General features: G+C 38.0%; 2 protein-coding genes and 1 long non-coding RNA gene across 7 annotated transcripts; 1 reads left to right on the forward strand and 2 right to left on the reverse strand.

Moving 5' to 3' along the window:
* Positions 1-168,984: 168,984 nt before the first annotated feature.
* On the reverse strand, positions 168,985-928,447 carry GRM8 (glutamate metabotropic receptor 8). Of its 2 annotated transcripts, XM_036909115.2 has the most exons (11): positions 928,073-928,218; positions 917,924-918,746; positions 791,374-791,590; positions 611,249-611,384; positions 610,632-610,786; positions 609,399-609,536; positions 487,732-487,932; positions 333,897-334,033; positions 259,105-260,040; positions 175,188-175,434; positions 168,985-169,552 (listed from the first exon to the last, which is right to left on the reverse strand). In XM_036909115.2, the coding sequence occupies exons 2-11, from the start codon at positions 918,431-918,433 to the stop codon at positions 169,503-169,505; spliced, it is 2,727 nt and encodes a 908-aa protein (XP_036765010.1). In that variant the 5' UTR covers positions 918,434-918,746; positions 928,073-928,218; the 3' UTR covers positions 168,985-169,502. The 2 variants fall into 2 exon arrangements, with proteins under 2 accessions (XP_036765010.1, XP_036765013.2); XM_036909118.2 differs by lacking the exons at positions 168,985-169,552; positions 175,188-175,434; positions 259,105-260,040; positions 333,897-334,033 and adding an exon at positions 487,397-487,654 and having other exon boundaries at positions 928,073-928,447.
* Positions 287,241-289,851, forward strand: LOC118924383 (uncharacterized). The gene is made up of 3 exons (XR_005029586.2): positions 287,241-287,438; positions 287,914-287,998; positions 288,392-289,851. It is a non-coding gene; the product is annotated as an uncharacterized LOC118924383 (long non-coding RNA).
* A 68,006-nt stretch (positions 928,448-996,453) lies between the features above and the next one.
* Positions 996,454-1,048,475, reverse strand: ZNF800 (zinc finger protein 800). Of its 4 annotated transcripts, XM_036909112.2 has the most exons (7): positions 1,048,151-1,048,291; positions 1,047,548-1,047,666; positions 1,042,174-1,042,269; positions 1,034,090-1,034,233; positions 1,030,262-1,031,957; positions 997,720-997,779; positions 996,454-997,049 (listed from the first exon to the last, which is right to left on the reverse strand). In XM_036909112.2, exons 2-7 carry the CDS (start codon positions 1,047,606-1,047,608, stop codon positions 997,019-997,021), a joined length of 2,088 nt encoding a protein of 695 aa, XP_036765007.1. In that variant the 5' UTR covers positions 1,047,609-1,047,666; positions 1,048,151-1,048,291; the 3' UTR covers positions 996,454-997,018. The 4 variants fall into 4 exon arrangements, with proteins under 4 accessions (XP_036765007.1, XP_057360726.1, XP_057360725.1 ...); XM_057504743.1 differs by lacking the exons at positions 996,454-997,049; positions 997,720-997,779; positions 1,048,151-1,048,291 and adding exons at positions 998,523-1,003,293; positions 1,048,342-1,048,475; XM_057504742.1 differs by lacking the exons at positions 996,454-997,049; positions 997,720-997,779 and adding an exon at positions 998,523-1,003,293.
* Positions 1,048,476-1,063,727: the final 15,252 nt, after the last annotated feature.

The following is a 1,063,727-nucleotide window of genomic DNA, read 5'->3' on the forward strand; positions in this document are numbered from 1 at the left end:
TAGGCTTGGGGTGGATTAATGGTTGTACATTGAGCATTGACTCCCCTATACAGAATTTTATTGTTGTTAACAAACATTTGATCAATAAATATGAGAGATGCCCTCTCAAAAAAAAAAGTACAGACTTCCAATTGTAAAATAAATAAGTAACCGGGATGTGATGTATAGCATAAGGAATATAGTCAAAATATTGTGACAACTTTGTATGGTGATAGCTGGTAGCTAGAATTATCATGTATATAAATGTTGAATCACTGTGTTGTACACCTGAAACTAATGTAATACTGTGTGTCAACTACCCTTCAATAAAAAATAAAAAATAAAAATGAAAAAATAATAAATTAGATTTTAAATAATATCAAAAAGTACCTGCCTTATTAGGAATTTTCTAAGTTTGAAGACTTGCATGATAATGTTTCATCTACCCATTTTTGTGCAACTTTTATAAAGAGTATAGACTTGGAAGAGTCAGGTGCATTTTGTGAAAAAGTAAGTAATTCACATTCAGATCTTATTATAGATATCTTATGATGAATAACAACTACAGGGTAAATAACCAGATATCTAAGAGACTTGTTGGAAAAGTCATGACAATTATTAAAAATTAAAAAAAAGAAAATAGAACTACCCTAGACCTGCTTGTATTTTGCAAAAAAAATTAATCAAATTCATCTGATAATGTACCATACCACAGCAGGTATTTCTGGAAGAGTCTATATAAAACTGGGCACAGAAAGATTTTTGTTGCTCCAAGGCACATTAAAATAAAATTTAATACATCAGTAGAATCTATTTTTCATTGTACTTACTATATCTCCCCTAAGATAATGAACATTTTGATAGCTTAAATCCAAAAGCGTGGATGAGCGCCAAGGTGGGAGGACATAGGAAGGCAAGATGTAGGACGAATGTCTTTGTAGGTTAATATCCTGCCAAAATCTTACAGAACTGTCTGACGGGTTTTAGGGTATCAGAGCCAGTTCTCCTGATGCTGACAGAAATCTCTGTGTCTCTAATTGTTATATAATTGTAGAGGAATAGTATCTCCCTGCTTTGATTTGGCCAATGGAGTTTTCTCCAGCAAACTCTGTATCAAGGTTCAAACAGCTCTACAGCTCTTCCGTGAACCAAATAAAGGCAGGCCATTAAAGCACAGACAAAATCCCACACTTTCTAGCTCCTTTGAAACAGAAAAGAAGCACTTTCTTCCTAATGTGAATCATGTGATGTTCTTGCAAGGTCATTTTCAGTAGAATAAAAAAATCAAGTTACAGGGGGATTTCTTCAGTTTTCTCTTATGATGATCAGCATATAAATGACTAAAACTAAGCTGAGAACAACAGTCATCTCTAGTGTTTTAAACCCACTCTGCCCACAGTGCCTCATGTATTATCAATTTATAAAGCCCTCAGTCAACCAACACAGACCCCAGTAGAGAGGAGCCCTCAGTAAATGTGCTGACTTCTTTTGGGACTTCTTTTTTTTTTTCTTAATCACACTTGCTGAACTTTTCAGCACAAGTAAGAATTTTATTAAACTACATTTTAAAATTTTGGATGGTAGTGAATGACTTTCAACAAAAATGTAGGAAATATTAGCACTCCCCTGCCCTACCTAATGTCTCCAAGATTCTTGATTTTTTTTTAAATTATGGCTTTGGCATTAAAAGTAGGTCTCAATTAAATAAGAACTCAAGTCACAAATTGTGCATTTCTCAGGGTTACAGAAAGAGATGTAATGCAGACCTTTAGCTCCAAGAGCCTCATGTGGAGGAGAACAAGTAGATTACAAGAGCACATGACCAGGACCAGCTGAGGTGGTACAGGGCTGGTCAGCTTGTGGAGTGTGTGAGACTTTCCACCCCAAGATGCAGAACGCTGTGTTGCCATGGCAAATAGGACTGCATAATCCTAATTATTGGTATGAAATGAGAACATGTCAGTTCTGACCTGTGCTCTTTTTGAGGCTGTAACTCCCAACTTTAGAATCTCCAACCTCTCTATGAATCTTTTTGAAGAAAAATGTGTGGAGAACTTGGAAACTTAGAGGGCAGGGAGACTAACTTTTAAGTCAGTCATGTTTATAGATGTGGAATTTATCCTCACACATGTCTACTTGCATGGGATTCTTTGTATGGCCAGAAGGGCACCTGAGAGGAGGGAGTTCTTCTCTACATAGCTAGGAGACCGGGTGAGAGCATACTAGAGAATGGATAGTTTTCCACTCTGTACAGCATAGAAAACCCTCTAGGATTTAAGTATCAATGGAAGCATTGAAAATGCAGCAGCGGTGAGCTGGGGTTTGGGGGAGGAATGCCCACTGAAAGGTGGCGGCGGCTGTCTTTTGCTGAACATCAGAAATTTCTGTAAAAAGTTACCTTGTTCAAAAGAATGCGTGAGAATACTCAGACATACTTGTGAGTGGGGATGCGGAAACTTCTCTAGTGGCCAAAAGTCCTAGAGTTGAGCTGGTTAGAAGGAGGAGCTGAGAAGATAATAGTCTGAAGGTAAATGCAACCTCATCTGTACCCACAGGCTAGCGGTAGCTGGGGAAATTCGAGTTACTTTAGAAAGAGTCAGGTAAAGCTTTCTTTCTTTGATCAATTTACCCAGGGACTTAATTAGGTGACTAAAATATGCAGTTGCCTAAAATGATATCTGGATACTAGAGGAAGTACAAGTGGCCTCATTTCACTAACTCCAGGGAGCTCCAAGAGAATACTTTCCAGGAGTACATATGTATGGAAATATCGGCCAAAGAATCAATAAAGTACCTTGAAAATTAACTTTCAAAACTTTTTGCTGTAGGATGTACAAAAATAACCTTCCATAATTCCTTTAATTGGTGGATCTAGACTTTCAACTTGAAAGGGCTTTTAGCTCTTTCATTTCTCTTCAAAGTAAGACTTTAGGTATAATAGGTATCATGTTTTAATAGTGTATCTTTCTTTTGGTATTTTGTTAAAACAGACTTCACAATCACAAAGAATAGTATACAAATTAGAACAAGCGAAAAGGTTTTTATTTTAATAAAGAGATACATATTCTGCAACTAATGAGAAAGCACAAAATTAAAATACTCAAATTATCATATAGGTATAGACAGGGGAGTTAAGACAAAATTGTGATGTAGTATATGCCTGGTCACAAGTAAAAAACCTAGTTGTCATCTTCAAAACTGGAGCCACACCCAAGGTGGCATCAGCAAACTTTGCCAGTCACACTGAGTGATAGACACAGAAGTATTTGCAAGGAATCCAAGTATTGGCAGTCCACACCTCAGAGCATCCTGACATCTCTTTGGTAGTTTGATTATGCGAGCAGATCCTTAACAGCAGCTCAGATAGTAATTCCAATTCAACTACACTCTCCTCTTCTTTTTACCACCTGCAGCCCGAAAGCACCTTTCAGGCTCACCAGAGACAGCATGCTGCCAGAAAAACCATTCACAGGAGAACCATTCAGGTTTGTTAGCTCCAAGGTCCTGACTTCATAGTTGTAAACAAAAGGTGTTGCTTGACAAAAAATAGGAAAGCGTATACAATATATGTCATTCTCACTCATTCCCTTGTAGTCAGAGAAAAGGAGTGCTAAGAAAGAAATATATGGAATAATTGTAATAAGAATAATATATGGAAGTTAAAAAATAGAAATAAGTACTTATACACATTTCTTGCAAAGGTGGAATATCTTTTTTGTTCTGCATACGTGATCAAGACCTTATACATATCACATTTGAGATCCAAGATTGGCAAGACACAAGAGAAAAGTTTCAATGTCTTTGGTATTGAAGGGTGATTTATATCTCCTTTACTCTTGTCTGTCCATTTTCTGTCAAGAAAGGAACCTCAAATGTATTTTCCTTATAGAAATGGCTACCTCAGAACACCTTTGGAGTATCAAAAAAAGGTTTCTGAAAGTACAAAAACTAAAAATTTTCATGTTTTTGTTACCAATCACTCCTCCCCAAGGAAGGAAGGGGATCAGCATTTATTGAAAACCATTGGAAACTACACCTGGAAAAATACTATAATGCTTTTAGTAGCAAACTTACAAAGGGGAAACTCTCTAGTGCAGTAAACAGCCAATAAAGGTCAATGCAATTTGCCTTTTGGAAAAATAAATCACATGGAAAACCTCCCTTTTTCTACTTTCCCTTGAGCATTTTTATAAGAGTGTTCCATTGAATTTAAACAAGAGGATTTGTGCAGGTAAGATGAGACTGTTTAAACAACTTTGTTACAAAAGATCAATTGATGTCAGTTTGTGAAATAATTTTAATATTGTGGAGGGAATTAAGGATGAGAAAGGATGTTTGCCTATATTGCATGTATCCTAAAGAATTGGGAGAAGTTTTGAAGGGACAGCCTTTCTTTATTAATGGATGAATTCACTCTAGTAACATTACTGAAGCCATAATAATGTGTTTGATGAAAACGTGTTAAGTGATAAGGTTCTAGATGAGTATTGTTTTGGATGAGATGTATTTAAAAGAAATGGAGCACTGGGTGGAAATGGCATTCTGTCACAGAAGGAGTTAATTTCTCACTGGCCTCTGTATATCTTTCAAAATGATCCTGCAAATAAATTCAGAGTCAGAGGCTTGCCTCTTCCCAGAAACAGAAATATTATATCTTATGCAATAGAGATCACCATCATCATTCTCTTATTCCTCTTCCTCATCTTAACGTCTACCATTTATTGATTATCAAGTGAGCTAGCAGCATGCTAAAGAGATATCGTACATTGTTTTAGTTTTTTAGTTCATTTTCACAACATAAAGCCAATACTGTCATCTTCAAAATATCTCTTCCTTAATTTCCTCCAAAGATAATAGAGCTGGTCATTGGGGATAATCATGGCTCCTATAAGGAAGGGTTAACTTACAGGTTGACTTAGAATGATAAATGGAGATCCTGAATTTTGTAACCCGGTAAAATATGACTGAACACTGGCAGTCAATATATTACAAATTAGCCAAAAAGGCATGGCAATAGAGATTTGTATTTAGAGTTTTTATATAGTTAAGTAATATTCACAAGATCAGAGTACCTGGTGCATATTGGAGACTTCCATTGCTTAGCTTAAAAATATTATTCCTATTCTCAGGTATAAAATATATTGTTTATACAAGGAGTGTGGAAAAACAAAGACTATCTCACAGTCTACCGGCAGAACCTTTATGACCAGAGATGTAATCTGTTCTCTTGAGTATATGGTAGACACTAGTTACATGTGACTGTTAACCCTTGAAATGTGGCCAGTCTAAATGCAGATGCACAAGTATGCACAGTACACTAAATTTTGAAAAATTATTATAAAAATATAATAAAATATCTCAATAATTTTATATTGATTATACACTGAATGATAATATTTTGGATATACAAGTTAAATATATTTAAAATTAATCTCATCTGTTTATTTTTACTTTTTAATGTAGCTGATAAACTGTTTAAAGTTTTATATATCATCCACATTTGTGGCTTGCATTCAAATTCTCTTGGATAGAACCGTAAATACAGAGATAGAAGATTCTGGAATGAAAATGATGCCAATGAAGTTGGATTAATGAAAATTCTAGTTGTCCTGGGGAATACTTTAGGATGAGACTGTCTAGTTCAAATGAGAATATGAAACATGACATATTAAGTCAGAAGTATTTTAATAAATCCAACTTAAGACCATATAAATAATGAATCTTTATTTAGTCTGTACACTTTTTAAGTGGTATTAACAGTAGCTATTAACACTGGTCTTCATTCTGTGATTTCTTGCACCAGCCAGCCATTTCATAGACATATGTCATAAACAGGAAAGAGCACATATACATATATACACATAATTATATGTGTATACATATATATATTGTGTATACACATATAATTTATTAAATACCTATTTATTACTTATTGAATATATAATGCAAATATAAAATGTGGCATAAAATATGTATATCTTACAATATTTATTTATTTATTTACTTATTTGGACTGGCTCAGGTTGTAAGGAATTTCTGTACCTTAAGAAAGAGCTTGGATTTTACCACATAAACAGTAAGAAGGACACTGAAGGACTTAAACACAGCAGCAGCATGATTAGATTTTATTTTATTTTGTAAAGATCAACATTGCAAAATATTGACTTCATAGAGAACCATAACCAAGAAGACAACATTTTGTAATGGTAAAAAAAATAAAATAAAAAAATAGACACACACACACACACACACACACATATTAACTGTTAACCCTCCAGAGATTTTGAGCCCAGCTATTTAATCTTCCATGCACCACCCCCACTGCTTCAGCCTCAGATCTTACAAATATCTTATGTGGAGAGCAGTTGTGTATTAGAGGCACACCCCCTCGTTCTAGATGGGCTTGGTCTCCTGAGAGCAATATGGCTTGGAGAGGTTTAAGTCTTCCTTTTGGGAGCTGTAGGTAGATTGGAGCCTCTCATAAATAGCACCAAACATAAAATATCCCATGGGAAAAGTGGCTTTGGTTTGAGGTTCCCAAAGTTTCCAGTCTGTCTTGCCATTCTGTGTAACAGCCAGAAGCCTTGATGGATTTTTCTGTCCCAGAGACCCCCCGCCCTATGTATGTGTCAAGCCTTCATACTAGGATTTAAAAGAAACAAAAAAAGGCCAATGGTGGTCAGCTTATCTTAAAAGGATCCCCTGTTTCTGGAATTTCAACTCATCTTGTGGTCATTGTTTCCATAACTCTTTGCTGTCTTTAAAAATATGATTTTTATAATTTTCCAGCTTATTCGAGCTGTCCCAGAGGAATATTGGCCACCATGGCCTCTTTTATCCCACCCAGAAGCAAAATTTTTAACCATCTTTTGTTTTTATACTTCCTGCACAAAGAATGTCAAACTGACTTCATTCTCTTTGAAATCAGAGACTGTCATGTCTTTTTTGTTGGGCATCTGGAAGATATTTACTAAAGTTTGATAAATTAATGAATGACTATATAAACACATAAAGAAATGGGTGACCTGTTTGACTAGAACACTGCTTTTGCTCTAGAATAAAACTGATTTGGAATCTGTATCATCCCTAAATAGGGTTGGACTTTGGATACTAATATAGCCTCAAATATTTCAACTGTATTATTACCTTTATTAAAGTAGCTCTTATGTGAACTAAATGATATCATGGCATGTTAAAGATTCAGAAGATAGCTTGGCATTATCATAGATGCTCATTATTTAGTAGTTCTTTTTTTAAATGTTTTATAATGCTTTTATTTTTTTTTTTATTTTGGTATCATTAATCTACAATTACAGAAAGAACATTATGTTTACTAGGTTCCCCCCTTCACCAAGTCCCCCCCACATACCCCTTCACAGTCACTGTCCATCTAGGTAGTAAGATACTGTGAAATCACTACTTGTCTGCTCTGTGTTGCACAGCCCTCCCCATGCACCCCCCACACACTATACATGCTAATCGTAATGCCCCCTTTCTTTTTCCCTGCCCTTATCCCTTCCTTCCCACCCATCCTCCCCAGTCCCTGTCCCATTGGTAACTGTTAGTCCATTCTTGGGTTCTGTGCTTCTGCTGCTGTCTTGTTCCTTCAATTTTCCTTTGTTCTTGTACTCCACATGAGTGAAATCATTTGGTACTTGTCTTTCTCCGCCTGGCTTATTTCACTGAGCATAATACCCTCTAGCTCCATCCATGTTGTTGTGAATGGTAGGATCTGTTTTGTTCTTATGGCTGAGTAATATTCCATTGTGTGTATGTACCACATCTTCTTTATCCATTCATCTACTGATGGACATTTAGGTTGCTTCCATATCTTGGCTATTGTAAATAGTGAGGCGATAAACATAGGGGTGCATCTGTCTTTTTCAAACAGGAGTGCTGCATTCTTAGGGTAAATTCCTAGAAGTGGAATTCCTGGGTCAAATGGTATTTCTATTTTGAGCATTCTGAGGAACCTCCATACTGCTTTCCACAATGGTTGAACTAATTTACATTCCCACCTGCAGTGTAGGAGGGTTCCCCTTTCTCCAGAACCTCGCCAACATTTGTTGTTGTTTGTCTTTTCTATGATGGCTATCCTTACTGGTGTGAGGTGATATCTCATTGTGGTTTTAATTTGCATTTCTCTGATGATTAGCGATGTGGAGCATCTTTTCATGTGCCTGTTGGCCATCTGGATTTCTTCTTTAGAGAACTGTCTATTCAGCTCCTCTGCCCATTTTTTAATTGGATTATTTGCTTTTTGCTTGTTGAGGCATGTGAGCTCTTTATATATTTTGGATGTCAATCCTTTATCGGATCTGTCATTTATGAATATGTTCTCCCATACAGTACGATACCTTTATGTTCTATTGATGGTGTCATTTGCTGTACAGAAGCTTTTCAGCTTGATATAGTCCCACTTGTTCATTTTTGCCTTTGTTTCCCTTGCCCGGGGAGATATATTCATGAAGAAGTCACTCATGTTTATGTCCATCAGATTTTTGCCTATGTTTTTTTCCAAGAGTTTTATGATTTCAGGACTTACATTCAGGTCTTCGATCCATTTGGAGTTTACTTTTGTGTGTGGGGTTAGACATTGACCCAGTTTCATTCTCTTATATGTAGCTGTCCAGTTTTGCCAGCACCATATGTTGAAGAGACTGTCCTTTCCCCACTGTATGTCCATGGCTCCTTTATCATATATTAATTGGCCATATATGTTTGGGTTAATGTCTGGAGTTTCTATTCTGTTCCACTGGTCTGTGGCTCTGTTCTTATGCCAGTACCAAATTGTCTTGATTACTGTGGCTTTGTAGTAGAGCTTGAAGTTGGGGAGCGAGATCCCCCCCCACTTTATTCTTCCTTATCAGGATTGCGTTGGCTATTCGGGGTCTTTGACGGTTCCATATAAATTTTTGAACTATCTGTTCCAGTTCATTGAAGAATGCTGTTGGTAATTTGATAGGGATTGCATCGAATCTGTATATTGCTTTGGGCAGGATGGCCATTTTAACGATATTAATTCTTCCTAGCCAGGAGCATGGGATGAGTTTCCATTTGTTAGTGTCCCCTTTAATTTCTCTTAAGAGTGTCTTGTAGTTTTCAGGGTATAGGCCTTTCACTTCCTTGGTTAGGTTTGTTCCTAGGTATTTTATTCTTTTTGATGCTATTGTGAATGGAATTGTTTTCCTGATTTCTCTTTCTATTAGTCCATTGTTAGTGTATAGGAAAGCCACTGATTGCTGTGTGTTAATTTTGTATCCTGCAACTTTGCTGAATTCTGATATTAGTTCTAGTAGTTTTGGAGTGGTGTCTTCAGTGTTTTTTATGTACAATATCATGTCATCTGCAAATAGTGACAGTTTGACTTCTTCTTTACCAATCTGGATTCCTTGTACTTGTTTTGTCTAATTGCCGTGGCTAGGACCTCCAGTACCACATTGAATAACAGTGGGGAGAGTGGGCATCCCTGTCTTGTTCCTGATCTCAGAGGAAAAGCTTTCAGCCTCTCGCTGTTCAGTATGATGTTAGCTATGGGTTTATTATATATGGCCTTTATTATGTTGAGGTACTTGCCCTCTATGCCCGTTTTGTTGAGAGTTTTATCATGAATGGATGTTGAATTTTGTCAAATGCCTTTTCAGCATCTATGGAGATGATCATGTGGTTTTTGTCCTTCTTTTTGTTGATGTGGTGGATGATGTTGATGGATTTTTGAATGTTGTACCATCCTTGCATCCCTGGGATGAATCCCACTTGGTCATGCTGTTGATACTCTTGATGTATTTTTGAATTCGGTTTGCTAATATTTTGTTGAGTATTTTTGCATCTACGTTCATCAGGGATATTGGTCTGTAGTTTTCTTTTTTGGTGGGGTCTTTGCCTGGTTTTGGTATTAGGGTGATGTTGGCTTCATAGAATGCGTTTGGGAGTATTCCCTCCTCTTCTACTTTTTGGAAAACTTTAAGGAGAATGGGTGTTATGTCTTCTCTGTATGTATGATAAAATTCTGAGGTAAATCCTTCTGGCCTGGGGGCTTTGTTCTTGGGTAGTTTTTTGATTACTGCTTCAATTTCATTGCTGGTAATTGGTCTGCTTAGATTTTCTGTTTCTTTCTGGGTCAGTCTTGGAAGGTTGTATTTTTCTAAGAAGTTGTCCATTTCTCCTAGGTTTCCCAGCTTGTTAGCATATAGGTTTTCATAGTATTCTCTAATAATTATTTGTATTTCTGTGGGGTCTGTCATGATTTTTCCTTTCCTGTTTCTAATTCTGTTGATGTGTGTTGACTCTCTTTTTCTCTTAATAAGTCTGGCTGGAGGCTTATCTATTTTGTTTATTTTCTCGAAGAACCAGCTCTTGGTTTCATTGAGTTTTGCTATTGTTTTATTCTTCTCAATTTTATTTATTTCTTCTCTGATCTTTATTATGTCCCTCCTTCTGCTGACCTTAGGCCTCATTTGTTCTTCTTTTTCCAATTTCGATAATTGTGATATTAGACCATTCATTTGGGATTGTTCTTCCTTTTTTAAATATGCCTGGATTGCTATATACTTTCCTCTTAAGACTGCTTTCGCTGTGTCCCATAGAAGTTGGGGCTTTGTGTTATTGTTGTCATTTGTTTCCATATATTGCTGGATCTCCATTTTAATTTGGTCATTGATCCATTGATTATTTAGGAATATGTTGTTAAGCCTCCATGTGTTTGTGAGCCTTTTTTCTTTCTTTGTACAATTTATTTCTAGTTTTATACCTTTGTGGTCTGAAAAGTTGGTTGATAGGATTTCAATCTTTTAGAATTTACTGAGGTTCTTTTTGTGGCCTAGTATGTGGTCTATTCTGGAGAATGTTCCATGGGCACTTGAGAAGAATGTGCATCCTGTTGCTTTAGGATGTAGAGTTCTGTAGATGTCTATTAGGTTCATCTGTTCTAGCGTGCTGTTCAGTGCCTTGTGTCCTTACTTATTTTCTGTCTGGTGGATCTGTCCTTTGGGGTGGGTGGTGTGTTGGTCTCCCAAAATGAATGCATTGCATTCTATTTCCTCCTTTAATTCTGTTAGTATTTGTTTCACATATATTGGTGCTCCTGTATTGGATGCATATATGTTTATAATGGTTATATCCTCTTGTTGGACTGAGCCCTTTATCATTATGTAATGTCCTTCTTTATCTCTTGTTACTTTCTTTATTTTGAGGTCTATTTTTTCTGATACTAGTATTGCAACACCTGCTTTTTTCTCTCTGTTGTTTGCATTAAATATCTTTCTCCGACCCTTGACTTGTAATCTGTGCATGTCTTTGGTTTTGAGGTGAGTCTCTTGTAAGCAGCATATAGATGGGTCTTGCTTTTTTATCCATTCTATTACTCTGTGTCTTTTGATTGGTGCATTCAGTCCATTTACATTTAGGGTGATTATTGAAAGATATGTACTTATTGACATTGCAGGCTTTAGATTTGTGGTTACCAAAGGTTCAAGGTTAGCTTGTTTACTACCTTACTGACTGACCTCACTCGCTTATTGAGCTGTTATAAACACAGTCTGATGATTATTTCTTTCCCTTCTTTTTCCTCCTTCTCCATTCTTCATATGTTGGTGCTCTTTTTACAAGTGCTCCCATCTAGAGCAGTCCCTCTAAGGTACCCTGTAGAGGTGGTTTGTGGGAGGCAAATTCCCTCAACTTTTGCTTGTCTGGGAATTGTTTAATCCCTCCTTCATATTTAAATGATAATCGTGTTGGATACAGTATTCTTGGTTCGAGGCCCTTCTGTTTCATTGCATTAAATATACCATGCCTTTCTCTTCTGGCCTCTAAGGTTTCTGTTGAGAAGTCTGATGATAGCCTGATGGGTTTTCCTTTGTAGGTGACCTTTTTACTCTCTCTGGCTGCCTTTAATCCTCTGTCCCTGTCCTTGATCTTTGCCATTTTAATTATTATGTGCCTTGGTGTTGACCTCTTTGGATCCTGTCTCTCGGGAGTTCTGTGTGCCTCCGTAGTCTGAGCAACTATTTCCTCCCCCAGTTTGGGGAAGTCCTCAGGAACTATTTCTTCAAAGACACTTTCTATCCCTTTTTCTCTCTCTTCTTCCTCTGGTACCCCTATAATGCGGATATTGTTCCTTTTGGATTGGTCACACAGTTCTCTTAATATTGTTTCATTTCTGGAGATCCTTTTATCTCTCTCTGCATCAGCTTCTATGTGTTCCTGTTCTCTGGTTTCTATTCCATCAATGGCCTCTTGCATCTTATCCATTCTGCTTATAAATCCTTTCAGAGTTTGTTTCACTTCTGTAATCTCCCTCCAGACATCTGTGATCTCCCTCCAGACATCTGTAATCTCCCTCCAGACTTCATCCCTTAGGTCTTGCATATTTCTCTGCAGCTCTGTCAGCATGTGTATGATTTTTATTTTGAATTCTTTTTCAGGGAGACTTGTTAGGTCTGCCTCTGCAGATCCTTTCTCAGGTGTAACTATTTTGGTCTGGACCAGATTTTTTTGCCTTTTCATGGTCATTGCAGTGGCTGTAGGCAGGTTGTGGGTGTGTCAGCTAGGAGAAGAAAGTCCTTTCCTGCTTGCTGGATACCTTGCCCTTCTCTGCTGCCTGTGACGGCTACCTGCACTCCTGGAGCAGCCACCAGGTTAATCTCCTAAGCTGCTGTGGTCGGGGTGTCCGTCAGTGCAGCACGGAGCCCTGCGGGGAGTAGCAGGCATGCCAGGTGCGCTCCTCTATGCTAGCAGTGACCCTGCCAGGCAGCTGTGTGGCAGCAGCAGCCTTTGGGTCTGGCCCAGGCGGCTGTGCATTGGGCTGGGATTCCGGTTGGCTCCTGGGAGTGCTCCTGCTCCCTCTGGCTCTGCTGCCAGTGCACACGGGGCTTTTCTGAGCAGACTTCTACCGGGCTCTGTCTTCACTGCCACCGGTGCGCGCAAGTCGCGCCTGGGCTATTCAGTAGTGCCACTGCGGGCTAGCCCTATGGCACACGGATCTGCTCTCAGTTCCTTCTAGCGCTTCCGCCCCCGGCGTGCACTCCCACTCTCCTGCTACTGGGCCCGTGTGTCAGGGTCTGTGCCAGTTGGAGGAATGACCGGCAGGCTGCCTAGTCCTGTGAGGGGCTTTAGAGCTGCACTGCCTCTGTTTAGGGTGCCTAAATTTCCCTGGTGTTCCCAGCTGCCGGGACAACTTCGTCTAGCTAAGAGGTACCTGTCTCTTTAAGACTTGCAGAAAGCACTCACTTTTCTTTTGTCTCAGGGGCGCCGGTTGTGGGGACCTGCCCACAGGTTTTGCTTTTCCGTTTCTCTAATATCCAGCACCCCGTGCACCTTGTGTCTGCGTTCCGGGTGCGGATTTCTAGAGCTGGTTGTTTAGCAGTCCTGGGCTTTCACTCTCTCCCTGTTCTGACTCCTTTCTTCCCGCTGGGTTTGGGGTCGGGGAGCGTTCAGGTCCCGCCTGGCCGCAGCTTGTATCTTACCCCCTTCGTGTGATGCTGAGTTCTTGCAGATGTAGATGTATCCTGGCTGTTGTACTGCATCCACTGGTGTCTCTTTTAGGAATAGTTGTATTTATTGTATTTTCATAAATATATATGTTTTGGGGAGGAGATTTCCTCTGAACTTCTCACGCTGCCATCTTCCCGTGATCCTTCAAGTAGTCATTCTTATTATTAAAATATGTGCCACTCACTAAACATCCCCAAAAAGACATTAGAATCTTAACAGAATTTTTTAGATGAGATTCACCAGGTCCAGTAACTCTCTTAAAATATTCTGACTTTCTTTAACCTAGAACTTAAAGACAACAAATGAGGATAATATACAGTGATAAAATGTTAATAAATATAATATTAGTTAGAGTTAATCTAGCCAATGTTATATGCAGTAAGTCATAAATAATATATGATTTACCACATTTCCACATTTACCACATTGCCAGTTCCATGTTATACTCTAGAGAATATCGACCCAAGTATGAGTAAGGAAAATGGTTCTCTTCTGGTCTAGTTTGTATCTACTTCTTCCCTCATCACCCATTCCTCTTTTTAGTCACACAGTGTAACTCATGCAGTCTGACAAAACAGTCATCCCGGTTCATCAGTTTTGGTATCAGTTAAGGTGAACTCTCAGTCTCTCTATTCTCTCCTTTCATATTTCCAGTGCACATCAACTGGCTACTCTGTCCTGACTTGTCCTCACATGGAAGTCTTCCTTTTTTCAATATGCCTATAATTGCTGGCTGCAGAGTAGTGGTCAGAAACTAGAGTGCAGGAGGCAGAGTGTGTGGATTTTAAGATCCTCTCTAAATTGTATGACTCCTCAGAAATTACATAACTTCTCTGTAGTTTAGTTGCTCCATATGAAAGATGAGTTTAAAAATAATACCAGGAAATGCAAATCAATTTGTGGTTACCATGGGGAAGGGGTTGAGGTGGGAGGGCAGGGAGGGTGAGGGGGATAAAGAGGCACAAAAATCTCAATCATAATATAAGTTGGTCACAGGAATAGTAAGTACAGCATGGAGAATATTATCAGTGATTCTGTAACATCTTCCTATGTTGACAGATAGTGATGTTATGTGTTTTTGACCACACTAAAAAATAACTTTAAGAAATAGTACCCAGGGAGTGGGGGGACAAATAATAATAACAATAACAATAATAAATAAAAATATTATCTAGCTCATGGGGCTAATGTGAATGTTCAATAATACATGTAAGTGTTATATTTAAGAACAATGCCTGACATGTTATTAGTATCCACTAATTCTCAATTATTAATACTACTTTAGAACTGAATTTCTGCTTTGTCCGCCATTCATCTTCTGTCAATGCTGTGATTTGCTGAACAACATGGCTTATTGAGGCAATGGAAGAATTTTATACATATTTGCTTTTATAATGGAAGAATGCTTCCAGGTTACTCCATCTAAGAAATATACCCAAAACAAGCATAATTCATGTCTTAATTCCCACTATCAGGAATTTCTGGCTCCCCCACACTTGGATTTTTGCTGTAGAACCATTTCATTTATCTTAAATATAGGCTACAAAAATCCAACTACACAAAATAAAAATGTAACTCATAATACATATTTTCTGTGTGATATTTTCCAAACTCACAGTTTAGAATGGGACTTAAATAGATCACTTCCTTAAAATTACCTGAATATTACTACAGCAATATGTGGACAAGGGGTGTTTTTATTTTCATTTTTTATTTCTCCTTTGAGATATATTGTTCTTGACCACCTTCTGTCTCTTCACTTATAATTTATGGGAAAAATAGATAAAATCAAGATAAAAGTGTTTTTCATGTGTGTAGAGATTTGAGAAAAAATTGCAACTATCAGACATAGCTGTGATTTCTATCATAATCTATGTCTATATGTAATGGCAGAATTTGCAGTTTTGCCTTACGTGTAAGCTTACCAAGATTGCTCTTTGCATATGATTGAGAATTGCTTTGAAATCAGTCACTGTGCTACAGTTTCCTGAAGCCTGTACTAGCCTGTCACTCTCTAGTCTGTTGCTCTGAGCAAAATACATACATAGCTCTGAGACATGAATCTTCATCTTCAGTGGTGTGATGGGCTACAGATGAGTAATCTAAATTTTTAAGATAAAAAAAGCAAGTAAAAACCTATTCCACAAAATGTCATAACATGCTGTATACCTGAGAAAGAACTTTTACAGAGACCCTTTGTCATTGTAGCAGCTGTGATTGTAATCATTTTCAAATGTGTTCCACTAAAAGGAGTTGATCACATACTTTATGCAAAGTTAGAGTACCCGAATATATCTCCTTGTCTTGTTTTGTCATCAGATGAATGAAAGCTTATCTTCTACTCTTTATAACATCTACAAAAATTTCTGTACACCTCATCAATGTAAAACAGCTTCTACTCTTGAAACCTAGCCCTGAATTACTCAGCTGTGATCTATGTGTTTGATGTGTTTCTTAGAATAACAAGCTATAAAAACACACAAATGACATATGGCTTTTAAAAAATGTATAGTAACTCTAAAACTTCCTAACTAATTACGGCAATATCCTGTTGTTAATAAATTTGAATTAATATATGGATGTGGTATCTTCTTTTAAAATGTTTCTAGAGAATACCAGATAGTCTCTCTTATCCATAAATTGGAATAAATTAAATCATTTTTGTCATGGTAAGGACACCACCATTGTGTCATTTTGAAAACTGTAATGGGGAAATAAAGGTAGCATGTCTACTACATGTCTATTGTATAGATCTGGAGAGTATAACTTCACCAGAGAATGAAGACTATTCTTGATGCATCCGTAAAATCATAGATATTTTTTCTGTAAGTGTTCACACAAGATCCACCCCTATAAGAGTGGTCCACACCTTTGCCTTGAGAAAGTTAAATGTACCCACTTCTGGGTTTCAGCACTTCCTACACTCAGCCTTCTTTTGGCACCAGCCACAGAGGTTATTATGTGGTTATCTTTAACCACATGTCACAGGACGTCTAATTCTAGATATACCAGAACACCCTCCTCGAGTACCTATATCTTCCCTTTTGGTCAACCCCCATAGCCTATTTGGTTAGAACCCAGAGTCACTATTAACTTCCATTATTTTCCTTCTCTTTGATGTGAATTCTGATTTAACTTTGATTTAAGATGTGATTTAAGATTTAAGATGTGAATTCTGATTTAATTTTCTACACACTCCTGACAGCCAATTTTCCATTGGCAGAGAAATCGTGGTAAGAAAATCCATGTAAGACAATTATCACTCACAAAACTCTCAAACTTTCAACTGTCACCCAGCTGCCTACTAAACCCTGCTTACCTGCTTACCTGCTCTGCATAACACAGCTCCCTGTGTGCTGAACCACCTGACTCTGCTCTTCTGCTGTGCTTCAGAGTCTTAGTAGGTTATTTCAGTCTATTCCTAGAAGCAGGTTGCCACTGTCATCTCTGATCATATCTTCTTGATGGAGTTGCATTGATATGAATACTCTCCATACCTCATGCTTACACCTGTCTGGTGGCATGAACCATAGGAATAACAAATTGTTTAAATTGTACAGTTTAAATTATTGCAGATCTCCAAGAAACTCTCCAATGTATTTATTGAAAAAAATTCACATGTAAGTGGACCAGAGCAATTCAAACCCATGTTTTGCAAGGGTCAACTGTATATTTGGTCTTGTCCCTGTTTCTGGCGCAGAGCTCCTAAACCACTGGAATTTCCCAAATGCTGAGAGCTGTAAAGGTGTCTTTTGTAATATTAATGAGGTAACTTTTGGAAAGAATGAGGGCTAGTTGCCAAAGTAATTTTGTGAATGGAGGGTTGAAATTATCAGTTCCACCCCTAGGACCTCCAAGGAGGGAAGAGAACATGTCGAATCAATCACTAATGGCAAATTATTTAATAAATCATGCCAATGTAATGAAACTTCCATAAAAAAACAAACAAGCAAAAAGGACAGAGTTCAGAGAGCTTCTGAGTTGGTGAAGATGCGGAGATTAAGAGTGACATGCTTGGAAAGGTCAAGGAAGCTTCCCACCTTTTCACACATACCTTGCCTTCTTCTATCTGGCTGTTGATTCATATCCTTTAAAATTCTTTGTAATAAACTGGTAATCTAGTGAGTAAACTGGTTTCCTGAGTACTGTGAGCCACTCCAGCAAATTAACAGAATTCATGGAAGGGGGTCGTGAGAACCTCTGATTTGAAGTCAGTCAGTAGCACAGGTAACAATCTGGACTTGCAGTTGGCATCTGAAGTGGAGGATGGTCTTACTCTGTAAGATCTGTCACTACATCCAGGTGGAAAGTCTCAGAAATTAGCTGAACAGTAGTGTTGGGATGAAACTTGGTTTGTTGCTGCAGGGAAGTCAGAGTGAGACATGAAACCAAAGTCAAGAAAGCAAAGCAAGTCTTACTAAACTCTGTAACAGTGGGCCTGCCTGAGGTCAGACAGGCCCCCGACTGTTTACTGTGAGGCTTCTTTTATGGGGTTTTTGGCAGAGAAAAAGAAGTCCTTAATTGACAACGCCTGGCCTTGGAGGCCAGATCTAATTGGTGAAATGAAAATAGGCTGTGCTCTGATGTTTGCAGTGCCTGTGCTCTGAAGTTTCTCATCTGGGGCGTGCCTGTGCTCTGATGTTTTTCTTTATCTGAGGAGGGGTTTTTCATCTGAGGAGCATCTGGACATGTCAAGTCACTCCTGGACCTTGAAACTTCATCTCATTAACTCTGTGAGTCCTTTCCAGCTTGGTTTTATCTGATTACCTCTTTAAGTCTTTTAGTCTCTTTCCACCCTATTCATGTCTGTCTTTCTGTCTAAAGTAGGACACCCAGCTAGTGTTGGAGAGTTGCTTGGTGGTATGGGGAAAAAAACACACTCACACATATTGGCATTAGTGTCAGATTCTTTAGCAACTATATGTGATTTTTTACATGAATTAATTATTAATATGGAAGTAGCAAAATGGTTTTTCTCACTGTTAATTCTCCCATATTTGTTTTTAGCATTTTATTATAAAAAATATACAGTTTTCTCCTTCCCCTACATAAATGTGTTTGTATACAGTATTTTAATGACACTATAGATTCATAGATTACACTTTAAGTCGATATAGTATAATACATTTGCATTACTCATTTTGATTCTTTCTCTCTTAGTCACCCAGATTGCCTACTAAATCCTGCTTACCTATTCTGCTTATCACAGTTGCCTGCCATTGTAAAGATTTTCTATCACTATTTTTTTCTTTCCTCTTTTTTTTTTGGTATAATGTATATAAGATAAAATGCAAAAATCTTAAATATTAGTTCAATATGTTTTTAAAAATTGTATGTCATTATCCAACACAGAATATAAAACATTTCCATCAAGCTAGAGATTTCACTCATGTCCTTCTGGGAAATTTACCTCTTCCAGAGGCAGCCACTTTCATACTTTGCTTAGCATAGTGTTTGGATAGAGCTAGCTGTGTTAGTGTGTGTGTGTGTGTATATATACATATTATATTCCTTTTCATTCAACAGGGTGTTGACATTGATCCATGTTGCTATGTGGATCACTAATAAATTCCTTTTCATTGTCAAGTATAGTTTCATTATATGAATATAACATAATTTGTTGAGTTATTTTCTAGATGAAAGATATTTGTGTTGTGTTTTGGCTACCATATGTAAGGCTAGTATGACCATTCATGGGTAAATACATAGAAGTGGACATGTAATTGTTATATAATACAATGTGTTTCATTTACAAGAAATTGCCTATTTTCAAAAATGATGTGCCAGTTTATGTTCTTGCTAGTTTTTATGGGGTTCTAGCTATTTCATTTTTGCCAGCATTTGCTGTTGGTACTATTTGATTTTAACCAATTTTATGTATTTTGATTTGTTTCCCCTAATTAATGATTAACATCTTTTTCATGTGCCTATTGGTTTTTGTGTATCTTATTCTTTTAAATATCTATTCAAATTTAATGTCTTTTTGTGGGTGTGGTTGATCTTTTGATGTTGATCTGTAAGAGTTCACTATATAGACTAGATATAAATCCTTTCTCAGAGAAATGTAATGTGAATCTTTTTTCCAGTCTGTGACTTCTCTACTTATTTTCTTAATGGTGTATTTTAGTTCAATTGCTCACTTTATCTCTGAAAACCTGGTTTTAGGTTTTTCCCACAGAGTATTACATAGTGCAAAGATCTTGGCAGGTTCTTGGGAAAAAAAGAAGGGCAGGTGAGGGCAGCCTGAGCACTTCCAATCCTGATTGAACCTAGAGGTATAGAGTCACTTCCACTCAAGCAGCCTTGGCTTGAAGTAAGTGCTGACCTCCTAGAACTACCCAAGATCCACAGTATAACAAAAGAATGTGCCTAGCCTTTATTACTCGTGAATTGCTAAAATAAACTTACTAGTTTCAAAGCACTGTTTATGCAATTGCAATATTTAATATTAAATAATATTTGTGACCATATACTGCATATCATCAAAATAAATAAAATGATATGGAGGTTTGTTTTTCATGAAGTTTATTCCTCTCTTTCAAGTAACCAAAAAGAATAAAGGAGTATTAGGCATGTGCTAGTGAGTTGTTGGGTTTCTGTGAGATCAGCTTTAGCCATAGGAGTGACTTTCTTCCTTTTTTTTAATCACTAAACTTTTTCTTATATAGCCCTGGTCACAGGTGAATTTGCCCTTTGTGTCCTCCAAGCAGGACTACTGTGAGGAATTCTAATCAAGGGTTTCTAGAAGAGCTTTCTGTAAGTTTCCTGAGTTGCAACCTGGGGAAAACACCTTGTAGAGCTTGTTAACTGCCTCCCATCCCTAACAATGTGTGTCCTGAGGGAACACTGAGGAGTCAGCCTCTGAATAATGCCTCCAGCTATGTAAACCTCCCCAGGAGCTTCATTTGATATTAATGGCTGAATCAAAACTCCTGTTTACTGGAAATCCTCTTTTAGTCACTTAAAAATGGAGAATTTAAAAGCATTATTAAAAAAAAAAAACATTTTTTAAAAGCTCCTACTTTAGGGCTGTTCCATTTTCCATATTTTATCCATTTCAATTTGAAAGTCAAACTCAGGTCAGCTTGAAAAGAAAAGGTAAGCATGCATATTCCAACCACCTCCACTCTCTTTTTTAAACCACAGGGACTGCTTAGTATTATGTTAGTCTTAAGACAGAACAAGCAAACAGAATATATTCTTAGAACAATTAACCTTAAATATCCATCTCTTTGAAATATATATATGTGAAGAATATACATACTTATGTTTATGTATAATACGTAAATATATAGTATCTTAAATACACACAAATGGCAAAGATTTAACAATCAAAATTATAGCCCCAAGTGGCAGAAATTAATGGTGTTAGTTATAACACATTTTGGCACAGCTATCCTGAAGCCATTTGATGTTGGAGTACACAGACCATAAAGCTGAATATTTATAGCCTATGCCTTGCTTAGCTTCCATGAATGAGGAGAGGATAAATGGAAAGTAAAGCTTGTTCTCTAACAGATACTTTACTTTACAGGGCTGCTAATAAGAAGTCATATACAGAATGGAGTTTTATCCCAGCTCACATCCCTCCTTCCAGCTCACACTCCGATGCTAATAAGCACTGCAGTGGCCAAAAGGTCCGTTGTAAGAGCCAGAATAAAAACCTAGGATCCTAGATGATGGAAAAATTTGAATAAACGGTTCTTGAACCAGTCAAATCATTACTTAGGTTGTCGTATATGAGCCATGTTCTGTTTGCAGCAAAGAATGTAGCTCAAGCTAACAAGGTAGTTTATTAATCCAAATTCACAAGGTTGTTAATCTTGTTTGTGCTTTTGTAGGAAACAAGGCATTCTAGCCCTCTGAAGACTACTAAATAGTACATCTTTGATGCTTTATATTTGTAAAATACACCGACATATAGAAATGTCGTTCGATCTGTTTGGCAGTGTTTTTTTCTTTTGTAATTCAGGAAGCTGAAGCTCAGAGAAGTTCTGTAGTTCTTAATCTTACACAACTGTTAAATATCTGGTTATTAATTCAAACATGCTTTTTAATCTGCATTTATAGTAACTATTTATATGAACAAACTTTATTTATAATATCCATATAACGATAGTGCCAAAAGTTGGATCTTTAATAGTTAAGATATTGGCAAAAGGAAAACAGAGATCAAAGAATTGGGGGTTGTAACTCCAGGCAGGAAATTTATTCCCAGCCTGGAGCAAATAACTTTTGAAGCCAAAGTTATTCAAAGGGAGAAATAAAGTGGGAGAAACCTGTTTATTGCTCACAAGCAGTTGTCCACTTCTGCTCGCCTATGTCTCTCACAACCAGGCTGCAAAAAGGGGACCCCAACCAACCTCTCTGGTCTAGATATGCCCTCGCTCCCCCTTGTAATTACCTATTGATATAAAGATGGAGCACTTAAACACCTATTGATATGGAGATGCACTAAGGCCAGGTGAGAGATTCTGATAGTATTGCAATTTTACCCACACAGAGAACTGTCCAAGCAATTGCACTAGAAAGGAATGATGAATGCACTTAAATTCCTGGATCTGATTTGGAAGATAGAGCCCCAAACTGGAATTTCTAAGAATGTGCATCATGCAGCAGGGCTAGATTCTAAAGAGAGGAGTGTGAAGGAACAGAGATGTAGGTAGGTAGGTTTCTGGGCCTCATCACATGTTTTGGGCCTAAGGACAGGTTTCAGCCTAACTGCTATTAATTGAAAAAAAAAAAATCAGAAGCCAATTTCTATGAAAGCTGACAATGGATTGTTACGAGAACATACTCCACATGCTTAGGTATAAATAGTTGGGAAATGTGAGAGGACTGAATTTCAGATATACTGATGTGATAGAGATACACCATGTAGGTATGTAGTTCTCAATTCTTGACTCCTCAAAAAGGTCACCAGAAAAACTTGATGATCAAAGTTAAATTATTAGATATACTACAGTAAGTGAGAATACAACTTTGGTAGTCTTAAGAGTCTTGAAATGGCTAATTAAGGGAAGATATTTGCAGAGATTTACAGACTGAATTGGGTGACTTTAAGAGGAGTCTTCCAAGACTAGAAATTAGTCAGAATTTGGTAGCATTTAAGACATCTTAACTTTGGACTGGTGGGTACATAGAGAGGCAAGGGTCTTAAAGCAAGTCTTGATTAGGAATCTGTTAGCTTTGATAAGTAATCCGTATAGTTGGTTCATACTCTTATCTTCTAGAAGCAGGTAATTCCTGGAGCATGCAGCTAAATTAATTCTGCTTGGTTCTAGCATAGTTTAACACAAGGCAGGGAATTATCTTAGATTCAGTTCCTATAGCCTAGAAGAATTGAATTCCAGTGGCTGTGTGTGTATGTGTGCGATTGAGAAAGAGAGAGAAAGGAAAGAGAGGAAACAATAGTACCTAAACCTTGAGGACCCAGTGAAAGACAGACTAAGGAAAGATTATAATTTAATGAATATTGATAATCATCATCCCCCTAATTGTTGCTGAGTTGCTGAGAAGCAAATCATAATTCTGATATTCCTTCAAGTATCTCAGTCCTGTATGTTGAGCATATGATTCACATATCTAAAGTGTTTTTCATAAATTATGATTTATAAACATAAAAACGGATGGATCTGGTGAATCAGTTGGCATAAAAGTGAAGGAATGGAAATATCTTTCAATCCTGGAAGGCTTAGGAAATTTTCAAAGATCAGTTTCCTGTTGTAATTTTCACCTCACATGTTGATCATAGAAACCCATCCTGCATTAGTTATCATTCAGTGCACCAAAGCCAGTGGCACTGGGCTCTGGTGCACTGCCTTCTGCCGTTTAGGGAAGCCCACCCAGAAAGGAAGTAGGTAGCTGGCCTTAGGGACTCCAGCTAACAGATGCAGAAGGGGAAGCTCACACCTGATTATTTATAACCATCACTAAGTCTTACACAAAGAGGCAGACAGAGGTAAGGATGGTAATGCTTTCTGGACAGAGGAATTTATTGGAAGGTGTGGTAAGCACCAGCAGAGTACGTTATGGATGACTATGGTGATTATAAATCTCTATCATATATTTGATACTCCTATGCTAATGGTCAGTGTCTCATATATCATTCCAAGCCTAGGGAAACAAAATCAAATATTGAAGCATTATAAAAGCTTTTATTCACAGTTGCTTCATGTGCCCCCAAAATATATACTACCAAATTTAGATAAGCTTCTTCTTGCTTCTAGGTCTCTGACCTCCCTTTCCTTAGATCATTTATTTTAAAAACCAGTACTTATAAATTCTGACCCCTTTGAAATATAAATTTTTAAAAGCTTCCTGTCAGTTTTACAATCCAAGGGAGATGAGGGTAACAGGGCCACCGGTGTCTCCTTATCCATCAGGCTAGTCCAGGGTTGACTATATGCAGGTGGCAGAGTTCTGACAAGAAACAAACACGACATCTGGACACGTCACACTTGCTACATTCTGTAAACACAAGTATACCTTAAGACTAGCCCAGAATGGAGAGGTCAGGAAGTTTACTCTAACCTCTTTATATGAATGTTGCAAGGTCATATTTCAAGAAGCATGAACACAGAGAAGGAAAGAATTGTGGTCACTGTATGGTTGGCCACAGTGGTGATACAGAAGGCTTCTCTGAGATTTTAGAGTGAGGCTTCTTTAAAAAGAATACTCTTGCAGGAGCAGGTAGGTTCTATCAGTGGAAAGACAGTCCAGGGTGTGGGGAATAATGAAATGTTTAGTCTAGTGTGGTTGGTCAAGTGTGGTAAAAAGAGTAGAGGCCATAGAAGAAAGAATGTACAAGATTGAATAAATTATGGTTAATAGGAAGAATAAGGTTCCTACTAAAATTCATTGGAGCTGAATTATATTTAAATATGGATTTGATTCAAATTCATTTTAATTGGTCAATTAATCTATATTTAAATTTGGCTGTTGTTAGGGATTCAAAGAATCATTGAATATTAGTCTTTGAAAAAGGCTTCAAGGCCATTTAATCCAGTACCCTTACATAAAAGATAAAAAGATAGAATATATTGCTCAATTATACATTGAAGTGATGTCTTTTTAATCCATAAATAAGAGCATTTGGCGTAACACAGACTATAACTCAAAGAAGTCTACAGGTGTTATAAAATCCAATTTTCATCATTAACTTCAACCTATTTCTTTTTCAAGTCTTTAATAACTGTTCTACATGTTACCCTAAATCATAATATTTGAGAATGGATGAAACCTTGGAGAAAAATCTAATTCAGTGGTAAAACTATGTTTTCAGGGCTTTGCAGTTACACCCTATGTGCTGCTGAGAGGGCAGAACATAGACTCAGTCTAGAACTCAGAGCAGTTCTCCTGGTAGCTGCCTTACACAGAGGGGTTTATAGAAGGTTTTTTTAGCAAAGGTTTTTTGAGGGTATATCTGCTTTTTGCAAAATAAACCACACAATGGTGTAGTCCAACACACTTTTATATGGACATGTTGGACAGAAATATAAGTAGTCACTTGCTGAAGGTAATAGAGCTGGCTGTTGGCAAAGCTGGGGCAACGATGCACTTTACCCAACTCCCCAACTCTGGTGCCTTCCTCTGCTTGAAGCAGGCAGAGGAGCAAAAGCAGGGAAAGAAGGAAAATAATGAAGGGTACTCAGAGGCAGAACATGAACCCCAGAAGATTGCCTGGGATATTTGGAAATAACTGCAGCGAGAACATACATTTGTCATGTAAATACAGTGATATGTGCAGTTATAAACACAAGCACATATTGTGTGTGAATGTCACTGACCATTGTCTGTGCTTTCTCATCATAGAATGCAGACCTTCAGATTCATAGATCCATGGAAAGAATCACTGTAAATCTTTTATCATACCCATTTTGGCCTTATTTTCTTCCACAGATAGTAGGTAGCTAATCAGAGTTCTTTTTAATCAGGTATTCTGATTAATAGTAGCTGTGCTACAGGTAATTAAATATTTTACAGGTAATTAAATTTCCAAATATTAGAATTCAAGTAAATACCTTTGACATTAAGCTTAAACCAAACAAAATATAATTTTTTCTTGTTGAATCAACAGCCCTAATAGTTCAGGGTTATTATGATGAGCATCATTATCATCTTATTGCTGAATTGCAAAAGGGTCTGTCCACCAAGTTCATTGAGCTCCAGAGTACCACACAATAGGCAGATGGTGCATAAAAGAGAAAGAGAAAGAAATTTCCCTTTCTGTACATCCTGCATCGAGTTTCCTGTTTCTGTTTATAAATTTTACACATTTCCAAATGTTCATTTTGGATTGTATATAAAGACTGAGGGAGAAGCAGCCTACAGATCTTGGTAGTTAACAACAGATGGCGTTAGCCATGTGGGAATGCTTGGAACACAGAAAAATAAATTGTTACATAGTGGGGGCTCAATTCTTGGTATAATTCTTGATGTCATGCAAATAAATTACTTCTTGTACTATTCTTGATATAATGCAAATTCTTGACATAATGGAAATCAACTACTTCTTGTAGTATTTTAAGATGAAAATCTTGGTTACTAAGAAGTAGGAAATAGTATAACAAAATTAAGTAATAAGCATGTAAAATTAAGTATTTATTCCAGATGTAAACAGAATAATAGAATTTAGTAATTCTCAGTCTTTAAATATCTTTGGAAGGTACATTTGAAAAGCAGTATGATCTTCAAAGTAGGCAGTTTCTATTAAAACAACAATTTTATTCAAAGAAGCAAAATTTCCCTGTGATTAGAGTATAAGCAGCTAGAAAAACTGCAAGCCAAAAAGATCATTGAAGACCAGTTTCCCTCACAAGGCAGATACAGGAATAATAGGAAGAATGTCTCAAGGTTGAAAAAGAAGAGTCATATATATATATATCATTTTCAAAAATGAAAAATAAAATTACAATGGGATCTTTCTAAATTGAAAAATAAGGCTATTTCTAAGAACATGTTTTTGCTTATGTCCAAGAATAAGGGTTTTTCTGTAATTTGTAAGTTGTGATTTGGGAAACCTTTATGTTTTTTTGTTCCTTTTAATCCACCAGTCATTACTAAAGCTAAATATTTAAAATCAGTATAATAATTTTAGGTTACCCAGATCAGACATTTTTGTTAGTCATCCTCCAGGTAAAGTACCAATAGAAATAAAATACCTGATGTCCTCTGCACATAAACTCAACTTATAAATTCCATAAATGGAGTGCTGGTTATTTTGGTCTGCCCATTGGTCTTCAAAAACTTTGCTTATATGCCTTTTCTTAAAAATATTTTTAAACCCGTGAATTCTAATTCTATATCCCCAATTTCTGTTCTCCCAGGGCCCCCCTGCAGCTCCCACAGAACTCCCAAGATCCCACAAATTCAGGCTTCCCCTGGGAAGAGTGGGTTGGGGCAGCTGCTCCTCAGGTCTGATTCTGCCATTCTCTCAGCTGACCCAGCATTCCATGCGTCCCAGTCCCTGCTCCCCCTACCCCTCCATCAGGACCCACACTTATTCCCCCACCACCCAAAGCCACATACCACAGTCCATGGGATCCAGCTGCCCCCTGCTTGTCTTCTTGGGAAACCCCACACTACAGTCACCCAGATCAGGCATCTGCCTGGCAGGTGGCCATCTGCCATGGTGTGTGCAAAACAAAATAATTACTTCCTGATGCAGGGGCTTGGGTGAAGAGGCCAATCCTCCATGGCAGGTTAAAAAGAAGTTACAAAAATGTAATTTCTTTGGAATCGTAAAGAAATATGTCCAAGGGTCCCTAGTAACCACAGAGAATTGACACCCATCACCAAACATTTTAAAATACACATGATCAAGGTTACTTTTAATGGTCAGAAATTACATCATTCTTTTTCTCCTTTAACTTATATTTCTATTCCACTTCCTTCACAGACTTAATGTAATATGAATGCAGTACATTTTTATTCTTAGGTATTTTTCATTGATCACCTTATTAGGCCACTGTATTGCCTAAACCAGAGGGCATCATTCACATAATACATATTATTTCTTAAGTCTCTGAAAATAAAATATATTAATTTATATTTATTTCTTTAAATTTCCTGATTTCCTGTGACTGTAGTCCCTAAGATTTTAAAAAGTTTCTTTAGAGGTTGAGTTATGATTACAGCAATGACTAGTACACAAATCATAAAAACAATTATATTACATATTATGATAATTTAAAATAAAAACAAAATTATATTGAAAATTAATTTTAAGACAACTGGGCTTTCTTTTATAATAAATTACATGCCATTGACTAGTACCATAATTGCTAGGATATGCAAGAGTTCAGTAGCTGTTCTGGCCTTCCCTCTTCTCACCTTCAAATGTGAGAGCTGAGATATCTTGTTTGCATAAATAAGTTGATGGGTCTTGGAAGAGTTTTGCAACTAAATTCTCTAAAGTACCGAGTTACATGCCCAATAGCAACTGGACAATTTTCATCAGACCTAACTTTAATTATCTGTTAGTGGATAGTCGATTGGTTTCTCCCTTTAATTTTGTAGGGACAAATGAAGTAAACACACCTGAAATGGAACATTATTGTTCCCCATCATGAGACTCATTCACTTTTTCAAAACCAATTCTTTACTTTAGTGCCTACAAGATTTTCTTTCATTCCTTGAGAGACACCCTTATCTTTTGTACAGTGTGAGATGAATATCTCAGTTTGACTAGAAGACTAGTCTCAGCTGTTCTCTGCCCCCTTTGCCAGTAATGTGCTGAGAAGGTATTGCTATATAGGCCCTATTAACCTCACCCATTCCAATATGTGCAAAGACAGTGAGGATATGATTACAATGGGAATGAAGAAGTAATGAAAGGGTTTTCAGAGAATGATGAATGTTGCATGAGATAAACAGGATAAAACATTCCATGATAGGAACCATTCTAAAAAGCAGAGTGCAAATCACTCAAGAAGATAGCTGTGCCTTACTTTACAATAACCAGAGACAAAATGTATAAACTCTTCTTTAACAATTGAGAACTTATGAATAATTTTTTGGAACCTAAGCCATTATTGGTATAAAAGCTTCTGTATCTCCACAAAAATAGGGAATAAGAAACTGTTCATTTTATGATAGCCAGTGCCTCTTATTCCCATATTGACTCTTTAGTAATCTGAACTGGAACAAATGGCTTAAAAAATAGCTAATGGGCTTGTACCATTTCTCAGATTTAAATATTAATGCCAATAACTCCCAAGTATCTAACAACTTGTGTGAGAGAAGAAAGAAAATATAAACTGGCTCAAACTATGCCCAATGAGACAAATCTAGGCTCAGCTTTGCCCGTTTGCTGTATGAGTGTGGAGAAAGACACTGAGGTCACCATACTCATCTGCGGCATCATTCAATGTGGAATAATCCTGCTAACATAAAGTTGAGCTAGCAAGTGTTTAGAATATGACTGAATTAGGTATTTCATTCTATTAAGTAGGAATGAGAAGATGTAGAGAGAATCACCCCAATAATACAAGACAGTAGATTGATGTGTGTACAAAGAATGACCAACCACTTCCATTCCAGGCATTATATCCGGCTGCCCAAAATGCTAACTAATAGCCAAATGTGGGTGTTTAAGTTTAAATTAATTAAAAGTAAATAAACTTAAGTGTTCAGTTCTTGAGTCACACTAACCTGATCTCAAGTGCTTCATAGCTGCATGTGGCTAGTGGGTAACACATGGGATAATGTACGTATAGAACATGTCCCTCCCTGGACAGGGCAGGTAGAGAGCACATCCCTCCCTGGACAGCGCAGATAGAGAACACGTTCCTCCCTGGACAGTGAAGGTATAGAACATGGCCCTCTTTGGACAGTGCAGGTATAAAGCATGGCCCTCATGGCAGGAATATTGCGCTAGGCAATCATGAAATGGGTGCAAAGCCAGTTTCAAATCTTTGTACAACAGATGCATGGGTTCTTTGTAATGTAAATATTATATGACTAATATATGACTCATCCCAAATAGAAAGGAATAGATAATATTTTAATGGATGTTAGCATCTTTAAAATCACATGAATATCAATCACTTAAAGTATGGAAAGATGAGATTTTAACTCTACCCCAGTGGCCAGCCAGTTAATAAGCTTCCAAAATTGAGCAATTTACACTCTTGTAAATAAGAAAAGCTCAGATTTCTTGTGTTTAAACCAGTCTTATTATGTGAAAATAATTTGTACTAAGTCCTTCATGTAATATAGGGAAATGGAAAATTTAAACAGATCATTGTATAAATAATAATTTTAATCTTGACTTTAAGGCTTTAAACAGATATGATTATTATATCATAGTATAGATGTATGTGTGTGTATGCATGTATGTGTGTGGCTGTGTATCTGTGTGTGTTAGGTTTTTTTTAATCAAACTTTATGCTTTACAGTCTTTAAGTGAAGGCTTGGTGAATTTTGATAAGTGCATGACTGTGTAATCATACCACAATCAGTTATAAAATATTTCCATTGCCCCCAAAGCTCCAGTGAGCCCCTTTGAAGCAAGTCCCAGGCCAACACCAGTACCTGGAGACCACTGATCCACTTTATATCACTGCAGATTAAATATGTCTTTTCTGAAATTCCATAAACATAGAATCATACAGTAAATACTCTTTTGTGTTTGGCTTCTTTCATTCAGCATAATATTTGAAAGAATAAATCATGTGGTTTTGTGTATTAGCAGGTGACGCCTTTTAATACTGAGCAGTGTATGTTGTATGCCATAATTTGTTAATCATGACAGGGTGATTGACAGAGTGTTGTTTCTGGTTTTTGGCTCCTACTGAATAAAGCTGTTATGAACACTTGCACACAAGTTTTTAAGTGGACATATGTTTTCACAACTCTTGGGTAAATAATGGAGAGTGAAATTTCAGGATTATGTAATAAGATTAACATTAAAGACTATTCCAAATTATTTAAAAAATTGTACTATTTTCATTTTCAACAGCAATATGTAAGACTTCTGTGCAGTGGTATGTCTTCAGGTTGTAATTTGCATTTCCGTGATGACAATAGAAGCATCCTTTCATAAGTCCTTGGTCATTTGTAAACCTTATGTGAAGTATGTGTTGAAACTTTCTTGGATTCTCTTATAACTCAGTCATAAATATTCCTTATTCTTCACGTATTCTGGATACAAAAATATGTTCATTGCATAAATACTTCCTCACTGTCTGTGGTCTTTTTTTTTTTTGCATTTTCTTAAAAATGTCTTTCAAAGAGCAGACCCGCAGACTGTCGAGTACACAGCCTGAGCCATCTTGCTCTTTACTGATGCCAATGGGGGTACAGGCTCACCTCATTGCTAGAACCCACTGACTCCACCTGGGGAGGTATTGGAGCATTGCCTGTTTCTTCCAGGAGGTGAATGGAAGATTAGCTCTTGTTTAGCCTTGGAGATACCACCCGGCAGGGGAATCTGAACAGACGTTACACAAAAGTTGTGTTCAAATGGTCCATAGTATACAAAAAGGTAATGCAATACTGCAAAACACCCACCAGAAAAACTAAGTTAAAAGAAAAAATGGACAATGACCAAGTATTGCGAAAGTTATTCAGCAACTGGAACTCTCATGCACTTCTCTGAGAAGTTTGCATACACCACATTGGAAAACTCTTTTTATCATTATCCACGAGTATGCACATTGTCTGTGATGCAGCAATTCCATCCTATGCTATATATCTCCCAAAATATGTTCACGTCTTTATCAAAACATATATAAAAGAAAATTCATAGGAACACTATTTTTAATAGCCTAAAATCAGGAACAAGTACTCACATACATATTGTGATATCCATACAAATACATACTGTACAGAAATGAATTAAAACTATAGCTACACCAAACAACATGAATTAATCTCACAAATAGGCTTGAGCCAAAGAACCTTACCCAAAAAATGCATACCGTAGACTCCATTTACACAAAATTTTAAAACAAGCATACTGATGTGTGGTGTTAAAATTCAGGATGATGGTTTATACTGTGCTAGCGAGATTTTATGAGCAGAGAACATAAGGAAGTCTTCTCTGCACTGGTAATGTTTTCTTTCTTTATTCAGGAGCTCATTATGTGGGTGTGCTCAGTTCTGATTTATGTGTGTTTGTGCTATACTTTAGTACATTTATTTGTGAATGGGTGTGTGTGTGTATGAATTTGGTCACCCCAACATCTATACTATCTTTGTGGTTCAAGTTGTCGTTATCCATTGCCTAAACATCTCTGTCATTCTACCCCTAACCCATCCCACACTGTATCATTACTTCTATCCCAGCTTCTCTTCGGTCTAGTGCCTATGAGCAGACAGATACATCCTTTGAAGCACAATTAGATCATTGAATTTCTCTGCTCAAAGCTCTTCAACAGCTGCCCATTCTACTACAAGAAATAAAATTAGGCTAAATGTTCCTTACGTATTTCTACAAGCTAATTTCCTTCCAATTTCTTCACTCAGGCTCCAGATATTTAGGCTTCCTTGCTACTCCTCAACCACACTTAACTGTACTCCTGCTTCAAGGCACTCACACTAGCTAACTTCTGCCTGCTGTGTTCTTCTTCCATATATCTGAGTGGTACACTCTCTCACCTCCTGCAGGTTTCTGCTTAAATATCACCTTAGCAGAAATGCTTTTCTTCATGCAATAAAATTACCACCTCACTCCTCCCAGCTTTCCTTACCATCCTTAGACTGATTTATCTACTACTCAGCAATACCTAATATATCACATCTAAATTGGTTCATGAATTTATTGTTAGTTCCCCATGACTAAAAAGTTTTACGGGGGAGAGAGTTTTGGTATTTTCATTCATGCTTTATCCCCAGAGAAAGAACATTTAAATAGCACTGGGCTCAGAATAAGAACTATATAAATATTTGTTGACTTAAGGAATCAATATCTTTACATGGATATGTGAGTGAACAATGTTTAGACCTTTTTCTCCCTGGATTGACGTTATAAGCTTGGAATACATATTCAAGAATCCTAGGCGTATTTTTCTTCATCTTGCCTCCCTCAAAACCTCAATTACTATTAAGTTCACTAACTTAGTCATCACAATTCTAAGATTCACACAGCCTTCCAAACTCTGACTGGAAGGTAAAATGGTTAGCAGCAGGAAAGGAGAACATTGCCTAATACCAGGTGACCAGAGTCCACCCATTTAATTGATCTCTTCTTTCATTTGCCTGGTGTGCTTACTGGAATTGCATTGAAGAGCATTGAATTACAGGGATTCAATAGATGAAAAGCATTAAAAAAAAAATCAAAGTAATTCTTAAACCAATCACCATGTCAGATTTTAGATTAGAAGAATCAAAAGAAAATTTCAAGACATAGCAATCTTTTTGTGAAACACAAAAAGAAGGAAAAGGAAAAACATAGTGCCAAAAGTTACACTGTCTAGGTTTGTAGCCTGGCCAGTCTGCGAGAATAGTAAAAAGCAGGCACTGTGAAATGTGAATTGGTGCAGCCACTAAGAAGAGCAGTATGGAAGTTTCTCAAAAAAATGAAACATAGAAATACTGCAGGACCCAGCAATTCCACTTCTGGGAATCTACCTAAAGAAAACAAAATCACTAATTTGAAAAGACATATGCACCATTATGTTTGTTGTAGCATTATTTATGATAGCTCAGATATGGAAGCAACTGAAATATCAATTGATAGATGGATGGATAAAGAAGATGTGATACATATAAGCAACGGAATATTACTCAGCCATAAAAAGAGTGAAATCTTGTCATTTATGACAACATGGATGGACCTAGAGAGCATTACACTAAGTGAAGTAAGTCAATCAGAGAAAGACAAATACCATATGACTTCACTTATATGTGGAATCAGAAAAGCAAAAGAAACAGAACAGAAATAGACTCATAAACACACAGAATGCACTATTGGTTACCATGGGGGAGGCAGAGGTACTGGTGAAAAAAGGTGAAGGAGATAAAGAGGTACAAACTTCAAATTGTAAAATATATTAGTCACAGGGATGAAAGTACAGCATAGGAAATCTAGCCAGTAATATTACACTTTATCTGTATAGTATCTTTGTATGTTAACAGATGGTAATTACACTTACTATGGTGAGCATTTAGTAATGTGGAATTGTCAAATCACTGTGTTGTATATCTGAAACCAATATAATATTGTATATCAACTATATTTTATTTATAATTTTTAAAAAAGAAAAAGAAGTGCCACCATAAAGAGTGATGAGCCACTGTGGCAACATGAATGCAAGAAGCTCTACTACGTTTACCTTGTTTTTCTGGTACCTGTGCTATTCCAAGCAACCACAACCATGTTAACGAACATTTATATAAGGGGCATATGGAAAATTATAGCTCAGTGTGTCTCATACAGACAGAAATTAAGTCATATTTGGCCCATAAATATGTGTGTATATGTACATGTATGTGTGTATGGTGTGTGTACATGTGTTTTGGAAGGAGGAGATAGTCAATATATCCATATGTGTGTATCATTTTTTAATTGACCTAATAACTAACACTAAAAATTGAATGGTTTTGCATAAAAGTTTGATTTCTGAGTTGGTTTCAAAAATTAGAATATTTTCAAAGCATATTTCTGCTTGGAAACAATAGGCTGTAATTGAGTAGCAGTCATCCTTAGAGAAATATGTTTTTGCTAAGTTCCTACACATTCCTCACTCCTTCACCCCTGTTTCTGTTATAACCAGTTTCCTTTGCTCAGTTACTTTTTCCTGCTTGATACTGATAGGACTTTTTGTTTGAGAACTTCAAGTGAATATATATGTCAAGTAATATATTATCTTCAAATATAACTAACCTACTTTCTCTTTTTTTTTCTTTAACCTCTTTTTAGACAACTCTGGTTTATGACAGAATCACTCTTAAAACAAAATAATAAAAAAATCATTCAGTGGTCATGTGGAGTTTGCAAAATCTAAACAGTTATGTATCAAGAACTTGAATGTAGATCTCCTCTTTGTAATTTATAAATATTCTTTTTTTAATATGATACAACTCTTAAGAATCCCAGCATCTGGCAGAACTTGATATTCTCCATATCTTTAAGAAAGAATTTTAACAAAAAAATCATTTTTCTGTAACAAAGTATTTCTGTAGAATGTTCCCCATCCAGTTTCCTGAAATTCTGTACTTAAATAAAATGCCCTTTATACTTTTAAACCATTACATCCTCATAACTGGGTCAGTTTCTTAGTTTTTCATCCAGAAGAGTTGTGAATGACTTGTATTTATAAATTCACCATTAGGGACAATTACACATTACAGTGGATCTGAAAATTATTGGATTTTCAGTAAGATACAACAGGCACTAGATTTTAAACATCCCTTAATGCTCATCATATAAAGCAAAATAACAATTTACAAAAACTTTAGTTGTTCTTATGACTTGTTAAAATTCAAGTCTTACTAAAACTAATTTCTTATAAATATTTGCAGAGCATCGGTTTATAAGGATGGCCATACTCTACAACTATTAAACTTCATTAAGAAGATATTAAGGTCTCTTTTACAGAGGTAATTAAATTCAGTTCTCACTAGTATACATTTGTTTTGCAAGACTGATTAAGATTTGATAACTGAAATGCTTTTTGGAGAGGCTTAATCAACTCTAAAAGGTCATCAAGAGACAGGCCCTGAGCACATGTGAGTAAAATCAATAGTTTCCCACGTTGTGTGATTTGAAATGCTCAGCAAAATCAGTGCATACAAACCCATCCCCCATTGATTCTACCAGCAGAGTTGCAATCCAGAATCCCCAGATATTCAGTTAAAGACTGGAGCTCTGTGTGTTGAGGTATAAATATTGCCTGAGAGGATATTATTTTAAGTCAACTTTCAGCTGTTTACTTCTTATTACATTGATTAATTAAGCACTTGGCAAGAACCCAGAGACTTGCCCTTAGAAGTAATAGATTTTGGTAGGGATAGAAGAGGTCCAGAGTATAATATAACAGGCATCTTTGGGCATTGTAGCCATGAAGGCTGAGCACTCAGAAGCAACCTCAGACCAACAGGCAGAAAAAGTAGATTAGAAAATAGGATATAGAAGAATGGAAATAGAGACCTTAAAGTAAACTCCATATGCTTCAATGCTGGGACATATTTTACTATTACACTGATGTTGCAGGATCTTTTTTAGAGATGTTTATGGATTCATCTTTTCAGGCTATATATGCAGGTCAATATTCATTGAGCAGTTTGATGTTGCATTTATACCATTTTTGAATCTATAAAATTTGCCATATCATAGGGGGAATACTAGTTTGTTGTTTCACACAACAGGTTGGTTGCCCAGACTCTACTGGATAGGGGAGTCTCCTGATTCATCTCTGTGCATTACACAGATATGTTTATGTGCTTGATGTCAATTAACAGAGACATATACAACTGTATGGAACTTATTATTTATCATGGCATACATATATCGGTATTTGGATTTAAAAAATGAGACAAATAAATCCAAAGTTTGTTTTTAGGGTCATTTCTTTTTCCCAACCAAATAATTTTTCTCCCCTTTGTGTTCTATAGATAGTTAAAAATGTGGCCTTTGGGTCAAAGGAGAGGCAAGGAGATACTGCCATGTCTGCTTCATCTCCTTTCTCACAGTGCGGTCAGTTAAGAAGAAACTCAAACCATATTGACTGCTGCCAGGAATGCCCTGGGCAAAATAATTTCATTAACAGCATTAACATGCGCAAGCTGACTGTTCAATGCCCATTCTTGGCCATATCATTTTCTATGCACAGTAAAATCAAAGCAATTAAAGTCTCTATGTCACATTCAAAGTATGTGTTGTGCTAGTGTGAGGACCAGTGTGCCTTCCTCCCAGCTTCAATGGAGATCGATAAAGCCTGAAATATTTTTGTGGGGGGTGAGGGTTGGTAGTACTTAGTATGGTTCAATAATAATATTGATTATTCTTATAATTTCATATAAATTACAAAGCTACTTACTACTGGAATTGTGTCATACAGTCAAGGGGTAAAAGAAGAAAGTTTCTGATCTTCTGTTCTTGAAGCAGACTCTTACTATCTGCAAAGTGAATAGCAAAGAATGGGATGCTCTAAATCACTGGGAGGGAAGGGATAACTTTAAAGGAAATGTGTTAATCTGTAGACACTGTTCTCAAATACCCATGCAAGCTATTGTTATATACGAAATTAAAACGATGTAATTAAAAAGCTGAAAACGTACTCTGCTTAGCTTGGGCATGCAGTTCTCAGAGTCAGTGGGAGTTTTCTTTCAGGGTGGGGCTCTAAATCAATAGAACAAATGTTATTCATAGAACAACAAGGACAAGAAAAAGCTGTCAGCTGTACAAGCAAAAATTTGTGCCAATAAAGCTGCCAGGCTATCTGCAAATGAATATTTATTGAGAATATTTATTTAGGAAATACTTATTCAGAAAAATTTATTTAGAATACTTATTTAGCAATTCTCAAGGTACTGTAGACACTGCCACTTGCACTCAAAATCTGATCCCATAGTTGCTGCTACTCCATCTTGACATGAAGTCCACCCACAGATAAATGTCTGCTATCTACTCATTTGTCTTCCTTTCTGTGACACTAACAGAGCTGTGCCAAATTTTATTGTTAATATTTTTATTTAGTATTTACCATGTAATGTTTTGCTTTGACAAGTTTACCTTCATTACTCAATTAATTGCCATAACAATCTTATTAGACAGATATGGTTGTTAAACTCATTTTATACAGAAGGATAAACAACAGAAGAGTAATTTTCCCAAAGTCACACAGTTTATAAGTATGAATCTGGGTATAGAATCCAAGACAAGTTTGACCTAAACTACCATGTCTTGCTGCCTCTTTAGTACCAGCCCATGATGGATCAAAGATGAGTGAAAAGTGGAAATATTATTGTAGTAAATTCTAAAATCCTTACTGAAGATGAATGTTATTTGTTCATCTGATAATATCCTCAAAGGATATGACTAATAGGGAGTCTACCTGAAAAGGATAAAATACGGTGTTTCTTAGGGATAAAGACACTACATGTTTTCCCAATAAGGACACAAATTCTCAAAAATTATTTGCAGTGAACAAAGTAATGACAGGGTTTCTAGTCCACAATGTAAAAACCTTGCAGGTCACCAAAGTGAAAAATAAAAAGCTGAATGGGTTGAAAGACCAACAATTCTTTGAATGTGTAAGAGAAGTGAAATCTCAGGGCAAACTTCTGCCCCCCAAATTGGAGCAACCCATGGGTGAATGCAGAGAATCACAACTTACTTGGAGCAGAAACCCGTGAATAGGAACTGGTGCTAGGGAATGAAAATACGGACTATAATTAATGAGTTGCTGGAACCTCAGTGTGGACAACTCTGTGATTTAAAAATTCCAAGGGGAGGGGCAGAGCCAAGATGGCGGCATGAGTAGAGCAGTGGAAATCTCCTCCCAAAAACACATATATCTATGAAAATATAACAAAGACAACTCTTCCTAGAATAAAGACCAGAGGACATAGGACAACATCCAGACCACATCCACACCTGTGAGAACCCAGCGCCTCACAAAGGGGGTAAGATACAAGCCCTGGCCCAGCAGGACCCAAGCGCCCCTTCCCCCAGCTTCCGGAGCTGGAGGAGAGGAGTCGGAGCAGGAGGGAGAGGGAGCCCAGGACTGCTGAACACCCAGCCCCAGCCATCCGGACCAGAGCGCAGACACAGTGCATGCACGGGGCCCTGGATACTAGGGAAACAGGGCAGGAAGAACAGTGAGCGGGTACCGGAGGCGCGCGTCGGAGGACAAAAGAAAAGCGAGCGGCCATTTTTTTGTTTTGTTTTTTTGTTCCTTTATTGTTGTTCTGTTTTAGCGAGTGCTTTTTGGAAGTCTTAAAGGGATAGGGACCATAATACTAGGGAAACAGGGCAGCAAGACCGGTGAGCAGAGGCCTGAGGCTGGCGCTGGAGAATCAAGAAAAACGAGCGGCCATTTTTTTTTTTTTGTGGTTGTTGTTTTGTTTTGGTGGGTGCTTTTAGGAAGTCTTAAAGGGGCAGGGTGGGACACTTAGTCCAGAGGTAGGGAATCCGGGGATCTCTGGGCACTCTAATCCCCTGGGCTGCAGGGAGCAGGGAGGCCCTTTATGGAGATAAATAGCCTACAGGCCGCTCCCCCGCCAACGCAACTCCACCATTTTAGAGCAGCCGCCCGAATCAGGCCACGCCCACAGCAACAGCGGAGATTAATTCCATAGCAGCCGGGCAGGAAGCAGAAGCCCTGTCTGTGTGCAGCTACCCAGCACAAGCCACTAGAGGTCGCTGTTCTCCCAGGAGAGGAGGGCCACAAACCAACAAGAAGGGAAGTTCTTCCAGCCGTCACTCGTCCCAGGTCTGTAAACTATTCCTATCACCAAGAAAAGACAAAATTACAGGCAAACCAAGAACATAGAGACACCAGAGAAGGAGACAGACCTAACCAGTATTCCTGACAAATAATTCAAAATTAAAATCATAAACATAATGGCAGAGATGCAGAGAAATATGCAAGAGAAATGGGATGAAGTCTGGAGGTAGATCACAGAAGCCAGAAAGGAGATCACAGAAATGAAACAAACTCTGGAAGGGTTTATAAACAGAATGGATAGGATGCAAGAGGCCATTGATGGAATAGAAACCAGAGAACAGGAACACATTGAAATGGACATAGAGAGAGATAAAGGGATCTCCAGGAATGAAACAATGTTAAGAGAACTGTGTGACCAATCCAAAAGGAACAATATCCTTATTATAGGGGTACCAGAAGAAGAAGAGTGAGGAAAAGGGATGGAAAGTATCTTGGAAGAAATAATTGCTGAAAACTTCCCCAAACTGGGGGAGGAAATAATCGAACAGACCACGGAAATACACAGAACCCCCAAAAGAAAGGATCCAAGGAGGACAACACCAAGACACATAATAATTAAAATGGCAAAAATCAAGGACAAGGAAAGAGTTTTAAAGGCAGCTAGACAGAAAAGTTTACCTATAAAGGAAAACCCATCAGGCTAACATCAGACTTCTTGACAGAAACCCTACAGGCCAGAAGAGAATGGCATGATATATTTAATGCAATGAAACAGAAGGGCCTTGAACCAAGGATACTGTATCCAGCACGATTATCATTTAAATATGATGGAGGGATTAAACAATTCCCAGACAAGCAAAAGCTGAGGGAATTTGCTTCCCACAAACCACCTCTAGAGGGCATCTTACAGGGACTGCTCTAGATGGGAGCACTCCTAAAAAGAGCACAGAACAAAACACCCATCATATGAAGAATGGAGGAGGAGGAATAAGAAGGGAGAGAAGAAAAGAATCTCCAGACAGTGTACATAACAGCTCAATAGGTGAGCTAAGTTAGGCAGTAAGATACTAAAGAGGCTAACCTTGAACCTTTGGTAACCACAAATTTAAAGCCTGCAATGGCAATCAGTACATATCTCTCAATATTCACCCTAAATGTAAATGGACTGAATGCACCAATCAAAAGACAAAGAGTAATAGAATGGATTAAAAAGCAAGACCCATCTATATGCTGCTTACAAGAAACTCACCTCAAACCCAAAGACATATACAGACTAAAAGTCAAGGGATGGAAAAATATATTTCAGGCAAACAACAGCGAGAAGAAAGCACGGGTTGCAGTACTAATATGAGACGAAATAGACTTCAAAACGAAGAAAGTAACAAGAGATAAAGAAGGACACTACATAATGATAAAGGGCTCAGTCCAACAAGAGGATATAACCATTCTAAATATATATGCACCCAACACAGGAGCACCAGCATATGTGAAACAAATACTAACAGAACTAAAGGGGGAAATAGACTGCAATGCATTCACTTTAGGAGACTTCAACACACCTCTCACCCCAAAGGATAGATCCACCGGGCAGAAAATAAGTAAGGACACGGAAGCACTGAACAACACAGTAGAGCAGATGGACCTAATGGACATCTACAGAACTCTACATCCAAAAGCAGCAGGATATACATTCTTCTCAAGTGCACATAGAACATTCTCCAGAATAGACCACATACTAGCCCACAAAAAGAGCCTTGGCAAAATCCAAAATATTGAAATTCTTCCTACCAATTTTTCAGACCACAGGTATAAAACTAGAAATAAATTCTACAAAGAAAACAAAAAGGCTCACAAACACATGGAGGCTTAACAACATGCTCCTAAATAATCAGTGGATCAACGAACAAATTAAAATAGAGATAAAGGAATATATAGAAACAAATGACAACAACAACAACACAAAGCCCCAACTTCTGTGGGATGCAGCAAAAGCAGTCTTAAGAGGAAAGCATATAGCGATCCAGGCACACTTGAAGAAGGAAGAACAATCCCAAATGAATAGTTTAACATCACAATTATCGAAACTGGAAAAAGAAGAACAAATGAGGCCTAAAGTCAGCAGAAGGAGGGACATAATAAAGATTAGAGAAGAAATAAACAAAATTGAGAAGAATAAAACAATAGCAAAAATCAATGAAACCAAGAGCTGGTTCTTTGAGAAAATAAACAAAATAGATAAGCCTCTATCCAAACTTATTAAGAGAAAAAGAGAATCAACACAAATCAACAGAATCAGAAATGAGAATGGAAAAATCATGACAGACTCCACAGAAATACAAAGAATTATTAAAGACTACAATGAAAACCTTTATGCCAACAAGCTAGAAAACCTAGAAGAAATGGACAACTTCCTAGAAAAATACAACCTTCCAAGACTGACCAAGGAAGAAACACAAGAGTTAAACAAACCAATTACGAGCAAAGAAATTGAAACGGTAATCAAAAAACTACCCTAGAACAAAACCCCCAGGCCGGACGGATTTACCTCAGAATTTTATGACACACAGAGAAGATATAATACCCATTCTCCCTAAAGTTTTCCAAAAAATAGAAGAGGAGGGAATACTCCCAAACTCATTCTATGAAGCCAACATCACCCTAATACCAAAATCAGGCAAAGACCCCACCAAAAAAGAAATTACAGACCAATACCCCTGATGAATGTAGATGCAGAAATACTCAATAAAATATTAGCAAACCGAATTCAAAAGTATATCAAAAGGATCATACACCATGACCAAGTGGGATTCATCCCAGGGATGCAAGGATGGTACAACATTCGAAAATCCATCAACATCATCCACCACATTAACGAAAAGAAAGACAAAAAACACGTGATCATCTCCATAAATGCTGAAAAAGCATTTGACAAAATTCAACATCCATTCATGATAAAAACTCTCAGCAAAATGGAAATAGAGGGCAAGTACCTCAACATAATAAAGGCAATATATCATAAAACCACAGCCAACATTATACTGAACAGCGAGAAGCTGAAAGCATTTCCTCTGAGATCGGGAACTAGACAGGGATGCCCACTCTCCCCACTGCTATTTAACATAGTACTGGAGGTCCTAGCCATGGCAATCAGATAAAACAAAAAAATACAAGGAATCCAGATTGGTAAAGAAGAAGTTAAACTGGCACTATTTGCAGATGACATGATATTGTACATAAAAAACCCTAAAGACTCCATCCCAAAACTACTAGAACTGATATCAGAATACAGCAATGTTGCAGGATAAAAAATTAACACAGAGAAATCTGTAGCTTTCCTATACACTAACAATGAACCAATAGAAAGAGAAATCAGGAAAACAATTCCATTCACAATTGCATCAAAAAGAATAAAATACATAGGAATAAATCTAACTAAAGAAGTGAATGACCTGTACTCTGAAAACTACAAGTCACTCTTAAGAGAAATTAACGGGGACACTAACAAATGGAAACTCATCCCATGCTCATGGCTAGGAAGAATTAATATCGTCAAAAATGGCCATCCTGCCCAAAGCAATATACAGATTTCATGCAATCCCTATCAAATTACCAGCAACATTCTTCAATGAACTGGAACAAATAATTCAAAAATTCATATGGAAACACCAAAGACCCCGAATAGCCATAGCAATCCTGAGAAAGAAGAATAAAGTATGGGGGATCTCGTTCCCCAACTTCAAGCTCTACTACAAAGCCATAGTAATCAAGACAGTTTGGTACTGGCACAAGAACAGAGCCACAGACCAGTGGAACAGACTAGAGACTCCAGACATTTATCCAAACATATATGGTCAATTAATATTTGATAAAGGAGCCATGGACATACAATGGGGAGATGACAGTCTCTTCAACAGATGGTGCTGGCAAAACTGGACAGCTACATGTAGGGGAATGAAACTGGACCATTGTCTGACCCCATATAAAAAAGTAAATTCAAAAAGGATCAAAGACCTGAATGTAAGTCATGAAACCATTAAACGCTTGGAAAAAAACATAGGCAAAAACCTCCTAGACATAAAGATGAGCGACCTCTTCTTGAAAATATCTCCCCAGGCAAGGAAAACAACAGCAAAAATGAGCAAGTGGGACTATTTTAAGCTGAAAAGCTTCTGTACAGCAAAAGACACCATCAGTAGAACAAAAAGGAACCCTACACTATGGGAGAATATATTTGTAAATGACAGATCCGATAAAGGCTTGACGTCCAAAATATATAAAGAGCTCACATGCCTCAACAAACAAAAATCAAATAATCCAATTAAAAAATGGGCAGAGGAACTGAACAGACAGTTCTCCAAAAAAGAAATACAGATGGCCAACAGGCACATGAAAAGATGCTCCACATCACTAATTATCAGAGAAATGCAAATTAAAACTACAATGAGATATCACCTCACACCAGTAAGGATGGCTGCCATCCAAAAGACAAACAACAACAAATGTTGGCGAGGCTGTGGAGAAAGGGGAACCCTCCTACACTGCTGGTGGGAATGTAAGTTAGTTCAACCATTGTGGAAAGCAGTATGGAGGTACATCAAAATGCTCAAAACAGACTTACCATTTGACCCAGGAATTGCACTCCTAGGAATTTACCCTAAGAACGCAGCAATCAAGTTTGAGAAAGACAGATGAACCCTGTGTTTATCACAGCACTATTTACAATAGCCAAGAATTGGAAGCAATCTAAATGTCCATCAACAGATGAATGGATAAAGAAGATATGGTACATATACACAATGGAATACTACTCAGCCATAAGATGAAGTCAAATCCTACCATTTGCAGCAACATGGATGGAGCTGGAGGGTATTATGCGCAGTGAAATAAGCCAAGCAGAGAAAGAGAAATACCAAATGATTTCACTCATCTGTGGAGTGTAAGAGCAAAGGAAAAACTGAAGGAACAAAACAGCAGCGGAATCACAGAACCCAAGAATGAACTAACAGGTACCAAAGGGAAAGGGACTGGGGAGGATGGGTGGGTAGGGAAGGGTGGGGGTGGGGGAAAGAAAGGGGGTATTAAGATTAGCATGCATGGGAGGGTAGGAGAAAGGGGAGGGCTGTACAACTCAGAGAAGACAAGTAGTGATTCTACAACATTTTGCTATGCTGATGGACAGTGACTGTAAAGGGGTATATAGAGGGGACCTGGTATAGGGGAGATCCTAGTAAACATAATATTCTTCATGTAAGTATAGATTATAGATAATAAAATAAAAAGAAGAAAGAAAGAAAAGGGGGATTACTCCCTGATAGGATAAAACTAACTGTAAATCAATGATTAATGCATGCTTTAAATATCCTTAATTTTGATCACTTAAAGGGTGTCAGATGATCGGCTATGGAGGTACACTTTTCTGATAATATTCCTTTCTCTTAAAAAAAAAAAAAGGCAGTTCCTGTGTGGTGACCTTCAATGAGTTCTACACAATGGTATAAAGGGCATATCAAAGTGTGGGCAAAGAGTCTGTTTGTGTTTACACAGAGGATCAAAGCCTAATTTGGCTACCCAGAAAATGAACTAAGATATGATATGAAAAAGAACTTCCAACATCAGCACTCTCTGGAAGAGTCATACCAGAAGATAATCATCAAAAATCCTCAACAAAGATCCAGGCGTTGCTGCAGTTGTAGCTGCATTCATCCCACTGGTTCCTGGACTTGCCCCTGGAATGAAGAAGGAGATATCTAAGCTGGCCTGTGCATACAGTAAAACAACAAATTTGACTGGATCTATACTGTTGGAACTCTACCAAGAATTAGGAGAAGTGCAAGTTGTAGCGCTCCAAAATCTTATGACTACAGACTATCTACTGTTAAAAGAACATATGGGATGTGAACAGTCCCCAAGAATGGGTTGTTTTAATTTGTCTGATTTCTCTCAGACTGTTCAAGTTCAGTTGGACAATATCCACCATATCATAGATAAGTTTTCACAAATGCCTAAGGTGCCTAACTGGTTTTCTTGCTTTCACTGGAAATGGCTGGTAATTATAGGTCTGCTTTGGTTATGTAACCGTACTCCTATTTTGTTAATGTGTGTGTGCAATTTAATTAGTAGTTTAAAACCTATACATGCTTAAGTTACTTTACAAGAAGATATGTCAAAGAAATAATCAATCTTCCCATGTTTTCTTCCGCCTGCTACTTCTATAGCTTTTCTTTTTCCTTCCTAATTACAACCCTTAAATAGAATTCGTGCCTCAAGTCAAATTTACCGAGTATCATAATTCTTCCAAGTGATAAGGATACCTCAAGACAAATACTGGGCATAAAATCCACAGGGCATAAATCTGCAAAGGGTAAGATTTACAGGTTCCTCAAGGGAGGAACAACCTAAGACAGGCACAGTCGCAGGGGGGCCATCAGGTGAGAAATTGGGGATCAACAGAGGTGAGGCTTAGAACCTCACCCCCCCTGTTTTGAGAGATTCTTCTGCTTCTGTGGATGTTTTGTTGCCCTTGTCTAGCTTGGATTAATACTTAGTCTATAGGCACACACCTGATCATCTACATTTGCTCTCTTACAGCACTAAACTATGTTTTCTACCTTTATCTTGCATCTACCTACCACTTCAGCATTTTATTAAAAATAATAATAATAATAATAATATGGGAGAAATGTGGGATTCACATATAAATCAAGTATAAAAATCAAACGAATATTCATATTTTACCTGATTGTTTACAGTTCATATTGCGTGATCAAAACCGAAAGTTTCTGTGATGGCTGCCCTTGTACTGTTCACCATGTAAGAACTTATTCACTATGTAAGAATTTGTTCACCATGTAAGAACTTGTTTGTTATGCTTCAGAAGATTGGAGCCTGACAAGAATTAGGCTTGGGGTGGATTAATGATTGTGCATTGAGCATTGAGTCCCCTATACAGAATTTTATTGTTGTTAACAACCATCTATTCAATAAATATGAGAGATGCCCTCTCAAAAAAAAAAATTCCAAGGGGACCCACTCATAGGAGGCCCCACACTTTGCTTAGTTTAACCTCCACGATCTTCCCTATGTCTTCACAGAAAGTACATTCCCTTGTGCTGTTGGGAGGAGGAGGGGGAAAGGAATACTCTTAATATGCTTGAACATTCCTTTCTTCTTGACAAGGTCTGCCTTCAGGAGAAACTATTTAATTAAAGCCTAGCCTGCTGGGGTCAGAGAAGGTAAATAAATACCCTACTCCAGCCACTGTTGGCCTTCTGTGCCACTATGGAGTGGGGGTACTGAAAAGCACGTGTGAAGTTTGCAGCCCAGAAGCACAGATTCACTAAAAGACTAAGACCTAATTAATCAAAGGACTATAGAGTGATTCCCCTCCTCTCCACTTAACTACCACGTTACTAAAGTCTATTTATAGCAGTTCATTTTACCCAGTACATCATGCCTTGCTTGGCTATCAGGAAAAAATTACAAGACTACTTGAAGACAAAAAATACAGTTTGAAGAGACAGAGCAAGCATCACCACCAGACTCAGATATGCAAGAATGTTAGAATGATCAGATTAGGCATTTAAAACAACTATGCTTAATGTGCTAAAGAACTCTAATGAGTAAATCAGCTTGCAAGAACAGATGGGCAATGTAAGCAGTAAGTTCGAAATTCTACTAAAGAACCAAAAAGAAATGCTAGAGACTAAAATGTTTTAACAGTAATGAAGAATGACTTTATAGGCTTATTAGACTGTAGATGGCTGAGGAGAGAATTTGTGAGTTTGAGGATATCTCAAAAGACACCTCTAGAACTGAAAAATAAACAGATAAAAGACTGAAAAAATCAGAACAGGATATTCAAGAACTGTGGGAAAGCTGCAAAAGGTGTAACATACATGGAATGAGAATACCAAATGGAGAATGAAGGAACACTAAAAATATTTGAAAAATATGACTGAGTATTCCACAAATTAATGTTAAACACTAAACCACAGAGCCAGGAAGTCCAGAGAAAACCAAGCAGGAAGAGTACCCAGCAAAGAAATGCTACATCAAGGTATATCATTTTCAAACTACAGAAATTCAAAGATTTAAAAAATCATGAAATAAATCAGAAGAAAAAGACACTTGAGAGAAAAGAAGACCAGAATAACATCCAACTTCTCAGAACGGTACAGTGAAATATTTAATGTTGAAAAAAGAAATATCAACCTAGAATTCACTACCCTATGAAATTACCTTCCAGAAGGGGAGACTTTCCCAGACAAGCAAAAATCAAGGGAATTAGTTGTCAATAGACCTAACTTGCAAAAAATGTTAACATAATATCTTTAGGCAGAAGGAAATGATATTAGTCAGAAACTCAGATCTTCATAAAGAAAGGAAAAACATTGAAGAAGAAATAAGTTAGAAAGATAAACTTAAAACATTTTTTAATGTTTGATTTATTAATTATATAACAGTTGAGCCATGGAGAACAACCTTCAGAAATGGAAAAGTTTTAAAACTGAAATGGAAGAGAACACAGGGATTAAAAATATTAGATTGATAACAATAGAGACACCAGATAGTCAACTTATACATAACAGGTGTCACTAAGGGAGAAAAGTAAACAAAATGGAAAAAATAATATTCAAAGGTACAATTAGGTAAATTTTTCTCAAGCTTAGATTTAAAAAATGGAAAGAATGTAACATATCCAAAGGAAAAAATAATACAATCAAGTCAAACCAAGGTATAAATTAATAAAGATATGGGAATTCAGTGATTCAAAAAAGTCTTTGGATGTCTGGATAAAGATATTAAATCATCTAAATGGACAATAATCACATTTTTCTGAAGAGTTGGAAAATGGTAGGATAATTATTTCAAAGTCCTCAAGGAAGAAAGTATGAACCTCTCAGAATTTTATATCTAGACAGTAAGGAAAAGGGCAACAGACAAATATTTATACTCATTCACAACACCTTGAATTCTAGAAAAGACTATAAGGGGACACACCAGCTGAGTAAGAGATGAACGGAAAAGCTATGCTGAAGGATGCATAGTAAACATTGAATTCATTTAAATACAGTTAAGCCTATACATATTATGGGAATTTTTCTTGCATAAGATAAAATTTTATAATTCATAAATTTATGACATTCTGAAGTTTACACTCTGAAAATAAAAAGCAGGAGAAGGAGGGAGTGTAAGAAGAGACTAACAAATATGACACTTGAAAATGATAAACTGAGCATTACAAATACAAATATGTATTTTAAATATAAAGGAAACCACTAGTGGACTAGAATTGTAACAACTTAAGAATATAAATACCAGTCTCAGGAAGGGGAGGAAGGGAGGTAAAAAGGTACTGTAAGTACTAATTATACCATTACATATGGTATATCATGTATGGTATATCAATGGAGAGTCAGTACATACTCTCTAAAAGGGAAAATTTATACCCTGTAATATTTCTGTTATAAAGTTAACCACAAAAAGGATTAACTGAAATTCTCTGAAAGAGCTCATAAGCACAAAACAAGCAAAGCAAACACCATCTCATACAGTGAAAGAAAGAAGAAAGGGAAGAATAAGAGGAGAAAAACAATAAAAGCAAGAAACAGCAGCATAAAAGGATAACGAAAAGGAAGATAACAAAAAAGCCAAATGCATCTGTAATAAATAAATAAGGTAAATTCATTGCCATAATATGTAAATGGCCAGATTGCGCTTAACTCAGAGGACAAAACCAAGCTCTGTGTTTATGTAAGAAAGGATCATGATATGGACATGGACACACACACGCAGTCCTAGTACTACATCCTGTAAATGCAAAATAAAATATGCATTGTCAGGAAAACTCACAAAGAAGAAACAATGTGCTTTGGACCTCATTCTCTTCCCATGCTGTGGCAAGAAATACATATGTATCTGGGCACCATGGAGGGGGTTTCAGGAGAGGGCACTTGCCCTAGAGCATGTTCCTATTTATAGAGAGAGGAGGGAAGAAAAAATGGGGAACTTCTAATCAAAAGTGGCCTTATTACCAGGGGCCTCCAGAGCACTACCCTGACATCAATTTATTTCTTCAATAAGATAAATTAAGTATTAGAAAATATAAATAATTATTTTAACTCAGCTTGAACCAACTCAGAGCTGCTAAGCCCCTGTGTGCTCAGCTGCCTAAACATGGAAGAGAATGAGCTTACAGGGCATCTGGGTTTGTCACCCCTCAAACCCATCTAAAATAAGATTAGACAAAATAGTTACAAATCAAAGGATGGACCTAATGAACAGATACTGAGAGCAAAGTCCAATACCACAAACCTTGGTACAATACCGTGGTTTAAACTAAGAGGAAAACACACTAGGAAACAGCTTATAAAATTTATAATAGTAAGAGTATTATCCACAATAAATTTTTCTTACACATATGTTCAAGTGTCCTAAAACATTTGCAAATATCAACCACATATTAAGGTGTAAATAAGTCATCAGTTAATTCAGCAAAGTAGAAATAATACAGATGCCATTATGTGCTCATCATCTAAGGAAACTGGAAATTAATTAAAATTATAGGTCAAAGAAAATGAACATGTAGAAACCCTACCATCTGGAAATAATGATGATAATGATGATGATGATGTAAACCCTGAAAATTATAAAATATTTAGAAACTTTTTGCCTCAGTTGGGTATATGAATTTTATGTAAGGAATTTTATGTAAGGAAATATAGGTAAAGTGCTCAAAAAATACCTAGCATTTAGTATTTCTTCATAGATGCTAGTTTTTATTATAAATTGATGATGATATAGATGATTAGCACTGTGAGATAGTTGACAATTTTTTGTAAAGTTTGGGTTGGCAGCTCATTTCACAATTTTTCATCATTGTTAGAGATCATAAGTATTTTGATAATTTTTCCAGAATCCTGAATATGCCCAGGAACAGAGTCCTGCCCAGAGTGGCCGACTGCTGGACAACAACATGTGGGCTAAAACAGAGTAATTGGCAGTAAATTTAATTCTCCCCCTTCATTGTGTTTTAATTACCTCATTAGAATATTTTTTAGTTACGCATACATATCGTTTTAGATATGCATTTGTGCATTGAGTGAAGCCCATGAGAGCAAAGACAGTTAATTTTTAATCTTTTTATCTCCAAAAGTTAACTCAGTATTCAATGGGTCAGAAGGAAATGTTAAATATAGAATAAATAATGAATAGAGAATTTTAGTCAAAAGAACCACTCTAACTTGAGAAAATTGTTTGCTGTCCATAAAGAAGATATTGACTTACATTTGTTCTGTTGGTTTAGACTCCACATGTAGGGGAAAGTGGGGCAATAATACCATAGATATAATTGAGAAGGGCCCAACTCCAAACTCCCAGCTCTCCACTCGCACTACAGGGCATAGTGAGCCAGGGAGATCAGACTGCCAGATGCCTTTGTGTTTTGGTCTGTGTCACCTAGTACAATGACAGGGACCTAACAAGAGCTTGGCAAATATTAATATAAACAAATTTTTAAAAAAAGAATAAGTGTTGACATTGATACATGCATTCTGATTCTCAGGTGTCAAACTAGGTATGTGTCATTGACTCTTTTACATAAAAGGCTGAGCCTAATTAACTCAGGTTTGGAAATGCATCTAATAGTTAAAGTGGAAATTTACATTAAACTCATAAATAAAATAAATGTATTCATCTGCTTTTATATACTCTAAGCCCAACTTGTTTGGTTGAGTAATTTGCCTACTTTAGACTATTTAATAGTTCCCTCATGCCTCTCCCCCTTGACCTGACCCCAAAGGTCATCCTATAATGGGGCCAATGCTTACCTCTCTGGCTTCTGTTTACTAAACTTACTTTAGTCCTTGCAACTGGTGTTCTCTCTGGCAGGAATTAAAACAAATATTTGTTGAATGAGTGAATGAATGAGTGGGCTTCTAAGAAATCTATTTTCTGCTTAAAATATAAAATTGGGATAATTCTTTATGTTTTCAAAATGCCCATCTCTTGAGTTTTGTTTATTAACTATCTCATTGCGCACAAACCAGCTTAGAACTTTTTTAAGGTTAATATTGCAAACTACAATTCTAGTCATAATATCACCATGCAATTGCCTGTCTTTTTCACTATAAGTGAGTGATATTTCAATGCAATTATCAGGAAATGTGAGAAAAAAAGACAACTGTCTGATGGGGCAGCAGTGTGGGATGGAAGGGATCTCTTGGGATCTGGACGGTGACAAGTCTTTTCTGGAATATGGCAAAGGGCATCATCATGCAACTTTCTTCAATGTTTTTAAAGCAGAAATATTTGAATAATTAGGACAGCAAAAGACTGAAACAGAAACATTTTGACTTAAACTTTCCACTTAGAGTAGAAATGAGTTAATTTTGCAAAACACTGGAATGCAATTTTTGGTGTTATATTGAGATAAACACCCTTACTGAAAGCTTGGACTATAGAACAGCCCCTTAATTGCCATAAATTAAAGCAAATTGTCTGCATTTTTACTGTGATAAAATACTCAGCAAGTGCCAATCTCATGGAAGTGACCCCAGATTGTAATACAATAAGCTTACTTTTGCTTGCTTCACTTTAATTACTATTCTAATTGTAAGAAAGAAATATGGTATTTATGGGTGATGCAAAAGAACATAAGAAAGAAACAAATCCTACCATTTGCAATAACATGGATGGAGCTAGAGGGTGTTATGCTCAGTGAAATAAGCCAGGTGGAGAAAGACAAATACCAAATGATTTCACTCATCTGTGGAGTATAACAACAAAGGAAAACTGAATGAACAAAATAGCAGCAGACTAACAGACTCCAGGAAGGGACTAGTGGTTACCAAAGGGGAGGTGTAGGGGAGGGAGGGAGAAGGAGATTGTGGGGTATCATGATTGGTGCACAAGGTGTGTGTGGGGTCACAGGGAAGAGAGTGTAGCTCAGAGAAGACAAATAGGGACTCTGGCATCTTACTACACTGATGGACAGTGACTGCAATGGGGTATGCAGGGGCACTTGATAATAAGGGTGAATATAATAACCACATTGTTTTTCTTGTGAAACCTTCATAAGGGTATATATCAATGATACCTTAATAAAAACATATTAAAAAATAAACATGTATTGGTTAAAAGCTTAGGTTATAGAATGAAAAGCATATATCACTGAATGATTAATCACTAGAGTAAGAGGTGAATGTGTCTCTATTTATAATTATTTAAACTTGATCTGAGCAAAACACTTATAAACTGTCTGAACAGCAAAATCTCTTACATAATTGGTTTTATCAAAGTGTAGCTCTTACTCCATGCCGAATTCCACCTATTTTTGTATTGGTAAAACTAATAGGCTATTTAAGCTGAGCATCATCAAAGCAATTTATATATTCTGGTTATAGTAAGCAGGTAAACAAGTTTAAATGATGGTCATATTAGTAGCAGAGCAACAGTTAATGTTTATTAAGCACTTACCATGTGCTGCTTTATTAAGAATTTTATATCTACTAATTTATTTCTCCTGTTATATTCTTCTCACACATGCCTTGCCATACATATTATTATCCCTCTTTTCCAGGTAAAGGAACTGTCTCCTAATGTGCCCAAGCTCATGTAGCTAGTAAATAGGCTACTAATACAGAGTGTCGGACCCAAGAGCTGCCCTCTTAACCACCACACTGTACTTAATTGCACAGTGTATACATGTGTGAAATGGTCATGAGAAGCTAACTTATTATAGGCAAACTCATAAGAGAATGATTTGCAAACCAGCGCAGATTCATTTATTAATAACCTGCCAGCACACTTGGTTAATTGCACCTGTGCATGGCTCTTTCTGGTGGAGTGTTCGACAAAACCCCAAATTAGGTTGGATCCTAATTGTTTTGTGAATATAGAATCAAAACAAGGGAGGCTAAACATTATTAAGGGACATTTCTACCAAGTTTCAACAGTCTGATGAACTGGTCATTCATCCTTGGGATGTTTTTAAAAGAAATAGCGCCCTTAAATCTATGGTTATTTCTGGGTGATACCCTTATTCTTGATATCATGTCAGTATTTTTCCCCTGACAGAGATACACTTATCACTTCTTTAAAATAAGTGATGAAGGATTTTTTTCTTTTCTTGCTTTAAAACTTTCCACTTCTGGCAATAGAATATGAATTCATTTTTATTAACAATAGTTTTAAGTATCATTATCTTTGACTCTAATTTTCATGGTACAAAAACTGAAATTATGCTCCTTCATACCTTAGAAAGAAATTATAATTCTATAGACTATGGATGAAATTCAGAAAATAATGAATCTGAAGAATGCAGTGAAGAATTTCCTGAATTACCAAACTAAACATCCATTAATGACTCAGAATCTCCAAACATCTCAAAAGTTAACAGAGATTATGGGAATGCAAAATTACTAAAAAAAAAAAAAAAATCAGAAACACAGACAATTCTATTTAGTAGAATAAATCAAATAATATAAGGAGTTCAAAATCCCATGCCAAATTCTGAATCACCTACAACATAGCATGTGGTCTCCTAAGAGGAATGGGAGCAACAGCCAGAGAAGGGTAAAATTAAGTAGCATTGATGAGATTACCACTAATTTTTCTTTCTTCTAAATTGAGATGCACTTTCAAAAAAAACCATGAGCTTCCAGGAACATCTATTAATACTTTCCCTATTCCCTACAAGAATCCTCTCAGCAATGGCTTCTAGTCATTAACTTCAATGTATTTTATTACCATTGTCAAAACTGTACTTTCTATTTTAACCATTTTTTTTCATGTTATAAAAAATGAAAACTGGAGGTTTGGGGAAATTTTAAAGTGGAAAATTTAAAGCACTTATATTTCTTTAACCAACATTAAACAAATTCAAAATTTTAATGTACTTCCTTTTTTACATTTAAATTAATGCTTGGCTTATACTTCACATGTTATATTATAATTTGCTATTTTTCATTTTAACCTAATTTTCTAAATAACTTTCTGTGCTACAAATCTTCACAAACAACCTGTAGGGTTTTCACTGAATGAAAAGATCATTCTTTGAGCATTTTCTTATTGTTAGGTTTTTTTGTTGAGTACAATTTTCGTATCTGAAACTAATAATACAGTGATTGTGTTTTAAATCCATAGTTGTACACATCTCAGATTATTACCTTAAAATGGATTCTTAGAGATGTAACTAGTGAGACAAAGGATATGCATTTTTTTTTCCCCCACACAAGAGATTTTACTAACTGAAAGAGAAAGTGGCTGGCCCCAAAGAGAGGGAGCAGCAGCTCGTAGGTGAGGAAGCACATTTTTAAGGAGTAGGGGTGGGGTGTGTTCTGCATTGGTGATTGGATCTTAAGGGGTGGGGGTCTTAGCGCGCCAGAATTTGCCTTCATTCCCATCTTTTTCTATTCTTAATTGGGCCTCTGGGGAACTGGGCATAGAATCTCATTCTCTAGCTACTTCCTGCTGGAAGGGGGCACAGATTCTGGGGTTAGCCAGGCCATTGCTGTATAGTTGGGGAAGGGCGGGCATCCTGGGATGATTCGTGATGTCATCTCGCTGGTTTCGTTATTCTTCGTGAAAACGCCTTGATAGCTCTCAGAACCTCAGGAGACATGGGTCCACGCAAGAGATTTTATTATCTGAAAGAGAAAATGGCTGCCCCCAAAGAGAGGGAACAGCTGCATATTTTTTGAAATCCAGTTTTTTTTATTATTACATGAGAGTTGTTTTATTCCACACTCCTTCCTGCAGTATATGAAAGTTCCCACACCACACCTTAACTAGCATTGAATATTTGTATTAGAGTTGTCCAAAGAAATGAAATACATACACATACACAGATAAAGAGATTTATTGTAAGAAATTGACTTGCGTGATTATGAAGGCTGAAAAGTCCCGTACTCTGCCCATTGCAAGCTGGAGACCTGGGAAAACCAGGGGTGCATTTCTAGTCCAAATGTGAAAATTGATGGCATAAATCACAGTCCTAATCTGGGGGCAGCAGAATACTAATGTTCTAACTCAGGCAGGCAGCATGAACTCTCCCATCCTCGGTCTTCTTGTTCTATTCAAGCCCAACAAATTCGATGATGCCAGACCACGCAAAAGAGGGCAATTTACTTTACTCAGTCTATCTATTCAAATGCTAACCTCCCCAGGGAACACCCTCCAGACACAGCCAGAAATAATTTTTACCCCATGATCAGTCAAGTTGACACATAAAATGGACCATGATAGCATTATTTCTATTTTTCTCTTTTCTAACTTCATGGGTAAAAGCTGGTCTTATATTTTTTTCAGTTGATTTTATTTTATTATAGATCATATTTTAGTTATTAGCATTGTGTTTCTCTTAGTTGAGTCTGTACTCTTTTCTTTCTATCAAGGTGTTAATGTTCTGCTTATTTTCATTAATTCTTTGGATTCTAAATGCAACGTACAATGATGTGTGTCTAAATTTTACTTTCAGTTTGTTTGACATCCCAAATAATTTTTATATGTAATTTTAATCGATTATATTTTAAGCATGGCTGCCCCCAAGGAAGAGTTAATCTTCATTTCACCTGAACATTGCAGAATAAGTAATGTCTGGTAACTTCTGAGAGTAGTTAACTCTATTCGGAGAGTGTGGATCTGTGTTCATTTCAGTGTTGACTTTGTCTCTCCATTTTTCTTTAATTCAGCTTTAATAGTTTTAGTCTCCTATTCGTATTCTATGAAATCCATGCCACAGAGGCTACTTTCAGTTTAGACATAGTCACAAAAGGCAAAGAAAATCTTCACACACAAGAGTGTGTAGAGGAAAGAGGATGCTCATTGGTGGATGTAGACTAAAAAAGCTGACAATGGACTAACTGACCTGAGGCCAGTTCAGTCAACCTCTGAGAAATGATCCATGGATAAACTCAGGCTTCCAGTGTACGCTATAGCATTACCCTGCCTTCTCTTCACTCTCTTTCTTCTTCTCAAGTAACAGTCAAAAATTCTCTCAAAATATCTTGTGTCTTCATTTCACTGCAAAGCATTTATGTAAAAAAATAAAGCATAATATGTATTTTGTAGAAGAAAATTAATGCTTGTGCCTGAGAGGACAATGGAGTTCTATAATCATACCCAAAGAAAGAAAAACACAGATCAGTCCTACTCTTCCACATAATTATGAGCTCTAAATTTCTTCACATATTTGTGGCTTTCTATTCTTCCTGCTTGTGTTGGTTGTCTATGCACATAAGTGTAATTTGTTGCTCGTGCAGCAAAATTGCTGGCATGGCTCAGCAGACTGTGTTTACTTAATTCCAACATGTAGTCAGTGAGACATTCCCAGAATTATTACGAAATGGCCAGTACTACTTGACATTTATGCCATTCATTTTCCACAGCTTGCACTAAACCCTCTGGGGTCACTTAGAAGGAGGCATTTTCCACAGCAGAACCTTAGTGAAATCCAGAGAAGGATGAATCTCTGCTCAGGTGACCAAGGATGCCTGATTTCAGGGCACCTGTAGGCTTCCATGACAGGTACCTGCATAATGTCATTTTGGAGGAAGAAAAGAAAATCTTGAGAGTGAGCTTTAACTTCTCCCCCTGTTTTAAATATTTTCATTTTCTCAAAGCAAATTGTACGACATACCCCATAGCTGTTTAATCAATAACTAATGCTCTTTAACAATTCCTGTGATAATGTTTTCCATAATATAGCTGAAAGCATACACAAAAAGCTTTTTATTTGGTAGATCATTCAAGAAAATTTTTGTTCACATTGATGTTTAAAATAGTAAAGCCAATTGCTAAGCTATCAGGCTTTAATGTTTATATGTGTAGATAGATATAGCTATAGGAAAGCCAGTATTTAAAATGAGAGGTGGGTTATGTGGCATGAATTGATGTTATCAGGAAGTGAACCAATAATACCTCCCCCCTTACCCCCATTCTACAAATGCCTGATGCTTTACTATTAAACCTCTGTTTTGTTTGTCTGTTTAATTTAGATGAAATAGAAGCCTCCTGCTGCCTTCATATAAAGTGCAAACATGTTGCTTTGGCATACGATATACCCATAATAGAGTCCCTGCTTACCTTTTTAGCATCATCATCCTTTTCTTTCACATTTTTTTCTATGCTCAGAGTGATCATATAATATCCAGACATGGACATTTGGGACCAAAAGTTAGTACTGTTACTAATTATGCCAGGGTAACAGGTGTGAACTAAAATGATTCCAGAAAATTCAGTACAGTTACCTTGTCACATGCTCCAGACTTCATGTATCACTTGCACTTTCCCGAATGTATCACAGCATCCTCACCCCTGTATCTCTAGCTGATCCTAGGCTGCTCCTTCTGACTGAATTGCACCCCTCCTCCCCCAATTCAGTATGCCCATATGGCAAATCTCCTTCTATTCTTAGTTCAAGTGAAGCCCTTCCTGTGCCACTACTGTGCCCAGTACGTAACATCTCAATGCACACGTGATATGGGGAGTAGATGGTAAGGTGTTTGTCCAATAAATAGTGTTTGTATAGAGGTGTCCAACAAATAAGTGGATAGAAACACATTCCGTGCATTTAGAATCATGAGTCATCTATCTTAAGAGTATTGATAAATTTACCTAGTCTCCCTGAGAGAATACTTTAACGAAGAGAAGGAGAAGAAATGTGGGTGCTGGGTGCCTTGCAGAAAAAAGAAATAGTGGCATCAATTTAAAATGGAAGAATGTTCAGTCAAACAGTCAAAAGGCTTTGCCTCCTTCCATTTCACAAAGGTCCAGCCCCATCCGAAGCTAATCATCCTAGTTTATTGTTAGAATGAAGTATTTTGTTTTAATTGAATGAGCTTAGTACTCATTTTTCATTTTAGAATAGATTTCTAAATTAATTATTTCACTCCCTCTTGACATCTGAAAGCATCTAAGGTAATGCAATTTCCAACAATTTAAAAACAAATGCTTCAATCCAACTGGCCATATTTTATGCCTTTTAAAAAATTAACTGTTATCACAGCTCAGTGTGCCAAGTGTCAACCTTATCAAATTTCTCAGTGCCCGAGAAAATGAATGTAATTGCTTCCTCTCTATGATATATTGTATATAATTGGCTTCCTATCGCAAAGCAGTTGGAAAATATTCACAGATTCTGAAAGAAGTATGCGTCTGCATGCAGATCATAGGCTCATATGTACATTTTCACTTCAATGTAAATTGTGACAAAAGCAAAAATTAAGTTTTGATTGATATAAGGGAATGAACAGAAACAAATAGAAAAATCCATTCATACTTTTGAAGAGTTCTATTTTTATATATAAATAAAGCTGTTGAGGTCAACCCTATAAGGTCTCTGACATTTTATATTCCTATGAATGTAACTGAAATTGCATGTCACTTCAGATGTTTTAACCCAAATAGGAGGGCTCCTATGAAGATTTAGATGTTTTCTATAGTACTTGGAAACCTGTATGGAACCTTGATGTCAAAAATGACATTTTTTCAGCTATAATTTGTGGAGCACTTGTAGTTCGTCAAGTCTGCTGCATGAGAGCTTGCACCCCTTATTTGCTTGATTGTGCCCCCAATTAACTTGCATGCTAATGTGTGTTTTGAAGTCTGTTTTCCTGGAAACCCAACCTGCTGCAGTTGGATCTGGAAGTGGTTAAGGAGAGCAGATTCTAGGATGAGATTCTGGAGCTGGATCGCACACTGCCCGCCTAGCAATGAGGACCACTGGCAGTAGGTGGCACACCAACATACGCTGGAACAAGGCAGTGATATGATTCTTAAAATTATCATTAATGGTAAACTCGGATGGTGTCCTGAAGGAAGAAAATGCACTGGTTAGTAAAATGTATCAGATGGTTGAAAAACTAGTAAGCTGACCAGAGACAAGCCAGCTCTGCCGAGGGAGGGAGGGAGTGGGGGACGCAACACTGAAGGCGCTGCGGCCCCCAGCCGTCTTGTAGGGGCGGGAATCATGGAGTACACAGGGGACTGGATTCTGAAGGTGCTGGAGGAGGAGGGGAGGGAGAAGATGGAAGTTAGATGAGGGAGAGTTTATCAAGGTGGAAACGCTCTCCTAAGATCTGGATTCAACCTCCTGACATGGACCCTAGGAGACACCGCCAACATGCTGGGAGAAGGGCTCCTAGAAGCTTGGAGAAAGTGATGGCCGCACCAAGTGACGGAAATGCCCGAGCTGCGTGACAGCCGGGGTGGGGCGGGAGCAGACCAGTCTCTGGCTTTTCTTCTTTAGGTTGTTCAAGTACACAAAGAAGCCATGAATTCTGGAAAGAATATGGAGATAAGTCAGTCCAACATCCTCCCAAATGGAGGTATTGTATATACATCACATACATTTGTTCCTGAGAATCTACTTAACAGTAAACTTAGAAAGTATTATTTATACTGAAATGTGTGTGTTATAGTGAAGCAAAACCCGTCTCTGTCTTACAAATGATGTTTCTTTGTAGTGAATGTATATTAATAATCTGCTGGTAAATCAGATAACTAACTGTCACCAATCGTCTGTTTAAGTCAGGATTTACCACTGATACACCCCCCCCCCCACACACACACACGAGGGTGTTTCTCAAGAAGTTAAACCTATTATTCTTCTGGAAAAAAGAAATAGAGTGTTCCTGTGGCTAAGTGCCTTTTCCGTGCAGTTTGCCAGCCAGAAAGTTACAGGTATCACTTTCTTCTTATTGGCAAGATTAGTCTGAACACAAACAGAACCAAGGATTCTCCATTTCCGTGATACATTCGCATATCTTATCTTGGTGACACTGAGGAGGAGCTCTTTAGTAATGCTTGGAATGTGAAAGTGAAGGTGATGATTGAAGGGCCAAAGTACAATGACGGTGCCTGACATAAAGGACAGCTACGGAGTGTGAGAAGATAAGGGATCCGAGGACACTCAGTGCAGGGCATGTCCTTTGTCTCGCCCCACGTCTGAACGCAGGATGGGGAAGCACCAGCCTGAGAACAACCGGTGCCGTCCTTGGAAGTTAGCTGCCAACAAAAGCATATCTTGTCCTCGAAGACGAGCCAAGATGCCTCACGCTGAAAATAGGGAGACCTTGAGGACGTGTGAAAACAGCACCCCTGCTTACTAAGCAGATTCTAAGAAAATCAACAAGATGTTCTGGCCTGTCCCCCTGAGAAGGGAAAGATGAGGATAGCACTTGGCTGAGGTCCGAGAAAGGCAGTATAAAAACAAAGGTGCTGCGCCACGTCGGGGATGCAGCCATTGTCTGTCTATTTGTCTGTGTTGTCTGTGTTTTTTGTTTGCTCCCATTTCACCTGAGAAAACAGTGAAATGAGAGGCATGCAACACTCAGCTCTCACCTCAAGTAGCTTACTGGACACAAATACAATCAATCATCAGAATCATCAGCCAAGTCAGAGAGAAATTTGTTGAGGCCAATGCCTGGAGAAGTCTTGTGAGAATCACCAGATCTAACTGGGCTTAAAGAACTTCACAACCAATCCACTTTACCTCCAACCATCACACATGCATGTTTGTGCATGTGTGCGCTTGTGCGTGCATGCACACACACACACACACACAATGTCACACATCTCTCCAACTATAATAAGGTGGATGGTTACTACTCAGAGTAAATAATTATCTATCCTCATTGCCAAAAACCTGATATAGTAGAATCTTCATCTGCCTTTATTTTCTTCAATATATTTAAATTTCTTATTTTGAAAAGTGTCTCCTTCTACCTAAAAGAAGATATAAATATAATTATCTTTAAGTCTTAATGAAATAGTCATATGCTTAGTATCATTTCAAATAAAATCTCTTATTTAATGTCAAAATAATTTGGAAATACTGAGATTAATTCAGTAATTAAGCATGTCCAAATAAAGAGATGCAGAGGATTGGAGAAAGTAGATCACAGCTGAACAGTCACTGGCATTTGACAGTCTGGAGATCAATTCAGTTTCAGTGTTCTTATCAGAACTCAGGATTTTTCATGTATCTCTTGAATTAACCCTTTTTTATAGCCCATCTTATAGTCCCTTCCAACAATGTACTGCACAGGATAGGAATATTTTAATTAACTGCTTTATTGTTTTAGTTGTAAATATTTCCTTAAAATTTTATATAATATTAATTTGAAAGATGAGATGGAAAAGCAGACAGATTACTGCAACTCGACATGCCTCATTTTCCTTGACTATAAATTAGAGATAGTAATAATTCCTAGTTTATGAAGTTGTAACAAGAATAAAATGGATCAGTGCATGAAAGCATGTAGCCCAGTGCCTGAAACATATTAGGTTTTCAATAAATGTTATCTTTTATTCCTTAGTTTAAAGCATGAGAAAAGATCATGTGCATACCTGCTCAATAGGAAGGAACAAATAATTATTAAAAAGTCATTCTTTGTTAAATACACTCTATTCCTGTCTCTTCTATATCCAAGATTCATTAGCTCCATAATACTGATAAAGAAACTGATAGCTATAGAGGGTCAGGCGTCTTCCGAAGAATCACAGAGAATACGTAGAGCAATGAGGGTTCAAGCCCAGGTCTTCCACACCGAGAAGTTCTCACCTTTTCACCATCTCTCATCGCCTTTCACATTATGTTGACAATGGGGATGAAAATCACCATGGACTGAGAATATTTAAGTGCCATATTTTCTGGGATATGAATTTCAAAGTCATAAATATGGTTCTTTACGTCCTCTCCATGGCAGACAGTTTACCCTAAGGATCAATTCATATGTAACAAAGATCCCAGGTAAATGGTTTGTAGCTTCTTTAATGTGTCATGATTATTTCTTCCCCTTTTCTCCCTTTCTGCCCCTGAAGAAAACATTAAAAGATGAAAGGTGGGACAGGGAGGTATAAAGAATCTGTAGATCACTCTCTGCTGGCATTGGAGAAAGACAGCCTTCACCGGGATTGGCTGGACCCCAGGCAGTGCCAGACTGCTGGCAAGAAGACTGGATGCTAGCATTCTCCTTGGGGAATTTCAACATGAAAATGGTTATGATACTGCGCCATCCTCTAGAGGCTTGGAGAAGCATTAGAAGCCAGCTGGATTCAGTCCTGTCTCCTTAGTGAAAAATGCCAGCTTATCTGATCCTCCACACCCTTAGGAATGCCTCAGCCATCTCCTCAGTAATCTGGACATCCTGCATGGACAGATGGTTCTTGCTGTCCGCACATCCATCTGCCAGGAGTGAACGCTTTATACAGATTAGTTGACTAAAAAAGCAATGAGGGGAATAATTGATGTATTTTGTGAATGCTACCGCCCACACACATGCATACGTTCTGAGAGCATACAGTAAGGTATATCTGTGTGTATATTTGTTAAAAACACATCAGTTCTAAAAACACATCAGTTTGCTTAAGTATGTCATTCCGAACTCTTTTCCTGAACATTACCAATAGAAATGACATTCTGAAAAATTCTTTGTACGTTTTTTGGGTTTTAAGCATAATGAAATATATCTCAAAATAAAAACAAAATTAAATTTCTGCCTGTTTTTTAAAGATGTTGAATCAACTTGAAACATCTGGATGGCTAATTAACCAAATTTGCATGATGTTTATAGAACAGGACATGTAGGGTGCTCATGATTCTGTTCCAAGTATTCTAACTGGGCACCTCAGAGAAAGAAGCAGTCATTTTTCAGAAAATGAAAAATTTGCTACTAAGGTGTGTCTTCTGACCTGAGGTGACACCCTATAAATCATGACTGACTGTGGTTTCAACTACAAACTCCAAGCCTTGATGGCTGGCTGATCCTCCAAACGTGGTTGCTGATTCGTAATCAAGCCTCTTCTGACATGGACAGCTCTATATATTGCACTCCTGGCAGCCCAGGCTTACCTATTTAATGGTGGTTAACAATAGTCTCACAAAACAGTAGGGATTCCAGGTAAGTGGGGAATCAAATTAAATTATAAATAAAATAGATCATGGTATTTACACTTTCTTTATCTTCCATCTAATATAAAATATAATTTCTGTCTGACACTTTTCTAATTCCTTGAATAACTCCCTCCTTCTCTCTTCTCTTAGGATCAATGTTTGGCTTGCCCATTTCATAGAGGATACTCGGGAAAATAACATCAGGAAGAAAAAGAAGGAAGCTCTGAGTACAGGTAAAGTTTGGGATTCTGTGATTGTAAATAAAATAAAGGCACTGTCTAACTCCACTGCAAGCCTGGGGCTTTACTGTTTTGTGTTGATGTAACAAGAGTTATTGACTCCTCTAGAATCCTAGAGGATTTGTGAAGAAGAATGGAAATTGTCGATGTAGGTTTTCTCAAAATGGCAGCATGTATTTGACAAGAAAACTGGAAATTCCTCCTTAAACATCTCCTTCTCCAAAAAGTTTCTCACTCATTGTAGTTGTTTAAAATTGTTCACAGTATCTCCCTTCTTTCAGCACTGCTGTCTGGAATACAGGCTGTCCTGAGGCGCTCTCCCTCCTTCCCTGTGCCCTCGCTTTGGTAAGTACACAGTTCTTATGCTTTCCCCCCGGGGAAGAGCTCCTCTCCCTCTCATGATCCTCTGAGAGGACTCTTTCTCTCATGGTAATCAGTCTTCTGCTGTCAAACCACATGTCTCCACCCACATACTTCAGAGTCATTTATTTTCACAGCCCTAAGCAATATTTCCTTTGGTTCCTCTTGAGTTGGGTTATGAAGAAAATGCTTTTGGAGTATGTAACATGCTTTCTCTCTCTCTCTTTTTTAACTTTTCATTTTATTGTAGTCATAAGACTTATGAGACCCATCATCTTAACAGGTTTTTGAGTGTACAATACAGTATTCTTCACTAAAGGCACAGCATTATATAACAGGAACTCAATCTGGTCTAACTGAAACTTTGTACCTGTTAATTAGCAATTGCCCATTTCTCCCTCCTCCCATCTCCTAGCAACCACCATTCTACTTTCTGCTTCTATTAGTTTGACTATTTTGGATACTTCATATAAGTGGAATCATGCAGGGTTTCTCTTTCTGTGACTGGTGTATTTCACTTAGCATAATGACCTCAAGGTTCATTTATATTGTCACATTACAAGAGTTCTTTCCTTTTTGAGACTGAATAGTATTCCATCAAGTATGTATGCCACATTTTCTTTATTAACTGAAACAATCTTTAGGTTGTTCCCATTTCTTGGCTATTGTAAATAATGATGCAATGAACGTGATGTGCTAATATCTCTTTGAGATCCTGATTTCATTTCTTTTGGATAAATACCCAAAAGTTGAATTGGTGGGTCAAATGGTAGTTTTATTTTTTAATTTTTTGAGGACCCACCATACTGTTTTCTGTAGTGGCTTACATTCTCTCTATCTCTCCTACCTTAAAAAAAAAAATGTATGTCATGTGACAGTTTTACCAATAAGCTACTAACAGCAAAATGAAAGTAAATATGTATTATGATATTATTATAGTATATGTATTTTATACATCATTCATTACATTTATTTATTAAACACATGTTTATTAAGTGTTAAATATGTACCTGGCATGATTTAAGGCTCTGGAAAAACATGAGTGAAAATAATAACAAAAATCTCTGTGTTTGTGGAACTTCCATTCAGTTGGGGAGAGTGAGGGGAACACTGGTAATAAAATAAAAAGGGGAATTTATAGTATATTAGAAAGTGAAAAGTGCTTTGGGGGGAAAATGAAAAATAGAGTAATGCAAAGATAGAAATTTTTTATTCTAATGAGGGTAGTTAGGGCAGGTTTTACTGAGAAAGAATCACTTTAGCAATGATTTGAAGGTGGTGAGGGAACTCTTTGGGGGGATCATATTAGAGATAGAAATAACAACTTGTATGATGTCCCAAAACAAGGCCACATCCCAGGGACAATAAGGAGGCTCGTGTCACTGGTTCAGGGTAGCAGGAAGAGGGTAAGAAATGTGATCAGAGAGGAAACATGTTACTGGTGGGGTAAGGCATGGTGATGTGCATCAGGACCTCGTAGGCCCTTAGATAGACTTTGGTTTTCACTCCAGATGGAATGGAGTGCCACTGGCTCACTGGCTAGTTCATAGGGAGGCTGGCAGGATCTGATTTATGTTTGAATTAAGTCATTCTGGGTCTGGTTTGAAAAGAAACTGTAGTAGCAAGAATGTAAGTCGTGAGCTCAGTTGAGACTGTGCTGCAATAATGGATGTGAGAGACGGAAATGATGGTGACTGGCCCCCTGATGATAGCAGTAGCGGAAAGGAGAAGAGCTCATGGTACAGTTTTTGGCCTAACAGCAGGAAGTGTGCAGTTGCCATGATCTGTAGTGGGGATCACTGCAAGTAGAGCAAGTTTGGGGGAGAGTATCAGGAGTTCAGTTTTGGAAATGTTATAGAGGCATCCTCTCTTCACATGGTAGTCTGGGTCTGTAAAATGACCATGCAAGCTGGAACAAGGCAAAACAATTGAAAAAAACAATGGGAAAATTAAAATTGTGTCAAGTTTTTATCAAAACATTTAAAAACTCTCACTGTTATAAATGTAAAGGGAAATGACAAAAGTAGTAAAAATCATATTTAGTGCACTAATTAGAAACATTGAAAATCAAAATGTTCTGTAATATAAAACATTAGAAACACTGAAAATTAAAATGTTTATTTTCTATAGAAAAATACTTACTAAGAGTGCTTACTTTCTCTCAGCATGTAACTTATATGCTGACTTGGAAAATTGTTATGTTCTTTTCCAAGTTTGGACCCTTTGAGCTTGCAGTGTTGTGACATTTCTGTGAGAATTTCCTTAATGTTAATTTCTTTGCTGACATCATTTCTTCTGAGACATCTTACTCTTTTCTATTACAATCACTTTCCTCATTTTTGTTGGTAGGTTTCCCTTTACAAAGCTCCTCTGGCTGCACACCTAGAGTCTCCCAAAGGCAGATAATATTAACATTCACAAGGTCAACTCTTTTTTTCTATAACTCCATTTATGTTCTTTTCTGGTTTCACTTCTAGTGTTATCAGCCATGATTTTCTTTGCTATGATTCCTTCTTTGTTAGCCAATTTCCTTTCTCCATTGCCCCTTTTTGCAAAATAGAGTCCAGGTTTATCATTGTGAGACAAGTTGTTAGCACAGCCACATGCTTTGCTGTCTGTGCATGAGATGAATAATGAATGCACAGTGACCAGTCACTAAAAGACTTTGAAAGAAGTGGCATGATCAGTCACTGATAATGAAACATGCCTCTTATTTATATACCAGTTTGTGGCCAGATCAGCTAGCAGCAAAGTCTGTACTTTATGTCATCATTTACAGTGAGTACACTATGGTAAGTGGAATTTAAACTGTGTTGTTAGGAGAGTGACATAATTTAACTAAAATGTGGTGAGTGAAATTTGGGTAAACTGGGACCATGCAAAGCAAGGACTGCTTTATGAAAGACGTCTCTAAATAGCCTCATACAGATGTCAAGATAAGTCTGAAATTCAGGAAAATAATCTTGGAAAGCGATGAAAATTTGGAGTCATTGAAAGCAGGAAGCAGATGATGTTCTGGAACAATATTAGGATCTTCTATTATGTGTATACTGCATTCCAAATACATATACTTGGTGTTTTTTTCCAAACTTTAGATGCCAGGGGTCTTTATCTAACTTGAACACTATCATTTCCCAGTTTACATAGTTAATACAGCACTTAATGATTTCTAGCCAAGCAGTTAGTGGTGAGCCTCACAGCCCCTAGATTTATACCTTCTTAATTGATTAGACCATAAACCAACCTATGATTGTCTAGGGTGATACTGATATGAAATATGTATTAACTAATTCTAGGTCATTTTATTTGTTGGTATAACACTTCATTTGAAGAAATTACATTTAATTTATTTATTCCCTCAAGGTAAAATTCAAGAACTTAACTGAAATACTCTAAAAACTTTTCTCCAAATGTGTCACTGAGGAGAAATCCTTCATATCTCCATAGCATATTAATTCCAAGAAACATGAGCCCAAAAATCATGTCACACTACCTGTGTGTAATAATTTTCATAAGAGCTATTTACTGTAAGATTTAGGGAAAAGTAAAACCAGATATAAGAAACTACTTTGCCTTAATTTCTGGTGGGCATAACTATTTAAAACTCCCTATTTGAATTCTCTGATTCAAAAATTAGGAGTAAAGTTCCTGTAGGTAGGCTGATACTAAGCTAAATTAATATTGAAATGTATCCTTATTCTTACACTAAGAAATTTACTTTGTTTTATCTTAATAAGTTAATTCTTAAGGATCAGAGTATATTAAGACCATGGTCTGTAAGACCTTCAGTTAGAGAAAAAAATATTCTGACTTTTTAGACAAGGAATTTTGTTATTCTCCCTACTACCTGCCCCTTTTATGGAGCATGTAAATTCTGGGCACCACTTCCCAACACACTCTCTTCAGCATCCTCCTACTTCCAATTTTACCATGTCTCCGTCCTCATGAGGGTGCCTCTTTCCCCTGGATTCCCAAAGATCTTTATAAACCACCCCCCTTCCTGTGAAGCTATACCTGGTCTTTCTCCTCCCATATTCTGTATCTTCCCTCCTTCATCTGCTCTCCTCAAAATGTACCTTACTTGTCCCAACACTTGAAAATAGGTGTAATAAATTGATAATACCTAATAATAGATTAGTACCTCTATGGAGATTTGCATTTTAATCAGAAACCACTATATATACACTTCAATCAAAAGGAATTTTGCTCGGATGGTGGTATTTCCACCACCATGCCTGACTACTTGAGAAGATATTACTGATTAATAACCTGAATCACTGTGCAGCTGGTTTCCTTGGCAACCACTGTAGTAAGCTCTTCCTTGAAGTTTTTTTTTTTTTCTCCCCATCTAAACTCTGACAGGGATCTTGAACAATATTTGCTTTTATAAGGACACTGGTAAAATTTTTCCCTGAATCTGAAATCATAGATTTCAGAGCTTCAAGGCAACTTTAAGGTCACCACCCTTTAATTTTACAGGTATAGAACTTGAGACCCAGATAGACTAGATGATTTACACAGGGCCCCAAAATTTCCTAATAGAATTGCTTCTTAAATTCTTGGCCTCTCTCTACTGTGCCTTTCTTAAATGCAGAAATGATGTAAAACATGTAGTTTAGATACAGAGCTTTAAACAATGCCTCTGTCGTTGCCAGAGGAGTGTGGAATGTGGCAGGCTCTCAGCAAGTGGTTCCTGAGCAGTTATCTGTGCACCTCAGCTTCAGCGATGGCTTAGGATGGATTGTCCCTGTAGTGGAGAGCTGCCACCGCTCAGCATTGCTTTAGGCTGCACAAAGAGGAAGTCATTTCGGTCAGAATTTTCATTTTCAACAGTTAACAGCCTGAGCTTTGTCTTTAACCACAAAGTATATAAGGTGAGTGAACCAATGGTAGATTCCTGAAGAGTGAGGAAGATGCTGAAGGCAGGTTGGTATTGGAATCAAGAGCTCATCCACACAAAGAATGGCAGCAAAACCTTCCCACATCCAACAGTGAGCAATGCGAGACAAGACTATTTTTCCTGAAATGCAAAACACGCTAAAGGTATTTGTAGCATGTGAATGCAATTCTAAATTGTTTAGGCTACAACTTGTTAACTCAGAGCACACCATACAACTAATGAGGTCCAGGTCGCAAATTCACGCCTTTCAAGACAAGTTTAATTTCATTCCATTCATGCCCTCTGACTGCCAACTGCTATGGCTCTTAGGGAGCTGGAGGAACGCTCTACTACTGGGAAAAATAACTTGAGACTGCATTCCTGTCAGAAAAAAAAACAGGATCATTTACATACTGGCATTGGGTTCTTTTCTTTTGCTGAATAAACCATTTAATTTATACCCAAACTCCTATGAGCAGGATGTTTAGTTTCACTTCCTTTGAGTCAGTCAACCTAGTTGTATAATGTAAACTGTATGCAATAATTAGAAGGAAAAATCAAATTCTAGTTTTTAAGACTAAATGAATACATAGGCACTTATAAATATCTTACTTCTGACTCCAGGATCACCTCAGCACATTTTTTTGACTCATCAAAAGTGCAGTCAAGACTGACATTGCAACTGGATTTAACAAGTGTTTTAAGTTCTCTTTTTAATGGCTTAAATCAATTGCCGAATGAGGAAGATAAAGAGGATTAGAATCAAAACAGGATGAGAAAGAAGAGGAAAAGAAAAGATAAAAGTCCCAAATACAGTCTTTTACATTTTCTTCTATTAACTTCATAGTTTCATCTTGCTTACCTGCAGATACCTTAAAGGGTATTCAGTCTGGAGCCTACTTATATTAGTTTAGGTAGGAAACCAGTGATAACTCATGAGCCACTTGCCCACCAACATCTAGCAAACTCTCCTGCTAATGTTTTAGTTAACTGTTCACATGCTCTTCACTCTTCCATGTACATTTTATGGAAGCTTATCAAATCTCACAAAACAATCTCACTGAAAATCTTGAATGTATGGAACAGGCATCTTTACAAAGTCAAATGGTACTGTCCAAGAGCATGACTGTCTGCATTTGTTCAGACCATTGCTTATGTCCTTTACTATAATTTTGAAGTTTTCTTCATTCTCTAAGATAATTCCCTGTGGTTTGCTTTATACAAATATTTAGGCTTTAATATTTTAATATGAAAATACATTTTCTATCACCCTTATATTGCTTTCCAAACTCCTACAAGCTGTTGGTATAATTATTAAGCCAAACAAAGTTGGAACATTCTTTGAATAATTATTTTAAGGCTTTACTACATAGACTGAGCCCGAATGTAGGCTGTACTCTTTGGAATACAATACCTAAGACATAAATCCAGTACAAAATCCTGAAGCCTTCACTGATTGCCAGTTTGCACTGCATTTGAGTTGCATCAAATCCCTGGTTTGGGTGGACACTTTATTGCTAATGAAGAGCAAATATAGTTCCTGATAAAATTAGCATAATATAAGCCTGCATGCATCTGTACAACTGATGTGAAGATGGCTAATTATAGGCTTGGATTGGGGAAAACATATGTATCTAGATATATTAGAAAATACACAAGTAAACATAACTGAAGTGTAAATCCAGTCAGAGAATTGAAAGGCAGGTGCTTGAAATAAGACCTATATTTGATACCTTAATACTTTCAAAAGTAAACTGACAAAAAGTGCCTACTAACTGTTATTGGGAATAAAAAATAAGGATACTTCACAAAAATCAGTGCAACTAAATCCCTGAGTTGAGCTAGTAAATCTCCAATGAAAGGGTCACATAGCCACATACTTCAGTATCTTACAAAGTACTTGGCATCATAAAATAAGCAAAATAAGTGATTACTAAATTTCTTGAAATAAAGCAAAAAACAAAAATGCTAAATACATGTTTTGTAGGGTAATAAGGTAATTATAGAGATGCTGGCCTTTAACCTCCAGAATTCTAAGATACTTCCCTTTAACTGCAATTTTCTTACTTGTCCCAGTTCTCCTCCATTCAGTTTTCTAATTAACTCCTACTCCTTTATCAGATATCAGCTGAGATTTAATTCCAACAGATAATTCTTACTAAGAACTCTTGCTTGATGGCTAACCTTCAATCAAGATTTGTTGAACAAATGAATGAATGAATGAATAAATGAATACCAAGAAGGGAAAAGCCCAGGAACAGACTCATAATTCTTTTTCTCCCCCTCCTTCTATATCTCTCTTATCAATACACAAATCAAATTATCTAGTATTATGATTGATCTCATCCAGGTTATGTCAAGACTATTTTACAAACATAATTAACTATGTTAACATCATTTAAAGATCGCATTATGAAGCATGGAAAAATTATGGATGCACTATATCATTCACCTTGTAAAGGTATATTAGACTCAGAGGAAAATAATGCATATATCAAAATAAATGAAAAATGAATAGGGAGCAGAAAGTAAGCATGGTAAACTGGGAATAGTATTTCAGTTGATTACTTCCCAATATCAGTAAAAAATGTATCTTTGTTTTTAACATGAATTAAGGGACAAGAGGCAAGTTTTGGATTGATTCAAGTTGGGAAGTGGAATGAGTTGCTCACCTAAAGCCTGAATTCTCAAAATAATGATCTCAGTAAAAGAGCAAAACAGCTTAAAAACATATTCATGGGGGTGCAGGAAATGGGGTGATATTGGTCAAAGGGGACAAAGTTTCAGTTATGCAGGATAAATAAGTTCTTGAGAGCCAATATTGCATAGTGACTATAGTTAATACTGTATTGAATACTGGAAATTTGCTATGAGAGTAGATCCTGAGGGTTCTCACCACACATAAACAAAAATGGTAACTATGTGAGGTAATGGATATGTTGCTTAACTTGACTGTAATAGTCATTTCACAACATACATGTATATCCACAACTCGTGTTGTACACCTTTAAAGTATACAGATGTATAATTAACGAATGAAAACTCAATATTGTAAAGAAACATTCTATCCAAATTAACCTACAAAATCAATTGAATTGCCATAAAAATTCTGTTAGTCTTCTTTATAGAATTGACCATGGTGATTTTAATTTTATGTAGATGCAACAAAGGACCAAGAATCACTAAGGTAATTTCGATGAAGTGGAACAAAATAGGAATACTGGCCCAAACAAATATCAAAACCTCTTATATAATTACTGTGAAGACAGTGTGGCATTGATGGAAACAGAGGTACTTTGTCCAATGGATAAATAAAGATCTCAAGGAGAGAACCATAGGTAAAGTTAATATGTGAGTGAGATAACTGCATTAATAGGGAAATAGTGAATTATTATATAAATGCCTCTAGGCAATTGGATGTTCATGCATAAACTTTTAAAATTGAATGTCTTATAAAACTTGTAAAAGTCATTTCCAAGTAGATTAAAGTATAGTTTTCTCTTACTTGGTAATACTGAACACTGAATGGTATAGGACCCAAAAATTCTATTCTAAATTATATACTCTAGAAGAAAATCTTGCACAAGAGTATACAACTAGTTGCAAGAGAGTATGTTTTTGAAATAATCAAAATAGGAAAAAAGGGAAATATCTATGAACAGAAAACTGCATAAATGAAATGGTCTATTTAGAGAATGAAATAATTTGTAACAATGAAAATGAACAAATCTGAGCTACAAGTAACATTTTGAATAATAACATAAGTATAAATATAACTAAACCAGAAAACACCTTTCAGGAAGGATAATGCAATAAAATGAAATTTATATAAAGTTTTAAAAACTTATAAACCATAAATATATTTGGGGAGGTGTAAATATGCATGCATATATGCATGAGAAAGATAAACAGTAACATCAGGATAATACAGTCATTGCTGCTGTTCACTAATATTTCTGGTTCCTTTGCCTTCCAAGTACATGGTGGGTCGGCTCTTTCTTGTGCGTTTTTGCTAACGGGATCACATCATTTGTTCCAGCAAATGATCTGTGAGTGCAAGTAACAATTTCTTTTCTGGTAAAGCATTGAATTGAGTGTGAGTCTCTTCAGAAATCTCACTTTTCTATCATGTGTCTGTAGAAGTTCAAAATGGTGACTGTTCTGTCATTTTGGATTCCTGAGTGCCTACTCACATGGACTTTTACCAGGAGTAAGAAATAAACTGCAGTTGTGTTATATGAATAGGACTGGGGAGATAGTTTATTATCTAGTCTATCCTGATTCATGTACAGATGTTGTTAGCTCTGATATGACTGTAGAGAGATGTAAGATTCAACTATTTGTTTAATGTTTTATTCCTTTAATCAAATAGTTTTGATTATTTTTCTCAATTATATTTGATTTGATTAAAACATTTATCGCAAAATAGCAAAGTGAAATATTTGATAAAGCTAGCTGTTAAAAAAAAGTTGATAAGAGGTAGGCTGTGTAGTGAAGTGGAAAATGCCCATGGTTTTGGAATTAGCATTTCTGACATACATTAGAACCTTATTCTGCTTTTTCCTTCGTCTCATTTTCCTTTCTGTTTCATGCAGTCCCTTCATTTCCCTCCCCCATACCATCTCCTAGGTTCAAGAAAATTTAGACTGAGCATTGCCCTACACTATGAGGCAGCATGTTCTTTCAATAGCTCCTTGTACAGGAATATGTGTGGGTCAACTACTGATTTGGAATCCACACAATTTCAAAAAAAAAAAAAAGATAAGGTAGATGATGATGATTCATAGACATAAACATGGTAAAATTTTAATGTATCTCATAGAGACCCTAAGGAGGGATTAGTCTTGAATAACATTACATAACTAGATCCCTTATTGTGGGTAGAAAAATAACCAACTTAAAAGTGCTTCAAGAAATAACAAAAGCAGAGAAAATATGTGAGTATTTCATATGCATTTCATAAAATGAATAGATCTTAAAAATCAAAAGCATTTTTAAGTCATGAAACTCCTTCCTTAACTCTGGGAACAAAGCTGAAACAATGTTAATTACTTGCTTTCTACTCAGAATACTTCCAATTTATTTTATAGTATTACATTATTGTGGTATCTGAGCTGAATAAACAATTGAATGTTAATTCCCCATGGTCATTTAAGAAATCACTAAAGCAATCCTCTTCTAAAAGAAACAAGATAAAAGCAGTTATCCAATCCATTAATGAATCATATTTATCTGCTTCTCAGGAGGGACTTCTATTTAAAAATCAATAGTTTATTCTCAATGTGCACAGTTACCTAGAACTTAGGTATTTTGTGCAGGAAGATTTTGTCATAGAAATAATGTAGTAGTTAAGTGCATAACTTTGGGATCTAACTAACAGATACTCTTCCTATCACTCATTTGCTATAAAACCTGAAGCAATAATCTTTGTATACTCAAATAAGCAAGTCAATAATTAATGTATTTTGCAGGTTAAATGGATTATACAAAATGTTAATCACAAAAGCTGCCACAAAAGGGCTAAATAAATGACATCAGCATCAGCATCATCACTGACAGTGAATTAGACGTTATTATCAGTAGTTTACATTCAAGGACATTGAGGCTCTGAACAGTTAATTAACTGGTTCAATTTCATACAGATGTACAGAGAAAACACTGGAGTTGCCAAATTCTTCTAGGTCCTTATAGAGCCAGATCATTAGTTTGTAGTGTGAATACTCATCTAAAACTGTCAGTAGTAATTCTAAATATGCAAATTCAAATATATACAAGTGAGCACATTAAGTATCATTTTCTGAGGAAAAAACATCTGTGTCCATTTAATCCCAAACTTTGGTTGGAAAAACCTGTAATTCTTACTTAGCAATCTAAATCAAGGTTGAAATATTAAATTTCCACTTCTTCAAGTCTTCCTTACTTTTAAACTACCATTTAAATAACTGGATACCAGGGGAAAAAAAAAAAAGAGCACCTTCAATCCAATGATAGAAGTCTATCCCAAATTAAATCTTATCCAAGTGCCTGGAAGCACCCATGTAACCTTTTGTGGTACGTGTCATGGTTCATTCATTTTTTTTTCATTCAGTAAATATATATAAGAAGTCAAAAAGCATGACAGTCTGTAAGGCCCTGGGTGCACAGAGACTACCCCTTCCTTGGACTCAATCCTTACCTTTCCAAAGTCGGAGGGCAATCCTGAATCAGAAAGCACAATATACTCAGTAGCCCCATGACAGAGGTAAGTGTGTGCTTTACTTCCTTCATGAAGTAAATGTCTAAAGTGCTATGAATGTATTTGAACAAAAAGAATATTATGTATGAAGGAATGGAGGTGGGAAACAAAATAGTACTTTTAGAGGAGGACAGAAAGCCAAATGGTGGAAAATAAGCTAGGCACTATGTGAAAGAATGGTGAAAACCGACATAAAAGATGTTCCTAAATCCCACCTCAGGCAGGCTTCATATTTAAGGCCACAGAGGTAAAAAATAAAAACAAGAATAAAAGTGACATGTTCAAATTGACATTTCAAAAAATAACTATGACTAACCCTGAAGGATGGCAACCTAAATACATCTTTCCAGTCATACATACAGCCTTTTATTCACTCATTCATATGCATATTACTCAAACATGTTTTGCTCACCTATGACACATGGAACAACATAACATATGTTGGAGGTACAGTGAAAATCAGCATTCATTCTCTTTCTCCCACCTTTCATCTTTGTCTCCCTCCTTCTCTCTCTCTTGCAAAGTTTATTGAGAAATGTTGGAGACTGATAGTAAACAAAGATGGATAATAAACAAAATAATCTACTACATTAATATAATTAAGTAGATTTGATGGTGAATGGTGATGAAACAAATTATGAAGGTTTGAAATAAATCTGTACTAATAGGATTGGAGGGGCCTGAATAGATCAGAAAAGTATTTAGAAGGTAGAATGTGTGGGACCTGGAAGCAAATTGAAAAAGGTAGAGGAAAGAAAAGTTAAAAGGACTCTAAGGTCTCAATTCTGTCATTTTGATGAAGCCAAGACACTGGCCTATTTTGTTCCTTTACTAGATAATCTAAGTAAAATTGTTTGGTGCAATTTAAGACACCATTCTGAGTTTCAGGTATTTATTTACAGGTAGCCCTTCACTCATTTGGCAGGATTAGAATCATTAGCTCATGCTGTTGACCATTGCTTACAGAGGTATATTAAGAAAGGAAGTGAATGCATTTGAGTTTCTTGTACCAACTCTCATTGGCTCACATTTTCTGAAGATACTATGGACCCAGCACACAACTTGCAAGTCTAAGACCACCCCCTAGCCCAAGGCGAGGGAATCAGACTCCTATGTCAGGATCAAGTTTGTGGTGGCCAGGGGCAGTAGGGAGAGTGGGAATTATAGAGCATTTAAGAATATCAAGTAGGTGAAAGGAACAACCGTGGTGGAAGCCCAGAGCATGGTCTATGCACATAGGTATTCATAGAGGTGTGGGTTTATACGGTGGATATCTCTTCTCAAATAAACACAGCCTGGAAGCCAGGAATCTTCAAATCGCCCACATGGTCATGTATGTTAGTAAATATTTAAGTTATGAATGATAGCCTTAAATATGGCACCTTTGTGCAGTGTACGCACCACTGAGGCAGTAGTCCTAGAACCAGATACAACTTCTAACTTCCTGATTTCCTTCATAACTTGGACTGTAAATTGTTTTCTTAAGAAAAATCTTTCTTACTGAACTAAAAAAAATTCTTTGACAAGCTCAAATTTTGGACCCAGCTTTCATCCTTTTTCAATAACTCTGCGACTTTCACATCAGCCGCTTACTCCCAAGCCGAAGAAGCAGAGATGTACAATTGTGCGGCTTGCTTTCCCCTCCTCTTCACTTCTCCCCTGTCCCGCATACCACCTTAGGTAAAGTGCACCCAGGTCCTGAGCTGCTATCTGTGTAGGGCCAGGAGAGTGCAAAGGTCTTTGAGTTCCTGTCTGAGGTCATTCAGGCCACTTTGAATGGAGCACGCTGCTCTAGAGCCCGCTGCCTTCCATCATGGTCTCCTTGCTTCCCTCCCACTTCGTCTTCAATTTCTCCTGCCTTCCACAGAGCCCTGAAAGCAGATTGTCAGGTAGCCAAAGGACATACTGCTACGTTGGTACCGCACGTATTGTGGGATTCCTTCACTCAAACCCCTCTTCCAAGGAAGAGCAAATAGCCGTCTGTCTCAGTTCTTTGGCACGGTGATATTCAAGAGCACAAGTTGCTAGCGCGGTTTCTAGAATGCATGTTCAGAGTTTGGCTACCATTTCTGAATGGTCAGGAAAAGTCCTTAGAAAGAAAAAAAATAGTGACAGAAATATCTGAGAATAAGATACAATAGTACCCAATTTTTGAACTTGAGAATTAAGGACTTTTTATAGAGAAATTATTGACTTTATAGATTAAATGAGGGGTAGAAACATGCAGAAATCATATATGCAAATATAAACAGGAGATACAACCTTTGTGGGTGCATCCTAGCTATGATAATTAATACCTTCAAGGTAAATGGCCATCAGTATGAGAACCAATTTCCTAAATAGAATTTTAGAAGTAACTGATCTACATTTACCATAAAAATGCTTTATTCAGGTTCAATGCACACTTTTATACTTTCATAACCTGTTTAATATATGGTCAAAGACAGCCAAACACCGTAAAATGAAGTGACCAAATGCTGATAAAGTGAGCACACCAGACAGAGTCTACAGGGGGTATTATCTCCCTAAGACCTTCCCTACTCTGTTCTAGACCCGGCTAACATTTCAGTCAACCTGGGTTGCTTTGGGTCACAGTAATTACATTAATTAACAAAAGCTACTGCAGCCTTTCAAATATGTGAAAACAATGTATCAGCTCACAGAACATTTTCCAGCACTCTGGCTGCAGACAGAGCACATAAATAAAACAATGTAACAGTACCCCTCAGCAGTGGGGCAGGTTGGGGTGGGGGCAGATGCCTTTTTGTTTATCATCTACTTAGAACCACTCTTCAAAGTGAGCCTGACCCCACATAAAACTTGCAGGGTTTTCTGTTTGTATTTCTTCACAGAAACCTAAGAACAGTTGTCTAAAAACATTCTTGAGTCACTTTGAGAGAACTTTTATTAGGAGCATGCATGACTTCTTGTGGGTATCCGTGCATTTAACAATTACACAGAGGTGTCTACTTTGCTGAGAATACTATGTATTGGGGCTATGTAAAGGAGTAACACATTTAAATTCTGCCAGAATGCATTTCTTTCATATGTACTAGTAAGTACACCAAAGACTATACAAACTATAGGAAAGATACCAACATGTGAACATTAAAAATACAAAATAAATATTGAAGAAATGTAATAAGGCATGTATTTAAATGACATTATAGGAACTAAATTCAGAAAAGCAGAGATTACAGCAGTAGAGGGCAATCAAGAAAACTTAAATCAACAAATACATATATAACTGTAACCACAGTGAGTGTAAAGGATTATGCCAGATAACATTGATTGTAGAAAAATTTACCAGTAGCTTAATTTTGCACAGGATATAATCAGTGTCAATGAACAAAAACACAATCAATGTATGATAAATGCATAATGAGTGCAAGGGACATAATTTCTACAAAATTTACAAGAGACAGGTCACCAGTTACAATAATGAAAGTTTTTATGTAGGAGGTAGGTTTGGTTTAAACTCTGAATAATGGTTATAATTTGATAGAAATGGGACATTTTATTTGGAAGGTCTGTTTCCAGCAAAAGCTTGTTGCATTTGAATGAAAGTTCTGTAAAGCTAGCATTTGCCTTGGAGATGACACCAGTAGTAGTGACTAGAACCTAGGCTTGGTTCCACATGTTCAGAAATTTGATTTTGTCAGCCTTCCAAGAGTAGGTCTGCTGCTGACGATGAGACTCACATTAATCAAGTTTGAGAGCCTGAAGTATAAATGACAGTATCAATTTATTAATTTACAACACAAGCAGAAGAACTTGGGAAACCAACTTATAGGAAGTTTGCTTGGTAAGCAAGAAGCCAGAGCGAGAATATAAGAGGATTTTGTTGTAAATAGTCAACACTGGGTTATGTTAATCACTTACCTCCATCTCCAGAAGAAATAAATTCCTGACAAAATTAATTGAGTCTATGAGCCTGCAGGTCAGCCTTGAGTGGGGAGGGGCTGCTTGTGGAATCGCACGGTTGGGCTGTGTTAGTCTTCGTCTTCCTCAGTCCTGTTTATCTGTGCCTCCACATGTCCACTCAGCCGCCTACTGAAACACATTCTTTATTGGGGAGGAAATGTGTCTAATTTTATTCCAAATTTGATAATGCTAGGCAATTCAGTTAGAACTGTAGAATATTACAGCACTCAATTCACCACTATATAGTAAGTAGTCTTAACAGCAATACATGTTTATTACAAAAAATTTCAGGAAATATTTAAGTATTCAAAATAAAAAATGAAAATCTCCTATCTCTACTCACTGCTGTCTTAATTCCTCTCCAGCTGTAACCATTGTTAGAGGCTGGGGATATTTTTTCCAACCCTTCTTTGCATGCAAATGCAAATAAAAGAGCATGTGCATACGCTATTTTTAATGTAATCAAACTACATATACTGATCTCTAACTCGCTTCTTTCACTTAAAAATATAATTATGCATAATGTTCCTATGGTAAAACAGCCATAACTCACTCTTCATTGATAGCTCTGCAGTATTGCATTGTAAGTATGTAACCTTATGCACACAATCCAATATCATTCCTGTTGCAGTGAAAATTCTTGCATATTTAATGAGCACTTATTGGAATAAATCTTATCATAGATGGAATTCAAACGACATATATGTGTTTTATATTTTGAAAATTCACAAAGTTTCCCTACAAAACTTGGTATGAAGCATCTATACACTTCATACACTTCTGGCAAAGGGGGAAACAGGGATGGCAGTACTGATTTCTCATGTTTTAAATAGCCTGGAATTTTATAAATGTTTACAATATTTTCCCAGTCTAGTTGGTGAAAAGGCAACTAAATTTGTTTTAATTGACGTAATTTAGTTAAGTGAGGTGAGCATTTACACCTACTATTACTCATTTATATGATGTGTGTGTCGGGGTGTGTGTGGGTGTGGTTGTGAGAGAGAATGAGAGCAAGAGAACTGGCTTTCCAGATCCTGTGCCCATTTTATGCAGTTTATATTTTTAAATAAATCATTAATACTTTTTTTATAGATTTAGCGATTTATGCTATGTGTATTATAAGCATTTTTAAGAGTTTATTTTCTGTTTTCAAATTTTGCTGACATGCATCATTTGGAATTGTTTTTCTTAAGAAAGGTAAGAGTCCAGCTCTTATTCTGCAAAACATAGCAAGCTACCCTAATCCAATATATTGAGTAATCTGTTTTTCCATCACTGAGGTTTGAAAACCTGTAATTATCATGTACTAAATATCACATATAAATGGTTCTATTTTTGTCCTCTCTTCTATTGATTTGTCAGCCCCTAAGCCATTATTGCATGGTTTTAATTAGTACAACTTAGTATATACTTAACAGGAGTAATTCTCTACCATTAAAAAATCTTATTTGACTTTTTCTTATTCTTACACATTTATTTATATGCAAAAATTTTAGAAAGTTTTTTTCAAGACTGAAACCAAGAAGTCGAATGAAGAGGAGGGAGAAGATAATGGAGAATTATAATAGTAATTGGTTTAGGTATATTCAATTTACATTTTCATTTACAATGAATTGATGTGCCTATTTCTATGCAAGAATAAGATACACTCTCTAGTTTTTAAAGTTTTCCTTCATGTACTAATAAAAAATTAAAGTGCATTTACATACATCCAGCAAATTGATTAGGTTTCTTTCTAGGTGTTTTGTGCTTTATTATCATTTTAAAAGGCATCTTTTCTATGTAGGAAAGCTACTTTTTGGTCAATTTGACTTGGTCACACTACTTACTGCTTTCAGCTAATGGCCACCATTAATGCCACTCTTTCCCCATACCTCCCGAATCCATGACTTGGCTAGTTTTCCTACAAATGCCTTCTAAAATTGAAACTCGTTATCATGTATTCTCTGGACTACCTCATGTTCAATTTCATCCTTGACTGAAGTGTTGAATCTGTGTATTTCAGTTCCATCCATAACATTCTTCAGTAGTTTCCTATAACATATATAAAGGAAAAAAAAATCCAGGTTTCTTAAGTTTGTATCAGAGTCATCCTCACTCTTGACTTTCCTTAATTCGCATTTCCTATGCCATAAACACCCAATCAGGCTCCGTGAAGTTTCTGGGTACTCAGAACTTCCTAGAACACACTGTCTGTCAACTCTCCCTTCACCTGACTAGCTCTAAACCTCCCCTTCTAGAGTAAGCAAGGACCTTCTTCAAAGTTGCCCCAGCCCCACACTGAGCTGTATACATTTTCTCAGTGTTCCCATCCATCACCATGCACAAATTTATTTCATATTACACTTTGCATTATACAATTATTTGTTTAAACGGTGTCAGCTAGCTACATAGAATCTTTGAAAACAGATTCTGTTTCTCATTTCTCTGACAATTTTTTGTGTGTGAATTTATTTAAGCAACAGATGAATGAATGTAAAGATCAAATACTACTGAAGGCCTATTATGTTAGGCACTCAGTTCTAGGTTCTGTATATACAACAGTGAGCAAAACACAAAAATGCCTGCCCACACTGATGTTGCATTCTAGTGGTTAAGGGCAGTCAATCAAAAGTAATTAAGTAAATATATAGTATATCGGGGATTTGTACAGCTGAAATAAATGGAGACTATAACGTCATGGAGAGAAAGTTTCCATTTTGTAATGATCAGATTATCTCAAAACTGATCAGTACATTTTCATTTCAATTTTTAAAAATCCAACACTTTTAAGAATTGAGAAATTGATTATATTTCATAATAAAAGTAAAGTTGAAAATTTCAAAAGGTGGTGTAATTAATGGATTGTGGATCTTGGGGATTTGAAAAAATTGTCTTAGTACAGGTAGTAGAAGGAGTGATCTGGAAAACACAAGTTAAGTATTTTTTATTATTACAAGATTTAATGGGTGTTTAAAAATGGGTCTGTCTAATTGCTACAAAAGTGTGTAAATGACCGCTCTTGATTTCTACTCTCCTCGCTGTGGACGAGGTAAATGAAGCGGTGAGGTAGGAAGATCACCTGGGTTTGCCTGGGACCTTCCGGGAGGGCAGAGAATTGGGATAATTACAGATACTGATGATGACAGATTTTAGAACATATCCACAGAGTTGGAAGTCTCAGGAAGAGTCAAGAGCAAGATCATTAGGGGTCAAATATCTGAGAGTCCCATTTTTCAGGAGAATCACCTACATAGATATTAAAATCACTAAGAACCATGACAGGAGCAATTGTAGAGAAAAATAACAGAGGACCAGGAGTTTAAAATCTTTAAAGGATGAGGAAGAAAACGCTGAAGCTATGTGAAAAAAATGTCCTGGAAATGGTGGTCCACAGCTTTGTGCTACTCACCCACACTAAGGGAAGAGCAGAATTTGAGAGCAGCCATTTACACACTTTTGTTGCAATTTGACAGGTTTTGTTTTTTAAAACCCATTAAATCTAATAATAATTTGAAAAACTTAACATATGTTTTATGCCTATTTTATTTCATTATCTGTACTTTATTTTTTTTTATTTTGATTGATCCAACATTGATTGAGGTGGAAAAAGCCCGGTCCTTCCCCACAGATTGTTTGCTAAGCACTGGCGATTTGACTGCAATAAGAAGAGGTTTTGGTTAGTATTCTAGGAAAACATGAGAAAGCTGGTGGTATATATGAAGTATGGTGAGTGGTCCAAATGTGGCAGTGAAGTAGCATTTTCACCTCATCCAGATCTGCCTGGGGATTTTCCTGGTTACAGCTCTGAAAATCCCAGGTCCCAGGGAACTCTAGGTCCCAGGAAAACCTAGACAGGAGCAGGTGACATCTACTTTACCTCCCTACTCAATGGTACCATCAATCAGGGAGAAAGCACAGCCACCCCCTACAACCTTCTAATGCTATTACTAGTAGTGCTTGTATCCAGCTGAGAGTTGTGGTGGGGCTGGTCTCATCTGGGAAGCCAGGAACTGTGTGACTCCCTTTCTAAGGCTGTGCACAAGTTCTTCCTTCCTGTGTCATAGAGACACGGGAATGGCTTCCCCATGTCTGGAGTGCCCTGCTCCCTTCCCACTGCTGCCAAGGACAGGGTGGAAGTTGGGGAGGCAGTTTTACCTGGAGCATATACAACAAAATTTCTCTCTTAAAGATGGCACAGATCAAGCACAATAGTAATTTGAAGTTCTACATTATTATTGACCAACAAATAGTTGAATTGGTTAAGGAGTTAACGCTGATAGGTTATTTTAGGCCAGCTCTTTTAGAATGTTCAACTTGACCTCAGCTACTCCTCATCCATTGTCCAGTGTCTTAATTTTAGCAATTTCCAAACCTATAGGTCAGCATGATAAAAATTCACACCACCCACATTTGCCCAAAGAGATTTGCAACAGAAAGCCATTTAAAGAATTTATAACAAGGACTGGATTTATGTACCATCTGGTTAAATGCATCTTACCAGTTGGGAAACTGACCTGAGAAGGTGAATTAAAGTAAGAAAAGGTTGCCTGATGAATTTGGGATCAGAACATGGGTAGTAAAATGGCCTTAAGCAGCTGTTCATCAAGCAGTGGTTTGGTGAGACATTGTCTATTCTAAATAGATATTGCTGTCCAGTGCAGGGAATATTTCTGGTGACTGGTGATGACACCTTCTCCTCTGGATGGTGCTAAAGAGACAATGATAGATTCTTACTTTCTAACTCCTGTTTTTTTAGGGTCCATGGGGACTATCACCTTTCAGTTTGCTTTAGTTATTAGAGCATTATGCATTCCACATTCTAACCTACAAGTTCCAAGTTAGTAGATTGTTTCTCATCGATTGCATTTTAGGATGGCTGCTGCACGGTGACATATAGAGGATGCACTTAATCTCACCTCTAAGCTGCCTCAGAATGGCACCGTGCTATCGGCTGCCTGTGAGAAGCTTTTCAATAGATGGAATTGAACCTCATAGATTGGCAGGTACTTTCACACATGCGATACACCAGCAGTCGTATAAATTCCTATCATGACAGTAGCACTGTCTGCCTTGTCCCTAAATGGAATGTCCTATTGTGATACCAATGTAATTACCTCTCCATAAATAATAAATCCCCATATGTGCAATTCCCGCCTCCAGTTCATCTTGTTAAATTGAAAGCAAAGCTGTCGCATCCTGTCTCAGGTTGCACCCTACAGTACTTCAATGCTGATATGTTGGCAGTGCTTCTCAAACTTTAATTCATAGTTAACTTATCTCAAGATCTTACACAGATTCATAAGACTTGTTATAATGCAGATTCAGTGGAAATGGGGTTGGCCCTGAAATTCCACATTTATATCAAGCATTGGTGATGCTAGTCTGCAGACAATACCTTGAGTAGCAAATATTCAGGGGCTTTATAATCAGCATCTCTGAGTAATGCTTTTATGCAGGTTTCATACTAGCAGTGGGTTCCTCCAGGGGACTTGTAGTCTTGATGGTTCTCAGCAGCTTAGTCTCTCTGTGGCTCTCTCCTGCTATCAGCTTTCTCTGTCAGGTGCTTCACATCTCTTGCCTCTATGATAAGTGCCTTTGAGCAGATGGGTTGTTCAGGGCAGCACAGTTGTTAAGTGCCTGGGCACTGCGATTTAAATGTAAAGTAACTTTAGGCAGTTGTCTTAATATGTATAAAGTCTCAGTTTCCTCAGTTATAAAGTGGATGAAATAGTAATATGATAATAATAATCATCATATACTTCCCAGGAGTGTTAGTTATCAGGATCAGTGAGATGATGCATATAAAATTCCAAATATGTAGCTCTCAATACATATACATTTCATTGTTACTGATATTATTATCACTGTTATCTGATTTTGTATTATCTCATGGAATCAATATCACAGCTGCCTTTTGATACTTCTCTGAATTCTGAGGCATCTTATCCAGCCTACCTTAGCCTAATGTGAGGTCTCATTCCCTCACTGGGCTGTTCAGCAGGCATATACGTAGTATCATCCATACATCTTAGCAACATCAGAACTCAGACTTCAACAAAACGAGTTACAGAATCTCCTTCATATTCTTGTCCCACTTAAAAGCTTAGGGTATCCCTGCACATTAAATTTGAGACATTCCCAAAGTTTCCAAGGTACAGCTACTACATTTCAAGATAATTAGGAAAAACAATTCTTTACTTAGAGCAGAAGCCGTCATTCGAAGTACACATTTGGCAGCTGCTGGGTGGATGTTAAGTGAGAGAGGTGAGTGAGCATAATTCTTTTTCTTAAGAGTGTTTGCCTATGATTAGTTTGATCTTTTTCTGTATTTAGCAACTAAAAAAGAACTTCAGGAATGGCTTAATTAATCTTTAAGTCATGTCAATTTTACCCTCCACTGGATAGGCACTAAGAATTTGTATTTAATAAAACTCTTTCTCATATATCACCTGCTGATTTCTGCAGGAGACCTACCTAACGCGGTAATTAGTATTCCTATTTTTAAATTATGTAGAGCCAACATTAGGTGACTCTTGTTAATAGACATCTCCAGGTGCGGGAACAAAGGGTGTCCTTCCATTTAGCCGCAATGCACACTTCTGCTCTCACCACTTGCGTGCGGTCCGGAGCTCATCGGTTTGCTTGCTTATCTGTGTACTTCCTGAAGGGCTCCCCTTTTTATCCTAAGTGAGGCACATCATTTGGGATTCGCAGTGTTTTAGATAGTACAGCATTTAGTTTTTCTCAAGTTCCATCACTTTTGGTCACAGCTGTTCCTGGCAAGGACAGTGGTCATTTTCCTAAATAAGCAATAAATTACCAGATACTCTGAGATATCCCACACTGTCTCAACTAATAACCTACATCAGAGTTGTTCACTTTCTGTGGTGAATGAAGAAATCAATACTATTAAATGAGAGACTTTAGAATTTAGGCTGGGAGAGGTGCAACTGGCTCGATTCACAGAGTGACTGAGGAAGTCCTAAAGCAAGTGTCACGGGGGTCACAAGTCCTCTCAGACTTTGCATGCAACCGATGGAATGCAGAGAACTGTCCAACAAATCCTCACACATAAGATCAAGTGCCCTTTATTCGGTCCCCATCTCCCAGCCAAATTTATAGTCAAATTAGTCAGCCAGTGAACCCACAGAGAGGAATTTTACAGAGGTGGGACCGTGGTGTGATAGCTAAGCAGGGAGGCCTTGCAGATGTGAACCTTGTGTTTTGATCTTACCGAGAGTCAGCATCCCATGTGTCAGGGCTGGAAAGACGAGGTTACTGCTGGTCCAAAACTACTGTCATTGTATTTTCTCAACTCTAAGCCCATAAGCTTTAGTCAATGGACGTCCTCAGCACTACTTAGAACATTTTCTTTACTAAGGCAATTGTGGAGTCATTTTAGAACACTGTGCAACAATAAGTACCACATTTATCACAACTGGATACTCAGCATCTAAAAGGGAGTGTTTTTCTGAAACAAAATTATTTTTAGTGAACTAGCCATTCATTGTAGCTATTCCAATCATTTAACTGAAAACACATTTTTTTCCAGAGAACTGTTACTGGGTTTTAGGATGTTTTGACCAGCACATCTTTTTAAGTCTGCTATAAATATCAGTATTCTCTTCCAGAGAGACAGGAGCTGAGCATCCCTGAAAAAAAATGCCAGTCACGCCTATGACTGTGTAGGTTACACATACAAACTGGTTGACTTTTTTGAAAGATTTGTCTACTGGAAGGGTTCAGAATGATCCAGCTGGTACAGTCGTCAACCTAAGTATCAAATGTTGTCGGGCTTAGTTAAAAATTAGCGTACTTTCTTAGCATCACTAACAGCTTCTTACTACAGCTGCTACACTGCCAAATATACCTCCCTGGTGTCTGAGATGCTGATGTGCTGGAAGGACTTATGTTATAGATCTAGAAGAAATGAGAGAAATACCACATGGGACATTAAAGGAATTTGCTGTTTTCTCACTGGTACTTGATAAATAAGCTATAAGTAATCTCAGTCCTTGTTCTACCCTCAACAAAAATTATGAGGAAGATGTTTGTGTTAACCCTGTAAGGGGTGGATGTGTGTGTGTGTGCTCAGAACTTTGGAATTAAAGTTGTACTTTCTTGAGTTCTACATGAATTGTGTGATTCACACATTTTCTTCAAAGTACACACACACACATTTACTTTAGGTGAGAGGTTTTGTTTGATAGAGCCATTTCTCCCAAATCTGATAACACAGAGTTCAGCACTAATTAGGCAGATTTTATCATTTCAGCAGCACTTGTTCATATATTGTCTCAAATTATTTTCTAAAATTACTTCAAATATCTATTTTTCTTATCAACAATGAGATTTAAAGTCTATAGTAATAACTATCTTCCACATTTTTTTGTATTCCACAAGCACTGAAAAATGTGTTGAGCACAGAGTAAATTGTGAGCTTGATAAATAATAAATACATACAAATGTATTTATTGAATGTTCCTATGTGTCACATATGGGCATATGCTTCACCAAAATGAACCTACATATTCTTTCATATTAATATCCTACATATTCTTTCTTCAAACACACACACACACACACACACACACACACCTGTAAAAAAATTATCTAACAAGACCACTTAATATACAGTTATGCTTCTTTATTTAAATAAATAGATTGTCTTCCCATGTCACTATCTACATATCAACTTCATTCTATTTGATGGCTGAGGAGTGTTATATTGTGTCAATGTTCTGTAAATTACTGAACCAGTTGTCTTTCACTGCCATTATTTCCAAACAAAGTTATAATAAAAATCCTAAAACAAATATAATGGCATAGTATAGCAGGTGTATCTATAGATAATTCCTATCCATAGAATTGTTGTCCCAAAGAGTGTGACCATTTTTCAATCTGATAAATATGGACTGTCTGCCCTCCACACCATTTATACTGATTTAAGTGCTCAAGGTGCAACTCTACTCCCCAGTGTTCACATTCTGATTAACTGTAGCCCAACTGATAAATTTAAACTATCAGGGAATTTCTGTCAAGATATTTCTGGATAGCTCAAATCAAGATTTTATAGAGACCCCACAGCAGAAGGCTTTAACTCTGCACCCAGGATCCCTGCACACTGCTCATGTGGGCACTTTCATTTTTACCCAAGAAAAAGCCCATAGTTTCTATTAGCCTTTCAGATGTGTTTATGACCCTCTCCCACCTACACTCACAAAAGTCTACCTATTTCCAGAAAAAAAAATTAAGAAATGCTATCATTTGATTCATTTCTACTAAGTCAATCTAATTGTGACAGTGATTAATTTTTACTTTTTCTAAATTCTTGATTCTTTAGTCTTACTGGTAGGAAGACAATGCACCCCCCCAAAAAAGAATGTGACATCATTTTGATCATTATGTAAAGCCTTTTTAAATCTTAGAAAATGCCTCACTGGTTCCAACAATACCTAGACCACACTGACTCCCATGCAGGCGCCCCCTCTTCCCCCTTTTCCCACCCTCACAAGCCTGTCCTCACGACCACCTGTGTCATCCCTTCGGCCTTTGCTGGCAATGATGCGTTTGCTGTTCCCAAGTACTCATTTAGGTGATATAAATGTCAAATGGGACAGTCATCTCATGGTGTGACTTCAGGGTAATCCTGATTATTTGGGATAATTACTATGCTCAGTAGCGATAACCCTAATATCTCAGTTGTTAGAAAACGTCCAGTTCATTCAGGCTGCCTGAGCATATGTCTTGCAATCTCTGCGGAAGGACCGCAGAGAGTGCGGAGAATCAGATGCCAGCTCTTCAGTTATAGCTGATTGGTCAGAACTCAGCATGTGCTCCTGCCTGACTGTCAAGATATTGGAAAATACAAGACGCAAATGTAATATTTGAACATAATTACTGCCTCTTCCACAAGCCTCCTTCCAAGGGATTTTTAATTACGAATACCTAGCACTTAGGATTAGCATGTGTCCGATGCTGTTCTAAGATACTTGCATGGATTATCTCATTTAATCCTCATGGAAATCCTACCTTAAATCTGAAAATTGAATTACATAACTTGCTCAATACCATCCAGAGAGCATGTGGAAGATACAGGATTCAAAACCCAGTAGTGTGCCTCTAGAGCTCCTGATTTTACCCACAATTCATACCGCCTTTTTCAATTTTTCAAATATTTTCAAAATACACAGTATTTCTACAAATACTTCCTAAGAACCTGTGGTGTATATGGTACTGCAGTGTGTGCTAATGATACAGCTGGTCCTGGTCCTGGGGAGCTCAGATCCTTGTGGGGCTCACAGGTCAATGGGGGTGGGCAGGCCTTCAAGGTGAAGAGACTGGAGTATGTCAAGGTGAAGAGAAGGAGTGTGTTGGGGGCCTAGGGGAGCCTGAAGTGCGGTGTGAGGGGAGGAGTGACAAGACAAATGACTAGAAAGATAGGACCAGAACATAAGAGTTGCTATTGCCTGGTCTTTTTTGCATTGCTCGGTTAAAGTCAAACTTTCTTAGAGGAGTAGCCTCTCTAGGACAATCATGTGGACTGTCCCCCTGCCTTGATTTTCTTGAGGCACCTTCCCTTAGAGAAAACACTTCTTACTACTTCTCCGTGGTTTGGGGAAACTCATTTATGTCTTCCGATAGACTGCCATGATTGAAGGACTTGTGGCCATGTTCATGCAGGCATCTACGATGGAAAAGCCAAAATGACATGAAAGCTCCTTATTTTTACTCTCTCCCTTCTCCTAAATGACAGGATATTTCCTCAGCTGCCTTAGTCTAATCATAAAACACACTTGGCCCTTGAACAACATGTGTTTGAACTACCTGGGTCCACTTATATGAGGATTTTTTTCAATAAATATATTGGAAAATATTTTGGAGATTTGTGAAAATGTGAAAAAAAATTTCTTTTCTCTAGGTTACTTTATTGTAAGAATATGGTATATAATACATATAACATACAAAATATGTGTTATTCAATTGTTTATGTTATTGGTAAGGCTTCCGCTCAACAGTAGGCTATTAGTGTTGGAGAAGTTAAATGTTATCTGCTGATTTTCAACTGCACAGAAGTCGGTGCCCCTAACCTATGCATTGTTCAAAGATCAACTCTACTGTTTTAGCACGAAAAACCTCTTTCTTGCTGCTAGAATTTGGTATCATAGAAAATATTAATGAGTAAAAATATCCAATGTATTAGCTAGTCTTCAATCATGGAAAGAAAGAGAGTAAGATAAATAGAGGCCAAGAAAAATTCACACTGCCTAAAATACCTATCTCTGAATTTAATGAGATTTTTTTACTCTTCATATACAAAAGAGAGAGCCCTGTCAAGTTATTCATCAAATAAATATTTTGTAAGAAAACTGAAGTTGTAGGTGCTTTTCTGAAAGATCATCTCCTGGTACATCATTAACCAGGTATATCTCTTACTACTCATCAATTCCTAACCTGAAAACCTTACCCCAAATAATTGGGATAAGGAGAAAAAGATTCTCCCTTAGATATCAGCACCTATTATGTTCTGAAATATCAATAAATGTCAAATAAATCCAAGGTTGCAATTTAAATTACTTAACTTGTCTGTTGGCCAGAATGAGCGATTGCATTTTCAGGTACTATGAACAAATACAATTTTAAATCGTCTTCTTCTGCCTTTTAGTTTTAATCTAATTTTCTTCTCCAGTGTATTTATTAAACCATCAAAGACTTAAAAAATAATTCTAAAAAATAAAGCACCTGAACTCCCAGTATCCCTGATACTCTACTCTTCGGCCTTCAGTGACCATGTCACAGAGGTGACTGCTGCCTCATGTGTGGTCTGTGCACATATTTACTCAGCTTCTGACTTTGGAGACATCTCTGTGGAACAGAAACCTGAATTGTATTGAGCCTGTTACCTCCAGCTGATTTTTGTGTTAACGTGACATATCCTTCCTTTTATATCGGGTTGTTTTCCCAGTTTCTGTTGAACTGTTTGAGAGGGAAATCTGTTCCTCTTGGCATCTCTTTTTATCAGGAGCGTAAACATAACCACAGTGTGGGCACCTTGTCTCTCTCGGTCTCACTTCAGTTCATCTGAACAGTGTCTATGTGCCTGACCTTTGCCACTTCTCATTTGTACTCTTCTACCTTTATAAAACCTAGTGAAGATATTCCAATTTATGTTACCCCCTAAGGGTTTTCCAAGAAGGATCGTAAGGGATAAAATGCTGCAAACTTGCCTATAACTTGGTTTGCTGATAGGTTTCTTTAGTGATAAGCTGCTAACTAGAGAGTCTTAGCAGTGGAAAGGGCTAGCAAACGTGGAAACAGCAACTGCATTTTGCAGATAAGTGATCAATGCCCTGGAGAGTTTGGATGACTGTACACAGTCCCGTAGTGATGCAAGGCTGTGAACAAGAGCCCAGGGAGGCAGTCACTGCCACCCCCACACCATACAGCTTTCCTCTTCTGGAATTGCCTCTGGTAGATATGTAAGGTAGTTTTATGATGGCCAGGATTCATTGTCATGTACGTGGGAACCTAAAGGTAAACAAGAAGCAGATCTTGTCTTGATTGAGTCTTGAGGGAGTGAGACAAAAGGAAGGGTCCGTGGAGGATCTGTTATGGCCCCCAGGGGACTGGAGGGTCTGTGGTGGTGTGACAGGAGCTGAGAGCACAGGAGTCCAGCAGCAAAAGAGTAAGTAGAGGGGATACCAGTTGCAATGGCAACCGGCCCCTGGTGGTGTAGGGTAGTCTGGGCTCTGCCTTGCTTGGCTCTTGCCGTAGCCTGTGTCTGGCCTTCCTATAAGCTCTGTGAGATTCCCCTGCAATTCCAACACCCATTTTATATTTAAGTCAAACAGATTCCATTCTGTGTTTTGTGACTAGCAGGGCAGCTATAAAAAACCCTGTAGGGATACTGCTGCTAATTTCCTTGGCACAAAGACAATTTCTCTGCCCTCTTGTGTATTGTAAGATCTTGCTTTTTGTTTTTATTCAGATTAAACCCCCTGTCTATTTCACAGCACTTGATACTATAGAAATACTAAAACAGGGGCTGTAGAAGGAGGAATGAAAGGAATAAAAAGGGAGGAAGGAAAGAAAGGAGGAGAGAGGGAAATGGAAGTAAGTAAGCAGGGGGAATGGGAGGTAAGAGAACAGGAGGTCCCGTGTTTTCCCTGTTTGAGGCTGACCTTCAGTGAGGATCAGCGACTCTGATCCAGGGGTTCCTCACTGTTTTAGGATCGTGTCTCATCCTTTATCCTTTTTTTAATCTCTTGCTTCAGTGGTCCCTTCCTGTAAACTTCACATGGATTCAGTTCTTTCCCATTCCTAAAAATAAAATCTTCTTTAGCTTATCACCTTCCTAAATTTCCACTGTATTGTTTTTTTTTCTCCTTTTCAAGTGCAAAGTCTTGAGATATTAATCAGTATTTCTGACATAACCATTAAATCTCTACAGACTGCCTTTGATCTCTACTATTCACCCATTCTTTCATTCACATAACATATATGTATCGGACATTTACTGTGCCTCAGACATTGTTCTACACACTGAAAACCCAGTATCACTGCTTTTTTATAGATGACCCTGGATGGAGAGAATAAATAAATAAAAAATACTAGTAATACACAGGAAAATACAATGACTATACAGACAAATAAAACTGGGTGGCCATTCCTGTCCGAGTGGTCAGAAAAAGTCTGTATGATATGATGACAAATTAGCTGTAAAAGATCTAAAAGGTGAGTAGTTGCTTGTGGAAGCCATAAAAGTATGTATAAGGATATTGAAGTCATCCATGCAAGATACTGTGGGGTGTTTTGGACTAGGAGGATAGTACATGAGACAGTAAGTAATAGAGGAATTTAGAAGATATTTCAGATATGAAGGCCTCAGGACCTAATGTGGGATCTATTGGATAACATAAAGTAAGAGCGGTGCAACCAAAATTACTCATGGACTTTTGGCTTCGGAAACTGGATGGATATTGGCTGGAACTGAACTAAGGGGAGACTCAGAGAGAAAAAAATTATAGGTGGCAGACAGGACACAAGCAAGTCAAAGTTCTGTCTGGGGTGTGGTAAGTCTGGTTTGCCTACTTCCAACCATCTAGCTCCATCAGGTTAGTGCTTGGGTAACTTTTTATTACAGACAGAGTTTAGAAGTCATCAGCCCATTGATGACATTCTAAACCAAGGTAGTGGACAGTATTACCTAAGGATAAAGAGAAGACAGCAGTGGTAGGGCGGCCAAGACCAAATCCTGGGAACATTCCTACGTCCACATTCCAGGCAGGGGAGGCAGGTCCCATACAGAAGACCAAGAAAAAGCAACCACAGGGGATGCTTCCAAGATGTGTTTGCAAAGAGAAACTCAGGCCGGGTGGTACCCACAGACACGTTGTTAGTGTGCCCAGTGGGGGCTGAGATCTTTGTGTGCCCCTAACCCTCAGGCTTCTTCTGTCATTACTTCAGTGTCAGCGGGCCCCAGTATTTTATTTGCAGACTCTTTATGATTGATTTTACTCACTTTGATTGCTTTGATGAATTCATACACCGAATTCCAGCTGCTTCCTTTCATCTAAACACAAAAGTCTCCAAACCCCTCAACCGTAACAGCCTACAGTGTCAGGACAGTCTCACACCGGCTCTTTCATGGGGTCCATACCTTGCCGACAGGAAATGCTCAAATCTTTTGTCCTGACAAATCCTGGGGGTGGAATGATGATGATTCATTCCCATATGAGCAATTTCTCCTTTGTCCTGTTGGTTACAGATAGCCAGCTCATCTCTCAGCTTCTATGTATATTTTATATAATAGGAATAAGACACCAGTCCAGCAGGTCTACCCTCCGCATCTTCAGGAGGCACTGTCACAGTCTCCTCGTGGTCTCAGGAAAGCACCTCTCTACAGTCTTGAGACGAGTTGCTGGAACTTTCCACGTGCAGCACGTTTTCCTCCTTCATGGAAGTGATGAGGGTGGAGGGCTTACAACACATTTCAGAAATCATCCTCAAAAATACTCTTTTCCTACAGTCTCTGGAGCTCTGTATCTAAGGTGGCAGAATGTATTCAAAAGCCCTGTAGCCTTTTCTTAGCTAAAGCCTTAGAAAATGTCAGTTATTTGGGAAGGAGAACCTCTTAAAACAGTAAGAAAATAAATCTGTGTTATGAAATATAAAAAATTACCACACACCCACAGACACATAATAACATTAGAACTATTATGTGGCATCTATTGCATTTCTCATTATTACAGAATTATTGAAACTTTAACCAAAAGTGACTGAGAAAAATGTATGTTCTTATTTGTTTCTCCTTCAGCGAGGCACCGTACTGTTATGTATATACCATTTAATCTATAACAAGATGACTTCATTGACTTAGAATTTCCTTTTATTCATAAAAGTGTTAGCCTCCTATCTATTGTTACTCAAAGAGCATATTTGAATTATCTTCAACTGTTTGTCATTCTATCTCTGTCTTATTTATTGCCAATTAATTGATGCAATACTCTACTTCGAAAAAAAAAAGCAAGATTCTTCAAAAAGGAAAGAAAGATTTGGACCAGGCACCAAACAGATGAAGAAGAATCTCTCTTTCTAGGCTGAAGCTTTCTGGGATGATCTGTGAATGCCATTCATGACTCATTTGTTTCTGCTCTGAGCTGCAGCAGGGGGATGGCAAATATAGGCATTCTTGGCTTGTGATATTAAGATTTTCAGTCTGAATCCCCCTGAAGTTATTGCTCCTATACTGTTTCCTGTGTCACAACGTGAAATGTAGTCCTCTATGAGGGAGCCCAAGATTTTGCCATTAATCACCAGCAATGGCTGCCATAATTGTTGCTTCTTTGCTTAGATGGAAAATAAGAAGGCAAGTTTTCCTTCCAGCCTTCTACCCTTTTCAGGAATGAAGGGGCTTGGGACTACTGCTTGGTAAGATGATGGACTTTGAAGTAAATTCTCCAACCTGAAGCAAGAGTAAGAAATCTGGAAAAGGCTTCTGAATTCATCTTTTAGAAGGACAGGAACTATTAGACTCTGCACAAAATAAATAGCAGTGACAGAATGTATGGAGGACTCGAGGTTGGATTCGAGATGTCAGAAATAACTAAGGTGTTCATTTAAGGGCTACCAGAGGGAAAAAAAAGGATTTGAGTTGTTTGTCTTAGCTGAAAGCACTTTAAATGGAGAAAAGCAACTTGAACACTTATTTATAAGCTTAGGTAAAGAACTAAATTGAATTTCATTGGGTCCTGTGATAGCTCTTTCCATGGACTTAGCCTATATTTTATTGGATTTCATTCTAAGACCACTTTTTGACTAAATGAGCTTTTCCAGAATAAAATATTTTAAAGTAGCATCATCCCTACCTTTCTCTAAAAGATGTTTTATTCCTGTTTACTACCGTAATGAATAGATCCATTTTTCATCAACTCCCTGGAAACAAGTCACACTGCTTAGTTACATAATAGTAATAATTTTTTTTATTGAATGCCCATGTGTTATGCACTGCAGATGCATTATGTCATTTAATCTTCACAGACATTTGGGAAAGGTACAATATTTTCTGCAGTTTATTAATGAGGGTCAGAAAGGTTAAGGGAATTGTCTGTGGAAAGAAAACTCCTTGGAGGCAGTACCAATGCCTGAAGTCAGGACTGTTTTGATTCATGGTGATTAGCACTCGGGAGTAAGATTTAACCAAGCATGTATATCAGAATTGCATGAGAGGATTTACAAAATGCATAGCTCAGGCTCCACCGCAGACTGAGGACTAGAACTTTAGGAAAGCTGCTTGTATGGCTAAAATGTCTTCTCTATGGGAGGAAGCCAAGTCTCATCCGTGCAATATCCTTGCTCACACATCATTCTGAAGGTGGCACTCTAGGCCACGCATACATACACAGGTTATGTGACAGGACCTCTGGCTTAAGTCCTATTGGTCTTATCACAGTTGAGTGCCTAATGAGTGTAAATCAAGCAACAATTTCCTTTACCACTGAAGAGTGGGCAGAGCCAAAGTGCTGGGGCCAAGTTTTATTTACTCCATCCAGGAAGGGAACCAACAGCCTGTGCAAAAGGGAAGTCTCAGAAGAGATTGGAAAAAGTTATTTTTTGAATAGCATTCTGGGAAATAAGAAAATGCTAGACTGGTCTTTCTTTCTGGAACCATCGTTTCTGATTAAAGTGGCCCAAGATGGCTTGAATAGCATGGTCCGGAATGATCACTGGGGCTGTAAGCACTGGAGAGAGGACACAACTAAAAGAAGGTACTGAATCATCCCAGGGGAGCACCGTGTAGTTGAAATCCCCAGGGGTGTACTTTAGTAGCAAAGAATGATATGAAAAATTACTTAAGCAAAAGACAGTGAGTCATCTCTGGTAGCTTCTCCCAGAGGAAACAGTTCCAAGTAGGGGCAGTTTATGCATTTATTCATGTATTAAGCAAGCATTTACTAAATATCTTTGTGATTATACTAGATCCTTAGGATGCAAAGTTGATTAATGAGCCCGATTTTCAGGGAGGGAAAAAAAGCCTTTTAATAAATGGGTGTGTTAGGAAGGAAGCAAGGAACTCGGCTAAGTGTCACAGGGAAGTCAGATGCAGTGAGACAAGAGTCCAAAATAAAGAAAGCAAAGAAAGTTTTAATACACTCTGTAAATAATAACAAAACGAGCCTGCCTAAGGTGAGACAGGCCCTGTGCTCATTCTGAGACTCCTTTTATGTGGTTTTGGCAGAACAGGGAAGTCCCTGATTGACAGGTACTAGTCCTCTAGGCTTGTTGTGATTGGTGAAATGAGGACATGGGCTGGGCTGGGTCTGTGCTTCTAATGTTTCTTATATGGGGAGCCCCGGACATTTCCTGAGTCACTTTTGGACCCTGTGGCTTCATCTAATTAGCTCTCTGAGTCATTTCTGGCTCTCTGGTTCTATCTGATCAACTCCCTGAGTCATCTTTGGGGGGCACCCTCTCCTTTTCATCCTGCTCTTTCCTATCTTTCTGCCTAACAGGTGTGGCCAGTTTTTGAATAGCTGATAATTCATCTTGTACTTTTGTTGTTGCTGTGTTGGCTTTGAAAAGAAGCTCTCCTGCACATTTGTGGAGGTGGGAAATGTTTCAGGAAGCAACAAAATAATGCCTACTTCCCTCTAGGGTGGGAGTCAAATCTTTCTGCTTCTCAAAACTAGCTGATTAAGGCTTTGTGCTCTAAAAGCTGTGGTATCTTTATGATGGTTGATCAAGTTTTGTTCTTTTATTTTAGATGAATCATCAAGCCCAATTAAGGGAAGGAACAGAATTATGGGAGGAAGGTACTTTTTTCCCCATTTGCTCTTGCAATATACTGGGAAAAAATTACAGGGAAAATAAACTTGGGTCCTAGAATTTAAATATGTGGGTGCCATTTCTGTAATAGCTCAGGCGGTCTGGGAGTGGGATTAGGAAGAATTTATCAGGAGGATAGATTACTCTCAGTGACGGGGCCGGGGTAAATCATATTTTCTACTGTGTCTGGAGTGGTAAGGTACCATGACTGTCAATACAACCAGACAATGACTAGAACAGGGCGAAGAGGAATGGTTTCCCAAATAAACGTCTGTAGGGCAAATAGGGATACTGGATAAACTGGTGTTAGGTAGACAGTGAACTCAGTTGGAATTCCCTACATTTCTTGCCAAGGTATTTGAAATTATCTGTCCATTCATAAAAATACAGAAAATATATTAGTCCTTGATAATAGCTTAATAAATATTAATACAGTTAGTGTAAATTGAAGCTAAAATCTTTTAGATATATGCAATGTGTCCCTTCTTAAACTTGAAAACTTTGGTTTGAGGTAATTGTTTTTTAAGTAGCATATTAAAAGTAGACATAGAGTGTTCAATAAGTGGTGTTAGAACACCATGACCTGTAATCACACCTATAAAGTCTCCTTTCCAGGGTAAATTAACATAGTCACAGGGTCCAAGAATTAAGGGTAACTCTTCGGCAGCCATTATTCTGCCTACCAAATACATATCCATGTAACTGGAGTACTAATGTTTCCTCAAAAATTAGGATACATTCTTACAATAAAAAAAGAAAACTAGTGCCAGAATTATATGTAAAATCATCAATATTGATTGCCTGAAGGAAAGAGGAATACCCAAAAACTGCCAGGCCGAATTTTCCCTGTGTTCTCTTTTGTACCTTTTGAATTTTGAATCATGTAATTTATTATCATACAAAACCTAGACGTTTTTCGAAGGATAAAATCAAGCCTCTTTGCAGAGCATAAAATGGAGATACACGTAGACTGATTTCAGTCCAGTCAGGAACTATGAACCCTAGTATTTGATTCCTAATACATGTGGCTTAGAAACCCTCCAGGGCACTCATGGAGGAGAACCCAGTGGTGAATAAGCTCAGGGAGCAGCAGGAGAATGTGGCCACCAGAAGAAGGCAGGAAGAGCGGGGGTTGCCTCACTGATCTGGTCCTGCTGCTCAGCTCTCCCTGTATTTTTATGTCAGCAATTCCATAAGAGCTTGAAGAAAAAATTGCATTACATCTGGTGGCAAGAGAGAAAGAGAAAAGGCAGAGGGAGATTCCTCTAGTTTTATTAGCATTTTCCCATTCAGACTCTGTGCTGCTGGGTGGTCTGATTACAAGAGAAGACTATGGAGGCTGGATTATGAAAGTTGGTCCCTCTCTCTAGTTCTTAATACTTAACAGGGTACTGTTCAGTGTATTTCTCTCATGAAAGAAAAATAGGGTATATGTTAGCTTATACAGAAGAGTCTTTAAAATATTATTGAACATTTGCAGCTACCTGAAGTGAAAAAGGAATTCCTCGTTCTTTTATTAGTAACATTTGTGTTCTCTGCTTTGCTACTAGTAAACTTGTTTCAAAGAAATAGTATCATATATCATACTTAATAGTAATCTCTGTTTATATGAAAGTGAAGATTCATGTTTATGACCTGCATAAGGGTATATATGTGAAGAGGAGAAATTAAAGAGTAGTGTCAGTGCTATTAGGTACCATTTCAGGAATGACAGGGTTTGGCGTTTTTTCTGAAAGCTTTGAATGCCACATGAGAGTGTGGGTCAAAAGAACTGGAAGCCAGGAACTCTGGAGCTGATCAAAGTTATGGTGCCATCTTCTCTTTGGTATTTTTCACTTGTGTTATGAAATAAGGACTTTTATCTTATTGGTGAATAAGCTTTTGCCTAATTTGTGAAAAACATCTTAATAAAGTATTTTTAAAAAAGAAAAAGAAAAAGAAAAAAATCCCTAAGGGCTGGAGACACAGTTTTTTTATATAGGAAGCTAAATACCAGTGAAATTATAGCAAAAGGTCTTCTGGAAATTTGGTTTGTTAACATTGACTAGAGATATTTTCAAAGTAAAGAATGTAGTAAAAAATAACAAATAATTACAACGACAAATAGAAAGTTAGGTGAAAATGCCAACAGGAAATTCAAAGTTGTGAGAACCTGAATGGCTAAAAGACACATGAAAAATTTAGCTACAATTTTAGTGAGAATAAAATGAAAATCCAGGTAGAAAGACCATTTCACACTCAGTAATCTGGCAGTTTTGAAAATTTGGCAATTCTAAGTGTTGCTATGGATGTGGTAAACTTTTAACTTTATAGTGGAATTTGGCAGAAACTACCAAAGGTGAACACACATATACACTATGACATAGAAATTCTACTACCAGCTACTTAGTTATGAACTTGTCCTTTGTCTACAAAAAGATGCATCAAGGTTGTTCATAACATTGATTTTTATGTGAAAAAAATAAGAATAATATACATGACCATCAAAGTGAAAACAGGTAAATGAATTGTAATATAGTACCTACTGGAGTACTGTATCGTAGTGAAAATTCATGAACAAGAGGAAGGAATGTCATCAAGGATTAATCTCAAACAATCATAAATTAGAGAAAAACCTGCAGAAGACTACATACAGTTGGGTGCCTGTCCTTTTGTAACAAAACACTATAGACTGTGACCTAAATAGTAGACATTCATTTCTCACAGTTTTTTAAAAGCCTTTAAAAGGCTGGGATATACAAGACCAGGGTCCTGGCAGATTCAGTTCCTGGTAAGAAACCTCTTCCTGGCTTGCAGATGGTGTTTTTTCATGGTGTCCCCCATGGTGGAGAAAGAAAGAGAGGCAGCAGACTCTTTGGTGTCTCTTTTTATAAGGGAACTAATAGCCACGATGAGGGCCCCACCCTCATGACCTTATCTAGAGTTAAGATTTCCGTAAGGTCACATATCCAAATGCAATCACACTGGGGATTACAACCTCAACATATGAAGTGGGGCAAGGTGGGGAACCCTGTTCATGCTATGGTAGTGCTCTACCTATTAAATTTAAAAATCTGAAACAAACAAACAAACAAACAAACCCATATTATCTAACTTTGTCATAAAAGTATGATCACATGCATGGGAATGATGAACATCAAAGTCAGAATAGTTATTCTTCCTTGGAGACTGGGGCATGTCAGATGGGCAGGGACAAAGAGATCAGTAAGTGATAAAGAAGCAAATTCAAAAGTAGTTGAAATATCTTACTCTCTAAGTTTGGTGGTTGTTTTGAGTATTTGTCATATTCTTAATATCTTTTCCTATAATTGAAATATTTTAACATGCTTAAAAAACACAAAGATTTCTATTATTATTTACAGCTATGTCTCATATTCTAATTTTAGTAAAACTTTATGGAACCAAACACAAGTGTTTCACTGAAAAAGGAAACTAAAACATGCTCCTTCTGTTTTTTTGCTCTGCCACCAGAAGGAGCTTATCATGTGATACCAACTGTCCTCTGTCTGGACTGTCTAACCTTCCCAGTAGCATAGAAAACATACAAGACTGTGACTTAACCAAGACTAAGATATCAGTTTGTTTTTTCTCACTGAATGATAAACTTAAGCTCAGTATGTTTTTTAGTTTCTTTTTTCAGTGAAACTGAGAGTTATGTTTGGCTCCATAGATTTTAACTAAAATTAGAAAGTAGCTGAAGAAGTGAAAGCCAAATATGTCTTCAAGATATTTTTCCACTTCTTCAGCCAAGTCAGCTGATCCAGCTTCAATGCTACATCTATGTTTCAGCCAGTTACTAGAAGGAAAATAGAAGACATGCCATTTTCCTTTATGTACTCAAGAAATTTGAACACATTACTACTACTTGCATCCCATTCGTCAGAACTGTCACATGATTTTCCCCACCTGCAAGGGAGTCTGGGAATAGTTTATTCAAGGTAGTTGTGTTCATTGGTCTCAAATGTTAATTGCTGTTGCTGTTATGAACTTTATAAAAAGATTTATTATATACATTTATTATATATTATATGTATTATATGCAATAAAATATGCATAATATTACAGTGACTATGCATATTAGTACAGTGAAAATGCATAATATATTTTAACCATCTAATATGTAACATATTTTTATCTTCCTGTCAAATATTTATTTGTTCTTCTAGATGAAGTTTACAATCATATTACAAGTCCTTCCATCCAACCCTCCCTAGAAATTTTCATATACTTTGGGGGATTGCATATATTTTGGGTTTAAGTTTTTGCATCATTTATTGCAGATGATATAGCCCAGTACCTATTAAAATATATTAGTATATATCAGCAAAAAAATGTTTTTTCTTAAAAAATCCTTGATATCTCTTTTTCAACTTTAAAAGAACATTAAAATTTTCTATCTTATTCACTTTGAACATTTGTCAAAGGCTAAGATCCATGCTAATATTTGTCTTCCACAGCAATATTTTCCTGTATTCCTTATATTACTATGTGGTCTATATAATTTTATTTTTAGCACATAAAAGTTCATTAAATGGATTTTTACTTTTATCAAAGTGAAACAAATTGCTGTCACTTTTTATGCAGTTTGCCTTGAATTCAACTTTTTCACAAATAACAACCATTGTTTATGTATTTTATTTATAGGTTCCTGATTAACCTCTCTGCATCCTTAATTTCCAACCTCTAATTTTAATAACAATCATTGTTTATGTATTTTATTTATAGGTTCCTGATTAACCTCTGTATCCTTAATTTCCAACCTCTAATTTTTCTAGATGTGCTTCTTATGAGCAGCCTATAGTGAAATATGTTTTTAAATATTATATTCATAGAAATATTTCCATTACCTATGTAGGTGGTTATATTTCTCTCACCTAATTTTATTTCTTGCTAATTTCCTTTGTTTTCTATACTTTGCTCTATGAACTATGCCTTGATTCCACAGTGATTTGGAATTCATGCACTTAAAATTCTTTAAGTGACTTCCTTATACTTTTCTCAAAAACATTGTTCAATATATACTTGTCAAATTAATCAATAATAAGTCATCTTTTGCCTATTGTTTACAAAAGAATATAAATCTAAAGCCCTTTATTTTTATCCATTTCACCTTTTTTCTCCTTTCTGCCAATCCAAACTTAATCTTCCTTGTAACAGAATAATCATTAATACACAAATAATTTCTATTAAATGATACCAAGTGACATATTTTCTTTTTAGTTATCCCATTTCCATAACTATACATTATTATTTAAACTTATTATTTATATTATAAATAATAATTATTATATATAAAATTATTATTTAACAATAATTTTAACCTTATTTTTAATTTGTTTCAATATCCAGCTGCCTTTTATCTCACTGTATTCCTATTCCTGTGCTTTTAATCTTGGTTCATGTTTTGGTGGGCTGAAGTAAGTTTTTTCAAGGTCACTGAAGCCATATATTTCTGAAATATTTTATGTCTAGGATTGTCTTCTATTTTCTATCTTACATGAAAGCAATCCTCCAAAATATAAAACTTTTTGCTCATAATCTTTTTATCTTGAATTCGTACTGATCCATGGTTCTTAAACTTTTTTTGGTTTCAAACATCTCTAAGAATTTGATGAAAAGTACAAGCCTCTACCTAGAAAATATTGAAAAAAGGATTTATCTATTCACAATATTTTTATATAGGATTTTTATAATTCAAGAGCTGCCTGAAGCCGATTAATTAATCTTCAAGTTAAGAATTTCTTAAATAGATGTTTCTAAGGGACATTGCACACTAATCTTCCAGTCCTTTGTGGGTAACATATTTTACCTACCAAATTGTTTATTTACAAGATCAGAAAAGTTCATATTTTCTCATTGTTTTTGTTCAAGTTGTAATTTGGTTTATTTTAATTTCTTCCACCCTGTATCTTGGAGGCTGATCTAACTTACGGGCACTATACCAATAGCTCCCTTGCCCTCTTGATTTTCAGCTGGATTCTACCTAAAGGTGCACCAATAGGAGATTGGAGAATAGGAGCGAATGGCTATGAGAAAGTACCCCCCAAGCTCACTGACCCATGCTGTGTGGCTGTAGGTTGGCAACATCCCTACACTACAGGCAGCTCTGGACATTGGTCCTTCTTCAGAAAGCTGCTCTCTTTGGGTTCTGATAGCCACTCCCTCCCTTCCCTTCAGGCTTAAGGCAACTACTCTCCTGTTACCACCCAATGTTCTTGGTCTTATCTCATGATTTCTGCTACTTTGCGTCCTCTGTTGATGCTTGCTTTCTATTGACTACATTTACTCTGTCTTTTCCTTCTGTCCTTCCCTCTGACTGCTTTGTTCTCTGTGTATTTCATAAGGGAGAACTTGAGCTATCCATAGATATATCCACCATGGAGCAACCACCTATTCCCACCAGCCTACAAATGGATGATAGGGAGACAGCAGTCACTGACGCCGTCTCATAAAGAGAGGTGAACAGGGTCATATAATAGAGTGAAACACTGAATAAGCAGCTTCTCAGAGTTAGCCTAAAAGCATGATGGAAGCACTGCAAATGAAAAGAATAGAGCACATGAATATCAGACGTCCTGACCCGCTTAAATTACTCTTTTGATTTCCGATATTAATCTGAGACTCCTGATTTAGAGTTGGATTTCTGTGTTACTTTTGCATTCTCTAAGGTTCTGACCACCCCTGCAGTGACCCTCCCTGTTGCACCCACACTCACACACATATACGTGAGTGCACACATCACCCCAAACAGAAAAGCCTCCTCTCAATTTACCTCGCTGTCCTAAATTTTGAAATGTATTTAATCTGGTTTTTTTTTTCCCTATTTTAAGGAACATAGCATTTGGATTGTAGCCAGAGATATATGAGGGTTTTTTCCCCATTGTTTTTACACAGAAACCAGAGAAAAAATTTTTAGTATTTGAGTGATTTTGGCTTTGTTGTGATTCATATTAGGATTTTTCCAAGTACAACTTGATTATTGCTTCTTTTCCAAATTTCAGATTTTTCTTCCTTCAGAAAATGTATTCTTCCTAGTTCTGATCTCTGTCCTAGTTCTGATCTCTGTCCTCCAAAGTGAAATTTGTCTTTCTCATTATTTTCTTCTTTCCATCTTTGGTGAATTTATAGATCAGTTATGTTGCTTACAGCTCCCAGTGAAGATTTCAAGCCCATCATCACATTTTCAGTTCCTTTCAGACCTTTCTGTCTTCTTTTTCTATTCCCTTTTAATCTCAGCTTTGCTGCCTTTTCATGTTATTTTGTGCATTTTTTTAAAGTTCATTCTATTGTATTTCATCTCAGTAATTCTTTTCCTAATGACTTTCTATGCCAGCTTCATGGGTGCCTCATCTTAATTAACTTAAACTTTGTTCTAATTACTGATGGACTAATAATTTTTAGACTTACATTTTTCCTGTTCACTATGTAATATAATATTTTCCCCAAAACTTCACACATTTAGTTGCTGCTGTTTCTGTTTGCTTTTCTTCAAAAGAGATGTTATCTGATTCAGAATTTGCCAACCTGGAGAAAATTTAGATTGTTTTGTCCCTACTCCTTTTCCACTTAGATGCTGATCAGATCTTGTTCTTAGAGTTGGGGCATGGATATTATTTCCTTAGCCCAGTTCTAGTGTCTTGCCAGCTTTCATCTCCTGCAGGTCTGGTGGACCATGATGGAGTCTTTCTGGAAGCTTCAGTCTCCACTTTGATGCAGGCAACTGGGGAAACGTGGCCATCTTAGATGGCAGCAGATGTTGAGAGGGAGGGACATCGAAGTGGAAAGAAAGACAGCAGCATAGAAATATTTCCCGTGTAATAAAGAGAAGACCACCCCATTTTCTCATGGGTACAATTCTGTCCTTATGAGTAACTAGGCAGAAAGTGGAAGAAGGCTAAATTGTCCTCTCCTATATTCTTTATAGATGGACAGATTGCTCTTTTTATGAGGTCAAGCCTAGGCAAAATTGCTTTTCTCCAACAACATCTATCATTTATACTTAGTAAAAGTCCTATGAGAGTTGAGGCATTTGGTTAATTTCTAGAGTTAGTTGATATTTGATTTTTGCTTTTCTTATCTTGAGTTTCAGATGAAATTTTAATGGTTTCAAATGAAAGTCAAGGTCTAATAGCTAGGCACAATTTTAGAAGCAACTGAACTGGAATTCTTACATAAAAACAATGTATTTGTGCTGGACAAGTTAGATGATAGCCGACAGATGGACAGATAGCTAAATAAATAGATGATAGATACAGAGGTATAGATATTCTCCTTTCTACCAATCACTTTAATTTAAATTGTATTTGTCTTATAAACTTTTATTATCTTAAAGAGTAGACTTGAAATTTCGGCCAGGACATGTTATCATGTCAGTAGAGCTAGTGATTTTTAGAGTGCCATGGTATAGGTATAGACGTAGGCCACTAATGTTGCTGCTGTGTAGCAGTAAGTTTTACATATAAAGATAATTTAAACAATTATAAGAAATTGCATGAGATTTGTACTAAGTGATCTGAAGATACATGTTTTCACTCTGGTTTTGTCAGCAACTAGCTGTATAAGCTTGGGAAGATTGCTTCACCTACAGATTTATCAATTTCTCCCCTCTTAAAAGTAAAAGTACCTCCCAAAATTATTTTCCAGAATTATGATCATATAAAACAAAGTACAAAGGGGTTAATAACTGGGAACTAAAAGTATTGACTGAATAGTCATTTATTTCAGATATCTGTAAGTGCCATTATGTACCATTTGTTTATCTGTTTAGTGCTTATTTCTCCTAACTAGAATCTAAACTCTATAAAGACAATCTTTTACTGTCTTGGTCCCTTCTATATCTCAAGACCTAAGGATAGTTCCTGTCCGATAGCAGGCACTGAGTAACTGTTGAATAAATAAATGAATGAGCCAGCAGGGCACTGGTGATATAAACATAGTTTACAGTTCTTGACCTGTTGAGTCTCACATATAATTTATGAATTGTAAGTTTAGAACTTTTCATGTAAATGTATCCAAATGAAAGTTCACAAATATAGCAATATGCTCATTAAGAACAAATCCAAATTCTGAGAATAACAATGCGAGCTACTGGACCAATCCCTCTTTTTTCTTTGGAATAATTTTATTTTGATTTCCATTTCTCACTTAAAAGTCCAAGTCAACTGCTAACTACTCCTTGTTTAAAAGAAATATATTACCTGCTTCTTGAAAATTTTATTTACCGTATTTATGTTACTTCTGTGCATGATTCTTTCATGTTGTATATCCAAGAAAGGCTTGAAGATGAATATCAGGCCTACCCTTATATTATTTCACTCTGAGTCCATATTTAATAGAATGTTTTTGATCTGAATCGAACTTTCCTTAAGTGTAAACAGCTCAGTCATTATTATGTTGTGAATTTTATAGTTGTTCCACCACTTCCAAATCCTATCAGGTCTTTGAGAGAACTCAGCTTGTTTCATATCTAAAGGTTTGTCAGTTTGAAGTGGAAAATTAACCTCAAATTTTGAAAAAACATCATTCTCAATTAATTATGAATAATATATCATCCAAATATATAATGTAAACCAGTATGTCCTAGAGCCAAATTGCTGGGTTTCCAAATCCTGACCTTCAATTCATACAGTTATTTATCCTCTCTAAACCTCAATTCCTCATCTGCAATTGGAAATAACATTAATACTTCCCTCACAGTGTTTTGTAAGGCTCAAATGAGAAAATGCAGATAAAGAACAATAGTTCATAGTAATTGCATTTTGGAGCACTTACTTACTTACTGCAAGGCACTATTCTGTGTCTCTCTCTGTCATTCACTTAATCCTCACAACCTTCCTTTTAAGTAGGTACAGCTCCTATACTCCCCAGTTTACACATGAAGAGCTTGAAGCACACAGGGTTGCACAGCACATAGTAAGGTCAGGGTGTGGGCATCTCGGAGGGAACAGTATTCCATCTACTGCACATACTGAAGGTAAAATGCAAAGTACTTGGTGACTGATGAGGTGAGAAAGGAGGGAGTGAAGGAAATGGAAGATGATTCCTAGGTTTGTAGCTAGTGGAAATATTAAATAAGTTATGACAAGGGTCTAAAAATGCTATACACAGAGCAATGGGCCAAAGACCATGGTAACTTAGAGTAAGAAACCATTAATTGCTGGTGAGACCTGGAGAAAGATTCCCAGAGGAAATGGAATTCTTCCTGGCTCTTGAAGGGTTACTAGAAACTTACCAGGCAGAGAAGTGTGGGAAGGATACATTAGAAACCAACTGGGTAATGCCAGGGAACATAATGCAAGGTACCAATCCCCTATGCAACTCTAATTTTATGTTTAATCTGGTTATTCGTGAGCTTTGTTAAAATAGAGTTTCCCTGAATCTTGAATTCATACCCAAAGCAAATAGTGAGCTATTCTAGGGACACCAAGACCAACATTACACATTCCATATGCTCCATTTCACTACAAATGAGCAGCTTTACGACCAGGCTCCCTTGAGAGTCTTCAAATAGAGATTTAATTAGAAAGCATTAGAGAAACTCATCCTATAATAACAAAGGCAGTGGTAGCCATAGGAAGACATTACCCTGGTGAGAACTTGGAGCACTCACTGAAGATTCTATTAAGAAAATTAACAAACGAGAAGATAACCTCCCAAGACAGTGATTGTGATCTTGCCATATCACAAGAGGGATTGGCATATGTAATTTACCTTAGGATGATATGTATTTTTTTAATGTATTTCATTCAGAAAAACTTAGTTTAATTAAATTCTGCATTTTCTATAGAAACACATCAAAAAGAAGACTGTAGGACCGAGTAAAACAGAAGCAAGCTCTCTGAAAATGATGATTTCTTTCTTTAATTATGAGTACTTTATCACAATTAAAAATATGCACTATATTAAATTACCAGCATTATAGTAAATACTTACAAATATGATCTAAGCTTTTTGATTGATAAATGACTGATACAGCTATTGATTTTATTCTTACTTCAGTACAGTTGATCTAATTTCTAAGTTTAAATGATCTCTTCAGAGGCAAGTATTCATTATGCAAACAGGGCTAAAATACATATATGCATGAGGTTGTAATTACTATCTATTCCAGAATCATATATAAGCTCTATTTGGGGAATAACTGATTTTTTTAATCTAACACAGGAAATAAGGGATAATTATCTTAAATCACTTATCCTCACTTGTATGGTGAAACTTACCTGTGGGCCATACCATTTTCATAATCCTGTTCTAAACAACAGTTGCCAAGAGCTTTTAATTCCTAAGCATATTTATGTGAATGTCTGGGGATGATGAACCCATATTTGAAGTGGAAGTATTTCTTACCTACTGAGCCATCAGTACAACTTAGGATTTGGTAGGAGAGCTAATGGAATAATACATGGTAAGAAATAAGGTAGGTGAGAGTGGTTCTGAAGATGGATGATAATCATGGGAAGGAAAGGAAAAAGAGGGAAGGGGGCGGAGAAAATGGAGCAGTGGTGCACAGACCTATTAATAATGAGGAATTATATTATAATTATCATCACAGTTCTAAGTGAGCAAGCTTTCACATTAAACCAGTGCATGAGCATCCACTCTGTGCCAGGCGCTGAGGACGCAGCAGTGAACATATGTCCGTGGACTCACGGTGCTTACAGTATGTGTGGGGAGACAGAGGGAACGGGAGGGAATCTGCATCAGGAGAAAACAACCCAGATAAAGATCACAGGGAAGTGAGAAGCGAGGAGGAGAAGCGAGGAGCAATGTCCCGGAGGCTCCTCCAGAATAAGGGAGCATCACGATAGGGACACATCAGCAAAGATGGAAACAGTGATAGCGACCCAGGAGGGTATTTGAGGACAGAGCATTTTGGCAGCCACGGAGTAGGTACCCCAAAAGTGCCCAGATGTTCCATAGCTACAGGGCTGGCGGTGAGTAGGTAAGGTGGAGAATGGTAGAGATGAGGTCACGGCATTTATGGGAAGTGAGGTTATGGAGAGTCTTGCTGATTGGACCAAGGGCCTGGGCCATAGGTACTACAGTCACTGACCAAATGTCCCTAGGGAGCACTTGAAATGTGGTGAGCATGACTGAATTTTCATTTGCTTTAATAATTGATACTGCATTTAGTTATTGGGAAACTTCTCAATTTGTTTCAAACAACTTGGGTATGTGAATATATTTTTTAATTGTAAATTTAATAGAATCTAAACAGGAAGCAAGTTTGATTATTAAAATTCAGTGTCTGAATTGAGATGTAGTGAATGCATAAAATACACACTGATTCAAAATTTAATACCAAAAGAAGAACTTTAAATATCTCAATTTTTATATTAATTATATGCTTAAATGACAATAGGTGTGATATGATTATAAACCATCCTAATAGGCAGAGGGGTATTATTGTGGAGAAATGAATACTGATAAACTTCTATTGGGAGTGTATACTAAAGCACTTTCCACAAAATAATTTTTGAGAACATATAGCAGAAAACTAAACCATGAGCCTAACTTATTTATCAAGGAATTTCAAATATAGAGATGGATATACAGAAATAAATATTATAAAAATAAAGCTGTAAATGTGATCCTTACAACTTATTTGAGATAAACCATACTAACATTGTGTTATATTCATACAGTGAAATACTAGGAGTCATTTAAATTATAAGTGTATATGTATCATATGTAAGGGCAGCCATAAAATCAAGTTGGAGAAGCTTATTACCAAACAGTCTGTACATACAACATACTATAAAATTTCATAAACTATTAATAATTTTATAGAAACACATATTCAACTTAATTTCTATCTATCTTTTGAGGGGTACATGCCAAAATTTTAACAGTGGGTTTTTATGTGTAATAATAATACTGGTAGTTATTATTTTCTACAATTTCTTATACTCTAAAATTGAATACATTTCATAAAGATCTTAAGACTGTCATAAGACCTCAATGATAATTAATGAGAAAAACTACTTATTATTTTGCTGAGGGACTTCAGGAGTACAATTTTAAAAAAATGAAAATATGTCTCAAAATCATAGATGATTGTTGAAGTTTAATGGTCTCCTTTCAGTCATAGAGATGAAATTTTAATAGGTGCCATCACTGGTAATGATCCCAGTTTTTTATAGTTGAATGAGTTTTAAAACACATTTTGTTAAATAGCCTTTGTATATATCAATGAAGTACTAAGGGAACACTTCTAACACAATAAAATATAAGCTATTGTATAATAACGTAATATAGGTTATATAAAAAAAGAAATAAAAATAACAAAAAAGAATCAGTTTTTAGTTTAGGAGAATTCCATGGTGATTAGAAGAAAATCATGAGCTCGATTTTAAGTGAATGTTGTAGGCTCCAGTAGACTCTACTTTATTTATGGCCCATTTTTAAGTTTTGCTGACCATATTAAATGCAATTTTCAGGTGAGTAAAATATCATTACAACTTTTTTAGTGGGGAAGAAAAGGGAAAATTCATTCAAGGTATGGAGAATATTATTAAAGGTAACAAGAGGCAGAAATGAACAGAATACAAGGAAATGACATTAATGTGGCCTGCACCACAATTTAGAGTGAGAGAAAAAGCATGGGCAGATCCAAATGGTTAATAGAGGTCCTTGAGGACCAGCACTGAGGAACCTGAGTGTGAAGAGTCCAATATAATTATTACAAAAACCCTTGAAGACTCCTGATCAGGGGTAGAATATTGACAGTCTCTGACAGTCTTTGGAGGTGGATGCTACCACTGTCAGAGTCACTGAAATTAATAATGCCTAAAGACATCTTTCAGAACTTGGAGTCTATGATTTTTAGGTATTAACATAGGGGCACATGCTCATGCTCTATCCAGTTCCACAAACCTGACAGTTGTACAGTATGATAAGCCAGGGGTTAAATAAAATGCTTTATTTTATTTGCAATAAAGCCCTTCTATTGTACTAGTAATACAGGCCAAGGATTATAAATGTAGTGATAGGCCTTCAATAAAAGAAATGCATATTTTGTACACACAAAGCTTATGCAGTTGACCTTCAGCTTAACCCAAACAACAGGACAATGAAATTGCTTTTATTAGGATATGTCTTTCTGATTTTCCTTAGGTAAGTGCTAATGTCTTCTAGGGAAAATCCTTCAAGATTCTACTTAAGCTCTCTTGATCTCCTTTACCTTGGTGATCTTTAAAAAAAAAAAAATCACTCTCTTTGAACCACTCCTAGTGAATTATGTAAACCACATTTACAGTGTAGGACCAGATTCAGAATTCATGACACTTAACACATCTTAATCTCAAATTTACTAAATTGTGTTGAAGGTTAATAAAGGTACTAACATAGATATCAGTCAAGTCAGCAAAAATGTTTAATCAGAAAAAATACATAGTTTAAATTACAGTCTTGTCCCATGAAATTTTTCTACATTTTTCTTTAAGGCAGAGGCAAGAGAGTGAAAAAGGGACTTAGACCTTTCAGTCCTGAATGTGGCTATGTCATTTGCATGTAAAAATGTAGAATAAACTTGGGGTATTTTCTATAGTTTTGTTTATGACATGGCAAGGCATCAAACTAAACGACCTTGCTCAAAGACTGGATGAGCCATAGCAAGGTGCTCACAAAAGAAAACACAGGAAATTACTAAAAAATGGAAAGGCTCAAGCATGAAGGATCCCTGAAAGGCAAGCCAAAGCCTTCAGAAGGGCTAAGGAGAAGCTTTGGCTGTAAGTCTCTGATATTAAAATGACCTCTGTCCTTGCAAGCTCCAAAAAGCTATGGGTTCAATTCTGTGGCGGAATGACTTCATTAGCGGCTTGAGTCAGACCAGAATTCTCACCAAATCCACAATTAACTTTTACCATCACCTTCCCAACTAGTGCTGGTTAAAAGGGCTCCAAAGGCCTGTTAGCAGAAAATTAAGATAATGAGTTTTTCATCTTCCACGTTGAAGTAGTTCCTAATCGGTTCTCTCAGCTATGACCACTCAATCATAATATAGATTAAAATAGATTGGCTGTCTCACTCAGTAGCAAATGGGAGTTCAAATGAACTCTATTCCTGTTTGGTCCATTAATAATAATAAATCCACTGCAGTAGCAGAGACGTTATATAGATACTTCTTGTGGAGGAGCACAATGCATTTCACATTCACTGAAAAACATAACAGCAAGAAGTTTGCTCAGAAGTAGCTAAGAAGCAGTGTCATCAACATGGCATCACTTCACATAATTATTTCATATGTACATTCTCCATTACCTGTCTCATTTAGTGCCTTATTTCAAAGCATGTCAAATACATTCTCAGTTTCAATTCTACTCAAATTTTTCTCAAGTGAAATTTTACTAAATATTATTTATCAATGCATATAGATGATTTTACTCCTCTTCCCCCTCCCCCCTGAGAAATTCTGGTACAGTCTATTAGCAGATTACACCTTTTATATGTGAACCAACTATATGTAGAATCTAAAAATGCCAAACTCGAGAAACAAGGGAGTAGAAAGATGGCTACCAGGGGCTGGGGGTGCAGGGTGGTGGTGGTGGTGGTGGTGGTAGAGGGATTAGGGAGATGTTCCTCAAAAAGTGCAAACTTCCGGTTAGCAGATGAATACATTTTGAGAATCTAATGCACAGCATTGTAACTGTAGTTAACAGAACTGTATTGTGTACTTGAAAATTGCTGAGAATAGAGCTTTAATGTTGTCACCAAAAAAAGAAAAAAAGAAATGATGGTTATGTGATGTGAGGGAGTTAATCATATTGCAATACGTAAGTAATGCTATGTTGGTAATATTGTCATATGTAAGAGTATCAAATAGGTATGTCGTAGACCTTAACCTTGTACAGTGTTATATGTCAGTTACCTCTTAGAAGGAATAAAGAATCACCCTTTATATCTATTCTCTCATTTTTTGATAACTCATCTGCTCTAAGTCAATGATCTCTTTAAACTAAATTCTCTGATCTTCTCTCATTAGGTTCCCTACCCACTAGGTATAGCAAGGTTTCTCATTTACTTCATAAATGTTTTGATCCTGAGCATAAGTTTTCTCCTGCACTCTGTCCCCACCATGGGTTCTGTCCTGTACTTGCTCAGCTCTGCTTACACCCCTGCTGAGAGCTGACTGCAGTCCTCTCTTGGACCAGCACACCAACCCATTTACAATATTCTATCTCTTCTGGGCCATCTCAGCAGTTTTATGCTTGAAGCCTTCTGACTTTCAGCCAGGCAATAGTTTCTCTGGACAGAGTTTTAGGTACAGATTCCCAAGGTGTAACAATTAAAAACATCGAAACTGTTTCACTGGTTTACAGATAATTGGCAAAATAATACATCCTCCAAATTCAAGGAAATCATGTGCTTGCTTTGAAATATAAACTTCCAAATACATTCTTCTATATTTATATCTACATATGATTCTAGAAGTGTATCCATAAATATAAAATCCCCTTTATAGCTATTCATTCTTTGACATAAACTGGAAGTACATAGGACTAAAAATGTCAAATATATTTAAAGGCAAATAGTCTGCCAAACCAACAATATTACATTCAAGGAAGACAATATGTTTGCTTGTTTAAAATACTGTAGTCCCTCTTATCCATAGCTTTGCTTTCCACCATTTCAGCCACCCACAGTCCACCCTGGTCCAGAAATAGGTGATCCTCCTCCTGATGAATCTCAGAAGGTCAATAGTAGCCTGACATTCACCTCACTTTATCTCATCATGTAGGTATTTTATCATCTCACATTATCACAAGAAGAAAAAGAAGGGTGAGTATAGTACAATAAGGTATTTTGAGAGAGAGATACCACATTCCTGTAACTGTTATTACAGTCTATTGCTAGAAATGTTCTATTTTATTATTAGTTATTGTTAATCTCTTCCTGGGCCTAATTTATAAATTGAATTTTATGATAGGTATGTATGTGTAGGGAAAAACATTGTATATGTAGGGTTCACTACTACCTGTGGTTCAGGCATCCCCTGGGGGCTACTGTAAATCAGTACATACATCACATACATATGCTTGAATAAATAAAATCAATTATTCAGCATCTCTCTGGGTATCTAAACATTTTTTGAAAGCTTATTGTCAAGTTTCCCCTAGTATTCCCAGCTATTTCCTAATTTCCAAGTATTACAAATTATTGAGTCTAAGATTCTTATAGATATGTATGTTGTAAGAATATGTGTCGAGGGAGCAGAGAAAAACCTCCAAAATACAGATTTCTTTCATATGGAAAAGCATAGAAACTATAAAACTAATTTTTGTTCTGTTTGTTAACATTGCTTTGAGAGTCAGGCCACAAGTTTGGTTATTGAAGGAATTCAATTATAGTTGGTATTTTTATATGATGCTGACAGATATTTATCAACTCAGAACAGAACTGCACATAGTTATAATTCAGCCTTCCATTAAAATTTTAGAGGAGCTAAAGCTCATTTTTAGCATTACCATTCCTCACAATCTGTGTTTTTTTTTCCCTTCTCGGTAATCAACCATTATCTGCTTCCTTCCACAAATACTTACTCCCCTGACAAGTACTCTCAATCCATTCCAGACCCTTGGATTTATACATATTTATTTATTCTGAAACTATAATTTGGTAAGTTTTAAATACTCTGACTTGCTGGTAACTGTCTCTGTGTTACCTTCTGCCATATGCTACTGAATTTAACAAATGAACAAAGATTTCAACTAAAATAATGTAGCTCTGAGAGAGAACTCTCATGTTTTAGTAAAGGGTTTGGGGATGGGATAGTAAATTAAGTAATTTTCCTGCATCTTTGGAATAAGGAACTCTACTACGTATGTACCCAAAGCCTATTTCTATCTTACAACCTGAGGCACAAAAGACTGTTTTATGATAATACTTTAAGGAAATTCTTTCCCTCCAAGCACATTTTTTCCTATCTCATGAAAAGATATAGATCAATAAACCATGTCAAGATTTTAAATCTTTCGATTTCATATAAAATCATTTTTTTCATTTGTGAGACAGGTAAACACACAGGCATAAAGTATGTATTATGGTGCTATGAACATTTAATAAGTGACTTTAAAGTGCCGTGTTGCATAAATGGTAACAAAGCATTATTCACCGGTGTTAACCATCATATCAGCCTAAAGTTTATTTGCTTAATTAAGAAACCATTTCTCTTTTCAAACATTTTCTTCCTTTTTATAAAAAACTTCTTTTCCTTACTGTAAGCACAATTTCATAAAAAAGAAGTGTGTTTGCAATAAAATGAAAGCAAATTTCCTATGATAGAGAATGGAAAATAATGAAATAAAAAGATAAATTAGGGACTTTAGGTTTCTTTACTGATACAGCATATATTTTACATATGTCTAGGCAAACCCGGTAAACTCATTTCGGAATGCTTTCATGAGTGTAGAGGAAAATTCCAGCTTCCGGTGACTTTCAGCATTCCTTGGCTTATTATGACCACAGCTCTACCTCGGTGATCACAGTGCCTTCTCCTCTTGTGCGTGTGTGCGTGTGCGTGTGTGTAAACTCTTTCCGCCTCATTCTTATAAGGATTTAGGACTTAGGGCATCTCTCCTCAGCAGTCATTCTGACTTCCTCTGATAGGAAGAGGCAAGGGATTAAAGAACCACCTTCATCTCTTATTCTAATTAGGAGAAAGGATGTGTGATAGACACAGTTACACACCTCCGTGCCCCGCCCGAGCCCCACTAACCTAGTCCCTCTTCTTTGCTAAAAGAATCTCAACTTGATTCTAGGGATGATACACCTCGTCCCAGATGGAGAATCATGGTTTGTCAAAGCCAAAGCCAACCACGGGGCTGCTGGTCCCCGCCCACTTCCCCAGGCTTCCTGCAGCCACATTAGACCCCTGCATATTAAGGGGGTCTGCAACAGGTCCTCCGGGAAAGGACTGTGCTTTCCTAATAACAACTTCAAGCTCAGAATGTGCATGTCAGGAGAGACAAGAGGTAGGCAGAGGGGAAAGTCAAACATTTTTACCTGAATTGCTGCTTTTCACTCGTTAACACTTCTGAAGTTTATGGTGCAGGGATATATAATTTACTGCCAAAGAATTGCTTTTGCTTGTGTTCCTAATTGATAATAGTTTTGTGAGGTAATTGAATTAAGAGATTTTTATGGTCTTACCTTACTCCTCCACATTATGATATAATGTTTGGATGTTCGTAAGGAAATGTGTTCTGGATTTTCACTCTCAGAAATAAAGTGAAACAATAGTAAACTAAAAGGTAAACAAAGCTAAATGCTGCAATGGAGCAGTATGCAGGTAACCTAAAGGGTATGTGTAGTATATATATATGTGTGTAGTATATAAATGTATATATATATACACATATATATGTGTGTGTATATATATATACACACACACACACACACACACACACACACACACATGCATTCTCTTTTCATGTTGTCTTCCCAAAATCAGATAAAAATTTAGATTAAAGAATCCAATTATTTTATACTGTCTGACACAGGGTAGTGAAGTCTTAGTGATCTACAGTGGTGCTTTTAAAATGTAAGTGCTTTAGTTGTGTAACACTGAAGAAACATGCATAACAGAACCTGTTTCTTTAAAACAATAAAAAAAAAATCACTGAGAACTGTCCCTAATGGCAAAAAATCAAATGATGCTCAGAAAGTAAAACTGAAATGACTTGGGAAGTCCAGAAATCGCAACTGAAATTCAAAAGGATTTGTATTTGCTGCGTAAGTTGGCTGATGTGGCAAATCATGTTTAATGCTGACAACTGTTAAAAATAATGATAAATGAAGACCAAAAATAAGCAGATAAATGAAGCAAGGAAACCAGAATCACTGAGCTCCATGACACAAAGCTCTGACATGGGTTGAAATCATTTGAATGGTAAGAAATGTGGGAGGGTGAAGGAAGCCGATTTACAAGTCTCATGAGTTTGAATTGTGAGTGTGTATATTGTTTTCACATTAAGATTTTATCCATGTGCTCTGCCTCAAGTCGTGGCTGAAGTGGTACTAAAATACAGATCATATACCTTTTTAGATAAAGAAGTATTCATATTTATAAACTTATAGACAAAAACTAGTTCAAAAGGACAATTGTTCAGTCATATATTTTTATTTTGGTGTCATTAATCTACAATTACATGAAGAACATTATGATTACTAGGCTCCCCCCTTCACCAAGTCCCCCCCACATACCACTTCACAGTCACTGTCCATCAGCATAGTAAGATGATGTAAAATCACCATTTGTCTTCTTTGTGTTGCACAGCCCTCCCCGTGCCAATGATTTCACTCATATGTGGAGTATAAGAACAAAGGAAAACTGAAGGAACAAAACAGCAGCAGTCATATTTTTTAAAAACAAGTTTTCCAGCAAAGGTTCCAGAGTAATTGGCAAACGTTAATGCTGCCTCCCACTCCATCCTAAAATACCTAATGTCGACAAATACTGCAGTTAGAAATCTTGTCTTACAGTTCTTAAGGTTAAAAGAGCATTCCAAACTTGATTCATATTGAGGTGAGTACTACACCTGGCTGAACATTGTCTTTCATATACATGACCAAAGGAAGATGTTTTGAGGGTGCAAATGGTTTTATGAGTCAACTGAGCATTATAACAGGAATTAACTATAAGCTTTTTCTATCAGTTCTACATAGGATATGTTGCCAAGAGAGTGTATCAGATGATGGGCATACATGCTAGAATAACTGCAGGTCTATTCAAATATAATTTCATTGGAGAAGACTGCATATTTCTACCTGATAGATCAAATGTCTTAAATGTCTATGAAAGTGCTTTACAAGGTTCAAGTTGGTTATCAGTGTGAAAGAGCATATGCCACAAATGATTCTGGGCTGGTTCCTTCCAGCCAAGAACAACCTTGCCCATTTACCCTAGGTTGCTAAACAAATATGATTATTTCTACATATGCTATAATGTCAAAATTGGAGAAACAACAGATCATCTAACATAGGATTGTATAATTGATTGGCTTCATCAACAGAATACTTAGTCACAAGACCAAGATTTGGCTGACAGTACAAGATTGATCATTGCTGCTAATAGTTAGCAATACAATTTATCTTTGCATTTTTATCCTATATCCTGCCAGCCTGTCAAACATGTTAATTCTAGCAATGTTCTGTAACTGAATTTTGTTTATATGAAAATAATTCTATCATATGTGATAATGGCAGTTTTGTTTTTTCCTTAACTAATCACATATCTTTTTTTGTCTGCTTAACTGTTATTAGTATGTTTGTTGACACCTCCAGTAAAATATGAAATAGATGTGGTTATAGTTGATATCTTTGCTTGGCCTGAGTGAATGAGAAAGCCTTCAGCAGTAAACAGAATTTTGCTGTAGAATATTGGTCGAGAGTTTAACAGGTTAAGGAAGTTTCTTTTCTTCCTCAATTACTAGCCATTTTTATCATGAATGTGTGCTGAGGTTTATCAAATGCTTTTTCTATACTTTTTAAGGTAACAGATTATTTTCCTTTCATCTGTTTCTATGATGAAATGTCATTTATAGTTTTTTTTAAAACCACTTTTGAATTCCTATAATATACCCATCTCAGTCATGATTCTTGATTTTGTTTCCTGTAAATTCCTAGATTTAATGTTTTCATATTTTGCTAAGGAGTCTTTGAACAAGTTAAGGTGTTTATTGCTCACCTTTCATATATCATCCTTACATGTTTTTAAGGTTCTATGTTAAGCCAGCTGACAATTGAGTAATAGTTTTTTTCTATTTTCTGTACTTTGTCAGAGTCTGTATGGTACTAATCTCTGATATTGTTGACGCTTGCATGATGGCCATGTGCACAGTTTTTATGTGTATTTCTTGCATATTCGACAAGAATATGTCTTGTCTAATAGTTGCATGCAAGGCTCTATATTGGTCTATTAAATTAAGCTTACAGATTGTCCTGTTCAAATGTTCAATTTCTTCACTAATCTGTGCTGTTGTTTTTAAGGTGATTCTTGGCATGACTGATAATGAATTTGGCAACATCTCATCATTTTATCAGTATTAGCTTTATATATTTTGGTTTTATTTGCTATATTCCAATTTAAAATTTTTATATTATTCTGGTGAGCTAAAATAAACACTTTATTATGTGGTTTACCTCTTACTCATACACATTAGGCCCCACACTTGGGTGTATGGTGACTTAAAGATACAGATTGCTACAATACAGTACCGACTTCTCATTATGTGACTTCATTGCCATTTCTTGAAGAAGCAGTAGAGAAAGAAGGAGAAGGTTCACTAGTGTCAGCTGGAGGGGGCTCATGCCATTTCTGCTCATACTTCATTGGCCAGGGTGAGTAACATGGCCGTTGAGGGTCAATGAGGGGCTTAGAACCATGGTATTCTCCCTGGGGGTGGAGGGAAGCTCCGTTTCTAAGCTTCTTTAATTGTGAAGGTATAAAAATGAAAGATGAAAAACTGTGTATTAACTTTGAAAGCTTTCACCTGGAAGTAACACATTTTCCACGCACATTCTATTGGCTAAAAAAAGTCACATGGCTATGCCTAAATTCAAATGGGGTAGGGAAATACGTTCTTAATGTGCCCAGGGAAGCAGACAGCTCAAAATACTTACTGAACATAACTATTGATTCACATTACTTAACAAATAATGATTATATGGACTGAGGAAACGGCAGTGATGGGCATACATGAATTTATTTTAATATATTTGCATGTACAAGCAACAGAATGTGCTAAGTGATTAGATAATGACATAAATGACTTTTCCAGCATGCCAGCTGGGTGGGTGGTTAATGTCAGAGTTTGCAGTGTGGAAGAATGGAGAGAAGCAGGTTTTATTCTCATGGAGGCAGGGGAGAGAATCAACATTATTTTTAATTATAGAACTAAAGTTAAAAAAATGTATATAACCTTGTAACCTTGTATCTACTTTTTTTCTTTATTCTTTTTGAGGCAAAGGGAGAATTAAATTCATCTTTAATTATAGAAAGTCAGAGAAAAATAACAGATTGTATAGCTCTATACATGTTCTTATCTGATTGCATCTGCTTTTATGAGTTTGGATACCCAAAGCTCTCTAAGAAATTATAACTAAAAGGAAAAACCTGAATTCTTTAAGTAGCTATAGGATGAAGGAGGTTTTTTAAAAATGAAAATCTCCCATATTATGCCCAAGGCCACATCAATGTCTATTGGTTGTTCTCCTAGTTCAAAGTCCACTTTTTCTAAGCCTCTTTAGGAGGCACTTGTCAGTTTAAATTTCTTGGCTGTCAGATACAGTGGTGATGTGTTTCATCTGACTGTGTCAAGCACATCACTTTATTCTTGTTCACAATGAGAAGATTTTAGCTGGAAAGGCATGCTTTGGTAAAGATTTCAAACCAACTAAAACCAGACTTACCTTTTACAAAGATTCAAATTAAGTTTGATATGAAGTATAGCATCCTGGACCATTCAGATCACAATTAACTTTGACACTGTTCAGTTGATTACACTTTCCATTGTGATTGTACATATTAAAACTTTCAGAATGTTAGTGTCCAAAATTTAGGTCTTCTTTATTTCTAACTGCAAGGGCATATAATTTGACATTTGTCATAAAAATTATTTGTTCCTCACATAAAAAATCCTAGATGTCTCCAGAATGCTTAGAGGAAAACTTTTAGCAATTCAAAATTAATCATTTTCTTAGCTCAAACCATACTTTTCAGCCCTTTTTTTTTCTCCCAACCACCACACATGCAGACACACATCCACATATAAACCCTCTTAATTTCAGTTTAGCGAGCCTTAAAAAGACAAATAAGTTCAGAGTGTTATCAGAGTTCCAGTTCTGTCTCTTCTCTCATCCTTTCAGCAACACCTCCCTTCCTCTAGGGACTCCAATCAACCTGTCCCTACTCAGGGTAGCATTGCAACGTACCACCCAGAAGAGAAACATCACTTCCAGTAGCTTCTACAGAAAGGAAATAAAGCTCATATAAGCCAAATATCCAGAGAACATCTCCTTTAGTTTATTTTGCCCAAGCTGGGTTGCATGTTTACATATGAGTCATTCTCTGCATTTGGAGCATGAATTTGGCTTTACTCAAAGTCACTGTCAACAGAAAGTGGGCGTGACTGAGGTCCGTCTGCATCAAATGTGAATAAGGAGAAAAGGCTAGAGATTTTTTAAGAAATTATGGTCAAACCCTTCCCCAAACTGATGAAAAACATTAACATACACATTTAAGAAGCTCAACACAGTCCCAGTAAAATGAGCTCAAAGAGATCCACATGCATCATAATCAATTTGAGAAAAGCCAATGACAAAGAGAGAGTCCGGAAAGTAGCAAGAGAGAAACAACTCATGTGCAGGGAGCCTCAATAAGATTAACAGCTGACCTCTCATGAAAAACCGTGGTGACCTGCAGGTAGTTTTTTTAATCAGTTCAAGCTGCTATAATAGAATACCATTATTCTATTACAATGGCTTACGAACAACAGAAATTTATTTCTTACAGTTCTGAAGGCTGGAATGTCCAAGGTCAAGGTGCTGGCAGATTTGGTGTCTGGTGAGAGCTGTCTTCCTGATTCCCAGACAGACAGCTTCTCACTATGTCCTCCTATGGTGGAGGGATGGAGAGTACTCTCTGGGGTCTCTTTTATAAGGGTGCTAGTTGCATAATTAAGAGCTCCACTCTCATGACCTAATCATCTCCCAAAGGCCCTACCTCCTAACACCATCACACTGGGGATTAGAATCTCTGCATATGAATTTGGAGAGGGGGGTGGGGCACAAGCATTCAGTCCATAACAACAACAGGGTGACATATTCAAAATGCTGAAAGGAAAAAGTGGCCAACCATGACTTCCTAAGCTCAGCAACTCTCTCTCAAATATAAAGGACAAAATAAGCATTTGCAGAAAAACAAAAATTTCAAATGATTTTTAGACAAGACCATTCAATGGGGAAAGAGAAGTTTTTTCAACAAGTGGCACTGAGACAACTAGATATCCAGATTCAAAATAATGAATTTACACCCTTACCTTATATCATGAAAAATGAGCTCAAAATGGATCAAAGACTCAATATAAGAACTAAATTTAAAAACTCTTAGAAGGGCACATAGGCTTAAGTCTTCATATTTTAGAATTAGGCAATGATTTCTTAAATGTGACATCAAAACCTTCAGAATATTAAAAGACAGCCTATAGAATGGGACAAGATAATTGCAAATTATATATCTAAGAAGGGCCAAGTATCCCAAATGTATACAGAATTCTTATAGCTGAATAAAAAATAATAACCCAATTTAAAAATGGGAAAATGACTTGAATAGACATTTCTCCAAAGAAGATATAGTATGGCTAAAAAGGACATGAATCAATACTATAAAAAAAAAAAAAGACAATAACAAGTGTTGGTAGTGTTACTGAGTATGTGGAAAAAATGGAACCCTCAGACATTGCTGGTAAAAATGTAAAATGGACAGTAACTATGGAAAACAGTTCAGCAGTTCCTCAATAAATTAAACACAAAATTACCGTACAACCCAGTAATATCACTCTTAGGTTTATACTGAAGAATATTGAAAAAATATTCACTTAAAACTTGTGCAGGAATGTTCATGGCAGCATTATTAATAATAGTCCCATAGTAAAAACAATCTAAATGTCTATCAGCTCTGATGAATGGCTTAACAAAAATGTGGTGTTGTCCACACAATGGAATATTATTCAGCCATAAAAAAGGAAGGAAGATAGCACTGATACATGCTGGGTGAACTTTGATGCCGTGCTAAGGGAAAGAGCCAGACACAAAAGACCATAAATTGTATGAATGCATTTACATGAAATGCCCAGAACAGAAAAATCCATAGACAGAAAGAATAGTGTTTGCCACAAAATGAGGCAAGGGTGTGAATTGGGAGGTTAGTGTTTCTTCTTGGGGGTGTTAGAAAATGTCTAAAATCAGATAGTGGTGATGGTTTCATTACATTGTGACTATACTAAAAATCACTGAACTGTACAGTTTAACATGGTCAAAAAATTTGCCCTCAGATGATCAACCCCCACCCCCTAAAATGCATTTATGGTCATGTTTGGGAGTTATCCTTGTCCAGAAGGATCCTGTTGCAATGAAAGATGCTCCTGTGTAGGCTGGTGCGTTAAGTCCCACCATGGCAAATATAATGAATCAACTGCCCAGAGTCAGGCAACTGTACAATAGCAGCTGTGTGGATAGTGAAATGGCGATGAGGTCAGCTCCCAGACACATAATCAGTTAACTTCTGCACAAGGAAAACATTGAATGAATGCAGGGGTAGAGTCAAAGGCAAAGTGCTGCAGAAAGAAGCAACATTCTTTTAATAGAGCATTTTAAAGGAATCTTGAAATCTAAGGAAAATGAAATTGTGAAGTAAAGAGGGAAGGACATTAAGAGTAGAGGCAACAGTGTGAAGACACATGGAAGAATGAAGCAGTGTGACCAAAGGAAATGACACAAAGAATATATATAGTGAGAGGAAGCTGGTTAGATCAGCTCCTCAAAATGGACCATGAATTTAAAGGACCATGAAAAACTCAAACCATAAATTTAGATTACATTTCTTATTACTAGTGTTATTCATATTGTTGTTATTATTATTACTAACTTAATTACTATTTTAAGCAAAGAATACAAAATACTTTTACAATCGCTTCATTTTCCTAGTGGAATGTCACTCTCATCTCTAGGATGTGGTGGGCGACGACAGTCAATTGCCAATGACTGTACCAGAAAAGCTGGAAATTTTTAGGTCTGAGAATCTTAAATTTTTGCTGTATCCCAGTACATTTATAATTTGGATTCTCATCAGTTTTCAGGAAAAAAAATGTATTCAATCATTTTATGCTTTCAATAGAAAAAATTACAGGCAGCTGGGCTTTCTTACCCTATGCTCAACTTAACATTGACAGGATCAGACTCTATTTTAGGGTAAAAGCAATTTCAGTGCCTGGCATTCCTGGTTTCCCTTCTACACTCCACAGCTGTCCAACCTTCCAGAAAACTATTTGCCTTCAAAGTAAGGATGAAACCAAATGACTGAATACCTTGAAAGTTACCCTAGGAAGTTAAATTCCTTAAGTAATGGTAATTGGGAAGATTGAAGAAGGGGGTACTATGGCTCTACATGTGGATCTGAGTACACTGACTTTTTAAAAAGCTGTATGAGTATGTGTTTCAAATGGAGTCCCAAACCACATGGGAAGATTGAAGAAGGGGGTACTATGGCTCTACATGTGGATCTGAGTACACTGACTTTTTAAAAAGCTGTATGAGTATGTGTTTCAAATGGAGTCCCAAACCACATGGTATTAGAGATATTGCACTGGATTTGCTCCTTATAATAAAATCATTACGATTAAGTACTTTCTTTGGGCCCTTTGATTCTCACTACCCAGCTGGAGAAACTAGGTTACTGGAAATGTAGGACTATCTAAGGCAAGCTGGTCAGCTGAAAGTCAGGTAAAGTCTCTTTCCAGGACAAAAATATTACTGCACTATTTTTGTATCTGCTCATCAAACAAATCACATTTTGTTTGATCAGGTACTTCAGATTATATATTATTCAAAGATCATGTTACAACACAAACCAGTCATTTTGAGATAGAGGAAGCAAATTACATTGTAATTCAATACAGGCTGACAGGTTTTAGATCAAAGACTGGTTCCTGGCAATTTTTGTAATTAAGAAAATATCTATAAACATGAGGCTTGCAATACTTAATTTGAATTCAGCATGGACCCCTTTCTCTTGGTGCATACATAAATGTGTCACTTACTTTTAAATGAATAAACATGAACTTTAGTAACTTAATTCTTGCATCAAAGATGACATGCTGATTATTCTTTTAAAATTACTTTTATTTTACTACGTTCAGCTGGTTAGGTCATGGCACTCATGAGAGTCAGACACCTAGTGTGGGCCAGTTGGTTTCTCTTTGCTCCATGGTTTCACACAGCATGCCTAAGCCTGGCTTGTTACTGCAAAAACATTATGACTGGTCCCAAGGAGGAACAGGTTAAAACCTTACATTCTTTAGTAAAAGTTCAGCCTTTGGAAAGGAAAAAAAAGATCAGTTTACTATGGAAAACCAGTTTATGTCCCTAACCCAGATAAATTTCCCCTATTGCCCTGTCATGTTTTACATACTTGGTTTTCATGTTTTACTGGAATTGAACTTTAACTGAGCAAACATCGTGAAATGTTGCACTGGGAACAGATTTTTTTCTTCCTTATGCACTCTTTAATTGGAACAAATACTGAGCAGCAAGGTTAGAGAAAGTCATGTCGTATTCCTATTTTGTTCACCTGGGAAATACAGTATCAGCAGTTTCCTGAGATGCTGGTACCCAGACCAGTTTTTATCCTCTTTTATTACACTTTCAAATGCCAAAGGAACCTGCACAGTGTCAATAATCACCCAGAGTGATTCTTATTGGGCATTTAGTTCCCAATGCTTTAGGCTACTGGGAAGAAAGCTGCTGTGAGTAATGCATCTGTAATCAATACTTTGGTGTTCATATTTTTTTCAATCAAGACAACAGAATCTTACTTCAAAAGAATAGTTTGTGAGGCTGACTTGAAGAATTAACTTATGAGGTGGGAAATGACAGGTTTAGTTGACTTTGGGCTGAGGGTAGAGGAGGGAATGAAGGAGTTGGGAAAACAAAAAGATGAGGCAGGGGAGTGAGTCTGAAAAAAGCATGGCAGACATGCTGTATTGTCTGTGAATCTCCCTAAAATTCTTTGTAACCAACTAGCAAAACCCCAAAGTTAATGTACAGCATTTATAGTTTGTGACATGCTCTTCTCCGTGAACTCCAGGACACAAGAGAGAGGGAAAACGTCACCAACAGACTCAAGACACGGGGGTGTTGGCCTCTGCGTGGGACGGAGCAGAAAGAAGCAGAAGTACGCGAGGGGCCTGAGAACAGGAGAACGCCGTGTTAGCCAACATGCCTGCCCCGGGCAGCTCATCAGGGCAGACTAAGGCCAGCAGGCTAGACAGGAAAGGTTAGATAGATGCAAGGATGCATGGGGCTCACTGTGGAGTGGGGAGCTGAACACTTTACATCCCGTGAGCTCTCAAAACTGACCAGCCAGGGCTCCCTTGGCAGGGACGGACAGTGGAAAGTCATTTCTGGGAATATGATTAACATTAAGCAGGGTTGGAACGTGGAGAGGAAGGGAGGGATGATCCAGGTAAAAGCAGAGAAGGGAAAATCCTAGAGAGTCAGGAAATCTCAGAAAGCTATTATGAAAAACACCTCTCTCTGAAACTTTAGGAGAACTAGTTTTTCACACACAAAAAAAATGAGCAAGAAAAAGGATTTGAAGTCAAATTCCATACAAAGTTACTATAAGAAAAAATAAAATAAGGAACACACCCACAAAAAAGTTAAAATAATCTAACATTTTCCAAAATGAAATAATAAGATGTTAAAAAATGATACCAAATATAAGAGAATCACATAAATCAAAATTTCAAAACTCAGAAATAACAACTCAGGACAGGATTACAAATAAAAGGACAAAATTCAGAAATGAAGTATAAATTAGGAAGAATGCATTAAACATTCTTTAATTAAAAATAGAAAGAGTCAAGACAAATGCTGGGCATAGAAGCTACAGGGCATAAATATGCAAAGAAGTAAAAAGCTAACCTTTTCAAACAATAAGGCTTCTCTCTCACTTACCAACTTAACATTTCCCTGTATGGCCCCGGAAGATGACTGGTTAGCCAGAGACGGGTAAGATTCCTCAAGGGAGGAACAACCTAAGACAGGCACAGTCGCAGGGGGGCCATCAGGTGAGAAATTGGGGATCAACAGAGGTGAGGCTTAGAACCTCACCCCCCCTGTTCTGAGAGAAATCTTCTGCATACATGGATGTTTTATTGCCCTGGTCTAGCTTGGATTAACACATAGTCTACAGGCACACACCTGATCATCTACATTTGCTCTCTTACAACACTAAACTATGTTTTCTACCTTTATCTTGTATCTACCTACCACTTCAGCATTTTATTAAAAATAATAATAATAAAGAGAGAAATGTGGTATCCACATATAAATCAAGTATAAAAACCAAATGAGTATTCATATTTGAACTGACTGTTTATAGTTCATAATGCATGAGCAAAACCGAATGCTTCTGTGATGACTGCCCTTGTACTGTTCACTATGTAACTTATTCATTATGTAAGAATTTGTTCTCCATGTAAGAACTTGTTTGTTATGCCTCAGAAGATTGGAGACTGATGAAAATTAGGCTTGGGGTGCATTAATGATTGTGCATTGAGCATTGACTCCCCTATACAGAATTTTATTGTCATTAACAACCATTTGATCAATAAATATGAGAGATGCCCTCACAAAAAAAAAAAAGGACAGACTTCCAATGGTAAAATAAATAAGTAACCGGGATGTAATGTATAGCATAAGGAATATAGTCAAGATATTGCAACAGCTTGGTAGGGTGATAGCTGGAACCTAGAATTATGTATATAAATGTTCTACTACTGTGTTGTACACTTGAAACTAATGTAATGTAATACTGTGCGTCAACTACCCTTCAATAAAAAATAATTATATAAAAAAAAAAAAAAAAAGAAGTTATGCAGAATAGAGATTTGTTTAGCCTTAACTAAAAAGCATTTCCCAATCAAAAAAAAAAATAGAAAGAGCAAATAATTATTTCAGAGAAATAAAACCATGAAAAGTAACAAAATACTAAAATTTAAAATGAAGAAATAGATGAAAGTGTTCCAAAAGAAAAAAATATATATAGAAGGTATACACACACACACACACACACACACACAAAAAACATTTGGAAAATGGATAATTGGGATACCTGAAGAAAACTAAAGAAAAATAATACTAAAAATTATAACTAAAGAAAACTTGCCTAAAATTAACAATAAATAATTTTGAAATTGCATATTCTCTGCATAAAGAGATCAATGGGTTCTAGAAAAAGTAAAATTGCTGGGTTCTGCAGAAAAGGGAAAACAATGCTTTAGGAATCTAAACAAAAAGAGCAAGTGATATATAAGAGACCAGGAATTAGATATGTGATAGTTTCCAAAAAAAGGCCCAATAATTCCTGTCCTCGGTCCCCACCCTTAACTTCAGACTTCCTATATTTGTATGTTGAAGCATGCCGTCTCTTGCTGCTCTTGAGAACCCTGTGACAGTTGGGATGAAGCCTGGGCGAGCCTGCTGGGTGATGAGTCACATGGCCCAGTCATCCTCATCACCTAGTTGGCGGAACCAAAAGCTAGACACCTGACTGAAGTTGCAAGTAGCCAAATATGGGGCAGTGCGAACTCCAGTAAGGATACTGATTGCAATGAACTAAAACCACTGTTATGGACTGAATGTTCCTGTACGCCCAAAATTCATCTGTTGAAATCCTAACCACCCTGCAGTGTAATGATATCAGGAAGTGAGGCTTTGGGAGGTTAGGTCATGAGAGTGAATCTCTGATGAATGGAAATCATGTCCTTACAGAGACCTCTCTTGCCTCTCCCACCTTGTGAGAAGTCCTCAGTCTACAAGCTGGAAAAGGGCTCTCCCCAAAACTGACCCCCTGATCTTAGACGTCCCACATCCAGTGCTGTGAGAAATAAATTTCTGTTGTTTATAAACCACCAAGTCCATAGTATTTTGTTATAGCAGCACAGTCAAGGACTAAGACACCCATCAACTAGGTTAAAATCAGAGTTGATAATGGTGCAAAAAAGATATCTGCTAGTTTACTTACAGATGGTGGTTGGGTACAAATTCATTATTGCAATAATTGGGAAATAAAAGGAAAGAATAAAACATGTATCCAGCCTTAGCAGTATTATTGGGTACCAAAACAGTAGTTGAGGGAGAGTGTCTGCGTATAGAATTATTCCAGCCAGTATAGAAAAACAAAGGACAGCAATAGGCTATCACCACTTTACAACTCCCATCAAATCCATGGATCTAGTCATAGCTGCTCACATCACAGAAAGAAGGACAACAAAACATTATGTTCTCCTAATAAAAGAACACAATGCAATTTGCAGTGTTGCCAAAGGGACTGAGCCTGAGTCTAATCAGACCTCTGCACCAGCTACCAAAATGTGGGAAATACAGAGGACAAAGGAGTATTCAAAACTACAGATCAAATGGACCTCATTCTTCAAAAACTAAATTATATGAAGTAAGGGATGGAAGGAAAAACTATGGAGTCATAATGACTTAGGAGACACATCCAAAATATCATCAAAGGGGAAAAAAAAACAAAAAAATCTGAAAATGGTTGAGATTAAATAATAGTTTCGGGATGCACATGTGAGAATACATCATTAATAACTTACCTTGTTGAGAAACTTACTGAATACATGAAATTGGCAAGGTCTGGTTTAGTTCACTAGAATGATTAGGTGATAAAACAATAAAGAAAATGCAAAGAAGTAATAACTATAAAAGTAAAGAATGCAGCTACTTGAGGGGTGGTGATTGTGATGGATGGAGCATATGCATGGCCTTCTGGGGCTCTAGGCAGAGTTCTGTTTCTTGACATGAGTAGTAAGTACTAGGTGTTAGTCTCATGATAATTCTTTAAGCTGTATGCTTGTTTTTTGTATTTTTCTGTATCTGTGGCATACTGACATTTCAGAAGTCAAAAAAAAAGAAGACTCTATAGGCTAGGAAAAGTAACTCTATGGTCAGATCCAGAAATAAAGCAGGAAGCTGCCATTTTTACTGCCTTGACCTTTTCTGTCCTGGATGACATGGTCCCTCTGCTGGTACCCAGAATTGAACTCTCATTTCTTGGTTGATTACCTGCTTTAGTTTTCCTGCTCTATCTCTAGTGACCAATACAAAGACTAGCACATAGTAGGTGCTCAATAAATACTGGATGAATTAGTATTTAGGTTTGAAGTTTTTAAAAACCTCTTAAAATTTTTAAATCAAAAAAGGATGCTCTTTTGATGCCAGCTGAGAAAAAACTGTCCTTTGCAAGATTGAAGAGGAGCTGGACTTTAATTCGAACTCTTCATCATAATAAGATATCTATTAAGATGCTTTCGTGAATGTGCAGTTCTTATTTTCCTGATAAGTTTCCACATCATCTTTATTACATTACCTTTTGCTTACATAAGTAAAAAAGACTAAATCATTGTTTTTATGTTAGGTTCATCAAACGAATCATGGTACAAAATGTCCCTTTTTCAAAGCTAAACAAATTATAGCTGAAATCCTGGCAAATATACACATCAGAGGGTCAGAAAACATTGAGCCAGTGACCAATGGTGTGTCATTATTTAATTTTTAAAGTCATCTTATTTTCAATTTTGTGATGGGAAGATTTACTGTCAAATAAGTATATTTTGTTATCATTTTCCAATATCACTTCATATACATAGATATGAAGTTTCTTTTTAATCCAGGTGGCATTAAGATTATAGCCAGTATTTCCAGGCTATTAAAAGTAAATAAAAACAAAAGGCCAATATGCACTGGTAAACATTAACTATTTCCTTTTATATTCCCACACTGAAGCCTATACCCAGAACAAAATGGTAAGTGGTTTCAACAGAAGTACATACACTTTTAATAGCTTTGATCATATCCAGAGTTTCAATTTCCCATCTCCTAGAAATAATGGAACAAGGGCATAAATGGAAATTAAATGAAAAAAGTCAAAGCACATGTCAGAAGCATCTTTTCATAAGAGATCAGTAACAGTTAAAAAAAAAAACAAAAATCAACAACAACAAAAAAAACAACCTCCAGGCAAGGTTGTTAAAATCTCTCTAACTATTCAAAACACAGGTATACTAGCTGGAACCCTTAGGGGAATCAAGGAACCCCAACACTGAAGGATAAGCCTCTACAGGCTGAGTGATCCTTGCCCTATCAAGCCTTTCTTTGTTCTCCCAAAGATTCACTTGTGTTTACATCCTGGTCATTGTGTGTCAGTCCACAGATTGGGCAGTCAAATTTGCTTCCTGCCTGAAAAGTACACAGCATAGGAAAACAATTAAAGCATACGTAAAAGCCTTAAAATGGCATTGATGACTTGCAGTTGCTGAAAGGACAAGATGGGGTGAGGCCAAGCTCTGACTTTCCTGAGCAGTTTCTGGCCTTTGACTTTTCATCTAAGTGGATGCATTTCTCTTGCTATTTGTCTCCACTTGTCATAAAGTTGACAGGCTCATGGAATGACAGAAAAATCATTCAGGCCCCCCCTCAATGGCTGACCCATTTAGTGGGTTTCCACTCTCTTTACAAGGTTATGCAACTTCTGAGGTACAAAGACACTTCTCAGTCTCCCCAGATACACAACCTGTTTCAAATCTATTGGATAAAACTCCAGTAGCAATGTAATCTGAGTCCAAATGTATCCTCAGTGAGGATACTGTAACTTCTGATTGATGGGATTTAGAGAGTCTACTTGGTTTTTGTCACAATTTAGCAACTACTAGCACTATTGCATTAGGTATAGACCACTCCTTAGTGATTTCATCCTGAATTATTTGTTTACTTAGAAAATAAGTGTGATCAGAATTCTATTTTGTAAATCATTAATGTGCTTTCTTTACTGCATTTCTCTTTGACCTTCACCTAAGGCATCCATCTTTCTGGGGCAAGATTAGGTTTTTCGGAATGCTTAGGTAAAGAAATGAAATCATATTTCTTTTTTGGCATTCCAGATAAGATTTGCAGTGAGACAATGACCCTGCAAACAAGGACATTTTCTTGAGAGATGAGTTAGTTTCCAGTTTCTTCTATCCTATTCAATACACCAAGGGTTAAATCTGGGGGACTTACTTCACAGAGTTTTCCAGTAATGAAGTGGTGGGTTCTGAGACCAGGAGGTCACCAGGCCTGGAGATCAAAGGGCAGAGAAGGCTGAGGCACAGGTGAAAGGCAGAAAAGAAAAAGGATAAAACAGACTGGCCCTAAGGCAGAGTACAGAGGAAGGTTAAAAAGTCTGATGTGATGGTATAGACTTACCACACACATGTGTCTGCAGCTTGGACAGAGAGAAGTAACAATTAAATAGCTAAGGGGGAAGGAAGCATCTTGACTTCACTCCTCATTTGGAACCTTGAAAGGAGGCTGTTCTCATTGACCTTAAGTTCAGGTTGAAATGTAACATGCAACAAGATGTGTCCCAGTCCTCACCCTTCTACAGCTAAGCCTCAGGTCTGGCCAATACCTTATAGCTGATTGTTCTCTGATCCAACAGCTTGGGACAAGTATTTTATTTCTGAGCTTCAGCTCCAAGATTAGTAAAGATTGTGCAAAATTCTTTTTAATATCCCCTGCAGATTTAAAATCCGATGATGGGTTTACTTGAAAAAAAAAATTATGTGACTTTAATTTGCTATTGAAAAAGACGCTTCTGATAAACCTATATATTTTTTTCTGTTGTATCCCCCTATTACTTGCACTTATCTTTTAACAAACAATGGAAGTTAGCTGAATATATTTTGCAAGAAAGAAAATATTTATGAAAGTTATAGAATCACAATTTTTAATAATAAAAGAAACATTTCTTCAAGAGTCTTATGAAGTTCTAAAGTAGAAATGGGTCAACAAATCACATAGATTACAGAGAAAATAAAATAGGATCTGAACAAAATTAAATAGATTATGTAAAGTTATAAATGTGAACATCTAAATTCTGTCTGTGTCTTACCATCAAAAATGTTTTTCCTCTAGAAACCACATATTTTGGGGGAAATTTCTCTTTGAAGAGCTTTATGACCATAGTTGGGGAAATTGAGTTTCTACCTTTTCTGAATATTACTCTCTGCATGCAAACAAGAGATGAAAATCACACACTATTAGGTGTTGGGTTATTTTCCTCCAGTTTAATACATTTTCTTAACTAGAGCAGCAACTCTCTTTTTCTTAAATTTCTGCATGATTGAATTGTCCAAAGTCTACCTTGTGATCTACTCAAAATAAGTGATATATTTTATCAAAATCTAAAGCATTCCTACATAAATATCTCACTTCATTTAAATTATTTAAGCACTTGACTTATTATTAACAGCAACAGATGACTTTCCTAATGGCCACTGCAATGATCTTGAAGACCAACTCTGACCTTGCCTTTACGAGGAAGTCCAACTCTCATTCTTACAAAGATGCCCTTCTCCCGGTTCTTGGGCTTCCAAGGAGGAGAAAAAGACATAGCTTTCCTAGGGCTACACTTGTCTGACTCATACTTACTTAAAATAGCACTTTCATCCACCACTTGTTCTGGTCAGAACAAACAGTAGTAGAGATATACTTAGTTGAAGAAGCTAAAGGCTAATTAGGATATGTATAGACAAAGTAAATGAAAATTTTATGGAGAAGATAAAGTGTGATTTAAGACAGGAAAATCAAGGTCACAATCCATGGGTGGTTATCATTGAACTTATTTATACAAATTAGAGGAAGAAAGGGGAAAATATCAGATCATTGAAATGATACATATTTTATGGGAAAAATCACCTCCCAAGAACAACAGTTTTTGAATGAGCACCAACAAAGTTAGGGCATATGGTAGAAAACCTTTAGAAATTAAATATTAGATATTTAGAAATTAAAAATATAGATAAAAAATTAAATAAGTCAAGAAAAGTGACAGTTAATTCAATTATTTGATGATTAAGAACAATTACAGACAAAAATACCTGCTGTTCAGGAAAATAAAAAGATTTCCTCATATTATCCAGGTTGACTGGCTACATTAATCTAATTCATTGGATTGATTAATCACTTAGCTTTGTTTTTACCAGCACAGCCTGGATGTCCTAAAGCCTTACCCTGTGGGTATACTTTAGTCTCATTCTCTTCAAACTGAATCTTTGAATCGATTAATCACAAAATGCTATAGTGCTCCATGGACTCTTATCTTACAAATAATACATTTGCAATTAAGATGTATTTTTCACATGAAATCAGCCCACCAAAAGAACATTATTTCTTTTTTGAAAACTTTTGGCTCCATAAACAATAACATTTATTAAACATCTACTAATTATACACTAGCTCTTTATTCATTTAAGTAATGACCTTTTTGAAACAAACAATGCAGTTCAATTTAATAATGTATCTGTTTAACCAGATATTCCTTCGTAAGCCATCTTCAACTTCTCCAGCCTTTGAAGTTTACCCTTTTACTACCCAAATTGCCTCTGTTATATTTGGTCCGAGGAAGCCAAGTCTTTGCCCCTTTCTATTTTCTATTTTTGAGAAATCCCAATAAATGCATTTGTTTTGTGCAGCTTGATGTTCCCTTACTCCCTCTTTTCTCATGGTCCTCTGCTCTGCTGGCCAAGTTCAGATATCCAGTCCCTCCCATGCTGTGTCATCCTCAAGGACACACCCACAAACCCTTCTGTTAGGTCTCCCAAGAATTCATCACACCTCACTATCACTTTGAGCAAAAATTCACCACAATCTTAGGGATAATGGAAAGATAAATGCAAAAGTAGATTAAGGGAACAAAACATGGATTGACCTAGTCATGTACCTCACAGGTTCTCCTGCTGGATGGAGGTGGCTCTTGACCACACGCCTATCATTTCAAGAAGCCACTTCACCAAACCCAAAAGAGCAACCCCTCTCCCATGCTACCCTGCCTGAAGTCTAGACCCGCATTCTTTCTGAAGTTCCTATTGAGGAAGCAAGAGCCTTCCTCTGTTATTTCATGTTATTTCATTGTTTTTATTTCCCAGAATGTAACCCATCTAAAAGATGAAACTTCATATAAAAGAAAACAAACTTATCATTATTGTGCATTTTTTTCATTAATATTTAGCTTTTCCTTACCTCAAAATATTCCCTTCCAGACTAGGACATTGGCTTTCACATGAGAAAATCAAGAAACCTACAAAGGCTGTTCTCTTCTCCCCCACAAAGTTAAGATGCAGACTGCTTTCAAAATTGGATTCAAAATGTCATATTCTAGAGAATATGGAGGGAAAATTAACAGTTTTGAAGCTGCTGTTTTTCCGCCACAACTAACCACTTAGCCTTCAATGAATACTTGGGTCCTGTCCCAGCTAGAGTTCTCATACCACATTAGAAATTACTTACTAGGTAGTCAGTATCCAGTTATTCCTAAAATTAATAGTTGTACATACGAATGAATCAGCAGAGAATTTCTAAGCCAGTATGCATGTGGAGTTCAGTAATACTTTTGAGTTTATGGATGTTTATGGAGTTTTTTGACAGTGTCTGTTATTGGCCCCATATGCTGGAAACTTGAAAAATGCAGGATGGATATTGACTTTAGCTGAATATTGCTGGTTATATATGGAGCTGTTAGGTCATTTATTATCTAGCTAAATCTCACCTTTATAAAAGCACCATGTGGGAATTTTTCAGAGCACATTAATTATTTTACAGAATAGAAAAAGCTCTATACACATAAGACATTGAATTGTTCATTTAATTTCCTTTCCCCAAGGAAGAAAAAGATAAATCATCCACAACTTTCCATGTAAGACAGAGAAGTACAATTCTTTTAAAACCTTAGATATTTTTGGAAAAGTATCAAACATGTTGTCTTGTACCCTGAAAATAGCATGCATCCCACACAATATAAAATTCTCCAATTTACATAAAAATGAAGTATGGATTATTCCGTGAATAAAAGGCAGAATCTAATTGGACCCTAATCCAAAACTTGAAAATAGTTTTTGGTTGGAAATTCTTTTACAATTAGCACAGAATATGACGGTCAACTCCTCAAAACTCCTGAATAAAATCCATAATTTGTGAGTGCCCTGAATAGATCAGGTGCAAACATAATAGAATTTATAGAGCTATTGCTTTCTGTGTCATGATTGTTAGAAATTTCTTAAGAATCACATTGGGAAAATGAAGAGACTAAGGAAAACAAGAAGGAAAATTATACAAAGTGCTCTTTAACAATGAGGAGTTAAGAATATTTGACTCTTTTAAAAGTACAAATATGTACTTTCCAAATACCCAGTTATTTGTTTTACTTGATTTCCTCAAATTAGTTTTTGTTTGCACATAAGCCCAATGAAAGCTTTTCTTCTCTGGCAATCTGTTTAGATTTATGATAGATTTATAATTTTTCTCACCATGACTTGTCCTTTCATCTCTCCATACCCAATTTCCCTGGAAAGTACTTATCCAACCTTGCTCAAACCCTGTGCTGTATTTAATAGTTTATTATTCTGTAAAAGGCATGCAGAGATTAGAGCTAGCTTGGCAACAAGGGGCAAGCTTCTAACACCACCATTATTTTCTTCATACATACATTTACTTATTCACTCAATGAACATTCATTGAATGAGAATGGCGGTACCACTGAGTTTATTTTCTGTGTTCAAAAAATAAACATGGGAAGAACAGGACCATATCTGTTAGATGAATGTCATCGTTTGTCAAGGGATTCTTAGTGGTCTAAGTATTGAAATTTCTACATATTAAGTATACTGAGAATATTGACATCCTATCACTAACATTACTACTAATATAACTAAGTAATGGGGCAAATTAAATCTTTTCTCTTTGTTCTCTTTAGTGATTGTCTTTCTTGTATTTCATCATAACTAAAACAGGTTAAAAAACAGACATGACTTTTAGGTAGCTGTATTTTGCTTGATAGGTGAAGAACTTAATACTTAATTGGAATAATCATAATGTTTTGTGCTGTGAGGACATATTAATCCATTCATTGGAATGGATTACATCTTCTATGATCCTTACATTTTCTAAATAAACTTCCCTATTAGTTAAGCAATACATCCAGAATTAAGTTGGATGTAGAGGTGCAATATAACATCCTATACTCCAGAACTATGTGATATATAATTAAAAGATATTTAATGTAAAAACCTTAATTTGGGAGTCATATATAATTCTAATTAAGAGGAATGAAATGTGATGTAGATAAAGGGATGAAATCTGCATGGTGTAAAATGATAATCACAAACCACCGATGCTTACCACGAAAGATGATGCTGTGAGTGTCTGTGAGAGGAGAACACAGCAGGGCAGCTTTTGGGGACCAGCGGTGCTCCTGAGAGGGCCACTTTGTATTGTAAAGTACACACCACCAAGGATTTTACCCTAAACACAAGTGTATTGATAGGACAGTCTTTTGAACAAGATCAGTTTGTTAAATTACACTTTCGTAAAAGGAAAAGGATGGGGTATCAATTAAAAGGTGTATATTAAATTTTTAAATGTGTAAAGGGGAATGTATGAAAGAGGACGCTCTGGGATCTGGATGCAATATCAAATCAAAGCCACTCAGCACTCCCAAACATTGTCTTAGTCCAGAGCCAGACAGTTACACAGCTCAGGGGGAGGTGAGTTTCCATAGCATGGGTAAGAATCCGTGGGCTCTTGAAATTAACTCTTCTCATCCCAATTACACTCTCATGTTAAAGAGAGAAAAACACATAGTGTATATATTAGTATTACAAGTATGATAATGAAATTTTTTTTGAGGTTCTAAGACTTTATTCAAGAAATACAGTGACAGGTACATCAGAAGCAGGATTAGAATCTGAACTAATTTAACTCCAAAATTACCATGGGATATAGGATGAATTCTATTTTAAAATCTATACTAAGGATATACATATATAAGTGGACAGCCACTTACCTGACCTGCCTCATAGAATCTTTTTTTTTTGGCTTAATTAATAGACAATTACATGAGCAACATTGCGGTTACTAGATTCCCCCCATTATCAAGTCCCTACCACATATCCCATTACAGTCACTGTCCATCAGCGTAGTGAGATGCTATAGATTCACTACTTGTGTTCTCTGTGCTACACAGCCCTCCCCATATCCACCCCCCTACATTATGTGTGCTAATCATATGCCCCTTTTACCCTTCTCCCTTCCTTCCCCCCCACCCTCCCCAGTCCCTTTCCCTTTGGTAACTGTTAGTCCATTCCTGGGTTCTGTGAGTCTGCTGCTGTTTTGTTCCTTCAGTTTTTTTCTTTGTTCTTATGTCCCACAGATGAGTGAAATCATTTGGCACTTGTCTTTCTCTACTTGGCTTATTTCACTGAGCATAATACCCTCTAGCTCCATCCATGTTGTTGCAAATGGTAAGATTTGTTTTCTTCTTATGGCTGACTAATATTCCATTGTATATATGTACCACATCTTTATCCATTCATCTACTGATGGACACTTAGGTTGCTTCCATTTCTTGACTATTGTAAATAGTGCTGCAATAAACATAGGGGTGCATATGGCTTTTTGAAATTGGGCTCCTGCATTCTTAGGGTAAATTCCTAGACATGGAATTTCTGGGTCAGATGATATTTCTATGTTTAGTTTTTTGAGGAACATCCATACTGCTTTCGACAGTGGTTGAGCTAGTTTATATTCCCACCAGCAGTGTAGAAGGGTCTCCCTTTCTCCACATCCTTGCCAACATTTGTTGTTGTTTGTCTTTTGGATGGTGGTCATGCTAACTGGCATGAGGTGATATCTCATTGTGGTTTTCATTTGCATTTCTCTGATGATTAGCAATGTGGGGCATCTTTTCATGTGCCTGTTGGCCATCTGAATTTCTTTTTTGGAGAACTGTCTGTTCAGCTCCTCTGCCCATTTTTTAACTGGCTTTCTTGCTTTCTGTTTGTTGAGGTATGTGAGCTCTTTGTATATTTTGTATGTCAACCCCTTATCAGATGTCATTTATTAATATATTGTCTCATACTGTAGGATGCCTTTTTGTTCTACTGATGGTATCCTTTGCTGTACAGAAGCTTTTTAGTTTGATACACTTGTTCATTTTTGCTTTTGTTTCCCTTGCCTGTGGAGATATGTTCATGAAGAGTTTGTTCATGTTTATATTAAAGAGAGTTTTGTCTATATTTTCTTCTAAGTGTTTTATGGTTTCATGACTTACATTCAGGTCTTTGATCCATTTTGAGTTTACTTTTGTGTATGGAGTTAGGCAGTAATCCAGTTTCATTCTCTTACATATTTTTGCCATATTTTGTCCAGTTTTGCCAACACCAGCTGTTGAAGAGGCTATCGTTTCCCCATTGTATATCAATGGCTCCTTTATTGTATATGATTGACTATATATGCTTCGGTTAATATCTGGCTCTCTATTCTGTTCCACTGATCTATAGGTCTGTTCTTGTGCCAGTACCAAATTGTCTTGATTACTGTGGCTTTGTAGTAGAGCTTGAAGTTGGGAAGCAAGATCCCCCTGCTTTATTCTTCCTTCTCAGGATTGCTTGGCTATTCAGGGTCTTTTGTGGTTCCATACGAATTTTAGAACAATTTTTTCCAGTTCATTGAAGAATGCTGTTGGTATTTTTATAGGAAATGCACTGAATCTGTAGATTGCTTTAGGCAGGATGGCCATTTTGACAATATTAATTCTTCCTATCCAAGAGCATAGGACAAATTTCCATTTATTAGTGTAGTCTTTAATTTCTCTTAAGAGTGTCTTGTAGTTTTCAGGGTATAGGTCTTTCACTTCCTTGGTTAGGTTTATTCCTAGGTATTTTATTCTTTTTGATGCAATTGTGAATGGAATTGTTTTGCTTATTTCTCTTCCTGCTTGTCCATCATTAGTGTATAGAAATGCAACAGATTTCTGTGTATTAATTTTTTATCCTGCAACTTTGCTGAACTGAATTCAGATATTAGTTCTAGTAGTTTTGGAGTGGATTCTTTAGGATTTTTTATGTTCAATATCATGTCATCTGCAAACAGTGACAGTTTGACTTCTTCCTTACCAATCTGGATGCCTTTTATTTATTTGTATTGTCTGATTGCCATGGCTAGGACCTCCAGTACTATGTTAAATAGAAGTGGAGAGAGTGGGCATCCTTATTTTGTTACCAATCTTAGGGGGAAAATCTTTCAGCTTCTCACTGTTAAGTATGATGTTGGCTGTGGGTTTGTTGTATATGGCCTTTATTATGTTAAGGTACTTGCCCTCTATACCCATTGTGTTGAGAGTTTTATCATGAATGGATGTTGAATTTTGTCAAATACTTTTTCAGCATCTATGGAGATGATCATGTGGTTTTTGTCCCTTTTATTGATGTAGTGGATGATGTTGATGGATTTTTAAATGTTGTACCATCCTTGCATCCCTGGTTTGAATCCCTCTTGATCATGGTGTATGATCCTCTTGATGTATTTTTTAATTCTGTTTGCTAATGTTTTGTTGGGTATTTTTGCATCTATGTTCATCAGGGATATTGGTCTGTAGTTTTCAGTTTTTGTGGTGTCTTTGCCTGGTTTTGGTATTAGAGTGATACTGGCTTCATAAAATAAGTTTGAAAGTAATTTCCTCCTCTTATGTTTTTAGGAAAACTTTAAGGGAATGGTTATTTTGTCTTATTTAAGTGTCTGATAAAATTCAGCAGTGAATCCATCTTGTCTGGGGCTTTTGCACTTGGATAGTTTTTTGATTACCAGTTCAATCTCATTGCTGGTAATTGGTCTGTTTAGATATTCTCTTTCCCTCTGGGTCAGCCTTGGAAGGTTTTTCTTTTCTAGAAAGTTGTCCATTTCTTTTAGGTTATCCTGTTTCTTAGCTTATAGATTTTCATAGTATTGTCTAATAATTCTTTGTATTTCTGTGGTGTCCATAGTGATTTTTCCTTTCTCATTTCTGATTCTGTTGACATGTGTAGATTCTCTTTTTCTCTTAATAAGTCTGGCTAGTGGTTTATCTATTTTGTTTATTTTCTCAAAGACCCAGCTCTTGGTTTCATTAATTTTTTCCTTTGTTTTATTCTTCTCAATTGTATTTATTTACCCTCTCATCTTTATTATGTCCCTCCTTCTGCTGACATTGGACCTCATTTGTTCTTTTTTTTCCAGTTTCAGTAATTGTGAATTTAGACTATTTGTTTCTGATTTTTCTTCCTTCTTTAAATAGGCCTGGGTTGCTCTATACTTTCCTCTTAGGAATGCCTTCCCTGCATCCCACAGAAGTTGGGACATTGTGCCTGTTGTTTTCATTTGCATCCATATATAGCTTAATCTCTGTTTTAATTTATTCATTGATCCATTGGTTATTTAGGAGCTTGCTGTTAAGCCTCCATGTGTTTGTGAGCCTTTTTGTTTTCTTTGTACAATTTATTTCTAGTTTTACCTTTGTGATCTGAGAAGTGGTTGGTACAATTTCAATCTTTTTGAATTTACTGAGGCTCTTTGTGGCCTAGTGTGTGGTCTATTCTGGAAAATGTTTCATGTTCACTTGAGGAGAATGTGTATCCTGTTGCTTTTGGGTGTAAAGTTCTGTAGATGTCTGTTAGGTCCATTTGTTCTAGTGTGCTGTTCAGTGCCTCTGTGTCCTTGCTTATTTTCTGTCTGGTTGATCTGTCCTTTGGAGTGAGTGGTCTGTTGAAGTCTGTTAAAATGAATGCATTGGGTCTATTTCCTCCTTTAATTCTATTAGTATTTGTTTCACATATGTAGGTACTTCTTTGTTGGGTGCATAGATATTTATAATGCTTATATCCTCTTGTTTTACTGACCCCTTTATCATTGTAATGTCCTTCTTTGTCTCTTGTTACTTTCTTTGTTTTGAAGTCTATTCTGTCTGATACAAGTACTGCAACACCTGCTTTTTTCTCCCTATTGTTTGGATGAAATATCTTTTTCCATCCCTTCACTGTTAGTCTGTGTATGTCTTTGGGTTTGAAGTGAGTCTCTCGTAAACAGCATATAGATGGGTCTTGCTTTTTTATCCATTCTGTTATTCTGTGTCTTCTGATTGCTGCATTCAGTCCATTTACATTTAGGGTGATTTTCAATAGGTATGTACTTATTGCCATTGCAGGCTTTGGATTCTTGGATACCAAAGGTTCAAGGGCAGCTTCTTTCTATCTAACCGTCTAACTTAACTCATTTATTATGCTATCATAAACACACTGTGATGATTCTTTTTTCTCTCCCTTCTTTTTCTTCCTCCTCCATTCTTTATATGTTAGGTGTTTTATTCTGTACTCTCTGTGTTTACCTTGACTGACTTTGTGGATAGCTGATTTTATTTTACATTTACTTAGTAATTAATTGGTCTACTTCCTTTACTGTGGTTTTATTTTCTTTGGTGACAGCTATTTAGCCTAAGGCATACTTCCATCTAGAGCAGTCCCTTTAAAATACACTGTAGAGATAGTTTGTGAGAGGTAAATTCCCTCAACTTTTGCTTATCTGGGAATTGTTTAATTCCTCCTTCAAATTTAAATGATAGTCTTGCTGGATAGAGTACTCTTGGTTTGAGGCCCTTCTGTTTAATTGTGTTAAATATATCATACCATTCCCTTCTGGCCTATAATGTTTCTGCTCAAAAGTCTGATGGTAGCCTGATGGGTTTTCCTTTGTAGGTGATATTTTTTCTCTCTCTGGCTGCTTTTAATACTCTTTCCTTGTCTTTGATCTTTGCCATTTTTATTATTATGTCTTGGTGTTGTCCTCCTTGGGTCCTTTTTGTTGGGAGATCTGTGGACTTCCATGGTCTGAAAGACTGTTTCCTCCCCCAGATTGGGGAAGTTTTCAGCAATTATTTCTTCAAAGACACTTTCTATTCCTTTTTCTCTCTCTTCTTTTTCTAGTACCCCTGCAATGCAAATACTGTTCCATTTTGGTTGGTGACACAGTTCTCTTAATATTCCTTCATTCCTAGAAGTCCTTTTATCTCTCTCTGCCTCAGCTTCTCTGTATTCCTCTTCTCTGATTTCTATTCTATTAACAGTCTCTTCCACCTCATCCAGTCTGCTCTTAAATCCTTCCATTGTTTGTTTCATTTCTGTTATCTCCCTCCTGAATTCATCCCTTACCCCTTGAATATTTCTCTGTAGCTCCATCAGCATACTTACGACTTTTATTTTGAATTCTTTTTCAAAAAGATTGATGATTTCAGTCTCACCAAGCCCTTTGTCTGGTGTTTGAGGGATTTTGGACTGAACAAGCTTCTTCTGCCTTTTCCTGGTGATGGGAGTGGTCACCGGTGAGTGGTGCGTGTGTCAGCTGGGGAAAGAATCTCCCTTCCTGCTTGCCATTCACCTTGCCTGTCTCTGCTGTCTGTGCCAGTCAACCCCTGCAGGGAGCAGCCTCTGGGATAATCCCCTGAGCTGCTGTGGGTGGGGCAGCCCTCGAGATGGCCTAGGCACTGGCAGGGGTCACAGGCAAGCGGCTTATGTTCTGCCATGAGAAAAAAGACCCTTTGTACCTCCCGGACTGTGTACCAGTCTCCATTGTCTGTGCCAGTCTGCCATGCACAGAGAGCAGCCTCTGTGTCTGAACTGGTTAGCCACACACAGAGAGAAGCCTCTGTGTTAAGTTGTGTGGTTGCTGTATGCAGGGCTGCTCTCCGGCTGTTCTGCAGCAATGGCATGTCAGCCAATTTGCTTGCAGTGCCAGCAGGGGGTTAGGAATGGCAGTCTGCTTATTGCTGTGTGGGGTTAGGAGCTGTGCTGCCACCCACGGGGTTAGGGTGCCTGAAGTTCCCTAATGTTCTCAGCCTGCTGGGCTGAGTGTACCAGGACAATTTAAATCCTTTTCCCTTTAAGACTTTTAAAGCATCTGCTTTTCTTTTGTCCCAGGGCAGCCGGTTGTGGGAACCTGTTCGCAATCTATTTCAGATTTTGCTTTTCCACTTCTCTAATATCCAGTGCAACATGCAATGTGTGTCTGTGCTTCTGGGGCAGATTACTAGGGCTGGTTATTTAGCAGTCCTGTGCTTCCACTCCCTCCCCACTCTGATTCTTTTCCTCCCACTGGTGAGCTGGGGTGGGGGGAGTGCTCAGGTCCTGCCAGGTCACAACTTTGTATCTTACCCTTTTCATGAGATGTTGAGTTCTCACAGATGTAGCCTGGCTCATGTACTGTATCTTCTGGTCACCCTTTTAGGAATGGTTGTATTTGCTGTATTTTCCAAATATATATGGTTTTAGGAGGAGATTTCCACCACTGTGCTCTTGCCGCCATCTTGAGAATCTCCTGGTAATGGAATTTAATCATGCATTTAATTTTTTATGATTTGTTTTTGTCACTCCATGACCAGGAATGTTTTATTTCAACTTTTAAATTTTTGAAATAATTGTAGCCTCAGACTCACAAGAAGTTGCAACACTAGAGTAAGGAGGTCTTGTGTATCTGTCACCCAACTCCCCCCAGTGTTGACATCTTACATAAATATAGAGCATTATCAAATCCAGGAAATTAATTTAAAAGTACAATTAAGTAAACTGTAGATTTAGGTTTCACCATGTTTTGCACTCATTTTTTGTATGTCTTTATGATTAATTCTATGACAATTTATCACATACACAGATTTGTTTAACCATCACTATAATGAAGATAACAGCAGTTTCCATCACTAGAGTGCTTCCCTCTGTCACATCCTGTCTCCTCCTCCCTATGCACAGGCAACACTAATCTGTCCTCCATCTCCATGATTTGCCATGTCAAGAATGCTTTATCAATGGAGTCATACAATATGTATATTTTTGAGACTGGCTTTTTTCTGGCAACATAGTGCCCTTAAGATTGAGCCAATATGCCTCAAGTTCTCTGTTCTTCATTCCTTTTTTTCCAGGTAGCAGTCCATTGTCTGGATACACATAATTTGTGTAACTAACTACTCTTATTGAAGGACATTTGGGTCATTTCCAGTTTTGGGCTATCACAAATAAAGCTGTAATAAATATTTATGTACAGACTTTTGTATAAACATAAGTTTCATTTTCTAGGATAAATGCCCAGAAGTACAAGTGATGGGTCATATGGTAAGTATATGTTTAACTTTGAAGAAACTGCCAGATTAATTTCCAGAGTCGCTGTGTCATTTCAATTTCCACCAGCAATATATGAGACATCCAGTTTTTCTTCACAACATCATCAGCATTTGACATTATCTGTCTATATTATTAGTTTTTTTAGCTATTCTATAGATCTGTAATAATGTCTGATAGTGGCTTTAATTTGCATTTCCTAGTGACTATGTTGAACATCTTTTCCTATGCTTATTTGCCATCTGTATATATTCTTTGATGACGTGTCTATTGAAGTCTTTTGCTTATTTTCTAATTGGATTATTTGTTTTCTTATTGTTGAGTTCAGAGAGATTTTTATATATTTTGTGTGTGAGTCATATGTCAGCTAGGAGATTTGCAAAAGCTTTCTCTAAATCAGTGGCTTATCTTTTCATTTCCTTAACATAATTTTTCTGAGCAAAAATATTTAACTTTGATGGAGTCCAATAATGTCATTTTTCTTTTATGGTTCATGCCTTTGGTGTCCTATCTAAGAATTTGTCACCTAACTGTTGGTCTTGAAGATTTTCTCTTATATTATTTTTTTAAAGTCTTAACAGTTTTACCTTTTACACTTATATCTATGATCCATTTTGAGTGAAATTTTGTGTGAAGTGTGGACTTTAGGTCAAAGGTTATGTTTTCTTTAATCGATGCCCGTTGTTTCAGCATCATTTGTTAAGAAAACTCTCTTTTTTCATTGAATTGGTTTTCTTCTTTATCAGAAATCAGCCAAGCATATTTTTTCACATCTGTTTAAAGCAGCAAAAAGGTAAAGAAAAGAAAAGAAGGTCCATGCTAACACGAGTTACAAGGAGATAAGAATTGCGGTCTTTATTATAAGTGGGCATGTGTCCAACTGAGAACTGGGGTGTCTTTTACTGTAAAAGAGGATAAAAAATATTCAGGGACAATTACAAGTCTCAGACAGAGCAGCCAACACTTAAAATAAAAAACAAAGTTTGGCAGGTTTTCCTTCTCATGGAAGTCTGGCAGAGAAGTGACATGGCTGATGACGTTGGGGGCCAAAGGTTCCCAGGTCCTTTCTGCTGCCTCACCATGCAAACTTCAGTATTTAATTCCAGCCCTGTGCCTCCCTCTCACCTTAATTATATGCTGACTGCAGTATCCAGACCCAAGCTTGGTAAACCAATCTTCATTTCTTACCGGGGACTGTTTCACTCATGGTTTGTGATCTATTTCTGCCTCGATTCTGCTCAAGTTTATATGACATATTATCTAACAACTTGTCCTTAAAGTCCAATATTTTTGTACTTGAGATTACTTGGTTCAGATAAAACACCATAAAACTACTCAAATGGAAGAGCCATGGTCCCTGTCCCTGAACATTGACAGTTACGAGAGAAATGAGTGGTACAGTTGGAAAGTAGACCTGTACTGAATCAGAGGGCAAGCACACACTTACCCCAAGAAACCTTGGGCTGAGGCTATGGGAGGCTGAGAGAGCAGAATTTGATCTTTCTTGTTTTTATTGGTACTGCTTGTGCACCGCTTCATGTTTAAATGGTGCTGAGGGATCCCACATTTTTCACTCAGGTGAGGAGCAACTGAACATTATTAGTAAATCTTCCCTGTTTAATCATATGTTGAGTCCTCTTTGGTACCAGGAAAGGATTCTGCTGCTCAGCATCCAGTTGGTTTGGCACCAAGGTGCAGCTGGAATGGGAGCTTAGAACAAGGAATGAATGTTATCAAAAGATGAACCTGATTGCCTGGGACCCATTGTGTGAAAGTTGATATTCTTGTTTCTTTATTATGTGTTTTCCTTCTAAAAGGGTTAAATTTTGTAAATGTATGCTAAGCTTTCACATGAGTGACAAATGGAGAGGTAGATCGACACAAGAATTCCCAAAGGTGCCCTGGAAAGATGACTGTAGCTCTTTTTTTTAAGTAAGGCAAGAAGGAATATTTATAGACCCAAGTCCTTTTTAAATTGCAGAAAACTGAGAAGTTAGATCATCCAATAGAAACTATATCAGCTTTAATGCTGGTTTATATGAATATGTCAAAAAAACTCACATACATATCAATATCAACTAGCGTATCTTATCATTAATGGCAGATGCATTTTGACACATTTGTCATTGAGCTTTGACATATATCTAGGGAAGATGTTTCACTATCAACTTTTACTTACACTTCACTATACTAAAAAGATGAGTGTTAGGTAAAGGGAAATGACATAAGCTGTGAATGTTAAGTGGTTATGAGTGTGGGCTTTGAAGTCAGAGGACTGAGTTCTAATATTGGTGTCACTATTTAAAAGACGGTCACCTTCACAGAGTTATTTACAACAGTCAAGACAACCTAAGAGTCCATCAATAGATGAATGAATAAAGATGTGGTATATATATATATACACAATGGGATACTACTCAGCCATAAAAAAAAAGAGATCTTGCTGTCTGCAGCAACATGGATGGGCTTCAATGGTATTATGCTAAGTAAAGTAAGTCAGACTGAGAGAGGCAAATCCCTTACATGATTCCAAGTGTGGTGAAATCTAAAAAAAAAAGATAAATGAACAAACAAAATAACAGAAATATAAATCTACAGAACAAACTGATTGTTACCAGAGGGGATGGATGTTGGGGGATGGACAAAATAGGTGAAGAGGATTAAGAGGTACAGTCTTCCAGTTACAAACTAAATAAGACATAGGGATGTAATGCACAGCATAGGAATTTATTCAATATTGTAACAGCTTTGTATAGTGACAGATGGTAACTAGACTTATTGTGGTGACCATTTCATGATGTATATAAATGCTGAATCACTATATCGTACACCTGAAACCAATACAATATTGCATGAGAATTGTTCTTCAATAATAAAAATGATAACCTTAAATGAATTACTTAATCACTTGTGCCTCACTTTTTTCACATGCAAATGAGAGTTATATTATTAAATACCAAGTGCAATAGTTACAGAAAAATAGATAATCCATACAAGTTGTTTGGACAATTGTAGACTATTTTATTCTTATACTCTGATATTTCATAAATATTTACTCATTCATTCATTCACTCAATAAATATGTAAGTACCTAAGTACTTGCCATGTACTTCTTGATCTCATAGGTTAGAATTTACCTGTGAATAAAACAGAAGAAAACCTTTGCCCTTGGGAAGTTTTTTTGCATTCTTTCTTTTAATACTTGGAGTTCAACTGAATATCCAAAATTTTGCTTGACTTAACTGATTTATTGTAAAATGGCTCATTTTCACTGCATCTGAAACAGTTGAACTTCAACTTGCACATTATCATTTGCACTTAATCACAGTCTTCATTTTTCAGAGATGATCCAGAGCAGTTAGTCTCAATTCTAATACTGACTCTACTTAATGGCCCTCTCCCCACCCCCACCACCCTACCCGCTTGCAAAAGAAAGCCTTTAGAAAGGTGCAGATCTCAGGACAGAGGCATGTAGTGACACCAACTTTCATTCCTTTGCCCTTGACTCCACAATAACTGTTTTCTCCACGCAGCATGTTTTTAAAGAGAATGGAACAGTGTGTCCCTAGCTGCATTCTGTGCTGTCACTTATGTCATGATGATGAGAGTCAATAAACCTGCAACTTGTCTTGAAGAATATAAGAAAAAAAGTTAAGATTAAAAGGTTAAGAGAAGATTAAAAGCTCTCAGATGTGCAATGGTAACTGCATAGAACTGTTTTTTGTCAAGAGACCTATTTTTAGAGAAAACCATATGTTGTTTATTTTTTATAGAAACGAGTCTTTTTTAGCAGTTATTTAATTATACTGCCAAAATCTGACAACTGCACAGGACTTTGATTTCTATAGTACCATCTTAGTTTCCCTTTTAACATGTATAAATAATCACTTCTTTTATAAAAATTAAAAAGTCATTTTATCACCAGTTTTAACATATTAGTGTAAGATTTTTCACACCTTTCATCATTGTTCCTTTTCACGAAAAATTTCAGTGACCCACTGAAATTTTCAAAGTATTTGCCAGCAGATCCCTCTCTCTCTTTTGTTCTTGAACTGCACATGTATTTTGAAATCGGGTAAAAAGTATAGAAATTACTTCTAGGGTCTTATTATAATGTTTTAGTTTCTCCAGATAGAGTAAAATCACTCAAAGTGGCTCCTCACTTCCTCATGTCCTCTTGCCACATCGATTATCACTACATTTTTTCTTCTTTCTCTTTCCCATGCCTCTCTACTGCTGACGCTCTAATACAGCATGAAGGAAGAGCCAGGCACATTTAATTCAGGCAGTAAGCAGAGGAGAAAGCTTCATTTCCCTCATCTCAGGCCCACAACGCAGACATATATGTAACAGTCCATCAGTTTTAAAATTGCTTTGTTAAATACTTTAATTTTTCTATGATAATATGTTACCCAACACAAAAAACTACCTCCTACAATTTACAATCATTTATTCATAATTAATTTGCACAGCCAGTTCTTGATAGCTTCAAGAATCCTATTACTATTCCCAAAAGCAGTGCAACATTTTGTCTCTCACTAGCAAAGCAGAATATACTGAATTCACTAAGTCAGGTATGTTTGATCCAAGACTTTTTTGGGTTTTTTTGGCCAAGGCCATCTAGACTGGCTGTATCCATAGCTCAGAGGTGGCTGGGAAACTGGACAGCCCTCTGTTTTGACAGAGTAAATATTGACAGTGTTAGCATCACTGGCAGTTCTAGGTGTTTTATTTTGGCAGGGAACAGGAAAGGTGGTGGATCGGTGGAGTCTGTCATTTGATGCTTACTCAGATTGCCAAAATATCTGCACTGAAATTGGATAATTTAGTTTTAAACCAATCACACCAATCTCTACGTATTTTCTTCTGTCATAGATGAATAGGGATTAAGCTGAGACATGCGGCTGACTCCCTAAAGCCAGATTTTGTAGGTTAACAGAGCCACCTTGAGCATTTGGGGCTCCTTCTTTAACTTACAAACCCACATACAAGGAAAAATGGTCAGGTGACCCACTGCTAGATTTTAACATTGAGAAGATTCTCCACAGCCGTATTTTCCTTTAGGTCAGATGGTATCATTGTTACACTGTAAGTTATAGTCAAAGACGAGGTTTGACCAAAATATTCAAGTCATTATGACCATCTTTGGCTCATTTGCCTCCTATTGCCACTGCTCAGTTCAGCCCAAGTCCAAGAAATGGGTGTCTTATTTGGTAACTTCATCATATTTAAGTATCTGAATCTCCACTTTCTTAGGCTCCGTCCTACAGCTCCCCTTCATAAACACTGAGTATTTAGTATTATAATGGGCCTCAACAGTGGATGATAATATATTTCAAACATATTAGTTTTCTGCAATTGTGTTTGAATTTCTGTCATTTGAAAAAGTAAAGCAGAAGTAGGCTTTAAAAATATTTTTCCATCTAAAAACAAAGGAACATAACTTTGTACTATTGTCAAGGGTTACTGATGTGAAGAGAAATATACAGTCTAATTTACTTGCATTTATTTTGACCCTGCTATTTTGTGTAGTGTTTTATTCTTCCTTTTTTGGTTGTACACCATTTTCATGCAACATTTCATTTTCTTAAATGAAGAAAGAGATTCAGAGAAGCAGTCATTCCAAACAGTCTCCAGAACACAGTTTCAAGCTACTGGGCCAAAGTATTTGACACTATAGGCAATAATTTATAATCCTCCGTTAGGCCATGCCATTTGAAGTAATCACAGTTTTGTTATTTTATCTTGAGAATTGTGTTCCCTGGGACTGCCATTCAAAGAAAAATGTACCAAAATGTAGATAAAACCAATATTCTGTCATTCCCTGCTCTGCATCTTAGTGGAGATGGTAGTGACAGATGAAAATTCTTTGAAAGAAGGATTGCCTCTGTATATCATCAACTCAAATGTAACTTGTTTTGCATTGTCAGATAACAATGCTGACTGGAACAATGAAAAAATAAACATGGGCAGGGGCAACAGTGGAAAAGTCCATCACTCAATTTCTCCCAATAATAAATAAATGGAGAAAAAATATATATTCATTACATGGTTGAAAGATCCGAAGCCCATAACATTTAGAAATGCAATTTCCAAACATCCTGTGAGCGTTTTCAGACACTGTAGCTGAATATCAATAGGATTCGTTCGTCCCCAAAGTCATGTTGCTATTTTTTTCCCCCATGTTTCAGTATGGCACGCTTCCTTTACTGATCCCATTAGACATAAACCTTTATAAGGTGTGGATCAGAACTACCGTAAAACTGACAGGCCTGTTGAAGAGAGAACTGGTGAAACAAAGTATCTATCATGGGGAGACGACCCATATTAAAGTTAAGGCAATTTCAAACCTTTCAAATTAAACAAGTTTTACTATTGGTCAGCTGACAATAAGTCAAGGCTCCCAAAGTTTTGCAGCCATGTTAGCAAGATGCACTGAAGTGTCCTGGAATGACAAATGTCAGACAAAAAGTCATAAAATCATTGGCAATCCTGTGTTGTATTTTGAGGATTGTATTCTGGAACTAAATATAAACATTAACTGCATTTTTTGACTGATCTGAGTGGGCTGACCAGTAATAGTCAGAACAATACTTGAAATGGAGAAGTCAGCCTTTGTAAATTAGATCCAGTCTTCTTCAAAATCTGCCAATCGAGTGACACATGAGGGCAGAATTCTTAATAGACAGTGGGTACATTTTCAATTCTAGCTAAAATGAATTTATTTTCTCTACCTACTGTTTCATTTCCCTCAAAATGAAAACAGTCATCTGACTTCCAGGATATCCATTGAGTATATACATTTTGCAACTTAATGTTTACAATATCATTCTCAGAATTTCTTTCTACACCTTCCCTGTTTTATAACATGAAGCAAAACAAAAATTGTCTCAAGGTATAGAAGCTCCTGAGAAGTCAATTGAATCTGGAAATAGGTTGCTGCTTTTCAGCTCCCTGACTTTGTTTATAAGTACCCCATGATATCGGGCCATCCGAGGACTAGCTCTGCCTCCCACAAATGTTGGAGAGACTCCACTTTGGGACAATATAACGAATTTCACCAGGTCACCTGTCATTAACATTTTCACAGGAAATTCATATTTAGGAGCATTCAAGCTTAACAATGCAGGCTGAAAAGCACTGGCTTCTCATCTTGTTCTTGCCAAGAAACGTCTCCAGGTCAACAACAAGAAAATGGGAATTGAGAGTACTGAAGAATTTTTGTGTGTGTTATTTTCTTGAGGTATAAAATTTAAAAAGCAATATGAAAGATTTCAGGTTAGATATAAAAGTAATCATTATCAGAGAGATTTTCAGTCACTTCAAATGATAGAAAGCAAAACATAAGAATTTTGCTCATTTTAGGTTTGAAGAAACAGGAACTCAAAAAGAAAAGGGCTCTAATACCTAATTTCCTTTGGGTTGATGTTATATGTTATGTATAGATTACAAGGAAACTAAACCTACACATATAACAGCATTAGAGAAGGAAGGCCCCTCAGAGAAAGAAGGTTTGAAGCTCCTTCAAACCCCTCAGAGAAAGAAGGTTTGGAGGTCGGAGAGGTTGTAAAAGTCACTTGAGACAGAACTGGGACCCAACCATGTATCTTTCAAGTATTCAGACTGAAGATATTTATCAGAGAAGAGTGGTATTAATTCGGTTTCTGCTAATGTGAAATGCTATTCTTTGACCTGGTCTTTATTCAGTTCAGTTTTATACTTTCTCTTAAAAAGCAAAATGTAAAGAATATTATAGAAAATATGTTTGACCCATTTGAAAGAATCGTATGTAACTACTTTATCACATTAATTAGTATTATGTAACTAGATGCTGCTACTATAGGTCAGGATCTGAAAAAATCCTCAAAGGTCATCTGGTCTAGCACTCTGCCTTCTAACCGGTGAAACACTCTTCTATTCATTTTGCAGGAAAAATCTGTTGATTTAAAGAAGTCACTCAGTACCTGGAAAGATCTCATGAGCAATTAGTTTTGTTTGTCATCGCTTTGTTCTGAGTATAACATGACCATGTTCTCAACTTACTCAATAATTCAGATTTTTCTCCCAGATTTAATTATCTTGCTTCCCAATTCATAGTTTGGAGGAGTCCTTCTCTGTCTGTGCTTGTTTTTACTCAATTATTATGTACAGAATTAGACCCTAACTTGGATAAGTCATTGTTGCTGTGTTTTTACTATTACATTTAGAGCTGTAGTTGATTATTGTTTTATAAATGATCAAGGCATTTTAATTTTTACCTGATATCTTCCTGGCCCATGCTGTGACATTACATTGTACACTATATGAATGACAAGTAACATAAATCTGACATGGAAAATGTGTGTAGTTACAAGATACTGCTATAAGTTAATGAGATTGATTAGATATGTAATTTAGGAATCAAGTTCTATAATTTTATAACCATCGTTTATATGGTTATAGATTCATTTTTCCCCAAACAGTTAATATTTACAGGGAAAACTGCCCTTCCGTCTCCTCAGAAACAGAGTTGCTGATAAGTAAATTCAGAAATATAGCACTGCTGACACTTTGCAATCATCCTATTCCAGGAGCGGATCATGTAAATTGGACTGGACTGGCAGAGCTCATAAAGGCCTTCAAGCCAAATAAGCAAAGCAAAAAAAAAAAAAAAAAAGCTGTCAGGGCAACTGCTGGTATTTGCTAAATGATTTTCACTTACTATTCTATTTATTAAAACTGACCCCCTTACTCAGGCGCAGCTCTTTATCCCATGCTCATCCGAGAGAATGGTTATACAGAAACTGGGAAGATAGGCTGACCTTCCACACCTATTAGGCAAATGGCCCCTGCTTTCCAGAGTGAATCAGTACAATGACCAGGAAGGAGAGACAGTACAGTAAGTACAATAAGCTCAAGGGACAAAGGAGTTCAAGGCTGTTGCCTAGTTATGTTTGCTTAATGGAGTTCACGTATGACTGCGGCCTTGGATTACAAAGTGAAGGAAGGAACCAGGTAGAGACTGGCAGGTAGCTTGGTGGGAAGAGGCGTCAGTGGCTCTCTGGGTGATGGTGAGGCAGAAGCTGACAGCAGAGAGAAGCAGTTATTATGGAGGAGTCTATCATTATAAAGCTGTGTCCCTGAAACACCTGAAGGCCAGTGGGGCAGGATTCCCTTCACCCTCTAATTGACCTTCAACTCAGAAGCAGGCATTCTATAGGTGACAGCGTCACTTCCCTGTTATGGGATTTATTCTTGCTTATATTAGATTATCACCACTCCCTCCCTGCTGACTCTGTTACCTCCAGCTGTATGAGAGTGCTTTACGTTTGCATTGTCCTGGATTGCAGCCACTGGGCCACATGTGGCTCCTGAGCACTTCAAATGTGGCAAGTGAAACTGAATAACTGAATTTTTAATTTTAATTGATTTAAAGCTGAATAGAAACCTATGGCTATGGATTGAAAATAGCACTGATTTGGGTATATTACTTTGCACAATTTACTAGGGCGTACTGAACCTCAGTTTCCTCTCCTGTACAAGGGTGACAAGGTGCAGCCCTCGAAAATAGACAGCCTGAGTAGGAAGCGGTGACCACCTCTAGGGGGAGCTCGAGCCCTTCTCTCATAACTCACTTCCAGGCAAGGATAAAACCATTTCCTAGTTAGATTCTCTACCAGATGGGATCAAATATTAAACAGGGTTGAGAACACAGATGTAAGCATGACCAGTGAATATGGAGCAAAAAGATAATGGTGGCAGCGTCTTTCTTTGCTAATATCCTCAGAACCTGAACAGTAAGGAGACAGCTGATGCTCGATGCCCAGAAGGGAGGAGACCTGCCCTCTACCTCTCTTTGCTGCCCTGTTACCTTTACTCTTGGACAAGAGAAGATATTGAGAAACCCTACACACTTAAACATTACGGCTTTTCATTCATGTATCATTATTAAATGAAATGACATTGAAGAGTAAAATAAATGTGAAGAAGGTCCTCAAAGTTTTTCCCAAAATACTGTCATGCTAAGCTCGATGGGGCGTCTGCCCTGCAGGTAATCAGGGACTTGCCTGTCTCCATCCCAAGCACTTTTTTTGTCAACCCAACAGCTAGTGCCTCCTAGAAAGACCTCTTGGTCGTAGGCAGGCAGCCCAGACCAGCAACCCGCTAGGGGCAGTGAAGTAAGTGCTTTCCCCTATTTCCTCTCTCCCTTCTTTACCTCCAACTTAGGATCTGTGCCTTCCCCCTTCCTGACTGCAAACCAACGACCTGGGATAGACTTTGTACAAAGTGGGGAGGGAAGACCTGGTGGCCATTGTTCTTGTTGGTCCTTTAAGTCAGGGATTCTTAACCTCATGCAGTACTTCACAGTCACCCAGAGGGCTTGTCAAAATACAGACTGGTAGACTCCGCTCCAGAATGCCAGACTTAGGAGGCCTGGGGTGAGTCCTGAGAATGTGCATTTCTACCAAGTTACCAGGTGATGCTTATGCTGCTCTGAGGACCATACTTTGAGAACAACTGCTTTAGGTTTTGTTTTAGAATTTAGGGTTCAAATGCCAGCTGGTCGGTGAGTTGCCTCTACTGCTTTGCCAGCGCTGCCATGCTTGTTTGTATGTGCATGTCTGTATTCCCTGGGAACTCTTACAGGAACAGCTGTGGCTGTGGGCAAGATCCAGCATTTCTGATTCTCTAACCAAACACAGCCTTTAAAATAATTTTTTAATGACCCCCAAGAGCAGGACCCAAATATTGCTTCTATTTTCTATTAGCTCTTCTTTTATGTTGCCATCTTTCATGAACTCTTCTTTGGTAGTCCTTTGACTCTGAGATACTGCACAGGAAATTAAAAGTCAGGGATATGGGCTAAAAAAATGAACAAGTCAGCCGATTGCTTCTGTTTCAGTGTGCCTGTAAGAGATAGGAAAACCGAACTGGCCCCCGGGACATCGCCATTTTTTTCAGAGCCTGAGATAGCTGTTGCTGTGTTTATGATAGCTCTTCACTACCAAACTTCTTTCTTTGGTCTGAAGGGGTTAAGGTTTAATTGGAGGTTTTAAGTAGTTATGGAAAAAAAAATATGAGGCCACCTAAGACCATTTCCTAAGAGGAAGAATTACCACTGGGAAATCACCTGCTCCACCAAAGCTCATCTGTGAATGGGCTGCTCTCTGGAGTGCCCTATGGGGCTTTCTGAAAACACAGCAGCCTGGGCCTCTCTCCTGGAGGGTCTGATTCAGTGGTCTCATTTCTTACACGAGGGGCCTGAGAAAATTTAATTTCACACGTACTGGCATTGTTGAGTTTGAAATTCAGTTGTCTGAAACAACCTGTGCTTTTTCCACATCTGCCGCCTCTCTTTAAACTGGATGACACGAATGATTCTCCCAAAACAGAAAAATCTGTCTCCATCCCCTCACTTTATAATGGCTGCATCGCTGGTGGCTGGCACTGCTGGGGAAGAGGAATTTTAGCTTTCTGAGCCTACCACAATGTCACAAAGCTATAGAAACAAGAAGAGTGTACTATGCTTACCTCTTCTGAGTATTCCACTTTTGTAAATAGTCCACATATCTTAGGGCTCCGAAGGCACACTTTATAAACGTCCAGATGTTCACAGACACTCTGCAATCAATTTCAACCTTGGATAATTGCACTCTTCCGGTCCAAGGGCAGCTTCAACAGGATGTGATATATTTTGTTTTGGCTGTTGGAAGTACCAATAGCTCAAGAAGTGCTGTTATAATGACCCACTTTACCCCAGCGAGTGCTGATCTCCAGGGAGCTAAAAACATTTTATTATTAGTTCCGTATTAGTTATCAAAATTGAGGTCTCTCTGAAGGAGATGAAAGCCCCATTACTTCCATTTCACAGATAAAGCAGGCAAGACCCAAAGGCCAAATGCTTGTTTTGTAGCCTCACAGAATCCGGAGCCCTTGTGATTTGGGAATCAAGAGGTCTAAGATCTGGAGATAAAAACAGAAACAAAATCCTGTATGAAATAGCTTGTCTGGTCATCGCCTAAGCCTAAAAAAGAGTGGAACTAACCTTCTAGAAAAGTCATCATAACTTATACTTAATTCATGGATAACAAAAGCATTTTTCTTTCTCCTCCCATTTTTTGCTGTTTTAAAAAGTAGGTTTAGGCATGTGATGTTAAATTTCAACTTTAAATAAAGTTTACCTTTTATTTTTCTTTTGTATTAATCATCAGTCATATTCAGATAACTCTCCCTGGATCTGGAACTTTGTGAAAGCCTATGTGGGACTTGGAAACCCAATGCTTCTCCATCTTTATTCTGTCCTATGTTTGTGACAAGTGTGACCATATGTAAATATTGACAGTCCAAGAAGAAACTGCAGGTTGGGTGCCTCCTATTTGTGCCCAGAGCTCCTCATTCTGGCTTCTAACACAGTGCCCGTCTGAAGCTCATTTTTTACTTGTCCAAGTTTCTGGAGGCAAGAATCATTCCCTTTATCTCTGCCCCAAATACACAGAAGAAAACCTTGTACATAGAAGGCCCGTGTGCCTCATCTCTGGAAGCACTTTCTATCTTTACACACTGTGGTGGGCGCCTGGTAGGCGGACCTGCGTGGAAGCCGCCAAGGAGCTCCCTTGGGTTCAGGAGCAGGAGGCCTCAGCAGGAGAGCCACGGGCGGAAGGAGAGCGGGGTTGAGGCGGGTCTTCCTCTATCCCCCGCTCTTCTGGGTTGCCTGGGTTGGTGTTAGCCAGTGGCTCCAAGCCACATGACAGCATTCAGAAACATTTCATGATGCTTTGTTTAGAAATGACAGCCATGGACTTTTAAGAAAAGGAAAAAAGGATAACAAAACAAAAACGCATACTACTTAAATGATCTTCTTTCTAGAAACTTGAAATTTGTCCTAGACTGAGTCAGAAAACCTTTTAAGGCAATTGATACCGTTTTCTGTTAAAATACAGATTGAGACTTTTAAATAAGTTCTCATGTACTCATAGTTGCATTTTCACAAAGTTTATTATTAGTGAATTATACACGTGTACCTGAAAGAGACCAGCTTCAGACTGAAATATGATGAGCCATTCTGAGCAGATCATTTTTTAATTGTTCTTTCAAGACGCCCTACAACCTCCCATACTGCCTGTACCAGTCTGTGTGGTCAGGACATATTTTTAAAGTCCTAGGGGACTTCTCTGCTATCGAAAATGATTTGGTTCCAGGTTACTTATCATTGACAATTTTGGAATCCTTGTTTTATTTTACTCAGTGTCACAGTATCAACTGCATGACAAATCTCAAAAGGCACACATGAATCAGAGATTTTTAGAGATGAAATATTTCCCAACTTTGAAACTCCATAGGATTTTTTAGCTTTTCCTTTCATATCTGTCACAGTTCAGGACACAGATGGTGTCTTTATTCCTCTGGGTCCTTTGCAGCCCTTGGCAGAGTGACTGGCACATTATAGATATTGAGCCCAAAATTGCTGGAATAATCTCAGGGGGGGTCATCTGATCACACCTTATAATATAAAGCAAGAAACTTAATTTCTTAGACATGGTCATATAGTGGCCATCCGGAATTTTGTTACACTGCCAGGCAGTTCAGTCCTTCTTCTAAGGGTAGCTCATGTACCTGGAGCCAGTTATCTTGCTTTTTATCTTTATTAAGTTGACTTTTCTAACTTATCACACTAGTTGTTTTTTGTTTTTTTTTTCAAAACTTCCTACAGTATAATGATTTCAATTCATAGTCATCTCATTGTACTTCGGTTTGTCACTCCCTCTCTTCAACTATGATCCAAAATAGAACCTACAGATTTGGTCTGATTACTATAGGTTGTGGCAAACCCCTCCTTTCATGTTCTGAACACTGTTCTCATTTTAATGCTGAATGAGATTCCATTGCCCCCAAAGGGTGAGTCATGCATTATAGTCACCTCAATGAAAAGGCAACTGTTAGCATTCCTGAGAAAAGGCAGTGGTAAGCCCAATCACACACCATTATCCAACTATTCTGCCAGCGAAGAGGTCCCTCTTCAAGAGGGTTTACTGAGGTCTGACTTCTCAATAGAGAGAGCGTCTGTTGTCAAAATAACTTGTAGCCTGTGTCACTGAGAGGCAACGTGCTGAAAAAACACATTGTGAGTACATTAGTTTCTTTTTTATTTGTGCAAAAATGCATTCCATAGACCATTGAAAAAAGATTGGGGACACGAGGCAGTAAATGTGGACCAAGAAGAGAGATGACATTAAACCTACGTTTGCACACAGGTCAACATTTTTAGAATTCTTAAAGATTAATTTGTAATTTCCATAAAGTGGACTCGCTATCTATTACTGTTGTAGCCAATAGTTAGAATTGAACAGATTTTGCATGCCAAATTTATTCCCTAGGAACTCACAACAAGACAAATTATATCTACTTAATTTTTACTGCTTGCTTGAGATAGAAGACCATAATATTGGTGGGAGGATGAACTCTATTTTTCTTGTGATTGTTTAAATGCAGTTTACTGGTGGGGGGGTGGGTAGAGTAAGACCAGAGGAAAGTCTTCTCTCGTTTGCCAGACTGAGAGGTCGATGCTATTGGCCCTAGGATATAGTAAGTAGAGAAAGGTAAATCACTACTGTAAAGACTTTTCATTCAAACTAGAGAAAGGCCAAGATAGAGTCTTCATATCAGATAGGAAATATAAATGGTCATGGCCATTTAAAACTCTACTATAATTTCACAGTCAGTGTAAAATTATAAAGAAAGTAGAGGAAAACATCACTTCACACCAGTCAGAATGGCCACTATCCAAAAGACAAGAAATAGCAAGTGTTGGCGAGGATGTGAAGAAAAGGGAACCCTCCTATACTGTTGGTGGGAATGTAAGTTGGTGCAGCCACTGTGGAAAACAGCATGGACATTCCTCAAAAAACTAAAAATAGAAATACCAGATGACCCAGTAATTCTACTTCTAAGAATTTACCCAAGGAAACAAAATCCCTGATTTGAAAAAATGTACACATCCCTATGTTTATTACTGCATTATTTACAGCAGCCAAGTAGAAGCAACCCAAGTGTTCATCAGTAGATGAACAGACAAAGAAGACATGGTACATATATGCAGTGGAATATTATTGGGCCATAAAAAAGAGAGAAACCCTACCATTTTTGACAACTTGGATGGACCAAGAGGGTATTATGCTAAGTGAAACAAGCCAGGCAAAGACAAATATGATTTCACTTATTTGTGGTATATAAAAACAAAACAAAGCAAAATGAACAAAATAGCAATAGACCCACAGACACTGAGGAGTGACTGGTGGTTATCATGAGGGAGGGGTTGGGGTAGGTGGGTGCAGAGGGTGAGTAGGATAAAGTTGCACAAAAACCTCAATCCCAATATAAGTTGGTCACAGGGATGGGAGTGGAGAATTTAGCCAATGGTTCTGTAGTTTCTTTCTATGCTGACAGATAATAACTGCACTAGTTGGGGTGCAGATTTAATAATGTGTGTAACTGTGGAACCACTGTTTTGTATGCTTGAAACAAATATAATATTGCGTGTCAACTGTACTTCAATAAAGAAATTGCATGTAGATATGCTAGTGACCTTTGCTCAACCTCTGAATAGAATATCTCCATTAAACACGTCAGCTCCATAGTATGGCTGAACTTTGTCATTCCTCCACTTTCAAAGTGATTTAAAATATTTATTTAGCTTAATTCAGCATGGGTCATTTCATTCCAGGTTTCAATGCTAACCTCAAAACATATAATAATTGAAAGAAGAAATCATTATGTATTAGTGGTTAAAAAGAAGTTAAAATATGTTTAACACACAAATTTCTAAAGCTGACAGCAATAAGGAATATAGTAAGACATTTTCTCTTTATTATCCATATTAAATATGCCACTTTTATGTTCTGTAGGCAGAATGAGGTCCATGAATGTGGTAATTATATTTGACTACTGTGAGGTCAATATACTTAGAAATTAGGTTGAAGCAGCTGAATTCTTCTCTTACTGGTTACTAGTAAAAATAAATAAATAAATGCCCCCTCCATGGGGGACAGCTGTGGCTGTTAGGTAAAAATCCCAACTGTATAAATTGCTACTTAGGTACTTTCTGACAAGTAAGGTTTTGGCTACAATAGGCTATTATAGCTTCTTCATAACAGTTAAGGCCTATCACATAAACCCTTCTGTGTTCTGGTTCACTGACATACTTCGTGAAGTCATTATGGACCCAGCAGCCCCAGGGACCCATTAAAGATCCATTTCAGATCTCAGATACCTGCTGATGAAGACACATATTCTCAAACACCAGCTACAAAGCACAAATATGCATGATGACTTTCAAATTTAAAAATTTTACTCCAGCTGGTCTCATTTTTTTTTCTTAAAAATCATCACAAATGTTAGAGTGTATGTTGGTCAGGATAGTGGAAGAGGACTGGCTAGGATTCAGACTGTCACAATGTCAAAACACCTGGAAAACCTTCTTCCTGTACTGGCTGCTAGATTACATATAGCAGCAATGGTGATTGTCAGAATATAGACGACTTCTGATAGCAGCAATTCTACAGCTGTGGGCCCCATAAATAGTTATTACATAATATTAACATTCGGTCATAACAGCGTTCAAGACAGAATGATGACGGCTGGGGTCACTGTGGTCTAGGAGAGGAGGTATTAGCCCGGCATTGTGGATTACAAGGTTCTATTCTTGGCTCGCTGACTGGTGGCTGATTTGACACTAAACTTTAACAATCCTCAGCCCTGATTTTCTGTCTGGATAATGTCTATATCTTATGAAGGTGATCATGCACCAGTTACCAAAGAAACTATTTGTGCATGAAAAAAACAATCATGGCTTGCCATCTTAAGGGTAAAATAAGAACACATTTGCAAATGATTTGAACAAACTTCTGAATAAAGTTACTTTAAATATAGCAAATTATAAAACTAGGTGTGACTTTAACACTAAGTTGTAAATAAGTCCCTCAAGTAGTCTTGCCATTGTTTTTTCTTTTATTGGTGGATGAGGGGGATAAAGAGGCACAAAAATCTCAATCCTAATATAAGTTGGTACAGGGATGAAAGTGCTGCATGGTGAATACAGCCAATGATTCTGCAACATCTTGTGTTGACAGATAGTAACTGTACTAGTTGGGGTGATAACTTAATAATGTGTGTAACTGTTGAATCACTGTGCTTTACACTTGAAACTAACATAATATTGTATATCAACTATTCTTTGTTTAAAAAAAGAGAAAAATTTTAAATGAGATAAATCATGAACCATGGAGGAAAAGGCTTATATTCTGTAACTGGTCTGGTGATATGCATGGATAACTTTAAAAACTGCACATCAGAGGCAACTCAAAATTAAAATGAAAATTCAATCAAATGAAAAAGTTGGCACTAACTACAATATATCCAAAGACTATCCCTCCACCTAAGTATTTTTCCCAAAATTTCCCAAGTATATAAGAAGTTCAATAGCTGTCCTAGACAGGAGGTAATGCATGATATGCTGATACCAGAAATCAAAGCAGGATTTCAGGAACTTTTATAGACTTGTGCCTAATTTTCCAGCTGACCCATATAGTATTTTGTCCTGCCTCTCAGCTGACACATTCTGTCTGATGCGCAGGTCTGCCCAAGTTCCTGACATATGTGTTGTACGATCTCCAGCAAGCTAGCTAGCCAATCTTTGTCTCCATTTCAACAACTATAAACAGGGTAATTACCTGTCCCACAAGGCGGTTGCAAGATTTACTCCAGTTTAGCACTTAGTAAGCTGTCTGACATAAAATAAGAACCCTATAATCTTAACTATTATAATTTTTATTATTATAGTTATTGTAATTGCTATCATTATTAGGTGTCTTACCATCTCAACCAGCTCTTTGAATCTCTACACTGCTACACTACACTACATCTCTACATTGCTCTTATTGAAAGAATGAATAAACAAATGATTGAGTGAAATAACAAAAAAAAAGGCAAACCCATGAGTGACAGGGAGCTTGTATACTAGAAGGCAACATAACCAAAATAGTGTATTCCTGCAGTCCCTTAATATTTATGATTTCAGACCCTATCCCCTTTCTTTACTTATTCTGTTTCAGGCAGATGGTTTCATATGCCTCTTGAGAAGGCAACTGACCTTCTTGGACAGAAAGAGAGTCTTGATTGAGACAAAAGATTGGGGGTAAAGAATAATTTTTCTGGGGTTGATTCTGAGAAGCACCATTCTCTTTTAAGTAACTCAGAAGCCAAGGAAATAGAAAGGGATTAAAGTTGACACAAGGACTCAAAGGCCATTCCTTGGGGGAAAAAACAACACAATATCAGCAACAACTACAACAATACTAAAAAATTTTAAAATAATCACAAAAAGTGGGTTAGGCCTCAGGAGGTCGGTAAGTGATGCAAAGAGAAGCTAGGAAGAAAAAAAAGTATAAACTCAGGACTTAGTCTGTGAGAGAGGGGAAATGATCTGAGACCTTGCTGAAAATATCTCAGAAGAAAGAAAGGCTCATTCTCATAGTATTTCTTATCCATAAATTTATCCTGGAATTCCAGAGTTATTCCAACCAGTGATCTGCATCTTTAAAAATGCAAGGTAAGAAGCCTGAGGGGGAAAAGATACTGGACATTCACACTTTAGTATGAATTATATTTCTCTCAACTCTTTCTTCTTCACTCCCCCATCGCAGTACAGAGCAGCACCATTCATTCAGTTGCTCACATCAAAAGCCCTGGAATCACCCTTCTCTCTCAATGCACATATAATCCATCAGCAAACTAGTAGACTCTTCTGTCAAAATATAGTTTAACCACTTTTCATCACCTCTTCTAGTGCTTTTAGTCAGCCTAATCTGCATCATTTCTTCTCTGGATCATCAGTCTTCTAACTGCTGTCTGTGCTTCTGCCATTGTCTTCTTGAGGCTAATTTCATCTCACTATAGCAGTCAGAAAGACTTTTCTAAAATTAAGACCCATTATGTTACTCCTTTGCTCAAAATTCTGTGATGCCTCCTTCACTCAGAATAAAAGTTAGTCCTTTCACTAACCTATAAATAAGGGCCTACAAGATCTTGTCCTCCAGCCCATCCTACACCCTTCACTTTACCCTGGTCTAGATATACACCTGCCTCAGAACCCACCTCCTTGCTGTTCCCTTTGCTTACTCTTCCAGTCAAGCCCTTGCTTTTTTTTGTTTTTGTTTTCAGGTCTTTAATCAAAGCCACTCCTCCTAAAATTTCAACACTGTATTCTACAAATACTACTTCTTAACCAATTTCCTATTGACATTCTCTGATTTTTGTTTCTTCTCAGCGTTTATCACTATATAACACACTTTTTATATTTATATATTGATCTTGTTTACTATTCGTCTCTCTTACACAAATAAATGCCATGAGGGCCAGAGCTTTTTTTTTTTTTTTTGCCTCCTGTTTTGTTCTCAGCACCTACAACATCTGCTACATAGCTGCTGGTCCTCAATAAGTTTCTAAATAAAATGAATGATTAAGTTATCTTAATTATATGGTTGTTACTTAAAACCCAGATGCAGTAGCTTCCCCAGGAGCCTTTATATGCCTCATGATATCTGTGTGTGTCGGTGTGTGGGGAAAATTTTGGCAAAGAAAAGTAGCTGGGGTTTGAGGCATTGGAGCACAGGAAAGTATGAGCCCAAACGTGGAAAATGGGAAAAGAGGGTCTCTGAATACCTAGAATGTACCCTGAAGATACTAGTCAACTGGGTGATATTTTCCAGAGGTATAAAGCTCAAGGGCATTATGAGAAAAATAAAAGCAAAGCAATCAGTAAGCCACATTTCATCTATTTCATAATTTTGCCTCATACAGGCTGCCTCTGCTTCCTTCTTCCAGATTAGTAAATATTCTCAGAAGAGACAGTTGAGCTGAATTGCTTCTAGCTCCATTCAGAAAGTGGATTCCCTGTGGGAAGAGAGTCCCATGGCTGTACTCAACATCAACCAACTCTGTAGAACCTAGGGTGCCAGGGAGAAGTGAGGGGTGTTCTTAAACTCTAGGGTATTTCTGGAAAAGCAGAGCTCTATTCTGTCCCCTTCCTGCTCTGCCTTTTGATTGAGAAGAATTCATTCTTGCTTCCCCTGCTTGCAAGATGCCAGGGGCAGGATGTGAGAGGGGCCAGGTTTCCTAACCACTGACACATGGAAGTTATGCATGGATATAGGGTAAATTATCCATGGCTTGTCATCTACAGGGATATTCTTGAAAGCGTAGCTTCCCCTTTCAGGGAGAGAAGACGCCTGTTAGAGCTGACAGCACCTGGGAGGCAGAAGACGCCACACTTCCTCCAATTATTCGTGGAACTGCCAGAGAGGGAGCTGTTAGCTAAAAGCAGCTACACATTTTTTTCACATTTATCCTCCTTAGCATCTTCTTCATTCCAGCCTCTGACTTGGAGCTTTGGTAAAAAGTAAAGATAGGAAAGAGTAATTAAAACCTTACTCCATCCCAGAGCCACCTTGGATTATCTTAATATGATTTTAGGTGTATTTGTGACTTGTATTTGAATACTGGTAATGTAATGCTTGAAATGAAGGGAAGTAGAACAAGGAAGTATCACTTACCAGAAAAATTATCTAAAACTTGGAAATAGGCAACAGATATTAATGGTTATTCTTTGTTTACAGTGCTGCATTTCAATTTCCATCAACATGGCTACTTTACAGTTGTGTAAGTATAGGGGTTAATTTGTCATTATTTATCCAGTAAATTCAAATAGTATCTGTCCAATGGAATAGGTAATCTCAATGTTTATGGTTTATTATACGGTGAGACACTAAAGTAGTTTTGTATCCAACCTTCTGATTTATCCAATATTTATTTATTAGTTAAAGAGTTGAATAAAATCCTTGACTTTTTCATTTTACCTGTATGAGACATATTTTTAACTCTTTAAAAATTATTAACACTCTATATTTTATATTTTTATAATAATTTTCACTAGCTCTCAAATACCACCCTATGTTCTAGTTTACTTACCTAAGTGGACTTAGTTCATTGGTAAATAATTTCTTATATTTGCTTCAAAAACAGAAAAATATTACACTGATGATTTTTCTTTCCTGTTTTCTGTAACCACATCACCTACCTCCCATCCAAGTCATTACATGATCAATACTTATTTTTTCACAGATCCCAAACCATGCTTAAAACTTCATGACTCTGTAACAAGTCATTTGTCTGTTAGCTTTGCCTAAGCTATTTGATTAAGAAGAAGGCAATTAGAGAAAAGTATTTAATAAATCAGTCCTTTTTCCCCTATCCTCATCACTCTGAAAACAGATATGTAAGTCAAAATATGATATGAGATGTTACATTGGTAATACACTGAGTTCAACTGGCAGAAACATATTCTCAATGTCCTAATGAAGGGTTTAGTTAAATGGGAAATAATGGCCACCCAAATTAATAACACCATTAAAGGTTATGTTGGAAAAAAAAATTAAAAAGGAAAAAAACTGAAGTTGAACAGTCATAAAAAATAGTTTTTAAAAACAACTATTGTTCAACTTTTTGCTACTATGTCTATAATATGACACTTTCCAAGAGTGACAGCAAGTTTCTGAACATTCATAGCCATCATTTCTTCTTACAGAAAGCTTTTCTTCTAGCTGTGGTCTAGCTTTTCTTCCTTATTCAGATCTTCATTAAAGGGAACCATCACAAAGGCAAAAGAAACATTTCTAAAGATAATTATATGTATTAGAATATTCTATAATTTGGTACTATTTCTTACTCATCCTTTCATGCAACCTTATTCTTCTTTTTAGCAATTTTATTCTAAAAGATGATGAAAATACTAACATTAAGGGAAATTAAATAAATGAAATGAGAAAAATAGGTAAGGTTGTATAATAGAGCTTCAAATGCCATTTTGTTCCACTTGCTGATTGAATAAATGTCAGTGTTGGCTAATATCATTTAGAAAATTGTTACTATTATTTTTATGCTGTCATTGGTAAATAATGGAGAATATAGAGTTAATAGGGGGAGAAAATATAAATAATGCAAATGCTGCTCCTAGTGAGATTTCCTGTAACATGGTATTTAAATTAAAAAAGTAAAATCCTGTTCACCTGAGATGCCAAATTTTCTCTAAAAATTTCTGATAAACTTTAAAAATTAAGTTAGCCATTCAATTACTATTCATGTCTCAAAGGACATCCTTCAAGTTTAAATACATTAGTTTTCCTTAAAAATTAGTTTATGATAAATCAACCATCTCTGATTTAGATACCTTTAAATGTGAACTGGTAATAAGCTCATTTTTTTTAAATGAGGTCAGATTTGTCTCAAGGTCACATTAATGCACCTCTCATTGTCTACTAGTGACATTTGCTGAATATTACCTTGGGCTACATTTTTAGCATTCCTTCTGGCAAACTAAGATTAGATGTGACATTTCTTGGTCAGAATGAAACACAAGGACAATTCTAAAGAATCTAATACAATATTTTTTCCATGCACCTTTGCATTTGCTTATCTATAGTACACAGGCAGTTCATTTCAGAGTATGGACTTAGGAACCACTGCTAGCACATGCTAAACCGTTCTCCTCACAGGATGCCTCCCCACATTGTCCCAGACTGTTTCACCACCCCTGAACCCTCAACAAAATCCCTGAGAAAATAACCACAGTCGAGGTCAGAATTCTCCAATGCCTACTGTACTAGGTTGAGGGAGTTTATCCTCCCACTGCCAGGTTCATCAAGAAGCAAGTTTCCCACTGAGATAATGTTGTAAAGGATGACTGGGATATGTAAGTCCACAAGAACTATTATTCAGCTTACAATGAGTTTAAATTTTGTAGAACACCGAACAAGTATCAATTATTTATAAAAGTAATTATGGAGAAAAATTCCATTGGTAAGTTTGTAATAGGAGTAACGATTCTGAAATGTCATAAATTATGCTTAATATTTCATTTTTCTTCCTAAAGCCTTAAAAGAAAAAAGTTATCATTGTCATAACCCACCTTTAGCCACAGCACCAGCTCTGCTCTCATTATCACCCTGTTGCATCCTTACCCTGATTAGAGTCAATGAATAATGAAAATATAAAAATATACCTGAATTTTGCTCTCTGAGTAAAAAGCAAGGCTTCTAAAATTCAAGCATTTTTTTCAACTAAACATATGAATACTAATTAAAAAGTCAAAAAACTTAAAAACCACTAACAATCCCCAACATGAAGAGAACTATCAACTTAAAAATTACACTATGCATATTACTTCTCTTGGTAGCATGGCTATTAGTTCTGAGCTATATGTCACAGGAAAATATACTGAATATGCAGTGATGCGTTTATGTTGTTTTAAACTAGGTTTTATCTAGAAAGGCACATCTAGAGGTGGGATTAAGATCCTGACTACAGGATTGTATTTATCAATAATTCAGATTATCTGAAATTTTGAATATTTGATCTAAACATTATCTACAAACAACAAATGCTATTAGGAGGAACCCAACCAAAGGTCAATAAAGCACACATTTCCCTGTGTGTGCGGCTTTCTGTCTGTGTAGATCCCTAGGAAATGTTACCATGTGCTACAGGACTCTGAGCTATGCTACTTCAACCCTCTCTATTAAATAATGTGACTGTCAATATCTGGGTTGAAGTTACAGAGCACAGATAGCTCTTTCTTTTTATCTATAAGGAGTGCAATGAGGCATCCACGCTAACTCAGCAGAGAGAACATTTACTAACAGAATGATTGGAGAGACCCATTGACTTGATGGATGACTGGGATTGTACAGAATAGAGGAGCCCATGACGAAAATGCTAACAGATCTGAAAGCCTTTAGTGGCACTTTTTATCTCTCCTAGCGTGGGTTCTTAGCATGACGCAGGCTCCCTGTTTTCTCTCTTTAATGATACTGTTCTATGAACCAGTGAATGTTTTCACTTGGAAAATAAGAAAGCACTGACATGTTATCTGAACTGTGATTTCTTTAGTGATGCCAAGGGAATAAATATGCTAATTCTGGGCTTTGAGGAATGTACTGGGTAAGGCCCATTACTCCACTGATTTCAGTAAATACTAGGTCCAGGTGAGAAAAGGCTAATAGCGCATACCTTGGAATATTTGATTATGCGAAACTTTTGACTTAGAAAATGAAGAGTTTCAGCAACACTGTATATACCCTTAGATGCTGATTTGCATATTACATGCTCCCAAGTGAAGTTTACCTCATCATTTGTTAATTATAATACCTGAAGCAATTTACCTCAAGCTATTGCTTGATTCTTCATAAAAAAGCAATTACTATGAAAAGTTACCACATAAATTTTGAAATATTCGCAAAATCTTACACACATAATGCTCTTTCATATAGGAAAAAAAGACAATCTTCTTCATATACACATGAATATACAAAAACAGATTCCTCAAGGAAAACCAATTTCCCTGGAACATTAGGGCTTTTACATAAAGAGTTAAGTAACAGCAGAAGTGCCGAATAAAGAGTTTTCCCTGGCTTTAAAACTGGAACGAAACAACTCTCAACATTTGCAAAACATTCCTTTATTATTAGAAATAAATTATTTGTATAAAAAATTGCATGCGTCAACCATTGCATTTATTTTTAGCACAACCCAGGGCTTCAATCCGGTCAGCCATTACAAGAAACAGATCCATTGTCTTATACAAGTTGAACAATGTGGGACAGGAACGGGAGTTCTCACAATCACAGAAAAATACTTACAAGAATAACATCAGACATGGTTTATTTCAACAGTATTTTTTTTCACAAGCTAACATTAGTTTTCCTTTTGTGATTTTTTTTTTTTTTTAACTGCTCACAAGTACGCAATACTTTAGCTTGACACTCATTGGTTGTAGTGTATGATACGGGATTCTTCACTCTGTTCTTGATACTTTTGGCTCATGGCTCCTTTTTGTTCCTTAAAAGACTGAGTATTGATTTGATTGATTGTAGTCTACGGAGATCCCCAGGAGTGCGTTTTTTGGCTGTGTCATGTTCATTGTTTAAGATCACACTCCAGATTTCTTCATATTGTGTCATTTCGTTGTTTCAGATTGAATGATTGCTGTAACTGATATATGTTGTCTTGGTAGAGGAAGCTGTTAAGACAAATTAAGACAAATTAACAGTATATAATAAATTATCTTGTGAAGATGATTTTATAATTCAAATCCTGTAAAGACTTTTTATGAGTCAGTTCTTATAACATTGTAACTTATTATTTTTTAAACTATGTAGTAGGCATTCAGTGCTCATAGGAATGAAATTGCCACAGCAGTTTTAATCTGTAAAACCAGTAGTCTCATTTATAGCATAGGGATTTGACAGAACACTGGATATTTTCAAGTTCTAATCTTTAATAAAATTAGGTGAAATTCAGTTTAAATGTGTGCTTTGAGTAACAAAGATTTACAATATGAAAAATGGAAGAGCAGATAAATTAAGTATCCTAAAAATACAAGAAAAAAAATTTACAACCTAACTTGATGACCTCAATTATTTGAGTCTGACTGGATGACCAAGAAAGGGTCAGTAATTAATAACTAGCTGTGCCTTGAGAATGAATGTATCCTCCACTTAAAAATAAAGAATACTTTTAGATTCTAGAAGTGAACATAGTAAAATACCAAATATACAGAATTTTTGTTAATATTAAAATAAATATAATATTGCCAATACATATTTGTGGTCTGGTTTCAATCAAAGGACACAAATGGAAGTGTTTAAAAATAAAGACTCAAAGGAAATAAATATTAAATTATTATGGTGCCAACTTAGTATGAAGTAAAACCCATTATTGTAAGATGATTAGAAAGATAAGAATAACAAAATATTCTAAGTCAAGTTTATATTCATGCTTAAATTTTCAGAGAATATAAATCAATACAAATAATTCCTTTCGGTCTTTTGAAAGGTGTGACAGACTAAATCACATCTTTTCTAAATTTTAAATACGATGGCCTATTTTTCAGTAGAATTCTGAAGTGAATAATCATAACACAAAAGATATGAAAGTAATATTAAGTACATATGTATCTCACTACATAAATCCAATTCAGAGTGAAACAGATTTTTAGAGAATTATTTACTTTTTGAACATTATACAAGGGAATTGTATTTCCATTATATTAAAAAACTCCTCCTCTGAAATAACTCATAATCAGACTGATTCAGTTTTAGTTAACATCAACACTGGGATTCACCAGACAAGTTTTCACCAGAGAACAAGAGCATACAAAGTTCATGATCATGAAAAGAAATGCAGATAGACCAAGAAAGTGCTAATTGTATATGCTTTTGCTATTTTTTATTTCATTGAATATTAGGAGCTTTATGACAAAAAACAGTGACATCCTGGCTCACATTATCTACACTGCTCATACTTCCTCTAGGTTATAATTGTGGCCCAGTGAAAAGGAAGTAGAGGTTTTAGATTATATTCAGTTTCCTACAAAGTGGGTGAGAAAAGGTTACTGAACCAGGTCACTGGGCCTCAGTTTCACCATTAGTCCAAAATCCACAATCTTGGGTTTTGTGAGGATGAAGACAGAGTAGATTTGTTGCAGAATGACTGCTGTTTGGAAGAACTAATATGCAGCCTAGTTTTCTGTTTACCCCTTCCAAAAGGTTAGATGTCTGTTATATTTGGTTTGGTGTGAAGTGAACTACAATGACTTTTATGCCCATTTTTATTTTTTTATTTCTAATTTATATAATGTTCTCATACACCTCTACATTTCCTCAAAGAAAATAAAAACTGTACTTCAACTATGTTTCTGAAGGACTTTCATATAATCTTTAGAGACAAGATCAAGACAATTTCTCATAATAGAAAAATTATCCCTAAAAAAGTTGCTCGACTTTCTGCCCGATTATCTTCAATAATAAGTAAAGATGGGGAGATAGCTGTCAAATGTGTAAATAGCTAGAAAGAAAAGTATGAAATGATTTTGAAATAGAGGAACAAGAGCCAAAAAGACCTTGAAGATGATATTGAGAAGATCTTCACTCAACAGAAGGTGATTTGGATCATACCATCTTCAAGCATCATTCCAACTTTGAGACTCCATAGGTAATTCAAGATTCAAATTTCTTTTTTTTAACTCTTACAAGTAACTTCCAGGGAAAAAGATGGGAGCATTCTATTGAGACTTGAGACCATAATTCACGAGAGGAAAGTAATCTTAATTTTTCAGTGGTTACCAGAGGGAGTACAGGGTTGCCAGTATGGATGAATTAGTCAACGTGAAAACATGGATGAGAGGAAACTGGAAATGGCAGATATCTTGCAAGAACCTTTATCCTGGAAATACTACGAACAAAATGGGTCACAGATGTACATATGAGCTACTAAGGAGTTTTTACAGGGGCAATGAATATGCTTATGTGAAAATCAGTTTCTGAACACAGCAGCAGTGCATTTCCTGTGCACACCACACTGTTCATAAGCCCTAGAAAGCAGAGCTTCCTCCAGCAGCAGCTGTCTTTATGAATTATTCATGAACATAGCTTAAGGAATACCACGTTACAGCATTTGTTAACTGGTACAGATGATCAATTCATACATTTCAACTTTGTTTCTAACTCCCTTACCACACTTATGTGAAACACCCCTTGACCATTTTTTGTGTGAAGTGTAGTATTCTGCAAATTCAGTAATTAATCTGGTCTCATTGCTCTCCCAACTTCACATTACTTATTTTTATTCTCTGTAGCTTTTGAAGCTCTAAAACCTTAAATGTGTGACCGGAATTTCTGGTGTTAACAAGTCATCTTTAAGATGAAGTTTCTGACTTGTAGAGCTCCATGGCCATGAGGAAAATTATGTACATCAAATATACAGCTAAGTGGTCAGAAAAAAAATAATCCAACATGGAGTGGTAGCCATAGTCATTAAAACCCCACACTATTAAAAAAAAAAAGAAGAAAGAAAGAGGCATACTAAAAAAATAGCTTTTGAATTTTAAGCCTTTTCTAGTATGGACCAATCTATATTTTCATGGCAGCAATGCTACATTTGCCTTCATACAGTGATTGACAGTTTACAGAACACTTCCGTGTACGCCATTGCCATTTCCTCGTAGTAACGGGGATTTATCAAAAGCCTGGTAGCGTAAAGTATGAGAACACAGCAATGTGGGTATGTTCCAGTGGGTTAACCAGCCCTCGATTTATTGAGAATAGGCTCCACCCATTTTGAGAGGTGTTTCAAATCTGAGTTACAGGTAGCTGAATGAATGACAAAGGCTTTTCTAATATGCAATTACAGCTTTGAAGATATAAGATACTCAGAAGAAAAATATTGCATTTAGGTTATTAAGGTCATTGATACTCATTTTAACTCAATTATAGCCACCGTACATGTTGTAAAGGTAATAGAGACGCAAGGAGGAGTCCGCGATACCTAGTCATGTGCACCGGAACAAGTCGGCAGCGGTTACCTGGAGTGGGGCTGTGGAAGGACATGTCAAGTTTTCATACATTTTCTCTCCTGCATGTGTAAACTATAATCACTTTATCTGTACCCAGTTTATTAAAATTCAAACTACTCTTGTAAAAGATGAATACACCAAAATCTCCAGAATATGATTTAACATTCTTTCAAGTAGTAATTGACTTTATCTGGATGCCCCTTTTTAACTTTCTTTTCCTTTTCAAAAGTGAGCACCTGACTCTTCCAGAAGATTATAAGCTTACCCTCCATAAAGCCCCACATTTATAATTCTTCTTATAGAATAAGAATAAATTTATTTTTATTTCAGACAAAATAGGGAAATGCTTGCAACACGACTTCTTTTTCAACATCAACAGAAAATGATAGAAGGAACACAGAAAATATACAAGACATTTCTATAATATAGAATTAGTCTTTATCAATATTGGGAATATTCCTCTTCAGGGAACCTATTTATTTTTTAAAGGGATGGAAAATCTCTAATAATTTTTTTCCTCACAACTTTCCAGAGATGAGTCTGGGATGACTGGTATTTGTTTCACTATATATTTGGTTCTTCTCATTTGCAATCATATTAATATGAAGTTTCCTGGATGGCTGCTAAAAAACAAGTACAACCATAGACTCTGGTGAGTTACACTGAGAAATGCCAATGTTCAAAGCATATCACTGGCCAATAGCACTTCATTGGCATCCCACTGTAGGTTCTAACTGCCTGCACTGATGCTTTCAAGGTAGAAAAATACAGATGAAACTATACCCTCAAATCCAAGCATTCCACTCTGATGCCTTTGATGGTGGTTATACTCCATCTTTTGCTAAGAGCCCAAAATAGGCCCATAATTACTCAGTTGCTTACCTACAATCAGAGATGATTTTAACGATTTGTTACCAAAACCCATCCTTTTCATTTCTTTTCTTACAATTCAAGGGCTCCATGGTTGCAGAAAGGTGAATATGTGGGGTGTGTTTGTGAATTCTTAAAAGGCTGAAGGTAATCTCCCTAGAGGGTCTGATCAATAATTCCAAGAAGTCTGAGAGTAATTGTAGCCAATTAAGTTTAATTAATCAATACTTCTATTCTAAGGATGTTCCTGCATACAGGGCATTAGAGCAGACAGTGTTCATCAGGAAATCTTGATGATTTGTAAATCTAGTGAAAGTTTGTAAATCTAGTGAAAGCTGTAAGTTGTTATAATAAATAAGTTAGACAAAACCATCTCTTAATCTTTCCTGTATTTTGTGTCAAAAGTACAGAGAATAGGGGATAGAACTTGCTAGAGGAATCTGAGAGGAAGAGAATATTTTTGCATAGGGTTTTATCCTTAATTACTAAGTATCTGTGTTATATTCCTAATGGACAGGAAACCTAACGTCTAAGGCAAGGATCTAAGCTTTTATTTATTTTTGACCCATGTACAGAATCTAGTAAAGGTTGTATTTCTTTTTGTTACTATACTCAGCTTTCTGTTATTTTACAATATGAATCTTGAACCAATATTCTACTCTTACACAGATGCCAGGATAGACTCGAATAGATCAATTAAACTCTACTGGATTAGGTGGGTGCCAGTGTATCACGATCGTTGGTTCCTCAGGATAATTATAGAGAAGAGGAAGATGCGTGAGAAAAGGAAAAGTGGGATGGTGGCTGTGGAAAGGATCCCATTTTTGGGGTCATGAGGTTTTCACAGAAGAGCTCTAATTATCTTCTATCTAATGTATCCGAGAAGGAAAAATCCAGGGAAGCCAAAGAAGGAGGTCATTTGAGGGAAACAAGTATTAACTATGACTTCACCTAAATGTTAGCTAACTAGTTTTCTCATTTCCCTAAATACCTAAATAACATATCATTTATTGGTGTGAGCTCTTTGACAGCATGCTCCATAAATATCAGTTAACTATTCATTCTATAAAAAGCAACCAATATTGAACGACCACAGATTGGCGAGCAGTTCCTCAGTGTTAAGGTTTTAAAAATGGAAGGACAGTTCCAAGCTTCAAGCTCTGAAATGCCTCAAGAGAGAGACCTGAGTGTGACACTTGGTAAAAGAGATTTGTGTGTGCACGGGTATGCTGCGGAGAAGAGCCACTCGCCTTGCGGTCATCTGGTCGGAACCAAATGCTCCCACTGCTGTGATGGCCTCGTGGTGTGCGAGTGCCACCACGCCCCTGGAACCAGGCAGCACAGTCCCCAAGACTAAGAGAAGAATGTTCAACGTACATCCGTTAGGAAGCGCTCCCGCTCTCGACCATCGCAAAGTCTACGGATGACTTACTGTTGGTTTCAAGACTCTCACAGAGTTCGCTTTTCACCTCTCCGTTTGGTCTGTCATTTCCTTTTTGGATCAGTTTGCTTTGCATGGTGGCCGCTGTCACCACAGCCTTGAAGCTCCTCTTGCGTTTTTGAACGTTCTGCTCTGGATGAAAAATTATAATATAAACCTTGGGCATATAGAGCATGCCCAGAGACACCGAAGCACTTAAACTCATGGAGACTGTAAGTGTTGTTGTCTGGATGTACATCTGAGGTGAGGGGGAGAAAAAAAAGAAGAATCAGTGTTGGTGCCTGATTGGAGAGAAAGCAAATCATATAACCATTTTCTAAAATTATTTCAGCTTCTCTTCTCCATGTGTATTCGAAGCTACGGTTAGAAATCGCCCTTAATCACAATGAAGCATTCCTTTATCCCCCTGCAAATCCGGGTAAGGTCATATTGTTTATGAAGCCCAACTCCTTAAAAAAACAAACAAAGCTGACAGAACTTCAGTTCCCATTTTTAGATTATCATTAAACATATATAAAGAAGGAAGCAAAACCCATCTGGCAAGACTAACTTTAATGCCGCACAGCCCTTCTTCAGGGAGGTATCACAGTGTCAGGTGAAATTCTTTTAACAAAAAAGTGAACCTAGAAGATCCTTATACATAGTGGAAGTAGAGGAAGAATGAAATATCCCAGAACATCACTATTGCACACCATTGGGTGGAGAATGCTTTCGTTTGCATTTTCACATCATTAAGTAAATTCCAGCTATCAAACCTGATAAATCATGAGCATGCTGTAAGGGTTTTCTTTTTTTGACAGCCCTCCTAAAGAACAATTGCTGACCATTTCTCGATGGTCATGTCCAATCAAAATAAATATGGGTGCTTTTATAAAATATGCAAGGTTTCCTACCTCCAAGATTTAAATATACTCTCTGGAGATAGGGTCCTGGCATCTGCACCTTGAAAATTCTCCCCCTCTGCCCATTCCTTACCCTCACTGCACTGAACTGACTGCTCTGGTAGGTTCAGAGAGAGGGCTCTCTGGGTGATTTCTCCTCCTGCATTCTAGAGCTTAACAAGCTGAAAAAGCTGAACTTCAAAAAGCTTTTGACTTTTATGATATGAAAACAGGATAGTATTTTAATCTTTTTTTTCTTCCTCAGTGTTATTGATGTATAATTGAAAAACAGAAATTGTATATATGTATATATATATGGTATAGAACTTCATGTTTTGATAAACATATAGTGAAATGATCATCACAATCAAGTAACTAACATATACATCAGCTCACAGTTACCATTTTCTTTCATTCTTTTTTTTCGTGATGATAATGCTTCAGATCTACGCTCTTGGCAAATTTCAAGTATACTGTACAGTATTGTTAACTCCAGTATTGCTAACACCATGCTGAGCATTAGATGTCCAGACTTATTCATCCTGCATAATTGAAACTTTGCACCTTTTGGTCAACAGCTCCACGTTTCCCTTTCCCCCGCCCCTGGCAGCCATCTTTCTACTCTCTGCTTCTGTGAGTCTGAGTATTCCACACGTAAGAGCATGCCGTCCTTGTCTTGCTGTGTTTGGCTAATTTCACGTAACACAATAATTCTTACAGGTTCATCCATGCTGTCACAAATGGCAGGATTTCCTTCTTTTTAAAAGATGAATAGTATTCCATTGTATGTATATATCATAGCTTTAAAAATAAAAACCATTGCTCTCTTTCCATTTTTCATGTCCTGAGTTCAAAATATAATTTCTCCCAAATAACATGGAAGACTGAGGCCACAAAGAAGCCATGTATTACATTATGAAGAGCTCCCCTTTATCACTTCTAATTTTCACTGATACCTGTTCACTCATATACCTCTGGAGATGTTAAGTTGTCAACTTGTATCTGGCAATCCTCAGGGCCCAAAGTAAGTGTGTCTTTTTAAATGATGGACTTAAGATCATTCACCTTCAAAAGTTGATTCCTGAATCAGCTTCAGGTTGCCTTTTCCTAGGAAAGGTGTTTCTCTTAGATGACAGAACTGTCCACACCAGGAGGAGAACTTCAGGCACCAGCAAAGAGACTGTCCTTGTCTGTGAAATCATACCATGTAGGATATGGGGTTTTCTGTTCAATTCATCTACCACTAAGGCTGTCCTTCACATCGTGAGCATGGGAATACCCTTTCTCAGGATGATAAAAGATTGCTTTGTTCCATAGTTCACCTCCTTCAGGATGCTTTCCATGATAAATCCTATCTAAATTATGTTTTTTTATTTTGTTTCTAAGCACTATGCATCAAAAAATGAACACAATGAAGCACTTGCTAATGTGTACCAATGTGATGATAACCACCTATGTGAATTCTGTAGTAAATTATATGAAATATACAACTGGGGTATAAACTTCCCTAGAGTGTATGACCTACATGTTTTTCCTGTATACCTCTATAAAACTACATAAGATACTAGACACAATAGTTACTCAGAAACTGCTCATTACTTTTAAGTATATGAAGGTTTATAAGAACATCTGATTTAGATAAGATTTGATTTATAGATTCAAATCTTATAGAATATATGTTCCATAATTTTTCACCTTATCAAATGGATGTCAGTAATGGTTATGACACAGGGTTGATAATGTTTTAAGTAAGAAACACAAAATGTAGAGATATAAATCCAGATTCTAAATTGAGGTCATATATAGTGGGCTCATGCATATCAGCCTTAAAAGAGACATGATTCAGATACATCTTTCAGTAAAGTGATGTCACTATATGTCATGACCTTTTATGCTACCTGCTGGTAAATGAAATTCCATGTTAAATTTGAGAGAACTGAGGATTTACTACAATTAAGAAGGTGCTGATAAAATGAAGATATGTGTGCCTTTAAGCCTCATAAATCTCCCTAAGCTTTGCCACCTACTTTTAAGCAACTTCACATTATGAATACTGTAAGATTCTCATATTTTGGTTAATCTCTCTGAATTCCTACTTTTCTCTAGCTAGCGCTGTTGTGGAAAGCCTGAACAGAAAATGGCCTTCAGGGAAAGGACATAAAGATAAAGAAAGCATATGGCTGTATGCCAACCACACACATAAATATTCTAAAGTCACTCAGATAGGTAACCATCAGTTTTGTCCCAGTCAGACTCTGCCAAGTAAATTTAGCTTAAAAAACAAGCAAACAACAAACAAAAAACCTCGAGAGGTCAAACAGCCATGAAATAATGAATACCCACACTGATCGGTTGGACTGTTTTATATGTCTTAATCTATTGATTTTGTTAAAATGTATAGTATTAGTCCATATAATACATAAACAGCTTTTGATTTTGTAAATCTTGTAAATCTTCTCTAGTACCATAAATATTATTGATATTTTCTTCCCTTATTCAGAATACTTTCTGTATTATATAGTAAGCTCAATCTTGCTAAATATTAGGCAAGAAGATTCTGGAATATTAGTTTCCATATTAATAGTAAACATATTAGTGCAGTTTATCCTTTTGGCAAACCAATTCAATAGAAGATGCGATAAACATGACATGGGATTCAGCAGTATTTGGCAAACCAATTCAATAGAATTGGTTTCATTGATGGATTCATTGATTTGGCAAACCAATTCATCAATTGATTTGGCAAACCAATTGGGATTCATTGATTTGGCAAACCAATTCAATAGAAGATGCGATAAACATGACATGGGATTCAGCAGTACCATGCTTGGTGTTACAAGGTGTCCATTAGACACTACGCTTTCAAATTACACCAAAACGCTGGCCTTACTTGTGTGCTCTCTAAACAGCTTCTGAAAAATTTTAATGTAAATTTAATACAGGAAAAACATCTATACAAAATTTTACCCTCAAATCCAAAACCTTACAGTGGCCTGCAGTGTGAATAGACTAAGTTTTTGGACTTTGTCTTTGAATATTTGTCATACAGATCATAACCTCAATGAAAGCAACAGCAGAAAAACAAGCATAGAAATAAAAATGCCATCCTCTCTCATTCTAAGAGAAACTAAATGTTTAGCATCATGGATTATAAGATTCTGAGTATCTCCTACATTTAGGAAGAAATAGGAGATTATATTAAAAGATTAAAAATGAGTATTTGAGTCCCCAAACCACCACTTATAATGTTGTTTTATGTTGCTTTTTAAGATAAGAAGTTTACAGTGACTAAGGAGTTGTCTGTAGGGTAATAGAAGTTCCAAGTTGACTTGCTAGGTGACAATCCAAACTCTAATAAAATTTCCCTGGCTATTGGATGATGGTATGATCTTTTCCTGTCTGACTTTAATTCCTTACCTATGATGTAAGGGGAAATAATATTTATCTCATGGAAGCTTTACAGGGTGGAATGAACATAATATTTATAAAATATCTCAAAGGCACAAAATAGCAGTAGCTCCATAAAGATTATTTGCCCTACAACTTTGAATCTAAAAGGATACTAACAAAGCATCCTTCCAGGTACAGAGGATAAGAGAAGGGCCTGTGAGCCAGTTATCCAAAGCAGTTTCGTTCACTGGATAGCTGGCAGCTATGCTCCAACTATATGATGTCAAGGAAAAGGACTTGGTAATCTTACATCAAAGCAGGCAGAATAAAATTTTGCCCAAAGTCAACTCTATTTGCTGGTGTCAGGGTCATAGTCAGTGTCTGTGCTACACTCCTAGAATAATACACTGGCTCTCTGTATCCAAGTTACAGCCCACCAGGTATGGGAGGGAGCAATATTAACTTCCTTTAGACAACACAAATCTATGGAGAAATGCTGACAATAGTATCAGCTATGTTAATGTAACCTTCTTCCTTGCAACCATTTTTTATGTGCCACCTTTTGCCCCCGGGTCACTCCAAAATAATAATATCTGGAGGAAGAGGAGTATCTTTCCTACGACATCTATTGATAGTCTGTCACTTCCTCTACCTCCACGCCCCATGGCCAATTTGAACCTGAAGCGGTCAGATGCACAGAAGCAAACTTGAATGATCTCTGGATAAGACACGGAGGAACTGGCACAATGGAGTAAACTAACATGACATCTTTTCTGGGACCGGTCACAGCTCCTTCTTCACTCTCTGAAGGGGTCATTTGTGTATGTCCAGGGTCTACTGAATATAGGCCATGGCCTGGAATCATTAAAGACTCCAGGAAAGGTTAAGGGGGGAGGAGATTATGTTAGTCCAGGAGAAAGGTCAGTCTTTTACTTTTAACCAGCTATCTGCACACAGAGTTCCACAGACTCTGAAATCCAACTTGGTAAATTTTCAACCTCTTAGTAATGAAGGTACCCTGTTATAAGACCTACCACCCAAGGCAGATTTCTGTCATGTAATAAGAAACAAATTCATTATTTACTCCTGAATATTTCTGCCTTGCCCTGATGGTCAAATCTCCCGTTTTGCTAGAGTCAGTCAGATTCCGTTTGGCTGCTTTGTACACTCCGACCAGTTAGAAAGCTACATTAACACTTGAAGCCTGCTTTTCTTCCTTCTGTTACCTATTCCCTCATTTTTATGCAGGGTTCCAGCCAATGGACTCCGACATCTCATTAATGGCTAGAAGTGATTTAAAATGTTTTTAAAAATAGACAAGTTAACAGATAAACTCTGGAGTTGCCTTGTGGGTGGTAAAAGCCCCAAATCCAACTCAGGCAACAATCCAAACTCTATAATCAAACTCCCCTGGCAGCTGGACACAGCGAACACTAGAGGCAACAACAGCAGATCTTTTGGCTGAGCCTGGACAACAGCGAACGGCCAGCAAGTCCCTATCAAACATTTGACTGCTATCTGTTTTGCTTAGTTCAAACACCTTGCAGGTTTCTTGTCAGTTCTGAGGGATCCTCCTCCTCTCTCTAACATCTGTACACTGATGTACCCTAGAACTCATTCCTTCCACATCCATCACCCGTCGGTCCAGCCGTCCATCCACGTTAGTCTCTCAGTCATCACATTTGGAACCGTGGCCTGAAACCAGGACTAGCTTCCTGCGTGTGCTGCCTCTACCGAGGCCCCTTGCCCCAGAAGGGCCTCACACCTGTCTGCTGTTGCTGTTTTGAAATTTTTAATACTTTTTAAACAAGTCGGCTTGCTTTTTCATTTTTCCAGTCTTGCCTTATAAACCATTTACATGTTGACAAACTCCAGGCTCCTCGCAGGAAAGCCACTTGCCCTCTGGGTAGCTCCCCTCGGATGCCTGATGCATACCTACAGCTGAAAGCATCTGAATCACATCTTCATTTCTAAACCTGCTCATTCAGTGGTCTTCCTCGTCTTGTTAATTCCGTTTTTCCAGTTGTTGGGACAAAAACCTTGCAATTATCCTTGAGTCCTCTCTTACCTTCCTCATCTATGAAGAATCCTGTAGGTTCTATTTTCAAAATTTGTTAGGCCATTTCCCATTATCCCCACTGGTACTACACTGGTCTAGGCAAAATCATCTCTCATGTGGATCATGGCTACAGCTGTTCTACTGATTTCTCTTCTTCTGTCCTTGTTCTCTGTGCCAGATCATCTGATGGATCTTAACATGGCAGTCAGAATAATCTCATTATTCATGCATTGGGTTAGGCCACCCCTACTCTCAAATTTCTCCAATGACTCTATCGATGGTGACCCTCCAGTGGCCTCTGAACTGATCTGGCTTTACTCTTTCCCTCATTCATTCTCTCCCCCACATGCTGCTCTCCTGGCTGATCTGGGAACCTACCAAGCATGCTTCCACTTTGCGGCTTTTCCATTTGGAGGCTTGTTCCTTCACTTCCTTTAGGTCTATCCTCAACTGTTCTTTCTCAGTGGAACTTCCCTAAACATGCCATTAAATGTTGTACCTCCCACCCCTCCACCAGCATTCCCTAGCTTTATTTTACTCCTCAGTATCTAACATATTCTAGAATAAAAGTTTATGTATTTTACTCATGTAACTTAAGTATTGTCTATTTCCCCTAACTAGAATAAAACTTCCATGAGTATAGGGCTTTTTACCCGATTTTTTTTTTTACCACTGTAAACTCAACACTTAGAACATTGCCTGGATGACATAAATTTTCTATATTCTTTGAGGTGTTGTAGATCCCTACACTTGATTTGACATTTTAAGGAAATAGCCCATACAGTTTCAAGAGGGAAATAGTAAATCAGATTCTAAAACTAGAAAAGAGAAAATTTGAATTCCCCCCCCTCCATATCAATGTCTAGGCTGGAACATAAACTCTTGGACAGATAAACATGATGCTCTTTTAAACTGTAAATATGATAATAATGGGTTGTCTTGTTTTCTCAACCTAGCAATAGAAAATGTAAATTATAAGTCAACGGTCCTCACTCAGGAAATATGAGAGCTCTGGGCTGGCCCTGGATCCCACTCCCACACAGGAACTGTGTAACTAAGGATACCACACTCACACAATTTATAAACTTCCATAGACTTAATTCACAGGGTTTAAAGAGACAGTATATGCAAAATATTGGCAGAGTGCCTCACATATGTTAATCAATAGCCAGTACCTATTACTGTCATCCCTTGATCCTGTACCCCATTCATCCTCCTCATGCCTCACACAGTACGACTTCACAGCATTACTCTTTCCAAATCAGCCTCGAGTATTTTGGGTTTTTTGGGGTTTTTTTAGCATTTTTACAGATAGAGGCACAAAATATTTATTCAAAGGAAATATGTTTTGTGCTTGTGGAAAGCTCTAGGGTCAGCACATTTAAAGAATCATAATCTAGTTTCATTCTGGGAAAAATCACCAACCTGAGTGTAGTGTTTTTCTTGTTAGGTAGAAATCATAGTGTTGCTGAATCCATAGGTCAGAGACATTACATTGGGTTTTCTTTGAAAGACATATAGGTGGGTTTGCTGCGATCCATTTGCAGCCTCTCGTTACATTCCTTTTCAGTCAGGACACATGCTAGCAAAATGAAGAGTCAAATCAATGGATACAGAGCTAGGCTAGTTCACACTTGGAGTCTGAATCTTTAACCTTGGACTTACAGGGTATGGTGGGAACCAGATGCAGAAAATAATAAAGCTTCACCCAACAGGAAGAACCCTTAGGTAGGAAAGGACAGATTTTAGGAAACTCAAGATCCTCTAAAGAGGAAGAACAGATATTGGCTTTATAATGAGTGTTTATGATTAAATATACATGATATTTAATATTTGGATGATAAATCATTTATTAAAGCCTGATAGACATTTCATAAAGTACAGCATTATTAAATAAAGTATAGTCTTTAATTTTCAATTACTCTATGTAAGTATTATTTATAGAGCACAATAAAAAACAACTTCTCAAACAATGGTGTTGCATTTTCCACCGTGACATGCAAATGAATAGGAGGCATCTACTTGCTGGGTGTTTATTGATTTCTTCTTTAAAGGTATTTTTCTCCATGTTTCTCTCTGTAGACTCCTGCTTCCATGCTGCCTTTTAGCACCTTTAATTTATTATTTTGCACAGCATGGTCAGAACTGAGAATAAGAGTAATGGAGATATACCTTTAATTATTATGATTTGAACAGATACAAACATAATAAACATAATATGTACCTGAAGAGAACAAATGAATAAAAGTTATAAAAATGTTCAAAAGAAGCAAGGGAGAGGAAATAATTACTGCAAGAACAAAAGTTACCTGTAAGTTACATATTACATAGCAATCAGGGAAAAAGTAAAATATTTTGAATGTTATAAGTTCCTGTCTGGAGATAGAAGCTTTGCTGAAATTTAAATTTTAGAAGAAATTTGTTATTTAGATTATATTATTGAAGGAAATTTGGTCAAATAATAGAAATGGTTTCAACTATAATTTTGTAAAGGACATTAGTAACTCATTGCTCAGCTAAATACTTCCTGTATAACCCTTTCTAAAGACAAAAGAATTGGATCAGTGGGGCACTGATGCAGGTGGTCCCAAGCCAGTCTGGTGTCTTTATAAGAAGAGTAGATAAGGGCACAGAGAGTCATAGCAGGGACGTGTATGAACAGAGGAAGGACCTTGTGAGGACTCAGAGAGGTGGCCATCTGAAAGCCAGAAAGGGAGGCCTCAGAGGAAGCCAATGCTGTTGACACCTTGATCCTTGACTTCCAGTCTCCAGAAGCATGAGAAAATAACTTTATACTGGTTAAGTCATCTAGTCTATGGTACCACGTTATGGCAGCCCTAACAGGTTAACACAAGTGGAGAGTTCGTATCGCTCAGGGTTCTAAAAGTTCTGTGACTGTAATTGGTTTGTGCTTAAATGTACTAACAGTATCTCAAAGATGTTTATGTTTATTAAAGAGGTGTATTTAGGTCCTGTATTATAATTATAACCATAATATCAGTTATTGAGGTTGAGATATCAGCATTATGCTAAACATTTGATGAACATAAACCTCTAACAGTAATCTTCTAAGTTAGAAATGTGTCTATTTTGGAGGATTTAAATAACATTTTCAAAGTCACACAATTCATGAAGATAAAGCCAAGATTTAAAACTGAGTTCGTCTGACTTGAAAGCCCATGTCCTTCCCACACACATGTGGCTCCCACAGATACCCAGAGATGTGAAAGAGCAGGACCGCTCTGACTTGAATCCTCACCAAATCGGCATATCATCCTTTTGCTAAGAGAGTTGACCAATTTTCTTAAAAATAACCAAGACTCAGTTAAAACACTTTAGTTAAAATTTAATTGAGAATTCAAAAGTTTGTGTTTTGTTTAAGATTGCTCTCATCAACCAGCTACCCCACTCATAAAAACCTTCACTGTGGATCCTAAAGGAGCTCTTAGAACTGTAATTTGTTGTGGTTGACAGAATCATCTAGCTGGAAATATTGACTCAAACAGCTGGATAAATACATATTTTTAAAGGAAGATATTTGGCATTGAATTTCCACTGGCCAGAGCAGTGAAATCGCTGATGGAACTGGTGACAAGCAAAGGACAAGGATTCCCTTCACTCAGAGGACCCATGGCCAGCACACAGTTCCTGCATGGGGAGCACTCCAGGTCCACAGCCACCAGAGGCAGGCAAACTGGGAATCACAGCTACAGATGATTAGATGAATAATTAGCAAATACTTACGGAGACCCAGTACTATGAGAGGGAAGCATCACATTTCACAAAGAGAATAACAAAACCCAAGGTAATAGATCCAGTCAAGTTAATGGAAGAAGACCTCAGAGATAAAAATAATTATCATCTTCATAAATTTTAAAAGAGTAACGCATCCAGAAAAAGTATCAAAAAAGTATTGCGGGAGTTTTTTACCATTAAAATTAAAATCTCAATAGATGAAGGACTTCGTATTTTTGCTATGAAGGAGTAGCTATAATCAAATCAGTCCACCCACTGAGAATACACTGAGAATATTTTATAAAGTATTGGGTTATAAAAGAATCATAGTTATAAAAAATAAAAGCATATTTGGAGGCATGAGAGAGGAATGAAGGCAACAAAGACTCATGAAGCCAAGATCCCAGGAAGGAAAAAAAAAAACACCTTCCTGATATGATCCAGGCATTTCATCCACTGCTTTCATCCGCAGGGAATGCGCTCGTTTCAATGTACAAGCATTAGAGTGCTGAATGTGCAGGCAAACGGCAGCCTCGTGGGGCTGGGGAGACAAAATACTGTCACTTGGGGTTACCAGTGCAACCAGGACTTAAGGATCCAAGATTCCAGGGTGCTACAGAGACGTGAACCTGGTATTTTACACCAGGTTTTTTTTTTTCTTGAGTTTTTGCTGAATTTCAAGTGTGAGGAACAACAGAAAAAGCAAAAATAAAAGGAATCAAATATAATTGAAATTCAGAGGCTAAAAAAGCAAAGTATGCAGCAGTATTTCAGTGCTTAGAAAATAAAAGTTGGAATTCAGATCCATTAAGGAAGATGGGTAATGATAAACATCTTGGACTTTTAGCTAACATAAATTGACTAATAATTTTCTGTTGATAAAAGAAATATCAAAAACAGACAAACTCATAGAATGCCTGAAACCTGGTCTCAAATTATCCCAATCCTCAATTATAGCAAGATGAACTGCCTCTACTTTAACTGCTGATTAATAAGACATTTGAAGCTTCTCTGGAGGAAAATAAAACATCCATAACATCTGTATTTTTTTTATGTATAGTGTCAGGTATTCAATTACAGATTACCAACCAGCCATGCCAGGACACAGGATCATAACAAAAACCGAAAGAAAAAAAGTCAGGATGTAGAAACGGTCCACTAGATACAGGACTTTTTAGACAAAAGTTTACAGAAACTTGAACATAAATGCGTTGAAAAAAATATGTAGTAAGACAAGAGACTTTCATCAGAAAACTGGAATGTATATATTTTAGAAGTCTAATAAAAATAATAACACTAAAAAAATACACTAACTGAATTCAATGGTGAGCTTAACAACAGAGTAGACACAGTAGAGCACATGACTAATGAACTGAATGGTAGGTCGGTAGAAAACATCCAGGCAGATAGTAAAGCATGCAGAGAGTAAAGAATTCAAAAATACAGGAAAAAATGATATTAAACATGATGCAAAATTTGAATATAGGTCAATTTGGAGTCTCAGAAAAAGAAGAGAGATATAATAGGTAAAAAGAAAAACTTTTTCTGGTTAAGGATTTTCAGAACTGATGAAAGATAGTCTATTAAATTGCAGAAAGAAAATTGAGTAAACTAAAGCCAGAGACATAACTAATAAAACCAAGTCATACTTGGTAATATTTGATTTAAAATGAGCAATGAGATACTATTAATATAAAAATTGTAGAGGATATAAATATAGATACAAATTAGATTTTCAAATTATGAGAACATATTATTCATAAATCTATGCCACTAAATATGCACATCTAGAAAAAAAGGCAGTATTGCCCAGGGAATAGATTTCAGAGTTGAGTGAAAAAAAAAAAAAAGCTTGATAGATGGTAAACCACGGGGGTTAAAATCAGAAAGGTGTTCATGACTGACAGTATAATGCTTCCAATACACCTTGGAGTCAAGACAAGGGAAGCGCCCCCTCCCGGCTTCCATTCCGGCCCCACCTCCCACCCAGTGATGTATTTACATCAGCACTTTTACGGTGCTTTGATCTTGTAACAGCTAAGGCCTAAGAACTTAGGAAATTTACAGTCCTTTTCATCATTGGAGATCCAAGTGCTCAGAAAATACATTGGCAGGGACAACTTTTCTTATACTCAGTCTCCTCCTTTGGTCTCCTGTAGGGCCTCATGGCTGTTTGGAAAGGAAGAAATGGTGAGCACCTCTTCCAGAGTTGCTGAGACCAGCTACAGTTACAGGACCTGCCCTCACCCATTACCCACAGACTATCTCTGGGGAGCCGGAATATTAAGACTGACCCCTTTATGAAGATGGTCCTAAGAGAAGGTGATTGTGGAAAAAGAAAATGGAGTTCCTCTGAAAGGATGGAACTCCACACCCAGCTCAGCCTCAAAACCTCCTAAGCCCCTCTGGGTCCCAGACCCGGTGAGTGGCATCTGTCATAACTCAGGGATCACGACTCCCTTGTCCCAGCATTATTTTTACCTACTCCTGTCATGTGCATGCCTAGATCCTGGCAGTTCTGGACTCACCACACCACCATTTCTGAGACAGTCTATAGAAGGATGTCTTTGGGTGTCAGGAAATCTTATTCCTAGAACTGGTGCTTCCAGAAGATACAAATGATAGTAGAAGTAGCCAGATTTCTATGGAGGAAAAACCTCAGACCTAACATTGTTTTAGACTCTGTGCAACTACCCCCTATCCTGCCTGATATAGAGACATGGATCTGCACGCATATCAGCTACAACTGAAATATTCAGGAGAATTAAGATTTTACCCACACATACAGTGTCCTCCCTCAGTAACCTCATGTTGGAGATTCAGTTCTTTGTGGTAACAACAGCTTTTTAGTAAACACACTTTAAAGAAGTGTGGGGGCCAAGTGAGAACCAGTGAATGGTGGAGAATGCATTCAGCAGGCTCACATTTCTGGGACACACCTGAAGGTCCTCTTCTTACAGATTATTCCAGAACCTCTACGATGTGAAAGAGAGTGTGGCTGCTCAGCAATCTCACCTAAAGCTGAAAGCTCCCACAGCTATAACAGAGGCATATACTCTGAATGAAGCACCAGAGGTGCTAAGATTATCACAACCAGGCACCTGAAGAGGCCAACGCAGACGGTGAGGAAGAGGAGCCTCCTTACAGTCTTCCATGAGAAACTAACCCAAGGTCCCTCCCACAATGCTTTGAGCCAGCCACCAGGACCCTTCCTGGACATTCACATAACACTCCTGGCAGTTCTGCAAATGAAAAAGAGGCTTGTGAAGTATGAGTTAGAACCAAGAAACTTGTAAAACATAGTCTAGAGCCAAGAATCAGCCAGAAACCCAAGCATCTAAATCTCCTGGGAGAGTGAACCCAGAGGTCATCTCAGATTTCCCACCGTCTGAAGAGTGTAGCTCCAGTGGCCTCACTGATACACTGGATGCAGCTGTCCCATTTTGTCCCCCATTCAGGTCAGTTGGGCCACTGCCTAGGTCCTGAATGGCCTGACCCATTGGTAGCTGACCATGCCCTCTCAAACCAGGGCCCTAGGTTGTTCGGTGGAGACTAAAGCCATTAGATTACTCTGTGATCCTCCATCAGCTTCCAAAGTGATGCAGCTTGGCGTTAAATGTTCCACAGAACCGTCAAACGAAGACTGAATGTTCTTGAATTCCATCCAGCTCTTTCCCCTTCCCTAGCCTGTATGTCAGTTACGGCCTGCCTGTAACATGGTGCTGTTCCGCACACACTCCATCCACAGCCTCTTCTTCCTGCCCCCACCCTGTGGTCCTAACTGAAACCTGTCCACTCCTGAATAAAGTATTGTTTCCCCTCCAGTCTCTCAAGTGATGGCAGTTCTTATTCTCTTCATCCATATCCCTCAGGGAAGACGATAAGGTTGGAGCATTCCTTCTTCCCCTTTGCTGCTTTTGGGTCATTACAGATTCATCCTTTTCCTCAAATATCCTACCTTATAGACTATCTTAACATTCAACTGCATATCCTCTCTCATCCTTGTTTCAGTAAACAATCTGCCACCATTTGCCCTCATTCACTGGGGTATCTAGCCCTTGCCCACAGTCTTGCTCTCTGTCCCAAACAATGTGATTATTTTGGATGAAGTCTAGATCCATGTAAATGACTGTTCCACTCCCTCACCTGTCATGTCCTTAACCTCCTCATTTCCAATGATGTTGCCCTTTACTCCCATCTCAGCCACTCACAGTCATGATCACAGTGCAGATCTTAAATATTCTTTGCAATTTCTTGTAATAAATTATATAAAATACTTTTGGTTTAATCTAATGGTAAGAGATTATTTATAATACCTTTTATTTTCCTTTAGTCATTCCATCTTTCACTCAGAATAAATATAGAGCTATGTTCACAGGCTTCAGTGATGTGAGCACTGTTGCCCAGGAGTGACAAGTAGCTAATATCCAGAAGGCTTGGGTATTTCTCATTTCTCATAGTGCAAGTTTCTGTATGAAAATGGCTTGCCAGGCAGCTTATTAAGGTACTAGAATTAATGTAAATGTGTATAGGGACGTTTTGCAATAAAGCTGATTATGATTTGTTTCAAGTATTTTAAAATTGGGGCTGTTAACTTTGACCATACTTCACTATGATAGAATGTGGACTTTGCCAAGTATAAATACACAAGTATTAAATGGTATAACTTGTATTTTCCTCAGTAATAAAAATGAAAACCCAGCTATTATCAAATAAGGTATGTGTAGTTATAATAGCTGTTATATGCATTATAGCATCAAGAGTTTTAATTAAATATTTATATTCAGAAAATGACTTCTCATTTCTAGCATTTTTAATGTTAATTACAAACTTCACAACAAAATATTTACTACAGTTTCATTGCAAAGTTCCTGCATCTTATTTAGGTGATAGGTTAAATAGACTATTATGGATGGCATGAAGATAATTGCCATATGCACTACTGTATGTAAAAAACAGTATCTCAAAGACCACAAATCAATTATAAACAGAATTTTAGAACACAAATTATCCTTAAGATGGAGGACCATCTGGATGCTATTATTAAAACTGTGTTCCTCTGAGTAAGAGTACAGAATTATGTGGACAAATTATTCCATTGGTAAATCTGATAGACTAAATTTCAGGTATGTTCAAATTACTGAAGACTGAAATTTTCATAATAACTGCACTCAAGTGAAACCTTTAATGACCACAGAAGAAACAACATTGAGTACTCTTTCTTTTAATGTTATGGAAAAAATGGTCTTGTACTTTTTTTCCCTTTTATTATCTTTGCCAATCAACTTCAGGTCTGAAGTTATAAATATAGAAGCTTATCAAGGAGAAAATTATGGGGAAGAAGACATTTTTAATTGGGAAAATGGGTGTGGCATAGGTATGAAACTGTGCCCTCCTTCCATTTTATGGAATTGTTTCTGGAGAATGCCTGACCAGACAAGGACTATTGTGGCTAGAACTAGTGTAGCCATCTGACTAGTTTGCAACCAATATAATGGGAACAAAAATGACAAATGGCATAAAAGCGGTTTGCGAAATTTATTACAAGAAACCAAGAAGTGTGTATACATTCTCCATAAACACTTTCCCTATTTGCTGACCGGGTGTTTATGATAATGAGGCACTAGAGGATTGCCCAAGTATCACATACAAGAAACAGGGTTCCTGAATCACTACATGGAGGGGAGTAGCTGGTCAACCAGAAATAGTCTCAGATGTTATATGAGTGGGAAATAACATTGTGTACAAAGAGCATATACTTTGAATTATTTTCTACAGGCGGTTTTGTATTGAACAACTGGTTAGTCAGCCCCTCTGGCTAATGTGCAATGGCTGAGCAAGGAGAAGGTTAAGGTATACGGCTATGGAAGAAAAACAGTTACAATATCCTCAGATGGATTGTAACAACTGACCTTGTTCACATCATTACTAAATTCCAAAGGAATTGTCATCTAGTCTGTCATATATAATCCTAAACCATTAAATTTATTCCTAGGTTCAGTGACCTTGGTCTTTGGTTAGGGAAAGAAAGAACAAAGCTAGATTTTCTATTAAACTTTCAAGAAATGTTCGGTTCAGGCACTTTATGTAGGCTTCAGTACCTGAGGGAGTTTATAGGAAAGGAAGCCTGTATAACTCTGCACTTCCAAAAGGAAGTTGAGCTGTCAAATTAATAGTCTAAAATTCCGAGTCAGCAATTTAGCACCGCCTGATGTACAGTTTTCTCTTTTGACCTCTTTCCCTTAGCTAGTTCCTGTCTGACACTGCCTCTAACCAACTTCTTTGTCACTGGAAACAACTCTGGCCAATCTCAGGATACCTAAAAAAAAAAAAAATTGAGCTACAGAATTTTCATTGAGAGTTCTTTCATAGAGTAAACTTTTGCCAAATTCCATAACTTTTTATTTCTTTGAACATTAGTACTTCTTTGTTTCTGCTGTAAAGACATTCCCTTGTGTCCTTTTAAATTCATAAATTTCTGTTGTATATTAGATTATTGCCCTAAATCATTTATTATATTTAATTATCTATTAAATTATGTATTAGATTATTTAATCATCTGCCCTCCCCTGTAACATCATTACACATCTTTGCCCATTGTCATATGATTTCCAGAACCATTCGTAGGGGAAGAGCTTTCTTCTCCACCCCAGCCTTGTCATGGTTTATCATGTGGTACATTTTAAACAGTGAGCCATAGACAGATCTAAAGGATACTATGCCTGAGCAGAAGCGTTAGGCATCAGAGTGGTTGCTGCTTGCTCTTTCTCTATGCCTAGAGAATGGTATACCCACATGGAGGCTATCCCTCAGGAGTACAGCTGTCACCACTGACAGGTAATGCAGGTGAGAAACAAGCCATTATGGGTTGCAAGTTCCTGATTTTTGAGTTGCTCATTGTATCAGCACACACTAGTAAAGGCTAACATAGTCTGGAGTCTTAATTTGGTGCAATTGAAAGATCATTTGATTGAGAGCAACAGAAAGTCAAAATCAAATGCTTAACTTTGCACACCCACCCCCACGCCCCAGTTATGGTAACTCCGGGCCAATAAATTAGCTTCTATGAGTCTCTTTCCCCCATATGTAAAATAGGAAAAAATATTCCTGACCAGACAAACTAACAGAGTTTAATATGACAAATGTATAAAAAACAAAGTGTGTCGAAGGTAGTGAAGTAATACACGCCAGCTGGGTGTTAATACATGCAGTATTGCCGTCTTCCCTCAAGTGTGTCTGCTTCCAGGCTTTCTGTCAAATTATAAGGGATTTAGGAACCTCTGGCTTTCCTAAAGTGATGTGGAGCAAGAAGACTACAAAACAAAGCCAAGCCAATAAGGTAATGCGGGGTAAAGAGCAGGTAGGTCATCTGGCCAAGACCATGAACCATTTAGGACCTCAGAAAACCCTAGTCAGGGTGGGGAAAGCAAAACTTTCCTGGCATACACACTGGGACAAAAACCCTAAGTCAGAGTGAGTACCTGAAGGGAGAAGAATCCTAGAAATCTAAGATTATATCTATTTGCAACAGTGTTAATTATGTGGCAGGCTCATTGTAAGCATTTTATATGCATTTTTACTTAATATGAATTCGTACAACTTTTTCAAGGAACTATGTTTATATGCACTTTACAAATGAAGAAATGAGACACAGAACTGTTAGGCCACTTGCCCAAGGTCAGAGGGTGAGAGTGGCACAGCTGGGATTCCAGCCCAGATAGTCTGGCTCCAGTCTGTTTACTTCCCTTTGACCAGATCAGTGACTCCATGGCTCTGAAAGGGAAAGGGAGCAATGGTCCATAAACTCTGGAAATAATTGGACTCCAGGGAAGAGTATGAAAGAAACTTGGTAATAAGTAAGGTAAACCTATCCATTCCTTGCTAAAGAAACCTTCCTGCCATCACTGCTTACAATATGAGGAGAAATGAAAAATGCTAACCTGATTATTTATCGTTAGTCAAGTCAATAATTTCCCATTGGGAATATATCCTATTAAAACAAATAAGAAATCAGATTTGTGGACAAAGATTTATTCACAAAGATGTTGATTAGTAATTATTTATAAAAAATTAAAAATTAGCATAACCTAGTGACCAAAAATAGAATGAATACATAATAATGGCACAGCCATGGGAAACAATATAATTTAAAGACTAATATTTGTTTAGACAGAACTGCATCTATGCTATGAGCCCAAGACATATTTATCTCTAAGACCAAAGTTAAAAGGAAATAAATCAAAACATTAGCCCTGACTGTTCTTATGAGGTGGAATTATGGGTGATGTTTATTTCTTTCTGTTTTTTGATGTAAATTTTTCACATTTTCTACAATGAATATAAATTGCTTTTACAAAATGAAAAAAAAAATAGCACCTAAACAAGGGAGATATGCTCTTCCTTTTACAGGTGTGCATGTGTGTTTTATGAAAAGCAGTTACGAGCACCTATTGATAAGGATATAAATGAGGCCACCTTTCAGTAGCTCCCTCTTGCCCCTGTGGAAGTGAGATGATGTAAACAAAGCAAGCTACGTTCACTCAATATCCTTTTTTAATCAGACAAATATAAATAAATGAGATTGTATTAGAATATGTGTGACTCTTTGAACATGACAAAGAGTAAAGTTAATTGCCCTCAAAGAGAATTATTCCTGTATTTGATATAGGGGTTATCTTAATGAATTCTAAGACAAACTTTTTAAATCTGTAGTTCTCTATTTAGGAATGCATTAATTAAATAGCTCTTTGAAAATATATACTTATGGACATATGTATTTATTGTTAATTTTGCACTCTTTTTGAACATTAGTTTGCATTTATCAGTGTAAATCCACAAGGTCAATAAACATTTCTTTATAAAATGCCTCTTACTTCAAAGAACTATACATTATATGCATTTGGTCCATTAATATGTATGTGACCTATTTTATATACTTATTTACATTTACTGCAAGACTAGGCAATATGAATTTAGAGTTCTACAACATTCACTTTCTGATGAATTTTGGTGTGCCAAAAGATATAGTTTGTTACCATATGTTTTCCTTTTATTTTAGGAAATCATGATCTTTTCATGAGTCTAATTTCCATTTTAACTAACTCATTTTTAGCAAAATACTTTCAGTTGTCACACTTTATATAATTATGTATATTTTATACTATATTTTAAATGAATATATGTTTTACATAATTAGAATACTGTGGATCTTAAGTATTTGGCTGCAGACATTTAAAAGTACACCTTAAATATTTTCCATGTTTATTAATCTAATTTTAATAGCTGCATAATTTAACCAGATTGACAACATATATTTTTTTAAAATCTTGATGTTATATATTTAGATTTTTGTTTCTAACTTGGGGCTGTATTACCTAAAATTGTACTCCTCATCAATCTCTATCCTTATTTCAAAGCCTGAACTTTCAGCCCCTCGTTCTTTCCGGCTTACTACATACCTTATACTTCAGCCACAATTTTATAGATTTTTTTTTCAGTATTTTTATTTCAAATACAAAATTTCTTTAGAATTATTCCTAGGAATGGATTCATAGTCAAAAATATGTGTGGATTGTATCAGCTAGGATTCAAGCATAGCAGCAGAACCATCTCCTAAGATACAGATAGAAGATAGATGGAATAGGTAGATAGGTAGATAGATAGATAAGTTGATAGATAAATAGATAGCCTTGGATATCCTTGCTTTACAATTTCATATCAATTTTCATACATAGGGCACACACACACACACACACACACACACACACACACACACACACACACCCCTACTGGGATTTTGATTGGGATTGTAGTCATGTATACATCAGTTTGGGTATCTGATACCTTTACAAAATTGAGTCTTCCCATCCAAGAATGGGCATGTTATGTATTTCCTTTTATTTAGGTCCTTTTAATATATACGTATGTTATTTTGTAGTTTCAGTGTAGAGGTTATGTATTTCTTTTCTCAGATTTATTTCTAAGTATTTGCTATTTGTGTTATTATACATGATTTCTTTTCAAAATTTCATTTTCTATTAATTGTTTTTATATACAAATACAATTAATTTCATATATTGTATCTTGTTAAATTTAATTATTAATTCTAGCAGCTTTTCTTTGAATACCTATATATACAATTCATGTCATCTGTAAACAATGAGTTATTTTTTTCCATTCTAAACTTTATGCCTTTAATTTTTCTTGTTATCTTGCAATGGATAGGAACACTAGTATGACACAGAGCAACAGTGATAAGGGACACTTGTTTTTTTTTCCAAATTCAAAAATTTTTAGTCATTCACCATTAAGCATGACATTTGCTGCATTTTGTGAAGTCACTAGCAGATTAGGAATGTTCTATTCTTAGTTTGATAATAGTTTGTAAGTTACAAATGGATAATGATTTTAATGAATGTCAGCTAATTTATGAATTGGCATTTTTATACTTTTTCAAAAGTCTTCATGTCTAAACAAATACATTGTTTATCTAAATCTTGCTTTCAATAGAGTCCTGTAATTTTCTTAAAACAGGAACTATATTTCCCTGTTAGAATTATTCTTGGGATTTAATGACTGTTATAAAAAGGGTATGTTTTATTCCGTTACATTTTCTAACTGATTACAGATAGGCTATAAGAAAAATGTTGAGTTTTGTTGGTTTTCTTTTTTTTTTTTTTGCTATTTATAATGTACCTGGTCATGGTATTGCACCCTAAATTTCTTATTAAGAAACACTTATTTGACATGTTTTAATACTCTAGGGATATGATAGTTGAAAAAAAAGTATTTTCCCCCTTCCTAGTCAAGAACTAGAACTCTTAATTATATTTAATGTCTAATTACACTGGCTTAAATTTCTGGAAAAGTTCTGAATAAAATTGATGGTAATAAGTACTCTTATTTTGCTGCTAATATTGTAAAGAATGCCTCTAGAATCTCATCATTATGAGAAAATTATGCTAATTTTTTGAGATACATATGCTTCATTATAAAGTGGGAGTGTTTCCCTCTTACTTTTCTCACAGATTCTTTTCTGTTAAAAAAGAACAGGTATTGAAAGTTTCATGTTTTTTTCATAATCCATTGATAGGATATTAAGGGTTTTATGATTTGATCAGTTAATTGGATACTCTGGTATATATATTATCTTCTCATTTTGAAAGGGTTGTAATGTTCTGTTAAATTGTTGTTCTCTGTATTTTATTTACTCTTTTATATCTACATTCATAAGAACAATTAGTCTTACACCTTTTAAATAACACATACATTTTAAATAACATATTGCCTTACTAAGGCATCATAAGAATTACTATATGTTCTTAAAAAATAAAAACATGTAGTGTTTAAGGACAAGACAGAGAAAAAAATGAAAGTGTATTTTATAACCAAACCAAAGTGTGTTATAGAATTTAAAAACAATACATTTTTTTATCATAAATTCCCACTGCATAAAAATGTGTATGTAATGACAAGGCTTTTATAAAACATCAAAGAATGCAGTGTGTATATTTGGTTTTGATACTTCATAAATTTTTTCATTTAACATTTTCAAAACATATCCATGTGGAATATGTTTCCATGGAAAACTTTGTCATTTCCTAACCACTCCAACTTTAGTAAATGATTTAATATCATCAAACTTCAATTTCTTCATCTATAAAACTGTTGTAACAATACTATCTCTAATTGCCTCACTAGATAACCATGAAAATAGAATGAGTTAATGCATGTGAAATTGCCTCATAAACCATAAAGGCCATAAAGTGCTGTAGGATATTTTGAATATGTGATGTTGCCCATAAAATTTCAATATCTGCCCTTGCCACTTGTCTAAAATCAAAAGACACAACTGCTGCAAATAGAATTAAAATGCTGAATAACAAGAAGAGATAATGTACCATTTATGTAATATTGAAGATTTACCAGACAAATTATTTCTCTCTTCCATATTGTTGTTGACATCAATATCTAAATTTACATTGACCCAATTCCATGGCTTCTCCATTTCTTGCATTCCTCACTTGCAATAAAAGAAAATTCTTCACTCCATTTGTCATAATAATAACTGCACACTTGCCAAAGTTTCAATTTCAAGCATCCTAGGTTCTGACCACTAACCCTCTTTCAAGCCTATTCCTTCTGTACCAATGTCAATAATTCTTCAACTTAATGATTTCCTCCAATACACCAGTACCTGCCCTCTCCTATTCCTCTGCTCTTTCCATCTGTCTTAGATTTCATCATCTATCATTAAAAACATGGCTTTGTTAATACCCTCTACTTACTTATTCCTCTCTCCTGTCATTGCTTATGCCCAGAAATTAGAATTCAAACCTGGTTTAAATATAATTCACTGCTGCTTTTATGCTTGGACCCACTAAAAAGCTAAGCAAGCTTGTTGTACATTAGCCTCATTTCAAATTGTTAATCATAAGCCTTAACCAGCTTCAGCCTTCAATTCTATTAGATTGTCCTCCTCAATTCACTATCCCATGCTTCAAGAACGTGACTAATTCACACCTCTTTCCTCAAAACTACAATACTGCTCTTCTGTCTTTCATCTGATAAGCAGTTCTTTTTCACTCAGAAAACAGAAAAGATCATTAGAGAATCCCCACACACTTCCATATCACTTTTAGTAACCTCCTAAGTTCTGCAGTAAGGACTTCCACCTTTCCTCTCAGTACTCTGTCCGGCTCACCACTTGGGCAAAAAATTCCATCTCTTTGACCTGCTAAAGGACAGCACTTCTGATTTTCTCTCTCTTCCCTACATTTTCTCTTTTGTCAGTTTTCCCATTTCTAGTGGATTATTCTCATCATTATAGAAACAGGCTACCATAACCCACCTAATGAAAAGCCTTCTGTGATAGCCTAATTTTCAAACATTGAAAAAAACATTTTCACCATTTTACAGTAAAATTCAGTGAAGTTGTAACCATTTGCTGAATCCACTTGCCTTCTTCCCATTCTCTCCTGAATCCCCTCCAATCAGGCTCTATGAAAACTGCTTTTTGTCAAGTTCACCTCCATGTTGCCAAATCCAAATGACCAGTTCTCAGTCTTTACCTTGATTTATCTCTCAGCAACATGCAATACATTTTATCAATCCAAACAGTTTCAGTTCAGTTATTGTCCTAAAACAATTAGCAATATTCTACTTTCCACATTCCAAAGTGAAGTATAGACCTCCAACTAAACAGGATTTTCAAGGGAAGTGTTCAATAATTGTATATATTTTTAATCCTTAGCTGACTACTCACCTTCATCCTCAAAAGGAGTTTAAGGAGGCCTAGAGATGGGCCAAAGGTTGGACAGAGAATTTTCTTGGAGAAAGCTATTGTGTCTCCACAGGTTTTTCCCTACTAGCTTTGTTGACAAGGGATTTTTCCCCTCATGTAAGACCAGTATAAGAGATACACAGAAGAATTATGTCTTTCTTGCAATTTGGGAGATGCAGAACAGAGTAGAGTTGTGCCTGACTTACACCTTAAGGGGCAAGAGGATGATTGAATTGGCCTTGGAAACCAGAGAAAAGGTTTGGGATTCAAGAAGTTATTAAACTCCCACCAAAAGTAGTCAAGAGTACACATTTTCTGTGAACCAGATATGAGAGAGAGAATAAAGAAATAGAAGAGAGAAATCAAGTTGCTTAGGAGCATCCTTAAAGGCATTTTGTCCAAAAGGGATGTCTAAGGAAGAAATGGGACTCCAAGGAAAGAAAGTCTACATGGAAAATGCCTGCACACACATAAGGGTCTACAAAAGAGTTATAGTCATCATCCAAAGAGGGCATCTCCTATGACGAAAAGTCCAGATGAGATATTCCCAGTGATGGAGAACTCTGGAGATTCCACATAAATGCCCCATGGAAAATGAGTCAGTGCAGAGTCTGGAGGGAGATCACAGATGCCAGGAAGGAGATTACAGAAGTGAAACAAACTCTGGAAGGATTTATAAGCAGAATGGATAAGATACAAGAGGCCATGGATGGAATAGAAACCATCTCTAGGCCTCCTTAAACTCCTTTTGAGGATGAAGGTGAGTAATCAGCTAAGGATTAAAAATATATACAATTATTGAACACTTCCTTTGAAAATCCTGTTTAGTTGGAGGTCTATACTTCACTTTGGAATGTGGAAAGTAGAATATTGCTAATTGTTTTAGGACAATAACTCATTTAGGAGCTCATAACAGTATTAGCCAAGTAAGACTTCTCCTGCAACAGCACCTCCATTCAATCATCTTTGGACCTATAAGGCATCAAAAATGAAGCACTATAAACAAAGTGGGAGGAGTAGGGAAGGAACTCCATTTAAGTGTTCTCAGTCATGGTATCAATCACTAAAATACGCAATGAAAACCAATTTTTTTTTCTCCATTCATTAACATCATACTTGAGCTAGCATGTGGCTGTAGAACATAACGCAGAAGAGCATGAACTCCATGGATAGATATACATACCTGAATAAATAAATAAATGGAGGAGAAAGGACAGCTCTTCCTTACATAAGAATTTCAACTAATGAATGGAAAAGGAATGAAGGAAATAGAAAATCACTTTGAGAATATCATAGTAAAAATTGCTGCAGGCACAAGATGGCGGCGTGAGTAGAGCAGCGGAAATCTCCTCCCAAAACCACATATATTTTTGAAAATACAACAAAGAAAACTCTTCTTAAAAGAGAGACCAGAAGACACAGGACAACAGTCAGACCACATCCACACCTGTGGGAACCCAGCGCCTCATGAAGGGGGTAAGATACAAGCCCCGGCCCGGTGGGACCCGAGCACCCCACACCCCAGCTCCCAGTGGGAGGAGAGGAGGCAGAGCGGGGAGGGAGAGGGAGCCCAGTACTGCTAAATACCCAGCCCCAGGCATCCGCACCAGAGCACAGACACACAGTGCATGTGTGGGGTGCTGGAAACTAGGGAAACAGGATAGTAAGACCTGGGAGTGGGTCCCTGGAGACGTTGCACCTGGGACAAAGAAAAGTGAGTGCTTTTTGGAAGTCTTAAAGGAAAAGGGACCTCACGGCCCGACGGAAGCATCCTGGGACACTTAGTCCAGCTGCAGGGAATCTGGGGATCTCTGGGAACTCTAACCCCTGGGAAGCAGGGAGGACGGAGGCCCCTCATGGAGATAAAAGCCTCCCGGCCGTTCCCCCTCCAACACGGCTCCACCATATCGTAACAGCTGCCCGAGGCAGGCCATGCCCACAGCAACAGCAGAGATAAACTCCATAACAGCCGGGCAGGAATCAGAAGCCCTTTCTGCGTGCAGCTGCACAGCACAAGCCACTAGAGGTCACTGTTCTCCCAGGAGAGGAAGGCCAAAAACCAACAAGAAAGGAAGTTCTTCCAGCCGTCACTCGTCCCAGCTCTGCAAACTGTCTCTATCACCATGAAAAGGCAAAATTACAGGCAAACCAAGATCACAGAGACAACACCAGAGAAGGAGACAGACCTAAGCAGTCTTCCTGAAAAAGAATTCAAAATAAAACTCATAAACATGCTGATGGAGATGCAGAGAAATATGCAAGAGCTAAGGGATGAAGTCTGGAGGGAGATCACAGATGCCAGGAAGGAGATTACAGAAGTGAAACAAACTCTGGAAGGATTTATAAGCAGAATGGATAAGATAAAAGAGGCCATGGATGGAATAGAAACCAGAGAACAGGAACACATAGAACCTGACACAGAGAGAGATAAAAAGATCTCCAGGAATGAAACAATATTAAGAGAACTGTGTGATCAATCTAAAAGGAACAATATCCATATTATTGGGGTACCAGAAGAAGAAGAGAGAGAAAAAGGGACACAAAGAGTCTTTGAAAAATAATTGCTGAAAACTTGCCCAAACTGGGGAAGGAAATAATCGAACACACCACAGAAATACACAGAACTCCCTACAGAAAGGACACAAGGAGGACAACACCAAGACACATAATAATTAACATGGCAAAGATCAAGGACAAGGAAAGAGTTTTAAAGGCAGCTAGAGAGAAAAAGGTCACCTATAAAGGAAAACCCATCAGGCTATCATCAGACTTCTCGACAGAAACCTTACAGGCCAGAAGGAATGGCATGATATATTTAATGCAATGAAACAGAAGGGCCTTGAACCAAGGATACTGTATACAGCACGATTATCATTTAAATATGATGGAGGGATTAAACAATTTCCAGACAAGCAAAAGTTGAGGGAATTTGCTTCCCACAAACCACCTCTACAGGGTATTTTAGAGGGATTGTTCTAGACAGGAGTACTCCTAAGACTAAACAGATGTCACCAGAGAAAATAAAATCACAGCCAAGAAAGCAGACCAACCAAACACTAACTAAAGGCAAAAAATAAAATCAACTACCCACTAAAAACAGTTAAAGGAAACACAAAAGAGCACAGAATAAAACAACCAACTTATACAGAATGGAGGAGGAGGAATAAGAAGGGAGAGAAGAAAAGAATCTCCAGACAGTGTATTTAAAAGCTCAATAAGCAAGCTAACTGAGGCAGTAAGATACTAAGGAAGCTAACCTTGAACCTTTGGTAACCACGAATCTAAAGCCTGCAATGGCAATAAGTACATATCTTTCAATAGTCACCCTAAATGTAAATGGACTGAATGCACCAATCAAAAGACACAGAGTAACAGAATGAATAAAAAAGCAAGACCCATCTATATGCTGCTTACAAGAAACTCACGTCAAACCAAAAGACATGCACAGACTAAAAGTCAAGGGATGGAAAGACATATTTCAGGAAAACAACAGAGAGAAGAAAGCAGGGGTTGCAGTACTAGTAGCAGACAAAATAGACTTCAAAACAAAGAAGGCAACAAGAGATAAAGAAGGACATTACATAATAATAAAAGCCTCAGACCAACAAGAGGATATAACCATTCCAATATATATGTACCAAAATAGGAGCACCAGCATATTTGAAACAAATACTAACAGAATTAAAAGAGGAAATAGAATGCAATGAATTCGTTTTAGGAGACTTCAACATGCCACTCACCCCAAAGGATAAATCCACTGGGCAGAAAATAAGTAAGGACATGGAGGCACTGAACAACACACGAGAACAGATGGACCTTATAGACATCTATAGAACCCTACATCCAAAAGAAACAGGATACACATTCTTCTCAAGTACACATGGAACATTCTCCAGAATAGACCACATACTAGCTCACAAAAAGAGCCTAAGTAAATTCCAAAAGATTGAAATTCTACCAACCAACTCTTCAGACCACAAAGGTATAAAACTATAAATAAGTTCTACAAAGAAAACAAAAAGGCTCACAAACACATGGAGGCTGAACAACATGCTCCTAAATAATCAATGGATCAACGAACAAATTAAAATAGAGATCAAAGAATATATGGAATCAAATGACAACAACAACACAAAGCCCCAACTTCTGAGGGACGCAGTGAAAGCAGTCTTAAGAGGAAAGTATATAGCAATCCAGGCACACTTAAAGAAGGAAGAACAATCCCAAATGAATAGTCTAACATCACAATTATCGAAACTGGAAAAAGAAGAACAAATGAGGCCTAAAGTCAGCAGAAGGAGGGACATAATAAAGATTAGAGAAGAAATAAACAAAATTGAGAAGAATAAAACAATAGCAAAAATCAATGAAACCAAGAGCTAGTTCTTTGAGAAAATAAACAAAATAGATAAGCCTGTAGCCAAACTTATTAAGAGAAAAAGAGAATCAACACACATCAACAGATTCAGAAATGAGAATGGAAAAATCATGACAGACTCCACAGAAATAAAAAAATTATTAAAGACTACTATGAAAACCTATATGCTAACAAGCTGAAAAACCTAGAAGAAATGGACAACATCCTAGGAAAATACAACGTTCCAAGACTGACCAAGGAAGAAACACAAAAGTTAAACAAACCAATTACGAGCAAAGAAATTGAAATGGTAATCAAAAAACTACCAAAGAACAAAACCCCCAGGCCGGACGGATTTACCACAGAATTTTATCAGACATACAGAGAAGACAAAATACCTATTCTCCTTAAAGTTATCCAAAAAATATAAGAGGAGGGAATACTCCCAAACTCATTCTATGAAGTCAACATCACACTAATACCAAAACCAGGCAAAGACCCCACCAAAAAAGAAAATTACAGACCAATATCCCTGATGAATGTAGATGCAAACATACTCAATAAAATATTAGCAAACCGAATTCAAAAGTATATCAAAAGGATCATACACCATGACCAAGTGGGATTCATCCCAGGGATGCAAGGATGGTACAACATTCCAAAATCCATCAACATCATTCACCACATCAACAAAAAGAAGGACAAAAACCACATGTTCATCTCCATAGATGCTGAAAAAGCATTTGACAAAATTCAACATCCATTCATGATAAAAACTCTCAGCAAAATGGGTATAGAGGGCAAGTACCTCAACAAATAAAGGCCATATATGATAAACCCACAGCCAACATCATACTGAACGGCGAGAAGCTGAAAGCTTTTCCTCTGAGATCGGGAACAAGACAGGGATGCCCACTCTCCCCACTGTTATTTAACATAGTACTGGAGGTCCTAGCCACGGCAATCACACAAAACAAAAAAATACAAGGAATCCAGATTGGTAAAGAAGAAGTTAAACTGTCACTATTTGCAGATGACATGATATTGTACATAAAAAACCCTAAAGACTCCACCCCAAAACTACTAGAACTGATATTGGAATACAGCAAAGTTGCAGGATACAAAATCAACACACAGAAATCTGTGGCTTTCCTATACACTAACAATGAACCAACAGAAAGAGAAATCAGGAAAACAACTCCATTCACAATTGCATCAAAAAAAATAAAATACCTAGGGATAAAGCTAACCAAAGAAGTGAAAGACTTATACTCTGAAAACTACAAGTCACTCTTAAGAGAAATTAAAGGGGACACTAACAGATGGAAACTCATCCCATGCTCGTGGCTAGGAAGAATTAATATTGTCAAAATGGCCATCCTGCCCAAAGCAATATACAGATTTGATGCAATCCCTATGACACTACCAGCAACATTCTTCAATGAACTGGAACAAATAATTCAAAAATTCATATGGAAACACCAAAGACCCCGAATAGCCAAAGCAATCCTGAGAAAGAAGAATAAAGTAGGGGGGATCTCACTCCCCAACTTCAAGCTCTACTATAAAGCCATAGTAATCAAGACAATTTGGTACTGGCACAAGAGCAGAGCCACAGACCAATGGAACAGACTAGAGAATCCAGACATTAACCCAGACATATATGGTCAATTAATATTTGATAAAGGAGCCATGGACATACAATGGTGAAATGACACTCTCTTCAACAGATGGTGCTGGCAAAACTGGACAGCTACATGTAGGAGAATGAAACTGGACCATTGTCTAACCCCATATACAAAAGTAAACTCAAAATGGATCAAAGACCTGAATGTAAGTCACGAAACCATTAAGCTCTTGGAAAAAAACATAGGCAAAAACCTCTTAGACATAAACATGAGTGACCTCTTCTTGAACATATCTCCCCGGGCAAGGAAAACAACAGCAAAAATGAACAAGTGGGACTATATTAGGCTGAAAAGCTTCTGTACAGCAAAAGACACCATCAATAGAACAAAAAGGAACCCTACAGTATGGGAGAATATATTTGAAAATGACAGATCCGATAAAGGCTTGATGTCCAGAATATATAAAGAGCTCACATGCCTCAACAAACAAAAAACAAATAACCCAATTAAAAAATGGGCAGAGGAACTGAACAGACAGTTCTCCAAAAAAGAAATGCAGATGGCCAACAGACACATGAAAAGATGCTCGATGCTCCACATCGCTAGTCATTAGAGAAATGCAAATTAAAACCACAATGAGATATCACCTCACAGCAGTAAGGATGGCTACCATCCAAAAGACAAACAACAAATGTTGGCGAGGCTGTGGAGAAAGGGGAACCCTTCTACACTGCTGGTGGGAATGTAAATTAGTTCAACCATTGTGGAAAGAAGTGTGTAGGTTCCTCAAAATGCTCAAAATAGACTTACCATTTGACCCAGGAATTCCACTTCTAGGAATTTACCCTAAGAATGCAGCACTCCAGTTTGTAAAAGACAGATGCACCTGTATGTTTATCGCAGCACTATTTACAATAGACAAGAAATGGAAGCAAACTAAGTGTCCATCAGTAGATGAATGGATAAAGAAGATGTGGTACATATACATAATGGAATATTATTGAGCCGTAAGAAGAAAACAAATCCTACCATTTGCAAGAACATGGATGGAGCTAGAGGGTATTATGCTCAGTGAAATAAGCCAAGCGGAGAAAGAGAAATACCAAATGATTTCACTCATCTCTGGAGTATAAGAACAAGAGAAAAACTGAAGGAACAAAACAGCAGCAGAATCACAGAACCCAAGAATGGACTAACAGGTACCAAAGGGAAAGGGACTGGGGAGGATGGGTGGGTAGGGAGGGATAAAGAGGGGGAAGAAGAAAGAGGGTATTATGATTAGCATGCATAATGTGGGGGGTGGGAGAAAGGGGAGGGCTGTGCAACACAGAGAAGACAAGCAGTGATTCTACAACATCTTACTATGCTGATGGACAGTGACTGTAATGGGGTTTGTGGGGGAGACTTGGTATAGGGGAGAGCCTAGTAAACATAATATTCTTCATGTAATTGTAGATTAATGATAACAAAAAAAAAAGAGAGAGAAAGAAAAGGAGGATTATACCCTGATAGGATAAAACTAACTGCAAATCAATGATTAATGCATGCTGTACATATCCTTAATTTTGATCTTTTAAAGGGTGTCAGATGATCAGCTATGCAAGTACATTTTTCTGATAACATTCCTTTCTCTTAAAAAAAAAAGCAGTTCCTGTGTGGTGATCTCCAATAGGTTCTTCACAATGGTATAAAGGGCATATCAAAGTTTGTGCAAAGGGTTTGTTTATGTTTATACATAGGATCAAAGCCTAATTTGGCTACACAGAAAATGAATTAAGATACAATATGAAGAAGAACTTCCAACATCAACATCCTCTGGAAGAGTCATTCCAGAAGATGAACATAAAAAACTTCAACAAAGATCCTGGCACTGCTGCAGTTGTAGCTGCAGTCATCCCAACGGTTCCTGGATTTACCATTGGAATGAAGAAGGAGATATCTAAGCTGGCCTGTGCATACAGTAAAACAACAAATTTGACTGGATCTATACTGTCGGAACTCAACCAAGAATTAGGAGAAGTACAAGTTGCAGCGCTCCAAAATCGTGCGACTATAGACAATCTACTGTTAAAAGAACACATGGAATGTGACCAGTTCCCAGGAATGTGTTGTTTTAATTTGTCTGATTTTTCTCAAACTATTCAAATTCAGTTAGACAATATCCATCATATCATTGATAAGTTTTCACAAATACCTAGGGTACCTAACTGGCTTTCTTGGTTTCACTGGATATGGCTGGTAATTGTAGGTCTGTTTTTGTTATGTAGCTGTATTCCTATTATGTTAATGTATGTGCACAATTTAATTAGTAGTTTAAAACCTATACATGCTTATGTTACTCTACAAAAAGATATGTCAAAGAAATAATCAATCTTCCCAGGTTTTCTTCTATCTGCTACTTCTATAGCTTTTCTTCTTCCTTCCCAATTACAACACTTTAGAAGAATTAGTGCCTCATATCGAAAATTACCTAGTATCACAATTCTTCCAAGTGGTAAAGATACCTCAAGACAAATGCTGGGCATAGAAGCCACAGGGCATAAATCTGCAAAGAAGTAAAAAGCTAACCTTTTCAAACAATATTGCTTCTCTCTCACTTACCAACTTTACATTTCCCTGTATGGCCCCGGAAGATGACTGGTTAGCCAGAGATGGGTAAGATTCCTCAAGGGAGGAACAACCTGAGACAGGCACAGTCGCAGGGGGCCCATCAGGAGAGAAATTGGGGAACAACAGTGGGGAGGCTTAGAACCTCACCGCCCCCTGTTTTGAGAGAAATCTTCTGCATCCATGGATGTTTTGTTGCCCTTGTCTAGCTTGGATTAATACTTAGTCTATAGGCACAGACCTGATCATCTACATTTGCCCTCTTACAGCACTAAATTATGTTTTCTACCTTTATCTTGCATCTACCTACCACTTCAGCATTTTATTTAAAAAAATAATAATAATAACAAGGGAGAAATGTGGGACTCACATATAAATCAAGTATAAAAATCAAACGAATAATCGTATCTGACTTGATTGTTTATAGTTCATGATGCGTGACCAAAACCGAAAGTTTCTGTGATATGACTGCCCTTGCAGCACTGTTCACCATGTAAGAACTTATTCACTATGTAAGACCTTGTTCACCATGTAAGAACTTGTTTGTTATGCTTCAGAAGATTGGAGACTGTTGAGATATAAGCTTGGGGTTGATTAATGATTGTGCATTGAATCCCCTATACAGAATTTTATTGTTGTTAACAACCATTTGATCAATGAATATGAGAGATGCCCTCCCAAAAAAAAAAAAGAAAGTCCCTATTAAAAAAAAAGTGCTGCAGGCAACATCAGTTATGGGTGCAAAATATTTATTTGGGGAGATCTTTAAGACTGTGAAAATATGTTTAAGAAAAGTATCTCCTTCCCCAAAAAATTAAATACAGTGAGAAAAAATCATACCTTTATAGTGGGGAAACCTGGAAGAAACCACCTTAACCAAATGATCAAGGCTGACTCACCAGGCATAAGACATATTACCAGATATTACATAAGACTCAGGTCCCTGATATGCTGCAATAATAAGAGCATATTACCCATGTGATATTATTCCCAATAATGCAGAAATTCAGTATAATTCTGAGAAAAGTGAGGGACATTTTACATAAATAACTGCTAAGTATACTATTCAAATTTCTCAAGGTTATGAAAATTGAAATAAGGAACTGACACAGATTGAAAGAGACTAAAGAAGTGTGACAGCTAAAGACAAAGTGGGATCCTGGATCAGACAGAGAAAAACTGTTGAAATCTGAATAAAACTGGTAGTTTACTTAGTATGTTAATTTGTTACTTGTGATAATTTTACTGTAGTTATATAAGATGTTCACATAGGGAAAAAGCATATGGGAACTCTTTGTGCTGCTTCTACAACTCCTCTGTAAGTCTAAAATTATCTCAAATTAGAACTTTAGAGGGAAAAACAAAACAAAAACAAAAAACAACCTGATTCAAAAATGGGCAAAACACTTGAATAGACATTTTTCCAAAGATGTACAAATGGTCAGTAAGCATGTGAAAAGCTGTTCAACATCACTGATTATTAGGAAAATGCAGATCAAAACCAGAATGAGATGCCACCTCACTCCTTTAGGATGGCTATCCTCAAGAAAACAGAAAAATAAGTGTTAACAAGGATGTGGAAAAATTGAAACCCTTGCACACTGTTGGTAGGGATATAAACTGCAACAGTTGCTTTGAAAAACTGTATGGGAGCTCCTCAGAAAATTAACAATAGGATTACTATACTGTACACCAATTCCATTACTGGGTATATGCCCCCAAAAAATTGAAAGCAGGCCTTAAAGAGATATTTGTCTATCAGTGTTGATATTAGCATTATTCATATTAGCTAAAACATGGAAATAACCAGAGGCCATCCACAGGAGAATAGATACACAGAATGTGGTATATTCATATCATGGAATATTATTCAGTCTTAAAAAGGAAGGAAATTCTGATATCTGCTACAACATAGATGACACTTAGGACATCATGCTAAGTGAAATCAGTCAGTCACAGAAACATAAATATGTGATTCCACTTACAATATAATAAAGTAAAATGATGATTGCCATGCACTGCGGTCCAGAGTTTCCATTCTGGAATATGACCATGACCAAGGGCAGATATTTGTGAGATTATAAGTGTGTTTAGGAGTTTAATCTCAGAATAGAGTTTTAGTAAGTTCTATGAAAGACTCATGTGGCAATTGGTCTCATAACTTTGCTCTTCAAATGTTTTTCAACAGGGCTCACAGTAAGGAAAATATTAATATTTGATATATACACATAATTAAAATTTCATGAAACAAAACTTACCTTGCACTCCCTAAACATTCTTTTGCATCCGCCTCCTTCCTCCCTCCCTCCTTTATTCCTCTCTCCCTCCCTCTTTCCTCTGCCCACCCCTCTCAATGCTAATCAAGACTCTTTATTGAAAGAGATTTATGATCAACTAAAGGAATTACAACAACCAGTAATGTGACCCTATCCAAAATGTGGTCCACAGTGTAAGTAACTACTACTCATTATCTATTTATCAAATTTTCATTTTTCTAAAACCCTTTTATACAGACTGGGGCATCAGCCTAGCACAGTTTTTTATCTCAGGTACTTGAAGAGCACTCTGGCTCAACAATAATTACTTTATCAGAAAACCTCAATTTATAAAGCATTTAGTTACTCAGTGCTTATGACGTAAATGCCACAGTTCAAGTACCTGATGGAGAAAAATATTAAACGAAGTGCACTTGTTTTGAAGATAATTTCATTTAACATCTCCAAAGCAGGGCATAATTAAGTTAGCCTGTCATACAAAATGATGAAGTAACAGCTGGTTACCCCCGTGATGGTGCAATAGGAGGGCAGTCCCTGGCAAGAAAGCTGTGCACATTCCTCTCCTGTAGCATGCTAATAGACTCATATTATGGCTACAGAAATAGAAAAAATAGAAGGAAACCTGGAAAAGCAATCAAATAAGTCTCTGTAGCTCTAGCATGCACTTCACTCATTACACATTCCTTCTACACTTTCATGTGTAGAAATACTAATAATAAATACTTATCTGTCATTGCTTTTTTTTTTAATTGGAATAAAGTTGATATACAATATTCACTGGTTTTAGGTATACAACATGGTGACTTGATAATTATATACATTACTAGATGCTTGCCATGATATGTAGTTATGCCATTACTGAACCAAGATACTACAGTGCTATTGGTTATATTCTCTATGTTGTACTTCCATTCTTATGACTTATTTTACAATTTGCAGTTTGTACTGCTTTACCCCTTTGCCTACTTCACCCTCTCATTCCTATGGTCAAATGTGCTTCTTGTGTCCAGATAAATTTAAAGTGGTAGGGCAATGAGTACATTTGTTAGAAAGTGCCCTCCTTTAAAATGGTAACTACTATTTAAAGACCATATTCAATCCAAATAAGAAATTTAATTTATTCATTACTTTAATATGAGTACAGTGATTTTTTTAAAGTGTTATATGTTAACCCTATTCCAAACCAGTCTGATTTTTATTTCCTTAAAAGTCTTGCACAGGTTTTTGTGAAATCAAATTTGCAACAATGACCTAAAAATGTCAGTGTTGGCCTTCATAATAAAACAAATGTGCTATTAAAAATGTTAAATAATCGCTTCCCTTTTTGAAAAGCTGAGTGTAGGTTGGTTTCCCTGGATCTGTTGTTCAATTTTTTTTACAAAACTTGTTATTGTCACTTGATGCATGTTGGCAAGTTGAAAAAGGTGAGTTTGATTTATGTACTTGTTTTGTCTGTTTATCAGAATTATTTTTAAATATTATTGACCTTTCTGACTTGAAATCATTTCACAGCCAGTTACCAGATAAACTCTTCTAATCAATATTTTTATTGTGCCATTTTTAGCAAGACTGTATTATCATTTATTAAGCAAGCCTTATTAAATAAAGCAAGCATTTTTAGAGGACAAGCATGTATTAGTCACAAGGACTCTGTCCTCAAGTAGTTTACCAACCATGAGAGAAATCATGTGCGGAAGCAAGAATTGTCACAGCAATACGTCAAGGGCTAAAATCGAGATACAGAAGCATTAAAAGAACCAGAGGACCCTGGCAGGAAGTTCACTTGCACTTTCTTATGGGAGATGGGCCCAGTGGAGATCCTGACAGACAGTCAGACAGAGAGGGGAAAAACCTGGGCAGGTAGGGGGAACATGAAGGGTTTTCCAGGCCAGGGACACAGCAGGAGCAAAGGCACAGGCCTGTGAGACAGTGTAGTAGGGCTTGTCCTTGGTCCCCATTAGTAATTGTAATATATAATAGTAATAAATGATGTTACTAGGTAAACAGTAATATGTAATATTTGAAATGGTTAGTAGTATCTGGGGGAGAAGCTAAAGGATTTTCATAGGGGCCTTTATATGAAATATTGAAGAATGGTAAAGAACTTGGTCTTTAAGGGGATTTAAAAGAAATTGAAACCACAGTTCTCAACTGTACACTATAGGCTGGGTGTTAAGGAAGACAAAATGGAAGACTCAGAGAACTTCTGTGGTTGCCCGTCTGCCAAAGCAGAGGTTCTTAACATTTTTGGTCTCAAGAGTTCTTTAAAATCTTACAAATTATTAAGGATACCTAAGTGCTTTTGTTTATTTGGGTTCTATTTGTCAATGTTTATAATATTTGAAATGGAAACAGAAACTTAAAGAAAATCTATTTATGAATGTATTTAAAAATAACAACGTTTAAGCCATTGTATGTTAAAAAATAAATATTTTTAAAGAAATATTTATTCATATTTATTTAAAATTCAATAAGTAAATATGTATTTAATTAAAAACACTATTAAGCACTGACTTTTTGTTTTTTATTTTTGCAAATATCTTTCATTCCTGGCTTAACAGAAGACAACTAAATTCTATTTACTTCTATATTCAATCGATGGTCAAATGTTTTGATTATTAAAGTATATAAATAAAACAGTCTCAGACAGTTAATGTAGTTGGAACATGCAGGTATATTTTAATAATTATCTTTCAGATAATTATGGATATTCTTCTTTGATAATTTATTACTTGACTGTAGTAGTTTCTTTAAGATTAGTTGTAATGTAGACTGTGAAACAATGTCAACAAACTTTTCATAAACGTTTACAAAAATCCATTGGTCTGTTTTGCACTTTGAATGGATTTTTCATCCATGCATGATTTGGTAACACCATGTAAATATCATTGGGTAAATATTGGTTCACTGTTATTCAAGCCTTTCATGATGACACATTTTATTATACAATATCAAAAAATTACATTTGTTAATATCACCATTGATCTCATTAGAAAATTCTTTAAGAACTAAAAAGCTATCAAGCTCATGGTGATAGTATGCATTTTCCAAAATTCTTTTTCCTTGAAAGCTCAAATTTTTATCTGACAACAAATACTGTCAGTTGTGTTCCTTGAAGTGACAAGCTTTCCCCATTCATTTTCAAGGAAGTATCTGTCACATACCCAAGTTTGAATAACCATAATTTATCTGTCAGTCATTCCTTCAAGTAAAAATGGCATGCCATGAGAAATACAACTCAGCCTGCAACTCAGTATCCTAAGAGTCTTTCCCTGAGACAACCATCATAATTTGGTAAGTATTAGAAGTGCTTCTTTTTCCCCCATGTAGAATTTTGGTTAGTTGAAATTGAATAATTCTGACTGCTTTATCAATGCCATTAACAGTGCTCAGTTGAAACATTTTTGTCCTGTTTTTTTTTTCCTAAATGTAAGTGCATGGTGGCAAAGGATACAATGACCAATATACATGGTTTTGGTGTCAATGTCTCATCATGCTAAGATACCAGCACTTTCACCCAAAAGTGCTTTAGTATCAATAGTGTAAATAGAATCCCAGTGAAAAAGACAAATGATATTTTATCATTATTATAAAAATAATTTTTACTTGGCAGGCACCTAAACTGTTCTGTGGGGGTCCCCAGGAGTCTTCAGGCCACACTTGGAAAAATGCTATGCTGAAGTCTTAAGTCTTAATTCCTGTGACTAACATCCACATGTAATCTGGTTCCACTCAACTATTGAATTAAACCAATTTTTCACTTCTAAAAAGAATGTTTTTTTCTCACCTCTTAATTTCATGTCCTTTTCCAGTCTTCATCATATATAAACCTTTCTAGCTTTCAAGGTCTAGCCCAATTCATTTCCTTTTCACATTCCAGAACCCATTTCTATATTATCACACTAGGCAAATAATTGTACACCATGATTGCTAATTTTATGCATCAACTTGACAGGCTAAAGGATGCCCAGATAGCTGGCAAAACATTTCTGGATATGTTTGTGAGTGTGTATCTGGAAAATATTGGCATTTTACTCATTAGACAGAGTAAAGATCTCCCTCACCAATGCATGTGGACATCATCCAGTCTGTTAAGACCTGAAGAGAAAAAAGGCAGAGGAAGGATGAATTTCTTCTCTTTGCTTCAGCTGGGACATCCTTACATATCAGTGCTCCTCATTCTTGGGCCTGAGGATTCAGGACAGGACTTGAACCCTGCCCCTTCCCCATTCTTGGGCTTTGGATTTGGACTTACACCATTGGCTCACCTTTATTCTAGGCCTCCAGACTAGAACTGAATTATATCACTGAACTTCCTGGTTCTCCAACTTGCAGATGGCAGATCATGGGACTTCAAGGCTTCATAATCAGATTAACCAATTCCCATAATAAATCCCTTCATATATAGATATAGATTAGATATAGATATAGATATATAGATCCTGTTGGTTCTGTCTGTCTCATCTCTCACCTGGCCTTAGTGCATCTCCATATCAATAGGTGTTTCCAAAGGATGGAGAGAAGTCCGCCTCCATAACAACAGGTGATTACAAGGGGTGGGGGTGGGGTGGGGGGTGGAGCCAGGGCATCTCTGGACCCGGGAGGTGTGGTGGGGCCTTTCTGCAGCCAGGTTGCAAGAGACATGGGCGAGTAGTAGAAAACTGCTTGTAAGCAATAAACTGGTTTCTCCCACTTTATTTCTCCTTTTGACTGATTTCGACTTCAAAGGTTAGTTGTCCTGGGTTGGGAACATATTCCACCCCCACCTCCGGAGTTACATTGGGCAATCAATAAATATCAAAGATGTACTTAGTTAATATGGAATACTGGTTTATAAAACAATGTACAACTTATATAAATATTATTATAATGTGGCTATATATAGTGGAAAGAAAAGGATTAGCAGATAGAAAATCCACATTTACATGTCCACACAATATAGAGATAGAAAATCACATGGACTTAGAGCAGCCATAGAACTTACTTGAGTCCCAGTGGCTATAACAGTGAAATGCTCCTATTTACTGTGGTATTTAAACAAGAAATTTTAGAAGAAAGGTTTTTTTTTGTCAATAAAAGTAGTATACAAATGCAGTCTTCTAATGTAAGTATTACTCTGAAACTTGCATATTAATTGCAAACCACTATCAGAAGATGACAAGATGCACAGCATGGCAATTAGGAGAACTTTAGATCCATAAATGAGATCTTTGAGCATTCAATCCAAAAAGAGCTGAGGCATACAATACTCCACTTAGAGGATGACTTGATTATTGGTTAAGTACTGTGTGTGTACCATCTCATATGTAACCCAGGCAAAGCTGAGAGGATTTAGGATCCTGTATAACTTTGAAAGCTTGGAGAAATAACAAGTCTCTGAAGAGATGATGCAGCTCTGTACAGTGCAACACCCAGGAAGATTTCATAGAAATTGTTAGATTTCTCCTTTCTCCCTTTAAATTTTATCCTCATCCTTTACAACCCTCATCTCTCCGATAGTTACCCTTGCCAGCATGCTGTGTCCTATTTGATTCCTCTTTGTCATCCTCCCTAAGTTTTCTAATGTGACCACTCCCTTCACCTCAGCCTGGTCCCTGGTAAGAGCATTTTCCCCCCATGAAGACTATGATTCTCTTGAAAATGGCAGCAGCATTCTGCTGAATGAAGTCTTCCATCTTGCACAGAAACCCCTGAAGACTCAACAGTGGAAGCTGAGCCTTAGAGAGCTTTGCAGTCACTAACACAGCACCTTGACCAAAAAATGTATAAGCATGTGACATTTCTAAAAATGTTAGGAAAAAGAAATCTTCACAGAACATGAACTGTGCTATGGACAAATGATCTGGCTCTTCTGTTATGCAAATGGACACTCAGGGGAGATAGTTCACGGTCTCAGAGTTCTTAGTGGGAATGAGGCCCTCAGGGACTCTGGACAGACCCATTTGTACCTCTGCTTCCCTTCCTGCCTCAGTCATCAAGCTCCCTCACCCCTACCTCCTGACATTTCATTTCCAATAAACTTCCTGCTCTCAAGGCTTTGTCCTAGCCTTCTGCTTTCTGGGAAACCCACACTCAGACTATCACTATCTTTTATGGAGCATGTGCTACATTCTAGATTCCTCACATAGATGATCTCTAATCCTGCAATCATACTGGTAGATCTAGATCTGCATTTTAAAGATAAAGAAATAGTGATTTAGAGAGATTCAGTAATATGTACAGGGCCCCATACCTAACAGATAACAGAACTGAGACATGAGTATGTCTTTGGACCACTGAATTCCAAAGTTATACTATTTCTTCTATACTACTGCAATTTTGTCCCTAATCACAATATGAATTGAATAACTCTTACATGCAGTATCCTTAGGAAGGACAGTTCAAATGATTAGGGAAGTTTGTTTAATTCAAAGTCTGATGTTGGAAGTTTCTAACCACATTGACTTATCTTGAGATTTCAAAAGTAAATGTTGCTCTCAAGCACTAATACCATTTTATGGGTTCATGAAATTATAGACCATTTCACAGAAACACAATTTCCCTTTTCACAGAAAATTTTCTCAATGTAGCCCATCTTCTTGTTTTATTTAATGAAACTTAATCCGTCACAATTATAAATGTTCAAAAAGAAACAAGTCTTAAAAGTGTGTTTCTATTACCTTCATACTACAGACAGTAGATTGAAGTGAATATTGGTGTTTGTCATTTAAGTTTTCGTAAGTACTTTATGTGCATCTTCAAGGAGCTTCAGTTTAAGAAAGGACTTACAAATTTCGAGTACTTGCATTTTATAAGTAGGTAAAATGTAAATGTACAGAACTTACCAACTTTTATACAGTTTCATTGTGTTAGAAGTAATGGGGCATCATACAAACAATGAACTGGAAATGAAGAGCACGTGAATTTGCCTTCTTACTCCTTTCCTATAAAGTCCATAAACCATTGGTCAATTTCTTCTATTTAGTCTTAGCCTCAGGTATCTTATTTGTAAAATAAAGTTAACCAGAAGGACTGTTGGAAGAATAAAATAAGGTTGGAAATAACTTTAGAAATATGAGGAAATAATAAATCAATGGATATGGAAATATTCTCAGTGTTTCCAGCCTAGACTTCAAGAACATTTTTAATCATTCATGCAGATATATTTCTATGAGACTTGATGCCTTGTTTGTCTACCTGAATTGATGTTTAAATAGGGAAGCTGACTTCAGAGAGGAATAATAAAACAAGATACCCTTTCTTTCATGTATAGTATTAATTATGCTGGCTTTCCACAAGCCTTAAAAATACAGTAATTGCATAACCAGCATTTGTGAAGCACTTTTAATGTGCTAGGAACTGCACTAAGAACTTTACATTTATTAATATTCTTTTAATTTAATCAAAGCACAACCGATGAATCACATCTTATTATTCACATTTTACACATGAAGAATTTGTGCTATAAAGGGATAACTGATATGTGCAAAGCTGGGGTCACATGGCGAATCATGCGGCTGGCTTCCATCCCAGGCTTTCTGTCTCCTGAAGCTTTGTTCCTGCTACTTCATCTCACGCCAGTTCTTTATCAGTATGGTTGGGTCTTAGGAACTATAGGGTAATCTTTAATCAAATAAAATTATTTTCCATAAAATTTAGATTGAATTCATATATAGAACTTAGGTAGTTTAATTATACGATGATCATTGATTTCATAGATCAAGATGTAGATTTATAGGTAAGTATTCCTTATACATAAATCTCAAAATTGAGTAATTCTGCCATTATGTAAACTAAACATCATTTCAAAAATGCTCTTTTCCTTGTCAAATCTGATGTACATATACTAGAATTCTGAATATCTGGTAATCAAAATAGTAACATAAGCAGAAATCACAAATGAGTGTTTTAAAACCCATTTGAATACTGCCTGAAATACTTCTCAAAGTCCATAAAAATATTTTTGCTCAGAGAAGTGTAAAGCACATCAGAATAGGCACCAGCGTGAATGGGGAAAGGGGGAACTAGGAAGGTCTGTTTGTTCACTGATTTTGCTGGGGAATGTTGTGAAGCATTTTGTTCAGTTGTTCAGTTGGTGTTTATTAGAGAATGGATAAACTATTCTCATCATATACAATAGCCTGCTACGAAATCTCCTTTATTTTTATTTTATTTTATTTTTTTTGGTTATCTTAATATATTTAAGGAAGAAAATGAGGATTGAAAACATTTGACTTTAAGAAACCAGGGGCTACATTACAGAATGCAACTGGAGGGGTAACAGGAGAGACAGGGAGCCAGCGCAGAAGCACGGAACACAGAATGTCTGCCATGTGGTGAGAGAGGGCAGAGCGGGAGGCGAGGAGCAGGGCGGAGGACAGTGACCACCCGGAAGACTAAGGAGACCCTGACTGAGAGACCCTGACTGAAGTTTCATCCAGACCAGGGAAGCATAGTGTGCACCAAAAGATTGATGGGGATATACTGTTCTTTCCCGGAAGAGCAGATTTTAGCAGAAGGTAGGTCTGAGCTGTTGAGAAACTTCTGTGGCAGCTTCTGTGTGTGGAATGAGCAGATGTGAGCATTAGCACAGGTTTGGAGCTGTGCTACTTCTAAGGCAGTCTTGCTCACTGGAACCACTAAAGCTTTGCTCCACCAGCTACTCCATCTGTGACTTTGACTGAGTCCCTAATCGCCAAGAGGCTGCTTTCTCATTTTCTAAATTGGAATAATAAAGGCCATCTTGGAGTTTTCATCTACCAACCTATCTCTAGCCCAGACACCTCCCCTATGGTTCCCTGCGGAAGGGGAGTGATTTATGTGTATGGTGAGATAAGGTGAAGACACTAAGAATGCACAACTCAGCTCCTTCCAGGCTCTCTTTTGGAGTCAGCTGACTGTGGAAGGCACATTCCTCTCTCTGTGGCTGCTGTTGTGAGGAACTGCTTCGCACAGCATGACTGACAGGGGAAGTCTCAGTTCCACAGGCCTGCTAGCTCTTTCAAAATGAATCCCAAGATCCAAGACTTGATGGCCACTGGGGAAGGGCAGGGCATTAGGAAGCCAGCATTCAGCTCTCACATCCAAGCTGTATTTTCCAATCCACATTTACCATTAATGAAGGTGATCATATCCTTATTTATTTATAACTGTATTCATTTTGCAACTGGTTTAGCATCTACAGGAAGAGAGGAGCATGACTGTTATTCTCACACATTAACAAGTCTTTTGATGTAAACAAACTAGTGTAAGTCTGTCATCACTTTCTAAAGCAATCTAACTACTAACTCAAATAGATGGGCACACTACTTAGCATTACGTAAACTAAGCATCATTTCAGACTTTGAAAGTCTGCAAATCACGTGTGGCTTAATTGTCAATATCGTGCACTTGCTTCTAAAGATTTTTAAGACACCTTTAATAGCTCTTACCTTTTGCCACATCATGAATACTCAGGTCTTTGTGCTCATAATTTATATTTTCATCTCTTTAAACAAACAAAATCAGAAAAATATAAAGCAGTGGTATGGTAGCAATAGTAATTATTTGCAAGCACTTAGATAAGCCCACCTGAGGAAAATGCTGGGGGAAGATAGGTAAATGCACACTTTACTTTGTTTTCCTTTTTTTCAAAGAGACCCTAGCATTTCCTAAGGCATCACCAAAAAAATAAAGAAAAGAAAGAGGAAAACAACTCAAGTATTCAAAAATAGAATTGTACCTTTGAATGCCACTGCCACTGACTGAAAATGCAGAATTTCAAATTGTACTTTTCTTGAGAATACGTTGCCATTCTGCTGGCCCAAGTGACAAAAAATCACAAAATGCAATGTTTAAGAATGTACAAAATACAGTCCCTCCAAAGAAAGCTGAACACAGGAAAATGTTACCTACTTGGTTAAAAAGATGACTGCTGATGAAAAATACGCTCAATTAAGTTCACAGCATAAATAATTTCCTGTGAACATTTACTAATGGACTTTTTAGAAAAACAAAAACATTAAGTTAAAAATCAATTGAACAAATAGAAAAACACAACCTTTACATGTTATATAACTGTTTATTCTTTCAAGTGGATATGGCCCATTAATCATAAAAACATTTTCAAATTGTGCTACAGCACTGGGGCAGAGTCTGTGGCTTGAGTCAAAAGGCCAGGAAAGAAATGAGAATATGACAGTGCCACCAGCAGGACTCAGTGAGACATCTGAAACAATGTCTGAAACCCTCCAAAGCAGGGGTCAGTCGGTGGAGGGCTTTATAACAGAAAGCTGGGCGAGAGCCAGCTCAGCAAGCCAAAGTCATAAGCAAATGGCAAAGTCAGAGACCAAAAATGTAGGTAGGAATGAATAAGACCTAAATAATATAGAATTAAGTGAGGTAAGTAGATTAAAACCATTACTAGGGGTACGTTACTAAAACCACATCAATGATAATTCATCAGAACAGATGTGACGTGGAAAAGGATGAGAAAGTCTTGATAATTTTTCATTCTAAGTTTGATAATTGACTATATTTTAAGTAGAGACCAACTATGTGGAATAATATTTGGTATCCCCAGATTGAAGAAAGTATATGAATAGCCAGGGCTTGCTGAGTAATAAAAATTTAAAACTACCTTGTCATTCAGTCTTCTTCATTAGGGGTTATTAAAATACCAGAAGTTGTGTTAGCAAAGAGAGCGACCATCAGTTAAATCATGATACTGAGAACTAATGTGTGAAGATGGGCCCAGCTTATTCATGTGAAAACTGTTGACGAATACCTTGTTAATGAATACTGGCAAATGCACTTAGATTTCTCTACTTCATAAGATAGTATTTAGATGTACATAGATGTGTCTGTGTGTGTGTGCATGTTGTTGCTAAAAACTCACTCATGAGGTGACCAGGGATTAAAATATCTTCTCTCTGACTAGGCATATATGCACAGTAGCAAAAGTATTTGCACAATAACTTCTGGTCAGTTCAGTCATCCCTTCAGAGTGGAAGTCCCAAGTGAAAGACTTTAAAACTTGGGAGGGAATGAGTTCAGTGGCCTTCGAAGTGGGTTCCACAGGGCTCCTTAGTGATTGCTACGGGGCAGGGGTAGTCGGAAGCTGGAGTGGCCCTGTGGCCAGAGCCGTGCCTCTTCCCACTGCAGATGGCATGAATGAGAGTGCCCTCTCCTAAATGGGGGGAGCCCTGGACACCCAACCAGCCATGAAGGAGAACCACCAAGGGGGCATCTGCCAGTAGAGCCTAGATGGGGACCTCCTGCTTCTTGAATGGAACACAGAGTTCAGGGGAGTGACCGGAGGGCAAAGCAGTAGATTTCCGGGTGAGGACAAGGAGATCATGGCTAAGACAAAGAAATGTGTCCTAGAGGAGACAGGAGACAGATTTGGGAAATTTACAGAACTTAGGTACATGGTTAGACGATTTCATGATGGGAGGCGGGCTCTGAGACCATAAGCATGTCCGGCATTTCCCAGGGGCAAGGGACTGCTGTGTGTAGTGAGGGACGGCTTTGCATATTGAGGCTGCAGCTACTTTAAGAAACTCACTTGTTCTGATGCTATATTCTCACCTAGAATATTTTCTCTTATACTAAAAAAAAAAAAAAAAGCCTTGACTCTTCATGCATGCTTGAAGTAAAAGGAAAATTGTATCTGGGGCCAAAGAGAAGCCCGATCTCCTGATCAAGACCACAAAACAGAGTTATCAGCCTTTTGACCTCTGAACGTTGTTGGGGGCCTCAGGAGCTCAGCTTCCGGCGGGGTTCCATCTTGCTAGACCTCACCTTTCTGGCACACGGCCAGGGCAACTGAAAGCCATTTTCCAGAAAACACTCAGCCACACAGGAGACACTCTGTCTCCAGAAAGGTGGCGGGGATGAGCCTGCTGGCCGGCTCTATTGCTTTTGTCTGATTAATGAATTGGCAATCAATATTAAATATTTTATAGCATAATTTACTTTTTCACTTTTTCCACCTTACTTCTGTGCTGTTTTATCCCAATACTTCCAAGCTTCACTTTGGCAGTACCTATAAAAGCTGAGCTCTAATGGACAAAATGTAGCTGTGGTGTCAAATTAGGCCTTTTATTACACAAAATTTGATTATGGGTCATAAATTATGTATTTATCTTGCATTAAGTGATGAAAGTAACTTGCTAATTAGGAGAAATCAAAGTTATTGACCTATAGTGAACCTCTTCTACATTTACTGTTGGCATAAAACAGGATATTATGACATGAATACAAATGCATATTTATTTTGTAACTAGTCATATATCTTTTTTTTTTAAGACTCTGGAGAAACAAATGTAGACCTCTCCTCTTTGCAAGAGCATATGAGAAATTTACTCAGAATTTAGATTTATCATCTTTTCAAGTCATGACGTTGGCACCCCAGCTCCAAGTCCATCCTTACATACACTCTGGTTTCTGATGTTGGGGCAGGGTCCTGGTAAACTCCGTTCCTTCTTGTTAGCTGGATTTCTGCTTTCCTGTGCTCCCCTCTCAGAGGTCTGAGTCCCAGCTCTGAAGGCACCTCCCTGAATCCTGCGCTGCAAACCCCTCCTGCACCCCAACACCTGATGTATATCCACAGGGCCCCTCCTCCCGCTGCTAGCTTCTGATAACCCTAGTTACCCTAGCTGTTTCCCCTTTATTTCTCCAGCCCTAGGGAGTAGTAGCTGCTTCCTGAACGTATTACTGTATTACCTTTAAACTTTTTCTCTCTTAAGTATTTTCTGTGTTATAATTCCCACTCTTTCTATTTTCCTTGCACAGACCCAGACTGAGCAGAGCATGCATGTATCAAAAAGCTCTGTCAGATAATTAGATAAACAGTGCCCCAAATGAACAACTTTGATCTATCCAATATTTAACAGCTTTATTTTTGTTGATTGTCTTGTTTTGAATGGAACAGAGAACAGGATGAGGGTTGCCATCTTTAATAACTGGCTTCTCTATATCTCGGAACTGATTGGAATCTTCAACTTTATTTCTTTTGGTTTTGTTACTTTTTATGGGTGTTTAAGATAGATGGGTTAATTGATGTATAAGATAAACACCAAACATGCATAGAAAGTATTAATCTCAGATTTACAGCTCAGTCTTGAATGGAACACAAAGATCCACCCAGATCCAAATGTAGCTCATTTCCAGCACCAGTGCCTTCAAATTTCATAAGACTTCTCAATAGCAGATGATTCTTTACAAGGAGACAACAAAGGAGAACACACTCAGGTTAATGTCCAAAACAGAGCATAAAATATTTAGTGGTGTCAATGTGAGACTAGTTGTTTGACCGTTTTAGTAAAAATTATAACTGATATGACTGCCCTTCCCTCCCCACTGTAAGTTAAACAACCTTGTTCCTGTCTTAAAGCCATAGTGTTTAGGTACATTAAACTGTATTATCAAGGGAACTCACGAAACATCATCCATTCTTTCATTCAGGAAAAACTTTTAAAAATCCCCCTTTGTGCCAAGCATCAGGTTAAATATTAAGGACATCAAGATGAATCTAACATGGTCCTTGTACTGAATATAGCTCCAGTCAGTGGCAAATACGTATTCCTAAAGAGTGGTACAGACTAAGTTTGACAAGGATAAGAAGAATGAAAATAAGGAGTCTCTACGATATAGGTTTGGTGCTATCCAAAAAGAAGAGAGAACATGTTTTATAGAGAAAACATGTTCAGTAGCAATAAAAATTTCAGAATGGCTGAAGCATAAGGAGCGATGTGGACTTAGGAGGGATATAGTACCAGGAAGTTTGGACCTTGGGAAATACATGAAGATTTTTCATCCAGAAGGCTTTTCTTTCTTTCTCTCTTGTTTGATTTTTAGGAACATAACACTGGATGCAGAGTGGACAATAGACTTTAGGAGGCTGAGGGGACGAGTGTGGTTAGGAGACTGATAGATTTTTGTTAGTTTAGGTGAGAGAGAAGAAAACCTTGAACCTGAACCTGCTGGGGCAGTGATAATGGAGAAATAATGAGCAGATTTAAGAGGTTTCTGGAGAATTTGGAACTCAGAGATTTCAGTGACAGAATCCACATGGGGAATGAAGGAGACAGGGTCAAGGGCCCCTGGGGTCTGGGATTAAGCCATTAACAGATACTAGAAACTGAAGGAAAGGTGGTCATTTCCATTTTTGATTTGTTCTCTTTGAAATACCTTCCAGATGTTTGTGTCGATAACTCAGTGGTAACTGGAGATGCAGTTCTGGTGCTCAGAGGATAGGCCAGAGATCAAAATGATAGGTTTGGGAAACAACATCAGGAAAGGGGATAAAGGAGTTCACCCAAATAAAGAATACTGTGCTCGAAAAGTTGAAATCCAAGAACAAGAATATCAAAATCTCCAACTAAGGAAAGGAGAGAAGAGCCAGCAGAGTCACAGAGAAGGAATTTTCATAGAGGTTGGGAAAGAACCAGGTGAGTGTGATGCTCTATGTCAGACAGAGACAGCGTGGCAAGATGATTAAGAGTGTGAATCCTGGTGTCACAGCCCCTGGGTTTGACTCTATGCTTTACCACCTAAGATTGTGTGACTCTTGACCAGCCGCACTCAGATTCCTCAGTATAATATGGCATAGCGCTAACTACCTCCTAGGAGATTGGGAGGAATCAGTAAGTTACTGCATGAAGAATACTCTGAACAATGTTTGGCACATAGCAGTAAGTGTGAATAAGCATCAGCAATTGTTATGTACCAGAGGGTCCTTTTTTGCTAGTCATCTCAGAAGGTCTTCCTTATGTAGCTTTCAAGGCATTATAATATAAATTATGAGGTGCTATATCAAGCCAAAGGGTATTAGGCTTAATTTCATTGCATTATATCAAAGTACCATTGTGTGAATGTTTGCCTATTTTCTAGACCATTAAGTTATATGTCATCTGTTATGCTCTCCTTAGCTTTTGTTTATCAAACCATATTTAATTTTTCTGACCTTTCAAAAATAAATCATTTTTAGTACTGTACTTTATTCTCATAATTCCTTTCTGAATGCTTTCTATTCTGTTTACATCCAACCAGTAATATTAGACTAATTTGAATAATGGTAAGACTCTACTCACATCACATACTTTATGAAAGGAAAGTTCTGCATGAGTTGTTTATTTTTAAGGCAGGATAGTTAGGGAAGTAAATGTTCATGCATTTCCATCTTACAGATTTTAAAAATGAGTTCAGAGCTGGAAAATGATGCTTTAAAACTCATAGAATAGTCGAGGGAGCATGGCTTCATTATGGAGGTGCAGAGAAACGAACCTTCAAAAGCCATAGAATTTCCAGAGAAAGAAAAGTTGATCAAGGGAACAAAAGTGTTCCTTCCACATCAGACTACCCGTATGCTCACAGCTGAGATCTGAGGCTCCAAAAGTAACACTCGGTGTGCTGAGATTAGTTAACCATGTGAAGCTGAAGAAGAGTGGGGAAAATGGCAGCCAGTCAAAACAAAACAGGAAGAGCAAGTAGAAAGGAGACGGGAAGGCTGCTAAGTCAGCGGCCATGGCGGAGACCATATTTATTAGAAACAACATTGAGTAAAGGGCAGACTTAATAAAAGGGCAAGCACTTATTATGGGGTTGGGAGGACTCTGGACCGGATTCGGTCAAGTGCTAGAGACCCTGTAAGCTCATCAGGCGATCCGAACTCCAAACCCAGAAGCAGGTAAGGCAGGCAGGAAGCGGGTGTCAGAGAGTAATAGTCGGTGACGGCCAGCACAGGAAGGGGCAGTGCAGTGTCCCTGGGGCCCAGGAGCGATCAGTGCTTGGCAGATAACAAGTGTTCAGAAAGTGCCTTTAGGATTTGATGACTAGAACAGGTTAACTTTTCAGAGCAAGGCTGGATGGATTAGTTACCATATGACCTGGTGAGATTAGTTATAAACTGTCTTAATGGTGAAAAACCTGCCATTAAAGAAGTAAGTGACTTTCTCTTTAAATATTTGGGCAGCAGGAGCTGGGAATGTTCATTCCAAGAATGAAAAAAAAGGAAAGAAAAGAAAAAAAACATTTTTATAATTTGTCCATCAGTGGGGAATGGGAGAAAATGGAAAACAGCTCACTGCCCTTTAATGCAATAGTGGTGGGACGCACAATCAGCCTCCTCTACGGTAACAGCCGAAGGAACAACATAGTGTGGTAGCCTGTTTGCTAAGTACCCAAGCGTGGTGCAACCAAGCTGAACGTAGTTTAGAAATCTTCCTACAGAATTTGTTTACAGGAGAGGAGAGAAAGAAATTTCCAAAATTATCAACTTAAAATGTCATGGGTAGACCCTATTGTGGTTATTCTCTTTTTAATATACAAAACTGCTTACTATAGCATATACCAAAAAACTTGTTTTAAGGAGAACAATGAACATTAATACTTGAAGCAAAATACAAAGTTTGATAAAATGTTGACAGAAAAAGAAAACATTGGTTCATGTTCCAATCAGACTCTTAGTGAAACTCTGATGATTCTTAATGTTCTAAAATTATTATGTGTACTATATATACATATGACATATATAGATATACATGTATACACACATTTAGTGAAAAAGTCCAAAATAGAGCTTCAGATTATTCTTCTTTATGAGTTATTCTTGGTAAAGAATTTGAGAATGCTCTCTCCAATTTATTGCTTAATTAATACATTTGAGAAGTTAGAGACATAAAATGCTATTGACTGAAGGTATACTTTATAATAGGGAGTTTAGAGTGTCTAATATGGACATGGAATTAGAAGAATAGATAAAATTATCAAACATGATGCAGAGGAAATAGGTTGAAGGCACCTACTGGTTCCTCTGGGAACAGGCCTGCTCCGCGTTCCAGGTGGCTCCTGGTGCTGTCAAGCAATGAGCCCTCCCAGCCGGCCACCAGAGGATGATCCTGGGTCGCAAGTCCTTCATTATTCTTCTGGCCAGTGGGACTGGCTGCAAGTCAGGGAGTGAGCCTTAAGCAAGACCAAACAGAGTGGTTCACAGGAACATATATTATCAGATAAAGAATTTATCTTTCCACTGGAGTTGCTAAACTGAGAGGATGTGATCTGGGATCATAAACCCTCATCTCCTCCATGAGGAGGAATCGCAGCTGCCACCTGAAGCCCACAAGAAGAAAAGCAGGAATACAGCGAAGAGGGACAAGGTGCAGGACGGGGTCAGGGCGCAGGAACGTGAGGTGAGGCTGTGGCTCTGACCAACTGACCAGATACGAGGCTGTTCATACAACTGATTAGTCTAATATTTCCTTAACAAACAAAAGTTTGAGAAAGCAAAAGATGTCGACCAAATTACTTAGGTTTTTGGCACATCAAATATTGACATGCACCTAGCAGTAAAAAGCTAGAGTATCTGACCAGGAAACAATGACCAAATCCTGATTTTTCTTTTTCATGAAAGAGTTCCTTTTAGCAACCAAATACGGTGGTACTTTATCAGTAAATATTCCAAACCTGGCCTTTGTACAAACTAGAGTTTAAAATATTTTAGTTTGACATGTACTTCAGAAATATGAAGTATATATTTAATTGAAAACATAAACTATACATTAAGAAACTGTGAAATTAACCACCATGGCAAGAGACGGTTTCTACTCAGCACAGAGCCTGTGCTCCCCCACCGTCCCCAGGCTCCAGGCAGATAGTGGAGGATACGACTAGGCTGGACTCGTGACAGGGGGGCACAGGCGAAACACTGAAGAACCAGTGCTTGACCCTCCTGCTCTCTCTTTCTCTACCACGGTGACTGGGGAGGTTACACTCTGAGGCAGTGCATCCAGCAGGTAAGAGCACTTTTCATTGCAGAGCCACCATACAGAGGACAGTGGCTCTGGAGACCCAGCAGGCTCTGCATGAATGAAAAATAAACCTCTGTTCTGATAAGCCACTGAGATTTGGTGTTCTTCTGATGACTCAGTCTATCTTTACTAGTATTTCCCTTTTGAGTTCCCATTTCATTTTGCTCATGGGGCTTCGTTGACAATATCTGAGTAAGGCGTTTCCAAAAAAAAAATCCAAAAACTCTTTACATAAGTAACATTTTGGAAATGTAGATGTGATTTATGGAAATTCTATTTTCAAGGAATCACATAGATGCTTAGAGTTGTCAAATGTTTCATAATTAATTACTGATCAATCTATGCATATTACATTTGAACAAGGCACATCTTATTAAATTTAAAACGAAATATTTTAACACTCTAAGTTTCATATTTCCACATTAATTCAGGTTTTATTTTGGTAGTATAAGTCAAAACTTTTCTTTCTTTAGGAACATGAACTTTCTGCCCACTGATTTATTTTTTCCTATTCACTGCATTTATAATGATGATATGTATATACAGCATCAGTGTACTGATTTTACAGCTAATGACTGTTTTAATTTTTCATGTTTCAGTTGACACAAAACATTATGCTTTTCATCAATCATTTCACCAATTATTTTCCAATTATTCTGCTAAAACTACACATTTATGTAATAAAAATAAATTAACTATGGCATCAATTGATTGTCCCTAGTTCTCCTTTTTTTTCCAATAAAATATTTACCAGTGTTTACAATGATTAAATGGTTTTGTGCCTGAAACCTTACAAAAGGGTGCTGGAACAGAACTTCTTGCCCACTAATTTCCAAATAACTAAGTTTTTGTTACTAACTATAGTATAAAAATATCAAGTTCACAAGCTAGTGAGTAATGGGAACTAGTAGTGGAGTGAAATTATAGCGGTTTTTCATACAAAGAAGGAAAATCTAAAGGTCTTCAATTGTTCAGGTGGAGTCATTTTTCAGTTCCAAAGTGGAATAATGAACAGGAGAAGCAACTCTTGTCATCAGTTTGGTTTCAGATTGATGGATGTTAAGCAAACCCTTACTAGGAGTAAAACTGATTGTGTATAAGCAGACTTAGAGACATATAAAAACCACAACTATTCTTCTCTCCTCCTCTCGCCACCTCAGTTTCCTATAGTGTCTTAACTGTGTAGGCTTACTAATTAATCTAACCACTAATTAACATGAACATCAACTAGACTGGCCCCAATTCAAAATCTTCAGTGTCTTCTGGAATAGATATCCACAGGGCAGATTTTTCCATGAAATTCCTTATAGAATTTAAATATTGATAGTTTTTCCCCACACATCCCCAATCTAAAAATGGTTCCTATTCAGTGGCAACAGTCCAGGCTAGCTGTGGTTTCAGAACCCCTCAGAGCCTTGGCTAAGACAAGTGTTCCCAAAAATAAGGGGAGCAAGAAAAGAAAAATTGCTCAGCTCTGCAAACTGTGTTAATCTGTAGTTGAAGGTAAATAAGAGTCAAACCAGGAAAAATTAAGTAAGCAGAGCTTCAGTCTCAGTCTGCTCTTCCTGTATCCCCTGCCCCACTTCATAATGTCTCTTTCAAATGCGTCCTTTGTAAAACTCTTGACTTGGCAATATGGACCTTATATCTGCCTGGAATCTCCCTGAAGAGACTCTCCTATAAGCCCCTTTCCATCTCTGAAAGCCATACTCATCATTGATAGCCTCACTAATTCATTTATTCAAGCAACATTTCTTGAATGTGTTTCTGTGTGGCATCTGCTAAGTAACAAGGATAAATAAGTGGAAGGCAAGTCCTCCCTTCAAAGAAATAACCTATGGTGAAGAAAGATGCAAACTGATTGTAAAATACAATGCAATACATTACAGGGGCACAATATACAAAAGCACAAGGAGAGGGAGGTAATGCAACCCGAAGAGGTTCTCAGTGAAATCTGCTAAATGACCCGTAAGTCAGATAAGTGTTTGTCCCTCTTCTACTTTCCCCACATTATTCCTTGTGCAGTGTACATTGTGACTAAGAAACTGGTTCTGAAGCCAGACAGCATGGCTTCACATCCCAGCTGTGCTGCCTCTCTAGCTTTGTGACTTCAGGCAAGTCACCTCTCCTCTCTATACATAATTTTCTCAACCATTTCATCTATAAAATGGAATAACAACAGCACATACCTTATGGCATCAGTGTGAGGTCTAATTGGGTTAATTCATTTAGAACATTTTGTTAGATCAGTGCCCGGCCTTTAGTGAATACTCAACAAATATTGGCTATAAATATATCATTTTCCTCTGCAATCAATTAGATATTGTTATTAGTGTAATTATAACATTTAATAAATTTTCATTTCCTTTGGGGAACTTCTCTACATTGCCAAAATGTAAAAGCAGGAACTCACTACTTTTGATTGGTACTTTTTTTGCCGACACTCCTGGATTCTTCTCTTTCCTGAAGTCTAATTTGTATTTGTCCTTGACTCCAGCAGTACTAAAGTAGAAACTTCCGTTTGAGCAGGTCAGAGATGATGGCCAAGGCCTAGAGGAAGCATCTGTTCCTATTAACTGTTTTTATTGTTGGGGCCTGTCCCAGCTTTGCAAGACAGGCGTAGGGTGGCAACATGTAAGCATGCTTAACAAACCCTCATCTTAGAGTAATTAGTTAGGACTGAGGAAGAAAACTAAAGATTACATATATAAGGGACAGTTAAAGAAAATTTTACAACACTAGAATGGAATGAAGTATATAAATAAACTCTATGAATATATGTCCCACTGAATAAAAGGGACCATTAGTAAATAAATACCAGACAATAATTGTATTTGCAAGTACCATCATCATAATGAATGGAGGGCATCAAGGAGGTGACTCTACGTAGACCTGACCAAGGTGATCTATGTATGATTGTCTCTCTGTAACACAAACCTGGATGTCGGGACTTAACAAATTCGCTCATTTTCTAATGACTCCTAATTATCCTAGGAAATAGGTGTGGGGACAAACTGATCACAGAATAAATTTGGGAAGCATATTGGAACTCTGAGGACAGGGTCAGGAAAGTGAATATTTGAGTATAAAAGTTATTTTTAATGATATTTTCCTTATAATTTATGGTTAAAATACTGGAATAGATATGTGACTGCTGGAAGAGGATGGTTGGCTGCATAGATAATGTGATATTATGGGATTGTGATTTCTGGGAAGTTGTTATGATACCAGAAAGACAGACCCTTTGAGGACAAAGTACATCATTTTGGAAGATTCAGAAAGTATGTATTTGTCCAGAGAATGGCTGATAAGATAATAAATAATTTAAATTCAACCTGGAGGAGAGAGATGAATAAAAGCCCACATTAGGTTGTGAAATCAATGACAAATCAAGCACATTATGAAGATAAATACAATGTAGAAACCACAATATAAACAAGTAATAATAAGAGTAAGTATTATTGCCACTTATTGAGTGTTTGATAATTCCCAGGCACTTGGAAGATATCTAATTCAATGTTCCAATGTCCCTTTGAGGCAGGTAATTATTGTCTCCAGTACACAGATAGTTTTAAATGAGGCTTAATTAATTTAAGTCAACTACTAAAAAATCAAATGGTAGAGATAGTATTTGTTTTAGGGGAAAAAAAATCCTTTAGGAGGAATGCATACAGTCACCATCCTGAGGCTTTGAGTAATTTTCTATCTGAAGAACCGCAGCACCAGTCTGTGAAGAGGTAGAAACAGGAAATACCGCGTGGGGGTTTCCTCAAAAGCTGATGAAACTCAGGATACCCAACTCAGAAGTTTTACCTTCCGTCACTGGCTCTACCTGCTCCATTTCAGTATTAGCATTTGTTAAAGCAGGACTTGTTTGGGAAGTTCAGTGGGGCACTAACAAATCTGAACCAGTCCGCGGGGAACACCCTGCTCACACAGCCGCTGCACAGTTTGCGCTGACTCTGTTGTATAACGTGCGTTCATTCTTCACTTCAAGTTCCTCTACTGACTGTTACTGTCCTATTGTCACAGCCTGCTTTTTCCTTCATCCTCACTACTCTTCCCCTCTCTGTACTTTCATCCTTAGAAAAATGGATCTCCAGTGAAACCTGTTTTTCATGGTTATGAAATACAAATACACACTGAGAAAGTGGGCAGTACGAAGAGGAAGATTAGAGACCTGCTGGTCCGCATTACTTCTCCATCAGCCTACATCATTTAATACTTCTCTCAAATCCATCAGTCAGATGCATATATTATGGAACATACAAAAACTCTCTTCATAAATTAAAAGTGCCCACATATTGCTTTGTTCAACATTCACTTTGGGTGTTTCAAGAGCAAAATTTCAACCACCAGGTTCTAAAAATAAACAATGGAGAGAAAGAGTTGTTCATGCACTCATGCACTGGTTTATTCCTTCTAGAAAAGTTCCCTGGGTACTTATTATGTGTCAAGTCCTGTGCTGGGTACAGGAAACACAGAGATGAAGAAAACAGTCCCCCACCTCCAAGGAGCTCAGTATCTAGCAATCTAACCAGCCCTGGCAAGTGCTGCAGGTGCTGGAGATGTGGTTCATCTGTTGTTTTTCTCTGGTGGACCTGAAATTGGAGTACCAACAAATAATTGGATTTCACCCTCTACAAGGTAGGCGCATTTCAACTTCTCTCTGGTTTTATGTAGCCCAGTTCAATAAAGGTGTAGTGAAATGCTACAATGAAGAAGTCCAAACCAGTTTAAACAGTTCAGACTTTGGAAATGGCAGGCTTCAAAGCCAAATCTGTGTTTAAATCCCAGATTCACATCTCACAAAGTTCTGTGAAATGAAGATTTACTATGGGTAAAATAAGGGAACATTTATGATATGGCTTTTGTAAACTGTGACCAATTAAACTGCAAGCCCTGAGCTCAGTATCATACGCACTCAGTAAATGCTAGCAGTTTTCTTCTCTGACTGCATGCTTCTACTCAATACCTTGAAGACAAAGAATGAAAAGTTAAATGAGATCAGGAATGCAGGAAAATGACACATAGCAATGGGAACTTTGAGTATGACTTTAAAGTTTTTAGACTAAAGAAAAAAATCTATTCATAAAATTAAATAAAAAATGTATATGAAGACATAAATGAGGATATATATTTAGAAAATAAATTTTAAAGAAAAATTTGTATCTTTAGCCACCATACAATTTTTATTATACTAAATAAAATTCTAAATACTATTGGAAAAGGATAATAGTTCTGTGTCAACTGGATTCTAAGAATTTCTTATCATTACATACAATATTTGATAGTCCTTTTTAAAACAGGCTTAGAGATGAGCAAGAAAATTCAATATATACTCAATTAGCAACAAACTGATATTATAAGACTTAACATCTATTTTGTTCACCTCATTATGGTCATTATATGAAAGTCTTTAAAATTTGTCTGTTATTGTTCATTTTAAGTCTGACATATATATCATTTACAACTTTCATTTCACCTGTATTTTGGATTTGTTTTTTTGTTTGTTTTTGCAGTGACTATATATCATTATATATCAATTAAAGTTGGTTTTAAATTTTCCTTCAAAGTTATGTGGCTTACTAATCCATATCGGAGTTTTAAAGATCACCCTGTTCTCCAAAGTCAGTACAAATTGTAGTATTTGTTTTTGAGTTACAAGTTAGTGTGTGTGTGTGTGTGTGTGTGTGTGTGTGTCCAAAGGCTTACAAGAATGCATGAAACCTAGAACTTTCTACAGTGTTGATCTGAATTTGATTTGGTATCAGTAATCACTAAATCACATGTCATTTTGAGAATGTATATCATGATCCACAAAAATATTCTATTTTTTATTGTAGAGTTATTCGGGGAACTTACCCCGAAGTAACAGTGAAAATCATGGAAATGACTAAAATAAAGAATGTATTTCAAATCTATTTATAATAGTAAATATTCAGAGGAAACAATGTCCAATAACAGGAAAATGTTTAAATATCCCTGGTATACCACTGTCATGACTATTTGATATATTACATAATCTTTTTAAAAAAGTAGTTGAAGACCACTTTTGGAAGAAAACATTCCCAAAATATAGTAGTTGCTTTACATGGGTAGGATTATAAATGCCTTTGTGTTCCTTTTTTCTATTTTCCAGTTTTTCTGTAATGTGGATGTTTTATATTTATAATTAAAATATATACTTTAAAATAAAAGAGTATCGCACTAAAGAACTTAGAAAATATGGCAGACAATTCATATTTTATTGCAGTTTTCTTTTTTTGTTATATAAATTTGTTGAATAAACACATTTTAAAAATTTAGTATTTCTTTACCACTCAAGAAAGTGGGCCAATAAAGAATATAAGGAAATCTTGTATTAAATAAATAAAAGATTTATATATGAAAAAGAATGAAAAAATGGAACAGCTTCATTCACTATGCATGTGATTAAATGTAAATTCAGATGTTTAATGTAGAGCATATCAGCTTAATACACTGTTTCAAATTGTACATTCTTGTAAAAATATTTTAGGTATTAAACATTCATGTAACCATTATTATTATTATAAGAAAATTGGTTTTAAGGAATGGTATGCCATGTCTGAAAATGGCAGAAAATCACACAAGAGTCACCCGAAGTAATAATGTACATAGTACTTAACCTATTAATTAGTTCCTTATTGCTGTTGTAACAAATGACCACAGACTCAGTGGTTTAAAACAACATAAATGTATCTTGCAGTCCTAGAGGTCAAAAGCTGGCAAGATCTTTTTCATGGATAAATCAAGATGTTGACAGGCTATTTTCCTTCTGGAGGCCTTAGGGATAATCCCTTTTTTTTTTTTTTTTTTTGCCTTTTCCAGCTTCTAGAGGCTGCCTGCATTCCTTGGCTCAAGAACCTCTTTCAGTATTCATAGCTGGCAATTGCCAGTGGAACTGTCGGTAGTGGCATTACTCTGACACTGCCTTCCTCTCCCACATTTAAGGTTCCTTATGGTTACATCAGACCCACTCAGATAATTCAAGATAATCTACCTACTTAGAGTGAGCTGATTAGCAATGTTAATTCCTCTTTGCCATGTAACATAACATATTCACAAATTCAGGGATTAAAGTGTTCTTATCTTTGGGAGGCTTTTATTTTGCTTACCACAACCATTAATCATCAAACTTTATCCCATCTATTTAATGAACACTAGTCTGTTTGAATATATCTTTTCTTGTTATTTAAATTTGTATTTATACTGTTAATGTTTCCATGCCTTAAATGTATATATATATATAAAGTTCTATAAAATTCTTATAGCAAATAATTTTGAAGATTTTAACTTTATGTTCACATTCATCTCATAAATCTAGTCTCATCAACTGAGTCTAGAGTTGCCTGACAAAATGCAGGACACCTAGTTAAATTTTAACTTTAGATAAACAACAGATAATATTTGGAAATGTCACAGATATGCACAAAGCATATTTATACAAAATAATTATTCATTGCCTGCAATTAAAATTCAACTGATCATCTGCAATTTTATTTAGTGAATTTGGCAACCTTAACCTAATATTTTCTTAGAAGTAAGTTTGGGAAATGATGACTTAATATATACTGAGTTGAGATGTAAAATGGAATATTTTTTGCTTATCAGCCCTCCATACAAAAACAGAATATTTTTAAATTAAGAGTACTAATAATTTTCTTTCTATACACATTAATAATTTGCTTTACTATTCAAGGACACTGTGATTTCAGGATGTTATGATATAATTATATTTTAAAATAGAGTTATTTAACCCTTCTATTGATGTTATGATATATACAGTATTTAATTTCAATAACAGGATAGACGACTTGAAATGGACCAACTGTTCCAAAATAAGTAAAGTACTGAAATTGTGGAATAAGATATGAAAAAGGGAATTTAAACTATTGAGAAAAATTTGCAATTAGTTCCTTTGTAAGCTGCTCTTCACTGAAAAGAGAACTAAAAGAGGGAACTCTAGACATTGTTCCTCTGGGGAACTGAAAGAGAACTTGTGGGACCCTTCCAGGTTCTCAGACCCAATCGCAATGTGTGTGTTGGGGTAAGGGTTTTCCCATGCATGACACCATGCAATTCTCAAACACCAGCAGGGTGCCTGAGAATCCAACTCACTTCTGACACTATCTGCCCAGAGACAGCACCAAATTCCTCAGGTTAAGAGCTCCATCCACAAGACTACCTTCCAGCCCCTACTCCAGACACCAGTCTCAAGCTCCAGTCTGTTACCTGTGCTTCTGACCTTCTCACCAATGGCAACAGATTGGAGGTTCCAACCACCTCTGCCTTAGACTCGATTAATTTGCTAAAATGGTTCACAGAACTCAGAAGAACACTTATATTTACTGACTTAATAAAGGACACTGTAAAGCATTACACGTTAATAGCAGATGAAGGGACACATAGGGCAAGGTCCCAAATAAAGGAGCTTCTGTCTTCGTAGAGTTTGGGGCCTGCCGCCGGGGCACATGGAAGTGTTCTGGGTCCCCAAGCATGGAAACTCTCTCAGACAGGGAAGCACAATCCAAAAAAGGGAGAGAGGCAGAGAAAAATGCTCTTCTCATGGGTTTTTGTGAGGGCTTCACTTCATAGGCATGATCGACTAAATCACTGGCCACTGGCTGATTCAATCTCCATCATGCCTGTAGAGGTTGGGGGCTGGAGACTGAGAGTTCCCACCCTCTCATCACCTCATTGGTCCCCCTGGCAACCAGCTCCTACTCTTGGGTGGGGTCAGAAAGTGTCTCTGTTAACATAACAAGACACCCATTTGAACTTTATGGCCCTTTTCAGGAACTATGCATGAAATATATGTGAGAATATATTTTGGTCACCTGAATGACCAAATATATATTTATTATAACTCATTGTATCACAAGAATCATCTTGTAAGACCTCTTATGGGAAACTAAGACCCAAATATGAATGCAACTGATGATGGAATAGTTTCAAATAAAATCCAACATTCATATTTTTAAATGACTGGAAATAAATATTTGGTTACTAGGATTCAGAAGGAAGCAGGCTGCTATGGCACAGGGGATTAAACTAAACAAACACCTCTGCCTTCCTGATACAGAGCATGAAGCCAGTGGTAGAGTGGTGAGAAAAGGAACCCTTTGGTATAATACCAGATCATATAGAACAGCTTGAAATTATGGTAGTAGTCTGAAAAGAGAACATATGAAGCAACTTGAAAAAGAAGGCATGCTTTAGGAATTTATAACATGAAGAGTTTACACTGAAAAATGCTGGGACTTACATAAACCTTACTTCATCTAAGATATACGCTCCAGAAATTATGTCAAAGTGAACTTCACTATGTTGGAATATATTTTTTGCATGGATTGACATTAAATTGAGGTTGTTTTCCTCTAGAAAATATATTGTTCATGCTTTTTAATCATATATTCCAAATGAAGCAATTTCTTTTAAAAAACCACAGCTAAAGGTTATTTCCTGATAGAATATATTATTAGAGTGCGGAGAACAGGAAAAACAAAACAAAATTTACACACAAATTGTGCTGTAATAGCTCTTTTCTTTGATATTAAATACTTAGAATCTAGTCTATTCAGCCTGATGAAAATGTGAAACATTTAGAGACTGTTTGGGGCTAAGTCTATACTAAAAGAATAGGATACTACATTTAGGGAAAGTGTATGTAGAAAGAATATAAACTGAAAAAGTCTGATGTACCCAATGCACCAGCACAGATGGTAAGGAGGGAAGAGGATGGAGAATGTCAAAGCAAGTCAGGCTGGTTGGCCGAGGGGAGTGAGCTCACCATCATCACCATCATAGGCATGGAAGTAAGAGCAGTCCTCCTGAGGTAGGGAGGGGAATGGCAGGGTGAAGCATACAGGAAGTCGGAGGTAGCTTAACTAGCCAGACATGGGAAAATGGGCAGAGCCTCCTAAGACTGATAAACAAGATGTAACAGAAACTGGCTGGCACAAGAGCAAACCAAGATGGTGTCCACTTTGACCCAGAATAGAACTTTAACATCATTAAAATCTCATTTACATAATAAAAATCATTCCCATCAGCTCCATGACAGTTTATAATCATCATGACAAGCCCCAGAAGAGACCTAATAGGAAAAGCCCCCACTCCCCACTGTGGCCAGCTAAGTCCTCTAAGAATCTTCCCAGAGAAATCGTAACTGCTCCACACTGCTTTACATACCCACTCTACTTCCAAGAAAGAGCTAACAAACCACCAGGGAGGGGCCGCTCTGCCAGTGGAGTGCTCGGCTTCACTTTGCTGAATAATCTATATCTTCAATAAATCTGCCTCATGCTGTACCTGGCTTGTGTTTGATTTCTAACCTGTGAGTAGCCAAGAACCTTCCCACTGCCATGGAGGCAAAGGGCTAGGGCCTCCTGCTTTCCCCTGCAACAGTCTCACTTAACTCTAGCCAATTTTGTTGGCTAAAGACTGTTGTTATCCTCATTTTTCAGATGAGAGCTGAGGCTTACAGTAGTAACCTATGCAGCATATAGCACATGGCTGAACCAGGATTTATAATCCAGCAGCCAGGCTTGATATCCATGCTTGTATCTGCTACACCATGCTGCCTCCATGCAATTAGACTGAATGCAATTTCATCCAGGGTATTGTTTAAATTATTGTACGATTTATAACTATTGCACATGGTAGCCAGCTAGAAGTAACTCTAAAATATGCCCTTTATTTTTCTAAGTAAATGTATATTTCTCTGTTTTCACTATAAGGTTTTCAACCAACAGGAAGAAAACTCTTGCCACCTACATAGCTGCCATATTTGAGGTAAGTCTTAAACTATCAAAAATTTCTTTTCAATAAAGAAAATAACAGGAGGCAGGAGCCGAGATGGCGGTGTGAGTAGAGCTGCAGAAATCTCCTCCCAAAACCACATATATCTATAAAAATATAACAAAGACAACTCTTCCTAGAATAGAGACCAGAGGACACAGGACAACATCCAGACCACATCCACACCTGCGAGAACCCAGCGCCTTGTGAAGGGGGTAAGATACAAGCTCTGGCCCGGTGGGACCCCAGCACCCCTCTCCCCAGTTCCTGGCGGGAGAAGAGGAGTCAGAGCAGGAGGGAGAGGGAGCCCAGGACTGCTGAAGACCCAGCCCCAGCCATTCTGACCAGAGCGCAGACACAGTGCATGCATGGGGTCCTGGATACTAGGGAAACAGGGCAGCAAGACTGGTGAGCGGGTGCCTGAGGCCGACGCCGGAGAACAAAGAAAAGTGAGCGGCCATTTTTTTTCTTTTTTAAAAAAATTATTTATTTAAATATTTTTCTTGTTGTTATTGCTGCTGTTGTTTTGTTTTGGCGAGTGCTTTTTGGAATTCTTAAAGGGGCAGGGTGGGACACTTAGCCCACAGGTAGGGAATCCGGGGATCTCTGGGCACTCTAACCCCCTGGGCAGCAGGGAGCATGGAGGCCCCTCATGGAGATAAACAGCCTCACAGCCGCTCCCCCACCAATGCAGCTCCACCAGTTTGGGGCAGCCGCCCAAGCCAGGCCACACACACAGCAACAGCGGAGATAAACTCCATAGCAGCTGGGCAGGAAGCAGAAGCCCTGTCTGCGCGCAGCTACGCAGCGCAAGCCACTAGAGGTTGCTGTTCTCACAGTAGAGGAGGGCCACTAACCAACAAGAAGGGCAGTTCTTCCAGCCGTCACTCGTCCCAGCTCTGCAAATTATTCCTATCACCATGAAAAGGCAAAGCCACAGGCAGACAAAGATCACAGAGACAACACCAGAGAAGGAGACAGACGTAACCAGTCTTCCTGAAAAATAATTCAAAATAAAAACCATAAACATGCTGACGGAGATGCAGAGAAATATTCAAGAGCAATGGGATGAAGTCCGGAGGGAGATCACAGATGCCAGGAAGGAGATTACAGAAGTGAAACAAACTCTGGAAGGATATATAAGCAGAATGGAAAAGATGCAAGAGGCCATTGATGGAATAGAAACCAGAGAACAGGAATGCATAGAACCTGACATAGAGAGAGATAAAAGGATCTCCAGGAATGGAACAATATTAAGAGAACTGTGTGACCAATCCAAAAGGAACAATATCCAAATTACAGGGGTTCCAGAAGAAGAAGAGAGAGGAAAAGGGACGGAAAGTGTCTTGGAAGAAATGATTGCTGAAAACTTCCCCAAACTGGGGGAGGAAATAATCAAACAAACCACAGAAATACACAGAATCCCCAACAGAAAGGATCCAAGGAGGACAACACCAAGACACATAATAATTAAAATGGCAAAGATCAAGGACAAGGAAAGAGTTTTAAAGGCAGCTAGAGAGAAAAAGGTCACCTATAAAGAAAAACCCATCAGGCTAACATCAGACTTCTCAACAGAAAACCTACAGGCCAGAAGAGAATGGCACAATATATTTAATGCAATGAAACAGAAGGGCCTTGAAACAAGGATACGGTATCCAGCACGACTATCATTTAAATATGATGGTGGGATTAAACAATTCCCAGACAAACAAAAGCTGAGGGAATTTGCTTCCCACAAACCACCTCCACAGGACATCTTACAGGGACTGCTTGAGATGGGAGCACTCCTAGAAAGAGCACAGAACAAAACACCCAACATATGAAGAATGGAGGAGGAGAAATAAGAAGGGAGAGAAGAAAAGAATCTGCAGACAGTGTATATAACAGCTCAACAAGTGAGCTAAGTTAGGCAGTAAGATACTAAAGAGGCTAACCTTGAACCTTTGGTAACCACGAATTTAAAGCCTGCAATGGCAATAAGTACATATCTTTCAATAGTCACCCTAAATGTTAATGGACTGAATGCACTAATCAAAAGACACAGAGTAATAGAATGGATAAAAAAGCAAGACCCATCTATATGCTGCTTACAAGAAACTCACCTCAAACCCAAAGACATGTACAGACTAAAAGTCAAGGGATGGAAAAACAAATTTCAGGCAAACAACAGCGAGAAGAAAGCAGGGGTTGCAGTACTAATATCAGACAAAATAGACTTCAAAACAAAGAAAGTAACAAGAGATAAAGAAGGACACTACATAATGATAAAGGGCGCAGTCCAACAAGAGGATATAACCATTATAAATATATATGCACCCAACACAGGAGCACCAGCATATGTGAAACAAATACTAACAGAACTAAAGGGGGAAATAGACTGCAATGCATTCATTCTAGGAGACTTCAACACACCACTCACCCCAAAGGATAGATCCACCGGGCAGAAAATAAGTAAGGACACGGAAGCACTGAACAACACAGTAGAGCAGATGGACCTAATAGATACCTACAGAACTCTACATCCAAAAGAAACAGGACACATTCTTCTCAAGTGCACATGGAACATTCTCCAGAATAGACCACATACTAGGCCACAAAAAGAGCCTCAGTAAATTCCAAAAGACTGAAATCCTACCAAACGACTTTTCAGACCACAAAGGCATAAAACTAGAAATAAACTGTACAAAGAAAGCAAAAAGGCTCACAAACACATGGAGGCTTAACAACACGCTCTTAAATAATCAATGGATCAACGAACAAATTAAAATAGAGATCAAGGAATATATAGAAACAAATGACAACAACAACACAAAGCCCCAGCTTCTGTGGGACGCAGCGAAAGCAGTCTTAAGAGGAAAGTGCATAGCGATCCAGGCACTCTTGAAGAAGGAACAACAATCCCAAATGAATAGTCTAACATCACAATTACTGAAACTGGAAAAAGAAGAACAAATGAGGCCTAAAGTCAGCAGAAGGAGGGACATAATAAAGATCAGAGAAGAAATAAACAAAATTGAGAAGAATAAAACAATAGCAAAAATCAATGAAACCAAGAGCTGGTTCTTTGAGAAAATAAACAAAATAGACAAGCCTCTAGCCAGACTTATTAAGAGAAAAAGAGAATCAACACAAATCAACAGAATCAGAAATGAGCACAGAAAAATCACAACAGGCTCCACAGAAATACAAAGAATTATTAAAGACTACTATGAAAACCTATATGCCAACAACCTGGAAAACCTAGAAAAAATGGACAACTTCCTAGAAAAATACAACGTTCTAAGACTGACCAAGGAAGAAACACAAAAGTTAAACAAACCAATTACGAGCAAAGAAATTGAAAAGGTAATCAAAAAATTACCCAAGAACAAAACCCCCAGGCCAGATGGATTTACCTTGGAATTTTATCAGACACACAGGGAAGACATAATAAGCATTCTCCTTAAAGTTTTCCAAAAATAGAAGAGGAGGGAATACTCCCAAACTCATTCTATGAAGCCAACATCACCCTAATAACAAAACCAGGCAAAGACCCCATCAAAAAAGAAAACTACAGACCAATATCCCTGATGAATGTAGATGCAAACATACTCAATAAAATATTAGCAAACCGAATTCAAAAGTATATCAAAAGAATCATACACCATGACCAAGTGGGATTCATCCCAGGGATGCAAGGATGGTACAACATTCGAAAATCCATCAACATCATCCACCACATCAACAAAAAGAAAGACAAAAACCACATGATCATCTCCATAGATGCTGAGAAAGCATTCGATAAAATTCAACATCCGTTCATGATAAAAACTCTCAGCAAAATGAGAATAGAGGGCAAGTACTTCAACATAATAAAGCCCATATATGATAAACCCAAAGCCAATATTATAGTGAACGGCGAGAAGCTGAAAGCTTTTCCTCTGAGATCAGGAACAAGACAGGGATTGCCCACTCTCCCCACTGTTATTTAACATAGTACCGGAGGTCCTAGCCATGGCAATCAGACAAAACAAAGAAATACAAGGAATCCAGACTGGTAAAGAAGAAGTTAAAATGTCACTATTTGCAGATGACATGATATTGTACATAAAAAGCCCTAAAGACTCCACTCCAAAACTACTAGAAATGATATCGGAATAAAGTAAAGTTGCAGGACACAAAATTAACACACAGAAATCTGTAGCTTTTGTATACACTAACAATGAACCAACAGAAAGAGAAATCAGGAAAACAATTCCATTCACAATTGCATCAAAAAGAATAAAATACCTAGGAATAAACCTAACCAAAGAAGTGAAAGACCTATACCCTGAAAACTACAAGTCACTCTTAAGAGAAATTAAAGGGGACACTAACAAATGGAAACTCATCCCATGCTCGTGGCTAGGAATAATTAATATCATCAAAGTGCCCATCCTGCCCAAAGCAATATACAGGTTTGATGCAATCCCTATCAAATTACCAGCAACATTCTTCAATGAACTGGAACAAATAATTCAAAACTTCATATGGAAACACCAAAGACCCCGAATAGCCAAAGCAATCCTGAGAAAGAATAACAAATGAGGGAGGATCTCACTCCCCAACTTCAAGCTCTACTATAAAGCCATAGTAATTAAGACAATTTGGTACTGGCACAAGAACAGAGCCACAGACCAGTGGAACAGATTAGAGACTCCAGACGTTAACCCAGACATGTATTGTCAATTAATATTTGATAAAGGAGCCATGGATATACAATGGTGAAATAACAGTCTCTTCAACAGATGGTGCTGGCAAAACTGGACAACTACATGTAGGAGAATGAAACTGGACCATTGTCTAACCCCATATACAAAAGTAAATTCAAAATGGATCAAAGACCTGAATGTAAGCCATGAAACCATTAAACTCTTGGAAAAAAACATAGGCAAAAACCTCCTAGACATAAACATGAGCGACCTCTTCTTGAACATATCTCCCCGGGCAAGGAAAACAACAGCAAAAATGAACAAGTGGGACCATATTAAGCTGAAAAGCTTCTGTACAGCAAAAGACAGCATCAATGGAACAAAAAGGAACCCTACAATATGGGAGAATATATTTGTAAATGACAGATCCGATAAAGACTTGACGTCCAAAATATATAAAGAGCTCCCCCACCTCAACAAACAAAAAACAAATAATCCAATTAAAAAATGGGCAGAGGAACTGAACAGACAGTTCTCCAAAAAAGAAATACAGATGGCCAACAGACACATGAAAAAATGCTCCACATCGCTAATTATCAGAGAAATGCAAATTAAAACTACAATAAGGTATCACCTCACAGCAGTAAGGATGGCTACCATCCAAAAGACAAACAACAACAAATGTTGACAAGGATATGGAGAAAGGGGAACCCTTCTACACTGCTGGTGGGAATGTAAATTAGTTCAACCATTGTGGAAAGCAGTATGGAGGCTCCTAAAAATGCTCAAAATAGACTTACCATTTGACCCAGGAATTCCACTCCTAGGAATTTACCCTAAGAACGCAGCACTCAAGTTTGAAAAAGACAGATGCACCCCTATGTTTATCGCAGCACTATTTACAATAGCCAAGAATTGGAAGCAACCTAAGTGTCCATCAGTAGATGAATGGATAAAGAAGATGTGGTACATACACACTATGGAATATTACTCAGCCATAAGAAGAAAACAAATCCTACCATTTGCAACAACATGGATGGAGCTAGAGGGTATTATGCTCAGTGAAATAAGCCAGGCAGAGAAAGACAAGTACCAAATGATTTCACTCATCTGCAGAGCATAAGAACAAAGCAAAAACTGAAAGAAAAAAACAGCAGCAGACTCACAGAACCCAAGAATGGACTAACAGTTACCAAAGGGAAAGGGACTGGGGAGGATGGGTGTATAGGGAGGGATAAGCGGGGGGAGAAGTAGGGGGGTATTAAGATTAGCATGCATAATGGGGGAGTGGGAGAAAGGGGAGGGCTATACAACACAGAGAAGACAAGTAGTGATTCTACAACATTTTGCTATGCTGATGGTCAGTGACTGTAAAGGGGTTTATAGGGGGCACCTGGTATAGGGGAGAGCCTAGTAAACATAATATTCTTCATGTAATTGTAGATTAATGATAACAACAAAAAAAAAGCAGCTCCTGTGTGGGGACCTCCAATAAATTCTTCACAATGTTATAAAGGCATATCAAAGTGTGGGCAAAGGGTCTGTTTGTGTTTATACAGAGGATCAAAGCCTAATTTGGCTACCCAGAAAACGAACTAAGATACAATATGAAGAAGAACTTCCAACATCAACATTCTCTGGAAGAGTCATTCCAGAAGATGATCATCAAAAAACTTCAACAAAGATTCTGGCGCTGTTGCAGTTGTAGCTGCATTCATCCCACCCGTTCCTGGAACTGCCATTGGAATGAAGAAGGAGATATCTAAGCTGGCCTGTGCATACAGTAAAACAACAAATTTGACTGGATCTATACTGTTGGGACTCAACCAAGAATTAAGAGAAGTGCAATTTGCAACGCTCCAAAATCTTGCGACTACAGACTATCTGCTGTTAAAAGAACATATGGGATGTGAACAGTTCCCAGGAATGTGTTGTTTTAATTTGTCTGATTTTTCTCAAACTATTCAAATTCAGTTAGACAAAATCCATCATATCATAGATAAGTTTTCACAAATGCCTAGGGTGCCTAACTGGTTTTCTTGTTTTCACTGGAGATGGCTGGTAATTGTAGGTCAGCTTTGGTTATGTAACTGTATTCCTATTATGTTAAGGTGTGTGCGCAATTTAATTAGTAGTTTAAAACCTATACATGCTTAAGTCACTCTACAAGAAGATATGTCAAAGAAATAATCAATCTTCCCAGGTTTTCTTCCACCTGCTACTTCTATAGCTTTTCTTCTTCCTACCTAATTACAACCCTTAAATAGAATTCGTGCCACATGTCGAATTTACCATGTATTATAATTCTTCCAAGTGGTAAAGATACCTCAAGACAAATGCTGGGCATAGGAGCCACAGGGCATAAATCTGCAATGAAGTAAAAAGCTAACCTTTTCAAACAATATGGCTTCTCTCTCGCTTACCAACTTTACATTTCCCTGTATGGCCCCGGAAGATGACTGGTTAGCCAGAGATGGGTAAGATTCCTCAAGGGAGGAACAACCTAAGACAGGCACAGTTGCAGGGGGGCCATCAGGTGAGAAATTGGGGATCAACAGAGGTGAGGCTTAGAACCTCACCCCCCCTGTTTTGAGAGAAATCTTCTGCATCCATGGATGTTTTGTTGCCCTTGTCTAGCTTGGATTAATACTTAGTCTATAGGCACACACCTGATCATCTACATTTGCTCTCTTACAACACTAAACTATGTTTTCTACCTTTATCTTGCATCTACCTACCACTTCAGCATTTTATTAAAAATAAAAATAATAATAATAATAATAAGAAGAAGGGAGAAATGTGAGATTCACATATAAATCAAGTATAAAAATCAAACAAATATTCATATTTGACCTGATTGTTTATAGTTCATAATGCGTGATCAAAACCGAAAGTTTCTGTGATGACTGCCCTTGCACTGTTCACCATGTAAGAACTTATTCACTATGTAAGAATTTGTTTACCATGTAAGAACTTGTTCATTATGCTTCAGAAGATTGGAGACTGATGAGAATTAGGCTTGGGGTGGATTAATGATTGTGCATTGAGAGTCCCCAATACAGAATTTTATTGTTGTTAACAACCATTTGATCAATAAATATGAGAGATGCCCTCTCAAAAAAAAAAAGAAAAGAAAGAAAGAAAATAACAGCTTTTCTTTTTTCTAGTTACAGAAGGACTTTAAAGTACCATCTTTCTCCCAGGTCAACAGGATGAGTGGAATTAGGGGGGGAAAACTCAAATAAGAGAAAAATTCAAAGATGTACAAGGAACTTAACTTGTTTTTGCTACCAACACTGCAATTCATCACGAAAGGGCTGCTTAGTAGACATAATTTCCTTCTCTCTTCCTAAGGCATTGTGGCAGAGTGATTTATGATATTGCATTAACTGGAAGTACAAGGAAAATGTGGTAGAAGGGGATAAGGAACTCACTCACATGAGGTGAAATCAAAATCAATCTCTAACCAGAGATTACTTTACACATGAACTTCTCTGGGGTCACATCACAGTCTTCCAGCCAGTGGCTCAGCTCGGGTACTTCTAGCAAGGGAAAAATGGTTTCAATAATAATCAAGGAGTAATGATGAGCAGAATGTGCCAAAGAAAAGCCAGGTAACACTAAACTAGCAAAACCTGATGAACTTGGAGATGTCTACAGACAGCTACACCTTAGAGCTCACCCTTTTTTTTTTCAATTACAGAGCAAAGGCATTTAGAAATTAATATGGAGTGTTGAATACCAAGTGCTTTTTTCATTTTCCTGCCCAGGATATCTCGGTAAAACTGAAAGAAACATATGCTGTGAGTACATGCCCCATAGGGCTTTTTGGAAAAGTAATTCAGATTCTAGATCACATGTTTGTATCTTGCTATGTTAATGTGAATACACTTGATTAAGCTTTATGAGACTGATGACTGCCTCAAGCACATTTATGTCCTAAAATGCTTTGTGCATTAATTTGCATCCTTCACTACATATGCATAATAATCTTCATGTGCATTTGTTTAAAAATTAGGTCACTCCTCTGTGGTTGACCATTTCCTATATAATTGGCAATCTTCTTTACAATGAGAACATCTTAGAATTAGCCAGGGCCTTAGAGAAGTGTGATGAAAACAAAAAAAGGGGGCAATTTCATCCCTAGGCTCTAACATTCCAAATGAGATTTGAAGAGAGACTGCCTAGTCAAGAGTTCACTGTATTGGTGAGAGGACTGAGACTCAGAGATGATAACTTGTTTTACCAAGGCCACAGAAATGTGGAGACAAGAACCATTCAGTTCAAACATTTTCCCCACTTTTGCCTAACTCACTTTCTGGCACACACTGACTCAGAATTGGTTTAAAAATATTTACCACTTTCCTGTCCATCTAATTCAACAAAATCCTTTTAGCTGAAAACTATTCGCAATATACTTAGACAGGCATTGTGGGGCTAGCAAGGAGTGACAATGAGGGAAAACACAAAAGAATTAGGATTATTATCTCTTCCTGAAGAGTCTCTGAATGGGGATACAACCACAGATACAACCATGGATGCACAAGAGCCCCGAGAACAACATGTAACATAAATCTGGAGGTGTAAAATAATGGATACCTAGATATAACATGTAACTGTTCAGACTCTGTAAAGTTTTGTAAATTAGAGAAAACTTTATGGGTTAGTTGATTTGGTAGAAAATTGATTTTGCTGAAATGAAGGGCTATAGTAGAAAGACAAAATTTGAAAAGTTTAGGTTTAAGCTAATAGTCAAGAGGAAACAGTTTTAGTTTAAGAATGCCTCACAGCATCTTTGATAACACTTATAACAATTTTTATTAAGTAATTATTCTATAATTATCACTTTGAAATCAGTCTCCTCCAGTAGAATTCGAGCTCCATGAAGGCAGGCCACATCTAGATCAACTGACACTCTCAGCATTGAACACAGTAAAGGCATTAAATAAAAATGGTTTTTTTAAAAAGTGAAAGAGTAGAAGTGTGTGGAATAACTTAGGACAGGACTCTGGAAACCACTCCCAAGGACCAAATCTAGAACTTTGGCTCTTGCATCATCATGAAGCCCAGATTTAGACTAAGGATTTGACCTTGGAAGTGGAATGAAAAGATGGATCTAGGAGGAGTTTCAAATGAATAATATAATATGTTGACAGAGTACCAGTGGGGGTGAAGGGAAGAGGAAGTCTGTGTTAACTCTCAAGTTTGGACCTCTTAAAAACAGATAACATTGATAGAAAGGAGGAATTAAAATAAAGATTAAGCGCAGTGCAGAAATATAAAGTAGCAGCTAAAAGCATAAGACTTTAAGTCAAATGCAATTGGTTAGCCCCAGGTATATCTCATAGTAGCAGTATGATTGTAAAAATTTTTGACTTAACCTCTCTGCATTTGTGAAATCTATCTGTTACAGATGAAAAGAGACTGTTCATACACCAAGCGCTTAGCCTGGTTTTTGGCACAAAGGAGACATTCAGTAAATAGCGACCATTTCAAACACAATGTATTTTGGTTTTAGGTATTTGAATTTTACAATTTGGGTTTCAGATTGCTTTCAGATTTTGGTTTTGGATTGTTTAATTTCACAGTTTTGTATATGTGAAAAAGCAGGGATTGAGAAAGAAGTTCAGAAGCATGAATATAGCTTTTATAGCAGGTGAATGATGAATGCTTCAAGGGAACGCTGTCTGAGAGAAAGGCCAAAATCAGGGGCAAGTTGAGCAGAAGGAAGATGAGATCAAAAAGACAAAGAAGCAAAAAGATTCAAAGCAATATCAGTTCCCATGGCGTAGGAGAGGGGAAAAATGAGATGGGAGTATTGTGAGCAATCATGAGTATATGCATAAAATACACTATAAAATAATAAATGGGAGAGAAGTAAGTAAATTGAGGGCCTTCTTTGGAGACAAGTACTTTATAATCCTGTGGTACTGACTGACTCTATTCATTGCTGTTTTCTTGCCACCTTGTACATATATTTTTCTTTTTCATTCTAAACAATTATTTATTTCATGCTTGTCATTGTCACTTTAAACAAAAAGTAGGCAATATAACCAAATGTTCAAAGCATTGCAGTTTGATTGGACATTTTAGCAGTGGGAAAATGTTTTGTTGAACAAAGGGCAGTCCTACTACTACTGCTGACGTAAAGACTTCATGGTTTTATGACAGCCTCTCAATTCAATTCACGTGGATGAGGATTTTAGAGAAAACAGATGGCAGGAGAAACATATGACATTTAATCTTGCCGGAGAACATGAAATCTTCCATAAAACTATATGTATGTGTGTGTATGAAATGTCTGTGTTTGTATATACACAGGGTATATATGGAGCTGTATTCTACAGGTTTTAGGCCAACAGACAGCAGAAAACATTACATGCCTTTGTATTTTTCCAGAGATATACTTGAATGAACAAACAATTCAGTGAGTCTAAAATTCTGATGAAATCGTTCAACTGATTGCAATTGTTGAGCTAAAAATATTCTTTAAGAGAAGAATTACCTTAAATCATCTTAAAAACAAACAAACAAACAAAACCTACAATTAGTGTTGTAGGTTTTGGTTGATTTAAAACTACTTCTGCTGTGAACAACATTCAAAACACTGCCAAAAGGCAGAGCCTGGTAGATTACCTTCAAGGTACTAAATACATGACTTTTTATAAATTATTTTAAAGAGAAACAATATAATTCAAAATTAATTTATTCAGATTTTATATGCAAGGTGCCCAAAGTTACTCAAAAATAAGTTGCAAGGAAAAAATATTGAAAGAATTTGGTCATGACCATGACAAGCAGAGAAAGCCAATATTATCCTAAAATTTGCTCAAGATCACTAGAATATAACATCCATTTAACATCCAAACTTATATAATGACAATGGTGATTATAAATTTAAATAGGATTTGTAATCATTTAGAAATAATACACAGTTTATTTCTAAAAAGACTGCCTTCATTTCAACTACCAAAATCCATTTGAATTTTATTTAGCAGATTTGTTTGCTGAAAACCATAGTTTACCAAATAGTCTTGTCCTTGTATTCTTACTTTTGCTTTTAACCACACAAACTGATTTTTACCCCAGTGTTATGATTTTGGGCCCAAATACCCTTCTCCATGCTTAGCTAGGTGCAGTCATCAGCAATTAAGATGAATTGCTTTCTCTCCTTTAGCCTAGACCAGAGAGAGGGAAAGCTATGAGCTCTTTCTCGAAGTCTGATTAGATAAAGTCCTTATGGCAGCCACAGAGACGTTTCAGAATCACACACACAGCCACTCAGTCTTCTGTTCCCAATTCAGTTGGAAATGCATCTCTTCTTTCCACGTCGACTGCCACATGCCAGGCCCCCAATATTTCTTGCCTGGATTTCTTCAAATAATTGTGTTATTGTCTTTTTTATTTTCCTTGCACACTACATCTGACTCCCCACTGGCAGAGGAATCTCACAAAATGTAACCACATTGAGAATGCATCCATGCTCAGAAAGGTTCAACACATACTCACATCAGTACAAATGTGGCCCAAGTCCCACCACAGATGGCTGCCAGCTATCTGACTAGCATTATTTTGTGAGTAGCCATATAATTTACTGGTTATTCCCACTCTGGGAAATTCATTTTCAGAGAATAAGGAACTCTTATTAACAAAAGGGCAAATAGGGACATATGGTCACCCAGCTCTTCTTGTAAGTGAGCTCAATTCCAAATAGCTCTTCAGTCACAGGCTTTACACACAATGTCCTCATTCTGTCTTTCTGAAAGTTTAAACTCCTATTGCCTAGAAGGCTGCCTCTATCATATTTCCCCACCTTCAAGGTCTGTTTAATTCTCACCTCCTTCATGGAGACTTTCTTGACCCCTCAAAAAGACATGCTACCTTCCTCCTTCCACCATCCCTGGCCCCAAGACCTCATAGCAGGAACTTTGCCTCCATTCATTACTCACCCTCATACCAGTCATCTGTGTGCTTGGTTTGGCCCCTGCTTGACTTGAACAACTTGATACAAACTGTCTTACTTTGCATTTTTCCTAAATACCAAAGATCCTTGCATACAGCAAACATTTAATTAATATTTTTGATTAAATGCAATCACCAGCTAAAAGCTGATACTCAAAGTGGCCCTTAAAAAATATTTACTTAGTAATGGCATTGGCTCTAAAGAAAAAGAAATCCTTAAACCATTTGTGACAGCCAAAGGTCATAAATCATTTGACAAGTTCAGAGTCACAAGTTCCCAAAGAAATGGGTACATTTCTGCATCTCAAAGCTTTTCTCAAAATACATATTACACACCAAAAGTATGTGGCTATTCATTTATGTTGACTTACTGAGTTTTCTTAGAGACTTTCACTTAAACCCTCTGCATGCAGCAATTTCTATTTTTACCATAAAAATTTATTAAATAAAATAAAATATGAGTATTTATTAAATATAATCAAAACCCTCCATCACCTGTCTCCCCATAGCCTGATGCTATTCTATAGAATTAACATGTTTAAATAGATTTTGTTGTTTTTGCTTATTTAAATAATGCACTTTTTTCTCTAGGGTTATCTGTTTGGATTGTGCCTGTTGACTACTCAGTCTCTGAGGCTGCCCCTTCCCTCTTATAATCTCTATACAAATCAGACCCATCTGACTTTTATTTTTCAGGATTTTCTCAAATGGTTTTACCTAATGTTGGCTCTAAAAATATAATGACCTCATTCTCCCTCTTTTATCATCCTTTACTTCCCATTTTTCTTTTCTTTTCCTTTCCTTCTTTTTTCTTATTTTTTTCATTTCATTTTCACCTCAGAGGGAAGGGATATGTGTGCTTGTGTCGACCCCTATCTTGAACCAGAAGCCAGACTAAATTTCTTCTTTTATATTTAATGATGCAAATAAGTCTGCTTTACATTTATTCTAAATAGACTGGAATTTATCTTAATATTTGGTCAACTATTTTTCTCCACTTTGGGATGGATGGTATTGAGACAGGGACCATGGGTGTAGTCAGAGTAGGGTGAGGGCCTCTGAAAAAAACAAGGCAGGATATTTGCAGTCAGAGCAATCTAGGTACATGCAAGGAAACCCCCTACCAAAACTCTGTGTTAAACATTAAACTCTAGAGTCATACTTCAGTGAGATCAGTTAATATTCCACAGATAAAGGAAAGTAGCCCATGTTTTTATTATGCTAATCATTTGTGATCATGTGTAACATTCACTTTAGCATGCTAAAAGGCCCAGGCTGTCTTTCCTCCTTCAGACCTGATGAGGTAATCTGCAATCTGGGCAATTAATAATGGAAAGCAAGACCTGCCATAAACAACATAGTAAAAGGCAGGAAGGATTCCACCTTAAAGATAAGATTGCATTTTAATACCCAGGAAGTTAAGAAGATTCTTAACTTACTCTTTAGCAAACAGTCAATACCTCAGCCCACCATGGGGACTGGGCAGGCAGTGTTTGATATGCTCCAGACCAAGATGCTGTATCTCAGGGAGAAATCAGAGCAGGAAGTTCCTTGTGTTAAGTTAATTCCAAATATTCAGGGACCACTTAACAAGTCCACACCCCTAAGCCTTTTTACGTACCCCAAAATCCTCAACTGTCCATAAAACCCCTAGACAACGCACAACTATGGGCTCTCTTGTTCCCCCCTGGCATGAGCCAGGAGCGCTGTCCTCTCACTTTCTCTCTAAATAAAAGTCTCCCCCCTGGCATGAGCCAGGAGCGCTGTCCTCTCACTTTCTCTCTAAATAAAAGCCTCCTCCTGGCTCTCCTACCTTGAGTGTTTGCTACATTCATTCTTTGACTCCACAAACAAGAACCCAGAATCAGTACTAACCCATATGATACTGCATGCAGAGATTTTAAAAATTTCTCAACATAAAAATGTGTATATGGTTATAGCCCAAAGAACTATTTACTTTCAATCTGCTCTTCCTGTCACCCTGTGCGTTCCATGAGATATAAGCATCTACTGAATCATGGAAAATGCAATTTTAAGTTACACAAGTAAATTAGTCACTGCATTTTGTACTATCACCAGTCTAGGTCGTCATTAAAGTTCTGTCTATATAGAAAAATATTAAGTCTATTTATATGGCATTCCCCTTAAACATTTTGAAACAAAGTCATGGTCACTATGACTCTGAAAATATTCACATTTTAGTCTTAATCAAATCTAGTATTCTAGCATTTCAAATATATGAAGAAAGCTAAACCATTTTAATGAGATGTGTTAGCTCTAGGACTAGGTCCCTAGGTTGTCGATCTAATTGTCTAGTTAACTTATTATAACTTCAGCCTATGAAATCCAAACCCTTTGTAAACTCTATTTCAATTTAAAAAAATGAATGTGTAATACCACAGTCTCATTAACAATCAAATGTTTAAGTAAGTTAAGTAGCTCTGGACCTCACAGCTTCCTCAGAACCCAACAAAGTGCAATCATGGAATCTAAGCAAGGTTCACTGAGCAAATATTTCTTTGTGCTGTCAAATCAGATAGGCATGCCCCAAAGACTGCCCTCTGTGTGTAAACTGGTAGTTCTCTACAGTGGTAATACATAGCACAACCAGAAAAAATATAAATAAAATAAACCTGGCTAAGGCAGCATTCCCAAGGAGAGCTGCTTAACAGGTGTCTACACTGTGCCCTAGAATCTTCTTATTTCATTTTTTTTTTCTATATCGTCACAAGCATATCATTTTAACTGAGTGCATAAATCCAATTATGTAAATGTTTTCTTTCCTAGCTGTTTTTCCTTTCCCTTTTTGTATTTGCTTTTACCCTTCCAGAGTTGATCTCAACAATCTGATATGACTGATCTTTTCCAGACACAATCTACCACAATACCTGAAATAGTTCTATAACTTGGGGCACTGTGAAGCCTTCAAAGGGATCAGGTTCAAATGACTCTAAGTTGACAAGAACACACTGTACTGTTTGCAACAAACACTCAAGAAGGATACTGATCATCGTTGCCACTTGCTTCCTCTCTAAGGAGAAAGAGACATGTTAGGAGACAGGTGTGGCTGGAGAAGAACTACCTCTGGTCTGATCTCTTGTGAAACCTCCTTCCATTGTCATTGCCGTGATGCTGACACTCTCAGCCCAGGCTTCCCAAACTGTTCTTTTCTCACCTGGACTATTCCTTAAAGGAGGAATATTATTGTTCTTTTGAGCATGACCTCTCACGATTCTTGTTGGAGTTGTTTATGTTCACTTTTCAAATTTTGACATAAGCCTTTCAGCAACTGCTTTCTGATGATACTTTGCTTTCTTCAGTATTTTCTGCTAAATGTATGAAATCAGTTACCTACTGCCTCAGGAGGAATCTGTTCTCTTTCTTCTAGTCCTACAGATTTTTACAGCCCTCTTTAACTGTAATCTATATGATCTACACCCTCAGGCAGGTCCCTGTGTTTGAGAAAACACCTCAAGATGAGGTGCCACACAGATATGATCTAAGTGGCCGGAAAAATGGAGGCAATTATCTGGATAAGTTTGAGTATAGTCAGTCATTAAACAAATATTTTGGGGGGACCTTTTCTGGGCCCAGGCCTCAGTTAGGGCCATAGATATGATGGTGAGCAAAACCAAATGAGGTCTTTGCCCTTGTGACTTATAGTATAATAGTAATAATAGCTAACATTTATTGATTGCTTATTATTTATTCAATATTTTTCATGACTCATATCATGTAATTCAGCAAAACTAGCATGGGGTATCTACTGGGACAAAAACATACCATAATGGGAAGAGGGGTGGTCTTTTTTTTTTTAATTAAAAATGGAATATTATCATCTTTCTGTCTTATGAACTCTAGTCTGTAATAGATTGAGAGTAGGGCTGGCCTCAGATGGCAGGGGACTGCCTTGTATTGTTTTCTATCTCACTTTGCATTCTCCAGGAGAATTTATTACTGTCTTCCGAAGTATAGCACTTGCCCACATTTCTCAGCTACTGTAGCACAGTCAAGTTTGAACCCAAGTCCTCCTCCTCCAGAGCTTATGCTCGTCCACTCCTCTACCTCTGCACCATTCTCTATACTCTTTGCCCATCAATAGACAGATACAGTAAAGAAAAAAGGGGAGTCATGACACGGCAAAAGATCCAGACAAGCACATCAGTTGTTCTTTGCTTGTGTACTTGAGACAGAACTATAATTCCTTTTTGCCTTTCTCCCTAAATATTTAGCAGTCCTATTTCAGAATAAGTGACAATGAGAAAATTTTAAAAATAAATATACATGGCCCATCACTGAGATGGGACAACTTGTTTTTCAGAAAACAAAATTGCCACAGTGTAGCTTACATTGTAAATAATATTATTATATTATATCATTATTGTGTAAGGTACTCCATCCATTCTCCATACATCATTGAGAATGTACTACATGAAAGGCTCTATGTTAAGAAACACAATCATTCAGATATACATCAGACACATACTGCTTACCCTCCATGTATTTATAAAGGATGGCATTTGAAGGAGAAAAAAGGAAATTAAGTGGTGGGAATGTGTGGAGGGAAGACTCTAAGATGACTCCCATGTTCTGACTTGAGCTACAAGAAATGCTGTGCTATTCATCCAGAGGGAGAAGAAAAAAGGCTGGTTCATATGGATATATGGGGTTTTTTACATTTTTCAGTGTTATTATCTCTTCTGCTTTGAGGGTGCTTTGTTTTGTTTCCCTTGAATACTCTGGTTGAAGCACTCTACTCCTTGGAGCTCAGCAGTGTCATAAGCCTTGTCTGATTATCTTGGTTTTGTGAGCCCAATTAGGGATGGTCAAAGATATATTTAAGAGATTTCTGCCATCCTAACAACTCCTGGGAACCCCTGAGGATTCTTTTCCTATTACAATAATTATATGCTAATGTTTTGTCTTTTCAGCACAGTTATGAGAGTTTGTGTGAGTCCATGCCCATGCCTTGGCATGTCCACTCCCTCTTCACACCACTTTTCCATGGGGAAAAAAGTGCATTTATACTGTGATTTAGTAGAATGCAACAATTAAATGATGTCATTGAAACTTTTTGGAAAAAACATTCATCTTTATTTCAAAATTTGAAAAGAAAATGAATGTGGGGAAATTAAACAGTGTTTTATCATTGAATGAAGACATACTTTAGAGAACGCCTTCATGGATGCCCTAACTGTCCTTTTACAACTTGATTTTACTTAGAGGTGCTCCAAAACATCTGAATTATTCAACTAGTTTTACTTTTTATTCCAACTTCTCATGTAATTTCAGAGAAACCTATGTGGTTAGATGAGGTTTCCTGTATAGCCATTACTTTAAGAAGCATAATTAAATTCATATTAGAAGAAATTTTGCTCTTCTACTGTCTTCCTTATAAATTCTTTGCCATTGATGTATAGTTACAGGATGGAAAGCTCTCCTCTTTGTTTTCTCATCTCAGATCTGACTCCTAACCATCATCCCCCTGCTCTTGAGCCTAATCTTCTCCTGCCCTTGAACCTAACACCTTGCTGGTTCTGGCAGGTGTCAGGCCGGCACCTGCTGGGAGCCAGACTGAGCCTTAGAAGGCAGGCTCTGGGAAGCAGACTGACGCGGGCTCAACAGTTAGCACGATGCTGCACACAATGCTCAGTAAGGATCTGCTGAATTAATGGATGTGTGTGCTACCCAACTGTTGTAAACCCTTCAAGTTGAAAATGTGGGGCTAACTGGCTGAGCGTTATAAATAAGAATGGAGGACTGACCAGCTCTTTAGTCTTCCAAAGTCAATAGAACTTACTGAAAGCCTTGTTTTAGAGATACAGTTTTATTCACTCTTAATATCTGTGTCAATAATTTTACCAATGTGAAAAAACATTCTCAAACATTCTGTGCATTATCCTCAATAATAAGATACTTTGACAGAACATGGCAGGCAGCAAATTTTAATGTGAAGTGTTAGGATGACACATAATTGTGTTACATAAAGTATGTAAACAGCAAAATCTTAGCTACTCAAAATAGGCTTTTGATGCAGGGCTGGTCTAAATTCAGCAACTCTGAAATTAACTAAATAATCTGAGGATTTCAAAATGTTCTGAAAATTCCTCAGATTAGTGTTTTTCATTGATTTCTTTAGGTTTTTCCACACTGAATCCTTTCATGAAGATAAAATAAATTTCAATGAACATATTTTATAACTCGTCTTAGCATGTGCTTCTTTGACTTACTTTGATTCTATGAAGTTGAGAAGGAAAACAGAATTTTGTCTAGCATTCAGTCATATCACAATAGGCAAGGATATATCCACACCCATAAGTATATGCATGAACTCCAGGCCTGCAGCTGGACGATCAGCTGCAACGAGCTCAACAGCACCCAGTAGCTTCTACCCGCGAGCACATTCATGTGTCCACTTCATCCTGAAACTCTTACTACCTCTACTGCTGCTTCTAGGGGGCAGCTGCAACTCTGCAGAGTTCTTGTACAGACAGATGTTGATCATTTTTTTCTATTACTTGAAAAAAGCTTATTAGTATGGTGCATGTTTGAATGCTATGATGCTATCCAATACAGCTTGATGTAGAGCTACCATTTTATTGATCCTAAAAAGTCACTGAAAGAATTATCTGACTAGAAACAATACCTTTTTAGCATCTGTATTTGCCCCCACACACACCCTTGAAAGTCACAATATGAAAAGAGTAGGCTATCATTTATAAAATGTAAAGGAAGAGAAAGACAAAAAAGGAAGTTAGATGTCAGAACTCAGGAGATTTTGTTTGGGTCAATATTTATCATCCACAAGAAAGCAAAATAAACTACTTATGGCCCTTTCCAGATAAAACAGTATTAAAAAGAGGCAGTTCCTAGGTTCAAATTTAAATACAAGTACCACTTAAGTTCATGTTATTAATAATTCACATTCTGAATTCAGTCTGAAAAGCATTGTTTTGCCCGACGAGTCCAACTAACCAAATGAAAACAGACCCAAAAGTCTTTGAGAGAGGTCTTTTCTGGCTCACACATTCTCACCTAAGTTAAACTTATGAATCTGATCCTAATAAATTCCTGTCTGCATATGTCAAAATGTAATGTTATCTAGTTAATAGGTTTAGAGTCACAAACTGTCTTATTTAACTTTCCTGCCATGTGCTTGATCTACATAAAATATTCATGGACTTCTGTCAGGCCATCCAAGTCACGAAAGGGCACAAGTCTGGAACCCATGGCAAGTTTGCTCTATTCAGCAGGAAGTTGGCTGAAGTACATTTTTATCCAAATGTGGTGAAAGCCACATTGTTCTAACAGAGGATGAATGCTCAGACAAACGAGCTCTCCATGCCCTTCCTGAGTACCCTTTCCTCTGAATCAGCTGGGATTTTTAAGAGTCATGCAAGACCTCACTTGGAATGTTAGAGGCCAGGGAATGTAATCGTCCCCAAGATGCTTGATTTCATGACTTCTGATGATGGAGGTTGGAGCAATCTTGAAATCCTCAGTTGGAGAGAAACACTTTGTTATATATGTTCATGAGGGCTATCTATCCATTACAGAAAGACAGCATTTGCCTTTGTTTTATAAGATGGTCTGTGTCCATCACACTACCCAAATCTTGAAATTCAGTTAACATTACTTCTTTGCTTTTTGGTACCTAGAACTTCACATATCCGGTTCAGCACATATTCCCTTTCACATAGAAATGTTCTTTACCTGCAGTGTTTTATGTGGGAAAGGTTAATGGAAGATCAGCGACAAAAGAAAATGATTTGGATTCAATTGATCTTCACTTTTTAAAATATTATAAACTGCTTTTATAACTTTTATATTACTTGAATCCCTCACCATCATCTTCCACAAATGGAAAAATAAGAAGAATGGGGGCTGAGAGATAGTAAGAGAGTGCAGATTGAACTAAGCCATTTCAGTTTCTTTTTGTTGTTGCTGTTTTACTATAAACTCTGCTTGCATGATGAAAACCATCATAATTCTTAAGGAATAGCTTTTTTATGCAGAGTTATATTAGAACCAGAATAGGAGGCATTTGCCACACATTGGGATATCTCTGGGCTAGTTCACCCTTGTGAGTTATGTGGGCCATCTCTCCCTTCCTTTTTTAATTCATATTTGGAAAAGAACAGTTACGTTAGTAAACAAAAGAACTGGGAGGAGAGACCCAGAAAGTCATGTAAACCCTGTCAATCTTGAAACCTCACCAAGGAGGACACACTAATGTGTGCTTCATGGAAAATCAGCCTCAGTCAATGCATATTCAAAGCAAAGTGGTGTGAGGGTATATATGTGCGTGCATGCGTGTGTGTGTGTATATATATTTCTAAATAAGAATGACACATACTGAATCATCTTGAGAGGATGTAAGTGAACCAGAAAGAAAGGCAGGAAATCATCCTAAAGAAAGATGTTAAATTCAGGAAAAGGGCTGGCAAATACATTCCTCCTGCTTACCTTTTCTGCTGACTGGGCTGTACCAAAAAAGATGGGGATGAAAGCTAACCAAATGATGCAGGTGGTGTACATGGTAAATCCAATAGGTTTGGCTTCATTGAAAGTCTCCGGGACTCCTCTTGTTTTAATGGCATACACAGTACAAGTGACCATCAAGAGGATACTGTACCCCAGCGAACAAATGAGCGAGAGATCGGAAATGTCGCACTTGAGCACCCCCCTGGCGCTCTCTGGGTCCAGAGTCCGCTGCTCTCCATAGTCGATGATAATGTGCGGGGGGTCCACCACAAACCAGACACACACTCCCAGGAGCTGGATGGAGATGAGGCTGAAGGTGATCACTAGCTGGGATGCTGGACTGATAAACTTGGGTGCCGTGACGGATTTCTTGCCCTGCTCAAATATCCGGTGGATGCGGTTTGTCTTGGTAAGAAGGGCTGCGTAGCTGAAGCACATGCCAAGTCCCAGGAAGATCCGGCGGAAGGAGCAGATGATGGTATCTGGCGCTGCGATCATTAAAAAGGTGATTGAATAACAGAGAAAAATCCCTGTCAGGAGCACATAACTAAGTTCGCGTCCTGAAGCCCTCACAATAGGTGTGTCGTTATAGCGGACAAAGGTCACGATCACAAAGGAGGTGGCGATAATTCCCAGTATTGCCACGAACACTGGCACCACAGCCCAGGGAGAATGCCATTCCAGTTTGATGATGGGGATAAGCTGGCAGCCTGTGCGGTTGCTGTTTGGTCTCTGATCCAAAGGGCAGAGTTCACAGGAGAGCTCATCCACCTGGAAGTTGTAGCCTTCACAGCGCTCACAGTGCCAGCAGCAAGGGACTCCTTTCACCGTCTTCTTCCTCTCCCCGGGCTTGCAGGGCAGACTGCAGACAGACGCTGGGTGAGTGTGTTCTCTATTAGCCCACTGCATGTCTCCCACCTGTGGGTATAAAAAATTAATGAGCCTTCCATTTTTCCCCCATTTATAATATCCTAATCCTAGCCACAGGTTTGTAATAAATTACTGAATGTTGACAGTACAAATACAGTTTACCATAATAAGAGCCCAGTTTCTTTCCCTGATATTGACTTTATGAAAGTGTTAAATGATTGGATCCAATAAATCATTCACATCATCGACTTGATGAGTGTCATTAGTTTCCATTTACCTCCTCAGTGTTGACCGATCTGACATTTGGAGAAAGATTTATTGGCCCAAACAGTCTTAAAACTAAAAAAAAAAAAAAAAAAACCACATGGAAATATGTTTTAGAGCTAATCATAGGCATAAATGCCAGAGTACCTGACACACTGGCTCAGAGTATAAACATACATAGAAATGGTGATCCAGGTCTTTCCACCATATTTGGGAAAATTCATATCAAATTGTGTCAATTTTGAAAGGAAATGACAAAACTAGCTACTTTAATCTCTGATACTCCTCATGTGTTCATGGTGATAGCTATGTAATGTTTTCAACCTCTGTTTAAGTTTGAAATAGACTTTTTTCCCACAGTCTTGCATTTCCACAATAGGAAAAAGCTGAATGAGAGAGCTTAACGGTAATGTTTCCCATTAAACAAAAGTTGTCTAGGTGACCTGAAGCAGTGAAACTGGTACAAATGAGGGAGTTTCCCTTCTTGCTTAGAATCTGCTTCAAGGCCTTAAAGTTCCACCTCACTCTCTTAGATTAAATTACAGAATACCTCTATTAAAATAAAAATGCTATTTTAAGGGAATTCTGAATAGCATTGACCTCTTACCTTGAATTTGTTTACTGAAGGACTGGGCTCAATGTGTTTTGGTGGGAAGAGAGGTTTTCCCACACCACCAAGCAATTCTTGGATACCAGCCAGGAGTTCTACAAATCAACTCAATTCTGACACTATCTACCTGGAAATAACACTAGATCCCACAGGTTAGGCTCAGTCCTACAACACTGTCCCTCTCACTTTAGATGCCAGCTGCAAGTCCAGGTTGTCACATGTGCTTCAGATCGACTGGTTATAGACTGGAAGTTCCAGTGACATCTGCCTTGGGTTCATTAATTTGAGAGAGCAGTTTACAGAACCCAGAGAAACATTATACTTACTAGATTACCAGTTTATTATAAAAGGATTATAACTCAGGAACAACCAGATCAAAGAAATGCATAGGATAGGTGCAGAGCTTCCACACTCTAAGCACCACTGTCCCCAAATCCCCACCTGTTCAGCATCCTGGAAGCTCTTCAAACCCCACCCCTTTGGGTTTATGCAGAGGCTTCATTATATTCAAATAAGTGTGGCTATTTAAATTATTGGCCATGAGTGACTGATTCAACCTCTAGCCCCTCAAGTCTTCCTGAGGTCTGAGGTGAGACTGAACGTTCCAACCCTCTAATCATGTGGTTGGCTTCCCTGGCAATCAGCCTCCAGCCAGAGAGCTTTCCAAAAGTTGCCTCATTAACATGAAAAAGAGACCTTTATAGCTCTTACCACAGAAAATTCCAACGTTTTTAGGAGCAGTGTGGTCAGAACAGGGCCAAACACTAAATTCATATTTCTTATTATAAATCACAATGCCACATTTACCTTATTAGAAACACAAACACTTTAACAAATGTTAATAGGATAAATCTGGAAATTATGGATCACAGGAGATAACTTATTGTGAATAGCAGCTACTACCAAAGCTAAGCTCTATGAAGGGAGTGATTTCTTTTCACCAGATGTGAACAGTGATTGACACACAATTTGCATTCAAATATTTGATGAATTTGTGAGAAAGTTAGGATGGGAAGGACACCACAGCAGAGCCCTGAGGGAGAAGGGGCCAACTTAAAAGTACTGGAATCTGGAAATCAAGGGTTGCTCTAAGTGTCACAGAAAGGGAAGTTAAAGGAATGTTTAAAAAACTAAACATAAAAAACCTTATTTTCCCAAGACCAGCTTTACTAAGAACCCAAGAGAAGAATGACCATATTCTGTGGTAGTCTGGCTCCATGATGGCCACCAATAGCCTCACCTCCTGGAATTTGTGGCTCATGTAGTGCTCTCCCACTTTTAAATGGGCTGATTTATGGAAAACAATGGTATATTCCAGAAATGAGTGCGTATTTCTGAGGCTACATCATAAAAGGCTTTAGCTTCTGCCTTGCTCTCTTTTGGATCACTCACTCCAAGAGAAGAACCACAGTGTCAAGAGAACTCTCAAATAGTGCTCTGGTAGGGAACTGAGGCCCTCTGCCAACAGCCAGCACCCACTTGCCATCCGTGTGAGGGAGCCACCTAGGAGCTGAATTGTCTGGCCCCATTCAGTCCTTCAGATGACTGTAGCCCCAGCTGACATCTGACTATAAATTTATGGGAGAGCCTGAGCCAGAACAACCCAGCTAAGCTGCTTCTGAATTTCTAATTTACCAAAACTGTGTGAGATAATAAATATTTATTTAAGCTGCTAAATTTAGGAGTTATTTGTTAGGCAGCAATAGAAAACTAACATAGCTTAAATTAAGCTTACCTACCCATTCCGTGACCACTACCAGTGAAGTCATCTATTGAGAATCTACTGAGAAGGCAGTGATGACTATCATGAAGCCCCTCAAAATGCTGCAAAATGTCTAGTGTCAGCAATATCCTTTCATCATTCTAGGGGTTGCTTCCTTTTTGGGGACTGTGTGACCGAGATGGTTTTCATAAATAGATCTATTACTTAAGGATGCTTTCCTTTCTTAAGTGTGGTGTGAATGGGTGAGGGCGGAGAATTGTAGTCCTGAAGTTCAATACTTGCAAAGGGCTGTCAAATCTCCCCAAGGTGGAGTACAGAATTCATGCATGTTTAATTTGAATATCCTCCCCTGACAAAGTAGATGGTAGTTCATGTGTCATAAGGGCAATCAAAACTATTAGGTCTATCCCATTTGTTCTCTACAAAGGAAAAGTAATCTGTCAAAACCCTGTTATTTTGCTGTTAGGTTTTAATGATGAGAAAAGTTACTTTATTTATGTATAGGACTCCATTAGGAAAGTAAAAGAGATCTAAGTTAGAAGCATATAGGGGTTTCTCTCAAAAATATTGAGAAAAATTAAATGTTCCACTGAATGATTAAATTATTGATTTTAGACCCTAATGGACTCTTATAAGGCAATAAAATACTCTTTGTGAAGGTTATGGTTCAAAGATAATTATTATAAAATGAAAACTGCATTTTGTTTAGACCTTCCATAGATTTATGATGTTACTGTAAAAAAAAAAAAGTAGCAAAAAACCTCAGAAATATCAAACTTCAAGATTGGTAGAGACCTTAAAGGTCAGCTTGTCTAACCACATGTCTAATTCTTTAATTCTCAATAAACTTTATTTTCCAGAAGGAAATAAGACTTAACAAAGAAATATACCTGTACCAGATAAGCCTCATTATATAGTATAAGTATTCATCATTATAAGCTAAATACTAAATTTTCTTTGGTTTGTTTTCAGTGTACTGAACTAAATGGAAAAATATTTTATATAAATAAAAAATGAAGTTATAAGATAATGGAAAATATCACAATTTTTAAAATATTTCTGAATATTCTTTAAGTAAAAAATATATTCAAGCAATGCATGTGACTTTTTTATTTTAATGGAGAAAACATTAAGTATGTTTTAATAAATATATAAATATACATGATCTCATTTTCTCAAGCAGTCTATTTATATATAACTATACTGTGTTTTGATGCCATAGTGGAAGTCTGGGAACCAACTGATATTTACCTCAAGGAAAGAGAAACAGCAAATATTTGTATCAGTATCTTGTAAATACATTAATATTTGAGACAAGTAATTTATTTTACATACATTGCCAAATGGCAATTAAAAACAATACTACTTGTGAGTAAACTAAACTGCCTAGTTTCACAACAGTGCTATAAAACATAAGCCAGGATCATTTAGCCCTTCTGCATTGCTATGTTAACAAGTTATGGATCTTTCATGAGTATAGAGAAGCCTTACCATAGAATTTCTCTCCCTCACCTTTGACATTATTCTGGTATCAGGATTTTTCTTTCCAAAATATGTAGTCAAATAAAAGGCCGATAATTACATAGTTAGATCTCCCAGGGACAAAACCATAGCCCATCCCTGTCCTGACAATGTTTACCAACAGTGATTCATTTTGTTGGCTCTGATCCAGTACATTTTGTTGGCTCTGATCCATTGCATAGAATGTGAACCATCAACTACTTTCTGCTGTCAAATCCTGTTATTACTGCAGATGAACCAACAACTATAAAACCAAAACTTTCTGAGTGAATGTGCTTTCTGTAATCTTTAATCTTTCCCAAACAATCCAGAGGGATGCTTCATAAATTTTTTAAATAGACATTATTTCTATAGAATAATTTTCTTCTGTGTAGTTTTAGTAAATCCTGAAAAAATGATTACAATGTTTCCCAATTAAAGGCCTAGCTATAATTAATTATTTCCAGTTTTCATTACAAAATTCTCAGTATAATTCTACTTACAGTGTTTTGTCCACATATTAAGTGGTATCTTAATTGATGTAACTACTATACATGTAGAAAAATTTAAAATATAATACTTAAAAGACAACTCATATCTAGTCATATGATTTCATAATTAGTTCTTTTCATCTTGCTCTATAAAAAGGCATAAATTAATAATCATTTTGTTGACTAGTTTGCCATGCCAGTATTCAAAAACACAACTCTTTATTGATTTCTATAATGACAGATTATGTGTAAACATTTCTGTGAAACTGGGCAATTTTTAAAAGCTTTACTAACTGTGGGTAAAATTGTAATATATCCAGAATCTCTTGCCAGGCCTTAGTGCATCTCATTTACCAATAATATTGATAGGTGTTTCCAAGGCATGGGGAGAAGTAGTCTATCTGCATATCAGTAGGTAATTACAAGGGGGAGCAAGGGCATATCTGGACCAGAGAGGTTGGGTGGGATCCTTCTTTTTGCAGCCAGGCCACAAGGGACACAGTTGAGCAGAAGTGGATGACTGCTTGTTGGCAATAAATGGGTTTCTTCCACTTTATTTCTTCCTTTGACTGATTTTGGTTTCAAAGGTATTTTGCCCCAGGCTGGGAAAATATTTTCCCTCTGGATTTACTTCCGGTGGTTGTCAGCAGGACCTCTGAACATGAAATGTGTCTTTATGGGTGTGACCCTTGGGCAGGCTGCCCCTAGAGATGGTGGGGAGATACCTCGAACCCCCATGGATGGTGAGGAGGCCCCAGTGGCTGCAATGGTAGAGGGTGTAGCTTCACCCTGGAACCCCCTATCTGTGGGGCTTCCAACTGGGGAGCCCCTAGTGGGGAACTGGTCTAGGGTAAAGCACCTCCTAGAAGGTGGGGCCTTCCCCAGAACTGGGGAAGAGTGGAGATAGTGGAAGCTGTGGAATTAGCCCTCCATGAGACAGAAGACTGCTTAGAGGCCTTGAGTGGCAGTGCAGCAGCCAGGAGTGTGGGATGTCTGTTTCTTAAGATAGTGGAAAGGGTTACTGAGGAAAAAGACACACTGCGGCATCATCTGAAGGAGCTGTAGAATGACCTATGGGATGCCCTTAAGAAAGAGAGACCGTTATCGAAAAGACAGGTTGTGCTCCTGGAAGATACATTAGCAGCAAGGGAGGAGGCAGATGGAGAATCCACATTGCAGGAGGTTGTGGGGAAGGCGGTGAGGGGAAGAGCAGTGCTTTCAGTCCGGGAGATGGTAGAGGAGATGTTGGGAGAGGATGAGGGGGTGTGGCAGTGGGCAGATCTGTTGCTGAGGACACCGCCCTAAGCATCAGATTCTCCCACATTAAAGACCTGCCTGGTTGTAATTAAGAAAATAAAACTCAACAACTGTGGGCTCCTCAGGGGGAGGAGATGCCCCCTCCCCAGGTTGTGGAGCAGCACTCCGTGCTCCACGCCAATACCCAGGTTGAGCTGGTGGACCTGAGCATCCAGTTTCTGCAGAAGCTGTTAGAACCTCTGTCTACATGACTTCTGTGTCTCTGGGGTATGGGGGTGGAAAACATTGTTATACCAGGTTCTGAAATGGTAGACTGGCTTCTCTGACAACTCGCCCTTCCTTCTGGCAGGGTTGCAAAGTGCCCACCATACCTCAGGGAATCAGGCACTTCTGGATTGGCTGACAGCAGACATCAGGGCAGTTTGACCTAATCAGGGTGATTTACCATACTTACCCACTAGCTGGAAAATGTAAGCAGAGCTCCAGCAGGTGTTGTAGGAGTTGGGCATGAAAAACATCACCTATAATATAAATCCCTATGATAATGAGTTGTTCACCATAGGAATGAGAAATGTGGTGCTCCATACAGCTTCCCCATCTCTCTTTGGGTCTCTAGTGACTATTCTTGTCCCCTACATAGGGCAACCTATAAGTGAGGCTACTTGTCCTTTAGCAGATCTAGGGGAGTTTTAAACAATAGGAGCATGGAAGGAAGTACGGGCTATGACTGAAAGGAGGGGTGCAAAGGGCCCCATGAATGTCTTGAGGACCCAGATGTAGGTTGATTTGATAAAGGCCATGGTAGTAAAAGAAAAATTTGATGGGAAGCCCAATAGGATCTTGTTGGAACTGTGGCATCAATTAAAGCCAGAGCAGCAGTTCCAGCCACTGAGGTCCAGGACATGGAAGCCAGAGGCAAAGCCCCATGTCTGGCCTGTGTCCCTTCAAGACTTCCTGGGGGACAGCACTCAGGGTCTGCCTGGGACCCCACCCCCACAAGAGGATGATTGGGCATTGCGGTTCGACTGAGGGAGGGTCAAGGCCCCTACTTTGGAGAAAGTGATGGGACTGGATGCCACATGTAGAATTAGCAATTTATTGTTCACCCATGAGTTTACAATGTGTCCTAGCAGTGGTGGACACAGGAACTGAATGTTCTCTGATTTATGGCAACCCTGAGCATTTTCCTGGGACTCCTGCTGTGACAGATGGCCATGGGGGTAAGGCAATCAGAGTGAAGAAACCCAAAATCCCATTGGGGATAGGGGGTTTACCCCCAAAAGAGTATATGTGTACATTTCTCCCAACCCTGAATATATTTGGGGTAGATATCCTGCAGGGCCTGGACCTGCACAGACCACCACAGGTGGGTTCAGACGGATGTTACATGTGGTAAAGGCAGTTCTGAGGGGACATGCTCAGCATCTGCCTGTAGTTCTGCCTGTACCTTGGTGGGTGACAAATACTAAGCAGTTTAAATTGCCTGGGGGACACAAGGATATTGGAGAAACTCTACAGAAGTTGGAGAAGGTGGGCATCATAAAGCCTATTCATGGTCCTTTTAATTCCCTGATGTGGCCAGTGAGAAAGCCAGACGGCTCTTGGTGTATGACTGTGAGTTACAGGGAATTGAATAAAGTCACAACCCCTTTTCATGCTGCTGTTCCCTCTATAGCAGCCCTTATGGACACCCTCAGTCATGAACTAGGGAAGTATCATGATGTAGTAGACCTTGCTAATGCTTTCTCCTCTATTGACATAGCACAGGAAAGTCAGGGACAGTTTGCCTTCACATGGGAAGGCCAGCAGTGGACATTCAGTATCCTTCCACAGGGATACCTCCACAGTCCCACCATTTGTTACGGACTTGTAGTCCAGGACTTGGCCACATGGAAGAAAACACAAATGGTGCAGTTATATCACTACATTGATGACATCATGCTCACATCTGATTCTCTTGCAGATTTAGAAGGGGCAGCTGCTAGACTGCTGCAACATATAAAAGAGAAAGGGTGGGCTGTGAGAAGCACCAAGGTTCAGGAACTGGTGTAAAGTTCTTGGGGGTTGTCTGGTCAGGTAAAACTAAAGTATACCAGAAGCAGTCATAGACAAGGTCCAGGTTTCCCTATCCCAATCTGTGGCAGTATTACACGAGTTTTGGGATCTTTTGGGCTTCTGCATAGAGTTTATCCTTTTATCACTTGGCACAAATTCTGAAGCCCTTATACCAATCAGCACAAAAGGGCATTAGGCGGGGCTGGGGTTACACTTCTGCAGATGCTTTTACTGCTGCTAAGTGAGCAGTCAAGGCTGTACAGGCCTTGAGTGTAATGGACTCAATAAGACCCTGTGAGCTCGATGTTCATGTAACCAAAGATCATTATGGATGGGAGCTTTGGCCACAGCTTGAACAGAGATGCCAACCTATTGGATTCTGGTCACAACTATGGAAAGAAGCAGAGGTCTGGTACATCTTGATAGAGAACCAACTGGCTACTGTGTACTATACCTTACTGGCTAAGGAGCCCATCACCGGAACATCTCCTATCAAGGTAATAACTACCTATCCCTTTGTGAAGTGGGTACAAGACAGGATCCAAAGGCCATAGAGTGACATGGCACAGATGCCTACACAGACCAAATGGGGTGCATACTTACAGCAGCATAGCACCCTCTCCAATAGCCCCTTAAGTGGAGAACTCCAATGCTTATTGGGGCCAGTGACATATACCAGCGGAAAGCAGGAAGAAATTGCTTTTGAGCCATGGGTTTAACACAGTTGAGTGGATGTGGCTTGGGAGCACATAAGAGCATATTATGGGGGAGTTCTGTTTTATCTTTATGGCCAGTGCACGTACCTTCCGTAGCTGAGAGTCCTTATCAAAAGGGAAAAGCCCCTATATCTGAAGATGCTTGGTACACAGACAGCTCCAGTCGTGGGCAGACCCCAAGTGGAGGGCTGTGGCTTTCCATCCTAAGACTGAGACAATATGGATGGAGGATCGAGAGGCAAAGAGCAGTCTAGCAGCTGAATTGTGGGCAGTATGACTCGTGATCACCCAGGAGCCCTCCCTTATAGTTGTCAGCACTGACAGCTGGTCCGTCTATCAGGGCTTTACTCTGTGATGACTGACATGATACCATGCCAACTGGATGGTTGGTCACTGACCCCTTTGGGGCAAGTGCTGTAGCAAGACCTATGGGCCTCTGGTAGGACTAATACTGTTACTGTATATCATGTGACTGGCCATTTACCTTTGGTATCCCCAGGGTATGATGAAGCAGACACATTGGCCCAGGTGCGTTGGCTAGAAGGAAAGCCTACCTCTGATGTAGTCCAATGGTTGCATCAGCATTTGTTGCACATGGGGCAAAAGACAATGTGGGCTGTAGCCCATTGGTAGGGCTTGCCATTGACCTTTGAAGAATGGGTGTAGCAATTGGGAATAAAATGGAAGTTTCATGTACCATATAACCCTACTGAAGTAGTCATAATAGAAAGGTACAATGGTTTATTGAAATCTGGCCTGAATTCGGACACCAATAGTCTACGGGGCTGGTCAGTTCGTTTATGGACAGTGCTACAGCGTTTGAATGAGAAGCCCCGAAAAGGAGCTGTAAGCCCTGTGGACATGCTAACACACATTGCTGCCTCTCCTATACAACTGTATGTGCAAACCAAAGAGGAGTTATTGAAGCCAGGATATGGCCAGCAGAGCAACATCCTGATGCCAACCCCTACTACATTAAAGAGTCTGAAGAGTCTGAAGAGACTGTTGAGTGGATGTGGCCCTGGACATTTTGACACATGGACCAGCAATGGTTGGTCCTTTGGCACCTTGGGAAAAGACCTGGAAGCTGGCCTCCAGTGTGTTCCTGGAATAACATCAGAGTGGCCCCCAAAGATCATGGTAGTGTACCCAAGACATTCGGAAGTTAAGAGCATCTTACAGGGAAGTTTTGTTTTATCTTTAAGGCCAGTGCATGTACCTCCCATAGCCCCATATATTGGCCCATCTGTAAATCCCACACAGAGGGGTGTGAAAGTCTGGTACAATAAACTACGACAAGATCCCATTCCTGCCACTGTCCTACCACAGGACCACTATCTTGCATGCACCTTACCTGATGGACAAGATTTGCCTATGCTGATGTCATTCAAACATGTATCTTATCACCCTTAAAGTTATTTTCTTCTACGGTGATCTGGACCCTTCCCCTGGCTGCAGCTGCCTTATGATGATTACCCTGAACTCCCTACCTATTCAGCTACTGGCGCCTGTGGAATGGGCGAGCCATGGATTTAATCTGCATAGGACTTTGAACCTAGTGGAATCCTTTGGTTAGGATTGAGGATTGTCATGATTTTATTGCTGTTGCTATTGTATGTTATTAGTCTGATTACAATGCTATAGTTATCTCGCACAAGGGCCATTGCATAAGATGGAAAGCAAGTAGATTGTGAGGCGAGATTTCTGGAAGGGTGGGCTGTGGGTAAAATTGCAATTTTCCAGAATCTCTCACCTGCCTTTAATTCATCTCCATACAATAGGTGTTTCCAGGGGGTGGAGAGGAGTAGTCCATCTTCATATCAATAGGTAATTACAAAGGAAATTGAGTGCATATCTGGACCAGAGGGGTTGGGTGTAGCCCTTTTCTTTGCAGATGGGTCACAAGAGACACAGGTGTGTAGAGGTGGATGACTGTAAGCAATAAATGGGTTTCTCCCACTTTATTTCTCCCTTTTACTGATTTTGGTTTCAAAGGTATTTTGCCCCAGGCTGGGAAAATATTTTCCGTCCAGAGTTGCACTCACTAAATTACATATAATCAGCAAGTCTAACAAGTGCACTTAATCAGCATGACTATTTAAAATGTCCAAATTTGGTATCATATTTTATGAACCATGATTCACATATGAATGAATATACATTGCACAGTTCATTTTATAAAGAAACTGAAAATTTTTTGATATAATATATACATATTCATATGTTTTAAAGAAATCAATATATACATATATTCATGTATAAATATATATTGCCTCCATAATATTCATCCATTTGCTTTAGGTCATGCACAGCTTTCTACTCCTATTCATGATGGCAAGTGGGCTTAGTGTCCTTTGAAAATCTACTATGTGTGAGATGATATATAGATTGAAGCCCTGGTTTTATGTGGTATCACAATTCTACATAACCTTTAATAAAGCAAAGACTTCTACATAAAATGACAATTTAAAATGAAATTAAGAAGATTTTGCTTACAATAGGATCAAAAAATAAAATACTTAGGAATAAACAGGTGAGGTGCAAGATTTTTTTTCACTAAAATACTACAAAGTATTACTTTAAAAAATGAGAGAAGATCTAAATAAGCAAAAAGAAATCCCATTTTCATGGATCAGAAAATTTAATATTGGAAAGACAGAAATACCCTGTAAGATTCAATATAATCCCTGCTCCAATCCCATCTGGCTTCTTTGCAGAAGTTGACAAACTGATCCTAAAATTCATATGGAAATGGAAAGGACTCAGAATAGACAAAACAATCTTGAAAGCAAAGAATGAAGTTGGAAGATTCATGTCTCATGATTTTAAAACTTAGTACAAAGCTATAGTAATCAAGACAGCATGATACTGGCATAGTAATAGACAAATCAGTTAAGAAAAATTGAGATCCCAGAAACAACCTCTTACATGTCTGCTCAATTGGTTTTTGACAAGGATGCCAAGAAAGTTTATAGAGAAAGAATAATCTTTTTAACAAATGATTTTGGGACAAGACATGGCACCAAAAGAATAAGCAACAAAATAAAATAGATAAATGGGCCTTCATCAATATTAAATACTTTTGTGACTGAACAGATGTCATTAGGAGAGTGAAAAGACAACCCACACAGAGTGGGAAAGAATATTTTCAAATTCTGTATCTGATAAGGAACTTGTACCCAGAATGTATACCTAAAAACTCTTAGCTTTAAACAGTTAAAAGAGAAATAATCTAATTAAAATGGGCATAAGAATTGAAGAGACATTTCTTCAAAGAAGATGTATGAATGGCCAATATGTATATGAAAACATGCCCAACATGATCAGTCATCAGAGAAATGCAAATCAAAATGACAGTGCCCACTAGGACAGTTATAATAAAAGATATAGACATTATCTAGTGTCATTGAAGATGTGGAGAAATTAAAATCTTTACATTGTTGGGGGCAATGTAAAATAGTGCAATTATTTCAGAAAATGGTTTTTCAGTTCCATGAAAAATTAAATATGCAGTTGCCGTATGACCCAGCAATTCCATTCCTCAATAATTTCCATCCAAGAAAACTGAAAACATATGTTCACACAAAAATTTGTACATGATTGTTCACAGCAGCCATTTTTCAAGTAGCCAACAAGTGGAAACAACCCAAATGCCCATTACCTGATGAATAGGTAGACAAAATGTGCCATATCTATACAACTGAATATTAAAAAGAAATAAAGGATTAATATTTGCTATAAAATGTATGGACCTTGAAAATATGCTAAGTGAAAGAAATCAATCACAAAGAGCACATATTATGTAATTTTATTTTATATGAAATGTCCAGAATAGGTAAATCCATAGACAGACAGTAGATTGGTGACTGCCAGAGGATAAAGGGAGAAGGGAATGGAGCTACTGTTCAAGGGTACAGGATTTCTGGGGTAGTAGTTAAAATGGCCTAAAATTAGATAGTGGTGATGGATGCACAATTTTATGAATATACTAAAAACCATATATGCACTTTTTTAAAAGGTCAAATTTACAGCATGCGCAATATCTCCATAAATCTGTTGTTTTTAAAATATGCAAATTATTAAAGTTGATACATTCAGGAAGTATTAACACTCCATCCTTTATTTGCTGTAAAAATTTAAAAACTGCATGTCAACTCTGTTCAAGACATAAGGTTCAATGAGGCAATTCAGCCGTGGTCACGACACGGTCCCTGGCCTCCAGAGATAGTGTAGGTGGTAAAGAGATCAGTGAAGAACCAATCACAGCTCAGCTTTAGATGCCCTAAAATGTGGTGAGGAAGTGGTGATGCTAGAGGGGCATCTAGCAGGGCCACCGAGCCCATTCTTCATGGATATGTCAACAGCAGCCTGAAAGACATGTAGGAGATAAGTCAGGGGAAATGGTCTCAAGGGTGCAACAGGCAAAAGGAAAAAGAAAAAAGAAAAAAGAAAGACATTAAGACCTAGGGGCAAGAAGCTATGAAAATGGAGAAACTAAAGATATAAAGAATGCAGAAGTGTAGCTTAAAGCACTGGAGTTCGGATGTTATCTTGGGAGCTGGGATCCTCTGAAGGGTTATAACAAGGACAGGGATGATGAATTTCATTGTTCACAAGAATCTATGGGCTGCAGGGTATAGAGAAAACTAAAGGAGACCAAGACTACACACATGTCAGTCCCTGGAGATCACTGTGGTGACCGATCAGGGAAGAGGGTGCTATAGGATAAGCATTAGGGGAATAATGTGATTCCATGCAAGAGTCTATGAACTATGTTAAAAGCAGAGGCTGCTGCAGAATTCCAAATGAAAGATGACAACAGGAATCTGAGGAATGACAGTGGGCATGAAGGACTTGGTAAACAGCACCGGGTTGTCAGGCTTTATTCTCAAGGCCATAGAGAGTGATTAAGGATTTTAGTGTAAATATGTGACATGATTTTATATATACCTATATATAATATATTTTATTTTGGAGATCACTGTGGTGACTGATCAAGGAAGAGGGTAATATAGAAGCAAGGATAAGAATTAGGGGACTAATGTCATAATTCCATGCCAGACAAGAGCCTATGAACTATGTTAAAAGCAGTGGTGATGAGGATGGGATGGATTTGAGATATATCATAGAAAATAGAGAAAAGAGTGGAGTGAGGGAAAGAGAGGAACCAAAAGGTGGCATTAAGGCCTCTGATGTGAGAGTCAGCTTAGCATTTCACTTACTTCCACCTGTCATGTCTAACTAGTCACCACCTACATGGCCGTGCATGACCTTGTCCCTGTCTAACTTCCAGGAAATGGCTGATGGTTACGTATCAGCCCTCCTTACCCCCATTATATATTCAACAGCACCTTGTACTGTTGACACTTTTACAGCATGTAATTATACATTTATTTGTTTGATTTTCTTTTTATTTAAATAAGTGGTTTCATAAATTCTAGGTTATGTTCCTCAGAATCACTGAAGTGGTTTCCTTAAAATATACGTCCCTGGGCCCCAGTTCTTAGAAATTACAACTCAATAGATCTGGGAAAGAACCTCAACTTGACGTTTTTAAAAGAGCCTCTCTTTTTCCAGGAATTCTGACCCACGGAATTAGTAAGCCATACCTTGTTGAGCACTGATTTAAATTTATTTTTCTCAGGAGAGTAAAAGCCAGGTCTGTTTTTCCATGGTTGCATCCGAGAGCCTAACTAACCTCCATCAGGCATCAATGAATAGTTGTTGAATAAAGAAGGAATGAAAGGATACAGGTGCTGGTGTTCTGCACTGAACAGGGGCACATAAGGTTTTGAAAGGTAAGTTATGACTTGGTGCCCTCTGGGCCCTGTGGAGCTCAGAGTTCCAGTGAGGTTTCCAAGCCAAGAGCTCATTAATTAGACGAACACATGAGCTGTGTTCAGGAGGCAAGTTTGTCAGAGGCAATGATTTCAAAGGCACATGCAAGGCAGTTGAGACCATGAATATTAGTGAATTCTCACCCACAAAAATGATGGAAAGTGCAAAGGGGAAGTGGCACAAATGGCACCCTGGAAAGGGCAAATTTAAGGAGCAGATTCAGGAAGATCAGTAAAGAAGGGGAAAAAAAATATGGCCCTGATGGAAATTAGGGAAGGATTCAGTTCTAAGTCCAAGAAGCCAAGCATGAATGAGGAAATGGCCCGTGATGGCCAAAGACACAGTAAAATTTCACCTTGACAGAATTTGAAAATTAAGAGTCCTCAGTTACCTTCATGTAAGAAAAGTTAGCTTTTCTGTGAAGTCTTTTCTGATCTACCCCAAAGCAGTCAGGTAGGTATCTTCCCTGTATTTTGTTATATTTCATTATGTATTTTATTATATCTTCTTGGCATTGTACTGTGATTATCTGCCCATGTATCCATTTCCCCACCACAGTGAGAGCACAGTAATCTCAGGGACAGATAGTTTTACCTCTCATTACCTGTCTTAAAGCCTAGGATGCAGGAAGAATTCTATGTTTGATACATACATAAATTGATTAATAAATAGAATGTGTGGTAATCTAAGTTGCGTGGCATGACTATTCCAAATTTATAATTACCCTCTATTTAGTGTTTGAAGAAGGTAGGGCCTTAGTCAGTAGGTAGATGTGACTAGTAAACATACTCTTTACTGAATCCGTGTGCTCTCTAGATTGTTTCAGCCATACCTCAGAGAAACTAATTCTGGGGAGACCATGCACTCTGACACATACCTCACAGATATGTTGGAAAGATCTAACAAGTTAGTATCTGTGAAAGTGTTTTGTGAACAGAACATGTGTAAGACAGGTAGAAAACCCTGCATATACCCTGATTTATGACTGAAAGGCAGACCTGGGAAGAAGATAATACTCTCCACCTATAATTAAATATAGCTGCTCTTCCAAAAATTGTTAGGAACAAAAAGCAAAAATCCTCTGTCTTTAGGATTTCAGGCAGATCTGCTATTTCTTACTTTTTATTTTCCTATAATCTCAGCTCTTAATGTCAGTTCCTGATAATTGCCACATGGATACTCCATGTGGCAATTTCACCTGGCTCTGTGCAAAGAAAACCAGTCAGGTGAATGCCTTCTGCCACGGCTGTGAGGTTGGGGAGGGTGGCACCTGTGAGTGTGCAAGTTGGGGTATGTTTGTGGGTGAGCAGCTTCAGTTAAGAGGGCAGAAAGTGAAACCTACAATACTTCGGATGAACAGGATGCCCTGTGATAGTTTCACCCCAACATGATGCATATGCAAATATCCAGGGAGTGTGAGGTATTTGTAACAATAGTATTGAAGCAGAGTAATTTTTTTTCCTTAATTTTAAATCTGTGATAAAGTTTGGGTTCCCATTCAGTAAGAATGGTCATTTTTAATCACAGGCCATTGAGTTACAATTGTGTTACTACATTCTTGATTATATTCTAAATGACCAAAGTTAGAGTTTCAGATAATTTCCTTAGATAAAATCTTTCCACTTAGGATTGATTCATCTGAATGTTTACTATAAAAATGACAATTTTAACCTCTCAGGATGATTGGGTATGATAGATCTTTTTAAAATATATTTAAAAGCATTCATATTTTTAATTTAAAAGTTAGTTAAATCTTAAAATATGATATAAATGAAATATATGATAGCTACATTAAACATATTATGCCAGTATTGTGTGATGACTAAATTCAACTGAGCAGATCCTTCATTGCTAATAATAACTAGAAGCAGGTAGTATGAAAATCAGCTCAGTACAAATACTCTCAATAGGCAATTCTGCAAACTCTTAGAATATTCCTTTTCATTATTCACATTCCTTATTTTTCCAGCACTAAGTCGATTACTAATGCATGCAGAAACTAAGATGATTCATTATAAAACATTCTGTAATATTTTGAAAAAAATAAAATAGACGTTCAGTGCAGTAACACTGCTCCATTTCGATATCAGCACCTGTCAGTCCACGTGCATTTAACTCAGTCCCTGGCAAGGTGCAGGAGCTTAATGCCTTCAGAATGTGAAAAGGTAGACCGAGGGGTTTGGGATGGTGAGCCACTTTATATTGTTAAGCAAACAAAACATGAAAGTGATGATGACGACGGTGACAGCTAACATTTATTGAAGGTGTACTGGGACTTAGGTTCCCCCACCCATGTGCCACTCCTCTGCCATTTTGTTTAAAGGGTTGCAGAGCACTAGGTAATGTGCTCCACCTCACCCAGTTATTCAGTTGTAGAGGGGGCCTGCAGGCACACACTCAATCATAGCATTTTGCTGCCTCCACATAATGGCTCGCAAAAGCAGCACATGGCATGTGAGAGCTGGTCAAAAAAAAATTTACATTTTTTATTTAAAACTGTCTGGACATCCAGAACAGGGAGTAGATGAGAAAGGAGACAGTGGAGCAGATATAAGGCATCTGAAATAATAGTCCAGGTGAGAAGTGTGTGGACTAGAGAGGAGAGGCCCTGGACAAGAGCAGAAAAGTGAGTCCATGGCAGTTGGTTTACTGGAAATGGAAAAGAAAGGGTAAGTCTAAAACAGATTTAGAAAGGAGAACCAAATTAATTTAATGACGATTTACTTAAGGGATTTGTTCACACCCAATGCAATGCAAAGATCTTAAGATAAACATTTGCTTCATGGTAAGTAGGCTAAGCCTAGTGATTTCTCTCCCCTCATAGCCATTACAGCGAAACGTTTCCAGCTAAGAGTCTTCTAGCTATTTCATTCCATATAAGAGCATCATAAAGGTAATTTTATCAGTTTTAGTATGCTTTATTCAGAGTAACCTTAAACTGTACTCTTCCTGACTGAAAGGTGTATATAACAATCCTGAATGAATGCATGCAAAATATGATACTTTATTTGAATTAAAAAGAGAAGACACCAATTTTAAAAAAAAGCTCTATTCCACATTGAATTCTTAGGGCTTGCATGACTCTCTCTATATTCTATCCACTTAGAGATAGACATGAACTGCTAAACATCAACAAAAAAGGCTCCTGGAGCCAGGAATAGAGCTATCACAACCGAGACACATCATAAAAAGAAATGACTTCTGAAAAATGGCAAGAACCTGATGTTGCCTTTCAGCCTGAAACCTAGAGACTAATGACTCTCCCCATGGAGTGCAGTACAGAATAGAAAAACAGAGAGACGGAGACAGAGCTCACTTGGATTCCACATGAGCAAGTGACCAAGCAGAAAAGAACAGATGAGAGAGAAATTGAATGGCAGGATGGGGGACTATGGCTGGCACTTTGGGGGAATATGGTTCACAAAGATGTACTTTAATATTTTCTGGAATTGTTTGTATCTATGCTGCAGTTATTAGAATGAGTGGTAACTAGAGCTATGGAAATACAGTGCAAAGACTTGCTTAGAATGTGAACACTGAACAGCAGACATAAAAGCAAAATTGTCTGGAACTTGTAGGAAAAGCCTCTATGATATTAAGATACGTTTATTCTGATACAGAAATGACAATGTATCTAAACAAAGGCAACAAAATAAGAAAAGGAGATCTAGGACCTCAGAAGAGAAACATTTCCAATAAGTCATATCTGGCTAAGGGTTTCATCAATTTATGAAATAATCATTTGCTCAAAAACATAAACTGTCATAACAACATGATCAACAGGGTATGTTCTAGGATATAAAGGTGAATGTAGCAACACTTGTGCACAGAAAGAGCTCAGCCAATTTAGAGGGGATTGGAATTCAACACTAAAATCATGTGATCAAATTTTGATGTTTGTGAAGCTGGGCTACTTCCTTTCTCCTTGCCTGGCAGAAGACTAGAGATTTACTATCTGGAGAAGATTAAAAGATAAGGTCCCTTGGAGGCAGGACAGCTGAAACAATGGATATCAGAGTACTGCACTGAAATTAGCTGTGGTAAGCAAAAATATGAATACCTAACTGTGAGTTTTCCATTCCTCTTCTCCTACTTGGCTCACAGAGTACTATCCCCCAACCAAAGGATTTGAAGATTCAGCTTTGGGAGACTTTTAGATCTGTAAGCCTAAAAGAAATGCTCTAAACATTCTGACAACAGGTGATTTCTCAGTGATGTCCACTGTCACTAACACATCCATGCAGGGTTCTCATTAACCTTTATAGTGCACCCTTAAATATGAGTGAAATCCAGGGATCACTAGGCATGAAGAAATTTTCTACCTTGCAAAATAGATAGTAAATCAAACAAATAAGAGAAAAAAATCAATTTAAATAAACCGGGTGTATGCATGGGGAGAAAGCCATCTAAGAATTATTAACTTCAGAGATTTTTTAAAAATGCATGCATAAAACAAGGATTTGTTTCTGTAAAAAATGGAACATTCAGAGAGCACTGAAAGCATTTATAAACCAATCAAAATAATAATTATAATTAATACTTACAACTACATTAATTATAATACATAACTATTAATAGTTCTAGATAATGGAATTCATTACAATTCTGAATTATAATTTCAGAAATGGAAATTAATAGAAGAATTAGAAGGTAAAGGTGAGGTAATCTCTCAGAAAGTGGATAAAAGAGACATAAGGAAAGAAATGAGGAGAGAATTTAAAGATCAGTCCAGGAAGCCCAAGATCTAAACAATAAGAATGCCAGAAGAGGAAAATAAAGAGTTGGGATTATCGAAAAAAAACTTTTTCCAGAAGGAAAGGATATGAAATTCTAGATTAAAAGGTTTTACAGAGTGCCCAGTACAAAAAAATAAAATGTGCACGTATTGGGGTATGTCATGTTCAGTTTCAGAATAATGAGGCTAGGAGGAGATCTTAAAAGATTCTGGAGATGGAAAAAAAAAAAAGTTACAAAGAATCAGGGATCAGAATGGCCTGGGAGCTGGGGAACAAGGAAGCAGTGACTTCCAATTCTAAAGGAAAATGATATCCAAACGAGACTTTGGCAATCTTGTTTAAACATAATACTAAAATGAAAGGCATATATATATGTGCAAGTTCTCCAAAATATCTTATGTTCCATTTGCAGCCTAAGGAAGATATCATTTGAGGTGCTATACCTAAACAAGAGAACAAATGAAGGGAGATGGGGGAGCAGGGTTACAGGAAACAGGAAATGCAACACAAAAGAGATGTGAAGAAATCCCAGAATTATGGTAAAAGGAAAAGGGCGGTTCTGGGATGCAGTCTGTATACTGCACAGAGTACACTACTGTACCTGAAGGGCCCCCACCCATAAGATGGCGAACTTCCTGCTTCTCTTCCGGGTCCTCGGTTCCCGCCGGCGCCACCTGAAGCCCAATCACCCCTCGCCCCCCTCCCAATCCCAGCACCTAGCCAATAGCCACCAGACCCATAGAAGTAACACCACAATCACCCCATGCCCCTTCCTATATAACCCAGCACCTTTCCCTAATAAGGTGGAATTCTCCGGTGAATTGCTGCTGTGTGTCGCTCCTTTCCTTTCATTGGTGCTGAAACCTGGGAGACGGGACACCCCAACTGGGCCCCGTCTTCCCCTGACACCAGCAGCAGCTTGCCCTCGTCCTCTTTTTCCGGCGCTGGCTCCTCACACTCACCACTCCTCTCTGGCCTTTGGGTAAGTTTTCCCCCGGAGTGGGCCATTCTTCCCCGATGAGGAGGAAACTCTCCCCACCTTAGGCCTTCACGGCTGCAGTGGACCCTCAGCCCCCTCCTCCAACAGCCATAAACGAGGTGACTCCTTTGCGGATGAGAACGCTCCCTTCTCGCCCCCCCCTTCCATTCCTTCCACTGAAAATTCCTTCTGCCAAAAATTCCTAGTACTAGGTACCTCGGACTCCGGCACTCTGCCCTCTTAGAGGAGTCTGGGTGACAACCCACATTTCCCAAGAAATTCCGACTCATATACGAGTTTCCGCAGACCCCCAAGGATCATCGGGGACGCCCTTTGTCTCCTTGCCGTCTGCTCCCAGTCCGAGGGTCTCCGTTCGTCTTCCCCTGTTTGTCTCCTTCTCTGTCCTTTAGCCATGGGAGCCTCCTCATCCCTCCCTGAAAGTTCACCTCTTGAATGCCTGCTCAAGCATCTAGCCACCCTCTCCCTGACGCCTGATATAAAACCAAAACTTCTCCGCAAATACTGCTCCCAAGATTGGCCGACATGCCCCCTAGACAATAACAACCAATGGCCCCCAGGGGGAACTCTTGATCCTAACATCACTCGCGATCTCTTTAACTACTGCCAGCGCCTGAAAAAATGGAAGGAGATTCCCTATATCGAAGCTTTCCACCTCCTCCTCCCCACCGCCTCCCACCAAGTTCTCCCAGCCTGCAAGCCGTCTCTCCCACAGAAGCCTCCCGTTCACTCCCTTCCCCCTCCTCTCCTACAACAGCCCCTCCCCCTTCCTCCACCACCATCTCCTCCCCCACCTCACCCCTCCTGCAGATCAAGCCTGAGCCTTTCAGCCCCCCTCTAACTAAGTCCCAGGAGCCTCCTCCGTCTTTGCCCCCATCACCTGTTTCTCCCCCACAGACTGAGCCAGAACCCTTCAGTTCCCCACCACCGTGGGTCTCCGCTCTCGAGATATCTTCGCCTGCTGCTTAATAGCAGGTCTGAAAAAGGCAGCTTGTAAAGTAGTCAATTTTCAAAAGCTCCAAGACATAATTCAAAGGAGGGAGGAGACTCCCTCCGAGTTCTTAGACAGACTCACTCAAGCCCTATTACAGTTACCAGCCTGGACCCAGAAACGCCTGACGGGAGACACGTCCTTATGACATACTTCCTAGCTCAAAGCCACCCCGACATTAAAGCTAAACTCAAAAAGTTAGAACAGGGCCCCGCTGCCCCACAGACTGAGATCCTAACAGTGGCCTTTAAAGTCTTCCATAACCGGGAGGAGGAGAAAGAACGCCGTAAACAAAAGGCTGATCAGGCCAATTTCCAAATGTTGGCCCAGCTGATAAAACCACAACCTGGGCGCCCTCTACAAACAAGCCCCCTACAGGAGCTTGTTTCAAGTGCGGAAAAGAGGGACATTGGTCAAAGGCATCCCCTCCCCCAGATTTCCTACCACCCCATGCCCCAGATGCCACAAAAAGGGCCACTGGGGGTCTGATTGCCCAGCCACCCGAAGGGGAGGCTGGACGAACAACCCCCATCCTAAGCCTGCCGTAGTGGGGCTGGCAGAAGATGATTGACGGGGCCCGGGGGCTTCTCGCCCGACCATTTCCATCACCAAACAGGAGCCCAGGGTTACTTTAATAGTAGACGGTCGCCCCATCTCCTTCCTCCTAGATACAGGAGCCACCTTCTCAGTCTTGCGAGAATACCGGGGCCCTACCACGCCTGCCATTACTCCTATAGTCGGGGTAGGAGGTAAACAGATTTTCCCATTAACCCCCCCCCTCTTTTATGCACAATCCAGGACAATCCCATACCTTTCTCCCACTCCTTCCTGGTTATGCCCCAGTGTCCCATCCCCTTACTAGGACGGGACATCCTTTCTCTCCTCTATGTTTCCATAACTATATCCACTCCCACAGCCCCCAGTACCCCCTTTCTGATGGCCCTCATAGCCGACGACCCCCCTCTACCCAATGAAAGCTCCAGTTCCGCCTCATACATCCTGTAAATCCCAAAGTTTGGGACATTACAAGCCCCTCTGTGGCTCTATGTCCTCCTGCCTCTATCAAATTACGTGACCCCTCTCAGTATATCTGTCAGGCCCAATACCCCCTAATCACTTCGGCCCTCATAGGCCTCCAACCCATCATTCAAGATCTTTTAAACAAAAATTACCTCAGACCCACTCACTCCCCATTTAATACCCCCATATTAGCTGTTAAAAAAACCAACGGATCTTTCCGCCTCGTCCAAGACCTTCGCCTCATCAACATGGCCATCGTCCCTATCCATCCCTTAGTCCCAAATCCATACACCCTTTTATCGCAGATCCCTGCCTCGGCCTCCCACTTCTCAGTCCTAGATCTCAAGGATGCATTTTTTTCTATCCCTCTGGACCCCTCCTGCCAAGATTTTTTCGCCTTCACCTGGACGGACCCATACACAAGACATTCTGAACAACTCACTTGGACAGTTTTGCCACAAGGCTTCCGAGATAGTCCCCATATTTTTGGACAGGTCCTAGCTCAGGACCTCAAACAGTTTCATCATGATCACTCTGAGTCCACCTTATTACAATACGTGGATGATCTTCTACTCTGCAGTCCCTCGTGGGAACAGTCTCAACTTGACACTGCCTCCCTACTTAACCTTCTAGCTTCCAGAGGTTACCGGGTATCCCCCGTCAAAGCTCAAATCTCTTCCCCTTCTGTCACTTACCTCGGATTCCTTCTATCTCAACAAAGAAAGTCTATTACCTTAGACAGAAAATGGTTCCTCTCTGACCTTCCCGTTCCCAAAACCAAGACAGAAATCCTTTCCTTTCTAGGCCTGGCTGGGTATTTTAGAGTGTGGATCCCTAACTTCTCCTTGTTGGCAAGACCCCTATACGACCTCAGCAAGGGCCCCCCTGAAGAACCATTATCCTCCTCACCCCAACACTCCTTCGTTAAGCTCCATCGAGCCCTTGTGGAAGCCCCAGCTCTCCATCTTCCTGATTTGTCGAAGCCCTTCTCATTATACATTCATGAGAGGTCCAGTCAAGCTCTAAGAGTCCTAGGCCAACATTATAGCACATCCTTTGCCCCAGTAGCTTATCTTTCCAAGCAGTTAGACCCCACAGTTCGGGGATGGGCCCCCTGCCTACAGGCATTAGCCGCTGGACAGCTCTTGCAGAAGGAAGCTCATAAACTGACATTCGGGGCGCCCCTTACCATTCTGTCTCCACATCACCTAAAGGATCTCTTAACCTACAAAAGTTTACAGACTCCCCCTCCCTCCAGACTCCTGACCTTACTGTCCTCTTTCCTCCAAAATCCCGTTCACCCCCTTTGCCATCCATACACGAATCATGACTTTTTCCTCCTTTACTGCTCTCGCTCTCTCTCGCTTTTCCTATTGTCTTCCCCTCCACCCCAGCCTCCTTTGTATGGCGATTCAAAGTCAGACAGACTTACACACAGCATCAAACAAAAATTATTGCCCTCATTGCCACATCAGACTGCCCTTGAAAGGCTGCTCCGAGCCTTTATACCTCCACTTTCCTCCCTCCACCGAAGTGTTCACTAGCAGCTACCTTTATTCTCCCTACGTCTGCTTCCTCTATGACCAAAAACAAGCCTGTTGCAGGTGATGGCCAGACACCTACAGAGATGTCCCTACTGGTCTTGCGCCATTCACTACATGGGTAACTCCCGGTACCCACAGTATTACTCCTCCAACCCATTCTCTTCAATACTAACAAACCCCTTCCTTACCTGGCTTTGGCCCATTGCAGGCCCTATAATAATCATTCTCTCCTGTCTCTTCTTGCCTTGTAAAGTTTATCAAATCCCAAGTTGGTAAAATCTCTAATCAAACTTTCAACCAGCTTTTACTCAGGAACTACCAGCTTTTAGCCACAGAAGATCCCTCACCCTCATGTAACCTCCTCACCACATGCTGAGATGGACCCCTCTCTCCGCTGGAAACTGTTCCTGGAAACAATGGCCGCAGACGCCTGGCTTCTGGCACCCGTATCCTCTTGGCACTGTTAGAATCAACAAGTCCTCGACCTATGGTTACAGGGAACCTTCATTGATTTCCAACCTGAAGAAGTCCACATCTACTCGTCCTTACTGTGGGGAGTCCTATCAACCCTTTCCTCTCAGTCCTCAAGCCGTCACTCCTTTCTCTGCCCCCATTCAGCAGGAAGCAGTCAAAGAGAAAGCAACGTCCACAACCCCATAGAGGAGAAAGGGGGGAATGAAGGGCCCCCACCAATAAGATGGCGAACCTCCTGCTTCTCTTGCGGGTCCTTGGTTCCCACCGGCGCCACCTGAACCCCAATCACCCCTCGCCCCCCTAATCCCAGCACCTAGCCAATAGCCACCAGCCCCGTAGAAGTGACACCTCAATCAGCTCATGCCCTTTTCTATATAACACAGCACCTTTCCCTAATAAAGCGGAATTCTCCGGTGAATTGCTGCTGTGTGTTGCTCCCTTCCTTTCAGTACCAATCAAAATCACAGAAGCTGGAGGGATGTCTCTAAGATCATAAATACAGCTGACTTTATTTTCCCCTGGACAAAGTTTGAGAGTAAATTGGTTTTAAGTAAAACAAAACAAAACACACAGCAACCAACAATTTTCTCATTGTTGAGTATTAGCTACAAGAACAACAAAAAACTTACCAGAAAAGCAAAGGTCATTAAGGCATGCTTGATGGCACATTGCTTACATGAAAGCTATGCAGAACAGGAAGTGTAAATAGCAGAGAAAGACAGGTATGTAGTAGATAATTCCTCATATTCAATATAAACTGACATAGCAGAAACATAAGTAGAAATTAAGCGTGAGCAAGTTATTTAGAAATACAGAGTAAAACACATCGAGGAACAGTTAGAGAGTTGAATGTAGCCATCTTTGGTCATCTGAAAACAGGGACAGATATACTGGGGGGCTGTCATCTTCCAAATAAGAGTTGTAGGACTAATGCACTTTTACAAATCTTACGTACAAATACATTTAATAAACATTTAAAATAAGAAGAGGTTGAAATTAAAATTAACAAGCCTAACTGTAAAGGAAGGTTAGATACAGAGAAACGCAGGAGAGCTAAAAATCAATTGCCAACTGAAAATCCATATAGGAAACAAGGAAGTGAGGGTTGAGTTTGCTTAAAATAGAATTACCGATGTAGAGACCAACTTGTAAAGTTTCTCATTCCAATGAGGAAAAAACAAATACAGAGATGGAAACAATGGTAGAAAATATGGAAGGAAATAGAAGAAAGAGACTATGAGAAAAAAATGTGAATAACTAACATATCTAAAGGAAAAACCAAAGCACTTGTTATAGGAAAATGTAATCAAAGAGATGAGGAAAGAAAACATTTGTCTGCTGAAGAAACATCTATGTGAATGTACTGAAAGGCAAAAATCAATACAAGGGACTGATGATACATAAGACTTGTTGGAAGGAGGTACAAGGTTAAAGAAAAACTCAATATAAATCAAATGACTAAAAAAGCTTATCTAATAAAAAATAAAAATGAAGATAGTTTCAAATATTTCCACCACAACACAAATGCAGAATAAAAAGAAGTATACTATTTTTTAGGAGAAACACTGATGATTGCCTAATTATATAAATAACTGCCTAATTTTCTTTCACATTTGAGGACTAGAGGAAAACTTTGTCAGATATGCCATCACTGAGAAAAACATAAAATTTTTAAAAGACTTTACTGGAAAATATTTGCTTGAATATGTAATCCACTCTGCTGAAAATTACAGCAAACTTGAGAAGTCCAGAAAAGGAATCATAATATCAAAGATAGGACCCTGATCATTGTGGTATGTGAGAAATCTACATAAAACCCATAGTTATAAAACTGGACACAGCAATCAAGAATTGCTTAAAAGTATATACAGTGTAAACCTCCCAAAAATACAATTACAATAATCTGGATCCCAAATAGCCAGGTTTGAATGAAAATATAACTTGTATTTGCTTTTATAGGCAACAAAGCAAATGATGAGAAGAAAAAAAGTATTAGAAAAATGATAAATTGACAAATTTTAGAGCTGAGAGAAAATGCATTTTAAAAATGGATCATGAAGATATTCTTAATAAATTAAAATAAAATAAAACAACCTTGTTTAGATTACATTTTCTGATGACAGTTTCTAGTAAGGCTAGCAATAAACTCATAAACATAATGGCAACCACTTAGAGATTAAACAGTAACTCTCTTCAGAAAGTCAAGTCAAAACTGCAATTAGGGCTATTTAGACATAAAAGATAATGAGAATGCTGCATACAATGTTTTGTACTTTTAAAAGATTGTATTCTTAGTGCTTTTATTATAAAATAAATAACAAAAATAAATGAACTTAGTATTCAACTCTAGAAGCCAGGCAAAAATAACAACATAAAACTGAGAGAAGTAGAAGGAAGAATTAATAATAATAAAAGCATGCATTAAAGACTTAGATGATAAAATAATGGTGAATTAATTAAAAACAACATACAAGAATAGTTTTCATGGAATAACCAAGACAATTTAATTGGTAAATTAAAGCTGGTAAATCTAAGCTGTGAGGATTAAAAATGTGCTTTATTTTTAATGAAGCCCATTCAAATACACAGGCTTCATTGTGAAATTGTAGATGTAATCACAGATATCAAACAAGGGGGAAAATAACAATATACTGTGTAATCTATAATAATGTAATCTATCATACTGCTTTATAAACATACCCTGAATCTCCCAGATGTGGAAAACAGTCTGTGACATAGTGGTATTCTTTAGTGGCTGCTTGCTTTCTGTTTCTTGACCTATCCTGTAGAAACAATGTTTTCTGCCCTCTGCACCATCATCCACCATGCAAACCAGCTTTTGCAATGTACTCTTCTCAAACATCCTGAGAAAATCATCAGCATTCAAAGTCAATGACCTCTCTTTAATTTCTTTTATGAAACCCTCCTTCCTGGCATCTTGAATGCTGTCACTACCGTTTCTCTCCTACTGTCATGAGTGCCAGTTCTCCCTTTCTTGTCGGTCCCCCTCTGTCCATGGTTCTAGCCTTAATGTTTTCAGACTTACCTTTCTGTATCAGATATCCCAACCATTTCCTGGCTTCAATCATCATTGCTCTACTTCAATCCTCATCTTGTTATTTGCCAACTAGTACAACATCTCCAATGGCCTGCTGACCAAGCAAAGTGAGACAGAGCCAAAATACAAGAAATGAAGTTCATCCTGCCTAAAAACGTGTTCACCACCTACTGTAAGTAGTTTTCTTCCTGATTTCTCTAATTCTGTTCACCGAATTTCATCCCCAGTATCAGCCACTATATAATTTTTTTCTTTTATCTACCCATTGTTTTGTCCAGTCCCACTGCAGTCATTTATCATATCACCCTTGACCACCATAAAGGACTTGCAACTGGTGCCCTTTCTCTTCTAATCCATCTTGCACATATAAATTAGGACCAGATAAAAATACACTAAATATCCTCTTTTACTTGTTTTCTTTCCTGAGAGAAAATTACAATATCTTCGCACTGATAAAGAGCAAAAATAAAAATTGTTAACATAACTGTAAGCCCTCAAAGCCTCCACCCCAATCTGCCTTTTGATTGTTACATAAAATAAGCATTCAGGAATTATATGCCTCACTCAATTTTTTAAACTCATCTTCCTTAAATATATACTTTGGCTTTCTTCCTCTGACTATTTACTCCTGTTTTGTCTCTGCCTAGAATATCATCTTTCCATTTTTGGCTATCAGAATACTATTCAGTTCTACATGTAAGGAACTGGGAAGTCACCACTCCATCCTAACAGGTAAAAGCTAAACAGACGGAGAAATTAACACCGCTTCTGAGATCCATAGACAGATGAGGACCTAGGACAGACCACTGCCCCCAAGGTCAGAGAGACAAAAAGGCAAACAGAGGAGCCTTAAAGGAGCAGGACTCCCTCGCAGAAATCACCTCGGGAACCAGAGCTGGGTAGGAAAACCTCAACTGTACTTGCTGGAGTGGACAACTATGAGTTATTCAAACTCCAGCGGGACCTAGTCTAAGGGGGCATCCACAATTTTGTGAGATTTATTTCCAGGAGTTCAAATAGGTTCTTGCAGTAACTATCAGAGAAAAATCCTCTTCCGCTTCCTGCAGCAGGAGGGGGAAAGGAAGCATTTTGAAACATGCCAAGTACTCTGTTTTTCTTCACAAGGCCTGCCCTCAGGAGAAACTGGCTAATCAGAGCCTGACCTGCCGGGTGTTACTGAGCCTAACTGACCTGGAGGACAGGGAACACCAACCGCAGCCCATTCCAGCCATTCTGTCCCACTGAAGCGGGGAGAGAAAACCTGAGAAACACTTGTCAAGTTCAGCGTCCCAGAGGCACAGGCTCACTAAGGGCTGGCGCAATCACGGGACTACACAACACTGCCCCCGCCCACATTACTAAAGGCCTATTTACAACAGTTCCTTTTACCCAATACATCTTGTCCAGCTATCAAAAAAAATTAGCAGGCATACTGGCATACTGTCTCACCTGAGGGTGTCAGTCCCAGACAAGTTCACTGTGGATTTGGTGAGACTGAAAAGTGACAACAGAACATTCTTGGGGTAAAAGTGTTTATACCTGGCTTTATTCTCATGGCAGTATGTCAAGCATTAGAATCACGTCTGCATCCGAAGTCTGCAGGTCTGTAATCCTCCTCCATCTCTGCCTCCATCCAGAGCACTGGGCAGAGCACTTTCTATGAGTGACTCAGTCAAGGATAGCTTATTGCCTACGGGTGTGGAAGCAGTAGCCTAGCAGCAGACCAATTACATCATCTGATAGTTTGGGGTCAGGTGAAGGTACTGGCCATAGAAACTTCCATTTTCCCCACACATAACAAAAGGCAAGAAACACAACTTGAAGAGACACAGCAAGCATGAGAACCCAATGTGGCAGGGATGTTGACATTATAGATTCAACAGTAGTTTCGGAAATAAGATCAGGATTTAAATCTGCTTTATAACTTACTAATGCATTTCTTCGAGCTTTAGTTTCCCCATCTGTGAAAACACGTCACTAATACCTTACTTCAAATGAGCTTTTGAGGCCTGTGTGAATGAATTCCAGAACAGGGAAGTCTGACCGGCATAGTGGACTCCATCACCAGCCAGCACCTCCATTCTGCATCCCCTTCACTTACCTACTTGCTTTGCCAGTCATTGTGGATGCTGTGACTCCATCTCCCAAAATACATTTAATGTCCCCCCTGCTCCCTGCTTGAATGATATTCGATTCTCTACTCTAAAGTAACTATAATGAACAACAGGTAAATTATTTGAAAAAAACTCAAATATTCTATTCTTTCTATAAATTTTTTCCAGAAAATGTATAGCTACAGTATATCATTGCTATAGTCTCATTACTGTGTGGTTGAGGGTTTCTGTGTACTGTTTTCTTTTTGGTGTATTAATTAAATAAGCACAGTGATACTTCTACTTTATGTCAAATAGCTTCTGTTATTCAGAGATCTCTGTACACCTGTTAAGTTAATGATGCAGCTCTAAAAATACCTTTCAAAATTGGATATAGAATACTGAAATGTCAGCTTTGTTATTTTGTGTTCTCTGAAACAATATTTTGTTGGACCAAAATCAATTCAGAAAGATGAATTTATCATATGAATAAATGAGAGCCTCCACTGATTAGAATGTGTCTCTATTTGCTGAAGCATGACATGAACTCCTTACTACATTCAGTCTAGCCTAGTAATCTGAACTCAGACTCAGATATTAAAGTCTTAGAGGTTAACCCAATTGTATTTATTACAATATGTGAAATGACTCCTTTGATTCCAGCATATAAACTTGTTTTACTGTCTCCAGAGGTTTGTTAGTGATCACGTTCATGAAAATTACACACATATAACTGTGGATATAGCTGGAAAGCAAATCAATGACAGCTTATAGATCAAAATATAAAAGTACACATAACTTAAGATAAAAGCTGAATGCATTTTGGGTTGTCAATGGTGGGGTAGTTATATTTCTTATACCCAACTACAGATTATATGAAACTGGTGTTAATCTCCCTGCTCCTAAGTCTCACAGTACCCTTTTGTTGTTGATTTTTTTTCAATTTCAAAAGCTATCTTGGGCATGCACATATATCATTATTTATCAATGTTTTATATTTATAGAAACATATCATATATTTTCTCAAAGAAGATTCAAAAAGAGTTGAATTAAATAGGGCTTTCCAAAAATGTTTAAGATTTTTGGTTTCAGTTTAAAGGAATAGAGAGTTGCATCCCTGTAATCAGTAAATGTAAGAGTTCAGACATAGGACTATGAAAAAATTTTGTGTATGAAATCAAACATGTAAAGTTAACTACTAAAGAGTAAATCAAACAAAAAAGTGGTACAGAAGAAAAGAACAAGCAGAGGACAAAGAACATTGGCACAACAGAACCTAGAAATAGTTTTCTGGTTTTAAGAGGAAATAGAATAAAAAATAGTTAACAGAGTGAAAAACCTTGGCATCTCTACCTTCATATTGTATCTGTCTCCTTTGCTGCCTTAATGTTTGGGTCAAAAAGCTTCTGCTCAGCCCTGCAGCCCTGCATGTAGGGCTGTTAATCATCAAAGGAAATTCTGCTCATGACTTAAGATTAATGCAACCAGACCCTTACCTGAAATTCACCTCCCCTGAGGAGATCAAGAAATATGTACAAAAATGGCAACTGGATTGTCAGGGACTTATAGGAACATCATGGCCAGACCCATGTCAACAAAATGATCAGTCAACTAACCAAGGACAAGGAGTTTCACAACTCTCCTCAGACTCTTGCTTATATCCAGAGGTCTGAGGTCAATTGTCATTTACTGGCCTCAACCCCTTCCTGATCCTTGACTTTACCCTAAGTTAAGATGGTTCTTTAGGATGAGTTCACCATCTTCTCAATCTGCTGGCTTTCTGAATAAAGTCACTTTCCTTGTCCCAACACCTTGTCTCTGGATTTACTGGCCTGTCATACAGTGAGTGGATCAAGCTTGGACTCAGTAACAAGTAGAGCTAGTTAAAATTATATTTTATAATTCTTTAGAAGTAGTTTTTCATTTTTTTTTTCTGATTTTTTTCGGTCTTCCTGTGGGGAAAATTGAAGCTTCTATGGCTAGAATCCTCACCTGAACCTAAACTACTTGATGATGTAATCGGTGTACTGCTAGGCTAATGCTTCCACACCCTAGGCAATAAGCTGTTTTGACTAAGTCACTATATAAAGAGCTCTGCCCAGTGCTCTGGGTGGAGGCAGAGACAGAGGGGGTTTACAGACATGTAGACTGCTGGATGCAGACATAATGCTAGTGCTTGACCTGCCATCACTGGAAGAATAAAGCTGGGAAATAAACCCTTTTACCGCAGGAACGTTCCATTGTCATTCCTTCGTCTCACTGAATCCACAGTGAACTGTCCAGGGTTGAAACCCTCAGGCAAGACAACTGGCACAGTTGGCAGGATTCATTGTAGACTGAAGAATGGAATAGGCTACCTTCATGGGCTTGGTGCTTCAGCAGGCTACCCCTAGAATGGGGAGACATTCAAGTGTCCCCAAGTGGGCATGCGGTCTGAGGTGGCTTGCCTCCTAGAGGGCTGGGCCCTGACCCAGGACTGGAGGCAGTGGAGATGACATCTGAGGCAGTAGAGGTGTCTCTTGGCATAATAAGGAGGTCCTTTGAGAAACAGATTGCACATGAGACAGCAGGGACCATGGGTTGGCTATTTCTCACAGTATTAAAAAAGTCTACAGATTAGAAGAACATGCTTCTGAGAGAGACATGAGAAATGGCAGCATGAGAATGTGAGCAGCAAAAGGCTGTGGATTCACGGAAGAATGAAATAGCATTGATACAAGAGGAGGCAGCATGAGAATGCAAGCTATGCAGTGCTGCAGAGGAAGTAAAAGATTTATTTAAAAAAGTGAAATGGTGTTCCTCTAGGTACTTTGAAAGAGGTAAAGATCATGAAGAAAAAGGATGTACCCCTGTAAAAAGCACAAGAAGAAGCAGTAGGAGAATGTGAGCTGTGAGGTGCAGTGGAGGAGGTAATAGATTCTTTACAGAATGAGACAGCAACACTGCAAGGTGCTGTGAAAGAGGCCAAGGCCATACTCTAGCAAGAAGCACAGGAAGAGGCAGCATGAGAATGCCAACTGAGAGGTATTGAGGTGAAGGTTAGAGAGCTGTTGAAGACTGAGCTAGCATTGCTGTGAGGCACTGTAGCAAAGGTAAAGGGTATAGCAGAGGATGCACTCAGGGGAGTGGAGAGAAAGGTGCCATCGGCTGGGGAAGGATGAATGGGTGGTGCCAGAGGCACCAACTCCACCTCTATTGAAAGCATGCCCTGTGATTGTAAAGAAAATAAAGACACAGCAACTAAGGGTTCCTCTGGAAGAGGTGCAGCTCCCTCCCCAGGTCATGAAGCACTCTATGCTCTGCCCCTATACTCAGGCTGAGCAAGTGGATTTGGGCTCCCAGTTTTGGCAGAAGCCCTTGGAGTCAATATCAGCTTGGCTCCTGTGTCTTTGGAATATGGGGGGATGAAATTGTTCTGTCTGGTTCAGAAATGGGAAAGCTGGCTTCCCTGACAGTTCATCCTGCCTTGAGGCAGCAATTACAAATGCACACAAGACCCCAGGAAATCACTCCCTCTTTGATTGGCTTATGGCCGCACTTTTTGCTGTGTGGCCCAATCAGGGTGATTTACCATCCTCCCTTGCTAGATGGCAGACATATGCTGAGCTCCAACAGCTATTATGGGAGCTAAGTAAGAAAAATGCCACCTGTAGTCCAGAGAATTATGGCCCAGATGAGGAGCGTTTTACTTCAGGGATGGGAAATATCCTTCAAATAGCTCACACATTCCTCTTTGGACCCCTAGTGGCCATACATGCCCCTCACTTAGGGCAGCCCATAAGTGAGGTTACCCATATGGTAGCAGACTTGGGAGAGACTGAAGCAATGGAAAGAAATAAGGTATGGATTAGGGATTAAAGATGGTGGAGTGAGAGGAGAGACAGAGGCTTCCTCCTAAAACTGGATACAATTAGGAAACTTAATTGGCACAACTAATCCTGAGAGAGCAATAGGAAAGAGGACGCGTCAGACTGCACACACCTGGAGGAAAGAGCAGACCTCAGCAAATGGAGTAACGTACTAGAGCTGTGGCTCAGCAGGACCCAAGCCCCTCCCCCACCCCAGCTCACTGGCAAGAGGAAGACAAATGGAGCAGGGAGGGAGTATAAGGCTTGGGACTACTGAATACCTAGCTCCGGAGATTTGCTCTGGGAGCACAAGCCTACATTTCATGGTGCTTTCATGAGACTCGCGTGACTACTGGGTTGGAAAGTTAATACAGGCAGAGCTCCTGGGGAGACTGAGATTCTGGCTGCTTGTGGAAAGCAGGGATCCATATCTGGCTGCTCTAGGACAAAAACTTATACCTGTGTGACCGGCCCACTGGCTCAGGCAGTGGAGACAGGCACAGCAGCCAGGAGGCGGGGAACAGCTCTTTCCTACCCACAGGCACCAGTACAGCTCCCCTGCGACCCTCAACATTGCTTCAGGGGCTTAGCAGCTCCAAAATAGAGCTTCTGGACACTAGAGGGCGCCATATACAAACATGAAATGCCAAAGGAACCTTGTCCAGAGTAAAACTGTTAATACAACTGCTGAGAAAGATTTAAATGATATGGACCTCGTGACTCTTCCTGAAAGGGAGTTCAAAATAAAAATCATCAACATCCTAATGGAGGTATAGAAAAACATCCAAGAACTCAGGAAAGAATTCAGGTCAGAGATCCAATCGTAAAAGAACATGATGGAGGGTATTAAAAGCAGGTTGGATACGGTGGAGGAGACAATAAATGAAATAGAAACTAGAGAAGAGGAATACAAAGAAGCTGAGGCACAGAGAGAAAAAAGGATCTCTAAAAATGAAAGAATATTGAGAGAACTGTGTGACCAATCCAAGCAGAACAATATTCACATTATAGGGATACAAGAAGAAGAAGAAGAGAGAAAAAGGGATAGAAAGTGTCTTTGAGGAGGTAGTTGCTGAAAACTTCCCCAAACTGGGGAAGGAGATAGTCTCTCAGGCCATGGAGATCCACAGATCCCCCTACACAAGGAACCCAAGGAAGACAACACCAAGACATATAGTAATTAAAATGGGAAAGATCAAGGATAAGGACAGACTGTTAAAAGCAGTCAGAGGCAGAAATAAGATCACATACAAAGGAAAGCCCATCAGGCTAACATCAGACTTCTCAGCAGAAACCTTACAGGCCAGAAGTGAGTGGCATGATGTATTAAATGCCATGAAGCAGAAGGGCCTGGAACCAAGATTACTTTATCCAGCAAGATTATCATTTAAAATTGAAGGAGGGATTAAACAATTTCCAGATAAGCGAAAGCTGAGAGAGTTTACCTCCCACAAACCATCTCTGCAGTCTATTGTGGAGGGACTGCTATAGATGGAAGTGTTCCTAGGGCTGCATAGCTGTCACCAGAGGTAGTAAAATCACGATAGGGAGAGTGGAGCAGCTGATTGCAAGGCAAATGTAAAATTAAATTGACTATCCCCAAAGTCAATCAAGGGACAGAGAAAATGTACAGAATTTGAAACCTAATGTATAAAGAATGGAGGAGGAAGAAAAAGGAGGAGAACTAGAAAAGAACTTTTAGATTGTGTTTGTAACTGCATACTAAGTGAGTTAAGTTAGACTCTTAGATAGTAAGGAAAGTAACATGGAACCATTGGTAACCACGAATCTAAAGCCTGAAATGGCAATAAGAAGTACATATGTATCGATAATCACCCGAAATGTAAATGGACTGAATGCACCAATCAAAAGACATAGAGTCACTGAATGGATAAAAAAACAAGACCCATCTATACGCTGCTTACAAGACACTCACCTCAAACCCAAAGACATGCACAGACTAAAAGTCAAGGGATGGAAAAAGATGTTTCATGCAAACAATAGGGAGGGAAAAGCAGGAGTTGCAGTACTAGTATCAGACAAAATAGACTTCAAAACAAAGAAAGTAACAAGAGATAAAGAAGGACATTACATAATGATAAAGGGCTCAGTCCAACAAGAGGATATAATCATTATAAATATATATGCACCCAATACAGGAGCACCAGCATATGTGAAACAAATACTAACAGAACTAAAGGAGAAAATAGACTGCAATGCATTCATTTTAGGAGACTTCAACACACCATTCACTCCAAAGGACAGATCCACAAGACAGAAAATAAGTAAGGACACAGAGGCACTGAACAACACACTAGAACAGATAGACCTAATAGACATCTATAGAACTCTACACCCAAAAGCAACAGGATACACATTCTTCTCAAGTGCACATGGAACATTCTCCACAATAGACCACATACAAGGCCACAAAAACAGCCTCAGTAAATTCAAAAAGATTGAAATCCTACCAACCAACCTTTCAGACCACAAAGGTATTAAACTAGAAATAAATTGTTCCAAGAAAGCAAAAAGGATCACAAACACATGGAGGCTTAACAACACGCTTCTAAATAGTCAATGGATCAAATTAAAATGGAGATACAGCAATATATGGAAATAAATGACAACAACAACACAAAGCCCCAACTTCTGTGGGACGCAGCGAAAGCAGTCTTAAGAGGAAAGTATATAGTAATCCAGGCATTTTTAAAGAAGGAAGAACAAACCCAAATGAACAGTCAAATGTCACAATTATCAAAATTGGAAAAAGAAGAACAAATGAGGCTTAAAGCCAGCAGAAGGAGGGACATAATAAAGATCAGAGAAGAAATAAACAAAATTGAGAAGAATAAAACAATAGAAAAAAATCAATGAAACCAAGAGCTGGTTCTTTGAGAAAATAAACAGAATAGATAAGCCTCTAGCCAGACTTATTAAGAGAAAAAGAGAATCAACACACATCAACAGAATCAGAAATGCGAAAGGAAACATCACGATGGACCCAACAGAAATATAAAGAATTATTAGAGACTACTATGAAAACGTATATGCTAAGAAGCTGAAAAACCTAGAAGAAATGGACAACTTCCTAGAAAAATACAACCTTCCAAAACTGACCAAGGAAGAAACACAAAATCTAAACAAACCAATAACCAACAAAGAAATTGAAGCAGTAATCAAAAAACTACCCAAGAAAAAAACACCCGGGCCAGATGGATTTACCTCAGAATTTTATCAGACATACAGAGAAGATATAATACCCATTCTCCTCAAAGTTTTCCAAAAATAGACAAGGAGGGAATACTCTCAAACTCATTCTATGAAGCCAACATCACCCTAATACCAAAACCAGGAAAAGACCTCACCAAAAAAGAAAATTACAGACCAATATCCCTGATGAACATAGATGCAAAAAAACTCAATAAAATATTAGCAAACCAAATTCAAAAATATATCAAAGGGATCATACATCACGACCAAGTGGGATTCATCCCAGGGATGCAAGGATGGTACAACATTCGAAAATCCATCAACATCATCCACCACATCAACAAAAAGGACAAAAACCACGTGATCATCTCCATAGATGCTGAAAAAGCATTCGACAAAACTCAACATCCATTCATGATAAAAACTCTCAGCAAAATGGGTATAGAGGGCAAGTACCTCAACTTAATAAAGGCCATCTATGATAAACCCACAGCTAACATCATACTGAACAGCGAGAAGCTGAAAGCTTTTCCTCTGAGATCGGGAACAAGACAGGGATGCCCACTCTCCCCACTGTTATTTAACATAGTACTGGAGGTCCTAGCCACGGCAATTAGACAAAACAAAGAAATATAAGGAATCCAGATTGGTAAAGAAGAAGTTCAACTGTCACTATTTGCAGATGACATGATATTGTACATAAAAAACCCTGAAGACTCCACTCCAAAACTACTACACCTGATATCTGAATACAGTGAAGTTGCAGGATAAAACATTAACACACAGAAATCTGCGGCTTTCCTATACACAACAATGAGCCAATAGAAAGAGAAATCAGGAAAATAATTCCATTCACAATTGAATCAAAAAGAATAAAATACCTAGGAATAAACCTAACCAAAGAAGTGAAAGACCTATACTCTGAAAACTGTAAGACACTCTTAAGAGAAATTAAAGAGGACACTAACAAATGGAACTCATCCCATGCTCTTGGCTAGGAAGAATTAATATTGTCAAAATGGCCATCCTGCCCAAACCAATATACAGATTTGATGTAATCCCTATCAAATTACCAGCAACATTCTTCAATGAACTGGAACAAATAGTTCAAAAATTCATATGGAAACACCAAAGACCCCGAATAGCCAAAGCAATCCTGAGAAAGAATAACAAATGAGGGAGGATCTCACTCCCCAACTTCAAGCTCTACTATAAAGCCATAGTAATCAAGACAATTTGGTACTGGCACAAGAACAGAGCCACAGACCAGTGGAACAGATTAGAGACTCCAGAAGTTAACCCAGACATATATTGTCAATTAATATTTGATAAAGGAGCCATGGATATACAATGGCGAAATGACAGTCTCTTCAACAAATGGTGCTGGCAAAACTGGACAGCTACATGTAAGAGAATGAAACTGGATCACTGTATAACCCCATACACAAAAGTAAATTCAAAATGGATCAAAGACCTGAAGGTAAGTCATGATACCATAAAGCTCTTAGAAAAAAACATAGGCAAAAATCTCTTGGACATAAACATGACTGACTTCTTCATGAATATATCTCCCCATGTAAGGAAAACAAAAGCAAAAATGAACAAATGGGACTATATCAAGCTGAAAAGCTTCTGTACAGCAAAGGACACCATCAATAGAACAAAAAGATACCCTGCAGTATGGGAGAATATATTCATAAATGGTAGATCCAATAAAGGCTTGACATCCAAAATATATAAAGAGCTCACGCACCTCAACAAACAAAAAGCAAATAATCCAATTAAAAAATGGGCAGAGGAACTGAACAGACAGTTCTCCAAAGAAGATATTCAGATGGCCAACAGACACATGAAAAGATGCTCCACATCGCTAGTTATCAGAGAAATGCAAATTAAAACCATAATGAGGTATCACCTCACACCAGTAAGGATGGCTGCCATCCAAAAGACAAACAACTACAAATGTTGGCGAGGTTGTGGAGAAAGGGGAACCCTCCTACACTGCTGGTGGGAATGTAAATTAGTTCAACCATTGTGGAAAGCCATATGGAAGTTCCTCAAATTGCTCAAAATAGACTTACCATTTGACCCAGGAATTCCACTTCTAGGAATTCATCCTAAGGATGCAGCAGCCCAGTTTGAAAAAGACAGATGCACCCCTATGTTTATCACAGCACTATTTACAATAGCCAAGAAATGGAAGCAACCTAAGTGTCCATCAGTAGATGAATGGATAAAGAAGAGGTGGTACATATACACAATGGTATATTATTCAGCCATAAGAAGAAAACGAATCCTACCATTTGCAACAACATGGATGGAGCTAGAGGGTATTATGCTCAGTGAAACAAGCCAAGCAGAGAAAGACAAATACCAAATGATTTCACTCATCTGTGGAGTATAAAAACAAAGAAAAACTGAAGGAACAAAACAGCAGCAGAATCACAGAACCCAAGAATGGACTAAGAGTTACCAAAGGGAAAGAGACTGGGGAGGATGGGAGGGTACAGAGGAATAAGGGCGGGGAAGAAGAAATGGGTATTATGATTAGCATGTACAATGTGGGGGGTGGGGTAAAGGGGAGGGCTTTGCAACACAGAGAAGACAAGTATTGATTCTACAACATCTTACTATGCTGATGGACAGTGACTGCAATGGGGTTTGTGGAGGGGACTTGCGGTAGGGGAGAGCCTAGTAAACATAATTTTCTTCATGTAATTGTAGATTAATGATAACAAAATAAAAAATAATAATAATTTAAAAAAAAAGAAATAAGGTATGATACTCAGAGAAAAAATTTAAAGGGCCCTGTGAAGGTTATGAGGACCCAGATATGGGTTGATTTAATAGGGGCAGGAGCAGGCAGAAGGAAATTAGATGGTAAGTCAAATAGAATCTTAATATAGCTGTGGCAACAACTGAAACCAGAGCAGCAGTTCCAGCCACTGAGAACGAAGAGGCAGATGCCAGAGATAGAGCCACAAGTCTGGCCTGTGTGTTTCCAAGACTTCCTGCTGAAGAGGGAGCTCACCTGAACTCACACAGGAAAATGATTGGGGGAAACAGTTTGATTTAGGGAAAAGTTGAGATAACTGCCCTGAGGACCAGGGGGTACTGGAGGCCACATGTCGAAATATCTATCCACTGGTCCCCAGTGAACATACAATGTATCCTGGCTCTGGTAGACACAGGAGCTGAATGTCCATAGATTTATGGCAACGCTGAGTGGTTTCCCAGGACCCCTGCTATTATAGATGGATGTGCGGTAAGGCTATGAGAGTGAAACAAGCCCATATCCCTTTGGGAATAGGGCTTCTACCCCCAAAGGAGTATTCTGTATATATATCTCTCATCCCTGAATATATTTTGGGGATAGGTATCCTGCAGGGCCTATGGTCGCAGACCACTGCAGGTGAGCTCAGACTGAGGATATTTGTGATGAAGGCAGCTCTGAAGAGACAAGCTAAGCACCCACCCATTGCCTTGCCTGTGCCTTGGAAGGTGACTAATACTGAACAATACAAATTGCCTGGATGGCGTAAAGAAATTGGAGAAACCCTACAGGAACTGGAAATTGTGGGTTTTATAAAGACCACCCATAGTCCTTTCAATTCCCCAGTGTGGCCAGTAAAATAGCCGGGTGGCTCCTGGTATAATGCTGTAGATTACAAAGAATTGAATAAAACCATACCTCCTGTGCATGCTGCCAAGCCCTGTATTGCAGACCTGACGGATAACCCTTAATCAAGAACTAGGAACATACCATTATGTTGTAGATCTTGCTAATGCCTTCTTTTCCATTGACATAGAACCAGAAAGTCAGGAACAAGTTGCCTATATGTGGGAAGGACAGCAATGGACTTTAACTGTCTTTCCACAGGAATACCTCCACAGTCTCACTGTCTGTCATGGACTTTTAGGCCAGGACTTAGCAGTATGGGAGAAACCACCAATGGTCCAGCTGAGCTGTACCATTATATTGATGATATAATGCTCACATCTGACTGTCTTGCAGATTTAGAAGGGGCAATTCCTAGACTGCTGCAATTTCTCCAGGAGAAAGGATGGGCTGTGAACAGCACCAAGGTCAGGGACCTAGTTTTGTCAGTAAAGTTCTTGTGGGTTGTCTGTTTAGGTAAAACTAAAGTTATCCCAGATGCAGTCATAGAGAGAAGTCCAGGTCTTCCCTACCTCTACCACTGTGGCAGTATTACAAGAGTTTTTGGTCTTTGGGGCTACTGGAGAATGTTTGTCCTGCATTTGGCACAAATTCTGAAGCCCTCATACCAGTTGGTATGAAAGGGCATCAGGTGGGACTGGAATAAGACATGTGCATCTGCCCCTTTACTACAGCAAAACAGGCAGTCAAGGTCGTGCAGGCCTTGAATGAGATATACCAATCAAGGCCCTGTGAACTGGATGTTCATGTGACTGAATATAGTTATGGCTCATGTCTCTGGCAGTGGCTTGAATGAACTTGCCAACCTATTGGATTCTGGTCACAACTCTGCAAAGGGCAGAGGTACAGTACACCTTAATAGAGAAACAATTAGCTTCCATTTACCACACCATGCTGGCTATGGAGCCCATCACTGGAATGGCCCTCATGAAGAAATAACCAACTATTCCATAGCAAGGTGGGTATGAGACTCGACCCAAAAGCGTCAGAGTTGTGCAGCATATACACCTACACTGTCCAAATGAGGTGCATATTTATAGCAGCATAGTGCCCTCTCTACTAGCCCCTTGAGTGAAGAACTCCAATGCTTATTGGGGCCAGTGACACATACTAGTGAAAGTCAGGAAGAATTTACTTTAGAATGATTAGTAGCAGAGAGTCCTTATTGGGAGGGAAGAGCCCCTATACTTGAAGATGCATGGTACACAGATGGCTCCAGCCATGGGCAGACCCCAAAATGGAGGGCTGTAGCTTTCCATCCTAAGACTGAGATAATATGGACAGAGGACAGAGAGGGGAAGAGCAGTTAATGGGCAGAGTTGTGGGCAATGTGGCTTGTGATCAGCCAGGAGTCCTCCCCAATAACTGTCTTTATTAACATCTGGGCCGTCTATTGAAACTCAACTCTGGCTACTGACATGGTACCATGCCAGCTGGTTTGTTGGTTACCAACCCCTTTTGGGGGCAAGAAGTATGACAAGACTTATGGGCCTTTGGTCAGAATAAAACAGTTACAGTATGTCATGTGATAGGTCATTTGCTGCTGGCATCCCTAGGAAATGATGAAGCAGATGAATTGGCCCAGGTACATTGGCTAGAAGGAAAGCCTGCCTCTGATTTAGCTCACTGGTTACAAAATCGTTTGTTTCATGTGGGGCAAAAGATGATGTGGGCTGTAGCTCATCAGTGGGGCTTGCTCTTGACCTTTGAAGATGTCAGCAGAGCCCAGCAGGAGTGCATCGTATGCTCTAAAAGGGACTTACACCAAGTTCCACAGCAACATGGGACAATAGCTAAGGGACCGATACCCCTTGTCAGGTAGCAGATAGACTACACTGGGTCTCTACCCATGTCAGATGGGTACCAATATGCCATGACTTGTGTAGACACAGCTACTGGACCTCTGGTTGCTTTTCCCACACATTTTGCAGACCAATGTGTGACCAAAAGATGCCTGGAGCATCTCTTTGCAGCCTATGGTCCACCACAGGTAATTGAGAGTGATCATGGCACCCGCTTTACTGGACATGCACTACAAGAATGGGTGCAACACAGAAATCAAATGGAAGTTTCATGAACCATACAATCCTACCATGGCAGGCATGATAGAGAGGTACAATGGTTTGTTAGAATCTGGCCTGAAGTCAGATACCAATTGTCTGTGGGGATGGCCAGCCCACTTATGGACAGTGCTACGGGATTTGAATGAGAAGCCCTGAAGGGAGCACTGAGCCCTACAGACATGTTAACGCATATTGCTTCCTTCCCTATACAACTGCAAGTACAAATCAAGGAGGAATCATTGAAGCCAAGGTTCAGCCACCAGAATACTATCTTGCTGCCAGCACAACTGCACTAAACCCTGGAGACTTCATTGAGTGGATGTGGCCTTGGACATTTTGACACATGGACCAATGATGCTGGCCCTCCTGGCACCTTGGGAACAAGACCTGGAAGTTGGCTTCCTGTGTATTCCTGGAGTAACAGCAGAGTGGTCCCCAAAGATCATGGTAGTAAACCCTAAATAGCCGGAAGGTAGGAACATCTTACCGGGGAAATTTGTTTTATCATTTGGCCAGTGCATGCACCTCCAGTAACACTGTATATAGCCTCCTCAGTAACTCCCATGGGGAGAGGGGTAAAGGTATGGTATACTAGACCTGGATGAGACCCCCTTCCTGCTACAGTTCTATCATGGGACCACTCTCTTGCATGCATTCTACTTGATGGACAAGATTTGCCTATGTTGGTGTCATTAAAACATGTGTCTTATTGCCTTTAAGGAGCTCCCTATCTTCTGTATCACTACTAAGTGTGAGTCATGAATGCATCTGAATAGAACTGGTTTTGAATATAGCTGAAATAACCTCCTCAGGCTTGAGAATTATTATAATTTTTGTTACCTGCATCACATTTTTGTTATTATCTCTATGTTGTTGTCATCCTCTGTTGCTGTTGTGGAATCTTGTTACAATGCTCCAGCTTTCTTGCACAGGGACCATCGCAGAAGTTTGAGAGCATGAAGGTTGTGAGGTGAGAATCCTGGAAGGGTGGAGTGTGGGAAAAATTGAAGTTCCTATGGCCAGAATCCTCATCTGAACCTAAACTACTTGATGATGTAACTGGCCTGCTGCTAGGCTACTGCTTCCACACCCATAGGCAATAAGCTATTAACTGAGTCACTATATGAAGAGCTCTGCCCAGTGCTCTGGGTGCAGGCAGAGACAAAGGAGAATTACAGACCTGCAGACTGTTGAATGCAGATGCAATTCTAGTGCTTGACTTATTGCCGGGAGAACAAAGCCGGAAAATAAACCCTTTTACCCCAGAACATTCCATGGTCATTCCTCAGTCTCACTGACTCTGCAGTGACCTTATCCAGGGCCAAAACCCTCAGGCAAGACACTTCCTTTTATTGTCATGTGTGCCATTTTCTAAGGCATTAAATTATGTAACTTTGTTTAGAATACTTTATGAATATCAGATGAATAATATTTGACATTCTTAAACAATTTTCTATCTCCTATTTGGAAAATAATAGAATAAATGCAAGAAGAAAATATTAAAATGAACTCGAGATTCCAGTTTGTGGACATAAGTTCCTCTTATCTTTAGAAGAGCATCATGGAAATGAAGAACGGGTTGCCTATAACTCAAAATGAAGGGGTAAGAGCAGTTAGAATAAATTATGGTCTCAAAACTCAAGAAAACACTTAAAACCAAAACAACTACAATGAACATAAATAAAATTATTTAGAAGAGAGACAGCAACAGAACAAAAGAGATGCAATTTATCTTCTTGCTACATTCATTGGAAGCCCAATCTGGCCCATGTGAATAGAGCAGAGTGAGGTGTAATTTACAGCCTAATCCCATGACACTGTGCCAAGTTGCAAACAGGGCATCCATAGCTAGAAGTGAGGGAGCAAAGTGTGCAAATGACAAAAGGAGCTCAGATGAATCGCTCAGGCCAAGAGACAATCTGCATAGCGTGGGTTAAGAGCTAGGCAGAATCCAGTAGGGTCCGGCTAGGTTTACCTTACTTCACTATTACCCCTTTACACACTGCTGCAACACCTGTGAACCAGAATCCCTGCCTTGTCATGCAGAAACCACTCGTAGGACTATATTAATTAGCAGAAAATGAACCATTATCACAAACACCAGCACTTACTGTACTTGCTGTATTCCACATTCTGGTCAATTGTTCAAATTATCAATTTATTGTTTATAATTGTCTTCTAATTATTATAACTATAATTGATTATTACATTAATTTGAACACAAATCATTTATTCTGAGGGTTTCTGTATTTGACACTCCAGATCATTAAATGAAGACCCCACTAGCATTTTGTTATGATTGTTCAGTTTTTATAGCTTTGTTTTGTTTTTATGTTTGGTGTTTATTTGCATAGCTGTGAATGCCCTCATACTTTATTCCTCCTACAGTAAAACAGGGGTGGAATACAAATGCTCTCAGAATGGATTCCTCTTTGAACACTACATTTGAGTTTTCTCTGCTTAAAATTTGGTAATGTCCATGAAAAGCAATTTGATTTGCTGTAAAAGGACATGCCAAGGAAAAGTCATATCTCAGAATACTAACATAAAGTACAATGGCTCTGCCTATAAAACACCAAACATCCAGTTGAAAAGTGAACATACTCTCATCTCTGGAATGCCAAGAAAACAGCTTGAGTGCTTTCTTGCCCTTTATTTCCCTAAATAATTAGTTATTCTGAGACTATATATATATATATATATATATATATATATATATATATATATATATATATAGCTAGAGAATATCCCCCTTTGTCTAAAGTTATTTGACTGAGAGACAAAACACTTTGTGTCCATGAAATGAAATTATTCATGAGAGAGATGAATGTTTGAATAATTTCAGTTCTTAAAGGGAGGCAAGCAGTTAAAAACAAAGTTATTGTTTTGCATTTTTTCAGATTGGCACCTATATTGTAAAGCTTTCAAAATACAGCTCAGGGATGACAATGAAGCTAGAGCCACAATGGAGAAGCAGTCCTCTTCAGAATAAAAAAAAAATGTACATGCTTTTATAAATTTCAGTTAGAAACTTTTCCTCATTTTCAGAGGGAACCTCCAGACTTGCAAACATCAATCATGCTTAGACTATTCAAAAAAAGAAAAGACTGTAGATGTAATGTATTTTTTGACCCAAAAAGTATTTTGCCTCTGAAGAGATTGTTCCTTCCATTGCCTTGTCCTCGGTGTCTTTCTCTAATCAGGTATAAATGACAAGGCTTCTTCACTGGTGTCTCATTTTACTTAGAATCCATAAGTATGTATTAAAATATATGGATATAATAAGTACTGTTTTGAAGAGAGCAGTTAGAGAACAGCATAAAGAAGAAATATAAAGAAAAATACAAAAAAGAGCCCTGTGCTTGCCCTGGTAAATGCCCTGCAGGGGGGCTGCTCCCTAAAGAAGGGGTGAGGCATCTTTTCCTGACATTCACTGGAACTCTGTCTCCTGGCAGACTTGCAAGTGCAGACCTTACCAGTGCCTCACTGGTGGCTTCCTTCTCATCAAGATATTTCTAAGAAGAAAACTTAAACATTTTAAGACAGTCGTATTGAGGTAAGACTTGGTAATGTTCAGGGTCCAGTGTTACAGGGATGGCAAATACATAGGCAATCTAACACTCCCATGTGACAAAACCAGGCTCAGGTGCCCTGCTGCCTTCTTAGGGAAGAGAGACTGGGACTGGTGCATTTTGCCAGAGCAAACCCTGGTGTGTAAGTGGTGCAGGTAAGGTGCATGAGAGGAAGGGCTGCAGGTCGCTGGAGAGGCAAAATAAGCCCAGCACTGACCTTGAAAGAACCATCATCTACTCGTAATTTCAACACCAGTTGAAGAGCTTCAACGTTAACAAGATTCAAACCTCATCTCAATTACTGTCATGCTGGATAATTCTTGAACAGATCAAATTGTCTCGTTGTGCCTCAGTTCCTTCTAAAATGCCATTTAAATGGCCTAATAATTTATAATGAGACAAGAGTGGGGAGAAATGTGTTTAGAATCAGAACTAAAAAAATGCTCAATTGATTTGGGGAATTCTCCCAAATGTACAGGAATATCTGAGGAGAAATTGGAACGTTCAAAGTCCCACATGGTATGAATGTAAACCATTATTTTAAATTGGAACTGAAAATTTCAATCTTATTTTTTCTGTTGTATAGGCTCAGTGTAAGAGTAGTGAGTTTAATGCCTCTGAAAGTGACATGTGCTTCCATTTGCAACTGAGTATATTACATTTTCTCTTTGAAATTTTATACAAGGCTCTCTGGTCTTGAATAACAGCATCCATAATTGTGTCAACAGACATGATCATTCTGTGATCTGAGAAAGCTGGAGTGACAAATACATTGCCACTGAAATGCAGCTCAAAGAGAGAAAGCTGCATTGTCAGAAGGGAAGGCTAACCTGTACACATCTATCAGCAGCGCCACTTACATCCTGTTCTGCCTTTGCTTCATTTTTTAAAGGCATGACTGAATTTCTGTTTCAGATGAAAGACCATAAAAATGTTGGGCAGTGAGGTTTTCAAACCCATATAATTTTTAGTCTGTATTAGTGATGATATAAGTCATTGTTTTTTAACCAGAAGGCAAGTTAGTAGCAATTCTTCTAATTATCATGGATTGCTAATATTCCATCTGACTAAAACAACCCCAAAATAATATTAATCTATTTAACAGAAAGGTAGCAAAGTATAGAGAAAAAAATTATATAAAAACTATTATAGTCTTGATTCAGAAATTGTAGACAGATGTTTACATCTCGAGATTTCAAACAGCAGGGGCAAGTGTTTTTAGTCAGCCTTCCATTGTTACTTATAAATGAGTCAATAAATAAGTGGAAATCTCTGCACAGAGATGAAATGAACCAGCAAACTACCAAAGAGTAGAGTTTAAAAAAGAAACACCACAGATAAGATTTACTGGTCAAAATATGTCCCTTTTGGATAAGAACACAGTGTAATGAGTAGTTAGGTCTTATGTAGTAAAGACATTACTTTCTAATGGGTTTCTCCAAAGAGACCAAAAATATTATAAAGAAGTGCTGTCATAATTCTATGAGTGCCACATTGAAATATTAGCATTCCAGTTTTGAGATAGGATTAAACAATTCTGGGATGATGGCATTTAGGAATAGGATGAGGAGAGTACTGCTCTTCAATAAAGATGGATAAAAGGTCTATTTACCAACTTGGCTAAATAGAAATGTTGACACAATACAGCAATGAATGACAATCCTGTGTTTAATTAAATTACTATAGTAACCTGTGAGGTATGAGAGTTTCTTCAAGGCCTCTCCTTAATGTGAGTTTATTTTAAGAAAATGGAAGCTCACTACTAGAAATCAGCTTTATCTAAAACTTTGCTAATCAGCTTTTCCCTCCTGTGACAGACTCATTATATGATCTACTGGTTCCACCAGCTGTCCATGTATTGGAATATATTCCATTATTTATTTCACCTAGCCCACCATAATTACTATTAATGGCTCCCTCCATCTTATACCTCTTTAGAAAAGAAAGTTATAAAAGTAATAATACCAACACCAACTCAAGATGCTATACCACTGAATTACCAAAATGAAAATGTAATATAATGGTCTATAGATTCTCCCTTATTCATCCATGATTTTTTTTTCACTGTCTTTAAAGATGGCTGTGTGATATAGAAGGCATTTTCTTTTACACTTTCAAATCATATATCCAGGTTTGGCCTTACACAAAAATAATATTTTCTGAAGTCCTAAAATTTGGCAGTGTGATCTAGAGGGTACATATAAGAAGTCAGAGATGATAAAGTTATAAAAAGACTGAACTAAGGCTGAAAGGTGAAGCATCGCTGCCCAAAGCGGAGTATGGGAGGAACAGGGATGATACTCCTTGCGTCAAAGGCATCCCCCAGACCCTGCCATTTTCTTCTGGTAAAAAGAATGTGCTCACCCTCCATTTATCCCAGACTACTTCCCATGGGTGACTGGTGATGATTGGCTAGTCTTTTAATCAATTTTTTTAGTCTTAATTGATCAGGAAATTCTGGCATGAGGAATGTTTGCTGTATTGAGTTGCATCCAAAGAAATGCAATACTAGGTGTTAATTGTTGAAGAGATGCTCAGTTAATGTAAACTAAAAAAAAGAAGTTGAAATGTGATACATGGTTTAAGAATTTAAATTGAGAAATGAAACTTAGGTATAACTTACCTTAAAAATGAGCAAAGGTTTTAAATAAATGAACTCTAAAAGTAAAAAAGATGACTAAAACAATTACTACAGAAATGTATGTTAAGGGGTTAATAAATATTATTTAAAACATTTCAGTACTTTCCACTGTACATTATGTAGATAGTGTTTTTAAGCTTAAAAGCCCATCATAAATGATGTAGCAATCCCATAGTCCTCTTGGCACTTACATGTACAGTTGAACTTTAAACAGCATGGATTTGAATTACACATGTCCATAAACAGATTTTAAAAAAAGAAACACTTTACAGTAAATATATTTTCTCTTTTGTATGATTTTTTTCATATTTCTTTTTCTCTTACTTTATTATAAGAATACAATATATAACACACATAACACACAACACATGTGTTAATCAACCATTTATGTTATTGGTCAAGCTTCCAGTCAACAGTAGGCTATTAGTAGTTAAGTTTCTGGGAAGTCAAAAGTTCTACATGGATTTTCAACTTCACTAGGGGTCAGCGCTTTTAACCCTGCATTGTTCAGGGGTCAACTGTACCTCCTCTTGCTATATTGCAGTTAGTAAGGCATTTGATCCTGTAGACTACACAGGCACTCCACTCCACTCTCAGTTAGTTATGACATTAAAGGTATTTTTCAATTCTGATGTTTTGAACCATTCTTCTTAAGTTCCTGGTTATAATACAAGAACTTCTGCTTGTCTATGAAGTTAAAAGAAGCATATTTAGCCATCGACATTCAGTGCACCTCATGTCACCAGTGAAAATACTAAGAAATCATAGTGTAACAGAATGTTGACTGGGTCTTTTTCTTTACCCTGGAAATCCAACTAAGACTCAAAGCTGAAAGATATAAGAAAAGCTGCTCCAAAACCCTCTGATTTACATTCTTAGGAGGAATCAGTGAGCTATCCTGACAGCCATCTAAGATGTTCCAGACGCACCTCACTTCAAGGATGGATGCCCCCACCACACCCTAACCCTCACCTCTCATCTACACAGGGAGAAAACTGACGGGCAAGAGATCTACCTGAGACTCACCAGCCTGGAGAGAAGGGCAATACTCATGGTAGAGGCTATGGGCTCCCTTCCTCAGAATGAGGGCTCTCCAACCAAACCTCATGTAGACATTACTGGTATTGGCATGAAAACATTTTCTGAGTGGTTGTTTGTCAAGCACCAGAACCTACAGGTCACTTGATGTTACCACTAGACAGAGGATGGTGAGATGGTTTTTTAGAATCTCTGGATGTATGTCCTGATGTGTGTGAGAGTGTCAGCAGAGGAGGCCTATTGCCAGAGGTCACTGAAGGCTAGAGATCTCTCGGAGGAGCCTAAACCAGTGGGATAAAAATGATGAAAACAGAATTTCTCATCCAGTCCAGAGTAGAAAGTTAGGATGATGGGTATGGTTATGGTTAGGGAAGGTAAGTGGCTTCCAGGACCATGGAGATGGAGCAAAGATTTTAGTAGTTCATGGTTCCACCCTTAGGTGAAAAAATACAAAACTTAGGTAATGGGCAGTTATCACAGGCTTTTCCAGCAGCTTCTGAGTCAATAAGACATCTCTCCTAGTCAAAGAGCTTTGATTGGATATTTTGATGAATAGCAAGGGTGAAGGAATATCATGGCTACTGTTTTCTAAAAGGTTCCTCGTCAAAGAAGCTGTGGAGTTGCAGATGAACTCCAGGAAAATCACGCACACTACTGATTTGGAAACTACCTGTTAGCCAAGGTCACCAACAAATGGGACCAGATGGAAACATAATGCCATCAAAGATATTTCTCCACTACTGACAAGCCTCCAGTTAAATAAGACGAACTAAGTCTCACCTATTGCTCCTCCTTGTCCCCAACCAGCTATAGAAAGAAGTAAATAAGATGCTGAAAAACACCAACTCTGGACACCACCCTCAACCCCTGCCCACAAGCCCTCACTCGCACTTCAGTTGACCAAAACGACAGCTCTAGCCTAAGCAAGGAATGCAAGGGGTAGAGCTTTGACTAGGATATGAGACTGCAGTCCTAAATGATGCGGAATTCATTTTGACAGCCAAAAATGATCAGAAAGCTATGGAATCTGCACTGGACTTTTCTAAAGGGCAGGAAAAGAAGAAATAAACATGTTTTATTTATATCCCCAGTAAATCAAAATTATTTAATAAATGAGTTACAACAATAAAGGAAGATATTTGACCACTGTTTTATATTAGTTTGAGGGTCTCAACATTGGAGTGAAGAACAGAACAGAGATGAGTGAGGAGGCAAAAAAGGAGGAAAGCTTCATCTCTTTATATCTCCTCTTGACTCGAGACGTTTCCAACATGAATTCATTACTCTATTTAAAGTTTAGTGAATTTTCATGACATCCAAATATATTCGCATTTACATTGATGGTAACAGGGAAAAAAAGATATCTATTCCAAGAAACAAAATATTTCTAAATGAATCATTTTAAAATTCTTTTCTGTTAACATAGGTAATTCAGAGCTGATGTCAATCTTAAAAACTAACAAGTTAGGGTTATCTGATTAGCATACAAAGCATACAGTTTTATGATGTACATTTCTCCATGAAAACTGCATGGCTTGCTCTCTCTGTGCCTCATGTCTCTCTGTGGACTATTATTTTAACTTCATATAATTGCAAATGTTAGGAGTTTTAAAAAGTGACTGACTTTGGGGTAAATGATTACTCTCTTAAATTTATATGCAGATCATTAATCTGTTGTCTTCTGAGAAATAGTATAAAAATGTACAATGTTTCCCTCATTTCAGTTAATGTCTACCTTAAAGTTAAAAATGTTGATTGAATTAAAAAATAAATGGAACTATGTTTCCATTGTTTTTTTACAACATAACAATTAAATTTTGAAAAGCATGATGCTAGATCCTAGCTGGTGGCTTCGATATTGTGACAATATCTGTAGCTCTTTAACCTGTTAGAAATCATGACTAAGGGATTTGGATCTAGCTCGGATGAAACATGCTACACAAAGGTAAAATCACTCTCAAGGCTGACAGTATTGAAAGGGAAGTCAAGGAGAAGTAAGAGCAAATCAAGACACTTTCCCCTCTGAAAATAAAACCAGAGAAGAACAATGCCTTTGCAAATTAACAGCTAAACAGTAATGACTTAGCCCCATTTTCAGGATTCTTCAAAATTCCAATTTATCATACCTAAGCTGTATTTTTTTTTAATTTATACCCTAAAGTTAAATTTATACTCCAAATGAACACACAAAAGATTCACAAGTATCTAATAAGGAAAACGTTGTTTCTTCTCTCAAAACAGTGGGCCATCTAAAAGACTGAATAGCTTCTAAATCTGGTATTGTTTTGTGTTTTACATAAAGGAGCCACAAGCCAATGTTTCCCCAATTTGTTCCCTGCAATGAAGCTGGCAGAAGTGCCAAGGAGCTATTGTTTGCTAAGAGGTACTTTCCAACTTGAGTATTTAACAACTGTGACATCACCTTGTAACAAAGGTTTTGTTCTGCCAAGATATACTGAAGTTCTCCAAAATGCTGAAACTGAATTTTATTTTTAATTTTATTCTACTACAAGAAGAAAGGGACGCTTTGTTTTCAGATTAGAGCTGCCAGTCAAATACTGACAGACTGATACTTTGCAGGTAGTGTTAACACGTTGTCTCCAAAATTTGAATGAAACCAGATGGAGAATTCTCAAGGAAGCTTTCCTTGACTGGTGTCAGTCAGTTGTGCTGTGACCATGGAAGGCGACAAGCCGTTTCTTCTGGTAATATGTGGTAACGTGTGTCTTCTCCTACACCTCTCCAAAAATGTGTTATCCAAAAACACAGCCTCATCTGTGTTTAGAAAGGAAACTCTACGATCGGCTGCAGTGTTATGAATCTAAGCTGAATACTGAAAGGCAAATTATAGGTGCCCATATGAATACCAGCTCTGTCAGTTTTTCAGATCTAGACAGTATCAATCTTAGATATCATTCTTTTTAAAATTTCTTAGAGTTTTCATTCAGGGCTTCAAGAATAACTTATCCTGGTAAGATAAAATTTTCACCCTCTACAGTCACCTGACATGTGAGTTGATTGCTTATTCTCTTAGATTTCAAGTCCAGAACTTCTGATTTTACTCTTAACCCTTCACTGGCTCCAGACTGCATCACGTTTTTCCAAACTTCTTGATTTCTAAGGTAACTTGGTATTTCCTTTTGGTTTCTCTTGGCCTCTTTTTTCCCCCTCTGCTTCTTCTTTCTCATCTCATTTCTTCTCAATCAAAACTTTGCCACATATCCATTCTCTACATCATATATTCATACTCTCTGGCCTTCAATCCCTTTATATTTGATTTCATTTCACTTGCACTCTCCCACGGGAAGACAGTATGCAATAATGTTGGATGAAAAATCCTTGCATCAGTGAGCTTGAAGTAGCGTATGGGTAGGATATTTCTTGAATTATCACTTTAGGGCTCAAAGTATTAATTCTCTCTAGCTGCACCAGCCAACTTCATTGTATGAATATCAAATAAACTAGAAATCAGAAACTCAAAATATATCCTAAGCTCCTAGTAAACCTGCCCACTGACAAGGACTAGAAGTTTCTAAAGAAGTTTTTATAAGTGGTAACAATGAAAAATTTAGTTTAGAACTATTCCCAGTACCCATTTATTGGAAAGTTGAAGATCTTCCGACAAACACCTTCTCTTGCCTCAGTGCCTCTGATGCTAAATTATAAAGCTATTAAAAACTTTAGGATCATTTTCTGACATTCTCCCTAATGCCCCCACCCATAAAAGTTACCATAACAACACTTTCTATGCTACCTCATTCTAGGAAAACCAGACAGGTGGAAAAGCAAAAACACCATCCAGAACTTTCTGGAAAGTATTTGTCCAGTTAATTCATATATTCATTCATACTATCCCAACCAAAAGCTTGCCTTAAGGACATATATTTGGAATGTTGGCAGTATACATTCTAACGAGACTCAAATATCATTCCTGTGACTTATGGCACTTCTTTTCTAAATTTAATAATCTACACAACTAATAGGCTATGTCTCTCTTCACAATTAAGACATTTCATATGGTTACTTTCAAAACCACATTCCCACCACTGCTTTAGGATAGTCTAGAATGGAATTTGCTCTCCAGTACTACAATACCCAGCTGTAGTAATACTCTAGATGTAAAACAATAAGTCACTAGAGACTATGTAATTACACAAAATGTAAAAGCAGTTGTTACCAAAAGATTTTTGGTGAATGGCAGAAATATAGAAAATGGAGACTCATAGGTTGACAGATAAAAATAAGTAGAAAATTCATAACCTAAAATATACTGTTAGGGGGCTTCAAAGGAAACCAATTTGCCCAAAGCAAATCCTATGGAGATATAATACTCAGACACAACAAGTAACTTGAATTTTATGAGATTTAAATGATATTAAAACATTGTGCTGAAATAGTAGATATGGAAGATCATTGATGGTCTATCTTACAGAATCAGGGCATTTACCCCTAGGCAAGAAACCAGTGGACTCTTCTTAAAGAAACTGAACACAAATCTGGGACTACTAAGACTTCTGGTGTGTATGATGGCCCTTCTTAGGAAAAAATTCCCTTCTCTGTTCAAAAGATATGCCCCACCCTCCTCTCATTGCCCAGAGTTCCCAGTCTGACTTCTTTGGATCAGAGGCTTAAGGGGAAAAATGTCAATCATCTTTTCTAGCAGCAAAGAAAACTTGTTCCAACTATCTAGGAATTTTGTAAACCAAGCATCACCAAAGGAGAGTAAAGGGAAAGAGAAAATAAAAGTTAAACAAACTGAAAAATCTGATCTTGGAGGAAACTGTGGTACTCCACAGAATGAAGAGGAACTTTAAAAAACTGTAAAGAATGTATTTATAGAGTTTCAAGTGGAAAACATACCCATAAATACAAAATAAGATGCTATTAAAAGGTGAACATCAGAGATAAAAAATGCTACTACTAGAGATTAAAGATATAATTGCTGAAATGAAAAGTTGGAAAGACTAGAAAATAAAACTGAGAACATTCAGAACGTATAAAGAAAGAAGACCAGTATGATAGAAAATGTAAGAGAGATAAAGGATCATCCCACAGGGTATGACACTTGGTTAACAGAATTTCAAAAAGAAGTATCAGGGAAGATTGAAGAGTGGCATAGTATCTAATAAATAATGATACGAACAAAGAAAAAACAAATAAATATTCCAGTGCTTAGGACATGAGTCTTTACATTGAAAGGGCCCACTGAGACTCCTGAACAGGAATGACAGATGACACCAACTTACCCCTAGTTTCTTACAAAGGTGTTTCTTGTTAGCAATACTGGGTATTAAAAACAACCAAGTAATTCCTTCAAAATTTGGATGGAAAATAATTTTCCATCAATGCTTTCAAATCCAATCAACTATCAATTAAGTATAAATCAGATTAAGCTATTTTTTAGATATACTGAGATACTTTTCTTTCCTTGCATCCTAGCTGGGAATGGGGAGACAGACATTCTCCCTTCCTTTGTCCCTAGATTGACTGAATCCAGAAATATGAATTTATTTTCCAGGTTAATGGGTGATCATAACAGTGTCATTTAAAATGATGTTTTAGGTTTTACTTTTGAATTTCTTTTGAAGCTTTTATTTTAGAAAATTGCTTGAAATGGAAAGTAAGAATATCTGATCGCACTTCTCAGACCATGGACCCAAGGTACAGAGTCGATCTGTACAGAAGGGACATGTCCAAGGGGGTTGAAAGACCCATGAGGATAACGAAGACAGAGGGAGAGAGAGAGAGAATGTTAAACTGTGCAAGAAGAAAAACAAACAGAACAGTGATAGGAAATATCAGGGCAAATTTTTTCTAAAGTCTCAATACAAGGCAAAATGCATTTGAATGTTCAGCAATAGTGTAAGAAAAGAGAATCCGTTTGACCTTGATGCCAGCAACATTCTCCCTTGGGTGGCCCAGATTTATGTCATCAGATCTTTTGGAGTAGGAGATGAAGCCCAGAACCTAAATGATGTTTACATAGTAATAATAATGTAATTATCTGTGTTCTACTTTTAGACTTTTAGAGTCAATCTAGGGACCAAGGAAGGGAAGAAGCAGTTGTCCTTATAGGACAGAATGTCAATGTTACCAAGTTAATACGTAAAAGCTAAAGTGTGGTTCCAAAAAATACAGCTGTATACATGGGAGGAAAGAGCATAACATGTTATGTTTTAATATATTTTTCTTCGAAAACATGGAGTTGAGATACATGCCATATGGTACATGTCTAAAGGTTGGAGCTAGAAATAGAACCTTGAGTATATTTTTCCACTGTCATGAAATTTACCATAAGAAAAAAACAGAATCTCAAAACAATACCATAAAAAAAAACAACCAATACTGGGAGGAAGAGAGGGAAGAGAGTGAAGGGTAGCAAAAGTGAACTAAACCTCTATTTTTCTTACCATAATGTCAGTAAGTGATTTGACATATGAAGAGTTCAAGACATAAAAATATCTAGTTACCTCACACACACAAAACCTTATGAACAAACAATTAAGAGATCAACTCTGTACATTGGGTCCACCGTCTGAGAAGTGCAATCAGATATTCTTGCTTTCCATTTCAAGAAATTTTCTAAAATAAAAGCTTCAAAAACAATTCAAAAGCAAAACCTAAAACACCATTTTAAATGACACTGTTATGATCACCCATTAACCTGGAAAATAAATTCATATTTCTGGGTTCAGTCAATGATGCTGCTCAATGTGCTAACACTGAACAGTAACTATGGGCTTAGTAAATAAACCATTACATCAAAAAACTTACTATTTTGACTGGCAGAATAGTAAACTCCTCATCATTGCTGGACATAGGCAAATTCACTGATTTCAGCTGGGGTAATAGCTGTTTAACAGACAACCATGGAGCTTATTATGGTTGAGTGGAGGCTTTGGCAGCAGTCAAGTAAGCTGGAGCACTGACTGAGGGGGCATAAGGGATGTGATGACTCTGGAAAGCCACATACTCATTATGAACACATTCTGATACTGGTTGTAAAAGGGCCTTTTCTTAGGAGCTAAGGATTTTACCGCCTATCATATGGTCCTTGATAAAGCTATACCTTCAAGACTGGCCTTTATTTAAAATCTTAACCTGAATCTTCAGGTGAGTTTTCCAGCTCTGTTTTCACTTCGTTTCTCTCCTACAAAGGTAAGTCTTTAAGTGCTTCCTGATCTGAAATCCCTCAGGGCAACTAGAGTTCCATTTCTTTCATTTTCATTTTTCATTCATTTTTTTAATTAGACACTCACAAAGTGCAGTGCACTATCTTTTTTTTTAAACAGGCTCCTTTTTTTTTTTTGGATTGTTTTGCAGACTAGCCCAAAGACTACCTCTACTGTCTGGCGCTATCGATTGACCCCGGCTGTTAAGGCGTGAAATCGGCACTTCCTGTGCAGAACTTCCCTGATGAATACTGACTCGGTTAGGCAAGGAGAGCATGAGACGACTTACACTCTTCTGTCAGCCCCATTGAATTCCAAATTCTGTCTCAGAACTGGCTTATTTGCTATCCTCCTAAATTCTCTGGTGGCTCTTTTCCCCCTGGTGAAAAAGGTTTGAGCTACCATACGCTGTAAGAGTAGACAACAAATCCTTTAGAGAGTGAAATAAAATCTGCTATTTGACCTATGAGTCTTGTCTCCAAATCCAAGGAAACAAAGAAAAATATTAACCAAACCGCCATGCTTGAATAATCAGATGTCACTGTGAGAGTCAGGAACACTCTATTTGTTTAAATACATTGTATTTTTTTACTTTGTAAGCCTTGATACTTTTATATTTATGAGGTACCAACCCCTTAAAAGAACATTCTGTGCCCTAAGGCACTATGTGGATTTTACTTTCTTGTATTTATGTCTCTCTTACTTTGGCAACTCAATTTCCAAGTGGAATTTTAGGTCTTACAGCCAAATGTGTTTCTCTCACACCCAATTATTAGCCCCCAACCCTCCGGCTTTCATCCACTTTTCTCCCAGAATGACTAATAACAAGGACCACTGTGGAGGCCAGTGGAGGCAGCCACTGTATGATGCGAGAAACTGGAATCTTGGCCAAGTGCTAGAGCTGGAGGATCATGGGTAAGCCATTTCTATTTTCTGAGCTTTGGTGTCCTCATCTGTAAATGTGTTTCAGTCTTGCAAAGCCAGTGCACTGTGCAAACTGGGTCCAGTATTACATCATATTTAAAAACTAAATTCCCACCAGAATTTTGAAAAATGATTAAAATGCTTACTGATGTCACTCACAAATACCAAAAAAGGACTGAAATCATAGAACAAGAGTAAAATTTGTGTAAAGCCATCTGCTGCCATTTTTCTAATGTTTCTAATACTTGGAACTGTCTCCAAGCCTCTTCCTTCTTTCAAAACTGCAGAAATGCCTCCAAAATCCAGCTCACATTGTTTCTTTCTTTCTTTTTTGGCTTTCTTACCTATCTTTATTAGATGTAGATGAAAACAATGTTAGTAGCTCTTTGGGGACCATCTGGAATTCCAATTCTTAGGATTTGTTTCTTAAAAGGCTTACTGTAAAATATGCAGCTATTTAAAGTAGCAATTAACAGTAGCTATCCCCTCTACCATCATCTACTGTATTTTTTTATTAAGGTACCATTGATATACAATCTTATGAAGGTTTTACATGAGCAACATTGTGGTTACTACATTCACCCATATCATCAAGTCCTTGCCCCCACCCCATTGCAGTCACTGTCCATCTTAGAGAGTTTCTTATCTCTTTTTCTCTCCTTTTATCTTTTTTGATATTTTTATTTTCTGTTCCTCAAAAAGAGTAAAGAGTCTGACCTCACAGACCCAGGGTATAAATTCTCTTCTGTCTGAATGCAGAGCAGAGACTTCTTCCCTTATTATCAAAGCCCAATTGTAGATTAAATTTACACTCCCAGTGCCGATTGACTCTGCCATTGCCTTTGTAGGTCAGGGAGGCCATGCTCTTCAGAAGCACGGCTTGTGGAATCTTTCAACCCAGGAAAACATTCTAGAGCCAAAACCTGCAGTTTCTGACTACGGTCTCCAAGGCTTATCACAGCTATCCTGTGTCAGTAGGAAACCCTCTTAATAACTCAGAGGCCTATTTTTCTGTCCTTGGCCATCAACTCTTTAAATTCCTAGTGTCACTGCTGGTTTCCAAGCCTAGAAGCAAAACATCAGTCAGGGAAATAGGGCTTTAAGCCATAAACCAATCCAGACTGGGGTGTCATACCTCCTGCTCCATTCTGAATGATTACTCATTTCTTAAGATATTTGATATCTTAGGAGGTAAGGTTAAAAAGCCAATTTCCAATCTGTAGTTACCTAAAGGAACTTCCTCAGCCATCTTACTTTAGTGAATTCACTTAATACCAAATCAAATAGCAGATTATCATCCCAAACCATTATTCTAATCTCAGAGTAGTACCTAAAGGTTCCCTCCAGCTTCCATATAGTATTCCAAGAGCAACCACAAACAACATCTAGTCAGCTGGAAATTTCTGTGAAATTTCTGTAAAACACTGAAATTCCACTCTAATCTACATTCTAGGTGATGACTTACTGCAAAAAAAACACTAGATGACAGTTTACATTCAAATGCTGTAACCAAAGAAAACTAAGCTGCCTCACGGCACTTCAGCAAAGTGACTAAATACCCCTAAAATAATTTGAAGCAATTTAAATATTCATTGAAGTTTATCCACAATTCCAAAAGATTCATCTTTGTGAAACCTGGTTTAACCAAGCACAATTTCTTAAAATCCTTTTTGCATCCCTCTTGAACATGTGTTCTTCCATAGAGGGTCTCTTGATCTCAAGTATTCATTTCCTTTTTCTCTCTGTTTTGCACTTTGCAGCTGCCTGAGAGACTCTTTCTTCTTTCTTTACTCTCACAATCCCCCACCTACCCAGCCCATGCTCCTTGCTATATGCCTGTCCCTCCCAGATGCTAGCTACATTCATTTCCTTCTCTAATCTTTACAATGTAAATCAGTCAAGCATATTTCAGTGATTCTGGATTTCTCCTCTCATTCACAGATCTCATTATGGACAACAAAGAAGTTTCTCCTTAAATAGAAGACTAGAATAAGAAACTTTTATATTCATATTGTTCCTGTTAGATACAAACAGCAAGCTCATCATAGAGGGCTGATCTGAAGTTAAATGAAATTATGCATTTACATCTATTTCTGACATAGGAAGAACTTTTAGTTAAAGAAATAAAAGTAGAGAGATGGGAAGCACAATAAGATTTGTCCAGAATCCTGCACGCCTCTGGGTACAGCAGCCCTCTCTCTATCCTAGTCCCACTGAGCATCCTAAAGAAAGATGCAAATAAGAGGAGAAGGATAAAGGAGGGCAGAGAAGAGCAGTGATTTGTCTGAGGAATGAGCAACTGGTGCTGGAATACAGCTTGGCTTGGGGTGCCGGGTGCTCCATGAGTCGAACTGTGTATTTGCGAGGTGGTGAGGAGGGCTGAGCAGCCACGACACTCCAGAACAGCTGTTCTGTCTCCTCTTGCACTCCAGTTAGATGGTCCGCGCAGTTGAGGGGCAGCCACCAGGGAGCAGCAGCAGATGGCTGCCTTGCTCCACTCGTACTCTTGCACGGCAAGTGCTCCAGTTACAAAAAGCAACTGTATCTTTTACATGCCAATAAATATGATCTCCTAAAGGGCTGCAAAAAGGCAGATTCGCAGAAAATTACTTTTTTAATTTTGCTCTTTTTGTTCTCTAATTTTACTAGTATTTTATTTTATATATCAGCTATAGGACACTTAGTAAAACTTAAAGACAAAAATTAAAAGAAAAAAACGTATTTTCTCTTCCCATCTGACCTTACCCATGTGAAGTAAGGACAAAGTAGTTGAGTGACAGACCTACAGGGGAGTTTTTCAGATTCAAGCCACATTTCCTGAGAACCTACTCTGTTTGCCAATTATGGTACCAGAATTTTCCATGGGCATTATTTTATGCAAGGTGGATATGAAAAGTTCTTTTCCTAAGTAGGGGGTAAAAGATTCCAATTCATACACATACCAAGAAAAGACACAAAAATCGGACAAAATTAAACATTAGAAGTTCAGTTGTGTTGAAATGTATGCAAATCCAATTCCAACTAAATTTTTACAATATATGCCAAAAATCTCCCAACTGAGAAAATGACAAAGTTAAGTGGTTTTTTTTTTGTTAATGTGACTTTGTGTGGCTGTTATTCTCTATACAGAATGCTTATGGCCCTCACAAATAATAGCTAAAAATTCTACAGCATTTTGAAGTTTACAAGGTATTTTCACAGACAAAACTCTTCTGATCTTTAAGAAGATTCTATAAAATAGGAACCTTCAATTTCTAGCTGAGGAAAGATTTCAGAGCTATACTGTGCTGACTGGAGTTGGCTTTTATTCTGGTGACATTTTCATAAGCTCGTGGCAGGCAACAGACATCTTAACAAGGCTTCGCTCTCATGCTGGTAGAACATGTCACCATTGGCCATCCAGTTTTATAGCATTTTTATGGAAAGAGTAAAAACAATTGCTATTCTGGGAAAGTAAATTTTACCTGCTTGTCTTCTGGAGGGCTCTAAGAGTGTCCATAATTTGTCACCTGAACTAAAACCTCAGCCCCAATATTTCTGAATGTGTTCACTAAATCATTCACTTATATATGCAAAACTGTGGCATTTAAAGGCTTAGAAAAGCTAATACAAACTGTAATATATCTACTTAGTCCCCTGTTATTAACCAATATTATATCAATTGTTACTAAATAAATTCTTACTATCCTTACTTAAAATTCCCTAAATGCCTTAAAGTAAGATCAGTTCAAGTTCAAGAAAAACACTCCAGAATAGACTGAGGTGCTTTGTAAAAAGAACACTTGCTTGTCCCATTTGAAAAACAAACAGGAAGTTGTGCTTAGAATAAAGGAGAATTTTAAAGTAAATAAGCCATAAATTCAAAGCATCCTATTCACAAATAATCTAAATGATCAAATGGCAGTGTTAAATTATGATTGTCTCTGAAAGCAATCTTTTTATAGAATGATAAAAATTAATTTTCCTAATGTCCAGTTGTGATCATTTCTTTACAGTGACTGATGGCAGTTGTAAGAGGATATCCACACTCAAAGTTGAGATCCAAATTCCGCAAGCCATTTTTTAAATAGATCTTCCATAATTCCCCTTCCTATTCCTTCCATTCTTTATGAAAATTCTGAGACACCCTGTCTCTGCCTCTGTGCAGTCCATTGCCTACCCTTGGTAAGCCCTGCCTTCATGGCCCTTGTCCAGAACATTCAAAATCCATCTGGCTTACATGTGACTTCCTCCTTGAAGCTTTCTGAGATCTTTTTCCTAAAATATTTCTCCTGCATTCTCATCTACTGAAGAGTTGTCATGAGCTCCACCTTTTCCTGGTTTCCCATATCCAATCACTCACCAATTTCTTCAGTATTCCTAAAAGCATGCACACTGGAGTGGGAACTATAAGCCCATGAATTTCCTGTTTCCACCAGATAAGTGAATTTAAATAGGCAACGTACTGTTAATCTCAGTTTCCTCGTCTATAAAACTCCATTCTCAGAGTATCTAACTCAAAGGGTTATGACAAAGATTAAATGAGTTAATAAACATAAAATTCAACTTAGGGGGAAAATTCAACTTAAGTTGACATTTCTTGAAGTGAGTTTCAAAGAATATTAGTTCCCCACAATGTTATTCAAATACAAAGGGAGTCATAGTTAAATCAATTTATTAAATAGTATATTCAATGCCTACTTCTCAGTCAGCCATGATGTACATTAGCATATTAAAGGCTCCACAAAGTCTTTCAGAAAAAAAAAACAAAATAAAAACAGTTGTCCTAACATTCCCTAAACTTATTTTATTTGACCAGAGAGTCTTTGTATATTTAGCAGCCTTTTAAAATCCTGCAGAACCAGTATCCTGAGGAAGGCGTTTGAGAAAATGCTGACTTGGAAACACAGTTATCATTTTGGAAGTTATTTCAGCCTCAGGTGTCCAACAGTTTAGAAAAAGAAATTGTTTTTGTGAAAGAGACTATCTCCTAATGTTGAAAGTCAACATAAACTCTGAGAAAAATAAACCAAATTGTCCTGTGGGAAGCTGTGTCAGAAGGTAGTAGAATGGTGTATTGACTTTCTAGGGCCAATTATTTCTTAACAATCTCTTAAAGGATATGAAAAAGCTCTATTTTTCCATGCAATGACCAATAATTGCTTATGTAGCTGGTAACAGATGTGAAACTTCATCTCAGGAGAAAAGTTTAACATACAAAAATGTGAAAATCTGATAAAGAATAGGAAGAACTGTGGAGAGACTCAGGAAATGGATAAGCTCATGCCTATGATGAAGGCAGAATAGAGATGTGATCACTATGCCTGAATCCTGGTACATCTACCTCCAAACATAAAACTTTCCTGAGTATGAGATAAAAGGGCAATAAATGCCTATGGATGGATTTTCTCAATGTCACAAGCCGAATGCAACCAAATTGTAGATGGCACAGTGGGAATTCTAAAATCATTTTACTTTTCTCTTTTTATGGAAGCCAAAACAAGCCTAGCTCACATTTATTGCACATGTGTGGCCTGTTCTTCTCCACCATGACATCCCCTAATTCTTCACATAGAACCTAGCTTTTCTTTTATCTGCATCCAAAAGTGTTTTTCACATAAACTAGCATATTTCAAATCACATTAGTCTTTCCTACTTAGCCCTATTTGAATAGTCTGTCTAATAGAATCAACTTAGCTTCCCAGTAGCACAGACCTGTTTTTTAAAGCATATTATAAAAACCTGCTGGTGTAAGAGAAAAACTAATATAACAGCTATTTTTAACAATCTTTGCATTTTTATGAAACCAAGGTAAGCAAAATAACTATGTTGTCATTTGTTAACCTCTCCCATTTGTTTTAGTTTGGGTAGGCTCTAAGCAGCCATGCTTCTTTAAAATAAATACCCCAAACTGAAAATAATCACATAAGGAAGACCTCTGATTTGTGAGGTTTACACTGTACCATCATTTCTGGAGCAATGAATGATTGAAACTTCACACTTATTAGGGCACCTTTTAAATCTAAAGCACAGTAAGTAAACAGAGAAACACATCTAACGTAACTCACTACCTGAAGCATCCAATTAGAGAATTAATAGATCTGGAAGAAATTTTAGTGAATAACTACACTAAATTCCTTTTTCTATCAACATGGAAACCAAGGCCCCAAATATTAAGTAATAAAGCACAAATGTATCTCAGGGTTAGCGAGAGCTCAGGCTAAAAACAAGACTCCTCATTTCCCACTATGCTTTCCACATCATCACAGAGCTTCCCAGGGTCTGTCCATTAAATCCATTTATACTTAAACACCATGAAATCACACCCCTGTCATATATTTTATGGAGGCCATTTATAAAAATCAACTGATTTTTGATAAACTAAGGCTAGGATGATTAGTTACTCAACTGTAAGGAATTTAATTCACAGTTGCCAAGCTTAATGTTCTTACTGGGAAATTTATATTGCACATGCCAACTGCAGTGTCCTTGTGGGTTCCCTTGAAAACACTTTACAAAGAGAATTTTACAAAGAGGTTAGATCAGTAGTCTCAAAGGTCATATGGTGGCTTAAACTAGAAGTCATGTCTGATTATTGGAATCTAATAAAAACGGTCTGAATGCAGAAAAACACATGTACTGATGGATCTGACAGCTACAAAAGCAGTCAAATAGATAACTAATTACAGCAAAGCCTAGCAGAGTGTTAGAATAGCCCAAGAAATGGAGCAGGGACAACTTTGAGGAAATCTTAGAAACTCAGTAGGACTTTGGTTTTAGTACCACAGACGGCAATTTTTGTGTAATATTGATAGAAGGGACAGAAGTCCCTATAAGAAGAAAGAACGCATGTCTCTTCCACAACCTACATGCTATGTTAAAAGGAGCTAAGCCTGGGTGCTATTACTTTTCAATGAGAACTTTTTCTCTTTAGGTACTTTTGTGGCAATTATAAGTGTACCACAGCCAAGGTCAGGACGTCAGTTACACAGGAGCTGAGGTGTATGCTGCAGCGATGGTTTCCCTTCCTCATCTCCTAAAGAATTTCCTACATTGAAGGGCCAAATGTAACTTCTAAAACTGTCATATAAAAATGATTCACTTCAGTTCTGAGATAAGACATCACTCTTCCCTGCTGTTTCTCCCTACATACGACTCAACAAATTGACTCATAGCACGTTTATTCATAATTATTTTGCAGGTGTCCTTCAAAGGGTAAATGGTTAAACACACTCTGGTTCATCCATACCATGGAACAATACTCAGCAATTAAAAAGAACACAACAACTTGGATAAATTTTGAGCGAATTAGACTGAGTGAAAAAAATCTAAACACAAAGCATTATATACAGAATTTCATTTACATTCTTGAAATGACAAATTTATAGAAATAGCATAGTGGTTGTTGTTAGGTACTGGGGGAGGCATATGGGAGGAAAGCAGGTGTGGCTATAAACAGGCAATACAGGGGATCTTTGCCATGAGATAGTCTGTATCTTGTCTATAGTAGTAAATTCCACAATATACACAGGTAACAAAACTGCACAGAACTAAACACATGCACACTTTTAGTTTACGCTAGTACAGTAAAACTGGGGAGATTTGAACAGGATTGATGGGCTGTATAAAGGTCATTATTCTGGTTGTGATATTACACTATAGTTTTGCAAGATGTTATCATTGGAAGTACCTGAGTAAATGGGACACAGAATCTTTACTATTTCTTACAACTGCATGTGAATCTGCAATTATCTCAAAATAATAAGTAATAAGAGTTAAAAATGACTTGGGAACAAATAAAAGCAACCAAATACTAGTAAAATGTATTTCTTTGCTGTGTCCTTATTTCATCCCTCTGTCATTTATTTACAGATTGAAGAAAAAAACATTATTTTACATCTCAACCCCTGAGATTGTACATAATCACCCAACTTTGGGAAGTCAACTGGAGATAAGGATCCATAACCTCAGTAAAATTGTATAGGGACGTGGGGAGGAATCCAGCTTCTGGCCCTATTTTCCTTCCTTAAATAGTGGAAGCTTTGAGGAAAAAGGTATGTTAAACTTTTGATTCAGTCAGCAGAGGTATTGACATTATTCTTTTAAAGTTTCATGCTCTTATCAGCTGGGGGCTACATATTTTGTTCGTATATAATACTTCTCAGTTCTTACTTGTAATTTTCTTGTATGCTGTAGATTTTACATAGTACTGATGTGTCCATTGAGCTTTTTAAAAATACCCTAGGATACAGGGTTCATTACATTGTAGTAGATCTACCATAAGAAAATGATTTTTACCAGTTATTCCTCTATTCTACATTATCATTTTATGTTTATAACCTTATTTTAACCTTACTTATTCTACTTGTCATGTTAAAACTGCACTTACTTTACTCCTCCCAAAGTTAAAATAAAGTTTAAAGTGTCATTTGTTATTAATATTATTACTTTATTATCCCCATAAATGTCTAGAGTCACCATCTTCCTTTGCTCTTCTTTGGTGTTGACATAAAGAGGCATTTTCTGTTTTATTATGTCCTTTGAATTGCATCATATTCTCTAAATTGTCTTTTCTGGTTTGACCTCTGTCATTTTTTAGCTTTCTTTTCCTTTCCTATGCCACTTTCATAATTACTTATTGAAACAACTAATTAAGCACTTGTGACCTTTCCTATTTTTCATTAATAACGATAGTTTTTTTTAATGCCCTACTTATAGTTTCACTGATAAACTGCTAGATTCCCTGGACACTGTTAGATTACTCCAGAAACCTGTCTCCAACTAGATCCAGATAACGAATCCAGCCTCTCAATTCTATTTTATTATACCGTATTTTATATGGCATCTTTTTGTATGGTCTTATTTCTTATGCTACTGAGCAACCTAAATGAATCTATTGGCCATCATTATTGACAAGAGAGTCAAACCTGACTACTAAAATTTAGTAACTCTTATTTCTTTCTAATTTACTCATTTGTTTGTTTATTCTGCTATGACAAAAGTATTTTAGTAAGTCCCTTTAAATATCTTACAGAACAAGGCTCAAAACAAGTAGATAGACAAACCAGAGAGAATCTGCCAGACAATCAGGTAAAATAGAAAAGAAGTTAATTCCTAATTATGGCTCTACTAAGTAGTGGAAAAACCTCTTCTCCAGCCAACCTACACTTTGCTGCCAAAGACATTTCCCTGAAGTTTAAAGCTGAGAATATCTCTGCTGAAAAGTTCACTATAGCCTAGAGAATCAACTTGTGTTCTCATAGTATTAGAGACACTATAAAATTTAGCTTCAAGCCATCTTCCTTCATTCCCCATAATGTCCTTTGCTCACACTGTCATCTGTTCTGGCAGTGCAGATCACATTCATTTCCCTCAATAAAATGTTTTTCTTTTCTACCTCCCTATGAAAGCCTAGGCATCAGTCCTCATTTCCATCAATGCACTTAAAATGTGCATTATGAAGTCCCTGTGTAGGCAGGGTAGGCCTGCACATCCAATAGATACTGCTCCTCAGAGGTAGGCATCAGAAGCCACTCAGAGAGTCTAAGATCCTGCAGGATTTAGGAAGCTCAGCAAATGGCCTGGCAGGAATAAAAGGCAGCCATAATAGCAACAATGAGCCCTGTAGAATTTTATCTGGGCCCCACACAGGCTATGCTCCTTGCTCCTGTGTGTGATTTTGGATTTTCTCAGTTTTTATGGAGCTTGATTACACAGCTCCTGTGAGTAGATTCTCCATTCCAGTTTTTGTGTTTGAGTTCATCCTTGGCTATTGTGACAACAGCACCTAGCTTTACCCCTGAGGGTGTCTAGGTTATATCTTATCTCAGGATGAGTACCTTAGGGTGGCTCTCCTTTATGGTCTTATGAAGAGAGCAGTGCTTTTTATTCTTGGTTCATTAATTTATTCAGTGAATATTTGGTGAGCCCACATTGTGCTAATTGTCCAAGATTTAAAGACAAGTAGGATAGTTCCATTGCTCTACATTATCAGTGCTGCTCTGAGAATGAATGGCAGGGGGCTGCTGAATTTCAGCTTCCCCCATCAGGCCATCCAAACATTAAGATCTTCCCAAACTATCTTCGTGGGGATATTGCAAACCAGTTAGATTAAAAGAGTTGCTAATTGCCCTGCCTCCAGACCAAGAGAGAACATGCCTCTTTGTGAACTCTGATCCTAATGATAAGGTAATAGGAACATGTGCTTCATACTGACAAGAATAAAGGACCACAGCTGGATGCATTGTGGACTCATGAAAAAGGCGTATCCTTGGATGCTGCTCCTGCAAAACGCCACGCCCTCAGGGGAGGCACTCGGGACTGAACCTGAACCACCTCCAAATCATTCCACATATAGCACAGCAACGGCACATCAGAGGCAATTTTTTCTGGAATGAATGGATAACTAGATGGATAGATAGAAGGATGATGTTTTTTCCATAGCCTATGCACTCTTCTGACCACTTCTGGACACCAAAGTAATTAAAGATCCAGTTTGAATCGCATCTATCAAGACACTTTATCCAGCCCCCATAGTTGGAAGTAATCATTACATCTTGTGAATTCATAGTTTATTCTTTAATCTGTACCTGTCTAATTATACTTTCACTGTAGTTATTTAAGTATATGATTGCCTTCAATGGATTGCAAATCCTTTGCTCTCTGGAAGTTTATTTTATTGAACCTTATATTCATCAAGGGCTTAGCATCCTACCTGGCAGGGAGCAGTCACTGAATAAATAATCTGTGCACAAGTCCACTTCTTAATCAGTAATCTTGGATCATTGCTCCATAGTCAATCAGTATTTAGAAAATATCAACATATTATTCAAGACATAGCCAGCAAATACTTATTGAGCACCTACTCTGGTTAGCAAGAACGCAGTTAAAATTTAATCACCCTGACATTTGCTCCACATGTCAAAAACATAAACCTATCAAATGCTTGTTTTCTTATTAACAGAGATGAAAGTACTAACCCAAAAAATGGCTTTTTTGGGGAAAAGAGTAAATTTGCACCTAATAAACAAAAATACGGTTTTGAAAATTAATCATCTCATTGCAAGAAAGGAAGCAGAATAAAGTCTTGTGGAATCGAGTAAAAAGGCAGGAACTAGAGTGGCACTTAAAGTCCTATTGGAATATATTGAAAGGTCTTAGAGAATGGGCTTCACATTCATGTTTTGTAGACAAGGGAGAGCTATATATAATGCTTGTCTCACAGGGTAAACTATCTTTTCTATGAACTGACAATAATATGAGAGAGCATTTTTAAATGCAGGCAACTTTGCAAATGGAGAAACAGAGGCAAAGAGAAAATGTGTGACTCCTAAGGGTCAAAGCAAAGAGAGGGTCAAGTCTCTCTTCCAATACTTTCAAGGGCATTCAGTCCACTGCTACTTCAAGATTGTTTGGTATCCTTCATACAGAAAAGCAATTCCTCTATGATATTAATGAATCTAATGCTTTTGCTGAAAAACTTTTGATGTTTATCCACAGTAGTAAACCCATGAGGTAAATGAGGAGACTCAGGAATTACCCCTTTCTATATGTATTTGACTTAACATCTATAGGCAAAGATACATATTCAATTAAAATACCATGCTATAAATACTACTACAGTACACAGCAAAGATGGACTTAATTGGGCTAAATTCCACCAGATATTTGATTGGTTGTCCCAAAGCCTGGCAATCATGCAGCCTGCTTATTTTTATACCAAAACAAACATTTTGGGTTTATCATAAAGGCAGACAAGTTATCATGGGGTGCACCTCTTCTTACAATGACTCCCTACTCAGAACATCAAGAAAAAGGCAGAAAAGGCTTTTCTTTTCCACATATATGGGGTTTCAGATTGAAATATTTTTTATAGGCCCTCTTTAATTGGCTGGTTCTATTAGCAAAACAAAACAGAATAGTTATTACCATACAACACTCACTATGTGGGCATGCAGTGTGCTAGCTAGGACCTTGGTATACACAATTTCCTTAATTATCTCAAGAACTCTCTGAAGTAGTAATGATTATTTCCTTGCACAGGAAGAATTTGAGACTAAAAGAGGTAAAATAATGTGCTCTAAGACTATGAATGGAAGGTTCAAACACCTTTCTGACCTTTCTTGCTCTAACTACTATATTCCATTAAAATTTAATCTTCATAGTAAACCTGTTGATTATCACCACTTAACAGATGAGAAAACTGAGGCTCAGAATTCAGCACCTTGTCAAGAGCTACTCTCATCTGTGGAGTGGGTCACTCAAAATTAAACCAAGGTGAATGAAGCCCTTCTTCGAACTGCCCTTTCCAATTGACACTGTGCTGCTACTCTGAGACACTCTTATTAAAATCACTGTTCTTTACTATGGTTTTCTTCAAATTATCCACTTGAATAAAAAGAGAAGAGAAAACAAGCAAAAATGTGTCCCTCATTCTTATAGTAATCTGAAAAAGTAGCTCTGGTTGGAAATATAAAAAAGTGAGCCTTGAGTTATTTTAGGCCCGTCCAGTAATCCCCAGACACCTTCCCCCTGTGGACTTGAAGCAGCGTATGTCTGTTCTTTTCTCAGTTCAGGCTCTGCTGTTCACTCTGGACCTCTGGGTTACAGTATGTTTTATAATCACTAATAAGGACCACCTGCCTCTGGAGGAATTCAGCCTAACAGAATGGAGAGGCCTAATTGTTCAAATTCGCTCTCAGGTAGACAATTTGACCTTCAGGCATGGATTGAGATTACTGAATAGAAACCTTAAATCAAAATAAATAATTATACTAACTCAATCTAACTGATAAATTTAGAACACATGTCCACTCCATAACAACAAAAAAGAAAACAATAATATTTAGAACAATAAAGACAACGCCTTTGAGGAAATAAAATACCTCATAATCATCCAGGAAAAAGAAAAGAATAACCTACGTGTTTTAAAAATTCTTTCACTCCACTAACCTATATTCAGGGCCAATTTGTTGCACCCATACATGCTTAATCATACACTATCTGTGTGCAAAAAAGTATCCTATGGGTGAATTCAGTGAGAAAAATGGGCTCTTTGAAAATAAGCAAAATTCAGCCCAATAACTGGCTGACAAATGCTTACCACTGAGAGTGGGACATCTGTTGTAAATCTGGTTTGACAGATAAAGGAGAGCTGGAGCACATGGGGAAGAGTGCCTTCCCCTGCTCTTCAACACACCCCCATCGGCATTCAGGTCAGATTAGAAACCACTGTCTAGGCTGCCGCTGCAAAGCCAGGGGCATGCTTCCATCTGGACACCTGTCCCGTGGCACTGGAATTGCTGCTTTGCGTATCTGCCTATCCTTGCAGTCAGCAGGTGCCCTAAGACTATCCCCTCTAGTCCCAACATGGCACAGAGGGCACACAAGTTTGGTTTATCAAATCCACTCAAAAATAACTGCCCAGGTAACAAGACCTAGTCCCAGGTTGCCACAAGAAAAGAAACTATGTATTTATCTTATATAAAGTTTACTTTTTAAATGCAGAGGGTGTTTTATAGTATTAAGGCCAATATAAAAGACAGGCAAAAACAATGGGCTATGGGGACAAACAGCATTTTAAGTGAGGAGGTTCTTTCAGAACTTTCTAAAGCCAACTCAAGCACCTCTTCTCACAGGACCTCCAGTTTTCTATTCACCGCACTCACAATCAGATCTCCCACTGTCCATGTAGAATCATGAGACACTGGATTAATATCAGGTAAAGTCTGTGGGTTTCATGCGTGCAGGTTCTGGACTAAATGCTTTATTGCATTATTTCATTTCATTCTTATTGCAGCCATTTATAAGATAAGTGCTACTACGTTTCCATATTACAGATGATGAAACTGAAGCAAAGCATTTGTTTTATGTCTTACCTAAGATCTAAGCAGAACTTTCAGACATTGGTTGCTGTCCAAACACCCTCTATTCCCTTCAAACAGGTGAATGACCCAATGCCCAAGGAGAAACCATCATTTTGTTTGTTCTGACAAACTCTAGAATTCAGCCCTTGACTTACACTCTCTCCCCACAGTCTAATCACTCTCTCTTCTTCTGAGATGCATTCTCTGTTTCAGTAAAGCTAGCACCACTATCCACTCATAAACATTCATAACCATGCATGAGAAATAATTCTTACAAATTGTTTTGATATAGTTTATGAACAATAACACAATAATAAACATAAAACTTTCAAGCGCCATTAAATGTACATAAAAGAGCAGCTTGAGATTCAATATGAGGTTTTATAATAAATATATCATGCATATATATACAGAGATTGTGTATATGTGTATTTGTGGGTATAATTATTTTAGGTATCCAAGTATTCCATGTTAGTGCACATATTTTTCAACCATTGAATTTTTTAATGTAAATCTTTAATCATAGACAGTTTGGCATTAATATAGATCAGATTAAAAGAAGCTTCTCTGTTTTAATCCTTATCAAATTTTCTTTGTTGTGCTTATTTCATTTCCCATAGGTCCATCTCCAAAAGGTCTTTTATCAAAAAAGCCACTGATTTTCAGATTGGCATCAATAACCTGTGGAGTTGTCAAAGCTATGTTCAGTACATGTCATCTTGGGTTGCAGAACAATAGATAAAATTTCTTCTGGCTGCTACATGTGGTAACCTGCAGATACGTGGTCTTACATAGCACAGTAGTTGGAAATATAAGCTGTCTTTGGGCATTTCTGAAGAAAGAACTGTGATAATTATCAGGAACTCACTTCAGAAACAATAAATCATAAATATCTTAGTTTTGTTACTTCTCACCATCTGCTTCTTTGCTGAGAACTTTGTGACCGATGCTGCATAAACACACCACTTCAGGGGCTACATTTGGATATACAGAAGTGAACATGTATTAAAAATACCAAATTGATCTCTTTTAAGTGGGTTCAAACACAGGAAAGAACATGCGTACCCTGTTACACACACACAGACGAGTATGTTCTCTCTCCCCACCCTCACGTATGTCCTAAGCTTCTGCCTCCTGGCCAGGATAAGCTGTAGCTAAGAAGTGAACTTAATTACTCATTTAGGAAATGAACTCAACTCCTGCAATGTTATAATAGTTGTGAGAATCAAAATTAGGAGATAAGCTCATTAGAAGAAAGGTGCAATACACATTAGAATAATAGAACAGTAGTGGAATATGTTTCTAGTTTATTTGAAGCATTTTAAAAGCACCTTACTATCTACAGAGGATTCCTCAGCCACCCAGTTCTGTAAATCATCTGTGTTACAGACAAATAGATGCTGTATGAATGAACTCCAATCCTTAGCTGAGACTACAGGGCACACTCCTTACTTTTCTATACCTGAAGAAACACGTGCACTGATGTGGCACCATGTGAAATAATTCCTCACCCAGGGGTAAGCAGATGCTGCTCCAACAACTCTTGCACCCTCCCCAGAGAGCCACTGCCAGCCCCGTGCCCTGCAACTTCCTAGCCCTTCCTTATCCGTCAAGTTCAGGACTGGCTTCCTGCTCCAGAGTCCCTTACGATTGGTGGGTGTTAGTACCAGGTAGCTCTCGTCAATGTCCCTTGAAAACCTTTTCCATAGAAGAGCAGTTCTGGAGTGCTACCTGCCAGCCAGGCACATCTGATGAAGCTCATCTCTCAGCCTCCTTCCCATGTGCCACCCCCACTTGTCCCACTGGCCCAGCAGGAGGAGACAGTCCCCAGTGGCAGCATGGTACCAGGGCAAATGCCCAACCACCTCTGGCACCACCCCCAGGCCTGCGACTCCTCTTCAGGCTGGGACCTCCAAGTTGGGATCTCCAAGTCATCCTCACATGGCCACTTGCAAGAACTGCAAAATCTGTAGCCTTTGGGCCCTGAGAGCACCTCATGCAGACAGGGACAGCAAGCAGCCCTAGAGCTTCCGAGTAACATGAACATCACCTCTGGGAACATTAACTTTCTTTGGTGTTGCGATTCAAAGAGGTATTGTAAATACAGATCATGATTCACTTTCATCAGTTAAATGTAGGCATACAGAAGGTGTCAATTTACTATGTAGCAAGAGTGAAATACACCATATTTAAGCCCAAACTTTATCATTCATGACACACTGTCACCTGTCCCTAATGCACACACACAGTGTCCAAACACTTGAACAAGTATTTCAGCAAAGGGCAAAATTTCCCTAAGTGTATATGTAGTCACTTAAGAAGAAGTTAGATCTTTCATTAAATGCCTACTGATATCAGATTTCTCTACAGACGTTTAAGACTTTCTGTAACATTTTAAAGTCGAAGGAAGGATTAAATCATAGAGTTTCTAAAAACATTTGCAAGAAAACCAATTCTAACAGCAGTTATATTATATACTTAAAAAATAAAGCATTCCTCCTTAAAAACTAGATACATTCATATAAGTTTATATTGATACTTGCTTTTAGATGGAGTTTATTGGTCCAGTGCCCAATGACTTTGTATTCTGTACTTTTGTTGGTTATTTGATACTGGAAGATATCATAACGTCCAGGGGCATCTCCATTTTCATTAAAAGTGACAGGTGTCCCAGCACTACCTATAAACGTTTAGAAAACAATGTTAATAAAGCTTTAGTAAGATATCCCACTGGGCTTATTTTTCCCTGAGAAAAAGTGGTAGATAAAAATAAATTGTGTCGTAAGAGATACGAAGATTGTAATCGATACAAGGTCATTTTTAATAGCAAAATATCTTTTACAGGAAAAGAAGCCCAGAAGTACATACAGGAAAAAGACATGCTTTATTATGCACGTTAGAAAGTAAATGATGAGTATCAAAGTTAGGCAATGTACATAACAGTTAAGCAAATAAAAGCTGATTGGCCAAATATTCGGTACTGGCTACAGAGAGTGACGGTTAATAGAGAAGAGTGTAAATGCCTTGAAGTGTAACAGCTGTTGTGCAGTATGAACTACAAACAGCAATTCAAAATGTGGCAGGAGAACATCCCAGCCAGATTCCCTAGAGTTTGGCTTTATTCAGACTTGAACTCCACTCTGAAGCAGTTGCCCTGTTCAATTTCTCTTGTAAGTGTCTGCTTCTGCTTCCTCTGTCCCAAGGTATGTCAATGTGGGCTCCTGGTGGGGACCTCTCAACTGGCACAAGCAGTGATCGCTGGGAAGTCCCAACTCTGCTCAGATCATAAAAGTTCCCCCAATTTCCTGTGACAAGTGTGATGGTGGCAGGGCAGCAGGGTGCAAGAAATGTAGTCTTTTCTGAACTCCTGTTTCTCTCAGAAGTTTTCATTTTTTTTTTCTCTTAAAGCTTCTCCTCACTTTTATTTTCCCTCTTATTAAAACTTGTATATAATCACAGGTTCAAGAGAAGAAATGTATCACCACTTCCAAAGCTCTCTTTTCCCATCGACCCTATGTATATAGCCCTTCCTTTTCTGTAACAGCCTTTAGATCCCCCACTACTCCCACCCCACCGCTTCATCTTCTTGGATTACTCTTTGCTATCTTGACAAATTCACCTGACACCAGTCTCTTTGCTTTGTGTCTGTCTTCTCTCTGCAGTTCCCCTTCCCTGAATCTCTTCTCACAGCATATCGGATTTAATTTCTGTACTATACCAGAAACTGGTCCCTGCTTGCTATCTCTTCATCGCACTCTCCAAAAACATATACTATTAATAGTTACTCTATGTCAACTCTACATACTTCCATCTTATAATGAGTTCCTCATACCATTTTTATAGTTTTTAACTAAAATGGATAATCACAACACTCTAAAACACTTGACTTATCAAACAAAATAGATTATTTCAGAAAACTTGCACATAAATATAAACACCACACTGCAATTAGGGCACTTTTCTAGTAATTAGTGGAAAGATGCCTAATATCCTCTGATCTCTGGAATCATCCTAAAATTTGAACATGGTGTGAAGTTTCTAATGAACAACAGCTACATGTTTTCTGCAAAAACTGCTAAGGCCACAAGAGATGGTACACCCTGGGGGGAGAGCACGGGTCTGAGCCAAGAGCTGCCTGTCCAAGTCCAGTCCACTTCCCTAATTATCTTCACAACTTGTCTTCTTCACTTGTCACTAGAGACTTAACAATGAATATGAACATATTTTGAAGTCCTAAAAGAGCTGTGTGCATTTAAATTATTGAATTATTAGTAGTTCATGTGGGAAATAACTATACATCACTCCAGAAACAAATGAAGAGTTAGGGAATAAAATAGGGGCTCTCTAATCAACTGGTACTATCTTAACTATTCCTAGATACTTAAGTGAAAACCCATTTGCCATTCCTGACCAACCTTTTCTAACTCCTAGTGACCCTGAGCAGGTTAACCTTTAAATCTACAGTTTCCTCATCTATAAAATAGATGACATTTTCTTATAGAGCTTTCGGTGAGAATTAAATGAGCAAATACTTGTCAAGTGCATAGCACAACACATGGGATAATTAGATGTCACATTAGTTTGATTATTATTCACCCTATGTGTATTTTCAGTACACGCCAATTCAGAATAATAAATAGGGTGTTAAATGATATCTAGGCAAAGGATTATAGAACTTCAAATGGGAAAGGGATTCCTGGGTGGAAAAAAATGTGTTATCAGTTGTGAATTACACATTAACAGCATCAACAATTCTTGACATTTATATGCCACTTCAATAAATTCTGATGTCATGTTCTTCGTGAATACAGGGATATCCAGTTTTCTCAAACTAAAATCCCCAGTGTTGCCACATCCTTCCCTGAGTGGTTCCTTACCTCCTGCACTAGCAGCCCCAATATGTTTTTTACCAGAATGATTCCTGAGATAGAAGAATGCCACTCATGTAACTGAAGATTCTCATGAATATACTCCGAGTTACATCTAATTCCTAGTGTGCCAGCTGTTTCTACATCTCTTCCCTCCAACTCAAGAAAGTATATTGGAAAGCAAGGGAATGAGAGCTGGATTATCACAAAAATAGTAGCTGTCCAACTTAGACACTTCAAACACCGTTATTAATAGCAAGTTACACCAAATTCGACACTGAATTAAGACGCAATTCACTAAAGTGGTTAGGAATGTGGGGATTTGGAGCCAGATTGTTTGGTTCAAACCCCAGCTCTGTCACTTATTAGATGTGTGATCTCAGGCAAGTTACTTAATTTCTCTGTACCTCACTTGTCTTGTTTATAAAATGGCTACTAGCAATTCCCAACTCAGAGGGCTATATGAGGATTAAATGAATTAATATATGTAAAACATTTAGGACATGGTAAACATTAGGTAAGCATTAACTATTGTTTTCTTTATTGTTTAATGGTAATGCTGTGTATGAGTTCTAGTGTTTATACAAGAACAGAAGAACTTTAAGTAAGCACATACAGCTTCCGTGAAGTCACCCTTACTAATCTTCTCCTTCAATACAATGCCACATATACTTAAAATCCAATTCTCTAAATTCTCCAGGCTCTTTCTCACCATCTTGTCTTTGCATGTGTTATTTTTCTGTAAGTTCCTTTCCTCACTCTTCTTAACCCTTCTTCTCTCTAAAATATGCCTTCAGGATGTGGCTCAAAGGTTACACCTTTAGAAACTTGATCTTTCAAACTGGAGCCAGGGCCCCAGTGCCCCATCATGTCCTATCCTATCCACCAGGGCACTCACTACCTTCCACACATGTACTATTCATCTCCAGACCTGATCACAACATTTAGCCATCAGATACTGAGAGCTCATTACATGCTCAACATTGGGTGGACGCTCCGTCTTCCTCACAGAATGATGGTCTCCTTAATAAAGGCAAAACATAGCTCTTTATCTTTGTAAGCACTGCACCAAGGACAACGTGATCAATAAATTACAGTAAAGCATGAAAGAGGCGCCCATTAATGATCCCAAGCAAATCCAAGCTCAAGCTCCCTCTCTTCATAACATTATGAACTTTATTTCCATCACCTCTCATCTTTTATATTCACCAGTGAGGGAACCAAATCAGTCCCTTTCACATTACTATCAGTGTGATGTTAGAAACTACTCTTACAGAGCTGTTTACTAATCTGATTTCTGATCTGGGGCTAAGCATGCAGCTTAGTTACTTCAACCGCTTCACTCCTTCAGTAGCCAGGAGGGGCCATGCTGTTCATTAATTTCTACAAACAGAAATTTAAAATATCCTCCATAATACAGAATATGATCATCCTGAAAAACAGAATTAAGTGGCACTTTTTCAGGAAAAAAAAGTCTCAATATACCCATCACTTTATTATGTTTATTAACAACACAGGTAAGAAATAGAAAAATATTTGATTAGGCTAAATTCACATATACATAACTGATGTATATATATATATATATAAAATTTATTATGCTCCAGCAAATTTTCTTGTTTTGTTTCTTTCCATCCTAATTTTAGCTATTTCAGAAATTTTGAAGTGCATTAATTTTTTCAAAAAAACTTTTTCATCAATGTGCATGAGTAGAGAAATGGAAATAACATGGAGTTTGTAGTAAGCTTTACTTGTCAAGTACTGCTTTCAGAGTCCACACATCTCCTTGACTATTTTCTGTCCAATAAGAAACGCATAGAATAACTAGATTTTTATTACTAGGCATATCAAGCATTTCAACGTGTGTTTGTGGAAAAATGATAGACCCAATGAATATTTTATTGGAAAATGTTGGCTATGTTGAATATTGTTCTGGGGAAGAGTATGGCTTGCGATTCAGGGTTTGGAGTTTTGATTTGTTCCTCTGCCAATAACCTGTGTGATCTGGGCAAGTTACCCTCTCTAAACTTGTTTTCTCAACTGTCGAGGGAGCATAATAGCCTAACTTTCCTGAACTTTTACCAAGGTCACATGAGATGATGCATGTCAAGCCTTCAGAGTGTGACTGGCACACAGTAGGTGTGCAATAAATGAAAACTATCATCATCATTACCCATTCCTTTGCCTACATCTACGCTCCATTGATTTGCCCTTTCTTGTTTCCAGAATGCAAAGAGCAATACAAGGATTATTCATTCACCTTTATGGGCAAATTTATAAAAAAGTGTTAACTACTCAGTTTATTGTCTTGTTTACTACTTTCCTTCCTTCCTCTTGCTATAAAACTTTACCCATTTTCCTCATCAGAACCACCTACAATATTGGGTAAGCAGGAAAAAATGAGAAAGCAAGAAGTGAAATCAGTTAATTTAGCAATTTTTAGCACCTTTAAAAGATGAATGACTATATGACATCTAAGTCACTGACCAAATGCCATAGGAAATAACAATTTTCAGCAGAATCTCATTTATTTATGCTCTCCCTTTCCTTATCTAATTTATTTTATCAAGCATTTATTACAGTAAATAAACAGAACTATATATTTGAATTAGAATCATGCTATAGTTTAATTATGTAGGAATCAGTCAGAATAATCTTACAGATATCAGTTACTACACCTTCGTTTGTTGAAGACTTTAGAATATGACCCATGTACTCTTTTCCATCTGAAGTCTTGTCATTATTTCTGGTGGCCTCATCACCCTCCTGGATGACTCAACATCCTGGCCTTGCAGTAGCTGACTTCCTCACTTCCAATGGTACCTCTCCTGCATCTCACCACCCACCATCATGCTCACACTCTAAAAAACTGGCCTGTCAATGAACTACATCATCTTCTAAATTTTACTCTCTGGATACACCTTCCACCCAACTGGAACAGTTCCATGAGTCCCTAAATTTACTGATGTATTTGTCTCCCCAGTTTGTCATACTTTAACCCCATCACAGTTTCTCTCCCCCTACATCCGCATGATGGTCCTTGAAAATGCTCTCTGTCCTCTTGTACTTCTCCGTCTGCCCAATTTTATTCCTCTGCCAAATCACAATCACGATTAAGCTCAGTTGTACATCTTCTTTGCCTCTAATCAAGCAGGTGAACCTTGTTGGAGAATGTGAACGTCTAGTAAGGCCAGGATGAGGCTGAGGTAGGTGAGGGCCTGACCGAGAACGAGCACCTCCCTAACTTCTGCACGTCAGACTCCTCCCTTGCTGCAACTAGTCCCAACCCTGCTGTCTGGTGTCACTGTAAATTCATGACCTTAGATTTCAAATGCGTAATCAGCACCGCTCTGCAATTCGACCACACTTCCGCAGCTAGTCTTCTCTTCCCCTTCCTGGATAACTGACTGCTTCCTGTCTCACACATCCAACATCTTCCTCCCCTGTCATTTCAGCTTGTCTCATGCTTTCTTATTGAGAAATAGCAGCAACAAGACAAAAAAAAATCCGTCTCTCCACCACAAAACCTACAGCATACTCACATCTACACTTTGATTATCTCTTTCCTCCTGTTTCAACACATGTCTCTGCTCCAACTGAAGACATAATGTTCCACTAGTCCTAGGACCCCATTCGTTTACTTCTTTCATAGCACTTAAAGTATCTAAAATATGTGGCTTATTTAAATGCCTGCTGTTTATTAGATTTTAAGCTCATGACTGTGAAACATTTTTCCATTATGTTCACCACTATATTGTAGAAAAGACCATTGGCTGAACACCTAAATCCATATTCTTTTTTTCCTGGGCACATAGCTAAGCTACATTTCCAGTCCTCTCTGTAGTTAGGTTTGGCCAAGCAATTAGCTCTGGCCAATGAAACATGAACAGAAGTGATAGGTACTGCTTCTGGGCCTTGCTCATTATAAGTTTGTTAAGTGGATTTCTCTGGTCTTTTCTCCTTCTGTTCTTTTCTCCTTCTGCTAGAATGGAAATGGCACGCTGAGCAACTGGGTAAGCTACACGTTAAAGATGGCAGAGCTTGCATCAGCCTGGATTCATTTGTCTGTGCCTGGAGGAAGTCTGTGCTAGTAACCTGTTCACCCATCCCATCCATCTAGTACTATTACCTGAGGAAAACAACAACTTCTATCCTTTTTGAGCCATTATAGGTTGTGAGTCTACTTCTTATAGTAGACAATTATAATACACCAGTATCTAGAAAAGTAGGTTATCAATTAATAGTTATTAAATGAAATTTTTAAATTATATTAAATTTGGAAATGAATGCTTCACTTCATATCATAGTGCAAAGCTTTAAGAATAGTATATAGAGTTTTATAACTGAGTTTTAAAGACATTTGCATGGATCAATAACTACTTTTAGATTCTTCTTTAGGGTTAATACTGATTAATGCAATGTGCTTACATGTAAAATGAAGGTGGAATCCAGAACGTGTAACCATACTCCAAAATTTTACTGTATAGTCTCCATGTTTATTTACCTTGGCTAAAGTATTCACTCAATTGGATGTTCTCATAAAAACTAAATATAAAAGTATTAAAAATATGTGCCTGCTTTTAGGAATTATGGGTTGAAATGTTTTTCCTTTAACGGATTGTTTTTAGTATATGAACTACATAGGACAAAGAATATAGTCAAATGATATTTTTAATTCTCTGTCAACCCTCTTCGATTTTTCCATTAAGAAATGGAACTGATGATACTTTCTCTTGTGTAAATGTCTTTATGACCCTTGCATTAAAGGTGCTTTAAGGTGCAAAGCATCATTATCTAACCACTGAACACTATTTGATAAATACAAACTATAATTGCATTAATAGTACTCAAATGAGTTTGATTGACCTTTTAAAATAAGAAAAGAGCCATTATTTAGTGATACACAGTTCAGGGAAGCAAATGAATTAGGAGGTTTAGAATAAAACCCATTATAAAAAAAGTGACCAGAAAGATTATTAAAATATCAAATGTTCAGTTAAAGGAAAGAAACAGGAATGAATGTGTAATAATTATGCAAGATTAAGGAATAGATCATAAGAGGAACTTGGCAACAAACCGAAGTGTGTTACAATATTCTGAATCCAGAATATTTTCATTCTCTGGTGGAAGACCTCTCTTTATCTCAAGCAATTTAAGCCCGTTACTGTTTCTTTTGGGGGTGGTACTTAACACTATATATATATTTATTTTTACATATAATTTCCATTATAAATTATTAATCATTCTATCTGTAGCAGTGTTGAGTACAGTTATGAAAGAGAAGTGTGTGTCTATATGCATGTGTGTGTGTATTTATAGAGATAGAGGTATATAGATGTAGATATTGTGCTGTTAGAATCTTTACATTCATACTCTTGAGTGAGATGGAGCTGTAATTTTTGTTTCTTACAATACATTTTCTGGTTTGATTTCAGGTTATCCTGACTGCAGAGAATAAATTGGAAAATATTCCTTTTTTTTCCATTCACTGTAAGAGTTTGTATACAATTGTGTAAATCTTTCTTGAAAGTCCTGTAGAACCCACCTGGTATCATCCCAGATACCCTCAGAGACTTAATAAATCAGTTGTGGTATATAGATTCACACAATGGAATATTATACTACAGTTAAAATGAATGAATTACAGAGATAGCCATAAATATGGATGAGTCATAGCAATATAATATTAAGTGGAAAAAGTAAGTATTAAAAATACATTTTCCAAAGGTATAAATGATTAAAATTTTGTAAATTTTGTGCTTGGGGCAATATATACACAAGAAAAATCTATTTTAAAAGGTAGGAATATTGATTTTTCAGGACAGATTGGGGGATGGTTTGGTGATAGGAACATATGTTTGGATATATCTTTTTGTCAAATTCTTAGCTCTTGGGGGCAGGGGATTATTTTCATAGGTGCTTATTATAATCTATGAATAACCAACTAGCTAACTAAATGAAAGTGGACTTTGTGTAGATCAATGATGAGCAGGTCATTAGCAAAGGAGCCGAGAGGAAGAGAAAAAGAGAGACAAAGAGAGGGGAGAGAGAGTGACAGGGGGCAAGAGACTGGGATGAAGGAAAAGTAGACATAATGGACGGAAGAATGAAAGAAAAGAAAAGGGAGAGAACCACATTAAAAACTATAGAAAAGGAAGGGTATATTGAAAGACAGTTCTGTAAATCTGTGAATTGACTGAATGCTATTCTCAGCCTTGTAATTGTACCTTTGGAGGACGGGAATCCTCTCTACAGGTGTATGGACCCAAACAAAATAGGTCACGTGCAGAACTGCCTTCACCCAACTCTCTAAAGCATCTTTTCTATAGATTTTTTTGATTAGTCAATCTTCTATCAGAATTCCAAGCTTTTTATATAACTGTCTGGAATTAGAATCTTACCCATTGAATCATTACATCATTTCTCGTTGAATGTCAAATTGTTCTTTTGTCTTGGGTTTTGCATGCCTTTCTAGTAATTCATTGTATGAACTATCATTAAGGTCTTTCCATGTATTTCAGAATTAATATTTTGTTAAAATTGGTAGAATTACTGTGAGTCAATCAAACACAGATAACTCTATAGGACTAGATGCCAAAATGTCTAAAGAAATGAGTAAAATATCAAATTAGGAGAGATTTACTCATTTCTGACAATAATTTGTGTTGAATTTACAAAAGGATATCAAATCATTTCTTTATAATGGATCTGATTTTCTGTAATCACACAAACTGTCACTGTATATTGGGTCCCTGTGTAAATGTGTATTGGCTATGTTAGCAAGGAGATCTGAGGTATTACCCTTCTATCCTGTATGCATGACAATTTGGAACATAATTACAAGAAGGTGAAATATATAAGTAAAAATCTGTCAAAAATTTAAAAATAAAAGCATAGTCTGACTTATGCATATCTCTTTAAGAAGCCGATATAAACAGTATTAAAAGTTTTATTCTCAAATATTTATGAAACATTTACAAAAAAAAATTTTATTCTGCCAAAAACAAAATCCAAATAATTGTCATAAAGTAAAAATCTTAATTCATCTTTTTCTGACCAGTATTCAATAAAACTTGAACTTTTTGGTTTTTTATTAATAGATATATAGTTATTTATTACCACAATGATGTGCTGTGTAACAACCAACCACAAAAATCTCGGTGGCCTGTAGCAATAAATGCTTATTTTTGCTTATGAACTTATAAATTGGATGGGTGTTTCTGCTAATATTTTGTTTTCATTGAAGTATACTTGATATACAATATTCTTTTGGTTTCAGGTATACAAAATGATGATTCAACAATTATATACATTATGCAATATTCACCATGATAAGTGTAGTTACCATTTGTCACCACACAAAGATGTTATAATATTATTGCCTATATTCCCTATGCTGCATATTTCATCCCTGTGACTTATTCTTAACCGGCAGTTTTTAACCTCTTTATTCTCTTCATCTACTTTGCCCATTCCCACACAACCTCTCCCTTATGGCAACCACCAGTTTGTTCTCTATGTTTATGAGTCTATTTCTATTTTGCATCTTTGTGTTTACTATTATTTCTTAGATTCCACATTAAGGGAAATCCTATCATACTTGTCTTTCTCTGGCTGAGTGATTTCACTTGACAAAATGCCATCTAAGTCCATCTACGTTGTTGCAAATGGCAAGATTTTATTCTTTTTATGGCTGAATAATATTCCATTGTATATAGTACTACATCTTCTTTGTCCAGTCACCTATCAGTGGGCTCTTAGGATGCTTCCATACCTTGACTCCTTGAAATAATGCTGCAACAAATATGGAGATTCATATAGTTTTTCAAATTGGTGATTTTGTTTTCTTCAGTTAAATACCCTGAAGTGGAATTACTTGGCTGTATGGTATTTCTATTTTTAATTTTGTGAGGAACCTCCATACTGCTTTCCATAAGGGGTGTGCCAATTTGCAGTCTCATCAGTGGAGCACAAGCATTCCTTTTCTCCACATCCTCACCAACACCTGTTATTTCTTGTGCTTTGGTACCAGCCATTCTGACTGGTGAGGTGATAACTCATTGTGGCTTTGATTTACATTGTCCTGATGATTAGTAAAACTTGAACTTTTTAATGACAGCTTTTAAAAGATTGAAAATTTAAACCACCAAGGAAAAAGAAAAATAAAAAACTCCTAAAGAGTTATAAAAATCAATTAAACACTCATGTCAATTGATTCTTGAGTCAAAGAGAAAACTAAAACTAAAATTACAGATTACTACTTAATAAATAACAATATATTTAAAGGATATGGCCAAGCCTCCCTCAGAGGAAAACTTAGAGAATTAAAAGTTTTTATTGTTACACAAAATCTTATATATATATTTATGGAAAAATATTTTTATAATCTTGAAACAATAAGTGGCTTTAAAGCACAATATCAAGTGTAAAATATTAATGAAATGATAACTTTAACATAAAATTAAAAGTACCTAAATTTCAAAAACATCTTAAAAAGAATCAATCTAAGAACATGTAACAGCGGATTAGTATTCTTAATATTCAAGAAGCTATTGGAAATAATGAGAAAAATTTAACACTTCAACACAACTAGGAAAAAACAGAAAATTACAAAAATAAAACAATTACAGTAAGCATATATGCAATGTTCCATTTAGCTAGGAATAAAAAACATCGATGAGATATGAATGTTCACATTTGATCCAAGAATAAATATAGGTGAAGACAGGGTAAAATTGACACTTTCATGATCTGATAAAAATCCAAATTGATACAACTACTCTGAAGGCAATTTTCAAGATTTAAAGCACACTTATTCTTTGACCCAATAAAAGAAATTCATGCTATGAAAACAGGCAAGTGACTGTACAAAGATATTTGTAGAACCATGTTAATTATACTATTGTTTCTGTATTAGAATAATGGAAAAAATGTGACAATCTAAATAGACACATATATTAATCTTAGTCTAGTGTACTTTATTAGAGGGAAAATTGAAACAATATAAACAAGTCAGGGCATGGATAAATAAGGACACATCCATATAATGGAATACAATGTAGCCATTACAATTATAATATAAATACATATTAATAATATGGAGAGATGGCATGGTGTATTTTTACTTTTAAAGGTATTACACACGTTCACTAGGGTGGATATATTTTTTAAAATGGAAAATAACATTGCTAGTGAGAATATAAAATGGTGTAGCCACTGTGGAAAAAGATTTGTGTTATTTTTAAAAAAGTTAAACATGGAGTTACCATTTGATCCAGCAATTTTCCTAGGTACATACCCAAAAAAACTGAAAATGTACATTCACACAAAAACTTGTACATACACATTTATAGCAGCATTATTCTTATAGACAAAGGGTGGAAACAAACCAAATAGACATGAAATGATGAATGGATAAATAAAATACATTTATTCACTATTCAGCTATGAAAAGCATGATATATGCTACAACATGTGTGAACCTTGAAAGCACAGTCACAAAAGTCTGCATGTTGTATGATTCCATTTATATAAAATATCCAAAATAAGTAAATCCATAAAATCAGAAAGTAAATTAGTATTTTCAGGGGCTAAAGGGGGGAGAAAAGAGGGAAGAGTTTGTTAGTAGGCATGAAATTTCTTTCTGGGATGATGAAAATATTCCAGTATTAGATAATGATGATGGTTAAACTATTCTATGGACAAAGAAAGCTTTAAGTTGTGTAGTTCAAAATGGTGAATTTTATGGTAAGTTAATTATGTCTCAATTTTTAAAATTACAGATTAACATATAACATCACCTCATTTTACATTATATACATGCAATATAGGTAGATTTATGGATTATGGACAGATGACAGATAGATAGGTAAAGAGCTAGAAAGAATAGGATATAGATATGTATTTTGAAATATAGGCACCAAAAAGTTATCTCTGGTTAGTGAAATGAAAACTGACCTCCATTTTCTTCTTTATTATTTCCTGCAATAAATGCCTTATATTCATTTTCAAAAAAAAAAAAAAGAAAGAAAGGAAAAAAATGTGTTTTCGTTAAAATACAGGGAAGACAGAAGACCTAGTAGACAGAAGTACAGATACCTTTTGGAAAATACTACACTTTATATCAACGGCTAACATGCACACAGATACTAGCAGTTAGACATAAGAAGGACCTCTCAGATCCTGCTGAAAGCAATGTTCTCCCTTACACAGTTGAGAAAAATTTGGGAGAATCCAGTTCAGTTACTCTGGTTCTGTAAAAAGAATTGCATTTGACCAATGAGTTCAATTCAGGTCGGTCAGGTGGCCAACCTCCTAGAAGAACCCCAATAGTATTCCCGTATATTTGTCTAAAAGATGTTAGCACCTGGAAAAAAAAAAAGATGTATGTTCCATAATTAATGATAGCTAGCACTGACATTCCTGAAGACCTTGGTATTATATGCTCTGGGTCTGGGTCTGCAAATATAAGCTACTTGGAACAGTGGAGTAACAAAATCCTTTTGATTAAGATGAAAACAACTTATGTACCAAGACAAGTTGTTGAGATAGTATTCATAACACTGATATTCTTGTATAATTTAATTGTAGATTTGGAGCTTTAAATAGCTAAAAGTTTTTTTTTTCCCAAAAAGCATTAGGAATTGAGTTCCATATCCAAAACGAATGTATATTAAAACAACCTCTTCCTCTTAATAGCCACATGGTACATACAGAGTATCCATATTAACCAGCAATTTAAGTCTCCATTTTACAATTCAGTTTAACCTTTATGTCAGCTCCAAGAGAATGATCAATTTCTCTTATTTTTAGTACACTTATCACAAGTGTAGGAAAGAATAACTTTTTATTAAAACAGATATTTTAAATCTATGTTTATAGAGTTTTTTTCCCAGTATATTTATTATAGTTTTATACTGAATTGCTACATAGAAATTGGCTTTAATTAAGAATAAATTTCTTGGTACCATTTAAAATGAGAAGTGGGTATATTATTCATAATCATTAGAAAACAACCTGTTGCCATTTTAAAGTTTTGTTTCATGGAAACACACTGGATTTAAATACTAATCAAGGAATTAAGAGCAAGTAGACATGTTTTAAATTGGTTCTGAATATGTCTGTGAAAATAAAATGTCAGTTCTATACCCATTCCATCATCAGCTCTCTCTCTTTTTAACTAATCCTAGCATTCTCATATCCAGTTCCACAAAATATAAATAATGCGGAATATCTGACCTCACAATGGGAAATTTCTCTAGGCTTTGCCTACTTCCTCCTCATTTATCAACTGAATGGGTTTCCTAATCCCACAGGCTGTGAATCTTGGTTGCTCATTTCCTTTGTTTATCCTTTGCCTTTCAAAACTCAGCTCCAGACACCTGAATCTCAGTGTGGACCTGAACCACACTTACATAGGAGGGATCTGCCCTTCGTGATTGCTACTGACTACAAGCTCAAAATCAGTACAGCAGTCAGTATAGCTGGAGTGCTTTCTTAACCCAGCCTTAGTGCTCCCGGACACCTAGAACCAGGCCCTCATCAGCCAGCTCCCCTAGGCCTTCCTGCCCTTCCAGGGAGTTTGAACACTATCATCATCCCATTGGCATCATCACCAACATTATCAAACCACTGCTGCAGCAGTTCTTGCTGGACGTTGTACACCAACATAAGGCTATCCTTTACTGAAGATGATCCCTGTGACCTAGTAATTTTATCTGTAAAACATGATGTTAATGCTGACTTCTAATAACGGCATGTTCAATGATGAATAAGAGGGTCTAGACAGCTATCCAAAGGGAGAAGGGTCCAGTGGCAGAAACAGCAAAGGCTTTGGAATACTGTGAATGTTCCCTCTTCTGAGTGAAGTGAATAAAATCCTACATCATAAGGTGGCTGGAGGATTAAAAGATACAACATTTGAAAAACATAGTATATTATCAGTAATTATTATCATCTCTGTCCCTCAGTGTTGTGTCTATGAATGTAAAAAAATCAGTAATGTTGTTCAGCCAAATTGCAGTTAACTAAAAAAATTATCTTCTTCCCCATTGATTTAATCAATGTTGTAAAAAAAAATTTGACCAAGTTGACATTTCATTTTTGTCAACATGAATTCCCAACTGAAAAGAATTAATGCCTTAAAGCTATTTATGTTCTTATTGGTGATTAATACTGCATTTCACACTCTATTTAGCTAGTTGAGAAATGGATCTGTTGAATCCTACCAAATTTAAGAAAATGGAATAATCAAAAACATTAAACCCACCTGACCCTTTACTTTGAGCTTTACTGCTTTCTGTTGAGACCCAAGTTTAACCAAGTTTCAATAAAATTATTCGTTCTTGAAAATAAAACTGAAATTTCAGTCCACTGAAGAACATACCCTCTCAAAAACAGAATTTTTACACCAGATAAACTCTGAGGAGTCTATTTTCTTTTAATTTGCTGTTATGAATCTCACATTTTAAAAATACCTCTACCTAAGAAGTCTGGCATATTACTAGAATTAGCGCAGTGGGTACAGTAGCATATCCAAATGCATAAGACTGTGATGTACCTGTTGATCATGTCACACGCAGAGAGGAAACCAGCCCCCTGCATTGAACACGCTGAACTGGGACTGCAGAGAACCTGTGAGAGTCCTGGACCAGCGTCATCAGCTCAACCACCAGTGCTCACTCACCGGAATAATTAACTTCTGCCTTACTGAAATAGTAGATTTCCTAAATACATACAAGCATTTACATATCATAAACTCATAAAAGAAGACACTTGAGAATGATGGCTATTAGGGGTTGAGGGGAGGGAAATAGGGAGGTGTTGGTGAAAGGGTACAAATTTCAGTTACACAAGATAAAGTTCTAGAGAAGTACCATACAACATATGGGCTACAGTTAATGATCCTGCATTGTACACTTAAAAATCTGCTAAGAGCGTAGTTCTTGTAAGTGCCCTTACCACAAAAGAAAAAAATATTTAAAAAAATAAAAGGTACAGGAGGAAATTTTTGGAGGTGATAAGTTTATGGCCTTGATTATGGTGATGTCTTTACCAGTGTATACTTTTCTCCAAACTCAATGAATCACATACATTAAATATGCCAGCTTTTTGTCTGTCAGTCATCTCAATAAAGTGTTCTAAAAAATCCACTACCAAAACCATAAGCATTCTTCTTTTAGAAAGTTGATATCCCAGGTTAATGGGGATAGCATTGCAAATTTTTTTATTCATAATGTGAAGTTCTATATGTTCCAAAACAAATGTCTGAAAAGAATAATAACAAAATATTCTTTGGAATTTTTATGAAGCCGTTTTTCTTTCTCTGAAATTGCTCAATGCTTTATGCTTTCTGAACTAAATGTCTTCTGAAATTGAGCTCCTGCAGAAGTTGATAGAAGCACTTAACTTTATGACTAAAAAACCTCAGAGACGTATGTAAAAATATACATTTTGTATTTTTAAATCCTGAGAACAGCCTAGGGGAATAGTGTATGTAATACATATTAGAATGCAAACCCTGCAACTCCCTTTTATCTAAAGGAAAACAAAATCACAGACCATAGGTTTATTTTTTTCTGTCATCTGGGAGCTTGTAGAAATTGTATCTATATCTGTTAACCACTTCATAATTAATTAATTTGTTCTTATATGCTAATTAAATTCAAATACAAAATGGGGAGTTAGAAAAAAATGTAACACACTAAAGCAGCTTTAAAAATTTGAGTTCCTTATGGTCTTTATCTTTGAACAATATGTGACTTTTGAAACTCTTTCCACGCATTTCCTATTACACTTCATTTCTGTCACACCAGTTTCTAAGGTTCCCTACTTTTTCAGTGATAATGACATTATTGAAACAGTTATACCAAATTTAAAGGATAGGTTGCGATGGTACCTTGGAACAAAAAATAATCAGATTATCTCACTGGGGAAAGGGAAAATTTATGCTCACATTTTCTTGGTCCATAGTCTAGTCTGTTGTTTATCATCAGAAGGAAACTATATCCAAGGGCCAATATTCAATAGGATACACTCCACCTATTTATTGCTCTTTCAAGACCAAACTCATGTAATTGTCTATCTTTATCACTGAAAATAGGAGGAGGCAGGATATTGTCAAACATGAGATGAAAGGAGTTGAATATTTAGTCTTAGAGAACATGCTGGGCTTTTTTAACTTAAAATATTCATTATAGAGACATTCATATTTATTGTAAAGAAAGAAAGCAGAGATAAGCAAAAGGAAGATAGGAGAAAAAAAGGGGAAAGAGAATATTTGCCCACCATCTTATTACTATTTAGTGATAGTCATGGTTATTGTTTGATCTACAGTCTTTCTCATTACATCTACACTATCTAAAAAGACATTGAGACTGAATGAACTGTGTAATTTTAAATCCTTCCTTTTTTCAATTAATGCTAATTATGGAAAACTATGTGCCAACACATAAAGATCACTAATACAACTTTACTGGCTATACATTTACTCTCTTTAATATATGTGTGTGTGTGTGTGTGTGTGTGTGTATACCATAATTAAGTTTACTGGTCCCATAATGGTAGATACTTACATCATTGCCAATTATTTGATCATATAACAATATTACCAAAAAATCTCATGTTTATTTCTTTGTATAATCATCTGTTTTTTAAAAATTCTTCATCTGGATTTTCTGTGTCAAAGTATTTCAATGTCTGATACAACTAACTTCTTTTTAGGAATTTTACCTCTAAATATATCAGTGTCTATGAATAATGACTAATATTTATATAATATGAAAAAGCCTTAAGAATTATTCTAGGATGAAAATACACACACACTTTGTTCTCTGGCCTATTCGTCTGCAGTGCTAGTGTGCACACAAATCACCTGTGTTAAAAGGCAAATTCTAACTCTGGCCTGGAGTCTGTGCCTCTACTTCTAGCAAATTCCCAGGTGATGACAGTTTTGCTGATCTGCAGACCACACTTTGAGTAGCAAGCCTCCAGGTCTATGTATTGTTATAAGATCATCAAGGGAAGTTTTCACCTCCACATCTGCACATCACTGATTCCTAAATTCCATTGACTCCTGAGGGGTCTATAAGTCAGCTTTTTGTAATTTTTACACCATCTGTAATGGTTAGTAATCAGCATGCATGTGAAAATGCATTATTCTGGAGGGAACAAGCACTTTAATCCAAAACTCAAAAGGGTTATGACATCAAAAAGTTTGTTGATATTTTATTGTGTCTTAAGGAATGGATAGAAATACTGATCAAGTTATGTTTCACTTTCCCTTCTATACACCAGATCCTTCCTGCAAAAGTCTTTTCCAAAGAAACATATGGTAATGGACTCACTGCGAGTCCATGCACAGCAGCCTTCTCTCATAGTGCATTTGTGTGGCACAAAACAGATAACCTAAAGACAGGTATTTGTTGGCTTAAGGAATAAATGAATTTTTAAAACATTTGGGAAAATTTAAATCACTCCTAATGTAGCTCCCTCTGAAGCTGCTGTGAAACATGCAGATATCAACTCCATACTGTTGACTAGGAATGGCCATAATTACAACCACTTCACAGTGAAATTATTAGTAGCACAGTCCTGGAGAGGCCCAGCAGTCCTGTCTTTCTCAAATCAGGATGTCAATTCTATTGTGCTTAGTGGAATGTGTGATTTATTTTTCTCAGAGGAACACATTTTGAATTGAAAACCCATTTGGAAACAGTCACAAAATTTGGTGGGGGAAGGCTGTGAGAACCATAGTTCTTTAAGTATACACAATCATATGAACAAAACTGACTATGAAACAAAAATAAGGACTCTTATTCTGGAGCTGGATGGAGGTGATGGTTGCACAACTGTGCATATATACTTAATGCTACTGTTCACATAAAAATGATTAAAATGATAAATTTGGTTATGTATATTTTACCACAATTTTAAATGAGTAAATAAATTAAACAAATAAATGATGAATAAAAAATAAATAAATAAGGACTCTGGACATTTCCAGATACCAAACAACTAAAAAACAAACACAATAATGGCTTAGAAACTGTTGATTCATTCAAAAATGCCTGTTTCTCCTCGTCCAGAAAATTACAATGTAGAACATTAATGTCTCCCTGAAACATGTGGCTAGAAAAGAAGCATTAACTTGTTTAGGCCACATTTGATTTGGGTAATTATGTTCTAGTTGCCTCGAGGTCCCCTAAAGTCTTTCATAATCTGTGTCACTTCTACACTTAACCTGTTTACAGCAGTCTATCTCCTTCAAGTGGTCATTACCATCTGCCCCTAAGGTGGCTGCATTTCAGCAGGAGGGGACATGATTCCTGTACCATAGAGAAGTGCCAGCATGAATAATTATTGCTCTGAAAGTTGATGATGCAAATTTGCCTGTGAAAGACATGGAAAATATTCATAAACATAGGTCACTGTTAGCAGTTACAATACCAGCCCCCTGTTCCTCATAGCTCCTGAAGTTTGGTTTAACCAACACTTTTTCATGATGGAAGTACACTTTGAAAAAAACAAAAGCATGTATACCATACTTTCCTGTAATATGAGTGTGTTTTGTATCATATAAAGGAAAGACACATTTACATTTTGAAAATAAACTTTTATCAGGTGCTCAAGTGTATTTTTTGTTTTATTTTGCAATCCTGGGTTGCCGAAATATCATAGTTAGATTTTAATAATACTTTCCTTTTTTCCCCATTACCTCTCTTTAAAGAGCTAACTACATCTAGAAACAGAAGAGATGCACCTTATATGACCCAGAGACCTCCAGATATCTTCCTACCTGCTCTAGCACAAAGCAGAGAATTCCCACTATTAGCATAACTATTAGGATTAGGCAGAAGGTTATGTGTAAAATGTGACAGGATTGCTCTGGGAGGTTAACTCACTAACTTGTTAATATATCGACATGAATGATTTTATCTTTACCTCAGCACAGCATCCTGGTGGTAGGATGCATATGGACAAGTAGGTTTCTGTACAAAGGCAGTTTGGAATATTGGAAGTGCAGCCTGGGTGGGCAAGTAAGGACAGACAGCCAGAAGGCACTGCAGAATGAGATAGAGAGCCCTAAATAGTGCCAACGGAATCAAAAAGCAATTGCTAAGTACAGATCACCAGCATGTGCTTAAGATGACATTTACCTGCTTTATAACTTAGTCTCTCTTGCTTCTCTGCTGTATTTACAGGGGCTAGTCCACTTCAGAATAAATCAGCAACATCCCTCCCAGTCTAGATGCAGTGGAGTTACTCTCATCATCTATGAATATTCGTCTCAGTTTCTCCACCAAGTATGATTTTCCTTCTTTCCAATCCCATGACTTCAGCCCTTAAAACCTGATCTTATTACTCAACCTCTGATGCCTCCCTACTGCCAAAAGGACAAAGGTCAGTTTTGTTTGGCTGGCATTGTGAGCACCCTCAGGCCCTTGTACTCCGGTCTGGCCTCACTGCCATTTCTACAGCACTTGTCACTGAATCTTACTGCACGAACTGCTCTAGCCACACTGTCTGCAGACTACACGCTAGATTCCCACGGCACAGCATCCGCTCTCCCACGATTGCCCATGCTCTTCAAACGGCCTGAAATGCATGTCTGTCTTTTCTGTCAACAACTCCTAATCTCATTTCAAGTTCTTGTTCCAATGCCATGTCCTTTGTGCTTTCTTCCTTCCTCACATTTGGTAAAAACATCAGTTTGCTTGCATCCTCTTGATTGCACCTACTTTATTTTGCATGGAAGTACATCTACTGCCTAATCTACTATCTCACACGCTATGCACCGTATGAACTTAGGATATGTCGTCTCATCACACAGCATAGTGCCTCCTATGTCCTCTCATCACATGGTATAGTGCCTTATACGATGCAGATGCTTAATAGTCATTTATTTGAATTCATTTCCAGCAGTGTAATTTATATCCAAAGGCCCAGAGAAAAGCAATCTGACAAGAGTAAAGGGGCAAATAAATAGAAGGGACTTAGAGACAATGCCTCACAGGTTTTCCATAGGTTTATCTCTTGGTTTCACTGTATCTTCCACAATAGTTTTCTCAGTAGTCTCATTACATTAGTAGGGGTTCCATAAAACTTCTGAAAGTCAGTCTCCAGAAGGACTAGCTAGTTTTGGAGTTCTAGCCAAGCAAGAGGAGGCACTGGCAGGGGGCATGCCTTCCTTCCAAGCCTAAGAAAGATGGCATTGCAAAAGCAAAAGGTAACTCTGGGCTAAATTAAAGTAGCATGCCAAGGGCACAAACAGGAGAGAATATTAATACCCATCATGATAAAGTGAATAACATAGCAATACCTAAATTTTCATTAGCCAGTTCCTACAGTAATAACCTCATGTTGAGCAGGCTCAGAAGCTGTGATGTGAATGCGACCTTACGCCAGGAACCCAGCACTCTTTGCTCGGATGATGTGAAGGATCATTAACCACATCTTGCTGAAGAACATTACAGGTTATAAAAATGTCATCTAGACCATGCCAACAAGCCCATCTGTATTTAAAGCTGAATCCCTTTGAGATAAAAGCATTCTGTGTGGCTCAAATGGGGCTGTGATTTCAGATGTCAGAACACTATAAACACGCAACTGGAGCACACAAGCTATAATCGAGCAGTTGAAGGAAATGTGGGATATGAAATCTTTCCAATTGCCTCACTTAGAGCCTAAGTACTCATCAGAAGACTACATCTTAGTCAAGAAAAAAAAAACTTTAAAAATATTTAGTAACATATCAATAATATTAATCAGAACCTAAGACAGTCTTTTGTGCAATTAATGGCTGAGGTTCTATTTTACAGGATGGTGAGCAGGAGAGCAAAAGATATTTATGATGGGCATTGTCTACCATCTGCCATGGGGTAAAAAGGTTTTTATGAGAATCAGCTGGAATAACTAAGAAGAAAATATAATTTCAAAGTGGGATAACACCAAGCTGGTCTTTTTCTAGAGTAACATCAATGGGATAGATTGATGTCTGGGAGGAAATGAACGATTCTAATATCTGTGCATATTGACATACACACGCACACACATATATACATAACTGTGTATTTATATTACGTCCTTCTGTCTATCTCTCAAGGTGGTCATATAAGAACATGGATTAAGATATGAACACACATACTTGCTGGTTTTTGAGCCTCAAGGAAATCAGTAGTAAACTCTCCGATCTACCTTCTTGCCAGTTTATTACTCCCGTCCTGTCACACTCCCTACTGTCCCTGTCATCTTTTGAAACTACAGAGCTGTTCTGGAACAACTTTTCTACACTACTTTCCTCCTACCATTTTTCCTCTCCCTTCTCCTGCTCCCACCATCCTTATTTCAGGTACACGCAGGTGAGAAGGCTCACAAGGGAAAGAGCGGCCCTGAGTTGTATTTAGTTCCCTTCCTACTGTAACAACCTCATAATAGCTAGAAGAATAAACTCCTGGGAAATGTGTCCTCACAAAGCTTAATTACTTCTAACCGAGACAGTTTTACATTTTACAATATTGATCAATATATCCTATTATTATTAGCAAATTGAAAAGTAACTTGGTGTAAATGCACCATAAAATATCATATCAACTGCTTTATTCCTTATGACTTTTGGCACTGCAAAAAGACCACATAGTCAACATCAACTTATATTTAATATTGAATCATACTTTTATAGTGCTCTGTTAGCAAGGAAAACACTTTATCAGTGTCTCTAGCCTAGATCTGTTTACTTGCTCTTTGTCCCTAGTGCAATGATCTGTGAGCATTCAATAAAACCCTTTAAATTGCACATTTACTATTCTGAACTCCCAAAAATATAGGTCTCCAAATCTGTAAAATAAATTAAGATGGACTTAATCTCTTAAAAGTATATATTTATAAGGGGGGATCGGAAGATGGCGGCGTGCGTAGAGCAGCGGAAATCTCCTCCCAAAACCACATATATCTATGAAAATATAACAAAGACAACTCTTCCTAGAATAAAGAACAGAGGACACAGGACAATATCCAGACCACATCCACAGCTGCGAGAACCCAGTGCCTCTTAAAGGGGGTAAGATACAAGCCCCGGCCCGGCAGAAGCCGAGCGCCCATCCCCCCAACTCCCGGCAGGAGAAGAATAGGCAGAGCGGGAGGGAGACAGAGCCCAGGACTGCCGAACACCCAGCCCCAGCCATCCGGGCCAGAGCGCAGACACACTGCGTGTGCAGGAGGCCCTGGATACTAGGAAAACACGGCAGCAAGAACAGTGAGCAGGCACCGGAGGCCGGGCACCGGAGGACATAAGAAAAGCAAGTGACCAATTTTTTTTTTTTTTTCTGTTTTGTTTTGGCGAGCACTTTTTGGAATTCTTAAAGGGATAGGGACCCCAATACTAGGGAAACAAGGCAGCAAGATCAGTGAGCAGATGCCTGAGGCTGGCGCCAGAGAATAAGGAAAAGCGACCAGCCTTTTTTTTTTTTTTTTTTTGTGGTCGTTGTTTTGTTTTGGCGGGTGCTCTTTGGAAGTCTTAAAGGGACAGGGCGGGACACTTAATCCAAGAGGTAGGGAATCCGGGGATCTCTGGGCACCCTAACACCTGGGCTGCAGGGAGCAGGGAGGCCCCTTACGGAGATAAATAGCCTCCCAGCCGCTCCTGCTCCAACGCGACTCCACCACTTTGGAGCGGCTACCCGAGCTAGGCCACACCCACAGCAACAGCGGAGATTAACACCATAGCAGCCGGGCAGGAAGCAGAAGCCCTGTCTGCACGCAGTTGCCCAGCACAAGCCACTAGAGGTCGCTGTTCTCCCAGGAGAGGAGGGCCACAAACCAACAAGAAGGGAAGTTCTTCCAGCCGTCACTTGTCCCAGCTCTGCAAACTATCCCTATCACCATGAAAAGGCAAAGCTACAGGCAGACAAAGATCACAGAGACAACACCAGAGAAGGAGACAGACCTAACCAGTCTCCCTGAAAAAGAATTCAAAATAAGAATCATAAACATGCTGACAGAGATGCAGAGAAATACGCAAGAGAAATGGGATGAAATATGGAGGGAGATCACAGATGCCAGAAAGGAGATCACAGAAATGAAACAAACTCTGGAAGGGTTTATAAGCAGAATGGATAGGATGCAAGAGGCCACTGACAGATTGAAACCAGAGAACAGGAATGCAAAGAAGCTGACATACAGAGAGATAAAAGGATCTCCAGGAATGAAACAATATTAAGAGAATTGTGTGACCAATCCAAAAGGAACAATATCCATATTATAGGGGTTCCAGAAGAAGAAGAGAGAGGAACAGAGATGGAAAGTATCTTAGAAGAAATAATTGCTGAAAACTTCCTGAAACTGGGGGAGGAAATAATCGAACAGACCACGGAAATACACAGAACCCCCAACAGAAAGGATCCAAGGAGGACAACACCAAGACACATAATAATTAAAATGGCAAAGATCAAGGACAAGGAAAGAGTTTTAAACGCAGCTAGAGAGAAAAAGGTCACCTATAAAGGAAAACCCATCAGGCTAACATCAGACTTCTCAACAGAAACCCTACAGGCCAGAAGAGAATGGCACGATATATTTAATACAATGAAACAGAAGGACCTTGAACCAAGGATACTGTATCCAGAACAACTATCATTCAAATATGATGGTGGGATTAAACAATTCCCAGACAAACAAAAGCTGAGGGAATTTGCTTCCCACAAACCACCTCTACAGAACATCTTACAGGAACTTCTCTAGATGGGAGCACTCCTAGAAAGAGCACAGCACAAAACACCCAACATATGAAGAATGGAGGAGGAGGAATAAGAAGGGAGAGAAGAAAAGAATCTCCAGACAGTGTATATAACAGCTCAATAAGTGAGCTAAGTTAGGCAGTAAGATACTAAAGAGGCTAACCTTGAACCTTTGGTAACTAAGAATTTAAAGCCTACAATGGCAATAAGTACATATCTTTCAATAGTCACCCTAAATGTTAATGGACTGAATGCACCAATCAAAAGACACAGAGTAATAGAATGGATAAAAAAGCAAGATCCATCTATATGCTGCTTACAAGAAACTCACCTCAAACCCAAAGACATGTACAGACTAAAAGTCAAGGGATGGAAAAACATATTTCAGGCAAACAACAGCGAGAAGAAAGCAGGGGTTGCAGTACTAATATCAGACAAAATAGACTTCAAAACAAAGAAAGTAACAAGAGATAAAGAAGGACACTACATAATGATAAAGGGCTCAGTCCAACAAGAGGATATAACCATTATAAATATATATGCACCCAACACAGGAGCAACAGCATATGTGAAACAAATACTAACAGAACTAAAGGGGGAAATAGACTGCAATGCATTCATTCTAGGAGACTTCAACACACCAGTCACCCCAAAGGATAGATCCACCGGGCAGAAAATAAGTAAGGACATGGAAGCACTGAACAACACAGTAGAGCAGATGGACCTAATAGACATCTATAGAACTATACATCCAAAAGCAACAGGATATACATTGTTCTCAACTGCACATGGAACATTCTCCAGAATAGACCACATACTAGGCCACAAAAAGAGCCTCAGAAAATTCCAAAAGATTGAAATCCTACCAACCAACTTTTCAGACCACAAAGGCATAAAACTAGAAATAAACTGTACAAAGAAAGCAAAGAGGCTCACAAACACATGGAGGCTTAAAAACACGCTCCTAAATAATCAATGGATCAATGACCAAATCAAAATGGAGATCCAGCAATATATGGAAACAAATGACAACAACAACACTAAGCCCAAACTTCTGTGGGACACAGCAAAAGCAGTCTTAAGAGGAAAGTATATAGCAATCCAAGCATATTTAAAAAAGGAAGAACAATCCCAAATGAATGGTCTAATGTCACAATTATCGAAATTGGAAAAAGAAGAACAGATGAGGCCTAAGGTCAGCAGAAGGAGGGACATAATAAAGTTCAGAGAAGGAATAAATAAAATTGAGAAGAATAAAACAATAGCAAAAATCAATGAAACCAAGAGCTGGTTCTTCGAGAAAATAAACAAAATAGATAAGCCTCTAGCCAGACATATTAAGAAGAAAAGAGAGTCAACACAAATCAACAGTATCAGAAACGAGAAAGGAAAAATCACAACGGACCCCACAGAAATACAAAGAATTATTAGAGAATACTATGAAAACCTATATGCGAACAAGCTGGGAAACCTAGGAGAAATGGACAACTTCCTAGAAAAATACAACCTTCCAAGACTGACCCAGAAAGAAGCAGAAAATCTAAACAGACCAATTACCAGCAACAAAATTGAAGCGGTAATCAAAAAACTACCAAAGAACAAAACCCCCGGACCAGATGGATTTACCTCAGAATTTTATCAGACATACAGGGAAGACATAATGCCCATTCTCCTTAAAGTTTTCCAAAATATAGAGGAGGAGGGGATACTCCCAAACTCATTCTATGAAGCTATCACCCTAATACCAAAGCCAGGCAAAGACCCCACCAAAAAAGAAAACTACAGACCAATATCCCTGATGAACATAGATGCAAAAATACTCAACAAAATATTAGCAAACCAAATTCAAAAATACATCAAAAGGATCATACAACATGACCAAGTGGGATTCATCCCAGGGATGCAAGGATGGTACAACACTCGAAAGTCCATCAACATCATCCACCACATCAACAAAAAGAAAGACAAGAACCACATGATCATCTCCATAGATGCTGAAAAAGCATTTGACAAAGTTCAACATCCATTCAAGATAAAAACTCTCAGCAAAATGGGAATAGAGGGGAAGTACCTCAACATAATAAAGGCCATCTATAATAAACCCACAGCCAACATTATATTGAACAGCGAGAAACTGAAAGCATTTCCTCTGAGATCGGGGACTAGACAGGGATGCCCACTCTCCCCACTGTTATTTAACATAGTACTGGAGGTCCTAGCCATGGCAATCAGACAAAACAAAAAAATACAAGGAATCCAGATTGGTAAAGAAGAAGTTAAACTGTCACTATTTGCAGATGACATGATACTGTACATAAAAAACCCTAAAGACTCCACCCCAAAACTACTAGAACTGATATCAAATACAGCAAAGTTGTAGAATACAAAATCAATACACAGAAATCTGTGGCTTTCCTATACACTAACAATGAACCAACAGAAAGAGAAATCAGGAAAACAACTCCATTCACAATTGCATCAAAAAAAATAAAATACCTAGGAATAAAGCTAACCAAAGAAGTGAAAGACTTATACTCTGAAAACTACAAGTCACTCTTAAGAGAAATTAAAGGGGACACTAACAGATGGAAACTCATCCCATGCTTGTGGCTTAATATCGTCAAAATGGCCATCCTGCCCAAAGCAATATACAGATTTGATGCAATCCCTATGAAACTACCAGCAACATTCTTCAATGAACTGGAACAAATAATTCAAAAATTCATATGGAAACACCAAAGACCCCGAATAGCCAAAGCAATCCTGAGAAAGAAGAATAAAGTAGGGGGGATCTCACTCCCCAACTTCAAGCTCTACTATAAAGCCATAGTAATCAAGACAATTTGGTACTGGCACAAGAGCAGAGCTACAGACCAATGGAACAGACTAGAGAATCCAGACAATAACCCAGACATATATGCTCAATTAATATTTGATAAAGGAGCCATGGACATACAATGGCGAAATGACAGTCTCTTCAACAGATGGTGCTGGCAAAACTGGACAGCTACATGTAGGAGAATGAAACTGGACCATTGTCTAACCCCATATACAAAAGTAAATTCAAAATGGATCAAAGACCTGAATGTAAGTCATGAAACCATTAAACTCTTGGAAGAAAACATAGGCAAAAACCACTTAGACATAAACATGAGTGACCTCTTCTTGAAAATATCTCCCCGGGCAAGGAAAACAACAGCAAAAATGAATAAGTGAGACTACATTAAGCTGAAAAGCTTCTGTACAGCAAAAGACACCATCAATAGAACAAAAAGGAACCCTACAGTATGGGAGAATATATTTGAAAATGACACATCCGATAAAGGCTTGACGTCCAGAATATATAAAGAGCTCACATGCCTCAACAAGCAAAAAACAAATAATCCAATTAAAAAATGGGCAGAGGAACTGAACAGATGGTTCTCCAAAAAAGAAATGCAGATGGCCAACAGACACATGAAAAGATGCTCCACATCGCTAATTATCAGAGAAATGCAAATTAAAACTACAATGAGGTATCACCTCACACCAGTAAGGATAGCTGCCATCCAAAAGACAAACAACAACAAATGTTGGCGAGGCTGTGGAGAAAGGGGGACCCTCCTACACTGCTGGTGGGAATGTAAGTTAGTTCAACCATTGTGGAAAGCAGTATGGAGGTACATCAAAATGCTCAAAACAGACTTACCATTTGACCCAGGAATTGCACTCCTAGGAATTTACCCTAAGAATGCAGCAATCAAGTATGAGAAAGATCAGTGCACCCCTATGTTTATCGCAGCACTATTTACAATCGCCAAGAATTGGAAGCAACCTAAATGTCCATCGATAGATGAATGGATAAAGAAGATGTGGTACATATACACAACGGAATACTACTCAGCCATAAGAAAAGGGCAAATCCTACCATTTGCAGCAACATGGATGGACCTGGAGGGTATTATGCTCAGTGAAACAAGCCAAGCGGAGAAAGAGAAATACCAAATGATTTCACTTATCTGTGGAATATAAGAACAAAGGAAAAACTGAAGGAATAAAACAGCAGCAGAATCACAGAACTCAAGAATGGACTAACAGGTACCAAAGGGAAAGGGACTGGGGAGGATGGGTGGGTAGGGAGGGATAAGGGTGGGAGAAGTAGGGGGGTATTAAGATTAACATGCATGGGGGGGTAGGAGAAAGGGGAGGGCTGTACAACACAGAGAAGGCAAGTAGTGATTCTACAACATTTTGCTATGCTGATGGACAGTGACTGTAAAGGGGTTTATAGGGGGGACCTGGTATAGGGGAGAGCCTTGTAAACATAATATTCATCATGTAAGTGTAGATTAGTGATCCCCAAAAAAAAAAAAAGGCAGTTCCTTTGTGGTAACCTCCAATGAGTTCTACACAAGGGTATAAAGGGCATATAAAAGTGTAGGCAAAGGGTCTCTTTGTGTTTATACAGAGGTTCAAAGCCTAATTGCGCTACCCCGAAAATGAACTAAGATACGATATGAAAAAGAACTTCCAACATCAGCACTCTCTGGAAGACTCATGCCAGAAGATGATCATCAAAAAACCCCAACAAAGATCCACGCACTGCTACAGCTGTACATGCACCCATCCCACCAGTTCCTGGACTTGCCATGGGAATGAAGAAGGAGATATCTAAGCTGGCCTGTGCATACAGTAAAACAACAAATTTGACTGGATCTATACTGTTGGAACTCAATCAAGAATTAGGAGAAGTGCAAATTGTAGCGCTCCAAAATCTTACAACTACAGACTATTTACTGTTAAAAGAACATAAGGGATGTGAACATTCCCCAGGAATGGGTTGTTTTAATTTGTCGGATTTCTCTCAGACTGTTCAAGTTCAGTTGGACAATATCCACCATATCATAGATAAGTTTTCACAAATGCCTAAGGTGCCTAACTGGTTTTCTTGGTTTCACTGGAGATGGCTGGTAATTACAGGTATGCTTTGGTTATGTAACTATACTCCTATTATGCTAATGTGTGTGTGCAATTTAGGTAGTAGCTTAAAACCTATACATGCTGAAGTTAATCTACAAGAAGATATGTCAAAGAAATAATCAATCTTCCCATGTTTTCTTCCGTCTGCTACCTCTATAGCTTTTCTTCTTCCTTCCTAATTACAACCCTTAAATAGAATTCATGCCTCATATCAAATTTACTGAGTATCATAATTCTTCCAAGTGGTAAAGATACCTCAAGACAAATGCTGGGCATAGAAGCTACAGGGCATAAATATGCAAAGAAATAAAAAGCTAACCATTTCAAACAATAAGGCTTCTCTCTCACTTACCAACTTTACATCTCCCTGTATGGCCCCGGAAGATGACTGGTTAGCCAGAGACGGGTAAGATTCCTCAAGGGAGGAACAACCTAAGACAGGCACAGTCGCAGGGGGGTCATCAGGTGAGAAATTGGGGATCAACAGAGGTGAGGCTTAGAACCTCACCCCCCCCTGTTCTGAGAGAAATCTTCTGCATACGTGGATGTTTTATTGCCCTTGTCTAGCTCGGATTAACGCATAGTCTACAGGCACACACCTGATCATCTATATTTGCTCCCTTACAACACTAAACTATGTTTTCTACCTTTATCTTGTATCTACCTACCACTTCAGCAGTTTATTAAAAATAATAATAATAAAGAGAGAAATGTGGTATTCACATATAAATCAAGGATAAAAATCAAATGAGTATTCATATTTGAACTGACTGTTTATAGTTCATAATGCATGAGCAAAACTGAAAGTTTCTGTGATGACTGCCCTTGTACTGTTCACCATGTAACTAATTCACTATGTAAGAATTTGTTTTCCATGTAAGAACTTGTTTGTTATGCCTCAGAAGATTGGAGACTGACGAAAATTAGGCTTGGGGTGGATTAATGATTGTGCATTGAGCATTGACTCCCCTATGCAGAATTTTATCGTTGTTATCAACCATTTGATCAATAAATATGAGAGATGCCCTCACAAAAAAAAAAAAAGTACACACTTCCAATTGTAAAATAAATAAGTAACCGGGATGTAATGTATAGCATAAGGAATATAGTCAAAATATTGTAACAACTTGGTATGGTGATAGCTGGTACCTAGAATTATCATGTATATAAATGTTGAATCACTATGTTGTACACCTGAAACTAATGTAATGTAATATTGTGTGTCAACTACCCTTCAATAAAAAATAATTATCTACAAAAATATATATATATATGTTTATATATATATGATTATGTATGTTTATGTATATAGTATATGTGTGTGTACACGTAAGACACCTATCTATGTACACATATTTTATACATATAGACACATATTATATATATACATAATAGAATACATTGTCACTATCATTATTTTAAAGAAACATCATCACTTAGATCAATTAAGAATATGAAAAAGAAGAGTTTTTAATTTATCTTCACTTATCTCTTTTTCAATGCACTTCCTTTCTTTATGTGAATAGAGCTTCTGAGACCTATACTATTTTCCTTCTCTCTAAAGAACTCCTTTTAATATTTCTTGCAAGGCTAGTCTACTGGTAACACATGCCCTCAATCTTTGAGAAAGTTTTTATTTCCTTCACTTTTGAAGAATAACTTCTCAGAGTATAGAATTCTAAGTTAGTGGGGATTTTTTCTTTCTCTCAATACTTTAAATATTTCACCCCTGTCTCTTCTTGCTTGCATGGTTTCTGATAAGTCAGATATAATTCTTATCTTTGCTCCTCACAGTAAAGATGTTTTTATTTTTTGGCCTCTTTCACTAGTGTTTATTTATCTTTAATATTCTGCAGTTTGGAAACGCTATGCCTAGGAGTATTATTTTTGGCATTTATCCTTCTTGGTATTCTCTGAGCTTCCAGGACCTGTGGTTTGGAGTCTGATATTAATTTGGAGAAATTCTCTGTCATTATTGTTTCAAATATTCCTTCTGTTCCTCTCCCTTTCTTCTCGAATTCCCATTACACAGATGTTACACTATTTGGATATTCTGTTCTGCTTAGCCAGTCCTCGGGTATTCTGTTCTGTTTTTGTCAGTGTTTGTTCTCTCTGCTTTTCAGTTTTGGACGTTTCTTTCTATTGATACATCCTCTATTCAAATATTCTTTCTTCTGTTGTCTCCAGTCTACTACTGAGCCCATGAAAAGTGTAATTCATTTGTGTTACAGTGTTTTTTTTTATCTCTAGCACTTCTTTTTGGTTATTTCTTAGGATTGCTGTCTCTCTTCTACATTACCCTTCTGTTCTCGCATGCAGTCTGCTTTACCCATTAGAGCCCTTAGCATATTAATCAGAGTTGTTTTAATTCCCTGTCTGCTAATTCCAGTATCCCTGTCATGTCTGGTTCTGATACTTTGTCTCTTCAAATTGTGTTTCTTTGCCTTGTGGCATAGTATATGTGGTATATATAGGCACTGTATATGTGGTATGTATATCCTGATAACTAGATACAATGTACTGCAAAAAAGGAACTGCTGTACATAAGCCTTTCATAATGTGGCAGTGAGGTTTGGGGTCGGGAAATGTTTTGTAGTCCTATGATCAGTTCTCAGTTTCTTAGTGAGCCTCTGCCTTTGGACTGTAAACTTCACAGTGTTTCTTAGTTTCCTTCCTTCCCCTCTAGATGGTACAGGTAGTTGGAGGGGCCTAAGGCTGGGTACTTCCCTTCCCCAGGTGAGTTAGGCTCTGATGATACCACAGCAGCTTAGGCTCTGTTGTACTTGTTTCCTCTGAGGACAGGCCTTGTTAAGAACAGTGTTGTGGCATATTTCGAAATGGTTCTTTATCCCCTCCCTGTGCCAGAAGCACAAGGGGATTTTTCTCTGACATTTACTATAGGAACCTGGTTGAACTCTTGGAGGTAAATCTCACAAAACTGTGGGGTCCCCTTTATGTCAGGTACTCCTTAAACTTTCAGCTTTTCACACTGAACCTCCAGCAATTCAACAACCACAGTTAGTTGGTCCTGCCCTGGCCTGGCTCCTGCGGTGGTTTCCAATTCTGAGTCTCTGCTCCTCTAGGCCATGACTCCCTGCATCTGCCTGTGTGTCTCTCCAGTTTTGGGGCCACGGTTTACTCTGTGGCCTCCTTATCTCTAATGGGTCGCAGAAGCACTGTTAATTTTCAGTCTGTTCAGCTTTTTAATTGTTAGGGCAGAATACTAACTTCCAAGCTCTTTATATGTGGAACTGGAAACCAGAAGTCTCACAACATGTATTTTAAGTGCAATGAAAACATAAATACTATGAGCAGGGACTATGGCTTCAAGAAGCATCCTTTATTTGTTAAACATACAGATATTGTTAATCAAAATAAAGAAAAAATAGTAAGAGGCATGGAATAAGCATGGTACAAAGTAGCCCTCAGAGGAAAAAGACCAAGGTCACTGCCGCTGAGTATCTAAAAAAGCTTTGAGAAGCTGATATTTAGTGCCAGGTACCACATGAGGCAGTTTTCATACATTATTCCATTTAATCTTCACATCCCTGATGAGAAGTAGGTAGTTTTAATCTCTCTTTTACTGGAGGAAAAAAAAAAGCTTAGAAAAATCATTTGATTTGATAAACAAACAAACCAACAAACAAAAACCCTTGGTCATTTTTTCACCAGACCTCTTTCTACCACACCCTGAGATACCATAGCTGAGTCAGAAAGATAGGCGACATTTGGGGAGGTGAAACTAGCAGAGTATACAGAATGACCCGAGGCACATACATCCAGGACATGTTCAAGGAATCAGAAAATATGTCTCTTGTTGCAAAATTGTTCTTTTCTATATACAGAAAAAATCTTCCCTAGACTACCAGCTATACTTCACTAGCTAGAACTGTTACAGGACCCCTTCTAGACAGAGGTTGGGCGAGCACATTGCTACCTCAGAGGTGAACTGAATTGTATTAGAATTGACATGATGAGTGGCTATTGGGTAGCATTATCTGCCACATATAAGAAGCACTAACAAAACAGTAGCTCTTAATTATTATCATTGTGTTTTGTTGAGTCTAAGTCACACACCTCCCACTTATTAATATTTCTTAAATCAGTATATGTTCTATGATTGGTGTTGGAAGAAACTCATGCAACTTGGCTCTCTGTTAAACGTATTTGATACTCATCCATGTGTCCCCAAAGTGAGGGTGTTTTCACTGTCAGCACCACATGTAATTGAACTTTAAAATTTTATTTGTAACTGTGATTAAAATGTCAATAAAAAGATGACATCATGATACAGAAATCAAGCAAAGAACTGTCATCCCAAAGAAGACAGAGATAAAGCTGAAGAAAATAAATTTTAAGAGGCAGTATTGTTAGTGGTCAAGAATACAGGTACTGGAATCGGAAGGTTGTTCTGGTTCTAGCCCTTAGGAACTATGCGGCCTTGAGAAATCTGCTTTATCTCCTGAGGTCCAACTGTAAAATGGGGTGACAAGAAGTTCAGTATGAAGATTAAATGGGTTAATGCTGATGAGACTGCTAAGGATGATGTCTGACACAAAGTAATGCTCAATAAATGTTAGCTATCATTATTTAATTAAAACTGAAGCAATGCTACGGGGGCGGAAGATGGCGGCGTGAGTAGAGCAGTGGAAATCTCCTCCCAAAACAACATATATCTATGAAAATATAACAAAGATAACCCTTCCTAGAATAAAGACCAGAGGACACAAGACAATATCCAGACCACATCCGCACCTGAGAGAACCCAGCGCCTCGCGAAGGGGGTAAGATACAAGCCCCGGCCCCGCGGGAGCCGAGCGCCCCTCCCCCCAGCTCCCGGCGGGAGAAGAGCAGGCAGAGCGGGAGGGAGACTGAGCCCAGGACTGCCGAACACCCAGCCCCAGCCATCCGGGCCAGAGAGCAGGGCCCTCGATACTAGGAAAACAGGGCAGCAAGAACAGTGAGCAGGCACTGGAGGCTGGGCGAAAGAGGGCATAAGAAAAGCGCGCGACCATTTTTTTTTTTTGCTTTTTTGCTGTTTTGTTTTGGCGAGCGCTTTTTGGAAGTCTTAAAGGGATAGGGACCCCAATACTAGGGAAACAGGGCAGCAAGAACAGTGAGCAGAGCAGGCACTGGAGGCTGGGCGACAGAGGACATAAGAAAAGCGCGCGACCATTTTTTTTTTGCTTTTTTGCTGTTTTGTTTTGGCGAGCGCTTTTTGGAAGTCATAAAGGGATAGGGACCCCAATACTAGGGAAACAGGGCAGCAAGAACAGTGAGCGGGCACTGGAGGCTGGGCGACAGAGGACATAAGAAAAGCGCGCGACCATTTTTTATTTTTTTTTGCTTTTTTGCTGTTTTGTTTTGGCGAGCGCTTTTTGGAAGTCTTAAAGGGATAGGGACCCCAATACTAGGGAAACAGGGCAGAAAGACCGGTGAGCAGAGGCCTGAGGCTGGCACCGGAGAATAAAGAAAAACGAACGACCACCCCTTTTTTTTTTTTTTTTTTTTTTACTAAAAACTTTTTTTTCTTATTTTTTTTTTTTTTGGTGGTCGTTGTTTTGTTTTGGCGGGTGCTTTTTGGAAGTCTTAAAGGGGCAGGGCGGGTCACGTAATCCAGAGGTAGGGAATCCGGGATCTCTGGGCACCCTAACCCCTGGGCTGCAGGGAGCAGGCAGGCCCCTTACGGAGATAAATAGCCTCCCAGCAGCTCCTGCTCCAACGCGACTCCACCATTTTGGAGTAGCTGCCCAAGCTAGGCCACGCCCACAGCAACAGCGGAGATTAACTCCATAGCAGCCGGGCAGGAAGCAGAAACCCTGTCTGCACGCAGCTGCGCAGCACAAGCCACTAGAGGTCGCTGTTCTCCCAGGAGAGGAGGGCCACAAACCAACAAGAAAGGAAGTCCTTCCAGCCGTCACTCGTCCCAGCTCTGCAGACTATTCCTATCACCATGAAAAGGCAAAGCTACAGGCAGACAAAGATCACAGAGACAACACCAGAGAAGGAGACAGACCTAACCAGTCTTCCTGAAAAAGAATTCAAAATAAGAATCATAAACATGCTGACAGAGATGCAGAGAAATACGCAAGAGAAATGGGATGAAGTCCGGAAGGAGATCACAGATGCCAGAAAGGAGATCGCAGAAATGAAACAAACTCTGGAAGGGTTTATAAGCAGAATGGATAGAATGCAAGAGGCCATTGATGGAATTGAAATCAGAGAACAGGAACGCATAGAAGCTGACATAGAGAGAGACAAAAGGATCTCCAGGAATGAAACAATATTAAGAGAACTGTGTGACCAATCCAAAAGGAACAATATCCGTATTAGAGGGGTCCCAGAAGAAGAAGAGAGAGGAAAAGAGATGGAAAGTATCTTAGAAGAAATAATTGCTGAAAACTTCCCCAAACTGGGGGAGGAAATAATCGAACAGACCATGGAAATACACAGAACCCCCAACAGAAAGGATCCAAGGAGGACAACACCAAGACACATAATAATTAAAATGGCAAAGATCAAGGACAAGGAAAGAGTGTTAAAGGCAGCTAGAGAGAAAAAGGTCACCTATAAAGGGAAACCCATCAGGCTAACGTCAGATTTCTCAACAGAAACTTTACATGATAGAAGAGAATGGCATGATATATTTAATACAATGAAACAGAAGGGCCTTGAACCAAGGATACTGTATCCAGCACGACTATCATTCAAATATGACAGTGGGATTAAACAATTCCCAGACAAACAAAAGCTGAGGGAATTTGCTTTCCACAAACCACCACTACAGAACATCTTACAGGGACTGCTCGAGATGGGAGCACTCCTAGAAAGAGCACAGCACAAAACACCCAACATATGAAGAATCGAGGAGGAGGAACAAGAAGGGAGAGAAGAAAAGAATCTCCAGACAGTGTATATAACAGCTCAATAAGCGAGCTAAGTTAGGCAGTAAGATACTAAAGAGGCTAACCTTGAACCTTTGGTAACCACGAATTTAAAGCCTGCAATGGCAATAAGTACATATCTTTCAATAGTCACCCTAAATGTTAATGGGTTGAATGCACCAATCAAAAGACACAGAGTAACAGAATGGATAAAAAAGCAAGACCCATCTATATGCTGCTTACAAGAAACTCACCTCAAACCCAAAGACATGTACAGACTAAAAGTCAAGGGATGGAAAAACATATTTCAAGCAAACAACAGTGAGAAGAAAGCAGGGGTTGCAGTACTAATGTCAGACAAAATAGACTTCAAAACAAAGAAAGTAACAAGAGATAAAGAAGGACACTACATAATGATAAAGGGCTCAGTCAAACAAGAGGATATAACCATTATAAATATATATGCACCCAACACAGGAGCAACAGCATATGTGAAACAAATACTAACAGAACTAAAGGGGGAAATAGACTGCAATGCATTCATTCTAGGAGACTTCAACACACCACTCACCCCAAAGGATAGATCCACTGGGCAGAAAATAAGTAAGGACACGGAAGCACTGAACAACACAGTAGAGCAGATGGACCTAATAGACATCTATAGAACTCTACATCCAAAAGAAGCAGGATATACATTGTTCTCAAGTGCACATGGAACATTCTCCAGAATAGACCACATACTAGGCCACAAAAAGAGCCTCAGAAAATTCCAAAAGATTGAAATCCTACCAACCAACTTTTCAGACCACAAAGGCATAAAACTAGAAATAAACTGTACAAAGAAAGCAAAGAGGCTCACAAACACATGGAGGCTTAACAACACGCTCCTAAATAATCAATGGATCAATGACCAAATCAAAATGGAGATCCAGCAATATATGGAAACAAATGACAACAACAACACTAAGCCCCAACTTCTGTGGGACACAGCAAAAGCAGTCTTAAGAGGAAAGTATATAGCAATCCAAGCATATTTAAAAAAGGAAGAGCAATCCCAAATGAATGGTCTAATGTCACAATTATCGAAATTGGAAAAAGAAGAACAGATGAGGCCTAAGGTCAGCAGAAGGAGGGACATAATAAAGATCAGAGAAGAAATAAATAAAATTGAGAAGAATAAAACAATAGCAAAAATCAATGAAACCAAGAGCTGGTTCTCTGAGAAAATAAACAAAATAGATAAGCCTCTAGCCAGACTTATTAAGAAGAAAAGAGAGTCAACACAAATCAACAGTATCAGAAACGAGAAAGGAAAAATCACGACGGACCCCACAGAAATGCAAAGAATTATTGGAGAATACTATGAAAATCTATATGCTAACAAGCTGGGGAACCTAGGAGAAATGGACAACTTCCTAGAAAAATATAACCTTCCAAGATTGACCCAGGAAGAAACAGAAAATCTAAACAGAAAAATTACCAGCAACGAAATTGAAGCGGTAATCAAAAAACTACCAAAGAACAAAACTCCCGGGCCAGATGGATTTACCTCGGAATTTTATCAGACATACAGGGAAGACATAATACCCATACTCCTTAGAGTTTTCCAAAAAATAGAGGAGGAGGGGATACTCCCAAACTCATTCTATGAAGCTAACATCACCCTAATACCAAAACCAGGCAAAGACCCCACCAAAAAAGAAAACTACAGACCAATATCCCTGATGAACGTAGATGCAAAAATACTCAACAAAATATTAGCAAACCGAATTCAAAAATACATCAAAAGGATCATACACCATGACCAAGCGGGATTCATCCCAGGGATGCAAGGATGGTACAACATTCGAAAGTCCATCAACATCATCCACCACATCAACAAAAAGAAAGACAAAAACCACATGATCATCTCCATAGATGCGGGAAAAGCATTTGACAAAGTTCAACATCCATTCATGTTAAAAACTCTCAGCAAAATGGGAATAGAGGGCAAGTACCTCAACATAATAAAGGCCATCTATGACAAACCCACAGCCAACATTATATTGAACAGCGAGAAGCTGAAAGCATTTCCTCTGAGATCAGGAACTAGACAGGGATGCCCACTCTCTCCACTGTTATTTAACATACTACTGCAGGTCCTAGCCACGGCAATCAGACAAAATAAAGAAATACAAGGAATCCAGATTTTTAAAGAAGAAGTTAAACTGTCACTATTTGCAGATGACATGATACTGTACATAAAAAACCCTAAAGACTCCACCCCAAAACTACTAGAACTGATATCGGAATACAGCAAAGTTGCAGGATACAAAATCAACACACAGAAATCTGTGGCTTTCCTGTATACTAACAATGAAGCAACAGAAAGAGAAATCAGGAAAACAACTCCATTCACAATTGCATCAAAAAAAATAAAATACCTAGGAAGAAACCTAACCAAAGAAGTGAAAGACTTATACTCTGAAAACTACAAGTCACTCTTAAGAGAAAATAAAGGGGACACTAATTTGTGTCATCCCATGCTCGTGGCTAGGAAGAATTAATATCGTCAAAATGGCCATCCTGCCCAAAGCAATATACAGATTTGATGCAATCCCTATGAAACTACGAGCAACATTCTTCAATGAACTGGAACAAGTAATTCAAAAATTCATATGGAAACACAAAAGACACCGAATAGCCAAAGCAATCCTGAGAAAGAAGAATAAAGTAGGGGGGATCTCACTCCCCAACTTCAAGCTCTACTATAAAGCCATAGTAATCAAGACAATTTGGTACTGGCACAAGAGCAGAGCCACAGACCAATGGAACAGACTAGAGAATCCAGCATTAACCCAGACATATATGGTCAATTAATATTTGATAAAGGAGCCATGGACATACAATGGCGAAATGACAGTCTCTTCAGCAGGTGGTGCTGGCAAAACTGGACAGCTACATGTAGGAGAATGAAACTGGACCATTGTCTAACCCCATATACAAAAGTAAACTCAAAATGGATCAAAGACCTGAATGTAAGCCATGAAACCATTAAACTCTTGGAAGAAAACATAGGCAAAAACCTCTTAGACATAAACATGAGTGACCTCTTCTTGAACATATCTCCCCGGGCAAGGAAAACAACAGCAAAAATGAACAAGTGGGACTATATTAAGCTGAAAAGCTTCTGTACAGCAAAAGACACCATCAATAGAACAAGAAGGATCCCTACAGTATGGGAGAATATATTTGAAAATGACACATCCGATAAAGGCTTGACGTCCAGAATATATAAGGAGCTCACACGCCTCAACAAACAAAAAACAAATAACCCAATTAAAAAATGGGCAGAGGAACTGAACACACAGTTCTCCAAAAAAGAAATACAGATGGCCAACAGACACATGAAAAGATGCTCCACATCGCTAATTATCAGAGAAATGCAAATTAAAACTACAATGAGGTATCACCTCACACCAGTAAGGATGGCTGCCATCCAAAAGACAAACAACAACAAATGTTGGCGAGGCTGTGGAGAAAGGGGAACCCTCCTACACTGCTGGTGGGAATGTAAGTTAGTTCAACCATTGTGGAAAGCAGTATGGAGGTACATCAAAATGCTCAAAACAGACTTACCATTTGACCCAGGAATTGCACTCCTAGGAATTTACCCTAAGAACGCAGCAATCAAGTTTGAGAAAGACAGATGCACCCCTATGTTTATTGCAGCACTATTTACAATAGCCAAGAATTGGAGGCAACCTAAATGTCCATCAATAGATGAATGGATAAAGAAGATGTGGTACATATACACAATGGAATACTACTCAGCCATAAGAAAAGGGCAAATCCAATCATTTGCAGCAACATGGATGGAGCTGGAGGGTATTATGCTCAGTGAAACAAGCCAAGCGGAGAAAGAGAAATACCAAATGATTTCACTTATCTGTGGAATATAAGAACAAAGGAAAAACTGAAGGAACAAAACAGCAGCAGAATCACAGAACTCAAGAATGGACTAACAGGTACCAAAGGGAAAGGGACTGGGGAGGATGGGTGGGTAGGGAGGGATAAGGGTGGGAGAAGTAGGGGGGTATTAAGATTAACATGCAAGGGGGGGTAGGAGAAAAGGGAGGGCTGTACAACACAGAGAAGGCAAGTAGTGATTCTACAACATTTTGCTATGCTGATGGACAATGACTGTAAAGGGGTTTATAGGGGAGACCTGGTATAGGGGAGAGCCTAGTAAGCATAATATTCGTCATGTAAGTGTAGATTAGTGATACCAAAAACAAAGAAAAAAAAAAAAGTGCAGTCCCTGTGTGGTAACCTCCAACGAGTTCTACACAAGGGTATAAAGGGCATATAAAAGTGTAGGCAAAGGGTCTGTTTGTGTTTATACAGAGGATCAAAGCCTAATTGGGCTACCCCAAAAATGAACTAAGATACGATATGAAAAAGAACTTCCAACATCAGCACTCTCTGGAAGACTCATGCCAGAAGATGATCATCAAAAAACCCCAACAAAGATCAACGCACTGCTACAGGTGTAGATGCACTCATCCCACCCGTTCCTGGACTTGCCATGGGAATGAGGAAGGAGATATCTAAGGTGGCCTGTGCATACAGTAAAACAACAAATTTGACTGGATCTATACTGTTGGAACTCAACCAAGAATTTGGAGAAGTGCAAATTGTAGCGCTCCAAAGTCTTACAACTACAGACTATTTACTGTTAAAAGAACATATGGCATGTGAACATTCCCCAGGAATGGGTTGTTTTAATTTGTCTGATTTCTCTCAGACTGTTCAAGTTCAGTTGGACATTATCCACCATGTCATAGATAAGTTTTCACAAATGCCTAAGGTGCCTAACTGGTTTTCTTGGTTTCACTGGAGATGGCTGGTAATTACAGATATGCTTTGGTTATGTAACTATACTCCTATTATGTTCATGTGTGTGCGCAATTGAAGTAGTAGCTTAAAACCTATTCATGCTGAAGTACTCTACAAGAAGATATGCCAAAGAAATAATCAATCTTCCCATGTTTTCTTCCGCCTGCTACTTCTATAGCTTTTCTTCTTCCTTCCTAATTACAACCCTTAAATAGAATTCGTGCCTCGTATCAAATTTATCGAGTATCATAATTCTTCCAAGTGGTAAAGATACCTCAAGACAAATGCTGGGCATAGAAGCCACAGGGCATAAATATGCAAAGAAGTAAAAAGCTAACTTTTTCAAACAATAAGGCTTCTCTCTCACTTACCAACTTCACATTTCCCTGTATGGCCCCGGAAGATGACTGGTTAGCCAGAGACGGGTAAGATTCCTCAAGGGAGGAACAACCTAAGACAGGCACAGTCGCAGGGGGGTCATCAGGTGAGAAATTGGGGATCAACAGAGGTGAGGCTTAGAACCTCACCCCCCCGTTCTGAGAGAAATCTTCTGCATACGTGGATGTTTTATTGCCCTGGTCTAGCTTGGATTAACACATAGTCTACAGGCACACACCTGATCATCTACATTTGCTCTCTTACAACACTAAACTATGTTTTCTACCTTTATCTTGTATCTACCTACCACTTCAGCATTTTATTAAAAATAATAATGAGAGAAATGTGGTATCCACATATAAATCAAGTATAAAAACCAAATGAGTATTCATATTTGAACTGACTGTTTAGAGTTCATAATGCATGAGCAAAACTGAAAGTTTCTGTGATGACTGCCCTTGTACTGTTCACTATGTAACTTATTCATTATGTAAGAATTTGTTCTCCATGTAAGAACTTGTTTGTTATGCCTCAGAAGATTGGAGACTGACGAAAATTAGGCTTGGGGTGGATTAATGATTGTGCATTGAGCATTGACTCCCCTATACAGAATTTTATTGTCGTTAACAATCATTTGATCAATAAATATGAGAGATGCCCTCACAAAAAAAAAAAAAAAAAAAAAAAAAAAAGGACAGACTTCCAATGGTAAAATAAATAAGTAACCGGGATGTAATGTATAGCATAAGGAATATAGTCAAGATATTGTAACAGCTTGGTAGGGTGATAGCTGGAACCTTGAATTATGTATATAAATGTTCTACCACTGTGTTGTACACTTGAAACTAATGTAATGTAATAATGTGCGTCAACTACCCTTCAATAAAAAAATAATTAAAAAAAAAAAAAAAAAACTGAAGCAATGAATCACCATAGAAGAATACATGTCCTGTTCAAAATCAAGTGCTTCTTAATTTCTAAGAAAGAACACATACACATGTAAATGATACTGTGTGTATATGTACATGTGTAAGTACATACATTTATGTATATGTACAGTTATTCAAACAAAAAATCACCTAATTGATATAAGAATAACAAAAGATAATAAAATTGTCAATTGTCTTGGAATATATCATAGGATTTAAAAAACTAAGAGAAGTTCCAGACACCCATAGACTCCTTAGAGACTAAGACTCAGTGTAGCCAAAAGCTTTCAACTGATATTCAGGAGAAACTGTTTAATACCCAGCTATACATACTTCTATTATGGAAAAATCAGAACTGTGAATTCCACCAAATAGGAAATGCAAATAAAACCTAGCATTCTTAGGTATGGTTCAAAATTATTCTGTCACTCCTAAGGCAGGTAAAACGGTCAAGGTCATACGTACAAGCTTTGGGAAGCAGCTTGTCACTGTGCCGAAGGTCACAATATGTAGACCATGAATATGATGAAAACTTAGAATCAACTGTTGATGGTGATATAGAAAAATCAAGTCCAATGAAATCATTTGAATGAATGTATAGAAAAGTGAGATAGTTTAAAGAACTGTAAAAATTAATAAAAGGGAAATCTCCTTAAGGAGGAGTCAGGAGGCTAGAAGGGGGAGCCATACAACCCAATGTCAGTTACAGGAAGGACTGTCATTGCAGATCCACGGGAGAAGAATCCTTAACAGGAAGGAATCATCAATTACATGCCCCAAAAGGGAAAGATGTAGGTTGCATCTCCTACAAGAAATTGACTATACCTGCAACTCAGCCAATGAGAAACTGTCATCACCCTGACCTCTTGCCTTTCTCAGATGGACTTTCCTTCAAAACAACCCTTCCCAGCTTCCTCCTTCTTCTCCATAAAGTGGTATTCTTTTCCTTTATTGGATTTGCGTATGGTTTTGCTGTAGTTTGCATGTCCCTAATTGCAATTCTCCACTATTTCCAAATAAACACATTTTTGCTGGTAAAATAAATGACATTATTTTTAGGTTAACAAAACATAATGTACATTTAATATAGTGTTCCTTCTTTTCCAGAAATATGCTTATTATTGTGAACCTTACATTATACGGTATCTTGGAACAATGTTATAATTCCAAAATTTGTCTTTAAGGGCTAACTGTAAATAAATCAGATTGAACTTTCTTTTTAGAACCAAATTCAGTATTAATACATATTTTATGTTATCAATTTAAAAATTTTAATCATAAATCACTCCCAGATTGCATGAGTGGCAGCCTTATTCTTCACAGATGAATGTTCTTTTCTCATATAATCTGGTTGAGTTTTTGGAAAGAATATAGACAAAGTGTGAGAACCCGTATCATCCCTTGGCTTCTTTACTTTAAGAAGTAAAGATCTAATTTTCAAAGATTAAAAACATCTGATGCCATGGCCATATGGCAGTGTTTCCCATGGACAAAAATGACATATCCCCAAGCATCCTAGTCATACTGCAAAATAGGATGATTTTTCTCCTTTTGAAAATTAGTCTATTCAATCAAAATCTCATGGAAACAATTATTTTGTGTATATAGCCCACACTTCACTTAGAGTAGACTGTTGCCTGAAAATTTCTTATTCTGCAACATTATATATGCCATACAAGTATAATATGTTACACCCAATATCATTGTAACTTCTAGAGTGGGGAAGAAAAACTGATAACACAGTGAGTTATTTCAGTTCAACATTCAGTTCTTAAGACAAATTGCCAGTTGTTAAAGGCAAGTAATATGCACTTGGTGATGGTCTTCAGTAAATGAAAATGTAAACAGATTTCACAGTTAATTTTCTGTTTCACAGGTACTTTATAGGTATTTTTTTTCTAAAGATAAACACTTAAATCAAGGCAAAAATATCTTGCTTAATTATCTCGGGGAAGGAAAATTATCACAGTGATAATGTTTACTTATCTTTCTTATTCTTTCTCCACTAAGAATATAAGCAAGCACTATTTATTTAGCTATATGTTTACATTACATGGAGTACCAAGTATTTAATGTACCTTTAAAATATACCTCTATAAGTTCAAAGTAAATGAATTCCTCAAAGTAGTGAGGGAATCAGCCTGGATGATTGGCTAATTGGGTGTCTCAGTAAATAGATGATGAAGTAAACGAGGGAAGAATTTCAGAAAGGAAGTTCACTCAGCCCTCTCTACTGAGATACATTAATTTATTATACTGGAATTACCTGTGTATGTTTCTGTTTCTGTCATTTAACTGGGAGTGTCTATCTCAGTGCCTGAACTATATGTTTTGTACAATAGTCATGACCAGGGTCCATAGGATCACACTCAGACAATGTCACAATAGATAGCCATTTTCCAAAGGGAGGAATCATTCTCTGCAAGGATGGTAATGGCTCTCAATCCAGTCTCCACACTCTACCCAGCATTATACTTTTGAACTGTCTTTCTGGGGATGGGAGGGATAAGGCAACATTTCCAACCAATATCACTTTAATTTCATGATCATTAACATTCAAAAGACTTCAACACTGCCTGGAAATCTTGCTACAATTCTGTCAGCTGGCTTTCTATTACTCCTGCTCCACAAATACTGCCTGCCTTCTCCCCTTTACTAAGTCTCCAACCACTCCCCCACTTCCTCTTACCTCAGCTGATGATCTCATCCCACATTCCATGGGGAAAAACTAGAGAGGTCGTGAAGCATAGCCCTATGTTTATCCAACAACTGAGTTTTCAAGGCCTTTTACCCCTTCCCCATCTCCATCTCTCTAGCTGAAGTAATGTCCTCCTCTCCACGTATGCTGGTCATTACCTCCCCCACCTGCTTTGGAGCCTCTCCTCACACGTTATCCATCTCTTACTGCCTCCTTAACCTCTTCTTCATTAAGGCTTACCTATCAGCATTCAAATGGACACTAGTTCATTTTATGATTTGGGGAAGTAAGAGACAATGAGAGGGAGGGAGGGAGGACGGAAAGAAGGAAGGATATCTTCCTTTGATACCTGGCTCTTTCTTCAGCTACTACCTTATCCTTCCACTTCTCTTCTCAGCCAGAGTTCTTGAAAGTTACCTAAAAAGGCTCTCTGTGCTCCTTACCCTATCTTCCCTTACTCTTCAGCCCTCTGTTGTTTCCTCCCTTCCTGAGAACTGAAGCTTCCCTTTCAAAGTTACCAATTGCATGAATGTTCCTAAAAACCAGGAGACACTTATTAGTTCTTACTTTCCATGGCCTCCCAACTGTGTGATAACACCACCCTGCTTAAGGAAATGAGTTCTTCAATCTTAGGTAAGTTGGAATCCAGTTCCACCACATACTGGATGCGTGATTCCTTTAAGCTTTCTCGTCTATAAATGAGGCTAGCAATTATTTCCCTCTCATGGTTTCTTTGTGGTGATTACATGATAAAATCCATGTGAAGTATTTGATCTGGTACCTGGCATAGAGAAAGGATTCTATAGCTGTTGGTTGTATAATGGCGATAGTATAGGTGCTAATTCGTCCTTAATCAAGGCTGGTGCTCTCTGTACTTCAAGTGCCATGACTTTTCCCACAGGTGAAAGCATTGCTGTCTTTCCTGAACAACTTCTGTGGGATGATTTTGGGGCCTCTTCCCATGGATACACCTGGAAAGTCTGTGAAGTTTCCCACATCCTTCAAGAAATCTCTTTTTGAGTGAATTAGCCATATTTGGTTTTTTATTGCTGCAACTGAAACTCTTGATAAAATAATCAAATTTCTAACTAAGGTTATTCCTCTCTTCAAATTTTAGATTCATATGTTCAACTATGCTCTTGACATTCCCCTTAAGATATTTTAGAGCCATCTCAAATTAAATATATTCTCTCTCCCCACCTCAAACTGCTGCCTCTTAGCATACAGTGACACATCAAGAACCTGGGGCTATCAGTGAATATTCTCTGTGACCCTCCGCATTTTCCAAGTGGTCAATTTTGCCTACAAAAGTACATTTTTAATTTGTCCGCTCATTTCTGTCTCCATTTGTTACCACCTGAAATCAAGTCACTATTATCTCACAAGTGAACCAAAACACCAGATTCTAAAATTCCTCACTCTTTCCCTACCATTCCAATGCATTCTCCTCATAGCAAACAAAATTTCCCAAAACAAAAATCATGCTATCCCCCAACTGAAAATTTCTAAATGGTGTCCCCTTGTTTGCATAGGAAAAAATTCAAAATCCTTACCATCTCTCCCAAAGCCCTGAAACTATTTAAATTCTGGCAACTTCTTTAGCTGCATACCCCTGTTGCCATTTATTTCACTTAAGATCCTCCTCCAGACCTCATTTCACTTCTTTAAAATAGATGGGCTTTCCTGTTACAGGACCTTTACACATGCTGTTTCCTCTGCCAAGAAGGCTCTGCCCACCCAGCGGGGCCTCACCCTAACTTCAGAGAGACCTTCTTATCATGGCAAAGTTAATGAAGTGTTCTTAACATACTCTCTCGAGCCATGCTCTGCTTTTCCTTCAAAGCACTTAGCATACTCGGAAAAAACCTGTCCCTTGATATACTTCTTCATAAGGATAACTGGTATATTTTGTTTATCTCTAATACTTCATGTCTAGGGTAGTGCCTGGCGCACAGGTTTTCTGTTCAAAAATATCTATCCAATGTTTGAATTAATCATTCCCAGTGATAACACCCCATGATTGCTCTGCAGTCTGTGGTGATTCTTTTCTATGGTTTCCTGTCACAGTTAAATAGAAGGGTAGGAATGATGAGACCATCTGACAGGACAGATTCTATAGCTGAACACCCAAAACCAAAAGCCCAATCTGGTTATTTTCTCAGATGACTGGATACAATCATCCTCCTGGACCAGGATGAATGTGTTCGGTAGATGCCAACAAGCTGGTTATTTCAAAACTCTTATTATCTCAAACATACAACTAATGCCTTAAACAGAAAAAAACTACTATGATTTAAACAATATGTTTAAATTAACAAATGGTGAACAATGACCATAATGTTATTATTAGGATGTGAAACTTAGAAGGGAAATACTCTATTCCCACCATAGTTATTAGAGGAGTTATTTTTATTCCTGTGTTACCCACAAAGTGACAATATAATCTGGGGACTTCGTTTACAAGTCACTTGCAAAATGATTGTGGGAAGACACCTTCAGGGTGATAGATCCAGGCTTTTAGAAGTCATGATAGCTTGGTGCATTTTTTTATTTAACTAAATCATTCTATCTTCATCTGTGTATAAAAATGTAGATTCCAAATGTGACTAATCTAGAAGCAATGACAGAGACAAAGGAGGGAGAACAACTTAAGAGAGCTTATATTCTTTATTGTACAGGCTTGAGATCAATCTATGTACCTCTCTCTTCCCAATGTCAGCAACCACTTTAGCTTTGAAGAACAGTTTTCCTAGTGCATATGCACAATGGTTGGTGATAGTCACAGGAACAGTGACCTCACCCCAACGCAGCGGGGATCCTGAAGGACAGAAAGGACTCCCTGAAGAATGGAGAGCTTTGCATCTTAGGGAGAATTCTTAAAATGTGTAAAGATAAAGATTCAAAAGTGGTCAAGAGAGACAAGTGATGTCAATGTGGGTTTAGTCCATACCTGTCCACCTAAATGCCTTACACTCATAAGGGAGATATGTATGGAAGGTAGGAGGGTGGACCCAACCAAAACAGGTAATTCCATTAGGATGAAGGTCATTCAAATCACTTATTTGACCACAATGGCCAAATAAGTGGCTTTGTCAAATAAGAAGATAAAACTCTTTTCCAGTTGCATCAAATAGCTAAGTACATCTCAAATTATACTAAATGAGGTAACTCCAACAGATATAAGGAGACAATTACATTGATTACATAGACAAGAATTAGTTCACAGAAGCATGAAATCTAACCATTGAATATACTTATCCATATTAAAGTGGTTCACTTTTCAGCTCCCTCTATGGCTTACAATAAAAAAAGGATTATGTTATATGTGGAAAACCTCAAAAACCACAAAGCCAAATAAAAATTACAGTCCAGGGCAAATAATCTGTAACAAGAATACCCATGAATACTCTTGGTATTTATTTTTATATAGTTCAGTGCAATAGGTTTGTTTGCTTTCTAATCAAAGAGCAATCTGTATTTCTATTTATTTTCCTCAAAAGTAGTAACGGAGCCTATCTTGGTAATACCCATTGTGGGGAGAAAGGGGAAGTTATTGGACCCAGGCCTATCTCAGATGATCCAAAACATATACTTTGATATTTCTCAGTAGCTCTCAGAACACAGCCTATAAACAACTGCTGGATTTAAAAGTCACAGTGGCATAGTCCTTGAGCTCATGTAGCAGGATAAAAGGGTTACAACTTTTCCTAGAGTGATGAGAAAATGCCATCCATTAGAATTACAGTGACCTCTCTCTATAACCATTTTTAGAAATAACCAGAGCTGCAAGCAGGTACATGCATATTCTAATACTTCCTCTACATCTAGATTTGATTTTTGACATGAGGCGACGAGGTTTATTTACAGATCAATTGGTATGACTATATAGCTTATAATCAGAGTAAATGCCTGGTGTCCAGTGTGTGGACAGATCCCCAAACAGTCAAATCCCTGGGTTCTGATCTGGCTTTGTTACTGTCCAGTTCTGCAAACTTAAGCTCTCTTGGTTTCAGTTTCTGTAAATTGAAGAGAAAAGGAATACTTTAACCTTAAGATCAACCTCCAGTTCCTTAATCAGAAAAATTATGGTAATAATTTTGGAGAAAAATTATTCTCTTAAGAAACTAATTAATGGTCTACAGAATTAAAATCAAAGAGATTTGCTGAGGTAAACAACAAAATTTGCAAGGGATAATGTAAGGTTCATTTTCTTTAGCCTGGGTGAACTTGTACCCAGTATTTATGTGGACTTGAAAACTAGGAGTGTTTTTAATAAATTAAATCTAAAATGAAGGCATTTAAAATTATTAGCTGCTTATCAGCATGAAACACTAAGAGCACTGAAGTGTGAGATTTTTCCAGCGAAACTCATCATTAAACTTTCACTAACAATTCCCTCATTGCTTTTCCCCATGGCGATCACACCATCTCCTGGGCACAATCTCAGGTTTAAAAGTCTTTAAACTAGGCAAGACTAGAAAGCTGAGCAGGCAAATCAAATGATTAAGTTTTTAAAAGTTTTACAGGTATTTAAGCCTTGGGAGAGCTTAATTAAAGTTAATGAAGAATTTAAAACAGGAGTGAAAATTAAAGCAGTAGGAAATGTTAAAGAAAAAAAATTACTATTCAGGTGAAAAAAATCCAGGCAGAACTGCAGGGAACTGATGCTAATTCTCATTGGTTGGAGGAACTGGCTCTGGCAAATGCAGGAAGTGACCAGAAGAGGAAATGTGGGCAGAAAAGGACAAGTCAGGGAGATACATAAAATGGAGGGTACAACAGAGATTTTATTTTTCAGACAGAATATTGATTCTGCTTAAATGTGCTTTTCCTAACTTTCATATTATCACACAAACAGAATATCCTCAGCGCTTCATATTCATTCACTGATTTATTCATGCAACGTCATATTCAGAGTTCAGTCTATCAGGATGCTGGCTGAGTCCTGTCTCACCAAATTCATTACCAACTTATCCTACGAGAATAGATCCCAATTGCATCCCAAATCCTATGAAATAAAACGTAAAACTTAAAAGATCACATCCTTTTTGGTTCCAGTTACTGGTTACTCATCTTGAACCAGGCTTAGTCCTGACTGATACTATCTATAAATGAAGACATAGTATCAATATGACATTTTCTGGAATCTCTTATTGCAAACTTATATTAGGCATTTGAATCAGTGGTATTGTTTCAATTCATCAAATATCCAAAATATACAGATAATAGATACTAAATAGCTGATCCAGAGTTAAAAAAGGCACTCTTTTGTGTTCAATCACAATAGGAATTATCAAACCATCTATATGGGATTTAACTGAATCCCAGGATAGATATATTTCCAAAGCATGACTTATGGGAGAAATACAGCATTGAAATCACCTTACAGGGTAACTATATTTATAGAAATGTACAGAAAATGAGCTTCCCTTGGCATTTTTTCCTGTTGCAGGAAATACTGAGTTCAGCCATTTCTTTATAGTTGGCAATGTGACATGAATAATGAAAGTTATCTTAAATAGACTACCAGTTATCAAAATCAAGAACTGCCCACTGAACTTTTAGTATTACTTCTTTTTTTAAGAGGTAGGTGGGGGTTACAAAATAGAAACTAGCAATAATAACCATAAAATAATACTAACAGGCATTAAATGCCAACATTTTGGGGGATTTTACCTTGTCTCTTCTGATAGTCAAAGCAGTGAGGAATGTGAGGAGTGGGCACAGTCAAAGGCCTGCCTTGACCTCCTGGAGCATCTATTGGTGTGCCAACTGGTGAGGAATCTAACAACCGTGACTGCTCCTCATCTTGCCATCATGGAGGCAAGGCCCACCAGGCAGAATTACAGCCATGAGATGGGGGTCACAGTTAACAGTTGAGACTAGGCGGGATATCCTTGGTTGTGGGAAATGCTTCCTTTCACAGACAAGCTATGTTTACCATTAAAAATTAAAAACTTAAAATGTACTGTTTCTCACCATAAACATTGCCTTGAAGACTACGTGTACTTAGGGAAACAAATTCATCCACATCTGACATCATTTACAGGGTTACCTTTGGCAATAAATCAATGCATTAGCCAGGAACCCAAATGAACAGTGCTTATGCACATAGTACTATGGCGATGATTTAGTAAAATTCACACAAAAATTTATATTTACTGAGTGCTACCATGGTTTCCATTATTTATTCTTCAAGACAGATCCATGAGGTACATGAGGTATTATATCCATTTTTAGATGAGAAAGATAATGCATCAACTAGTTACTATGGAATCATAGAGATTGAGTTAGGCTGTATCCATACACACAAAAAAAACAAGTTTTTGGAAAATAAAAATGAGCCTAAAATGCTTGCTGGACATTAAGCAGACCAGTGGCATTCAAACATTTTCTTATTAGTGAAACTTTTTTTCAAATCATACAATTTTTTCATACAATTCTATTTTATAAATAAAATAACAACTACATTGCATGAGTAGAAATTTTAAGTATAAATTTATGACATTTACAAATTATTAGGACAATTAATGTTTTTGTGAATACAAAATTTAAAATAAAAGATAATAGTTCCAGGCTTCTATCAACCTCAACATCTGTAGGAGCTGTCCAGCTGGGGATGGGGTGAGACAGAAGGGCCACCAGGAGTGGCCCCAGCCCAGCGTGATTGAAAGGGTGCAGGAGAGGAGGCTGTGGCCCATGGGAAAAACTCCTCCCTAATGCTCATAGATCTGTGCTCTCTCAGGGAGGAAACAGAGAACCAAAATGAGGTAGAGATGCAAATGGTTCTATTAATGTTTGAAGAAGAAACAAGCTGATGACCTGGAGGCTAGAACTGTCTCAGTCCGCTAAGAAAGAATGTAATGGAACTAGAGCTTTTAAGGGGCACATGAGTTCAACGGGAGAAAAAAGGGGGAATGAATAAAGAGAAGCAGGCAGAAAGAACAGGTGAGATTCAGCTCATGGAGCTGATGGCATCCTGTGAGCTAAGACCACACAATTTCTGAGGGCAGCTCATGAGCCGAGGCTGAGTAATTCTTCACCGAGTCACAGAAGACAGTTCTCAGTAGAAGCTAAATGTGGCGAATCCAGATTCCAGAAGGATAGGCCATGCATCTCCAGCCACCAAAGGGAATATAAAGAGAATGGCATGGCCTTGCGCATGAGGGAGGAAGTAAAATGGATTACAAAGAAAGACAGGAACTAGTGACTGGAACCAGTGAGCAGGACTGCATGAGCAGAGAACTGGGTCCAAAACCGTCAGACTTGCAAGGGGCCCGACAGAGCATCATTAACCCAGGAAATATGGGGATGATACATTGGGGCTTACATATGGCCTCTTAGCTCTGTCCACAGTCTACTCAATGCTTCACACCTGGACCAAGGTGAGTAATGTGGCCCTGGGTTACTACACTGTTTTGTACGTAGGCTTCCAGAACAACTTTGGTTCTTTTCAAAAGGGGAGGCATGGTTGATGTACTCTAAGGAATTAGAAGGGAAGAATCATTTAAATAAGGGTGACCAGGAATTCCAAAAATGAATTCTATGGAAAAGAACTCTCTTATTCCACAAACCTGTGGAATAGAAAATTCAGCTACTACAAGTAGCTTCAGAAACCCACCTGGGATAGTGTTTCTATTAAACAAGAAAGTATATGTGATTGAGCCTTGTAAACTAAAAATAACTAGAAAAGGAAAATAATACTGTGAGGTGACTCTGGATTTGAATCCTTATTTCACCAAGTGTGTGTGTATATTTTTCCTGCATATAAATGTGACAGATGTACATTTTAGAACATTTGGAAAATTGGGATGGGAAAGAATACTAAAAAAAAGAAAGAAAGAGAAATATTTAACTTTAAACCTTCCACTTAGAGATGACCACTGTTAACTGGTGCATTATATGCCAGGTTTATTCATATGTACATCTGTGTCTTGTTTATAAAATAAAGTTTGGAACTTATTTTTTTTTTACTTGCCTATACATTGTGTACTTTGTCATTTCATTATAATCTTAAAATCTTATTTTAAAGGCTACACGATGTTCTATTACTTCTAAAAAATCCCCTGAAGCTAAAAAACTAGATCCTCAAATTAACAGTATTTCAAATAAAGTTATGGATTAATGTCCTTGATTTTACTTGCATTTATTTGGTACTGGTAATATTGATCATTTTTCATGTTTTGGGTTATTTGCATTTCTTTTGTGTATTGCCTTCAAGTCTACTATCCATTTTTCTTCTGAGGTATTAAATTTTTATTAAGAGCTCTCTACATATTAAGTGTATTAATCTATCCTCTGTTGTACATATTTAAAATATCATGGAATCGCCTCTTTTCATTTATGGTATTTTCCTACATTCAGGACGCTTTACATTTTTATGTAGCTAAATTTTTTCCCCCATGGTTTTTGATTTTTATATCAAGTTTTCAATGCTCTCCTCTGTGCCACAAGCACACATACTTATTCTCAGGTCATCTCTTCCAGTTCTGGCAAGGTGCAAAGAGTTTGGATTTTGGAGGCTGGAAGCCACTCCTAACTCTCACCTTAATGCTTTGCTCTATCATTCTGAGGCTTAATCCACTAAACTCAGGGTTAATCTGATCTGTGCTTTAACTTCCTTATCATAAACTATGATTAACATGAGAATCTACCTTACAGGACAGTTAAAAATAATAAATGGGATAATCCATGTAAAGTACACGGCATACATAAAAGCCAGCAAATAATACTCAATGAACCCTAGAGATGACTTAACTCCCTACCACAAGGAAACATTTTGCAGAACATGATAAAAATAAACCTAAACTTAAATTTTTTCAAATTTGTTCCAGCACTACATTTTGAATAATACATATTATGCCCCACTAATTTGAAATTCCACCACCACTGCATACTAAATGTGTACAGGTGTTTGGATATATTTCTAGAGGTTTTATTGAAGTCCATTGATCTGCCTGACTAGTAATGCAATACTGCTACAATATTAAAATCAGTGGCTGAACAATATTTTAATTACTTTTAGGGCAATTATCCCTCCATAATTATTCTTTCTTTAGAAAATGCCCTTGACTAATCAGGCTGCCAAAATTCCTGGTTAAAGGTCCAAAAGGGGAATTAACAAAAGTATATGAAAATATTATTCCTCTTAAAGACCACTGGAAGTGCTCCCTCTAAATAATTAAAGTGAACTTTTCTGTCTGCCTTAATCCTATGTTAACCCTAATCACTGCCTAAATTCTGTTCAGTAGAATAGAACTGTACAAACGTCAGCACCAACTGTGGGAAAAAAATCAAGTTTTTTAAGTTTCTTTGTAACGACCAGATTAAAGACACCTAACTCTAGCAGCAAGGCCCCGAGGGACTTTCATTCATCACAGGATGGTGGTCAGCCAGCCCAAGCAGCCCCTACTTCATCCATCACCACAAAGAGGAAGAAAGCAAAGCCCTGCAGAGCCTGAGAATGGGCAGTCCAATTGCCAGCTCTTCCTTGTATTCCTCTGTCCTGTGGGAAATGCCTTGGGGGCGTGGGGTTCTTACCTGCCTCATTCATTCTGTCAGCCATCATTCCTGCCGACTGGGAAGCTAATGAAGTGGGAAGACAGGGGCCCCAGAAATACTGTCATACTACTCCTTGCAAGAGATGAGATTTGAAAATCCCCTCATAGAAATGTAAGGGAAAAAAGGAGCTCTTTAGCAACTGGTTTCAAATCAGTATGTGCCGTTTTAATGAGAGAAAGTTTCCACATCTTCACATTGGCTTGATTTCTGTACTGCTTCTGTTTTAATGATTGTAAGGATCTGTGCACAATGCCTGTGTTTTGATAGATCACTCGTCATTGATTATTAAAACCCCATGTCCACATTCCTATTCCACTCGGTTCTTATTTCAGTTTCCGAATTACTCTGAATTTCCATTTTGTAACAGGTTCTTTTACCTTCTCCAGGGTCTAGGAGACTTTAAAGGAAAATAAAACTGAAAAAGGATCTCTTAATAGAAATGTGTAAATTATGCTTAAGGTAGAATAAGCAGTGAGAAAAACTGCTATTTTTTAAATTAATTCTGGCCACCAAATAGGTGGGAGTGTGAAATGACGAAATCCACAGGAGAAGTGTCTGTGACACCTTCAGGCTCAGGAGAGCGGGCGCGAGGCATGTTAAGTCTGATCAGAGGTATAGAAGTCAGGAAGGGAGCTCTCAAAAAGCCCTGATAAAGGGAAGAATGAAAGTACAGCTGAGATTCTGGCAAGGAGGAAAGCACAGGAGGTTTATTAGGCTATTCAGAAAGAAACTTCAGTTTTTCTTTTGCAGATAATTCAGAAAACAAAGAAAAGAGTAGAAGATACATGTAAAGAAGTCAACAGAGCCTGCGATGACCTCAAATTTCATGAGAATTTGTGCATGGACAGAATGGCAAATAGTAAAAAGGAGAATATTGTGAAATATGTTGGGAAAAGCTAAAGTATAGAATAAACTAAGGCTTGAAAAATATATATGTCAGGAAATATATCCTCCTTCTCATCTACCTCGTCATGTTCTTCCTCTAAAGTGTCATTCGCTTCAGGAAGGGCCAAAGGCAAATGCCTTTTGTTGCTCACAGAGGAAATGATTAACAAAGGTTTAGGGGTGAGGAGTGGGGTGCTACTCTGCTCATTCTCCTCTGCAGCGGAGTACAAGTGTTGAACAAAGATGGTTAGGGCCAGTATCAGCATGAAGCTGCCAGACAAGGAGCCTGCCCAAGGCACTTTCTAATTCTGAATGAACTGAAGACTCTCAACCATGGTCCCTTATGGGCGACCACACATCCTGGTTTACCTGAAATAGTTCCAGTTCATGCCTACCTTTCTGGCATCCTTATTAACAAACCCCCTTTCTCTTTTACAGATATCTTTTTTTGCATGATAAACGATATGAACATCTTCAACATATATCAGAATGCTAAGGGGATTTCACATTTAATTGTTTCAGTAATCTTTGAGAATCAATGGAGAAGTGGTACTGTGCAAGTTGAAATGAGCAGATATTTTAATTTTCCAAAGTGGTAGGAACAAATATGTTGCTATATTTAAACAAAGAATATAGACTTGATAATCTGAGTGGCAGATTTTTGTGATGATTTTGAGAGAAAGCAACCACTAAGCGGGAACATGGGCTTATAAAGACTAATTAGTGAGCTCTACCTTAATTCCTCCTTTATTCAGGTGGCTGTAGTACGTGTCACAGGATTTCTGTAGACAGATCGAATGTGGAATTTAGTAAGACATCAGACAAAGATCTTCTTGATATACTTAGAGACAAAGATAGAAATAGGAATTGTGATACAGTTTGATGGATTTTAATTGGTTGAATGACTATTCCAAATAGTGTTGACTAATGTTCACTAATCAGCAACATTAACTCTGTCCTTGGCACTGTCCTTTTCAATACTTTTCTCACCAAATTGGATTAAGACATGCTGATCAAAGTTACATCTGATGCATGGCAATAGCAGATACTGAGATGACAGAGTCAGGAACCAGAGTTATCTCATCAGACTGGGAAAATGAGCCAGGACTTAAAAATTAAATTTCATGGGGAGAAACAATTTTCATAGGAATAAATTTATTTTTCCAAAACCAGTTGTACAATAACAAGAGAGGACATGAGATTATATAGTAGCACATACAAATAAGAAATAAAGGTTTTGTTGACTGAAAATCATAGTATGACGAGTTGGCCACATTAATATCAACATCGAGAGGGTGATATATCAAATCTACTTTAAGCCCAGCATGTGACACCCAAAATAACATGTTCCATTCTGGGAACTTCAGCTTAAGCAAGATTGTGTCAAACTGGGAACCATACAGAAATATATATAATCAGGACAGTAAATTGCAATAGTTATTTTAAAAAAGAATGAAAATAATACCAGTAATAATAATAAAAAAAGATTTGTAATCCCTCATCTACAGTTCTAAAATCTCAAAAGTTAGAAAACCAAAAGTATTTAACTCAAATGTTGCCAAATCCTTACCTGGAATAAGAACAGAGAGGCTGTCTATAGTCTTTATCTATTCCCACTTAGTATACATATTCATATACATATACATATTTTCAGAAATATTAATATTTTTTAATGGCATTCTGCCCTATGCCATATTGGAAACATTACATAAGATCACCATTTATCTCTGTATTGTCTTTTAAATAAAGGTCCAATAATAAAAATTTCAAGATACATCTGATCTCAAAGGTTTGGGGTAAAGGGTTGTGAACTAATAATAATGATAATAACAACAATGTAATAACTGCTGATATAATAATTATAATATCAATATAATATAATATAATAGTATTTATTATAAATAATATAATATCATTAAAATAATAATAACAGCTAACATGTAAATGGTGCAATGTATAACTGAGGTGCTCACAACATACAGACCAGCAAGGGCATCACTGTGGCAGAAGTCAGGACCGAAGAGCAACATGAAAGGCCATGAAAGCAATAAGTGCAGACTGTCAGACCTCTGCCTCCCTTCACTTGCTGTTGAAAACAGAATCCACGCCCTCTGTTTACTGAGTGTACCCCCAACATACTTGGACAGTTTAGGGAAAAGACCTCAACTGGGAAATAATGGATTTATAAGGCATACAGGAGTATCTTGCAAGATGGGTCCCTTCAAAGTAGCCATGGTATGCACCAAGGTTTAGGACAAATTCTACCATGCCACACAGAGGAAAAGGGAAACTTATAAAGGCAGGATCAGCAAAGCAGAGGACACATGGCTCTGCCAGCATCCCACTGACTGTCTTTAGAGAGGTGTGTGGTGCCTGAGTGAGCTGCTAGGCACACAGTGTGGCTTGTTACTGTTTTTCCTTTTAAAAGGCAAGCTCATACTTCTCAAATTTGTTATGGTACATGCTGAGTTTTAATAACTGCTAACTTATTAGTAGTTATTTTGAGTGCTTTAATCCCTGCAAATGTGCTGCTCCAAATTCTAACATTTAGAAGTATGTTTTGAACATAAAAGTTTACAGAGACATTAGTGGGAAAAGTAGACTATATGACCTCTAAAATACTTTCCAACTCAGAGTGTCTTTGGTTTTATGAGATGCTCTGGAGAAGTATTTCCTATTATTAATATTTCCCCTAATCTTAGTTGGCATTCTATTAGCCTTCTTCACTGACACTGCACTGTGAACAGAGAACATAAATGTATCAATATAGACCTTTGTCCTCAATTCTATTAACTGATTCAGTGCAGTATAAACTACACTCAGGTTGAACATCATTCCTTTGTAACTCAAACACTACAATTCAATCTCTTCTGATTCTTATTCCATCTTTCAACCTTCCTTTATTTCCTTCCCCCACTCATGTTTCAGACTCCACAAAATCCATATTCTAGCTCTACTATACTGCTTACCAGAGACTTGATAATCCCCAGATAGCAACACAGTAAATTTATAGCTGTCTGTGTCATAACAACTGAGGGATATAAAAGGTAGTGTGTTTTTCCCCTAGTCATAATCCTAAAATGCAGGTGATAACATTTCCTGTGATATATTTGGCATTCTTTCCTCCTTAAATAAGAGAGTACATTGTCTTCTTGCAATGGGTGCTCATACCCCCAAATCTGTATCTAGAGAAACACTTAGTAAGTTTGTATCTGTATTCAAAGCATCTCAATGGTGCCAGCTTCACAGTAGCTATGTTCAGTCTGACTGCTGAATGGGTCAAACTTAGATTTCTAGGAAACCTAACAGATGCTGTGCACTGTGTTAGATATTGTGGAAAAAATTAGATGTAGTTTCTGGCCCCCAAGAACTACCAATATAAAAAATTTTTTAAACTATAATTTAATGTAATAAGTATAATGAAGGAGAGAGGTGCAATTGACCAGCCAGAGGGTCATGTGACCCCCAGACAGGAGAAAACATCCTTTGTTCTAAGCAAGTTACCATGGCAACAAGAACAGCTGGTGACCATTTAGTCAAATTACATAGGTGAAAGTCATCTAGCAACTGCCATTAAGTTTGTACACACCTGAGCACAAAAACGGGGTCAGGAGAAATAATTGAAAAATAAAAAAATAAGTGAATCAGAGTTCTGGTCACATTTCTAGGCAGAGATCTAAAGTACACTGATGTACCATAACTGAATGGATTGATGTGGGTCAAGCCTTCAGTCTTCAGAGTGATGATACAAGGTGCGGAAAGGAACTTCCAGGCCTATCACTTCAGGCTCAAACAGCCTCTTTGTTTTACTCCATGGTAAAGCCATGTAAATTAGCCAAGTAAAGGTCAGTGTTTTCTATGTGTGTCATAAGATGAATGTGGGAAATGGGAGGCACTGGAAGGATAAGTAAGCCTTAGAAGTTTAGGAATAATTAAAGTTAAACTGTTCAGTTGATTCACTAATTTATTTTTTTCCTTGATAAATGTATTAGTGGGCGTTCTTGGTTTGAAGCAGCAACACTGATGAAACTGAAATGTAAGCACACTAAGATTTGATATTTAACATTGTAATTTGATCATATCCCTTTTAAAACTGCTTCTGGGGATAGGATTTACATAGGTCTAAAAAAAATACTGACTTCTGATCTTTAATTTTGTTTTTTATATGCAGGACATATCTGTTATAGTTATAGTTAATAATTAGATATAGGCTAGTAACCTGAATTCAAGGAAAATAACCAAATAACAATGCAAAGGAATCTGATTTTTAAGTATCCTTGGTCCTATTGCAATGGTTGAGTAGCTCAAGATTTTCATTCATAAAAAGCCATCGAGTGTGAAGCTGGGAATCTTATGAAAGATTCTCTGGGCAAAGAAAAAATAGCAATTCAGTAAAAGGGAAATATCTTTATCTGAGCTGCTTAAAGCACTTTCACAGCATTAGTTCTACTCTTTCCAATAAACTAGGTGCACTCCTTGGAAGTAATCTATCAATCAATCAATCAATCAATAAACAACAACTTTTATTTTGTAAATGATCTTCTGTTAAGAGGTACTGAGCTATTTCCTCTAGGATCAGGAACAAGACAAGGATGTTCACCCTCATCATTTTACTGAACATATTACTAGAGGTCCTAGCCATAGCAATCAGACAAAAGGCATAAAAATTGGTAAAGGAGAAGTTAAACTGTCAGTATTTGCAGATGACAATGAAAACCCTGAAGACTCCATCAAAAAACTATTAGAACTAATAACTGGATTCAGCAAAGTTGCAGCATACAAACCAATACACAGAACTCTGTTGCAATCCTATATACTAACAATGAATTAGCAGAAAGAGAAATCAGGAAAATAACTCCACTTAAAATTACATCAAAAAGAAGAAAATACCTAGGAATAAACCTAACCAAGAAGGTGAAAGACCTATACCCTGAAAACTGTAAGACATTCATGAGAGAAATTAAAGAAGACACCAATAAATGGAAATATATCCCATGCTCATGGATAGGAAGAATTAATATTGTCAAAATGGCCATCCTCCCTAAAACAATCTATAGATTCAATTCAATCCCTATCAAAATACTGACAGCATTCTTCAACAAACTAGAATAGTTCTAAAATTCATATGGAACCCAAAAGACACTGAACAGCCCAAGCAATCCTTAGAAGGAAGAGCAAAGCTTGGAGTAACGCTCCCTAATTTTGAGCTCTACTACAAAGCCACAGTAATCAAAAAAATTTGGTACTGGCACAAGAATAGATCCATAGATCAGTGGAACAGAATAGAGAGCCCAGATATAAACCCACACATATATGGCCAATTAATATACAATGGATATACAATGGGAAAATGACAGTCTCTTCAACAAATGGTGTTGGCCAAACTGGACAGCTACATGTTAGAAAATGAAACTGGATTATTATCTAACTCCATACACAAAAGTAAACTCAAAATGGATCAAAGGCCTGAATGTAAGTCATGAAACCATAAAACTCTTAGAAGAAAACATAGGCAAAAACATCTTGAATATTAACATGAGCAACTTTTTCCTGACCACATCTCCTCAGGCAAGCAAAAGCAAAAATGAACAAATGGAACTACATCAAACTAAAAAGCTTCTGTACAGCAAAGGACACCATCAGCAAAACAAAATGTCATCCTAGAGTATGGGAGAACATAATCATAAACGACCTATCCTATAAAGGGTTAACATCCAAAATACATATGCTTCAACACCCAAAAAGCAAATAACCCAATTACAAAATAGGTGGAGGATCTGAACAGATACTTTTCAAAAAAACTCAGATGGCGGGGCAGAGCCAAGATGGTGGCTTGAGTAGGACAGTGGGAATCTCCTCCCAAAAACAATTATTTTTGAAAATACAACAAATACAACTAATCCTAAAAGAGAGACCAGAAGACACAGGACCAACAGCCAGACTACATCCACACCTGCAAGGACCCAGCGCCTGGTGAAAGCGGTAAGATATAAGCCGCAGCCCAGCGGGACCCGAGCGACCCTCACCCCAGCTCCCGGCAGGAGGAGAGGAGTCAGAGCAGGGAGGGAGAGGGAGCCCAGGACTGCTAAACACCCAGCCCCAGCCACCCGCACCAGAGCATAGACACAGTGCATGTGTGGGGTGCTGGATACTAGGGAAACAGGACAGCAAGACCTTTGAGCAGGTCCCGAAGCCGGCGCCCCTGTGACAAAGAAAAGTGAGTGCTTTTTGAAAGTCTTAAAGGGACAGGGACACCACAGCTGGACGGAAGCATCCCAGGTCACAGTCCAGCAGCTAGAAATTCCAGGAAACTCCGGGTGCACTAACCCCCTGGGCAACAGCTCTGAGACCCCTCACGGAGGTAAATAGCCAAACAGCCCCCTGTCCATAACCCCTCCGGGGCCCCGCCATAGCAGAGCAGCAGCCTGAGGATGGTCACGCCCACAGCAAGGGAGCTTCCTCCATACCGGCCGGGCGAGATACAGAGACCCAGTCTACACGCAATTGCCCAACACAAGCCACTAGGGGTAGCAGTTGTCCCAGTAAAGAAAGGCCAGGAGCCAAGCTTGACTCTCCCAGCTGATAGATGCGTCAATAGCACTCCACTGCACCTATCAACATGAAAAGGCAAAAAAAATTTGATCCAGACAAGACTAACCCAGACAGCTTCAACATCTTCTACATCTGCCCCTGAGAAGGAACCTGGGGAGATAGATTTAACCAGTCTTCCTGAAAAAGAATTCAAAACAAAAGTCATAACCATGCTGATGGACTTGCAGAGCAATATGCAAGAACTAAGGAGGGAGAATACAGAAATAAAACAAGCTCTGGAAGGACTTCAAAACAGAATGGACGAGATGCAAGAGACCATTAATGGACTAGAAAACAGAGAATAGGAACGCAGAGAAGCTGATGCAGAGAGAGATAAAAGGATCTCCAGGAATGAAAGAATTTTAAGAGAACTGTGTGACCAATCGAAATGGAACAATATCCACATTATAGGGGTACAAGAAGAAGAAGAGAGAGAAAAAGGGATAGAAAGTGTCTTTGAAGAAATAATTGCTGAAACTTCCCCAAACTAGGGGAGGAAATGGCCTCTCAGACCACAGAGGTACACAGAACTCCCATGACAAGGGATCCAAGGAGGGCAACACCAAGACACATAATAATTAAAATGGCAAAGATCAAAGACAAGAACAAAGTATTAAAGGCAGCTAGAGAGATAAAAAAGGTCACCAACAAAGGAAAACCCACCAGGCTATCATCAGACTTCTCAACAGAAACCCTACAGGCCAGAAGACTATGGCACGATATACTTAACACAATGAAACAGAAGGGCCTTGAACCAAGAATACTGTATCCAGCAAGATTATCATTTAAATATGAAGGAGGGATTAAACAATTCCCAGACAAGCAAAAATTGAGGGAATTTGCCTCCCACAAACCACCTCTACAGGGCATCTTACAGGGACTGCTCTAGATGGGAGCACTCCTAAAAAGAGCACAGAACAAAACACCCAACATATGAAGAAGGGAGGAGAAGGAATAAGAAGGGAGAGAAATAAAGAATCACCAAGACCGTGTTTATAATAGCTCAATAAGCGAGTTAAGTTAGACAGTAAGATAGTAAAGAGGCTAACCTTGAACCTTTGGTAACCACAAACTTAAAGCCTGCAATGGCAATAAGTACATACCTTTCAATAATCACCCAAAATGTAAATGGACTGAATGCACCAATCAAAAGACACAGAGTAATAGAATGGATAAAAAAGCAAGACCCATCCATATGCTGCTTACAAGAGACTCACCTCAAATCCAAAGACATGCACAGACTTAAAGTCAAGGGATGGAAAAAGATATTTCATGCAAACAACAGACAGAAAAAGGGAGGTGTTGCAATACTAGTATCAGACAAAATAGACTTCAAAATAAAGAAAGTAACAAAAGATAAAGAAGGACATTACATAATGATAAAGGGCTCAGTCCAACAAGAGGATATAACCATTATAAATATATATGCACCCAATACAGGAGAACCAACATATGTGAAACAAATACTGACAGAATTAAAGGAGGACATAGAATGCAATGCATTCATTCTGGGAGATTTCAACACACCACTCACTCCAAAGGACAGATCCACCAGACAGAAAATAAGTAAGGACATGGAGGCACTGAAAAACACACTAGAACAGATGGACCTAATAGACATCTACAGAACTCTACACCCAAAAGCAACAGGATACACATTCTTCTCAAGTGCACATGGAACATTCTCCAGAAAAGACCACATACTAGGCCACAAAAAGAGCCTCAGTAAATTACAAAAGATTGAAATCCTACCAACCAACTTTTCAGACCACAAAGGTATAAAACTAGAAATAAATTGTACAAAGAAAGCAAAAAGGCTCACAAACACATAGAGGCTTAACAACATGCTCCTAAATAATCAATGGATCAATGACCAAATCAAAATGGAGATCCAGCAATATGTGGAAACAAACGACAACAACAACACAAAGCCCCAACTACTGTGGGACACAGCAAAAGCAGTCTTAAGAGGAAAGTATGTAGCAATCCAGGCACATTTAAAGAAGGAAGAACAATCCCAAATGAATGGTCTAATGTCACAATTATCAGAATTGGAAAAAGAAGAACAAATGAGGCCTAAGGTCAGCAGAAAGAGGGACATAATAAAGATCAGAGAAGAAATAAATAAAATTGAGAATAAAACAATATCAATGAAATAGCAAAAATCAATGAAACCAAGAGCTGATTCTTTAAGAAAATAAACAAAATAGATAAGCCTCTAGCCAGACTTACTAAGAGCAAAAGAGAGTCAACACAAATCAACAGAATCAGAAATGAGAAAGGAAAAATCACGACGGACCCCACAGGAATACAAAGAATTATTAGAGAATACTATGAAAACCTATATGCTAACAAGCTGGGAAACCTAGGAGAAATGGACAACTTCCTAGAAAAATACAACCTTCCAAGACTGACCCAGAAAGAAACAGAAAATCTAAACAGACCAATTACCAGCAACGAAATTGAAGCAGTAATCAAAAAACTACCAAAGAACAAAACCCCCGGGCAAGATGGATTTACCTCAGAATTTTATCAGACATACAGAGAAGACATAATACCCATTCTCGTTAAAGTTTTCCAAAAAATAGAAGAGGGGGGAATACTCCCAAACTCATTCTATGAAGCCAACATCACCCTAATACCAAAACCAGGCAAAGACCCCACCAAAAAAGAAAATTACAGACCAATATCCCTGATGAATGTAGATGCAAAAATATTCAACAAAATATTAGCAAACCGAATTCAAAAATACATCAAAAGGAACATATACCATGACCAAGTGGGATTCATCCCAGGGATGCAAGGATGGTACAACATTCGAAAATCCATCAACATCATCCACCACATCAACAAAAAGGACAAAAACCACATGATCATCTCCACAGATGCTGAAAAAGCATTCGATAAAATTCAACATCCATTCATGATAAAAACTCTCAAAATGGGTATAGAGGGCAAGTACCTCAACATAATAAAGGCCATATATCATAAACCCACAGCCAACATTATACTGAACAGTGAGAAGCTGAAAGGTTTTCCTCTGCGATCGGGAACAAGACAGGGATGCCCACTTCTCCCCACTGTTATTCAACATAGTACTGGAGGTCCTAGCCATGGCAATTAGACAAAACAAAGAAATACAAGGAATCCAGATTGGTAAAGAAGAAGTTCAACTGTCACTATTTGTAGATGACATGATATTGTACATAAAAAACCCTAAAGACTCCACTCCAAAACTACTAGAGCTAATATAGGAATTCAGCAAAGTTCCAGGATACAAAATTAACCCACAGAAATCTGTGGCTTTCCTATACACTAACAATAAACTAATAGAAAGAGAAATCAGGAAGACAATTCCATTCACAATAGCATCAAAAAGAATAAAATGCCTAGGAATAAACCTAACCAAAGAAGTGAAAGACCTATACCCTGAAAACTGTAAGACACTCTTAAGACAAATTAAAGAGGTCACTAACAAATGGAAACTCATCCCATGATCCTGGCTAGGAAGAATTAATGTCATCAAAATGGCCATCCTACCCAAAGCAATATAAAGATTTGATGCAATCTCTATTAAACTACCAACAGCATTCTTCAATAAACTGGAACAAATAGTTCAAAAATTCATATGGAAACACCAAAGACCCCGAATAGCCAAAGCAATCCTGAGAAGGAAGAATAAAGTGGGGGGATCTCACTCCCCAACTTCAAGCTCTACTACAAAGCCACAGTAATCAAGACAATTTGGCACTGGCACAAGAACAGAGCCACAGACCAATGGAACAGAATAGAGACTCCAAACATTAACCCAAACATAGATGGTCAACTAATATTCGATAAAGGAGCCATGGACATACAATGGGGAAATGACAGTCTCTTCAACAGATGGTGCTGGCAAAACTGGACAGCTACATGTAAGAGAATGAAACTGGATCACTGTCTAACCCCATACACAAAATTAAATTCGAAATGGATCAAAGACTTGAATGTAAGTCATGAAACCATAAAACTCTTAGGAAAAAACATAGGCAAAAATCTCTTAGACATAAACATGAGTGACCTCTTCTTGAACATATCTCCCCAGTCAAGGGAAACAAATGCAAAAATGAAAAAATGGGACTATATCAAGCTGAAAAGCTTCTGTACAGCAAAGGACACCATCAATAAAACAAAATGGTATCCTACAGTATGGGAGAATATATTCATAAATGACAGATCCAATAAAGGGTTGACATCCAAAATATATAAAGAGCTCACACACCTCAACAAACAAAAAAGCAAATAACCCAAGTAAAAAATGGGCAGAGGAGCTGAATAGACAGTTCTCTAAAGAAGAAATTCAGATGGCCAACAGACACATGAAAAGATGCTCCACATCGCTTGTCATCAGAGAAATGCAAATTAAAACCACAATGAGATATCATCTCACACCAGTAAGGATCGCTATCATCGAAAAGACAAACAACAACAAATGTTGGCGAGGTTGTGGAGAAAGGGGAACCCTCCTGCACTGCTGGTGGGAATGTAAACTAGTTCAACCATTGTGGAAAGCAGTATGGAGTTTCCTCAGAATGCTCAAAATAGAAATACCATTTGACCCAGGAATTCCACTTCTAGGAATTTACCCCATGAATGCAGCACTCCAGTTTGAAAAAGACAGATGCACCCCTATGCTTATCGCTGCACTATTTACAATAGCCAAGATATGGAAGCAACCTAAAAGTCCATCAGTAGATGAATGGATAAAGAAGATGTGGTACATATACACAATGGAATACTACTCAGCCATAAGAAGAAAACAAATCCTACCATTCGCAACAACATGGATGGAGCTAGAGGGTATTATGCTTAGTGAAATAAGCCAGGCAGAGAAAGACAAGTACCAAATGATTTCACTCATATGTGGAGTATAAGAACAAAAGAAAACTGAAGGAACAAAACAGCAGCAGAAGCACAGAACCCAAGAATGGACTAACAGTTACCAAAGGGAAAGGGAATGGGGAGGATGGGTGGGAAGGGAGGGATAAGGGTGGGATAAAAGGAAAGGGGGCATTATGATTAGCATGTATAGTGGCGGGGGGGCACGAGGAGGGCTGTGCAACACAGAGAAGACAAGTAGTGATTTTACAGCGTCTTACTATGTTGATGGACAGTGACAGTGAATGGGGATGTGGGGGGGACTTGGTGAAGGGGGGAGCCTCGTAAACATAATGTCCTTCATGTAATTGTAGATTAATGATACCAAAATAAAATTTAAAAAAAAACAACTCAGATGGCCAACAAGCACACGAAAAGGTGCTCCACATCACTAATTGTCAGAGAAATGTAAATTAAAATCACAATGAGATATCACCTCACACTAGCTAGGAAGGCCAACATCCAAAAGATAAGAAACAACAAATGCTGGCGAGAATGAGGAGAAAGGGGAACCCTCCTACACTGTTGGTGAGAATATAAATTAGTTCAACCATTGTAGAAAGCACTATGGAGGTTCCTCAAAACACTAAAAATAGAAATACCATTTGACCCTATAATTCCACTCCTAGAAATTTACCCAAAGAAAACAAGATCCCTAATTCAAAAAGACATATGCACTCCTATGTTTATTGCTGCACTAATTACAATAGCTAAGATATGGAAGCAACCTAAGTGTCCACCAATAGATGGATGGATAAAGAAGATGTGGTACATATACACAATAGAATATTATTCAGCCATAAAAAAGAAAACAAATCCTACCATTTGCAACAACATGGACGGAGCTAGAGGGTATTATGTTCAGTGAAATAAGTCAGGCAGAGAAAGACAAGTACCAAATGACTTCACTCATTTGTGGAGTATAAGAACAAAGCAAAACCGAAGGAACAAAGTAGCAGCGGACTCACACAGACACTGAGAAGGGACTAGTTACCAGAGGGAAGGGAGGGTGGGGAGGAAGAATGGAATTAAGGGGAACTATAATTTTCAATCACAGTGTAGGTAGGTCACCTGGAAGGCAGTACAGCACAGAAAAGACAAGTAAAGACTCTATAGCATCTTACTACGGTGATGAACATGACTGCAATAGAAGGGGTGAGGACTTGATAATATGGGTCAATGTTGAAACCACAGTGTTGTTTATGTGAAACTATCATAAGATTGTATATCAATGATACTTTGATTTTAAATATACACTATGAAAAAAAAAGAATCATTGGCTGTATTTCCCATGCTGAACTTCCATCCCCGTGACCAACCTGCTGCCTTCTTTTTGACTGGTAACTCGGGTGGTGGCTACAGTTGCATATAATATATCATTTTCAGGAAGATAGGGAGTTTTATCAAAATTGACTCATGGTGGGGGTAGGGAGGCCTGCAATCAATCACTCTGTCTCCCCCATTGTTTTAAATTTAGATGATAAAAGATACTATTATATCTAACAATGTGAAAACTATTTTTAAAGTCAGAAATGTCTGTCTGAACCTCTGTAAATCTTTCTTATTAAAGCTTCCCACCTGAGTACCTTTTTCTAATCCTGTTTTTCCTTCAAATTCCTGAGGTTTCTGTCTATAAAGCACTCCATTACATGGTTTGTTTCTTACTGTTTCCTCCTACTTATTCCCTCAACCTCCCTTATTAATTCAATAAACATGGTGTGCTAGGATCTATGCTAGAAACTAGAATGAAAAAGATGAGTAAAGCATGGTCCCTCCCCTGAAGGGACTTAAAAATCCAGTGGAGGACACTCTGCTAGCCTATTTTTTTAATTAGTTCACTCGTTAATTTTTATACTCCTAAAATTGTTGTGTGAAATGTACACACTACAGGAAATCTTTCCCAAACTGATACTCCACCTACTATTATTCTTGAATGCATGGACAATTTACAATTAAAACCTGGAATTTCCTCTGATATAAAACTTTAATTGAGGATACATTAAAATAAATTTAATCACAGAATTTTAGGGCTCTGTAGAGATCTTTTAGTGTAATGTTCTCTTACTGATGGAAACACTGGTGCCTGGAGAATGAAATAATTTTATTTACTCAGTAAGTATAATTGGAGCATCAACCATATGCCAGGCACTGAGGTGAAAGCTGGAAATACAGTGATGAATGATATCCACACTACCTGACTGTGTACTTAATAAATAATTACACAAATGTTTTAATTATAATTGTAATAATTGCTATAAATAATTGTTATAAATAGCAGTAGTTGATGTTGAAACAGTATGAAACAACATGATGAAACCCAATATGTACATTCATGGGCTCCTTTTCTCAGGGGTCTCACTAAAGTTGGGATTTAATGAATAGGAGGCTCTCTCCAGCTCGCATAGCTAGTGAGATGCATAACTATACCTGGTACCAAAATTTCTTAAGACATAAGTGGCATATCCTCTGCTATGAATTGTGAAGTCCCCTACTGGTGGTTATCTGTTGTGCACTGACAATGAGATTGTCAGTAGGAGATTGTTTACTTAGTTTGTAAACTCACCTCTAGTCCTGACTGACCCATCTGCTCATCCTTCAACAAATTGTTGACTATATATATATATATATATATATAAATCCACATTTATTTGATCAAAACACTTATTGCCACATGTTAAAGTTTCCAAATAACTAGAACTTGATCTTTGGTTGTTATATATCTTGAATGCCTTTTATATCCAGAAAAAATGATTATTAAATCATTTTGTTTTGTAATAGATGGGAACAGAATTGAGGGAATGCAGTATATGTACATGCATGCAATAGTTGCATGTGTATTGGTTCAATTATTCCTTTCTGATAATGAGGTCTTGTCCCTCTGTGCCATGCAATACAATCCATTTATCATGCCAAGTAAGAAAGAAGCATTTTAGATTTATAAGTCCTATAATTATCACTATTTATTTATCACTATTATACCCATTTTATCATTGTCTAACATTACTGGTGTACTGCTTACTAACATAATTCGTAGTGTGCTTTGCTTAGGTGGATGCAAGGATAATCAATTTTGGACTCTTCACCCAAATATTTGTTACCTCACACTTATTGGTGATATTCAAGTGCCATTCATGGTAATAATGAGCAAATGCTCTCAGTGCTTTTCAAAAGAAGCCACTCATCTGACATCTCAAATGTTTATTCCTCTTCATGTTATTAATTTAATCTTACTAATTCCTACAAACATACACACACCTCCATGCATCTAAATTACACTACCATCTTTTCTCTCTTCCCTCTGCTAAAGACAAGAAAAAAACTTATTTATTTTTAGAATTTAATGAGAAGTGATTCTGGAACTTATAAATAAGTACTTCAAAAATATCTGAAGGAATGGTGAGCAGGTAGAGAAAACAAATGGTTAGGTAGGCAGCCGGTTCTTTGACTCCTTAATCCCTGAATTTATTATGTCTCATCTTCAGCAGATTCTTGAGCAGAACAGCCAGAACCTAACAAATGCCCCTCATTATTTTAGGATTCCCAAACGAGTATTTATTTAACAAAAGTTATTTAACAAAATTATTTAACAAAAGTTGCTCTATAGCATCAGCCTCATCTTCTTCAATGGCTCTAGTGCCCTTCAGATATGGACAGCTCCCTGTCCATCCTTTATATCCACAATCCCCCCAAGAGCTGGTCACGCTACCAGTTATCCTATCAAAAAAGCTGAATCTACCAAAGGTGCTTTCCCGAAGATCCCAAAGCTACAGGTGCTCCCTCCTCACAATGACAGGTTAACACAAGATTGCGAAGCAGCTGGAAAGTACCGTGCATAATTTTATTCCAGCATCTATTCCTTATCAGGAAAAAAAAAAGCTAGGCTGAAGTTCAAAGATTTGGAGATTTGAGGGGTTTCCTCCAAACTGAACCAATCACCTGGGGGAACCCTGCTCATTCCCAAGTATACAGACTTCTAGTTGCCATGCTGACTTGCATTTACTTTCAATCACTAGCTACACATTTTTTTGAGGCAGATACTGGAAGATCACTCTCAAATGGCAAGTTCAGAGGCACGTTAGCTTGAATGACCACCCCTTTCCTAAATCCATATTTCTAATCGAAAATGATTGTGTATCCAGGCAGGTATTCCATAAAGACACAGTTTTTTTAAACTCTAGAAATTATTTTTCCTTTCTCCTTTATTCACTGTATTCATGATTTTTAGGCATTTCTCATAGATAATCTCCCCTACCCCCTTGACTGTATGAATGTGTTTTACTTCATTTTATAGCTATCCCAAACTCAATATATAGAAATAAACTAGAAACTGCTCTTTAGGTATAATGAGCCTCATTCAAAGCCAGGAAGCTTCAAGACAACACTGATTTTACTCTTACTCGTTCCCAAAGCATTTTTTAATTAAATCTTTCTTAGCACTGATCTCCTCACCCTATAGCTGTACATATGTTCATTTTCCCTCCTATACTATGTGAATCTCTTGATCGTAGATAGACATTACGGTTTGTTGTATGTTCACCCAACAAAGTAACTGACTCATAATAGGCACTCATCAAATGTCTGTCCAATGACTAACTGAATGAATTAATGAACAAATGAATGAGTGACTAATAACAACAGCTTTCCTTTATTGAAGATAGATACAAATCAGGAACTATGTTGGACAATTTTTATAAATGATGTGGTTTAATTCTCATGATACTATGGAGCAGGCATTATTATCCCCAGTTTGCAGATGAGAAAACCGCTGCTTAGAAAGGTTAAGTGGCTTGGCAAAGGTTACAAATCTTGCAAATATTGACTTTGATTAGAACTCAAGGCTGTGCTCCTACTCACCAGGATGGGGGTTAGCAGAGTAGGTATGGCCTATACGCTTTTTGCCTGCCACTGTTTTGACAAATCAGGTTTTGTTGCCACACAGTCTTACTTACTCCTTCACGTACTGTTTCTGGCTACTTTGGGCCACAGTGCAAAATTTGAGTTCGTTACAATGGAAACTGTCAAGCCTTCTAGCCTGAAAGACTAAAAGCTGTATTACCTGGCCTTTTCCTGGAAGGGAGTGTGACCCGTTCCTTAAGATATACTGAAGGAGCCGACAACAGAGGCAAGAGGCATGGAGAAAGCAAAGCAGGGAATCCTGTCCAAGTGAGAGACTTGGTTTCCATACTGGCAGAATCTATAATTTTCTCCTACTCTCCACTCTAATGCACCTGGGCTATTGTGGGATTGAAAAACACCCAGGCAAGGACCTAATTTAAACTCAACCAGCTTTAGGTTAACATTGGTCTCGCCTCCTGCTGCTTTATCTCAAATTTGTCCCTGTGCAGTGCTGCGTCTAACTCATCCCCAATGAAGCCTCTGAGATATTTCAAAATGAGAGCAGTAGAGAGCTGAAACTCTTCTTTGGCAATTAATTAGACTTTAGACTTTCAAAGGGCAGAGATAATGTAATCACATTCTTCAGCTCTCCATGTATAGTATGAAAATGTCTCAGAGCTTGGTAAGCTTTTTTCTTCTTCTCTTTTTTCTCCTGGGTGTCCCCTTCTCCCTTCCTTATGTCTTCTCTTCCCTCCCTCAGATCTCTACTTAGCTGTCTATATACAGAACTTATTGAATATCAAGCGTTGGTTCTATTAAATAAAAGTCAATGCTCCTTTCTTAAAATTAAACCAGACATTTAAATTTGTTACATGATACATGTTACACAGACAAGATGTTTTTTGCCCAGGCAAGGGACTAAAGATCAGTTCCTTTTGTTGGAAAGACTTAACGGTCTGTGGATAATAGGCAGATCCTTCTCTCTCATTGTTCTTTGTGTCCATGAATGATGAGTTAATAGTCGATTAAAGGCCCCTGGGAGGAAATTAGTTTGGACTGCGTTCCCTTTTCTGTGAGACAGTTATTAAAACATTCCTGAGGTTCTTGGATAACCCAAAGTAAGGACAGAAAGCAGAAAATTGAAACCTCCATGACAGAAGGAACATATTGATTTTTTTCACTGCTATATTTTACATTGCCTAGCACAATCCTTGGCATGTGAATATTTGTGGGTGAAGGGAGGGCGAGCAGGAGGGAGGTAAGGGGAGGGGAAGGGAAGTTGGGAAGTGGAGAGAGGGAAGGAAGATGAAGAGAAGATCAGAGACAAAAACAGAGGGCAGTTCTTTAGAGCAGTACTCATGGTAATGGGGGGATGGTCTTGGCTGATATTCTGGACCTAGCACCTCATTCCTAGGAGGGAAAAACTGGTAAGAGTCATAGCAGACTGTGGCTGATGCTAGAATCCCCCCTGGATCCCTGCCATCAGCTTGGGGAAACACCCATTCTATGTATCATCACACTTGGCCTCCAGTGATTTTTGGTATGACTTGTTTCTTTCTGACGTGAAACTATGGAAAAGAATATTCTACTCCACATTTTGATGGATGAAATTTTAGGGAGAGTGGCAGAACCCTGAACCTGGGGCAAAGGTTTTCTCAAGCAACACACTGAAATGATCAGGAGACAAGGACTTAAGTGTTCCCGTATCTATAAGCCAGTCAGACCTTAACTGCCCTGGGACTCCACGAGGAGCAGCCTGAACCAGTAAGCCGCCTGTCCGGCGTCAGTGTCGCAGAGTCTGGCCTGGAGAGGTTTTGGTGCTTTTCAGCCCATGGAAACAGATCCATAACAAGAGGGACAGGTTTATTGTGAAATCCAACCAATCCCTCAAATTCTCAGGATTATCTGGGTAGAGCCTGGATTTTCTGCTAATTAGAGAATTGGGAGTCCATGCACCTTGTGCTTTCTGTGTTTTGTTGGCCTTATTGTGTTAGTTACAGGTTGCTGAAATCTAAAGCTCGGTTTTCATGTCACCCTTTGTTGCCTTTCTACACTGTGATCTCAGTGGAAAACAATACACCAACATCTGGACTACGTCACCAGTTCCTCCAGCCCAAAGGTATCTGACAAACTGGCCAAGAAATCATTGGCTTGTCTCATCCCCCTCAGGGTGACCATCACTCAAGTAGCTCATCTGCCCATTTTTATCCTTTAATTTATGTAACTGTACACATACAGAAAACTGAACAAAATCTAATCATACACCTTAATGAATTATTACTAAACAAACCTCTGTGTAGCCCCCACATGGGTCAGGAAGCAGAGCACTGGTGGCACTTTCAGATGACCACCCCACTCCCTGTGTTCCCTGATGGCATCCCATACCTTTACCCAATCGCAAATCTCTCCTCCTCTCCAAAGATAGTCACTCAAACTTCTAAGGCAACATTTCCCTTGAGTTACTTTTATCATTTCCACCTAACTGTGCTCATGTGCATCCCTAAACTTTTCAGTTTCATTTTGGCTGTTTTTTTTACCTTTATGTAAATAAAATCAAATTTTATTTTCCTGTTTGAACTTTATATAATGGACTCATTTTAATCAGCTTGGCTATTTTTCATTTTGGCTGTGAGAATCACCTTCACTGTTATGGTTATATGTAATTTATTTCTGTTCGTTGATGAATAGTATTCCATTATACAAGCACACTAAAATTTGTATATCAATTCTAGTGTTAATGAACATATGAGCTATTTCTAGTTTGGCTATTATGCACACTAATACTGCAACCATTATTCTTTTATATGTGTCCTAATACAAATGAAAATATAACTAAAAATGAAATTGGTAGATCAGCTGTTATGTCCATTTTTAAACATGATTGGTAATACCTATCTGGTTTACAGAGTAGTTCAGCCAGTTACATTCTTATGAGCAGTTTATAAGACTTCTTACAGTTTCAGATGCTTGCCAGTATTTTTTTTTATCTAGCTCTTCTTATAGATAGATATTGCTACCTTATCGTGGCTTCAACTTTCATATCCAAGATATTAAATGGGATTTAAAATAACTTTAACTTCTGTGTGTATGTTTATGAAATATACATTCAAATAACATACTCAATTTTTTTTCTATTGGATGGTCTGTTTTTTTTCTCATTGATTTGTAGGATTTTTTAATAGGTAACCTGGAATATATATTATCACTTCAATTATTATGTATTTTGCAGATATTCTGTCGCATTCTGTGGCTTGCCTTTTCTTCTGTCTAAATGCTCTAAATCCAATAGCAGAAGACATATGTTAAGGATTTGTGGCAAGTTCTCTGATAAGCATATGTTCAGAATACTGTTGAATACAGAAGAGTTGTAAATTAAACCTAGGAGGCACAGGAACTCAAAAAAATCATATGAAGGTAAATGTTAAAACTATACATTCAAAATTTCCAGGAAATTAATGGGGCTTCCATGAATAGACAGAAATGAGAACAAAGCAAAAAAGAATAGTCTGAGCTTCACAGATGATACTTGAGGAGGAAATGAGGTTGTTAAGGAAGAATGGGTAATAGAAAAGAAAGGATCAAACCTTAGCAGTTATACACAGAGGAGCTGCCCAAAAAAATCCACAAAGGAACAATGAGACAAGAAAGTTGGTGAGTGGTCCCTAAAGCAGGAATAAAATCAGGTCAGGAGAGTATCAGTAACAATCTGAATGGCAGAACCGCACTAGATACGACATTTAATTTTGTGTACTAACTTGGCTAGCCTATAGGGTCCAGCTGTTCAGTCAAACATTTGTCTAAATGTTGCTATGAGGTATTTTTTAGTTGTGATTAACATTTAAATCAGTAGAATTCAAGTAAATAGGGCTATGCTTCACGATGTGTGTAGGTCTCATCCAATCAGTTGGAGGCCTGAAGTGGACACACCAAGATCCCCAGAGAAGAAAGGAATTCTGCCTCATGACTGGCTTTGGACTACAGATCATAAATCAACTCTTTCTTCAGGCCCAATCTCCTGCTTGCTGGCCTGTCTGGCAGATTTTAGACTTGGCAACCCCCTGTGCGCCAATTCCTTGAAATAAATGTCTCTATAAGTTTGTGTATTCTATTGGTGCTGTTTCTCTGAAGAGCACTGACGAATACACCAGACGATCTAGAAGATGCCAATGTGCAGTTAAACAGAGGTGGAAGCAAGGTTTATTGGAATTAAGAAAATTGAGGCAGTATGATGTGTGGGTTAATTTCAAAACCAGTGAGGATAATGAGAAATCATGTGTTTAGCATTGAAGTTGGGGAGAAAAATAAGTGCTCTAAATGGGATAAATGATGCCAACAAGAACTGGGGAAGAACAGTATGTAAGGACAGCAGGGACTTCTGAAGAGGAGTAATGGTTGAGTGATAGTGGGACAGGGTTCTCAGTGCAAACAAATACGAAGATTCCTCCATCTTGTCTTATTAATGCAGCTGAGAGAGCAGGGCTTTGGCTGAAGAAAGTTTCCAAGAAAAGGTCTATTCATCATCTATTCAGTGATCAATAACAGCCTTGGCATAATTTTCAGAACCATATTTTCACTTAAAAATAAGTATTCCTGTGGTTTAAAAAAAGGTATAAGAACAGGAGTGGGTTGTCCTGTTGTGGAGTATAACTGAGCTGGATGGCAATGAAAGTGAGTTCTGGAAGCTGTGGGTAGAAAAGAAGAAAATAGAAGCCTGACAGATGTTATAGGCAATGAATAGCATATCAGCATTGGAGTCACAGGGATCTGGGTATTGATTCTTCACTTCTCCCCCAGACCCTACAACACACAAATGCTTACAACCTGTAGGACTATGGTATGTAAAGCAGAATTTTCAAAAGTGACCCTGAATGCTCTCTCAGTCATGTGAACAATAAAGTAGCTAGAGTTGGGACCTTAACTTCTCCCAAGGAATGGGGTCACTGTGTTCTCCCCATCCCCAGGGGAGGGGCTGCATCTTTCCCCTGGGTTCTAAAGTCCCCAGATTCACATAACCACAGTGAACAGCTGACAACTAAATGCAAAATGTCTATCACCCAAAAAAATCTATTTGTACTATCTTGACAGGTTGCTCACCCACTGACCCCAAAAAAGAGAGAGCAGTTCGAGCCACCATTCCTCCACTGGAACATGAACCCACTATGTGGGTACCCAGCAGTGGGCTAGCCCTTATCCACCCCTCTGTGGGATATTGAGAGGCTCCAGGAATGTGGTCCTCTCTTACTGACATTGGTTTGCAAGATTCCCAAATAAAGCCTTTTCCTTAACCACGTGATTCTATAGAATTCATCTTGAGCCCTGTTGTACAACAGCGACCTGAGACAGGCAACAACCATCCTCAGCTTTGCTATATTCTTCTTTAAAATAGGAATTATGCCAACTACAATGATGAATTATTGTGAAGACTGAACAAGATAATCTGTTTAGATGCTTAGCAAAGGGCCTGTTTTATACAGCTAACAGAAGAAAATTTAGTTACGGCTAAAATAATTAAAATCAAGTAGACTCAATTTCCCAATTGAATAATAATGCCATGGTTCTGGCCTCAACAAAATCACCCTGCAGATAATTGAGCAGAGAGCACCAACAGAGTGTGAGGGGGGTTCCCCTGGGAGCAGGGTGCCTGGAGAAGGTATTTGCAAAAATGGGGGGCCTGGCCATAAGCAGACTGACCTCTGCAAACTTATCCTGCTAAAAATTGTAGATTTCATTATCACTTGTAATCATGACACAGGGGTTACTTTCTTTGTGTTTATATATATACATACAATTTATATATATACCAAATATATAAGTAGAAATCTTTGGAATGACCATGGATAAATCTGTTGCCTGTGCTATATGACCGAACTCCAAGAGGACGTATGTGTCTGTAAGTTGTTGGATTGACTGACTACCATTTGAAGGGCTCTGTTTTCTTCTAGATGACATGGAAAGATAACTAAGAGGTGGGAGATTCTCTTTTATAAGGAAGCTGTCCAGAGGAAAATATAAAAGATACGCTGTAATTGTGTAAATACACTAATCAAAGCAAAGACAAATTCTTGTGTTGGAGCCACTTCTGAATTTATTGCTACTACTACTTGGGCTGGCCACAAGAACAAAGCTTGAGATTTGAGTTCAGGCAGTACTAGAGTAATGAGATTTCCCTTGGGCCCGTGAGATGCAGTCCATGTGCCTGTGTAGAGGACACTGGGGCCCAGGAAGAAGGAGGTGAGCACATGACCAGGGGAGTGAGAGTGGAGCCAGTGTTTCCACAGCTTCACTGTGTGTGTGTTGCCTTTGTTCAAGAACAGAGCTGGCTGGGTTGGGTGGCCCCAACCCGCATAAGACCACCTTCAGACAATGCAAGGGAGTCTACTCAGTCAGAGCTTCATCAGTAGGCTACTCAGATCTTGGAAAGTTTTAGATGTAAATGGGATCAAGAGTGATTGAAATACTAGATGAACTGTATTTAGGTCTGGATGTAAAGGAGTGTAACAAAGCTTTCTCTCAAAGGAGGCTGAGGAATGAGATGGAGAGAAGACTAGAGTTCTGGAATTCTGAAGGAGGGAGAAACAGACTGGGAGGAGAGGGAACTGGACATGAAAAGACAAAAATGAAATGAAAAAGACATTACCTACTCCCAGCATGGAGCCAGGCTTTTCCCATGAGGAGGACTTTGACAGCAATGGGAAGGCTAAGAGTCACTCTTTGAATTGCAGTCAGTCCTACCCTGAATCACTAACATCAGAAAAACATCCATGATACCAGAATGTTAATTTTCACAACACAATCTTTGAAGTTCTGCTGTAATTGGGTCAAACTCCAGAATAATGGTAGGTATACAGACATGCTGTAGGATGGGAGGTCCCAAAGGCCTCTAGTTGTCACCCACCAAGAGTGACTGCTAAGGCCACTCTGTGTCCCTGCTGCCAACATTCAGTGATGTGTGTTAAAGGTGCTGAGAAGGGAGGTGTCAGTCTTCACAACAAAGCACTACTCTCCACTTGGAAGGTGTGTTCAATATGCCATCCTGGGAAGATTGAACCTGCTCAGAAGCACATAATGGAGAAATACTATGGCACTGAGCAATAAACTGAGGATATTTTAGAATCCCAAAGACTACATGCAGTATTGCTTCTCCTAACTGAAGAATACAGAATTGTACGCTATTCTAACTGGAAAACAAAACAAAACTGCAATTTTCTCTCTTCCCCACCATGGAAGAGCTCCTTGCTAACTTTGAGTTTAGTTAAGGTTACTTTAACTGAGTAATTTCTTCAAGAGTTGATTCCTACCAAATGTCAAATCCTGAAAAAGTAAAATAATCATCTTCCAAATACCAGTCATGTAAAACAGATGCAAGAGGAGAAAATTGGCAGGTCATACTTTATAAGCAAATTATTGTCACAGCTTAATGTTTCGTTTATTGAACTATCCTCATTAAATTATCGTAGCACAAAGAATGGCGTTCCTCGCTCCCTGCCCCACCACTCAAGCCTCAACAGGGAAGAGTTGGCTGGAGAAGTAAATAATAACCACCTCAAATTCCACTGACTTTGATTAGATATGGACCTCCCCTAAAGATCACCATAGTCATTTACTGAAATAACAAGGGACAAGACAGAAAACCAAACTGTCAACATGGATACCAAGAATTTGCTAATTTACTGGGGGTTAGTAGATAATAGGGAGTGTTATATTAACATTATTCCTTTGTGATCCATTATCAACCAAATCCTTTTATCAGCAATGTTTATCCTCCTGAATTTTCAAAGTAATAAATGCCCCTTTGGAAAAGCAAGGGGGTAGAGAAAAATGCAAGAAAACAATAACAATTACCAATAAAGCTGCTAACCATTTGTACTCATTGGAGTGGGTCAGATTCTCCTTTCAGTCTTTTTGTATGTATAAGACTACACATCATAGCACATATATGCTTTGCATTTTATACTTAAAAGGATGTTTTCTTTTCATTACATTATTGTAATCTTAATGCATGTATTCTATTCCACTTTAATGTCATTTTGTGTATCCTTTTACTCTAATATAAAAAGATAAAAATAAAAATCTTTATGCACAAATACTTTTTTAATTTCAGATTACTTGTTAGAGTAAAATTCATGGAAGCAGTATTCCTAACCAAAGGTTAAGAAGAGAATAACTGATGAGTTATTTTCCAGAAAATTTTCTTTATTCAACCTTTACATTTTAACTTATTTAATCTTTTACCAGCTATAAAAATGAACACTCTCATCAACCCACAATATTTCTTCTGAACATATTTTCTAATTTAATAGAGGGAAAATTATGTTGCAAGTTATACTATATTTAATCAGTCGTTTCTAAAGCTTAATCGTTTATATAAATAGATAAATGCAGTTTCTTCTGTGAATGTTTTGAACATGTTCTGTGTTGATTTATATTTTAGGATTTTGAGGGATGTTGGTAGAAATTTGTAAGACATTGTAAATATTCAATATATTAATTTTCTCATATTTGAAGCAATTATTTCTCCTACTTGTTCTTTAAATTTATTCATAGTGTTTAAAACTTTTGTTTAGTCAAACCTATTTTTATTTCCCTTTATGATTTTATTCTCAGTTCCTTTAAGTTTAGAAAACTCCTTCCCTTCTACAGATTAGATATGCACATCTACATTTTTTTAAATAATTGATTTATGTTTTGCTATTGCACATAAGACCCTGATCTGATCCTACTGTCCTCGTATTGGTTTATGGCTTGAGGTGAGAGTTAAACTTGAGTCTGTTTCAAATAGGAAAATGCATTATTTTCCCCTCTTATTTGTGATACCACTTTTTTCCCCAGAAATTCAATTCTAGTGTATTCCAGGATCTACTTCTGTATAAGCCAGTATGATTTTATTTTTAATGTTGCCTATAGATTAAAAAAAAAATACTGCACTTGCTTTTTAATTGTTATTAAAATTAAATGAAACTGAAACTTGTTAATGAAATTAGCTAACAAAGTTTTCCACTGCTGACCAGATATTATAAAAAACATTGAACCTATCATGTTTAATGGTGCATAGATTTTCCCAAGCTGGGTAACTGTGAAATAGAGTGTAACCAACGATTTGAGTTGTAACTGTGATTAAACTTTCCAATGTTGGAAGACACTTTTAATGGAAGCTATTATCTATATTTATAGCGGTTTCATTTTTTATTTCAGCTGTTTCTTACTCAGTTTTTCCTCCATTTTTTGTAATCGATTTGCAAAATTATTCCATTAATTACTTTGTAACTGTCATATCTATGGAAAATTCTTAGCATACCTTAAAGTGATCAAGAAAGCTCCTAAGTGTTAAATATACTGTCTTATTTTAGACCTCCATTTCCACCCAGGTTCTGATTGGGCAAACCTAGTTAGATTTAATGATGCTATCATGAATTTGCAATTAAATTATATCAGTCATTCAGACCCTTGATAAATGTTTGCTCTCTGGGTTACTTGGCTGGACTAGATGTCCATGCAACTCTTGTCAAGCTCCAAAGTCCAGCCAGAGGCACTTAACCTGGCCAACAATGATGTCTTGACTTGGTGATGTCATGTATCTAGAGTTCTAGGCTTAAGGATGAGAAACAGAATCTGTGCGGCCCTGTCTGATGCTGAATAGTTTTTGCCTGAATCCCTATTTTTGCCTTATCGATCTCCTGTGAAAAACATGATTTTTAAGGATCTGTCTGTGTTCTTACTAGGATTGCCTGAATAGGATGACTATGCTGGGACAAGTATGGTATAGGGATGGGAGGGATTGAGACATCTATATTCAAGAATAACAAGTTCTAGGCAGATAGATAGACACATCATGATCCATACAATACTAGATTAGTAATATATGAAGATATTTTAAAGAATTTTTTGTTTTTATTATAAAGAAAAATGATATCCACATTAATGTCTTCTAGAATTTGGGAAATAACTACTTTGTGCCAAGAACATATTATGCACTAGAGATACAGCACTAAAAGATACAGTCCCTGTTCCCAAGTAGCTAACAGCACGACTAAGAAGCAGTGTAAGAGCTGGGAAAGGGAATATATAGGAAGCAGATGGAATGGATGTCTTCCTTGAACTGTAAACACCTGAGAGACTTCCTGGAGAATGTAATCCATGAACAGAATTTTAAAGGAAGAGAACCTCAGGCAGATGAAATAGCATCTTGGAATGCTCAAAGCTGTGAGACAATAGCCCGTTTAGGGCCCTGCAAGTACTCCAGCAAAGGTCCTAATTGGTCAGTGGTACGAGATGAAAACGAAGGGTTAAACAGGGCCAAATGATTACGGTTCTCATACATCTTGCTAAGGATTTTGGATTCTAGTTTAGACCAAAAGGAGATACTTAAGGATTTTAAGTAGTCAAGGGGTATGATTGGACTTGCTTTAGAAAGTTTTCTCTGGCAGCAACCGTGTGACTGGAGAAAGATAGGGAGACATACTGGCCCAAAAAGAAAAGATGATCCTAGCAATTCAGAAAAGAAATGATGAGGGTCTAATTTTACTCTGAAGAAAGATATTAAAGAACTAAAGGGGACAAAATGTGGTTGTTGACTATATGATTGAGGAGTTAAGGATGAGGGAAAGAGTTAAATCATGTCCAGGATGTCACAGATTTCTGGCTTGGGCCCCCAGGTAAAATGTGATGACGGTCACAGAAATAAGGAGCAACAGCATGAGAGGAGATGTGGCTGACGGTGAATACAGTAGCTTGAGTGACCTCCCGAATGTTCAAGAGGACATACAGGGCCCAGAGTGGGGTGAGACGACTGAGGCCAGTGAGACATTCAATTGGATGCAAATGTAAGGTGCAGAAAATGCTCAGTAACCAGGATAAAAACTCATTCCATGAAATATCTTTAAGAATCAAAGCTAAGGCAAAAATCCATATACAAAATATCAAAATATTAAATAAAGGTGGGATCCGTAACACTGTCCTGCCAGGCCATGGTGGAGCAAAAGGAAGATCAGGATCACCTATCCTGGTATCAATGCAGTGGCAACAGCTGGCAGCCTGCACTCCTTCCCTCAAGGATGCTGTGATGGAGAGAGATCCTAGTACCTGGCTAGGCAGATGGTTTAAAGAACATGGGGTTCTTTGTGGCATTTTCTTTTTCAGCTTCATTGAGGTATCACTGAGAAATAAAATGGTAAGATAGCTAAAGCGTACACTGGATGATTTGATGTACATAAACACTGTGAAAGAATTCACTCCATCTAGCTAAATAACACAAGTGAGGTGTTTTTATTTTTCTTTTATTAGAGAAGAAATTTGAACATGTTTATTTTCTGAAGTTAGAAAGGGTTGGTGATAGAGGAAGGGCATTGAGAGCAAGAAGCCAGAGAAGCCCAGGGAGTGAAGGAGGCTAGAGGGAAGGAGGCACAGATGGGGACAGGTGCAGACAAGCCAGTGAGTAACCGTTTCCACTTAGGAACTGAAAGAGAAGGAAAGAGCTTTTGTTGTCTGAGTAACACATCAGCACTTCTCCCGTGTTTTTTCTTTTGAAATGTTCATAACATTTACTCACATCTTTCTGCATTTCTCTCCATCCTCAAATTTAAAGGAATTAGTGTGAGTCCTACTTAACTCCTGAACCCCCCTCCCCCCAACTCTTTTGAGCATCAGTGAGCAGTTGCTAATGAGAGCTACAGCAAGGGAAAAACAAAGCAGCACAGAAAACACTGTGTGATGGAAATAAAAGAAGTGGTGCTTAAGTGCCACTCTCGTGGCTTCAAAAATGCTCTTACCCAACCTTCAGGTGGAAATTATACTTAAGGCTGCAGTGGCTGGATCCTCAGGTTTACCACAGCCCTGTACCTCGGAGCAATTTTTCCATACAACAGTTCTTTTGCTTTAGTGATAAAATATCTACTAAAAAAGGTGAAAAACAACACAAGGAAATGCAGTAAATGTTTGTGATTCGGAAAAGCGAGTTATCCCTTTGTGCTCTGCTATTGTTTGAGAGACGTTCCAGAGGTTTATACCAATGCAAGAGAGTGCAGAACCCCAGGGAACTGCTCTCCAACAGGCTAAGTATCCAGGCTGCCAGATTGAAGGAGTCTCCGAGGCTGGCGCTTCACTGGTCAATTTTAATTAGGCAATACTCTAGTGAAATCCTCACAATTAATCTTAAGAGTTGTTTTCCCCTACCGTATATGGAAGGGGAATTTTTCAAGTGTGGGTAGTAGCTTGCTCTTTGTTACAATTTTATTTAGAGGAGTGTTAGAACGATTGAAATGTAACAAAATTGTTTCCTTCCATTTAGGAAAAACTAAACAAACCCAAATCTGAAGAAAAATGAACAAAACAGATGCTTATCCTCTATAACACAGTTTTATCAATATTTCACTTACATTAAGATTTTTTTCAATTGCATTCATGTCACAAAATCAGGCATCTCAGTGTATATGCTACTCACTAAACATATGCTATGCCTTTCTACCTCCGGTATTTATTTGAACGAAAGAACATCACATTATTTCTTAAACCTGCAATGACCCAGACTTCTCTGCCCCTTGACGCTTTATCCATCTGATGCTACTTACAACATTAAACCTTTCCTGATCAGGCTATTTTTCATTAATTTAAGAGTAACTGGCTGCCATAAATCCATGAGTAAAACAATGAAGCAATGAATGAATCAATAAATGTGGCAGAGTCTATGAGCTACATGTTTGTAATCCCAGTAGAGCCTATCGTAGTACCTGGAACATAAGCAGGCCAACTAAATATTTACTGAGTTATTAATTATATGTGTATTACACAAATTGAAATACATTTATATTTACTTCAAGAAATTCTCCCTAAATTATCATTTTAGCTTCTGAGGAGAAAAGCATATATTTCTAGCAAACAGATCTTTAAAATCTTCATAGGCATTTTTTCTATAAAGGTCAATAACTTTTCTTTTGAATGTAGTAAAAGAAGCTGGTAGATGATTTCTGAATGACTGGTTTTATCATAAGGCTGGTCACTGTCTTCAAGGTTTAGCAATCACTAGAACCCGAGGGACTTTTATCTAATCTTAACCCTGCACCTGACTGCCAAGCAGAGCTAATCACTTAACTGCCAGTGAATTAATGGGTTCATCTGTAATACACGATTGCCATCACAGGATTGAGAGGAAAAGATAGAACGAAGGTAGATTTAAAGATTGAACAGTGCTATCAAAAATCCACGGCAAAGACATTTTCCATACTTTTCCTCAATTGTAACCATATTGCTTTTATGAAGATTGAATTCAATAAGAATAAGCTTATTAAAGCTCTGCAGTGCTACTTTGTATCTGCTGGGTTGATAACAAAAGCAAATCCCCTTGCCTTCAAAAACATAAAATGTATCACTTTGAAAATTCATGATATTTTCATTAGATGCCCAAGGACTCTGGACTCTCATAGACAAAACACATCCCCTATGACTTCGATAAGACTGCAAAGAAAAAAAGCAACTCACACATTTCTTTTTATCACCTTCTTCCTCGTCTCTTTCCTCTTTCATTTTTCTATTACATTTTGAATTTGACTTTTATGTTTCTTTGTATTTGCATTTTCCACCCTGAAGCAACTGAAAGAGTTTTGCAGGCTTCAGGAGGCCATTTTCAGTGTCTGATGAGGTTCTCCCTTTGGTGTGTGTCAAAGAATCATTTCCAGACGCCAGATAAAGAACTAGACTGCCCCAGAAATGCCCAAAGCCCACTGGGAGCTCACTTGCCTGAGCTGGCTGCATTTTGCTAGCTGCAGGGCATAGTTTTCAGGGCAATGATAAATATTGGCTCAAAGGAGAATGATGGAAAGTATTTCTCAATTACATAAGATCTAGGTCTAGTGAAAAACTGATTTTTTTCCAAGGCACTACCACATCTGTTCAAGGTAAGTAAGCATCTCTCACAGAGGAGGGAAAATGGTAACTGAACTGGTGTTGTGTCCACAATGAGACAGAAGAACATCAGAACCAAGGCACACATCATTCAGGTAGTTAGTAGGGTTATTTTCATCATCCACTTAACTTTACACAGCAATCGGCATATGCAAGAGATTGGAACAACTGGAAATTCACAATTTCTAGGCCACTAATGAACACATAAAAAAGCTGTTTCATGTGCCAGTATCTGAAATAAAGCATGTTGGACCTAAATGAAATTAAGAATTCAGTTGAATTAAAATAAGGCTGAAGAGTGTAACAGAACTGACTACAGCATGCTTCTCCTTTCTAGCAATTAATGATTGGTTTTTAAAGAAAACCTGTTTCTGTGAGAATGCCAAGCAATAGCTTTGTATCTCACTTTCAAATAGTCTTTAGCATTTTCTCACTCATTGTCTCACTCGGTTCTCTTGACAACCCTATAATAAAAAAATTATTATAATCTACATTTTAGAGTTTAAAAAGTTGAGAGAAACAAATTACATAATTTGATAAGCATGGTAAAAGGGCCTCTGGAACTCCAGTCCAAGTTTAGTTCACACTACCAGAGACCATTCTCACATCAACCTGTTATATCATTTGATGAAATAAAAATGTCTACTAAATTTAATTCTAAGTTATGTTCACCTACCTAAGCTCTCAGATGCCTAAAAGCCAGTTAACAAAATTAAAGTTTTGACCAGTCACAATACAGTGGAGGACATAATGTTGTCTTTCTTCTTCCCAAGAGACTTTAAATGTTTATGTTCCTAAGTGAAAACTGCATCCTGAACTAAGAACAACCTATTTGTGCCTATGCTGTATTCCCAAATTATTTCAAAATCGGTTCCTTTCTTCCCTCCTTCTTTCCTTTCTTCCACCCTCCCTCCTTCTCTTTCTTCTTTTAATAAATATGTTTGAACAACGAATAATTACCAAGCACTTACAACACACAGGGCAGCATGTGGGGCTCCACATTACGAACATGTAAAATACAATAAGAACAACAGGAAGCAATGAATTCTTGATGTCAGGTTAGTCACGGTGGGTCCCAGCTGCAGGCCCAGCATGTTGGGTAGGGCCCCCTTGTGTTGCAACTGCATGCAATGCAGATGCATAGGAGGCCCATGGCCCGTAAATCCATGCAGCTGGCCTGTTTATAGCTGTTACCTTTGTTGTGCCAGTGATTATATATGGAAGAGGTGGTTACTAATCCCACACCAAATATGGAAAAGACTTCAGAGACTCCCAGCCTCAAAAAATTTTTTCCCCACCTAGTAGAGTTACTATCTGTCACCATAGAAAGATGTTACAGAATTATTGAATATATTCTTCATGCTGTATTTTCATCCCCATGACTGATTTATATTATGACTGAGATTTTGTGCCTTTTTATCCCCTTCACCTAGTTCAGCCACCTACCCCAATCCCTCCCCCGTGGTAACCACCAGTCACTTCTCAGTGCCTATGAGTCTAATGCTGTTTTGTTCATTTTATTTTGTTTTAGACTCCACATATAAGTGAAATTATATGGTATAAATGGTAGTTTTATAATGAATCTATTCTTGAGCTTCGCCAAGGAAATCAGTAAGTACAGCAAGGAAGTTGAAAAAAAAATCTGTGTTTCTGGTAAACTCTCCCAGTGATTGCTGAGTAGCCTCTTAAAAATGGCATTGGAAAACCGTAGATTATAACCCTGGTCTTGATTTTTTTTTTATTACTACAAGAGCTAGAATCAAGTCAAAGTAGTCATGTTTTATGAAAGATGGTTTAGCCTTAGAAATACCACATCAATATCATTGTAGTGGTACTTGTTTTTGTGGCTGCTATATATTGAAAACTAGCTGTATCAGTTATTCTTTGAATATATACTTTCTCCCCACCTAAATATGTTAGCGTATCTGAAACCTTTACAGAGAGAACATACATGGGTATATATATTGACACACCCATCTCTACATTTATATGTATGTTACAATCTGTGCATGTGCCTAACCAAATACATATATATGTGTGTTAAACTAACATTTTGTTATGAATGTGTTACTAGAATTCATAGCAATTGAAAATTGCGAAACTTTTAAGATTTCACTATCTGAAAATATTGGACTGCCTCAACATGTTTAAATGTTCAACTTCTATAAGAAAATTTTTCACTATAAAGAAAAAGAAATATCTTGGCATATTTATTCAGGAATAGCAGTAACAGAGGAAATGTTTCCTTCAGGAGTTTTCACTCTATTAACTTCAACAAACTACTTCTTACTTTACAGGATGTCTGGTTTGTTAAAACCTAATGTAAGTAAAGAACGCCCAAATAATCATTAAATAAATCACTAGGAAATGAATTTTAGATAAAACTTCCATTATTTTAAGATAGGAAAAAACACATAATTCATATTCATTTTAATGTCACTGACACTATATTTGATAGGAAGAAGATACATGCAAGTAACATCTAAATGATGTTTTTTCTTTTTGTTTCAAATCTATGTGAACCTGAGAGAAACTGCCTATTAAACTGGGAAAATTTATACAAAGGAGGTGTTTTAGTCAGGGCTCTCCATAGAAACAGAACCAATAGGGTATCTATATATGTATTTCAATATATACATATATTGAAAGAGATTTATTATAAGAAATCGGCTCATGTGATTAGGAAAGCTGACCCAAGATCTGCAGGGTGCAAGTCAGCAAGGTGAAGACGCAGGAGAGCCCATGGCTCCCCAGAGAGACCTCGCCCAAGTCTGAGAACCAGAGTCAGGAGAACTGATGGTTTAGCTCCGGTACAAAGGCCACCAGAGTCTAGATACGGGAAGAGTCAGTATTTCAGATCAAGGCTAAAGGCAGGAGAAAGCCAATGTTCCAGGTGAAAGCAGTCAGGCAGGAGAAATCCTTTTTCCCTCAGGGGAAAGGGAGCCTTTTGTGCCAATCAGGCCTTCAACTGATTGGACAAGGCCCACCCACATTGGGGAGAAATCTAGTTTATTCATTCTACCAGTTTAAAGGTTAATTTCATCCAAACACCCTCATGGAAACACCCAAAATAATGGTTGACCAAATACCTGGGTACCTCGTGGCCCAGTCAAGTCAACACATAAAGCAGATCACAGTAAGCCAACATACTCTCAGGATGCAGTACCCTTTGTCTTTACTCAAACTACATATTAAAAGAAAAAGTGAGCATAAATATTCACTCCATAACAGTATAAACTAAGTCTGGTTTTAAAAGTATTATGTGTTTTCTCCTCATATCTTTATCATTACCAATGGCCCCAATTTTTCAATATGCTTAACTCCAACCCAACATCTGCCGTATCTACTGCAAAAGTGGATGAAACACTCACTAACACCTTGGTCCTCATCACCTCATACATAGCCCTATCACCAATCTTTTCATAGCAATCCATTTTACATAATTATTAGATAAATCTTTCCAAAACACTGCTATCACCATAATCTTCCCCTAATGAAGAACCTACCATAGCTCACCAGAGCAGCAAGGCAGATTAACTTCACCCCTACAAAGAGGCTATGATGATTATTATGTATTAGACAATTTTTTTAAAATTAAGAGTCATTAAGTTCCTATAGTCACTTTCAGCATCTGAAAGAGGAGTCAGAATTGTAAGTAAATTGGAAACAAGATAATTCCTCTAATGACACAGAAGGTGCGCTTTTGAAACAGCCTGAGTCTGCCACAGGGGTGTGGCAGGGGGCAGGCAGAGTATCAGGGAATACTTTATTTAAGTGATCTTTCTTGCCTTCATCAAACATATATTTAATCTATGTCTAGGTCTATGCTACAGATTAGGGTTTCAAAACGTTAAAGACATAGCCCCTAACCTTACAGAGCTCAGGAACTAGCAGATGATTCAGTAGTGACATATCCACTTTAGAGTGCTAACTTCTTGCCAGCCGTGCTCAGCATTTTACCTGTATTATTAAGTCATTTAATTTTCACAATAGCCCTATCAAGTAGGTTCTCTTATGACCTCCATTTTACACATGATAAACAACTAAGGGACAGAAAAATTGAATAACTACCCCAACATTACTCATTAAGTGGTGTAACCAGGTTTTGAACCCAGACAGTCTTACCCCAGAGCCCATGCTTTGGATCACAAAATTCTACTGTGGAATGGACTAAAGAAAGGTTTGCCCAAAAGTGTATGGAATCCCAAGTGCAGAGTGTCCCAAGAAGTGACTTCAAGGAAAAGTGACTTTCCCTCTTTAAGTATTTTGTGTCCATCCTTATCTCCCCAACACCAGTATTGAAAATTAATTAGGACAGGCCCCTATCCATACTCTCACAGCCAAGCTTCACCCTCCAGGCCAAGACACACTAGTTCCCCCCTATTCTGATACCCTTTCCAACCTCTCCACTGGCTTTTCTTTTCCATTTCCTTTACAGGTAATTTCAGCCAACACTTTCTCTTTCCTGACCACCCTTACATGTTACTAACTGAGCACATATTTCACAGATGGTTGTACTCCAACTCTGTTCTCTAATTTCTTACACATAATTTTTTTACATACTGCATAAATCCTATCACCTGGAACAAATTTTATATCACTTTGTCATAAATATATTTGCATTCTCTAGAATAGCTAAGTCTATAATAGGTTTTGAATAATAATCTTTTGATACATTGAATTGGATTAGGAAACCCTTAAATTTAGGCATGCACACTTAATAAACATCAATTTTTCCCTTCTATAATGCTAGCCTGATTTCTTTTTCAAACACTTCTTTTTTCTTCCTTACATATAGTCAGTTTGATACACCTGACTTTTCAGTCTAATTGGCCTAATTTAAAAATCATGTTGGCAGCAACATTTCTCTAACTTCCTGGAGTTATGGAGCAGTTAGCCAGAGAAGTATATTTGAAAGCTAAGTTATTTCTCTACAAAAATGCACTGAAATATAGAAGTGATCAGTTAGACTTGTAATATTTCTGTTACACCCGTTGTTCCCCTGTGATATCTGCTTATGTCATTCTCCCAGAGTCCCAAAGGTGAGTGCTTCTAGAAAGTATGACCTCATGATGCATCACACCCAATATTCTAATACTCCTCCCCTGAATGCCCCTATAGAATGTTGGTTCTCACCTGTACCCTCCAGTCACACACAGCTTCTTTGTCCAAAACTTCTATTCCACCTTCTATTCCATCTGTGTCTGTGCCCAGAAACTTCAAGAGCTAAGAACTTTCATTCTCCCTGAGAGTGTTTTTAAGGACCGCTCTGCTCTCATGCACAGACAGAACATTTGTAGACAGAAGGTAAAGTATCAGTGGAGAGGGAAAGCGTGAAGAAATGGGAGCCATAGAAAGCATGAGAGAAGAGGAAGGATTATGAGCATGATGGAAGAGTTATTATCCAAACAAGGCCAGCGAGCTCCTCCATCATCGATGCAGAGGGTGGTGAACATCTCAGGGGAGCAGGAAGGGGGTAAGAGTTTCTTAAAATTTTTCTGAGGTGGAGCAAAGTAACTACATGAGACCGTAGAGTGCCCAAACATTTCCCTTAAAGAAGCAGGGAGTAAGATCATTTGCCTGGGAAGTGCAGCAGAGTACGTAAAACACTTCAGGCCACCTCCACGAGAAGTACCTTGGGCATCTATAAAAAGTGACTAATTGTGATGCAGGCTAAAATTGAAGTGAACAGCACAAATGTGTGAAGGTGCAGTCGCTGGAAGCCTGTAGCTCTGAGGCATTTCTGGACTGGAAGAGGAAGAAAACATGAACAATGGAGCTGATCTTAGAGGCACATAATTTAGACACTGGAAATGGAAAGCATGAGTGTGACTAACTCCTAAGTCCAGGCTTGGTAGACCGGAGCGGGTACAGGAGTCCGCTGGGTCCGCACACGCTGGGACTTGAGTGGTAGTGGCGACGGAGCTCAGCAGACACAGCCGTCTGTTGCTGCCCTTTTGCAAGGAGAGTGGGTGAAACTTGGCTGAGACAAACAATTACGGACAAGTTTCCCCAAAAGAGACAATGAAGAAAAACACAGTAGGTTAATAGCTATGCTTTCTCTACATACAATTTCCAGAGGTTTTGTTTTTACCTCCACTTCAAAGGATTGTGACACCTAATATTTAAAAATACATGTTACCCTATATTACCTATTACTGATTTACCTATTTGTAAAAAAATAAAATTTACAAAACAATTAATTTAATCAAAATAGCAATAGATCTTAAGCTTCCAGTTCTTTTGGTTAATATCTGAATAATTTTGGAGAAAAATTTATACTTAGAAACTGCTGAGAATATGAATTTAAGATTACTTAAACTATTTTCTTATTTCCAGAAGTAATTCTTCCATAAGAACACAGTTGAATAGACGGCTTAATTTGAACTGTTAAGCCTTTCAGAATTTTAACAGGTTATTTCTATTTTCTCATTTTTCCAGAGGGAAGGCTAAACCTGCCCCATCTTGGGAAGCATTCTTCAGAGACCAAGTGTGTTTATACCTGACTATTTCAGGATCAAGTTCTAAACAGGGGATAAGATCTGATTCACAGAGTTTTTGTTTTTTGATTAAGAAATTCCACAGCCTGGGGTGAGTCAGGTAAAAGAATTTGCAGTAACAAGCTTTGCCTCTGTGCTGGTGAGTTCATTTGCTGGCTTGTCGTAGAGTCCAGGACTTACCGGGGTAGAATCTTCACTCCTCTACTTTGTAAGAGCATTGTGGCCAAGGCAGGGTCAGAGGTAGATGTAACTAGATTGGAACTTCAGATTTTCCATTTGCTTTCCATTTCCAGTCTCTAAATAATGTGCCTCTAAGATCAGCTCCATTGTTCATGTTTTCTTCCTCTTCCCAGTCCAGAAATGCCTCAGAGCTACAGGCTTCCAGCGACTGCACCTTCACACATTTGTGCTGCCCGATTCAATTTTAGCCTGCATCACAATTAGTCACTTTTTATAGATGCCCAAGGACACTTCTCATGGAGGTAGCCCTAAATCCTTTTCATAATCTTCCCAAACAACTTTACTCCCTACTTGTTTAAGGAAAATGTTTAGGTTATCTATGGTTATCTTTCATGTAGTTATTTTCTCCACATCAAAAGAAAATTAATGTATAATCAATATTATGTGTCATGAGGGAATGGAAATACCTGGCTTTTGCACTCAAACAGATGTGAGTTCAGTTTCTAAATTAGCCACTTAAGAGACAGGAGTTCTTAGGAAAGTTATTTAGCCTCTGTGAAACTCAGATTTCTTACCTATAAAGTGACTAATATGTACTTGACACAGTTATTGTGAAGAATAAATCAATAAATGAGATAATATATTTAGGCATGTTGCATAATTCTTACCACACAGTCAAAGCCACTTATTTTAAACTTATTGGATCCTTGCAATACAGAAGCATATTCTGAAAGTATTTCTTTTTAACATAAAGTAAAACAGATTTTATTTTCTAAACTTTATTAAGTGATCAAAGTTGAAACGTTTACTCAATAAAATATTCATCAATGTAACTAGTTTTAAGCCCACAGGAATTCTGCTGCAATCAAACACCAATAACTGGGAGGCATAGTTCAGGTATTGTACTAAAAGGTATCATAAAGTAGGTTGTAAATGATTTTGTCAAGCCTTCAGTCCATTCCCACGGAAGTACATTACTGTAGTCTGACAGTCCACATGTGTGAAAGATGACAATACAGGGCCTTGTGCTGGGTAATCTTTCTCTACAAAAAATGCCACACAATTCACCAGGCCTCCAGGGAACTGGGAAATTACAAATAGATAGAGCCTTGAGGAGTGGGTGGGTTTTTTTCTTCAAAGCAGCAGCTGTTAGGATAAAAGGCAATCTTGAGTCTTTAAAAAAGAAATCAAGAAATACAAGGTGTTTACTGATTTCTATAGCAAGTTCTATTTTTTTCTCATCCTTAATGTCTTCCTTCTAAATTCCAAAGTTGTATTTTTAAAGCAACATTCATAACTTGCACTTCTCCCCAGTTTATAATGTCCCTAGGAAATGCGCATTTATGTCTATGCATCAGAAACCTGTCCTTCCTCACCTTGACAACACTCTCTCTACCACTCAGCCCTCCCTTCTTACCTTCTCTCTTCCTTTCCTTCTTTCTGCTATCTGCTTAACTCATTTGATCCTCAAAAGTCATCTCTGAAATAAGTAGGTGGCTAGTAGAGCCATCATCATGTCACAACAGATCACCTCTCTGACAAGGGCACACTACGTGACTATAAGGAAAGGAAAATTTGATTTTTAATCAGAACTGCTACTGTATGACCATTTTTAAGAGATGACATAGGAAGAATAACTAAAAGACTTTTGAGACCCCCTACCACCTTTAAAATTCCAAGATTTCATAATTCTAAGGAATGTAGTGGCAAAATATAAAACTTTTCATGTTAAAATATAAATTAGGAAAAACATGGATAGCATATATAAACTGAATGTAATAGAATATAGTCACACTGCCTTGACCAAAACTATTGCCTTATAATTCCTGCCTTCTTTTTATGAATGAGGGAAAAGGACACTTTGGATGGGGATGCGGTTTTCATCGGCACCTCTAAAACGTTTAAGGAGACTCAAAGCTTACAGATGGCTTCTTGGTAAACTGCCTTGTGACTGTTTTGGTGCCTCCCTTCACTTTTTCCTTCTAGCAAACACAGGGATTAAAGATCAGTGTGTTGGCCATTCTACTGTCATCAAAACATGAAACGTTTTCTGCTCTCTTGAGCTGCCATCTCATCAGCACTAACAGCTTGACCTTACACCCCAGTGGTATACAGGGTACACCTGACTTTAAAATGTGTGAACCGAATTGTATCTGCAGTGATTTTTCTTTTTATCCTTTGATCTGTCAGTTTTTCTTCACAGTGTCAAAAGCCTCAGAGCTTGGCTTGAATAGTGATCCAATTCAAAGGCCCACAATTTGGGGTCTGATCCTGAATCTACACAATCAAAAATCTTTTCAATTCAGACTGAAACTCTGCCCTATGCCTTACAATAGTGAAGCGCACTCATTCACTAAAGCACTGCTCTCTCCTTTAAGCTTGCCAAAATTGAATATAATGAGGTTATAAAGAAATGAAACAGGTTCTTGTTCAAATTGTACTATTATACATGCATCTAAAGAAACACTGTCCTTTTGTGACCCCCTTGGATTTGAACACTTGTCTTGGTGCTGTTGTCATAGCCGAGACTACTTTGGAATTCCTCTTTGGAAATGACTTGAAAGATGGTTTCCTAGGTCCCTTGGAAAATCAGCATCACCAGTTTATTTCCACAGGACATTCAATTGGCCTAATACATTTTCTTCCTCTCATTCTTTTTTTCTGTCTCTCTCCACTTAGACTTGTCTGCTCACACACTCCTCTGCCTATTGATTCACTTTCATTTAATGAACATTCATTTGAAGATAAACTGGGTTTCCCTACACCATGTTAAATTGCACTGTCAAATAATATTTCTTCTTCCTACCTCCACCTCATTCTCCAGTTTTTGAAGAGGAAATACTGGTAGTGAAACCTCTTTTCTTTTCTAGACCTAATCCTTACCTCATTTTGTAGATATTACTGTTTTGATTTTTTGTTGTCATTGTTTGCTTTTTTTCAGAAATGAACTAGGACCAAACCTCTATAATACTAGACTTGAAAGGCTGAGTTGTATCAATGGACATCTTTGGAGAAGCACATTAGAGGTGGCTAATGGATACCTGTAGTCTGACAACATTATGCCCCTGACAAAAGTCAACGGACCATCAAATCTGCATTTAAACTACATTTTCTTAACTTTGCTCCTGAACTTCATGTTTATTTACTTTCCAACTGGACTGCCCCAAGGGGAATTCAACTCAACATATCCAAAGCTGATATCTGTATCAGCTTTGTATCTCTGTAGATCCACTCTTCCTTTTACACTTATTTTAATTATAACACTTCCATCACCTAAAAAAAAAAAAAAAGAGTTATCCTGTCCCCTATTTTGTTCCTCCTTCCTCTTTCAGGCATTACCAAATGCCATAAAATCTGTTTCCCGTGTAGTCCTTGAATCTGCCCCTGGCTCCAGCTCTCATCATCACTCGCTGGGCATTTGTCATAGAATTTTAGATCTCCTTACTTCCAGGCTTATCCCTCTCCAATCAATCCTCCAAAGGGCTCTAAAGAGGATCTTTCTAAAAGACAAACTATTCATGTCACTCTATAGTCTAAAAGGTCTTTGTTGCTTCTCATAGCCCTCGAGATAATTTTCAAACACTTTGCCATTGCTCACAGTTAGCTAATCCTACCCTTTTCTCACTAAATCAACCAAACTCAACCAAGAATGCACCCACGACAATATCCTCTCTCTTCCAGCCCTTCGCCTGTTTTCACTGTCTTAGTTTTAAAATACTTTGTGATTCATCTCCATCACAGTATTGTCACTCCATAAATGGTTCTCTTGAGTAGATGTTGTAAGCCTTAAGGACAGGGCTATCACCAATGTACTTTTGGTAAAGTGCTTGTGGTAGGCAGAATAATGGCCCCCTCCCAAAGGAGTCCACATTCTAATTCCCAGAAACTGTGACTACATTGCATCACATGGCAAAGGGCAACTAAAGCAGCAGATGCAATTAAGGTAGCAACCTTAATTTTAAACAGCTGCCCTGAAAATAGAGTGATTAGCTTGGATTACCCAGGTGGGCCCAGTGTAAGCACAGGGTACTCAAAAAGTGAAAGAAGGAGGCAGAAGAGGAGGTCAGAGTGATCTGAGGTAAAAGGATTCCATTGTTGCTGGGTCAAGAACGAAGGCCTGGAGCCAAAGAATGTGCATGGCTTCTAAGAGCTGTAAAAGGCAAGAAAACAGAATTTTTCCTAGAGCCTCCAGAAAATAATGCAAGTCTACCAATACTTTAATTTTAGTCCAGTGAGACTGATTTGGACTTCAGACCTCAGGAACTACAACCACTGTTTTAACCACTAAATGTGTGGTAATTTATTACAGCAGCAATAGAAAATGAATACAGGACTCATTCAACTACCCTGTTGATTCAGAAAATAATACATATTATAAATATTAATTATTAATAAATAATAATGTGCTATAAATATATGCAACTACTACACATTTTGTATGAATAACACTTCCTTTATTTTAACTTTGTTCATTTGTCTTGCCAATGGGTTTCAGGCCCGGGCAAGTTCGCTATGGATTCAATGTGACCAAAAAAGTTGACAGCAAAATGTTCTTTGGGGTGAAAGGGTTTATTACCCGGCTTGTTCTCCTGGCGGTAGGTCAAGCAGCAGCATCTCTGCCTCCGCCCAGAGCACTGGGCCGAGCTCTCTATATAGAGCAATAATAGCTTATTGCCTAAAGGTGTGGAAGCGGTAGCCTAGCAACAGGCCAGTTACATCATCAGGTGGTTTAAGTTCAGTGAGGATCCTGGTCTTAGGAACCCCAACTTCCCCACATCATTTTATAAGTTTCAGGTTTACATAAAGCATAAGATATGAGAGACAAGATATACAGATATAAATAAGATTCAAGAGTGGAAATGCTTATAAATACATTTCTCAGTGATATTTTTAAAGTTGCAAACAGCTATGTTACATGGGCAACAAATAAAGAAGACAGAAAAACACAAATAAGAATAAACAGTGGCATGAAAATGGATCGCAAATTACCTGTCCATTCAATCACTTCAATCCCTAAGATGCAAATCCATCTTAAAACCCACACAAGCCAAAATATACAGGCTAGTTCTAGAAGAAAGAACTACAGCTAATCTAGGCCATTTCCTAATATCAAAATCACCTTTTGAGGCCTAGTCCAATCCCTCTGAGTCAAGGCAGCCTCATTGAAAAAAAATAGACCCTTCAGTCTTTTTGTTTGAAAGAACAAGAAGAATTTTTACACATGTAATAGTTCAACGCTAGTGTTAGGGCAATGGGGTGACTCTTCTCCACACTGCCATTCAGACTCAGAATGATGATTTTTTGCCTTTTTTAGTATGTGGCTCCAAGGTCATGTTGGTGTTCAATTTGTCAGTCAGCTGGAAAGAGAAGCTGAAGGTGTGCATGGGAGAGGCTGCTAGGCGTCACGTGGCCCACACCCACTCCCATGCAGGGAACCTGGAGCAGGGGCACACTTACACACAGGCAGGCTGCGGGATGTAGTCTGGACTGTGCTCATGAAGACGGAAGACATTGGTGGACAGCTAGTGGTTCCTGACACAGCCTCACAGCATGAAAGAAGGTTAAGGATGCGGACGGCTGCGAGAGATGAGGGTCTGAAGAAATTTGAGTGATGGGGCAATTTCTGAATTAGTTTCAGGAAGCATGAAGTATGACTAATAATCTCTGACATCTCTCTGAAGATTTCCAGAGCACACAGGGGCTAGACTTCTTCCATTTTCCAGCAAAAGGCTCTAACAACCAAGTATATTCACTTCGCCTCTTCGCAAGAATACTTCCCCCGGAAGTAGTGACTGAAATTGGGATGATACATGGATGAGTAAAGCTACATCAGGCTGCCCATCTTACAGGTGCTGCTTGGAGAGCTCTTGCCCCACTACTAAAATGACCAATTCCCTTGTTTCCTCAGAAAGAGGCGGAAATTGAAGGGTTTTAAGAACTCTCCTGCCCCTGCTCCCATATCTAGGGTTGCAGATGTGTTAGATGCAGGCAAGAATATGGTTGGAATATCTTCTTCACAATTATGCACCTTCATGAAACTTCCTACATTTCTTCATTTACATATATTTTTAATTCTGTTAGTGATTCCCTTTTGCTGTTAACCTTTGGCTTCATTTGAAAAGTTACTCCAGATCTAGTCTGGCAACCAAAAGAATAGGCCATGGGTGGGAATGGAGCCCCCAAACTAATCTGGGTTAAAGAGTGAGTCAGGCAAGCATTGAAGAACCCCATGGATACTGGAAATCAGAATACCAGGTGGAATCACCACAAAGGCCCGAGAATTTGTGGTTATCAATGCTCAGAGGTAAACTGAAAGAGCTTCACTTTAGACAAGAGAATAACAGCAGATCAAGGAGATCAAGGGAATCAGTGTTTATATTAACAGCAACACTGGGCAGCGGAAAGAACAGTTACACTAAAAACAGCAGGTCTGCAGAGGCACTTTCAACCTGTCTGGGTGAGAAGTAAGGGTGTGACTGTCAGGGGGATTTTAGATTTGGGAGTTTAAGAGACTTTTACAATTAACTATATCTTAGTGCAAAGCATCTAATCAAATTGTTTTTCTCCTAACTTGTACACACCCTGGGGAGTAGGTGAAAAGTGAGAACATTGCAGAAACTGGGATCAGGGTTAAAAAGCACAAGTGATTAGAAATGGTGATGAGAAGGAAAAAAACAAAAACCATTATTTTCCCAATGTGGAAAGGCCTATGGATACTATCCTGGGCCTCCAGGAGTTCATGCTCAAATGGAGGGAATACATGTTTAAACAGGTGTTTATGCCAGGTCATTAACTAAATATGTTCTGTTTCCTCTGCTTGGGGATAGCACACATTCACTAGAGACCTACTCTTCAGGGGTTAGAGAGAGGGAACAAACTAAGCTACTGAACGAGTTCTCTTTAATTAGACATATCAAGGGAGCTTATTTTCCTCTTTGAGTGAGGGGCCGGGCAGTTATGTTTCCCAGCATCCCTTGTTGTTACGTGTGGCCATGACTAAGTTCTGGTCAATGAAATGTGAACAGGAATGTTGCGTGAACCTTCCAGTCCCACCTCTGAAAGACATTCTGCTGGATCTCCCTTCGTTGCTCTCTTCCCTTGATGACTAACCAGATCTAGTCAGACTAGCAAAGATCCAGTAGGAAACTATGAGGCCCTAGGGGCTGGCAAAGTCACTATGTCAAAGGAATCTGAGTCCCTGAATGACTGCATGGAGTCAGTCACACACCCTCCCTCAGCCTCACTAACCAACACAGGACTGTGACATTTATAAAAAAAAAAAAAATCAACCTTCATCACGTTAGTCCACTGAGATTCTGGCATTGCCTATTACAACAATGATCTATCCTAACAAATATGTGTATCTTAGGGAGGCTTCTTGATGATTACTTCTATTGCCTCCTTTACAGGTGGGAATCTTATGATTTAAAGGCATATTGGCTTAAAGCACATTTTAAAATATGTGCCTGGAGAAAAAGAAGCTGGAAGAATGCATAATAAGCTTCTATTTGATAAAAAAAAAAAAGAGAGATTTGAGACTCTGGTTGTTTTAATACAAGTCTCCTGTAATCATCTTCAAAACTGATGTTAAGCAGCACTTTAAAAAATTGAAAAATTGATGGCAGCTTATAATGGGACTTGGGAAAGAAAAGGAATGAAATAAAAAGATGTCCAAAGTTACTTAAATTGACGCACGTTCTTACATGTAGCTAGAAATGGATAGTACCTTCTGTCAGTCTTTATAGTCTGTGGGTTCTCTCAGATGAGGTACATGCTGTGAAAAAGAATTGCAAAGAAAATGACAAGAGCAGATGTTTGCTCAAGACAACTGGAGATTTTCTGAAAGCATCAAAGCACACAGTCCACAAGTTAACAAACAGACAGGCAAATGGTCGCTAGTCACAAACCTCCAGATTTGCATCTTCAACAAAGTTGACTTCTCTAAAAATAATCTCATTATACTGAATAATGAAAGAAAGTGATCTGTTCTCTGTGCCACCTTTAACTTAGATTGTAAATTGCCACATGCATAAATACAGGTAAATGCACACACATTTCAGTCCAGGACATCTTGCTTTACAATTTGCAGTGCAAGGCACATGCAATAGACAGGACCCTGATTGAAGCTCAGGACCTCACGAATAGCAGGAAGCCCTGTCTGCCCCTTCCAAGACTCACTCCTTCCCTGCTAAAGGTCCACAATCCCTATGCTGCTTAATAATAGGGCTAGGAGTGGGGAGTATATAGGAGAATTGGTCCACAACTAGTTTAAGACACTGACTGCAACAGAAGGTCCACTGGCTTCTGAAAAGAGAGAGCATAACCTAGAAGTTCAGAATATAAACTGAAGATACAGTTCCTCCAACTGACACATCAGACATTTAAATGTACCTCTCTGTGCCTCAAGTTTCTTCATCTTTTAAATGGAAATAGTAATGCTTCCTCATAGCATTTTTATGAGAATATAATAAATGCACATTAAGCACTTTTGAAAGAGTGTCTGCCACTTGGTAGACTCTGTGCCAGTGACTGCCATCATCATCATCATCATCATCATCATTAGTGGATAATGTAAAAAAACCATAGGGTAGGCCAGTCCCTGATTTTAACGGCAATCACAGATACCTTGCTCTGTGATTCTTATAGTGGCAGGGAAGAGAGCAGGCCCAGGAGATCTCCATGGCTTGCCTGCTAGACTGGCCAAACCACAGAGTCAGTGGTTCTTCATTCTTCCAATCCAGAACCTCTCACAGGCATATGGATCCAGACTCCGAAGTGCATGTGGCATCTCTGTGCCCATGTAGATGAGTAGTTACCCACTCTGGCCACTACTCTTTGAGGTATAAGGCTTTTACCAGTCCCCCACACAATCAGCTCGTTCTGTCATTTCTCCTGTATTTGGCCTAGAACCAGGCTTGAGACCTGGTCCTATGGTCATATCACTATTGCCTTCCTGGAACCTTCTCTCTGGAAGGTTCTGATAGCCCTTCCCTGCTACTGGATCTAAGTCCATTCTGATTCAGAACAAGGAGGAGGAGTTTGAAAGCATCTGCCCCTGCCTCCCAGAAAAATCCACGGGTTTATATGAAACTCAGTAAATCCCATGGCAGAGCTATACAAAGATGAAATCAGTTAAAATAAACTGTAAGTGTAAAGCAGGCAAATTTCCCACTCTCTCTGAAGAAAATTCTGATGAAACCAAGATTTGTCATCCAAAATTTGCTACAAAAGGGTTGATAAAGTTTCTGGTTTGCATGAATAATGTATCACCTCTCAAAGGATATTGTCAAGCACTTAAACACATAAATTTGTATTTCTTTATATATCATCTTTCCTCTTTAATAAAATAAGATTTCCCCAAAGTATATCACAGTATTTAATTACCTATGTTCCAATTACTGTACAATATAAAGCCTATAAAAGAGTATTTTAAATATTGAATATACTATTAGTAGGCATATGCACATATTTAAACAATCTTTTATTTAATAATATAACTATACAAATATATGTATGCATATATAATTTTAGCTAGTATCTAAATACATTCAAGTAAAATATTGAATTAGTTAAATGTAATATAAATATATATTAATAAGTAGCAATATAAAAAATCAACAAGACAATATTTAAAATATTTTATAAACCTCTGTGGGTTTGGGTAACAGGTATATGAGTACATTAAGAACATGTTTTTAAAAAAGCTCTTGATATTCACAAACAAATACATGAGAGCTATATAAATACAGAAATAATATTCAGATATTTGTTGCTTCAGAATAATATGGATTTTTAAATACAGTTTTTGAATCTGAAGCAATATAAATGAAAAATCTAGCTTTATTGAATTGGTTCAATGAGTTAAAAATAAAAACTCAGTGAAATAAATTGTCATCTAGGTAGATGTCTTTGAATACAGACTTTTCCAATTTCCCACTAAAATAACCAAGAACCCTGGGAAAAAGTGAAAAACAAATAGATCATCTAAAGAAAGTACTAACAGTTAAGTCTAATCCCAGGATCTAGAGAGAATTTTAAGATGGCTTAAAGTAGGTTTAAAAGTGTATGTGGCGGAGTGCCCAGGAAAGAAAACACCTCCTCACCTGAAATGATACCAAATGATAGGTCCTCCCACTGCTGTTGGCCTTCCCAGACCCCACAGCGCCCCCCACAATCTTTACAACATGATCAATTTTTGCAACCTGAAAACAGGAGTAGCTGGGCATTCACTGAGAAAAGCTGTGAGGTGTGTGGCAAGTTGTTTCTTAATAATATTATTTTATATACACGAGCACAATTACATCTAAGATTACATTAGTGTGTGCCTTCCGATGTCATTTACTAAATTGGTAAAAAAGGGCTGGAGTTCCCGCTAGTTCATTAAGAACTGTACAAATGCCTATAGACCATTAAGGAAGTAGGTTGTGCATGGGAAAATCATTTTAAGAAATTCCAGGGAGAAAATAATTGTTATGAACCCATCAACTGCACAGCCGCTTTTTGAGGCAGAAAGTGTAATGTAGCCCACCACTACCGTCCTGCATGCCCACCCGCTGCCCCGGCCCTGCCCCCTATCACTGCTCCTCTTCACAAACCCGGTGCCCTGCCACGGCACTCCTCCTGACAGTGCCCTTTCGTACAGCATGCTCTGAGGCTGGCTGTGCATAACCACTAATTTGCCTTTACTTACTGAAGAAACATGGACCCTAGCTGGCTGGCTCACAGTGGCAGAGAAGAAAAGATCCCACTACAGAGCAGTATTGTTGCAGAAAAGGAAAGCCTCCCAGAGGCTGGGACACAGGCTTGGAGCTCTGTGCATTCCCCTGCTGTCTCTCAGTCTGCGGAAGACCAGACAGAGGAGCAGAGAAAAATCACAGAGAAGCAACATACCTACACAGGCTCTGGTCAGGATGCCCCTGCTACACAAATGTACAAACGAGAAAATAAAAACATGGAGGGCCTCTGGGAAACATTCCAAAATAAGGAAAAATAACTTGTTTCTGAAAAGTCACAGAAAGAGAAGACCTCTGAAAACATTTCAGTAGAGGAACCAGATGAACATCTTAGAAAACCGATACACTCAAAGGACGATGAGAAGGAACAGCATCAATGGTGTTGCCCTAAAACACAGGAAGTCTTACACGAGCTTCTGGGCCCTTATGATATGGCCCCTGGCTGCCTGCAATATTTCTGTACCTTAAAGATGCCAGATACTCTCTGAGCTGGAAGGTTCTTTCCTGAGGTTACCCCTAGGATCCCCTCCTCACTTCAGTTCCCTGTTCACAGGTGCCCTCTTCCAAAAGGCTTTTCCTATTGAACAGCAGCTTCCTTCACTCTTTGTTGCTTTATCCTGCTTTAAAGTAGATAGACTCTTCACAGCACTTGAACACAAAGGCAGCCTATCGTAGTGATTATGGGCCTGAATTCAGTCCTGGATCTATGACTTCCCAGCTGTGTGACTTTAAACAAGTTATTTACCCTCTCTTTGCTCCACTTTTCTAATTTGCTATTAACTGTAGCCCATGTTACTGGTGCCCCACTCCCTCAGCCCTCACCAGTCTTGTGCCCTCAGATGGCTCCACACTGCAGCACTGTGGGTAAAATTGTAGTATTTCCAGAATCTCTCACCTGGCCTTAGTGCATCTCCATGTCAGTAGGTGTTTCCAAGGGGTAGAGAGAAGTAGTCCATCTCCATATCAATAGGTGATTACAAAAAGGGTGGAAAGTGAGCACGTATAGGGACCAGAGAGTTTTGGTGGGGTCCTTTTTGTAGCCAGGTCACAAGAGATATGGGCAAGCAGGAATAGACAATTGCTTGTAAATAATAAGTGGATTTCTCCCACTTTATTTCTCCCTTTCACTGATTTTGGCTTCAAAGTTTATTTCTCTGGGGTGGGAACATATTTTCCCCCCAGAGTTATACCTGGCAATAGTTGGCACGATCTCTGAACCTGAAATCTGTCTTCATGGGTGCGATGCTTAGGTGGGCTGCCCCTAGAGATGGTGGGGAGATACCCAGAACCCCCCTGTGGATGGTGGGAGGCCACGGTGGCTGCTGTGGTGGGGAGTGATGACTCACCCTTCCCTCCTACAGCAGTGGTTCATGAGGCTTCACTCAGGAGCCTCTATAGGTGGGATTTCCACTTGGGGAGCCCCTAGTGGGAAATTGGTCAAGGGTAAAGCACCTCCTAGATGGGTGGGCACTTCCCCATAACTGGGGAAGGGTGGAGACACCTGAAGCTGTGGAATTAGCCCTCCATGAGACAGAAGACTGCTGAGAGGCTCTAAGTGGCTGTGTGGAAGCTGGGACTGTGGGCTGTTTGCTTCTTGAGATACTGGAAAGGGTTATATGGAGAGAGACACACTTTGACATTGCTTGGAGGAGCTGGGCGATGACCTAGGCCCTTAAGAAAGAGAGACCATTATTGAGAAGACAGGTCATGCTCCTGGAAGATACATTAGCAGTGAGGGAGGAGGCAGCAGGAGAACCAGAGTTGCAGGAGGTCATGCAGGAGGGGGAGAAAGGAGCAGTGCCTTCATCCCCAGAGATATTAGAAGAGAGAACAGGGGAAGATGAGGGGGTGGGGCTGAGGCTGGAACTGTTGCCAAAGCCCTGTGAGCTAGATGTTCATGTAACTGAAGATGATTATGGATGGGGCCTTTAGCAGTGGCTTGAATGGACCCACCGATGTATTGGATTCTGGTAAAAACTATGGAAAGGAGCAGAGGTCTGGTACACCTTGATAGAGAAACAACTGGCTGCTGTGTACTATGCCTTGCTGGCTATGGAACAGCTCATCACCAGAATAGCTCTGACCAAGGTAATAAGCACCTATCCCATCACAGGGTGGGTGCAAGACTGGACCCACAGACCACAGAGTGGTGTGGCACAGATGCCTATACTGGCCAAGTGAGGCACCTATTTACAGCAGCATAGCACCCTCTCCACTAGCCCCTTAAGTAGAGAACTCCAATGCTTATTTTGGGGGAAGAATTTGCTTTTGAGCCATTGGTAGCTGAGAGTCCTTATCAGGAGGGGAAAGCCCCTGTACCTGAAGATACTTTGTATACGGACGGCTCCACTTGTGGGCAGCCCCTGAAGTGGAGGGCTGTGGTTTTCCATCCTAAGACTGAGACAGTATGGATGGAGGATGGAGAGGGGAAGAGCAGCCAATGGGCTGAGTTTTAGGCATGATGGCTCATGACCACCCAGGAGCCTTCCCCTATAGTTGTCTGCACAGACAGCTGGGCCATTATTAGGCTTGACCCTGTGGCTACTGACATGGTACCATGCCAACTGGATGGTTGGTCACCAGTTCCTTTAGGGGCAAGAGTTGTGGCAAGACCTATTGGCCTCCAGTCAGACTAAGACTGTTACCATATATTATGTAACTGGCCATTTACCTTTGGCATCCCCAGGGAATGATGAAGCAGACACACTGGCTCAGGTGCATTGGCTAGAAGAAAAGCCTGCCTCTAATGTAGCCCAATGGTTATGTCAGCATTTGTTGCACATGGGGCAAAAGACAATGTGGGCTGTAATCCATTGGTGGGGCTTGCCGTTGACCTTTGAAGAAGTCAGCAGGGTCTGAAAGGAGTGCCTTGTGTGCTCTAAGGACTTACACCCAGTCCTGCAGCAACATGGGACAACAGTAAGGGGGAAAATATCCCTTGTCAGGTGGCAGATAGACTATACTGGGCCTCTGTCTATATCAGAAGGATGCCATAAGTTGTGTGGACACAGCTACTGGACCGTTAGTTTGTTTTCCTGCACATCGTGCAGATCAGCAAATGACCAAAAGGGGCCTAGAGTGTCTTTGCAGCCCATGGCTGGCTGCAGGTGATTGAGAGTGATCAAGGTACCCACTTTACTGGACATACATTACAAGAATGGGTGCAACAATTAGGAATAAAGTGGAAGTTTCATGTACCATATAACCCTACCAGGGCAGGCATGATAGAGAGGTACAAAGGTTTATTGAAATATGGCCTGAAGTTGGACACCAATAGTCTACCAGGCTGATCAGTTCACTTATGGACAGTACTATGGTGTTTGAATAAGAGGCCCTGAAAAGGAGCCTTGAGCTCTGTGGACATGCTAACACACATTGCTGCCTCTCTCCTACAACTGTATGTGCAAACCAAAGAGGAGTTATTGAAGCCAAGATATGGCCAGCCAAACAACATCCTGCTGCCAGCCCCAACTATGTTAAACCCTGGAGACTCTGTTGAGTGGACATGGCCCTGGACATCCTGACACATGGACCAGCGATGGCTGGCCCTTCTGGCATGTTGGGGAAAAGGCTAGTGTCTGGCCTCCTGTGTATTCCTGGAGTAACAGCAGAATGACCTCCAAAGATCACAGTAGTGTACTCAAAATGGCCGGGAGCAAGAGTATCTTACAGGGAAGTTTGTTTTACCTTTATGGCCAGTGCATGTACCTCCCATAGCCCTATATATTGACCCATCTGTAACTCCCACAGGGAGGGGGGTGAAAGTTTGGTGTACTAGACCAGGATGAAATCCCATTCCTGCCACTGCCTTAACACAAGACCACTCTCTTTCATGCATCCTACCTAATGGACAAGATTTGCCTATGCTGGTGTCATTAAAACATGAATCTTATTGCCCTTAAAGTTATTTTCTTCTACAGTCCCTGTGGCCAGGACCCGCCCCTTGGCTGCAGCTGCCATGTGATGATTGCTCTGAACTCCCTACCTGTTCAGCTACTGACCACTTGTAGAATGGGTGAGCTATGGACTAAGTCCGCATACGACTTTGAACCTAGCTGAATCCTCTGGCTTGAGGATTATTACGGTTTTATTGCTGTTGCTATTGTATGTTAGTAGTCTGGTTACAATGCTCCCATTTTCTCACACAGGGGTCACTGTGGAAGATGGGGAGTGAGTAGATTGTGAGGTGAGATTTATGGAGGGGTGGGCTCTGGGTAAAATTGCAATATTTCCAGAATCTCTTGCTTGGCCTTAGTACATCTCCATATCAACAGCTGTTTCCAAGGGGTGGAGAGAAGTAGTCCATCTCCATATCAATAGGTGATTACAAGTGGGGTGGTGAGCAAGTGGGCACTGGGACCAGAGAGTTTTGGTGGGGTCCTTTTTGCAGCCAGGTCATGAGAGACATGGGCAAGCAAAGTAGATGACTGCTTGTAAGGTTTCTCCCACCATATTTCTCCCTTTGACTGATTTCAGCTTCAAAGGTTATTTTCCCTGGAACATATTTTCCTCCCGTAGTTATACATACCTACAATCTTCAGCCAGAAGACAACCTATGTACAGGGCAGGCCAGTAGAGCCAAGGAGTTAAAACTCCAGGGAAGGGCCTCCAGACTATGTTGAATGAAGAGTCTAAGGATATATAGCTTCACTTCCTCACCCCTTGGGTGGAACAACAGAGGCTAGCTCTATACCAGAGGTCAACAACTGAACAGAATCCACACCCGCGTAGTGGCTTTCTTCTTCTCCTTTCCTTCCCATCTCATTTCTCCATGCACTTACCAGTCACCAGTCCTTCCTGAGATCCCTTTCCACTTAAACTTGTTGCACTCAAATGGTGGTCTCAGTGTTTGGCTCTGAGGCAACCCAACCTATGACACCTACATTATAGGGTAATTGCATAGCTTAAATGAGCTGATAAGCAAGTACTTCAAACAGTACCTGGGACAGAGGAAGCATTCAGCAAGGATTCACTTTATTATTCCTTGTTATATCTCAGTGTCTAGAACAATGCCCAGTAAAAAGTACATGCTTAGTGAATATTTTGTGGAATAAATAAAAAGAAGATAGAAAGACAACAGTATGAGAGAAAAGGGAGATGAAAGAAATAAAGAACCATAAGGAAAACAAATATATGTGGTGACTCTATTATAATGCAAATTAAAGGATAGTAAGGGTCTGAATCAACATGAAGAAAAATTATATTTGGAATATAGAAGTAGACTTGAGAGGCTATTCCAGAATATAAAGAAAGGGGACAAAGAGGTGTAAGTGACTAGACTGAATATGATGAATGGGAAGGACAAAGAATGAAATGCAAGCTAAGAATTTTAGGAATTTCTAAGGAAAAAATCAAAGTTCTCCAAATGAATAATAATAACCAATGGAGGAATAGGCTCAATACTTTTTTTAAAAAAGAAATGGGAGAGAGCCACATGTGCAAAGGGCCACTTCCACTTTTTTCATCCACTTTGCTACACTCTACAAAAGCTTTGAACTCATCTGTTTGGATGGAGCCCAGCACAGTCTTTGGCTACATTTTACTAATGGGAGAAGGAGGTTGGTTCCTGTGCCTTAAAAGAAAGGAGCCTGCCCAAATGCTGATTCCCCACTTGCGTGTACTAGGAGACTCCTGGAGCTTGGCCTCTGGGCAAGCTGCCCTCATCTGTGTGGCTGGCTGGATGTGTGAGCTCAGTAAGCAGGTAGCTTCACTAAGCCATATAGAGTAAGTTGTTCTTGGCAGTTTAGAAATAACACATTTGGGGGATGCTGAGTGCTGGAGGAGCCCAAAATAAAGTGGGGCATCATTTTGCATGTGATGATCTTGTTTCTTCTGGGATTTTTACCTCATCCAAATTCTGAGAGAGAATCAAGTCCTGACAACTCACACCTCAATACACTTTAGCAATTATTTTTGGAATTACAAAAATAAGGAAGTCAATGTCCCTCAAGTTTTGTGGCAAAAATGAAAGACCTTAATTAATAAATTAAGGTTAAGAAAGTCAAACTGTTCTAAGTATCTCTACTACATCAAATGTCAGAAGACAATGTAACAAGTCTAAAGAGTAATGGAGCAAAAGTGTTTATACTGAGCTAAACTAGGGGAACAGAGATAGTCTCAGATATATGAGAGTTTAGAAAGACCTTTCTAATGAGAAAGTTCAGTAGGTAAAACAAAACTAAACATATAGACCAAATGAAAGCTGAATCAAAAACAAACTTATGAATAAAGAAGTTGTAATATAAGAATAATGTTTGAGTCTCTTCTACTCAGTTCAGCTCATGAACTAAGGCTTATGGAACAAGTTAAGATTAGCAATAAATCCACACACAAACCATATGTGTGTCAAAGAAATGGTGTTGGCAACACACTGCTTTAGAAACAGGAAGGATTTGGGGTCATAATGAAGACTATGTAGCTTGAGCAGAGATTTGAAGGAAAAAAATGATGAAGACTTGCATGAATAGGTAATACAAAACATCAGCACTTTAGAAGTTGGAAAATGCCTGAGTGAGGATCCAAGATATGGGATGTACAAGGTCAGTATATGCAATAGTAAATGTACTAGTTGGATTGGAAAAGCAGGAATCACTTTAGAGATATTACAGAGTAAGCTTGGAAAAGTGAATTTGGGGTAAATCATGCAAGATCCTGGAAGTTAGTTCAGGAAAATTTATAAATCTTTCTGTAAATAATGTAGAACTGTTTAAGACTTTTGAGCATAAAAAACAGATTAGCTAAGAGGTATTAATGAAGAGGGAAGCAGGATAGAAAGTTATCACAACAGTTTTAAAATGAGGGAAGGGAAAATGGAAGAAATAGCATGAAGGAAAAAAACAGTAATTGGTAACTAGTTAAATGTGAGGCTCAAAATGAAGAACGACTATTCTGAAGCATCAAAAGAATAATGTTGAGGTTATTAATTAAATTAGAAAGTTAAGGAAATAGGTATTTTAGGTAATGAGCACAGAAAGAATGCTGCTCTCCATTAATTACACATTATTGAGAGTAATACTATCTACCTAATTTAGTTACCAAATTCACCTTTTGATAATTATGCATAATATTCTTTGTCTTGAATACAACAATTTGATAAATACTACAAATTTTATTAATGAATATGATTAAAAATTATAATTAAAGTACACATTAATGCTTTTTTTAAAATTGTTTTTAAAATACAATTTTTTACTTAAAGGGACCTCAAAGAATGGAGATTTCAGATTAAATTTTCATTAAATCAAATTTGTCTATTGGAAAGAAATTTGTGAAAGTAAAAATGGTTTTATCATTCTTTAACAGTGTGCTGTCCTGTAGGATTTGAAAGAACCACTGGACATCCTGAAAACTTGTTGTATAAATAAAATATAGACCTAAAGTTGACCTAAATATTTACTCTGGGCTTCAATCATCTCAGAACTTTGAAGAATCTTTTTATGGGTTTCCTGATTTCTATTTCCATCTGCTACCTTTCCAATACTTCTTTAATCTTTAATTTTTTAACTTTTTATAAGAAGAAATTGAAGGAATATTGCCTGAATATTCCCAATAGAAGTAAACAGGAGAGAAAGAAAGTCCATTCTAGAAATTTATCATTTGAATTTAGCTTATGACATTTTATTATCAATGTGGACTATTTTTAGGCACCCCAAATATTCTATTTAAGATTTATTTATTTAATATATTCTCATCTCATACCCCACAATCTCATACCAGTAATAAGTCATTAGAAGCACTTAAATTTAGATAGCATATTTCTCTAGTATGGGCACCATCATTATAATAAGGGTATTATGATAAATGTATTAATTCATATGAAGTATGAATCCAAAATATTTTCCAGAGGTAATCAGAATACATTATTTTCTCATTTTCTCTGTCTAGTAAGTCTGTAAATAGGGAAGCACTCCAAGTAATCAATTAGGTATATCATTTGTATTATTAAGAACAGAGTTTCATGTTTCCTTTTTAAATGAGTTTTTCCTTAGTGCAATGCTGTAAAGGCTTCCTCTAAATAAGAGATAACATGTATTTCCTATTTGGGACCTAACTTCTTTTGATATCAGAAGAATTGCCATGGGGTATACAGTCTGGGAAGCTACCATAAGGACCAGCAGCCCCCAGAATAAAAGTACCAGCCAATCCTAATTAGTTAAATGTGTCGGCAGTTTTTCCTTTCATACAGTCATTAACTAAATTCAGTCTGTGGCTAAAACAAATATCCTATGTTTCTTCACCATATTAGGTGTTTAACATAATTCAAAATAAGGTAAATCAAAATGTAACTGAAAAACAGCAGGCAGGTTATTATGGATGATAAAAGGCGAGTAGTAAAAGAACATCTGTTGTAAAAATTAAAAGCTCCATTAAGAAATCTAAGAAATTATGTAATTAACTATTCTATATTTATTCACAGCAGTAGTATCTCTAAATTATCTAAGAAAAATTCAAAGTCTCCAATGAACAACCTTTTTCTATTCTCTTAAATTTTACATCTTGTATGAGTTTCTACTTTGAAAGTTAGTAGTAAAATCTACCCACATCCTAATTTAAAGGAAAATGTATTAGTGAAGTCATCCTCTCTAGCTGGCTACAGTGACCTAAATCATGAAAGAAAAAAGAATATTTTTATTGTTTCATCAAAAATGTTAATATATCAGATAGAGAACTTTATATTATATATTTTTAAGATTTACCCATCCTACTTTGTACAGTTCGAGTTAGTAATTTATGCTTAGTTGAAAGCCTGTTCAAATGTGCTAACAGCAAATCTATCCACGAAAAATAGTAGTGTGACAAAAGTACTTTCTTTGCCTTACCATTGTTCATATTTTTTAAAACAATGATTTATTGTGTTTTCACATAGCAGTTTTCTAATTTCTACTGAATCACTCTCTTCGGTACCAAAATTTCAAGGGATAGAAAATATGAGTTTTCTTAATAAACAGTAAAGAATAATCCAGTTCATTTTAAAGGCATACTGAAGCTAAAGCAATTATTCATCTTAGAGATTGTCTTTCTTTTTTTCTCTTTTCCCTAACTAATCTAAATGGGCAATATCCTTTCTGATAAATTAAGTGAAATAAAAACATTAGAATTATTAAGGCACATTTTTACACTGACTGATGAAATAAAGATTAGCAAAGCAAAGATTTTCTTCTTTTTTATTGTTTTCTTCATTTTATTGTATAACATACGAAATTGACATCATCATATAATAATGTATTATGATGTCAGGCTATATGTTTGGCAATGAGCAGTATTCTTTCTTCCTAACTAAAAAAATAACTTGCTATGGAGATAAAAAAAGAAGCCCTACAACTAAATCTTCTTTATACATATGAATGAAAAATTCCTTAGTAAAATACTACATATAAACAACATTGATATAGCATTATGTTAAAAGAACAATACACTACCTCTAAAAAGTGTTTATTCCACAAATAAGTTCATATTTAGACATTAGTGGAAAAAAGTTACTCTAATAAATTCATTAATAAATTAAGGGACAAAAATATATTGCCATGTCAATAGTTGACAAAAAAGCACTTGACAAAATTCATATTGACCATGTTTTCAGAAAAACTCTGAATTAGTAATAGTTTTTAGAATAGTTAACAGTAACGATCAGAGATCAATAGTAAGCTTTATACCCCCCAAAATATGTAGTATTAAAGGCAGTGTCATTAATGTGTGGGTCAAAACAAGGATGCCCAGTATTATAATCAATATTTCAGTCATTCTTGATATCAGAACCAATGCAATAAGACAAGTAATAAAAAAAAGATAAATATATGGAAGGGAGATAAAAAAAATCACACTCATTTTCAGATGCAAATTGTTACTTGATAAAATAATTGAATCATCTGAAATTCCATTAGAATTAAATAGTAAATAAAAAGGCTGCTTACAAAATCCTTATTTTAAAAATAATAATAACTTTCCAATAAACCTACAATAATTACCTTAAAATATTATGGGACAAAGATCCCATTAATATTAACATCAGCAAATATAAAATAGTCATAAATACATGAGAATTTTTCAGAACTATATTAAAAACTGGTGATATATCACTGAGAGCCACAGACATATTGAAAAAAAATTTTATATCACTGCCCAGCATTCTCTCCAAGCTGATTTATAAATTCAGCCTTTTTCTAAAGAAAATCCCAATTCATTTTGGGGGGAACTTCATAAATTATACCTGATGTACAAGAATAAAGCCAAGAAAAATGTGAATACTTATGGTGGCAACTTGTTCTAGTCAATATTAACATATACTACGTAACTACAATATTTAAAACAGTGTTCTATTAGCACAAAAAATGGATAGTCAGATCACTAGAATAGAAAATTCATAACAGATCCCAGAAATGTAGTAATGTAGTACAAGATTAAAATGGCATCAAATAACAGAAAAAATGTATGGCTTTTTCTTTAAATAATGTTGGATGCTGGTTATAAATAATGTTGGATACATAAATTCAAACATTAAATGTTTACTTTGTATCTTACAGTATAAAATGAAGATGAATACAGTATTTATTATGAAACAATGACATGTAAAAGTTACAAGAAAATATATTTTTAAAGAAATAGTAAATAATTAAATGCAATATTGTGATATTCTGTGTAAGGGTATTTTTTTTAACTGAAGTATAATTGATATATAATCTTATATCAATTTCAAGTATACAGCACAGTGGTTCACCAGTTGCCCACATTATTAAATCCTCACCCCAACTAGTGCAGTTACTATCTGTCAACACAGAAAGATGTGACAGAATCATTGACTATATTCTCCATGCTCTACTACCATCCTTGTGACCAACTTATGATTAAGAATTAAGAAAAATATATTTTTAAAATAATTCTGAAAGCACAGTATATCTGTCTTAGTCTAATTTAAAACTAATTTCCTGGTTGAATGATCTGACTGTGGACAGGACATAATAGAGTACATAAACTCATTAGATAGGAGTAAAACAAAAGGGTTTAGTTGACAGGTGCCCCCCCAGAGGCAGTGGTGAGAAAGGTGAAAGGTCTCCAGCACCAGCAAAAAGATTTTTGGTAATTAGCCTCCAGGAAGTGATTGCTGTATACTAACTGAAAAATGTGGGGAAAACAGGAAAGGCAGGGAAGTAGCCATCAGGTAATTGTAGGTCTAGGAGAAAGGCTGGGTCCATCTCACTAGATCAGAAGAGAAACAGCATCCTGTAATAGTAATAGCAGGGATCAGAACACACGGTGTGTGTGTGTGTATGTGTGTGCGTGCATGCATGCATGTATGTTTGTTTCAGAGAAAAGAGCAGAGGACAGTTTCCTCACCTCCTGGAGTTAACTTGGAGTAGCCATGCCTCCTGTGAGTGATCAAACATTCACAGGCTAGCCTGCATATGCACAAGTGACGCACAATCCTCTGAAATTGCTTCACTAAAATCAAATTACATCCTTGTAACAAATATAAAGAAAATTTCATTTAAAAGTAATATTTTTGGAGACCCAGGTCTTTAAAAAGAGAATCTTCCGTGGAACTATCAACACACACTTCTGGGCATAACACAATGACAAAAAGTATAAAGAAAAATCTTGATGGATGTGACCTCATAATTTGTTTATGTTGCTATAGGCCAAATAACACCATACATGAAAGAATGAAATATAGAAATGACTTTGTAAAATATATGCTAGATGAAGAGTTGGTATACTCAGTCTCAACATGAAATAGGGGAATACCCCAAAAGAAAACTAGGCAAAATAGTTAATAAGCAATTTGCAAAAGAATAAATACAAATGGCTAATTAGTATATAAAAATTTCGAAGCTCATTAGGAATCAAAGATATGCAAACTAAAATAATAAAATAGATTTTATACCTCTGGTATTGATAAAGATGAAGTAATATCTATTTTGGTGAATACATAAGAAAATAGGTAAACTTACCCACTACTACTGTGTATATAAGCATGAAGGGCAATTTGATAACATCTATCATATGTGGTGGGGACTTGATAATGGGGGGAATCTAGTAACCACAGTGTTGCTCATGCAAGTGTATATTAATGATACCAAAATAAATTTTTTAAAAAAAAGAAACACATTTGAATAATACCCTCCTTGAAGATGGAAATTTGTAAAAAAAAAAAAGAATCTTAAGGCAGTAATTACACATCTAAGAATTTTTCCTAAGAAAATAATTAAACAAGTAAACAGATTGTTGTCATCTTCTTCATATACAAAAGACCCTGTGTTATTACCAAGATACTGATGAATTATTTATTTTTCATAACGAAAAACTGCTCAGTATTATAAAACCCCTGTCCTCACAGTAAACTCAAATCAAGAAAACACAAAAATTCTTTTTTAGATGGTACCCACACTTCAAATGCTCTAATCACAAGAACAAAGAGAGACACAGGATAAAGAGACAGATGGAGACAATGCGGGTCCCACTGGTGCACCTGTGGGGAAATGGGTTCTCTGGGACACTGAAGAGCTGGAGGCAGAGACAGGGACACCTGGGCACTAACTATTTTTCTTTCCCTGGACGGCAATGAAGCCTTGCTAATGCTAAATTTGATTCAAGAACCAGAAGAGTCCAATATTTGTATACAATACCTTAAACAGAAGTGCACAGATTGCTAATGTTAAGTTCTTCCAGAAGGCTGATGTAAGCTCTGGGTACAGAACACTTGTGGCTCAGCACAAAATGAGCATTTTCACCCACTGAGTACCATACCACTCCACTTAGCACGGGCACTATCAACAATTCTGCGATCTATTCAGGAAGCAGGGGCTAGGAGGAAGGCCTCCTCCCCAATGTACTATGTTAAATCAAAAATAGTCTAATTTACAACATGTATGCCTGTATAATCTCTTCTAATTGGAAATGTGCAAACACATTTACAACTATATGCCTATTGAAATTCTAGCTTCTTTGCAATCACTTAAACTGTGACTAAACATAAATCCCCAAACTAGGGATCAAAAATGTCCTACACTTTGTAAACATGACCTACTGAACCAAGCAAAAACATTTCCATTTGCCGTGCTTGATATAATTTAGCCCATCCTGTAATTTGGACAAGGTCATTCATTAATTATGTGTGTCAATGTTATGAGTCTTTAAATTACAATCTGGATGTTTTTATGTCCCTTTCATTATATTTAGGGGATAAAGTGCCTTAACTATTTCTAACCTTTACTACTGTTTATCCTCTGAAGCTATCTATCTAAATTATCTTAATAGAAATGAAAAACTGCATTCCGTCCACTACTCTAAATAACTTTTCAATAAGAAACCAATAATGCTCATATTTCTAACATACCCAAAGATATGGCTGATTGGAAAATGCTGTTATTGCAGCAACCTGTCAAGTTTCTTAGAGATTAAGAATTACGTCCCAACTTACTACCATTTCAATAAAATATAGTCTTTCTTGTTTTCCCTCTGAAAATAACTGCTCACATGATATTAGTGTTAGATAAAATATTCACTAGCATGTAATTTTTCCATTCTCTGCTTGACCATTGGCCAGACTTACAAAAAAGCCATTCCCAACACCCATATTTCTTCATTCATTCAACAAATAGTTATTGAACAGTACCTAAGTACTGAACCAAGCCATGAGAATATGAAATCAAGTAAGTCATGACTCCTGCCCTCAAGAAAGCTGTAGTCTAGGTAGAGGCAGAGAAGTAAATAGCAATTCAGTTGCAGGACAGTGAGTGCATAGAGATTAAGGGGCATGGAGGAGGAGCATTAAAATCAGGCTAAAGCAAATGAGGATGAGCTCAAGGCAGGGAAGCCTTTCTAGAAGTGACCCTTGAACTGAGTTTGGAAATGAGGAGGAAAAAGTAGATATGTCTAAGACAGGAGGGAGAATTCTCCAGAAAAAAAAGAGAACAACATAGGAGTTATCACAAAGATATGCCATAGAATAATTCATTTACAGAATCATAAGTCTAGCATAGCCAGAGGAAGGGGTATGTTTGGTAGAAAGAAAATAAGAACTTTTTTTTAGGAAAAACATGATGTTCTAAGCCAAGTATTTGGAACATGATGCTAAAAGTTGCAGGGAGACATTTCATGACTTTAAACAAGACAAAAATATAGGATGAATGCTTTGAAAACTAGCCCTCTGGCTGTTCTACAGAAGATACACTGAAAGGAGAGCCCACCTGAGAGAGGGAAATGGGATGTTACTGCAATAATCCAGGCAAGAAATTTTACTAGCTTCACTTAAGGTAGGAGAGAAGCAGAGGAGAGAACAGATTTGGAATGTATTCCATTACTCATGAAATACTTACATAGGGAAGGAGTCTAAACTGGTTTTAGATTTTTGACTTGGAGAACTAGGTGGAATTCGTTTAACTCACTACGATGAGAAACTCAAATGAAGGAATAGCTTTGAAGACTTAATTATGACTTGATAAATTCAAGATCCAAGTGGATTAGTGCTGAAGACAGTTGGATAATAGGTCATATGTGACGTCAGTGTATCGAAGAGGTAACTGAAGCCATGAGAGTAGTCAATGTGGTGGGGGGTGGGTTATGCAGAAGGAAGAACAGAGGTACCAGCATTGAACACGGGGAAACTCTAAATTGAGGGGAGAGCAGTAGGCAGACTGCAAATACTTAATTGCCAGAGGAGCAGATGAGGAGAAAGAGGAAGAGAAAAAGAAGAGATCCGAAGAAGAATTCCAAAAAGGTAAAGTGTCACAGAGGCTTCAAAGAGGACAACAGGATGAACAAGACAAATGTTCAGAGCCTTTAGCAATGTAGAAATTAGATCTGAAGGAAACAGTGGTATCAGAGAAAGAAAAGGAAAAGCAACCAAATTCCAGAAGGCTAAGGGAAGAACTGAACAGTGTGGACATAGTGTGGACCAGTTTTCCAAGGAGTTTATCAAACAAAGGAAAGAAGGATGCAGACATGCTCTGTATCAACCACTAATTATAAAATAACTACTACCATATCTAATTCTTCCACAATGCATATTTTGGCAACATCTTTTTCAAATAGATATGAAGTCTTTTGGAAACAATTTTAATGGAACTGAAGATAATCTGTTGTGGGGTTTTTTTGTCCTTTATACTCTGAAGACAAAAGTTCTAATAAAATAGCAACAATAGCAGGAGTGGCAACTGGGAATCAGAGTGAATCACCCTGAAGTTTCCTTCCAAAGTTATTCAAAATTGTGTTTATATACATATATTCTATTCACACAAAACACAATTTATCCTACTAGAAAGTAAATAATTATGTGATACCCACTTCACTGCATCTTATGTTTTCTTTTAAGACCATGATGTTCTGCTTAGTCATCTAATATTTAACACTAGTGTTTTAGATTCTTTCCAAGAGATTTATATCATTGCTCTCAATTTTCTTGGGGAAGTCTCCTCTCACTATTCCTTTTTCAGACTGGTAATTCTCCCACAAACTCCTTGTATAATTATTTTCAGTTCTTACTGATATTTGTTTCTAACTCTAGTATCAGCTATACATTTTTAATTATGGTGACTTACATTTTTATAGCATTGTTCACTCTGAGAGATCCTAAAGCACCTTTCCAAGCTATACACTGCTCACATCAATAAATGCCAGGCAACGTTAAGGATGATGGAAACAACCGGTCACACAATTAACACGCTGTTTACCTAGCTCCTGAACAATAAAGATGCTTCACAAGACTCAAGCTAATATCAATCAAAAGGAATGCTTCACTGAACACCATTCCACAAGCTGATATCATCACTGACTATTCACCACATGGGCCATTTTTTATTCACTAGGATATAATTCCTATCAAGTCAAACTGAATTTGTTTTACCAAAAAGATCAATGGCCACTTTAAAATGTTTAAATAAAATACAAGTACTTTATGCATACTTAAAGAAAAAAAAAAAAGACCTTTCTTTCTTAAATTAAACTAATATTGCTAACAGGGAATCCTGTGCTAACAGTTGACACTGAAGATGGCTCCTAAGATTCAAATAAGCACTCCTTCCATGACTTTGAACAAATAATTTACACTACTTAGTTTCATAAGTGTGGAAGGAAGACTATTATTTCTGACTTGAACTCAATTCTTGATTTGAAAGATCATGAACGTGTTTGGAAAGATTCCTCTAGCCACGGATGATTTTTGCAGAGGAGCCCTGTCCTGAAGCCTTACATTATTTCAGATATGTATGTCAACTAGGCATAATAGTTGGTAACTTAAAATTTTAAGAAAATACTAAGGCTAAGCTTTTACCACCTTAACATCTTCCTACAGTAAAGCACAGGAGATCTTAAGTTTTACTATGAAAATGCGAAGTTAGAAATGGAATAAACTTAGGAGTTAGTGACCAATAAAACCAATAAGGGCAATCGATTAACCCTTTATATAGAAAATGGTAGCAAGTAGAAAACTTAACTTGTCAATATGGTAAAACTTTATTTGTACAGAAGTAATGATTTTTATATTGAAGACAAAGTATATACCTGATAATATGCCAAATGTATTATATTCTTTTTATCTCATGTGATCCTCAGAACTATTAAGTAGTTATAGTAGAGTCTCAACATCTGTTAGCAATATATTCCATGCTTTTTCAAATTGTTAAATTTTCAGATTTGGAAATTTCATGCAGGCTTCTGGTCTTTAAAAGCACATTCATGTTTAATTCAATTGTTTCTTGTACGTGTCTTCACAGTGTAACCTACATTTCTATTTGCACTAAAACTTGATTTTCTTTGTTTGCAAAGATGACAGCATTTGCTGAAGCCATTTCAAGAATCACTTTTTCTAGTTTCTGTGTATGGAACTTAGGGCAAAACTAGTCATATCTTGGATCTGAACCAGTACAGAATTTGACATTTTACTCTTTATTATACCCCAACCTTCTATCCACTATGAAATATCACTTTATTAGATCCCTTCTCATTTCTTTTCTTTTCCATCATCATCACCAGAAGTTGACTTTCTTTTCAAGCTCACTCTTTCATAAAGATATAGAGATATTTATAGCTTCAACAGAAAATCTGGATAGTTAATTATGCTCACTCATTAGCTAAGGAATTCACTGCTCTGAGGCATGTGGTTTGTTAGATATCATGGAATTTGAAACTTGCTATCCAACATGGAACTTGCTCTCAATAATAGAAACATACATGCTAGACCCATGAATGACAAGGGCCAACTTTATTGTAATCTATATTTACAAAACATAGGAAGGTAAAACTCAGTAAAGTCTAAGTAATATACCCTAACCTACACAACCAGTAAATGAGAGAGACTTTCAACTGGGGTATGAAAAACTCCAAAGCCTGTTTTCTTTCTTTTACAATCCAGCATCTCCGAGCCAGTTTGACATAGTGCATGATCTGAATTCTTGAAATTACTTTAATGAAAACTAGTTTTACTACGGTTTTGATTAGAACAAAACATTTAAAAATCTAACTCCTAGCCTTGATTTGGCAACTAATCAGTTGTGAGGTTTTTAGATAGTCATCTAACCTGTCTAGTATTCAATTTCTTCAACTATAAAAATGAACAAGTTATCAAGTTTAACGAGCTCCAAGGTCCTAGTAGTCCATAAAATCATTGCTAAATAGATCCACTGCCAGGAAAAGCTGTGTGTGTAATTGTGTACAAGTATATGCTGCAAGGTAATTAAGAATTGTTGTGTTGTCTTTCATTTCATTAGGTCAAATGCTCCACATCAATTGGATTACAATATTAATGTGCTTGCTAAGTACTTGTGTTGTAAACATTTTAAGAATGAACTTCAGTTTATTCTACATCTAAATCTCCCTGATCTTAATTAAATAGGTCTAAACCTAGTCTGTTTTACTGTAATATTTGAACAATGAATATAAGTGGGATCCACAATAGGAATGTCCTGCATATATTTATAGTTAACTTTGCCTTCATATAATTAGAGAAATAATGCCTAGGATTCACAGAATTTTCTCACCCATCTCTTGATATCTGTTCAGTTTATTGGATCTCCTAGACCAGTGTTTCTCAAGCCAGAAGGTACATAATAACCACAGCATATGGAAAATTCAAATATAGATGATGAATTGAGACACAGAGAAGCTACCTAACTTGCTAGAGTTATATTCCTGGGAATAAAGCCAATGAGATCTGGCTCCAGAAACCCAACTTTTTACCATTGCACTGTACTGCCTCAACCAAGAAGCTGGTAGAAAACAGACTACAGGGTACCACATGATACCTACTGAATCAAAATTCCAGAACATGTTTGTGTGTGTCTGTGTGTTCAGCATTCTCAAGTTGATTCTACCAGGGTTGCTTCCAATGCATAGGAATCACTAAACTAGACTACCTGCAAATAAGATAAAAACTCTGCAAATGGAAGAAATCAGTTTCTAAGCATTTGGTCTTCTGTTGAGGAAGCTATGTCATATAATAGCTTTGCTTAATTCAGAGATACATTTAATATGCCTGCAAGAGCAAACAATTGTATAAGCATCATTTGCTCTCCTTTCTGCTTACCGTAAGAGCAGGCCAGGGTTTTTTCTTGCAAATCTAGTCGCAAGAACTGAATATCCTCAGGAAGTAAAATCAGTCCAACACAATCTGAAAGCATGGTATCATGTAAAGAACAAAGGCTTTGAAGACACAGCAAACAGAAGCTGAAACCCTAGCTTTGCATGTGTGAAAGTATATGAATACAGGCAAATTATTTAATGGCACTGTGCCTTTGTTTCCTTATTTATAAATAAGGAATATAATAATAAGAGCCACTTCCACAGACTGTGAGAGGCAGTACAATGTGATGGTTAAGAGTGGATTCAAATACCAACTCTGCCACCTATTTCTGAGTTCTTTACCTGTACAATGGGGAGTTCAAGACTGTCAACCTCAGGGAGTGGTGTGGAGGACTAGAAAAGAAACTGCATGCATTATTGCTAATATTAGGATTGCTGTGATGATTAAATTAAGTCTTTGTAATGAAACTAACCCAATAAAGGATTTTTCAACATTACTTTCTCATTTTTTAATCTCATCTCTAGATAGAATGCTGAGAGATGCCATCCACACTGGATATGTTCAGAAACCTATACACCAGCAGAGAGACTGTAAAAACAAGGAGAGCAGTTTGAAGACATGTTTCAGGACTGAAAAATTGCTGTAAAACAATATCCTTTGGTTTCCCTCAATTTGTGATTTTAAAAGGACCTAAATAGAAAACAGTATGGAGGTCCCTCAAAAAATTAAAAATGAAGCTACTATATGATCTAGCAATTTCCCTTCTGGGTATATATCTGAGGAAATGAAATCACAACCTCAAAGAAATACCTACACCCCCATGTTCACTGCAGAATTATTTACAACAACCAAGACAGAGGAAACAACCAGAGAGTCCACTGACAGATGATGGAGAGAGAAAATGTGGTATATACATACAATGGAATATTATTCAGTCTTTAAAAAGGAGATCCTGTCATTTCCAACAACATGGATGAAACCTGATACTACATGGACTAAGTCAGAGAAAGACCAAAAAATATTCTAGATCTTACTTACACATGGAATCTTACAAAAGGACACTCATCAATACAGAGTAGATGGGCAGTTACTGAGAGAGGAAGGGTACTGGGCAAAGATGGTCAAAGGGTACTGACTTCCAGTTCGAAGATATATAAGTTCTGGGGATAAAATGTACAAGGTGACTTTAGGTAATAATACTGTATTGTATGTTTGAAAGTTGCTGAGAGACCAGATCTAACAAGTTCTCAACACACACACACACACACACACAAACTATGCATGCTCACTGGCCTTACTGCAGTCACCATTTCACAGTAGATCCATATATCAAATCATGACAGTGTACATCTTAAATTTACACAATTATATCTCAATAAATCTGGGGATAAAATGGCCTAGAACAAGAATTTCAAAGACTAACTTCTGGTCTTTATCACATTTTCCATCACAACCACACGTCACCATTTAAAAGACCACCCTCCCACCAGCTACCGGTCCCACTGTGTCCCACTGCCAACTCACCAGCAATCACACATGCTGAGTGCTTTGATTCTCATTGCCTACACCCTTTCCCTTCCTTCTGCCTGGAATGTAACTCCCAAACCACATCTTTACCCAGCAAAGTCCTATTCCCACAGACCTCACCAGATGCTATTTCCCCTTTCCCTGTTTCTCAGCCAGAACGCATCACTCCCTCCACTGGGCTGCTGTAGAACAACCCTGCATATACCTCCATTATTAATTCTAGTCATGAATTCATTTGGATATATCTTAATAATTGATGATTTAAAAGACTTGGCTTTCCACCAGATTTTAAGTTTCCTGATGGAAGGGGGCTTACGTTACATACCTTCATTTTTTTCCCCACAGAATCTGAACTGCATAAATTAGGTATCAACCCAAATTTGCTGAAGTAACATGTGTGCACTGCAGCCTGCGTGGCCATGGATGGAGCCCAAAGCAAACTATTCTCAATCGTGTGATTCCTGCCATGATGCCTTTAACTTGGTGTATGGCAGACTCTAAGGACAGTGTGCTGTGACAAATACAGCATAAAGTCTTTAACATCTGAAATACAGACTAGTGTAAATTGAACCTGGGGCATATGTCATAATACTTCAGTGAAAGGATGCAACTAATTGGCAGTTTAACAAGTCATTCTCCCATATAAAGATATTATAGTTTAATGTACTGTAATGCAGATCCAATAAAAACTCAACCATTTTCATTTTTAAATATTTGAAGACATACTGGGTAATGTCCCAGGAACAAAGATTGATTTTCAGTGAATGTGCTATTAAAATTATCCACTTTTCATATCATACCCTACTCTAACCTTCTTGACACATTTTTAGAATTATATTAAATTATATTTCAATTATAATCCTACAGTAAAAAATATAAATTAAAAAGAAAGAAAGGAAAGAAAAGGAAAAGAATATGTAGCTGGAATGAAAATAGAGAGGAAATTCCGTCACAGCTAAACATAACATTTTCTCCAACTCGGTATTCCTTAAAGAAATTATACCAAATATGGGTACTGAAAGTTTCAAATGAAATCATATTTTAGATGCTTCTCTAAAAATATAGTTTGCCTGCGTGTTATTACAATAGTCTTTTCCTCCTCCTTCATGCTATGAAGAGGTTTCATCTTTAAGAATAGATCTCCATGTAGCCTACAGGCCCCTTGGGGTCCCCTCTCAGGTGATCTGCCAGGTGAAACCATTCTCATAGTACTATTATATTTGTATTTGCCTCTTCCACTGTGTTGATATCTTCACTCACGGTAACAAAAGGCAACATGGAGCCACACTACACTACACTGCTGTCAGTCAGTATATTCTTCACTGCCACCCCCCTGCAGTAAAATAACAATTGCTAGTTTCACTTAAGAATGACCTTGATGAAGTAGTAACATTTATTGATTTTTTAAATCTTTACTGGAGTAATACTCTTAATATCCAGTACAGTGGGATGTAAAGCATAAATAAAATACTCTGTCATGGACTGAAGGATGATGTCTGACTCCCAGAAGAGTTGGAGGAAGTATTTCTTTGCAGCTGTGGATTGAACTAGCCACCTTCTTAATGGCACATCATTTTTACTTGAAAAAAACTCCTGACAGGTAAATGCCAACTACTAAGACTTGGATGTTGGGAAGATTTTTCTCAAAAGTGAAACAAAGTAAACCTGTTAGCTCATGAAGAACTGACGGAAATTCTGGCCAATGATAAAACGTGAGCTTTCAAGAGAAAATTAATATTTTGCAAAACTGGAATCCTCCACAAATCTAATCAGGATTTTCGGGTCAGACGTTTCTGATCATATTGTTGGTGATAGTAACATATGTAATATTTTGTTATTGTATAATAAAATGTTCCAACTTTTGAAACAGATATACAATTCCATGAAATAGCATTATCCAAAAATTTCAAAATCTCCCATAGTTAAAAGATTAATTCAAAACACAACATAGACCAGTGGATTTTAACTTCACTGATACAGTCACAGAGTCTATACTGAAATTAACCTTTAGGAAGCAGTATTTATCAAGTTGTGGTGTAGTGTCAAAGATAATCTGGAAAAGGTATTAAAATAATCTTCCCTTTCACTACATATCCATGGGAGAGTATCTGGATATGTTCTTCATTCAGAACTTCATATTACAACAGACTGAACGCAGAAGATAGGAGAATGCAAGCCATATTCTATGAATCCACAGTTAAAGAGATGTATAAAAATGTTAAACAACATCACTCTTCTCATAATTTTTCTTCTTTTAGAATAGCTGTTTTCTCGAAAATGTTATTTATGTCAACATGTAATTGCTGTATTATTATTTTTAAATGAATTAATAAATACATATTTAAATTCTTATCAGTTTTAATGTCTAATGTTGATAATTAATAGATAAAATGCATACAAACAAAAGCTTTTTTGGGGTATTAATAATTTTAAGTGTGAAAGGTGTGGGGACCAAAATGTTTGAGAAATTCTGATTTAGAAAATGTATGTCACGAATCTATGTAATTGGTTAGAAAAAAGACGAATTCTCTGGCAATGCTATTTTTAATTCTGTTGAGTTTGGAATCTTTCGCAATACAAATTCAATGATCTATATGTCCTTTGTCCAAGAATCATTCCTCAGTCTCTGCTATGAGCTAGGTGCAATGTGAAAAAACAAAAAAAACAAAAAAACAAACATAAGACATGGGTCCTGTCATGTCTTACTTACATTTGTCAAATCATACTTACAATTTCCATTACTATCTATATAATGATATATTCATATATTTATTCCCATCTTTCTTCTGCATGTGTCTCTGTGTCTGTGTGTACCTAGGTGTGTGTTCAGTCACCTCATAAATATCTTCTTGTTCCATAAGAAACTTTGATGTTTCACAGAGAGCTCTTATAGGTCTAAAACTGAAATCACTCACTAATTGTATATGCTCAATTAATGTTACTTACCCCCTTATGCCCTGTTTTTCCCCCTAATATTAACGCTAGGCATAAAACATGAAGAGATTGTTTGGTTTTACTTCTGTGGTGAAAAATCATAGCTGTGGAATTTTATTCTTTTGATTCTGTTCCATGGTACAGCTCTGCTTGTCAACTTACTCTCCCTAACTCGTGACTGTTAAGTTGCTGCCTGTACACTGAATTTACACAAGATGCTTCCTCTTCTTCTGGGTTTCTCTCCTTTCAAATATTAAATGTCACCCTCATAACAAAAAGCAATTCAGAATATTGCCATATATTTGATATATAGTCCACCTAATACTTCATTGTAATTCATTAGCAACTCAGAAACAGATAAATAGTGAATTTACATCTGAAAACTCTCATATTGATTTGCACATACTCATTCCTCTAAAGAAAGCCAAGGGAGTATTGCTCCTTAAAGTGGCAGAGTCCCTTCTCATAAAATACTACAATCAGAGTTTTAATGTGGTTATTTAACATAGATGATGTACATGTTTTTTAAACTCACCATGAAAAACATCAAAAGGAACACCTAGAAGACTTGAGTCATATTTTTAAAATATCACATTCCCTGTGAATTAAGACAAAAATAACAAAGGGTACCTTCAAAGTATGACCATTCTGTAGTCACAGAAAGCTAATTTTAAGTTTGTGATCCCTAAAATTGTTCAACAAGGTAAGAAATACTGATAAATATTTATTTCTCACACAAGGCATATGTAATCTAAATTATGTCTCAATTTTTCAATTTTGCACTTCTTCATATTTTGTAATGACAGAATAGAAAAGAAATAGAAAACGCAGGGGACCATTGGAGAGCTGCTGTGCTGTCTGTGTCAATATTTTCATAGCACTTTGTTTTGCTTGTTCTGTTTTAATGCATGTATCTCAACTCCTAATTGGAATGTAAGGTTTTATAGGACAATGTGTTAGTCAAACTATACCTTTGACACTTCCAGATATGTTGTTCACTATTTTCCACATAGTATACATTCAGTATGATTAAATGCCAAATCACACTTCAATTTACCTTGGTTACAAGAAGATAGTCGTCTGTATTAATGCTACTTTTTCAAGACAGATTACTTGTCTGTAGTTTGCTGTGACTGTTTTCACTCTATAACTCTACCTGTAGGAATGTTTTGTTGGGAAACAAAACATTTACATTTGAATTTTAAAACATTGAAAGGCATACATTCCTAGCTGCCAGCCTCATCTGCTTCTGTGGTCTTGTGTCCTACCAGTTTTATACATTTATGTTACCTGTTTAGCTAGTCCTTTAAGAAGATCAAATTCCTTGGTGTGGATAAAGATTTCATATGAAGACCAAATAATCTATTTGATGGCTACTTACTAGAAATATAGTCTTATTAACACAGCAACAAACTACAACAGCTCCCTTCTGTCTACACCATGAAATCTAAACTGTTCTACTCGGTTTTCACTAGCATCCATATTCTGATGCCAACATATCAACCAATCTTATTTTTTCATTACTTACCAACAAAAATATATACAGTACTCTTTCTAGATTCTTTATGCTTCCTTTTTCATGATGTTAATTAAAGACCATTGAGGTTCTTCCTATTTTCTCTACTTGTATAAACACTACTCATTCTTCTCTCATTCCTTCAGTTTTGTTTCAAGTAATAAAACCAGAAAAATACAATTGAAGAATTATGAATTTTTCCTAATCCCTCTCCCTTTCTTCCCAGAGATAACCAATATCCTAAGTATTTGTCATTCCCATGGATGTTTTATTCATTTTAATACATGTTTGTATCTATAAATATATAGTATCAATTAATATTTATATAAAATTGTTATATTTTATAACATTTTATTGTATCATATACACTATTGTGTGGCTGGATAATATCACTCACATTACTCATATTAACACACACTTTCTAGATTTATCCAGGTTGGTATATATTATAGTAAATAGTAAAAGATAGAATTCCTTCTGACTATGACGGAAAAAGCAAAGGTGCCTGCTGTTTCCGCCTTTACTCAACATTGTACTGGAGGCCGTAGCCAGGGCACAAAGCCACAAGAACTGAACAGCGTACAACTAGGAAAGGGAGAAGTAATACTGTTGTAATTTGAAGACAACATGGCCTAAGGAACATACAGAAAAAAAAGTAAAATATGAGTTCATAAGTATATTATGTATAAAAAAAGCAGTTGAAGTATGAGGTTTCCAGGGAGTGGGATTACAGAGAGGGCCTGATGGAAAAGAGACAGGAAGGAACATTTGGGGGTTGGAACTGTTCTGTAGCATGATAGTGGTAGTGGTTATACAACTGCACATATTCACAAAACCACATCAAATTGTGCAGTTAAAACTAGTTGGTTTTATTTAAATACATTTTTGCCTCAACGAAGCTCATTTTAAAAACTCTGGAGGCAAGAAGGAACTTTGATGCCCATTCCTCAGCCTTAAGAAAGCTGTGGATGTTAATATCCAAGACTCATATATGACTGCAATGAGCTTTCAGAAGATTCACCTTGATTTTGTATTTGTTTTATTTATCTTCCGATTGAAAAAAAACAACCTTTTTTTTTTTTAATTTTTGCTGCTCAGTTGGTTTTCACTTTGTTTCACATTATCTGCGTGGTCACAGAGAACTAAGCTGCCTCCATTAGTCCCAGTGACCTATTAAAATTATAAAGGTTTTCTGTTCTTTTTTTAAGCACATGGCTTTTTCACTTCTACAAAACCAGTTATCATTAGAGGTGGTACACCTTAATTACCATATTAATAACCACAATCACCACAGTAATTAGGACTGCAAGTCTAGGCTAAGTAAACCTTTAAGGTCACAAATCCTGGCTCCATCACTTGACTAGTAAGTAAACTAGATAATACAGACTTCAGTTTCCTCATCTGCAGAAATACGGATAAAAACAGTTCCTACTTTATAAGATTATTTTGTGGATTAAATGAGATACTACACAAACAGTGCTTAGAAATATACCTGGCATATCATAAGGACTCATTCAATGTTAGCATTTGTATCAGCCTTGTATTTTTCACTGGAAATTCCAGACAGAAGAAATGAAAATAATGCTATTGAATAAAGTACCAAACCAAAATTTTTAATCCCAGGAATTGTACCCAACAGTAACTTTAAAAGTCAATGGAATGTCATGTGTTTCTCTGTTTTGTATGGCTTCTTTGTTTTTTGTTGTTATCACCACATTCTTAATTTTCTGGTTTACATTACAATGGAGAGGGACAAATTAAGCATTGTCTTAGAAGGATATTTCTTATACCTATTACAACCTTCTATATCATGTATGTCGGTTGTTTGCATTATCCATGTGTACATATGTGTGTATGAACTTTATTTTAGCCTAAATTTCATTTCAGACTCTATAAAGGACTTGCATTGAAGATATTATTTCAATAGAAAAACTAGGAATACCTGAATTCTTCCTTGGCTTAACCAATTCTCCTCCTTTGGAGGCCTCCAAGGAAACAAATATATGCAAAAAGGAGGCAAAGGAAGTCAGTTTTTATTACTAGATTAGATTAGATTGGATTTTATTATTAGCTGTCACTTCGGCTTCAAATTCTAGAGTTGAACTTCATATACTAAGGAGAGACAGTATGAGGCCTCCTTATCCCTATGTTAGTTAACAAAATGAGCCAGTCACACAAGCAAGGCTCGAGTTTGAGCTGAACCAGGCCTGTGTGCCCCAGGTCTTCTCAGAACAGGCCGGTGGTATTTTGTCCTCAATCACATTGAGAAACCACTTCCACAGAACAAAAGCGAGATGGCCCTGGCCTGTTGAGAGAGCACGTCCCTGCACCTCATTACCACTGTTCCTTCAGGGAATCCTCCAATCAGCGTCCTGTTCACTTGTTTTTAGCCAGAAGATGATGCAACTCTGGCACACAAGGGCTCATACCTCAAATCTGACCCACCTAAACTACCTCTTCCTCCTTGGGTGGGTGACTCAGTCATGAACGTACAGAGTTTAATTTCCCTGACTTCTGTCAAGATTATAATGTTTCTAGTTAGATCTCATGTAGTTTGCTATATTATACTTCCCAACTACTGATACCATAATCTGAGAAACAGTTGCAAGACAAAATACTTTTTCAGTATTCAGTAATATCATCTTCACAGCATGAACTTCAAAGAAAATATTTTTAAAACTGTATTTCTCAACTACTGCAGGATGTAGTTCAGGCTAGTGTGGAGAACATGCATGGACCATAAACACCATAAGAATAGCTTCCATGGGTTTCCACAAAGCATTTACTATATGATGGGCTATTTTTAAAACTTTGGGAAAATAATATATTTTTCAGTAAAAAGGGGCTGATCCCAGTGATAGAAGAGAAGAATTTAGCACGTTAGTGACAAAAATCTCTTTTCTGTCTTACGGCTTTTGTCCCAGGTTTTTCCTAAGTTCCTAAGCTCTTATCTTTCTCATAATGCAGGTCTCAGTTTAAATGGGTCACCACCTTACTGATGACTTCACCAACTTTCCCATCCAATCAGCCCCATCCTTCTCCTCCCACACTGTTCTATAGCTCAGCACTGTAATACTTTACACTGTGTGGTTGTTTGCTAACTGACTGCTTACCCTACTAAACGGCACCCTCCCAAGGGCAGGGGCTGTCCTTTGCTTACCACTGCTGGTCAGTTCTTAAATAAGACTGGTACATAGCAGACATCCATTTATAACCTGTTGAATGAATAGCTTGATGAACAAATGCAGGTTTAGCAATTTTAATAGGCTATCTTCAGAACAATGCCCTACTTCAGCTCCTTCAACATTTGCAGGATTAAACATAGAATTGAAAATTCTGGGTCTAGTCCTAATTCTTTAACTTAGTATCTGTGAGTCCTGAATATATTACTTAACTTTTAACTAATGAGAGACTATAGTATACACATAAATGTTCTTTAAAATGAAAAGCATTAAGATGCCTGGAAGTATCATTGTAATATGGTGAAATTCAAGGACATTAGCACTAAAATGACAATATGGATAAATTTAGAATTTATCATCCAAAGAAATCTTTCACTGCGACACAAAATAGGAAATCCTGGGGAATTATTATTAGTGACTTACAATCTTTATACATACATGTTTGTCTGAATATACATCCCAAATAACAAGATTATTTTTCACCTCAATACTAACAGAATTTTGACAATTCAAGGTCTATGATGAAGACAGAAAATAATACACAAGCTTTTATCAATTAATTTTTCCCCTAAACAGTATGTAGCTAATTTTATTTGACCCCCTCCTACTCTACATTTCAAGTGATCTGAACATGTACTGGAATTAACCAATTTTATGTAATTGTGACATTATTGTCTTTGCCAGGAAACTATGAAAAGGCTTTTTAATCACAATGATTAAGTAACCATGTTTCCCTCTCTATAAAGGGAAGCATTTAAAATATTCAAGAACCATCAAAGTATATTATTCATTTTTATTTTATTTTATTCCTAATTTGAATCAAATGATAGAGATGGATAAACTGATCAGGTATTATTCTTTCAAGTAAATCTTGACATGTGCCATGTTAATTTTTTATGTTAGGTTGACTCTCTAAGCAGAGTCCCTGTACTTTCAAATGAGACTATAAATCACCTAAGCTTGCATATAGACTGTTGAGAATGGAGTATCTAATGCCTGCAGTAGAGTGCTAAAATTTTTAAATAGGGCATCCCACTAATCTGTGAACACACCATGCCTAAATTATGATGGATGTTGATCACAGTACTCTGAACATTTCTGACTCTTGTGGTTGTCAATTCTTAAAATTAAAAAAAAACTAATATAGGTAGCAAACTGGCTCTGGGAACATTTTCTGTAAATGCCAACCAAAGTTAACAAAACTCAAATGTCATTTGGTTTTATCCAAGTCCCCGTTTAAAAATAAGAAGCAATGCAAAAATTCTACTCCTACCCAATCTCTATGTAATTAGAAAATTTATCTTGACATTTACAAGGAAACATATCCTTTCTTACTATTATGTTATCATTTTTTATTCACTTCCTCTATTTCTATATAAAGAGAGGTGTGTGTATGTGTGTGTGTGTGTGTGTGTGAGCACATGCATGTGCTCACACACACACACACACACACACTCCAAGGTAAACTTAAAAGCTCTTGGTATTAGAAATTTTCTGTCTAGTTAGGTCTGTTGCAGGACTTAAGCTGATTAGCTGAAATCATCCTTGAGTTTGCTAAGTGTGTTATTTTATTTTCATAAACATTTTGTGTGTGGAAGTTGCTAGGAAATTTATGGACTGGTTATTTTCTGCTTCACTACCAGTGAAGTACATTGCTATCATTTTCCAAAGCCACAAGATGACTTCAAGTAAAGCTAAAAAGAAAAAAAGTCCAACATGAAATGGTATTCATATATTTGGATATAATTTTCCAAAATAGTATCATTTCAATTTTGCATCTGTAGCCCACTTTAATGGCTCAAATGGCTCAAACTGATGAAGCACACAACCTGTGAAGGTATAAAAAGAAACTATTATGCAAGTATTGCAATAAAAATCTCATTTTTAACAATATCTGATAGTTTGCGCCTATGCGGATAGACCATGTTTAAGAAGAAAAGAAAAACTTCTTCACCCAAATCTACTAGTTAATTACAGGTTTTAACAGTGGGAAAATGATGTTCTCCTCCCTCAGCCCAAACTAGTTCCTGTATATAAAAAGAATCTGTTCTTTTTTTGGTTTTGGTTGAAGTATATGGAATAAAATCAGAAAGATATACCCAACTAATTCTTATTTAAGTACTACCTAGAAAAAAAATGTCCTTACATGTCAGTCTGAAGGTTTTACAAAGAGCTAGTCTCATTTCAAAGGAAAGACATGTGGACAGAAAAAATCAGAGAGCCCTTTTTTTCTGGAAATGGGTGTACTATGCAATAGAACCCTGGCAGTCTTATCAAATGCTTCTTACCACTCTAGAATTTAGTGACTCCAGAATTTGTAACAACTCTCATATGTCATTAATAGCTAAATTAGGAAAAGCACATGTGTTTTCTGATACTTATTTTTGTAAAGTAAAAGGATTACATACTAAAGAGAAAAAAATTTTGGCTAAGCCCTACACTGTGTTCTGGATATTTAGGAATGAACCTACAGAACTACCTAGAAGAGTATAGTTTCCTTCTTTTCAGTGCCCAGGACAGAGACTGATGGAATTGGGCTATTAAGGAGTATTTTTTTCATGATGCTGGTTAAAATTGAAACAGTCATGAGAATGCTTTTTTCTGGAAGGTAGAATATACTTCAGAAGTCCTATTTAATGTCCATATGCATTAAACAAGTGCCCAACACCTGGCCACTATTTTTAAGTCTTATGTAGCAATACTTTCACTGGGTAATTTTTCAAATCAATCTTATTAATTTTATTTCTTTCACCATTTAGAAAATATTAGCCCCTTCAGCCCCAAAATTACAAAACCAACCACAAGAGTGATAACACACACAACTGTATACAAAGAATGTTTGACTTTACTTTTAATGACACTCGAACAGTTGAGTCTGATCAAAAGTCTTTGAGAAGTTACCAAAACTGTTTTCTATAACCACTTTCTCGGATTCCTGAAAAAAATAATATTTTAGAGCCCTAATTGTGGCCAATGGCAATACTGGATAAGACCTCTAACATTTATAAAAGTGACAAGTTCAACATGTGATGCTGGGACAACTGGACATCCACATGAAAAAAAGTGAATCCAGATACAGAACTTATATTCTTCATAAAAATTAACTCAAAATGGATCATAGATATAAATGCAAAATATAAAACTATAAAACTCCTAAAACACAACATAGGAGAAAACCAAGATGACCTGTATATGGCTATGGCTTTTTATATACAACACCAAAGGTACAATCCATGAAAGAAACAATTGATATGCTGTACTTCATTAAAATTACAAACTTCAGCTCTGCAAAAGACTATATCAAGAGAATGAGAGAAAAGCCATAGACTGGGGGAAAATATTTGCAAAAGACATGCTTGATAAAGGATTGTTAAGACTCTCAAAAATCAACAATATGAAAATGAACAATCCATTTTAAAAAATGGGCAAAAGATCTGAACAGATACCTCAACACATAAGAAATACAGATGACAAATAATCTTGTGAAAAGACATTCAACATTTTAAGTCATTAGAGAATTTCAAATTATAAAAAATTGAAATATAGTTGATATACAATATTCTATTGGTTTCACGTGTACAACACGGTGAATCAACAGAGAATTGCAAATTAATATGACTGCATTCCTACTGGAACAGCCAGAATGCAGAATACTGACACCACCAAATGTGGGCAAGAATGTGTAGCAATAGGAACTCCCATTCATTGCTGGTAGGAAGACAGTTTGGCAGTTTCTTACAAAACTTATCAATATATCAGAAATGACAAATTTAAGAAAACTTAAAACATATTCTTACGAAATGACACAGCAGCCTCACTCCTTGGTATTTACCCAAATGAATTGAAAACCTATACCCACATAAAAACTGCCAGTGGATGTTTATAACAGCTTTAGTCATGATTGCCAAAGCCTGGAAGCAACCAAGATGTCCTTTAGTAAGTGAATAAATAAATACACTGTACTACCTCCAGGCAATGGAATATTATGCAGTACTAAAAAAGAAATGAGCTATCAAGTGATGAAAAGACAAGGAAGAAGCTCAAATACAGGTTACTAAGTGAAAGAAGCCAATCTGAAAGGCTACATACTGTATAATTCTAATTATGTGACATTCTGTAAAAGGCACAAGTTTTCCAGAGGTAGAAAGATCAGTGGTGTTCACGAGCTTGGGAAAAGGGATGAACAGACAGAGCACTGAGGACTTTTGTACCAGTGAAGCTATTCCTTTATGATGCTATGTTGGCGGATATGTTATTATACATTTGTCAAAACCCCTAGAATGCACATTAAGAGTGAACCCTACGGCCTTCAGATGATAATGATGCGTCAGTGTAAGTTTACTATAACTGATGTGCCACTCGGATTCCAGATGCTGATGGTGTAGGAGTCTGTACATGGGTAAGAGCAGGTGGTAAATGGTAACTCCGTACTTTCTATTCAATTTTCCTGTGAACCCAACCCCACTCTGAAAAAAAAAAGTTTAATATTTTAAAAAATGATGAGACCATAATCAAGATGAGAAGATTCTTCAAGGTAATATTTTCTTTACCACTTTCTAAGAAATTGTAGGTATTGTATTAAAATTTTAATTTCCCATTTATTTAAAACTTCATTAAAAGATACTGAATGTTATTATTTCACAAAATAATTCATTGTGCTTTAAAAATTAAACACTGAATATTTTACAAAGTAAATTTACATAATTGAATCTAATGTTAATAGAGAGAGATAATGTGGGAATGTGTTTCATTTCCTCTTTGTCAAAAATTGGAGTGAAATGAAACCAGACAGAAAAGAATACAGATTCTGTAGTTTCACTTATATGAGTACAAAAGCAGGCGATCCTACCCTATCCTGTCAGAAGTCAGGAAAGTGACTAGGAGGGAGCTCTAGATGCCTCCTAGGGCTCTGAGATGCCAGCTGAGGATCTGGGGTTTGGGGGTTTGGGGGTTTGGGAGTTCTGGATGTCAGTCTGGGTGCTTACAGTTTGTGAAAATGGAGATGTAGACTTTTGCACTTTTCTGTATGTATGTTAAACCTTTTTAAAAGTTAAAAAAAAGGGAAGGCAGCAAACATCGTTCTTCATTAGGTTTTGATTGAAGCAAAGAGGGGACAGAGATGAGGGTATACAAATTTTTACATAAACCTACAGTTTATATAAGGATAGAGAAGAACTAAAAGCAAGTTAAAAGAGACTCAAGGAGCTGAGAGGAATGGCTTTTGGGATGTATTGCTAAACTGGTTAGAGTTTCTCAGTGTTACTCATGAGCTAATATAAATCAGAGAGACATCTCTATAACCTAGACTTCAGCTAGCAAAGAAAAGCATAAGATTTGGGGAAAGTTAGAGCTTTTTTAAGCAGGATTGAGAGTCAGTTAGAAATTTATAAATATCTTTCTGGGGGACTTGAACCACATCCCTTCTATCTGCCTGAATGTATGTTTTCATTTATATTTGGATTACTTTAAAGAAAGAATAGGGCTTATGACTTTAGCTCATTCTATCACGTGGTGTCCACTTATCTCTGTTCTGTGGGTATGGACAACCGCATGGGATATGCACTGGTGTAACCGTTTTCTCTAGTTGAGTTAGGTGAGACCAGTGACCTCCTGCTCAATTCTTTGCACAGGTCATATGTGTCTCCTTCACAGCCTTACAGTCTGAGTAAGTTTCTGAGGAGTTCCTAGAAATAAGAGGTGTATTGTCTTCTAGTACACATTCTCTGGTCACTACTCCAAGCAAGAGCCTCCACCTCTTTACCTCAGGGCATTTTACTCCAGACAAAAGGGATGAATATGGGCTTTATGTCCTCTTATTCCCATATCTGACCTGAAGGCAAAATGAAGGGCTCAAAAGGGGAGTACAAGGGACGAGAGAAAAGGGAGAGAAAAAACGACTTTAAAAGCCTAGTCACCCTTTAGAAGAGATGAATGAAGCCTCAAGAAGTAAGGAACTAATTTCAGCCAACTCAGTAGTACTGAATATAAGAGATTTATCAGGTGCTTTTTAATCTAAGGTATATAGGGAATGTGTGTGGATGGGTGTGTACTGGGGGAGGGTGTTCATGTGTGTATGTTTGAAATTTAGTAAACAAAACAGAGCTTTACTCTTGTCAGAGGGCAGAAAGAAAAAATAAGAGTTACCATTTGTTGATTATTCACAATGTGCTAAGCCCTTAAGTGTTAATTATCTCATTAAATGCTCACAATAACACTACAAGGGAGGTATGATTATTAGTCCCTCCCAAAGATAAGAATATAGAGGTTTGTGAAATATAAATGACTTATGCAAGGTCTTACAATGTAAGTGGGAAAGTTAGAATTTTAGTTCATCTCTATCTCAACTCGAAAGCTCATGCTCTTAGCCAACTTGCCATTATCTTCTTAATGAATGATTACAAGAGTAAATGGAGGAATTCTGGGGAGGAAAGAGGACAACAGGGGTGGAAAATAAGTTTAAGATGTAAAAGAAGATGAAATAAGGAAAAGAAGAAATAAGGAATAGAAGAGAGACAAAACACAAGTAGCACAGCACAGTTCAGCCACATAGGCATTCAATGTTAAATGCATGTGTGTATCAGCAAATAAATGCCATAAATACACACCCCCTATTTTCTTTTTAAAGTTAAAATTTGGTAATTGTTCCCTTAGCTTAGCTAGAGACAAAGGTGTTTACATGGCTCAAAAGAAAAAGTATTTTACAGCCATGGTTTGTGAACACATTCAGAAGACTGAGAAAACCCAAATCCCCAAAGCGTAACAATTAGGCACGTGAATTAAAAAGAATTTTCACATTCATATCCCTCACTTTCAAACTAATTTCTTGATTAAACTTTACTGTAATTATAAGAGTTAATAACCTTAAAGAGAAAAATAATCAAATCTCCATTATAATTTTTGGGTAGATTCTTTCTGAAGCAAAATATCACTAGAAAATAATTACCCCTAATAACATGGGAGCTATTCCATTAAACACCTTCCTTCATTTAAAAATAAAAGTATGCAATTTTGAAGGAAGCAGAAGAAATAATGAAAGAATAAGCCCCATTTGATCTACTCTAGACTTATCAGATGCCTTTGTCAGCAGTAATGTATTTCCCATTTATTTTGATAATGCTGTTAAAACATTCCCCATTTCTGTTCTTATATTCAAGCAGCTGACACTGCTGGGAAGACCTTGCTGATTGGCGCCATGGCAGATGCAGCCTTGTTTTCATTCGCACTAGTCATCCTCATATGGAATGTTTTTTAATTCTGCATCTTAAAGATTCCCAAGTCCTCAGTCTCAACCCACCCATTTAATCATCTTTATACAGTCCAAGTACTAATGTCATTATATCTCCATTGATAAGATAGTCTTCATATATCATACAGGATATCTCTCTCTTTATTAAGCACTTTCTATAATTAGATTTCATAGGAACCCTAAAATGTGTATACCATTATCAACCTCATGTTACAGATGAGTAAACATATTTAAAAAGGTTTTGTTACCTAACTAAGATCACAAAGTAGTGAGTGGTGAAACCAGATTCAAATTCCCTAAGGATAAAACTTGTGCTTCTGGTCACTATGAAAAATACAAACCATTAAGTGTCAACGCCTTCAGAAACTCCCACCACCTTGAATCCTCTCTTCTGCTTCATCTATTTCCTCATCCTTCATTGGAAGCTCACTGCTGCATCCCCGTTCAGACCCAAGGCTAAGTCCTTAACCCTCAATTACTGAGCCCACGACCCACCATCTGTTTCTGGGCTTATCATATATTCCAATTTTTTTTAGCACATGATGAAGAAGTTCAGGAATTATAAGAATAAAAAATGAGTAAAAGAAGCCCAATGCAGTGGGTAAAGTTTAGAACTAAGGCAACTCCATTGATTTGTCTCAAGCTTTTATTACATGCTGGCTCCCTCTTGGCCCACAGTTAAAGCTTATGCATTAAGGGAAGAAATGAGAGATTAATAAACCTTAACCTTTATGACTAAACAAGAAATTAGACTTAAAAAAAACCCCACAGTTTATCACCTTACTCAGTTAGAAAACAGAGGCAGGTACAATTACATTACACAAATTCATGATGACTTAATTTGCAAGATTAATATTTTATAATCAGCCTGAAGTTTCCTTAATCAGAAAGTGAAAAATTACCTGATTTCAAATCAGCTTGTTTATTTATCTCTACATATTCAATATTGCCATATATATATCTCATGCACTTTTTAAAAAAATATATAAGCATTTTCAGGAATTACTTCACTACCTGCAAACCTTTAGGCTCAAAAATAAATTATATAGTGTACTTCCAAATTACTAATAATGTTTTTCTCAGTTTTATTTCAAATGAGATAATTACCAAAAAGGTTATTTATATTTAAGGTCAACAGATAATCACTCCATCACATTTGACTTTATCTCTATTTCTAAATAAGTAATATTTAGGAAATATAAGGAAATAATGCATCACAATTTGGAGATGACATTTTATGTCAATTTTTCCCTATATTGATATTTTCTATCTCATTTTCTACTTACAGAGTAGATAAACCATAAAGTAGTGTCAAGCTGAGTTCCTCAATAGTACATATACTAAAATGCTGCATTAGCTCTAGCAATGGAGTTGTCACAAGCGGTTACCAAGGAAGATCATTTGGGGAAGCGAAGATATTTCTCAAAACCTCTTGTTTCCCAGTCAGATCACCGTACCAAGGGAAGAGCCAGCATTCAAATGAATCTGTGTTCCCTTTCTCCCTCTTTCCCTTCCTTCCCTTCCTTTGTACTTACATTTCCCCATGTCAGGTACTATTCTCTCATGGGGATTATTGAGACAGTCTCTGTTCATCCCTGTCTTCAATCTTACTTGCTCCAGTCTGCAAACTGCTGCCATATTAATTTTTCTAAAAGACAAATCCTAGCACTTCACCATCCTGCTCAAAAACTTCGGTTCCCTGTATCTTTCCATGTCGCATTCAAACACCAGAGCTTGGAGGGATTTCTAACCAGGCCCAAGCACATCCGGCCAATCTCATCTCCAGGCCACTCCCATGCCACTCTTTTGAAAATTCTTACCCTGTAGATGCTCAGCTTTCTTAGAATGCATGTTCTTCCCTGTTTCCAGCTTATATTAGATGGCTCTGTCTGCCATCAATACCTTTTGCCCATCTTGTCCACCTAAAGAAATCTCACTTCCATTTGTAATTTAAATTAGATGTCACCTGCTCCCTATGTTGCATTCCTTGAGCTTCCCTTTGTAGTTTCCTAATCTCAGCCTTATATTCTGTTTGCATATGCCCCTACCTCTATTACATCACTTATCAAATTGAATTATTATTGGTAACATGTTTGTGTCCCTCCTCTATGAAGATACGACATTTGACAACTCATAGAAACATTTAATTAATCTTCATATTTTTTATGTCTAGCACACAGCCCTTTTATTAGGTACCTTATAAAACTTCTAATAAAATGTATATGGGATGAGATTCATAAAAGATAAAATGAATATGAACAATTAGAAAAACAATACTGAGAACACTGACAGCCATCTATGTTTTAAAAATTTACCTCTCTGTTTAAAAAAATTTGAAGAGAACTTAGAGCTGGAAGAGACTTCAGAGTTTAGATCATTCTAGTACAATCCTTTCAGGTAAAAGACAAACCTGAGAGGTCAAGATAGGCTCACAGCACAGAGGAAAGCAGTGGCGGTGCTGGGGTGAAAGCCCAGGTTTCCAAGACGCAGCCAAGGTGTCCTGCCACTATATGACATATTGTTCGCAAGGTTTAATTAAAAATGGAAAATTGTGATTTTTATTTATTTATTTATTTATGTATGTATTTATTTATTTATTTTATTATGATTAATCTACAATTACATGAAGAACATTATGTTTACTAGGGTCCCCCTTCACCAAGTACCCCCCACAAACCCCATTACAGTCACTGTCCATCAGTGTAGTAAGATGCTGTAGAATCACTACTTGTATTCTCTGTGTTGCTCAGCTCTCCCCTTTCCCCCACCCCACATTATACATGCTAATTGTAATACCCTCTTTCTCCTTCCACACCCTTATCCCTCCCTTCCCTCCCATTCTCCCCAGTTCCTTTCCCTTTGGTAACTGTTAGTCCATTCTTGGGTTCTGTGATTGTGCTGCTGTTTCGTTCCTTCAGTTTTTCTTTGTTCTTATACTCCACATATGAGTGAAATCATTTGGTATTTGTCTATCTCCACCTGGCTTATTTCACTGAGCATAATACCCTCTAGCTCCATCCATGTTGCTGCAAATGGTAGGATTTGTTTCCTTCTTATGGCTGAGTAATATTCCGTTGTGTATATGTACCACATCTTCTTTATCCGTTCATCTACTAATGGACACTTAGGTTGCTTCCATTTCTTGGCGACTGTAAATAGTGCTGCAATAAACATAGGGGTGCATCTGTCTTTTTTAAACTGGGCTGCTGCATTCTTGGGGTAAATTCCTAGAAGTGGAATTCCTGGGTCAAATGGTAAGTCTATTTTGAGCATTTTGAGGAACCTCCATACTGCTTTCCACAATGGTTGAACTAATTTACATTCCCACCAGCAGTGTAGGAGGGTTCCCCTTTCTCCACAACCTCGCCAACATTTGTTGGTGTTTGTCTTTTGGATGGTGATGATCCTTACTGGTGTGAGGTGATATCTCATTGTGGTTTTAATTTGCATTTCTCTGATGACTAACGATGTGGAGCATCTTTTCATGTGCTGTTCAGCTCCTCTGCCCATTTTTTAATTGGATTATTTGCTTTTTGCTTGTTGAGGTGCATGAGCTCTTTATATATTTTGGATGTCAAGCCTTTATCGGATCTATCATTTACAAATATATTCTCCCATATTGTAGGGTTCCTTTTTGTTCTATTGATGGTGTCCTTTGCTGTGCAGAATCTTTGCAGCTTGATGTAGTCCCACTTGTTCATTTTTGATGTTGTTTTCCTTGCCTGGGGAGATATGTTCATGTTGAAGTCACTCAAGTTTATGTCCAAGACATTTTTGCCCATGTTTTTTTCTTAGAGTTTTATGGTTTCATGACTTACATTCAAGTCTTTCATCCATTTCAAATTTACTTTTGTGTATGGGGTTAGACAGTGATCCAGTTTCATTCTCTTACATGTAGCTGTCCAGTTTTGTCAGCACCATCTGTTGAAGAGACTGTCATTTCCCCATTGTATGTCCATGGCTCCTTTATCATATATTAATTGACCATATATGTCTGGGTCAGTGTCTGGAGTCTCTATTCTGTTCCACTGGTCTGTGGCTCTGTTCTTGTGCCAGTACCAAATTGTCTTGATTACGAGGCTTTGTAGTAGAGCTTGAAGTTGAGGAGTGAGATTCCCCCCACTTAATTCTTCCTTCTCAGGATTGCTTTGGCTATTCGGGGTCTTTGGTGTTTCCATATGAATTTTTGAACTATTTGTTCCAGTTTGTTGAAGAATGTTGTTGGTAATTTGATAGGGATTGCATCAAATCTGTATATTGCTTTGGGCAAGATGGCCATTTTGATGATATTAATTCTTCCTAGCCAAGAGCATGGGATGAGTTTCCATTTGTTAGTGTCCTCTTTAATTCCTCTTAAGAGTGTCTTATAGTTTTCAGGGTATAGGTCTTTCACTTCCTTGGTTAGGTTTATTCCTAGGCATTTTATTCTTTTTGATGCTATTGTGAATGGAATTGTCTTCCTGATTTCTCTTTCTATTGGTTCATTGTTAGTGTATAGGAAAGCCACAGATTTCTGTGAGTTAATTTTGTATACTGCAACTTTGCTGTATTCCGATATCAGTTCTAGTAGTTTTGGAGTGGAGTCTTTAGGGTTTTTTATGTACAATATCATGTCATCTGCAAATAGTGCCAGTTTAACTTCTTCTGTACCAATCTGGATTCCTTGTATTTCTTTGTTTTGTCTAATTGCCATGGCTAGGACCTCCAGTACTATGTTAAATAACAGTGGGGATAGTGGGCATCCCTGTCTTGTTCCCGATATCAGAGGAAAAGCTTTCAGCTTCTCACTGTTCAGTATAATGTTAGCTGTGGATTTATCATATATGGCCTTTATTATGTTGAGGTACTTTCCCTGTATGCCCATTTTGTTGAGAGTTTTTATCATGAATGGACGTTGAATTTTGTCTAATGCTTTTTCAGCATCTATGTAGATGATCACGTGGTTTTTGTCCTTATTTTTGTTGATGTGGTGGATGATATTGATGGATTTTCTAATGTTGTACCATCCTTGCATCCCTGGGATGAATCCCACTTGGTTGTATGATCCTTTTGATAGATTTTTGAATTTGGTTTGCTAATATTTTGTTGAGTATTTTTGCATCTACATTCATCAGGGATATTGGTCTGTAATTTTCTTTTTTGGTGGGGTCCTTGCCTGGTTTTGGTATTAGGGTGATGTTGGCTTCATAGAATTAGTTTGGGAGTATTCCCTCCTCTTCCATTTCTTGGAAAACTTTAAGGAGATTGGGTATTATGTCTTCTCTGTATGTCTGATAAAATTCCAAGGTAAATCCATCTGACCCAGGGGTTTTGTTTTTGGGTAGTTTTTTGATTACCGCTTCATTTCTTTGCTCGTAGTTGGTTTGTTTAAATTTTGTGTTTCTTCCTTGGTCAGTCATGGAAGGTGTATTTTTCTAGGAAGTTGTACATTTCTTCTAGGTTTTCCAGCTTGTTAGCATATAGGTTTTCATAGTAGTCTCTAATAGTTCTTTGTATTTCTGTGGAGTCTGTCGTGATTTTTCCTTTCTCCTTTCTGATTCTGTTGATGTGTGTTGATTCTCTTTTTCTCTTAATAAGTCGGGCTTGAGGCTTATCTATTTTGTTTATTTTCTCAAAGAATCAGCTCTTGATTTCATTGATTTTTTTCTACTGTTTTATTCTTCTCAATTTTATTTCTTCTCTGATCTTTATGATGTCCCTCCTTCTGCTGACAGGCCTCATTTGCTCTTCTTTTTCCAATTTTGATAATCGTGACATTAGACTATTCATTTGGGTTCGTTCTTCCTTCTTTAAGTATGCCTGGATTGCTATGTACTTTCCTCTTATGACTGCTTTCGCTGTGTCCCACAGAAGTTGGGGCTTTGTGTTATTGTTGTTATTTGTTCCCATATATTCCTTGATCTCTATTTTAATTTGGTCGTTGATCCATTGATTATTTAGGAGCATGTTGTTAAGCCTCCATGTGTTTGTGAGCCTTTTTGCTTTCTTGGTACATTTTATTTCTAGTTTTATACCTTTGTGGTCTGAAAAGTTGGTTGGTAGGATTTCAATCGTTTTGAATTTACTGAGGCTGTTTTTGTGGCCTAGTATGTGTTCTATTGTGGAGAATTTCCATGTGCACTTGAGAAGAATGTGTATCCTGTTGCTTTTGGATGTAGAGTTCTATAGATGTCTATTAGGTCCAGCTGTTCTAGTGTTTTGTTCAGTGCCTCTGTGTCCTTGCTTATTTTCTGTCTAGTGGATCTATCCTTTGGAGTGAATGGTGTGTTGAAATCTCCTAAAATGAATGTATTGCATTCTATTTCCTCCTTTAGTTTTCTTAGTATTTGTTTCACATATGCTGGTGCTCCTGTGTTGGATGCATATATATTTATAATGGTAATATCCTCTTGTTGGACTGAGCCCTTTATCATTATGTAACGTCCTTCTTTATCTCTTGTTACTTTCTTTGTTTTGAAGTCTAATTTGTCTGATACAAGTACTGCGACACCTGGTTTTTTCTCCCTGTTGTTTGCATAAGATATCTTTTTCCATCCCTTGACTTATAGTCTGTGCATGTCTTTGGGTTTGAGGTGAGTTTCTTGTAAGTAGCATATAGATGGGTCTTGCTTTTTTATCCATTCTATTACTCTGTGTCTTTTGATTGGTGCATTCAGTCCATTTACATTTAGGGTGATTATTGAAAGATATCTACTTATTGCCATTGCAGGCTTTAGATTCGTGGTTACCAAAGGTTCAAGGTTAGCTTCTTTAATATCTTACTGTCTAACTTAACTCACTTATTGAGCTGTTATAAACACTGTCTGGTGATTCTTTATTTATCTCCCTTCTTATTCCTCCTCCTCCATTCTTTATATGTTGGTTGTTTTATTCTGTGCTCTTTTGTGTTTCCTTTAACTGCTTTTGTGGGTAGTTGATTTTATTTTTTGCCTTTAGTTAGTATTTGGGTGGTCTGCTTTCTTTGCTGTGATTTTATTTTCTCTGGTGACATCTATTGAGTCTTAGGAGTGCTCCCATCTAGAGCAGTCCCTCTAAAATACCCTGTAGAGGTGGTTTGTGGAAGGCAAATTCCCTCAACTTTTGCTTGTCTGGGAATTGTTTAATCCCACCGTCATATTTAAATGATAATCGTGCTGGATACAGTATTCATGGTTCAAGGCCCTTCTGTTTCATTGCATTAAACAAATCATGCCATTCTCTTCTGGCCTGTAAGGTTTCTGTTGAGAAGTCTGATGATAGCCTGATAGGTTTTCCTTTGTAGGTGACCTTTTTCCTTTCTCTAGCTGCCTTTAAAACTCTGTCCTTGTCCTTGGTGTTGTCCTCCTTGGGTCCCTCCTGTTGGGAGTTCTGTGTACTTCCATGGTCTGATCGATAATTTCCTCCCCCAGTTTGGGAAAGTTTTCAGCAATTATTTCTTCAAAGACACTTTCTATCCCTTTTTCTCTCTCTTCTTCTTCTGGTACCCCTATAATATGGCAATTGTTCCTTTTGGATTGGTCACACAGTTCTCTTAGTATTGTTTCATTCCTGGAGATCCTTTTATCTCTCTCTGCTTCAGCTTCTATGCGTTCCTGTTCTCTGGTTTCTATTCCATCAATGGCCTCTTGCATCTTATCCATTCTGCTTATAAATCCTTCCAGAGATTGTTTCATTTCTGTAATCTCCCTCCGGACGTCATCCCTTAGCTCTTGCATATTTCTGTGCAGCTCCATCAGCATGGTTATGACCTTTATTTTGAATTCTTCTTCAGGGAGATTGGTTAGATCTATCTCCCCAGATTCCTTCTCAGGGGAGACTGTCTGGGTTAATCTGGTCTGTATCAAATTTTTCTGCCTTTTCATGGTGATAGAGGTAGTTGTTGGAAGATGGTGCGTGTATCGGCTGGGAGAACGTTCCTTCTTGTTGGTTTGTGGCCTTCCTCTCCTGGGAGAACAGCAACCTCTAGCGGCTTGTGCTGGGCAGCTGCACGCAGATGGGGCCTCTGATTCTCACCCAGCCACTGTGGAGTTAAGCTCCGCGATTGCTATGGGCATGGCTGACCTCAGTCTGCTGCTCCAATATGGTGGAGCCTCCTCTGAGGGGAAACAGGCGGAAGGCTGTCTATTGCCGTGAGGGGCCTCCGAGCTGCACCGCCGCCCAGGGGTTTAGGGTGCTCGGAGCTCCCTGGGACCCCCAGCTGCTAGGCCAAGCGTCCCGGGATGCCTCCATCCAGGTGTGGGGGCCCTGTCTCTATAAGACCCCCAAAAAGCACTCACCTTTCCTTGTTCCAGGGGCGCTGGCTGCAGGGACCTGCCCACAGGTCTCACTGTCCTGCTTCCCCAGCATCCAGCACCCCACACACTGTGCATCTATGCTCCAGTGCGGATGGCCAGAGCTGGGCATCTAGCAGTCCTGGGCTCCCTCTCCCTCCCCGCCCCGCCCCCTGACACCCCCCCACTGGGAGCTGGGATGAGGGGCACTCGGATCCTGCTGGGTCGCGGCTTGCATCCTACCCCCTTCACGAGGCGCTGGGCCCTCGCAGGTGCAGATGCATTCCGGCTGCTATCCTGTACCTTCCAGTCTCTCCCCTAGGAATAGTTGCACTTGTTGTACTTTCAAAGATATATATGGTCTCAGGAGGAGACTTCCGCCACTCCATTCACGCTGCCATCCCAGCTCTGCCTCCTCTGCTTTATTTTTTAAATAAATTTTTGTAAATACAATTATTTCAAATAATTTCTTTGATATGTACTAAGTAATACTCTTAAAAAATCATACCAATACCTATTTTCACCAAGCATATTTGGAAGAACCAATATAATTATCTTGTAATAATTACTGTCATCATTTTTAAGTCTGTAAATTTGGTAGGTGAAGAACAGTCTTTCATGATTATTTATATTGTCTTTCTTTGATTATTAGCAAGGTTTACCATGGTTTTTTCAAATGTTTATTAACATTTATAAGTTTTGCTAATTGATCTCTTGGAGGCATCATAATTTATATCAGTTTTGTGGCTCTCTGTATATTTATTATCCTTTGACGCAACAACCCAAGTATATCCCTTACTTCATATTCTATTTTAAAACTGTTTGTGAGGATTTTTAATGTTCAAAAGTGTTAAATTTTATTAAATCAAGTATGTCTTTTACTGTTGTAATTTTTTTTACTCATTTTAAACTTCCACTTTAAAATCTGAAAAATCTTCTGTATTTTATTCTTTTTTTCTTCTGCTTCTTCTTTTTCACTTAACTCTAAAATAAGTTCCAAATTGATACTATTATCATATTTGGAGGAATCATCTCACTTGATTTTACTGTAACTTGATAATCACCTAGTAAAATGTCCTTTCCCAGTTCTAACTGCACTTTTACAACATCATATATTCAGAAAAATATGTGCATGTCCATGTACATGTATAAACTGATTTATTGATTATCATCATACAGTATATTTCTGGCTATTTTATCTGGTTCTATTTACCATGTTTCTATTCAGGTACTAGTTCCAAACTGGATTGATTTATTGAAGCTTAACATTATCTTAAATGTTAGATGTTTGGTAGGGATAATTTTTTCAAAATTATTTTAGTTATTTTTACTCATTTATTCACATAATTAAAATTTTAAATATTATTTCAAGTTTCAGAAAATACTCCTTTGTCATTTTGGTTCAAATTATACTAAGCCTGAATATAGTTTTACTCAAAAAAGATCAATGTTTTTCCTATAATTAGTTTTTCTGTCTACGAAGAAGGAATGTCTCTCAATAAAGTTGTCTTCATATAGGTCTTTTGTATTTTTGGTTCAATTTATTCCAAGATATTTTAAATATTTTTGCAAAGGAAACAAATTTTCATTTCCCATTAATTAGTCAATGATTTTTAATTAGATGTAGGAAAGCTCTTGATGTTTTAACATTACTTTTATATTTGATCATCCCAAAGTACTTCTAATATATTTTTCCAATTTATTGTCTTGAGATTACATCATCTGAAAATAATCATAATACTTCTTTTTCCTTTTTAGTAGCAATCTCCATTATTTTTGTTTCCTGTTTAATCACATCAGTTAAAATTTACAGAATATTAATAGTGTTAGTAATAGGTCTAATCTATCTGTTTAATAGGAATAAGTATAAATACATAATTGGTTATTGGCTGAGAGAGATGTGATTTACCATGCTAAACATTGATTTGATTTTTAGTTTGTTTATGCTTTTATACTTGTAACGATATGAGTGTTATATTTGTTATATTTTAATCAAATGGTCTTACAGAATCTTATGAGATATGTATCATTGTCTTATTTGACTTATTAGTGTGTTTGTAGTACATTTCCTAGTATTAAACCATATTTACTTTTTTTAAATAGCTTAAAGGTATTTTATGCAAACAGATTTGCTTCAAAATCAGACTATAGTGTTCTGAGACTCTCGAAATTATATATTTGGAAATATTGCAGTAAGTCCCTAAAATCAATAAGGTCTCCAAAGAAAAGGAGATGCTGATAAATTCCATCTTTACACCAGTCTCGGTGCTCAGGCAAGTGTTTACATACTTTCCCTAGAATACTGAGCATTGAAACACTTACACCACTGCCTCACTACTGGATTTAGGGAATTAGGATTCCTCTGGGTGTCAGGGAATTCAGCCACACTCTGAAAGCTTGCATTAAAAAATTCGAAAGTTGATTCCTCTTTCTGATGCTATGTGATTCCATTTTTATTATTATTGAAGTATAACTAATATACAATATCCCACTTTTCAGGTGGCCATCATAATGATTCAATAGTTGTATACATTACATAGTGATCCCCACAGTGTCTAGTTACCATCTACCACCATACAAAGTTATTACAATATTATTGACTGTATTCCCTATGCCATACATGACATCCCCATGACTATTCTTAATTGTGTCTCCTCTAGCCTAACAAAACCTCATCTACCTAAAAAAGGAATAATATTCAGAGACAGATTACCCCTTCCTCAGGATTTTATCTCTGCTCACTTTGTTTAAAACTTCCCCATAAATCACTTCTAGAAACATCCTAAATGTCCCTTTCACCCACAGGTACTTCTGACAACCAAGTTGCTCCTTGCCACTGATTATTTGGAATAGAACTGACATCCATTCTAAGTTTGGTTAATGAGACTCATTTCCAAGAAGTTGTAGTTGGAATATATGTGTGTGTGTGTATATATATATATATATACACACACACACATATATATATACATATACATATATATACACACACTGTATATACATATATATGTATATATACATATATATATATATATATATAGTGTATGTATGTATATATATATGATAATATTAGCTGGTGTCCTGAAGAAATAGCAGCTAAACTCTAGAAATGTAGATCACCTTCTGCTACTGACCCTGCAGACCCAGAAGTAGAGAAAACCAATATAAAGAGATCCAAACAGAACAGACAGCAAGATGTTTGAATTTCTGTCAGGTGTTTAGTTCTTATACCAGTTCTTTCCATAGACCCTTTTATATTCTGCCATAGGGTTCCTTGACACACCCTCATAAATTCTTTCTTTTAGCTTAAACAAGTTTAAGTTGGCTTCTGTTACCTACAATCAAACCATCCTGATTTGTATGCTGCTATAGCTGCCCTACCCCTGATGTGAGCTCAGATATGGAGAAAAGGAGCGAAGAGATATATCTGGAATTCTATCCAACACTTTTTCTTTATGATAAATAATGTTCTCATGGCCACAGAAAAATCTTTGATTCTATACAAGAAGTACAGTTTTAATATTTTACTGCCTATAGACCAGACTAGAGTAAGGAATTGACATTGTTGCTTAAGCTCCTGAACTCTTCTTCTTTATTTTATGTCTTTCTTTTTGATAAATCTTTGGACTTAAAAATTTATAGAAAGAGCATTTTGTTCGAATGGTAGTAATAAAAGTAATCCTAAAAGGCAGGTCTTTGTTTCCTCTTGGCTCCCCAAATAGAGAGGAGATGTTGAAAAAACTTATAAGGAACACATGAGTAATCCCAGATATGCTATAACTCAGAATGTCCTTAAAATACACAAGCAGAATATGGTTCAGATAATTTTTCCATTAATGAGGAAAAATTTTGAGTTTGAGTGATTAAATTCAATCAAACCACCACTGTTGTTTACATGTGATGCCAATAGAACATTGTAGTTTAGTAGTTTGACTAAGTGTTTCACCTTTAACTAGTTGTTCTGTTATAGAACAATTCTGTCCTGAAGTACTAATCATGCATCATTCTAAATTCTAATATGATCATTATGCTGTCAATTAAACAAACTGGAGGAAGCATGACCTTCTAAACCAAGTATATTTAAACCATTGTTTAATTAGGCATACCACACACAAGGTTACAGTCGCAGCAAGATTGAGTTTTAAACAGCTCTCTTTAATTGTGTACCAATGGTCTGTGCAGCACCCAGCTGCCCTGGCTGCTTCACCTCCTGCTACTACAAACTGGAAGAATCTCCCTCCACACCAATGAAATGCTTTTACTATCTCAAACTAAAAGAGACCACATAGAGCAATTTGTCCTGATATCTCATGAATGTCAGAATGAACCCATTTAACAACAATTTCTTTCCAAATAGAAACTACACTTTTAGGCAGACACTATCCAATATTTAAATGGACATTACTAAATAATTCCATACAATGGGTCAATTTGTTTAAATATCTGAGAGTACATTTTGTAGCTCACTGACACGAAATCCGGAAGGCAACACTGTACAAAATTGACAGTTGCCTTACAAAGCTCATTCTTTGAAAACTGTTAATAGGTGTGCTAAGAAAACTTCTATTTTAGTATGCAATAATTTTTTTGTCATCCTGTACAGTAAGCAGCTCTGAATCAAGTCAAGCACGTTCTTAAATCTTCAGGAGATTCAAAACTGGTCCTGAGAAAACTGCAGCTCGGCCCGTGGCTCCCTTACACTTCCAGTCTTTGGGAAGTAGGTCAGGGGTTTCACTAGGGGAGAACACTGCCCATCACCACACAGCCCACTCACCTGGCAATAACAACATGTAAGAGCTGTTAGCCAGGTTCCCAAGACAGAACACAAATTCCAAATGTCTACTTTCAGTTTCTATGAAAGCAAGGATATTGAAGTCTGTAGATTTGATATGTGCTCCACATGACCATTGGGACCTTTCAAGGTACCTCCAGGACTGGCAAGCAGCATTTGAAGAGGTGGAGTGTCCAAGATTATGGCCAGCCACCCCTTCAACCCAGCAGTTCTTACTTTAACTAACAGAAATGTTAGATTTCTGAGTAGGATTCTTTTGAAGATAGAGTTTGAAAAGCAGAGTTTAAGGGAGATGGTCTTCATTTATTCTTAATAGAGTATGGTAATCCCCATAGTATCGGAGCTCAAAAGGGTTGTACATCTAAACCAAGGAAGATCATCTCCCTCCTGAAAATGCTTTGATTATATGTACATGTACAAAACAACTTAGAGAAGGTGTCTGCTTTTGCTGTAAAATTTTGTTAGATAATATTGCTTATTAGGCTGTCAAAATCCCACATGACACATTTCTTTTAGAATAATTTCCAAGAAAATTCAACCTCTCCTGGAAAATAGGTAGGCTTCCTTCTCTCACATAATGAAACATGTATCCCATTGAAGGTCCCTTTACATTTTGGCTGCTTAGGAAGCTCAGAACTTAGTGTTTCTTCTTCCTTCAAGAGTTTTGATAGTGTACTTCTATTTAAACAGCCCTATTTGTAAACAAGTTAATAATGAAAGAACACTAATAGATAAGCCAATAATGAAATTAAAAAATTGATGAACACCCAGAAAATTACTAGAAATCAAGTGAATTCCACAATAATTTTCTTATGCTCATCTCTTACTCTGCATCACCAGCTTTAGAACACAGCCAAGTTTCAAACCATTAGCAAAATAAATTTCCAAGGAGCTCAAAGATATTCTCTTTTAAGTTCCTACACTAAAATGTATGTATCTTATGTGATCCCCATCTGGAGAATACTTACTCTTGCATCAGACACAGTTCTATTATGGTTCAGGGGGTTCCTGCTGCTTTCAAGATGAAGAACAAATATTAAGAATGACCTATAAAACCTCTCATGATCTATCTGGCCAAGCCCCCTGTTTCACCCTTTTCTCTGACATGCACCTTCTTTAGATTTCACCTGTCCCTAATTCCCTAGAGTAGGGACATTTCCCTATTATAAATTCTCAGTCCAGCACACCTCTCCTTCCAGCTATCATGGCAAATTATAGAATTCTATCTTTGTGTGCTTATTTGATTAATATCTAAGTTGTCCCCCCAAAGTCTCATGTCTATTTTGACTGTTTTCACCAGTAATGTATCTTTAGCAACTATCACAATGCTTAACACATTCTACATACTCAAATATCTCTTGGCTAAATTGATGAAAATGGAAATTTTGTGTGCCTCTCTGTCCATAATAGATTGAAAGGAGCAAATTATGGAGAAGATGAGCCCTAAAAACAAACACAACAACAGCAGTCTGATAATGCAGAAAGAGGGGAAAAAAACCTTATAAAAAGCAGACAGAAGAACTCAGAAATTATTATAGACTAGAGGCAAATTGTCCCAATAATTCTTAGAAATTAAGACATTTTTAAATAGTCTTTTATAACATCATTATAGCACAGTATGGTATAACAACTGAAGTCATCAGGAAGGGTTTTTAACCTATGATTAAGTTAAGAAAGAAATTGGCAATTCACCTTTAAAATACCTTAATTCAGTGTTTCTGTAAAGATTTCCCTATCATCTGGAAGTGAGCTTCAGTTATTAAGAAAATACATTTCATTTACATTCATCTTCCCACTTCCTAACAATCTGGATAAATGAAGTGTTCCGCAACCCCACCTTAGGATAAATAACCTTGTATTGTAATACTCCTCTTACGCTCAATTTGGTAATTGCAAAAAATTTATTTGAAAATTCCTCATAGTTTTTATATTCCTAACAAAAGGATTAATGTTATGCAATGCTTCACAAAGACTGCTGGAAAAAAAGATGCTCTGTGTTGAACGCAAACCAAATTTTGCCTCATGTTCCCCAAACAAAGCAAAAGAAGAAGTTTTCACTTGGATTCTAAATTGAAGATGACCTTGTGCTTTTTTGAGAAAGGCTGGCAGCTGAGGTCACTGGAGTGTATTATCATGGCCAGTGTGGCACTGTGCATGGCTCAGAGGCATGTCCACTGTGTGGATTACAGCCAAACAGAAAGAATTAGATAGCTCAGAGCATTCCATCATTTCATTTGAAAATAATGGTCAAAGTCATGGCCAGCAACCATTATAACTTTCATGAAAAAACAGCAGTATTCAATAATTACATCACTTCATATAGGCAGTTCAGTTATTCTCTGCCAATACTGTGAATCCGGCATATTCTGTATTAGTTTCCTGCGACACTTCACAGAAACAACATTTCTGCTTCAGCAATAGGCAAATCCCATCTACACTGCATTGTATGTAATTCTGTTTTACATGATGCAGCTCATTGCTTCAAACTGACCTAATCGTTGGAAGTAATACAAGGAAAGAGAAGATGCAAAAACTTAACACAGCACTTGTAGAATGTAACTCCCAATTATCCACTTTCCTCAAGTCAACTTACTGTTTAAAAAGCTTAAAATCAGTTTCAAAACAAAATGTCTATAATTTCTTCTTTAATAATGGTATGAACAAAACATCTCTTAAAAATTTAATTTGTTGTCAATGGTTCCAAATGAGCCTCCTAAGTTATTTCTGAAATAGTGATATTTAAGTAGAATATTTTGATTGACAGAGGCTTATTTTTAACTTCAGCTTCTTTCAGGAGCAGATTAATGGTAGCACACACAAAAAAATATATTTTGTGATTTAAAAGCAGGTGGAAAAACTCACACTTCTGGTTAAAAGGGGAACAGCTTCTAATCTTGTGCTTTCCAGTCTGTTTGAATATCTTCTATATATAGGAGGAAAAGAAACACACCCTGTCACTTCTAAAGTATTTACTGACAAAAAAAAAAAGTTGTAACTTACCATTAAAATTTACAGCCCGAATATAACCAAGTAGTTCTTTCCCATCAATGGTACTCATTCGTGGGCAAAGGCCAAGGTATCCAGGGCAGAGATCTTTGTGCATATTGTGCAGGGCATAAGCCATGGAATACACCGCATCAATAACAAATTGGACCTTTCCTTCCTGTTCATAAGATGAATCCCTCGCGATTCGCTCCAGCCCTGCAAAATAAACAGGAAAGCCATCAATTAGCATTGTTGGAGCCCACTAAAAGATGGCAGTAGGGCTAAGATTTCCATCATTTGAGGTCCACTTAATGAGACAAAACTATATGATTTTATTCCTAATGTTTTTAATCCTGTGCTTAGTGAGTCAGGTTTTTAAACTGAATACTGAATTTTGTATTTGGAATGAACAGAAACTATTTCATTAGCAACAAAAAGATATAAAGTAAATGAAAGACAAATAGCTTCATTATCTTTATTTCCACCTTATTGAGTCCTCTTATACTGTACATTTTAGTGTCTATATAACATTTTGGAAGTGACTTAATCTTTTAAGTAAAATGTGTAGATTGCTGTTCTTTTCATCTAACCTCAGCTTCAGGAGAATCATTTAATTAGTGGCCCCAACTAAGGTCTTTTTTTCCCCTCCCAGATCTATTCTTATTTTGAATGTGCTCTATTTGGGAACCCTTTTTATAAATATTAAATGATAATATTTCCTTAAGTGAACCTGGTTGCCTTATAGGAATCATTCAACTTAATTTCTTCTTGAACTCAATTTCTTATTTTTTAATTTTTTCCAACTTTACTGAGATATAACTGACATAGAACATTGTGTCAGTTTAAAATAAACAACATGATGACTTGATATATATAGCATATACTGAAATGATTACCACAGTTATGGCTAGTTAACATATTCATCACTTCACAGTTACCATTTTCTTTTTTTTTTGTGGTGAGAACTTTTAAGATTTACTTTCTTAGCAACTTTCAAGTATACAATACAGTATTATTAACTATAGTCACCATGCTGTGCAAAATATCCCTACCAATTTTCTATTTTAATTTTCTATTAAAAAGACATAAAGCTCTCAAAATGAACATCACTCAGAATAACTGTACTTGGGTTTAGGCACATTTAGGCCTGAGAACCACTGAGGATTACCTTTAGCTTAGTGTTTATCATTTAATATGTACTAAAAGCAGAGAATTAAAAATGGAAGATAAATTTGATTCCAAAATTAGGTGGTGTACAGTTAGTCAAAATCCAACATTCTCATTCTGAATATGACAGAACTGTGATTCATAGAGGTGAATTTCACTTGGGGCAAATAGAGCAGATAAGTGAGACACCCCCCCTCTCAGACATGAAGTCCAACATTCTTGCAATTCCCAAAAAAATGCAGTAGACATAAGGAAAAATTACAGAAAGGACACTGAGGTCTTATTAGGAGACTAAAAAGGATCTCCTATCAATACCACAGCTCCCCAAATGTTATACATCTGGTCATACTTGGAGAAGCCAAAAGTAAACACCTGAAACTTGCCCAAGGAGGTCAGTTAGCTACCTTTAACAAACAGCCCTCACATTCAAGAAGTAATTCTTTTTTTCACACTAATGCCTATTTCTTCTAAATTTAGAGAGTTGAATTAAAATGGTCATTTTACATTTGGGTTTTTATATATAATAAAGCCAGTTTGATAAAACCAGTGACTTTCTTTTAGATAAATGTAGTGGTCAATTCATTTATTTTTATTCATCCAATCATTGAACATTTTTTTCTCTAATCACAGTCACTTATTTTGTTCTGATCCTTTGTATGCTGTTGGTTGGTACTCTATTCTCTGTAGTCTGTGCTGAAGTTGAATTCTGCTCCTCCCTTTAGGACATGTCTTTCTGGATTTTTTTTTTTTGATGGCTGTACTTTCCATTCCCCAAGATCAAGTCTGCTTTTGTCCCTGCAACCTCAGAGTCCATTCATTCTCAACACCGTCAACTATCACTATTTCTGTGGTCTAGAAATATAAACTGGAATCCAAAATGTTGGTTATAGAGTCTGAAACATTAGATCAACTTATAGTAATCAAATTAATTCATTTTGGAATCTAGCTGTCTGGTAAATTAGTTTTCTCGGACTTTCCTGTCACCTAGCTGCCAGCCCACATTTCCAATTGCCTACCATATTTCTATGTAATCTGCTTCCATGTCAAACTCAGTAGATCTAAAACCAGGCTATCATTGTAGGGAACAACATCATTATTTCCCAAAAACCTCCTATTAAGGATTTTTCAGGTTTTAGAGCGCAAAGAGATAGGAAAGAAAAGTTCTCCTCAAAGAGCACTTTCAAGGTGCCAAAAGATATACTGTTCCTCCAACCTGCCTTAGCTGCATGATCAAAGCTAAGGTCCATCAATAGGGGCACAATCCTCTCCTTATCTCTATGTGGCACCTGTCTGCAGGGTCCTAAGATAGTACTGTTTATGTCCAGATTGTCACCAAGTGACATGAGAAAACAACCCTTTCAGCTTCTGCCTAAAATTTCTTTCCCATAGTTTTAACTGCAAAGTAAGTAATTCGTAAATAAATATTATAGAAGGGTCACAGCAACCAAAAAGAGTTCATTATTTCTTCAAACACCTTATCTGGTGACCAACTTCTCTGGTGAGTCTAGGATTAAGGGGTATCTCTGGACACGGGACCAGAACCCAGACAGCATGGGGCAGATCAGCATTGCTGCTCATGAAAAAGAGACAAGTGACAAGGCAGTTTAGTGATGTGAAACTGAAGTGACTACTTTTAGGATAGGTGCCTGGGTCTAAATGGAGATCCCTGTTTCATTTATTTTGCATCACTGAATTTGTTAACTGAAAATGAAGGCTATGCATCACAGAGCAGTTGTTGCATTTGTGATGATTTCTTAGAGATACCTCCGTGCCACTCCAGGTTGACTGAATCAGAATCTCCCAGTCTGGGAACATGATGAATCTGTAATTTCAAATCACAGATATCTAGTTGTCTTAGTCAGTTTGGGATGCTATAACAAAATCCCATAGACTGGGTGGCTTGTAAACAATAGAAATTTATTTCTCACAGTTCTGGAGGCTTGCAAGTCCAGACTCGGGGTTTCAGATGGTTGGGGTCTAGTGAAGGCACTCTTCCAGGTTGCAGGCAGCTGTTTCCTTGCTGTATCCTCACGTGGCACAGAGCAGAGAGAAAGTAAGCTCTCTGGCCACTCTTGTAAGGGCACTAATCCCATTCATGAGGGCTCCACCCTCATCTAATCCTAATTACTTCCCAAAGGCCCCACCTCCTAAGACCATCATCACGTTAGGGTACAGGGTTTCAACATGAATTTGGAGGGCACACCAACATTCAGTCTGGATCACCAACATTCAGGTTAGGTTATCCATATTGCTACTCTGTAAATCCCTCTGTTGGGCAAGAAAATAGATATGAGCAGGGTGGAAAGAGAATAAGGCCAGGAAAACCCAGAGTTAATCAGTTAAAGCTCAAAAAGACAGGAGCAACTTGGCCTGGAATGTTTGAATATTCCCCAGATAACGGAGGGTACCTCAGCATAGCCTATGTCTTTATTGTGTTAATCATGCAGGCACAGCTTATTTTTTAACTTTACCTGTATGCTGATTTTTTTTCTCCTTCAGCCCTACTCAAGTAATTTGCAACCAAGGCAACTAATTTAGCATATAGGCCCAGCTGTGAACAACATAGTAAAAGGCAGGAAGGATTCCATCTTAAAGATTGCATTTTAATACCCAGGAAGTGGAGAAGTAAGATTCTTAACTTACTCTTTAGCAAACAGACAATAATTCAGTCCACCTTGGGGGCTGGGCAGACAGTCTTGTTTGATATGCTCCCAGACCAAGAATGTTGGTATCCCAGGGAGAAATCAGAGCAGGAAGTTCTTTGTGTTAAGTTAATTCTAAGTATTTGAAGACCACTTCACAAGTCTGCATCCCCAGCCCTTAGTCACATTCCTAAAGAATCCTTAAAAGGGGGAATCTCCAACCTTTCAGGGCACTCCTCTCTCTGAGGTCACCCGCACTTTCTAAGTGTGTAACCTTTAAACTTTAAACTTTCTCTTTCTAACCTTTCAGGGCACCTCTCCTCTCTGAGGTGGCCTGCACTTTTTCTCTCTTTAAATAACTTTAAATAATCAACTTTTACTCTGCTTTACTACTGTGTCTCTGCCCTTCAATTCTTTGTTGCGGCAGGGACAAGGACCAAGGAAAATACACAACACTCCCCCAACACCTCTACTACAAACACATACACACAGACACATACATACACACTTCTGTGAACATTATTGTTTATCTGATTTTGTTTTCCATTGTGGACTTTAAAGAGAAGAGAGAATTTCTATGTCCCCATTACTACAGGATGGAACATGGACAGCAGCTACAGAATTGGCAGAAAATACATGAGCCAAATTGATTCAAAGAAAATAATGACCATGAGAACATTAAGGAATTTGGAAAATTTTTCACAGTCTATGGAATATATGTAAGAGCTAGATGTGTAGGCTACTTCATATTTTAAAATTGACTATCCCAAAATGTTCTGTATTTAACATTTGATGACTTTATTTTAATGTTACTATAACCTCTCTATCAACCTATAAAGATATTTCTAAGCATTCTATAACTAGAATACAGTTATGTACAACACTTTCCTGATAAATTTTAAAAGAAGTGCCTCAATTTAATAGACATATTTTTCCTTGTCTTTCCCTAAAAAATTTTTCAACTTCATATGTAATGAATTTATATTGATTCTCAAATACCACACCATCTTACTAAGGAAAATATTTACAATTTTACTTGTCGTACTATTTATTTCTTTGAGTAGTTATAAATTCCCAGTAGTCTGAGTGAAGATTAAAAATATCCAACATTTTGTGCTATTATTTTCTTTTAAAGAGTTCTGAAGGCTGTCTAGTGAATGCTACCACATGATCAATGGGCACTACAGGATTTTTACATAAGTCAATGTAAGTATGTGAGACAAAGAAAGACTGAACACTATTACCATTTCTAAATTTAAAAAGAAGTCATTTGATCTCTTTACAGTCTGTTTAGACAATGTATTTTTCTATTCCATAGCACTTCGATTTCATGATGACACTTGTGATTTTACAGGAGCTACAGTTTGCTCCTCACTTCCTCTATCTGTTTCTCTCATTCATCTAAAAGAGGAATTTAGAAGGCTAACAATGACTCATCAACTTCATTGGCTGTAAAATTCATTATGCTATAGTTTCTAAAGTTAGTGTTAATATAGTGCTATAAAGTGCTAAATATTGTCAAAGCCTGTATGTCAGCCATCCATGTAAAACACCGAGTGAAAATTGTGATGTGTTTTAGTGTACAGTTTAAAATTAACAACATATAACAAAGCATTTGTGTGGTGGGAGATGAAGTAAGTCAGCCTCATAAATTTTATAGCAAGATTGTTTTATGTTTTCCTTAATGAAATCTAAAACTTCTGACTCTATCTCACATTCCTGGACAACACAATAAATTATTCCTGGTCTAAGCAATACCACCACGTATGCCATAGGCTAAAGTCTTTCCCACATCAGAGTGTATCTTTTCATTTTCCTTCCTTTTTAGTAAAAAGGCAAATCTGCTCAAGTTTACAAAGTGCTGTATACATTAAAATGTGAGTTTCTAAGATGAGCCTGACTTGAATTTTAAATTTTTTGGATGACAGATTGTTGTTGAGCTTTGCTTTCTAAGAATTTCTTATTTCTCAGGATATAATTTAGTTTTGTAAATTAAGAGGTTAAGGGTTATTTTCTTATACTTGAAATTATGCATATAAAGCTTCTAATGTTAATGTAATGATGATCCAATAAACAGCTAGTCAATTCAGTGTAAACAAAAAATAGAAGTCATATCAGTCCTCTTGTTCCCAGGAAATCAAACATTCAATTGGTTGAAATTTTTATGACACTCTTAGCATGTAGTAGAAATAATCCCACACTCTAAATTTGCAGGTTAAAAAGTATTTATTTGGTTCCTCTCTGACTTCTTCTTAAGTATCAAATCTTAAGCAGCAAGTCTTTTAAATAATTAAACCATTCTCTTGGCAGTTGTGGAGAGGATGGCAAGAGGGAAAAAGGGACTTTGTGAACTGCTATGAATAAATACATTTATGCATATAGGACCAAACTGAAAAGTCATTCTGAACACCACAAGATCTCCACCCTCCCGGCTCCCTGACACGCCAGGGACGAGACTCTCCTGCTCCACGAGGTGATTTCTGCACCCCGCACATGTATGTAGTCACCGCATAGTGGCTGAAACCAGTGAGAACCCCTGACAGCCAGAAAGAACTGCACCACATACCAAAAAGGAATCACTATCAAGTCAGTAAACTGAAGTTGTCTTTTACTGAATATAAACTGATTTGGCTTCAAGGATATACAGGGCAAGGATGGGAAAGAAATATAAGCATGCTCAGTTATACAGGAATATCTCCTAAGCACTAGGATATGCAAATGATATGTGTACACCTCCCAAACTGCAGAGATGAAAACAATGGGCCCTGCAGTAAGGCAGAGATACAAATTGACTGAGGGATGCTGCAGGAGAAAGAGGACTGACCAGTCAGACAGACCTGGGTTCAGGGCCAGCTACACAGCTCAAGGCATGTGGGCTTGGACACACTCCTGAACCTCACAAATCCTGGGATTGCAGTTGGGAAGGTTGCCCACAGGGACTTCTGTGACAGTGTTCCCATCTCTCCAGCCTCATCTGCTCAGACTACCCCACCTCTCTCTGTCCTACCTTTAAGCTCTTGAATACAGCATGAGATCTCCAAACCAAAGGCCTTCACCTGGATGTTTTCTCTGTAACTCTCTTCATCCTTTCCCAGATGCCTCCTTCTCAGCCTCCAACCTTCAAGTTCAACATAGTCAAATCAAGGTAGGCTTGAGTAGTGATATTTAATCAACTATCAGATCACAGATCATCTTAAATGTTAAGTTTAAATACTAAATATTGTCCAGTTGGAAACAGAGAGCCAAGATCATTACTTAAAATTATTTAGGGGAATGATGCGTAAAGTAAATTAAAGAAAACATAGGTTGAAGATAGATACAAATTGGGAGACGGTGTGTATAAAAGGCAAAACAGATTGAAACAGTGGAAAAGATAAACAATGAGAGAACATATATTTCAGGAGTCAAATTGTCAGTATTTGAAAACCTGATCAAATATAGGAGTCAGGGTTGGAAGCAATCAACCACTCAGGGGTGTCGAGGCCAGGCAGTAGCACCCTGGCACCAGTAAGAGAATTTGGAAAATCAAGTAAACAAGAAGGGCTGCACTTAGGCCAACCCACCTGAAGGGCCCCCACCCATAAGATGGCGAACCTCCTGCTTCTCTTCCGGGTCCTCGGTTCCCGCCAGCACCACCTGAAGCCCAATCACCCCTCGCCCCCCCTAATCCCAGCACCTATCCAATGGCCACCAGCCCCGTAGAAGTAACAACACAATCACCCCATGCCCCTTCCTATATAACCCAGCACCTTTCCCTAATACTCCGGTGAATTGCTGCTGTGTGTCGCTCCTTTCCTTTCACCACCAAGACCTGTTCAAAGGACTGGTTTTTAATATTCTGTGTTTTTATTACATCCTCTAACATAAAGACTTTATATAAATCTGCTGAATTATTTAAAGACCAAGAGGTCCAAATGTTTAGAGAAATCATGTAACACACTTACATAACCCTGCAATAGGTTAAGCCACCTTGGAGTAAAGTACCTTAGACAGAGCTGCCCTGAGACCAGTGGCTTGAGAAGTCAGACTTACATTCCAGTTCTAACACAGTGACTAGCCGACTTCGGGGTCAAAGTCTTATTAAGTCATGATCTTATGGGCACTTTTTTACTTCTCAGTGGGAATGAGAAGGTTGAATATGATAATCAGGGGCCCTTCAATTCTGAAATTATAGATACTAGGGCATGTTCTCTTATTTCTATTTCCATGTTATACTCTTTCAGATCACGTGAAGACTGCATAAGGGTATGACAGAGAAAATATCACACATTCAGTTCTCCAAAACAGTTTGGAATTTCCAGTAACTGGGCTACCGTTGAGACCTGGAAATTCCACACTAACAAAACAATACCCAATGTCAGCCTGGATTATTTTTTTTTCCTCCATTTTCAGTCTGGTTAACTCAATTACTACATTTTCATTATTCTTAGACTTGAGCTACATATAAAATCTGGTTCTTCACAAAGGAGAAAAGTTATTTTTATTTTGATCCAATGATTAAAGAAATCGATTATGGAAAATAAGGTCAGAGAAGTGAAAGGTGACAATTACTATAGACAGGGCCTTTCACAAAGAGCACCCTTTTAGTCCTAAATTATTATTACTCTTTGTTTTACCAATAAAAGGAGCTAATGTTAGGCAGAAAGACAAAAATGAGCGGGATGAAAAGGAAAGAGGGACCCACAAAGATGACTCAGGTTGTTGATCAGATAGAGCCAGAGAGCCAGAAATGACTCAGAGTTAATCAGATGAAGCCACAGGGTTCAAGAGTGACTGAGGAAATGTCCAGGGACCCCCAGATAAGAAACATCAGAGGCACAGGCACAGCACAGCCCTGTCCCCATTTCACCAATCAGAACAATCCTAGAGAGCTGACAGCTCTCAATCAAGGGCCTCTCTGCCCTGCCAAAACCACATAAAAGAAGCCTCAGAATGAGCATCTGGGCCTGTCTCACCCTAGGCAGGCCCACTCTGCTACTGTACACAGAGTGTAGTAAAACTTACTTTGCTTTCTTGACTCTGGTCTCTTGTCTCTCTATGTCCAACTTCCCTGTGACACCGAACCGAGTCCTTTCCTTCCTAACTCTAAGACTCAAAAAATTGAATAACTGGCCCACGATCACACAGTTATGGCAGTAAAAGGTAAAGTTAGGTCTGACTCAATATCTCTGCCATTTACTATACTTTCTCCTCCTCTGTGAAATTTTCTTTGATTTTCCAACTCAGATTAAACTTTCACCTCTCTGAACTCCTGTTTAACTTTCAGCCATTCGATCCACGACTGCTTGTCTCCTAAATTAGGCAGTGAATAGAGATGGTGTGTGTGTGTGTGTGTGTGTATGAATCTTTACAGAGTAGTGGGGCAAGAATTAAAGAATATTATAAAATACTCAGATTGTTACAGAAATACTAATAAGTACTAATGACAGTATTTACATTGAAATGTATGAAAAAGGAGAAGTACATTTCTATAACATTTTAAGCATTTTTCTGAATTACAAAAAATTCATCTTGCCTGTGAAGTTCAGCCATACACCTGAAATAAAACTGGTATAAAATGGGTGAATTCATAAGCAAGGTGATGAATGGTTGTGGTGAAAGGCAAAGTTAATAAAGATTATAAATTTGTATTTATAAAAATAAATACAGCATTTTAGCTCTGGAAGTTGAGAGTGTATGTGTGTGTGTGTGTATGTGTATAAGATTTCTCTAAGAAAATAAACATCAAGCTCAAAAGAGAATTCCACAGAAAGATTCTGCCCTGTGAATGCTACAGCAGGCTTTGTCAAGCTGTATAAACAGATGTATCAGACTAACAAACTAATTTGAGTTTTCGCCTTAGATATTTACAAAGGGCAGAGAAAAATGAGAAGATACGGTGCCTCTGCTGAAAATCACCTGTTCTCTATCTTCTGTCATTTAAATGTAGTCCAAGAACTGAAGGCTCTTTGCTGCCTGAGGACACATGAGGAGACACTTGTAAATCAACCCCTGAAGAGCAGCACTAGAGCAGCCCATAGTAACTTCTCTCCTTTGTGCCTGGCAGGAAATGGAAAGGGCTTCAGGCAGGTGCCAGGTGTCCCCTTCAGGTGTTACATTTTCCATGCAATGTCCTAGGGTTTTTAAAATACTGAAAAACCTAAGGTAAGAGCAAACAAGATAAAGAGTTATCTTTAGGCAAAACAACCAGTTAAAAGAAGGCATTCCGAAAAGGAGGTTTTTCATAAATATATCCCTAAGTCCCCAAAGAAAAAGCATTGATTAACTCAAAATTGTGTTTTCTATACAATTACCTTAGATCATGCACTTTAGAGACAAATTTTGATTCAAAATGGTGTATAAAACTTTGATAACAGCAGAGTTAACTCAGTAGTTAAAAGTAGAGTTTCTCTCTTTGAAGCATTTTAAGTCTCCCCAATTGAGGACTCCAAATTTTCCTTTTGTTATTCCCCTTGCAGGAGACAGGACTTGTAATGCTGTCCCTGCTGCACCCCACAATATGTTATAGTCATTGCAGAGCTTGTGACAAGCCTAGGATTTGACTTTGTCTCTAACAGATTGTTTGTCCAAACTACAGAAGTAAATCAGTCTTAGTAGAAATGGGAGGGAAAAGCATAACCTCTACTCACATAATGATCTATTGCCTTATGGCATTTCTATCTTTCCCTCCTTGTTTTTAAAAAATAAGGTGATTCTGTGTATACTTTCTTACATATGCTATATTCACTTTGACTATAGTAAGAATTTCCCTGTATTGCAAGAAAGCATGTTTTTCATACTAGTAGTTCATTTAATGGATTCTGGTTTTTACATTTAACTGTTTCCCTATGCTAAGTGAGATATTTGGTGCATGTTAGGGATCTAACTTTATGTTTTCCAAATTATGAACCAGTTTTCCAGACTGTTTATTGAGTGAACATTCTTTTCCCCATTAAGTCATTTACAACACATATCAAACTCTTCCATATTCTTGAATATATATCTGGAGTTTCTGTTCTAGGCTACTTATCTCTTAATATGCCAATACTACCTTTTTTACAATTATCATAATTTTAGAAAAAGTTGTACCATCCATTCATGCAAATTCTATCCATACTCTTATGATTAAAAATTCTTTATTATTCATACAAATAAACTTCAGAATTATTTAAACTAGTTCCTGAAACTGGAGCTTTTATTAGAATTACATCAAGTTTTAAATTAGTTGCAGAAGACTTGACATAGCTTCAGTTCTAAGTGTTCCCATTTGGGAACACAAGATCTCCATTTATTCAAACCTTCTTTTGGAATCCTCAGTAAAGACATATCACTCACACATTTCTTCTTAAGTAACTTCTTGATGTTTTGTGTTTTCAAGGTTTGTGAAATAGAATTTTTTCTTTTTAACTGGTTATTCATACAATAATTCATAAATTTCAAAACATTCTTAATGCTCAATATTTTCCTCTCCCTCATTTAAGCTTAATGCATCATAGAAGGTCTAGACTAAGTCCTTTCTCTTTTAAAAAATAAGAAAAATGCATAAAAGCATGGGCTCTGAGATCAGACAGATCAAGATTTGAGACCCTGTTTCTGAGTCTCTGATTCCTTATTCATAAAATGGGAATTTATACCTAAGTTACTCGGTTGTTGTGAGGATTCATTGAGACAATGTAGGGCATTTGGCCAATTAAATAATGAATAAATGGACATTATTTATAACATGGGGCTATAAAATACTTAAGCTTCTATAATGTGCAACATTTTCCAGTTACACAAACAAAAAAAATCAAAATATAAATCCAGGATATGTGAAGGAGGGGAAAAAGATGGCAGCATGAGAAGTGAGGCAGAAACCTCCTCCCCAAACCACATGTTAACACAAAAATAAAGCAAATACAACTAATCCTGAAAGAGAGACCTGAAGACTGCAGAACAGACTGCCTACATTTGGGGAAAAGAGAAGACCTCATAGAAAAGGGAAAAGTAGAAGAGCTGCAATCCGGTGGAACCCAACCCCTCCCCCCATCCCAGCTCACAAATGGAAGGTAGAGAAATGGAGTGGGGAGAGAGTAGAAGCCCAGGACTGCTAAACACCCAGCCCTGGAGATCAGCTCTGGAAGCATTTACCCACATTGTATAGTGCTCTGGAGATTAGTTGGGATGGAAAGCAAAGACAGAGAGACTACTCGGGCAGACTGAGATTCCAGCCACTTGTGGAGAACAGGTATCCACAACAAGCCTCTCTGAGACAAAAGAAAGGCAGGCACTTTGAAAGACTTCCCAACAGCAAGAGCACCACCAAAGGGGGAAGGATTACACACAACTTGCTGCTCAGGAGAAAGGACAGGTGTGGATAAATCAGCCCAGCACACTCAGCCAGCAGGTTGGGAAATTTCAGGGGCTTTAGATGCTCCATCACCCTGGCTGTCAATGCAACGGCCAAGACCCCCACTGTGATCCACAGATTACAGCTCCTTCTTCCCTGCAAGTACCTGCTCACAAACCTGCTGCCCCCACGATCACACCAGGCCAGTCAGAGGGAGCCCTGCCTATTGAAGCTACAGGGGCATAATGCAGAGGCTCCTGCCTGTGCACTTGGCAAACTGAACTTGGCAGTGGAGGGAGGCACTACAGCTGGGAAGCAGGAAAGAGCTCTTGCATCCTGGCAGGCACAGGTGGTGCGGCTCACCAGTGGCCCCTGCCATCACTCCAGGTGCTGGACAGCTACACAGAGTAGAGCTTCTGGGCACTGGGGGGCATTCCCTACACAAAGTTATTCCATAGTAATCATTAGAAACAAGAAATGGCAAAAAATTTTGGTCCAAATAAGAATCCACCAAACACCAGAAAGAGGGCTACATGAAACTGAAATCATCAATCTTCTTGATAAAGAGTATAAAATAAAAATCATAAAAATGCCATGGAACTACAGAAAAAAATTCAATATTTCAGGGACAACTTCAAGAAAAAGATAGAAACTTTGAAAAATACAGAATCTTAAGTGAAACATACAATGGAGGGATTTATAAGTAGATTTGATGAGGTGAAGGAGATGGCAAATGAAATAGAAACTAGAGAACAGGAAAAGAAAGAAGCTGTGGCACAGAAAGGAAAAAGGATCTATGGAATGAAAGATTACTGAGAGCACTGTGCAACAAATCCAAATGGAACAATATTCACATTATAGGTGTTCCAGAAGAAGAAGAGAGAGAGAAACGGATAGCAAGTCTCTTTGAGGCAATAATTGCTGAAAAATTCCCCAATCTGGGGAAGGAAATAGTCACTCAAGCCATGGAAGTCCACAGATCTCCCAACACAAGGGATCCAAGGAAGACAATACCAAGACATAAAATAATTAAAATGGCAAATCATGAACAATGACAGAGTATTCAAAACAGCCAGAGAGAGAAAAAAGACCACATACAAAGGAAAACCTATGAGGCTATCATCAGACTTCTCAGCAGAAACCTTATAAGCCAGATGGGAGTGGCATGATGTATTTAGTGCAATGAAACAGAAAGGACTCCATCCAAGAATACTCTACTAAGAAAGATTATCATTTAAATTTGAAGTAGGGATTAAACAATTCCAAGATAAGCAAAAGTTCAGGGAATTTACCTTCCACAAACCATCTCTACAGGGTATTTTAAAGGGACTGCTCTAGATGGAAGTGCTCCTAAGGCTAAATAGCTGTCATTAGGGACAACAAAACCACAGTAAAGGAAGTAGAACATGTAATTACTAAGCAAATGCAAAATAAAATGAACTGTCCACAAAGTCAGTTAAGGGATACACAAAGAGTATAGAATATGACACCTAATATATAAAAAGTGGAGGAGAAAGAAAAGAAATTAGAAAAAAAACCTTTACATTGTGTTTGAAAAAGCATAATAAGTGAGTTAAGTTAAACTGTTAGATAATAAAGTAGCTGCCCTTGAACCTTTGGTAACCATGAATCTAAAACCTGCAATGTCAATAAGTACATATATACTGATAATCACCCTAAATGTAAATGGACTGAATACACCATTCAAAAGACACAGAGTTACAGAATGGATAAAGAAGCAAGACCCATCTATATGCTGCCTACAAGCAATGCACTTTAAACCCAAAAACCTACAAAGACTAAAAGTGAAGAGATGGAAAAAATATTGCATGCAAATAATAGGAAGAAAAAAGCAGGAATTGCAGTACTTGTATCAGACAAAATAGACTTCAAAACAAAGAAAGTAACAAGAGACAATAATGATAAAGGGTTCAATCCAACAAGAGGATATAACCATTATAAATATCTATGCACCCAACACAGGAACACCTACATATGTGAAACAAATACAACATAATTAAAGGGGGAAATAGAATGCAATACATTCATTTTAGGAGACTTCAACATGCCACTCACTCCAAAGAACAGATCAACCAGACAGAAATAAGTAAGGAGACAGAAGCACTGAACAACACATTACAACAGATGGACCTAATAGACATCTACAGAACATTCCACCCAAAAGCAGCAGGATACATAGTCTTCTCAAGTGCAATGGAACACTTTCCAGAATATATTACATATTAGGCCACAAAAAGAGCTTCAGTAAATTCCAGAAGATTGAAATTGTGCCAACCAGCTTCTCAGACCAAAAAGGCATGAAACTAGAAATAAATTATGCAAAGGAAACAAAGAAGCCTACAAACACTTGGAGGCTTAACAACATGCTCCTAAATAATCAATGGATCAATGACCAAATAAGAACAGAGATCAAGCAATATATGGAGACAAAGGAAAACAACGCAAGGGATCAAAAATGTGAGATACAGCAAAAGCAGTTCTAAGAGGAAAGCATATTGGAATACAGGCTTACCTCGAGAAAGAAGAACAATCCCAAATGAACAGTCTAAACTCACAATTAATGAAAACAGAAAAAGAAGAAATGAGACCCAAACTCAATACAAGATGGGACATAATAAAAATCAGAGCAGAAATAAATAAAATTGAGAAGAATAAAACACTAGAATGAATCAATAAAATCAGGAGCTGGTTCTTTGAGAAAATAAACAAAATAGATAAACCCCTACCCAGATTTATCACATAAACACAAAGTATTATTAGAGAATACTGTGAAAAATTATATGCTAACAAATTGGATACCTAGATGAAATGGTAAACTTTCTAGAAAAATACAACCTTGGAGGATTGACCCAGGAAGAAACAAAATCTGAACAGACCAATTACCAGCAATGAAATTGAATTGGTAATCAAAAGCTACCTAAGAACAAAACCTGGATCAGATGGCTTCACTGCTGAATTTTATCAAACATTTAGAGAAGACCTAATACCCATCCTCCTTAAAGTTTTCCACAAAGTAGAAGAGGGAATACTTCTAAACTCATTCTATGAGTCCAGCATCATTCTAATACCAAAGCAAGACAAAGACACCACAAGAAAAGAAAATTATAGACCTGTATCTCTGATGTAAATAGATGCAAAAATCCTCAACAAAATATTGGCAAACCGAATTCAAAGATACATCAAAAAGATAATCCAGACTCCACCCAAAAATGGCGACATGAGTAGGGTGTCAAAAATCTCCTCCAAAAACCATATATATTTTGAAAATACAACAAATACAACTACTCCTAAAAGCGCAACCAGGAGATAAAGTACACCAGCCAGGCTATATCTGTGAGAATGCAGCATCTCATAGAAAAGGGCAAGGTACAGAGCCATGACCCAGTGGGACCCAAGCACTCCCTCAACCCCAGTTTACCAGCTAGAGAAAAATAATCAGAGTGGGGAGGGAGTGGAAGCACAGGACTGCTAAATAATCAGCCCTAGTAATCTGCCCCAGAAGCACAGACACACATTGCATGGTGCACTGGATATTAGAGGAGTGGGAAAGCAAAATCTGAGTTTAAGACTGTGAACAGGTTCCCACAGCTGGCTGCCTTGGGACAAAAGAAAAGCAGGTGCCTTAAAAGTCTTAAAGAGACAACAGTTTAACAGGTGGACAACACCGTCCTGGCACACTCAGCCCAGCAGGCTGGGAACTTTAAGGAACTTCTGGCACCCTATGCCCCTGGGTGGTAACACAGCTCTGAGGCCACTCCCAGCTATAAGCAGCCTGCCATTCCTTCTTCCCTGCCAGCACCTGCGAGCAAGTCAGCTGTCCCCGCCATTGCTTCAGACCAGCTGCAGAGCAGCCACGCCTACAGCAACCACACAGCTTAACACAGAATCTTCTCCCTGCATGCAGCTAATGGGCCCAGACCCAGAGGCTGCTGCCTGCATGCAGTTGACTGACACAGACAGACAAGATGGGTGCAAAGACCAAGAGGCACAAAGGGGCTTTGTTCTCACAGCAGAACACACACCACTCACCTGAAACCCACACCAGTGCCCTAGGCAATCTTGAGGGCCACACTGCCCACAGCAGCTTAGGGGATTAACCCAGAGGCTGCTCCCTGTGTGCGGTTGACTGGCACAGACAGAGGAAACAGGCAAGGTGACTGGCAAGCAGGAAAGGACTTGGTTCTCCCAGATGACACATGTGCCACTCACAGCCAACCACTCCCATCTCCATGAAAAGGCAGAAGAACCTTGCTCAATATAAAATCCCTCAAAGACCAGAGACAGGGCTTGGTGAGACTGAAATCACCAATCTTCCTGAAAAAGAATTCAAAATAAAAGTCATAAGCATGCTGATAGAGCTACAGATAAATATTCAAGAGCTAAGGGATGAATTCAGTAGGGAGATAACAGAAATGAAACAAACAATGGAAGGATTTAAGAGCATACTGGATGAGGTGGAAGAGACTATTAATAGAATAGAAATCAGAGAACAGGATACAGAGAAGCTGAGGCATAGACAGAAAAAAGAAACTCTGGGAATAAAAGAACATTAAGAGAACTGTGTGTCCAATCCAAATGGAAAAATATTCACATTATAGGGGTACCAGAAGAAGAGAGAGAAAAAGGGATAGCAAGTCTCTTTGAAGAAATAATTGCTGACTATGGGGAAGGAAATAGTCTCTCAGGCTATGGAAGTCCACAGATCTCCCAACACAAGGGACCCACAGAGGACAACACCAAGACATAAAATAATTAAAATGGCAAAGATCAAAGACAAGGACAGAGAATTAAAAGCAGCCAGAGAGAGAAAAAAGATTACCTACAAAGGAAAACCCATCAGGCTATCATCAGACTTCTCAGCAAAACCCTTACAGGCCAAAGAGAATTGCATGATATATTCAGTGGAATGAAACAGAAGGGCCTTGAACTAAGAATACTCTATCTGGCAAGACTATCATTTAAATTAGGGATTAAACAATTACCAGATAAGTAAAAGTTGAGGGAATTTACCCCCCACAAACCATCCCTATAGTGTATTTTAAAGGGACTACTCTAGATGTTGTTATGCCTTAGGCTAAATAGCTGTTATTTGAGAAAATAAAATCACAATAAAGGAAGTAGACCATTTAATTAATAAGCAAATGCAAAATAAAATCAGCTCTCCACAAAGTCAGTCAAGGAAAACACAAAGAGTACAGAATAAAACACCTAACATATAAAGAGTGGAGGAAGAGGAGAAAGAAGGGAGAGAAATAATCATCTGACTGTGTTTATAATAGCATAATAAGTAAGTTAAGTTAGATGGTTAGTAAAGAAGCTGCCCTTGAACCTGTGGTAACCACGAATCCAAAGCCTGCAATGGCAATAAGTACATATCTAACGATAATCATGCTAAATGTAAATAGACTCAATGCAAAAATCAAAGGCACAGAGTTTCAGAATAGATAAAAAAGCAAGATCCAACTATATACTGCCTACAAAAGACTCACTTCAAACCCAAAGGCATACACAGACTAAAAGTGAAGGGATGGAAAAGATATTTCATGCAAACAAAAGAGAGAAAAAAGCAGGTGTTGCAGTACTTGTATCAAAACAAAGAAAGTAACAAGAGACAAAAAAGGACATTACCTAATGATAAATGGGTCAGTCCAACAAGAGGATATAACCATAATAAGTATCTATGCACCCAAGACAGGAGCACCTACATATGTGAAACAAATACTAACAGAATTAAAGGAGGAAATATAATGCAATGCATTCATTTTAGGAGACTTCAACATACACTCCAAAGGAGAGATCAACCAAACAGAAAATAAGAAAGGACACAGAGGCACTGAACAACACATTAGAACAAATGGACCTAACAGACATCTACAGAACATTCCACCGAAAAGCAACAGGATATACATTCTTCTAAAGTGCACATAGAACATTTTCCAGAATAAACCACACACTAGGTCACAAAAAGAACCTCAGTAAATTCAAAAAGATTGAAATTATACCAACCAACCTCTCAGATCACAAAGGTATAAAACTAGAAATAAATTGTACAAAGAAAACAAAAAGGCCCACAAACACCTGGAGGCTTAACAACACACTCCTAAATAATCAATGGATCAATGACCAAATTATAACAGAGATTAAGCAATATTTAGAAACAAATGAAAACAACGGCATAAAGCCCCAACTTCTGTGGGACACAGTGAAGGCAGTTCTAAGAGAAAAGTATATAGGAATCCAGGGCTATTTAAAGAAGGAAAAACAATCCCAAATGAACTGTCTAAAGTCACAATTATTGAAACTGGAAAAAGAAGAACAAACAAGGCCCAAACTCAGTAGAAGGAGACACATAATAAAGATCAGAGAAGAAATAAATAAAATTGAGGAAAATAAACCAATGGGAAAAATCAATGAAACCAAGAGCTGGTTCATTGAGAAAATTAACAAAATAGATAAACCCCTATCCAGACTTATTAAGAAAAAAAGTGAATCTACACACATAAACAGAATCAGAAATGAGAAAGGAAAAATCACTACGGACACCACAGAAATACAAAGAATTATTAGAGAATACTATGAAAAACTAAATGCTGACAAACTGGATAACCTAGAAGAAATGGACAAATTTCTAGAAAAATACAACCTTCCAAGACTGACCCAGGAAGAAACAGAAAATTTAAACAGACCAATTACCAGCAACAAAATTGAATCGGTAATCAAAAAACTACCCAAGAACAAAATGCCCAGGCCAGATGGATTCACCACCGAATTTTATCAGACTAATTTAGAGAAGACACAATACCCATTCTCCTTAAAGTTTTCAAAAAAATAGAAGAGGAGGGAATACTTCAAACTCATTCTATGAAGCCAGCATCACTCTAATATCAAAACCAGGCAAAGACACCACAAAAAAAGAAAACTACAGACCAATATCCCTGAAAAACATAGATGCAAAAAATACTCAACAAAATATTAGCAAACCAAATTCAAAAATACATCAAGAGGATCATACACCATGATCAAGTGGGATTCATCTAAGGGATGCAAGGATGGTACAACATTTGAAAATCCATCAACATCAACAAAAAGAAGGGCTAAAGCACATGATTGATTATATCCATAGATGCAGAAAAAATATTCGATAAAATTCAACATCCATTCATGATAAAAACTCTCAACAAAATGGGTATAGAGGGCAAGTACCTCAACATAACAAAAGCCATATATGACAAACCCACTGCCAATATCATACTTAACAGTGAGAAGCTGAAAGCTTTTCCTCTAAGATCAGGAACAAGAGAATGATGCCCATTCTCTCTGCTTCTATTCAACATAGTACTAGAGGTCCTAGCCATGGCAATAAGACAACACAAGGAAATAAAAGGCATCCAGATTGGTAAGGAAGAAGTCAAACTGTCACTGTTTGCATATGACATGATATTGTACATAAAAAACCCTAAAGAATCCAATCTAAAACTACTAGATCAAATAACTGAATGCAGCAAAGTTGCAGGATACCAAATTAATACACAGAATCTATTGAATTCCTATACACTAATGATGAACTAGCAGAAAGAGAAATCAAGAAAACAATTCCATTCACAACTGCATCAAAAAGAATAAAATACCTAGGAGTAAACCTAACCAAGGAAGTGAAAGACCTATCTATACCCTGAAAACTATAAGACACTCAAGAGAAATTAATGAGGACACTAATAAATGGAAATTCATCCCATGTTCTTGGGTAGGAAGAATTAATATTGTCAAAATGGCCATCTTGCCTAAAGCAATATACAGATTCAGTGCAATCCCTATCAAAATTCAAACAGCAATCTTCAATGAACTGGAACAAATAGTTCTAAAATCCATATGGAAACACAAAAGACCCCAAATAGTCAAAGCAATCTTGAGAAGGAAGAATAAAGCAGGGGGATCTCACTTCCCAACTTCAAGCTCTACTACAAAGCCACAGTAATCAAGACAATTTGGTACTATCACAAGAACAGACACATGGACCAGTGGAACAGAGTAGAGATATTAACCCAAGCATAGATGGTCAATTAATATAGGATAAAGGAGGCATGGATATACAATGGGGAAATGACAGCCTCTTCAACAGCTGGTGTTGGCAAAACTGGACAGCTACATGTGAGAGAATGAAACTGGATTACTGTCTAACACCGTATACAAAAATAAATTCAAAATAGATCAAAGACCTGAATTTAAGTCATGAAACCATAAAACTCTTAGAAGAAAACATAGGTAAAACTCTCTTGAACATAAACATGAGCAACTTCTTCATGAACATATCTCTCTGGGCAAGGGAAACAAAAGCAAAAATGAACAAGAGGGACTATATCAAACTAAAAAGCTTCTGTATAGCAAAGGAAACCATCAGTAGAACAAAAAGGCATTCTACAGTATGGGAGAATATATTCATAAATGACAGATCCGATAAAGGATTGACATCCAAAATATATAAAAAGCCATGTGCCTCAACAAACAAAAAGCAAATAATCCAATTAAAAAATGGGCAGAGAATCTGAACAGACAATTCTCCAAAGAAGAAATTCAGATGGCCAACAGGACATGAAAAGATGCTCCACATCACTAATCATCAGAGAAATGCAAATTAAAGCCACAATTAGACATCACCTCATACCAGTCAGGCTGGCCAACATCTAAAAGACAAGGAACAACAAATGCTGGCAAGGATGAGTTGAAAGGGGAACCCTCCTACACTGTTGGTGGGAATGAAAATTAGTTTAACTGTTGTGGAAAGTGATATGGAGATTCCTCAAAAACTAAAAATAGAAACACCATTTGACCCAGGAATTCCACTGTTACAAATTTACTTGAAGAAAACAAGATCCCTGATTCAAAAAGACATAGGCACCTCTGTGTTTATCACTGCACTATTTACAATAGCCAAGATATGGAAGCAACCTAAGTGTCCATCAGTAGATGAATGGATAAAGAAGATGTGGTACATATACACAATGGAATATTATTCAGTCATAAGAAGAAAACAAATCCTACCATTTGCAACAACATGGATGTAGCTAGAGTGTATTATACTCTGTGAAATAAGTCAGGCAAAGAAAGACAAGTGCCAAATGATTTCACTCATTTGTGGAGTATAACAACAAAGCAAAACTGAAGGAACAAAACAAGAGATTCACAGACTCCAAGAAGGTACTAGTGGTACCCAAAGGGAAGGGGTTGGTGGGGGTGGGTTGGGAGGGAGGTTGAAGGTGATTAAGGGGCTTTATAATCAGCACACACAATATAGATTGGTCACGGGAAGGCAGTACAGCATGGAGAAGACAAGTAAAGACTCTATAGCATCTTACTATGCTGATCGAGAGTGACTGCAGTGGGGTGTGGGAGGGGACTTAAAAATATGAGTGAATGTTGTAACTACAATGTTGCGCATATGAAACCTTCATATGACTGTATATCAATGATACATTAATATAAATAAATAAATAAACAAACAAACCCAGGATATATATTGATATACTCATTCAGTAAACATGAACAAGGCAGTTTAGCTCAATGATTAGGAGCAACCATCCTGCAGGCAGTCAACCTGGGTCCAAATCTCAGCACCACCACTTACTCGTTATGGGACTTCAAGTCCCTTAACGGCTTATGCCTCAGTTTCCTTACTATAAAATGGAAATAATCATAGGATGTCACCCATAGGGTTGCTGTCATAATTAAGTTAGCTAATATACATAAGGCAGTCTGAGGCGTGAGCTGAAGTAGTTGGAACTATATAAGGCAATACTGTTTTTATTATCTTCTTATCGTCACTCACTCAGCTTGTGACGTGTTAACCACTAAACTGGATACAATGCTAGACTAACACTCACCCGGTCTCAGATGTCACAGAGTGACACCAGGGCTAAGATGGAAATGGAAGCCAACAACATTCAGAGAACCAGGAACGAGGTGAATTAGGCGAGAGAGGTCAGCGGGGCACCCAGGAGGCAGGTGCTGTAGTGGTGACAGCCCAGTGGTAGAAGAGGCAGAAGAATATGAGGGGCAGAAATAAGGCCAGTGAAGCTGAAGCTGAGCAGGCGTGTGGCACAGGTAAGGCCTGAGAGGTGGCTGGGCCAGACTGGGGAGCCCTGCAGGCTCCCTTGAGTCAATTCTTCTTCCTCAAAGCAGTCGGAAGTCAGTAAAGGTAAAACAGTAGAGTCCCAGTTCAAAATGGGCATGGGGTCACAAGGAGATGATAGGAAGGAGGAAAGAGCTGATGGGGTAGGCAGGTTGGGAGGTTATTTCGCAGCTCGGACAAGGGCAAATGGTGGCATGGGCTAAGGTGGTGATGAAGATAAAGAAATGTAAATGAATTTGAAACATATTAGGAGATAAAATTAACAGAATTTGGATGGAACTAAAGCAAAGGGTGTTGCCAAGTAGGATTTCTAGATTCCTGTCTTATGTATCTGGGCAGACCATGCTACTCAATGAGATGAACAACGCTGTCGAGGCCAGAAGTACACAGCCTACCACATATTCAGCTAATGGGTGATCAACATGGTGTACTTATTCCTGTTAAGACAGGCCAGGGAAACCCCATCTGCCTGGACCTGAAAACTCTTGGCTGCTCCCTTGGCACAAGGTGCATGCTCCCTACCTGATCTGGGGCATAACTCTGTTCAAGTCAAAGATAGAACACTAGATTTCACTATTTTTATTACTACTTACAAATACTCTGAATGTAAATTGCAACCCAGAAACTGGGGAAAGAGATGGCACAGGCACTGTTTCCAAGACTGTGCTATCATACAGCAACAGATATTCATTCATTCAATTTGCAAGGGACTAACAGTATTCTCTCAGCTAGTCTCTTTTGGACAAAAAGCTGAACAGTAAGTATCTCAACCTGCGTTAAATATACACACAAGAAAGTAAAACTCTTCGTCTTTCCACTCTCTCTAGTTCCACCTTCCTACTCCCCTATTTTTCATTCTTTTTGTCTGGAGATTTTTTGTCAGCAGTGAAGTAATGTTACTATAAGGACCCATGTAATGAGGCCCTAGAACTTGTAATTCATAAAATGGGAATGCTCATGCTATTCCATTGAGGATAAGCAGAACTTGAGGGAATCACTAAATGAGTTTGCCTGTGAAGAATTAAAAGCCATGAAAGAATTAATTAAATGAATTTTGGGAAGAAAGAAGTGTGCGTTATGATAAGGTTCTTTGCCATGCCAACAGAAAAGGAGTGTCAGTGGAAATGAGCAACATTCAAAGAACGACATTGTTTCATTGAAAGTGCCAGAAATAACACAAACTGATTTTATAACAGAAACTTATGTTCAAAAAGGAAAACCAGGACTACTTTAAGTATAAGGAGCAAATCCTTTCAATGAAAATTTTAGGTTATCTGTGTATAAGACTGGACCACCCTGATGAGAAAGGATCACTCTCACTGCCTCTGTGCACTGTGGTCAGTCCTCTGAGTGACTCGCTGGGTCTTTTCACTTTTCTTCCCAAGTTTAGGGGTCACAGCACAGGCTTAGGTATAATGCCAGTAGCTGATTAAAGCAGGTCACAATCTGTCTGGGAGAGTTTCTGTGCCATCCTTCACAGGGACAGGCACAGACAAGATGACCTCTCTTGTTGCCTTCCAATTAATTCAATCGGCCTCTGCTTCTATCAGACACCATCAGGGATGCAAACCGTCCACTCATTCCAAGTCCTCGCCGGGAATCAGTAAACACAGAGGCTGCAGGCTGCGTTTAATGAATAAGCAGGAGTCATCTTTCAGTCATCACTTCTGATTTACAGCTTGTTTCTAAATATTGTTTTCTTGCCCAATAATCTGAACTCTCTTGAAGGACAGGAGCTGGATCCACCGCCTCTGAGTACCCACTGGGCTGAGTACGGTGCCCAAATCTGTCTTACGCTAATATCAATGTTTGTTAAACCAACCTGAACTGAGTTTCATTCTCAAGAAGGGCATATCAATAAGACAGTCCCAATTAGTTGTGCATAAAGCCTCTGCCCTTTTTGCTTTAATATTTTATGAAGTGCCCCTCTAGGAAACTATTATGGGATATAATAAAGTACAGCTGGGAAAACTTTTTTCAAATAAACTAAAGCTATGCCTTCTATTTTTATGTTCAAATAAATGTACATAAAAGGTAGAGCCAGTAGGGGTGTTTTGTTTTTGGACTCTCTCCACATGGACTGGTAGGATTATTTCCATAATAGAGGAAATAGACCATCTGAGACTAACCACATCAGACAGTATTGAAACAGCAGATCCATGATAAGGTAAGTGCTCATTGCAAACCCCTCATAAATCAGGAACCTGTGGCTGTACCTCATCACTTCCATAACAATAAAACATCAGTATTCATTAAGCAAAACTCATACACGCTGTTGCCTAAGATCAAAACCTGTAGCTTTTGACTAGGAACTTAGCTTACAATGAGAAGGGCATAGATTTGTTTGACAAACCTTTTTAAAAAATCTAACTGATATAAACGGTGATGTCCTCAGCATTACCTATAAACTAAATTACAGCTCATGATTTAGAGTGAGTCCTATCTGGACCTAGGATATTTTCCAAGACAAAAGTTGGAATTCTGGCCCTGTTAGGACTTAATTAACCACCAAGTGTCTGTTCTGGCAACAAGTCCTGGTTTCACCATGAGAGATGGAACATGACCCACTGGGATCTCCCATTATTATCCCTGTATGCAAATGCAAAAAAAAATTGAAAATATTTTCATCTTTAAACTTTCAATGCATGCAAATACAAAAAGAATTGCAAATATTTTCTTCTTTAAACTTTCATCGCATGCTTTGAATATCAAAGCACATTTTATGAGAAGAATTATAAATAGAAATTTGATGTATTTAGAACCATGTGAAAATCATAGCCTGAAATGCACTTTACATTTATTTCTAAGATATATGTTTTTTGGATTCTGCTCTTAGTGGTTTATTTTTACTCCCCAAATTATGTTACTAGCATCAAGAACTTGGATAGAAAATGGGGAGATATGATAAAGGAAATATTTAGACATAATGGCTCAAGTGTACAAATGTTCATCAACAGCCTTCTTTTTAGGAGCTGAGAGGAAGAGACCCACCATTTATCGGGAGCTATCATGAGCCAACCACCACGCTTGGCAAGTTGGATATGTACTTACATAATCCTTGCAATAACTCTATGAGGTTGTTTCATATTCCTGTTCTTTAGATAAGTGAACCTCAGATAGATTAAATAACCTGTTCTTTATCACAGACACAGTCATCTCCAAAGACTCCAAAGCATGTCTGTCTATTCAAACTGACTTGCTTTTTCCATTATAACTCAGGTCTGAACATAAAGAGTGCACCCAGATATAGAGCATGATGGATTTATTAAGATATAAACCTGTTACCATGTTCTCAGATAGACCTGTCTCATTCAACACCACTAAGCACCCAGTAAACATCTGGCCTTTGGCTTTCTGTGACAGTCATGTGTGTTCAGCTTCTGTATGAAGTAGTGATTTTTAGTATGTGAGTTTTCCAGTAGTCTCTCAATCAAATGCTCTCAGGAATGAGAGAGACTCAAGTGTAGGAGTTACCTGGTAAATTACCCTCTCTTTCAGAGCCAAGCTTCTTAGATGAGCATTTTGCTTCCACTCCCTTATTGCCATTCACATCTTACCACATGTAATTTGTCTTCTAGCCCAACCACACATCAAGGCTATCTGGGCAGAGAGTTCTAGTGGTAGCTCAATACTAATTCAATGCTTTTTCCACAGTATTAGAACTCATGATGTTAATTTAAGCAGGGCCCATGGCTGATCAGAACAAAGACTTAATATTCCAACTCCTTGGCATCTATATATAGCTGCCAGTATGATGTAAACAAGAATAGGGTGGCAACTTTTAGGAAGCTTTCTCAAAAGACAGGGTCATGTGACCTTGGCCCTGTCCTTTTTCGCTCTTTCCTCCACCCTGCCACCTAAAAGGCAACTGTGATAACTGGAGCCCTACCTGCCATCTGGAACCAGGAGAAATTAGAACCACACCCTAGAGATGGCAGAGTTGTAAACTGGAATCATAGGTTCCTGAAGCCTGAGTAAAGCAGAGGCACTGCCCCATTTCTGGACTGCCTCCTCCGGGTTTTACCAGAGAGGAAAAAAAGTTCTATCTTGTTTAAACAAATGTTTTCTTCCCTTTCTGTTACTTGTAGCTGGGCATAATCCAAAATGATATACAACCATGATTTATTTGTGTCTAAATCCAAGGACAGTAACGCAGCCACCACATTTGACTTTTAATTGTTCCAGTCTTTATGAGGTATCATGGAACGTTAGGAAAAATAGGAAAGTTTTCATAGTAATTCTTCTACTTACTAGCTCTGGCAAATGGTTTCAGTATCTCTTGGTCTCAGTATCTTTATTGGTCAGTGAGGGGAAAGTGACCTCCTATCTCTAAGTGTTGTTATAAGTAGTTGATGAAATGCAAACTACAATTTCTTATGTCCTCTTTTACAGGCTACGAGTCATTTAGGATTATGGAAAAGAAAAGTGTTTGAAGGCATCCTCTTTTTTGGTGTTTCTAAAAGCATCACTGTATCGTATCTGATTTTAAGACAATGTCATTAGGGGTCCACAGGGCAGAGGTCATGTTTATTTTCATTTGTCATTTTATTTCCACGCACATAGTAACAGCTCAGTGTGTATCCTCCATCCCACTTACTTTCCATGCTCGTCATTTCTATATTGAAGGAATCCTTTCCTCTGCCCTGGATAGTTATGGATAGATTTAGGCCACATCTTGTCCTTTATTTTCTAAGTACAATCAAATAGCCAATTATATTCCTTGCTAAGAACTAGTCATTCTATTCCACACTCTTATAGCCTACTAATAAATATGATAAATAAATAAAACAGACTCAACCTTTCTAAAGTTATTATAATTAGCATGCATTGACTTTTTTCTTGATCAACTGGGTGTCTTGCACTAATTTAGAAGATCAGATTAATTTGACAAAATGTTTTTGAACAGCATGACTGTTTTCAACTCTTTTCTTAAGTTCTCAGGGTAATTTTCAATGCTGCACCCTTTTGATTTTGCAGATGCTATTTTGCTCATAGTATTGGTTCTTTCTGCCTTCACAGTTAGGACTCTGTTTAACCAAGTTGTGAGGGACACTAAGGTAGTATCCAGCGCCTTTTGCTTCTGCAGATCTAGATCACTGTTCTCTTCTAAAGCACCATCCTTCTTTCTCCTCAACCCTGCTCAGCAAGTGTCTGATACCAGCAAGATAAACTGCTGTGCAAAAAGACATTAATGGCTGATAATGTTCAAGGTGTTACCACCCTGAGTGTATTTATTGACATGTCATCACTTCCATAATGCATGTCATCAGCATGTTGCATGTAGGAAAGAATCACCAAATGACCATTTAACTCAGTTATCCCAATGCTATCCTCTTCTCAGGCATCCAGAAGTCAACAGAAAGAGGGGAAAGAGTGATAATTTCAGCCAAATTCTACATGATTCCTTTTTTATTCAATACTAGGTATTTTTTATTAAATATGTAAATATGTCTACCTTTTAAAAAATGTATTTTATGTTAATAAAAATTAGTATGCTTATAAAAATTCCACCTTTCTTCAAAAGCAAAACCTCATTATTAATACAGAAAAAAATGTATCAAATCAATTATAACCTTCCCCTCCCAATTTAATTAAAAGAAACTGCCCTTTGAGATGTTTTATTCCTGTTATATTTACCAAGTGATAAATAAGGAAAATTTTGTATTCTCTTTTATCAATTTCCAAGTGGCATCTCATCTTCTTTATTAGTTAGCTTGCTATTTAGTATGTTTTTGCTCTTTTTCAAATTCTTCATAATCACCCCTAGTTTTTATTCACTGTGGCATATCCTCCAGTGCTTTGATAATTTGGTAGACCTTTTAGTTCTATTTTTGGACATTCAATCTCTTCTTTTCTACATATTTGTGGGTTTACCATGTGTCAGTTATGCCACTTCCTCAACTAAGGTAAATTCTACTGAAATATAATTTTTAGTAACTTCACTAATTTTTCAGAGATGTTCCTATAACTTTTAATTTGTGATCAATGTCATTCTCTTAGACAAAAGATGTCAGCTGAAAATAAAAGGCAAATGACTAGAGATAAGGGGAAAATCTCTACCTAATTCCTTCTATTTGAAAGTATTATATTAGAAAATGCATTTGCTTTCTTTACTTTCTTCAGTGAATCTCTGGCGAAATCCAACAACAACAGCACAAGACACATGAAAAATGGAGTTATTCTAGCATTCAAAAATCTCCTTAAGATATCCTTTACCTGTATTTTATTCCTTATTCCCAAAACGGTATGTGCTTTTTAGTATCTTCCTTTCTACTTACACTCCATCTTCCTGAATATTCCTCTTATTTCAGAATCACTCAAATATCTCTTATGCCCCAGAATGAAGGAAAAAATTGACTTCTCCCCATCTACCACAGTGATAAAATAAAATACAATCCCATTAAGTGAAATGAAGAATGAGTTGTATTTTACCTCTCAAATGGGCTTTATCATACCTCTGCAGTTAAACATACAATTAGTACCAAAACAAGAAAGCATTTAGACTAATGAGACCTAGACTCTAAGAATGAGTTCACAGATTATATCTGCAAGACACCAACCAGGTCAATTCCATCAGATTAAAACAAACAAAAATAAATAATTAAATCAACTCAGAGATAGAAAAAAAAAAACTGTCAATAGTTTTGCTTTTCAGCTGATGGAAATACAGCCTTAATGAAAGATAAGCTATTCATCACATAGGAATAGATCTCATAATGTCCAGCTCATATTCTAAATCTTGTAACATATGGCATTCCAACTTTGAAACATCCTTTTCTGTACTACCTATATCACCAAGGAGAGAGAGAGGAGAAATAGAACAAAGAGCAAAGAGGAACAGCATCAACCATGGTACAAATGACTACAGAGAGGAAAACAATATTTTTGCTTCTAGTATATACTTAATTTTTCTACATTATGATTCATAACTCACAATAAGATGATCACTGTAAACATCTTACATATACTGCACTTATGTTGCATTTCTTGCTTTCCAGAAGCCACACTGAAATCTAAGTCTAATAATGTTCAAAAGACGACAACAACAAATGGCAGTGAAACACAGTAACAGAGTAATTACTATTCAGGGGGGAGAACAAGGGGAGCATTTTTTATCTCTCTGTAATCAGTTTATAATTATGGCCCTGCAAACAAGGCAACATAGAAAGAAACAGCAAGAAACTCCTAGTCAACTTCCATGTGCTAAATGTATGGTATCTTCAAGCGTTTTGATCTTCAATGCCCTGACAACTGAGGGGACTCCACATCTTTTAGGCGGCTGCTTCCTTCATCAGCTTCAGGAGCCACAGCAGATGTACAGGTTAACGTTCCACAGAAACTAATTAATTTTTTTAATGTTAAGACCCCTTTGAGCATGACAAATAACACAGGTTTAAAATATAAACAACTAAAACTAAGCATTGGGACAAAGTAGTTTCTTATTTATAACAAGTAACGAGCCTAAAGAAACATGAAAAATGCTCTCTCTAAAACATTATGGATATTGTTTGATATTATGTGGTATCGATGTTACATGATATCATGACTTGTTTAAATTATTTCAGTTTAGCGGAATAGAAAGTGTAAGTTGCCTTCTGCTACTCTACCGATTTACATTTTCTATAGGGTGACTTTCTAGGGAAGGTTTGCTATGTAGATTATGTCATATAGACTCAGAAATCAATTTATCTGCGGAAGGAGGAATATGGAGACTTAATTTATTCAAAGAGTTGAATAGTCTCTTTTCTAACCAGCAGTTTGGGGTATGGAATTCATTCTTTATTTATTTCCAAAATGGGCCTGTGAAGACCATATGCTTAAAGATATTGCTAATGATATTCTACCTTTTTTTGAAAAAGCAAACAAAAAATGCACATCACTGGCATAATCAAATTACATCTTCAAATTTCTTTTTATTTAATATGCAGATACTATATTTCCTCAAGAGAAATCTGCCTTTATGTATTCTCATAGAGAGAATAATATGTCCATTCACACTAACATTTTCAATTAAATGTTGGATACTGGGGCTTTGCATTAGCATTTATTCATGCAGTTGTATTAGTCATTGTACTAAACCATCACATCAGCATTTTATTTAAAAGATTGCTTCTCTTTTCATTAAGACTTATGGTTATAAGTCCTAGAGGTGAATCAGCTATGTTTTCCCATGGCGATGCCAAGGTGATCAGAGGGTTGAAAAGAAACTTGCCAAGTTAGAGACCACCTCTGGAGCCATGGCTGCACTAACGGCAGCAGGAACATATGGTAAGAATGGTTCACAGTCCAAACAGGGTGAATGGGGAACAACAGCAGTGATGCCCCATAAAGTGTCATGGGGACAAGAAGACAGAAATGAATGGCACCTCAGTATGTGAGAATGACTTGACATGAATATCAGGGGGTGCCAACTGTTTTGCTAGACTGCATAATGAGTCAGATGCCTTTCCTGTGGGGGAGTAAGTAGGAAATTTGAGATTCTCATTAACTCTTTGGGAACACTAGGGTGCCATTTGATAAATGACAGTGCCAGTGTACTAAACGGAGCCCAAGCATCTGTTGGAATAAACGTACATCCTAAAGTGCCCAGCTTCCTAATGTAGAGTGTTACCCCCACCCAAAGAATGTGTCTGAGTAATAATGACTCATATATCTTGTTCATGCAGTTATTACATTACAAAGAGAAAAAGGCAGAAAGAGGGAAAGAGATCTCTTCAGGCATAGCACACAGTTTTAAGAATACTACATTACTATATTCTTACTTTGAAAACAAAAAGACTTAATTTGAGATGCCACAGTTAGATCTGAATATCATGTTACCAGCTTTCTTTGTCTACATTTACTTTGATTTGCATTCACAACACAGACTTTCTTTTAAGAGTCATTATTATCTTCCTGCCTTTTGTACTATTTTCATATTTTGAATGCAAAACACTGTCTGTATTGTTTTACATAAGGCAGCTTTCCAGACCAGATTTTTTTCTAAAGACCTGCTATAACCAGGGAGGCTGCCAACTCGAGATGGTGACTCACACATTGAGTTCTACATACATTCAGTTTAAGTACAGATTCAAGTCTATTTTCTCCTTGTTTAGGAGCTCTGAAGGAGAAACTGACTTATAATGTCTACTGTCAGTTCATGGGATTGTGATCAAAAGCATAGCCTTTAGATGATCATTCAAAGTATTTTGTTCATAAATATTATTTGTTGCCATCAGGTGAAAAATAGCTTCTTGGGTACAACTCACAGGTAAAAGAACCACAGGGGTGGTTAATGGGATTCAATATTTTTTAAAAACCCTCTTAAACAGATACACATCAGTTTTAATCAGGCTATCAATCACATGCTGAAACTGAACATGTAATTGAGGAGAAACTGGTTTTTCTGGAAAATGGAGACAGAGATACTGACTAGGGTCACCTGAGCATTTCATGTTCTCCAACATGGGTACTGGTTTGCTGATGCTCTTTGCCTCAGACATCAGGACTGCCTAGTATTTGCAAATATGCTTTCAAAGGAAGCTTGTAGATTAGAAGTGAAATGTTTCCAGACTGGTGATTGGAAAGACCTGTGTAAAATGCTGCTCATATATTCAGTATTGGCCAGTATAGACCCTGGAGGGCCAGATTCATGGCCACTGTGTTCCCTTCAGGAACAAGGAACTAGAAGAGGACAGGGGGAAGATGTCAGAGTCCCAAGGCCCGGGGTCTGATCAGTAATTGTTTTCTTGATGGGAATTTAAAAGAACTTCACAGTGAATGGCTGTGTTCTCTTTTAACTGATATCCACTGCCCCTGGAAACCCAGAGTAATCCAAGCAATGTATAAACCAGTGGTTCAAAGTGATGGGTCCTTGGACCACCAATAGCAGGATCGCTTTGAGAATCTGTTAGAAAAGTGAATCCTCAGGTCTCACCCTAATTCTAGAATCAGAAACTCCAGGCTGGGGCCAGCAACCTGTGTTTTAACAAAGTTACTGGTGCACTGAAAAGTTAGAGCCACTGGTTTAAACTGTGAGCAGCTGGGTGCAGCCATTCTACATTACTCTCAGCTTTATTAATTAATTAATCTGAATCTGGTTGTCTCCCCTCACTTTAGTGCCACAACCCTTACATGTCAAGCAGTTTCAGTCTGCAACTCATCCACAATTTTAGAAAATAAAGCCACTTTTCTGACTTACAAAAAAAAAAGCCTTCTATGGAAGTTACCAGGTGATTTTTCCATCCCAGCCACTAATAGTATGATCACTCTGTCGAAGTTGTTTCAGTGACTGAGGGAAACAGAGCAATATTTGCTAACTGTCAACACGATGTTCGGCCACAGCCTGTGCCCTCTTCCTGTTTGGCCCTGAGTGCACTGTCCCTCAGCTACAGAAGATGCAAGTGCCTTCCCCATTCCTCATTCTCTCTCTCATCTTCTTCCATGTTGAGGTCCACTCTATAAAATTCACAGCATACTCTTCCCTGCAATATACTCTGAACTATAAAACATTTTTTCCTGTTCATGCTAATACCCCTGTACCTTCTTTTCTTTCCCAGAAACAGAAGCAAGTTAGGAAGTGCATGTTGTTACATGATCATGCTGCTATGAAGTTTTTTTAATAACAGTTTTCCTATCAGCTTGATCACCAATCTTTGTCTCCTTTTTCTACTTGTAATAAAGCATGTCCTTTTTTCTACTTCCTTTCTGATCAATACTTTAAAAATTAAAGTTACAGTTTCCTTAGTAACAGCTACCTAGCTGCCCTTTCCCATTCTTTGGCCTGCTTCAGTCTGTTCTGATGATATGATAGAGTGGAAAGGTCACTGCAGGTTAGAAGGTCTACACTCAGGGATGCTTCTAGCACTTACAGACTTTATCAGCACACACCTCTTCAAACACTGAGCCGTAGTCCCCTGACCTGGAAAGCCAGATTAGTAATTTCTCATGCCCTGCATACTCCATACATCTCTGGAGAAGACCATATTTAAAAATGTATATAAAGTCATTGTGAACACTGGGGAGAGCTATAGGAACCTGAGTTAATAGCACCTGGGAGAGAGCTTGGTGGCCTCAAAGTGAACACAGATAGGATGAGGACTTGAAAGCCATCACAGGTCTCCCTAGAATAACAGTGGCCTTTTAATCATAGAGTCAGAATGCCACACTTCAGACAGGTTGAGCCAATTGACTATTAGCTAGTAAATGTTTGTAGTGAAAAGCAAGTAGTAACTGTTCAATTTTGCTGAAACAGTTCTTAGTAGAGAAACTCGGAAAAATATGGCCTAAGATATTTCCATATTTGGAGGAACAGTGGGACAAAAGGAATCCACCTACCCAAGACCACACCACCTAAAAGAGCCATGGAAACAGACTTGGGGCCAGTGATGCCATATGGAAATGTTTAGAAATATAAAATGGGCTTTGTGGTTAATCAATAATGCATTAATAGATCACAGTGGCAGGGGGACTCACACCCATAAGAAATTACTCTGGATCATTAACAGCAGTATAGATTTCTATCAACTTAAATGGCCCTTGAAAATAAAGCATAATATTTACTTCCCTGGGTTTTCTTTAAGTCTTAGAAAAAAATATCGATTTGGAACTCAGAAATCACCAAAACAAACAGGCTAAAATAAGACAGAATGTTTTATTACTGAAACCACATAAGAAATAAAAAACAGCCCTTGGTACCAGCAGTGTTAATTATGTACATTATTTTTCCTTGTATATAATCTTGAAAATATCAGCCTATTAACCTTGTAAAGTGCATTCTAATAGTTATTTTGCTCAGCATGAGCTTACAACCAGTCCATCGTTAGTGTCAGTTCCCCAGGTTCAGCGTCTCCTAAGGTCACTTCCTTCTGTTAGCGAAAATTAGGGTCTTTATGGTTAAAATATCATCCTCACAGAGACCTATTTTCCAATTCAGAAGATAAACGTTTATTTTTGATTCGTTACATAAGAAATGATGGCAAACAAGAGAACACAATTCACATTGATTTTTATTTTTCTTCTGAAAAACATCTTTCTAATCCATATCAGTTATTCTAATATATGAAAATAGTGTCCATTCCTAACCAGTGTGTTATGTTCTCAATTCATGGTCCAAAAATCACCTGCAACAGAATAAACTAAGATACTTATTGAAGTTCCTCAACTCCATCCTAGTGAATTAGGCTGAGAAGTTGCATTTTCATAAAACCTGTTGACTCCTATGTACCCCAGAGTTTGGGAAAAGCTGTAAATCTTAGCCATTAGTTCCCAGTTGACTGGGGTATTTATAAAAACACCGAAGGCCAGACCTCACCCCAGACCAATTAAATCAGAATCATTGGACTATGGGTAAAGTTGCCAGAAAAAAATATAGGACATGCTTATTTAACAAATTTATACTAAAGAATTGTTCACCTGAAATTAAAATTTAACTAGGCACACTGTATTTTTGTTATTAAATCTGGAAATTTGAGTTATGAAGTCCCGGCACAAGATTTTTTAAAAGTTTTCCCCTTTGAGTCAACTAGGCAATTGAGATAGAAAACAATTGATTCTAAACAAAGGTGCTAAAGAAGTTGTAATATATAATTCTACAGCAGCACTGAGACAGTAGGGACAGAACTGAGATGACCTAGTTCAGAAGCAGGCAAATAAAGTGAAGCATCTGTCCCATCTTAACTATTTCACATACTCATTTGTTTTATCAAAAATGTCATAGGAGTTAAGTAATTTTAAATTAGGCACATAATAAATGAAAGGCATCAACATAAGATTTTGATTTTATTTATGGAATAGTCTGTCTTTCTAAAATGAAATATCCCTTTAGAAAACACTAAAAATATACTAAATAAAATGGAGGCCTCCAAAAGGTTGGTTTCCACGGTCCACTAAACTCATAATTGGCAAATTGGCTTCTACAGCCACAAAGCCCTCTCTGGATCACCAGGATTCCCAGCAGGAGAGAGGTGTGAATATAACCATCTCTCTCAATGATATTCACTCTTGGCCTCGGAGCATTTATAAAGCAGCAGAAAATGAATGTATATCCACCTCAGAAAAAGGTTGGGAGCCTTAAGACATTCCCAGTTGCCCAAATGAATAGGGATCCAGATGGACTAAATACAGGTATAGAATCATCCACAGGTTTACTTAGTGAGGGAGAAGATGGTATGAACATATATTGCTGTAGCTGCTGAAGGCAGGACAAAGTAAGACTGACAAATAACAACCCCCAAAAATTTCTGGAAAGGTAGAGCTCCCTCATTATAGTCACCCTAAATTTACAACATCAGTATCATCCACAAATAAACAAGTTAAAATAAATAAAATGACCAATATGTTATCATTAAACTGAGAACATCCTCTGAAAAAGAATTTCAGCTTGCAAGTTTTCTCAACATGGATAAGATTTTGAAGATCAAAGTTTACCTGAAGCTGAATTCTAATCACATGACAGAGTTCAGGGGCTAATAAATAAATGTCAGCAGATTCTGTCTTTGTTATATACCTTTGTAAATGAAGGAAGTCAGAACATGAATGGGTCCAGGTAGGAAAGGCACATACCCATTTTAAGCTTTCTTCACTCATAATTTATGACTTTGTTCCACATATCAAATTTCATGGAAATATCCTGAGAAATATAAGTCCAGGAAACACTTTATGTCAATCATCTTACTTCCCAAAACAAAAATGGAATTTTAATATTATCCTGATATCTGTTCATACAGTTCCATATTTGGTAATAATTTATCCACATCTTCAAAATGTGCTCCTAAAAGGAGGAAATATAAATAAATGACCAATGACCAACAGATGATTGAAATGGCCTCACTGAGTTGGATATGTGACAATAATGATACACTGGGCAAGTCAATAATCACACTGACCTACATGTCTCACAGGATTTGGTGGTATTTACAATGGCAATACTAAAGAGGATCATGTACCAAGGCTCCTGGTAAATTATTTGCCATTAGTAATTATAAAAAACTGTCTAATAGGAGCCTAGTGACTTAGGGTTTACACACCAACTTCCTTTAAGTTAAAAATAAACTATATATAAGGTGCCACCTCACCTGAGGCTCACAGAGTGACCATTTATCCATTTCAGGTTTAGGATGGCACCAATCTGCAGATCTCTGTGAATACACAGCATAACTTCAGTTGGCTAAGATTCGCCTTTGAAAGTGCTCTTCAAAAAGAATTACTCTCCTATCATGGACATTTTATTCATTATCAGCAAAGACACATTCAATTCATCATTCCAAGAAATATTTTTGGAGGGCCGACAGGAGTTTGGCTCAGTTCTACACTCAGTCCTGCCCTGAGCTCGCTGTCTGGCCTCTCTTCAAGGCACATCTTCAGGGAAGGAAATGCTCTGTTCTCTCCCCTTGAGTGGAAGAGTTAAATCAGACATTGTAAAATTAAAATTTGCTTACTGAAAAAAAACAATAAAACTGAAATCTAGGCTATAGAAATGGTCTTTAAATCTGAAGGTTTCCTACCCCAACCCTCTGAGTTATTATCAGAATCACAGGTCATTAATTCTTGAGATAGTCACAATTTTTATAATCATCCTAGCTTTTCTTTCAGTATAAAGGTTATAATTTTATCAGTTACCACACTAAACCTCTTAATTTTTATAAATACTTCATCTGTGTTGTGATTAGCATTAGTAAAGATGGCTTAAAACCCAATGGCCCAAGAACATCGTTTGTGATTTGTCATTGATTGTTTACATTTTTTTGCATTTATTATTTTATATTTTTTACATTTAATCTGGAATTAAAAGTACAATGGCACATGTTCTTAATTTTTAACTACTTATTTTAAATATTCAATTATAAGTAACATTCTCAACTCAATTTAAGTTTTTTTGAAAAATCACATTTTGGATTCCTCTAAATACCAAACCATGTTCCATGGTCCATGAATACATTCATTAGGTCTGCAGCCAGCAGAGTGCAAATTTATCAATAACTCGCAAGTAACAGAATTGAAAGACTGCTCCAATTTGAAGTCTACTGACAACTCTCTGAAGCTAAAACCTTTCAGTCTACCAAGCATGGATTTCTTCATGAATTTTGACCTTAACAGATTCAAGGGAAAAAGGTTGAAAAATTGAAGGTCTAATAATTGGATAAAAACTACTCCTAGAACATGAAATATTATTCCAAAATCCATAAATAGCACTGAGATAGAATAAAACAACAAAGGAACTCAAAATTTGCTGCCTCTTCCCTTCTCCCTTAAATAGTGACATGAAGACATGAAATTGTGTCTGGCTTAAGCCTGATAATAACTAAAGATTCATTTTTATGTCCACATTAAAAGAAGGAATTAGGAGATAACAAATATTGGACAAGTCTATTTAATGCATAAAAGTATATCTAAACACTGATAGCATTTCAAAGAGATTCAAGACTGTCTTCCTTGGGGATAAATTTACAGTTCCAGAAAAAGTGCAAGAACCAAATGACATCATGATACTATGAGTTCTGTATTAAAGAATGCCTCAGAACATTGTTTTCCAGATTTACACAATGCCAAGTCCACTGCATGCAACTTTTATGCATTATATTGGGGTTAATATTTTGTTGCATTGTCTCCCATTGCATAGTAGTCATCACCTTAGATACAAAAAGAATGACCAAGGAAGGATTCAAAGTATTTAGCTAAGGGTTAATGGAAAAGACTTTGGTGTTTTCATCCTACCAAGATAGAATGAAGACCTCAAGGAAAGTTCTGATGGAGAAAATTCAGATACAGAGAAGTTAGTCTGGAAGTGCAAGGCAAAGGAAAACAGTAAAAAATAAGAACTCTTTTACTTTGGAGAAAGGAGCAGATGTGGTTATGTCTACCTCATAGGGATAGGGTCACTTTAGTATGTCTCCCACGCCCACTCCTAGGATTAATGTGAATGATCAGTTCACATCAGAGGTACCTAAGGGATGGCCATTCAATTCATCAGCAGAGATGGTAACAAGAGTTTTAGCTTTTGAAATAGGGCTGTGCTGGCTCCATATAAACTCTTGGCTCCTGCCTAGTACCACACCTGTACAGAACAGGGGAAATTAAAGTAGTTCACTTCAACATGACTACTTTGACTTAACTCCTCATATATTCAAGGGTTCAGTTGCAGGGCTTGCTGCCACTGATACAATACCAAGGACAAACAATTTGCATTTGTACAGAGGCCAGGGGACTTTGGAAGGCCTTCCCCATGAGGTGAGACTGGGTAAGTCTGCCAAGAAGGATCTGTTTTTGACAAGTGGGGATGAGAAAGAACGGCTGTGATGATAACTTGGAGCAGAAGTTCATTCTACAGAGCCCTATTAGAGAACATTCCAGAGACTGATTTGACTACATCAGAGATGCTGGTTAGGGAGCTAGAAGGAGTCATCTGGAGAGCTGAAAAAGGGGTCAAAAATACAGAAAGACTAAAATGCCAGAATAACTAATCTAGATACTCTGGCCCTTTGCTACCCAATGTATGTAAACAAGCACCATATGGGAGTTCATGGACATGTACCTTAGGAACCCCCTCAGACCTCTTGAGCAAGAACCTGCATTTTGACAAGATCCACTATGACTTTTATACACAATGATAATGAAGTACTGCTCCAGTACTTCACTGAGTCAATGGGGCACAAGTTGAAAGCAAGCTCAACAATCTCAATTTCCAGCAGATATCCCAGGTGAGACAAATAAGAGAATGGCAGTAGTTTAGGAACATTAATCTGATGAAGATTAGTAGGATGGATGTAAGGATAGAAGGACAAGCATCAATCCTTTAAAAGACAGTAACAACCATGTAGACATGATTATACACATGCAGTAGGGTCAGCCAACCAACTTAAAACCTATCTCTTTGATTCCCAGCTTGATGCACAAGAATACAGGATGGATGAAGCATCAAGGAGCCCTCCATGTACTGAAAAATTTCATTCCAGATACAGCAACTCCAACCGTCTTCTTCCTACCCTTGACTGCAGGAGGCTGATCCATCCCCCCAGCTGGGAAAGTCAGTCCTGGTAGCTGGGATGTTGCTTATGTAGTGTACAAGGAACACTATCTGTCACATAGCAGGTGTTCATAAATGTGGTGGCAGTTGTTGTTATTATAGTAAGAACAATTATTACTAATACCTTGGCTGTGGCCCCTCACTTACCCAACCTGCTCTCTGTAGGTTGGGTTCACTTAGCTCACTGAGATTTCAGAACCTGAGTAAGACAGACTTGGATTTGAGGCAAACCAGCCCAAAGCCTCAGAATCCAGTCATTTTTTCCTTCCCAGCCTAATGAAACAGAAGCCAGGGAAAGGAACAGACTGAGTCCTAATGTCTCTTACCTCCAGATATATCCGAAGATATATCCAGAATCTCTTGGAAGATTGATCTCATGTTACAAAATCAGAAAGTAAAGACGTCCCCTTTTTTCAAGTTCAATGACATGGTCATCCTCAAATACAGATTCTAACTTCCAAATTCTGTGGGGGTTTTTTGTCTGTTTTTTTGGTAGATGATGGCAATGGCGATAATGATGACTAATGCTGCTAAAAATATTTTACCTCACCAAATTACTTTGTGGTACCTTAAAAACCATAAACTCTACAAATCTCATCATATCCTAATGCATTGCTCTGTACAGATCCAGGAAAGCAACCAGACTCTGTCATTCATCAGTGTCCTTCCTAATGTCTCCTAGGTTCCCCTTAGAAGTGCCTCATCTACACACCAGGCAGGCTTGTTCCTCACTCCTCTTCTAAGAAATCACCACCTTTAGTAGATTTTCTCCAATTTTTCTTATTTAAATATAAGTGTAACCTAGCCATGCCCCTGTTCATCAATAGTAATTCCTCTTTAATGACAGAGAAATGTGGACCATTAAATACTGAGTTAATGCTTCTGTTTCTCTCACTACATGCGTATTTGTTTTTAAAACTAGCCTCTGAGTTTGTTGTTCACATCACCCCAAACCTGCCACCAGAGTACAGTCAATACTTGGAGGGTGTGAAGCTTTATAGAATATCCAGCTCTCTGGGCTTATTTAAGTGGTGTCTCAGCCAATGATTGAGAGAGAAAAAAGTACACCAGTTATACACTAAAATAAATTCTAGATGAATTAATAATTTTAATATAAAAATAAATAAAATTGTTTGTAAAAAGACAGAGTGCTAATATAACCTTCACTTGAGGAAGAACTTTTAAAGCATTATACCAAAGCCAGAAACTTCAAAGAGAACAATTGATACTTACCTGAATAAAAAAACAAAACTTGTGAAATACAAAAAGTCAAATTTTATTAGTGGTAATAAAAGGCAAATTTCTGGGGTAAATATATGTAATATGATAAGCAAAAGAGAACATTACATATGTAAAAAGCTGAAATAAATAAGAAAAAAATGAGAAAGGTCTGAAATAAAGTTTTTTAATTAAGTGGTAAAGGCTATAAAAATGATATTCAAAAAAGAAAGAAATACCATCAATCAAGATGCATACAAAAAGCGTTCAACCTCATATATGTCAAATACAATTCAGAACCACACTATAACCTTATATGGCTCACCTATTAACGTCCCATTCACTACTAATGTTAGTGTATATGCGTCACCCAGCAATGACACATGTAAAAATACATCTTAATTAGATATAAAGTTATTGTTTATTAAAGCAACCAACAATAAGGAATATACGTATAATGGATTATTTGTGGCCATGAAAATTTATGATCTAAATCTCTAATTATTAACTTAGATGTCAGTCATGATATATTCCTATATTAGAAAAACCAAGTTAATGCATGGTATTTTATCTTATAATTTGTTTTGTGTAAATGAAAATAACAATATACATATCTTTGCATAGGACACTGAAGTGTTCAGCATTAATATCTAGGCAGTATTTAATGAGTTATTAAATTTTTCATCTCTATTATATAATTTTCTGTAATACGTATGTGTTAGTTACTATAATACATGTTAACGTTGAAAATAAATAAATATTTACATTTTGGGGAAAGGAGGGAGCAGGAACCAAGATACAAAATATTCCGACGCTCCTTCTTTTTCTGTTGTGCAGGGAGGGCCCATCTCTTCAGTGACTAGCTACAGAGGGAAGAAAGACAGGCCACAGTGGTATTGTTCCCTTTGCTCCCACTCTGATTCCATGGCTTGGTCTCTTTCTCAACTAGTCAAGGAAATAGAGGCAGTTAAATCTCAACATGGGTTATAATGGATTATTTGGCTAACACAAGCAATGTGTGTCAATATACTATTCATGTGAGATTTCCAAGGACTGTGATAGCTCCGATTTCCCTTAGAATTATATCAGAACTTTTGAGTGCGCCTCAGCCCTGTGATTTCTCTGGCCAGCCTCTTCATTTGGCCTACCTATAGGAGGAATTCATAATTTCTACCCTATCCCTTCCTGTAGGAATTCAAAATTCCTACCCTAACCCCTTCAACTATAGCCCCTCCTAAATATAGCCTGTTTTCCTCCAAAACGGGAGCAGAAATACCAGTATCACTACAATTCATGAAGCAAAGATAAAAATTATAAAATTAAAATTTTAAATTGGAAAAGGAAAACCTTTGTCATCTGAAGTCACAAGATTCAAAATGTGCAGAAAATATAATGGCAAGAGTGACTTCTCACTTCAAGGAATAACGGTGTCTGTTGATATAATCAAAGCATCATGGGAATTAAACTCAGACTGTAGACCATGAACTTGAGGAACAGGCATAAATTTTCATGCTGTTCTTGGCAGGATTTACTGACCTTGAAGGAGAAATCAGGTAGATTTTTATAGAGGCAGGTCAAAGAGACAGGTTTCAAAATGGCCAATTTCCTGTGACTAAATGAAAATCCTCTTTGAATAAACTGGTGGTTCTCTTGGTGCCCATGAGGTCCAAAATTACTTTCGCTTTTCATCGTGAATTTTTGGGGTGCCATGATTCATTTCTCTTTAAGATGTCATCCCTGAGGAACCCACTAACTAGTAAGGACCCTAGAACCTTGTGTCTGCAGTTCAAGGAAGCTACCAGCAGATGGAAACACTGGCTTATTAAGCAATTTAGCCAGTAAACTCACTCTAGGCACAAACTGTAGGTAGTCCCAAAGATATTCTCCCTAATATGTCATTGTGAACACAGGTTCACAAATGTACCTATTTGTGAACATTCCAGTGCTAAGAACAAAGGAGAGACCTCTAACAGTAAATGAATATAAGTACTTAGAAAGTTTTTAAGAAGTGAGTTTCCATCTTCAAATATAAACCAAAGTTGAAAAAAATATGTAGGTATTTTTGGGTCTCCCAGTTACCTCATACCTTATCAATTTTTTTCAGAAACTCCATAGTCATAATTTATATTCTTCTGCATTAAACTGCTTTTCTTCCAGCACTGCCTGCTAGGGATTGAGAATTTAAACATCATTCTATGAAAGCTACAACCATGTAAACTGATGTCCTTAGTTATCCCTAAGTGAGGATGTAACTACTATGGTCAAGAGCTATGGCCCTGGCATCAAAGAGCCATGGATTTCAATCATTCACTATTTACTTGGGAAGATTATTTAATCTTGCTAAGCCTCAGTGTTGCCATCTATACAATGGTGTTAACAGTATGCCTGACTCATAAGATTAAATGAGAAATACATGTTTGGAGTGCTTCTATGTATACTCATTAAAGCACTATGCCTGGCACATAGTAAGCCCTCATTAATGGTCTCTATTGTCATGACTCCCAGTAAGTCCTTGGTTGGGTACCTTTTTCTCTGTTTGAACATGCAGATGGAAAAATGATAGCAACTGACCTACCTTAGTTTCCTACCTTTAATCGTAAAGGATGCAGGACAAGGCTGCCAGCTGCTTTAGCAAGGGGACTCACTCTCCCTTTTACAACTGATTTCAATCTCTTCTCTGTCCTCTCAGTCTGCACTCTTTGCAATTACAACTCTTATCAATGTTGCTTTCCCCCAGCCTGGCTTACCAGCCCCATGGCTTTCCTGATGCTGTCTGGCAGCTTTAGTGATGTTTCCCTGTATTTCCATTTATAATACTTTTGTGAAATTCTTACTTAGAAAGGGTCACTTCTTTTAGTTATCTTTCCAAACATATTCCAAACACGACCAAGACTTACAGCAACGATTATACATAAGCATTTTATACTCCACAAACCCCTCCAACTCTATTCCTTTTCATTGCCTCTTTCCTCAGTTTATGCTCCTGCCAGAGTTGGCCAGGGTAGTTAGCCAACTGTCATTAACCTATTGATCTCAGAACCTTTCCCTGCCCTTTTAATATAATGGTCACAGCTTAAAGGAAAATATAGCTATAATTCCATTTCACCATCCATTCAACAAAGATGCCTACATTTACTCCTCATTGTGAATATGCTGCTCTGTTTTATAAACCATAAATGTTGCAGCCTGAACTAGAAATAGTGACCCTCTCTTTGGGTCTGCATCACAGCAACTTGGCTGTGCTAGCTGAATTTACTGTATATGTTTGTAACAAGGGAGTGGAGACAGAATTGACTGAATCAAGTTTCTGTCAAGGTCTACCCTTCCTATGCTAACTTATTAACAGTTTGCAGGTCTTTTAGGATAGAAACCAGCTCTATCCTGCCCTGCTAGAAATTATTCTGTAAGGAACACCCACCTCCAATCAATCAATCAGTCAATCAATAAAAGGCAGGAGGGAATTCTCTGCCCAGACTATGGTCCTCTCACCATTTGATAGTCTGCAGTGAACCCGTTATGACACTGCCCCTCTTCCACCTGAGAGCCTGAGCACACAAACTGAAAACGGCTAGACTACAAATGACAATAGAACTCTGGCCCACGCCCGCTGTGGTATTCAGCCTGGGGAGCCAAACCACAGCCTCTGCAGGAATTGGCCAGAAAGATCAGAACTTGACCAAGTCAATGACTGCCAGTTTCCTATTTTTTGTGCCTGTTCCGCTTCCAACTCACAGCCAATCAGAGACAGGCAAATCTGCCTCCAGACCAGTCCCATAAGATGTCTGGCCTCTAGTGAGCCTATCTTTAGCTTCTCCAGACCAATAATGTCCAATCAGAGCATACCTAGAACTTTTGTTTTTTAAGTATAAAGCTTTCTCATTCTCCTTCCTGTCTTTGAGTCTCTGACAAACACAAGTGATTGCGACTGACTCCCTTGCTTTGGAAAGCTCTGAGAAATTATCTGTTTGCTCTCATGTGATGGTCTTTGTCATTTCTACAGCCTTCCTGGCTGTTCCACTGATGCCGCCTGCACTCCCACTGCTGCTGACTCTAGGTGTCTGTCAGGGGTGGAACCCGTGGATTCCCCTGTGTCTTGCCGCCTGCAGTTTGTTGAGTCCACACAGATGTGGTAAGTCAGCAGGAACCCTGAACTCTGCCCTTTTTGCACTGAGGTCCTCAGCTATTTATCTTGTTTGGTACCCAAGTTTGTTATGGGTTCCCATTTGCTTGACATCTTCAGCAGGCCATTCCTATTCATCCTTTTTTTGCTCTCTTTTATGCTTCTGTTTGTGTTGTGCTGTCTAAAAGTGTTGATAATCATAATACTTAACAACACTACAACACTGTCAAGGATTATCACGGAGTAGCACACAGGCCTAGGGCCTGTAAGCCTGTTGTTCAAGCCAGCATCACAGACCAGAGAGTCTGTGGTTTTTACTAGGCCATCTACTTGGACAAACTTTGCTGTGGGTCAACTGATAAAATTGGATGAGGTCTTGCTTCCATTTCAACTTTTTGTCCTGGAAGTTTGGCTTTGATCCACAGAGTGTGTACCTGCTCTTCTGCCTGCCAGAGGCACAGACTGTCAGGTCTGCTTCTACAGGGTAGCCAACAGGTTGGGGTCTGAAACATGAACTACATAAGCAACAGCTGTCAGGGCTCACAGAATCGAGTCTAAATCCTCTCTTCCAAGAAAAACTCCTGCTGGGACTTCTATGTACACTCATTACAACCCTAATTCATGGCCATCTCTCTCTCACTGGCATGACTTCACCAAGGATTGCTTGAGCCTTCAGAGGCCACCATAGGCAATATTTGACTTGAACAAAATTGTTCATTTGAAAGTGACTTAGAACTAAGCAACAAACTAGACTCATTTCCCTGCGGAATCCATCCCTCCTTGTCCTGCATCATTCCCTCTTCCTCCTCACCGCTCTGCCCTCTCCTTCCACCGCTCTGTCATCTCCTACCTCCTTTTCCCCTTGACCAGACCCCTGACACTCCCCATGCTTCTCTCAAGATCCTAAAAGGCCAGTTGCCTCTAAAAATTTACTCCTTCCAGAGCCAGGTGTGTGGGCAGCATGAGAATTTATACTGCAGATATGAGCTGAATTAAAGGCAATAGCTAAGGATTTCCCTAAACCCAGAAAAGAGCAGCAATTATTCATAGAAGAATTTAGCATTCTTTTCAGTATATAGGATCCATGGATACCTGGCTTATATCAACTTAAACACATGTTGGTGGGAACTTCAGATGCTAAATCCTGAATGTCAAAAGCTGATTGGACTGACCCCAAAAGAGACTAACAGGATTCTCTTTCCACAATAAGCCTGAGAACCAAAAAAGGATGAAAGAAATAGGGCAAAGTCTCATAAAAGTCATACCTGAACATTTCCAATAAAAATTGACTGAACCATAATTCAATCATGCAGATAGAAGATGAAACTTCAAGACATTTCAAGATAAACTAAACAATACCTTTGGCAACATTTGAGAGTTTCAAAAGGTGTTGATGGAACAGCAATACTTCTATCTAATTTTGTCGCTAGAGTTACATTTGAAATTGGAGACCCAGTTTATAAACAGAAATTAGAATGGAAAATACTCCTTTATCTGAATTACAGCATCCTATAGACATTTTGAAAGGGTTCAAAGCAAAAATGAGACAGAATCCAAAATAAACTACAGGTCCCGGTCCTGTAGAGCCAACAGCTAGGTGGCCCACTTTCTGACTGATCACCTCCTGACAAGGACACTGAGAGAAATATTGTCCCATCTAACAAAAGAAACACCAAGTCAAAGAAAAGTTCCCCTATACAGATAAGTCAGGGGTAAGGAAAGAGTACCCAATACTCTGTCTCACATGTATACACTCAAGATGAATTAACTGTAATATAGATGGTCAACCCCCTAGTAGATACAAGGGCTACTCTTTCTTCATTAAACCTCTTACCTCTGTGCAACATCTTCCTTAGAATAAATATATGGGTGGTAGGCATTGCAAATAACGTACAGGCATTCCCTCTCTTTCAGTCTGTAACTGTAATCCTTGGGCCCTTGAATGAAAAATATTTCTTCCTGCTCTGTGACACGACCTCTCCAATTTAAAAGGGAGAGGTTTACATTGAAAATGAAATTGTAATATTAAGTGGAAGCAAGAGGGACTGTTTCTTGAGGTTCCAGAGGATGCTCTATTTGTGGCCCGCTCTAGGTATATCTTTGGTCTCTCATGATATTTGATGCATATCCCAGATAGAGGTCTTGGCACATGGATTATTTCAATTTCCAATTGTTACTATAATATACTACCACAAACTTAGTGACTTAAAATGACACACATTTATTAGTTTACAGCTCTGGAGGTCATAAATCCAAAACAGGCCTTCCTGGGCTAAAATAAGGGGTTGGCAGAGTTGAATTCCTTATAGAGGCTTTAGGGGCAAATCCATTGCTTTGTATGTTCCAGCTTTTAGAGGCCACGTAAATTTCCTGGCTCATTGACCCTTCCTCCACCTTCAAAACGAGCAGCGTAGCATCTTCAACTCTCCCGCTAACACTGACTTTTTTCTACTCATAAGTACTCTTGTGATTACACTGGACTTACCTGGATAATCTTAGTTAACCTCCCCCCACGTCAAGGCCAGATGATTAGTAACCTTAAATTCCACCTGCAAATTTTATTTCCCCTTGCCATAAAGCCTAACATATCTGTGAGTGCAAGAGATTAGGATGTGGCCACCTTTGGGGGCCTATGATTCTGCTTAGTCACAACCTGGTACCTGATACTCTATGGGCTAAAATTTCCACTGACATAGGAGAAATGATTGATGAGAACCTGCTAACATTCAGACAGATCCCACCAAATGGTGACCCAAACTTCAAAATCCCTCGGAGCCAGAAGCAAAGAAAAGCCTCAACGCTACAAATAAAAGTCTTACATCCAAACGCCTTCTCATATCCAGCACTAGCTTATGTAATACTTGTCCTGCCAGTAAAGGAACCAAACAAGAGAAGATATTGATTTGCTCAAGACCTCAGGGCCACCGACAAAATCATTATCCCCTGCTTCAGAACAGTACCTGTCCCCAAACCATCCCACCATCAGTTCCAAAGGGAGCCACTTGCTGCACTGTGGCGGACTTCTGCTCTTCTCCAGGTGCCTCTAGACCAGCAAGTCAATACCTTCATGCCTTCACCTTGGGATGACGACAAGATACCTGGACAGTTTGGCAAAACTTTAGGGGTTTTACCAAAGCCCCCTCCTATTTTTCACAAATTCTCAATTAAGACTATAAAGATCTAAATTCCTGTTGTGATTCAATTCTGATAGAGTATGTAGATGATCTCTTACATTTTTCAGAAGATAATGAAGCCTGTAAAAAGGATTCCTTTACTTGCTCTTAGCAGAAAAGGACATAATATTTTGAAAAATAAGAGTCTATTATTTAGGGTACAAGTTATCTATGAAGGGGAAAACCTCTCCTGATATAGTAAAGACTATCCAGACTCCTACTAGCCCCCTCACTAAATGAGACTTAAGGGGATTTGTATGTTTAACTGACATTGTAGATAATAGGTGCTGAATTTTTCTGGGACTACAACATCTCTCAGTGAACTGACTAAGGTCTCAGAAAGAGATAAGCTCCTCAGAGAAGCCAAACACAAAAAAAGCCTTCTGTAACCTGAGGAAGGCTCTTAAAAAGTCTCCTTCCCTAGGCATCCTTTATTGCAAAAAACTCTTTTATCTATTTGTGCATGAGAGATCTGGACAAGTTGAGGTTTTAACTAGACTTCATGAGAATCATCAAAAAACCATTGCTTACTCTACCCTCACCTTAGGCCTGGTTGCAAAGACTTAATCTCCTTGTCTCAGGGCAACAGCTGCCACTGCAAAACTCGTCCATGCTTTTGGGAATTTGTTCTAGGATTCCAGCTCGACCTCATGCCTCCTCACACCACACAGACTTTCCTACTGAGAGCAAACCACATTCTAGCCAGTCAACTTCTCATGAGACTTTATTACTCTCTCTTTCTCACATTACTATTCACCACTGTGACATCCTAATCCTGCCACTCTCCTGCCCCTGCCAGAAGAAGGGAAACTTTATGATTATCTTATTTAAGTTAAGGAATGTTCTGTACCTCACTCACATTTAGCTAGAGACTGCCACTGAGAATCCTGACCTATTATTATTTGTTGATGGATTATATCCCAAAACAAAAACCACAGGTTAAAAAGCAGGACATGTTATCACTAATCTAAGTTCTCCTTTAGAATGCAGTCCTCCAACTGACGTAAAATGAGCTCAGTGGCAGAATGTATTACGCTTACCAGAGCTTGTCATCAAGCCAAAGACCAGAGGATGAACACACATGCAGAATGCAGGTAGCTTTTGGAATAATACATGACTTTTGAATCTCTAGAACAAAGAGGTTTCTCACTACTGCTGGAACTTCATCAAAATTAGACAAGTTAAGGAACTTTTGGATGTTTCCTAGAGAGATGGCTATTATAAAGGTGGAGGCCAATGCAAAAGGAGATAATATGGAAGCTAAAGGAAATGCCTCCAAACAGGCAGGCTTCACCAAAGTTACAATCCTAGTTAAACCCTCAAAGGATAAATCCCCTGAGGGATTCAAAAAGGTCATTACGAAGTATTAATGTTGAGTCCCTGAAAAGGAAGAAAGGAAAAAAATCTGATCATTCCTTTAACTCGGATCATCTCTGGCACTCCCAGTAAAGAAGCTGGAGGCACAGGGTAATTTCAAATGGGTATCAGCTAAATTTCCCTATAAAACTACTCATCACGGTAGAGACAAACTGGTTATGACCATAAATCAACATCACTGAGGAAAATTTGTAAAGTCAGTTGAGGCTATTTTCAGATCCTGTGTCATTTGATAACACAATCCAGGAAAAACTATGAAGGTGGGACATGACTAGCAATCAAATCCTCACAGACCTTTTAAATGCCTTCAGATGGGTTTTACTCAGTTTCCATTCTCCATGGGATTTGAATATATTTTAGTTAATGTATGAATGCATGCCTATGTGTAGCATGAGTTGAAACGTTTTTCTTAATGAAGAACTACAGTCTTCACAGTCACTAAGAAGCTCCTTGAGTATGTTTCTAACCTGGGGTATACCAACCTTTACATGAGTGACCAAGGCACAATTTTTATGGAAACATTATAAAAGAAATCTGTAAAATTTCTTATAAACAACACTGCCCTTGCCATAACACTCTTTTAGAAAGGTTGAAAGAACCAATGGCATCTTTATATTAAAATTAACGAAATTTTCAAGACTCCATGAGCCTCCTTTGGGAACCTCCTTACTTCCACAAGTGTTTATGGCCAAATACTCCCTTCCCTCCCTCTGGGATATATCCCTTTCTACTTATAAACTGTAAACTTGAAGAACCATTCATATAGGGATCTCTAATACAATATTTTCTTGCTACACAAAGATATGACAAAATATGGCAAGGGATTCATGAAGTATACCCAGTCTTATAGCCAGCAACTTAAGTTGCCTTCCTGAAAACATCTTCCTAAATAGCCTCTTCACGATCTTCAATCAGAAAATTCTGACTACTCAAACAGAGATCAGAAAAAAAGTGCTCTTGGTCCTCATTAGAGGGGACTTGATCAGATATTTCAACAAAAAATACAACAGTGAAACTCCAAGGAAACAATCCTTGGGTTTTCATATTTTGCAGCTGCAGAAGCAATTATTAGTTGCTTCTCAGGAACACAATTGGAAGGCTACCCCAATAAAAGATCTTAAATTGAACATTCTCAGAGGTCTTACAGAAGTAGCTGGTCTTCAGAAGGGAAGAGCTGACCCAAAACCTTCAGAGAATATGATCTCAGATAGTAGACAGCTTCTGCCTAAAACATCAGACCAAGGACGCTGTCAAATTCTTATTTTATCTTCTTGCTTATAACCATTCTTCTTCTCATTTGCTATAGAGATACTTGTCACCCACTTCTAATGGCTCTTCTTTCTCTTTTATTTTCTAATTATGAAATTAGAATATACTTATTCTAATGCCATTCTTAGATTCTCCAAAACAGATGAGGACTGCCCTCATGTGTAGGTTATCATATAGGTCATCCATAACCTGATCCCCTGATAAAAACCCTGGGCAATTTTTGTCTCATCAAAGGAGGTTATAGCTGATGACATTTCCATTTGTACCTACAAGGAAAAATAAACTTAAATCAACCTGTGATTTTGCTATTGTCCCTCTATCCAAGAAAAAGAAACTGTTGTTATCATCTATCAATCAGATCCTAGATAATTCTAAACTTGAATTCCATAATCTTCACTGGACAATGAGCCAATTACTTGCTATCTGGCAGAGAGTAATAGGGATTTGAATACATAAATCAGCTAATGTAAGGTCTTGGTTCCAACCTCATGTGATGAAAAATTCTTTTTTTCATGGTTCTCCATGTGCCCCTAATGATTACTACTTCATTTGTGACCAGAATACTCTGTTTGCCTCAGAGTAACACCTCATACACACTAAGATTAATATTCCAAGACTTTTCTGTACATGGTGACCCTAATTCTAAAATCCATGAAGGCTTGAAATTCCACCTCAAACATAAACTCCAAAATGAGGCCATTTTGATTCTTCAGGCATTCTACCTAGGAAAAGTACTGATTCATTGCTTATATGAACAATCAGAGCAGTGCTCCCAACAGTAGGAATCATATAAAAAGAAAAGACTGTGAGAAATTTATTATTAACAATATCATCTTTGCCCTGGATGGAATACACATCAGTCTCAACTCACTGGAAGCACTAATGGACAATCTCATTGCTTTAGATTTCTTGTTTGCTAATCATGGCGGCCTCCATACCATTGCTAATATGTCTTGCTGCCCATGTATCAATGAAGCAGACAAGGTAGGACAGCCTACACTTTGCATTCAGGGAAAGCTGCCTGGATCTCTAATGTGATCCTCATGCCCTTTGGAATGTCTTCTCATGGCCTTAGTTGGGCAATTAGGATTCCTGGTTTCAGAATATCCTACAGGGACTATTAATTGTTCTTTCTTTTGTCTGAGTGATCACAATGCTGCTCTGTTGCATAATGTCTATAGATTCTTAAATGCATCGTGCAGCCAATCTATCATCAGGTGATAGCCAGGATGGCACAACAATAAGTTAAAGACCTTGGGATACAATGACTGTAGAGACACCCAAACAATCCCTGAATGGTAAAGATCTCTAGCTTTCCATGAATTGGTCAACCTCTGGCACATGAAAGAAACCCAAAGGGAATACTAAGAGACTGAATATCCAAACAGATAATGGCCACACCATATATGACAACAGAACTCTGACCCCCAATCCCTGCAACCAACATCCTGGGAACCAAACCACAATTTCTACAGAAACTTCAGGCAGTTGCCCTATTCTTGTTCTCACTTCCAACTCAGGACCAATGAAATAAAACCAAATCTGCTCCCCAAACCAATCACATACAATGCCCCAGTTCTAGTTAACCTCCCTTTCACTTCTCCATGCAATGTCCAATAAGAGACTACCTAGAGCCTTCCTTTTTTTTTCTTAAGTATAAAGTTTAACCACTTTCTGCTTGTCTCTAAATCTCTGACAAACACCAGTGGTGAGAGCTGGAGCCATAACAAGCTCTGCATAAACAGCCTCTGTTTGTTCTCATTTGGGTGTTCTCCATTTATTTTCACATATTTGTACATGTTCACACACAACCCAGCACACTGAACTTCAGCAAGTGTATCTATAATGTAGAAAAGACAATATAGCTTAGTAATGATTAGTTCTGCCATTCAGGATATGTGCATTCTTGGAAAAGTTAATCTTTCTAAACCTTAATTTTCTCATCTTGCAAATGAGCATAATCATATACCCTAAATAGACGTGGTGTGATGATTAAATCTGATAAAACATGGAACATGCTTATCATATCATCTGGCACAAAGGTGGCCAAGAAGCAGTGGCTGCGATGAGGATGAAACTGATGTTTGGTGCAGCTGCTGTATTGTGCGATCTGGGTTGCAATCCTATCTTGCCATTTGCCACCTTACAGTGATGCATCTACAGTGGATAATATATATTTTGTAATTATTTATATATGTTTATATATTGATATATATTTTTAAGTATATGCAGAAGTACACAGACAGTATGATATCCAGGTTCACCAATTACCAACTCATGGGCATTCTTTCTCATCCATGGTCCCCCAATTCTCCCTCCCACTTTATTTTACTTGAAGCAAATCCCATCATATCATTTTTTAAAAGTATTCCATTATGTATCTCTGAAGAATAAGCACTTTCCTCTAAAATACAATCATAATACCATTATCACCCCTAAAAATTCTTACTATTATCCAATACCAGTTGCATGTACTTGGACTCTAATATGACAAAAAGTTCAGCATTGATTTATACACACTTCAATTGTTTCCACACATTTATGCCTCCTTTTCTCATTTTTACTTTTGTTTAAAATGGTGTTCATAAAAATGAATGGTTAGTAATTGAATTACTTCTATATTTGTGTCAAGAGGGAGATTTGGAATAAAACTGAATTTTGACTTTATTAATACCTATCTTCACTACCTTGGGTGAGTTTTCTTTACAATTTCTTAGTATTTTAACATCTAAATAACCCATAGAAGGCTGTGTAATATTTAGTATTTAGTTTGTTTTTTAATACAGTAAAAAGAATTATAGGAAGATGATACCAGGCAGAATATGTATAAGGATTCACTTAGTGCCATAAATATTCAGTTTAAATATTCTAAGAATATCTACCAATTCCTTCAGAAATAATTTACCTGAGTGATGATGAGTTTTTGTTTGTCTGGTCATTTGTAGATTCAGTTTATTTACTGAAGGTTGTCGATGTACAGTTACCCGTAAATTGAGAAAATGTCCTGTAGGTTGCATATTTACGAAAAGTCCTTCCCTATCATTTATCATCCTCTAAACACATCCTGACCACTTTTGCCATCATCAGTTTTTGAGCTATTGATTTTCAGAAGCAAATATTTGAAAGGAGTGGGTGGAGGGGAGGTTGTTAGAGCATTCCTGTCTTTATGAGTCAATAATTCACCTCAATGAAAAAGATTTAATTTCACCTAGGTAAGAAAAGTGTTCTTTTAAAAGAATAAAGAGAAAAATATCTTAGATTAATTAATATAATTATTAGATGTTCTTTTCCTTTCTCTTCCTCCTGACACACATTTTCCCCCACACTATAGTAAATGCCACAGTATCCCAAATTTTAACAAGCCTTATGGAATAAAAAGAAAAAAAAGAATCAAAAGTATTTCAACTAGTGAACTGTACTCTTTAACCCCATCTAGGAAATAGCAACGATGATGATTCAAAACAAAAAATCCTTAAGAGTTTCTTTTTTCCAGTCAGAAAAATGAATGGTAAAAAGAGAAGGATATTCTAAGAAAACTATGCCATTTTTAACCTTGACAGAAAATACACTATTCAAATGTAGTATTAACAGAAGTGTCTCATTGTCAGCTATCAAACAATAAAACTGGCTTCTAGTTATTCTCCTTCCACAAATCTTAAGAGACATAATGTGAGATCCTTAATGTAATCATACCCTGAAACAATTTAATCTAAATTTAATTTTCTGCAGTATTGACTTAGAGGTCAGTTATCTTCTTTAAGTGAACAACATCAACTGTTCTATTAAATATTTTCCAGGAAGAAAAACCAGAAGATATAATTGAAGGATGCAAAGATAATCCCTCTGGCTTGTTGCCATCAAGCTAACTTTCAGAGCCTCAGTGCCAACGGAAAATATGAAATGTCAAATCTCTCAACTATAACAATCCCATTTTTCTTGGCTTATTCAGTCTGCCTCAAATAAGTTCTATGAAAGGGAAGATGCTCTCAATCATTCATTTAAAACTATAAAAGTTGTAAATTTCACAATTCTTACTAGAATTAGTCTCGCCACTATGATGAACCAAAGTACAATTCTCCATCATTAAGATACTCGCTCTTGTAAGCTAAATTCCACCCACATTCAAACTGAAGGAAATCACATCCAGTTGTTGAGAACTGACAAGAAAAAGACAGTAATAAGGTAAGTGGCATATTGCCTAATATTCAGCTTCCCTGTGTCTGGAAACCAGTTCACTTCTGGCAGAACCTGAGGCGTGCTTTATAGGTATACCCTGGAATACCAATCCTTGATCCCCTCCACATCCAGTTATTACCTACTCCCGTCACTCCAACCTTCTACAAGTCTCTCTAATCCGCCCCACTGCTAATGCCTTGGTTCAGGCCCTCCTCAGCTCTTGCCTGAATTATAACTAAAGTATCCATCTGAGGGAGCTCCCTGCTTTTGTATCCACCCACCCAATAACTGATCCTTAACTGAATAACCAAGAGATCTGTCCTCCAATGGAAAAAAATCCTAGGCTCAACAAGCTAGAGTGTCACACATAAAATAGTTCACAATTCAGCATTCCCTCCCCTTACTCCTCCACTTCTTTCCCATCCCCTCCTTTCTGTACATGCACACATGTACACATGCACAGAAACACACATACACACACACATATCACAGCAACCCTGATCTCACAGCTTCCCAAACACACAGTCCACATTAATAACCTTTGGTACTATACTGGATTTTCTCATATTCCTATGAATAAACTCACATAGTATTATAATTATTTATTCTGTTCACAGCTTCCCTGCTAGACTATGTATCACATCTTAGTCTTCATCATTATTAATCTCCTTGATAAATCCTTGATTCTAATAGACATATCAATGTAATATAAAATATATTCAATAAATAAACTATGATTTTTTAAATGTTCATTAAATGATAAAGATGTCATTTCAACTTCATTTAATTTTATTGGTATTTGTGGCAAAAAAGTTGAAGAGAATATGAGTTAGACTATAACTCAAACAATTCAAGTTCCAGATACATTAATAATATAAGCAATTTTTTAAAAAACTATAGAAATACTAGATGAAATAAAAATTAACATTTATATTATGTCACAGGATAAAAAAGACCTTTCTATGTATGACTCCAAAAGCAGATGTCAACCAGGAAAGCAATGTTAACTTTTCAGAAAAAAAAAAGGAAAGATTTTATAGCAGTGTTGTGTTGTCCAGTATAGGTTTCAGCTTTGATGAAATGTTCCACAGCTACACAGCCAGCACAATACCCACTAGGCACACGTAGTTATAAGACACTAAAAATTTATCTAGTGAGACTGAATTATTTTTAATTTTATTTACTTTTAGTCAACTCAAATTCAATTCGTATTACATTTAAATAGTCTCTTGTGGCTAATGGCTGCTTTTTTGAACGGCACGGATCTATAGGTTCAAATAAAATCCTATAGAAAAAACAATAAAAATGCAAAACACAAAACTGAAAGAAAAAACATGAAACAGATCTGTTAGTTGATAAATACATCATATCCTTAAAACATACATTGTTCTTACATGTAAGACAAAAATAAAAGTTCCCTATTGGAAAAAAATATAATTAAAAACAATAAACAAAAAGGAGAAATAAAAATGGCCAATACATTTGGAAAAGCATTCACCACTTACTAGTTATCAGAGAAATGCAAACTGTAAACTGACAACTCTAAATTCTCCCTCTCAGCTCCCTCCTACCTTCACCTCATTCCCATTAGTCAGATCTGAGTCCTTCCATTTCACTCTTTATTAACATCTCTCTCTTCCTTGATCAACTGTTTTTGTGGTGCTCACCTGGCAAAAACTCAGTCTTGGATAAACTCAACAGTCTGGGGCACGGACTACTGAACATGTTCTAGAAAACAGTACCACTGCAGAGAGAGTGGAGCCTGGATTCGGGGTCTTACCAGCTCCCTCTCTGCACACCTTGGCCATCCTGCACGTTTCCTTTACCAGCTCTGTCCCCTTTTTTCTACACTGGTTCTCTTAAAAGCTTCCCCCCTCTCACATGTCCAGGCCTGCCACCTTCCTATCAGCTGGTGCTCTCAGCTCCGACTTCACAAAGAAATGAAAGACCAAGGAAGAACTTTCTCGATCTCCAGCAGGTATAACCTACACATTTCTATTTATTACTACCTTTCTACTTATACTCTTTGCTTGCCCTTCTACTCCTCTTCAGGTCCTGGTATATAGTCCACCCACTTTCTGGATTTCACCCTCTATCTTTTATCCCTCTTTTCCTTGTCTTTTCTGTTTCTCCCCATCTAACAACATCTATCCTGAAGCACTTAAACACAACTAATTCTCTCAGATTTTGAAGAGAATATATAATGCCTTGGCTTACAGAATCAGCTCCAAATCTCAGTTCTGCCACTTGCTGCTGAGTGATCATGTTTTACCACATTCACGTCTCTTTTCCTTATCTGCAAAGGAGAGTAACGACCTCAACAAAAAGCAACATTTCCTCCATAGCAGAGTTAGGACCACTGAATAAGAAAAGTCCACAAAGCACTTAGCACAGCACCCAGCATACTGTAAGCTCTTAGAAAATATTATCATTTTCACTACTATTGCTAATGGTTAATCTTCTCAGCCTCATATTCTTTCCAGCCATTCCCCACCCACTCCTTCTCTTCAGAGCAAAACTTGTAAAGCTTTTTGTCTGAACTTATTTTAGACTTAGAGAAAATTGCAAAAGTGGTGCAGAGTCCCATGTGCTCCTCACCCAGCTTCATCTAACATAAACTATGTAGAAAAATCATGGAGCAATGATCAAAAGGAGGAAATTATTATTAATGCAATTCTTTTTTTTTTTTTTAGCAGTGAGGAAGCTTTATTTAAAGTTATGCACTCAAAGAGAGAAAAAGTATGGACATCCTCAGAGAGGAGGCACCACTAGTGCAATTCTATGAAACTACAGACTTTGCACAAGGTTCACCAGTTATTTCACTAATGTTATTTTTCTCTTCCACCATCCAATCTGGGATCCCACATAGCAACCAGCTGTTATCTCTCCTTAGTTTCCTCTAATCTTCCTTTGTCTTTCCTAATTACGACTTTAAAGAACTTTTGAAGAGAATTAATCAGTTATTTTGTAGAATGTCCTTCAGTTTTGGTTTATCTGTTAGTTTCTCATGATTGCAACTTGAAGAATTCTTGCATTTTCAGCAAGAATAACACAGAAATGATATTGTGTCCTTCTCAGGACATCATATCAAGAGATTCATGATAGCAACATGTCAGAGCAAAACTCTCTGTAAGAATTACCTCCTCTCACTAATCTCACTTCATCTCTTCCCTCCTGCTTATCAATCCACTGTCCATGAGCTTCAGTCCCCATCAGCCTACTGAAACTGCTGTTGTCAGGGATGCCAAGAACTCTCTAGTTGTTCAATTTAATGGCTGCTTTACTGCTGGTCCTTTACTGCTGGACCACATAGCAGCCTCAACGTCGCTGAGACCTCTCTCCTTCCCTCAGCTGCAGCAATGCTCCCCTTGCCTGATTTGTTGCTAACATTTCTGAGGGCTTTTCTCAATCCCCTTTACTAGCTCCTTTTCCGATACCCTTCCTCTACCTCTCAAAGTGCTTATTTCTAACTGCGTACTCTCCCTAGAAGAATGCATCTATGTCCCTGGTGTTACTTGCCATGCATATGCAGCAATTACCACATCTATACCTTGGACACATTTCTTCCTCCTAATTTTCAAACCCATATACATGACTGTATCCCAAATGTTCCCAGAGGATACCCTACAGGGATCATAAACTGAACATATTCCTACAACCAACGCTAAAGCTTAGCCTTATGAAATATGACTTGTTTTACATTCAGGAGAACCCTGCCCCCATCCCAAACCTACTAAAGCACTACAGATATAAACTCAACCAAGCAGAGAGGAGGTCAAGGTTGTCATCTGTTCTTTGAAATAAATTTATATTAATGCAGTCTAGGATTGCATTAGATTTTGTGGCCACATCATATAATTGACACATATTGAGCTGACTACAAAAGGAAAGTACCTGCTTTTTTAAAAAATATATTGCTGTAGCTATTTTCTCAGTCCTGTAATTGTACAGATGAAATTTAGGACTCACTATGTCACTTGGTCAAATTTGGCCCATCACTCAAGTCTGATTTACTCTGGGATCCAAACACAGGGATTCAATTATTTGTTAAATCAAAATACACTGAGCAAGCACCAAATGCCCAACATTTTGTGAGACACTAGAAGTGCAATAGTAGGACAGACTTCTCATCATAACCTTCGTCTCTTCGTCTGCAGTATTGCAGTTTGATCTGGGTTCCTGGCCATTAGCTGGATGCAACGCTGTCCTACAGAAATATAACGGGGAACCACATATGTGGTGTTAGATTCTTAGTAGCCACATTAAATGAAGTAAAAAGAAAGAGGTGAGATTCGTTTTACTAAAAATATCTTATTTAGCCACCTATGTTTTAAAATATTATTTTAATGTAATTAATATAAGGAGTATTAATAAGATACCATGCATTCTTTTTTCATTCTAAGGCTCTTGAAATCATGTGTATACTATATTCACAGCCCATCTCAAGTCAGACCAGCCACATTTCAAGAGCTCCACAGCCTCATGTGGTCACTGCTACCATACTGGATAGTTTGTTCAGAGCTGGAGAGCTATAGTCACGCTCTTGTCAAGGCAATGAGAAGGGAAGTTACACTGCAACTTACACTTCATTTGCTTGAAAGAAGACTATAGTACTTGTATGTCTGTCTCTGGTACAGCAGCTTAAACCTTATTCTAAAGAATACAACATTTGAATGTGCAACCATATTCCAGGCCCCGAGTCTGCCATCCTTCCCATCTGCAAATTCAATGAGCATGTCTTCTTAATCTTCATCTCAAACATGGGACCCAAATACAATGAAACGATAGGAAAAGCAAGGATAGAGCTCTGTCATACACACCAGAGACTTACATAGTCTATAAAAATCCATTAGTCAGTGGCTGTCTGGTAACAGTCATTCAACTAGTTATCAATCTTCTTGTCTCTGTATCCAACCCACAGTTTTCCAAACTGTGCTATCATAATGGCTGAGGAATTCAGAGACATTTGTTTGGCCCTACAGCCTTCCAGCCCATCTCTTCACATTTCTGGGCTTACTCTGCTACCTATCAAGGAGTTCACACATAGAAACTCCTCGATGTCATTTTGGTATCCCCCACCCTCAGCTAAGGAAATGTAATAGTGACTAACTACTGGGTCACTGTCATGCCTACTTAGAGTCAGGTGCAAATTAACCAAGAATGCCACATTTCTTACCACTAATGGTTGCTGGATTTCCAAGATTTATGCACATTTATTTATATCCTTTGTGTGTGTTTAGAGCAGAGGATGGGGGATACAGGGCATCTGCCTTAACTTTATATGTGCATAAAAGAACATTGTTTCTTTTTTAGACTTTATGTTACAAATAAGAAAATATGATTTCTAAAAAATATATTCGCTTTTACAGAAGACAAGATTTTATTCACATTAAAAATATTTTTATAACTGTTATCATTATTATTTCCTAGGTTGGGGTAGTTAGTGCTCCTCCCTTTGCGAGTCACTCTATGTCCTCCAATGGCTGACAGTCTGGGTGAATTAATAGCAAGGGGATGCTCCAGAGGTCATTTCAGTCATTGCCTTAGTATTATGTTATGAATTAAAAAATGTATTTTTAATGTGTACATCACAAGTACATGTGAGGAAATCAAAGATTCAAAGTTAATGGCAAATAACAAATCAATAAATAACACATGCTCTATTCTAAAAGTTCATCAATTCCACCTTGCAGGAAATCATTATTGTCTAATGATGGCAGCTTTCTCTATCACCCCCCTGCCCCCACCTTGTTGTTGTTTGGGAGAAGGGTGCCTTGGGAATGGGAGGAGAGGATAAGCTACATAAGGGATTATACCTGTTTACATGCTGATGTATCTCATTAAAGAGCTACATCTGGCCACAGATCATGGCTTTGCCTCTGACAGGCTGGAAGATGTGGGTCATTCATTCTTTCTATTTGGCATGTGACAATAATGACCACCAAAGGCACCTGTCCCAAATGTATAGAACTTATCATGAAATAATAGCTAGAGATATACATCACAACAGTGGTAGTATCTTTTTTAGTGAAAACAAGAATATAAGATGTTTTATTATTTTACCTTCTTGGTTGGTAACTAAGAAATATTTTGAAACATTTCAGCCTTCACGAACTTTCAGCAGTTGCATTATATTGGCTATGTAACTCTCACAAAGAAACCCTTCTTCCTCAGGAAAGTAGTTAAAAAACAGCAGAACTTGGGAAGACCACTCTGTCTGTTGCTGCATCAGAGTTTACAAAGCAATTACCCAAACATGATCTTCTTTAAAATGTGCACAGTTCAATGAGGCATTATTTTTTTCTTTACTACTATTAGTAAGCTTGACTATTAAAAATGAAATCTAAGGTTTAGAGACATTAAACAACTTGTCCAGGGTCAAACAGCTAATACGTGGCAGATTACCAGATTTCTCTTCAAATTCAGAGTTCTTGCCACAAATGGCCTCCTGAGATTACAAAAAGGCTATACTCTTTTAAGTATACTTAAATACACAGGAACTGCTTGTAAAGTAAGAAAACTAGGTCAAAAACAAACTGAATTTGTACTTTTAAATAAAGTGAAAACCTAAACATTGGTTTAAAACATTGAAACTTTTAAATTGTTATACACAAATGAAATGTCCATAGATAAAAGTGATCCTTTGCATGTTATATATTTGCATGGTTCAACTTATTTTCTATTTCATTTTAAGAGTTTACATCTCTGGAAATTCAGTAGAATAGATGTTCTATTTTCCTTTGCAGATGAGAAAGCCACCTCAATAAGTAAGTGAAGATTTGTATAACTGCACAAATCCACATTCAAGCATTTGTTGTACACCTACTATGTGCCAAACGGCCAGTGAACCTCAAGGCTGGGGCAGAGTCATAACTAAAATCAAGGTCATTGCCTCTTTTTGTCCAGAAGCTGGTAAATACACCATGCTACACTCCCAAAAATAACATAGTATGGATCAGATCCCTGGTACACTCAGGTGTGTGCTCCATCATGACAATGGAACATACTGGAAGGGATCATTGTAGCATATCAATCTCATAAAGCTAGGAATGAGCATCTAAACATATTCCATTTATCTTAGTAATTTGTAATGAATGCATTTTCTTGAATCTACTTAGGTCATTCTTAAACCCATTTGTATATTCAGTATCTGAACTCAATCTCCATTCAGTTAAGGCAAAAAGAAATGTAATACATACAATCAAACATCACACAGTGGAACAGTGACTTATTTTTTCTTTACTTACAATTAAATCCTCTGTTTGCTTATAGTTTTCACTTGCTCATCTAGATTTACATGCTATGTATCAGCTATAGCCATTGATATTAACTAAGAAGCTATGTAAAACCTTTATTACAGGAAAGAGTGTGAAGGTGGCCGCAGACCTTCAGTTTTGCAAACCACACCACTATAATTCCCAATAAAACTTAGGAAGAAACATTCATTTTGTGTACGTTCATTTTAAGAAAATGCTCTTCTATCAATTCCTTTTCTCAAGCATCTTGCAGTGATTCCCCAGCTAATGATAATAACCAAGAATTAAAAGCTAAGCATAAGTCGAATGGCTATAACACCCCATAAATCATATTTATTGCCATTTGTTAACATGCTGTTTTAATTTCGTAAAATTAAATGACAGCTCATGAATTTTGCAGAATCTAAAAAAACTGCCACGATTTTATGTTGAAGACTGAAAGGATGTTAATTTTAATGTATACTAGGAGGTCATGTGATATACTCAAATTTAATAGTAAGGTAAATTCAGTTAACTCTCCAGAAACATAAGAAGTCTTACAGTCTCTTGGCTAGCCCAGAGCAGAGTAGGAATCAGGACATTTAGGATTTAAATCCAACACCTAAGATGTGCTGTGAAAACTTTTCTGCACCAAATGCAGCTGGCAGAAGGAACAGCTTGAGAGAAAAGGAAGGGAGGATATAAAGACACTTGAAATAGACAATGGTTAACATGGTAGAAAAACTGATACAACCACTGCATTCAAAAACTAATCTCTAAGTAATCATTCTTCATACCCCAGTCTTCATTCTCATACTAAGTGATAAAGTAACCTCTATGCCCACATGTAGGGAGTTTCCCACAGGCCTCTGGTTGTCTTAGTTTGCTTGGGGTGCTATTACAAAATACCACAGAGTGGGTGGCTTAAACAACAGACAATTATTTCTCACATTTCTTGGGACTAGGAAGTCAGAGACCAGGGAGCCAGCGTGGTCTGGTTCTGGTTAGAGTCTCCTCCTGGCTTCCAAATGGCTGCCTTCTTGCTATATCCTCACATGACAGAGAAAGGAAGTTCTGGTGTCTAGTCCTCTCATAAGGGCATTAACCCTATTATGGGGACTCTACCCTAGTGATCCCATCTAAACCTAATTACCTCCTAGCATCATCACATCGGGAGTTATGTCTACATGTATAAAATGGAGCAGCACAAAAAAGTTACATTCAATTCATAACAACTTGTCATTTAACTTTAGTGTGCCTAAGAATCACCTGGGGAAACACGGGGAACATGCAGGTACCAGTCCTGTAACACTTGAGATTCTGATTCATTCCAGCTGGGAGGTGGCCCAGGGAATACTTTCAAAAGCAGTCCAGGGAATTCTGATGCAAGGGTCCACTGGCCACACTGTGCAGGATCCGGCCCCAGGTTAGCTTGGGCAGAAAGGATTGCTCACAAGTCCCTGCGCTACACCTGGGGGAGTAGAGGAAATGTTCTGAGATCAGACTGTCCTCCAGATGGTAAGAACCAGAACCAGGAAGCATACCAACACAGTCACATCTGCATAAATGTCAGCGAAATGGTGCTTGACCTGAGCAATGTATATGCACTCACTGTCTAATCCACACAACCGTCCTCCATTTCCATGACCTTTGGAAAACTATTTTTGAGCAAAAGAGAAATAAAAATGTAAAACCTGGAATCTGTATCCTCATATCCAATCTAAAGATCAGTTTGATCAGTTTTTAAAATGGATTTCGAGAAGGGCTGATTGCCAATTGGGGAAATACAGCCGTGCATAAGCTAATGGAGTCACTCTGGCCAAAGAGAGCTCACCCTGAGCAAGAAGTCATCTTTCTTACAGTGTGATACCAAGAAAAATTCTCTCAGAAGAGAAACAACAACAAAAAACTTGTGAGGATTATATTTAAGTACATATAATATTTTTTTAATTTACTGGCTTATTTTGTCTTCTCTGTTAAACATGAAAGGAAATCTATGGTCATAAATGATTCAAACACACGAACAAAAAAACAACATTCAGAAAAAGTCAGAAGGAGTACTGATCATTCAACTGTCTTAAAGATAATATGTATGATCAGATAAAAACCTGGAATGGACAAGTCTTTAATAGAACTAACTGCTGAGGATTAATTTTTAAAACACTGAAATCAGAACCTTAACAGCTTCAAAGTATTTTGTCACACACATATTACGATAATATTTAACACTATTATTGTTCATAAGCAAAAGAGAGAAGCCCCAAAAGAAACAGAATCATAATGCTGAGAAAATTAAAATTAATTTTAGTGTGTTGCATATTTCCCTACAAAAGTTCAAGAGGTCCTTCTAATATGAATATATGAAACTATTGATGCTTCAAATAAAAGAAAAATGAATGCTATAATAGTGCTGCTTATTATTAAATTATGTGTATACTGGTTTTGTGCAAGCTGTGTTTTAGGAAAAAGACAAGAAAGACAAATACTGTATGATCTCACTTATATATGTAATCTAAAAAAAAAAACTCCAAAACCAGACCTGTGATTACCAGAGGTGGGAGGTGGACATAGGGAGAGGGAAACGGAGGGAAGGGGCTGAAAGATACCAACTTCCAGTTATAAGATAGATAAGCACTAGGGATGTGATGTACAACACGATGAATGTAGCTGACACTGCTGTATGATATACAGGAAAGTTGCTAAGACAGTAAATTCTGTCACAAAAAGAAAGCCTTTTTCCTTATTTCTTTCTTTTTATTTATCTGTATGAGAAGATGGAATGTTAGCTGAACCTATTATAGTAATTATTTCATAATAAATGTAAAACAAATCGTCATGCTCTTTACCTTAATTATGTCTGTCAATTATTTTTCAAAAAAACTGGGTAAAAAAGGAAAGACTTCTTTGATACCAACTTAAATTTTCCCTATTGATGATTCTGGTGAAATATTCCAGGGTAAAGGTAGAACTCAGAAATACAATAAAAAAATCTATTCGCCAAGTTCTAAATACCTAGAAACTTGTTATCACTGGCACATTGGGGAGCATGTGACAAACAGAAAGACTTGTAATGATAAATGACTAACTTTGTTGAAATTAAATTGAATACTTTTACCTGAAAAAGATCCATTTAATATTTTTGAAAATGTGAAATTTCCTAGAAGTTCAGATTTATTACAGATTTTGATCTCAAGTGATTTGTAAGTACTGGTCTCAAAAATACCATTTGGCAAAGAAACTGATACCCTCAGGAAAACAAAAATTATGAGGATGATCCCATCTATGTGTCCTAAATACCTCTCCAAAAACTTTAGGAAATTAATTCAAAGGACAGAAATGTAGGTTGATTTAAAGTAAACAGTTTCAAAGTGAATACATGTATCTGCTTTAAAACACACAAACTCATCTCTAAAAAGGTTAGGCCATCTTTAAGGCCAGAATACTTGTTCAACATCTAGATACAGGCTGCTAAGACTGACGAATGAGTGGAAGCAAGCAAAAACATTGACCATCAGTCAAGGGCACCTTCCCATATCTTTAAAAATATTCCTTCTTTGGTCACCTCATTCTGTTTTGATCCAAAGCATTATGCAACCACTTGATTAATATAATGAAGAAATTATGCCAAAATCTAAACTGAATTCTACATTACTGAATTTCACAGAGAATGAAACACAGCCTTTCTAGAACCCTGTATTGATTTCTTGGCCAGAAAAATGTCCTTGCCAAAGTTAAAAAAAAAAAAAAAAGCAGAAGCCACCAGTTATGGCAGCCAACAGATCAAATGCCCATATACTGATTGTATATAAGAAAAATAGTGTATTTAACATTAGACAAATAAAAAGACAGTAAAACAAGAATCCCATGGGGTCATCACCAGAAAAAAGATGGTGTGTGTAGAAATAGCCGCTAAACATGGAAGTAGATATTCCAACTGGCTCAAGTTGGATTGTGGCATTCCCCTAATATAATAATAATGTCTTCATTATATTAATCAAGTGGTTGTGTAATTAGTGAAATTAAAAGTCCACGACATGGCCTGCGCCCTCCAGGAGCTGCCTGCTGCCTCTCTCTCCAGTCTCTATCACTTTGCAGTCTCCACCCCAGCCTCTGCACACATTGTCTCCCCAGTCACGTGGTCCAGATCACACACATGGCACTCCTTAAATTTAGTGCTTGCCTTACCCACATACTTAATCCAACCCTCATTCTCTTTCAGAGCCCATTTTATGTTTCCTTTAAAACATTTAACAATGTGGGTGATCATACATTTGTATAATTATTTATTTAATTTTCCTCTCTCTCATTAGAACACAAGATTTCTGAGGGCTTTCATATGGTGATAGCATATAGTAGACTCTCAACAAATGATGTTAAATTAATGAAATCCCAGCTCTGACATTTATTAATTATATTATTCTGGACAAGTCATCTAACTCCTATGGGGTTCAGTTTTCTATCAATAAAGATAGGCAATAACCTCTTATACTCCACATATTTTATCTGGGTTATATTTACAAAAATACTTTGCAAATTAGAAAATATAATTCAAATTTAAAGCATATTATATTTGTGATATGATTACAAGCCAAAAGACTGTTTGAGTATTATAGCCTCCATTCAGTTGCTACAATACTGTATAGACATATCCAGAAAAGCATCACACTTAGTATTAATAAAGCTTTATATTTAAGGACTCTTGTAGACAATGAATAACAAACAATGATTCTTTGCAACTTAAAACTAAAGTTGATGCCATGTTAGGAATATCAAAATCTTCATTAACATTATTTCTTTAACACAGTTTATGCCAAGATATCACATAAAGTAAAAATGGCATCACTCTATTTCTTTGCATTATGTTAGCAGTTCAGAAAACAATGTAGGGCACATGCCATTTTAAACTTCAAATACACCTTGACATGAATAATTATTTGAATGAACATGAAAACAGGAAATGTACTTTAAACATCAAAACTATATGACCAGCCAATCATGAGTGGAGCTAGAGTCTGAGCTATTGTTCTAAGAGTTGAGTTTCATGTATGATAATGTATGCAGAATTCTCACATTGCTCTCTCTTTGATGGTGAGATGAGAGGCTCTGTGGTCCTAGGGCACTTTTTATCAGACTGAAGGGAACCAACAACCATTGGTGTAATGGCCACCGACAGCAGAAGATTTGTGATGCTGGAAGAATTTACTTCTGTCTGGATATTTTGGGGATTTGACTCCTGTCAGGTATTGCAACAAATTCAAGTGATTTCAATTTACCAAGCAAGGACAAGGAATGGTTTCAGGAAAAACCAAGGTGATGAACTATTGAGCATTCAGTTCATTAGCTGTCATCCATCTTGACATCTTCATCTTTCAAGCAGTACTGCAGAAAATCAAAGGCCTGTAGTGCTTCCCTTAAAAAAAACCAAGAAGAAAGCCAGACCCTCTTAAAGTGAAAGGGAGTGTGAAGGCTGTTTCAAATGGATGAGGAAAGATAACCATTGTTGTGGAAGTGAAAATTTTGATGGATACTCAATCATAACTACCTATGTCCTTAAGTATACTAATCTTAAAAATAATATCATCAAAAATATGAACTGAGTGAATTACTGGAGCTTTATGATTTTGGGGTTTTTTTGCTTATTCTTATTTGATGGATTCTGCATTTTAATATGCAGAAGTAGTAATATGCTAAATAATTGACCTTTTAGAAATAACGTCTTGAAGGGGAAAAAAAAAAAAGACCCAGGAGAAAAAAGTGTTTTCTTGAAAAATCAGCCAATAAAACATGGACAGTGAGACTCCAGAGACACAGCCAAGTCTCAGTAATATCACCTTTCTTCTTTTGTTTCTCTGCTCTGCTTGTTCAGCATTGAGGCACTGAAACTCCAGTCTTTCTGCACTTACACGCAGAGTTTTCTGGAATTACAGAGTAATGTCAGCAACCGAAGACATTAAAGAAGTGGTTCATAACCTTCCCTAGACACTATCCCTTGCCAAGGGGAAAGAAACTGCTCCATTTCAAGTTCTCAGAGACCCCTAGAGACAGAGTTGATGAACCTCACACTGTCCTTCTATTTCCCACATAGAATTTTACTTATGTTAAGAGGCATGGTAATGTTGCACTTTAATTGTCCCTTTCCTGAAATACTCACAGAAGAGTCCTCCTGACTTGTAGATACTAACAAACAAGATAAAACAAAAACCCTCTCCCATGTGTCACCCTCCTGAAACCTCCACTTAAAACATCTTATGTCAGGCTGTGAGAGAAAATGTTAATTCCACTAGTACCTTCTATAGGCTGGACCACAGAATTTAAAACAGGGAACTTTCAGAAGGCTCAGAAGGTTTTAAAAGTTATCAGAGAGATGAGGGACTATCCAGGTGCAGGTGGTTTGGTGGGTTGCACCTGAAGACAGTGTTTGGTATCCAAGTACGTTTCTACAATTAAAAATGATTTCCAAGGTTTTCACCTTCATCCTAAAACTCTTCAGTATGTTATTAAAACTCTTCATTATCATCATAGCACTATCACCACTCCAACCATACATTGCACGATTCTTGGCCAGGAAACTGCACCAGGCACTTGCATATACAACTCATATAACACTGCAACAACTGTATGAATTTGGCATTATTTTCAACCAATAAGTGAGGAAACAGAGGCAGGCAACATGCTCCAAGATTTTGCTACTTAAACTGTGGTCCATGGCATAGCCACTATAGCATCTCTTAGGAACTTGTTGGAAAAAAAGAATCTCAGGCCCAACCCCAGAGACTGAATAAGAATGTGCACTTTAGTAAGATAACCAGGTGACTTACATGCAAATGAATATTGAAAGTACTGTCTTAGGTAAATGGAATCACTGAGATTCAAACTTAAGTGACTCTAGCTCAAAAATCCAGATATTAAAAGAGTCTGCTCTTCTTGATGATGTAATTACAGCTAAAGGATGAAAAACACTGAGTACATTTATACTTAGGCATGAGCTAATGAGTTTTCATTAGCTGACAGAACCTGATACTGAGAATTTTATAAATTTTGGAAGAGAAAAGGGTACTCTGGGGATCACAGAGGTAGTAGATACCCTTGGTAGTGGAGTAGGAGAGAACCACTGGGAAAGCTAATTGGTCTAAAAACACACTTTGTCCATTTCACAGTTCGGCTAAGGACTAAGGGCTGACTCTTGCTAAAACTGTTCCAGCTCGCCTAAGTGGTCTCTGATACTGAATGACTTCATGGGGAAGTCCCTAACTGAAACACGCACAGTATCACTTTGTCATGATCCAAGGCATCCCTCCCACAGCCTACGCATAAGAATCCAGAAACATATGTGTAGCAAACATACATACTTATCCTTCAGGTTCTTGTATCAGACAATCAACCCAATATCGAGCTTTGTAGAGATATCAACTATTTACTTCACTAAGTCTGATAAATTGAAATACCTATATGAGTGAGAAATATCTACAAATACAATTTTAACATTTTTTTTCCACCACATATAATAAATCAAAATATATTAACCAATCAAGAACCTACCTGGGACATGCTTTGATGGAATTCCAGCCTAAGAAGTAATCAGAAACTATACTTTTATGTGAACTAGCAGCTGATCTTGGAAGCAGTTTCCTATAACCTTAAGCTGGTCAAGCATTTCTGCTGCAGTCTTCCTTACACTACCAAATTCTCTAAGTAAATCCTTTTGTTCCCCAGAATAGAAAGGTAAACTGCAGGTCTTCCAAAACACATGTTATCATAATTAATTAGGTTTATTTCTATTGCCTTTTCATTAAAAACTAACTGGATCCTATTATTTTTCCACCCTCTTGTACTATTTTATTAAGTGACTTTCATAGTATCTACTCTAGTTTTTTTTTTTTAAACACTTTACTGAGACAGAATTTTCATCTTCTCTTGGAAGAGAATTTAGTATTATTTTTTAGTGTATTTTTTTCTTGTTCATTATATTGTATTATTATAACCGTGTGTCTCAAGGAGACTTTCATGTTGTGCCAATATCCATGCTTTTGAGCTTCTTTATTTAAAAGTGAATTTTTGGCCACATGGTTTTGCATTTTGAAAAATTTTCCGAATTCCATATCATAGCATGACTTGCTAGTGAATACATTCACAGAGAAAAAAAATTAGCTCTGTGTCTGGTTTTCATTTAACAAAAGGAAATACAGGGCAACTCATTTTTGAAAGGAATATTATAATTTTTCATCAAATTTTCATTGTAATAGTGGAAAGTATACACTAATTTTATGTCATAGATGAGATTAGAGCTTCTGTTTTTATAATCAATATTTGTTATCTTACTCCAGTTCCTATCAGAGGAAGATCTGAGAATTTAATAAAGAAGATATATTTCATTTTGGATAAGTAACTGTGTATGCAAAGATTAAAGGCTCTGGCATTGCCTGAAAATGAATTTCTTTATTTTCTGCAATAGAATAATGCATGCATTGACATTGTGACTGCTTTAAAACCTCACAGAATGAGCCTTAACATACACCGTGTGATTCACTTTCAGACTCAGAAAACCACTGGATACTATTCTGGTCATCTCTTGCAAGCTAACAAACTGCCCTAAAGTTTCATGGCTTACAACAAGCATTTTATCATCTATTACAGTTTTATGAGTTAAGAATTCACAAAGGACCAGTTTGAGTAATTCTTCTGTGCCGTGAGACATTGGCATAAGTTGCTAGATGGCATTCCGCTGTTGGCTGGGCTGTTTCAGAGAGCCCAAGCCAACTTCACTTACCTTTCTGGAATCCTGGTGAGAATGGCTAAAAGACCAGGCTCAGCTGGCAGTTGACTGCTGCTCCTAAACACGGCCTCTCCAATACGGCGGCCTCAGAGTAATCAGGTATCTTACTTAGCAACCGCTGTTCCCAGAGAAAATATCCTAAGAGTCCTGGACAGAAGGTGTAAGGCCTCTTCTATCCAAGAATGTTACTTCCACTGCATTTACTGGTCAAGCAAGTCACTAAAGCCAGACCAAAATTAAGAGAAATAAAATTAGTTTCCATTTCTCAGTGAGAAAATAGAAAAACAAGTGCAGCCATCTTTAATTCACCACAGCTAACCATATAGGTCTTTTTGCCTTCCTTTGCCCAAACTAATAAGTGGAGTTGGATGTGTAGACGTATATATATAGCTATATAAGTAAAGAAAGATGAAAAACATATATGTATGTATAACATAGTAAGTCTCCAATTTAGTATGATTTAAAGAGGCTCCACTTTTCTTAATATAATTCGTTCATTGAGTCCAGGCCTGGAAAATAAGTTGAATAAAGAAAACAATGTAGAAAATTTGATTACCCCAAAACTAATCATCTACATTAAAAGCATATAATTCAGCAGCACCATCTATTTTTTCTTTATTTCTCTTTTGACCATTTCTAGCTTTTGGGAACATCTTTCAGATGCTGCTAAGGAGAACAATAATGAGATACTACTGCACACCTATCAGAATGGCTAAAATAAAAAAATGATAATATCAACTGCTGAAAAGAATATGAAACAACAGAAACTCTGATTCATTACTGGTAGGAATGCAAAATGGTACAACCACTTTGGAAGACATTTTTCTGCCATACTATAATGCTAAAGATAGTCTAACCATATGATTTGGCAATTGCTGGATTTACCATGATGCTCTGAAAACTATGTACACAAAAACAAACATGAATGTATGTTTATACCAACTTTAGTCATAACCATCAAAAACTGAAGTACACAAATGTCATTAAACAGGCATTGGATAAACATGCTATAGTACATCCATAGCATGGAATACCCTTCAGTGATAAAACTGAATGAATTATCAACCCATACACAGCATGGATGAATCTTAAATGCACATTGCTAAGTGAAAGAAGCTAGTCTGTAAAGGCCACATACTATATGACTCAATTTACATGACACTTGGAAAAAGCAATCAGTGATTGCCAGTGGTTTGGGGACGGGGAAGGATTGAATAGGCAAAATATAGAAGATGTTTTTAAGGCTGTAAAACTATTCTGTGTGATAATGAGATAGCAAACACATGACTCTATTCATTTGCCCAAACCCATATAATTTTATAGCACAAAGAATGAACCTTAATGTATTAATTTTTAAAAAAATCAGTTTGGGGGTCAGGGCATCCCAGTATGGAATGCAGACCATGGGAAAACAAAAACTAATTGTATTACAAACATATGACATAACCTCCCTGAAGGGGGTGAGGATAAATGGTGCTGGCCAAAGTAACTTCAGAAACGACTAAAGATAAAAAGGCCATACCTAAGCACTGTTTTCTAGTTGATAAGGTTGGTTTTCATAGGATAAAGGTTAACAATTCTGAAGCTGTTGTACATGGATAGCAGATGGCAGAAGTTCTCTGTTAGAGTCGAAGATTACAGATAAGCAAGAGGAGGAGGCTAGAATGATCCAGGTAGTGATTAGAATCTGAGACATCAGTGTGGACTCATGTTCAGTTCACTATAGATACAAGCTGAATACAGAAATAATTTTAGATATATGAGTGTACACAGGTTAGTATATACCCATGTAGTTCCAAGCTCTGTCCTCTTACTGAGAGGATTTAGAAGCAACAAAACCCCAGTAACAATAAGCACCTGAAGCACCCAGATCTTGGTTTCTAATTTCATTCTCCAATGAAAAGAACCAGAGCTCTTTGGAGAGATGGCTGATTCTAGTGAAGGATGACACTTAACCTCCATGATCTCCCTCTTAAAAATCCATAACTCCAGTCTAATCATGACAAAACATCAGGCAAACCCAAATTGAAGAACATTCTACAAAATACCTTCTCAACAGTCATAAAACTGCCAAGGTCATCAAAAACAAGGAAAGTCTGAGAAATTGTTATCATCTAGAGATGTCTAAGAGAACATGATGACTAATGTAATATGGAACCCAGAAGAGAAAACAGACGAGGTAAAACCAAAGATATAGGAATGAAGTGTGGGCTTTAGCTTTAAAAAAATGTTGCTGGAAGGAATAAATAAGATACTTAATATAAAAAGGAAGCTCCCACACCTATGTGACAGAAAAATGGTTAGACATGACCAACAAATTGTTTAACTATTAAGCATTTTTGTGATGTATTGGTAAAAAGAAAGAACACACTAATTTGGAGAAAAACTTTAAATGTAGTTTATCTGTCTATATTGAAATGGAATAGAAAAAAGTATGCTCTCTGAAAAGAGCAAAAGTTCTAAACGGCAAAGAGAGACTACAAAGGCACAGTAACAGACTAAAAGCAGGCCAGTCTTATGCAGAAGGATGCCAGAAAAAGAAATGAGGATGAAATTAGTCAAAAAGATGTTTAAGAGGCTATAGGATACTAAAAACCAGGGTGGTCCTTTTATAATCTATTTAACTGACTGTGGAAGCAGGTGATTTGCAAATCACAAACTGCTGAAAAGAAGAGGTATTCCCACCCAAAACAATGCAATAAAAGGAAAAAGATTTAGTAACACTTACCCTCTGGAAGCAGAGAGAGACTGAAAGTAAACTACACCTATTGTTGTAAGCAGAATAATGCCCCTCCAAAGATGTCACAATTTACTCCCTGGAACCTGTAAATGTTATGTTATAAAAGGGAATTAAAGTTACAGATAGAACTAAAATTGCTACTCTGCTGAATTTAAAAAGAAGATTATTGTGGATTATCTGGGGGATGCCAACATAATTACAAGTGTCCGTAAGCAGGGAAGATGGAGAGAGAAAGCCAGAACCAGAGAGACGGTGTATTAAGCTACTCGGGCTACCGTAACAAAATACCAACACAGCCTTTCAATCTCATTTACCCTTAATCATCTCCTTAGAGGACCCACCTCCATACACAGTCACATCCGAGGCTAAGGCTTCAACATATGCATTTTGAGGTGGCACATTCAGTCCAGAACAGATGGCACAGTGAGAAAGCCCTGACTGGTCACTGCGGGCTTTGAAGATGCAAGCCTATGAACCAAGGAATGCAAGGAGCCCCTAGAAACTAGAAAAGGCAAAACCTGGATTTTCCCTTGAAGCCTCCAGAACAGAATGCAGCCCTATGGACACCTGGTTTTAGCCCAGTGAGACCCATTTCACACTTCTGGCCTCCAGAACTGTAAGCCTATACATTGATGTTGGTTTAAGACACTATGTTTGTGGTAATTTTTTACAGCAAGAATAGGATCACACAATTATGAAAAACATATGGGGTCTTGGAAGAGAAAATTAAAAGCATTTAATTTGCAAACAGTTGTTCAAGGATGACAAAATGACACTGAGACTTAAAGATATATTATAAAAACAGAGAAGTGTTCATCACACATAATGCTTGATGCAACCCTGCCAGGTTCTTAACAAATGTTTGGAGTATCAGCCCCACTCCCGCTTTGTTTAATGCCTATGTTGGCAAATCTGGACTTTAGTAACTAGCATGGCTCCTGGTACACAATAGAAGCTCAATAAGGAATAAATTCATTGTATAAACTAACAGAGGCTTTAAAATAACAAAACTCACTATCACATATGGCTTGTGAGATTGGGTACATTAGTAAAGGAAGGAAGAGAGAAGAGACCTAAAATTAATTGGAATAAAAATAGAAGTCAAATTGAGATCCAAGTGAAAATGCTAATACATTCCAAGTGAGACATTTTTAACCATTGACAAAGCTTCTGAGCTTCACTTGGGTCTTCATAACATCTTGCAAAAAAAAAATGCATGGCAAAGATACAGCTGAACGCCCACCAGCTAAAGCCGGGCTATGATTGTTCTGGCAAACACATAACCCAGAGTAAATATTGTCTTGCACAAAGATGTGAGGAGGTGGATTAGGCATTGTAATTACCATTTGCTGGGTATTTGGCATTCTTTTTAAAGATTTAATCATTTCAATGAGACTCAGTATCACTAAAAAAGAAGTCAATATTTCTGTGAGCTGGGGAGGGAACAGCACTGATGTTTCCCTTCTGTTCAGCTGTTACACGTTGCCAACCAGAAATCAACTTCACCTGCTAGTTATTAATTCAAGACAGTACAGAAGAAGAATCATAAGCAGTAACTTTCTTCAGTTCCTTTTCTCAAACACACTATGTTGTCATATGTTATTGATCAAAAAGTGATATTTAAAGTGGGTAGCAATTTGTAAAATTACACAGTAATCTTGTTATATTATCCTAATTAATTTTACAACCAGTACTCATCCACTGTCCTTGCTGGTCCATGTAAAGCATTCACGTGCAGATTAACAGCAGCCAAGACAGAGTCTGTTGGCAGCTTTCAGAACGAGACCTCCCTGTAGATTGGCATCTACTGACATAAATTCCTTTAATCTGAGTTCCTGGCATTAAGCATTTGTTGAACAACATTTTGAGATACTGATTAGCATATCATTCCTCTGCGGTAGTGCCCCTAAAGTTTGGTGTACAGAAGATCACCTGGAATTCTGGATTCTTGGGCCTCATCAGAGATACTCTGATTCTTTACATCAAACGTGGGGTCCAGCAACCTATATTTTTAACAAGCATTCTGGGAGACTCTTTTCCATAGGATCAGATATATGTAACCAGATCTATTTTGCAATCATAAAAATCTGGACAATAATGTTGCTCAGACTCCTTTCTTCCCTTCTTTGAATTTCCAAGCCTTCATGCACATGACCTCTTTTAGTCCTCATAGTAATTTTGTGATTTAGGCACATCACTAGGCCCATTCTGATGAAGAGGTAAGGTGTTAAGTCACTTGCTATACTGGTGTGCTCAGACTGCCGTAACAAAACACCATAAACTGGGTGGCCTAAACAACAGACATTTATTTTCTCACAGTTCTGGAAGGTGGAAGCCTGAGGTCAGGGCGCCAGCAAGGTCACATTCTGGTGAGAGCTCTCTTCCTGGCTGGCAGAGAGCAGCCTTCCCAATGTGTTTTCTATGGCCTTTGGTCAGTGCATCTTTTCCTCTCCTTATAAGGCCACCAATCCTATCTGATAAGGACCCCACCCCTATAACCTCATTTAACCTTAATTGTCTTCTAAAAGCCCTACCTCTAAAAAGTCATAGTGGGGGTTAGGGTTTCAGCATAAGAAATTGGTAGGGGTGGCAGGCACAGTTCATCCATAGCTCTAGAGCAGCCGGGGACCCTTGGGCATCTCTATTTCTATGTGGTCTCTTCACATGACCTCTCCTGCATGATTGCTTCAGGATAGCTGGACTTTTCATATGTTGGCTCAGGGGTCTCAAGACATGTGTCCAAGAAAGATGACCAGGTGGGAACCATACTTTTTTTGCCTAAGTCAAAAATTTATGCATTGTTTCTGTCATGTTCACAAGCCTCCCAGTTTCAAGTGAGAGAACATGGACCTCACCTCTAAGTGGAGAAGTATCAAACTCATATCATTTGAAGAGCCTGTGGGATTGGATATACTGATGGGCCCATCTTTGGAAAAATCTGCACAGATATCCTTCCAGCAACTCTTAGGGAACAGGGCCAAAGGGACCATCAGAGGTTTGCAGACTTGGGAAGCTCTCATTCTCTGCCCACCAAAATGCTCACTGAACCAACAGAATTATAGTGGACATACTAAATGGTTTCACAGTTCCCCTCTCTGAGAAGCATCACACGCACCCCTCCCCAGTCCTCTCCCCACACCATCCGCACAGCAGCCCCATCTTTACAGTTGTGAGCTGCTGGCAATTCTGTTTGTTTGCCCAGTTAGACACAACCAGCTGGTAGTCAAGCAGGGGCACCTGCTCAACCAGAGCCAACACGGATCCACTCCTTTTTATTATAATAGGGAAAAGAGATTTCATAATTGCGAGAAAGCAAAGGAGACGGGGGGGAGGGGGAAGGGGAAAAAACAAAGGACCCAACACAAATAACAGACAGCAGGGGAGCTGAGGGGGACAGGCGAGAACGGGAGTGCCGCCTGCAGGCACCTCTGGTTCTTGCCCATCCTTGCGGCCCAGCGCCATCCTTAAGCTCAATATACCACCATTGTGTTCTTACACTAAGTTCCCTTCTTCGCTTAAGCTACTAGAGACTCACTCACCAAGGCACAATAATAACAGGTTAAATATATATATATTAAATATATATATATATATGTGTGTATATGTGTGTATGTGTGTGTGTGTGTGTGTGTGTGTGTGTATATCAAATCTTAGGTGAAAGTTAGTTCTGATGAATGGATTATGCATGAAAGTGGTTGGTCACCTTAAAAGTTTTTCTCTGTCCAGAAAGAGTCCTAACTAATAATAGGTCAAGTCACAAAGGCTTCCTGTCTTTAGAAAGTGGGCCTCTGCAAATCTAGCCTACCAGAGGTTCATGTTTTCTTCCTGTGACTTGGGGCCTCTTAAAAGTAAGTACAAATCAGGCAGCTAGCCATTAACTACAATAAAGTAAAGGGAACAAATTTTTTTTTTTAATCCATCATCTGTTATTACATGTTACATATCAAACAAAACACCGGTAACCGATGATTAAGAGAAAAGCTGGTGTCAAGTCCAGCATATGCACCAGCTCCAGGGATCTGATTCCCTCATCCTCTAAGGCCGGTCAGGTAACATCACTGTCAACCTAAAACAGCTGAGAGACACAGAGGGGTCTGTAGTGCTGGTATCACTCCAGGTAAGTCACCCTTTTACAAAACCCAGCCTCGAGGTCTATATTTATAAAACATTCCATCTATTGGAAAATTGTTTTCTCTGATATCTTGACTTTGAAAAAAAATGCAGATGCTAACAAAATTAACTCAGTTTACTTCTCAACTGTTAGAGCAACATCAGGTCATTTGAAGAAAATTAAATGTAAAATGCTGATCAATCATTATTGGGGTCAACTCCAAATTTAAAAATACCCAACATGGTATAATTTTATCTAATTTTTTCTTAATGTAAGTGTTTAAATATATAAGTATGTAAATATAAACATATATAATGTTAAAATATATAGAAGTATAATGGACAAATGTCCTGACTCAAAGATTTGTTAATGCAAGCTGGACTGGGTGAGGATGTCACATGTCACTACAGTTTACAAAACTGTACATTTCAAACTGTAAACTGTAAATTCCCAAACAACTGGAAATTCTTTCAAAGAAAATACTCTCAATATACTTTTAGATCTCCAAAAAGGTTTATTAAATGACACCATTTAGTACAAAAGCAAGGTCTAATCTTTCCAGTCTGGTTCTATAAATCTATTTACTTTAAGATCTTCCTTGTCAATTTTTTCCTTTTGTTAATGAGCAACTGGGATAATTTAGTGTGGGATAAAAAGAGATCAGTAGTTCTTACTCATACGTCACCCTGCCCCTACCAACTGTAGCCCTTCAAGCTACTGACAAAGAAATTGCTACAATCTTAGACTTTTTTATCTCCCTCATGGTATACTCTGATATTTCCCTAGCTAAACTTCTGTCTAATGATATCTAAGAAAGGGAAAACAAAATGCCATGCACCACGACGAACTCAAAAAGAAGTATTGTATGTCCTGTTGGGCCATGCTGCCTAGGATCTGTGATGCTCAGAAACAAGCACACAGGGTGGCCAGAGCAGGCCACTCTCCACTGTCAACCATCCTTGGCATGTCAGCACTCATGCAACAAATACTTCCTGACAATTCTCTATACAGCAATAAACAAAACAAACCAAAATTCCTGTCCCTGGGGAAGTTATATTCTAGTGAGAAAAGAAACAATGAATAAAAACAGGTAGTAAAATGTACAGTTATTAGAGAGTGATAAGTGCTGAGGAGAAAAAACAAAGCAAGAAATGTCAGGTGTGAAAGCTTACGCTTTCAGATAGAAAGGAAGGGAACACCCTAATATAACATTGCAGTAAAAGTCCTGAGGGAAATGAGGAAGCAATACATGGAGATAGCTGGGGGAAGAGCATGCCAGGTGGAGAGACAGCTGCAAAGCCCTGAACAATGAATGAATGATTTTCTAATATGTTTAATGGATAGCAAGGAGTCCAGTGCAGCTGAAGCACAGTGAGCACGGGGTGGTAGGAGGTGAGGTCAGATAGAAGAGCCAGATCACACAAGTTCATAGAAAAGATCTTGGGGTTTACTTGTGGGAGCCAACAGGAGAGGAGAATGCTCAACTGTGTCAAGGACTTTTGTGCAGTCAAATAAGGTGAAGACTGAGAACTGACCGATGGATTTGGCACTAGAAGTTATTAGTGACCTGACAAGGACAGGTGAATGGTAAGAATCACGGTTGTAGATTCAGGAGAGAATAAGGAAGAGGAACTGGAAGCAGCATGTACAGTCAACTCTTTCAAGATACTCTGATGGGAAGGGAAGAAGAAGAAAGGAGCAATAACTGGAAGATGAAATGGGATCAAGAGAAGGTTTTTTTTAAGGTGGGAGAAATGGCAATTTTTCTGTATTAACTGGAAACGATCCACCGAAGAGGGGGAAATTATGATGCAGGAGAGAAAGAACTTCTGGAGCCATGTTCTTGTGTGAGTGGGCAGTGACCTAGTGCCCCAGTAGAGGGGTTAGCTGAGCAGGAGCTTGGAGAGTTCCTCCTGCAGAAAGGGAGAGGAGATGCTGTGCAGGGTGCAAACCAGGTGAGGTGGGCGGGGATGGGGGCCAGAAGGGATGGGGTTCAGAGCCTGGGAAAGAGAGTCCTCTTCCCATTGCTTCTAGTTCTCAGTGCAAAGGTAAGAAAGGTCATCAGGTGACAGCTCAGAGTGAGGTTAAGAGAGAAAAGACCAGAGGTTAGAGGTTTGAAGAGAGAGAAGGAAATAGTGGTCTGAAAGAAAGAGAGTAAACAGGATCTAAACAGCATAAAGAGTCCACTTGAAGTAAGTAAACATTAACCCATTCATTCATCCACATACTTATTCTTTCAGCAAATATTTACATAAACATAACATATTGTAACAGTAAATGCAGGAGATGAAGCCATGAACTCTGCCTCTTGTCTGGCTCCTTCTCTGTAATCGAGAGTTCCCTAAGTTTCTCTCCTCACCTTCCCTTCTTTCCCCCTCTAAATTCTCCTCCTTTGGGGTGTCATCTAATTCTGTACTTTCAAGTAGAGTTAGGGTAAAGTACCCCTGAAGACAGACTGTCACTGAAACACTCACAGAAATTGTACACCAACCGTCCAATAAAATTATGATGAGAGAAATGTGTCACTTTAAATTTTCTAGTCATCACATTAATAAAAGTAAAACGATCCAAGCTAAAATCAATTTTAATAATACATTTTATTTAACCCAACATATATTTAATATTATCATCCCAAGGAATAATGTAAAAATTACTGAGATATATTTTTTGCACTAAGTCTTCAAAATTCAGTGTGTCTTTCATACTTACAGCACATACCATTGTCAGCCAGCCACATCTCAAGTGCTCCATAGCCCTTTGTAATCGTATTGCAGAGTGCAGACTCGCATTTCCGACTGCCTCCTGACACCCCGACCTTGATGTCTGTAAGGTCCACTTAAAAATTTCCTAATCCAAATTAATGATATCCACTTGAATCTGTTCTCTTTACTGTCTTTATTTCATTTCTATTTTCTTCCCTCTCTTCCTTATTCCCCACTGACAAAGGGGTCACAACAGATTCTCCTTGGAGGCCCTTTCTTTCATTCCTGTATCACACTAGTTCTCATAAAAGCAATAGTGAAAGAAAGCCCAGAAAAGCAGAGGTATCTTCAGTATCTTCCATCCCTGAAATGGCTTTATCTTTTCCACCTCACTTTCACTTGAATAGATCCAGTGCTTCTCAGTGTTAGCAAGCATCGGAATCATCTGGAATACTTATTAGAACACAGATCACTGGAACCAATCTCAGAGTCTCTGATTTGGCAGGCCTCGGGCAAAGCCCAAGATTTTACATGTCTAACAAATTCCCAGGGGCTGCTGAGGCAGTGGGTCCTGGGGTTATGTGGAGAGCCACTGGTTTAATCTCTCAGGAATGCTCATTTACTCACCTGCACTTGGGCAAATGGTACCCTTACTTCATTCTGAAGTGCTGTGTCTTTTACGAAGTCTTCCCTAGTTGTTAAACCAAAAATAATTTCTCTCTCTTCTAGTTTTCCTTATCTAGTCAGACTTCTCTTGGACCATCCCCTACCTACCTCGCATTAATCTGTAAGTGAATATTCTTTAAGAAGAATGACAGTGATTCACTTATGTTTGCATCCCCCATGGTGCATGTCAAAGATGTTTAATAAATATTTTAATTGATTTAAAGGTGCAGACTTTGACCTCAAGAAATGTAAAACATTTCACAACAAGAGGATGGAGAGTCTTCCTTTAAAGGAGAAAAATGGCCCTAATGATTAAGAAGCATGAGCTTTCTCCAGGTTTTATTTGTTCTCCAGTATTGCTAAAGACCACTTTTTTCAAAAGTAAATTCCCTCATTTTTTTTTCCTGAACTCACATAATTAATGAAAGATCAGGCTAATATACAAAATGTTACAGCTATGGGCCTTACTCATTTGAATAATTACTTTAAGAAACATCATATCTTAAAATATTTCCAGCCAGTGCATCCTTTTTATTAGCACTCTATAAATTTGCTGTCACTGTGATATCTGCAGGGAATGCCTGTAAATTAAAAAAAATCAAGTGATGAAAATAACATTGCCACGATTTTTTTTAGCAATCTGTTCCAAAGGATCTGAGTAGATGCAGTTGAAAATATGGACTTGGAGATCAGGTGATTAAAACTTAAAGGGGAAACAATGCTATTTCTACTTGCCTTTCTTTTGCACTTATTTGCTATTCTCCTAATCTTGTCTGGGGTGGTTTCAGGTTTGAGTCCTGTTATGTGGTGATCTCTTCCTGCATACCAGTAAGTTTAGAGGTCCATCAGATCAGTGAATAAATTCATAATGCCTAGTCCCCTGATGTAGATGAACTTGGAAACATTTTAGCTAATTCATTTCGTTTGGCTAATTCATTCACTTCTTTATGCAAGGATTTAGAAATGGGAGCAAATATAAATGCTCAGTCACTGCCTACAACAGGCAATGATGAAATTTCAAAGCCCTCAGATCAGAGAAAATTTCTCAAGTTCCACACTGCTGTATAATTCTTGTTATGAGGAACACCCATCAGACATGACATACTATCCACTGTAAGAAGCATGCTTTCTTCCTTTCTGTCCTAAGGAAGTAGTCTTCTTGCTTGGGTCAGTGAGCTCTTATCTCAGGATATCTGGGGATGAAGCATGTTTTTCTTTCCCTCCTTTGGGAAAGTTCTGTCCAACTAGATGCCTGATGCATGGGTCTTAATGACAGGCAAGTTCTTTGTAACTGCATGGCACATTTACTCTGCAGCAACAGGAAACTTTCTCTGTGAGTAGGAAGATCTTTACTCGAAGGATTCTAAAAATTTACCTAATTACTCATCAAAGAGAAACTACACCTTTTCTAGAAGAAGGGACAAGGATAAAATATAAATAATAGGAAAATTTCTGTACACTATTGCAACAACTACACGGGATGGTATACTTGCTTCTGCTGGTGCCTAGAGAAGTCTGGCTGGCTTTATAAAGCCTCAGAACAATATGGTGCCACTGTTTACACTTCTACAGGCAGAGGCAGCAGCTGCATTTATAAGCCACCATTTCCACTTATATGTCAAGATGTTGGGTGTGTAAAATATACAGCAGGAAAAAAAAGTAGGTGCACTATGTGACCCACTGATAAAGGAAATGCCTCAATACTGTCAATAGTAATAAGCGATCTCTCAGCCCATCATTTACTCCCTATAAACTGATCATTTCCAACCACATACAAGAATGTTCTAATACAGTTCATCTTTAAAAAAACAAACAAACAAAAACTTCCAGGCTTGACTCTATACCTACTTCTACCTATAACACCATTTCTGTTCCACCTGTCAGAGCAAAACTCATCAGGTGAGAGGTACTAGACAGCTCCTCTTTGCTCCTCTGCCTTTAGTCTCATGACTTAAATAAGATTGTATGCTGTTGATTCTCAACTTTTATTTCCAGGTCACACATTTCCTCTGCACTTGAGACTCCTGTATGCAATATGCAATATACTCCTATATGCATCACTTCATGGATGTTTAATAGGTACCTACAACTTAGATGTTCAAAACAGAATTTCCCACCTTCCATATGCTCAAATCTGAGCCAGCCTAGTCTTTTCCATTAAAGAAAATGATACTCCCTCTCACCCAGTTATTAAAGCCAAAAGCTTGGTAATTAACCCTTTCCTTCTGCCTCCACTGCCAAAGAAGAGGCTGGATCTATTATATACTCAGTGGTGATAGAATTTACATGGTATCTTGGTGGTTTGGATATGGGGGTCCTCCCTGCATCTCTTACTGGCTACTACAACCCATTTTCCACTGGGAGTCATAGTTTCAACACTTAAATCACATCACTGCTCTACTTAGACTTCTTTAATTTGTTCCTATTACCTTTTTAGCAGAACCCAGATTCCTAATCCTGGCCTGTAAGTATTTGCATGATCTGACTTCACCTGCCTCGCAACCTTACCTCTTACCCGTCTCCCTCTCATTCAGGATGGTCAAACCACACTGGCTTTTTCTGATCATTCAACATGGCACCCAATTCCCCACATACTCAAGGCCAATGGTGTGTCCTCTGCCTTGGGTGTACTTCCCTGTTTTTGCATGGCAGGTAGTCTAACGTCCCGCCTTAGAGAAAAGCCTTCCCTGATTCCACATCATAAACAGCCCCTCCCATGGCAGCCTCACGGGCTTCCATCGTGGCACACACACCTACCCCAACACACTCTCACTTCCCACCAAGCCCCCCACACCTGTGATTTAAAGTCTTCTTGTTGGCTTGTGTGCTTACTTCTCTCGCTGGGGCACCACAGTAGCTCCAGTGCCCACCACAGATTTTGGCACATAGCAGGTTTTCAATTAAAATTCACTAAATGAATAAATAAAAGCTGGGCTTGTCCCGACCTAATTTGACAAAGTGAAACCAGCTCAATATCATAAATCTTTTATCACGCCATGTCACACTCCGGCTGAATTAACTAACACCAAAAATCGATTGCCCAAGGTAAGTGGTACTTTCCCCGGGCTATCTGCACTTTCATGGTGGGGAGGGTGAGACAGGGTTTTTCATATATGTTCGATTAACATTTTGGAGTTGAAGCCTTAGTTTATCCCAATGAGAAAGGTATCAGATTATCCTCAGTAGCTCACTCTTTATTCTATAAAGGATATTCCATTCAGGCTGAAGAGCCAGCATGTACTATTAATATTTTAGGAGATCATGGGTACTTTGAGAGTCTGATGCAAGTTTGGATGGAAACATCTGGAGAAAAATTCATCAGTGCAAAAATATACATACAATTCGAGAGTTACATGGGAGCCTGAAGCCTATCCATTAAGTCTGAAGACTACAGGTCCTAAATAAACAGTCCTCCTACTTACTTGAATAACAAGATTCCATTTTTCTCCCATTATAAATATTGGGCTGTTGTTGGTTTTGTTTATAATTCTTCCTTAAGCAATTTGAACTTCCCTGTTGCCCTTATAGATTGAAGAGAAAGAACACATAAACTGGGGGAAGGAGTGAAAGGAAGTAATGTTGACGTTTATAAGACACTAACGTGTGTCCAGCTGTAGTGTGAACCCTACCAACTGGGATTTCTCTTTTTTGTAATGAGAGTGTCTAACAAGTTTGATTGCTGATACATCCACTTCAAAGATGGCTATCTCTAGATAAACGCATTGCCAGCCACACCCCTGGATAAAGAGTCAGGCCTCACCACCTCCACCCCCAGGCTCCTTAATTTTAGGTATCTTGGTTGGTTTCCATAACTGACCATTTGGGCCACTTGTTTTTTTCTCTTCCTGTGCTTGAAATTCCCACTCTTATGTTTCTACTTCACCAATAAAAAATGAGCCTGCAAAACCCTAGACCCCCACCCTCAACCCAAATTAAAGCAGAAACCCAGGCCTGCTCTTCTCCCATCTGTCTCTCTCTCCGTCTGTCTCTCTCTGTCCATCCTCTCCTCTCACTCAGTCCCCTCCAGGACCTTGCTGTGTGGCCCCAGGAGTACTGTCTAATATCCAAAGCCCGTAAGTAATAAACCTTGTGGGGTTTTTTTCCAAAATGTGACGATGGTTATTGCTGAAAGGTGCCTTGCAATCATAGTAAGAACCATAAGGGCCGCTCCAGCCACAACACGGGTTGTCAGCAGGCTGAGACGAGCATATGACACTAGCACTTGGCAATGTACCTTCCATGGACTCCTCCATTTAATTCTCGAAACTACCCTGTGAGGTTAAGAAACTCCATTTTTGCAGATGGGAAACCTGTGGAAAAGTGAGGTCAAGCCACTTCCATGTAAGAAGTCCCAAGATGGAACCTAGATTCATAACCAGATTATAAATTCCTATTCTCTCTGCTGCATCATATATTCATATTTCAAAAACTGCACATTAATTCTTTCATTTAGCTAATGATCTGGACACTCCCTTTAACTCTCTGACTTCATCTTCTGTTCCTCTCACCTTTGCTCACTTCATCTAAGCTGCCCGAGCTTCCTTGCTATTCCCTAAACTTTTAAGTTCCTTAAATAAAAGTCAGCATAAAAAGTCATTAATAGACTTGGTAGCACTACTCTGAAACCTAATTATGTATATGAGTAAGAATCTATGCCTTCTTTATGAATGTATTTTGGTAACAATTTTATTTAGAAGATGATTACTTCAACTAAGATACTTGCAATACAGATATTTGTGAAATTAAAGTAAATTATCAATTATGGAGAAATGATTACAACCTTAAATGACTGTATAACAAATAGTGTTATAATAAAAGCATAAACATAACCTCATTAAAAATGTGCTAATATCCTACCCATTTTGTAGATATTAACTCCAATTCTTTTAAACTACAACACATTTATTTATGGAACTTACATGCATACTGGCTTCAAATATTCTAGCACATTTTACAAAAATATTTACTGGCCAAAACACGAATCTTAAGTTGGAAACATTGGAAAAATACTGCACTTTTTGAAATACATTTGTGCCCTTTGCTTTTTTTAAATGTTTTTTTATACACTGATATCCTTTTGCTTTTCTGAAAATAAAATCACTGTTAGTCCCCATGACCTGTGAACATTAGCATATATCCAAAAAGACTTATAAATAATGCATAATCCATTTGATATGGTGGATGTGTTAAGATTGTTCTATGGTCTATGACTGCAGCAATTATTATAAATCTTTTATCGGTGAATTTTCCTCTGTGGCCTTCAGTCACTCTCAGACATGTCTTTCTCATTCTATACCAGCCAGCTAATCTCCTGCTGTTTGAGCTCAGGAGTTCATAAGGATACCATGCTAGCTAAGACTTTGTTAATATGAAATATTTCTAACATGCAAAAATAAAGAGAAGGTTATATGAAATATATTCCCACCACCAAATATTTATAATCCCCCCTTCCTCCCTAGATATAACCACAATATTCAAGTTGCTATGTATCCTTCTCTACCCATATTTTTATTTTCCCTCCTATCTAATCATAAAGAATATAAGAATCAAACTTTTGTTTTTTCTATCACTGTTAACGCTTTCAAGATTTGGCCAATGTTGGTACATGAAGATCTAGTTCATTTATCTTAAGTCTTATATAAAATAGCACAATTTATGTATCCTTTCCTCTATACACTGTGATTTATATTGTTTCCAACTTTTCACTACTAGAAGCAATGCAGCAGTGAATATTCATGGGCACATATAGAGAAATTCCCTACAGTGTCTACAAGTAGAGTTGCTAGTATAGAATGCAAATTATCAACACTACTGGATATTACAAAATTGCCCTCTAATAGTTTAACAATACATTCTCCCACCAATAGTGTGTGAGAGTTTCCAATTCCTACAACCTCTTCTATACTTGGTATTGCCAATTTTTTTAAAATTCTTATCTGATGGGTAAAAAAGTATGTGTCCTTGATTTTTTAAAATTTGTATTATCTTGATTACTGGAAAGCTTGAGCACTTTCATGTTTATTAGCTATTTACTTATCCACTTTTATGAACTGCCTGTTCCTATTCTTGTGTTTTTATTCTACTCAGTGAGTTGTTTTTTATTTCTCACCGATGCTCCTCTTGTCTTATTACAAAGGCTAGGACCTAGCTACAATAAAAGCGGACAGCAGACATCCTTGAGGAAGAGGGCAGCATCTTTAATATCAAGTTTTAAATTAGTAATAGTATTTTCAGGTTTTCTCTTTCTTCCTATGTTGATATTGGACACATATTTTCTTAGAAAATTCTTCAGTTAATCTATGCACATTTGGCATAACATGTTCAGAATAGCCTCTCAGGATTTAAACATCTTCACTAGATCTGAAATTAAAACCTTTTTTATTGCTCATATAGAATATGTGTTTATGTGCGCCTTTTTTAATTGATCAGTTTTACCATGGGCTTGTTTTTTTTAACATCCTTTCCAAAAAACCATCCTTTGTATTTTGTTAGTAATTTCTGTATTGTTCTGGTTTGCTATGTTACCACTTTGTGCACCTTTTCATATGACAACCACTTCTTTGTAGGTTCTCTGCTGTGCCTTTTCTAAGGGCTTAAGTTAAATCAACTCACACTGGTCACATATTTGCCATGTGTTATGCACTATTCTAAACAGTTTAAGTTTACATGTTTTAAAACTCACAAAAGTCCCAGATACTATTATTACCTATAGTTTACGAACGAAGAATCTGAGCCACAGCAAGATAAAGTAACTTAACCACATAGCAGAACCAGTACGTGGCAATGCTAAAATTCTGCACTTATAACCTCCACAATAGATTGCCTTGAATGCAGCATGCTTAAAGAGAACAGATGTTCACCTTTGTTGACTGCAGTGTATATATATGACAATTAACCTTGTTATCTGAGTTATCCAAATCTTCTATATCCTTTCTAAATATTTTAGTCTGATTAATTTTTTAATTTCTCAGAGCTGTGTTAATATCTCCCATTTGAATTATAGTTTTGTTAATTTTATTTTATTGTTTTTGCTCTTTAAATTCATTGGGTTCATAATTGCCATACCTTTTGATGAATGATTTTTAATTAATTTATATTTATGTTTATCTGCACTAATACTTTACAATAAATTCTATTTTTTTCTGATATTAATTTACCATACCACCTTTCTTTTTTCTTTTTCAAATTTGCCTGGTATGTCACTTTTTTTTAATTACATGATACATATACATGTTTACATATGCATACATACATATACATATATACCTACATGTATATGTATGTATAATAAACTACTTTTTGCTGGATTTTGCATTTTACCCAGTCTGAGATTTTCTGTGTTTTAATCGGTTGAGTTTTACTGTAACTATTGATATTTTATACCTATTTCTGCCAACTTATTTTATATTACGTACTTACCATCCTTTTGGCTATTTCTCTTTTTTCTCCTTTTCTCCCTTTGGATAATCAGCTTTTTAACATAGTACACACCTTTTGCTTCCAGCAATTTCCAAGCTACAGATTGTACTTCCATTCTTTTAATTGTTAACTTTAAATTTTTAACATGCACAATTATGTAATGATGTGTTAGGATAGTTAATATTTTTATTTCTTCTGAGCAATGCAAGGAGTTTAGGAAAGCTTAATTCCAGCCCCTCAAACACATCATTGTTGTCTAGAGCTTTATTTCTACCTTACTAAAACCAATACTAGACACTTTATGAAAATCATTGCTTCTTACATCCTAGTGCTGATATTTAGAATAAATGTCTTCTTAAAGTTAGCAGTTCCTTCAGAAAGAGTCTGTAAGAGGCAAACTCTGATTCTTTATATGACATAAAATATCTTCATTTCCCTTTATTTTTAAATGATATTTTGAGTATAGATCTATAACTATTGTTATTTTCCCCTCAACGTCTGAAAAATATTTTTCTGCTATCTTCTGGCATCTATTTGACTAATTAGAAATCTATTTGTTTTATTGCTCTAGCATCATGTACAATGTCTTTTGTCTCTGGCATCTTTGAAGATTTCCTTACACCTTTGCATTTCAGTTTTTCTATGACATGTCTAAGTGGGCCTGGTTGTTCTTTCAGTCTGAGGACCCAGTTTATTCTCTGTATCTGGATTATTCTCTATTGTTATCTATTGGCTATTGCCTTTCCTCCATTCTTTCTATTCTTTCCCTCGGGAACTCCCTGCTTTAGAGTTTGATCATGTTAGAACTTACATTTCAGTCTTTGGTCATCTTGAATTACCTTTGTATATACTGTGACCACAATGCTCTTTGTTAAGGAGGTTATCACCTGGGAAGTTCTTCCATAAGCATTAGAAGTCTGATGAAACAATGGTATAATTGAGGGTTGCTATGCATTATTGATATCACAGCAATATTAGGTGATACTAGATACCAGACTCCTTGATATTGTGATCTAAAAAGCATGGAATTATAAATCTTAGCTCAGAGATATTGATTATTTTACATATTTTAGGGGTGTATGTTTTTCTATGGTTAACAGAACTAAAAGTCACCATTGCTACAGTTTTAATATAAAATAAGGAGTCAGCACTGAAGCACCAGATACTAAACAGTTCAGTGAGCTTTGATCCACTTGAGTCACTAATGTGATGGGTTCTAAGGAAATAAAAAATTCATTTACACTGGCTGATTTCTTACAGTGTCCTGATGCAGCCTTGTTTCAAACTCTCACAGCTTTGATTTATAAGAAATGAAGGAGTAATAAATTGGGTACTTTCTTACTAAAACCACTGGAGGTTTATTTGAAATTTAGATATATTGACTGGAGACTTTTACGAATTTCTGGAAATTGATGTCAATATTTTCAAGTAATGAATCACTGGCAAAGGAGAAAGAACAGAAATTCTTTATAATATGGTAAATCCTAGTGCATATTTCTTCTCTGAACTTCTCTTTATATTGCAGTATCAGAAAACATGAGAGATTTAAGGGGGAAGTGAGAAAAAAGACTGTCAAAAGCGTCAGTGGTAACAAAGACTGGTAAGAATGCTAACAGAAATGAGAAGAGTGAAAGGAAGAGAGGAAAGCCGGAGCACAGAGATGAGAGGTCATGGGGACCCAGGTGAAAGGAATCCAAGACAGGAAACCGAGGGGACAAAATATTATCATGCACCTGTTATTGGAAAGGATGCAGTTTGCTAATCAGGGACACGATCTTCAATGGAATTCAAGATAAGTAATCAATCAACAATACATCCAAAAGTATTTATAAAGTTTCTCAATCTTAACAAAAGTTTTGCAGCAGAAGAAACATATATTCAGGACCTAAAGGATACTTATCTATCTTAAAATGTTAATAAGAGGGGGAAAAAATGTGAAAATAAAGGAGCTCTGCAGAGAGCATGGTAGGTAGTGGCGCCCTGCCCGGAGCCTGTGGCCCTCCTGGCCTCTGTGAGCAGAGGACCCTGGACGGCTAGGTCAGGCCCAAGCCCTGGGACAGCTCCCCCAACCCCAGCCCCTCCCGCCTGTGACTTGCCCGCAGCCTTAGCCTGGCAGAGTCCTAGGCTCCTGCTCCACCCCAGCTCTACAGGCAGCCGCAGAGCGCCCCAGGCCCACAGGAAACGGCGCTGCCACCAGGAGAGTGGCCCATGCTGGTGGGTGGTGAGGGGCCTCAGGCCACGAGCCACACAGATCCTGTACCTGGTGGGACACCTGGCCCTAGATGTCCCCTGAACCGCCCCTAAGGGGTGCAGAAGGTGCGCAGAGCCGAGAGTTGGAGACTTCATCGCGCCAGACCTTCAGAGGGGCAGAGAAACGCTAGCGCAGCCCCCCACCTTTGGGTGACAGGGAGAGCCCACAAGCCTTCGGGAAGAATTACTGCCCACTGACAGAAGGCCTGTGTACACAATATGAAACCGCTACTCCCAAGTTTCCCCCTCCTTTTTAAAAGAAAAACTGTATTGTGTAATTGAAACTTGCAAAGAGAGTAGTATTTAAATGTTCTCATCAAACACAAAATAACAACCACAACAACAGCAAAAAACCCAGACAAGATAAATAAGTGAGGTGATGGCTGTGTTAACTCGACTGGGGGAGAATCTTTCTAAATGTATAGGTATATCAAAGCCTCATGATGTACATTCTAAATATAATACAATTTAATCTGTCAATTACACTACCATAAAGCTGAAATTTTTTTTAAGTTTTATTTTGCTACATCTGGGCCTTCTACATGGAAAGAAATTCTGGTGTATGCTAGAAAATCCCCTACTTGAAAAATGCCCTTTTAAAAGAAGAAATCATAGGAAAGAAATGTCTTCTGAAAATGATTTCTGGAAATGAAATTTTTAGACCACCTCTAGAAAGGACGCCAAGAGCCACACAGATCCACGTTTGTTCAACAGGTCACAGGAGACAAGTCAAAAACCATGAGGAACAATGAAATGGTTCATCAGGCCAAACTGGTCATACTGAGGAGACATTTTCCTATTATTTCCATCGTTCTGTGTGTGCATTTTATTCTCCACAACTGTATGGATGGTTAACAATGCTAAGGACTTTTTAAAAACTTCTTTCTAGATGTCCTGAAGTGCCTGGTTTATGTTTAAAGTAGAGATAATAAAATGACAGATTTTATAAATACCGTTGTATTAAAATTCATATGAAATATGTTGTTTGGAAAGGGAATGACCAGACCGTCACTTGGAGCAGCACACACTGTGTGCACTGGCTCAGGGACGGGGAGACGGGAGCACAAAGCCAGGGGCTTTACAGTCTGACTAACCGTTGTTCTTTATGTTCTGTTCATTTTGTTTTACTTTGCTGTGTATCTAATGGACAAACAAGTCCTAATAGGACAACATCTAGTCCTTCTAAATTTTAAAGACTTTGCCAGCATATGATGAGAGTTGGTAAACTATTTTGGATGTTTTGTGTTAAAATTTATAGGAGCCACTCTTTGGAAAACAGCTTGTAAAAGTGATACTAAATTCATCCCTAAGTATTATAGATACTTACACTTGTCCATGCAGTAAATACTAGGAGTATTAATTAAAGGGGGAACTGTTAAGTAAAAGAGACAATTTTGTAATAAACTAAAACACTTCTCATACATATGATTTGTAAGAAGTGTTATGTTCATGTATTCAAATTATTTTTTATGCTTTATCCTGTGCATGAAGCACAGGCCACACCAAAGCACATTTCCCAGAGTAAATCTGTTTGTCTTTAAGTGACTTGGGTGCCCCGCCTATCACTTGGCATGAGCATAGCTTCTGCTCCTGGCCCTTTGTGTCTGCAGAAGACGCGGGGAAAGAAAGCAATTCTCTTGTTCTAGGGGAACTTCACTCTGTGTCTTTAGTTTTGAAGATGAGCAAACTCTTCTAAGTGCTGTTCTGCCCTATCTCTTCCCTCCTTTCCTGTTCCTTCCCTTTTTCCCTCTTTATTCTGAAAAGTCAGGGAGGTTTGGGAAGTAGGCGATCACGTGGTTAGGATCATGGAGGAAGAAAGCCATTCCCACTCCGTATTCTTCAGCCTACAGCTGGTTTGTCTTCCATGGAGGCTATTTCCCAACACCAAAAGAAGTATTAGAAGCATTAACTCTTTAACTGTTATGATGCTGTTGAGATCACCCAAGCAGCGGTACTCCCTACATTTTAAAATTAAGGTGATACTCTTTCTTTAACCTGTTTAGTATCGTGCAGTATTATTAAAGTTGTATAGAAAAACAAAAAACAAAAAAACCTCACCTTCTTTTGGGATCATGTTAACATTTTTGAAACTGTGCATTGTTCTTTTCAGTAGATAAAACATTTAAGGTCAGAACTGTGCTACAAAACCCAGATTCCCTGCAGTTGGTTTTCTGCCACTGAAACCTCAAAAACCAGATATTCTCAGCAGTGTGCTGCATACATTACACAGGTACATCGGAGATTTATCGCTCTTCTTGGTCCACCTCCTGGGAGCATTTCATCATTGAAGAAAATAACTAAACTCACTCAGGCCCCTCTTTAATTTTTAAAATGAAAATCTATATCCATCAGGTATATGTCAGAGTTTTCAGAGGGAGGAAAGTAAGATAACTTTTGAAAAATTCCGTTTTTCTTAAACGCAAAGTACTTAAATCATAAAAAACTTAAAATTCATTTCTTATTGATAGAATCTACCAAGTAATTACCAAGTACCTACCTACTAGTATGCTAGATATTTAGACTCTCTACTATAGTGTAAAACACACCCATGCACATTCATGCACATACACAGGTACAGTTTACACATGTATTTTCCCTTTTCTAACATGTATCACTATTGCTTCATCTTCGATAACTTTCATTGAAAAGCACTTTTCAACCTAAAGTGTGTCTGCACAGTGTACTTAATTTGGCTTTTTGATGAAATTGACAAGTCAATTCAAAAACAACCACATTCACTGTATTTTTTTTATTCTGTACATGAGCATATTAGCTTCCTTTACAATAGAGAACCTTCTAATTTCAGCTTGACAAAAGCAAAAGTTATTTTAATAACTGAGGGAGGAAAACCAGCTGATGCTTCAAAACTGCATATTAGGTATTAGCCTAAGTGTTTATGCATTTAATTTAATTCTCACACAACTTCTAAGATAGGTACTATTATTAACTCCATTTCCCATCTGGAAAAACTAACATTCAAGGAGTGACATAACTTTCCCTATGTCACAGAGCTGGTACTTGAACCTAGGAAGTCTAGATCTAGAATCAAGTACCCAGCCACTGTATGATGTACTTCACCCTCTCTACAACTGAGCACACATATAGGATTATAAGCAGAAAAATATCATTAACTCACATTAGCTACATGTAACTGAGAGCAAATAAGCCAAAAATGAGAATCTCTCAGTTCCTGATTTCACCTTTTCCAGAGCTGTGTTTTGTCTTGAGTAGTGGTCTATGTCCAGGTCTCAACATAGCAACCTAGCTGACTGAAACACATACAAAATGCATCCATGTTCTCAAAAAACAACTAGCCTCACCTACTCCAAATATGTCAGACATTTGTTAATTATCATGACAGAAATAAATGGAAATTCAAACTGTTTTCAAACTTTTATATTCCTTCTAAGTCTATTTTGTAAAAATTTTGCAAATAATAGTTTTACATAAGCATTGATTTCCTAATGGGCTACCCCTAATATGATTAATAGAAACGAATTAACTGATTAATTAATTAAAATGTGAAATTTGCCTGCATACACTATTGTTTCTAAGGAAGGGTCCCTTTCATTCCTTAAATATCATTTGCATTTTTAAATTCCCATGTTTTTTTAAGCTCTGGCCTTTCCCTGAATGTCACCTCTAACTGCCTCAGAGAATACTTTATATGGATACCTAGCATGCTTTCAAAATCAACATGTCACCATTTCTGAAGCTTCTAAATCTGTTTAGATTAAATATATTATCAGTGCTCATACAGGAGGGCATGACTAAGGGTAAAACACAACTTTTTAAATGATACACTTTCTGACAAAAATTCAGATGTGACTCATAGTACTTATCACATCCTAACCTTGACCATCAAAGTTAGCGCTCATTCAACCTACCTCCTCCTTTTACTGATAAGGAGGCTCAGACCCTGAGGAAAATGTGACTTGTCCAAGATCATCATGAATTTGTAGCTGAATGACAACCAGAATCTTGAATCCTGATTTTTTTGGTAATTGTTATTATTTTTATAATGAGCAGACTATGAGTCAGCCACCATACTTTTATTTGCAATATCTCATTTAATCATCAAAACAACCCTGTAAAGTAAGCATTATTATTCCACAATACAAATGAGGAAAGAGAAGGTCAGGGAGGTAAACTCATTCATCCAGGTTTACACACTGGAAGAGTGAGAATCTCAAGCATGAGAGACACGGAACACATGTTTGTTTCACTACAAATTCCCTGGCTTTAGACAACTCGTCTAGACTAATGTTCCTTCTGTGTCACCCACTTCCCTCCTATGAAGGCAAACTGTATAAACATAGAAACACATGTGACCATTTTAACCACTCAACACTTCATATTACAGGACTTTCCATAATAGAATCAATGTGTTAAATTGTGTTAACAACCACATATTTTACACAAATGTTTTGAATCCTCAGATAGTTCCAACTTGTAAAATATGTCTGCAAATCATAAGGTAGCCAAGCATTTTATCATGCTTTCTTTATATTCTATTTGTCAGTAATTGGATGTCATCTATTTGGATTCTATGAACCTATTTATTTAAGATGTCTAGTGTCTCTTTTCTTGAGTCACTGCAGATATCATCCCTATAAATCAGTGCTTTTCAAACTTACTTTCATGATAACTCAAAATATATTAAAATATTTTACTGGATATCAAAAAACTCAAAAAAATTAATTTAGTTCACTAACATTTTGGATATCTGCATATTCTATATATTAATTTAAATTTGGAATGGGTCAAGAAGAGATAGATATAACTTTTAAAACAGTATTGCAACTGTAAGCAATCTTAGAGGGAAAAAAGATAGGACAACATATTAAAGGGCCAGAATGCTAGGAAGAATTTAAATAGGCAGTAAGCAATATGAGCTTCCTCACCTACAAAAAAATCAAAGTTTGAGATGCCCCCAGAGGCAACTGTGAAAACCTCTATAGCATCCTCTGGACTGGTACAGTACTGAACCAACTGGATAATACTGGAAACCTTGTCCAATAGTAGTCCAATTTAAGCTATGCACAAGCAATCAGATGTTCCAATCACAGCCCAAATGCATCACGTGGGCCAGCTACACTATCAATTATTCAGCAATCCAATTCACCTCATTAACACAATCTTAATAAAAGAATCAGATAAACTATTGTCTGGTTATGTCATGCATAATAAATTCACCAACTATTTCTTAAAAATATCCTTTCCATTCTTCCTCTACAGCTTATTACCTTAGGTCAGACAATATCACCTCTCACCAGAATTATTGTATTAAGCTTTTAATGGGTCTCCCTATCTCCAATCTTATCAATGAACATTACCCTTTAATGACTTGTCATCTCCTTGAGAATAACTAGAAACTCCTTTTTTGTGCTCTGGCCAATGCCTTGTCTCTAGCCACACCAGCCACTCTCTCATGGGAAACCTGTTTTTCAGCCACACTGAATTCATTGCTATTCCTGGACACAACATACACGTTCTCCTTCCTTTTAATGAGACACTTCCCCTAAACAAAATAGTTGTTTTTCTTTCATTTGGTTGACTTCTCCTTTAACATCCTACCCATACTTTATGTCCCTCAAGTAAAGCTTTCCATGACTGAGTGTTTTACTTGCATTATCTCATTTAACCCTCAAAACAACCTGGAAAGCTGAGCTGCTGCTCTACGTTGTCTTTGTAACATGTAGCAAACCATTTAGTCTACAATGGCATTTACTACCTCCCTAACCAGAACAATTATTTAAGCCCAGAGACTGTATCTTATTCATCTGCACGTCCTAGTATCTAGTGGAGTTGCCTGGAACATGAAAATGCTCAATGGCTATTTGTTGAAATGATGAATAAATGAAATAGATTAATATGTCCCAGATGTTCTTGATCTTAAGAATCACTTGGGTGCTAATTAAAAATGCAGATCCCCAAGCTAATCCCTTGGAGATTCATACTGACCAGTTTGGATTAGGGGAAAAGATTTTGTATGTTTATCAAGTATTCCAAGTGATTTTCATGACGAATGAGGAAATGGGAAAATTACTGTAGTTGTTTAATCATGAGAGATAAGATCTCTGTCTTTTACAAAATGTCTCTGTCCTTGGTTTGCCTCTCTTTGGTATAACGGGGACACACCTCCCCTTTACCTGGCACCTATTTGTTTTTTGCAAGTAATTAACAAACAAACAAATTTTCATCATATAAAAATAAAGGCATACAACACAGAGAAGGCAAGTAGTGATTCTACAACATTTTGCTATGCTGATGGACAGTGACTGTAAAGGGGTTTATAGGGGAGACCTGGTATAGGGGAGAGCCTAGTAAACATAATATTGGTCATGTAAGTGTAGATTAGTGATAGCAAAAAAAAAAAAAAAAAAAGGGCAGTTCCTGTGTGGTAACCTCCAACGAGTTCTACACAAGGGTATAAAGGGCATATAAAAGTGTAGGCAAAGGGTCTGTTTGTGTTTATACAGAGGATCAAAGCCTAATTGGGCTACCCCGAAAATGAACTAAGATACGATATGAAAAAGAACTTCCAACATCTGCACCCTCTGGAAGACTCATGCCAGAAGATGATCATCAAAAAACCCCAACAAAGATCCACGCACTGCTACAGCTGTAGATGCCCTCATCCCACCAGTTCCTGGACCTGCCATGGGAATGAGGAAGGAGATATCTAAGCTGGCCTGTGCATACAGTAAAACAACAAAATTGGACTGGATCTATACTGTTGGAACTCAACCAAGAATTTGGAGAAGTGCAAATTGTAGCGCTCCAAAGTCTTACAACTACAAACTATTTATTGTTAAAAGAACATATGGCATGTGAACAGTCCCCAGGAATGGGTTGTTTTAATTTGTCTGATTTCTCTCAGACTGTTCAAGTTCATTTGGACAATATCCACCATATCATAGATAAGTTTTCACAAATGCCTAAGGTGCCTAACTGGTTTTCTTGGTTTCACTGCAGATGGCTGGTAATTACAGATATGCTTTGGTTATGTAACTATACTCCTATTATGTTAATGTGTGTGTGCAATTTAAGTAGTAGCTTAAAACCTATACATGCTGAAGTTACTCTACAAGAAGATATATCAAAGAAATAATCAATCTTCCCATGTTTTCTTCCGCCTGCTACTTCTATAGCTTTTCTTCTTCCTTCCTAATTACAACCCTTAAATAGAATTCGTGCCTCATATCAAATTTACCGAGTATCATAATTCTTCCAAGTGGTAAAGATACCTCAAGACAAATGCTGGGCATAGAAGCCACAGGGCATAAATATGCAAAGAAGTAAAAAGCTAACTTTTTCAAACAATAAGGCTTCTCTCTCACTTACCAACTTCACATTTCCCTGTATGGCCCCGGAAGATGACTGGTTAGCCAGAGACGGGTAAGATTCCTCAAGGGAGGAACAACCTAAGACAGGCACAGTCGCAGGGGGGCCATCAGGTGAGAAATTGGGGATCAACAGAGGTGAGGCTTAGAACCTCACCCCCCCGTTCTGAGAGAAATCTTCTGCATACGTGGATGTTTTATTGCCCTGGTCTAGCTTGGATTAACACATAGTCTACAGGCACACACCTGATCATCTACATGTGCTCTCTTACAACACTAAACTATGTTTTCTACCTTTATCTTGTATCTACCTACCACTTCAGCATTTTATTAAAAATAATAATAATAAAGAGAGAAATGTGGTATCCACATATAAATCAAGTATAAAAACCAAATGAGTATTCATATTTGAACTGACTGTTTATAGTTCATAATGCATGAGCAAAACCGAAAGTTTCTGTGATGACTGCCCTTGTACTGTTCACTATGTAACTTATTCATTATGTAAGAATTTGTTCTACATGTAAAAACTTGTTTGTTATGCCTCAGAAGATTGGAGACTGACAAAAATTAGGCTTGGGGTGGAATAATGATTGTGCATTGAGCATTGACTCCCCTATACAGAATTTTATTGTCGTTAACAACCATTTGATCAATAAATATGAGAGATGCCCTCACAAAAAAAAAATAAAATAAAATAAAATAAAAAAAATAAATAAATAAATAAAGGCATGAGGACAATCTCTCCTTAGGCTCAGAATACAAACTCAGCAAGAGGCTTGGTTATGATTTCAACATTGTTTGTATTTGTTCAGCCAGTGTTTTCAATGTGGCCTAAAAATGTCATGAGTCAGAGTGCTTATTTGCAGAATTGCCTTGAAATTTTATCTAAACCACTGTAATTTCACACCTGGCATTGAAACTACCTAGCTTGCCCACGAGAAGTCCACTCACTTACTTGTTGATTATACAGTACTTGCTGAAACTAGCTTGGTGTGTAATGTTTTATTCTTTAACTCTAGGAACACAAACTTGCTCAAAGAGAAAGCTGTGCTCCATGTTGCCACCTACTCAACATACCTCACTCCTTCATCCTTACAATGTCTTTTCACCTCCACTACTCAATGGGAACTTTCCTTTTGAAGATCACTAATAATCTCTGAATTGTCAAATCTAGCAAACTCTTCAGCATGTGTTGGCCTGTAGATTAAGAGCGCAGGGCAAGCATATCTTCAATACTCATTCCTCATTGGTTCTCCCACTCCTTTCTCTGCTACTTTTCGTTTCCTTGGCCAATTTATTCTTTTGCTTCTCCTGCTTCTAAATATCTTGGGTTCCATTTTGGAATTTAAACTTGTTGGTCTAGCAGTTAAGTTCTTCCAAATTTGGTAAGCTATTTGGTCTTATCACACAAAACTCCTCTCAGCCTATCCTTTGGTCTAGACCAGCACTAGTCGTATGTGGATTTTAAATTAATTAACATCAAATTAAATTAAAAATTCTGTTTCTCAGGCAAGCTATCCACATGCCAAGTGCTCAATAGCCACATGTGGCTGGTGGCTACCAGATTGTCTGACACATTTACAAAACACTTCCACTATGGCAGAAAGTTTCACTATGCAGCACTAGAAAGATGGACTACTGACTTTCTCACCCCTGAATTTTAGCTCATTCCATTCCCTCTGCCTGGAATGTTGTCCACCAATCGTATGTCTTCCTATCAAAATATGACCTTTCAAGATTCATTCTACATATTTGCCTCTTTCCAAAATCTTAGTTCTTTGTACCACTTTGTATTCATGTTGCTTTGTTGTGTCGTTTTCAGTATGAGTCTGCTCTCCCTGATTAGAGATCAAAGTGTCTGAAGAGCTGATATTTGCCAGTTGTCACTGAGTGCTTTCAGTGCTAAGCTAAGTGACTGGTATTTCTCAGATCCTCATAATTCCTGTGAAATGTATGATGTTTTACCATATTAATATTAAGGACACCTATTTGAGATGATGAAGTTATTGGCCAAATGAAGGTTTTGAAATGTGAGGTGATTGCCCAGGGTCACAAAATGATAAGCCCTGAATCACCCCAGATGGGTCTACCTTCAAAGCCCAAACACTTAATCACAGGGACATACTGATTCCCCCATTTCATTCACTATATTAATGCTCACCCCACATGCCATTGGTAAATGAGCGAATAGATGAATAATGCATATTCATCTATGATGATTATATGGATAAGGTAATTTATAGTTCATAAAACTTGTTGTTGATAGCCATAATTTATTTATATATGGTTTCCACAATAGTCTGACGCCCCTCTGCAGTAAACGTTATCACCATAACAGAGGCTGACAGAGGTCAGAGGCTTCCTGAAGCTCACATTGCAACTTAGTGACAAGGATGGGACTCTAGCTCATCTTCTGCCTCCAAATTTCACCAGCCTTCCTTTCAAACCCACCAATAATCAACAAAAATTCAAAGCATTATACCTCAATAACTGTTTTGTATTTACCCTTTTTGTTCTTTACAAAACATACTAATGAGGCTTCGTTGTTTATGTCTACATACAGGGAGAGGCAGGTTAGTCAAGTTTTCAGTGTTGGTTAAATAGCCCATATTTAGAACTGTATCGTATTGTTTTTGCCCTAACCCCATTAAAATAACTTGCTTATATTAAATAAAATTCTGGGAATGTTAATTAGCAACTTAGCTATGAATATGCATGATTATTTTTAAGTCCACTAATAATATGCATGGGTCTTATCTGTAATTATATCTGCGTGATCTCTTTTTTCTCTCTCTCCTTCAGGAAAGCCGTTTAAAACACATTTGTGAAATGTTTGGAAAAATTAATTCTATTACTCTCATTTTCCAGAACTTAAAAAAAAGTTTTATAGCTGTAATTATTTTTTCCTCTCAAGGCAAAGTAATATATCACAACATACATTATCATATTTGTTAGCAAAATGTATGATATAAGGAATTAATTTTATACCAGTTAAATAAAAGAAGTTATACTGTATTTTCTTCTTTATTGTATTAATTTTCTCATATATTTAAACAGTTTTGGATTTTGTCTTCTTTTTTGCAGTTGTTACACTTAAGAGTGAGTAACACACATTTATTTCTCATCTACCTTGGAGCCTTGTATATTTTTGTTTTATACATAAGGTTAGTTGGGGGTGAGATAGTAGGATTAAACCCACCTATTTTGAGTGCCTTTTTTCAATCATGATGAAGATTCTTCACAAAAATTATTTTATCTAATCTGCAAAGGAGATTAAAAAAATAACTTAGCCAAAGACAACCCTGCCAGGACGTCACAAAGGTCAGTTACAAACCCAGGCCTGACTCATTCCAAAGCCTATAACCTTTTCATTATAAATGACCAAATGGTTGAACAGCTGAATATTAAATGAAAGACCTCTTGGGTAAAACATAAATGTGCCTGATACCTGTTCACCAAAATGTTTATTAGATGAATAAATAAATAAATAAACAAATAAATGGGTAGATGAGCTCAATATACATCAGCTCATTTACCTCCCCACCAAAAGAGAACATTTTCAAAAAAAACATTCAGGAATACAAGATTAGGAAAGCATTTCAGCAATGATAGGGCTTTTATAGGATTACCCTTCCCAAGTTCAATAGTCTTAATGCATAAGCAATTTGCTTGAAGTCTATAATGCCCTTGGATTTCAAGTTGAGGAATCTGATAATCTGGAAACAGAAAATTAAGGGCCTGAAATATTTTTAATAAATAGATTGAAATAAAATTAGCCTCTTAGGACTTCAAGTGTTTCCACGTAAAGTCCAAGAGATAGAAACAGGAATGATGTTCACTACAACCAAATAGTGCCTTACTTCCAAATTTAACTTCTGCAATTTGATCTAATGTTATATCATGGCATATGGGCCCTGCACATGTGATGTGCTTACCCCAGTTTAAAGCAAATTCATCAAACGGCAAGAATGCCAGCTTAAGCAGTAGCAACATTTCTCTTGCTATGTTTCATTCTGTGTTTTCCATACCTGCAGCCACTGTAGGAACCTGTCTCCAGTCACTTTAATACTGGCTGATTTTAAAAGCCATGTAATTCTTTTCCCTGCCATCAACCTTCCTACAAATGGCTGCTGGAAACATCTTCCCCAAAGATACCTCTTATCACTAGCTCAAAGCCCATCACAATTCTCTAAGGCCTGATAGATAACAGACTCTTAAAGTGTTTACCCCTCTCACCATCCCAGTCCCTTATATCTCCCTGAGGCATATTTGCCATTAGTTAAAAAACAACCTTCTGCCATGAACTCTATGAAATAAACTTATTTTCTTATCTGTGCTTTTTGGCATGCTAGTGACCCTAATTTAGAGCTTCTGAATGAGCTTTGCAGCTAATCTTTGACATCTTCATGTGGGTGTATTATCACTCTCTGTATTAGTCAGGGTCCCAGAAGAAAACAGAATTCATTCCAGGTGGTTCAAATGAGGAACTTTTATTGAAGGAGCTACTTACCAAACTGTAGACAGAACTAAGGAACAAACAAGATGGTAAGACATCCAGAGTCCAGCAACAGTGAGAAGACAATACTACTGGCAGAGATGAACAGACTAGGAGAAGGAATAGCATTTCTCCAGGAACCCAGTTAAATCTGGAAGCATGGAAGAGGGCAGCGTGGAGGGAGTGATAGCCTGAGAGAACACCACCGCAGCCAAACACAGGTCAGAGCAGGCCAGGGAGAAGAAATGTCCTGACCCCTTTCTCCTCCCACCCTCCCTCCAGTATCCCGCTACTGCCTCCTGCTGGCCAAGCCCCAGATGAAGACAGAGGGGAAGGGAGTCCTCCTGGTGCAACCAAGGCTCAGCTTCCCAGGGCAAGGTGGAGAATGGATGGGGTGTGGCAAGTGGAGAACAACTTGCACCAACCCGAGCTAAGTTTTAGCCTTCTGGAGGGTGGTAGCTTGAGGTCACCCACATTAGGAGTGAGAAAACAGCTACAGATCTCACTGAAATCACAGCTACGTGTCACCTGAGCAACTTTACTTACTTAGAGATTCAGCTTCTTTACTTTTAATACAAGAATGATACTCAGTTTATAGAATTATTCTGAATATTAAATTTAAAAATGTTATACAATATCTAGCCCAGTAAACACTAAATAAATGGTAACTACTATTACTGACTAAATGAAAAGTAGTCAGTATAATAAAACTGACTCTTATATAACACCTTATAATAAAATAATGAACCGTCAAAGATAAGAACCAATGAATGTTAGTGATCACCTTTGCAGCTCACCTCAACCCCCATTCTCCCTTGCCTTAAAAGATATGGCAGGACATCTTTCGGACTTGGCAGGCAGACTATTTTATTTTACACTTGTGACTTGGATGCCATTTCTCATCCTTCCACTCAGTAACAGACGGTGCCCTGGACAGCAGTGACATCTGCAGCCCCAAGGGACAAGGGTCAGCACAAATTTTAATTTTGCTTTTGGTTTGGGGCTTTAAATACACAAACAGATTTTTTTCTCCCTGTCAGCTTGCATCTAGCTCTGTATCTGATGTTTTTTAATGCTTCATGTATTTGAATTAACCCAGAAATTTATAGCTCCAGGTTTTTGCTTATTTTACTTTATGTCTCTAATTCAACCTCCTTGACTTGAAAAAAGGGCAAAAGAAAAGTGAAAAAGTATTCTAGCTGTCATTTCTGTATCACTAGGGAAGTCAGGAAGAGGTTATTCTTCTCTTTTTGAGCTTCTCCTCATTACAAAATGTTAACATTTGAATATTTTAAGTAATAAGAAACAATAATTCTAGGGATAGCCTGTAAAATTCTGTGGGCAATTTGACTCAACTAGAAAAAGGAACTTGAAGGCTAAGAGGAGAACATTTATAAAAACTGTTTGTCATGTTCATTGGAAAACAATGAAGTTCTACATTGATCTCTGCTATGAGAGCAAAAATTAATTAATTAATTAATTAATTAATTAATTAATTAAGAAAGAAAGGCTTTATTCTTAGAAGGTCAAGTGTCTCTTGTGGGACCAGTTTGATCCTCCTGAGTTTAATTTCAGGGGAATTTCTATAATAGGAAACTGCCTTTTTAGTGTTTTGGCCATATTTGGGGCCATAAAATCTTCCTAATTAGGCATCCCACAGAGAGAAAGCATTTATCCCTAAATATATAAAATAGTATCCTCATTACTGAGACACTATACAACCTCAGTAGGATTTGTCATTTCCATATGCCCCAGGACAGTCTTCAAAAGTCAAAGAGAACACTAAAGGCTATGTCTCCAAGATAATTAGATCAAAATAAAACTGAAGGCTGGCCTCAGGTAGCTATTGCGAATGGGAGTCAGTCACAGGACAATTAAAAACTATGGTTCTTGCCCAAATGTTCTCCTTGGTCAAGGAGAGACTGACTAGATAGAATCAGAACTCAGGGGTCATTTCTGATTGGCCACAATCCAAAACAACAAAATTCAAGAAGCTTCACAGACAAATAATTACACAGATAATTTAGGTGTTTGGATTAGATAGATGATTCAAAGTCCCTTTCTTCAAAGACTTGATTGTTTCAGACCAGATAAACTTTCTGAATTTACAACAGAATATTGAGCCTCACTTCAACTATGCAATGGGTGGAAGAAGAAAGTAAAACAAACTGGGCCTTCTTTTATTTTGATGCCAGAAAGACAGATAGAATGGCATACATAAATCATTCAGACTGGTAGATCACATTTACAGCAAGTCACTGTAAGATAAGGAGATATATGGGATTTCTGGTCCTGGCTTCTTTCTTTGGCCCTTAGACAAGTTAATTATTTCAATTGATTTTGGCTTCCTAATCTGTAAAAAAAGATAAAGGATAAATAATCTCTAATATTTCTTTCAACTCTACAAAAAAGCTATTGCATTAAATACCAAGAAGGGTAATTACAGACCTGTATTCTGATAAGGTTGCATTTCAGGTGAATCTGAAGCAGCCAAATGCATATTCAAAAACTCTCTAACACAAGACAGAAGGACTCAGCCAGAATTGTGCCAAATTGAAGAATACAAGTCACAGAGACAAAATAAATCCTTTAGCCAAAGAAAAGCTCACATCTGAAATTATATTGTTGCTGTATTCCACATCCATGTGTCGGATATGTACAAAAAAAAAGTGGTTTAAAGATAGATAGATACATAATCAATAGATGGGAAAATAACATTTTTCAACAATATTTTCTAAAAAACAGTTGTATAAAAATATGTATATCCAATGAAAAAACAAAAATCAGACTAGAGATAATATGGAGAGTTCAATAAGAAATGATCAAGGGTGAATAACAGTATTCAAATATATCTGTCATAAGATCCCATACAATAATAAAGTGAGCTCTGATTTTTCTTTTTAGCTCCCTAGAATTAAGTTTAAAAATCATCATCCTCATGAGCACTAGTTGACAATATGATAAATCATTTACCATGTGCTGTACACTAAAAACACTTCTGTATTCAAAATGACTGAGCTGTACAGGAGCATTTCCTTAAGAGATGCAGACATGGGAGCACTTTCCACAGCCAAAAACTGAATGCCATTCACCAGTGCACCGAATAAAGAAAATCAGAGGGAAAAAAATGGATAGCTAGATTGATGGCATAAACCTTCATCAAAGATAAAAATATTTATATAGGAATTTCATAACTAAACAAGATACAAATAACGCAAATACTTTTTTAAAAAGCCTCAGTAAATAAGTCTAGGGAAGAATTGGATAAACTCAGGACTTCCTAGAGTTGAGAAGCCCACATCCAACCACAAACTATGTCCTAACTTCCAAAAATCTAAGTTCCTAACAAGAGGTAGCTATCAACATGGAAAGAAGTACAAAATCAATCCAAGATTACCCCCAGTCCCACCCTGCTCTTTTCTATACCCTTGGATTAGCCAGAAGAGTACCCTGGCCATACTGGTCTTACTCAGTACTTGAATGTCTTTGGCAGATCTGGGAGATAAAGAGCTGGAAAAGGAGTCTATGTCTTTTGCATCTCCAGGGGTATCTACTGTTGTGTTCTGCAGCAGGAAATCACAGGAGATTTAAGCATAAGAAACAGCGAGTGAACTTAAAATAGCCTTAATAGAGATATGAAATTAAGATGATTTTGTAAACAAATCTGATTATTAATTTTGTACCACATTTACTAATTTATAAATGGTTTTAAACCCTCAGGGAGCAAGAGGGTGTGGGGATCAGCGGGGGGAGTCTTCTATCTTCAAAACTAATTTTCCTGAAATAAAATGAGAAAACCCAATTTGTAATCATAATAAAGGTTCTTCTCTGAATCTGAAGGCAACCTTGTATTTCTCCTTGGCAATGTAAGCTCCTGAAGGGCAGGGGACTATATTCTCTTATTCTTTGTGACACTTGGCATACTTTCATTTCTATCAGGTGCCTTAAAAATAGTATGGGACGATTATAATGGTATAATTTTCATCCTACTCTTTATGACTGCAAATAACCCAGGTAATTCTGTGCCGGTACAATAATGTTCTGCTTCACTTAAGTTGGCTTGTTCCGAAACAAGGTCTCTGTCTTGATGCTAAAGCAGGTGTTGTAACACAGAGACATTGATTATAGGGTCATTCTGCATACTAAACGTGAACTGCAAATTTTTTTTTTTACCCTTGCCTGCCTTCTACCCAAGAACTCAAAATTTAATCTAAGCTTCCCCACATTACTGCCAGTAATTTCATAGACCCTTTCATACCCATTCACACATCCTGAGTGTGTGAACGAAGTATTTAAACCAGCAAATGAAGAAAACAGAGCAGCAAAATTCCAGATACAAATTATACCTATTTCTCTTTATTTAGGTTGTGTTTAAATTTAAAAAAAGCCTTGCCTACTTCTTCAGTTTCCTCCTGTACATTTTGTATTACAATTTAAAAATAACTAGACCGGAGATTTAGTACTATACAGGTCCCTAAATGTGTAATAATCAGTAAGAAGCTTGCAAACCCTGTAGCAGCAGGATGTGCAACATCTTTTAGATGCCAACAGTGATGCCAAGAAGACAAGCAGAGAGGGAAGGACTGAATGAGAAGACCTATGGGATAAAAAGACATTGTTAATTTCTGAGCAGGCTGCATGAATTCATTAATTTCTACCAGTTAATAGGATGGTAACACAAGTGAAAGTCATTGAATACATATTTTTCTTTAAAAAAATTCAGTTAATTAAAATTTTGTTATCCAAAATATATACATGTGGAGACTTTACTGAGAAACACCCCCACATCTAAGTTACAATAGTGTGTATGAAGCCAGTTTCCCAGATAAAATATGAAGTTTAAATTTCGATGCTCATTCAGTGTTGATTCTAAGTAGCAATGAATGAACATATTAGGGCATCAGAGTAAAGGGAAGGGAAGGCTGCATTTGGAAAGGACAGAGAAGCATTTTTCTGGAAATGTGTCCAGAAGAGGTAAATTCATTCAAGGGATTCAGATGTTAAGAGCCAGGTGGACTGTGATGTGGTCCACCTGGGTATCTCAAAAGGAAATTTTCAATCTGGAAAATGAAATGAGCATGGGATGTACTTAAAATCAAACCAAAAGAGATTATTTTTTCAAGAACTAGTATTAAATGAAAAAGAATCAACTGGGAAAAGATACCCAACACCTAGGAAGCCACACCTGTAGCCAACTTGGATGATCCCATGTGGACAAACTGAATAATGAGATCCTGTGCAGTTTACAAATGCACACACACTGTATTTTCCTGACAATCTCCTTGGAGTAAATCTACTCTCGAATTATACTTGCCATGTTAAATAGAGAACTGAGCTGTCCAAAGAGCCAGCAAGGGAAAAAGCTCCCTGGCCACAGGGTTGTGGTCCTTGAGAAACAATGGAGCTTGTGTGTGGTTAGAAAGTCACCAGTCACAGACCCTGCTGTGTGTGTTTGTCTTTGAGAGGAAGAGGAACGAACTGGCAATGAGAAACTGTGTTGAGTTTGCCCCTCTTTTGTAAGTCTTAGTCTCCACTTATTTATACCAAAATTATCATCATCATCATGATCCTCATCTCCAGTGATTACCTGAGTCTCTGGTTCAAAATCCTCCCAACTCTGTCCACACTTACCCCAAACACAAACCAAAGATATTAAGAATCAGAAGAACAACTGTTTGCCCATCCTCATAATCATCCGTCCTAAAAGGTCATTTAAACATTTAATCAAACCTGCAGCCCTCCAGGGAAGAATGTGAGTCATGCAGCCAGCACAGCACACTGAAGCCAGGCATTGTGTCACCCTCGGGGATATGCAGACGGGTCCCACAGAGAAATCAGTTACAGGGACATTTTCTGTCACTGGTCAGGGGGCAAAAAGCTAAAGTTTTCTGGATTCTACTGAATTAAACCTTCATACCAATTAATGAAACCCCTCTGGGAAGCATCAAGCTGGAATCCCCAGAATGTTGGCCATGTATTGAAATGTAAACTAACACTTCTGAAAAAGAGAGGGCAGGTGGGCATCCTAAACCAGTATGATTTATTTGTTTTTCTGCTTCTTTGGATCAGCTACACCACTGTTCCCTTTTATAAGTACAAATACACAAAAGAGGGCTTCTATTTCATAAAAGTAGCTCCTCAGGATGCTGAACCTGAAGCTGGCAAGCAGCCCATTCTCTGTGCCCTGGGCTGCTGGTACTTTTTACTTCCACAGCTATCAGCCATTTTAGACCAACGCCTTCACTCTGACTAGGGACAAAGAGAAGATCACAGTGGAAATCCTTCTGTGTGCTGCTAATAAGCCTATTTAGAGTCAATGAGAAAGCCTCATTTTTGCACCAATAAAAGGCTTCATGGGTTCTACTGAATCAGTAAAACTGAAATGTTTCTGTGAACTCCCTGTCCTCGTTTTACATCAGTCTGAGAGGTGAAGCTCAGGAAAACATTGAATGCAATGACCTCCAAGTTTCCTTCTTTCTCTAATGTCCCTGATTCTCTGTTGCCTAGTGGATTTAAAATTTACTAAAATTATCACATATTCTGATGGATTCCTGAGTCCTTCTTTAGCTTTAAATAATCTCACTGTGGTCTGCTGAATCTTGGCTCTTTCTTGGCAAAGAACGGAATATTGTTCCCATCTAAGTGCTTAGGTAACATTGCTTATATTGTATCTGAAAAAGATCTGGATAGGAGACAGAGTATATTCCCACCTCCCACAGCAAAACTAGGGAAAGTTTTAGTGCTTCATGAACCATGAACAAAAGGAAATTCAAACCAGCATTTTAATGTCCTTAATGAAAGATATGAATCATTTCAAATGAAAATCTACAATTCTAACCATTTGACCAGAGTGATGTTAGCAAATGAATTTACAGATAAAAGGTTCTGTATGGGTCAAATGTTTAATGGAAAGTTAACAAAGGGGTGGAATGATAACACCTAGTGGTCAGAATACTAACTCCTTTCTCTACAAGTAGCCACATTCCAAGTCAGCTCAGTGTTAGGACATAGTGGAGAGGAAGAATAAAGAATCCATACCATTTCTAAAAACAATACAAGTTCTATATGTAAGCTCAATGTTTTGGCCACAGAGCATTTTGATAACATAAAGGAGAACAAAGATGAATGGCAGGTCCACTGACCACAACTGTCACCATCAAAATTCAGAGACAGGAAAAATTAACATTAAGCAAGAATTCTTAGAGATTAATCTTAGAGATTAAGTTACTTGCCCAAGATCACACAGCTAAGATGCAGTGTTTGAGTGTCTACCCATGAAGCTGAGGATTTTACTATACACAGAATTTTACTATAAGTACCTTCTCTCAGGTCTTATGATTTAGTTGATAAACTTACAAGCATTTTGAACAGATTTTCACTTACACTGCAAAGAAAAATGCTTAGCTAAATTATTGTCTGGGTGGAGTACAGCATACTACCACCACCTGTAAAGCAATATTTTCACAGACTAGAGGGCATGTTGCTTAAAGGGACTCAGAGGTGAATTATTTTGATAAATTAAGGAGCTTTCTCTAATACATGTGTTTTATAATTCTGCACCTTATGTAGGAACATGTGTCAGTGAAATATTGCTGAAAAGCTGTATATCATTTAATTTTAATAAGTCAAATCACATTTCATATTCATTGACTGAGAAATCATATTTAAGAAACCTATGGTGAATCTGTTTAATATAAACAATTTGTCTGTATTGCAAATTTTAACCACCTGATCTTAGAAAATTAAGTTTTTCATATCTTCTAGATGAATCATGTTGATGTCATATCAAATAAGTCATTTCCACTTACTGATAATACATTGCATTAGTTAGGAGGCTTTCAGCTGCCAATAATAGAAAGTCCAATGGAAAATGGCTTTAAAATTGAGAATTTGTATTAATATCTCATATCACAAGAATGGAAAGGCGTTCCAGAGCTGGTGAATCCAGAGGTTCCAAGATATCTGCAGGGACTGAGGTCCCTTCTAGTTTCCTACCATGCTGTCATCAGCATGATGCAGTGCCAGACATGAGTTGCAAATACGAAAAAAAACAGAACAAAAAGACTCCCACCCCACTCCCCAAAGGGTCCCACAGGACTTTCCCATCTATATCCCTGACCAGAACTGGACTACAAGTTACCCTTTCAACCAAACACTGGCAATCAGGATAGGACCATAATGGAACCCAACCTATCAGAATTTTGGGTTACCTACGGTATACACTAAAATAAACCTGTTGCACTTTAGGTCTGTCAGGCTTTCCCTCTGCTGTCCAATATGATAGCCACACTGCAGCTATTTACACTTAAATGTAAACTGATTAAAATGAAATAAAATTTAAATTCAGTTTCTCAGCTGCATTAGCCACATTTAAAGTGACCCATAGTCATATGTGGCTAGGGCTACTCCAGTGGACAACACAGATCTAGGAAACTGTCCTCATCACAGAAAGTTCTAACGGATGCTGCTGGCCTAGAAGAAAGGGAAATTGCTATTGGATAAGTAAGCCACTTATATTATAACCTGCTGTATTCCCCATGTAGCAGGTAATGAATTTTATGCATATTATCTCTTCTAATTTACCCCAGTATTATCATACACTAGTTTGGACACTAGGTTGCTAGTTAAGGGTATGAAAACTTTATTAGAAGCATCTTAAACTGTCTCACTATCTGCAGGAAGGGCATAGTTAAGGTCCAGATCACAGTCAGAACCCTTTCCATTTGTCATCTCTGCCTGTCCACACTGTATCATTCTTCTAGGCCAACCTCCTCCTTCTTCGGAGGAGACCTTGACACTCTCCCCAGCCTCACAGCTCCCTCCCGCTCCCCGCCCCATCCCCCAGGAGGGACCTGTGTTCTTCTTTCAGTTCCAGTTTTAAGTATCTCTTGGATAGATTCTGATGGTCCTACTTGGGTCAAGCACCCAAATTTAAACCAATCAGACTGCGACATTGGGAAAAGAACAAGGGTTGTAGATCAGAGATATTTCCTTAAGGGGTCCACCCATGGATTTGAGGAAAATTCCCAGAAAAACTGAAATTCCAGGGTATTCTCTTTCTCACATTTCCTAAAGACTGAGCTGCTTAAGTTCTGACTCAGGCCCTTTGCAATTTGTTCTCTGCATACTTCCTGGATCCATCTCAGACTTATTTATAGGCTAGTGAGTCCCAGCTTTCTCAACAGCAAGACTCTTTGCTCAGCTGCAGACTCACATAACCTACTAATCAGATACCTTTGATATCCACCTACTTCTCTCATTCCCAGTGCGGTACAGCCATCACAGCTGGGCCAGAATCACTGTAATACCTGACTGGCCTCCCTTCCTCAGTGTTACGCCTCACCAGTGTTAGGCTACAGCCAGAATAATCTTTCTAAAATGGAAATCCGATTATGTCACTGATCTGCTTAAAGCCTTTTAGTGCCTGTTCACTGCCTTCCAAAACAAATTTTGGCTCCCTCATGAGGCATATAAAATCTTATATAATCTGTCTTTTGCCTCCATCCCTGTATCCTTTCTTACAGTTCCCCCACCTTACTCCTATCACAGCCATCCTGAACTTGCTTGTTTCCTCAAACTGCTCTCCTTTCCTTTGTCTACCAGCCTTTGTGCTTTCCTACATTTGAAATAATAAGGCTTTACTGATCACCCATTCATCTTGTCTAACATCTGCTCACGGTACAGTCTCAACTTAAATGACATCACTTTTCTCCCCTACACCACATTAGGTCTCCCTGATATACATTCCCATTCACAAACCATAACACGTTTCATTGCGGAGACATGACTCAGTTACTCATTTCCTGGATTAAACTGTAAGCCCCGTGAGGCAAAGACCATCTCTGTTTAATTCACTGACATGCCCTTGACGTCTAATAGAGAGTACCTGACAAAAAGTAGGTAACAAATAAGCTGAACCAAATTCATATCTTCATTCAACAAATACCTCAAGGAAGCCTTTTTGTACCCAATGCCATCCTATGCGCCGGGATGCAGCAGAGAACAAAACAAAGAAGTCCTGCTCTCATGAAGCCTGTGTTCTTGTGGGGAAAGAAAACCAACCGACTAATAAACAAACATGTTTAAATTGAATGAATGAACACATTCTTGGCTGATATTTCTATCATATTTTCCAACTTGTCTTTTCATTATTCTGTTACCTCATTAGAGGTAATATGAATGTATAGTACTTTTCCCCCAGATAGTGTAAATGTAATTTTTTAAAACACAACACTACAGTCATGACATTTATAATCAGGAAACTAAATATTCTAATTAGAATTTGACTGATGGACACAGGTCTGTATGTGTTTCTAGAATCACATTCTCATCTCCATATTAGTAAACAGTCAGGAACTTAAAGGCACAGAAACTATCAGAAAAGTTAGTTTCATTCTTAAATTATAGTATTAATATAACCACTTACATTGGGCTTTTTCTTTCATTAAAAATACATGAAATATTAATTCCAACCATTAAAATACTTGTCAAATGCATGCCAACTAGGCCCCATGCATCAGAATGATTAGAATGGAGAGTAAACAGTTTGGCCATTATTTTTTACCAATTAACTTAACAAACATACAATGCTTAGCATATTCCAAGTCCTGAAGATACAGGACCTGCCGTCTAGAAACTTAACAGACTAATCACTTCATTTTTCTATTGTCTTTTTCATAAAAATATAGGCTCCAGGAGAGGGACTGGAGAGGTTTGCTCTGATACAGAATTTTAACAAATGCCACAAGTGAGCAAAAAATGAGACTCTCCAGGTTTTCTCAATAAGCCTTAATAAGCTATGATCACACTTCATTATATGTCTTGTCTTAATGTATTCAATTTTTTGTTCAGCTAGATAGGAACACATCCAAACAAAAAGAACTAAGAGTGTGTGGTAAGTCTCATTTTTATTTCATTAAGTTGTAGCCATGGGATTCCCTCAAACCTCATGCACAGAAAGGAATCCCAAGTAAAAGTAAAGCTTCTTGGAAAATAAATATTGCTTTTGTAATCCAAATAATTATTCTTTCACATGTAACTATTTTGTACTCTTTTTGGTGGGGTAGGGATATCAAATTTTCATAAAGTTAAGCCGTCTATATATTCTTTCTTTGTTTTGCTTTGCTTTGTTTTAATGAACTGATTCCTTCATTGAGGGAGAGTTTCTTCTAGAATTTCTATACTTTTGTACCCTCTCCATCTTCACTGGCCTAAGACTTACTGTGATTTTCAAATAATTGGTTATAAAAAAATGCTTAGCTGCATTTGCCCATATTCACTTTTCCATTTCTGAGTCCTTCAGTGTAATATTCCAGAAATCATGTTCATCCAGATGTGTCTCCCAATCAATCAAGCTAATGCCACAGTCCATTGTATGCTTTGCAGAAAGGAATTCCTAGATTCCTAAATTCAATTTGGCTATGTAGAATGGGTGTTTCTCCACTTGAAGTTATTGCTTGAAAAATCGGAGAGTTTATGAACACTTAAAGTTCACTTTAATCGGAGGGCACTTTCTTCTGCTTCCATAATTCTATCAGTATTAGAGCTTTTCAGACCAAGAGCATCAATGCGATCCCCTTGTTAGTTAGGAAGCTTCACAAAGAGATTTGTAACCTTAGATGTCCTTTGGGAAAACCTCTAGGCCATATCAGGAATAGCAATGAAATGGCTCAGTGCAACCCAGCTCCTCACTGGGAAAGGCCTTCAGAGCAGGAAAGGACTGAAGAAAGAATCAAGTCTCAAATCTGATTTCAGTTCTACTATCCCCTTTTCAGGTAGTGATAGGGTTTTAGACAACTCACTTATGCCAGATAGGCCTCAATTTCCTTTTAAGCAAAATGAAAAAATTGAGCAAAATAATCTCTATGGACTTTTCTAACTCCTTTACTCTATGTGCATTTATGACTGACAGTGCAGTTTTGTAAGTTTTCAGAATATTTTTGGTTCTGACATGGCAAACAGCAATCCATCTGCTTTGCAGATTTTGGAGATACAGGTGCATCTGTGTAAATTTCTTTAAATTTAGTCATTAGGCTTCCCACTTTCAAATTTCCTAATGAGCAGACACACACATGAATTACTCTATCTTTACACTTTACTAATCTAAATTCTTTTTAACAATTATATAGACAATAGACTTTGACTGTAAAATTTTTGCATTTGACAATTTGAAGTCATACTTAGATGATCTTCTATAGGACGCCTTAGGTTTATCAGCAGTCTTTAACACAGATGAATATTTATTCTGCTAATTAAACATCAGGTGCTATTGCTCTCTCTATAAACCAGCTTTATACCCCTTGTAACTCAAAGGGTGACCCAGAGCCCGTTGTTGACCACATCACCTGGGACTGGTCAGAAATCTAGAATGCCTCACCCTGGATCTATGAAATCAAAATCTACATTTAAGCAGGTGCTCAGGTAATTTGTGTGCACACTAAATTTCTAGAAGTGCTCTTATACATTATAATGCTTCTCTCACTGCTTTAAAATAAGTGGATTTTTTTCTATAAGGAAATGAATAAATGAGCAGACTATAATTTAGCCAAGTGACTTGTTTTAATTCAGTTGCCACCTGATTTAGAGTCATAGAAACTTACAGTTGTTAGTTTCTCTTTTCTGAAAAAAAAACATAAAAATATATAGTCCTTGTCTACTCTTACAGATATCAGGAGGCCAAGGAACTGGAGGAAAAAGTATATTCTTGTCAAGACTCACTCATAAATACTGCATATATCACTGAAAATCAATATGAAGAATACTAAAATACATACTTCTTTCTATAGGATTAGGCAACAACCAATATATTTTTGTTTCACTTTGTAGCTGATGATTTTAAAAATCCCATAATGTATCGCTGTCATACATAAAGTACCACAAAGAGGAAAAACATACTTTTCAACTGTGTGGATAAAAATTCTGAAATAAATAAATAAAATAAACCAAGGATATAAAAGTCAACAACAAAGTCAAATAAAACAGACCAGGATTCTAACTGTGGTTCTGAGACTGTGATTTTTCAACAGTTCACTTAATTTCTTTGGTTTCCAGGTTCTTCCTCTAGAAAATGAGAGAATGAGCTTGACTTTACATCTCAGCTCTAAAATTCTGCAGTCTACTATGTCTGAAATCCATGCCTGTTATCTCACATGCATCCATTGAAATTCAATATGGAATCTCAGAAATGGCTTAAATAAGTCACTGTGGGATTTCTGCTATTTTACTTGCTAAGAACAGGAGCATATGCGCTAATGACCACCTCATGGTGCTAATGTAAAGACATTGTTCCCCAGAGTCTTACTCTAGGCAGGGGCAAATAAAGATGGCAGAACTCATTTTAACAGAGGGAAAGTTATCTTAGTTTATTTTCATTCTGAATCACCAAATCCAATTGTGTAAATTCATCTCCCTTGCTAACTACCCAATTCACTCATATGGTCTCCATGGATCCTGGGTGAATAGACAAAACTCCTGCCTTCCAGAGCCTCCCAATGCAAACAAAGGACCGTTGAGAGGTAGTAACACCTGAAAAGTTACCTAGTTAATCTGGCACAAGAAAATAAACTGACAGGTCTTTCAGAGAGCTAATTATTGAGGCTGCTGTTTGGTTCACTGACAGAATTGCTGTTTGTGGGAAGTCACATATTTGTGCATTGCTTTTTCCATTACCACTATTTCTATCATCATAAATAAGAATCAATAGGCCATTTCAAGTAGCATATGCTCACCACCATTTAGCATCTGAATGTCAGCTGTATGCAGGCTAGGCAGCAGTGCCCCAACCTCCTGGCTGAAGATTAAAACCTAATTGACAAGAGAAGCATTTCAAATTCTAGAAGACAGTGTATATGTTTGTGCGAGTGATTAAAGACAAGAGGGGTGTGTTCTTTGTTTGTCTCTGTATCTGTGGCACAGTGTCTGGCACAAGGTGGGCTATCCGAAATAAATGTGGATGAATGATGAGTGAATGAATGAATGGACGACTGAGACAAAAGGTTTTAGGATGTCACAGGGAACTGACTGGATTTACTGGGTTGGTCAGGGGATGTTCTCTTGATAAGGGCAGAGCTATTCACAATTCACGGCATAGAAATGAAGGCCAAGCCACAGTGTGAGCTGAGAGGGAGCCTGCCTTTGATGAGCAGCTCATCTGCACATACTTCAGTGCCTGCAGTATTCACTCTCAGGCCTCACGAAGGAAGGCAAGAAATCAGAAGGGCAGTCATTAAAAATGTCAAGTGAGACCTTAAAAGCAAATTCTCCACTGCCAGTCAGAGCCTGGCTGGACAAAGCCTTGTCAGATAAGGGACTGACCTGAGAAAGATAAGGAGGGAAAAATGAGGTAGTGGAGGGGAACAGTGGAAGAAGGGTTCAGGCAGAGGCCTGAGTGGGGAGATGGGTGTGTAAAAAGTGTGCCAAGACAGGGAGAGATGATGCAGACCCACAATTCTCGAAGGAGAGTAGGGTGTCTGGGTTATAAGAGTGGAAAGGCATTAAGTCTGAGAGTAGAAGGGAGGGAGAAAGGGAGGGAGAGGTCAGATAAATGTCTATAAAATAACACCCATCACCACTGATAACAAGTATAAAAGAAGCCTTTTTCCTTCTTGAGAGAGACAAAGGGAATTTTAAGTAGGATTAAGTAGTAGCAGCTTTCAGAACTCGGCAGCTCTCAGAAGCAATAATAACTACATAAATAGCTAAGTGGATGGTAGGAATTACTTCACTTGGAATTTGGCCAGCATATCAAAGTTAACAGTAATATCACATCTTTCTGAAAGCTTTCCTGAGATTCCAGGGGGGAAAATCATCTCAGAAAACTGTTTGCACCAAGTTAATTTTAGGAAAAGGATGCTCCTCACTGCTGGAAGATACTCTATCTCCTGAAAATTGGTAAGACAGAAGCCCTATCCTGCTGGGAAGCACGCTCTTATCCATGCAAATACATTGCCAGTATCATCCCCAACGGATGCAAATAATTACATTCACAGATTACCATCAACTAATGTAAAATGCTACTCAAAACATAATCCACAAATGACACTCTAAATGCAGCAAAAAAGACCTTTTAGAAATCCCACTTTCAGTTTCCCAATTGTAAGGCCAAATTTTGAAACATGCACAACTGTATACATTCATTTCTGAATTAAATGGATCTGGATAAATCGGAAATATAAGTGCAGTTGGCCTTTGAATAACACAGGGTTGAACTGTGCAGGTCTACTTATACATGGATTTTTTTCCAATAAATATATTGGTAAAATTTTTGGAGATTGCCAATAATTTGAGAAAACACTTTCCTCCAGCTTACTTTATTGTTAGGATACAGTATAAAATTCATTTAACATACAAGATATGTGTTAATTGCCTGTTTATGTTATCAGTAAGGCTTCCAATCAACAGTAGGCTATCAGTAGTTAAGTTTTGGGGGAGTCAAAAGTTATACAGGGAGTTTCAACTTGTGGGAGATCAGTTTCCCTAACCGCAATGTTGTTCAAGGGTCAACTGTAATTTTTGAAACCTAGACACCTCTACTCATGCATATCCTGTGGATTTTTCCTAAGTATATTTGACCACTAACATGCTAGATCATCTTCTTTCCTTCCTCAAAACAGAGATGAAAACTGGGTTTTATGTTAATTTGGGGCACAAATATCTTCCCTCACCATCTGGAAGCATTCATGCATTACTGTCTTTTGAAAACTTAAGTTAGAACATTGCATTACTTACTTATTTTCTACCCAGAGACAAGTTATTTCAATATCATCACCAATGGAATTTGCATAAAATCTGTTTACTGACCTTGTTCCCTAAGGGTGCACTTGTCCTAGTGCTTGGAGTAAACACCATTTTCATTGCACTAGGAATAGTTCTAATTGGACAGATTGTTACAATTTTAGCAACACCCAAATATCTCAAAGGAAACTGAAGAAGACCTGCCACTAAGTCCGGATTCTAAGCTAACCCAGTTTACGTCTGAAATAAGTATTCGTATATACCATCTACAGATGCTAAAGGACATCTACATACATCAATGTTTTGGGAAATAGGAGTTTAAAGAAACTGGTTATTCAGAAAACAATCTGTTAAAAAGTTACGTGATTGGGAGAAAGACAAGTACCAAATGATTTCACTCATTTGTGGAGTATAACAACAAAGCAAAACTGAGAGAACAAAACAGCAGCAAACTCACAGACTTCAAGAAGGGACTAGCAGTTACCAAAGGGGAGGGGTTGGGGAGGGTGGGTGGGGAGAGACGGAGAAGGGGATTAAGGGGCATTATAATTAGCACACATAATATAGGTAGGTCACTGGGAAAGCAGTACAGCATGGAGAAGACAAGTAATGACTCTATATCATAATACACTGATGGACAGTGACCGCAATGGGGTTGGGGTGGGGACTTGATAATATGGATGAATGTTGAAACCACAACGTTGCTCATGTGAAACCTTCATATGATCATGCATCAGTAATACCTTAAAAAAATACATATCACCAAGAAAAAAAGTTACATGATTAGTTCATAACTAATTCCCTATAGATTTTTTTTACATATGCAAACTGAGTTCATTTTATAATATAGTATAATTTTATTATATATAAAGAACTGAGTTCATCCATTTCATTAACTAGTAGATTTTCAGTAATATGGTCTGAACAACAAGAGGATATGGATCTCTACACAACCAAACAATAACATTCAGAAATCAGTATTAAGCAGTGTAAAATGTATCTGAATGAAAAACTGAAGGTACTCAGTATGTAAACTCCTTTCAAATCCTTCTATAAACAGGTCCCTCTCTTCCCATTATTCCTTACCATGCCCCGCCTCCAATAAGGGGACCTCTTCCCTGCTCCTCACATCCATCTCCATGCCTTTACCCTGCAAACCCCCTTTTTCCCCCCGGTGGGTGCACTTTCTGTGATCTTCCTTGTTATCAAATTCTCCCCTTCTCCATGAAGCTTTGAATTTTACAACCTGAACTTACCATCATATATTTTCTGAATATCCTTAATACTTATGCCCAAATTTAGCATTTAATTATAGGATTTCCCCCCTCTGCTTATGTGTGTTTATGTGTGTCTATTTCTCCCAACTAAATTACATTATTAAATTCTCCTTAAAGTTTGTTAAAATCCTATTCCATATTTAACTTCTCTTTATTTAATCCTTCTGAACACTATGTTTATCTGAAAACAGGCTTCAGTGTGTGTGCCCTGTCCTAAAGAAAACCTTTGCAACTTTCTCAATTTCTCCTGCCATATCTACTTTCTTTGTCAAGCTTCTTGAAGAAGAGTTCTTTCCTTCCCTTCCTCTATTCTTGGTTTGTTTCCACCCCTCACAATCTGAGTCTCTCTGTAGCACTTCTTATCCCTCAGCCATTCCTCTCTGAAGCCCTGAAACTGCGTGCACCCCTCTTCTCTTGTAGAGACCACGACACGGACTCCCAGTTCACCTCCTTTCCTAAACCCACCCTGCTGTTTCCCTCCCTGGCTCCTCCCCTAGAGTCTTCAGTTGTCATCCCTCATCGCTGTTCAGTCTCCTGTGGCAATTGCATCTCTGCCCTTATCTTTAACTCCCCAGTCTGTACTTTTAGTGCTGAGCTCTCTGTGGGGTCCCAGACCTTATGCTGCCACCTGCTGGGCAGTTCCACGTGGCCATCTCGAAACCAAATTGAAGTTAGTCCCTCCAAATCTACCATTCTGTCTCCTCTGTCAATTTCACCATCATTTTCCTAGACCCAGCTGGCAGAGATTTAATATTCACAACCTCCATCACTTACCACCCTCTCCCCCACAGTTAACCACTCACCATGTATTAAATACTACTAGGACTTCAATGCTCTGGGTTCTGCTTCTAACACACATGTCCTTATTTAGGCTGTGACAGCCCATCACCAGGAGCACTGGAGAGGCCCCGACTGTCCTTTCTCCTTTCTCTCCCCTGACTTCTAATCCTCCTTCTTCTGTCAGAGACATCTTCAAACAGGTATCTGAGCAATGTCTTAGATGAAAAGCCTAAGGTAATTCTACCTTACAGGTAGGATAAAGCCTAAACACCTCAGCTCTAGAGCTTCTAGAAAAACTTGAAGATCTTGCACGACAGGGCCCCAACCTCCATGGCCACTGCTTACCCCTCTCATTCACTCCAGCCTCCCTGAACTTATTTTTTTCTGTACCTCAAACAAAAGAGGTTTGCCCTAGATACTCAATGGGCTGCTGTCCTCCCTGCACGTGGCTGACAACTTCTTGTCATTGGTGAAGCACCCTGACCACACAAACCGCCACCTCCCTGCCAGTACCGTCAGGTCATCTTCTTACATTCACTCTCCTGTATTTCCCATGAGCATATTTCAGCATCTGGAAGTCTCTGCTCATTTATTTGTTTACTTATTTAGTGTCTGTCTCCTCACACTCAAGAGTAAGTCCCATGAGCACAGACCTGGTCTCCCTTCATGCACCCCAGGTGCTGGAACGGTGCCTGGCACCCAGGAACCCCAAAGCCAGATCCCTCCACAGTGTGGCACCTATTTTTACATGTTCACTCTGTTTATAGGTCTGCTCTGGCATTTATCATATTTTATTTTTTATTTGAATAGCTACTTCCAAAAGAAATAAGTAGAAGGGAAGAAGGATATATGGGGGAAAAGGGATTGGCAAGGGAGGGGTGTATGGCTATAAAATGTTCTTTCAGGTTTGTAGCATTTGGTGAAGAGGAGTTATGCATCTTTGTTAGAATTATCCATGATTTGTGTTTTCTTGATCCTTCTATAAATAGTATTCTTTAAATATCATTGTCCATGTTACTCTCTAATATATAAAATATATTAAAGCATGGATTGTAAAAAAGGATGTTTATATTGACCCTATATCTGTAAACTTGCTAAATTTACTACTTAGTTCTAAGTAATTTTAAAAATTCCATAAGTTTTTCTATGTAAACAATCATGTTACCTGCAAAAAAAATAGTTTCATTCTTACATTAAAAAATGCACACTTAATATCACTATTATGTTTAAGCACAAAGTACAGAAATTCAAACATCAAAAAACCATAGGTGCTTGAACTATGCAAGATACAGAGGACAATAGTATTACAGGGGACATGGATTGAAATGGTTAAAAAAAAACCTGTCTTACAGAAATTTATTATGATCCACCATCTTCACTACATTTTGAACTCCTAGAAAGCAGTATCCTGTCTTGCTTATTTGTCTATATCCCACCAAACCTATTAAAGCACTTTGCCCAAAGTACAAGATACCCTCGGCATTATCTATCTAGAAAAATTTCATTCATCAGGTAATAAGACAAATGCACCAAGGAAAACATTTAAGTGGCTACCTGTGCATTTCTTTATATGACTGTTCCTTTTTCCATGCGATCCTAACTTGCATCCAAAATTCTCCTCCCAAAATTCTGCAAACCACACATTTCTTCGATTATTGGCAAGAGTTCGGCTTCTAAAGTATCGATCAAATCCTATTTTAAAGAAGAAAGGTATGACTTTAATATTCTTTCAAAATCAAAGCCAAATACTCTCAGAGCTTTTGAACGGATACTATGTTGTGATCTTTGCATAAAAAAAAAAAACACCAGAAAACATATTAACAAGTGGGGGAGAGCCAATAACCCAAAAATAAGGTTTCCCTTATGGCAAAAGCCAAGGATAATCAGTAGACAATCCCTCCCCCGCCATTCAGGCACCTGGCTGAAGGGATGAACATAACAGGAAAGCCTGTTGGGGGTGTCATTTTCACAACCTCTTCCTCTCCTCTACATCTCCAGTGGCAGTGACCAGTGACTCCATGCTGAATATTCAACCAATTGACTTTTGTCATTTCTCTCTCTCTCTCTCTCTCTCTCTCTCTCCTAACAGGGGTCAATGTTGCAGGTTTCTATGGTTCTACCACCTCAAAATCTATATGTCCTATATGTCCCTTTACAGCTAATTCAATAAACTAATCAGTGCCAAATAATCTTATGGAGTCATGGGTAATGAGCTAAAACAAGGGTCAGCCTGCTCATGTAACCACCTCATTGAAGGGAGACCACCTGCAAAGAGAATGCCTTACTCCAAAACATACAGGACAGGTAGGGATTTCAGTCAACGTCAAAACCAGTGGAAAATTGACTGCCTTTCAGGGATGCTCCACATCTTTGATGCTGCATTTATTTACTCAAAAGGTCAGCCCAACTTCCTGTCTCCACTGTCTATAATAAATCAAGCACTGCCTCCAACAATGGTATAACTGTGATATATGCCCACGGAAATATGCAAACTTAGAGGGCAACATTGTTGAAATGGCTAACCTCATGGAAATATCTAAGGCCAACTCTAATATACTCTTTCTTGAAAAAAATCAAATGTGTACTTTTTTCTAATAAAAAAATACATGCTGAGTTAAGTAGGTGTTACTATCTTAGCCATAAGAGCCAAAATTCTGCCATCAGAACTAAAAATTCTACTGAAAGTCACCAATAATGAATGCATTTCATCATATACTGGTACTCTGGTTTTACCTTTGAGTTTTGATTCAATTGGAATGAATCAAATTCTCTATGATGCATCCTTACCATCGATTGATGCTCTTTTGGGCAGAATTGTCACAGCCCCTTCTGCAATCTCCTCCTGCTGATAAACAGGTGCTATTTTGGATCCCCAACTATCTGAGCCAATCCAGAGAAAATGCCCACTTTGGTTTAATTTTTTCGCGGCTTCCAATATCCTCCTATGGGAATAAAAAGAAATAAAACATTCCACATTTATGAAGAAACAGTACACTTATAAATGTTACAAGACCAGTTACATCGAGTTACAAGCACTCAGTAGGTCACTATTAAGCAATTAGTCAGTCATTCTAACTGCCTGATTCTTATCATCTCCTAAAGGAAATACATTGGTGACTTAAGCTCCAGCACCTGTTAATCAGTCTTATCCATAACCTCATTCACATCATTCTGTTATCATCCTTATTTGTGTCATTTCTTTCAGTCCCCATGTTTTACTCTATAGACATTTCAGACTTAATAACTAGAAGGCTGTTGTGCCGTAGAAGGCAGTCTGTAATTACATGAGAATGTTGCCATTCCTGTGAAATCTCACAAGATTTTACACTGAATATGAAATACATTAGAAAAAGAGTGTGTGTTGCAAATCTGATCCTACATTAAGGAAGAAAAGTAACCAGCACCTGATGTCATCTTCATTGGCGAACATAATCACTGCACGAGCATTAGGTGTTTCTAGCAGGCGTTTGATAATTTTTTCAAATTCTCCAGGTCTTGGTTCACGTGGGATTTTCTGTGATTGAGCAATGCAAACACCACCTATTTTTTTAAAGAAGAGTATTTCAGGAAGGGCATTTATTTATCCAACTAAATGACATTAGCTACTTTATAAAAACATATGAATCAGTACAAAATATTGTTTCTCAAAACATCTGTCATTCTAACCTATTAAAAGCAATCATTTGCATTATAATATATGTATAAATAAAATACATCAATTACTTAATCATACAGCGGAGTTGGGTTTTTTTCCTCCAAGTTTTAACATTAGTTTTGCAGATCTCTGTAAGAACACCAAAGTGTACAAAATGTGTGGCCAGAGTCAAGGAATGGAAAGGACTGTTTCAATGCATTCAACATAAGTCACAGACCAAGTGCCTGGGTTAGTGAAAGGTATGAGTAGGTCTTGTAGGTGAGACCACCTATTAAGTAGGAAGGTCCTCTTGCCACTTTTACTTCTTAATAGAGCTCTTTTAAATGAGCTTCATTTTATAGCTCAGTGTATTGCAGGAAGATTCTCATGCATCAGCATACTGATGTGTTATGAGACAGGTGGTCTTCAAGACTATTTGAGACACAGGCAAGTCCCAAAGGTGCAAAACCTCAGTTAACACGTCTCTACCATGAAAATCAAAATGGCAGAAATCTGATCCCACTATAACAGCAAAAAAGGAAAGAACAGTTCTTTTGGACACTCCTTCTAAGGCAATGAGAGACCAAAGAGAAAAGTTTAGAAAATATCTCGGCCGCTGGTTTCCTCAGTTACACTGAAGCAGAGTGACAACATATTCTAATACTGGGGGGAAAAACCATGATTAGCAGTATGTTTCAATTGAATTATGGTTTAAACAGTCTTTCTTAAATCAACTGAGAATTAAACCAACATTTACAGCATTGTTTCAGTAGGCAAAGGCATTTTTAATTCCAAACAGTTGGCGATGCATTCAGTCACCCAAACATAATGGGGGCCATTATATTCTGTGCATTCATTGGGCTGGACACTGGGAACACACAATCTAACCCAGGAGTTGCCTTCTAGTCTGAGAGATAAGCAGTCCCAGAAATTATCATGCAATGTGTGGTGAATTGTAGAATCAAGAAGGTACACCACACAGTGGGAGCACAAAGGAAGAAGTAACAAAGGGCTTGAGAGAGCTGGACTTTAAAGGGCAAATATACATCCATGAAGGGACAAAAGTGGGATATTTCTGGCAGCAGCCAAGGTACAAAATAATCTAAGGTAAAGTCCGACTAGAGCTGAGGTTGGAAAGAATGGCCAGGCCCAGCAGGAGAATGACTTTGTCAGACATGAAGTAATTAGAATTTTCTCTTGAAAACACTGAGAACCCATTGAAAATTCTTAAGTAGGAGAATTACAGAATTCTTTAAGAAGTGTCTTGCCAATGGGTTTCAGCCCCAGGCAAATTCACTATGGACTCAATGTGACCAAAGAAATGACAGTAGAGCATTCTTGGGGTGAAAGGGTTATACCCAACTTGATTCCCATGGTGGCAGGTCAGTCACTAGAATCCTGTCCACTCAGAGCGCGTCTGCATGCAGCAAGCTAGTCTCTGCCTCTGGGCCTCCCTGCCCTCCTGCAGCCTTGCAGCTGTGCCACTGTGTTACCCAGAGCACTGGGCAGGGCTCTTTGTATAGAGTCAATAATGATGCATTGCCCACACATGTGTAGTGAGCCAGCCAACCAGACCACCTGAGAATCCTGGCCACAGGAACCTTCATTTTATCCACAAAAGAAACCTCAGGTAGCCAAAGAAAAAAATGAATGGTAGCCAAAGAATGAATGTACACTGTTTGTGATCACACTTAACATGACTGATTAACAGTGCTAGAGTACTGAAGATTGTTTTTCTTATTTTTCCTTGAGCACTGTCAAAATTATCTCTGCAATACCCATCCTCTTGCTAACACTCTTCAGGCGTGGAAATTGCCCATAATCCACAGACTGAGCCTGTTGTTAGCTAACCTACCAATATGCCATTAATACTGGTGAAAATTGATTCATTGCTTCAGTAAATATTTATTGAGAGCCCACTATCTACCAGAAACTGTACAGGGACTGCAGACACAATAGTGAATAAAATTGACACTGTCTCTAATATTAAAATTAGAAATGTTATAGATGAAACAGGCTTAATGCAAAACCAAACCAAACCAAAATATAAGCATATAATTATAAATTATGACAAGTCCTATGAGGAAGAGCAAGGGGATTTAATTTAGATTGAGGCATGTTTGGGAAAAGCCTCCCTAAAGTGCTATTACTTAGTTGATATCAGAAAGAAGAGAGAATGGGAGAGAACAGCACAAGAAAGAGCAGGAAAGAACCAGAAGAGGTAATGAAAGAAGGGAGAGAACTGCGAGGCAAAGAATGAAAAGTAGATAGGGACCAGATTATGCAAGGCTGGGCAGAGCCTATGGAAGATGATGAATAATTTAAGTGCTTAACCTCCTCACTAAATGTTTCTGTTTCTTCTAGCTTTTAGTTGTCCACAGGCATATGTCTCATCTATGAACATTGCACTCCTGGAAGAAACATGGATGAGGATTGCTGATGTAGAGGGCAACCTGGAGTGGAAAGGCCAGGAGGTACTGAGCCCACAGGGGGTTACTGGGCTAAGCAATGGGAAATGATGACTAAGGTGATGCTCCCAGTGCTGATGAGGAACAGATGGAGCTGTTAGAATCTGAGTTAGAATCATGGGGCTTTGTGCTGTTTTTCTTTCTCACTGTACTGAGGTATGATTTACAAATAAAAACTGTATATATTTAGGTCATACTGATTTGATCTAAGGTGTGAGGTAGTGGGAAACCACTAAGCATGACTCTGAAATGTTGGCCTTAGACCATTTTACGTGAGGCCACCATGAAACAAGTGGACAGTGCAGGAGGGAGAGCAGGCATGCAGAGGAGAAACATGGTTTTGATTCAGGATAGGTTGCCTTTGAAGGACCCATGGCACATCAAGCTGAGACATGGGTAAGGAGAGAGAAAGGAAATGTAATTACAGTTTTGTTGGGTACTGAGACAGTAGTAGGTAGTTGTGGTGTCAGTTCACTCAGAAGGATATTTAAATCAACAAAAGGAAAAGGTCAATGATGGAGCTCTGAAAAACCATGAGCTTTGGGGAGGGGACTAGTGAATGAGACTGGAAAGAATGCTCACTTATTTTGAGGAGAAAACTTTTGGTATAAAGTATGACAGCAAGTTGAAGACTACACATAACGTCTTTAAAAACCAAACAAGCAAATAAAAAACTGCGGTGAGTGGAAGCATTAAGTAGCTAGAAAGACAAGACCAAAACTGTAACACTCTCTAGGGAACAATAGCTGTTCCAAAATATGACTGCACTTTTAATTAAAGTGCTGTGATCACTTAGGCATCCCAAAGACATACCATATCCTAAGTATCATTCTGAGATTACTACTGACTCCATAGCCAGCAGAAATGAAGGCTGGAAAATTTTTATCATGACTATTTCAAATGAGGCAAACCAGCAATCCAGACGTACGATTCAGCCTGAATTCATTCATTTATTCATTCACTAAATACCTACTCAATATTTTTGTTTGTAAAAAGCTGAGTTAGGTTGGATTTGTACATAGTATAAAACCAATTTCATAATTTTTTATTCCTCTAGCTCACCTTTTATTTGTCATCCTGATCAAGTTGTATTTTCCTGGAAAGAGGGACTGCACAATTAACTTATTTCAGCTGAACAAATACTTATGAAGAACCTGCTCCACATGGCATTTTGTTGTTCAATGCCTTATGGATATTTCATAAAATCTTAGACTGTATTACTTCTCAAGTGACTGGAGTTATAAGATAAAGATTCTTTTCTTAGCCCTGAAACTCCTTCACACTTTCTATTTCACATCAGTCAAAAAGCCAGTTAATCCATTCATAAGCATTTGTGGTGTACTATGTTTCAGGAGCTACAGACATTCAAAGACTGCCTGTCCCAGCACCTTATAATATAATGGAATGACAAGATGTACACATAAGCCAGATAAGAGTGTAAAATTATCTAATGATGAAAGATAACAGAAGATATATCAAAATGTAGTAATAAACAAGCCATCTTCCAAAATAGTCAAATCATTATAAACTGTTACAGGGCAGTTAAAATGCCAGTGAAATTTAGTCAAACATTCAGGCTTAGTCAAAGACATGTTTTCCTTTGATACTCATTATCTACTGTTTTAATATTTGAAGTTGCTCTCTGACTTGATTTAGACCCCTAGAGTGGGAAGGAGAAAGAGAAGTTGCCATCCCTTAAAGGATATGTCTATTGCATCTGTTTTTCCATGTCTCCCTCTGAAAGAGTACTGATTGGGCACAACTCAAGGGACACCAATTTTCCTATTCTGCAGGTGTGCTCAATTCTGCAAGAAATAATTTTTAAAGCTTAGCACTTTCCTAAAACTTAGGAAAAGAGTGTTGCATGAAACTTCTAATTGGATATTTTCTAGAATTTCCTGTCTGATTTCCTAGCCTGGATAGAATGTTTCCCTTTATTGAATGATAATTGAATGATCATTTGTTGAATTAAACACTTCAAATATACTCTACAACACACATGAGCATTCCTTCCCAGTCTCCCTCACTCTACGGTACCTCACTAGACCTAATGGAAACATGCTAAGGTTGGTATCATCACCATATTTCAGATAAGGAAACTGAGAAACAGGGGCATCAACAGCTAGCAAGAGGCTAGAACCCAGGTTCAGAGCCAGATCCATTAGCCTCTAAGTCTAAACTTTTTCTTCATCTAGTTGGTCCATAATCAGTGGACAAATGATTGGTGTGGTAGACACAGGTGACTGATGAATAAGATAAAGCAAATTTAAAGCCTCATTTAAAAAGCTTAGCAGGTTTCCCCTTATAAGTCTAGTTGATAGCTACACAAAAACTGTACTTTTATTGAATATTAAAAATTTAATTAAGAGATTTAGAATTTATGCAGATTACAGAACTGATTTTTTCCCTCACCCTAGATTATAAACTCCATAACTAAAAACTTATCTTTCAAATTTACCACCATATCCCCAGTATTTATGTTTGATGCATTATGTTTGATACATAGAGACTTCTGCAAATATTTGTTGAATGAATAAATGTAAGACTTGTAATAGGCACTGCTGGTATAGAGAAACAGAAACAAAGCAGGCCTGCTTTCAAATGGGGAAATGAAAGGATCCAGGTAAACATATGCTTAAAAATAAGTGGCATAAGAGAAGTGAAAAAAAAAATGAACCATGGTAACTCAGAGGAAGTTACCACTGAAATGGGCACTTCCCCCCAAAGTAGTTTTTATCACTGTGCAATAATTTGCTGTCATTGAAACAAGAGAAAATTGTTAAACAACTCCCCTTCATAATTTTTATCTCTTTATTATCTCATGGATGAGTGGCCTGAAGTCTCAGGTCTGAGAGTTGAAAGTCACATCTCCATGCGTTCATTTGCTTGTGCAGAAGGATGTTGCAGGGAGGAAGGAAACAGACGTGTCAAGGGAAGGCCTGAACGGGTCCTCTGTGACCTCAAGTCTCTCGTCTCTCAATTTCCTCAGCTCTGCAATAAGGTCAAAGTAACTATCTCCCAGAGATGACAAGAGAACCAAATTTACAAGAGTAAAATGAGAAAGTTCTATACAAATGTGGTACATTATTATTAATCATCATCCTGAAGGCATAAGCATTATCACCAAACCTGAGAGATAGCGCATATTCAGACCTAAAATATGGGATTGTCAATAGATCATATTCTTGAACCCTTTACCATTTGTGGTATTATACTCTCAAATATCCTAAATTCTGAGAAGTGATACTTGCCCACTTGTCTATACCAAAAAATAAAACGACTATATTTCACTTTCCACATGTTCATGGCCATCACAATATGACTGGGGCAATTTTAATGTGAGAAAATGGGAAAAGTTACTTATATTCTCCTCCCCAACCCCCCAGTGCCTCCCCTAAGGATTCAAGTCTCCTTTTGAAGGGAGTCCATAAGCATGTTGAAGATCAGGGTTGAAAATTACAATTTAACTCTTTAAAAGAATAATAGAATGCTAAAAACTATTAAATTTTTTAATAGTTGTAACTGGCAAAAACTATTTTAAATGGTAAAAACTACGAATAGTACCAACTATTAAGAAGCAAAATTGTGTAAACAACCACCTGTTCAGTTTCATTTAAATGTCTGCCTATAGATTCTTGAGAAGCGGGAATATAAACTGTTCAGACAATACTGTCACTATAGGAAAAGAGTGTTGCATGAAACTTCTAATTGGATATTTTCTAGAATTTCCTGTCTGATTTCCTAGCCTGGATAGAATGTTTCCCTTTATTGAATGATAATTGAATGATCATTTGTTGAATTAAACACTTCAAATATACTCTACAACACACATGAGCATTCCTTCCCAGTCTCCCTCACTCTACGGTACCTCACTAGACCTAATGGAAACATGCTAATTGAATAGGCTGGGCGCCCCAGGAAATGGACCCTTAGAAGGAGTTTGAAATACATTTTTACCCTTGGCCTCCATGCTCTGGAGTGCCAAGACAGGACTGGGCAGAAGAGAAGTCCAGCTGGATGTGGCCCAGTGCCAGGCTCCCAAAACTACAGAAAGCTGAGGCTACATGGCCTCCAGAGTTGTTTCACGTTAGGTTGGGAAGGATAAGCCTCTACACCTTCCCATCAGTCAATCACTGGATGTGGACCCTCCTGAAAAGGGGCAGAGACGTCGGGAAAGGCAGCTCTCTGCAGCCAGGCAATCCTTTGATTGGACTAGTAGAGAAGTCCTAGTGGCAAGAGCCATGGGTACTTCCTGAGTGGGGATCACCATATATACAGATTGGAATTTATGGGAAATGAAGATATTATATCTATGAAATAAGAATATAAGTCAGATAACAAAATTTTATTGTTTAATTTCAAAATTTTTCTTCAAAGAGGTCTTACGCACAAAGAAAAGCAATCTATACAAACAGGTAAAACTGGAATTGTAGACCAACATGGATAAGAGAACTAGAATCAAAAGACTGCCTGGTATTTCAATAGAGAAATTTTGTTACAGCAATCTGAAAGGATAAAGAATTGCCTTTTCAGGTGTTGCTTATTTTTAAGAAGAAAATCTCTATTAATAATGTAGAAGAAAAAAATAAGAAACAATGTCACAAATTCCAACTGTGATGGAAATCGAGGATTAAATTAATAAGAATGAAATTACTTACAGCTGTGTATAGAACATTAAATGGATTTTTTTTAAACAACATGATTATTACCAGGGTCTCAAGTTGGTTCAGAGTTTCTGTCAATTTGAGTTCTCAGTAAATAAGATCAAGTCTCTGGTTATATAACCTGTGAGACCTGCATGACAGATGTTGGCTTTGGTGCATAAACTAATCACCAAGATTACCATTTTGTCAGTGTTACAGAGAATGACTGGACTATTGGTTAAAAAAAAAAAGACTGGTCAAAATTTTTAGTTGACCTTAAGAAATTCCCTATAACTGAGACCATTTCTGACCTAATAAAAATGTAATATAGTTAGTCAACCATTATTTAGTCAGTCAAGCACCTTAAGATAGTAATGAGCAAAACCAAGTAACAGGTTTTTGGTAAAGACAATAGAAACAATAAACTCCTAAAAGTGTTCAGATCCCAATTCCAGTACCTGGTGGGGAGGAGTTTCCCCACTACCACCAAGTAATCCTTAGGACACCAAGTGGGCATCCTAAAATTCAGCTCAATTCTAACACTATCTACTAAAAGAGAGAGAGTCAGGGCCACAGGTTCAGGGCTCAGTCCTGTAAGAGTTCCCATCCTCCTTCAGACATCAGTCACGATGGTTACCTATACTTCTGACCAACTGGTTTTAAATCAGAGGTTCCCAAGACCCCTCTTTGGGTTCAATTAATTTTCTAGAGTAGCTTACAGAACTCAGAGAAACCTTTCACTTACTATATTACTGCTTGATTATAAAAGGATATAACTCAGGAACAGCTGAATGGAAGAGATGCATCGGACAAGATATAGGGAAAGGGCACAGGGTCTCCAAGCTCCCTCTAAGAAAGCTACTCTCCCCATGTAACCAAATGGTCACCAGCCTGGAAGCTCTTGGGGCCCTGTCCTTCTGGGTTTTTATGAAGGCTTCATTACTAGGCATGATTGATTAAATCACTGGCCACCGGTGATTGGTTCAACAGCCCTCCCCTCTCCCTCTCCCTGGAAGTTGGGAGTCGGGACTGGAAGTTCCAACCCTCTAATTGCCTGGTTGATTCTTCTGGCAACCAGTATACAACCTTAGGTCACCTAAGAGCCTTCCCCAAGTCACCTGATAATATAAGACAAGACATCTTTATCATGCTCGTAATTTAGGAAATTCCAAGAGTTCAGGAGTTCTATGCCAGAAGTGGGGACAAAGACCAAATAAATATTTGTTATTATAAATCACAATTATTACAACTCTCCACCCTAGTTGAACTTGGCATCATTGCTTCCCATCTTTCTGGAGACAAGTAAAATAACAATTTGGCCTAATGTAATTGGTCCTTTAGAGACAGTTGAGTAAAATTTGTTCAATCAAATAACTGTAATCACACCTCTTGTAACAATGTTTTCACCTCCTTATGTGGTGTACAACTGGAACTTAACAGAAAAGTGCACCACATGATGAAAGCATGTACGTGTGTTAACTTTGCGTGCACTTTGTGAAGATTTATCTTGAACATCACAGAAAAGAAAAAGTGTTATCTTTAATAACATAGATTAAGAAAGCAAAATTACACTTAAACCTGTGCTCATTCTCTCTCTTGCTCTTTCTCACTCTCTCTCGCAAACACTTTATGCTTTGTCCTCTATCAAATACCATGTGGACTCTTAAAGGGATTCTGAAAAGCAATGAAATGAGGGCATGAAGCTCCTGGTACAGAAAAGGCATGAATCAATGCTACTTCTCTATGTGTCCCATGAAGAGCAGCAATAGGGACAATTCACTATGAAAAGAACTGACACAGAGAGTCCCCTCTTGTCTGTCTCCATGGGGACCCTCAGAGGGATGCTGATGCTTTGGAGGTAGATGGGGCTGGGATAGGCCTATAGGGTCACAGTCCATACTATGCTTTCTAACTCAGCCACAACTCATCACAGACCCAGATGCCTGCTCAGAGGAACAGAGTGGTACAGTGGTTGTGAATCTCTTCTCTGGGGCTGGACTTCCTGGCTGCAAACCCTGGCCCTCCTCTAACGGGCCATGTGGCACTGGGTGAGTTATGTGACTTCTTAGCGCCTCTGTCCCTCATCTAAAGATTGAGTGGATGCTAGTATCTTCCAGATGGGTTACTGAGATTAAATAAAGAATTAAATAAGCATCAACCCATTAGTTCTTTCCTCAGAAATTGTATGTGTTGTAAATTGCTAAAAATCAAAATGGACAAACCCCAAAATGAAATGCTAACTCACTTTTATCAAGCAATATGCAGCTATAACATTCTTTCTAGACACCTCGAATTTCATTCCCCAAATGCACACAGAATAATAACCCTTACTAGATATTCCAGCCAATGGGGATGTTCACTGCAGAAATGTCTACAGTTGGAAGGGAAACTCATGCCCACCACAAGCTAGAGATAAACTTCTGAGTGTTGCCTCTTCCCAGGTCTGAAAGTGGAAATACAGAGGAGACATGGGTACAGTAGGTGGGAAAGACAGAAAGTAGGGGAAGAAGGAAGCCAGGAAGGGGTCAGTGTAAGAGACATGACATGGGGGAAGAGGGGGAAGAGGAAAGAGAACAAGAGTGGAAGGAAGAGAGGCAAGAGAGTGGGCCGTGCAGACCGGAAGTCTTTGGAGCTGGGCTCTCTGTAGGGTCAAAACAGCACATGTCAAGTTAGGAACAGTTGGTGAAGGAGCACTTGACTAGTTTTAAGTAAGTTTTACCAAAGTGTTGTGTGCATTTGTATTTCTTTGGATAATTTTCTGAGTACTATTTTTGGAGTGTTTGGGAATTTTTATTTTGTTTTTGCCATTTCAAAGTAGATTCCCAGACATTGGGGCCAACAATGTGACAGGAAGGTTTCAAAAAATAAAACCAACTCCCTGAAAAACCACAAATGCCCAACATGAACAGGCTCTCTGAGAGAAAAAAAATTTCATCTTTTCCAGCCCACTGCCTGGAAAAACTTTTATGCCATTGGGATCAAAGCGAACACTGCTTCAATTTCTTACCCATTCTGGTCTAGAAAAAAAACTAGCATTGGACTTTGAATTAAGCAGTTACAGATTATAAAGTAGTAATTCAGTTATAGATTATGAATTCTTTCCAGTTTTAAATCCATTAAATTAAATTAGTGAGGAAGAGGCAGGGCATTTGTGGCATCCACCCTTCCTCAATCATTCAACAAATATTGATCGAATACCTACTACATGTCAGATGCTTTTTAGACACAAAGCATCAGCAGTGAGCAATATAGGGAAGGCCCCACCCTTCATAGAGCTCACATCTCAGTATATTTCTAGGGTCTAGTGAAGCCTGATACCTGTGGGTATTCATGGGATGTGTGATGAATAAGTGAATAAACAAGATGCTCCTACTTTATAATACAGTGAGATGATCTAATAAAGAGATAAGGAGAATATCTGTGTATTAAAAATACCACCAATCAGAAAAAGGCAACACATCTCTGCATCTATTGTGTGTGTGTATAACATAAAGTCATTTCCAAATATCTTCTGCAGACAGTACACTCTCAGTGGTACCTCAGTGGTAGCTATCAGAGCTTGCAAACCATGAAAGTTCTTCTGTCAGCACCCAGGTAATATCTTATTCTACTTATCAGTATTACCTGAATTCTACTATATATTGGCTTTCAATTACTGGTTTGCTCAAAGTAGCATTTTCAATAGATACTTAAAGGGGGCTGACAGTCTCACTTGAAGGAATAAGGATAGCTAAAAGATAGAGCTGATAGCTAAAAAGTCATTATTATGTTAACTAAATAACTCTTTAGACCAAGGGTTACACCACAACCAATGTACAGTGACCAAACCAAAAAAATGGACTTTCAAGAACAAAAATAAGCACCAAAGGCATTTATAAACTCAGTCTTTAAGCAAATGCAAGTACTTGTGGTGTTTCTCTTCATAACACAAGATCATTTTGCACAGCAGGATTTGATCTGTTTGAGATATAAAAAGGTTGAGATACAGTTACATATTTAACTTCTTGGATTCAAATGGAACTAAAAGGAGAGGAAATGAATAGACATGTTTTTGATAGCAAGCCATCTTACATTTTCATTATTCCAAGGACCTTTAAAAAATGCTGACAGCTTTATTGAAGTGTAATTGATATACAAAAGAACTAAGTATGCTTAAATGAACACAATCTGATGAGTCTGGACATACATGTATGCCTAGGATAGTATGACCAAAATCAAGGTAATAAATGTATCCATCATCCCCAAAAGTTTCCTTGTGCTCCACCCTTTTTTGGTAGGAACACTTGAGATCTTTCCTCTTGACAAATTTTAAAGTGCATAATACTATGTGTTAACTATAGGCACAATGCTGTAGAATAAAGCTCTTATTACTCATTCATCTTCTGTAACTGAAACTTTATATCCATGAATGACCACTCCCCATTTCCTCTCCTCCCAGCCCCTGACAACCATGATCCTACTCTCTACATCTATGAGTTTGACTAATTTAGTTAACTCATATAAGTAGAATCATATAGTATTGGTTATTCTGAGACTGGCTTATTTCACTTAGCATAATGTTCTCCAGGCTAGTCTATGTCTGGACTATTCATACACCTAGGATAGTATGAAAGTAGGATTTACTTCTTCTTTAAGCCTGAATAATATTCCATTGTATGTATAGTCCACATTTTCTCTATCTATTCATCTGTTAATGGATATTTATTTTATTTCCATATCTTGGCTATTGTGAATAATGTCACAATGAACGTGGAAAGCAGGTATCTCTTTGAGATTCTGAATTTAATTATTTTGGACAAATACCCAGAAGTGAGATTACTAGCATGTATGGTAGTTCTATTTTTAATTTTTTGAGAAACATCCACACACATTATTTTCCATAATGGCTATACCATTTTATGTCCTACTAATAGTGTACAAGAGATCCAATTTCTCCACATCCTTGTCAACACTCGTTATACTTAGTTGTTGATTGTCTTTTTTGTTTTGTTTTGTTTTGTTTGATAATTGTCATACAAACAGGTATGAAGTGATATTTCATGTCAGTTTTGATTTGCATTTCCCTGATGTTTAATGATGCTGAACACCTTTTCACATACATGATGGTCATTTGTTTTCTTGGGAGGAATATTTATTCAAGTTCTTTGACCATTTTTTAAATTGGGTCATTTGGGTTTTTTTCTGTTGAGTTGTAGAAGTCTAAAGGACTCTTGTTAAAATAAAATTTGGACTGGATCTTACTCAAAATAGAAGACAATTAGTAATTTGAGAAGGAAGACCTCCACTCACACACACAAAGGAAATTAACTATTACCTTTCCCATAATGAAAAGCTCATGGGAGACAAATGGAAGTGAATAATGACGATGACATATTGAACACTAGTTCACCATGCTTTACTATCTCACTCTACCCTCACAATATTCTAGTGTTTTGGGGTAAATAAGGTAAACATTATAAACTTTTTTTTGTATTGAAGAAACTCTCCCCAGGATCACACGCTAGGAAGGAGTCAAGTGCAGATCTCATGAACCTAATCCTATTAGTTAAGTATACACATTGTACTTAACTATTGTCTCTCAATATTGTCTGCTTGATCATGAAATCTCAATTTACATAATTAAACACAGCATCAACAGGTAAGGTAGTATAATCAAAATGTGAACTCCAAAGTTTTACACTGTCAGGACCGAGTAATTTTAGAAAAATGCTGCATAGTCTTGTATAGGTTTGGCAGAAATTTAATTTGTTAAAAACCTTTCAAAAGAGTGTCCAACAGGTTTCTATTACCCACAAACCCAGGCATGCCTACCATCACTTGTGGAGCATTAACTGAGCTCTTAATACATGCTGAGAGCTCTGATGCAATCTGGAGTTACAAAAAGGAGTAAGAAGACATGGTCCCTGATCTTGAAGCACTAACAGTAAATAACACATTAAGCAAACAAATATTACAATTTGAGGTGAAAAATTCTATAATACAGGGTAGCCTAAGGACAAGGAACAAAAAAAATGGAATCTAGTAACTGTGAATAAGATACACTGGTTCCTGCCAATGACCACAAGAATATGTGGTCAGGGAAATACAAAAAAGCAGCTATATAGTACGTTGATACACACCAGGATCAACAAGTCAGAAAACATTTCAGAAGTGAGCTTATGACTTATTTAGGCAGCCAGAAATGGGCAAAATCTATTTCTAATGGATGCTACCAGTCAGCAGACATGTTTGGTATTTTCCATGAAAATGTGATTGCCATTCATAATTTAAATATGATATAATAATAACCCTGCTTTTATGTACAAAAGGAGACTTAATTTCACTTTTCCACAATAAGAAACAGACAGATCACTTCAAGGTGGAAGGAACACAGGGAAAACAAAAGTTAGATGACCATTAAAATGGCCACATGAAGGAGAAACAAAGCATCAAACCAAAGAACCAAAGAATTTTGGTTGGGTTCCATAAACTTTAATCACAGCCAATCAAACAGCTATATATATGGTATTATTTACTTGATTGCTAAAACATGTCAGAACTGGTGAGAATAGTTGTTTTTTTAAATTTTATTCCTATTTTTGCAAATGGTGAAAACTGTACCATTTAGGGAATCACTATGAAACACTCTCACTGAAGCTTCTATGTCCTCAGGGTTATAGGAAATTTGGCAGGTGTGTTATAACATTTTGTATTAAATTATATAGCTCATCGAAGGGGGTTCTTAGAAAAGAACATTAAGCTTTCAATAATCCCAACATCATCCAGGCACAAAAATGAAAACTGATCAGAACCATAAATGACCAAAGAATAACAATTTGTTACCTCATAAATTTCTGTGATATGATTTCTACAATTTCTGTTCATGCAGTGACTCTCATATAAATTCATTCTCTTAACAAATGTATTATGTCTTAACCATAAATAGCATGGGACTATCTAAAAAATGAAAAGCAGTTTGGCTTGTGAAAGAAAAACCCTGAAATATGAATAGTATGACAGAAGCACTGGTTCTAACATTATAACAGCAAGTGCACCTGTGACATGATATCATTTTCTCATTCCTGCACCGGAGTATGCCCGTGTTGTCTCTCTATGACCCTGGGCAGACATTAAGCCTCTCCAGCTATCAGTTTCCTCGCTTGTAAAAAAGGAAGGTGCCTGACAGGATGATCTCCAGATTCCACTGAATTTCCACATTTTGTGCTTCTATGAATAGACCACATACACTGCTTGAATCATGTAAATTCTAATATGGAAATGGAACATCAACGAAAATACGAAACTGCAAGAAACTTTTTTAAAAGCCTGCAAAAGATGGACTAGAAAACTTGTCCAATTCAAAATTAGGAAGCCTGGCTTCATGAGTCAGAGCATGACTAGGTAATTTAACAACTAATTTTTACAAGTGCTTGGGTTCTGGAGACCAGTCTGCAGCTGGTCGAAGCTCTATAATTCCTTGTCAGTTCAATAAAACTGGAATGGACAGCAAAAGCACGGAAAAATAGAACACATTCGTTTATCTCCACTTCCCCCCAATACCCAACTGAATTTTTGAGTAGCAAACGGGGCCCACGGGAGAGAAATGTCATCACTGTTCTGAAAGGTGAAAAGCAGATGATGACTGAGCTGTAATTGACTTCCTAGAGTAGGAAAAACCAACAACAAAAGCCCACGAGGCATGAGGCGGGGGAAACAAGGCAGTCACGCCACCCGACCCCAGGGAGGCCCAGAAACAGATGCTCCAGACGCTCCAGAAGGTGGGATTCAAAGTAGAATTGGGTGAAAAATCCTTGTAAGTCCCTTCAACTCAATTCCCTCCTCACACATGACCAGAGGGCCACTTTCTGTAGAAGATGAACCCAGGGTTACCATTCAAAGCTGAGCACTGAGCAAATTTCTGTAACGTAAAACTTGCATGCTGAGTAGGGAGCCCCTCGTCCCCCTTTCCAGCTTAGCATCCAGGCTTCAGCAACCTAACTTTCATCTACCAGATAGGAAATTGGAAGATTCTTCTCTGGAGAAACTGGCCAAAGGGAAACGACATACTGATACTCATATACGGATATTTCCCAACTAAATAACCATGCTACCAGCACACGTTAAGTAAAGCCACCGATCGGTGCACCTTGCTGCACTTCCCAAGCTTCCAAACAGCAAGTCAGCACCATATTCTTAATGTTGCACCAAACAAAAGAGATGAACTCAGAGGACACAGAAACACAGCAAAAGTAGAAGATGACCTCAAGGATATTAACATCCTCAGAGAGGAGCATTAGGTCCATGCAACAAGACCAGGTGGCTATAAGAAAGAGCTTCTGGAAATTAAAAAAGCAATATAAAAATGTGCTAATAGATAAGATATAAGGGAAAACTGAGGAAATACTTTGAAAATAAGACAAATGAAAAAACCATCATGAAATTAGAGGATGCATTCAGGAAGGTCAACATTCAAATTTTGAGGTCTCAAAAAGACAATATAGGGAGGCCATTACCAAAGAAATAAAAGAACATTTCTGAGAACTGAAGAACATGAGTTATTTAATTGAAAATGCCAAGCAAATGCCTAGCAAAGAGAAAAGAGAAGAGGAGGGGGAAAGAGCCACATGAAAGAACGGTAACACAAAATTTGAAAACACTTGAGAGTAAAAACAGATTATAGAAAAGGGATTAGGACTTGGAATGACTTCAGGATTCTTAATGGCAGTACTGCTAGTCAGAAGAAAATGGAGCAACACCTTCAAAAAGATGAGGAAAGATGAATTTTACTCTAGACAAACATAAAACCAGCCAAACTATAAATCAAGTGTGTGGATAAAATAGTCTTTGGACATGCAGAAATCTCAAAAAAATATTTACCTCTATGCACCCTTTTTAAGAAGTTTCTGAAGGGTGTACACCATCGAAACAAGGAAGGAAATAAGAAAGAAGACTCAGAACCAGGTAACAGGCAATCCCTCACAGCAAAGGTAAAGGGATTTCTCAAAGGGATGATGAAGGAAGATCAGAGTTAACAGCCATGCAACTGGTCTATAGGTTATCCAGTCCAGATTAGAGCAGGAAAATGGGAGACTCCAGAAGTATCTCCTAGGAAAAAGAAACGGAATTGATGGACTGTTTGATGGACTGGAAATACATACAGTTCTGCCAAGTGAGGATGAATTCAACTTCATATAGAAAACCAAGCTTATGATTAGGCAAGGGATTATTAATTCCAGGAGAAAATGTATATAAGAAGAGAAATGCTATTTTTAGAACTCCATCTAGGTCAATTGTGACATCATGTGCACAGTCATGATAATACAATCCGTGAATATTTATTGGGCCAAAATTGTGATACAGTCCTACTGGAAGGACTGGAGGAGAAGCATATATGTGTGTCTTTGGGCACACGCATGTGCACTTTATGTATGCATAGTGAGGAGTTAAGTCATCCTTTTCCACAGTAGGAAGACAATAAAGATGAAAGCTAAAAATATCAAAATAGTAACATAAACATGCTATGGGGAAATATGGAGACAAATTCAGAAAAACAACTGAAGGAATGGAAAGCAATTGTTCTGAGGATCAAGATTCAAAAGTGGGAGGACTGGGTGGCCAACTGCTGCTTGGTAAGCCTAGTTGCCCTAATATGGTATCAATTGGATAAAATATACATGCTTGGGGCTCTGCTTTTTAAAGTCAAAAAATAGAAAGAACATAAAAAGTTTAAAGATGGTAATATGATTTTAATCCTATCTGTTAAGGGAAGCATCTTCTGTAACTGGGTTTTTCTTAAAAACTTGTTTTCCTCTTTACACATGCACCCGTATTATCTTTTCTAATTGAGGGTTTTGTCTGTTTTGGGTTTTTTTTGGTGGCATAACAGATGCTTATTTAATCTTCTTAGGACCAAAACTCAAAAAACAACGTATGTTGATGAAAGTAACAAGTCATAAGAACAACATGAAAACCCACAATGCCAGGGTTTGAAGCGTCAGCTTTCATCTCAGAGCTAACCTGTCCGTAAGTTGTTTCATACACAAATTCCAAAGATTCTTCTCAGATACATCAATAACTTCTTAATGACATAAAAGATCTATCATTTAAACAAAACCACAACTGACACTTTAGCTGGATAACTGGATACTGTTTGCAACTTCATGTTTGTTGTTATGAAAAAGACAATGAGAGTTCTCTCACAAAAGGACATGATTATCACCTAGGTTAGCTTATTGAGCATTTCAAGGACCACAAAGGACTGAAGCTCTCTGAGCAAAGTGGCTGCAGGGGACAGGGGACAGAGACACAGGATGCCCAGAGGTGGGCATTTGCAGCCATGGCTGTTGGTGAATACACTGGGAAGACTCTAGCATTCTAGCTATCAGGTATAGGTAGGTAACTTTGGTAGGTGTTCAATAGCATTTCATAAGAGAAGAGGGTGGGGGTGGAAATATCCAGTGGCTGTCATCCAAGCCACTCCCAACTGGGCTCGAAGCCCCAGCTAGGGCGCTTTCAGGAAGACATGAGAAGCTATGAAAGAGCTTCTTCGCAAAATTTTAGCTGATCTGTCCAGAATTGAAACTTGATGAATCCTATGGGGGAAATAAATCACAGATTTCAATAATCTGTGATTCAAATACATCTACATGTATTTTTAAATAAACGTTGTATATTGAAGCACTGGGAATTTGTTTGTACCTCATAGTTCTCCAGAAAAATTTGCAGCGATTTCTATTCCAACAACCAATGGGCTGCCTACCTTTAGACTGTGTGGTGAATGAAGGGGCCCCGTGCCTCAGCACACGCACAGGTGAAGGCCAGTCAGACGTCAGCGATGGGGAGAAAGGTTCCATGCTGAGCATGGCACAAGGCATGGGAGATGAGAAACCAGTCCTGATTTTCAGAGAATTTGGGATCCAAGGGGTGAAAGAAATTAGAAGTACTGGATGTCTAGAAGTCATTTCTTCATTTTAATACCAAATAATAAATAGTCATTTTAAATCTCATAGATTTTGTAATTATACCACTTGGGCATAAAATTGGGAACAAACATGTAACTCAGAAAATGTAACTCAAAAAATGTTATGTTCTTTTCCTGCATTATGTCACTGTCCAACAGCGATTACACTGTATAATCCTTCTGGGTCTCGTGGGTGTCCCAGATATAGTGATTTATGTCAAATCAGGTTGTTACATTGTTTTCTAGTAACAGGCTTTTTTCTCACCTTACAACTCAGCCAAATCCCCACAAGGGTGATATTACCTTCCTTTCCTTCTTTGTTTTTGGTTTTTTTGTCCTATTGAAAGGACATCTGTGTTATTCATCTTTTTTTTTAAAGGAATAAAAATATAATAATCTTCTTAGACACTGATGGTGTCAGTAAGAACCAGGTTCTTATCAGGCTCTAATTGGACATGACATTGTGCAAAGGAAATGAATGGGCCTGGGAGCCTCTCAGAGCTTACCATTTATGTGAGAAGTTTAATGAGGAAAAAGAGGGAGAAAGAGGTCAATGCCTTTTATGAGGGCCAAATCCATAGCCAAAAAATGCTATTTCACAGTATTCAAGGAAAATAAGTCTCCAACAAATGTCTGTGGGACCCAAATAGGCAAGATCAGAATTTATGTGAGAAAAGGAGAAAAGTAGGCACAGGGGAGAGAGAAGGAAAGGGGAGAAACTACAGCATCTGGAAGAAAAGGAGGTGGTTCTCAATTTCAGGTGGTGTGTGATAGAATAGCCAGCCCTCAAGTACAGGAACTTTTTTTCTTCCTGTTTTCCTTATTATTAGGCATGAAAAATGTCCCAAATAACACTTGGTTTGTCATTTTTAGAGCTCATAGCATACAGTTCATCTATTTTTCTACAAAATGGTTAGTATTCAATTTATTTTTGCATGGGTGCTACAGTGCAACTTGGGTATAAAACTGTGAAAAACAAAATAGCTCAAAAAGTGTAGGTGGGCTTCTGTGAAATTTGTGCTGAATGAATTTTTAGAAAGCAGAATGCAGTACTAGAATTGCTGCATATGTGTTCTATTATTAAATATCTAACTCTTCTAAATTGGGAAGGATAATAACAAGCAGTCTTGTGGAAGAGCTGAAGACCTAAACAATACAATTCTAAAACTAAAATAAAACTGTTTTGTTATTTTTTTCTTTTATAATTGTTAAAATATCAGTGTGGCATTATAGCACAAAAACATAGAGAATGACGTTTAAAGAAAAAAGTGGAAAAGGGTGTTGCTCATAACTTACCATTCTAGCATTAAAAAAATTTATGATTTATTTCAGTCTTTATATAAACCCATAAATATCAGTTTGTATTAATGCACCTATAATTTTTGTGCTTGATCTTCCACTGAGCATTGTACTGTTAGTATTCTTCCATGCTATTTCATTTCAGAAGTAGCAGAAAGAACATGGGGTTTTGAGCAAGATGTGGTTTAAATCTTAGCACATATTAGTTTCTTGTGCAGTCCTGATAGTCATCATTTTCTTAGGCTACCCAATCTTCCATGGAATTCATATAAGCAACATTGCCTACTCTTCTTGTTCTTGGATATTTAGGTCATGAACAATATCTCACAGGTCTAAACTCCACTACAATGCACACTTCTTTGATACAGCTCTTTTCTTCTTTTGAAGAAGAATATCCTTGATATAACTTTGTGGCAAGGTGAACATATTTATATATCCTTCATACCTTTTGGTACACACTACCAAATTGTTTTCCAAAAGATTTATACCAACTTATACTGTTACTGGCAACCTATGATTGTACAGCAGCCTTGCCAATATTGAATATTATGTTTAATGGTTTGCTAACATAATATCTGGAAAAGAATAAACCACCATATTTAATAGATGTTAAGTGTTAGTTTTATTATATTTTGTGATAATTAGTGGAAGTTGTCAGGAGTCCTAAAAGTTAATAAAATTTTAAATTATGACCCAAAGGCTGTGAAGGACTATAGATATGATTTAACCTAGTCTTTCACCCATGGAGACATTTTTGCAGCAATATCCTTGATGGAAACCTGGCAATTATCCTAGACTCCTCACTGTGCTTAATTGCCCTCTTTCAATGTGTTGCTAAATCCTGCTGTTTCAAACCCCAAATCCCTCTTAATTCTGCCTACCCTTCTCTGTCTCCCCTGCATGGCCTTAGTTTAAACCCTCCTTTGCCCTCACCTGGATTACTACTTCTTCTCCAGGATTTCTGCCTCCAGTTCAATACTTGGTATTGTGTATGATCTAAAATATTAATCTAACGGTTAACCTTACTCTTCTACTTAAATATTCCAATAGCATGCCATTTTTTTAGGACAAAATCTGAACTTTATGACATAGCATACAAGGCTCTTTATAATCTAGTTTAGCCATTAGTCTCATCTCTCTTATCTCTCACCATTAACCTCATACCCTTTCAATACCCACTAAAATCATGTTCTTTGTCTAGACAACTATTGTCTTGCAAGATTCATCTCAGGGGTCCATTCCTCCAGAAGACCATCCTAACTCTACATCCTCCCAGGATTTGTTGGTTGTTCACAATTCTTTCAACAGAGACTCGAAACCTTGAGTTGGAGCACTTGTTCCACTGTTTTGTGGTTGCCTATTTGCTGCTGATATTCCCAACTAGCCTACTGGCTCCTTAAAGCTAAAGATGTGCCTTTAATTCTGAATCCTCAGTGGCCCTTCAGAAGTGTGAGCTCTTAGTGATGGTGAATAAATGTCTGTGTGGTCAATAAGTGAATGAATGAATGCTCCAGTCTGTGTTCAATGTCTTCCAGTGACAGTACCTAACAACCGATCCATGCCATTTGTGGTGACCTTTAAAAACTAGAGCACTACTATTTTCTGCTGCAAGTGACTGAGCAAAGGGTCTGCTGAAATGCACCAGGCATTGTAAAGTATTTGTTGGCCTGAAAGATACATGAAATTGGTTACCTGGAGTAATTTACTAAATAGAATGTTGGATACTATCTTTGACATATGCATTAAATATAAGGTCTACCCTAATATAGATAAGTACATAGTAGGGCAAACTATAAAAAATAAAAATAAAATAAAATATAAAGTATGAATGCCTTTAAGGAAAAACTGAATTCAAAGGTGATGCAGAGCCTCAGGTCCAATCCGGCCATCTCAGAGGGTCCTCCTGCGGGTCTGGAAAGTGTCTGAACGGAGCGAGTCTGGAAGGGGACTGCCCAGAAGCAAACGTGTTGATGCATTTAATGAGCTCTGGCAACTGCATTCACACATATTCAGCATGGAAGAATGAGTTTAAGCAAGAGAAAGAGGAAAAGAAAGGAACACAACCAACTGCATTTGTTTCAAGGAGAAAGTAAGCAAGCAAGAGGGTTGAAGGGAAGAGACACCATTTCCTATTTATTCTATAAGCATTAAGACTCTGATTAAAAAATAAGATGGTCCAAAACTAAAGTGATTTAATGACTATGTTGCCTCATTTGGAAAGGAATCCTACCTTTTATAATCTGCCTAATAGAACGTTCCGTTCCGCAATGACAAACATGGTCTACTGCTGCTCTGCCCAGTACAGTAGCCACTGGCAACATGTGGCCACTAAACACATGAATGAGGCTAGTGTAACTAAGCAACCGCACTTTCTGTTGTATTTGATTTCAACATGTGGCTAGTACCTTTTGGGCAGAGCAGAATTCTGTACTCCCACAAGCGTTAAAACATAAGAAACTTAAATTTAAAGGTGGGAAGAGGACTTCAGGGTAAATGACCTATTTTGGAGATAAGGAAATATTACTGTTCTTTGCAATTTAAAATGGACTTCTGTGTAATTTATTTAACAAGACTATAGAAGATGAAGATGAATTTGGAGTCTCTTATCATTCTAGACAACAAGGAATCAGGACCTGTGTCCTCCCTTAAGTAGAATCTGGCTCCTGTGTAGCAAAAACCTTACTGAACCATATCGGACAGGCAGGGGACAATAGCAATTAGGAATGCAGATTCTGGAGTCAAACTACTTGTGCTTGAAAACCAGTTCTTATTTACTTGCTGTGTGACCTTAGTAAAATTACTTAACTTCTCTGTGCCTCATTTTCCTCCCCACCTTAATAGGAATAGTAGTAGTATTGACCTTATAAGACTGATACCAGTTAACACATGCAAAACACTTAGAACAGTGCCTGACATATGTAGCAAATTGCTCACAATGGGTCAGCAGTTAACTTACGGCTCCATGGCCCCACAAAAGCACAGAGTGACGTCTTTTGGAAAGACATGCTGCTCTCATCTTGACTGGTCCTTCTTCTAACTGTGATATATCTTTGCCTCACGAATGTCAGATGAGGTCTCAGATGAGATCCCCAACAAAGGAAAGCACAATATGAAATGAATGGAAATAGAGGGTCTCCCACCAAGTTTTCACTTTTCCTGATAATACAAGTCCATAGCCTTATCAGCCAGCCTAATCTTTATTCTGTTTTCCTTGCATGACTGCTTTTCCTTCCAACTTCTAACAGGTTACAAACTATAGTTAAGATTCTGAGCTGACAATTCCTATCAATTATTAAATGTTTTCATATGAACATAGCATTGTAAATGATATTCACAGTCAGAATTCCTGAAGGTCCCCTGCTTTTCAGCGTGCACCTGGGATGTGCCTTGTATTGCTAGTCTTGCTCTTGGTTACTCCCAGCCTGTTTCTGAACTCTCTCTGCTTTTCTGAGCTTCTGCCATCCCCTACCATCTGTCACTCATGCACTCCTCACCTCTCCCTCCTCTCTCAGCTCACTGCTTGGTGCAGGTGAGAGAAGCTTTAAAGTTTTATGGAAAGCTCTCAAAAGCAGTGCAATAATTTGTCTTTAAATGAGTGGATGTTGAACATATTAAAATGGAGGTAAAATCTAGAATACCTAAGAAGAAAAGCATTAGTTAAACTAGAGAATGATTTTTAAAGAATAATAATAATTTTCAGAAACTGTGAAATAAATTGAAGATTTTCAAGGTGATAAAGAACTAACAAACCACAGCATATGACAAGGCCTCCTATATAGTTGATAGAAATGAAAATGCAAGAATATTTTTCTATTTTCCTCCGAATAACCAATTCAATGATGTGCTTTGAACCAGTAGAAGAAAACACTTAGGTGGTAAGGATGCTATGAAAATCAGTCATCTCTAGAGGTTTATGAATTAATCCTCACCTGAGGCATGCTTTTGCATGCTTAGTGTACGTTATTCTTTATAAAATTAAACTGAGCAGAATAGAAGATGTAGCTTGTAACTAGGTTAACACATAGATTAATAGCATTTCATGTCAGTCATAGAAAATCGAAAAGTCAAAAGCCCAAATATATATTTATCAAGAATTCATAAAACATTTGTTTTAAATAGAAAGAACCATGTTCTGTGCTTCGTTTTTACACTTGGAACACACTGGCAATTATCCCAATAATTTCAGAGGGCATACACTTACCAGGACACTAGAATAATATAAATATGGCTTCACAATCTTCCATTTTCTAGGTGGAAATTGAAAAACTGGTAAGTATGAAAACACGGTCTCCTGCAATAACCTGAGTTACTAATGAGTCCATTGCTCTTCAGTCTTGTGCAGTATCTAGACAAAGGCTTCAGCCATGCTGCTCTGTGACATCAGCTCACATTGCATTATGTTATTCCCTGATGTGTGTAATAAATTACAAATACTTAATAATTTATCATGGTTGCTTTGAAAGCATCACACAGCACTTAGCATCTAACTCAATAGAAAGTAACTACTAACCTCACAAAAGTTCAAAGGCCTAATTTTTATACTCACTTTGCTAACATTCCTTTTAATCCTCTTCTTTAATTTCTCCTCAAAATTTTTAAATAACATCTCAACTGGAACAAAACCTCAGAGTTTTCTAGGGTCAACCCACCCAATGTAGGAATCTCTACAACATCTCCAATGGATGGCTATAAATAATTTTTTATTTTCCTCAGCATCTCTGAAACACTAATTTGTCCATTGGTACATTGGGTACTTTGGTTTGACTTTCTTGTGAGTTTTTCCTTAACAATCTGTTATGTTCATTGTAGCATTTGGACTTTTATTTTAAGGGCAGTGGAAATCCAATGTATGTAAAGGGTAACACGCCTCATGCTAACACTACAGATTGGAAGGTAAGAAAGTCAATAAATGAACAAATTGTTTATCCTTAGTTAATACCAAATCAAGGGTGTATTTTTAGCAGACACGCAGAAAATCATAAAGAAACAACATAGTTATCACCCTTGAAGAGTATATGATCTAGCCGGGGCACATAAACAGGTATGCATATAAAGATGCATTACTGAGTTCAAAGGATATGTAAATAGCATTCCTGGAGACTTAGAAATAAAATTTAATGAACTGGTTTAATCAAAGAAGATTTTCATGAGAGGTATAGGTCTTACAAATTAGAATGTATTTTTAAAAAGAATGAGAATGCCCTGTGTCCAGGAAGGAAGGAATATTATCAGGTCCTATTATGAAGAAAAATTCAAAAGGACTATCAAAAATGAATTTGTCCAATTCAGACTGGGGAGCTGAGAAGCAGAGGTAGAGCTGGATTCCTCAAATGTTTGACAAAGACTAGATTTGCTATGAAATGAGAGAAAAAGTCCAGGTCTGGAGTTGTACAATATTGAAAAGTAGTTAAGAGGTCTGTCGGGGTTCTGGGAACCCCTTTTTCTATTCAGGAAAGGGTTAGAACCAGGATGAGGATGAATCGAGTCATGGAAAGCCCAGGATTCTTTCTTTAAGGAACCTGTCCGGCGACCTCTTAGAAAGACCCTTCCTCTCATGGTTGCAAGGATGACGCCCTCAGAATCATATCTGGATAGGAAGTAAAACTGCCACGTATACTTTGGTTTAATCAAGTAAGATTTTCCCAGATTAGCCCCAGCAGAATGCAATTAATGGAAACATATTTCCTTACCTCCTCTCAAGAAAACATTGTAAAATGGTAAGGCTTCAAAAGCTTTTCAATGAAAGAAAATGGAGGGTTTGATTGTGTTGTACACAGTCATATAGGTGTTAAGGGCAATGCAGGCAAATACAGATCTTCCTCTACTTATGATGGGGTTATAGCCTGACAAACCCATTAATTTCATAAATTGAAATGTTTTTAATATACACCTAACCCCAAAATCATAGCTTAGCCTAGCCTATCTTAAATGTGCTCAGAACACTTAACATTAGCCTATAGTTGGGCAAAATCATCTAACGCAAAGCCTATTTTATAATAAAAGGTTGACTGTATCGTGTACTTTATTGAAAACTACTGGAAGCAAAAAACAGAATGGATGTATGGGTACAGAACATTTCTAAATGTATCAGTTGTTTATTGCATGGCTGACTGGGAGCTGTGGTTCACTGCTGCTGGCCAGCATCATGAGAGAATATTGTACCACATGTCACTAACCTGGGAAAAGGTCAAAATTCAAAATTTGAAGTATGGTTTCTACTGAATGTGTGTCTCTTTCACTCCATCATAAAGCCAAAAAATCATGAATTGAACCTGGTAAGTCAGGGACCTTCTTTACTGCATCCTGGAAATAGCTAAAAGCATAGAGATTAATAACTAGATCAAGGTTATCCGGAAACATACTACAGCTGGGTAAAATTTTTCACTTGAGCCGGTCTCTTCTATTCACACTTAACTGGTGACTTTTAACAACTCTTCATGTGTTCTTCTCTGAACCCACATCCTTTATTACTCTCAATTAGCATTCTGTACTCTTCTTTATTGGCCTTTATCAACTTACGGGTTGATAAAACTGTACTTGTTGATTGATTATGTAAGAAGACAGTGTGGAAGCCAAGACCCTGTGCTATGGAGATAGTTGCTAGGGTTCAAATCTTGGCTCCAACACTTGCTAGTTGTAAATAAATACATACCATACCTCACAACGATTACTGTAAAAGGGTGAAGGTGGTAGTACAATGTCTGGCATGTAATAACTTTTCAATAAATATGGAACCACCCCCATTGGAGCAATGAGGACAGAAACCTTGTCTATTTATCCAGCACCACCTCTCTGGGACATAGCACAGTGCTTATAGGAAGACCTTAGTGAATATATGTGGAGTAGAGGAATAAATAATCATTACATACTTTGTTAGTCATTAAGCCCCTCATATACATGTCAGTACACATTCATTTAGTCCCCTTGTTCTCAAGTTCCTAGGGGGAAGGCCATTCCTTTTGTATGCCTTGTACAACTGCTCATGACAATTGTATTAAAACATAACAGGTACTCTCCCAATATTTAAGAAACCAAATTTAGAGATATGAATGGAGGCAAAATCCTTCAGAGTTCTCAACTCTGACATCAAAATGCTTTTACATTATAAATACATCTATAATTCATAATTCTAGTATATATTTAAGAAAGGCAAAGAAATACTGACAACCTCTAACTTATCAACTGAGAGTCTTTCAGCTATGAAATGTAATTATTTAGCCTCTCTAAATCATTCATAAAATGTTGTGATGGGTCTCCATAGAATTCTTGTGACTTTTAAAAATTGATTTTAATAATGGTATACACAGAGGTTAAACCACAGAGATGAAAATGAACAAATCAGTACTTGCTAGGCCAGAGAAAGGAGCAATAAAAAATCTTTGAAAGGTGGCACATAAAATGTCTCTTCAAATGACCAGAGATATTTAGGCAAGCAGACCACTAAACAGTATGAGGTTACTCTTGAGATCAGAGAGAGAAATCTCATGTCCTCTGTGCCTCCAGTTAGGGTCAAGGAGAGGCAATTACACTTACGTGGGTCACACAAAACATGGGAAGAGACCAAAACTATTTGTTGGACTGGGCCTATGAGTCATCTTTTCTGTGGTATGATTCTTAAGCTTCTGAGACAACAATGACCTTTACAATAGCCAAAATATGGAAACAATCTAAATATCCATCAATCGATAAATGTATAAAGACATACACACACACAATGGAATATTATTCAGCCTTATAAAATAAGGAAATCCTGCCATTTGCAGTAACATGGATAAACCTGGAGGACATCATGCTCAGTGAAATAAAGACACATAAAGACAAATACTGCATGATCTCACTTGTGTGTGGAATCTAAAATAGTCAAACTCAGGGAAATAGAGAATAGAATGGTAGTTGCCAACAGATGGAAGGAAGGGGAAATGGGAAATGTCAGTCAAAGGGTACAGAGTTTCAGATGTGCAAGAAAGTAAACTCTGGAGATCTAATGCCCAGCAATGGAACTATAGGTAATAATACTATACTGTACACTTGAAATTTGCTGAGGAGGTAGATCTTAAGTGTTCTCACCACAAGAAAAGAAAGGAAGGAAGGAAGGGAGAGAAAGAAAGAAAGAGAGAGAGGGAGGGAGGGAAAGATTGAAGGCAGGAAGGACAGGAAAAGGAAAGGAAGAAAACTCATAACTATGAGGTGATGGATATGTTAATTAGCTTTATTGTAGTAATTATTTTACAATGTATATGTATATCAAAACATCAAGTTGTATACCATAAATATATACAGTTTTTATTTTTAATTTTACAATTAATTTTTATTTGTCAGGTACAGCTGGAAAAATAAAAAATAAAATATATGTGTGTGTGTGTGTGTGTGTGTGTGTGTGTATACCTTAACTCAAATCTGACAATTAGAGCTCAGTTTCTTTGGCTAAGAAAATAGATGTTTCTCAAACTAGAACACTTTTTGACTCCATGACGTTTGGAGCCATGAGCCAAAACATTGTGCAAAGCCACAGGATAAACAGCTTAATTTCCTGCTTCCTGAAAATTAGGTTTTACTTAAAGATTTGAGACAGAAGAAGATGAATGTTTAAACCAGTAGTAATTTAACTCATTTGTTTATTTAAACAAATGGATAAATTGTGCTGTAAAATGCAAGATTTTCATGCACTTTCAAACCAAATATGAAACTACAAAGAAGCACTATGTTTGTGTTAGATCATTTTAAGCTACCCAGGAGTTTATGCTGAGGAGGAGACTTCACTGGAAAAGATTCAGAAAGAAGAGGGAAAGAAAGAGAGGTCATAAAGGCAAAATTCACAATTTGCCTGAGACCCAGCTCTGCTCAGGAGGAAGGGAGCATTGGAAACCCAGCCATTCCAGGACCAGGAATCCTCAACACCCCAGAAGGAGGGCAACAGCTGAAACTGACAGAACCCCAGCAAAGGGTATCATCAGAGCGACAGAGATGCTGGGTAGGAAGGGAGAGGGTGCCACTTTCAAGGATGGGGTGGGACGAGACCCAGTGCATAAAAACTGCAGGTACTTGTTGACTCAGTGAAAGGAGGCGGAAACAAACGCACAGGCACGCACACTCACACAGACTCAGAAATGCATTTTGACAATTGTGTGCCTAGGGGATGAAAATAGAGTTCAGTCAACATAAACAGGAAATTGCTTACAGGTGAACTTATCCATAGCAGAAAACAACACATATGCATAGCTTTCAAATTATACTTTCCAGTGCACTAACTTCCCCAGGTATTATGACTCTTCTGTGTTTTCCTTTTCCTCTCATCTTAGATAAATCTTGTTTCCCCATATAAACTTGGGAAGCAGTTTGTCTATAGGATCAGTGTATTTAGGCACAACAGAGATTCAGACTGAGTAAGCTGGCTGCCCAAGACTGTATTTACATCGTCATCCAACAGTAGCAAGCGTGCTTGCTTTCGTTCACATGTGATGGCTACCGAGTCTAATTACCCCATCCGTGCTGGCAACAGCGTCAGCATTAAGATAAAAAACACCTAAATTATACTGTTTGGAATTAGTTATGACCACACATTCCCAGACACACAAATAGGGTTCAGTGGTGGAATTAAAATGTGGTTGGCCGAAAGGAACTCAACAAATGATGGATAGTTGAACTTAACACAGTCAATCACTTGTCTTACAATATTTTTTTCTTAAAACTCAATTCCCATTGTATTTGTAAGAACACAGGCAGAGAGTTAAATGAGCAACCCAGGAGGACCTTTTCCTTTCCTATCATTTTCTGCAATGGATAAGTTCCTTGTGAAGGAGAAAGTGTCTAAGAGCAGCCTAAGAAAGGTATCTAAGAAAGTATCTGAAATGCAGTTGCATTTTAACCTCGTTTTATATTTAGTCAGCAGGGTTGTGGTAGAGACTTTCTGACTTCCCAGTATCTATTCTTCCTTCCTCCTTCTTATTGTAGCACCCCTTAAATTTAATTGAGGGAGATATGGTTTCCATCCCCTTAGCCCCAGGTTTCCCGCTGGTCTCCCAAGTTGCATTACCCTGGAGTTTTTGAGCAAGTTGCATTACTCCCATACCCTGGAGGCAAGCTTTTAAAACAAAAAAGAAATCTCAATATACCTCACATAAAGGAGGAGAGCTTGAATTCTGGACAGTGGTACCCAGAGACTTAAAGTGTATTTCATTTTATACAGTTGATAACACTGTATTATATAACTGAGACTTGCTAAGAGAGTAGAATTTAAATGCTCTCACTAAAAAAAATGTTAAAAGGTAAAAATGTGACGTTATGGATGTGTTAATTAACTAGATGGGAGGAATCCTTACACAATGTATACATATACTGAATCACCATGATGTACTTCAAATATCTCATGATTTTATACATCAATTACACCTCAAAAAAGCTGACTTTTTAGTATATTCGTTTTATACATGGTGCGATCATGTATTCAAGGGGGCAGAATCCTTAAAAAAAGTGCCAGAAAAAAAAATTGTGGCTGCCCCACTAGAGATTATTACCTTCTCCTGCCTGCCGCCAGCTTCCTTTGTATCTAGATAAGGCTACAGGACTAAGGTTTTGGCCAGTGAGCTGTAACTGGGAAGGATCTATGTAACTTCCAGCTCATGCTCCCATAAGGACCCTGTTTACCCTCTACTCTGTCTCCCACTCTCACACCTCCTACAGTCTGAAATGGGGACATGACGGTGTGTGCCAGCCTCACTATTGTAGCTGAGGGCATCCCCCTGGGACAGGACAGAATAACAGGCAGAAGAACCCGGTCTCTGGTTGGTATTGTACAGCAGAAGGGCTGATCCATCCTGGATTACCTGCCTACCTCAAGACCATTAGGTGAAAAAGAAATAAACTTTTATCTTGTTTAAACCAATATATTTTTGGTCCCTCTGTTATAGCAACTTAGCCTGAAACCTAATATAAAGTTGCTACCTCGATGTATGGTATTGATCCTAACAAAACCGAAAATATCTGGCAGTGGCTTAGTTACCGGGTGGCAGGTGGTGAGGACACCTATACTGCAGGCTGCAAAGTTATTGATCCCTGCTAGTAAAGCCAACGTCTCCTCCAAGCAAAAGAAGATAAGATTTTCACTCAGAACTGACTTCAGGAACCTCCTCTGGGGCATTCTCCCTCGCCACACAATGAGAACCAGCCCAGCCACAAAGATGCAGATGGTGTAGTGTAGCTTTCCCATTCAGGTTCACTGCTTCAGATGACATCAAGGTAGACACCCCTAAACTGAGGGAGAGAGTTAAGAGTAAGCTGTTCACTGAAGCCAATCAGTTAAAAGGTGGAATCTGCAAGCATAATAACTATAGCCAAAGATTACTTTCATATGGAGCATCCTAGAAGCAAAGAGACTAGAGTTTTTGAGCAAGTTGCATTACCAAAGAAACAGCTTCTCTGACAAAGCCAGAGATTGCTCAATCACTAAACCAAACCTCAGGTCCCCAAACCTGCACTCATAAGAAGCAAGCTGTAAAGAAGGGCTGCTCCCAATGAGGGAACCCTCTCCAACATACACCACAGATGTGGCCAAAAAAGACAGGGGCCACCAAGAACAATGGACAAAGATGTTGCCCAGAAGCAAGTGCAGAGAGGCCAAGAAGATCTAACCAGCAGTTCTTGCCCAGCAAAATGTGATAACTGCTATTGACCATACTCATCTGGGCGCTTCCAATTTTCCCCCTTTTCAATGCAGATTTTGAAGTACAGAACTCATCCTTTAGTGCAGCAGTCACTGGACTGAATCAGGAGGCTGAAACTCTCCCAGAGATCCTAGACTCCCAGCTAGATGCAATAATTGGATGGACTTCAGTTTGTCTCCTTTGGGAAGGAAGTAAGCATGTCTTCCAAGCAGGATGAAGGATGAGAAGGGACACTTGGAGTCTAGAAAGACAAACTGGCAGAGACTGTAATTACTTCCAGGGTTCATTCTCCTCTTATCCTTTTAGTCAGGAACTCCCAGAGGACTGTGAACTCCCCCAGCCTAAACCTGTACTCTGTAGCCTTTCTTACAGCTGACTAGGCATGGCCATATGACTAGATTTTGACTAGTGGGATGTGAAATTTCATGATTGGAATTATAAGGGAAACTGCTTGTACTCAACTTTCTTGTCCCTTGCCATGAGCTAGAATGCGGTGTGTGGTGTGTGCCTCTGTTTAGCACACAGAGAGAACGGTGCCCTGGGGGTGCAGAGCAACAGGACGGGAGGAGCCCGTGTCTGCGGGGGATCTCTGGGAGCCAAGCCTCCTACTCTTCCTAAAACGACATCTTAAATCACATACACATTGTTTGAGGCACTATAAAAATCTAGTCTCATTTTATAGCAGCTATACAGGGGAAATTAATTAATACAAGGGAAAATTGGGAATCAAAGTAATCTGAGTACAAAGTATATGTTATATATCCATATACATGAGCTAAAAGTGAGGAAATAGAAAATGTCACTTTAAAAATAAGAGGACGTCGGGGGAGGGGCGGAAGATGGCGGCGTGAGTAGAGCAGCGGAAATCTCCTCCCAAAACAACATATATCTATGAAAATATAACAAAGACAACCCTTCCTAGAATAAAGACCAGAGGACACAGGACAATATCCAGACCACATCCGCACCTGAGAGAACCCAGCGCCTCGCGAAGGGCGTAAGATACAAGCCCCGGCCCCGCGGGAGCCGAGCGCCCCTCCCCCCAGCTCCCGGCGGGAGAAGAAGAGCAGGCAGAGCGGGAGGGAGACGGAGCCCAGGACTGCCGAACACCCAGCCCCAGCCATCCGGGCCAGAGTGCAGGGCCCTCGATACTGGGAAAACAGGGCAGCAAGAACAGTGAGCGGGCACTGGAGGCTGAGCAACAGAGGACATAAGAAAAGCGCGCGACCATTTTTTTTTTTTTGCTTTTTTGCTGTTTTGTTTTGGCGAGCGCTTTTTGGAAGTCTTAAAGGGATAGGGACCCCAATATTAGGGAAACAGGGCAGAAAGACCGGTGAGCAGAGGCCTGAGGTTGGCACCGGAGAATAAAGAAAAACAAACGACCACCCCCTTTTTTTTTTTTTATTAAAAATTTTTTTTTTTTTTTTAATTAAAAAAATTTTTTTTATTATTATTATTATTTTTTTTGTGGTCGTTGTTTTGTTTTGGCGGGTGCTTTTTGGAAGTCTTAAAGGGGCAGGGCGGGTCACTTAATCCAGAGGTAGGGAATCCGGGATCTCTGGGCACCCTAACCCCTGGGCTGCAGGGAGCAGGCAGGCCCCTTACGGAGATAAATAGCCTCCCAGCAGCTCCTGCTCCAACGCGACTCCACCATTTTGGAGTAGCTGCCCGAGCCAGGACACGCCCACGGCAACAGCGGAGATTAACTCCATAGCAGCCGGGCAGGAAGCAGAAACCCTATCTGCACGCAGCTGCGCAGCACAAGCCACTAGAGGTCGCTGTTCTCCCAGGAGAGGAGGGCCACAAACCAACAAGAAAGGAAGTCCTTCCAGCCGTCACTCGTCCCAGTTCTGCAGACTATTCCTATCACCATGAAAAGGCAAAGCTACAGGCAGACAAAGATCACAGAGACAACACCAGAGAAGGAGACAGACCTAACCAGTCTTCCTGACAAAGAATTCAAAATAAGAATCATAAACATGCTGACAGAGATGCAGAGAAATACGCAAGAGAAATGGGATGAAGTCCGGAAGGAGATCACAGATGCCAGAAAGGAGATCGCAGAAATGAAACAAACTCTGGAAGGGTTTATAAGCAGAATGGATAGAATGCAAGAGGCCATTGATGGAATTGAAATCAGAGAACAGGAACGCATAGAAGCTGACATAGAGAGAGACAAAAGGATCTCCAGGAATGAAACAATGTTAAGAGAACTGTGTGACCAATCCAAAAGGAACAATATCTGTATTATAGGGGTCCTAGAAGAAGAAGAGAGAGGAAAAGAGATGGAAAGTATCTTAGAAGAAATAATTGCTGAAAACTTCCCCACACTGGGGGAGGAAGTAATCGAACAGACCACGGAAATACACAGAACCCCCAACAGAAAGGATCCAAGAAGGACAACACCAAGACACATAATAATTAAAATGGCAAAGATCAAGGACAAGGAAAGAGTGTTAAAGGCAGCTAGAGAGAAAAAGGTCACCTATAAAGGGAAACCCATCAGGCTAACGTCAGATTTCTCAACAGAAACCCTACAGGCCAGAAGAGAATGGCATGATATATTTAATACAATGAAACAGAAGGGCCTTGAACCAAGGATACTGTATCCAGCACGACTATCATTCAAATATTACGGTGGGATTAAACAATTCCCAGACAAACAAAAGCTGAGGGAATTTGCTTCCCACAAACCACCACTACAGAACATCTTACAGGGACTGCTCTAGATGGGAGCACTCCTAGAAAGAGCACAGCACAAAACACCCAACATATGAAGAATCGAGGAGGAGGAACAAGAAGGGAGAGAAGAAAAGAATCTCCAGACAGTGTATATAACAGCTCAATAAGCGAGCGAAGTTAGGCAGTAAGATACTAAAGAGGCTAACCTTGAACCGTTGGTAACCACGAATTTAAAGCCTGCAATGGCAATAAGTACATATCTTTCAATAGTCACCCTAAATGTTAATGGGTTGAATGCACCAATCAAAAGACACAGAGTAACAGAATGGATAAAAAAGCAAGACCCATCTATATGCTGCTTACAAGAAACTCACCTCAAACCCAAAGACATGTACAGACTAAAAGTCAAGGGATGGAAAAACATATTTCAAGCAAACAACAGTGAGAAGAAAGCAGGGGTTGCAGTACTAATATCAGACAAAATAGACTTCAAAACAAAGAAAGTAACAAGAGATAAAGAAGGACACTACATAATGATAAAGGGCTCAGTCCAACAAGAGGATATAACCATTCTAAATATATATGCACCCAACACAGGAGCACCAGCATATGTGAAAAAAATACTAACAGAACTAAAGGGGGATATAGACTGCAATGCATTCATTCTAGGAGACTTCAACACACCACTCACCCCAAAGGATAGATCCACTGGGCAGAAAATAAGTAAGGACACGGAAGCACTGAACAACACAGTAGAGCAGATGGACCTAATAGACATCTATAGAACTCTACATCCAAAAGCAGCGGGATATACATTCTTCTCAAGTGCACATGGAACATTCTCCAGAATAGACCACATACTAGGCCACAAAAAGAGCCTCAGAAAATTCCAAAAGATTGAAATCCTACCAACCAACTTTTCAGACCACAAAGGCATAAAACTAGAAATAAACTGTACAAAGAAAGCAAAAGAGGCTCACAAACACATGGAGGCTTAACAACACGCTCCTAAATAATCAATGGATCAATGACCAAATCAAAATGGAGATCCAGCAATATATGGAAACAAATGACAACAACAACACTAAGCCTCAACTTCTGTGGGACGCAGCAAAAGCAGTCTTAAGAGGAAAGTATATAGCAATCCAAGCATATTTAAAAAAGGAAGAGCAATCCCAAATGAATGGTCTAATATCACAATTATCGAAATTGGAAAAAGAAGAACAGATGAGGCCTAAGGTCAGCAGAAGGAGGGACATAATAAAGATCAGAGAAGAAATAAATAAAATTGAGAAGAATAAAACAATAGCAAAAATCAATGAAACCAAGAGCTGGTTCTTTGAGAAAATAAACAAAATAGATAAGCCTCTAGCCAGACTTATTAAGAAGAAAAGAGAGTCAACACAAATCAACAGTATCAGAAACGAGAAAGGAAAAATCACGACGGACCCCACAGAAATGCAAAGAATTATTGGAGACTACTATGAAAACCTATATGCTAACAAGCTTTGAAACCTAGGAGAAATGGACAACTTCCTAGAAAAATATAACTTTCCAAGATTGACCCAGGAAGAAACAGAAAATCTAAACAGACCAATTACCAGCAACGAAATTGAAGCAGTAATAAAAAAACTACCAAAGAACAAAACTCCCGGGCCAGATGGATTTACCTCGGAATTTTATCAGACATACAGGGAAGACATAATACCCATTCTCCTTAGAGTTTTCCAAAAAATAGAGGAGGAGGGGATACTCCCAAACTCATTCTATGAAGCTAACATCACCCTAATACAAAAACCAGGCAAAGACCCCACCAAAAAAGAAAACTACAGACCAATATCCCTGATGAACGTAGATGCAAAAATACTCAACAAAATATTAGCAAACCGAATTCAAAAATACATCAAAAGGATCATACACCATGACCAAGTGGGATTCATCCCAGGGATGCAAGGATGGTACAACATTTGAAAGTCCATCAACATCATCCACCACATCAACAAAAAGAAAGACAAAAACCACATGATCATCTCCATAGATGCTGAAAAAGCATTTGACAAAGTTCAACATCCATTCATGTTAAAAACTCTCAGCAAAATGGGAATAGAGGGCAAGTACCTCAACATAATAAAGGCCATCTATGATAAACCCACAGCCAACATTATATTGAACAGCGAGAAGCTGAAAGCATTTCCTCTGAGATCAGGAACTAGACAGGGATGCCCACTCTCTCCACTGTTATTCAACATAGTACTGGAGGTCCTAGCCATGGCAATCAGACAAAATAAAGAAATACAAGGAATCCAGATTGGTAAAGAAGAAGTTAAACTGTCACTATTTGCAGATGACATGATACTGTACATAAAAAACCCTAAAGACTCCACCCCAAAACTACTAGAACTGATATCGGAATACAGCAAAGTTGCAGGATACAAAATCAACACACAGAAATCTGTGGCTTTCCTGTATACTAACAATGAACCAACAGAAAGAGAAATCAGGAAAACAACTCCATTCACAATTGCATCAAAAAAAATAAAATACCTAGGAATAAACCTAACCAAAGAAGTGAAAGATTTATACTCTGAAAACTACAAGTCACTCTTAAGAGAAATTAAAGGGGACACTAACAGATGGAAACTCATCCCATGCTCGTGGCTAGGAAGAATTAATATCGTCAAAATGGCCATCCTGCCCAAAGCAATATACAGATTTGATGCAATCCCTATGAAACTACCAGCAACATTCTTCAATGAACTGGAACAAATAATTCAAAAATTCATATGGAAACACAAAAGAACCCGAATAGCCAAAGCAATCCTGAGAAAGAAGAATATAGGAGGGGGCATCTCACTCCCCAACTTCAAGCTCTACTATAAAGCCATAGTAATCAAGACAATTTGGTACTGGCACAAGAGCAGAGCCACAGACCAATGGAACAGACTAGAGAATCCAGACATTAACCCAGACATATATGGTCAATTAATATTTGATAAAGGAGCCATGGACATACAATGGCGAAATGACAGTCTCTTCAACAGGTGGTGCTGGCAAAACTGGACAGCTACATGTAGGAGAATGAAACTGGACCATTGACTAACCCCATATACTAAAGTAAACTCAAAATGGATCAAAGACCTGAATGTAAGCCATGAAACCATTAAACTCTTGGAAGAAAACATAGGCAAAAACCTCTTAGACATAAACATGAGTGACCTCTTCTTGAACATATCTCCCCGGGCAAGGAAAACAATAGCAAAAATGAGTAAGTGGGACTATATTAAGCTGAAAAGCTTCTGTACAGCAAAAGACACCATCAATAGAACAAGAAGGATCCCTACAGTATGGGAGAATATATTTGAAAATGACACATCCGATAAAGGCTTGACGTCCAGAATATATAAGGAGCTCACACGCCTCAACAAACAAAAAACAAATAACCCAATTAAAAAATGGGCAGAGGAGCTGAATAGACAGTTCTCCAAAAAAGAAATACAGATGGCCAACAGACACATGAAAAGATGCTCCACATCGCTAATTATCAGAGAAATGCAAATTAAAACTACAATGAGGTATCACCTCACACCAGTAAGGATGGCTGCCATCCAAAAGACAAACAACAACAAATGTTGGCGAGGCTGTGGAGAAAGGGGAACCCTCCTACACTGCTGGTGGGAATGTAAGTTAGTTCAACCATTGTGGAAAGCAGTATGGAGGTACATCAAAATGTTCAAAACAGACTTACCATTTGACCCAGGAATTGCACTCCTAGGAATTTACCCTAAGAACGCAGCAATCAAGTTTGAGAAAGACAGATGCACCCCTATGTTTATTGCAGCACTATTTACAATAGCCAAGAATTGGAAGCAACCTAAATGTCCATCGATAGATGAATGGATAAAGAAGAGGTGGTACATATACACAATGGAATACTACTCAGCCATAAGAAAAGGGCAAATCCAATCATTTGCAGCAACATGGATGGAGCTGGAGGGTATTATGCTCAGTGAAACAAGCCAAGCGGAGAAAGAGAAATACCAAATGATTTCACTTATCTGTGGAATATAAGAACAAAGGAAAAACTGAAGGAACAAAACAGCAGCAGAATCACAGAACTCAAGAATGGACTATCAGGTACCAAAGGGAAAGGGACTGGGGAGGATGGGTGGGTAGGGAGGGATAAGGGGGGGAGAAGTAGGGGGGTATTAAGATTAACATGCAAGGGGGGGTAGGAGAAAAGGGAGGGCTGTACAACACAGAGAAGGCAAGTAGTGATTCTACAACATTTTGCTATGCTGATGGACAATGACTGTAAAGGGGTTTATAGGGGAGACCTGGTATAGGGGAGAGCCTAGTAAGCATAATATTCATCATGTAAGTGTAGATTAGTGATACCAAAAACAAAGAAAAAAAAAAATGGGCAGTTCCTGTGTGGTAACCTCCAACGAGTTCTACACAAGGGTATAAAGGGCATATAAAAGTGTAGGCAAAGGGTCTGTTTGTGTTTATACAGAGGATCAAAGCCTAATTGGGCTACCCCGAAAATGAACTAAGATACGATATGAAAAAGAACTTCCAACATCAGCACTCTCTGGAAGACTCATGCCAGAAGATGATCATCAAAAAACCCCAACAAAGATCCACGCACTGCTACAGCTGTAGATGCACTCATCCCACCCGTTCCTGGACTTGCCATGGGAATGAGGAAGGAGATATCTAAGCTGGCCTGTGCATACAGTAAAACAACAAATTTGACTGGATCTATACTGTTGGAACTCAACCAAGAATTTGGAGAAGTGCAAATTGTAGCGCTCCAAAATCTTACAACTACAGACTATTTACTGTTAAAAGAACATATGGGATGTGAACAGTCCCCAGGAATGGGTTGTTTTAATTTGTCTGATTTCTCTCAGACTGTTCAAGTTCAGCTCGACAGTATCCACCATATCATAGATAAGTTTTCACAAATGCCTAAGGTGCCTAACTGGTTTTCTTGGTTTCACTGGAGATGGCTGGTTATTACAGGTATGCTTTGGTTATGTAACTATACTCCTATTATGTTAATGTGTGTGCGCAATTTAAGTAGTAGCTTAAAACCTATATATGCTGAAGTTACTCCACAAGAAGATATGTCAAAGAAATAATCAATCTTCCCAGGTTTTCTTCCGCCTGCTACTTCTATAGCTTTTCTCCTTCCTTCCTAATTACAACCCTTAAATAGAATTCGTGCCTCATATCGAATTTACCGAGTATCATAATTCTTCCAAGTGGTAAAGATACCTCAAGACAAATGCTGGGCATAGAAGCCACAGGGCATAAATATGCAAAGAAGTAAAAAGCTAACCTTTTCAAACAATAAGGCTTCCCTCTCACTTACCAACTTCACATTTCCCTGTATGGCCCCGGAAGATGACTGGTTAGCCAGAGACGGGTAAGATTCCTCAAGGGAGGAACAACCTAAGACAGGCACAGTCGCAGGGGGGCCATCAGGTGAGAAATTGGGGATCAACAGAGGTGAGGCTTAAAACCTCACCCCCCCTGTTCTGAGAGAAATCTTCTGCATACGTGGATGTTTTATTGCCCTTGTCTAGCTTGGATTAACACATAGTCTACAGGCACACACCTGATCATCTACATTTGCTCTCTTACAACACTAAACTATGTTTTCTACCTTTATCTTGTATCTACCTCCCACTTCAGCATTTTATTAAAAATAATAATAATAAAGAGAGAAATGTAGTATCCACACATAAATCAAGTATAAAAACCAAATGAGTATTCATATTTGAACTGACTGTTTAGAGTTCATAATGCATGAGCAAAACTGAAAGTTTCTGTGATGACTGCCCTTGTACTGTTCACTATGTAACTTATTCATTATGTAAGAATTTGTTCTCCATGTAAGAACTTGTTTGTTATGCCTCAGAAGATTGGAGACTGACGAAAATTAGGCTTGGGGTGGATTAATAATTGTGCATTGAGCATTGACTCCCCTATACAGAATTTTATTGTCGTTAACAATCATTTGATCAATAAATATGAGAGATGCCCTCACAAAAAAAAAAAAAAAAAAAAAAAAAAGGACAGACTTCCAATGGTAAAATAAATAAGCAACCGGGATGTAATGTATAGCATAAGGAATATAGTCAAGATAATGTAACAGCTTGGTAGGGTGATAGCCGGAACCTCGAATTATGTATATAAATGTTCTACCACTGTGTTGTACACTTGAAACTAATGTAATGTAATACTGTGCGTCAACTACCCTTCAATAAAAAAATAATTATTAAAAATAAATAAATAAATAAAAATAAGAGGACGTCATAAGATGAAATAGTGAGTGCAATCCAGTAGCCCTCATCAAAGCACAACTAATGAAATCAGGCAAATTAGTAAAACATTCAGTTTGAAAATATTCTATTTAAAAAAATAAAAGGAATTTTAAAATTACGTCATTGTTCTTTTATTTCAATAGTTTAGAAATAGGTTACTTAATCTATTCAAGAAAATCCCATAAAGAAAGGGTAACTCATTTCAAAAATGACTGATCACATACCCAAACCTTTGGTATCAAATACCAGAAAAGAAAATCAGACAGCAGAGGGCTAGAAATCTTGTGGTTAAGAGCTCTACTTCTCAAGACAGATAGACTGATTATGCATCTTAACTCCCCAGTTACTAGCTGTCTGACCTTGAACTCTGACCTAGACTCTCCATGACTCAACTGTCTATGGCTCAGCTTCCTGTGGAATAAATTTGACAAAACACGAAGCCCTTGGGGCAATACCCAGTTCTTTGTGAGATTTTAATGAATGCTGTCTAAAATAATTACCACTTGATTGTAAAAAGGTCACTATTAGAAGCCAGGCATCTTAACCTTCAGTCTTCTATGAGACTGACTGCTTTCGCAGGTTAGCAGGCCACAAAATGTTCAGTGCCTTGGGTTTCAAGAAAGGTAGGAATTCAGGCAGGAAATTATTTATTTACCAACTGTATTTATACTTTAGCATGAAATGCCTAATCATGCAATAAAATAAATATACTGGTAAAAAATCCAGTTCACGGGTTTTCTTAAAAACAGCTTCCAGGTTTGAGAAGCCAACTCTCATTTCCCTATGCTTGCACCCACCTAAATAAGGAACATCAGGTCTTTGAACTATTGTTTCCTAGTTATGTGATATTGGGCAAATTCCCAGACACCTTTGAGACAAGGTTTCCTCATCTGTAATATGGAGACAATAATGTCTACCTCATGATTGCTGAGTATTAAATGAGATAAAACACACAAGATGCTTAATACAATGCCTGGCATACAGGAAGCATTCAGATAATGGACAATGGAAACTTTATTATTGGTATAGTTAATGTTACACAATATAGTAAAATACTGTCCATATCATAAGATAATGATGTTCTCTGGCAGTAGGGCATCGTGTTGTTAATGGGTCACATGACCACCCAAGCACATCCTCTCCCAATCTTTATCAACGCCAAAATATTATTTTTGCAAGCCTGTTGTCCAGGGATGGGATGCATTCCTCAAACATAGAAACTCTCCTTGCGAAGTGAGATGCCTCCCATGAGACTGTATCCACAGTGTTGTTTCTTATTAGTGCTCCATTTAATCCAACAAAGCTGACCAGTCCATGCTTGGCTAAATAATAATTCCAGCAGTATATGTCACCCAGCTACTCCAAAACTTAATGATTTCACAAAACTAAATTAAGGTTACATGGAAAATGACCTCTTAGCCTTCAGAGAGCTGATTGGGACAATTAGTGTCATTGGCTAACATAACATCCAGGACCGTTTCTCTTTCACCCATAACATGAAGATGAACCTGAAACTAAAAAACAAGTTTGAAACTGAAGGGAAAATGAGCCTTTTCTTTTCGGGATTAAAATAGAACCTTTTCTCCCCCATCTACAACTCCAATTCCTATTCCATTTCTACCAAGGCAGGAAATATTTAGCATCGCTTCTTTTAACCCATTGTTTCAACTTTATTTTTAAAACGATCAATTTTGCCCAGGCAAACGTGTTTACAGTGTTTCCTCTTGCAGGTTTCTGATTACTGTCACCACCCCGGTCTGACCCAGTTTTCTAAGCTGATTTTTCTCAGCTTTAGAGCTGCTTGCTGAGTAGCTTCCCAGTTTGTCTGCTTCCATTCCTTAATGCCATAGTCCCCAGAACCAGCTTGGAAAGTGGTACTGGGCATTTCATGAACTGTTCAATACTGCTGCCTTCTTCGCTCAGGCCTCAGGGGAGTCTGGACACCCAGGTCACACTGCTCACTGGTGAGAACTAAGACCAGAACCCATCACCTTTCTTGTCACTATGCAGACAAGAAATTAAAGAACTTCAACTGGAGGTTCTACTGGGTGACCTCATGTAGACACAGTCTTATTCTAGGACTCCTGGCTATACTGTTATATCCCCTTGTAAAGTCTTGGCTGTCTTCTATGAATTGTCTTTTGGGGTCTTTTTTATTTTTGCCCTTTCTCTTCCTTTCAGGATGTTTTTTACTTTGTCTGCTGAGATTCTTTGTTGCTTGGCTAGTTGTGCCGGCTAAGAGCCCAGGCTAGAGTCAGTGCCCACTGTGTAATCATTGCAGATTATGTGATTGAAAAGGAGCTTTGTGTATCATTATTTGTTTGGTTGGCTACTTTTCAGGCTATTTGTTTACATCTATCTTGAAACAAAGACAATGATAATGAGGTGCACAGATTTACACATATTAGTTCATCTGCCAAGCAGGTTTTTTATACAGGAATGTGGTCCATGTTCAAGTGCTACCTATCCATCTGAACTGAGCCTACTTGTCCCTACTCCACTGTGGATAAAATGAGAGTTCCTGTGGCCAGGATTCTCACGTGGCCATGGTTGACTAGCTCACTGCACACCTGTGGGCAATACATAACTGCTGACTCTATAAAAAGAGCTCTGCCCAGTAGTCTGGGCGCAACACGGTGGCATGGCTGCAAGGCTGCAGGAGAGCAGAGCAGAGGCTGGAGTGGTGGCAGCGCCAAGGACAGAGGCCCAGAGGACAGCTGTGCGGGACGACTGTGCAGAGAGGCCCAGAGGATGGCTGTGCTGACAGAGGGGCCCAGAGGCAGAGACCAGCTTGCTGTATGCAGACTTGCTCTGAGTGAATGGGATTCTAGTGACTGACCTACCACCTGGAAATAAAGTTGGGTATAACTCTTTCACCCCAAGAACGTTTTTCTGTCAATTTCTTTGGTCACATTGAATCCATAGTAAACTTACCCAGGGCTGAAACCCATTGGCAAGACATCCACTGAACCTTCCCTCACCCCCTCACTCCTGTTTCTTCCCTGAATAGTCACAGCACTTCTCTGTAAACCTCCTATGACAGTTGCTTCCAGCCACATATTAAAATGGTTCACATAATATTTTGTCTCCCCTGCTCACTCACAAGCACTTCACCAGTGGACCCCACCCCGGGCACTAGACTGCCTTTACCACATGCCCAGGAAGCACTGGGCCAAAGGACACACATATGCCCAGTGGATCTCTTCTGTCTGAGCAGGAACAATTCTAATTCTTCACTTCCTGAAATAGAATCTTGCTATAACCAAAGCAAATAAATTAAAGCCCTTCTTAGAATGCCGTTAATTTATGTTTATTTGAATCTGAACTATTTAGCAGGACAAGTTCACATAATTCTTATGATAATTAATTTTTACTTCCAGAAAAATAGCAAACAAGATAACATTCAAATGCACCAGTGCTGGCAAAATACATAAACTCCAAAGTTTGTTTGACTTACAAATAATATTAAAAATGAAAATTTCATCTACCTAGAAACAGTTCTTCAAAAAAAATCTGTTGGCATGTCTCTCTAATCTTTCATGAGATAGGATATAGATATTTTCTTCCAAATGCACAGGATAAATGAAAATTTCCCTTTCTTTAAAACTCAAAATTTGATTTACAATTAAAATGCACTTTATTGTACCTTTCTGCAATCTTTTTCCTCATATGGGTTGGAATAAAAATTATAGAGAATTAGTAAAGCCTGTTAACCTCATGAATTGTTTCCTAGGTAAAATTAAGGCAGTGAGTTCTCTAAACTTTAAAAAAAATTAAGTTAGAAAACTACTTTCTAGATGGCCTGATTATATGAGCAAACAAATCTCCAAACACATACATTCCCAACTAAAGATAATAACATGGAGGCCCATCTTACTATATTGAGAAAGTGTCTATTTTATAAACTCAGAGTTTCCTGATAATGAAGTAGTCACACTGTGGTCAAGATAGCCACCTCATAGGCCTATATGCTTTTATTTTTTTCATTCTGCATGTCTTTTGTCCTTCCTTCCTTTTATCATTTCCCCACTTCAGACTGTAAAAGCCGCTTGAGGGCTGAGACCATTTTACCAATAGTTCACTATAATTGGAAGCTTAGGTGCTTAGATGCTCATTATCTGATGAGGGATGCAGCAATAACAAGCTCGGTTTGTAGGTCGGGGCTAATAAGGCCAAGGTCCCGACCTGACCTGGGTGGATGTTGGCTCTGCCCTGCAGCAGCAAGCCAGACACCCTGATCTGTGTTGTTGCTCACCCACTGTGGTGAGGAGGGGGGCAGATGGGCCACGAGGAGCAGGTGGATTTTCTGGTTCAGGTGCCCTGGTTCACAGCCAGGGCTGGGAGGTGCTGTCAAACATTGTTGTGGTCAAGGTGTGAAATAGGCTCCATGAAGACAGGACTCATTGGTTCTCACCTGCTTTTTTCTCCAACACACCCATGTGAGAGCCATGCTTCCATCAGGAACACAGAGCCCTAAGCAATGATCATCAAACAGAGAATACATTCTCATTGGTCAGAGGAAGGGGCCTAGCACCATCATTTAGTGGGGTACATATTTTGAAGAAAGGACCCTGGTTGATAACAATACCCAGTACCAAACTGAAATTCAGTCAAGTGGAGCGGTGCATGTAAATCACTTCAGGAGCCTATTAAAATACAATTTCTGATTCAGTAGGTCTTGGGTGGGACCTGAGATCCTGTATTTGTAGTGAACTTGCAAGTGATGCCAAAGCTGCCGGATCCTTGGACTTCACTTTAAGAAGCGAGATTTGAGAGATTATCAGACTGATGTGTGCAAAGGAATTGTGGACCTCAGGAATCCAGAGAGCCAGGAAAGTTTTAAAGAAACTGACTAATACTAGTGGTCAGGGTCACCAAGTTTCCAAGCATCCAGATATCAGACCACCACAATCATTCAAAAGCAAAGTCAGAAGTAAGTCTCAACAAATGCTAAGAACTCTGAATCAAGCGCTCCCCTGTCTCCACTTCCCAGAAGAGGCAGCCAGGGACTGTGAGACCCAGGGCAGGCACCTGATTTTGTGGGCACTGGCAGAGAGAAGTCACTGCAGCTGATGCTAGAGAGAGGTAGGGGGGTACTGACAGGAGGCTGGAAGCTGAAGTAAAAGGTACTCAAATCTCAGATCCCTACTGTAAGGCTATTATTGTACAGCTATTGGCCAAAGTTTGGTACAAGGCTCACAGATCATTTTACAAAAGTTGGTGGATGTTTGAGGCAGTTTTCTCCATTTAAATACATTGAATCATTGCCCCAGACTCCATTTGATTTTAACAGGGTAGAATAGCACTTGGGGTAATCAAAGCTGAAATCTTCTCAATTTTCCCTGTCTCCTGTTGAGGTCTCATATGAAAAAGTTGCCGAGGCCAATGAAATTAGGGTTATTAAGTCCTGTTCACAGAAGTGCTGCATATGAGGGTGAGTCAGCTGTCTGAACTCAGTAGAGAGTAAGAGAGATAAATTTACATTCAAATATGGATTCACTTAAACATTTGTCATGTATTTGCCAAAAGAGTTTTTCCCTTGTCTAAGGAGGCATTTTTTGTTTCTAAAGCACTCACTTCACTTGTGAGTTTGATAAAAGTTTAAAATATTAAATGCGCTGAAAATAAACATTAATACTTTCTGTATCTTTCCAGATAGCTCAGCTGACCCCCTTCCTGGGCCAAATGCTTTAGTATGCAAATAAAACTGAGGTCCTTAAGTTAGTATTGTACCCAAGAGACATTAATAGTCCCCATCAGAATCAGGAAGTCTCTCCAGAGAACACCCAGCAACATGACAGACCAAGCTTACACAGACCTTCTTCTAAGTACAAACACAAAGGAAGTTGAATCAAACATAATAAATAATATTATAATGCATTTTTGACCTGAAGGAAGGATAGAATATTCTCAGGGGTCATAAACAAATAGGGAAGTCAAAGTCAGGGAGGTGAGCTGGAGATGAGACTGGGGTATCCAAAGGTGTATTGTTTGTGAATATGGGCTCTAAAGATTGTGCCAAAGGCCAGGCCTTGGACCTTAGCCTAGTGGAGAGATAGAACTGAGCAGGCCGTGGCCCAGGTCTTTCCAGGCCCTGAGGAAAAGAACAGGAAAAACCCTACCCTTACCCAGGGAGGCTAAAGCAAAGCTTAGTCTCCACCCTAAATGGAACTAAATTATTAAAGATATTAAAACAATCATAAAAAATAAATTTAGAAGTGATATATGCCATTACCATTAAATTGAAACTGTTCCAAGAAATAGAAGAAAAAATTAACCAAACTTTTTATTACCTTGATACCCAAAGGATAACATGAACAAAGCAAAAAGATAAACCACAGAAAGAACTATATGTACATAAAACACAGACTATCAAGAATATATAAAGTACTTATGAAAATGAATAAGAAAAAAAAACAATCTCATGGGAACATGAACAAAAGATATATATTGGTATTTCACCAAAATCAGACCCCAAATTCCAATAAATACATTTGCTCAACTTTAATAATAATCAGAAAAGGGTAAAATGACTAATAACAAGATGTTATTTCACATCTATCAGGATGACAAATATTAAAAGGTCTGATACCAATTGTGGGTTGAGATATGGGAAAACTTTCATATACTGTGGTGGAAGAGGACGTTGGTACCAAAGCTTTTGGGAACAACTCAACAATATCTAGTAAAGGTGAAGATTCACATGCCCCAAAACCCAGCAATGTGTGTCTAGGTATTTATCCTAGCAACACACTGACATGTGGACAGGGAGATGTGGCTAGGATGTTCCCTGCAAATTTGTCTGCAACAGTAAAAAGTAGAAAACCTAACTGTTCAATAACAAGAAGCAATTAATAAATAAATATTGGTATATTTTATTTGTAATGTTTTACTTCTTTCCCTTTATAAGAAAAGATTGGACATAATCATGTTATAGATATTTATATTGCCCAGTCAGGGAGATGGGCATGTAGGTTTTTATTTTTATATTTCTGTGTTTTCTACATTTTTGAAGTATTTTATGATTAACTTTTAAATGAAAGTATATTATAAACTCTATCCAGAGCTATACATATTGTCAAGGGAGGATATATATCCCTAAAACATAGTCAAGCTTATGACTTACGACATAGTCAAAATTAGTTACATTAAAAATTTTAACTATTATTTTAAATAGGGTATATTTATATACACACTATGTGTGTGTGTCTGTACACACATATATATATATGTACACACACAATAGGTATATGTATATACATATATATCCTATATGGAAATGCATACATTATATATGTAGCCTGGAAGAATACAGCAAATTTTTAATAGTGTTAACCTTGGGAAGAAAGTAGAATGGAAAAGAAGATCAAGAGGAAATTTTTCCCTTTTACCCTACCTAATTTTGTGCCATTCACATATTTATGAACATGTGTTCACATGCTGTAGTATTTCAAATGCATTGAGGCCCAAATTCATGACCTTGGCCTACCACAGGCTTTGCTCAGTGACTTTGTAGTCTCCCTTCCATCTGACTCGGACTGGCCTTGCGACTTGCTTCGGCCTAATGAATGCAAAGGAAATGAAGTTCCGAGTCCAAGATTAGGTCTCAAGAGACTGACATGTTTCTCCTTGACCCCTCTCTTGCACGGTTGGGCTTACAGTCTTGGAAAAAGCCTTGACTAGCCTGTTGGGGGATGATAAATGAGGTGGAGCAGAGTATAGTTATCTCAGACAAAGTTAATCTACACCTGCCTACAGACAGTTAACCCGAAAACATGTAAGTGTACTCCCAGTCAAAATCAGCAAATCTGCCTGCCGAAGCCTAGCTGAGTACAGCAGAAATGTCCAGTGAACCCATAAACTCATGAACAATAATAAATTCTTGTAATTCTAAGCCTCTGAGTTTTGGAGTGGTTTTGTTATGCCTTAAAAACTAATACATCCATTCACTATACATGAGGTTTTTAAGAGTGGAGAAAGGGTCCATCTGTGCTAGCAAGATGGCTTGCTGATTCATACTTAGACACAACATGTAAAACTCCAAGCGTCTATTATTGTTGTCATCATTAGGGTCTGACATCAGAACTTGTTCTGTTTTGCCCACAGACTGTTTTAGCTTTTTATTTAGAAGACGTTTAGTTCATCTTTCACGAAGGTGGAGCCCCACCAACCTAGTCTCAAGTGGAATCTGTTGGCATATTTTCTAGCATGGTGTGTGCCATTTGCCTCTATTTACCCATTGCTGCTCACAACTAGATTGGTGAGTAACTAAAGGCTGTGCTGATCCTAAGAGAAGCATGACCCAGGGTATCCCGGAGACTCACAAGACTCAATCACAGGCAGCACTGAGGTAGTAAAGAGCCCCACAGACCTGGTTAGATCTCAGCAGATGGCTTACTAACTTAAGAGCCATGTGACTTTGACAAGGTTATTTCATTAACCTAAGACTCAGGTTCCTCATCCAAAAATGGAGATACAATAACATCTGCTTCCTATCATGGACACATTAAATGAAATAATGCATGTAAGGCACTCACACAGATCTGGCACATGGTAAGAACCCAATAATCCATCACTATGATTATTATCATTTATCACCATGCAGTCAAGCATCTTGCCTATTCCCAAAGAAGTTCAGAAACTGACCGATGGCCCTGGAAGCACTGTCCTCAATGTCGCACCCCTATTCTTCCCCTCTAGAGATCTCAGGAGACAAAACATTACATGTAAAGGGCCTCTCCTCTGCTCTATAGCAGCATTGGTTACATTCTTATGAAGCAGATTTAGTCTAAGCTTAATAAAAGATGAACACTACCCTTGGAGTAGCTAATAAAAATTTTTTAAATTATTTTCTTCCTTCTACCACTGAGTAGGCCCACTTCTAAAAGCTGCAAAGAATACTAGAATCCAAATATACATTATAGGTTTACATTTCATATGAAAAGAAGAGTAAGCTTATCACTATTCCTCCTACCTCATAGTGATTTTGTGAGCTAGAGGTGGGGTTAAGATTAAGAATGTCCCTTTAGATGGGAACTTTGCTGAATTTTCATCCACTCACATCTTGCTTTCATGAGTACAGAATGAAAATAAAGCTCTGTCTTCTACATTGCTAGAAACTTTCATGTCTCAGCACTATCTAAAATGTTGGCAATATTAAGAAACCAGCAACACTTCCTGTATAACGGAGCTGGAGCAATGAGGAGGGGTGGGAAGGAGGAAGGTTGCAGGGGAGACCTTGGGGATAGCATCTACCTAAGTACTTCAAAACTCTGAAACTTTACTTAAGACTTTCAAAAACTATATTCATGATGGAAGTACTTCTTTTAGAACTGCAGCTTAGAGGAAACCGGAGACTTCTGTGGTGCTTTTTAGATCAAAGATTTGTGTTTGAAGTTGAGGTTAATTCCCTAGCTTTGTAGTATCATTAAAATGAACATCACAAACAAAAGTCTAAAAAGCAAGGGACCAATTTCTTGAATTAACTAGATCTTTGCTAGGTAAGTATTTTGCAAGTACTATTCTTACAGAAATATATCATTGGTTGAATTAAGACCCAAACACCCAAATTTACTGAGCTTTTTTAGTTAGTTTGTCCATCTGCTTGTTCAATTTGTTTCACATTTGATTAATTAGACTGAAATGACCAAATGATCTGGTTGAGCCTTCTAGTAGGAAGAATAATAAATATTGTAGAAGAATATTCACAACAAAATTTTAAATTAATGACTCAGGTATGTGGCATATGATGCCATTTTTGTTAAAGTATACATACCTTGTCAAAAGATGGACATTGTGTACATGAGCATAGAAAATTATCTGAAAGAATTTATACTAAGATATTTGCAGTGATTTTCTGTATTTAGTAAAATTAGGGATAATTTTCATTTTCTTTTTCTGTATTCTCTCTTTCTTTCCCTCTCTTTCCCCTTCTCCCTTCCTTCTTGTTCTCCCAGCATCACTTTAATATAAAAAAAGATATTAATTACTAAAACATCAAGTGTTATCAATTGTGATGGTTTGGTTTATCCATCAAAAACTTTTACTTAGAGTTTAGTAGGTTAGTATAACATGTAAGAGCAACTGGCAACAATAGTGATTATAACTACAGTTTTTGGCTTACCATGTTCTATACACTGTACAATTTCCCGCTGTATAACTTCAGCTGTGTGGGGTAGGCATTCTTATTATTCCAATTCTACAGATAAGAGAAATAGTCCTGAGGATGTTAAATAACTTGCCAAAACTCATACCACTAGTAAGTTATAAAACTCCAAAACTTCTGATGGTTCAAACCAATAATGGCAGAGACTACTCTTAATCACAGAGCTAAGGTGTGACAGAAAGTCACAGGCATGTGCAAAGACTTAGCTCCAACAATGTTAAGCCAGTAAATTATTATTATTTCTGCTTTGTTCCACATGGAGAGCAAAAGCACCGATCTAACAAAACTCCTAATAGCCAAAACTGGAACAGGTTGAGCAAGAAACTAAATAATGTTAATAATGGATTATGACCCACAGAATCACATAAATATCCATGAATTCATACTCATGAACATAAATAATCAATTATCTAGATAGATGGGAGAGAAAGATAGCTCTTCTTTGCTATAAAATTCCAATTAATAACTTTTGAAGGAAAGAGAGAAATAGACAATCATCATTAAGCAGACACCAAAGCAACAATAGCTACAGAACAAAGGTCCACTGATGTATGCTAAAAGCAATAGGTGGAAGTTTGAAGGATTTGCACAGTCTCAAATCATTCCTCCAAAGATATTTGTTAATGACAAGGGAATAGATAGTAACTGTCAAGTGAAGAAATTCAGCAGAAACCATCGTAAACAAGTGATCAAGGTCAATAACCAGCCATAAAACATATTGACATCTTGAACACCATTATACAATGCTTTGAGAAGGACACAACATCATTTCAGTGGTAGATTGCCAAAAATTCATAACCACAATTCATCTTGGGAAAACAGAAGACAAACCCAAATTGAGGGATATTTGGCAAAATAATTGTTCTGTACTCTCAAAAATGTCAAGATTACAAAGGTTAAAGAAAGCTGAATAACTGTTACAGATTTTAGGAGACTGAAGAGAAATAACAAAATGCAATGTGGTTTGCAATTCAGGATTCCATTCCTGAATGGAATCCCAGGAAAAAACAAAACAAAACAAGAAGACATTAATGAAAAAAACTGGTGAAATTTGAGTAAGGTCTTTGGTTTAGTTATTGCTATTATGTTAGTATTAATTTCTTGGTTCTAATAATTGCACTAAGGTTAAGTAGAGTTTCAACCTTGAGGGAAGGGGGGCAATGGAGACTAGTTAGGCTGGGATACATGGAAACCCTCTGTACTGGTTTTGCAACTTTTCTCTACATCTAAAAGCAGTTCAAAATCAAAAGTTAAAAGAAAAGGGATTGTCTTTATTCCAAGAGAATTGATAATGCTTTTGAAGAAGTAAAATTTTTTTGAGGAGAAGAACCAAATTTTGGGGGAAAATACTCTCAGGTGAAAATAATACCAAGGAAACTACATCTGGTTAAAAATTCCTACTTTTTGACAACTATAATTTAAGAATCTGGATCAATAATCCTATCCCTTGTGTTCAACACACGTACGAATTTTTATTCTTGAACTATAATCAATCCTAATTTTCTGATTTCAGCAGAGGCATCTTTCCCTTTCCCACAGATGGAATCTCAAGAAGATTTTGTCATTGTGAAAAATTTCTAGTACATTTGATTTTTGGCCTAAAGGAAGCCTATGGGTAAGATGGACAACTCAGGCAGTTTATTTCACTTCTGTCTGCTGAGGTGTTGCGTTTATTTGCTTTCTCACATCATTAAAAGAGCCAGGTTTGTTTTGTTTTTTTCTTTTTTCTACTCCTTTATCCCATTCTCCCCTCCATAACAGTGTCTGTCAGGAGAGCTATCGAGATGCAGCTCTGCAAGGTAATCAGTCAGGGCCCAAGCGCCCAGGAACTGTGTGTTACAAGAGCAAAGGGAATGAAGCATATATAATGAAGCCTCCAAGCAACAGCCTAATTAATACCTCTCTCTTCTTTGAAGAAAATGACCCACTATTGAACTCCAGTGGATTATACAACATTTTAATTTGCTATCTGCAAATATAAAAGGATGACTACTTTGTAAAATGCATTCCTATTTATTCATTCTCTGATAAGAATAGTCATTCAGATTGGACCCCCTGGCCAAGGTCCTTCAAGAAACTTGACTAGGACAAGTAGATACTAAATATACGTCGTAATACTCATGCCTCTGTTACTACCACTGGAAAGCATGTTGCGTGGTGCCAGCACAGAAGAGCTGCCAGAACCTTCTACTTGTTACGTCCTCCTCACCTGACTCCACTTTTCTTCATGTTGTTACCGGTAAGTGTTTGCAAGGATTTGCTTTCCAGGCAATTCAGAAAATAGGTGGGGGATAAAACACCCTTAGAAATAACGGGGGGAATCTCACTTGGTAGTTGATTGAAAAATTGCTTAAGAATTAAGGGAAGCAGCACGGCAAATTCCCAAACATTACTTTGTTGCCAGTTATGGGAACATGAACATCTTAAGATTCTTGAACCCTTCCTCACCTGTATACTAAGACACTAGAGCTAGATAGCCTCAAATGAACTTTCAAAATGATTCTGCAAAGAATCAAAACAATTCTTTGGCACAAAATGGCTCAAAAATGATCCTGCCCAAGTCAAATCTAGCAAATAGAAATATAGGATGTCCGTGTCCCATGCAATATTGGGGATATACTCTAAAAATGCTTCATTTGTTGTTTATCTGGATTTCAAATTTAACAAGGTGTCCTGTATTTTATCTGGAAGCTCCTCTCCTCTTTCTGAGAAACAGGTAAGTAATGCTATAATTTACCTTCCAGGCCTAGGTTTTTCTACAGATCCACCACTTCCTCACTACGGTGCTCAAGTAATTTATTTGATGTCTCTATTTCCTCACCTATAAAATGGAACAATAATAATAACTTCCACATAGGGTTGTTGTGAGAAGTAAATCAAATATGTATATGCAGTGTTTACTACAGAACCCTGCCTCCAATAAACACTCTTATTATTGTAATTACTGTGCTATTACTGCTTGCACTGAGTTAAAATATTTGTTGGAAGAGCAAACACATCAATAAGCAAAGTTTAGGTTTTATCAGAAACATAGAAAATGTCTTTGCTAAGCAAGGTAGGGAGAGAAGAGTTTGTGAATAAGTTGAGAATCCCTAAATTTGCTGTAAGATTTTCCAGTAATCCCTTAATAATAACTACTGTCAGGTTTCAGAATGAAGAACATTTACAGAATTTTCTTGTAATGGTTTGTAAATTTCATTTTTCATTCCAATTCAGAATAAAAGGCAAAAGAATTGGAGTGAAACAACTGAGATAAGCCCAAACAAAAATTAGGAAAAGGAATAAATGTAAATTAAGAACACACTTACTACTAGCCCTTAAAACAAAGAATTGACAGTGACCTCTAGTAAAATATTTGTCTTGAGGCTGGTTTACACCCCTTTCCAAGATTACCTATTCCTGGATAACGACCAATACTTAAGCCCTTCTCTTGGAAGAGTCCTATCTGCCTCTTCCACCTTCAATTCCTCAAGAAATCCCCTAAGAATCCATCAACACCAATACAAAGGCTGTAAAATAACATTTTCCTCTTGGCTGGATGCAAAAACGAGAACAGCAGAAAGGTTCTCAATGAAAACGGTTTGAATCATTATCATCTCATTCTTTCTGCTGACTAGTGGGGTAAAAATAAATAACAGGGGCTCAAAGTCTCCAGTTACACCAGCTGTTTCCAAAGACCATTCCCTCCTTCCCAGGAGGCAGGATCAACATAAATGATTCATTTTCTTTATAACTCATATTCAGATATATCGTGGGTGTTCCACAAACCCAAATGGGTTCTTTATCTTTATCTGACCTCAAAAGATTAATTATTCCTGGCAGTTTAAGGCTGTCTTCCTGTTAACAAATTCCAGAGGGCCTCTCTCAGGCAGATAAACTCTAGTTTCCAACATTTTAAGGAAGTTTTTTTTCTGCATTACATTGCTGCTTAATTGTGCTGCCTCTAAATATGTAGATTTCTACAAACTTTCTATTTATTTCCTAATTTCCTTAATAGAGACCAATCTGACAACTTCATTAATTTCATAAGCACACACTGATGTTTGCTGTGGGGGATTTTCCCAGTGAGTATTGGGACTCTGTTCTTGTCACATTCCCACTTTGAATAGTAATTTTAAAAAGGATCTTGAGCTGCTCAGGTTGATAGCTGAGTAAATTAAATGGCAGTCTTTGCCCATGTACATGCGATGTGCTCAGGAGAGAGGACCAAGTTCAGTCAATTTTGGTATATTATCAACTACCTAAAATTAAATGGCACTTTCAAGGTATGGGAACAAAAATGTGCATGTGAAAATATTTCATAAAATGTAACTTTATCACTATAAAATAGGGTATTATTTGTTTCACTTTGAGAAGAAAGAGAAGATGCATAGGTAGCCACCTGTGAGGCTTGAATGTTTCCTAAGAAGAAATATGTTGAGAAAAAACAAAATGCATTTTGGAGTTAGAAGGACCCCACTCTATTACTATTATTTTATCTCCTAAGCTTCAGTTTCATCTACAAAAGGCAAATAACATGCCTACTTCAGAGTGTGTTGCTTTATTAAACATAATGGAGTAGACAGCACCACCAAGAATAGCATCTGACAGTTAATAAGTGTTCAGTAGATGCTAATTCCCATTATGCTCTTCTTCAACATTCCTTTCAAAATGAAAATAAAATTGAAGAGGCCACAACTTAGTTTTTTTTTTTACTACTTCATAACATTTTTCTTAATTAACCTGGCAGGAACATGAACAGCGAAAAACAACAAGCACATGATAGGAAGGATCAATACCTTGTGATGAGGAGAGATGAAATCTTGTCAGAATTCACCATAGAATATACTAGAAGCAAAGTTTATTCTTAGGCCTAATAAAACTTGTAAAATTTACCTTTTCTTCTCTCTCATAAGGGAATTCTTCACTCAAGTCAGAACCTACTATTACTGTGAAAATGAATCATTTAGCTAGATTTGGAAAAAGAAAAATAATCTATGCAGTGGAAGACCTTCTAATGAATACATGCATCTTTCTCAACCCTGAGTGACAAATCACAGAATCAGAAGCACAGGGGTGGGACCATCATGTGAACACTTGTTAAAGGTTCCACAGATGATTCTGGTGCCTGATAAGGGTTAGACCACTGCACTGATGTAGAGGGATCTTATGCCTGGAAGATAAGGAAGCTCTCAGACTGCTGAACAAAAGCAGTAGGCATTAAAACATGTTAGCTGGAAAAAAGTAGAAAACCTGTAATGGAAGAACTTCCTCGTCTTTCCCCAAAGAATCAGATAATCTCTTCCCTTAATGAAAAGTATACATGGAAAAGAGCCATGTCTTTTGTATTAAGGGTTTTCTCTACCTGTCCCCCCACACTCAACTTCATGTACTTAAATACCAAATAGTACACAACCCAGTGTTTCACAAAGAACGGCATTCAGTAAAGTTGTCCAATGTCATCAAAACTGTGAGGGAGGGACCTGCATGAAGAATACACTTAGAGATTTACTTTACTGAGTCATTAACAAGCTTCTGAAACACAAAGAAATTTAATGTGGGCAGATGGAAGGAGCGAGATGAAAGATGAAAGAAAATGAGGGCAATGAGCTTGTAAGAGTAACTCCGAGGAAAGACTCCAAAGGAGAGTGCAGGCTGTTCACTGAAATTCACAGGGTCTTGAGAATCCACAGAGCTTTACGACTGACTTAAACAAGAGAGAAAATGCCACAACAATTACAAGCAGCAAGGACAGAGAGTAATGCCAGATGCTGGAAGAAGGAAGACACAGTTGACTAGAGCAGAGATGGAAACTACCCAAGCTGAAGTCTCATCAGAAGCCTGGAAGAGTGGGAAAGATAAGTGTTTACATGCAAAATTTGACAAAAGTGAACTTGAGGAATGAAGGAAATCATTTAGTTAAAGACTACTTTTTATTCCTTATTTGAAAGATGACAACATTGTCTTAAAATTGGGAGAAAGTCTTCATTATATTCCACATTATATCTCCATTATCTTCCACTCGAATGAATGGACATGGGACCACATTTTGGAGGGAAAGGGTATTATTTTGGGGGCTGAAAGATCCAGATACTTCCAGAAAATAGGAAAAGCCTGAAGTTCACCTGTAAAACTTGTTTACAATTACTTTTTAATTATTCGTGAATGTGTCTTTTTCCTCTAAAGTACACTTAACTTCTGGTCTTCGCATCTTCCATGACGACTACTAAAATGCCCGTCACAACTATCTTGAATTTAATGTGATCATAAGTCATAATCTGATGAGAAGCCATCTGGTCTGAGTTCTAAAGTCAGATAAACCCAGGCTGAAGTCAGCTTGATCACTTATTAGCTGTGTGACCCTGAATAAATTAATTATCCTCTTTATACTCAGCTTCCTCATCTGAAAGATCCAATTGTTGAGGAGATGAAAAATGATGTGTATAGAGCACTTACCACAGTGCCTAGCAAACTGCAAGCATATAACAAATGGTAGTCCTTATGACCTTTATTCCTGAGCTCTTTATTGTTTCTTCTCACACACATAACCCATGGCACCCAGTGCTATGCATACATCAGTCAGCCAGAAACCCAAGCAAATCAATGAATAAGAAAAGAACAATGATCCCTCTTCCAAGTTTTCTACTCTGACAAGATCCTGGCAACCGGTGGTGAGAAAAAAAATCTGCTGCAAAGATGCATCATCATTGTTATTAAAACAGTCAGATGATGTAACAATTAGCAGATTAACAATTAGAAGACAACTCTATTAATACAGTGCTATTTCATTCAGCCTTCTTCAAAGACTCAGCAAAATCAATAAATAAATGAAAAGTACCACCTCCCCCACTCCTCCAATAAATACTCAGTAAAAACAATTGAGCGGTCCTGGCTTTTGAAGAAATACAGAAAACAAAAAGAATAGTTTTCATCATAAAAAAGTAGACAATGTTTTATTAAAACAAGAATGAAAAAATTAATAAGCTAATTAATAACATTATTCTGGTCCAAAGACAGCTCTGTTCTTCTAATGTTGACATAGAATTGAAAATGGAATTATATGATAGTTTATGAAATTATATATTTCATATTATCCTCTTTATACTCAGAGAAGATGGCTATCAGGGGAGAAGTAGAGGCAATCATCTTAATACATTATGGGCAGACCCAAGGAAATGTTGGAACTTTAGATGGGGACCTAACTTTGGTTTTGTTCTATACTCAGAAAAATTATTTGGACATATTTCCCAGATACACATAAAAATGAATTAAACTGAAATGTGTAAATGGCACTGGACCCTCACTTTCAAGCAGATAAACTTCAAAATCCAAACTACTCCTACTTTGAAAACAGTGCCATTTAATTTTAAACTTTTCCTGCTATTCTCCCTTCCTATATGAATTGAGTAATGTTCCAACACCCTCCTGAATGGTTAGGCAATACTTAAGATTCAGCAAAGAACATTCCCACCTCCAAGAGATAACTCTCCTTTATCATTATGGATAACTCACACATACACAAATGTGATGCCTAAAATTGAAGCCAGTTTCTCTCTTGCAAATATTCAAACATCAAACAATTCCCTTTCTTCATTTTCATAAAGACTGTTCTGACCATATTATCATAGCTACAGGACAAAGTATATAGCTCTCAAAACTCAATTGATCTTAGTTATTTAAGTCCTACTTTAAATGAAGATAACAAATCCTTTCTCTATGTAAAAAGGCTAAGATTACAAAAAAAAAGTGAAAGATTTTCTGGTTCATTCTAAATAGGCTTTAGAGAAAGAATTGCTAAGTGTGAAACTCCTCACTGACTGCATTTCATTGATCAAACATTTTGTAAAACAAGCAAATGCAGAATTTTGAGAGGCATTTAAAGGGCTTGCCTTTTGGAAGCTAATACCCTTTGCTTAATTTATCATTGATTTCCATTCTCTTTTCCTCTCTTATACCATTACCATGTAAGGGAATATAACAAGATTCCCATTTGTATAGAATTTTGCTTGAATTGTTCATGCTCCAGATACTCATGCAGCTTTAAAGTGTAGGATGCATGCATTAACTGGGATCCTATCAACACTGTGGCATCCCTACTATGTGCCAGGTTCTGGTTACACAGGCTGATGCTGGCTTTACTCCTGCCTCTGAACACACACAGCAGGTGCTTCTGATGTGCCTCAGACTCTGCAGACCCCGGGGATGGAGGCTTTGTTATGTTCTGCTCACAATCTGTCAGGCAGCACATTAATAGAGTGCCAGGAGCCTAAAAGAAAGCACTTATCCCCAGACTTGTAGGAAAAGGAAAAGTGTTTCCCTCTACATGCTTTTCGCTGGGACAGCTGCTGGTCAATCACAGCTGTGCCCTGTTCCCTTGTCAGAGGAGGACCTACCAGCTCGGCTATGTCTCCTCACTTAACGGTTCTGGTCTTCAACACTATATGCCTCTCTACCCACTGCAGAGGAGATTTAACTCTCAATGGCCCCAACTGCAAATGGGGAAGCTCTCTTGCTGACCCCATGTGCGCACTTTCTGCCTTCCCCAACCCTTCTCTACATCCTTCCTCTCTTCCTTCCAAACTCTGTGGGCTAGAAGTAACAACAATGTTCACATATTTAAAAAAACAATTTTAATTGTAATTTTTGACTACACAAAAACTGCGCTACTCAGAATGCTTTCAACCTTATAATAACAATGATAATAATATTTATAGACTTATGATGTGTTGGGCAATGCACTTTACATTTCCTCTCCTTAACAGTCTGGCAAGGTAAGTATTAGGGCCAAGCGAATTGAGGCTTGGGTAGGTTGAGTGACTTGGCGGGGTCAAACAGCAAGTGCTAGAAACAATATTCAAACCAGTTTCTGTTCAGATGGCAAAACCCAGCTTATCAAATTTCCCTCGTGCTGCCTCATAAGGTCAAGATGTGAGAAGCAAAGCAAAAATTAGATTACAGCCTTAGGAATTTGTTGAATACAAATTTGTTTCCCTTCAAGCTTATCAGAAATCAAACCAAAGGAGGTATGTCATTTTATTTCAACAGAAGGTAAACACCATACAATAAGTTAAAGTAATTTTAATTGTAATTTACTTCTAAACTTCTGACTTGTACCACTGAAAGTAGGACATACAGTAGTTAATGTTTAGATGAATGCTGGCAATGGAATAGAATATAATGCAACTTAATTGATTTATAGATACTGTGTCCCTTAATAACTCACAATTAGCAGTTCCCAATTTTAACCAATCCCCTTCAATAAGAGCTTGCTCAAAACACTTAACATCATTTACTTTGAATACCTGTGGTCAAAGCAAATGTTGCCACCATAACCAATCAGCTAAGCCTGCAGTGAATGTGAATGTGTTACTCCTCCTACTCACATATTCAGTCTGTCCAGTAGTTTGTCCTATAGGTCAAGTTGTTCCTGTGTACTCTGCCCCAAAACTGAGTTTCATGCTCAGTATTCAAGACAGTTATGTTGTCTAATGTCTTCAATTCTATACTCATCTTTCCATTTGTGTAAACCTTAGACATCTTTGACCTTAACTTCTCTCCTTATATATTACTTTCCAACCTTTGTAAGCATACACATATCTACATATGTTTATGTAAATCATTTATTTATCACTTCTACATGTAAATCAAATACTCAGGGTTCTCTTTTCTAAGACCAAGCAGATTCCAGTTAAAGAAAATATTTTTGCTTGTCCTGTAATGCAATTGTAATGACAGCAATAACACTCTACATTCTCAATTCCTCCTTATTTTGTTCAGTTTCAAATGACTCCTTCATTTTCAATAGCTCTATTTTATTTCCACATATCTTATACCATATAGTCACTGGTTTATTTCTGTTTTCATCATGAGCATTCTTTCTCTTCTTAGCATGGTAATTTCTACAACACATGTAATCAATAAATAAAATTGAATTTGAATTATTTTAAATATGGATAGTTAGAAAGAGGAACTAATGGTACCAAGTATTATACAAAACATAAACACTATAAATTAATTTGCCAGAAAGCATTTATTAAGCATGTATTTGTTTGCTAAACACCTCTGTCTGCCCTTTCCATTTAGATTATCAACCAGATCAGCACTGTTCAATAGAAATCTGATGGAAGTCACATACGTAATTTTAAATTTTCTAGTAACCACATTAAAAAAGTTAAAAGAAACATGTGAAATTAAGTTAACTTTATTGTTATTATTGTTAAAGTATTAATATTAATTAAGTTAATATTAATTAAATGGATTTTATTTAACCCTATGTATCTGAAATGTTATTTCAATATGTAACCATTTAAAAATTATTGAGATACTTTACTTTTTTATTAAATCTTCAGAATCTGGTGTATATATTTACACTCAGTTCAGACTAGCCATATTTCAAGTACTCAGTGCTATATGCAGCTAGTGGCTACTGTATTGGACAGCACAGGTCAAGATCAGTGATTCTCAGTCTCACTGTACACTGGAGTCACCTAGGGAGTTTTAAAGATCTGTGATGCTCAGGTTACCCCCTAGACCCATTAACTCAGTCTCTGGGAGTAAGACCCAAGTATCAATATTTTTTAGAGCTCCCAGGTGATTTAAATGAACAACCAAAGTTGACAACCACTTATCAAAAACAGTGTGAAAAGTGTTAACAAAACACAAATGTTTTCATTTGTTCATTTAAGGGTCAGAGGATACAATGGTGAATAACATCAAGGAACTCACAACTTGTATGAGAGAAAGAAAGAGACATTACAACAAATATTTGCAATGCTGCAAAAACTGCTCAAATAGAAATGTGAACAAAATACAACAAGATAGGAGAGAGGGAAAGAACAATGCTTGATAAGGGGATACTACTTGTGAACTACTGGTAGAGACCATTAAACGTCAAATCAGGACTGGGGAGTATTTTTTGAATAAGGCAGTAAGGAGGTTTTCAGTGACCTAAGAGAAAGACAGCCATTTTATTTTAGACCATAAAAACTTTATTAATCAGAACCTAACTAAATTTAATAATTTCTGATAAACATTGGACCAGTTGCTTTTGTCCTATGTATGGGAAGGAAAGGGTTGCAAAGAAAAAGATTTTAACAGAAAATTTAAAATTCATAATACATTGTCTAAATAAATATAACTGGTATATTCACAAACACTCTTAATCCAAGTTAGTTTACTGCACTGTATGTATTAAAAGATTATCAAAGCTATTTAATTATATTTTTACAGAATCTGTCCTCCCATTGACAAATACGTTTCTTTTACATTAATTGAGGAAGTTTTCTACCATATATCTATATATAGCTATAAAATAATAATAATAAGCCTCCCGCACCATCCCTACCTTCAGGTTTCATTTTTCAGAGTAATATATCCTTATGCCTTATTTGCTCAAAAGTGGAGCTCAGAATGCTCCTTTGTGAAGCCTTCCCTGGCTATCCCCCACAGCCCTCCGTCTGTGTCATCTAGAACACTGTGGACAAGCTTCTCATGATGCTTATTCATATAAACAAATAAACACAAAACTGAGTGACTTCTTTCTTGAAATACTGTGAGCTACTTGGGAGCAGCTTCATGTGTTTTCATCTTCCTACCTCCAGCCCCGAGCATGTGTGGCACATAGTAAGTATTCAAAAATATTGTTTAAGATGGCTAAGACAGAGAAAATGGAACTTCATGGAACCAGAGCAAGAGCCAAAATATATTTCCATAAGAATAAAAGAAAAGAAGTATGCACTAAGCAAGAGTATATTGAGATTTCTTAAAGTTTGTGTCTATTTCACCTAAAAAGGAAAAGGAAACAACAGCAAGTGTCAGCCTGTGCACCGGAAATTTTCCTACAAAATAACATTATGTTCACCTCCCCATGAAAGAGAGAAATCTGTACATCATGATTCTACACTGAGGGTTTGGGGAGTGAATATGTTTTGTTCTAATAGCAAAATAATAGGAGATACTGATATACTGGTCAGCATGACCTAACCAGAAAAATTTGATTTGCTAAACTTGTGTTTCTAAGTAAAACAAAGCTAACTGGGTCAGTAGAAATAATAATGTGCTGTGCAAGGGTCTTTCTGAATCTTCAAAATAAATACAACAATAAGAAATAGAATTGCCTTTCAGAGACAGACCAGTGTGGCTCTGGCCTGCTCTGAATGACAGTGTCGTGGCTTAGGACAAGAATTGGGAGGGATGAACAATGGGTGTTGTTCACAGACTGGGGCTGCGGGTGTCCGCTGTAATGTTTTAACGTCACTCCTAGGAGCCAACCCTACCACCCCAATGTCTCCAAGACAGAAAAAAATGGAGACTCACAGAATGGAACCTTATTCCATGAGACTCCCTCACACATCTGCTGTTGTACTCATTCATCCTGAGACACACAATTCCTGGAACTTAAGCATATCTTATACTGGGACCTTGGGTGAGATGGGTTTCTGGTAGGTATTGGCATTGCCTTTCTTTATCCACAATGTTCAAATACACACAAGAAAACTAACCCAGATAATTCATTAAGTTCAATGGATAACAGTAACCTGTGCTGGAATAAGAAATTCACAAGCTAAGGTTATCTGCAAACCTCTTAAATCTACCATCCTTGGGAAGAAAAAAAAAAGCAGCAATTTTAGACACATTATGTGGACCTTGCTTCTTCATTTTTTTCAGTTTAGAAAATCATCTCTTCCTTTTGCCCCCAAATACAAATGCATCCCTAAAAATGCCTGAAAGCATCTTAAAATGTTCAATCACAAAACAAAAAGCAGCCTTCATGTTTTGAAACTTACAATATTTCATACACTATTTTTTAATCCAGTTCATCAAGTCTTAAATAGGTCTAAAACTTATATATAGTCCTAATAAGCTTGGAAATAATCATCCTCTCTTCAAAGAAAACAGCACTATTAATATACAGCTGGTTAAGTTTAAACTAATAAATCATAATCAAACAAAAGTAGGTCTTGAGGAAACTGCCTTAAGCCTCCATGACTTTACAACTCCATATTCAGTACTCATAATAAATCCCAATTCATGTGTGTGAATATATAAATATTCATGCATTGTTAAATATACACCTATAAATGCACAAGAAACATATGCAGATGTAAACACACTTTATAACTTCAGCTTATGAAAATGTCTTATAGACATATATTGGTCTTGGAGAAACTACCACCGTGATATCCATTAGATGTAATATATGAGTTTATCACTATATCATCATCATGATGATGCCGTTGTCTAAGATTTATCTATTGGACAACTCAGAAGTATGTAAATGCTCTAGAAATGAAAAGAAAATTGTGAAGCCATTAAATCATAGCCAATAAAACATTTCTGTGTCTGTTATAATCTCATCATCCAACTCCATCAAGTTTTAGTTGCAGTAACGTCCAAACCCATTTACCACTTTTTGGTCTTCCTCTGTGTCCTTGTTCTATGATGACAAATTGCTTAGACTGGCTGCCTGCTATTGCAAGACCAAGCCAATGATTAAACCTACAGACTTGCCCAAATTAACAAGTAGGCAAGGCTACGTCTTAAATGGTTAAACGTTAGTACTCTCTGAGTCCTACAGCTTACTCAACCCAGGAATCCAGAACTATGAAATTAAACATTTGTTCTGTGCTACAGTTTCTCCCTTAAAAGTTGTCAAAAATTTTAGGAGCAAACCTCCTAAAAGACTTTTCTTATTGCACAGATTGAGGAAACCAACCAATGCAATGGCTCAATGCTAATGAACCTTAGTGACAACAATAAACTTCTCTAAATAAATTAATTTAATTCTTTAAAAAAAATTATGTTGGCCTTATCAACGGTAAGTTGTGGAAGACTGTGGAATCGAAGTAGCTAAGACTAGTCAACAGGATAGAACTCAGCTGGGCTGGGCTGGGCTGGGCTGGGCTGGGTTATATATATAATATGTATATATTATATATAAACACAGTTTATATAGACAGTGACTGGACTGTAACAATGCTAAAAACAAATAACCAAAGGATGGTGGGGAAAGCCATAATAATAATGGGAAATGCATTGAAAACTCAATCTATGTGTTAGACTTTGCTAAGTGTCATAAACATTTTACTTTTATCAGCTTCATTCAAACAAATATATATATATATATACATATATATATATACACACAACATATGTATGAATATATACCTGCACATACATACACTTACCACTGCATATAAAGTAGATGAGGAAAGTGTGGCCCAGAGAGGAGTTATTCCAGATCTTGCAATTGCTGAAATACCGACGGGGCCTTGGTACAGGCCATCCTTAGAAGATGCACTTACCCAGTACACTCCATTGCTCCCCATAAATCTATGAAGAAGGCTAATTTCCAAGAAGCTAGTCAAACTGGAAGTCATAGGCAAAGTTCAAGGCTTGGACAGGTGACCTGGGGGCCCAGTGCTGAGATCCACACTGGACCAGGGTATAGGTAGCCACAGGGTCAGGATATATAGACAGGAGTCTAGAGACTCATTTAAGGCATAAAGATGCAGGAGGAAACAGCTCTTGGGTATAAATCAGGGCCTATGTTGAAATTTAACTTCACATATCAGAGAAAAGTTAGAGAGAGGTATTAAAAAGGGAGAATTTCAGGATTTAAAACAAGGCCCTGTATTCTTTTGCCCTATTTACAAGGCACCAATCTGTGTACTTAAAAAAGTATACAAGCCTGTGGAGGCAGAGACAGGGCTGGCAGGTCACTGCCACAGAACATCACATCTTCTGGCTGAGCACCACTCATGCTTCTAAAATCTCCACTACCAAATTCCAAATGCTATGGTTTTCTCTTTTCCAATGATCACTATCTTCATCTCCATACATTTCTATTAGAAAAAACCCAACAACAATAAGACCTCTCCTTAGTTCAGTCATCTGGGAAACGCTAGGGATAATACAGTTCTGTGGGTCGTATAATACATTCAAGTACCAGTCAATTTAGTGGAAAAAGAAAAATCTGATTGTTTATTTTGCATCATGCAGAGCAAAAAAATTACTATTTGAATGTTGTGCTTTTCAAATAGTTGTATTGATACTGGATAAATGTAATCATATTCAACAGGCGTCTCTATACTTTGTCGCTTTGGTATATTATTTTTTAAACTGTCTTTTCTTCTTGGAGTCAAATTTATTTATCTTTTTGGGATGGATGCTTAATTCCTTGATGTCAATCAATTTTTTTTCACTAAGCAAGCAAGTTCTTTGTTTTTTTCAACTAAATTCTTTAATCAGCTTTTGTTCAGATACTGTTTATTTCTATCTGCTTTACAAATGCTAGGTTTAACCAATTTATCAACCCAAGATAATACAAGGAGGAATCTTGTCAGTTCACCCTTTCCTCTCAGGAACAAATACACTGTATTCTATACTTTTGAAGAAAGGGAATAATAGGATTAGACTAAGGCTGAGGACAAGAGGATGTCAGAACCAAGAAAGGCATGTGGTCCTCCTAGAGCTTTCCCATCCTATGTGGGGAATTGTAATCCATTCATGCTAAATGCTTTGACTATGCTCATTATGTAAAAAAAACATTAGAGCCTAGTATATTTTGTTACCATAGTTCTACCTACTGGGAACTATAATTAAAGTACATTTGAGCAAATGTAATTTTATTTGTTATTAAGAAACTAAAAGCTTAGTCAACCTTGCAAATATGGCATTATTTTAGGATTACAATATGAGCCAGCCAGCATCCAATAAGCTTTATTAAGTCCTATCTTTATTAGCAATGCCTCCTATTCCTATTGTAGGAGATGTCTATGCTTTATAACAGTGGTTCTCAGACTTTAGGATACAGCAGAATAACATGGAGGGCTTGTTGAAACATATTACTGAGCTCTATGCCCAGAATTTCTCATTCCTTGTCTGGGATAGGGTCCTGAAATTTGCATTTTAATATGTCCCAAGAGGGTTCTAATGCTGCCAATCTACAGAACACACTTGAAGAATCACTGCGATTTAATGTAATGGTCCAGGCTTTGGAGTCAGATCCACCTGGGTTTATATCCTGGCTTCTCCACTAACATCTGTACATCCTTGGGTAAGTGATTTCATCTCTAGGCCTCAGTTTCTTAGTACATTTAGTGGGGATAATAATACCTATCCAACTGATTTGTTGTGAGATTAAATGAGATAAAAATATGGAAAATGTTAGCCCAGTGACTAGCAGGGGGAAAAAAAATCAATATATGGTAGTGATCAGTTTATTGTTTTTGTTGTTAACTGGAGAAATATGACAAGAGCTAGTCTACAGTATTCATAGCCAGCTGTGTGCATCAGACTCACCTGGGTAACTTTTGTAAAATTCATACAGTGAGCCACCGTCCATCTCAGAGATTCTGATATAGTCCATATTTGAGTGACTGTAAAATGCCATTGATTTGAAGATGAACCATTGTTTTATGTATCACTAACAAAGAAAATTTGGTAATTATACCATGATTAAACTAACAGAAAGTGTGCCCAGATTTCAGAAAATGTGAAAAATATGTGAATCCCGGAATTGATAAAAGGCAGTAGGTACAGATGAACTTGAGCTTGTTTCCCCAACTATTGCGATGTGCAATTCTGGTTAAAAAATGCCAACCTAGTCAATGTGATAGCTGCAAAGGGGACTCAAAGTTCAGATGCCTCAAAACCAGGGGAGTCTGCATGTTGGAAGCTCCATCCTCAGAACTATTACATAGCCCAGTATCATAATCCACCACATACTTCCATAAACTGTTAGTGAAATGAAAATAGTTCCATTTGGTTTGATAGCCTCCACCCTCTAAACTTGGAAGAGGCCTTCTCCCACTGAGCAGCAGCCCCTCACATGATGAGAACCAATCAGCCCACTGACAGAGCTAATCAGATCAGAAGGCAGCAGGAAGGTGTCGGTTGAACAGTTTTCTTTCTTCCTAAACCTGAATCCCAATCCTGGAATTTGAGGAGTCCTGGGGAAGACGTTTATGAAAGTCAAAACATGATTTGCATTTGGGGAGAAGAGAGGCGGTAGAGGTCCCACACGTTACCAGGACATGCTGTTGTAGGTGTTGATTTTTAAATTGTGGTTTGTAAAGTGTTAGAAAACAAGCACACAAACAAAAAAATAACTTGTTTTTGCATAATCCAGTTGTTTTTTCAAGTTTATAGTTACTGTAATTCCTCTTCTCTCTAGGAATCATGGGTGCAAGCATCAGAAGCACATGACCTCCCTCAGCTTTAGCATGACACACTTTCCCAGAGGAAATGCATTGGTTCTGTAACTCATCACCGAAGAGGGCTATATCTTCTGAGGTTTTTATTTGGGAGCTCAAAATTTCTACAAAATTCAATTCATGGTCTCTGGTAGTCCCCATACACATGAGTTAATTATAACAAGAAAATATAGAATAATATTCATTTTAGCTCCTGAAAATTCTATGAGTGTTAATCACTGAGGAAACATTGAAATAAAATCATTGCTGTACTTGCAAATTTCCAAGCATGAAAATTCCATTTTAACTCTTTCCTCCCTAGTGACTACCCAGTCCTACCTTCAGTGAATAGGATTACTCACAACTATTAGTTTCTTAATTAGTACTTAATCCAGATAGACAAACATAAGATGTGTAAAGTGGGAGTACAAAGAACAATTAAGGATCCAAATAGTGACAAACTATAGCAATCATAATTAAAATTTTTAAATACTCAAGTATGGATGATTTTCTCATTCTTTTATTAGAAACACACACACACTATCACAAAATCTATTCTTCCAAAAATATTTTTTTTGTACCTTGGAAACCTCTTTTGGTCATGTTAAATTCCTTTCCATAGTTACATATTCAAGATTTATCGTAAAGTGTTTTTAAAACTGTGATGTTCTTAGGTTTTCATGTTTCTAATTACATAAGAGGAAATACAAGATATTGTGAAACAACATAAATGTCTACATAATTTAAATGACTGCACATGTAGAATATAATTCAATATAAAACTCAGTCACCTGAAAAATGACATCTTAGACACAGTCACACTGGTCACAAAGAGTATCTGTCAACTTAAGTGAGGAGGAAGCAGCAATATCTTTATAGGAAATTAGTTCCTGTTTTACTATAAGTATAAAGGACAGTATTTTTTAAAACTGATTCTGTCTTAAGTTTTAGTTGCACAATGAATGCAACTCCATTTTCCACATAAGAAGACAAAGATTAGTCTTGTAATCCTTCAGTTCCATCCACCACTGTAATATCTGACTGAGTCATGTGACCTTTCCACAGGGATTTATCTTTATTGAGGGATTCTTTGTTCAGTGTACCTATTTTGACCAAAATGTGCATAAGCTTCCTCCAGTTTCATGACATTGGTATTCTTAATGATAAATATTTTTGGTTCTTTGGAAGACATAAGAAAAACCTTAAGAAATAAGCATCAGCAGCAGTTCAGAGATTCTGATTTGCTTTAACAAAAACATCAATTATTTCAAGTCGTCTGCTGATTAGAAAGTACTGGACCTTACTTGATATATCAAAGCATTTTGATGTGGTTTTGCACTCCTATGAAATGCCATTACAATCTCTAAATAATTATCTTTATGTTCAAATTTTTTCAATATCCTTCTCTCAGTCTCATGCATGTATTAGGGAATCAAAGGGGACTGCTTGCCTAAGAAGCAGTACTCTAAAGAGAGGATGACTCAAAAACTGGTCACTCTCCTGCCAACAAATTTAATGACATTCAAATTTTATGAAACAAGGAGGAAAGAATAACAGTCAAATGCACTTTCCTTATTTGGAATAATTCCTAAGTTTACAGAAAATGTAGTAAATTTTAGAAGATCTTTCAGCTTCTCCTTATGGACAAAATGAAGTAAGCTGAGTGCATGAATAGTAAGGTGAGTTAATAACAGTTACAACAGCTATACCCAGAGGTTGCTATTCAATGGAGCAACATCAATCTGTTTCTAGGTTTCAAGCATCATAGAAGGATTCTTTCCTGGGTTCCACTTGTTTCAACATTTTACTCAGTGTCCTGGATGAGAATATAAAGAAGATATAATAACATCTTTCGAGGGAGAGTGACCATAAGATGACTAAATTAGGGTTGAAAAAGAAACTGTTAGGTTAGAAACAAGGGCTAAATCTAACAAGAAGAAGAGTAATAGAAGTAAATTTTAAATGAGATGATTAAGTCCAAAAGCACAGTTGTTTTGAATAGAATGGACAGTAGCAATGGCTTAGTAGCAATCTATGCAACTAAAGCTGAGATATTTTAGTCTATGCAAGGTTAATGGGAGTCAACAGTGAGTGGAATGTTTGTTGAATGAATGAATGAATAAAGGTAATACAGAATCAAATCAATGGAAGAATGGGAAAGGAAAGAAGGGAAGGGAAAAAGAAAAAATGGGAGGAGGGGGCCAGAGAAAGGAGAAAGGAGGGGAGGGAAGGAGGGAGGGGAGAGAATCTACATGAAAGGAAGCAAAAGCTCCACTTTTCTCTGTGCAGCCCAGACCACTCTTGAAGTACTACTGTGTAAATATGGGCAAAATGGGTACATGCATGAGTGATCTGCGATGTAAAGTCAAATCAACAACATCCAAGAAATTCTTGAAGGAATCAGGCGTATTTAGCCTTGGAGATATGATAATCATGTTCAAATATCTATCCTAAGAACTTTAATGGGAAAAAGAATCAGAGGTGTTGTTTGGCGCCAATAGTCATGAGTAAGACAAATTACTGGAAGACACAAAGCAACAGAATTAGATTCTGTAAGAGTATCTCAGTGCCAAAGTTCTCCAAGGATGGAATGGCTCAGTTCTCCAAGGATGGAGCTACCAACCACTCTTGCCAAGAGATGTTAGAGCCCTGATGGAAGATCCTTGGCAAGACTTTTGCAAAATTAATTCAAGCACAGGATAGGTGATAGGACTAGATAATTTTTGGCAGTCCCTCCCAACCTCTATTCATTTTCCTGTGGTGCAAGTTAGGTTATTACAAAAGACTTTCTCTTATAAAAACAATTAAAACAAATGGTTAGCCTTGGAGAGGTGAACCATGTCTTCAAGAAACCATAAAAGAATTGTCTGTTTTCTTGCATGTTTGCTTTTTACAGAACTAATATCCTTCCCCAGGAATGTTAACATCTCTTTGTCCTCTGCTATACTGGCTGACTTGCAGGATTTGCACACAGCATGTTTTATCTTGCTAAATATAATAGTCCAGCATTTTTCCTTTGTGAGAAAACCCTATTCACTTTCGTAAATCAGGTGAATGGAGCTGAAGCATTCTTTTCTTTCTTCAATAGAGATGATTCCCAAAAGTAGCCTGAAACATGCCAAACATCTGCTCCTACACACAGGTCAGGACGTGATGCTGGCATGTAATACAGCTGGTGAATTTAGAATGTGAGGCCAATTTAACATACTCTTGAACAACTTCCTCCTCCTCCCATAACCCAACCAGGAAGCTCAAGGAAATCAGCATGATTCTCATATTTGCCTAAGTAAGCTGTAAATAACCAGGTAAATGTGCTGAAAGAAAAACCACAGGACAGCATTCCAAAATCTAATAAATTGTAAATAAGATAAATGTAAATATAAATATATATTTATAATATATATGTAAGTATAATTATAAATTAGATAAATATAAGTAAAAATACCTCTCTAAATATTTTTAAATATGTATTTTTTTATTATCTTCCATATTTCAATATTGAAAGATACGACTTTTCCATGCTGTGAGTTCTGGGGTGTCTGAGTGCTTATTAGGAGTTTATCATAGAGGCCTAGCCCATTTTCATAATCAAAAGTAACTATTGTCTTTATTATAGTACAAAGACAGGTGAACAAAATCCCTAAATCCTGGATTCTTTCTAGACATCCGCAGAGACCATTACCATGCCCAGAGAGATCCCTAACAGATACATATAAAGACCCTCGGAGTAATCACAACTTCCTTCCTAACAAAGGCCTTGGCCCCGTTCCTCTCTGGTCTCCTTCCCTAGGGAAGTGACCTACACCTCATGCGAGGCTGGCAGACTCCTCCTGTCCATTGGGCTGAAGATGTATATAAAGAGCCCCAGCAGCTAATCCTTGATTCCCTTCCCAAGTCCCAGTCATTCTAGCCCCTGACAAAGCCCCTGCCCTGGCACGGATTACATCCTCCCAGAAGAGGCAGGTTTTCCTAACTGGCGAAGTCTTTAGATTCACCTGTGCTCTCCCACACAATAACCACTGGCCACATGGGGCTCTTTAAATTAAATTTAATTAAAACGAAATAAAATGCAAAATTCAATTCCTTGGTTGTACTAGCCACAGTTTAAGTGCTCGGTAGCCACATGTGGCCAGTGACTAGCGCCTAGAACATTTCTGTCACGGTCTGTTGGCGAGTACAGCTCTAGGATCCCATTTTGTTCTCGACCTGGACAAACCTTGTTCTTGGAGTTAGGCAGATTTATCTCCCACTAAAGGTCCGAGTCTGCAACTGTGTGCTCATTTATTCATTCAACAAACATTTATCAATTCTTTTTCTAGCTATTTGGTATATAAATGTGAATACCTGCTCTTATGCATCTTATGTCCTAGTTGGAAAACCAACAATAATAAGTAAACAAGCTAATGGAAAAGATAATTTAAATTATAATTTTCAGTGCTAGTGTGGCTCCCTTTTAGCTTCAGAGTAACAAGATGTTTTTGTTTCATTCAAGTGAGCCCATCTCTGTAGTACTCAGCCTGCTTTCTTTTGACATTCTTCAGATGGCAAACAGTGATGGATTTAGGATTTACTAGCCTAGTGTTTTTTTCAGGCTTCCTTTCTATAGAATCTCTACCCACAGTTTATTTCTTCCCTGTGTCCTTGATTCCCTCAGAAAGTGTTCTCCAGGCTTTCTAGTTTCAATTATCACATTTTTAAGTTTCACTACTCTTAATTATTCATATTCTGAAGTAGGACAACAAACTACTAGACATTCCCTCTTGGAGAACCCCAACCCCACCTTCTCAACCTTGTCATTACATCTTCAGAATGTCTCTTAAACTGACATATTTCCTCTCTTCTCAGTGAGCCATGCAGTCTAGACTATCACTATTCATACCTGAATTTCTAAAACAACCTCCCAAAAGGTTTAATGTCTCAATTTCTCTTCCTTACACACTAAAATTGATCATGCACACTAAATCCTGGTTACACTTAAAACAGTCTGCCCTTGCCCCTCTCTTCTCTGCACCTGACCAGCTCTCTTGCTGTGGATCTCCATCCCTGAAAATGTATGCCGGTGCCAAGTTTGTTCTCCATCCCCTTCTGCTCAGGATCACCTTTCAGCTGCTAAGCCAACCACTCTAGAGTGCTGCTGAAATGCCCGACACTGACAGATGAGCACCACAGTCCCGACACAGACAGATGAGCACCTCAGTCCCGACACTGAAAAATGAGCACTACAGTCATGACAGAGAGAGATGAGCATCTCAGTCCCGACACTGACAGATGAGCACCTCAGTAGCTTGGCAGCCTCATGTTCCCTGACCTCACATATTCCTAGAAGCAGCTTCTAAAATCCCACCATTCAAGGGACATTGACATAACAGCCATGTTTACTGGGATTTGCACTGGCACTGTCAGTGAGGCTGGCTCTGGGACTACGATTGGGACTGTGTTGGGCAGCTTCACCATTGGTTATGCCAGGACCCCTTCTCTGAAGCAACAGCTCTTCTAAGCCATTCTGGGCTCTGCCCTCCAGGAGACCTTGGGGGTGTTTTGCCTAATGGTGCCTTTCTTTTTTTCATTAAGGTATCATTGATATACTGTCTTATGAAAGTTTCACATGAGCAACATTGTGGTTACTACATTCACCCATATTATCGAATCCCACACACACACACACACCCCACCACAGTTACTGTCCATCAGTGTAGCACGATGCCTAATGGTGCTTTTCCACTTTGCCATGTGAAAGAGCCATCTCCACCTCCCACAGTTCTTCCTTCCCTGTGGGCCCCATATCCTGTCTCGTCTGCCTGTATGTTCCTTTCCCTATTGCTCCCCAAACAGCCTGGGAAAAGTGGTTGACTCAGGGTTCAACAGAGGGAAGGCAGATAAATACTGCATGAGTAAGAAAAAAAATAGCCCATGATTACCCTACCAAGCAGCTACCATGGCTCCCTCTTAGCCATAAAATCAAGTTGTTTTTTTTATCATGAACTTGTTATTTTGAAAAGATAAGGCTAAAGCTGAATAATGCTGTTAATTAAAGTACTTGTTTCTTTTAACAGTAAGAATTATATAACCTGTTTGTTCTCTGAAAGTGATTTTAAGTTTTTCAGGCTGATGTATATGTGATTCATATGACATATATGTACCTGCATATGTCTCCTCATTTTGTCTAGTTAAAACTTCCCTAATCGTCTTCCTCCCACAGTTTCCACCCAAATTTTCTTCCACAACACACACACATGCACACACACACACATGAAGGAGGAAAAAGGTTTCAGAGATGATTTACTGAGTTCACTGACACAGAAGAGAGTCTTAAGAAGCACAAGCAAATTATTTCAGCATTATTTTGTCCAATTTTACATACCTTTCCTGTTTCTTTACCACCTCCATGAAGCCTACACTGTGCCTTTTTCCATGGAGCCCTGAGTTCAATAGCTTAAGTTTAGTCACAGAATGACTTTCTGCAGGCAACTTTTAGATCAACATCCACAAACTAAAATAGCTCAGCCTTTGATCAAAGCCTACTGGTGATTAATAATTTCACTACTGTTAAGGATGATAATAAATAAAAGAACAATGTGAGCTTACTAGTAATTGAAGCAGAACTAATGAAACATTATTCCTTATTAGAATGTTCTGGCTAACTTTTCAAAATGTTTCCTTTCTTCATAAGAGTTAAATGTATAAAAGAAATTCAAGTCTCATTTTTTATTATCATAACCTGCTCTAGCAACCAAGGGAAAGGAATTCTTCTTTTAACTTTCTGTCATATTTTACTGCAGTTGAATTAATTCTTGTAGTTATAGGATATCCTTAATACAACTGTATGAGCTAACAGTCACTAAAGTCCAAATTTTGTAACTTTTTTTTGCAGTTTCTTTCATCATACATGTACTAGACTCTGAGAAGCTATGTAGACTTTATAGTTGTTATTCAGATCCCTTGAAAAGTGTTCAAAATTATTAATACTCATATATGTATATACAATATAATATACAATAATATACATAAACAATTTCTTTAATATACATAACAAATTTTATCAAGTTATGACACCTACAATAAATAGATTTCTTCCTTTTACCCATGAGAGTAGGTACCCATCCCAATATTTAAATTACCAAGTGTGAGGAAACAGGCTTGTATTTTGAAGGAAATGATACTGCAGGAAAATAAGTTCATGAATGGTTCACCCCCGTCTTGGCATAGAGCTTTCAAAATTTGGAGGATTTCAAACTTAAAGACACTTAAGTTCCCTATGTGAGGAAGTGCCAGGACAGCTATACTGTGCGTTTCAAGCTAAAAGTCAAGGAATATATACCAAGCTACAAAACACTTCCATCAAAACCTCACAGCAAGTGAACAATTGCCAGCCAGCACATTGCTCTCCACAAGAAATGACGTTATGTCACTTTGTACAAAGGACATCAAAACAACTTGTCAGCTTAACAGGATTTAGATACACCATGAGAAGCCTTTCACGTACCACTTTAAGCATTTCCAGGAAAACTGCTATGTCACATAGGAGAAGCTCCTATGGCACAATAATTTGAACCTAACTAGACTTATTAACCAAACTATAACTTTTCTAAAATATCTACTTATTTATATGTGGGGAAAACTGTTAGAAAAGTCCTACTGACTCTTGAAAAATATAGTTCTACAGAGAAACTGTGATTTATTTCCCTCATTCAGCAACATTCTCTCATCAAATTGTTAATTACCACCTATTATGCGCTAGGTATTCTATGGAGTATAACTTACATGACTCATTTTTCAGGCAACAAAACCATATTTTCAAATTGGGTTAATAATTCCCAGATTTGGATAGTGAGTTCTTACTATGGACAGAAAGGAAGAAGATAATTTTATTTGACATAAATAATTCATATTTTATCTTGGATGGCAGGTACATACATAGATATGTGTCTGCTTATAAATGTAGTTTATGTGTTCTAATTAACTCTTCATTTTGCATTTCTGCCTAATTCGATCAGTCAATTCACTGAAATAGTCAAATTAGCCAGCCAGCCATAGGTTCATAAAATGAGAGGCCAGGTGGACACTGGAAAACCAACCCTCTCCAAGACCACAAGTTCCGGAGGGTAAGAAGCATGACTTCTGTTAACTCTGGGGCTGGACGAATTTCCTAGCACAGTCTGTGCATCAATATATGATTGTTTGAATGAATAAATGATCCCATGTAACCTCTCTCAAACACACATAAATTATATCCCATTTATAAAAATTCCCAGACATGAAGAGGGCCATTTGGTCCTTACCCTTATAATATTAATCCTTCCTAAATGCAGGGATTGTATTGAGACTCTAAAGGTAAAATAATTTGAAACTAACTAGGTTAATTAACCAAAACAAGTTATAACTTCACTAACAGCTGCTCATTTCAGTGAGATTTCCTTAGTTCTTTTTCAGCTTTTCATCACTGATTCTGTTTTGTTTCATTTTTACTTTTTTGTTATCTTTAATGCTACTTTGGTCATTAAGTTGGAGGTTATTATTAACAAAATAATAAATTATAACTCTGCTTCTTGGTGACCAGCTCAGATTTTGATAACAATGCATGATTATTCAAGCTTATCTCTTTTTTGTAGCTTTGATAGTAACACGAAATCTGTACCTCCAGTCATGCTGTCCCGTACCCTCTCTACTACAATACCTGCTCACCCTGTGTCCCACCTAAACTTTAAGCTAGAGCATGGGCCAGGTTCCCATTCCTCTTTACTGCCATCCTTACATCTTGACAGGATAACCACTACTGTATTCACCCTAGGGACATGTTTTGAGAAAAATAATAAAATACTGCAAAACTGGGGGACCAGAGGCAGAAAAAAGTATCCCAAAGCCTTCTGCTGGAAAATTGAATTAAAACTTCCAAGAGAAGTAAAACATTCTCCTTTACTCTGTATATCACTACCTCTAAAATTTACACATAATCAAATTCCACTAGTTCTAACCTTATAACCTATATATTATATAGGCATGATATAATATTCATTGTGACAGACACTGTTGTTTGGCCAACCAAAGGGCTATTCCTGGGCTATAGTCACCTTCTTCTGTGGTTAAGAACACAAATGCTAACTCTCTCTGCTTCGCTTGCAGGCCAGGGCACCCGTGTGACCTTGTGCTGGCTGGCACTACCATTTCTCCCTTATTCCTGTCCTGAACATATGATGCCTGGGTTTGCACTGTGCACTTTGCAACCATGAAGCAAAAAGTATGAAAAGCCAACTTGTTGGGAACAGTGAAACAGAGGATAAAATGGCATTATTAAGCAACTAAACAAATGCCAGCAATCCCTTCAGATAGCTTGATGTGAGAAAACAAAAGAGTTTTTGTGAAACTACTGTCAACAGTCAAATGCCTGCCAACTGGGACACTGGTTAAGATAGTTATGGTTTAAATCCTGGTTCTGCCTTTTACTAACTGTGTGGCCTTGGGCAAGTTACTAAACATCTCTAAGATCAGTTTCTCATCTGTAAAATGGGTGTAACTATAATTGCTACCACAGGATTGTTGTGAATTATTGTGAAAAATACAAAATAATGCACTTAAAGTAATTGGTATTGAACTTAACATGTAGCTTATTCTCACACATTTAAGCTATAGTTTAATACCAAAATATAAATACTGAGGAATATTTTTAAAGTAAATATTGCTTCTTTCCTCCACCCAAAGAATTTCATATAAAAAATTTTAATGTTTAGGGTGGTAGAGCTTTCAATTATTTATAAAATAATTCTCACTCTATATATCTTTTAATTTAAGACATCTATAATTAGCATTAAAATGCACAAATACACTCATGTGTAAGGTAGTATAAATACAAACCATTAATTGCTATAATTAAAATTTTTTATTGTCCTAATTATTGTCACAGAAAAATAAACTATTTCCTCAAGCACAAAGGTAGACTGAAATGACTTGTGGCAATGACACAGCTTTCTTTCATCACTTTACCCAGAAACCCCAGGCACTGTGATCTTTAGTGTTTCATTTATCAGGTTATTCTTAGGACATTCCACCATTTCTCTTAGATCACTGAAAAAAACAACAGGTCTTTGGTTTTTGTTTTGTTTTAGTCATAGCATTTTAGCTTCACTTCAACAAGATCAGCATTCCAACTTTTTTTTTCTGGAAGCTTCTCCTGCAAAGCCGATAAAAAACTGTTCCCACACCTAAAGATTTTCCATTTATAGCTTTCCATTAAGCTTCTTAAAAGTAGGTAATTATTCCAATTAAATATTTAAAAGATAGGTCCTTTTATGAAGTGGCTTTTTTATTAATTTAAAAAGAGATAATTATTTATACTTCTAAATCCTTTCTAATAGGATTTGAGTTGAATAGATTAAGATTGTTAAAATAAATCAAAACATATCAAAGCACCAGAAAACATGATGCAAATATAAAAATCATTGTTGTGATTATACATAACACTTAGCTCTGAGCTTCCATGAGACTAAGGTGAAAATGGAAATACAATTGACCAAGGAATTCTCATTAGTTTATAGAGCAGGTCTGTAATACCTTTATATACTAATCCTAAGTGTGGTCTTGAACTAAATTCCAGCAGAAATTTATTTTATGAGACCTTCTTCAAGGAAAATTGAGTTTCATAATACACACTATTTTCATCAATGAGGTTCAGTGGCTGCTTTGAATTTCAATAAACATCAATAGTATGACATTATGCTAGTAATTTTTGAATTATTTTTAGCCATGAAACTTGGAAAATAAAATATTATGCAGCTGCTCAATAAATAAAATAGATAAGTAAGAACTCAAATTTAAACAGAGTTAAAGGGCCTGAAGCTACAATAATCACTAATATAGAATCTGAGAAAGGAAAAGGACTATGTAGCCAATAAACTAATCATATTAGTTACAAATATAAAAATGTAAATAAAATGTCCTACAGCTTATATCATACTTAATGGTAAAAGATTGCATGCTCTCTCCATAAGACTGGGGACAAGACAAGGATGTCTTCTCACATTAGTTCCACTGATCATTGTATGGGAGATCTCAAGATAGTGCAATAAAGCAAGAGGGAAAAAGGAGATATGAGAAATACAGATAGGAAAGAAAGAAGCAAAACTATCTCTATAGATAGACAATCTGATTGAGTATGTAGAAAATCTTATGAATCTATTTTTAGAATTCCACTAGAACTAATAAGTTCATTGAGCAAGGATGCAGGACACAACATCAATAGATGTTAGTAGACAAAAATTACATTTATTTCTATATACAAACATCAGAAAATTGGAAATGAAACAAAAAAAAATACATTTACAATAGCATCCAAAAAAACCCATGAAATACTAGGGAATAAATTTAACAAATTATGTGTATGGGTAGCACACTTAAAACTACAAAATATTACTGAGAAGAATTATATTAGACTTAGACAAAGAAATTCTTTGGGCTGAATTACATCTTATGAAAATTCACATGTTGAGGCCCTAACTCCCAGTGTGATAATATTTGGAGATGGAAGTTTTGGAAAGTAATTAAGTTAATATGAAATCATGAGGATGGGGCCCTCACAATGAGATTAGTGCCTTTATAAGAAGGAACTTGTTCTTTAAGAACTTACTCTATAAGAAAGAGCTTGTTTCTCTCTTTCCACTACACAAAGAAAGGATGATGAAGGCGCACAGCAAGATAGTGACTGCCTCCGAGTCAAGAGAGAAGAAGCCTCAGTATGAAATCTACTTTGCTGACACCTTGATCTTGGACTTCCAAGGCTCCAGAACTATAGGAAAATTAATTTCTGTTTTTAAGCCATCCAATCTATGGCATTTTGTTATGGCATCTCATAAGACAGAGATATACCATGTTCATGGATCAGAAGGCTCAATAGTTAGTATTAAAATATCTATTTACTCCAAATTGTTCTATACATTCACCCCAATCCCAATTAAAATTCCAGAAGGCCCATACATCAATTCCACTCCTAGATATATCATCAAAATACTTGAAACAGAGACTCAGACAGATACTTATATGTCAATGTTAACTGCAGGATTATTAACAATAGCCAAAAGGTAGAAACAACCCAAATTTCCATCAACAGATGAATGGATAAACAAAATGTAGTACATACATAGAATGGAACATTGGTCAGGCATAAAAAGGAATGAAGTTTTGATACATGTTACAATATGAATGAATCTTGAAAATATTATGCTAAGTGAAATAAGCCAGACACAAAAGGACAGATATTGTATGACTACAATTAGATGAAATACTGAGAGTAAGTGAATTCATAGAGACAGAAAGTAGATTAGAGATTACCAGGGGCTAGGGAATATTGGGTGTTATTGCTTAATGGGTCTGGAATAATGGAAAATTTTGGAAATAGTGGTGATAGTCACACACCATTGTGGATATAATTAATGCCATTGAGCAATATACTTTAAAAATGGTTAAAATGGCAAATGTTATGTTATATATTTCACTGCAGTAAAGAAAACTGTTTACAAAAAAAAATTCCTAGGAAGATTTTTCATAGTCATCTACAAGTTGATTGTAAAATATACATGAAATGTAAAGGACCTAGAATAGCTAAAATCATTTTGAAAAGAAGAATTAAGTTGGAAGACTTATATTACCTGATTTGGAGACTGACTATAATGCTACAATAATCATGTCAGTGTAGTATTGGTGTAAGGGTAGATATACAGATCAATAGAAGGGAATAGTATGCCCAGAAATAGATTCATATTTGATCAATTAATTTTTGACGAAGTGCCAAGGTAATTCAAAACAAGAGAAGTCTTTTCAATGAGTGGTGGAAAACACATGAATAAATAAACTTTGAATTTTCTTCACATCATACACAAAATTAACTGAAAATGGATCATAGACCTAAGTGTAAAAACTAAAAACTATAAGTCTCCTAAAAAGGAACAGTTTGCAAAATTGATCAATTGAACTTCACCAAAAATAAAATCTGATCTTCACCAAGTCCATTAAGAAAATGAAAAGATACCAAAAACAAGAAGGAACTAGGATGAAATGTTTTTTATACACACAGACATATGTATATATGAATGTGTATATATACACATATACTTTATATATATATAGTAAGTATATTATATACATATATATACACACACATATATAGGTGTGTGAATGTGTGTGTGTGTGTGTGTGTGTGTGTGTGTGGATACAAGGACTTGTATTCCAGAATTTAATAACTCACAACTTAATAACAATAGGATAGAATCCCATTCTAAAAACTGTCAAATGATTTGAACAGACATGTTATAATAAAGATATACATATGGTCACTAAGTATACCAAAAAATCCACAACTACATCAGTCATTAATCAAATTTAAGCCATATTAGTCAAATTTAAACCACATTAGACATTACAATCCCATTAGAATGACTAAAAATAAAAAGACTAGATCAAGTGGAAATCTCATACAATATTGTTGGGAAAGTAAAATGGTGCGACTACATTGTAAAGCAGTTTGGCAAATTCTTAAGAAAAGTTAAACATAATATCTCTTATATGATCCAATAAGACTAAGTAAATTATATACCTACCCTACAAGAATAACAATAGCAGACTTTTTCATAATAGCCAAAAAACTGGAAAACAACCCAACTGTCCATCAATAACTGAGTGGATAACCAAACTGGGATACATCCATTCAATGGGCTACTAATCAGAAATAAAAACAGACTATTTTACTACTGTTACATGGATAAATTTCAAAAACATTTTACTGAGCAAAAGAAGACATGCATACTACATCTTTCCATTCATACAGAATTCTAAAACAAGCAAAGCTAACTTATTATGACAGAAAACAAATCAGTGGCTACCCACGGTAGTGGCTGCTAGGAGAGAGGGGTAACTGCAAAGTGGCATGAGGGAAGCTGCTTTTTGGGTGATGGGAATGTTCTATATCTTGACTGTGGTGGAGGCTACACAAATGTATACATTTGTCAAAACTCATCAAACTCTACACTTAGAAAGGGTGCATTTTATTAAATGTAAGTCATACCTCAATAAAGTTTTGAAAAGTGGAAATGAACACCTATACCCATTAATAAATCCACATCATGTACTTGCTGAGGATGTGACAAAATGGATTGTGAAAGCAACACAGCCAAGCTCACCCACAGGTAATCTGAAGTGTGGGTATAAATCCAGTTTGAGGATAAAAAGAATTCTGAGTCAGGCAGCATCAGGAGCAATCTCTCCCTCATGCCCAGCTGGGAAATGTCCACGTTCTTGTCCACCACCAGTGTGTCCCAGGTGAACAGCTTGAGAGCCGGGAGAATGTCTTTGCAGCACCTTTCTCCTAGAAAGTAGGTGGTCTTGGCAGTGGGCACTTGAGACAGGACTCAGGAATCCTCTGTCATGGCCAGCTCTCCAGAAGGTATATTCTTTAATAAGCTACTTTATCTGTAAGTGATACGAAGATGCTTGTGCCTTCTTGTCACTTCCATTGCTTCCCTAAACAGGACAGCCTACTAATTCTCAATCCTGCACCTCTAAGACGGTCCCTTAGGAATTTGTTCAAAAACCCTAGGTTTCACCAGAAATTATTTTAAAAGATTGAAAGCATAAGTAAAGTAGTGGTTTACATATTCCTGACTGCACAGACAAAAACTCATCCTGCAACTTTTCTAAATTTCTTAATAAGGTTCATTATCTCTGATGATCTCATAGGCAACTTCTAACACTAATATTAATACTAATACTATGGCTTCAAATATTTCATGATCTTGACCCAATTCCTCAGAGGTCTATGAGGAGCCTGGAATGAGGGTACATTTTAACACCTCCCAGTGATTTTAGTGCAGATAGCCTTCAAACATAGTCTGAAAAACACTGCTCTGAAGGGTTCACTGTTTCATTGCTCTGCCATCCTCCAGTTTGGTTAGAGTGAGTTGACAGGTTACATAATAATCAAATACATACTCAAAGTCAATTTAGTCATTATATACTTTCTTCAAACTGTCCCCTCATGTAGATGTAGCATGATTACTTTTGCATGGGGCAATTTATAATCGATTGTTGACCTTGCCTCTGTTAAACAAATTTTAAAAACAAGTGTCATTGATTCTGTAAACAGCACCATTCTAAGAAAATCTTTACACTTAACTCCTAGAAAATGGTGACATGGATCACTTAAAAGAACATGAAATAACTCACTGTTACAGATTAAATTTATTCTGAGAAAAGGTGTGAACTCTTTCTTATAGGTGGCTTCCACATGGGAAATTAGTCCCTTCCCACCCACATAAAGAATGTCTATAAAACCTCTTCCACAACAGTAAAAGAAAGGGAAGACATTTTGTGCCAAGAAATTTTGCATCTCGAACATTGAAAGACTACTGCAACTCTTGGGTGCAGTCCACGTCATGTGTAGCTGTTGGTGTCAAGCAGAACAGATAACCAAACTACAGAAAGGGAGTTGATGGAAAAGGAATATGTCAAAGCCTAAACTTTGAACGATGGTAGACAGACTGACAATTTTTCACGGTTCTGTCTGGTTTTGGTCTTGACAATGACCAATCCCACATAAGCTTGCATGAGTCAGCATGGAATATGGGAGAGCATCAGTAAATGGAAGGCACCTGGGACAATACAGGACAGGACTGACCACACCCAGCCAGAAACAACCTCCTTGCCTCTCTTGGTTAAAGGTTTCACGGAGGCCTTAATGAGTGGAATTGATAGCCCCAGAACAACATGTAGTTACATGTGTAATTAATAGATTTTTGTTTTATATACACCAAAGTTAATTAACTATTTAGTTCAGTTTAAACAGTCTATTTTGTTGTGTGTGGCCCCTCATTCTCAGTAAATCCTTTTAAGGACTTTATAATTACTTGCATTATTAAGAAACAATATTCAGAATAGGTGAATCCAATAGACATTTGCAATTATAGTAAGATAAGAGTACCTCACTTCAAAGGGGCTTTTAGCTTTTAAGAAAGATTTGTAAGAAAATTTACTCTCTGTGCTTTATTCTATAAAATAAATAAGATTTACTCTCAGTGCTTTATTCTATAAAATAAATTATTTGACTATGAACTCAATTAAACAAGCTTAAGAACTATACGATAGAACAACAAAATGAGACAGAAAGAACGATTGCAGAGGAGGTCAGCAAGATAGATGAAATAGGTGAAGGGGATTAAGAGGTATAAATTTCTAGTTATAAAATAAACAAGTCATGGGGAAGAAAGATACAGCATGGAGAATATAGTAAAAAATATTGTAATGACTTGATATGGTGACAAATGGCAACTACACTTACTGTGGTGATCATTTTGTAGTGTATCTAAATGCTGGATCACTATTTTGAACACCTTAAAATGAATATACTATTATGTCGACTATAGTTCAACTAAAAAAAAGAGAGAGATTGCAGAAATAAGGAAACAAAATGAGGGTCAACAAAAAAATAATAAATTAGTAAGATCAAAGAACTGAAATAGACAATGTTGAAAATTGAATTATTCACTAGAGGAAACATTTGAGGAAATCACAGGGAATAAAGATGAAAACTATAGAAATTAAAACAATTATAAGAAAAGCAACATATATAGAAGGTAAAAAAATGGTAGAAAACATAATAAATGCAAACATATAGTACAATTAAACTTCTCTAATATTAAGGGGAAAATAAATCTGTAAATTGTAAGGGCACATGAAATTCCAAAAAATAAATAAATAAATAAACACACTTTATCACATTTTACTTTCATAAAAGCAAATAGTCATTATTAATATGAAGGAAGAAAGGAAGGAAAGAAGGAACTGAGGGAGGAAGAAAGGGAGAGAGGAAGGAAATGCTAAATTTGCCAAGATACTATTTCATCTCTTTCCTAGTTACCTAATCATTACAAAAGAAGGAAGAGGAAAAATAATCATTCATTTTATGTTAATCACAAAATGATACATGTGAATTCTTGGTAATGTCTACTTACACCTGAATTCTTGGGAATGTCTACTTACACCTGATATACTAGAATTTTACTGTCAGTGATTTTGCCTGATATTTGTCTCTAATTTGAAGTATTTGAAAAGAGAACTCTGTATTTGTAGAGGCCCAACTGTGCCACTGATTAAAAGAGATCTGTATTCCATAAATATTTACATTCTTCACTACAGAGCACAGAAACAACTTAGGGTGCCTGTTGCTTTCCCACTTAAACATACTCAACAAAACAACTGTGGATCATTTCCTACATCTCATTATCTTCTCTACCAGATCTCTGGTAGAATGTCAATCCCCCAAAGACACAGGATGTGCATTCTCTTTGTTTCAGATAATGTGTGGCTTTGCATGATGGAAGTGCTACAAATAAAAAGTAAAATTGTAAGTTAATTGATGGTTATGATGATGATATTGTTTTAAACCCCTTAAGGCCAGGCTGTGAACTCTCTTGACCAGATGTAATTTTAACTCAATTGCAGATCTAAGTGACTTTGCCAACTACAATTCTATTTGCAATGAGTCTCTTTATATTATCTACTATCTTCTCAATCACTCCCTTGCATTTTATTTAAGGCTTTAGCAACTGCCTCACTGTAAACCACTCAACCACTGTTCCAGGCACTATTTTTAGTAACTCAAATATTCATTGTCATTTTTTCCTCTACTTATATTCACCTAGCAAAACCCAAACTCTGTTAAAACCCAACTTTCTTTCTACACCCTACTTGTACCCCCAGCAGTTGAAAGTGGCTGGAGAAAAACACTCACTTGAATTACCTGACCTCATAGAAACATTTTAAGGATGAATTTTTTTTATTGTTCATATTCCTAAAATAAATTTCTGAGCACAAATCTTAAGGAAGACTGCATCACCATCCAGCATCCTTCTGTGCTCCCATAGTAAATTCATTTTCCCACTCTTCTACAAATCAGCTCCAGTCGGGCTCTGTCTCTACCACTACCAGGGGACTGATCAAATCAAGGTCATTAACAGCCTCTGCCTTGTCTACACTTATCTGTCTCCAAATTACTCAGCCTCTCAAAAATGTTAACTTCATGGACAATAGCTTTGTTCTTGAAATACTTCCTTCACTTGGCTTCCAATGAAGAGCGCTTTACTTCTTTTCCTCTTAATTATTTGGCTTTTTTTTCCTCAGTTTCTGTTGCTGTCTCCTCCTATTCCTACAGCATTCTGCTGAGTTCAGTCCTTGGCTATCTTCCCACCTTTATTTCTTCCTAGATAATCTTATCTAGTTCCATGGCATTATATAATTACCAATATGTTGATTATTCCCAAACCATGTAAATATTGTTTGGTCTCTGTATTCTGTGTTCTAATCCTTGTATTTTATTTCCAGGCTCCCACCGGTGCCCTAAACTCATGGCTCTTGATACCCCACTACTGACTATTTAAATGTCTACTAGGTTGTCTAACAGACCTCTCAAACTAATGGCCAAAGAAAGAAAAATTCTTCATTTCTATCTTCAAAAAATGTGAACCTTTCCCAGTCACCCCCATCTCAGTCACCCATACCACCATTTACTGTTTTTCAGGTCAAAAGTCTAACTGCAATTTTTGATTGTTTATCATTTTGATCGTCAAATAATTTTAATTATTTTTCCTCAACCCCTACCCAAACCATTAGCAAATCCTATGGGCTTTACCTTCAATATCGCAATTTTATTGTCACTCCCAACGCTATCATGTTAGTCCAAACTACCTCATCTCTCACCTAGACAATGGCAACAGCCTAATAACTAGGCTCTGTATCCCATTCTTGCCTCCCTACAATCTGTTCTCCATTAAACAATCAAACTGACTTTTAAAAATATTGAATTAGATTGCATCACTCTCCTGCTGAGAACTACGGTAAGTACCCATTGATTCTTGTTAGAATTTAACTCCTCTGTGGCCCACAGGGTTCCACATAGGCTGGCCTTTCTCCACTGTTTCAACTGTATACCCAGCCCACTCCATTCCAGATTCCTACCTTCTACCCACCTTCTTGCCTCCAAAAACACAAAATTTCCATCCCTCTCAGGTCATTTATACATGCTGTTTCCTGTAATTCTCTCCCTTATTATTTTTACACAAATGGACCCCTTACATCATTCAAATATCTTCGGCAACATCGCTGTTTCAGAGGCCTTGTCTGACCGGCCTACGTAAAACATCCCCCACCCCATCCTCATCTCACTCTCTGTTCCTTTATTCTGCTTTCTTTTCTTCCTAACACTTTACAATGTCTGTAATTTATATACTTAGTTATTTGTTTCTTTATCTTTAACCTTTGACATAGGGACTGCTGTATTTACTGCTGCAACCCTATGCCTGGAAGAACTGGTACTGGCCCCACAGAGAGTGCTCAAGAGATATTTGCTGAATAAGTGAATGAATAACTGTCCTTTGCCTACTGAAATGACCTGATTCAGTTCCCTGTTGACCTGGGGAAGGCAAGCTTTTGAAGGTGTTAAATGACAACTATTTTGTCTTCTATGTGAGGACAGTGTAAACCAGGTGAAATTTCAATGTACGCAATGCTCAACCTGGTAAATTTTGAACCACCTTCCTATTTTCTAGCATCCCTTCTTCCTTCACACCAGCATCCCGCATGTTCATGCTGCCTGGCAGCTGCCTACGTGTATACATAAGCCTCATCAGGGCCTCTGTTGCCTCTAAAGCAGCTCCTCCATGAGCACAAGCATATTTCAATCACACGATGACATGGTGCTCAAAATGTAGCTGCTTCTAGGCCCTATCAGTTCAGCCTCCCTAAACCCTTCCCACTTTCCCCCTTTGACAGAGCTCTAGCAACTTAAGGGTGCTAAAAATCTTCAAGATGTATTTAAATAAATGTTAAAGTGTAACTATGATGGTTAACTTACATATCAACCAAACTGGCTCACAGAGGGCCTAGATATTTAAACATTATTCTCGGTGTGACTGTGAAGTTGTTTCTGAATGAGACTGATATTTGAATTGACAAACTGAGTAAAGCCGATCACCTTCCCCAATGTGGGTAAGTCTCATCCAATGTGTTGAAGGCCAGAAAAGAACAAAAGGCTGAGCAATTGGGAATCCACTCTCCCTGTCTGACAATCTTAAACTGGATCTTACACCATACACTCTTGTGCTTCTCAGACTGCAGATCTTCTCATGCAGGCATTCAGATTGCAGATTTTGGGACTTCTCAGTTTCTATAACCATTGTGTGAGCCAATCCCTTATAATTAATCTAGATAGATAGATAGATAGATAGATAGATAGATAGATAGATAGATAGATAGATAGACAGACAGACAGACAGACAGACAGACAGACAGACAGACAGATAGATAGATAGATAGATAGATAGATAGATAGATAGATAGATAGATAGATAGATAGATAGATAGATAGATAGATTTGTTCTACTTCTCTGGAATACCTTGACTAACACAATAACCTTTGTTCTTTGCCCTCTCAAGAACTCTAGAATCAACTTTGCCAGTATGGAAATGCCTCACCAGTGCCAGTTCTTTCCTTCTTTCTTAGCAACAGACTTTCATTGTGCTCAGCCAGCCTGTCTGTCAACTAGAGTCGGATTGAGATCCTTGATATCAAGTAGATCCTACCTCTCCCTAAGTTTCTGTCTCAGAAACAATTCCAACTCCTTCTTCTAGCAAAGATGGAGGGCTGAAAACTCTTCATTCCCTTATTTTCAGTACCGTCATTTTCCCCAGATGATCTTAGAACTATCTGCATATGAAATTAATACAAATTGTGGGTTAGCATGATAGAGATAGCAATTGTTTTCACTTAGGAGAATATGTTGCCATTTTGTTTAATTACCATGCACACCTTTAAAAAACACAGAAAACAGTGATCACTATTACAATTATAGTATAATTTTTACCTCAATGTGGGTGGTAAAAATATAAGGGTTTCTAGTGCCATTTTATGCTTTATTTCTTAAAAAATGTTAATTCTCCCATAAGAAAACATTTTATCCCTTAGGGAAGAATTCTTGAGTCTTCCCATCACTGTGCTTTACTTTGTATTAATAACTTTTTTCATTAATTTTCCTATTAGTTTTTTACTTCTAGCAGTGTTTTATCTCTAGTGAATTCTTTGAGACAACTGTAGGGTAATATGGTAGGGATTAACATCTTAATAAAAGAGAATAGCTTTTTTGCATTCTTAGGAAGTTCAAGGCCAAGATAATTTTCTTATAGTCATACTTAGGAAAAGCTTTTTCATGGCTTTTATAAAGATGCCAAATGAAACTCTGTCTTAAAACACATTATCAAGGATTTCTGTAACATAAATCTATACACATAGCTATTTCTGAAGCAACTCCAGCAAGATTACAGGACTCAGAAGTCAAAGAATCTAATCTAGAATTCCTCATAACAGAGATGCTGTTAAAGTCCCCAGCTTCCAGTAAATTCTGCAGATTTAACAAAGAATTTTCAGAGCATTGCCAGGCTTCTACATTACTATAAAACATGATTTTATACCTCAAGGAATAACTTTGACAAATTCCTTTAAATTTAAGGTAGGCACCCATTTTTTGAAGATCACCTACATTGCTTGTCAGGGTTAACTGTTTCTTTGAATTTGATCTGAAAATATAAAGACAATAAAGCAAAGAAAGACAAGCAAGCAAATAAAGTCAAACAAAAAGGTACAGTCCCTACCAGTTCTCTCCATTTTTATCTTTTAGGAAGCTGTATTTGATTGTATGGTGCAGAGAGTAAATGGCTTCTTTCTGGAACTGCTCATATTGGCCCAAATATCTAGCTAGATTGAACATAACCTTCTTACATTAACATGATAAATAGAAAGAATTTTAACTATAACCCTCATCTTGCTCTACTCTGCATCTGACTGATTCAAATAATGAGCTTCCTTCTAGAAAATCCTGGAAACACTTGGACATAAGCACATGAAGGAAGAAGATAAACAGGCCAAAATTTCAACCAACCACATATTAAAGCAAATTCATGCTTATAAATACAACACTATTAAAATTCTCCCTCATGCCTCAGGACCTGGGTACTAAATTGTCTGTGGTATCTGTGGAAAGTATATGCTGTTCTCTAAATTATTTAAACAATTTACATTTTTATGTTACAATTTAATCTTTCAGTGTTTTTTCAGATTAACCATTAAAAGTAAAACATTTACCTAAGCCTTGTCTTTGTTTTATAATAGCATTTCTGCATGATTCAATTTAAATCTGTTACTTTTAAATCAATTAGTAGTACAAAAACAATATTCAGAAGTTCCAAGTCCACTTTAAAAACAGTCTCCATTCCCAGTTATTATAAAGCATTGATCATTGGTCGTAAGAGTATTTTCTATTTATTTGTAGGTTGCCTTGTTTATAGCATTAAGAAAAGCATATTTTCATTGCACATCCAAAAAAGAAGCAATTGACTTTTCAGAATCTCAGATATATTTTTACCTGAATCACTGGGATAAATCACTTCTGAAACTCATTAGAAAGCATTACATAACACATGTCACCATCATATCTGAAATTTCTAAATCTTATCTTTCATTTGCCTTCCTCATTGTTTCAATTTGCCAGGCTGAGTTTAGAACCACATTGCTTTTCCTGAAGTGACAGAGAAGACTGACAATGTAGAACTTATAAGTTTTCTTTCCCATTTCTGCACAAAATCATTTTCACTTGGATAAAAGTGACTGACCACCAAGGGATTGACCAAATTGACAGATTATTACTTTACCTGTTAAGAAATCAATCATTCAATCAAGAGGGTCGATCTGATTGTGTTTCAGATATGACCTAAAATGATCTTTATCAATGTTGAGATAACCAGTCTAAAGTAGTTGCTAAAGAATGATGCATTTCAAACCTTATATATTAAAATTCATTATCTGTGACTATATTAACTTAGAATTCTGATCATTTAGACCTATTCTCCACTGCGTTTGTTCCATAAGACACAAAACTATTAATAAAATTGTACTCACCTATGTATCATAACTTCATGGGCACTACCTAGAATGACATTCCCTACCTAGAAGTATTCATGATACAGAAAGTACAGCCTGACCCATCATATGGTACCTTCATAGAAAACCTAAGCATTGCTTAAATGACCCATTGGGCAGGAAATAAATTCACAGAAGGAAAATGGAAGACTTACTCTAAATTATGTCCTTAATTTTGTATGTGTTAAATCAAGCATTTTAAATGAAATTTTAAAAAATGTTTTTTCTTTATCACAAAAAGTATGGTGTACTAAAATTTCACAAATTACAGCCCCACTAATTTGGAATTGTGAAAAATCTGGATTGTTTTTCTTTGTTGAAGTTTGTATTTGACTCAGGGTAGAAAGAAGTTATCCTTTGGATTCTTTTTCAACCCTTGTGACATGGCCAGAGACAAAGGCTCAGTTCAGTGCCTGTATGTCTTACCTTCTCTAACATTTGACAAATTCTCTTTTACGAAATTTATCCCAAGCTTAGTCTTTCTCCAGGCAACAGAAGCTTGCCAAAATTTAATAACATCATTTTCTTCATATTATATTTATTTTTATAGTTGCCTTCTGCTTTCAGCAGAGGGTACTGGTTTTCTATTCACAGTCCTAATACAAAGTTTTCTCTTAAAATAAATTTAGATTACAAAGTGAATCAATTTAAAGAAAATATTGTGTAATAACTGTAGAGGTGGTAAGCAAGTATGTCTTAAAATTGTGACAGTGGTAAAAATGGCTAGATATTGGGAAGTGAACATATATAAAACAAATACATAAAAAATTATGTACAAAACTGTAAAAGGAAAACCACGTACTTGGGTGAACAAATTGATTTCCATCTCTTCCCCAGCATTTATTTGCATACCAAGATGTTAATTCTAAATGACTCCTCTTCATTTACTGAAGTGGGTCCATCAAAACTTTTACTCAACATTTTGATAGCTACTTGTTTAGTACAGTATAAGACAAAACATTATAAGGCTAAACTCCTTAGAGAAAAAAAACCTATAACTTGAAAACTTCAATCAACAAAAGTTTATCACTCACTCAGTACATTTGACATGGTGAGCCGATTTTGGGGACCGATAAAAAGGTTTATGTGTTCACTCATTATTCGAAAGCTATTTTTTGAGCAGCTATGATATTCAAAGCCATTTACTGTATAGGATTTAATTAAAGGAAGAGAAGAAGGAAATACAAAGGAATAGAAGGAAGAAAAGATGGAGAGGGAAATAATTATTGAACAGGGATCCTGAACTCAAAGAGGTTACTATCTAGCTATTATTACTTATTATTGTCCTTGAGTTTTACTTTTTGTCCTAGCAACATTTCATTTTCTCACATACTGCCTTTAAAAAAAAAAGTATGTATTATTCAGTCAGAGGCAATATTTAAGAGACATTTCCTTTGAGTGTCAGATTCTATGAAACTCTATATCAAATTTATGGAATACAAAACAGCACAACCTTAAACCCAGAGCAATGTTTATAAAATTCTGCAGACTTGGCCTTTCACAGGTTTGCTGTGAAAGAAGTGATGCTGCCCTAAAAAGGAAAGAACTCAAAATTCAGTAAAATAAAGTCACAGTACTAACTTGAACATTTGCATTTAATTTGAAAACCCACAGGCAAAGCATGACTTGAGGTTTAATTATATAAATTAAAATTGTTGGAAGGAAGTTGCTATCTTTCACAAATATGGTGCTTCCAATTCTTAGTAGATTTGCACGTCTCACTTAGGATGAGTGGAGTTGTGATGCTGTAATATCATATTTATTAACTACTTGCATTTATATGCTTCTCATCTTCCTCTTTACTCTGCCTGAAGCCTATGAAGACTTCTCCTACAGAAAAAGTTAACATCTTTTGTGTTCTAAGGGAGGGTGGTAGTTTTTTGATATGAAACTGGATTTTGATGTGTAATGCTTAAAGGACATTTTCATTTCTGATGTACTGAAGGCAGATTTCCAAAAAAAGTTCTGTACCATATGTACCCACACATTACTATTTTAAAAAATAAAAATCTTCCAGAAAGATTGCAAGACTTTCCTCATACCCTAAGTTTGTGTAACAAGTGTTTTCTGTAACATCTTGGCATGGAATGCCTTCCCTATGCATTTTAAGCTGATGTGCAGTTGGCATGAATGTTATTAACTGCCCTCTCATGCAGCCTTACATTTGTACTGACTGCCCACCTTGACCTAAAGAGTAATAAAATAGCCAATCAAGCCAGTAAACACAAATATAGGCCAGCTTGGTATCAACTTTAATCATTTCATTGCTTCATTTCCACCAGTAGTATGGAAGGGGAGATACTATTTTGGTCTCAAAGATACTGAGCCAGGAAGCTGGCCCTCCAAGGGAACGTGGGGATAGTGATCCAGCCCTGCAGTCCTCTGTCCCTCATTGTCACTTCATCCAATTCTGGGGCCAAACCTGTTCCCACTGCAGCAAATGAAGGAAATAGAATTCCAAACACTAGCAACCCCCCAGCTCCACCTAGAGTCTATCTACCTCAGTTTCCATAATCTGGGCCTGGGCTTCTTCCACAGTGGCCCCTCCCCTCCTGGTACCACAGTTCTATCTATAGCTTTTCTTGTTTTTCTTCTCAGTCGACACTCATACGGTGTACCCGGTCCTGTGTTTGGGATGGGAAACAAAGAACAACAAGTCCCTCGAGGCAAGGGTGTTCACCAATTTCTATGATTTTAGACATCCTGACTCCTGTGGCAGTTTGATCTAATTCTGCTTCCCATAAAAGGAAAAAATACTGTTATTTTTTTCTAAAGGTGAAAAATTTTGCAGTATTACCTCAATTGTAGCCATTTGGGTCTTCAATTCCACTTAAATGGTATTTTACTGCCTCAGATGTTATTATGAAAGCTTTTGCTTATTCTTCTTGCAGTGTTTTTCCTATAGTTCTTATTACTACAGCTCCTACAATGGTCTTGGGTTTCTGGCTTCCTTAATTAACTTCTCATCACCTAAAATCACTGGAATTTCTCACCAAATGGAAATGACTACATCAAAATTATTCTTAACCATAAAGCTATCTTTAATATTCCATAAGATGTGCCATTTTCCTCTTACTCTTTAAACACCTTATTTAAGGTAAAAGAATGTTATTCTTTCAGGAAAAAAAAAGGAGGGAGGGGCTTTCTATCACAAATCCAGGATATTCTTCAGAGTTTGGGTGGTGAATCATTTCCTATTGTTTAGATTTACTGCAGCCTTCTTGCAGCTAGAAGGGGAAACACTACACACACACTGAGAGTGGCAGAGAAAGAACATGAAACAGGATCATTGAGGCCATTGTTAAGATGGTGAATTAACTCTAGCCCTCTTAATTCCAGAGTTTCTGTTAAGTAAACATTAAAGATCCCTGTGGTTAAGAGCACTTTTGATCAGAAATTCTTTTACTGCAACCCAAAGCACGCTGCTCCAGTCTCTGAGGCCCCTATCAACACAGCCTGACCAATTTACTGGTTCCATCAAAGATGGATGGAAAGAATCACCAGCTGGAGCAGGGACGGAGGCAGACTTCTGATGATGCCTATTCTGGGCTTCCCGATCAAGTTTTCTCTGATAGTTTTCTACTATGAACATTAACTGTCATCTTCTGCTCGGTCTCAGGACAGCAAAGACATGGAGACTGATGTCACTGTGACCTCACCTCCACCTTCTCCCCTGGTATAAACACTTGGGCCATGGCCATTAGCTAATCCACAAAGGAGAAATCAGGGCAGGGACCTGTAAACCAAAGGAAAGGTTGTGAACAGGGATCTCCTGGTGAACTGGGTCTCTGCAGGTGAGAGTGGAGGGAGGGAGTCCTGATATGTAGCCTTTGCCAGTTTCTATGGTATAAATAGTTCTTTCCAGCATAGATTTCAAACTACCAACAGTTAATAACCAGCTAACAAAAGTCTTAAGTATTTAACAGTTAACTCGGGAAAGCCAGTGTCAGTTCTGTATCACTAGAAAGAACTGTTTCCTTGGTTCATATGTCAATTTTATGAGTTACTCTTTTTTGTTTCTGTTGTTCTGAGAAGTCACTGTGTACCAACAAAAGGCATTGTTTCAGGGAAGTCAAGCACATAAAATTCATTATCACTTATTCTCTTGATGGAGCTTACAGTCCAGCTGCAAGTTCAGCAACATTTGCAAAATAAAAACAAAAATCACTTCTAAGACAACACGCTTACAAGTGCAAATTGACTTAAAGACAAATTGACATCTAAGCACTTAAGACAAAAGGAACATGAGCACACAGCCCATCTCATAGGGCAGTTGAAAGGCCCAAATGAGATCACAGATGAGAAAGCTCTTGTTGACTTACAAATGTAAGGATCACTCTTCATAGAGTAGAGTGAGGCTAATCAGACAAGGCCACATCTGGGTTCCCAAAATGTGGTAATTGATGATGACAAGGTCAGAGATGGAAAAACAGCATGCTTAGGGATACTAGGAAGATAGAGCAGCAAACAGAGCCTACTGACCTCAAAGACAGTAGAGCGAATTTTGTTCACAGAGCCGAATTATTTCCTACCACACCACCACCACTTTTTTTTTATCCCATTTATCATACAACCATTACCAAGACCTGAATTCCTCTAATGTCTCAAAAGCTAAATCTGCAGAATTACCCTTGATGGGCTGTTTTTAGGATATTCTGGATAAAGACCTAAATGACCTTCAGAAAAGGCTTTTCCAAATTCAAGATCCACCCATGGATTTGTAAGTTAAAAGCATTGTCTTTGGGACTGAATTCCAACTGCTCTTTGCTTGCTGTGTGCCTTGTGCAAATAACTTAAATTCTTGATGCCTCAGTTTCCTCATCTGTAAATGGAGATGGTAATTTTTAACTCATACTATGGCTTTTCAAGCTAAATGAACTCAGACATATAATTTATCTAGTGCAATGCCTAGCACATTGTAATAACTTGATAGCTGATCGGTGCTATCATTATTGATTTGAAAATCATCACATTCAAAACTTGGGTTAAAAGTCTTCTTAAATACATAGTAAAGAAATCACAGGCAAGTAAAGAAGTTTTACCACCTGTTTTTAAATGAAATGGTTTTAAATCAACTATGAGTCTTTCTGTCTACCACTTTTGTCAACTTCACCTTACGATAAGCTTTCTTGTAAATGAAAGTCCATTGACCAGTATCAAGAAAGCTTAATTCTTCATGCACATCAAACATGGCAGAGGAGGATGGAGAAGGAGAGACAACAGAGGGTGATCACGGAAAAGCATTTTTGATCCCCTAAGATGTGTCTTCTATCAAGTCACATGATCATGCTGAGACCAATTCCTGTGGTCAGATAGTTGGGATATGCTGACTGGGTGGAGCTGGGATATTTGGGAAATTAGACATATAGAGGGAAGAGGGAAACAGGAGGTAGATATTTGGTGGGTAACATACAAATGGCTCTGTGGTTTCAAAGCTATTTCCTCTACTCATTTGTTGACCTTGAACTATAAGATATAGGCCATTCAACAAAACATGACTTGAACTTTGCTTATAATACTGGTAAATACTATATTACATTAGAAACATGATGTTGGCGGCCATTCACTCTCACCCTTGGATTTTCCACCTCCTTAAAAAGGGTAGAAAAGAGAAAGTTCCTTATAAACAGAATATCTTGCTAGCTCCAGTATTAGTTGTTACTGTGCTTTTTTGATCAAGCTGATTTTCCTATTTCATTATTGTGACATATATTGAGGTACAGAAGGTTAGTTGGATATATATATAAACACTAGCCCAACCAGCTAAAAGGGGAAGAACTTACTCATCTTTATTGCTGAATAACAACAACCAATTTGAATGATTTTAGTTGAACTGAGTTATAAGCACTTGTTTTGAGACATCCTTGAAGATGAGATCCAAAGAAAAAAGATTAGACATACATTTTTGTATGTCTTGCATACCTGTTTTTGTCATACAAATAGGCTTATATTTTTCACTCAACACTGCCCAGTTCTCAAACCACAAGTTTCTCCTTGTGACAGTAGCTTTCTCTTACTATGATGGATGAAAACCCAAATAATATTTACCCTACCAGAAAAAGAAAAAAGCATGAAACTGTCCAGAGGAGAAGAATCTCTAAGAGTAATAAATGAAATAATCCACCAATAAAGGGAAATAGAATCTTTGTCCCTGGTCTCCTTTTTGAGCAGTACTCCTCCCATGGGAGTAGGACTACAGCAGAATTCTAAACATGACCTTAATTCCTACATTCCAGTGCTAGATACCTTAAAAGACCAGAAATAGCTGAAATAAATTTGAAAGGAAATGAATGTTTTGTGGATCTCATATGTAACACATTTCTCTGTGTGTAATGCCTAAAATCAAATGGATACTCAAACAATAAAACAAAGGAAAAGGTATTAAATCAAGGAAATTGATTACTTTGCCTATATGCCCTTTTTTATCTAAACATCTATTTATCAAAAGAACATACTCTAAAGAACAACATCATGACAGAGATGAATTTCAAACCTACAAATGCTGTGAACTAAAAAATGAACTGTATCATAAACGATTGCTCTTTCTCAATCCAAACAGAAAACAAAAACATAAAGAAACTTGACATTCTCTATAGAAAATAACTATGGTAACATGGGAGGTGTCATTAAATTTTAGAAATAAAGAATGGGTAATAAATCTAAAGCAATGCATAAATTATCCTCTCATAGAATGCTTTTAAACTTTTCATGTTGAGATTGATTCAAGATGGCGGTGTGAGATGTGAGACAGCGAACTCCTCCCAAAACCAGATATACTATGAAAATATAGTCAATACAACTAATCCTAAAGCACCAACAGGAAAGAAAGCTGCACAAGACTGCATAAACCAGGAGAACAGAGCAGACCTCTCAAAACAGGGTAACGTACCAAAGCCTTGATCCAGCAGGACCCAAGCCTTCCCTGACCCCAGCTCACTGATGGGAGGAAGAGAAACGGAGCAGGGGAGGGGGTGGACCTGCTGAACACCCAGCCCTGGAGATCTGCTATGGAGCACAAACCTACATTGCATGGTGCTATGGAGATTAGTGAGGTTGGAAAGCTATGACAGGCAAAAAACTTGAGAGACTGAGATTCCAGCTGTTTCTGAAGGACAGGGATCTACATCTGGCCATTCTGGGACAACAGAAAGGTGGGCATTCTAAGAGGCTTCCTAGCACTGAGAGGGCCGCTGAAGGGGCGGGGATTGCACGGACCTTGCTATACAGGAGAAGGGATAGGTGGACAAGGTTGTCTGGGCATGCTCTGCACAGCAGGTTGGAAACTTTGAGGAGCTTCAGGTGGTCCATCCTCCTGGCTGGCTACTCAGCTACAGCTCCCCACTGTGACACGCAGTTTGCTGCGCCTTCCTCCTGGTCTGTCGGCACTGGCTCGCAAACCAACAGTCACTGCACTGGCATCAGGCCAGCCAGAGAGAGGCCCCACCTACAACACCTACAGACGCAAAGCACAGAGGCTTACACCTGTGTCCTCAGCCCACTGGCTCTGACACTGAAGACAGGCACTGCAGCCAGAAAGCAGGAAACAGCTCTTTCCTCCACCTAGGCACCAGCATGCTCCTCTGCAACCCCCAACCTCATTCCAGGGGCTAAGCAGCTCCAGAGACTAGAGCTTCTGGGCACTAGAGGGTGCCACATAGAAATATGAAATGTCAAAGGAACCTGGTTCAGACCAAAATCTCACAAACCCCGGAAAAAGGGCCAAATGAAACTGAATTCACCAATCTTCCTGAAAGAGAGTTCAAAATAAAAATCATAAACATGCTCATGGAGGTACAGAAAAATATTTAAAAACTCAGGAACGAATTTAAGATGGAGATTCAATCATTAAGAAATTCCATATCTGAAATGAAATATACAATGGAGGGATTTAAAAGCAAAAGCACATTAGATGTAGTAGAAGAGATGGTAAACAGAATAGAAATTAGAGAAGAGGAATACAAAGCAGCTGAGGCACAGAGAGAAAAAAGGATCTCTAAGAATGAAAGAATATTGAAAGAACTGTGTGACCAAACCAAAAGAACAATACTCGCATTATAGGAGTACCAGCAGAAGAAGAGAGATAAAAAGGAATAGAAAGTGTCATTGAGTAAGTAATTGCTGAAAACATCCCCAATCTGGGGAAGGAGATAGTCTCTCAGGCCACGGAGGTGCACAGATCTCCCAACACAAGGGATCCAAGAGAGACAACACCAAGACATAAAATAATTAAAATGGCAAAGGTCAGGGATAAAGACAAACTTTTAAAAGCAGCTAGAGAGAGAAAAAAGATCACATACAAAGGAAAACCCATCAGGCTATCATCAGATTTCCCAACAGAAACCTTACAGACCAGAAGGGAGTGGCATGATATATTTAATGCAATGAAACAGAAGGGCCTCAGACTAAGAACACTCTACCCAGCAAGGTTATCATTTAAATTTGAAGGAGGGATTAAACAATTTTCAGATAAGCTGAAGCTGAGAGAATTAACCTCTACAGAACACCTCTATAGTGCATTGTGGAGGGACTGCTATTGATGGAAGTATTCCTAAGGGTAAATAGCTGTCACCAGGGTAGATAAAACCACAAAAAGTAGAACAATTAATTACTAAGCAGACACAAAATCAAATCAACTACCCCCAAAGTCAATCAAGGGATAGACAAAGAGTACACAATATGACACCAAATATATAAAGAATGGAGGAGGAACAAAAAGGAGGGGAAAAAGAAAAAGAACCTTTAGGTTGTGTTTGTAATAGCATACTAAGGGAGTTAAATTAGACTGTTAGATAGTAAGGGAATTACTTTGAACCTTTGGTAACCATGAATCTAAAGCCTGCAATGGCAATAAGTACATACCTATCAATAATCACCCTAAATGTAAATGGTCTGAATTTACCAATGAAAAGACATAGAGTCACTGAATGGATAAAAAAACAAGACCCATCTATATGCTGCCTACAAAAGACTCACTTCAAACCCAAAGACATACACAGACTGAAAGTAAAGGGATGGAAAAAGATATTTCATGCAACTAACAGGGAGAAAAAGCAGGAGTTGCAGTACTTGTATCAGACAAAATAGACTTCAAAACAAAGAAAGTAACAAGAGACAAAGAAGGACATTACATAATGATAAAGGGGTCCATCCAACAAGAGGATATAACTATTGTAAATATCTATGCACTCAACACAGGATCACCTACATATGTGAAACAAATACTAACAGAATTAAAGGAGGAAATAGAATGCAATGCATTCATTTACAGAGAATTCAACACACCACTCATGCTGAAGGACAGATCAACAAGACAGAAAATAAGTAAAGAGACAGAGGCACTGAACAATGTATTAGAACAGACAGACCTAACAGACATCTACAGAACACTCCATCCAAAAGCAACAGGGTACACACACATTCTTCTCAAGTGCACATGGAACATTTTCAAGAATAAATCATACAGCAGGCTACAAAAAGAGCCTCAGTAAATTCAAAAAGATTGAAATTGTACCAACCAGCTTCTCAAATCACAAAGGTATGAAACTAGAAATAAATTACACAAATAAAATGAAAACAGCTCACAAACACATATAGGCTTAATAACATGCTCCTAAATAATCAATGGATCAATGACCAAATAAAAGCAGAGATCAAGCAATATATGGAGAGAAATGACAACAATAATTCAACACCACAAACTCTGTGGGACACAGCGAAGGCTGTGCTAAGAGGACAGTATATGGCAATACAGGCCTACCTCAGGAAAGAAGAACAATCCCAAATGAACAGTCTAAACTCACAGTTAACAAAACTATAAAAAGAACAAATGAGGCCCCAAATCAGTAGAAGAAGGGACATAATAAAGATTAGAGCAGAAATAAATAAAATCGAGAAGAATAAAACAATAGAAAGAATCAATGAAAGCAAGAGCTTGTTCTTCGAGAAAATAAACAAAATAGATAAACCCCTAGTCAGACTTAATCAAGAAAAAAAAGAGAGTCTACACACATAAACAGAATCAGAAAGGAGAAAGGAAAAATCACTACCAACATTACAGAAATGCAAAGAATTATGAGAGAATGCTATAAAAATTATATGGTTAAATAAACTGGATAACCTAGAAGAAATGGACAACTTTCTAGAAAAATACAACCTTCCAAGGCTGACCCAGGAAGAAACAGAAAAACTGAAAAGACCAATTACCAGCAAGGAAACTGAATTGGTACTGAAAAAACCACCTAAGAACCAAATCCCTGAACCAGGTGGTTTCACTGCTGAATTTTACCAAACATTTAGTGAAGACCTAATACCCATCCTCCTTAAAGTTTTCCAAAAAGCAGAAGAGGAGGGAATACTGCCAAACTCATTCTACGAGGCCAGCATCACTCTAATATCAAAACCAGGCAAAGACCCCACCAAAAAAGAAAATTACAGACCAATATCCCTGATGAACATAGATGCAAAAATACTCAACAAAATATAGCAAACCAAATTCAAAAATACATCAAAAAGATCATTCATCATGATCATGTAGGATTTATTCCAAGGATGCAAGGATGGTACCACATTCGAAAACCCACCCATAAACATCATCCACCAAATCAACAAAAAGAAGGACATAAAACACATGATCATCTCCATAGATACTGAAAAAGCATTAAACAAAATTCAACATCCATTCATGATAAAAACTCTCAACAAAATGGGTATAGAGGGCAAGTACCTCAACAAAATAAAGGCCATATATGACAAACCCACAGAAACCATTATACTTAACAGTGAGAAGCTGAAAGCTTTTTCTTTAAAATCAGGAACAAAACAAGGATGCCCACTCTCCCCGCTTTTATTCAACATAGTACTGGAGGTCCTAGCCATGGCAAACAGACAACACAAAAAATAAAAGGCATCCAGATTGGTAAGGAAGAAGTCAAACTGTCACTGTTTGCACATGACATGATATTGCAGATAAAAAACCCTAAAGAACCCACTCCAAAACTACTAGGAATAATAGCTGAATTCAGCCAAGTTGCAGGATACAAAATTAATACACAGAAATCTGGTGCATTCCTATACACTAACAATGAACTAGCAGAAAGAGAAATCAGGAAAACAATTCCATTCACAATTGCATCAAAAAGAATAAAATACCTAGGAATAAACCTAACCAAGGAAGAGAAAGACCAATCTATACCTGGAAAACTACAAGACACTCTTAAGAGAAATTAAAGAGGACATTAACAAATGGAAATTCATCCCATGCTGTTGGGTAGGAAGAATTAATATTGTCAAAATGGCCACCCTGGCTAAAGCAATCCACAGATCAATCCCTATCAAAATACCAACAGCACTCTTCAACAAACTGGAACAAATAGTTCTAAAATTCATATGAAACAACAAAAGACCCCAAATAGCCAAAACTATCCTGAGAAGGAAGAATAAAGCAGGGGGGATCCCACTTCCCAACTTCAAGCTCTACTACAAAGCCACAGTAATCAAGACAATTTGGTACTGGCACAAGAACAGACCCATAGACCAGTGGAACAGAATAGAGTCCAGATATTAACCCAAACATATATGGTCAATTAGTATACAATAAGGGAGCTATTGATATACAATGGGGAAATGACAGCCTCTTCAACAGCTGGTATTGGCAAAACTGGACAGCTACATGTAAGCGAATGAAACTGGGTTACTGTCTAACTACATACACAAAAGTAAACTCAGAATGGATCAAAGACCTGAATATAAGTCATGAAACCATAAAACTCTTAGAAGAAAACATAGGCAAAAATCTCTTGAATATAAACACGGGCAACTTTTTTGTGAATGCATCTCCTCAGGCAAGGGAAACAAAATCAAAAATGAACAAATGGGACTACATTATGCTAAAAATCTTCTGTACAGCAAAGGACACTATCAGCAGAACAAAAAGGCATCCTACAGCATGGGAGAATATATTTGTAAACGACATATCTGACAAGAGGTTATAATACAACATCCAAAATATATAAAGAACTCACATGCCTCAACACGCAAAAAGCAAATAACCCTATTAAAAAATGGGCAGAGGACATGAACAGACAATTCTCCAAAGAAGAAATTCAGATGGCCAACAAGCACATTAAAAGTTGCTCCACATCTCTAATCATCAGGGAAATGCAAATTAAAACCACAATGAGATATCACCTTACACCAGTTAGGATGGCCAACATAGAAAAGAATAGGAATAACAAATGCTGGCAAGGATGTGGAGAAAGGAGAACCCTCCTACACTGCTGGTGGGAATGTAAATTAGTTCAACCATTGTGCTAAGCAGTATGGAAGTTCCTCAAAAAACTAAAAATAGGAATACCATTTGACCCAGGAATTCCACTCCTTGGAATTTACCCTAAGAATGTAGCACTCCAGTTTGAAAAAGACAGGGCACCCCTATGTTTATCACAGCACTATTTACAATAGCCAAGAATTGGAAGCAACCTAAATGTCCATCAGTAGATGAATGGATAAAGAAGATGTGGTACATATATACAATGGAATATTATTCAGCCATAAGAAGAAAACAAATCCTACCATTTGCAACAACATGGATGGAGCTAGAGGATATTATGCTCAGTGAAATAAGCCAGGCAGAGAAAGACAAGTATCAAATGATTTCACTCATTTGTGGAGCATAAGAACAAAGCAAAAACTGAAGGAACATAACAGCAGCAGAATCACAGAACCCAAGAATGGACTAACAGTTGCCAAACAGAAAGGGATGGGGGGGCGGGTGGGAAGGGAGGGAGGGAGAAGGGGAGTAAGGGACATTACGATTAGCACAATAACGTGAGGGGGGCACAGGGAAGGCAGTATAGCACAGAGAACACAAGTAGTGAATCTATAGCATCTTACTACGCCGATGGACAGTGAGTGTAATGGGGTATGTGGTGGGGACTTCATAATGGAGGGAATCTAGTAACCACAATGTTGCTCATGTAACTGTATATTAATGATACCAAAATAAAAAAAAATTCATGTTAAAATGTGGCTTTCTTCACTCATTGTTTTTCAAGAAGTAGTCCTTTTTTTTTTCAACAACTAGTTGAGTTTTAGACTGCAAATACTAAATAGAAACTTCATACAAAATTTTCTAGAACCAGTTATTTTGGCATCATAGTGACACTGCCATATTCATTTATTCATCCAATCTATCCACATGATTCAGTCTTTTTCTGTAAAAGAAAAAAATGCATATCTTGATTAATGAGATAATCTGTGAGGCAATTGTGCTAACTTTTCTAAATTTCATACCTATTAATTTCAATAAATTCCCACTAATTTCTGCATTATGAAATTGAATGGCAACATCTAATCTGTCTTCACAAAATCCTTTATTATTGCAACTATACTTCTACAGTTGTTTAATACCATTTTGGGATCTTTTTACCAATACTGCAAAAGTTGTCCACGCCTACCATCACAAAATGTACCACCTATTTTAAAGTAGCTAAATCCTCTCAAAGTTTACTGCTGAGTAATCCTGGGTTATCGAACTGATTGTGCCATGAGTCATGAGCACCAGAACATGGTGTTTAAATTGAGTGTACTGCAATATGAACCGGCAAACATCTCTGCCCCATGCTTGATGGGCAGCATTTGGTCAGTTGATTCCTGTCACCCTTGATCTTGCCACCTCATATGTGCCAGCACCCACAAGCCTGCACATTAGGTACCAGGGTGGCAGCAATAAGAATAGAGAGACAGAGCTATTTGCCAAGCTAAAGAAAACAGCGACTTAATGATATAAATAAATGACGCCACAAATGACACCAAGATTTCAAGTTTAAGTCACTAGAAGATGGTGTTATCACTTTCAAAGACTAGAAAACTGAGATGGGAAGCAGATGGGTGTCTTCTGTAACATGTTGAGAGGGGTTGATGGAGAGGCAATCCAGTTAATAGGTAGTAGGCAATTGGAAGCTGGATACTGAAACTTGAGTAAGAGAACTGGTGGACATGTAGAGCTGTGAGTAAAGACAGAGAAAGAGGAAGAATAATCTGAAGAGAGAGGCAGGGACATGGAAAAGAATTATGAATAATTGGATTAACACGAATGAGAGTACTTAAAGAATATTTAAAGTTAGAAGAGAGGATGAAGATGAAAAAGATGCATTAAAATAAAAGGAATAAGAGCAGGTGAGAGAAGAGCCTTAAAATATATTCATTCATTACTAATTCCTTTAGCCAATATTTACTGATACTCTGTTCTAAGCATTGGGGTTGGTAGGGAGATATCCAGGTACAACTTAAATACAGTGTGCCCTCATGTAGTTTACAGTCTAGTGGAGAAGATAACAAGACATCAGACGTGTAACACAATTCTCTCCCTCACTCCCCACCCCACCCCCACTGCCAAATAAGTATAATTGTGGTAAGTGCTCCAAAAAGAAGAAGAAAAAAACAAGGTCCAGTTGCTGGGGGCATACCTAAACAGGAGAGGCCCAGTGTTGTCTGAAGTTTCAGGGAAGGTTACCCAAAGAAATGACATTACCTGGCAAATGAGCAATTTAAAAAGGAAAGAAAGGAGAGAGAGAAAGAAAGAAAAGCAATTACCAAAGTCATGAGGAGCAAAGTTAACACAACATTAAGGAAGAGTAAAACACTGTGCATAGCAATAAAGAGGCCCCTGGCAACCTTTAAGAAGCCTCCTTTCCTTCTTTCATCCAGCAGTTTCTACCCAAAGCCAAGGATAAATAAGCAGTTCAGGGTTAGAACATGGACTGGAGTGGACACTGCCAACTGTTTACCCAGTATCTATTCACCAGTGCTACCTTACTAAACAGAACCCTAGGGCAGCAATGAGCCCAGCTAAAATGCTAACTCTGCCAGCCTGCCTTGCAGCTAAGATGACGTTATGATAATTCTGACCAATAAGATGTAAACAGGATGCTGCTGGGGATTTCTGGAAAGTTTTGCTTTCCTAATAACAGTACAGCTCCTTCCTGCATGACATTTGTTTTTTTTCCTATCCGGATGACATTGTGAGGATGGAAGTGAAGCATCCATATTGTAATGTGAGGCACCATAAGAATTAAAGCTGCATACTAAGGATGGCAGACTGAAAAATAGAGGTCACCTGAAACTTTGATGACATCCTGGAGTCACTGCAGCAATTTCAGACTCTCTACCTATGGAATTTTTATTATATGAGAAAAGCTAATTCCTATTTGGTTAAGCCATCGTGGGCCAGTTTCTGTTATTCGCAGTCAGCTGTCCCAAACTGATACACGGATATAGTGGAGGCAGAGGGGGAGTTATCATTTCAAGGATTATCAAAGTAGAAATGACATGGACAGAAATAGGAATGGAAAACTACTTCCATTCTCTTTTTTAGATACTGTTATTGCCACAAATACATGAGATAACCAAGCTACAAAATGAAATTAATGTTACATTATTTAGGATAATGCTTTGGAATTTGAACAGCTATGCCCTGGAAGCTATTAAGTTTAAACCACAGAAAACTGGTATATTTAAAGACATTTGGTTAAATAACATTTTCTTTTAAGAAACAAAAACAACTTTCTCCATCATTGTACATTAATCAAGACCATCTGAGGGAGTAATGGAAGTGTTGTTCTGAGAACTCAGCCATGTGCTGCAGCAGGTGGTGGACATTTAAATGGCATTATTTATCATAAGTAGCATATAAAGGATTATCTTAGAGTCTCTGATTCCAAAAATGTATGTCAATTTGGCAGGAGACCAGTGCTTTTTTAGTTATTAAAGCATAAATAGGTTTCCAACATTTTCTTTTTCCTAATTATACACAATTGATTTGCTGTGACACTCTCATTTTGAAGAGGATGTAAAGTCAGCTTTGGCCAGCTTGACCAAGAATCATTACACTGGCACATTTAATAATGTTATCCACTGTAGCATGAATTTCTCTGTAAAGTATGTCCAATCTGATGCAGCTTTGAAGCCAAAAGCCTTGTGATTTGAATCCTATCTCTATCACAGGCTAATTGTGTCACCTGAAGCAAGTTACTTAATCTTTCTGAGCTTGTTTCCTGAATACCTACATTTTGTATTAAATGAGATCCTTCGTAAACAAGCCAGGTGCACGCAAAGGCCCATGCAGTCGTAAGCTCTCTACAAGCCTTACCCCTTTTCTCTTTTGCCCATTTCCTATACTGAACTGTGCCCAAGTAATTTTCATTAAAGGCAACAGAAACAAAAACTGGTAAAATCTGTTCTTACAGAATAGATTCCAACCTAATTAAGTGCAACATGCAGAGAGGGATTCCCCTTAAATGCTGAAGCAAAGATTATAAACATACAAAAGGTGGTAAAAATCAATTGTACCCATTATTGGAACATGATGCAGATCATAAAAAAAATATTTTAAGTATTGTTTCTGTTTTCAAAGGGCTAAATTAGTATTATGTAATCACAAAGCACAAAGCACAGAAAGGAATTTTGAGGACTCCCTCTGCTTGTCCCACAGTCACAGGGGTGCTGGCTATGCCTGAGCACAGCCTGAGCAGAGAGAGTTGAGGGGGAATGATTCCTGAGAAGCCCTCTGCTCTCATCATCCTGTGACCCTTCCTTTCACAGCTGTCTGCCTTCCTCACCTTGAACCAGCACAGCAAGTATCTCCCCTGAGAGAGCAGAGGGAAGCCCTCACCAAGCACCACCTCCCTAATGAATCATCTCTCTGATTATTTCACTCCTGTTAGGGCAATTGCACAGGCAAGAGACAGTGAGAGCAAAACACTCATACGTAGGATCCTTGTGCTAAAACAGTGATACTATTTATGGGTACTGATAATTAATTTTTTTTCTTGCAAGAACTATGAATGGTAGCATTTCCTTGAGTAGTCTTAAAAATGTCAATCCATTTGTTTATTAATACAACTGTGTTGCCTTATTGGTTCTCTCCTGGGAAGGTGTGGAGAAGAGGAGAGAGAGGAGAACCATCATTATTACCTTGTAATTATTCAGAGGATGTTTCATTTTATTTTATGTTTCAGTGGCCAAATTTGTATTATTCCTCTGTTGCCCTAATCATCATCATAAATCAGGAAACAAGAATCTCAATGTCCAATTACCATTCAGAGTAGATACAGGAAGGAAATTAAAGCTCTCTTTCTAAATGGAAGAAAGAGCAATTCCACAGAGCTTCCTAAGGGAATGTGCACTGTGCTGAACAGTACATTATTGAAAAAGAGATAAGCAATTGTGTGATGTACAATTGCCAACACTTTCTAGTCTTTCAACTTCAGTTCTAAATGCTTACAAGGAATAATATCTTCACATTTTTTCAAAAGGCTATACTACAGGAGAAAGCCACTTACATTCACAAGTATTGCAAATACAGCAGTTATTATTTAAAGGAGAGAGATGGAGGAAGAGGCAGAGATCAAGAGAAACAGAGAGACTGAAGTCTTGGCTTCCACGCTGTCGAATGCCATGGCTAGGAATGTTTTCCAACAAAAGTCTGCTCTCACCACCAGTCTCAGAGGGCCTACACCTCACCAACTGCTTCCTTTAAGGACCTCAAACTAGAGAGCTACTACAGAGAGAGAGAGAGATTTTTGTACCATACAACTTTTAAGAAATAATAAGCCCAAACCTGTGCTGTCAAATTATTTTCTCTCCTTGGTAATTTTTATTTTTCTCTTAATAAAGGTAGCAACTAAGTGATACTAACTTTCAGCAAGTCAACTACATATTACTGGTTAATTACATAACCAGTACATAATATGGTAGCTATATAACTACTGGTGGTAAGAAAAAAAAAAAAGGTGAATCAGTCCACTTGTTTGAACAGTTTGATCAATAAATTGAAGTGGTAGATCATCTCATTCTGTGAAATTATACCTGAATTAAATATCCCTACATAGGCTTTATTTAGAAAATGTCAGCAGCCGTCTATAATGTCACTAGAAAATCTATTACCTGTCATGGTATTTTAACACAGGGATCTCAGCTATTTACACAAAAACATTTTCAGAAAATAAATGAGTTCAGCCACAAAGTTAATAACTTTTAGTTATGAAGTCTATCGGACTAAGTTCAGCCACTTTTAAAAGTGTTAAATACATTACAAGATTAGATGCACGTTAGAAAGAACTCTACAAAATACAATGAAAAGATATGGGCAACTTTTATCTCTCTGGCATTTGGAGGATTTTAAAATTTTTGTTTCCTTCTTTTCCACCATTATAATTGAATCGAATTCTGATAAAACAATATGCCATTCAAACCTAAGTCTTGTGTTTTAGGAATGAATAATTGGCAGCAACATTAAAATTGTACTTATCAGTTCTAACTTTTCTATCTAGGAACTAACTGGCTCACAGCCCAAACATTCACAGTTAAAACTGTGTTTGGGTCTTCTTAGATTAATTCTTCTTATTATCTTTCTCTGCGTTGATAGTGTTCTTTTTAGCATAAATTTTATTTGGGCTTCATAGATGACTGCGCAATAAATATCTGAATTCTAAATAACCTTTGAAGCCATTGTTCTTCAAGTATAGTTCCACTGTTACCTATATGGATCTTCTAAATGTTTTGAGGAATAATCCAAACTTTAATTCATTCAAAAATGAAGAAATATTTAAGTATATAATGGAGTTTCTACTGCAAATGCCTATTTCTGATATGAAATACAAAAATGAAAAACAAAGTGAATTACTATAGTGATTCTTACCCAGCTCAATCTTTACCCTGCTCCACAGACTGCTACCCTCACCTGCTCTCGGCAGGGGACGAGATATATAAGGGCATTAGGGGAATGAGGAGTCGGGGGAAAGTAAAGGATTTAGTCACTGGCAAAAAGGTAAGTAGGAATAGATTGATCCCTCAGTTTCCACGATCATTTCTTCTATGAAGCAGCATGTGAGCCAAGAAAGACATCAGTGACTGAGCATTATTTCATTGGTCAACAAAATCCCATTGATTTTGATGGGAGAATATTATACCATTCTCTACATTTTATTCCAACAATGGCCTAAATTTTATAGCTTTTTACAATGCCTAAAAGGCAGTATAACATAGTGACCTGAGTCTCCTGCTTAATTTCTCTTAAGACTTAGTTTCTCTATCTATAATATAGGAATAATAATATCTATATTATGATTTTTTTTACATATTTTAAGTGCCTTGGAAAAAGCCTACCACAAGAAAGTCACTCAATTTATGGTGGTAACACAGTGTCTTGTATTTAAAAACATTAACTGATTTTTTAGAAAACCATCTGTGTTACTCGTGCAGGTGCTGCATTTGGGAGTAACTGCACACTTCCAGTTAAAGGATACTTTTTCTCTCTAAACTCAGAGGGAATACTTCTGCATTTATGCTTTCAGTAGTACTTGGCTTTCCAACCTATTTTCGTCATAATAGATTTTCTTTGCTTTTATCATGGACATTTTTCTTTATTTGGAATGAAATTCAGATGTTCATAAATTTCGTTTACTCATCCAGTTTATGGTATCTCATTGTGGTAAATATGTTTTTAAGTCTTCATTATCAGTTAGTGCCAATAACCCTCGTGCTGTTGGTGGAACCACACAGTACCTATGCAAAAGGGACAAACACTGAGAACACATCCTACCCATACCAAAAAGAAATAAGCTAATTTCTAAACCTGGAACTTACTTTTAAAGAGAAATTTCTTTCCAAATATGTCTAACAACTGATCATATTCTGAAACCTAAAACCATGCTTATTTCTCCCTTAAGTTTTAAACTATCAATTTTACATTTCAAAGGGATGTTAGCTCAGAAGCAAAAGGCTTTGATCATTTTATCAAGTAAAAACTGTAAAATTGAATTCATGGAGACAGACCAAAAAAAAAATCTCCTTGGCTAACAAAAATTTTCCAGTTTTAAATCCATGGTCATCCCTCATTCACCCTTTGCACCACTCCATGGAATCTTGTTTGCTCATTAAAGCGAGGCTCTCCATAAATAGTGAGTTCCAATGTGGTATTTCTCTATGCCATAAAGCTTCAGAACACTACAAACCATAACATCTGAAGGGCATTTTAGAAAATGATATGGTGAATTTCCTAAGATGTATCCCTGACAGTGCCTGTGACCTCAAAATATCTCTGAATCTAGAGAACATTTCAAGTGTTCCTTTTGATATGAAAGTCTGTTCTCCATGGCTAAGCCTGTAAATAAAGTTGTTTTTAGAAAAGATAGAATTTAGTCAAATATGGAATTAGCTTTAAATCACTGCATGGCAATCATTTGCCTGACTAGATTGATAGCTTGTCAAGTCTTATATTTGGTTATTAACAGCTGCCACCTTTTCTACAGCATTTCTGGTGTATATTTTTGTGAGGATTGAATATGGTGAGATTAATGAGCAGGCCTACCCCAGGGTGTGGCACACAGTAAGCACGCAATACGTAGCAGCTGTTAATATTTTAATAGCCATTATTTCACAATTGCTATTAAACTGGGGTAGAAAGAAAATAACCTGTCCAGCATTTGCCAGCAGGAATTTCCACTGTTTTCTGGGGTTTTTATCTATTCATCACTAATGATGACACAAACAATGAGACTTAAAATATTTTTCTATTTTAATTGAGAAAATAGGGCTCATTACTGCTGAATTTGTCTCCCTGTTTCCACTCTCACCCTTATTTTCTACATTCTCCACACTCAAAACCATCTGACACATACATCAGACCATAGACCTCTTCTGACTGAACCGTCCAAAGACTTAACTTCACACTGAGAACAAAATCTATATTTGCTCCATGGCCTGTGAGGCCTCCCAAGAACCAGTCTCTAACCTTGTTCCCTGCATGTCTTCCCTCCTAAGTCCCACTGGCCTTATTTATGTTCCTTGCCTTGGCCAAGCCTGTTCCCACCTCAGGGCGCCAGCACCTGCCACCTCCTTTGCCGGTGGAGCTCACTACCTGTGCCTTCACATGGCTGGGGCCTTCTTTCCACAGAGATTTCAGCCCATAGGCTACTTCCTGAGGGCAACTCCTCCCACACCTAGAAAGCTTCTCCATCCTGCCATCACTGTCCCCCCATGTATAACCCATTCTATTTTATTTCCTTCTCCCTATGGCTTTTTTTTATGTAGCCAATTTGTGGAGAAATCTCCTCTTATTGGGATATAAATATGAAACACTGCCCCTAATAGTACATGCCAACTCCCTTTCTCAAGAAGAAACAGGTCCCTTATGGCATGTTAGCCAAATTTCATAGCTTTCCAGTCGCTGTGGGCTGACAGCCTTCTCACTTTGGTTTTCAAGACTGGGCTCTCTTCATTTTCAAATATTCATCTCAAAGCCAAGTCAAAGCTACTGTCTTCCCTTTCCCATCACAGACATGACGGTAGGGTCCTGTGGTGAAGAGGAGGGTGAAATCCACTCTTCTCCCCTTCTTTCTGTCTCTCAGCATCCTCACTCTTCTCCCCTCAGACCCTGGGCTCTCTGGAGCCTGATCTCACCCAGCACACCCCAGAGAAGAGCTGCATCAAGGAAGAGATTCTCCCCACCCCTCTCCTATTTTGTTTGATTATTGGGATATGAGAGTATTTTCCCCTCACCCTCTCTCCCCAGTCAAGTGTGGTGCTTCAGTTCTGCTAGGTGCTAGTTTAGGGATCAGGAGCTACCTCTTTTGAAGTTCACTAATTCATTTGTTCGTTCATTCATATGAGCAACCACGTGTTAGGTACTTAGCATGTGTGAGGCGCTGTGAAGACGTGTGCAAATGTGTCTTGGAATCTTCTGTATCTTCAATATTTACTCCATTTTTTTCTCTTGCAAGTCATGTACAACTTACAGGCAGCCAATATCCTGTCGAAAGACAGTCTGTGATATAGCTGCCCAGCAGCAAACTCTATTAACTGTTTAGCTAAATCTTTATAATTCTGAAAAATAGAGGAGCCAGCCTTGCTCTCAGTGGAAACATCTAGAGCTGCCTTAATTTAACAATTAAAATCTTATCAATTCTAGACAACTCAAAAAAGAAGGAACCTCCTTGTCAGGTAAACTATCATTTTTTTAAAATAAGAGTTCATATTTTAGGTACACAGTAAAATTCTGCAGAAAGTACAAAGAAATCCCATATACCCCTGCCTCCCCACACATACAACATCCCCCACTGTCATCAAAGAGAATCTTTTTATGTTCCTGGACACGTGTTGGTGTCTTGTTCTGATTCAAACAGGGTCTGACTCAGGAACCCGCTGAGAAGAGGAGTGGGGTTTCTGTGGGAAGCAGCCTGTCCCCGACCTTTCCAAGGAGCAGCCATGACACTCGTGCCTTTCCCTACATTAAGAACCCCAAGATTTGGTCCAGCTCCTGCCCTTAGCGACTCCCCAGATACCTGCGGGTGGAGTCACCCTGACAACTGGAGTCCTCTTGCCACCCCTTGAGAACTGCCAGGAGCAAGGATGGTGTAAGCATTACCCCAGTGCCAAGCACAGCACACACCCCTGCCCCAGGTTCTGCCAGGGGTCAGCAGAGTTTGTTTAGCCATGCCTGCCTTAATCATCAGAAGTTCATATCAAACAGCACCTTGTTAGTGTCTTCGTGAAGAGACAAGGATGGAAAAGAACAGCAAGCCTCTCTGCTAGGCTCCAAGATGCTTGTCTCCTTTCCCACGCTACCCCAGTGGCAGTATCAAAAAAGGCCTCCAGATTTGCCAGGGAGTGAGATGCTAGTCCACAGTTCCGGTGACACCCCCATAAATCAGTTCACTCAGAGCCTTGCTCACCTGGCTCCAAGAGCACAAAGGACATCCCTTCTCTCCCTCGTGGGACGGAAGAGAATAACTAGGTTCTGAATATGCACTCCCCAAAATGTTGACTCTGTTCCCCCTCAGTTTCCTCCTCATGGTGGCTGGTGAGAGCGGGTTCAGCGGCCAGGCTCATTCATACGTGGCGCCTCTCAGTAAGCATCAGGGGAGCTATTCCAGTGGTCAGCAGCCCCTTGAAATGAGAGGCACACTTGGTTCTTCAGGTGAAGCCCCAGATCTAGGACAAAAGTGGGAAACACCATCGCCATGGCCTGGTGCGTCCTCTGCCAAACTGAACACATCCCCTGCTTAATCTCCACCGCCTCGCTCTGCCCTCAGCACCTAGGGGTGCCTGACACATAACAGGTGCTTATTAAAGACTTGTAAAATCAACAGTATTTTGAACTCTTCTTAAACAAAAACCTAACTTCATAAGGAAGCTGATAACAGGCTGAAGAGCCCTACTGGTTTGAAATCAAAAGAATCTAATTTTTATTTAGTTAAAATGTGCATCCATTACACAGCATTTCTGCCCAGTATAGCAGAATAACTTTTTTTCTACATGGCTTCCCTTTTAAATGTTCTCAGAGATGATGACACTGACCCCTTTTCCTCTCCAGGCTTCTCATGTCACATGGTTTCCAGTCCCCCTGACCACCTTGGCTGTCCTTCTCTGAAACATTAATATTGCTTTTAAGATGTGGTCCACCAGTGAAGAGCAGTTGGACTATCACTTGCTGAGAGCTAGACATCCCTTTTCTATTCATGCAGCTCACACTGCATTAGGATTTGGGCATTGGTTGTGTGGGGTTAATTTTTTCAGCAAAGTGGCCACATCGTTGGTTCACATTAAATGTGTGGTCAAAAACCACCGGTTTTCTTTATAGGAACTACGTCATGTCAGACCCTTAGCTCCTGCATTGGCTTAAATGACTTCTTCAAATATAAATGTTAACTCGTATATTTAGCTCCACCACAATTTTTCCTTTTGTTTTTGTCCCTTTGTTCCAGTCTCAAGAGGTTTTTAAAATCTCAATACCAATATTGAGATAGGCAATTTGTCATTATTTGCCAAGTTGACAACATATGTTTTATGTCCCTACTTAAGCCACAATTTCTTTTTCAATCATCTGGAGAATGCAGCCAATCACAGAGCCGTGGCATGTTCTAGAGGCCTCCATCCGGACTGGCACTTTTGAATATGGCTGCTCACCCAACTGCAAATCTACCTCAGTCTACCTAATGTTGCCCTCATTCAGGCCACATTCTAGTTCATTCCCTCTCTCTCTCTCTTCCCACTCCCTCTCTCTTTCTCTGTTTTTATAAAACTCTGGGACTTTTAAGAATGCTCTGGTGAAATGCATATATGACACATCTATAACAGTTCCACCGTCTGTTTATAAGATCTCCTTATCCTCAAAGATATGTTTAAGTTATATATTGAGATAGACACACACACACTCATAGTTACCTTATTTTCCTTATTAAAAAAAGTTGAATTATTTTCTAAATTTCACAAACTATCCTGATTAATATCAATATTGTTGTTCTGATCTTCCACATATCTCTTTACCTTTTCTGAATATCTGGGTATACGTCCATCTTCAGATTCCTCTTAAGCTCTGTAAATGCCCACAGAACCCCACCACTTTCAGGGCCAAATCTTCCCATTCCTTTAATTTTTAGAAAGTTCTATGTCTGAGCACTGACAGTGGCTAAACCTTCTTCTATTACCTCCTTATGTATCTTAGGAATTATATTAGTCACCTTGGGCTGCCATGACAAAATACCACAGACTATGTAACTTAAGCAACAGAAATTTATTCTCTCACAGTTCTGGAGGCTGGAAGTCCCGGATCAGGGTGCCAGCAGGGTTGGGTTCTGGTGAGAGTTCTCTTCCTAGCTTACAGATGCTGCCTTCTCACTGTGTCCTCACATGGCAGAGAGAGAGAGAGAGCCAGATGTGGTCTCTGGTACCTCTTATAAAGGCACTAATCCCATCATGAGGGCTCCAACCTGGGGACTTCATCTAAAATTATCTCCCAAAGGTGCCATCTCCAAATACTATCACACTGAGAGTGAGGGCTTCCATGTATGGATCTTGGAGGGACACAGTTCAGTCCACAGCAGAAATTAATTAGTTGTTCATATTATTTATATTGTTTGTCATGCCCTTTCCAATCTGAAGATTATTTATTTGCTCTACTGGAAAGGATATAATACAAGAAAACTAAGATTTGAGTTTTCTTCCTTTTCTCCATAATCTATCCTATTATATCATCATTTTTCCAAGTAGTGAGCCTGTCCTTTCACTACTCCTTATTCCAAATTCAAATCTTTAAAAAGACTCCTTATGGCCCAGCATCTTTGAGAGCCACAGTTTATTCTCATTGTGGGTGCTCCTGACACTTCTGTGTTAATCCCAGGAATTTAGTCCTCAAGAGACACACTCCAAAAGGTCTCACACTTCCTGCTTTGATGTCCGCAGCCCTGCAACCCTGTCACATTCAACTCATTTTCATTGCTGGCTGAGTAGCCTCTAGCAGCATTTTAGAAAGGACAGTGCTTCACCTCTACCCATACCCCACCCAAGATGCACTCCCTGGGACATTTAAGTTCTGCAGTCCACCACCAAAAACTGTTCCTACCACCCCTCCAGCAATGCTCCTTAAAGAAAATTGAAGCCCTGTACTTTGTAAAGGTTCATTTACTCCTGCAATTTGGGGTACTTAAAAAAATCAATAGCAATCTTAATTTCCACTGGAGGTAAATAGCCCAAATCTTTAACTATGTATGAACATAGGAAATTTAACAAAATATAAAAAGTCCACTCAGCCCTCATATCATCTGTCCCCTTCTCAGAAGTCTACTTTTCCCAATTTGGATAGCATTCAGGTTTCGGGAAGAAAAGGACTGAGAGAAAGACTTAGTGATTTTTTTCTACATGATAAAGAGGATAAGAGTTTTCTGTTTTACAATTTTTGCTTTTATTGCTTTATTTCTACTAAAGGGTGACCTGGGAAAGATATTTTGCTATACAACCTAGGGAGCTTTTTTCCAAAATTCTCTCAGAGGCCATTCTAAATATTCTTAATCAGTGAGCCTCTAGAAATTACCTTAAGGCCTTTCTTTTCTTGATTTTTGTCAATACAGTATCTTGTTTTAATTATATTTTCTTGACCATAGTGAAGTTGAGCATTTTTTTCACATGTGAATTGTCTCTACATATATTTGCACTTTTATCTGCTATATGTTGTTCTTTAATTGAATGTAGAAATAATTTCTCTATAAACAATAATCCTCTGCTTGATATACACTCATAATTTTTGCCTCTTAGTCTGTTGTTTATCTTTTGACTTTTTTAAACGATGTCTCCCTATCCAAAAATTGTAAAAATATTCTTCAATGTCAAGTTCTAATTCTTTTAACCTATAGAACTGAACAATATATGTTTTGATTGTATTGAAAAGCAATATTCTCCTTTTCAGTCTCATCTCCTCTGGCCTAAAAATCTTTGACCTTTTTTCCCCAGCTTTTCCCAAGGTTCTGTATTTTAAGGCTTACATCATCCTTGACACTTAATTCAAATAATTTCCATGGCCCTTATATTGGATTTTAATGCCTATGTCTCTAATAAAATTAACTATAGTTGTGTAATAGCAATATCTAAACATTTATAAAATACCTATTATGGACAACAGACTGATCTTGTTATTTTACCTGTACCATCTCATTTAACCTTACAAAAACTCTACTTTATAGATGAGGAAATTTAAGATTAAAGAGGTTAAGTAGTTTGCTCAAGGTTATACAAACCAGAAATGCTAGAACCAGAATTCAAACCTGAGAACTTGGGTTTCCTGTCTCCAAAACCCATAATCATGCATAATCATGGCATTTATTGACTATGAAAAAATGTACACTTCTCCCACATATCTCTGGCTAGAAGGGACTTTCCTAAACATTAAACCACAACTTCTAAGTTTTAAAAAGTATAGTCCTGATGACCCACAGAACAATCCTCCCTCATATAAATTCTGGACACATACATTAAAAAGAATAGACTCCATTAATAATGAAAGCTAAAATCACATGTGTAAACACATTGCTTTTAATCTATTCAATTATTTCCCCATAAGCACTAACTGTGCATCACAAATTATGCTTTCTGGAAGACATACCACAAAACTTAAAGCTTGGAAGATTCACTGCCATGGTTTAATGGAATAGTTTTCTGAGAGAATGAAAGTTCTGAGTCTCCAAGATGGAATGTCCATACTGTTTCCTCATTCTGTTAATCAAATTGGAGGTAGACATAGAAGTCAAACTATACAGAGATAATACTGCATGATTAATTTGCACATCTCTTCATCAGTTACATAGAAATATATTTTCTTTTCATGTACTTTAATTCAGGAGTTACAAACTGGTAATGCTCAGTGGCCAAAATCAGCCTGCAGAAAAGTCTTAATTTTTCTACGTTAAGTGAGTGTACATTCTCTATTTTGCCACAGGTGATAGTATTCCCTATTGTATGATACCTGGCCCGATGATATATATTTATATAACTAGCCCCACCTCTAAAGGCATTTGAGGGTTATGGTCCCTGAAAAGATCATGTGATTGCAAAGACAGTGAGACAGAAACCCATATTAGAAACCCTATAATCTAAGTGTACTAAAGGCCCAGTGCCCCCAATATAAATTTAAGAGGTAAAGCCACTATCCCACTGCACAATCAGCCAACAGTCAGTCTGTTATCCCAACCCTTATTCTCACACTCCTTCCCTTTCCCCTCTCCATACCAAGCCCTAAATAGCAAAGTTTATAGTTGTGTCTGTGGTTGACTCAAGCTTAGACCAGGAGGCAGCAGAGTCAGATTACAATCTACGTCACAGAGGTACATCCCTGACCTTCCAGAAACCAGTGTTTTCTCTGTGTGGTGAACAGTACAAGCTCCAGGGGATAAAAGCAAAATTGCTCTCACTCTATCCCTTGAATAACCTTGAACACTGCTATAGAGTAGATCATAGGGACAAAATTGGCTCTTTGGAAAAGAAAAGAACTGAATAGCTTGCTTGCCACCCTAAAAATAGCTCTACTATAGGAAAGCCCATTAAACTCTGAACTTTCAATCAAGTCATTTTAAAAGTCCTTGGTTAGTATGGGCATGGAGAAGAAAAAATATGTGCAGAGCTTTAAAAGCAGAACCTAGGAAAGTGGTTGTGGTCATAAACTAAAGTAGCTTGGTCTAGATCAGTTCTCCGTAAATGGCCAGGCAAAAAATTTTAGCTTCAGAGATTTCAAATAAATCTTTTGAAATTATAGAAATCATGTCAATGTTGGAAATATTTGCAAAGTTGTATTTTAGACAGTGTATGATATTCCATAAAACACAGTTCTTCTCTCACCAACAGGCAAAAAGTTAAAACAAGGTTACCAGATTCCTTGGAAAGTCCCATCAAATCATTTCAAAGGCAAGGGATTATAAAAATATTAGCATTGTTAGGGCTGTGTCTATATAATACCAGCAAATACCTGATTAGGTTGAAGCACTGTGAAACATTTACTCAAGCCCACGTGGTCTGCCTACATTAACCAAGTGACCGACGGGCTTGTTCCGTTGGCTGGTCACTGTGCTGGGCCTTCTCTGCTCTCCCATGTCCCATTTGGCTACTTGAAGCAGTCACCTAAAGCACTCAATTCCCGTTTCTCTGCTCTGCGTGGTAATTATCCCTTTACAACTCTAACTCCCTCACTGAACAGGGAACTCCTCAAAGGACAGAGGCAGCTTCTTATCCATCTTCTCCGGTGTCAGGAAATGTAGAGTGTGGGCTATCAGTCAATGGCATGGCTATTGACAAGCTGCCTTTGTGCTGTGGTGGGAATCTGTCACATTTCTTAATCCCTAAACCTTGTTTCAACTGCCTAGAGGGCCCTATTAAAAAAAGGTTAGTTAAGTGTTTCCCCTAAAGGGCTGCAGTTTCCATTGTTAGAATGCCACACCTGCCTATCCGATGGCTTCTTCACTGGAGCCTTTCCCTCTTCCAATTTCAAATGCCACACCCCCCATAAGGCATTCCGTGACAATTGGATAGATATTTCCCCCTTCTGACTTCCTTTACTGTTTATTCCAGATATCTGAACATTTAAGTAGAAATGCTGGCTTACTCCGTATTCATCAGTATATATTTTGTATCACCTATCACAAAATTAAGCTCTTTGATATTGGGACCAGTACATCCATTAAGTTGAGTCCAGCTGGGGATTTTTTTTTGTGATCAATTAAATAATAAATGATAACTAGCAGTTGTCCAGTGTTCTACACTTAGTTTCACTCAGTTGGAATAAAGGCAGTTTTAATACATCTAACATATTAGACAACTCAGGTCTACAGAGGTTAAGGAACTTGCTTATGATGATATAGTAAATCTCTCTTGGAATAGGGTGGCTCTCTGTTCAGGCACGTATTCTAAAATAGGCTCCTCAGTTTTCCTAAGAAGATGTTTTCCCTTTCCCCAGAATTGTTATTAAAGCCTATCTGTCTTAACAGTATCTACAATCTTAATATATATAGCTACCCAGTATGTCTCATCAACCAGCTGGAAGGAATCCTTTATCTGACAGGACTGCTTGAAGCTCAGGAAAATCTACTGGCCACTAAACAAGCAAGAGCAGCAGAGAGCTGGGCAGCTGGAGCCCCACAGTACCGGCCCATGACAGAGCCCCAGACTTGGCTTTCTTGTTGACCAAGACAATGGCAACTTGCCCAATACCAACTCTGCGGGATTTGACTAGGGGTCCATGGTTAGGACTTTGTGAGGACACTGCGGAATCCCCTGGGGAGAGAGTCCTGGCTGGTCTTAGCACCAAGAACAGAACCTTTCCAAAGCAATTGTTCTCTTTCACCATGGACCCTGTGGCATTTTTAACAAACCACGTTTCCCTTGTGGGAAATAGCTAGTGGTTAAAACTGAATTTGTGACCCATCCTAAGCAAGTGAACAGATTTTTATAGTCCTTTTAGTCTTGTTCCTGATTCTATTTGATAACCCAAACTTACTTTTCCTTTTAGTTTTCCCCCTGCTTTTAACTTAAAATAAACAAAAGGATAAACTGTCAGTGGTGATGGAATCTGCTTATGCCTCTCCTTCTTGAAAACTTCCCCAGCCCCAAGTATAAGTGCAGGCATGCCCTGCTCCACTGCTCCCCAGGGTCATCAGCTCAGAACAGATTTTGAAAAAATCAATGTACATGATGGTGAAATGGTTTTTAATCATTTTTTGAGTCATAGACCCCTTTGCCAAAGGGATAGATCTTCTCTCCAGAAAAATATATACCGCCATCCAAAATATTTGAGTACATTTCCAGGACTCCTGAATATCTCCAGTTGGACACTGGTGCATGAATTGTGGGGAACAAACCCTGCTCACATAAATGCACAAGGTTTCTGGGGTCACCTCCCAGGACTTGCTGAAAGCACAGAAGAATGGGGGCTCAATGAATTTTTCAAGCCCAGTCAGCAAGGCAATCGCCCAGGCCTCCCCCCCATCTGAGTACCCCAACTCTACCACTTCTTCCCTCTCTGCACAAAGACTAGAAAATAATGGTCCCTTCAGTCCCTCTTGCTTTGTCCTTTCCCCACCTCATGCCACAACCTGACCTAGCATCCTAACCACTCCACCCACATCCTTTTCTCAAAGTATGAATCTATACTGGGGCAGCAGCCCAGGCATCAGGCCCCAAAGTTTGCTGCCTCACAGCTTCAATGATGGACAGAAGTGAGCAAGGAGCAGGGGCTATCAGGACTGCGTACCTGAGAAGATGGAGAGGTAGGCAGGGAGCTTCCAGAAGCAAGGACTCAAGCGGAAGTTACCTTAGCCCCACAGAGCACAAGGATCCTAAGGAACCATGGCTAGACAGATGCTGAATTCCAGGTGGGGTAAGTGTGTGTGTGTTTCAAATTGCACTATATAGAGTATCAAGAAAAAACTGCCAACTCTGATGCTTTTAATTTATACCTAAGAATTAACAAAGAGAAGAAAAACTGAAAATATGGTTTTACTGTATAAAAGAAATAGCAATTACAGTTATAAATGAAATAGATTTGCCATTTATGACTAATTACCATATGCATCATAGCATGGCAGTATACATATATATCATTAATTTTATTATAAATTGCATTCGATTTGCATGCTAAAAGTTGTTTCCTGCCAACTGGGCCTCAAGATTTGCTGCTAACAATTTCCTACATTAAGGAAGACTTTGACAGGAACTGTATCTTACACTTTTTTTGTTTTTCCCTTATCGTCTAAATAACACAGCAAGAGATGCTTGGAAATTGATAATCTTGCTATTAGGACCAGAGTTTGCACACATACCTGAAACCACTAGAGAAAAATTCAAGACAGTATGTAAGAAGGATACAATATACATGATTTACAGAAAAATAGGAGAGGATTTTAACAATGTGCCAAAGAAAGAAGGCTACATGAAGAAAGTGGTTTTGAACTTAGCCATAAAAAACATCTAGGATGTGAATTTGGTGGAAGAGCATATCAGCCCAGGCAGAAATATTGTTTTCTGTGACATAGAAGATATTCAGGATTTTAAAGAACTCTTTATTTCATATTAATGTACCCATTACATTATAATGAAATAAGACAGGCTTTGAATGAACTCTTATAAAGTTTCATTATTTTTTTTATTTACCTATAAAAATATATATTCATATCTTGACTGTTAGTTTAAAAAAAAATGAAAAAATCCAGAAGCCATAAAGCTGCCTATAAAGCTTAAATAATAAAAGTAATTTACTGTAAAAAGGGAATACTAAAATCACCAATAGAGACAACACAACCAAACTTCATATTCCTTGCTTAAAAGGAGTAATAGATTGAGGAGAGCTATTTCTTCATCTTCTTGGTTTGAGCCTACTAAAATAATGACTATACTTTATCAGAGAACAACTAAAATTAATGACAGTTGTTAGTAAATTCATATAATGATAACCATTATAAAACTGGTAAAAGTAAATCAAATATTTGAAAGTCTTAGTTAAAACTAAAACTTTGGTCACTCACCAAAACAGCTAGTGGGCAAGCAGAGACCTCCTTCCACTTGCTCCAGTGCCCAAGGGTTTAGTAAATGCACCACATTGTGATCTGAACTCCAAACAGTCAGGGAGAGTGGGTGTGTTGGTCCATGTCCTCCAAAAAGCAAACATCAAGACAGGATTAAATGTGAAAGATATTTAGTAGTTGTTATGGGCTGAACTGTGTCCCCCACAAAATTCCTATGTTGAAATACTAAACCCCACTACTTTAGAATGTGACTGTAATTGGACATAGGGTTTTTAAAGATATGAAAGGGTTTTAAAGAGGCTAAAGGGTATATCCAAGTTAAAATGAGGTCATTAGGGTGGGCTCTAATCCAAAAGGACTGCTGTCCTTAAAAAAACAGGAAAGTAGGACACAGATGGACATAAAGGGAAGACTATGTGAAGACACAGGGAGAAGATGGCCATCTCTCAGCCAAGAAGAGAAGGCTCAGCAAAAAACAACCCTTCCTATACCTGGATCTTGGACTATAAGCCACCAGAATTGTGAGAAAATGAACTGCTGTCATTCAAGCTACCCAGTCTCTAGTATTTGTTATGGCAGTCCTAGCAAACTAATACATTACAGGAAACTCTGACGAGAGGAAATGAGGAGGAAGCAGGTAGAGGCTGGGAGAACCAGGAAGCCCAAAAAGCTGGTCTGAGCCTGAATGAAGGAGAAAAGGATGGAAGGGAGGAAAAGTAGATAGAAAAGTCTGAGACTATAGTGCAGGTCTAAGGCAAGTTGGGCAAGTCCGTGAAGGAGCCAGGAATGGGCTGCCTTGGTACTCCTGCCGGGCTCAGTCACTGGCTGAGGACTGCTTATGGTCAACATCAGTAATGGATTTCAGAGCACAGCAGTTGGATTTTTTATTACACTACATTTAGAAAGCTGAGAAATGCATTCTCATGACCGTACACACAGGAAGACCTCCACAGCTCAGGACAGTCCAAGAAGAACTTTACATTGAGACAACACAAATGCCCATAGAAATTTCCAGTGATTTCCAATTTGGTTACCATATGAAATTACAACATGTTTTCATTTCCCTTCAGACACAAATATTGTTGCGTTCTCTGTAGAGTAAAAGCCAATGTAGTCAGACTCTATGGACTGAAGAATTCTGGCCACATGTTTCCATCGTCCTGCAAATTATCTCTGTATTCCTTATGAAGAGACAGGCTGGCTACCCCAATTATTAACATAAATAATGGTAGTGATGACCCTGCTGAAGGCTTCCAAAGCAGAAAACTACAAATGGTACAACCCACTATGACTGCCCCTGGAATGGGAAGATCAAAGGCGGTGTTTCAGATTTGGCCCCAAGATCCCAAAGACTCACTCAGCCCCACAACTTTTGAACCTGCCTTTTTGTCTCTGAATGGAGAATCAAAATACATGCTACGCGAGGAAAGGAATATAAAAAACAAGGATGCATGAATAGATAATTTGTCAAATTCAAATCAACCCAAAAGCAACCAGGTTAATCTGACATGCAGATTCAGTCCCTGCATCTCTAGTACCTAACAAAGTAGCTGAGGTAGACATTCAGTTCATGTTAGAGGAAGAAGTAACGGCACATGTATGAATTAAAGAGCTTCATGGTTATTAATAATAGATGGAAGTAGTTCCTGTAAATGACTGCAATTCCCATGCCAGTAGTCAGATAAGGAGGGGATAAATTACCCAGACCAGAATGTTGCATGAGACTTTGAAGTCCTCAGAATCCAAAGTCAATCCCAATAGCAGAGAAACACTGTGGAGCACAGACAGCGGACTGGGATCAACAGGTTTTAGAGCAGGTTTGCATCTGTAGGAGGGATGAGCCTGAGGCATTTCATTTCACTTCCCCTTATAATGCCAGTATAGTGTAATATTAAGAGAGAGAGGGCTGAAATGACATGCAGTCTCCCCAAAACCAGCATTACCTCAGTTCAGAACATATCAGTGTCTTCCTGATACTGACAAAATGAAAGTTTCCTTCCTTCTTCCTTCCTTCCTTTCTTTCTTTCTCTCTCTCTCTCTCTCTCTTTCTCTCTCTCTCTCTCTCTCTCTCTCTCTCTCTCTCTCTCTCTCTCTCTCTCTCTCTCTCTCTTCTCTCTTTCTTTCTTTCTTTGCCCATATTTAAGCAGTATGCTAACTGCTGGGGAAACACAAATTAATAAAATGTATTCTCTGCAATGGAAGAGTTAGTTTAATGTATCAACAGCAATTATGGCACAATGTGGAAGATGCCAGTAGTTAAGTATAAAGAGCTTGCAGAGCAGAGACAGGGAAGAATAAGTGGCTTCAGGGTAAGTAATGGGATCTCAACAGGTTGACATTTGAGCCCCACAAGTGGAGCACCAGAACGCAAGGGAGTGTATTCTATCTAGACAGAAAAGCAGAGAGACAGCAGGCACAAAGGCTCAGAGGGGCAGTAGCTTTGTGAGATGAACTGGAAAGGTGCAAGGAGTGATGAGGTTGTGGGGAGGGACAGAAAAGAAATCATGTGAAGGATAAAATTTATTATAAACAGATGGCTCTGGGGTCACCTGAAGGAGACGCTGTTAGCCAGAGGCCCGTGAGGCACAGGGCTTTTGGAAGAGCAGCGGGCAAGAAGTTGCACGAGATGATGGGCATGGGGTCCTGCAAGGGAAGTTGGAGAATACCAAAGACAAGCTTGGTATCTTTCCTTATCCTTTTCACATGTCATTTCAAAAATTTTTTTTTTCAGTTCTTAGGACCTAACTTTCTCAAGCCATGCCCAAGCCTTCATTCAGAGTGGAGAGGCAAGCAGTGGCTCTGTGAGGATGGGATGGCGCCAGTGGGAAGAGTAAACTCAGAACTCACCAGACTGCCAGCAGCAGCTGCACCGGAGGGCATTTGTTTTGTTTCGGAGTCATTACTCTCTTCTGAAATCTCCCCCTAGGGTGCCATGCCATCAAACGCAGGCATGAGAGCCTGTGCATATGCGCGCGCGCGCGCACGCACACACACACACACACACACACACACACACACACACATTCCTCTCTGAAGCGGAAGAAAGCTTGAGAGCTGGAGAATTCCGGTTCCCCCGGCATCCAGTGGGCAGCCCACCCTCCTTCCAGCTCCACTTGCCCTCTGAATGGAAGGAAGATCAATCCGCATGGCTACCACACCTTGCCCTGGAGTGATCAAGTTTAGAAAGACACATTTACCTCTCCACGTGGGACTTCAAATGGAATCCCCATTTAAAAGTTCTAGTACAATTTAGATATTAAAAGTAATTAAAACAAATCTTCTAGCAATTTATCCAAATAATGCATACAGTGTCTCTCAGTAGGTAACTCTTTAGAACTAGAGTTTAGCTAAAAATCAAGCAAGCACCATGGAATTTAATTTAAGTAATAAAGTTTGGCTCAAAACTCCAAATTCCTCCGTGTCAAGCAGGGCAGCAGAGCTAATTCAGTGGAAAAGTCTAGCCAGGAATGGAGTCAGGCAGGCTGAGGGCTACTGAGGGCTGCTGTGGGCAGAGAATCAGACGGGAACGGTACCGCAGCAGTGGAAGCAATGGCTAAAGATGACTGACCACTTCTGTGGGTCAGGCATTTTCTTATTCAATCATTTATTTTAATAGATGAAAAAGTACGAGGAAAATATAACAACACCTAAGTGTCCACCATCCAAGTGCACAAATGACATTTTGTCATACTTGCTTCAGATTTTTTTCATTTTAAGGAAGTTTACAGAGGAAGTAATTTGTATTTCCTAAATCCCATTTCTCTCTCTCCTCAGAGTCAGACACTATGTGCCATGAATCTGGAGCATATTCACTAATATTCTCACACTTTACTACCTTTATAGATACCTGTAAACATTATAGAGTATTATTTTAGATTTTTGTTTTATTTCCTGAAATCTTCCTTTATCAAGTCAAATGTATGCCTTCAAAAATCTATTACTGTTGATTAATCCATTCCATTGTACTATCAACTCTGAACATGCTATAAAATATACTCATTCATTTTATTTGTAATATATTGCCTTTTCACCATTAGACTGTATAAGAAATAGAAAGTTTCTTTCTGTTCAACAATGTATCCTGAACATATAAACAGTGCCTGCCATATAGCAGATGCATAACAAATATTTGCTGGAATAATATAACTTCCATTAATTTACTTCTAGAATATTCTATTTTATGCATGCTTCAGAATTTATCCATTTCTTTACTAAGGTTTATTTGAATTATTCTTAACTCTTTGTTATTGTAAACAATATTGCATGAAATCCTTGTATACACATGCAAAAGTCCCTATAAGATATTTACCTAGAGCAGAATCACTAGGTCATGGGACAGGTATACTTTAAACTTTACTAGATATTATCAAATTACTCACCAGACAGATTTACCGCCTTTCACTCTCACTGCTTTTCTACTTGTTTTACTTAGCATTATCAGATTTTTTTTCCAATGGAATGAATGTAATTAATTAATTTACATTTTCCTGATTACTCACTAGCGTAATTGAATGTGTCTTCATACACGTTCTGGCTCTCTGGATTTCTTCTTCTATGTGGGACCTGTTCATACTCTTTGCCCATTTTCTATTTGACTATTATTTGCCTTTTAAAAAATAACTTATGTAATTGCAAATGTTAGCTCTATTAAATAATTAATTTGCAATAACTTGATTTTATATCTAGCAGCCTTGCAAGCTCTCTTATTAATTCAAATAGTTTATGGATTATCTTAGATTTTCTTTTTAATAATGATATAATCCACAATAAAAACAAACATAGCTTCTTCCTTCTTCTCCCTTATACATATAAATATTTCTCTTTCTTGTCTTACTATATTATCCAAAACTAACAGTATTCTGATAAGTGGAGCAGGAAATAGGAACATTCCTGTCTTACTCTCTTTAAAAGATATATTCTGAAGTTTCACCTTGAAGATTTATATTGTTATAATTTTTTGTTAGATACTCTTTAGCAGGTTAAGGAAGGTCTATTAACTTCTTAGTTTGATGTGAGTTTTTATTATGAATGAGTCTTGATGTAGATACAGACTTTCCTTAATTTAATCCCTACATTATAATTTACACTGAACATTTAGCACCAATACACACTGGGCTAGGAGTCAGCCAAACTACAGTCTGTGTAACCTGTTTTGTAGAAAAAGTTTTTTAAATCTTTTTAAAGCTTATTGGAATATAGCCACACCCATGTGTTTACTTATTATCCAAGGCTGCTTTCAGGCTGTAATGGCAGAGTTGAGTCGTTGACAGAGAGCAGACAAGGCTCAAAGCCTGAAATATTTACCATCTGGCCCTTTACAGAAAAAGTCTACCCACTAGATATACACCATATTAAATCCCTCTTCTTACAACTCACTCTACAGTGGGGGACTGGGGAACAAGCAGAGAAGCAGGCCAAAGAGGCTTTTAAAAAAATAGCTTTTTTTGCTCCCTACTCTCTGTTCTTTCTCCTTTCTCTCATGTCTGCGCTTCTCTTTCCTCTTCTTTCTTTCCCCGCTTCCCTTTTCCCCTTTTTCTTCGCTTCTTTTTTCCTTACTGTTCTATGTGCAAAATCTCTCCCTCCAATTAAATAAAAAAGAAAACTGGTCAACACTTTCTCGATACCTAGCTGTGTCAACTGCTATACTAAATTATTTTTAAATTATTCAGAATTCATTCCTCAACAAACACATGTTTAACACTATGCCAGGTACTGTTTTAGGTGCTTGAAATACATCAGGGAACCAGAAAAAGATTCTTGCTATCATGAAGCTTACAATGTAATGGAGGGAAACAAACAATAAAAAACAGAGCAAATAATAAGTGCTGGAGAAAGAGCAGATCGAGAAGGGTGACAGGGTTGTAGAGGAGCAGGGCACAGTGTCATACAGGGCAGTCAGCAAGTCTCATTGAGAAGGTGACATCTGAGCAAAGCCGAGAAGGAGGGAGTCCAGAGGCCCAAGGCAACAGTGTTCCCAGTGTGTTCAGAGAGGGGCAAGGCGGCCAGTGTGGGGCAGAGTGAAGCAAAGTAAATAGGAAGTGAGATCAGAGAGATTACAGGGGCCAGGTTAGGAAAGCCCTGGTCAACTCTCCATGACGGAAATGAGGAGCCACTGGAGGGTCCTGAACAAAGGAGTTAAGGGATCTGGCAGATTTTTTAAAGGATCACGCTGGCTGTCAGGGTGAGGATCAGTTGCAGAAGCTGCAAGGCCATTCAGGAGTCTGTTGCAATGCTGATGAAGAATTCATGCCATTTTAATCCCTCAATAGTTGGATGAAATGGAAACTAGTATTCTGTCCTTTTGATGAAAGAGGAAAATAAAACTTCCAAAGGAGAACTTGCCAGGTTGTATAGCTACTAAAGGCAGACCTGGTTCAAACCCAAGTCTGTGCAGGGTGAAACAATGCTATCTGGAGTCAGATGGACTTGGATTCTACTATGTGCAAGTGCTTCGTAAATAATCTTTATTTAATGTATGATATAATTATTTCAAGAGTTTCATGATTTTAGATTGATCACATATTTATATGATATTTCATAGATTCTTAGATAAAAAAATTTTTTAATAAAAACTACCTTTAAGAAAACCTTTTTAATGACAATTTGGATGCTATAGATTTAGTCTCTTGGATTTTATTCTTGAATCATTTATCAAAAAAAAAAATTAAATCTAGATTTTCAAACACTAGGTTTGCTTCAAATAAATCTAAAGACCTAAGGATTTATTTACTCTAATCCAAGAAATTAGAAGCTCAACTTTATGTAAGTTCCTGCTCTCCTATAGTCTCAGATTGCATTCTTTAAAAGTCACTTCACCACTTGAGTGTGGAGTCTTCTTTTTAAAATCTGCTGACTTAGAGGCATATTCCCAAGTTCAAATCCCATCTTGCACACAAGAAATGCTGTCTTCTGTAATATTACTGGTAAGAAAGTCATATGGAAGGATTAACAAATGAAGTGTTTCTACTTACTTTTCAGTGACAAATTGAAGTCACTGGAGCCACCCAACATAAAATATAAACCACATAAATATAGGTCATGCAAATTTCATCTCTAGTCTGTTAGTGTTGAGATTTTAAACCAACCACAAACCCAGGTTTACAGATAAATGATGTTGAAAAATTTGAGTACTTACATGTTATATATAATCAATACATGGATATGCAGTCAAAAATTTAAAATCAATCACCCACAGATAAGCACTGAGTGTCCTCTAGGCACTCTCTTAAGTGAGTGCCACTGAGAAAAAAGAGGCCAGGTCCTCATAAGCTTGCCTCTAGCAGGGGAAACCAAACAATGAGTATATAAGCAGAAGTTTTAGGGGAGCAGTGAAGGAGGAGGAAGGGCACCCAGCTGCTCTTACCACAGGACCAAACTCAGAATGATAAGGACAGGAAGGTCAGAGAAGCCTGCCCTGTGGAAGTGATGTTTCAGTTTGACTTGAAGGACAGGAACAAGTTATCAAGGAGAAGAACAAAGAGATGGAAGAGGAAATAACTTTTCAAGTAAAGGTAAGAACCTGTGCAAAGCGTTTCATACGGGTATGAATCCAATGCCTGGGGGAAGAAAAGAGAAGTCTGGTGTGCCTGACGGAAAGCAGGACGAGTGGGGGACTTGAGTAAGGTGAAGCTGGAGACAGGCAAGGGCCAGGTCTGGTGAGGCTAAAATGTTTGGATTTAACTCTAAGACCAAAGAGAAGCAACCAGCGGAGATTTTTAGCAGCAGAGTGTCATATCTACTTTTCATTTTTTAAAGGTCAGTCTGGCTACTATGTAAAGAATGGATCAGAAGGCAACAAGAATGGGTGGCACTTAGGAGGCTGTCATAATGATCCAGAGGAGAGGAACAGGATGCGGATAGACGTGGAGGCATTGGGGTGTATGAAGGAAGGTTAACAGGTTCAAATCAGTAGGGGCTGTGTGTGGCGGACAAGTGAGAAGCAAGAGCAGATGGTAACCCCTCACTGGGGGCATGAAGGGACTTCCACATGGAGGAGGAGCTACTTCACACCTGGGGTGACTCCATGTCAAGTATGTTTCAGCGGGGGAGTAGGGCTGAAGGTCCATTCCAGCACCACTTCTCCCTACCGACCTGAGTGGTTGATTGCAAAAGATTTTATTTCATGGGTCTCTTTTTAGTTAAAGTGTAAGTAGAGCATCACCCTTGTAGGGAAACAGGTGTCTTGAGAAGGGCTGACTCCAAAATCACTTGGCATTTCCTAAATGTACAGGGCTATCAAGGTGTCTTTTGTAATGTTAATGAGGTAACTTTTGGAAAGGTCCCAAAGATAGGGGCTGGTGGCCATGTGATTAGAGAGCTGAAACTTCCAGTCCCACCCTCTGACCTCAGAGGAGGTGAGAGGAGCTGCAGATTGAGTTCAATCACCAATGGCCAGTGAGTTAATGAGCCACGCCTATGTAATGGAGCCTCCATAAAAACCCAAAAGGATGGTGTTTGGAGAGCTTCCAGGCTGGTGAACACATGGAGGTGCTGGGAGAGTACACAAAAGCTTGGTACCCTTCCCCCATATCTTGCCTTGTGGATCTCTTCCATTTTACTGTTCCTGAGTTATACTCTTTTATAATAAGCCAGTGATCTAGTGAATAAACAGATTACCTGAGAACCACTCTGGCAAATTCATCAAATCCAGAGAGGTTTCTGGGGACCTCTGATCTATATAGCCAGTTGGTCAGAAGTACAGGTAATAACTTTGACTTGCCACTGGTGTCTTAAATGGGAAGAACTGAACACTAAATCTGAGGAATCTGATGCACTGGGTAGACAGTGTCTGAACTGACTTGAGTTGTAGGACACCAAATTGGTGTCCTAAAAATTGCCTGTGTTGTGTGGAATCCCCTGACAATGCCCACATTGAAATTAGATGCTCAGAACACCAAAACAGACAGGAACCAGAGTGGACCTCAGAAGAGTTCTGACTGACCCAAAGCAGGTACACATCAATGAACATTCTGATTACTTTACCAATCTGCTGAGGGCTGACAATGTTTTAATTGTAACATTTCCCTTTTTGCTTTCCTTCCTTGGTGAATGGGTAATGTGCCTATTGATTATGCCATATAGGTAAGTGGGTAAAATTGCAATATTTCTAGAATCTCTCACCTGGCTTTAGTGCATCTCCCATATAATGGGTGTTTCCAGAGGGTGGAGAGGAGTAGTCCATCACCATCTCTATAGGTAATTACAAGGGCCAGTGAGGGCTTATCTGGACCAGAGAGGTTGGGTGGGGGCTTCTTCTTCTGCAGCCTGGTAGCGAGAGACACAGGGAAGCAGAAGTGGAGGACTGCTTGTAAGAAATAAACTTTATTTCTCCCTTTGAATGATGTCGGTTTCAAAGGTATTTTGCCCCGGGATTTTACCCTGGAGTTACAAGGTGACTGAAGAAGGAAGGGAGGACTGCTTTTCTTATTTGACTGTCTTTTTAAAGCCCTCTTCCAGGTTCCAAATCCTCAAAAGGGAATTTACAATTATGGGGAAGTTGCTTTCTGAGCATGACTAAATACTCTAAATCTTTCTGCACACAAGAGTTGGCAAACACCAAATTATAGACTCATATCATTTCTATTTTTAAATTTTATTCTAGATTCTAGTATATGCTAATTATGATAAAATGTTTTACATAATGCAGAGGCAGTTGAATAATCAATTGAAACTTCCTATTCAATTCCTAGATACCCTAGTAGCTCTCAAATGTGGTCCCCAGACCAGGAGCATTAATATCACTTGGGATTTTGTTAGAATGCAAATACATGGGCCCCACTCTAGACTTACTGAATCAGAAATTCTCAAGGTGGGGCCCAGCAATTTCTTTAGGAAGCCCTCTGAGTGCTTCTGATGTATGCTCATGTTTGAGAACCACTCCCTTTAAACAGTTCTTCCCAACCTTTTCACATCTTGGCATTCATAGAAAGTGACGGTGTTTGTACAGTGGCCCATGTTAAGAGGATGAAGCTGGTAGAGGCCTGGAGCCACCAGTCCAGGGCTCCAGGTGCCCCAGACGCTGTTCAGTAACACTGGCCTGAGCACCTCAGTATTACCCTTTCACAGCCCGCCAGCAGAAACTGACCTGGAGAAACTCACACCAGTGCTAAAGGAAATACGTATGAATGTTCACTGTGGTGTTGTCTCTCATAATGAAAAACCAGGACTCATCTAAATACCTATGAGCAGAGAAGGATGGATAAACCGTGGTATGTTTCTGCACTGAGATGCCATTAACAGTTAAAAGGAATCCATTGGAGCTACATGTTTCAACACAGAAATCACAAAACATGCTAAGCAAAAACAACATGTTGTAGAAGCATACAGTTTGATAATGTTTATATAATATTTATAGTAAGCTGAACAATATTGAGTATTGTCTGCAGCATGCCTGCATATAGTAAAATCATGCAGACAGGCCAAGGGCACAGTAAGCAGCCTACGTGGGGCAGTAAGCTCTGAAGGACGGCAAGAGGAAAAGTGCCAGGGAGGTGCATTAACAGGACATCACCAATTTTATTTCTTTAAAAAGCTAAGGAAAATGAAGCAACAAGATTTGACATGAAGGGAGATGGGTACACGGGTGTTTCTTATATTAATTTTTATACTTTCTTATACATGAAATAGTTCATTAAAATTTTTTAAAAGATCAGTTGGAATCTGCTATTAAATTACCTGAGTTTTAAGGCCAACTCTGACAATAGACCTCTGGCATCAGGCATACTATTTTCTCTCTTGGGCCCACAGTTTCCTCATTTGAAAAACAGAGGGCTTTGAATTCAGTGACCTCTGAAGGCTGTCTTCCTCTTTCACCCCGTATGATCTATTTTGGTGCTGAAAGAGAAAACTCCCCAGCCTCTTGCCTCTTGCCTCCACATGCACAGCCTGCAGCCTCCTCGGCCAGTATCCCTTGTCCAGCTGTCAGCCCTAATAGCCCCCTTGTTTATGATGGCCTCAGCAACTGGGACAGGGACTAATGACATACCACAAAGTAGGGATCATAGAACCTGTGTTCTAAGATATATTTTAAGGCAAAAAGAATAAAAATAAAACCAGAAAAGTTTGGCACACAGACAAGCTGTGTGGGATTTAGAAAATGACCTTGAATTTGTAAGCAACCTTTCCTTGAAATAGAATCTTATCCCTAAGCAGTGGATTTCATAAAGTAGAAGGGAATTTTGAATCAGCATTACAGCCATGTCACTACTTTGTCCCTATTCTGTGGGCATCACCTCTACCTCTTTATCCCCTGCCTTGACATCAGATATGATTCAACACAATGAACTCGCTGACTTTTTCCATGAAGAAAAGCTTAAGTTCTTATTCCCCATTGATCCCTTTAAGCTTTCCTAAAATTATGCCCGACAAATAGGTTTGTTTGTTGATCCTCTGAATTTGATCAGTCATTCCAATAACAGGAACATCATAATATTAATGAACTATGCCTACGAAGGGTGATCAATTCTGCCTAATTTATTGTTTACCACAAAATATTTCAAATACATAAAAAGGTATACACACCACCAAAATTTGTCCTATTTTTTTAATTTTGCTAATTTGCATATTCAGATGAGCAAGCCAGGTTAGGATGGCATTTTCTACTTTGTGGTTTGTGATGCCATATCACAAGTTTGAGGGTTCTATCCCCTTTTGGAAGCATTTGTTCAGCATGAGATAACAAGAAATACATCTAATGTTGACTGACTAGGAATATAAGTCTAAAACAAACCAATCTGATTCAGCTCTTAAATTGTCTTAGGAAATCATCTCTTGGCCTCAGTTTCCTAATCTATGAAATGTACAAATTGGACTTTGTTATATATAAGGTCTCTCCAATCTCTGGAATCCTTTGGTCTTATGGAATGACTAAATAAAGCAATTGTTCTGACATTGTATATACAGTCTTAGTTTAAGTTATCAAGTTTTTTGGTCAAAAAATAAAAAATTAATTAATGAATCTTGTAGACTCCATTTATATTCAATGCAGTGTATATGGATATATATTTACATATATAAATATCTAAATATTTATATATAATGTGTTTATTTTAACAGGAAAAATATACAGTGCTCAGTTATAATACAAAGAAAAATGCCCAGTATCTGATACGGAAAAACCTATAGTTAATGCTTGCTAAATTAATTAACAAGATTAATTATTAAGTTCATACCATGTCAGGACCTATGCTAGGTACTTATGACAATTTCTCATTCAACCTCATAGCAGCTCTGAGAGGCAGATACTTCCTACCTGGTACACATCATAGTACTGTTAAATACCAGTCAGGATTCCAAGTCTGCCTTGGCCCATCTCAGTGACTATATTAATACCCAAAAAGGACACATGTTTTGTAAATGAAACTTTTTAAGAGCTTCACCCTTGTGTACACTCTACCAGCTTCTAGCCTCTGTTCAACATTTACCTACAACTTTATACTTCTTACTAAAGTACTCTCCTGACATTTTCTATTATTCATTGTTATGAAAGTGTGATTAAAAACACTCTGGCGATTAAAACAAAGGTAAAATAATGGGGCCTAGAATGAGAATTAGATCTACTCAGATTTATTCGCACACAGATAAATACAGTTGACTTTTACAACCTTATGGATGACCGACTTTGTGAACTATCTGTGGTACTTACTTTATCTTCACCAAACTTCTTAAGACATTATATTACATATGTCAACTTCATAACTTTCTTTGAGGGACTATTAGTCTAATCATAAAATGCAGGCAATAATGTACATTAAATTATAGCAACACATCTGACAGGGTCTCTCATACCCAAATGGAAAAGATGGAGAAATGCAGACTGGTTGCTACGACAACTATTAAATAGTTGAATAGCTGTATTCAGAAGGCTAGTGATTAAGAATCTCAACGTTAATAAAAAATTGTGCTACAGGGTCCTTGACCTTTTTCTGTTCCTAAATATTATAAATGGCTTAGATTAACAGACAGCAAGGCCCTAAAATGTGAAAATGACAAAAAAATTGAGTGGGATAATACATGGATTATATAAACCAAAATAGACTTGACAGAGTGAAGAGATGAGTCAAGTCAAACAAATTGAAATTTAACAGAGATAAGTTTAAGATTCAAAAACAAACTTTCTAAGCACAGAAAATTTAAAAAAAAAATGGCTTGGCAACTACCTTAAAAAAGACATAGAATATTGGTTGAGAGTAAATTCAATATGAATCAATAATACAACTACCAGAAAACTGGTACCACCTTTTTGTACCAGTTTTAACAGAAATAAGAAAACTATCTCACCGAAGTGAGGCCATAGGCCTGCTCTTCTTGGCACTAGTTATTTACCGCCATATTGAATATGGTTTTTGTTGTTGAACTTTAAAGATGCAAATAAACTGAACACCCAATTTCTGACACCAGAAGCTTCCTATGTCAGGTAAAGAGATACTTTTAAAAAATAAATAAAATTTTTAGAAAAAGGTGTGTTTAGTCTGGAGGAAAGAAGACTAAAGGAAGACATGATAGCCATCTCTAAATGTTGTTAAAGTGGTTGTATGGGATCAAAAATAGTCTTACGCGGAAGAACCCAAAGAAGTCAAATGAGAATCAATAGGTTCAAAGAAAACAAATTGTAACTTGGCATAGCAAGGAAATTTTTGGTATAGGATCATGAGATTGTAAATTCCCCCATGTTTGATAGGAGGATAATAGGCTGGACAATCTATTGGTGAGATATTGTTTACAGGATTAATGCCATCAGTGGTAGTTTCATGTCAATTAATTTTGAGGTCCCTTGCAAACCTGAAAGAAAACGAATTCATAATACACAAGCTACCTAAAAAGAAGGTGACTGTTACAGACTTACTCATGTTACTAATGGTCTGGGCAAGGTATGGTCTGAAGTTAAATCTGCTATCCACTCACTCCCCAAATATGCACACACACAGATGAAAAACAAACAAACATGATTCTTGTCAAAGTGGAATAAACATCAAAGCCCCATTAGTTCAGGTTCTACTATTTGAAATTTGCAATAATTCACAGAGGAATAGGATCAGAGTTTGCCAACTCTAAGGAAAAAAAAGATGTTAGTTAAGTATTAGTGTAAACCAGATTCTGGAAAGAAAGCTTGGTCTTACATCTAAAGTTGAGAAAATGCCATTAAAAATAATTAGCTTATGATTTCTCTCTTTCCAGTTTCTTAATGATCCATTCTTTATCCCAAATCAAGTAGGACTTAACTGTGTGAGTACTTGTTAGCAGCACTTATTCTGCATGCTGTACAAACTTGAAAACAATAGTTGTTTCTTTTTTAATGTTAAGAAATTCAACTTTCCAGTGAACTGGGCATTTCCCACATTTAAATTAGGTCTATTAGTTCAAGTTTTTAAAGGACTTTTTTGATGATATGTTGCTTTAAGTCATCTTATTACAGATAAGCAAGAAATGACGGTCTTTAGTAACCAAAACAATGTAATTATAATCTAGAGAGAGACAGAAGTGAGTATTGTAAGCAGTCCAAAACTTAACCTTGAAAGATCCAACCAAAGCTAGAGATCACACATACTGGCCATAAATTCTAGAAACTGTGAATCAGTACACAGGGCCCAAAGTTGTCAAATACATGACTGGCAGGGCCACATGGACATGTGCACTTAGATTGGCCCTGCACTCAGAATGGTTGCAAACTTGGTTTAATGTGCTAATGTCTTGAATGTCAGTTTTTTAACACTAGGCCCTATAGATTGTGTAGGTGGTCCTGGAGACTGCTGCATAATAGTGACTGAGATACAAGAGGCAAGCAAATGAAATGCATACCCACAGGCAAAAGCTAAAAATAGCTCCATTTATTAATGAGCAACAGTATCCTGTAATCAAGACACAGCCTGTTGGTTAAAGGTATAAAGAATTACTTTGCTTGTTGAATGTGTAAACCAAAGCTAATTCACAAATTTGCTAATTGTTTTTCTCTGCAGCAGATGTGAGCTGCCAGCCAGTGGAGCTTGAGTATTCAAAAGTAATCAGCCACCATTTCAGACTCCATCAAAAAGTCATGTATCACTTTCAGAAGGCATGAAATTTTGGTACATTTTTTTACTGGAGTTACAGCAAGAGGGATGAAGCAAGTGTAAATTTTAAGACAACAAACAATCTCTTCACTTCACCATGGAAAATCAAAAATAGCAATGAACCCTTGTAGCACTTGAGGCTCGTTCAGAGTCCTCTGGGCTGTGAACTGCTGAAGCTGCGTGTCAATGAGGGAATTTTGAACCTTTGCTCAAGTGAATCCACACTGATGTGGGTTGTAAAGTTCCTTTCACCAGTAAAAACTGTATACCTTTACATCTTCTGTTTACAGGACAGAAGGAGTTACCAAAACTTCAAATATCACAAATAAAATCTCGGGTATATCACTAACTTCTCTACTTCAGAATCAAATTCATTTCTGAACACACAAATCAAGAAATGTAGCCATGAGGAAAAAAGTCAGGATGAAGGAACAAATATGAAACACATCTCAGTTTTAACTTAACAAAATTTTCCCCATTTGGTTTCAAGTTCATAAGTAGAGTCTGTGTAGCTCTGGAGAAGACAGTTGGTAGCACTCTAGACTTATATAGCAATATTTGCTATGAAAAGCCCAAAGAACGTTCATCTACAGCATATAATTTCCCCATACACTATCCCTATAAAAATCAGGGAAAAAATGCATTATACCCATTTTTAAAATGTAGAACTGAGGTACAAACTAGATAAAATATTGCCCAAGACCACACACACACACACACACACACACACACGTACAGTAAACCATATCTTGCAAATCACTTTTCCTTTTTAACATGTTCATATTAGAATCAGTGAAATGTTATTACGAAATGAATGCCTACAAAAGATATTGTTACAATGTAATTTCAGTTATAAGTCATTTTACTTGGAGCTCTATGAGGTATTAATAATTTTTAACAAATATGCATATTAAGAGTATATTATATTTTCTTGATCTCATTCTGAAATTATATTTAAATTTAGCACCGGCTCATATTCCACAGACAAAGGAAAAGTAATATAGGGATAATCTGCCATAGGAGGAGTCTACTAAAACTGTATTTTGATTTCTAACCTGCCTTGCAAGAACAGGGATTACAATTTCTGGTGGGAGCCATATACAAACAAAGATGAGCCGTGATTCATGCAAAGAAACATTTTTCTAATCTATAATTCACAGTTCAACTGCCTCGATGCCTTATATCTGAAGCCTTTAGCCAAGTAATTGTTAATATTTGCTGCTCAGTTTAAAAACCCTCCTGGAGTCACGTCCTTTATTGGCGCTGTGACGTCTTACGTCATGATGTTGCGTCACCACGTGATGACGCTGTGCCATCACACACATCATCGCATATTGACACAATGTCATGGCATAATATCATCAAATTAAATTCATCAGCACTCCCTCAGCCTGGCCCCAGGAAGGGCAAGAGATTATTTTCTTTGCTCCTGTCAACAATTCCTGGTCTGTAGGAGAGAACAGCAAACTTCACAAATCATTTCCTGGCCTCCTAAAACACTGAATCGCAAAGTAGAGGTATTTGAAAGTTACAAAGGGAAGTTTATGGGCATGTTCTTCATGGGGATTGTTTTGGTGGATTTTTACTTGCTTTGACCCCTAACTAGCAGTACCCGAGTCCTATTTTAGAAATAAATATTTACAAATGTTAGTCTCCTATTTTTCCTGGTCATAAGACAGGACAGCGTTTGGGCCTGTGGCAAAAAGAAACCTAATACCTTGGCTTCCCATTTCTTGTCTTCATCATCCACCTTCTTCCAGTTCTTTTCCCTTCTCTCCCATATTCTTCTATAAAATTCTGAAATAATGAGTAATGGGAGGTCAGGAGGCTGATGCCACCAATAGTTTTGACTCGAAATATTTATGTATGGTTGTAGGGAGTGTTGAAAGCTGTGAAAGGGGACCTTGTACCACCACAGCCTAGATGAGAAGCAGAGTGTCCACGTCAGCAGCCAGTATAAACATGGGGCAGGTGGATGAGACATCTTATCCAAATGTTACTCAAACAACATCTGAATGTTATCTGGATTTACTTATAAACTCTTCCACACTGCCAATTTGTTAAACATCACATGCAGCTTGTGCACACTGTCAGTGCATGACCTCTCTCTTTCATTAACTCAGTTACCATCTGCCAGGCACTGTCCTAGGTACAAGGACTCAGGTTGAACAGATGAAACGGTATCACCTTGAGTTCAGAGAAGAAAGGGAGACAGGTGAGCAACAGATTTCAAAACAATCTAAGGGCTTTAATGATAAGACAGTGTTCTGGAGACAGAAAAGGAAAGGAGTATCTGGAGTTGTAAGAGGATCTACAAGAGAGGAAACATATTTTTGAATCTTGAAAACTCAATAGGCAGAGGAGAAAAAAATTCCAGATTCAAATGCAAATGCAAACATGGGCATATGGAAGACCCCAAAGTATTAGACTAATTCATTCTTTTGTAGATGTTTTCTCAAAATAATATGTTAACATAAATGCTGCTTTGAAGGGTACTGACTCACACACTAACATTGCCATAATCCTTCATCATAATTACAAACTGCTTCTAGCTGTTTCTTAAGTACACTATTACCAGTGCAGTACAGTTATCTTATAGGAGAGGTTTCTATCCATGAGGCTAAATATGCTATTCTTTCTCCATAATAAAATAAAAATTGGAAATCAGAGTCACTTGTGTTTTCTTGAAAGCATGGGACTAGCCACAGAGATATTGTTAACTTTTTTTCTGGTATGTATATAAAGATAGCTTAGAAAAATCTCAGCTGATGATTTACCTTTTTGAAATAGGCATTGAAGAGTATTTGTTTTTTAATATACTATGGAAGAAACACTTCATCCCAGTAAATGGTAAGTGGTTATATATTCTGACATTTGGTCCCATATGAAAGCCACTGGTAGGTATTTTCTACTGTACCATAATCCTCAAGAGGTTTTTAAAAACTAGACAAGAGAATAAAAGCTCTAGAGGATCTCTACCCGCAAAGACTTACCTTTATCTTTCTAAGAATAATGTAATGTTGACAGGCAAGGTTTCAAACATGTTTCTAAAATGTCATTTCTAAGCTAGATATACACAGAGATTCTTGGGCATCAGCAATTATTTAATTAAAACTTGATGAAATCTTTATAATAGTTTTTAACCTATGCCACATATGCATATATATATATATATAGATTAACATATCTATTTTGTACAATAATAAAAAGAGAATTTGCACTTAGGCTTCCAAAAACATGCAATAAGTAATTAGTGGTGAAAGAAAGAAGAAAATTTCCAAATACCAATTCTTTGCCACATACAGAACATATAGAATTTTATCATGAATAGGATAGCAAAGAAACAAAATGAATGAGAAATTTACTTCAATAAGTGTTACCTTTTAGAAAATAAAATATAGAAAATATGAAGGGAAAAATCTGCAGAAGATGTAACCCAATGATATGCAACAGTGGGCTATGGAGTTACCAAACTTCTTTAGACTTCTTTCCTTAAGAATTTTAAATATATTTTTATTTTTAATTCCAAATCAAGAAGAAAAACAAGAATAGCAACATCAGAAATTCCTTGTTTTTGTACTTTATTCAGATGGATATTAATGTACTTTTCATCCAGATTTCATTTTTATGTAACTTTTATGGCAAAATTGTTAACTCAATTTATGTTTTCCACAGCAAAAAAATCTTTTGTAGTAGTATAATCACCCATAACTTGTCTGTGGTACAAGTTCAGAGATCCAAACTGGCACTTATTTCTACAAATACGCCTCAGTTACATAGTGATGGAGTGGGCCTGGGAGTGGAGGCTGGAAATGTTCACATGGAATCTGTCTGCCTCCATATTCTACACCTACCCCGCGAAGTATAACTACACCTATACCTGAGACAGGTATAACAAACACCTGTATTCATTCTTCCTACCCCCATATCTTTTCTTCTACTTCTTATGGACTTTTCAGATCCCATTAACTAGAGCGGACCAGTCCACAGATTTTTAAATTTTAATTACCTATGTGAATAATTTTCTTTAAATAATTGAATTCAAGGAGAGGGAAGGGTAAAAGCACTCCCATTTATTAAGGACCTGCTAGCCTCTAGAAATTGTGTTAGGTGCTTTACATATGCTATTCAATTCAGTCATATATTCACTGACCTTGAAGAGGAACATGATTATTAACCAATACAAATTACACAAATTCAGCTGTTTGAATTAATCTGATAGTTCATGATTTTTTTACAATAGATACATTAAGATTTTTAAGTGCCTCTATAATCTGGGCACTGTTACCATAAAATTAACCCAATGTACTATCATTTTCCTGAAGGTTCTAGGTGAATAAACAGGGATGAAGTTACCAAGTTCATTAATAATCTCTGCCTTTGGAACACTCTAGTGAAATACTCAGCCCCAGCTCCATCTTCCTCTCCCCCATACCCTTCATCCTCCTGCTAATGCTTGGGACCTTTAAGTTCTGCTGTGTTGCCCCAGACCCTACTCTCACATCTGGGGTATTTGCTGTCAATTCTCTGCTACCCTTATTGATGATACGGACTTTATCAATGTTATCCTGACTCCCACCTGGTCACTATCAGAGATCCAGGGCTGCAGACGCAAATATTGGAGGGAATGCTTCCCCTACCAGAATGGAAATGGTCTGCTTCACTTCCATATAAGATGTACTTGCTTTTTCACAACAGGCAGGGAGGTTCCCAGACTGTTTCAGACTGAAGAAAGAAGTACAAACTGAAGTTGGGGGTGTGTGAACCTCAAGTTTTGAAACACTTTCTTGACCCCTTGCTTCTGGCCTTTCCTTCCCCCAAGATCCCTGCAGGGAAGACCAATCCCAAGGAGTTTAGGTAATCAGAGCTGCAAGAGGGAACAGGCTGGTGGCTGAACTGGCTAAGCCCAGGTGTGCAGGAGCAGGGTCCCAGAAAATCTGATAAAATATACATGACAGTAAAAAGCTATACCAAGAGAAAAATTGGACTGGATGCAGCATGCAATAGAGACCCATTGCTATGCATACAAGAAGTAAAGGTGTAATGCAAATTATGGAAATATTAAGGAGGAATTGGAGGAAGCCAACTGCTGGAATCAGAGCTGCCATGATACTGTATGCTTGAAAGCTGGGGTTAGGCTGGTGCTTGGAGTCAGGGTCCAACCAGAGACATTTTCAGCAGAATAAAAGTGAGGACTTGTGAACACACTTGATACAATAAATATCAGAGGGTATCGGGAGACATATACAGTTCCAAAGAATTTTAGCATGAAAGATGGGAAGAATGTCAGGTTACTGACAGAAATGGGGATGTCAGGTGGTTGTGGTGATGGACATGGTAGAGAAAGAAATTAGTTTGATTTCAGATGTGAGCAGTCTGAGATGACAATAGGGTACCCAAGTAGAATTCTCATGCTGACTGTCACTGTCATGGTTCCAGAGACCATCACAGAAAGAGGAGTGGGAGAAACCTATCTCCTAAGAAGTTCAGTGCAGACCTTTTTAACAACTATTTAAATTCCCAGCCAAAATGAACCAAACCCATTCATTCATTCATAACAAAAATTAGTATCTTTCCTCATGAAAAAGAAACAGGATTTTCTTTCTCAAACAAAAACTGATCTTCAGAAAAAGGTTGAAATCATTCACCACTCTGAAACTTTTACTGAAAAGCTTTGATTTGTTGAAAGAAAAATTATCAAAAAAAGGATAATTCCTTTAACAATTCAGACTATAAAGTGATGACATTTTTTTGCAGAGATTCTATTAATTGGTTTTTCATACTGTTTAAAAGTAGCAAAGTCATCACACTGAAGAAATCTTATGTCATTTATCAGCTTCCTCTCCAGAGCCCCAAGAACACCTGATGATTATTTCAATCAAACTGATCATTCACTGAATACATAACCATGAATAATTTAGCAGAACAATAGATCTATTACTTAAAATAGTGCTAACCTTTTATAATGCTTGTACCCAGGGAGAGGACTAATATCTGTGTCGCAGAATAACTTATACCAGATTAGCTTTTGGAGGTAACATTGCAACTCATGGAATACCTAAACACATGCAATTATAAACCACATTATGGAAAAATAGTTAACCTTTGTGTAGCATTTAAGAGCTTACAAAGTACTTTCTCAGACATTATCTCATCTGATGTGCAAAACAACCCTGTGAGAGAGATATTAACTCAACCTATTTTATAGGTGAAGACAACAAGGCACAGAGAAGGGAAGTGATTTGCCTAAAGCTGCCTAACTATTAACTGAAGCTAAGATTCTCTGCACAAACTCTGTGCTGTGTCTTCTGCACCCACATTTCTCTTGTGGCATAATGAATACCTATGCTAAGAGGCCTTTTAAAGCAGGCTGTGTCCTTCTTACACAGTTCCAACATCCCATCCCTGTTCTGGCTCTGCTCTCCTGACTTTCTTGGCCACGTCCTACTGGTGGCCAAGGGTTCTCACATGACACCCTACTAGAAGAGTATCTTAAGCTACCATTTCTAGGGCAAAAATGTTCTAGAAAACACTCTTCATTCTTCTCATGAACTGAATCCCATGCAAACATTTCTGCAATGTATACCCATCATCTGTAGCCAAGGAAGCCACACATCAGTTGTAAGAGGTGTTGTATTTATTCTGTTTAAAATGATTCCTGCCATGTGACAATTCATGTAAACAACAAACAGAACTCTACCCAATCAAGAATTACTCTTTTTTTCAAATTCTTAAAGGAGACTTGCCTCACTGTAAACTAATTTTGTGAAAGTTCATTTTGCCCATTCCACAGTAGCTTGATTTGAGAACTATCTGGAATATTATTAGGTTGCTCATGTTCTCACACTCTCTCTCTCTCTGTCTTTAACCAAGACTATCTAAAATGGATAAAAGCAATGCTTTAGTTCTACAGTCTGCTCTTCAGAGTTCCTCATTACCCTTAAATGTCTCCCCTTTGTTTTAAAGGATAATATCCTGCACTAGATACAAGCAATTAAAAGTGTCATTTAAATAAAACTGACATTCTTCTTACAACAAAAGTAAGCTCCAATTTGGAGTAATGTGTCAGGTCCCTTCTTTACTAGGTACATAATAAATCATTTTGTTATTATAATAATCTTTCTTTTTGTCTCAATTGTTATCATTTAATTTTTTTACTTTCAAGTAACAGCACTCTAAGGAACACATAAAACATTCTCTGAGATAAAGGTCCAGCAAAAGTGTCTTGTTATTTAGAGAAAACAAAGAGAGAGATGATTTATATTTGCACATATTTAGGTAACTGTACATGCCTGATCCCTTTGGACAAGTAAAAGCAAACAACAGAGCAGAATGACTTCCCACTAAACAAAATATTTACCCTAATACAGTCAATTTTGAGTTTTCCCCACCCCACCCACCCCTTCATATTTAGGCAACGGTAACTTCCAAAAATACCTGATATTAACCGCATTTTTTTGTGAATCAAAATTTTAATCACCTAGAATTCTTGCTTAAAAGATGTGGGTGGTTTGGTAATCAAAATCACAGTCTTTAGGGAAACTTGCAGCCAGAATCCAAAATTCAACTATTAACCCACTCAGCAATAACTAAGGAGTATTTTAGCAATTTAGTCTGAGGTTTCAAACTTAACAAGAAATAAGAGGGCCAGGCTTCATGCTAAGGGGATTCCAGGCACATTATCCAGATCAGGGTTTATAGGGTGATGATTCTGGCACACCTGGGACTTTGAGCTTTCCCAGGATGTGGGACTTTCGATGCTAAAACCAGGACAGTCCTGGGCAAACCAGGCCAGTCCAAGGAAAACCTTCAGGTGGAACTGGAGCATGTATCAAGAAGGACTTGCTCCTGGAAACAGGGCAAAAATTGCATCACTGGACCCAGGGCACAGGGTAGGAGCTGGGCTAGAGGGCTTGTTGCAATGTCACAGGGCTATGAACTAAAGCTTTTACTGACCCCTCACTGAGGACAAGATTGGCCCCAGAGCAGGAGACAGGCTGAGTCTGCAGCTGGAGCACAGATGGCTGCACAACAGAGCTCGGAGCAATATGGGAAGGAGATACCCAGAAGACCTTCCCTCCTCACCTACCTTCTCTTTGTGCTCTTCCGTTAGCCTGATCAGTCAGCTGTTCTTTTGTCTTCATTTAAGCCAGGATGCATCACTTTATACTTGAACACATGTGGGTAGAGCAAAGCTCCACAGCAACACTGACAGAAGGAGGTAAGGATCCCACCAGAGTTATAGGGCTTCCCTGCTTCCGTGAGGGAAAAGTCTCTACATATTACTAAAAACACATAAACTGAGTACTCAGTTTGAGTTTCTATTATACTGAAACACTTTTCATTGGAAGGTAACAGAAGTTCTTTACCACTCTCTCCATATACATTGCCGGTATACATCGCTACATCTATCATAACCAAGAAATCTCTCCCTTGTGCTTAGGAAATCCTTTTTTTTTCTGTAAAGACAGGTGGTGGTTGTACAATTAGGGTAAGCAGAGGAGAGAACCCCAAAGGAAAACAGGAACTGTTAACATTCACTTCCTTGTGCCGGAAGGTTCCCCTCTCAGAACTACACATTAGTGATATTTGATACACTGGTTTATTTCACAAAAGGAAACAATATTCCTCCACAAATAAGTAGCAATATGGTGTGTGACCAGTAGCATCCACTTATTCCACTTGTTAAATGCAGGATCTTGACTTATTTTGTAATCTTGCTGAGACAAATTTTCCTCATCTGAAAAATGGACAGCATATAGCTCACAATTTGCAGAACTTTGTGAGAATTATACAAAATAACAAATGTAGAATGCTATGTCTGACACTAGTAGAGATTCAACAAATGTCAGTTATTTTCCTTTCCTGTTTTCCTGCCTCTTTTCTGCCTGCAAATGAACAAACAGGTCACTCAAATTTGGAAAAAAATGTTCATTATCACCATTTATTGCCATTTTTAGCAGCAGCCTTATGGGAACTAATTGAGTTCATTTTCTTTGTCTTTTACACTTATCTTAGTCTTCAAAATCTAAATGTCTTTTTAAAATGCCATTTATCAGAATAGATGGATATCGGGTTGAGACAACCTGATATTTGTACTTGAAAGTTCTAAGATATACTTGGACAATAATTTCATCTTCTCACCTAAATGTGTGTCTATCTATAAGCAAGCTGTTTTCCACACAAGAATCATTGTATACCACAAGCCCCATTCTGAGCACCTCACTGGATTTGATTCTCTTCTAAGTAAAATCATGATTTCCAGGTAGAAGGGTAAATACTATACTTAAAAACCTCTGAAGTTAGCTTTTATTTATATTATCAACACAAGCATCAAGTAGAAAGAGGCAGAGTTAACCAACATTTTTGAACAACAGTAAATATGAATTCTTTCTGTAATATTTTATAAAAGTCAATACAGTCAGTAATTCTTCCCATACCTTGTCCAGGTTCCAAGTCACTATAAACTGGGATACACCATAGGAGCTTGATGAAAAAAGGGATTTTGCACAGGGATATATAAATGGCAAATTGGTTCAATGCTCACAACAATTCTATGCTGTAGGGACTATGATTATCCCCATGCTACAGATAAGGAAACTAAGACTTAGAAAATAACCCAAGTTCCCAGAGCTGGTGACAGCACAGACTTGAACCTGTGTCTATCTGACTTCAGAGCCCATGCTCTTTAGCCATTAAAGTGTCTAAGAGAAGGAAGGGAATTTTTCTCCACGTTGGTAGCATTATTAATGCTAAACAAGAAAGACGTTGGACCAGTTCATTTAATCTCAAGATTCTAATAGCATTAAATGATGTATCATTATAAGTACTTTGGTTTCACCCTCCAAATTGTCCACAAACCAGAATCTATGGATTGCATCTTCTAGTTTCAGGCTCTGGATCACACTTACATCCTACATAAATCACCACTGCTAAAGAAGTTCTTTTTCCAAACTAACTTCTTAGACTTGGTGTAAGTCATTTAAGCAAATATCCTTTAATGTTCTCTCATCATGACTGGGGGGAATAAAACTAAAAGGCTCTGAGTTTTATTCACTTCAAAATCTGAATCCCAAAAGGTCTGAAAAAAATGTTCTCATTTACAACTCCACTTTCAAAGGTTTTTAATGGTTAACTTGATAACCTAGAGTATTCAGCAGTATCTCTTAATGAGCTTAAAACTGGACTCTTACAGACTTGGTTTTCAGATAATGATTTAAGACCACCTCATCCTGACTTCGTTGTGCATTGATGTCATTAGACTCAGTCAAAGTCAAACATGAAGGTGAAAAGATATTAAGACCACTTAGAGCTACATTCTCTGCATCACCCACAACAAGCCTCCTTTATTAGCCTCTGACGGAGCCTTCATTAGTTGGAACAGATCAAAAGCTGGCTGGAAATAACTCTGCCTGGTAACTCAGATCTCTTTCCTATTCCTCTTCTTATTTGTAGCAGTCAGTTCAGAGATAATGGGAAACACTGTAACTCAAAAGGTAATGTCTCTGAATGTAAATCAAATTAATAGATTAAAATATGGTGACACAGTTAAAATTCATGGTTGACTTTTTCTGTACTTTATTTTCTGGGCAGCAGTAGATCACACTGGCCTCCTCTCTGTTCAAGATATTTCAAATTGAGTAACAGATCCCCAACTGAAATGAAGTATGGTGATAATAGAAATACTTGTCTTTCCATTCAGGATTTTCCCTCTCTGTTCCCAAATGCCCAGCTTTGCCATAAGGGAATGTCACTGATGCTGCTGATAAATACCTCCTAAATTGATTGATTTCTCCCCATTCCCTTGATCATTCGGTTCTTACTCAAGCTGTCTTCAGTGTTGCCACTCAAGCCACTGAGAAATAGTGAAGCTTATGTTCTGTTTCCTGGGCTTTTGCCCAGCTTCCCCTATTCTAATATACCCATGCCTCCCAGGCCATGCTCACCTACTCAACACCTGGTCCTCTGAAACATCACCCTGTATGATCCATGACTACCCAATCAACCTGTGGTCTTAGCTAGGAAAGCATCTTCCCTTCCTTCATATCCGTCACACTTGCGTTTGAGACTCTTCAAAAGACTCACCCCCTCTCTGGACAGGCTCTTCATTCACACTTTATTGAGCCACTTCCTTCACACCCACAAAGAGTTCTTGTGTGCTCATCTCTCCCAACACGATGCTTTGAGAGTGCTAAACAAAAACAGTTTCCTATTATCTATAGAATAAAGTGCAGTTCCCTGCCCCTGGCATCTAAAGCTCTCCAAGGTCTCACCGTGTGGATTGCTCTTCCCAATCACTCCAGATTAAATTGATGCCCTTTTTTATGAAACTTTTTAGAATTTATATCTGTATCATTTGTTCTCGGACTGAATTATGCACTTCCCTGCACTATTGCACAAGGGTTTTGTGTGTTTTCTCACCTATCCTATCAGCAACTAAATGCTGAATCATCATATTATATTTTTGTTGTAGCATCCAGCTCAACACCACACGATCAGAGGCACCCAGCAAATGATATTTCAGCAAGACTGAATGAATGAACGAATAAAAATATGGTGTTATCTCAAAACAAAACAAAAGAACCACAAAGAACGTCCATAGAAAGGTAAAAAGTACAGTTTAGGGTAGAAAGCTCTAGGTGTTTTTCCAGCCCACATGATAAATCTTAAACATTCTTTGTAGGCCGTTTTTGAAGAATGGTGAGATAAGATCAGATGCTGTTCTAGATCTCTTCTGTTTTGGCAGGGGACCAGGGGAGGTGAAGCTAGCTACCAACTGCTTGCAAATAAGCCACGTCCTTTCTGTTTTTCTTTCTTATTCCTTGGTTCCAAAAGTAAAATTCTATAGACAGCTCCTGGAGGAAGAGAGAAGAGGTGCAGGAGGAATAAGAAGAGAGAAGTCAGTCATTCATCACCACCACAGCTGGAGGAAGGCGGCCTTCCTCTGCCCAGAAGGCAGGAACAAATATCCCTCCACTTCAGGCCACTAAACAGAAACTTTGCAGAGAATAAAACTTCAGGGACTAGAGGGACCTGCTAGGGAAGAAATCACTTAACAGCTGAAGAGGGTCAGCTACACAAAAGTCTTCAGGGTGGAAGCCCAAATACCTCTGGGTCGGTCTAACCACATGAACAGGAAGAAGGGAGTAACAGACAATGTTTCAAAAGGGGACAGATGAGCAAGTCCAAGAAAAGAGAGTCTATGTCCCATCAAGGAAATCCTGAAAATGGCTATTCAGGTTATGATGGGCACAGGCTTTGAGAAGATGAATACTTTCAAAGGGGTTCCTGGGTTGTTAGCTTAGAAGTTTCCACTTACTCTTTCAGAAGAGGCCAAAGTATGGGCCTGGGGATCCTATTTTGTCTGATTGCTCAGGGTGGATGGCTTGGCTTCCCCAAAGTCAAGAAAGTAAAGCTCACCCAGCAAAGAATGATTTTAACAGAAGCAAGAGGAGAGAATTTTGAATTCAAGCTTTATGAGTCACCCAGGCTCTCAGTAGTCAAGGGGAGGAGGCAATCCATCAGTTCAGGGACTGCAGGAAAGACCCAGCCCAGATCCTTGAGCACAATTGAATTCTTCCCTCACACATTTTTTTATGCATGCAGTAACTCTGCTCCTCTAACTAGACAGAACATCCTGTTGAGTATGAGTCACTAGCTCCTAAATAATTTGACGTTTCTATAACGAATTTTTGTCCTTGAAAAGAAAAGTCTTCTGCAGACAGGGCTGTGACATTAATAAAACCTTAGGTAACCAAAGGAGGAGGCTTTAACTCGTGTTTTCAGTATTACAGAATTTTTAGTAATGCTGGAATGTTTCACATACAAATTGCTGTAATGTGTTTGGTTTAATAAGACTTGGAAATGGAAGTAGTTGCAACTGATAAGCCCAGATGGCAATACAATAGTATGCTGAATTAATCTGATATTCCAAACAATATTGGACTCTTTAAATAATGAAGGTAGCAATAAAATAGTATTCTGATTAATTATAATCCAGAGTACAGGCACCATTAATAGGGTGGGAGGGGGCTTTTAGGACTTCATTGTAAAACTCAGTCTTTTTGCCATTTATGAAAATTTAATTCCCCAGAGTCCTTTTTTTTCACATTACCAATTTTCATTCATGCATCACATCTGAGCATGAAATTGTGCAATATAGGCAAAGGACAAGGACAGTAGAGGATCACAGATGTGTGTATTGGAAGGAAATGAGGCAGGGTGTTGTTCTTCCTCTGGGGACAGAGCTTCTGGGATGTCCCCACTTGCCCTTTTCTGAGGGACGATCCTCAACTTTGTACATCCAACAGCTTTGTTAGGCACCTTGGAACTGGCTCACACTCATCCAGTGATCACACACTTCACAGTCATTTGCAGTGAGACGATTTGAGACATACCTCTTGAGATAACATAATGCATCCTTCCCCATTATACAAGTTGCCTTGACCATGGGGCCCTAAGATTCTGTCCAGTCAACTGGCCCTCTCTCCTAACAGTGTAGACGGACACCACTGCCTTATACATGCTCTCCTCCCTCCTTGTAAATGTTACACTGATTCTATCTTCTGTCAGCACCTTCTCTCGGATGTTAGAACCCTCAACCCTGCCACAGTTTTGAATTCACTGATACAGTCAAACTTTGTCGAGATCTACACTCTGATCTCTTGACTGGAAATTCTGGAATTTTAGATACTCTTTGTGGGCTCATCAGTGTGACACTTACAAACACTCTCCTGCGTGAGGTGTTCCAACAGAAGCCCAAACTTTGTGTATTCTTAAAATTCACTTCACTCTCAGCATTATAGATATATTTCCTGTCCTCAGAGAGCTGCACCTTACTTGGGGCCCCTCTCATGTTGTATGCAGGCTTACTCTGTTTTCCCAAAGATTTCAGGGGTAGGAAATGCTGCCCACAGTCAAGTTCCTAGTAAAGAGTTAAGTGGTAGATGTTGGAGACTGAATAGTGACCACCAGGATCTTACATTTCCACATGGTGAGACTTTAAGTTCTATCTATAGGTTGCCCAACTATGGACTGCAGACCCCTAATGTAGTAAATCATGGGCAACAAATACTATTTTCCACAACAAAATGTAGCATTACTTGGAGTTAAATCTTGGGTCCATAAGAATTAAACAGTCCCTACAATGGCACATCTAATGTGGCTATACTAGTAGTTCAGTACAACATTGCACAAAAGGTCACTGTGCTATTAATTTAGTAAAATAAAACTAATAGATTAAAATAAAATTGGTGGAAATACAGTAATGTATTTACTTGGTAAATGCATTCTTATTTTGTTTTAGTTGGAAAGCAATATGGGTATGGGAAGTTTGATAACAACAGAGAGATCAGAAACAAAGAAGGCTATTTGTCTCATCATCCATGAGATAAATCCACCTTTTTGGTTCCGAGATGGGGTAAGGCAGAAGGGTTAGCAATGCCCTTACAGAGCCTTTCAAGAATTTGTTGAATCTATTTTATGAACATAATTCTGTTCTGGTTTTGAGGCAGTAGCCCAGTGGACTCTTCTAAGGAGAGAGCAGGGTGAAGGGGGTCATGTGAGCAGCCAGCATTGTCTGGGCCAGTGCTCATCATGATCCTGAAAGAAGGAGAGCAAAACAACCCACTTACCTATTACCCACCTCCCAGGCTCCCACTGGAGTGCAAACAGAAGGGCAGCATAGACCTTATTCATCCTAATACAAACCAATAGCATCCTCAGAAGGCCTTATGCAGAGAAAATGCTAAGATATTTATTGAATTGAATTGTATGGTGGCAAATACCATGCTTTAAAAGTGTTAAAAGACTGTTTGATATGCCTAGTCTAGTCAAAAACATTGTATGTAAGAGACAGAAGCTTGGAAAAGGTGGTTGGTAGAAAGCCAGTTTGGCTAACAGACAGTTTGAGCGTCTGACAGCTGCATTAAAAGCAGAAATTGGTAAACAACTTCCTGTAGTATGGTAAAAAGATTCATTAAGGCAGCTCTGAGTCCCCAAGAGGGGTGAAAAAGCTGAGAAAAAACAAAAAAGAAAAGAAATAGACTTTTATAAAATAAACTTTATTTTTATAGTAGTTTTAGCTCACAGCAAAATTGAACAGAAGGGACAGAGATTTCCCATATACCCTCTGCCCCCACCCTTATATGCCCATTATCAATATCTCTCACCAGAGTGATACATTTTTTTACACTTGACTCATCTACACTGACACATCCTAATCACCAGTCCATAGTCTAGATTAGGGTTCATTCCTGCTGATGTAATTCTATAGGTTTGGGAAAATTCATAATAACATGCAACCACCATTAAAATACCATATAGAGTAGTTTCATTGCCCTAAAAATAATCTGTGTCCTGGACACAGATAGACATTCAATGCTCTAATATACAACAGGAACAGAAATCCTCTACTTCAGTTCCACATTCAGACCCATCCTGAAAACATAGCAAATAGGGAATCAAGAGGATAAGGGCAGTTTTGAGTCATCATTATTAATAATAAATAAATACTAAAAGGGGAGGCTTTGAGCCCAGGAAAACAGAAAGAACAGAGAGAGAGTCCACAAGGTTGAAGTGAGGCAGAAGCAGTTTTAGGAAACTTCTGGGACACCCAGCTCAGGATGTTTAGCATCTGCTGTGAAAGCAGCTTCCAATCTTCTCTTTTATTCCTCCCATCGCCTCCTATGACAACACCCAGATTTAATGCCCTCTAAGGAGTCCCTGAAGTGCTAGATCTGACAGGGATCCTCCAGGCATCTGACAGCTGATTGACAGCTCAGACTGTAACAGAGCACCTCACTCCATGCATGGCCACCATGTCCATCCCAAAGCTGGGGTTGGCGTCAGTCGAGCTGGTCTGGCTCGACTGTAAACGAATGTCCTGCCCAAGTGGAGAACAGGAGTCACATCAGTTATGCTTTAGGTTTCTCATGGATTCACAGGATGTTAGAGCAGGAAAGCTCTATGGTTAGATAACTCATTCCAACTGGAGTTTTTAAGGGAAAAGAACTAAAGTCCGAGAGATGAAATGATTCCTAGGGTCACACAGAGAATTAGAGGATGAACCAGAAACAGCAGCCCAGTCTCCTGAAGCCCTGTTGAGCTCCAGTCACTATTTGCACTTGGTATGCATGCTGTTCTCCCTTTAGGTAGCCTTTATTGTTCTGAAATATTTTCTGTCCTTACTCTTTTTCCAGATCCAGATCTTTAATGGAGTGTGCGTGTGTGTGTGTGTGTGTGTGTGTGTGTGTGTGTGTGTGTGTGTGTTTGTGCTTGTCTTAAGCAGGGCAGCTGTGCTTGTATAAGAGCATGCAGAGGTCTTGGGAGTGTCCATGTGCTCACTCTGGCCCTCCGGTGTTCTGCCAAGCAAATGGCAGGGCCTTTCATAAGTTAATATTCCTCTAACTGATGCCTTCCCCCATATAACCCATATCTCAAAGAGAGGTGCTCCTCTTGAGATCTAAACTGTTTTAGCCTAAACCTCCATGTCATTCTCTGTTTACATTCATGGACTTCCCCCAAGTTGCTGTGATTTCCAGAGCAGGCCCCAGCCTTGCATTTAGCTATGGCTCTAGCTTCTTTGCTAACTAAGAGTTCCAGTAATGGAATTGCTGTGGAGGGAAAGTGATATGCCTGTTCTGCACCACATGTGAAAGTCAAACCTCTCTCATATACTCCCAACAAAAAGCAGAATCATCCACACAATACTATATGTGCACATGAAGCTTTGGGTGAGGCCATTTACATTAAACAATGCAAATCACTTCAAATTGTCTAGTAGACATGCCTGTTTTGTAATGTAAAAGTTTCCTCCTCCAGGAATTTTTTTACTGGCCAGGGAATTAATCCTCCTTGTAACCTAGCTTTTTACCATCTCACTGACTCCTTTTACCATTCCTTCCATTCTCTTGTTCTCCCTTCCTCCCCCTTTTAGGATTACTTAGAATTCTATATTCTTCTCATTCTACTATCTAGAATAATGATTCTCAACTGGGGTAATTTTAATCCCCAAGGAACATTAGACAATGGCTGGAGATATTTTTGGTTGTCATAAGAGAGGGGGTGCTACTGGCATTTATTAAGTAGAGACCAGAGATACTGGTAAACATCTCACAGTGCACAGGAAGGCTCCCCCGACAGTGAATTATCCAGCCCCACAGTATCATGAAGTTGAGAATCCTAAGGGTTGAGAAATTCTTGAGCAAGAAGAATTAACTAACCAGTTCCATTCCCTAATGCAGTTCTTGGCATATCCAGATTCCTTCTATCGTCCTTAGAAAGTGGCTATAGTTTAAAATAACACGTTTTTATTTCAGTTGCACTACCAAGATTCAGAGCAAACACCACCTCCTTTTATAGCCTGCCCTGAATCCTCTTTTCTCTCCTCCATCTGAGCTTTCATGGCACTTTGGTGCAACACCACCCTAACATTCATCTATTTTGTTGGCCACAGATGCTTAACAACAGACACCATTCCCTTTTAGACCCCTAGCACAGACCCTGGCATAGAACATGCATTTAATAGTGTTTGTGGAATTGAGTTCAGTGTTCATAGAGCAGCTCCCCTAATCTCAGTACCAAGCCTGACAGAATGGTAGAGACTGTACTGACAGCCAAGGGCAATCGTAACTCGTGTTAGATAGAGACAGCACCCATGCCTTGGGAAGGACTGTATGATGATGCAGGGTATGGTCTTGGTCGAAAAGACCACATGCTGGTCCTCTTAGCAAAGAGATCCAAAGATGACTGAACACAGCTATCAGAAGTACCCACTGTCAGCAGAGGATATCAGCCAGACAAGACGGCTGCCATTCCAGTTTTCAGGGATGGCATCACAGATTGCAATTTGCATTGCAATTAGGACTATTTTAAAAGAAGAGGTGTAACAGCCTATCTAAATATTGCTAAAGCACACATAAATGCCCATTTTTTTGGCTGAGTAATGATAAGTGTTACAATTACTTTAGAATTAGCAGTAATTTTCCAAAGCTTTGTGAGCAGTTCATGAAGTAATAGAATTTCAAATGGTAACTCCTAGATAAACAATTGACTAGTTGAACAAAAAATGATGGCCATATATAAAGAGCATATATAAAAGAAATAGGAAATTTCATTATAACATCCCTAATCAACATTTTGATTCCATCTTCCAAATATTGTTACTTTAAGCCTTCCATCAATGACATACATAAACTCAAAGTATTCTTATACAATATCATTTACATTTTCTTAATACAATATCATTTACATTTTCTTAAAAAGTCAGTGACAAACTTTGATGCTTTCTAAGGATAGATACTTCATCATTTTGCTTATTTAAAGGTAAAAACAAATAAAAATAAGTGGAGAGAAAAGAGCAAACAGTGGCAGAAACCATCTGGGTTTTGCATGACTTCATCCTGCCAAAGTTAACAGCTTTCTGCTGATTACCTGTTTACTGATTATTTCTCCTGCCCCAGCTTCAGACCACTCCACTGGAGCCGATCCTGCTTTCTTGTACACTCAGCAGCTCTTTACCCTTCCTCCTTGCTAGTGGATTGTTCCAGTAGCATTCGCCATCTGCCTTAGAGCACATCAGCCCCTTCGTAGCCCCACCGGTAAATCCTGGCCAGTCTCATTCAGTATTGCTCAATCTTCCTTCCCTCACTGCCCCCATATGGATCCTTTGTACACATTCTTCCCCCAAATGCTCCCTAATTTCTTCCCCAAGAAATTTTAATACATGGATATACTATATATCTGTCTATGTATTGTGACCTTTGGAAGGCAAACAGACCACTATAACACCTAAGATTTTTTTGTCCCTGCGGTAGGCAGAAAAATGGTCCTCCAGACATTTCCATGTCCTAATCTCTGGAACCTGTGAATACGTTAGGTTGCATGGCAATGGGAATGGCAGCCATAGATGGAATTGAGGTTGCTGTTCTGCTGAATTTGAAATAGGGAGATTATCCCAGATTAGCCTGGCGAGCCCATTGTAATCACAAAGGTCTTTAAGTGGGGAAAAGGGAAGCAGAAGATCAGAAAGAGAGAGGGGACCATGAAAAAGACTCTCAGTTGGTCATTGCTGGCTTTAAAAATGGAGGAAGGAGGCCAAGAGTCAAGGAATGCAGTCCACGTCCAGAAGCAAGAAAAGGCAAGGGAATTGATTCTCCCTTAGGGCCTCCAAAAAGAACAGAGCCCTACTAACAAATTAGCTGCAGACCAGTGAGACCAGCTTCTGACTTCCAGAACCATAAATTAATATATCTGTGCTATTTTTAAGCCACTAAATTGGTGGTAATTTGTAATAGCAGTATAGAAAACAAAACCTCTCCACATCTCAAACCAATCCTGCCACCACTGCGAATACATGGTCTAATGCTATCACTGTATTTCCACTTCCCTATCTGTAGTAATTTAGAAATAGGCATGTGACAAAATTCTGGCCATGAAGACAAGATATGGGGTCTTCCAGAAGTTTCCAGGAAAGGCTTTTTCACACACACACACACACAAAAAAAAAATGGAGCTTCCCAATAGAAATTTCCCTTTGTTGCTCTATAAATGTTGCCTTCTCCAGGTGATACCTGGATCTACTACAATGAGGCAATGAGAGCAGAAGGAAGAAGAGGGGGCCCCATGCTAAGGAGAACAGAGCAGGAAGCTGCCTTCATTGGGCACTGACATAAGCAACCCTGGAATTGACATACCTCCAGCCTTCTTGTTATATAGGAAGAAAATGCACTTATTCTTTAAGCTAGTTTTGGATTGATTCCAAGTCTTCTTATCAAAAGCAGTCTTTCTTCCTTTACCAGAAATGAACTCATTCTGTAAACAAAACATCCACCACTAGGTATCCCCTCATTAGCTGAAATTTGATGTGGTAAACAGAAATATTTGAAGTAAAAGATCACTTCAGTCTGAGAGATTATAAGAATGAGATGCTAATTTAAAATGTTGGCAGTCAGTACAGAAGGTCGTTTCTGAGCTGGCCTTTGCCCATATTCTCAGCCCCTTCTCTCTTTACTTACCCCAGTTCCCCCAGCCACTATCCTTTATTCCTTGCATCCTGTTCTCATCACACCAACAACTTGCCACACGTGAAAACATGTGCCTTTCAACCCCTGTGCAACTGAGCAGTATGCTCCCTAGACTCCTTTTTACCTGACTAACACATTCTCGTTCTTCACAATTCAACTTATATTGGCTTCATGGAACCAGCCCTGGCATCACCCCATCCAGAGAGAATTATACACTAGTAACTTCCCTTTACCTGTGTTCTCACTGAATCTTGGGCGTCTCTGCATCTGTACTTCTCAAATTACTAGCAAGCTGTGACTGTGTGAGCCAACATCTGACTTTCCCCATCCCAACCCACCTGCACTAAGTTGGACTCTACTGGCAAAACCTGTGGCTTCCCATGTAACCCCTGCTGGGAGGGAGGATGAATATCAGTGAAAGAGCCTGGGTCGGGAGCTGAGACAGGAGATCTGCACTGAAGATATCATTCGGGGCATCATCAGCACACAGATGACAGTTGAAAGTGAAAGCTTGGAAGAGTTTGGCAGGAAGAGAACCTTCAGAAACATCCACCGCTGGCTGTAGGAAATAAAGGTGTCAAGAGGGAAGCACAGGAGAAGAACCTCTGTGTGCTGTTAAAGCAGGCAGTTTCCAGAAGGTATCAGCAGTGGTGGGTGAAGAAGAGGTGTCAAGAAGAAGGGAGGCTGGGGAAAGGCTTGGCCTCTGGGAGATAACCTCCAAGAAAGTAATTTCACCAGAATGAGTAGAAAAGAGCTCAAATGGCAGGGGATGAAGTAGAAAGTAAACAAAGACTCGGTGTGCCCACACTGAGCACACACTGCTTGTGCAAGTGCCTGACCAGAAAGGAAGAGAAGAATGTAAAATTCTTCACCATCTCTATCTGACAATATTCATATAGGCTGATAATCCTGAAAACACTTTTGTTTAATAAAAAAATACTAATGCCTTTATAAACTTCAGGCCATTCAGGAATAATAGCCCTTGCAATGATTTTACCAAACAGGATGTCAGATGACTACCCTGCAGTTTGCTACACTAAGGAGAATATAAAATACAGTCCATTCTGCCAGAGCTGTCTTAGCAGCCCGGAGATTGGTTACACAGTATAGTTTCAGGAGTAGGTCCCTTTGGTCCAAGAGAAAGGGCACTAGACAGGAGCCAGGACACCTGAGTTCTGGAACTGGATTTTCCACTAACCTACTCTGTGACTTGTACTAAGACATTTTTTTTCCTCTGGGCCTCAGTTTCTCCCTTTCTAACCTGTTCCAGTTCTCTGATCCCACTCACTGGTACCAGGAAATAATTCAACCTTTCAATGAATATTTACTTATTAGTTCAATGTGCAAAGCATTCAGCTGAGAGGCTAATTATTCTAATGGAAAACTCTGATCCTTATTATCACATAAATCCCTTCTGGGAAAGGTAACAATCTGAGTGTTATTAATCATTAACATTAATGTGGAAATGTTTCTTTGGTTATAATGATAATGGCAAACATTTATTAAGAGCTTACTGCATGCTAGACCCTAAATTTAAAACTTTAAATGAATTTTCTCTTCCCTCTTAATTGCTGCAGAAACCATAAAGGTGAAGACCATCATTATCCTCAGTTTACAGCTGAGGCAAGTGAGGCTTGAAGAAATCACATGCCTAATGTCATCACACAGTGATATCACTGGACAATGGCCAAACCAATAGCACTGTGGCCCCAAGGCCTTTGTATTGGTCAGGGTTCTCCAGAGAAACAGAGCTAATACAGTGTGTGTATACATATATAGAAAGAGATTTACTTTAAGGAATTGGCTCATGCAATTATAGAAGCTGACAGGTACAGAATTTGTAGGGTGGGCCAGCAGGCTGGAGACTCATGGAAGAGTGCAGTTCAATGCTGTAGTTCAAATTTGAAGACTGCTGCAGAATTCCCTCTTCCTTGGGGGAAACCAATCTTTTGAGCTATTCAGGTCTTCAACTGATTCGATGAGGTCCATCCACATTAAGGAGAGCAGTCTGCTTTACTCAAAGTCCACTGATTTAAATGTTAATCTCATCCAAACAAAATGCTCACAGAAACATCCAGAATAATGTTTGACCATATAGCTGGGCACCATGGCCCAGCCAAGAGGAAACATAAAATTGACCATCATACCTGTGTAGTTAACAGAATGAGGTACTCAATATTGTTTTTAATCTTTAGTTCACTCCAAAACATTTTCTTTTTGCTTTTCTCATTTTGGTCAAAAACAAAATTAACCACCTAGGTACTCAAGCCAGTTTGAAAGTGTGGGAAAAATGGAACTTTCTGACCAGGATTCCTATCTGGCCTTAATAGCACCCATTGTGTATGTAATAAAAGCATGTTTGCACATTTATGGGATGTTTACCCATGGCAGAGCCACTGGTTAGTCATGGGATTGCTGGTCCAGGGTAGGGGTGGAGAGGACCCATCCATTCTCCCTTTACCTCCATTCCTGGTATGTAATTGGTCAGGCACCCCCCAGTCACCAGACACCTGACCACAGAGTTCCTCCCAGTTCAGTAGCTAAGTGGGGAGAGAGAGCTGAGCAGCTGGGGTTCCAGTCTCAGCAAATTCACAAGAAACTTGCCCTAGACAGGGAATCCCTTCTTCCTGGAGCTACAGAGAGTTATCCCTGATTCTTTCTTCTCCCTCACTCTGTACATCCAATTGCTTACAAAGACCAACTGATTGTACTTCCTAATAGGCTCCTATTTGTCACCTTAACTATATACTCACTACCACAGCTTTATTTAAGGTCCTGTCACTTGTTGCCTGGACTATTGAAATAACCTACCTAACTCATCTTTCTGCCTACCGACAGACTGAATCTCTCTGCCCATCTTTCAACCTCCTGTCACAGAACCTCCCTAAAACACAAATCTGGTCATGCGACTGCCCTGTTGTAAATCCTTCAATAGCCCTGTCTCTTTAGTTTGGTGAAAGGTCCTTTATAATCTTGTCCTCATTTATTTTCCAGTCTGATCTCCTGTCATCCACCCATAAACCCCCATACTCCTTGCACCCTACCTTATAAAATTATTTGCACTCCATTAAAATTGCCATACCTACTCTTGGCTCTAAACTTTTGCAATGCTATTCCCCTCTGCCTCAAATGACAACTCTCTTTCTCCCCAAATCAGTGCAAACATCACCATTTTGTGAATGTGTTTCCTGAGATCTCTGGGCAAAATAAAGTACTTTGTACATGCCCTCCCAGAGCCTTACTACAGAATTTGCCAACCACTGAAAGTGGCTGCCCCTCTAGAATGTAACTGCCTGGATACAGTACTGTGTTCTGTTCATGTTTGTAATAAGGACACCTAACAACATAATACCTGGATATATGAGACCAAGCACTCATAAATGTATTGGAGACCTTAGCAGAAATAAGATGTAGTGATTACATTTGAGGTTCCCCCTACCTTAGTGAAAAAAAAGTGCCTATCATCTCATAATGCAGGGCTTAAAAAAATCACTCAAGGTACCTAGAAATATCAAGTAGCCCCATTTTCCATTGGGAAGGGTTATATTTTTTGTCTCTCAGGGGCTAAAAATATGTTTCCCAACCTCTAAGGAAAGTTGGTATCCAAGAAAGAAATGAAAACCTACAGAGATAAACTGAACTGTACTTCAGGACACCTGCAAACACAAGAATCTTCAGAGACAAAACAGGTTGGAGGGGAATTTTTTAAGGAGATAGACTGAACTGTAGCTTCTTACTGTCTCTAGCAACTATGCACTTGAGTACTTGAATGGCAGGAGTAGATTGAATGGGGAACTTTAGGTGTACTCTAAGCCATGTTTGGTATAGTAAGCAACACATGAAACCACAAATCACCTTCATTATAGAGGAGATGAGACTTACAGTTCTCTGTGAACACAAAAGCATCAATAATCTGGGGACTTGAGGTTAGAATAAGCCCCAGATTCTATAAGTCATTAAAATTAAGCAATGACATAGTTGAGTCACATCTACAAAATGCAAGTGAAAGTAACTGTTGAGGGAGACAGTGATTGTAGGCCTTAACGCAGCCAAGTCTGAGGATATTAAGAGAAATTGTTGTCTAGTTGCTAACACCCATCCATCCTAGTCCCTGTTGAGGAATCACTGTTACTGAAAGCTAGTGAAGGAAACAGCACAGTTCCCATGCCAAGCACATTCAGATGACTGAACAGTTCAGGGCAACCAATCTTTATCACCACAAACATAGAAAAGATATGGGATAAAACTATGCATACCAAGAACACTGGGAAATCAGGAAAATAAATCTCATTGATGGAGCAGGTCCTTCTTGGTCATAAAATTGAAGTGAGACAAAAAAAGGTAGGCATGCCAGAGAAAGCAAACTAATTTTTATATTTATAAATGAGAATTCCAAAATGATCTTGCATGTTAATCAATGAAAAACCTTTAACTCTGTGAAGCATGCATTGTTTGAAGTGCTAAGGCCTGTTTTGCTGGTCTCCATCTGTGTGTATCTCCTTTTCCTTTAGTACCTAGCCCAATGCTTCCCCTGCTCACAGCTCTCCCTAACGTTCCTGGTTGAAAGCAATCACCTCATCCTCTTCATTTACACAGCTCTTGAGTGTACCTCTCTCCAGCAATTACTGTTCCTCATCTCGGCACTAACAGTCTGGGAGTCTTAGAGTTGAATCACATCCACCTCTGTGTCCCTCCTTGGTGCCTAGCACAGTGCGTTACCCACAGCCAGTGTGCAATACATCATATCATGCGAACGAGGGACATGGCCTATTGTAGCATAAATAAAAGAAACCAGGGCCCTGCTCCTGTTCCACCTTCATTAATCATGCCCTGCCTCCAGCTCTTTGTATACAAGCAAGGGAGAAAAAAAGCTGAACTCATACATTCATGCTCCTGAGATCAAGACCCAAAGCATATGTTGGCCCACATGGAGGGGCTAGTGCAAAAGACAGGGAGAAAAACAGAGTTTCTCCAAGGGAAAAGAGGAGAAAACACCTTTAATTAAGAAGAAGTACTGTAGCCATCCCACACCAGGAATACTGCTCACCGGTGCTTCCTTAACTGCTAAGGATGTTAAAGCAGAGCAGTGTAGCTGGGGCAGGGGGTGAAAGGGCACAGAGGGCCGGCAGGGACGCCAGCCACAGCCCCACCCCCTTCTGCACTACAGGGTTCCAGCTGAGAGCGGCCCCAAGCTGTGGGAGGGGAGAAACTTTCGGTTTGGTTGAATTTCAAAATTTTACTACACTGGAATGAACATTTTAATAACTGAGATGAAATGTTTCGTACATTTAAAAGTAACTAGAGGACTGAGCTTGAGGCCAAGATACCCTCCAGAGGGGAGTGGGAGGGAATCAGACCTTCATGTGTGAAGAATCAGTAGGAAGAACTAAAATTAAGGAGTTTAAAATAAAGGAGTTATGATTTTAAAATGAAGAAGTGGCACCACAGTATATTCAACATGCCAATGATATTTCCATTTTAAGTCAATTCTCAATAATAGGGCTTTTTCCCAGATTGCCTTTCTCCCTTCAGGACTCACAGGACACATAAGGCTTCCATGCTTCCTGACAGTCCCACAGATGATTTCTTTTCTTATATAAATGGAGAAATTAAAGTTATTGATTTAGAAACCATAAAAAAAACTAAAATATCTTCCTTGAAAATAGAAGAGTCAGCCATGTGTATTATAGTTCAAACAAAATGTTTTAGTTCTCTTCACTTAACCCGGGCTCGTCTGATTTCTGTCCAGTTAGCCAGTGGTCAGAACTAGCCCATGGCTGAGAAGCCCTATTAGGGCAGCTCTTTGGCCGCTGCGTGATTTCTCATATTTTCACAGATTGGACCCCACTGGTGGTGGCGGTGGTGGTGGGTAGAGTCAGCATCTTGCCACAGATAACTCTGGTTATATAGACATGGCTCCCATCAATGACTATGAAGCCCCTAAGCTAATTCCTTTGGTTCCCAATACATGAGGCCTGAGAGAGGCAGGACAGAATGCAAATTCTTCTCAAAGTAGAGGAGAGCACCCCAACAGAAGTCTTTTCTTGTCCTTTAAACTGCTTTGCTCACTGTCATTTAGATGGAGGCCAAACCTATTTTTGACAAATATTGTGAGTCACGATTACATTTAAATCCTATTTTTTCAGGGAAATTTTAGCTACTGTAACTTAATCTAACATATGTTGATAGCGCTTTATCATGCCCCAGGCAGTGATGAATAAGACCAGGTTGCAGATAACCCTGAGAAGGTCACTGTCTAGGTGGGAGGCAGAGATGTCAGCAGATGGACAAATGTGTGCAGTAGACATCTGTGTGGTTTGCCCTCCTGGCAGCCTTTTCTCCTTGTTCTAGAAGAGCACCCCGATTTAGCTTTGAAGAATGACCCACTTCCTGTGGCTCCAACCATGTGTTTCAAGTAGTGCTCTCTCCATCTTCTCTCCCCAGCTCCAGATGGGCATGTGTCCCAAGCCTGGCCAAAGGGAACAGTGCCTTGCCTAGACTGCAGTAACTGTTTGACTGACTAATGGACTGTAATACACCACGGTGTGGCCAAGCCTGGACCTCTGCTGAAAACTAATGGGAGCAAAGCACATGGTTTCCACTAACATTGCCGGAGTGGGTTGAAACATGGCATTCCCTGCAGAAGATACGTCCATCTGGAACCTCAGAATGTTGGAACCTTACTTGGAATAAGGATTTGCAGATATAATTAAAGGAGGGAAGTCAAGGGGAGATCATTCTGGATTAGAGTGGACCCTAAATCCAATGACAAGTGTCCTTAAAAAAGGAAATGCAAACACACAGAGAGAAAGGCGAAGTGACAATGGAGACAGAGATTAGAATTACACAGCCACAAATCAAGGAATGCCACAAACTGCTGGCAGTCACCAAAAGCTAGGAGGCAGGCATGGAACAGAATATTCCTCAGAGCTTCCAGAAGGAGCCAACACCTTGATTTCAGACTTCTGGCTCCACAGCTGTGGGAGTATAAATTTCTGTGACTTTAAGCCACACAGTGTGTGATAATTTGTTAAGGCAGCCCTACGAAAGTAATATAGTTGCTAAACTGGCAGTATGCAAGCCCACGGCTATAGTGGCCATCTTCCCACCATCTGGAAGAAACCTGAAGATAAAGCCAACACACAAGAAAGCAGGGCCCAGAACTGGAACAAGACTTATTCCTGCTGGCCTCCTTTTAAAAGGTGGGGCTAAGCTTACCTGAAGTCAGATTTACTCTAGGCTTTTTAAGTTTTGAACCCTTAATTTCCTCATTGGTTTAAATTGGAGTCCTTTCTGAGATAGTGAAGTAAATGCTTTCTTTGATAAAGGCTTATTACAAAGGGTTGAATAGCAGAAAAGAGCTCAACACTACTTAAAGGAACCCAGGCAGGCCAGCTAGGTTAAGGGTGGGGCTCAAAGAATGAAAATAGCTCCAGGGGATGGCCATTGTGGGTGCATCTCCAGCAAATGGAGGGGGATCTTCACAAACGCAGTAGAAAATGCTTGGATTATAAAGCATGGCACAGAGCAAGGGGATGGGGATGGGAAAAGTTAGAAATTAGTCTGTTTAAAGACCATTGTCTCTTTGTCCTCCCTGCAGCCCAGCAAGGCAAGGAGGGAAACATGGCTACAGAAACGGAAGTCTGCAACCTCAAAAGAGAAACAGCAAGTGTTAGTAAAGAGAACAGGAACTTTGGAGCTGGAGAACCCTGGGTTTGTACCTCATTACCACTTACTAATAGGTTATCTTGGGCTGTCACATCCTTTTTTGGAGCTTTGATTTTCCTATAAATAAAATAGGTCTAAGATATGCCTCATGGTATACTGGAAACCCAATTAGATGGTAGAAGTAAAGTAAGCACTAATAAATATCAGTTCCTTTCTCAATGAATTATCTACAGAGAATTGTGGATTTGAGGACAATGAGACAGAGAGAGAGGCCCCCAAACCTCCATTTTTCCATCTAAGCTTTATTGAGAATTTGATAAGGAAACATTCATATTTAATACCATATGGTGCATGTGGAAATTTTCAAATCAGAAATCATTAAGCCAAATCATAATTTTACACACTTGAAAGGTGGACTAAACCTAATTTTTAGAGAACAAAGTGTCAGATATCCATTTCTATGACCCCTGACTATGTGGACCCAGAGCGTTTCCAGAAGCACCATTGTATTATGAGAGTACAAAAATGTTAAACTGCATAATGATTAATGATCCTTAATATGAATCAGTAATGCAAGAGAGTAGAAAAACAAGAAATATTAAGAGGGAAATGGTTAGAACTGTGAACAAGAACACTAAATTTCAGGTCCTTCCAGCACCCAAGTAAAATAGCAATAAAGATCTGTAAGTGGATTTTGTTGAAAAAAAAAAAAAAAGTAACAGCAAACTGGGAGGCTCTTACCTTTTAAGCTATTTTTTATTGAAGTATTTTGCCAGGAAATAATTCACTTGATTTCCCACCCCTGACTCATCCTTTTAAGGGAGCCATATAGTCACTTGGCTCAATAGAGAGCCCGATCTAGAAGCTCCAGGGCACAGCCTGCTGTGGGCCAAAAAGCCTTAAAGGAGTTTTGTTTCAATGGCTTAGATTCCCATAGCATCAAGTCACCTCACTGCTCCAGGCCTGGGGCTTTGATTCTATTTGTGCATAAGTCAACTCACACACCTCCCTTCCTTTATGCCTGCTCTAGTCCAAGCCAACCCCAGGCCTTGCCTACAATAAGTATCTAACTCATCTTGTTTCCATCTTCCCCCTGCAATCCAGTTTCTGCTGAGGATTCCCTTAAAATATCAATGGTACAGTGCCACTCTCCAAATCAAAGGCCTTCAAAGGCTTTCTGTTGCTTGCACATAAAATCATTTCCTGCCATGGTTCACACCACCAGTCAATCATGCCTTTGACTGCTCTTCCTCTCATGTGCTGCTTCCTTGCTGGGTCCTAGCTACACTGGCTTCCTGGATAGTTCTCAGATAAACCATAAACACACATTTGTTTCTTTCTTATTAAGACAGTTTATAATTATTAGCTTGAATTTATCATTATTAGCTTTTTACCTTTTTACTTTTTAAATCAGTCTCCTCACTAAAATCTAAGCCCCTTGAGGCCAAAGACCAGACTGTGAATTCCCAGCACTTAGCATAGTTCTTGAAACTTCAAATGGGCTTCAATCATTTGTTGAACAAATCATAAATAAACAAGTTCCCCAGGGCCTGGAGTCATAGCTCCAAATGTCAAAAGCCCTGTACCTTTAGGACATCTCACAGTCATGAATCCAGTCACATGTTTATGTACCTAAAACACTCAAAACCAATTGAAAAAGGAGTAACACATTCAGCATACTTACCTACATTCTGATTTTGCATCCACCCTATTTGTCAGACCTAGCAGTTCCAGGCCTTAACTCAACTGTAGATCCACCAAACTTGCTGTCATCCACTTAAGCTGCGGCCTCTGTTTCCCAACTTAAACCTGGTCTTAAATTCTGATTATCTGGTTCTTCCTCCTTCCCATGAACCTTCCTGTGGCCAACCCGTCCATGCCCTTGGACCTCAGTCTCCCAAGTGCCAGCAGATAGGGAGTGATGCTGAATCCTGACCCTGGGCAGGGTCCCATCCCCTTCCACAGGGCACTTTCCTGTGGCCTGCTAGCCTGTCCACCTACCTACTTCTTCCTCCAAACTACGTCCTTCTTGATGTCCTGTCACCAGGATAAACTCACCTACCATGTGCTCAAGTATTCACTGATGCAGCAAACATTCTTAGAGCATCGAGAACGTCTTAGACCCTGCAACTATAGCACCAAACAAAGATAAATAAGGTCTGTATGCTCTCTCCCTCTAAAGGGAGAGAGAGAAGTAAATAAAATACAGTGGCAAGAGATCCGCATGGTACCACAGACACTGACCAAGTGCTCAGAGTCACTACATGCCACCTTCTGTTTTGTCTTGGTAGAACTTTAGTCACCCTTCTCTCCTTCCTACAGGTCCCAAATTCTGTCTCTCCCCAAATCTGAGCAAGCACTGAAAATGGAACATGTCTCCTTATTAGCTTCCCCAGGAACCAGCTGGCCAAAGCAGGACACTTTCCTGTCAAACCTCACTGGTCATTTCCCCTTTGCTTGCCCAAACGTCCTTCAAAAGTTCTATTAAGCTTTTGTTTACTCCTCCCTACCCTAGGAGTAGGGAGGAGTCAAAAACTTTTTGATTTTGCAATGCTTCAGATTTCTGAATTTGGAACATTCCCTACTGCAAGTCTTCCTTCTGAATAAAGTCTCTCCTTATCTACATCTTGATTTGCTTTATTTGGCAGAACCCACAGAAGAGAAATCTAACTTAGCTGGGAGGAGAAGGAGATGGAGATCAGAGAAGGCTTTCTGGAAATAATCTGAAAACAGAACAAGGAAATGTTAACCAGATCAGTGTGGGGAATGGCAGGAATTCCAGGCTGAGAGGCAGTGTGGGTGAATCTGCTGCCACATGGCAGTAAATTCAGGTTATCACAATAATTTCTTGATCTATGCATACCTACCTGGCATTCTTCACCCTACTTGCATCTGGTGCTGTTCCTGAACATCTGCATCTGGTGAGGCTGGCCAGTCTCCTTTTTGGTCCTGGTCTATCCCTCTGTGTATGCCCACACAAACATATGCACATGTACTTTTTCCTTCAAATATGTATCCCTTCCCAACTAGCATACCATAGACACCTCAGCTGAGCTCTAGCATTTCCAGAACACTGAAGGAATCAAGTTAAGGGAACAGATCCAGGTCCTATCTCAGTATTTTCAAGTACTCTCAGTCTGAGGCATGTCACACTGTAGACTTAGCCTGATTTCCTATAGCCAAGAGATAGGAGACTAAAGGACATAAGAAATATAAAGACAGTAAGCTTGACTGGAAAACCTACAAGGGCAGGAATCAGGTCTGAACTCGTCCAGTGCCATATCCCTAACCTCCTAGAACAGAGCCCAAGCACGTAGTAGGCACCCAAACATTTGTTGAATGAAATGTTGTATCAGCTCACATGAATAGCTCCATCTACCAGTACAAATAACATCAAGCATCATTTTAAAGGGAACACAACGGGTCCCCTCTGTGATATCAAATGCAAAAGGCTAGCACTATGTGCTGCACATCCCACATCCCTTAATAGTCCATGATGTGCATGCCAGCCAAGATGCATGATGCAAATGTGGCCCCAGAGTCGCATGGCCCTGAGTACCACAGCCTTGGAAGTGTAGCTGAGCTGCTACAGAGGCATTTTTTTTTCCCATTGCTACAACTGCCAGAAGATATGCTTAAATCATTACTTAAAATTCCTTTTCCGATCAAACCTTTTCCCAGAGCTGTTAACAAGAAACAAAAATGCGCTGACTTGACTTTCACTTTCTCTCCTTTCCCTTGCCTGCCCTGTGTGGGGTCCCCAATGAATCATGAAATAGCTCTGGTCAGGTAACACTGAAAGAAGCGAAAAAGAAGCCCAGTATCTGTCAAACATGCAGGTGTTAGAGAATAAAGGCTGTGTAGCACAGTTTTGCCAAGGGACATAACCCTTGAAATAATTGGCCCCTATTTCAATAAACGATTCATCTTACAGCCTTCTGATAGTACTATCCTTGAGCTATTTGTTTTCAAGAAAACCATAATTATTGCTTAGTTGGTAAATTATAATGTAAACCAGGAAAACACATTCCTAATTCTCAGATCAACTCCTTCAGGGCCTACAAAAATGACATGGATTCTGATGTTGCTTCATTTCTGTAGAAGGGTGTTTTTGTATTTTGTTCTTCTGTCCACACAGTATAGTACAGACTGCACCTTAAAGCTCTCAGCTAGTGCTGGAGTTTCCAAACAGAATGGCTTTAATGAGGAAATAACTTTGGAAAGGGAAAATAAAAGAATGTGATTTCTTCAGGGCTAGGAAAAGGAGAAGTACACTCCAGCATTCACTTGTGAGGCATCATGGACCAGCTGGAAAGGAGAAAGGGAAACAGGGTTGGCTAACCTGCTTACAGAAGCTGCAGAAGAAACTGGGTAGCCTGAGACCCAAAATTCTTCCAGAGGACCAGGACAAATGTGGGTTTGGTTCAGACAGAACTCCATACATCAGGGCTCGATCTAGCAGCCATGGTTGGTGTTATGAATTGAATTGTATCACCTCCCGGAAGTCATATGGTGAAGTCCTAACTCCCAGTACTCAGAATATGGCCTTATTTTCATTGCAGATATAATTAATTAAAGGTCATTACAGCTGTGATTAAGTTAAGAGGAGGTCATATTCACATGAGGTCATATTGGTTTAGGGGCTCACCTTTCTCTTGTGGGGGCCTCAGTGAATCATGAAATGACTCTGGTCAGGTAACATTGAAAGAAGCAAAGAAAGAAGCCCAGTATCTGTCAAACATGCAGGTGTTAGAGAATAAAGCCTATGCTCTTCAGTTTTTTAGCCCTTCAAGCTCCCCCTAACCCAGTATGACTGGTGTCCTTTGGACACAGACTTACATACACACATGCATGCACAAACATCACACACACAGGGAGAATGCCATGTGAAGATGAAGGCAGAGTTTTGAGATGATACCTGTATGTGCCAAAGAACACCAAAGATTGCCTGAAAACCACCAGAAGCTAGAGGAGAGACACAGAACAGATTCTTCTTCACAGACCTCAGAAGGAAACTAACCCTATAGACACTTTGATCTAGGACTTCTAGCCTCCAGACCATAAGACAATAGATTTGTGTTGTTTAAGCCACCAAGTGTGTTGTTCTTTGTTACAGTACCCTAGGAAACTAATACAGTTAGCAATGAGAGGTAGGTACCAGGAAAAAAAATAGCTCATCACAGAGATCACACAGTTTAGACAGATACTAGCCCTTTCTAGGCATCTGCATGGGAATCTCTGAGAAACTCAGACCATCACCTGAGGCTGAATTCTCTTATTCTAAGGATACAACACTAAAAGATACATGAGAAATGTCAAGACAACAAGCTAAATAGGGTCAGGACCCCAGCACATAATAGGACCCAATACATAGGTAGGGCTCTGCTCAACGGCTTCACGCAAAGTCAGGCTTCACCTGTTGTGAGAACATAGGCAGAGGGCCAGATACCTTCATCCAGTCTGGTGAAAGAGTTGACAGGGATAGATAAGCAGTGTGGATTCCCAGGAATCCCGAGTGTAAGTCAAGGGTGCGCCAACTCTGCAGGTTTGCAGTGACCTACAGAGGGGTTCAGGGCTCATCCCAAGACTACCAGGTACAGGGTCCTTCATGGCCAAACCATTCCAAACCCTGAAAACCTGAGGGCTGAGGCTGAGGATAAACTATTGGTCCCGGCTCAGACTCAGGAACTGAATAAAATTCGGTTTTATTTTATAAGTAAAATAAAACCAAAGGCACAGGGATGCTGGGTGGGAGGGAGCAGGGAGGGCAGCACCTAACACCGTAGGGCAAGTCACACACTGCTTGTCACGATGGATCCATCTGAGTAATCATCAATAGACCAAGAAATAAGAATTGTCAAAAACTATACATACATTTTACACATATTAGACATTTCACAAATATACATATTACAAAGTTGACATAATCTACATTCAATTTTTTGTGCTGTCTCCTTTTCTCAGGAAACTATGTTTCTGTTGAAGTTATCTAAATTAATTTCACTCACATCACACAGTGTACTCTCTTTGAGCTTGGGGTCCACCAACTGCCACCTCTACTGTCATATGCCAGGTCGTGTTACATGAACAGCAGATGCCTTCTCTTGGGCACAGTGCTCTTGGGACAGTGCCTCTAAATGATGCCTCCATTAAGGCAATGATCACATCCGTTTGTAGTTGTTTCTTTGCATCTCGTCATCCTCTGATACACAGTGGCCAGCTAAGAAGCAGAGGCCACAATTCATCTCTGTAACCTGAGAGACTAGCACAAGTACAACTTGACACATGGTGGGTACACAATAAATGCTGGCTGAATAGATGAATATCTAGGCTTAGAAAGGAAGAGGAACAAGCAGATTTGGTGAACCAATGTTGACTGATATTTAATTAATTCATGTATTTAACTATGTGCCTACACTATTCTAGGTAGTTTATTAAGCTAAGAAGAAATAATAATAGAATTGGTCACTGCTAGCAGGTAAAAAGCAAGCTTCAGGAATGATGAGTAATGGCTGCCTTTAATTGAGCACTTGTTTATGCCTCCCCCTGCCTTCTTATTTATTCACTGAGCAAACTGGATACAGGGTCAGGGCAATGAGACCACCCCTCCATCACCCATTGGTTAGCACAAGCCCCTAACCATATAAGCTGATAGTTACTGAGCATTTACCAAGAGCCATATAGAGTTATCTAAGATCTCACTCAGTTTGGGTACAATCCTTATTCCCAATCCACAGGTGAGGAATGTGAGGCACAAGATTAGGTTGCCAGGGTCCCATAGCTAGGATACAACAGTTCAAGAACTTGGACTCAGCCATTGAGAAGCATTTAATCACTCCCCAGTACTGTTTGGCCTGAGGGATTAGTATTTTCCAGTAATGAAAAACTGAATTCTCAGTGGCTTGACAGTATGGAAGCCCCTGAAATTTCCCAGATAGGTTACACATTAGCAAAGAAAATGCATAAGTCATTGTTGGAAACATCTCTGCCTTTCAGTTTGCAGAGCCTGAGTGAGGCTGACCTCTAGGCTCACCATGCCAGCACGACCATGAATTTGGTGACAGTGACCATTCAACAGAGATTCATGAAGCATTGGTTATGTGCCAGGCACTCTTTTGGGTATTGGGGGTGGGAAGTGGGGATGGAGGGCTCTTCCCTTGAGAAAAACACATTCTGGGGGAAGATGTTTAGAGAGAAGTTTGCACTACAATCAGAGTGGCAAGTGGTGTCCCAGAGCTAAGCTCAGGGATTTCAGAAAGCACATTCCCAAGGATAAGGCAAACTTGTCTTGATATCTCAACCGTTTTACGTGGTAACTGAACAACCAGACCCTAAATTTGACAGCCAGGGGGAGCAGGAGTAAAACTTCCGGTGGAATATCTACCAAAGCAGTTGTAAAGCAGAAATAGTAAGTATAACAGAGACAGGGTGAGTGGTCAGGAGCCACTCAAAATGCTCCTTTCTCATCTAGCAGGCAGAATAGAATAAGTTTGAAGGTAATTAACAAATCATGAAAAGCCCTCTCTGGCTCTTTATCCTACACACCAGGCAATACATCTATGACCCTCCTAATAATTTGCCACACATTGGGGAAAAAGCCCAAATTATCCCAAATCTTTCCCTAATAATACCTGATTTCAAATAGCACTTTAGAGAATATGAAGAACACGCAGAAGTATTATTTCATTTGATGACCACTGAGCAGAGGGCTCCCATTTTACAGACAAGGATATTAATCCTCAACGTTTCATAATTGAAGAAGAGGGATTTAACAAGTTCTTGACTCTAAGGAGGGTTCCACTGCATCAAACTGCCATTATTTACTAAACACTGAACAATATTAAATCATAGTTTTGAAAATGCTTATTGAACACTGTTTTCTTTTTCACTTTAACAGCAGCTGTTGTTACTTAGCAGTTCCAAAACCCTAAATATTAAGAAAGGCCAGGGTGAAGAACAACTTTGAAATGACACTCTATTTGATCAGGTTCTGCAGTAATTGTTAAAACCATATACACTTTCTTTGGATCCCTATAAAGCTTCTGCAGGATCACTGAACCTGCAGCTCCAATTTGCAATTTCCTCTGCCATCCTTTGAAGTTATTCTTGCCAATTACCTGGTGTTAATACTAATTAAATATGATTTGCAACTTGAAATGTGGTGTTATCAATGGAACTCAGCTGTAAGAATATAAAGCAAAAATTCAATTGAATTAAAATGTTTCCTTTCATTCATAGTATTTTATAACGTTAATACTTCTGTCAAATTGATTTTTGCCTGCTGGAAGTCGTTTTTCCAAAGCAATGAACATCTGAGGGAAAAAGCTGCTCTTTATGAATTCTTTTCTTCCTATCATTGAAGATATTTTGTTTTAATGTTGAAATGAATCCTTTTCAATTAATAAAACTTACCTCTTGTTTATAATCCAAGAGGGAAAATATGTTTTCTTTTAAAATTGTACTGAAACAGATTAAAAATACAATTGGTGGGCACTTCTGTATTGTATACTAGGAAGGCAGCTATGCTCACCACTATACCACCAACGCTGTATTGTATACTAGGAATGCTATTTCCCTTACTATATTGTTTGACTCCCACCAAAAATAAATCACTATCAAATATTTTGGCAAGTGTCAGTCATTTTATATAAAAACAAAAGAATTAATTAAATGAGCTTATTGCATTAACATTTCAAACAGATTATGCCAACCCAGTGACCTCTGTGGTCCCTTCCAACTCTGAGATTTTAAGATTCTGAACACATGTCAGACAATAGTCAGAAGCTTCCAGTTTTGCATAGTAGGGAAAAAAGCCACATATGGCATAAGATTTGACAGAATCAGATCTATTCTGCCCCGTGTAATGCGTGTGATGACTCACAGGCCTGTCATCTTCAATAGGCCATTCATAAATATGACGACTGATTAAAGGAGATGTGTTGCCACACTGTGCAAATCCACAGTGAAAAGATACAATGCTTTCACAAATTCCTTTTATCTTCAAAGATAAAGCTTTAGCTTCCTTGCCCCTTATAATAATAGTGGTAGCGTTAACATTTATTATCCTGTCTTCTTCTTAAAAATAATATAATAAGGTAAGACAAGCAAAAGAACCTGTCTAAAGACTCAAGGAAGTCATATAATGAGTTGTCACGGGCCACAACACCACACCTGATGATGGAAAAGCATGAGCTTATATTATGAACCTCTTTATTATAATATCAATGAAACACCTCATATCAAATAATTAAAAGACAGAAGTAGAGGACTGTGGTCCTAACAAATGAGGGTATATAACATGATGGATAAGTCTTACCAATGAACAGCAAATAAGCTGTTCCCTTCCCTTAAGCCAAAAGATCCCAAAGGAGAAAATAAAAATACATTAGAAAATTTTTTAAAAACTCTGTGGATGTCCATAATTTTCCAGATATCATCAAAAGGAACATCTTGCAATTACACAGAGCAGGGAGGCTGAAGAGGCGGTACACCGCTGTATACGGAGTGCCCACCGTAATCCTACAGGGAAGCTCTGACTGCCTGGAAGCATAGGAGAGACAGGCACTAGAATCCCACTACTTACCCCAGTCCAGAACCCCGAATTACCTATCCAGTAGATCACCCCATCTACCCAAGTAATCAGGATTGGAAGAGTAAAATTCTGTAACATTCCAAAAGGAACTTCTGAGCTGGCTACATTATAGGCTTTTCCATGAACCAGTTCTGTCTACTTAGCACCCCTTTCATCCTTGTCACTAACCTGGTCTGCCTCCTATCCCTGTCACTGGAAGTTATCTCCCTAACAATACCCTTCTTCATTATTACCCCCTGTTATGGGTATTAAATTGTATCTCCTAATAAGATTTGTTAAAATCCTAACCTCAGTACCTCAGAATATGACCTTACTTGGAAATAGGGTCATCACACATGTAATTTTAATCAAGATGAGGTCATACTGAAGTAGGTTTGGCCTTTAATCCAATATGACTAGCATCTTTATAAGAAGAGAAGACAGAGACAGACACAAGAGGGGAAAGATGGAGAGCTGATGACAGAAGCAGAGAGTAGAGTGGTGCATCTACAGAACAATGAGCACCAATTACTAGCAAACACCAGAAGATACATGAAGGCTACAAGAAGTTACAAGAGGCAAGGAAGGATTCTCCCCTACAGTTTTCAGAAGCCGTATGGCCCTGCTAACACTTTGATTTCAGATTTCTAGCGTCCAAAACTCGGAGACAATAAATTTCTATTTTAAGCCACCCACTTTGTGATATTTCATGACAGCCCCAGAGAACTACTACTACTCCCTCTGGAGGACACTTCTTGGTTCTCTGTCACTGTACCACACACACACACACACACACACACACACGCACACACACACACACACACGCACACGCACGTTCAGCTATGCCCTCTGGCAAAAGTGCCTGTTCTCTTATGAAAATCTGCTCAATATCCTTGAATTTTCCTAAAGAACTCCTACCATTTCCCATCATGGAAATCTTCAAAGGAGACCAGGAGTCCTCCCACGGCCACAAGCCAATCTAGAGAACACTGCCGTATCTTAGCTTTCTATTTGCTAAATCTAGGCCATTATTCCCACACTTTTTTTTCATTTACACCAACTTTATTCCAGCTTTATTAAGGTATAATTGGCAAACAAAAATTGTATTTATTTAAGGTGTACATGATGTTTTCATATATGTATACATTATGGAATGATTTCCACAATCCACAATCAAGCTAATTAACATATCCATCACCTCACATAGTTATTGTTTTGTTTTGTTTTGTTTTGTTTTGTTTTGTGTGTGTGTGTGGTGAGAACACTCAAGATCAACTCTCTTAGCAAATTTCAATTACACAGTGCAGTAGCCTTAACTATGGTTCCCACATGTACATTAGATCTCCAGAACTTATTCATTCTGCATAACTAAAACTTTGTACACTTTGGCTAACATCTCCCCATTTCTCCTAGCCCCAGCTCCTGGCAACTACTGTTCTACTCTCTGCCTTTATGAATTTGACACTTTTAAGATTCTACATATAAGTGAGATCATGCTGTATGTGTCTTTCTATATATGGCTTATTTCACTTAGCATAATGTCCTCCAGGTTCATTCATGCTGTCACAAATAGCAGGATTTCCTTTTCTTTAAAGGCTAAATAATATATCATTGTATATAAATTTTCTTTATTCATTCATCTGTTGATGGAGACAGGTTGTTTCCATTTCTTGGTGATTGTGAATAAATGCTGCAGTGAACATGAGAATACAGATATCTTTCTCTTCAAGCTACTGATTTCATTTTTTTTTTTTGGATATATACCCAGAAGTGGGATTGATCAATCATACTGTAGTTCTATTTTTAATTTTTGAGAAACCATCATATATTTTCCATAATGACTTTTCCCATTTACATTCCTAATGACAGTGTACAGGGCTCCCTTTTTTTCACACCCTCACCAATACCTGTTATTCCATACCTTTAGATAAAGCTTCTCCCCAGGAATCTATTTTCAGCCTCCTTCAATTCTCACTCTACATGTTCTATCCTCAGCAATTACCTTTCCTACCTATCACCAATTTTCTAAGAATGAGCTTCAGATCTATATCTCAATTCCTGCCTCGGCTCGGGACAAATGTTCTCTGCTGCTCGTTGAAAAGGTATGTACTAGTAACTACAGTTTACTGTGTTTATAGCCAAACCATGCTTTTCATCCTAACCCAACCTTTCTGTTTTACTGTCTCTTTTCTATTCTTGGCATTTGCATTCTCCCAATTGCCCGGGTTCAGAAAAATTTCAAGCTCAATTTTAACTTTTTTCTTACCCCCAACTTCTTCTTCCAAGCAGTTGCTAAGCTCCACAAAACCCACCTTGCCAAGGTTTCTTAAGTCTGTTCCCTCTTCCTCTTCTCCTATCACTGCCCTGTATCAGGCTAAGACTGATATTGCAAAGGATTCTCAACGAGTTGTCATATCTTCCACTTCTCAGTAGTATAATCTTAAATGCACATCCTGATAGATCCCTCTCTCCTCAATGGTCTCCTTTGCAGTCTAGAAAGTGAAGGATAAAGTTACCATCCTATGAAGTGAAATACTCAGCTATGTGTCATGTCCATTCAAGCTTTCCAATTTTGTCTCCTGCACTCCACTACACAAACTGTGCCCTAATCAAATTGTGTTATTTGTTGATCTCAAACATGCTTTTAGCCTTCTCCAGTAAAAACTCTAAAGGCAAGGATGCTTTCGGCTGAGACTTAACAGATAGGATATTGAGGGTCTAGTTGTCTTTATTTTATCAAAAAGATACCTGTCCTGCTCTCCCTCTGAAGGATCTTGACTAGACAAGAGCCATCACTTATGTTTATGTTCATCACTATCATTCCCTCATAAACTTTGTTCTCCAAAATTCATAAAGAACACTTCCCCAAGTCTCAGATTTTGTTAAAATGAAAAAATGTCTTAATCAAACTATACAAAAAATTCATCACTAAACAGATTTTCATTTCACTATCATTCCATTATGATCTGTCTGAATTAATCAAAGATAAAACATAGGAGCCTCAATTTACACTGAAATTTCTTAGCAATAAAAGTTCTGAGAGAGATTCAGAACAGAATATGAGAAAATTTATAACAGTTGGGAAAATATATAGTTTTATACAATGAACAGACACTCCAAAATAGTGATTTATACATCCCTTCTCAGTCAGGATCCTAAGATTTTTAAATACACACTACTAACACGATGACAGAGATGTCATCAATGTTGTAGTAGGAGGAGCAAATGTTACAGAATTAATGAATTTTCATCAGTCATCAGATTATTTCAGAATGGGTTAAGTTGCTACCATTAGCTATTCCCATTAATATCATTGTCATGTAAAAGGTTTAATTTTCAGCTATTTTTGTTCAAGATAAAATCTTTGTCATTAAAATGAGGAATGATTTTGATATTTAATATATTCCATGACATACTCTAGTGTGGTACTAATTTGGCCTTTTCAGTATTCTGCATATTAATTGACAATCCAACCCTCCCTCCATTCCCCAGATAAGTGAGAACTGAAACAGAATGGACAGCCAATCAAGTCACAGAATACTGAAAGGCTCAACATAGAAGAAACATGTTGCTTTAATCAGGAGCATCCACAGGGCACTAAAATTATTTTCTCCCACACTAATGACTAAAATAGAAACAGGAATAATGAATGGAACCATCTGAATCCTTTATGTGATAGTATTACCAAAGTACACCAACACTCCCTAAAAGTGAAAACTAAGTATTTCTTTTTTTAGTCAAAAGAATGAAATTGAGATCTCACTTAACTTAGAACAATGCATTTTAACAGATTCTGCAACAACTGGTAAATTATGTCCTGTATTGACTTTTTCACAGTAATCTGTTTCGTGCACACAAAATGTGTTCCATAGTTGAAGAATGTACAGGGTCACTGCAGAAAACCTATAATTTCAATATATACCCCTGTTCGTTTCCTTCTCTTGTTGAATTATCACTCTGTTGAGAACTGACAAGAGCTGCTTAAATAATGCATTAACCCTGCTTCCAGAAGCTATTGTCTTCATTTCAGTGGGCATTTCCTTTAAGGATAAACTGAGGATTCTTATCCAAGAAGATACTATAATTTTTCATCAATTAAAATTTAATGCAATATTTTGAATCTTTTCTACAGTAATAGTGATATAATTTAAAATTCCAAAGAGCAAAGATTACAGTAGCATGGACACTTACAACAGATGTGAATAATTGTCTAAACCAATTAACCTGATCTAGGTTACATTTTCTATATTCTGGAACAAATGTTAAGCACACTAAATATTGTATATAATAAACCACCATGCCATGTTATGTACAGAAGAACCTATTCCAAGCATATTAAAGTCTTTCTAGAGAAAATCTCATTCTGATAACGTTAGGTCCTAAATATAATTTTAGGCTCTTCATCCTTGCACATTATGGATAAGTCCAAATCACTCCCATGGTCTTCTCCTGAGTTGAAGTCTCCAAGGAAAGCAATAAATTATCAGTATAATTTTTTTCTTCAAGTTCAAAATTACCCCAAAACAGCCAATAGACACTTTAATTTTTCCACAAAATGTTGTTTTTACTCTTAGAGAAGAACATTAAGTTTTATTCAGAAATTCTTAATAAGAATAATAGTATTTGTTGAGTAACAGCAAGATGTCTCCTTTCATCCACAAAGTTATTTGTTGACCAGTCAACAATAAGATTTGTGCTTTAAATTTTTTGTTTTGTTTTGTTCTGTTTTTTTTTTCCACATAGTGGAATGGATACAACCTAAACATATACATGGTAAAATGCCTACAGAGCTTTGGATAAAGCCCAGGACAGAACTCATCAGCCCCCAGTTCAACCAGATTTTTACATCTTGCCCCTCATTCCATTGTACGCTTCAGAGTTTAAGGTAAGGATAAAACTGTAAGAAGTCAAATACAACAATAAGAATATTGCTTAAGCATAGCCTTGGGGGCTACTTCAGTATTGTTTTAAAATGATTACCAGTCTTAATCCCTCTAGTGTAAGATGCTAAATTCTACTGCCTTTTTTTTAAATTTAATGACTTGCTAATGTAAACTTCCATCCAGAACAATCAAATAGTATGTCATTTAGTCAAATTTACAGTGGCTCTAAAGTGCAAAAAAACTCCCTTGTCAAAACAGACAAATTTTAAAAATGTTCGCCTAAGTCAGTAGCTCTATTTTCTGAATTAGCACCAAAGGGTCACCTTGATAGACCATGAACAACAGAATCATTTATAATAAACCCAGCTGCCCCCAGGGTGGCCAGCCTAGGTCATGCATCTGTAGGAGCTCGATTATGCCATACAAATCAGAGAGCACTTGGATGCTCAGACTTCCACAACCTGTTGCCTCCAAACACAGTCATCTGATAAATACATGCTTACCGATCTCCCTCGAGATCTGAGTGAAGGCCTCCACACCACTCTCTCCGTAGTTGCCCTCCGACGCCAGTGTTGACACATAATTCCACCCCAGTGCCGTCACAATGTCCACCATGGCTTGTGCTTGATAGGAGTCAGGCGGGACCACCCGAGAGAAGAAGTCATACCTGGTATTATCACTTAGCTCAGGGGCTGTGGATGCATAGCTGATTTGAGGTATCTGCACAACAAATGACAGGTCATTTCAACCCATGAGGAATCTAGTCAAATGATGGATTGTCACACAAGAGACTAAACAGCCAAAGCCATACCAGAAAACTAGACCTAGCAGCCTGAAGCCAAAATATCATTTTATGACCACCAATTTAATTTAGAAAGTATTTTATAATGGTCTGTGGGTCTTTCAAAGCACATTTCTAAACAGCAAGAAATAAATTAGTTTTGCTTCAGGTTCCATGGTGTCTGAAGCCAAAGCAAAACATTTGTGCTTTTTTATTCTGTACATGATAAGTTCTGGTGCAGAAATGAAGTTATAATACATACATCAGAAAAGGTCACCTCTGAAATTGTCTTTAGCTTTAGGACATAAAGGCTACACAAGGACAAACAGATATAAATACTTAAAAATATAAGATTTTTTACACTTGATACCATTTCAGTCTTAAGATTATATTTTTGGTAAACTGTTTTAACTATATAGTAATTATTTTAAATACATAGTTTTGCAAGTCTATTCACTGCTTACTGATATACTAGTTGAGTACCACAAAAAAATATGGGAATAGCCAACTATGTATCTTCTAATAAAAAAATCTCTTTCCAGCCCCCACCCCTAAAAAAATCACAAAACAGGAATCCATACCATAATTTCTTTAGGAAAAGAGACTCTTTTCTGACATAGTGTGAGTTGCTAGAAGATTTTTTTTAAGCTAGGGATCCTATGTCATTTCTTCTAAAAAAAATCCAAACTATTGAATAAGAAATTAACTACATGCCACAAATCTCTCCCTTAAAACCTTTTAAATTGTAACATCCACTTATATATCCAAATGAGGACCCTTACTCTATCAGTGAAGTGGTAGGGTTGAAGAACGCACAGATGCTGAACAACTACTGCAGAAGGACATACAGACTAGATGGGGCATAGAAGGTACAGGAAATCTGGCAGGTGCAGCAGGGAAGGACATTTCAGCCACAGAGAACTGCATGCCCAAAGGCACAGAGTCAAGAAAGGGCATGTCAGGTTCCAGGAATTGCAGTGTTTTTCACATGGCAGGAATGCAGGATACCAAGGAAGGAGTATCAGGAAATAAAACTGCGAAGCTGGACAGAAACCAGATGACAAAGGGCTAGTCAGGTAGGACAAAGAATATGGATTTCATCACAGCGGCACAGAGAAGTGGAGTAAACAATCACGGGAGTGGCAGAATCGGATGTTACTTTAGAAAAATCACACTGGCAGCAGTACGAAGAGCTGTGGCCCTTAAGTTTCAGGGTACACTGAGGTAGCCCTGGTCGTGAAAACTCTGACTCAGTTCATCTAAAGGCCTAGTAATCTGCATTTTAGTATGCCCTCCAGAAGAATCTGGTGCAAGTGGACCCACACTACACCTAGAGATAAACGTAATTAAAGGGAAACCATACTAGATGCAGGACAACCAGAAAGAAAACTACTACAGAAATCTAAGTAAGAAAGCATGAAAATGGAACTAAGGCAGTAGAAGAGGGGATAAAAGAAAGGTGTAGAACCTTTAAGTATCTAAAAGACAAGGTAAGGTATAGGTAATGAGGAGAAACGTGGAATGACTCAGTTCTACAGCTTTGGTAGTAGGTAGATGATGTTTGCTATGTACCAAGACAAGAAGAAGAGAAGATGTGGGAGACAAAAATGATGTTTAATTTTTGATTTGCTTCTTTTTGAGTTTCTTGTGAGATGAGTGAAAGCAACTAAAAAGTGGACAATAATATTGGGGATCTGGGGTTTTAAGATAGTCTTCAGGACTGGAGATAAAGAATGGTGGGAGCATTATGGTGGTGGTAGTTTAAGCCAAGGGAGGGCATGTGGTCACCCATGGAAAGTATGAAAAGTAAAAAGAGGAGGGCAATTTGGGAGAGAGAACTGTGCAGCAGTACATCTTATCACTCCTCTGCTGCCATGCTGCGGTGTGAAAGTTCAGAGAGCAAAATGACTCCATGATGTCCTAACTCAGGTTGCTTGGTTGAAGATGCAGGTTTGACTGACACATAAAATAATTAACTTTGCTCTCCATCAGATCCTGCAGCTAATGTCTGTGCTCTGATGTCAAAGAGGATGCAGGTCCATCTTCTCACACAAAGCTGTACATTCTGGAATCCAACTGTCACCCACCATACACTGGCCAGGTGGTTTCCGATCCTCATGAAGGTTTTGACTTTCCTCTTGACATCTTTGAAAAGCCCTCAACCTCTGGATAACCTTTCTTAGGTCTAGAGAATCCTTAATCCACAATAGTAGCCAGCCAAGTGACCCTGAACTTCCTGCAATATGAAAGCCATGTTATCCAGGGAGCAGCAGACCAATGTGCTGAGAGCTCTCCATGGTGCTGCAGGATCCATTCAGCTTCTGTGTAACTTGTATCTACAATGACTGTAACAATGACTTAGCCTGTGTAACCCCCAACTTTTCCTGGTGCTGTTCTCATAGTATGACCACATTAATGTGCTTATTAACACTGGGGACCCATGAAAACCAGTCTGACCTGCCTTCTTCTTGCCCCTTTGGTTTCTCTGCCAGATGCGCTGGTCCTATCTTGGCAGATTGTTCCTTTGATTAGATTTTGTGCCTTTGTAGAACATGACTGCTCATAAAGGACACCCCTCCAAATGTCAAACCACACGTCAAACTTGGACTTATTTTACCTTTTCTTGCTTTCTTCTGGAGTACCTGGGAGAGAGACAATGGATGACTCAGTAAGATCTACCCCTTACTAGGTATAACTTGCCCAAAGATCAAGAGCATGTACATTTCTATATTCTGATGAAAGAGATTCAGCAGACTGACCTTCACTTTGGAAGGAATTCTGTGCATGTGTGACTGTGGGGTGTGCTGTGTGTAGGAGGGGATAGTGGAGGATTCAGTAGCAAATTCTATAGTATTGTGCCATTTCCTTGTCCTATTTGGATATATAATAATCCTCCCACTTCCTCAGCTAGTTAGAGTCCAGCAGTAAAATGCCTTACACAACCCCCACCCTGCCTATAATAATGAGCCACCCCTTTCTAAAAATGAGCACAAAGTGTGAAAATTGAGTGTTTGAAACCAAAACTAATTATCTCAAATTACTACCTTCAGTCAGTCACTTTCAGGGCTGTTTAATTAGCAGTCAGCATCATGTTTAGGATTAATTAAACAGGTGTAATGGGTATATAAAATAAAAGAGCAGATAGAAAATGTTTTTTTTTAATAATTAGGTAAAGGACTTTCTCCCCAAATCTTGTAGAGTTTTCTCTTTGCAGATCAATGTGTGGAAAAGAAATGAGATATATATTTGTATTTTCATTTGTTCAATTTTTGCTATGTTGCAGTCTATACAAATAAACATCAGGGTATACTGATTGCATTTCAAGATAACCTTTTAAGTTGTCATCAAGTTCACACCTTATTTTTACCTTATTATGGTAGGCCACTAAGCATTGGCTCATTAAGCATTTTAATTTCTGTGCCAGCATCCCCAGTATTCCACCATCCTCAAATTAAACCCCTACTGGCAACTAAAGTGGGAATTTTTTAAAAACCTGGAATGTTTCTTTTTATTGTCTTTATACAAATCCATCCTAACTAATCCCTTTACCCTGGAGTTTCATCTACCAGAAACAACAACAATTAAAAAGGTGGTAGGTCAGGTAGAGAAGCAGAGAAGGACATGAAAGGGGGAAAAGGAGAATGCACCAAGAAGAGAAGGTATTAAAGAAAGCATTCTGCATCAACTCACCCTTTGTGAGAAGTATACGTTCTGAGCCTCTCTGAACTCCCACTTGGCCATTCGAAGGCTAATCTCCAAACTCTTCAGTGAGACTCACAAAGTGCTGATACTAGGCTCTGTCCCATCCTCCTTCCAACTTCACGTCTTCGCCACCATACCCTGACAGAGTCGGCACGCCTGCCCATGCTGTTCCCTGTGTGGCTAGACGCTTCTCTGCACCTGGTGATCTTCTGCCCAAATTCCATACAGCTCAAAAGTCACCTCCCCCTGGAAGCTGTCACTACCTGTCTCAGGCAGAGATGTCTTTTGCCACTTATTGCTCAGTCCCTCAGGCCTTCCCCACCCAGTGTTGGGTCCTTGCTTGTGCCCGTACCTCACAGTCATTTTGTTGATCTCTCTTCCATTATGCCCCTGAATGTGCCAAAAGCCTAATACACCCCTCCTCCAGGTCTTTGCCACTTCTTGTCCCATAGCCCCCATCAGCTGACATTAGAACCACAACTATGTGCTAGCTTATGAGCCCCTCAGGGACAAAACCTTTGTTGACTTATTTGGTACCTCCAGATACCAGAGAGATCCCCAGATATGCAGAGCAAGTGCTCAACTGATGGTTGGAGGCAATTAATTCATTAAACTGCGGCAGGAATTTCAATACAAACTCATACCTATATTCCAATAAAATGTTTTACAGGTTCTTCTCCAGTTTGCCCTTCTTGCTCCTTCCCTGTCCTACTCTATGTCCAAAGAGGTGCTCTGTGACTGTCTCCTCTTGACTCCGGCTTTCAGCTGAGTTTGCACAGAGATGGGAGGGCAGAAGATGACAGAAGTCAGGGTATGTTTGGCTCCCTCATCTCCTTCCCCAGGGACTCAGTGTTTCTCTACCCAAGCCCTCATCCACACCTGATGCTCCTGCAAGGTTCCAGGGCCCACTCTGTAGACTTGCCCCTTCAGATCGTCCCAGTGTTGCTAATCCCTCAGGCCTTCCCCATCCTCTGTTCGGTCCTTGATTGTGCCCATACCTTACCGTCATTTTGTTCACCTCTCTTCCATTACCCCCCTGAGTGTGCCAAAAGCCTGACTAATACACCCCTCCCCCAGGTCTCTATTGAAGGGGCTTCCTCTGCTCTGTACCCACCCTCAGCCCTTCCCTCTTAGCCCTTCTCCTTCTACCTTCCCTTCAGGCTTCTCTAACCACTGCCCTTACATAGACTTTTCATTCCCTTTCTCTTTCAGTACCTGAAGGCATCAAGTTGCATCATTTGAAAACACCTGTCCTTTTGCTTTTTTTTCCATTTCTTATTTTCCTTGTGCTGAGGTTTCATGAGGATATGATGTGTGCTTAAACTCAGGCCATATTTCCACTACCCAAAAAAGCATATTTGAGGCAGTTAATTGCACAACTCAAGATACTTATCACCATACCTCCTTACAAAATTGCTTTGACTTCTACTTTTCTGATAACTGGTTTGGAGAAAGAAGTCTTTTAATTTCCCACTGCATTTTCACTTCAGCCCACAGAATAGGAAATTCCTTCCCCTACCTCATCCCCTTAGGGAATTACAGAATGCGTATGTCCTACCTCAGTCTCCCCTTGTACTTGCTGCCCCTGAAGGGGAGGGGAAACTAATAGGGAGGCCAGAGTTCTACATTTATCAGAGAACATTTATTTAACAGCCTCTGCCTTTGTTCTCTGACCTGCCTATGCACATACCAGGCTTTTCTCTCTGTATGGTAAGGAGACTGGAGGGCTCCCTTCTTGGTTAGGAATCCCACCATATTTCACTGACAACCAGGCGTGTGAGAGAAGCCTGAAGTCTATGCCACTGGTTGAATAAGCAGACTTCAAGTTTCTGTGCAGGCAGAAGCAGGTCCTGGGATTGAGTTCTGGTGTGGGAGCAGAAGGCACCATTTGGGCCTCAAGTCCATGCTGAATTTCGTCCAGTCTGGTTCTTAAGAGATAGCCATGCATCTGAGGAGCTATTTTGGATTTGCCCATCTGTTAATAAAACTAATTACTTGACCCGCATTTAGCTAGTTACTCTGTGAATCTTGGACTTACGAAGTCCAAAGTCTGACTTAGAGCTCAAGGAAGTAAAAGTTCTATTTCAAAAGAAATTCATCTTCTACTTTAATACTTGCCCCTCTCAAATCCAATCTATACAAGTAAGCAAATTGATCTTAAAAAAAAACTCAGATAATATTAAACTCATGCTCAAAGCCCTTCGATGATTTCCTCATTGCACTTAGAATAAAGCCCAAACCTCTTGCTGGAGGGTTTCTGCTGTTTGGCATCTGATGACCTTTCCCCTCACTGAGCTGATCCAGCTGCATTGACTTCCTTTTTGTTCCCTGACCTAGTCAAGCCCTTTCTCCTCTCCAAGCCTCAGGCCTATTGCTTCATATGCTTTTCCAAATCCTTCCAGGCTTTTCTCATCCTTCGGCATCAGCTCCAATGTGTACTCCTCAAACAGACCTCCGCTAACCACCGCATCTCTGGTGGTCACTCAACCCCTATTAATACCTCATCACCTTATTTATGTCTGTCATTACAGTAATCATAATCTATATTAATTTGTGTACACTGTTTCTCCTACTAAAATTCAAATTCTACAGAGGTCTTCGTGTGGTTTTTACAAGTGTAATATGCTGATAGCACATTATAGGGGGTTCAGTAAATATTCATTGAAAGAAAAGTTGATCCATCCATCAGTCCATCAAGGATCCCTTTTATTATTTTCCTCCATGCATTGTAATTTTGAAAGCTTTTTCTATAAAACTATTTAAGTAAAAGTCACCCATTCCCCATTTTCTTTATCACTCAAAGATCTATTCATCTGGTAAAGCTACTGATCAGCATGAGGTATCTCCTGCTACCAAGCTGAGGTGATAGAATTCTAATCCAAATCAACTAAGTGCTATTTCAGTCATAGGTATGCAGACTTTTAATAGGGAAGCATATGATTGCCACTGAGCTTTTTGAAATGCTGAGGATGGCCATGAACACTTCATAACCATCTTGGCAAACCCTTTGACAGCCCATGGACTTCAATCTGTCATTAAAGAAGAATAAAAATTACATTGCTCATCAAGGGCCAGAGTCACAGGGTTTTTTAGACATTTGCCCCTTTTTGTTTATCTTTACCTCTATGATGGATATTCTAGACATGGCTGAGAACCTTGTAATTCCCTCAAATGGACCGTATCCCTCCTTGTTGCTATCAATTAGTTTGACTGCATATGGCTGAGAGGGTAAGACAGGGTGTGATTCAGGGACTTTCAGGCACATAAATACTCTTTCCCAGCCCAAGAAGGTCTCAATTCCACTCCAGCTGCCTTTTTTAAGGTTTCCCTCTGTTTGCATTTCATGAGAAGTTTGAAACTCGCTTTGTCTGCTTAGAACAGTATGAATCCTGCATCCATTTCCTTCAACTTCCAGTTTGCAAAGATCCCTCAGAAGCCAAGCCACCCCTGAACAAGCTGGTGACAAGCCACCTACAGCACAGCCTGGAGGGAGCCCCTCAGAGTCAGAGTAAATTTAAGTCTTCCTTAAAGAAATTCACACACATCTGAGGACACGTTTGCAGACAGAAGAAAATTTAAGACCTGAATCACATACTTGGCTGCCCTCAATTTCTGCCAAAGAGTTTTGTTTTTATCTCTACAAAAAAACTTGTCCATTGATTGTCGAATTAAATGGTAGAGAAGGTTAGCAGGGTGGGTTCCTAATGCTGATCAATAGCATCACTGATTTCCTCCAGCAGAAGATCGTCTTGCTTGAAGCTCTGCCGTGTCCTCAGGGGGTAGTGCTTGCCTGAGCACTTCTTCGGCGAAGCTGGCCTTAGCAACAGCAGCCATCTCAGCAACAGCTTCCTGCCACCTGGTCTTAGGATGGATTTGTTGTCGCTGCAGAACCAGGTCCAGTAAAGCATAATGACCACAGCCATTAGCTTTGTCTTTTCAGACATGACTGCTCTCTGGTATCAAAACTACTAGTTGCTTGTGGCAAAACATGAGTATATAATTAGAAAGGAGAGAAAAATAAGGAGTCAGGGCTCAAAGCCAGTGTCCATCACTGATCGTCCCTTCCTCACACTGTCTTGAGTTTTCATGCTCCTCTCAGCTTCATGGAAATGGAAAAAGGACATGCAGGGCCCAGGGAAGGAATAATAAAGAAGAGTGATGACTTCCCTGTGCTCGCTTCCCAAAACATGAAGAAGCACTATTCTCCTCCCAGCCCAAGACCTGCTCAAAGCAATCCTGCCTGCACAGTGGACAGACAGGAAGCTTCCTCTCTGTACAAGTTAGGGCCAAATGTGAAATTCAGTCCCTGTCTTTCTTCTCAGTTGAATTCCCATAGTTGATTCAGAAAAGGACACAAACTTTTGTGTTTTGATACACAGTGGAGCTTAGCAAAAGAAAAGGACAGAGGCCTAATTGAAATGGGAAATTGTGGAGGCCTCGGAGGGGGAAAGGGGAGAGATTTTATCATACTGTGTTTTTAACCTTCTCCATATACTCCTCCAGAGTAAGCAGCCTCTAGCTACACACTTACACTGAAAGGGCCCGTGGGTTGGCTGCATACACCGTGATGTAAGGAGGTTTAAGGGTGCAAGTTGAATTCCATTATGGGCCAAGATGCAGACCATACCCCCTCACCAGAACTATCCTCCTCACAAATGCACAGCACCAATAACAAAGCTGATCAGAAAGAGGAGGGTATGGTCAATTCATTCTCACTACTAGATAATAACTCAAAGATGGCTTGCTACTGGTGGTGAATCTGAAATTTTAGCAGCAAATATGAAGAAGATCAGTCATAGGAGGCATACTTTCTTCAAAATATAGAGAGTGCATTTTTGTACATATACATGCCTGAAAGTAAATACATATATTACACTTACAAAGTCATTTCTTGGTTTCAGTTAATCTATTTGGCTATTCTACTGAATTGTAAAAGGGTATTTTTTTAACCACTTTTTCAAGAGTATTACATGAGTGTGGGATAAATGTAAGTTATCACCCAGAGTGCCCAGAATTTCCCACCTGGTGTTAGCCACTTACATACCAATAGATGTTTACCACAGCAGAGCCTCTGGTCCATCCGGGAAAGGGGTAGAGAGAAAATGGCCATTCTCTCCTCCCCTCCATTCCTAGTATCTAATTGGTCTGGCGCTAGCCAGTCACCAAGAACCTGCACATGGAGTTCCTGCCGGAAGGGGCAGGCAGGGGAGTAGAGCACATGCCATGGCTGGAGAGGATGCAAGGTAGAGCCGTGAAAAAACAAAACCCTTTACCCCAACCTGCCCTTCCCTTTTTACTTCTGTTTCACTGGATTCATAGGGAATTTGTCCCCGGAGGTACAGTGAGTCAGGGAAATGGCATACTCAAATTTGGTAACTCAAGGAGGGTCCACAAAGAGACTATTTTTAAGGCAGGGGCAGTATATAGGCAATGGCGCTGGAAAGCCATCATCCAGTCAAAGTCAGAGGGGAGTAGAAGCCACTACCGGGTTCTAAGGACCAGAAGAGGAAGCAGTTACAGGAAGCAGATGAAGTCATGAATAAAAGCAACCTTAAGAGAAGCTGTGACCTCCCTGGAGGGACACATCCAGCCCCTGGCAACTCCAGAGGAAGGAATCCAAAATAATTATTCCCTGACCTCCTGCGGGCTCCCCCTTGACCCTACACACTGGAAACCAAGAAGCAAAAGAACCTGTTGTTGTATGGATGAGGCTGCCCTTCAGGGCAACAAGCAGAAGGCAAAAGAGAAAAAGGTGGATGAGGGGCAAACGCCACCCATCCCAGGTATCATTCATCACTGATCATTAGACAATTTAAATAAATTTACACATGGCCGTGCAGATTTCCAGTTTCCTGTGTTATATTTCTTTTTTAGGATTTGATGCTTTCAAATACTTTTGGCAAAACATCTACACTAAGACTTTTTGGTTTAGCTATTAGAAATTCCAACCTGAAAACTAGGCCAATTAAGTTAGAATTCCTTAATAAGTAATTCCCTGTTTAAAAAGAACTGCAATGATTTTAGTCAACTTGGTAATGACATCTGACTTCTAACCAGTTTATTTAAAATGAAAGACAAACAACCCGTGAACATGAAAGAATTTACATATAAACAACCATAATTATACCCTATAAGATTAATAAACTTTTTTTTTTTACATCTGCTAATTACATTTTACAGTGAGAAAGCACAGCAGATCCTAAGGGAAAGAGCTGTTATAATCTATCAAGTCACTAGCGGTGTGGGAATTCTTAAGCCTAACACCCTGTATATGTTCATCCAAAAGTTCTAATACCAGGTCGGATTTAAAACCCTCACTTCTTAAGGAAGGGACTTGAATATTCCAACTAGTTCTATAGTTCCTCTAGTTTATGGTTTCTCCTGATTTTCAATTTTTCCTTATTAAAAGAAGGTGATCACTGTATTTTTTTTTCTAATTTCCACACTCTTTGGTACACTGTGATTTCTAGAAAATGATAACCAATGCACACGCAATATTGCAAATTAAAAACGTTAATTCAATACACACACTTTTTCTGATTAGCAGTTAAATTAAATTTAGTGTCTTTTTGATGGTTACTTTTTGATTAATTCCTTCAACAAATTAGTTCCCACTATGTGCCAGACACCATGAAAGACTCTGGGATAGGGCAGTAAACAACACAGAGTCCTCTCACCCCCATGAAGCATATGGTCAGATGGAAAAGACAGGCATTAAATAAACAATTACCCAAATAAACACTTAACAACTATTATAATGAACGCTGTGAAAGAGAAATACAGGATGCTAAGAGTCACAGGGTAACTCATCTGGTCCAGGGGTACTGGGAAGGCTTCCCTGAGGAAATGACACTCAGCTGACACATGAAAAATGAGGAAGAAAAGGGAGTGAACACTGAACAACAGCCACAGATCGCCTCTCACTTCAGACTTCCTTCAGACGTGTAAACCAGTCAATTTGTACAAGTGAGGACAAGGGGCAATTAACTGACATGTACTTAATTTTAGAAACTTGCCACAGGTTGGACAATATTAAACCAAAGACCACACTGTTTCCCATGCTTTTTACACATACTGTTTCAACCAGTAAATGTATAATCTGGATTCCTATATCAGAACTACTTAAGAAAATAACTATTGGCAGGAAATTGCATTATGTTCTCAGAGATCCTGAGGTTTGTAAGGGCCAGAAATGAATGAACAAATGAAGGGACAGGTAAAGGATGAAGAATGAATGAATCCAGCAGAAACTAAGCCCACAGAAGAAAAGCCAGTTTAAGGCAAGAGCCCAGAAAAAAAAAATGTATACTTTATATTGATTATAAGCTCTAACATTTGTTTCCTTAGGAAAGTAAAAAAATGATTGAAAAGTGAAAAGAAACTCTTCATTTTTACTCAGACAGTGAAGGCTTTGGGATAGGATTTCAAAAGACATGAGAAGCAGGTTAGAAGTAACCCGGGAGGAGAATAACCTGGTCTTTTTTTTTTCCTTTACAAGATAATATACATTTTCAGCACCTCTCAGGAGAGGAAAGAAAAATAAATAGATCTGTCCACCTCTGAAAATTCTGCTCAGTGACCCAGCATCCCAGGGAGATAAGGAGAATGTCATTCCCTGATTTCATTATTTCTAACTAATACTGCCAGGATTCGATTCCACACACTACTCCAGTATTCTGGAGTGAAAGACACTTCTTAGATACCTTCTCCACAAAGTTTTCAAGCAGCTAGGGATTTTAAAATAAACTATCCCTAAATACTCTTACTTTAAAACAGAAGTGGGGAAAATTTTGGAATGAGTTCTTTAGGACAACAAAAATTTTCTGTAAAGAGGTTTTATATGAGTACAAAAAAAAAAGACCAGTTATGATATGTTATCTTTAAAAAAAAACCCCAAAATGATGTTATGGCACTTTCTTTCTTAGCATCATTTACTAAATCACTTAAAAATTTAACTCTCCCACCCACTCATTCCCATCACTGCTGACTTCCAACTATCACCTAGCATTTAATTTTCCTCTTCTGCTGATTTCCTTGCTGTACAATCACTGCTGCGCTTCAATTTTCCCCCCAAGCATGTCAGCACTAGAACATTAAAAAATAAAAAGTTAGTAATTATAACCAACAAATCGAAGTCAATAAACCTTAAGCTGGCAAATATTCCATTTAGACTGGCATTTCATCACTCAAGAATACATGATTTGAATCCTGAAAATAAGGAAGAATGTTGGTAAGCACATTTGTCCGTGCAAATAAGCTTCCTAGTTGACAATTTCTTAGATTTTCAGTGATTCTCCAATTCATTGATATCCTGGTCTTCAAATGATTATTTACCTCCCAGCTGGCATTTGGGTACTGATTCTGAACACCAAATACCACTGGAAATTTTCATTTCCTTTATGTTGCCTAAGCTGGGGAACTCAGTGTGTTAGAAGAAGGTACATATGCGGTAAAAGGTCTTAATTAGAGCCCCATTTACACAGGGAAAAAACTTCACTCCATTCCAAAGACCAACTAGCTAATTTCATAAATGGCCATCATTGAATAATAGGAAAAGTAGATGAAAGCAGGTAAATGTCAGAGTCTATTATTCCACTACATTTTGGAGACTGTGCCAAGCACAGGTGCCTCTGACGAGCATTATCTTATCATCTTAGTATCCAGAGGGCGACAAGTTAAGTTTACCCAAAGGAAACTGATTAGCCCTTTCTGACCATCTCTTCTCCATCCATCATCTTTTTTTAAGGTTAGCTTCATTGCTTTTGATAAACCTCCTTTGTATGTCATGCCCATCTGTACACCTAACTCATGAAACACTGTGCGTGCATGTGCGCACACACACTTATGCAGGTGTACATGTGTATGACTGGTTTTGTCAACAATTATTTAACATGTTGTATTGGCCAAGTACCATGCTAAGTGTTCTATACACATTTTATGGATGAGGAAACTGAGATCTGGAGAAGTTATGTAACTTTCCTGAGGCTGAAAAATCTGTAAATGCCAGAATGGAATTCAAACGGCAGTCTGACTCCTGATGCATCTATTAAACACCTCTACCTTCCACGGCCTCAGGTCTGTCTTTAAATGTTCATTCTTCAGTAGCTTTACCTTCCATGAGTGCTCAGGTTCCTGAGGAAGCAACCACAATTCTCTGTTCCCACTTCTGGCCACATACACAACTCCTTTGGGGTCACAGGTTACAATTTAGTTAGAGCTTGGACACCACCAACCACCACCACATATGACATCATAGTGAAAAGAAAACACTAACATCTACTATCAGCTATGATCTCTCTCCTTGATTTCTGTCAATTTCTATAGTCCCTGAAGGAAGGAGAGTTTCCTAGCCCAGCTGGGTACCAGCAGATTGGCCAGGAACAGGGTTGGCATGTACAGGGCTTGGGCAGATTGAGCAGCAATCACACAGGGCCACAAGGGCAGCCAGGAGCAAAAGGGGACAGTCAAGGTCCAAAGGACAAGAGAGCCTATGTAAACACAACAGGCGGTGGGTAGCAGGGGCAGAGATCAGGGAAGGTGGAAGGAAACTAAAGGGTATTCCAGGCAGAGAGGACAGCATTTGATAGGCACAAACCCATGAAAGAACATGCTTAGGAAAAGCAAACAGTTCAGTGGTTTTGGGCCGAGGTTTTCTGTTCCTTTGGTTTTGGTTTTCACTTTAACAAACATTCATTAAGCACCTACTATATGCCAACACTCTTACTTGGTTCTATGAGAATTCATTTTCCTGATTTTTCTCAGAAATATCTCCTTTTTTGGCTAGTATTCCTTTATTTCTTCCTTTAAATGTTAGTATTCCTTAGAACATGGCCCAGGTTCTCTTTTCACTTTATACCAACTCCAAATCTGTACAACCAGTATAAATCTCTTTACTGAGCCCCAAACCCAAGTCCCACTTATTTGAAATCTTCTTTTGAGTGTCCAATTGGTATGTCAAAACAACGTGGCCTATGCTTGTCACATCTTCCCCAGTATAAACCCAAAACCAACTGGCCTCAAATCATAACAAGCCAGAAAACCTGGCTCCAAACTAATGTGAGGAACCCAGGAGCATCATCTAAGAGGCCCCTTCCCTATGCTTGCTATGGAAGGAATGGAGTCATCTCCTTTCTGGAGCCCACAAGAGCTTCTCTATAGCAAACATCTAAATAGTATTGGAAACTTTAGTATAGGCCCCAAATATGTCACTGACTGAAATTCTTGGCATGCTAGTCAACGTGGTTCAGTGTTAGAGATATTTGATAAAGAAGAAAAGTTTATCCCACTTTAATTTTGAAGAGCAAATCCATGCCTCATGCCTACTGTCCCATCAGAGGGTAGGCTTGAGAGCTAAGATTCTGGGATATACTGTTATGCATTAGCAGATGCTACGGAAGTCCTTAGTACATAGTAGATGATCTATATATGTTGTTAACTGCCTAGTAGTGACTGTAAAAAAGCAACTCAGGATTCCTGACTTTTAATATCTGCACCCTATCTGGTAACATTGCTTCTCAAAAGCTTCCCTCATTTTTGGTGCTGAAATGAAAATACACTTTTCTTTTTTTATGAAGAGATAACTCCTTTTTCATAGACCATAACTTAGATATATGAAGACATTTATTGTCTTTCCAATTCTCTCTGATTTTCTAAATAATCTAAATATGTAAATGTTTTCACAATGGTTTGCCAGAGACTGTATATACATATCATTGGGACCTCGTTTTTAAGAAGCAAAACAGAAAACAGAACAAAAAACCTTTCAGGCACTCTGTCTTTTAAAAAAATACTATTTCAATCTGAAACTTGATGAGACTTATATGTTGCTTTTTAGATGCCCATTAATTTTTTAATTGTAAGGAATAAAATTTGAGAAAATTTAAAGCAGCTCATGACGTTGTTTAAGAATATAATCTACCTTAAATTAGGACTGAGAATACTGAAAATTCAGACTTTTTTCTTTCATAAACAAATAAATATTGCGGGACAAGTGGGATTCAAGGTGGCTAAAAATAGAAAGCAGTAGGGCAAACACACAAGAAGAGGAGGAATTGGAAACACTGAGAAAGAAATGAGGAAAAAAGATTTTCAAGAAGTAATGAAACACTTTTCAGGAGAGAGGTCAAAAAGAGTCAGAAGAGGTTAAATACTAGATGAGAAACCAGAATTTAAGGACTAAGTCTGGGGATTTAGAAGAAGATAGGTAGATACAACAGTGGGGCTTGAGGATTGAACATAAGAAACACGCAAACAACCTTGTAGTAGTGGCAATAGGCAAACAAACGAGTTGAAAAGAGGAGAAAGACGTGGGAGCCGTTAGCAAGGGAGGAGTCAGCAAAGAAGCCTCCATTTCTTTCCAGTCTTCCATCCTTGTTAAGGGGCTCCCATTGACCTGGTTATCTGGCAGCCATCTTTCTGGGATGGTGTAGACTTGGTTCAGGGTATTAACATTCCATCCATGCTAGTGTACCGGGTCACTGAGTCCCTTCATGACTAATCCTCAGCCAAATGTTATATTCAAATATATCTGGACCCACACAAACTTAACTGCTTTATTCTGTCCATGGTTTCTAATTAAATACTAACAAATTTTCATCAAAAATTATTCAGAGCTATGTCAATATGGATCAAGTATTTTTCAAACATTTTGTAGGATGCATCTTTTTCTTCCCCATAAGAAATAGAAGCCATCAGTTAAAGATAGCTTTCAATATCCCACCACCAAACCAAAACATCTGATTTCCTGGGTACCCATTTTCTCTCCCTTCCTTCTGATAAAAGAAGATATAACGCTTTTTTAATCTAAGATAGGGCCTCAATTCATGCTCTGAACAGCACATGCAGCAGGCTTTCCACTCTTGACACTATAGATTATCATCTCTCCCTCAAATTGTTAACCTCATACTCTCAACCAGGTCCTCCCTGGTGGCATTTCTATATATTCAAGTCTCTTCTAGTTAAAAAGAAAACATTGTTTAAAAGAAAAGAAATGAAACCATTTCTGAAATACTCATCCAGCTATAGCTCTCAAGCTAACTTTTGTATTCCCTTTACAATGAAACTTAAAAGTTATCTAAACTTACATCTTACCTCTCAACCCTCCTCAGCACTGAATCTGACTACTGTTCCAATGCTTTACTGAAACTGCTCTGGGTAGGGTCCTTAAACTTTTCATGTCATAAAATCCATTTTCAGTCCTCATTTCACTTGAGCCAGCATCATTAAAATCTTGACAATACCTTCCTTGGCTCCTGCAACATGCTTTCTTGGTTTTCTCCTACCTCTCTAGATCTTCCTTCTTTGTCATCTCCTCTGCTTCATCTTTCTCTGACTGGAATTTAAAAGTGAAATTCATTGACACCCTGACCTGGAGCCCAGTTTTCTTAACATATTTCATTCTCACAAGGTGATAACATCCAAACAAGCTTCTGACTTTGATTATCATCCATTTTCTATAATTTTCAAATTTATCTCTTCAACCCAGATTTCTTCTCTAAAATGCAAATCAAACACCAGCTGGATAATGGACCTCCATTTAGAAATTTCAAATTTACTTTAACTCAATATGATCAAAACTGAATGTACAGATTCATGCTTCTGGCCATGATGGAATAAATGGGAGGGGATGTACCCCCACTCAATACAGTAAACAACTAGACAACTGGACAAAATATATGAAATAACAACTTTTAGACAATAGGCAAACAAACGAGTTGAGCCCTATGTTTGTCCTGGCTTTCTGTCTGGAGGTGCCTTCCGGACTATGGAGTAGGAAGGGACATCTCAAGCAGAACAAGGTGATCCCACTGAATTGAGAAAATGGGATTTCAAAGAAGCTGAAGTGACAGTAATCCGTAGGTCAAAGAACCAGAAAAGAGGAAGCTTTTACACAGAGAAGGAGCTCCAGAAATCTGCATAGGTTTCCCCTTGACTCTATTGCTAAGTACTAAATACATTGTATACATTAAATATGTTAGGATCTTATTTGTCAATTATACCTCAATAAAGATAAAATAAAGAAACTCACTTTACTATAAAACCACATAGAGGTTAAAAGTAAAAGGATAAAAAATATATACCATAGAAACACTAATTATAAGGAAGGTAAAATGGCTATAACTAGACAAAGGAGACTTCAGAACAAGAAATACTTTCTGAAATAAAGACAGACATTTCATAATGATACAAACATAACAATCTTACATGTATATGAAACTAGGTATAGAATGTTAAAATACATGAAGCAAAACCTGACAGACCTCAAAGAAGTATATAAATCTACAACAATAGATTTTGTTTTTCTCTTTGAATTGATAAAACAAGACAGAAAAATCAGTAAAAATACAAGAGATTTGAACAATACTATCAACAAAGATGACTTAATTCACATTTATAAAACTCTGCCCAACAATGGCAGAATACATATTCTTTTGAAGTACACATGAAATGTTCACTAAGACAGACTGTATGTGGGGCCACAGAACATGTTTCAAAATTTTTTAAAGGAATGACATCAGATCAAGTTTATTATCTGATGACAATGATACTAAATTAGATATCAATAATGGACAGATATCTGGTAAATCCCTCAAATAACTGGATATTTAAATGCATACTTATAAAAAAAAACCCATGAGACAAAGAAGAAATCTTTAGAATTTTAGAAAACATTTTGAATTGAATAAAAATGATAACAGATCATAATCCTAGTCATGCAGATACATTAGTCCTTAAGAAAAATTTCGAGTTTTAAATGCTTACATTAGAAAATAAAATAAAATGAATAAAGGTCTCAAATCAAGTAGATCAGTTTGGCTTAAGTTGCCATAGGAAAGAAGAGACCTTTAAAACCAAAGTAAGAAGGAAAGAAATTACAAATATATGAAAAGAAATCATAACTTCAGGTATGAAAATAATGAACAATAAAAATAATCAATGAATTCAAAACCTAGTTCTTTCTAAAGCCCAATAAAATTGATAAACTCTAGCTATAATGATTAAGAAGAAAAAAGAAAATATCAATTACCAATATCAGGAATAAATAAGAGGATATCACTATAAATCCTACAGACATAATAAGGACAATAAAGAAATATTACAAGTAACCTCATGCCAATAAATTAAACAATTTAGATGAAATGGACAAATTCATAAACTGAGGGCACAAATTATTTTAAAAATTTAATTAGGAAACTTGAATATCACTATATATATTGAAGAAATTGAATTTGTAATTAAAAACTTTGCCATAAAGAAAAGTTCAGGTACCAATGGCTTCACTGGTAAATTCTTTTAAACATTTAAGGAAGAAATAAAACAATTCTACACAAACTTCCAAAAAATGAAGAGGGCTCTCATTTATGAAAACAGTATTTATCTTGACATCAAAACCAAGGACATCAAGAAAACCTAAACTATTCCCTAATATTCTTCATAAATACCACTGTAAAATTCCTTTAACAAAATATTAGCAAATCAAATCCAGAAATACATAAAAAGAATAATAAACAATTGCCAACAGGGTTTATACCAGGAGTAAAATCAAGTCATCATATTAACATGATAAATAGAAAACCATAAAACCAAATATCTTGGAGTCTTGATACATCTTATCTCCACTGGCACTTTTTAGTCCTTTACCTCATAATCTCTTACCCAGATCTCTTATGGTATCTCAGTATGCTTTCTTGTGTTGTTCCAGTGTGTCTCCCACACTTCAGCTACATGCAGGTCTGATTATGATAGCCCTCTATTTATAAAACTGAACAGTCCTTACCTTGACCTAGAAGGCTTTGCACAGCCTGGTCCCTGCATGCCTCTCCAATCTATCTCAGTCATCCTGTAGGTCTCCACACTCCAGTTGCTGTGGCCCTTCTTTCAGTCCTCAAATAAATTATATTTCTCGTATCTCTAAGTTCTTCTCACTTGCTGTGTTCTATGCTCATACACCCCCTTTACCTAAATATTTGCTTATCTTTCAAATCTCTGCTCAAGCATCATTTCCTCAGGGAAGTCTTGGTTGGCCCCTTCTCCCAGCAGATCAGAGCCCCTAACACATCACTATTAACACTAAGTTTCTCTTCCATATTACCTCCTTCTCTTGGAATTGTATTACTATTTGTGTAATTTATTGTTTATTGTCTGTATCTCCTGTAGAATTTAAGCTTCACAAAAACAGTAACTCTGTTCATCTTATTCATCACCATATCCCTAGTACTTATTATTAAAAGGTTCAACAAACAAGAATAAATGAATGAATATAGCCTACAACAAGGAACATAGCTTACAACAATGAACAAAGAAAGACCAAGAGAGCCCATGGTAACAATAAAATAAAGTTGCAATGATGACCTTCTCTGAGAGTGAGTAGCTTCTTTAATCACTGACATTTTGTTGCTAAAATGAGTCCAGAGGGACCCAAAACTCGGCGTAAAATAAACAAGGCTATAAAAGGTGAATGTCATTTTATCTTTAAGAACTTATTCATTGTGATCTCTGTATTTTAAAATCTGAAAGAGATGGACTCATTACCTGAGAGGGACAATGTGCATCAGGAAAAATAATAACTAAAATCAATGTAAGCATAGAATATATATAATGACACATGAATTCATAATAATGCTCAGAAGTTCGTTGGTCACCATTGAAAATTGCTTGGGCACCAAATCATTATACTGAAAATCTAAAATAAATGGAAAAAATCAAATAACTATCTTGCCTTTTCAGGGGATCAGAGTAATTAAATAGTGAATGAGGGGAAGAACTTTATAGAAGAATTCCATCTAATAAATGCAGAAGGAATCATCTCTGTAATGGTGACTTCCAAATTTGTTTACTACCTTTAAGCCTTAACTTGGTCTCCCCACAAACATTTCAAACAGCACATCCCATATGGAAAATCAGGGATATCTTTCTTACTTCCAAGACCTTCCTTGACAGTGGATCAGTAAGTAGGCTGAAGCATGGTTTATATGATGAGAGACTCAATGTAGAGTTAAGTTTTGAGATAGTTTTTCAAGAATATTGCAGGCCAGCACAAAGATTTTGCACTTAATTTGGTAGGTGATGGGGAACCACAGGAGATTTTCTAAGTGATACTGTGATGTTATCAGAGCTGTGCTTTATAAAAATAAATCTGGCAGCATATTTTAAAATAGAATGGAGAATGGAAGGACTGGAGGTGGGGAGAGAGTTGTGAAGTTACTGCAAAATTTAAGGAGACTGTTGTAATAGCCTTTAGTGAAGTGATAACAGTGGGAATAGCAGATTCAGGAGCCAGAGGAAAAGTATAATTAGTCAAAGGCTAACAGTTGTGATTAAAGGGAAAAGCATTAAAGTTTGAAATGATACACACAGTGTAATGATTGATAAATTATTTGTGATAATGATAATAGTGACTATCAGGATTCAGTTTGTAAGCTCCAAACAGTCAAAAATTCACAAAATTCTCTTTGTAAAATAAAATGTTAAATGATTAAGCAACATTATTTCATATAGAAACTACTTAAGTATTTAAAACAGAAAGACTGTAATGTAGGGAATTCATTACATAGGTGACAAGAGAGGTGAAAGCCCAGGGGACAGTGAGACAACCCAAAGATGTACACCAAGAAGCCACTACCATGCCAAGAGAGAGAGGAGGTAGTATAACTAGAAGCAGGGGCTCAGGGAACCCAATGAAAGCTGAAACCTTGGCAAGCCAACACAGTGGGAGCTGACACTTCAAAGAAGACACAGTCACTGTCACAGATGATTTTCAAAGCAAAGATGGAAAGGGAGAAATAATTTGAAATCTCTCTCCTTCCCATCTGCCAATCTCCTGTAAGTGCTCCCCACTGACAAACATCACATGGGAGCTAGCTCACGGGGAGTTAAGGAAATGCAAAATGTAATACAGAGTAAACCAGAGGATGGTGAAGAATAGATATAAGAGCAAAGAGACCAAGGGCCAGCACAACTATACAGGTTAGAGTGAAAGCTTCCAAAGTTCAAGCCTAAGACTGAAGAGATGCAAGTATAATATCAAGGAAATTAAATGTTCTGTAACTATAAATTTGTATTGGAAATGTCCTTCTACACTCATTATTTCTTTTATTTTTAAGCATGTATTTCATAAATCTATCTACTGAAAATGCTAAATGCAATGACAGCCCAGTAACAGTGAACTCTTCTAGCACTCAGACTGTGGTTTCTAAACACCATTCCCACTGAAATGAAGCAAGGCTCACTCTAGGAATCACTAATTCTAGATATGTAACTAAATGAACCTGGAACATCTACTTGTGCCAAAAAGCAAGGATATTATCAAGAACGCCAGAGCCAATGTGGAGTTCCCACTGATACAAGATGGGAAAATTTTCATCAAAAAGAATAATTACTGAAAGGAATTAGAACACATTAAAAATATAATAATCCAAAAATAGATTAAATTTTAATCTAATCAAGCCTGTATATCAAATTACCAGTTCGTATTAAATACTAGGATAGAGTATCAAGTTAAATGGCACATGAGAGAGCCATCACTCAAATCCAAAATTCTGTACACTTTATTGTGTAAATGACACAGTGTCTCCAACAAATCACTTGTACAAATGAAGGAGAGAGACTTAAGGGACGTATCAACCAAGTGAAATGTGTGGACCTTGCTTGGATATATTACATTTACGAGGCAATTTGGGCAATCTGAATATGGGTTGGGTTTTATATGATATTAAGGAATTATGTTAATTTTGTTCAGAGTAGAAAAGCATAATAGTTTTTTTTTTAAGGATAAAATGTCTTAAGAATAATTTGTAGCTTCTTCCTCACTGGTGCCCAAAGTTAATCTGGAAGGACTGGGTCTGAATTTAAGAAATGGTTCCCAGAGCTGACTTATTATCAAAATCACCTAGACAACTTTTAATGATTCATATTCCCTGTTCTGAGTGACACTAAACAATTCCTCCAACTATCCTAAAAATCATCCAGGTTTGGGCCTCATACTATAAAGTCTGTGGGGCTATTTTGGAGGAAATATGTCAAGACCTTCAAGCTTATACCACTGTTGCCATACAGCCCAGAAACCTGCTTTATCACCCGCTCTTACCAAAGTGGTCAGTCTTTATCTGAAAACTCTTTTTAATGTAGTAAAGTACCAGTGATAATATTTACCATGTGTTGAAAGTATTCTAGGCACTTTATGTATACCATCTGTAACTTTCACAACAATCTTAAGACAGATATCATCTCTATTTTATAGTTAAGAAAACTGAGACATAGAAGGTTAAACAATTCTTCGTTGATTATATATAGCTAATAATGAAGGGCTAAGGTTTAAGCTAAAATCTGCTGGATTTCAAAGACCACATTCTTTTCAGAATACCATATAACTTCCCTGGGAACAAGCAGAAAAAAAGATTTCCTGCCTTATACACTGATTCCTTCACATCAACATTAAGAACTTGTTCTTCCCCAATCAGCTCGTGGATGGCAGCTGCCACAGCAGAAGACCTAGCAAAGGACTGAACCATAGCTAATACCTGAGTGGAATGAGAAAAAAAACTGATGGGAAGAAAAAAAACCCACATAAATTAAAATTCTATAATAACTGTATTATCAGCATTGATCATATGACTTCAAAACAACTCCTTCCACCATATCCAACCTGAAATATTAGAATTATTTCCTCCTACAAATAAATGATGTGTGTAAATGTCTGTAAGTATGTCAGAACTTCATGTATGATATACTTCATAGCAGGAACCCAGGTAAAGTGAACATTTTCAAGTCATGACATATTTAATAAATCTGTAGCATCATAGATATGTATGCGCACACACACACAAAAAGTATGCTTTCAGCCAAAGCACAAAAAAGACTTAACACTTCTATTTACCATTCCCTGTTGCAGCTATTAGCCAATAGCCACACTTTAATGAAAAAGATATTTATTTCCTTTGAACTGCTTTCCACACATCAAAGCAGAAGTATTTGGTATCTTTAAGAAACTAAATTGTTGTGCATGAAACTAAACTCCCTATTTTTTTATTTAATTTTAACCACCAATTATACAGTAAAAAAGATACATACTCCTTGTTGGTTCACAGCCCTGGGAGTTTCCTGCGGTAAAATCTGAAACTGGCCCCAGTACACAGAAGGCAGGGGAGGGGAAACTGAGACAGACCACTCCAGACTGGTGGAGGCAGGCTGAAGCAAGAGAACTTACATACAAGGCTTGTCTTGGGCAGCCACAAGATAAGTGGATCTCTGCACCACCTGCCAGATTCTTAAAAGTTTATATAGAGGCCTTAACTGGGTTCAGCCACTTATTAAGTCGAGATGGGTTCAACACCATCTTACTCTCTCAAGGCTGTCCTTCAAACAGCTCCTAGTGTGGAAATGGTGGGCAGAATGTATATCCCAAGGCCTGGGATGGAGAGAGGAGCCTCCAATTGCCCAGGTCCAGTTCACAGGCCAACTAGTAGTCATAGCCTCTTGAAGACCACCTCCAACACTCATGCAAATTAAATATTCAAAATAACCAAAAATCAGATTCCCAGATGCTTGTGCTAAACTGCTAAAGATTTTGTTCCTCATTGTTATCCAGACACACCAAGGAACAGCTTGCCAAGAGACTAATCTCAATAAAATTGCACACATTCAGAGATTTAATTTCCAACCCACAGGAAGCTTAACCAATGATAGAATCAATTTGGAAGACTACCCTCAGCAGCCATGAGTAGAGTTATTTTGCCCTGTGCCAGAATCTTGATAGAGAGGTTTTTCTCTCCCTAAGCAACACTCTGGACATTTACCAAGCTGACAGAGATCCTGTGTCCTTTGCATAGAGCTTCTCAGTGTAGCATGGAAACTTAAGATATTTTTTGTAATCCATATACTTAGCACAAATCAGAAAATCCTTATAGACTAGTACATGGGTTTGTGCATATCTTATTATTATTATTATCCCACAAGCAGAGCCTGAGACAAGGACTTGGGTGCAGGTAGTTTTCTCAAAGGTGGTTCCAGAAAACAGTAATGAGAGAATTGGGAAGGTGAGACAGAGAAGTTAAAGGATATATTATTACCTGGTTACCACTGTGGGGATCTGGGGCTCAACCCTGTGGGGACCCACAGGAACTATATAAATTGTACCTTGGAGTTGTCCCTCCTAAATGACAGAGGTCTGGAACACTTATTTTCCAACACCCTATCCCATGAGTTCAGAGTTCCCCCACAAGGCATTAATTCTCCCATACTTCCAGACCCTGTCTTTACTAGACCATGCTGCTACAGCTTTGGAGAAAGTCCTGAGAATTATAGTCTTAACAAGTTCCCAGGTGATGCTAATGGTGCTGATCCTAGGACCACACTCTGAGGAGTTCCCAGAGAAATGTCTCATGCCCCAGTCTTTGAAGTAGCCCAAAGCAACTGCCCCATCTTCCTTTCAGTACTGGCTCTCATGTGAACACCCACCACCCCCCATGACACCACTGGAAGGAGGCTCACTACAGAGGCATGCCCCTGTAGTGGTGCCCACCTTGAGAAAACCAATGTCTCTGTTCTCCTGATATTCCCAAATCACCTTCCCAAGGTTCCAGGACCAACTCAGGGTCTCCTTGTGTTAGTTGGAGTCCCAAGTAGACATGTTTAATCATGTTTTTCTCCCTAAATCTATGAAGCTCTGGACTCTTAGATGCAAAAGAGTAATCTGAACAGTGTGAACTTAATTTTTAATTGTAATTATGATATTTTTCAAAATAAAGAACAGTATTTTAAACCATGTCATTAATTTTGAATTCTTCAGTTTTGAAGGGAAAAAGGGGTCAAACTAGAATCCATTATGCACCACAGATCCGTTTTCATTATCTACGGCAATGTGCAAATAGAGCCTTTTTTGAGATACAGTAAATCTGAAACCTGGATTTTTGATCAGGGTCTTGCTTAATAAAAAAAATTATCAGGGGGACAGTTATTTCTCAGAGGATGAAATTGACTCCATTGTCCAGCCTCAAAGGAGAAAAGCAAGTCTGAGTTTCACATGCTAAGGGAAAAACTCCGCCACCCCAACCGCACCCTTTGGTGTTAAACATCCCAATTCACTGTGCTCAAAAAATAAATTAAAAAGTATTTTTGTTCCTTTTACTATTTCTTTTCCTTCTCAAAGCTCTTCATTCATTCATTCCTCAAATATTTACTGAGCACCTATTAAGTGCCTTTCTGCTCAATGCTAGAGATACAATGATAAGATAGACAAGGTTAAAACTTAGAATCCAATGGGAACTACAGAAACAAACTGATAACAGCTAAGGACAGTGTGACACAGAAAACAGCACATGGGAGAAGTAGTAGTGAGGAGGAGTCTCACGTTAGTTGGAGGTCAGAAAGGACTTTCTTATGAGATGGCACGTAAGCTGAGATGTGAAGACAAGAAGGAGCTTGGCTTTGCAAGCACCACAGAAAGAGTTGGTGTAAAGGCCTTGAAGAAGGATAAGGTCTAGGTCCCCCCAGGAAACTCTTCTGTGACTGTAGAGGATGGATTGACAGAATGAGCCCTAGATGACCACTGGTGAAGGCAGAACACATGGCGTGATTTGTCCCCAAACCTATATTTCTGAAGGAAGACCCTTGTTCCTTCAGGGTCAAGTAGCTGGGATATTTTAAAACTTTAGTTAACTCCATACATCTCCATCAAATTTTTAAAAAATCAAATAAACTGACATTTTGGTTTTACTTGTTGTTTTTTTATTCTCTTTGATGCATATGCTAATGAATAACAACATAGTCAAAAAGTAAGAATTACCTTCTAATGCTGCAAAGAATTGAAGCCATAGGACTCCCTAAAGTACTTTAAAACATGTCATTTATTTTAAATTCTGCATTCTTCAAATTCTGTAATCTCTTTAGCTGGCTAAGGAGGGAGACCTTCCATGGAAAGTAGTTTTACTGAGGTACCATGTGATTATTAAGCACATGGACTTTGTCATCAGGCAAATTCTAGGTTTGTAACCTACTTCCACCTTGTGGTACCTATGTGACGTGGATATTATCGCCACCTTCACAGGGATATCTCTTAGCTCCTCCATCCAAAAAATAGGTTTAACTATGAAGAATAAGTGATAAAATATATGAAAATATTATATATTAATATAAATAATACAGTAATACAGAGCCAGACACATAAAAGTACTGACTGGGCATTAGCTGCTATTATTATAATTTCATTTTTTTTATCACATAGCCACTCATGGGCTATGATATAACTTATGAGCAAATCAAAAACTCATCACTAAGGACATTTGTACTCAGAAAGTTTCCTTCCTTGAGAAAAAAATGGCAGAAATTACTGAGGGAAAAAAATGGGGGTAAGAAAATATCTACAATGTGGCAATAAAGTTGTTCAACACTTAAAAGATCAATTTAAAACATGGTTACATCTTGCTACAGATCTCACCTCCATTAAATACCACCTCAACTTGATAAACTATCATTACATAGATGCCAATGGGCCTGATTTAGCCTTTAAACATGCTATAATTCAATAAAGGAAGTAAGAGAACCAAGTGGGAACATTTCAAAAATTAAAACATTTTTCGATCATAGGAAAATGGAGCCAAAATAGAATTTGAATTATAAGAAAGTCAAAATAATTTTAAAGAGAAAAAATAAAATGCAATATTATTCAGCTTGCTACCATAAGATTTTGAAAGATGTTAATTGTCAGAACAATGCTCATGACATTTCCTAGTCTGTTAGCTAATATGCATTTTCTTACATATGAAAAAAAAACCTTTAAGCTCTTAACTATAAAATGAAGGCAAGACATATATCTTCTAGATATATAAAACACTTCAGCTAAGTAAAGAGTCTACCCAAATTTCAGTTTGCTTTATTCTGGGCCTATTAAAAATAGGTCTGAATTTTCACAAAGATCTTGGAACAAGCTAACATTTCTGCAAACTTCAGAAATAATTTTTTTTAATATTAAATGTATGACCAAAGGAGGAATTTAATGTGATGAAAATGTAATAGAGACTTTTATATTAAGTCATCAGTGATATTACCTATTATATTAAAGAAAATCACTGATTCACATTAAAGAAAACATTGAAGTTGAGTTGGAGCTTATATTTGATCATCCATTTTTAAAAGAGAAGTTTACTCAGTATATTAATAGGATGGGAACATTTTTAGAAAACAGTATTTAACCCATTGAAAAGAAGAAAAGTGATTTTAGGGAACCAAAGGATGCCAATTTCCATATAAATAAATGTGAACATTATGTAAATCTAATTATAAATCAATTTTTTAGCTATTCATTAAAGAAAATTCACAGAAATTTCTAGCTGAATTTATTTCAAGCAACTCCTTTTAGGCATCGTTTGAGCTATTACAGAGGTTTGAAAATAATGAAACTACATTTTAAGATATTCCTAATAAAGACTTTACAAATTCCATCTGAGCTTTCCCTATTCTTCCCTCCAGAAGTAACTAGGTGCTGGAGCTCAGGATGGAACTGGGCCAGGGGAGGAGATGAAAAAAAAATTCAGTTTAGGATATCAAGAATTAATGGGTAATTCATTTTTTTTAATGAACCAGATATAAGACTATTAGAAGTAGCTGGGCAAAGATTCTATTTACATTCACCTAGAATTGTTGTTCTTATTCCCAAGGATGATTTAAATATGATAAAATAGGACATTTTACCTACCTGGTTAGCTCCAAGGAGGCTGCCCCTCTCTGACACATAACAGGGAAAATGCCCACTATAGTCTCCTGCCTGTTATTATCTCAGTAGACAGTTATTTCTAGTGAGGATTAGTTCCTTTTTCCTCTCCAAATGAACTACATCTTACGCAGTGCTGTGCACATCAAGGAATTCCTCAAATGTTCTCTGAATTCCATTGAAAAATGAGGATTATTCACTAATATCAGATTCTTCAATGTCAAAGCATAAATACAGAATCAGACAAGAGCACTGAATTCTGAACTAATTCAATAAGAGTCATAAATTATGAAGTACTTCTACCAAAATATGGTTAAGTATGGCTACCTAATTTTAAAATGACTTGGTTATTAAAGGACAAAAATAACACAAATGTCATAGCATTTTCAAAGAAGCTTTATAATTTGTGTAACTTGCTAGAATTGGGGTTATCAAATTTAAAATGAACAGCTTTCATCAAATTTGGATTTAATGAATGCAGTTGTGAAATGGGCAAATCCAATATACTACAAACAGCCCAACTCTTAATTCATCCAGAGATACGATTTACCCCCTAAGAGCCAGAAGCATCACTTCTAATCACTCATGCTATGGCAGAATGGATAATGTATTCATTCAACCTCCAGGAAGGAAGCTAGCATCCATAATGCAGCATTTAACTCTGTTATAAAGCACAACCCAACAGAACCTTTATAACATAAAATGTGAAGATATTTAAAACAGAAATTCAGTATCTTGTTCAGTGGGCAAGTCTGAGACTTCTCTCTTTCCACTAAAGTGATATATTTTTTATTCAAACATTTCAAATCCTAGTACCTGAGATCTTACCCAACTACAAAAGTACCGAGGAGTGTGGAAAAATGTGTTAACCTCTGCTGTGTACTTCTGAGACTCAATTCACTATTTCTATAAACATGTATATGCTCAAGCAATGGATGTTTCTACAAAGAGCAAATTTATCATTCATTTAACATGAAAGATGTGTCCGCATTTGAGAATGTAATAGACATACACATTTCTTCCTCCAGAGAAATGTGTGTTATGCTGCAAAACTCAAGTTGAAAGTGTTAGGAGTTCTAGCTCCCCTTTTCGGTAATTCACTCCTCAGAAAATTCTCCCTCACAGGTAAGCAATTTCTAAAATATTAGCAGTCTAAGGAGGCCTCCAGATCTACCAAGAAAAATGAACAATTGCATGTTAGCTTGACAGAAGATATACAGAATTAGATCAGAGGGTAAAAATCAGAGCATTGTAATGCAAAGATGTTTAAAGGATTGGATGTTTCTACAAAGGGACTTCAGGACTCCAAGTTCAAATCTCAGTTCTGATAAATACTGGGTGATATTGGACAACTTAATCTCTCTAAGCCTTGATTCCTGTATGTGGAAAGTGGGGATAAAAGTAGTACTGCGGTAGGAGTTGGAGTTTACACACACACACACACACATCATATATATGTCAAGTCTCCAGCACAGTCCTGTAGATGAAACACTCTGTGAATTATAGCTAGATGTGCATAATAACATGTGGACATCTCCACAGCCCCATTACCCACATTATACAGGCATTATCTGTTCATGTTCTCTCCTCCTCCCTACATTATGGGCCAATAAAGGCAGAAATTATGTCAGTTTCAATTCTGTAACCTCAGGATCTAATACACACCTGGCATATAGTAAAAACCAATCAACTGCTACTTATATGTGGTGTTAGTTGGCTCCTCCTATATGTTAGCATATTGTATCAAGTAGGTCAAACAGAAAATGACGAGTGTTCATTCTTAATCTATTAGATTCTCTCCCTCTGTTTTTTGTAAACTGATGTAGGTGGCAACTTATTTAGCTGTGACAATCAGCATTGATTTTCTACTTAAAGTTTGGAATTTAAAATACCCCCATTGTTTTACCATCTTAGGGTTTGTCTGGGTACCTTTCCAAAAATTTAATTTGCTCTGTTGTTAAAAATAATGATAATAACAGAATTGTGGTCCTTGAATACCAGGTGAGTTTCTTTTTTGATTCAAAATGCAATTATTTTTCTGGGTCAAAATTAAAGTAACTGATTTCTGCCTAGTGACAAGAGTCCCCATTCTTTGTTAAAAAGTAAGGAAGTGAAAATAATCTTTGCCGGATTGTAAACCCATAGGAAACATTCAGATTAGAGTTTGTACTAATTGCTCAAGCTCAGTTCTGTTTAAAAAATTAGATTCTAATTTTTAACAACTTGCCAATATTACAGCAGCCTATTTGGCACAAGTCAGATTATTTCCATATTTCCTCTTTCTCTCACTCTCCTCCTGACTAATAATAGCCAAATCCAAGATGCATAAGCAACACCTCCAGTTCACTGTCTCCAAAGTGTGCCCAAAACAAAAGCACAGAAGAGGTCCCATGACCCTTGAACCTCTATGATACCTTCAGTGCAGAGCTGCAGAGCCCCTCTTCCAAACAAATAAGGCATGTGATCTAATCCCTCCCCACATACCCACTGTGGATAAAATTGCAATATTTCCAGAATCTCTTTCCTGGCCTTAATCTATCTCCATATCAAGAGGTGATAACAAAGCGGTTGGAGAGCGAACGCGCACCAGGACCAGAGAAGTTTGGTGGGGCCTTGGCAACCAGGTTGCAAGAGACATGGGCGTGCAGGAGTAGATGACTGTTTGTAAGCAATAAACCAGTTTCTCCCACTTTCTTTCTCCATTTGACTGATTTCGGCTTCAAAGGTTTATTTGCCCTGGGCTGGGAACATATTTTTCCCCCAGAATTACACCACCCATTCTTTTGAAAATTTTTCTCTGCTTTTTTATTTGTTTGTTTATTTATATAAAGAGCCCCATATGCCCAGAGGCTTGAATATTTACTACTCAACTGCACCTATTAGAGTCAAATCAATTAGCAACTTGTAGACCCTTGATATTCCCTACAAAGGAACCCAGAAACCTGAGATTTTACAAGCTCTGCAGAGGATCCTGATGTATGCTCAAGGCTGAAAACCTTTTCTCCAGTTCTCCAATATGCAGCCCAAAAGGGTTTTCCATTTTTATAAACATGCTGAAGACTCCCAATAATCTGCGGATCCCAGGGCCAGGATTTGAATGACTTAGCATTTAAGCAAAACTCTGACTAAAATCACAACATTTCCATTTCATAATAACTGATGTTTGGATGAACAAATATTTGTCTTTTTTGAACTACCTCACTATAAATTTTTTCAATTTTATTTGTATCACACACATCCACATACACCAAATCAATTTGAAGGGAAAATCCCAAGGAAAAAAGCAAAACATCTATCTTTAGTGGGGAAAGCACAGAAGAAATGTCCAAAAGCCCCACCTACCTGAAACCCAGCTCCTAGCTCACACTCTGAAACAATAAGAAAATCAGAATGGAGAGTGGGTGGTTCAATGTAACTAACAATCCTAATGATAGCAAAATCATTTATTTTGTCCTTGCTGACAGAGGCACTTCGTCAATGACCTATGTATATCATATAATCCTCACAACAATGTCCCCCACTTCACAGATAAAGAAACTAAAGAAGGGATGTTAAGCAGCATGCCCAAGATCTTACAGATCTTAGGTGGCAGTGCTGCGACTCCAACTTAGGTGTGTCTGACCCTCAACCGACAAACTCTAACTACTTTGCCATGCTGATTTCCAGTCCATCAAGCCAGACTTGGTAGACAGCAGGAAAGTAATATGTTCTCATAGTTTCTTGATAGTAAATTATCCAGAAACCTCTCCCATGAAGGAAGACACCATGGTTTGGATGCATAGTTTGTCAGGATCTTGAAAGTCTCACAAACATATTGACGGGCTCATTTTTCTTCCTTCCCAGGAAAAAGATTACAAAAGTTAACCTGAGGACATTAGGGCACAAGGCAAACTTTACCAGTCACTGTAACTCACAATAGTCACATTGGTATGATAACCATCTTAAATAGTGGAGCCACCAAAGCAACAATATCAGAAGGAAATAGTATTGAGCAAACTGCCTGATAATCAAGACTCAAAGATTTACTGGTTAAGAAATCATCCTGGATATATCCTTCAAGCAATATTTACCCAGTCCAGAATAATGAATTAAGTTTCAACTTTGGAATTAGTTGCTTGTTTGAAAGTTACCAGACCATCTCAAGATAACTAACAACCCCTCCTCAGCCCTCTCCATTGCAAGTGCTTCACCATTATTATTTTCCTTTGTCTGCACTAAATCTCTGTTGCTCGTGGAAAGTACATGTCAGGGTAGACCAAGACTGGAGCATTAGACAGAGGTTTGTGGAAAAAAAGAAACACACAAGTACTTAGCTTTAGGTTCTTTCCATGGAAAATTAAAAAGACGGCAAAAGTCAGAGGGGCTGGAAAGTTCAAGTAACCTCTAATAAACACACTATTCAAAATTCCAGAGACTCCAGGCCACAACTGGGGACAGCTCACCACCCATACTGGAAACACAAGTTCCCCTAAGGGCCCATATATAAAGGTCCAAATGCTGTCTAGGCTAGCCCCACTTTGCTTGCTGGTTAGGTGGCCCTGCACCTCAAGGGAGATGTACTACACAGTGGCTACACTATTTCATACTCCTTCCAACAGTGTACCTGGGTTCTCTTTTCCCCATATCCTTGCCAACACTTGTTATTTCTTCTCTTTTGGATAGTAGTCATTCTGACTGGTGTGAGGTGATATCTCATTGTGGTTTTGATTTGAATTTTCCTGATGATTAGAGATTTGAGCATCTTTTCATGTGTCTCTTAGCCATCTGTATGTCTTCTTTGGAAAAATGTCTCCTCGGTTCCTCTGCCCATTTTTTTAATTGGATTATTTGTTTGTTTTGTTTTGTTTTGTTTTTGATATGGAGTTCTTTATATATTTTGAATATTAACTTCTTTTAGACACATCATCTGCAAATATATTCTCCCATTCAGTATGCTGTCTTTTCATTTTGTTTATGGTTTACTTTGTTATGTAGAAGACTTTCAGTTTGATGTAGTCCCACTTGTTTATTTTTTATTTGTTTGTTTCCCTTGCTAGGAAGACATGTCCATAAAAAAAATTGCTAAGGCCAAAGAGTTTACTACAAATGTTTTCTTGGGGGCCTTTCATGGTTTCATGTCTTACACTGAGGTCTTTAATCCACTCTGAGTTTATTTGGGGGTATGGGTTCTTATACATATAGTCAATCTCAGAAGCCATGATCCTCTAAGATCAGGGCCCTGAATCACTCTTAGCTATCTTGACACAGAATTTGTGACTGCCTGCATGCTGATGGAGCTGTTAGCCCAGTGTTATTTCATCTGCTCCTTGGAATTCCATGTATTATCTGCTTTGTAGTTGGCCATCACTGAGTTCCCCAGACCAGTCAACACATGCTCATTAGATACTGTTATGCCTACAGGATGCCAAAGACTGTATCAGGCAACTACCTCCTGTGATTTCAACCTCTCTGGATGCCATCCTCAGCCTGTCAGTCTCATTTTGTACTCTGTCCCCTCCACAGTGCTCATCCTACCCATGCAATTGGGAGGGTTTCCAAATTCAGGTTTTTGTTCATGACACTGTAGTTACCTTGCTAGGCTGTCACTCAGACTTAAAGTAGACACTAGAATATCCAGTTAGCTCTTCTAAATAGTCTACTACATTTTTACTTAAACTGTAAGCCACAATATTGCCTTTCTAGTTAGATCATCCAAAAAGGGGTGAAGAAAATTCACAGAAACAGGATCTCAAGTGTGCCTTTACAGTGAATGTAATATTTGAATCCTTTTTACTCCTACATATTTTCTTAGGAAAAGAAAGACTTTTGTAATTCCCCTATCAACACACTTAATTGCATCAATTTCTCTACCTTATCTCCTCCTTTCTTCATAACTACAGTGAGAATAAAATTTAAGTACAGCTAACTCAGAAAGAAATCAGAAACAAAATTAAGACTTTAAAAGTGTCAAAATCCACCCAGTAATTAAGCTTAATGTCAGCATCTGCATGAACTAAAAGTATGTTCATTGTGAAAGGAACCTTACCAGGTCAATCCTTCCAATCTTCTGCCTTTATGGAGAGTAGCACCCACATCATTCTGGTCAGTCATAGGCGCTGGCTAGGCTACAGCACTACCCAACAATTAGCAATTACGTGGGGCTTCACAAAAATAAGACCCATTAGTACGCAGCAAATACTGTCAGAACTCCCCAGAAGTTGATTAAGAAACCCTCAACACTACTTGACTTATTCTGCCAGCCCGTAGCATGGTTAGAGTGAATATCCAAGCTAGTGCTTGGAGTGGGAAAATGCATAAGCTAAATGAGGCATCCTGACAGCAAGAAGGATAAATCTCAATGACACAAGCCAATGTACACACAAAGCCAATTGCTCCCAATGACACACAGGGCTTTTCAAATTGCAGATCATAATACAGAGAACTGGAAAGAATGAATGACCTATTAAGGCTTTATCCCCAGTGAATGTAAAGAAATTAACTTAATAGGTCTTGACCACATTCTTTTCTTTCTTTTTATGGAAGGGGATAGAAAATTTCAGAATGCCTTGCTAGTAAATGGTAAGTGTAAGAATGTTCCATTAAACTTTTTACCTAGATAGATGATGATTGATACAGAGATAGTCAACAACTGTTTATTGAACACATGCACAAAATACTTTTCTAGCCACTTAGCTGTATCAGTGACTACAACAGATGAAAATCCCTGTACTGATAATGCTGATATACTAGTAGACTAGACTGAACTGCAAAATGTATTTCCTAGTGTGTCAAAGATTTATTATTTTTTTTTATTTTTATGTTCTTATTTTTTCTAGGTTGTTTTTCTTTTTTTTTCTTTTTTTCTTTTTGGTATCATTAATCTACAATTAAATGAAGAGCATTATGTTTACTAGGCTCCCCCCTTCACCAAGTCCCCCCCATACCCCTTCACAGTCACTGTCCATCTGCGTAGTAAGATGCTGTAAAATCACTACTTGTCTGCTCTGTGTTGCACAGCCCTCCCCGTGCCTCCCCACGCACTATACATGCTAATCGTAATGCCGTCTTTCTTTTCCCCGCCCTTATTCCTCCCTTCCCACCCATCCTTCCCAGTCCCTTCACCTTTGGTAACTATTAGCCCATTCGTGGGTTCTGTGATTCTGCTGCTGTTTTGTTCCTTCAGTTTTCCTTTGTTCTTACACTCCACATATGAGTGAAATCATTTGGTACTTGTCTTTCTCTGCCTGGCTTATTTCACTGAGCATAATACCCTCTAGCTCCATCCATGTTTTTGCTAATGGTAGGATCTGTTTTTTTCTTATGGCTGCGTAATATTCCATTGTGTATACGTACCACATCTTCTTTATCCATTCATATACTGATGGACATTTAGGTTGCTTCAATTTCTTGGCTATTGTAAATAGTGCAGCGATAAACATAGGGGGGCATCTGTCTTTTTCAAACTTGAGTGCAGCATTCTTAGGGTAAATTCCTAGAAGTGGGATTCCTGGGTCAAATGGTATTTCTATTTTGAGCATTCTGAGGAACCTCCATACTGCTTTCCACAATGGTTGAACTGATTTATACTCCCACCAGCAGTGTAGGAGGGTTCCCCTTTCTCCACAACCTCGCCAACATTTGTTGTTGTTTGTCTTTTCAATGATGGCAATCCTTACTGGTGTGAGGTGATATCTCATTGTGGTTTTAATTTGCATTTCTCTGATGATTAGCAATGTGGAGCATCTTTTCATATGCCTGTTGGCCATCTGGATTTCTTCTTTAGAGAACTGTCTATTCAGCTCCTCTGCCCATTTTTTAATTGTATTATTTGTTTTTTGCTTGTTGAGGCATGTGAGCTCTTTATATATTTTGGGTGTCAATCCTTTATCGGATCTGTCATTTATGAACATGTTCTCCCATACTGTAGGATACCTTTTTGTTCTATTGATGATGTCCTTTGCTGTACAGAAGATTTTTAGCTTGATATAGTCCTACTTGTTCATTTTTGCCTTTGTTTCCCTTGCCCTGGGGAGACATGTTCATGAAGAAGTCACTCATGTTTATGTCCATGAGATTTTTGCCTATGTTTTTTTCTAAGAGTTTTATGGTTTCATGACTTATATTCAGGTCTTTGATCCATTGGGGGTTTACTTTTCCGTATGGGGTTAGACAGTGATCCAGTTTCATTCTCTTACATGTAGCTGTCCAGTTTTGCCAGCACCATCTGTTGAAGAGACTGTCATTTCCCCATTGTATGTCCATGGCTCCTTTATTGTACAATAATTGGCCATATATGTTTGGGTTAATGTCTGGAGTCTCTATTCTGTTCCACTGGTCTGTGGCTCTGTTCTTGTGCCAGTACCAAATTGTCTTGATTACTGTGGCTTTGTAGTAGAGCTTGAAGTTGGGGAGTGAGATCCCCCCCACTTTATTCTTCCTTCTCAGGATTGCTTTAGCTATTCGGGGTCTTTGGTGTTTCCATATGAATTTTTGAACTATTTGTTCCAGTTCATTGAAGAATGCTGTTGGTAATTTGATAGGGATTGCATCGAATCTGTATATTGCTTTGGGCAGGATGGCCATTTTGACAATATTAATTCTTCCTAGCCAGGAGCATGGGATGAGTTTCCATTTGTTAGTGACATCTTTAATTTCACTTAAGAGTGTCTTGTAGTTTTCAGGGTATAGGTCTTTCACTTCCTTGGTTAGGTTTATTCCTAGGTATTTTATTCTTTTTTATTCTATTGTGAATGGAATTGTTTTCCTGATTTCTCTTTCTATTGGTTCATTGTTAGTGTATAGGAAAGCTACAGACTTCTGTGTGTTAATTTTATATCCTGCAACTTTGCTGAATTCTGGTATTAGTTCTAGTAGTTTTGCAGTGGAGTCTTTAGGGTTTTTTATGTAGAATATCATGTCATCTGCAAATAGTGACAGTTTGACTTCTTCTTTACCAATCTGGATTCCTTGTATTTCTTTGTTTTGTCTGATTGCTGTGGCTAGGACCTCCAGTACTACATTGAATAACAGTGGGGAGAGTGGGCATCCCTGTCTTATTCCCAATCTCAGAGGAAAAGCTTTCAGCCTCTCGCTGTTCAGTATGATGTTAGCTGTGGGTTTATCACATATGGCCTTTATTATGTTGAGGTACTTGCCCTCTATGCCCATTTTGTTGAGAGTTTTTATCATGAATGGATGTTAAATTTTGTCGAATGCTTTTTCAGCATCTATGGAGATGATCATGTGGTTTTTGTTCTTCTTTTTGTTGATGTGGTGGATGATGTTGATGGATTTTCAAATGTTGTACCATCCCTGGGATGAATCCCACTTGGTCATGGTGTGTGATCCTTTTGATGTATTTTTGAATTCGGTTTGCTAATATTTTGTTGAGTATTTTTGCATCTACGTTCATCAGGGATATTGGTCTGTAGTTTTCTTTTTTGGTGGGGTCTTTGCCTGGTTTTGGTATTAGGGTGATGTTGGCTTCATAGAATGAGTTTGGGAGTATTGCCTCCTCTTCTATTATTTGGAAAACTTTAAGGAGAATGGGTGTTATGTCTTCTCTGTATGTCTGATAGAATTTCGAGGTAAGTCCATCTGGCCCGGGGTTTTTGTTCTTGGGTTGTTTTTTGATTACCAATTAAATTTCATTGCTGGTAAATGGTCTATTTAGATTTTTTGTTTCTTTCTGGGTCAGTCTTGGAAGGTTGTATTTTTCTAGGAAGTTGTCCATTTCTCCTAGGTTTTCCAGCTTGTTAGCATATAGGTTTTCATAGTATTCTCTAATAATTGTTTGTAATTCTGTGGGGTCCATCGTGTTTTTTCCTTTCTCGTTTCTGATTCTGTTGATGTGTGTTGACTCTCTTTTTCTCTTAATAAGTCTGGCTAGAGGCTTATCTATTTTGTTTATTTTCTCAAAGAAACAGCTCTTGGTTTCATTGATTTTTGCTATTGTTTTATTCTTCTCAATTTTATTTATTTCTTCTCTGATCTTTATTATGTCCCTCCGTCTGCTGACCTTAGGCCTCATTTGTTCTTCTTTTTCCAATTTCGATAATTATGACATTAGACTATTCATTTGGGATTGTTCTTCCTTCTTTAAATATGCCTGGATTGCTATATACTTTCCTCTTAAGACTGCTTTTGCTGCATCCCACAGAAGTTGGGGCTTTGTGTTGTTGTTGTTATTTGTTTCCATATATTGCTGGATCTCCATTTTGATTTGGTCATTGATCCATTGACTATTTAGAAGTGTGTTGTTAAGCCTCCATGTGTTTGTGAGCCTTTTTGCTTTCTTTGAAAAGTTTATTTCTAGTTTTATGCCTTTGTGGTGTGAAAAGTTGGTTGGTAGGATTTCAATCTTTTGTAATTTACTGAGGCTCTTTTTGTGGCCTAGTATGTGGTCTATTCTGGAGAATGTTCCATGTGCACTTGAGAAGAATGTGTATCCTGTTGCTTTTGGATGTAGAGTTCTGTAGATGTCTGTTAGGTCCATCTGTTCTAGTGTGTTGTTCAGTGCCTCTGTGTCCTTACTTATTTTCTGTCTGGTGGATCTTTCCTTTGGGGTGAGTGGTATGTTGAAGTCTCCCAGAATGAATGCATTGCATTCTATTTCCTCCTTTAATTCTGTTAGTATTTGTTTCACATATATTGGTGCTCCTGTATTGGGTGCATATATGTTTGTAATGGTTATATTCTCTTGTTGGACTGAGCCCTTTATCATTATGTAATGTCCTTCTTTATCTCTTGTTACTTTCTTTATTTTGAAGTCTATTTTATCTGATACTAGTATTGCAACACCTGCTTTTTTTCTCCCTGTTGTTTGCATGAAATATCTTTCTCCATCCCTTCACTTTTAATCTGTGCCTGTCTTTGGGTTTGAGGTGTGTCTCTTGTATGCAGCATATAGATGGGTCTTGCTTTTTTATCCATTCTATTAATCTGTGTCTTTTGATTGGTGCATTCAGTCCATTTACATTTAGGGTGATTATTGAAAGATATGTACTTATTGCCATTGCAGGCTTTAGATTCGTGGTTACCAAAGGTTCAAGGTTAGCTTGTTTACTACCTTACTGTCTGACTTAACTCGCTTATTGAGCTGTTATAAACGCAGTCTGATGATTATTTCTTTCCCTTCTTTTTCCTCCTCCTCCATTCTTCATTTTTTGGGTGTTTTGTTCTGTGCTCTTTTTAGGGGTGCTCCCATCTAGAGCAGTCCCTCTAAGATACCCTGTAGAGGTGGTTTGTGGGAGGCAAATTCCCTCCACTTTTGCTTGTCTGGGAATTGTTTAATCCCTCCTTCATATTTAAATGATAATAGTGCTAGATACAGTATCCTTGGTTCAAGGCCCTTCTGTTTCATTGCATTAAATATATCATGCCATTCTCTTCTGGCCTCTAAGGTTTCTTTTGAGAAATCTGATGATAGCCTGATGGGTTTTCCTTTGTAAGTGACCTTTTTTCTCTCTCTGGCAACCTTTAATACTCTGTCCTTGTCCTTGATCTTTGCCATTTTAATTATTATGTGTCTTGGTGTTGTCCTCTTTGGGTCCTGTCTCTCGGGAGTTCTGTGTGCCTCTGTAGTCTGAGCAACTATTTCCTCCCCCAGTTTGGGGAAGTTCTCATCAATTATTTCTTCAAAGACACTTTCTATCCATTTTTCTCTCTCTTCTTCCTCTTGTACCCCTATAATGTGGATATTGTTCCTTTTGGATTGGTCACACAGTTCTCTTAATATTGTTTCATTCCTGAGATCCTTTTATCTCTCTCTGCATCAGCTTCTGTGCATTCCTGTTCTCTGGTTTCTATTCCATCAATGGCCTCTTGCATCTTATCCATTCTGCTTATAAATCCTTCCAGTTTGTTTCACTTCTGTAATCTCCCTCCAGATGTCTGTAATCTCCCTCCAGACTTCATCCCTTAGCTCTTGCATATTTCTGTGCAGCTCTGTCAGCATGTTTATGATTTTTATTTTGAATTCTTTTTCAGGGAGACTGGTTAGGTCTGCCTCTGCAGATCCTCTCTCAGGTGTTGTCTGAACTATCTTGGACTGGACTAAATTTTTTTGCCTTTTCACGGTGATAGCGGTGGCTGTAGGCAGGTTTCGGGTGTGTCAGCTGGGAGAAGAAAGTCCTTTCCTGCTTGTTGGATGCCTTGCCCTTCTCCAGTGCCTGTGATGGTTACCCACACTCCTGGAGCAGCCACCGGGTTAGTCCCCTAAGCTGCTGTGGGCAGGATCTCCATCAGAGCAGCACGGAGCCCTGTGGGGAGTGGCAGGCACACTAGCTGTGCTCCTCCGTGATAGCGGCGCCCCTGCCAGGCAGCTGTGTACCAACAGCGGCCTTTGGATCTGGCCCGGGCAGCTGTGCGTTGGGCTGGGATTCCGGTCGGCTACTGGGAGCACGCCTGCTCCCTCTGGCTCTGCTGCAGGTGCACGCGGGGCTCTCCTGTGTGGGCCTCTACTGGGCTCCTCTGGCTCCACTGCCACCGGTGCAAGCGAGCCGCACCCAGGCTGTTCGGTTGCACTGCTGCAGGCTCACACAAGCCTCTCCTGATCCCCTCCTGTGCTGTTAGTGCATGGATCTGCTCCCAGTCCCTTCCAGCACTGCCATCCCCAGCACGCACTGCCACTCTCCCGCTACAGGGCCGGTGTGTCAGGGTCTGCGCCAGTTGGAGGAATGACTGGCTGGCTGCTTAGTGCCATGAGGGGCTTCAGAGCTGCACTGCCTCCCCAGGGTTTTGGGCGTCTTAGTTTCCCCGGGATTCCCAGCTGCTGGCTAAGTGTGCCGGGACAACTTCATCCAGCTATGGGGCCCCTGTCTCTTTGAGACTTGCAGTAAGCACTCGCTTTTCTTTTATCTCAGGGGCGCCAGTGTGGGGACCTGCCCACAGGTTTTGCTTTTCCGTTTCTCTAATATCCAGCACCCCATGCATCTTGTGTCTGCATTCTGGGTGCAGAATTCTAGAGCTGGTTGTTCAGCAGTCCTGGGCTTTCACTCCCTCCCCATTCTGACTCCTTTCTTCCCACCAGGTTCTGGGGTGGGGGAGCGTTCGGGTTCCGCCTGTCCTTGGCTTGTATCTTACCCCCTTCATGTGATATTGAGTTCTCTCAGATATAGATGTATCCTGGCTGTTGTACTGCATCCACTGGTGTCTCTTTTAGGAATAGTTGTATTTATTGTATTTTCATAAATATACATGTTTTGGGAAGGAGATTTCCTCTGAACTACTCATGCCGCCATCTTCCTGTGGTCCCAAAGATTGTTTTTTAAGTGTGAAAGCCACTGATTATATTACAGAGATACCCAAGAATTCTCTCCACCCCTCTCAAGGCCAAACCCACCCAATAGTCACCCTGTCATGTTGAAAAGCCCTGCAAAGGGCTAAGTGGAAAGAATAACTCAAGTCATTATTTCCCCCTCCCCTTCCAAGTCTGCCTTCAAGGTCAAGCATGGCTTCTTGCAGTCATTAGTCTCTTTGTCTCATTTTATATCTCCCCCTTTAATTCTGTCTCTTTTCCACAGTTCTAATACCTAAAGTTGTTGAAAGGAAGGCAAAGAGAAAAATGAGCCAGCTCATGGTGGATATTCCCTAGTACTGTAACAGATGGAGAATTTTAATTTTAATTTTTAATAATTATCACTGCTAATAACAGGAAAACCACCGAAATTGTGATAGCCTATTCTCTCAGGTCAGTTAAACAACATATCTGCATATATTCTCCCTAAATCTCTTCAGAGATATCCTAATAGGTATTAACTAATGTCCAATTCAATAATTCTCAACATAATGATTTGCTTATTTAATTTGTAGCAGCTGTAACTCACATTTAGTGGGTCCCTAGTATGAGCCCAACATTTGCACTATCTGCTTGCCTTTAATCTTCACAATGACTCAGTGAGGCAGGAATCATTATCTGCATTTTGTAAGAGGAGACACTAAAGCTTATGAGGTTAAATAATCTGTCCATGATCATTTGACTAGTAAATGGCAGAGATGAGATTTTAACAAATGCCTTGTACCTCCACAACATGACTATCCCATTAAGGGCAGAAGGTTCATTATGTATGAAACAATGTGAACTCTTAGAAAATTTACTTCACAAGCCTATGCTTCCCCTTGCCTATTCTTAATCATTCTTTAATATTGTAACGGCCACTGATGAAGACTATAAATAAGCAAACCTTTAAGGTTAGAACTAAAGTGTCAACACAAGTACTTTCTCCTACCTTTTCTGCAACTAGTTTAAATATCAGGTTGTGCAAAACATTCTGATATTTCTTATACTAAATAAGGAGAGTGAGAGCATTAAAGGACAGAATCTGAGTCTAGAATGTCTAGTCTCGACTCTCAGCCCCACTGCTTATTAGCTTTATAGCCTTAGGAAAGCTGTGCCTCAGTTTTCTCACCTGTAAAATGATAATAATGATAGTACTTACATAGGGAATTGTTTCTGAGAATTAAATGAGATATTATAAGCAATGTCCCTAGAACACCATGGGCACCAAATAAACAGTATATATTTGATATCCTTATGATTATTACTTCCTATGAAGTAGTAGCTCATCTCATTCTAGTAGGCATTTAAGTTTTAGACTTAACCAAGAGAAGAAACTTTGATATTCTGCAAGGACAGAGAAGTATGTAAATATCATCTGTCTCTTCAACTCCAGTTGCTGGGGTTGCTGATAGGTGCACAGTGAATGCTATTGCCTAACTGATGCTGTTTTTGGAAAGCACTACAGTTCATAAATTATTTGAAAAGGAATGATTTTGTTTTTATGCTGATATTCAAGAAATCTTTGCTTTGCAAAACACAACCAGCATGTTTATTTACTGAACAGAGGTCAGCACCATAGGTGTGCATGGAAAAGAGAAATCATAACCATTGTTAAAAGAAAATTGAAATTAGTTTTGCAGCCTAGGTCTACATGTTGTTTTAAACAAACGTCTGAAATGTTCATCAAGTGAAAAGGTCAAGTGTACATCAATATAAGAGAATATAAAGGTCCTCACCATCCTTTAGCCTGTTCTGTCAGGGAGGCAAGAATATGTTATGTTTAAAGTGCATCTCTTCATAATCAGTTTCTTTACTTAAAAATGTCATTCTCAATGGACATTTTATAGCTGATTAATTTTTGTCCCCTTCTCTCATATGCAAATACAAGACCAAAATGCATGCTTCTGGTAGATTTCCCTTCTGGGGATTAAGGACTGATATCCTACAGATCTGCTATCTACAGCTCTAGCAGAAAAATGACCTTTCAATCTATGCTGCTATGTTGCCCAAATATATTTGTCTTTTCTACAAAATATTAAAGTTAAAGGAACAACTGAACATGTGAAAGTAGAAGGTGCAAAACATTGTCATTGCTATTATCAAAAAGTCAACCATTAAATACACTGCACACACAATGTATTCAATTAACATTTTCATTAAGGGTAACAAACAATGATTAAAAGATGACATTTTATTTAATTTTCTCAACTGTAAATAGCCTGATGAAAATTATTGTTAAAGCTGATATAAATATTTCTCCTTCCAAAAACAGTGACAACAAACTACCCATGATCAGAAACATTACCCTTTTATGTACTTATATAACCATATTGTCAGATCCATAAATAAGTTCCCAAGTTTCTCAGTGTTATGAGCTTTATTCTCTTCATGTGGTCTGCAAGCAACACTGTAGTTGTGTAATAAATTACATGTTATAAGGCATTTATGTCTTAGAACCAAGAATTCATACTTTCTTGTTAGATCTGGACAAGCCATTTTGCCAAGCTTAGCAACCCAATGCCATAATATCCAGTTTTCATATTGCCTCTGGTATATAACACCTTTCCCTGGTTTTGCAACACAGTATACGTAGCTAATTGTGCCCAGTGGCATTATTCAATTCTCAAAGCAAAACTTAATTTAATTTTTTATTTTTGAAAATAGATATGGGGCATTTGACACTGGAAGCAGAGTGGAGTGACAGTATGGAAAATAATGCATGACATATTAACACACAGTGAACTGTCAAGGAAACAGAATAAGCCTTGCTCTCAGGATGGCCAAATTTACATAAATAAGTAGATAAATAAATAATTTTTTGCTTTTTGTGCCATACTGCATGGATCATATCTACACTAAAAGTTTATTCATTATTTATCTAGAAATCAAATTTAACTAGGTATTAATTCAAATTATATCTGGCAAACCTACTTTTAAAAGAGTGTCCATAAGCTAAATGACCTTGAGAAACAATTTTTTGGTCTCTGATACAGGGTGAGCTATGGTAAAAAGAGGAGAAATCTGGTGGTAGATGATGCCCTGGGATGGGCCCTGAGCCAGCATCATCAGGAGAGCATATCCAGGAGACAGACACTGTTTATTTAGTAAGTCATATCTGGAATTCAAAAGTTATTGATCTATTGTTTAATCTGCTCTGCTTCAATTGTGTTCTAATTGTGAGTAATAAATAGGTCTCAGAGGACAGCAGGCAGCATGGGGGCACTCTGCCACTGAGCACGGAGTGCCAGAGACACAAGGGGCACTCTATCGTTTCTTGTGGGCAAATCTCTGGAAGACAATGCAATTCCCAGAGCTACGGCTTGATGGGATTCATGACTGCTCTCCAGGGCAAAAGTGAGCCTCAGATAAAAGAGTGGATGTCTCATGGCTCAGGCAGAAGAACAAGGGGGCAGACATCCACAGGGTGAGAGACCAAGAGAGGAGAGAAGAAGGAAAACAAATTCCACCTTGTGGAAGTGTAACTGTTTCTCCCTAGCTGAGAATTCTGAAGGTATAGGATGATCAGAACATATGGTCCCCTTGAACTCCCTATCTTTTAATCAACAGGATTAGAACAGAATATTATTTTTCAATTATCCAGATATTTCACCAAAGAGAAGTATCAGTTCCAGAAGGACATACCTAGGGCTACTAATCCCTTCTCTTTCAAAAACATCCTTCTGTTCACCTCCAGTTACTCCAAAACCCCCTTATTGTTTGGGGGAATGCAGGAGCTCTCTGAGCCCACCCCACCTCTGCAGTCCCCACATCCCTTGAGAGAATCTTACATGGCTTATAAAAAAGGACTCTGGTGGCTCTTCAACTAAAAGAAAGGGTCTCCAGCTCAAAGAGGCGTTTACTTGGGATATGAAAAGGAAATAGAAACTGAGCACCTAACACCATTGTCTACTCATAATGTGCAAAGGTCTTTGGTAGGCAAGGGAAAGCATCTGTCTCTAGGTTAGTTGATTTTCTTTGTATCTACTGCTATTGTTGCTATTTAATTACAAACAGGTGATTAGCACATCCTTAGCATGAAGTTCAAATGTAATAGGCACTCAATTCAACAATATTATATGTACAAATGAATGGACCAATGAATCAAAGTTGGGAGCCCCACAGAAACCCTCAGAAAGAGCTTAATCAATGTTTCCCAAGAGGTCTGAAGGCCCCCTCCCCTCTACCAGGCAAAGCTGAAAGTTGAAGGGTCCTGACAAAAGTGCAGAGAGTAAGGATCCTGCCTTCCTATTGCAGTGGATGAAAATCCTAGGACAGATCCCATAACAGGTTGGAAAAGTCAGGTTGACTTTAAAGAGATCTTGTTTCCTAATAAATATTGTTAAACTCTCTCTAGGCAAGCTTGGATGGCTACTTCACTGTTAACAACAAATGAGCTGCACTTCTCCCTTGGTTTCTGCTTTGACTAAGTACCCCTCACCTTTCCCTAAGCATTCAGGGGTCCACCCTCTGCCCTTTACAATTCACTGACTTAGCATATTTCCAATATCTTCCAATCAATATCTGCCTCTTTCAAGCTGGGCTCAAAATACCTCTTTCTAGAGACCCTTTTGAATTAACTCACATCCAATTTTACAGTTTTCTCCTTTTATCTGTAATGCTGAACACTCACTCACTTATATGTCAAGACATATCTTTCTGTCACTCAGAGAAAGAATGTCAGAGCTTTGCATATTACTGGTGCCCCAAATGTAGCTTTAAGTAGTGTTTAAGTAAATGACAACTAGTAAGAAGGAACACAGAAAGCTCTGTTGTTCTGTGACATAATGTGTCCACTCTTGATCTTGGAACTCAATCGTTCAACCCATGAAGGGGCCCATCCACATGCAACTCAAAGGATTGTCCATGAATCAGCATAACCTGAAATCTTGCGGGAGATGTGGAGTTTGGGGCCCTGCCCTAGACCCACCCCATTGGAATCTGCATTTTAACAAAGATTCCTTGAGTGACTCCAATGCTCAATAAAGTCTGAGAAGGACTGACTTTCCCCATACCAGGCATGAAGTAATCCACCAGGAATATCTCTAGAACAGCTGCAACAGATGAGTGTCTCCACTTCTGCCCAATCAAACCTACCAGTTAGGAAGCAACTCTTCTACCAAATGAGCTTAAAATCCTCTTCCAATGCCTCAGTGAAAACAGGGAGGAATAAAGACATGGACTAGAGAGCTCAGATGAGAAAAAAACAAGTCACCTCCTGGAAAACAACTGATAAAGAATCGGCATTTGACATTGAAGGCATTGCAATAGCGGGAACCACAAAGGCAGGGGGTCCCTGAAGCCAGGGTGTGTCCTAGGGGAACAGGAGCACATGGATACACAAGAGCACCCAGCAGAGGCTGGGAGTCATCAGACCTAGACCAGAAAAGAAGACAAAGGTGCAAATTGTCGCAGATTCTAATGGGGAACAACTGGAAATTTAAATCACAGCCCCACTGGCTGTTTTGTGCCCCTTCTGGTATGCCAGAAACTAGACTAAGCACTCTACCTACATGACCTCATTTGATCACAACTATAATAGACAGGAAAGGAAGTGTTATTATCCCAGTTCACAGATGCAGTAACTAAGAAACCAGAAAGATTGTGAAATTCACCCAAGACACATCACTGTGAGTGAAAACACTGGAATCAAAACCAGCCTGACTCCGAGGCCTATACTTCAGCCTCTGTGCTCTTCTGCCCCCTTCTATTCAAGGTGAGTAAAGAGCACATGGTTTTCATTATATAGTGTGGACTTAATCATTCCCAGTTAACCCTTTGGTAGGCCTCATAAAGTTCAGAACTGAAGAAGCCATCCAAATATTATTGCATATTCATGTCTGAAACAGGTAAGTCCTACCTCAACACCAACTACCATAACAGTGAGCCTAAGGAACCTAGCATTATGAAATGCTGTCTTAACAAGGTGGGGTAATTTGGTTTGTTTCCCAGTTGGTATGGGCTATACATTACAGCGAACATCAGGTTTTAGCACAAATGAGCCACGTTTCCTTCCTTGGGGAGTAACATATGCTGGCATGACTAAGCGTGTGGCCATCTGGTCCCTTGGTACAGAAGGACTTTGGAGGAGACTGGGTCTCCTTGGGTGGCACTGGAGACTATGTTCTGAAAGTTTCTCAGCCTGGCCTGTAGGTTTATTTTAGTCATTGGAGTCTGTGCTCTCCCAGACCCTTCTCCAGCCTTGGCCTGCCTAGAGAAAATTATGTTTTACGTGCATCTACCATCAACACAATCACCCAAGGGTTCTACTCACCCCTGAGTTTATACACGAAACGCCTCCAGAAAAATCCCCCACTAGGAGACCCCTGGTAAGTGACTTATCCCTTCAAAGGATCTGCTTGCATCATTAAAGAAAAAACACCCAAAACCCAACTACAGGTGGTTGTGTAAAGCCACATGAAACTAAGGAGTCATCTACAACATTTTCAACAGTAAACCCATCAGGTGGTTTTCTGAAGGGTGTTCAGCTCTTTCGCAACTTTTTCCCCTCATCATCATCATTATCATCATCATTCCATATTCTCTGAGTCTCTAAGTTTTTAGCTCTCTATGGGACTTTTAAGAAGTACACATAGAGACATATCAAAAGTTGAGCTTGCATATTTACAGAGAGGCTCAGAGAAAACTCGTCAGTAAGATAAGAGGTCTAGAAGGCACATAGGAAGAATTGCTGCTTCCATTTAGTTTACAGATGACACACCTGAAGAAGGGGTAGTAATTGTTTAGAAAGTGTTTAGAAAGCTAGATGCTACCCTTTTCTTCTCATCATAGTATTAAATGTAGATTTGCATTTTATATTCTGAATGTTTATCTGTTTTTCATTTGCATCCCAAAACCTTTCATTTCTGCAGATCAAAAAAATGTTTAATATCAGATGTTACAAGGCCACTTTTAAATTACTCTTACTGTTTATCAGTTGCTAATTGTTGAACTTCTGTGTTTATTTTTAATCTTGAAAACAGGGAAACTGTTATCTTTTCCACTTCCCGTCATAGGAGAAAAGTGAACAAATACAGTGTAGAAACTACAGGATCAGGGAAGACTTGTGAGATACATGGAAGCACAAGAGAGGAACAAAGTAGATACTTTAAGTCATTCAGGCCCAAGTCCCCATGCAGGTTTCAACCACATACTGAGTAAACTTGAACAAGTTCTGTCAGCCTCTATGAACCTGGTTTCCTTCATTTGTTAAATAAATATAATAGTCACCTTGCAGGGCTGGTCTAAGGACAGGAAGCATTGGAAGTAAAGCACTTGTCACAGTGTAGAAATTCAAATTATGACAAAGTTGATGGCAGTGGTGGTGGTGATGGGCAAAGTGACAAGACAGGGCCGAGAGGGTGAAGGTAGCGAGGTGAGAAAAAATAGTAGATACAGGTTACCCTAAAATCAAGAAATGATCATGACTGAGTTGCTATGATAAAGGAAATCATCTGCCAACCTGATAAACAATTTCATTCTGTTTTGAAACGCACTTGAGCTAGGTTGTAAATTCCACTGGGATCCACATATCATCTAATCTGACTTTGGTTTATCTCCTCATTCAAACTCCACAGTAATCAATAACTGATTCCAGGGGAGGGTTGGCCTAAAGGGTCCTTAGGTGACTGCTTCCTTTGCAAGCTTGTTTTTGAGTTCTTTTTATAAATGAGTGTAGGTATTACAAGACAGAAATCATTTCCTTATATTGGAAGCACAGCTGATGACACTTGGAGAAAACAATTAAAAGATCCCTGAAGAAATCTTCCAGAGAGGGAAATCATGAATAAAATTATTTTTAAGACATGGTTTATAGAACTAGAGTTCAAACGCTGTGTGATACTTATGTTCCTAATAGTTTGGAACCATTTGTCAGTCAAAATTAAATTGTAGGCATTCCATTTGTAGAATAACAAATTAGTCAGTCTTATTAGCCTGAATCACAAAAATCTTCTTAAAGCTCTTGGGCTTTGTAAGGAGTTTAACACCTCCCATTTCCTCAACATGAACATCAGGTCACATTAATCACAAGACCATAACCCACTTACTTAAAGGGTATATTACATAAAAGCTCACACAACCTGCTGTGAATTACTGTAACTTTAGCATTTGGATCACTTGGGACATTGAAAGGAAGAATTCATTAATGAAGTGTGAGGTTCATTTTATTTATAGTCCATGGGAAAGGCATATTTCACAGCCAATAGAAGCACTTCTGCAGGCAAGAAGTCACAGTTAATCCAACGGCCATGCAAACTTAGTGCAAGTCCGGTCCTGGTGTCCCTGGCAGTCAGAAACATGGTAAAGGAGAGAGAAATTCATTTTGTAAAGATTGATAGCAGGGAGACTAGGAGAATGTGGACAGTCAAATCTAGACCATAGCTAGAACTATCATGGAGGGGGTGGGTACACATTTACCATCATAACAGGAGGGAAAGAGCAAAAGTAGATTTGGCTATAGACTGGTTTAAAGGTTTGGTGGACACTGAGGTCATTCTGGGCAGATATCTCCTATTTTCTCTGTGAAGGAGAAAGTCATTTTTTGAGAGATAAGAGGTAGGGAGAGTGGTGGTTTGAATTAGTCACTATGGATATTCTGAACCAAGTTAATTGAGACCACAGGATTATTAGGCAGTCTGAAGTTGGTGAATATGAACTAACACAAGCCTTAAACTTCTTAATCCACTTCTGTCCATTTCTTCTAGTAGACTGGACTTCTGAAGGCCTTAATCGATTTTATGTTGCCAGCATCTACCACAGCTCCTGTTACTTAAATAACAAAATATTTATTTATTTATGTTATTTCAATTCAATTAAATATGATAAATTTAAGCATAAACTTTAATACTAGAATGTTTTTAAGTTTGCAATATACAACTGATTTGTTAGAAAAGTCCAGTGTACACATGAAGAAAACCCAGAGGCCTGGACTTGCATTTCGGATTGTTAGTGGTACAGGTGGTACCAGGTAAGGAGAGGTCCAAATGCAGAGTACCTCGGGAGCATTAGATGGCTGCTCACCTCTGCTGAATGCCACCTTGAAGGCAGCAAGATTCCAGAAACAGGATCAAAAGAATCAGTGGTAGCACTACAAGACCCTGGTTCCCTAGGAAATTATGCTTTGCAGGCTAGAATTTGGAGAAAAGCTTTGAAGGAAACCCATCATTCTGATAAACCAACTTTCTAGTTGCAAAGGGCAATCTCTCCTCGAATTTAGAAAAATAACAGAGCATGCCCAGGTTTTCTTCTCAGGACCCAGCTCCTGCCCCTGCCTACAGCACTTTCCACTTTTTCTTCTTTTTTTTTTTTTTCATTTTGGTATCATTAATCTACAATTACATGAGCAACATTAAGGTTACTAGACTGCCCCCATCATCAAGTCCCCACCACATACCCCATTACAGTCACTGTACATCAGCATAGTAAGATGCCATAGAATCACTAGTCTTCTCTGTGTTATACAGCCCTCCTTATGCCCCCTGCTACATTATGTCTGCTAATCATAATGCCTCTTTTTCCCCCTTATCCCTCCCTTCCCAGCCATCCTCCCTAGTCCCTTTCCCTTTGGTAACTGTTAGTCCATTCTTGGGTTCTGTGAGTCTGCTGCTGTTTTGTTCCTTCAGTTTTCTATTTTGTTCTTATACTCCACATATGAGTGAAATCATTTGATACTTGTCTTTCTCTGCCTGGCTTATTTCACTAAGCATAATACCCTCTAGCTCCATCCATGTTGTTGCAAAAGGTAGGATTTGTTTTCTTCTTATAACTGAATAATATCCCATTGTGTATATGTACCATATCTTCTTTATCCATTCCTCTACTGCTGGACACTTAGGTTGCTTCCATTTCTTGGCTATTGTAAATAGTGCCGCAATAAACATAGGGGTGCATCTGTCTTTTTCAAACTGGGCTGCTGCCCAATTTAGGAATTTAGGTTAAATTCCTAGGAGTGGAATTCCTGCATCAAATGGTATTTCTATTTTGAGTTTTTTGAGGAACCTCCATACTGCTTTCCACAATGGTTGAACTAATTTACATTCCCACCAGCAGTGTAGTAGGGTTCCCCTTTCTCCACATCCTCACCAACATTTGTTGTTGTTTGTCTTTTGGATGGTGGCTATCCTTACTGGTGTGAGATGATATCTCATTGTGGTTTTAATGTGCATTTCTCTGATGATTAGCAAAGTGGAGCATCTTTTCATGTGCCTGTTGGCCATTTGAATTTCTTCTTTGGAAAACTGTCTGTTTAGATCCTCTGTCCATTTTTTAATTGGATCATTTGCTTTTTGTTTGTTGAGAGGTGCATGAGCTCTTTATATATTTTGGATATCAACCCTTTATCAGATCTGTCATTTATGAATATATTCTCCCATACTGTAGGATGCCTTTTTGTTCTATTGATGGTGTCCTTTGCTGTACAGAAGCTTTTCAGTTTGATATAGTCCCACTTGTTCATTTTTGCTTTTCTTTCCCTTGCCTGGGGAGATATGTTCATGAAGAAGTTGCTCATGTTTATGTCCAAGAGATTTTTGCCTATGTTTTTTTCTAAGAGTTTTATGGTTTCATGACTTATATTCAGGTCTTTGATCCAATTCTAATTTACCTTTGTGTATGGGGTTAGGCAATAATCCAGTTTCATTCTCTTACATGTAGCTGTCCAGTTTTGCCAACACCAGTTGTTGAAGAGGCTGTCATTTCCCCATTGTATGTCCATGGCTCCTTTATCATATATTAATTGACCATATATGTTTGGGTTAATATCTGGACTCTCTATTCTGTTCCACTGGTCTGTGGCTCTGTTCTTGTGCCAGTACCAAATTGTCTTGATTACTATGGCTTTGTAGTAGAGCTTGAAGTTGGGGAGCGAGATCCCCCCTGCTTTATTCTTCCTTCTCAGGATAGTTTTGGCTATTCGGGGTCTTTTGTGGTTCCATATGAATTTTAGAACTATTTGTTCAGGGATTGCACTGAATCTGTAGATTGCTTTAGACAGGATGGCCATTTTGACAATATTAATTCTTCCTAGTCAAGAGCATGGGATGAGTTCCCATTTGTTAGTGTCCTCTTTAATTTCTCTTAGGAGTGTCTTGTAGTTTTCAGGGTATAGGTCTTTCACTTCCTTGGTTAGGTTTATTCCTAGGTATTTTATTCTTTTTTATTCTATTGTGAATGGAATTGTTTTCCTGATTTCTCTTTCTGCTAGTTTATCGTTAGTGTATAGGAAAGCAACAGATTTCTGTGTACTTAATTTTGTATCCTGCAACTTTGCTGAATTCAGATATTAGTTCTAGTAGTTTTGGAGTGGAGCCTTTAGGGTTTTTTATGTGCAATATCATGTCATCTGCAAACAGTGACAGTTTGAATTATTCTTTACCAATCTGGATGCCTTGTATTTCTTTCTTTTGTCTGATTGCCGTGGCTAGGACCTCCAGTACTATATTGAATAACAGTGGGGAGAGTGGGCATCCCTGTCTTGTTCCCGACCTTAGGTGAAAAGCTTTCAGCTTCTCGCTGTTCAGTATGATGTTGGCTGTGGGTTTGTCATATATGGCCTTTATTTGTTGAGGTACTTGCCCTCTATACCCATTGTGTTGAGAGTTTTTATCATGAATGGATGTTTAATTTTGTTGAATGCTTTTTCAGCATCTATGGAGATGATCATGTGATTTTTGTCTTTCTTTTTGTTGATGTGGTGGATGATGTTGATGGATTTTCGAATGTTGTACCATCCTTGAATCCCTGAGATGAATCCCACTTGATTAGGATGTATAATCCTCTTGATGTATTTTTGAATTCGGTTTGCTAATATTTTGTTTATTTTTGCATCTATGTTCATCAGGGATATTGGTCTGTAATTTTCTTTTTTTGTGGGGTCTTTGCCTGGTTTTGGTATTAGAGTAATGCTAGTCTCGCTTCTTCCTGTTGCTTCCATCTCAGAACATTATGTTCTGGCTATTCCAAATCAATTCCTGGTTTAAAATACTACATGTTGTTGTACATTCCAAAGCTTTGTATAAGACATCCTCATTTACGGGAGGGCTTCTCTCCCCCCACCCCACCCAGTATAAACTCCTACTTCTTCTCAGATGCCACCTCCTCTACAAAGTTTATCTTTACCAGTGTAGAGGAGTCCAATCTCACTTAGCCCTTGAATATATTTTAGACATGGGTGAAACCACATTTGATTTAAATTCTGCTCCCAGGGACTTAAAAAGTGACTGGCACTTAGAAAGATGCTCAGTGCACGTTTTCAACTGAGTTTTATATTCATGTGCCTTGCAGACAAATTGATTTTAGGTATCAATTCATCTTGACATTTCCTTTTCCCAATCCATGGACCAAGTCTTTTTTTCTTTTTAAACTAATTTCAGGACCTCATACTACATATACACTATTGGGCTTTGAATAAAACTTTTAAAATATAGAAATACTTTAAATGAATACTGATATTTTACTTTGTTCTGTCAAGGGTTTTTTTAACTCAATCTAGAAACACAAAGGTTAGTATTGATTTAAAGATGCTTGTAATACTACAAAAGACACTGCACAGGGAGAGGCTGTTTACAGATGTAAGACTCTGCTTGTTCTACAAATTCAGAAATATTGGAATTAGAGGCACCCTTCAAAGTCTGACGAAGGTAGCTTTAGAATAAATAAATGGGCTTGCTATTTCACATAGCAGGTGGCAAACATGAAACTTTATTCTGAGAATCAGTACAGATTTGAAAATATAAGTAGGTTCCAAGAAGAATTTGGCTATAATCTAGGAGGACGGTTCCAACATGTCATTGACTAGAAATTAGAGCTATTTACCTTGTCAGCAGGATGTACCTACCCCTCACTTACCCACAAAGTACCCCTTGTATCCTTGTCGTAGCTGTAGTACTGAGCAGGACACTTCCAGTGTGGTCTAAACTAAGCCAGCAGGGCATTTCTGGTACTTTTATACTCCAAAATCACAGCTCTGTTGTTTGGGGAAATTTACTTTCTTGAAATGTGATGCAGATCTTTCTTTGATTCTTCCTAAATAACTTAACTGTCACCAATCATTTAAAATAGAATTGCTTCCAAAATAGTTACTTCATTGAACAAGTACATGCAGGTGATCAAAGAAGAGTTTATGCCAGCCACAAGCTAAATGTCTTTCTAGACCATCTGTACTTGGGGTGGGAAAAGCTGAGTCACCAAGTGCCTAAAGTTAGATACTTGGTACACTGAGCCATTTTGGCCCATGTAGGAAGAAAAAAAGAAAAGCAGAAGGATGTTATCTAGGAGCAAATGGTAAGTTTGATTCACAAAAGTTTTATTCACAACTTTGTCATGTAGTGTCCTCAAAGGTCCACTCAATAAACATAATGTTTATAAATGTGCATACAAATGGGCTGGAATTACATGTCAGAAGTAGAGAAAGACAACAAAACTAGACCTGTCCTTCTTGTGCTCATTCTAATTTAATGTAGGATCTATGCAATTGGAAGAAAAACAAGGGCTCTCTTAGCTTGATAACATGGGGAACAGTAGAAGGTAGAGCTTGTGGCTTTGCATAGAGGAAGGTGGCAGAACTAGGCCTGAGGCACTCCTGATAACAGACTACATTTAATAACTACCAGTGCCCATTGTTAAAGAATGTGGCTAATTCTAGCAGGGGTTACTTATGTTAATAGGATTGCCCTATCGAAAGGATTTCTGAGAAAACTAACCATTTACTAAGATCCTTCATCTCTCATTGACAAAATCATGTATTGGCATACGGATTTCAGGAATTCTATGAAATAATTGTTCCTGTATAATGACTACTATGTGTAATCATTAAAGGGTTTTCTTCCAGCATGCAAGAGCTATTGAATTCCTCCCCTAGCTCAACCCTAGAGAAGCTACAAAGGAAAAGAAAAGCATATGAATCTGAAGACCTAATATAAAGACTATGAAGAGGCTCTGGGGAGCAAAAAATTGGTAATAACCAAGTAGGGAAGAAAAATAATAGTCAGTATGGAGGAGAGGGGGCAATGTATGGACAGATCTGCTGGGGGTGTGCATATGAGTCCTTTTTACTCTGTAGAACTTCCCTATTATCACTGGGGCAGAACAGCAGCACCAGCCCACCCTGAAGCTATCATTGCAGTAATTTGAGGCAGAGCTGGAATCTGGCTGGTTTGGGAAGAAGCTAAAAACAGGTGCAGGCTGATAAACAGGTTCATTTGGGCAGAGTTTCTTAGTGATGGGGAGCAAATGTGAAGCCCAAATCCAGGCCTTGGTGCTATGAACTGTCAATCCTGGGGCAATCAGCCTTTCCTCTGTAAGTCTACCAGGCATGACACAGGCTTTGGCCAGTAATATATGTTCATTAATTTTTATTAATGCATTACACAAGATATAGCAGAGGTCTGATAGCTACCATAATTTTGAAAAGAGCCACAGTCAACCCACAACAAGCATGTAGCATGAAAAAGAAAACCTGTGCTGTTGCTGACACTGAAATTTAGGGGATTGGTCATAACTGCAGCCTAATCAAACATTAATGATACATAAAGCTACATGGATAGAGCTGAGTGATAAAGGAGAAAACAGAGCAAGATACATAACATAATATCAGTGATGAAAATTAAAAACACATGTAAAACAACACTGCAGACTTAACAAGAATACATACACATTTAAGACACCATACATTTAAGACATACATGAAACACCTCAGAGTGAATGCTAAGGGGGAGAAAGACATTGGAGTAGTGATCAAGGAAATGAAAGAGAGACAAAATAGAACAAGAGGAGGGCTTTGCACCAATCAGTGATGATGATGCACTATGAACTGAGAATGATTACCTTAACTATCTGTACCTGAACTCTATTAAAACAACCACCACCATTACAGATGACTGGAGGCTGAAAATAAGAAGTAATTGACATTTATTAGAATAGATAGAAAAACATTATAAGATATCAACTAAAGAGTTTGTACAAATAAACACAGACTTTATAATGTCTATTAATCCTGAAATTGCTATTTTCAGAGATGCCTTTCCCCCATCTCAAGAGCATATGCCACTGAGGTCAGGTCATGGATGAGAGCCTGTCAAACTGGAAAGACAGGGCACAGCACCCAGGGCTGGCCTCTGAAAGTCTAGTCATTTCCAGCTCAGATGTATGACAACCCAACATCTATTATCTTGTCAGTGGGACCCAGAGCAGACTCACCCATGCAGTGGTGGTCCAGACATTGAGGTGGAGACATGACATTCCATCCATACGAATAGATGGCTGAATATACTCTTCTGGTCCTTTCACTACTCCTGAGCTGTAGGTGGCGGCAAAAAGTAGCTAGTTGGTGCTCTCCCTCCTGTCTCTTTCTGTATCTGTGTGGCAGTCTCTCTGAAGCACCCGAACCAAAAGTAGGTTAATTAAATTAAATTAATCAAAATTAGAGTGACAAACTCTCCAAACAAGTCCTCTTGGTCCCCAAACATGCCATAAAGCATATCTCACAATGGAAGGGTCGTATGGAAATAACGCTGGCGAGCTTCCTTGAATTCAGGTTTGGTAAGAACAGACAGAAGACCGTGAGAAAGTGCACACAGCTGCTTAGCTGGAGCAGGCCACAGAGAAGGAAAAAGTAGGCTTTCAGCTCTCCTGGGTATTCTTCAAGTCATTTTTTGTGAACTAATAAAAATCTGATCTACATACAGGTTCTCTTGTCTAAAATTACTTATCTGAGTTAAGACTTTTAGTCACTGTTTAATAAGATGCAAGATCAAGTACTTGTGAATACAGAAAATTGATGGAAAGGAAACACTGTTGAGTGTATGCTGAGTTTAGCCACCAGCATCTATTTTTAAAGATGGCCTAATTAATTGTTACATAGAATATGGGGAGAAAAGAAACACAGGGAAAGCTTTTAGACAAGCCCACCACTAACTTTAAATGTATGACGTAGCTGGCTCAGGTCTACAAAAGCTTATGGCATAATCTTAACACAGTTGTCAAACATGCCAGGGTGAATACCTGAGGGTAGAATGTCTCTGGGATTGGAAAGTCACCTTGAACAAAGTTATTTAGTAATTATTAATCTGTATGTATCTCCTTAACATACTGTTCATCTAGTAAATCACATTCCAGTCAACTTGCCACAGGTTTTTCCCCCCAACTGTACCTGTGTATAGAGGCATTGATCTTTAGGAGTTTTCATGAGAGTGAATATTATTTAAATGGCAAGTAGATCAAAGGTAAAAGAGACTTGCTTTTTATTCAATCAGAACATTCTAAAACTTAAACAAAATAATTCAAATGCTGGAGTTTCCCCATGAAGAACTGATATTTCACTTCAGTGCAATAAAACATGCTTGAAAGGCTGAAGTATACTATTGTGTTATTTTTGCAAATAAAAGATGATTCTGAAAATTGACTTTACTTCTACAGATGGAAAGCAAATCTCAACTAAAGAACAAGTACTCCAGTGCAATGTAAAAGAACATATTTAACAGAGAGATTTTACAAAAGCTTTGGTTAAGCATGAGAAAACTAGAAAGCAGTATTTTAAAGCCTATTAACACACATCTTTTCCAAGAAAACACTAATCTGATACTATAAAAAATAAGAGGTAACATGCATATACTTCCTGCTTAGACAAAACCCCAGTTAACCTCACACTCTGGCAGATAAACACTCACAGCTCCTCCTTGCAGGGCAAGGATGGTTAGTGAGCTTTCCAGATGCCACTAAACTGGGCACAGGACCCATCAGGGGGAACCTCCAGATTTGAATGATGGAATAAACAGGCTCATGTCAATTCCATCTACAAAAACTTAAATGAAACAAAAACTAGTAAGAAAAAAAATGTAAAACAAAAATTGAACAACACATGTCAAACAAAGAAGAGTCTAGAAGCCAGCTATCTCAGAAAATAGTAAGGAAAGAAAGAAGATTTTGGAGCGGAGCAGAGAGGGACTGTCTTAGGAGGTTCAGTCACCCTCCAACACACAGACACTCACAGACATACAAACACACATACACACTCCCACATAGCCCTCAGCTGCAAAGTCCTGAGCCCTCACATCAGTAATAAGTCTGGAGAGAAGCATGCCTAGGGGTATGGTCTTTTTTCCCCTCCTCTGGGGAGCTATGGAAAGGCTACCAGGAGAGAAATGGCAGTTCTCTGGCAAAAGAGAAGCCTCGGGTCACAGAATGAACGGAGGTAAGAATGGAATCCAGACAATTCAACAACTACACCCACCCTCTGCTAAGCCTGCCTGCTCCCTGTCATGTTCTCAGGAATAAATATAATGGACCCAACTGAAAAAAAGCAAAGCCCCAGCTGTCTTGTCTTAGTAGAAACATGCAGGTCTCAGAGATGGAGGGAGAGAGTCAAGCATAGTGGTTATCTCTAGATGATGGGATTGAGGTCATTGTTTTTACTTCCTTCTCTATTCTTTTCTAATTTGCTTAAATAGTCTTTACAATGAACTTGAGGTTTTTGCATAAAACAAAAGACAATTTTGTTCTTGAAAAAATAATGAAAGCAAGAAATGTGACTGTGGCATTTAGCTCACCAAAGGTCTGTTTAAGAACCATGACCCTAAGATTGCGCTATAACCAAGTAATGCTTCCATCTTCATCAAATAAACCCAACCCATTTGGCACTCTGACCTTTGAGAGAAGACAAACGAAGAAAGGAGGAAAATATCAAGACTTAGGGGAAAAAAAAAAACAAGAGGAGCAAAGGAGGAAACTGATGTGGGAGACATGGGGAGCCAGGCCAAGCCCAGTGCAGCTGGGGGAGACCGGCCGTCTTCCGGTCCTAGTGTTTCCTACCAGCCCACGTGCCTCCTAGTGGACTCTTCCACCGTCCTATTCGTCACCAAGCTTGACACCCAGCTGCAGGCATCTCCAGCCAGGGCAGTAACTATAGGGAGCTGAAGTGAGCACTAAGTTATATGAGAAGGCATGCGTGTCCCTGCACGTTATGTGTGTGTGCAGTCTTGCTGCTTAAGCAGAACAGACCTATTCGAATGATCAGCTGATATCTGAAATAAAACATTCAGTTATTTACTTGCATCTACTTTCTACCAAAAAAATCTATTAATAATTATAAATTAAATAACGAATCTAAGATGTGAATAAACAAGACAATCATAATGATGAGTAAGATTAAAAGGTAGCACAGCTGAAGGATGTACCATATTTTAATGGATCTAAGGAATCACTGATTAAATGAGGCACCATTATTTCATGTGCCATGATGAAAGAAAAAAAAAAATGTTACCAAGTAAACTGTAACTAGGTGCCTTCGGATCACATCAACAGTAAGACAGCTCTGGTCACAAGGATGTTCAAATGTGTCTCTCCGAGTAGATGAGATGCTGCCTCTCAGCACTCCACGCCATCATTAGCTGGGTGATACCTGATGGATCCCTTAACCTTCTTGGTCTGTTTCTATAACTATAAAGGTGTTGGACTTTCATCATTTGTATCATCTGTAAGATTCCTTTAATGCTGTAGAAGTTCTCTCATTCCAGGTCTCTGGTTTTTTTCCCAGAACTAAAATACTCTGAGGCCCTGTGCCTGCCAGGCTGTGAAGAGCAGGAGCTCTGGGTGGGCTGTGCTGCTTGGAGAGCCTCAAGGGCTCCGAGCCTTTGGGGAACCCCCACCTCAGCTCGAGCAGGGAGGCATCCTCCCTCAACACTCGCCCTCTGACACGTCCATTCAATAAGGTGGGGGGCAGGGGGTCCCCATTTGATTTGTCCCATGTGCTACTTCCTGCTCCCTTTTCTCCCAGGCCAGAAGAGAGATAGAGAAAGGAAGACCCAAGCCTCTTTCTTCCATCTAATGAAGACTCCAGATGGCTTTTTTCCTGTCAGAGAGTGGATGCCTGGGTGACGAAGTACTGACTGGAAGTAATTCCTATTACCTCTTGTTGCTAGACTAACCACTATTCTGGTTCGTTCCTCCTGTCTTACTAGGGAGTTGATAGTAAAAGGATTTATTTAACTAGACTCTGCATTTTATAACCCCTGCTGGCTTCCAACAGCAAACTCCAAACTGCGACTTATTGGAGTCTTGTCTTAAATGAACCAGAACTACTTTTTCTCATCGAAATATTTTAAACCTACTTGGAACACAGCAAAACAATGCAAGTTTGAAAGGCAGTTAGAGTAGCTCCCTTATGCTATGATTTATCAATGTCTGTGGCTGGGATATTAAAATATAGCTTTTGTTTATACCATCAAGATGAGCTGAAAATAGGAATACTTTTGGAAGGGAAAAGCAAAATATCGAACCCCACCGGCTTATCAACGTTGACAGAGTAGATTATTTTCCTTAGGCTTATGGGTGGTAGGTGGGGCCCAAAATAATAGATCCAGGGTCTAGGGTACAGTGTTGCAAAGGTAAGCCTCAAAAGGCATCCTTAGAAGAAAGTGTGTGGCATAGAAGGAAATGGATGACGCTAAGTAGGAATGAATGGCAGCTCCAAATCTACTCTCTATCCTTCTCCATGCTGCTGTGTACCTGGGAAACTGACTTCTATGAACCAAACCAGCCTGCCCTTGCCTTCTGGCTTCCTGTTGATTTTAGTGAATGGAAAGGACTTGCCAGAGATGAGAAGGTAGGAAGAGAGTAAAGTTGGAATATTTATATATATATATATATCCGCAAGGTTGGCAGTGGCTGTGTTTCAGGCATAGGCAGACCTCTCCTACAACTACAGGTCTCCATGGGTCTCAGTAATCTCATCAAGCATAGAGAGAGGTGGTGCTAGCTTCCCACTGCAGCAAACCCTCGGGGGCTTTACCATCCCTTGGTGAATTCCCTCAGCCCTTAAGCCTTTGTAGATAAGCCCTCGGTCACAACTTCCAGCAGAATTATTCATTTCTTTGGGTATAATAATGATACTGTGACTATTCCTTAAAGTGGACTTTATCTTTTAGAGATACATCCTCACATATTTAGGGATAAAATAATATTTAAATGAAGCATGTTTAGCCATGAGTTGATAACTGTCGAAGCTAAGAGGTTGCTAAATGAGTACATGAGTCTTCTTTATAATTTTCTCTCTACTTCTGTACATGCTTAAATTTTACCATCATAAAAATATTTTTTATGGAAAAAAAACTCTTTCTAGTCACTGCTTTTGGGTATGCTGTTCCCCACAGGGACCTCACTGATACAGGAGAGGAGGAATGAAGAGAGAACATCAGTATGATGGGAAAGGCCTGTTATTTTGCCTGGAACTATGCTTAGAAAGCAAAGGTTCCAAATATATGTTTGTGGTCCTTTCTAAACTGGAACTGGGCAGTAAAACCTCACTAATTCACCTCAATTAATTAAGAGAAGAATCCAACCTAACTCAGAAAAGAGCTAATAAATTAATTTTTAAATTTTTTTAAATATTGAACAATTTATGTATTTTCATCCTCAGACTGGTCTTCCCACACTCTTGCATCTTCTCTCTCAATGTACCTTTTCCCAAGTCTCTGTGGGAAACTGCTGTTATAGCTGTCATAGACATGCTTTTCCTCATACTAACAGAGGTCCTAGCCCTCTCCTCTCTACTTCAAAACTCATCCATTTCAAAACTCAGCTTGCTTTCCCTGTTCTTGAAAGTCTGTCTTGACCAAATTGACCCAAACGAACACTCCTTCTTAGGGATTACTATCTCTGCTTCACCAGTCACTGGGTGGCTTTGAGCAAGTACTTAACCTCTCAGTACCTCAGTTCTACCATCTGTAAAATGGAGCTCGTGACAGTAGGTTTTTACTGGGATTTCTGTGAATATTAAGTGAGTCTCTTTGGGATTAGCTGATACTAGGTTTCAATCAATGTTAGCTACTATTATTATCATTTATTCTACAAACAAGTAGTTAGCTTCCACTATGTGTCTGGTTTTTTTCTAAGTCCTGAGGATACAAGAGTAAACACAGTTAAGCCCTTGCCCTCATGGAGCTTCCTTTCAGCAGGAGAAACAGATAATAAACACTAACAAATATATATTAAGATTTCAAACGGTGCTAAGTGCTTTGGAGAAACTAAAACAGTAAAAATGATGGAAGCTATTATTTTTAGATAAGATGGTCTAGAACGGCCTCTCTAAGAAAGTGACATTTTGATGAAAAGGCACATATTGAAATGAGTCTTTTAAACTAGTTCCACTGCCTAGGAAAAAAATTCTTCAATAAATATCAAAAACTGCAAATATTTGGGAATGATACCTTTTTCCAACTAAGTAGTAATGACAATCCAGATTCTCAACCCAGATCAGTAGATTCGACCATGGGCAAATTTGCATTCTGAACCTAAGCATCCAGTCCAAAGCTGTATTCACCGCCAGTGTAAATGTTACCATCTTCCCTATATTGTCTTTCTCATACTGACCTAATTTTTTAAACACAGTGCTTTGTCATCACAACTTCTTCACACTGTTGACAGATTCTTCTCTTGCTGCTATTTCACAGACTTGGCCTTTTAATTTCTTCACCTTTAATTGTTTCCTAAGAAATTGCCTTCAGCCTGAATTACACCTTCAAACTGCTTTCACGCTACCATTTACCTGTTTTCCTTTTATATCAGAGTCACTGTCACTGAATTCTTTCATCTTCTTCCACTTTTGTACTGTCTCTTCACTTCCATATATAGCCAAAGGGAGAGGAGATTCCAAAAGAAGCTGCTAACCCAGAGGAGGTGTGTGTTCGGAGGGAGAGGGAGGTGAGAGGCCAGAACAGTGGGAGGGAGGACTCAGGGAAAAAAAGGGGAGGTGAGAAGTAACATGAGCTAAGAGCCCCACAATCATTTTTCTGACAATTTCAGAATCTGAGAAGTAATAAAATAAGGATTTGTGTTAACATCAGGAGATTCAGAAAGTAAGTATGATGCTTATTTCCACCAAAGGAAAAAAAATTCTAGTAATGAAAATTGTCACCTTATGAATGACTATTAAAATTAAACGAATTTTAAATATATGTACTTCCAGCTATAAAAAAATAATAGTGGACAGTTTGACTCTCAGTCCCTGGGCTTTTCTCAATGTAAAGCAATCAATATAGGCAAATATCTTGGCTATCCAGTCATTCTTCACCTCCTTCCTCTTTGGTCTTTTTTCCCCTTTTCTTCATACACAGGGACCAAAGTCACTCAAGATTAGAAAATCTAAAAAGCTTAGAAATTAAATTCTTAAGATTAACTTCTGAAGAATTCACCTAAGACCACATAAATTTAGAGCCTTTCTTTGCCAAGAATCAACAATTCAGAATGTTAATGGTTTCTGAAGTTTTGATAAATGAGCCCACACAGAATCAGTCTACTTTTCATTTTTTTGCCTGTTCCATATGAGTTCTAGGATTGGGCCACTGTCCAAAGACTGGCTCATACCCAACACATTCCCAGGCACCAGAAAAGGGGGCAATGTAACTATGTGTGGGGGCAGTACTCTAGCACGTGTAACACTGAATGATCTAAATATGAAAAAAAAAGGTAATATGAGAAACGACACTGCTTTCCTTTCAGCAATCACAAAAATACAATATCACAAGTTAAAATATCACAGAGAAAAGATACCTGAGAATTCTAGCCTTTCTCTCTCACACACCCGTATACACAGATTTCCCTTATAAAAAATATCCTGTATTGTCCTAGTTAAAGTTTTTTTAAAAAGGATCTTCATATTTCTTCTTAAATGACATGTTAAAATTAATATTGGTTCACCTTCAAGTTTGACCTCTTCAAGTGTGACACGTTTTAATCTTCCAGACAATAGTTTATGCTGATCAAAGGAAAAGATGTTTTTTCTACTTTGGGGTTTGGATTAAAAATTGTGATCTTCAGGCATGAGCTGAACAAAATTGAAAGTTTACTTTACTAAAAGAAGGCCATTACTAATTCTAAAACATCCTTTTAAAATCTGGGGATTAAAGGTTTAAAACAAGCTCTGGTGTTTCAAATGTCCAAAAGTGAAAAAAAGGAACATTTTCCCTGGGATGAAAGCAAAAAGGGGTGTGCTACCTGTAGAAAATTTAAAAACAATAAAAGTGACTAAACACCAGTCTGCTTTTTAATTATCACCTCATGTCACCAATTATAAAATATTCCTCTCTGAGAAAAAAAAATCTTTGTTATTCTCTAACAATTTCTGTGGTTACTATTGGGTTTGAATAATATATACAAGCAAACTTTAAATGAACACATTTTTATTACTCATCTTCTAATATAATCTGCAAGTAAAATAATTCAGAGAACTCCCAGTTATTATAGCCTACTCGACACACACAGTATCAGATACACTTAGTCTATAAGTAAGTTCATGAAAATTCAGGATTCATTCCAGCTCACTCTGTTCAGTTTGTGTAGTCAGCCCTCTAATCCTTGTGATATTCCATATTTTACATTTAAACAGTAGATTACAAACAATGATAGAATATGAATTGTAAAAAAGAAACCAATTTGCATTAATTCATCGTTCAAAGTGACCATGGGAATTATAATTTGAGTTTTAAAAAAGTAAAACAATGAAACAGAGTAAAAAATGCAAGATGTAGCATTTTTGTTAGGTAAGTGTAAATTTAGTTCATACACAAATTATTTTACTGAATTTCAATAATATATATAAATTAAAATTTTCTTATTATTATTTACCACTTAATTGATTTTAAAACCTAATATTATTCCTTACAGTCATAGACCAATGAATAAGTAAATTTATTTCCCTTTTTAAAAATTTACATCAGTGTAATTAAAATCCATTATTTTTTTCCATTTTGTACACAAAGCCTTATTTTATGTTTTTGTACTTTTTACTGGCATAATTGTATATATGAAAGCCAATAAAAATATTTCCGCCATCTGTATTTTATGGCCACTATTATCATATGTTTTATTTCATAGGAAAAAATTTTGAAGGTAATTTTGTCTCACAGAAGTTAGGGTTAAAACCTCTGGTTTTCTGGAGTCTTTTTACATTCTTTCTGACTTTCTAACCTTTTGTCTGAGTCTCAGTTCTAACATAACTTTACATCAAAATTGTGATCTGACCTAAAGTGGTAGATTCTAGGGCAGCTAGAACAAAATACCTCCTAGGAAAAGTACAGAAAAGAGGAAAAATGACACCAAGATAAGACATTCACTCACTCATGAAGCAAAACATTTGACAAGTAGCTAGTAAGCATCCTGCATCCCACCGGGCACTGGTCTAAGCACTATGGATACAGCTGAGATAAGCTTATATTGTCATGGAAAAACATAGACAATAAATAATAAACATAACAAACAGGTATATTATATGTTTAGAAGGTGTAAAGTGCTGTGGAAAAAAATGCAGCTGGTATGGGGGATTAGGAGTGCCAGGTTACAGTGTTAAATCAGATTGCTCTTGATCACTGGGAAGATAACTTTTGATCAAAGACTTAAAGGAGGTGAGAATTAGCCATGCAGACGACTGGGGAAAGAGCATTCTGGGCAAAGAAAACAGCTGCGCATAGACCATGAGGAGGGAAAATGGGAAAATGCCTGGTCTTCTTCAAGAAGAGCAAGATGGCCAAGTGTGGCTGAAGTAATATTTCAAGTAACCACCTTGAAAATTTCCAGCCTGCCCGGAGGGAGGTAGAGGTGATCCAGCTAAGACATCTATCCCACGTGCACCACCAAGATCGATCCACCTGACTTAACTGACTAGGAGTCTCATTCTTCCTTCTTGCATTGCAGCCCTCCTAAAGGCAAACATCTGATCAACTTTGCTGGATTCAGAAGAGATATTCTTCAGGTAAGGATCTAGGGATGCTGCCCTGGTGCTGAAAGTTTACCATTTGAGATTAATTATTTTGCAGTGAATATCTTCAAGAATCTTCTCTAAGACAATAAATTGCTCTTAGATGTGTAATTTATGAAAATTAACATCTTGATATAAATTAACTTATCCCTTGTTAACTGACAATTAACCAGTTAACTACAATTTGGCAGGAATGAAGGTCAGAAACATGCACAGCAACACAATAAATACACACATAGCCCTCAATTTTTAGATATTTATTATGAACACAGATTCTACCCACAACTGATTACAATGCTAACAGGTCCCAATGTATACCTCAAGATGTATATAATGTCCTGCCACAATGTTTTTCTCTGTTTGTGTTTCCCTTACTTCAGCATATTGGTACAGAATAGGGATGGTTTGAGAGGAGAGGGAGAGGAAAGAGAATCCCAGAAGATGTGCATGGCAACTAATAAGTGGGAAAAGCAGAGGCAAGGAGACTTCTGGAGAAAGGTCTGTCTGACCAAAGCGTGAGCCACCGCTCCTACCTCAGGCCAACCTGCTCTTAGAGGAGGAAGAAAAAAATCCCTCTCAGGCCCTGCTCTTGCCCCTGACCCTCACCCCCAGGAGAGGGGACTAAAGGACACCCCTTGGTAGCCTAACTGGTCCTCCTGGTCCCTAAACTCTGTTTTGTTTTTTTTTAAGACTATTATCACACTCATTCTGCTTAGATCTTCTGTCAGTAAAATTTCTTAACATATTTCTTTGTCATAATGCCAGGCTTTTAACTTCTGAATGTTTTTTATAGTCTCCTCCAAGGGTAGCCCTGTCAGAAGCAAGATAAAAAGCATCAAGATGGGGGTACCAACCTTTACCCATACTTCCCACTGAAAGCTGAATGGAAGGCTAGAACTGAGCAAAGATAAGACATGTTACTTCCTAACAATGTAGAAAATGCTGTTTAAAAGTTTTCTCTGATATTTTCTAATACCAAGTATCTTGCCAGTTCTCACAGCTTTGAACATAGTGTTAGCTCATTCTTTGGAAGCCTAGATTTGAATGCTTGTATTGCAAATGCCCCATTTTCCTTAGAACAGTTAGCTATGGTCACACAGGGAGCATTGTATTGACTGTGATAGATTACCCTCTTTTCCACACTTGATAGCTTCCACCCAAGTGAGTCTCATGAGGAGATGGCAAATCACTATTCAATATAACTTAAGGACCCTAGGAAGCTTGCCTTGACTCCATCACCCACAAAGTTTCCCCACCAGATCACAGATACCTTGACATCATTAACAAAAGGCAAGGATTGTATAATAAGAGTTGATTCTTAAAATGTAAAAGTAATACACTCAGGGGAAGAGTTAATACATTTACACTAGGGTGTAAATGACTAGTGTCCTACCTCTTCCTTAAAACAGATTTGTGTACAGCAGAGTACAAAGAGCCCATAAAGAGATGCACATTTCAAAAGAAAAGAAGAACACTGACAAAGAAGACCACAAGCCCTTAATAGCCTAACACCCACTAGGAAAGGTAAAGTGGAAGAAACCCTCCTGAGGCTATCTCCTGAGGATCCCCTTTGGTACCACAATCCACACTTAAATTCTAGAATACTCCCTATCTTATCCCCATTCCTATTCAAACTTTCCAAAAGATAAGGTATTTCTATTGTATTACTATTTACAGATATCTAAATATTACTAAAAAGAAAAAATTCTTCCACAATTTCCAATGAAAAATCATAAATGCAGACCTATAGGGAAAAATAGGTGGAAAAAACTCATTGAGAAAGAAGATAAGGCACGTTAATCTTCACTACAACAGAAATATCAGGTTTGGTGGGCAATAGAATCCCGTCCAATTTTGCTTGCTGACACTAAGATGTGCTCTCTGCCATTAACCCAACTTCAGATTTTTGCCCTTTCAACTTTCCAAGTGTAATTTTTCCACTTGTAAATGTTCAAAGAAGCAAGGGTACAGTATAGAAATTCCTGTTTTTCAAGTCCCTTTATAAACTGAGCCTTGGGCTACTTTGACTCCAGCCATAACTCTACTCTACCTTACTACTCCTACTACTTCCCTACTTAACGAAACAAGAATATTAAGGTTTTTCAAATCTCTCCCTTTCTTAATTCTTGACCTTTGTTATAATACTTTAATCCAGAGTATCCACTCCTAACTCCACCTTACAAAACTACCCCAATGCTACCTGATGTCTTTCCTGATCCATCTGTCTGGATGGGAAATATTACAAACAGCCCAATCCCTAGCCATATTAACATAAAGCCTCATACTACAAGTCTAATTACCTCAGTTCCCACTACCCAATATAACATGTCTGGTGTACAACAAAAAATTACAAGGCATCCTAAGATGTAAGAAAAAAACAGTCTAAAGACATAAAACAAGATCAGAACAAGATTCAAATACAGCAAAGATTCTGGAATTATCACACAGGTAATTTAAAATAATTATGGTTAATATGTTAAGAGTTGTAAAGAAAAAATTAGACAACGTGCAAAAACAAATGAGTAATGCAAGCAAAGCTATGGAAACTCTGAGAAAGAATCAAAAAGGAATGCTAGAAATAAAAAACTCTGTAACAGAAATAAAGAATACTTTTGATGGGCTCATTAGGAGATGGGATATGGCCCAGGAAAGAGCCAATAAGCTTGAAGATATGTCAATAGAAATTTCCCAAACTGATATTCAAAGAGAAAAATTGTACAGGGGGGAAAACACAACAGAATATCCAAGAACTTTAGTTGATTTCAAAAGGTGCAACATACATGTAATTGGGATACCAGAAGGAGAAGAAAGAATCAAAAGGAAGAAATATTTGATATAACAGTGGCTGAGAATTTTCCAAAATTAATGAGACACCAAACCACAGATCCATGAGGTTCAGAAGACACTAAGCAGAACAAACACCAAAAAACTCTCTATCTAGGGGTATCATATTCAAACCACAGAAAACCAAATCCAATGAGAAAATCTTCAAATAAGTTAGAGGAAAAAAAACACCTTACCTAGAGAGGAACAAGATTAAGAAATATAGCACATTTCTCATCAGGATCCATGTAAGCAAGAAGAGAGGAATGAAATATTTGAAGTATTGAAAGCCAAAAATCACCAACCTAGAATTCCATATCCAGCAAAATAATCCTTCAAAAGTGAAAGAAAAAATAAAAGATTTCCTCAAACAAACAAAAACTGAGGGACTTCATCACCAGCAGAGTTATAGTACAGAAATGTTCTTGAGGGAGAAAGTTAAAAAATCAAATCAATATAAACAAAGGAAAGAAACAGAGAAAGAATAAAAGATAAATAAAATAATTTACTTTTCTTATTCTTAATTGATTTAAAGATAACTATTTACTTAAAGTAATAATAGTACTGGGTGACTAACATGGATAAGTGAAATGAATGAAAGCAATATCATAGGGAATGGGAAGGAGGAATTAGCAGTAATGTTATAAGCCCTCATAAAGTGGAATAGTGTTATTAGAAGGTGGATTTAGATTAGTTTAAAATGCATATTATAAACTCTAGAAAAACACTTTAAAAAATCTTAAAAAGTATAACTGCTAAGAGAAGAACTAAAATAAAATCACATAAAATGTCCATTTAGAACTAAAGAGGGTCAGAAAAAATGGGAATAAAAGAAAAAAGAATAGGTGCAATGAATAGAAAACATTTCTAAACATGGTAAATATTAATACAACTATATCAATTATAACCTTTAATGTGAGTGATTTAAATACACAAAGTAAAAGATAAAGATTATCAAAATGGATTAAAAAAACATGACCCAGCTATATGTTGCCCACAAGAAACCTACTTTAAATATAAACAATTAAAAAGATCAATGATTGTCAGGGGCTTTGAGGGCTTGGAGAAAGAGGATTAAATGGAAGAAAACTGAATAGGAGAAGCAAAGGGGACTTTTTTAGATGGCAAACTATTTGTATGATCCTATATTTGTGGGTATATGACATGAATTTGTCAAAACTCATTGAACTTTATAACAAAAAAAAACAAAATCAGGGACGATCTAAGGCACAAGTGAGTAGCAACTGAGTTTAATTTTAGAATAACTGCCCTACCCAGCTCCGAGCATACAGTGCCCTCACGCTGTTTCCTGGTGGCCCAAACTCCTCCAACACACCACCTAATCCAGTCTTCTGTTATCAAGACCAACATCTCTACTTACCTGCTCATGCATCAGAACTTTGTTTCTGTTCCATTTCTTCAGAACTCTATTTCTATGATGGCAAGAAATCCATACTTAACCATTAATATGTTTGTATTATTATTAACTGAGATATAGAAACAAGGGGACTTCTAAACACAAAACTTTGACCAAAAGTGGTGATTCCTTAATGGGTGGATTGATGGCAACAACACAGAATGGGAGAGTGTTAGAAGAGACATCCAGGGCCGAGTAGAAGCAAGGTGTCTTTCCATCTCATTCCTCATATTTTCATCACATGGGAGTAAAAGGTTAGAATTCCCCCACAATATTATCTATGTAGAGTCCTGCTGGTTTCACCTATTCCTTAGACATTTCACTGCCAGGTATCTTGGATCTCCTCTCTCTTGGCAATAGCAAGTTATCTTGAACAATGTTGGCACCTAAGCCATTCCCCATCCCATTCCACTACCCAAATGCTCCCCCATGTACTGGACTCAGGCAAGTTCAGCAGCTCAATAGCAGCCTTGTTCTAGAGACTTGTTGTAATGGGAGGACCAAGAAGGAGAGGATCCTGGACCCCTAGCTAAGGCATAGGTGATCCCAACTAGAATCTAGGTACAGAATACAGTGCGGATATTTTAATCTTTCACTCCAGAACACATGAAAATGTCTATTAATTTAATCATCTTAACAAATTTCTGTCTCTTGTCATATATTTCATTATGTATGCATTACTATCTATCTCACCAGGGTATTTTCAGGCTTATTAATGTGCACTGATTTGAGCCTTAAGGGGGGAACAAGCTAAAGAAAATGTCTTATGTATATATTTGTACTTGAAGAGAATATAGTATCCTGATAAATATGCTATAACAGCATAAAACAAAAAGAGCTCTGGGCCAGACAAGTGAAAGGAATGACATGGGGTACAGAGAGACGGAAATTATAGAAACCAGGGCATATATCTAGGCAAGAAAAATCAATTAGATAAGTTAAAAGTCAGAAATACGCTGAATAATTATTGTCTTGGGGGGAAATGATCCTATATTTAATTAGATATGGCTGTATATGAAGTTTCAAACCAAAAAATGTAACAGGTATCATGCTAGATATTTTCCATCTTCTCCATCCTTCACCAGAGGTCTGACCTTATGGTCTACATTAAAGAGGGCCTTCACTGTGGCCTATCATGAACGCCAAGTCACAGGAGATCAGAAGGCAGGAGGAGAGTGAGACAAGAATATTTATTTTCTTAGCTCCCTCTCTACTTTGCTGCCAAAGACTTTTAGTCTTAATGAAACCAATCTTACTTACACAAAAGAAATGTAAATAGGATTTACCTTTGGAGCTATCAACCCCCCCAAAGTTGGTTATGCCTTTCTCTTTGTTCTCCTTGCACTATGGACACAGCATATAATTATTATGGGATTATGGTGGGCATTAAAGAAACTTATACAAGGGGACCTCATTCAGGAAGAGCTTTATGAAGTGAGGGAATATGAGAAGTACAGGAATCCCAACAGGTCTGACAATTGGAGTTATGTCAATTCAAACCCCTGTAGTTGGCTTCCACAGTTGTACACTACCAAGAATATCAATTGTTACACAATCCAGTGAGGTCTCTCTTAATACTCCTGACTTTTCAGTCATCTGGTGAGCTCACGAGAGGAGTTTTACATGATTTCTTAGTCTCAGTTCTAGCCCATTGCTCAATAAACATCTGTTGATCTCCTACTCTAGTTGAAAACACACAATAAAGACACAACCAGCATTTATTAATGAACTCAGAACCACCTTCCAAGTTATATTTCCTGACAGAGACAAGTACAAGTTGTTAAAAAACATCATTGAATCTAGGTTATAATAAGAACATCAAAACATCTAGGTTATAATAACCCCAACATCATGTACCTTCAGATGTTATACACATATGCTTCTGTTTTTTTCCATTGCCAAGACCAGACTATTTGAGAGACGATTTCATTTTTAAAGAATGCTCATGTCAAAGCAAGCAGGAGTGACTCTTTCACATCTAGTTTCAAAGAGGAACTGCTTGTCTGTTTGCAAAATCAAAGTGAGTCTCCAACCCTGAAAGTCAGAACATTAAATTTAAGGTTTACCATACAAATAGCAGCAGTCACCCAGATGACCTCCAAAGCCATCAGCTAATGGACCATAACTGGTCGCAACTACCTAGTCATAAACCTCACTTGGTGTTCTCTTCTTTTCTGAATCATGAACTCCTGGACCTTCTCACATGATTCTTGGGCGTGTCCCTCCTTCACAGCCCCTTCTGTGTCAGGTCTCCCTGCCGCAGGCCTCAGGGCTCACAGATTCTGCTCTCACTTCCTTGAATTCCTCTCATCTTTACACTCAAGCCCAATTTTTCTCAAATGCAATCACTTCATATCATTCTCCTGTCTGCCATAGTCAAATGGCTGAGATAAACGTGAATGTACTCAGACCTGTGTCTCCTCTGTGAAAGTGATGGTAGAATGGGACGAAGCAGTATCAATGGGCTCTTTCAGCTCTGACATTATTCTTCCACTGAACTCACCTGATATCACAGAAATCCTCTTTGGGCTTGGCCCCTTGGTGTCAGCCTTTCTCACATCTATCTAACATTTACGGAGTGCCTGCAATAGGAAGAGTACTGTGCTAGGTTCCAGGAGTGCAAAAATTGTCCCTGCCCTTGACATGTAATGGCAGTTAGCATTTCTGAGCATTTCTACACAGGTTATTTAAGCAGGGCTTGTTGTATTCTCACAACCCTACAATGAGGCACAATTGATGACCCCGTTTCATAGATGAGAAAACTGAGACACAGAGATTATCATGGCCCAAGTCATATAACTAGTAAGCGGCAGAGCCCAGAATTAAAGCTAGATAGTTTGGTCCTAAATGATACTGCTCCTTCACTAATAACAGTGAAAAGATCTTATATGAAGATATGAATAAAACACTGACTAGGACGGTCTTAGCTCTGCTAAGATTTCCAGAATCGAGGGGCTACCTGAGCTCCAACATGTTTTCCTCCCCCACCCAGTGTCAGTGTCATGGCTCCATCATCACATACTCTCAGCCAAGTAATATCCACCTCCAGCCAGCACTGCATGAAGGCCCAATACTCACTTCAAAAGAGCCATCCAAAGGGCCAATGAGTTGACTTCTATCTGTTCTTTATTATTTTGACCAGGATTGTTAGTTTGTACATATACTACATCTGACATCACTTTTTCTAACTTATTCTCATTGCCGCATTTACTCTCCCTAACCATTCTATCAAGGGCACCTCCAGGAAAGCCTGATAGAGCACTTACCAATTATCAAGCAAAGTTTGTTAATAAATCAAACAATTCACTTTATCCAGGGGGTCAAATCAAAACCATCCAGTCCATCCAGTCTGAGGACACCCATTCACCTTGACCTGGCACAGCCTCCCCCATCAATCCATCAGGGCTAACTTGACAACAGTTCTCCAGGCTTCACTCCACACTCCCAACCCCTTTAGTTTTAACTTTTCTTTAATGACAATATAAACAACTGAGCTTCCAAAGTAGTGAAAGAAATTTTTTTTTTCTCATGGTTTCCATTGCCCAGGTTTTTATATTATATTGTAAATCCAAAACTGCCATAAAAGTTAGAAGCTTCAAAAATGCCTTTATAGGAGTTTGGATTGCAGTCAAACATCTACAGTCAATGTTCTCTTTCTAGTGCTGGAATTTCCTCCCCTACTACCTAACATGAGTACACTGGATATGTTAAGAAGATCTGCAGACCTAAGCAGGTTTGAGCTATTTTCCATTACTCATCACTGTAAATGTGTTTTGTGTTTTAACTGTGGGGTATTCTTAAACCCTGCTGCTGGTGATGCTTTCTGTAAACAACAGTAATTCTCAAGTGCCTTCTCATGAATGCAGTGATTCATCTTCAGTGCAGAGAAGTGGCTTTATTTAGAACTGACCAGAGGAGGAGGGGCATCATTATATTCTGTTTGATACAGGATCCGCAGAATTCTGTCTCATTTGCCCTGTGTAGCAATTTTCCCAGTTTATTCCTTTTTTTCTTTCTCCTGCTGCAAGAATTACATGCCTAAATATTAAGCCAATATCCCCAAATTGATGCTTTACCTAAATTATTTCTTCTTAATTGGTTCAAAGGGCACTTTGCAAACCCTACAATGACTGCCTGAGACATTGGAGACATTAAATAAATGTTTAATTAATATTTGCTGAGCAATAAAGGCAAAGAAAAATGAAGCAAGAAAGAGAGGGAATAAGTTTGTTAATTGCAGGTGAAAAGAAGTCAAGGTTATAGACTACACCTCTGTCTAGTTCTTGAGCCACTGAACCTTACAGAGTTTAACACCTTTTTGTGACCTCAGATGCCTAATGTTCCCTCTTGAATTTCACTACCAGGAGAACCTTTAGAAAGAGAGCAACCAGCCTAGAGAAACTCATATCTACTGCTGGATAAATACAAGTCAACATATTTTGCCCTCTGAAGGTAGATCAACATTAAGTAACGGATCAGCTATTTACTGTAATAATAGTACTGCATTACCAACAGCCACAAAACCCTCAGTAGCACTCAGCAGTAAGCACTTACTGTTTATACCTGGTCAGCTAGATGGCTCTGCCAGGCTTGCCACATGTCTACACTGGCTACTGGCTGATATCAGCTGGCCTTGATGGGACAGCCGGGATTATTCAGCTCTGTTCCACCTGTTGCTTATCATCCAGCAATAAGCAAGGACTCTTGACACCTAAACTCAGAGCTTAGGCCACTGCTACATCATTCTATTGACCCTAGCAATCCATACCCCTGACGCCAGGCACAGGAAATTATGTTCCACCATAGGTGAAAATGAACTATATATGGTTAAACAGCAAAGGGAGTGGTACAGGATGAGATGGAGAATTGAGGCCAATGATGCAGTCTACAAGTGTATTTACATAAAAATTAAAAAACAGTATTTTTAATTACAGAAATGGAACCCAGACATATTTACAAGTACTAAACTAGGAAACTAATCTGAAAGATGCTTATTTTTTCTAGTTCAGACATTATTTTTGAACTCTAGTCTTATTATTTTAATTAGCTAAATATTAGCTTGAATAGTAATAATTACTTAAATATTAACTTGAGTAAAATTTATGCTGAGGCTGAATCTCTTCCCTCTCTAGGTATTTTTTATTCAAGAAGCCTGGTAAAACATTTTTATAGCTAATAAAGCTTTAAACATTTTTGTAAGTCTATGACAATGGCAAATTTTTCTAATTTTTGGAGAGAAAGAGAATTGAACTATCCTATCTGATATGACAAAAGAATTGGAAATTTATTTCAAGTGTTTTAAATTTAATAAATACTTCCATTTCACAGCTTGGATGAAACAAAGGCAAAAAGGTATCTGATTCCCAGATTTGTATTTCTAATCTGATTCAATTATGTAAGTTTTTATTTTGGAAATGCCAATTCACTCACATCAGGACCAAGACTAAATCACTCGGCAATATCAGAAGCTTCAGATTGAAAGAACGTTGAAATTAAATTACATCTCTGCAGAAATCAGAATCTCTATTTCTGGGTTCAATGCATTTGACAGCTTAACTACCTACATTGTTTTTATCATATGAAAAAGGAGACTACTTTAATTTCACATCTCTTAACCTTCTAGCAATGAAATAGTTCTGGAGAATATAATGAATATAAAAGGGGTCAGTGTTCAAATTACATTCATTTACAGTTAATTGGAAAGTTTCTTTTGTTGGGGAAGACTGGCGCCTTTTCACCTGTCTATCTGCCAGCTAGTGGCTATCACTCTGATGCCTTAATCTTCAAGTGGACATTCCCTTGATTCAATACAATTATGGTAACCCATAAGTTAATGTAGTCCTATAAGAGACATGCCATCATTACCCAGATTTATGGGCAGAACCACATCCATAAAATTTAGATAATTGCTTATGTACTGCCAGCCTATTTTGCCTGTTAATATAAATAATATATTCAACATTAGCTACCAAGAGGACAAATTTCTCATAACTGACTCCGTACTTAATTCTGTCAGATAATCTCCTCTGCAATTTGATGAAGAATATACTGTGAACAATTTCTGACAACCTTCGTTTTTCTAGTGTGTTTTGCTGAAGAGGCCCAATCTGTTGTTTGTTTGAGGTTGTTACCACATTAAATTGATTTAGGGACACTATTTTCCATTCTTCTGTCTTTCATGCTCTGGTAACTTATGTCACATTTATTAAAACTCATGGTTTTGCATGTATGTTTCAATTTGTGGTAGCAAAATGATGAAACAAGTTTCTCCCCTTTTTTGTAAAATAGTGTTTAACAACTGCTGCTATCATTAATATATTGGCACATCATAAGTAAACCCAACATGAAAACGTTTGCACAATATTCTGAATAGGAAATATTACCTGGGGCACAGAATATGTGTGAAGTTCCTTTTCAAATAAAAACTTGGAGGAAGTAAATAGAACAAATGCATAAAAGAGTAACATATGTTTTATGCTACCAAATTATGCACCATTATTTTGAATAGCTAACCAAAAGTATGTTATAGGTGCTAAAATTTCATTTAAATTTTAGTCCATTTGCAGTTTTTGCAAATTCGCAAGGTGGGGTGAAGGGTGAGGGTGGAATGGTTTTTCTGGGGAGCTGAACTCTAAAGTCTGTTTCTGGGAGATACTGCAAACTGTGGTCTCAGATTCCAGGCTGTTCCAAACAAAGCTCTCTGAGCTCCTGTTCGCTAATTTATGACATACCTGTTTTCACCCACTAGGTTTGTGCTCTATCACCAGTCTCACGGAGCCCATCAGGGCTCACAAAGGAAAGGAAGTTTAAGAGGCATAAAAAATATTTGACACCAAGCCAGGGAACATTTTACATTGTATGCAGAATACGAAGAACTCCTGGAAGCACTGAAAATGAAGGTCATTTTCTAAACAAGTATGGGAATAGGACTGCCATCCTCACATTCTTCTTGTTATTAAAACAAAATGTCTAATCATGCTTGAATTTTCCCAAAGCCTTGTGTTAGAGAAGAGGTATCAGATCTGGAGCACAGACAGTACACTTTCTGTGTACCTCCCACATTTACTCCCACCCTCCCTATGAACGCTTAACACTGACCCTACTCTGGCCAGACTAACCTATATATCTTCTTGTGCTTTGAACCTTCAAGCTTCTCACACCTAAATTTTACCCACATTTGAAGGTCCAACTCATTTTCCACCTACTAGCCTTCTCTGAGTACTCTGATCTAAAGTCAATGCTGTCTCTATAGAAAAACTATAGCTTTTAATTTTTTCTACCATCTATATGTCTACATATGACTTACGTAAATATTCACTGTCTCCCTAAGAGGTTATATAAAGATATATGAAGTATCATTGATATACAATCTTATTTATATTAGTTTCAAATGTATAACACAGTGGTTCAACAGTTATCCATATTATTAAATCCTCACCCCCTTTAGTGCAGTTACTATCTATCAACATGGAGAGATGTTACAGAATCATTGACTATGTTCTCCATGCTGTGCTACCATCCCCTTGACCAACTTATATTGTGATTTTGAATTATTGTGCCCCTTTACCCACCTTCCCCTCCTCACCGACTTACCCCAACCTCTCCACCTTGGTAACCATCTGTCCCTTCTCATTGTCTATGAGTCTACTACTGTTTCGTTCCTTCTGTTTTGCTTTGTCTTTGTATTCCACAAATAAGTATAAGTGAAATTATATGACATTTGTCTTTCTCTGCCTGGTTTATTTTACTCAGCATAATAGGTTACATATTTTATAAGGATAAAGCCATGTCAGAATGTTCAACTGTGCTCCCAAATGGCTATTACTGAGCCTTAAAGTAACTGCATGACACAACCTGTCTTTTGTGCTTTTAATATATTTTTATTTTTAATATTTTTTTCTTATATAAATAATACGATGTCATCATAAATACAACCTTCAAATATAAGTGAGACTATAAAAGCCCTAACTCCCATCAATGTCGATTCAAAATCTATGACCGAGGTAGAGTTGGGCACCCAGGCAGATGTTTCAAGCTTCAAATTTTAATGTCATGTGTTGGAAGACCCAATTCAATCAAAATCTACTTCCCATTATAGGAGTGGATCCTTGAGAGGGTAAATTCCACAGGACAAAACTCCAGCGTGAAAATGTGATGGAATAAGTTCCCATGTCAAGTCTAATTTGAAGCTACACTCCCAGGGCATTTCAAAGATCTCCATGTCTTCCTGGAGCTTAAAGAGTGAGATAGGAGCTTTTCCTGAGCAATTGTTAATACTTTGGGTCAAGAGCAATGATTATGGAACGTATTCTTATAATCACCTTCTTAAATGTTATAGTCTTATAATTTGCAGAGAAGACAAGGAGAAAATACTATCATAGTTTAGGAAGCTGTTTCCATAAGCTTCTGGGTCTCTAAAAGTTAGAGTCCAGCCCATCTGAAAAGCTCTTTCTGCAATATCTGTTTTCAGGAAACATTTTCACAACTGATCTGAGAATCAGAAACAGAAAACAGAGAAAGAATACAACTTAGTTAAAATCCCAAGAGCATGAACATTCCATCCCTGTCACAACAGGACTTACACTTGAAGCATTATCAAGCGATGTGAGACCCCATCACAAAGATGAGCAGCTCCCATTGTTGCGTGAGGGCGCCCAGGGAGGAGCAAGGCCAGATTTTACTACCAGGTGACCCAAAGGCTCTGAGTTTCTCCAAGGAATCTTAGTCCATAGATGTAGCTAATGTCTCAGCTCTGTAAGTAACAAGTCCTGTGCCTTTAGCAGTGTCATTAGTTTTTCTCTGCCTCAATTTTCTCACTGTGTATAGCAGTAGAGGATACGGGGAAGAATGTGGGCTTTAGAAAGTGGGAGTTCAACAAATCTAGGTTCAAACATCATCTCTGACATTGACTTCTGTGTGACTTTGACAAGTTAATCAACCTCTATAAGCTTTGGTTTCTTCATCTGCAAAATGAGAGTACTGTTCATGGGATTATGGCAAAAATTAAGTAAGCTAATAAATAGGTAGCAGTAAACTTCAGCTGTTATCATCATTATCAGCATTGTTATTTTAAGAGAGTTAGATTAGTTATCTTCTAAATGTCCATTCCACTTCTAAGAGTTTGTGAACTAATAGTAGAAAACTTTGAAGAAAGACCCCATTCAACCTCTAGCTTTATTGCCATAGAGATTTGCCCCTTCCGCACCATAACGAAAAGGTGAGGCACCCTTCTTGACTTTGGGACATCCCTGCTCAAGCATCAGATACATTTATTTGTAAAATGAACATAAATATCACTTGGAAAATGGCCCCATTTCAACGAAGTCCTTCATGGTTAGTCTACAAAAAGTGATCCTAACTCACTCATTTAACTAGCTTTCTTGGTAGACTGATTATACTGGATGTAGAAAATGTGAATACCAAGTAATGGGACTTATTTTGGCAAGGCACCCATGGAAATCAGCATAAATTACTCCCTATCACACATACATAAGGAATATCATTTTTAAGAGACTTTATATCAAAGGGACTAATAAACATACAAGTCATGTTTTCCAGGTAATATAATGCTTTTTACACAGGGATCTAAATCTCCTTCCAACCCAGATCCCAATTAAAATGATAAATAGAACATTAAAATGTCAAAATAAAACTTCAACTGGACAGCTACATGCAAGAGAATGAAACTGGATTATTGTCTAACCCCATACACAAAAGTAAACTCGAAATGAATCAAAGACCTGAATCCAAGTCATGAAACCATAAAACTCTTAGAAGACAACATAGGCAAAAATCTCCTAAATATAAACATGAGCAACTTCTTCCTGAACTCATGTGCTCGAGCAAGGGAAACAAAAGCAAAAATTAACACATGGGATTACATCAAACTAAAAAGCTTCTGTACTGCAAAGGACACCATCAACAGAAAAAAAAGGTATGGGAGAATATATTTGTAGATGACATATCTGACAAAATATATAAAGAACTCACACACCTCAACACCCAAAAGGCAAATAACCTGATTAAAAAATGGGCAGAGGATTTGAAGAGACACTTCTCCAAAGAAGAAATTCAGATGGCGAACAGACACATGAAAAGATGCTCCACATCATTAATCATCAAGGAAATGCAAATTAAAACCACAACGAGATATCACCTCACACCAGTTACGATAGCCAGCATTGAAAAGACAAAGAACAACAAATGCTGGTTAGGATGTGGAGAAAGGGGAACCCTCCTACACTGCTGGTGGGAATGTAAGCTAGTTCAACCATTGTGGACAGCAATACAGAGATTTTTTCAAAAAACTAAAAATAGCAATACCCTTAGACCCAGGAATCCCACTCCTTGAAATTTACCCAAAGAATACAAGTCCTCAGATTCAAAAAGACACATGCACCCCTATGTTTATCGCAGCATTATTTACAATAACCGAGATATGGAAGCAACCTAAGTGTCCATCAGTAGATGAATGGATAAAGAAGATGTGGTATATATACACAATGGAATATTATTCAGCCATAAGAAAAAAACAAATCCTACCATTCACAACAACATGGATGGAGCTAGAGGGTATTATGCTCAGTGAAATAAGCCAGGCGGAGAAAGACAAGTACTAAATGATTTCCCTCATTTGTGGAGTATAACAATGAAGCAAAACAAAGGAACAAAACAGCAGCAGACTCAGAGACTCCAAGAAGGAACTAGAGCTTACCAAAGGGAAGGGGTGTGGGAGGACAGGTGGGGAGGGAGGGAGAAGGGGATTGAGGGGTATTATGTTTAGTACACATGGTGTGGGCGGTCACGAGGAAGACAGTATAGCACAGAGAAGGCAAATAGTGAATCTGTGGCATCTTACTACACTGATGGACAGTGCCTGCAATGGGGTATGGGGGGGACTTGATAAATGGGTAAATGTAGTAACCACATTGTTTTTAATGTGAAACCTTCATAAGAGTGTATATCAATAATACCTTAATAAAAAAATATATTGTATTGCACAATTAAAAATTTGTTGAGGGTAGATCTCATATTAAGTGTTCCTGCTACAGTGAAATAAAATGTAAAAAGTAAATTAATAAGCCATATGCTGTGGAGATGTGTATAAATTTAAGAATATTATTTATCCCCTGGAGGGTGCTTAGATTTCAGAAGGGCACAAGGGGCCCCCATAATGTTCTAATGAGTCAGACTGGGTAGGTGAGGACACAGTATTGCTATTTGTCATATTTTACATATACATAATTTGTATTCTTGAGTAAGTGATATATTTCATAATTGAAAAAGGGGAACAACTGTGAGAAACAGCAAAGTTTGGGTTCAAATCTCAGATGTTGCATAGTGTACTGTGAGATTCACCTTTTTTCCAATCACGTATAAAACTGAAAGAGAGCACAATGCATGGCACACAGCAAGTACTAAATAAATATTGACTATTAATGGGGAAGGTTTCTTTGGTGGCTTCTCATGGCTTATCTCCTTCTTTGCATGATGTAGGTGTTCATCACCTTGAACTGGCCTCAGCTGCCTTGGCAGCTACATCTCTCGCCATTGCCTCTTTTCATTACCCCGAGCCACTGGCCATGCTTCCAATTCCTTTGCCTCCAGTACAAAGTCCATTTATCTGCTGTTTTCCCTCAAATCTGAAGCCAAATGGCCCTCATCCTGTGAAGCAGACATCGTCATAGCACTGACTCCTGTGTAGTAATCTGGAGCACATGTGTCTGTCTCTCCAGCGTCTTGTCAACAACAGGAGGACAGGGACCTTTTCTTTTTTTTTTGTCATTGTATTACAAGATATCAGAAACATGTAAAAAATAATAATAAAATAAGCAATTATCTACTGAAAAAAAAAAGCTTCACTTTTGACTTCCTTAACATTACTTAGGCATTCTAGTTATTGGGATCAAATAGTGATCTCATTGTCGGTGGCTCCCAGTTCTGTCTTTGGCACATAGCACCCACATCAGCCTCGGTCTTTCTTGCCTCTATCTCCTTGCTGTCCTTTTCAAAATGAGTGTTTCAACTTCCATTCCATTCATTCATGTTTGTTACTTTCTCTTTTTTTTTCAGCTTTATTGAGGTATACTTAACACAACAAAAATTGCACATATTTAATGTATACATTTTGATGAGTTTGGACATATGCATACACTTGTAAAACTGTTACCACAAACAAGGTAATAAACATACCCACCACCTTATTTATCATGTCCTCTTGACTTTGTGTGTATGTGTGTGTTAAGAACACTTAGCATGAGCCCTATCCTCTTAACAAGTTTTTAAGTGCACAATGTTGTACTGTTAACCGTAAGTACTGTTATACAGCAGATCTGTATAACTTATTCACCTTGGACATATAATTTTTACCAATTGAACACCCCATTTCACCCTCCTCCCACCCCCTGGCACCAACCACCTGTTCTCTGCTTCTATAAGTTTAATTATTATATATACCTCATATAAGTGGAATCATAGGGTATATAATTTCTTTTGTAACTGACTTATTTCACGTAGCATAACATTTTCCTGGTCTATCCATGTTGTCACAAATGGCAGGATTTCTTTCTGTTTAAGGCTGAGTAATATTCCATTGTATATATATATGCCATATTTTTCTTTATCTGTTGGTCTGTTGATGGACATTCGAGTTGTTTCCAAATCTCGGCCATCATGAATAATGTTGTGATAAACATAGACGTGCAGATATCTCTTCCAAATCTGATTTCATTTCTTTGGATATATACCCAGAGATTGGATTGTTATATCATATGGTAATTCTAAATCTGTAAAGAACCTCCATACTGTTTTGCAGAGTGGCTGCACCATTTTACATTCTCACCAACAGTATACAAGGGTTCTAATTTCTCCATTACTTGCAATATTTGTTGTCTTTTGTTATTTTGATAATATCCATCCTAATTGTGTGAGGTGATCTCATTGTGGTTTTTATTTCAATTTATCTGATGATTAATGGTGTTGAGCACCTTTTCCTATACCTGTCATTTGTATATCATTTCATATACCATGGCCATTTGCATATCTTTTCTGGAAAAATGTCTATTCAAGTCCTTTGCCCATTTTTTAAATCTGGTAATTGTTTTTTTTGCTATTGAGTTATAAGAGTTCCTTACATATTTTAGAGATTAGCCCCTTATCAGATCTATGATTTGAAAACATTTCTCCCATTCCATAGCTTGCCTTTTCATTCTGTTGATTGTTTCCTTTGCTGAGAAGCTTTTCAGTTTGATGTAATTTCATTTGTCTATTTTTGCTCTTGTTGCCTATGCCTTTGGTGTCAAATCCATGAAGTCTTTGCCAAAACCAATGTCATCAGGATTTTCCCCTATATTTTATTCTAGGACTTTCATGGTTTCAGTCCTATGTTTAAATATTTAATACATTCTAAGAGTTGATTTTCATATATGCTGTAAAATAAGAGTCCAATTTCATCCTTTTGTTGATATGCAGTTTCCTCAAGACCATCTGTTGAAGAGATTATGTTTTCCCCATTACTGACATCCTTGTTGAAGATCAGTTGCTCACATATGCATGGGTTTATTTTCAGAGTGTGTATTCTGTTCCATTTGTCTATATGTCTGTCATTATGCCTGTTCCATACAGTTTTAATTACAGTATCTTTGTAATATATTTTGAAGGAAGGAAATGTAATACACTTCCTTATTTCAAAATACATCACTTTCTTTGAGACCTAATTCAATGCTTCTCCCCTATAAAAGAGCTTGCCTTGCCCAACTAGCCTTACTGTCCTAGAATACTGTCCCCCAGTATTTGAATTTCACAACAGTGAAATTTCACATAAGTGACTCTGTTTATATGTCCTTTCATTTATCATGTTTCAATGTGATTATCTCCCCCAACAGAACTATGCTTTCTACAGGATAAAAACTATTTGCTACTTCCTTGGAAGCTCCACAATGCTTCTGATGCTCTTCTGAGTTCTTCCTGAATAAAGCAATTAATTAATGAATTAGTCTGAGAATAGATGAGAGGGCTACATTTTTTCTTCTCAATAATGGGCAATTATCATGGTGATGATAATGACACAATTTTCCTCAAGAAGATTAATTTTCCATGTGAAAACGAATAGTCCCAGAAGTGAGGTCAACTCTGTGGTCAGTGAGTCACCACATACCACATCCCAACACACCACATTGACTGAGCAGAGGCCAAAACCATCAGAGGGGGTACCTGAGGCTCTGCAATGTGGTAGGTCCTAAAGCCATCACTAAAGAACAGGTCGTATCCAAGGTGCTGGCCCCAAAAAAAAGATGTACTCAACATAGCAAATTCTGTCCCCCATGCACATTTGCACTTCCACTTCCCCGGAAACTTCCCCACCATCTTCCTGTAAACACTTCCTACACCTTCTTCCACACATAACTCAGGAACTATTTCTGGGACTGTCTGTGTGAACCAACCAGAAAAGGTGAGGCGCCCTTCACTGTGCTCCTGCCAATGTGCTCTTTAGATGTAAAAAAAGGTGTTTTCAAGTTTGTGGTGAGCACCCAAAAAATTGAAATGGCCAATACATTGAGATAAATATGAAAGAAAATAGCTTCCAAACTAACATAATCTCTTAAAGAGAAAAAAGTAAAGTCAATCATATTTTAAAAAGAAGAGAGTTTTTTTAGATTTTCAGATGAATAAAAGGGAAGGCAAACTATTCTTTAAGATTATATTTTATCTCATCCAAACTGGTAGTATGTAATTTCTCTATTAATCCCAAGGAAATTATGCTAAGGGAAATAAATCAGATGGAGAAAGACAAATAGAACATGATCCTTCTTATATGTGGAATCTAAAACAAAATAAAATAACAAGTTAATAAATACAAACAACAGAGGCAGAGAGGGAGGTGGGCAGAGAAATATGTGAAGGGGGGTCAAAAAAAAAGAAAGAATTGGGAAATAGTGATACTGATAGAAAATCCCTTAATAATGTGCAGTTTGGAATTTTTTTTATAGGTGATTTAAGAGCCAAAGCAGTAACATTTAAATTAATACATAAAGTACTAGAGCAGGGACAAAGACTTGTTTCGTTGGTAGAAGTAATTGTAAATGATGCATTCTGATCTACTACAGATAATCAATGGAGTATTTCTCTTGAGAAGACAGGATTCCAAAAATATCTTTATGATACTATTTTTTATATATATATATATATATATATATTAGTTTTCTATGGTACTACAACAAATTACCACAAACTTAGTAACTTACAACAGCACAAATTTATTATCTTACAGTTCTGGAGGTCAGAAGTCCAAAACGGATCTCACTGGGATTAAATCAAGGTACTGGCAAGGCTGTGTTCCTCTCTGGAGTCTCAGGAGGAGAATCTACCTCCTTGCCTTTTCCAGCTTCCAGAGACACATTTTCTTTGGCCTCCCACTTTCTCCATCCTACACAACACTGCATCTCCTATGCCACTCTCAGTCTCTCTCTGACCACAGCCAGGAAAAGTTCTCTGCTTTTAAGGACTCATGATTACACTGGGACCACCAGATAATCTCCCCATCTCAAGATCCTTAACCTTACATCTGCAAAGTCCTTTTGCCATGTAAGATAAGATCCAGGGATTGGGGCATGCCCATCTCAGGGTGCCATTATTCTGTCTGATATGGTGTGTGCAGAATTCATTAACCCTAATGGTTTTATTGTCTATTGCTTATGAATCCAAAATAAACTTCAAAAAACAGATCTTTTGATGAAAATCAGAAATAAAAACTTAGGAAAGACTTAACTTTGAAAGACTTTAACACTTAGTAATAACAGCCCAAAAACAGAAAGTAGACAACAAATCAAAAGAAAAACAGGCTGTAACAGAAATATTTTCTTAACCACACTGGTGAAGTCTTATCACCAAAGTGTTAATAAAAAGGAACTGGAAACTGATATCATATCAAGATCTACTATGTATTCCTTAAGATTACATTGTCTTCTATTACTGTTTAAATATAAGGATAGATGAGATACATAAAGCAGGGTGGTGTATGTGTGTTTAAAATGTTATTTTATATGTAGTGTTCTTTATGGATCATAGGTTCAGCAATGCAGAACAAATAGTTTGTCATCTCCAGATATTCCAAAGCCTATGGTTATAGATAAGTAACAGGACTGGGGAAAATCTTAACTAATTATTAGTCAAGATTCCCATGTTCAGAATGGACAAAAATAATTAACCTTACAATTCTGTAAGGTTAGAGAATCCTGCCCTTTGGAGACAAACCATTCTGGATCCAGCAACCCTAATTATGTACTTTGGACTTATCGAATAACTTAAATAGTCCTCAACGTAGCAAATTCTGTCCCCCATGCACATTTGCACTTCCACTTCCCCAGAAACTTCCCCACCATCTTCCTGTAACCACTTCCTACACCTTCTTCCACACATAACTCAGGAACTATTTCTGGGACTGTCTCTGTGAGCCAACCAGAAAAGGTGAGGCGCCCTTCACTGTGCTTCTGCCAAACTCAGAACCTCTCTCTTCCTAATATTCATACTACTGTTTTGAGGGTTATTCATAAACCTGCTTGTCCACTCCTCCCTCCAAAAATTGGCTGATTTTTTCCCTGAAGGTAAATATTTTGCTGATTTTATATATCTTTGTCTGCACTGGCAACTAAATAGGGCCTGGCACAAAAAAACCAACAATGGTAAATGTTGGATGAGTAAATGAGTGAATGGCAAATGAATAACAAGGCACACTTCAGTTAAAAGAGACATTCATTTGCTAAGACTATCTCTATATAATCATAAATTCTTAATTACTGGGGAATATATACAATGACATCTCCTACAGTATTAGCAGCAAAATAATAAATATATGAATAATGAATACCTTAATTTAAATTACTTATTTATGAAGAAATAATATGACATTTAGATTTTTTGTGAGGGGAATCCTACCTTATGAAACCTACCACTTTATTGCACTCTACTTTTCAATCCCTGTCCATAAAACACTGTTTATGAAGAGCATATGTATGGACATAACAGCTAAGTATCCTTTGGCTCTTAATAGGGCATTTGGCATATGACCCATATTATTACACTTCCTTTATCATTACCATCTTTAATATTGCCTAATAACCTATTAATTTATTATAATTTGAAGGCAATAAAGTGAGTGCTTAATAGCACAGCATCAAGCAAGACTGCCTGGGTTTGAACCCTAACTCTATCATTTTTTAGCTGTTTGACATTGGACAAGTCACTTAACTTTTCTGTGCCTGTTTTCTTATCTGCAACACAGAGATGGTAATAACAGTACCCTATTTATAAAGTTTTTGAAGACTAAATGAGTTAACATAAAATGATTAGAAGAGTTGCCTGATCTAGATAAAGTATTTGCTTTATAATAATTATTATTATTGTAATTCTGAGTTCATGGATTATTACTGCCCATTGAGGTTGTTTCCAGGCTATTTATATCATAGTGACACTTCTAAGCATATGGATTTGAGGATGGTTATTTGGTTAGGTGGGTTTTTTTGCTTCAGTAGAATTACTTCTTTAGGACAAATTCCCAGGATTTCTAGGCCCTTTCCAGAAGGGTTTCTAATTCAATTTTTAATTACTCAGATGAAAAATTACTTAATTTTATATATTTACCTGTAGACTACTTTTTAAGAAGATATTTTCACAAAGCTTCAACAAGCTGTTCAGATAGACAGTTGTCAAAGAAATTGGAAAGGCCCAAAACTTTGGTTTTTATTTTAAGCTTTTTATCTCAAAGGAGCCATTAATGAACCATCTCTATGTACATGCTAGTGAGAGAGAGAGGGTTGTGGCAAAAGAAACTACTTTTTTCCTAATTTGCTTCACAAACCAAAATTCATAGATTTACCTGTGTATTTTTGTTTTGCTTTGTCAGGTTTTTTTGATGTCACTAAACAAAAACAGTTTCTTTCATCTTCCTGAATGAGAAAGAAAGCATGTCTGTCAGGAAACAAGAGGGAGGGGAAAAGAGTAAAGGGAAAACATCCTCAGAAAAAAAGGGGCAAACAGTAGGAAGGAAAACAATAAGACATGCCAAGAACTTTGATACTGCCCATTTATTTGTGGAAACCAAGTACTGAACACTTAGGGAGAACAGAATAGAAAGTTGCCATAACTAAAGGAGACATTACTTATCATTGTTCTTAGTACAGGTGCATCTAATATTCAAAGATTTGGGACAGAAAGTGGGCAAAGGAAACATGTATTATTTACTTCCTCTGGGCAATAATACATACAGACAGGCTCTGTACCATTTCTTTAGCAGAAAACATCTGAAATCCAAACTCCAAATCATGTACATATTATATGTCTTTTGCTTTCCAGATGTGGAATCACCAAAAGAGAGATTTTCATTTATCTGGGCTTTATGAGATTTTCCTTGATTCTATCTAACTACCAAATTGAAGTATTTGATTACCAAATAGTTAATTTGTTTAACCAACATTTACACTATTTCAGGCACAGTTCACAGCATGATGCATGCAAACTGGACAAAAGTCAACAGGTGTTAAATACCATATGATTTCACTTATTTGCGGAATATAAAAACAAAGCAAAACAGCTGTAGAATCATAGACACTGAGAAGTGATTGACTGGTGGATACCAAGGGGGACAGATTGGGATGGGTGTAGGGGTGGAGATATGGAGAGGGATAAAGGGGCACAATAATTCACAGTCACAATACACGTTGATCACAGGGACTGTTGAATCACTGTGATGTACATTTGAAACCAACATAAGATTGTATATTAATGACTGATAAAAAAAAGTCAGGAGGTCTGTATGTCACAATGAGCACAAGAGTGAGCATTAAGACAGTGCTGAATTTGAAACTCATAGCTGCTCCGTGGCCTTAGTCAAATTTTTGAGCAACCTTGAGCAGCTGTTTCCTCCTATAAAATAAAAATGATAGCAGTTGTGGTACATTTCATTGCATAGCTTCTGAAAAGGTTCAGTGAGATAATTCATATAAAGCACCCTGTGCCTAGGTGCATAGTAAGTCCTTAATAAGTGTTAGCTATTGTTACTGTTGTTTTTTTCCATTTAGATGCTAGAGTTATTTTGGTCCATTACCCTATCCTAGGATTTGACCTCTGACCTATACTGTCCACTGCTAAAGAAGTATGCTGCTTTTCATTTCATATTCTCTAATGAATTTTCAACTCAATGCTGTTTAAAGATGATTTCTAATGCACAACCTGTTCAATGCATATGAAGTAGAAATTAAAATTGCTTTTGAATAAAGTGAGAACAAGTGTCACAGATGAAGACAGTTGGGCCTTTTGCAAGTTTACAAACATGACAAAGTACCTTGAAACCTCTGCTAATAGTCAGACAGTCTTTTCTTTCACAGATGGATCCCTCTGTGTCACATGCAAAGCAAGACCTTTTAGTCTTTGCAGGGATTGCACGTGATAAAAGTCGGGTTCTGATGGTTTAGATGTTGATCTTTCCTTCAGGATGACAACCACAGGTAGTTTCAGGTCTTGGTTTTTTAAATATTATGCCAGATTATGAGAGAACAGAGGCACATGAGGATAGGATTTCTTTCCACTCTGTCCTGATACTATCCCTCTACCCCTCAGCAGCCGTGTCTGAAACCACACTGCCTATTGTTTAAAATGATGCAAATTGCGCCTTCATTTAGAAAAGCACAAACCATTCCCCTGTTTTCCTGGAGTCCAAACACTGCACAGGATCTTAATTTGCCAGAGGAACATGATGACAATGGCAGTGCCTATTTTAAGCAGAAAGATCCTCTAAACAAAAAAGCGAACGAAGGCTTCAGAAAAATATTATGCAGTTCATTATGCTATTGATTTTTTAAATATCTAATTCAGCTTTGCTTTTTTTGTAGATGTAGGCCAAATAAGTAGGAGTGCTTTAAGTTGCATACAGAAGTACTATGTGTACATTTTTCTTAAAGAAGAGAAAGGAATAGCTTTGGTACCAACTAACCACAGGCACTGTGAGCCTGAGCTTGAGGGAACATGGAAAGACCACAGATTTAAACCTCACCAACACCAGTGCATTTCTTTGGTCTTCTACAGCAAGTTAAAACTGAACAGTAATTGAGATACTCTGGATGTGTTGTTCAATTCCCAGAGAAAGTATCAATGCAATTCAATTGCCGTTCCCTACGTCAGCCACACATCAACTCAAAGAAAGTTCACCAGAGGCTTGGGGGAGGCCCTAGGGACACCTGGTTTGGGCTATATGAAGAAAAAAATGGGATCCTTCCCTAGAAGAGCTCCTACAGACACAGGCTAAACTTTTCTAATTTCCTTGCCTTATAAAGACTATGTGATAGTCCAGAGTTGTTTGGGAGGTGAAATAGAACTTTCAGATCAGTTATGGGGCCATGGTCAAAACACCCAACAGGATTTTAATTTTTAAAAGGAGAATTCCACAATGAAAATCTCCTATCAAGTAGGCTCCCCACCAACTCAAAACCCTTTCTACCCTGTGTAAGTTTACCTTTTAGCAGATGGGTAGGACTACCTAACTGGAAGCTCAATGCTTTGCCCCAATTCATAGTTCATCCCAACTTCTATAGTGGATTTTCAAAAATAATCAATACTTTGATAGTTCTTACATGTAGATAATGACAGATTTAATTTCCACTTTCAGCAGGATTTCAGTAATGTCCAAAGCCTTCTTACTAATCTTTATTTCTAAGTTAAAGTAATGTCTTTATACCATTTTAAATTATATGAACTTCCAACCAATAAAAAGAGGGGAGGTATAGGATATCAGTTTCCTAGGGGGTGCTGTAGCAAGGGACCAAAACTGAGTGGCTTGAAACAACAGAAATTTATTCTTTCATTGTTCTGGAGGCCCGAAGTCTGAAATCAAGGTATCAACAGGGCCATGTTTGTTCTGAAGGCTCTAGAGGAGGATCCCTCCTTGCTTCTTGCAGCTTCTGTGGATTGCTGGCAATTCCTGGCATTACTTGCCTCTCAGATGTATCACTCCCATCTCTGTCTCTATAGTCACATGGCCTTCTCCCCTGTGTGTATCCTCCTGTGTCTCTATTTTCTCTTCTTACAAGGGTATGACTCATTGGATTAGAGGCCAACCTAATCCAGTATGACTTCACTTTAACATATTAAATATAGAAAGACCCTATTTCCAAATAAAGTCATACTCTGAGGTTCCAGGTGGACATGAATTCTGGGGGACAATATTTGACCCATGACACATACGGTGCAAAATCTACTCACCTCTCCATTATTAATGAATAACCAACTTCTCAAACAAAGCACAGGTTTGTTATATCTAGGATCATAAAATTTGTCATCTCCATTCCTTATGTTAATATAATGCTTTGTACATGCAAATTGCTTTCATAGTATCTCATTTGACATCACAGATACAAATATTCACCCTGAGACAGGCAGGCAGGGTGACTAGTCTCTTTCTACAGTAATGCGAGGGAGAAGAGAAGGAAGTTTACCTTTTATCAAACTATTCTGTGCAAAATATTGTTCTTAGTGCTCCATGAGTTATCTCATTTGATCCATATAAACTTTTAATGTAAGTGTAAGTGGTCTTACTGACATTATAAGGGTGAATAAAACAGCGCAAAATAACTTACCCAAGATCACATGGCTAGTAAGTGGCAGATCTGGGATTGCAACTCAAGTAAGTCTGTGTTCTAAGTCCTTGCCTTTTGATGCTCCCCTCTCCATAAAGCTTTCCCAATGAGTCTTTAACCTTATTCAGGGTCAGGATTTGCTAAAATATGTTCAGTGATCTTAACACATGACCCCTGACAACCAAGGCAGAGATTCTATGACCTGATAAGAGGAGTGACACAAAGGAACTCAGAGCCACTTATCATGACACACGTAGAGGCCATGGTTTCACTGATTTTTGCAGTTATTCTTTGTGTTGCAATAAAATACATATATTTTCCCAACTGTGAAAATGGAGGAAGCATTATGGTGGTAAGAACAAATATCTACCCACACAGTTTTTGATAAGCCGCAAATATAGTAGCACTGTGGGACTTTCATTCTTTCTTTTCCATGAGTGCCAAAAGGTTGAAATGAGGAAATGGCTCCATCAGCCCTGTGAGAAGAGCAGAATGGGGAAGCCAGCGGGGCCCCTAGGAGCCTGTTTTCCCCCTTCCTCTTCTGCTCAGTGTGTGCATGAATGAAGCTAGAGAGAAAGACTGCCCCTAGCACATCTCTTTTTGAACCCCAACTCAAAAATGGAAGAAAAAGAAGTTGCCATGACCCCAAGAAAGAATCATGGGAATAAATATTATCCCAAATGTAGATTATTTGGGAACATACTTTCCTCTTTCAATGCTTGTTAAGCATATTCTTTATATCTGATGAGGTATTAAAGAACATGTACACATGCTCCACATCGCTAATCATCAGAGAAATGCAAATTAAAACCACAATGAGATATCACCTCACACCAGTTAGGATGGCCAACATCCAAAAGACAAACAACAACAAATGTTGGTGAGGATGTGGAGAAAGGGGTACCCTCCTACACTGCTGGTGGGACTGTAAATTAGTTCAACCTTGCTGGAAAGCAGTATGGAGGTTCCTCAAAATGCTCAAAATAGAAATATCATTTGACCCAGGAATTCCACTTCTAGGAATTTACCCTAAGAATGCAGGAGCCCAGTTTGTAAAAGACATATGCACCCCTATGTTTATTGCAGCACTATTTACAATTGCCAAGAAATGGAAGCAACCTAAGTGTCCATCAGTAGATCAATGAAGAAGATGTGGTACATATACACAATGGAATATTATTCAGCCATAAGAAGAAAACAAACCCTACCTTTTGCAACAACATGGATGGAACTAGAGGGTATTATGCTCAGTGAAATAAGCCAGGTGGAGAAAGACAAGTATCAAATGATTTCACTCATATGTGGAGTAAAAGAACAAAGCAAAAACTGAAGGAACAAAACAGCAGCAGACTCACAGAACCCAAGAATGGACTAACAGTTACCAAAGGGAAAGGGACTGGGAAGGATGGGTGGGAAGGGAGGGACAAGGGGGAAAAGGGGCATTATGATTAGCACACATAATGTAGGGGGACACGGGAGTAGTATAGCACAGAGAAGACATGTAGTGAATCTATAGCATCTTACTACGCCGATGGACAGTGACTGTAATGGCATATGTGGTAGGGACTTGATAATGGGGGGAATCTAGTAACCACAATGTTGTCCATATAAGTGTATATTAATAATACCAAAATTTAAACAATTAAAAAAGGAACATGTACACTTTGGACCCTGCCTTTAAAGGGTTGTACCTTTACTGGTAAGCCAAAATTTATTGCTGAAAGATGCCTTCTTGAATCTGATGTCTCAGGAACAAACTCTGGCTGAGAATGTTTCTGTATGTATGTGCTTGTGCATGTGAATTGTATGTGTATATTATAATCATGGCTCTACCTCATAAATATTATAAACATTACCACAAAAACAGAACTTTCCCAACTTTTTAATGCACTTGATGTTAGTTGTTTACACAAACATTGCTAATAGCTACCATCTATTAATGCCTACTGGGTGCCAAAAATGAAAGTACTTCCTTTCATATTCCTATTCCTTACAATAATCCTATGAGGTACTTAACTACTAACCCCTATTTTACCAATAGAGACTCTGAGAAGTTTAAGGAGTTAGTTATTCAAGATCTGGTAAATGGGAGAGACAGATTTTAAATGGAAGTTCACATAACTCTGAAGCCAGCCCACGTAAATAAAATGTTCATTCATTCATATACATAAGATCGTGAACTTCTTTAAGTATGCTCTTTCATTCCAACCTTCTTAAAATTAATCAGTCACTCTCTTCTTTTGAGATCCCTCTGACCTAATGGTGATTAACAGCAGTAGGGTCAAGAATCCTCATCTTCAGAATACATTTGTCTTTTTAGTGAAGCCAGAGCTTCTGGATCTATACTATTTAGACAATTTCCTCATATTTAGTTAGAAAACAGAACCAGGATTTGTTTTAGAGGCCAAATGCTACATATCTGAGTTTCATGACAAGTGATGTTTTAGGAGACATGGCTTGATCCTTATTATGACTGGACATCTAATAATGACCAATGTTACAAATGAAATTATAATTATTTTATGGATAGGTAAACACTATCAAGTGTATTTCTCATTTTATATTAGAAAACAAACATTTAAGAAAACAGGTGATTGATATTGAGAATTTTAAGAGTTGAACTATGCATGAATTGGTTTAGGGAAGGAAGAAAAGGAGAGTAAGGGAGGCAGAAGAGGGAGAGAAGGATAAAGAAAGGAGAAACTCCTCATAACTAGAAAAGGAAAGTCCTGATTGTAGAATTTTTTAAATTTTGTTCTTAGAAAGTCATTTAAATGTATGTCACTTTAAGTACAGAGAGACTAAACTGAAATATTTTTAAAATATAAAGTATGCTAAATATAAGAGTCATGGTCAAAATGCATTAGAGTTCTAATTGATTGTAGAGTTAATTTACATTTTCATGGCATAAAAAAGTGGGGTGGCCAAGCTGCACAGTTAAAGTACATAACATTCACTGAATTATAAACAGAAAGACCACAAACCCTAGAAAGCAGCTTTCGCTATTCTATAATATTCTCTATCAAGTTGCTTGTGCAAGACTTTATGAAACAGTACATGGCATAACAATCTCCAATTCTGTATTATACGTATCTGACTCCCTCGTTTTTGCCTTCAGACACTCTCAGCAAAGCACAATGGCTTCACAGTTTTATTATACAGAAGCTGTGTGGTCAGGAAAGCAGCATCCCCATTCTGCAGAAAGACACTAGAAGCGCTTAATACTGGAAAGCCAAGGGTTCCACTGAGGTTTCTGAAAGTGCAGCAGTTGCCATTAGAAACTTCCTAGCCCTCGAATGTGCATTTTACAGTGTTTGGGGGGTGATAAACAGATCTTTTACTTGATTTGCCATCTGTGAATTTTAAAGCTGTGAAGGCACTTTTCAGTCTTTATTTCCATGATGTTCCTGATCACATTTGCTAGTTAGATGTGCTCACTAATATATTGTTCAGTTCTATTGAGAAAACTGTACTGACGCATCTCTGATTTGGCATTAGTGTAGAGTTGCTTTTTCATTCTTATAACACATCAGGTAGAATAAACCATCTTGAAACTCTGGGCCTATTGTGAGTGTTTCAGATAATTCTTTTCATTTCTTCTTGACTGATAATTTACATTAGAGAGCTGTTAATACATTTGAGTATAATTTGTGTTCCCAACTCAACCCAGACTAGGAGTGAAAAGACATGGAGAAGAAACATGGCTTTGTTGGACAGCCTGAATCAATAAGTTGTTACTCCTTGTGAAATGTAGCTTATGTACAAATGGCTTCATTTCCATTCCCCTTTGCAATCTGAGCCGAGACAACCACTGCTGCAGGAGCTACAGATTACACTGACAGCTGTCGCCCAGGCAGTACCCACTCATTCTTAGTAACCTTTGCCTTTTTTCATTTGTGGGTTTTCTGAAAGACAAAATTGTGGTGATCCTGATTGTATGAGACCAAAAAGAAAAAAGCCATTCCATTTTATGTGATGGTTTGTCTTGGTTTCTTTCATCAGTGAGAATGCTGCATCAATAGTATAGTGATGGCCTTGTATGTTCTTTTTCGGTAGTAACTTATTCAATCAATTCAATTCATATTTATGGAGCACCTACTATGTGCCAAGTACTGTTCTAGAAGCTTATACAACAATGAACAAAGCCCAGTTCTTGGCCTTGTGAAGCTTCCATTCAAGATGGTGGGAAGGGAATAAACAGACAAAAAGCATGTAAATAAATAAAAAAGATTGAGGTATGGCCTTGGAAGAAACACAGGTAAGGCAAATGGGGTAGAGCAGGGTACCACTGACCTTGGTACTACTGACATTTTTGACTAGATAATTCTTTGTTGTGGGGAAGTTGTCCTGTGCATTACAGGACATTTAGCATCATCACTGGCATCTACCCACTCAGACCCTTCATCCAGGTTGTAGCCGTCAAAAATGTTTCAGATATCCGTAAACGTTCCTTGGGGGAGAAATCCCCCTTAGTTGCAAGCCACTGTGATGGAGAGAGCCAGCCTGGGAAGGGGAAGTGATACGGCAGAGTCTCTCAGGAGGGGTGACTCTTGAGCTGAGACACAGAAGATGAGCAGGAGACAGCTTTAGGATGATTTAGGGGAACAGTGTTTGAGGCAGAGAAGACAGCCAGAATGGAAGCAAGCCGGCATGTCTGAGGCCTGTGTTCCCTCCCACAGCAAAACCACCATCAGATTTCTCTCACAATAAAACCTAGCAGGAAGGAGATGCCAAAAAACATAGTGATCAAAGACACAATTTATGGTGATACCTAATCATAGAACTGAAATTTTAGAACCTTTTTCTTAAATACACATTTTCATTCAGACTATTGCTGATGTATTTGGTACATGAAACCAAGTCACACTTGGTATTTTTTAATCAATTTTTTTTTTAATTTTGCCTCTTCTCTTTCTTTTTGTTTTAAAATGATTAGCTCTAGGGCCTAGAACCTCCAGACACAGTCCTAACTCTGCCACTAACATGCCCGGCATCACAGAGCTTACTCATTTCCATCTTTTGCTCTCTGATTCTAGTCTGTAAAATGTGGAGTTTGAAGTAGATGGTTCCTAAAGTTCCCTCCTGGGCTAAAAATTCTGTGATTCATTTGTAAATTTGTGCTAACTAATTTCTGTATCACATATGCAAATGCTGTAAAATATAACACAACTATAGCATTTTAGAATTGAAGCACTGTATATATTCCAAGCATCACAAGTTTCACTAGAACAACTATAAAGTGTAGTGACATTTCCATAAATGCCTGAATTATTAGGGATCAGGCTTCATTTGAAGCCCGCCTCAATTATTTGGGGGATACTATCAGCAGTTGCTTCACATCTAATAAGCACAAAACCAACCACTTACGTTCCTCCACTCTGGTCTCTTTGCTAGTCCTCTACTCTTGAGCCAGGTCACAGACCTGGCACACGGCCATGTCTCCAGGGATGCCATGAGACTACAGACTTTCTGGAGCTATCCTCTCCACTGCTGCTCTGCAGCTCTCCAGTGTGCTCTGCTGGGGGTTCCAGGAGCTCCCAGGGTGTCAAATATCCCCTGGAGTCCATGGCAGGTGAGAAGAGGAAGACGGAGGCTCATTCACTTACTAACATGATAGTTGGTCACTGGGGCCCTACAGTTTTTTCCTACCCACACTTTCACATGGTCTCCCACAAACACTACTTCTTTCCTTTCTGACCTTTACCTCTCTCCAGCTAGATTCCATACATTCCCCTTTATTCTCACCTCTTTCTGCATCTCTCTCCAGGCACCTTTGCACAAAATAGGTCCCTCTTTATTGGTCAGAAACAGGTATTTATGACCGTCATCTCATGCAACTACTTCCTCATAGGAGTGACTAACCTGATGTTCTGAAAGCTACAATCCATGCTGGACACCTTTAGGAAGCCCTGCCAAGTATGGGCACATGAAAAACCAGAGAGCCACTGGCAGCAAGGACACCAGCACCGGATCCTGTCTTTAACCACTTGGCTTGATTTCCTAACAAATGTATTTTTCCACCCAACTACTAGATTCTAGCATATCCCTCAACCTCTACCTACAGAATTAGGATGCTTGGATCACATGGGTGAGGTGCAGCCACACCTCTCCACCAAGGTGCTTTATGATTCCTTGCAAAGCTAGATTCCCTAGCCATTGTGGTAAGGCTGTCAATAATCTTGCCCAAATGTGGTAGAGCCATTGTCTAGAATAGCTGATTTGAGACTATTAATCCACTTAGCATGGGTTTTCCTAATCAACATAGCAAATTTAAGCCTCTGAATTCTGAAAGATTGATTCTATAGTCCTGCATGACTTTTCCCTATCAACTGCCCTAAGTAGGGTAGCTTCAAGATACATGTGAGCTCTGCTAAGTGAATTTGGATTAAAGAAGTTATGTTTTCCTAATATACACAAAAATTACTTTCCCATCTTTGTTAATTTTTCCATAGATAGATCATCTATACTCCTGATAAGTTTTATTTCCTTGGAATTAATATGCCTCTACAATGACAGCAAACTTCAGAATAACTTCAAGGCATGTGCACCTCAAATGCATGTCCAGCTAGCTTAGGCAGCAGTCTTGTACATAATTCAGTAGGAGAGAAAGTAAACACCTCCAACACTCTGAAAATCCATGGAAATCCAAAATATTAAGTCCTTCATAAGTCCTATGTGCATGAACACTGGAGAGCTTGCCAGAGGGAAGTTCAAACATTGGTTGCCTTGCACATTCCTAGAAGACTTTTCCTTGGTTATCAGTCAGGGCACTATGATACTAATTAAAACAAGAGATGACAGACAGTAGCTGAATGAAGGCAATTAAAGCAGAGAAAACACAAAGGACAGATTCAGAAATTAATCAGGAGATTAAATGAATGTGGCTTGTATGTCCACGAACATGAATGGCGTGGGAATGACAGAAAGAGAAGAAGCAATAATGACATCTAGGTTTCTGGCTTACATGTTAGAGAGAATGCTGCCATTGTTTTATTAAAATAGGAAGAGAAGCAGAGCTGGAGAGAAATATGGTTAATTGCATACTATTATATATGCAAAATGATGAAGCACACAGAAAGGAATATATTTTTATTTATAAAATGCTTATTATATTCTTAAAAGAAAGTATTTGTTACTTACTATCTATGCATTCGATCCTCCATTATGTTCAGAACCCTTATTCCAATGTGTTCTACATGTCTTAATAGGGCATCAAATAACATAAACAGCAAGGGAGGGAAGTAACTAAATAACAATTAAACTGTTATTAAAACACTAATCATAAATGCTCACTTTGTTAATTTAGTCAACAAACATTTATTCAATGTCAGCTATGAGCTAAGTACAGTTCTGGGCTATGGAAATACAGATGATAATAATAATAGCTGATATGTAAGAAGGGCCAGCCACCATGCTACCACTTGACATGCCATTAACAATCCCCACCATGACTTTGAGAGGAAGATGCTATTGCAATGGGTGTTTTATAAATGATGAAATTCAGACAGCGACATGTTGAGTAATTTAGAAAACAAGTAGGGAGCTAGATTTGTACTCAACACTGATGTTCCAGAGTGGTCTCTGCTGTAGCACCTCCCTCACAGAACTCAGGATCCCATTGGGAGGCAGATCATAAACAAATCATTATAAAGCTTTTATAATCACCTTGCTTGTTCACCTCCAGCCATTCCCCAGGCCTCTAACCACTTGTTCAGCACACCTGACATGATCTATTATTACCAGCCTCTCCTCCCCATCACTCTGCCTGTAATCATAGCAGTCACTTGTTTTCAGTCATTTCATTAGAGAGCAACACTGAGTTTCCCATCTTGTAAACTGCCTGAATTTCTTTCCTTTTTTCCTGTTATTTGAGTTTTTGCCTTGAATGCCTGACTTTTCCTTGGGGAAACATAGTTCCCAATTCCATTTCCCACAGAAGTTATCCCCTGGAATGTTTAATAGTGTGTGTGTGTTTCAACATCAGGGATATAAATGCTTAAAATACAGATCCTGCTCGGTGCTGCAAGAAACCAATGGCCAGCCAACCATGAGCCAAGAGGCTTAACTGTATTTACTTAAATATAGTTCAGCTTTCTCCCCTCTTTCTACCCCCAGCAAGATTTAGCACCTCTAAGAAAACACTGCACCTTCAGTTTGCACTCTGAGATTGCTGAGGAAGTAAATTCACCTAGAAACTTCATTTGAGAAGATGCAGGGATACATAGCAGCTGTTGGGGAAAAAATTAGAACCAGGTCCAAGTGCTAAATCAGAAAGGAAGCTTATTAAAACTCCACTTTTTCCAAAGCCAAGAATATACTGTCCAGTAAAAAGCCCAAACAGGATCTCAGCTGTCAAGGGTTCAGCAAAAGAGGATCATTGAGATGACAGAACAGTACCCACCACTAGAAACCCTGAGAATTCAGCAGCCTCTTCCTGGCTCTGCCGCTCTATTATTTGCTACACCCCTCCCTGCTGAAGTCTAAATTCCAAAACTTCTGAGCTAGATTCAGAGCTTCCAAGGGGAACTCACGCATGTAATTTACCCACATTCTGGAGAAAGCTACAAGATTCTGAGTCCTGGCAACCAAACCCTTCAGTAGAAGGGGGAAATGTTTGAATATTAAGATTCTGAGGACAAGAATAAAACTTTTTTTTTAAATGTAAGTGTTCTTAGTCAACCTAAAGAGGCAGAATTCTTTTCCCTAGTTTCAAGACAAAACCACAGCAGCCCAATACCAGGGTTATGAAGCCACACCACAAAGACGTTGATTCTTTCAGTTTGGGGAGTTGCTTAAAGAATTTAGGCATTACAGTTTAGACTGGATCCATTCATGTAGGTCCACATCTGTAAACAATACCAATATAGATTTATAACCTGCCTTTTTGCTTTGCTTAAAAAAAATTTCACACTTACGATGTTTCACCTTGAAGCCCTTTATGATCTGGGCATTGGTTTAAAAGGTTTGGGCTCAATACAAAGGAAAATATTCTAACCCTGTGAAATATTGGTCAGTGGAGCAAACAGTGTTATAAGGGAGCAACCTCTGGTCCAGCATTCAAGCCAAAGCTAGATGGTTATTTGTCAGAGATGCTTTAGAGAGTCTAGTAATTTGGGTGTGAGGTAAGAATAAATGACCCTGTAGATTTATTCCCATCCTAATATACAAGCAGAATCTTTATTATTGCAAAAGCACCAAAAAGTAAAGTGATCAGTGATTTTCCTCTAGTTGCACAATCAGACACTCCAACTCCTACTACACTGTCCACTGGATAATCTTCAGCACCACCAATAATTCAATCTCATGACCCCAAGAGGACATTGGCAACTGCAATGGAAAGTTCCCTTTGGTTTCATAGATAATGTACACAAATAAAAGGCTCAATATCTGATGGAGATGCTTTCACATATTTTGTCAGATGATCAACTTAGTATAGGTTCTACAGTAGACTGAGACCATTTCATAAACTTCTGAAAACCAATGTAAAGAGAATTTCAAATTACAGTAAAATATTCTAGAATACTGTATTCCAGTATTTAGGATAATTGGATTAAACTAAAAATTTCACTGCTAGTCTCATAATCAAACATAATGGCAGCACTTATTTGGCTGAGTCAGTCTCAAACTTAGACTATGGGAAATAGAAGACATTTTTTTCCATCATAAAGATCACAACCTTACATAATGGTCTCCCTTGTATAATAGTCACACCCCTATTTTTGGACTGGCAGAGCCAGCATAAAAGGTGTTATTGTTACAAAAATAAATACAGCACTTTAAAGGTGTTTTTAAGGTCAAAAATACATTTACTACTTTTCAAACAGCAGAGACTAGACAGAGGTTCCAAGCACCTTGCTCCATGGCTTTTGAAGCTTTTGAACCAACTGACTACAGTCACATATGTTACCCAAACATAGAATTTTCTAGGAAGCCTGAGGTTATTTGGATCAAGTTCATAAGGTTAATTCACTGATAAGATAGCTTTAGTGTGTATGAACACACTAGGACAATGGTGCTATCTTTTAACTGAGACAGAAAAACCAATGAAAAATACAACGGCCTACTTGTATTCATTGTCAAATTTTCATATCATTACAGCCAAAGAAATGAAAACCACTCCAACCTGCCTGCTTCTATTAATACACACAGTGAACTTTGATGTAAATGTCAGACACGCTCACTTTAGGCTTCTGGTCAAATTTGCATGAGGATAATTAAATTCTGAGTTTCCAAATCCCCTCTGTAACTTCAACAGACATGATATATTTCTCTCCTTGTACTAAGCTATTGTTTACTGTTGTTCTGAACTACTCAACAGCTGTAATTTTGCAATTCACTAGATGTTGCAGGGTATCATAAATGTACAGAGGCTCTGAATATGTGTAAATTCAAAGCCTGGTGCCACCACTATGATGTTACACTAACCCACATTCCCCCCACCTTCACAACACAGCCCTCTGCTTCAACCGGCTCACTCCTCCATATCCCGACATTCAGTCAATTTCTCTTCCCTGAACACCTTCATTTGGCTAGATCTGCACTGTCTAATATGGTGTCTCTAGCCATATATGGCTATTGAGAACCTGAAGTGTAGCTAGTCTAAATGGAGATGGTCTATAAGTGTAAAATTACACCCCAGATTTTGAAGATTTACTATGAAAAGAATACAAAATATCTCAATAATTTTTATAGGGATTACCTGTTGAAATAAGAATATTTTGTGCATATTGGGCTATATAAAACATAGATAGTAGAAATTTCAGAATTTCTACATGTGTGGCTCACATATTTCTATTGGGTAATGTTGAGTTAGATAGTTTTAGGCTCTCTTTGACTCAATTCCACTGCGCCTTTGTCAGTTAGACATAAGTTGAGTCTTCTAATTTTATCCTTTATGTCTCCTAATCTTTCTCTTTCAATCTTTTTGTCTTTGTGAGCTACATCCTGAGTAACTTGTCAAATTTATTTTCCGAATTCTTTCTTCACTGGATCTAATCTTTTGTTAGTCAATACATTCCATTAGATTTTGTATGTTTGTTTATATACTTTATACATATATATATATATGTTTCTATAGATAGATTTTGCAAGTTAGTGTATATAGGTTTATCTGAATTTCCACACAATAAATTATGGTATTTGATACAATGCAATACTATATTAAATAATAAGCAAACTATAACTCCATAGAAATATATAAATTTCATATTTTTTATTTTCTTATATTGAGAGATAAAGGTCAGATAAAAAAGAGTACATAACATAAAAATCCACTTATAAAAAAACATTTTTTAAGGCAAACTAACTATGGTATTAGAATTCAGGATAGTGGTTGCCCTTGGAGTGGGGAAATTATCTGAAAGAACACACAAAGAGAGCTTCTGAGATGCTGACAATGTTCTGTTTTTTAAGCTGAATACTAGTTACACGGTATATTTAATTTGTGAAAATTCATCAGGGTTATTTATATACTTAATGATTTTTATACTTTTCTATGTGTAAAACTTTTTTTAACAATATTATAAATTCAAACCCCTTAATTTTCAAAAAATGATTTCACGGTTCAACCTTTTTTTACTAAGTTTTCAATTTCAAATATAATATTCTTTATTTCCATAATTTCACTTAGGTTCTTTTTCAGAAATCTATTCACTTTTAACAGCCTCTTGTTCCTTATTCATGGTTTAAATGCTGTATTTTGCTTCTATAAACATTTTAAGAATACTTAATTTATATTCTGATTCTGATAATTCCCATATTGAAGTACTTGGGAAATCTAATTCTACTGGTTTCTGTTTCTACTTATGGCTTGTGTGCTCTGTGTAACTGTTAAGTTTTTATTGCAAACACATATATGGCTGATTTCAATTTGTATGAATCCTAAAGAGCTTCAACTGTGGGTGCATTCCTCCAAAGAGAATTCTTATCTGATTTTGCAGGCATTTGGAGTCTCTCTCACACCAGAATCATCCAGTTCTTCTATGTGAGGTTTCTTACGTGGATAATGTAAATCTAAACCCCAAATACTCATGAGGTCAGAAGTCCCAAGAGAAACTCTTTTTATTCCTTCATCCTCAGCCAAGGCTGGAACAACTTTTCATAGCAACTTTCTTCACCAGAGGGATTTTCTAGTCCATTTTTTCACTGCAGGTACAGACCTTTGGGACTTCTGGGTTTTGCAAGCTCTTATTCAGTTCTGACTCCACATTGTGTAGTGCCCAAGACCTTGTCTCCCATTCCACACCACACCCTGACTCATCCCCTGTTGTGTAGCAGTTAAAAACCAGGGTTCCAGGTTTCTGTTATGTTCAGACAGTCCCAAGGCAGCCCATAGCTTAGGTGCTCACTCACCATCCTAATGTCAGCTTTCTCTCTTCATGTTTAGCCCCAGCAGATTTACCTTAAATTTTTATGAGCTTAGCTAAACATTTTGTATGATACACAACATTTCTCAAAATAGTCTGCCATAATACCAGTGGCAGAAGTCCACCAGACCTTGTCTATCTGACGCGTAAAGGCTAGTGAAGCAATATCGCTGTAACTTGAGGGGTTTTTCAGAGAGGCCCCACTCTGTTACCTCCCAGCTTAACTATATCTGAATTTTATAGAAAAAATGTTTGATGTGAACTGGGATAAGCTGGGTGTCAACCAGTTAATTTTCAAAATATGCTACCACCTACCATTTAGTGAACTTGCTTTAAAAAAAAAATCACCCAACAGAGAAAACCTTGCTCTCCATAGGATAAACTTTGTTTATCCAAAGGATAAAATAATTCAGAAACTATTCATCCGTACAACAAATATTCACCAAGAACCTCTTTGCCAGGCACTGAACAAAATGGTAGGCATACAAAAGTGATTAAAACATGAACTTGGCCCTCAAAGTGTTTAGCAAGAATGCCTAAAAGGTTTCTTTTTTTCCTTAAGTACAAATTGATCGATAAGTGAAGATTGCCTGATGTATTGTGTTAATATAAGGACAAGTCAAAGTTCAGTAGATAAAAGGGATCTGTGAAAATTACATGATTCTACATTACTGCTTAAGCACTTCTAACAGCTTCCCATCACCTCTAGACTGTGACCCAAGCTCCTCCATGGCCTAAAGGCTCTACAGGAAGTGGCCCTGCCCTATCTCCCACTCTTCAACTTAACGTCATTCTTGCTCACTCCACTGTCTGCAATGGCTTCCTTCTGTTCTTCAAAAATGCCTAGTTCATTCGCATTTAAGCTTGTTTGCACATGTTGTTCCTTTCAATGAGAATACTCTTCTCGCAGATCTTTAGAGGGATGGCACCAGCTCAAATGAGAGACCCTTTGGAAGGCCCTTCCCTGACCACCCAGTCAAAAGGAGACCCCCACCACATAATTTATCTATTATATCACTCTTTTTTCCATGTTCTTCATAGTAATATCAGTATTTCACATTATCTAGTTTTATGTATTTTCTCATTTACTAAGCCCATACTTTGTTTTTCTATGTATTTGCCAAATGAAGCTGGAATACATAATGGGTGCTCCATTCCTGTGTGAGAATAAATGAATAAACAGTCAATATGTCTGCAAGTGTGCAAAAGAAGAGAGTGGTTTCCACTTGTGCCACCTAATTGCATCCCAGGAAATAAGACAAGTGCAAAAATTTTCAATTAAGTGCAATAAATGCCATTAGTTTCAGTAGTCATTAAAGGGGGAGTAATGAACTCTGCTGGGAGCAAGTGTAGGAAGCAGGCAGAGAAACTGGAAAAAAAGCAGCTTACAAAAGACCCTAATGAGCAGGCAGTCACTGGCTAGCCGTGCTGGAGAAAAGCATCCAGACAGAAAAAGAGCACATGCAGCAGCAAGCATGTGAGAGGCTCTTCCTCCCTGTATGCTGCCCCCCTAGACTCAGAGAATGTAGAACTCCCCAAAGGGTTCAATTTCTAACCCCTTTCCCAGAGGTGGCCGGGGTACCCAACATCGAAGTCTTATTGAAGACTTTGCTGCTAACTAATTGTGTGATTTTTTTGAGCAACTTTTCTCACCCCTGCAGTCCCCCATTTCAGCATCTGTAAACCAGGATGTAACTGAGGATCTCTAAGATCCCTTCCTGTTCTCTAAGTCTATTAGTTACTCCTGTGTTTGCTCCACCACACATTCTAAAAGTGCCAATACTGATACTGTGAAACAAATTCCTTTGGATGGTTCATTCTTTTTCTGGTTTACATTCATCTTTTAATGATTAAGAGAGAGTCTATAGAATATCTGTGTTCCACTCTGTTGCTTGATTAGGGCTCAGTACATAAATCAATTATGAAACACAGCTCTGGACGAGGTAAATTCTAAAACCTGTGCATACTGCCTATGGCCAGTCAGCCTTGCTACCATGGGCACAGAGAAGAGAGGTCAACTAAAATCCAGATTCCTACACCATAAACCTTCTCATGGGATCTGCAGACCACCTGCTCATATCACCTAAACTCCTTGTTAAAAATTCAGGTTCCTGTGTCCAACCATCCACCACTCTTCCAGACCTAGTTGAATCAGAATCTCTCATGAATGGAGTCCAGAAGTCTGCACTGTTAGTAAGAATGCCCAGGTAACTCTTTCTTACAACCCTCAAGTAAAAAACCACCACCTCTTAGCTTCATTCTGTTCTGTGGCAAAAAAAAAAAAATGCTAACAGTAATAGGAGCTAGCATTTCATGAGTGCCTAGTATGTGCCATGATCTTTAGCAGGCTTCTCTGGCTGATTTCCTTTTGCCCCAACAGTGGCAACAGTGGTAACTTACAGAAGCTCACATAGCAGTCAGATGAGGGAGTCAAGATCTGAGTCCGTGGCATCACCCTGGATGAGTTCAAATTCCCACTGTACCATTTACTAGCTGTGTGCCCATAGGCAAATTCTTTAGCCTCAGAGTCCCCATTTGTTATATGAGACTAATAAGCATTCCAACCTCATAGGGTGGTTGGTTATGAAGAATAATTGAGGTGCTTCATGTAAAGTATTTAGAAGGGAACCTGGCACATTGCAAGCACTCAATAAGCATTAGCCATTAGGATCCAGCTTCCCCTTTCTCCAGCCCTTGGGCTCCTCAGTGCCCATCACTGGTCCCAAAGGAGATCTTTGGCAAGCTTGAGAACACAGATCTGAAGGAAACCGATCCCCTCTGCTGGAGAACAACCCAGAGCACATGCTCTACCAACAGTGGGTCAGTCGTGTGGTCTTTAGAGATAAAGGAGCACACATTATTTGAACTTAAACGTTCAAAGGGCATCAACTCTTTTCTAGTACAGAACACTTTCAGCCTTGCTGCTGCTTTTTCTTTCATGCCTCCTAATGATTCTGTCATTATAAACCTTTCGGTTGTGCTTCAGCAAAGCACAAAGGGATTCCATCCTTTAATCCTCAAAATAGTTTGTCTTTATAGTTTGGCAGGTAAGAGTTGGTTGCAACAGTAACTCCTGAAACCTGGCTCTCATTATGCCAAGAATGGCAATGTGTCGCTGCATCAAAGCACGAGTGATAACAAATGCTTTCAGATGGAGAAAACTGCTCTTTATAATCTGCCTTCCAAGTGCCCTCTTGACATAGAAGAACTTTTTTGACTACCATCAATCATCATTAGTAGTGAATGGTGATATCTGTCCAGGTGACATCTTAGCCAGGAAGGAAGCTTCATCATTAGAATGTCAGCTACTGCAAGACTGAAATAAAGAAATACAATAGAGACTTTTTTCTTCCATTAAAAAATTATTCCATAAGTCATGTTTTCACTAAATCTCCTACGGAGGTACTTTATATTATTAATTTTTCTTTCTGAATGAAACTATTTTTACAGTCACATACAGAATTTTAAGTAAGCCACTATTTATGAACAGATATTTCAAGAGCCACACTATCTTCACACAAATCCAGTGATGTGCCATAAGCTTCCATGTTGATACCAAAACCTCCATTCAGGGGATGAGGCATTTGAAATACGCAACCCCCAGCAGACCACTAAGTAACCCCCATAAATGGCAGGAGCCATGCAAACAGGCAGCTCACCTTGGTCACCAAGCCATACAGCCAGTCTGCGCCTGGCCATAGGCCTGTGCAGGTCTAATTCTAGTCCTTAGCCCCTGAGATAAGCCTCTCTCCTTCCAGGCCCCTAAAGATGCATCTATGGGCTTCAAGCCATGTGGCAATAACCCCAAATTTGCCTCTTTCCCTTCTTGAAAGTCTCTATGGACCATAGACCAGGAAGCCCAGGTCTTAAAAAATCCAGTGTTCTCAATCAACTCACCTGAGTCGACCAGGCCTTAAGAGTCCACCTTTGCCAATCCTTTTTTTAAATGAAAGGCAGAGAGATCAAATGATTCACTCAAGGTCACATGGAAAATTAGGAAGAAGTAGTCATGCCTTCTGCTACCCAAACCAATGGTTGTCACATGGTGCTGCTGATGAAGCCTAGGGCTGTAGACACGGTTGAACCCTGCCCATATTCCCGAGGATTCCTCTTCCAGCTGCTGCCAGTGCTACTGCCAATTCATACCTATAACCATCTCCAGAGAATTGCCATTGGGTGATAGGTCACCTTGTCCAAAAGTGCCTTGGAATTGTCCCTAACAGGGTGATGCTGTCTCTAGCTAAGGACCAATTGGTGCAAGATTACAAGACAGAATAGACTCTGATGAGACTGATGCTACAGAGAATTCCACAGGATCAAGCTAACACTAGACTTCAACTGAAGCCCCCTCCTTTCTCTTAACACTACAATAAATCCCTTGTATAAGAATCCCCCCATCTAGGGAACATGACCCAAAGCTGTGCTTCTCTATAAGTGTTTCAAGCTGGCATATTGGCTCAGTCATCACAATGGTCAAAAAGTCCCCATGGGCTGTCTTTATCCAGAGGCCATCAACATTAAATGTGACTCAGCCAGCCAGGAATAGTCCCCTTGTCCCTTCTAGATTAGAAGTTCACCCTTCTCCTGGGAAAAGCACCAAGTCCTTCCTTCCTGACTTTTCAGATCTCACCTGACTTATTAGTTAAGAGCTAAAAGACATATTCTGAATTCAGTGAACAATCAAGCCAAAGTTATCAGCAGAACATTGCCTAAAATACTATCAGTGACTCATTCTTCCAGTCCTCCTTAGGAAGCAAAGAAACCTTCCCCCATGGTCCTTTGGATTGCTAAATCTTTTAAGCAGCAAATTGGGGTCTCATCACAGAGTAAACATCAGCAACAGCCACCCCACTTCCTTAGAGGAGTCACTGCTGACTCCATGTTTAACTGATATTCTTACCTAGATGAAGTATCTGGGATAGTAAGACATCATTTCTGGAGCTTACTATTTAATTATGACTTGTTTACATAAACAGCATCCTCACTGAATCTGGATTTGTTTCTTTCCTGGCAAAGGTCAGACTATTGGGAAAATATCTGGAGAATTATAACCTGCTTTATAACAATAATAGATATTCTTTTATAGCACCTAATATAGTATACTAGGCACCAGAAATATGCCATTTCTAATCCTCACAACAGGTAGGGACAATGAGGCCTAGGAAGGTTAAATAACATAACAATGTTACATAACATTTATGTGGCGGAAACAGAATTTGAACCCAAGTTCATCTAACCACAAACATGTGATTTAGGCCTCTTCACCAAGCCATCCTTTCCATTGCTCCTATGCTTGAGGCTGGTTCTATTCTGCAGCAATTCCTGTTCCAAGCTAAGCTTCCTAATGAAATCGTTGGATATTCTCAAAACCACATCATATTCTCTGACCTTGAAGTAACATCAAGGTGTCTGGTGTGGATTAAGACAGGGATCAAAAGGGGCTTAGACAGAAAGATGGAGTAAATGTAATGTTCCCTATTCCTCCTCAAAGTATAGCTGAAAACCATGGGCATTATATCTAAAACAAATACAAGAAAACTGAAAGGTAGAGGGAGGTACAAAAGGTTAAGGACCTCAGGACCCAAAGAATAACATGGTGGTGAGTTACTAGTCTCCCTTTTTTCCTTCATATATTCCCAGCTAAACACTAGAGAAGCCAGCAACCTGGAAATTCCAACAGGCAGAGATAAAAAATGAGAATTCTTCTCTCTATCCAAAGTAACAGAAAAGAGGTAGCCTAGCCCCTTCTAGAATAAAAGAAACAAAAACTCTTAGATAATAATCACTCTCCTCCAGCAAACACTGCAGAAGACACTGTGGTCCCACCCAGGAAAGGCCTAGAGGGGTGGCCTAGACCATAATAAGGTGTCCCAATTCCCCCACTAGGATGATTTCAGAGAAGTCTGAATGGGGAGCCTGGACTTTCATTTCTGCTGGGTGCTAGCCTTTGCTGAGGTGGTGTCAGAGGGCCCCAGGGGAGAGTCAGAACCAATCCCCAGGAAAGTTGGTGGAGGTCACATGGGGGCAGTATATGGGATGCCTCCTTCTCAGAGCCACAGTGGGTCAGCTTCCACGAGCAATTACAAATATTCTTGAAACAAATGAAAAACTAGGAAGACTTGGCAAAGAAGTAGGAATTCTCAACAGAGAAAGAGAAGACATAAAGAAGAACCAAGTGAAAAATTTGGACAACACAATGGAGAAGATAGAGGAAAGAGTCAGTGAATTTGAAGATGGAAAAATATGTTACCCAATCGAAGCAATAGAGAGAAAGTAGACTTAAAAATACATTAAATGAACAGAGACTCAGAAACCTGTGGGATTATAACAAAATATCTGAAGGTTAGATCATTGGACTTCCAGAAGAGGGAAAAGAAGGTGGAGCTGAATAAATAGTTATAGAAATAATGGCTGAAAACTTCCCAAACTTGGTAAAAGACCTATGTAAGAATTTCCATGAAAAGCAAACAGGATAAACCCAGAAATCCACACCAAGACAACTCAGTCACATTTCTGAAAACTAAAGACAAGGTCTTTTAGGTGGCCAGAGAGAAATTATGCATTCTCTACGGGGGAAAAACAAAGTGAATAATAGAGGATTTCTCATAAGAAATTAGAAGGACAAAAGGAAGAAGTACAATATTTTTCAAGTCCTTAAAGAAAAGAACTGTCGACCCAGGATTCTATGTCCAGAGAAAGTGTTCTTCAGGAATTCTCAATGAAGGAAAACTAAGAGATCTACCCTTAAAGAATGACTAAAGAAAGCTCTCTAAACTGAAAGGAAAAGATAAAAAGGAATCTATAAACCTCAGGGAAGAAGACAGAACAACAGAGCAAAAATATGGTAAACACAACAGACTTCATCTCTTCAGTTTTCTAAATATGGCTTATGATTTTTTTATATTATTTAATGCTCAAATATGGCTTATGATTAAAGTAAAAATCCTAACTGTCTATTATGGTTCTCAAGGTATGCAGAGGAAGTATTTAAAAGAATCATAAAAGAGGGGGGTGAAGGGAGGTAAGTTTCTACACTTCAGTGGAACTGGTAAAATGTCAACACCAATAGACAATGAAAAATTCTGTATATATAAATGTAATACATAAGAGCAACTACTAAAAACCTATTAAAAATATACACTAAAATACAAATCAAGTCAAAATCAACACCACTCTAAATCAAAATAGAATTCTATAAAGCGTACAAGCATCCCACAGGAAAGCAGGAAAAGAGCAAAGGACAGACTGAAGAGGAGGAGTGGGAGTGGGCAAGAGCGTCCCCGCCTCTTACACCAGGGTCACTCTGGAGCTAACTAGACCTTTTTCAGAGGGGAGCTTAGTATATCTACTTGGGTGGGGACAAGGGGAGGAATCCCCTAGGCAATTCCACAGAGCTTTGCCTTGAGAAGGACAGGGGGCTGGTGAATGTCTGCACTGGCAATCATGGAAGGCTCTTGGCAAAGAGCCAGTAGGCTGACCTGCTAGTACACCCACAAGGGTTCCTTGCCAAGGCTTGGGTGCCTCAGCTAACCTTCAGCACAGTGGGGCCTCCCTCCCTGGAAGGGTGATACATTTACGATCCAATTACAGAACCCGAAAGCCCTACTTCGTGTGAAAGCCGTTATGCTGGAAAAAATGGAACTAAGATGACTTTGATGAAGGTCTGAGGCAGCTGGGGCAAAGCAAAGTAACAAACGTGATCATTTGGAGTTTGGAGTCATGCCCCAAATGCTTGAAGAAATGAGCTGGGTTCAAAAATCCATCAGCACTGGCAAACTCTTCTTACCAGACATAAAGACCTATATTAACAGACTATCTTCAGTTTTAGAATATTAAGAAGCAAATGAATACTGAGTAGTTCAACTTCCTTTAATTTTATTAGAGGCAGAAGTCTTGAATCTTTCAAGTGGAGAGCCCCTAATCTTAGGACAAACCATTTCATAGGACCTGCTGACCCTGTGTTTTTGGCACCCCCAACCCTGAGTCTCTTGGAAGAATGTTTCTGAAAACTTGCCATTACAGTTGTTTATAGTTTTTATGCTTTAAAAAAAGGAAAAAGTGTCTAGGGAGGGTATTTGTACATTACATGTCATTCATTATTCCAAATGCAATTTTAATCAGTTAACATAAAAGCATCTTAATATCCTCAAAAATGGCATTGGTAATTTTAAATATTAAAATCCACATTAGGAAAAAAGGGGCTCTGATTCATTTCCTCTTTCCAAATAAGCACAATCAACTGGGCACCCACCTCTAATCTTCCTTTCCTCTCTCCCTTCCTCTTCCCTTCCCTCTGCCTTTTCTCTTTCCTCTCACTCCTTTCCCTTACAAAATAACAAAGAGCAGGTTTGTAGGGGCAGAGTCTGGGTTGAAAAAAATCTGATTACTCCTTCTCCTTTCCAAAGAAACTTAAGCCTCTTTATAAAAGGAGTTCTATTTTTCCTAGAAAATCTCTGCTTTTTATGTTTGCCCTGTCTTTAGTCAGCTCTAACAGATTTTTCTATTGAGTTCTGATCTGTTCCCCAGATTTATTTGCAGACAGTATCACATAGATTCTCTTCAGTTTTTGGAAACAATCCTCCTTTCACCAAAATGCAAACAACCTGAGGAAGGACCTACATCCTCCTCCAACTTCCCAAGAGCAGACTTGGCACTTGTAAAAACTCTTTGCTGAAGGTTGCTGAAAATTCAGGAACAGGATTCCATGGTTTCTTATGTACAGTTAAATTTGAAATTAATGCCTCAAGTTAATTTGGCTCTTTCTGCCTTGAGCTGATTAGTGCACGCTAAATTTCATGCTAATGCTCCCAAGCCATTTGCCTGCAATGCGGGACTTACTTCCCAAATTCCGCTGACTACTGTTGGAAAAAAAATTAAAAAGTATATACACACACACACACATATATATTTATACACATACATACATACTCATACCATCTGATTACTGTGGTTCTAAAGTGTTTCTGCCAGACATGCTCTCCTCTTAGAGGTGGACTGATATTTACTGTGTTAGTCTATTAATGCTCCAACTTTCCACTGACACACAAAGCTAGCAGTTTTCTAAAGTAGTTCTGGAATCTATTACCATGGAAACAAAAGGTATAAAAAGCTGTTTTTATCTAATAGGAGAACTAGAGAAACTCTAAAAAGATCAAAAATGTTTTCAGAGAAGGTATAACCAAACGCAGTCCAGCTTGGGTTAAAGAAGCCTTGGAATAAACTAACAAAGCAGGTTAGCAGAGGAAGAATGGAGCGGTAAAGCGACAATGAATGCGTGGCAGCAGCAAAGGAGGCTGGGAGGCTGGAGAACTGATGGACAAGTGGGACTACTGACCAAGTCTGCCCCCAAGAGTGGCTAAACGAACCTGATTCTCTTCCTCTTCCAAGGTATGGGAAATAGGACCAGAAGTCTGATCTCTCCCCACATAGGAAAATGAATTTTCTATTTTTCTGACATTGATAGTATCATCAAACTTTGTTCCCAATATCTCTACCCAACCATTTTAGGCTAGACTCAGTGGAAATAAGGAGTAAATGAGGGAACATTAATACAAATATGCTCATTTTATCATCACTCCATTTCATCTAGAACTTGGTCCCATGCATTGAGGAAATGCTGTCATGAGTCATATTTTAGTTTGGGAAAGAAGTAGGTGCAAATCACATGTATTTATTTAAATGCTCTCAGTGTTTTCCTGAAGTCCAAGTAGTTTAACCACATCCTGCCATTAGCTTCAAAGAATAATTTTGGATATGTTAGTTCTTCCATGGAAAACTTCCTGATATATAAACTGCTCTGGCCATCTGTTATAATACAAATTATTTCCATCCAGTATCTTCCTCACAAAACATCTGGAATAGGATGCTCCCATCAACACTGCTAAAGGAGTACACGTTTCCCAGCATTTCCTAGGGAGCTGTGCGGCTGGCCACTCCAGGAGCAGGGAGGGCACACGGAGTCATAAGCAGTCAGATTCGAGCCTTGTATGGAGGCCACAGCCCATTGAGGATGTGCTAGCCAGTCCATCTGCCATTTCAACCACTTCCACATTGAGAGTGTGAGGCTTATAGAGGCCAAGTCCTCTGTTAACTTTCCTACTCAAAGGAATTGTTTAAAATGATAAGGAAACATGGATTTAACTTACAATAGGGTTAAATTAACAGCAGGAGTATATTCAGGGGAAGGAAACCATAACAGAAAGGATTTGAAATCATACTGTATGAAAAGCTATTTAAAGCAGTAACTGAAAGCATGAACTTTTGCTTCTGTCAGACCAAGGTTTGAATATGGCTTGGCCACTTACTTTCTAAATAAGTTATCTAAGGAACCTTAGATAAGCCTCATATCCTCATCTGCAAACCATACCTCTCTGATGGAATTGTGGTAAGGATAAAACAAATCTAGCATGCTAAGTATTTAGCACAATGCCTGGCACATAGGAAACTCTCAATAAACATTAGCTCTTGTGCTATTACAATTAAAAGCAGGTAAAGCAATAGGAACTTTTAGCATGGAGAACTGAAGGCTTGGTAGCAACAGGAATCTTCAAACACCTGAAGGACTATCTCATGAAAAAGAGATGCATCAGATAACAGGAGCAGGGCCCATGGGTAGAAGTGATTGACCATGACATCTGCTCCCCTCTTGAGCACCAGAATTGATTCACATGGTCCACCTGACTGGGTGGGCTTCCCCATCCTTTCTGGAATTGAAGCCATTCCTAAAACTGTTCAAAAGAAATATTTTAATAAGAATAAAGAAAAATAATGGATGCCATTACAAAATAGAGAGGGTCCGTTTATGAGATTACTAACGGTGTTTAAGTCAGTCAGTTCAGGTACATTCATCTGGTACCTACTATGTGCTAAGGACCACTCCAGGGACTCTCAGGGATATAAACAGGAATAATGCGTGCTTATTGCCATCAAGAGCATTGTAATCTAGAGGGCAGTTAGGTGGAGATATATGTTTAGCACCAGTAAGAGCAACAAAAGGCAACATTGAATCACTATGAATCAAGCATCTTGAGAGGTTAAATTCTGCTTTGGATAAAAGGCTATAAGAGAAGATCTCAAAAACCCCTTCCATCTCTGAGGTTCCATTTGCCAGCTACTGGGGGAATTAGAAAAAACAACTTTAAAAAAATATTTTGTGTCAACCTTCCCAAAACATTTTTTAAATGTCCAATAGTGAGTATGATATTTGAAAACAGTGGAACTCTGCTACTGAGTTATATAAACAAAGTACAATGCAAAACTGCATTCTTCTTCCTAAGAACCATTTCCTAGCTGGGTATAGATTCTTTAAGGGTGATTCTCATCATACAGAAGTGATCAGCATTATTTATAGGCTCTACATTTATTTTATTTCTGCCTAAACTTCTGTCACTTTACCAGAATGAAATAATAATGCTATTTATTCAAAAACATGAAAATTTTAAATAAGGTGTTAAAGTAATATTTATTCATTAATCCTGGACCACTATAATATTTTAGATCACTGATTGAATATGAAACTTTTTTTATTCACATACAATGCCTAATTTAACTGCAATTACAGTCCAAAAATACAGGTTTACATTTTAGCTTCCTTGTAATTCAAAAAAATACTTAAGGATAAATATAAGACTGAAGTTTAAAATCCTAATTCTCCCAAGATATGCTTAAACCCATTCTGCTTCCCATGTACACCCTTGGCCCCACACTACTCCCAGGACAGTGTGGGCTCAGATCAGCACAGAGGTGACAGATGTGCTCTTCAGTTAAGGAGTGGTGCTGTGTTATTTATTTTCTTTAGAGAATGAAGCTGTGGGAAAAATATTCTCCACTTAATCTATTTCATTTTCAACAAGGTGTTACCTGTAAATATTAATTCATACACACACAAAACTCACTAGATACTTTGGTTGCATGAATATAAATGAAATAAAGTAATCCAAACTAAAAAATGAAATTTCCAGTATCTTCTTTCATCAGGCAGGGGTTGAGGGGTGGGAGGGGAAATCCAAGGATTTAAAATTCCACCCCAGTGGTTTCAAAGACAACAGCACACTTCCCACTGAGCTCTCATTTAAATCGGTGGAGTTACAGGAGGAATTGCAAGTTAAAGTACCACAGCATTAGGAAAAATAATCATTTATGCAATTTTCAATACAGAACCTATTTCCAAATCACTCAAAACACTTTACACTTAAAATATTGTAAATTCTCAAAATTTTTGCCTTACTGAGATCTATGACCACTTTGTGAAACAGCGAAAGTACAGATAATCTCCCAGTTTACTCAAGGGTCAAGAAGACAGAAAAAACTGTGAGCCACTCAAGGATAGCAGCTTTCCTTATCAGAATGAAGCAAATAAAATCAATGCACTGATAATGTATTTAATTACTCTCTCAGCAATTAATTGTGTATCTATGCTTAATGAGAATAGTACAGTCAATATATGCATATGGCAAATGAAAAAAAAATTTTTTGATCTTAAGTTACATGGGTTTCCAAAATGCAAAGAATGAAAATGGGGGTACAGTTTCTCCTGAGTCCCCTAGCTCCTTCTTTATTCCTTTATTCCTACCCCTGTCTGAGAGGGCTTAACATTCTGCCCTCTGCATGCTCTATACATGCTTGCTTGGATTTTAACTGAGGCCCCAAATTTTGTGTTCAGTGGTTGCTGGGAACACACCCTCCAATCTTTCTAATTTTGAATCCTCCTAGGAGACTATTAAAGTGATTCTTTGAAGTTTTGGCAGAGCAGAGAGATACTATGAGGGAGGAACAAGATTTTCTCTTACTTTCATCTTCACACAGCTGACCAGGCATCGGGTCAAAGGTTCAGGGCATTCCCCACACCTGGAACAGCCCTCCCCATCTCCTGGCCTCTGCATCTGATACTCCACCCACCCCTCCAGGCCCAGCCCAAGCCCACATTCCCTAGTGAGGCAGACTGACGGCTACAGCTTCCTCTGGTGAAGTCAGCCTTTCTTCTAAACCCCAGGATCACACTATAGCCCTTATCCCATTGTTTTATATTGTTCATTGTTATTTTATTTGTTTTAGTGGTTGTGGTTTCTCCTCATGTAGATTCTAAAAATTGTGAAAGCTTAGAATCTTCTATTTCTTTCACAGTTATCACCCAGAGTTTCAAACACATGTATATACTTACTAGATGATGAATAAATACCTCCTGGGGAATTGATTTACTATTACTTGTTTCACCTTTAAGTTAAAGAGGGAGAATAAATGGGTAATATTCTGGCATTTCTTCACCCTATTCTGCTTCCCTTGGTGGAAAAAAAGAGGATTTAGCATTTTTTTAGTTTAAAGAACAATACCAAGAATTATTCAGCACTATATCACAATACCCTGATAGGATTCTCATTCCTAACTAAACCACAGAATTCTGTACTACAAAGATATCATTCTTATTCCCTGTGAAGTCCTTTTACATTTAAGTAAATTATCCATGTTTGATTAAGAAGAAAACTTACCAGGGCATAATTGATATGTGTTTGACTGAACTATTCACCTTTTAAAGTAGAGCAAGATAGGTCAAAAAGTGAGTCAAAATTTGATATATTTTAGTTCTACTCTTTTTCTGGTTGCCCAAAACTGAATGTGACTTTTAGAGAAAGTACCTCTGAATTCTTCTAGTGCTTACATTTTTGACATTTGTATCAGAAGATGATAGATAGGTGTTATGTGGTCCCTTCCTAGGAGAAAGAAAAGTTATTCCCTCGATAAAAAGGTAGTGCTCTTTGTCCTAAGTGGGCCTGTATTTGGGGCTACATTGGGTCATTGTGCCAAAGACAGTAATGAAAGGAAATTCCAACCAAAAGGCAGACTTAAAGTCTGCCATCCAGGCCTGGGGTTAGTGGGTTATTCATCCTCAACCACAACTCTACCTCTTATATCATCAAACTGGGAGTACTGGGAAAAAATCAAAAGAAGCCAGAATTCATTTTTGTTTTTTTCTCAACATTGAATCCTAGTGGCTTGGGTGCTGGAATAATATTTAAATTTAGCTCAGCTAATCCGAGGTTCATCCCATCTTAACCTTCATTTTCTGTTCATTAAATAAAACTGACTTTTACCACCTAACACATGTGTTTGGAAAGATAGCAGTACATTATTTTCTCAGTTCAGTTAGATAGAGAATGGGGTTGGTGAAGTCCCAGTCTCATGCGTAGCCTTCAAGCAAACTAGAAAGCTTTGTCTCATGCCAGAGCCTATTTGGACATATCAACTGTGTTTTTTCTTGGTTAATGACTACACCTTTAATGTAGTTCACAAAGCCATTGTTCACAAAACAAGGCAAGTCAGTATAAATGGTTGAGAAGTTGGAGGAGAGATATAACTTACAATGAATATACTACCGATAGTGAGCATCAATTTCTTTCTCCTCATTATCATCATTGTAACATTTATGTGCTAACTACGTGACTGGGATCTTGCTTAGAACTCTACATGCTTTATCTTATTTATCTTCATTTAAAATCTTATGAAGGAGGTACTATTATTATCTACTCTTTATGCATAAAAAAGCTAAGATTTAGAAAGTAAACTACCTTGCTTAAGGCAATATAGCTAATAAGTATTACATCAGAATTCAAAACCAGGCAGTCTGACTATAGAGTCTGACCTATTTCATATAATTTATATTAATCTGCTTTACTCAAGAGTATCAGCACCACTAGATAAGTACATTACAATAATCTATAATTTGAACAAACAATACCTGATGATAAATATCTAGAGACCACAAATATCTATACAACAGATTTGCATAAGTAGGATATGCCATTTGTTCTATAAACAATATAAATGCAAACATTCTCAGAGCTGAAATGATAAGTCACTTGGGAACTCTAATATGCAGAATTATCACAAGGTAAATCCTTAGCTTTAAAATACAAACACCAATCAAAGCTGAAGTTCACTCTCAATCCATATGAAAGGAAGCAAGAGTGAGATGCTGGAGCAAGACTACATCGCCATCCTAACACCCCGAAGAAGCCCAGTGTGGCACCAGGGGGACACAGAGGCAGACCCATGACTTTTCTACAGCTGGGCCTAACCAAGCACCCCAACCTCCCCAAGTGCTGAGGGGGCCTGGGTGAGTCTTGGAAGGACACTAATGGCCAACATTGAGCATACATGCCCATTAGCTTGCTGGGCCTTAATGGAATAAAGCAGCAGAGATAGGCCTTATTCTAGAAACAGATAATGGTGGCTTTGGAAAGATGCTCCACTTGGACCTGTTCCCACCCACCAGCCTGGTGATCATTATATATTTGAAATAAAGATTACATGTGTATTTTTATGTTATTAAGAGTGCTTAAAGACAGGGAAAGCCCCCAATTATAGCTAAAAGAGCTGTCTCTGTCTTTTGCTAGAGAATTATGTTCTATTATTAAATGGGCAAAAAGACCTTTTCTCCAGTGTGAGGAAAGAAGAGCCTCTTGTGACCCTCTACTGATGAAGACTGCTGTGCAATGTTATTTGCGATCTTATTGCATAATCAAAATCAGGAGGTGGCTGTCATGGTTTCTGAAGACAAATTGCTGGTAGCTGAGACAAATCATAGCCTTTTTTGTCTTTTACTATTCTCAATTCCCAGTTAATGTGTATCATACAGTTAAAGTTTCTTAAATCAGTCTGCTCTACTGTCACAGATAGCAAAAATGAGTAAAAGCGGTAATCTGAGTGACCCTGCTTTAGGAATCATGTTCATGTGACCATCACACTGATCATTACTCCTAAGCTATGCATTATTTAGTAAGGAATACAACTTCCAAAAGGGCACACAATTAAAAATAGATCCATACAGCAGCTGCTCTGATTATGACCAATATGAGCAGAAGTCCAACCAGGCATGAGTCAAAAGACAAAAGGCTGCTGCCAGACACAACAGGGTTCAATCTCACTTTGGTTTAGTGTACTTTGACTTGCTAAGTCAGCCAGCAAGCCGTTTATATGGAACAGTGGTTCTCAAAGTGTGGTCTGAGAGACCAGCATCAGCATCATCTGGGAACTGAAATGCAAAGTCTCAAACACTAACCTGGATCAACTAACTCAGAAACTCTGAAGGTGGGCTCAGCAGTCTCTGTTTTAACAAATCCTCTGGTTGATTCTGACACAAGCTGAAGTTTGAGTACTAATGGGCAGGGAACAGCTTTCAGATTGTGTGCCCTAGGAAGGTACAACTTCTGATGACAAAAAGCTATCTTCAGAAGAGTCTTGGAAAACACCTGTCCTGAAACTAAATAAAACCACAGCAATCTTCAATTTTTCTATAAACCTAAAACTTGCTAAAAAAATTAAGTCTATAAACTTTTTTTTAAACTAACCATTGTGATCTTTGGGGTGAATGAGCACAGAGAAGAGCACAGGACTTTCTTTATGCAAATTTATTTATTTATTTACTTACTTCTACCCCAACTTGCTCTAAAAAGTTTTTCAAATAACTGAAACAAAAAATTTATAGCATCCAGTCACAAGCCATTCTCTTAGAAAGACTCGTTACTTTCAAACTAGCCTCATTATTTAAAACACCCAAAAGATAGGTACTAATCACTATAAAAACTCTTAAGATATCTTCAGTATTCACTGTAGGATTTCAGACCATTCAAGGCTAGGAACAAATGTAAGTGAGAAAGACTTTAAACTCACCAAGTTTAAAATCTCCTCCACTCAACAAGAGACATGATGTTCCTGTACTGGTCTGAGTATATGACCACTACACTGCTTCTAAGATACTTCATGTCATGAAAAGCCACAGCCTGTGATGTGTGCCTGTGTCCTGTGAGTCTGCCTTGCGGCAAGGTGTTTATGGTAGTTCATTTATTCAGCCCCTTAGTTAGTCCAGGAAGAGGCTCTGTGATGCCAGAATTCATTCTAGAGGTAATAGTGCTTGGGTAAGCCTCTAGCATTGCTTTAACTTTTGTTCAAATGATAAATGATCTTAAGAAATCAAATGGAAGTACCAGTAAAGGATTTATTAAATAGATCATTGTTATTTATATAATCAAAAACCAAGCAGCTGTTAAAGAAAATAATCTTTCTAATTCTTAATCCTGCACAAATATCAGAATCATTTAAAATATAACAATGCCAGGGCTCTCCTCCAATTTTGTTTGTCTTGGACAGGGTTTCAGCATCCATATCCATATTTTTTTTGAAACCTATCCAGGTGATGCTAACATGCAGCCACAGTTGAGGATCACTGAGGCAGAGTTATATTGAATAACACAGAAATCTCTCCCAAATATCTCATTACATGAAAAAAAATCCTTGGATATGATCTCCTTCTATTTTACACCATTTACTTACTCATTGCTTAAGCTTTTCAAAATGATAAGGTGCTCGTGTTTTTTACTTATTTAAATTTTAAAACTCTGTTTAGAGAAAATGTGAATTTGTAGGAAAATGAGGATGTGAAAATGGTAATTGCTAAAATATACCATGTCTTCCCTTCTCCCACCTTCTGTTCCTTTTTCTCAGAGTATTAAAAAAAAAAAGAAAAGTAAAATAAACAAAATTCCATTTCTGTCCTATCTACCCAACACCTATTATTTCCAATACTTGGGACTGGGGTGAGGGAGGGGTTTAAAAATGGAAGAGTTAGAGAGATACAGTTCATTCATTCATTCAGCAAACATTTACTGGTTCCCAGACAGGTCAATGCTGTATGCTGGAAATACAGCAATAAACAAAATATACATGCCCTCATGTACATCGTGGATATCATCCTGCCCTCATGGAGCTTTGTTAAAGAAACTTAATCAAGTTTCCAGAGAAATGAGAAAAGACTACCAAAGAAGAGATGGGCATTCATCCTGGGGTCATATATACATACACACACACGTGTGTGTGTGTGTGTGTGTGTGTGTGTGTGTGCATGGCTGTGAGTTTAAGTGCCAGTGACCAGGGACAGTGCCCATTTCTCCCAATATCCCCACTTAGGGCCACTATAAATGAGAGTACCCATCATCTCTCATCTGAGGAGAGCAGGCTCTTTGCAAAGTTAAATTAGAGCTTGCTACTGTAGCAAAAGATTGACTAAAGGAGTTTATCTTTTTTGATTTTCCATTATCTAGTTGCCACCAAATAAGATTTAACATGAAATGTTACCTCTTACAGAGTTTATTGATCAGGCTCATATATCTGTTCATCTAACTAGATGAGCCTGGATATGGCAGATTCACCTTTTCAGAGTTTACAGTTAATAAAGCCCATTGTATACAATAAGTAACTTGCAAAATACTCGGCTTTATGGAAGTGGTTGCTATGATTAATAGTCTCTTGGAAGAAAATATATCTTCACAACCACAGCAAGGTAGGCAAAGACTTCCAGGGTAATAGGATACTTTGCCATACTTCATTTACTTTAACATGAAGGTCAGTTTTAGCCATTTATAACCAAGACATGGGAAGAAATTATCTAGCCTACCCACAAGTGGATTTCTATTTTTTAAAATCTCATTTGATTACTTTGGGAAATATACACTACAGACTATCTAAGCCCTAACCTGCAAAAGTAGAAAATTAACTCTATAGGTTAACTAGAAAAACAGAAGAGAGAGAAAGTTTATCTGATGCTGTCCTTTTATTACCCCAATGCATCTGTGTGGACATTAAGCACTGAGTAATTACCTCTAAGCATTGATGTGCTATTTTTAACTTAAAATGTTCAATCTTTGCTCAAAGTAAGACATAGGATTAGTGTTTTGAGGAACAGATTTGCTCTAATTTAAAGGAAAGGGGTGGAAATGTTCTGGAAAAGTAAAAAAATCTGAGCTCTTTATTCAGCATATGCAAATTCCTTGAAATTGCTTTATAAAACAAATTTAAATTATGGGCTTCCCAGTCAACAATTCCAAAAAGCACCCTCATTCTTTTTTAATTCTTTTCAAACTAGAGGATCTCTGAGAGCCAGGCCCCTCTTTCCATTGGTCTCTGTAATACAAGAGCCACTGAAGTGGTATTTTCACCTTTATGTACGACGGAGCAATTCCAGGTTTGCTGTTCTGCTGTTACATGTCACATTATCCTAACTGATACTACTATTTAAAACCATTAGATTGCTATAGGGATTAAACAGTCACCTAGGTAACTACTCTGCCCCATGTTAATGTATATATGACGTGTGTATTTTAAGGCACTGTAGTGCTTCTAAAAAGTTCAGATCTCTCAGACTGGTTTTTTGCTCCCAAAACTCTAAGAAGTGTGAGACACTTCAAACAGTAAAAATGCCTCCCATGGAGGGGGTGGAGAGGCATACATTCACATACTGAGTCCTGTCATTTGTAAAGCCCCTGAGGTAGTTTTGGTAAGCCAACACACACCCTTGGGGCATGAGGAGAACAATATGAACCCCACCTTATGGGGTAGAGTCAGTGGTGTAGTAGAGCATTCAGTGTCCTAAGGCCCAAGGCCACAGGGCAGTTTCTATCCTCCCAACCCCACTCTGCAGGTTTCTGGCTCCAGCTCCCTGTCCAACTTTCCTCTGAAGTTAAAGGGGTTAATTTTTTCATTTGTCTCTGGGCTTGATAGGAAAACAAACAAAGATAGGATTGACACCCCTTCCCTCTAGAGATGAGCTGTACTCCAGGACAGAGGAGATGGCCACCAACAAAGTGTAGTCTCTTGGCAGGTGGGTTAAACCTCCCCCACCGATGCCTGAATCCCCTTCACAAAGACAAATCATCTCGTTCCACAATTAGTGATCCTGCAGAAAGAGAATCCTCCTCTGACTTAAACACAGACATACTATATGCAGATGACTGATAACACACAGCTCCTTTCCTGAAACGAGGCTCCAATTAGAACCTAGAGGAATGCAGAAGACAGGAGAAGATGCCCTAAGAGGGACAAGGCTGCAGAAGAAGGAAGATGGGGATGCCTGGAGGACTTGAGTCCTTCACCACTTAGCCCAGGCAGATACTGCAGGTGAAGACAAGGCTTTTCCAGGGTTGTCCAAAAAACAAGAACTGAGACATATGGAGATTATTTCCAATTTTAGCACAAATGTTTTCTGTAAAATTTTAAACAGGTCACAGCTATACTCTAAAAATCCCAAGACAATCAGTAAGTTATTAATTAAAATATGTTTACATCCCTTATGTCAACTGTAATTGTGTATTTTCAAACTAAGATGTTCTACCTTCTTTAACCCCACTAATCCAGGAATAAGTAGCAATATATTGATATTCATGCATCTTTTTAGAGTCTGTGGGTCTTACACAGTTCTAGGGGAGCCCAAGCTCCATAAAAATGTCCTATGTTCACCTTTATTCAAGTCATAGAACTCAATTTAATCAAGTTATTTTTTTTTCAAAATGGAATTGTAAGTCATCCCTAGTGCATTAATTCATTAATCATTCCTTTGCTAACTATTCTATTTCATGTGAGTACTAACATATGTGTTTGAACAGAATTTATTCACACATAAAGTGAAACATTTTCTATCCCAAGAGTGATCATCATATCATAATTAAAATCAATGTGGAGTGCTGGCTGAAGGTCTCATATAAGTCATCAAAGTAAATTAAAGCAACGCAACAATGATATGTTGTAATTATCAAATTTACATTCATGTGGTTACAGGTTCAGCAGGAAGATGGGCTGAGCACCTATATCCTTTCACATACTTTTGAAGGACACAAATTTTTCAAACCCTGGTAGCTGGTTAATAAATACATTTGCTTCCACATAATAAACCCTTTAAACAAGCTTTAAAAACCTCAAATAAGCAATTATCACCTCCACCCTACTCCAATCCCTGCCTACATTTGTCTGGGCACCAGACTACAGGAAGGAGACAGGATCCACAGGAATTAGGACAGGATGAATGGGAACAAGAATTTGCATATAAGGGGAGGCCAGTAAAGGGAGGGCAAAGATCCTCATAAAGGTCCCCCTCTTCTCTAAAAATGGGTGCTGTTGAGCCACAGTCACTAAGTTAAGAAAAGAAAAGAGATGCTTTAGAACAGGCAAGGAGAGAGAGATCAAGTCACAAAGGAGAAAAAGAATTAGGAAAGCGGCTGGAGTTGGACATGACCCCAGAGCAGAAAATGCCATGTGGCTCAGAATGGAGACCCCTGGGAGAAATCCTAGATCCCAGGATGTGGGAGGTGTGGAGGAACCTGGAAAATCCTGGTTCTGCATCTTGCCTCCAAGCAAGGAGTCAACTGGCCCAAGAGAAATGAGTTTAGATTGCCTTGAAGGTTCCCAGAGTGGAGAATGAGAGCACCTGTGGCTGCCTATTTTAATTTTGTGTCCTTATTACCAAGAGAATCTTCCTAATGTCCTTCCAAATGTCTTGGGCATTCCCTGAAGCCTGTTTGTCCCTCCTCAATACTCCTAAGACACAGAGAGTTTCTGCTCAGCAGCATCCTCATCTGAGAAAATTTTACCAAACTGAAAACAGTCATTAAGTGCCCCTTAGCATTCTCAGCCCTAAACTAAGGGAATTCATAGAGAAGCTGAACAGCCACTTGTGGGGGGGGGGAGGATTACAGAGAATGTTCCAGCATATGAATGGTCCCCATAAACATCTTCCAAACCAGAAAGCCTTTGATTTGATTCATCTTTTCTGTGAAGTTTTCCATCAATTTGTTAATTTTTGTCACTATATCTATCACCTGTCCAACTTCTCCATATTCTTTTAATATTTTTATATCTATATGCATAGGAACAGTTTCTTACAAGACAAAACCTCATTAATTCAGAAAAAGTTGGAAAAGTCATGTCCCAGAGTAAGAAATAAGAGCAAAAAGTATTTTCAGTTAAAAAATTGTCTGCTACAAAAGACTACATAATGGATATTAAACAAAAGGAGAGTGTTAAGGACAGTGAGTTAACAATAACTTTGTTTTTATGGGACTCTACACTTTTCAAAATACTGTTTCATGTATTATTTTATTTTTCCAATTTTATTCAATATGTAAATACAATCTATAGGTAATAGATCAAAACCTAACGTCTTGAATTATCCTGCTAAACTTAATCTTTAAACTCAATAAGAATTATATATAATTATTCAAATCTGCATCAGGGCAGTCTGAATTAATGAGGTTCTGTTCTACTGTAGCTATAACATAACAAACCAGACAATTTTATGGGCATTTTATATCCCAGAGTGTCATTCCCATCTACAAATTAGTAATAAATACTGTTTCTTCACATAGGAACTTTTGTCATAATGGAGCATCTCACTTTAAAGAAGCTTCACCAAGTAATATTATCTTATACCTCAAACACCATAGAAATGTTTTATATGATAAATGTGCTAAGGGTTCATTATACTCTAAAACTACTTGCCCTGATTTAAAATGAGCCTCAATAAAGAGAATATCCCAAGATGTTGAGGACTTAATGTATCACAGAAATCATCACCTTTCTGTTCGTTCAGAAAAAAAAAAAAAAAAACAAGTCACAATTAACCCAATTAACTGTAAAAAATGGAACTAAATCAACACACGTAGAAACCCAGACATAGAATCCTCTATTCGAAGAACCTAGTGACCCTGAGAGGGCCTATAAGCATCTTCACCATCTTCACCTTCTCCTTAAACCTGCAGCTGGAGTCAGAACAATTTATTGCCTTTTCACAATGGTCAGAAAGACCATGCCTTTACCTACCTTAAAAAGTCTTAAAATGTTAGCAACCATGATGGACACGGAGCTGGCTGCAGCACCTATGACACCAGAAATCTTGTCGGGCTTGGTGAAAATAGGTGGATCTCCATTCGCACACTTCACATCAGAAGCGTCTTTCTCTATCAAGGCCTGCACGAACGTTAGTGACTGCTCCAAAGCATAGGTGTCCCTTGAGCACGTGTCAAGGATCCGGACACCCAGAGTGATATTGGAGAGGAGATCAGGGTCTTTATTAATCTGGTCGATTGCATAAAGCATGGCCTCCAATCTGTGGATCCCCTTCTCCTTCTTCAGCTCCCCACAAGGCACCCCTCTCTCTCCCTTTGCATGGACTGGGAAGAGCCCCCCCAGAATGATGTCCCCATCCACTCGTATGGAATGGGCATACTCCTGGCTGTGAGTTCTTTGCATCATCGTGAGGATCCAGTAGAACTTGGCGGTCAGGAGGAAGAAACAAGGGCAAGAGGCTGATCGTTTTCCCTCACATACCATTTTCTCCACAGGTGGTGTTACAATCCAAGACCCAAAGTTTATTTTTGCCACAGAAGAAGAGGGACCACCAGAGCCTGTACCTTCTGGAGGCTACCATCAGGGCCCATGGGAAAAAGGCTCTGTGGGTTTCAGCGAGTTTTTTTTATTTGAATGTCACAGTGAATTTCCATCAGACCCCTAAGGTTCAATTTTATTTCCAATAAAGTCAACTTGCCTGGAATGGTGCAATAATTAAAATAACAGCTGAGGTTCTGATGGAGTGATGAGGTCAACAATTCACGTCCTTGAAGTCAGCCCTGTAGCAGAATTATTCCTGGGGGATGGAGGGAGGAAAAAGAGGGTTCAGTTTAATAGGTCTACATTTTTCATATTTTTAAGTACTGTCTACACCAACATTTTTTGTTGCTTAATTTTCCATATTCAGTAAGAAACTAATTTTTCCCCCTACCCCATGAGTCTGAACACCTGGTTGCACAGCATCTAAACAGAGAGATTAATGACTTTGGAGCAGGGGAAACAGAAAAGTATCAGAAACTAGGTTGGTTCTCCCAAGCCAGAAAGTATTTTTATTTACCATTTTATTTCAATAAATTCAGTTTCTGTGAGAGGAAAAATCCTGTGATTGATGGCATTATTTCTTTTCAAATCTGTTTTTACTTTTTATGGCTCTCTGAATTTAGCATTTAAATTTTGTCCACAAAATCATAATGAAAGTTTATTCTCCATGATGTATTCAACAAGCCAGTCATCTGTTAATGACATTTTCCAGTGCCTCTGATTTCCCAGTGGGAAAAGTGATTATTTAATCACAAAAAAAGGAAAGAAATCTACCCAAGGAGCCCAAAATGTGCAAATTTTACAGCTTGTGAGAAGATTTAACAAAGACTGTCAGATGTTTCATATAAATTATCTTATTGTTCTCTGATTACAAAACAAAGACTTGAAAATTAAACACATAGGGAGGGTTATGTGTGAAGACATTCCTATTATTACCCTTGTCAGTTTCCTAGTAATTTGTCAGGGTGGAAGCAATGGGTATGCTTATAGTTCTCAAGTCAACACTCCTTGATCCTAGAATCGCTGGGAGCAAATCAGAGCAGAAGATCAAATCAGAGCTTAATTTTGTCTGACTCAGTGAGGAAAACAGTTATTTCATCAGGACTAGAAATAACCCTACAGTGAAAATGTCTACAAGCAAATCTATAGAAGTTTATTCTTGGACCTTCACTCTTTAATTAAAGAATTCCATGAGACTCTTTCAAAGGACTTTGAGGAGTTTTAACTGAAAACAAGAACTGACTTAACATAAGGGAATCTGATATTTAACATGCACATATAATTAAGAGAATAAACAGCACTGACTTATTTTGGCAGGATGGTTAATCTAGCATTCATTTCTAACCTAGATATATGTGTGTGTGTGTGTGTGTGTGTGTGTGTGTGTTGTATGTGTGCTTGAATTCTTAAATTTGGACAATTCTCCTTTACCCTAGCCGACCAACATCTGGTTGTACTTACCATTTACTTGTTTAATTTCCAGTTCATAAAATTTTCATTCCATCCTGCCTGTCCCAAAGGAAAGAATGGTGCCTCCCTAGAGGACTACTGAACATATGTCCAAAAGCCTTCAGAGAAAGCTGCACTTTCTTCACTCTCGTATTAGAAAAGGGGGCTCGTCATAGCCCACTGCCCTGGATTCTGGAGTACGCACCTCAAATACACTCAGAAATACACCCATTGACCCACTCTGCTGAGACAGCTCTGTTCTGCCTACGACAAGCATTCCTTGCCTCCTGGAACATGCTAAGCCCCCGATTTCTTCCATTCTGTCCCAAAATACTTAATCCTTTTGTGATTTTTCTCACCTCTTCACTGATATTCCCTCATAATACTCAATTCTCCTAGCAGCTGCTTCTTCCTCCAAAAATCCGTGATTTGGCAACGACCTGACCTTGGGCGTTCTGTTAAAAGGAAACACTTAGAAAGTCAAGTTGACTTTCTGGATGAAACCATTTAAGTGATAGACCATAAATTACACTGACTACCCATTAAGAGAAGTAGGATTGTGTTTTACAGTTTCACAAGGAAGACCGGTTATAAGGCAGTAGAACCTTATTAACTCTGACCACTAATTCAGAGCTTGAGACCACATCCACACAGCTGGGCTGACCCTTAACATATCCGTGCTGACAGAGCACAGAACAAATGGCTACATAAAGGAGAAAAGTTTCAGGAGAAAAGGAAGGGAAGTATTGTTCTCCAAAGACCAGTCTTTCTTCATTACACCAAGTCACCTCCCAAGTACTTAACACACTTAAGAGAATAAATAGTTTTCAATTATAGACAGACATAAAAACAGTCCACGTGTTATTTACAAATCATCCTTACCTACTCCTGTGGCATTAACCTAGTTCCACTTCCTGTACAGTCCTGAAAATAATAAAACTGAGCTGCTTTTAAAAGTCTTCATGTTTGCAATAATTTTTGGTCTCTTCAGCATTTCATAGGTCTGTTTAGAGCTTTAAATTAAGGAAAGTTTGAGGATATGAAAGCAGTGAGGCAGGAGTTAGTTTTGTTTAGTGGAAGAATCCATGTAAGTGTAAAACAAGAGGTTTCAGTTTGGTTATTATTTATGGGACAGCTCACTTGAATTTTTGCTTAAGTTTCCTTGCCTGCAACATAGACTTAATGGCATGGAATCTCTCTAAAACTGGGTTTTCTTGTCTGTGAAGGGGTGACAGACCTGCCACACAGCACACACAAAAAGCATAGCATCTGTCACAGAGTAAGTGCTCAGTAAACAGGAGCAATGATTGCTTATTGGTCTGTAACTCAATTTCCACTAAAGCAGAGCAACTTTTTCATATTTGCCCAGTTGAAGTTTTTGCTGAATTTTGTCACTTTAAAATTAAAATCAGAGCTCCTCATAAAATATTGAAATGTGGCAGTTGTTTCAAAATCTGATACGTTGTCATAAAAATCACAATCTCTTGACAGCAAGTAGAAGGTTTAGTTTCCCTTTTAAATACCCAGGAAAAATATATTTGAAAGTTTGTGGAAAACTATGTATATTGTTTCATTGTATAATGTTATTACCTAATTTTGCTCTTATGCAATTCTTATAAACTTTAATCTAAACTCATCCTAATTGGAGTCAAGAGTTTTAAAGAAATAATTACCTTTTTGTGCTGTCGAGCCAAAAAACAATACCTCGTGTCCTGAGCTTGATTTAAAATAAGTAATATTCTCAAACTGACCTTCCTCTGGAATTTGATGCAAACCTCACCTGTGCTGATAGACCTCCTCAAGGAGGTTTGAGGTCTGCACTCATGAAATCAACCTCTGAGGGGAGCAGGTGCCTTGTACTCTTTCTGAGGGACTCCCCAACCTTCCCGGAGACTTAACCATCAAACCTCTAAGCCCTTCCTGCTTCCTGGGATCACTCCCAGCTGATCCTAAGTACAGGGTACATCATACATCATTAGCACTTAAATCAACAGTCTCTTGCTGGCCTGGGTCGGCTGTGGAACAGGCCTGCCATCTGGAACTTGAGTCTATGACTCCTTTACAGTGCTCTAGCTGTTTCTTGACAGGCCAGTAGTAAGGACAGCTCCCCAAGGGCCAGAGTCCTGAATTCTACTTTTTACTTTCTACATACTTTTTCTGGATCAAAGTGTCAGGTGCCTAACAGATTATCTCATTGAATTTTCATATGCCAATCATTAGTTCTTATAAAAATGAGGAAAGAAGGCTCAGCGAGGTTAAACATGGCTCAAAGCCCTGGGCTAGTTAAATGGCACCACAGTCAAACTCCTCAGGCTCCAAGGTGGGTCCTGTCCTTTGAGAAAGCCCCCGATGCTGCAGAGAATGGCTGAATGCCCTTTCTCCACTGGAAACTTTCAGAAATGCATGTATCTTCAATGATTAGCTGCTTAAGAAAACTTGTGTGCTAATTAAGAAGGGACAATCTGGGGGCACTTCCAGGGCAGAGTACATTCTAAATCCCTCAGAATTGAGAATATCAAATACGATTTGCCCAAACACCTCTGCTTCAAATCAGGTTTCCTGGACCGCCTGATACCAATGAAAACAAACCCACCAACCACATAAGATCTATTAGGGTCTGTCGTCATGTCTCCCTCCAGCACTTGGTAAGTGCTCTTAAGACATGATATGGTAAAATCCGGAGGAATATCATTAGCCAAGAATGGTAATTTTTTTCTCATACAAAGGCCAAACAGCATGCATATGCTGGATTCCATTCACCTCTTTTAACAAAGGTGAAGCTGAATATTGTCATCAATTCAAAATTGTAAATCCTGTAGCTTCACTTGAAACTGCCCACACTTGCAGCTCTTTCGGTTTTAGAAAATGCATCACATCCATCTGTCATCTCCTATGCAGTGACATGTATTCAAGGCCCTGGAATCTTCCTGGGGACAGTGTGAGGATGGGTCAGACAGAGCCCTCCTCTGGCAACAGAGGCGTGGAATTGGATCCCTATGTTAGTCAGTGGCTGGTGACACTGAACATGTCACTTCACCTCTGTGTGCTTCCATTTCCTCATCTGTGAAACGAGTGAGATGGACCACATGCTCTCTAAGGTGTCTTCCAGCTTCCCATTCTGAGATTCTATTATTTTTATAATAGGAGAATATGAGATTATGCTCAAATGCCAGAGCAAGCTTTTGCCAACTGAACACAATAACCTATTTTGTTTGCAAGCTGAGTGACTTTTTCCCATCAGTGAGAGAAGGTTGTGAAAACTCTTCTGTACAAGCAAGCTTCATATTAAGGAAATCTGATACATGAAAAGCTCAATTTACTAAACAGATAAATAAGAAGGTGATTATTTGCATTTCAAAAGAATTCACCACAGGTTTCCTTTAAATAGCTAAATCTCCCTTGCATTTAAAATACAACCTGACTTAGTAGAATTCAATTTGTATAGGTTTTTTTCCAATAACACAGCTATTGCATAAAAAGACCACATTTAAAGTAATGAGAAGCCACTTTTATAGTATGTGTCATGTAAGACAAGAAGGGGGCAAAACAACATTTACTGAGTGTCCAAGGTAAGCCTGAAGCCTCACACACATTATCTCATTTCCTCCCAAAATATACCTAGGTGATTTCGTAGCCTCCACTTGGGATATGGGGAACCTAAAAGCATAGAGATTATATGAATGTGACTAAAACTTTGGGCCTAAATTCAAATGCAGACTCCTGCTACCCTCCTTGCCTTACTCACACCTGCTGGGTGTAGGAGGCCATGATAGATATTGAGCTAACCCTGATTTGATAATGTGGACTGTGAGTGTGGCATCCTAGGGTCCAAGAACTCCCTGATTCTAATCTCACTTCCACCCCCAGTCACTAGATGGCATTGGGCAAGTCACTTAACCTGGGATCAATTTCCTGTTTCTAAACTGATGAATGCTTTCTGGTCACTTCTCAGGGATGGGAAATCAAGTGATATGTTATATGTAAAAGTACTTTATAAACTGCAAAGTGCTATAAGAATGTATAGGGAAACTATTGGTTTAGCAATCAGTCCTATTTCAAATAATTTACTGGTAAATTGTGATTAAAAGACCTCACTTTCCCATCACACTTTGGGCTGGTCAAGTCTTGACAAGTCATATATTCAAGGAATCAAAGAAATCAAAGGAAAACTGGAAAGGAAGACCCAAGAGGGAAAAAATGGTAGTGCAATATCTGACAGAGAGCTGAAGGTCACAAACACTTGGAGCATGCAAAGGGCTATTCTGGAGGAAGTGATGACAAGATATTCTTCTACAGTAAAAAGAAAATAATAGGAAACCTTCCTAAAATGTATATGCAGGATAGAAGGCAGCCCTTCTACCACTAAGGGTCATTACCACTGGAAATGTTAGCCAATAAACAGCCAGCAGATTTCTATCTTTAGGCACAACCTTGCCTGGAAAATTATTAAATTGGAAATATATATGCTTAATAATCTCCACATACTCATAGTGAGCCTCTCCTACATCTTCACACTTCTGCTCATCTGTTCCCTTCTTCCCCAGACCTGGAGCTCCTCCCTCCGCAGTGCTATGGGTCACAACCTCAAGACCCCATTTCTCATCACCTTGGCTTTCCTCAGGCAGTGAGTAGATTCATTAACAGGTATCAAAACGGGAAGAGGCATTACTGTCATCTGCCAACCGGAATGCATTTATAAGACATTTTCCAGGAGACCCATAATTTCTTTTCCAAACAAATGTCTCTAATAGTGGCTAAGACTGGCAATGTTTAACAAATCAAAGCCCAGAGTTGTCATGAGTCAGGAGCCTCTCAACAATGGCCCTCAAATCACACCAACAGCACCGCCTGCCACTCACAAAGCAGGGCCTGGGTAAGGCTGCATCACACTCAAGGTCCTTAGTCAGTGAGTAAGTTCATCACAGTTTGTCAAAGCACCGAGGAGACAAAAAGAAAAAGAAAACACCTCTCTGACAGAAGAGGAGAGAAAGAAAAATCAAATTAAATTCTTAGCAGACGGAAAACCTGCTCTTGAGATGGAAACAATATAAGGCAGCTGGCTCTCTATTCACATCCTCTCCTGGAAAAACATGGAGTGACCATCCCTCCCAAGCAAACCATACGTGTGAGGCTGGTGATGTTCAGTAAGGTTCTGTCAAGGAAACAGCAAGTTTCCTGAACCTTGGAAACCCAACCTATTTAACAGGCATGCAGATAGGACCAAGTCTTTGCTGCAGGGCTAGTTAAGAGAGAAGACCATACAGTATCTTATTTTTTTAAGACACAGGGAGAGTAACTCTACTCCCCACACTAAAGCAAAGTCCTCTTTATGTTGGGCATTCTAACTATAGGAGGAAGATAATGGGAAAGAAACCTGAAAAGAAAAACATCATTGCTACCATGAGCATATGTGCACAATATTCTGTGTTTCATGCCTGAAGACAATGAACACTCTTACTCAGAGACTGGCACACAGTGATGCCAACGTGAATGGCAGCTAGTTGTTTGCTATGTAAAGGCCAATTAAACAAGCCCCACAGCAGCTCCAATCTGCCCAGCTAACTTTGAAAAGAGCACATCTCTCCAGACCTCTAACTTTCTCCTGCTCTTATTGGAGCTCAACTCTTCTTTTTATCTATTCCTTTTGGATTTAGATGTTTTCAGAATTATTCAAGTAGTCATAATTTGCAAAGGGAGCATGGCAGATTTGCAAAGGGAGCACTAGCTGGTGCAAACCAGAGAACAAATCGATCCTAAGTAACAGTACAGAGCTGTGTTCTTGGGATCTCTTTCTTTATTCAGGTTAAATCCTCTCCGAGAGAGCCTCCCTCCCCTCAGCTATTTCTCACAGCATCCCTGATTTAAAAGTAAGAATGCTGTCTTTATCTCAGGTATGATGCAACCTGCAGTTGACTCTAAAATGGGAAAATTGCACTTAAAAATGGTTACTTCATTTTCTGATGGATAAAGCTTTTCTTTTCAACATTATCAAACCACATATTTTCAAGAACCAGGCAATGAATTGCACACAGCTGATTCTGTCTCCTACCGGGATCTTTCAAGACATTATTCACAAGCAAGTGACCAAGGTAAACTAAAGTGGTTTCTGTAGCCACTTGCAATTATTGACAAACAATTTCATAAGGGAAAATGGAAATTACAGTCAAGTGCAATAAGCTGTTATCCAAGATCTACCTGCTGGTGGCTCTTTTTCTTTTTTTCTTTCAAGCAAAATACAAGCTATCATCAGAATGTGTTTCTCCCGTTTATGATTTTTCTTGTCAATATCTTCACAACCAACCCTGTTTTCTAGTTCTGTCAGTTGGCAGGATTTGTATTCAAACGCGGTAGTGGCAAGAAGGCAACAGCGTATTCTTCGGTGTTCGCAAGATTCCCGCCTCATCGGGTCTTTGGGAAAGGCTCACCCCAGATGGCAAATAGGGCATTCCCTCCCGGGGCGGGCTCGCTTCAGGGACTGAAGGGTTTGAGCTTCTCCAACTGCCGGGGGGTCTGTTTTCACTCCCGCCATCCGGGGTGGGCAGACACCCTCTGACCCCGGGCTCTGCAATTTGAGGAAACAATTCTTCAGGGAAGCGTGGGGGTGCGGTCTTGCGCAGTTGGGTGACTTGCACGCCCCTCTGCATTTCACTTGCACCAAGGGAGCGTGTCAGACAGAAGGTTTGGGTTTTTGCTTTTGTTCCTGGTTTTTTCATGACTCTGTTATATTTTCACCAACTGTACGGACCTCTAGGGATCTCCGAGCTGCTTGGCAGAGCAGATGGGCTCACTCTTTGGGTGGCTCAGAAGGTTCTTCACCTCCGTGGCTCTACCTCCATCTCAGCCCGCAGCCAGTCACCCCGCCCCCGCTCCCCTCTCCCCGCCGCATCTTTCTTTTCTTCTCAGTTCCTTTGGCCACTGAACCCTGGCTCCGGGTAGAGCCCAGGGCCTCAGGACCAGTACCTGGTTCCTCTTGCCTGTCCCGTGCCTACGGGGTCCCCGGGTGCGGCGAGGCCTTGGGCGCCTCCGCCCCCGCCGCACCTGGCAGCAGCGAGCTCCCACGCCCCGCGCGGGTCCGCCCGACTCTGTGGCCATGCTGGCCGCAGGTGCCTCGGAGGAGCTGTCGGACGCATTTGCCTTTGCTTTTAAAACTCAAGATCCGCGAGACCAATCCTCCCTCCCGTCCCCCGCCCCAAAGAGGACACGGAACTCCAGTGCTTTCCCCAAAGCCACAAAAGGGGGGCGCGGAAATCCCAACCTCGCTGAGCTAACTCGGAGACGCAAACTCAAAACAGATATGCGCTGTGCGGATCTGGGGGCTCAGAGAGAACCCCTAAAACGCCCTGCTCCTCCCGAGGCCCCCGTTCGCCTGTATCCTCGTTATACATTCATGCAGCCCCACGTTCAGGAAGGCGGGGGTTACCCCAACTCATCCCAGAAGCCTCTAACTTCGGAAATCCCTCCCGTTAGATTCGCAGAACGGAGGTACCTCGTCATCTCGGCGGGGCAAGTCCGGCTTCCTCCAGGACAGGTCCAGGAGGTCACCCAGGCTGGCAATCCGAGGAGTGCTTTAAAATACTGCCGCCGCACGCCCCATCCGAGCACCCAGGGCGCGCCTGCCCTCTTCCAGTCACCCTCAGTCTCCCATTCACCGACTAAACTTTTGGGGGATCACATCGCCAAGCCTTGGAGTTGCAGGCTTAGCGTCTTTTCCAAACCTCTTCTCTGGAGTGTAATCATGGGAAGACTAGAGGGGTGGCTGCCTTGTCCTTTGCAACGTAAAATCAACAGATACCCAATCAAGCTCCACTGCCCGGCCAGCCCCTCGCCCCCTGGTGCCCACTCTCCCTCGGCCCCCATTCCCGTCACCTCCGCCTGCCAGTTCACTACGGGTGTGCAAGGCCGTTTACTCGTTCCCAGGAAAGCAAATCACCAAAGTGATATGAGAAGGAACGGTGCGCCTGACTCTCTACTGAGCGGTTTTTGAGAAGAAAACGGAGGGGGAATAAAATAGGGAAAATTCGCCTTTTTCCGCAAGCACAGCCTGCGAGGGGAGCTTGGGGCAGGGGGCTTTTCTTCCTGTGGCTGGGCACTTGCTCTGCTCCTTTCCTCCTCCGGCCGCGCGGCGAGTCTTACCCTGCTCCCCGCAGAGGGCGCGGCGAGGAAGCCCGCGGGGGGCCCGCAGCTCCATGTCAGCGCCGCCGCCGCCACGCGTGGCGAGCACCGCGGCCGCACTTGTGGCTGGTCTCGGGGCTAAGCGGGCTGAGCGGGCCCGGCCGGCGCCAAGTGTCTTCCATGTGAATAACAAATACTCCCACCGGCGGCCGCGATTGGTCTGCTCCCCGCGCCCCCCGATCCTCCGCCCGCGGCCATTCAACCCGCGCGGCGCGGGGAGCCGCGGCCGGGCTCGCGGCCGGGATCGCCGATCGCTCGGCGCCCGCCGGTCACCTCGGGGAGCGGGAGGAGGCACCCCAGGGGCGGGAGTCCCCGGGTTTCGGTGTCGCTGAGCCACCCCGGCGCGGGCGGGAGGGGGACACTCGGTCGGCGGATCCCGCTGCGCGCTACATCCCCTCAGCCCGCGGCGATGCCGGGACCAGAAATGTCGATAGTTCCGATTTTAAAAATCACCCCCGCGCGCCCCGCCCCGCCCCCCGTAAAAGGAGGATCCAAAGCCTAGGGGTGAGGGGCTGAGTGGCGGCGAGGGAAGGAGGCGCGGGCCGGCAGGACGAGGAACGTGGCAGGGAAGGAGCTGAGCGCCTCCGGCCGCCTGACGAGCCCGGGAGCCGCGCGCGAAGGCGCCGCACGACGGCCACGGAGCACGTCTGCAGGGCGGCGGGCCGGGGACCCCTCCGGAGCCCAGCTCCTGAAGGGTCGCAGTGAAGAACACGTGGTCGGGGGCAAGCGTCCCGCCACACGCCCCCCTTGCGGGGATGCTCAAAGCGCGCCGGCCGCGCGGTTCGCCTGCAAAGTTTACCTCGGCCATTTGTCCTGCCCCGCACCTCAGGCGAGGGTCTCCCCCACCCCGTCCCAGAGGGTCCCGGGGGACGCCTTCGAGCCCCAGGAGCTCGAGCATGGACGTAAGACCGTCCCCTGCGAGCACCGCGCCGAAGGGGGCGCGGACGCGCGCGGCGGCCGTCATTTTACTGAGCTGACTCAAGCGGCCGCAGCTGCGGAGCAGGAAAGTCCAGGCAGCGCGCGCCGCGCCTCCTCGGTTTCTGAGAGGAAACCTCGGGATTCCCCTCTCCTCCCGCCGGTGGAAAGCGGCCGCATGCTAGGTGCACAGTCCCGCGGCCCTCCCCTGAGTTATCGCCCAGGCACCCCGCACCTGCCGAGCCCAGAGAGACCGAGCCGCGTCGTCGCCGGCGCTCGGGGAGCTGCCGCCCGCCCGGCAGTGTGTTGGTGAGAAAGTTCCATCTAGAGGCGGCCGCGCGCAACTGCAGCCGACGCCCCGGGCCGGCCTCCTGACCAGGCGGCTCGGTGAGCCAGGGAGCTCAGGGGGACGCCCGCGACGCCAGGGGACTGGGAGGCAGGGAGGACAGACCCCAAGCGAAGCAGGCCCCCTTCCCCATCCGGCATCCGTGCAATGAATTTCAACTCCCTAAGCATCATGAACTCGTAAGCATCATGGCAGGGTACCTTGCATTATCCTTTCTATTGTTTATCCTGTTCGGGCTTTTCTAAATCACACACCGACTGTATGAGTTGATCCATGTTATTAAGTCCACTCTATAGATGAAGGAAACCGAGGCTTAGAGACACAGCTGAAAAGTACTAGAGCCAGAAATCAGAGCTGCCTGCCCTCCAACTGTGCCTGTACCCACTTCCTCCCTGGGGTGGCCGGGTTTTCCTGAGGCTGGTGTTAGTGCCTGAAGTTCCATCGAGAAGAGAGCTATCCTCATTTCATAAAGCCACTTCCACCAGTTGTCACTTAGAAAATCTACCTCTTTCCCTTTTATTCCCTCCTCTTCCCATTCCCTTCCATTCCCTCTCCCAGCTCCATATGAGGGGCGCTTTGATTGTAGAGTGATAATTTTATGGCTGGAGGAAGGAGAATTTGGAGAGATAAAATAGCCTGGGTCCCCTTCCAAGTTTCTATATAGGAACCTCAATTCACTGTGGATGTACAGCATAGCCTGGGGCAGGGAGAGTTGTCTGGTGCAAAGAGAGGCGAACCCCTAATTGATAGAGATGGAGCTGGGTGGGCTCATTGGTCCCATGCATGCACATGAAGTTTAGAGGACTTTCCTACCTACTGAAAGAACTCCCTCCTTCTCCCCCAGAAATGAGAAGGTATGCTCAGCAGCCTAATTTCTACAACAGACAGCCTACTGCATCCAAACTGCAGATGGGTGATGGCTGTCTCGGCAGAGTCAGCATAGGTAATGCAGGTTTCTGAATAAGTCCCTCTCTAAACCCTTTACTATGTGTGCATTAATACATTTGGGGGGGAAAGAGACATGAAGGAGGGGGCAGGCAGAGCAAGCCTGAAAATACCCTGAGTCCACAGAGCTACTGACCATACCATAGTCTTCAGGGTCTGCTAGAGGTCCAGTAGGATTGTTGCCCCAGGGTGAGCCGGGAGGGCAGGGAGGGGGCACCCTGGCACTCTGGTGGGCCCATTTCAGTAACGGGGACAGCACAGCTGCTGGGGCCTCTGGAGGCCTGACAAGGCTAACTGAACGGCTCAGGGGAGAAGCGCCTAATGAGCCTGCTTTTCTCCTTTCCCTATTGATCATTACCTGCAGAGACCTGGGGTCCTACAGGCAACTTCACTGCCTTTTTTGATGCAGCCTTCTGAAAGATGTACAGAATTGATTTCTCCTAGGGAGAGTATAATCCTGATGTTTGGTTTTGTATTATCTTTAACTCTTGAAATTCAGAATGGAGCCATCATCCCAGTCCAACATAGAATCTGATCCATAGGGAATAGATCCATTCTACATATTCTTGAATGTTTCCAGTGATTTTATCTGGTGGCCTGAGCAAGCTCAGACACAGGTTATAATCCACCCAGACTGATAGCACCTTCAGGCGCAGGAAGAGACATAGTCTCCACAAGTCATTGGTCCCTGTCAATACCAGTCACATGAAAAAGGCACAAGGCTGTCCAACCCCCATTCACCAAGCTCTAACCCCATGGCTCTGCTTGCCCTCTGCTGCAGCCTGTGTCCCAGGGGAGTGTCTGAAGCCCAGGCAATCCAAACTGCAGGTGATTCCAGAGTCATCCACCTGGTATCAATGTGAAATGTGTCTTTGGGAAGTGTCAGAACTCACATCCATCCTACTCCAAATATTTATGCAAACAAATATATTTCCTGATGGTTAATCCTCCAGGAAGATTTGCCTATTATCTTCTCATTTTCAGTTGATTTAAAATGTGAGAAACTGCCCATGTGTTCGAAAATGCAAAAAACAATGCCATATGTTTGGGGTCCATTTAACTCAAGCTGTGATATGTATTCCACGCATGGAGATTTATGCCACAATTCCCGCTTCGGGGTAATCATTAAGACTCGGAACCTTTGCAGGCTACTCACCCAGGAGGAATACTGACAGCATGAAGCTTCCACATGGAGCAAAGCTGACAGGGGAATGTGGGAACGGGATTGGTTTCTTTTGGAAACTAAGAAAATGTTTTTCTTGCTAGACCATCTGCAAGTTATGGTAAGTGTATATGTGGGTTTTGCTCAATTTATTAAAGCACTGGCTACTGTAAGCAAGAACAGACATGTGAGAATGACAGAGCCAATGAAGTTCATGATAATGATGTGCCCCTCACCCCTACTCAGCTCACATCTACATTCCAGGAGTCAGGAATGGATTTCCTGAGAGGGTATATAGAGTACAGTGTACATACATCCCTGCCAAGTTTAATTTGGGTTCCTCCAGAAACACAACCTGAGACAAGGATTCAAGGGCAGGTAGTTTTTTTAAGAGGTGAAGGAAGCCCCAGTAGTTGGATGGGGAAGTGGGCCTAAAAAGGTATGTTATCGAGCCAGCTGCCACTATGGACATCTGGAGAACTGCCACTGTGGACACCCACTGGAGAATTCTGGAAGCCAGAGTAGAGCACACACCACAGAATTCTCCCAGCCAAGGGCAGAGGGAGCTGAGGTATTTATACACCTACTCCTGTCAGTCTTTAGTAAGAAATGCTCCCAGATGGTGTTAATTTTCCAGCAATCACAGCCTACCACATGAATGGCAGCTAGCCTCCAGAAGCCAGATAAAGCCCTCTAGCAAAGAAATGCAGGTGCTAACAGTTAGCAGACAGGCGGTATGTAATTGAGTAGTAAGTCTGAGAAAATATGGGTAGGTGACTGGCTCTTAGGAAAACCATATAAAACATACTCGATCAAAGCAATGTCTCTTCACATGTGTCCTGGGACCACCTGCTTCAGAATCAGCAGGGGGCTATTATAAGCAAATTCTTGGGCCCCACTCCAAAGCTGTTTGATCAAACTCTCTGGGATGGTGCCTGGGGATCTACATGTTTTGTAAACATTCCAGGTGATTCTGATGATGTTCACTAAAATTTGAAATGCACTGTTTTCAGGAAATCATTCTCTCCACAGGCAATTAGCAGGCAGCACATTTAAATAAATTAAGACTTACTTGCAAAGCCTATGGAGGCAGAACTTAGGAGTCTAGGGAGGGGATGTCCATGCTGCCCATTATATGTCTGTGGATAAAATGAGAGTTCCTGTGGCCAGGATTCTCACCTGGCCCTGGTTGAATAGCTCACTGCACACCTGTGGCCAATACATGGCTGTTGACTCTATATTAAGAGCTCTGCCCAGTACTCTGGGCAACACAGTGGCAGGGCTGCAAGGCTGCAGGAGAGCAGAGCAGAGGCTGGAGTGGTGGCAGTGCTGAGGACAGAGGCCCAGAGGACGGCTGTGCGGGATGCTGTGCAGGCAGAGAGGCCCAGAGGATGGCTGTGTGGACGACTGTGCAGAGAAGCCCAGAGGACAGCTGTGCGGACAGAGGGGCCCAGAGGGAGAGACCGGCTTGCTGCATACAGACTTGCTCTGAGTGAATGGAACTCAAGTGACTGACCTGCCACCTGAAAATGAAGTTGGGTATAACCCTTTCACCCCAAAGAGCATTCTGCTGTCAATTTTCTTTGGTCACATTGAATCCATAGTGAACTTGCACGGGGCTGAAACCCATTGGCAAGACACTGTCCATGGCCACAGAAACTCCTTGTTCTCTCTTTCATAACTCTTTTCAAACTGAGATTCCATCCAGTGTTTTCTGAGGATAAAAAGAGGCTGAGGTCCAGCCCTAACATTGCCATTCACCAGACATATCATCTTGAACTTTCATTTTGAATATACACATCTTGAACATTTCTCCACCTGAATTTCTTACCTGTAATGTGGGTTTGGCAAAGACAATCACCTGTCTAGCCACAATTCATGCTCCCTATCAATAGTGTAGAGTTGTTGCTCAAAAAGGGTTGCCAAACACACACACACACACACACAAAGGAATGCATTTCCCCACTTCCCATGCGTCTAGGTGCACTCATATATCGAGTTCTTATATAATAAACAAATGATGCATGTCATTTCTGGGCCAAGGAAATGTTCCTCCTTCTCTAAGAACAATTTGAGGTCAAGCTGAGCATGGTCACATGCCCTTCCCCAGCAACATTTATGCACCCCAAGACATAGGGCCAAGTGCATGTTCACATTCCCAAGCCCAGTTCCTACCTCTGGCTTTGCCTGGCCTGTAAGACTCAGAAGGAAAAGACAGTGCAGTTCCTCCATATCCCTGTGGTATTGCCTCATCCATGAATAGCCACTCACTGGACCACAAGCATCTTCAAACCAGGGGGACTGTACTGATGAGAGAATTGCTTTGAACTTCTCATTTGACTGTCTTGGCAATGGATTTCAGCCACAGGCAAGTTCACTGTGAATTCAATGTGACCAAAGAAATGACACTAGAACATTCTTGGTGTGAAAGGGTTATACCCAACTTTATGTCCATGGTGACAGGTCAATCACAAAAATCCCATTCACTCAGAGCAATTCTGCATGCAGAAAGCAGGTCTCTGCCTCTGGGCCTCTCTGCCCGCATAGCCGTCCTCTGGGTCTCTGTCCTTGGCACTGCTGCCACTCCAGCCTCTGCTCTGGTCTCCTGCAGCCATGCCACCGTGTGGCCCAGAGCACTGGGCGGAGCTCTTTATATAGAGTCAATAGCAACATATTGCCCACATGTGCGTAGTGAGCTAGCCAACCAGGACCAGGTGAGAATCCTGGCCACAGGAACTTTCAGTTTATCCACAATGACCTCCTTCAAGTATCTGAGAAAATTATTTTGAACTAGCTGGGAAAGAGAAACTGCTTCCCAGCACTGAAACACACTCATTATTTCTTCTCTACCCATCCTTCTCACACCAGCTGAGTCCTATTGTCCCAAAAACCTTCCCAATCTTCCAGAGCACCTTAACATGACCCACACAATCCAGCTGTTTCTTGTTTATTTTCTTATATTTTCTCTTCCTGCACATCTGTCAGGCTGGACTGTGTTGCCTTATAGTGTTGCAGCAGGACTTCATTTGGGTCCCTGGGCATACAGTAAGTAATAACGAGGTACCTGACAGTTACCTTTGGTCAGAATCAAACAGCCACGTGACCACCACCACCATTCTTCACACACACAACTTAGCTCCTTCCAGGGCTGAAAGGTGACACTAGGACACTAGAGAAAACAATATATATCATCTCTTTACTTTGTAGAAATTGCTGGATGTAACATAATCCCTAATGTAATGTCAAGTCCTATATTTCAGTTCATTAGGTTTAAAATTATTTAAACCTTATCCTTTAATTATTCATTAGACTTTTAATCTGAATCTCAAAACATGTATTCTTATAAGAAAAAAACATTTAAAACAATGTTTGGCAAATAGAAAGAACATAACTCTTAGCTACTAGTTACTATTGTCCAGAAAACAATTTGTATTATATTTCATATGGGTTTTATAATTTATAACAGAATCTTTTTGTCATAATCTTGATGTCAGATGAGCACTGGTCTCCTGAGGACTCTAGGATGCTCTGGCTTTTGCTTTGCTACTTGTCATCCATGGGTCAGGTTGTAATAACCAAACAAAAGCATACAGATGAGTATGAACTCAATAATGGGTCCAGATTAGTTATTTCTTTCTTTCCACCTTTAATAATCAAGTAACTCATGAATGCCTACTTGGCCCAGAGAACTAAATGAAGTCACAGCTACTACATCACAAAATAATATAGTCCAGCCTGACAGATTTGTAATAATAGAGAGAAAATGTAGGAAAATAACCAACAGCTAAAGTATATAGGTCAGAAAAGGGTGCTCTAGGAATTTGCATAATTTGTAACGAATTACCTCCAAAATTTAGCAGCTTTAAATAGTGCACATTCACTATCTCACAATTTCTGTTGGTCAGAAATCCAGGCCTGGCTTACCTACGTCTGCAACACACCTTCTCTCACAAGGCAGCAATGAAAATATTGGCTGGAACCTCAGCCATCTCAAGACTTGATTGGGACAAAAATCTGTTTCCAAATTTACTCCATGGCTGTCGGTGGGATTTGGCTCCTTGCAGGATGTTGGGCAGGGAGGTTCCCTTTGGCTGTTGGCCAGAGGCCACCCCTCGTTTCTTGTCACATCGACATCTGTATTATTTGGCTGATAACATGGCAACTGGCTTCACCAGTGTAAGCAAGTGAAAGAGAAAGCAAGAGAGTGCCAGCAAGATGGAAGGCACGGTCTTCTGGAACCCAATCTTGGAAATGACATCTCATCACTCTTGTTATATTCTGTTCATTAGAAGTAAGTCACTAGGTCCAACCCCTGCTCAAGAGAAAGGGGGAGATCACACAAAGGCATGAGCTCCAGGAAGCCGGGATCTTGGGGCCCTTGCAGGAGGCTGCGTACTCCAGGTAGGTCTGAAGTTACTGCTTTGATGATCCTGTTACAGGGAGGCTTGCAGAGCTCTACACATGCGTATCTCTAGCTCAGTCAGGCACTCAGAGCAGTGAACAAGCATGGAACAGCATCCACTAGTTCTAAAGCACTCTGCAACTGACAGAGCATCAATATATTGTTGCGTGTAAGGGGGAAAAATAAGTTTGTGAGGTAGAGAAGCTCAGTGGGTAGGCATTCCATTGCTTTTTAACAGCTTTAATTTTATTCTTTGCCTCTGCATGGTCACAAAGCACTCTAAAGGCTTTCTCATGCCCGTACTTGATGGCAGTCTTATTTCCCCCCCTTTATCCTTTTTTCTTCTTCTGTATTTAGATACCTAATGGTGGCTTCATTGGAACAAAGAAGAGTGAGAAAGATGATCATCGTTTGGGAGAACTACTGCACTTCTTAATTTTTCTTATTTCAAGCTGAGAGGAGGGAGGAAACAAGCAGAAAAGGAAGCAAAGGAGGAGGAAAAATGACAGTTCTGGGAAAGACTCAAGCTATCTGGGGTTTTATTCCCTTAAATTAGAAGTGAGGGAGGAATCCCCAGCTCACTTTTCTGAAACAGAGAAGCAGAATCCAGGATTTCCAGGGGCAAATTCTGGATGCAGTCTTTTGGGTGTGAAAGGAAGCAGTGGTGGAGGCGGGTGAGCGGCTGGTGGGAGTACCCCGGGGTTCCAGGGGTTCCGATGGGGAAGGCTGCCCAAGAGCTGCGGGGAGTGGGCGGATCAGGACAGCGGGACTGGGGGGGCAGGAGAGCGGGGCTGCGCCTCGTCCAGCAGCTCTTGGGCAAAGGGCGAATCTGAGAAGCGGAAATGGAAAAGAACTTAAACAAGAGGTGGAGAAGGAGTGATCTTTCCCTAAGGACATAGGAACAGTTGTGCAGAACTGGGAGGGGTGTGCATATCGGACCGTGGAAAGTCTCCGTCTCTGCATCCAGAACCCACTCATTTCTCTCTCCTTTCCTTCCCCAGCCTTTTCTACCTTCCTTTCCTAACTCTACCCTTTCTCCGTCCACATCCCTTTCCTCTCATATTTCCTTTTCCCTTTCTTCCACTCCTGACTCTGTAAGTGATCTTATTACAGAACAGAAGGATATTTATTACACGTTATACTTCCAGAATAGAATTTCCTGTTCCCTTTTCTAAGTTAAAAGCCTTAACAGATGGTTCTTATTAAAAATCCCAATACCTTCATTATTTTTAATCTGCGTGACCCTCAATAGATTTTCCCCCTCTCTGCCCCTTGATAGAGAAAGTTTTCGTGTCCATACTTCAAACTATAATGGTTGGATTGAGCTCTCTCTATGCTGTGCTTAGTTATAAAATAGCATACTTGCTAGTAAATTCTTCCTTGATGAAAGGGTATTCTTAAAAGTCCAAGGTTTCCAATTATAAATTAGCATGACCTGTCAAATCTGAACTAAATTTAAAATCTTTGCATATCACCTGTGGATTGAAGATTTCTTAAAAGAGAAAATCAATACAATGAAAGATTTATGTTAAGCTGGTTTCAGTAATCTATATTCCAAATCCATTGCTACATCCTGACAAATGACAGTGCCTAGATTTATTGGCAATGATGAAAAAAAAAGTAACAATTTAACCTTAGACTTTTGGGTGGGGGTGGGGGAAGCCTAGCTCTCAGTAGCCTAAAATTAAACTTTTCACCTCCATTCTGATGCTATTTTAGCAGCATGTGTATAGCCTCCAGCTGCTTCACTCTGAGGCGTGATCCTGTCACTGTCACAGCTCAAGGAGGACTGCGTCACAGCAGAGCCTAGGAAAACTCCCAAATGCCTGAATGTTACTGGATGGTGCACAAACTGCACAGGTGAGGGGGTGCCTCACCGTGCCACCGTACAAAGCCAAAACCTCCCCTCAAGTCAGCAAACATGTCAGGTACTCACAGTGTCTTGCCATGAAGACATTTAGATAATCTACCAGGCCAAGTCCAAATTAATCAGAGAAGGATTTTGTAAACTCCCCAGGAAACAGACAGTACTAACATGCCTTCAGGACAGTGCCATGCCCACCCAGCAGTGGGTGTAGGTACCCAACTTACTACCTGACAAGGCCAGCAATTCTGCCAGTGTGGCTCCTCCTAAGGAACTGTTTTCATACAAATACATTCTCACACATTCATCTAGGAGGGTAAAATTAAGCATATAAAGTCTAAGATTTTCTATTATAAAAGCTCATAAGTACTGGGGGAGGAAATTTGAGTCTTTTCTTTATCAGTGACCACCACTCTCACTTGGGCTTTGAGAGGAGACAGAGGAGTAAGAACATAAAAGGGAAGAGTAAAGAGAGGGTGACCAGGCAAGATGGAAAGCCTAAAGGTTTTTTGGTCAGAATGAAGATACAGAATTAGAGTCACCTGAAACAGAGGGACAGTATTTCTAAAGGACTCAAATTTTGGCCAAACCTAGAATCGCTGAGATTGGAAAAACTGTTGAGATGATCTTGTTAAACCCTTCAAATCATGGTAAAAAAAAAAATGATGCCCAGAGCAGGGCAGGAATTGCCCAAAGTGCCCTGGTGAGTCAGACAAAGAGATAAGAGTAGAAGACTAGACGGCTGACACTGGCCCGGGCCTTTGCATGACCAGGATCAACTTGGATTCAGAATTCACCACCCCAGAATTCATATAAGAAATACTTAGCTTTACACTTTTAGATATGCATATATGGTATAAAGGTTTATAGTATCATAGGTTTCTGTCTCTGTGTTTATAGGTTACTCTATGCAATATACTTTCCAAATTAAGATAATAGATATCTTCTCAACTCAATCATGCTATAACACTTACTAGGTATTTAAAATTACTTGACCCAAAGTCTTAACTGCAAGTACATTCATATGAAGTATATGGATAAAGAAAGTGAATATTGCAATTTATTTACATTTTCCATGAGCATGTATTAAGCATTACCTACTGGTGAGCACAATATTATCCTAGTTACAGCTTTCATTATTCAATCACATTTTCAAGACATGAATAAAAGGTAGGGAGCCTATAACAACTTAGACTCCTCCCTAAGTATAGGATTGATTCTGGGCAATGCCAACAAACTAGCAAAGATTGCTAAAGCTCATCTTGCCAAGCTAACCAGACCTTAGTCCCCAGCCTTCCTCCTCCAAGTCCACTGCACCCTCTCCCAAACCAGAGCAAAATTATGAGCATTTTAACTGAGGACTAATAATGGAAACTCTTAATGTTCAACATATGCAGGCTATCTTCATAAAAGAGAACAGTTCAGATTACTAAACTGTGTCAACCAAATAAGCTAGGGCTGAAAGCAGCCATATGTTTGTTAATTGGGTAGACAAGGAAATATGACTTCCTATATTTTGCCCTCAACTAGGGTTAGGCTACATGGGTTAAGCTTTTCAAGGATGGCTCCTAAGTGACTTATTTTGTAACCTTTGTGTCATGTTATGTTAGTACCTATTTATATTAAGACAATAAGACACTCTACATCTCTAGAACTTGCTTCCTCCACCTGCCCTTCTCCCTTGACCCAACCAGAGCCCAGGTAACCAAATTAAGGTATGATGGAATTTCTGTAATGTCCTTCTCTTTCTTCTACCCCTTTTGCTGTCTCCTTAACCAACCAGCCAACCAATAAATATCAACTAACCCTCTTCTCTCCAAAAAACAACTCCACAACTAACTCCTTCAACCCTCCCAGAATAACTAAAATTCCATCATCTATTTTCTTCATCATTTTGTTTCAAGGGAAGTCCCTCTTTGTATCCCTTTGAGCCCATATGTCCTCACATTTTCTATCCCAATCAAAATCTACTCTCAAAAGATGGAAACCCTTACATTAAAATTAAAAGGACTATCAGCAGTTTTAAAATATATGTCTCTTAGGAGAGGATTTGCCTTTCAGCAAAGTTCTGTGAAGATTTTTGCCCAGTGCCCACCTAGTTCCCTAGGCATCATTGATTCTCTAACTGAGTTTAATTCAAATTGAGTTGATATATAACTCAGTGGGCAAAATTAAAGATTTCCAAATCACACTGTGTTCATTAGAGTACAACTTTCAGAGTGATAACTGTTTCTATTGATATTAGTTCATACATAAAAGTGCTAGAGCCTTGGATGACCAGGTGGGCATTTGAAAAATTTGATTGCAATATTATTGTTTTAATCTTGGCAGACAAAGTAACAAACTGTAATACAATTTTCATGGATGGGGTCTTATCTCACCAACTAGTTTATAAACTTGATATCTTATAGACTTATTCTCCACAGCTCCTAACACTTGCCTTACCTGTAATGGGAGTTCAGCAGACATTTTCTGAATAAATATGAGAACAAATGAATAAAAGTGGGATAGGAAAATGCATGAATAGAAAGATGGTAGGATGGATGGTTGAATGGATGAAAGAAAAGAATATTAGTAGACAAGAAGGGATGGTACAGATTAAACACCACAATTCACCTTAACCCAAGAAAAAACTTACATACAGTTTCAATTAGAAAGAAATATACTTATATATTGGAGACAGAAAAAAGAGAAGAGGATCAATCCAAGAAGAACGTGGATAGCAAGAGAATGATGATGATAAGAAAACCTTGGTATACCAGGGTATCAGAAACTTGTGTGAATTTTGAAAATAGGCAAAAAGAGATTTCTAGGGACCCTTTCAGTAAAGTGCTAAACTTAGCTTTTATTATCTAAGCCAGTTTACAACTCTGCAGGAGCAGAGGTTAATTTGTAGGCTTTTGCTTGATGGAATAGATAGATTACAGTTTATAACCCTGTTGGATATTAACCAGTTTTGTATCTAATCCCTCAATCTTATTTTAGTACTTCCTATAAATGCCTAGCTACTCAAATGTTCTTTAAACCAATTTTAACATCTTATTGGTTCCCTCATTAATTAATGAGTTAAATAAAATCTTTGACAAACGTTCATTTTATATTTGCATAAGAGTCATCATTTTCTCTTTACAAAAAGTATCATAAATCTTCATGACATAGCATTAGGGAAACATCAGGTTTTTTAGGACCTAGAATACCTGCAGTTCTGCCTGGCCTCAGGCTCTACAACACAACCAGACACTTGGCTAGCTAGTCCTTTGATGTTTGGCTCCTCATCTATAAGAGTCTTGTTATTTTCATCCAGTGCTACCAAAGAAGTGATAAGTAATATAACTTCATGTATTTATTTTTGATGACCAAAGTACCTATTTATTCATTAATTCCACAGTATTTATTATGTCCCTATATTTTATATTCTCTGTACTGAGAAATAGGGGAAGATGCACTTTTTGAAAAGATCAGGTGATTTCAAATTATATGGACATGAAAATCCATTGTACAGTTTTTACCAATTAAAAAAAGAATGAACTTAGCGGTTCCTTTTCTGTCCGAAAGAGACTAAACTTGGAAATTCTATACCTACATTAAAAATATGTCTTCAAAGTGACTGATGCTTTTCTAAGATTGAAGGAAGAATTAATTCAAACCCAAGCAATTACTAATATTTGAAAATGTCAAGAAAATGGGCAATGAAAACTTTTGATAATTCTTAAATTTCTCTAGCTGTAGTAATTAGATTGAGGTCTACACAAAGAAGTATTGCTCCCTCTTTCCTCTAATACAGTGAGCTAGTAATCTGGGATGACTCATAGGTTATCTGGTTAAGTTGGTTAAAGTGCTGTGTTAAAGAGATAACGATGGTAAGTTCTCTTCCCAGGTGAGCTAGTTCATTGCACTCAATTCCACAACTGAAAGCTGTTCCCCTATGTCCAGTTAATCATAGAACATGGGGCAGTGTGAATTAAAGAGTCCATAAGTAGGAATCAGAGGACTGGGTTTCAGTCTGAGTCTACCACCACTAGGCTAGATGGCCTTAGGTAAGTCACAGTCCACTCTGGTCCTCAGGATCATCCTCAAGTTGAGTCATATGTTGTCATTATTGCTGTGATTGACTTAGACAGAGTTTTCTAATAAACTTAGAGACCAGAAAGTAACTTGCTAAAATGTAGCAGTAAGATAAATTGTATAATGTTAAGAAGTGATATTGTAATAAATGTTTGAGGTAACTGATAGAGGGGTTATCAAAATAAATACTGCAACTTCAGTTTAGAAGAGAGTGTCTTAAATTAGATAATCACAGCTTATTTAGACAAAAAAAAAATATTCTCAGCTTGGAAATGCAAACCCAACAACTAATATTAACCTAAATTGAATGTCATTTTAGCAACACTGTATTTCCCACCCTCTAAGCCAGTGTTCACCAAGCAGCATTCTAAGTAAAAGCTGCCACACCATCCAAAAATGGACTACCCATTCAACCGGCTAGGGTCTGTGGCCCTTCCACTGCAACTGGGTGAACTGGGATTGGATTCCTATTTGTTAATAAAGCATCATATGAATTCAGCTTTCTTTAATCAACCTAAGACCAGTGCAGCTTCATGAAATGACAAATTCAATTTCATGACTTTTAAAAACATGAGGATGTCACCCTAGGCTAGAGTAACATAATTCCAAAATTGCAACCCATGAGGTTCTGCCTGAAACAGGCAGCCAGCCATACCCTTACCTGCAATGGCAGTAAATGTGTGGGGCTTTGACCAGAGTTTAACTATAAACAGGGAAATGCTATTAGCAAACTCATTGACTAGGCTTCATTTTAATCATGATTTTGTTGAGGCACAACTCCCAACTACATGGTGGCAACACAAAGATTTCAAGAAAAAGGAGGAATTTTATATACATGAAAGGCACTAATTCAATACTCCTGCCACTTGGGAGAGCAGCCTAGGGGTACAGCTGCTTAAGACATTAACATTTAAACTTAACTACAGTAGTGAGAATAATTGTTACATTTCATTTCCAGAGATTTTTTTTCAAGGGAAGTTGCAGAGCACTTGTAGTTCAAAGTCAACGAATATTTTCAGAAGGCATGTTTCACCTAAGAACTGTGCATTTTATTCACCACCCCTTGTCAGTAGATTGCAATCACTAATCAGCCAAATGAAAAGGCTCCTTAAGGGAGCACTTAAGCCAATTTGAATGTCTGACTATGACAGAATCCTCCGTGTTTTTAGAGAAAGAGATTAAAACTGAAATATTGACTATTTTCAGGACTTGACAGGTCTCTAAGTTACTTTTTTAAATTTCACTTACAAACCTTAGGGACAGATTTCTGGCTGTGATCTCTGGGTCGCCTGCCTCAAAATCACAGAACTCACTGAGAATTAACTAAACCAGTGTTTCTGGAGTGGAAACTAGAAATCTATATATTTAATATACTCCCCCAGGAAATCTCTAAGCACACTCAAGTTTGAGACACAATCTCTTAAGATATGTTAGGTGAATAGGACCCTAATAATAAAATCCAAACTGAACACCATAGTGATTCTCACAGATCTTTTCTGACCTACATCTACTTAATCATGCCCTTCTAGTCTTAGCTTACTTCACGTGCAGTTCAAGAATGTTGTAAGTTAGCTTTCTGGAATCATCCCCTCTCTCTGCTCTTCAGTCTCCACCCCACAAGACTTCAAAACTACATAAAAGGTCACAGTCAAGCCTAGAATCACACAAACAAAAACAAAAAAACAAATTTCTTTCAATTTGCATGGAGTTGCCTCCATCATGTGTGACAAAGCATAATTCTGTCTTTATCAGCTGTAATCTTATTTCAGAGGATGCAAATGCTAGCGCTGAAGAAGCACACAGGTTTTGGTGGCAAGAAGACCTGTCACAAGTACTGTCACTGGCTCTTGGTAACTCCTTTCATTTTGGACAAGCTACTTAACCTGTCTGAGCTCCAGTTTTTTCATCTAGAAAACAGGAATCATAGTGCTTGGGACTGTTAAGAGAACTTAAGATCATTTCCATGATGTGATTGTTCAATTAATTCAATCATTCATTCAACAAATATTTACTGTGCACCTGGCACTCCTCCTAGTAGGCCCTTGGGATCCATCCGAGAGAAAAATAAAGATCCCTGTTTTCACGGAGCTTGCAATATTAGAAAAAGAATATAAATGGTAAACAATAAATAAATGAGTGAGTTATACCATAGGGAATAAGCACTAAATATAATGGGAAAAAAGGTATGAGCAAGATAAACGGAATCAGGATAGCAGGGGTAGAGAAGGGAGTCAAGATACGCTTCTTTGAGAAAGTGAAATCTGAGCTGATTTGATGAAGGGGAGGGAGTAAGCAAGAGGAAGAGCATTCCACGCAGGCAACAGCTGACGCAATGATCCCAAGATGGGGGAATGAAGGAGGGTGCCCAGTAAACCACTGTGAGGACTCTGGCTTGTACCCTGGGAGAAGTGGAGAGTGGCTGCAGGGTTTTGAACAGAGGAATGGCAGGAGCATCATGATTCCTTACTTATCATTAGAAATTATATGCTTCAATTATATATTCTAAGAGCTTAAACCCCCCAAGATTTTAATAGATGAGCGCTTTTCAAGAGAAATAGATTATGCTTGGGCTTATAGTGATTGTTCTTTGCAACAGAACTTAAAAACAGGATTAAACTGGCCCAAGAGCTCTCTTATGTTTGTATAACCATCTTTAAATCTCTCTGGAGAATCAGTGTGTGTGTGTGTGTGTGTGTGTGTGTGTGCGCGCGCATGCACGCGCGCTGAATGCTACTCTCAGCCCTACGTGAATCTCAGGCCAAGTCCCACCCTGTGTGTACAAACCTGTGTTCCTGCAGTAGGGTCTGAAGAAAAAGCAATAGCCCTAGACCTCTAGTCATGGGCCATTATACCTCTGCAAGAAATGAAAAATCAGCTCCAGATACACACAACTCAGGCCACTTGATAGTCTAGTGAAATATTTTATAAATTATGCATTTTCAATTCTGCCCAGTTAAAAAAGAGATGATACAATGTTAGATCTATGCATGAAGGAAATGGGCAGGCATTTAGAAGGAACCACATGATATTCAATAGATTCAGAAATAACCAGCAAGGGCAAAAGGATAGGCTTTCACACTTCATTTTTCCACAAAAGCCCTGTCCTGGAGCGCCACATATTTCAAAGAAATTTTACTACTGGAACTGGTACATTTTAGGCTCCTAGTAGCAAGGGTAGTAACTCCCCATATTTTACTTCATTCCTGATATTTTTGTTGAAAGTTAATATTTCTTTATTGGCCATTGTACTTGCTAATATTGCTTGAATAAAGTGTAACGGTGCAGTATGATAAAATTTATCCCATGGCACAGATAAACATCAGGCTACAGAATGGGGACCCCGTGCTGACCACTCTTTGCTGTTCCCTGACACTTGTATGATTACTTCACAGATCCTTTAACTATTAAACCTTCACATCCAAAAGGGACAAAACTGCATTGTATTAACAAGTTTATCTAATAAGAGATGACTGCAATAAAATATTACCCTGTGTTAATTTCCTTTCTTTGATTCATCTGGAAAATTGAATTAAGCCAAGCCAAAACTTCTGATTGAACATACAAGCTAATAAACTTCCTTCTCCATCTCCCTTCTAATTGCAATGTAATTTAAATGCTGGCACTTACTATTAAATTATTTTTCTAAGGGTGTTTATGTCAATTTTCAAGTTCAGTGGAAATCCTTTGAGATGGAAAATAAAGAAATTTACATTTATTCTTTTGCCAGTGTAGTAAATAAGGGTATGAACTCTGGACCCATCCTATCTGGGTTTGAAATTCAACTCTGTGCCCACTAGCTATGTGATCAAGGGCATGTTATTTAACCTATGACTCAGTTTCATTGTCAGTGAAGTGGGACTAGCAATAAGGATGTTTAGAGGATAAAATGAACTAATATATGAAAGCACTTGGAAAAGTACCTGACGTGATAAGTTGCTAAATAAATGGAAAAAAAATACTAAAAATCAAATGACTCTCTTTACGACCTACTCTAAAGAAAGAAAATTTGTGGGGAGAGTGGGACAAGAAAATCACTATTGCAAATGTCATTTTACAAGCTCTTTTCATAGTCCACCTGGTCTCATTAAATCTCTCCAAAATTTCCTACTTATGGGGACCATGCCCTTCCCCTGCAAAGGCAGCATCTATACAGGTGATTCTGAGCATGAGGCCCAAACTCTCATTTCTTCCCTTCCTTTTTGAATGTTCTCTCTGATTACTGGGAAGAATAGCTCGGGCTTGCCTCTGTGAGAGGAGACTTAATATGCTCCTTCCAGGTGGTACCTGTGGTGTTTATGGGGGATCCATGAGCCACAAACCCTGGGGGTGAGAAAAATAGAATCCAGAAATGGTTTTATAGTTCCACAGTTCTCTGGCACCCTGGTGAAATGCTGACTCTGCCCTCCCTGGGGCTGTGCATCAGTGTTGAAGTGGACCAGAGTCAGAGGCATAGATACACATATGGCTAGAAATACACACACAGTCACCACTAACTCAGAAATGGTTTGTCCCTAGACTCCTTTCCCTCCTGGGGGTTCTGCACTAGCTCCTCTGCCTGGAACAATCTGGTCCAGCTCACACATTACCTCCTCCAAAGGTCTCCCGTGATCAACATAGTGCCTGGAACAATGGCTGGCATGTGATACACACCTAACAAATAGTTACACATAAATGAATGAAAAATCTGTTTCACAAAAGAAATAATCAACAGCCTAGCCAAAAAGCCACAAAATCAAAACAAGAGTTAATCATCTTTTTTGAGTAAATAGGTAACATGCCCACATAGTTCAAAATTCAAGAAATACAAAAGGACTTTCAGCAAAAACTTTTCTTTATCCTCATCCTCCCTTCACTTTATTCTCCTCCCAGAATCAAATGATCTCATCAGTTTCTTGTGAATCCTTCAGAGATATTTTGCATTTGTCAACCAATTATCATTATATAGCCTCCCTTAACCCCCATTTATGACCGTTTTAGACAATCTTCTGTTATCTCACTGTCTTCCCAGAGCTCTTATAACTTTGATTTGTGTTTTGCCTAATTTAAAAATAATATAACTAAATTTATAGAATTATCAAAGCTAAGAACAATTATCTGAGTTATTTAAATTGAGAGTTCCTCTAGGGTTTTAAAAGGTATTTTTATAAAAAGTTCTTTTGCAACTCAACTTTCAATCTATTTGTTGCATAAAGCAAATAAATGTAAAATCTGTAGATAAGTTCATGAGCAGATAATCTTCCTTTGGCCTAGAATCTATTAGGGAAAAATCTCAGAAATACACCTGTATTGAGTTGAGGGGTATTTTTATATTTAACATCAGTACAAAAGTGATTCTGGAGCACAGAGGGCTTCTTGGAACCAATTAGCCACTTTTAATCTTTGATCTTCCCTGGAACTACTGATATGGGTGGACAATCTCAATGTCCTATGTGACTGAAATCTAATTACGCTGTGTGGGCCTCTAACACCAACATTTCTTTATTTCTACCCACTCAGTGGCTTTGAAGCCATGACTTCCCCTTTTCCTCCCTTTCCAGAACACTTTCTTCTATTTGTCCTTTCCTCTTCCCAGGACGGCATCCCATTCTCTACCCAATATAGATCTCCACCTGTTTCTTTTATTACCATTTTCAGGTTTTCAGTTCTTAAAAAATTCCTTTGAGCCTTGCCCATGTTTTAAAGTGATGAACTGCAGAGCAAGTTAGGACCAGTGCTGGGTCTAGGGAAACAGGAATCATTTCTAAATTAACTGACTTAGAATCAATACTTTTCCACCATGAAGCCTATTATGAAAATGAATAAAACTGTAGAATAATGAATTAAAGATAATTTTACATTTTGTGCCACGTGCCATAGTTGACTCACAAATTTCATATTTAAATAAAAGAAGTTGGGGTTGAAATAGAAAACTATTACATGACAATAAAAGAAAATTACTTAATGGAAATTAAATTAATTATCAAGGGCAGGTATATTTCTCTTAAAAGGAAAATAGATTACTTCTGACAAAAGTGTTCAAACAAGTGACTTATGACTATTAGTTATGAATTATAATATGATTGTTTAAAATAGACAGTTAGTAAATTTCCTTGGAAAACTTGGGCTTTTTTCCAACCTGTATCTACCTGAAATGAACAGAAAAAAGTTCTGGGACCCAATTTCAATGGTGGCAGGGATGGTGAAGGTTCCCACAACCCATCTTGGACACCAGCAGGGTGGCCTACAGTTCAACCTAATTATGACTTTCTATCTGGAGAGCCCACAGATTAAGGACTCAGTCTTACAAAATTGCTCCCCCTCCTCCTTCCCCTTCAGCAGCCTGTTGCAAAACCTGGTTGTTACATGTCTTTCTGACAGATCATCTATGGATCAGAGGTTCCTACCACCCACCCCCTCCTCTGCTTCAAGTTATTTGCTAGAGTGGCTCACAGAATTCAGAAAAACATTTTGCTTACTAGATAATTGGCTTATTATAAAAGATACAGCTCAGGAAAAACCACAGGCAAGAATGCACAGGGCAAGTATGGGGAAAGAGAGAGCTTCCATGCTCCCTCCAACCGTGCCACCCTCCCCTGACCTTAAAGTGTTCACCAGTCAGGGAACTCTCCAAACCCGTCCTTCTGGGTTTTTATTGGGGGCTTTGTGACATAGGCATGAGTGATTAAATCATTAGCCATTGTTGATTGCACTCAATTGGCAGCCCCTCTCCCCTCCCCAACGATGGTAGGGAGAGGGCAGGACTGAAGTTTCAACCCGCTAATCACAAGGTTGGCTCTATAGGTGATCAGTCTCCTTCCTTAGGTCCCCTCATTAATATAAAAAAGACACATTTATCACTCTATCACTTAAGAAATTCCAAAGGTTTTGGAATCTCTGTGCTAGAATCAGAGGCAAACACCAAATACATATTTCTTATTATAAATCACATCATCAGAAACAGTATCATTTGCACTTTGTATCCTATTGCAGGTAGACTATGTTTCAGGTAAATTGGATAGAGAATCAGAAAATGTAACTGTAGAGTTTTTAGAAATTTATTCAAGATTTTATTTTTGCATTACATAAATGGTATTTTATTTATATATGTATGATACATAATTTTTTTCACAATAGAAACTACAGAAAGCAAACCAATGCTGACAATATTTGCTTGGCTAAATGAAATATTCAGAATATACAGAGATTCTCAAATGAAGGCTTACCCTAAGGGGTTATTGGAATCTCAAAGAAGAGAAGAGAAAGGTAACTTTTTTAAAAACTCAGCTGTGGGCAAAGATTAAATGAACATCTGGGCTGCCTGCGTTAAAGAAGGGTGCTGTTTGGGCTTTTGCCTTATGCTCACACCATAATTCAAACAGCCAACATTTGACCATCACTGTGCCAGGCACCAGATTAAGCACTTTGGCGCTGTAGCTCAGGGGAGGGCAAGAGGGGAAGCGTGTTCCCAGCCTGGGGCGAATAAACCAGAGAAACCAGTGCAGCCAAAATCAGTCAAGTGAAAAGATAAAGCGGGAGAAACCCATTTATTTGTTCACAGGAAGCCTGGCTCCATTCACCACTGCTTTTGCTCCCCGGTTTCTCCCTGTCCCAGCCCCAACTCACCTCTCCACTAGCCCCTTCTGGGAGCAACTCTGCATGCAGAGCCCAGTGATCAACAGGCGCTGGACAAATTATGCAACAGAGGGGAGGAGAGAACAGCTTCTCTCCACCCCTTGGAAACACCTATTGATATGGAAATGGACTAAGGCCAAGGGAGAGATTCTGGAAATACTGCAGTTTTACCCACAGGCACCCTCCTCTTTATTTCTCCCCTGACCCTGGATGTACACACTATTAATACCTCCATTTTATGGGGAAGGGAGTGCATGCTTCAACGTCTCACATAACTAGAGTGAACTCAAAGCCAATACTTAAAACAGGAATCCATGCTTTTAATCTTCTTACTTTACTTTACTGGGAAAAGCTGATTTTTGCCTCTCACTAAAACATTCCCATAATACCCTTGCTATACATGACTGTAATTATGTCAAATAGTCTCTTCTCTTGAACGATATCATGTCTTAAGAGCTTTGTTCCAAAATTATTTGGATATTCATCATAAACTAGTAGTCATAGGCTGATTATATTAGGATTCAAATTGTTGACCTACTGGCTCTGTACAAATTTGTTCTGTGGTGAGGTGTGTAATAGAAGCTCCTTTGTCTGATAGGAATAATAATATGGCTAATCATTAAAGAGTATCGTGTACTAAGTATTGTTCTGAGAGCTTATAAATTTGTTAATTAAACCTAATTTAATGTTCATAACAATCCTATGAGTAAGGTGCTATTAATGTATCCAATTTACAGAGGAGAAAACTGAAAATGTGCTTTTTGTGGACCTATGAAAATACGTGATCTCTAAAAAGATATGAAAAGAAAACTTCAAGATAAAACAAATGCTTAATAAAATGTCTATCATATATAGCATTACATAGGTTCTATTAATTATGGAATCTACTATCCTTAAAATCTGTATTCTATCTGAAAACAACTTGTAGGACAGATTTTTCTCACTTGCAGGAATTCCTAAGTATATCCACTGTGCTTGCTAAGACATCACAGCCAACCTTCAAATTAAACAAGTATTCACAGCCAAATAACTCAAAAGCAAAATAATAAAAATCTTAACATTCTCAACAACAACAAAAAAAGATAGGAAGAATGACAGAGAAAAATGTTGGGGAATTTCCCAACAGACATGAAAAACCTATTAAGAGGCCAAAATCACCACAGTGAGTGTAGTTGACAGCAGAAGGGGCCTGGGAAGAGCCAAGGACTTTACATTCACCTTGTTCAAGTTCACTCTACGTTTAAGATGCACCAAAGAACCATGAAGTAAGATTTGAAAGCTGATGACCCTGCTCTGCTCCCTGTTGTATGTGCAACCATGGGCAAAGCCCTTAGCAGCCCTGTTCCCCTTACAAAACTGGGTTATTGTAAAGACTAAACAAAACGTTGTGTTGGAAAGTGCTTTGCTAACTATATATTTCTATAGAAATTAAGCAATCACTGTTAATTCCAGCTATACTGTTTATCTCTGATTGAGGGAAGGACAGTTACAATTCTAAGGTATTTTTAAAAGAAATTTTTTTCCTTACCATTAAATAAATGCAATAACCCAACAAAATGCTATCAAGGAGATACCTGTTCTAGGGAGCCTTTAGTACAATTAGCCTACTGACTTTCCACAAATGAGCATTTCTTAGATGTTGGAGAAGTTTGTTTATTTAAGTAGTTTCAACATACCCTCTGAAATATTATTTGTAACCTGCTAGATCTCATCAAGGTGTCTTGAACAAGGCAAAATGGCCAGTCTGTTTTCTGAAAAACCCAACTTCAGCAGCTGCCTGGTGGCTGCCCTGGTCTGTGTGAGGGCCATGGCCTGGACCTGCGCAGACAGGACGCAGACCTTCTTCTCAGGTGCGGTGAGGAGACGCCTCACTCTGCCTGCCAGAGACTTTTCTCTGGTTTCTCTTGGCTTCAAAAATTTAAAGGGACCAACACAAGGGACACCTACAGTCCTGCCTTAACACACAGGTCACAGGAGAGAAAATGAGGAGAAGCAAAGAGAAAGAATGATGGAATTCAGCAATTCTCCACCTATGTGCCAATTAATTTCAACAACGTTCGCACGTGGCTGAGCGGAGCATCCAACCCCAAGTGCAGGCAAACCCCACTCCCCCAGCTCTTCACTAAGCTGTCTCCCACCCCCATACCTCTTCCACCCACGCATACAATTTATGTTCTCTACCTGGGGCGCAGGGATGAGGCTGATGGAAGGGGAGGTGGATTAATAGGAGAAAAGGAGAGGAAGGAGCACAGTGGAAGGCCCCTGCTCCACCCTGCCTCTCGCCCGGCCCTCTCCACTCTGCAGGAGGGAAAGCCAGACCTGGCGGAAGGGTTCACGAGAAATCTGGCGCCATCCAGACCAGCAGAGCTGCTTCCTCGCTCAGGGGACAAGGTGCAGAGCAGTGGGGGCCATTCTCCCAGCCCCTTTAAGAAGGCAGGAATGCCTGAACCCCAAAAGCAGTGAAAACACGTGGGACTTGGACTAGAGAAAATCTGAATGCAAGGCAGGGACCACAGCTGCCAGGCTAGTCCAAAGGCAGCCCTAGGGCAGCACCCAGAAACAACACAAGGGACCTTGAGAGGCCACCAGAGTCAGACAGGTGGGGGCTCCCACTGCCACAGCTTATCACCTAATGAGAAATGTGGCCTGGGACATCTGGGTCACACCGATCACATCACTCCTCTCACTGATCAGTATCTGTGTCTTGCGGTCCTGGCCGCTCCTCTCGCGGACCTGGAGGGAGGAAGCCTTCCACTCCCACTGGAGGTTCACTTGTGGGATCCACACAGCCCCATCTTGTAGGTGATATAAAAGTCAGTTCAGCTAGGTTCGTGGCTTTCACAGAAATTCAGAACAGGGGAAGAAGTTGATAGCGTTTTCTCTCTCTCCAATGAGATGAAGATGATAGAAATCAGACACCAAACGAACTCATCTCATCCAACTCTAGCACCCAATCCAAGTTTCGGACAAGCGATCAGAACCTGCCATGTAACAGGCCTTTGTTGCTTCCTTCGGAGAAAGACAAGCAAGGGGTATAGACTCACCGCTGAACCTAATTAGTTACTCTGGTGATCTTCTCAAGCTTTGAAACGTCTATTTCCATCTTCCCAGGACTGAAAATACTATAAATCACTGTGTCCATATTTAAATGTTTTATTTCTTATGTTACTAAAACATAAACATTGCTGCTTTTAACCTCTCTCAGATTTAGAAAAACATGGATACATACCTAAAATGTGTGGCTGTGTTAGATACAAGATCCTTTCACAAAATCTTGCATATCAAACTACTTGCAAAAAGACACCTTTTCTGGTTGTATGACAAAGGAAGCCGGGGCCAAATTCCACATCCTCAAGATTGTTTCTCACTGTCTTCTCTGTTGAACCACAGGAGCAGAGAATTGAGCTAATCATACTTCAGTGTTCATGGCACATTGTTTTCTCTGGCTGAAAGAAAGGTCTCTATTTTACTTTTCAATTTAGTCCATATTCCCTAATCCTCTTTCCATTTGCCTCCCACCACTGGTCATGTTTCTATAGTGTTTTATGTCTATTTCTTTTATCGGACCACTGCTGGATGTACCCACGCCTCTGCATCTCAGCATCCTGTGTCCAGGGTCTTCATCCACCCTCATGTTTGATCACACCTTGATGCCAGCTTTGGTGCCCCAGTTTACCTGTCTCTCTGTCTCCTCACTTGCCATTTCATTCCCTGCTGGCTTGATGGTGCCATGAGTGGTTAGGGGCATAGAGGGGGCTGGGGCCCTCCAATAAGGACAATTCTGACGGCAATGGCTTGGACCTTCCAGGGAGAACTTCGGGTTCTCAGACTCTGCTGTCAGGGAACCTCTATGTAACACATAACCAAAAAAAAACCCCTCATCTAGAAATCCAGTGATGTGTCAGACAGACTCTAAATTCAGAGATAGGAGATAAAAATATCTTCATCAATGACATCAGGCTTGACTTGAGGGGAATCTGGAAAGTGCAAAAGGAAAGAAACACCTACCTGTGCCTGCTCTTTATCAATGGTGATTTGCTCTTCAGCATTTAAGAGGCAAGTGTAACTTTCAGGCATTGACTAGCTCTCCAGAACGTGACAGCATGTGCCCCCAGCTCTTAAAAATAATGGAAAAAATATTATTGTGCTTATAACACGCTAAAGGGATTGAAAATGAGCCAGGGCCTGCCAAACAGAAAATGTTCAGATTTATGCTTTTTTGGGCCTGTTGCTGGTCTGGGACTACAGTGGCCCCTGCTGTTGACTGATGGAGTCTCTACATGTCCAGGAACCTCTGGTCTCCACTAGATACACTGTTCTTTTGGTAGGATTTTCCATAACAGGCATGACACAGAAGTAGCTTGGCAAATAGACTGTTAATAAGTGTGTCCTTAAGAAAATAATTTTGTGACTTTGTATGGTAACAGATGGGAATCAGACTTACTGTGGTGATCAGTGTGTACAAATATCAATTCATTATTTATACACCTGAAACTAATATAACGTTGTATGTCCATTATATGTCAATTTAAAAAATTGTGTCCTTTATGAAGAAGGTTTCAAAATATGCAATACCATGGAAATTCTCTGAAAAACTCATTTTAAATCTTCACTCTGGCAATGTCAAGCAGACAAAATGTGGAGCAGCATATGTTTTTAAGTATCTCACAGCTGTCGCTTTAAAAGCTGTAGACGGCTTTAGTTCAGCCAACGTACTCATTTCCTGCAAATAAAGGGTTGAACAAATACTCCTATCTCTGCATTCACAATGCATGTGCTTGAGTGTTATTCTTTACTTATATGTAGCACTTTTTATTTGCAAAGGGCTTCACGATCACCCTGGTTACTTACTCCATATGGTGGTCCTGTGAATTAACTTTTTCTAAACTGACAGGCAAGAGAACAAAAACACAGAGATACATCACCAGCTGAGGGCCTGCACCTCCTGAGTCCTGCCACTCCCTGCATTAGGATGGAGACACAGTGAAAATGTGAGGTGTGTTCAGAGACCTGAGGATCACTACTTCCCGATCTAAGTGGAGGTTGCTGGGGAGACCTGCTAGGTGGTGAAATCTCCCCTAGCTGGCAGTGTGGAAGTAATCCTGGTCTACGTTTCATGATTCTTTTCTCCTAAGATACTTAGGTCTTTTCAGATAATAACTCACAAATTACCCTAACATCTCTAGATATGTGTCTGCAGCAGCTATTATCTCCACCTTGGCAGTGAGAAAGAAACTGAAGCATAGAATCATAGAACGCTAAGAGCCTCTCCTGACTCCCAGGCAGCAGGTTGAGTTAGCAAAGGACCATGCATGCAAGTTCAATGAAGAGCATTTTGATGGAAGAAACTTCAAATGTGCTTATTTACTAGCAACAAAACTAAGACAAAATTACATGTTAAACCCAAAACAGAACTATTTGCATTGATGATTTTCAATAAATATTAAATGACTCTAATAACAATAAGAATTGGGCTGTTCTTTGCTTAAGGGGCCATCCCACACCCACTTTGGCCATTTAAACTTCTTTTCAAGGCCGGTTAATTCTTATTGACACATTTCATTCACCTCTATTCAGAAAATAGAAGCCCCTTTTGCTTCTCTGACAAAAAAAAATCAACCCCCCAAAAGAAAAAAAATTTTATGAAAGAAACAGAAAAAAATAAATGGAGCATGGTTAGTTTCTGAGACGCATAATTAACCAGGCACCTCTTTGCATGTGTGTTTATTCATTTGCTTTTCCAGCTCTCTCAGGGATCCAAATGTAAAATAGAGCACTTGGGAACAACTCACCAATTTACAAGACACTCTAGAGAATACAAGGTCTATAAACTGACACATCAGCCTCACCCATAGAGGAGATGTGAAGTACTTTTACTGCCACAATATAGACCGCAGTGTTCCTAATCCAGAAATAATTTGGTTATCAGTAACCAATATAACATTGGCACCAAAATGTCCTTCATTTCCCTTCACTGCTGCCAACCCATGAAAAAGTAAATGCAATTGAGTGGAAATTGCTTTTCAAGGAGTTGTGTGTGTGCCTGAACTAGAAATGTGAAGTGAGGAACTGAGAGTCTATCTCATCAAACCAGGCCCAACACCAAGCACTGTCTATTTGAAAACAGGACAGAAAGTTCACAAGGTGGCTTCTTATGTTGAATTTATAGATTTCAGTAGAATTACTAGATGCAGTTTTTAAAAGCCTATAACCAGGGGTACAAAAATATAGCCTTTCCTTTCCTATAACTGAACTTCTTTCTCAAGCTCTCAGTCTTCTCCATAGCAGGAAAGTTAATCTTCCTAACTTAATTCAAATTAGTGACTCTTCAATCATTTCACAGATAAAGTCAGATATATCCAAGGTCTCACCCTTTCCCTTTTGTTCTTTTGAAATGACAGTGAAGTTCTGTGGATCTGCATGTGTGATGGCATTGAGGGGTGAGGCAGTTCCTCCCGTGGTATCTGGTAAGGCACCTCCACCTTCTGCTCTTATCTGGTAATTGGCCTCTGGCCTCTCCATGCTGCTCCTGATGACAGTGAAGCCTCATTACAATCTCCACCAGCCATGTCCACAGCCCTCTCAGGGGCACTCAAAACTCTTGTGGACTCATCTCTGGGCTGCAGGAAACTCAAAATTGTCAGACTGCTTCTCTCCTAGACTTGCCCGGCTGACATCTCTGCTTTGCTGCAGCTCCAAAGCATCCATGAGGTTTGCTGCACACTCGGGCTTCACCCAGGGTGCAAGGCCCAGGCCACTTCTCTCTTGGAAGCCTACAAACCAGCCCAGGCTTTCCATCATCCTCACCCAGGGACTGGTCGCTGCTAACCAAGGACTGTCGAGCTGGACTGCCTGAGTGCAAACACTGGCTCTGCCACTTACTAACTGAGTGACATGCGGCCCATCACTCAGCCCCTCTGTGCCTCAGTTTTTCTCATCTGCAAAATGTTATTTATTTCATAAGGCTGTTAAGAGAAAATGAATTTAAATATGTAATCCACTTAGAATAATGCTCAGCGCATAGTAAGTACTAGATGTGTTGGGCAGTGTTATTTCTACTAGTCCATGATGGAGTCTGGAATGGGGCATCCTATCCCTAGAACCATCTCTGCATCCCCTCACCTAGCCTCTTAGGAGAACTAGCTACGGCTCTCACACTGTCTTTCTAAATCTACTCTCTTATTTATGAAGTTTGTGCTCTGAATCCTTCAGTCTCTTAGTCTTCTGGAATTCAAAAAAATTCTCTCAAAAACCTGGATTTCTGCTATAGATATCAAGAAACTGTTGATCTACTGGAAGTTTAAAGTTAAGGATTTGTCTTCTGCACCTGCATGTCCCTTAAGGTAATAACTAACCCTGAGCCCCATGATCAGGTACATATATTGGGAAAATTGTAAGCTAAAAAGTTAACATTCCTCCTAACTGAACTGCTAGTCTGATTATTTTGTGAGAAGAATAACAAGGAGGCTAGGCTGGCCTTGCCTGCCCCATGCTTCCAATATTTCCAGGACTCGTGAGAGCAGTTCAACACTAGCCAAGGCAATATCCCGCCAAACTCATTACTAGAGGAACTCATGGAAAAATGCAGAAGTACATGAAAACAGGTGCTCAATAGCCATCTCCAGCAACACAAAACAACTCTTGCCACTAGGACTCAGCTGCTATCACTACTGTTAAGGCAAAGAAGCTAATGGCTCTACTGAAAATTTTAAATTAGTAATCATTCTGTACCTGCAAGAGCTTTGTACTGATCACAAATGGCATCAACTCTTTGGGAGCTAATGGTTAGCTGCTTTGAGGAAAATCCCCTAGAAATTTGTTTAAATCACAGATTTCCCATCAGGATTTTCATCTTAAGCTCTAAACATGTTTTTGGTCACTAAACCAGATCCTCTGGCATCAAAGTACATCCCCTGTGCATACTCAAAGATATATTGCTTCTTCCAGGCCACTAGAGCAATATCTGGTGAGTTATGACCCAGCCTAGAGGAGGACATGACTCACACTGAGTCCCTGAAAGCATCCGTTTGGTTCCACAGGCTCTAGAGTCACAGCTTAAAGTAAAGTCTTCAGAAGCCTTTTTAAGAAACAGCTAAATGACACCACCAGGCATTTTATTTTATTTTATTTTATTTTTTATAATTTTATTTTGGTATAATTAATCTACAATTACATGAAGGACATTATGTTTACTAGGCTCCCCCATTCACCAAGTCCCCCTCACATCCCCGTTCACAGTCACTGTCCATCAACATAGTAAGATGCTGAAAAATCACTACTTGTCTGCTCTGTGTTGCACATCCCTCCCCATGTCCCCACACACACTATACGTGCTAATCGTAATGCCCCCTTTCTTTTTTTCCCACCCTTATCCCTCCCTTCCCACCCGTCCTCCCCAGTCCCTTTCCCTTTGGTAACTATTAGTCCATTCTTGGGTTCTGTGCTTCTGCTGCTGTTTTGTTCCTTCAGTTTTCCTTTGTTCTTATACTCCAAATATGAGTGAAATAATTTGGTACTTGTCTTTCTCCGCCTGGCTTATTTCACTGAGCATAATGCCCTCTAGCTCCATCCATGTTGTTGCAAATGGTAGGATTTGTGTTTTTCTTATGGCTGAGTAATATTCTATTGTGTATATGTACCACATCTTCTTTCTCCACTCATCTACTGATGGACATTTAGGTTGCTTCCATATCTTGGCTATTGTAAATAGTGCAGCGATAAACATAGGCGTGCATCTGTCTTTTTCAAACTGGAGTGCTGCATTCTTGGGGTAAATTCCTAGAAGTGGAATGGTATTTGTACTTTGAGCATTTTGAGGAACCTCCATACTGCTTTCCACAATGGTTGAACTAATTTACATTCCCACCAGCAGTGTAGGAGGGTTCCCCTTTCTCCACAACCTCGCCAATATTTGTTGTTGTTTGTCTTTTGGATGGTAGCCATCCTTACTGGTGTGAGATGATATCTCATTGTGGTTTTAATTTGCATTTCTCTGATGACAAGCGATGTGGAGCATCTTTACATGTGTCTGTTGGCCATCTGAATTTCTTCTTTAGAGAACTGTCTATTCAGCTCCTCTGTCCATTTTTTAATTGGATTATTTGCTTTTTGTTTGTTGAGCTCTTTATATATTTTGGATGTCAACCCTTTATTGGATCTGTCATTTACGAATATATTCTCCCATACTGTAGGATACCTTTTTGTTCTATTGATGGTGTCCTTTGTTGTACAGAAGCTTTTCAGCTTGATATAGTCCCATTTGTTCATTTTTGCATTTGTTTCCCTTGCCCGGGAAGATATGTTCAAGAAGAGGTCACTCATGTTTATGTCTAAGAGATTTTTGCCTATGTTTTTTTCTAAGAGTTTTATGGTTTCATTACTTACATTCAAGTCTTTGATCCATTTCAAATCTACTTTTGTGTATGGGATTATACAGTGATCCAGTTTCATTCTCTTACATGTAGCTGTCCAGTTTTGCCAGCACCATCTGTTGAAGAGACTGTCATTTCCCCATTGTATGTCCATGGCTCCTTTACCGTATATTAATTGACCATATATGTTTGGGTTAATGTTTGGAGACTCTATTCTGTTCCACTGCTCTGTGGCTCTGCTCTTGTGCCAGTACCAAATTGTCTTGATTACTGTGGCTTTGTAGTAGAGCTTGAAGTTGGGGAGTGAGATCCTCCCCACTTTATTCTTCCTTCTCAGGATTGCTTTAGCTATTCGGGGTCTTTGGTGTTTCCATATGAATTTTTGAACTATTGGTTCCAGTTCATTGAAGAATGCTGTTGGTAATTTGATAGGGATTGCATCGAATCTGTATATTGCTTTGGGCAGGATGGCCATTTTGACGATATTAATTCTTCCTAGCCAGGAGCATGGGATGAGTTTCCATTTGTTAGTGACCTCTTTAATTTATCTTAAGAGTGTCTTATAGTTTTCAGAGTATAGGTCTTTCACTTCCTTGGTTAGGTTTATTCCTAGGTATTTTATTCTTTTTGATGCTATTGTGAATGGAGTTGTCTTCCTGATTTCTCTTTCTATTAGTTTATTGTTAGTGTATAGGAGAGCCACAGATTTCTGTGGGTTAATTTTGTATCCTGCAACTTTGCTGAATTCTGATATTAGCTCTAGTAGTTTCAGAGTCTTTAGGGTTTTTTATGTACAATATCATGTCATCTGCAAATAGTGACAGTTTAACTTCTTCTTTACCAATCTGGATTCCTTGTATTTCTTTGTTTTGTCTAATTGCTGTGGCTAGGACCTCCAGTACTGTGTTGAATAACAGTGGGGAGAGTGGGCATCCCTGTCTTGTTCCCGATCGCAGAGGAAAAGCTTTCAGCTTCTCGCTGTTCAGTATGATGTTGGCTGTGGGTTTATCATATATGGCCTTTATTATGTTGAGGTACTTGCCCTCTATTCCCATTCTGTTGAGAGTTTTTATCATGAATGGATGTTGAATTTTATCAAATGCTTTTACAGCATCTATGGAGATGATCATGTGGTTTTTGTCTTTCTTTTTGTTGATGTGGTGGATGATGTTGATGGATTTTCGAATGTTGTACCATCCTTGCATCCCTGGGATGAATCCCACTTGGTCATGGTGTATGATCCTTTTGATGTATTTTTGAATTCGGTTTGCTAGTATTTTGTTGAGTATTTTTGCATCTACGTTCATCAGGGATATTGGTCTGTAGTTTTCTTTTTTGGTGGGGTCTTTGCCTGGTTTTGGTATTAGGGTGATGTTGGCTTCATAGAATGAGTTTGGGAGTATTCCCTCCTCTTCTATTTTTTGGAAAACTTTAAGGAGAATGGGTATTATGTCTTCTCTGTATGTCTGATAAAATTCCGAGGTAAATCCATCTGGCCCGGGGGTTTTGTTCTTTGGTAGTTTTTTGATTACCGCTTCAATTTTGTTGCTGGTAATTGGTCTGTTTAGATTTTCTGTTTCTTTCTGGGTCAGTCTTGGAAGGTTGTATTTTTCTAGGAAGTTGTCCATTTCTCCTAGGTTTCCCAGCTTGTTAGCATATAGGTTTTCATAGTATTCTCTAATAATTCTTTGTATTTCTGTGGAGTCTGTCGTGATTTTTCCTTTCTCGTTTCTGATTCTGTTGATGTGTGTTGACTCTCTTTTCCTCTTAATAAGTCTGGCTAGAGGCTTATCTATTTTGTTTATTTTCTCAAAGAACCAGCTCTTGGTTTCATTGATTTTTGCTATTGTTTTATTCTTCTCAATTTTATTTATTTCTTCTCCGATCTTTATTATGTCCCTCCATCTGCTGACCTTAGGCCTCATTTGTTCTTCTTTTTCCAATTTCGATAATTGTGACATTCGACCGTTCATTTGGGATTGTTCTTCCTTCTTTAAATATGCCTGGATTGCTATATACTTTCCTCTTAAGACTGCTTTTGCTGTGTCCCACAGTAGTTGGGGCTTTGTGTTGTTTGTTTCCATATATTGCTGGATCTCCATTTTGATTCGGTCATTGATCCATTGATTATTTAGGAGCGTGTTGTTAAGCCTCCATGTGTTTGTGAGCCTTTTTGCTTTCTTTGTACAGTTTATTTCTAGTTTTATGCCTTTGTGGTCTGAAAAGTTGGTTTGTAGGATTTCAATCTTTTGGGATTTACTGAGGCTCTTCTTGTGGCCTAGTATGTGGTCTATTCTGGAGAATGTTCCATGTGCACTTGAGAAGAATGTGTATCCTGTTGCTTTTGGATGTAGAGTTCTGTAGATGTCTATTAGGTCCATCTGTTCTAGTGTGTTGTTCAGTGCCTCTGTGTCCTTACTTATTTTCTGTCTGGTGGATCTGTCCTTTGGAGTGAGTGGTGTGTTGAAGTCTCCCAGAATGAATGCATTGCATTCTATTTCCTCCTTTAATTCTGTTAGTATTTGTTTCACATATGTTGGTGCTCCTGTATTGGGTGCATATATATTTATAATGGTTATATCCTCTTGTTGGACTGAGCCCTTTATCATTATGTAATGTCCTTCTTTATCTTTTGTTACTTTCTTTATTTTGAAGTCTGTTTTGTCTGATGCTAGTATTGCAACACCTGCTTTTTTCTCTGTTGTTTGCATGAAATATCTTTTTCCATCCCTTGACTTTAAGTCTGTGCATGTCTTTGGGTTTGAGGTGCATCTCTTGTAAGCAGCATATAGATGGGTCTTGCTTTTTTATCCATTCTATTACTTGTGTCTTTTGATTGGTGCATTCAGTCCATTTACATTTAGGGTGATTATTGAAAGATATGTACTTATTGCCATTGCAGGCTTTAGGTTTGTGGTTACCAAAGGTTCAAGGTTAGCTTCTTTACTATCTTACTGTCTAACTTAACTTGCTTACTGAGCTATTATAAACACGGTCTGATGATTCTTTATTTCTCTCCCTTCTTATTCCTTCTCCTCCCTTCTTCATATGTTGGGTATTTTGTTCTGTGCTCTTTTTAGGAGTGCTCCCATCTAGAGCAGTCCCTGTAAGATGCCCTGTAGAGGTGGTTTGTGGGAGGCAAATTCCCTCAACTTTTGCTTGTCTGGGAATTGTTTAATCCCTCCTTCATATTTAAATGATAATCATGCTGGATACAGTAGTCTTGGTTTGAGGTCCTTCTGTTTCATTGCATTAAGTATATCATGCCATTCTCTTCTGGCCTGTAGGGTTTCTGTTGAGAAGTCTGATGATAGCCTGATGGGTTTTCCTTTGTAGGTGACCTTTTTTTTCTCTCTGGCTGCCTTTAATACTTTGTCCTTGTCTTTCATCTTTGCCATTTTAATTATTATGTGTCTTGGTGTTGCCCTCCTTGGATCCCTTGTCATGGGAGTTCTGTGTACCTCTGTGGTCTAAGAGGCCATTTCCTCCCCTAGTTTGGGGAAGTTTTCAGCAATTATTTCTTCAAAGACACCTTCTATCCCTTTTTCTCTCTCTTCTTCTTCTGGTACCCCTATAATGCGGATATTGTTCCATTTCGATTGGTCACAGAGTTCTCTTAAAATTCTTTCATTCCTGGAGATCCTTTTATCTCTCTCTGCATCAGCTTCTCTGCGTTCCTGTTCTCTGTTTTCTAGTCCATGAATGGTCTCTTGCATCTCGTCCATTATGTTTTGAAGTCCTTCCAGAGTTTGTTTTATTTCTGTATTCTCCCTCCTTAGTTCTTGCATATTTCTCTGCAAGTCCATCAGCATGGTTATGACTTTTGTTTTGAATTCTTTTTCAGCAAGACTGGTTAAATCTATCTCCCCAGATTCCTTCTCAGGGGCAGATGTAGAAGATGTCGAAGCTGTCTGGATTAGTCTTGTCTGGATCAAATTTTTTTGCCTTTTCATGTTGATAGGTGCAGTGGAGTGCTATTGATGCATCTATCAGCTGGGAGAGTCAAAACACTTTCCACTTGGCTCCTGGCCTTTCTTTACTGGGACAACTGCGATCCCTAGTGGCTTGTGTTGGGCAATTTCGTGTAGACTGGGTCTTTGTATCTTGCCCAGCTGGTATGGAGGAAGCTCCCTTGCTGTGGGCGTGACCAGCCTCAGGCTGCTGCTCTGCTATGGCGGGGCCCCGGAGGGGTAATGGACAGGGGGCTGTTTGGCTGTTTACCTCCATGAGGGGTCTCAGCTGTTACCCAGGAGGTTAGTGTGCCCAGAGTTCCCTGGAATTTCCAGCTTCTGGACTGTGACTCAGGATGCTTCCATCCAGCTGTGAGGTCCCTGTCCCTTTAAGACTTTCATAAAGCACTCACTTTTCTTTGTCACAGGGGCACCGGCTTTGGGACCCACTCACAGGTCTTACTGTTCTGTTCCTGTTTCCCTAGTATCCAGCACCCCACACATGCACTGTGTCTGCACTCTGGTGCGGATGGCTGGGGCTGGGTGTTTAGCAGTCCTGGGCTCCCTCTCCCTCCCTGCTCCAACTCCTCTCCTCCCGTAGGTAGCTGGGGTGAGGGGCCTTGGGTCCTGCCGGGCTGAGGCTTGTATCTTACCCCTTTCACCAGGCGCTGGCTTCTCGCAGGTGTGGATGTAGTCTGGCTGTTGTCCTATGTCTTCTGGTCTCTCTTTTAGGGATAGTTGTATTTGTTGTATTTTCAAAAATATATATGTTTTTGGGAGGAGATTCCCACTGTCCTACTCACACCACCGTCTTGGCTCCACCCCCACCAGGCATTTTAAATCAACCCACATTCCTTTGAACTTCAGGTGGTCAAACGTGTGAGAAAGGGTAACCCTATTTTCTCCACAGTTCTGCTCTACCTCTGTCTTGACAATGGGTTTCAGCCCCAGGCAAGTTCACTATAGATTCACTGTGACCAAAAAAATGACAGTAGAACATTCTTGGGGTGAAAGGGTTATACCCAACTTTATTTCCATGGTGACAGGTGGCAGGTCAATCACTAGAAACCTGTCCACTCAGAGCGAGTCTGCATGCAGCAAGCCGGTCTCGGCCTCTGGGCCTCTCAGCCCGCACAGCCATCTTCTGAGCTTCTGTCCTCAGCGCTGCCACCACTCCAGCCTCTTCTCTGCTCTCCTGAAGCCTTGCAACGATGTCACCATGTCGGGCAGAACACTGGGCAGGGCTCTTTATAGAGAATCAATAACAACACATTGCCCCCACATGTGTAGTGAGCTAGCCAACCAGGGCCAGGTGAAAATCTTGGCCACAGGTACCTTCATTATATCCACAGTCTCAATACAACATTCTTCCACTTTCTGCACATCTCCAAACACATGTTTTAAGTGCTGGCTTTTCAGGCACCAATGAATCCACAGCTTCAGCTCAGTGGTTACAACTGAGTTAATTATGATACAGGAGAGGCAGGATCCTTGAGAATGTCCCAGGCAGGGAGCTTTTAAAATCTCGGATTCATTTATGTATGTAAATGGAGCCTGTTCCGTGTTTCTATAAAACCACAAAACTATTGATCGTTTTCACTGGCATCACTTTCATTCTAATCGTCTCAGACAACTATTAATGTATAATTGAATGACTGCCCAACTGTTTGGTCTCAGATAATGGTCATAGCTCGCACTTGCAGATGGTTCATTATATTCTGCTCACAGTGCTAAGCTATTTATGAGGATTATCTGGTTTGGTCCTACAAACATTGCCATTTTACATAAGCCTCACTGAAGTTTGGGAGCTTGTCGAACATCACACAGCTCATGACTGGTATTAGGACTAAACACAGGTCTGTGTGATGTCAGAGCCTGAACTCAACCCCACCAAGCCATACCAACATATATACTCCATAATTTAATCCAAAATTGAGACTGCATTCTCTACTTCCAACACTAAGAAAATCAAATGTGATTTTTACTCTGAATAGATGTTAGATTTTCCTCTTTGGCATGTCTTTCCTTTTTCTCCTCCTTTCCCTATTAGCATATCTCTTTGCTTCTTTTCAAAACATCTGGCCACTTTTAAATGTCAAGGGTCTCAATGTCCTCCATCACAGAACACCTCTAACAGAAGACAACATATCCATTAGGATCTATAAGGCACTGTCTTGCCAATGGCTTCAGCCCTGGGCAAGTTCACTATGGATTCAATGTGACCAAAGAAATGACAGTAGAACATTCTTGGGGTGAAAGGGTTATACCCAACTTTATTTCCACAGTGGCAGGTCAATCACTAAAATCCCATTCACTCAGAGTGAGCCTGTATGCAGCAAGCTGGTCTCTGCCTCTGGGCCTCTCTGCCCCACAGCTGTCCTTGGCGCTGCCACCACTCCAGCCTCTGCTCTGCTCTCCTGCAGTCTTGCAGCCATGCCACCATGTCACACAGAGCACTGGGCAGAGCTCTTTATATAGAGTCAATAACAATGTATTGCCCACATGTGTGTAGTGAGCTAGCCAACCAGGGCCAGGTGAGAATCCTGGCCACAGGAACTTTCATTTTATCCACACTCCACCCCTCCAGGATTCTCTCCTCTCAATCTCTGTGCCCTCAATCCTCTGCAGTGGTCCCTGTGTGAGAAAGCTGGAGGACTGTAACCACAGTCCATAATAACAACAGAGGCTACAACAATATACAAATAACAAAAATTACAACAAATTATAATAACCCTCAAACCCAAGGAGATCCATTGCAACCTGGCTGTATTCAAACTAGTTCTAACAAATTATAATAACCCTCAAGCCTGAGGAGATCCACTGCCACCAAGTGGTCATCCTGGCTGTATTCAAACCAGTTCTTCTCAGATGAGTTAGCCAAAGGACCATGGGTGGGCCTTACAGTATCCGCCTCCTCCAGCCTCTCCAGCAGAAAGTCTTGCAGACACACAGGCCAATCTTGTTGCTTTATCTCTGCCTTCTGCTTCATCCTCAGCAGCCAGAACCGCTGCTCTGGACTCAATTGCTACAGCTCCAGTCCAATTTCTTTCCGACTGCTCCTGCCTTTTCAACCAACCCACATCTGGGTCCTCATGACCTTCATGGGGCCCTTAAAATTCTTCCTTCGAGAAGCAGACCGCATTTCCTTTGTGCTTGAGCCTGAGGATAGAAGCAGAGCATGGAGTGCTCCGTGACCTGGGGAGGGGGCTGCACCTCTCCTGGAGGAACCCGTGGATGCCAAGTCCTTCTGGCTTTCCACTAGCTTTCAACCACGTGAGGTCTCAACCAAGGAGGGCCCGATGCCTCCAGCACCAGCAGGGCCTCCACCCCCACCTGTTCGTCCAACCTCCGCTCCTCCATTTCTGGGGCTGACGGCTCCACTACATCCTTCACCTGCCCCACGGCACCCGGCAGCCTGCATGCTGCTGCTTCTCCTGCTGCTTCCTCTCGGGCCTTATATTTCCACAGCACTTTGTAGTGACACCATTTCAGTCAGCAACAAATTTTCTTTCTCTTGGGGTGGACCCCAGTCCTCCACCCCTTCACAGTACTACATGTCCACAGGGGGAGACTCGAGTGTCTCACCATCCATAGGTGCATCCTGTTGAAACCCTCCTTCCATGAGGCCAGCTGTTCTTTTTCCTTGGTCACCAATGAACACTGCCGATGTCACCAGTTATCTTGCCAATGGGTTTCTGCCCCCGGCAAGTTCACTATGGATTCAGTGTGACCAAAGAAATGACAGTAGAGCGTTCTTCGGGTGAAAGGGTTATACCCAACTTTATTTCCACGGTGGCAGGTCAGTCACTAAAATCCCATTCACTCAGAGCGAGCCTGCACACAGCAAACCGGGCTCTGCCTCTGGGCCTCTGTTCTCGGTGCTGCCACCACTCCAGCCTCTGCTCTGCTCTCCTGCAGCCTTGCAGCCCTGCCACCGTGTCACACAGAGCACTGGATGGAGCTCTTTATACAGAGTCAATAGCAATGCATTGCCCACACATGTGTAGTGAGCTAGCCAACCAGGGCCAGTTGAGAATCCTGGCCACAGGAACCTTCACTTTATTCACAGGCATTTAAAAAATTAAAGCAAGTCTTTACAAAACATGAATAGTCTTAGGGTATTATGAGCATATTATGAACAAACCTTACTTCTCAATTCTTAAAAAAGATCTTTTTTTAAAAATAGTGAATTCCTATTATATAAACATTGAAAAGCTAAAAGCATTTAAATTGAACAAAACATTTCTTTATAAAAAGTGGTAAATTTATCATGATATTTGCTTATTAATAGCCCATGCTTAAAATAATCAAATTCAAAGTCTCCCAAAACTGAATTTGGACTCAGTAATTTTTTTACTGTACGTTGTATTTTGATTAATTGTTGACTTAGTTTCATTTTCATCTATTTTTTACTCTTTCATAATATGCCTGAGTAGCAGTTCATTTTAATGCCATTAAAATGTAGAAATACTATAAATCAGTGTATAATGTCACATATAACATTGCTAAAACTTTCACAGCTTAAGTCTAGTGAGGTACTTAAAATAATTTCATCATGGGGCAACTTTTAATATTCTTTAAAATTGTTAAATGAATATATCTAAATGATAGGATTGCATTAGGGTATCTGCTGTGAAAACAGAGCATGGATACTACATGATGTAAATAAATGCAAAATATGGATTTTTAGGAGAAACTTAAAGGCAAAGAAACAGCACAGATTATGAGCTCCACCCTCTTACTGTCCTACAAAAAAGCAATCTTGGGTTACACGTAGCCAGACACACCCTGGAAAGTACACCAAAGGAAGAACCCTGTACCTATGCCACTTTACTTATAGAGGCATTGAAGAGGCCAGGAAAGGTCTAGACTTCTATGAAACAACAGGAACTCTGTGAGGGATGGGATGGCCTTGTTAGAAAAGAGGACTCTCCTGAGGTCAGCTCCTGGATTTGGCTCCTCTTCTGTGGAGAAGTCTTGGACCCTAGAGCCAGTTTCTTTCTGTGCTATTAAAGGAGGGGCAGCAGTGAGCCTCTAGAAGTCTCTGGATTTGTATCTTCTCAGGATCTGAACAAATATTTTTAGCACTTTAGTTTCAAATAGGAATGACTTCAAATATGTTCAAAGGGCACAGTAGCCAAAAGATTCCCACTGATTAGACCTGAGATAATTTAAGCAACAACAAAAAGGAGAGTAGTAGATTATAACCCATGGACTAAAATAAGAATCCAAGACTTTACAGTGATCTAAATAAACAGAATGATTAGAAAACTCTTTCTTACAATAGATTTTCAACTAAAAAATGTCAGGTGAAGAAATCGTGAAAATAGAAAATCTGTTTGGCAACACCACAATAATAATTGTTTCAGACAAGAATCTTTGACAAGTGCTAACATTTGTGGGTGAAAATTCGATGAGAGGATAATTACAGAGTCCCAAACAAAGTATCTCTCCCTAAGATTCATATTAATTACAATGGAGATAAGAGTAACCCTTTGGAGAAATCTGACAGACATCTCCTTCAACAAGTGATTAAAGTTAACATCACCAATAATGGGATAAATTAATACCATGTGCCCCTCAATATGCTGCACTGAAAAGGACACAGTATCATTTCTGTGGTAGTCTTGCCAAAAATTCACAGCCTAAATTAAATAATGAAGAAACATCAGAAAAATGCAAATTGAGTGACATTCTACAAAATAACAGGTCAATACTCTTCAAAAGTATTCAAATCAATGAAAGGGGAAAAAAGATAAAAGAAAAATACCAAAGAACTGGATGAAGTGCCATCAGAGCAAAACTACTGGCCTTTCTTTCCAGCCCTTACTCCTCTGCTGTCCGGTGATGCAGGCAGACCCCACTCTGGGTGGGACGGGAGAGCTGTGGTGGCATGTTTGCTCGATGCTGCCTGTGGCTAGATGGTAAATCTGCCTAATAATGGACAAAAGTATTAACAAGACCCAAAGCTATAGTCTCCAACAGCTTTATCAGTTATTAAGTTGATGTTTTGCTATCAGTCTGATCATTGGACCATTTCTCAAAAGGTCTGAACCTAGACAGAAAAGAGATAGTCTTATTTATTAGTAGAGTGACCATATACTTTACTGTCCAAACTGAGACATTTCTGAGAAAGAAAGGGAGCAATATTGATAATTAGTCCAGGGCCACAGGCAAATCTGGGACTTGTGATGGCAAACTGAGAGGTGTGATCACCCCATTTATTAGCCCACTTTATGTCCCAGTTGAGATGTTCAGAAATAGACACAGCATGGAACTTGAGGAGAAAAGTTAACACTGAGATTGAGGGGCTGGCTTAGTCTTTAGTAAACATGGGCTATATGGAATTTATTTCACCCTTTTTCTTTTAAAAGGGAACATAAATAAAGAAAACTACACATAACAAATATATAACTGAATGAATATTGTAAATAAAATATCTTGTAATTATCCTCCAGGTCAAGAAATTGCCCTTTGCCAGCCACTCCAGAATTCCGTTCATTTGCCCTGCCCCAATCATGGCCTCCTCCCTCCCTCCCTCCTAAAGTAATCTCTATCTTTCATTATACAGTTACCATTACCTTATAATTCCTTTTTTTTTTATTGTCCATGTGTGTATCTTTAGACTCAATAGTCTAGTCTTGCCCATTTTCAAAATTTTTATATGTGTCTTAAATCTCTTCTAAGCTGCAGTTTTTCCCTTCTGTGTCTTTCTTTTCTTTGCATCTTCTCTGAGGAAGAATTCATACCATTTGGCCTGGTTTCACACAGTCTGGGTGTTGCTGGCTGCACACTCATGGTGCAGTTCAACGTGTTCCTCTGTCCTCTGTATGTCCCACAGATTGGCAGCTGGATCCTGGGGCTCGATCAGACGCAGGTTCCATCCCTATTGGTAATCATATTGTCTCTCTTTCAGCAGCCACTGATGCTCATTGCCAGGTGTACTAATTGATTGGAAATAGTAAAATTGTGATATTCTACTTCTATATTGTATCTTCACTTATTAGCTGGAATATTTTTATAAATAGATGCTTAACTTACCTGCTATTTAGTTATCGAGTGTACCCAGTGGTATAAATCATAGAGGAAATGTTTGTTTCTTTCCCTTAAAAAAAAATTCTAAGATGATAAATTAGTTCCTGTCATACTCTGAATATGACCAATAATTTTTTATCATTATAAACTCACTAATTTAAAAATATTACACAGATTTCAACCCACTGAGTTTCTTATCCTTAGTAAAGCTCAAATTTTTCCATTTTTGGCCAGTGGCATCCTCTTCAAGTTGACTCTGAGTCTTTTTGATGCTACCATAGGAGTCTTTGATAGCCATCTTACTATTTGGTATGATAGGAAACTCCAGACTGATCTTGTACATACGGGATTTGAACTAGATGACTTCTAAATATCTCTCCAGCTTTATAATTTTGAAACTATAACATCTTGAATCAACTGGAAACATTTGTCTTTACAGTAAATCATACAATCATTTTTCTATTATTTTTTACTTTCATTATGGCATTTATCAAAACTTTCCGTGTATTAGAATTATTTTAGTAGCTGCACATCTGTCTTGCCTCCCAGACTATGAATCCCTGGAAGGCAAGGATATACCCTGATCATCTTTCATCCCCCTCAGCCTATAGCACATTATAGATAATGGATAAATGGTCCCTGGATTAAACTGAACTAAAGACTTGTATAGTTTGTAATCTTAAAAGACTACACTATTGGATGAAATCTATTATAGAGATATAATTTGGGTATAATTACTGATAAATCAAGATAATGAGTAGTTTACTTACTAATATGAGGGAAAGAACAGAAAACAAATCAATACCCCATTTCAAATTAAACATTTTTTTTTTAAAAAGTTAACATGTCCTTTAGTTTCCCAGCTATATCCTTTATTCTGAGAAGATTTCAGAAATATTTAACCACACCTTCTAACTGTTATTTTTGTAAGGATTGAATAGTGGTGACAGGGTAAAGGAAGTTTCTGTCCAGAACATTATAAATTCAGGACCTATCAATTCCATAATCCTACTGCCATGCAGATGGACAGGAAGGCCAAGAACCAAGGATTCTTTTTAAAATCTGGCATCTCCTTGTATGGGCAGCTAAAGGTGGAATGCTTTGTGTTATGAGGCTTTGCTGAAGAGTCAAAGAGTATGGACTATGAGTGGGGAAGATGCAGAGAAGCATATTTGGGAACTTTGACCTGCTCAGGTCTTTGCATTTATGAAGCCTGAAGAGTAAGAGCTCTTTCTTCTGTTATAAGAAAAAAAAGAAAACATGAATAGTGTTAAAATTGCCATTGGTATGTTCAAGATGGACTCTAGCCATATGTTGTTATTTAAACAGGAGGGAATATAAGTACTTACCATTTTTTAATGAAATAGTTTATTATGGATATCCTACTGCTCTGTGGAAAGCTATGTAATTAATGGTTGTCTTGTCAAAAACTAAGGCTTTTCACTTCCTTGTATATGTTTTAAGAAACATGTTAACTATTTAGTGCATTAAACATATGATAACTGTTTTAAAAATAGTTTTTTGAAGCTTCTGCTTCCAGGAATATGGAATACAGACTTTTCTCCAGTCTCTCAAGTAAGTACTAAGAAAAACCTAGACACTATATTTAAAATCAACACAAAAGGTGAATTGAAAGAATTTACTTCTTCAGAGTAGGTAAAACTGACACCGAGTTTAAGTTCCAGCTTGCAGTATTTGGGGACCGTCTCATTGTCAGATAGCTCAGTGGTAGACGGTTCACCACTGACCAATCCCACATTTTGCCTCTCTCCCTGGCAGAATTGAGCTAAGGAAAAACAGATAAGGTAAAGAAAAGGTTAACCTTGGCCTTCTAGCTACTCTTTTAAAATTACACCTTAGAAGTCATATGATTTGTTTGTTTCCATAGCTTACAGAAATAAGCACTGCAGAAACAATAGTCAATATTAACATTTTCTGCTGGGGTATTTTTTAATCTTGTCTCCTCAGAAAGACTGTTATGGTCATGCGGCAAACTGGTGGCAGTACAGCAGGTGTTTGCAGGTCCCTGGATCACAGGTAATACTGAAGCTCTCCTGCCTCTCTTCCCTCCCAGCCTGGCGTAGAAGCGCAGAGAAGCTGCTCAGCCACACGTGTTGGTGGTTAGGTAGGAACAAAGAGAAAACAAAGATGAAGGAAGCAAGACCGTGCTTATCACAAACAGGCCGCTGGCTAAGCAATGCTGGAGCCGGGGTGTTTACAGGTACTGCAGAGAGGTGACTATATCACATTGTCCTTCCATTGGAGAAAGAAACTTCTGGCAATGTGGTTTCTGATAGGCAAGAAGTCAAAGGTGGAAAGCAGCCGCTGCCTGCTCTACCCTGTGTCCTGCAGTGAGCCTTGGAAGCTGTAACAAACTGCCATCTGTTTCTGTTCATGGCTGTTCCTCCACGTGTCTCACCCCGCTCATTCCTGTGCTCAGACAGTGCCTGCTTTCTTATGGCTGTGATTCTCATACGAGGCTGTTTCCTGGAAGCCGATGGTCATGTCTCAGACCTGGTGGGTTTTAACAGAAGATGAACTGAGATTGAGTCACTGTGGTGGCTCCATTCTTGGTCCAAATCTATCTGGCTCTCAATGAACTCTTGGGAGATGTAGCACAAAGGACCCCCTGCCAGCATCCCACCAGCCAATGGCACCTCGCCTTTATTCTGGACAGCGTCTCTCTCTCAGTTCCTCTCCCCTTGTGCCGTTAGCTAAACTAGTGTGGAGAATAATGGTTTCTTCATCCTCCCTGAGCCAAGAACTGTGGTTTCCCATCTCTCATCACCAATAACTTTTTCTCTTTTATCCATCATGAAATTCAGCATGAACAGAGTCAAATACCCAACTTTGAGTTAGAGACTTAAAAACTCTGACTTTTCATTTTAAGAGCCAGGTATAGATGAGAGAAAATTTTTTGAAGAAAGGATCTGATGGGGTAGATCTTAAGATCTTAGTTAGCCTGAATACCAAGAACGAGGGTAAGAGACTCTAGGCATGGCATTTAAACAATAAGCAGAATAGAAAAGGATGTACATTGATTTAAGAGCCAATTTTCCATGACACAAGAGTGAGATTTTGGGCTGAAGAGAGGGACTTAGAAAGAGAACAAAGACCTAAGTGTCCATCAGTGGATGAATGGATAAAGAAGATGTGGTACATATACACAATGGAATACTATTCAGCCATAAGAAAGAAAGAAATCCTACCATTTGCAACAACATGGATGGAGCTGGAGGATATTATGCTCAACAAAATAAGCCAGGTGGAGAAAGACAAGTGCAAAATGATTTCCCTCATTTGTGGAGTATAACAATGAAGCAAAACTGAAGGAACAAAAGAGCAGCAGACTCACAGACTCCAAGAATGAACTAGTGGTTACCAAAGGGGAGGGTTATGGGAGGGTAAATGGGGAGGGTGGGAGAAGGGGATTGACGGGTATTGTATTTAGTACACATGGTGTGGGGGTCACAGGGAAGACAGTGTAGCACAGAGAATGCAAATAGTGAATCAGTGGCATCTTACTACACTGATGGACAGTGACTGCATTGGGCTATGGGAGGGGACTTGATAATATGGATAAATGTAGTAACCACATTGTTTTTTCATATGAAACCTTCATAAGAGTGTATATCAATAATACCTTAATAAAAATAAATAAATAAATAAGAACAAAGGTTTCCATATTGGCCTTGGCACCCGTACCATCATTTATCCATATGGTATCTTTGTGAGAATTTGAAAAGAAGTGGTCCTTCAAGACATATGACTTTTATTTTCTAGAAAACTGTCTTAATGAATGCAAAAATCAATGTCTACGAAGTGAACAGGCCTTCCTTACATGTGACATCACTGTGCAGTCCCTAAGCATTCCATGAAGGCCTAGGGGCACACACTGTCCCTGCTTCCTTGGTGAACACTAAGCTGTGCAGGGGACAGAGGAGGGATTCTTTAAAAGGCCAGAGATCTGAAAACCAGAGGGGAGCTGCGCTCTGTTTGCCTTCATAGATCTCTGGAAGGAGGCAGGCTCAGCATTCCCTCCCTCGGCTCAGAGCTACAGCAGAGTAGAAGCTGACAGCTGGCCATCTAAACCAGAGTTAGGTCTGAGATGAACACCACTCCCCACCTCAATTCTTGGGACCTCCAAGAAATCCAGAAGGCATTAAAGCAGCTGAGGACTGGAAGCCAGCAAAGTTTCTGAAGGATAGCTATGGTTCCAGGCAAGCTGGCTCCTAGTCGAGTCTGCAGAATTGACCAATAAAAATTCAGAAGGCGTTGCAGAGTCAGAAGATGTTGTCGATTCAGTAGCAAGTCACACAAGCACCATAGATCCGACCAAATCTGGAGAAGGAGATCCTGAGTTTTTCAGGAACGTGCACTGTGTGTGGCTTATGCCTAAGAGAACAGATAATGAGCCACAAAAATGTAGATGCCCACAGAGGAATGAGACAGCCCAGATGCATTCCCCAGATGCCAGGATGATGGTAAATGCCTTGGGGATCACAGTCAGGGAGGTGGAGGAGAGGAGGAAGGACTCTACTTCACAGTGACTGAGTCACGTTGAAATGGCAAGTTTTCCTTTCCCCTGCTCATTTTGTCCTAAAAATTGCTGTATTTTTGTGACCACTTGAATTTTTAACTATGTGAATATCATGCCTGCCACAAACAAAGCACTCACTGTGTATTTCTCAAGCGTCTCCTTCTCACCTCTTTTCAGCTCTTTCAGTTGCAGGCTCGTCATAATCAAATATCATAGCCAGCTCCAAGAGAAATATTTTAACCTTATAAAACTTCACTTTTGTTTTTAAACTATGGACTTTTGCCATTTCTTTTATCCTGTCGGTTCTCCTAGAGTAACTAGTGGTAAACTTTAGAAAAACCTAACCACACATGGTTGTTTAGGAATTGGAATAAAAGGGTTTAGTAACTAAGTTGTATTCCTGATCTGCAGTAGACACCAGAGCAGCTGTTTCCAGTCACATGTGTCCAAAGTGACAGCAAGGGAGTGGCCAGCAAGTAAGGCAGGGCTCTGCATCATGACTGCTTAACCCTGGAGATTTTAATGATAGAAGAACAAAGTTATCTTCCATTGAATGTCCTCTCCAAAGGTGAGAGCAACTGGGTAAAGTATGGAGTTTACCGTGGATAGTCTTGGACTTGAGAAATAAGACATGAAATCCTTCATTTTATAGGCTTATATTTAATCTTAACAACTTCAAGATTTAGATTCTTTCTGAACTGAGTAGTTTAACCCCCTGTTTTACCCAGGCAAGGGCTTTAACAAAATTCAGGGCCTTTCATATCCCTTTCTCCTTTCCTGTAATCTAGCACTGACATCATAATGCTCTGTGAAATTGTTTCATCATCATAATAATTGCTAACATTTATTGAACATTTAACTTATATTGGGAACTAGTCTAATGACTCTATATGAATTAGTTCATTTAATTCTTGAAATCTTATGAGACAACTACCATTATTAATTCCATTTTGTAGATGGGACAACTGAGTCATAGGCAAGTTCAGTAAGGTCACACAGCTAGTGAGTTTACAGGTCATCTCTAAACCACACTAGTTTCATATTTAAGCTTGGTCTTTAATTAGTTTTAACTCTGACACTCGGGATTGTCTTCCTAACAAATGAAAGATGACTGATTAACTTAGCTTTCAGAAATAATATGGGAATAATATGGGAAGTCCTCTGTCACCTGATCTCTCTGTAAATCTAACACAAATCCTCTCGTTTTTTAACTGGTTTGATAAAAGAATTTCACTATTGATCACCTCATTCTGATTCTTGGTGAACTATGTCACTAGGAAAATTGGTCTATATATTATATCTGTGGTTAGAATTAAGCTTTGATTTGACCTCTCTGAAACACATTCATATTACATTTTGGTTTATTTGTAAGGTGTTTTTTTTTAACAAGGTATAAATTCTGCTTTCAAAATGAGTATTTCACAGGAATCATTCTTGCCATATGTGACACACATTCATTCCTGAAAAATTGGATGATAAATTGACTTAAATTTCAACTGCACTTTGCCGAAATTTGTTTCTTAAATATATTCTCTGTTAAATCTTTCATAAAAGAAAAAAATCTCCTATATCACATTTGTAAACCTGTATGTAGCATTTGTGTCTGTCTCCTCAGAAAAGAATCTGATGTTCCCAATCTGGTGCCCTCGCAATAGTAGTAACATAACTAGGTGACCTTTTTTCAACCTTATAATGTCAGTAAGATCTTTGGCTGACAGAACAATGTCTCCTTAGACTGATTGTCAGAGAAATCCTGCAGTTTCTTCTGTGAGGCTCCTCTTGAGATCCCTTTGAGAATACAGCCATTATTCAAGTTCCTGGGGGAGCTGTGAAAATGAAAAAAAAGCAAAGAAGTGGTCAGAATGGATTCACCTCTGCTTCACTTCCTCTGTTGCTCCTTCCCACAGCTGACTCACTTAGAACCTTCACCTTCAAGCTCAGGAGTGTCCAGAGGTGTGTTACTAATAGCATTAGCTGCAACCCTTCTCCCCCACTGGGGCATGTAAGTATCAGGCAGCTGTAGCTGCAAGGCCCTAGGTACCATCTCTCTCTCCATCCCCACCTGCATGCTTTCTTTACTTCCAACTGGATCTAACATGCTGGGGGAAACTTGATGTCTGGGCACCTCCCAAGTTGAGATGCAGCCTACCCCTGAGCCAGGGCACTTCTGTGCCAGCCGAACAAGGCCTAGGCCCCTACCTAAGCTGCTGGCTTGCTCTGAACTAGCCTTACCTTGCCATTGGTGAGAAGGCCTGCAACTTGGAAATGAGCTTAAGAGAAAGAGTAGTTTTTCAGTCTGCCTTGGTACTAGATGAACAGCTGATTCTCCTAATAGCCAAAGGAATCCTGCACTCAAAGGTTTTACCTTAGGGTTTGGCACCAAAGTTACAACAAGTACCCATTTGCAGACTTCTGTCCTCTGCATGTGTGTTTCCCACGTTCCTTGAAGAGATGGCAGATTGCTTCAAGACAAAGGGTATATATATTAGAGACTTCTGATGACATGCTACTATGTTATTCCTAGTTACAATTCTAGGTCCCTAGCATTCTGGAAAATTTATTTTTATAAATATAATTCATCTTTTGGGTTAAAAGTTGTACTAGTTTCTATAAGTTCTACTTTAATACTTCTAACCTATAGAATATTGGAGAACTAAAGCAGTTCATGTCTTATGCTAGAATTATATTTTTAATTGCATTTATCTAACTGGATTAACATTCTCAGTTATTTGTTGGGGTTTTTTTTTAAGAGTAAAAAGTAAAAGACAGAGATCCTGGGAGTGGAGGCTAATGGGTACTTGCCTATATTTCTGCAGATTGATTCCACTGGGGATAAACATTCATCATCAAGGGCCTGAGGTGATGGTTTAGTTTTTTGTAAGAAACTAATAGTATCTCTGATGGTTCCATTGATCTGTGCATGCCATGCTCAGATTATTCTTTACTTCTTAATAATAGTTCTTCTCCTTTCTTAAGAAGAATTGATTTTTCCGTTTAATACCTATGATTTGCAGAAGAAAGAATATGAAGATTTTTGCCTTTAGAAGATAAGACATCATGATGAGAATGTGGAATTACAATGGATCCTCGTTTTTAACATGATGCCCTTTCTGAAAAAACCAATAAGGCTAAAAATTAAAAGAGCACTCCCCCTAAAGTTACTGCAGATATATCTTGAAAATCTAAATCAGAGAGAAAATATTTAAGTTAAGTTTATTTAAATTGAAAAAACAAAGTTCTCTCCAAAAGAGAAAAAGAAACACAAAGCCTTGGGAGGACTTTTGCAGCTAAATATAGCCATCAGGGCTTTCTGGTTTACATAGTGGGAGAAGGAGGAGGAGGAGGAGGACGGGGAGGAAGAGGAGAAGTCGTAGCAATAGTAACAGTGATAGGGATTGAATTAAAGATGGCGGCGTGAGAGGTGAGAAAGAGGTTTCCTCCTAAAACCGCATATAATTATGAAAATATAATTAATACTACTCCTGAAAGAGCAACAGGAAAGAGGGCTGCGCCAAACTGCATACACCTGGAGAAAAGAATAAACCTCACGGAACAGGGTAACGTACTAAAGCCATGGCCCAGCAGGACCCAAGCCCTTCCCCGACCCCAGCTCACTGGCAGGAGAAAGAGAAACGGAGTGGGGAGGGAGTGGAGGCCTGGGGCTGCTGAACACCTAACTCTGGAGATCTGCTCTGGGAGCACAAACCTACATTTCATGGTGCTTTCATGGTACTCTCATGATTAGGGGGTTGGAAAGTTAACACAAGCAGAATCCCTAGAGCAACTGAGATTCTAGCCACTTGTGGAAAGCAGGGATACATATCTGGAAGCAATGGAGGCAGGCAGAGCAGCTGAGAAGCAGGAAACAGCTCTTTCTTACCCCCAGGCACCTATACCACTCTCCTGCAACCCCCAACATTGCTTTAGGGGCTTAGCAGCTCCAGAGAATAGAGCTTCTGGGCACTAGAGGGCACCATAAGAAACCTGGTTCAAAGTAAAATTATAAATACACCACCTGAGAAAGATTCAAATGAAATCAACCTCATGAATCTTCCTGAAAGGTAGTTCAAAAAAAATCATTAACATGCTCATGGAGGTACAGAAAAATATTCAAGAATTCAGAAATGAATTCTGGTCAGAGATCCAAACATTGATGAGCACAATGGAGGGTATCAAAAGTAGATTAGATATGGTGGAGGAGACAATAAATGAAATAGAAATTAGAGAAGAGGAATACAAAGCAGCTGAGGCACAGAGAGAAAAAGGGATCTCTAGGAATGAAAGAATATTGAGAGAACTGTGTGACCAATCCAAACAGAACAATGTTCACATTATAGGGGTACCAGAAGAAGAGAGAGAAAAAGGCATAGAAAGTGTCTTTGAGGAGGTAATTGCTGAAAACTTCCCCAATCAGGGGAAAGAGATAGTCACTCAGGCCACATAGGTGCATAGATCTCACAACACAAGGGACCCAAGGAAGACAACATCAAGACATATAGTGTTTAAAATGACAAAGATCAAGTTTAAGGACAGACTATTAAAAGCAGCCAGAGAGAGAAATAAGATCACATACCAAGGAAACCCCATTAGGCTATCATCAGACTTCTCAGCAGAAACCTTACAGGTCAGAAGGGAGTGGCATGATGTATTTAATGCAATGAAGCAGAAGGGCCTTGAACCAAGAATACTTTATCCAGCAAGATTATCATTTAAATTTGAAGGAGGGATTAAATGATTTCCAGATAAGCAAAAGTTGAGAGAATTTACCTCCCACAAACCATCTCTACAGTGTATTTTGGATGGACTGCTATAGATGGAAGTGTTCCTAAGGTATAATACCTGTCACCAGAGGTAATAAAACTACAGCAAAGAAAGTAGAACAGTTCATTACTAAGAAAATTGAGACAACTGTGTGACCAATCCAAACAGAACAATATTCACATTCACATGCAAAATTAAATCAACTATCCCCAAAGTCAATCAAGGGATAGGTAAAGAGTACAGAATATGATTCCTAATATATAAAGAATGGAGGAGGAAGAAAAAGAAGAAGAAAAAAAGAACCTTTAGATTGTGTTGGTAATAGCATATTAAGTGAGTTAAGTTAGACTCTTAGATAGAAGGAAGTTAACCTTGAACCTTTGGTAACCATGAATCTAAACCTGCAATGGCAATAAGTACATACCTATCGATAATCACCCTAAATGTAAGTGGTCTGAATGCACCAATCAAAAGACAGAGTCACTGAATGGATAAAAAAACAGGACCCATCCATATGCTGCCTACAGGAGACTCACTTTAAACCCAAAGACATACACAGACTAAAAGTCAAGGGATAGAAAATGATATTTCTTGCAACTAATAGAAAAAAGCAGGAGTTGCAGTACTTGTATCAGACAAAATAGACTTCAAAACAAAGAAAGTCACAAGAGATAAAGAAGGACATTACATAATGATAAAGGGTTCAGTCCAACAAGAGGATATAACCACTAGAATATCTATGCATCCAACATAGCAGTACCTACATATGTGAAACAAATACAAATAGAATTAAGGGGGGAAATAGAATGCAGCACATTCATTTTCGGAGACTTCAACACACCACTCACACTGAAGGACAGATCAACCAGATGAGAAAATAAGTAAGGACACAGAGGCACTGAACAATACATTAGAACAGATGGACCTAACAGGCATCTACAGAGCACTGCACCCCAAAGCAGCAGAATACACATTCTTCTCAAGTGCACATGGAACATTTTCAAGAACAGATCATATACTAGGCCACAAAAAGTGCCTCGGTAAATTCAAAAAGACTGAAATTGTACCAACCAGTTTCTCAGACCACAAAGATATGAAAGTAGAAATAAATTATGCAGAGAAAATGTAAAATCCCACAAACACATGGAGGCTTTACACCATGCTCCTGAATAACCAATAGATCAATGACCAAATAAAAACAGAGATCAAGCAATATATGGAGGCTAGACAACAATAATTCAACACCGCAAATATCTGTGGGATGCAGTGAAGACTGTGCTAAGAGGAAAGTATATTGCAATACAGGCCTACCTCAGAAAAGAAGAACAATCCCATATGAACACTCTAAACTCACAATTAATGAAACTAGTAAAAGAACAACAAATCAGGCCCTAAGTCAGTAGAAGGAGGGACATAATAAAGATTAGAGCAGAAATAAATAAAATTGAGAAGAATAAAACAATAGAAAGAATCAACAGAAGTAGGAGATGGTTCTTCGAGAAAATAAAATAAACCCCAACCAGACTTATCAAGAAAAAAAGAGAGTCTACACACATAAACAGAATCATAAATGAGAAAGGAAAAATCACTACAAACACCACAAAGAAATACAAAGAATTATAAGAGAATACTATGAAAAATTATATGCCAACAAACTGGATAACCTGGAAGAAATGGACAACTTTCTAGAAAAACACAACCTTCCAAGGCTGGCCCAGGGAGAAACAAAAAACCTGAACAGACCAATTACCAGCAATGAAATTGAAATGGTAATCAAAAAACTACCCAAGAACAAAATGCCTATACCAGATGGGTTCACCACTGAATTTTATCAAACATTTAGTGAAGACCTAATACCCATCCTGCTTAGTTTTCCAAAGAGTAGAAGAAGAGGGAATACTTCAAAACTCATTCTATGAGGCCAGCATCACTCTATTACCAAAACCAGGCAAAGACACCACAAAAAAAAAAAAAAAAAGAAAATTACAGACCAATATCTGTGATGAACATAGATGCAAAAATATTCAACAAAATATTAGCAAACTGAATTCAAAATACATCAAAAAGATCATCCATGATGCTCAAGTAGGATTTATTCCAGGGATGCAAGGATGGTACAACATTCAAAGATCCATCAACAACATCCACCACATCAACAAAAAGGAGGACAAAATCACATGATCATCTCCATACATGCTGAAAAAGCATTTGACAAAATTCAACATCCATTCATGATAAAAACTCTCAATGAAATGGGTATAGAGGGCAAGTACCTCAACATAATAAAGGCCATATATGACAAATGCACAGCCTATATTACATTTAACAGTGAGAAGCTCAAAGCTTTTCCTTTAAGATCAGGAATAAGACAAGGATGCCCACTTTCCCCACTTCTATTCAACATAGTCCTGGACGTCCTAGCCACAGCAATCAATTAACACAAAGAAATAAAAGGCATCCAGATTGGAAAGGAAGAAGTTAAACTGTTCCTGTTTGCAGATGACATGATGTTATACATAAAAACCCTAAGGAATCCACTCCAAAACTACTAGGTCTAATATCTGAATTCAGCAAAGTTGCAGGATACAAAATTAATACACAGAAATCTGTTGCATTCTGATATACTAACAATGAACTAGCAGAAAGAGAAATCAGGAAAACAATTCCATTCACAATTGCATCAAAAAGAATAAAATACCTAGGAATAAATCTAACCAAGGAAGTGAAAGACCTATACTCTGAAAACTACAAGACACTCATGAGAAATTAAAGAAGATACCAATAAATGGAAACACATCCCACACTCATGAATAGGAAGAATTAATATTATCAAACTGGCCATGCTGCCTAAAGCAATCTACAGATTCAATGCAATTCTGATCAAAACAGCAATAGCATTCTTCAGTGAACTAGAGCAAATCATTCTAAAATTCACATGGAACCACAAAAGACCCTGAATAGCCAAAGCAATCCTGAGAAAGAAGAATAAAGCTAGGGCGATTATGCTCCCCAACTTCAAGCTCTACTACAAAGCCACAGTAATCAAGACAATTTGGTACTGGCACAAGAACAGAACCATAGACCAATGGAACAGACTAGAGAGCCCTGATATAAATCCAACCATATATGGTCAATTAATATACGATAAAGGAGCCATGGACATACAATGGGGAAATGACAGCCTCTAAAACAACTGGTGTTGGCAAAACTGGACAGCTACATGCAAGAGAATGAAACTAGATTATTGTTTAGCCCCATACACAAAAGTAAACTAGAAATGGATCAGAGACCTGAATGTAAGTCATGAAACCATAAAACTGTTAGAAGACAACATAGGCAAAAATCTCCGGAATATAAGCATGAGCCACTTCTTCCTGAACACATCTCCGCGAGCAAGGCAAACAAAAGCAAAAATGAACACATGGGACTACATTAAACTAAAAAGTTTCTGTACGGCAAAGAACACCATCAACAGAACAAAAAGACATCCTACAGTATGGGAGAATATATTTGTTCATGACATATCTGACAAGGGGTTAACATCCAAAATATATAAAGAACTCACATGCCTCAACACCCAAAAAGCAAATAACCCAATTAAAAAATGGGCAGAGGATTTGAAGAGTCAATTCTCCAAAGAAGAAATTCAGATGGCCAACAGACACATGAAAAGGTGCTCCACATCACTAATAATTAAGCAAATGCAAATTAAAACCCCAATGAGATATCACCTCACACCAGTATGGATGGCCAGCATCAAAAAGAGTAAGAACAACAAATGCTGGCAAGGATGTGGAGAAAGGGGAACCCTCCTACACTGCTGGTGGGAATGTGAGCTAGTTCAACCATTGTGGAAAACAATATGGAGGTTCTTCAAAAAACTAAAAATAGAAATACCATTTGACCCAGGAATTCGACTCCTTGGAATTTACCCAAAGAATATAACTTCTCAGACTCAAAAAGACATATGCACCCCTATGTTTATTGTAGCACTATTTACAATAGCCAAGATATGGAAGCAACCTAAGTGTCCATCAGTAGATGAATGGATAAAGAAGCTGTGGTACATATACACAATGGAATACTATTCAGCCATAAGAAAGAAAGAAATCCTACCATTTGCAACAACATGGATGGAGCTGGAGGATATTATGCTCAGTGAAATAAGCCAGGCAGAGAAAGACAAGTGCCAAATGATTTCCCACATTTGTGGAGTATAACAATGAAGCAAAACTGAAGGAACAAAATAGAGCAGACTCACAGACTCCAAGAAGGAACTAGTGGTTACCAAAGGGGAGGGGTGTGGGAGGGCAGGGAGGGAGGGAGGGAGATGGGGATTGAAGGGTATTATGTTTAGTACACATGGTGTGGGGGGTCATGGGGAAAACAGGGTAGCACAGAAGAGGCAAACATGAATCTGTGGCATCTTCCTACACTGGTGGACAGTGACTGCATTGGGGTACGGGAGGGGACTTGATAATATGGGTAAATGTAGTAACTACATTGTTGTTTCATGTGAAACCTTCATAAGAGTGCATATCAATAATACCTTGATAAAAACTTTTAAAAAAATAGTAACAGTCATAGGCAGCTGCTAACACTGTGCCTACTGTGCAAGTCCTTACATGCTTTATTTAATTTAACCCTTAAGGAAATCTCTGAGAGATAAATATTTATTGTTATTATTCCTTTTTCACAGGTAAGAAAACTAAGGCTTTGAAAAATACAACATACCCTGCTCTGCCACATAACTAATACGTGGTAGAGCAGGGTATGGACCCACTTTGATCTAAACACCTTGACTCAGAATTTTAGAAACTGAAGCAGTCTTTACACAGTCTTTAATCCAATCCTTCATTTTATAGATTTTACAGATTAAGAGGCTGAGGCATAGATTCATCCAGGGTTATACACCTGGAGTTAGTGGAAGAAAGAGGTGGGTGAGGCTCCTCCCTTCCAGATCACTGTCCTTCACGTGACACAAAGCCACTATAACATCCCCTATCCCTTGTGGGATAGATCTCATATTCCAATTCCTAGAGTAGAAAAAGAGATGCTGCTGTGTATAACACCATCAAACACACACTTCTGTAGGTAGTGGCACCGGAGAGACCAGGCAACCAGGGAGTCCTGGGTTCTTCGCTCCACCCTGCCTCTTAGGTCAAGTCTGTGGGCTGAGGAGGCAGAACCAGCCCATGCAGGGCAGCACTGGCAGAATCGGGAAATTTGAAGAAACACAGTTCGAGGTGAGATCGACAGAGGATGGAAATCTGAGTAGCCCAAGGATCTGCCACCAGTACCAGCTGACAAGCTGAGAAGCCAAAATATCTAAAGCATTCAAGGGCTGTGAGGATATAGGAAATACCCAGAAATCAAACCCTGGAAGCAAAAAACTAGAAGGATAGAGCTTTGTGAGAATAAGAAACTGAAGAGCAGCAGGCCTAACCCGAGGATGAAGGCCCTGATCTCCCAACTCCAGCAAGAGGGACAGGACAACTACACAAGTGTAAATATGCCTTATTTTCTTGTCATTATAGAACTATTCAAACATACAGAAAAGTTAAAATAATTGTACACTGTACACCTGTATATGCCCACCTAAATTTGACAGTTAATGTTTTACTACATTTGCATTATAATATATTGATCTACCTCTCCATCCCTCTACCCATCCATCAATCTGTCTCATTTTTGATGCATTTCAAAGTAAACTGCAAACATCAGTACAGATCACATGGGTACTGTGAACACATCAGCATGTATAACACCAGAATTCAGTATTTGTTTATGATTTTTTTCCTTTTAATAAGTTTACATACAGTGAAATGCACAAATTTTAATTCATTTATGATATATTGACAAATGCACACACCTGTCTGACTTGAACCCCTATCAAGGGCTAGGACACTGTCATCATCCCAAAAAGTTCCCTCAGACTCCTCACCAATCAATACTCATTCCCCACACTAGAGGCAGCAACTGCTCTGACTTTTAACCACACATCAGTTTTGCCTGTTCTAAAACTTCTCTTAAATGGAATGATACTTTATGAATTCTTTCATGTAAGGCTTCTTTTACTCAGTATGGTGTTTTTGAAAATCCTGCATGATTTGGTGAGTAACAGAGGTTCATGTTTTATTGCTGAGTAGTATTCCATTGCATGTCATATACCAGTTTGCCCATTCTTCTTTTGAATATCTCAAATGTTTCCAATGTTTAGCTGTTATGAATAAAGCTGATATAAATATACTTACACAAGACTTTGGGTAGGCATTCATTTCCCTTAGGTAAACACAAAAAAGTAAAAATTCCCCTTACAAGTGAAATTTCTGCGTGATCGGGTAGATGTACGTTTAACTTCATAAGAAATTGCCAGAATTTTTCCCAAAACAATTGTACTACTTTATACTTCTAGCAACAATGAACATAAGAGAGTTCTGGTTGCTCCATATGCTCACCAACCTTTGGTGTTGCCAGTTTTTATAGTTTTAGCCATTGTGATGATGGCTAAAATTTTATTCACCTAATTTTCCATCCATTTTCCTCTCCCATTATTTACATGGGAGAAACAATTATTCCATCTACCTTTACCTTAATGCTCATAATAGTATTCACTGGACACTCTCTGTGAGATGCTGTGCTATACACACAATGCCATCATAGACGCCCTCCCTTTTGTTCCCATTTTATAGATGACACTACCGAGACTGAAACAGTAACTCCCTCAGAGCTACACATGAAGTCAACGGTACCACCTGTCCTTACCTGACTCCAAAGCCTGTGGCTTTAACCTCTCTCTCTGCTATACCACATCCCAAGGCTGGTGCTAGGACAGAAATAGATTTCACATTTGGAACTACAGCCTTTCCCTTATTCTGCATAACTAAGTCTCCTCCCATGAGACACACAAGTCCCCACTTGTTAGTATGTGGACTATTTGCGGAAAACTCAAAACTTAATAGGAAGCCACAAAGCTGCAGGTAACCCACCTGAGAGCCTGTGAGAAACAACCAATCCCAGAGACCACTGCACCATTTTTTCTTCCAGTCAGCCAATAACCTCTTTGGGGCACCCCCAGGTGCTGATGCTATGCTAGATTCAGAAAAACTAGCATATTTCACAGAACTTATGATGTCACTCTTTTATATAATACTAAGAAATAAATAATACCATTTTCTTATCATTTGGAATTTTTTAATTATACTCATTGAAAGAATTTTCTACTTAAGACACAGGTGCCAAGTAATCTGTGCTCACTTGATCTTTGTCTTTCCTAGTACCTCTGCACTGACAGTACAATTTCAAGACAGGTGAAAAACATCTGAGTTTTACTAGCATTTTCTAGCCACTTTGACTAAACTCATAGATTAATTTTCTTCCTCAACAAACTCACATGTTGCTGGGAGTTAAGGAGTTTCTACTCAAAGGTAGCAGGCAGTTTCTGATAAACTCATCTTTGATGCCTTAATGATAGGCCTGATCAGGCAGATTGGCCCCATCAGCTTTTCTCATTGCTTTACTCCAAGTTTCCAAGTACTTAAAAGAAAAACTCTTAACTGCAACAAAAGATTAGTCTTGAAAATAGAAGTATACACAGCACCCTGATGATGAATTCAGGTTTTGTTTCATTTTTCCCAATGTTCAACATTAGCCTTCTTTCCATCTATAACCATAATATATGCAGTTGGATTTTCTATACCTCTTTATAAGAGTATTTGACTTTTATTACATATTTTAAAACATATTACTTATGTTTTCCAAGAACACTGAGTCAAATGAGTTTCATGGATTATATTCTATTCATAACCAAGATGTGAGCATCAAAAGATAAAATTAGTGTCTGTGGCCAATAACTATTAGATGTCGGCTCTTTTACTTATCCTATTAAACCATACTCTTTCCATTTGTACTTCAATTCTCTTCATTCATTTATTTTAACTTAATCAAAATGAACTGAGTTTCTTTAATAGGGGCCCTAGAACAGTGACAGCAAAAAGCAAATCATTTCTTCTCTTTCAGTTCACTTATCATCTTTTCAACTTAAATGAGAATCCAGAGAAATCCTAAAAGAAAAAAATTTTTAAGAGTGTGACATTTTTTTTTAAGTTTGATTATTCTAAAGCGTTTGCTTCAACCAGAAAAATCAGTCCTTCCATAATAGATCTTCTCAAGTTGCATATCCCTAATTCTTCCTTTGGTTTCTTTGATTTTATGTATACGACATAGTGCTGATGGGCAACTACTGGAAATAGTTATGTTCAAGAGGATGATCACCCAATTACTTAGAGATATTTCCTGGGCAATTAATCAAGAGAAACAATTTCTAACATTCATTCATGTGCTGTCTTGCATTTTAAAAAGTCAGCAAATATCTACATTATGAAGTTTGATAGGAACACTTCAAAGCTCTGTGAACTTTAAGCCTTGTCCTCACTGTTCTTTCTTTCTGAACCTGTCTACATTTATTAAATGAAGAACTTCTACCTACTTAAAAATCAGAGCCATATAACAGCTGAAGCACTTTCAGAAGATTAACATTAGATTGTGTTTTATACTGTGGGATAAATAATCCTATCACAGAATAGTGAAAAGTCAGGTAAGTCAAACAATAGGAAACTGCTTTTAGGTGTTGCTTTATCCTAAGAAATTTGGGTTGGCATATATCATTTTCAGATTTCTGCTAACACTACGAGCAAAAACCTACAAAAGGAGGATTAATTATATTATTTGCATGAAATTTAATTTCTACAAAGCAACTTTACAGTATTTAGATGAAAGGAAAGTATCAGAGAAAATTATCAAAGCAATCAAATAAATTAAATTGCTAATTGCATATCCCTTTTAGTTAGAAACAATGATGTTAAAGAATGACATAGAAGTAAAATTGTAAATTTAAGGTTTATAACTTTGGGAATGTGTTTTCATTCAGCTCAAAATTAATAAACTGGTCATTAAGCACTGCCACTGAAGTTAGGCTCTAATCATTTCTTTTTTTCTTTTTCACAAACAATGAAGCTGCTTAAAAGGGAGTTATGCTAAGCATCCAAGCAACAAGCTATTTAAAAGTGAAACTGAAATCTGACTTACAACAAATCAAAGTAGAAAGACTTTATAGAAACCACCCAGCTATTACATGTCAAGTTTGGGGCTACAGTTAGCCAGGGTCTGACTCTTGCTTGCATGAGTTTCCATAGTTGCTGTAACAAATGATCACAAACTTAGAGGGTTGAAATGACACTAATTTATTATCTTACTGATCTGAAGTTAAGGAGTCTCAGCAGGCTAAAATCAATGTGCCAGCAAGGCTGTCCTGGAGGCTAGAGGAGAACACACTTGCCTTTCCAGCTTCTACAGGTTGCTCACATTCTCTGCTGCATCACTCCAACCTCTGCTTCTGGCATCACGTCTCTGGTTCGTCTTCTCTTTCACATCATATAAGGACCTCCTGTCATTACATTGGTCCCACCTGGAGAATCCAAAATAAAATCTCCCCATTTTAAGATCCTTAATCACATCCTTTTTGCACAGTCATTTTTGCCATGTAAAGTAACCCTTTCATAAATTCTGGGTACTAGGTGTGGACAACTTCACAGGGGCTCATTATTCTGCCAACCATACCTGAGGAGTACCTGGTGCACAGCTGGGAGGTGAGCCAGAGGAGGCAGCCACACTGGGCAATCTGTGCTCCAAGACCATGTCAGAGTAAAAGATGCCTTAGTGTTTTTCCATTGTCTAGATGCTGTGGGCTACGTGAGTGAGTGAGAGAATGGATATTCAGGCAGTGTGACGGACAAACAGGCTTCAGGGACAAGAAGCCAAATGTCACTCTCTCCCAGGCACTAGTGAAGGAGCAAGCAATGAGCTAGCTCTGTGTTTTCATAAACTAGATCTGTGCTCAGTGAGCTAGATCAGTGCTCTCCAGTCTGAGGATCCGTGCTGGTCCACGCCGTTTGTTACCAGTCTATGATGTTGAAAAAATACAGAAATGGAAACTAAGCATTTAGAAAATTGCATAGCAGTTAGGCAGAGTAATTTCACATCTGTAGAATGTAGTTTTATATTTGTATGTCTTGTTTTTGTTCATTTTACTAGCAATTCGTTTTTATTGTATATTTTCAAAACTATGAGTCCACAGCAGATTGAAAATTATTGTTCACTTTCTCCTTCATGTTCTTTTACACACACACACACACACACACACACACACACACACACCTACCTGGTTCTTCACCACAGATGGCTTTTGAAAAAGCTAGGGGAGAGTGCATGACTCACAGAAGGAAATCTAGGTGAGAGGTCCCCTAGAAATATCCAAGGAGCTGGAATCAACTGTAAACACCCGACAAGCCAGTGAGTTCCACACCAACTCAGGACACTCTCAGTCCATTCAGAACTTTCCTGTCCTCCTCCTTCTCCTCCCCACCATGCTCTGACCCCAGAAGTTGGGCAAACTAGGAGAGAGGTAGGAGCACAAAGCCAGGAAAAGGGGAAGAAGCCTGTCAAACCCTCTTTCTTCCTCTATCATACCCTTGGACAGGAGGGGTGGTTTCAAATAAATCAAGCCTGAAATTTTCATTATTACAAGGGACCAGACATTTTAACACCTGTTTTTCTTTATTATTTCTCATGTTGAAGTACATACAATAAAATGCACACATCTTAGTATACATAGCTTGTTGAATTTTGACATAGGTATGCACTCATGTAAACATGAGGGGGACTAGACCTTTTAATTACTGAACTGAGAATGTACTTTGTGGCTTAAAATGACTATAGGACTTTTTTCATTTTATGACAGTGGCCAGAAAATTCATGAGGGCTGCACAAGTTTTCATCCAAGGCCAGAGAAAGAACAAGTCCCACAGAAACACTTTATTTATTTATTAAGGTATCATTGATATATACTCTTATGAAGGTTTCACATGACCAACATTGTGGTTATTATATTTACTCATATTATTAAGTCCCACCCATAGCCCATTGAAGTAACTGTCCATCAGCATAGTAAGATGCCACAGAGTCCTTACTTGTCTTCTCTGTGCTGCGGTTTCTTCCCCATGACTTCCCCACACCATGTGTACCAATCATAATACCTCTCAATCTCCTTCTACCTCTCTCCCCACCCACCCTTCCTTTGGTAACTGCTGGTCCCTTCTTGGAGTCTGTGAGTCTGCTGCTTTTTTGTTCCTTCAGTTTTGCTTTGTTGTTATACTCCACGAATGAGGGAAATCATTTCGTACTTGTCTTTCTCCACCTGGCTTTCTCCACCTGGTTCACTGAGTATAATACCCTCCAGCTCCATCCATGTTGTTGCAAATGGTAGGATTTGTTTTCTTCTTATGGATGAATAATATTCCATGTGTATATGTACCACCTCTTCTTTATCCATTCATCTACTGATGGACACTTAGGTTGCTTCCATATCTTGGCTATTGTAAGTAGTGCTGCGATAAACATAGGGGTGTATATGTCTTTTGGAATCTGATGTCTTGTTTTCTTTGGATAAATTCCTAGGAGTTGAATTCCTGGGTCAATGGTATTTCTATTTTCAGTTTTTTGAGGAACCTCCATATTGCTTTCCACAATGGTTGAACTAATTTACATTCCCACCAGCACAGTAGGATTCCCCTTTCTTCGCATCCTTGCCAGCATTTGTTGTTCTTAGTCTTTTTTGATGTTGGCCATCCTAACTGGTGTTCAGTGGTAATCTCATTGCGGTTTTAATTTTCCCTGATAATTAGTGATGTAGAGCATCTTTTCATGTGCCTGTTAGCCATATGAATTTCTTCTTTGGAGATTTGTCTGTTCATGCCATCTGCCCATTCTTTAATCTGGTTATTTGCTTTTTGGGTGTTGAGGCATATGAGTTCTTTATATATTTTAGATGTTAACCCCTTGTCAGATACATCTTTTTTTCAAATATATTCTCCCATACTATAGGATGCCTTTTTGTCCTGATGATGGTGTCCTTTGCTGTACAGAAGCTTTTTAGCTTAATGTAGTCCCATTTTTTGTTTGCTTTTGTTCCCCTTGACCAAGGAGATGTGTACACGAAAAAGTTACTCATGTTTACATTCAAGAGATTTTTGCCTATGTTTTCTTCTAGGATTTTGATGGTTTCATGACTTACATTCAGGTCTTTGATCCATTTCAAGTTTACTTTTGTGTATGGGGTTGGACAATAAACCAGTTTCATTCTCTTACATGAAGCTGTCCAGTTTTGCCAACACCAGTTGTTGAAGAGGCTGTCATTTCCCCATAGTATATCCATGGCTACTATATTGTATATTAATTGACTATATATGCTTGGGTTTATATCTGGGCTCTCTATTCTGTTCTATTGATCTATGGGTCCGTTCTTGTGCCAGTACCAAATTGTCTTGATTACTGTGACTTTGTAGTACAGCTTAAAGTCAGGGAGTATAATCCCCCCAACTTTATTCTTCCTTCTCAGGATTGCTTTGGCTATTCAGGGTCTTTTGTGGTACCATATGAATTTTAGAACTATTTGTTCTAATTCATTGAAGAATGCTGTTGGTATATTAATACAGATTGCATTGAATCTGTATATTGCTTTAGGCAGGATGGCCATTTTGACAATATTAATTCTTCCTATCCATGAGCATGGGATGTATTTCCATTTATTGCTGTCTTCTTTAATTTCCCTCATGAGTGTCTTGTATTTTCAGAGTATAGGTCTTTCATCTCCTTGGCTAGGTTTATTCGTAGGTATTTCATTCTTTTTGATGCAATTGTAAATGGAATTATTCTCCTGATTTCTCTTTCTGCTAGTTCATCATTAGTATATAGGTATACAACAAATTTATGTGTATTAATTTTGTATCCTGCAACTTTGCTGAATTCAGATGTTAGTTCTAGTAGTTTGGGGTTGAATTCTTTATGGTTTTTTATGTACAATATCATGTAATCTGCAAACAGTGACAGTTTAACTTCTTTCTTACCAATCTGGAAGCCTTTAATTTCATTGTGTTGTCTGATAGCTATGGCAAGGACCTTCAGAACTATGTGGGATAAAAGGGGAGAGTGGGCATCCTTGTCTTGTTCCTGATATCAAAGGAAAAGCTTTCAGCTTTTGCTGTTAAGTATGGTGTTGGCTATAGGTTTGTCATATATGGCCTTTATTATGTAGAGGTACTTGCCCTCTGAATGCATTTTGTTGAGAATTTTTGTCATGAATGGATGTTGAATTTCATTTAATGCTTTCTCAACATCTATGGAGATGATTATCTGGTTTTGTCCTTCTTTTTGTTGATGTGGTGGATGATGTTGATGGATCTTTGAATATTGTACCAACCTTACATCCCTGGAATAAATCCTACTTGATCATGATGGATGATCTCTTTGAGGTATTTTTGAATTTGGTTCGCTAATATTTTGTTGAGTATTTTTGCATCTATGTTGATCAGGGATATTAGTCTGTAATTTCCTTTTTTTTTTTTTTGGTATCTTTGCCTGGTTTTGGTATTAGAGTGATGCTGGCCTCATAGAATGAGTTTGGGAAGTATTACCTCTTCTTCTACTTTTTGGAAAACTTTAAGGAGGATGGGTATTAGATCTTCACTAAATGTTTGATAAAATTCAATGGTGAAGCCATCTGGTCCAGGTGTTTTGTTCTTAGGTAGTTCTTGATTACCAATTCAATTTTGTTGCTGTTAATTGGTCTGTTCAGATTTTCTGTTTCTTCCTTGGTCAGCTTTGGAAGGTTGTATTTTTCTAGAAAGTTCTCCATTTCTTCTAAGTTATCCAATTTGTTAGCATATAATATTTCATAGTATTCTCTAATAATTCTTTGTATTTCTGTGATGTCTATAGTGATTTTTCCTTTCTCATTTCTGATTCTGTTTATGTGTGTAGACTCTCTTTTTTTCTTGATAAGTCTGGCTAGGGGGTTATCTATTTTGTTTATTTTCTTGAAGAACCAGCTCCTGCCTTCATTGATTCTTCCTATTGTTTTATTCTTCTCGATTTCATTTATTTCTGTTCTAATCTTTATTATGTCCCTCCTTCCACTGACTTAGGGCCTCATTTGTTCTTCTTTATCTAACTTCATTAATTGTGAGTTTAAACTATTCATATGTGACTATTGTTCCTGAGATAAGCCTGTATTGCAATATATTCCCTCTTAGCACAGCCTTCCCTGCATCCCACAGATTTTGCACTTTTGAGTTATTGTTGTCATTTATCTCCATATACTGCTTGATCTCTGTTTTTATTTGGTCACTGATCCATTGATTATTTAGGAGCATGTTGTTAAGCCTCCATGTGTTTGTGGGCTTTTTTGTTTTCTTTGTAAAATTTATTTCTAGTTTCATACTTTTGTGGTATTTCAATCCTTCTGAATTTACTGAGGCACTTTTTGTCACCTAGTATATGATCTATTCTTGAAAATGTTCTGTGTGCACTTGAGGAGAATGTGTATTCTGCTGCTTTGGGGTGCAGTGCTCTATAGATGTCCATTAGGTCCATCTGTTCTAATGTGTTGTTCAGTGCCTCTGTGTCCTTATTTATCTTCTGTCTGGTTGATCTGTCCTTCAGCGAGAGTGGTGTGTTGAAGTCTCCTAAAATGAATGTGCTGCATTCTATTTCCCCCTTTAATTCTACTTGTATTTGTTTCACATATGTAGGTACTGCTATGTTGGATGCATAGATATTCTAGTGGTTATATCCTCTAGTTGGACTGACCCCTTTATCATCATATAATGTCCTTCTTTATCTCTTGTGACTTTCTTTGTTTTGGAGTCTGTTTTGTCTGATACAAGTACTGTAACTCCTGCTTTTTTCTCCCTATTAGTTGCATGAAATATCTTTTCATCCCTTCACTTTTAGTCTGTGTATGTCTTTGGGTTTGAAGTCTCTTGTAAGCAGCATATAGAAGGGTCTTGCATTTTTATCCACTCAGTGACTCTATATTTTTTGATTGGTACATTCTGACCATTTACATTTAGGGTGATTATCAATAGATATGTACTTATTGCCTTTGCAGGCTTTAGATTCGTCATTACCAAAGATTCAAGGGTAACTTCTTTACTATCTAACAGTGTAACTTACCTCATTTGTTGCACTATTTCAAACATAATCTAAAAGTTCTTTTTTTTTCCTCCCTTTTCTTCCTCCTCCATTCTTTACATATTAGGTATCATATTCTGTACTCTTTGTCTATCCCTTGATTGACTTTGGGGGTAGTTGACTTAATTTTGTATTTGCTTAGTAATTAATTGATCTACTTTCTTTACTGTGGTTTTATCTTCTCTGGTGACAGCTATTTAGCCTTAGGAACACTTCCATCTATAGCAGTCCATCCAAAATACACTGTAGAGATGGTTTGTGGGAGGTAAATTCTCTCAACTTTTGCTTATCTGGAAATTGTTTAATCCCTCCTTCAAATTTAAATCATAATTTTGCCACATAGAGTATTCTTTGTTCAAGGCCCTTCTGTTTCATTGTATTAAATATATCATGCCACTCCCTTCCAGCCTGTAAGGTTTCTGCTGAGAAGTCTGATGATAGTCTGATAGATTTTCCTTTGTATGTGATCCTTTTTATCTGTCTGATTTTAGTACTCTGTCCTTATCCTTGATCTTTACCATTTTAATTATTATATTTCTTGGTGTTGTCTTCCTTGGGTCCCTTGTTTTGGGAGATCTGTGCACCTCCATGACCTGAGAGATTATCTCCTTCCCCAAATTGGGGAAGTTTTCAGCAATTACTTCCTCAAACACTGTTTCTATCCTTTTTTCTCTATTCTTCTTCTTCTGGTACCCCTATAATGTAAATATTGTTCCATTTGTATTGGTCACACAGTCCTCTCACTATTCTTCCATTCCTAAAGATCCTTCTTTCTCTCTATGCCTCAGCTCCTTTGTATTCCTGTCCTCCTAGTTCTATTTTATTTACCGTCTCCTCTACTTCATCTAATCTGCTTTTAAACACCTCCATTTTATGTTTCATTTCAGACACTGTATTTTTCAGTTTCTATCTCATTCCTGAATTCCTCCCTGAGTTCTTGCATATTTTTCTGTAGCTCTGTGAGCATGTTTATGATTTTTATTTTTAAATCTCTTTAAGGAAGATTGATGAGTTCAGTTTCATTTGGCCCTCTTTCTGGTGTTTGTGGGATTTTCATTTGAACCAGGTTTCTTTGATGTTTCACATTTGTAGGTGGCACCCTCTAGTGTCTGGAAGCTCTACTCTCTGGAGCTGTTCAGCCCCTGGAGCAATGGTGGAGGTTGCAGGCAAGCAGTGCTGGTACCTGTCGGCAGGCAAGAGTTCTTTCCTGCTTCCCGGCTGCAGTGTTTGCCTCCACTGCCAGGGCCAGTGGGTCGAATGCATAGGGAGGAGCCTCTATGCTATGCACTTGTAGCTTCCATAGGCAGAGCCACCCTCTGGCTTGCCTGGCACAATGGCAGAGGCAGCCAGTTTGCAAACTAGTGCCAGCCAGGTGGAAGGAACAGCAGGCTGCATATCATGGTGGGGGGCCTTAGAGCTGCGTATCCAATCAGGGGGATGGAGTGCCTGCAGCTCCTGAAAGTTCCTAACCTGCTGGGAAGAGTGTGCCTGGATTATTTTGTCCATCTTTCCTTTCTCCTGAGCAGCAAGCTCGGTGCAGTCCTAGTCCCTTTAGCAGCCCACTCACTGTTAGGAAGTCTCTGAGATTGCCCACATTTCTTTTGTCCCAGAGCGGCCATTGTGGATACCTCTTCTCTATGAGGGGCTGGAATCTCAGTCTCTCCATGTATTCTGCCTGTCTCAGCTTTCCAACTGCACAACTCCAGAACACCATGTAATGTGGGTTTGTGCTCCCAGAGGAGATCTCCAGGGCTGGGTGTTCAGCAGTCCCAGCCCTCCACCCTCTCCCCGCTCCATTTCTCTTCCTCCCACTGGTGAGCTGGGGTGGAAGAGGAGCTTGGGTCCCACTTGATCACAGCTTTGGTACTTTACCCTTTTCCTTGAGGTCTGCTCTTTTCCCCAAGTGTAGGCAATCTGTCACAGCCTTCTTTCCCATTGCTCTTTCAGTATTAGTTGTACTTGCTATATTTTCATATTATATGTGGTTTGGGGAGGAAGTTTCTGTCTCACCTCTCATGCCACCATCTTTAAGCCCTCCCAAAGAAACACTTTAAAGGAAGAGCTGATAAGACTAGAAGTCACTTTATAGTTTCATCCCTCAAGTCATGATTGTTCAGCCTAATAATTATGTAACTCTGAAAGAGAACAATCTTAATATAAAGCAACTCATGTAATGATTTAAGAAGGGGTTCCTCAACCTCAGCAATATTGCCTTTTGAGCTGGATAATTTTGGTTGGTGGTGGAAGAGCTGTCCTATGCAATATAGGATACTAAGCTAATAAACAAAATGAGTGTTTCCTAAAGTTTTATTTTAAAAAATATTAACAGTTCTATTAGAAAAAAGTATGTTGAAATATGTATTTTAATGTAAACCTTTTTCTTTAATGCAGAACTTCTCAGAGCCTTTAATATAAGAACTGAGGCTTTAATATAAGAATTCTGTGAACCTCCAGATAAGCAAGCAAAGTAGGTGATATTTTCCAGACTTGTGTGTGTGTGCATGCCTGCACACACATGAATAATATATCTCTTGGCACATGAATTCTGAAAATGCTATTAATCAAATAAAGCAAAATCAGTACATCAGTCAGAGTTTTTGAATGCAAGTAACAAAAACGACTTATGTCTTGTTTAAGGAACAAAGAAATGAAATAGAAGATTACAGGGAAGTCTTCAAAAACCAGGCTTGTAAAAAGTAAGCAGTCTGGGCAATAGAAATCACAGCAGGTAGAGTCCAATCCTTATGCTATTAATCCTGGAATAAATCTACTTCCTTATGTCATGCGGAAATGCTTGCAAATAATAAGTGAGAAAACAAAATCAGGATGCAAAAGAATATGAGCCCAATTCTATCAAAATGAAGAGTGATGTACAGAAATAGTCCTAGAAGGAAATACAACAAAATGTTAACAGTGCTTTTTTCCTGTATGATAAAGTTACAGGTAATTTTTATTTATATACATTAATTACATTTGTAATTATAAAAATAAATTTTTAAAGCTATTTTTTCTAAGTCTAAAAGAAAAATTGTTCTATGCCAAAATCTTGGACAAAGTCCATGTACACAATTTTTAAATCTTTCCTGAATTCACAAACTTTGACAATGAGTTTTTCTAATTACTAGATGTCATTTTAGCTCCATATAACCTGAGTACTGTTGATGTAATAAACATTTTTCAATCTGTTTCTTGCCTTTTGCATGAGTAACTAGGACATTATATAGAAATCACACTAAATTGTTAGAAGTACCAAATCTTGTTGTAATTAGTATAGTCACCACTAGTTGGCGCTATTGATAGAATCTTGTAACAAGGAACTCGAAGTAATGATTATATATCACTTCAGATAAGACCACTTCATAGGTAAACACTTTTCTTCAAGCAAAATTAGCTCTTTATTAAAATAGCAACATAAATATTAATAAATTTATTCTTTATTAAAATCAGAATTAACAATAAAACCTCAATGCTGCTGGAAATAACATCAAAGATGAAATAAAAATAACAATTATAATCCATTATTTTAAAAGAGCAACAATTAAGAGGCTACATACCAAAACTTTTGAGATGCTGTCAAAGCTGTGCTCACAGGTAAACTTATAGCCTTATGTGTCCTATTATTAAATAAGAAAGAAATAAAAATAAATGAACTAAGTCATCAATTACAAAGAAACATTCAGAAAATAAAATAAACTTAAGAAAATAATAATGAAGGAATACATAAGAAGTAAAAGTTACACTAATGGTGTATAAAGTAGAAAAATAGAACTTTTGAAATAACTAAGTGTTGGTTCCTTTAAAACATGGGCAGGTCTAATAGAAGAATGAAAAATGCAACTAAAAAGATTAGAAATGAGAAAATAGCTATAACTACATAAAGAAAGTATTTTTAATTAAAATATAAGTACATGTAAAGTCTGTTAACAAATTTTAAAATTCCATGAAAATGCATGATTTTCTTTTAAAATATTATTTTTTAAATTGATACTCAAGAAATAGTAGTTAACCCGTCAAGGCAAAAGTCATAGAAGTATTTTTAGAGATTTATTTTCCACTTACCTACCATGAAAAGAATTTTAGAGTCCAAACAGTGCTAAGGGTGAGTTCCTCTAAACCTCCAAAGACTAGGCAAAATTCCTATACTCTATACTAATCTAGAGCATACAAAATTTTTTGAAGCTGATAAAAATAGAATTTAAAAATGTAAAACTACAGTACAGTCTTATTCCATGAATATAAATACAATTATCCTAAACAAACTGGAAGGAGCTGAACTCAACATTATTGGACTGAAAGGAAAAACCCACCATGATGAAATAGGATGCATCTCATGCAGAAATAACCCAATATCCAGAAATCTATTAATATAATTTATTGTAATAACAGGTAAAGGGAGTAAAACCAAATGATCATCTCTAGTTGCCCAGAATGTATTTAATATAATTCAATAATTTCCAATAAAACACTTAGGATACTCGAACCAGGAAACCACTCCTTAACCTGATAAAGACCTCTGTTTCAGTCCAAGAACTAACATTAAAAGTTGGTGAAATAGTAATGGAATTCCTAAAAAAGTCAAAAATAAGAGCAAAATTAATACCATCATTTATTCAATATATGAGGCATAAATATTGTAAAGGAAGAGAGAAAATTATCATTAATTACACTTCAAATGATTGTCTACTTAGAAGAGAATCAACTAGGATTAATCAAAGAATTGAGAAAAATTACCAAACACAAAAATCAATAGCTTGGTCCCACAAGGAGCAAACCAGTTATAAAACATGATAAAATGAACAACAAAGATATGAAATACCTAATAATATAATTAACAAGAAACATGCAGGACCTACAAAATTACTGAGGAATATATAGGAAGCCTTCAATAACCTTGACGTATGACAAGTTCCTGAATGGGAAAATTAGTATGACAAAGATGGCAATTGCTCCCCAATCAATCTATAATGTTAAAGCAATTTTAAACACAATGACAATAGAATTTATTTTGGAACTTGACCAAACTATAACAAAAGTTTATCTGGAAGAATAAATGCACAAATAGAGCAACAAATATTTTTAAAAAGAAGAGTAATGCTTACCCCATTAAAAAGTTAATCACATAATAAAGCAAATTATAAAATGATGCTAATTAAAACGGCATAATTCAAAAATAGAGGAGGATACCAAAGGACAAACAATAAACCCAGAAACCACTCCAAAATATTATATGTAAGAATTTAATATTTGATAAATGTGGAATTTTCAAAACAGTGGCAGAGGGAGTTTTCAATAAATGATGATGCAATGACTATATAAATACTTAGAGCCTTAATCACATCTATTATCAAAAATAAATCCCATTTTGAGTAAGGATTTAAATCTAAAAAAATTAGAAGAGGAAACAAATATTTATGTAGCTTTGAAATGCAGAAGACTCTTTTAAACATATCACCAAAAGTAGAAATCATGAAAGACAGATTTATCTAAATGAAAAATGTGGTATTTCTGTATATCAAAACATCATTAATTAAATTGGTACATATATAAGAAGGGGCAAAATGTCTGCAGCATATAAAATAAACAAATGATGAGAGGTTTTATTATATAAAGAGCTTTTACAAATCAATAAAAAATGAACTCCCAACAGAAAAATTAGGAGATGTGTTCATTCATTCTTTCAAAAGGTATTTGTTGTGCATCTAATACATGCCAACTATTGTGCTCAGGGCTGGAAATGCAATGTTGAAGCTTATCAATATCCAGACAGTCTCTTCCCTCATTCTTTCCAGTATGAGAAACAGACACACATACAAAAAGGAAATAAACAAATAAATAAAATTACAAATCTAGATAAGGGATTTGAGTAATGAAGGAAACAAAGAACTGAGATAACAAGTAGGAGAAGAAAAGGAGGACTCCTTTCAATCAATGTTCTCAGCAGGCCTTTCTCAACATGTTGTAGTAAAGCAGTTGTCTAAAGGATATGGTTGTGGTGGGGGAAAAGGATAGCCAAGGAGAGCAGCTTAAGCAGAGAAAACAGCATTCACTAAGCCCCGGAGGTGCAGAAAAGTTCTTGGCATGTTGGAGGAACCAGTGTGGCTACATCATAGTGGACAATAAAGAGTGTGACACAGATAGGCATGGAGAGATAGGTAGGTCTGATTGTTCAGGGCTCTCTGAACCATGGTAAGGGTTTTAGATTTTATTTTATGAGGAACAATTTAGTCGATTCAATTTATGAGCAAGATCTTTGTTACCACTCTATCAAGAATATATTGAAGTAGGTTGCGGGTCAAGAATGGGAGGGAGCAGAGAGACCAGGTAGGACTGGCTATCACAATAATGAGGTGAGAAAAATATAGTGATCAGGATTAAGTCGTGGTATTGAAAATGGAAAACAGCAGACAAATTAAAGATATATTTGGAGGATAAAACTGATAGTTGGTCTATCTGACATAGGGGAGAGGTTATGAAAAGAATCAAAAATGACCCCTAGGTTTCCACCTTGAGCAACTGTTTGGATGGTGGTGCTGGTTACTCTAATAGGGAAGATGGGGGTAAACAGGTGGGGTGAGAATAAAGAATTAGATTTTGGACATGTTAAATCTGAAAAAGATCTGTGTCAGCCAAAGGAAGATATTAAGCAAGCAATTAGAAACACAAGTCTAGAACTTAGAGGAAAGGTCAAGGTGGAAACACAAATTTGAAACACATTAAAGACCATGCTTACATCCATGGGAAATGATAAGACCATCCTGGGAAAGAACATAGAAAAGAGGGACCCAAATGGAGGTGAGAAACCTCAACTTTTCAAAGCTAGGTAGAAGGAGATGGAATATAACATTGAAGATTGATCGGTAAAGAGGAAGAAAACCAGGAGAGAATATAGTCTTGGACATGAAGAGAGAACACTGAAAGTAGAGAGTGGTCAAGATGTGGGCAGGAAAGTATCCTTTTGGAGAGGGTAATGTGGAAGTGCCTAGGGACCTTAACAAGGGCAATTTCAGTGGTGGTGGTAGTGGGGAAGTCACACTGTAGATTGATAAGTGAATAAAATATCAGAAAATGAAGACAATACATTAGGATAACTCCATAAAGAAGTTAGGTTATGAAGGAAAGGTGAGATGTGGCTAATAGATGGAAAAGATGTACACAGGGGAAGGATTGGTTAAGATTTGGTTAAGAGCATGTTTGCAGACCAAAGAAGTGATCCATTCAGAAACTGATGATGCAGTTTCTGAAAGGGGGAACCTAAAGAAGTAAGTCCTTGAAGAGGGGATGCAACCTGGAGCATGAAAGGAAGGGCTGGCCTTCGAAAATTCCTCCATAGTCACAAAAAGGAAGAAGATAGTTACCAAGATAGCTGCTGGGCTTGGGGTGAGAAATGGGGGTCTTGTGATGGGAAGATGAGGAAATTTGTATGTAATATCTTCTTATCCATGGGAAATTTGAAGTAAACCAGGAAGAGGAGACCAGAAAATTTTGAGGATAGATGAAGATATATAAACAGTCATTTTAAAAGTGTAAAGCTGAGACTACAGTAGGAATAGCACCAATTTGAGGTTTGAGATAATGGATTGAAAGTAAAACTAGTTGGCAGCACTGTGTGATTTCTTAAAGAAAAGTTCAGTTGTCCCAGTCAGGCCCATGAAAGGCAGATGGTAAGGTTTGTCAGGAGTTGGGTTTTTACCAGGAAAATAAATAGGAAGAAAATGAGGTGCAAGACTGCTGAGAGCACTGTATTTCAAGGAGAATGGTTATAATGATGGACCATGGGATCCAGGCTAGATAAAGAAGGAAGTGAATCCAAGATGGGCTGATAAACAGTGGAGGAAATGAGGCTAATGAATTAGCTGTCCATGAACAAGGGATCCAGAAAGACAGGGAGATGGTGATCAGAGTGGAATGTCTGATATATTAGCTCAGGTCCTCCTTGAAACAGACACCAACGCAGGGCTCAACTTCCAAGGGTTTTATTGAGGAACATCAATAAAGGGAAGGAATGAGGAGCAGAGAGGGGGATGCCTTCATTCCACAATGCAAGTCTGACACCTATGAAAGGAGAGTGGGATTGGGCAAGAAGAGTTTTAGATTGCATGCAGCACGGTTCTTAGAAAGTTTCAGCCGGGCTGCTAAGGAGTCCCCACGCCGAAGTTGCTCATTAGAGGAGTCCAGCATCTCACATGAACACACCATCACTAACACCCGCACTGCACTCAGTCACCGACTGGGAGTTGCCTGGGAGAAGCACGGCCTCAGTGCAAACCCAAGAGTGGATCCCCTGGGATGGCAGTCTCGAACCATGGGAGCCAGGACTGATTCCGACGGGAAGAAATGGTATTGGAGGTGAAGTCACAAGGAAGGGGCTGATGTTGGATGGGGCTCGGGTTCAACCACACTTACGCAGGACGCAGCTCCGTATTTTGTCGATCATCCCCAGTCATTAAAACAATGTTCTGGCAGATGGGGGTCGGGTGGGGAAGGTGGGTAACTAGCTTGAAGGTTTTCAGGTGAAGACTAAAGTGGGAGCTAGTCTTTGAAGAATTAATAATGAAAGAAATTGACTAGGAAGTTGATCAATTACAAGGAGGGAAAGAGGTTGGTATTGTCCAACTGCAAGATTCTCAGAGGCCGGGATTTCGGCAGGCGAGATAAGGAAGTAACGCTCTGCGAACGACTAGCAAGGCCGTCCTGCCCACCCGCCGGCCCTAAGGCACACGGTCCCCCTCAGGGGCTGCGCGGGAGAGAGTTCTGGGGTAACCTGGGTTCAGTTAAAGCGACGGGGTGGAGGGAGGGCCGCGAATAGCGGAGGACACCAGGGCGTTCGCCGCCGACGGAGTGACGTCCGCGAGCTCTGGGAGGGCTGGGGCGGCGAGCCGCCTGAGGGCCGCGGGCAGCGCGGAGGGCTGGCGCGGTCTCGCGGGCGGCCGGGCGGCGGCGCTCACGGGGGAGCGGGCTTCCCGAGGCCGCGGGCGGCGTGCTGGCGCTCCCGGGCGGCGCCGCCGCGGAGCTTGGCGCGGCAGCTGGCGGCGGCCTGGCGCGTAGTGACGGCGCCCGCGGGCGGGCAGCGGCTCCCGGGGGCGGCCGGGCGCAGGGCGGCGGCGCTGCGGGGCGACGGCTTCCCCAGGCTTCGGCCGGCACGGGCGGCGGCGGTCCCCAGAGAGAAAGACAAAGACACGCCGGTTAGAAACGGACTAACGCTCCGGCGCCTCCCCGTTCATCAAGGCGCCGCAAACCCGAACTCGGCGCGAAGCCGCTTCCGCCCAACAGGTTGTCTGTCACACAGACAGATCAACCCGTGTTGATCAGAGCAAAGAGCACCCCATCGAAGTTTCATACATGTTTTAGCAATTCAGGAATTTGTATCAAAACTCTTTAATTTCTGAATACTCTTTGACTCAGAAACTCTAGTTTTAGAATCTTTCCCTTAAGGAATAATTATGAATATATCCATAATTTCCATACAGGGTGTTCACTGCAGTATCTATAATAGCAAAAAACAACAAAAACAAAAGGGAAATAAAATGAAAAAATGTAAAACTGGAAATATCCTATATCCAACAATACAGAGTTGGTTAGATTATAGTCCTTTTCTTATAGTGGATATTAACCTATTAAAACAAATTATACTTAATTATATGGGAAAGTATTTATACTAGATGGAATGAAAAAAATCAGTTTCATCTCCATTTGTAGTGTGTATGGGTGTGTTTACACTTAATGCATATACGTGTGCATACACACAGAACACATCACATATATATAAAATAATGGAAAGAAGCACTCCAAAATGTTACATGGTTATCTCCAGGCAATGAAGCTGCAGGTAATCTTAATATATGTCCCAAATTGTACAATAAGCAACTTTTATTTTTATAAAAAATACAACTTAATTTAATTAAAGGAATTTTACTCCATTCTTATGTACCCTTTCTGACTTTCTCCCAATTCAAATTTATGAAAATAATTATTTTATATTGTGTAGTGAAGTGGTGGACATAAAAAGATTTTAAGAATGAACGAATGGTCCACAAAAGTTGTTAAACTTCCTCAATGGTTCTGAGTAAATCATGGGTATTACAGAGCAGTTTATTGCTTAAACATTATGCAGTGAATCAAAACGACTGTCTTTTGTGAAGTTACACCTAATTTCACTTTTCTTCTTCAGGAAAAAAAAAAAGGCTTTCTGGTACTCTAACAAACCTAGCTGGATTTGTAATCCCCACAGACATGGGAAAATATTTGCTAAAAACGGAAAAAATTACCAACTTTTGGAACAAATGTTTTAGATAATACCAATGTTTTAACATTGTATTCAATAGTTTTCTGTATAACTTGAAAGAACATGGAGCAAAACTAAAATGTTACAATAAACTAGAGTCTAAACATCTTGGTCTCCCAAGCATAACAAACTTAAATTTTTAGCAGTTTTTAATACCAAGGGAGTCTATTTTGCTAGACCATGTTCCAGGAAAATGTATAAGGATGACAATAAAACTACACTAATATAGGGGCAGGGTTCCAGGGCTTTATTATTAAATTGACAGATCCATTAATATAGTCCCAATAATATTTTATGCCAAAGTGACATCAGAATTGTCAGGCTGATTTTACATAATGTTGAGCAAAGCCAAATTTATGAGATTTATTGGAATGTTGCTTAAACCGATGATACCTAATCACCCACACCATCCTGCAAGTTTTCTTTCCCTCTGAAAGTACTGGATAAAATTATCATGTCCAGAGGCATACCTTTAGTAAAAAATTACCGGAAATAAAACTTATAAAGAAAATAAATCATAAGAAGCCAAAAGTTTGTGTTAACCAACAGCTCCTAAACAAAAAGGTTGTAAAAACTTTTTATAAAGCATTATCCCTCCAAAACCGTTATTTTTCATCAAATGATTTGACATAAGATTAAATACAGATAAGAGATTAGTCTTTATTTTTGGTGCTATAGTCCAACTTTCACTATCATACAGCAAGTTCAACTCAACAGTTTTGAGTGCCTATTATGTCTCAGAAACTGTGCTCAGATACTAAGAACAAAAAGGATAAATGAAGTCCCTGCCTTTGAGAAGCTCTATTTAGAAAATTATCTTCAGATTATTAGGATAACACAGACCCTGGGGCTAACCTGAATCCCTACGTCACCCTACAGTCCTGCCAAAGCTTTCTCATTCCTCAGATGAGCTTTGTAATTTCCTGTCATTCCTTTGCTCAAATGCATCCAGAGATCCCATTACCTGACACTAGCTAAATCATTAGTTCTTAACCTTTCAGGGGAGTCAAAGACCACTCTGAGACTCTGATCACAGATAAGGACTTAATCCTCCAGAAACACGCATAGAAATGCATGCACCATACACTCTATTTCACTGCACTGGAAACTGATTTCCTGAACATCAGCAATATATAAAAAACACTATTTGCAAAGGATTATGCCTCCCTCACATTGTTATTTTTTTATAAAATAAAAATGGTGACTTTCTGAAAAAATTAATTTAAAAAATTCTACCTGCTCTGTAGTAAATCTAAAAGAGATTTGGCTTATTGAGATGAAATTGTTGTATGATGTTTGACATAGCAATACATACACATCATCTTTGGTAATCAACTGCAACTTTTTTCAGCATGGCAAAAAGTGCTGAAAACCTTGACTCACACAGATAACATAGAACCGAAGCAGAATTCCACAGCAGGCTTTGTCAGTGAGGATAGCCTGTTAACTGGAACATTAAGTTCCTCCAAGACTCTCAAGTTAGAGTCAAGTCACATTATTTCCTCGTCTTCAAGTTCAATTAAGGCCCCTAGGGAGCAAATTTCTATTTGGTAAAGAAAAACATCACACAGGTATACCTCAGAGACATTGAGGGTTTGGTTCCAGACCACCCCAATAGAGCAGGTATCACAGTGATGCGAGTCAAATGAATTTTTGGTTTCCTAGTTAGGTTTGCACCATACGGTAGCCTATTAATTGTGTGATGGCATTATGTCTTTAAGAAACAATATACATACTTTCACTGAAATGCTTTGCTAAAAAATGCCAACCATCATCTCAACTTTTCAACAAAATGAAATCACTGATGATGGATCACCATAACAAATATAATAATGAAATAGTTGGAAGCATTTGAAGAATTACCAAAACATGACACAGAGACATAGAGTGCGCAAATGCTGTTGGAAAAGACTTAGTCGATGTGCAGAGTTGCCATAAACCTTCAATTCATAAAAAAAATGCTATACCTGCAAAACGCAATAAAGCAAAGTGCAAAACAACAAGATATGACTACATTTCTTGGCAATACCTCTTGGAAAAGTGATGACAGCTGCCGATATAGAAAGTAATGAGACATAAGGAAGGGTGGCTATCCTTTCCTCATCAAAGCAGGAAAGCCACGCACGGTGTGCACCTGACATTACAGGGGCACATCTGCTCTCAGAGTAATATCACTTTTTTCTTCCATTTGGGTATTTATTAGTGAAAGAATTATTTTAAAGATGTTGAGTCCTTCCAATTTCCAAAAAGTGTCCTAAAATGGAATTCTTCTTTGATGATGTCAGAGAGCACATGAAAACATGAAGCTTGGTGCACTGAGAGGTATCAAAAGTTTCATCCAGCTGCATGATGAAGAGATGGCAGAGCGCCCATTTTTCCAACTTGGAAGTAAGTGATATCATTTGCCAGAAGCACCATCTCAGTTCTTTTAGGACCGTATCTGAGAATTCTGCACCAAACTGCTAGACTCTCCACTCCCCAAATACACACCATTATTTTCCACCTCTATGCTTTTGTTCTTGGCATTTCACCCTCCAAAAAACGTTTTCTCCATCCTCTCATCTCTTCATAATGCTCCCTATCTCTCAAGATGCCAAACAAAACTACTCTGGTAAGTTTTCCCTTACTACTAGCAGTCTGAAACAATCTACCCATTTCTTGAACTCCCACAATGTTTATACCTATGACCTATGGCTGTTCTCAAAGTGTGGTTCTGAGACCACTAACTTCAAAAATGCACCATCATTTGTATTTTCACAAACACCAGAAAGAGCTGTGGCAATTTCTCTGTTTCCCAAAATCTAATTTGCCACTCTAAAAAGAATAACTCATCCCTGGAGGAATAGAGAGAAAAGCTGACAATTCTTATTGTTGCTGGACTCACTGACTCATTCCAATTATTCATTTTCACACAAAATGTGAAAATGTATTTTTTCACACAAAAAGCTTTGATTTGTCAATTGTGTATTTGTCAGATCTGTAATGTCATTGTTGGCTGCTGAATCCACCATCACCATACCTCCACCCCTGGACTTTTTAAATCATTGCCTCTCAATTCCATGGCCATCCTACTATTCTAAGGATTTAGATGCTGCTAGCATTTTCAAAATAACTTTACACTTTATGAGAAAGAATTTAAGCAGGGCTTGACAGGAAGATAAGCATTAGATGGAAAGAGCTATAACTTACATCATCTACTCAAATAGATATAAAATTATATATTCTAGAGCTGAGGAGTAACTTCTAAGATCTTTTCCAATAGGTTCACATTACAGATGGAGGAACTGTGGGGCATGGGATATTTTGGAGCAAGAAACTAGAAGTTTAAAAGAATGAAAATCTCAAAACAAAATGGTAACAAAATCATGCAGAGCCAAAAAGCATTGTCCAAATTAACTCATGGACTCAAAATTAAGGATAAATGAAAGTAAGGAGTTAAAAGAATGAAAGCATGAAAATAACTCAAAATGTAAAAGATGCGATAAAAGATTGTCTTTGACATTACAAATATCAAGGTGACCTGAACTCAACAACAGTTATACTTACTAATATTAGTTATTTATTTACTGTATGCCAGGCATTGGGTTAAGTGTTTTACATACATTAACACAATTTTATTGAACTCTAATGGAAAAAAACGTGCTAAAGGAGATAGTCTATAGTAACTCTATAGAAAAGGATATCAAGAAAACAAAAGATGGCCACGGTCTAGTAGGAAGAAAGCAAATCAAGAAATAAAAATGCAGCCTGGCCTAGCAGAAAGGATGCTCGGAAAATTGAAGAATATCTGGTCTGAGTGGCAAGCATATTCCTATGGGAAAGATGAATGTATCACACTACCAGAGCTTACTTGTATTAGTCCATGAAAGCTGATCAATGCTCATCAAGAAACTCCTGATTATAATTTAGTTCCCATGTAGACTTGCCTACTGGGAGAAAACATTGAGCCATAAGCATTGGAAACCAGTATGCTTGATACTTCTCATTGCAAATTTAAAAACTAGCATTGTACCTATGAATACGTATTAAGTACAAATTTAAAAACCACCAATACCTATGAGGCTGGTTAGAGTGACACAGGCCTCTAGCACCCAGTTACCTTGCTAGATGAATCAGTAATCAGGGCCAGCCTTGGAAAGTAGTGGCTGTATCAAAGTTACCTGTGAGGCCTGGCAGGTAGGCTAGCCTCCCTCCTTGTCTTGCTGTTCACCATTTTCAACTACAGTGAAAGCCATGTGATTTCAAACACACACACACACACACACACACACACACACACACACAAAGAACCATATATTTAGAAATGGAAATGATGGAAAAAGGAAGAGGAAGATAGAGTGTTGTTTCTTCATGCTCCAGAGCACCACCTTGTGAATTTAGAGCTGAATTTTTATGGCAGAGAAGGCTGGAGATTTTATTTTTAAAAAATTAATAAATAACACCAGTAAGTATTTATTTTGCTGATTAAAAGAATTATTCAGCTAAGCAAAAAAAAGATAAAGTTTAAATAGAACTTGGGCATATAAATTTTTACCAAAGAAAAAGTATCAATATTTCCAAGCCCACAAATATACACAAGATGTGGTTACTTAGGTATTCTGTTTCTTTTTGGGATGTTTTGCTTATTAGTTTTTGTTTTCTGAAAACATCTTCATAGAAGAGAGACCTATAAATACAGCAAGGTCGTAACATGACACAATTCTTGACAAGACTTTAGTTCATGATCTTATACTAAGAATTCCAAAGTCAGAAAGCAGTAAGAACCATTAGGATCCCATGTCCAGGATTGAGGAAAATGCACATAAAAGTTGCTCTAATGCTGTGAACCTCAAGAATACAATCTTACCTGTTCTACTACTGAATTTTCACTGGTGGGATAGTATTGTGAAAATACAATTTTAGTTTAACTTTTTTCCACTCAATAATGAGTTATAATTAATACTACTTCCAAACAGAATTGTTCAGTAAATAATACTGAGAAGTACTGCCATCCTTTGGGGGAATGCAGGATTACTGTATCTAAAGTAGAATTCAAATGTAAGTACTTAACCTCCATTAATCCTATCGTGCGCATTTGGCACATTTTTTTTTAAAGGTTCAAAATAAGTAGTTCTAATAGGCCCCATTAATCTCTGAAAAATAAAGCAGTAATTATCCTGATAAATTGGCCAAAATAAACCCAGGATGATCAAAACTAAGGGTATATTTTAATAGATGATCATGAGTCATATCAAGAAAATTAAAACATAGTTGCAAATGTTTTGAGAAACAAATGAAACATTTCTGTAATTTGCATATGAGGTTGGAGACTTTAAAATTTAGAAAATAAACATTTGTGGCTTGATATTTATAATATCACTGCTTTTCACTGGCACTGAGATATTAAACTGTTTACACCATACAAGTCTAAAGGTAAATATTTCCCTGTAAACTTCACCCGCCATTTCTTTCAGAAATGGAAAAGAAAATATCCCAACCAGCTACCTTTGGTAACTAGCAATAATTATCATATACATTTCACTTATTATTTTTTAACTTCAACATTTATCATAAAATCAATCAATGACCATGATTTCTCTCTGTAATGAAATGCTATATTATGTTGCCCTTGAAGTACTCAATATGATATACTGGAAACAAAGAATAATTTGACACTTTGCCCATTCACATTAAAAACTGGTTGTCTAAATGAAAGGCAATACAGCTAAAATGGAAAGTTCATAGACTAAGAAATAAAAATAGCTGGATTCTACACTATTTGGACATACCGTTAAAAAGTGAGAAAAAGCAAGGTACAGAAGTGTGTGTACCTTGCATGAAGGGGAAATGTATATACATCTATATGGTTGTATACACATAAAACAGCTCCTGAAAGACCCCAGAAACTGGTTAACTTCTTGACTCTGGGGAAGAGGAAGAGAAAATCAAGACATGGGACAGGAAGAAAACTTACCTTTCATAATATACCTCTTTGTATTCTTTCATATTTTTACATGCACATTTATTACCTACTAAAACAATCTTTAGGGGATAGCTGGCCTCTATTCCTGACTTCTTCATTAACTACATGCATGGCCTTGTACAATCACTTACCTCATATTTCTTCATTTTACATTTAGGTTATACAAAATCTCTAGAGCCCACATATACAATTCAACAGAATTATCATTCAAAAGAGGGTATATACAAAATGCCAGGTGGTTAAATAACATAACTATAAGCCTTACTTTGCATTGACTTACATAACATGATACTATAATTATCTACACTTCTGCCTGCTCTGTTCCTATCAGGCTATAAAGGCAGCACAGTAAACCAAAGAGAGTCTGGGAAGAAAATATGTGTTTGTGAACTTGACAATGTTTCTCTTTTCTTTTAATTCTGTATCAAAAGAAAAAATTTGGTTAATCCTTTTTTATATATCCAAACTATTGCTTCTAAGACACAGATTCTCAAAAAACATAAATGAATAAATATTAAAAGTAATTATAAAGAGAATTTTTGTAGTAGAATTTAAATGTGGATCCTGATAGGAAAAAACTGAAAAATCACCCCTGTGTTCCCATGAAGTATGCCAAAAATATCCTAAAATCACTCAATAATCTTCATAAACAAAATACTAACAGAACTAGAGTAGCCAAGAATAGAGCAATAGAAGGTTTAGAACAGTAGGAGGACATGAAGATGACACTGAGAAGGAAGAAGTCAGAACTGACACCTGCAGAGAACGGAGCAGGCCTGGTGACCCATTCATTCATGACCCTACGTGGACAGTTAGTTTAATCCTGGGCCTCAAGGACTTAGAATCTAATCATGGGGACATTGTTATTAAGTTATAATGCAATAATAACACAAAGGATGAAGGTGAAAAAGAAATGGTAAGGTAGGTGTTGTGAGTTCATCAGAGGAACAGGTCACAATAGGTTGGTGCTATCAAGTACAGATTCATAGAAGAAATAGGACTTTGAAATCTATGTGATGAGCAAAATGATGGTGGGGTAGCATGCGCAAAATAAAGTCAACAAGGCGAATCATTTATGGTAGTAGGATGATGAATTTAGTTTTTAGTCATAGTTTGATTTTAAAAGCTAACCTGGCAAAAAAAAAGTTAGAAATTACTTTTCAAATCTTGGGTTGCCAAATTGTACTCTATAAAAGTACTATATAGGAATAATAACATGTAAGTGATATATCAAAATCGACTAAACAGGCTCAAAAACAGGATCAGCATGCACCTAGATGTAACTTTCAGTAAGTCCAGGCTCTGAGATATGAGCAAGTCATACTTATACAGGATGTCTGGCAACTCTCTTCCAGTATTTTCTTGCAAGTACCTAGTATTAGTTCCTATCACAACCTTCATACTTAGAAAGCAGTCCCACCCAAAATACACAAAACCAGGAAATCAAGAGGTGCCAGCTTTACTTTTCCATTGATTAAGTCTGTGAATTTGGTCTGGTTAAAATGAATGCTGTGGATTTTACTATACGTAAAAATGTCAAAATAAAACATAAAAAAGCTATCCTCAATTTTTCAGTGATCTCATGATCTTGTAAAGCTAAAGGAATAATGCATAACCACTTAACTTTCAGCAAAATATGCAATATAAACTTAAGGTATTCATTGTCTTAAAGATAAAGAATGAGTTCTGTGTGTGTGTTATTACTGGCAACATACTGACAAATCTAAGAAATTTCTAAATAAAATTTATCTTTAAAATGTTGATAAAGGGCAAGAAAGAATATTTACAAATATAAAGAGGTTATTAAACAACTGAAGTCCTCAATGCAGAAAGAATATATTCTAAAATTCCATTCCACTGTTCATTTTTGTTACAATCCTTCAAACACCTATATACACATTTTACCCTTATTCGATAATCTCTTAGTGATTTACTGACATAAGAATGGGTATTAGGGGCTTGCCAGAAAAAAAAAATCAATGTTTAAAGGGAAATTCATTTAAACTGGAAGATGTGAAACAGGTATTAATTAAAAGTTTATGATTTAAAATAACTGTGCTACAGCAATATGTCTTGTGTTATTTTGACATGGGTTTTGGTTTATGCTAATGCCTATTACAGATTAAAGTTCAAATAACAAGAAAAAAAACATTTTCAAAGTATTAGGACAGAAAAATTTATTAAAGGTGTTTTCTCCTTGTTCGTTATGCTTCAGAAGATCGGAGAGTGACGAAAATTAGCTTGGGGTGGATTAATGATTGTGCATTGAGCATTGACTCCCCTATACAGAATTTTATTGTTGTTAACAACCATTTGATCAATAAATATGAGAGATGCCCTCTCAAAAAAAAAAAAAAAAGTACACACTTCCAATTGTAAAATAAATAAGTAACCGGGATGTAATGTATAGCATAAGGAATATAGTCAAAATATTGTAATAACTTTGTATGGTGATAGCTGGTAGCTAGAATTACCATGTATATTAATGTTGAATCACTGTGTTGTACACCTGAAACTAATGTAATACTGTGTGTCAACTACCCTTCAATAAAAAATAATTATTATCTACAAAAAATATATATATATATCATGAATTGGGTATAAAAAAAAAGTGTTTTCTCTCATTTCAGTGTAGTTGATTAGATTACAATAAGATGTTTCATTATAGCTATCCTCTTCTAGTACAAGTCTGTTGGTATTTCTATTACTGAATTCAGTTTTTAAGGATAACTCATCTATAAAATTTACACAAAGTCTCCTAGGAATTCTTCCCTTTAAATGCAGATTTTAAAAGTTAATTAAAAGTTAACTAGGTCAATACCATTTGCAACAACATGGACGGAGCTAGAGGGTATTATGTTCAGTGAAATAAGTCAGGCAGAGAAAGACAAATACCAAATGATTTACCTCATTTGTGGAGTATAACAACAAAGCAAAACTGAAGGAAGAAAACAGCAGCATACTCACAGACTCTAAGAAGGGACTAGCAGTTACCAAAGGGGAGGGGTGGACAAGGGTGTGTGGGGAGGGAGGGAGAAAGGGATTTAGAGGTATTATGATTAGTACACATGGTGTGGGGGGATCATGGGGAAGACAGTGTAGCACAGAGAAGACAAGTAATGACTCTGTGGCATCTTACTACACTGATGGACAGTGACTGCAATTGGGGAAGGGGGGACTTGATAATATGGGTGAATGTAGTAACCACATTGTTTTTCATGTAAAACCTTCATAAGAGTGTATATCAATCATACCTTAATAAAAATAATTAATTACTTAATTAATTAAACAACAAAAAAAGTTGACAAGGTCAAATGGTATACAGGCTTATACTTTCAGTATTGAATCATTTGTTTCAACCCCAAGCAGAAATGACTTCTTAAAAGTCATTCTTAATACTCTCCTAAGTATCCATTGGCCTAACTAGCTTAAATAGGCTGCTTCATTTCAGTTCCATGGGGACAAAAATCTCCCCCGTTGAACTCTAGTGGTTATCTGGACAGCAAGATCTAAAGTTCTACTGTTAGATTCAGAACCTTCAGAAAGGAGGTGGAAAAAAATTAGGAGAGACCAGTCCAGTGAGGGCCACAGGAACATACATGACAATGCAAGACCCAGTTTTTAGCCACTGTTATTTTAAATATTCGCCAGTCCAAAACGTGCAGCATGGAAAAGTAAAATTAATATATTTCAATCATTGTTCAATATTTAATAGAACAATTTTCTCCTTAGAATCCGGCTATGGATAATAAATTACTTAAATTTACCATATGAATTATGTCAGATTGTATTAGTTTACCCAGATGGCTTCCTTCTAGTTTCCATAAATAGTTTCTGGCCTGGTCAGAGGCATTGGGACTAAATCACAAACAATAACTGGACAGATCAAAGGTACAGGACTCTGTACAAACACATCTTGTTCAATCTAAGAACACTAGTAGATTATTTCACTTGTAAAAACAAGGTATTTCTGGACACCATCAATAGAACAAAAAGTCATCCTACAGTATGGGAGAACATATTCATAAATGACATATCCAATAAAAGGTTGACATACAAAATATATGAAGAGCTCACATGCCTCAACAAACAAAAAGCAAATAATCAAATTAAAAAATGGGCAGAGGATCTGAACAGATAATTCTCCAAAGAAATTCAGATGGCCAACAGGCACATGAAAAGATGTACCACATCACTAATCATCATAGAAATGCAAATTAAAACCACAATGAGATTATCACCTCACACACCAGTTAGGATGGCCAACATCCAAAAGACAAACAACAACAAATGTTGGTGAGGTTGTGGAGAAAGGGGAACCCTCCTATACTGCTGGTGGGAATGTAAATTAGTTCAACCATTGTGGAAAGCAGTATAGAGGTTCTTCAGAAAACTAAAAATAGAAATGCCATTTGACCGAGGAATTCCACTCCTAGAAATTTACCCCAAGAATGCAGGAGCCCAGTTTGAAAAAGACATATGCACCCCTATGTTTATCACAGCACTATTTACAATAGCCAAGAAATGGAAACAACCTAAGTGTGCACCAGTAGATGAATGGATAAAGAAAATGTGGTATACATACACAATGGAATATTATTCAGCCATAAGAAGAAAACAAATCCTACCATTTGCAACAACACAGATGGAGCTAGAGGGTATTATGCTCAGTGAAATAAGCCAGGCAGAGAAAGACAAGTATCAAATGATTTCACTCATCTGTGGAATAGAAGAACAAAGAAAAAACTGAAGGAACCAAACAGCAGCAGACTCACAGAACCCAAGAATGGTCTAACAGTTGCCAAAGGTAAGGGGACTGGGGAGGATGGGTAGAAAGGGAGAGATAAGGGGGGGGAAAGGAGCATTATGATTAGCATACATAATGAAGGGGGTGGGGCATGTGGATGGTAGTACAACACAGAGAAGACAAGTAACTCAATACATCTTACTATGCTGATGGACAGTGACTGTAAGGGGGTATGTGGTGGGAACTTGATAATGGGGGGAGTCTAGCAACCATAATGTTGCTCATGTAACTGTACATTAATGATACCAAAACAAAAACAAAAATAAAATAAAAAACAAAAAAACAAAAAAAAAAAAACAAGGTATTCCCTTTTTAAAGAAGTAATCCCTTGAAATAGGTCTTACAGATGTTCTAAAAGCCCTCTAAATACAACACATAGATTAGTTCACTTTGCCTAAAACTATCACAATTTAATTTCCCAGCAGTTCTTACAGTAATATCAAATATATATATAATAGATTTTATACATGGCAGTAGGGGGAGAGACAGTGAACCAGTGCTAGCCAAATACCACTTCCCAAATAAAAAACTGAAATAGGAAGGCACAGACCTAAACTACATAATAAACCACAAGAGCAGGAGTAGTATGTATGTTATACTGACTCCATTTATTCTTCTTAGTAATCTCTTCAAAACCTACAGCTTCAACAACCACATGTATACTAATAACTCCTAAATCTCAAGCCCCTGGGAAATCTCTCCTTGACCTCTAGTCTGTAAATATTTCTCCTACTAGGCATATCTGTTTAACATGTCCCACAAGCAACTCAAACTCAACACATTTAAACTTTATTTCAACATTTCCCTCTGAAAAACTGTGCCTTCTCCTGTGTTCCCTACCTTGAACAATGGTGCCACCCATATACCCAAACCTAGGAATCATCACCACTGTCCAGAAAATTCCACTTCTGCAATAATTATAGTACTTGTTTCCATCTTCATAGACTCACTGCCACTACCTAAATTTAGGCCTTTTATCACTTCTTAGATTTCTGAAATTGGCTTCTATTTGATTTCCTACCACAAATCATACTACCTCTACTCCAATTCAGTATCCTCAAGGCTATTAGATGGCCCTGCTTAAAATCCTTCAACAGCTAACCCTGATCTTGAAAATGATTCAACCTACTTACTTGGTACATAAGATCTTTCTTGATTTGACCATTGCCTTGTCTCATATTCCTTCCCTTGGTCTACATGTGATCTCATGTCCATGTACCTATTTGAGAAGTTTTTCTACCTGGCTAACTTTTTCAAAACTCAATTCAAGAATGAATTGAGGAATTACGAAAAGCCTCCCCTAACCCTTCAGTGTACCTTAATATTCCACTTCTGTGTACTCTATAATTGTTCTTCCATGGTACTTAAGAGGAAGAACTGTGTTTCTCATCTTTAACCCAGCACCTGACTCAGTGCCTCACACAAAGCAGGAGCTCAATATGTCTACTGGACGGATGAAGCAAGTCAACCTATGACAGTGAAATCTGAATAACATTCATGAAGTTCTTTGACTTTTGATACCTGAGCAGGCTCCTCAGGGTGAGAAAGTTTAGTTTGCTTATTATTGCTAATCTGTTCCTAGATAATATTTTTAAACAATTTATTTCATCTTCTATTCAGTAAAAGTTGTTAAATTGAAACCTTCAATCTTCAAAAGGCAAATAAATACCTCATTTCAAACACAACTAGCCCTACAATAATTAACATGTTATACAAAGGCTTACATCACTCAATAGGCTTAAAAGGAATCTGGGTTAATTCAACCTAGCAAATACCTGTGGGCCTGCATGCATAGGACACCACCTATGCATCAATAACAAGTAAACAAATCTAGCTGCTACCACCCAATGGCCCCAAATCAACTGAAGTTACATCAGCATTAGTGCAACTGTGGGGTAACATAATCATTGACTTCCATCCTTAGGAAAATAAATGCAAAAGGCAGAAAGGAGAAGCCTATTACTATTTCAGAAAGGCTGAAACCACAGATCAAGATCATGAAAATGTAGGAAGATTATAAGATCCCGTAACATATCTGCTTTTGTCATCTCATTTCCCTATATTGATAAGCTATCACCCATCCACTCATTCAGCAAATATTTTTTAAGCATTACTATGTACCAAGTATTGTGCTAAGCACAGGGTATACATAACTTTTCTGCATCTCACATAAACCTCTCCAGTGGGAACATTGACATTAAGTCAATCAATGCACAAATATAAGCATAATTACAAACTGTATTAGATGACAACAAGGAAAAGAACATAAAATAGAACTACAAGGGAGACATACTTTAGATTCTCCTTGTTTGGAAGTGACATTTTAGCTGAGACCTGAGAATGAATAAGTCACGCAATGAACATATAGTAACAACAGATCTGTGTTTTAGGAAGATAGTTCTCACAACAGCATGGAAGACAGATTAGAGAGGAGGTCAGTTAAGAGACTATATTGCAACAGTGTAAGTAAGAGATAAGAGTCCAGCCGAACTATTAAAGGTGGAGATGGCAAGGAGGAGCCAAATGTGAAAAACATTCAAAAGCAGGATGGACAGACTTGATCACTGATTAGGTAAAGAGTGTGAGAGAAAAAAGTCAAGATATTTCCTAGGATTCTAATTAGCCTGGTAACTGGGAGGGTAGGCATGTGCATAATTGAGACAGAGAACACATAAAGGAGGAACAAGTTTAAAGGGAAGATAGTAAGTTTGGTTTACTGACACTTTCTGTTGCATCCATGATACTGGAGAAATATCCTTGTGGAGAGGTCTGACATACAACTTTGAAAATGGTCTTATAATCAGAATAGCCAGGCTAGAAAATAGGTCTGGGGTCATTTCACATAAGTGGTAAGTGATGCATTGCAGGTGGGGAATCACTGTAAGAGTAAAAAAAAAGGTAAAAGGACTAAGGAGATTTTGATCCATATTTACAGACCTATTAACAAAAGTCCGTGGCAAGAGAAAAAGTCTCAGAGTTCACAGGAGCATCAGGTCAATAAATATTTATCAGCATCCACCATGTTCAGGTACTAAGCTAGATACTAGGGGGATAAAGAAAAGTCAGGAGCCCTATCCTTAGGATGCTTATAGCCAAAAGGAGAGACATAGATAATTTTAATATAGTTGTAGATAGAGCAATACAAAAACACACAAGGGAGAAATTCAGCTAAACCTCGGACAGGAAATACTCACTGGAGGACAGAGTGTCTGACCTAAGGCTGTAAGATTAAGTAAAATCATGCAAAACATGTTGGTAAGGACAAACCAGCTGAAAGCAAGAGAAAGCTCCTAAATTTTTGGAATGCTGAGCAGGATAATGAGTATAGAAAAGAACTGAAGGAAGCCCAGAGGCTAAAGTGATGTAAATTGGAAAGAGTACAGTCATTCTTAGAAAAGTAAGAAACACAGAAAATGGGAAAAGCGGACAAGGGGTTTTTGGTGCAAAGTTTACAGAAGGTTTTGGGAGATAAGCCGCAGAAGAGACTGAGGGAAGCTGTCAAGCTGCATGAGGATTTGGGAAGAGAGACAGGTAGAGAATTTGTATGAAGTTTGCTGAGCTTTATGCAACTGTACTTTCATATCTCCTGAGAAGATTTCTATAAAATAGTGAAGAGGTTCACTTTTTTACAAAGATTTTTGGGCTTGCCTGTTTCTTTTGGGTACAATACCATGCTGAGACTGGCCCAAGGCAACCCAGTCAGTTATAACTGCCCATGAAAATCTTGGAAAGGTAACACCTAAGCATTAATGGTCGTAGAAGTCAAGCATGATGAAAGCGAGATGCTATGAGATTTAGCATATAGTGGTCACTGATGCCCTTCAAGTGAACTTTCAATAGAAAAGTAGGGGTAGGAAAAACATGCAGAGGCTCACAAGTGAATGGTACATGGTTCGTATTATTCATTCATTCAAAAAATACTTTACTGAATGTCTGTATGTACCAGGAACTATCCTAGGTCCTGGGGAATCAATGGTGATCAAGACACAATCTCCAAAATGCTTACAGTCTGTGGAGAAGGAAAGAAAGGAAACAGACAATTACATTATAGTGAAATTGGTGGTAAAACAGAGTAGTTGACAGCACATGGAAGTTTCACAGTGAAAGGAAGATGGAATAGTTGGTGGTAACTAGACTGACGGTAGTATGAAGGGAAGTTCACTTTTTGGCTAAAAGGAACTTGAGCATGTTTGTAGGCTGAGGGGGTGACGCTTATAGAAAGGGAGACAGGAGACAGCGAGGACAGAGAGGAGGGTTGCTGGAGGAAGGTCCAGGCAAGGAGACTGGCAAGGGTACACATGTTAGATTCAGAAGAGAAGAACCCTTCTTCCTCCAAAGAACCCAAGAAGGAACAGAAGACAAAAAGGAACTGTGATGCAGGAGAGCGTAAGGAAATACCTCTAACTTTTTGCCATGATACAGGCAAGGCTGCCTCCTATCAAGGAAGCAAAAGTAGGGTTGGAAGCTTATTTAAGGACAGAGCAAAAGTTTTCAAGTAGCAGTGTGAGAAGTGGGTAAATCAAATAATCAATCCCAATTCCTAAGATCACACAAGTGGTAGAAGAGGCAATCAACAACTATATGCTTGCTTTGTTTAGATCTGGGAGTGGAATACGAAGTGAAATTAATTTCACAGAGTTCAGTGGGCACAAATTAAACATACGTAATGCTTGAAAAGAATTATTTTAAGAAATCACTAAATGCAAACCCATTCAGTGTGTAACTGATTATGGACTACTTATCAGGGTATAGAGTCAATAGGGCACTCCCATGAGTTTGAATCTGTCACCATTACTTAGGAGCGATGGCAAAAACTAGGAGGCTCACACAAAGAAAGCAGACAATAGAAGTCATCAATAATAGAAATGAAGAGGAAATCACAGGTAGAGAAGCAACATAGATTAGAAGATGATGTAATGGGAAAGGAAGATCAAAAGAAAAGTTATATTGTGGACTCAAGATAAGCTGAAGATAAATGATGTCATGTTCCTGCCTTCCTTCCTCCCTTCATCATTCTCTCAGCATATTATATGCCAGACACATTCGAGGCATTGGTTCTTGCTTGTAAACCCAGAACATGTTCATGTACCCAAAGTCTAATGTTCACAACAAAAAATAAAACCAAAAGCTGCTCTGAGTTTTGTTACTCAAAACTATACATCATTCTGTAAGACATTAATCACAAAGAAGCAAAACTGTATCAAAAAGTTCAACAAATTCTTGAACAATTAGCAAAAGATATGCAGATTAAAGACCCATAGAATAATATGTTCTAACTTAATAAACTGCTGTGTATTTTGGCTTTATCACAGATTTACATCTGACTTGTAATTAAACGGTTGGGTTAATGCCAATAAAAAGGCAACAAACATCAAATGGCAAAGCAAGATAACCAGAAACTAAATGCTAGAAAGTATTTCAGCAGCAAAGTGACAACAATTTTAGTCATCACTAAAACAGTAATAATACATATTTATTGAGCTGTTGCTTGAACCAGGCATTGTGCTAAGCATGTTACATAAATATATCACTAAACTTTTATAAATTCCCACAACAAACTATCTAGAAGGTAGTTTCTAATATTGTTGTTTTACAGACAAGAAAAATTGGAGCTTAGAAAGATTAAGTAACTTGCCCAAATTACACAGCTAATAAATATGGAGCCGGGACTTGAAATGGGTCTTAAAAATCCATGATTTAACCACAGTATGGTTCTGTTCCCCCAAAAGAAGGAAACGGTGTGAGGCACATGATGGACATTGAAGGAATCAATGAGAGGATATAAAACAGCTACTGCAGGGTAAACCCAAATGTGGAAAATTTAAGTAGAAAAGCAGAAGCAATATTTAAGGATTCACTAAATCACCAACTCAAACTGTGCAGCATAATTGTGGGTGTCTGGAAGATAGCACCAACTGAGAATGGCCTAATATGCTGCTGGAGGAAATGTATTGGCCCTTTCTGAGTGAAAATCTCAGGCTGTCTATGAATCTGCAAAACAAAAGATGGAAACAGCACAAGGCAGTTTAGAAATGGTAATTGCTGAGCGCAATACTCTTCCCCATGTTTTCTCAGTATGCCTAGGATTGGCGGTGCTGCACTGACCTAACAGTCAAGCCCACAGGTTACCTTTAATTCTATCAGCTTTAAGATGGAAGAAAACCATGTGCACTGTAAAGATTATTACATCCTAGGACTATCCAGATCTCTCTTTTAAAAGACCCACCAAAGATTCCTTTTATTGAGGCTAGGACCATGTTTTATGGCACTCACTCTACACTATGATCACCAATGACAGGACGACAGAGAGCACCAGATCTAAGAGCAGTCAAACTATGAAGAGCAACCTATGAAGAGGCCTGTAATGGGAGATCTGCCCATCAGGGAACATACCTAACTGAATCAATCAGATGTTCTCTTACAGGAGTAAACTCAAGCTACATGGAGAGGGAAGAAGCTGAGAGAGAAGTCTGACAGCATAAGTAATGAGGCAGTTACAACCTTATTGAGAAGATATAAAATGAAGTAATTAATTGAAAAAATATATATAGCAGAGTCGGTGGGTTAGTAGCAGCAGAGAAGCAATACTTCTGTTGCTAGCAATACCTAGTCACTATAGCTGCATTTCTTTTATTCTAGTTTCTGTAACACCTAGTCAAAATCTATATGGTGAAGCCAGTTTGTACAACTACTTCTAGATTCCCATAAGGCCTGGCCAGTGCTATCTCCCTTATTTCCCCACATAAAGACTTCTAATAAACCTCTCCTCATTCGCTACAGATGAAATAAAACTCTGCACATGAAATATCAAAAAATGTAGCACCCATATTTTTACCTATGGGTGCACAACATGCACTCACACACCTTAATCAGATGACATGGTAAATTGGGTGATGGCTGGCAATCCAAGAATTGTGGGGTTTATTTCCATTTTGTAACATCTGTGGTTTGAAAATGTGTTACTTAGCTCTAGTGAACTGTTTTAGAAAGAAGACCTTCAAAGAAGTATCTTAAACCTTAAAAACTAACAATTCCTATCATTGCAACTGTGCACTTAGAGATTAAAAAGAGATACAGGGAAATTAAGGAAGCAAAACCATCTCTTTAAAAGGTTCCTCCTCTTATGTGTGTATAAATCTGTTTGTGCCCAAGTTTCACAGTATGTCAGTGATTTTGTTCTCTTAAAATCACAAGAAACAACAGCTGACCAGTCAAGATGGCCAGGCAGAGTAAGGATGAACTGGAAAATTATGAAAATGTTTTGAGGTAAGTTTAACTTGAGTATGTAAATATTGAAAATTACTCATAAATTTCAGTGTATTCTTGTTGATCTTTATGATAGTACCATTAGCTTATTTTATCTCCTCAAATCCTGCCCATTCAAAGGAAAATAGAATGAAGTTCCAAGTCTCAAGCATCTACAGATGCCCAGCACATTGGATTTCAAAAAACTCAACAAATATTAATAATCAAAAGGCATGAAAATTGACATGACCACTCTCCTACAGAAGCTATGTAAACTGACCCTAACAAGCTGTTTATCAAAAATTCAAGTAAGCTACAAAAAATCCTTTCCCTAAAAGTTAATTTTTTTATACAATTCACACAATGTTCCTAGTGCTTCACTGTTTTTTCCTAAGAGTATTCCTTGTTTTTTCTTATCAATCAAAATAAAAGCTACCCATCAAAACTAGTGTGTACCTTGGAGTCCAAGTCTACCAAAGCCCCAATCTACCCAAGAAGAGTCTCAGCTCTTTAAAAAATTATTTTGCACGACTTACAAAATCTGACTAAAAACTCAGTTTTGTTTCTGAGCTCATTTATTTTCAGGATAATTCCATAGATAGAAGAGGTTAAAAACCACTATTCAAAACCTGAGTTGTTATAAGGGGGTTCATTTTGGTGTATAATTTCTCCTCTGAACATAACATCAATAATACTTTAAGTTTGGAGTGTTACCAGATTTTATACAGCAGGACACCCAGATAGGTCAAGTTATTGCTCAAGCACTCAAAATGGGTGTGGGTTTTTTTTGTTCTTTTTGGTTTGGCTATTTTTTTAACCACTTCAGTCTACTGCTTGAACATTACAATGCTTTGTATGCTAGGAATATGCTCTTAATACTTGACACAAGTATTTGAGTATCAGAAACATTAAGAAGCCACACAACCCAGGCACAGGTGTTGAAACCCCAGTATTTGATCTGAAGTTCAGGAAATGGGAGATTCATCCAAACCTTGGGACAATGTTTCTCTGGTATTGCATATTATACCAGTCCCTACACTAAATTTCTAAGATCATCTTATTCTTAAATAAGCAAGATCAAGAACAATCAGGTGTGTGGATAATCCCTCTCAGCAGGTAATTTAACAGTACTTGGGACTCAGCTGAAATATGGAATACTGCCACAAATGACTACCACTGGCAAGTTTTGAAAGTGCCATTTCTTATCTCTTCATAACATGGCACCAAATACCTGACTTAGCCCAAATTGTGCTCTCCTGAAGAATCCACTCTTTCTATAATTAAATGCTTTCTTTCAATTTGTACTGTGTATCTACTTTTGTTTTCTAGAAATATTTCAGCTATGATACTCAATTAGTACTTGCCTCATACCAATATTTTGCACATGACTAAAAATAAAATATGTGTGTAATAGGACAGATACTAATGAGAATTTTAAGACAGATGGTTATTCTGGGAGTAACCACAAAAACAAAGCCTAACTTAAAATGAATGGGCTTAAAACCACCCAAAACCTTTTTCAAGATAAATAAAAAATTTGTAAGAATCATAAACTATTAATATCTGATTAGAAGAGTTAGTAGCAAATAGTTGTCTTCATTGTCCCAATTAAAAACAAAAGCAGTAAATTCTGATGTAGCAATAAAGTTCTCTCTTCTAATGCACACATTTCCATCTAACTTAGATTTAAGAAGTAAAAAAAAAAAAATCCACATGTGGGTATACCATGAAAATAATTTATAGTAATCATTCAGATATTTATTGTTAACACGCCAGGGACTAGTCTAAGTGTTTTACATGAACTCTTCATTTTATCCTCAGAACAACCTTATGAGGTAAGAAGTGCTACCCCCATTTTATAAGTGAGATAAATAGGGTACAGAATGTTTAAAAACTTGCACAAGGTCACACAGGAAACAATTTATGGATCCAAAAATTTCATCAACTCATCTAGCTCCACATAATTACACTCAGCTGTCAATAAGGTAATGCAATGAATATGCTTTGTAAATGGTAGAACGAGCAGGTGTAAGGTACACTGATTAAGGGCACATGCTTTGTAGTCAGATGGAGAGTCAACTGTCAATTCTGTAATTTACTAGCTAGGTGAACTTGAGTAAATCACTGAAGTTCTCTAATTCCGATTTTCTGTTCTATGAAATAGGGATAATTAAATTAACAGTTCTTACTTCATAGGGGTACTGGTGGACTAGGGGAATTAGGCATGCAAAGGATAAGCAGAGTGCTTGGCACACAGTAAACACTCCATGAATGTTCACTGTCATTAGCTAATACTAAGAATTTTATTACCATAACCTCTGATCTTAGTACTGGTGGCATTTTCTAAAGTAAGTGAAATCTATCAATATTGTGAAAATAAAAGTTTATGAAAGACCCAAAGTCTATAAGTATATGACAGTACAATTTTGAGATGGAAAAGGCTATTTACTTTAATATCATTATCAAACATTTATTTAAAGTGCCTGGGTATACATGAAAACATGCTAGGCACTAAACAAAATTAACCAAGACATAAGTCCCTAACTTCAAAAATACACAAGCAAATTAATTTTACAAAGTGGGCACAAACAGCACACCCTCCAACTTGGGTTATTTTCCCAACCAGTTGTACCTATGTATGGTCTTCATTAAGTACTCCTCTGTTTGTGGTATGGTAGTGGTGAATCTATGTACAGGAAGAAGTAATGAGTAATCAAACATGACAAACTGGATATAGAGCGATAAAGAGTCAGGAAGAAATGAGCTGACTTTCCACTCTTTAGGCTTCTCAAAAAATGTTTTAGTTATCTTCGTACTAATGATCTCTTGTTAATAAACCAGTAGAGAAAAAAGGAAAGATAAGACCTGGAAGCTCAGAAATCAGAGGAAAGGGTTGCAGAAACAAATTAAAAAAGAAAGGAGGAATGAATTTGGAAAGTTAGAAAAGCCAAAATAATTGTAGGTAAGTTTAAGTGAAATATGTTTTATTTCACAGTCTGTCATGTGCTTAATGCCTTGGAAACCAAACAACTAATAGCCATTTTTAAGAATGTGGATCCTTAACTTCTTTTTAATCATGAGGTTTCTGTTAGTTCCTGAAGTCCGAGAAGAGGGCAAGAATAGCAAAGAGTACAGAAGGATTTTGTCTAACAACACAGCCAAAGCATGCTGCACATATCTTAAGAACTCAGGTTCAGATAAACTCCAAGAGCCATGGTTAAATAATAATCCTAGTAATCTATGGAGTCCATTAGAAAATAACTAAAACTTCTAAATAAGAATCTAAAATACTTCCATAGGCCACTACAGGAAACCTGGAACCTAATTTTTAAAGTTTTAGAAGCATTTCTATCTCAATTTCAGTGGCCATACTATTTGAAGAGGTCTTTTGCAACGTCAGAGCAGGAAATGCTATCCACTTGTGCATCTCTATCTCCACACCTACTTGCATAACACCTAATGGGAAACTACTCTTTCTATACCCACAGCCTCAAGCTACAGCAAAACCGCAAAATTCCCTGCTACTGCATCCACAGGTCTCTAAAGCAAACTGAATAGACCAGCCTTTTGACCATTAAGCAATGTAACAAATACATATTCCTAAAAATGTGAAGGTACTTTCAAACAATACAAGCCATCTATGTCAACTGAAAACTAGCCCATATATACAATAGGCTAAAAATTAAGGTTATTTATGTATTCTTCAGTACGTGTATTATTCAAGCATGTTTTCTTCTTGAAGTAGGGAGGAAGAGAGTAAAAACCATGAACAAAAAAAATGGCTATTGTACATACAAGGACTATCTCCATGTTGTAATGAACAAACCTGCCCAATGTCAGCCATACCTCATTCAGCTCTCAATTGCACTATCCAAATGTATGAAGTTGAAGCACAAGCCATACCTTTCACTGTTTTTCCTCTCCCACACTTAGGAGTGGAAGGTGTCTTCAGGAAGGAAGATGAGTTGAATTCTATTAAAAAAAACTCTTAATTGATCGAATAGCAAAGGTGGATATAATCTGTAGCCAGATAGGGCTTAATATAAAATAAAGTTTCTGATGGTTCTTTTTCCTATTTAACTACTCCTCCCTAAAATAAATTAAAAGTGCTATATTTACTTATACAGCCTACATGCAGAAAAGCTTCTGGTACAAATTTCTTAGGCCTCTTCTCAAGAACCTCAAGTCTAAACCTCTGAGATGACAGAGCTCAAGTCAAAATAAAACCAAAAGGTAAGGATGAAGACCAGAAAGGAATAGGAAGAACAAAAAAATCTCCACTTTTTATTTTTCATTCTACCTTTCTAAACTGGTCCCAGTTAGCCTCTAACTCCTATGTCTCCCATGACCTATTATTAATTTGGCTATTATAATACAATTATTCTAATCTCCCTAGGCACTTTTAATTTAAACAAAGTCCTGACACAGTGAATTTTTTTTCTCTATGACCCAGATAAAATATTTTGACAGTCCCTAAAATCAATTCCTCCTTCTAAATTTCTGCTCTGTGGCCCAAGAGTTATGATGGAGGAGATAAACTATAAAAAGCCCTGTGAAAACAGGTGAGAATAAGGGAATTCCAAAAATTGGGCTCCCCTCAACCAACATCAGGCTATTTCACTTTCTCCCCTACAGTATTTAACAAGTAAAGCAGAGGAAAGGGCTGACATACAGATAAGAGGTTGCAGAAAAGATTTGCCCCAAGCTTTTTAAGAATTCTCATTATCTTTTCACTGGTTATAGGTACTTAAGTCTGGGAAATATCTTTGGAAGATGTCTTGTGTGTAGGAAAGCATAAAAGATAACACCTTGGAAAAGTCAAACATACAGTTTAATAATGTGCAACTAATGAAGATGGTTTATAAATGAAATACCACCTAAACATTTAGTTCCCTAAATATATTATGCTATTAATCATTAAAGTTAGACCTATAAGTACAAGTTTTCCATATGTGGAAAAGCATATCTGTTTTTTAAATTACTTTAAAAAGAAATTACTCTAATTCTTAAAAATACAACTATCAGGATATAATTCAAGTGTACCTGCTCATAGTCACTGAATAAATTTAAATTTGATAATAAAACATTTAAGTTTCAACCAATGCACCTTTTGTTGAAACATTCAGCTGAAATAACTTTGAGTCTGGTTTATTTCCATCACATATAGTACATTTTTCCAACAAGAGCATGTACATTCAATATAGAACATTTCCAGCAACAGTTACAGTCTTTCTAGTTTCCTTTCACAGTATATTTTAGTGCAAAGCACTGGGAGGGGTAAATGTTTTTCTAGCTATAGAGGCATTTATTATGACCTTGTGGATCTTAAATCATTTTAAAAATTTATACAAAAAGTATATAGATGGACAGGGTCCCTCTTAAGTACAGGTGTAGACCTATATAAAAGCATGGTATATTCTCTGCTGTACCTTTTAAAATTATAATTTGACAAAAATTACTAAAAAATAAAATATTCCCCAAAAAGTACAAAATATTAATACACAAAAACCTGCCCAATATTTCATAAAGATGGGTGTACTTCTGTTTTTCCTAAGGTCTTGATTGCAAAAATGGACAGGAATTCATTATTTTCCAAATTTTACAGTAGAAATCAAATATCTAAAGTGGTCATTTAAGATTTTTACTTGGGAGAAAAAAAAGCAGGGTTTACACCCCCATCTTCCTTTTTTAGCAGTATTTAAAGAAATAAACTAGTATCATAAGAAGTGGTTGTGCATGGATTGTCTGCATCCATAAAATACCAGTAAGCTATTTACTACCTTCATATTAACATTAGTAAATGTGTGGTACTTAAAAAAAATAGAAACTGAAAAATTAAGTTGCATCTATCATTAAAGTGCTTTGTATAAAATTTAAGGAAAAATAAGGGAATGTTTAATATTCATAAAAATCTCAAGATGTTTACAAATAAAAAATGTAATGGTCCATAGATGAAAATGAATTGAAACTTCCCTATAGTAGTACATATTTTAGAATGAAACTTTCAAACATTTAAGTGCTGGAGAACAAGTCTCAAATAAACGGATGTAATAATAATTACAAATATTTAGTAGGCCAAGTACTTTTAGCATATTGATACTAATTTGTCTTTTGGTCCTAACACACACTCTTCAGGAAATGATATATCTATACAGATGAAAATTTTGCCAAATAAGGTTGAATAAAACTAAAATCGCTAAGATATAGTCTTTGTGAATTAAAAATCACCAGTGGTGACATTTTCTTCAGATTGTTGATCACTTTAATCAACAAATTGTTTGGAATACAAAATTTGCAATATTTTTGTAGAAACTGTAGACCAAGTGCACAAGGTCAAGGGTGGTTAGCTGATGGACTGTGATGACAATATTTAATGTCACAGCTACTTGAAAGTGCTGGAAGAGGCAATGCCTAGAAACAAGTGGTTAGATGGTTATTATTTTAGTCAGAAACAGCAGTTACAGTCAAATATTTATGAAAATGTTTCTTTTTTTTCTCATAGTACCATTTGAAGATGTTTAGTGGTTCTAACACCAATTTAAAGTCTTTCCACAAAAATGAACTCCAAACCTTTTCGTACATCACTTGAAGTTATCTGAGGAGAAATGGGAATAAATGAACACTTTTGAGTTTACCAATAAAACCTTCTTCTTAAAATTATACAATAGTAAATGACTTCTAAAGGATGGTTTCATCTCAAGCTCTCCAAACAAGTAAAAAAGAATGTGTGATAATCAAACCAAAACATTTAAACTACTCAGCAAACTAAACATACTGCTTTAGAACCTGAATCCAAAACTAACAGTAATTAAATATATTAAATGTTTTAATACAAGAGACATAGGTACTAAAGGTAAACTTTAAAAATACAGAGAGACTTGCAAAATCAAGTATAGGAGTCTACTCCTTATTTTATACTGCATTTTAAAAACCTAGATTTATTCCAAAACCTTCTTAAAAAGTATTTTTTTCTTCTTCCCAACAAGGGTTTTACTTTTCTTGCATCACACAACCACCAAAAAATAATAATAAAAATCCCTAATGTTAACCATGTTGAAATGATCATGAAAAGTTTACTTCAACAAAAAAACAAAAATAAGACAATTTGGGAACTAAATAATCACTTTTTCCATAGATCAAAAGTAAAAAACAGTAACTAACACAAACTCCCAAAGAGAAAGAAAAATAATCTAAATTTTTTTTATCAAGTTCCCCCTTTGCCTAGAAACACTATGTTAAACATAAATAATAAATGCTAACTGTTCTATATTCAATTTGGGGATTTTTTTTTTGAGTGCAGCACTTTATTTAGCCATCACAAATTAATTTTTACAATAATCACAGTGCCTCAAAAGACTTTTTTCCTATAATTATCACCTTCACAAATTCATTCTAATATATTTAACTTTCCTACAATGTATTAATTAGTAGACTAAGTCACTGAATCAAATTAAACCTGTGCAAAGTTAAACAGAAGACTTCTATTGTAAACAAGCCAATAAAAATGTATGTATTTTACAGTATTGAGAGGAAAGCACTGACCCTGTGCCATCTACCTATAGCTATATTGCATTGTCCTGTGGAAGATTAAGTTCTGAAGTTAATTTTTGTTCCCAAGCCACTGGAATAAAGGTCACTGAAGAGGTAAATGCAGTATGCACATCACTCTTGCAGTTCCCACTGCCATAAGATATATGAAAGCAAACATGTGTTAAAAAATGGAACCAGCTATAAATTATGATCAAATGATTTTTTTAGTTCGATGGGGGAAAAAAGCAAAACTCTGTAACTGTTCCTCACCAGACAAGAGCCTTAGATCTTGTACTTCGGCCTTTGGTTTTGTTTCCTTCAGGTGAATTGGAAGCATTTGCCTTATGAGTTTTCTTATGATGTTCAAGATAAGTCTTTTTGGCAAATGCCTTTCCACATTTATTGCATTTATGAAGAGAAAAGTTTTTTGTGACTTTTACTTCAATACCAACATCAGCTACTTCATATTTTTTACTGGGAGAGTTAGAAGTGCCATCATGTTTTGAATCACTATTTTTTGCTTCATCCCTCGAAGGGCCTCTTTTTGCCACTTTATTTAGAACAAAATCAATGGGCTTTTTTATAGCTCTGATCTCTAAACTGGCTGTTATTTTCCCAAGATAGCGGGATGACTTTTTATGAACCACAGTTATATGTCGTATCACATCACGCTTCCGACGAGTTTCATAAGTGCAAAGTGGACACTTGTAGAATTTAACATAAATGTTATTCCCATCTGTGTGCAACTCAATGTGTTTAGTCAAGTTCTGTTTGGAAGTAAACTGACGTTTACAAAGTTTACAGTAGAGTTGCTTAAAGTCAAAGCCAGCTGAAAGTTTTGGTTTCCTGGTTTTTTGCTGGCCACCTGCAGCAGACGGACTAGTTGATTTAGGGCTTTCAGAGTCTTGTTTAACTTTATTTTTCTGTGCTGCCGGTGTGTTCTTTTTTTCATTTGAATGATTTGTTCCCTTTAATTCATTCTGTGGAGAATGGGTAATGGAAGGGGGTGAAGATTCTACAGAATCTGCTGGTTCAACTTTAACTTTTATTTCTGAACTGTTGGCAGTATTATTAGGGCCTTTCTCTCTTTTAGAGTTTGTTCCAGAAAGAGTTATCTTGTGGACAATTTGCATATGTCTTTTAAGCATTATTTGTGAACTATATTTCCTCTTGCAAAGGAGGCATTTGCATGCAGTTAAATTGTATTCAGCCTTTGAAGACAACTTTTGTTTTCGAGTCTTAAAAGATTTTTTAGGAGAAACAGAATCCAGGAACAAAGGTTGCCCAGGCTTTGTTGCTATATCAGGAGTAATTGAATCCCTCCTTAGTCCTCTATGAACTTCATCAAAATGCCTCCTTACATTCGCTTTTGTAGCAAATGATTTACAACACACTGGACAACTCCTACTTAATGGAACTAGAACATTCTTACTGCGTCCTTTAGAGGATTGGTTTGGATTCTTTCGTGTTTCAATGTACTTTTTTAGTTCTTCCATTTTTTTCTTGTGTACTTTTCGAATGTGACGACGAACACCTCGCCTGGAATTGAATTCTTTTCTACACAGACAACATATCAACTGGTGACCAAGATCAGAATTATCAGAAGTTTCCAAATCAGCCTGCGATTCCTGAGGTTGTTGTTCATCAGATGTAGGTGCAACTTCATCTGCAACAATCTCAACAGGAGGGGGCTCGACAGTTTCCACCTCTGTATCTGTAACTGGTACTGTTTTAGAGTGTTCAGTGCTAGTTTCTTGTATTTGGACTTCGGTTTGTTCAGGAGTACTGCTTGACTCTGTGACTTCAGCAGGATTATCAGTCCTTGAAATATATTGAAACACTGCATTTTGATTAGTTTCTATGGGTTCTAGCTTAATAATGTATTCTCGCTTGTCCACACTTGGATATATGGCTTCTAGGAGATCATTTATGGCTTGGCTTTGTTTATCATTTACATCAGGAAGGTCTGTTAAGGAAAAAACAACATTTTAATCTGAAATAATTAGACTGCTCTAGCCCTCTAATATTTAAAAATGTATTATAAACATCTATCTTAAAATTATTACTGGTTCATATTTATTTTTGTAACAGCATTATCTACTTTTCAATATTTTATGAAGATTAACAACTAGCATTAATTAAACAAAAATTTGGTTTAATTTTATATCTCATTATGACAAATGTTTAGGAAGAAAGGCAATCTGAAGAGCTACTTCTAAGTGCCCTTAATATAAAATATATAAGCACATGCGTGTCCTAAACAAAATATCATTTCATATTTTCAGTCTAAAATTTTTAGGCTAGCAAAGGCAAATAAAAATTTTCATAACCCAAAATGGATAAAACATAATGAAGAATGTTACCATATATAAAAATGATTTTTTTATAAGAAAATGTAATAACATTACTATTAACTTGACCTATAATAATTTAGTCTAATTGTAGAGGGATATTTGAACATCTTATGGAAATGAAAACAAAGATTTATAGGAAAATATATAAACATGAATGACATGATGTGTAGAAGTATTTGCCAAATTCAGTCCTATTTAATGCCTTAACATAACACAATCCTATTAAAACAAATGATTAAAAACTATATATAGATTTATTCCAAAAACAGACCTAATTTTATTTACTTGTACAATAATTATATCCTCTATAAGCAACCAAATATTCATACTGTAACAGAATTGTCTATCACTGGTTATGTTTCCACATATAACTCTAAAATCTAGTTATAAATACAGCATCAAATCTGATGTCTATTTAGACTCAAGAAATTATTCATTATAGCTCTTCAAATCTACTAATCTTCCTTTTTAAAATGAATGAAGTGGTGACTGTAAGAATAACACTTTCACAGAAGTACTTCTAGAGTAAGTACTGCCAAGAAAAGTATGCAATAATCCAGCAAATCCATTTACTTCCTTCTAAAAACTAAAAAATAACACTACAAAACAACAAATAACAGAAAATTAACTAATTTTCTACTAGTACTTTAATTAAAAGGTTAGATTTCAAGTTAATCTCTAGATTGTCTTTTCATTTGGTTTTCAAAGATAAAAAGTACAGTAAGATCCAACAGTAGTAGGAAAAGTGTCCAAATATGAAATTCTCATTTAATCTATATCCTACAATACACTTTAAATCAGCTCCATGCTAATAATTGAAGCAGCACTTTCGATGTTTGAAATTTGCGTTTCACTCCCATTCCAAAAAAGTTGAAAATGTACAAAATGTGGAATGCAACTACAATATCAAACTAACACAATATGTTTGATAATTTTTAAGTCTACAAAAAACAAGACATAATGAAAGTAACCTAATACTTATTAAAATATTTTAAGCAATTTACATTAGTTGTTTAAAGCAAGAAAATACCATTACATGTATCACCAACTTAATCATACAGAAACAATACACTTAATTGAACATTTGGCCCACAAACACTTTACCAGTGTAAACCACCTAAAGCTATGTCACATCTCAAGTTAGCCTCTAACAGAATCTAATTTTTGACAAAATGATGAATCAAAATAAATGTCACTGAGAACAAAATTGATCTTCAAATCAAGACCCAGCAAACACTACAAAGATTAATATGTATTTTTAATGCTCTCCATTCCCAAGAAATCAACTCATTTACTCATTCTTTGCTCTGTTCCAACCTTTTCATTTATTTAATGGGAATATAAGTAAATGATCAGTCATTATCTGGTAATAAGTTGTTAAACGAGTAAAGAGGAAAAATACCAATACACCCCCCTTCTTTAAGCATTAGTATTTTAATGTACAAAATTCCTGAATATAAATATATAGGCCATATAAACATTCAAAAACAATATTCAGTGTCTTAATACAAATAAATATACTCATAAATCTAACTTCATATATCTTTAGGAAAAGCCAAATGAAAGGCACTAATATGAAAGTGCCTATCTAAGAAACTGAATGTAACCCTAAGTATTTAATTTTATTCTCCATTATTAAATTATCTGTAACTAGATAGCAATACCATTTTAACACAAATGTATAGTTGTAGTTTAAGAATACTTAACAGTAAAATGCATAACTGAATATACGAATAAAACTTACTGTCATCCATCTGGAGACTTGGTGGGCAGTAGAATTTTTTATGGGTTATTAAATTTGGTAATCCTCTGAAGAGACTGCGGCATAATTTACATTCAAAAATAGTGTCCACGTCTTTTAATAAAATATGCTTAAGTTGTTTAGTTCCTGAGGGGAAAAAAGAAAAAAACACAACACAAAAGGTAACTTTAACATGCACTTTTTAACAGCAATCACTGCTGACAATCCAAAAGTGCAATTACACTTTAAAAATAAAATATAGGCATTGCCAATTTCTACCACAGTGTATTCAGAACTAAGCTATAAACTAAGTTCTAAGCAAAATCCTGTCATCATTTGGATATTAGGGTAGCCAAAATTGATGCTCTTTTTCTAAATCAGCAGCCAATCAATTCTTGGCATATTCCAAAAGTGGTTGCAACATCTAACTGATCATGACAATGACCTGGTAATAAAAATGTGATCCACCCCGTAGAGATTTCTGATTCAACAGATCTGGAGGGCAAAAGAAAAATTTAATCCCCACCTCACCCCCTGCCAAACCTTCTGACTGGTTCTTCCAGCTCTTTTATGCATTAGGTAGTGGACATGGAGTTTTGTTATACATATTCTACTGATTCTTTAAAGAAGGTCAAATTATGTCACAGGATTGTGTGTGACTTTTCATTTAAAATTCAGTTCAAGTTATTTCAGGTTCTGGGCCAATATGGGATTATGGCCATTTAGTGTGACAATAGAGAATCCTTCTCCATAGTTTGAATTTTGCTTAGACCTCTTGATACCACTATAAATTAATTCAAAGCCTTACCCCCTCAAAAACTTACCGCAATTGCAATTAATTACTGATATAATTACTAGTTTAAAGCCTATCTTTTCCACTAGATTACGAACTCCAAAGCAGCCAAAGCCAAGGCTGTCTTATTTACAACTACAAAGCCTTCAGTTCAAATAATGCTCAATAAATGTTAGTTGAAGAAATGCCAGTGTTCTAGGGAATCAAAACATATGACAGATGATCAAGAGGAAGAGAAAAAAAATGGCATAAAACATCCAATCTACCAAGAATAAAATAGGAACAGACAGCCTTTTGTCACTACTTCCTACAGGTCTTTGCCACAGATAAACTGACAAAATTGGTCTGCAGTGCTTTACTTATCAATGAACTTTTAGTTACCTCAAATTAAAAAGAAAAAAGATAGTAACATTGACTTAAACTAAAGAGGAAATAATTTTCAAGTGTCCTGAAAAATACCTTTAAGACTATTTGGGTGCAAACTATTCCTTCACTCAACAAGCATTTGACTATCTATTAAGCTCTGGGACTACTATAGAATAAAAAACAAAACTTCAGTAGTGCCATTAATATTGAGGGGTCCATAGTTAAATATTTCTGATTCAATCTCTTACAACCTATTTACATTTAATTTTTGTATTAATCATCATTTTGTATTTTATCCTCATTTTGAAGACAGGCCAGCCCTCAAAATTCTAAGGCAAAAAGATTGATTACCAGGTTTATCAGAATTTACTAAGTTTTTAGAGATTCCAATTCTGATGATACCTAGTTTTGTGACCTTAAAGAGCTTTTAATCTTTGCACTTGGTTAACCCATCTTGCAAAATAAACTAACCAACCAAACCTACCTTGGAGAATTATGGAAGAAAATACGAACCTAAGTTCCAGAAAAATTAAATTACACATCAGGGTTTCTACTGGGATGAAATACATAAAATGAAATAATTTCCACCATATCCCAAATCCAAATCAATGTTTATTCCATTAGACCATACTACCACAAAAATCAGAAAATAAATTTAGTAAGATTCAGAGAACAGCTTGGGTATTACTCTTTATGTGAGTAAATTTACATACATACATACATACATGTAAACACATATATTTCTCTAGTTCATTCCAAATTACAAAATATATTGGCAATAGACTGCTAATATATTTAGTTCATAGTTAACCTCCTAAGTGATTAACAAATGGTAAGAGGTAGAGTGATGATAAAAAATACTTCAGATAAACCTGTCTAATTGATCTATATACAGTTCTCAGGAAGCGTAGATGAGTATAGTACCAACAGGAAGAAAAGAAGGAATTTGCACACTTTCATTCTAAATTTAAAAACCTGCTAGATCTATACTAAAAATTCAGTTCTATCTTTAAAGATAGTCAAAAAGAGTTAAAGAGAGACACAGAAATAACCTGAACTAGGCTTAACTTAAGAATTCAACCGAAGATTCAAATACCAATGATTAAGTAGAAATTACATGAGGTTACACATAAAGAACAGTTACTTGTAAAAATATTATGACTAAATCAGATGTATCCTTTAAGAGGTTCTTAGCAATATCTCATAAAATATCTTAATTTCTTATTTAGTTCTAACTAGTTATATTCAGTAAAGAGGGTATATTTGTTCCCAATAAGCATTCAAAAAGTGTTTGCCACTTCCAGGTATACCAAATTTCTTTCCAGTCCATGGATTCACCAAATTCTTTCTCTCTTCTCTCACTTTTCAGACCATCACCCATGTTTTTTTACTCTCTGCCTATAACATTCTCCCTCTTCCCTGGTCTGGCTCACTTGTAGTAATCCTTCAGATGGCAGGTTAGATGTCACTTCTTCCAGGAAGCCTTCTCTGACCCTTCCTGTTTTTTGTTAAGAATTCTTCACCTATGCTCCCACAGCACCCTATACATCTACACTATATTATCCCACTATCTTTGAATTACTTACTTATCTGTATTCCCATTAAAATGGAAGCTCTATGAGGACAGAGAAGATACCTTAATGCCCACCACTACATTCCCATGCCCTCAAGATCATGCCTGATGGACATTTGTTAAATGTCATAATGGAAAGCTCACATTATATTTAAGAAAACCTCTATAAATAAGTTTTTTTTTTTTTAGTTTATGCTAAGTTGACTGAAAAGCAAAACAGGGACCTCAGATTTTCTCATTTCACTTACACATTTTACAAATGAGAAGGATGTCCCCCATTCCATAAATACTTTTTTTCATCCCTAAGTTAGTTTCAGTCACTGTTTAAGGTTTTGTTGTTTTTCTCATGGGAACATAATGGCTTTGTTCTAATCAGCTACCATTTTCTGACTGTTTTGCTCACTAACAATTAGACACAGCCAATCAACTATGCCTAAAACTTCCTGCCACATGAAACAGCAAACATGGTCATCTGGATAGCAACAAAGTTCTTCCATAGCTCTTGACCCTGAGAAAGACAGAGGCATGCGATTTTATTCTTAATTATTCTTCTTCCTATGTTTATGACTCTCTTTCTTGCCATAGGCTTTTAATATCTTAGAAATCACTACTTACTGCTTATATAGATCACCAGCCGTCCAAAGGGGAAGGCTTTAGATGCCTGGGTATTAACTAATTAGTAAATATTTCAGATTGTCACACGTAACAGGTGCTCAATAAAAAGCGCTTCATCAAGGGTTTATCTTGTGCTATTCCTTAATGCCAAATACATTGTATGTAATGATAAAAATCTTTAATAGATTTTTTCAAAAGGAGTCAGTATTCAATTTTACATTAGGTTGGATAGCAGTCACTTTACATGACATAACACTAATTCTAACTCTTCTGTGCTAGAAAAAGATAAGCCTTCATTTTTTTCTCTAATATACTGTATATTGGTCAATGACCATTTTAAGAAGTGGCAGTAATCATTTTTAAGTGGTATACTGCTCGCTGTATTGTCAACTCACACATGAACTCAGTCTTTTTTAGGATGACTGTTTAACAACAGTATCATCCCAACGTTGCAAGCAAATCTGTAACGCCTTTCAGACCTCCTGAGTTCCACGACCCAATCGAAGGAAATTTTGAATTGATCACCCCTTAACATAAGTACTTATACATAAAAAGCAAGACAACTTAAGAAAATTGACACTGTTATCTTAAAACCATCACCTACCTACTGGGATGGTAAAAAAAAAAAAAAAAAATTACTAAGTTAATTATGGAACACTGCCACATACAACACATTTAAAAGTAGAATAAAATTATTTTAGTACCACTTGATGAATCTTAGTTTAGTGTAACATTTATTGAACACCTATTAAATGCCAGTTATAATGTTACTGACTGGAGACATGAAAGTGAGGGATATGATCTATGCCCTTGAGAAATTCCCAGAGTAATATAAATGGTGGCTCTCCTAGAACATGGCCCCAGATGACATAATGATACATAGAAGAACAAATCAAATGAACAAATTTACATTTTTCTTATTTATCCAAAAAATATTTAGTCCAATTTAAAATTTCCTACAGTTGCTATGTAACAACGAAAACCCCACAAAATCCACCATATAATATGGCACTCTCTTACATATCTCAATAAATCATACTTCCACCCTAAGATTTTGCTTACAGAGTTAGGACTGAGGCATCAGCATCCAGTCACAGCTTACGCTAATTGCAATTAATGCTGCTTTAAACAAACAAACAAACAAAAGACTTCTTTTAAGAAGCTAAATGAACAAACCCAAACTTAGGAAGATAATGACAACAGCAAACAAAACACAAAGCTAACTCTCATCTTTCACTACTATTTATTCTTCCCTAAGATTCAAAAAAGATATTGTTCCTTGCACATAATAGTAGTATATTCTACAAGTACAATTTTTTCTACAATATTATATTTTTTTATAATATTATACATAAGAATTTTTTTAAAATGTCAATTCATATTAAAGACCAGTTTTAATACCAGACAAAATGATCATCATTCTCTTCTCTCCTTTTTTCTGTTTCTAACCTTCATGCATTCCACAGCTCCTCTGCCTCTACCAGAAGACTAAGGGACTAAAAAAGGAATATTAAGCTCAATGAAATCAATCTTAATAAACATCTCATGGAAATACACATTTTTTTTGTTATTTAAATTTTTGTTTCAGTTTGGGAAGTCAAGAAGGAAGCAAAATTAAATTAGTGGAAATTTAAGTTAGTGGAAATGAGCGAAATTTGAAGACACCAACTCACAGAAAGAAAGACTAACACAACAAAGGAAGACTCCAGCAAAGGGCAAGATGTAGTCAAGGTAGTACCAGAAGCCAGCAAATCAGAGCAAACAGCAGGTCTCAAGTCACCGAACCATCAGGGATTACAGAGTAGAAAACTGTAGGTTGGGGGGAAAACAGGCAGCCTTCTAAATGAGGCATCCATCTCATCTATGCACATTATGTCAAACAACAGTGGAATGAACTATTAAAAAAGCAAAGATACATAACAGTGTGCAGAGTCAGCCACCATTTGTACCAGAGAGAAAAGGAGGGATATATACTTGTATATGTATAGAATCTCTGGAAAAAAGCACACCAACCATTTGGCAGTGGTTGCCTTAGCAGAGACTTATTTTTGTATTTTTGTTATCCTTTTGTACTTACTATTATTTTTTAATGACAAGCATATGTTACCCCAAAAAGAAAAATATATTCAAATTGATTTACAAGTCAAGCAGCCAGAAATAAAGAGATATCAGAAGTTAGAAAGAATTTGTAATTTAAAGCCAGGAAAAGAGTCTAAAATAAAAGCTGAAATGTAACACAAAGACGATGGGTCAAAACTGGTCAAGCAGTCAGTAGAGCATACGTGGTGCTGGTGGCCCTAAAAAATGAGTCAACTCCTTCCTCAGCTTTTTATGAACTTCCAGCTTGGGTAGGAAGTACTACCAAGTCACAAACAGCTCAGTAAGCAAGAGAAGGTATCGTTTAAATGGGGATGATACAGTAGCTGAAGAGAACTATCTGAGCTTGAAGATAAAGGTAGATATCATAACACATTACTACTGCCCATCCTGACTTAAGACTCTGTGAACTTCCAAGTTCTATTTTCAAATATCTGTCAGATAAATAACATTACCAGGATAGTTCTTTAAATGTAATATGTGTGTCCAGCTGTACTGGAAAGAACCTAGAAAGAGATGAGTCACTGAAAGCATGCTTGGCAGTAAAATGGGACTGGGAGGAACTTTCAGGAGTGTCAGGGTGAGAAGGGATCTAAGTCCCTAAGTCATTGGCCCAAACTTCCATCCCATCCTCCAAAGGTTTCTGTTAGACAGGGCCTGAATACCTCAATGCTAAAGAGCTACCTTAGTAGACTTAAGATTATTCAGGTACATAAGAAATTACTATCTTAAGGAAATTGAAATTGTTTAATTATGAGACACATTAATGAAATAAAAGATATCCTTTTTTAATCTAAAATGTTGCTTTGAACCACTCAGCATATTTCTAAAGCACCTCTAATTTAAATCATTGGATACTTAAAAACTATAGTATTTTCAGAATTTGCCTAAATAACTCAGAAGACAAATCTTCTGGGGACATTTAAAAAAGAACATATTACCCATTTCACAGTCCCTTTTCTTTAGTTTAGACAGTAGAGAAATGGCAAACACAATGAACATATGTCCACAGTTTTAAATATTCACCTTCCAAAGTTAAAGAAACAAAGATTTGGGGTACAGGACCTTGTAGAAAAGGTATTTTTTTAACAAGACAAAGCATTTATGAATTACCTAGCTATAACTTCTTAAACAAAGAACACTATAATAAACTAAAGCAGTATAAAGTAACCTTACTAATTTCAAGTTATGAATTTTAAAAAAGAAACCTATAGCAAGGAATATCACTAAATGTGAAAAGCTATTACCTTCATTTCCATGATTGAAAAAGAACAAAGAATTTTTATCTCTACACCAGAAGTGTTAACAGAAACTCACTACAAACTAACCATTCCTCTGCTGTGCTAGAGATATATTTAAATACTGTCCTGAAGAACTAAAATTTTAACCATATTTATCATAGGAAAATTTGACTTATCAGTTACTTCTGTTAACCAAGGCAATTATCAAAAGTAAAAAACAACAAACAACAACCTAAAATAGGTCATACAACCATCCAACAAAAGCATAGGCATATACTCAAGACTTATTGAATTAAATATATATTTTAAAAATGCCATGAGGACTATAGATAAAAGGTCTAATATATGGATCTTAAAGAATCAGAAATAAAAACCATTTTATTTTAGATTAAGGAACATCTATTTCTCAGAATCCTAAAATAAAACAACTATATGCTATTCCCTTTACAATGATTTAAAAAGAAGCACCTCAAAAAATTTATCAATATAAAACAAGTAGCTGCATATAAATTATCTTTTCCTTTGAAACTCAGAAATTTTTCATTGATAGCAAGTTTTAAAGTAATAACAAAAGATATTCTAATCCTTTAAGTGTCCATCATTCATATGTGTTTGCTTGTTCATATTTGACTCAATAGTCTGCAATGTCAGAGAAGCTAAATGTGTAAGAGGTGAATACGTATATCATTAAGAATCACAGCAACCTAAGATCTTACTGATAACCAAATAGTTCTTACAGTTCTCAATCATTTAAAAGTAGTAAGCAACACATATTTTAAAGTACTAGATTACAAGTACACAAATATTATATATCCAATTATAATAATCTTATGGAAAGAAAAGCAAAACAAATGTAATTTTCTTAAGATATCAGGGCTAGAATAAGTCTATTCTATCTTGGGACTTTAAAAGATATTGCAATTTCAGAAACCCCAGGGTTAGGGAGGAGAAGGTGAGTAACACAAACAGAGATGATAAAGTAATTAACCTAGAACAAGTGACATCTCAGATATTGTGAGTAAACTGCCTACTCTGCCAAAGCTTATAAAAACCTCGTATAATTTACTACTGCACTTTGAGAGTTTACAAAGAACGTACCAAAAATTAACAATGAATCTTTAAGAGGAAGAGACACTTTACTAGTAAGTAACCACATGACATAATTCTTTAAACCATACTGAGTTTATTTTAAAATTAATACATAATATATAGTATTGAAAAAGAGTGTCTAGATCAAGTCAGTATTTATTGATACACTTGTTTTTAGATATGACAATTAAAAAGATTCTATAAAGAAACCCAAAGTATACATTTTAATTTTTTTTTTAATATTTCTAAGAGTTCCTAGGTAGTTTTTAACTACTGTATGAAGATTGAAAAATACATCCTGAAACATTCATACCTGATCGAAAGCACTCAATTATTTGTTGAATACCAGATTTTGATGTCTGTAGTGGTTGCTGTAACAAAGGAGCATCTCCAGGTTCCAGGACATAAACTACATGGAAGACAAACACCCACCCCAATCCCCACAAAAAAAGGGTTATTTAAATCATTTACTATTGATGTAAAACAATGGTTTGCTATAATCATGTTAATGCTAATAACAGTTGATTGTATTCACAGTTGACCCTTGAACAACAATTAGGGACACCAACGCCCCATGCCCCCCACACACAATGGAAAATCTGGGTATAACTTTTGATTCCCCAAAAATTTAACTACTAATGAATGGCCTACTGTCTTATGGAAGCCTAACACAGTCAATTTGCACGTACTTTGTACTTATATGTATTACAGACTGTATTCTCACAATAAACTAGAGAAAAGGAGTATTTTCTCAAATTGTCACAAATCTCCAAAATATTTCCAATATATTTATTGAAAAGCATTTACATGTAAGTGAACCCACACAGTTCAAACCTGTGTTGTCCAAGGGTCAACTGCACTTCATCATCATCTTTGTAAGGCAAAACAAAATAATGGGAAAAAAATAACTAAAATTATTCTCAATTCAAGGCTAAATTAAAGCTACTTAAAGCTACATATTGGCATCAAATGCAAAGATATTACTATTTTGGTATTATTTGGTTCATATTTGCCATGTGTGCATTTTTATTCCCCTTGAAGAGGAACCACTATATCTAACCAAAATTCTAAGTCAGTGATGGCCTAGCCACACCTCATGAACCATTCCTAAACCCTCTGTATAATCTAAAACAGTTCTCTGGGCAATTACAAGAACAAAACTCAAAAACCACTACCTAAGTAAAGAACTGGTCAAGTGCACAATGACAGATGTTCAAGAATGTTCACTGCAGCACTACATATAATTGAGAGAATTTCAAACAACTTCAAAATCCTGCACTAGGAACCAGACTAAATTAACTATAAAATATCCATACAGCAGAATCTCCCTTGACTGTTAGAAAGCATGAGCTAGATCTACATGTACTGACAACAAAGGATATCAGTAATAGACTGTTAAGCAACAAAAATAGGTAAGACTTATAGAATATGATCTCATTTATATTAATATATATCAATAGATACAGGAAGAAATAAAGTTAACCTATATGTGTAAGTATGTACAAATGATTAAAAGTCTGATGGGATACCAACGTAACAAAGGTTCTGTCAGTTGTATGTTTATAGGGGTGATTTTCACTTTTTCTGCCTCACACTTCACTAGTGCTTCAGAGCCTGGGCTTTTAGAAGTTTGCATTCTAGAAAGAACACATTTTCATAGTAAGCAAAAATAATATTCTCATTTAAAAATAAAAATTTTCATTTTCATATACAGAAGCCTATATAATCCCTGCTTTCCAAAATTCTCAGATTAGCAGTATAAATAATAATAAATTAGATTACAGTAATAGGAAACAAGGTAACTGAGAAGGAAAACTTGAGTTTTTCCACATTTATCAAATAGAAAGAGATAAATGGTTGTGGTGGAGAAAAACCAGCCACTTTAAATCTCTTTTTTCAATATGCTATGAAGTTTATTCAAAGATTCCCCTCTCATCCCAAGATCACCTACTTAGTGTGGGGAGGTCAGGAGGGTTACACTTCAGTAACAGGTGCTGCTACTACTTCAGGGCCTGGGTTTGGGCAGCATTCAGCTTTCTGATAAGGGGGCTAAAACCAGGCTGTGCTGTATCAACACAGCCTCAGATTCTCTTTCAGGCTTCAAATTTTGTGCTCAGTGCACACAACTGGGAGGAACTATGTCTCAAGACCAAGTAATTTCATTAAGCGGTTTTCCCAATTTTCAGAGATATTTTATGAATATTTTAAATGAATTAAGAACATCTGACATTAGCACTACCTGCAGCGATTAAGAACGTAAGATTCTAGACCTGGACTGATTGTGCTGAAATTCTTTTTCCACCACTTACTGGATACAACTATGTCAAGTTAAACTCTCTGATCTCTTTTCTCCTATTTAAAATGAGGAGGATAATCAAAGTACCTAAATCATAGGGTTATGTGAGGATTAAATGAGCTGATGCAGGTAAACTGGTTAAAACAGAACCTGGGAAACAGTAAGTGCTCAATAAAAGTTCTATCACCACCATCATTATCGTCATGTACAAATCAATTGTTTTCCTGACACCAAAAAATGGAAAGATCTTTTCCAAAATCTAAGAGAATTAAACCCCTCAGAGAAACTATAGCAGAAATTTGTAAATAGACTGATGATGCCATTTATTTGGATTAGATGGATCTCTTTTCAGTATTTGTACATTATAACAATGGATGACTTGTTTACAAAAAGAGAAGATGGAAATTGTACAATTGTAAAGAACTAAAAGCTTCAAGGTCTGCCTCTATACAGGGCAAGAATTCTAGAAAGGGAAAATGAATAAATGGTAATGAATAAGGAAGGGGCTATGGTAAAAAATGAAAACATCTCCTTAGAGTTGCCTTTCTTCACTTAGGTACAGGCTCCAGAAAACTTCCTATAATATACCAGCTTCCACTTCCACATGACAGCGTCTGCCTTTAAAGCTAGAGCACACTGTTACCCACCACCTTCAGACCACCACTACTGCTAGAACACATATACATCCTAAGACACCATTCAAAATAAGCTCAAGTTTGGCTTAGTTATGCATCCACTTGGTATATACATCTGTGTATTTCCCATTGTAAGAAAACTATGCTTTCTTCATTTGAAAACATACTCTCAATCCTAAAAAACTTTATATATTAGTATCTATAAAACTTCCTCTTACATATCCTACCATCCCTCCGAAGATCAGTTTATATAACCATTTAGGATAAAAATACCATCTTCCTCCAACCAAAAACCCAAACCCTCAAAATTGACATCCAAGAACACACTTCCCAGAATAAAAACCCTACTTTTTCAAAAGTCTCTCCTCCCTTAAAACAAGCCCCTTACATGATTCATCTACTTACGATATCTGGGATTTGCTTTCAAATAACAGAGGATCGGGGAGCAGTAGGGGGTGGAAAAGAGAATTGTGGGGAGAGAAGAATACAGGTGAAAAGAAATTGTTGATGTATTGCTAACTGATGGAGTTCTGTGATGGTTACATCAGGTTTCTTATACCATTCTCTCTACTTTTCAGTGTTTGAAAATTTCTATAATGAAAAATACTGTTATATAACTAAGACAGTACCTTACATATACAGACAGGCTTATAGCACCATCTTTCAGTACAAATTGGCCCATTCTATCAAGGCCTCTTCAAAAATACACTGCATTCATTTAGAGACTCATCCACTGTTCACACTTCAAAAAAGGACAGCCCTTTCAGGAGAGCCTATTAAACGAATTTCTCAAACATCAGGTCACCTTCTTTTATTTAAGATTATCCTCTTTTAAAAACTAACACACCATTAACACATTAACATATTCCTCTCAGTACGAGAAACACCTTCCCGTTCAGCACACACCTTCCTCTGAAATAATGACAATTAACTAACTGGTAAGTGAAAAAACTTCTAGCTTTCCACTGAACTAAATCCTCAGGAAGTGTTTAATTCTACTTAAGTGAAAAAACTCTAACTACTTTTGACTGGTAGTCTGAAAAATAAACTGCATGTAAAGTTTCTGGCAGAAGAAAACTGAAATTTTTAAATGAATCCAACTTACATGATTTCTTGTTAATAAGGGAGAAAAAAGCAAAAAAGTTCCAGTGTATATTAAAAAGTTCAACTCTGAGAGCATCTTTAAAAAGACATTAAAGTCCCTAGAAAACTTTATCAGAAAACACTAAAAAAGGCATGGCCACAAATTATCTTGTTAATTTGTTTATGTTCATCTTTTCCCACTTAAAATTTCTACGAGGAAATGACCTGTTTTGTTCACCACCTATGTCCCCCTTGCCTTAGACAGGACCTAGCAAATAACAGGTGCTCAATTAAAATTTGTCAAACAAATGAACAACCAAGCTTTGCCTAGATAAGCTATAATAAAATAACATTAGCTAATTCAGCTTATATTACTTAAAATTGTTCTCAGAAAAAAACGAATAAAAGGTCAGAGGAACACAAGTAAAAAAGGCATTCACAAGCCTTCTACTTCATAACTCCAATCAACATTAGGTAAAACAGAAGTGATGTAGCTTCAATTCAAATACACGAAACATGCAGTATGAAAGGCTGCTGAAAGTGAGCTAGGTTGAAGGCAGTCGAACACAAAGTGGATCCCATCCTGCGACTGCCTGTTTTATTAGCTAAGGTGAGTTATTACTGATTTTCAGCAAATCAGTGGGGTCACAGCACAAACTTTATTCTCATTTGTACCAAAGTTTTCTGAAAATGGAAGTTCTTTCCCTTTACTACTGCCATTGTCTTCCCATTAATCAAAAAGGTAGTTAAAATGAACTCTGTGATAAAACCAAGTACATTGTTACAGTTAAAATAACACCAACAAAAAGCATGCAAAAGCATAAAAAGCCCTAAAGACTTTTAAGCCAAACATAATGATAACTATTAGAACTAGAACAGAACAGCCTTTATTTGGTTTACTGACCATATGTATTCAATGATTTCCTTTTAGGTCATACTCCTAAATGTTTGTGACAAAAGCCATCAAATTTCTAATAAGCAGAAAACCTATCAATAATTTATATAGCACATTTTTCAAAGTTTTCTAAGACCCCAAAAAGCAACTTTTTCACATCATAAATTCAACTAAAGTTCCACTGAATAAACTATCTCAAAAATACTTATTCTGTCTAAATAATCAGATCTTTCATTTTGCAATACAAGTTCTGTCCAAGGAATTTTTTTAAAAAGGTCGTACTTAGCAAAACCTGATTCTCTCAACAAGTTCAGTTCAACAAACTTTTATGAGCTCAAACATACTCATTTTTAGACTTTAAGTGCTCTGATAAAAATGCATGAGAAACTTTAAAAGTTTAAAAGAAACAGCTTCCACCAATATCAATACTAACAATGTTACTACCTATTTTTTTCCTCTCTCTTCAGTTTTAAACATTGGCAAAGTTTGAGGCCTACTAACTGCAGGCTGCCTTGAAAGAGAAGGAAAAGGAACTGAGTGATTGATGTCGTGGAAAAGATTTAAGGTGACACTTGCTGTACTTTTTTTTTAGGAATCAAGCAGGGGAGACCTCTTGTTCGTACAAGCTTTTAGCTTCATAACTAGTTTTATGCTGGGGCAAATTTATAGCCTGCTTACTTAGGAATGACTTCTTGGGCAGAAGATAAAGAAAACCAAAGGAAAGAGAAGGCAGAGGGCCACTGACAGGGGACAAAACTAACTAGAGAAAGGGGTATACCTGGTTCACAGCATCCGTGATGATGGTGGTCAGTCTGACAGTATTTGTCCCTTAAAGGCATTTTCAGTGGGCGCGACCTACTTTCCTTTCAGTGTAAGAAGCTCTTCATTGCGGCTTGGCTGTTGAAAGAAGCACAAACCCGTCACTCACCCTGAACTTCCTGGGGGGGCTCCGGCTGTATTTTCCAGATGCGTTCCCTTCACCCGCCCTCTTTCCCACCACGAACCCGCACCCTCCTCTTGAGCCGAAAAAAGAAAAATGCACGATGTCTTCTCCAGCCCAAACTCCCGCACAGGTTCATCGCCCTACCCGGAAACGCAGCCTCGGGCGCGCAACGCAGAGAGAGGGCCTGGCCCACAGCGCGGGCGGCGGCGGCCTCGCCGTCCGGGAAGGGCGCGCGCGGAGACGGAGGCGCGGAGCAAGGCGGGCACGGCCGACGCCGCCGGGGCCCGGGGGGCGGTGGGGCGAAGGGCGCAGCGGCAGGGGCAGCAGAGGTGCGGCTCCCGCCGGGGGCCGACCCGCGCCGTGCCCTCCCGCCACGCACGTGCGTTGGGGTCCCCCCGGCACAGCCCCGGTCCCAACAACCAAGTGCGCCCAACTTACTTAACTCCAAGGGCGGGCCGGCCAGCAGGCGGAAGGAAGGCCGGGCGGCCGCGGGGACAGCCTGGCGCGGGAGGCAGCGGCGGGCCCACCTGGCGCAGCGTCGGCGCCCCGCGCGTAAGGAACTGGGGTTCGGTCCCGACGCGCTCCGAAAGAGTCCCCGCCGTCGCCGACGCGGAAGCGCCACAGCTCACCACGTCCCTCCGCGGTCCGAGGCGGCGGCGGCGCACGGCGTCCCTCCCCGCTGTGGAGCTGGGCGGGCGGGCGGCGCGCTGGTGCAGGCAGTTGACAGGAGGAACCGCCCGGCAGCAGCAGCCCTGGCCGCCGCCGCCACCGAAGGAGCCCGAACGGGAGCGGGCAGGACCTGAGGCTCCCCTCGCCGGGGCAACGGCTGCCGCCGGAGCGCAGCTTCCCCAGCACCACTCCACCTGCAACGGTCCCTCAGGCTTTTGGAGAGGCGCGGGGAAGAATGGGCACTTCCCCCTCCTTGGGCCTTTTTTGGCAGGAGTTGTTGTTTCAGGAAACTTTATTACGTCGGTCTCTCTCTTTCTCTGTCTCCCGCTCCCCGAAAAGCCTGAACAACCGCCGCGGAGCGGGTAGGAAGGGGGAAGCAGAGACTGCCCGCAGCGACAGCGAGCGACTGACTGACCCCGGACGGAGATGGGGCGAGGGCAGGAAGTGACAAGCTCTCGGAGTGGGGGGGGCGAGTGTGGCCGGCACGCCCGGGAGCGCCGCGCGCATGCGCCCGGCTGGGCGCCCGGGTTGTGGGGAGGCGACGTCGCGGCCGCGCGGGGGAGGGAACCTTGGCGGGTGGCGCTGGGGCCGCGGCCGGAGTCCCAGGCCTGCCTCTCGCCCGAGCGTCCCGGCGGCGGACGGACAGCCGAAGCCGCCGGCCGCGCGCCCCGAGAGGTGTGAGGCGCATGGTGCCTCCTTCGCGCCTGGAGACGGAGTGCTCCGCAACCAAACTGTTGCCGTCGCTTCTCCCCTTTCCGTGGAACTGAAACAGGGAGGGTGGAAAAGCCCGAGGATGGACTGTAGGAAGAGGCTTGGCAAATACGCAAGCCGTAAGCAGTGGTGATCCCGAAAAGGTTGTCAGCACATTTATAAGTGGTAAAAGTCGAACTCTGGGGGGAATTTTTTGGTTTTCTTGCCCAACAATTTGCGAAGTGTGCCTCTCAGTCTTTTGGAGGAAAAAATCTAATGGTAGGAAATCGGTATTGATTCTACGGCGATCCACTTTTGGAACCTGAAAGTGAAGGTGGTTCACGTGAACAGTACGCCCTTTACCCCCCCCTCTTCGGCGCCCGCACCCTGCTTGGAAAATCCCCGAACTTCGCAGCCCTCTGTCAAATTAACCAACCCCGTGTGCCGCTTCTGGGGGCCAAGAGAGCCGCCACCTCCGCGCTCTCCTCAACTCCCTCAACTCCTAGAACGGAATTCTTGATCAAGAAACAAGTATGTGCCCACTGTCGATAAGGAAATTTTTTAAGTAGAAAAAGCGCCCCCAGTGATCCACTGAAACCCGTCGCAGTTGTCTAACAAACTGCCAGCAAAGTTTAGTATTTTGCAAGAGCAAGAGACTGAAATCTGTTTTCAGAGTTCAAAGGAAAGTCTATATAGTACATCGAGTAAATGATAAATTTTTTATTGTGAAAGTATTAAATGGAGCATTTGCATAGGTCTTGAGGGATTGTAGCAACTTGATTATAGGAATGACAGGAAAAGGATAGAAAATGATCAACTTTTTAAAAGGAATTTCATGTACTGTACATTCTACACACTAGTCACATAGTAGTATGATCGTTTATCATTGTCAAGAAGCATCACACAACATCCAACTAAAATGTAATAAAATGTCACAATTCATAAATAAACATAAAATAATGATACACCCCCTGATGGTATTTGTTATGCAGCCAATAAAAATCGCATTTTGAATGTATGTATGCAATATGCTTAAGCAAAAAAAAACAAAATTCTTAATATAACACCTTAGAAGTCGAATTATAGGTGATTTTTATTAAACTGGAGATTTTTAGTAAAACTGGAAGTGAAAAATTTTATTTCTGGAGGGTCTTTTTCTACATTTACTTAATAAACATTTATCATGGGTTAAACAATACACAATCTTAACTTTTCATAAACCTGGAAAGGGATTGCTTCAATAATGTGAGTTATGGTTGCTGACCAGATGGGAGTAAAAAATGTTCTTGAGTAAATGCAGCATTATGGATACTTAAAGCTGGTCATTACTAGATGGTTCTCAAAACTGCTTACTAATAAGTTTTAGACCATCTTTGAAAAATTAGAATTATAGACAAGATTGGAATGTACAAACGGAAAAAACATATCAAGCACTGTAGTAAAATTCAGTTTTAAAGTTCTTCCATTTGAGGATACTTGGAAGCAACTTGGCTTTTAAAATATGTGGAAAGTGCTCCAAAAAGCTAGCAGAATAATAGATTTGGGTTATAAATATAGATAGATAGATAGATAGATAGATAGATAGATAGATAGATAGATAGATAGATAGATAGATAGATCTATATAGATATAGATATAGATATATCTCAAACAGAGAATCAGGATTTTAAAAATGAAAAGAAACCATGAAAATTATCTAGCAAACCTTACTTTTATAGTTGAGGAAACAATACCAGAGAGGTTAATGGATTTGCTGAAGGTCACATAGTAAGAGAACTAGGACTTAGACCCTAGAACTAGGGTCTAGGACTTAGAGCATTCCGTTCTACAACATAACAATACTGTCTGACGTTTATTGAGAAATAGGTTTAAGCTCAAATATCAACTCATTTAAACCTATCGACAATCCAGTGGGGTTTTGTTATCTTTCCATTCAATAGATGGAGAAACTGAAGCAAAGATAGTTTAAACAACTCATTAAAGTCACAGCTAATAAGCAACTGAGCCAGCATTTGTACCAGGCCATATGGCTCTCGAACTCATTAGCCATTATGCTGTATTGCCTGTACTTTGTTACCTACACTATACCAGAGCTGTTTTTGGTCACATCATATGTGAAAGATGAGACAGTAGATGATGCCAGTTGTAAAAGATACAAAAATGCTATGTATAAGTTCATGAAGTGGAGTTACTAAAAACACAAGGATTAAACTGAAATTTCAAAGAACTCTAGAAATTAAAGAGACTTTGGAAATCACCTAGAATTGTCCTATCTCTGAAAATACTGTATACAAACCATCACAAAAAATTATCTGCTTCTCTTTCATTGTTCACTACAGCAACCTAAGTGACACATCATTACAACTTTAAGAAACTTTTTTATCCTTAAAATTTGGAAATACATGGTAATGATTAACCTAAGACCCGCTTAGAGTTTAAAATTATTCTCATCTTCAAGACAGGAGAATTCTACCATATGTATGCACACACAGAATTTTATATTCTCAATTCCATAAATCAGTGATTTGGACTGGCCTTGTCCAGAATCATGCATGTAGCTGCTATGGCATCTGACAGCTTGACTGGGCTCACTCATGAATGGTAATTGGTGTTGACTATTGGTAGGAACCCTTTCTCTCTCCCTATAGCCTTTTACCCTCAAGACTAGCCTGGGTATCTTCAATTGGTGGCAGCATGCCAAGTGGGTACAAAAACGAAAGCTCCAAGACCTCTCAAAGCAAAAATTATATGGCATCATTTCTAACACATTCTATTAGTCAAAGTAAGTTGAAAGACCAGCTCAGTTTCAGGAAGTGGGGAGATAGATTCCCCTTCTTGATGGGAGAAGGAGCAAAGTCCCATTTCCAAGGGATATGCATGCAGGAATGGGAGGAATTATTGTGATAATCTTTGCTTACAGTCTATCACAATATATAATTATTTCAAGAATGATACTAGCTAATTAAAGCTGCTGATTTTTTGTCTTTAGTGCCTGCTAGTGCCTTTGAGAACAGGAAAACTAGTCAAACTTATTCTTTAAACTAATTGGATCAATTTGGTGGCTTTGTGTAGATAAACTTTGATGATACCTTAGCTTTTCTCACTGAACTTTTTCTCATCACTTTGTTACTCTAAGATTTTCCCATCTGTTTTAAATAGATCCCACTAAAACATATCATAAAAACCTAACATCAAGCAGAGCAATTATAGTTCATATAAAGACCTATATACTTTTGTTCAGATTTTGCTAGCTTTCATTATGATATGGCATTTTACACACAAATAATTACATTTAGAATTATGTCATATAAAATTACGGGCCAAAATAGAGGCTGTGAGATTAGAAAAGGCCATGGAAAATAATGATTTAAAAGAACGAACATTAAATTGTTGATCTATGGCCAACTATTTAGAAATTAACACCTAAATATTATGCAGGCAACATAATATGAAAAAAGAAGACAATGCTTTCCCTAAAATTCCTATTTTTAAGGAGAACAGGGAGTAGGTTGTACCTGGGTTGCTGCTCTGAAAGTAAGTTGCCTGCTAGGAAACCCACGGCATGGACTTGAGTCTCCCATTCTTGGTGCAGAGCACACCTAGGTCTTGCACAGCCATGTACCCTGCTGCCATTTGGGCACCAAACCACACCTTACAGGTTTTCCATTCAAATGCATTTCAAAGAGCATTTCAGTGAATTCTATTTTTTTACTTTTTGTTAGGGTGGAGTTTCTTCATAAAAAACCTGTATTGTAATCTAGTAATAAAAGCTAATGATAATTTTGCCACTTACTGAACTCAGTGTTCAGTATTTCTAGTTTTCACTGAATCCTTACAAAGATCCTCGGTTAGATATATTGATTTACACATAGGGTAACACATAATTAGGTGTCTTGAGTTCATATTTAAACATAGGTCTGTCGAGTCCAGGTCCTATGCCTCAAGGTACATCTACTCTGATTAATCCTAAAATTTTATCTCCAGCTCAGACCTGTCCCAGGTGCCTCTAAACTCTATTTCTACCCATGAAACAGAGCATCTGAATTTTCCCAGGTGTCCCAAAATTAACAGGACCAAAACTGAACTTACCTTCTCAGCAAACCTGTTCTTCCTCTTCCTAATTTTAATCAGCAGAGTTGTTATCCATTCAGGCTTTCAAAGTAGAAGCCTTGGAGTCATGGAAAAGAACATGTGCCCAGATGCAAAGTACTGAAAGTTACCTGTATACAAGGCTTCTCACTTATTCCCTGTATCTAACCTAGTACCATAAACAATTGGTTATACTGCAGAAATGTCTGGGAAATAGAGTTTCCTCCCTACATATGCACCATCAATCTTCCAGTCCAAAACATCATCTCTGAACCATTGCCAAACTACCTCCATGGTCTCCCTACCACCTATCTCTCCCTCACTCCATTATTCCACACTATCCCCAATTTAAATTCCCTGTTGACTGCCAATTTTCCACATGAAGAAGTCAAATCTTAAGAAACCTGAAAAGAACATGTGTTTTAGAGTCAGAAAACTCTGGATGCTAGTCCTATTTCCATCACTCATGAGTTTGTGTCTCTATGCAAGTAAAAACCTCTCTTGAGCCTCAATTTCCTCAGCTGCATGCTACTTTCAGTGTGGTAAGAAATCGATTAACAAAGCACCCAGCAGAACCTGGAATACATTACAGGTATAATAAGAATAAGAACTTATTATACATGGCCCTCCTACAACTTCCCAACTTTATGCTCCAAACACACTGGGTTTCTTACCCTTTGCAGAATTCAAAAGAGCAAGAAGTAGTTAGATGGAGGGGAGGGAGTGTGGAACACAAGGGAATTTAAGAGAGAGATGATACTGTGTATCTATTTGTTGAAGCAACTATTAAAATAATAGAAGAATGGTTACCTTTGGAGAAAGGAGAGGGTGGGAAGTCGTACTGGATGAGGGGGTGCCGGTTTTGGGGTTACTGGCCATTTTATAGATTTTGACCTCAGTGATCATTACATGTATATTTGCTCTGTAATAATTCAGAATGTCTTATGAATGTCTAAAATTTCACAATGAAAAAATTTTTTAAGTAGCTGACATAGGTTTTAATACCTCTGAACTATATGACATAAAATTAGAAATGATTATTGAACTTGTTGAGGCTTGTGCTTTTGCACATGCTTCTCATCCCTGGAAATATCCTTCTCCTCCCACTGGAAAACTCTTACTCATCCGTCAAGACCCACTTCAGATGTCACTCCTGTGAAACTACCTCCCAGGAACAAATTGCTCTGTCTTCCTGATCATGTAGTATATCATTCTGATTAAATGTCTGACTCTCCCATTAGTCTGAATTCTGAGAAAGGCACCACATCAAGAACACATACCATAACTTTCATCTTCTTTGTTTTACTATCATCTAGCAAGCTACCTGGCACCTAATAGGCAACCATTAAAAGTTATTGGATAGGCTTGAATGAATGAATTTGCAATAAACACAAAAAAAGTAAGAAAAACTTTAGTGGGTAAAATCAATTTTAGTAATTTAGTTTGATGAGCCCTTGGCCCAATAGGACATTCATTTTCAATGTTAAGAACAACCATACTAAGACAATTAAAGAGACCATTACTGTATAGAATTAGTAATGCTGTAGAATATATACCATAGCTGAACACTTGCAACTACTAAGCATTTATCATGTAAAACCATCATGATTTTGGTTTTGGTTTTTTTGAGGGTTTTTATTTTTTACTTTGAATTTTGAAATAATTTTAAATTTAGTTACAAATTGCAATACAAATAATACCCATATTCCCTTTCCCCAGATTCAGTAATTTTTAATATTTTGTCATATTTGCATTCCCTCTCTCTTTCCATACACATATACATATGCATTTTGATGAACACAGGCCAGAATGAGTCAGTTTGGATTTGTCTGATGTTTCTTCATGACTAGATTGAGATTTCACATTTTTACATTTTTGGAATGATTACAGCATAACTGATGTGGTGCCTTTCTCAGAATACCACATCCAGAGGCATGTGATGCATGTTTGATATTAACCTTGATTGCTGGTTTAAGGGGTTATTCAGTTTCTCCACTGTATAGTTTTGTTATGAATGAGCAATTTGTAAAGAGATAACAATGGTTTTATTGCAGACTTCTTTTACTTAGTGATCTTAATAATTCTACTTAGGTTTTATAAATTATCAAAGCAAAAGTAAAAGAGTAAAAATTAACTGGATTGAATCTATAATTCTAATCTGATAATTAGAAGCTAATGATCAATTATGTAACTGGACAGTATGTTTTGGTTAACTCTTGTATGAAGTTAGGAAAAAAAGTTTGTAATTACCCTAGGTGCTAATTTATTATTGGTAAATGTATTCAACCAACGGTTACTGATTATCTATTATATTCCAAACATCCCACCAAACTGAGAATACCCAGTAAGACAAGGTTTCTTCCCTTTAGTCAACAAAAACTTAGTGCCTATACATTAGGTACTAGGAATACATCCATGAATAGCTTAGGATTACCTTTTTGGAATTTCTAGTCTAATAATTATTGAGGTGCTCCCAATCTAATAATAGTGGCATGCAAAAAAATATTATTTCATGATAATCACATAAGACAGGCACAAGAGAGAAGACTGAAACCATGGACTCACAAGGTCACTATACACAAAGCATCGGGGGAGGGTTTGTTTGCAGCATCAGTTTTTCAACTCATTTTAATGAAAGAAGTGATAACAATAGCTGGTGAATAACAATGTGTTTTTCCCAAGTAAATATTACAATGTTGCTAAGACCTATTTCTTAAGGACAGCTGACCAATAAATTATCTGTTGTTGTATATTAGCAGGGTAATTAATCCTAAATTCTAAGTTGTAAATGCCACATGATTCAATTTGGACAGGTAATCATTAATATTTGACATCATATCATTAAAAAGGTATTCAGAGTTTTTCATTCATTCACCCAACTGCTCCTCCTTATGGCCAAGGAGGTTATTTGCAAGACTGAGAATAAGGCTGCTGTTCAAGACTGGGACAGAATGAAGTTTAGCTTTTTTATGCAACTCTGGCTTCATTAGCATCTTTATCTGAACTACCAAATCCAAAACCCTCTGAGGAAAAGTGAGATGATGCCTCATCTCTAATGACAAAGTATCAGAAAAAAAAAAGTGTTAACTTGTGGTTACTGAGACCAGAGTTAAAAATCCATACCTGTCTCTCAGATATTAATTCCAGTTGACCACATAGACTACTATGCACCAGACCATAACCTGCAACGAAATACTGTATTAATGGAACATTTTAAGTAAATTATGGGTGTTAATGGAACATTTTAAGTAAATGATGGGTGTTTGGACGTATATTTATCTGAAATTTAAATAATTTCTACAAAATGATCACGTTTTTTTAGTCTTAAATTGACATTAATTTTTCCCATTTAAACTTTCTAATTTTTTCAAATGGAAGTTATTAATCTTGAACATGAGAAATCTCTAGCATCAGAGTGTATGAGGGTAGAAGGTATATAAAGTCAGGAAGCTTGCTTGGTCATCAGATATTGACAATCAACAGACTTAATAAAGCAATTTCAGTGTTGCTAATTGTCATGTATGGAGTAAAGCAGTTAGACTGATGAGAATTTTGAAAAAGAGCATGAGAGAATTACTCTTTGCACTCAGAGTAGGTTCTAGTTAGGAGAAAACCCCACTGGATCCAGTGTCAAGATTCTTGGCAAGACCTCTGTTGGTGGGCAGTACTGAATCAACCAGTAACACCAAGATGACAGAATTAATATCACTGTCTTCAATGCCACCGAATGACACTTTCTTTTTTGGTACTTACTTCATGGAGAAGTAACTACGTCTACTGTTACTCTCTCTTCTAAAATAAATACCTTTGAAAAAGTGTGTATCTAATCGTCTTATTCCCAGAAGAGACAGTATGCCAACACCGTCAGGAATGGCAGCTTCATTTATGGGAACAGTGTTACTTTAAAATTTCTCAGAAATTCTTTTATTAAAAAGGAACAATTGCTATAGGATATCCAAAAATGCCCCCATCAACATTAGTTCTCTTAATCACTTATAAAACTGAGAATTATAATACAAAAGGGAATTACTTTCATAAAATGAGAGATCTAATTGAAATGCCACATTTTTTAATTCTGGTCTTTCTAGTTTTAAGAAGCGCATTTTAAACACACAACACAGCCAGATGAATGTAGGTCAAAATAATGCACAGATCAACTAAATTAATAAAATTAATGTCTAAAGATCATTGCACTAAGCACTATATTTTATTCACAAGACATTGGAGACATTTGTGTATCATATGTCTCAGAATATCACTTCAAGAAAACAAAGAACTCATGTCTTCTGGGAATTCAAGGAGTCTGCAGAAAATATAATCTTCTTGTTCATCCTTATGTTATCCTGTATTGAAAAGATGAGGAGAAAGTTCTGAGAAAATATATAAAGAGGTGGTGAGGGGAAAGGAAATGGTAACCAAGATTTGTTGAATCATTACTCTGAAGTAGACACCAGGCTAGGCACTTTACATTCATTAGCTCACTTATAAGCAAAGCAAAAACATTAACAAGCTTTATTTTAGCCTTCATGGGTTTGCTGAGCATGGAGATGAAAGGAGATACATATTCTCTCCCATTGTTTTTTATGTGACCTAGGAAGGAATCACTTTCCCCAATCAAAAATGCTGTAGCTCTGACACATGAGAGAGACAGAAAGGTTGTTGCAGGCTCATAGGAATTGTCACTATATTCCCAGGAAGAATGTCTGGGACATTTCCGGCTAGCTACAATTCCAGTATTTGGCAAAAGCATAGTAACTGCACATAAACCATACCTAAAATACCAGGTTCTGTCGGGACACCAAACTTCAAAAGAGATGTAAACAAACAGAGGCACATTCACTTGGGACAGTGATCAGAAAAGAGAAAAGACTTCAAATCATGTCTACACCGTGTTCATACTAAGTGGGGACATTTAGCCTAGCCAGCAAATATTTCAAATATATATGGGGTGTTGGATGGAAGAGGAATTATATGTATTCTATATACTCATGTTTGCTTGGTGTGAGAAGCTCAGGAAGGCTATTTTCAATGCAACAGGATAAAGAATTTTCTAAACAAACTGTTCTAAAATAAAATACATGACCACCGGAGATAGCACATTTCCTATCCCTTTGAAATGTTCAAACTTTGGCTAGGCCCTGGGCAGAAATATTGTAAAGGAAGTTCAAGCTTTAGATGGAAGGCTGGATTTTAAATGATGACTTTGAAGTTATTTCCAACCCTGACATGATGTAAAAATGATTGGTAATTGAACCAAATCTTCCTGCCTCTGAACTCATATCATTCAAAATATAGTAAATCTGAACAAACTGTCCTCATGTGAACCATACAATAAAAAATCAGACTTCTATTTTCTTGCCTCTTCTAATTCAAGTTAGAAGATACATTTTACCCACTGTTTTCTTTCATAAACTGAGACACAAACCAATGACTTGACCTATTAATTCCAGCACTGGGATCAGGCATCATTAGTTTATCCTCTATAAATATCAAATATGGAATCAGAGTACTTTGATTCATTCATGTAATGAGTTTATTGAGCACCTACTTTATTCCAATAACAGTACTAGAGATTAGAAGAAATAATGACAAATAGCAAAAAACAAACCCACAAAAAAAACATGATCTCCACTCTCATGGAATTTACAGTCTAATACAATTGTTGTCTCCTCACAGATTATATGAAATGTACTGGTTTTATACATTTGCTTTCATTAATTTACTTTCTAATTAAAAATGCCAAAATAATTTTTAAAAAGGAAAAAGAAAAAACATTTTCCTTCTGCCAAACATTCAGCAAAAAAATCCTGACTACTGACAGAAATACTCAATTTACATTTGAGAAACTGTATCTCTGCCAAAAGTACATTACTGCTTATATTTCTGGAGTTAGTATGAATATACATAATATATGAGAATGTTCTTTGCTATGATTAATTTACATTCACAAATTAATTTGCATAAAATATGATTCATTAAGAGACATAATTACTTGAATAATCACAAATCACTTATGAAAAGTAATCAGCTGGCATTTTGCTGTTTTCAGATAGGTAGTCCAGTCTGGCTCGGGATTAGAAACCTTTGTACTTAGTATGTCTAGTTCTTACACACCGCAATAGTTTAATTTGCTGCAAAATTGAATTTGCAATTGAGCTGGAACTTTTGGTGCAGTATTAGGTTAGGAGCTAGAAAAAACTTTCAAGACTAAGTTATGTGATTTAGATACTGACATTAAAAAGAATAATATACTGAGAACTCTGAAAGAAAAGTCTATGAAGGTTTGCATTGCTGTCATATACATAGCCATGTTATGAAAAGGGGAATTCCCGTATTCTTGAGGCCTACTCAGAATCTTTTGTACGTAAAACGACTCCTGCATCTGTAATCACAGTTGATTAAACCAGTCATCATTTCATGAGTCACAGGAAACCATGTACAGTTCGGCATATAGTAGGAACTCAATGAGCATTTTCGGCTGAATAAGCAAATGGGCAGAAGTGGAAGTAAACTCAGAACAAGGTCTAAAGTAGACAGGGTCTAAAGAGAAAGCTATTCATTACCTCATTCAATAAACATACTGATCTCTATAAATAGATCAGGCACTGTCAGATACTCTTCAGGGAGTATACAAGAATAAGCAAAACCAGACATGATCATACTAGCCCTCAGGGAGTTTATAGTCTAACTGAAAAGACAGATATTGCACCAAAAATCACTTGTGAAAATGTAAATCTAATATGCATAATATGGTGAGTGGTATGATAAGAAATACGGTACTACAAGCCAGTACAATAGAGGATTTGACCTTGTCAGGGAGGTCAGGGAAGGCTGTGCTAAAGGAATTGACAAGGAATTATCCAGCCAAAGTGAGGATGTAAGAGTGTTCCAGGCCCAGGGTCTGGCCAGTGCAAAGGTCTTAAGAGCAAAGTAAAAGCATCAGAGTGGGTAGCAAGGTTAATGATTTAGTCACCACACTCAAATGTGCACACAAAATGTGATGTCATTATGTTGTATGTGTGTGGACAATGTGTACATATATACATATATTTTTAAAATTGAGATATTGACATTACAGAATTGATATGCTAAAACTTATCCTTTTAAAATGCACAATTTGCTGAGTTTTAGTATATTTGCAGAGTTGTGCAACCATCACTACTATCAAATTTCAGACCCTCTTCACTGTACCAAAAAGGAAATCCCACACCCACCAGCCATTCCTCTCTCCTCCAGTCTCTGAAAATTGATTTTTTGTTTCTGTGCTTATGCCTATTCTGGACACTCATATAATGGAACTGTATAATATGTGGCCTTTTGTGTCTAACTTCTTTCATTTAGCATTATGTTTTTAAGGCTCCTCCATGTAGGATGTATCACTACTTCATTTCTTTTGATTACCAAGTAATATTCCATTGTATGGAAATGCCACATTTAATTTATCTGTTGATCAGTTGATGAACATTTGCTTTGTTCCCATTTTTGGCTATTATAAATACTGTTACCTGAACATTTGTGTGCAAGTTTTGTGAGGATATATCTTTAAATATCTCTTGGGTAGAGAAATCTTGGAGTGGAATTGCTGGGTCATATGGATGTCCTGTTAACACCTGTGGGAGATGAACTTCTGGCCTATTCTTCACTCTGCTTAATCAAAGCCCCGTAGTGCCCCTTGGTACTTGCTCAGCCTCTCCTGGGATAGTGCTGTGTGTTTTCCACATACTTCGTCCAGCTCCTAGCAGAATGTCCATAGCAGGCCTCCAGCTCTAAACTCAGCACCTAGCCCACATAGGACTGAGAGAGAATCAAAAGTGCATACAAAACCTCCCTCTGAGTAAGCACACCACGGCACCCTTTCAACTATGGGATGCACTCTGCCAAGGGGGTGTGGGACTGCCCTGCACTGCAGGTTCCTCTCCCGATCCCAAACAATCAGTTGAGAAGTAACTCATCCACTCTTGGTGTTCCTCCCAGCATATCAAATACACCTGCCCACAATGCATGAGGCTAGGAGACGGCCAGCATGTCCCATCTCCCCTCCAGAGTTTTAGGAACTCAGAAGAAAGAGATGGGAATTTGTCCAGTTATCTTCCCACCCTCATTTCTGTCCACCAAAATGGGTAGACATTATTTTTACTTCTACAGTTCTGTGATTCTTCAGGACTTTTTGGAACTCTGTGAGGTATTATTAGTTGTCAGGAAGACTGGGAAGTGCAACTCGCATTTAGCTGAGCAGGACCAAGGTACCAGATGTGTCACAATGCTTAAGAGCTCCTTGTGCAAAGGAGCCTTTAAAAGCCTTTTTAAAAGAATAGCTTTATTGAGGTGAAATTCACATACTATGAAATTCACCTATTTATGGTATTATTCAATGGTTTTTAGTATATTCACAGTTGTGCAACCATCACCACAATCCATCTTAGAACATTTCATCAACCCCAAAAGAAACCCTTACCCATTAGCAATCACTCCCCATTCTTCCTCAACACCCTATCTGTAGGCAACCACAAATCTATTTTCTATCTCCTTGGATTTGCCTATTCTGAAAATTTCATGTAACTGGAAGTATATAATATGTGACCCTTTGTGTCTGACTTCTTTCACTTAGTATAATGTTTTCAAGGTTCATCTGTGTTGTAGCATGTATCAGTATTTCATTTCTTATGATTGCCAAATAATATTCTATTGTATGGACATACCACACTTCATTTCTCCATTCATCAGTTGATGAACTTTTGGGTTGTTTACACTTTGGGCTATCATAACTAGTACTGCCAGAACATTCAAATACAAGTTCTTGTGTGGGCATATGTTTTCATTTTTCTTGTGTATATGCCTAGGAGTGTAATCTCTGGGTCAAATGGGAACTCTGTTCAACTTTTTGAGGAAATGCAGACTGTTTTTCAAAGTAGCTGCACCATTTAACAATCCCAACAGCAGTGAATGAAGGTTCCAGTTTCTCCACATCCCTACTAACACTTGTTATTGTCTTTTTTTATTATAATCATCATAGTTGGTGTAAAGTGGCATCTCATTGTTTTGAGCTAATTCCCAGACAGCTAATAATTTCCCTGATAGTTAATGATGGTTAATATCTTTTCAAGTGTTTATTGGTCATTTGTATATCTTCTCTGAAATTCTGAGTTTCATAAGATCACTAGACTTTCAGAAGGGTAAAAAAATGCTTATAATTATCTGAGCCTAGAATCAAACTCCAGTTTACACACAATCATGAAGTATTTTCCCTGGTTTTAATATATAATGAATTCAAGGACTGCAACTACCATGTAAATTGAGCATTGTTACATCTTGTTTTGTTTGGAAGCTTAGCAATTGTTCTTTATATCAGAACACATCATCAGTGGCAGTGTCCTCATGGTATTGAATTGCTGGTGCAACAGCTTATCTGTATCTGTCCATCTTTGTTGCTGTGACATGCAAATACATATCATAGGATGTCTGAGACTTTTTAACAGACTAAGAAACACAGAGATCTCATTGAATGTTATTAATAAGATTGCTTTAAAATATTTTGGTCATTTCTAATATATATTTTAATACTGTGTAACTGTTGTCTATGCTGTGAAAATTACATATTAATATTGTATAATTTGCAATGGTCTATTATTCAGTTTTACTTCGATTCTATTCCTGGAAGCCTGTTAAACAACCTTCTTTTGATATGCTAGTTTTCCAATCTACTTCTTCCTTTTTGCCTGTGTAAGGATGCAGTATCCAAGGTCTTTTTAAATACCAAAGATTGAAGGCAGTGGGACTTGAAGACAGGAGATACATTTTTTATGGGTTTTAACACTTCATCACTGCCTGTCTGATATCATAATAAAGGCAATTATTTTACACTGTACTAACCAATAAAACCAAGTTGATTTATACAATTATCGTATATCCTCATTTTCTCCATTTCAGTTGTCTTGGCTTATTACACTTCAATTATGATTATTTCCCTCCATCTCTTATCATATATATATATATGATATTATATATATATATATAAGTCTGACCTGATTGTTACATTCAAATTGCATCCTAATTCTTGTTTATATTTCCATTTAAACTTGTACTTCTGTCCTCCCATTTTCTTATATTTCTTATACAGAAGAACTTCTTAATTCTCTTAAATTCAAACCTTTCCATTAAGTAAGACTCAAGTATCTGACCCCTAGACATATCATTTTATATTTAATTATTTCCCCTCTATTTCTCCTTTATATTAGGCTTAGGTTATTATATTGATTTTTTAAATTAAATGTAGAGATAATTTATATTATCTGACTTCATTTCAGGATAATAAAGGAGGCATTACAAGACATTAGTTATGAAAATGGGACGTTGGAGCTGAGAGGGCTGAGAACCACTGTTGTACATGGTATCTCATCCAGCACGGGACAGCCTCATGGCCTGGCTCTCATACGGGGAAGGGATTTCATCTCGCACCACCGCAGGCTCTGTGATCGAGTGAGTAGGCTTAGTTCTTGATACGCTGCAGGAATCTAGACAGTCATTCCTAGCCCTTGCCCGAGTTCCAAGATTAAAGGTGTCAGGAAGC

Source organism: Manis pentadactyla, chromosome 7 (genome assembly GCF_030020395.1).
Source record: "Manis pentadactyla isolate mManPen7 chromosome 7, mManPen7.hap1, whole genome shotgun sequence".
Taxonomy (NCBI): Eukaryota; Metazoa; Chordata; class Mammalia; order Pholidota; family Manidae; genus Manis; species Manis pentadactyla.

Bases quoted from the DNA above. Each gene is read 5' to 3' on its own strand.
- GRM8 (XM_036909115.2), bottom strand. From the start codon at position 918,433: ATGGTATGTGAGGGAAAACGATCAGCCTCTTGCCCTTGTTTCTTCCTC. The intron at 610,787-611,248 runs GTGCTGGTTACT...TTATTCCCATAG, and splicing joins GCCAATGAAGATGACATCAG to GAGGATATTGGAAGCCGCGA. The intron at 609,537-610,631 runs GTAAGGATGCAT...TCTTTAAAATAG, and splicing joins CAAAAGAGCATCAATCGATG to GATTTGATCGATACTTTAGA.
- ZNF800 (XM_057504743.1), bottom strand. From the start codon at position 1,047,608: ATGCCTTTAAGGGACAAATACTGTCAGACTGACCACCATCATCACGGA. The intron at 1,042,270-1,047,547 runs GTATACCCCTTT...TCTTCCATGTAG, and splicing joins TCACGGATGCTGTGAACCAG to TTTATGTCCTGGAACCTGGA. The intron at 1,034,234-1,042,173 runs GTATGAATGTTT...TTTTCCCCTCAG, and splicing joins AATTGAGTGCTTTCGATCAG to GAACTAAACAACTTAAGCAT.